This window comes from Molothrus aeneus, chromosome 15 (genome assembly GCF_037042795.1).
Source record: "Molothrus aeneus isolate 106 chromosome 15, BPBGC_Maene_1.0, whole genome shotgun sequence".
NCBI classification, from domain to species: domain Eukaryota; kingdom Metazoa; phylum Chordata; class Aves; order Passeriformes; family Icteridae; genus Molothrus; species Molothrus aeneus.
The window spans coordinates 13,401,648-14,352,005 of record NC_089660.1 but is presented as its reverse complement, the minus strand read 5'-3'; the positions used below and the strand labels follow the sequence as shown (position 1 = coordinate 14,352,005).

At 40.9% G+C, this 950,358-nt stretch overlaps 5 protein-coding genes across 8 annotated transcripts; 2 read left to right on the top strand and 3 right to left on the bottom strand.

Moving 5' to 3' along the window:
* Positions 1 to 5,901: 5,901 nt before the first annotated feature.
* On the top strand, positions 5,902 to 28,475 carry PANK3 (pantothenate kinase 3). 3 transcript variants are annotated; one of them, XM_066559906.1, is made up of 7 exons: positions 5,902 to 5,996; positions 14,707 to 15,059; positions 15,869 to 16,122; positions 16,229 to 16,405; positions 18,340 to 18,463; positions 20,714 to 20,839; positions 22,156 to 28,475. In XM_066559906.1, exons 1-7 carry the CDS (start codon positions 5,969 to 5,971, stop codon positions 22,204 to 22,206), a joined length of 1,113 nt encoding a protein of 370 aa, XP_066416003.1. In that variant the 5' UTR covers positions 5,902 to 5,968; the 3' UTR covers positions 22,207 to 28,475. The 3 variants fall into 3 exon arrangements, with proteins under 3 accessions (XP_066416003.1, XP_066416004.1, XP_066416001.1); XM_066559907.1 differs by lacking the exon at positions 5,902 to 5,996 and adding an exon at positions 6,057 to 6,124; XM_066559904.1 differs by lacking the exon at positions 5,902 to 5,996 and having other exon boundaries at positions 14,460 to 15,059.
* A 45,492-nt stretch (positions 28,476 to 73,967) lies between these two features.
* LOC136563027 (rho GTPase-activating protein 7-like) lies at positions 73,968 to 95,104 on the top strand. The gene is made up of 11 exons (XM_066560168.1): positions 73,968 to 73,980; positions 80,409 to 80,480; positions 81,952 to 82,033; positions 83,397 to 83,460; positions 84,664 to 85,991; positions 86,338 to 86,502; positions 87,154 to 87,313; positions 88,749 to 88,947; positions 90,989 to 91,208; positions 92,836 to 92,950; positions 95,066 to 95,104. The coding sequence occupies exons 1-11, from the start codon at positions 73,968 to 73,970 to the stop codon at positions 95,102 to 95,104; spliced, it is 2,457 nt and encodes an 818-aa protein (XP_066416265.1).
* A 307-nt stretch (positions 95,105 to 95,411) lies between these two features.
* RARS1 (arginyl-tRNA synthetase 1) lies at positions 95,412 to 111,792 on the bottom strand. Of its 2 annotated transcripts, XM_066560244.1 has the most exons (16): positions 111,732 to 111,792; positions 110,168 to 110,267; positions 106,647 to 106,781; positions 105,968 to 106,156; positions 102,709 to 102,820; positions 101,615 to 101,715; positions 101,077 to 101,198; positions 100,646 to 100,766; positions 100,241 to 100,370; positions 99,810 to 99,914; positions 98,777 to 98,955; positions 98,325 to 98,434; positions 97,614 to 97,719; positions 96,706 to 96,878; positions 95,907 to 96,154; positions 95,412 to 95,559 (listed from the first exon to the last, which is right to left on the bottom strand). In XM_066560244.1, the coding sequence occupies exons 4-16, from the start codon at positions 106,118 to 106,120 to the stop codon at positions 95,450 to 95,452; spliced, it is 1,770 nt and encodes a 589-aa protein (XP_066416341.1). In that variant the 5' UTR covers positions 106,121 to 106,156; positions 106,647 to 106,781; positions 110,168 to 110,267; positions 111,732 to 111,792; the 3' UTR covers positions 95,412 to 95,449. The 2 variants fall into 2 exon arrangements, with proteins under 2 accessions (XP_066416341.1, XP_066416340.1); XM_066560243.1 differs by lacking the exon at positions 110,168 to 110,267 and having other exon boundaries at positions 111,732 to 111,791.
* Positions 111,793 to 112,680: 888 nt separating this feature from the next.
* On the bottom strand, positions 112,681 to 179,402 carry WWC1 (WW and C2 domain containing 1). The gene is made up of 23 exons (XM_066560031.1): positions 179,249 to 179,402; positions 148,940 to 149,049; positions 143,872 to 144,075; positions 142,131 to 142,207; positions 141,147 to 141,226; positions 140,135 to 140,264; positions 139,639 to 139,785; positions 138,566 to 138,639; positions 133,200 to 133,442; positions 131,665 to 131,754; positions 128,854 to 129,392; positions 124,705 to 124,813; positions 122,953 to 123,033; positions 121,991 to 122,077; positions 120,518 to 120,710; positions 119,586 to 119,738; positions 118,999 to 119,099; positions 118,141 to 118,288; positions 117,303 to 117,467; positions 115,845 to 115,937; positions 114,747 to 114,977; positions 113,904 to 114,025; positions 112,681 to 113,426 (listed from the first exon to the last, which is right to left on the bottom strand). The coding sequence occupies exons 1-23, from the start codon at positions 179,365 to 179,367 to the stop codon at positions 113,360 to 113,362; spliced, it is 3,363 nt and encodes a 1,120-aa protein (XP_066416128.1). The 5' UTR covers positions 179,368 to 179,402; the 3' UTR covers positions 112,681 to 113,359.
* Positions 179,403 to 192,549: 13,147 nt separating this feature from the next.
* TENM2 (teneurin transmembrane protein 2) lies at positions 192,550 to 812,074 on the bottom strand. The gene is made up of 32 exons (XM_066560474.1): positions 811,891 to 812,074; positions 750,709 to 750,814; positions 676,276 to 676,566; positions 640,049 to 640,324; positions 484,650 to 484,733; positions 417,256 to 417,465; positions 369,829 to 370,063; positions 356,911 to 357,149; positions 319,566 to 319,679; positions 308,000 to 308,205; positions 301,147 to 301,342; positions 298,212 to 298,313; positions 278,725 to 278,919; positions 273,200 to 273,400; positions 270,231 to 270,416; positions 248,310 to 248,456; positions 236,849 to 237,059; positions 232,164 to 232,283; positions 229,935 to 230,196; positions 228,979 to 229,246; positions 227,704 to 227,847; positions 225,941 to 226,190; positions 222,970 to 222,990; positions 218,875 to 219,107; positions 217,254 to 217,408; positions 215,885 to 216,759; positions 209,522 to 209,697; positions 207,746 to 207,981; positions 202,122 to 202,418; positions 199,207 to 200,821; positions 196,438 to 196,568; positions 192,550 to 194,437 (listed from the first exon to the last, which is right to left on the bottom strand). Exons 3-32 carry the CDS (start codon positions 676,499 to 676,501, stop codon positions 193,676 to 193,678), a joined length of 8,373 nt encoding a protein of 2,790 aa, XP_066416571.1. The 5' UTR covers positions 676,502 to 676,566; positions 750,709 to 750,814; positions 811,891 to 812,074; the 3' UTR covers positions 192,550 to 193,675.
* Between the last annotated feature and the right edge of the window lie 138,284 nt (positions 812,075 to 950,358).

Here is a 950,358-nt window from a genome sequence, read left to right as displayed (position 1 = left end):
AAGGGACCCATAATAGCCATCTGAGCAACTCAGGGCTGACGGAGTCACCGCCCGTTGTTGAAGGCAGTGTCCAAATGCGTTAAGCACTGCCAGGCCTGGGGTATGACTGCCTCTCCAAGAAGCCTGTTCTAGGCTTTCCACAAAAAATGCTCCCTGATGTTCTGTATAAACCTCCCCGGTGCAGCACTGAGTCTTTCCCATGCCTGCTGTCTGGATCCTGGGGAGAAAAGCTCAGCACTTCCCTCTCCATGTGTCCTCACAGGAAAGAGAGTGCAGAGTGCAATGAGGTCACCCCTCAGCCTCCCTCCCTCCAAACCGGACAAGCCCAGAGTTCTCAGCTGCTCATCACAGGAGGACATGTATATGTGATACACAGATTTTCTGGGAAGTTTTAAATAATAACTTCTCGGCTTCTATTGATCCTGAGCCATCGACCTCAGCATTGTTCAGCTGTGATGACAGGTATCCCTGCTGTCCCCTCACCATGGCATGGATCATCGTGGCTATACCCCAGGAAAGTGCATGAACTGCCAGCAGGAGAGCCCTGCTGAGCCGCAGGAGAGCATGTGAGACCTGGGGGGCTCCAACACTTCTTCAGCACCATCCCTGGCAGCAGGACAAGGGCTCCATGTGCTGGCATATGGGACAGCCTGTGCCCAGAGGTCTGAAGTCAGTGTCACACAGCTGCTGTTGATGTTGATTATTTCCATCTTAGCACCTTATGGAATAACAACTGATTTTGCTGTTTCTACCCCAATTCTGCTGCTGTTTGCTCACACACACTGAGGTAAAAGCACTGTGTGCCTGCAGAGTTTGTTACCCTGCAGGGTGTCCAAGCTGGCAGGCACACACCCCACAGCCTGTGATACCTCTGGCCTCTGAAGAAAGCACAGCTGCTCCTCCAAGCACCCTCACAGTCTGAGAGCCCTGCAGGCAGCAAGAAACTCCTGGGGCATGGAACAGAGCATGCAGGCAGTACAAGCAGTAGCTGTCAGTGTGAGCACCTTCACTTGCCCGTGGTGCAGGGGGCACCCTGCAGTCCCAAACAGAGCTGGCTGTGAGACTTGCACAGCTTTGTGTCTTGTTCATGTGTGATCTCTTGACCTTCTCCTTTCCCAGGGCTCCTGAGCTTTCAAAGTACAGTGATGCTCAAGGTACTCTGGGGATGACAGTGCCTTCTCTGAATTGTCTATGAGGTTTGTCCCCACGGCACAGGGATCACTCCTTTTCTGTAAAAGTAACCTTTTACGAGGCTGTGTCTTGTCTGGGGAGGAAAAGTGCACATCCTGCCTCTGAGGTGTGGGAGGGAGGAAAGCAGGTAAATGAGTGTTCAGGGGATAGCTCAAAACTGACAGGAATCAGGCCATTTTGAGTGGTCCAGCCCGCCAGCTAATCTTCCACCAGCAGCATTCAACCAGCTCCTGTGCTGGAGGAAGGGGAGACGTTCAGAGGTGCTCACCTTCCCATGTGATGGAGCCCTGGTCCCCTGGAGATGGCTGAACACCCACCCACCCATGGGAAGCAGTGAATTCCTTCCTTGCTTTGCTTTTCTTGCATGCACACCTTTTACTTTCCCAACTGAACACATTCCAAGAGTTCTCTCCCTTTTACCCTTCCAGTTCTCTTCCCAATGCTGCTGACAGGGCAGTGAGGGAGTGGCTGGGAGGGGTTTGACTGCTGACTGGGGTTAAACCTCGACAGGCAAAAGCCTCAGCTCAGCCTTTGACACTTCTTGCAGAGCAAGGTTACAGGAAGCAAATACCACAAGGTAATTTAGGTGGGGACTTTGCAGCACACGAGATAAGATCAGGCTTTCACCTAGCATGTGATAAGAGCAGGCACAACAGGCAGTTTTTATAAAGCAGCTTACACTTCCTTAATTACACACCAGCATATTTTGCATCTCTTAACCTTCCCTAGTTTCTCCTGGTAAAGCACTCATTGAACTGTTGGGGGGGGGAGGGAGATTTAATATTTTTCTTATATTTTCTAAATATATTTACTATGTTGAGGTAAACACCAAAGTACAATTTATGGGACCAAGACACAGACTAAGTTGGTCACACCAATAAATAAATGAAATTCTTATATAGCAATGAAACAATTTTCATTTCACCCCAGTAATAACTGATTTTTTAAAAAGTCCTTGCCTTCAGGTATATCATTCATATAGAATCCTCTCATCTGGTTTCATTACCCAAAGATACTGCATAGTACTTTAGTAGTTAAGTATGTGTGTGTATATATATATATATAAAAAATATATACATACATATATAATATGTACATATATAATTTTTAAATATATATACACACATTTTTATTTATATAGCTGATCATATATTCACCTTCAGATTTATTTATTCTTACTTAGGGGCTTTTCCAAGCAATGTGTTGACTGACATACAAATAACTCCAATCTAAAAATGCTCATAACTAATAAATCAATTGCTCTGAAAATTAGTGAACATTCTGAGCCTCTCTCAGACCTGTGTTAAATTTCCAGTTTGATCTAAACCTCAGATCTGAGATGGACTAAAGATAGCTGAGCATTGATCTCAGTTTCATTTTTTGGGGTTTTATTTCACATATTCTGTCTTAGCTGTAACATTCAGATAAAATCCTTATTGTCGCAGACATCTTTCATGAAAAATCCTTTCTTAGGATTTTTCCTTGTGAGAAGCTGCAGTTTCAGTAACCAAAGTAAACAATGGTTATCTGCTGCTGTAGAATGCAACAGGTAGACCCATAATTGGTCTCCTGTGAGTGTTTAGATTTCTTGACCACTCATGGCAGAGCTGGCTCTTGCTCTGTCTGAGACACAGATCTTTGTTATTCATTCTTTTCTATTCTTAGCTTAGCTAGCTTCTCAAGAAACCTTTCCTTTCTATTACTTTTTAGTATAGTCTTAATGTAACATATATCATAAAATAATAAATCAAGCCTTCTGATCATAGAGTCAACATTCTCGTCTCTTCTTCATGCTGAAAACCCTTGTGACCACAGTCACACCTTATTTTATCTTATTTTAGCTTATTGTGAAGAAACTGAAACTTCAGATTTGCTGACCTTGTTTTTAACTGAACAGCCCTTAGCTCATTCATTATCACAGAGCCTTTATCTGTTCCCATTTTTCACATGGGGAGATGAGTTAAGAGGGTTTGCTTGACACAATAGGTAAAGTGGGCATCCAGTGTATAAAAATTCAGAACTTGCTCCTAAATGCACAAAATATGCATTTTTGTCCCTGATAGAGTCCAAGGCTGGGAAAGCAGTCAGTGAATCTGCATTGCTGGAAAGGGAGAGTTATCATTTCCTCAGTGAAAGCTGGGTCAGGAACTTCTCTGCCTGTTTCAAGACAGCAGGAATCAGACAGCTGTCAGGCTGTACACGCTGGTTTTTCTTATTTTTCTGCATGTATATATTTATTAACAGCACTTCCCAGGGATGGTATTTCATTTCCTCTAGAGTTAGAAGGTGTGTAGGAAACAGCCAGTGTCAGTGCTGGGAAAAAAATGCCTCAGAATTAAGGTAATAAAAAATCTCCCTGCAGATCTGTTTTCCACATCCCCACCAGAGATGTCTGCAAGAGACCAGATAGCTCATTTTACACCAAACATTCCACACTGCACAGTCTGGTGACAGGCAGGAAATTAAAGACTCTTTTTCAATCACTCTGTATATTTATGAGCAAGTTAACTTCCAGGTAGCAGCTAAATCTTGTATTCCCTAACATGTATGTAAATGGTTGGATTTAATGTTTCAATAGTAAACTACATTGCAGTGAGAAACCACAAAACCACACCAAAATTTCCTCCCTTTAAGAGTAACACACGGGAATTTCCACAATTACACGTCACTTACAGAAAGAGAGAAGTTCTGGAGCCTTGCTAATACACCCTGAACTTCCTTTAAAGGATGAAAAAAGAACACTTAGAAGACTTCAGAGTAAGTTTTCCAAGTACAGATATTTCAGAAAGGAAACATGATAAATGGGAAAGGGTATCCACAAGAAAATTTTGGCTTTTTAATGAAAGATTCTGTTTTAAAATGAACAAGAAATATATGACAGGTTTTACATGTTTAGGAGCAGTGGGGGAATGGAGGGTGAAAAGACAAGGCTCCTGTTCTTACACAACAGGTTTCTGAGTAAACCTCATGCCCAGGAAGCTGAGCATTCAGTCTTTGGTTTGTGAACAGTTATTTCAAAAGAAACTTTTGCCAAAGCTAAACTCCAGACACAAAGAAACTTCAGTTTCCAAGACAGAGATTATGCCCAAATCCTCCTCCCAGACCAGAACTTTTAGGTTCATCCTGGGTCACAGTAACTGATCTATAATTACAGAGCACTCTCTCACAAAGGAGAGGGGAGAAAGTGGAAAAAGCCCATTGTGATCCTGGCTGGAAACCCAAGGTTGTGAGCAGTCGGTGGGAGACCTCACCGTGTTGTGCCACCGGCAGTGCCCAGTGACACGCTGGCCTGTGCCAGGATCAGTGTGACCAACAGGACCAGGGCAGTGACTGTCCCTGTGCTGGGCACTGGGCAGGGGCACTCAGTTCAGGAAGGACATGGAGGAGCTGGAGCGAGTTTAGAGAAGGGAATGGAGCTGGGGATGGGTCCGGAGCAGCAGGAGCAGCTGAGGGAGCTGGGAAGGGGCTCAGCCTGGAGAAAAGGGGGACTGGGGGAACCTTGTGGCTCTGCCCAGCTCCTGACAGGAGGGGACAGCTGGGGGGTCGGGCTGCGCTCCAGGGAACAGGGACAGGAGAAGGAACGACCTCAACCTCGACCAGGGAAGGTTGGGTATCAGGAGGAATTTCTCCACAGAAAGGGTGATTAGATATTATAATGGGCTGTCCAAGGAGGTGGTGGAGTCACTGTCCCTGAAGGTGTTTAAGGGAAGACTGGACACGGCACTCGGTGCTCTGCTCTAGGTAACACAGCGGTGTTCGGTGCTAGGCTGGACTCAGTGATCTCAGAGCTGCTTTCCACCTGCTTGTGTGATTAAACATCAGCCTGCTGCAGCAGGTGAGGCAAAGTTTCCAGGGAAATAAAGTTACTGGTGCCATCATTGGAGTCCAGGCACAGGAAAGAAGCCACTTCCCAAACTGCTCCGGTGCTTAATTGTGAGAGCACTTCAGTCCGAGCGAGGGGAAATGAAAGCGAACGCCAACTGCCCGTTCACTTCACAACATTCGCGTGGCTCTGGCAACCCGCAGAGCGCGAACACCCGGGCCCGGCTGCGACTGAGGGTGTCAGAGCGGCGCGGGACCCGTGCCCTGTCAGTGCCCGCTGCCTGTGTCCCGCTACCCGTGTCCCGCTGCCCGTGCCCTGTCAGAGCCCGTGTCCCAGTGCCCGCGGCCCAGGCGAGGCCATTGGCCCCGGGCCCTGCTGTGAGGGCGCGGGGACCGCCGGGAGCTGTAGGCGCGGCCGGACTGCGGCTCCCGGCGCGCCCCGCGCCGGGCGGGGGCAGCGCTGCGGCAGCGGCGGGGCGGGCGCGGAGCCGCCCCGGCCCCTTTGTGTGCGCGGCCGCGGCTCCGGCTCCGCCGCCATCTTGTGCCGGCCGGGCCCGTGTCCGCCGGGGTTCCGCGGGGCAGCGCCGGGGCCGCGCTCCTGCACGGAGCGGCCGAGCGGAGTCTCGCCGCGCTCCCCCGCCCGGGGCCCGTCCCGCGGCTGCCGCTCGGCTCCCTCCACTCGGCGCCTCGCGAGCGGAGCGCGGCCGCCCCGCCCCGTCTCCCCGCCCCAGCCCGAGCGCCGATGCCGCCGCTGGAGCGGCCCCTGCCCGGGCCGCGGGCGTAGCGGCGGGCGCGGCCAGCGCCGCTCCCCGGGAGGCGGGCGCCCGGCGGGCGAGGAGCATCAGGAGAGCGAGGCCCGGCCCCGCGGAGCCGCCGCCGCCGCTGCCCGCCCCATCAGGCGAGCGGCAGGAGACCCGCCCCGGCCGGCAGCGAGCCGGGCCGCCGCCGCAGCGCCATGAAGATCAAGGATGCCAAGAAGCCGTGTAAGGCCGGGCCGGGGGAGGGGGCGCGGGGCCGCGCGGCGGGCGGTGCCCATCCATGGAGCCGGGAGATGTCCGCAGAGACGCGTCTCGCTCCTGTGCGTCCCTCTGAGCGAGGTGTCGGGGTTCAGGTGATCCTCAGTGCTGGCTTCGGAAGGACTAGAATAGAAAGTCATATAATCAGTTTCTTGGGGATGGGTGCTCTTTTTGATGAACCACTTAACCGCTGTGCTGAGCATCTGCGCAGGTGGCTGCTGTTGCTACAGTTTTGATTTTTTAATCAATTTTAATTCTTTTTAGACTGTTTACTAATATTTGGATATAACTCTTTTACTAAAATTCTGAATTCTCCCCTTTAATAATCACAGCTGTAATAATATTTCTTGCTATGTGTTATTCTGGAGTGCCACGTTTGTTTTGGAGAGTGTGAACATGATTCAGACTCAGGTGAATATAAACAAAACGTCTTAAGATTACAGCTACGTCTTGGAAAGAGAGATTTGGGTTGAATATGGTTGATCTGTATGCAATTGATGTGCTCTCAGTGTAACAGATGCACAGCTGTGCAAGGCAACACACCTGTCAAGCTCATACAGGTGTGCCTTAGCTGAAAGGGATGCAGGTTTTGCTCCACTGGGTTTAGCATCTTTTTCTTTGGCATCACACTTAAGGACTTACTTTCAGGATGAGTTACTGTAGAGAAAGTGCCTAGTCCCAAATTTCTAGGCCTCGTGTGGTTCATACAGCGTGACTGGCTAATGAGCAGCATACAGCCAAGACAGGATATTGGAAGGTGAGGTCTTAAATTTATTTTTTGAGCAGCCCAAGAAGAAGAAAATCACCAAACACATATTTAACACAGGAAGTATTAGCATAGCTGTAGAAATAACTAAAAAGGCTTTGAAAGTAGGTTGTTTCCTGTGGTCTGGTGGGGAAACCCTAAATATCTATCTTGTAGCACACAAGTAGCCATCCCCTCTTGTTAGTGCCAGTGTGTGGAAATTGCTGAATTGACTGTAATAATGTTTATGAAGAGTAAAGTTCAGGCAACATTGTTTTCCCCGGTATAATATTAAGAAATCTCATCAAGACAGCAGTATCTGGCTGCAAAATGTTATAGTGGTTTGAGAATTGGAATGGGGAGACTATGGCTGCTCCTGCTGTAGAAACCTGCTAATTTCAGGACTGTCTCTGCTGGACCTCAAAGCCTTTGTTTTCTGTAGTGGTGGATTTAAGCCTCATGGTTAAATAACAGTGCAAATGCTACCAAGAAATTTTAACTGCTCAAATATGCTGCAGTTGTAGTTACACTCTTCCAGGTCTTGAATTTGAACTTTGATGTTGTTTTCATGATGGGAATTAGAAACAGTTGGAACTACATAAGTAGGAGGGGCAGGATACAGTGTTAAACTACGTTGTTTATTTCTTCTTGACTCTTGAACACGCTTTGGAGCTGGTGGCTTTTTAAAAGATAATAGCACAGAGTTTCTTAGGCAGTGAACTTTAGACTCAGTCTGCAGATTTCTGCTCATGGTTAGTCACACTGAGAGAGCAGCTGAATGTTTGAAGAGGACCAGGTATACAGAAGCCCTGAAGGTGGAAATTGTTGTTCAGGGTCTCTGGTACCCAAATACTGCTTTCAGTTTGGCTTAAATGCTCACATGGACATGAAAGCTGAGTTGGGCTCACAATACCACTTATAGGCTGTTTACAAATCATTTGGCTAAGGCACTTGTAGACACTTTTGAGCACAATTGTTGGGTGTTCATTCCTCAGACCAAGTGAGTACCTAATCATCTGTGATGGAGCCAGATGTGGTCCTGGGGAAAATGGATAATTGTTACTTAACTTAAGAACCTGCAGGGTAGAATTGAGCAGATTGCTTTAGTCTACCTGTACTTTTGTCTGTGATGTTTAGCATCAGGAAGGAAGGCCTGAATGCAGTGGTTGGCATGAGAGAGGTGAGGGTAAAATGGAAAGACCAAACCAGTTCAGAGTTCCTGATGTGAGTACCCTGCCTGCACATGCTTGTGTGGCCCTCCCTTCCAGATCTTCACCCGATCGGTGCTGTCACTAATTTGATGGAGTAAAAGCTGTGAGAAACACAGCAGAATTTATGGAACACAGCTTCTGAGATGGGCTGTTTTGAAAGAGGCTAGTAAAGGGCCATTTAAATCTCATGTGCTGATGATGAGAGGAGTCAAGCATTTTAAAGGAAGATAAGAGAAACTCAGATCAGGAAAACCTTTTACTAAAGTCAATGTAGCAGTGGGAGCTGGAGAGGTTATGGAGTCTCCATTCTTGGAGGATTCTTGAAAAACTTCTGAGGCTCAAAGTGTTGACGGGACAAAGCTGTAGCTGACCTCATCTGGTTGTTGGCAGTTTTCCTGCTGGTGTAAGAGAGGTCAGAGCAGATGACCTCCAGAGGAACCTTCCAAGCAGCAGTTGCGTGATAGCTCTTCTGAGGAAATGCCCATGGGGAAGAAGGGCTGGCAATTTTCAAGGAGATTTCCAAAGGTTATTTGTGGGTTGAGATGACAAATGTGAGAGCAGCAAGTGTTGCAGAGCTGCTGCTGTGTGGGATCTGCCCAAAGGGAAGGGAGCAGGAGCTCATTCAGAGAGCCGTGCACATTGGCGGGGGCAGGCAGAGCGCTGGGCCAGCGTGCTGTGCTCTCCAGGGGAGCTGGAGCCCTTCCCCTTGGCCCTGAGTGTGACCCAGTGCTGGAGGAAAGGCAGAGACTTCCAGTACTTGATACACTCTGTGTGTGTTACTTTTTGCAGTTTGTTCCTTTGGATTGTTTATTGAAAAGAGTTTGACAACAAATGCCTGTATTTCCCTTGAGGCGAGTTGAGACACTCTAATATATGAATGTATATTGCAGAGATTTGCAAAATCCTGCATCAATATAAAGGAAAGATGAAAATTTCAAGTTTATTTTCTCCAGTGTGGTTCTATGGAAGCATGTAATTGTGGACACGTGGAGGATTAGTGTAGTAAAATTGATGAAAAATCCATTTGGACTGATGAAGAATCCTGTATAAATAGATGGATTCTTTTCCCATGGAATTTGCTGCATAGTTTTTTAGTATCCTAGCATTTTCTTATTGGTCCTTGAAAGCTGATTATTAGCCCATAGCAGATGTTAGAGGCTCTCATTTGATTGCAGTAGAAAAATGTATTTCTAATAATGGGTTAATACTGCCAGGAACAGTGTATACTAAAAGTGTTATACACAGTGCATCTTTAAGTGTTAAATTATGCCTCTGCATTCTGTATCTCACCATAATAACACCTATCCCCAAAGAGATGGCTGCTGAAATGTCAACAAAATTACCAGAATGAGCAAGGAGGGAGAAGCTGAAAGCAGCGATATTTTGTCTTGTATTAAGCTTTATGTGGTACCCACTCGTAGCAGCGATAGAGCCCATGAAGAGCAGTTCCAGTAATTGCCCATTAGCACCTGTCCTCCCACTGTGAACGGGGCTGTTCTGCAGCGTGATCAGAGCTGCCTGAGTGGGAGTTTGCAGAGCGTGATGGAGTTTTCCCACAAGGAAAATGGGAGGATGTGCCAGGGTGTGTCAGATACATTTAATTTGCATGTTAATTCTGTCCAGCCCAAATGTATTTTGAGCTGGACTTGGGATATTTGAACCAAAAACCTGTTACACAACTTGTTAAGGAGAGAAAGTCTCCAGTGTCTCAAGGACTAAGGACACTTAAGTGCAGTTTTGCTCTGTAGAGGCTCATAGGCCATGTAGATTGGTGTTCATGGGCACAGCAAAGGCATTTTGCTGCCCAGCCCTCAGGTTAATTTAATTTAATTTCACAGTTCAGCAAGCTTTGGTGTGTTTTCTCTTAGCTTGTCTCATAGCTCACATTAGCTGCCTTAGGCACCCAGCTGATTTAAAATTTGCCATCAGGTTGTACTTTGCTGCTTACTGATGTAGGGAAATGCTGGAAGTATAAGAATGGATGCACATACACATAAGAAAATGTATTTGGAGAATCTGCAAAATGCATTTAGTTTGTGTTTATAAACACTAACTGTGTAATAGTTCAGTAGAACTTTTAAAAAGTTGTTTGCCTTGTCAGTATTCAGATAAGAATGGGATCAAGGTTAGTTTTGGTACCAAAGGCTACGTACTAGGCTGAATTAGATAAGTTTTGGGCATCAGAACTGATGATACTGCTTACTTCCATAAAGAACTATTGCAGTGCTGGCAGGAGTAAGTTTAAGTTTTTGTGGATTTCATGATCATTTTCCTTTGTTGTATTTTAAGGCTGTACATTATCATGAACTTCGGCACCCTTTGGCAGCTGTTCCCCAAGCTGTGTTTGTACTTGGAGTGCAACAGTCTCATTTCTTAATAATGCATAAGCTTTCTTACAGAGATGACACAAGATGTGGTAGGCTGTTCTTTGCTGTCACTGACAGCTGTGAATTTTTTTTTCCCCATGGTGTCAAGCTCCCAGCTTGAATTAGGAGTTAGCTACTCTTCTTTGAAGGTTGGTTCTTGTTAAATTTATACAGGATTCACCCAGAGTGTTACTTTATCTTACAGGGAAAGTGAAGTATTAAAGGTGTTTAAAAGCAAAATACAAATAGAACATTAAACTGAGGAATCTTAGGCTTGACTGAATAAGGGGGGTGTAGTTAAGTCTTTGAGTGTGTACTTCCTGCAGCTTTGGATCCAGAATGGGAGTACAAATCAGAATACAAGTGTATGGTCTGGGTGGAAAGCTTCAAAGGTCCCCTGAAAAACCCATGAAGAAAGAAAACACTTCAGCCTTTGTGCTTGCATTGGCACAAAGAAGACATGCACTGTAATTATTTCATTTGGCATATAAAGACCTTATATGATAAGATATAAGTAACCTTAAGACTGCTGCCAGTGACTGTGCAGCACGAACTTGAGAAGTGCAGACACAAGAGAATGAGGCTTCCCTGTGCTATCTCTAAAGATGATTAAGGTTTAAATAACAAGCAGCAGCCACACCAGCATGGGTTTTCTTACTCAGCACAACTGCTCCATCATTACATGACCACAGCACTCTTCCCTTGCGGGAAGTACTTTTCTAATTGCAGGAAGCAGCTCTAGGGAATCCTTTTAAAGATCATGGTTTTTTTTAATTCTGAGCAGGTTGTCCCTCAGAGCTGTCTTCACAGCATGTACTGAGCAATCTGTTGCTTTATTGCAAGGGCTTCTGGTTGCTGTGTCTAGGTAGGGACCACAGTGGCTCCTGGCAGAGCTGGGGAGTGAAAGCAAATCTGGATTTGTAATTAAGGAGGTTGTATGTTTTGGTATTCCACTTGGTGTCCTGAAGATAGTTAAATTTGGTGTGAAGTATCACATTAAACACCTTATGGGTTTTGACTTCCCAGTTAGTGTTCTACTTCATATATCTGTCTCTTCTTGGATAGTATGGAATCTGTATTTTGTGTATTCTTAAGTAGAGCCTGGCCTGACTTCCTAAAAGCAAAATGGGTGAAAGAATTTTATATAGTTTATGCAAGCAGTTGGGCTTGTTAAATAAAAAGCTGGATTCTTACCTTTCCTTTTTTCAAATTGTGACTGACCACTGCAGAGAGGAGGTGAACTTTGAAAAGTTGGGCCCTGGATTTGTTCTGTGAATAGCAGTTAAATTCTCAGCAAGGAATATCTCTGAGCTGTGCATCACTTTTTGTGGAATATTCCTGGGAGTAACAGTCAAGAGGAAGAGCTAAAAAAATCTTTTAATTATCTAATCCCCACAGAGCTGTGGAAAAAAAGTCCAGCTTTAGTTCAGGGGAATTGACTCTCCTTATGGATTGAAGCTGTGGAATGATGGTTACAGTTGTGCAAGTCTTCAAACCTAGTATCTGCAGACCTGTAAGCTTGAAAAAAAAGGTTGTGTGATTGGCATTGGCCTCATCTTGACATGCTTCTGTAACTGTGACTGCTGAAAGGATCAAGCTGATGGCTGGGGATATTTTTTTCTAAAGGTTTTGCTGCTGCCATTCTGTTCTTAAATCTCTCAGAGAAGCCTGACCCACAAATATAAGTATAAAAATACCTTTTGTAGAGTCATTTATGTATCCCTGCATCCAGATATGATGGATCCTGAGCCAAGATCTACCCTAAGCAAACCTGCAGCAGTAAGAGGAAGGTTCATGAGGTTTCCATGTTGTGTCCCTGTACAGTTTCCATGTACAGTTACATTCAAATTCAGTAGAATCAGTGTATTTCTATTATTTAAAGACAGCTCAGGCATAGATAAATCTTGTATCCTTGCAGTCCCAACTGATTGTGCCCTTGCCATTTGTGTGTATGTAGATCCCCTCCTGTGTTTGGAAACCAAAATGGCTTTCATTCTCCTGGCTGCACCTGTAATAAAATCCACAGAAATCAATCAAGAGTGGCTTGCATGCACAGGAATCCTTGTGTAACACCTTCTTGCTGCTATAAGGACTAAGTTAACAGTACGTGGGCCCAGTTGCTTGTCAGAACTCCTCCACCTTGCAAATGAAACTTGAGCAATGTATTGCCAGCCAAATCTTCACAAATTTTCAATAGAAAAATGTAAAACTTCCTGGGGTTTGCCACGGGTGAAAGCTGACCTATTTCTTCAGTTTCAAAGTCTGTAAATGGCTGTTAAGATCACTCAGTTAACCCAGAAAACTGATCTTGTACAGCATGATCCCATTTTTCAGCATAAAATGTATTCTCATTTAAATTATGGAATAAATGTACAGTTCAGCTGTTCTTGTTTTTACTTGGTGTACAAGATCCTTAAACCTTAGGACTTAGAGAGGCGTGACTAATGCTGTATTTGCAAAAGCTTTTTGGATCATTTAACATGGGATGGAGTGGATCTTCTGACAAACAGGCATGACTTGCACCAAATCATCCTTAAACTCATCACATGAACTTCCAGCTGTTCCCCCCTCTTTCCTGTTTTGGAGAACAAGATCTCAGTTATTCACTAGGTGGAATCCAGGTAGTGCTTGGCTTGGGGTGTCCTAGTTAAATTCTGCATGGGTTGGATTGACTCCTCCAGGCACTTTCTGGTCTGCTGGGTGAATCAAGTGCCCTTCTTCAGTTTTGTTCTTGTGGCACTGTTTATTGCAAGGGGTTGAAACTTGGTGAGGTCCCTTAATAAATCCTCAGCTAATTGTGGTCAAACAGTAAGATGACAGATTTTCTTTTGTCCAGAGTCTCAGGGTGAAGAAGGCTGGCATGCAGTCACAGACTCTATTCATGTGTGTCTCTATGCTCAGTCTTATGCTTAGTCCTCAGCTTTATAGAAAAGATAAGCAGGTTTATAAAACTTCTTCATTTCTACTTCAAACTACATTTTCCTCACAGAATTTACCTTTGTATTTAAATTTAGTTTATCAAGGTAAGATAACCAACTGATTTTTTTTTTAGTTAATATCTGACAATATTCTCTTGATGCCCATTTCTGAAAGTTGAAGTCTCATTTCCTTCTTAAGTTTAGCACTCAATAAATAAATGGACAGACAGCCAGCCTTGCCTAAATACACTACAATATTTTGGTAGGTCATTCTTCTCAAGCATAGATCCCACTGGTAATGTAAATACAGTGTAATTGCATCTTGCTCATGATAAGCATATTAACATCTTTCTGGTTTTGTTCCTGAGTTTCATGCTTCTGTCAGATATAAATTACATCTGAAGAGATAAAAAGAGGAGGCAAAACTGAGTGAGTTACAGTATCAATTAGGAAATAGAATATGATCTTCCCAGCTGGATATCCAGGATCTTTTTTAAACTGTTTCTGGGAAATGACAGTGGGAAAGCTCTCAGTTGAAGATGTTGTCTTTTTGCTGTAGGGTTTCTAAGTATCTGTTTCACTGCACTTAGTTAGGAATATTTATTGATACAGGCATGTTCAAACTTTGGTCATACATGTCATAAACAAAATCCCTTTTAGGAACTGCAGTCATCCCACATAAGGGATAAAGGCAAAGCACTTGTAGTTTAGTGCTGTTAATTTGTAGTACAGAAATTCCCCCTTCCTAGCCAAGGCACCAAAAAAAAAGGAAAGAAACCAAAACATGGAACCTAAATTCAGTAATATTAATTTTCTCTTTGCTTGCACTTTTTAATAGGACGTTTTGTCATCCCTTTGACTTCAAGAGATAGAAATTAGGCATCTTAACTGTGTCAAGTTTTAAAGTGCATGCAAATAAATTTCCTCTCAACAACCACATTATGTGAGGGACTGGTAGAGGAGGAGTACCTGGGCTGCCCCTGTTGTCAGCTGTAATGTGTAACCTGCTTTCTTCAAGTGTGCATTGCAGTATTGTGCTGAACTACGTCAGAGCTGTTATTTTAGAAGTGAAGGTTATTTTAATCCTTTATTCTCAATAAAAAAAAAGTGGTTGAATTTGTTTATGAATTGGTCTGAAAGATAGAGTATAGTTTGAGGAGTTTTTAGTTGAGCTTTCTGAGCACCTTATAGCATTTAAATGTGTAGCATTGCTCGTTTTTCTGTTTTTACATGAAGCCAGAGAGCTATTTAAGGTCAGGTAATTGAAATGAGCACTAGTTCTTTTTTCCTGTGAGGAAAAAAGGTCTTTTTCCTGTTCCTTTTTCCTTTCTTCTTAATGTCTGTCTTGTTGAAAAGTACAACCCGGGTTAATCTTAAACTCCATGTGTGGCTTTTGCTCTTCCACAAACCTAATGGCTCATTCTTGTATCTTCACAGCTTTCCCATGGTTTGGCATGGACATTGGGGGAACCTTGGTCAAACTGGCCTATTTTGAACCTATTGACATCACTGCAGAGGAGGAGCAGGAGGAGGTGGAAAGCCTGAAGAGCATCCGCAAATACCTGACCTCCAACGTCGCCTACGGATCCACTGGCATTCGGGACGTCCACCTGGAGCTGAAAGACTTAACCATTTTTGCTCGAAGAGGAAACTTGCACTTTATTCGGTTCCCAACTCATGATTTGCCTACCTTTATCCAAATGGGAAGAAACAAAAACTTCTCAACACTACACACGGTGCTCTGTGCCACTGGCGGTGGCGCCTACAAGTTCGAGGAAGATTTTCGCACAGTAGGTAGCCTGCCCTGCCTCTGCCTGAAGCTGATGGGTTAAAATAACCTGTAGTTTGAAAATAACCTGTGAAAATAACCTGTAGTTTGAAAAACTGGAGAGCTCTAATATATTTTAGTACTAATTTTAGTATGGTGAGGAGTTCCAGCCTTCCTGGAATCCACAGCACCAGTTAGTTGTCTTTGTGCTTTATGAGAGAACGGCAGCTTAAATATCAGATGCAGAACTGTAGAGAGCCTTAAGCCCTGCAGAATTTCTGACCTGTGGTTTTCCTGTGATCCTTGGAGTGTTAATGAAGTTGCAAGGATAGTTAGTACAATGCCATTGAGCTTTTTATATGCTGATAGCTTAGAAATTACTGTTTTGACTTGTGAGGTGGGGGAGGAACCCAACAAACCTTGAACAGATTTTCAGATATGAGTTCCACCAAGATGACACTCAGTGGGGCCTCTAGGGTATTTGATGACCTTTTTATTGATTTAAATTGATGAAAAATATTGTTAATTTTTCAGTGGAGTCATGTCTTAGTATTCAAAAGTGATCTTTGAGCTTACTGAAGCAGATACTTATACTGCGTCTCTCTTCTTGATTCAGCTCTGAGATCTGGATTTACACTCAGATTAATTTGCTAGTTTAAATTTTTGTATTAAGAATTTAGGTCTGAATTCTTTGTTGGCATTGAAATTCCTGAATTAGTCACGTGAGATAGCTTCTTAAAGTTGGGCAGTACAAATATTGTCCTAAATTTGTAGCACATTTGTGCAATGTTAGAACATGTTGCCACAGTCTTTTTTTCTTTCTTAACACAGATTGGAAACCTCCAGCTGCACAAACTGGATGAGCTTGACTGCCTTGTCAAAGGCTTATTGTACATAGACTCTGTCAGCTTCAATGGCCAGGCAGAGTGCTATTATTTTGAAAATGCCTCAGATCCCGAGAGATGCCAAAAGATGCCTTTTAACCTGGATGATCCATACCCATTGCTGGTTGTTAACATTGGTTCAGGAGTCAGTATTTTATCAGTCCATTCCAAAGACAACTATAAAAGAGTAACTGGAACAAGGTAATTTAAAAACCTTTGTTGGGGTTCTTACCTCATGGGGCAATGACACAGGGATCTTTAATGAGAGGAAATGCTGTTTAAAAGCAATGGTTTTCTATGTCCTTAGTCTAGGTGGAGGGACCTTCCTTGGCTTATGCAGTTTGTTGACAGGCTGTGAAAGTTTTGAAGAAGCTCTGGAGATGGCATCCAAAGGAGACAGCACACATGCTGACAAGCTGGTTCGGGACATTTATGGAGGAGACTATGAAAGATTTGGTTTACCAGGATGGGCTGTAGCATCCAGGTAAGCAGGAGTCTCTTTGTGGATTCTTCTCTTGGTTTGTGGAGCTTCAAAAGCAAGGCTTAAACTATTCATGCAGAAAGAACTGCTTTTCTGCATGGTTTTATTGTGGTCAAGTTACATTTTTATCCTAAAAGTATGTATCCTCAGCTTTCCTGCTGGTTTAAAGCCATGTGCAAGTGCAGGTGCCTGCTAGGTCAATATTGAAGAAACCTCCTGAGGTATTTCATGCACAGCTTTGTGTGAGTCAGAGGGAACACGAGGTGATAGCAGGAACAGAGTGCAGAGGTGGTGTGCTGTAACCCAGCAGGTATTTAAACACCACACAGGCACTCAGGCACTCCCTCCAGTGAGATGGGGGAGAGAACTGGGAGGAAAAAAATAAAACTGGTGTGTTAGATAAAGAGTGTTGAACAGGACAGAAATGGAACAGAACAGAATGGTCTCCGCCCCACTCTTTGTGCACCCCCATTGTGCTCACTGGTGGGGTGCAGTGAGGAGCAGAAAAGGCCTTGACTGCTCAGCATAACAAAAACATCCCTGTGTTATCAACAGTTTCCAGCACAAGTCCAAAACACAGCTCCATGGTAGCTACAATGAAGAGAATTAACTCTCCCAGCTAAAACCAGCACACAGCTACTAGGAAGAAAATTAATTTTGTCCCAGTCAAAATCAGTAGAAGAGAGGGGAAAAAGTGCAAATTTCTTTTTATGTTACCTAGAGTCTTTTAGTAGAGCCATTGTCTAGAGGGAAGGTGAGTGGGAGATGGCTTTTATGTTGCTCTTACAGTGGAGCAATTCCTAATTTTTTTTGGAAATGTGGTTGTCACAACAGACACCGGATGTAATGTTTTAACTACTTTTCTCACTGAAGAGGGCTGTTGAACACAAACAGTTTGCACCATGAGAATGTCATTGTCATCAACAGAGGACTTTTGTCACAGCTGCACACATTATTTCCATTGGGGAATATCATCAATGATATTACAGCTTCACTGCCCTTACAAAAGATAAGAAAAATAAACTCTGCAAGCGAAACTAATATGTACATAAGAGTGTTCATTAAATCTTTGCTGTTATTCCATAGGGAATCATAATTCATGGCAACTTAATTGTTCTCCCTCTCCAGCCACCTGAGTCCAGGCCTCTTGAGAGCCCATGTGCTGAGAGGTTTTAATATGTGTGAACTTTACTCTTCAGTCAATAACGTTTTACCTTGCTTTATGTTGGTACTTTCTGTTCTCATTTGCTTTTTAAGATCCTTAAGAGCTTTTAATGGCTTTTTGAGCTCTACAATAATCAGGATTCTTGCTCTCCAAACTGACTTAGATCTGGCTCAGAGTCTTTGCTGGTAAAATATCACACGTAGCTATGAATTCTTGTCTTTTCTTTTGTGCTGGGCATGGTAAGGGAAGTGCCCTTCTGATCCAGAACACTTAATTTCTGCAACCTAAATTGCATTCTGTCACTGTTCATTTTGTTTCAGAGGGTTGTGTTCCATCATAAAATTGTTCAATTAATAGTTTTCTTCTAGTTTGAGAATAAAAGATTGTATAGGTGTTTGTGAGGAAGCAAGCATGAGAAGTGGAGGATTTACCCATCAAGCAGTGACATAATTTACAGTGACTAGATTTGCAGAGTAGTCTTCTGTGAAGAATAAAATTGTTTTACTGTAGGTGGTTCTTCATGGAAGTCAGCAATCTGAACAAAAATAATTTGCTGGGGGGCTGTTATTGTAACACAATTTACTGATTCCTGTGAAGGAATAAATAGAGCTGTAGTGTGAAATTGCTGTATTTAATACAAACTTAAAAAGCAAGTTCCTCAAAGAGGAAACATGAGACACAGGTTTTGTTACAGCATGAAAACATCCATTTTGAAATTATTTCAAATGCACATGAATCACTTTGTAACTCATGGCCATTTCTCCTGTTGTAGTTTTGGGAATATGATCTACAAAGAGAAGAGGGAGTCTGTCAGTAAAGAAGATCTTGCTAGAGCCATACTGGTCACCATCACCAATAACATTGGCTCTATTGCCCGGATGTGTGCAGTAAATGAGGTAAAACCTGACCAGGAAATGATCTATCTACAGCTCTGTTATTTGTCTTCACATGAAATGACTGCTAAAATGGTGTATAATTTTAAACCTTTTAATACATTCTCAAATGAAATGAGGAAATGCATGTAGTAGCTTCGAGCTGGGCCTACAATCACTCTGCTTTAGCAAGGGGACTTCAGGTCCTTCATCACAACACAGAAAATCTTGCGCTTACCTGCAGGTTTTGGGCTGCATTCTTTACCAAAGCTCCTCATCAGGTACCCTCCCCTTTGGCAAAGACATCCTTGTCCCACTTCTCCAGAGACAGTCAAAATATTCTGAAGCAATTCCTAGTGCTTTAACCACAGAGCAGCTGGGGTTGCAAAGGACTCCTGGAGATGATGTAGTCCAGCTCCCCTGCCAAGGCAGGATCACCCAGGGAATGCATCTAGCCCTGGGACATGGACTCAGAGACAAACTCTGCTTGGAGCTTTCAAAATACACGGCTTGAGCAACTGCAGCATGTAAGCTGCTGAAAGTCCTGCTTTAAGCAGTGCATAATGATGGCCTCCAGCAGTTTCTCCAAGCTGAAATTATCCTCTGATCAAAGCCTTGTTTCTAGATAAACATTATTTTTAATTTTTTCTAGCTCTTGAGACTTTAAAATTGCTTTGACACCTCTCATCTTGCTGGTTGGTACAGAGAAGGTTTCCTGCCATCTTCTGTTTCTCAAAGTTCAAAAAAGAACCAGTATTGGCTCAGTATTAGTGTGGATAGCCAAAAAGCTGTGGAAGAATACTGACTTTAGGCATAGAAGACATGAGAGTCTGAGCAGCAGGGATTTCTTCCTTCATTATCAACAAACTTGGGATAAAATGAGGTTTAGTAATAGCTTTCTTGGAGAAGACCCTGGGTAACTGAATTTAGAGTTCTACTGCAAATCTTTGCATGTGATTGTCTCAGAAGTATCAACAGCCCTGTTAGCTGCAGTAGTCCTCCTTTTGCTTCGAAGCCAGATTAATTATATTTTCTGGTTTTAATATTGTAACTTCTCCCTCCGTTTCATTATCTTTCTCTCGTGTCTGTCTTGGAGAAGGAAGGTAATTTTGTGAGTGTTAATTTGGGCTTTTTGCTTTGTGGCAAAGCTAAATAACAAAAGAGTTAAAATGAAGATGAAGTGGAAAGTACATTCCACATGTCTTAAGCAAATTATGCAATTTCTATTTAAGGGTGGGAGTAAATGAGGACAAATCAGAACTTGTAAACTGCACAAACTACCTTTATTCTGAGTGGGTTTTGGTCTAATTCCAGCTATGTCACAGAATTACAAACCTTAAGAAATAGCAAATGGGGATACACAAAGTAGTTCCTTGAACTGATGTCTAAAGATGAAATAAATGTAATTATTTTGATTTCTTGCAGCAGAGCAGAATTACGCTTTTGTGTCTTAACTATGTGTCAACATGTCTTCAGTGGGAACTAATCAAGATGGTTAAAAAACAGTTGCATATGGTCCATTTGACTACAGGTTGAATTGTCATATTAGTTATTGTAATAACTTAGAAATGACCATTTATTTACTGCAATTAAGTGCTTTTTAAAGCACTGTGCTAAGGACTAACACAATTACATTTTCTTTGGCTCTTTCTCTCGGGTCGTTAAACCAGTGTTTAATGTTTTCACTTACTGCTGGATTTACTGCAGTTAATGAGGAATATTAAGTGATTTTCACTTTTTTACATTTGACTGGATTAAAATTCACAGCTCACTGGTAATATTCAAGTGCTCTTAGTGTGATGCCAGGCTTGAGGTATAGTGAGGGCTGGAGATGAAAGGAACATCTGTCATGTCTTACTGCCTTCGGCTTCTTTACAGTGCTGCCTTGTTGCATATGGATCAAGCAGCATTGTACAGGGCTATGAAGGCATTGAGTCTTCTCTACCAAACAGAAGTATCTTTCATTTCATTTCTTTCTTAGCTGGCTTCTTTCTTTGGTGTAATTGCTGAAAATGCTCACTTAATTTGAAACACAAATGCTACTTGTCTGTAAATTAAGTCCTTTAATTCTCAAGGGTTGCACCATTTTTCCTTCTCCCCAAGTATGCCATGTTTTAAATTTTGGAACCATGCTTTAATTGTGGGTTGTTTGGTTTTTCTGTGGTTTTTTCCTTGCTTAAGACAGTCTTCTCTTTCATAGCTTAATTTTCAAAGCCGTGTTAAACAGTGAAAAGACTTAATCCTTTGCTGTTTTTCTTTTTTTTTTTTTTTTAGAAAATAAACAGAGTTGTGTTTGTTGGCAACTTTTTGCGTGTGAATACTTTGTCAATGAAGCTTCTTGCATATGCACTGGATTACTGGTCAAAAGGTCAGCTGAAGGCCTTGTTCCTAGAACATGAGGTATGCTGTGGCTCATTTATCATTTATCTGTGTGTACTGTTTCACCATAAATCAGAAATGCCTCTACTGAGTGGCTCTCATGTGTGATATCCTGAGGCACCAAGTGCTCAGTAAATATTAGAAATAACAGGAGGTTTGTCTTGCTGAATTGGTTCTCTGGGAACAGTTTTCTGCCAGGGAAGTAGTTCAGTCACTTTGGGGTTTCTCAGTTCATGCTGTGGATCTCTGGAGAGGGACAGCAAAATGTTAAACTCTGTGCTAAGGGTCAGCAGTCTTCCTTGGGTTTGGGTGGAAACAACAGTAAGTATTGTGTTCCAAAGAGTGCAGAAATGTAAAGCTTGGCCCTCTGAAACACTTGCATTGTTCTCAGCTGAGCTTGAGCAATGTCTTGAAAGTCAAGACTGCTTTGACAAGGCCTGTTTTCATTCCACAACAGACCCCTCAGAGCTGTTGTAGTGATCTTTTGCTTTGAGAATAATCTGCTTTTGGGCAGCTTCTGCTGTCTCAGTATGCAGTATTGAGAGCTTTGACCTGGTTTGGTTAAAATACGAGCAATCAGTATTAGTCACAGGTGCAACAGTTGCTGACTTGCAGCTTCTGGGCAGTGGGTTGGGAATTTTTGTCCTCAGTTTCTTGGTCTGAAAATATGACAGCATTCCATCTATTCCCTTCAGTTGATTTTCACAACTCTTTTCCTTTATTGCTTATCCCAAGACTGACAGTCTGTTCTGATGGCCACAGTAGCAGTGGAATGGTTCCTTGTTAGTTCTGCCCTCTTCAGATTTTTCTTGGGTAAATTTTAAACTCACATTTGGTCAAGTGTATATTCTAAACACTTGAATACTGCTTAGTTATAGGGAGGGGGAAGATTTCAATCCACAGGGGAAAAATAATTCAACATGAGAACGTTGTTCTTTGCATGCAGGTAGATAGACGGTCCAAAAGTATGATGTAAGGATATAATTGGAGGAATTTTTCACTTTTACTTTAGGAATAATTGAAGATGTTTCAGTAAGCAAAAGATGCAGCTTCTCTAGGAAGAAAAAGCCAAACCTGATTGCCATGCTTTAGGAGTCACTGATACCTGTCCCAGTGATCCTGCAGTGTATGGTGAGGCAGGAAACCTCCTAAAGTCAAGCTAGATAAGAAGGATAAAATGTTTGTTTCACAAAGCCTTAATTACTGTGAAACATTATATATTAAAAGTGTATCATGTTCTTTCTGTAGCATTGATCCATCAGATAATTGTTGTCACTAAAATGTGATTACTGCAGAATTTAATACCCTACCTAAAGTTGATTTTTTTTTTTTTACAGGGATACTTTGGAGCTGTTGGTGCTCTGCTTGGGCTGCCAAATTTCAGTTGAGATCCCAGATGTCACTACACTGAACTATTTCCACCTGAATGACACTTGTTTATGTCGATGGGAACTAAATCTGGGGAGGGGAGACGAAAATAGCTGATTTTCTGTAACTCTTTTTAAGAAGTGATGAAGCTACTGAGTATTGCTGTTGTAAGGAACGGGGTTTCACTCTGCTGGGCATTGGCAAGTGAACTGTTTGTGGCTATAATTCATGTTCTTTGGTATGTGTAGCCAGTAGTGAACTAATATGCAATACATCCTCTGAAAACAACTTCCCAGAAATTCCAGAAGAAGGAATGCCAAACCCTTAAGTGCTCAGGATGCAAATATTGCAGGTTTAGGCCCATCAGTTTATATATAGAATTGATGACTAAAAAATTATTTTCATTTGTTATACTGTTATTATGAGCACAATTTTATGTGTACTTACAGAAAACAAAAGACAGCCAGGTACTATTGACAAGATGAGGAAACTGTAGACAATTGCTTCCCACAGTAAACATATTATTTTATTTTTATGTGTAATATTAATTCTTTAATTTCCAGTGGGAAGAACAGAAACACAGAGAATCAGCCAAAGCAGCAGATTAAGCAGTTGATATTTTGAAGGTTTCATGAAGATACCTTAATTTATTGGAAGCTTCAGCTGGTATTTTGGGAAGATTCCTCTGTCTTTGATTGGATTTAGAAACGAGTTCAGTGATTAATAAAGGCAGGTTTTGGGAGGAAGATTTTTTAAATTTTTTTTCTTTTTGAGGACATGACTTCCAAAATGCCTTCTGGATTACTTTTTGTGTTTGTTTTTTTGGCCTCATAAATTCTGCCATCATGAATCATCATTTGTAAAGGTACCCTAAATCCTTATAAAATAAACTAATTATGGGACCTCATAATTCTGATGCTTTGGCTTATTTCTGTAGAGGTTTGGAAAAGTTTTTGCCCCATCTGAGTGATTTGAAGTTGTGATTTCCCTGTAATTTTGTAAGAGTTGATCAGAATTCAAGCAGATGTTGAAGTTGAAAGGTTACTTTTGAATTTGGAAGTTTGTTTTGGGAAGTTGAGGACATCAGAGTTTGTATTGCAGCAGCAAATGGACCAATATTTAATGCACTTGCAATATGGAACCATTCATCAAATTGTGGCCTTGGGATAAAATCCATACTCTGGAACTGGTTTTTGGGGTTTTCTGCAGATTTCTAAAATTTACAGTTGTGATTATTACAGTAACTTCAGTCCTGAAGCCAGGGCATGAGATCTTAAACTTACAGGACTATTATACAGTCAGTAGCTATATGACTTTTTGTGGACTAAAGCTACCCAATTTTGTGATATTTTCCTGTTAAATTTATTTCCTGTAAGTGCATGAGGAGCAGCCAGACCCAAACACGTTCATATCTTGGGGTTTAAGGTTTTTAAAACTGATTGCTCGAGTATTCCACAGCATGGCTGTGTTGTATTTACAGATACATCCCCCTTGTGTTAGAAACCCCTGTGCTATTTTCACTCTTCTCTTTCTCAAAATTCACAGCCCCAAACTAACATCACAGGTTTTTGCTTTTAAAATTCTCTGTGGTCCTTTAAGAGTACAGTACCTTAGAGTAGGCAACTCATTAAGTGCAATGCTAATCACAGATGCAGTTCCATTTATTGTTGCTTTTCCTGGTACCTGTACTACATTTCCATTGTGCTTGCTTTGATGTTTCACTATAGACATAAACAACTAAAAATTACACTCACAGTTCAGCTGATCTAATGCTAAATCAGAGCACTTCAGAAAATAAGTGAATACAGTTTTTCTAGAATGTCTTTATACATGCTGTAAACTGTTCTTTTGAGTTAGGATTGACTATCAAAAGTAACCTTTATTTGGTTATAAAACTGTGTATAAACTTAATTTTCTGAATGTTCTGGCAGCCTGCTGAAAATTTTGCAAACTAACTGCATATTTTACTTGCAAAGGGTGCTTCAGGAGACATACTACAGCTCCATTAGAAACAGTTCCTTTAGTCCATGTTTATTGCTCCTTCATTTGTGATACTCAGTCCTCTTGAAGCAGTAGTTAGAAGCTACTTGTATATTTAACTAAAAGCACATATAGAAGATGATTACCTAATACCCATAGTTCATTAAACCAATTGAAGTTGATGTCACCTAACATACATTTTTTAAAGTAAACTGTACAGAGTTACAAAATAAGCAAATGGAGTAATTCTTGAATAGCTGTACTGTATAGAAACTACTGTGAGAATCAAAAAGTATGCCCTACCTCTGTTTTATTTCCCTTGAGCTTCTAAAAAAATTGGCTTTCTGTTGCTAATTTTATCAGCACAATTGTTACTTCATTACAAGAGCAACCACAGCAGTTGTCAAGCCCTACTGTAAAGCCCAGGGGTCCTGTGTTTAAGCCACATCTTTGGGTTTCATCTCATTTTCTGTCGGCTTAGAACTTGTTACTAGAGTCTCCAAAGATTGACTCTACCACCAGGAGAAATGATAGGCATCACAAATAGTTGCAAGATAAGCCTTAATGTCTTTTCTTCTAAATTCTCTTGTAAACAGGTTGAAAATGCTGGTCTCTTTTATATGAGTCACTGAAGTAAGTTGCTTTTTCCTGCTAGAGTCTGTTTTTACTTTCACCCTTGCCATTTCTTTTCCTCAGAGCTAATTGGCTGAAGCAGCTTTAGGGTGAATTGATTCAGTGTGATGTACTACAGTAGAGAAAATGTGGAGTTTTCTCAGGACTACTGTGGTCTTCTCAAGTGGAACCACTTTCTAGAGGAAAGTTCTGTGATAGTTCTTGAAAGTAAATTGTAAGACCCATTTTGAATGTGTAATCATTTGCAGCTCAGTCAGCCATGTCAGTGCCTTTTGAGTTCTTCATATAATGCCAATTTTATGGTACTGGGACTTTTTCCATGAGGTTTCCTAACCAATATACTTACCAGAGAAATGGCAGGTAATTATATTGGCCGTGGAGATGATCCCTTTAATCCAGTGTAGCAGGAGATACCAGGAAAAAATCATCAGGTTTCTGGCTTCCTATCCCTGTAGCCCTTAGTCTTGGGGTAAGGATTTTGCATTTCTTGGTCTTATCCCTCCAGCTTGGTCCTTTCAAGTATTATGCACAGTTTCATTGTATCATTATCTCCCTAAAAATCATGCAAGTTTATAATGAGATAAGTGCTGTTTATTTCTGGGTAGAGAAGTTCAATCTTAGGTGAAGTTATTCCAAGCTATTAAACATAACCACTTTGACCTTTCTAAGTCTACTTGGGTAATTGCAGTTTGAATGAAAGGGGAACTCTTACAATACATCTTGAATATTTAACAGGCTGGAATTAAAACATCCTCAGTGTTCTTTACTGAACTGAGCAGAGGTTTAAATACAAACAATTTTTCATTCTTTTTAGTAAAGTCTTGATACATTTAGGAGTTCAGAGAGAAGCTGCAGTGATGCACTCTGTGTCTTAGTTTGCTCAAGAGTTCCAAAGTGTGTTCAGGTGTCTGCCCTGCCTTTTGAAGATGTTTAACTCCCTCAAGCACTTGTGTGGTTCTGCCAACAGGTGCTCATAACTGAGAGTTCCAGGATGGAAAGAAGAGAAACCACCCACCTTGCCCCACTGTATAATCAAAAGCCTCAGCTGTATAATCAAAAGCTCTGCCTTCTCCTGATGGATCATCTGCTCCTTCAGTGCTACTGTGACATTCCTGCTTGCCCTTGAGTTGGTGTAGATGCAAGGTGCCTGTGAGGGCTGTAATACTCTTTGTAGAGACAAAGACCAAGACCCAATACAGATTTTCAAGAAACACCTGCTTCCAGATCTATTGAAATAACTTATCATTTCTAAGTATTTCAAAATAGCAATGGGGTTTTAACATTTGGAACTAATTAAAGGGTCTTTTATCTAGAGTAGATCTCTGCTAGATAAAGATTAGATGGTGTCTTTCACATCAAGTCAATAATTTTCATTAATGAATAAATTTGCAGTCAACTTGTTTTTAAATATCACTTTCATTGTGGACATTCTGGATACCACTGTAATCCTGAGGAAGTGACTTCAGAGCAGAGGTGGAGGTCAGTGTGGTTCTGTGGAGCTAGTTCTGGTCAGTTCTAGTTAGAGCAAGACTAATTCTTTCCTTTGTCACTTCTTTTTTTCTTATCTACATCTTTTTATGTAGACTTAAAAACCATATAATATGTAACAGAGCTTTGCTGAGGTTAAAAAGTGAACAAACATCTGTGGGTCAGGTTGGAAGTGTTTGAGCAAGGCCTGTAGGTCCCAGTGCAGAGCTGGGGACACACAGTTTCTGTTTGGGTGTGGTAATTCTTTCACTTCCCATTAATGCACAGTCACAGCTGGTGGGTTTCACAATCACTGTGAATAAAATGGGAGAATTCAGTCCTCAGACATGACCATGGGAGATTAAAAAAATACAGTGTAGAAAAATAATTCCTGCTCAAAGTTCTTTAAAGTTTTACTGATGTATTCCAAAATACATCACCAGTATTTTGTCAACTGTGGTAAAATTAGTAATTCTCTAAGTTAACAAAAGTCTGCAAAGAAGCCTGTTTTATTAGTTTCATTTGCATCACACATGGAAAGCATATTAAGTATTCTTAAAAACACACTTTTGAAAACATCTCAGATGATGCTGTAATATGTCTGTAATTATTAATGTGCTAATGGAATATGTTTGAGCAATCTCAGTTTGCATAACTGAGTGTCAAATCCTGCTCACTGTGTAGTTACTTCAGTAAATCATTCTTTTAAACTAATGAGCAAGATTTGGCCTCAAGGTCTTCTGCCTGGGGAACACAGTAATGCTACTTTGCATATTCCTGCTGGTGCTAAATCATTTGTTGAAAATAAAGATTCTAAATAGAAATTGTAAATAAAATATTTATGGCCTGGTCTTTTTGACAGACTTAAATTTTATCATTTGCCAATACTCTTTGGCCTTATTTTGAGTTTCCCTTTTGGGTTTGGTTTTTTTTTTTTTTGACTGTGTGGACTGTGTGTGTTAATGTGGCAAGTCATTGGCAGGTGTGGCTTCCTGTGCTGCTTTATGTGAGGCCCGTGGCACATCAGGAGACAGATGGGTTTTCATAGCTGCATTTCCATGTTAATCTTCATCTTGTTTTGTTACTGTAGCTCTTTGCACAAATTTGTGTCAAGTAGAGCACAATTGGCATTTGTTCTCTGCTAAAACTTCCAAGAATGTCAGCCACTACTGAAAGTGTTTAGGAAAGCTGTTGAAAAGTCAGAAATACCCGTTTAAAGTAATTTTAAAATCTAAATGTGCTAATTAGTGTTGCCTATAAACTGAACTGGAATATAGAGTGCTGGTTGCTAACCTTTGCTATAAATTGCTGACATTTCACAATTTAAATTTCTGGCATCAGTTTAAGAAATTGTAAATACAAGCTTTGGGAGGAGGTGTATTAGTTTCAGATTGTGCATTATGAAAGACTAGTGAATTAGTATTTTGAGACATTAAATTACAGCACCTAGAACGTGAAAATTAATGTGTTTGTGTTAGGGTATAGAGGGCTTTAGATAACCTGCACTTTTACATTCTTGAGTTTTGGCATTTTACCAAACAAACATTTAATTTTCCATTTATTGTCTCATCATATGCAGGCCTTGTAATCACCAGATGCTGTCTTCAAGTATTTGTTTTAGTTAGCAAAGCAGAGAGGCAAATTTGTAACTTGTAAACCCTGGTAGGATGGAAGTTCTCTGAAGAGCCATTTGGTTAAGTTGCCTTATTCTATTACATTGCACTCATGGTATGTCTCTGCTTTCTTGTTTACTGTTCAGACACTGAAGATGTGATGTAAAAATATGTGCTACAAATTTTTCATCATAAATTACTCATTAATACCTTTGTGTCACCTGTTAAACAGCTCTTGTAAATGATGCCTTTATGCCATCTGTAATACAGCTCTTGTAAATTGTTTAAATTATTTTTCTTTTTATAGATTCTCATTATTGAATGTACAGATTAGATCCCTTTAATATGTCACTGAGTAATTTGATTTGGGCCCAAATATGGACAATGCTGTAATTCATCCCATCAAAACTGTAAATAATTCTTTACTGCTTGTTTGCATGAGTGAAGTTTGGATTTCATTTGCTTTGTCATAAACCAACTCCTCTGTCATGGGCCTACTTTTTACAGTTTATTTTCCTGGTTTTATTGCCATTTGTTCTGTACGAATGTTGAAACAGTACTTTGTCTTTTCCTAATAAATAATTTGAGATTGTTCATTGTTGGCCTGCATTTGTGGGTTTTGTGGGAGGGATTTCTGGGTCTGTTCTTTTCTTTTGGCATTGTAAATTTCTGCAACATTTGATACTGGGGGTTGTGGCAGAATATCTATGACTGCTGTGGTTTCGTGCTCTTTTAAGCTTCCTCTCATAAGCTGATCATTCACAGCTCTTGGATTCAGGTGCAGTTTTCAGAAACACTGGATGTGCCTGGTTTGCAGTGTTGAAGAGTGAAGTGTGCTCTAGAAGCATTCAAAGCTTTCCCCTTCCAAATCCAGCTGGGAGCACCTGCTGCTCCCTGCACAGGCATGGGGAGCTCAGTGTCACGTTTTACTGAATAAAACCTTCATGTGCCAAGTGCAGACTGCATATATAAATCACCCCTCTCTTGGAATTGCCCTTTGCTTATGTTTTGAAATGCCAAATTCTGTCATCCTGAAGTTGTCCTAACTGGGTCCCAGTGGGCAGGAAGCTGAGAGGAGGGGAGTGTGAGCCACAGCAGCATCCTGGCACTGCAGCTTGAGACAAGCTTGCTGTGGCAGACATGGTCCTTCAGGCTTCTCTGCAAATGTTTTAGCCATCCAAACCACAAAGATTTGCTCTAAACCACCAGAAATGAAAAGTCCTTCCTGTGTTGTGTCTCCAATGAGCTCTGCACCACAGGGATGTTTTTTAGGGGAACACAAATTCTTTACAAGTTAAGGGAGTTCTGATTTGTTCAGTTTGCCTTGTGGAGGGAATTGCAGTGGAAGCTGGTCTGCATTTCATCTGAGGTCCTTAACTGCTTCTGGTGCAGCCCATGTGCAAGCTGAGGGGACAGGAATAACTTTAAGCTTCATTTACTTCTTAGCTGGTGATCTGATTGATTTTTTTTTAAAGTTTGTATGAAACAAGTGACTTCCTCTTACTGTAAGATTACTCAAGCCAGCTGTATTTGAATTTTTGCTGGACTCAAAAAATGAAAACCTCTAATTTAATACTTGTAACTTCCCTATTTTTAGAAATGCAGATTAAAAATTAAGTTGGCCTTTAAATCCTGGACTGGAACCCCCTGCTCTAAAGGCCTGTCTGTCTACAGGTGTTCTATAAATATATCCTCTTTGTGCCGTTTTGGGGTTCAGTACAGAAGTGTCAGGAGTGCCAGGGTTGGCTCTGCTGTGCTGGAGGGAGCAGGCATGTGTTAACCAAAATCCACAGATTTGTGGGTGCCTGGAGAGCCTGTGCAATCCCTGACTGATGTGTGTGCTCACTTTCCTGCAGGGGCTGTGTTAAATGGATCAAAGGTGGAGTCTTTCATAACCCAGATGTGTCCAGATATGTAAATCACTGAGCTGCCTCTAACGAAATCTGTTCATGCACTTTCCATATCCCAGGCTTTGGGCTGGTTTGTGGACAGTTACTGATAGCATTGATAGCAGACAATAAAACTTCCAGGGACAATTCCCTTGTAGGGTGCACAAGGGTTTAGAGCAGTAATTTGAGGGAAAGGCATCTCTTCTCAGGTCCCTGCTGGAGAGCTGCACAGGGTGTGGGCAGTGCTGCTGCTCTGGACTCCCCCTGGATGCCTCCCTCCCTGCTTTCCACCCAGTTGCTGTTTCTCCTTTGTCCCCTGGTCAAGCAGAAACTTCAGGGAAGGATTTGCCCTCCAAGAAATGCACATTGCTGAGCTGCTGGGGTGCACAAACACCTGGGAGCAGAGCACAGAAGGTAAGGGGGGAAAGTACAACCCAGACCAACACTGGAACCCCCACATGTTTTATAAGCTGATACCAGGGAATTGCAAGTGTGCAGCACCTGACAAACTGATCTCTTTTCTGGCCATTTCTGAGTATTTAATGGCAGCTGCTTATGAAGACATTGCCCATCCTCTGGAAACCAGCACTTTCCACCACTGCCTTTCCCAAGCCCACAGGCAGGGCCACAGGTGCTGTTTTAGGCTGAGGCAACATCAGGAAAGGTGGGAATTCCAAGAGCCTGAGACCTTCTGCTTATAGAAGGGACCAGCTCATCCTTTGCAGCCTCTGCATGAGGTGTTGCTGACAGCTGGGGCTGCTCTCAGCTTTTCCCAATTCATCTGTTTATCTCTGGGTAAACACCCCAGCTGTTTCTGGTATTTTTGGGGTGTTTGTCAGCTCAAACAGACCTGCATGAGACAGGAGAACACTTTGGTTCTGAAGTTCTCATATCCTTTGAGGATTAGGGTTTGATTCTGCTACCACAGGAAAACAGACAACATAGGAGAAGGACAGTGAGAAAAAACCTTCAGACAAACAGATCCTCAGTCCTGCTACAGGGCAGTTGTAAAAAATGTGTTCCAGCTCCCAGCAGGAATGTGTTAGAGATGGTATAAGCATCTTTCACACCAAGTACTGCTGCTCTTTGCTCTGAAGGGTGAGAATGGGACCTCTGGGGATCTCATAAGAGGGGTGTGATTTCAAGTTCTCCATTTTCAGCTGCTTTTCTTCTCACACTGGGACCTTGAAGAGGGACAGAGATGCCAATGCAAACAGCTCAGCTGCCAGACCAAGAGAGGAGCTTTAGGCACACATTGCAGGATGCAGGAGGCTCCCTGAGCTCACAGATATGGTTACAGAACACCCCACAGCATGTTCCAGCCCCAGACATTTATGGGGTATTTACTTTAGCCTGACTGGTGACAGTTCACTGGCTCTGGCTGCACTTCAGCTCCGTGTCCATTTCCTCTGCAACAACTAACAAACCCAAGATTAATCTTGACACGAAAATAACTGCTCATTTTCCCCCCAGGGCGCTATAGGCTCTGCCCCAGAGCCATGATTTCCCCCATATTTTATCTGGGACCTGTCTGGGTAGGTGGGAGTCCCCTCCTGCCTGTAGCCCAGGACAGTGACACTGGAAGCTCCCCCCATATGGTTTTGTGTCACACAGAGGTGGCACTTGGGGACATGGTTCAGTGATGGGCTTGGCAGTGCTGAGTCAGTGGTTGGACTTGATAATCCAGAGTATTTCTATTCAGAGATAATCCATATGTATTTCTAATTTAGCTCTAGCACATCTGCTCTGTGTGGAGGGATAGAATGTATGAAAATAAAGATAGTGCAGAAGGTAATCTCACACCTGAGGAGTTGCAGCTGCACTGATCACCAAAGATTAGGAACAGGCCTGCCCTTAACAGGCCACAGCTGTGGCCAATAAGAAGAAGAGTGGGTTAGCTGGGAGAGGAGAGAGATGGAGTTTGTTGGCTGTGCTGTGAAGGGGTCAGTGCTATAAGGAGCTGCCCATGAGGAATCCCTGAGAAGGTATGAAACTTTGCAATAAGATGACAACAGCTATGTATTTCTAATACAGCTCTAGCACATCTGCTAGAAGAAATCTAACCATAGATGTTAAAAATATACAGTGATCCCCTGCAACCCAGGATGCTTTGTGTGAGACCTAAATCCCCCTTCCTGGTACACTTAGGTGCCCTTTTCCAAGTCTGCATCTCCTTACCATCATCTCCATTATTAATTTCATGTGCCAGCCATTAGAGGCATTTAAGCTTTGACCAAAACACATTTTTGAAAGCAAACTCTCACATCAAAACTGGGGGGTTGTTTAACCAGCCCAGTAAACATACATGACTCCTAATAATCCCCCCAGCTCTCCTAGAGTTTTCTTGCTTTTGCTTTGAGAGTTTTCATCACCTTTGCAGGTAGTGACCCATACTGGGGACATGGGCCTGCAAATGGGTGATGCTGACTTAAACTGAACCCAGGCTGGGTCACCTGCAGCTCCTGCTTGTGGGGGTCCCTTTGAGTCACCAGCTCCTCCACAAATGTCCCTGTAACCTTCATGGAGAATTATTAAATATCTTGTGCAGAAAAAATACTCAACGTTTCTTGATAAGCAGGACTGTGTTAATCCAAGCAATGTGTTTGCAAAAGGAGTCACAGCTGCAGCCCCAGGTCTAGAGTTGTGCCTGAAAACTGGCACATCCCTTGCTGCACTTGCAGGGGTTGTTGTGGCTCTTCTGGAGCAAGGGAACCCCAATTTGCCTTGACCCCCACCTCAGAGATCACCTGTAAGTTAATGCTGAATTCTGCACCTCTGGTTTGTTCCAGGTGGGCTTTGCTGAAAGGCAGAAGCCACTGAAGAACTGAACCTATCTCAGGACCATTCTAAGGTTATTTTAAAATCTTTTTGCTAAGTTTTATCCAAGCTAGACAGTTCTCTGGGTACTCTGGGCTTGATCTGGGAGCATTTCCCAGGACACTGGGGATTGGGGCATCCCTGGGGTGTGCCCAGAGCAGCTGAGGGCACAGAGGGGCTGCCCCTTGCACTGGCCCTGGGGAGCCTTTCCCACCTGCACCGTCCCTGCTCATGAAGGACCCAGCAACACCTTGGGGCTCTTTTGGGGCAGGCTGGGGCAGCCCCTGGGCCGTGTGAGCAGGGGTGACCTGTGCTGCTGCTCCTGCTGGCAGCCAGCCCTGCACAGCCCAGTGCACACAGCTCAGGGAAAGCTGAGCCTGGCTGCTGGAAGGTGCATCTGGCTCAGGCATTTCCTTCAACACCACATTTGCCCATGAGAGGCAAAGGTGGGTCTCACACTTTGTGGGCTCTTGTGTCTAGGATGTGCTGTTTAACCTCAAAAACGTGTTACAATGCAATTTGATGGCACAGCAAGGCTTTGGGTCACTCCTCACAATATTTAATTAACACATCTCTAATCTCTAGTCACTGTAATTATTGGAACATATTTTTTTGAATCAGAGTGTGTCAACAAAATACTGAGATAAACATCACACTTGGAGCCTCCCTCCCAGTTGCTGCAGCTCACACTGATGGCAAGTGTTGCTGGAGTAAAAACAATTTCCAGCATTTTTAGAGAGATTTCCTAACAGCCCTTTCAGCAGATACAAAGCTAGACATGTTGAAATAACACTTGTCACTTACATGTTTGTTTGAAATATGATTCTCATTCAGAGTATCATTCATGATTTCATTCAGATGCCTCTGTTCCCTGAAGAAACAGGAGACTGCTGTCCTGTCCTCTCCAGCTCCCACGCCTCCAAGAGCAGAATTTCATTCAGAGGGAGGATCTCTTTCAGTCTCTAACAATGTGCTGCTTGGCTCCTGCTTCTCTGTCTTCAGAGGCGTGATCCTCTTGGGCTGCCAATTTTTAGCCTCGTGTATGCTTCTAACTGTACGGTTCTGAGACTCTGAACACTGAAGTGTGTTGGGGTTTTTTGCACAATGTTTTCCTTTCAGAGGATTTCATGGGAAACTGAGTGCATCTTATTTTAAAAATAAAATCACTCCTTCAGCTGTGGACTCTTCCCTGCTATTTGGCTATGGATAGTATTTGTGTAGATTACTGGAAAACACGCCTTCGTTCTTAAAAATATTATTTTACCATCCCTTTTCATTAAACAGGTGCTGGGGTTTGTTTGTCAGGTGCCTCCCTCGTGCCTTGGTGGAGCAGCTCTGCAGGGCACAGCCTCTCCCCAGTGTGTCACCAGCCCTTGCTGAAGGGCAGAGCTGCTGCTCTGGGGCTGGTGAGCACTGCAGCAGTTTGCCATTGCTGGCTGCAGCTGCTCCTGAGTGCCTGCAGCTCTGCATTTCTGGCTTGGCAGGACACAGGTGCCAGTGCTCACCAGGGCTCTGAGCTCAGATCTGGCCCTGCTGGAGCCCAGAGCCCCTCTCAGCAGCCCCCATGGTGCCCTCAGAGCCAGGCTGGGCACACGGGTGTGCTTCTGTTCACAGGGGTCCCAGGAGGAGGGGAGAGATGGGAATCTTGACTCCATGTTTCAGAAGGCTGATCTATCATTTTATGATATGTATTATATCAAAAGAAAGATATTGATAGATATATTATGCTATATTAAAACTAAAAGAATAGAAGAAAGGATTTCATCAGAAGGCTAGCAAGCAATAGAAAGGAATGGAACCATAATAGAGATATCATAAAGAGAATATATATTATAAAATATTTAACAAAGAGAAATCATAATAAAATCTTGTGACTGACCAGACAGTGTGAGACAGCTGGACTGTGATTGGCCATTAATTAAAAACCACCACATGAGACCAATCAAAGCAGCTGTTGCATTCCACAGCAGCAGGTAATTATTGTTTAGATTTCATTTCTGAGGCCTCAGCTTCTCAGGAGAAAAGATCCTAAGGAAAGGATTTTTCATAAAACATGTCTGTGACACACAGGTGTGCTGTGCACCTGGGCCAGCTGGTCCTGCTGGCACCAAACACCCCTGGGTGCCCCCTGTGCCTGGGCCAGCTGTGCTTCTGTCACACACAGGGAGTTCTTTGTGCCAAGGTGCCCCTGTGAGCCTGCAGGATGTGTGTAAGGAGAGCACAGATGTGCTGGGCTTTGGTAACCCAGCAAAGCCCTGTGAGCCTGCAGGATGTGTGTGAAGGGAGCAGAGGAGATTTGGGCTTTGGTAACCCAGCAAAGCCCTGTGAGCCTGCAGGATGTGTGTGAAGGGAGCAGAGGAGATTTGGGCTTTGGTAACCCAGCAAAGCCCTGTGAGCCTGCAGGATGTGTGTGAAGGGAGCAGAGGAGATTTGGGCTTTGGTAACCCAGCAAAGCCCTGTGAGCCTGCAGGATGTGTGTGAAGGGAGCAGAGGAGATGTGCTGGGCTTTGTGAACCTGGGCACCTCCCCTCCCCACAAACCTGCCCTTGGCAGGGTGATGAATCAACCTGCTCCAACAAGTTTTCATTCATGCCTGAGCCTTACAGAATCTCCCTTAAGGCTCTAAGCTGCTCCCACAAGCTCCTTCTAAGTCGTCTATTGCCACCTTCAGCCCGTTGCTGTCACTGATGTGGCTGAGCTCCCTCAGCACCTCCCAGAGCTGATCCCTTTCCTTCTAGGGCAGCAGCTCCTGCTCAGGGCCAGGGCTTCTGTTCTCACACCAGCTCCTGGTGGCAGGGCTGGAGGAAGAGCCTCCAGCTGGTGCTTACATTCAAATGTTTGCTCTAGCACGTTCCCACTAGGCTGCCTCAAACAGCAAAATATTGAGTTCAGTGCACTCTCACTACTCGATGTTTTTATCATTTAAGGCTTGAGACAACTTGTAAATGCTTAAAATAGCCTGAAAATCCCTGTGCTGGCACAGGCTCCCAGCCTTATTGGAAGGCTGTCTGCTGTTCTCCTGGTGTGGAAGTTTCATATGTTCCAGGGAACAATTATGGAAGACCAAAATTTTAAATGAGCAAGGCTATGTGGCAGTTATCATTTCAAAGGAAATCCATAGCTTAAGGGTGTCAGAATAACAAGCTAATGTAAAAATCAGGATTGATGAGCAACCAGGTGTGCAGAAATGAGCACCTTGGCTGCAGAGTGTTCCATGATAGGATCACCATCGATTTCCACAATTTTTAAAGGTATTAAATGACACCCTTTTTGTATAAACTACAAATAGCTGCACTATTTCCAGGTTCTGCATGTTCCTGGAACGTGTAATGTAAACTTTCCTGAGTGAAGGAAGGGGGAAGCAGGGTTTCAGGAGCAGCTGAGTGTTTGCTGCCTGCAGCTCAGCTCTGGGAGCTCATCCTGGGCCAGGCAGATGAGCCTTGGCAAGGGCTTCTCACCCAGTCAGGCCGAGCCCACCCCTCATTTTATCAGCCCTGGCTTGGGTTTGTTCAGGGCTCCATTCTTCCAGCTGCTGCTCCAGGCTGTATTCCTTAGGCTAAAGCTACAGCAGGTCCCTGCTGGGAGCTGCTTTCTGCTCAGGTACCAAACTGGAGGGCAGTGGCTGCAGCCCTGGGTACCCCTTGGCTCTCTCCCTGAGCCCTGGGTACCCTGGGACTCCCTGAGCCCTGCAGGTCTCACCCTTGTCAGCAAGGAGCCTGTGCTTGATTGGGAGCAAGGGGAGCAGTGGCTGCGTGTGAGCACTGCCCCAGCCTGCCCTGCCAGGACCTGTGTGAGCACTGCCCCAGCCTGCCCTGCCAGGACCTGTGTGAGCACTGCCCTGCCAGGACCTGTGTGAGCACTACCCTGCCAGGACCTGTGTGAGCACTGCCCCAGCCTGCCCTGCCAGGACCTGTGTGAGCACTGCCCTGCCAGGACCTGTGTGACACTGCCCCAGCCTGCCCTGCCAGGACCCTGTGTGACACTGCCCTGCCAGGACCTGTGTGAGCACTGCCCCAGCCTGCCCTGCCAGGACCCTGTGTGACACTGCCCCAGCCTGCCCTGCCAGGACCTGTGTGAGCACTGCCCTGCCAGGACCTGTGTGACACTGCCCCAGCCTGCCCTGCCAGGACCCTGTGTGACACTGCCCCAGCCTGCCCTGCCAGGACCCTGTGTGACACTGCCCTGCCAGGACCTGTGTGAGCACTGCCCCAGCCTGCCCTGCCAGGACCCTGTGTGACACTGCCCCAGCCTGCCCTGCCAGGACCCTGTGTGACACTGCCCTGCCAGGACCTGTGTGAGCACTGCCCCAGCCTGCCCTGCCAGGACCCTGTGTGACACTGCCCCAGCCTGCCCTGCCAGGACCTGTGTGACACTGCCCCAGCCTGCCCTGCCAGGACCCTGTGTGACACTGCCCTGCCAGGACCTGTGTGAGCACTGCCCCAGCCTGCCCTGCCAGGACCTGTGTGAGCACTGCCCTGCCAGGACCTGTGTGACACTGCCCCAGCCTGCCCTGCCAGGACCCTGTGTGACACTGCCCCAGCCTGCCCTGCCAGGACCCTGTGTGACACTGCCCTGCCAGGACCTGTGTGAGCACTGCCCCAGCCTGCCCTGCCAGGACCCTGTGTGACACTGCCCTGCCAGGACCTGTGTGAGCACTGCCCCAGCCTGCCCTGCCAGGACCCTGTGTGACACTGCCCTGCCAGGACCTGTGTGACACTGCCCCAGCCTGCCCTGCCAGGACCCTGGGAGGTACCACAGCTCCTGCAGCCCCTCTGCTGCTGCTGCCACGCTCTGCTCTGGGGTTCTGGGCAGCAATGCATCCAAAACAGGATTAGCCTGGAGCAAAGGAGACTCAGGGCTGCCCCCATCACTCTCACAGCTCCTGAAAGGTGCCTGTGCTCAGCTGGGGCTGGGCTCTGTCTCCAGCAGCACTGACACAACCAGAGCACACAGCCTCGAGCTGCACCAAGGGAAATTCAGGTTGGAGATTGGGAAAAAGTTTTTTACAGAAAGAGTGATAAAGTTGGTTTGATAAATGATTGCCATTGATAAATGGCTGCCCAGGGAGGTGGTGGAGTCCCCATCCCTGGGTGTGTTTAACAAAGCCTGGATGTGGCACTGGGTGCCAGGGTTGAGTTGAGGTGTTTGGGCTGGGTTGGACTCGATGATCTTGGAGGTCTCTTCCAGCCCAGTGATTCTGGGATTCTGTGACACATGGAGCAGTTCCCCAGCCCTGTCCCACCACCCAGAGCCTGCCCAGGGGGTGGGAAGTGCCAGTCCCTGTGAGACAGTGGGAGGCTGGTCCCTCACAAGGGACAGAGGACTTGCCCAAGAGAATGATGGCCAAGGTACCTGTCTGCAGTCTCACAGTGCTGCTTGTCCTGCCTTGTATAAATAACCTTAAAGTCTTGGTTGAAAACTCCTTTGGAGCAGGGGAAAAGTGATCTCTGTGTTATTTGTAACAGAGGAATGTGGCTGGGGCTGAGACCTGGGCTGCTGTTACTGCTGTGTGGCTGTAGCTGGGGTTTTGGACAGCAGTCAGCAGGTTTGCTCTGAGGGCATTAACTGGGGATATCTGAGCAGTGACAGCCTCCCTCTGCCAGGGAAACCTCTCCCTTGGCATGGCCTCTCCTGGGAAATGATGACTAGAGGGGAAGGAAATCCCTCTTGTTGGTTTCTAGCAGTTGAAATGGCCAAATTCTGCATGTACAGAAAAATCAGAAATGCCTTTTCCCCCAGCCTTTCAGCACATTCTGCCATGGCAGAAGCACAGGGCACCCCTGGGCTGGCTCTAACAGTGTGCCATGAGTGCTGCCAGAGGCTTTGGCTCACTGATAAGCTGCTTATCTTCAACCCATCCATTTTTATTTTACTCTGAATAAATACTCCTCTGTGCTAGCTAATAAAGATGTCTTTTTGGGCAAAAGAATGAGTCGAGTTCAAGCTTAGCTGTTAAGGTTGTTCTTTATCTTTTTTTAACAGTATGCACATGATCACAGACTCCTTTAAATCTTCCTGAGAGAGAGTGGCAGTGTCCAAACACATGGTCACCAGCTGCAGCCAGCACTTAAAGCATCACACCCACGGTCTCTTCAGGTGCAGATGAAATCCAGATGCCCAAACACTTGAGTTCTCCACAAGGGAAATGCTAAATTGTGCATAAACCCAGTTGTTTTTTGGCCTTTAATGCTATGGACATATTCAGATGATTTTTGCAGGAACCCTAATGACCAGTTGCTAGGTTTTTTTTCTTTTTTTCTTTTTTGAGTATGTTGTTTTACCATTCTGGAGAATTAAAAATGCCAACATTACTGAAACACATCTGCTGAGGGAGGATGTTTGCTTCATCTTGAAATGGCCTGATGCTTGGGGAAATGTTTTGGGCCTCACAGGAGTCCCAGGGCGGAGATGTGAGTGTGAGAAGCCTCTAGGAATGTGGAGCTCTTTGCTAGCACAGCTTTATTTTTAGCACTCCTCATGTTTAAGGGCCATGGCTGGGAAACAACAGGAGGTGCTTTAACTCCTTTCTATGAGCAGCCTGACTGTACATTGATTTTTTTTGGCTCCATGAAACAGATTTGCTTCTTTACAGCTGTGATAGCTCCATGAAGTTGTAGGTGATGGCCACAGACTCACTGGGCTCATCAGGTAAAAAGTGAAATGAAGAATTTGTGCTCTGAGAGGCTCCAGTCCTGGAGCTCACCCTTGCTGTCCCCACATGGAAGGTGCCAGCTGGGACAAGCAGAGGCACGTGCCCAGCGCCCAGGGGAGAGCAGAGGCTGGAGAAAAGCTGCCAGGGAGGAGGCAGGTCAGCCCTGGCCCCTGAGCCTTTGGTGGCTCCTTCCTGCCCTTTTCTCATCAGCACAAGGGGCCCTGCACTGCCCTGGGGCCAGGCTCACGGCAGAGCGCTGCAGGAGGCACAGAATGCATTTCACTGCTTTTAGAACCAAAATGCCCTGGGTTCTGTCAGCATAACTACAGTGGGAGGTGACACTAAAGGGATTAAGCATTTAGTGTCCCAAAATGAACAAAAATTAGCATAATATTGTTACTTTGCTGTCTCAATCCCAGCTTCTCATGGTGCTTTTCTCTCCCCTGAGCAGCAGCCATGTCCAAAGGCTGTGAGATGTCCCCAGCTGCCATGGCCCTGCCAAGGAGCTCTGCTTTGCCCTTTTGGGGTTCAGCTTGTCCCCATGTCCCCCCATGTGGCTCACTGGGGTGGAAAACAGCCTCTTCCATTTGTGTGTCTGCCATTGGAGCTCAGGAGGACATTTATATAATTTTTCAAACCTAAATGCCTTTGTCATGTTAAGTCTCATCCTTGTGGAAGTGTAGTTCCCTGTGATGCATCCTGGATGTGGCCATGGATGTGTCACCCTGTGCAGGACAATTCCTGCCCTGAGCATTCCCAAGGGACCAGCCAAGGAGGGATGGGGAATGGCTGCTTGCATGGCCTGGGCACTCCTGCAGGGAGAGCTGGGCATGGCATTTTCCAAACCCAGAGAACTTTCTGTAATGGAACATATCCTTAATGCTTTCTCCTCATCCTGATACTAACTCCAGGTGTTACAGAAAAAAAACAGTCCCACATGCCAGTTTGTTGTCTGAAATGCATCACGTGTGGCTGAGAGGTACCAGGTGTGCTCTGCAGGTCTCTGAGGAGGGCTCCTGTCCCCCAGGGCTCTGAGCAGGGGATGCTCAGTGCTGCAGCTCCCAGCTCAGAGCAGCCACTGTGCCTGTCAGCCCTGGGTTTCCCTCCTCTGGGAGACATTAATTAAGTTATCTTAATCAGGATGCAGGCTTGCAGCATCAGTCCCCAGCACAAGGAATCAGCTGTAGGGACTCCCAGGGTGCTCTCAGAGCTCTCCTGGGTGCAGGGTGTGCTCGGTGAGGAGCCCCCATGCAGCTCTGGGGGCTGCTGATCAACCAGCTGGGCCAGTGGTGAGTGTGGCACTGGTGTGTGTGTCAGGGACATGTGTGTGTCAGGGACATGTGTGTGTGTGTCAGTGATATGTGTGTGTGTCAGTGATATGTGTGTGTCAGGGACATGTGTGTGTGTGTGTGTGTGTGTCAGTGATATGTGTGTGTGTCAGTGATGTGTGTGTGTGTCAGGGACAGCTGTGTGTCAGGGACGTGTGTGTGTGTCAGGGACATGTGTGTGTCAGGGACATGTGTGTGTGTCAGTGATATGTGTGTGTCAGGGACATGTGTGTGTGTGTCAGTGATGTGTGTGTGTGTCAGTGATGTGTGTGTGTGTGTGTGAGGGACAGCTGTGTGTCAGGGACGTGTGTGTGTGTGTGTCAGTGATATGTGTGTGTGTCAGAGACGTGTGTGTGTGGCAGGGATGTGTGTGTCAGGGACAGCAGTGTGGCAGTGACAGCAGTGTATCAATGATGTGTATGTGTCAGTGATGTGTGTGTGTCAGGACATGTATGTCAGTGATGTGATGTGTGTGTCACTGATGTGTGTTGCAGTGACAGCAGTGTGGCAGTGATGTGTGTGTCAGGACATGTATGTCACTGATGTGTGTGTCAGGGACGTGTGTGTGTCAGGGACATGTGTGTGGCAGTGACAGCAGGGTGGCAGTGATGTGTGTGCTGCAGCAGCTTGTGTCAGGACATGTATGTCACTGATGTGTGTGTCAGGGACATGTGTGTGGCAGTGATGTGTGTGCTGCAGCAGCTTGTGTCAGGACATGTATGTCACTGATGTGTGTGTCAGGGACATGTGTGTGGCAGTGATGTGTGTGCTGCAGCAGCTTGTGTCCTCTGCTGTGTGCTGAACTCCCCTCAGCAAACCCCACTGGAACCATTCCTGTGAGACACTGACCCAAACCTGCTGCAGCACTAGGAGTGGTGCTGTGTGACATGTAACAGCAGCTGCCACCTGCAGCCACCTGCCATCCCAGTCACCTCCTCACTGATTCCTGCTCTTTTCCAGCACTGGTTTTGCCAAGCAGCTGCACCAGTGCTGAGCTAGGAGCCAGGGATTTGCTTTTTGTACATACACACTTGCACTGTAAAGATGTACTGGTATTTGCTTTTTGTACATACACACTCGCACTGTAAAGATGTTTCATTCTCACATCCCAAATGGGGAGGAAACCTAAATTAATGGTTGTATGTGCTGGGAAGAACATACTTGTGTGGGCATTATTTCCAGGCATGTAGCTGAACAGAAAAGTGGCAGAGGATTTTTTATACCCCATTGCTGCTTAGAGAGTGGACAGCACAGGAAAGAAGGGCCTTTGGAGTGGAGTTTGTCTTTGGAGAATGTTTAATCCAAGTCCTTTTCGAACAGAATGGTCTCTGCACAAAAAATCACTCAGGTAAATCCCCTAACACAGGAGAAGCATCCTATTCTGCTTCTAGACTGTGCTGCTCTGTTCAAAATGAACCAAAATAAAAACCCCAAGCCCAAGTATTGCCCCCCTGTGTGATGAGGAGCTGTGTGCAGACAGCTGACACAGGGCTTGGGAATGCAGCAGTGCAGAGCTCCCGGGATGTGCATGGCCTCTCTCCTCAGCTCCTTATTTATCCTGCCTGTGGGAGGAACAGCTGTGTTTACAGGAGGTGGGAGCTGAGCCTCGGCAGGGCTGTGCTCCGTGCTGGGACCTGCTGGGGGCTGCTGCCCCTCCTGCTCCTGCCACAGCCATGGGCAGCAGTCACCTGCAGGCTGCTCCTCGAGAGGCAGGAGCTGAGAGGGTGGGTTTGCCTTGGTCCTGAGCTGTGCCTGCAGTGCCAGGGCCGTGCTGAGGATGAGGATGGCAGGGCCGAGGCCCCAGCTCAGGAGATGCCTCAGCGACCACCCCGGGGGCTCCAGCAGCTGGGCCTGGGATGGCTTCTGGAGAACAGCCAGGGAAAAACGCCTTGCAGGTCAGTCCAAGGGCAGCTGTAACCCCACACTGGTGTCATTCAGGCATTGAGCAAGGAGGTAAAATACCTTTACTTGTTTGGCGCTCCTTTAACGCTGCTGCATTTTCTGTCGCACCACAGAGCTGCCTTTGCCCAGGCTGCTCTTTCACTGCTGGGACCATGTGGGTATTTTGAGCTGATGATTTGTACTCAGAGCTGGAAATATTCAGATTTCTACAGAATTTCATTTTATCCTTTTTGTTTGGCTGGAGTTTTGTAGACACTTTGAAACATGACAGTGTCAGTCAGCCACCCAGTGCCAGCAACTGCAGTGCCCAAAAGTGACCTGAGCCACTTTTAAACCTTCATTTTTGGTGCTTACAGAAACTTGTGAGCTTGAACCTGTGTAGTTTTTCAGGAAGCCTTTCTAGGGTGTCAGAAATAATCCTCCTCAGTTTCCAGCCACCCTTCCCCAAGCCTTGCACCCCCAGCTCTCCAGCTGTGCATTAGCAGGTGCAGAGGAGAGCAGAGCAGACCCTGGGGCTGTGTGGGGATGGAGATGGGCTGGGGGGCAGGTGAGGGGCTGTGCAGGGACCCCGTGGTGAGCACTGCACACAGGGCTGCTCCTGCTCTGGGGTGCAGGGTGCCCAGCAGGGATCTGGCAGCATCCCCACCAGGGCAGGAGCAATAACTGCTCCAGTCGCTGAAAATGGCTTTCTAGGTTCTTTTTCTATCAAGCAGCTCAGTGGGCTGTGTATAAATCTTTCCTCCTGGGGCCTGTGTTCATCTCACAGAGACAGGAGGTTTTCTTGTAGCATTTTGATTCTGGCCAGGTGGGTGTCCCTGTCCTCATCCCTGACAGAGAGCTCCAAATGAGTAAAGGTATTTCTCTTTTCCCCGAGCCCACAAGCTCTTCACTTGTTATAAGCAGACCTTTCAGAGGTGCCAAGGGGCTGGATTGTTATTGTAAACATCCCTGTTCCTCTGTCAAAGCAAGAGCCAAGTTACCCTTTGGGCTGAGGTTGTCTCAGTTCACAACCAGGATGGAGCAAAGAGGCTGTCAGATTAACTGGGGACTTTCCGTGGGGGAACAGGATGTTGGGAATTGCTTTTGTGTACAAGAGCTAGGATTTTTGTGCCTCCAAGGTCCTCGAACCACTTTGAAAATCCTAGATTTAATTTGAGTGTGCTGGTCATGCCCCTGGGCTTTTGAGCTGGGCTGAAGAGCAGCACAAACCCAGTCACTGCTGGCATTGTGGAGCCCATTCCAGCAGAGCAGCACTAGAATCCCCTGCAGGCAGAGGGGGTTTCATCACATGCTGGTAGGGGATGTGCTGGTCAGGAGGAGTGTCAGGCATGGCCATTACTGAGGAGCTGAGTCTCAACTTCTGCTCTCTTTCTTCTGCAAAACAGCAGCCAGAGCTCAGATTGCAGCTCTTCTCTCCAGATGGTGTGGAGAAGGCTCAGCAGCATCAGGGAGCCCTTTGAGCTGTGAGAAAGCAGCGTGGACATATTTTTATAAGTAGAAAGGACAGAGCTGTGGGTGGCATTTGCCACCCTGCACCAGGTGCAGGAGCTGTAACACAGCTGCTTCTTGGTTTGCCACACGTTCTGTGAGGTGCCAGGACACCCCAAATGCTGATGTGAGCTGTGTGCACCAAATCCAGGTGGATTCCTGGAGGAGCTGGCAAAGGTTGGCTGCTTTTTTGACAACTGATGCCATTGCTCCTGGACTGCTGTCCTCAGCTCAAACACCACAGTTCAGGAAAGAAATTGCTGCAGTGGATAATGCTTCCACTGGAGACTGCATAACAGATCAGCTGGTGGATCCTTGGGATTCCTTCTGGCCACGTGGTGACCAACAATGACACAGGGAGCAGCAGAGCCTGTGGTGCTTCTGCACTGGGCTGCCACTTGGGTGGGTGCTGAAACTCTCAGCACTGGAAGGAGCCCTAGAAGAAGGGCTTTAAAATTTACTAAATTCTTAATAAAGGAAATTTATCAAATGCTAATCAAAGGAAAGGCAAAATGGTGATGTTTTCCTGGTGCTCCTTCTGGTTCTCTCCCCATCTCTGAAGCCATCCTTTGCCCCCTCCACACTGCTGCCCAGCTGCCTGCATGGCTTGTGCTCCCTCCCTGCAGGCTGCACACAAATGTCCTGCTGTGTCTTTGTAAACAGGCTAAAAATACCCTGGTGCTGCTGCTCGGGGAGGCCTGGAGTTCAGAGAGGCTGGGAAGGAAGCCGGGGTCAGGCGGGCCCTGGGGAGCGGCGTCACACGAGGCACAGAGCCACAGAGGGGCTGGCTGCAAGGACAGACAGACAGACAGACAGCTCATCAGCCCAGCACTGCTGCTGCCCTGCTGCCCTGCTGCACTGCTGTCCCCCTGTCCTGCTGTCCCCCTGTCCTGCTGCACTGCTGTCCCCCTGTCCTGCTGTCCCCCTGTCCTGCTGCCCTGCTGTCCTGCTGTCCCCCTGTCCTGCTGCACTGCTGTCCCCCTGTCCTGCTGCACTGCTGTCCTGCTGCACTGCTGTCCCCCTGTTCTGCTGTCCCCCTGTCCTGCTGCACTGCTGTCCCCCTGTCCTGCTGTCCCCCTGTCCTGCTGCACTGCCCCAGTGAGCCAGCAGTGCCAGGTCTCCTCAGATTAGTGTTCATGGTGAACTTGGAACGCTCCAGGGCTTCGTGCTCCTCTTTTGAAGAGGAATTTTTTTTGTCTTTCCTACTCAATTTCTGTGCTAGGTATGGTGATGCAGAGTCCTGCAGAGTGCCGGCTTCTCCAGGCACTGCCACCCAGTCAGCTGGGCCCCTTTGCTGAGGGTGCCCTGTGTGAGCCTTGTGTGTCCAAATCCTCTGGGAAAGGAAGTCAGGAAAGCCTATTCCTTCAGAAATCCCATTGCAGGAGGCATCAAAAGCTAATTTCTGTTCTCATGTACCTCCTTAAGGGATGTGACTATCCTAACCACACCCTGGTCAGAGTGACCAGGACCTGAATGTCCCCCCTCCAGTGACACAGAAGCCAGTTCCAACCAGAAACCTCATCAGTGGTAGCAAATTTCAGTTTGAATCATATGTGTTATAGGCATTAACACTTGGAATATCTTATATTTTGCTTCATTAGTGCTTAACCCTGTTAGCTGGTGTGAGGCTGTGTGGCCTCACAGGGTGAATCAGCAATGAGCACCTCTCAGGCATCCTTTGTGTGCTGTGAGTGCTGAAAACACAGAGCAGGGCCCAGCAGTGCTCTGGCAGCAATGACAGCTGTGTCTCTGCTGTTGTACCTTATCTGCTCTCTCCATCTCTGCCCTGCAATGTAAATGCAGGTGTCCCCTGTGTGAGCTGTGGCCCCTGTGAGAGCCGTGGCAGTGGGAGCCAGGGCTGGGCTGTGGCAGCTGCTGCTGCTGGGCACTTCAGCCACAGACAAAAAGGGAATTCATGCAGGGCTGAATAAATGCCTGTGATGGGCAATAACACCTTAAAGCCCAGCCACAGCAGTAGCCTGTCCCCAGCCCCAGGAGCTCCAAGGCACAGAGCACTCTCTGAAGGTGGGGACTGCTCACTGCAAGGGAAACTCAAACCATGCTCAGCTGCCTCTGCTCCAGGCAGAATGAACTCCACAGAGACTTTGTTTTAAGGAAAATTACCTTTGCTGTGCCAAAGGGATTCAGCCTAAAGGACTTTGGTGCAAAAGCAGTGGATGTAACATGGATGGATGTAACATGTTTTTCCCATCGCCTCTGGCAGAGCTGGAGCAGTGTCAGGGGGGTGCCTGCAGTGGAGCACTCAGCAGTGGGCTTTGCACTGAGCTCACCCAGCTGGGCCCTGCTCCAGTTCCTCGAGGGTTCCTCACTAATGTAACTGCAGTGCCTCGAGTGCCTCTGTGTGCTCCATCCCTGCCCCGAGTGCCTCTGTGAGCTCCATCCCTGCCTCTGTGTGCTCCATCCCTGCCTCTCGAGTGCCTCTGTGTGCTCCATCCCTGCCCCGAGTGCCTCTGTGTGCTCCATCCCCTCCATCGAGTGCCTCTGTGAGCTCCATCCCTGCCTCTGTGTGCTCCATCCCCTCCATCGAGTGCCTCTGTGTGCTCCATCCCTGCCTCAGTGCCTCTGTGTGCTCCATCCCCTCCATCGAGTGCCTCTGTGTGCTCCATCCCCTCCATCCTGCACAGATTCCAACCCTGTGCATCCTGTACTCATCCTGCCAGCATTCCTTGGTGGCACCCATGCCCCCCACAGCCCGGGCACTGCCAGCAGGGTCCCTGTGGCAGGCTGGGCTGGCAGGGGGAGAGGCTCTGCAGGATCCCGAGGGGCAGAGGAGGCAGGGCCGTGCCAGAGCCCCGGCAGGATGCAGGAGCGGCTCTGGGAGCTGTGACCGAGCTGCTCTTTCCCAGGGAGGATTCTCCACCCCGTCCTGGGTGGGATCTCGGCTGTCCTGCTTAAAGCCGAGCAGATGGGCTTGCAGCTCAGCTGCCCCAGGCAGGGCTTGCTGAGCAGGGACACGGGATTTACTCCTGCACAGGGCAGGGACCCACTGCAGCTGCCTCTCCCCATGGAAGGTAGGAGAGGATTGTTTTCTTTCCTCGGTTACTCTATTTCTGTAAGGTTTTTAAACCAGCAATCAAACCAGAAAACAAGGCAGGAACTCTGGAGGGAATGGCAAAGGTGTGGGTCTGGCTGTTCCCTGCTGGGATGTGCTGCTTTTATTTGGGCTCACTTTACAGAAAACAGACAGTTTTTTCCATTATATATTTTGTTTAGAATTTAAAAGAAAAAAAATTTAATTCCTAGGAATTTTGAGATCTAACACTTCAGCATCTGCAAGTCCTGAATGCAGGGGGCACAGCACAGCTGTCCCTGCAGAGAGGCAGAGTGGCACAAGATCCCTGCCTGGCAAAGGTTTGTCCTCTGGAGGGGACCAGCCACCCATCCTGCTGCCACCCCCAGGGAGCACCAGGACCCTCAGTGCTCCCAGGGAGGCTCATCCCTGTGCTGTGAGCACAGCCAGGGCAGGGAATGGCTTCCCCATAGGGACCAAGTGGGGTGGCAGGGCTGGGGACACAGCAGCAGCAGGAACACTCTCTATGGGGACAGCATGTCAGGCCTCCAGCATCAGAGGAGGTCACCCTGAGCAATCATGCACTTTTCCTGCAAAGCAGAAAGGATCTGTTTGGTTTTTTGTTGTTCTGTTTTCTGGGAGGAAGGAAGGCGAGAGGGGACCTTTGGGGCGGGTGCCTGAGCCTGCAGCAGTGTGTGCTGTCACCCTGGGGCTGCAGGGGGACACTGCTGCTGCTCCAGGCCTCCGTGCTCAGCTCTGCTCCCACGTCCCTCCCGTGTCCCCAGGGTGTTTCTGTCTCAGCTGCCTCAACCCTCAGATCCTCTCTTGCCCGATTCCTGCTGTGCCAGATCCCTTTGCCAGGGCTGGAGCTCCCTGACAGCAGAAGCTGGGCAGTCCTGGCATTTCTCTGGCCATCAACTGGGCCAGCCCCAGCTCCTGCCTTTGCCAAAGGCTTGTTTGTAATGCCCAAAAAATCCTACAGCAACTCAAACAGCTCTGTAGGAGGGTATTGAGCATCTGCCTGTCAGAACGTGGCCTTTGCTTTATTGCTTCATGTAAAACACTTTGTATTCTCTGGGCAGGGGAGGCAAGGGTGGCAGTGAACGTTTTCAAAAAGGGAATTAGTGTCATGCCCCTTCCCAGCAATGCTCCCCTGTCAGACAGACCCTGCTGGGGCTGCCCAGCCTCACCAGCAGCTCTGCTCTCACATGGATCTGTCTGCCAGGACCACAACTGGGAATAGTGCTGCATTTCTTGTCCTTTGCCTCTCTATAAAATAAATCAAGCTGAGTTTTCAACCCTCTGTTTGCTGATGCTCTCTGGCCAAGTTTTGAGTCAATTTATTCCTCGTTGCTCTGCGTCACCCTGGCAATGTGCCGAGCATGAGAGCTGGGGACAAACACAAATCAGTTTGCTGCATTTCAGGCCAGGCCTGAGCATCCATCTGCTGCTTCACACAGGTCCCAGGCAGCAGTAGAGGTGTAATTTTTTTAAGGTAGAAAATTACTTGTGTTTTGGAAATGAATAAATTGTTAACATAAGCTGAGAGTCGTGAGACAGGAATGGGTTGTGTGGCCAGGTGCTCCCCATAGGAGCATTCTGCCCAGGAGTGATGCTGCAGTCACCACTGTGGGAAGGGACCAGAGGGTCACTGGAGGTCAGGGAGGGCTGTGCCACAGGGAGGAACCCTCCTTCAGCCATGGCTGCTGTGCCAGGGGGGTGCTGGGCAGGGAGCAGCCACCATCCACCAACCATCTGTGGGCTCATTCCCCGGGGACAGAGCCAGCAGGAGCACCAGGCATGGAGCCCAGCCCGAGGGGGGCAGCAGGGTGGGAGCAGCCAGGTCCAGCAGTGCCCAGGGGGGCTGTGCAGTGCTGAGGAAGCTGCTGGGGTCAGCACTTCTGGCTGGCAGCAAGGTCCCCCTGTCCCCAGCACCAGCCCTGTGATCCCTATTTCTCAACAGCAGCAGCTGTTAAGAAATGGGCAGCTGTTTGTGGGAGTGTTTTTGTATGGGTTGCTGTTCTTTTTGGGATAAATATGCTGTTTCTGCTTCTGAAGTTCACCATTTCCAGGGTTCACACTTCCAGGGTTATCTGACATCTGCCAAAAATCTGGATTTCCAAAAAATCTGACACCTGCCAAAAACTGGTCCAGCAAGCCTTGTGCAGCAGGGGGCTGAGCACACACACTGCCTGCTGTTCCCAGCCCTCCTCCACCCCATCCTGCTTCCCTCAGTGCTCCTGGGAAAAGGCAGGAGCTGGAGCTGGCGGAAGGAATGCTTGTGTGGGAAGGGAACTTGGCTTCTCTGGTGAATAAATCATATAGAATCCATTCTGTGCATTAAACAAAGCTTTATGAAAGGCAGATACAAAGCAGAGGGGCTGGTGGCTGGGAGGTTTTGCTGTGGTGCCTGACATCCTCTGGAGCCTGGCAGCACTCGTGGGTCTCAGCCTGCTCAGACACCTGAAGCCCCTGAGGCAGGGCTGGTGCTGCCCACCCTGGTTTCACTTCCCAGGGCTCTGACCCTGCAGATTTTGCTGCTGTTTCCATCATCCTCCAGAGCAGGGAGTTTGTGGGGGCAGGTCTGTGGTGGGGGCTTGTGTGCAGAGGCTGCTGCTCGTGTGCTGCACAGCAGCTTCCCACTTTGCTGCCCAGCTCTGAGCTCTCTCAAGGAATGAGGATCTTCTTGAAATGTGACCTTTTTTCTCAGTTTTACTCCCCATATTTGGTATCTGTTTGTCCCTTCTTTCACAAAGCAGCCCAGTAATCAGATGACATCCCTGACTCATGCTGCCCTGACGTGCATGATGGGGCCTTTCTACTTGTTAGGAAAAGCCTATTGATTTAATTTCTGTATCATTATTCAGCTAATATGGAATATGTCACTGATGGTGGTGCAGGAAATTGAGCAGAGTCTGCAAAAAAGGGTGAAATATTAAATAAACCTCGCCAAAGGACGGGGAGGAGGTGGAGGTGAGTGTGCAGGAAGGGAGCAGGGTGCCCTGTCTGCTGCTCCACCTCTCTGATCTGTGTGCCCCTGGCTTCTGGAAAGTGTTGGCAAGGCCCTCTGAGCTGGTCAAACACCAGCACTGGTCACTGCTGGGGGACACAGGTTGAAATTCATGTCACAAATGGCCCAAGCTCACCAAACATGATCCCTGTCACCTGCACACTCAGCCTGAGCAAGGAGCTGTCACACTCTCACACCTACTCACACAGGCATGCAGCTCTCAGTGTCACACAGAAATACAGGTTTAGGGCTACAGAGGCACCTCAGGAGCCTGTGACAAAGCAAAGCTGTCTGGGCTGGCTGTCCTGGAGCTCTGGGAAGGGCCTGTCACACACAGCTTTCCTGGGCTCTGGGGTAACTTGCCACTAGATGTCACAGTGGGCTTGGGTTTGCAGGCACCAGGAGTGCCACTTGTGCTGGGGACCCCCACCAAAAACTGCTCCCCAAAGTCCCTTTGCTGGACCAAAGCACACAAACAGCATCTTTTTGTGTCTCTTTTTGTCTTCTAGAGCATTTTTGGAAACATTTCTAGGTTTCATGTGCCACTCAGCAAAGCCTGAGAGACCAACAGGTGACTGCAGAGGTTCCCAGGGTGCCAGCCCAGGGGGGTGACCCTGGTGGGACCCCTGCCCTGGTAGGAATCAGTGGCCCTGCTCCCCCTGCAGCAGATGTCAGACTGTGACTAACATCAGGTGCTGCAGCAGGAGCTCTCTCTCTGTCCCAGAGCTCTTTCTTGCTCTAATGGGGACAGGTTTTGTCACTCCAGCAGCACAAGGCAAAGGAGGCCAGCCCTGTGCAGCTGCCTGGGGCTGACCTCTGCCTAAAGCATCCAGTGGCTGTTTATAGCACACAGGAAACCCTGCTGGACCCTGCACTTCCTCTCCCATCCAAGCTGAATCCTTAATGGGCTCCCTTTAATAGGCAGCATTAATTGAGGGTGTTTTTCCACGGAGCATTGTGCTGAGCAGGGGTAGAATGTGTGTGTGGTCAGCTTTGGGCAGGCTGGTGATGGGACAGGCAAGTCACCTTCTGTCACCTTCTGAACTTGGTACAGCTCTGTAACAAACTTGCTATATTATTAAAAGACTGGGGGTGTATAAGAGTGAGAAGCATTTGCTGAGTACTAAAGCAGTGCCAGCATTTAAAGCCTCCTGTTTGAAGTGGTTTATGAACAGACCCAGACTGGGGAGGCCACCCCACCCACTGCAGCTTTGGGGTGAAGTGTGGCTGTTGAATTAATGATGGCATCCTTGTGGCTTTCATTTGCCACCAAAATCAAGCACAGCTTTCCCAGTCTAAGATTAACAAACACAGCCAGGGATGTACAGATGCTTTCCTTGTGCTCTCTCTGCTGCTGAGATCAGAGAGAGCAGGGCAGGGATGCTGTGCTCCCCTGCAGCTCCCTGGGCACACAGAGTGAGGGGAGCAGGGCTGTGCTCTGTGTGTGCCTGTACCCTGCACCTGGAGAGCTGTGAATGGAGCTGGGGCAGCCCCTGTGCTGCCCAGCACCCAGCAGGGTGAGCTCCCTGCCACAGACAGGATGGATGGGCCAGTGCTGCTGCTGTTAATGCTCAGCACATGAATCTTCCTCACCACTAACACAGCATAGCTTTCCTTTCTCTGGGATTGCCTTTGCCCCTGCCTTGGCACCAGCCCAGGATATCTCCCAATCCTGCTCAGCCACAGGGAGTGACTTCTCAGCTCTCTGCTGCTCACAGTGACCCCCAGATGTGTCAGAAAGTCTCTTTTCCCAGCCCAGTGCTTGAAGAAGGAGTCAGAGCTCTTCAGTTCTCGGTCTCAAGGTTGTTTACTGTTCCTTATCTATAAAATTCTTTCTCCTGTCCGTTCAGCAAGACAGTCAGAGGCACTCTGCCTGCCCTGGGGCAGTGTTATCTTCTTATACTAAAAACTACCTGTACAATATTTACAATTCCTTTCCAATACCTATCACCTGTGTTAGACAGTGAGCTTCTACTCTAAACCAATCTAAAAGTGCCAACATCACAGCAGAAGATGGAGGCCAAGGAGAAGAAGGAGAAAGGCTGGACACACCCAGATTCCTCCATCTTGCCCCCTGAACCCCCATTCTAAAAACCCCAAAAATCTATTTTTCACCCTGTGATAAATTCACTATTATTCTACTTAAACTGTCATGACTTGCTGATCTTCATCTAAGGTTGGTAGTTTGCTCCATGGGTCATAATCAAAACCACAGGGGCATCCTGGGCTCTGTGCCAGGGTCTCTGAGCCCCCTGGCAGGGGTCCTGAAATCCAGGACAGCCAGAGGGATGTCCTGAATTCTGACAGTGACTGTGCCTCAGGATCAGGAGCCTCCTGAAATGCTCCATGTGCTGCTCTTTCCTTAGAGAACGAGAGCTGAGCACAGCCATTCCCATGCCCCTGCAGAAGGTGCTTGAGCAGAGCTGGGAGAAGAAGGATTTGCTGTACTGGGTGCTGGAGCCCAGTTCCAGCTCTGGGGAAGGGGTGCAGCCTCACAGCATTCCATAAAAACACAGCCACAGCCTGGCTCCTGTGTGACCGTGTTCACAGGGGGCTGAGGATGAGGGAGGAGATGAGGATCTGACTCCATGTTTCAGAAGGCTGATTTATTATTTTATTATATATATTATATTAAAAGTATACTAAAAGAATAGAAGAAAGGATTTCCTCAGAAGGCTGGCTAAGAATAGAAAAAGAAAGAATGATAACAAAGGCTTGTGGCTCAGCTCTCTGTCCAAGCAGCTGACTGTGATTGGCCATTAATTAGAAACAAGTAACATGGGCTAATCAAAGATCTACCTGTTGCATCCCACAGCAGCAAATAACCATTGTTTACATTTTGTTCCTGAGGCCTCTCAGCTTCTCAGGAGGAAAAATCCTAAAGAAAAGGTTTTTCATAAAAGATGTCTGTGACACTCCTGCTCCAAGCAGCCAGTGCCAGGTGAGGCCGCCTGCCCAAGCCCCAAGGACACCCCAGAGTGCTCCTTCCTGTGGCACAGGAGGGTGGCATTTCAGATTCACTGCTGGAGGACAGAGCTGGGATTTGGAACAGCAAATTTTTGAGAGAAAAACCTCCAACGTTAAAAAAATTAACATAAATCTAATTTTCTGCAGTTATCACCAATCTCAGCTTAATTCTCAGCATGACCAAACTGCTGCAAGGCCCCACACTAGTATGTTAAATATGTCCCAGTGCATGCACTGAATGTGATTTCCAGACACTGAGGGCTTCTGGAGGAGGGTGTAGATAAGGGTGTGCAGGCAGGCAGCTGCCCAAGGAGCAGTCTGTGGGCACAGACACATGCAGGGGCCCAAGTTTCCTTTCACTTGTTGGGGTTTCTCACTCTTTTGCTGTCCTCTCACCCTCAGGTGTGTCAGCTTTTGATTTGCACCAGCAAGGAGCTGCATCTGGAGCCTGGCCATGACAGCCCTGCAGGCAGAGCCCAGGGCAGGGGGCTCTGCAGGGGCTGCAGGGTGGTTCCCTCCCTGTCCCACAGCCAGAGGGCTTGAGAGAGCCTTTGGCACCGCTTCTCTCCTTCCCTGAGCTCTGTGGATACTCCTGGAAATGAAGAGCATTGGCTTCTCCACCTCCTGAAGGCAGAGCTGACTTTTCCCCCTTTATCCCAGTCCCCTGTTGGTTGGGAATGCAGCACAGGCTGCCAGGGCTGGGTGCAGTGCCCCAGAGCTGGGATGTGCCAGTGCCAGGGGGCTCTGCCCTGCCAGCAGTGAGGAAAGAAGCTCCCCCCTGCTCTGGGCCTGCCCCACTCAGCATCAGGCAGTCTGTCTGTCCAAACCCCGCGGTGAGAGCCCTGCTGAGAGCAGCACTGCTCTCCCAAGGAGAGGAGCTGGAGCCTGGCAGTGCCCTGGGGCCCCATCCCAGCACCCCAGATGTCCCTGGGTCCTGCAGTGGGGCTGGGCTGGATGCACCTGCAGCCTCCAGCATCCCAATGGCAAGGGAGGGCAAGCACAGACCCAGATCCTGGGGTGTAGAGCTTGTCCAGCTCAGGGAAAGAGAAATTCCTCCCTGGAAGCAGCTGGAGGTGGGGATTGGGATGGCTCTGCCCCAGGGGCTGCATTTTCCATTTGAGGGGCAGTGATGAGGGATGCCCTGTTGGGGAAGATGAAACAGGAAAGCCTTACAAATATGATTGCCTGGCAAAAGATTTTGAGAATATGGAAACTATAAGTGAGATTGAGATGCAAGCAAGCTTTGAGATCCCTCAGTTACTGAACAACTGGAAAACAATGGTGTGGCTGGCTGAAGGTGATCCCCTTTGGATGGAACAACACCCTCTGCTTGCAGACAGGCCCAAGGGTCAGAGCAGACCCTGCCAGCTTGGCAGAAAGGGCCCAAAGAGGAGTTTTTAGGGTTTAAAATGTAACACAGGATGGTAATGTAGTGATTCTTATAGGCTGTATGCAAATGCTATAGGATTTGTATCTTGTACTAGATTGGTTAGTGAGAATCAGAATATTCAACACAGAAGAAGATTTATTGTATTGTAATGGGAACTTTGCTCTCTTGCTTCTTGCCTTTTACTCTCTTACCCTTTTACTCTCTCACCCTCTCATCCTCTCTCCCCCTCTCTTCTCTCAGGCCTGCTCTGAGCTGTGCCTGGCAGCTCCCAGCAGGGCCCTGCACTTGGCCCTTTGCAATAAACCCCAAGTTCCTGACCTGGCTGCAGAGATCTCTCGTGTCCCTCTGTCCCGACCGTGCTACCCCCGATGCTCTTGCAGTGCCCCAGGGAGGAAAACCCCTCCAGCCATCCTGTCCCAAGGAAAGGGCACAGGGAGGAGCTGCCCAGTGCCTGCCTGAGGTGTCTGGCTCACCATCAAACCCTGTGAGTCAATGGGCATTGCTCCTTTTTGGGGATGACCAGAGCCTGGCATCCCCCTGCACAGGCAGGGAGCTGCACTGGGGGCCAGCAGGGTGTGAACAGGAGCCAAGTCTGGGATCCCAGAACTGCTGAGCCTTTCAAGGCAAGCCCTGAGTGCAGCCCAAGTATGGGATCCACCCTCAGCCTGCCCTGGAGTGTCCACAGCAGCTGGCACAGGAGGGATCTGCTGCTGCCAGGAGCAGGGAGCACACCATGTTCAGGGAGGAGAGGTCAGGTCTCTTCCTGTTTAGATGTTTGCAAAAAAATGCTGAAGCATTTGAGTGGAAAAATGACTGAGGGAACCATCCAAATTAGGAAACAGGAAATGCTGCACTAGAATAAATAGAATTTTGACAGCTGAAAGGAGAAGCAAGTGGTTGCCTGGGAGGGCTGGTGGAGGTGCTGCTGGGCCAGCAGCTGGGGGGAGGCTCAGCAGCCCAGGGACAGGTTCTCTCTGGGACAGCAGTGCCATGCCAGGTGCCAGAGCCAAGCCACTGGCTGTCTCTCACCTCAGGCTCTCCCAACACAGTGCCAACAGCCAGCAAGATGTGTCCTTAAAGTGGAGAACTCCTCATGTTTCCAGCAGTGGGTATACTGAAAACTAAGGCACTAAAATGAGAATTTTAATGGAGTTTAAATGGCAGCAGACTTCCCTGTGCCAGGCTGCCTGTGTGATGTTAGCTGCTCCAACCTAATGCCAGCCCTGCTCTTGACTCTCTCTCCCCTTCAGCAAATCACTGAGGCTCCCCAAGCCCCTTCCTAGCCAGATGTTGAGTTGATGTGATGCTGCTTCTGAGTCTGTGCAATCACTCAGTTACTCCTGTATCTGATTGCAGGTTTTATGCCCTCAGGGCTGTGCTTCAGTTCTGCCCATTGATTTGCTGTGTGACCTTGAGCACCACATTAAATAAACTTTCAATATTCAAAGGAATTTTGCTCATTTATGCCCATGATCATGCTATCCAAACTCCTGCTCTGCTCCCAACTTTCCAAGCAGTGTCTGTTTCTTATTTATTGCAAAATTTAAGGATAGAAGCTAACCTAAAATACAAAAGAGATCTGGGGGCCTATGTTCCATTCAAATTCACCTCAAGCAAGTTTCAATGGAGCTTGAAGAGCCTAAGAAGTGTAGATAGCTCTGAAAATGTCACCCCAGCTGTACCTGCAGGCTCTGGCGTCCACAGACACCTGAATCACTCACTGAGCTCCCCCTGCTGCTCCAGAGCATTAAACATGCACCCATTGAATGGCTGCTGTGCTCTGGGGGGAGAACACCTCAAACTGTGCATTCCAATGTGCTCTCCAAAGCTCACACAGGTCTGTTCCACCTCGGCCTGAGCAGGAGCAGCCAGCCCTGGCTGCTGGGCACAGTTTGGAGGGGCTGGGGGTGCTGCTTTCATCCTGCAGGAGCAACCTGTGGGCACAGACACATATAGGGGCCCAAGTTTCCTTTCACTTGTTGGGGTTTTCTCACTCTTTTGCTGTCCCCTCGCCCTTAGGTGTGTCAGCTTTTGATTTGCACCAGCAAGGAGCTGCATCTGGAGCCTGGCCATGACAGCCCTGCTGGGGCTGCAGGGTGGTTCCCTCCCTGTCCCACAGCCAGAGGGCTTGAGAGAGCCTTTGGCACCGCTTCTCTCCTTCCCTGAGCTCTGTGGATACTCCTGGAAATGAACAGCACAGGAGGGGTGGGCTGTGGGATCAAGGAATGGTGTCTGTCTGTCTGTCTGCAGAGAGCAAAGGAGAAGTGTGGGCAGAGCTTTTCCTGCCCCTGACTCTGATGGTTCAAGGTTTGGAGAGTTTTCTCTTGTGCATGTTTGTATGAGGAGCAGCTGTGGTTTTCTCTTTGCCTTTGCTGGAAGATGGCTGTGAAACAGCATGGTCAAGGAGCAAAGCTGCTTTCTGAGTATTTGAAGAACTTTTGCCTCAGTTTTGTGTGAATGTTGATTAGGAGTAAATGAGGCTTGGAAAAACAGCCAGTGTGGATTTACCCTGGGACCATTCTGGGAATGAGCACACAAAAATAACCCTTTCCTAAAAATATTCTTTCCAGCCCCACCCTTCAGGAATGCTCTTCCCTGCAATGACCCCAGCCTGGAGAGCCCTGGCAGACCAGGGATGAGCTTCAGCTCTGGTTCACTCTTGGCAGTTCCTTTTTACAGGGCAAACAGCTCCTTGGAGCCAGGGGAGATTTGCTGAGGACCCAGAGAGCAGGGTCTGGCTGCCTGTCACCCAGCCCAGTGAGAGCCATGCCTGGGGACAGGGGACAGCAGTGCCAGCAGCAGCAGGACCTGCTCCCCTCCTGCTCTTCCTCTCTGTACCTGCAGTGCAAGGAGCTGAAAGGAGCTGCAGGTAATGTCAGCACACCTGTACCCAGAGCTCTGCTGGGCAAGTCAGCTCTTGGAATCTGTGAGTGCTTCGTGCTCCTTGCCTTGTGGAACAACACTGAAATAGTGGTGGGTAATTCCTACACATGCTCCAGCTTCTACACACAAGCCTGAAACCACTGAAACAGTCACCCAACATCAGTGATAGACTTGAATGCTTGAAACAAGTAAAGCTACAGACTTCAGCTATGCTCTGATTATTTTCTTTGAATTTGCTTCCTTTCCGCTGCTTTTTTTATACTGAGACATAAATAATCTTGAATTCCAGATCACCCATGGGTCCAAAATTTAGCTGTAACAGGGACTTCTGCCAACTTCTACAAAAGGATTTTGCTAACATGAAAGAAAATAACTCATACATAATAAACACTCCTCCTGACCCACGTTATCCTTTTGCATTTAAGGTCAACCATCTCTGAAAGGAGGGGGGGAAAGAAAAAAGATAAAGGAGATGCAGAGAGTCAGCTGCAACAACAAATGAAACCCCTGCATGAAGGTCCTCCTACCAGGGCTGTTCACAGCTGCCACTACATTTTTTCCTTGGCCTGAATAATGTAAATACTGGGCTGGGGAGTGCTTTCCTTTACACTGGTGTAAATCTGGGCTGGAGCTCCAGCCTGCCCTGGCCATGCACACTCCTCACCCCTGGCAGCCCTGCCCTGGGGTGAGGGACCTGCTCCTCAGAGGAGCTCACCAGCCTTTGATGCTGTGTTCAATAAAGGGCTAAATTCCTCTTGTCTCTTGAAATAAACTTGCAAACCCCTTGACCTTCCTGAGCTGGAAGAATATGTTTACAGATTTTTTAATTCCATTTGTCTTCCTGAGTGTGGCTGAGGAAGGGGAGCTGTGCTGTGTGAGCAGCCTCTTTTGATACCAGAGACAAGCCACTGATGAGTCCCATCCACTTTGAAGGGCACAGCCATTCCCATTACTTTTTGGAGGAGGAAGGAAAGGAATTATTTACTTTAATTTTGCTTTATATAAAGCTCATGTGTCAGCAGTGTAATATTTTGTGTTTTGTTATCTATTCTCACAACATCTTCCAGGACACCGGTGCTTGTGGACTTCTAGAAAAATACCAGGAGGTAATTCTGCAGCAGCAGCTCTTTCCTAGGGTTACACCATGGAAACACATCTCCTCTACACTCTGATTGCTACCTGAAGTCAGGGCAGCCAGGAGAAACAAAGTTTATCAGAGGGCAAGAGGCAAAGCACACTTTTAGTTACTGACATACCTAAATTTAAGTGTAGAGCTTTATTTAAAGGCTGTAGAAGCTGGGAAAAAGCTCTTTAAGACAGAAACCATCTTTTTTCCAAGGCCTGGCAGGCAGTGGGAGGCCTCATGGGTGTCATCACCAGGTACTTGTAATAATGTCACTATTTCCAGAAGTCTTGGCACGAGCAGCACGGCAGGAGAGGAATTGTGAAGGGTAGCTGACTGAGGATAATGGATAGTAGGATGAAATTGAGAGGAAAAAACTTAATTGGAATTAACTAGCTGAGAAAAGCCTCTTGATCTGTCAGACAGTGAAATTGCCTCCCAGGAGCAATGGTACAGTCTCAACCACGTGGGCATTTAAAGCCAGTCTAATGTCTGTGATTCTCTGAGTTAACTGGAGTATCTCAATAATTGGAACTGACACAAAGATTTATCTCCTTTGATTGACTAGCTTTCATAGAGGCTCATCTCTTTGTGGTGCTGCACAGAGCTTTCAGGGCAGCTGTTTGCACTTAAACTGCCAGGAGCTGACAGTGTGTATCCATTTCAGCTCTTCAAATGTGTTCTTTGAAAAAACACTTAAATGGCTGGAATAGACAGTGCTAATCAGTCTGCAGGGAAATAGAGCAGCCTTACCTGGGGCTCAGGGCTATCAATCTCCCCGTGCCAGGCTTTGGCCATCCTGCAGCAGCACAGGCATTGAGGTGCATTACTGCCAAATGCCCAATCAGCCTGAAAAATTGGGCTGATTTGACCGAGGCAATAAAAGGGAAAGTGTTTTGCCAAATGTATAAAAACAAATGGTTGGTATTTCAGCAGTTACAGCACAGTGGGATTAATCACACTAAGATGATGGAAATTCTTTCCCATGCTCATTTTTCCTGATTTCAGCAGAGACAGTGTGTGGCTGGCCTGAAGGGTGAGGTCCTGGAAGGGCTGTTGTAATTTGGATTTGCCCATTAATTCCCCTGCTGTATGACCTTGTGCAAATCTCCTCTCTCACTTTGCCTTCTGTAGGTTTAGACCCACAGAAAAGGGCACATCCAACCCCTGGCCTGGCTGAGGTCTGGCTCCTACTTTGTTTGTAGTGGCAGCGTGTTGGGAAGGGTGTTTGGAGTCCTTTCACTTCTCTGCCGGTGACAGACACAGGGATGGTGTCTTCTCTGCAAAAGAGATTTCGATCTTACTGAGATGGCCTTGTAGTATGCAAAATATTAGATGAAGATGTTTTTCAGAAATTGAGAAATTGCTTTTCTGCAGGGCACAACTCACAGGTGTTTATGTGTGCTGGCATCCTAATATTGACAGTGAAATGTGCTTTTTTCTTGGTCCTTCTAAAGCATTTTACACAGGGAATGCAAACTTGACTTGTCACCTTGCCCATGTAGCTGATATGTACCTTGTTCCTTCCAAACCTAACTCTGCTCCAGCCTATGGCATTCCTCCCAAGTAATGTTGGGGATACTTGGCAAGCAAAGGAAATGCCTGTGTGTTTGCCACCAGTCTGACTTAGCCCCCTTTAGCCACCACTGCTCTGAGAAGGAGGTGAAGATTTGCAGTGTGCTTCTCACTGCTTTGAGAAGGAGGTGAAGATTTGCAGTGTGCTTCTCACTGCTTTGAGAAGGTGGTGAAGATTTGCAGTGTGCTTCTCACTGCTTTGAGAAGCTGGTGAAGATTCCTCCCCTGTAAAGCTGGGGACAGCAGAGCTCTTCAGAGGAACACCTTCCCTTGTATTGTGGTCCTTTCTGGAGTGTGCAGGTAGAACCTGGGGCACCAAAATGCCTCCTCTGCTATGGGGAAGTACAGCACATCGGAAATCAGAATTTATGGAGATAATAACTCCCAAGCTGAGGATTTACCAACCAGGGATAACCACATCAGGCTGGGCACAAGACAGGAACGAGCTGTTGCTGCCAGAGATGAAATCCTCTTGTCCTGTTTGCTGAACCAGCTTCAGGTCCCAGCTTGTGGCTGCCCCTGCATGGCTGTGGGGCTGCGGGGCTGACTCACAGCTACTCCTGAGCTCAGAGGAGCCAGGCCCAGCACAGCAGCCTGCAGGCAATGCATTTCTGAGTTACACAACCTCAGGCTGCAGGTGAGAAGCCTGAGCAGCACTGCTGCCTCTCTGCAGGTCTCCTTGCAGCTCCAGCCCTAAGACACAGCTTCACTCTCCCTCCAGTGTCTGCCCCACCTGGAACAATGAGATTTCTGAAATGCTTCACACTGACTGAAGTCCTGCTCTGCCATTAAACCTTCCAGGGCACTAAACATTTCAGGTTCTCAGTGCTCAGCTGGCTCCTCCGCTGGCCACAGCCACCAGTGCCTAAATGACCTAGCTGGGGCAATTAATGTAAATTAAATATGCTCATGCTTTCCCTGGAATGCTGTCAGGTATATGAGGATAATATTCTGATTTACTTTTTAAGGCTAACTGGTTATAAAGGGGTTTTCATCCCATTGGAATATTGTTTTTCAAACTACTCTTTCTTCTGCTATGAAAAGTTCAGATTAAATATATCTATACAAAGATATAGGGAGAAAAGAAACTGAAAATTTAAAGTGAAAATGAAGGAGGCAGTTGATAATAAATGGTTATTTAAAGATGGAGGGGAGGGGAGAAAAGAAAAGGAAAAGAAACTGAAAATGTAAAGTGAAAATGAAGGAGACAGTTGATAGTAAATGGTTATTTAAAGATTGTGCGTGGGGGGGAAGGAGAGAAGGAAAAGAGTGAAAGTACACTTAGAGAAGTGGGCTTGGGTAACACGTGCAAAGCTAAAACTGATTGTTACCCTTTATTACACTCTTCTATTAAGTTTCTTCATTCACTCTGTTGTTTTTAGAGTCTCCTCAGGAGATCCTCTGTTCTGCTGAGCTGGAATTTGTCTGCATGTGGGCTCTGAGGTTATCAGATAAAATCCTTTTCTCAGAGAGCAAACCCCTTGCAGCCCAGAAGGGCCCCCTGAAGCAGCTGGGGCTGGCAGGGTTTGACACAGAGCCCTTGAACTGACCCACATGGACCAAATCCCACCCTGGTGGCCACCAAAGTGTCCTGGGGAGGCCCTGCTGTTCAAACATGCCATGGTGGGAGCCAGGAGCATCCTCTCTCTTTGCTGACCTCTTTATTCTGCCCCACCCTTCCCAGGCTGCTTTCCCACACCTGCTGTCCTTCAAAAAGTCCTTGAAGAGCACTGGCCTGAAACTGCCAGCTCATCTTACAAGCCACAAATCCTGCTGCTTCTCATGTTGTGCAAGAGTGCAAACAAATATTAGTTGTAAAATTATTCAGTCTTTATGAAACTCAGCTAGACCATTTGGCTTTTAATGGCATCAGCCCCGAATTACACGTCTGGACTAGACACAGTGCAGAGATTAATTTCCTTTAATTTGTTCCAGAGTAACTCACAATTTAATTTAACTGAGCAGTTCCTTGTTCTCTTATTCTGGAATAATGGATTGTGAAATGCACTCCTTTAAATTAATCCAGACACTTGATTTTTGTCAGCAGAGTAATCTTTCTCAGCGGTATGCTAAGTATGCTTTTAAAAGGTATGGTGAATATGAATGATATGCACTTTGTTGATGATTTAAGTGTTTACACTTTCCAAACCTTGCAGAAAAAACAAATATGGCTTAGCTGCATTTTGTTTTATAACCTTTCAGAAGTGATCATTCAAATAACATCAAAAGGACTTAAATGGATTTCTAAATTTGATGGTACATGTGAGGGCAACTCCCCTCTCATCAGAGAACCATGATTTTGAAATGGGCCTGAGCAAAGCTTGGACTATTTCTGATTACAGAGCTTCCATAGATCATTCAGAAAGATTTCTATTGGAGCCATTAATGGTAAAATATTTCATGTGGGTGCTGTCACTGCTTACATTGGCCTGATGTTGCAACAGAGCAGTGTCCTTTCCTTTTTGTTTTGTTTCCCTTTTGCTCTTTTCATTTCTTAAAGATGAAGTGGGGCATCTGTGGAGAGGAGCAAAGATGCTGTGTATGAATATTTTCTTTTTCTATACGCCTCCTTTAGAAGAACTGCAAAAAGTTACAGTGCAGTTGAGTGAGTGATGCTGATGTAAACCAATCCATCAGGTCCTGTCAGCCCAGGCACTCCCTCACTCTCCATTATCAGAGGTAAGGACTGTGTGAATGCCACAGCAGAAACTGCACAGCATTCCTGTGTCCAGCTGGAACCTGACAGCAATAGTTATTCTTGAATGTGGGGAGACAAGGCAAAGCCTCCTGTCACAGAAATATGTGGCAGTGCTTTGTGGGCAAAGGTAAATGTCCCTAAACTTAGCAACACATGAACTGCAGCACACACCTACCCATGCATTTCTGGAGGGTTTGCACCTACAGAAAAGGGCACATCCAGCCTCTGGCCTGGCTGAGGTCTGGGTTCCTACTTTGTATGTATTGGCAATGTGTTGGGAAGGGTGTTTGGAGTCCTTTCACTTCTCTGCTGGTGACAGACACAGGGATGGTGTCTTCTCTGCAAAAGACATTTCGATCTTACTGAGATGGCCTTGTAGTATGCAAAATATTAGATGAAGATGTTTTTCAGAAATTGAGAAATTGCTTTTCTGCAGGGCACAACTCACAGGTGTTTACATGTGCTGGCATTCTAATATTGACAGGAAAACGTGCTTTTTTTCTTGGTCCTTCTAAAGCCTTTTACACAGGGAATGCAAATTCGTGTGGGGGGATAGACTATAAGAAAATTAAAGCTAGTGCAAAAAAGTAATCACCCCTAAGGAGTTGCAGCTGGGCCAATTATCAAAGATTAGGAGCAGGCCTGACTTTAACAGGCCACAGCTGTAACCAATGAGCAGAAGAGTGCTATAAAAGAGTGGAGTGGCCTTGAGAAGGGAACTGGAGTCAGTGGCTGCTTTGTGAAGAGGAAAGAGTCAGTGCTCTGAGGAGCTGCCCACGAGAAATGTCAAGAAGGTGTGAAACTTTTGTGATGGGAGACGACTGTATGGAACCCCTGCAATAAGATGACAACAAATTTGTCAGCTCCATGTCCCCTAATAACCTACTGGCATGATGCTTTCTCCAGTCTTAGGCAAGGACTGAGTGCTGCTGAAATCTCAAGTGAGCCAAAGCACATCAATGTCTTTTGATGTGAAGTGCTTTTATGAACAGGTTTTATTGGTTTGGGTGCTTCAGTGTCCGTGTTTCTATTTTGAACATCTTAGCAGCAATCTTCTTCAAATTCAGAATGTGTGAAATACTCTTCTGTTGAGTTCTGAAAGTCTGTTATAGCCAGATATAACAGCGGTAAAACCAACACAAAGGCTTTCAGGGCTTAAAACCAAGCTTTACTGGTCTTGCTCCTTTTTCAAGCAGAAATTGATTATTAAATTGGTTTGCAGTATTGCCTGGATGGTGGATGCCTTTATACCCATCACCTGATAGTGGTGATGTTATGGAAAATACAAGCCATGTATCCTAAATGTGCATTAAATTAGGGCTAAAATCCAACTGACTTTTGTCTTCACACTGCTGGGTGACAGGAGCACTGGCTCACTTATTCTCCAGACTGTCAGCTCCATGTCCTCTAAAAACCTACACAGCCAAGCATTCCAAGGAAAAATTGTTTGGCTCCATAAAGGGTTGTGTTGTGCCTGGACACACGTGAGAATGGATGCAGCCTCCCTTCACAGGTAGACTGGCACCAAGCTTTGCTCCAGTCCTAGGCAAGGACCGAGTGCTGCTGAAATCTGAAGTGAAGTTGATCTCTCTCAGAACCAGCAAAGCTTTGTTAGCAGAATGGTGCTGCCCATCTCCTCCAGGAGAGGATCTGTGAGCAGTCGAGAGACGTCACAGAGATGAAAGGACCAAAAATTGGGTATTGATGTCTTCAGCAATGCCTCTGGGCTCTTTGTTATCCCCCAAATGAAATCACAAGTAAGCCAGCCCCAGGGCTGGGTGTCTGAGGCAGTCCCACAGTGCATTCCCAGCCTGTTTCACAGAGCCCTCTCTCGGGGGTGTTGAAAGCTCTGTGCCGCTTGCCAGGGCTGTGCACGGTGTGAGCTGCAGGCCACTCCTCAGCTCAGCACTGCTGCTGGGCTCTGCTCAAAGTGGGCCAGCCAGCTCGGGTACTCTTGACATTCCTGGACGTCTTCTAAACATGCAATGCTGACAGAGATGTTGTTTAAATATTTGTGAGTTATTTAAAAATAGTGCGTCAAATGAGCGGCCTGGTGACGCCCGACAGATCCCTGGCTCGAGGAGTGCCTCGCTGGGGACAGGGGAGGTCAGCACCAGTTATGTACACAAGTCAGGCTCTGACGAGAGACACTCTGCACCCATGGCACACATTTCATCCTATTTACCATCACAGAGCCTGCTGGAAGCCCCCCTGAAGCCCTGAGCAGGGAGGGCAGCGCTGCTCGGTGCCTGCAGTCAGTCCCGTGCTCTGGCTCCAGCACGGCCATGCCTGGGACAGGAGGTGCTGCCCCACGTGGGGCTTGGCCATGCCCTGGTTCCCAGCAGCTGGGACAGCTGGGTGTGGAAGCAGAAATGCTTTCTGGGACCTGGAGGACAGGAAATCTGTGCCAGCATCCCATCCCACTCTGAGCTGGTTAGGCTCTCTTGATAGTAGAGATGGTATTGTCTCCCCTGCTTGGTGCCCATCTGTGTATTTAGAGACCTAAATTTTAGGAAGGGGGAGTGAATTTTCCATCCAGCTATGACTGAAGTCTTTCAGTATTTTCTCCTCAGTATAATACTAAGAAGAAAATACTGAAAGACTTCAGTAGGCAGAGCATTTTAGGTCAGTACAGGTGGGTGCTGGAAAGAGGGGAAATCAATTCTTGTGATAGACAAGTGAGCTGGACGTTGTCTATTTATTATGTTAAATATTTATCTCCAGAGCTCTAATATCCTCCTAAAATATTTTAAAAGCTGGTTTTATAGGTCAACTTTATTCTCATCTTTCAGTAAACAATTATCATGCAGAGAATAAAACAAGCTCCCAGACATTGCTGAGATACACTGTAGTCTATTAAGGAGGCTAAGCCTACTATAGCATATGAATCTGCTTTTATGTTGCCTTTAAATTGATTTGACATCAATTCCAGGGCTATTGTAAAAATGAGATACATGATTAAAGCAACACTGTCATCTTTCCAAGGTATTTCCACTTTTTAGATCTGCTGCAAAGGAAATTATTTTTAAAGCACTCAGAATATTGACCTGTTCCTTGGATCTGGTCACAATCCATGGAAGGGCTGCAAGGAGAGCTCCTCTGTAGCTCCCTGACTAGACAGCAGGTCTTGTACACTCAGAAAATGGATTTGAAAGTTGCTACTGCAATTTTACACTTTGCCTTACAGATACTGATCTGCAGTTTCCTTTTTTTTTTTTTCCCCTCCTCATTGGTTGCTTTATTCTTGTTCCCTTTGACATCTTCTTATTTAAAGTGCTAGAGTGAAAAGCCAAAATGAGTCTCAGTTTCTCTGAGATCCAGATATGAGCTCTGCTGCTTTTCAGATGAAAATGATACATATATTTATGGAATCTGTTGAGGCTATTTATCAAAATCTTTTGGCTGTTATTTCTCCCAAACAACAATTGCATTTTCAGAAGTTTACCACAGGCCTAACGTTAGTGATTCAAATGAAAAACTTAAGCACGTGTCATAGAAATGAGCACATATAAAAAACCCACAGAAATAGAACAGAGGTGTTTTCTGGGAGGGTCTCAAAGATTTCAAGGAATTATTTGATGATGATAAATTTGAGCCAGAAAAGATCAAGTGTATCATAAAATCATTTATTTGGCTCAAATTGACCACCATTACTTTTTCTTTCTCTGTCATTGTCACATTCCTGGAAACAGATTGGTTAATGCTTGACAAATATCTTTGCAAATAGCTTCAGCTTATGGGGGATGCAAACTGGACAGGGTCACTGTGGTATTTGTTGCTCATAACAGAGAACAAAACTGTAGGTAAGATCTTTTGGTCTCCAATTATTCATCTGGACAAAATTATGGCTTTGCAAATAATGAAGCAAGGATGTGACCGTGGCCAAACTGTGGAGCACTCAAGCCAGTATTTGTTACATCTTTTTAATCATTATTTTATCAAAATCCTGATTACCTTTCAGGTTTTCCTATTCTATAATTCAATTTCACCAATAAATTGCCAAAATTTCCATAGTTTATACATTCTAGTGCTTCTTATACACGAGTCACCATGCATTGCTCTTTGATAATAAAACCCTTCATGTTCCCTTGCCTCCCATTGCTCACACTGATGGCAATGCCACACCACTGGTAATAACTCAGGACCCAAGCTCTGATATTCAAATTTCTTTATTGCTCTGGCACCTATTTAGCTCAAAAGCAAGGATTTCTTGGAAACACTCACAAGCAAACCTGTTCTCAGGGGATTTGCAGATCCGACTGCAGGCACAGATAAACTCAGGACAGTCTTTGCTCTGAGATGCCACTTGCCTGTTGCTGCTTCCTGAGCTGTTAACACATATTTTTAGAAACAGAAACTGTGTTTTCATGTGCAAAATCAATCTGCTAAAATTAGGCTGATAGGCAAAAAATGGACCTGTCCAGCTGCTTTGATTTGTTGCTGGAATGAGCATCCACTGGGCCTTTGAATAATCCCCTGTCCCACCACTTTGCTGAGATATAATGAAGATAGGAAGAAAGGTAAGCACAAGGAAGTGTTCTGCTTTTCTGGTCAGGCAAGAAACCACTGTTTTTCAAGAGCCATGACTGAAAGAGGATGCAGGTTTGGATACAGATGCCATCTCACTCAGTCTTGGTCCACAGCAGTGTCACAGCAGTGTCTCATCTCCAGGGGAGGGCTGAGCTGTCCCTCTCTGTGTCACATCACCCCCTCAGCCAGGGACGGCGCACGCTGCAGTTTCTTGAGGAATTTCTCTCTGTGACACTGTTTCCCTGTAAACCAAACTCAAACCCTGGTGAAATGGTGGGGCTGCACCAGGGGAGGGCTCCTGTTTGTGCCAAGGCTGGAGAAGGGAACAGCTCAGTGTGGGTTTGTGAACAACTTTACACCTGCTCAGAGGGACACAGCAGCACAGAAGTGGTTCCTGTTGGTTATTGTATGGAAAGAGTTTTATTTCTCAAGTGTTGTTTTTAGAATGGATCACCCATTCATGCCTGCTAAGACATAGAGTGCAGTCTGGGTTTATTTATTTAAACAGCTGAAAATGTCCTGGTGAGTTTGTTCTCTGTGAGCTGCTGAACTGACAATCCCTCTGAGCAGGAATGAGCTCCCCAGGTGTGCCCAGCCTGCAGAACCCCTCCAGGAGACAGAGGACATCAGTGACTGCAGGTTGTGTCTCAGGGCTGAGACAGAGGTGAGCTGCTTCTGTCCCAGATTTCTCCCTCCATGTAAAATATCCCTGTTGGACAGCAGCAGTGAGGGCTGGTGGAACTCCCATCCAGGTCACCACCAGCAGGCAGAGGGCTGTGGAACAAGGCTCTGTGAATCCAAATCTGTGTGTGGGAGCAGTTGAAAGAAGATATTTTTCTTTTCCATACAGTTCCACACATATTGTGTAGAGGAACTCCAGACATTTTGTGATTTTCTGCCTGCTCCCCTGTGTTTGTCTGGCTCTCCCATATCATGTGATGTCTTTGGCAATGACCTCCACTGTCCAAGGCAGGACACTGTGTTCACTGATGCCTGGGACACGTGCTGGTTATGTGGGGACTCACTCTTTTGGATTTGTTCCTCACATGAAACCCTCAAGAGCTTCCTTCTAAGGAGCATTAATCTCAAAAATTTACTCTGGAGAGTAGCAGATTCTAGCTGGACTGCTTTGCTTGAAAAAACCATTTTATCATGTCTGAAATGATGTTACTTTGATTAAAAAAACCAGCATTACTGACAGTGCTTCTGTGTGTGGTGCACAGAGGTAAGAGTCATCTATTCCCAAATATCTCTGGTCCAAATATAAGCAGGTGCAATCTAAAAGCCTCCTCAGGACCATTTCAGGAGCTTATTCATTCCTCTATGAAGAGCCTGCTCTTGCTGGAGTGTAAATAAACCAAGCACAAGTTCTGTTATGATTCTAGAAATGCATCTTAATAACAGAGATGACAAAACCCTTTAGTGAAAATACTGGGAGTAGGAAATGTAAAAGATTACAAGCAACATTTTATTTTTTCTGCAACCTAGGCAGAACTGGTTTTTTTCAGCTTGGGCAGTCAGATGTTGACTTTAACTTGAACTTTTTTTGCAGAATGCTTTCAATCCAGTTCTATTTATCCAAAGCATGGACTAGATTTTGGAAGAAAGAGCTGAAAGAAGCCTCCAAGGCTGCACTATCAATCAGGGCTTTCCCTCCTTAGGCAGGTCTGGTTGGAGCACAGATTCTGCTCTGCTCCTCCAGAGCCCTGGCCAAGGCTCTGCAGCTCAAACTTTCATCTAGAGACTTCAGAAGTGTCCGTGGCTCTGCCTTCAATGTCACCTTTGCTTTAAAGTGGCTCTTGAGATAGAAGTAGTTCAGTGATGAGAAAATCAAAGTGCTTACTCTGCTCGTGTTTGTGGCTGGCAGGGGCTCAGAGCTGTGATTCTGCTCTGGGTGCCCCATTCCCCATTTAGGAACTTCAATAGTTCTGAAAGAATTCTTCAATTTGTTTAGTCTAACCCTAAAAGTTCCTGAGAAAATCCCTGGAATTCATCAGGATAGCATAGTGTTTTCCTCTCTAAAAAATGCTTAACTTTTAACAACAGAAGGCAAAAGCTTGAGATTTGACCTGCTCTAATGAGAAACAGATTACACAATTTTAATGGAAGCATCAGAACTTAAAGGAGGAAAGATCAAATCAATTGACACCTGCTCGCTGAGGCAACATTGTGTTGTTTTCCAGGAGCAACAATTCCACAATATTTCCTTTCATAACAGCATTGTGATTATCATAGGAGCAGGTAAACAGCCATATAAAGGCACTGACTTCTTAGGGATACAGGAATAACCAGGACATTTTACATTTCCATTTTAAAAAGGGCTTTTCTTTGAATCTCAGTTGTTTTCTGGTATTAGAAGGGGAATTCTCCCTGGGCTTTATTTTGCAGGAATTTCCAGAAGAGGTAAGGGAGGGTAGGGTACAGGTAATTCCTAAAACCATTTTGTGTTGTTGTGACCTTATAATGGAAGGCTGGGCTTAGAAAGGAAGATATAAAAATTAGAATTAATGATGACCTGATCCTTTTAGGATACACAGCAGCATTTTCTAGAGTTCAGCTCTGTGAAAGTAAGCTTGGAAATGGGATAATGCTTTATCTGCTGCAGGTTTCACTGGAATGTCCCAGAGCAAGCAGCCAAGCAAAGTTCATTGGGAGATGGAGAAAATAACATGAAAACCATTTGGAAGTTTTTTATCATGTTTTAAGATTTTGATGGTGAAGCCTGGAAAATCAGGTCTAAATGGTTTTGAATGACTGCAGAGGGACAAACCAAGAGAATGGGCTTCCTGTAATCCAAGAGCTTTTTGAATTATTTGGACCCAAACCATTTTATCTTGACTTTCAGGAAAAAAAACAAAACTATTGTTAATTTCAGGGGGCACTGAATGTGCTTATTTTCCCCTACTTCTGTTCTCATACAGCTGCTTTCTGACAGGAAGACCAGAGTGGTAACAAATGCCACTTCTATAATATGGTGGGTTTAAGTTTTGACTTCACCTCAACAGCATTTCAGCATATCCAAGAGTCTGTATTTAACAATATTATTTACCCCTTTTTAAAAAAGGTTAAAGACTTTATTCAGCTTACTCTTTTCACAAGAGAGGACAAATAGTGACACTGTTTCTGCTCATACATCTTTCCCCCTGAAATACAAGTATGTGCAGTTTGTCCAACGTCTCTTGCATCATAGATTATAAAGTTTCAGTCTTTGCCCCTGGAAAAATACTTTTCAACCAATGGAGTTCCTTGTTGGGAATTTTTGGTTTTGCAAACCTATTTTTTCCCCTTAATTTAATTTAATTCAATTCTTTTCAATTTTAAATCCTTTTCTAGTGAGCTCATTAATTTTCTTTTCTAACTGACAGTTATTCCCCACCACCTTTAACATCCCCCTCTTTTAACTGTCTCAATGTATTGCCTATATTTTATTCTGCATTTTTCCTCCCAATTGGTCTAACTTGTTAATTAATCATTTGGCTTCTCTCTGAACAACTTGTTTCCATAGAAATATCTTTCTTGATGCCTCCTAGTATAGTCACAGCTGCAGTTAGGTTCCTTGATCTCCTGTGTTAACTCAAGATGATCAGAGAAGAAAACAGAAAACAATTACTCTGGGATCTTACCAGGAGAAAGTTAGCAGTGAAATGTCACTCAGCTTTGATTCATGGAAAGTGTTGAGGGAGGTGGTAAAAGGGAGAGAGGGGAAGAAAGAAGTGAGGTGATCTCTTGTAAATGTAAGGGAAATATTCCAGTGAGTATTTTCCTTACATTTACAGGAATTAAAATATGCAGGGAGCTTGGCTGTAATGGGAAGTGACCCCATTGCTTGGCACAGTGAGTGTCTGAAACAGCTTTGGTGACTTGGGGTTCTGCAGAGTTTTGGTAAAGCATGAGTGGGATTCAGCACAGCAGGCTCATTTCTAAAAACAATTCATTTTGGTCATGCAGTACTTTGTGAAGTTGTTTAAAAGGACCCTCTCTAGGAATGTTTTCACCACATTTGAGGGAGGTGGAATGTGAGTGGTTTGGAGCTGCTGTGGGCAGAATCCCTGCATGAGCTGACTACAGTCAGGGGTTTGGCCAAGGCTTGGAAGGAAACCCCTCAGAAAAGTTCTGGAGAGCCTTCAGTGAGGTTAGGTAGGTCCAGAAAACAGGAAATCAAGCAACAAGGATCATTTGGGTAGAATGATCCCATTTTCCAGGTGTCAGTCCCAAACAATGGCAGAAGCTTTGAGGCTCTGGTGATGTTATTGTGCTCCTTGGAGAGCTGCAGAGCTGGGAACTGAAAAGGTGAGCAGAAACCTGGGAACCCAGGTGAGCAGGAAACCTTTTCTTGTCTCTCCCTCCAGCTTGGGAACCTCCAGCAGCAGCCCCACAAATGATCAGCCAGGCAGCTGGATGTGGAGGGTTTGACAGGCTGTGAAAAACCCAAATGCCACTTCTGAAGATGAGACATCTTTATTGCAAACACCTTTTACTCCAGCATGGAAGCCTCCTGTGTGTGGGCTGGACCTCCTCTAGTGAGAGGCAGATGCCTGGATTCCCTGTCTTTGTTTTCCTATAGGATATATAAAATGATCAAAAAGGAGGAATGTGATTCCTTCCTGGAGAGCCTTCAGAAATTCCTCACTCAATGCTGTGTTGGACTGAAGGGGTTCACCCCTAAGATTTTATGAGGGTCTTTCCATGGCTGGTAACCCACACAAAACTAGGGAGATTGATGGTAGTTTGTTGTTAAAAAGGGAGAAAATGAGCATTTTAGCTGGTGTTATGCACTGTCATCTCATGGGAAATGCCCAAAGGAAAATGGATGGGAAAGAGAAACTGCAGGCTCTGGTTGGAGCACTTCATTTCTATGGGATGGGAGCAGTCTGCTGATGTTATCCCCAGATTTAAATGATACATTCTGTCTTCCTAATCCAAGCTCATAGCTGCAAATTTAATCAGAGCAGGGTGTGTACTTTTTATATGGCTTTGGGTGGGTCTGGCAAAAAGCATTTTCTTAGGTAATCAAGGCTAATGCCATATATCACACTACCCTAATTTCTTTAGTATTGTGTCACCCAGTGCCAATATCAAACATCTTTTTCATTGTGCCATACAAATTGCCCATTTAGGAAGCAATTGCACAAAAATAAATCATAGGTCTGTGCAAATTTTGCATTTGGTTATTATACAGAAAGCTAGTGATAATGAAACACACCCATAAATTATAACTTCATTAGGGTATAATATTCCTAAATGAGATTGGGAAAAAGAAGATTTCTTCATCTATAAGAATTCTTATTTTAATTAAAATTTTTTGCCTATCCATTTCATTCAAGTTCTTATTTTCCCTGCTGTGTTTTAGGCTCCAAACTCTTAAGAACCTAAACCCTGCACAAAGTTGTTCTACAGAAATTTAGAGCCTGGTCTGGCTTCCTGGAGTTGTTGGAGTTGTTCACAGAGTCTGAATTATCTTTCAACCTCTGTAAATTAACAGCATCCCACCCTTCCATCTGCCCTATTGAACTGTAATGCCTGACAATCCAGGAGATATAAAATTACTAGGGATTTAAAGTTAACCTCTAGTGAAATAAATTTAAACTTTTGATATGTTCTTCTGAGACCAGCCTACATGCCACTCTGTACCTGTTGATGGTTGTTCAGTCTGCAAAGACTGATCATGGCTTTTTATTAGATTTTTTTACCACTTCATTAAAAGAATAAAGTCAAATCACAGCAGCAATGAACTACAGCAAATGCAAAAAAGTCGAGTCTGTAGCAGAGGTTGAAAAATATGCTAATATGATTTCAGCACCCAGATTCATTGCTCAACTGCATGGGAGCTTTTCAGACCACAAACCATTTAACCCTTTTTAGTCCAGACCAAGTCCATATAAGCCAAATAAAGCCCAGGTTGTGGCTGATCCATGAAAAGCACTGTGGCGAGGGACCTGCACTGCAGAACACCGTGAGCTGGGGCACGCTCGGTACCGGGGATGAGGGCTCGGTTTTAGGCACGGATCCCCAGTCCCAGCTCCGCTCCGTTCCTCCCGTGCCGCTGGGCACAGCGGCTCCTTTGGGGATGCAGCGTCGGGCCGGTGTGTTTGGGCAGCACAGTTCTGTGTGTTTGGAAAGGGAACAAAAAGGAGCTGATCTTGTAAAACTTTGAGGAATTGGCAAAACTTTAAAACACGGAGGTAAGCCAGAGAGGGAACCAGGGGATTTCGGTTTGCCTTGATCTGAACGGGTGGGGGTGCGGGACAGCGGCTCTGAACGAGCAGGGCCGGGACAGTCAGGGACACCCGGCAGGGCCGGGCAGGGAGCGGGGCCGGGAGCGGGACAGGGAGCGGGGCAGGGAGCGGGACAGGGAGCGGGACAGGGAGCGGGGCAGGGAGAGGGGCAGGGAGCGGGACAGGGAGCGGGACAGGGAGCGGGACAGGGAGCGGGGCAGGGAGAGGGGCAGGGAGCGGGACAGGGAGCGGGGCAGGGAGAGGGGCAGGGAGCGGGACAGGGAGCGGGGCAGGGAGCGGGGCAGGGAGCGGGGCAGGGAGAGGGGCAGGGAGCGGGGCAGGGAGCGGGGCAGGGAGCCGGGCCAGCCCTCCCGGGGCAGGGAGCGGGGCCGGGCGGGGCTCGGCCGGGGAAGGGCGGAGGCAGCGGAGGCAGCGGAGCCAGCGGCGGCGGGGCACGGGGGCTGCGGCACATGACGGACCAGGGAGAGCATCCCGTGGGTGCTGTGGCTGATGGCAGCCCCAGGTGAGGATCCCATGGGTGCTGTGGCTGATGGCAGCCCCAGGTGAGCATCCCGTGGGTGCTGTGGCTGATGGCAGCCCCAGGTGAGCATCCCGTGGGTGCTGTGGCTGATGACGTCCCCAGGTGAAGATTCAGGTTAGTGCTGGGGCAGATGACGTCCCCAGGTGAAGATTCAGGTCAGTGACATCCGCAAGTGAGGATGCCATGGGTGCTGTGGCAGATGACAGCCCCAGGTGATGATCCCATGGGTGCTGTGGCAGATGACAGCCCCAGGTGAGGATCCAGTGGGTGCTGATGACATCCCCAGGTGAGGATCCCATGGGTGCTATGGCAGATGACATTCCCAGGTGAGGATCCAGGTCAGTGACATCCCCAGGTGAGGATCCCATGGGTGCTGTGGCAGATGACAGCCCCAGGTGAAGATCCAGTAGGTGCTATGGCAGATGACATTCCCAGGTGAGGATCCAGTGTGTGCTGCTGTTTCCATCACTGCATTGTTAGTATGACAGCAGCTCTCCAGCTGTCAACACTTTGGATCATGCTCTTCCAGTAGCTGCTGCTTTTGCTGACTTGTTGGATGCGCTTGGAAAGTTCCAGGTAGGTTGTCTGATTTTGTTGCATATCTTCAAATATCAACAAGCTCCATCAGGGCAGAGTGACCCTGTAAAAGTTTGTCCACTGCCTTGGGCTCAGCAGGCTCAGCACTGCCTTAGCAGGGGCAATAATCCAGCTTGATTTTAGTTACAACCACTTACTGGGCAGTTTCTGTTGGGTTAAATAGTTCCTTACATGTAGGTTGGACCTGTATCACACATTGTGGTGTTATTGGCATTTTGTGTAAGTAAAGAAAACTTAGTGCTATGCAGTGAAAGAGCACAGACAGTTCACTTGTTTTGGGGTTTGTTACTTCTGTGCTATATTTGTTTGTTATTTCTTTGCTACGTTATATTATTATAAACATATATATATATGTTTATTGATATTGGCTCTAGTGGCAGCAAGCAGTGCCCTCCCTGCTACAGTTCCTCCCAGAAATCTTGCATCAATTTTTCTCAATCATGTACAAGGGTCCTGTGAAAAAACATCCATAAGGAGCTTCTGCCTCAGAGAAATGTGGGATCTGTTCCTGCTTTGCAGCCAGCAGGGCTGAAGCACAGTGAAGCAACATATCTGGGATTAGATTGCAGGGAGATACATCCCTTACTTACTTGGATAAAGATTTTCCAGTGTGGATTGGAAATTAGAGAGTAACAGTCCCATTTCTCCTGAAGTTGATGGGAATTAGGTACCAACTTTCCTCGAGCCCTTCAAAATTCCCATAGAGCAAACACTGCCTTCTCTAACACACTCAGAAGCAATAAAAGATCAGGCAGCACTGACAAGCCACTTAATGTGGTTTACAAAAAAATGCCTTTAAACTTGTCTGGGTCCTAGGAACCAACAGGGGAGGAAAATGACAAGGACCTGAGTAAAGGCTTTACTATCAGCTTGGGAGTCCTGGTAATCAGCCTGGGAGCTGATGCCAAGGAGCTGGATAAAGATGCAATTAAGGTTGCCACAAAGTTCTGGGATACATTGCAGTTCCCAGCTGTGATAACTGAAGAGTTGGCTGCAGTTCCAAAACACCAGCATGATAGTAAAGTAGGAATGAAAGGACAAATATTTTGGCCTTTTCATTTTCCAGACATTTATGTTCACTATCTGCATGGAGCCTAAATTATCCTGGCTAAATTCCAAGCTATAATCTCTTTTTTTTTCCCCTTCTTCCTCGAGTGGGTTAGTAAAGTACAATTAAGCTTTGATATTTTGCATTGCACAAGAGAAAACACAATAAACATTTCCACTTATTTATGATCCATCTTAGCTCTTGGAGAGTTGGACAGTTTTACAAGTCCCTGGCTGCTTATCTTGGTCAATGCAAACACCCTACTTTGAAAGCATTGCTTTTGAGCCTTCAGCATGGAGCAGACATCATGTTCCCACTCTCTTTTTAAGTGAAAGGATATAATGTAAATAAAAACAGTCATTAAAAATCCTGTCACAGGTAAAATGCAGTTCTGAACGTCCAGAAATCAGAGTTCCAGCACAGCAAATGCATTTTTCACAGGGTGTGTGTAACATGAAATGCCTCATTAGCAGCTGTAAGTCACAGGGAAGTTACATCAGTTCTTACAGCCCTAGGAAGATGCACAAACCAGAAAGATGTGATGGGAAACTCATCCTTTGATGTTCAAATGGAACCTGAAAACCCCTTGTCACTGCCAGCACAGGCAGCAGCAGCAGCAAGGGCAGGATCTAAGTCAGGCTGTGAAGGACCTGCCAGTTCCCAGCCCAGGGCTCCTGAGCTGCAGGAAAATGAGTGGCAGAGTTTGGGACGAGGCTGCCAAGCCTGCAGTGCTGGCTGCAGTTCTGGGGCCTGGGGATGGCAGTCTGGGGTGTCAGAGAGGAGGGGAGGCAGCAGCGTTCCCCTGCTGGCACATCAGGCAGGCTGCGAGCTGGGGACCCTGGCACCTGCGTGGCTGTGGCTGCTGAGGAGGATTCCTGCCATTTAGAGAGAGGAAAAAAGGTCTTGTGTATAATGAGAGAGGCTGGGAAGGAGCAAAATCCGTTGGGATTGTTTCTGTTTCATTACAGAGTGGTGCAATGCCAGTCAGTGAGGAGTCAGTCCTACCCTCTGTTCTGTTCTGCTCTCTGCTGGGCTTGTTGAGAAATCCTTTCTTTGCCACAAGCACCTCGCTCACATCCTACAGAAAAGGGGACAAGGAGGGTCCTGCAGTAACTAATGCAGGAGTGCTGCAAACAGCAAGAAAACCTCTCCAACTGTTCTTCTTCCTGCCATGGTTTTGGAAGATGTTCAGATTTAAATCCCTTTAATTAAGGAAGTCCTGATCACCATGTGATTCCTATCTGTTGAAACTGGAAAACTATTTTGGATAGAGATAGAAGTAATGCATCTACCATTCATTTAAAAAATCTGTTTAAAAATTGCTTTGGAAAAGCCCTCCAATGAGACACCTCTGTGAAAAACAGTACATTTAGGCAAAGGTTTCACAGTGGGCTGAGCTCCCTGGCCTGGACCCACCAGTGCCCTTGTCCTGCCACTGGAACCTATCAGAACATGTGGTAGCCAATTCAGAAAGCTAAAACTTCTTAAATCTCATCTTGCCAAACAAAAATGACTCATTTCCTGCCAGTTTGGCTGACAGGACCTGCTGGCATCAGCTCAGGGTGGCAGTGAGGAGTAGGAGCTCACAGCTGGGCAATGGAAGAGGTCTCCTGCTCTGGTAGCAGCTGAAAGTCACACTTGCAGCATCCTGGCAGCAAGGTTCACTGTGCTGTGCTTTCAAAAAGAAACTGATATTCTCCCATTTTATTTAGAGTATGTTAAAGTTTCAAATACACTTTGATGTTCTTCTTTAGCTGAAGTTTGCTCACCTCACAGTAAGGCTGCCTGGCCTGTTGGATACTCTGCTGTCACTGGTTTGGGTTGCTGCCTCTGCCTCATTGTCAGGAAAGTGCTTCTTGTCAGGAGAGCATCCCAGAGACAGTGCCCAAATCTCAGCACAGATGTCTTTCCTTTGCTGCAAACACTGGTTAGCAGTGCTGCTCATTCTGGTAGGGATTTAATTCACACTGCAGCACCTGCCTTGCAGGTACCTGGTGAGGAGTGTGGGTCCTGCAGGCTGCACTCAGGACAGTGCTCAGATGGGGACACACAGCTTCTCAGCCCAGAGAGGGGCAGGAGAGGTGCAGTGTGCTCTCAGGATAGGACACACAGCTTCTCAGCCCAGGAGAGGGGCAGGACAGGTGCAGTGTGCTCTCAGGATGGGACACACAGCTTCTCAGCCCAGAGAGGGGCACTCTGCACTCAGGACAGTGCTCAGATGGGGACACACAGCTTCTCAGCCCAGAGAGGGGCACTCTGCACTCAGGACAGTGCTCAGATGGGGACACACAGCTTCTCAGCCCAGGAGAGGGGCACTGTGCACTCAGGACAGTGCTCAGATGGGGACACACAGCTTCTCAGCCCCAGTGGCTGCAGGAGAGGTGTCCCAGCGCTGGTGGAGGCCCTGGGGCTCCAGGGAGGAGGGTGCATGGGGAAGGGGCAGGGCTGGGGCACAGGAGGGCTCTGAGTGCTCTGTGCTGGGGACTGGGCTGAGCCCCCAGCACAGGATGTACCTGTGGGACACAGCACAGCCAAAGGGTGGCACAGGCTGTGTGCTCTGGGTTGTTTCTCATAAACATCTGGTAGTAACCTACCACCCCTAGCCCGTGGGGAAATAGCTGCCTTGGCATGGAGGAGCTGCTGGCAGCCTCTAAACTAGGAATATTAAGTTTTGCAGGACTTTTTTTCCCCATCTGCTTAATTATGAAATCAGTTCAGGAGAGGGAGGTGACACATTTAGGTCACTCTGCTATTTCAGTTGTGCAGATAGCACCCAAAAGATGTTAAAAATTGTCATCCTCTGGTCTAGGCCAGGTAACTCCAAGCCCTGTCCTGCCTGGCCTTAAACATTTCCAGGGATGGGGCAGCCACAGCTGCTCTGGGCACCCTGTGCCAGGGCCTCACCACCCTCACAGGGAGGAATTTCTTCCCAATATCTAATCCAAACATGCCCTGTGATTGTGCAAAGGTATGTTAAAAGGCCTGGAGATTTCCATCAGCAAAGAAAACTCCCCCAGCTCCTCTGTCCTTGTTCTATGGAAGAAGCCAACTGTAAGTGTGTATTTTCAGCCATATTCATTGAAAATAGCCTCACTAGGTGCAAAATATTTTCCTGCCTTATTTTTTCTTTTCTATTTTGCATCACTTTTCATGGCTTGGTTTGGTCTAAAAATGGAGTTGTGCTTTTAATGTGCTGGGAGCTGGGGAGGCTTCAGCCCCTCGAGAGTCCCTGTCTGAGCTCAGGATTGCTGTGCTCAGGCTGAGGTCTGAATGAGGACAACAGCTACACTTCCTCCACAGCTGAGATGGCTGAGTGGATCTACTGGGGTTCTCTACATGAAAATCGCTTTGTGAAAACTTTTAGTGTTAGGCTGGTCATCCTCCTGGCCCTTTCCTACAAATAGCTTTTCTTTTCCTCTTTTACCTGTGAATAAAATGTCTTTTATTGTCTCCAGTAAATGCTGTGTTGTGGTAAAGATTATGATAAATGATGGCACTAAGTATAGCAATAAATATAGGCATAGTGTATATAGGCTGTTGTAGAAGAAATTAGTTTATGTTCTGCAGTAGGAAAAAAGAGTTTCATCCATCTGTTTTGTGTAAAAATATCCTGGTCTTCCTGTGGTATCACTTTATTCTCAGATGAAAAAGCCATACAGTTTTGTGCAGGGAAGCCTCTGTTAGAACAGCATTGTGCAATTTGATTAAGTGATACTGGAAACAATTTTAAGTTTTAAAGTAGAAAAATAAAATCCTGGAAGAAGTTTGGTTAGTGTCTGATTGCACTGATGACTTACAATTGAGAAGCCTGAGCAAAGCAAGCAGTGAATTTGAACAGGTATGAATGTGAAGTGCCCTGGAATCCTAATCTGTGAGTGTATGTGTAAAGAAAATAGTTCCTCTGGCCTATCATGCTACTCCTTAAGGTGCTTTAAAAACATTTCTCTCTACTGAGCATGCTGGATTTTAAGGTAGCTCAACAATGTTCCTTTCAAAGAAAGGAATAGGTTGGTTCATAGGTTCATAGGTTGGTGCCTGGTGCAGCACACACTGGGTGCACACAGACCTGCAGAAATGTATTTGGGGATTCTCTCCTCTTCCACAGCCCCAGACACTTCCAGTGCTCAGAGATCAGAGCTGGGGGCACGTACCCATGCTGACCTGCCTGTGTTTGAGGAGCCTGGTGTGTGATTCTGTGAGCTGGGCTCTGCTCTGCCTGTGTGAGTGTTCCAGCAGTGCTGGCCACAGCCTTGCCCAGCTGTCACAGCGTGAGCAGCGAGTTCTGACATCTGCTGTGCTCACTGCCTGCCAAGGGCTGGAGGTAGTTGGCAAGGAAATAAATATTGATAGAGCCTAGCAACAGGTACTCCTGAGAACTCCTGTTCTGGGAATGCTTAGGCCGTGGCCAGTGTTATTAAAGTTGTGAGAGCATTTTGAGTTTATTTATAGGATTTGTTTGTGTCTTATCACCGTCTCTCAGCGCTGGAATGCATGAGCAGGCTTTGCCATGTGAGGGCACAGATGTGAGCCCCACACCCTGCTCTGGTCACTCATTTCTACTGGCAGCAGATGCTCCACTGCCCCCAGCTCAGGGACAGCTGATTTACCCACCCTGTGTGACATCCCAAGTGTGTGTTCAAATCCATCAATCCTACATTTGCTTATCTCAATAGTATGAATGACTATTGCAGAGCCATGTGCATTGGAGACAAAGATTTATTCCTTTTTAGCAATACCCTAACAAAACATTAACACACAAGATTTCAGAGAGTGTGCCAGGTGAAATTAGCTTCTCACTGCCTCTGCTGAGCACTGTCCATGAACCACTGTGTGTTCTCATTGCAGAAATTGAAGCCAGAGAAGCCTGCGACTGGCTGAGAGCTGCTGGATTTCCCCAGTATGCTCAGCTGTTTGAAGGTATGATCACAAAGACTTGCCAAGCAGCTGACACTGAATTTGAGTGGAATTGTTCACATAAATAATATATTTTAGAACCTGACACTTCTGATGGAAGCACTTCCAAATTCTGTTATATCTTCATGCCAACCTGGAGCAAAGTAGTGACCTGGTGTGTTTTCTTGCAGAAGGGACATCTCAGCAGGGACTCAGTACAATTCTTTAAAGGACCAAATCTTTTTCTTTTCCTATTGTTAGACTGTAACTCAGTCAAATTTCTGCTTTTGTTATTTTTAGTTGCTTATACTTTTTCAGGCTCTTTTTCCTTGGGTGCTAGAAGTGATGTTTCCAACCACTGATTGCAACCAAAACTCCTCTGAGGCTCTCCAGCCTGTGATCTGAGTGAGATTGCTTTATTGGTGTTTTGAAACAGAATGTTGGGAAAAAATAATCTTGCAATCATAAGTGTTCAGGAGGAATATTCAGCAGCAGCCAGCCAGTCAAAAATGCAATTTCAGCATGTTTCCATGTTGTTAAAACTACAAAGTGGGCTTATTTCTTGGGAGGAGGCATGGATTTGTTGAGAGCTTGTAAAAGTTTTCAGGCCACACTTGTGCATATATCTTAAAACTGTAATTCTTTAAAATATAGTTTTTTGTTGCAAACATTGAAAATAACAAAAGCTAACCTATTTTTAAGAAAGATTTTATCAAAGAACTACAGTTAAAAGAACATTAACTGCTCTCATTCCCCCCTCTCCTAGTCACTGCAAAATTGAAGATTTGAAGTGAAGCCTGTAGAGCTGGGTTTGAAAGCTGTATTCCATGAAAGCTGGAAATGCTTCCTGTCTGCCCACAGCAGATTGTGTTCTATAGGCTGGTTGTTGGAAATGTGCATTGCCATGCTTCTGGAAAATGAATCCCCTGCATTACCTTGCTGCTTATGCAGTGTCCTGACCTGGCTAGGAAAATAAAGCTTATAAAATAAGCTAAGAAAATACATATGGACCTCAGGGGTTCCCTCATGTGCCAGGCTAAATCTCAGGAGCTGAAACACTGAACTCTTCAGCTCCCAGCCCAGCAGGATGTGTCAGGCTCCCTGGAGCTCAGAGAGTGGTTCTCATGTGCTGCATTGCACCTCACCATGGCAAAGGCTCATGCAAAACAATCCCTGCTTTATCCTGCAGAAGGTGCAGAGAACCAAAGCAAATCTAAAGGTTATTCTGTGTTTCTTGTCTATGGCACTCAGTGACTGCCAGCTCCTGGAAATGCAGAAGGGTTTGTCCACCTGTAACAACAGCAGCAAGCAGCTCTCTGCATTTATTCCCCCACTTGCCCTAAGGAACTGATCCTCACTTGCTGGAAGGATGTTTGCATGAATGCACAGCTATAGAAATAGAAGTAGTTTCATTTCACCTCTGATAAATAAGCTGCAAAACTTAAAGTCTTTGCAATTACAGCTCAGATTTCAGATTCAACTTCTTTGTTCACAGATATGCAGTTTCCCATTGATGTTAAAACTGTGAGGAGAGATCATGAGTTTTTAGATGGAGATGCAATTGAATCATTGTTCAGGTAAACATTAATCATGGATCATCTTTGGTACCCCCAGCCCCTCAGTTACTTGTTACTCATCTTTTCGTGCCTCTGCTTTTGTCAGGGAGGAACAAAGTCACCAAATCTGTGACTGAAGGAAATCACTTCAGCACACAGTTTAGTGCCACTGAAGTTGGTTGTTTTAGGAATTAAAAGCTAAAGTGAGCACATGTCTGCACTCCCTCTTTAGCCAAGCTCTCAGGGATGTTACACTGAGCATTAAATATCTTTTTTGTGATGTGAAATGGCTGCAAGCTGATTAAAAATAACCAGTTCCCTGCAAGCATGGCAGGCTGCTCTCTGGGATCATGTGCAATGGAGTGCCGGAATTTCCTCCAACTCCTGTTCCAGCAGATAGAAAAAAATTATCTGCATGAGATCTGCTCTGTTTTCCTGAATATTTTTTGGGTGAGAAGCAAAGGTACTGGTTTGAACTTATTGCTTTGCCACAGCTGTTCAGAGCACACAAGTGAACCTGCACTGGCAGTGCCAGGTCAGACTCAGGGCCCTGTGGAATTTCCCCATGGAACAGAGCCAGGACAGTGTGAGGCTCCTGCTTCAGTTGCTGCTGCAGTTACTGCAGCCTGCTCAGGAGGAGATTGTTCAGCAGAGTTTCTTCAGCAGAAATGATGATTTCTAACACTTAGGGCACTGTGAAGTTCCTCTCCTGGCGAGGTGTTCTGGTCCTTTTCTGAGCTGTCAGGTCACCTGAGCTCCTGCTCTGCCAGCACCAGAGCACCAAGAGGAGTTGTTCACACACACATCTCTAAAGCACAGCAGATATTAGTGAGCTTTGGGTATATTTTGTTTCTTGGTGTCACTTCTGTCCTGAGTGTTCCTTGGAGACTCTCAGTGTGCCTCCTGTTGATGCCACTTACTGTTTGACATCTAAGTGATTGACTAGTTTGGGGACCTTACTGATTCCACAAGCTTTAATTAAAATTAAAGATAATGCAGTCCTTCCAGGGATACAGGTTAAAATCTTGATTTTAATTTTTTTTTTCAAGAAGCCCACGCAGAGTTTGTTTATTTTCAAAATCTTAAATCAATATGAAGTTCTTCACAATCATTATCACTAATAATATGAATGTTTTAAAATTAAAGGATTGATTATGGTTGTCTTCTCTAGTTTTAAGATGGCAGAACTGGAAGTGTGAACATCATGGTGTTGTTATTAGTGCTGGTTTTGGGGGCCAGTGTATGGGAGCCTCTAACAGAATGTCACTCTTTGACAATAGTGAAGACTCCCTGGTAAATGATCACAACTGGTTTGGTGCATGTTTGTTTTCAAGCAATAAAATAGTTGAAATGTAAAACTCCTGTGTTTTTTCTCAAACCCTAGAAGGTTGAACACATTGAACAAGTATGCATCAATGAAAGTGGAAATAAGCCGTGACAGGAAACGGGTATGTCTGTAACATACAGTTCCTGTTCTAATTAAAGATGTGTTGAGCTGTTCTGTCAAACACCTGGGTTCAAAAGTGCATGAAGGATTAGCAATTCCTGAACTTTCTATTCCACCCCACAAAGCTCTGCTATTTGCATGTCATGTTGAGAAAACATAGGGATGGAGATTGCTGCTACATAATGTTTGAAACTTTGCAAGGTAGGTTAGGGGTGACTTTTGAAACACTTTTAAAATTTGACTTGACACACATTACTGTCCAAAAATTCACTGGGAGGAGAAGTTGCCCCAAAGCCCCATCTCAGCATGGCTATCATTGCTTTCCTAAGTCGTTTCCCACCTTATTTAAGTGCTGAAAGTGAAATTTCACTCTTGTTAACTACACAAAGAAATTCAAAGGGCAATCCAAATGCTCAGCCCATCCAAACTGGGTGGGTTTTAGCTGTGCTGTCTCTGTGCTCTGCCATTGCAGCTAAATCAGAGTGGTGGCCACAGCTTGGCTGGCAGCACCAGCTCTGCCGAGCCTCTGAGCCACCGTGGATTAACTGAAGGACTAGGAGAAAATAATGCCAAATTCTGGAAAAATGTCTGGGTTTTGGAGAGTTCTGCTCTCTCTTGGGGCAGAATGGGGCAGGAGAGCCCAGAGAGAAGAGACAGGTGGCTCCCATCTCTCCAACATTCCACTGTCCCAGTGCTCCCTCAGAGAGGGGACAATCCAGCAAAGGGCACCTGGTGCAGGGAGCAAGGGAGGCTGAGGGCTCCAAAAGGGTGCACAGATACTGATGCTGCCACAGTCCCACAGCTAAACACTTCTTTACCTGAAAATGGATGAGTTTTGGTCACAGAAGTGCTTGATTTGTTTGACTTTAGGAAAGGCAGTGTAAACCCAATACAATCATCTTTCAAAACCCTTGGATTTGCCACAAAACAGGATTTTTCACCCTCAGAAAAAATCTGTCACTTTTTCCTGTGATGAGCTTCCCACATTTGTCAGCATGCTTGGGCATCATTTGTCAGCATGTTTTTCAACTAACTTAGGGCAGATCTTCAGTGTCTGAGTGGTCACATTTCCCTGTGTTGCTCGTGGGGGTTTCAGAAGTCGGCAGAAAATTAAAGTCTACTTTTTATCTTAAACTGCTTTTTGTAATTTAAAATTTGCCAAACTCTGCTCTTGAACTGGTGTTGTTTTTTTTCTCCTTCCAAGAGTGATGACTCTGAGGACGATGAGCCCTGTGCAATCAGTGACAGATGGGCTTACGAGAGGTGCAGCCAGCGCTGGTCTTGCATCGGGAGCCTGGCAGCTTTCCCAGCAGAGCAGGGGGCTGGAGCTCCCACCCCAGGCACTCCAGGGGTGAAGATCATCAATAATGAGGACAGTGTCTGTCTGGATCACAGTGAGAAGCACGATGTGTCCTCAATTCACAGCACCAGCAGTGCTGACAGTGACATTATTAACTCCCAAAAACCTTTCGAAGATGTGGAAACCAGCACGAGCTCCTCAAGGTGTTCCTCAGTTAAGGTACCTTCACTGGACTCTGCTTTTAGTTGTTCTACTCCCCCCAGTGAATTTTTAAATATCACCAGTGAGGAGAAGCTTTTGGATAAGTCACCATCTAAAAAGAGGAAGAGCCTTCTAAAGAAAATGGAGAAGCTGCACTTAAGGAGCTGCAATTTAAGGAGTGGTCAGTCAAAGGCCAAACCCATAATAAGTGAACCTGTTCTTCTGGAAGGACTTAATGAAGAAAAGATGAAGATGCTGAACTGTGTAAATATTTCTGACCTCTCTGGCATCCGAACAAAGAACAATTCTTCCTTTTCTCCCCAGAGCTGCAAGGGCAGCAATCAGTCTGTAAACAGCAGCACAGGGAGCTCTGCAAGCCCTCCTATAAAACCAGGCAGCCCCTGTGAAGGAAGGAGGATGCATGCAGAGCACATGGACACCAGCAAGCTGCTGCTGGGGAATGATCTATCCCAGCAAAACCTAAAAAATGACACGACTTTACAAAAGAGCCAGATGTTTCAAATACCACAAGGCCATAAACCTGGCACTTTCCCCACAGTGCTCACAGATAGCTCCCTGTCTGCAGACAGCTCTTCTGTCAGCTGGAGAACTGGGAGCTTCCACGGGTGCAGGAGGAGCAGGAGCAGTTCCAGGGGTGCCAGGAGCCCCGTGCTGGGCAGGGATCAGAGGCTGAGTGTGTATGACAACATGCCCAGCCCCGAGCTGCTGGGCCTGGAGCAGCTCGGCGACGACGACGTTTTCTCAGAGCTGAACAGTGTCATTGCAGATGTCAATGGCCTCAAAAAGCTGGTTGATCAGTGGACAGAGAAGTTCTCAGATGATGGGGATTCTGACTTTGCCAGTGACTTGGCCTCTTTGTGTCCCCCCTCCCCTAAAGAAAGCTCTGCTGAAACAGAGGGCTCAGAAGATAAGACAGCAGGGGAGGCTGGGGGAGAGAGCAGCTGTGGCCTGGGCAAGGAGATTGGTTCTGCAGACCTGGCATACATCACAGACTCTAAAAACACCAACAGGTCAGCCATCCTTGGGTTTGCCTTTGATTCTGTCCACTCAAAATAGAATTGGTTTGCTAAAACAAAGTCTGTCCTAGGTAGCAGGGTCTGCCCTGCTGGTGGCAGGTACTGCTCCACAGGTACCAATGTCTGACCTTTGCTGGAAGTAGGACACTCATAATCTGCATGAGCACTCAGGCACTGGAAGCAGGGAAACAGTTTGTATTGCCAGAGCCCCTCCTGGGTGGGAAGTACCTTGTTTAAGTACAAAAACTGCAGGTCATTTAGAGACAGGTGCTTCACAGATGCAGGTAGGAAACAGGGATGGTGGAAATGGTCCTAAGGTTGAGCAATATTTGTCCCATAGGCACGGGAAGCAGCACTGGTGTGTGGAAGAGAACCTGGAAAGCCTTTCCCTGCAGACTGATGGCCAGTCAGCTGCCCAGCTGGCCCGCACACAAAAGCTGGCATTGCTGAAACTCACAGCTTTAATGGACAGATATTCCCCTTCCAGTAAGCAGGGCTGGAACTGGTAAGTTGTGTGATATTAAAACACCCTGAGCTGGAAAGAGAGGAGTTGATGTAAGCATGTGAATTTCCTTGTCTGCCTGCATTGCACATGTTCAGGATGAAGAATTTCATCCTATTAAATGAAATTCAGCTTCAGGTTATTTCCATGGCTCCAGGATTTCCTCTGCTGTGCGCTGTGCTTTGCCCCCTCGCTGCTGTTACTGATTTCAAGGCACATCATAGTTTCTCTTTAAATTTGCCCAATTGCAGGGCTTTTTCAGGGGACCATCCCAGGGACTGTGTGACCTGAGGTGAGAATCCAGCCCTTCAGCACTGAGTGTCTGTTTGAGCTAAACCAGTGACAAATTCAGACACTCAGAGGTCTTACATACATTTTGTGACTGGGAGCTGGTACTTGACTATAGAAAGAATGAAAAAACCCTGCAGTCCTATGGAATGTATTTCCCATGAGGATGCTTTATTAAAGTTAATTTCAGCAATGAAATGAGGAAGTCATCCCTGTAATTTCCTTTGCTGATTTTCTCTCCTTCCTGGTGCTGTGTGTATTTGGGGCTGTGACAAGGAGCAGCTCAGCCCTTTCTGATGAGTGTACAGCAGCAGGTGCAATGTGCTGGACACCCAGTAAGCTGCATCTACTGGTTTTCATTTCCAGGACCATACCAAAGTTCATTAAAAAACCAAAAGCCTCAGACTACAAGGACAAAAATGTGTTTGGGGTTCCTTTACTGCTGAACGTGCAGCGAACAAGCCACCCCCTGCCCAATGGCATCCTGCAAGCCCTGGAGTACCTGAGAAGCCACTTTCTTGACCAGGTATGAACTCAAGGCAGCCCAGAAGAGCTCTGGGCCATGAGCAGAGGTCATTTAGAGACAGGTGCTTCACTGATGCAGGTAGGAAACAGGGATGGTGGAAATGGTCCTAAGGTTAAGCAATATAATCTGCACCTTCCAGGGGAGCAGACTCTCTTTTATACTTTTGTGAAGGACTTTTTTACCCCTAAGGCTCTGCATAGGCAGAAGGGTGTAGCTCTGAGCAGAAATGCCAGTGCTGATCCCCTCTGGGAATGCCTTTAGCCCTGTGCTGTGTTTTTGTGCCTTCCCTCAGTGAAACCCCCCTGGTGCAGGCAGCCAGGCTGTCTTTGCCTGGGGAGGTCTCATGTCTCTGCTCCCCAGGAAGGCAAATCTGCCAGACAATGTCATTGTTCCCTCTGTTCTGTGGCTGCTGGTAGTGCCAGAGCTAATGTGAGAATTAGTCTTGTTTCAGCTGAAATGCACCACTAAGCAGAGAGAAAACATTACAGCAGTGCCTGTTACAACTTTTTCTGGAGTTCAGCTGTGTGTTTATCCCGAGTGGAGATGGCAGAGGAAGGTGGGAAGATGCTGTGTGTGGTATTTTCACAGCATAGCTGCAGAAATTAAGACCTTGTGATGTGAGATGTATTAGTTAAAGACAGGACTTTTCTTTCTGTGCTTTGCCATTGTCTAGATGTGTTATATGATGCCAAAGTGCAAAAGTGTGTGACTTCACTTCTGTGAAGTGACAATGCAAGTGTTTTTCATTTTGAGGTTATGGTATCCATTCAGTTCATATAAATAAACCAGAGAGTATAAATACTGACTCAGTGGCACAGAGTAAAACTGTCACCAGAAGTTTTGGTGGGTCGAGCTCATGGGAAACTCCTAAATATCGCTGAGTTGACAATCACACTAAAAAGAACATCAAAATTTCCCTCAAAATGGCATCTGGCCTTTACCAGCCTGTAGAAGACTTAGGTATATCAGGTGTTACAAGGAGCCTTGTGGATCTCACAGTCAGTTTGTGTAAGCCAGCACCTGATGTATGTTTGTGTTTGGTGGACACACATTGTTGAATTTGAAACTTAGAGTTGCCATGTGTGACCACAGCCTGCCCAAGAGAACGGACCTATGTCAATGGCAGTGATTTTAAAAGGCAAAATGACTACTTTTGTATGAAATAAAAGCCAAACGAAGATGAAAATTGGTATGTCACAGCTGATTCTGTGGGTACCAGGCATGGCTTGCCTCAGAGAAATGTCCATGTGGCTTCTAATGATACAAAAATATTTTGGTGTTCAATCAATGATACAAAAGTACTTTGGTGTTCAATCCCACCATCAATGCCACAGGATATTTGCTATGAGAAGAAAGGTGAAGGATCACTTATTTGTCAAAATTTTGATCCCCAGTGACTCCTCTCTTTGTCTCTAATAATTTCTTTTACCCACAGGTTGGCCTGTTCCGAAAATCCGGCGTTAAATCCAGGATCCTGTCTTTAAGAGAAATGAATGAAACCAGCCCACACAATGTCTGTTACGAGGGGCAGTCGGCATTTGACGTGGCAGATATGGTGAAGCAGTATTTCCGAGACCTCCCCGAGCCCATCTTCACCAGCAGGCTCTGTGAATCCTTCCTCCACATCTACCAGTGTAGGTACCAAAGCTGGCGTTTCCCTGTGCTGGCAGCTCTCTGGTCACAGGGAATAACACACAACTTTCCCAGGCACTCTCCTGGAAAAGGCTGTGAGAAGATCAGAGAAAAGAATGATAAACAATTCTTATCCTAACTTGCTGCACCTGCTGTTGAGAACATGTGGGATGGGTTATGGAGATTTGTTTACCAAAGGGTGGTTTCTTAATTAACCAATGGGGATGGTGTTTTAATTAAAGGACCAATCAAGTCCACCTGTGGTGAACTAGGGTATAAAAAAAACAATGGGTTTCTTCATAAAAAAGAATTAGCCTTCCGAATTATAGAGTCCATATGTCATCTTCTTTCCTGCCCCCTATACCTAACACTGACATTTTCCAGTGCCTTGGATATCTTAATATTCAGCTGTACGAGGCAGTGGCCAGACAGGACTAGTGCCAAGTCCCCTGCAGTCAGAGGGGACAAGTCAGGCAGGACATTTCTGACGAGTTCCTGTGGCTCTGGACCTGGGAGCTTCCCTTCTCCATCCTATGAACCAGCTGGTTCCCTTCCCTCAAGGATAAGGGTAAGGAAATGCTGCAGCAGCCCCTCTAAACTGTGCTTTTAAACAGTAATTTCCTCATGCAAAATTAAGAAATAACCTGGTCCCCTTGTTCATGGCATGGCATAACTCCTTGAGCAAGAAAACCTGATATATTGATATATTTCTTTATTAAGGTGCCTAAGAACTGTTGTTGTGAAACAGCTGGGAAATGCCAGAAGCTTTCTGCCTGTGCTCACACTGTTACTGTCCTTGAGACTCAACCCAGAAACCAAGGAAACACAAAGCTGAAATATTGCATTTAATACAGTTTAAACAGGTTCTATTTCCAGCACTTTGCCCTCAAGGAGTTCACTTTGAAAAAGCAGATGGACTGGGGAAGGAGCTTGAAGTAGGGCTAATAATGTTGTTGGGACAAACAAGTTTCTTCTGCTTCTGAGAAAAGGTTTTGAAAGACAAATTGTGAGGTTTCTGAGAGGACTGGTATTGCAGCCTAACCCATGTGGCTTTTATTGACCTAAGTCACTGAGCAGCTGCTGTTCTGTGTACAGTGTAGGTTCATGGAGGTTCTGTTGGGTTTTATTTCATCACCTGCCAAGGTTTTAAGATTTTGTCTGAAAATTACTTATTTGTTTGAAATGAGTTTTCTTCTTGCATTCACAAATCCTCCTTGGTAAGGAGGTCTACAATTCCCATGTCCAAAAGATTTCTTCCTATTGCTGTAATCTGGCCACTGTCTACCTCCTGTCTCTTGTTTTGGGAGAGAAACAGCAAATGCCCAAATTCTATTCACCCCACTTACCCATCTTCTGGAGCAAGGGCACACATTAAATTACTCTTTTGGAGATTTTGGTGCTGCTTTCACCAGGAAGTGTGTTTTGTGTGTTCTATGTATGTGCTTCTACCTGAAGGAAAGGAGAAGTGATCTTCTGCCCTTTGCAGTGGTGTTTGTTTATAGGAGAAATCCTTGTGCTGGGGATGCATGGTAGGATGAACCAGACCCACCCTCCTGCCAGAGCTGTTTGGCCAGACACTCTCAGTGGGGGTTAGTGTGAATTAAAATCTGTTGGCAAAACACTGGTCTCTGAATTATCTGAGAGCATCTGTTCTCTTCGTGCTTGAAGCTGAAAGGAAAAGACAGTAGAGCAGCTCCAAAGTACCACTGCAGAGAAATATTTTATGGGGAGACAGGTGCTTATTTGGATTGTGACTCAGTTCAGGATGTGTTCATTAGCATGGTGTTCAAGATAAATTGCAAGTCAGGCAGCAGCATCCCTGGGTGTGAACGTGCAGCTGACAGGCAGCAGGAGAAATGGTTCATGTTTGATGGGATAATGGCCTTTCCTTGTCTGCTGTGAGCCTGGGACAAGGAAATGGATGAACCTACAGGCTCAGGGCTCTGCTTGGGACCCTGCTGATGGATGCTCCTTCTGCAGGTCACGAGGGGTTTTTGTCATGGTTTGTGTTTGCAGGATTTTTGTCATGGTTTGTGTTTTCAGACGTGCCCAAGGACGAGCAGTTTCAGGCTGTCCAGGCTGCTATTCTCCTTCTCCCAAAGGAAAACAGAGAAGCTTTGAAAATCCTCCTGTTCTTCCTGCGAGACGTGGTGGCTTTTGTTGAGGAAAACCAGATGACCCCAACCAACATTGCTGTCTGTCTGGCACCTTCTTTGTTTCACCTCAACACCCTGAGGCGGGACAGTTCCTCCTCCTCCACCAGGTATTGGCACTGCTGCTGTCCACAGTGCTCTTGCTGGAGCAGTGCTTTCTGTAGCTGGCCTAGGCTCAGTGTCTGATTTTGAGGGGGAAATAGACTGTGTGTGCCATGGATTTGCCTTAAATCTGGTTGCTGAGGTGCAGCAGGAGCCGCCTGGAGTGCATGGAGCAATGTGGTCACTCACTGCCCAGTGCAGAGGGCTGTGCTCAGGCCCCATTGCTGTGCTCCTGACCAGTCTGTGTGTGTGTGTCCCACCCCTGGCTGCCCAGGAGCCCAGCATGTGGCTTACTGCTAGCATTAAAGTGGTGCTGGCCATTGGAAATGTGCTCCTGCACTGGCCATCTGAGCCCAGGTGTGGCCTCAAGGACCTGCAGATACCTGGCAGATTGAGGCAGCTGGTTCTGCTGGGTGATGAGGGGATCATTCCTGCCAAATTGAGCCAGGGGATTCTGTAAATTTATCTTAATAAGTAAAAGTATCTGGGTTGCATAACACCCCCTGTCTGTACGTGCAGGGAGGAAGGTGCCCTTGGGCCAAAGTAGGCAAATAATCTCTGAGAGCATTCATGCCTTATCTGGCCTCCTGAGGCAGGGCTGTTTGCTCTGCTGGTGCTCCTGGGCTGTGGACAGCCAGGCCAGGGCAGGGGAGCTCAGCTGGCTGTGCAGGAAGCATCGTGCCCCCAACAGCATAGCAAGCTGAGCACCTCACCTGGGGATCTACGGGGAGGACTGTCCCAAAGCAAAGCTGTCAGATGTGCTGTTGGCTCTGGGAAAGAAAACACTGAGGATTTTCTTTTCAATGTCACAGAGCATCAGAAAACGCCTCAGGCATGCCTGTGCTGAGCTGGCACACAGGGGAGCCACGGGGCCACTGAGGGGCACCTGGGGAGGGGATGCAGTGGTGGCAGCAGGTCCTGCTGCATTGCTGGGCTGTCTGAGCTCCTGGGAGCCACACTCTGGGACTTGCTCCTCTTTGCTTTACATCAACGCTGCTCTCAAATGTTAGCACCAAAGATAGCAATGGGGTTTTCTCTTTGTTGTCAGTGTTTAGAAGGCAGGATGCTTTGAAGCTGTAGCTCTTGCTGTAACTGTGCATTAATGCCTTGGTGCAGGGTTCCGACTTCAAAGGGTTCCAGCTGACAGGTCTGACTCTGAGGAGCAGCACTCAGGACTATTATCTTCCACCCAATTTTCAAGCCCTTTGGCAGGAATGTACATAGATAAAAGTTTCAGAAGCCAGGACTAATGATGTAATACCACTAGCACGAATTAAAAGAGGGGACTGGTTTTGAAATGTGTTGGGTGTGGTTTGGGCCAAAGAATTTAAAAGGTTCTACGTGGGCTTTGCAGATATCAAAGGAGCTTGATATTGATGTAAATAAGCTTGGGGTCATTGTTGTTCTTGGCCAAGTGTGTGATGATGTGTTTGGGGAATAAATTCCTTGACTTGCCTTTCTTGGGTGTCCATTACTACTGGTCAGTAGTGCCCTGGGCACCTTTGGGATGTGCTGGGAGGGAATTGACCTTCAGTGGCCACATTGCATGAGCCCTGCATGGCACAGTGCAGTGTGTTTTGTGTGGTTCCCAGCACTTTTCTCACTCAGCCTTCCTCTCACCTTCCCCTCTCCTAGATCCAGCCAGAGGAAGTGCAGCCTGGGGAAGCCAGACCAGAGGGAGTTGAATGAGAACCTGGCAGCAACGCAGGGCTTGGCCCACATGATAATGGAGTGCAACAGGCTCTTCCAGGTACGTCCCTCACTGTCACCCAGCTAAAGCTCTGGGCATCCTGGGGGGGAGGCTGGCTTGGAGGAGAAGCTTGGTCCCTGCCAGCCCAGCTGCTGCTCTGCCTGTGACAGATGGGCATCCTGCTGCTGCTGCCTCCAAAGAGAAAATGAGTGTCATTATTGCACTCCTCCATCCCCTGCACGACGGGGCTTCCCTCCATGGGCTTGGGGACAGCTTAGAGAGCACCTGTGGGGCAGTGGCTGCTGTGTGCCCTGGCAGGGAGGCCCTGGCCATCCCTGCTGGAGAGTGGGTTGAAGTTCCACTGCTGGGGCCTGGCCAGAGCAACAGCCATGCCTGTGCCTGGCCATTGACCACAGTAATCTGACCCTGGACCTTGGCCCACAGACTGACTTCCCAGCCTGACCGCAGCCTTTGCTGTCATTATGGACTTGCCTAGTGATCCTTAGACTGTGGCTGACCCTGGTTGCTGTCCCTGGACCTGATCCTGACCTCCCTTCCTGGCTGGCTCACCTTCCTGGCTCCACCTCGGACCTCATCGCCATGGATGTGTCTGATGGATGTGTCTGATGGATGTGTCTGATGGATGTGTCCGATGCTCTTTACTCTTGGCTGACCCTGACTGCCACCTCTGGCTCAGCCCTGGCAGTGTGGGACAGGGCAGCTGCCCTGCCAGCCCTGTTGTTCCCCTGGTCCCTGGCCCCTTTCCCTCAGGGGTGCTGTCCACACTCCAACAGTCAGCTCAAACCTTCTAATGCTCTGCTCCAGCTGTTTGTCTGGGCAGGGGACACTGCCCCATGGCCCCTGCACTGACACATGGCCCTGCCCTGGGCTCCCCCAGCACTGATTCCACAGCCAGTGCCTGGCCTCTGAGTGCCACCCCAGCCCAGGACAGCTGAGGGTCCCAGGGGTCTGATCCCTGCATGCCTCAGTCTCCAGCCCAGACAGGGCTCCTAAGTGCCCCCTCCACCCCCAGCCCAACCATGGCCCCTGTTTGCCCAGCAGTGGCCTGAACCCCTGTGCCCAGCTCTGAGGCCCCTTGGGGTGCCCTGACACCCCTGCCCTGCACCCTCTGGTCAGCCCTGGCAGCACAGCCCTGTTCCTGGCTGCATGGCCCCATGGAATAGCCCCTGGGAGCTCTGAGCTACCCCTGCACACATGGACACTCCACCCAGCCCTGCTGTGACCATTGCTGACCCCAGCCCTGAGCCGTGGGGCTGCCCCTCGCCCCGGGGTGCTGAGACTCAGGGATTGCCTGGAGAGGGCTGTCCCCCTTCTGCTGGAGGCCACAGCTCAGCGTGGCAGCCTCTGCCATGCCCGTGCCTGGAGGAACACCTGGGTCTGCTGCTCTGGACCCAGAGCTGGACTGGTCACTGTGGCCACCGCTGGACTTCTGCCACTGAGGTGGCCCCGCGAGCAGGACCCGGCTGTCACCGCTGCCACCCAGCCTGCCAGCTGGCACAGGTAGGGCAGGAGGGGCCTGGCTTGAGCCCCGGGAGCAGGGAGAGCTCCATGGCACGGGTGGGGGACAGGGAGCACAGCACAGGGCTGGGCAGCTGGTGACATGCATGGCTGTCACCCTGCTGGCACCAGCGCCACGCCTGGGGGTTTGTGGGCAGTGCTCAGCCACAGGGAGTGTTTGCACAGGTCTGCACTTGGTGAAGTGCCAGCTGGTGCCCACCCCATGAGGTGCTGGACACTGAGCAGCTGTAAGAGCTGAGCCCTCCCCAGCGCTCTGCACATGAAGAACCTGATAGAGATCTCTATATACAGATATATATGTACATACACATATGTACATACATATACACACATGCAGATGTCACAGAGCAACACCTTCTCTCCAGTGGTACCACAGCTGCATTTTTGTGCTGCTTTAGGACTCTGGAAGTTTTTTTAGGAGGCTCACAGCAAAGCCTCCAACAAACCCCAAGGCAAAGGCAGGAGCTGTGGCTCCTTGTATTTCCCCATGATTGATATGCACTGCACAAAGAGGTTTGCAACTCTGTAGGGATTCAAAACATTGCTGCTGAGGGGAAAGGCATTTCCCTTGTGTTTTCCTCAGAGGGAATGTAGTTTAACTGATCTGCTCCTCCCCTGGGCCTCCTGCTCCTCCAGGTAAAGCTGCTGCCTGCCTCCCCACACCATCACAGATGACATCAAAGGCTGGGTGACCTGCTCACACCTGGCACCTAAGGTAAAGTGGATGGAGGGAGTATGGATCAGAGTATTGCTGGCTCTGGGAGTGTGGGTGGTGGAGGGTTTCCTGGAGGTACCTTTGGGTGTTCTGAGTTCAAGGGCTTTGGCTCCTGCACTGAGAATTGCTCTGAGCTGTGCTCACAGCCACTTATCTGCCTCTGTATCTGCAGCTCTGAAGCCACACACCTTTTCTCTCCTTTTCCCTCCCACCTCTGCTTTTTTTTCCCTTACCACAACCCTACTCCAACAGACAGAGAGAACTGCAGTTGTTTAGTCCCTTTATTGTCATTCCACAGGGAACTGCTACATCCTCTGCACCGGCTTAATGCCCAGGATGTCGAATCCTTTGGCCATGACGGTGGCAGTGGCTTCGCACAGCAGCAGCCTCCACATGTTCACCTTCACGATCTGGCCTGGAAAACACAGACAGAGGAGCTGGAGTAGCTGCTCAGAACAACAGTACCTTCCCCAGGGGAAGCCCCTGCTCCCAAAACCAGGCCCTGCACTGGCACATGGAACCCTTCCTGCTCTCCCCAAGCCAGGCAGACTGACCACCCCCCCTGTTCCCAGGTGCCTGGCTGCTCCCAGCTCTGCTCAACCTTCCTGCTCAGTCATAACATGGGCTCTGCCAGTCTCTGTCAATCCTCCCACATGGACACAGAAGTGCAACAGCCTTTCCAACACAGGGTAACACCCTGGAGCTGGATGTAACCACAGGATGTGACACAGGCACACACAGCACCCCCTGGCCAACACTCACCAGTCTGCCTGTCCTTCTCCACGCAGTAGCAGCTGTCATAGAACTCAGTAAAGGTGGTGGCCAGCTCATACAGGTAGTCACAGAGTGTGTGCAATAACAAGTCCTCCAGGATCTTCTGCAGGATCTCAGGAAACCTCAGGATGCACTTGCCCAATTTCCACTCCTTCTCATGGTCAAGGACAAGCACCTCCTCCCTGGCTGCCTTCCGCAGCATCTGCTCATCGATGTTGGCCAGGCGAGCAATGGCCCTGGAATGGTCCAGAACAGAGGCTGCTTGTGAGGGTCCCACTGCCCAGCCTGCCCACCTGTCTGGCCTCAGGGCTGATGGCCTCCCTTGCCCAGTCCTGGGTGACTAGGGCACAAAGAGGACAGTCAGCCCTCGATCCAGGAGGGCACTGCAGAGGAACAGGGAGGGATGGGCTCTAGGGACCTGCATCAGCAAGGACAGCTGATACTGCCAAGCAAACCAGGGCTCAGGGTGTCAGAAAAACTGGGGTGTGGCAGTATGTGAGCTGAGCAGCTGCTGGAACACAGATGCATCCTTTTCCAACCACCTAAATCCTCTGCTTCCCAGGAACTCCCACAGTTCCCCCCTGGGCTGTGTGTCACACAGAGGAGCCATTCCGGGTGGCACTGGACACATCGTGTGCAATGACAAATAAAATCTTGTCCGTGGTGCATACCAGTGTAGCTGGCTTCTCTTACAAACACCCCCAAGAGCACTGATGTGACTGTCACCTCTTTGCCCATGTGTCCCTGTGTGACACAGCTGCAGAGAGTACCAACTCCTGCATCTCACCTGATGCGTGTGAAGGCATAGAGCAGATAGGCAGCCGTGTTCCCTCGGTCATCCAGCATCTTGTCAAAGGAGAACACGTAATCATTGAGCCTGTTGTGGGACAGATCTGCATATTTAATGCATCCAAAAGCCACTGATGTCTGGGCAGCTTTCAGCTCTTCTGGCGTCAGGACCTGGTGCAATTTGCAAACAGGCAAGAGTCAAGAGGAAGAATGAAGCACAGTGCACAGCCCTGGCCTGTCAGCAGGGCTCAGGAGGAGAGCCCAGGCTGCTGAGGGCATTTATCCACCTGGTGCTCAGTTCACACACACTTCTCTACTTCAGGAAAGAAGTAGAGAAGGTGTGGGGTTTTCTACACCAGAAAACCCCACACCCACTCCTCACTTCTCCTGCAATCCACTGGCACCACAGCCCTGCCCAGGTTAGGGCTGACTCCCTCTTCTGACAGCCCACAGGACCTCTGTGCCCCCAGCCAGGTGTGATGTGCTCTGCTCCTGCTTCTTACATGTACATGGAAAAAATGTTGGTCCTCCTACTCTTACGGAGCATTTTGGTCAAGCCACTTACCAACCCCTCTCTGATGGAACAGTGCCAGCAGGGCAAAGCACTTAGTGCCTGATTCCTATGAGCCCTTTAGAGATTCTCAAGGGTTTTTTTATTCCTTGCTTCCTGGTGTTCCTGTTTAAAAAGGGACTTTTCCCTTCCCCCTACACTACCCTTCCCAATTTCACTGCCTCACACTGTGCTTGGACAGAGTTTAGTCTTTCTGTTACATTCCATGTCCCACACTATCCAGTTCTCTGCAGGCAGCAAGACAGACAGGAATCTCATTAAGCAATGCAGAGACCATAAGTCTGTGAACTCATCTGGGAAGTTCTCAGGAAAGACAAGCAATCTGTCACAACCACCTTGTCCCGTTCCTTGTCTTTCAGCTTGTCCATGGCTCGTTTCAGTCCTTCCTCCAGCAGGTCTATGAGACGCACCGTGTCCCCTGAACGAGTTTTGAACTTCTTCCTGAAAACACACAGCCAAAATGACCACCTGCAGAACAGGCAAAACACTTCCACCCTCTGCCTACTGCCCAGCAAGCTTAGGAAAAAAGCACATGGCAAATCCTTTTGTATTGAAGGAATTGCTATCACATGGACAGCTCCAAAACTGAGAGAGCACCCACAGCATGGTCAGCAGGAATGGCCAGAAGGACTCAACAGTGAGAACTGTCCAGTTCCAGGCATTGGGCAGCACACAATACCAGTACCAGAGTTTTCCCAATTTTTGTTTCATCTACCATGGAGGTAGAAAGTAATGAAAATCATGGCCTTTACCACTGCCATCTCCCAGTGCCACATGAGCTTCCACCAGCCAATCCAAGTGCCAGGCAGCAGGAGCCAGGCTCGAGAGGGAATGTGACCACAGCAGCAGTGACTGAGGATCAAGGACAATGACACACAACACCATGACACAGTTATGGGTAACAGCACAGGAACCAGTGCTTTCTTTTGGGATTTTTTTGGTGTGCCACATACATACTTGTCAATGAATGAGAGCAAATCTCCTGCATTCACTCAAACTTTCTCTCCAAGGTACAGACAGAGGAAAAAGTACACCCAGACACTTACTTGTCTTCTCCCAGCACCACTCCAAAGGCAGCATGGGCCACTCTGGTGACTTTGGGATCATACCAGCCAATCATCTGTCCAGCTGCAAACACTGTTTGGAGATGCACAGACTGCAAGGAAATAAAACAGCAACAACTGGTTCTCAATCCACTCCTCCAGGTGCAGCTTCTTCATAGCTTTATCCTATTCACAATGATGCTCTCACAATAAGACTTAAAAGCGTTTCAACTCCACAGACAAATTCTGCTTTGAATTCTTCAACCTTTCCAAGAGTTTTCCAGCTCTACAAAAGCAGCAACTGGCAGATTCCCATGACTGCTCAGATAAGGAGTCAATATGCCAATCACACTGAAGACCCTGAGGTGTTCTACCTGTGTTACTGTTGCATCCATCATTTCACACACTTTGTGCTGACCAGCCCCAACAGTTACAGCAGAGGGTGCTGAACTCACCTGGCCACTATCAACAACATAGATGAGGATGTCACCCTTCTCTTCACACAGCCTGTGCTTCAGAGCAGCCAGGTCTGATGTGTCATAGGTGTAACCTCCATCTGATTTCATGATTGTCAGCGGGACAGGGAAGCCCGGCACGAACACGACCTTCCGGCCATCATCAACCTGGACAAACCCTGCCAAAGCATGGAAAACATCCTGTGCTGAACCACAGCAGGGAGCTTCTGGGCCAGCAGCAACACCTCCCCTCCCTGCTGCCACCAGGAAGAAAAGGCCACACACTCACATAATCAAAAATATGAAAATGAGAACCACTTTGTCAACACAAGTCCTATTCTGTACAGCACTTCCAGAACTATGCACAAGGAAGCAGATCTGCACAAATGTGGCCTTACCAGGAAAGACCTAATTCAAAAACTCCCATCACTTGCATCCAGATCTGCCTGTACAGCCACAAAGCCATCACAAAATATGACATTAAAGGCAACAGAAACTCTGCAGAGGTATGATGAGGACTCTGCACAGAGTCTTTCTGAGGTGAGACAGTCAGAACACTTCAGATGGTGGGACTCAAGAACTGCAAAATCCAGACAGGAACACATAAAACCAGAGACTTCTTATGCTGCATTTGGCTTCTTGCCAGTTTCAAAGTCAACATGATCCCAAAATCCCACTGACTTCACAGAGATTTCTCAGACAAAGTCCCCACAGTCACAACACTAAGATTGGGAAGTCTGTCATATATTGCTCCTTGACTGTTTACTCAGAATACAATAAATTCCAGTAGTACCCTGTGCTACTGCTTACAAATATCACAGACAAACTGCTTTTGATATCAGCAAGATTCAGGCCTTCTGGAATGAGGAAAAGCCATAAAATGTCCTCTTAGGAAATGTGGCTGAGAAAAAAAGCAAATGTGGGGAAGATGCAACTTGAAAAGCATCAGCCCTGAGCCCTGCTGAATAGGATTGAGGTCACCATGCTCATCCTCACAGCTGCAGAACTTCTGATCCAAGACCAAAAGCCTCACCTTTATCTTCAAATTCTTTCACAATGTCTTTCATCATCTCATGATAGAAGGATTCCCCTCTCTCTATGATTGTGATGTCCAAACAGTTGTAGATTTTCTGGAATTCTTGAGGGAAACAGAACATAATAATTAACATTAAAGGCACATAGTGGGAACCAGTGGCATATTTAGCAGTGGGTACAGCAAGGCTGAAAAAGCATTATCCACCCCTTGGTCAAGGCATCAGACTAGGACTCAGGAGACAAAAGATTTAGCTGAAAGTCTCCACTTAAGACAGCCCAGTACTTTGGTTGTACTGGCTTTTGCTTTCAGCTGCTCTTAGCAGTGTGGCAGTGATTTTCAAGGGAAAACAGAAGGGTGTGCTCAGACATAAAGTGAGGAAAGCCACACTGTTGTAGAGCTGAGACATGATTCCAGATGTGTGAAGTCACCTCTGCGTGACACATCACAGATGAGATTCCAGGCTTTAATGAAGTCAGGGTTTTTGCTCTGCAGCAGCACCACACATTGGTAAGCTCGCTTCTTAAACTCCTCCTCTGTGTCAAACCTCTGCTTGGATTCCTGCAGGGAAACACATGGAAAAGCACTGCTTTCTCCCCTGAAACAAACCACCACACAGAACAGGCTCTCCAAGTATGCTCATCTCAAGACAGAAAGGCTGTGTGCTTATAAAGGCCTTTGATCATGCCCACACAGACAGTTCAATACCAGATGCCACAATTCATCATCCCATGGCTGGTTATCACAATAATCTATTAACAGTGACTTAATTCTTTCATTTCTCCAAAACTATGCTGCAATTTGTAAAACTTCTCAATCTGCTTTGCTACACATACCTTGTAAAAAGCTTGGAGATCCCCAATGGGAGGAGAAACACTTAAGTAATCTGGAAATTTGTCCTGGAGGTGAGCAATGAGCATTCCAAACTGGGTGCCCCAATCTCCTAAATGGTTCAACCTTGGAGCAATTGAAGAGGACAATAATAATAATCTCTTAAACATAGGCTTTAAAAGACACACATTTTAAAAATATATATTCTAAAAGAAACATACATAATACCAGAAACCCAGCCCAGGCAAGAACCCCAGTTCCACTGCACTGAAGCTGCTGTCCACCCTGATTCCTAACCCTGCTACACTTGCTCCACTTAGTATCTACTACCCATAAAGGGTTATTTGCTATAAACTAAGACCAATACAAAGCAGAACAGAGAGCCAGGGGCTGCACAAACAGCCCAGCAAGCCCACCACACCAGCCAGAGCCTCACCTGAGAACATCATAACCCACGAACTCGAAGAGGCGGCACATGCTCTCCCCGATGATGGTGGAGCGCAGGTGGCCAACATGCATCTCCTTTGCAATGTTGGGGGACGAAAAATCCACCACCACCTTGGGCACAGAACCAAAGGAACACAGGAATAAAAGGCCATTCCCACACCTTCATGTGTTTGATCTGGGTTTTGTTAGGGGCAGCAGTGGGAAGGAGAATCACCCCCGCTGACCCTCAGCAGGAACATCAGAGCGAGCGTTATGCAGCCCAGCTGAGGGTCAGGGATCACTCCCAGAGTGACCTGGGCACAACCCCCATCCCCAGGGAGCCCTGGCCCTCAGCCACCAGAGACCACAGCAAGTGCAAGTGATCTACCCCATGGCCCCTGTTCCTCTGCCACATCCCACATACTCTGCTCTAACACCCTGCTGACATGGACATCTGCTCAGCACATCCCTTCAGGGGGCAGTTTCAAAGATACTGCAGTTCAGAACATCTCCCCTGTAGCAAGATGGCTGTGTGCTTACTGCTGTACCTTTTTCCTTTTGCCAATAGCTGGTGGTTGAACTCCATTGATCAATAAACTGCTCAGCTGCTTCGACACAAAATCCTTTCTCAAGTGGACATTGATAAAACCTTTGCAGGAAAAAAGCCAGCAGTGAGTGCTGGGGCTGCAGAAGTGCCTCAGATTGTTTTTTGTTTCCTTCCCCCCTGGATTTCTGTTTTCATGCATCAAGCACAAGAGCACATGAAGTCAGCTTGACAAAACATTTTTCAGTCACAGGACAACAAAGCTGTCACTTGAAGACAATTTCTGTTCCCAGATTAGAAGAGTCTGTTCACATCACTACAGCCTTTACTGCAGGAGTCAGATGCTGCAAGCTACACCATTGACATAACTCCTTTTTGTACACTGTCACTCAATAATGAATTTATAGAAACATTTTTTGTGAGAAAATAAGTAATTTGGTTTCCAGAATGCAAAACCCAATCCTGCTTTATCTTTTATTAAAAATTAATATCCTAAAACATATAATTTTATCTGGGATAATTTATGTTCAGGGTATGACACTGTCTTACTTCTCCTGCTTCACAGAGCCAATGAACAAGCTCTAGCCCTAAAAGGCTGTGCCATGGGATTTTTGTGTTTATGCTGAAGCCCTAAGGAATATGAGTCCTTGTATTTTTCCCTGGGTCACAGGAACAAAATAAATGCAGCAATTAATAACCTCCAAGAGACTCCAGCTTCTCAGTTCTGAGAGGACAAGATCTCCTCACCCTGCAAGCAACAGCAAAAAGGGCTGTCCATTTTTGCTGTGATTTCCTGACTGTGGCTTGATTCCCATCACCAATATTGAAAGAGGAAAAGCTGCTCCCTTAAGGATGAGTGGAAAAACTGCTTATTAAAGGGCTCATGATCATACCTACCAATTCTAATACAGAAGTAGATTCTCTCCTGCTGCACAAGTCTGAGTGCTACAAAGCTCACCAAGATAGAAGAAGCTAATCCACTGTGAAACTGCAGTTTTAAAGCACAAAACAGTAGAACTCAACTCAGCTTCCTTTTCACAATATAACTGCCCTTTTTGCTCTAAGATATACAAAGTGTGTAAAATGAAACTATCTTACCAGGACCAGCAATTTCGACCTTCTCAATGCATTCATTGGCAGGAATGTTTTTTACTATTCTCTCTGCAATTTCTCGTGGGCTGACCTTCTGTTCCCTGGTTTTGAGCAGTATCTGGAACACAGCAAAGATCAAGGAAAATTCAGTCCTCTGAAACATTCTAGAGAGCAAAACAGAGAGCACAGATACTGAAGCACTTCAGCTCCAGAGATACACACAAAGAGAAACATCTCTAGCCAATTTTACAGACTGGATCAGTTCTCCACAGCACAAGCCTGACTGGACCCAACATGTTCACCTCTTCCTGCTCAGAGCAGCCCCTATGTCAGAAGAAAATCTCCCAGGCTATTTTACAAAACCTGCTAAGTGGTTTGGTAAATTTGTATTTTTCTAAGCTAGTAAAAGGAACAAACCCTTTAAAAATCAACATAGCTGGCACAGTCCTTCAATGCTTCACAATCCTGTTGATCAGTCTCATGGGTGTCCTCAGCTCTGCCAGCATTCACATTTGAAGTTCTGAACTGTGCCTCCAGCAGATGCTGAGTGTGGTTTCAGAGCAGATCTGTTTATTTATGATTAAACACAACCAAAGCAAACTGCCTTCAGTCCTGTCTTAGTCTCAAGCTTAATAAATAAATAAATAAGTGAATAGATTAATAAGTGAATAAATAAATAAAATCCAACAACCCAAGCAAACAAAGATAATCCCAGCACTACCCAATTTTCTTCAAAGAGTATCAGAAAAACTGCTTTTAAAGTAGCTCTCCTTTTCCCTTGGAGACATGAGCAGCCCACTCTGAGGAACTCAAAGAACAGCACACAGGCTTACATACAATGATAGTATCAGAGTGGTCTGAGTTGGAACAGACCTTTGAAGATCATCTAGTCCAACTACACAACTTCCCTGTCCATTCCCAAAGCACCTTCTCACATAGCTTTTTGCAAATCTTACAAAAACACCCTTTAGGAGGATTCTGTAAGCTAACTCAACCCATCCCATGCCAAACACTACATTCACACTTGTATAAAATGACCACAAGTATTTGTTTCTGAGCACATGATTTTCCAGTATTACTGTGATGTGTTTGAAAACAACTCCACTGAGGCCACAAAGATGATGTACCTCTTTGTCAACTCAGAATTTACACTCACTCCTTGTATTTGCTAATTTACAGTCTGCTCTAAAATGTATTTCTACTAAAGTTTCAGTTTTCTATTTAACCTGTCATACACAGGATTCTTACAAGATGGTAAAGGCTTAAAAAGGGCAAGAAAAGCAAACCTCAGTGGCTTTAGTGTTACTCAAAGTGTAAACTACAGGAAAAATAAATACAAACCCAGATTATGGGCATGTTACACTAGATTACAGGCACCTTATGTCAACCATTCCAGAAATGGTTACCACACTCCTGTTGGAGCTCCTGGCTGAAACCCCAAGCATTAATATGCTAATGAGCTCCCAGGAAGACAATAGGCATTTGTGAGGGTCCTTTCCACATCAGCAGCCTGCAGAGAGAGGCTGCTGCCTGGCACGTACCAGTGCTGCCCCAGTCAGGGCACTTCCCGCTCTGCTGGCAGTCCCAGTGACCCTGACCCGTGTTCCAGCTCTGCCCAGGGGACACCCTGTGAAGACCTGCACCACAGCCAAGCCCCTAAAACAGGCTGACACAAAGTCCCCAGCGTGCTGCTCCCAGCCCCTGGCTCTGCCATGCTGACACACTGCCTGTGTGAGCACAGCTCCAGCCCAGCACACTGCCTGCCCGCCCAGGAACAAACTCCTCAGCCAAGGCCACACTAGGAACCCTTATTCACCAGCACAGCTGACAGCCTGGACCTCAAACCCTGGCTGGGGGGGGACTGTTCAGACACCCAGTTATGTCAGCCACGTCGTGCTGGGAAGCCTGGGCTGCTCGAGAATCCCGACCGCGAGTTAATTGGGGTAACGCGGCGGTCAGGAAGTGGCAGTGCAGTCACCCAGGGTGGCACACAGTGACAACATGCTAATGAGACTGAGGGGGGACACGGGATCTGGGAGGGCAGTTCTGCCTGGCACTGCAGCTCAGAGCCTGCTGCCTGGCACGTATGGTGCCCCTGCCGCCCCAGCCATGCTCACTGTACAGGGGGGACAACCTGGGCCAGCAGAGTTCCACGAGTGGCAGGGCAAGTTCAGTGTCAAAACTGCCAGTCTAATGGGTTAATAAAGGTGAGTTGACAACAGGAGGTGTAAAAAGAGGAGTTGTTTCTGTTTAGATTGCCAAATAAAAGATCTGTAATTACAAAGTGTCTACTTAGTCACCCAAAGGCATCAATGCACTGAAAGTTTGGGTGTTTCAGCACCTAAGCTAGAACACACTGCCTTCTTTCTCCCACACCTCCTGGATTTACTTCAGCACAGTCCCAGCCCACTGAGCAGGCTGAGCAACTGCTGAAGTGTCTCTGGTTCTATTTAGGTTCTCTTTGGTCAAACTCCCTGTACCCAGGGAATTAACAAGAGATGCTAAACAAAGGACTGAGCCAGAGGAGTATAAGGGGTTAGTGCCTGAGCAGCAATCCACACCTGGCTGAGCTCTGAGAAGGCACTTCCTGAGCACACCCAGGCCTGACAATGCCCAGTGCCTTCTGGCTGGAGCTCAGGGAGGGCAGTTTGGGATGTTAGACACAGACTCAACAGAGCACAGGGCAGCACCTGGGCCCCTTTGCTCTGCCATCTGTGTCTGTGGGCAGGAGGAAACCACAGCAATGGGAGGTGTGAGCCAAGAGGGGAAGCTGGAGATGCCCCTTTGTCACCTGCCCTGTGAGAAGGGGGTATGTGCACACAAACATGTGGAGATATTTCCTGGCACTAGAGAAGAGCAGTTAGAGACATGCAGGTGTTTCTCAAGATTCTGCAATTCTCTAGAATCATGATTTATTGTTTTGCTGTTTTCACTTCCAAACATACAACTCACTAATTGGTAGTTAATTGCACATCATTAGTAAATCAATGCAGCACTTAAATCCTGATTTGATTTAGATCCCATGAACCAAGCAGATTTTCTGTGCCACACACATTAACTCCCTCATACCAGGCACCTGAACACAGGTTTGAAGGCCAGCTCTGTAAAGGCCAATGCTTCCCTTAAAATGCCATTCAATACTCACTCAATTCTCAGCCCAGAACAAGTCCCATATTGCAACTCTCACTGTCCTGTCTATCCCTTAGCTTCCAACAGACAACATCCCCATTTTTGCTTCTTTGTTGACATTGTTTGAATCATTTACCTGTGAGATGCCCATGGCACTGTTACACTGGTAGTCCCCAAATTTGGGCTGCTGACTTGGTGTCACCACCAGAGGAGGGTTTTCTAAGTCTGGGTAGGCAGCCTGAATGGCAGCTCCAAAGATCTCCTGGAGACAGCTGTTGATATTAATCATGCTTTTGGTTGATTTACTTCTTTCCTCTTGAAGGCTCTGAAAAAGAAAACCACCAAAATCCAGAAGGCTAAATTCCCAACATCTGAGGAGCTGTTACATCCCACTTTTCTCCTTGGCAAAGCACAGCTGACAGATTTGGCTGACACCTCCAGGCACAGGAGCAATGTATACAACATAAAAATCACATTATTCTCCTGCTGAACCTCCCAGCACAAACCTTCCCCTGACTGCAGGGCTGCATTACTTCTCACACCTGTGCTGGTGAGCCTGGGACAGACCTCAGCTGGGCCACCTGGTCAAAAACTGCCCCAGACATGACCATGTGGGCTTACTGACCTATTGACATCTTCCATAAAACAGATTCCTGTTTAAAGAACCAAGAAATATCTGATGTGCCACCAATTAAGGTGTCAGAATGCAGAGCTGTCACACATCAGAGCTGTAACAAACTCACACCATTTATTTAGCTTGTCCTAAAGACAACAAAACACCCACAAGGTCCAGCAATGATTTTTAATTTTCTTACCTTCTTAAGGAAGTTTAGCCGGTACTTGAGTTTTGCGTTTTCGTCTCGCAATCCTTCCAAACTTGGAGAGACTCCCAAGCACCCAAAGTTCTTCAGACGCTCAATTTCTGCACTTAGCAGCTTGATCTCGTTTTCCTGAAAAGAAAATTGAGTTGTCACACAGTAATTCCTGGAGAGGGGATAAGAGGTGAGGAGCTGCAAGATCTCAGGCACAGTGCTAGTTTGCCTTCTAAAGGCAACAGCAATGACATGTAAGCTGAATAATTCCAAACAATATTTCAAGATTGTTTCTAGTTGTGTGAAAAACAAGGATTCTGAAATACTCTTTCATTAAGAAAATAGTCTCACTAATATCAAGACAGAAGTACAAGAAAGACAACAGGACATGCTAATGAGATGGTCCCCAAATAAGCACTTTCTCCACCTTTAACAAAGATATCAAATTATTTGACTCAAAACTCCCTTTAGCCTGTTTCACCATCTCACAGGGCACAGCTTCAGAGGAGGAAAAAACACAAGCTCAAACCCCACCTAGAGACAGGAATGCCAGAAGTAGTGTGCTGCTCCACAGGGGCATTTCTGCAGGCTGCACTCACTTCCACCTGGCCACACAACCATTCCTGCCCTGTCCAGGAAGGAAATGTATGTCTTCTCCCTTAAAACTGACACAAGGCATTCAGGAGCACTTGGGAACTTCAGGAGGGCCTCTATGTTCCAAACACACTTCCCTGTGTCCACCAGACTTCACAGCCCCAACTCAGACCAATTTGTCAGCAGCAAAAAGGTTCAGAGCTGCTGCAAGGAGCAGGAATCTTCCTCACCCCACACCCTAAAGAAACCAAACAGCTGAAGTTTCATCTCTGTTGCCCACCTCTTGTCCTCCCCGTAACAGGCTTTGTGCTCTGAGCCACAAAGCTGGCTCTGACAAAGAATCCTGGAGGCCACTGAAGGTTTGAGGGCCTTGCTGCTGCTATGGAGGGAGGCAGTGAGCACTGCTCACCCTGGCTTGGCACCCCCTTGGCTCCCTCAGCCAGGCTCTCCTCTGCCAGCACTTCCACAGCAGGACACAGCGCAGGCTGTTATTGTAGGCCACCAAACCTTATCAAAAAGGGCTCATTTACTTTGCTGCTCTTCAAACAATCAGACTATTTAATTAGGAAAAAAATTGGGCCATCTCTTGGTCTTGTATGTCCACCTGAACAACAGCTCCCAGGAATGCTGCTGTAACTAACTGCACATGCTCAAAAACCTAGGCTGAGGCAAAACAATCTCAAGATTGGCCTATTTGTGGGCCAAGCTGAAAATCAGTACTTTTGAGGTCATTCTTCAGTTGTGCTTCAGTTTATGGCACACTTCTGTTACAACCTCAAGGTCTCCTCTGCTACAGAGGAGAACACAATGCTGCTTCCTGCAGTTTGGATGTGAAGAAACAGGGCTTTAAAGAAAAAAACCCAAACCTATAACAAATCCTCTAGTTTGGCATTTACACAATTAAAATCACTGAACAGCACAGCTTTACCTTATAAGCAACTCACTTCAAATAGTTCCATTTCAGCTTTTCTTTTCAAAACCCAAGGCAGGTGTTCCAAAAATCAGTTTTTCAGTTTTTCTCTCATTTACATACAAACACAAATCTTCCCCCATATAAACATCAGCAAATAGATATGTTTATTTTCAACTTTTCTTCCTGGCCTGATGTGGTAGCATTTCACATAATTTATAGACCCATTTGTAAAATCTTCTATACTTCAAGTTAAAAAACAGCACAGGAGACTTCTCTGTGTTTTCACAGCTGTGCCACTGTAAGTTTCAGTGCCATTATTGCTATAAACATCAGAGCAATGACATACATAACTCATCCCCCAAGCCTAGAATGTGCTTTAAACATAAGTGCAAAGTTATCTTCAGCCCCTAATATCCCACAATCTGTAAATTCTGTGTCCACACAGTATTATCTTCCCTCTAGTGAAGTCACCAGCTTCAGGACAGGCCTCCAAGACCCCAAGGAGAGTTCTGCATCAAAGGCAAACATTCTCCAGAACCAGAAAATCCCGTTTTGCTTTTGAAACTAAAATCTCTGTAGGTCTAAGACAACAAGCAGCTCCCAAGTATTCTTCCTGCATTAAAAGATTCCCTCCAAGTTATAACTGGGTTATTTCAGTACCACTGACAAGCTTTACCAAAGAGGAATATGAGCTGGATTTTCCTACATAATCACAAACACCTCTGGCCACCCAAGGGAAGACTCACAGGAGGTGACATGACCAGTAACCAACTGGAGCTTCTTTCCACACTGTTACACTACAGGTGAGGACAAGGAAAGAGATTTATCCATGTGCAGGGTCAGAAGCCAGAACCACAGTGCCCAAATCACCTACCCCTGGGCAGACATCTGGCCCAAAGAGCTCTTTCACAGGGTGACTGTAATCACTTGGATTTGGCAGGAGATAAAAAACTCTAAAATACTGCCACAGTTCAGCAAGTCTCATCTACTTATTTCCCATGTCTGCATCAAACCAGCAAATTCCCAGCACTGGCACCTGGAGGCATTTAGGATGGCCCTATTTCAGAGCAAAAGGGTTCACCATGGTGGCCCAGCTGCCTACCCCAGTGCTGCTGCTGCCATTTCAGTCTCCCTTTTATTGTGCTCATCAACAGCTTAAACAGATGATGAAATGAAGTTTTCATTCAAAAGGACCCAGCAGAAAAGCCTGAACTCAGCAATGCTTACACTGGGTTCCAGAACTGATGGGGCTGAGATCTCAGCAGCTGGGCTGGGACAGCCACACAGCTGAGCAGAGCTTCCATCTCCAGACTGGCAATGGGGACACCCCTGCTCTGGGAACACCACTCACCACTCTCCTCTCTCTGGTGAGCAGCAACAGGAGACAGGAAAATGAAATTAAGCTGTGTCAGACTGGTTCAGAAAGGTTCTTCACTGGGAGAGTGCTGCTGCACTGAAACAGCTCTCCTGGGAAGTGGTTGTGGCACCAAACCTGTCAGGTTTCAAGGAGCATCTGGAATATGCTCTTAACAATATGGTTTAGTTTTAGGTAGTCCTGTGAGGAGTGGGGAGGTGGACTTGGTGATCCATGGATCTCTTCCTACTTGAGGTATGCCATGAGTCTGTGACCCCTACACCCATAACCATGTTGCTGATCTTGCCTGTAAAAAAGGTCTTCAGATGTTTACATCAGAAATGCCTCTTAACACAGCACCCTGTGACAGAGTTAATTCTCTAGCAAAGATCCGTGAATGCTACATGTTATTGAAAGGACATTATGAATGCTGCATTCTTCCTAAAAAACAAACCACTCTACAAAACTACAGCTAAGCCTTGTAACAACTCCTCTCATGGTACCATCCAAGTGAGGAAGGGAGACAATGCCAACACATCTCTGATCTAAAAGATGGGTGACTGAGAAAAGGAAGGGAAAAACTGCTGTTCAGGTCAGGAGGTGTCCCTTCCTGGTTTATTCTACCTGCACTGTCTTGCACAACTTGTCAGTAAAGGGTCATACCTGATGACCACCTCATGAGGAGCTGTGGGAATTACATGAGGCCATGCTGACATCTCCAAGGGCTCTTTGCTCAGCTCAGTACCTGAAATCTTCCCCTCACCTGTGAATACAAAAAAACTACAGCTTTTTCAGAGGACCAAAATCATCCTTACATTTTCCCTTAGCACATAAGACTGTCTTCCAAGAACCCTAACTGAGCAGCTGGGTAACAGGAAACTTGCACAGGCTTCTGTCTCTGGGCTTTAATATGACAGCCCTTTTCTCCATCAAAAGAAAAAAATCATAAAGGGGAGAAAATGGCCTTAGAAAGCCAAAGGGAGCAGAACACCACTCTTCCTTCCTCTCCTTGCCTCCTGCTCAGTTTTATCTCTACTCCTACTCTGCCAAGCCCTGCTGAGCCGGCTGAGCACACACTGCTTGCTCTTTGTTGGGTTATTTTCCTGCAGGCTGGCTCCCCACAGGCTCCAGGGCATGCTGCAGCTGGAAACAGGGAGCATGTGGCTGGGAGTGACAGGCAGAGTGAGGCTCAGTAATTCTGCACGGCCTCCTGGAGTTGGAGCTGAACACTCCTGCTCTGCTTCCAGTGCCTGGAATCTGCTTTGGGACTACTGACCAAACAGCAGTGACAGCAAAGGGAGAGCCACCTCGCCAGAACACCTGAGATGTCCTTCATCTCCTAGCAGCAACAAAGGAGAAAGGGAAAATCAAAGGCAAGAAGGAGTGCAGAGATTCAACTGCCATATTTATGATCTCATTGCCTGTCATATATTTAAGTTGTGAGCAGGAAACACGCTCAAAAGTTGCTAAAGAGCACACAAGTATGGCAGGCAAAATCCCAAAGGCCAAAGTCCAGGAGCTCTCAGCTGGATGCTCCTGAGCAATGGGCAAGGCATGAGAAGTGACCCTGGAGGGGTCAAAGCCTTTCTGAAGCTGCCTCTGCACTCACTGTCAGTACCGGTCATGGACCAGGCCAGACCTGGCAGTTCTATTTTCTATTATTATCGTCACTGAAAAGGCAGAGGGTTGTCACCACCTCTTCCCAACCTGAGCACCTTGTGGCTGCAGTAAAGCTGTTCACCAGCGTGCCAGCACACAGGAGGCGCATCCCTCCCCGGCTGCCCAGCGCTCCCGGATCCGCCGGGGATCCCTGCCCGGCCAGAGCACGCCCCACATGGCACGGGGGCGGTGGCACCCCGTTCCGCTGACGGTCGGGAAGCGTTTTCGGAACGCGGCCGCGATCCCGCCCTGGGTGTGAGACGGGGCAGCAATGGAGCCCTGCCCTCAGTCCGGCACCGACGGGAGCAGCCCAGGAAGCGCTTCAGCCCTGCCCGCTCTCCGCCTTCCCTTCCCAGACAGAGCTCCCGCTCCCGCGGGGCCCAGCCACCCGCCCGGGGCTGCCGGCACTGCGCGGGCATCGGTACCGGGGAGCGCTCCTGGGGCTCGCCCGCCCCCTGCGCCCGTGGAGCCCCACAGCTGTGCCGGTCGGGGCTGTCCCGGTCCGTGCGGTGCCGTGCCCGGCTGTCCTGTCCTGTCCCGTCCCGTCCCGCCCGGCCCGGCCCCGCACCTGACGCGCCAGCCTCGCCGCGGACTGCGCCACGCGCGCCTCCATCCTCGGGCGGCCGGAACCGGGACCGGCAACGCCGGAACCGGAAAGCGGCCGGAGCGGCGCGGCCGCGGCTGCAGCGCCCCCGGGCGGCGGGGAGGACCCCGGCGGGGCCGGAGCGGCCGGGAGTGCTGCCCTGGGAACGGGGGCGGCCTGGACACCTGCGGCGTGAGCGGAACGGGAACGGGAAATAGGGAATAGGGATAGGGAAAGAGGGAATAAGGAAAGGGAAAGGGAAAGGGGGAATAGAGATAAGGGGAAAGGGAAAGGGATGGAAAGGGAAAGGGAAAGGGGAAAGGGGAAGGGGGAATAGGGATAAGGATAGGGATAGGGAAAGGGATGGAAAGAGGGAATAGGTATAGGGATAGGGAAAGGGGAAAGGGAAAGAGGGAATAGGGATAGGGATAGGGAAGAGGGAATAGCACCCTCAAAGCCCTGCATTCCGTGTTACCACCCAGCACTTTGAATTGTGTCCCCTCCCCAGCAGGTGGGTACAAAATGGGCACAGGGAATGTCCAGCAGGGAGGAAAAACAGCGAGTACCCGAGGAACGGCCGGAGCTGTGTCAGGGAGGTCGAGGCAGGAGATCAGGGAAGGCTCTGGCTCCCCAGAGGGTGCTGGCACTGCCCGGGCTCCCAGAGAATGGGCACGGCCAGCAGAGCTTTGGACAGCGCTGCCAGGGATGCCCAGGGTGGGATTGTTGGGGTGTCTGTGCAGGGATAGGGCTGGATGATCCCTGTGTGTCCCTTCCAGCTCAGGATATCCCATGATTATATGAAATGAGTCCATTACAGCATCTCCTGTGACAAGATGTGAAGAGCTATATGCTTCCAGCTGGCAACACAAGAGAACCCCAGTTTAGGTGCCAGGGGATGAGAAGATTCACTCAAGACAAAAAACAAGAAGACAGGTTTGTCCAGAAAGGTCACTTTATTGGAAAAACCTAAAATGGACTTTAAACCTGCAGCCCTCCTCCCACAGCAGTGGTTTCAATGGGCTCCCCACATTACCTTAACAGACCCATTACAGACATGAGCTGTAGTACAAACGTTAAAAGTGCAAGTATTCTGAACTTCACACCTACTTTTATGACCTGGCAGGAAACACAAATGCTTCACAGCTCACAGAGAATTCGTTCACAGCACTTGGGAGCCCCAGCTGGCTCACAGCATTCCCCACAGGGTACAAAATACATCACTCAGAGGAGAGTCCGATGCAGAACATCATAGAAGGTAGGGGTGAGGTTCCTTCAAATTTATTTTATTGCAGTAAAACCTCTAAAAGGTAGAGCTGTACAAAAAGTCTAAACAGCATTATTTAAGAATAACAGCACCTTACGCTGCATTTTGTTCTTATTTAAAATTCTATTTCCCAAAAATACATTCCTAAATATACAAACTATACAATCTTGTCACTTTAATGCTGGTTTCTGTGATGATATAACTTTAACCTAAAAATCTTCAAAACATCCACATACTGACAAAAGCTCTAATATACAAATGCCTTGGTACCTTCATAATACCACATAAATAACTTCAAAACCCAATCTGCATTTGTAGAATTGTCCAGAAAGCAAATACTTTATGGTGATCACACATCGTCCGCAGAGAGTGTTGGGATGTTTATTCTTGGCCGTGTGAAAAACGCCATTTTCTCTCTGAAAAAAGATGATCAGTTGTTAATGCAACAGAAATCCTGCCAGAAATGTCCAGCATCCACAGGAGAATTTACCCCACCAGCTGTCCCCACAGGGAGCAGATGTACACAACCTACGCTTTTTATTTACTTATCAGACACGAGTTAAAGCCATAATACTGACCTTACCAAAAGCCATTTCAGGGCTTTTTCTTTTCTGGGTCTGTTACTTAGGGAAGCAAAGGGCTGCCTCTATGTTACAGAATTTGTTGCCAGGTGGGGAATGACTTGGAGAATGCTGCTTGCTTTGATCATATGCAGTCCTGCAACTAATTCCCCTGAGTCAGACCTTATACTTGGATATAAAAATACAGAAGCTCTTATTTAAGCAGAACAGTTAACTACTTCTGCAGAGATCAGTCTTCCTCATCAGCATCTCAGTCACCCACAGAAAAATCATGGTAGTAGTCCATTTTTCCTCCCCTTTACCTAGGATTACCTGAATGACTGCACTTCCAGAGGCTCCTTTCGACTCTGCCCTCGCAGCCTGTGGACATCCTTGGCAGCAGCTCTCATCATTTTATCAGCCTTGAGCTCACACTTGTGCTCTGGATTTTGCACCTAAATGAATAACGGAGAAGACTTGTTTGTGTTTCCAGGAGGAATTATCTTATCCTAACTGACCTCCATTTCAGCTGCAGGTCTGAGGGGTCTGGAAACTGTTGACTCTGGAAGTCACAAGCCACAGAAGCTAAACTGCAGCTTGACAACTAACCATTCTAAGGGAGAGAGCTTTTTGTAAGGTGTCCTTCCTGCCTGTGGTAAGAATAATGGCTTCTGTCAGTTTTCTCTTGTATCTTCTTGATACAAAGATCTTGATCTTCTTTTAAGGCAGAAGATCTGCACACACAGCACCCCACAGAGCACCTCACACCAACTGCCTCCTACACCTGGTGCCAGCATGGCTTGGTCTCTGCCTGGTGCCAGCAGAGGTGCTGAGAAATCCCAGAAGCTGAGAAGGAGCCCTGTGCATGGGGGAGGGTGTGATGTAGAGTAAGGTAAGTGCCAACCACCACACACCACACCTCCTGCAGACTGGGGGCACACACTTGGCACAACAGATGGCATTTGTGACTTGTTGTATTCACACCTCTGCTAGGGCAGCAAATCTCTCTGCTGGTGAATGGAAGGGCTCAGGACTAACAGCTTGATAGAGCTGTATGTGGCAGACAGGAGTGACTAACAGTGCTCAGGCTTCATTTACTGACTGTCCAAAGTCCCCTGTTCCCAAAATTTCTCCACTGAGTGCAACAAAACCCCAATCAAGGCAGGTATGACTCACTCGTTTCTCCACAAGCCTCAGCAGCAGTCGAAACCTCTCATCATCCTTCACCCACTGTGGCAACTCTTTTTCACCCTGACTTTGAGCTTGTTCCAGCTGTTCCTTCAGTTCCCTCAGCACTGAGATCTCCTGAACCAGCTGGTCGTGCCAGGTTTTTGAAGCCTGCAGGTCCAGCTCCAGGTCCAGCGAGGTGCGGATCAGGCGCTCTGTACCGAAGGCCTTGATTGAAGGCTGGGGGAGAAGGGTTTGTGAGCACACTGAGGAGAACTGTCCCAACCACTCCACCCACAAAGTGCCAAACACATCGTGAGACCCATCTTTCTAATGCTTCTCTTCACACAAACCATCTCTATTGATCCTGCTTTCCAGTCTGTCTTGAGACATACCACAAACTCAAGGAATTCTTATAGATAAGTGTTTTCATTTCTATAGATAAGTGTTTTCATTTCTGTGCTTCCACTCAAGTTCTCCCTTGGCAGCGTTGCCAACTGAACAAGTCTTGCTTGCACACCTTCCTCCTAAGTTTAATGACTCATCTTCAGATGAATCCACAGTGCTGCAGAAAAACCTGTGATTCCTTTTTCCAGTAACATATTGCCTTCTGCTAGTTTCAAACACAAGCTGTCCCAAGAAAACCATCTCCTTAGGAGTTCAGTGTCAGTATCCTGGGGGAATCTTAGTGATTGCCATCACAATGGGCACAGGGGTTTATTGTGTGCCATGGCATTGCTACAACAGGGTCACCTGAGACATCATTCTCAGCTTCTTTTCTGTTTCAGCTCCTCAAATTTATTTAAATACTTAAGAATCTCACAACAATAAACACAGCAAAACTGTTTGTGTTACTTCTCTGACAAGATGGAAAATACCAGGAACCATTTTCCTACATTAAATGTTTTAATTGAGTTCTAGCTTAAATGTTCCAGTCATAATCTGATATTTCAAAGAATCCTTGAGAGACTTCTCGCACACAGAGAAAAGGTTGTGAATGAAAACACGTGGCAACTGATTTATGTTTGCAAATTTTCCTTTCAAAACAGTTTTATGATTTTTGCACGTGTCTGTGTTAGAGGAAAAGAAAAGTGGTGATGTTCTTACCCGTTTCACTCTGACACTTCGTCTCTCCATCGCATTCCGCACAAAGGGAGGCTTTTTGGATAGTGTGGAACTGTCACTATCACTGCGATTCAGCTGAAAAGGAAGGTGAAAACCACAAATCTTTCATGAAAGAAATACAAGCAGTGCATACACACACTGCCAGCAAGACCAGAGGTTGCTGTAAGCAGAACTATAAGTTTTGTGAAATGCAGAAACTGTCACCCCAGTCTGAGTACACAACATGCACTGGCACAGCCAGACCCTGCCACAAGCCTCCAACTCTGTCCCTTTTTGGAAATAGGCTGTGAGCAAAGAGAGACACTAAGTTAGGCTATGATATGGGACTCTGCCCCACTGCTCTTCTCCTGAGCAAGTAACTAGGCTGGGCAAAACAGCCCAGAAAAATCAGCTGTAAGTAGTAATAATAATATAATAATAAAACAATAATATTTCCTAGCATATGTAAAGCATGGGACTATTTTATTAGAAATTTCTGCTTTCTCTAATCTGTATTTTTCTATAACCCGTGTTTTAAGCTAGTGGTGGAAGAGGCAAGTTTACCTGAAAGCTTTCCCCCTGGGTTTATCAGCTGAAGAGTTGCCATGTTACACACAGCCTGCCTTGATTTTTGGTTGTCTGTAGATCCTTACAAAGAGCTCAGCTCAAGCAGGCTTTAATTTTAATTCCCTTCTCAAAGCTGGGGGAGGAGGGGAAGAGGCACGGGGACACAGCATCTGTACCACTCCAGCACTGCAGAATGAATAAGGTTTGTTCCTCTGGAAGAACCTGCTGCTGAACTAGGGAGAACCCACACAGCAAATCTGGCCCCGCTGTATTAATGGCTTGCCCACTTGGGACACGTCATGTGTGGTAAAAGACAGTGCTTGCTTGTTTGCCAGTTCCACTTAAAAGATGAGATATTTATAGCTTATTCTGACCCTCAATTCAGGAAATAATTGTGAATAAACATTTCAAAGCAGGGGAAGGGACATCTGACCCAACACATGGCCTGTTCAGTTACCTTCACACAAGGCACACTGGTGACTTTCAGGTTTCCACAGTTTTTTTGCTGATATTATCAGGTACTTACCTTTCCATTTCTATCAAAGGTTTATGTTCACCTCATCAGATGGACAGAGCTAACTGAGTTAGCCCAGAACACTTCAAGCAGCAGGAAACTTTAATATGCAGCTTATTCATCACTGTCTTACAGCAGCCCTTCCAGATAGGGCAGGGCATCTCAACAAGCTGCACGTGCCACAAATATATGTGCACACACATATCTGATAAATTTGTGCTTAATGCTGTTAGTTCCAAGGCAAGATACTGCCTAGGAGGTGAGGACAGAGCAAATTCTGAAGTCAGAGGGGGAGAGAAGAAAGCACTGTTGGGTTTCTGTGAGAAATACAGAGTGAGTGAAGACAAGCACTCAGAAGCTCAGGGTTTCACTCTCCTTACCCGACACACGTACTGACTCTGTGGTCCTGGGGAAAATGTTTTGGAGCGGATGATGGTGCTGCCCCTGACAAACTGACTTTGGGGTGGATTTGCTGCTCTTTTGTCTTTTGGACGAACTACAGTCGAGGACTGTGCAAGGCTCTCTGTGTTGGTCTCTTTATCCACCTGAAAGACACACAGTGCAGTGTAAATGCCAGCTTTCCATGTGCCCAGGACACCCCCAGGGCTGTGTGACAGCCACCTGTGCCACGTCTGTGCTTGCTGCATTCAAACCCAGACATTCTTTAGCCCCTCTCATGCAGCATTCCCTGACACTCCACTCCTGGAGCTCTGCTGCATTAACTGGATTGCTCCCTAAGAGCTCTGCATCCACTGACTGCTGTACAACACAAGTGATTCCAATGGGCTTTGCCTGTGCATCCACACATCACTGTGACCTGGTAATCCCACAGAGAGCAGGTAGGATTTTAAAGACCATTATCTTACTGGTTGTGCATCTGCAGCAAAGATCCAAATCAATGCACAGAGAGAGCTGAATACAGCACACCCCTGTTTGACTACAGTTACACTCAGAATTAAACAAGGTCAAAACTACTGTCACATTAATTAAAACAGTTTTCATGAGCAGCAAAGAGAAGGCATGAAATGGTGGTGTACTAACCGTGGGACAAAATGCTCACACAGAGTTATTTACAAAGATTTCAGGTAGATAAACATTTAATCATCAATGTTAACTTTCAAATAACTGCTGTAGCCTTGCTCAGCTCAGCAACAACCCAGTCAGCTGAGCAATGGGAAGCTTAAATCATCTTTCTGTTCAAAAGGCCCTTGACTGTACCTTCACTGCTATCTCTGTGTGCAGCTGGGAATTCAGACTTTCTTCTGTATCCCACAGCAATTTTCCAGCACAGAATTCCTCCTCCTCCTCTGCTTCATTTTCACTGATCTCCTCCTGTTCTTCCAGGTCAGGAACCTCTTCATCTTGCCTGAAAAGATCATCTTTGTTATTGAACTGGTCTGTTGTGGACAATACTCTAAACACGTCCCCAAGGCAGCCAGGTACCTGACAGGCCCTGCAGCCACTGAGATTACACAAACACAGGCTTAGAAAGGAGAAGCTGCACCAGAAGACCACATAAAAACTTCATCCTGATCTGGCTTCAGAAGAAGCAAGATGAGGGTTCAGCCATGTGGTCTGAGTTTAAGGCAAGTGCATCTTGAGGGGAGCTCTCAGGATGCCATTAATCTGAGTTAAAAAGTGTTACTGGACAAAATTGAAGCACTGTTTTAACACCCTTTTCAGCTGCCTTGAACTCACAGCAGGCTGCTCCATCAATCCCATTGGTCAGGCTTGCTTTCTATTTCAAATGTTGGACTTCTCTAAGGAAATCTGAATCTGAACCATATAAAGAACAGCCACATTAAAATTCAAGCAAAGCCTTGCACCACAGAGGGGAGTTTTCAGGGCATCCATAGCAGACTGTACAAATAACAAAATTAGCATAGTGCAACTGACAATTTTCAACATTTATCAGTTTTGTTCTCATTTTCTAAGACAACCTCCAGAACAGAAGAAACAGGATTTTTCACCAAAACAGCAAAAGAAGAAGCCTCCCACAGCTCAGTATAATCTGCTTTTTCCTCTGCACCCAAATGCTCTGATAGCTCCACAACAAGATGGTGGGATGGCACCTACCAGCTCTCTCTGCTAGTTAAAGTGCTTCTGCTTTCCTCCAGTTTCTTCTCCACAGCTTCCAGTTCAACAGCTGTCTGCTCCAAGAGTGCTGAGACAGAGTCCTGAGGAGAGAAAGAGGCTTTTGGTGAAGAAATGACTCTCAGAGAGTGCACAGTGCCCAGCCTGTGTGGTGAGAAGAGCCCCAGAGCAGCCCCAGAGCAGCCCCAGAGCAGCGCTGTGGGCACAGCTGGCCCAGCTCCCCCAGCCCGTGCAGGTGTGCAGCTCCAGGCTGAGCATCCTCTGTGCCCTGCATGTGCAAACTCTGCCTTGATTTGCCCAGCCAGTTCATGGCAGCACTGCAGGAAGGCTGGAGGCCACACATCACTTACACATCCCTCAGCTTCCTGAGCAGAGATTTCAGTAAGTATTTAGCCCAGGACAAGGGCAGATCTGGAATCAACAAGTTAATTATTTTGCTGCACTTAACAACACATTCAAGTTGTAAATATAAACACAGCAGCCTTCACTTCTCTATAGTAACAGCCACACAAACCCTCGTGTTAGTCCTATTTAGAAGAGATCTGTTCCATTTAAGCAGCTGTTCTTACTGTTTTTTCAGTGCAGGGTACTTCAGAGTGGTTGTTTCCTTGTTTACTTTTCCTGTTTTGCTTCTGCTGATATTTATAGCTAAGGAGGTTATACCAACGGGTTGATTTCTCTCCGGATCTGCATATTTCAGCAAGGCTAATTTGTGCTCCACCCTATTGAGAGCAAAACCACAGTTTTAGTGTAATACTAAAATGAACAGCTACCACACCAGTCAGAAAAAATCAGAGTGAAAACCTAGGACCGCTTAATTTTGGCAAATTCAACAAAAAGTAAAATTGCCTGTTTATCCCGTTTCAACACCACTAGTAATGCTTTATGTTTAATTATTTTCAGCATTGCCAAGGGCTTCCAATGTAAGTAGCAAGTGTTTCACTAGAGCTCCACTGTAACAAGAATCCAGAAGTACAAACAGTGCTATGCAGGAGGGAGAAATTACAGCCAGAGCTTCAAAGAGAAAGAGAAAGGAACAGGAGAGGATGACTCTCTTTCAAGAAATTTGCAAGGCTGACAAAAATCACTGCCAGGATGTTTTAGCTTTGTATATCCCATTTCTCTTCATCTGCCTTGTCATTTTTTAATACATTGCATTTAGCACACAACCTGATGTATCCACAATCACAGTAATTGGTTCTCAATTGCAATACCATAAATGTTTCCAAAAGGAAGAAAACTAGTTATAGTTTGACATCAGATCATGAAGAAGAAATATATAGTGGTCTGACAAGGTAGTTCTGTAACAAAACATTTATCTCGTAATTGTTTTTCCTGATGGAAATTGTCACTGCAAAGAATGCTGTGGGGGAGAGACCACATAGCTAAAGATTATCAGGAAGGCTTTCACAGAAATTGCCGTACCTCAAGAGTCTAACATCGTGTCTAATTAAAAAGAGGAAACAAACACAGAGTTATTAAAACAGAGCTGGATACTCACCAAACATTCTTCAAGGTGAGACTTATCTACAGTGCAAACATCAACTCTTAAAGTCTTCTGGCGCAGCGCTGGGTAGGAGATGGAGACCCAGAAGAGCTCGTTGTACACCAGGCTGTCGGCAGCCTCCACGGGCCGGGTGCGGAACAGGCAGCTCGTGCTCTCCGAGCAGGGCAGCACCGCCACACGGATGTTCCTGTGGGACACACTGCACTCAGCTCTGCCCTCCCTGCACCTGTGCAGCTCCCAAAACCCCTCACTGAGAGTCAGCCTGCTCTCTGTGCAAACCCAGAGCACACAGGGAATATTTCTCTGTCTGCCCTGACCCCCAGGGCAGCACTGACTCTGACCCTCATCCATGGAGAAAGTTTCCCAGATTCAAGATAGACTGGAATCCACAAAAGTGTGAAATAGATTATAGAGAGTAGTGTAGGTGTATCACTTGGTGAGAAATTTAGGTTTTGGGATTTTTAGTATGTTGTGGATGGAAGCAAGATGGAGGGCACAGGGTGTGTTCCTGGTTTTCTTCTTCATGCTTCTTCATGCTTCTTCTCCATGGGTTTGGATGGCATTTTGTAATTGGACAGAAAAGTCTGCATTGTGGGCTCTTTGGGATCAGTTATTGGGTTAAAAGGGAAAATAATCCAGGTGTCAGATCTTAATTGGATAGTTTAGTCTTAAAAGACCTTGTACCAAGAGATTGTTGGCCATTTTGTGCCTTCTAATGAAAAGCTGCCAAACTCACAGTAGTGGGACTGTTTTATTGATAAGAAATAATAAACACCTGGGTCTGAACATGAACTACTGTCTCAAGTGCCTTCAGTCCAGACCCAGAGAAACCCACAAGTGGTACACCCACAGCTGTGCTTTCCTATTCTCTGGAGCTGCAGTCAACTGAGAAGAAAGGAACATCTCGTCACAGTGTCAGAGATGTGACGTGGGACAAGCTGCCACAGACTTCATCCTTCTGAACCTCGTACTCAGACATCATAGGATCCTGTTTTACATGGCTGTTTACATCTGTGCAACCTGTCACACTGCTCACATCCTTCTGTGGGTAGGAACAGCAAAAATGAATCCAATTTTTGTCAGCTAATTCAGCACACAGCTGAGTTTAAAGACCTTGTGCTTGGAATGAGTCTAGCAGTCTAGCTGCACATTTTCCCAATCCTGTACAGGTGTCCAAGGAGTTCTGAAGCAGGACAAATGCTCAAGGCATTGCTACAATTAAGAACCTCACTAGCCAGTGGTAATTCCAGGCAAGTCCTTCCCTAGCACATACAGACTTTTGAGGAAGTAACTGCACCTTATTTCAGGCTACAGGTTTATTAGTCTGTAAGTGTCACCACATGATGTATAGAAACGTTTCAGGAAAGGTAAATTTTTAAGAGTGTGAAAACTCATACGCCAATCTCACTTTCATTCTCATTGGGATCCAACTCAAATATATCAAGTGTGTTTGTTTCACCCACTTACACTTTTTGATCTTGTTGTAACAGCAGTGCTGGAACATTACTCAGCTGGATGACCAATATGGCAAATTGTTTATTTTTGTCATCATATCTGAATCAGAAACACACAGAAAAGCATTTTTATTAGAGAATTCTGCCTTGGACTCTGTGGCTGAGTATTTCACACAAAGAATACAAAAATTTTACAAACAAGACAACACTATAATATGACCATGACTCACCCACAGTTTAAAACAAAACCAGTTTCCTATTACATCAAGTTTTGCTACCAGAACATCCAGAATATAGAACAGTCCAGAACATCCAGAACTTAAGGGTTCAGATACAATGGACTGTCAATTTGACCTATCATACGTTGCTTTTCCTGGAGTCTAGTTAGATTGCTGCATTGTAGCTACAATTTTTTGAGAGGCCTTAATGGCTGCAATAGGGAAAAGTTTTAAGTAAAAAAACTTGAAGTGCAACAGAGGATGTAATGAGTAGCCTTTTGCTTTTGATGGCCATAACAAATGAGTTTTGTACTACTTCTTTTCCTCAAATCCCACTTAACTTCCAAGAAGTCACTTATGGAGGATGCCTCTGTGCCTGCCCTCCTACACCTTACCCACTACTGTGGGGTCCACATGAGGTCAGGGATTGTCACTGCCACTTATTCTCAGCAGTTTTACCCACCCAGGCTGCACTTTAAGGATTCTGCAATCCAGCCAAAGGCTCTCTCCAGCCCAGCACTGCCAGTGCTCCCATTACTGGTTTGCACCCTCATACCACAATATCATCAGCTGATTTCCACTGAAATGAAAGAGGGAAACCAAGAACCTCCTGGAGTCAAGTGTAATTCTTAATTCCACTAAAAAAGGGCATCAATTAATACTAATAGGACTCGAGAAGAAAACAGCACAGAAAGCACTATCCCATTTATCATCCTTCCCACTGGAAGGCAAATCCAGTAAAATATGTTGCACATACCTCATTGCAATTTGCACTTTGGCTGTTCCAGCTGCTTCTGCATCATCACTGTCAAACACCATCACTTCTGACACACACGGTCTGAAAGGAACCAACAACAATGAAGGATTTGATTTGCCTCCTATTCAAGTGTTTGCATTTAGGTGATACAAGATCTTTTCCCTTCCATTCAGTGGTTTGGTATATGGATTTTGTAAAATTAGCAGCTAAAAGAAAGCCCATTTAAGAAGTAAGTGCAATCAGCCTTAGAGGTATGTATTACAGTGCTTATCAGCAGAAAGTCATATGTCTTCCCTCTTCACTGCCAAAAGAAAAAAAAAAGCCACACAAAAGACTGCAAAAATAAGGCAGTGGGGGATTTTTAAAGGGTTCCCTTGACTGGTTTTTAGCAAAAACGGCTGACTGCCCTGCAAGAGAAATGTGACTTAACAACTCCAATCCTGTCCTGCATCATGACAGCAAAAATTCTCAACTTTTATTAGATTTAAGTAATTCCTTTGTTTCTTTAAGAAATCAAACTTTCTTAAGCACATTAAAAGTGACAGAGTACACTGACTGGCCTTGCTGGAAACAGCTATTCTGCACCATTTCCCTCCCAATGTATTCCTCCTCCCAAGTTTTATGCACTGAAAGTCCCCAAAACTACATTCATTGTCTAATTGCCCCAAGAGGCTATGCTGTAGCACATGAAAACAGGATTAGCATTCTTCTCTTCTAAGTGCTTTCCATATTACTGCTCAGCACTGTCTTGCATTTTGTTACATTGCAGCTGCAGAGGGTGGCTCATCCCACCCTCACCACTTGGACAGGCACCAAAATGACACTGTAGGCACCACAGGGGCTGGCAAGCTGATAACCCAAACAACATTAGCATCAGACATGGGAGTGTGCATGGCATGCCTCCTGTGACTGTCCCACTCCCCTCTCCAGAGCTCCCCACCCCAGAAGGGACACAGGGACCTGGGACACCCAACTCTGACTGCTTGGGCCCAGGAAATCAATTTACTGAAGCACTGCACTCCATTGTCAAAGTGAATTGTGCTGTAAACATAAAAATTACTAATTTATCTAGAGAATTAATCAAGATTACTAATGAACAGGGGGACTCTGAGATGAGTGATATTTCACCTCTACAGATGTGTTTTGCAACTAAAGACCCTCTAATTCACCTAAATGCTAATAAAAGCAGTAGGAAAACCCACATGAGATGCAGGTACCAATATGATCAGTGCCTTCCAGGGAACATTTTGACAAAGCCCCCAGAGACAATCCAGAAATCCAGCAAGAGCAGTGACTCCCTGGTGTGCCCTCAGTGGGAGAAGTCTTGTGGGCATCACATCCTGCTCTTGCTCCATGCACTTGGGAACTCCATCACATCCATCAGGCACTTCAAGGTGCTTCCTTAAACATTCCAGAGTTGGCTGAGGGCTGTCACTGACTGAGAGGAGGGGAGCTTTCCCCCTACCAGATGGCTCCACTTCCCCCTGCCAAGGCAGCACCCACAGCTGACCAGCACCTCCACAAACAGGCTGGCTGTTCAAACAGCTCTCTGTGAGCTTCCTTTCAGCTGCTTCTGTTATGGTCATTTTCATAATCCAATTCAACCTGTTCATAGTTTTTTCAGAAGTCTTAAGAAACCTGAGATTGAGAACTTTAGCCATCAAATTACAAAGGTCATAACCAGCAGTACTGCAGCTGACTTTTGGCAAAGCTGAGTCATTGGCTTGTCCTGGAGAGAGATCTGATGTCTACCTTTGTACAGATGCCTCGTACACCCCGCTGTCTCCAGCAACAGATTCATCAGACACTGCAGCTGACACACCTGCCACCTTCAGAGGTGTCCCTCCAGCTGTGTTTATACCTAGGAAAGCACAGAGGAAAACCAAAAGCAGGTGTTAATGAAAATGAACTGTCTGGATAAGCAGCAGCTTTTCTTCTTATCCTCCCCTTGAATTGCATTTTTTTCCCCTGCCAGGTATTGTTAAGCAACAGCACATTTCTGAAGACTCAGGGGACACAGGTAGGGCAGGCTGAGCTCAAAGGTGGCCTTGAAGTGAGGGAATGTGCCAAACTGCCCTGAAGAACAAAAAGTCCCAGGAAAACAGGAGGAATAGACTGTGTGGTGGAGGTGAGGGAGGGATTCATTGCACAGTGAGTGTCCATTTGTTCCCTGGGCCCTGCAGCAGTGTGAGGGCTGAGATTACACACAGGTGTGTTACAGCTGCTTGCCCTGGCACCTCTCTGGGCATGGGTCCTTGCAGGAGATGCCAGGAGAGGCTTCCAAAGCCCTGGAAAGGCAGGGAGGTACCCATGACCTGATGAGCAGCAGTCAGAAACAGCAGGACTTCTAAATTCTAGTGAACTTATAAATATAGACCAATAAACCAGCTCCTACTGCAAGGCACCCTTAGGCAGGCAGCAATGATTCCAGAGAGCAAGAGCTGGGCAAGCACTGCTGAGCAGGCTCTGGCCAGGTATGCATCATGTGGAGCTGCATATCCCACCTGGAGAGCTCATACCAAGAGGGGAACAGCAAAAAAACACCACCCAAACCCAAATGTTTGTGTACACAGGCCAAAAGACAGGTCCAGAAAGACCAAAAGATGAACACGGAAAGAGATTTATAGGATTCAAAAGAGCAGTCATATGCAGGAATACAGGGAAAAGGAGATAGGGAAGAGAAACCAAAGAAGGTGAAGCAAGTTTTGCACAGAGGTGTTATCTCACATAGATTTCTTGTGCTTTAAAACACAGAAAGATTCTCCCTGGAAACCTGCAAATTCTGCATCTTTCAACATTTCAGTGGAGAGGAGCTGCAGCCAAGAGTCTGGAGAGCTCCATCTGCCAATGTGGCTAACGAGTGCTGGGCTCTACCCAGCTCTTGGCTCTCATTCTCAGGGATGTGGGAGACCTGCTCCAAGAGTGAGGAGGTGCCATGTGGCACCCTGGGAGCAGCTGGAGCCCCAGAGCAGCAGAGCAGCACACTCCTCTCCAACGGGCTTTTGTTTTTCAGAAGTGATCCTTCTTTCCCATAGACTTAGATAAGCACATGCCCCCAGGCCAATATATAGTTCCAATGCATGTCTTCTTTATTACAAAGCAAGTTTGGGTTCTGGTTGGTTTTCTGGGGTTTGAGTTTGGTTTTTTTCAGATTTTTTTTTGTGTTGTTTTCTTCTCGGTCTCACAAAGCCACTTAAGGAATTAACCCAGCTTTGAATAAACGGGTGGAAAAGTGTGCAAGGCTTATGGAATACCATAAGGACTTGTAAGGACATAAGGACTTGTAAGCCAACAGTAGAGGGTGCTACAGGTAACCCCAATCCTTTGAGACACCTGTGCCATTTTGGGCCCATTTATCCATGGATTTTTTGACACCAAAAAACGGCACTTCTCATCTTGGTACTCCCATGGAGCCACTGGACAGAAATGGAATGTCCAGAGCTTTTCCCCATAGGCCAATCCACATGAATAGAAGTTAGCACCTGTAACACAATGTATCAGTCATTAACTGAAACCAAGGGATCCATTTAACACTGGCATTCCCAGTTTAATCCATCCTCCATCCTGCCACCTGCCAGGACCAGGCTCCTGCAGTGCTGTGGATCACAGGCTGTGCTAGAGGTATATGGGCAGGCTCAAAACTTCTTTCCTCAATTCTCCTTCACACCTCCTAGTCCATGGTTTTAATAGGAAAGTAACTTTATCTCCACTGGCTGGCTTCCTAAATCTGATTCTTGGAGTTTTACACCCCAAATGCTGCTCTGGGAGTCCCTTTCCATGGGACTGGCTCCCTGGGAAAGGCACTGCAGGTTGGCCTCCACACACCAAAGCTCTCTTTCTCCCTCAGTTCCCAGTGCCATGGAGCCATTCCAACACAGAAAGCCTCATTCTCGACCACCTCCCCCAGCCCCTCAGGGCCAAGGGGGTGAATACACAAAGTGCACAACAGTGAAGTGAGCTCTGTGCAGCAGGGTGCTACAGTGTAAAGCTGAATAAAGAGGAATGCTTCCCTGACAACAATTCCAGTCACCCCTTTCCTTACTGGTTTTGCAAAAGACTTGGAAAGCTCAGTCTTTTCATGCAGCTAATTAACAAAAGATTTGGACTTTCAGCTTTTAGCCTCAAGTCTCTGAAGAGATATCACACTAATAAGAAAGTTTATGGAAGAGTTCAGAACTGACTCAACTCTCCTCCATTTTCCCAAGCAGGTGGATAACACTACCTGTGGTGTTTCATGGTTTTTTTCACTCACATCAAGAATTTAAAGTTTGCTCTTCTCTTCCTGCAATGGGCCTTGAAGAGCCAGGCCATGCACTGTCCTCACATCCAGACCATTTAATCACAGAATTCTGGACTCTGCCAGATCCCAGGTTTTGCTATTAATTTCCCCATAATCGCTCAGGTGTTCTTCAGGTGAGAAAGGCAACCTTATTTCAGTTTCAAAGCTAGAGGAGGTTCTGCCCTAGCAGAAGGCAGCAGCAGAGCCCTCAGATACAGTGCTCAGCTCTGCCTCCAGGACACGTGAGCGTGCTTTGCCCAGGGCTGACCACCCCAGAGCCAGCCCCTGCATTTTGGGTTACACTGAGCCCCCACCCCCCAAAATGCCTCAGGAGCAGAATCTCATCTCGTTATTGCCCTGAAATAAACTACTTATGGTGATTATTTTGTCTGCTGACTGGCTAACAGCAGTAATCACTTAATCTGCTTAACACCTGAGCTTTCACTTTAACAGCCTTGGCAAATCTTGAAGAGCTAAAAAGGTTAAAACTAATCAGCATCCAGTTCTAATAAGAATAATTAGTGTTTCCTACTCAAATGCATAATACCTCTTGCTTGTAGGAAAATGGCAGCTCAAAGGGAAGATTTGCACTTGTGTTTTCTATTGTGTTTTAAATAGTGTCAACCTTCTTAATGCAGAAGGTGGTGATAACATGGTACTAGCTCCCTTTATTCACACAGGCTGTTCAATAATCCCACAAAAAGCAGAAACAAACTGTACTGCTGGTTCACAGGACTGTAGCTTGCAAGTTTATATTGCCTTTAAAGCTCTTCCTCACTGCAGCTACAAATCCAGTCCTTTCACTCAATCCTTGTTGGATTTAACCCAACTACAGTCACAAGGGCTTCAGACAGGCCCTAGCACTGTGCCCTGGCTGTGCCAACTTCTTCAGCCCATCCATTCCAAAAAAGGATGAACCCTTCCTACCCACCAACAAGCCATATGCATATATGAGAACATCCACTATCTCTAAATGTCTTATTTTATCATGCTTACAATCTAAACACGTTTTTGTTGCTAAGAGACCAAAACAGCAGAATTCAAGCACAGTCTTGGTATGTCTGCTCAGCTGAAATTAATAAATTCATTGCCACTGATTTACTGGGAACCAGAGCAGCATTTTATGCATACCAAGGTGGTGGAGAAGGATTATTATTATTATTATTACTATTATAATTTGTTAATTATTAAGCTAAATGCCTTTTCCAGCCCTCCTCAAAAGCTTGGTCAAAAACTTTGCATCAATATGGCACCATGCGTCTCCAAGACCCAAAACAATACAGGACATTCTGAATAGTTCAGTGCCAAATCAAACCAGGAATCCCACCATGACCATCTATATTTGCACATGAAATCCCTGTGATTTGTGTATACATGCATCTGTGTACAATAAAAACACACCTAAATCAGTCTCCTGCAAGACTCATTAGATCAGTATTTTTGTGTACAAATTAAAATACCAACCCTCCCTCCCAAACAAGACAGAACACAGAGCTGAAAACATTTTTCAGCATAAAGATAACAAGATGACAGACAGCTTCTGAAACACTTGCTTCTCAATGCTTTATGAACTACATTAAATATAAATGCATGCAGTGCATGCAAATCTTCTCTTACCATACCTTGACCTAGATGTTTATCTCCTGCTCGAGGCTCTTCCAGTCTACAGTTGCCACTCCCAGTGTTTAGGGTGAGTTCTGACAGATTTGCACTTATCTCTGCATCATCAAAATCCATATGGCTTGAAAAGGCATCACCAGTTAGGAGTGGGTCTATCACCAGTGGAGAGCAAGGTGGGGATGGAGAAGAGAGAGATGACCTTGGGGACAGTGATGTCATGGATTTGGGAGTACCAGACAAGGACCTCAGAGCCTGCATGCGACTCGTGCTATCTGCTTTTTGAGTTTTTGCTACTTCATTCTCATGAATAGTGGTGATACAGCCTGATGGCCTAAACCCAGTGGCTCCTTCTAAGAGCAAGTCAAGCTTGTTTTGATATTCTGAGTCCAACTGCTCCAGCTGCTCCAGGTGCTCGTAGTAGAGATCAGTGAAACTGGCTGAGGTGGACGAATCCTGGCTGGAGGTGGCAAGAGATCCTCTGCTAGATGCAAGAGAACCAGGGCTGCTGCTCGAGGAGAGGGAAAGCATGCTGGTGGAGAGACTGAAGGAAACAAGTCAGAAAACCATGACACTGTATCTTCTGATTTCTCATGAAAGCACTGCAATGTCACCACATCTCTCAGCCCACAGGTGCTGCTTTGTTAGCTCAGGCCACACGCATTAGTCCCCAGAGCAACCCAGAACCACAGTCTGCACAGCAGGAACACTGGGGCACTGCTCAGTGAAACAGTATCCATCATACACATTTTTCTACTCACCATCTCAGACTCCTGAGAGTCCTTGTTTAGCCAAAACAACTCTAATGAACAGTTTCAAACCAATTAAAATTAGTGCCACCCCCCTCCTCCCACATCTCTCTGGAAGGTATCTATGGCTCCTGTTAATCTCCAAAGCAGACTGCAAAAACCAGCAAGGCCCATGCAAGAAGATGAAGTTATTGCAATGAACTTGTCTGACCATCTGGAAATTTCCTTCCATTTGCCTCAATCTTGGAGCTGCAGCCAAAAGGCACTATCACAGCTGCCTGGAACTGGCCCTCAGAGATCACAGCAGCCAGCAGTTCCCAGGAAGCTGGCAGGATTTATCCATGTGAAAGACTGCTACATGGAATCCAGGGCCAAGAGAGCAAGGGAAAAAGCTGGGGCTGGGCTGTGAAATCAATTCACACGCCTTATTTATCCCTAGAGTTCTAGGTTCAGAACATAACTGACAACAAAATTAATTTTAAGCAGGTGCTGTATAGAAGTCTGTCCAGATGAGAAAGTCCAGACACCACAGCAAAGTTTTCTGCTCAGGAGACCCAGCAAGTATTCCAGTAGTGACTACAACATGTACCATCTCTAGAAATTCCATTTAAGCCAAGACTCCTGCTCTGCATATTGAAGACCTTGGTTATTATTGACCCTCACTTCAGATGCGGATTAGCTATTGAAAAAATTCTGAATATGTAAAAGTGCCTTATGTTTGCCCCACTGAAAAACAGTGAGATATTAATAAGCCTATAATAATCCCTTATTTATTATTTATAGGGTAAAAGCTGGAAGCTACATTTGTATAATTATGTCCATGACCTTATGAGAAAAAGGCAAGTATGTTGTATTTAGTATAATTTTGGCAGAAAATGTCTTCTGACAGATGTGCTCTGCAGCACATTTGCTCAAAAAAAGCTTCTGATAGATGTTTTTGCATATTGGCAGTATATACACATCTGTTGAAGCCTAATGAATTTACAGCTTTTCAGTGTACTTTACTATGAAAAGGGAGGGATTTGAAATTAATCTTTTCCCTGTCAAAAAACTGGGCTCAATTTCCTTTTGTATATGCCCTTGAATGCCAGACATTTTGCATTATGGGGTTAATAACAAACACTTATTCTTATGAAGGAGCATGCCAAGAACACTGGGCACACGGTTAGGAAGAAATTAGTTTCACATGCTTCTTGGTCACCTCAAAAGATCCCTAATCAGCTAGGTGAAATGAAAATGTGATGCATTTCCACTGCATAAAAGCCTCACAGATAGCTATTCTCCATGCTGGCTTATTTACATGTCAGTCTTGCACTATGATTTCTTTCCAGTCTTTTCGGTGTCATCTTCACAAAATGAAACAGAATCCAAGTGGAGCAGAAGCTACAAACAGAGTAAATTCAGTACACACTGGTAGGAAAAAAAACCTCAACCAAACAAAAATCCCACCAAACCTTCTTGGCTATCAGAATGATAACAATATACTTTAGCAAAATGATTTGGCCTTAGTGCCTGCAGTCATGCATTAGTCTGGAAATAGCAGTCCTGTGTTCTTCCAAAACTACAGCCTGAACTAGAAGCCATTCCTTACACCATATGAACCACAAGAGAATCAGGGATATCTCTATATATTGGCCACATTACAAGCCACAGCACACTTGGAATTAGAGAAATATGATCATTCATCCATTAATTTGTAGTTGCATTAGTGAGATTCACTCCACTTGCTGTCAAGCTGTCTTTAGCATACTTTATTCATGTAATACTTCAGTAATTCAAACTCTAGTGAATAAATCTCAGCTCTCCCTGGTCATCTGAATATTACTGAAATAGAAGGGACTGTGCAAACTCCTGCTGTGAGACAGAGGCACCACCAGGAGGTTGAAAAGTGCCCATCTAAACTGACCTATGATCCCAAGGCTTCTCCTTCCCCTGACTAAACAGGGGCCTGAGGCCACTCCTGAAAGGCCTTTCAGCCCTCAGCTGGGAGCTGGGATTGTGAGCAGAGAAAGGCAGTGGCACCATGTGCAGCAAAAGCAACCCCAGCTGCTGGAAAGGGTCACCTACCTCTTGAGCTGGGTGTGCAGCATGGCCACCAAGCGCGTGGTTTCCTCCAGCTCTCGGACAAGCTGATTTCTTTTGCTGTTCAACTTCAATCTAAGAGAAGATCAAAGAAAAAGACAAGCTAAAGCAGCATTTAATATTTTAAATAAGGAGTAAAGGAAAAATCTACTTTTTTTTGCTGTGAAATCCTACAAAAGTTGATAGGAATACCCAGGAAAGAATTTGGTCAGGATGTGTAAGTATTTACCAACTTTAGAAAATGCAGAACTCAGTCCTGAAAACATTCACAACAACACAAAATAATTACAGCTGGTACCACGGAAGTTAATGTTTCTAGGATAGGCCTCAAAAGAGCTGGGCAGATTTTACTCACTATACACGATTGCATTCCTATAGTTCCTGTGTTAATAAAGTACAAGTGTCTTCATTTCCTTCCACTAAAGTCTATGGACCATCAAGGGTTACCTGATATAGTTATTAACCATCTCATTACAGCTTTACATTATTGGCTTTAGCAGCATCTCAGCTTTATTGCCCACCTGAACTGGTTTGAGACAAACACATGTGCACGTGGGTGCTCACACCCTAACTGAACAGGCCTCTGGACACAAAATCCTTCCCCATGCATGTGTTGTGTCTTTGGCACTCTAGAATGTGATCATATTCCCAAAAATCCCAAATGAAGGGGTATACCTTAGGGCAAGACCAGAACCATTTGTCAAACCACAGATACTTCAGGCAGGTAAAAGTCTCATGGTCAAGACATTTACATTTTTTCCAGCATGATAAAACCATGAAAAGCCTATGCAGAAAATTGGTGTCAGCTGGACAATGACCACCTAGAAGAAATGAAAGTATGGAGCCAAGGAGAGAGTGAATGTAATGTGCCTATTCCATATATGTTCAAGAGACTGCAGCTGCCAGAAACACTGCTGAGCCACCCTCATTAATGCATCCAGACTGTGAAACACCTGTAGGCAATGCCTCATGCAGTATTCATCCTCACTGTACATTCCCCTGAGATCTCCCCCTGCAACACAGGTAAAATTAGGGAAGAAAGTTGGCATTTTTTTCAGCTAGTTTAGATTCACAGGATATTCCCTGCAAGCCCCACAGCCCTGTCAAATACCAGATCCTACAGGAATCACATACAAGGATGCTCAGAACAAACAGCAAATTTAGGAATTTAAAATTCCATCTGCTGACATTTACCAAGGCCCAGACTGCACAGCAAATGTGGAAGCTGCTGTGAGGTGCTGGCTGCATACAGAAATGTTACACTACACCAACACTACACTGGGCTATTTTGAGCACTCTTTACATTCCCATAAAGGATCCATTGTAGGAACAGCAACCTTTCCCCATTGGCACAGGAAGCCTTGCAGATGGGTTGTTTGGGAGATGAGTTGAGAAGCTCTCTGAGTGGAGTGTCCTGGGAATGTGAGGGCACTGCTGTGGGCTCTCAGCCAGGGGATGCTGGCATTTGCTCCCAGTCACCTCTTGTCCAAAAAGGCCCTGCCCTGTGCCCACTAACCCACCTCTCAGTGAGAGCTTTGCTCTGAGTGTCTCTAGCAGCCTGAAGGTCTTCCTCCAGGCGCCTCCTCTCTGTCTCCAGTCTCTCCACCTCTCCTCGAGTCCATTTTCTGGGGCTGATAAATCTCATTTCTTTCAAGAGCTCCTCCTTCTCATTAATCAGGATCAGACGGTCCCGCTCAGAGTCCAGCACGCCAGGCCAGGCCTCGCTGTCAAGCTTAGCCAGCTGGATTTTCAGGTTTGCTATTCTGCAGGGGGAAAAAAAATGCAGTTATTCCCTGAGGAGTGCCTGACCTCCTGCTCCAGACACACAGAGGTGCACCATGACCAACCACATCTTCCAGAGCCCTGAGGAAGGCTCTCAGTCCAGGACAAACACCCTCATGTCCCCCTGACCAGAATGGTGCCAAGTGCTGGGATGTGGACATGCAGAATGGGATTTTAACTCACATTTGTTCACAATAGAAAATGAACTTTCTGGCTAATATGCAGTGTCCACCAGTCAGGAAATAATACAACAAAAATTCTGGATGTTAGAAAAGGTGATCAGATATACTGTAGGTGTTTCATATGCATTACAGCTGTGACCTCAGAGTAGTTTGTGTGGAGCGTATGATGTGATAATTACCTACTCTTTAATCACTTTTATGGAAATAACTGTGTTCTCCCCATGTTTGATTCAGATAAAGTTCAGTGGTTAGTCGAAAGCTTAGAAACATTTTGTCTTTACAATGAGGAAGTGAATCATATCTCCATGCTGCTACTGCAAGAATCCACCTGTGATTCAACAGTAAGCACTCTGGACACTTTAGGGAGCTACTTCTGGTGCAATCTGCACTTGGGGATGTGAGGAGTTGGAGAGGCAATGTGATCCTACCAAAATCCAGAGCTGCTTATCTGCATCAGAATCAAAGCCTATTTTCATTAGAGGTATCATTCCAGATTTCAGGTGAAAGCCTGTATCACCAGTCCTTCAGCACCACACCACATCAGTTCAGGGAGGAAGATAATGACTAAAAGCAGCAGCAATACAGATGCAGAATTTAGCAAGAGCTTTGACTGACAGAGGAGGAGAGCATAGCTTGTGGCAGGTAAGGAAGCTGCTCACTCCAAATATCCGCCTGTTCCCAATTTCCCAAATATCTGACCTGCTCAGTTAGGTCCACAAATGATCAGCTTTGCAATGCAAACACACAGAGAGAAACAGAAAACCAGCAGCAGGCCAGGATCCAGAACCAAGGGCAGTAATGCCAGTCTTCCCAAAGGAAGCTCTCTCCTTTGTATTCACTAACCTGCAACTCTTCAAGACCTGACAGGCTGATCATGGTAGTTTGATGAGAAACAATAGTACAGATAAATCTGAATTAGAATTACCAAGGATCTGTGATTCTGAACTCACACAATCCAAAAAATCAAGTGGGAAGCAGAGAACGGGAAGGACAGAATGGGCTGGGATGAAAAAAAATCTGCAAAACTTAGAAGGCAAACAAGGAGAGAAAAGTATTTTGCAAGATATTTGCAAAAAAAAATTCACCTGACTGAACATCAGAGAGGCAAGGCATATGTGCCTCTTCATGTAAGGAAGTCAGGTTAATCCCTCACTTGGGTTTAGCAAATACATAAGAAATGGAAGTGACATGTAAAATGAATGTCCAATATGCTTCTCTCTTTGAAAAGGGCTTCGTGATCTGGTGACAGACTTACTGCACTTAAATCAGGCACAGCAAATAGTTGCAGGTACTGATGTGGATTCACCTCTGTAGAATTTGGTTTATGCTGCAGAATTGCCAAGGTTGGTGTGTGTTCCCTGCAGCCAAGCAGCACACAGGCAGGCTCAGAGCAAATTCAGTGCCAACCAGCAAAATCAAAGTGTGTGGAGTAAGCAATAAGATGCAGATCTAGGCAGCAGCAGCTACAAGGCTCCTGAATAGCCTTGAAGAATAAAGCTTTGTCTTCCAAGCTCCAGAGGCCAAGAGGAACCTGAGTCCAAGAGAGCCTGTGAAGGATTAGACTCACAGACACTGACCTGCCTCCACCACCACAGGAGACAGACATGAGATCACCCTTCTGAAGAGAAGCATCACTTTCTGTAAACCCATTTCCCACAGCAGGTTGCTTACTCTAATAAAAGTTCCACAACTGATAGATATTCAGCTCAACTATTTTTAGGTCGTCTTAAGAGCTGTTTTGTTTTTGAGTGCCTGATTAAGTGCAATACTGTGCTCCAACAAAGAATTAAGTGGCATTAATTCATAATCCAAGAATTCCTCAGTGCATTTTGAAGGGATATGAGTCTAAGAGGATTGGCTGGCATAAATCTGATCACTTTTGGCATACATTTGCATGCATATGGCTTTTCCACTGGAATTTGTTCTCTATGCATTTCCGAGTCTAAAAGCTTTGTTAAACTAACCTCCAGTTTTACCTTTGGTACATGATCATTATTTTCTCCCTTCTCAGTTAAAATGAGGTTTATTATTTTATTTTTCCAATGAAACAACACCATCACTAAAGAAACACGTTGCAGAAGGTCTGCACTTGGCTGAACACTCCAGCCCTTCAGCATTCACTGCCTGAGTCTGAACCAGTGCTGAGCCAGGCTGGGCTTGCAATGCTGGCTCAGGTCACACCACCTTTCTGAATGGCCACCACACAGAACATACACAACAGGAAGCTCAAGTTTTATTTTATTGTTCTCTTTCTACCTAGAAAAGGCAGTGAGATGATTTATTCATTGTCAAAACAAGGCTCTTTTTTGTTAATTAGGGAAAGTAACTACTTTCTATTATTATACAACACAGGCATAGCATATAACATTTTTAGTGTCTCTAGAGATTGTTCAGAGCACATGCATCTCCACAGGAGCACAAGATGTGTCTCTACAACTAGTAATTAACAATCCTGTACCAGATAAGCTTCTGTTCTTGAGAAAAAAAACACAAACTAAGTGGGAGGTGTGGTTTAAAAACTGACCAGTCAAATATCCACCATTGTTGTAATGTTGCTTAATGTGACATTAAAGTATTTCATTTTAGGAGATTAAAAAAACATACTTCTAAAATCCCTGAGTTACCACCAGTCACACAGAACCCAAGCTAAAAGTTTAACTGCTGAAGAAATCAGAAGAGTGCAGGGTGCAAGTGCTACACAAATTGAGGTACTGCTATGTGTCTGAAATTGTACAGAATAATTTAATTGCATCTCTGGTTACATTTATGCTGCAGCAGCTATCTCCTTGCTGAGATGTAGCAATGACAACCTTTTTGACATGATGCCATTCTCAGTTTTGAATATGATTAAGCCAAAGGTTTGTCACTGTAGCTGCCCTGTGTCTTTTTTTGGGTTTTATATTATCTGCTCTAGGGGTCTGCTGTCTGCCTGAGCTGGGACAGGAAAGGAATTAGTGGTGGGGAAGGGAACTGGGTCCTGGCAGTTCTGGTGGTGAAGTTCAGTGAGATATTCACCCACAGCTGAGCTTTTGGTCTGGTCCACAGTAATGGTGCAAACAGTGTCTGCCAGAGCCTTTCTAAAGCACCAGCCCCTTACAGATCTAGTAGTTCTAAACTAATTAATATGGGACCATCTTGATTTCAAACCTTAAGTTTTAGCTTTCCAGATACCACAGAGCTAATGAAACACATGTATTTCCATCACTTGGCTCCTTCACAGTTCGTGCGTGGGCAAAGTACTTAGTCCTCTATTGTGTTTTTGGAACATTTTAATGCTGCTGTGGGGACAGGAAACACTTCAAACATCACAAGGAAGAATTTTCACAGGAACAGAAGGTTCCTTGTGAGTCACTATATCCATAGTATTGTTCCAGCTTTAAACCAGTTGAGGTATTTGTTTCTGCAGCTCCCACTAAATACTGTGCCAAAACCATGGTATTTTTATAGCTGGAGATCTTTCCATTTTAGCATCAACTATTCATGACCATTTAGAGTCATCTTTTCTCATGAATATGTTTTTTCAACTTTGAGAAAAACCTATAGATAACTTAAGAAAAATATGGGGTATGAGCAGCAAGTATTCTTTAACTGCAAGGTGTTTTTATGCCCCTCATCACCACTTCAAATGAACCACTGTGCTGCCTTAATAAAGTTCTCTCTCTTTATAAAGAGCATATTAAAAGAGCAAGCTTGTCATTATTCACTTGCCCCTCCTTGGGAAAGGTACAGGATAAAGGAAGAGTATTCCTCTTCAATCTGAATGTGTAAAGTCAGTGTGAATTAAACTGAAGCCTTCAGCAAAGCTTAAAAGTAAAAGGCAATTTTAACATGCCAAATTAACCACTGCATCTGGAATGGTATTTTAATGTTGCTTTTAAAAGTCACTGAATCATTTGAATGTCAAGGTGGTTTGGCAAATCTTGGACTGGCAAAATAAACAGTTCTGATAAAATTGCTGCACCTAAGTAAAGAAATACAAATTTGTGTCAGAAGCAGTTGGGCACACAGTTTTTGACAACTGCCACACACACAGATCAAATTTTATGCCACTGAGAAGCATGGCCTACTGGCCACTCCAAAACACCAACATCAGAGCATTATGAGTAACCTCAGCCTGAAGGCTCTGGTTACTTCTAACCAGAGGCTGGAGAAAAAGCCTTCTCTTTGCATATATCCCAAGCACAGATTGTACCACACATCTGAACTTTGTTATTCTGGAGTTGCAAAGTCCCTCTAGAGCAGTTAAAAGCGAAGAAGGTCACCACCAGCAATGGTTACATCACTGAACAAAGACTAGGCCAGCCAAAGTCTAAGCAATAATTCTTGGTGGTTTTTCATTTAACTATGCAGTTGTGTTACCTATTATCTATTAAGAAGTAAATCCTGGAAAGCTTTTGCTTAAATTGGCCTGTTAAGTAGATAGAATATTTTTTAATCTATTCTTCATTCATTTGAGATCAGAGGGCAAAGGTGAAAACTTACATTCTTACAGATAAGCTCTGGAATTGCAGCACTGGCCATATTTTGATGTGAGGTGTTAACACAATATACATTTCTCCTTATCACACTTAGGCACGCAAGCATTCATTCATTTCAAACAAGGTAAGGAGATGCCTTGCAGTACAGTCTCCTTATTAGGAATGGGGAAGCACTGGCAACAGGTAGCAGAACCACTTATGTCCCCATAGGTGTGGCCAGACTGAATTCTTTATGCATTAGTCAGGCCTTAGTAATTTCTAGGATGGTTATTTATTTCTTGAAAGATAACACTGGCCCAAAAAGCCTATTGTCTCACTGGCTCCAAAATGACCACATTTACTAAGCAGCAATGCTGGGTTTCAGACTGGTGGCACCTCTTCTAGTGAAACTTCTCCTCAGAATGAGCTGTGTGACAATGAAGAGGCAATGGGCCAAAGGATTACCTTCTCTTCGCCTCTTCATACTGCAGCCGCAGTCGCACCTTCTCGGCCAGCTGGTTACTGCTGCTGCCCACAAACTGAGACAAAAACACCACATCAGCAACTGAGCAACCACTCCTCCTGTGATATTTCCTTGACACTCTTACAAGTGACACTTGATCTTAGTCATTTCCTAGTTAAACCAATCATAACACAGGAACATGCTGCACTTAAATACATTTTTCATTATTTCTTCAAATACTTAAACCCCAACAAGATTCAAAGGCCCTTTCTGACCTAGAAAGAAGACAAAAACCACCACATCTCTCTTGGGCTTCTATTTCTATGAACACACAAATACTTTTGCAATCCTCCTTCTTAAATCCTCTCTGCATCCTTTAGTGCTGCACTGCAGTTTGGTTTGGATGACATCTTGCTTTGGCTGTAAAGTCTTAAAGACAAGGGACATCCCATCATGCCCAAATCTGCAGATCTTTACTAACATGTGTGGCCCTGACTGCAAGTGGCTGCAAACCTTTAAGTAAAGGCTCACAGGAGAGGCTCTGTGCTGTCCTGTGAGAAATAAGATGTACCCCCAGCACTGCCTGAGTCCTTACCAAGGCTGGGACCAACCTGACACTTCTGATCTCCTGGCACATGTGGGACTGAAAGTTTATGTGCACTACAACTTTGGTGGCATCAAAATAGCTGCAAATAAGCTGTTGTTGTCACTTGTAACCCAGTGAAAGGGTTTGGACACCCTAAGGGGAAGAGTCCTCATTGGAGCTTAGCCCATACAGACCTGCTCAATGTTTCTTGTCTCATAAGTTATTGCTATAAAGAGCTAAAGGAGTGCTTGTATCACAAGAAGCTACACCTACAGGCAAAATCAAACTTCCTTCCCTTTTATTCCTACCTGGGTTTCTCTGATAGAGACAGTGTGGGGAAACATCAGGTTGCCCTTAGATACATTAACACTGCACACAGAAACAAAGCCACACCAGTTTAAACCAGAAACTTGTCCATGCTTGGAAACTCATGCTGAGTAGCTCTACAGACAGTTCAGAGGAATGTCTCCATTCTCACACATTACTCACATTTCCTGAAACATCTGTCTGGGAGCTGACATCCAGGTACTGCCGGGGTAGCAGAGGGCTGGAGCTCTCCACAGACACACTGCTGGCCCACAGGTCTGACTGGGATCCTCTGTCATTCACAAAGCTGTCTTTTAACCTGGCTAAGCTCTAAAACCACAAAAAAAAAAAAAAAATCATGAGGTGAGCTCATTTCTGCCCAAAGTACCTCAGCAGCTACATAACTTCAGTCTAACCCCATGACTCAGATCTGACCATGTCTGCTATGCCCACTCAGACTCTGCAAACTCGAGGTCAGGCATGGCTGGACTGCATTTTATACTTCTCATTTCCACCATCTGAAGAACTGCAGAGACTGTGGTCCAACCCCAACACAAAACTAGTTTAATAAAAACCTCAGTTATGTATCTGAAATACAAAATACTTAAATTACTTCTCAGAAATTCAATCTTCTAGCAATGGTGACACAAAATACTATAAAGTCATCTTGTTTCAATACCTGAATGAGGTCTTGTTTTTCCTTCTCCCCTGATGTGATGGCCTTCTTGAGAGCTTTCATTTCACTTAAAATAGCTTGTGCCTCATCAAGTTTGTAGCCACCTTGAGTATCAGACATTTTCATGTCAATTCTGTATAGAAATTTAAAAAAACAGTAAGCTAACACTTAATAACATCCTAGATGCATGTGTCTTGACAGGGATTTTTAACAAAAAAACACTCCAAACTCTAACAAGGACAGCAGAAGGAACAAAAGACCCCACTCCCCACTGCCTAAGTTACTCCACTCAGCAGTACATTAAGTTAGAGCTCTCATTTCAGCAATATCATCATCTCTTTGACTCCTTAGGGAGGACAAAGGTGCATACAAACCCCCCAGACAGTGTGTTAGGGCAGACTGCTGCTAGCTGCCTTGTTCCTTACCTAGAGAGGATCAGCTTAGCCATCTATGAAAATTACCTTATTTTCAGTCATGATTTCAAAAACCAGGCACAGACTAACATGCACAGATGTATTTGCTTGCACAATTTAATTACAAGCCACTTCATCCTTTCCTTTCCTCAAAGGAATTCTACCAGGGTTGACCCTTATAATAAATATTCATCTGAAAGATGCCAGATGTTTGTTCACACAAAGGCAAGTACCTGAAACTTTTCCTCCCCCTGCACTCCACCTCCAGTCTTTCCTCAGTGCCCTAAATCAGTGGCTCTTATAATTAAGACAATGAGCTGTAGTGTCATCCATATTGAGCAGTACTGAGTAAAACAGAATATCAGTTAACTGATGAGATCCTGGTTCAAAACCTCTTTGCCATGAAGTCAGTTCTAACCTGGTCAATCCCACACAGGCACTGATTTGAGAGAACTCCCCCATGGCTGTGTACTGCTTTCAGCCTAAAGATATCATCAGCAGCATATTTCAGCTTGTTATTAGGCAGCTATTTATAAATGTAGTGGGGGATGCATTGCAAGCCAGAGATGTTCTGAAAAAAAAGATCTTGAGAACACACTTACTTCTTCAGGGTTTGAAATCCATGCTCTTTGTACTGGAGCTCTTGCTTCATGTGAGCTACTTCTCTCTTGAGTTTATTAACCTGCAGCAAGGTGTCACATTTTTAGAATGCTATTTTATATGAGTATTTAGGTACAATGCTACCCATTCAGTTCAAAACTTATTCAGTGTAGACAGTACTCTAAACAAAGTTTCCAGGCAATCAGCTCATGCCAGGAGCAGGAAACAGCCCTGACTGCCTCCTCATCAGGACTTTATCACTGGCAGGGCTATATCCAGTAGCTGCTATCACACCTCTTAACAAGGGGCTCAAGGGAAGTTCCAGCCATGTAAGTGGAAAAATTGAGAAAAATTCAAAAAAGACAGCAATGAAACACATGTCAACTTTGCTCAGAAATGTTTAAAACCTTCTCAGTCATTATCCCCAGCATCAGGACAGGAGTTACCCTGCAGCACCTGAAGCCACCCTCTAAGCTCCCCAGAGAAAAGGCCCCACTGCACAAGTAACTCAGCAGGATGATAATCCATACTGTAAATGCACTGACCCTACAGCTTGCTGTTTTATATTCCTCCACAGAGGCCACACTGACCTACTTTGCTTTAGTCCTTTCTTCCTCCCAAACTGAGCTCTGCATGAGAGCACACCCTCCCCTGCTGACAGCCTGCACTAAGCCCTGCACAGAGCAGCTGCCAGTCCCGGGGGAGGACCCCAGCTCTGCAGCCCTGCAGGAGCCAGCATGCAGCTCCACATCCCAAAGCCATCCTGCACTGCCAGCTGCCAAGCCAGGCTGAAGTCTAAGAGGGAAAGAAAAAAAGCTGTTTTAAATTCCTAAGACTGCAACGTTAGAAAATTGTGATAAACGACCTCCTAAATTACAACATTAGCTCTCCCAGCTGCTTTGGCATCTCCTTTCAGAATTTGCCATGAGGTCTGGAAATACCTGAACATTACTCATGGCAAGCAAAGGTCCATTTGTACTACTCACCCTGGATTTTGTAGTAGCAATCTCTGCTTTGAGGATCTCAGGGTCATACTTGGAACTTGACGAGGAGCCAGAAAGCACTGGAACAAACACAGAGCCAGTTCAGCAGCTCTGCCTTCCTCCCTGCACTTTTACCAGCCCCACCACAGACAGAGATCTCCCATCACTCCTGCACACTCAGACCTCCACACATTGGGTCTGTTACCCAATTTCCACTGCTCAAAGACAGGGCAAGGCAATAGTGCAGTCAAGTACTCCACAAAAAGTGCAGACTGAAGGGGCCAAAGCATGTCCTGCATCTCCAAAGTCTGGATTTGTTCCAGGTTGACACACTTAACTCAAACTCCCAAACACATTCACTCCATTCAGTGGTGTGGCTTCCTGCATTTCCAAAGGCATTTAACAGAACTGAAGGGACAGGCATTGCAGGAAGGTTTACTTAATTTTTTTTTCAGACTTCCTCATTGAGCAAACAATCCACTGAATGTTTAGAAACAAAGAAAAGAAAAGAATCAGAAGAAACTGAAAAATGTGATGCAAGCCTTTTCACAGCCTTGAGGACATGACCAACCATACAATGTGTCACACCAGATTAAATCAATGTCCCATTAAGAGCAGAACTCTCTTCTCAGCAGCAGTTAAACCCTTCTGCCTCAGAAGGTACAGAAGCTCCCCAATGTGCAATGTTGTTAGAGGTAGCTGTAGGCAAGGGAGATATTCTGATCCTTGCAGCCATCAGTTTATGCCCTATAAAACATGGGAAAGCATTTCTAGTTATTTCTGTTTGGTTGTATTTTTCAAGACAGATCCCATCTCGCCCATGTAAGTCATGTTGTCAGTGCATTGCTCTGGGTAGAGTACTCCTAAGAAAAGAGCAAACCCAGTTCTTTAGAGATGAGGGACAGCCTCCTGGTGAAACAAGAATCCTTCAGTTGACAGAAAACTACTTAAAAATGTTAACACCAGGCACAGGATTAGCCAGTGGAATTCTCCACCATCACACATAACTCACAAGAGCGAAACAGGGGGAGGTTCTTGGCTGGCAAGAACATAGAAAATCTGCAATACTGAGGATTATAACAAAAATTCTGGAATACATGCAGGAAATAAATCCTGTTCTGGACATTTTCCAGCTCCTAACTAGGAGTAAGGAGGAAATACAGCATTCTATGAAGATTTCTGCACCAAATATTGAAGTGACATTGGTATTGATGTGTTGTGACACAGAATATGGAGCACAAACTGCTGCTCTGTTCTGCACTCACAGAGAGGCAATCCAGCAGTGGTGACTTGGAACATGGCATAAAATACAGACCCTCAGCTCCCCTAGACCATCACTCAACTACCTGGGATATAAAACTACAAAAGGGCCTGGAAATACTATCCAAAATGGACCTTCTCACCGTGTTTCTGTACTTTAAACAGGGAAATCAAGGAAAACACCATGTAAGTTAACTGTTTCACACTGAGCCAACCACCACAATTGTAGCATTTATTGAAGCCCATGCAGAAAATCTGCACATTGACTGCAGTGACTGAGCCACACACAGGAGTGTCTCACAACAATCAGCCTTTACCAAACAGGTGCTGGGCAGACACCATGCCTGAAACAAACTGATCAAACATGAGAGTGCCATGGCACACCATCCCAGTGCTCCATCCAAGGAGCAGCTTCATGCCTGTTACTGTCCTACAGGGTGCACAGCTGGGCAAAGAGCTGGTTCAGAGCTCACAAAGTACTCACAGCTGGTCTGAGAGCCCAGTTTGTGCTCCCAAACATCGTGCAGCTGCCGATACTCCTGCTGGGCCAGCTCAAGCCTCTGCTGTTTCACTTGGTAGATCTCCTTCTGGGCAGCAATGGCCTCCTGGGCCAGGACAAGGTAATCCTTCAGCATGTGCTCCTGCTCCCGCCTCCATTGCACCCGAGGGTCCTCGATCTGAGTCGTTTCTTGGAGACAAAGCAGAAGAAAGCAGGATCAACAGAATGCAAGTTTGTTCTGCTTCATGGAAAAGTTCCACTGTTTATGACATTTTAAAATAGTCTCTTGCCCCATCCCTGTGATAAAACAGTTGACTAAAGACATTTTCCTTTTTTTCTAAGGAGGTGACTTTTGATCCACAATGAATTCCAGTGAGTTCTGCCATGCTGAATAGAATCATTCACAACAAAACTGTCATATAACTCTCCAACTCCTCTGCTGCTGAAGCTGCCCTGGTTCTGGCTCTTAAAAACAAGAATATGCATACACAGTTGTATGATACTGACATTGACTGTTATCTTTATGGCAACCGCTTTATAACATTACTAATAAAATAGCTCTACTATTTCACCAATAAAACTTTTAGAAGATATCATTGCCCCATAACTGCATTATACTGCACCTGACAACATGAAAGCAATTCTAAGTCTGCCCATCCTCTTTGGCTGCCAAATGGCTTTTATTGCAGGGGGAAAAGAAAACCTGCTCACTCAGATTCCAGAGGCAAGTAAAAATAAAGTCTGATAAAATCACAGATTTGTGAAATCATCTTAAATGATATTATATGAACAGCATCTCAGAGAGGAGCAAACACTTTCTTTAGGGAAAGCAGGCACAGCAGTAAATGACTGAAGGATATGGGAGGTGGACTTTAGGGTAACATAGGGAATGCAGCAGTTACAGCACTTCCATCTCCACTACCCCAACACAACCAATACATTCCAGGTTTCCAATCATGAAAAAGGGGTAAGGTCACAGACATGCAGCTACTCCTAATACTAACGAGGTAAATTTATTGTCAGTGTTTATCCCTGTTTTGTGAAGAAGTGCCCAAAACATTTTTCATTTCTATTTCAAGGCTATTACATGTTCTTGTTTGGAGCAGGTTCCAATATTTAGTTGATCAAGTGCTCTGAACTGTCTAAACTAACATGCTTGAATAAGGATGCCTAGTTACCACATAATGAATAATTAATAGAAAGGACTTGCTTGAAACTATCAGTGGGAATCTAATCTGCATATCTTAAGAGCCTCTTTAAATATTTAGTAAAAGCTGCCAGAGTGGAAGGTATGAGCAGCTCTTATGTGAGTCGGGCATAAGACTAACACAGCAGTACACAGGATGTGGGGAAGAGAAGTTAGACAATATTCTTAGCAGCACAACTAGAAATAAAGGGTTTACCCAAGGGATGGACACTCAATCCTCCTCACAAGCTGTCCATGATCATGCTGAGGAGAAAATTAATGGGCTACTCCAGCAGTAAGTTGTTTCTAACAATATCTCAAGACCCAAAAGAGCACATGGCACTTCAAATTACATGGCAAAACTTGGAGAAGGCACAAAACGTATCAAAAAACCCAGTATAGTTTGTAGAAGCATTTATATGGACCTTTACAGCTCCTGCAAGCAGAAGCAATATTTCAGCTGATATAATATTAAAGCTAGACTTGGACCTGAAAAACTACCCCAAAAGAATATGAGGGAAAAGCAGCTGCTTGTACCAGCTGTAGGGGCTCTCATGGATAGCACTGTGGTCTTGGAGGGAGCAAAAGAAAGATCAGGAGGGCACAGAACCTGTAAGACTCTGACATCCCCATGCTCCTGCCTCGATTCCTGCCCCCAAATCCCATTTTCCAGCTAACCATCACCTGAATATCCATTGGCCCAAAACACAGCATCCCAAAAAACACATTTCCTGTCAAACCACCACATACACCCAGATAAAGTAACCCTTTTCTCCACAGCTGAACCACAAGGGGAAAGTCTGCTGTTACCCAGGGAACTGCCCCCACATTCCCAGATATGCAACTTCCCTGGACAATCACCAGCAACTGAGACTTAGGGCTCTCTAATTTCCAGCATAAAAAGTTATGTTGGCTAAGTGCCTGTGGCTCTTGAAGTCTGATGCAGGACACTGGATTGTAAGTTTACCTCATCATAAGTCTTCAAGCCTGGTTATTTCCAGTTTTTCCTTAGACTAGCAGCCCATTCTTCCTAGAATCCCAAGAAGGGTGGTGGAAGCTGCTGCAGGAAAATTCCTCCATTATGAGCAATGAGGAGGAAGACTGCAAAAGCCTCTAACCTGAACACCTCTGTGAGGTGGTGAAGCACTGCCAGTGCTCCAAGCCCATCCACAATCTGACCCAGGGAATGGCCAGCAGACAGCTCACAGAGAGGATGGACAACACACTGAGGTACTGAAATGCTTTGTGTCCAGATTTATTCTAAATATTCACCTTAACCTTTTCAGTAATCAAAGCACTAACAGTAACCCCTTGATTGCAGCCCTGAGCTTTGGTTTTCAAACATGCAATAACCAATCAACAGAAGTGTTGGCCAAGGGCTCTCACTGAGCCCAGCTACTGAGAAATGCATAATACATTCAGAAGTGAGATGAAAGAACTATAGAAATGCAGGCTATTACATCATTTGTTGTCTTGTGAATTCCTAATTTAATGTTGAGCTTGTCATAAATAAATCCGCTTGCTTCATGTTGGAGGAATGTAGGTTTACAATGCTTGCATCAGCATTATTTCTTTGAGCAAATCACACTCCAAAGTTCTCCCAGAGAGGCACACTCAAGGCTCTGCATTAATACTTTATTAGGAATATTCTGGGTACTCAATTCAATTTAATTGTATTTATTTTCCCTCTGAGAGGTGGTTACAATTGTTCTCCATCTTGCTTCTTTTAATGGCTCCTGCCTTTAGATTTCATTTAAGTCTATTCTTGGGCTCATTTCTGATAGTCTCAAATACTTGTGCAGTATGAGCAAGACCCAACATGGCTCCATCCCCTTCCCAACCTCAGCAGTTCCTTCCTGCCAGGGAATCTGCCAGAGACCTTGGAGAGGAAGAAGGTTTTGGACACTCTCCAGAGGATACTTCAACATGAACCACAAAGCTGAGCTGCTTGATTAGGTTAAGGTAAATGGATGTGTTCTGCTCTGTCGTGAACTGGATTAGAGCTGGCGCAAGAAATATGCCATGAGTTTGTTCCTCTTCTTTTTAAGTTTTTAGCTGGAATTCTTATTTAAATATTGAGGCCTCTGACATCCCACACAAGTGGAAGTTTTTAAAAGGCAGTGTTACTAAGCAGGTGTCAGCACAGCTGGAAGGCTTCTCTGCATGCCCCTGAATCCTGTGGTGGCTGTGAGTAGCACAGACCAGGGGTAACTGCCCCAGACCTTTGCATGTTCACCCTGCACCAACTCCAATGGATAAATAAAACATGTTTGGTTTGTCCCAACTGCATTCAACTATTCAGGCTGGAAAAGGCCTTTAGGACCACTGAGTCCAACCTCAAACTTAACAATGCTGGAGTTTCTGCTAACTGAAACACTCCAGGGGTCCAACAGGCTTCCATGTCCCACAGCTTCGAGTCAAGGCTATTTTCCCATTCCCAGACTGTGAAATGGACACCAGACCTGGTCTTACAGACCTGTAGGAGATCCAAATTTGAGCCTCGCAACTTAGCACCTTCTAAAGCAAAAGTCTGTCCACTCCTCTCCCCAGCAGATCTCCTTTGTGTGATCCTGTAGACTTGCCTACCCTTTCAAACTTCCCAATAAAAAAAAAAATCAACATCCCCTACCTCACAGAAAATAGTTAGGATGAAGCCATTTAAAGATATGTCATCCCAAAATCACAGGATTTACATAAGTTCTAAATAAAAATATTTGTGTCACCTTTACATCTGGAAACTTATGATCTTTGTATTGTATATTGGGGGTCAGTTAGAGCTTATGGGAATAGGTTTTTTTCATTCTGCATTTTTAACACCCAAGAGAAGTTGCTAAAGCTTGGAGGGTGCAGTCTCAGGCCAGGTGAAGTTGTGGAAGTTTTGAAAAAGGGAAGGGTGTGAAGATGAAGATATCCAAGGGGGGAAAAAAATCCACCAAGGAAAAAAATGCACCAGAATTCCACATTTTTTATTTAAAAAAAAAAAATGTAATGTAAAAAAAAGTTTAAGTTCTCAGTTGAAGTTCTAGAAGTAGATTTAAAAAACCCACAACTTAAAAGCACTTCAAGGCACTTTTGTCTTCTAAAAGTTTCTCTCAGTATGAGTTGCAAGCTCCCCTAAAAGGGTCTGGGCATGGCTCTGCTGTGACTTTCTGGGCTGCAGCTGGAGCTCTTCTGTAAAGAGAATCAAAGTCACTGATTTGTTTTGCTTATTACTTTTCCAGGGGATTTGTTCTAGCATAACCCATTACAGTTATTCTATAATGTCTGCAATGATATAACAAATGCTGTATTTTCTTATAATTCAAATGAACTTACAAAATTAACTCCTTTGGTCAATCAAGCCATCTAGCAAAGGGTGTAAGCAGTGGCTTAGTTTGAGGGCACAGGATAAAGACACCCCAAGCCTGAACAGGACATCCCAAGCTTGAGGGTTTTGTCTCCAGCAAAGGCAGTGTGAGCTCCTGCAGCCAAGGGAGCTCATTCAGTTCACCCCTGCCAAGGGAATCAACACAAGACCTTTGCACTGTTTCTGATGGTCTTGCCACAGGGACAAATTCCAGGCGTAGAACAAACTCCAGATCACTGCTACCCAGTTGGACTCCTCAGCAGAACCAAATCTGACAGAGGTGTGTCCATACCATTGGCTTGAACGTGGCTGCCAGTTTGAAGATTGCAACCCAAAAGGTGTCAAATTCCTGCTCAGAGAGGAAAGTACTTTGTATGATGGAGAAGGACAGGATCTGATTTCACGAGCTGCAGATGCCATTGACTCTAAAACATGCTGTTAGCAACTCTGTGGTTTTGTGTTCAGTAAACTTTAACAGAGGCACAAATCACTCTGCAAAAACACAGTAGCATGTCACTTACTGGTGTTGTGGTCTATGTAATAGACTCCAACCTGAGGGTCATAAGCTTCTTCCCATCCTAAGGGCAGCTCATCACTGATGCAGTCAGCAAAGGTCAGTGGTTTAGTATACCTGAAATGCAAAATAATACTTAGCATGAATAAAAGAACACTCCCACATGCCTGTTCCAAACAACTGACCAGAAAACAAATGCCACAAGGGTTTCAGTATCAAAACCACAGAGAATTGAAAACCATTTTAAAGCCTTTGTTCCTATAAAATAATACACCACCAACTCTTCCCTTTCTCCATCTGAAGTTAGAGCAAGATGAATTCATTCTGACAGAGCTCCAGAACCTTGCCCAGCTCAGCCAGTACTCACTCGACAAAGGAACATTGAGAACTTTGCCAGAAACAATTCCTGCCTCTCCAGTGAAAGAACAAGACTGTTTGCAGGCAAGACCTGTACCAAAAACATGTAGACAAGAAGGAGCAAGATGAGAAAAGCAATTTGCATAGCCTGAATAAGTAAGGCTGAACAATCAATAGCAAGTGCTGAGGACTGTGGGACCACTTGTCATGCAACTTCTCTCATTTGCATTGCAATATGCTCTGTTTCATTAACGACAAACAAGATTAGTTTCTCAGTATCAGAAAACGTGTAACTCACTCTGTCTGAACAAGGAAGTATTTCCACAGCACTGCTCTGAGGAGTTTTTCTATTACAGAGCACAGCCAGCAACACTCTGAAGGCCTGTATGGCCAAACACAAAGCTGAGAGTACCCACTCCTTGAGTGGCCACACAGATTTTAATCACCAAAACCTCGTCCCTTTCCTCCCTTTCACTTGGAGTTAATGAGGTTCAGCTTGCACCAACAAAACTACAAACCAAACAGCACTGCAGGGAGGCACAAGGCAAGAGGAATTAATTCTGCAGGTGCCTCACACCCCCAGCTGCCAAAAGCACAATGTGCCAGAGGCCCAGAGATGCATCACACGAGCCCAGTGCTCTGTATGGTGGATGGGTGGATGGGTGGATGGGTGGATGGATGGATGGATGGATGGATGGATGGATGGATGGATGGATGGATGGATGGATGGATGGATGGAGGCTGAGTGTGCCCTCCCAGAGAAGCCCTTGTGGCAGAGAGCACAGGACACACTGTACAACACCACAGTTCCTCCAGGCAGGCACACACTGAGAGCAAAGGGGTGAGCAAACACCTGCAGAGCTGCACCCAACTCTGCCACACACAAGCAGCACAAAGGGGGACACAGAGCAGCTCTGCAACCCTCTACAAGAGACTGGACAGACAACTACAGACTATTATTTCACTTTTGAGACAGGTATTTTCAGCATATCTCACAAGGAGCACCCATAACCAAGACTTGCTTTCCCTATCCAAAGGTAATTAAGGAGGGCTGACAGACAAGTTTTACTCAGTTCTGAGCAGATGTCATCTGGAGGCACTGGAACCAGCTGGTACGCCCATATTAACATCTTACAGTGACTCATTGTTAAGAGGAATTTTAGGAAAAAAGCCTTCAGCCAGAAGATATGACCTTCAACTTATATATAAGCCTTCAACATAAAATCAACATTTAACAACTAATGTAATTCCCCCTAAATATGACCTATAAGTCTGGTATGCAGTAAGAATGGGGTGGGAACATTTTTGTAAAAGCCATGTAAGCCACTAACACCTCTAATTTACCTGCTGTTGCATTTCCCTTTCAATGCATTGCCTATGCCATGTAAAGCAGAGTTTCAATCACTATTCTCTCAGAAAACTTCAATTTAATTTAAAACTCTGCTGTGCAAAAGAACTCAGAGCTTCACAACATGGAACTGTGACACTTTCTCAATAAAGTTTCACTGCAGGGTTTATTTTTACAGCTCTTAATCTAGACTGTGTACCAAATGTGTGTTTGTATAGAAAACAGAGATTACCTGAAAATAAAATAGAATCTCAATGCTTATGATTGCTATCCCTTATCCCATGCTCTTCCCTGTGGATCAAGCTGTTTCCTCAGCCTGAGTACCCAATATATGCTGCTCTGAGTTGATCAAATCAAAGATGCACAAGGGTAAAAATGCAGAGCAAGGTCAGATACAAGCCACTCTCTGGAGATACCAGAGATGAAAGTGCTGTAGCAAACGTGTTGGCAATGTTAAGTGAAACACCAGGGTTAACACTTTCCCCCCTCTCTGAAAATGGCATCTGCTTTTATTTAACCATAGTGGTTCATGTGGAAGCAGCACAGGTATGGGAGAGGGAGGGCACAGAGCTAAATGCTGAACTAGATGGAGCTGCTCCCATCCCCAAGATCCCCACAGAACCATAGAATATACTGGGCTGGAAGGGACCCACAGGGATCATCCAGTCCATCCCCTGGCCCTGCACAGACACCCCAACAATCCCACTCTGTGCATCCCTGAGAGCATTGTCCAAACACTCCTCGAGGGAGCTCTGGCAGCCTTGGGCCCATAACCATTCCCAGGGGAGCCTGGGCAGTGCCCTCCATCCTCTGGCTGAAAAAACTTCCACCTCTGTCCAGCCTAAACCTCCAGGCTCAGCCTCAGCTGTTTCTTCAAGTCCTGTCATGCTCATGGTACAGATGTCACTGCCCTCTGCTTCCCCTCAGGAGGAAGCTGCAGACCACAATGAGGTCTCCTCTCTGTCTCCTCTTCTCCAGGCTGAGCAAACCAAGTGTCCTCAGCCACTCCTCACGCAGCTCCCCCTCCAGACCCCTCACCATCCTCTGGATGCTCTCTGATGGTTCAATGTCTTTGTTTATATTGTGGTGCCCACAGCCACCCCCAGGAATCGAAGAGGGGCTGCAAGGCACAGGAAGTCCCAGGGGTTTTCTCCAGTGCATCACTTGGTTAGTAACACTCGAAATACTGCTGGGGATTGGTGGCATGATTGCTGCTCTGCCACTCCTGTAGAAGATGTGCAATTCCACCCTGGGTGTGCAGTCCCTGGCATTGCACACCAGCTCCATCCAGCCCTGCAGAGTGATTAAACCAGCAGCCATGCATCTCCCATGTCCCAGCTACACTGCTCAACAGCTTTGGTGAGGGATCCAAGCAAGAATCCCTCAACACAGAGCAGTAATTAAACCCATACTTAAAGTACATTAGGTGAGGGTGTGCTGCAGACATAAAACACACCTCACTAAATTGTGTTACATGGAGTGGAGTTCCTTGCAGAATTCTGCTCAGAAATCACCTCTAACATTAATATTAAGCCCTGTCTTGGTAAAAAACAAACACCAGTGTGGAGCTGCACTACCAGCCCTAGGTCTCTGGAATACTTTCATCAGGGAATGGCACTGTAGTGCCAACTTTGGTGCTCCAAAGTGTGACATCAAACTTATAAAGCTTCTGTTCAGCTTTTGTCCAGTCTTATTTTGTTAGGAGCAGCTGAATTCCTTATAAAAGTGCTCAGAAACTGTCAGACTCAATAGGAAGCCAGGATCAAGCAACTGAAGGATGCTTATTCCTATTTTCCATATGAAATGCAATGCATGAACTACATCCAGCCAGTTCTTTCAGTCAGAGTTTTGGAAAAAGGAAGAAAAAAGCAAGGCAGGATCAGTCTGCTATAGCAATGACACAAGCCAACTGGAGACTTGCCAGTTACTAGGGCTCAGAAACAGACAATTATTTCACTTTTGAGACTGATATTTTCAGCATATCTCACAAGGAGCACCCATCACCAAGCACAGACTAATGCCCTCCTTCCTGGCTGCCCAAAGCTTCCAACTATCCCATTTGTACAGAGAACTCTGCCATTCAACTAGCAAACAGAATAATTATTAGTTTTATAACTAAGAGTGTAATTCCACTTGTTATAGACAAAATAGCTATTTCCCCAAGTAACTGCAGCTTCAAAACCATATTACTTACTTTTCTAAGCTCCTTTCCCTAGCTGTTATGGGAAAAACTGTCATAAATCAAAGTAGCAATTAGATGAAAGACATGTAATATGTTGCGTAGCAAGACTCTGAATACAGCATAAAAAGAAAAAAAGAGATTATTTCCTTGTTATAAGATATGATTTTAGGGGTTGTTATGAAGACTAAAATAAACCAATTTTCCAGAAGGGATCCAAAAATGCAGTGTTTCCCCGAGCATACTCACAATGATGGATTAAAGAGCAAAAGGAGAAGCTTCTTTCTCCCAGCAGGACATGATTTAGTTAGTGCATTACTGCTGCATAAAACAGGACTGCTCCTCTGCATGTGGGAAGTTAAAGCTAGGACACATCTGCAGGACTATTCCTTTGAAACCTCTCCTTTTCAATTCACAAAGCTTCCTAGCTGCCTTGAAAAACATCTCATCAGCTCAGGCAAACCACATTACCACACAACAGGTTCTCCCTGTAGCTGGACTCAAAGCAGCAAAGCACAAAAATGTACCCCTCTCACCACCTGCCTGTAACTAAGGAAGGACACCTGCAAAGTGGCTTGTGCATTCCTTACCCTCCTTCCTAAGGGAAAACTTCAGATGCATTCACTCAGTTTGCACATGAAAGCAATGCATCCAAAAGTTCAGAAAATCCTGAGTCTATGACTTCTGATCTCCAGCCACAAAGAGGCAACCAAGGGGCAAAATTAAGGTCTGTACATGTAGCACTTCTTATGAAACCCAAACTGGCCTAGTTAAAAGAGATAATGCTTGGACAGGAGTTTGTTTGCATCTCCCAGCCATGCTCCCTTTGCTCTGACACCCATCAGACATCAGTTAGGTCTGAACTATTCCTCAAGTGCTTCATCTGCTTCTAAGCTGGAGGCTGAGCTTGGTGTAGGAGCTCTACAGGAGAAACTAGCCTGAGCTAGAGAAGATATTTGTAAGTCATAGCCTAACTCTGGCCTTCTAGCTCATCCAAAAGTAACCCATGTGTTCACCTCATAGGAACTCAGCCATATCTCACATTCATCATACCTGTGGCTGCCATTCCCCCATAGGTATGTTTCAATTGGGGACATTATTAGGAATGATTAGTATTTTGAAAAAGACATATCAACCTACATTTATCCATTTCCATGATATTTTCTTAGCTTTCAGAATGCAATTTTTATATTTCGTTTCATTCAGGAAATACAAATTTACTTGAACAAGTGCAATTCCTCATTAGGACACCTGGAAAACAGGCACCCACAGCAACCACCACACACAGCAGGTCAAGGTGGCTGTTCAGAAACTAATCCTGGTAACAGAGCTACAAGAACAGCATCATCCAACTTCCTAATCTGAGGAGCATCTGACAGTCTTCAGGCAGAGGGTAAAGCCACTGCTCCCACCAGCCATGCTGAACATCCTGAGACACTTCCATCTTTGCAAAATGTTTGCCCACAGTAGCTCAACTATTTGTACAGCAAATGATGTCCAAATCCCACTCCCATAGCACAAAATTCAAAGTTAGCTTCCTACCTCTATTTTCTAATTCACATTACTTTAAAATGAGAAGGGTTTCTATATTTCTGATTTTTGATCACCTTCAGTTTCTATCACAGATAAAACTGGAAGCCAATGTTATCATGTGCAAACAGTACTAAATGAAAACTTGCTCATCTTAGATTCAGAAAGCCTTTCTATATCCTTGAACTCCACTGTTGTCAATCAAAAACCTCATTACATGGGAAACTGAAGGCAAATAATCCTTGTATAACCAATTTTTGATTGACAGAAGGTTTGTTAAACATGGCTGTACAGAGATTCCTAGCAGGAGCTGGAGATGGGTGACCTGTGCCACTTACAAATCTGCAGTTAATACTGCAGTGGTAACAGTAATCAATTCTGAACTGCCTAAACCAGGAAATGTTATTTCTGTAATTACTGCATTTTGGTATCAACTGGGGGCCTCCAGCAGCAAACCACCAGCAGCTCCTGGTGAGGCTCAGAGCCACGAGGATGGAAGTGCACACAGGTGATGTGCACTTAGCATACACCATGCTTGGGCCAGTGAGAAGGGAAGGTTCATAAACCAACAGCCAGGGCCAGGCTTCCACAGCATGCATAAACCCACTTAATCCCTGTGTTTGCAGGGCTCCTCAGAGCCCCTAACAAAGCAAAGCCATTTAAACAGGAGAGCCTTACTGTAATCAGTTCAGCACAGATCACATGGCCTGGTATGAAATCCTTCATGACTCTATGGTGAGAGGACAGCTCAGAGGATTTCCTGCACTTTGCTGCACCCACAGCAGCAGCTCACTGCACCAGGAAAAAAGGCAGCACCTGGATCACTCAGGATCCTCCTGTCAGCTCCTCTTACAGCTACAGCCTGAGCCACCAAAGCCTGACAAACACCCTACTAGCCCTGCTGAGCTCTCCCCTTCCCTCCTGCACTCACAGGTACACAGCAGGTGTGAGGCAGAAAAGTCCTTGGGCAAGCAGCCAAGCCAGAGGACACAATAATGATTGTGGCAGATACTTCCACTCATGCCATTTCTCTTACAAAACCAAACAGCTTTTCAATCCAGCATTTTACAGGAGAAGGTTGTGGTTAGGTTTTATTTTCAATGGCTTCTGTTTAGTTATTTATTTTTTACACAGCATATCCTCATTTCTTGTTTGAATAAAACTCACTGCTCATTATGTGCCAGGATGTGCTACACAGACCAGGATGAGCTAAAGGCACCTCAGTTCCAGCTGTGAGCCTGGGCTTGCTGTGCACACGGAGTTTTGAGGAAGTCAAACTTCCAGCAGAGCTGCTGCTGGAACTCAGAAGGCTGCTGCAAGAATCACTGCCAGGAGGCTCCACAGGATGACATACAAGCTTCTTTGTTCTTAATGAGGTCATCTCATTCTCAAGACAGACGATGATTATTTTTAAACTTCAGCACAGAAAAACCTATCACTTTGCTGTAGTCCTAGAAAATTTGTCTGCAATCTCCTCCTCACAAAAGCTTTTAAAAATAGACACCTACACATTTATTACTCAACTTGGTGATCCAGCCCTCAAACACACCAGGGCCATTTGTCACTATAGTAACTATTTTCCCTGGGAGCATCTTCTCTCACTGCAGGGAGGATTGCCTTGGAGGCTGCAGGTGTGGCTGTGAATGTTTTATGATCTTTCTGGCAAAGCTTTTCTCACCCCATCTCCACACACCTGTGCACCATGAAATGCTCCCTTGGACTCCCACTCCAACAGCAGTTTAGGAAACAGGGAATGGGAACAGCTCATCCCCAACAGCATCCTCAGCAGGGACACAGCAGTGACACAGCAGGCAGCTCCAAGCCAAGTGACACCTCAGTGGCACCAAAGCCTCACCACCTGCAGGGGAGCTGGAGGGGGAGACCTCTACACCCAGAGGAGCAGAAAGGCCCAATTCAGGACTACCATTAGCAGAGGGGAACCATGAACACCAATGTGCTTGCCAGGTAACAAGGAGAAGCTTTTAAAAAGTGGTAACAGATTTCAGAAGCTTCTTAACTACACTCCAAGGAGAGTAGTATAGTTATGAGAGATCAAACACAAAATTTCAAAGTTTGGAAGGGAGACATTATGCCAAAACCCACACAAAGGCCCAGTCACCTTAAATTTTGGTCACCTCAAACATATGTCATTTCAGTGACTGCCAGTGTGTGGTCCTGGTCTTGCTGTGATAAAGGATAACTGGGAACAGAATTACACTCTTATAATAAAATGGGGTCAACTCTGAGGAAAAAAAAATATTTGAAGCTGTTAGCGTAAACCAAAAAAATTTGCTTAAACTACAACATAAATATTACCAAGAGAAATGGCTTAAAATAAACCACACATCTCAAGCAAGTCAAACTGCAGAGTTGTTTGCTATTCAGAAGTGGTTCTTTTCATTGCTGTGGTTATTGAGCATCTTCTCAGCCTCCTGAAGGCCTTTTTCCCCTTGTATTTCCTCCTGGCCCCTGATGCTTCATGCACTGGGCCACCTCTAGGATAAGCAAGTCCAACTTCTATTCTCAGAGTTTATTTTCCAAGCTATCCTAATTTTATACATTTTTAGTGACACTCAAGAACTCAGTGATGTTTTCTGGCCAGGCCATGAGGGTAACCTCTGTACCTTGTTAAGGTGATCTTGAGCTGTGTGTAATTGCCAGTTAGACCCTTTAGTGCTTTCACATGTGCAGGTAACACTTAAATTCTTCTTTTATACTGAAATTAGTCACATACTGCCCAAGTAGATTCTCCACAAAAGAGATCAGGAGAAACCAAAGACACTAAAAGTCAGGCACCAGACTGTACTTCAGGTATTCTGAACAGAAATGCATTTATTCATTTCTATTAGTCAAACAGATTCACAGAAGCATTAATCTAGATAATACATTGTTTATGACCCCATCAGGCACAAAAAGTATGCCTAGAGCACCAGTGCAGTCAGCTGTTTGCTTGTTCTATCCACTTCTGCAAAGGCCTGCATGTTTACAAGCCCTACTCTGCACACACTGACAGTCTGTTTGCCAGTGTATGTCTCTTCAGTGCAGATCATTTACCTCTGGAAGCAAAGAACAACGAAGTTATTTGCAAGGAGAAGGCTATCAAAAACCACTTGCAGATTTTAGATCATTCCCAGTGATTAACAAACCGGTTCTGCAAGCAGGAGGTCAATCATACCTTCTTAATCACTCAAATGCAAAAATTCCTGGGATAGTTCAAGGTTAAAAAGTCAAGAAATGGGAGATGAGGCTTCTCACAACATTAACTTGCCTGCCAGCCTCTATATCCTGCATGCTTTCCTGAAGCAATTAAGCAGAAAAGATATGAAAGTGTAAGGTACAACTTGATGAGAACAGTACAACACTACTGAATTAAAAGCATGCAGGAGTTGGAATTTAACCATGCAAGTAATTCAAACATCTTTAATTTCAAATAGCTGACATTGGTTTTTAAGTTTGCTTTCAGTTCTTCTAGGATGAAAAGCAGCCTTGCCACAAGCACAGCCTGAGCAGATTAACTAAAACTAAGTCAGCTTTCTCTTCACTTGGAAGCTCAACTGTTCTTGAATGAGGGGACTGGTCACTTCTGAGTATGGGGTAGATTGCCTAGCAAGCATCCAGAGTAGTCAGACAAGTTCCCTGACATGTTTGGGAGATTATGAACTGGAAGGCTCTGTCTCTGCTCCTACAGCCTGCATTCCTGCTTCCCTGAAAGGCTGCCTAGTGTGGGTGGCAGCAGTTTATATTGGCAAGATGCCTCGAGATAAGGAGGTGTATAGGACAAACTCCCCCCACAGTACAGCTCCTAGAGCAGGGAACCAATAGCTACTGTCAGAAAAAAATAAATATTTGAGATCTCAGCAAGGAGGCAAGCATGGAATAATTGCCCTACCTCAGCATCAGGAAGACGTGCAGTGCAGTGAGCACTGGGCTGACCATCCAGGCAGGAATGATGGGCAAGAGATTTGGGACAACTGGGCTTCAGACACTGAATTTACACTTCATGTACAGTGATTACAAACCTGAATTCTTTCAGAAGTAAAGCATGGTGCTGTACTTCTAACCAGCATCTGTGAACAGCAAATGCCTCCTGAAACAGCTGCCTCTTGTCAGCTCCTGTGCCCTTTACTCACATGACATTTGAAGTGGGAAGACAGACAACCCCAGGGTGGCCTGACTGGACTCATCTCATCTCCCCAGTGTAGAAAACAAGCATTGCTAGTATGAAACCTTATTTAGAAAGGACAAGGGAAGCACAGGAGTTTGTTTTACATGCACACGGTTGGCATGCTGCTCCCTGGTTCACCTCCTGCTAGCACTGGGCTAATTGCTCATCCATACAGCAGCTTTGGTAGGGCTGCCTGCTTGCTATGTTTGTATGATAAATGTTCTGAGCGAGTTCTAGAGCTATCTGATGGTCCCAATGTCCAACAGCAACACTGGCAGGCTCCCTGGTCTGCACCCCTTGCAGAACACAGTTCTAGGCAAGCAGCAGGGCATTACCAGAGCATCTTCTGCTCCTTGCCCTGAGCCACATCAGCTGCAGGCACTCAGCTCTTCTGCAGTGTCTGAAAACATTACTGCATGGCTCTGATCTGACATCAGCCTGCCACCTTGGAAATCTGGCCAGACAGAGCAGAACCCTGCTACACAGAGCAAACTGCCAAGCCACATGAACCCCTAAGGGGCCTCAGGGCACCCACAGGACTCCCTCAATGCCGTTGTAAACTCAGCAGTACCAGGTATGGACAGGAGTATTTCAGTACCAGGTATGCACAGGAGTATTTCTGGCTGCCTGCAAGAATCAGAGCAGATGCCTGGTCGAGATGATGTCAGAACAGTGGAGAACACAGGAGAACAAAAATCCTTCTGCTTGCAAAGCAGCTGTGAATTCCAGATACAGAACACTCACCCAAGCACAAGCATAGCCCTGCAGACTGCAATCCCTGCCATTCCTTCAAGAGTGGCAAACCAAAAACTATTTCAGCAGACTCAACCTCGTGAGTGAGCACTGAGCACAGCCTTTGGAAATGAAAGCGTGGCAACTCAATTCTCATCCAAAGCACAGGTTGCACAGCCCTCAGCTCATGAATGCAGCACTTAGAATTCACAATATGAGCTTTACAATCTACTACTGCTGCTGTAAGTGCTGAAGCAATGTGTTTTCTCAGATCCTGAAAAGCCATACTGTATAAAAATGAACAGGAATGTCAGAATAAGAACAAATTTCCAGAACAACCTTCTGAGAATAAAGCTTTAGGAGATGTAGAGTTAGAAGGTAAGAGTATAAAATTAATAGGTTTAGTATCTTTTTCATCCAAAGTAACAAAGCCTTGATTTACCATGTAGTTAAGCCACAAAAAAAATCATGCCAAACTGTGTTTATAGGCAGAACTGTACAAAGCACTAAACATAGCTCAGTACTTCACACATTGCAAGGGAGTCGATACAAATCAACAACTATTGAAGGCTGCTCACGCATCTGAGGACAGCAAAAGTGAGATTTGCATCACCAAGTGAGTTTGATTGATGTACTCTCACAAACATTGTTTATTTTTAATGATCCACTATGAATATATTTTGCCAACAGATCAAATTTGTGTTAACATGGAACTTATAATGCCACTTGCTCTCTTGCATTCCCCTTTCCCATCTATCTTGGGTAGTTTAAAGCCCACTTACCAGTCCTTCTGCCAGCTCAGATATGGCACAAGCCAGCTGAGGGTTTGGTTTTTCAGTTATTCCTCAGTTCAAATCAGACAGCATTTCTTTCCACTAGGCAGACTCAGCATACATATCACTTTATCACTGCTGCTCACTCTTCATGCTCCAGGTATGTGCCAGAGACACACCTTACATAGTCTCATTATTAATATTTAGCTACTCTTTTACTTTAGTTTATGACCAAGAGCACAGGAACCTCCTTCATTCCAAAGGAACAATCTTCCTCTTTCCAGTATACCCTGGTGAAGGTGGCTAAACTCACAGACTGTTTGTGTCTTTTTGCTGTCTCTGGACTCCCACTTTTCCCATACCTATGCAGTAGGTATGTACCTCAGTCAAGCTCCTGGCTTGTCTGACAGCAGGGACCCAGCATCACTACCACCATCCTGGCTGTTCCCCACTGCAAAATGAAGAGGTGAATCCCAACAAACAGGGTGCATTTCATCCCAGCTTTACCAGCCAGATAACCCCAAAAAGGCCAGAGATGCCAGATTTGTCTTAGGTATCGTGGCAAAGAAAAGCTGAAGGCATGGCATGAAGCTCAGAGCAATGAAGGAGCTGGCCAGCAAGGCCACCAGCTTTGACAGAAGAAGTGTGTTCACACCATCCTGTGCTTTGTTCAGAAGTAGGCTCTGGACATGCAGCACATCCTCTGTAATCCCACAGGATACAGCACAGCCTGTACCAACCCTGCTAACTCTGCCACTCAACATGACCAAGTACTGATTCCACAGGAGCACCAGAGCTGGTGGCATGGCTACTCATGTCACTCCTCAGCAAGCTGATCCAGCTATGCAACAGGGAAACAAGTCCTCATCTACTGCAGCAACAGGACTTTCTCCATCAGCAGGGGCAAGTTCCACCTCCCTTGGGTGAGTTCCAGCCTCCCTTGGCCTGAGGCCACCCCATTCCACAAGACCTAAGAACAAATGTCCCAAGGTCATTAGTACACATCCAAATTCCTAGATCTTCTAAAACTGAAAAAAAATCTGAACTTGTTAAGTAAGATAAGATTTTATGCAAATGCTCTAAGCTAAGCACTCAGAAAGGAATTGTCGAAGACATCAATAAATGCCCCAATTCCTCCAACAAAAAACACACAAGGGTATGTTCCTATAGCCATGGAGAAAGACAGGTTTTATTCTGTTCTTGTCGGGAGGAAAAAAAACCACCACAAACCAATGAATTTTAAGTATCTGCTTCCAAGCTGCAGTGCAGCCTCAGCAACAGAAGTGCCACAGTCAAGCTGTAACAATACTTAGATGTCTTCAGGAATGCAGCATTTTTCATTTCACAGCACATATTCATAGTAGCAAGTGTTGATTACTTTTTTACACAGCAAGGGCTGCTTTATCTGTGCAGTGTCACTTTCCCGGGACATGCTTCAGGATTAGAAGCACCCAAAAAGCATCTTAGAAAAGGACTGATTTCTAGGAGATGCAGTTATTTAACCTGAATTAGCATGTGACTGTACAAGTGCACGTGTTACTGCAGGGGAGAGAAGGAGAATTGTGTTGGATCCACAGCACAAAGACATCAGCAACTGAGCCAGGCTAAGGGTTTGTTGCTCCTGTAAAAAGCATCTCTACACAGCTTTTCCTTGCTCCTCTTCCCAGACCAGCAGCTCTCCAAGCCCTCCCAGGAACTGTTTGTGCTCAGGAACAGAGCAGAGCAGCACTCAGACCCTTCTGACCAGGGCATCTCCAGCTGGGTCAGGGGGACCCAGCAGTCCAGAGCATGCCAGGGACAGAAGAGTGTCTGGAACAGAAGCACATAAATGTGGGGTTTTTGTGGGGAGAACCACAACCCCCCTTGCTGGTAGGGATGAGCTGTCTGGCTGCTCACCCGATTTCTGAGCACCAAACTCACAGATGAGCTTCACCTGCCACGGAATCATAATTAAACCTGCTCCTCTCAAGTGGCTCATCTTCTCCAGCTGCCACAGCTCGCCTTGCTACTGCCTTCAGGCTCATTATTACTTATAAATGCATGGAAACAGTGAACTGCAGAAGCCGATCCCTTCGATTCACAGAGCCTGAGCCCTGAGGGGACAGCCGGGCTGTGGGAAGGCACCTCCCAGCACCGAGGCCGCAGCGCTCGCTGCCAGCCCGGCCGGCCGGGCGCGGGGAATTCGCTCCCTCACTGCACCTTTTCATCTCGATAAGGATTTTCAAGGTCATGCTCGCTCCCCTGCTGCCGGCTCCTCCCCGGTTCCAATGAAATCCCAAGCACGCAGCCCTGGGCCCCGGTGCTGCTCCCGGACACCGGCACAACCTGTCGCGTTCCTCCGGGCAGGCAGCCCAGCCCAGCCCTGCTCTGCCCTGCCGGCACCGCCGTGCTCCGGGCCCAGCAACGCCTCCGTGCCTGTGCTGCAGGGCCGGGAGAGCTGTGCTGCAGGGCCGGGAGAGCTGTGCTGCAGGGCCGGGAGAGCTCTGCAGCGAGCCTCGCCACTTCCGCGAGCAACACTCCTCCATTAAACACCGCAAATAAAACCCGGTTCCAGCCTGGGCCGATGCCTCATCCATCGAAGCGACGGGCTCCACTGAGGCGCTTGGCCGCACCATCTGCCAAAGCTGCCTTCAAGGGCACTGCCTGGGCACTGCCTTGGGGACAGCCCTGTCCCCAGAGCAGCCAGCAAACAAGGGGAAAAGAGCTGCTGGCAGCTCAGGGACAGGCAGAGGTGGTGGCACTGGGCCTGGGAAGCCTTTCTTGGGCACAGGGCATGCAGCCCTTCTCTTGTGCCCAGCAGTCATCGCTGCATGGATACAAGCAGCTTAAGGACCTGCATACGCTCCCTGCACCACACAGGGTTTTTAGGGGGCTACTGGAGAGTCATACATGCTGCCAGCTTACAAAGCCAGCTAATTATACAATCTGTTAAGCATGTATGAGCACACAACAGTGCTTTGAGTCATTAGAGGACGGGATTTATACTTCACTGCACGCATCTTGCTCTTTGTGAGTGCGTGCCTGGATACAGCCAAAAGGAACACAAGTATCTGGAATGTCTGCAGCTCGCAGGCCAGCGCATCTGAATACAAAGCTGAGCCCTGCGAGGCTCAGACTGGCTGCTGTGACCCTCGGTTGCACATATCCCTTCCCCAAAGAGGGCTAAAATCCTCACTCCCTCTTTTATCACTCTGAGCATCTGGCAGCAGGCTGCAGCAGAATGTTGAAGCTCTATCCTGAAACTGTTAGGAGGGGTGTTCGGGAGGACACGGCAGCAGGGCAGCAGGTGATGGGTTGTGAGGACAAAGAGCCCGACATGGGAGCCCAGAGCGGGGCTGTCCCGGGTTCATCCCGGCAGAAGGGGATCGTGGTTCCTATGGCAGCAGCCGCTCCTCCAGGGCAGAGCCCACGCCAGATGGAGAGCCCTGTGCTAGGTGTCTGCCAGACAGAGCATGCTGCAGCACACCAGGGATGTCTGCTCCCTTCAGCCATCACCAGTTCATTCACTGGTGCCCGGTTTTGCTCTGCAAGGCAGCAGCTCTCCCCAGAGCACCCCAGCAGCCCCAGGTCTGCGGCTCAGACCAGGGCTCCCCTCCACGCTGCACGTGGCCAAACCATCCAGGGGCTTTTAATGCAAAAACTGAAAAAAGCAACAACTGTGTTTTTCATAGATTATATTATTTTTCTGGCAATTCTTGAATTTCTTCTGCTGAGGATTTCAATTCAGGTTCCCAAATCTCTAAATATCCGACATAACATGCTCTAACCACTCCAGGTGGCTTCATGCACATGGCATGGCTACATCCTATGGACAGCCCTATCCTAAGCAATCACATACCTACAGCTTCTGCTATCCTTTCAAAAGGATGTATTTTGGACTGGATTTTCCATTTTTAATTGCCTATTATTTAATGTGAACTCCAAAATAGGATTTTAAGCATTTGGTGCAGAACGCACAGAATATTATTTTGGAGTTTTGCAACAAGTCAAGCCAAACCACCTCCATTTTCACATGTTTTTCTTCCCTGCAAGTTGAAGGAAGCAGCAGAAGGCATGAATCTGTAAGAGTTCCAGCTTTGTCTTGGAAAATACAAGTTGGTCAAAATAAGCTCTTAAAGTCTAGTAGAGGCCACACAAACCTGTCACAGTAGAAAATCACTTTTTTTTTATTGTGTCATATCAAGTCCCAGCTCCTGCTGATCAGTAACAAGGTATTTTCTCTCCGTTTTCAGGGGATGTAGTCACGAAAAGAAGATGGTGAGCTACACCTATGCTCTCTTCACAAAAATAAGCTCTCTTTGTAAAGCAGCCTAGCAAACAAGCTGCAGGATCTGCAGGTGCTTTAAGGCACAAGACATTTCACTCCTGAGATTTTCTTGTGAAGCCTGGAATACCCAGGTCACTAGTACCTTCCCCTGAATTTAGAAAGCAAGGTTCTGAAAAACAAGCTACCTCAAAGCCTTCTCCATGGATAATCCAAATTTTGTATAGATAACACTTAGAAAGACATTCCTGTCCAGCTTACCTCAGTTGTGCTTTCTCCTCTTCCATCCAAATAAAAAAAAAGAAAAAGCTGGGTTTGTTTTTTTTTTTTTCCAGACAGTGTAGAGTAGTATTTCTTGCCAAGATCCCTCAGTAACACTTTTTCTCCATCACTATCAGGTTTTGCAGCCTTTATATATGCCAAGGGATAAGAAGCAGCTGAATGAGTCAGTCTCCCTCAGTCTAAATCAGTATTTGTTGCAAGACACTTGAGGTAAAACTAAAGCAGCTGGGGAGGTGAAAGTGTTATCTGAACACCCACTTCTCTGTGGGCACAGAAAAGGAGGAATTCAGGAGTACAGCCTGCACACACCATGTGTGCTGCTCTCCAGGCAAACCACACCAGACACTCTGCAAATCATCAGTTGCTTGATCTGGCCTCAGCTGAAGCTTGTTTATAACTCACTGAAGCTGCTCCAATACAACCATCACTGTTGCTCAAGGCAATTACCTAAAATATCTCCGCTATTCATTTCCATCCTTACGTCAAAGCTGTATTTAATGGATCTGACACTGTGCCTTACAGTACTGTACACCTGCTATTAAGCAAGCCATCAGGAGAGCTTACAGGTTTGAAATTTGCTGCTTAACTCACTACTACTTCACCATCAGCACCTGAATGAAATGCAATTCCCATGCCAGTATTTTTTTTCAGCATTTTCACTGTTACCCTTTTTATTCATTTTTACCCAAATGCTGATCTACAGCACCAGTGCAGAATTCACAACATGCATATTAACTTACTCCCACCAGTTCAGCTAAATAAATCATTATCCACAGTTCAGCTCACCTGCAAAGATCAAGATGAAATTCTCTGAGGAACAAAGTACTCCTGCTGCCCTTGTCTAGTAACTTTAATCTGATCTACAGACTGATCCAGAGAGCCAACTTGCTATCAAGTTCCAAAATCAGTGATGAATCTGCAGAACTATTAAAAACACAGTCCTTTGGGCAGAGGTGTTTGAACACTCCTGCTTTCCACTAATAATGTCCTTTGTTCAATGTCCTTCTAATAATTGCCAAATCAATGGCATAAACAGACGCTTCTACTGCTCCAAAGCAGTGAAGACAAAGGGTGGTGATGCTACAGAAACTGCAGTGGTCAGGATGAATGAAAATATGACACTGAAATTCCAGCAGCACTAGAGAAAATATTGAGTGTTTTTCTAGACTCCCAAGCAACCACACAAGGTGAGCAAGGCCAACAAGCAGGTGAAATGGTGCCTGCAGTTGTGCATGCAGAGGTACAGGGAGGACATGCAGGAAGCAGCACATACCTTTCCAGGTGTCACCTTGTCGCAGCAGATGGAATTACAGCCCGCAGCGCAGCGCTGAGGAAGCATCAATCTGATATTTAAGCTGTCTGCTTTGAAAGACAAACTACAAGTGACACAGCTGCCTGGCTGAACCCACACTCACCACCCGTGGTGCCAGGCAAGCACAGCACAACTGCACTGACAGCAGCTCAGGAGTGAGCTGTGACTTCCAGGGGAACCATGCTTGGCAGGAAGGTCACTCCCACCTCAACTTGTCACTGCTGCCAGACAGTCCTTGGGCTGTTCCAACTTACTGCAGCAGCAGAAACTGTGCCCCAAAAGAGAGGGAGCAGTTTTCTGCATGCCAGCAAAATCAGTGAGGAGTCAGATGGGCACCTGAGCCAAAGGAATGGCCACCACCCACAGCAGGATGGCTCAGTGGCTCCTCAGCCTGCTCCAGCCCTGCCACTGGGGCTTCTGCTCAGGCCCACAGCCAGAAACAACCCCCAGGGCAAAGATTTTTTACTTCTTCCACCAGCAAAATTGCAAGTGGTTACAATACTGTAAGCAATGGTTCACTGCACCCTTCTGAGATCGATCCAGAGGCAACCTAAAACAGGGGGGAAATCAAATTCACCTCCCATCCAGCCTCTACCTGTATAGCACTCCTTTAAAACATGGGATTTGTTAATAACTTTACCTCTTCTAGCTTTCCTCATCAACATATAATAAAAAATACTGGCATAAAACCAGCTCATACATCTGGTCTAAGTAATCAGAAACACCACAGTTCACACACCAGCTATTCCCCTGTGTGCATCTGAACTGCTTGATGGGTGAAGTGCCCACCCTATAAAGCCAAGAAGTCACCAAGTCAGGACTCAGCTTAAGGAGAACTGGGTTTGTTTAGCTCAGTTTTGTGCCTCTTAGAGAACTACACCAATTCATATTCTTCAAGGACTCAGTGCTGTATCTTCACACCCCTGTGTGACCAGCCACCAGCTTGGACACGCTGCAGCTCTGACATGGTAGATGATACAAATTCTCAGTGCTCATTGTAAAAGCAGCAGCTTTTCACAGTTACCTGGAAACATTATTTCAAATCAGCTGAAGCACAGCTTTGTACAGCAGAGCCCCCAGGCACGGGAGGGACAGTGCCACAGTGCCTCTGCCACATGCCCCCTGATCACAGCACAAGACAGCAGCAGGGGATCCAGGGCTCTTCTCTGATGCCCAAGGAGCAGAACCTACCTGTGACTGGATGAGAAAAACAAGTAAACAGGACTAAAAGGGCAATTTGCTACACCTGTGCCAGCCAGAAAAATGCATTTATAGTCCTTAGTGAGTTGAGTGCACTGCTCTGTCTTCTTGTTCAGCTCAATCAAAGCATCCCACAGGTGAGCTGTTACAGAACAGGAGAAGGAAAACTAAATCAGACAACACAACTTTCAAAGAGGGACTAACCTCAGTGGTGAAGAAAAAACATGAGAACTCTGCTGGCTTCTCCCATCCAGCATCAATGTACTTTATATTCTCCCAACACAAAACTATGCAAAAAGGATAAAGAGCTCATAAAGCTACAAAAAGGAGCAATTCCAAAATAAGCCAAAAAAGGAGCAATTCCAAGATGAGCAATCAGGAACACCAGGAGAGCACAGTAAGAAACACTTTATGGTGGTCCAGATACAAGAATAAACCACAGCCTTCCCAAAGGGCACACAGGGAATTGACCTAGATGGAACTGACCAGATCCAGTTTTAGGAAGTGAGAAGAAGAGGAGCTCTGGTTCATTAGTGATTGCCCATAGCAATACATAAACACCAAGAACAACAGAAGCCCAGTGCCACGGGGCCACCACTCCACTGCACAAGCAGAGCAGCTGGTGGCTGTGGAGGGGACACTGTGGTGGCTGCCACTTCCAGCTGTGACAGGATCCCGAGGAAGGCGAGAACAGGCACAGAATCGCACCACAAGTCCCAACCCCACCTTACCACAGATGCTGGAGGCACAGGCCGAGCTGTTTTCTCAGCAGGATGCCTGGCAGCTGCTGTCCCATTTCCCAGTACCATTCAGTGTGATGACTGACAGGCAGGATAAACCAGTTGCATCACCACACCCTGCCCAGGAATGCAGCACTGTCACTGAGCGCTCACCTCCTGCATGCAACAACACCAGCTGCAGGAAACAGTTACTCCACAGCAGCGTTATGCCCTGCTCATGATGTTAGAAAGGATGCACTTCACCTACAGTACTTAAAGACTTTTGAAAACCTAAAGCATTGGCAATAGTGCATTCATCTCCATCTCCTAGTGAAGAACTGAGGCTACATTCTTTAAAGGCAATTCACTTCCGCTTGCACAAAGCTACTTTTTTAAGACAGCTGCTCTCCAAGCTGTTACTAGTTTGACTCTGTGCTTACCTGTGGGATATGACATTAAAATCAGTTGAGAAAAACATCCTAACAAGTTCCTATGCCTATTTGCTTTTCTTAGCATGACAGGTTTTACAATATGTCTTGCAATTCTCTGCTTCATGCTTTGTTCAAAACTTCCTGATTATACTAATAAAATAATGCCCAAAGCACACCAAAAATCTTTTAATAGAGTCAAAATTAAAGTATCGGATCTATTACACCACCCAGCCTTTCCCCTCCACTGGAGCAGCATTAGAGCCTTTGGACATCTCATTTCAACAAGAAGGTTATTTAGTTCTTGAGTTTGGAGTAAAGTATTTAATCACCAAAGGATTTGCAAATTACACATGAATATGCATGTAGCACTTCTCACCATGACATAAATCCTATTGTATATTTATGAATGGATTGCTTTGCCTCCAGCTTCTACATGTATATAAACACAGGTTTTAATCTTCAATTCCTTCCTCCCTCCCTCCTTTTTAAGAAGTTGCTTAAACAAATTTGCATTTTTGGAATCTATTACCTACAGCGTATTTCTTGCCTTTTTTTTTAACTCCACAAACCTTCTTCTCCCATCAGGCAAAGTGCTTATTTATAAAAGGCTTTAAAGACCCTGTAAGCATGGCCATAAGGGAAATAAGCAGCAGTGTTATATGGCTTGGGAGAGGAAAAGTTGAAGCAACAATCACTGGAAAAAGGAGTGCACCAGAGCTGGGAACACAGAAGTACAAAATGACAGGTCAACAGCTTGCCCTTGACTGCATAGCCACTAGCTAGGGGGGAGTAAACCCTCCATAAATATTGAGAATGCAACATAAATAATAAAATTGTTGTTGTGAAATCCCTAATTCATACTGACATAACCTCATTATTCCCCACACCTTTGAACAGGCATCTAGGCTGGTCACAAAGCAGCTGGACCAAAGCAGCATTCCAGCCTGTCTTCAAAAAAGACAGGTAAGAGGCAGTACTGTCATTCAGAGTTGTTAAAATTATTCAACTTTGGTTATTTCACTGCAATTCTGCTCAGTATTAAATCTGACTGCAAAGGAACACTTACTATGTGCCACACTCCATCAGAAGCGAGTGCCACAAGCAGATTTCCAAGCTGAAGGTTTACAGATGTGAATACCCCTTGGGCTGCTGTCATTCTTGTTACTACACACAGCAAAACCCCACACCAGGAGCTGACTGCACCAAGGGCCACCTTCTCTCAAGGACCTGGTGCCACCTGGCTCTGGTCAGAAGCCCAGAGCAGCCTCCAGACCCACCTTGCTGCCTGGGGCTGTGGCAGCAGCCACAGAGACACCATGGGACAGGGTCTGACACAAGAACAAATCCTCCCAGGTCTCAACCTGGCTGTGAACTGCAGCACGCTCAGCTGCACTCAGGGGTCCTCCACCCATCCAGAGATCTTTTCCTGACAGGAAGGAAACCACAGCACCTGAGGCAAACCCCAGTGACTGCACTGGAAGGGACCCCAGCCCAGCCAAGCTACTGAAGATGCAACACAATTTGTCAGAGGTTACCACCCAAAACTGCAGGAGCCTGCATCTGGGAAACAGATAGAAAACAAACCCGGAAACACTCTGGGATATTAGCTACACACTGCTGGACAAATAGAGAATAAAGATGAGAAAATTCAACACAGAACATTTGCTTTAGGGATAAGAGTGGCATTTACAAAAGATGCGTGAAAACAAGCCTGAGTGGAAGACTATGTGTGACCAGCTCAGTTGCAAATCTTTGCAAACTAAGATTTTTATCCATGCAACCCTTTTGCAAATGACCACACCAGGCTCCTGCCATGCACCTCTCCCCTTCCTTCCATACAATCTTCTCCTAAAAAGAAATCTTAAAAAGGAAGTGAGGAGTACTGCCCAAGGAATACAAGAGAAGCAAATGAGATGTGCTTTAAGAAAGTATTCACATGCAGGTTATGCTTTCATTAGCATCAGGCTGATGATGGCAGATACATTCCAAACTGAATTATCAGTAAACTAGTTGTATGAGAAACTCACCATGGCTGCCACACAGCACTCCATGAATAATTAACAGATGGATGACAATATATCTACCTTTACTCAGAATTATAGACTAACTCAGCTGAGTTTTCACATCCAAATTTAAAAAGCAAAACATGGAAAAGTTAAGAAGTCTAAGACATCTTACAAAGCTTTAGTGCCACAGAAAACCATGGGACGTGGCAGAAGCCATGACATCTCCCCTCCCTCCACATACAGATTAAAATAAGACAGAATAACACTCACTGATCTCTTTGCCAGACAAATCTGTCCATGTCTAGAATACTGGAAAACTTTTTGAGAACTGTTAAACAGCCTTCGATGTATGTGTCCATACAGGAATTCAACAGTCCCATCAAGGCAATAACTTGTGGTAACTCTGATAATTAAACCTTGTGGTGTGACATAAGAAAAGACAAATATCAAACCTGGCTTACTGCCTTGCTGGCTGACAAGCTGTTTAGGTTAGCTGGATGTGGAGATGACTTCAAGGAATTTCAGCAAAATCTCAACAAGTGGATCAACTGACAGCTGAGATGGAGAGACCACATGTTGAGAAATGTTGAATAATACACTGAATGGGGGAGTTTAACCTCCTTTTTCCCAGCAGGGTTAACACACCACTAATCAAACACACCTGAGCATCACCACATCCACATCCCAACAAAAAAGCCTGTTCAAAGTAATTATTTAATTTCAAGTTGAACCATGCCAAAAACTCGACAATACCAAATGTTATTCGTGCTAAGAATATTTATTAAAAAAAACTTCAATATGAAAAGATCACCTGGAATTAGATACAGTACAGGTCATCAGAATTTACATAGGTCTTACTATTTTTTTCTAAAAATACCCAGCACCACCCAAGACAGGCCATCAGCCTGAGATACCTCACAGGAAACAAGCTGGATAATTCAAAGAGCTGCATCACACATGACAGCCAAATACTTTCCATTATCATCCCCACCCAAATCCCCTTTGAGATAATTTGCATAAGCAGCTCAAATATATACTCAATGTTTCAAACAGTCCAACAATGGTGCCCGTGCCCAGGATGAGGATGTCAGGAGATGACTCCTCCTCTTCACTCAGGCGCTGTGGTGTGAGAGGTTTCTGCTGCCGAGCCATGGTGCCCATCGGCCTGAGCCCCTCAAAGATGTCCCATGGGATTTATGCACCTGGTGGCCCAGAGGCTGCATGGCCAAGGGGACAGCCTGTGCAGTGTGCCACCAGCATGCCTTCCAGTGGCTGCTTCTAGAGGCTCAGCTGGCTCATGGCATCCAAAGCTGTGCTTAGCACAAGCAAAATTAACCACTAAATTATCCACAGTACGGTTTCACACAGCACTTCTGGGGTTACCTACATTTTCCTGTGCTGCCTGAAGGGTCCAGAAGGTTATTTTACCCACTGCTGTTCCTCTGCAGGCCATCCTCCCTGTGGGGCAGAGCTGTGAAGGATGAAATAGCAGAGAGTCCTCTGCTTGGCAGGGGACTGCCCTTGCTCTCAGTACAAGGCTATTAAGGCAGTTGAAAGTCACATATGAGAAATCTGCAAGCTGCTGCAGGGTCGTTTAAGCAATAGCTTCACTTACACTTTGGTTCAAAGTAGCTGTGTGACCACCTTACATCTCAACTCTGCACAGAGCAGATATGAATGGCTGCCTCTTGAAAGCAATACTGTTTATTGCGTGCTTTAAATCAATAAAGCTTCCCTCCACAGAGTACATTCTTCTAAAATAGTAATTAGGCATTTGAGGAGAACCAAACAGTTTCACTAAACAATACCATTAGTCCTGAAACGTCAGTTTGACATCTCAGCCAGACAGCACTTTGTCAGAACTAATTAATCCCTACAGCACCTCCATGAGATTGAGAAAGCAATTCATCTGTTTTTTAAATGTGTTGGGTACTTATGCTGCAGAACATCGTGGCTGGGGTGGAAGCTGTAAGTAGCAGCACAAACTGAGAACAAACCAAGCCAGGAGAACCCTTCCAAGAGCATGAAAAAAAACAGAGAACACTGACAGCTGTAGGATTTGGCTTCTTTGCATCTTCCTGTTACACACCAAACCTCCTGTGACTATCTGGAGAGTCTTCCAGATGCCACTTCACTGAATGAGTGGCAGTGAAAAGCAGTTATTTTTCTGCAGGGAGCAGTTTTGCCCACTGTTTGTTCAGCCAATTATCTATGCATGTAACTTTAAAGGGAGGAGGGAACAGTAACCTTAGGCTCTGTGAACAAGAACTGAGCTTAAACTGCTCAAATAAAGCCAAGTCCTCATTACCACAAGCAAAGCAAGTAACCTTACTAAACAGGTCTCACAAATGGCAAGCAGCCAGCATGAAAAGTATTTCTCTCCAAGGAAGTGGTCAATCTGCATAGCTCTCCTACAGGTGCATGCAGTAGCACTAGTCTACATAACTCCAGCTGACTCTGCCAAGCTGCTGCCACCCCTCTTTATTGATTAATTATTCCAGCTAACACTTGCCCTGCTGGTGCAGCACTCAAGGCCACCAGTTCAGCCAGCCCTGGCAGAGGGAGACCAGCAAGGCTTTCCCAGCCAGCTGTATGGTCTCTCTCTGTCTCTGAGAAAGGTTTGAAGGTGTCCCACAGGACACAAGTGAGAGCCAAGGCCAGCCCAGGACACGTCCCTGCTGTCCCAGGTGAGCTCAGCCATGTCCGTGCTGCAGGAACGCTGCTGGCAGTGCTGAGCACAGAGCAAGGACAGCCTTGGCAGCCTGCAGCCACCTCCAGGAGCACACAGCAGCAATCATTTCCTAATAGACTCCTCCAGCAACTGAGACTAGAGCCAGTCCCAAAAGGTGGAGTCAGTGACAGGACCCCCCTGAGCCACCTAGCAAACATCACTTCTTTACATACAAGTGATTTCATTAAACTCCTTTGGACAAATCTTCCCATGCCTTCCAATAAATTTTCTGGCACAGTCTAGAGAAATTTAAATCAGATTCAGACATGGAAAATTTTGCTGCAAACTCATCTTCCCCTAACTGTGCTAGCTATGAAAGTGCCCTGTGAAGAACATCTTCAGGAGATGCTCTGCCTCATTGCTGGTTTCACATGGGCTCTGACAAGTGAATGCATTCTTCCTGTAAAACTCAATCAGAAATCATGGGGCAGAGCTAAGCACCTGGGAACACCTCCTCAGCTGGGCTGGCAGAGAGCCTGGCCAGGTCAGGTGCCTGGGGACAGTTTCACAAGTGCACCCTCAGCAGCATTCCTGGGCTGCCACCAGAGCCAGCCCCACGCCCACTCCTCCCAGCTCAGCCCCAGCTCTGCACAAGCATACAACCTGGATCAACTGTTTCTGTAAATGAACCCAGACAGCAAAATGACATTTTTCAGCCAGACCAGCTTCCAGACCTCACTCCCTGCACTGATACAGAATTTTACCCTGGCAGAAAGAGCAGCTTAAGGTGCCCCAAAAAACAACAGCACCAAGCAGCTGCCCCAGATGCCCAACACTGCAGCCACCTCTCCTGTCATACCCACATCTTCTGGAATTTACTAGCCAATTTCCTGCCATTCCACTGGATGGAGATCAAGATAACTACACTGATATGATAATATATGACCTACATAGGGATGGAATTGTTGATTCTGCTGCCAAATAAGTTTCCAGTCAGTGGCAACTTCTAACTTCACACGCTGTCAGTTTTTGAGGCAAAATTAAAGGAGTGAACTTGTGAGCAAGATGACCTTGCCAGAGCAGAAGATGAAGCTCAGCCTACATATTTCTAAACAATGTGACGTACGGAGATTTCTTCAAAAGCATTCCTGATCCTTTAAGACTCAGAATTCCCCAAGATTCATTAAAAAGCTGCTGAGCTGAAAAAAGCCTCACATTTCTTTTTTTTTTCATGTTCCATAGGGAAGCAAGATAAAATAATGCTTTTTGTCATTCTAATGTCACTGCAAACATCCTCTGTCTCTACACACATGTGCATAGCACACCTTTAGCAGTGATACCCTTGTTAAAAGCATCACACCTGGTGTTTTCAGTTCCCTCCCCAGTGTGAGGTGAGCTTACACTACTCAGGATGCACTCTGGCTCTGAAGGCAGCCCCTGCAGTCTCCAAAACATCCAGGCTTGTCTGGGGAGTCCAGGGGGAAAAAAAATCAACCCCAACCCCCCCCAAAATAAAAAAGTCTGATCTTTTATAACTGAAGCAGTGTGATGGATTTCAGCTCCAACCCACTTTTCCAATCTACAGGTGCATTCTGAGCTAACTCATCTTGCAAGGACAGGAGTGATATTAATAAATTAAAATAGCTTCAAGTGTCACAATAATCTTACTTGCTATCCTTGTCTCCTTATATATTAGCACTCACTTAAACCAATCATTATGGCAAAAAGTGAGAACAGCACAAATCCTACACATTAGGACACCTGTTCTGAGAGGTGGCATTTGGATGACTTTGAAGACTGCATTTTTGTCACTCCCCTCTGCACTCGTGGAAAATGGTCATCAGCAGTTTCTATGGGCACACGCTAAGCTCCTGTTCCTTACAAAGCTGTCAGCTATTTTGGGGAATGCAAACAGGAGAAAGCAGCAGATTCACATGTATATGACAGGGTGCTTAGCTAGATATCAGCAAACAAAGGCAACAAGAGACATCAAACTAGCAAGCCTTCAGCTGCATGACCTATGCCACTGGCACTGATCAGAGAGCATTTCTCTCCCCTGGTTCTTCTATTTTGGACAATTTTCCTCTCATCTCCTTATGCTTACTGATTTTCATCTACAGAAGAGCACAAAGTCTTTTCTGCTGCCTTTCATTGCCCTCCCTTCTTCCAGCCCTTTTATTTTGAAGGATTCTCACACTTAAGTTAGCTACAGCAGCTTTATTCCAGTCATTAAAGTTATTCCACATTTAAGCAAGTAATCCAAAGAGGAGACAGTTACATACGAATTTTCAGCACAATGCTCACATTTCTAAATCTTTAATAAAGGCAGTTTGTAGACCAAGTGTGCAGAGCAGACTGGGGATGAAAAGCTTAAAGATCAGAATAATGCAGAGGAGACAATACTCTGCAGCACTTCTCATAGAGCCTAGAAGGGCATGGCTAGATGATGGTGCTCTCCATATTACATGCCTGGCTTTTCTGCTCTGAAATCCTCAGGCTCAGCAAAGCTGAATCTTCCTGAGTAAATAGGTAGCCCTAACATTAAAAATAGTCAAGATCTTACACGTGACACCACATGCACTGGCCCTCAACCTTGGCAAATCTCTCTACCAAAGCTCTGTTTTGGAGGTTCATACTGGAGAAACCTCCGTGTGGAGTAGGAAGGGAATTTAGGTAGCAAATGCAGAATCTGGGCATTTATTTAATGAACATCTCCCAGCCCCACACAGGCAACAAGAGCCTTCAAAAAATGAAGGGCCATCAACTAAGGCACTGCTGCCTCCCAAAATATCTGATGCTGTTTAGTAATTTCACCAAATTTAAGCAACAATTGCTCCTCTTTCAATAGCTTTTATTCTCAACGGGAGTCCAGTGATAGAAGTGAAATGAGACGTTCAGTCAGCTCCATCTAAAATAACCCAGAAAAACCTCCTTACACCACCAGGCCAGTAGGAGAGGACAACAAGTATTGAAGAGTGGGATGGATTATCAGGCATGGCCAAAATTTCAGTGCATCCTGAAGCTTCTGTGTTGAAAGGCAAGGAGAAGTTAAAAAATTTATCCTCTTACAAGACAAGTCTGAAGGAGGGTGTAAAGAGCCCAAGGACAGCACAGCACTGGAACAGAGACTCCCCTCTCTAATCCTCACTACTGAGGAAAGCTGAAATGTCACTCAGGGCACTCTGTGGCTCAAGTGCTACTCATGCTGATGCCTAAGAACAGGCAGCAGCTGGTGCTGAACTTTTGAGACACCACTGCTATTTTCTGTTTGGCCACCAGCACAGCAGCTTCCAAAGCAGATGCACCCTCTGTGTTAAGAAAGCAACTGAGACAGCTCTCTGGCATGCTTTACCAACTTGTACTCCACCATGCTTTACCAACTGGTATGTACTGGTGCAGACCTGAAAGGGCGTGCTTGGGTTTAAAACCATGAAAGACAAATTTTCTCCCCCAGGTCAATAAGGTTTGATCTCCTGTCACACTGTATTCAATTCCTGAATTATTTCATTTCCAACAGATCTACCAAAAAAGGCAGCTATGTGAGCTGTCTCTTACAAAAGGGAAAACACAGCAGGGTTTTGGTTTTCCCCCCACTTGTTCAGAAGAATTGCCTTAGAGCTTTTTAACCTGAAATTCCTGTAACGCAAAGTACCTTGATTCCTTTCTGTTACATCACACCACAGGGACAGCAACAGTTAAATCACAAAATTCTTCAGATTATTCAACCTTAGATGATTTCCCAAAATGTTCCAACATCCACAGGTTTCTCAGGACTACTGCGAGTCTTAAAAGGTGCAAGGTACAAGTGCTCTGATATGCAGCTGCTCCAGCCAGGGCTGCAGGCACCTGAGCATCACTGGGGTCAGCTCTAGAGGACAGTGAGGTGCCACCAGGTGCCAGGGATCTCCTCCTGGCAAAGTCCACCAGCCCATCAGCTGAACTGGAGCCATGTGTTAAACAAGAACTGGAAAAGCACCAGCCCAGCTCCTGATTTCACAGCCCAGGCCCAGCTGAGGTCCCACCTTTCACCCACCCTGCTGCAGAGCCCGTGTGCCCGCAGCCAGGGCTGCTTCCCTGGCAGCATGCTAAACCAACCTCAGCAGGACTGCAAACCTGCTGTCACTGAACAGTGGGATGCAGGCCCTGCATGCCCTGCAGCTAGATGGTATCCCTGCTCATGTTTACTTCCACTAAATTAAGCTAGAATGAAAGATTTAGGGAAGGTTTAAAAACCTGTGTTCTATCTTTCACTACCAGTTGCTACTCGCTGATCAGGTTTACAAAGGTCCCCACTGACACTGGGTTCAGAGTGAGCCCTAACACACACTTCTTCCTCCTCATTCCTCAAACTTGCATTTCCACAGCCATGTTACCCACTGTCTGTTGCTTTTTGCTGGGTTACAGACAGAATGTGTAAGGACAGCACACAGAGCACTGCAGCAAATTCACAAACCCACGTCTCAGCTGCAGCAATTTTAAATATGACTTGTAAAAGGCTAGCCTTTTAATCATTTAAACTTTAAAATAAAGTGATAAAGTTCAATGCTCAGTGTGTAAATCCAAGTTCACTCCCCTGCAGGGAACAGGCATCTTTTGACCTGAGCTGATGAGAAATCCCCCATCAACTGGGTTTCACAGGCAGTGGTAATCACTTGGCAGAGAAACTTCGTCCCTGTATGGCAGATGAAAATTTCAGCTCATACAAGGTCACAGATGATGGGTAAGTGTTGTGCCACATAGTAGTTCTACTGTGGACCAGCAGACTGTTCAAAACCTTGTGGATTTTCAGGGGCAGTTTCCTTGGTAGCACTACTGGAAGATGACTCAGACACAAAGCTCGTCAGGGCCACGTGTATTCAGGTGTATTTCTATGTGCACAACAAGTGTCATGCGATAAGAGTTATCAGAATGTGTTTGATTATTCTCCTCTAGCAGTGGTGAGCAGGTAATGATTCTGTGACAGCTCAGTACACATGGCTAAATAAGGCACCCATTTAGTCATTTCTGTCATTCTTGAATCACTAGCCAAGGACACACAGGAATTTTTATAAGCCTGCACTAGGCCTATTAGATTTCTCACTCATCTTCATCCTCTGAACAGAATAAGGATGCCAGGAAAGCATTTCTAATTTAAGCTTCCATCGACTTTTATGAAGGTTAAAGAAACACCTTGGAACAACTCTGTTACTGGCCCTTCTCAACCACCTTCCTAAAACTGAACCCCAAGACGAATTCCAAGGCTCTGGCTGGCAGCAGGTTACATTTGTGTACAGTACACACAAGGATTATTCCTGGAATGCAGAACACTCCTTGAAATCTTGTAAAACTGGACAATCATTCACTTCCATGCGTAAGAAAAAACCCATCTAAGTAAACGGAGCGAAGGCAAAGTCCTGACATCCCACCAAGAATGGAAGCCCCTTGAATTGATGGCTGGAGCAAGGGGAAGAAAGGAACACAGGTTCAGAAATTGCCCTTTCTGCCCCACAACAAGGAAAACGCTCACTGTCAGACGGGGAAGTGTGTGAAACTGGTCAACAACAAACTGCACAGTTCAGGTTGCTGGAATTTCCAACTGGGAAATTCACTAGGATGGATTTTTGAGCTCCTGTTTCTGGGAACTTCAGCTAACAAGGCATTAAACGAGAAAGTTAAAAACTTCTAATTTCAGTGGTGATCCAGTAGCTGAGCTTGCTGCACGTCCGTGCTCTGGCTCACCATGATTGCCTCAAGCATGGAACTACAACAAGCTAGGACAGAGTGTTGCTTGGAAATGACCCCGGTATTGAGCAGCACCCTGTTTTCTGTTTATCTTACTTTTCTAAGTGAGCGCTGCAGGAAAAGAACAACTCAGAGCAAGCAGGAGCAAAGGGATACCGCAGGGAAGAAGGCGGCAAAGAGGGGCGATCAGAGACACACCCTGAAGTCCGTGACCTCCGCGATGGCGAAGCTCGCTAAGGCCACGTAGCTGCCCGCAGAGGTGGGCCACGATGCAGGACAGGGCCCGCCGAGAGCCCTGCGAGCCCAGCCTGTCCCTCCGCACCGCACCGAGCCACCGCGGCTCCCCCCGCAAGGGCCGCATGGCTGCGCCGATCGCGGCGTGCGCTGCGGCCCCGCAGCACGGCCGGGGCCAGCCAAAGGGAGCCCCGAACGGCGGCAACACAACTCGCTGAGCCCCCTCCATCCCTCCGCTCCCAGGCGCCACTGCCCGGCCAGGGCCGCAGGTAGCGCCACCGCCGTCCCGCCCTGCCCTCCGTGCCGCGGAGCCCGAGCGGAGCCGGGGGACGGCAGCAGGACCGGCCGGGCTCTGCCCGCACACGGCGGGGTCCCCGCCCGCCACCGCCCACCTGTCGCGGGGGTCGACCCAGCTGGTGGTGCGGCTGCCGTGGTCGATGTAATACACCTTCCCGTCGTAGTCCCGCGCCTCCTCCCAGCCCTCGGGCAGCGGCAGCTCCTTCCGCGGCATGGTCCGCAGCGCCGGCCGCGCCGCCCCATGCACCGCCGCGCTGCGCTCCGGGGGCCGCGCCGGGGCTCCCCTCCCGCGGGCGGCGCGCAGCGGTGCGGGGGCCGCGCCGGCCCAGCCGCGCAGGGAGGCGCCGCCGCCGGGCAGCCTCACATGCCGGCCCCGCGGCGGGGGCGGCGCGGAGCGGTGCAGGGGGAGGGCGGCGGCGGCGAGCCCGCGGTCAGCGCTGGGCGCGGAGCCCCGGCCGCTCCACCCGCTCACGCCTCCATTTCCTGCTCCGCCAGCGGCCGCCCCGAGAGTCCCGCGGCGGCACCGCCCCCGCCCCGGCACCGCCCCCGGGCACACCCACCGCGTGTCACCACCCACGGCCACGCCCCCGGGAACACCCACGGCCACGCCCCCCGGGGGACACCCACGGCCACGCCCCCCGGGGACACCCACGGCCGCGCTCTGGCCCCGGGCCCCCCGAGCTGCGCGCCCCCGAGCGCCCCGTGGCGGCGGGCCCGGGACGGTGCCAGCCTTGGGGCTCGGGGGCCCCGCGGGGCCGGAGCACCGGGCCGGGGCCGGGGACAGCCGCCAGAAGCGCTGAAGCGCCGAGGGCGCAGCGCGGGTGGCGAGGAGGGGGTCGGGCTGCTCGGTGCCCTGGAGGACACGGCCGGTGCCGGTGCTGGCAGCGCACGGACCGGCAGCAGCAGGAGGTGGCCCTGCCCCGGTGCGCTGCCCTCGGGTGGCCCGGCCCAGCCGCGGTTGGCGCCCCGCAGGAGGTGGCGGGGAGCCAGGAGCCATCGGAGCGGCCCAGGGAGTGACAGGAGTGACTTTCTGTGGGTTCCAGAGGGAACGCTGGTGGCAGCTGGAACCTGGATACACTTGGACCATGGGGAAGCTGGGTTGTCAAAGTAGTTGGGATGGCACAGACAGCCCCGATAGAGCCGCACCCGCAGGGAGGGTGATGGTGCCCACCCCGCGGGCACCGACCCTTCCTGGGCAGCCGCTGCTGGTGCCCGAGCGTGGCTCTGGCACAGCTGCCCTGCAGCGTGGAGCCTGTGCCCAACACCGCCTGCTCTCCCCACATTTCAGTCATTTCGGCTTGAACAGCCAGCCCATGACAAAATGTCACAGTAAGAGCTCATGCAGTGACACGCGATGGGGCCGTGAGCCGAGGCGGGTGACCCCAGGGTGACAGCAGGTGCCCAGCGTGGCGTGAGGGCAGCTCTGTGAGAGGTGGCACTTTCCCGGCTGAGCACCAGCCAACGCCGGGCTCCTGCTGCCGAGGGCGGGGGAAAGCGAGAGTTGTGTAGAGCTGTAGCTATTGAAACAGCAGAATGGAGCAGGGATCCCTGCCAAGCACAGGGGAGCAAAAGGAAACTGGAGGATGGGAAGAAGGGAGCCTCGAAGGGCTGAAGAAAAGTAAAAGTGAAAAAGACAATTAGAAATAACGTCTCACTTTTTGTGCCATCCCACTTTTGTGGGATTTTTTCTACCAGGCTTTCTGACAGCCTGTTGGGAGTCAGAGCTGCTAATTCTCTGGAGGCCGAAACAGACTGCGGTAGCAGTTGGCTGATGAAGTGGTTGAGCAGGGAAGAAAATGAAGACAAGGAAAACTGAAAGTGAGGCATTTGGAAAATAGCCTGGTTTAACCCCATTCTATCTGAAGCCAGACTTTGTGTGGGCCACTAAATAAGTTGCCTTTATGAACAACGCTATCCACAAGGCTTTTAAATTAATAAAAAGTGAAAACTAAATGAATAAACACTGTTTCTGTCCACAACTCTAAGCGGGACTTGTGATTTCTTTTGACTGGGAGCACTGGGGGCAGTGGGAGCACAGGGAGCACGGGGAGCACTGGGAGCACTGGGAGCATGGGGAGCACTGGGAGCATGAGGAGCACTGGGAGCACAGGGGAGCATGGAGAGCACTGGGAGCACGGGGAGCACTGGGGAGCACTGGGAGCACTGGGAGCACGGGGAGCACTGGGGAGCACTGGGAGCACTGGGAGCACGGGGAGCACTGGGAGCACTGGGAGCACTGGAGCATGGGGAGCACTGGGAGCACTGGAGCATGGGGAGCACAGGGAGCACTGGGAGCACTGGGAGCACTGGAGCATGGGGAGCACTGGGAGCACTGGAGCACGGGGAGCACTGGGAGCACTGGGAGCACTGGGAGCACTGGGAGCACTGGGAGCACTGGGAGCACTGGGAGCACAGGGAGCATGGGGAGCACTGGGGAGCATGGAGAGCACTGGGAGCACGGGGAGCACTGGGAGCATGGGGAGCATGGGGAGCACGGGGAGCACGGGGAGCACTGGGGAGCATGGGGAGCACGGGGAGCACTGGGAGCACTGGGAGCACTGGGAGCACTGGGAGCATGGGGAGCATGGGGAGCACTGGGAGCACTGGGAGCATGGGGAGCACTGGGAGCATGAGGAGCACTGGGAGCACTGGGAGCATGGGGAGCACTGGGAGCATGAGGAGCACTGGGAGCACTGGGAGCACAGGGAGCACTGGGAGCACAGGGAGCACTGGGAGCACGGGGAGCACTGGGAGCATGGGGAGCACTGGGAGCACTGGGAGCATGGGGAGCACTGGGAGCACTGGGAGCACTGGGAGCATGGGGAGCACTGGGAGCACTGGGAGCACTGGGAGCATGGGGAGCAGTGCTGTTCCAGCAAGCAGACCCTGGCAGCACTGGGAGCACTGGGAGCACCAGAGCATGGGGAGCACTGGGAGCACTGGGAGCACTGGGAGCACTGGGAGCACTGGAGCATGGGGAGCACTGGGAGCACTGGGAGCACTGGGAGCACTGGGAGCACTGGAGCATGGGGAGCAGTGCTGTTCCAGCAAGCAGACCCTGGCAGCACTGGCAGCCCAGGGCCCGTGCCAGCTGAGGGCACTGCATTTCTGCAGGGCACTGGAATATTCACTGCAGCTCTTAGTTTCTCTTTTCTGCTTTGAATTTTGTGGATAATGGTGTTTCTCTCTTTGTAAAGAGCTCAGTAAAGTGCTCAAGACATTTCAAACAGCAAAGTGATAACAAATTATTGTGTATTTCTATGGTCCTGTATTTCTGGTCCTGTGTCCCAGCACTTCCAAAAGGCGTGTTTATTTTAAAGATTTTTTTTTTCGAATTTTCAGAGCATATTTAGAGCATATAGCAAAAGTGTGTATGTAAAGAATCTGTCCAAATACCCTTGCTTTTCCAGACGTCATCAACTCTATTTAGGAAGAAAGTAATTGTGTACATTTTTTAAACATAATTGCTTTTGAAATAAATACCTCAGAAAATATTTGCGGGTAGTTCTGACTCAAGTCAAAAGATTTTATTTGTCCACTCCTCTTTATTTATTAAACCAGAAAAAACCCAACCTGTCATTGAACCATATGAATTTATAGATGTAATCAGGAATGTGCATATGTAACTCACTCCCTTTTACCACTTACATTCACAACAAAGGAATTCAGCGTTATCAGAGTCTGTTTGAACTGTAAAACAATAAACAAACAGGTGATTGTTTTCTCATGAGCAAAGAAGAGGAAGGTTTGGTTCGTAGGTAAGCTCTTAGCTATGTGAAAAGGAAGAGCAGAGCAGAGAACAAAGTCTGCAGAAAACGAATTGTTTTTACCCCGGGGTCAACATCTCCAGCATGACCTCATGTGCTGCGTCCCCAATCCCACCGGAGCCCACAACAGGCTGGTTACAAACTGCTCAGTAACAGGAGCTGCCTACATCTGCTGCTGGCCTCTGTTCTAGAGGAGCTGGCTGCTTGATACTCAGGTTTCTTTTTTCCTAATACATTCAAAAGTCTCTAATTTTGTACTTGACACCTGAAGTCTGTTCTTAATTGAGTGCAAATAACAAAAACTCAAAGGTGAAAAGTGGCTGAGGCACAGTATTGGTCTGTTAACCAACACCTTCAGATATCTGAACTGAAATAAGAGGAAAAATGGGTTTAAATTCAATTACCAGGAAGCAATTACATGTAACCAAAATGCTACATTTTATTTAAAAACCTCCAGTATTTTCCAACTTGAAACACAGTATCATTTCTGTGGAGACCTCCCTTACTGTTCTAGAAAGCCTCTTCCCTATCCTGCCCATCCCTCAAACTGAGTGTCAATATTTTTCCCTTTCCAAATGGAATTTTATTTTTTTAGAATGGTTGAAACCCGGTTTGGAGTAATGGAACCTTTCATTGTGGAAGTAACCCGAAGCTTTCCTGCTTTCAGAAGCTGTTTCCAGCCCAGCAGGAGGAGCAGAGGTGCGCAGGAGGCAGGGAAGAGTGCACACAACCTGCTGTACTTTCAGTACCAACATGAAAGGGATTTTCTGTAAACAAAAGCCACCTCATTGTTTTCTTTCAAGCTACTCCTTAAAAGACCCATTGCTGGAGGCCTTAAATAAAAAGAAAAGGCAGCTGATAGCCACAAAGCCATCCTGTTGGTGAGGCAGGTGCTGGCTGCACTGCGCCCGGCGTCCCCTGGTCCTGGCACCCTTTGTTCCATCTGTCCCTGTGTCCGTGTGTCCCTGTGTCCCTGTTCAGGGCACAGGGAACGTGTGGCACAGGGCTGCCCCACACTGGGCAGTGTGACCGAGGAGGGATGTGAGGGATGGGGAGGGTCACAGCTCCCTGTGGCCAGGTGGCCATGAAATAATGGCCATTAAACAGGAGCTGTGCAGCAGCTGGGTGTCCCAGGACACCAGGAAACCTGCTGGCTGGATTTTGTCTTCTTCATAAGAGGTTTCTGACTAGTTTGTTCGCCAATCAAGATGCAATAGAACCACACAGATTCATTGAGGCTGGAAAAGACCCTTAAGGTGCTCAAGTTCCCAGCGGTGGGGCCATTCCACGGGGCTGTTATGGCCCGGGGTCATACTGCAGTCTGTGGGACAGGCCCCAGCCACCCCTGACTCAGGGCTCTGCCAAGCCACGGGGCAATATTTACACTGGTGCAAATGTTCAGGCCATCCCCTGCCATGGGCAAGGCTGGCTCTAGCAGGGCAACATCCTTGCCAGCATCCTTAACAGGGCAGGAAACCTCTGTCAGCTGAGCTCTGCCTCAGAAGGACAGGACACATTGCAGGACACCTGTGACAGCTCTTGTGACTCCTGTCACAAACACGTCACTTGGCTGCGGGTTTACTCTGTGCTGCCTTCCCAGTCCTTGGCACTTTGTACACCTGCATCAAGATCTTTATCTTTCAGCAAACAAGCCTGCAGCGAGGGAATAAATTCCTGACTATGACCTTTGGGTGCTCAGTTTTTTTTTCACCCATGAACAAAACAGTAAGAGGTGGATTTTTACCCCAAAATAACACTTACCTCTTGCTTTATTAAGCCCTTTTGTGCCCACTGGAAGCACTGCCATCATCCCTCGACATTGCTGGGAAGTGCAGGTGTCTGTGTTCCCATAATGTGTGGACATGCCTTGTCACAGGCTCTAGGAGCTGAGTGTGTCTGTGAATCTTCTCCCTTGCAGTAACTGGGAACTGCTGGACCCATCTGGGAGATGAAACTGGAGCTGTCCCCTGCGGGGCATCAGCAGCTCTCAGCAGCTGCCCCACAGGTGTCACCCAGGTGTCACCCAGGTGTCACCCAGCCCTCAGGAGTGGCCACGGGGCTGGCACTGAGCTCCTCAGCAGAGGCAGAGGCAGCTCTGCCCTCGGCTGCCAGGCCTGGCCCTGAGATGGGAGTGAGGAACGGGGCCAGACACTCACTGCGTGTTATAAAAGTTTAAAGATAATGGTTAATAAATTCCCATCAAGCTGTCATGGAGATCACGTCTGGCAGAAAAATGAATTGGTTTGGTATATATTGCTGTTATCACTGGCTCATTATTTGTTCAGAAGTCAGGGAGAACTCCTCCCACCAGCGGGATTATCCTGATCACACGTGAGCTCCCGAGCCTCCACCTTTCTGCCCTGAGAACGAGAACTTTGGCATTCCTGCCAGCAGCACGTGTGTCTGTCCGGGCACCCCTGCATTGTGTCTGTCCGGACACCCCTGCCCTGTGTCTGTCCGTGTGTCTGTCCGGACACCCCTGCCGTGTGTCTGTCCGGACACCCCTGCCCTGTGTCTGTCCGTGTGTCTGTCCGGACACCTCTGCCCTGTGTCTCTCCGTGTGTCTGTCCGGACACCCCTGCCGTGTGTCTGTCCGTGCCAGCGTCCCCTGGCACCCGGGCGGGATAGCGGGACACGCACAGGGCACGCAGCTCACCCATCACACCGAGCGTGACAGGAGGGGCATTCCTGCTCGGGGGCAGCTTGTGACAGAAACGCGCCCATTGCGGTGACCCTGGTGACGCTCCTGAGCTGCACAGAGGCGCCGGTGCCACCGCGGCGCGTCCCCAGCCCAGCGGGGATGGGTGCGGGGAGCGGCGCAGCCAGCGCGGTGTGCGGAGCCAGGGCAGGGCGGGCAGGGACACTCGGCTTTGCCTGCACAGTTTGTGTTTCTCACCCGCAGATGGGTTTTTCTCTCGAGTGCGGCTCCCCTCACGCTGCGGCTGCAGGTGGGACTCACGGCGGAGCCTCTGCTGTTCCCGTGGGCAGCCTGTCCTGCTGCCTGGCAATCTGTCCAGCTGTCTGTGGCTGCCGAGGGCAGGGCACAGCGTCCTGCCCTTCCCGGGGTCGGTGGAGCAGGGTCGGGTCCGGGAGCAGCAAAAGGAACATGGGCATCCCTGTGACATCCCTGTGACATCCCTGTGAGCTGCGGGGATGCAGCCCAGGGAGCCAATGGCACTGCCAGGCTGTTCCCTGCTGGCCTGAAGTGCCATGGCAGCTGGGGAGGTTGGAAGCAGAGCAGCTGATGAACCAGAGGGTCTTCTGCCACCCAGGGGCACAGGCTGGAGAATGGGGCTGATGGGAGCCTCATGGGATCAGCAAAGGGAAGGTCAGAGTCCTGTACCTGGGGAGGAACAAGCCCAAGCACCAGTAGGAGCTGGAGGCCAGCCAGGTGTACAGAAGCTTTCCAGAAAAGGACCTGCAGGACAAGGAGTTGATCCTGAGCCAGCACTACATTCTTGTAGCAGCACCTTGGGCTGGGTTTGCCAGGACATCACCGAGGGGCTGAGGAGGTGATCCCTGCCCCCTGCTCAGTGGCTGGGGTGCTGAGTCTGCTCCTGAGTGAGCAGAGTGCACAAGACATGAACGTGCTGGAGAGAGCCCAGCAAAGGGCAGTGAGGTGGTGAAGGGACAGGAACACCTGACACAGGGGCAGGCTGAGGGAGCTGAGGCTGTTCACCCTGGAGAGGAGTGATCTAATAGTGGTGTACCAGTATCTGGAGGGAGGAGTACTGACAAGAGAGCCAGGATTGTCTCAGTGGGGCCCAGTGACAGGGCAAAGGAAAAAGGCAAAGGAAGAAATACAGAGAGTTCTGGTTAAACATAAGACATCCTAATTTTGCTGTAAGGCTGACTGAGCACTCAATAGGTTGCTGGCGCCAGCCTTGAAGATATTCTTATCTCAGCTGGACATGCTCTTAAAATTGGGTTATCCTTACCTGTCCTGGGACACTCTGGAACCAAAGGAAGAGCTGGACTTCAAGCCCTCCAGCAGCCTCCACCCACACCAACCCTGCTTTTCAATATGGGCCCTGTGCTAAGTGTGAGAACTCTCCTCTCATGTGCTTTGTTCCAAGGTTTGTAATAACCTGCCTTCCCCACCTGGGCACAGAGCAAGGCATTGAGATGGGGATGTTTTCTAAAAGATCACTCAGCCTTCGCAGGCAAGCAGGATTTTGGTTTTTACCCCTACAGAGAACTTCTGACAGATAAAGAAGTCTGATTTATCAAGTAGTGCCTATTGAGTCAGTAACTATTGCAAACAACCAAAAACGAGATAGGTGAATTACTGATTTATAACACTAATATTTCTTAATATTTTACTTTAATTTATGTGATGGTTGCAGCTAGTGGAGTTTGAGGACAGAGAGGTATTTGACACAGTCACAAGGCCTGGGTTTTAGCAGCATAGTCAGTGGTACAGCCCAGAGTCCTGCTGGCCGATTTTCCTTTTGTATGCAACCACCAAATTAGACTAAAGCCTGCCAAGAGCTGTCATCTAAAGATGAAAAACTTCTGTAAATACAATTTCTCCAATAGCAATGCTGCTGAGCTGCTGCTGCAGAGCACAGACAGCATTACAGAGCCCTGCCTGCCACCTTTGGTACTCATGATGGCTTAACTGCCACTTCCATTGTAAATCCTATTTGTTAAGGATTTATAAATTGGCTGCATTCATTTGCTTGTCTGAAAGTTGGCACACAGCTCTCTCCCGTGGTGTTTTTACCACATTTTGCTTTATTACTTGCTTTTTTTTGTCTGCCTCCTTGGCTCAGAAGTAGCCTGACTGTAACCATTAAATCCTCCTAAGATGCTACCCAAGTATTTTAACGAGCAAGGAAAGGAGGGGAAGACCAACCTGAGACATGAGATGTGTGTTTTGAGGAGCAGCAGCCCATTCCTGCTGCAGGAGGTGTGGGGAAGGCTGGGCAGGGCTGGTGGCATGTGGGAGGGTGCAGGGCACCTGCTGGGCTCTGCTTCTTGCCCCTGGTGCAAACCCCACTCTCAGCAGGTTGGAAGAGGCTCCTGGGGCTGCTGGTGGAGAAGGCAGACCCCAACCTGTGTGAGGGAGAGGCTGGCAGGGTCAGTCCCTGCCCTCCCTGCCAAGCTGCTTTCTTGCTGGTCACCTGGCTGCATGCCTGGCTTGGTACCCAAGCACATCACACAGGTGCCTCCACCTCTGTGGCTTTGCTTATTTCTGGTGATTGTGGTGGGGAGGCTGAGCTGACACAGGGAGCTGTCAGTCAGCTGAGATTAAAGCTACCAACTTAACCCCTGAGTGTGATGGGTGCCCTGTGAGGGTGCTCCAAAGCATTGTGTATCTGTATCTGTGTCTGTATCTGTGTCTGTATCTGTGTCTGTATCTGTATCTGTGTCTGTGTCTGTATCTGTATCTGTATCTGTGTGACCCACTCTCAGCTGCTTGTTAAATGCCACTTGCTCAGGTGTTGCTGCTGTAGACACACAGCTCATGACCACAGCTCCAGCTGTGCCCAGCACTGTGCTGGTTTTAACCCATTTGTGCTGGGTTATGCAGAAGCAGAAAAGGCTCTGTGAACACAGGGGAGTTGGTGCTTTGGCACTGGCAATGGTATTTCCCTTCCTAGAGCTCTCAGTCATGCTCAGTTGTTGCTGTGCTCATTGGGGAGATGACAGACATACAGGGGGAGGAAGACAGAATTGTCCTGGTATTACTGACCTGACCAAGCAGTTCCAGCACACAGTATTGGTCTGTATATTGGTACCAGCAGCAGCAGAGCCTTCAGAGACAGACCCTGCCCAGTGGAGCCACCTGCCCAGGCTCCTTCACTGCTTTCTGTGGGCCCAAAGTGGCTCTAAGGCTCTGAGATCTTGCTGCCAATTCAGAATGTGCAGAGTAAAACACCTTTTGCAGCTGTGTCAGCACCTGTACTGTGTTGGATGCTGACCCTCTCCTGTAGCACAGCCCTTAGAACACAGAGGTGGAGAACTGAGTTTGGTTCCAGAGGAGTCACAGGTTTCAAATGCAGTGAGTACTGTTTAAACTAAGTATTCCTTGTAAATAAAGAACTTTTATGCTGCAGGCTGTGCTGGAAGATGCTGGGAAGGAACTTTTATGGTTGGCAGAAAAGTTCAGAGGCAGCTCAGAAGCAGGGAGGTCCTGGTACCACTTCATTACACCCGCCTGAATTTGTAAGGTAAAATCCCCCCTTTGAACTGAGTCACAGTTCAGAGGTCCCCTGAGTTTATGAATGACCTTCATGTGGGGTTCTCATGCAAGGTCACCAGATGAACACAGGACAGTGCAATTCAGTGACTGAAACCTTTACATTTGGAGTTTCCTAGGGCTGTACCCTCAAGGCTGTGTGTTGAACATGTTCCCATGTTTGATCATTATTGTGTGCTTATTTGAGAACTGTTGTCAAAGGGCTGAACCTTACAGAAATTACAGCACAAAGCACTTAATGCAAATTATTCAATGGCATTCAATCCTGATGAGGCTTTCTTGGACTCTTAAACAGGAAATGACCAACAAACATGAAGAGTCTTGGAAGGCAGTGCCATGGTTATGTTCAGGGCAGGTGAGGGATACCTAGCTCTTCTGTTCTTACAACAGTGATGAACCTGGACTACATGAAGATCAGGGATGGCTTACAGAGGGGTTGGCACAATCCCTTCTATCAGGAAGTTTCTGAGAGGCTGCATTTCCCAAGGGATGGGAGGTGAAAACTGGAAGTGCCAGAGCCAGGCTCCCAGGCAGGTTTCAGTCTGGATCTGTGCACTCTCAGGGCCCAGTGTGTGCTCTGGTGTCAGCCACTGCACTACAGGTAGCAAAAAAAAAACCAAACCAAACCGAACCATAACAAAAACCAAAACCCAAAAACCAAAAAACCACCACAAACACCCCCCAAAAAAAGCCTAAGTGGTTCCTTCCCTTTATTCATTCCCATGAGAGTTTTGTGGATGCACTGGTCTGGCCCAGCTTTGGGAGGAATGTCTGTGTGTGCCTCAATCTGAGAGAACCAGCCCCTAAGGAAGGCTGACAGGGCACTGCTGGGACTGCTGTGGGCAAGGCAGTGCCAGCAGGCAAAGCTGGCAGCTCTGATGTCTCCTTGGCAGATCTGCCATCATGTGGCCAAAATGCCACAGGTGCCACCTGGAGAGGCAGAATACCCACGGTGGAGAGGAGCAGGCTGTGCTGGGACACGCCACACCCACAGCCAGTCCACTCTTGGGGATAAGTCAGCAAACAAGACGGTTTTTTCCAAGCTGAAATGCAAAGTTATAAATACCAAATTCCTCCAGTTACAGCAATCCAATAGAAAAAAAAAAAAAAAAGGAAATGTACTCTAATGCTGATTTTCCATCTGGTTTTAGCATCAAACAGAAGCAGCCTATTCTTGGATTCCTGCTCTCTCTACAAACAAGTCAGCTTGCACTCAGGTGAGTTGGGAGGGCAAACCCCTGCTCATGGTACTCAGGCTGGCCTGAGCTCGTGCCCTGTGCCTTCCCAGAGCCAGGGGTGCTTTCCAGGCCAGGTCCTTTGGCAGGTGCCCTTGCTCTGTCCTGCTCACAGTGCTACTGGGGACACAGACACAATGTCACTGTTAAAGCCACCACTTAACTACTCCCTCATAAGAAGAATCCAGTTCACATCTCCTTGGCAGTGCTCTAGATTAAGCATCTATTCCATATGGAAAAGTGTAGCAAGGAAAAGAGAGGAAAAGCAAAAGCTTTGAGAGGAATGGGAGATACCAGTCTGAGGTGGGGAAAGGGAAGGCTGTGGAAAGAAAAAGGGAGAAACAGATGCTTCAAGAAATGGGAGACCCAGGTGGGACCACAAGAGAGCTGGCCATGACCACACCAGTCCAGTTATCTGCCTCATTTAAGTGAAAACTCTTTAGAATGGTCTCTACCAGCTGTTTTTTTCCAGACATGAGAGAATTTAGGTCTTTTGTCATAATTACAAAAAATACAGACACTCTTCCAATCTCTTTGGTGCACCACACAAGGTTCCCTAAGTCACTGGACACAGTTTACTTGCCCAGAGGACAGGCTGGGTAGTCCATGTGGATGGGAGTGGGGCTGGGGCTCTGTTTGGGAACACAGGGAAAGGGAAGGGGCAGAGCCGAGGGGCAGAGCTGGGAATGACCTTGCTCAGGTCCAGCACGATGCTAAGCTGGGCCTAAGAGCTCAGGTGTGTTGCTGGGGCTTTGCACACAACCTGTGCTGCACACTGGCTTTGGAAACTGCAGCTAGCCCTGGGGCAGTGATCTCTGGTGAGAATTTAGCACCATCTCCCAAAACTCTGTTTAAGAACATCCTGATGGTGTGTGTTAGTTGCAAAGGAGATGAGTAGGGAGTCCATCCCCTGGAATTTGTTACATCTCCTCTGACAGTCATTAATATTCAAAAGATGCTTCCCTTTTAGCTTAACTGAGTTCCCTTTTGAAGTAGCAGAATCTCCAGTTCTGAAGAGTTTCAGCTTTAGGAGAATGGTAGCAGAATGAAGGACACTGGGGACTGTGTGACAGGTTCTCATTTCAACATTCTCAAACTGCAAAAAGATTCTATCCCAAAAAATGAACTAAGCAGCTTACCAGGACAGGGCCAGGTAATCTAGACAGACTGCAATAATGCAAAGTGTCTCTACTTTGTGATTTCATGTTTTATTCCCCTATTAAAAAAACACTACTTCCTTAAGAGATTTCACTTGTAAAGAACAAAATAATAATGTAACAGCACTCCGAGTCCTTCAGCAAAGAAAAACACCTGCAGTGATGGACAGTCAGAACTTTATCTAAAAATGCAGCCAGACTTCATCTTCAGAGGATGAGTGGCAGGGCTGGGGGTGCCCATGGGGTGCCAGGTAGGTGTAACTCCCAGCCAGAGTGGGGTGGCTCTTGTTTGCACAGAAAAATGAGACATGGCTTGTGAGAGCTCCAGGTGCTGCACCACACAGGCACCCAACTGCTCGGCTTTAAAAACGCCCTGGAGTCAATTTATGCCCATAATCAACTCGAGCATCTCTGCTGCTATCATGAATCATTAAAAACCTCATTTGCAACCCCAAAAGCAAAACTGTTCTCAAAATTAAGTAGAGCTCCCCAGCTACATCCTTAAATGAGATAAAAGCGGCAGGGCTCTGGGTGATGGATGGCTCCCTTTTATCATCACCAGGAGTGACTGTTTGCTTAGGAGAGGCTCTTTGATCTTACCTCCCATTTTAAATGTGGTAGAAATAAGCAATCTCCCAAAGAAGACAGATTTCATGGAGACTTCCTGGCTCACAGCACAGCCTTGCATGTTCCACTTAATATTATGTTACTACATTTTCAAACTGTTTAGAGGTTACTTCAGTGCAATTAAACTAATTCCAGAACTGAAACACAGCAGTTTGAGGACTGCTAGCCATGAGGTGCAGAGAGGGAGGGCATTCCTAAAGCATTTACCAATTTTCTCCTGTGTCCTAAGCAGATTTTTGGGTGATGTATGTGAAGGACTTTGCTTACCCAGAGATCAAAGGAGCAGCCCCCTGCAGGATCCATTGAACCACAGGAAGTCATTTCCACATACAAAATGCTGTGTGCATTAGAAACAGCCAGACAAGAGAATCGCTTTTACAAGATTTTGCAATGGAAGACAACTAATTCACAGGAGTTTTAGAGACTTTATTTATGTATAAACAATTTAAACACTTTGCCATAAATTATCTTTGCCTGTCTCTAGTCTTTGCTTAGCAGCAAATTAAAATTAATATAAAAACTCAATGAACAATTCATACATGTATATTACAAAAAAGTTCTTGTACCAAAGTTCTTATTAGACTTTTTTTTTTTCTTTTTTTTTTTGTGGTGACCGTAATGTGATTGTCTCAGTTTCTCGACCAAACAAACACACTAATAATTTTTAAATCTGAAACAGTGATTGTGCCTTCTGGCTGATGTATGTACAGGGTGATCTGACGTGGTGCCCATTTGCAATAGTGTAACACAATGCCCACAGCTCTACTGGAACTGATACCAACAAACTACTGAATCTAAACAGACTACACCCTGTAACTGTGTTATACTGTCCACAATGGAAATCTTCAAAGACAAACAGAGTATGAAATTTATCTGTAGTGATTTATAGCCACCGTTTTGAATGTAACTTTACACTCTGCCCTCTTTGAATAAGTTAAGCTTCAGGCCAGACAAGTGGAGGGTCAGAGTGCAAGTGTGGTTTTGTTACTTTTAAATATATTTTCCTTTCCTATTTCCAGTGCGCTCTCACTTGCATTTCATTTGTCCTCCATTCGCTACACACAAATCACCCCAAAGTCATGTTTTAAATGCATCTGTATTTTGCTTTAAATGAAAACCTCTTGGATATTTATCAAACAAGCAGTCTGAATCATCTGTGTTTCATCAGCTGGTTAGTGAAAGTGGCCCACTTGGATTTCTTAGTTTGCTCACGTGTGAATGGAGTGAGGTAATACAATACGAGGCCTTCTTTTTGTTTTTCTTTAGACCCAGAACAAGTGGGTAATATTTCAGGGGTACTTTTTAATTTGTACGGTTAAGAGTTTTCAGTCTGGCTTTAGTCCACTTCAGGATGTGGTTTTTAATCACTTGAACAGTAGCATTTAACTCAAAAAATATGAGCTTTTTTGCCACTTACTATCCCAGAGTAGCTCAGCCTAGTGCCCCCATTTAGGTCTTCATCTCCTTAGGAGAGGAGATAACAGTTATGACTACTGATTCATCCAGCAAAGGATGACAGCAGGTTAATTTGTTACCTCTTTCCCATTTCATTCTGTCTTAAAAACTGGATGTTGCTGCTACTGTCTGCTAGCTCTGGGTACTGCTCCACGGGCAGGACATAATATCCCTCGTAACCTTGAACCCTTCCCGTGCTGAGGAGCTGCTGCCTCTCTCCGTCTGTCCATACGCGGCTGCCCTCGCGTCCGTCCCGCGCCTTCTGCTGCTCCTTGGCCCAGGCTGCGGCCAGGGCTCGCTGCCGAGCCTGCTCCAGCACCCTGGCCTTCTCCTCGTCCAGCGTGTCGGCGCTCAGCCCGTAGCGGATGTTGATCAGCAGTGTGGAATGCTGGAACTCAACGTTCGTAAACCTTCGAGTCCTGCCGCTGACGAGGAGCGTGGGCTGCGACACGGTGACGTTGATGCCGCTGTCCAGCACCTTCCTCCCGCTGGTCATGGCCAGGGTGACCAGGTCGCTGTCGGCCGAGCCCACCTTCACAAAGTAGTGGGTGTCCTTGCCCTCGATGCTGTAGTGCATCTTCTCCAGGTAGTGAGCGCCGTTCAGGACCGAGGCGATCTTCCTGCTGTCGTCCGTGGCGATGCTGGAAACACCGGTGGTGACACGGCCTTCCTTCACGGCAAACATGATTCCTTTCCCCACGATGGGAGTGCTTGTGGCAAACCAGTGGCCTGCTTTTTCTCTAATTTTGGCATGTAATCGTTTAGATATGACCTGTCCCTCCAGAGCCATGAAAGCCTGGTTGTGTCGTTCTGTCGTCTGCTGCACTCCTGTAATTAGCTGGGGAAAGCAGAACAGAACAAAAAAAAACACCAAAGAAGATGCAGGTCTGAACATACTCATTTCAGAGACCAATAAAGAGCTTTGCTTTTTTAAAGGAAAGACATGCAGAGAAAAATTCTACACTTTGAAAGACCACCCTCAGTTATCCATCCATCCATCCATCCATCCATCCATCCATCCATCCATCCATCCATCCATCCATCCATCCATCCATCCATCCATCCATCCATCATTTTATACATTATTCCATCCATCCATCGATCCATCATTCCATCCATCCATCCATCCATCCATCCATCCATCCATCCATCCATCCATCCACCCACGATTCCATCCATCCATGATTCCATCCATCCATGATTCCATCGATCCATCATTCCATCCATCCATCCCTCCCTCCATCCATCCATCCATCCACGATTCCATCCATCCATGATTCCATCGATCCATCATTCCATCCATCCATCCATCCATCCATCCATCCATCCATCCATCCATCCATCCATCCATCCATCCATCCATCCATCCATCATTCCATCCATCCATCCACCCACGATTCCATCCATCCACGATTCCATCCATCCATGATTCCATCGATCCATCATTCCATCCATCCATCCCTCCCTCCATCCATCCATCCACGATTCCATCCATCCACGATTCCATCGATCCATCATTCCATCCATCCATCCATCCATCCATCCATCCATCCATCCATCCCTCCCTCCATCCATCCATCCATCCATCCATCCATCCATCCATCCATCCATCCACGATTCCATCCATCCATCCATCCATCCATCCATCCATCCATCCATCCATCCATCCATCCATCCATCCATCCATCCATCCATCCATCCCTCCCTCCATGCATCCATCCATGATTCCATAGATCCATCCATCCATCCATCCATCCATCCATCCATCCATCCATCCATCCATCCATTCATCCCACCATCCACATCTTGTTCAGAATCAAGTAAATACTCATTCAGCAAATCATTTTGCCATCTGTAAGACCAAATAAAATACTTATCATTCTCAGTAGCATATATGCACTACACATTTCAATTTTGGCCAATCATATAATGCCCAGTAGAAGAGTAAGAAAGGCCCAAGTCTGGCACAATTTTAATCAGAGCTGAAAACAAATAGAATCAATATATTTAAAAGGTGGCATTTAACTCGTGGACACTTTTCCCAGAGATTTCAACCAGTAAATATAACTAAAAGACTTATGAATATAAGCTTTTTTGTAAATAGATGAAATTTGGGCCCAAAAGCACCAAAGCAATTCCTGAAGAGGGGGTTTAGACTCTCAAATGACTTGGAAGCCTGGGAAAGTGGTATGTTTAGGTTTATATGATTATTTTTGTTGTATTACCACAAAGATGAAATAAGCCTAGCAAAGAGTAAAATTGGAATTGGACTAGTACTCTCCTGAAGTTTATTAAATGGGCTGGAATTTATAATGAAAGTTAAACCCATATACTGTTCACCATTAACCTGACAAGTACGAACACTGTAACTGAGGTTAAATGGAATAGCAAATCAAAACCTCTAACTAGAAAAATGACAAAAAATGGTAAGAAAACCTCTTGCAGGGTGAGAAGTAGAACCCTTTTTTACCAGTAAAACAAGTACCAACCTAAGTTTATTGGAACACATTATTAGGATGGTTTTACCAAAGGTACAACAGATGATAAATTACCCTGACAAAGTCTCCCTTTGTCATTGCTAATCAAGTTAATCGAGTTACAACTTGTTAATCAAGGAATAACTCAATAAAAGACAAACTAATGACACTGTAATTATGATAACAACGAAGGCTGGCAAGAAAGGCATATGTTCATTAGTATAAAATGTAGCTATACTCACTTCACTTTACACTGAATTAAATGCTTGGCCTTCTGCGGTAACTACAGAAGAGCCAGTGATTCTATCCTTAGAGTGGGGCAAATTTATAAAAAAAAAAGTAATTTAATCTTTCTGCCTACCTGTCCATTTTCACACGCTTGACTCTCAGACAGCTCGTATGGTGGTGACACAAAGTACATTTTTGCTCTAGGGAAACCAGGAATGATGTTGCTAAGCTGAAATCCAAACATCACCAACCAGCTCTTGACATCTGAAAATTGAAAGAAAGCAGTTAAGTGAGTAATACTTGTGTTTAACAAATAGAGAAAATAAGAAAATTAGGAAATCCATCTTTGACATCCTCAATTTCAAGTAGGAACTGAAGTCACAATTTATATTATTGTGTGGAACTTTACAGTACTGTAGCAATCCACTATGAAAAGGTACAGGAAACACTGCATTAAATTTACCCTAAATAAATCATCAGGGATATACCAGCTCTTTAATTATTTTCCATTAGAGCACATGAATTATCCAAATATTTCACAGTATACAGTACTTGTTCCATCTCTGACACCTTCTGATATGGCTACTATATGTAACCTATAAATTGTATTGTATAATGATATATTATTAGGTTAACACTCTAAAAACATCTGCAAAAGTCCTTTGGGGAAAGATATGGCTTCTCTTCTATGTCCTACTTCCATCAGCTGTCATCAGGTCTCAGGAGGCTCCATTAAAAGCAGTGAGAAGCTAGATTTGTAAATCACATGTCTAAATTTAGGCAACAAAAATATCCTCCCCATCCCTCCAGGGAAAGTAGGAGCTGTGTGAGAGTGTTACAGCTCAGCTCTGAGGTGAGCCTCAGCAAGTTCCAGATGTGGGATCAACCACAAAAACTCTATCCTCAGATCTAGCTGTAAAAGCTAAGAAACTAAGTTAATAACAGTAATTCTCACTCTGCAGGTATTAAGAACTAATTATGTATTTTAGTTATCCAAATGATAACTCATTTAACAAAAAAAGAATCCATCACCGCATTTTACATTTCCTGTTTCCTAAATTCATGATAATTTTTGCTTAAAAATCTCTCCTGTCTTCCCCAGTGGCCATCTCTCCTCGCTGGCCTACACTGGCTCCACTTCTGTGAGCTGAGCTGTTGCAAAGCCTGTCTTCCCCAAAAGTCTTTTTTTTCTTAGCCATTTTGACTCTAAAATAAGTAGTAAAATACTCTGCCTCTATGAGGTATCTGTACCATCTCCCATCACACAGTGCCTCCTGTATTTTTCATGAACCCTTGGACAGCACAGGGTTACTGCTCCTCATAAGGCTTCAATTTTATTTTATGGTAAAATGGTATCTCCTGAACAATTCACTTCAGCTGCTCCAATTCCACAGAAACCAGAGCAGGACCTATATACAAAACAGTTTCTATTTTGCTGAGCTAATGTGCTTTGCAGCACTGCATTTGTTACAGGAATTTGTTTTCAGCAAAACCTGTGAATTAACTCCTGTGTCAGGGGTTAACAGTAAGAATGGACTGCAGGGAAAGAGTTTTTGGTGTTCTGTTTTGTTCTCTCTTTTTTTTTTTTAACTATGACAACAAAGGTGTCACCATAATCACTTCTTGTCTAAGATAATCTGTTCAGTCCTACAGCAAAAAATATTTGCATCACTGATGAAGTATTTTTACAGACTAAAAGGTATGTGTTGTCCCTAAATGCAATTTATCTTATTCAATTTCATCCAGTGGATAGATTAAATAAATACAATTTCAGAATGTAGAAAAGCATAATAAGATGATGTTGAAAATCAAAAGGTAGTGGATGAAAATAGGACTTTTGTTGAATTTATGAGAACAAGGTAATTTTAGTCACCAGTATTTTCACACTATCAGATACAAATCACATTATTTCCTAATTGCAAAGTTGCTCCACTAGAACCTCTGGTGTGTTACACCTACTATTAGGTTGCAATGTACTAATGAAACATGCTGTGATTTTCTTTGAAGGAAGTGCACACTTTTCTTGAAATTCAAATTACTGCTAAAATTAAGATAATTCCTTTTAAAAATGGTATCACTACTCTAATTATTGTGTACTGCGTATTCAATTCTGAAAAAAAAAGCTTTTCCTGAGGACATATTAATTACCTTTCCTTTTAGAAACTGCCAGCAGCTAGTTCAAGTACTGTGTGATGTTACTAAGTGAAAAATTATTCCTAATTAAGAAAGGGTTACAAGTTTTACCCAATTCTAACATATGTGATCAAAACTACTTTTGTTTCTCGGCTCTACAAAATCCATAACATTTATTAGTCTTTCAGGATGAAATAATCTTAAAAAACATCAAGGATTTAATTTTAAAGACTAAAGACTGTTTGCATATTAAAAGTTAAATGGGGAAAAGAGGCCTAATTAAATCCATTCTTGGTGCTAATTCTTAATGTGCCCATGAGCTCAGACTGTAGTTAATTTTGAAAGTAGTCCTGAAAGAAAAAGATCTGAACAGTTCTGGTTTGTGATTCTGAACCCACCTGCCAGTGATTCCTATACATGACTTCACTTTTCTTGGTACAGAGTTAGAATGAACACTTCTTTTTACTAGTACTGGTAGTAGTTCAACAGGAAGAGCACTATGGCTGTGCTGAAATTTTCTATTCACACAAACTTATATTTATTTTTTCCCTTCATAATTCATCATGGCTTCTCTCTCAGAGCCCTTTGTTCAGGGAAGAGCAGTACCAAGGAATCAGAAATAGCCACTTCTTTTCGTAGCCAAAAGAAGAAAATGGCCCGAACTTGATGTGAGGATTGAGCAAAGGGCTCGTAAGGAGAAGCTGGGTTTCCTTCCCAAATCAGCTTCCAAGCTGTAGTGTTATGCATTATAAATGTGAAGAAGTCTCACCTGTTACATAATTCTTTAGATCCAGTTCATTGCTGAGAGGGTTGTTACTCTTGAACATGTACAGATTGAAAGGAGAGGGTTCTTTGCCAATATTTTTCCACATGGTGTAATCAGGAGATGTCCAGCGCCCAGCCAGGACATCGTAGTCCCTTTGGGTAAAATGCACGAGTTTGGTTAAAGGATCATAGAGCCCTCCATGGAACCCAATGACCAGCTGGAAATCAGGGTTGGAGTCATAATAGATCTCCCCATAGGCCGTGTACTGGAGCTGCTTGATCATGAGGCCATTGATGCTGAACACAGCTAACGGAGTGCCTGTGTTATCAGAGGCCACGTAATACTCTTCCCCATTGCTGCTCTCCATTGCAAAGAGGTGCCCTTGCAGATCGTAGTACAAAGAGGTAATTTCAGAGTTGGAATGATTGTAGACATGAGTTACCCTTGTTGGATTGTGAAGATCAGCATAAAAGTACTGCAGATGATGCCCCAGGTTGGTCTTGCAGGAAGCCCTTCGGCCCAGTCCGTCGTAGCGGTACTGAACACTCCACCCATTGGCTTTGTTGTAAGCTCTGGTCAGGAGCCCTTTGGAGTTGTACTCAAACACATCTGCACCCCGCTGCCACAGGAACCCATCATCATCAATCTTGTAGGGGATGTCACCCAGGCGCGTGATCCTGTCCCTGAGGTCGTAGCGCAGCGGCATCAGTCGGACGCTGTTCCCAGGATTCAGGAGGTGCAGGTTCCCGTTCAGGTCGTAGCTGTAGCGCCACGTGGGCCTGTCGTTGACTGCCACGCTCTGCAGCTGCCCATCTCCATCATAGTCATAGGTGTACTTGGTGGTGTTGGCATAGGGACCGAGTTTGAGCTCTCTTTTGGTCACCCTTCCCATGCTGTCGTACTGCACGGTCATCCAGTACATCAGGGACCGGAACATTTCGTACTGCACTTCCTTAATGCGCCCATGGGTGTCAAAGTGCTTGCTCAGTGTCATAACCGCCGTGGTGATAATTTGGTTAATATCGTAATAAATAACTCCAAATTTGCCAAAATGCTCGACTTTGCCAGAAATCTCATCGTAACGGTAAAGGTCAACTGGAAGAGGCGTCTCACTAATGATGGGTTTGATGCTTGCGATTCGGAAGCTGTTGTCATGATATGTATAATCAAACCTTGCATTGACCATTCCTTCTTCAGAGAACCTGTAGATTTGTTTGTCAACAAGAGGACCAATTTTCCTATAGCGAATTGTACAAGAAAACCCTCCACTTTGCAAATTCACCATTTTTAAGACACCTGTAGTTTCGTCGTACCCAAAAGTAACCGCCGTGCTGTCATAAACAATTTCAGACAGCTTCGACAGCTTTCCATACTTGTAGAAGACTTGCCGGCCGGTACCTAAAAACGATGTTTTCAGAATCCTGCCATCGTCGCTGTAATCAAAAATGACGGAGGCGTTGCTCTCGGGGGGGTTGTAGATGTTCCTGATGTAGCCCACGGAGGTGTGGGTGGACATGCTGTGCCGGGCCACGCTGGGCATGGTGACGGCGTGCAGGCGCTCCGAGGAGTCGAACTCGAAGATGTACTGGCGCTGGCTCTGCAGCAGCAGCACCATCGACTGCAGGGGAAACAACAACAAAGCTATCAGCATGTGGCCCGAGAGAGGGAGCTGAAGAAAAGTTTACTGGAGAGGCACTAATGTAAAATGAGTACAAAGAGAATCAGATACATTAGTCAGGGGCACAGAGCTGCTCAGGAATATTGTCAGGTTGCCAGATGAGAGGATCTGCTCCTTGGAAATCAATAGGCTGACACTCCAGAGAAATTGTAGGTTAGCAACCTGTGAGCTGTCCTCCCTGTAGGAGGACTTTTTTTTATTTTCCTTTTTTTTCCTGAGGGATGCAGAGGAGTTAGATAAATAACTTGATTTATCTTTCTGCCAGAAGTTGTAATTCACAACTGTTACTGTGAAACATGTGAGAAACTAAGCAGAGAACATCAGCTGTGGTTAACTTGGAACAACAAGAAGGGAAAGGAAAAACAATATGCAGTTTTGCAGTATTTAAGACACTTTTATGACTGAAGTGTGCTAATTAGGCTAAGTATGCACAACCATACTTTCATTTAATAAGTAACAATTAGAGATGAATTACCTATTTCTACATGAACCTTTTGTCAGGTTTAGTCATGCATTTTTGGGCTTAATCAAGCACAATACATTGTGTTAATTTACTGCCATTCTATGGCAGGAAAATATCAAAAGACAGCAACCATGAACAAAATATTTCCCATTAAGAATTAGTCATATTCAGCTGACTAAATGAAAAATAAGGAATTTTGAGACCAGGGATGGTTAAGAGCTGGGATACACCAAAATAAGGAATTTTGAGACCAGGGATGACTAACAGCTGGCATACACCAAATCTTAGCTAGCGGGTGTGTGTGATTTATGTGCCATGAAGCCAAACAGAACTTTGTGTCCTTCCAGCTCATGCCAGGAGGTGACACTGTCACAGACATATTTTCTGAAAAATCCTTTCGTTAGGATCTTTTCTCCTCCTCAGCTTCTCCATGTTTTGCTGCTTTGGAATGTGATTTGGAGAATTGCTTACCCAGAATGTGAAATTGTTTTTACTTAATGACCAATGACAGCCACCTGTGTCGAGGCTGTGAGCAGTCACAAGATTTTATCATCATTCCATTCCATTCCATTCCATTCCATTCCATTCCATTCCATTCCATTCCTAGCCTTCTGATGAAATCTTCTATTCTTTTAGTATAGTTTTAACATATCATTTTCTTTTAATATAATATCTATCAAAAAATAATAAATCAGCCTTCCGAAACACAGAGTCAAGATTCCCATCTCTTCCCTCACCCTGGGACCCCTGAGAACACAATCACACAACACCACCTACGTTTTCCAGGTAGGTGTAGCTCCACACTTTGCCGTCGGCGAACATGCGCGACACGATCCTGCCCTGCTTGTCGATGTCGGTCCTCTCGCTCATGGCCCCGCGCTGCAGCCCGGCCAGGCGCCCGTTGAGGAAGTAGGAGACGTTGACGGCGGCCAGGCCGCTGCTGGGCAGCCAGAGGAAGGGCCGGCCCAGCTGGTCGTAGATGATGCGCAGGGTGAACTTGCGGTGGTCGTCGTAGATCTTCTCAGTGCGGATGTTGCGGTCGTAGTCGATGGACAGCAAGTTCCTGCCGTGCACCTGCGCCAGGGAAGGAGGCTGAGCTCAGCCAGAGCTGGGCACACCCAGCTTACAGCGGGGAAAGGGGATGCCTTTGTGGTATCATGGCATCAAAGCCCATCTGCCTAGTAAATTGGAAGGTCCTAGCTTAATTAAAGCACCTGAGCTGCATTTAGGGGATGCAGGGTAATGGCCTGCGGACTTTAGCAGAAATTAACAGGGTTTAACTCTTGTTTAAGGCCTTGAAGGCCTTCAGTTTAGGTAATCCTATATTTCTTAGATGATGGTAAGGATTATAGGGGAGATAGGAAGGAGGAGGATGGACATGGTGGTTAAGATGGCAATTATAATGCTGGTTGGCTTGTTAGTGCATCATTGTTTTATGTGGTTTGTGGTGTAAAACAGGGAAATCCTGTGAGAAGTGTAGGGCTCCTGTCAACTGGCTTTTGCCTTCTATCTGGTGGTATATATTGAAATAATTTGGGGTCTTACTGGGGTATTTTCCATCTCACTGCACTACGAGAGGTGATATCCTACAGTAAAATCCATTATGTTCAGAGCAGACAGACATTCTGCACATCGAGGACTTAAAGTTCAGAGAAACAAATTATTTTGCATGGAATATTTTTCTACTTATTCTATTTTTATGTTATGGTCAGAACAGACAGACATTCTCCACACTGAGGTCTTAAAGTGCAGAGAAACAAATTATTTTGCCTGGAATATTTTTCTACCTGTTCTATTTTTCTATTTTATACTATTTTTCTTTTGTTTTTTTACTTCCACCATAAATTTTTGCCTTTCATCCTACAATCGCTCTAAGAACAACAGAAGAAATTTTGATGTCTTTATTGAGGTTTAGCCACTTCTATAATTGCAACACCCTGCTTAGAAATCATTCATTTACTGTTTTCTTCATTTACTTTCCAAATATTCAATAGACCCCTCACTTGGGATGGGCTTAAAAATCCTGATCATACTGGCTGGGAAAGATGGATTTCGAGTGTGGAAAACAAAAGTGCTAAATAATTAGGTTAAATATTTTTCTTCCCCTCGCTCCCCCTTTTTTTGTTATAATTTTCATTCAAAGTACAGCATGAAGTGTTTCAGTGGCAGATTTAGTTATTTATTTATTTAAAATAAAAGAGCAAAACAGAGGCAAAGGGGAATAAGAATGCCAAATGGGGAGGCTTCTAGGGAGAGTGTTATAATGAGAGATATATAAATATATTTACTGGGGGGTAAGCTATAGAATTCAGGCTAATGCTGGAATTTGATATAGCTTCTTAAGTAATTTAATTGTAGATGTGTCATTAATATAGTAGAAGTTTTAAAATTAGATATAATTTCAGAGCAATGACTACTTTAACAGTATTCATCAATTTCTGGGAATTTGTTCTTTAGTTTATATTTTACAGTGGCTTTGATAATGCAACATTTCCTCTTATCCAAAATGAAACTGTACATCAAACAAAATGTAAATTAACCCTGAGTCTTTCTTGAGGATATAAAAATTATTCTGAGATATATTCACTGGCAGGGGTAAACCCAATTCCCACCCCAACCAACTCAGTAGAAATTCAGTTATACAGACACATTTAAAATTAATACAGTTTCGTGTTTGTAAAGAAATAATTATTTCAAATTATTGCTCATTATCCTAATTTTTTCCATTAATGAAATTAATCTCTTTAACAGTTTGCATTTCCTCAGTGGGCAATTACTAGGGAAAAAAAAGCTCTTTTCTGTAGGTTTTCCCAAAGGTTATCCCAGCAACAACTTGCCCTGTGATTCACAGAAAAGACAGAGTATTTTTCTTAAAACACCTTGGGGCAAAACAAGTCATATTCTGCTTTCCCATTGCAATGAAAATAAAGCCAGGGAAGCCAAACTCAGCATCAGTAGTTTCTCAGCTGGTTACTCTTGTTTTGTAGGCTCAACCCTGATGGCAGATACATTAAAAAAAAAACCCTTTTCATGAGCAGAAGAGAGCTTTGACCTCTCAAAAACATTTAGCTGTAGAATTAAAGGGTTAGTGTATGACTGAAATAGTCCAATTTCTTAAGGGTAAGTAGATTTTCTAAAAAGAAAAAACAAAGTCTTTCAGAAAGATTATGAACTGAATTTTAGCTTTGGGGGTTTTGTTTGTTTAGGTTTTTTGTAACTTCTGAAGCTTCATAAATCAGTCAGGATTTCTGGGTTTTGTTCCCTGCATTACAGTAACTGCAATAGCAATCTGCACAAAGAAAAGTCTGACTGCAGGTATCCTCTCTTTTCTCAAAAACATTTTAACAGTTATTTGGTTTTGCCATAGAAAACAAAATTATTAGTTTTTTAAAAATGATATTACACACAAGAGCCATGCACACACACAAATATCACTTGGAGATGCACACACAAACATCACCTGCTTGGATAATTCAGTACCTTCATTTGCATTTGTAAAATGAGTAAAACCAGAGACTGTAATTGCAGTATCATCTTAATTATATAGGAACCCAAACAGGCTGATAATTCCCACCCTGAGAACACTGAGAGCAGTCCCAAGTATCACAACTGCACATTACTTGACTTTCTCTTTTGTTCACTAATCTGGTTTTCCCTTGGCTGCGGCTGAAGTGGCCGTAGGGACGAGCCCTTTGTGCCCTGGAAAGGTTTGGCCACAGGAATCACTTCCAGGGTGCTGCTCCATAATCAAAACTCTTCAGACAGCAATCTCAGCAGGACTTTATCTGAAACTACAGCCAGACACTGAAGTGTGGTGCATCACACAGCAGCAGACAGTGAGTGGGGTAAGATAAAGGTGCAGTTCCTTTCTCAGGTTGCTGAAATGTGCCCAGGCAGGTGTGCAGATTCCAACAGGTGTGGCTGGGATGTGCCTAAAGCAGCGAGGGCAGAGCCTGGGCTCAGGCAGCACCACTGCCTGAGGGCTCATACAACCAGCCAACACTTTGGGTTGGGAGTCACCTGTGAATCACCCAGAACAGCCCCTCTGCACTGAGCAGGGACATCTTCAGCTGGACCAGGCTGTGCAGAGCCCTGCCAACCTCACCCTCAATGCTTCCAGGAATGGGGCCCCTACCACTGCTCTGGGCCAGTGCCTCAACCACATCACCATAAAAAGCTTCTATATCACTACTTTAAATCTACCCTCTTTTAGATAAAGCTGCCACACCTTGCCCTATCACAAAAGACCCTAAAACAAAGTCTCTCCCCATCTTTTTATAAGCCCCCTTTAAGAAGCACAGAGGTGTGGGCTCCAGCAAATATTCCCCAGAGTACTGTGAGGTGAAGTACTCAGGCAGGAGGTGAATCACAAAGAATGCCCACCCCTCCAGTCACACTGATTGTGAACTGGGGCTCCAGGAGGTGGCCCTGGTGCTCTGTCAGCTCTGCAGCAGTGCCCTGCTCTGTGTCACTGTGTGCCACCTGCTCCCCACAGCATTCCAACACACTTGCTCTGCTTCGTTCACTAAACAATTTGTAAAGATGAATTAGAATAAATGAGATGCAAATAAATTCTATGCTTTCTCCCTCGTTTTCAAATTTCATTTTCAGTCCACTCAACCTGTGATAATCTCATAGTGATTTTCATTTAAAAGAGCTAAATGGATATGTGATTATTGTTACAGGAACTAACACCAGACAATTAAATGTTGAGGTGTTTCTAGATAAAGCATTGTTTTGATTTGCATAAACATGATGCAAGAAAACCTATCTCAGAAAACCTATCTCAGGCAAGGTTTCAGCACTAAGATGTGCTTAACTTCAGCTAATTACCACAAGTACCTCTATTAAATTTTTAGAATTGAGAATTAGGATTACTGCAATTTCATTTCAGCATCCTATTTTTATTTTGAACAACACCTAGTCAAAATGTAGAGCTGATCTCTTTCCCACTTCCAATCAACTGCTGCAGGTCAGCACATCAAAAATCAATTACACAGACATGAAATTTAGTCATTAAGGATTAGCTGCTAATCTCATTCAATTTTTTTGTCCATCCTTCCCCCACTCCCAAATAGGTACATTCTGAGCATTTGTGAGAGTAAGGAAAGATTTGTCAACTCAACACTGGGAATTAGATGCTAGTAATAGGAAAATATAAAAAAATTAACATCCAAGCCTCTTTTTTTTGGTAAATCACTACATAATTGCTTGCATATATTGCATTTGCTATGTGATCTTGAACACACTGAACTGTATTTTGTGTTCAGCAATGTTGAAAGAATTGCTAAAAGAGTGAGGACTTGATCAGCACTACATTTGTTTTCTGCCCAGTATCTCAAATCCCTTCCTAAACTGCACATACTAAAGTAGTCCGGTCAAAAAAAAAATCAGTGAAAATCAGGCCAGCAAAGCACAGAATGGGATTAATCCAGCTGCAGCAGATCTTTAATTTGGCAGGGGACGGATTACATGACCTGACTGTCTTCCTTATCCTGTGCTCACGATTTTGTAATTATGGCAATTATTTTCCAATCTGCCATTTGGGAAAGGGAACAAACACAACATGCCTGTCTCAGTGAGTCTGTAGGGGGATTTTTCAGCAGCAGAATGCTGTAGTTGTGTTTGCTCCCCAGCACGAGCTGGGGTAAGTCTGCCCTGGCAGTTTTACAAGTGGTGAGTGCTCAGATTCCCACCCCCTTGAGAGGCAGAGAGTTTTGCAGCAACTGGGCAATGAAGCTGGGGGAGGCTCTAGAAAACACCTTTAGAGGAATGGCTGAGGGAGCTGGGGGTGTTTAATCTGCAGAAAAGTTGGTTTGGGGGTACCTAATTGCTCTCTACAAATCCCTGAAAGGAGTTAGCAAGATGGGGCTCGGTCTCTTCTACCATATCTCTAATGAAAGGACAAGAGGAAATGGCCTGAAGTTGCACCAGGGGAGGTTCAGATTAGATATTTGAAAAACTTTTCTCACGGAAAGAGTGCTCATGCATTGGAGTATGTTGCCCAGGAAGGCGGTGGGGTCACCATGTCTGGATGTGTTCCAGAGGCACTGGGATATGGCATTTGGGAATATGGTTTGAGGCAATTACAGTGGGGCTGGGGCAATGATTGGACTGCATGATCTGAAAGGTCTTTTCTAACATTGATGATTCTGTGATTCTGTAATATTTTAGGTATTTTTACCAATCTCTTTTGGAATACTTTTAGTAACAAAGCTCTATAGCCGATTGCAGCAGATGATCCCATGCAGCCAACTGAGCTCTCCAACAGTGTCACACCAAAGACAATCCCAGAGCTGTACATTTTTAACAAGTAAAAGTAACATCCTTCAAAGTAAAAACAAAATCATTTTCTGCCCAAAGAGGAAAAGGTGATTACTGTAACAACAGGTTCTACTTACCCTGAGTTTTCTTCCAAACACCGTCACTTTGCCTTTAATCTGCTCCTTCCTCAGGCGCCATTCAATTGAGTTTAAACCATTTTCCATGGGCAGAGAAATATTACAGCGTCCTATGGTGGGAGTCACAGTCCCAGCCAGGACATGAGGCTCGCTGTGAAAGCTAATGCTCATGCCATTGGCATACATCACTCTCAAAGTACCATTATTACAGAGCTGGTAGCTGTTCCTCACTTGATCTACAGCAATAATGAAAAGAAAATAATTTAGCTACTCCAGTCATAAAGAAAACATATAGCTTAATTTGATTGGTATTTTATTGCACTCCTGTTGATGTTAAATGAAGTCAGCCTGCAATTACCATTTACATGGTACTATGGTGGAAATTACAGATGTTACTGATTCATGTAAAGAACAGTAGTGTAACAGTGAGCCTGCAGAGAGATACTGTGTTTATTTCATTATCTTTTCCCTTCAGTCTTAATTGTGAATCAAAATGCACAGTGATATGTGTTGAACCACGTAATTTATTTCTGATATGAACAAAAACTCCTGAAAACTGAACTGCTGGATAAACAACAAAGCATTAAACTCCAGGACAAAAAGAAAAAGATGATGATTGCTGGACTCTTTACAAGTAGGAAGAAGTAAGTTCCTCTTCTTTTTTGTTTCCCTCTGTTTAAAAACTGTCTCCAAGCAGAGGCCTTGTACAGAATTACAGCGTGGCTTTAAATCCTCAAGGTGTGAGGCTCCAGCAGTGCAAGCTGGCAGCCACAGTGGCTCCCTCTCCTGCCTCCCTGCCTCCCCACACTGGCCTGATGTGCACATCTGGCCCCTGTTGGAGAGGAGTTACAGAAACAAGCCCGTGCTTCTCTGGCCATGCTGTTCTCCAGCTGTTTGACACTGCCAAGTCCCCTCTCAGCCAGGCTGGAGTGCCAGAGTGTGCAGCTGTCAGCAACACATCAATATTTGCCTGACAGAGGGACAGCATCTACGTAATTAATCATCTGCTATAAGAGAAATTAAGTCTTTGTAACCAGACCTGTCATGGTATAATAGTCTACAAATGTTGACATTTATGTCAGGAGTAGACTATTGTTTGATGGTGATATTCTCATTCCAGTGACATTATATCTTAATTAAAAAGCCCCATCACTCACCAAATCCCTTTCAGTCTATATTTGATAACTGACCCCTCTCCATCAGATCCAATGCCTGGGCGGTGCTGGAATGCTCTACGCAAGCTCTGAGCCTGTGCCGCTGCTGCCTCCTGCCACCCTCGGGCTGTAACCCTGCTCTTGGGAGGGCCATCTGTGCCACCACGCCATCCACTGACCTGACTGTTCTACACTCTAATTAATGGCAGTGTATAAATTTAGAAGATTTCTTCTACTAGAAGGCTTCCTGAGCCTCTCCGGAAGAATTTCCCCCAGCAGTCAGGTTGCATGTCTGTGGCACAGAAGTCAGAACCAATTTTGCAGGGAAGTACAGAGAAATATGCAAGTGGGTGAAGTGACCCTGACCCAGGAGGCAGCGGCAGGACTAACTTTCCCCAGCAGACAGTGACCATATGTACTTGACACAAAGCAGGACTGCAAAATGGCTCTTACCTGTCCTGAAGACCTGTCATTTTAGGAATGAGCTTTATGGGAGTTTTTCTTGCAAACCTTACACGGTTTCCCCCTGCTCATGAGTGTACTAATGACACAAATCATGAGTGAATTGCTTTCTCAGGCTGTGTGTGTGGTTAGGAGTGTGCTGGGAAGTGTGCTTTGGTACCTTGAACAACTGTATAGGAAGCCTCCACAGAGGAGAGATTTGTGATGACCGTGACATCGTCATCCCGATTAGAATTCTCAATGTCGATGGTAATGGACTTTTCCATTTCCCGATGAAGGCTAGTTACCACTCCAGTGGGACGTGTTACATTGGTCAGACGCCCTTCATGATCATAGCTAATAGAAAAGTTAGTGAGAGCAAAAAAGCATGAGGATATATGTTCATTTCAATACCCAATGTATTAATAATGCAGCACATTTGTGCAAAAAACCCAGACTGAAACAGATTTTCAAGAACATCCTGGCCATATCTATTTCTCTGTTCTTGAAAGAGTCTCTAATGATGAAATAATATTTTTTAGATACTGATCTCAACTACATGGGTGCAAATCCAGGCTAGCATATTTTGACTTATTTAATTAGTTAAATTATTATGAATATACGGAGTGATATTTGGCTCAAACAATTATAACTAGTAAATTAGTCTGCATTTTAATAGTTGCATTTCACTCTAAGGAAGTGGACTTCTGATAGACACTGCAATAAACAATTGCATAAACTGCACATTTGCTTTTGAATACCTAGTGGAAACCAAGTATAGTTTTGAGTGACCTATCAAGGAATAAACTTGCCATAAAGTATTAAAATATACATCAGCTTGACAACATTATAATTTCATTTAGATCTTATCCGTGGTATTGAACTGCATTTTAGGGTCAGTATTTTGGATCATAAAGATGAAAGATGAAAAGCATAAAGGGCAGCAGTCAGCACTCAGAATAGACCTTAGGAAATTATTTAAATGCTCCAGAGGCATAAAGATATAGAAAAAAAAAGAAAAAAAAAAGAAAAAAAAGAAAAAGCTTTCCATGATTTTACAGAGTTAAATTTCTTTAGAGGTATAAAGCCTGAGGAGGGGGGAAAGAAGGAAAGCTGCTGGAAGTCAAATCATACCCTTTCCCCCTTTCCTGCAGTATGCTCTAACTGTGTGCATACATTTGCTAAAGAAGCAATCCCTTGGATCTTAGGGGCAAGAAATGGGGACCTGAAACAAAATCAGCATTCCAGTCTGACACTCTGCTTGCTGCAATTCTCTACTGGTACAAGTCTCTCACCCAGCCGCTACCAAAGCACAGGTGCTTCTAGAGAGCAGAAAGGCAAGAAAAAATGTCCTGTGTAGATAAAGGGAAAAGTTTAGGCAGAGATTGAAACCAACTGGTTGTCCTTGGGAGGTAGAGATGCAGGGAGCAGGAAGCCTGGAAGAGAACTGGTAAATCCATTGCACTGCCTGAGAGTAACAGAAGAGAAGAGGAGCACGTTTAGTACCATGGAGCTAGCTCAGTTCATTGCAGGCTGTGGTTAGCTGTAAAGATGAAAACAAAATCAGAGCTTTCAACATGGCTTTACAATTAAAACACTCAGAAACCTCACACTAGGCCACCTGAACCGTACAGCATATCGAAAAAATTAAGACACAGATTGGCTCCTCAGTTAAAATGAACAAAATATATGACTTTCAAATCCATTGCAAATGGTTGCACCCATTCACTGAATATTGAGGAGGAAGGAAAAATCACCTGTGGAGCAACAAACCTTACCAGAACCAATGGAAGTATTAGGCAAAGAAGGAAATCAATAAAACAAAGCATCGTGGGACCTAAAAGGGACCAATGATACATTGTGTTCGTTTAAGTGCTTCAGGATCAAAGAAAGATTAAGCAGCATGATTTTCCTCAATATAGGCACAAGTTTCTCACCACAGATATATATATATTTATATATAGATATATTATCATATCAGCAAGATACTGAAAAAAAAAGATAATATGTTGAGATAATCTATGAAAGTGGGTTAAGTCTTTATTGAGGTCTTCACAAATAGTATTGAAAAGCACTCCAAAAGAATAGCTAAAGGAAGAACTTGATCCAGCCAAGCATCTGTCTTGCAGGGGAAAATAAAAAGTACAAAAAATGGACAATTTCAAAAATTTTAAAGGTTAATAAGGCCCCTTAAGAGTCTGTATGTGGGGTGTTTCATGACGAGCAGAGTGAGGAAGAGAGCACTTGGATGTCAAGTCTTACAGTACAGACAGTGTTATTTAGGACAAACTAGAAAAAACTATGAGTGTCTCCAGTGTGACTCTGCAGTACTCGGTGAACTTCCAGAAAAACGGATGGTTAAATTCCCCATCAGCAAATATATTTTAGGCAATGCAAATGAGACATTAATTTAAAGTTTTCATTCACATTGCTGGGTTTTTAATTAACCTAGGAAAAATTCCTGGGGATTGCTGTGGGCTACTCACTGGAAATCTCTATTCAAAGTGTAAGGGCAGTCTAAAAAGTAAATATGGATGTGGATGTACAGAGATTGAAGCAGAAAAATGAAAATATTCCAGTGCTATTTCAAGAAATGATTGTTTTACCCCTGCCATGGGGTGTGTTCCCCAGTGCTGGTCACAGCTTTGAAAGCAGCAACAGTAGAAATTAAAAGGGTTTATAAGCAAGTGATGAATACACTTAAAAAAATACATACAAAAGTACTCTCATTGAACATATGCAGACCATTTAGATTAAGAGTGAGATATAGAAAAAATTCACTACTTAAATGATATATACACACACTCTGATACCAATATATAAAGAAGGCATTTCTACTCTGTCCATTGTATCAAAATAAAATCTTATTTAAAAATACTTTAAAGGTAAAAAAATAAAATGAATATAACAGAAACCTTTTATCTACCACAAAATTTAAGTGACATATTCCTGAGGTTTTTTAGAATTTATGTATTATATGAGAGCAAATGCTCAGTCGAATACAACACTCAGACATTTATCTGAATAATAAGAATAAACTATATATTAATTAAATTATTATGTACTTCTCTTCTTCATGTCATGAACCTGGGTCTAATGAAGTAAAAAACCCAAAATTTACAATGAAAAATATATTAATTGACCTGGTGTCTTCTGCAGAAGCAGTCTCTACCTATTGCAGTGTGTGACACAGCATCAGCCTGGATGAATCAGGTCTGAGAAGGCAACCTTTACATTTTCAACTGAGGTGGCTTCTGGGTACTCTGAAATTCCTGAGCTTTTCTTACTGACTTCACTTACAGTAAGGCTTCATCCCAAGTTTTTCTACAAATAACATCACAAGGGCAAATAACCTTTCTTTATCCCAGTGTCTTAAAACACAACAAACAGCATCTTCCCACTGCTACCTCACCAACTCTTTGCTAACTGTGGCCAAGCAAAGAGTTACCCCTGCCAGCAGGCAAAGCTTTCCCAGGACAGCTCTGGGTGACAGAGGCACAGAGCTGGTGGCTGTCTCTGCAGCCTGATGGCTCTGAGCTGCCCATGGCCACACCTATAGCTCAGCCTTGACCATGGCGAGCACCTGGCACCTTCTCAGGTAGCTACAAACATCTGTGCATCTCTTCAGTGGGCTTGTGACAGTGCCCTGAGGGCTGCTGTCCCCTGGCCCCCGCTGTGGCACTTCTATTTCTCAGGCAATTTTTATGAGCAGCATCTCAGCCTCAGGTTTGAGTCGTGCTCCTGACAGCTCGTGGGTGGAACAGGAAGGGCAGGGCCATATCCAGCACTGCAGAGAGGAGGAACAGCAGCTTCTGACTTAACACAGAGCTGGGCAAGGCACAGACCCACATACATTTACACACACCCCTGTTTTCTCTCCCTTTTAAAACTCATTCCAGAAAAAAACTGCAGCACTGTCTCAGGATGCTCCCTAGACTGAGAGGAATACCACTGGGAGCTGCTTCAAAGATCTGTGCTTCAAGCCCAAGCCAAGCCTAAATTACCCCATGTGAGCCTGCTGGTAGCTGTTCTATTATTGAAGAGCCTTGGCTGTTCCTGCTGCAAATGAGTTGCATGCACGTGCACAGATGCTATCTATAGAATTCACATATGGAGTGTGCACACACACAAACCAGCCTGTGTCTGCAACTCTCTGCTGATGCAGATGCACACCTAGATTAACTGTACAAATTTAATTCTGAGAGCATTTTCAGGGTAAAGTTGAAATTTTAAAATTTAAAATTGAGAGGAATATACCCAATAAGATAACACAGCACTTCAGCGCCTGGTTGATATAAAGGCACTGACATTAATTTTTCATAAGAACTTTAGCTCATGTAGTACTTTACCACTAAAAGACCTCTGTTCTTTTCCAGTTCTGCTGCCATATTAACAATTTTGACTGCTGATTATGTCTGTATGAACCCATGAATGTAACTGCACAGAAAACTATTTTATTGTCCTTATAAACTCTCATTGGCTGAATACTTCTTTTATCTTCAATTGGTATTAAGTTATAGCTACCAAAAAAATTTCAGAATGATGAATAAAGAATTTTCTCTTAGGAGCTGTTTCAAAGAAAAAACAAAAACCAGAAACCAGTGCTGGGGGACTGTGGACTGTGATTGTTTAGGTTCGTATATTCAATTTAAATAATATATTCAATTTAAATAATGTCTTTATGGTTCTCACATCTATGGGCTCTATGCTATGAGAATGTATGTACAAATCTGGGAGAAACGAGTTATTTCTGCTGCCTCATCAAAGTTACTAATTATCTAAGACAGTACCTCACGCTGTAATATTTAGATCTAAAGATGGTATTTAACTTCCACTGACCTGAGGCAAAGGTTGTGCATCTTTTCTTCTTTGATCTTGGAAAAAAATCTGCAGCACTATGTACACATTAAATGATATTTTCAGCTGATCTCAGTAAGACATCAAAGCCCTTACCTTCTGTATTTCCTTAGGAATCATAATAGAATTTTTCTAATAAACCATTTTAACTTAGCACTTGGTGTGACTCTCAGACATCAGTTATGCCAGTTTTGTAACCAGTAACTCTCTGATGACATTTTTTAATGTTTCATGGATTTTCACATAGTTTTAAATTAATTCACTATTTAGCTTTTGGTGTTTTGAGAAAAACCTAATTTATATGACTGCATCTTGAGCTACCTATTCAGGAAAAAAACCAAAAAAACCTTCTTAGAAGGGTATCCACATCTCATCAGCAATAATATGAAATTTATTCTGTCTAGTCAAGTGAGCTTTTAATTGAGCTTATAATCAGCAGGTAATACCTTCATGTGGTCATGTAACTGAACTATTTGTGGTGAAGAAATAATTTTTGCCAAATATGAAGGACAAAGAAGCCCCTGCCCAGGTGAAGGCCCGGGCTGGAGGAGAACAGTGAGCAGCTGGGCACGCAGGGCCCCACGAGAGGGCACTGCTTTCCTTCCAAAGGGAACTGTGCAGCATCCCTGCTGTGCAGGGCAGGCATTCCCAGCACACTGAGCACAGCTCCCTCCATTCCTGCATTTCTTACATTTTCTCTGAACAGAGGAAACAGGTGGCCAAGCTGAATGCATCAATAAACTAAGAGGTGTGTGCCATTGCTAGGCTGTGACTTGAAAATAAGCCTGCCATTTAAAATTATATATAAAGCTTATTCCTATTTTCTACTCACTCATTTGGGAAATGATATTTTTTAATCATTAACTAATTCAGACAAAATATATGGCATCATATTTGCCATACTTAAATATATTTTTCAATATGTCATTTAGCTTCTCTTTTTAATATTTTTTTCATCAAAAAATGGCAATGAGACTACTAAGAACAGGATAAATATTAATAAAACTGGACTAGTTTTTCTAGATTTTTAATATACTTCTGAACCTCATCTCTTCTGATGAATTTCATTTAAAGAGGAAGTTCTGTCTATTTAATCTATAGGCTCATGAACACCAGTGTGCTTTTGGGTTATCTACAAATTATGGAAGTTACACCAGGGGTCTGACAGATAGCTGGGGATCTAATTTCCTCACTTGTCTCAGGAATGAACAATCATTGAAGTTAATCAACATTTTAACAACCATGAGTAATATATGAGGCTGAACAGAAAGAGAGATAATTTGAGTTCCAGAAGAAGCTGCAGCATGAGGGCTCCTAGAGAGAGCAGCTCTGTGGGAGCTGCAGGGGGAGTGCTGGGCTGCTCTGGCTGTGGGCAGCTGTGCTGAACATGAGCAGCAGCTTAACTAAGCCAGGGTTCTGGCCATGCCACAGAGTCCTCTGTGCTGGGCAGGGACGAGCTGCCCCAAACTCAAACCCCAGGCAGGGATTTAGGGGGATCAGCACCCACCCAAAGGACGCCATCACAAAGCCACTTAACCATTTCCAGCATCACTCTGGACTGAGCTGCAACGGCCTTACTCAGCATCATTGAAAAACCTACAACAAATTGCAGCAGGGTCAGCCTAGGGCCTACTCACTACCATTGAAAAAATAAACGTACACTTAATATATCCAAAAACATTCTTACTCATAAAACGTTGTCCATCCTGTTTCATCACTCTTCGTTGCTAAGAGACCACTGTTTCCATTATATGTCATTAATCCGAGCTCCAGGGTCTGTGTTGAGACCAGCTTGAGTCCCCCATTGGTGCCAACAGCCAGGGTGACAATCTGATTGTCCGGCATCAGCAGGTGGCGGGGCATCCCGCTGGCGTCCCGGCGCACCTTCAGCGAGTTGCCGTTGTTGTCCATCACCTCCGTGACATCGTTATCGCTGCTATAGGTGAAATTGTACAAGTACTCCCCAGTAACGAGGCTCAGAGTGTACTGGTGAATCCCATCAGCATTGAAGACATACAGCTCCTGTTCTCCTGGAGATGCAGCTTCATATTGGTTAAAGGAATTAAGAACGGGCCTGTTTTTACTGACAGCCCTAATGCGGATATTGCCGAGATCAGCTATGTAGATGGTACCATCTGGGGCCACAGCTAAGGAAGATGGTGAATTTAAGATGGCATCAGTGGCATACCCATCATCCCCAGCATAGCAATTACAGTTGACATCATTTTTGCAATCACAGTCTGAAGCTGCCCCTGCAAGAAGGCATATTTCTCCATTGGTAGTTACCTGGCGTAGCCGATTAATTTTTTTTTCATCTGTCTCACTGATGTAAAGAACTCCTGTGTGTGAGATGGCAATGGCACTGGCTGATTCAAGTGCAGAATGAATAGCCAGTTTGCTAAGAGAGTAGTCTATACCAGGAACCTGGCAGTGCATGGGGCGTCCAGCAATAATGCTAACTTGATGGTTTTCTGTGATCCGTAAAATAACATTGTTCTCTAGGACATAAAGGGAGTTGTCCATGGGATTGACAGCGAGATCAGTAGGCCACTCCAGCCGTACCTATGAGTTGCACAAATTATTACTGTAAAACTCGAAACTGAAAAGTACACTCCTAGTGTTTAAAATTCCACGTGTAACAACAGCAAATTAGTGAGGGGTTTATCAGTGTAAATCATGAAACCAAGTCATGAACGGCAACTATTTCAAACAATGATTTTGTTTTTCGGAAATATTAAAGCTACGTGCAGTTGTAACTTTGGCTAATTGTGTTTCTGTGCAAGAATGAACGCTACATTGTGGAAGCTCTACAATAATTACAGAAAAACAGGCAATTAAGACAATAACTCCCATTATCTCAACCTTATTTCTCTATAGTTGCATAAATAAACTGTGTTAGCCACAGTAAAAAACATGGTTCACTCATTTCAGTAACAAATCAACTACATTATCATCTTGTGCTGCATAATGTATTTCTTAAGTGGCCAGGCAGTCTTCCAAAATAGATGCCCATCTCTTCTAAGGCAGAGAGGAAAATAAATGCAGTAAGAATCTACCTGGGTGACATCCATGCTGGAATCACAGCTGAGAGGTCGAACAGCAGTTAGGTCATTGGAGCCCAGCAGGGTCGATATAATTCCATTCTGATCCACTTTTCTAATCATAGTGGCATCAACAAAATACATGAGTCCATACTTATCCACTGCAATTCCTGCAAATATAAAACCCAGGCATCAGGGCAGCAGTGAGGCTCCTGGCTTCAAGGCGGGCTTTGTCTTGTTTACAAGATGGTGAATTTCGTTCACTTCTCCTTTTCCTTCCTCCCTCCCAACCTAAGTACAGGTCCTGGAACCCTCCAACAACCCATAGTTCTGCCACAGAAATGGCATCAAGCAGGTTTATCCCTCAAGGCTTTAAAGAAAACCACAGAAATCCCCAAATATGCCAAAGACCCAGCAGAATGCATCGGCTTATTTCTAGATTCAAACTCTCTGATATATTACATAAACCCAATTAAAAAATTATCTCCTAATTTTACTCAGAAATTTGAGGCATTCCTTTCTTAATCTGAAGAATCTAATGAGGATGAAGAATTTTTTAGAAATCTTTTAAAACACCTCCAATTTTTCTTTGACAACTAAGAGGACATTGTATTATTTCTGGATGTTTTTTTTAATTCTTTGACCTGTTGCAGTGGAAATACAGAAAGAAGCTTTGGTGTTTCCAGATGAAGACACAGGGGTTGCCAGCCTATAAAATAAGGGAAGGTTCAATGCCTGTCACACTTTGAGTCCTTAGAGAGGAAAGGCACAGAATGGAAGGGTGCTCCCTTGGAAGAACAGACAGATGCTGCTGCTGCCTGTTGGGCAGAAGGGCAGCCTTTTTCTCACTTGCCTTTCTTTCCTGCTTTGATTTGGTGCACTGCCTTGTCCATTTCTCAGGCTGAAAATAAAATATTGATCTAAAAAAATTCTGTCCTCAAGTGATTGCAGTGCTCATCCCACTGGGCAGTGAGTGAAGATACAGCATCATCTTTTTAATTTCTAGGTTTTAACTGAAACTACTTCCTATATAAAGAAACTGGAATTTCCATTTCTGTGTACCTTTATGATCATCTAGTTATTTTCAGCCACTGAAAAAACCCAAAGATGTTTGAAACACATGGCAATACACCTGATTAATTCATCCTTACAATTAAGATGAAACAACAGAGAAAAAAAAAACTTAAAAAGAAACACATCCCTAAATCTCTATATCATCTTGAAAACCTTTTGTCAAAAATTAGAAACTGGAAAGGGCAAAAATCCTTTTATTTTTTTCTCTGACTCTGAAGAAAAAGGAGATACATGGAGGAAAAACTCAGAGAAAAGCCACAGCAAGCAATTTCTCTCCCCAAAGACTGCATCTCAAGCAGTAATCAGTTTCCCAGTTCACACGCTGGCTTCTTGGAGTGAGCGGTACCCTGCTAATTTGTGTTCTGTTCTCCTTTTGCAGCACTCAGTGCCGGGGTAATAAAGTTTGCTTTAACTAAACAAAGCACGAACACTTGCCAATCCACTGTAATTAAAGCCTAGAATAAAAATCACCGAGCAAGGAGTGATTTAATTGCCAGATAATTATTTCCACATCCAGCCTAGCTGCACGCAGCCATTCTCCCGGCTTCTTTTCCTCCTTTACCTCGAGGGCTCATTAGGGTTGCATCCACTGCCTTTCCTCCATCCCCACATCTGGCTTCATCGAAGGGCAGGCACTGCTCTCCTGTCCCTGCCACCACTTCAGAGTTACCAGCAAGGTCCTTCGTGCCCGTGAGGGACTTGACTCTGTAAATCCGTCGGCTATTGGTGTCCGACACGTAGAGGGAGCCTGAAACAGGGTCCACGGCCAGATAGTATTTATGAGCAGGATTGTTGCTTTAGAGAAAAAGAAAGCATAAAACAGAAACAGCTGAGCAGTCTAGAAACTTCACAGGCTTTCAGAGCTTGGATACTCATCAGGCACAGAAAGATCTGGAAAGAAAGTCTGACACCTTTGTACGGAGGTGAGGTCTAAAGGACCATCACCTGAGGACCTGACTTGATTAGGGCTTGGTCAGTGTTCAGAGGGATTGTAATTTTAAACCTCACTCATCCTTCTACACTGAACCTTGCACGGCAGAGCCCAATAAGCCAGAGCTGCACAGCAGTCTTTTCCTCTTGATCTCTTTAGCCCTTTAGATCTGCTCCAGGTCAATTCTCTTTGGCTTATCTGTTTCCCCCCTCCCGCTACCTTGTTTAACTTCCTTTGGAAGCAGAAGTCATAGGAGTAGGATCAAAGAATCAGCTTCTGAGTTACTTAGATTACGCCACAAGATTTGTGAGGTCTTGTATAAATAGGAGGCAGAGGCATAACAAATTTATTTCTAAAGCAAATTTGTTCTCATTCATTCTTATCAAGAATCTCATTTACAGCAGATGAAGTTGGTTATATAACTAAAACCAGAGATCCCCAAGTGTCTGACTTTAACTCCAAACCTTCTGTTATTGAAAAACTGGTCCTCAGTTTGTGATTGGAATGGGCGCTCATATGGAAAGCTACTTCTCTTCTGAAATATATGTTTTTTGACAGCTTGTCACATTTTGGAACTACTTTAGCAAATCATCTGCAAATTGAGAAATGTCAATCTTCACAATATATATACATTCACACACACAGAACTGCAGTGCAGAAATATTTTCAAAATCTTGCCTGGCTAGTTTTACTCAGTTTATTTGGATTTTAAGCATGATGTGAATTTTCCAGCCTTTGGAGCCTATGGGTGAGCGTAAATAAGGTCAATGGTGGTTTCAAAGCATAGAAGACAAATGAAGACGGGAAGAAAAAAAATGAAGGTTACTTACCAGTAACCAGAGATATTTGCCTCCAAATATCCACACTCCTAGTTTCATGTGGCAAAAGTGCCCATCTCCAAGAGTGAGGATACACAGAGGTAAGCTATGATGGACATAAGCCATTCCTTGAGCAGAATCGCTGAAACTATCATAAAGCCACTTTCGGCAGATGGATCCATCGGCACACCAAGATAACTGTGGCCATGTGGTCATGACCAGATTTGGAGGAATGAGGAGGCCCCAAAATATCATTTTCTACAGTTATTTTCCTTTATGCCAGTCTTTGACATGCCATGGGTTTAGGTCAATAATGGTTTGTTCTAAGACTGTAGAAAGCAGGAAGGAGATTGGTTGGATCTCAATTCAGTAGGCAGAGGCAATACCATCTGCTGAAGTCTAGGAGTGTAGAAATTAGAGATGAAGAAATACAATAAACAAAAAAAAATACTTGGCAGGTTTATTTCATGCATGGATCTCAGAGTACTTTAAAAAGATGGGTGTAGCACCCATTTTACAGAGGAGGAAACTGAGGCACAGAGAGGTTAAGTGGTGTAGACAAAGTTATGCAGGGAAACTAGTGACATGCTTGAGATTAGAGGACAATCTCATTATTCCCCAGGTTCATCTCCTTATCTTCAGCAGCAGACTGCACCTCTTCACTACACCCTTACCACATTCCTTCTCATCCCTCCAAAAAAATGCTCAATCTTCTTTGCAACATAGAAAAATAGTTCTTTCCACTTTAGAGATTCCTCCAGTCTCCCAGGTACCTGAGCCATACAAACACCTGCATGTTTATCACTGCTTCCAAACTCTTTCCAAACTCTGCTCTGTTCTCCCACCATGCTTTCCCCTCACACTGAAGAACACTCTGCTGTGTCACTGGTGTTATGCTGCTCCTCACAAACACACTCAGACTTAGCTCAAGGCTGCCCTGCAGCTGGTGCCTTTTGCACGGCCCTTGTCAAACAAGTCACATCCCCCACCCTGGCCAAATGGGCACCTCCAGGAGCTGGGCACAGGCTGGAGCTGGGCACAGACACTGCTGCTTGCACCTGGAAGGGAGGGTCCTGCTGGGCTCAGTGGTGAGACAGAGCTGCTCACAGGGTGCCCAGGGGAGCAGCTGCCACCCTGCAGGAATGGAAGGGTCTGTTTTGTTTTACACATGACTTTGCCAGGATGTGCCCACCCCTGTCTCCCCTCTGCCCTTAGCCAGACCGAGGTGTGCCCAGGATGGGATAAGACATGAGTCAGGGTAAAGAGCAATGGTGGAACATGGGATATGGGAATATTCCCTCTCCTCTCCTGCAGTCATGGTGCATCCCTGGAGCTCACCCTGCCTTTCTCCTCTGGAATCTCCCCCAGGGCAGCTGTGCCAGGGGTCAGTCACAAGCTTTGGTTCCAGATCAGAGAGCAGCTCACTGGAGCTGCAGACCTGTTCCATACTCCTCCCCTCTTTTCTGAACTAGGTCAGGGAACAGATAGTGGAAAACTCAAAGCAAATTTTTGAGGGAATTTGACAGAAAATGACTGCTGGAAAGTAACATGCACTCGCTGTGCTCCCAAAGAACCAATGAGACTAGTACCTCAAACAGGGATTTGTTTTATAAATGAGTACTCAATATTTCTCAAACTGGCATCCAAGCAATTAAAGACCTCTGCCTCTCTTTTCTCTGCACCCTTGCAATCTTTCACTTGAATTATAGGAGGCCAAGGATTGTAACTTGCTTTAAAAGATTTTCCATGGCATTCAGTGCTGCTCAGAGGCCCCTGCCAATAACATCTGTGCCTCCAGCCCTGAGTGAATGTGTGGTCACCACCACCTGCAGCCTCACTTTGCTCTCTGAGGGAGCCTGGGACCCAGCAGCAAGTGCAGCTCATTCTCCCTGTTCTTCTCACAGGTGCATCAAATTCTGTTTCAACAGCAGCTTTTCTTTAAGCTTACCCTAAAGAGAAGCTGTCCAGAGCAAATCTCTAAGCAGATGGAAAATTAACTAGGCTTAGTTTAAGCAAATGAGGAGCCTCCAGCATCACCAATAATCATCAGCAAATTGTGAATGAATTCACCCAGATAAGAACAGTTAGGGGTGTCACTATGCCAAAATATATTGTTAAGGGGAAATGATCCTGTTTAGTCCAGACCATCTATTCCATCAACTTGTATCACAGAAATGGAAAGTATGGTTTAAAAAGGGTAATGCACAGGACACTATGAAACAGTTTACAGGAGCTCTTCTTGTTCTTGCCCTTGATTTTCTCCAGGGTGAACATCCTCCCTGTCCCAGGTGTGGTATGTCAGGAGGCACAAGTGTTTCCTATGCTGCAGCCATCCAGAAGACCTAGTGCTCTCCTCCTGACATCCAGGAGGGTCAGGCCTCCCTCCTGAATCTCACAGTGACTGCTTCTAGTGGTTGCACACAGCCAGCTCCACAGGCTGGCTATTAAATGGGTTTGAAAAAAGAAATATAAACTAAATTATGGCAAAAGAAAGCGGGTTCAGAAAATCATTAATGACCAGAAAATGAGTTTTTGACCTATATGCAGTCATTAGTGCTTTTGCGAACCTTTCTGGCATTTGTGAAAATGCTGTTGTAGTTTACCTTGACCATTTAGACCAATTATAGACAGCAGGGAGAGGTGTTTATCTGGAAGTTAGCTTGGGGTTCATTATACTTGCATTCTACTAGAAATTTCTAATTACTGTCAGGACTTATTGGCTGCTTTTTGACTGCATTTTGTAATTGCTAATGCTTATCATATTCATAACACACAATTAGCACACAAAAATGTTTCTATATATGGTACATGAAGAACATAACATTACACAAGAAGCACAACACAAAAAGCAAACACAATGAAGCAAACAAACCATATCAAATTATATGGGAAAGAGCTCATGTCTTACCTATGTTTAAACTCTTTATTTCTTTATAGAAAGGGAACAGAAGAAAAAAGAACAAACAGTTAGCTGAAGAATAGATGGTAAAGCAAACATAGTATTTGTTTTATTTTACAAAAGGACACAGGAGAAGATATCTCTTTTCAGCACTAGCCTTAGCTTAGTTTCCAGACGAAGAGTGACTGGGAGGGGTAGAGCTGCAAGCTAATTCCCTATATGACACCCCTGCCCCCACCCCCCTCCCCTCATATTTAGGAAAATTTCTGAACCACTGAAAGAATTTTCCCATGGAAATATGTGTAGCTTGGGGGCTAGGAGTGAGAGAAACTGGCAGTTCTCGGAATACAGAACTGGGCAGGGGGAAGCACTGGTTTTGGACATTGTCTGCCAGTTGGAGGCAACCTCTTTAATCAAAACAGTTTTCCAACAGGCTATTTCTAGACACATTCTTACTATGCAGTTTGTTTTTCTCTCCTCTTAGTCTCTAAAATAATTGCTGAAAGCAAGTTTGGATGCTCCTTGGTGTCTGTTTAAGCCTATCAGAGCCAATGTCAGGGTAAAAAGGTCCCTTCTAAGGGAGCAGTAAGTTACAGTACAATGGGAGATAAACAGCATTAACTGATCCACAGCTTACTGCCCAGACACAAAGCCCAAGGAAAAGTGCTCTCTACTTCCCACAAGAAAATGAACACACTCTGCACTCACACAGCATTTCACTGTGTTGATGTAATTTCCATTCAGGAATATGCACTGAACAGAGCAAGGAGGTTTGTGACTCCTGAGCTGCAGCACTCCAGGCACAGCCCCCAGCTTGCAGCCCCATGTGCAGTGCTGGAGCCCAAATTCCTGCTGGCCATTCCAAGCAGGCACCTTCCCAGAGCACAGTGTGAAGGAAATATGCACACTGGGATATTCTGACATATAAGGGCACTCAAGATTTATAGGGGCTTAGGTGAAACCAAAAGGACATCAGCTGTGAAACCTAAACAAAGCGATGTTTTTGCTTTGTAATATTTGAGGATGTACTGATTGTAACATAATCCAAATTACTTGATATGAGCTGAAGACTCTGCTCTCATTCACAATTAAATGGCTCAAATCTTCAAACTCTTACCCATGTAACTCATGCAGATTTCAAGATGAGCAATTAATCACAATTACTGCTATAGATTATGTTTGCTGGAATGGACCTTAATTCCCTTTAGAGGAACGGGGGGTAAAAGACATCGTAATGTAATCCTAAAGTCTGCAAATCCTAAAAATCTGTATGTCAAGTCCTTTGCAGCTGTCCAACAGCACTGACAATGCATCAGCTTCATTGTTAATTGCTTCTAGTTATAACAGAAGCTAAAGAAACTATGCTATGGAAAACAGACTTTCATAAAGGAGGAAGTGGACAACAGCAGATAAAAATCCATCTTCTATTTCTTTACTGATGTCCTTCCCAATTTTCCCTCACACATGATGAAAACCCAAGTTCCCTTCAATCTCTCTCACAGAGAGAGGAAGCAAAGTACTCACACTAATACTGTTGTAAATTTTGAGGCAACATTTTCAAACACAAGGTGGGCTAGGAAACTATCACTGGCTGATATTGGTAAGTGAGGTACATAAAAATGCATTATGAGAGATAGCCTAATCTGAAAATGTTTCTCCTCACCTATAAAGCTGTAGTCATATTTACCAGAAAGCTAAAAAGATCTGAACAATTTAGAAAAAAACAATTAGCATATTCTGTATAATGCAGAGTTAGAGTGCATATTGACATAAATATTTATAGCAGGTCACACTTCCATGCCAGCTACCTTCTGTGGTTTAAACTGAGCTGCTAGCAGAAAGCACTGGATGATCCATGACTTTAAAAAAAAAAAAATAATGAGGCAGCCTGATGGTGTATGAGGTAGGTGTCAGAGAGTGATTTCAGAGTTGAATTGGCCTGAATCAGATCTCTTTTCTTTTCTATAGAATCAGAATTCACAATAGTGACATCAACAGAATGACATGAATGGAAGAGAGGTGCAAAATAGAGCTAGGCCTCCTATTCTTTAACAGTCCAATCATTTTGCACTTTTTCCCACTAATTAAAAACTAAATGTGGAAGCAGAGGAATTGCTTATTGGTCATATCACTAAAAAAGACTTGTGACCTAAATTCACTCAATGTACTTTGCAGTTCTATCCAATTTCCAGCAGCACCAATGCTGCTGCCTGAGTGGGCTCCAGGAGGGGCAGCAGACAGCCAGGGCATGCTATTTTTCCTCATTTTTCTGCAAATACTCAGTAGTGCTGTAAGTATAAGGTCAGTTACATGAGTTAGGGTTTGAAGCAATAGCTCTTGCCTCTCCTGGAAAAATGAAAAAAGGAGATGGAACAGAAATGGGTGAAGTGGTACATTCTACACTCATGACTTCCCTATTAAGTGATCAAATCTTAAGCTTGGAGGAGGGCACAGGACAGGGGGAAAGAGTTAAAATCTTAAAAAGAGTTCTGATGATGCAAAATGAATCTGTATGTCATCCTGAACTGCACTTGTCAACCTAGAGAAATAGACTCACAAGCATGGTGAAGAAATGTGAAAGTGGATCTCAAAACCACTGGCAGGAGAAGCTTCCCTCTGACCTCATGAGATTGTTACACCTCTGCCTGTCACTGTGGCTCAGTACCCAAGGGCAGTCCATTCTAGACTTTTCAAACAAAACTAAAAGATGCACTGAGGGAGGGCAGCATCAGTGATCACTAAGGAGACACAAAGAGATGTTTTGTACTTTCTGCACAAGTTAATTTCTGCTCTTAAGTCCTTCGCTTTAGTCACTGCTCGGGTAAGTTACAGACTTTGAACTGTGCATTTCTGTGCCCCATTTCTCCACTGGAATTTAAATAGGTTGAAAGTGACAATGTTTTTCAAAATTATAAGAAGTAATGGTAAAGGCTGATTTGAGCACAGGCTCCAGAAGCGAAGCACTGAGGTGAAGCCTTACCTCAGCTCCAGTATGCTGGTGACATTCCTGGAGGGGAAGATACGCCGGATATAGTTAAAATCCCCAACAAAGAGACTTCCATCAATACCCACTGCCAGTGCCACAGGGGCCAAGAGCTTATTTCCTTCTGCCAGGCCATTGCAGCTGGGACAGGAAATGCTTCTGCGGCGCCCGTTCCCCATAATGCTGGTTATCACAGCTGGCTGCTGAGTGAGAAACTGATTTTCTCCGTTGCCTTTGTGCAATATACCTAAGGACAGAGAGGAGAAGAAGTGGTTATTACCACTGTTCATTGTAGGGGACTTGAGGCTGTTTTCTTCTCAACAGCTGCTGTTAAGGACTGTACATTGAAATGACTCTGGCGTTCGGTTTTTCAATGGTGCAAAAAGAGTGGGAGGTTTTTGCAGTTGTAAAAATAAAGGTGTAATGAAGATTCAGCGTTAAAATCCACACACATACACACCCACAGACCCAAACCTACACTCAGAGTCCTTTGGTATTCATTATGAAAGAAAACCCTGCCTCAGCTCTGGCCTGGGACTGTGGTTTAGGTTTCTGAGTGGGTGGAGAAGAGCAGCTCCTTATTTGTGTCACACTCCAGTTTCCTGTATCATGTTTTGTTTGGAATTCTGTGCCAACCTTACTGTTCTCTTTCCACCTCTCAGTCCTTCACACTTTTTTAATGGAAAATGAAAAATGAGAAATGGAGGAACCAGAGAAAATGATAGCTCAGAAAATGAAAAGATAGGAGAAAGATCAAACTCCCAGAAGGGCTGCTAAGGATCAATGATAAAAGGCAAGAGGGAAGCTGGTGGTACAGATCTCTATTAGACTTCAAGAAAATACCTTCAAGATAGGATTTATCTTCAAAATATTTGTTCAAAGAGCAGACCCCTGCTCCAAGAAGGGAGTGGATTTTCTGACAGTGAGATCATATTCTGTGTCATCAAAAACTGTGGAAATCTGGCTGGAAACTTTCAGCCTCATGTTCTTGTGGGAATGAAGCTGTACGACCCTAACATAACTGGCTCCCTACTGGTGGCAACACTCTCTTTTGGCATGTACTACCCAAATGTGGATCCACTGCCCAGCACTGGAAGTGAGTTCAAATAGCCTGATCTTGCCAATTCTGAACAATAATTTAGATTTATTAAGCATAAATACATTTTTTATTTGGTAATGAGCAGCAGGAAGGCTGCAAACGACACTTTGCAGGGAACAAATAAAATGTATTCTGAGCATTCAGCTCTGAGCATTCAGCATTCAACTCTCCAAAGAGTTGTTGGTAAAATACAAAGATCACCAAGATTCAGCTCAGGATATGGGAAGACAAAAAGAAGTGAGGAAAAACCAAACAGATGACTAATGAGAAAGGCAAAGGAGAGTCAGTATCTTGTCACAGACTCGTACTCCTTGTAAGCTGCATTTCAGGTTAGGGGGAAAAGGAGCTCAAGCAAAAGGAACCAGGAATAGATGTGGTCAACATGAGAAAAACAGGGAAGACAGAAAGATATTACAGGGGAATAAATGAAAAACAGAATAGAGGATAAAGATTAGGACTTTAAGAAATTCAGCCTGTGCAGAACAAAAAAAAATGTGTTAAAATTCTACAGAAATTTTCTGACAACTGAAATATGCCTCATAGCTTAGTGAACTAAAGATGAAATAAAAAGAGTGGAGAAAACACATTTTGGGGAGTGTAAGTATTATGCAAATAAAAACTCCATGTAGGACAGAAAAACACAAGGAATGAACTAACTCACCACTCTTGACATTAAGTACATGATGTTTATCCAGAGACCATCCTCCTAAGTTTGAGGGATCCAGTTCAAATCCTTGCAGCAGTGCTGTCCTCTTCTCCCATAAAATGAGACTGGGACAAGTCTCATATTCAAACCCCACAGACACTGAAATGAAATAAAATCTAATATACTTGCTGAACAAACACTGAATTAAATGTCCAGAGCATGAGTATTCCAGTCCCCCAGCCCCCTCAAGAAGATGGAGAGATTATATTCCTCACTTTTATTCTACAATATTATATTCAGATCTTTGACTAGACACAAATTTAAAACTTCATTCACATGTACTCTGCAGGGACCTGATCACTTCTATTTTAAAAGCTCACACTGGGAAGTGATGGGTTTGCTGAGAGGAGAGTGAGAAATAAAATTTTTAAAATATAGTAAAATTTTATTGAATAATTAAAACTATCAGATAGCAGGACAAGATAAATTCTTAATTTGCCAGATGTTCACAGCATTTATTTAGCATATTCATTTTACATACTATATACCAAAGGGCAGTAAAAACTTTGTGTGCATTTAAGCACAATTACACAGGAAAGCAATATCCCATGCAATAACATAAGAAAGTGAAACTATAGCAAAGAAGAATTTAGAAATTATAGAAAATAATTTAGATTAAAAAAAAAAAAAAGCTGCTCTTTCCACACTGGCACAGCTCTGATGCTCATTTTTAACACGGATGCATTAAAATTATTCAGACAGTCAATGAAAACTGAAAAATATTATGATGATCACTCTTCTTCCCACCCACTAGAACCAAGCTAACTAAAAATAGCTGTAGAACTACAAGACTGAACAGCATTAGAGGAACAGCATTTTCATTTCAAATGTGTTATACCACAAGAGACTACAATAAGGGTTGTGTGAAAACCCAAATGCACTGTAGACTGCCAGCCAGTCCAGCACAAGGATCATTTTATAACTGAAGAAAACAAAATTATAATGATGGATTAGATTTCCCCTAAGTTCCTGTGGCCAGTTTTTCCTATTGCCTGGTCTAAACCTTCTAAGTCAGGTACTGAGCAGGAAACCCAGGCACGTTGATGGAATTTAGACCCTCTGAACATGATCTTTAATGTGTAAAATAACCATAATACAAAGATAAATTGTGTCAGGGAGACAAGAACTGTTCAGTCTACATGTGCTCCTCCATAAGGAAGTTTGCAGTTTTCTTATTTAGAATTATAGATGTTGCTTGGAAAGTCTTGGAGCTTTTATATGCTGACTTACCTACAGCATCTGACAACCCATAAACCTTCTGACCATAGGCATCTGTTTTGTCCCAGATAAATGTATATGCCAAGTTGGGAGATGCCTGAAATGATTTTTGGAACAAATGCCCTTCTACTGCTACCATCAAATGAACTTTGATCAGATTGAGTGGCACCAGTGTCTGAGTCATGATGATCTTCAGTAAGGATTTGTATCCAGCAGTGCGGGAACTCAGGTAGCTGAGCTTTATACTAGAGCCAGGGATCTCAATTTCTTCATGAAGAACCTGGGAAGGAAAGACATCAAACACTTTACATTAATGGTTTTTTTAAAATGTTTCACCTTGTGTATTCTTATGAGCTTATGCCTTTATCCTACTGGGAGCAGATGTCCTCAAACCAACACAGTTAAGCTGACATTTCTGACAATAATTATTTGGTGTCTGTGTACACATCTTTTTAAGAGCCCACTGCTGGCAAAAGGGCAAATAAGCACAAATATTTTTTTACTGCAAGTTATATGCAAAGGAAACATAAGAAATATCATAGGAGCCCACAGCTTCCACTACCAGTATAAAGCCTAACTGAATACAGCAGTGAAAAAACAGCACCAGTAGAGTTTGCCCTTGTCCTAAGTAAGAAATAATGAAACAGTCTGTGGTCAGCACCACATGCCAAGCCTTTGCAAAATTCTCTTGAAACACCTAAGCTGGCAACTGACACACACAAATATACTTGATATGTTGTATGATAATGGGAGGCTGCAAGGTGATCAAAGACAAATGTGTCTGGGTGCCATAAACATGGGATATCTCCTGCAGCCCTCATTAGAAAACCTGGTACCTGTCAGAACAAATGCAGCTCTGCAGACACATTTGCTGCAGCAATTGCAGGGGACACATGGTGGCCCTGTGCTTGGATCGGAACTGTCACCTGCCCACTGATTTCCCCACCCTGTTCGCTCACTGCTCTCACCTGGGTTTCTGGCACAATGGGATTGCGGCTGGGAGCGTCACTAAAGAAAGTTGAAAGTGGTGATGAAATGATGACTGGGTCAGGACGGACAAAGCCACTGAGATCACAGCTGGGAATGGAGTTCTCCTCTGTCTTCATCACAAGTGTGTCCATGGCATAGAAGCTGTTCCAGGGCAGCCACACTGTCCTTTCCTGGCTCATGAACGGGGCCCGTTCAAAGTGCAGCGTCAGGGATGCTCCACCATTTGCAACCAAGTCAAACCTAGAAAAGTGTGGCCTTTAGAAGTGGCAAGACTGAGAAATTCCAGTAATCACATTCCCGGCTAATGAGACAGCTACAGAGGCATACCAACAGTGATGGGTATTTGTCTGGTTTTGGCTGGGATAGAGTTAATTTTCTTCCTAGCAGCTGGTGGAGAGCAGAGTTTTGGATTCAGGATATAATGTTGATAACACAGGGGTGCTTTTATTATAGCAGAGCACAGAGTCAGGGCCTTTCTTCCTCCTCACCCCATCCCACCAGGGAGCAGAATGAGAGGCAGGAGGGAACACAGCTGGGAGAGTTGACCCCAACTGAACCGAGGGATATCTCAGATCATACAGTGATATAGTAATATACAGTGATATATAATTGCCATTATATAAACTAGGGGAAAAGCTGCTCAGAACCTGGCTGGTAATTAACTTATCTTTCTGTTATTTTCCTTTTTACCAGAGTTTTTATAATTATTATTCCAGTTATTAAACTGTTTTTATCTCAATCAAAGATTTTTCTTACTCTCACTCTTGCGATTCTCTCCCCCCACCACTGGAGGTGGGGACAGTGAGCAGACCATGATTATGTTTTAAATGCCATGGTTCCAATGATCAGTAATGGGATGTGAACCTCTGGCAACTAAACTGCTGAAAACCAGCCAAGACAAGCAATGATTTGAAGTCACTTGGACAAAGCTCATTTCGATAAAATTATAAATTCTGTATTAAATAATTTAAAAAATACCCAACAAACAAACCACCACATTTATTATTACAAGTCACCTTTATATAGAAACAGCAGAGAAGCCAAGTGCATTCTGAGCAGGACACTGAATTATCCCTTTCCTAAAAGATCCTGTCCCTCAAGCACAGAATGGGACACATGGCAATAAGAGAATAGTAATGAGAAGTGTTCTGCAAGTAAGAATTCCTGTCCCCAAGATAACTGATCTATCATTTTTCAGAGAAATTAGGTGTTTACTTCCAACCCCCTACACAATCACAGCAGTAATGTGGAGCTGCACAGGCATTTCAAACCTGGCTTAAATGAGAAATGCTTCCAGGTTGTTCTGACAATAGAAACAGGTATCAGTTGTTTTATGTAAATGCTGGCAACGGAACAAATTACTCAATGACATCAATAATCTATGCAGATTTAAATATAGTTCAGCTCACCATTTACTGCAATTTAAAACCACTGAAATCAACATTATACTTTTATTATAACAGATTAATATTCTGGAAAGTATGGAACTTAAATACTCCCTATAGATCAGTTGACTCCTATTAATTATATAAATTCCATTGTTTTTATGCAAGATCAAGATAAAATGGCAAATGTTTACAATGCCTGTGTTAGATAAATTGTTTTAGTTACCCCAGCCAGTAAACCAGATAAACCATGACACAATGACTTTTGTTTATCTGAATTTGTGTGCATTTCAAATAAGCTGATACAAGGGGGGAAAAGCACTTTTTTGCACAGCAGGAAATTGTCTAAATATATTCAATTAGAATCTTTTGATTACATTCTACCCTGAAGAAACTCAAAAGAGAGTGTCTCTTCAAAAGCAAAGAGAAACAGAAGGGAAATTTTAACAAAATATACTGTTCTATAATGATGCTTTCTTTTTTTCCTAGAAGTGTTAGCCTGCTCTGTATTTTAAAATAAAGTATTTCTTGCCTCAGCTGGATATTGCTGTAGCCCACAAATGTTTTCATAGATACAGAGCAATTTATTTGAAAGGAGTGTGCCTGCTAACACGTCATTATCAGAAGTCAGCCTGTCCGTATTTACATGCAGTTAGTATTCAAAACGCCGTGTGAAAAATTACTTTTGTGTTTACTTAATAGCTCTTTGCCCTGGGAGGAAGGCAATGTCTGGTGCCACATGGTTCCATTAGATCACACCATCTGTTAATCAGCAGAGACACTGCAGAGCACACAGGGGCTCAGGGGAGCAGGGACACTCACGTGCCATCCTGGCGAGTGATGGTGTAGCCGTACTTTGGATACTTGACAAACGACACGTTGACCCCAACTAGAGGAGTCCCATCTGTAGTCACCACTTGGCCTCTTATGAGAGACACAAGACTGGAAAAGAAAGAGAATTAAAGGTATTGAAGCTAATTACAAAGGGAGGTTATGTCATTTATAAGTGAAGTAGTGGAACACCTGTACCTCATTTACTCTAAATACAGTTTATTCCAAAGGTTTTTAGAATACTGAAGGACCACAATATTGCCCAGCTCCCTCTAAACACCTAAATCAAGAAAATGCTTGTTTATGCAGTGAGAAGTGCACACAGAATGGCAATCAGTGCTTTCCTTGTCTAACGAGGCTTTGCAGGGTACAAAGCTCCCTCCCATTCAGCCAGGCCAAAGCTGTGCTCGTGCAGCCACTGAAACTCCAGGACCTCCCTGCAGGGCACAGTACCACTCCTGTGGGTCCCTGCCACACTTGACAAACATGGAGCAATGCCACATCTCTGTTTTGTATCACCAATTCTTCACATCAAGGTTCAAATTCCCTCATCTCAGGGAATGACTGATACCTGTACACTGCATTCCAGCCTGGTTTGGAACCCTTGCTTGCCCTTTGCCAAAAGGAGGATTTGGTTTAAAGTCCAGCTTCACACACAGGCAAGACAAAGCATTTCTTTGGCCAGCAGGACAAGCAGCTTTGTTTAACCTAAGGGAGATGAAGATGAGCTATTCCTCTAAGAGGCACAGTCAGATTTTTCTCTATGGCAAGTGCTCTGCTGCTGCTAAGTGCACAGCAGGCACAAAGTGCTGCTGCTCCCAGCTGGAGAGGAGTTCCCAGCCCCTGGCTCCTTTCCCTTCCACCTTCCCTGAGCCCCGAGAGAAGCAGACTGGGGAGGGAGAAGCTGTTTGGTAAAAGGGCAATGGAAAAGGAAAAGCTCTTTGTAGATGGCTTCCATTGCTACACTGGAAATGTGAAAACTGGAGAAGGTGAAAACAGGGAGAGTGAACTCCTCTTAACCCACAATCTCAGGGATTGTAAAATTGCACTTTGCTGTAGTCACAGGTGAAAAGATTTATATATTCACCAGTCTGTGCCTCCAGCATGAGCCCCCAGCTCTGCTCTGCTGACAGAAGGGGGATGAGGAGCCCTTCCAGCAGGACTGGGGCTGCTCCCAGAGCTCAGCAGGCTCCAGGCACAGCACCCTGAGCCAGGCATGTCTGAGCTGGACTGGGGGACTAACCTGGGCTGAGCTGAGCTTGCCTGGACACTGACAATGGGCCCCTGGCACAGGACAGCTCCTTGCATCAGTCACACCAGGGATGGTTTGCAGCTCTTTTCTGCCCACTCTCAGATGTGCAGGGGCTGGGAGGTACATTTCTAACTGTATTATATTGGCTATTGAACAGCTATTTCTTCATATTTTTATTCCAAACAGGTGCAATATTTTCTTCAGTATTACATAAAAAACATCTAATTAATAAAAACGAGCCATTTCTGTTACTTTTCTTTTAGGACTTTCAAGTGCTTCTTGACCTGTCAGGTCAATTTTTAATTTGCTAAATCAACATTTTGTAACAGAATATGGAATTTAATAGAAATTGAAACCTGTTGAGAAAAATTTGCTTGGGAACACATTGGACCAAGATAATTGTCTTGGCATTATTCATTTTGCTTGAATTATTTTATGTGACAAACACACAGAAATAGTTGCAGGAAAAAAGTCACTCAAGCTTCTCTAGGGAAACTGTGCAGAAAGTAGATTTAGAAAGAAATTGTCAGATGGCAGAAGAAAACTAATAACGCCCATGACTTAATTTTTTCTACCTTCAATTTTAATATTTTAGGAAATAATTTGAATAAAATATTTTGGTCAATAATATTCCTTTTTTTTCCTAAAATTTTAAATAAGGAAGACAATAGATATTAGAATAAGCTAAAATGTAGCTAAAATATGGATTTATAAGAAGCAATGTTTTGACTAATAGTCACACATACAATCACCTTTCTTTGGTAATTTTCTAAAAGTGTAACAGAAAAACTGAACTGATACAGGAATTATATATATTTTTTTATACCAAGGAATTTAAATGTGTAAAAACACATAGCTTTTTTTCCCCCTGGAAACATCATTTAATCTTGTTTCTGCACGGAAAAAAAGTCATTGAGATGTACCTATTTTAGCAATCAATACATTTTGTTATTTATTCCTTTATAGTAGGAAATAACTTTTTTTTTCTTAAACTAAAACTGGAAAAAAAACCCCAAACCATTATTTTGTCCCACTTTTTCATGTCTTTCAATGGAATGACAGACTGAGCTCAGCAAACAGCTTACAAACACAGGAGCTACTTTTTGAGACAATGGCAGCTTCAGTATACGAAAAAGTTGGGAGTTCAACTTTGTGGCACTTTTAAATGACAAACCCATCAGTTCTAAAACTTACAACTTGACACTATACATTAGATTTTCCTAAAATTGGTACCAAAAATAGCAGTTGAGCCATAGAATTATCAGAAGTACCTTCAGAACTTAGAGGTGAAGGCCAATTTTAACATCATTAATAGGTCATTTGCAAAGATGTGTTAAAATCTGCAGTGTAGCTCAGATGAATAAAACAGAACTAAGAGTCCTACCATGAGGAACATTAAAAAAACCCCCCAAAACTAAAGTTTCCAATGAGTTCTTTTTTTTAAAGAAGCCTCAGGATTGAACTGCTCAGCTCCTGTTCAGTTTAGAGCACCAATTCATAGAATCATAGAATGGGTTTGAGGGGACTTTAAAGATCATTTTGTTCCAACCTCCTGCCATGGCCAGGGTCATTTCCCAATAGACCAGGCTGCTCCAATCCCTGTCCAACCTGGCCTTAAACACTTCCAGGATTAAAAAAGGTGTAAGAAGAACAATTTCTTTTCTATTCTTTTTAACAACTCCGTGTGTGTATGCATGGAGTATTTTATAGAATAGCATAAAATCTATATTGCATAGAGTAGGATCCATATTCCATCAGGATCCCAGGGGTTTCCTGATGGAATATGGAAAGGATTGTGCACAGCATAGGGGTGAGTACAATGGGGACCTGCCTGGTGTATCCAGAAACATTATGATCCTCTCTTCACAGACAAATATTTAGGGACATGCTCTACATCACCCACTAAGCCTGTAATGGGATTCTGACTGAGAAAACTTCCTGTAATGAAGTGCAGTCCTTTGGGTGTTATCTCAAATGAAGCTCTTTCTTCAGTTTTAACTTTGGTGATATGAACATAAATAATAAACTCATCAATTTCTTAGCATCTTTCCATGGAGACCTATTTATATAATATTGATAAATACCAATCTTCTTGTAAGCATACAATGGCATCAAATATTAATTAATGATGTGCTGGCTTTTAGATTCATTGCAAATATATAATTAATAGTCTTAGAAAAACATGCATAGAAAAAGAAAAAAAACAAGAAGAAAAAGTAAACCCAGTCAGGTGGATCAATGCTACAAGTAAAATGGTTTTATAAAAAGAATAAATAATAAAACTCCATAAATCAATAGATTTTTAAAATTATTTGAAATGTTATTCCATTATTGAAATTTGTGCTAATGGCACTATATTAAAAATGAACTGGAAACTAGTTAGTGTTTTTCCTTTCTCTAGACTGCAGTCTTCATAAAATATAAACCTCAGAAGCTGCTACTCAGTGGAAGAAACCTTCTTCTGGGCATTGCCAGACTGTTGAAATGCTAATAAAACTCTGTTATAAAATAGAGGCCACATCATAAACTGCACCAGCGTGGCCTCAGTGTGATCAATGCCTGAGATGAAGCACCTGCAAGCAGCAGCTCCTGTTAAACCACACACAGAATCACTGGCACAAATTTTCCCATGCAATGCACAGATCTAGTGTGTCTTAGGTTGGAAATGGGGGTGTGTATTCTATTCCCATCTGTGAGAGCTGAGGCAGTTCTCTGCTGTTCATTGGGCAGCTTCCTTTATCTCTCCCACAGCCAATCCTCCCTCCAGGAGATCTCTTCTGTTAACGGGCCATTAATTATTAATTATCTTCTGTTCATGGCCACTGAGTGTCCCTGCATGGCTGATCCAATCCCATCATCCCATGGGGAGATGCTCCGCCCAGGGGAGGAGCCAAGCATTTCTACCTGGATCCAATCTGAGCTTTGGGACACCCCAGCAGCCTTTGCCCAGTGCATTCCCAGAGGAGCAGCTTTCTGCTGCCCTGCATGGCCAGAGGGAGCCCAGGCCCATCTCCAGCAGCCCTGGAGCTGCAGAGGAAAACTCCCCCCTTGTGCAGGATCCCTGCTCCAGTAGAGCCACAGCTGGCACTGCAGGAGGGCTGAGCCCCCATGGGATGGGGCTGTGCCACCCCCCTGACACACAGGGGGTGAGCTCCTATTCTGACTTTCTGACTCTGTGGCTTTTTTTGTTGTTTGTACTATTACATTTGTATTTTTAGTTTTCCTACGAAAGAGCTATTATTCCTGCTCCCATATCTTTGCCTGACAGCCTTTTAATTTCAGAATTATAACAATTCAGAGGCAGGGGGGTTACATTTTCCATTTCAGGGGAGGCTCCTGCCTTCCTTAGCAGATACCTGTCCTTTCAAACCAAGACAGGTGTCACACTGCCAGCTGCTCCCTGCAGTTGAAGGGGATTTCTCACCTGCTGTTGAAGGGGTTCTCCCCAGGGATGATGTGGGTGCTGTCCTTCCCCACGAGCAGCTTGATGCGGTCGTAGAAGGAGCGGACGGCGGGCGCGGCGCCGTGGCTCTGCTGGATGATGTCCAGCGGGTCCCGCGAGCCCCGGCACAGCAGGCTGTTCTGGCAGGTGGCCTGCAGGCAGCAGTCAGGGTCCAGGCAGTCCACCAGGCCATCTGAAAGGTAACAGGCACCACTGAGATCCAGCACGGAGCTGTGGAGCAGTAACACCCATGGAAAGCTTAAGACACTGGGAAAAATGGTTGAAGTTCACTGTTCATAGCATCCCCATGCCCCAAACCTGGTAATTCAGCCAGCAGTGCCCTGAGGATGAGGCTTTGGAGCACACTCCTTCAAAACCACTACAATTAATGTAAACCAGGGTTAGATGAGGATAAATCTCAATAAATCTGTCAAGGGCTGAAATTAGGCAAAAGGAAGTGGAAACAATAAAGGATTTCTGTTTTAAGTTATATGCTTGTTTGGTCGTTTTTGTTGTTTTTTTGGGTTTTTTTTTGTCTTGAGAATTATGATTGATTTTGATTTGATTTTATTTGTTCTATTTGAGGAATCGAGAGGAGATGGAGATGACAAAGCCATCATTACCTAAGTAAAACACAAATTACACTGCAGCCATTTTGGCAGTTCCCAGGGAAGGGCTGCTGGAACTCCCACCTCCCATGGGTATCTGGCTCACAACTTGTGTGCATGCCTGGACAAGGAAGATCAGTCACAAAATTGGTGGGTTCAGTTCATCATTTACAGATTAGGTTATCTATCATGAATTTTTTTAAGATGCATTTTTAAGAAAAAAGAGAATTTTAACACCAGAAATTAAAAGGGAATCAAGGGAGAGATCAATCTGTATACTTAGATAAATAACAATTTTAGCACATATAGTAACAAACAATCATCTCTTCATTTGGTATCATTATTTAACTGAAATATGTTCTCTCAATGGAGCTCTACTATGATTTAGAAATTATTAACCATTTGCTTTGCAATATTATCATCTCTAACAATTTACAAACATTTGTTCATCTACTCTGGCAAGAATCAGGGGTTCAATCTGCAATCTACTTATGTCTGTAAAACTTCTCAAGGTGTATCAATCTGATTTTTGAATGCAAATATGGCCTGGACATGCATTCAAAATCATACACAAGAGAGAGCATTCCAGTATGGAAGCAGACAAAAGTACCTTACGGTAAGATCATGACTCGTGCATTTTCAGGATTTTCAAGTGCACAACAGACCAGCACAGTGATAACTGGAAAAACAACAACCTAAAGGAAAAAACCAATCTAAAACGACAAAAAACTTTCTTATTTTATAATTAGCCTTTATTTCCAACCCATTTTGTGTGCCTGAAATGACTGTGCCTGACCTGATTTAAAAACAAAATTGCCAAGTTATGCTGACAATGTTTCATTCAGGCCTCTAAGGAGATTTAAGTCAGACAAACTACCTTGTTGTGAGAGCTATATGTTGCTTTAAGGTCACTCGCCTATTCACATTAAGAGCTCCATTCATCTTAAAATTCTCTCCTACAAGGCTGCAGGATCCTTCTGTTTTGCTACATCTAATTTCCTCCCCACTTTATATAATCATTCTGAGGACATCATTAGCTTCAGGGTATAACTCAAGGCAGTTTTCCTACTAAGCTCTGAGAATTCCTCAGCTTCTCCCTCATTCTGTGAGACCTCTCCAACTCTGAACTGAACCTTGCCCTCTGTTTAGCCCACCCAGTTCTCAGATGACAACCAGGCAAGGAAACCCTACCAACACACTAGAAATAACAGAGGCAAACCAAGGATATAAATTCCTCCCTCTGACAAATTCACATTTACCTATTCGAGCTGCATCATATTTTGGCATAGGTGTTATAAGAGGTGAGCAGAAGTTCTGCCTGTAATGACCTCATCATGCAGCTGATTATGGGATGCTGCAGCCAAACACTTGTGATGACACCCTGAACTTGGAATGGGCATATCAATCCCTCAGGCTCCTGTCAGTCATGTGAATCACATCTTTATGCTCACGAGCCCCCTTGGATATTGTCTGACATTGCAATCTTCAGTAAATTACCCTGCCACTGCCAATCTCACCGTTATCTCACAAACAATCAAGCAGGCAATCAAACTGCTCTGAATTGCCAGTTCAGGACCTGGGAGGCTGCAAACATCTCCATTCAACAGCAGGGAAAAACCTGCCTGTGATTCCTTCCATGTAAGAAGCTTTTGCTGCAGTTCTATGAAGTTAGATTCAGATGCATCTTAAAACAATATTTAAAAAAGACAGGCATAGAGCATAACACAATTTATTTTTTCTAACTTTATTACTTATATGGCTCTATTCCCCTGTAGTAATTTATCCTCAGATGGCAAGCTTCAGGATTTAGGATATTTTCACCTCATGTGAACTAGCTGATCCAGTTTGTTGCAACAACAGCAGCAAACTCTGGGTCTGTTCAGCACACACAGCCAGGCCCCGGGCACTGCTGCTCAGTATCAAAGGCTTACATATCCCTGTGCTGCTCACATCCACAGCTGCTGCCCTTATTGACTTTGCTGCTCTGAAATATCTGCCTCCGTGCATGAAAGAGTAGTGGTCACTGTCAGAATATATCTGCTTTTAGCCCATGTTTGCCTAATTTGCTATCTGGACTACTATTATCACAGAATGGCTGAGATTGGCAAGGACCTTTGGAGGTGAGGTCAATTGCTCAAGCAAGGCTACCAGATGCTGGTTGCCAAGGTTGCCCACACAGCTTTTGACATGTCTTCAAGGATGGAAACTCCACAGCCTCACTGCTCCAGTGCTCAGTCACTGGACAAAGGAGTGACACAAGTGACATTTGTGCCTGGGGTTGCTCCTCCTCAGGTGCAGGACCTTGCACTTCATGAGGTTTCTCTCAGCCCATTTCCCCATCCATACTGTACTGTTATATATGAAGTAAATTGTTACAGAATCATTTATTTGCATTAGATTCAGCTGATTAAAACCAGAGCTAGAAAAAAAAGTACCTTCTGTAAAAGAAAATTCTGCTATTAACATAAATTTTAATTAGAATTCAGTACTGTGGGTTTTAATATATATTTCAGAGCTTGTCATCCTCCAAATTTCCTCAGGTATGCTGAATTATTTATCTGGTTAATTCAATGATAAACCCTCACCACTTGCCTCACCAAAATATTGCTGCTTTTCATGGTACACACAGCTGAGTTTCAAATGGGCAGTGACCTCTCTGATACTCTGCATGCTAAAGGGGGGAGACTGGACAGGGAGCTGAGATGGTGCTGAACCTCCTCCAACAATCTGAGACCAACACAAGTCCTGACTTGGTCTTAACTGAGATGATAGAAATAGGAAATTTTGATCTGATTCAAACTGGCAGCACAGGATTAGCTCTCCATTGCTGTTCGTGGTTTTTCTGAATTCCCAAATCTTTTCAGAAATGAAGCAAGTGACATGGTATCCCTCTTGAAGAGTTCACTTGGCTAATGGATCCACACATTTCTCAACTTACTGTGAACTGTTCCACAAGCTTTTTGGCAGAATTCACTACACAGCACAGAGAAAACTTCAAAGAAATACTTGAAAGTAGATTAACCTACTGATGCATGTCATATTTATGACTGCCTTATTATTGTGTTGCTCTTGACCACCATCAGGAGGACTAAAAAAGCTCTCAGGAGGAACAGTGATATATTTTACCACATTACTGTTCTAATGTGTTTAGAACCTCTCAGCACCAGTGTTCCAGCATCACTGAATATATTTCTCACCATGTCCAGGTTACTGGATTGCAGAATTAGAAAGGTGCTACCTATTTCTGCAGAAAGCTGATGCTTGAGCTATTGGGGTTTTTAAATCCCAGTGAGTAAATTATCTACAGTTTCCACACTTCTTCCAATACCTGCAGGTTGTGCTTTGGGTTCAATTCACAATGCACATCAGAATGAGTGAACTTTGACCTGACATCCAACTTGCTCAGCCAATGCTTTCTGTACCCAGCCAGGGACAGTTCTGCTTCCAACCCAAAACTCCTGAGCCCACGCTCAGCAGAGGGCATCCTTACACTTCACTAGCTGCAGGAGCTGGGGACTTGCAGAGCCTAATTCCTGGAATTTTTTCTTTTTCCCATAAACATTTCAGACTGATGATTAAAATGGAGGTGGGGAGGGGGGGAACAGCAGCTACTATAAACCCTGAGGGCAAAAGGGTCTTTGATCACTCTAAGGGCAAATTAGTTAATTTATCATGAACCGATTTTAATTATGTGCAGTATTAATATACCCAAGGTGAAAGAATTAGAGATGCTCTATCAGATTATCAAAAGAGTAGGCCTTCTCTGCCAACACAGAAATATATTAATTGAGCTCTAAAACTGCATGCAAAACTGCTTCCACAGGCAGGCTATGCCACAGCCCAGTATATCTTATTACCAGGAAGTTTATCTAATATTTAACCCAATTTTTCACACTTTTGTAGCTTGATCTAATTACTGTTATCTATATTGGCATGTATCATTCAAAATAATTCCTCAGAAGTTCCTGGTGCTCACAAGAAAGGGAATGCTTCTATTTCTGCTTCAGCCCTGTAAAGATGGTCCCTGTAACCCATCAGGACATTCATTACAACACTGGCTTTTGTATCTAACTGTGAGCACAACAGAGTATTTTTGTAACCCAAACTGCCTTTCAGGACAAGCTGGATTGTAGATCCCCAATTGTGGTAAAGTAGAATGAACCTGGAGATTGGTTGTGCCTTTGAATACCTAAAAATTTTCCCAATGAGGTTTTAAAGTACCCTGGAGGATGAGAGTGGGGAAGCACCCACCCCATTTCCCTGGCCCACTCAGGATTCCTGTGCTGCTGGAGCTCTGGCAGGAAGGAAAAGCCTCATTCCTGAGAGCAGCAGCTGCAGGAACCCACTGCAGGGGTAGCTCCAGCCTGGGGGTCCCTCAGAACCTCTGGATAATTGATGCCCTAAGCCCAAACCACTCCTTGATCAGAGCCAGGCTGACCCAAAGGGCTGCACTGAAAAACAATGAACCTTGAAAAACAGTGTTTGCCCAGTTCCAGTGTACATGGACACCCACAGGGGTGCTGGTGCCTTTTCAAACCATGGAATTTGCAGGCTCTGAGCCCCTTGCTTTCCCTTCTCCCCAGCTGTGAGAGTGAGGTATTGCAGACCACATCCCAAGGGGGACAGGGATAAGCTGGCTAATGTGTGTGAAGGTGATCAGAGGCTGACATGGAGCTGTAACACAATCACATACAAGCACACTCGTTAGCTCTTGTCAAAATTTGAGTGCCTACTTTTGATACAGATTTTATACCTGAGCCTACGTGACTCACTCTGGCCCCCATCCACTACAGATTTCAGCTCCTGATTGCATTTAATGTTCCACAACTGACTATTGTACAGGCTCTGGGAAAGTATTTTCTGTGCCAAGAGTATTCTGGGTATTTATATTGAGAACTTCATAAAATCTTTTGTCTGTGCTGAATTAGAGACCCCTGCTGAGGCAATGCTTGTTGAGGCAAGCTAAATTACATGATTTGCTTTTGTGCTGTGAAATACTTGTATTATCTTAAATGTCACGAGCCTGATGCAGTATCAAGTCACAGGATTTGTAATTTTCTAAAAGCAATTTTTTTCTAAATGTTTATTGCAGGAAGACACTTCTCTTTTCTTTCTATTTTCCTTCTGTCTAATTTCAGAGATGAGTTTTCTAAGACAACTCAAATAAACAGCCTTTCAATCAGTCAAGTGCACTGTCCTGACAGTGAACTTCACTAGAAAGGCATTTTTCTTGTGAATTGAAGAGATTTCATACTGGAGCAGCTAGTTAGCTTTCTCTAATTCATTATCCTTAATGTATTGTGCCAAACAGAATTACCACCAACTGTACTTCCTGGTGGGGTTAAAGATATAGAGTAACAAATTGAAGGGCAAAATTTACCTTCTGAGAGATGCACATCTCTCTTTGGAAAGCTAAGCGGAAAAAAAATTAAAATGTATTTTAAAAAGAATGTGCCACTTTGCATAACAAATAAGAAATTCCTCATTTCTGTTTGGCTTAATATTCTATACTGCTAGGGGTTGCTTCCTTTCTTTCTCCTATCAATTTTAGTCCAGATAATTACATTGTGAGGAGAAATGTGATCTGGGAAGTGATAGAAGCAGTGATTGCTTTTAAGCTTTTTTTAAAATTTATTTCTTTTTAACCTGCCTGCACCTGCCCTCTCCATCCTGATCAAATATGAAACAAATTTAGCAAAACTTAGCTTATTTCCTGTTTTTCTTTCTCTGAGACTACATATTTTAACTCTCTTGTCAATAAAAACTACAAAAATGAGTAAATTTGAACAGATGCAAAAGGTGGGAGAAGAGAGAAAGAAGGAAGAGAAAAGCCTAAAAGGAGCAGCCCCAGTGGGCAATATGGGCTCGTGCCAAGGCCGCCTCTGAAGAGGACAGGACTCTTAAATCTCTCTCCCAAAATATCCCAAGACACTCAGGACAAAGATTCCTAAATGTGATGGAAATCAACTGCATCCAACATTTAGTGAAACTATAATTTAGGAAAGACATCTGAGTTTTGCTGTGTATCCCATTGTCTCATGCAGCTGGAAGTGCTGCAAAGTCTAAGGTGAAATTTAGTTAAACTGAAGTAATTTATGGAGACTAAAAACATTTTTCTATTTAGGATCAAGCAAATTATTATAAAATAGTCATTGCAAAATGATGGGTATAAACAGCCACAGCAGCGATTTCCTTGTGCAATATGCCAAAAGAAATAGGAATGTAAAAAGTAGCATATCTTCTCCCATTCCTCAAAATACCATCAGTAATGCCTTAATTTCCTAAAATAAAGCCATGGTGAATTAAATAGGTTATATGTGTCTATTAGGGGGATTATATATTGTAATCACAATTACAGGTCTTAAAATAAAGCTATTTCTAATCCCTCCAAAAGATGCTTAATAATGATTAGATTACTGAGGGACTGATTAAAGGAAGATATTAGCTTTAGAAGCAGCCACAGTGAGCAAATTATGTAATCCAAACATGGTTTGGAAAACAGAAGCACTTTGCAGTTTAGAGAGATGTTAAAAGTGAGTCCATGCCAGAATGCCCTTACTTTTCAGTTAGGCTTTGTCCTTACAGAGAAATTAAAAAAAAAAAAAAAAAAATCAAAAAAAAACCCCAAACCAAACAAACCCAACCAAAAAAACCCCAGCAAAAAAAACTCCAAAAAGATAAATAAAAGACTTTTAAGGTTTTTTTTTTTTTCTGCAAAGTAGCCTGTGCACCATAATAATGCTGAACATGTTCATTATCAATCACAGAACCACAGGCTGCCTTGGGTTGGAAGGGACCTTAAAGCTGATCCAGCGCCAGCCCTGCCATGGGCAGGGACACCTTCCACTGTCCCAGGCTGCTCCAAGCCCCTCCAAACTGGCCTTGGGCACTGCCAGACCTAGCTAAGCCCATTCCTTGATTTGCTATGTGATGGTGAGGGCAAAAGCAGGTGAATTTCCCAGTGTTACCTCAGATCATTCACCCTGCACAGCCCTAAGAGGAGACAGCAGCTTTGGAGACTCTCTCCTCTCACTGCTCTGGAATCACATTTTATTCATGCCAGTAATCCACACTGACATCTCATTTAAAATGAAGATTTGTAAGTCTAAAAGAGAGGGGGACTCATCTGCCTCTTCTAGGAATAAACCAAGGAAAGGACATTAATCTAAAATGGAAAGAAAATATTAAGTATAATCTTTCATTTTTCTCTTTTTGAACCATGGTATGGAGTTTGCATTGTGGCAGATAATAAAACAAAGCAGGACAAATGGGAAACCCTCTGGAGTCAGTGGCAATGCTCTCCCTGACATCTATAAAATGAAGACTTGGCCCAAGGCATTTGAATCTGATTGTGAGATACAATTGCAATAAGAATGGCTGAACAGGGAAAAAGCTCCAAGATATGTTAAATCTGCTGCCACAGAAGATAGGAAATGATAGTTCCCTTTCAGTGACATGCTGAAGGAATTGTATTTTAACAATATGCAGAGATGGACAGAAAGGAAGGAGGCTCAACTGTCCAGAAAAGACCTCATTTAGGAAAAAGGAAAAAAAAAAAGTATTTTTAGCTACCCTACTGCCTTCCAAAAGAACAGCTTGTGTGTTCTGTACTAGCCCAGAACTACTTGCTTATGTTAACAGAGCAATGTTGGTAATGGAGCAGCAAATGAGTTCAACACTTTGCTGCAAATAAACTCAGCTGAGTTTCAAATGAAAAGAGTGACTGGGAGAAGAGGCAATTTCTTTAACTTCCAATAAACTTGCATTTTATGTGAAACTTGGCATTCTGGTAACTAGCTGGATCCTTACTATTGATTCCCATAGTACACTTTTCAGCTTTGTCTAATGACAAAACTTAATTTTATCTGTTCCTTTATACAGACAGTCACAATTACATAAAGGTGCAGTTTGAAGCACAGAACACACACAGCCCTTCCAGCCTCTCCATTCCTGCAAACTCCCCTCTGAACACAGCTCAGAGCACAGACTCATGGCCAGGTGTGCAGAACCAAACATGTACAGAGCAGTGCATCTCAGGCAAAGGCAGGGCTGCATTCTGAGATATTAATCATGAAGGGATTAATCATTATATTTGTCTTTGAGTTTTGTTGTAGTTCTTGTGAATTTGACAAACTGGTGGTCAGGAAAACGCCTCTGTGCTCACAGCTTAGATGGGACAGAACCCCAGGACATCTCAGAGGAATCTGAACCCCAAAATATGAGGGAGCAAACTGCAGCAGCACAAACCACCAAGGCATGGGAGAGACTGAGAGCACTGCAGTGGCATAGCCTGAGGGGAGCTGTGTGCAGGAAACACAGCAGAGCTCAAAGTGCCTCTGTTTTTTTAGGAAAGCCTGGAAAGCTTGAGGAGAAACAGCAGCTTAACAGGTGTTGAGCTCCCTTATACAAACATTCTATGGGAATTAATAAGGATGAGACTATAAGAGCAGGAATGATCATTGAATTAAATTGCTGAGACTAATTTTCACCTAAACCCCATGTGAAAACATGGGGGTCAAAGGGACTTCTCAGGTTGTCTGGATCTTGGATCAAGCTTAAATTTTCAAACTATTTACATTCACAAGAACCAGTGACCAGTAACCTCTCTAGTCTCTGGAAAAAAATTACTTAAAATGCAAACACTGAGAACATCTGGAGAATTCTCCCCTAAGCCTTTCCAGCCTTCAGCTAAACCAACTAATTTTCTTTCAGGTGCTTTACTATGGTAAACCGAAATCCATGCAACTCACATGATAATGGAATATACAATTCTGCATTAATTATTAATTCATAATATTATGTATCTGTTGTATGGCAATTCTGCCTGTATTCTTTGCTTATGATGAGCTCCTGTTTACCCTCCTTGAATAAGTTTTACAATTCTACAGTTTTTCATCAGGATGAGCAGCAGAATAGTGTCACTGATCATTTTTTCCCCTGCTTGCCTGTCTGTTTTACAAGTGCAAAATAATGTCCTGGATAAATAAATAAACCTCTTATTCCATTTTTTCTAATAACATTTCCAACCTTTTTCCTTTCTTTGAGGAAATTCTAATAATACATCTGTTTTCAAATTTCCCTTTATAATCTTCAAAGCATGTAAAAACTGCAAACCTAAGCATTTCACCTTTTAGTTTCTTACACTGAATATTAACACAAGTTTAGTGGGTTTTGTTATGTACTTAAAAGCCAATTAATGTACTCTGGCAGTTAGGTTCTGCTTTCCATAATTCAGTAACAGCTACAAAGCAAGTTCTAGTTCTCTGAAACTGAAATAGCTTTTGAACTTCTAAAATACTTTTGTAAGCACTGAGCATGTGAAACCAAGGAACTAACAGAGGATTTACAAATTAAAACAAGTTGATGATATTCAGCTGTGGTTAATATCATGTAATCAAAACCAAATACACCTGTTCCTCAGTTTGGGACTTACTTAAATTAAAGCACTCAGCCTAATGACAATTTTACCCTTGATACAGCCCAATGTTGCTTTGCAGTTTTAGGAAATACATTTATAAAATATTTATTAATCAGCAAACAGCGGATGTTTTCTTTAGATTAATTATTGGCCAAAGGAAAGGGAAGGAGTCTCAAGGAAAAAAAGCTATGTCTGATGCTTGGTTTATAGCAGACAGCAGAAGCATATGAAAAAGAATCTATGTGACTTTCTAAAGACATTACATTGAAAGTTAATAAGAAAGTTCCTGTAAATGAAGCAGCAAATTAACCAATCTTGTTGAGAAATCACAACATCTCAAAACTGCTTTCAGGCCACCATGGAAGGCTCAACAAAACCCAAAAAACATCTTTGAAGGGAAACACAGGACACATCCTATATTTAATAGTGATATGCCTGACACAGGGCAGGGAGAGCAGAGCAGGGATGTCAGCCCTACACGCCCATTGAGCAAACCTCACCCTGCCTGCAGAGCCTGGCATGGGGACTGGGCAGTGGGACACCGAGGGACACCAAGGGACAGCCTGGCATGGGGACTGGGCAGTGTGACACCAAGGGACACCAAGGGACAGCCTGACACAGGGACTGTGCACTGTGACACCAAGGGACAGCAAGGGACAGCCTGACACAGGGACTGTGCACTGTGACACCAAGGGACAGCCTGGCAGGGGCTGTAGGACACCAAGGGACAGCCTAGCAGGGCTGTGGGACAGCCGGGCACGGGGACTGGGCAGTGTGACACCAAGGGACAGCCTAGCAGGGGCTGTAGGACACCAAGGGACAGCCAGGCATGGGGACTGTGCACTGTGACACCAAGGGGCAGCCTGGCAGGGCTGTAGGACACCAAGGGGCAGCCTGGCACGGGGACTGTGCACTGTGACACCAAGGGACAGCCTGGCAGGGCTGTGGGACACCAAGGGACAGCCTGGCAGGGCTGTAGGACACCAAGGGGCAGCCTGGCACGGGGACTGTGCACTGTGACACCAAGGGACAGCCTGGCAGGGCTGTGGGACACCAAGGGACAGCCGGGCACGGGGACTGTGCACTGTGACACCAAGGGGCAGCCTGGCAGGGCCGTGCACAGCAAGCAGGGGACAAGGCCAGCACGGTGGCTCTGTGGCTGCTCCGAGGGGCACAGGGCGCTCCGTGCCGGTGCCTCAGCAGCAGCAGCAGCTCCGCTCGGGCCGTGCTCCCAGCCGGGCTGGGCTGGCCCCGAGCCGGGCTCCGAGCGGGTCCCGCACGGCCACAGCTCCTGTCCTTTGCTGGAGAGCAATGCGACACCTGCCAGCAGTGCGGGACACGGCAGGACAGGCAGGACAGGCAGGACAGTGCCTCCCGAGGCGCTCTGCCCGCCGGCACTGAGGGCGGCCCCGCTCACCTCCCTCGTTGTCCTTGCTGTCGGCGCAGGCGGTTTCCATGGCCACGCTGCAGCCCGGGCCCCTCCAGCCGCTCTGGCAGACGCACTGCCAGCTGTTCTGGCCCAGCGTGCACCTCCCGTTGCCATTGCACAGGTCCGGACAGCCATCTGCGAGGACAAACGGACAAGGTGAGCCCCGGGCACCCCCACCCCGCTGCGCTCAGGCCGTGCTACTGTGCAGACAAAAAGGCTCGGTCCTGCCACCGGCGGGAACGCTCGGTGAAGGAAGGGGACACCCTGCAGAAATGGGGATCTAGCACAGGAGCCCTACTGCTCTAACACTTGTTTTAAGAACCCTCTAAAGGTCCAGACCTCGAGCTGATAGAAATGACAGCCTGCTGACAGAAGATCTGTCTCTTATTTTTCCCTCTGTATGTGCGCACACATCTTCTTCAACAAGCTCGTCAGTGCTCAGAGGACTTTTTGTACTGAGTGTTGCATTATTCTCCAGAATAATTTATTTAAACTTTGTGTCTAAACACAAAGTTTAAATAAATGCTTTTATCTATTTAAATAAATTAATTAATACTTTCCTTCATTGATGGTAATTTTAGAATACCTACTTATTTAAATTTCCTTACATTTTGGTGCCACATCTTACACTTTCTGAAAAACATATTAGAAGAGATATCCCCTCAAAGATCAGTGTTTTGAATTGATTATGAATATGACATGACTTATTGTATAGCAAGAGCTAAATTAGGAACAAAAATATTAATTAGCTAAGCTACTTACATGTTCTAACAAATGTCCATAGGTGATAGAATACCTCAACTCCTTTCTCCTGGAAGTAAATGAGTCTCAGGAGACATTACAGTATCTCACTGAATATTCATTATGGAAAAAGGTAAGAAAACCAAACTGCAACCAGATCCCTCAACACCCAACCCACACAAGCACAGCTATTTGTCTGTGGGGTGACAGAAGATTGGAGGCCAACCTCTCAGAGCACATCTTTGAGCAGGAGGAAGGCTGTGTTGCCTGCCAACAGGTGTGTGCTTTTACAAACCTGTTCAGAAAGCCACAGCTCTGAGTTTGGCTCCTCCTGCTCCTCCCAGCTCCTTGGCTGTAGCCAGGTGAAGTCAGAGAGCAGCTTCTCTGACCCCAGACTCATTCTCACAATGCTGCAGGAGCTTCCCATACAACAAAGTGTTACCCCTGGAGCTCACAGCTGGTATCACAAGAGGTCAAAGACTATTCAGTTCATGTTACACAGAAAGCTGTTAGCAGATAGAAACAAGTCCTACAAGTTTTATTTCAACGTTTTTGTGTATTAAAAAAAAAAGCCTCTTTCACTTATATTTAGGGTTATTTTGCCACTACATATCTTAGCTTAAAAAAATCAGTTACTTTTGCAGCACAGGTAATAGATTTTCAAGACATTTAGTTTATCTCTTCCATTTTTCAGGTTGTTTGAATGACCAAAATGATAACGTTTGAGGGGAGGCATCACGGTGTAGGACAAATTATTTGTTTTAAATGAAAACCAAACAGTAATTGTGAATATACCCATGTGGTTGGTTTTCTACTGAGGCACTGACAAGAATTAAATCACTGAAGCAGTTTGCCTTGCAGCATCTGAGCAAAATGAAAACATGAACAGTGGGGAGCTAGCAAAATCCCTGAAAAGTTTTAAGTGCAGCTGGGGATTAATGGACATGACTTTGCGTTTAGAGAAGAGAGGGAAGGCAGCATCAGTGCCACAGACATGGTGTTGCTAGGAAACACGATGCTACCTCCACAGAGCTCATTTAACTGCAGCCTTCCAAAGACAGAGCTGGGGTTTGAGTAGCATAAATATCAGAAGGAAGGGAAGGAACAGCAGTACACTACAATAAGATCTAAGTGCTTGGACAATAATGTCTTCCTTAAAAGATCTATTTAGTTAATGATGAATTAGCTTTGAAACAGATTTCAGGAATGGACAACTAATTAGGTGTTTTGCATGGTTATGTCTCTGTACATGCCTGTGTGCATCTACGGATTTCTGGTTTTGCCCGTCTTCAAGCAAGTATCTGTATAGCATTCTAGTCTGTTAGACCAACCCGAAAACAGAGCTCCATGATGATGCAGTAATAACAGTTTTCTTCTAAAAAAGGCTTGTATTTAGGAATTGCACTGCCTATCTCTGTTTAAATCTTCCTACCAGTGCACGTGAGCAGTGATTATTACTGATGAACATCTTCTGCACACACAGGATTTCCACATATCTCACAGGCTTGGTGGCCACCAAGGGGTTTGGAGAGTGGACAAGGTGACAAAGTGCCTGCCTGAGGAGCCTTGAGAGCCCAGGCTCAGTGGCACAGCTGGACAGATGGCCTTTGCTGGCCAGGCTCCCTGCAGGCAGGCAGCACACCCAGCTCTCCCTGCTGTGGCAGAGCCTGCCTGCATTCTGCAGCCACACGCTGCAGTGCGCTGCCTCCTGCCTGCCTGGGGAATTCTCCCAGAGTCACACAGGGAAGGGCTATCAGCGTCTCATCTCAAGAAGCAATCCAGTGAGGGATGCAGCTCTCACTCACCGCTCAGCAAAGGGCCCTTGGTGCTAAGCAGACAGGTTGCTATTCCTGGTGTGCAGAGAAATTCTCCTCATCTTTTCCATTACAGTATGCTTAATGGAAAATGTCAAGAAGCAAGGTTAAAAAAGAAGAAAGTGCTTGTTTAAAGTGCTAGATTGACAACCTATTTATTCAGAGAACAGGCAGAGTACAGGCAACAGCAGTTCGAGTGTCTCACACTTTTCTAGCTGCTGCTGAAGGTGAAACACTAATGCAGCCTCCCTCCTCTCTATCTCCAGCTTGCCTGTGGAATTGGAAGCTGAAAACTTTACTACAAATACATATGAATTCACAATTAAAACAGCAAGAAATATTTCAGAAAGATTTTTCAGTGTTGCATCAGGAATCTGTGACAAGGATATGAGAGATATCAGAAAGCAAACAACATAATATGGACTGTACTTGGTTCAAAAATGGAGGGTGCTGGATATATTTACAAGAGAATACTCCCAGCTTTCATCTACAGTGAAATTATTCTGAGATTCAATTGTATGGTGATTAGTTCATATTTGAACTCAACAAAATTTCCAGAATCCAGGCAGTACATTAAGAATTCTAATTCAATTTTGGATAAATTCTGCACAGACTTCCTTTTTAGTCTGGTATTCCCAAACTTCAGGTATACAAGTACACATGTCCAGTTTCCCACACATATATGGATTTTCTCTTGCATAAACTACTTTAAACTCCAAAACAAACATTTTAAGTAAACTAAACCATTTAAGTAAAATAAACCAAACTAAAGTCTGCCTAACAAATTTGTGGTTTCAGTCAGAATCATCAGAACTCCCACTTATGGTGGAGCAAATCTTTCTCCAAAAAAAGGAAGGGAAAGGGCAGCCAGGGAAAGAGAAGTTAGAGAAGCCTTTCTCTTTATAAGTTTCCAAACTCTGATGGAAGAGGTAGCCTCTTAGTATAATGAAAAGGAAAAAAAAGAATAGGAGAGGTGAAGGGAAAAAGAAATCTAAGTGTATCTCAGAGCTACTTAGAGAAAAGCATTATGCTTTTAGCCTCTGGTCAGTTTGTACATGGAAAAACAGAAGTAAATCAAGAGCTTGTGTCTTTTGAGTCCTTCTGCTCCTGTGCCATCAGCCATTTATTCTCCAAACAGCATCTCCCAGCAGAGTGAGCTCCCAGCAGCTCTCCCCACTTAGTGCACATGGGCACAGCCACATCTGGAATGTGATATCTGCTGTTTATCTTTCCACATGACCTCATTTCACACACCCTGATCCAAAGCCTGCTGGCACTCACTGGAGCCTTTCCAGTGACTTCAGCTGGGGCTGGATCAGGTGCTCCTGTGGGTGAAGAAGCCCTGCAGTGAAGAGCATGTTCTACACACACTGGTTCCTCACTCACAGGATGCACACGAGTTTCAAGGGGAACATTTAAATTACATTTCAATTCTCATCTTCTCATTAAAGCTGTTAACTACAGAACTGGAGCAAATAAAAGTAGTCTGGGATATTGTGGTACCTAAAGAATTTAGAGAAATGACATAAAAGCAGTAATGACAATAGCCTGTTTAATTTGGATTTTAGAGGATAATCACTGTTTCCATATTTTCTGTTCATTCCTTCGGTGAGCTGCTGGTATGCCTACAGCTATCTAATAATAAATGAGAATGAGGTACCTAGCAACATTGAAAATAAAATCATGCTTTTTATTTGCTATTGTTATTTTTTAATCCTTCAATTCCAAAGCCTTCAGGGCTTAGTTAAAGCCAAAAAAAGGGCATACGAATAAAAATGACACAGTGTTATGGTAGGCACAGGCACAAGTCATTTTCTACAGAGTAATACTTCAACTGAAATAAACTCAAACCCCAAACACGGAATGAAACACATGTCAGTAAACCAGAGTGTTGGTTGAGTGGGAGGTGAGGCCCCTGTGAGTGAGTTTTGACAGTTCCAGAACAGGCTGGAGCCATGCAGAGGCACCAGCCCAGGGCTCTGAGGCAGGGCAGTGACACTGATTGACAAATTGCTGAGAATGAAGGCAGGCTTTCAGTGCAGCACAGAGCCACTGCCACAGCAGAGCTGCTGCTTCCACAGAGGGCTCAGACACAGCAGGGGCCTCTCCCTGGCACTCAAGTGTTTGTCACCAGCATGCTCTCACTGGCTGCCTGGCTGCTCTTGTTTTTTTTAGAGAAAACATTTTGTTTAAAACTGCTCAACAGCCTAAGTATTTCTTTAAGCTACACATCAAACAAAGAAATAAAGAATAAATATCTACTTGCAGATGTGCTGTGCAGATGAATACATGCCTGAGTTAGAACTACAGACTACAATTGTGTTTATTGGACTGGCTGAAAAAAATAAGAAAGGCCAAAAAGTATGTTTAAAGAGCCCTGAAATCCTCCACTCCAATACCTCCTGTGCAGATAAACAATTAAGAAATTTAAGTAACATTTCTTAAATTGCCTGGGATATGTATTTCATAACAGAATTATCTATCCTGCAATTCCAGTCTTTCTCACATAAGGGCAGGAACTCGGGGAACATCCAACTCTCCAAACAAAACAGAGAAATAGGAGAAAAACGTGTGACTGTTTAGAAGAGAAATAAAGATCACACAAAAGGGAAAAAAGTCTCAAGTACAGTCACTTGCATCTTTGTGAAGGAAAAGAACAAAAAGAAGACACACACACAAACAAAAAGAGAGGGAAACTTATGTTACCGTAGAGGACACAAAAATTTGAGATTGAAGAAAACCCCAGGGGTGCAAGAGCTTCGCACGTTGTTAACAAGGGATTGCTGCCAGAACTTTCCATATTACCCAAGTTCATGTTCAGTGACTCAGGCAAAGGGGCTCCTGTGACTCAGGGGGAGATACCCTCGAGGTGTCCCCTCTCGTGCACAACCAACAGAGCTCTCTGCCACCAGCTTTGGTGTGACCCCTCCAAGCTGCCAACAGCTGGGCAGGGGGACAGATTGCGCTACACCGTCCTGAGACTTGGGGAAACCAAACAGAAACCAATCAAAGGTCCATGTCTGCTCAGAATGTTGAATACACACACAGAGCTTCAGCTGAGCCCAGAATTTGGGCTCCTTATACACAGTTTCCAGAAGGAAGGGAGACTGCCTTTTGGGAAGGTCAGACATCAGACTGAGGAGCCTCTGCAATGCTGCAGTCCCAGTGCTCCGTGATCGCCAGGCAGGGCTCTCTCTGCACCCCAAAATTGTAAATGTGAGCACAGAGTCACCTCTCCTCCTGCACAGAGCACAACACCATGGCTTTACCAGCATCAGGGGGTGAGTTCAACTGAGCACCAGCATGAGCAAAGACGTTATGTGAAATATAAGTCAAAAAACTGCTGCAGCCCAGCCACACAGCTCCTTCCAGAGACCAAGCAGGTTATTTGCTGAAATTTTGAGCAGGAGCTAAAATTTGACCCTACCAGCATATTTGAGTTACACAGTGTATTCTTTTCAAACAAGACTCATATCCACCTCCTATTCATATACCCAATAAAAAGATATATAAAAGATGCAGTAAAAATTTGTATTTAAGATAGCTGGGTCTTTCAAATTAATCTTACTGTAACAAAATCCATTTAGAATATAATTCCAGGTGAAATTGCATTCATAAAACTAGTACCAAAACCATAATCTTTTATTGTATTAACGTTTCTGATATCACATACAAGCACTGGCATCATCCTTTGTAATATGTAATATCCTTTCTGAGGAAGAAGCCTTCTCCAGCTGAATTTATCTCTAAAATAACGTCTATTTAAAGAGTTTTGTGGCAGCATAATGATAAAGTGACCTATCAGACAGGATGTATAAATTCAGTCAATTGAAGGGCAACATGCAAAACACTGACTTCATGTTTGAAAGAATGGCTAACCTAATTACAATGCAATCTAGACTTAAGGTAATTTAGGATTTTTGTAGGAAGACATTCTCAGTTCAGTCATTAGCTTCAAAATACTTTTTTCACTTCACAAATCCTCCACATATTACATAGAAGAGGAATGAATTCCTTTCCTCCTTAGAGAACCTCCACATAAGATAAAAAATAAAAATCATGTTAAAAATCATGTTCAGAAATGTTAATTGCATTTCTTTGACCATAACTCCTTCAGTGTACAAAAAAAACTTTACCAAATTGAGGAGTTTAAGTCAATCAAAATGCCCAGTAAGCCAAGTTAGCATTTAGAGTGACTAACAGAACTGCTCCCCTTCTGTCAGTGCTACTTAATAGTAGTTTTCATCAGCATTTCAAATTCAATTTGAATTCAGTAATGTGAGGGAGTGGGATTTGTGCACACACACACGGATACACGAGCAGGGAGCTGCAGTGAGAACAAGCAGATGTTATCAACTGCTTAAGCAGCTCAATCCACTGCAGAAGATGCACAGCACTGAGGGGTAACAGCCTCTAGGGGGATTGGAGGCAGTCTGCCCCAAAATTTATGGGTCCAAGTCTGGTGTCTGACCTCAAAACCACCCCACTCTGAAGGAGAGCTTGGACCAGTTGACCTGCTGACATCCCTCCTAAACTGAATTATCTACCATCCCTTTAGTTCTAGAGCTTTATATTTCATAATTCTCAGGGCAGGGAATCCCAGTTTTCTCAGGCACTATTAAAATATAATTGCTTGCTATTCATTAGATATTAATGCCTGCATAGAATTTATAATTTAGCAATTAACTTTCAGGTATGCAAATGCTGATCCCGTGTAAGTGTGCAGGTTATCTCTAGCAGAAGAATAAATATGAGCCTTAACAGAAGCAGGCAGTTTCCTCTCTTACTGTGTGGCAGATTAGTACCTTCTGTCCCTCAAATTTGGTACAGAACTTTGGAATCCCTTCAGGATGAAAACCACTATTTAGACATGTGCATTATATTTTGCAGCTGATCTTCTTAAAGTATTAATCACATGGATTCCAATAAATGGCTGCACACTGCATGGGTTTGGATTTCACAGTTCCAACATTCCAATTGTCCAAAAGAAAAACCCAAGGAAAGTGCCAGAGAATAAACCAGAAGTTTTTATGAAGTTTTGTGGAATAGTTTGGAATGAAAAATACTAGCAATGCACTAAATGTTTCATGCCTTCTGGCTTGCAGCAGTCCTACATCTTCATGACATTAAAATATGATTACAAGTGGCCAAAAATAATGGGTATTTGAATATTAAAATTAATATATCTCACACGCCTATAAGGCTAAAATTTATGGAGTTTGAATATAAACAAATATAAAGTATGAAATAATGCTCATGACCTAGGAGCAGTATTCCACCACATGGGCAGTGTATGCAAAACAAATTAAAATAGATAAGCAATGCATTCTGAGGTATATGAGTGTTTGTGTATGCTGAGTTGTTTGACAGATATAGGATAGAGGATGAATATTTCAGTACATAAAATATACTTTATAAACATCCCTTTAATTCTAAAGTGCAAGGCACCATTCTGCATCCCTTGTCAATGTACGTAGGCCTCACGAATATCAAACCATTTTCCAATTTTTATATCTACCAACTGCACAAATAACTAATAAAAGCCACAAAAATAAAAATGTGGTGTTCACAAATGAACTGCTTTAAGTCCTGCATGCATAAAACACTTATCTTTCTGTTCCTTTTTTATCTGTTTACGTGGCAAAGGAAAAAACATCCTAATCCTTCGGATCTAGCCAGTTGCTTTGATATTTAAACACTAAATAAATCTGTGAAAGTGATTTTGATCTACAAGGGAGCTCATCTTCTCCATCTCACCCCCAAGAAAGCTGAGAGTATTTAATCTGCACTTGGAAGAAATTTGGAAGACAAACGAGCTCTTTAAGCTCTGCTTGCTTTACATTAAACATATTTACTACCAGGCAACTGATGGCTCTGCTCCTCCCCTCGCCTCACCAGAAGTGTCCTTAATTCTCTGGAACGAATACTTAAGTCTTTCTGCTGCTGGGCAGAGCATTTATTTTCCATTTCCCTGTAGAAGCCATCAGAAGCACCAATGAGACTGTTAATTTGATTGCCTTGCATCTATATTTGACAGTTTTTAGGCCATCTCAGGACAGGCAGGTTGTCACTTCTTCCACTGGGACTGTTTGCCAGGAGAATTTAGGAAGGGAAACACAAGGTAAGGGAGTGGGAGATGAAGCCAAGAAATCTGGAGACCACTCTGCCCCAGCTCCAACAGGACTGTGTGACCAGGACAATCAGTATCTTGAATTAATACACTCCAATCACTGATTCATGTCAAGCAAAAAAGTGGAGAGCTATGTATTGTCAGGCTATTTGCTTTAGTTTAAAAAATCCAACAAAATAAGGAAAAGCAGAAACAAAGATCATTTAAAAAGGAATTTCCAATAACAAATAATAGTAGTGGTAGTAATAATAATAATGATAATAATAAAGAAAATCTATGGTCTATGCAAGGGACATCTAAAAGATAACTTTGTGTAGTTACTTTACATTTTGTACATTATTAATGTAAAGTTTTGTGTAATTAACTCTTTCTTTGCAATGCTGAAAACATATTAGTAGCTCATAGTATCTCTAAGCACAACAAACAGATATCAAAGAGATTTTTCTCCCCAGGTTATCACTTTTCTTAGAAAAGTTCCAGGGGAATGGTACCAGGGTATGAGACTGCCCTAAAGATCAGCATTATTGATCCTCAGCGTTCAAATAAAATCAGAATTTAGGTTTCCCCACTCTGCCTGTTTCCCATCATTTCAGTGGGGTGTGGTGTCACTGTCCCTTGTTTACAGCTCAGCTGCCACCACCTTTCAAGGAGCATGTTAGAACCATGTTAATCAGGCTTTCCTTTAGCTGATGGCCATTTGTTCAGAGCTGTGAACCTGAGCAGAGTGCAGCCCTTTCCCCTGCTCAGCACCAGGACAGTCCTGCTGGGCTCAGGCTGCAGAGCAGTTCCAGCAGGTTCCACTGGTGTGCCACCAGCAGCTGCCAAGGTGACACCAGAATGGTCCCCAAGGTTTGGTGCAGTCTGACTCTCTGAGATCACACAGATCACAACCCAGCAAAGAGAACCTGGGGACAGCTCTGGCTTTCAGGGTAAACACATATGTGGGAATATGCTTAATCAGGCACAGTGCATATCCAATTTACTCTAATAACTGCTGTAAGCACTCAGAAGTTTCTGCAAAAATCCTTTTTAACAGTGTCGCTCACTGGAAAAGCTCTCCTGCAGTTTAGTGACACAGCCGGGCTCCTCAAGGTAGAAATCTGCCAAAACTTGTATGTTGGTTCTCCAGCATGCTCACCTGCTTCTCACCATGAAGGAAAACACTTACCAACTGCAATTATTTCCTAGGCTGGGCTCAAGTTACCTAATTCATGTAAGGGATCAGTAGCAGTAGCCCTGTGGAAGTTCATCTTTAATAAACCTATACTCTTTAGTCATAGGACAAAAATTCAGAAGCAATACTGATGAGAACTGACATTTTCCTTTTCACTTCACTGTCATTTATTCACTTTTGAGTGACATCCCTCCTCACATTTCATTATGTTTTTATCTCAAGCATTAAAATACAGCAAATAAATAATTAAGATCTGGGGACATATTCTGCAAATAACTTTATTAAATCTCCCATTTAGTATCAATGGGAATGCTCACTTCAGAAATCAGAAACATTATATACAACTTGCTAGGAATTTTTAAAACTGCAGTGTTTAATATCAGAATTTCTGACAAAAATCCTTAATAAGTAGGGGAAACTGTAACTACAAAAATTGAGTAAATAGATGCAGTCTTCAATGGAAGGCACACATGTTAAATCCTCCCAGTTCTGCTGAATAAATATTTCCCTTTACAAAGCATCTCATACTTTAAAATTTTAATGCAGTAAAAGCTTTTAAATTGGTTAAGGAGGATCTTAGGAATTTCATGGTAACTAGAAACACAAATACTGGTCAAAGATGACAGATTTTACTCAGCATATTTTTTGTGTACAGAAGATTGAAATATTAAAAGGAATGGGGATATAATTAGATTGTAATAAGCATTGTCTTAATTGTATTACAAAAAAAAAAAAACCCAAAAACTTTCATGTGGAATGGAAATATTAACAAATTTAAGAGACATTTCAGTGGATCCAAAAAGTCTGCTGAGTGATATTTCACTGCTAATTAATACTTTTGACTAAGTATATGAAGTACTGTTTATAATTAAGGGTGGGTCTGAGGGATCTTAATTCACATTTTTTCTCACCATACAAGCAATCAAAATTGTTATGGAATATACAACCAAAGATTCCAACAAAAAATCAGCCAGTGTCCATTCAGCCTTCACAAACAGGGTGACCTTGACTTTGATGCCCTGTTCTCTAAATATGGCAAGCTTTCTCCATTCTAAATCAATATTTCTGACTTATTTTGGAAAAAAAAGTTTCAAACATTCACAGGACACACTGAAGATATATATGGATTGGTTTCATGATAAAGAATCAATTAATAATGATCCAAGGGAGACAGTAACAAAAAAGCAGTTTTACCCCTGTTCCAAAGCCAATAAAAAGATGAATTGTGCCACATGGGAGCAATGTTAACCTTCATTTCAGAATCCTAACAAACTCTATGCAGTGATTTTCTGTCTTAAGCCTAAAGCATCTTTTCAATTGCTTCTGAAACAAGAAAAGGCGCATTGCTACTGCTTTTCCTGCACTGTTATAAAACTATTAAAAAAAAAAAAGTAAGGATTAATCAGAACCTGCAAACATTTTAACAAATGCATTCACTTTTCAACAACAAATAATGATTCATGGCTTTCTGCTTACAGCAATACCTTTATGGTCCAAATGCAAGGGATTCTGCAATTTGAAAAAACATGGAAGGGGAAGAGAAACACCCTTTTAAAATAGAACTACTTCATTCTGAGCACACTATCTTCCACTGTAGGACTGGATGCTATAATGCTAATTCCTCTTAGTTTGAGAGATAAGTGGTCTGTAACCCAGCATACACACATTTTGCCTTGCTTTATGGAATGGAAAGCATCAGAACAGTTTATATCTAAACTGTGCTGAAAGGTGGATGGCAGCATGCTACAGCAGGGACTCACTTCTACTCTCTGGAATTCCCAGTGGTTTAAACAAAAAGTCAGTTCTCTCATCTGTACTAATGTGTCTCTGTTTTTAGGAGAATCAGCATCTTCTGGGACATTTAGGGGTTTGTGTTTGTACATGCTGAAGTTACAAAAATAGCTTCAGTGCTATCCTTGAGGAGCTCCTTCCACAAGAAACTCAGCAATGCCTTATGATTCCTAACAATTGGAAAATCACAGTATTTGAAGCAGCACCACTTTCAAAATCAATAAACCATCATGATCCAGGCAAAAAAATTCTATTCCTAAACAGATTTTTTTGTTGTTGTTGTTAATTTGTGCTTTTGGATAATTGTCCTCTTAGTATTGCTTCTAACCTAAAATCACAACCTAGCAACCTAGTAATATTCTCCACTACAAACTGATTTAGTTTTTAATTAAAAAGAATGGTTTTAATCACAATTGCATCCTTATATTTACTTCTTGGACACCAAAGTTATTATCCCTACTAATTCTCTTCAGAACAGGGACTGCACCTTGATGCATCGTGGTTCTTTAGCTCAGTTGTTCAATGCTATGAAAAACTATTTGAAGGAAAACGAAAACATAGATGGTCCAGATGAATTATGAATCTTAGTTATTTTTCAAACTCTTGAACAACTTTAGTCTTCCAACACCTACCAAAAAAAATACTCATCTGAAATTTTATAATTAAACAGAGAAGAAATTAATCTTCATATGGGTTCATGTAAAAATATACTGAAATATTAGGAGTGTTTATACTTTTCAAATATATGAACAATTAACTATTAGCTCATGTAGTTCAATCTACCCTAATCAAGCCTGAACATTTAAAAAGAAATCTCTAAACCTTTTCTTGCAGCTATTTTGATGGTATCTTGTTTTAAAAGCAGGATACAGTCTATTGATGCTGAGTTTGATCAAACTGCTTTGCCCTGGACTGTTAAAAACTACAAATAGAAACTAAAGATACAGTGGGATCAGGAAAAAAGCAATAAACTTGGATGGTTGTTTGTCAAATGATGGCTCCCTAGTTCCAGAATGCAGGACACCTTTGAAGAGGGACTATGGAATAGAGGAAGGCAAGTGAGGGGGGCAGGACTTGGGGGCTGCTTTGCAAACCATCTTTGAGAGAACCCAGAGCCTGTTTGACACTTGAACAGCTGGGACTCATAGGGACTCATAGCACAGCTCCCAAAAACCAGAGAGCCACCACAAGAAAATCCATCCCAGATGTCAGACACCACTCATGGGCCACACAGCTGGCTGATCACAGTAAGGCAGGAGTAAAAATATCTTTTAAGAGTAGTAGAGTGAGAGGGAGAAAAGCTTTATGTGGATAAGCAGACAGCCATGTCTCCCCTGCCTAAATTTTCATTAAGGATAATGTTTTGATCCATGTCACAGCAAATCCTTCATGAAAGCAAACTTGCTACTTTTCCATGAAAACTGCTTAACTGTTTAAGAGAGGTACTCTTTTTGAGTGAAATATTTAAGTGTACAGTGCTCAGGGTCAGCTCTGAGAGTTGAAAATCCTCAGGGAACAGCTGGGCCATGAATCCTTTCTGCTCTAATCCCGTTAGTGAATGAAGAGGGGATGATGACAAACACAGCAACCTCAATATATCATGTCCTGCTTTTCCTCTGGCTTTCAGCAGCCTGGCTCTGAACTGCTGATTAATGAGGCACCAGCACTGCTTTGTCTCCATCTATCCCAGCATGGATGTGTTTTGAAGACAACTGACAGCCTGAGATGGACAGTAATATGTCAATCAACACTACCTCACTGAAAACACGACAGTAGAATGTGCTGGAAATTGTAGAAATCTACTCAGTTGGACACAATTTCTTGGCAGCTATAAATCAGGTAATAGCAACCTCAGGATTATTCCAATTATTTTCACTTTCAACATGAAGAGATGAAAATGGACTAAAGCATCAGACCCAAATGCCTTTAAGAATACTCAAGTTTGTATTCAGCTCTTACATTTCAGTAACCCAAATTACGTTTGCAATTTCTTTGGGCAAACGAGATATATTATATTATATGATGATTTCTGTAGGACAGCAAACTTTGCTTCTTTTTATATGTATAGAAAGGCTATATGTAAAATGAAATAGGTTGAGGCTACACACAGGAATAATCTCCAGAAGCATCGTTATCCTATTGAGCATTTCATAAGCAGGTCAGAACAGGGCTGGAAAGAAAGAAGGAACAAGAGAAAAGAGCTGGATAACATAAATTTTGTAAAAACTTTCTTCAATAAGAATGGCTCATGATACCTCATAACTTGTGCTCTGAACAAGTCCCCATATTCATTCCTTAAGATCTGTTAAAAAACTGTCTAAGTAAGGGCTTTTAGTGAAAGAAGGATGTATCAATATTCAGCATCAGTGTGTATTCATCCTCAGTGAGTAGTTACTGCACAAGAGAGAGCTGACAGCTTAAAGAGAAGCCTTTCAATAGTTTCATTTTTCCCCGAAGCCCTAAATAGATCACACAGCAAAATCCTGAACTGACACCTCAGAGGTTCTACAGAGACCATTTTTTTTCCTTTTTATTTCTGACATTAATATTTTTAATACAACATTAAACTAAGAAAATATTGAGTAGAGAATTTCAAAAGCATCAAATATCTTCGGAAGACAAGTCTCTAACTTATAATGCATCCTACTATTAATTTGATACTAAATTGGCAAGAAGCTGAAAAAAAAACAACAACAAAACCCTTTTCAAAGCTTTGCATCTGAAATATCATTCCACCGAGTTTGCAGCAGTCAGGCAAAACACATTTGACTTTATTTGCATCTTCAAGCATGAAAGGTTATGTGAAACTGATATTGAAGACACAGGAATGATACCTTGAGAATGTATAAGCAAGAATAAAAGTGATCAAGAAAAAGGTATCTTTAACAGGAATATGAACAGCAGGTCTCAAAAGCATGGACAGCTATTGTTCTCTTTTGTATTTCTTTCTTAGTAAGTATAAATATTATATATATGTATATACATGTCTGTTTCTCAGGGTCCAGCTCTACCTTTCTGTCTCCATACAATCCGTGCCACTGACCACTCACAAGCATTCCTGTGGCTTTGTTGTTTTGTTTCCAGCAACATTGTGTAATTCACTCCCTTGCTGAAGCTCTGCTTGACACCACAGGGTACAAAATAATACAGAAAATATTATCTGCAGGAGAAGAGAAGATTGTCTGGCTCCTAGAATACTGCTAGGAACAGCATAATCGGCTCTGCCCTTTCAAAAGTTAGATCAGCTCCCTGATTGATTGCCCTCCCTCACTTTTTGTGGTCTTTCAAGAGTTCAAGAATTGGCTAGAAAATCAATATAACTCATGAAAAACCCCTCCAAAAGGAAAAAAAAGAAATGTGGTTTTAGTTAGGGAAACTATTCACCAGGATCTTCTGGGTGCACCTTTGAAGTACCAGACAAAATGCAGGAAGTTTAGCTGAAAACATACTCATTAAATTTTTTGGGCTAGAAAGGAAAGAAATAAGGTCATGTTCTGCAAATATCCTGTAAAAAGAGAAAGAAAAAAGCTACTCAAGTGTTCTGACACTGAGCTGTGACATGTTTCAATCATTTACAGGAAGCCCTCAGCAAAGAATGCAAACAGGAAAGTTCTTCCTCATGAATAAGCTTGCCTTTCAGCCAAAAAAGATCCCCAGCTGCCCCCTGTAAATTCTGTAAATGAAAAGGAATTCTTTTTCTAAACTCCTTGAAAGTCAAACCACTCTCACTATACATAAATCTCTACACAGAATGCTTCTTTCCAAGCTCATAATCAGCTACCTTGCTCAGCTGTGATAAAATTAGGTGGATGCATATTGCAGTTCTGGATTCCTTAGTGCTACAGAAATTATTTCCAAAGTTTACTCATCTCTGATCCACAAAAATAGCTGGTGTATTTCAGTTTTCAGCATAGGAATTTGCAAAGTTACAAACTAGAAATCCCAAGCAAGAACCATCTACATAATATGGAATCTGGGGACTCTACAGCCAAGAGATTTTACTCAGAAATAAAAGATGACAAAGGCAACCAACAAAGCACCTCGACAGCAAATGCAGCTGAGAAAGATAAGAAGCATCAGCTTCCCAGGAAGAAATTTATTTACCAGATATTTATTTACCAGGAACTCAGACCTTGACTGAAGCACAGAGATGCTGCACTAGATGAGCACATACTTATCCAAGTGACGAGAACATCTCCTTGGCTTTGATTATAAAATGGAACATGACATAACATATGCTCCCAAAATTCCACCCTGTAAGGAAGATTTCTACCTTTTGAGTCTCTGTCTTTGAATGATGGAAGTGAAAATGTGAATGATGTGCAGTGAGTGACAGAAATAATTGAGAATCTCTTAGCTTGCCTCATGAGGTACCTGCTGCTCCTCTGCTTTGCTGAGGAGGCACAGGGGGAGCAACTCTTAAACTCCAAAGAATGCATCAGGAGAAATCTGCTTCCAGGTATAAAACAGTGGGATAACTGTGTGATACAGGTGATAAACTGGAAACTGCACATTCAGGAACAGCCAACATCTCCAACAGTTTTGGTCATGTCATCATACATATATTACCAACATATTTCAACATCTGCAGTAATGAAAAGTGGTCATGACCTAAATATTCTATGCATTTTTCAAATAAAATGAAAAAAAAAAAGTGTTCCTCTCTCCTCAGAGCATGCAATCTAAATTCCTGTCATCATTCTTAGAGGGTTTTTTATGCCTTGATAGGTTATAAACTGTTACAGATTAATTTTAAGTTAGAAATCCATTGGAGAAGTCTAATATATCTAGCTCCTTCTAAATTGCTCTTTGTCAGATACGATGGCTTTCCACTGCCTCCTCCCACACACTTTCCATCTCTCCTGAAAATTGCCTCATCTTTGAATCATTACCCTTGTAATTACAACAAGAGAAATCAGTAGTAGAAGAAAAAAAATCTTTGACACAAAGAGCATTATCAGGGGACAGAAATATCTTGCTATATCCAAAGATAACACAGTGCCACATTATTAATGTTTCCATTGATTATTGAGTCCATGATGAGGTAAAGAACTAAATCTTTACACTTTACTTGTGGTATTCCATCCAGCTGATAGAAAATATAAACATGTGTCAAAGCTGGAAAGGTCATCCCAAAGCACTCAGGGGGGAAAAGTTTTTAGTAAACAATTTTTTATTAGAACCAGAGCTGGAGTATGGTCCATATAGTGTTCACCTTTAAAGGGAGAGTGTTTAAAGTATTTCCCTACTGGGGGTGAGTTTGTGTGGATGTTTCAGAGTGGCTCAATAACCACATTGACAACCCATTGTTCTGCAAGTACAGAACACATAGATCAGTCTCCCTGGCTGGATAAATTATCAATTCTACTTCCAACAGTGGCATTGGATTCTTAAAGGGAATGACAGTACAGCTCTTCAGGTAGGCCATTAAAAATAAACTCCTTAGAAGGAATGCTTCCTCCTAAGCTCATTTAAAAGAAGACTGGAAGAGAGCTCATAGAGTTCAATGATTTCTGGTAAGGCTGCTGCCCCAGGGCAGGATGAATTACCTCTGTTATTCCTGACAAGTGTTTGTCTAAATGGTTCCTAAAAACTCCATTGATGAGGAATTCACAATTTTCTTGGACAACCTCCTTCAGTTTTTCATTTATTGGTAACATGTTTTTTCCTAACATAAATATTCTGTACTATAACTTAAACTTCTCAATCATCCTAGATACAAAGTCCTTTCTTTTTTTTCTGTACATTTTTATGCATGTGAAAATATTAGGTTATTTTCCAACATGTAGGTGACAGAATCCTAGCTTTTTTCCAAATCTTTCTCCTTTATTCAAGGCCTTGAAAACATAGAAGATAAGATAGAGAGCTAATACAGATTTCCAAACCCCTACTTCACTGAGGAACTTGTTTGCCAATTTTGACAGTTTTCGGGCCAAGGACCCAGTGGGAGAAATTGCTGATTCCCATCTCTGGAGTTGGATTTCAGAAAGCACTACCCAGGCCAGAACAGTGTCAGGTTTGTGGCTGGACTTGATGATCTTAAGGGTCTTTTCTAAGCTGAATGAACCCAAGCAGAGCCTGAAGAGATGGACTCATCACCTGCTTGTGTTTTGGCAGGCAGGCAAGTGGAGGCTCAGCTTCAGTGTCTGTACCAGGGGTATAGCTCATTTGCATAAAAATAATTTAGAAAAAGAACATAAGAGATAAGAATTTTCTGGATCAAAATCTGCAGCAGAGTATCCATGTTACCAAATAGCCTTGAGTACAATTTTTTCCCGCTTTCTGTCTGAAAAAGAGTGCTTAACCTACCTCTAATGGAGGACATGAGCAGACAAGGGCAAGGCTTGGCAACATGATGGCAGCCCCAAAGAAAACTTCACATATCACTTTCTGGTCAGAGCTCACCTTAAAAGATCCATTTACAGACATTTAAATTTTACTTGTAAATATTTAGGATTAAATCCTGCTTTCACTAGTCTCCCAGTGAGATTTTTACCAATAACTTAATAAGACACCATGCTTTAGGGATATGAATTACAGATGGAATTACACTTTTAAAATGGTATTTCTGACTGTTTCATAAGATCTCCATATATATCACACTGTCCTTGGAATGCTATCTTGACAGTTTATATGCAGAACATCCTCTGCAAGCATTTAAAAACAACAGTTTTAAACATCCAGATAATATTTTCAGTGAAAGTAACAGATCTGTTTTATAACAGCATGTTTTAAAAAACATTCAGATGATTTAAGGAAAAGCTGAATCCTCCATCTTAAATTTCTGTCATGAAATGGGTTCAAGATTAACAACTTCTATACCTTACTTTCACTTTGTTATTAGTTTTCCAATATTTTTTTTCATCTAGATTACCCTCTATTATTTAGTTATAACTTCCTCCATAATTGCAATCAATGAATAGTAATCACTTAATAAACATATCCTGACAGGTCTATTTTTGCACAGAGAAAAGATTAATTTTCTTTATCACCACTCCAGTAAGCAATTTCTTTTCTTACCTGAAGTAGCAAAGTGAACTGAAGTTCTGCTCTGCTTCAAAAAGCAGCTGAGCAAGACCAGACTCCTTTCACTTTTATATTATTTGGATATAGATTTATCAAAATCTGAGTAACTTGGAACCTGCATGCATTTTTATTTGCATTGATTCTTACACATAATTCTATTGCACACAGGCATAAGCTGCTTTGCACAAACACTGTGCTAACACTGAGCTCACACTGCTGTTCTGCAAGGATTTTCTGAGTGCTTTTCTTAAACCAGGTTAAAACAGAGAAAAAAATGTATTTCTATTAAAACTTTTGAGCTTAGATACTCAACAATGAAATGACAAGGAGTATGCATTCTGTCAAGCATCTATTAAAGCCTCATTTGATATTAAATAGGATAAAATATCCTGAATGAACATGGATACTTGTAGGTTACTATGATGATTTCTTTCCACTACCATGTAAATATAGCACAAAGAAACTGGTAAAGAAACACAAAGAAAAAAAAAAGAAAATGGTTTTTATATAGAAATCTCCTTTTCTTCCTCGCAGATCAATTTGTTCTAAGTGGACTTGGACTAAAGTCACTAGAATCAAAGCGAGTTTTTCTGCTGACTTCATTTCAGACTAGGTGTAGCAAAAATGGAAATTCAGGGTAAATAACCTCTCCTACAGGATTTGTATTTCCTGTCTTAGGACAAACAGCCTGTGCAGTTTTCAAGTACCTTCCAGAAAGGCCTAATTGGTGGCATCTTTTTAGGCAGACACTCCTCAGTAGTTCTGACATTAAATGGTGTGTCAAATTTTCAGCTGAAACCATAAAGGCAGTACTCTGACAGCGAGTTTCTGTAAAATTTAAGTGCACTTTACTTCTTCACACCAATGTCTAAAACATCTTGAGCAACTCATCATTGTACCAAAGCATCAATTCACTCTAAGCACAAATTTTCCAGTGTAACTTCTAGAAATTTCTTACCAATACTGACAAAAATCCCTTTTACCATCCTTTTCCTCTGAACTCTGTGTTTCAGCTCCCTGTAACACGAACCAGTGGGGTCACACTGAGCAGTCCCTCTGAACTCAATCCCATTCCTGGCATCAGCCTTTGTGCTTTTGTAAATGGCCTCAGGACATAACCATGTGAAAATTCTTACTGATACAGGCCTGTCACAAGAATCCCTGTCTGCATGCAACAGACAACTTCTGACTGCACAAACTTCATCCAAGATAACTAGAAGGGCATACCTGAATTTTTTGCACTAAGTCTCATCTTTGCCACAGGCAGGACCACATTAAGTTTCAAGGAAATCTGTGTAATACACACCAAACAAGAAAAGCTTACGCATATTTTAATCACTTTAGAAATATCACCCTTCCTCTGGAAAGAATTGATTATACACATCAGTAATAAGGAAGATAGCTAGTTCAAAGCTCTGAAAACTAGGTTTAAAATCTCACTTCAGAGTTCACTAGTGCAGCTTGCAGTTTTCAGCCTACTTTGAGATCTTGGTAAAAGGCATCTTTTTGTCTGCACAGTAATGAAGACTTTACATACACTAATTACTTCTAAACATCGGCACATTACTAAGAGATTATAAAGCAAAACAAATTTTGTGCGAAGCATCAACTTCTGAAATAAGCAAATATTACAGAATTTAATGAAAAAATTATATACTAGGCATTTTTGTAAAGATCTGGGAAGAACTTTGAAAACAAAATGCCTGGATTAATCTAGCAGAGGTATGTTGATATGATGGAAGTCTGAAAGCAATTATGAAAAAAACACTCTGCATCTGTGCTGGTCACAAAGTGTTCAGTCATAAAAGCTTTGATTTAAATCATATTAGCACAGTGTGGAGGAAGCATGCAGCACCACAACATCAAAGGATATGCCCTGAAAATATGTATCGATTTTTCTTTTTTTTTTTTTTTTCATGTCTCCAATAGGAGTATACTTTTAGTTTCCAACTCCTGTGTTGGAAATGGTTTGTATATCCAAAGAGAAATCAGAGGGGAATGAAAAAGAAAAACAGCTTGAGGGATGCAAGAATCTCACCATACGTTTAAGTAAAGAAATAACAATCCACTTGTAATAGGACTGTCCCATTAGGGTCCCTGACTGCCACAAAAATCTCAAGTGTCCTACTCTTTTCTTTCTTAAATTCACTACCTTAAGATAATGAAAACAACATGACTCTGGATTTGGACTCATCAGATTTCTTCTAAGGTATACTTTAGTTCTCCAAAAATTCTTTGGAGAAAAACACACTCACCTGAACCTCACAGTCTCAGTAGATGGGATACTCTTGTTCCAGATAAATCTGCTCAGACTTCTTGGAAGTGATGTGATCACTGAGAATTTCCCATTTTTGATTATAGCTCAGAGAAAATAACAGTTTTCTCCTTTGAGTAAACTTTCAAAACAATCCAAATAGAGTGCCTTACTGCTTGTAGAGACAAAATAAAGAACTTAGGAACAATTAATTCCTCTTCCGAGTAAATTTTCAAGCATGGTAATTGAGAGGAGAGAACATCATTGCTTTGTGTAAGGATGACCTTTTTGAGCTTCCCAGGCTGGCAGAGCCCAGCTGAGATTGTGATGCTGCTGCTGCAGTGAGCTGCAGGCTCTCAGGGAAGGGGCTCATGGGCTGGCGTTGTCTCCATGCAAACAGCAGGGCCACTGTCCCAGCACAGCAGGGGACAATGCCAGGGAGCTGCTCCTGTACCAGCAGGAACACACATTCCCCAGCACTGACCCCTGCTCCAGGTGCTGCTGCGGGCTCTGTTTCACATGAGATGTACAACAGCAGGAGAGCACGCATGGGCCAGACTGGGAAATTAAAAAAGAGGCCATTCACACAAAGGAATGAGAGTTAGGTTTGAAAATCATTCAGGCTCAGATGATACTAAGATATCATCCATAGTACCAAGCGTTCTGTTTATTAATATCACACATGGTACCATTTTTCCCATCTTTACTTATTAATGTGGAATTTGTTGTTGTGCTGTTTTTGTATGGTTTTTTCCTCTATAAAAAGAAAAAAAATCTATAAAAATCATTGTTACTGATTTGAAATGATTCCAAGAGTCCACCTGCATTTCCCCTGACACATTTTGAGTCAGGGTTGATACCTGAGAGCACCTGGGTCCCTAAGGGAACAGCCCATTACAGTCCACGACAGTAACTATGTCTCTACGATTTATGAAAAGAAAGCAATATGTGCCTGTTTCGGTGCCTGTCGTTTGCCTACCAATGGTGCAGTGCTCCCCATTCCAGCCCTCTCTGCATTCACACTTCCCATCTTTACAAGTCCCGTGCTCGGTGCAGCGGGGGTGGCACACACGCTGGTCACAGCCCGCTCCCGTCCAGCCCTCCTCGCAGCGACAGGCCCCGCCGATGCACACGCCGTGCGTGCCACAGTCCACCGAGCACACTTCTAGGAGAGAGAACAGCAGTCACAGCCAGCCTCAGGGACAAGGGAGCACCACAGCAGCGCCTCTGCTCGAAACTACGCTCACGCAAAAGCTGGCCTGCTCACAGTCCGATGAAAGCCGGCATTGAATTTTTGTTTAAAAGCAAACTAAATTAAAAGTTGCTTTGATACCTTAAGGTTTTTCAAATGCCTTTAGATTTTTATATTTTTTAATATAAATGCCTTTATATGTCAGAACCCAGGAAATTCCTCTGACTGTCCTGGATGGCTCGAGCTCCTGCCAGTGGGCTCAGAGACCTTGGCACAGAGCCCAAGACACCTGTGACTTTGATCTTGACCCATGGAAAAAATTACCAACCTTATATGAGGATTTACAAGCCACGAAAGTTTAGGTAGAATGATAGTTAGTTTGTCACAGGGTGAAAAGTAGAATTTTGGGTTTTTAGAATGGGGGCTCGGGGTCCCAAGATGGAGGAAATTGGGCGTACCCTGTTCTTCTTCTTGGCCTCCATCTTCTGGGTGATGTTGGCACTTCTGGATTGGTTTAAGGTAGAAACTCACTGTCTAACATAGGTGATAGGTATTGGGAAGTTATGGTAAATAATGTACACGTAGTTTTTAGTATAAAAAGACAATCCTGCCCTGAGGGTGGGGTGTGCCTCAATCCAACCTGCCAGACAGACCTCAGTGGGTTGGAGAAAGAATGTAATAGATAAGAAATAATAAACAACCTTGAGAACAAGAACAGAAGAATCCTGACTCCTCCTTCGACTGCTGGGCTGGGAAAAAGAGACTTGTACGTATCTCAGAGTCACTCTGACCAGCAGAGATTCTGAGGTTTTTATTTTAAAATTTTTTAATCTAAATGCCTTTATATTTTTCAAATCCTTTACTGCATTGGTACATAACTCTAAACTCCATGTAAAGTGTTAGCTGCTGTCTACACATTTCGGTCAGATGAAACAATTCCTCTGGGCCTGCAAACTCAGGGACACCCTAGAGCCTCAGGCCATGAAAAGTACAAGCAAAAGTGAATTGGGGGGGGAGCAAACTGAGGGAATATGACTTTATTACCTGAAGCTATAACCCCTGATATGTAAATGGACCTAACCTAAAATTGTCTGAAAAACTCATGACGATCGTCCATCCTAGGTGTAGTCCCTCTCAGAGGATTTTGACTGCCCAAGGTGCCTCTACAGAAGGTCTTTAATATTAATAAATACCCACTTCATTCTCTTAACCTTGTCTAGCCTCTGTTCTAGGTAGGCACTCCAAGGCATCAGTTTAAAAAAACCTGCTAATGTGCACTGCACAGAGCTGCAGAGCTGCATCCTCCACGCAGACACAAACATGTCAGAGGTGCTGTCCCCAACAGCAAAGGAGGTGAGCAGGTGGCTCTGCCCTACTCAAACCTGGACCTTGAGTGATTTTGACAGATATTGATTTGCTAAGAATTGAGACTGAAACTCACCTAAAATTCATTTGGCAGAGAATGGCAGCAATTCAGGGTCATTTAGAATGATGGGTAAAAGTCACTTTCCAAGGAGAGATTTTGTATTCATATTACTAACATGGTCAGTTATCTGGTGTCTCACTCCAAAAATTCTACTGCTCTCTGCCAGCTGAAGTTTCAGATAAGCAGAAGGGTCTTTTGCCCTATGCATCACCAAAGAAAGTGGCAGCAAAACTCTCATTCTTGAATTTTTCTGACTGCCTATCCATAAAGCAGAAAACACATCTTGATATTCATGTCACTGGTAGGGTATTCCAGCTGATTAACCTTAGGAAATAACTGAATTACTGTGAAAAATGTAAATATTTGTCTCCATTTGTCTCTAGTGTTTTGAGACACTTGGTTTTGACCTACAGTACCATCTCAAGGTTCAACGGAAAATGTAAAAGCAAAATTCCCTGTATTCTTTTCCCCAGAAATAGAAACATTGGGACATTTTCATTTACAGCCGGGAAACAGAAGTACACTTATGTAACTTTTTCAGTCTAAAAGAGAATCAGTGTTAGAACAAAACACAAACGCCTAACCAAATTAAGAATGTCATGAAAATATATATAGAAGTACATTCACAGTTTTTCCCAACAAAATGAAACAAGCCCAATCATGTAACAAAGACAACTTTCTCGATTATTACTGCATTTCAAACTCACCATAGGTATTAACCTTTGAACAAAACAGCAACATGATTGCAAAATTAGGGGAAAAAACCTCTGTCTTACTGTGGATGCCAAGGGACAGAGAGAGAGGAATGGCCAAGGGACAGAGAGAGAGAGGAACGGCCAAGGGACAGAGGGAGAGGAAATGGCCATGGGACAGAGGGAGAGGAAATGGCCATGGGACAGAGAGAGAGAAATGGCCAAGAGACAGAGGGAGAGGAAATGGCCAAGGGACAGAGAGAGAGGAACGGCCAAGGGACAGAGAGAGAGAGGAACGGCCAAGGGACAGAGGGAGAGGAAATGGCCATGGGACAGAGAGAGAGGAACGGCAAGCGTTTCTCACAGCAGCTTGTGAGAAATTTTAGGGAGTTGTAAGGATGTGGTAACTTGTTAAGTATAAACAATCTGCAGGTGGTGTTTTTCTACTTTGTCTTTCTGTTCTTCTCAAGGAGGGTGTATGAGGAAGGTGTTTTTGTTAACTAGCCAATCAAATAGAATGCATTGCATCACTCTATAAAAACCGCGCGGTTCTCTCGAATAAAGCCCTCTTTGCTCTTTCTGCAGTACTGCCTCCCTGCTGTTCCTGTGCAATTGGCGGTGCCAGAGTGAGATCTTACCAACGGAGCAGTCGGGGCCCATCCAGTTGGGGTCACAGGTGCAGAGCCCCGTGTCGGGCAGGTAGGAACCGTGGCCGCTGCACTGCTCGGGGCACTGCGCGCGCGGCAGCTCGCAGCTCGCGCCGCCCCAGCCCGGGCTGCACAGGCACTCCCCGTTCACACACACCCCGTGGTTGGAGCACGTCGGGTCCAGGCAGTCCACTGCAGGGGAAAACAAAAAACGTGTGCAGAAGGGTCACTTCACACCAGGGGGTGTTTGGAAAATGTGCTCTGGAAAGTCTGGACAGGGTGATAAATAGAGCAAACTGAGGGAGCTGTCCAAGTCATATTAATAGCTGGTCTGAGAATGGGAAAGTGAGTAATTTACATTTTATATTAAATAAATCAAACAGGGTTTGACTGTGCAATGACAGTTTACTGCAGGAATGCTGTGCTGGAGAAGCATAAAGACTTAAAAATAGCACTTAAATATAAATATATATAGTCAGAGTTCCACACGTAAACCTGGAGACATTTCTTCTGAAACACATTGAAGTTCCAATGACTCATATACTGTATTTCAAGTACAAAATAATTTGCAGTTTTAAAGAATTTTTTATTTGGAGGATCTTTATAAAAAATGCTATTATTACTATTAAAACATTAGAGCACTGTTTGAACATTAGGACAGCCTCTTCAAGTACACAGAAGTCAGAATGTCAGTGGCTTTCAGCTTCATTTAGACTCTTAATCATTCAGGCACTTCTGAATGTCTGATCCATGGTCCATTAGTAGCTGAGCTGTGAAACTGAGAGCCCTTGTTACTTCAACACATATTCTAAACCAGGAGATTGTTTCTCTTAAAGAAGCAAAACCAGATATAGATATGGAATTCAATCCAGAAACAACAATATGAAAATAGTTATGATGGAAAATGATGCAATGGAATTTCAGTTGCTATTTCAGTCCTATAAAGGAATGTTACAAGCTGTCTTTCAAATGAACTTTATCAGTAACATTTTGAGTTTCCAAATTTTTATCTTATATAATGAATCTGTATAAGAATACTGTGCTTTACTGCCAATACCCACATGGAGGCTTTACCAAGTACCTTTTGCTGTGGAATTGAAGGTCAAGGTCAAATTCATGTCTTAAATAACTTAAATTCATCTCATGACTGGTATATATTAGCTCACAACAGCAGGACCAAGAATGATTTGCATGCTCTCTCGCTGCTCCAGGAAGATCTGAGTTTATAATGAAAGTGATTTATCTCTCATCTTTTCCAAACTGATCCTTCCATATTAAGGCAGAGACATTTTCACTCCACCTGATGTGAACAATACTTGATCTTTCAAATCTCAACTTTTCTAAAAACATAGAACCCTGTCAAACTATTTTATTTAGTTGTAGAACATTTAAAGCAAGCATATAGATTAGATACAAGCAGAGGATTGAGGCAGGTGCATTTAGAGATACAATAAAAGGAGTTATCGAGATACAATAGTATAGAATTCAGAATACAGTAGTACAGGAAGAAATGACTGTAAAATTTCTTACAAGATTTTCATTTTAATGATGACATTGGCTATCATTTTGGGTTTGCTTTTCCTTTTTTACTTTCAGATTTAAAGCCGAGTCAATTGGACATGAAAATATAATGCAATTTCATATTTATAGGTAAACCAAGATTGGCTTATGGTTCACCTCAAAGTTGATAAATTCATAAACTCTTTTAAATTACACAGAGTGCTTGTCCTCTATTGTTACTCCTTCTTTGTGCTTAGCCAATTTTAACCTGTCTGAAGTTTACAATGCATCTTTTGTACAACTGCTGTTGAACTCAATGGACACAGAGCTGTGATGAAACAGTCTGATTGAATAAAGAAGTAAAGTACACAAAAACTTAGGTCAATCTACTTTAAAGATGAAGGTTACTTTCCTCCTACATTTGGTCTGTTCTGGGTTTTTTTAGGATATATATTTTAACAGAAAATGTAGAAGGGTAGTACATGTATAACATCGTTATAGGACAGCTAACTTTAGGAGATAATGATAACTCATAATGTACTCTCCTTGTCAGGAATGTATCATCTTCCTTCTCAAATGAAAGCACTAATGAAAGGAATGTGGAGCATATGAAAAACACCACCTTCTGCTACATAAATTAACTGTCTTCCCTCTATCCTGAATTACAGTGCTCATGCAACTTTGATTTATTTCTACAGAATGAGCCTATCAATGCCCTAAGCCCCCAATTTCCCTTGTTTTACAGGATAACACACTAAACACCTTTGTCCTTTGTTCCAGACAAATGTGCTTTACAGCTGTTTTGTTCTATCATCTGGGTAAGTAGCAGCTTTCAAAGTTTAAACTGAGCAGAGTTTTTACTCTGAGCTCCAATCTTGTTCTATTTTAATACATACTCAGAGTTATCATCTCAGGCCAGATCCTCGCTGCTGAAATTAGCATAATGTGATTACCTGCAACAGAACTGCACTGGCTTGTGTTGCAGAGGTTCTGGCCCTGAGGTGTAACAGGGTTTACAATGGTATTTAATCAGGATTTATCCACGGACCCTCTTTGGTGTTTAAACAAAGGAGAATGCACCTTAGCATGTATGTTAGGCTTGGAACTCTCAGCCCCCTGGCAGCTCAGATCATTAGAGCTCATTTAGTATTGGGCCCTCTGTAGATTTGACAAAAAAAGGTACTGAAAGCAATTTATATCCTTAAGGACAAAAAGGAGGTCAAGGAGTTTTTCAAACAATATGTACCATGAAGTCCCCAAAGAGCCATGAATTACACTTATGAAGTTAAATGTCATTGAAAAATGACTCGACCAGGAAAGTGACAAGAAAACCACCCTAACTTAACCTAATTTGGCAATTTCACTTGTGTCCCCCCTAAAGTAGACTGAATGAAGCCTGACAAATACCCCACTTCATCTTCTGTGCAAATTTGTTAATAGAAAAACAGTGTTTATGCTGCAAAAATTGTGCATCAAAAATATTGATTTTGGTGTCACTTTCATTTCAGGTAAATTGTTTGAACAATATAACCATGATGAATATCAGAAATAAAAAGCTATTGGGAAGAAAAAAAAAAAAAAGCTGACCCACTTATTCTAATTCAATATCCTAGTTGGAAAATGGCAAATGAATCAACCTTTGCCATTCCTTTTGGAAGTTCAAATCAATAGAGGAGATTTCATATATTATATAGAAATACAGAAATATTATTTCTATCATTCTACCATTAAAAGTGTAAAATTTCTATTAATGCAAAAACTTTAAGTAAGACTAGATGATGAATTAGACAGACACCACTTCACAGTGTACCCTTTCTCCCATAGCACTCGAATTGATGCGAGAAATACGTACAAAAGAAATGGAATTTTAGAGTACAAACATGGTGGTTGATTTTTATTTATTTGCAAATTAATTCATTGACTTATTTATTGCCCAATCATATATGCAAAAGGTTGCTTTAACCTTTCTTGTCATGTTATTCGCCCCTTCCAAGTTTGTAATCAATACCTCCTACCTTTGTAATTCATTTATCTTTTTAGGAAGAAACATATCCTTCCAAGCACAGTGTTGATTAAATAATGTATGTCCTTTCATCTCACACAGCCATTCAACTCCCAAAAAGCTCTGTTGACTGACAGATTTGTTGTGCTCCCAATTTTGGCTGGAGTTAACCCAATACCTTTGCAAAAAGGCCTGCACTGGCTTTTTCTAGAAACTTCTCTGGAGCTGCTGATGTCTCTGCTTCACCATTCCAAACATTCACCTGAGGATAAAATGGATTAAGCACTACAGGAGCCTATTTCTCTCACAGAAGTTTGGGGATCCAAGGCAGATAGATCCATGGGGATCCATGGCCCAGACAGACTACAGCAATTCTAGAGAACTGAAAGCAGAGAGAGAATTCCATGCAAGTACCTGGAAATTACAATAAAAGTGAGGGAGGAATGGCTTGCAAGGTAAAATTTCCTGAATTAAATGAAACAAAGATCATTGTAGGCTATCTACCATAATCTCTCTAATAACACAAGCATTTATACAACAACAGAAAATACAATGAAATGTATAAAACTTAATGAGACCAAGCAAACAATTGCATTTATTCCCAGAAAGAGAGGTTCTGCAGTCCTGGGGAACAGATTGGGTGCTGTAGAGCATGTTAAAGACAGCCTTTTTCACTTTGATTTTCATGAGAATGATAGTTAAAGCAAGGCATTTGAGATAATTTTTGAAAATCTCCTAATATCACGCACTCAGGTTGAACTGAGAACTACAAATTCTAAGGGGAAAAAAAAAGATATTACAGCATTTTCTGGATTTAGTTTAAAACATAATCCATTAAAAACAATGTAAAAACTCTTGGCTTCAACTGAATTCTGGAGAAAAGCTCTAACAACCAGTGTTGAGAGGGTTTAGTGGAAGAAGGTGACAGGAATGAACTGAACAAACAATTGCAGTCCCACCAGTGAGGATCCTTGGTTTCTTTGTTTTTTTCCTGTTACCACAAGTTCACTCAGACTAACACCAGATCTAAAGGTGATGACTGTCCTAAAGGTGATGACAATAAAACCCTTAGTGGTTTCTTTACCCAGAGTTTTCTTCCCTTTCTTTTCTGATGGGAGAGACAGCTGTTTACTATAGAGTAAAATGAAAATTAATACATACAATATCAATACAGCTCTGCAACCAATTCAGAATAATCCAGAGAGACTCCTCAGCCCTAACACCATGACATCCCAACCCTACCACTTCAGTACTCAATCTGCTTCTCTCTTTGGAGGATTAATAAACCCTGGAGCACAGTAATATATTTCAAAAAGAAAAGCAGTCCAATTTACATTGTGCATTCTAACAGAAAACAGCCATTATTGAGCTTAATCTATGACCATATTCTGCATGGGCTATTTTAAAAATTTGTTCATTCTACATACTCAAGGAATTGGACGCTTTGAATCTGAAAAGCTTTTCTGCATTTTAAGGACAGTTATTGCTCGTGTGTGCCATCTACCTTTCCTTAATCCCATATGATTGCAGCCAACAGGAGCAATTTGCCCCTCATTAAGTCTGTAAGTAGCATGGATATCCAAGTCTTTCAAATATTTTTAATATTTTTCATCAGTTTCTGTCTTAATAGTGATTGATATGTGCTTTGTGTGAAGTTGAAGCTATACAATTTTGTCTACCCCTGCTCCTTTTTCCTCTGCATTTCACATCTAAATTGTTCGGTAAACATAGTCCATAAGAAAAGATTTTTCTTTGCTCTTCAACAAAGGAATTATTCAGGTTTACTTTTGGCAGACACTCTTAACACTGCAAAGCAATGTATGCAGAAGGCCTGAAGTTTGGTCTGAACTCTGATAAATCAGTAAAATTGTGGTGGACTATGTTTTTACCCTCTTTTACCTGCTACAGCAGTTTTATGCTGAGATTTTTATTCCATTCTTTCCTTTTTTCCTAGCCATTAAATACCTCCCAAACCCAGAAAACAAACTAACAACAGAGAAAATAAATATCCTACCTTCCTCACAGTTTTCTCCTTTATAGCCCACAGAACAGACGCAGTTGCCCTCGATGCAGGAGCCATGACCTCCACATGAGGGGTCAATGCACTGGCTGATGGGCACATCACACTCTGGACCCTTCCAGCCACTGTAGCACAAGCAGGTGCCTTTGGAGTACTGACCATTGCCACTGCACAGAACGGGGCAGGCAGCTGGAAAACGGAAGGGAAGGAAAACAACGCACAGGGTCATGCATGTAGTCATGTAAAAGTGCACTAAAAATTCACTACCACACACACTCAAATATGTTCAGTTACTGGGGAAAAAAAAATCTGAGATAATTCGTGGTGGCTCAGTCTTCATTTCCCAAACAAATCATTTGATTGCTATTTAATAAAGCACATATGTGTTGGGCATTCTGAGAATACAACCCCTATTCTTTGGAGAATGCTGATAATGTTTGGGATAACTAATGGGGTAATGTGAACAGATTTGAGTTTGACATTACTCTGTTTTGTTTCTCTAGGTAACATCCAATTTTCACAGATAGAACACAAAACATTCAGTCCCCACAACAGCTTATTATATGGCATCTTTCTTTTACCATAACACTTCTTAAATGTAATGTCCCCAAACTTCTTTAGACCCTTTGCTTTTCAGTAAGAACTGTGAACACAAGAATGACACAAGCTTTCAGCTACTACAAATGCACCTTGGCACCACTGTCCCTGCTGAGCCTGGTTTCCCTGAATCCCAGTGACAGCTTTTACCCACACAGGCAAGAAAGCACCATTAACCCTTACCCCTCACTACTGTGTTATTAAGGGGGTAAGACGTTCTCAGCAAATATTCATTTATGCAAATAAAGTGAAGCTATGAATAATAAAAGTAGTCAGTAGGTCTTGGGTGCCAGGAATCAGATGTTGTACATATGCAGAGCAATGGAAAGAAACAAGTGGTTAATTAAAACCCAGGTGCACATAAATGTTTCCCTAAGTCATATTCACTCCTGTGTCCTCATGTCTCCCTTGGGAACATGGCAATCTGTGAACTTCTGGGCCTGTCAAAGACTGGCTGTGTGGTCACTAGCCAGAGAAATGGAAAAAACCCCAGAGAAATAACAGAAAATGGGAGTAATGAAGTGAGTCTTTAAGAAAAGCTTGGAGCACTTTTGTGCTCTTCTCTCTGATGCAGTTTGATAAAGACAGAAAAGTATTTCCCTGTCTTTTCCCTCTTCAAAGTAATTAGAAATGAACACCCGGTGTTACAGTGCCAAAAATATACTCAAAAGCTACTATTAATCATTAAAAGGTCCTAATGCCTTCTTGGCTTCTATTATCCCTTTAACCCCAATGATCAAGAAGAACCCAAGTAATTGATTTCCTACAAAGAAATGTGCAATGGTCCAGTTATTCAACTTCTCCATTGTTCAGCCCTGCAATCCTTATTAATCTTAGCTGTCCCATTGATCTGCTGCAAAAACACATTTCAGGACAGATTTTTTGGTGAATTTTCTTATTTGATAGGTGAAAAAATTGATCAGAAAAAATAAAATTCAGATTTCTAACCTGAAATGTTAACTAAAATTTAGAGTGCTGAGAATTATTTCAAATAAAACTACAGATTAATGGGCTGCATGCCATATAATATGTATAATGTTTTTTGGCCTATTTTTCTTCTACAATAGAACAATTTCAAAGTCAGTATGCTGAAGTTTGGGGTTTGTTGCTGCTCCTATGTCTTAGATCCATATTATCCATCCTTTGGTAGCAACAGGACTTCATTCTACTTCATTCCTGGTGTTCTCTCTTACTGTAAGTTTTGTCCAGATGCTTTTTTATGCAAAAATGAACAGAAATTTGAATAAAATACGATTTCCATCAGCAACTCTAGGTGTAGCAGAAGGGATTACAACTGACCTCACCCCTGGTAATTCACAGCTGTACTAATTACCAGAGAAGAAGAACAGCCTTGCCCTTAATGGGTCACAGCTGTGACTAATAAAGCTAAGTGTGATAGAAGGGGTGGGCTGGCTGGTCAGGGAGAGCCTGGGGGTAGAGCACCTTGTGGAGGTAGAGGAGCCCTGAGGAAGAAGGAAAGATCCAGAGAGTCACAAAGAAGAACAAAACAAGGAAGAGAGGTGCTGCTGCAGAAGACCTGTCTGGGTCTGATGGAGTTAGAGATGCTGCTGGAGCCTGCAGTCCCAGTTGAGCCTCTGTGGGCAGAGGGAGCAAGGAAACACTTGCAGTCACATTCCAGCAGGAACAGCCAGCAGTCAGGGGCTGGCAGAGGAGCCAAGAGTAGGAGCTTGCTGGGGTCAGAGTCAGGATGGCTGAACTGTACAGGAGAATAAACTGGGACCCTTTTCATGTTGTTAAATGAGAGTCTGTGTCTCGGCTCATCTCTACCCTAATGACAGAGAGGTCTGCTGCAACAAGCAACATTTTCATTTCAGATGTGATCTATGTTCACATATGCTTTACTGAGTTCAGTGAAAAAGTTGATAAATTTCTGCTGGTTTCTGAGCTAAGTTTACTCAGCCAGCTGTACTGAAACACCACACAGACAAATTGTCCCCACACTGCACCCCAGGACATCTTTTTGCACCTCAGCATCAAACACCTTTGCATGATATACCACACACTGAACTAAAAGCAACTTGAATGCTGTATGACTATTCCTTCTGGCTGCATGCTCCCCTGAGGAGCCTGGCTCAGCTCCCAGCACAGCATTTCCCTGATCAGGTGTGCACCTCCTGCAAGTCACCAGGTGAGCCAGAAGCAAAGGGATCAACCTGGCACCAACTCCCCTTTTTGGCTATGAAGATCTGGAGGCACAATTCCTTTGTCCATAACTCTCCATTTCACTGCAATTTAAAGGCTTGTTTCGGGCTGACATTGATACATTTTCTCAAATCAGTATAAGGAAGGTAATAATTTCTGTCCTGCTCTCTTTGCACGGTGTAGAGGATTTTGGACAAGTGATCAGAAGGCAGCCTGTCCTGAAGCTCTGGAGTGATCATGAGTGTCGAGTTTCTTGGTGTCATCTTGCACACCCTGAAACACTGTACAGACCCTGGTCTTTTAATTGGAACTCACTTGAACACAAAAAAAATCTCTCTCTCTAGGACAAGGCTCCTGTATGTGGTGGTTAAGCCTGCAGTCCCTTTGGTGAAGTCCACACAGAAGGAAGTAAATATTGCTGGATGTGAATCCTCTCCATGTTTCCATGGCACTGCAGAGACTCAGAGCTGTCACTGCTGATGGTTTCTCAGTGTGGATTCCCCAACTGCACTGGACACACTTGCTGAGCCCACCCAGCTCCTCACCACACTGTGATAAAGCTGATGGAAAGAACAGGTCCCAGGAAGGATTAATGAATCTGTGGGCAGTTTCTTTGGACAATCTTATAAGTAATAGGCAGTTTCTTTGGAGAAACCACATTTGTTCAAGTAGTTATAAGGACAAAAACTTAAAGCTGACTCACAAGCTGGATACAAGTGAGGAACAGCTCTTCTTGTTTTCCTGTTTTACAGCCCAACATGTGAATCAACTCCTGAAAGGACTTCTATTCTGCAAACCTCTCCTCAAGCATGAAAACTCAAATAAAGACAATAACTCTATTTAAACAGCACACTACCTTGGAAGAGGGACTGAGCAGAAACAACCCATTTTAAAAATAAATAAAAGAGAAAACCAAAACAACAAAAACATCCAAGCTACTCAACTATAACCAGTCTAGACCTAGCTAGAGTGGTCTGGACCTGTAATTCTGTGCCAGACACCTGCTGTAAGATCACTTCTCTGCTTGCTTTGTCCCCAAGTCTCATTAAGCAATGGGTAACTGCAGTCCAGTTAAAGGTGATGGGTATCTTCTATTTGGAACTTGTCTGTGGGGAAACCATTCTTATCTCCTGCTTTTGACCTGGATCTGCATGGTTCAGCTTCTGGGATACCAGAGCCTGGCACTGCAGAAGAAAGGTTACTGGATGGTGCTGGCTCTTGGGCTGAAGAGCTCCCACAGCAGTTTTTTCAGCGCTCCCTGACTTTGCTATGGTGCTTCAGGAATTTAAGAAAAGCTGAAAGCCATGTCACAGCTTTTCATTCCTCTCTTCATGTATCCATCAGGTCAAAGGTCTTGCTGTGGTTCATGGATCTGTTCAGTCCTTGTGCAGCTTGTCTGTAAGTTGAACAGCAATCTGCCTTCAGGGGTTTGCCAGGGCAGTCACAGTGCCAGTGACACCAGAACTGACTCTGGACAAACAAGAGAATCTGTCACTTAACCCTAGGGATGAAGTGGATACAGTTAAGATTAAGGCACTTGCAATTTAAAGCCATAGTTTAATCTACAACCCTCTGCTGGAGTTACTCTGCAAACTATAGGAATATCACTTTGAGAATAAGAAAAACAACAGATTCTGGGACAGATTTTAGCATTTCCAAGACTGCCATGTCACTAAGATTGCAGGAGAAACATGTAAGCAAGAATTCAAGAAGGTCTAGGTTGTTACAAGAAGCTGGCTTGTCACTGCTGTAATGAATAGCTCTTCATGACTGTTTTTGCTATGGGTTTATATTCTGTCCTGTGTGAGGAGGAGAGAAAATCAAGCTGCTTTTCTCTAGAGAACAAGAGCAGGTAGCCTAGACAGATTTCTGCTATGCCTATTTCCTAGATCATATTGCTGTAGGATGAGACCCAAACCAGTCCACCTTCATTTTACATCCTGGCAGCTTCAGCTGATGTGCAAAGTCCTCAATAATATTCTGGATTTCTTGTTATCTAGGACTTTTGTGTTTCCCCATGGGAAGTGGGCAGCTCCTGGTCCAGGACAGAACTGATTGCTCAAAGTCTGATGAAGCAATGTGGAGGAAGGTGGTTTATGTAAAGGAACAACCAAGCTCCATCTCATTTCTGTGGAGAGATTGACTGTGTAGCTTACACCAGCACTGGTAAAAGGTGGACAGAGATCTTCAGGAGTAGTTATGGCGACACTCAGGCAACTTAGGCCCAAAGGTATATGTCCTGAGTGAGGTCTGGATGAGCACAACAGCTATTAACCTTTAATGTTCTTTTGTTATGGGATGATGCCCTTTACTTGGATTTGAACAAAATCAGACTAAATTTTTAACATGAGGCTCAGCTGATGAACAGACACTGCAGACCCCTGAGTCCTGCACGTATTTGAGAACACTGATGGAGCAGGAAAGACAAACCAAGCATCCCTCTAAAAGTTCTCTCTCTAAAGGATATTTTGGAGCAATGTTCATATTCCCTGATGCATGAGGAAAGGTGATTTGGTAACAGCCTGTTACACACAGATGAGGAGCAGAGATGGCCAGGGGATAATGCCCAAAGCGCCTGGCACCAAAAGCCACCAGCTCTTGTGTCCCAGCTGCAGTCTGTGCACGCACTCCTTGCACCCCCTCCAGCGTCCACACACACATACTCACCAGAGCAGTTCTTCTAAGGCATGGCAAGAAACCAGCAAAGGATCTCTGAGGAGACAAACGCTTGCAGGCTGTTGAAGAACTTGGATTAGTTACACAGCTGCTGGGCTGAGAGGCTTTCCCCTGCTACTTGAAGCTCCAAACAGGATGGGAAGGCAGAGCTCTGGCTTGGTTTCTCTTGCTGTAGAGCAAACATTACCCTGGTGCAGAGAGAGTCCTGTACCACTAGGATCTAGGCTGTCAGTTCTCTACTGCAGACTTTTTTCAGTTCCTCCTCAGAAAATAGAGAAATTGGTATATTTCTCTTCAAACTTATTTGAGTCTCTGGGCACAAATATATGCAGACTGAAAAGGTTTTTGAATTTGCATCTACAATGCTTGCCTGTCCTGGACCAGGTCAAAAGCAATGCCCTTATATTTTTCTTATTTTGCAAGCAGCTCAGTTTTTCATTCCAATGTAAATTTTAAAACATGGTAGAGGAAGAATATAATTTTTGGTCCCATCTAATTTTTTAACGTGTGTATCACAGAATTTTGTGGTGAGATGCCCATGACAAAACTGCACCAAGAGATGGTATTTGGGTAAGGGCCAGAATGGTTGTATCCATAATGCCTGCAAGCCCCAATCTTGCACAGAAACCACATTTTTCTTACCCCAAGCTGGAGTGCAAAAAAGATGAGCTTGGCTGTTTGTTCACCGTGTAAATAGTATGGAAAACCAGGACTGAGTGTTCAAGTATGACCTTAAGACTGAACTAAAACAGCACTTGGGAATTATCAACAGTGCCTGAGCACTGCTGACTGTTCCATCAAACAATTTTAACAAGATTAAATGACAAGTTAAAACTCATAGAAGAACATTCTGTGATTGATCATAGAATTTCAACAAATTCATGGAATGAAAATCTGCAAAGGCTACTGAACACAAAGAGGCTTGGTCTGTTGTAGAAAGTCCCAGCACACGCTACCTCTGGAACCAGAAGAATTTAATGGAGAAGCAACCAAGACAAATAAAACTATAAAACTTTTACTCTCCCTCAGCTATCTGCTGTATGTCACCATCACAACTGAAATCCTGGATGAAATGGAATTTTGGTCTCAGCCATTACAGCTTTACTTCCCTCTAAACAAATAAACACACTCAGAAAAAGAGCATTCTGAAGAGACAATACTTATACTCCAATGTAAGATGCGTTCAGTCCTTGTTGAACTGTACAGAACTTTGCCACACCTAAGAAATATATTTATTTTTATCTGTAGGTGCTCCTGATTAGGAGGAGGGAGTAAATTTCAGTCACAAAAATTCACTGACCTGATTTGGGCAGCCTTGCTATGCTCTTTGGACATGGAATTGCACAAATTCCTTGTTATATAAAGGAGTGGATAATGCAAGCACACTTGCATAATGAAACTGAAGTTGTCTTTTTTCACACTGACCACCAGGAATTGAATTGAAGACAGATGTAGGTCAAACTTCTTAGCACTGAGCCCTACCAGGGACCCTTCTGGGTGCAGTTCCTCTAGGGGATAATGAATTCAGACTCTGTAATACCTCACACTTGGACTTCCTTTTAGCAGAGATTAGGCTGCTACTGCTGAGAGATTATGCATGATTTTGCCAACATATAAAGAAGATGGATTCCAGTTATTGACAGTCTAATCTGAAGCCTATAAATGCACTCCAGGTCAGCTCCAAACTGGAGCAGAAATAGAGGAAAGAGCCAAGACAAATGTTGTGTACAGCTGCCTGGTTCCTAACGTGATAGATCAGAGCAGAGTCACACGGTACTTATTGGCATTTTTCTCTTTTTGGTCTTTATGCTGGTGATGCATAATGCAGTATTTAGACTACACATATTAATTTCTCTTCAATGGACAAATTAGATTAATAAGTAAGCAGATGAAGATCTGTTTTACTGATGCAAGAGTTGAATCCTACAACTGTCAACCAAAGCACCGAATAATTTTAGATTCACTGCAAAAGCTACAATCAAGTTCCCATTCTCCTAAAATGAAGTCATACCTATTTATGTATGAACAATCTTAATCTAAATGGCCTAAAATCAACAAAATCACTATACCCAAAGGAATCAAAAGCATTTGCATTTTAGAAAATCAGCCCAGTTATTAAAAAAATTAATTGCTGTCAACTTGATTCAAAATGTTGGCTCCAGACTTTGCATTAATATTATAAACAAAAAAGTATTGAGACATCCCTTGTTTTATTATACATCCCATATTACACCAAATATTTGCCCTTAATTATCATACCCCTTCTTACACCAAGTATTTGCCCATAAACATTTCTAAAAAATTAGAAAACATATAAATCTATTAGTTGTAGTCTGAAAATACAATGGTTTTGTTTGACAACACTTCCCTTCATATGTTCTGTTTAAACCTATTTCAATCAGTTGGCAGCATATTTCACTACTTGTCTGCAAACTTATTACTTTTACTGAAATTCATTTGAGGAGACGAAAATCTGAAATAACTTCTAAGACCACTTCATGGTTTATGTTGTTTCTTTTTACTAGTTTATGCTAATTTTATGCTACTTGCATTGGGATAAGCTGCTCCACCCTAGCAAAATCATGCCCAAGAAAATAATTCTGGAATGGGAAACTGAATGAATCCAGGACTGTGTTCTCTCACCTGCTCTTTGTGTCCCACAAATGTGCTATTTGCACAGTCAGGAAGAATGGTGTTTGACTAGTCTGGTGCTCTTCAGAGATCACTAAATTCACTAACTCCCATCAGGCTGAAACATTCTTAAGAACAGTGACAATTAGAAAGATCTGCAAAGTCTTTTTTAGGTTGCTCTAAGAGCATGTGCTCTTCCAAGCAGAAATCATCTAGAAACTCATCCAGAAGCAGGAGAACAAACAACTGTGAACAACTGTCACTGGCATGAGGTGGTTCAGCAGTTACTCCATGAAATGCTTGGACTGCAGAACACAGAACTAATTGAAATGGTTTAACAGTAGAGCTGTCCTGCCCAGGCTGGCACCAGGTCACCATCAAGAGGCAAAGTCTCTCCCAGCAGTCAAGCTCTGCCCTCCGTACCTCAGGTGCCCAACACCAGCCCCACTGAGCTCCCAAGCTCTGCCAAAATGCACATTAGCAAGCAAGGGGGAAAACCCACAGAAGAATTTCCAGAAGGACAAAAAACCCATCAGGTGTGTCAAATCTCTGACATTCAGAAACCATTTGGGGAAAGCAGCACACGCTGACTTAAGCACTAAAGTATGGATGCTTTAATTAATCCGGGGTGAATTTAATTGCTTTAGTTAAGTGGAAATCGGGTTAAAAATGATGCAGAGCATGCTGGGGTGTGTTAAAAACATGACATATGAGTTGGATGAATCGATAAATTAAAACTGCACAGATGTTTTAATTAAACCCGGGAAACTTAACGAAGATCACTAGAGACTTTTAAGCCTATGATTAATTCAATTCATTTAAAATACCTGTAGAGATATGGGGATGCCTCCATTTTGGGAGTTATAGAAGTTCTCAATCAATAAGTACTTAAGCTGTTCTACAAAAAAAATGGGATGATTTTTATAGAAGTGACTGGACAGCATTAACTCCACAATTAATATTTACATTCTTCTGAACACTCAGCAAACTTGCTTTGGCCCAAATTTATCACAAAGGTCATATTTTTTCTCATGCCTTCAGTGTGAGCCTATCCATCAAAAAGAAAACACTTGCTGTTCCCCCCTCTACCATTGCACAAAGTACCTGTTTCCATTAGATAATTGCTTAGCTTAACAACTGTTACAAAAAAATCTATGTAAGAAATACAAATGTGTCTTCCCACACTAGAACCAATTTCCAGAAATGCAACAATTTTTTCCAACAGTCTCTTTGAGGTTGCTCTGTTGGTACAAGTAAATTTTGCTTGATTATTTAACCCCTGTAATATTTGCAGTAACAATAATGCAGTCCATAAGAATAAGGAAATCAAAACTAAGCCAATATCAAATACCTCAGAACTATTTTAATGGTAAATTGAGAGGACTGCAGCCCCATTACTGCTTTTGTGAAGATGAGCTTAGACAATCTCACTAACCACCAACAAGGATCTTAGATGAAGATATTGGAGTGCTTCAGGGGAGGGAAAGAGACCACTGTTCTGTCTCACTGGAGAAGGCACAGCTGCACATAAAAAAAAAAGAATTTCAAGTGGCATAGTGGCATAAAACAATCTACAAATTGGAGATGGAGAAAAAGGAGGACATTTGAGTGTACTGACACTTGATAAATCAGCTAGCTGTGCCAGGGGTCAAATGTCTTGAGGACTTTGTTCTGTCAGTACACTCTGGATTCAGCTCTTGGTCAGCCTGGTTGTTGCTTTCTCCACCTTGGCAGAAGGTCTGCACTGTCACTGCCTGTGCTAAGAGTGCTGTTCCCCACACAGAGCAAAAGGTGATTTGCAGCCAACCCACATCAGGTCCTGCCTCTCTGCTGCACCCTTAAAGAGCAGCACAGTTCAATCTCTTTTTCACATGCATCAATGCATTCAAGGAAATGGAAGTCCCTTGCTCTGGCTCTGACTTAACACAGAAGAATGAGACTGATCAGTTTGCCACTTATTTTATGCCTTTGAAAAGGAAGGAAAAGAGCCAAAGCAACCAAACCAACTCCTTTTCTGGGAGTAACACAGAATCAGAGCTGTGAAATTCCTGCTTTAGATAAAAGCAGTGAAGTTGCTACAAGACCACGCAGAGAAACAAGTTTTACTTCCTACCAACAGATGGGAACCAGCAGATGTTGAAATCAGCTACTGTCATAGACAGGCATGTAGATATTCATTCCTATGTTTTGATAACTTCATCACTAGGAAAACTGTGGAGGAAGGCAGAACTAAACTATTTCAGAGTGTTCAGTTGCCATCTCAGTGGAAAGAGTCAGTGAGGAGTCAAAGAGATGATGCTTGAAAAAAGCAGCAGTGAGATGATGCTCACAAACAGCAGCAGTAAGGACAAACATCAAATACCAGAAATTCCCTTCCAAACATAAGTGCTGTGATCCACAACTGAAAAGCACTAACTGCACAAAGTCACTCATGCTTCTAGAAAAAGGAACAAAAAAAGGTGAAATATTTCTTCCAATATTTTTGGTAAATTTTACACCATTGCCAGTGAATGGTGCAAAAATTATTGCTCCTGTGGTAGTGGCTTAGCTCTGGCTAAACAGCAGTGCAGGAGATGCAGAACTGCACCCATAGCCTGCAGCATTCAGGGTATTTAAAATGCAGGCTGGTTTGGTTTCATTTCAGTTACTATTATTTGCCTTGTTAAATTTACCAGAAAAGTTAAATCATAACATGTTTAACTGCACAGTTCCACATTAGCTGCAGATATTTAAACATTTTTCTACGTTTGAATTAGAGATTTTTTGTTTGTTTGAGAAAGAGAAGGGGGATGACAGTTAACTGAATTTAATCTTACTGAAGTAAGAACTAAATATAGAAAATATCTAAATTACAGTTTTGAATCCAGATATAGTGTAGGTGTGAAAAAAGTCATGCATGCTGAAATCTGAGGCTGTGATTCAGGGCTGTTTCTGTTATTCAGGGATGGCAAATGTCTAAGGATGTCTGACAACAGCTGTATTTCTATAATGTGATTTACAGTACTGCTTAATCATAGTCACTTCAATGACATTTACCATCATCACAAGGACTCCAAGATGATCCCAACACAACTGCCAGGATGAACCCTTAGAACTTAATGAAATAAACAAACACCAGTACAATTCCAGGGAGACAAAGCAAAATAAAACCAAAATGTAGATTGCAATACAATTAGATAAGCTAACCAATTAAGCACAAAAACAAATTACAAGGCATACAGCACAGAGAGCACAATTCAGCTCAGCAGAGCAGAATGGGAGAAGAGAAATTCTTGGCCACCAATGGAAGTATTAGGAAGGAAGAAAAGCTTTTTGGCTTGCTAGAACTAAGCTGCACAATGGTTTTTGTCCTACATGTATTTATATGGATGTCCACTTCCTTGCTGCACTCAGAACCTTTTGAAACATTCTACTTATTGGAACTCCATTAAAACAGAAGATATTGGTGCAAGTAGATGTGTTTGTGCTGCACAAGTTTAAGAAGGGAAGAAAGAGAAGTAACTGATAACACAGCAGTCTTCAAAGGCAGCTGTGAAAGATCAAATGAATGTACCCAGGTTTTATTAAGTATGAAAATATTACATAATGCTGTTAAAGAAAAATCCATTAATAAGATTTTACTGTGTTTCCATGTGCTTTCCATCTTGAACATAAGCAAAGCAAACTGTCTCATAATACTAAACCAATAAAATTTGGTTCCAGCTCAGCTACAGTACTTGCTGCCTGTGGCTCTCTTTGGTCCCTGAGTTTCTCCAGGTGGGGTAGTGAATGACCACACAAAAATACCCAGGTGTTTGCTGAAATCAGAGAATTATAATTCCTTACATGTCCACTTTCCACCTATGATAGTTTGTCCATCACTGGCATCAGTGACTTCTGTCAATTATTTTCTTCTTCCTCCATTACTGAATTCCTCAGTATTACCCATTATTTTTTTTCTTAATCCTTTCAGCTTTGTCTAAAATGTTCTCCTGCAGAATAAATCTGCCTTCTTAGCTGCACCACTATTCTACAAGCTCTTTGGGAAAAGGAATCATGCATAATTTCAAGTTCATAGGCTACAGCATGAACTCAGAAATATCTGAAAGGACAATGTAATTCACATAGAGAAATTCACCTGTATGTTTACTGGTACTTTAATAAAGAAAACATGCTAATAAATTGCCACATGAGATGCAACTATTAGGTGTATTTATCAACTTTAAATACATTTCTTTAAAAAATTTAAAGCATTTTTGTTTCCCTGTAGAGGCCCAACCATAACAAAAAGAATGAAGGATGTACTTCTAAACAACAGGGGAATCCCCACTTAAAATGATTCAGGACAAGATCTTTTGCAGATAAGTTCTTTATAACCCTAAATTCAATGCTGGAATCAGCAGAAGCTGTAGAAACTTTAAGAACAATGTGAAGTTAATATTTTGCATGTTGAAATTTATATTCTTAAAGTATTATATACTCAAATACTTAATTATATACCCAGATACCTGAAGTATTATACACACAAGTATTCCCAATGCTACAAGCAGCTCCTGGGTGCTATTTCAACTTTGTAAATATTCTCTTACAAAGAATGCAGAGGGTATGAGCACCAGATCCAGCCTGGTGCAGAAAAGGGAGCAGTCTGAGCACTGCTAATCCTCCTGCTCAATCTACACTGTACTGGAGGGACAGGTACACATTCCTAGGCAGCAGTGAAATGTTATGTGTTAAATGCCTTGTGTTCTAACAGAAATTTAACAAGGTATCTGCTGTAGAACTCCAGAGCCCAGCCCCTCCATCCAGCCCCCTGTTCTTACTTCCAATCTCCAGGAGGATCCCTGAGGATGGAGAAGGAAGCTCAGACCAGACACGATGGCTCCTATTGCCCTGAGCCCCTTCTGGAGCCATGAGCACTCACAATCTCAAAGAATTCAGCCTGTGACCCCTTCAGCCCTTGGCTCCTGCTTAAATTGCCAATTAGAAAGAGCTGCAGTGATGGATTTTGTGTTGGCTCTCCTTGTCTGCCTGACACTGGATCAAAGCTACTATCTCATTTCATGCAGGCCAGGTAGCAGCTGATAGACAGCAATGCCTGTCAGTCATTGTCAAAATAGGCTGCATGCCTATTTATTTATTCTGTAATTAATATTAGCCAGAGTTAATGGCACAAGCTCCTTTTTAGAGTGGAATGCAGTTCTGTAAAACCAAGAAAAACAAGGGCAGGCAGGCAATCACTGCCCTGCACATAAAAGCCTTGAAGGCAACTGAGGACATGACCAGTTAGCAAGAAATGAAAATAGCCTGCTAATAAAATGTGAGACTGGGAAAACAAGAAGAAAATTTATAACGAAGGCACTTTAAGGTACTGAGTCAGAGAGGTGGGAACTGCTGGTGGGGAACACTGCCAAAGGCAGCCTTGTCTGTTCAAGTATCAAAATGATGCTTCCACCCACTGGGAGAGAAGATTTGAGTGACAAGCCAGGGCTGTGCCGCTGCTGCAGCACGCACAGAAGTTGGCACACATACACACATAAATACACAAACCCCAAAAACAAACCCACCCAGAAAGAGATACAAAGAGAGAAGCTGAACATGCTGGATTCTGTCAACTGCAAGAAAGGATGTGAGATATGTGTGGGTGACAAGTCAGGAATGCAGCATTTCCAGAGAAGAGCACACTTTTTTTTCTTCCTTCAATGGTACAGTGTAAGTGTAAGATGATACATGCTATGATTATGAACATCTAAAATGCTTACCAGTAGTTATTTCTTTGATTCACCTTTTTTTCTCTATCTCACTTTTTCTCAGACCTACCCTGCATTCTTGCTCTATCAAAGTGGAAAATACAATCATTCTACTTTTCATTAAGGTTCATAGCCTGGATTATTTTTTTTAAAATTTTTTTCTCACCTCACATTCAGCCTTTGACAAAGTTTTTATGGACTTTATTCTGAATGGCATCTCTAGGTCAGAATTCTGCCCTGGCTTCCAGTAAATAAAATCCACATTAAATAAACACCTTTTTCTCCCCACTGATAAATTCAGTCTTCTTCAGTCATGTTTATGTGCAACACTACTTCACTAATTATGTTGTTAATTTATTAATCTAACCTTCAGCTGTGTGGCTCTTCTTTCCCAGTCTTGTTTCAGGTCTCTTATTTTATGGAACATGAACTTCATGCTCTAACTTCATTTACAGATCCCCTTCAGCCCACACTGCTCACTGCTTGAATTCTGACTTCAACCTTTCTAGAACTTAGGATAGGATGCTTTTGAAAGTGAAATTTTTTAACTGCTTTTTTTTTTTTGAGCTGTTTCCTGTGCTCAGTCTCTCCTCTGAAGGCCCCATTTCCCTCCATAATCCACAAAGATGTTATCTGCCCCATCTCCCCTCTTCAAAAGTGCCTTTATCAGTGCTCCCCCAAGATGATGACAGTCACACTGCTGGCGTGTTCATAACACTGCATTTTCACCATTTTTTCCTGTATCTTCATATCTGTCAATTGGTTCCCATTCATCCCCTTTAAACTTGCATTGAGGTGGTACGTTGCTGGAGTCAGGTGCTGCTTTTATGTGTTTGCTTTGTGTGTAAAGGATTAACCACAACAGGTCACCTTTAACTTATATTATGGCTCAGGACAACATTGTAATCATGCCACAAACCTGGCACTCTTCATACTTGCATTCCTCTCCAGATGTTTGCTCTGCAAACCCATCTGGGGATAGCATCACTCTGTTTGATCTACTCTCCCTCATTTCTCTGATCCATAACCTGCTCTTGCATTTGCAGGGAGCCACTTGAATAGTTCAATACCCTTTCCCCAGTTTGATTGTGCCACCAAAGGCCCAAAGTGCTGCCTCACCTCAGCTTCCATCTCCTCTGTGAGGCCGTGGCCATGTGCAGGGCAGGCAGAGGAAAAAGGGGATTCAGCATCCCCTCACCTTTTCCTTCAGAGTCCAGGCAGCTTCTGTCTGCTTAAGCAATTTCCAGTTCCTAAAACTTCAACTCAAGTTCTGATGACAAATAGTGTTTCCCTGAGTCACACAGAGAGGAGATGCACAGTCCCAGACATGACCAGCTGGACATCATTCATTCCTGTGGGCCATGTGCTCTACAGCGATGAACCAAATACTGAGTTATTCTGCAGGATGCACCCCAAAATTTAATGCTGTCCCCATTGCAATCACTCCCAGAACATTGTATGCCACTGGGAGCATTCTGGACATGGCACAAAGACAGCAGTTTCAAGCAGTGCAAGCAGTGTGTTCCATGGATGAAAAAACATTACTTTATGCACTGTTGTCAAAGCAAGAAGCCTCTGAAAAGCCTCAGAGCAAGATGAGTCTCAAACAACTGAAATTAGAGAACAACTACAAAAATGCAAGAGTTGCTACTTCTAGTAATTATACCCTTACTTACCTAATAATTGACAGCTTTTTACATTTTTTATACAGAGATTAATAGCCCACACATAACAAAGAAAATGGCAATGGTAGGAATTCTTACTGTGGTGCAAACAGCAAATCCATTAGAATATATTTAAAGAGAGAGAGACTACACGTTACAGCTTTGTAACTATTTCAAACTAAATAGATGTTGCAAAAGAAATAAAAAGAAATTTTAAAAAAACCTACCCTTCTTTTTATACTTATTAAAGTGGCGCCGTCCTTTGCCAGTAAGCCAAAAACAAACAGAATGAAAATAAAATAATGAAAAACCCACACAAGGAGAACAGGAAAAGAAATTGCGAATAACATAAATCTGAATAATTAGAGTTCTTAAAATCAGATTAAAAAGTCAACTGATCAAACATCGCACAAATTTCTGGTTAAAAAAAAATCCAAAAGCCTTAATTTCATTTAGATTAAAATATTAAACATGTTTCTTATTACATTGCATAATCAGCTAGAAGTATCTGCTAAATGGCAACTTCATGGCAGTTGACATAAGCTACTTGACTCCATTTTTGTCCTTCTTTCACAAATTGGACACCATCTCTTAGCAGGCTATGCTCATCATATCAATGTAGAAATCCTATGTGATGGTGCATTGTTCACCTTTTCAGATTAGCTAAAGATGCTTATGATGCAAATCCAAGTATTTTAAAATGCAAAATTAAAGGAGGCTCTGCTCACAGTTGCAAAACAGTATTTGACAGAGTCTTTGGAAGTTGTTTTGTTAAAGGAGTGGAAGAGTTGCATGCCCTTCAAATATTTTATGAGATGAAATGAAATTATAGCCAAGTCTGAGTCACTTCTAGAACTCAACTCATTGCAGCACTGAACTCCATTCCCAAGTGGTGAAAGGCAGGACAGGCTCAAGGCTCAAGGATGCCTGCTGCAGATTCACCACAGACCTTGAAAATCCAAACTAGGATCAGACATAAACAGCAACAATTCTAAGCAGGAAGGACTTCTTGATATACTTCAGTGGTTTTACCACAGAGCTTACAGAAAAATAGAAATGAATAGAAAAAGGTGCAACACACCAAAAAATTACGATAATCACAGCTGCATGTCTGATTCTTTAATTGATCCTTGGCCAGAGAATCACTTTTCACCAATAGCTCCTACACGTAATTGTGGACAAGAGGTTACTCACAGTGCAGTTCAATTCACAGCAAATCTTCCACTGGCTTTAACTGTACACACTTGCTTTATCAGGACACATCTCTGCATGGAATTATCCTTTGATTATCAGATTTTCTTTTTCTTTGTATGCCATATCTTATCCACATGAGATCAAAATGTATCATTACCTTTTTTGTATGTTAGATGGAATTCGTTAACCTTAATAAGGATAAACTCCAAAGGGAATTTTGCCTAAGCAAGAATGGAGTAAATCTGCTGATACTGAATACCAGATAATAAGCTATTTCCACAGAATAGAGAAATACCCCACACAGGGTTTGGCAGGAGTGTTTGAGAGGGTGAAGTTCGTTCTATTTCAATCTGGGTACGAAAGTGCATTACACCCTGTGGGTTGGGCCAAAAGTTCATCTCTTTCCAATAATTTTCATAGTTTTTCTTGAAGCTAATGGATCTGAAGTCAAATCTGTGCTGTGTCTCACAGCTTTCCTTCATTTTTATCTTTTAGAACCACGTGGATGGGGCGTCCCTGTGCACTGCCTGCAAATGGTTTGCAGCGACTCCCCTGATGTCTCACTGCCTCTGATGGCCTCAGGATCAGTCCTGGGATGAAGGATTGTGTTTTGTATCTGTCAAACTTGAAGTTCACACAAAAGGAAGCTCTCAGACTGCTGTTACTCCATGGACCAAGTTCTAAAAGCCATCTAAGGAGCTTGTTCACATTTTCTCCACATTTGAGTCTTGACTCAACTTATTTTATGGTGGAGAAATGAGATATTGAAAGATGCATTGCTAAGGAAATAATAATTGAGAAAATCAAATTAAAAAAATCATTAACCTTCCATATTTGTGACAGTTCAAATATAAATTTACATTAAACATGTGTCCATACACATAGTATGATGGAAAAGATGTAATTCTGTATCTCATTTTACTGTGTTTTACCCTACAGAGAATCCCAATTTTGACTTCTGTGTTCTGAAACTGCTCGCACATATGAAAAGCATTCAAGTAAGCAGAAAAGCCTGTGGCTGTGAGAACAGGCATGAAAGAGGTGAGGCAAAAAGCCCTTACACCCAGCTCTCAGGGTAACGCTGTGCAGCTGTTCCAGCACAGAAACACGAGTTCTGTCAACACACCCATGTTCTCATCTTGTGCAGTTTTTCAGGCTTCTTTGTTCTTTAGAAATACCATGATGTCTGACAAGAAAACAGTACCAGAGCTGAAGGAAGCTTCCATGAAACCATTTCTGCTTTTGAGGGGAAAGAGACAACACAGAAAGGACAAAGCAGGAAGCAGAGGAAATGCACTGAGGGGCAGGAGAAGCCTGACAAATAGTTTGACAAGCACCCTATTCAAAAGCTATTCATCTGTCACAGCCTGAACGAAGTGTTTTCTAGCACTAACACAGCACACAGTGCTACACAGAGGTGCAGTAGACAATGCAGGATTGCTGCACAACTCAAAATGCAAATGAGTTGATATAATGGCCATGTATGTGTGAAGGATGGCAGTGAAGCACACAGTCACTGCATGCATACTTTCACAGGTTAACACCACAGAAATGCACAGAACTGTCAGTCTGTATTTATAGCTCACGTTATCACACCATTCACTTTGTGCACTACAGATATCTCCTCTCCAGATTTACCAGCTGTCTTAATTTCTCAGGTAATCAAACAACTATTTGAATGTTCTGTAAAATGAGCAGGGTGAATGCTGAAATAGCAGTCTTAGTTTTTCAAGGCCCTTGGGACTCTCTATTTCTCCTTTTTTTTTTTTTGTAACGGGGCACCTTCAAGAGCCAAGTGTGGAGACAAAACCCAGATATTACTCACTCCAGTACAACTAGAGCAGCTACTCAAGGAGTATTTCATAGACACATGGATGTGCCACAGCAGTGAGAGAGGTGGCGCACAATGAACTCTCCTCATGACTGCATCAGGAGTCCAAGAAGAAAGGAGCAAATTTCTAAGGCCCTTCAAGGTATCTTAAAAAGCTTTCAAACACCAGGCTTTCCCTCTTGGAACACTAAAAACCCCCTGGAAAATAATTGTAAGCATGATATTGATAGTGTGCCTAAATCTCACACAAACTAAGAAGGAAGCAAACTGTAAAATGTTCCGAGTGTGCTCAGGAGCAGAGGGGAATGCAACCAGGCCACTAAATTTATACAACACATCTGCTACTGGCTGTACAAACTAAAGAGGTCCTTCTTTGTGAATCCTTTCCCTACCACTGCTATCCAAAACTCTCGGAAAAACTTAATGAACACATACTGCCAATCCATAGATGTCATTTAGATTTCTACTTAATCCTTGATAGCAGTGTATTTCCCAGTTTTAGTCGTTAAATTTACAATTGACATTTCACAAAATATTTATTTTAAGATTTTATCAGGTCCTACCTATTTTTCTACAAAAGGCAAAGTTCCTTTGGTCAAAGAGTAATTTTATATGCAAGAAAGATGCTTTGTACTAAAAGTAAGGCTCAGGCAAGCCAGAATATGTACTAGACTCTATCAATGAAGACAACCAGTCTTTTCTTCCAGACCAGCTAATGATTATCAGAAAGCATTGATAATTCATCCACTTTTCCAGAAAATAAATATTTTCTGCCATTTCTGTCTACTGCCTTTGCCACAAAAAAGGCTGTAGCTATGCAAGCTCATTGGAAATGTGGCAATACTGTCTCTTGAACATATTTAACTCAAGATCTAAGAATAAAAAAAGCAAATTGTTCTATTTGAATCTAGCTCAGACCCATGCTAGCTAGCAGGCACTGTAGATCAATAGATGACAGACACACACTGTGGTTATTTGTAAATATGGGGAAAATGATACCTTTAGCGCAATCTGCTCCATGAAATCCTGGAAAACAGTGGCAGACACCTGAGACACACTCGCCATTCCCATGGCAATGACGTGGGCAGTCTTGCACTGAGTCTGAAATTAAAGCATCACAAGCACATTAATTGGTTGGTGCCTACTTAGGCCACAGATTTTTTGTTTATTTTTTCTCCATTTTAATTTGTCCTCGATACTTAGAAGTACAACCCGTAACAACATTAGCAGCACAAGGTTCAGGTGAGGCAGAATGCACTGAGTGCCATGAGAGCATGAGTACATGTAGAGATGTAGTGACACACTAAAGTCACATATTAAGTTCTGGGCTTTACTAGAACCCAAGGTCTTCTGATAGCGCTCAAATCCTCTGTTCCAAAAATAGGCAGGAGGTCTTAGGACCTCTACAGCCATGATGGAGTTTATACAGTGCAGCAAACACAATGCTTCCTCAGGAAAATCAACACTCTCCCTTTTGCAATGAAACTCTTCTAGCTCAACCACTCTGCCATGGGAAACTGATCACCCCAAGGACTCGCTCTTCTTTTCCTTCTACAGGCATTTAAAGCCTAATTAATTAAGCTGACAAAATATCTGCTGAACGTGACAAAGAGGAGCTCTTTTGCTCTGGCAAATCTACTCGATCCTTAAAGAAATGAATAAAAATATGCAGGTGGCTGTGCAAGAGGATGAAGAAGAGTTTTGTAAAAACACAGGACAAAGTTTAATATCAGAGTTTGAGTGACTGACTGAAATGTTGATGACCTCAATAATATGAAAAGAGTAGACACATAAGCCTGATAATATTTCAGCTGCACCAAAATACTTATTTTCCACAATTTCTGTTATCATTTGGATAAAGCATACACTATTTTGCATAATAACAATCTAAAAATAAAATTCCATTTTTGAAATTAATTCTTAAATTTATTTTAATTTGAAAGCTGTTGGATTTCAGCAGAACATATTTTCAACAGTGAATTATTGGAACAAAAATCTAATTTTTTGAATATTACTCTTCACTATCACTCCCTGTTGTTGTGGGACCTGTGGTTCCAAACTAAATGGTTCTGTCAGCCCCAGGCACCAGATCAAGCTGCCGGACAACATAGGAAAGAGAATTTGGATTTGGAACTAACAGAACTATGGAGAGTATTTTTATTTGTCACATTAAACTGCAAAGAAGAAAAGGATTCAAGTAGAACTTTAAATCTAATTTCACAGTTACAGGACACCAAATACAAAATGTCTAAAGCAAATTTTTAAAGAGATGTCAGTAGCTTGGGCTCTTGAAATGAGTCATATAAACAATAGAAAGAAAAAATTGAAATGTAATGCTCAAAGATATCAATTTGTCTCATGAAGAAGCTTGTTTATAGATTTATTCATTATTTTGCTTCATGGCACACAAAAGCATTTACTATGTATTCAAAATCATGGTCAATTTAGTATTTAACGTTAACATAATTTCTGTTATTCTTCCTCCTCTTCCACACCAGAGGGATGTTCAGCTGTCTCAAAGCCTTTCATTATGAAGCATCTGATACAAGGTGTGTAGAACCAGATAAAACACCATATTTTTCTCCAGATTTCATTTCAATCACTATCATTGCTCTATCAAGTAGCCTACCTGGCTATTACACCTTTGATGCTCTTGAAAGCTATAGCCTTGACCAGAAAAGCCTGTAAAGGGCAGCTTATAATATCCTAAGGTTTTCTAAGCACAACAGGGGCATAACAAGATATGAGCACAAATATTCTTGTTTTTAGAGAAGTGGAAAAAGCCTTCTATGGGAAATATGGGGGAAAAATTATATAATGTCATGGTTTGGCAGGGGAGGAGTTTAGAGAAGTGATACAAAAGCTTTTTGTGTAATTGATAGTTTGTGGAACCACTCCATGTATATATCAATTTTTTAACATTCATAGAAAAGTATTTTTTTCATCTTAATTCAGGGTAAGAGAAACAATTATGTTTGTACTTAATGACAGTACTGATTATTCACCTACACCCTTTGGGACTTAGGCCAACAAAATGAATGCTATACTAATGTAAAAGGAAAAAAACCTAAGCTACATATTATTAATAAGGCAAGACTAGAAACCACCTCTGACTATTAAATCTAAAACCTCATTTTTACTTTTTATAGTATCCCTGACTTAGAGGAATTACAGATTTTTACAACACAGTGCCATTTCAGATTTCCCCAGCCAGGACAGAATATCACAAAGGATACCTCAGAATTTGTTACACCACAGTGAAAAGATAGTCAGCAAAGTTCATTAAGAGCTTCAAAGGACAACAAATCTAATAAAGCTTGGAGAATTTAGACTCAGTTTGATTCTCAACTGAATGTAATCCTATTTTAACAAAACTGCAGCTGGATGTTCTTCCACTATGTTGAGGAGACGACTCACTGCTAGGTGACTGGTAGGATGTAAAGCAACATACAGCTAATTAACGGTCTCAATTAATCTCTAGGATGGCTGCAAACAATAATCTCATTTGCAGGTGTCATTTTCTTGAGCTGTCTTTCCACCAAGATTAAACAGCTCTCCTGTTGGATACTATTCCACCTGGGTGTAAAGAAGCATCTTCAGAGAAGCAAATAAAAAGTATCAAAATGACAGAGATAAGGGAGGGGAATATTAACTGGGGAATGCTTCAAACCACACTGAATTTTCTGAGCCTTGTTTTCCAAGACTAAATTCAAGATCTATGGGAATGCTAAAATATTAAGAGGAAAAATGAGTGAATTAAAGTCAGCACACACCATTACTGACTCTTTGCCAGAGCAGTGTTGAGGAAAAAAACGCACAGCATCACATAAGGACAAACAGGCTAAATACTGAGGACTGCAGGAAAAATATTCCAACTTTGGGTAAGGGAGGGTATAAACAGAAAGGAAAAATGCCCAGCTGGTGGAGTACCTACCCAAAATGACTGTGCTGAAGGAGACCACCTCCTTGTCCTTGCCATCATTGTAGAAGGCCAGGTGCCACAAGCCCACGTCCAGGTACTGCACAAACACGGCCTCGTTCTGCACGAGGGTCTGGACGCTCCGGCGCTCCCGCGGCGACTCCACCACGCTCCACTTCTCCTTGCCATCCAAACGCTCCATGAAATCATACTGCAGGAGGGAAAACACCAAAAACAAGGGGGGAAAAAAAAGAGAACACAAACAAACAAAATCCCAAACAAACAGACCTGAATACAGAATGGTTCAGCTCAAAAATCTGCCTCTCTATTTACTCCTCTACCTTGTTATGAAATGGTATTTCTGGAAGAAATGGGAAACTAACATTTACTAGCTGACCATGGATCACAAACAGATTTTGTGACTTTTATTCTTTCTTAAACAGTGACCTAGAATTATGCATCTTTCCTCTGCATAGGTGATCATAAAATGTACAAATTGACAGGATGATTTTTGAGAAACAGTTTGAAATCTATTATTTGACCTATTAATTTTAGGTTCCTACACAGCTTTCAGAGACTCAGGAGACCCATGCCCTTTTCTAAGCAATTGCCTGCAATAAATTCTTTTTGGAACAGGAACAGATATCTGAGGTGTAACTCCAGACATATTGTTGAATGGAACCCCCAGAATGTGAAAGAGGAATAGCACAGACAGGAAATGTGTTTATCTAATGTGACTCATGACCAGATAAAAATACACTGCACAAGTTTTACATCACAGAGTAAAAGTTGCTTACCTGATGTTGTATGAGGAACAATCAGGGCAAGTGTGATACAAAAACCAGAGGAAGCATGGAAAGGAATAACACAAATAAGGGAATTGAACTTATATTAAGGAAAACAGAACTTCTGTTTGGATGGCTTCCAAAGAAGATAGAACATTGCATTAATCTTTGGAAAAGGGATCAAACAGAGCAAGTGATTATTTAGAACATAAGAGCGATGGCACCATTAATGGCATGAAACTAAAAAAAGAAAGAAAGAAATTTAAGATGAATGTTAGATAAGCTTCCCATCTATTAAGCTCAGTAAATAGCCTCCCAATGGAGATGCCACAATTAAGCAAGACTGGAAGAAATATTGGTTAGTCTACAACAGGGAATAACTCTGCATAACAAAGCAGCTGGGATAGCTGTCCTAATAGGCTTTTTTCTGTCATTAATGTCTGTGATTCTAGAGCTCTCAAGCTCAACTGAGTAGATCTCATAGTCCCTATCTAAGGGAAGCCCTTAAGAAACACCAAAAACAATCTATCTAATCTTTTGATAGCTGTATAACAAGTCCCCTATGAGAACACATCTTGTTTTAGACACATTTATCTGTGTAGGAGTAGGTAGAGATAAATAGACATGTCTAAAGAAAGATGCATGTGTTCAATAAAATACAGTAATAGTATGTGCTTGCTTGCCAGTAGCTTCATTACATTTCCCTCTGTTATCTCTAACACTTCCAGGCTGTGCCCACAACAGCTATGAGAAAACATCCACCTTCCCCTACTTTCAGTTTAAGCTGAAAACTGTAACCTTGCCTCCCAAATAGAATAAACATCCAGAGAAGGACACACACACTGTCTTGCACACTGTATTCCACTCAGGATCTATGAGCCCTAGTAAATTATTCACAATTTGTGATAAAATAATGAAGATTCTCCCTATTAGTGGAAGACAGACAAATTTAACACTCTAGCGTCATCACATCTACCCAAAACTGGGGTATAAAGCCTCACCTTTCTAGCTGAAAACCTCTTATGTACCAGCATTACAGAGCCCTGGTATGCTGAGCCTTACAACAAAGGGAAATGTCTGCCAGAACTATTGTCTTCCTGGTAAACTGTGGAAGTGACACCGACCTGCAGCCTTTCCACAAAGGAAATCCATGGCAGGGAGACATTTGAGCCCCAATCTACTAATGTTGAGAGCTGTCATCATAGTGAGTGCATTATGCACTCTACCTATGATTCTATGCTTTTAAATGAGGAACAAAGTAAGAGAAGTGGAATAAAAAGTTTCACTCAATATCAGATTGCCATCCACTTGAGCCTTTTTCCACATATGATTTCAATGGGAAAAGGTAAATCAGATAAATTAGTAAAATTCAGGCAAAGCATGCCAGAGATGTAGAGAATTCTGGCATGCCAGGAACTTTCAGCATATGTGAGGTACCAAACACACATATATCTATCTCTGAAATCAATGGCATTTGAGAAGATTGCTAAAAGCCATTGTCTAACAGTCAGAGGTTAAGGACAGACTCATCACCTCCTTGGGAAATGTTATTACTTGGGCAACATCTTGGGGAAAAGAAATTGTGCTCTTCAGAACAATTGTTCAAAAAAGGGTCAACTGGGGAAGCAGCAATAAAAGCTGACATTTCTCACTGGCAACATGCTGTTCCTCTCTGCTTGTGCTGGCAGGTTCCTCTGCCTCCCCCTGTTTGATGCTGATTCTACCTCAAATAGCAGAGAAGGCTCAGCAGTTGGCCAGATCGAAGGGGAAGAGTTTTCAGCCTGAAGCTGCTTGAAGTAGTTTTAGCTGCAGAATCTCTTTTCATGATGATGGGGTGTGACCTAGTGAGAGCAGGTCCCTTGGCATGGTGATTTTAACTTTGGTACAGTTAGCAGTGGTATTGCCCCTCCTTTAATCAAACCAGGACAAATAGTTTAATGCCCAGGCAAAAGCAAAATGACTGAATCTGGATAACTCTGTGAATGCTGAAGTACTGGTGCAAAGTGATACAGAAAACAATATTACATTTTTATACCTCTTTGGATTTCTAAGGACTGAGGAAAAAAAAAAAAAAAAGAAAGAAGGAAGTTAATGTATGTGCTGCTGGTTCCCCAGGTATATTAATCTTAGTATGTCAGTAAGGACGAGGTATTTGTGCCCCAAAATTGAAAATCCCTGACTGGAGGGTCACCAAGATGACACTGGGAACTCATAAGCAGAGAAGATTCTTCACATGCTTGGCTGAATCACCATTTTGCTTTTCACGGCCCTGTTGATTTTCTGATTTACCACCCTTGCATGATTAATTACTTTTACATAACGTTGTGCTGAAGATATCACTCGTGCTTTAAACCTACTTATTGGCATATATGAATAGATTAGAAAACCCATCTAGGAAAAGGAGGCAAGTAATTTCATGATCATTAAAAAGCAACTGTGGAATGCTTAATCTAACACACACACAACTGCTAAGGAAGAGGCCACTAAATCACATGAATTAGGGAATGGACATGTCAAACCAAATTAAATCATGGAAGTAATTTGGAAGTTTCACTGACTTTTGGCTTTTTTGTTTTCTTTTTTTATGATCCTTTATAGTTTATGGCTTCATACTGAAAGTCACAAAAATGGCTAAAACAGCTCAGGAACAACATGCAGCAGAAATCCCAAATGACTACATCAGAGTTCAATTTTGCAGCAGGGAGTACTTACTATGATTAAAGCCCAATATAAGCAAGTGACTTGCCAGCCTACATTGCTAAACAAATTCCAAATTCACTCTCTAGGTGAGTTTGTTTATTTTTACTACCCAGCATACTGAAATCCTACTGCTTACTTTTATTTACAAACCTAAAATCTCATGCTAAGTTCTTTCTGAGCAATTTGTTTTTATAATTTCTTCATTCAGGGCTTTCTACCCTCTGATGCATTTTATTAATGGGCTAATAAAGGCTTTTTTTTTCTGGTAACTATGGGGAGTCAGCAGAACAGTTTGGGAACTTCACACCTATGGCTGTGACTCCAGCACTGCACAAAGCCACCAAGCCCAGCCACACACAGAGGAAAGGAACCACCTGTGACCACTGTGGAGCTGAGGGAGCTCGCAGGGCTCAGGACTGGAAATGCAGAGAGCTGCCATAATCTTCAGGGATTAAAACAATTTGCATACCTCCACAAAATGCCTAGGAGTTTTTGAGATTAGGAATTGAAAAGAATGATCTCCTAGAGCTCTTGTCTCAATGAGGGATGCATATTCAACAGGAGAAGGGGAGCACGCCTGGGGTGGCGGCCAGCATTCGCCTTTATGCCAAAGCCCTGTAGGATCTAAGCAGCCAGGAAAACATATGGCAGGGAAACTTGTTTGCAAAGTGCTCTAAAATTAGTTCTTCGTAAAATCCAGTTGGTAATTATTCATTAAAGCACAGCCACGAAACATCTGACACCCACGATGGCAGCCAACCAAGCGGTTTGCTCCCACATTTGGATGTGCCACAATCCAGCCAGTTCAGGCCAGCCCCACCACGCAACTCTGAGGTGCTCCGAGCACCTAAAAGTGTCTGAGCACCTGCTAAAAAACCAAGGGAATGCTGATGCTCCCCTGCTCTCCAAGTATTTTTTCAAATAAAGCCATTTCCTGGTCTGAATGAGAAGAGTTTTCATTTTGACATGAAACACTTGTAAGTATAAGCCACGCTGCTGGAAATGAAAACAATACAGCCCCACACATTGCCTTCTCCAGACATTGCAGGGAAGCTCCTCTCAGGTTACCTCATTTCATGCATCATTTGGAATGTGCTACCAGCATGAAGCAACACCACAATCGCTGTAAACTCTGCAGAGTCACTTCATGCATTATTTGATATTTACAGTTCGTTTTCTATACATTATCAATTCTATTAATATGACTCTCTTTTGCTAAATTCCTATTGATCATTCAAGCCTGCAATGTGCATTTTGTTATTTCTGCATAGCACTACACAGGTTGGAGGGATTTTGCCCAAAAGCACTGCATTCCTGTTTGTACTCTGCTTGCCACTCAAAACTGCATTTCTGCCTCTCCTCAGAGCTCCACTCCCCATGCACACGGCACACAGGCTGCATCCAGACAAGTTTACAGCTACATCAGTTTGACTGACTAAACCAGGCACTTGGAATATTTGCTAAACAGTAATACTGAGAAGGTTAAATCTCAGCAGGGCTCTCAGACAGGAACTGCATCTTGTTGTCTCAGGTTAATCATGTACCTAATTTGCTGATTATTGACTTGTTCCCACAAAGGATTTTACTCGGCTTGACATATGAGCACTGATCAGTGATGAACTGTCAAGCTGTTCACTGCTTTAGAGCTCATGTCCCTAACCTACAGAAACAAGGATTTTAAATTTCAATTTTAAAATATCGTCTGGTGTCAACTTCAGACTGTTTTCATTCATACAAAAGTATTGTGCTCCTTTCTGTCAGAACAAGGCTTCCTTTCACTAACTCAGGTCTGTAACAGCTTGCATTTCTTATTCTAAAATAATTTCTCTTGGTAGCAGCTTGACTGAATTTTGATTGCTGGGCAAAACTGCCATGTAACCTCCTGCTGTAGCACCCAGACCCTGCCTGAATGTGGGAAGTTTATGCTGGCTCATATTGCAGATTCAGACCAGATCTATATTAGTTTATACACAGTGTGTTTCATTAACCCCACTTATGAAGAGGTTCAGATCTTCCTCTGAAGACAGGAAAGCTGGTACCCTGAGGAGGAATTCAGCTCAACAGGAAAACACAGATGATATTTCTCATTATTTAATTTAACAGAAAGGTCACAAAATTTCTATTCTATTCATGTGAGGTGGAGTGAAGGGAGAAAACTCTGCCTGATCACAGCCTTCTCAGATGAGAACATCTAATGAAACCTAGAACAAATACATCTGATCATACAGCAAAATAAAGTTCATCCTGAATTAAAAGAAAATATTTTGTACTACAGCTACTTCCAATTGGATTTCTTGTAAAAGATGCAGGCATACCTCCCTCACGTCTTAGTCAAAAAATTAAAATTAACGTGTATTTATAGCAAACTTTGATGATTGCTTCAGAGCTTTGGTTGCCCTAAGTAATTTTCATGTAATGATTTACACTTTTGTTTGTTTTCCTCAAATAAACTCCCATTTTATTCATGATGGAATAGGGGAAGTGAGCTCTAAAATTCTGAATTAAACGAGACATGCGGGATGAATTATGCCATGACCTCACTGGAACAGATGAAGATCCACAGACAGAATTTCACCCTCAAGACAGCATATTGAATGAAGCCTTACAGCCAAAATCAAAACATTCTTAAGAAAGGCTCCCACCCTGGAACACATTCTCTGAAGATGTATTTTTTGCGTTGTCTGGATGGCTGGAAATGACTGAAAATCAGTCAGCAGCCCTCAGCAATTTCCCAATTTTTTCAGTCTTTGTATCAAATTTCAGGACACTGTATGCTAACATGGAAAACTGACCACGTCCTCCCCTCCTTGGGCTGTGCACTGCTGATCCTGATTTCTTACCACTCAAACACACCCATTCAGTAACTCACAGAACACTGGAAAACAGCTTACTGCAGAAAGCTGATGAATTTTGCACAGCCAAAGCTCCTTCTGCACAAATTCTTAGAAGCAGAGGTAATAAACCCAAATCAACCTCCTCACTCCTTTACTCCCAAGTTTAATCAAAGATTTTGGTCCTCAAATCATCAGTTTTGTCTCATAGATAACTGGATAGTTTTACCCCAGTTTGTGCCAAGATTATACCAGAGAATTAAAACCTCATCTGAATGGCAAAGACATAATTTATTTTATAAATGTATTGCTGAAGCATTATTCTTTTATAATAATATATAAATGTATTGCTGAAGCATAATTTATTTTATAAATGCATTGCTGAACAACCTAAAAATGTTAAGATGAGAGTGGTTCAGTCAAATATGACAAATGAAGGAATTCAGGAAATCCCTAAACTTGAATTCTGTAAACTCCAACATAAACCTAACAAAGATGACCCAAGTTTTGCATTTTGACATTCAAAGCCAACAACACACATTGATAAAGTACCTGGGCATGTGATGGTGGGAGTCCTCTTCTTATATAAACACCAAAAAGAGCATCCTTCCCTAAGGATATGTTGAACTTCAGGAACTGTGGCTGGCTGATATGGATCTGAGACCTCCAAAAAACGCCGGGGGGCACCTCCTGGGTGACCCTGTGGCCAACTTCTGTTTCTCCACTATCTATGCTGCTATTCCTAGTGACCCATGGTCCTATAAAACAAAGCAAATATAAATCAAATGAGAGAACTGGTTTAAATACACGCAGTTTTATTCAATCAAGATTAACATCTGTGGTAGTGACACCTCTTAAATCAAATGGTAACTTTCTTATTCTGATGCAATCTGCCTGCTGTTTCAATCAGTATGTAAGAATTTGGCCCTTCTATTTAAAGCAAAAACTCTGCAAACCTTTTTTTTCCCCATAGAGCATCAGCAATCTTCTCATACCTCAAACCCTTTAATTCTGTGATTGCTCCTCACTGATCAAACAGCAACAGCAGAGTCAATTAAACACATGTGAATCTCTCTGTGCTCTTTTCAGTTGCATCTTGTACACAACTGGGGTATAAAAAATTGCCAGAAAGGTGAACTGAAGGGTAACTTCAATCTAAATGAGCTGATTGCAAATTTTTATTACTACTGTTTTCTTCACTGAAGTAGTCCAATAGACTTTAGGTCACAGAATAGAGAGTTGACAGAAGAAATGAAATGCTCACAAAAGGGTTTAGAGGACAATGTCTGTACTCTAACATGCATCTTCTCCTTGAAACAGAGTTAGCACAGCTCAGTGCAATGCCTTTGAAGCTCTCTCTGCCTGAAGCAGGGTCTATCTACAAGTCTTCTTCCCTTGTGCTCTGGTTAGTTAAAATCCATCATTTGTTGGTTTTCTAGCATGCATTATTGAAGACAAGATACAAGGCCTTTCTGGTTGAGTGCTCTGGCTTCCAGCCCATGAAATAGTCAACTCTTAAAATGTGGTGCAAATCCCTTCTGTTCTCAACTGAACAGGTTCTGAGGCTACACATATTTTAAACATGGAGTGCAGAACATGGAGTTAGAAGTGTTTTTAAGCTACAATTCACAGCAATGCTTGGTTTTGTGTTCTGTATTCTCAAACAACATGGTGAGAAATCCATTTAAAAATTCTTACAAAGACACTATAATAAATCAGACAACCACAGAAAATATCTGTTGACAATCACAGAAATTTAAAGGTATCACTAACACCACTATTACCATAGACTGGATGGTAGTGATGGTAGTGAGATGGTACCCCTGATAAAACCTGACAGCATTTGTAAAAAGTGTTCACTTCATTGGGGTTTTTCTGTTTACTTCATGAGGATTTTTCTGCTATGGTGTAATGCTATTTTCAATAAAGGGCAAGTTACTCTTGAAATACATTCCAGAACTGTATCAATGTAATGGGATGGCACAGAACAACAACATATAATTCCATCAGGTAAGTACGTAACAGCTTTTCTGTCTTGACTATCTTTAATTGAGAGAGCAGCAAAAGCACGGTTTCAATTATAGATTCTAAATTATCTATGTTAGCAGCACTTACACTTGTACATAATGAAACAGATACTATGTTGGCAGTGTTTTGAAATGGTAAAAGAATGCTCTGAATACCAACTGCTCTACAGTTTTTCAAAACTTGTTTATTTTTTCATTTTCTATGTTAATGGGTCTACAATAACATGACTGAAAGAGAAAGAGAAAGCAGGAGAAGCTGCAACAAGAGGCTGAAAAGGAAGGAAAAATGGCTGAGTGTCCAGCAATGTGCCCTTAGAGCCACAGAGAACAACCAGATCCAAACACATCCTGCTTCATGGAAACTACAGGATTTCATTTCTAATGGATTACTGCAACAGAGGATATCTCAAGGTCCCTATCTAAATGAAGGCAGGCACCACCTCACTAGAATTTAAATTAGTTCTTACCCACCTACATGGAGAGGAAAACCAGGGGCAGAGAACACACCAAAAATCACCTGTGGCATGTTATACTATCACTGGCAGAGCTGGGAAGTCAGCAAAAGACTGCAGGCACCTTCACCTCCTTTGAGGATATTACATTTATTTCACAATTCCAACATATGGTAATAAATGATGAATATTTTTTCAATATTAAAAAGGAGGCTGTAAATAATTTCCTTGGAAGCATTCTTTAATGAACATCAACTGTATCTAATCTGAAAAAGGCTCCTTGACACACTCTAAAGAACATTCTTCTTCAGGAGCAAGATATCATGGCCAACCAGTCAAAGAAAAAGCTATTTCCAGGAATTATTGTTATTATTATCCAGTGCAGCAAATGTACAGAGGCCAAAATAGTCTCTGTTGGCAGTTATAGTTTCACTGGCTATTAAAGAAACTCCAAAACTGTCAATGGCTTTTGCTAATTATGCATATATTCTCTAGAATTGTAACTTTGTAAATAAATTTAATTCTAATGAAAATAAAGTTTTAGTATTTCTGGATAAATTTAGCCTCAGTTTCCTTTGGATATCCAAAATTCTGCTTTGTATTTCTCTGTGGAAAAGAGCATTTTTCAGGACTCAAGGATCCTCAAATATATCAATTAAGCTAAAATAATAAAATTTCAGCCATGGGGAAAACCAGAGTTACACTCATACTACTTCAGCATGCAAAGGTAAAAAAATATATTGGATGTCAGACTTTCCTCCAAAAAATTACTAGAAGACAATTCCTTTGAATTTCTCATCAGAATGTTGAAGTTATCATGGTGAAATAAAAATTGGTAAAAACTGCAGATAAGACAATTGAATTTGTAGTTACTACTGAGCCCAGAGACTTGATTCAGGTTTACCTAACACTGAAATGATTCTGTTCAGTTTGATACTGTCCTTGGAAGCATCTCCCCACAGATACACTTTTATTTTGGTCTACAACACAAATGACCTGGTTTCTAGTTCTCCAAACCACTCCTCCTGGAACATCTTAGGAAAATTTCCCTGGGAAGGGAATTGTGACAGGGGTTCACCCCAGCAGAGGACTTTAAGAGCACGTTAGATGATCAACTCTCAGAAGTGATCAAGATATATTTAACCTGCAGCAGAGAATGGGGCAGATGGGTGACTCTTTTCAGTCTGTATTTCTGTAGTGCCTCAGAATATTTCAGAATGCTCTATACCCAGCCTGTGCCACATCTGCAAGGAACAGCTGCTGCCTCACCTCTGGCATGCTGAAAGGATCCTTTCCTTTTGCTTTTAAGAATTTAAATCATGGCTTCCTGTTTTTATGGAGCTACATTACAATGCTGTAATAACAAAATTTAGGAATGCTTGAAGTTATACTAAAATCTAGGTTTCATATTTGCAAGCTTAGCTAACAAATTATAAAGTCTTAAGTCCCACAAGATATCAATAAACTCTAAAGATTACGTATTATTGAATCATGCTCTCATAAATTCCTGCTGAATTATCCTTGTTGGTATGAGACACAAAACCAGTGACAGCACCTTGGTTCTGCTCCTTGCTCTGATACTGTCAATGCACCTGGGTTGGTCATGATCTTGCTGCTCTCAGATGCCTACTTGTAAAACAGAATTGTTAACAATGACAGAATTATTAACAGTTCTCACCTTGAGGATGAGGAAGGCAGAGCAATAATGTAAGGCAGAGTAAATATAAATATTACAGGAGGTGTCTCAGTACTGGCCTCTTCATATTCCTTCCTCCCAGGATATAAATACAGAGAGGAATGCAAAGTAGATATGAACACTGACTCTACCTCAGTTAATAGGCTAAGGTTGAAATTTTTTTTAAATCTGAAAAGCAGACCATCATCCTAACTTTGGTACTTGCAATGCCTTTTTCTGCACTAACAGCTTCCCTGGCAAAGCCTGTCACTAGAGACTCAAGCTTTTTTATAGCTCCCTTCAGTCCTCACCTCCTAATGCAGAGAATGTATCTTGCTACCTGACTCACTCCCCTCCAGCTATTTTTAGAAGCTTTTCCATTTGATGGACCATTGCAGATCACATTCAAAGAGCATCAACTGCATTTAAGTGAAGGTACAGATGTGACAAACTGACAAATCTGTGAAGAAAGACCAACCCAAACTACTCATACTGCTGTGAACAAATGAATCCCAAGATCATTCTCTCTGTTGTGGGCGACTGTTGTGAAGTTCTATGTTTATCTCATAACCCCATAGATACTTGATTTTTTTTTTCCCCTGTCATTTTCTCTCTATAAACATCTACAAAAGAGTTTTAAAAGCATACTTCTTCATCTTACCCAGGGGAGCCATTTCAATCACTCAGTCAAACATATATTCATCAACTAAATAACACTTATTCATTTAAACTGCTGTTTTATTTACCCAGCTGAATTACTATTTTGGCATATACATTTGAAAAGACTGTTTTTAGCATTCAAGTGTATTTGCCTTTGAAGCTATCAGACAGGCAATCCATGACAAGAGCAATGCAAACTCCCCCTGCTAAGCTGTCAGCAGGTCTCATCTGTGAGTTGGAGGTCAGATTCAAGGTGGCAGTGGATGGGACATGCCCAGTCAGCCTTTAATTTAACTGATGTCAAGCAGTGTCAGCCATGCAGGCAGAGCTGTATTTACACTGCAACCAGATATACCTGATTATTTATAACTACAGTATCCTACACTGTAGCTAAAATTAAAAATAAAAATGAAATCTGGCTACCAGCAGTGTCACACTACAGACATCACATTTAAACAGCAATTAACTCCAGTGCTGTGGCTGTGCGCCTCTATCATGGGGATGACTGCAAATTGCATCTTGATGGCACTCTTGAAAAATATCTGGCAGAATAACCATTCCAGAGGATCTGAAATGAACTACCAAGATAATGTGGACAACCTCAAATTAAATACAAGGAATAAATATCACCAGGGTTGGTTAAATTCTCTTTACCTTCTTCTCCTGTAATTCTCTATTTTTTATAAATCGCTGCTACAGATATAGCTTATCTTTTTATCTAGCTTATTTTTCTGCTGTTCTTTTTATATAGCCAGGGATTTTCACAGATGACTTGGAATTCTGAAGAAATTTATGGTACAGCTGTGTAAAGGAAACCATTCAATATAAAAATAGACTCCACTGACTTTTTGCCAAAAGAGACCGTGTGAGAATTACTATGGTTCTGCACGATAGTTTAACTTTTTTCCTTAAGTAAATTTGCTACTTATATGGCCAGACATGTCTTATTGTTCCAGTAAGGCAAATAAAATGAAGTAGAAAATGCCTTTTCCATACAAATATCTTCAGTGGAAAAAACAGTGCTATGCACTGTTACCATACTGACAACTCCCTGTATGAACTTACACTTCAAATTATCTACTATCACCTAAGTGCCCTAGGACTCAGGTGAGAACAGATTATCTCTGGAATGTGTACAATAGATTGACTGCTACTGCAAAACAAATTCCCTCAGCTGCAATGAGCTAAAAAGCCAGGCAATGAGAGTTTGTCTGCAGGAGCTGCTGTGGCACATTTGAACTTCAGGTACATTGAAGATGCTGAGGTGCCAATGGGCTCTGTTTTGGGAAGGAGGAGGAAGGAAGCTTCTGAGTGTATGAGCTTTCAGAAGTCCAGAAAACCAGCTTCTGGTACAAAACCAAAACCTCAGTTTGTCTAGTCAGCATCCTAAATTTCTATTGTGACAAGAGGAAAGAAAATCTTCAAAGGCAGTGTCTGCACAAAACCTCTGGCTCAGCTGCAGCCAATCAATGGGCAGGGAAATGAAGCAGTTCGCTTTTACTAAAATACAACACACCTGATACATCTAAAAATTTAGGCACATCTTCACATTCATGTGAGCATGGCTTCAGAAGAGACACTGCTTTTGGAATCAAAAGCAAATTATAACCAAAATTAAATTAAGATCTGTTGGTACACTGCATTTCTCAAAGAGTAAATACACACTAGTATGGATTTCTAAATCAGGACAACAGTCATCTCTGATTGTTCATCTCTTTGGTGCCTGAGTGAGAACTGAGGACTTCTAAATTGGAACCTTGGACACAGCATTAAGTTGTTGTCATCTTATTGCAGGGGTTCCATACTGCTGTCTCCTTATCACAAAAGTTCCAAACCTTCTTGGTGTTTCTCGTGGGCAGCTCCTCAGAGCACTGACTCTTTCCTCTTCACAAAGCAGCCACTGACTCCAGTTCCCCTCTCACCCAGCCCCCCCACTCTTTTATAGCATCTTCTGCTCATTGCTTACAGCTGTGGCCTGTTAAAGTCAGGCCTGTTCCTAATCTTTGATAATTGGCCCAGCTGCAACTCCTTAGGGGTGAGATTACTTTCTACACCATCTTTATTTTCTTATATTCCATCCTGCTACATTTACCAAACTTCATCACCTAACTTTGAACAGAGCAACTCATGCTATCACCATTAACACACCCAAAAATCTAAAACTCCTCTTCTGTTGAATTTAGCCAAATCCTTTGCTTTTCTGAGATAGCCCTTAAGTCTGCTGTATTTTTAGAAGACCACATCTGCTAGCCTTCATAGCCTCCATCTTAACAGTTCTGCTTGCTAACGTGTTAATTAAGATCTACATTACATTAGCCACATAAATACTTAATAAGATTAATCCACCTGGAAAATGATGGCTTGTCTTGATTACACTGAAGGAAGGTAAGAGAAGTGACATTTAAAACACACTGACTGTTATTACATTCTGATCGTCTGTTTCAAAGCGTCTGACAGGAAATAGCAGGAACCGGGAGATTCATGTTGTTTACATTGTTAATGAGGGGTGAGTTTATCTTTTACAAGGCGACAGAGAGTTCCCTGCAGCTGCTGCTGAGTCCTTGCACCGTGTGCTGGGTGGGTTTCAGCAGGAGCACAGTCGGGGGTAGCACTGCTGCCTCGGGCACTGAGTCAGGAGCTGCTCTGTTGGCATCTGAAGCCCAGCTCATCCCTCTGGCAGGATGGCAGATCCTCCCATTTCAGAATTTTGTCACTCCTTTAGCTTTGCCTGTGTGCTGCATTGCTAATAAAATATCTTAACTATTAGAAAACAATTTGTGTGCAACCCAAAATGTGACTCGCAGCTGCAGCATCTGGCAGAGCTCTCAGCATCATTTGGAGAGAGCTGAGACAACCTGTACAGCTCCACAACGACTGCTGAGCTCAGCTTCCCACATCCATCCAAGGACAATTTCTGCTACATCAGTAGAAATCTGGTTTTCCTCTCTCTCAGCTCAAGCAAGTGAGATGGTGCCAAATTTAACAGCTAATTAAACTTTCTTCGTTTCATTATTGACATTATATTTGCAATTCTGAATTTGATATCTGGAAACAAGTATTTTTCATGACACTTCAGTACTTTAATATTTAATAACTGCAATATTTTTGAAAAAAGTCTGAAATCCACATACACTTGGTAGACTTTGTGAAATACCTCAAACTGAGCATGAGCTTGGATCAGGTTGGTTCATCCAAAGAGATGCAAACCCTGGATTATGTGAGTATCAAAACACAAATTCATATCAACTTTTTCCAACTAGTCAGTGCATTCATTGTGCCTAAAGTGATCTTTCCACAATTGTCCACAATTACTTTTGGTGTCTTTTAAAATGGGAGGTTCTAGAATCAGAGATCACAATCTCTTGCTGTGTTTTTCAGCTTTCTAGAGCATTACTATAGGAAACAATCAAGATAAAAAGTACTAAGTCATTTTTGAATTACTATAAAATTTGCTAAATTTGTGAGCACATCAAAGACAATATGTCCTAAACAAAAAAAGTTGACACCAAAGCATTCTTTATATGGATTTTCAGCTGGGGTTAGTGTAGGTGTATTCTGTCAAATAGAAAGGAAACAGCACATGGTCACAGATTTTATGGAAATGTGTGTCTAGCCCACCACATAATTTTAAATCTAGAAAACTTTTGGCATAGATGAATAGAATTTAGATACAGATAAATCCCATAAGGTCATCTATTTCACTGCTTTTTGAAGAAGCAATTATTCCCAAACATGTCTCTTTTCTTTTCTCCCACTTTCCCCCTTAATTCAGATTTATTACACCCAAATTCTAACGTTATCCTTATGCAATATAAGAGCTAAATGGGCTTTACTCTCAGAAAGTTTTTTAATGTCATAATAATCTATCTCATCCCCATAGAAATGCCAAGGCAGTATCAATTTTTGAGGTTTTATGCACTATGAAGGGTTACTGCCTTATGATCTGTATTAGGAAGGGAATTTTTGTCTTCTAATTTAAATCCCTACTTGAACACAACTTTCACAGCATGGTGGACTTCACTTGCAGTTTTAAAGCAGCACTGGGGATTTTTCTGCCCATTGCACTTGCCTCCTCCTTTCAGACATACCCACTATTAGTGAGATGTAGTGTGTAATTACAAAAAACCTGAAACTGTGTTATCTTAATAGTGAATTTTGTTTCCATTCAGATAGGAAAATGCAGTAATAAAGTAATTTACATTCCCCTTAAATTGCAGTTTTATTATTTCCTACCAGAATTTAGTCTCTTAATAAGGAACAGGCAGATCAAATTGAATACCTGCTTTTTTTTTTTTTCTCCTTTCAAATTGCTCTACTTTAAAATGCTTTGCTTGCTGAGTAGGCACAGCTTGTGTTTAAGTGGCCCTTCTCAGAGTAGGGGTTAAAGGTTTCTTTGGGAGACCCGTGTTTTGAAAAGAATGGCTTCATCCTGAGTTGTGTCAATTATAGAAAGGTCACTCTCCACAGCCAGAGCCCTGAAATGGTTGTTGTGTTAAAAGCTGTCAGAGGCTTTCCTAAAAACTGCTGGGATAGCAATTTTAACTTGGACATAAAAAGAAAGGTGAGGTAGAAAAACTTTTCACCTTTCCCTGCTCTAGGAATTTGTCTTCTCGAAATTCCTTGTGTTCACCCAAACCTGTCATTCATTTTATTCCACTGTGGCAGATTACTTGCCTAAATATTGTTCTTCCTCCTTCCCCCACCTTATCAGCATTTCAGCAACCTTCTACAAAATGTCAGAAGAACAAGTAAACTTTTCCAACGTGCTCTGAGGAAAGCTAACTGCAGCAGTTTAAGACATAACCAGCAGTTCTGTCTCCTTGTCTCCTCTACAGGAGGTTACCACTCCCAAAACAGCATCTCAGCCTCTTCAAATGTGCAAAGCTAATTAGAGTGGGGCTGGGATAAACTGCCAGAATTTGCACTGAAGTGCCCCAGGCAGGTGAGCCCATTCCAATTCTGCAGTCCTGCTGCTCTATATTTGCACAGAGATGGCAACAAAAAGCTGCAGGGAGGGAATTGGGAAAGGTGTTAAAGCCCTGCAGTTGTCTGCTAAATGACCATAATTGCCGACCTGAGCTCTTCAGGTTCCTGCCCAAAACCACAGAGTCTCTCACCTGTGCCCAACCTGGAGGCAGTTCAGCAGCAATGAAAACATTCTGCCTTGCACTCAGGGATGTGCTGCTCATGCACTTTGACCTACAGCCAGTCAGAGATGAAAGCCAAACCAATGAACACTTGTCTAAAAATTTTCAGGTTTTTGGCACTATCAGGATGTAGGATTTCATGAGAAGGAGGAAGTAAAAACTAGATCCACAGTGGAAAACATGGAGAAGCTGAGGTGCAGCAGCATTTATGGAAAAAAAGAAGCAAATCCATTAAATGATCAAGCTCATAAAAGAACAATTCAGTTTCCTTTCCCAAGCCTATTTTAACTGATTGTTTTCCCAATTCAAGTATCCTGTGTCAGCATTTGCTTCCAACACTTGCTTTGGCAATTACCAAGTTTCACATGAGACACAGGTCCTGAGTGCAAGGCAGTGCTCAGCCTCTGAACAGAATTCTTCAGCTGACAAAAATCAAGTGCTCAGACTTCTCCTGTTCCAGTCATGCCATCCACCATCCCAGCCCACTAAAGCGTGGGAGGTGCTTTGTCTGATTGTAACATTCTGTTCTGCCTTCTCCCCATAATTTTTATAATAACCAGAGAAGACCTTACTGTGATGTAGCAAAGAAAACCTCTGAACCTCACCAGTAAAAAACATTCCATTTAAATTATTAAAATCCTTTTTGTGACATGTAACTTCTCTGTGTTTTTAACACAGGTTTTCTTAGTTTAATAAAGTGTTTCTGGTTCTAGGTTTTACTTATTTTTTCTTTCACCTGCCATGTCTCTGTCATCCTCCTCTGGAACACAGTTTTTCTTTAAGACAAAAAAAACCTATTTGTTGTCTAATTTCTCACATTAATATCACAGGACAGACCATTTACCATGGGTCAAATTCTGCTGTCCTTGGTGTTTGCTATTAGAATTCACTGAGAAAGAAGAACCAGGGATGTGGTCCTGGCTGCAAGCCAGTTCTTGAATTCTCTCAAGCAGTACAATGCTTGCTTCTACTAAAGCTTTTCACAGAATCCCAGAACAGATCAGGTTGGAAAGGATCACAGTAGGTCAATGTGGTCCAGCCCCCGTGCTCCAGAAGGGTCATCCTAGAGCACAGGGCACAGGATTGTGTCCTGAATGTTCTGGAATATCCCCAGTGAGGGAGATTGGGCCAGTATGATCCAGTGCTTGGTCCCTGCACAGGAGTTCTGCCTCATGGTCACGTGGAGCTTCCTGAGCATCAGTTCCTGCCCGCTGCCTCCTGTTCTGCTGGCAGGAACCACTGGGAAGAGCCTGGTCCATGCTCTGAGCCCTACGTGCAGATATTTACACAATCAATGAGCTCCCTCTCAGTCACCACCTCTGCAAGCTGAACAGCCCCAGCTCCCTCAGCCTCCTCTTTCTTTGGGATCCCTAAGCTACGCCTGGAAAAAGAGCACAGTAGCCAGTAAACACAGCACATTTGTGAGAGCACTTCCCCAGTGTCCTCGGCAGCACAACTTTACTGGTGATAGACCAGAACCTGCAGGATTTAGTGTGAGCATGGGGCGTGCTGAGAGCCACGGGAGGGAGACGATGGGTGGCATTTTGGGGTGGTTTGGCAGCGCTTTGGGGCAATCTCTGGGGGTTTGGTGGTGTTTTGGGGCTGTTGGCCAGCATTTTGGGGAGGATTGTAGGGGTCTGGCAGCATTTTGGGGTGGTTTGGCGGGGTTTTGGGGCACTTTGTGGCGGTTCAGGTGGCATTCTGGGGCACTTCGTGGCAGTTCAGCTGGGGGTTTGGGGCACTGTGGTGGTTCAGGTTTTGGGGCAGTTCGGGTGGCGTTTTGGGTGGTTTGAGGCAGTTTAGCTGGGGTTTTGGGGCAGTTTATGGCCGTTCAGCTGGGGTTTGGGGCAGTTCAGCCTGGTGTTTGGGGCAGTTTGTAGCAGTTCAGCTGGTGTTTGGGGTGGTTCGTGGCTGTTTGGGTGGGATTTGGGGTGGTTTGTGGTGATTCAGCTGGGGTTTGGGGCAGTTCAGCTGGGGTTTTGGGGCAGTTCAGCTGGGGTTTGGGGCTGTTCGTGGCGGTTCAGCTGGGGCAGTTTGCGGCAGTTCGGTGGCGTGTTGGGGCAGTTTATGGCAGCTCAGCTGAGGTTCGGGGCAGTTTGTGGCCGTCCGACCGGGCCGGGCCGGGCCGGTTCGTGAGGGGGCGCGGCGCAGACCCACCTCTGCCGGCAGGGGGCGCGGGCGGGCCGTCGTCGCCGGGCGGGCGCAGGCCGTTGCTGAAGGTCGGCGGCTCGGCCGGCTGCAGCTGCCAGTTGAGGCCCAGCAGGTGCATGGCTGCGGACACAGGGACAGACAGCGGTCAGCGCGGACACAGGGACACAGACAGCGGACACAGGGACACACACAGCGGTCAGCGCGGCCGCGGACACCCGAGCGCCCCGCGGGAACACCACCCCGTGCCACTCGGCTCGCAGAGATGGGGATGTGCTAAAAGAACCGGCAGGAGCGGCAAAAAACCACCCCCTTCCCCCCATAGTAAATAAACAAAAGCGATCCCTGGTGATTCACGCGCATCTGTGTGGCACTGAAATACAAAAGCAAAATGCTCACAGCTCTGGGCAGAGCCGGCCGTGTTCCCCACTCCCACAGTGTGCGGGACACATCTCGGGAAACAAAGCACTTGCTGCAAGTACCAGCTCAGAGTTTAAATTATAGGTGGTAATTTATATGTTGATTATAAAATTGGCTTTAGCCCTCTGTAAAGTAGTGACTTGGTAATGCAATTATTCTGTGTTTAGTACAACTTATTTAAATCAATACATTAGGATAATAGAATCACAGAATGGTTTGGGCTGAAAGGAACCTGCAAGATCATCCAGCTCCAATTCCCTGCCTTGGGCAGGGACACCTTCCACTGTCCCAGGTTGCTCCAAGCCTTGTCCAACCTCACCTTGAACACTTCCAGAGCTGGGGCATCCCCAGTTCATCTGGGCAACCTGTGCCAGGGCCTTACCACCCTCACAGGGATGAATTTCTTCCCAACACCCAACCTGCCCCTACTCTCTTTCACTGCGGAGCCATTATAGAGCCTCTATCTTCATTTTGTAGATCGAGCTTCCCTGACCAAGGCAGGGCTGTGCCAATCCTTTCACCTCGCAGATTTTTGACCCCACTGCCCCAAGCCCTGCACAGCCCCGGGCAGGGAAGGCTTGCCTGCTCACAGCCACGGGCTCTCCAGCCATCCCTGTGCCAGGGACAGGTCCGTGTGTCCGTGTCAGAGGCTGTGCAGCTGCACCTGCAACTCGAGCTGAGCAGCGGGAGGGAGGCCAAGCACGCCCTGCACAAGTGCCTGAGTTATAGGCACTGTGGCAGGGCTAATTGAATAAGTCCTGTGCATAATGCATGAGACTTGACAGGTCTGAATCATTCAGCCAGTGGATTTATGTGCATCTTCACCTTGTATAAACACAGCTACCGGCATACTCTCATCACATTATCCCTGTGGCACTCTCAGTACAGTAGAGCAGTGATGAGGGATAAAGCCCACCAAGCTGCTGCTTTCCTTTTCTTTGCATCTTTCTGCCTACACAGGATGTATGTAAACCTATATACCACAGAGAACAGTGTTTCCAGTTATGTCAAAAGGTGTTTGAGAGGATTCACTGTCAATTTGGAGGCAGGAAAAAAAAAATATTATGGACACCCTTAGAATTGTTCTCTTCTGCAGTGTCAGATCCACACGAGATTATCAGATATTTTGCATCCAATTCAAAGTGATTATAGTGGTTACAAATGGCCCAGCAGTGGCCACACACTCTGTTCAAAGACTAAATCTTAGCAATAGGAGAGACAAAACACTTGTCACAGAAACTGCCATTTACAGTGCTGGAGCCACCACTCAGATAACCTCAGAATCCATTTAGATGTGAGTGATTCACATGTGCATTCTGAAGCCCCAAGAAAACAAAAAGCATCCCCCACCACCCCCAGAATCCATCTAGCCCAAGCCCTGGAAATCTCTCAGCACGCAATCTATGCAGAGTTTAACCTCTGTATTTTTGACAAAAGCAGCAGGGGAGCAAGACATCTTTCCTAACACCATCTTCCCCTGGACATCCTATGGCTAATGTCTAAGCAGGTATCTAAGAATAGTAACTAAAATCAGGAGACCTTTTCTGTGAAGAGGGCAGCTGCCAGATTTCATATTCATGCTGAATTTGCAAGTTTTGTTTCTATTATGTCAAAATAGCTCACAAAAACAAACAAAAAATACCTTAAAACCCGTGGTATGTTAAATACCATGAACCTGAAAAGGATGTTTTGCAAATAAACTGCTCAAATTTATCTCTACAGAATGGTTAAGAATCCTTGGAAAATATAAAAGAAATTTATGTGGGATCAAATGATTTATTCACTCACAACTTGTCTTACCAAAACAAACATTTCAAAAGGCTTTTTCAGTATAATCTCAAGCAACCAAATGTTTTTTCCCTTAAGGATGGCAAATGAAACTGAAAAATTATTCACAAGCCTCAAACCCTGCCCAAGTGCAGCTTATCCCCACTGCCCCACTGAGCAGAGGCAGCTGTGCTGGGGCTGGGACAGCAGAGAACAGCTCAGGATGTGTTTGTGCTCTCAGCAATTCCCACTCCCTGCACAGGCACCAGATTCTGCTGGACCAGCCCCGAAAGCCAAGAGTGCATAAAGATTAAGTGAATTTCAAAGCCCCACAATGCAAACAAGTCACAGAGGAGAATCAGACTTTTGTGTTTTATACTCTCAGTGTGTCTATTCAAAGTTGCCTTTTTTATTTTATTGTGAGCATAACCATAAATGTAGGTCACTTGCAGAGATGAAAGCCTGCTGCTTCAAGTGTGAACCAGCCCTTACAACAGAGAGATAAAAAAATCACAACTAATAGTCTGTCCAAGAAAATTATAGTTGCTACTTTATAATTACCAGGTAAATTCAGACAGGGAATTATAAAAGATCTTATTAACATGGTATTAAAAAATACCTGTGATCCATCTGCTTCCAAGCACACCATGGTTTCATTAATAACTGTGTTTTAATCACGGATGCACGTTAGGTAGGAGCAATTAGAGCTCCTTCCTAACGGGGCAGGGATTTGCAGGTCTGCTCCATCCCTGGTGGAGGCTGAGAATCTCCTGCACAGCTCCCACACCCATGAGGTGATCTGCAAACTTCCACTAAGACAGCTGCAGTCACAAACACGAGGAACGTTCCCCTTCCACCAGGAATGAGTGGAGAAAAGTGTGTCAGGGGCCTGAGGGGAAAACTCTGTGTCTGCATTGCACTGAGCAGAGCTGAGCAGGGGAAACAAGGGGAAACCTTCTCTCTGCTGCTTCACAACACTGTGAGATGGCAAATTTATATGATTAACCTTTCCTTCTGTTAATCAAACAAAATGCCTCCAGCAAAGGAATAAGTAGAAGCCCGTTTAATTAGAAATGTGGGGATCCACGCAGAAGTTGAGTGCATGTGTCTCAGAGGAGAAATTTGGGCTAGTCAATTTGTGCCTGTTTGCTGGTTTTTCTGCTTTTCTTTTCTAGTTTGAAACTGACTTTGGTTTTTTTTTTTTCCCAATAGCAATTTGTGTATCAACAAATTATATTTTGCAGAGCACTTACAGGTATTAATTTTGTGTGTTTGCTTTCCTCTCCCTCAACATTTAAGCATATTTTCAAAGTTCTTCTCTATTATGCTTGATTTTCAAACACTAAGCTTGTCAGAATTTATAGGGTTCATTTAACACTAATATCTAGTAATTCAGGATAGTGTATTTATATTCTTTAAGACTTGAGAATTCAGGAACAAGAAATTTTGAAGAAAAACCTTTGAGGTTTAAATAAAAAATAATAATCATCCTCTCACTCGCACTCTAGCACCATACACATAGAGAGAGCAAAAGCACCTGGAAGCTAAACCTGCATGCCCAGCAAGAACAAAAGCAGAGACCTGGCTCATCACTCCAGGTGGCAGAGCTGCCAAGGATCAGTCTAAGACTTACATAAGATAGAGGTTGCTAGAGTGAATCACATATTATTTTAAGAAGTCCCAAAAAGTACACAGATCCACAGGAAATTGATAAAACTAACATGCAAATTATCTTGAGATTCTCTAAACTCAGTGGTGTCCTCACATTCCTCTTTCTTTTGCCTTCTCTCATTTTGGCCATGAACCCACTGCCCACTGCAGTCAGAGTTTTGTCTGAAGGACAATGGTTCCCAAGCTCAGGAAGCTCTCTGTCTTTATGCTCTTGTCACTCTTGACCTTGTACTTCTCAAAGGAGAGAGCTCTGGTGTCTTTGGGAGCTGGAGATCTCCCTGTAGTGCAGCTCAGTGTCTGCAATAGGCAGAGCACAATGAGGATTTTCACTTAGCCCTTTCCTTGATTTCTTAAAGGGAGAAATATGCAGACTAATGATTCATCATCTCCCCCATTCCTACTGCATCCTCCCAGTTAGGGTCTGTAAAATACACACTGCTTCCTTGTTGGAAAATTCAGTATTCCCTAAGCAACTCAAAAAGATGGGAAGATTATACAATTGAAGAGAATTAAAGATGTTTCCATACTTTAATTTCCAACTATCATGCTTATTAACCCCTGAATTATCATCATCCACAATGAACCCATCAGTCATGGCTTTGTCAGGATATATCCAGTGTCTGTCTGGAGCAGGACAACCTCTTTTCATATGAACAAGAGATCATTCCATTATATCACAAACAACATGAACAAGCATACTCTAAAAGCCCATTTTCTGTTTGAAGGCCATTGTGTTATAGGAGCAGAAATGTTCAGAGTTTCCTTTCCATCCACTCATGAGGTGAATGATGATGCAACTCTTGTTATTTATTATGTAGTTTTCGGCAACATCTAATTAATTTCCAAGCCAGGTCTAATGAATCACAGACATGACGAAACAAAAGGTACCTAATAAATCTTGGCATAATGGTAATTTCATAGCATCTATATTCAAAGACCTATTTGCACATCTATTTTTTATTTCCTATGATTTGAACATTGTTTTAATTCACTACAATGTTTGTATGAAGCAAAGGATATCTAGTATTTTGCACTTCTGGGTGCATATAGTTGGGTATCCAAACAACCTGAAAAGAATAGATGTATTCCCCCAAAAAATTGAAAAATAATTAAACATTATTGCATGCTTACTTGTATTAAATCTTACTAAGATGAGAGTCATGGTCCTTTACTAGTTACTACTTCTTGATCCTGCAGGAGAACTTAAGGAATACCAGAAATTGATCTTACTGATCTCAATTATTATTCACAAAATAACAGTTACTTAAAAGATTAGAAACATAGTAATTTAAAGTTTTATTATTCCTCTGGAGAAAGAGGTTCAAGTTCAACCCCAGTCACAAGCGAAACGAGTGCATTAGGCCTATTCCCCAGTGATTACTTGCCCCCATTACAGAATGAATGCACAATCCATCACAGCTGACAAGCTCTCCTCAAGAGATGCCCGAGACAGGAATAGCAGGGGGCTGAAAGTCAGGAAAGAGCAATGGGGGAACTGTATGGGGAAAACTTGCACAGTGCTGCCAGCTCTCCACTCGCTTCTGACCAGAGCTTTCAGAGCTCTGCTGAGGAGCACGGGCTCTCGGTTGCTGTGACAAGAGAAGTAAGAAGCCTTTCCCAGCTCCTCCTATCTGAAGAGGTTGAAAGACAGTTCCCAAACACACAAATGACAGAATTTGCTGAACTAAATCTCAGTTGAGATCCATGGTAAGGTACCTTGCAAATGTACCTTACAATGAACAGGCACTGAACAGAGGACAGGGGGACAGGGAGGCTCTGTTGGATGGGCAGCACTGCACATGTTCCTTTTGGGGACAGCCTGCAAAAGTCTTCTCCCACAAAAACTGGACCTGGCATCACGTATGCCAGACAAGGATTTCAATAAATCACAGAAGATTTAAAGAGGCTGGCACCACCCTCTGCTCAATAGTTATGTTGGCCAGCCTTCAGCCATGTTTACAGCAGGAGCAGTACAAGCCCTGTCAGGATGAAGCTGGGATGGGATAGGAGTCCTTGACAAGGGCTGAGGAAGGTGTGTCAAAGAAAGCTCACAATTATATTCAGGCCCTTTCATATTCTGATATTGGCAGAAAGGGACAGTGTCTCCAGGAGCTCTAACCTGCAATCTACCTGTTAAACATATATTAAAGTGCTTGAAATATCATTATCAAAGAACATGAGTCTAGCTGCTTAAAAGGAGCAGTCTTAAAATAAACAACATGAGCAAGTAGCACCTCTCCTTGCTAGAGGAACAATGACGTCTCTCCTGAAATTCAGAAGTGTCAGAACTTTCTATTCTTCCTTGAATACCTCATGTGACTGTGACAAGAGTGCCAGAGCTCTCCTGAGGGTATCCAAGAGATGTCACAAAAATTGATCACATTCCCACGCCTTTCTCTAAAACAAAACAAAAGCCACATGGCTTGCTGGGTGGACATCTGCCACTTTTGTCATATTATCTACAGGAATGTCTAAAGTACTACTTTATAAACTACAAACCTATCATAGCTATGATAGAATTCCAAATGGAAAACAGGCCATGCAGGGAAGGGGGCACAGTCTGCTGCTGATAATGCATTATTCAAGAAGAGACCTGACCGAGAACTGCACAAGGACATAAAATAACTGAGCAACTGGGCCAGAAATTGGCAGATGAAATTCAAACATGTAAAATAAAAGTATGCTGGAGAGGAGTAATTTTAACTCCACTTGCAAAATAATGAATTCTGAGCTGACTAATATCAAAGGATCAAGAAAAATGTAAATATGATAAACAATAATAATAATAATAAATAAGGAAAATGTAAAATAATTACTTCTGAGCTGACTAATATAAAATATCAAGGAAAATTTTGGGCTAGATCATAATCTCGAGTAAGCCAAACATCGAAACGTTATGGGAAGAGTAAACAAAGCAGGGAATATTGGTATGCTACCACCTCTCCTCTCAGAAAAGACCTAGAATGAGCAGAGGTTGGAGAATGAGTAGGGCAAAGTTCATACACGATTAGTCCTTCTTACAAGCCAACCATTTTTGGGTGCTGGGCACGAATGGATAACTTGACTTACATCTAACCCAACACAGCTGCTGCTGCACATACACAACACTCTGGAGTGTATCCAGCAGTCCCAGTGTTTCTGGAAGTGTTTGATACAAGTTGATGCTGCATCATCAATGCCTACCTATCCACCAGGCCTGGCAATCTAGGGAGTGTTTAGTAGGACTTGGCACAGGTAAGCCCTGGGATTTTCATGCCACAAAGCATTTCCTAGAAGCAGCACGATTTTAGGCAGAGAATGCAGTACATAAATGGCAATTGCTGATATGCCACAACTTTTGTGCAGGTGTCACAGCCCAGTGTAGCTGTTCATCAGGACAATGGGAAATACTCTAATTAATAGCACAGCAGAGTCAGTTATAATTATGAGAGATGCATTTTCAAAATATTTTGTTGGAGATCTCAGGGCCACAGCAGATAAGGATTTAACTTTTACAAGGTTGACAGCAGAGATCAAAGATCAGCTAAAAAAAATGCATCATTCTTTGGACTACCAGTACTTAGGGTATTTATGAACCTGTGTTTTAATATTAATGACTTATAATCCTACAGAGCTCATATAAAACATTTGGATGCATTCTTGATTATATTGCCTCTTCTACTTGTGACCACTCAATTGTTTGTAGGCAAGGTTAAAGTAGCATTTCAAAAACAGACGATTTGATGTAAATTTATTACTTATTTTGTGGAATATATGCAAAAAGTCCTGCTTATTGACTGTGACCATTGAAATTCAACAACAAATAGATGGCTTACTTTCAAGGTCATTCATTCTCAGCAATTCATCTTAATCGTCAGTATGCTATTTGCTATGCACTACGTTTTTGTAATAAATCTAAATTAAAAGTTCATTTGGGAACTCCATATAAAGCATTATCAAAATCCACAACTTCAATTACAGAATTTACAGATACCACTATTTTCATTAAAACAACAGGCTTGCCTGTATTGCACCTAAAAAGCACAATAAAGAACCATTTTGCTGTGTTATTTATCCTGCCCATAACATTGAACAAGGCCTCTCACTTCTCAGAGTCACTTTTTGCAGTTTGCAATGCTGAAAATGGAAAATTCCATTAACTATAATGGCACTGCTGTGTATTTTTATATCTTGTTGCATGTTTTTTTTCCCCACTTCTCTATCAATTGAATTAAGCTTATATTGTTAGCCATGTACAAGCTTCTTTAGGTTACCCAGCCACAGGTTTATACTTTTGTTAATTGTGCCTGACATCTGCAATAGTTTTTTACTTAAAAAAAACAACAACAACAGCAGCACTATTTTGTAACTTTTGAAACAGAAAGCGTATTTTCTGGTTTCAGGAGGAAAGCTGTGAGGATTGTTCATAAAAAATCAGTGTAAGGGACCTCGGGCTGCCATTCCCTCTGGCCTCCTCACTGCTGCAGGGAGAACCCAGCTCTGGGCTTCTCTCACCCAGAGCATTCCTATAAACACAGACACGGGAAATGGGAATTCCAGCAGCCAAATTTCTGGGACATGAGCCAAGGGAAGGGAGGCAGACCCTCAGCTTAGGACAGTCCTTGCTGTGGAAGGGGGATGAGCTCAGTATCAGCTGCGCTCCCTCTGCTCACCAGGGAAATGCAGGAACCATTGGAAAACACGAGGGAAAGCAGAGCTGACTTGACACTATCTTAAACAGAAGAAAGAAATCCTTGAGCATAATTTCACCCTCAGCATGTAAACTCTTGTAGACAATAAACTGTTTAGAACAAGAAGTTTGCTCTAAAGCATCCAGGCCAAGAAATGTTTTATAGAATCACCAGAAAGGATCTATGAGTGAGTGTATTGTTGTCAGCAGCAGGAAAACTTCTGCTAGGAATTAATTGCTTTCTTTTGAATAAATGTTATTTAAGGTTTAAAAGGAGATGGAAGAAGGGCTATAAGATGCTTCACTGTCACTGCATTCACACAGAAGAAATAGGGGGACCCAAAAAAAGTTTGGGTATTCTTTTTCAAATTGATCACCCCCCTCCAAGCTGACTGATTTATTTCCCTGTGCATGTCAATAAACTGAATGGAATGGATTTTCAAAGCACAGCATGGAAGATATACCCACAAATCCCATTAGGAGTAATGTGATTTGTGTGCTTATCTGCCATGCAATGCTTTGAAAGTTCATTCCTCTATTTCCATCTTCAGTTTTTCTACTTCCAAAAATAGTTGAAAAGCTTACACACACTTGCAGCTCCTTTGGGGGCAGGGAGAAATGGAAGATGTGCCCAAACCCCAGGATAAAGCTGGGTAAGCAGAGTTCCAGCCCAGGAACACGAGCTGTACCTTGGCTGGGCGTTTGTTCCCCAGTCCCCACCGTGACGGGATAGGAAGGATCCCTGGCTCAGGCCTCCACTTTGCTCCTCTCACTCCTCTTTACTGAAATGTTTTGATTTTGTGCCACTTTGAGCAATCTTTTTGTCACGAGAAGGGTAACAGCATTGCGTGCTGCCTTCAGAATCTGGAATCTCATGACAAAGACCTTAAAAGAGAAGCAGAATACAGTGCACTGCTCATTTATTCTCATGACAGGCTTTAGATTGTACAGAGTGCAGAGAACTGGCACACGATTAATCAGTTCCTGAGACTGTGTAACGTGAATTCACTTCTTATGGCAATTTCAAGAGTCAAGGCTGCAATCTTTTTGGTCTTGCATCTGAACTAGATGACTGTAACTAATAAGAAAAGTGTATATATTTTTATTTACCCAATACAGCATCTTTCAGCCTGGAGGATCCCAGATCACATTATACAATATCCACTTTACCAGCCTTGCCAAAACACTGCCACTTTTGAAACAGGCTTAGAAGAGCAGAAAGGGATGCTCTTAACTCAATTTTGCTCTATTTTTGAGCAATTGTGAGCATTCAGTGTTAATACAAAGCAAATTGAATCCAATTTTAATTTCACACCTAAAAGACGCCATTATCATGAACAAAGTACCCAGCTTGTCTTTATTCTGTTTCCAAGAGGAGGAAGAACCTAGATGAGACTTGAAACTGGTGTTTCAAGGCATATAGACACAAATACTCTTGAAAATCACTGAGGCCTGAACTTACAAGAATAAAAATAACTGCTTTACTTTTAATACTGATCATAAACCTGAGGGATATCACGTCAAACATTTATTCAACTACGTTCATCTTCTGAAACTGCAACTGCCCTAGTTTCTACAAACATGTTGAACAAGATTTTAATAATCTCACTGTTCCAAAGCATTCAGACCTTGACTCAACCTCTGTTAGCCACGCTGCTAAGAAAACAGTTTTCAGTTTTATTATTCCTTTGCATACACTGAATGAAACTGCATTACTGAGTGGCCAAATTTCTGTCCTCAGTACAAAAATAGTGTAATTTCTAATCATAAAGTATATTCTTCTCTTAATAGAAATGATACAGAATGGCCTAATGTGATCACCTGATAAAATCACAATTTAAAACACTGCATGAATGATAACGTTTAAGGTTTTACTCTCTATGCAAAGTAATTATTGGAGTTAAAAGTTCATTACAAAGAGGAAATAAATCCAAAGATGAAAAGCAAATATGATTTCTTCTCCCAAAGCCTCTAATTCATTTCCAACACTATAAGCTGTTTATATTTCTTTCACAATGTGCTTCAAAAGGTGTATATATAAACCTAGCCTAAATCATATCTCGATACTGACATGAAGGTACAGATTATATTTAGCATCTAAGCAGATTGAGACTTTCTATAAGCCTTGAAAGGCTGCCATTATTAATGTATTGTGATTTAGATGTCCTATGGAGCCAGAATAGAAACCTATGAAAATAAAATGTACAAATTTGATAAGTATCTTACGTAGTCAATCAGTTACAGCCTTATAACTCATATTCTTTTGTGTGGGTTGTTTTTTTAGTGGCAATTTTGAAAGAAATAAGCAATTATCAAATTGGACTTTAGTTACATTTTTGAGAATTTTTTTCCATTGTCCTTACATGATTCCTGTTAATCATTTCCAATAATGGGTTTACTGTATCTGTTTCCAGCCTTTTACCGGTCTTATTCTAAAGTTTGCTCATGTTACCTTCAAAGGAAAAAGGAAAAAAAAAAGTTTTAGAGCAAAATTTTTTAGCTTTCAGAGACTAAAAGCTGTCCCTCCTGCATCTGTGCCTTCTCCTCTAGAATTGCAGAGCTGCTAAGGGAATGCAAGCTGCAAGTGAGGAAGGATTTCTGTGTGATCACACCAATATGGAAGCACACGAGAAATCAGTGAAGGATTTCATGGTGCCAGGATTTTAATTTCAGATCACTGCCTTATTTTGAAGTGCCAGAGCTGCAAATGTTCAGACTGCAGCAATAGGCATTTCACAAGGAATTCCTCTGTGTGTGTGTGCTCATATATGATTGTGAGTTGCATCACCAAAACATCTGTTACACAATTTCATCAGCCAATACAGGAACAGGAGCTGGCCTGTGCATCTCAAATCCCAGGAGACACCATGACAGCACACCAGAGTCTAAGTCCACTCCAAGCACTGTGCACCATGAATAATGGAAAACATTTTTATTTAATTTGGACACCTACATCCTGATTAATCTAAGGAACATCAAATATACAATTAAATATTAATATTTGTATTAATTTTCTTTATCTCTTATGTCTCAAATTGCCTTCTAGAAGATGGGGTTTTAAGACAGGCTCAATTAGATCATCTTGGCATATCAAAACTAACCACTGCAGAGATTGCAGAAATCACTGCTACAGATGGAGCTGCTGTCCACAACAGAAAAATGATGCCAGTTTAATGTAGGGAGCATCTGATACCTGATCACTTTAATGAAGCTTTCTGTCTTGCATAGGAAATGCTGCAGGAGCCTCTGCCCTGTCTGAGGTCAGCAGTGCAGGATGCTCCTCATCGGCCCATTTAGGGCTGGTTAAAATCCAGGCCCATTGGAACCAAGGTCAAAACTGTCACTGACTTCAGGGGGGGACAGCTCCACCTCAGAACTGCTCTATTTGAAGTATTTGAGACTGCAGGTATCATAACAGTGAAAAAAAACCAGTGTTTACTACAGGCAACAGCAAGGCAAGCCATCAAAAACTCAATGGTTTGACCTGCAGGGTGAATTGGACATGAGCTGTAATGCATTAGCACATGCACCACTGTAAACAACTAATTAAAGCATCATGGAATAAAATACAAGCTAGATTACACACCCTCAGAAACCTTTGCCTTCAATTGCATGCAATTTGTAAGGCATAACTGAGTTATGTTAAATGATTAACACAATCATAATATATGTAACAGCTTTACTTTGTAATACCAATAAAATAACCAGGAATTATCCTTCAAAGAGAAGATCACTCACACTACAAGGGGCAAAAAATAATATATATATGTGGAAGCTAGCATTACACACAGGTACTTCATTGCTAATACTCAAGTTCTCCTTCATGTCTGTTACACCCAGTTGGCTGGCAATCAAACCAGGATTATATATCTTTATTTTTTTCTTTGATGAATGAAACAGTAAATACTATATTTTAAAGAAACCCCAAAACTTGAACTACATTGAAAATCTATCTAGCATTTCAGTTCACTTTTCACTATGAAATTTATTTACCTTTTTTTTTTCCTTTTCAAGAATTTGCTTCGGCTTGAAAGCAAGTATCAAAGCATCTCCTCAGCATCTTAAAAGAAAAATGACTAGGAACTCCTCAGTGTCACTGTACCTGACAAGTTTCTGCAATGTATTTACCTTCTTTCACAGAACTACGAACATTAGGAGCACAAAAAGTACCACAGCCGAATCTTTTTTTCCTCATCCATCCTGATTTGAAAAAGATGCATTTGTTTTTGTGGTCTAATAGAAAAAATCTGCTTCTGCCTACTGAAGTGACTGTCCGTGCTAATTAGTGAAGAATAAAATACACACAACCTCTATTTTGCTAGGATATAAACAAAAATGAAAATGAAGATACTATCATATTTCATATTCATAAATCTTTAAAAATCTCACCTTATAGGACAGTTTTAAAAAAACAGAAACAACTCAAAACCAGCCCTGAGGTAACATCTACACCAATTTTCCCATTTAAATGTAATTAAAAAAATTTAATGACTGCATTCTTTAAAAAATAGCAATGGCATTATGTGACTGGCATGAAAATGGAACTCAGGATTGCTGTCAGTTAATAAAATTATTTAAGAAATCGGTTCACATCCCATGGCTTTGCAGAGTCTACATGAACTGCACCTCTAACTTAGCTCTCAAGAACTATTTTTATATTTGCATTCAGGTCCTCGCAGGGAAGTTTGGAGCAGAGATGCAGAATTACCAAATTTCCATGCCTACCCTATGTGGTGGAATTTTACACAAAGGCAACTCTTTTCTCCTGGAGGCCCCCCGGCCTCTGGGACACTGCACTGCTCACAGGGGGCTGCAGAAAGTCCAGGGAGGAGCAGGAAAAGCTGCTGTCCCCCTGTGCTGGCTGGAAGGCAGCAGTGCCCAGGGATGGAGCTGGAAGGATCAGACACTGCTCCAACAATGGCACCGACTGCACAGTGCCAGGAGCTCTGAGCACTCCATGCTGCTGGATGGTTCAGAGCCAGACCTCTGAAGTTCTTTGAACCTTTGCTGAGCCAATTTCACATGTGAAATATTGTCAGAAGTTATCTTCTCCATTTTAGCAAGCTAGACACAACACACTCCCCGGCTCCTGGCAGGGAACAAGGGAGGGCCGGAGCGTGCAGTGGCTAAGCACTCTCATTGAAAAAACCAGGGGATGCTGCAGTAATTGTCCTGAGAGGCTAGAAAGGAAACAAGCCTCTGTGCTGACAGCTTAGCTCAGCGTGAACTCTCATTTTTCACATGGAGCTAATTAAAAACTGAAATTAGTTAAATATGGAAATGACACTTGCAAGCACTTTAGCTGAATCCTGGCGAAATCCCTCTAGAGTGCTGAGACACTACCTGCTGCTTCAAAACTCCCCAACTGAATTTCACAGTTAAAAGGCTGAGCAAAGGGAAAGTTATTACAGAGATTTCCAATTCAAAATGTGTCAGTAAAATCCTAAATTAAATTTCATGGTAGCCCTTTCAATAATGAGGGACATACTGTGCAGTCCAACGAGCTGGTGCTCCAATAACGTCCCTGCGTGTATCCTCTGATTGTCTCACCTCTGGGCCCTGTGCTGGTTGTGCCAGCACTGTGATGCTCACAAGGATACCAGCATTACAATGCTACAAAGATAAGCCCTGTACTGCTGCTGAAGGAGTCATTTGGAAAGCGTGGATGCACGGCACATAAAGGAATTACTTCCACTGTCTAACAGCAGAAATCGGAGAAAATCAGAACCCACCGACCAAAATGTTTTATGCCCATGATTTTAATTTATGTGATGAATACATATGCAGAGAAGAGTCTACACTGCAATAAATTACATGGCCTATATATCTCTATCTCCATACTTTAGAGGCAGTGTAATAATAAAAAGCACTTCTGCATATTTAAATGGGCATAAAGAACCAAGGGACTGGATATGCATAAAAGGTATGATCACTGACATTAGCTTTTTGACTAAAGCACCATGTGAATTCCATTTTAGTGCATGTGACTTGCCTACTGTGCATAAAAGCAAGGGTATCTGCCCAAGGGCAAATATGATTTCTGAATGCAATTTAACAAAACCCGCCCACAGAACAGCTCATTTTGGAGCCAGACCAAGGCATTCAGTATAGCCAGCCACTTTCAAAACAACTGGAGCTTTTTGGGTTTATTCTTTTTCCTACATTCCATCCCTTTACCCTTGAGGCAGTCCCTCCCCCTGGCCTGCTGCCACTATTGCACCAACAAATCTCTGTCCAGGAAAGCCAGCAAAAGATGCCACGTAGCATGAAATCCACAGTTACTCACTCCCAAGTCTTCTGGCAGGGGGCATTGCTGTGCCCAGCCTGCCAAAGCCTCTTCCCTGGCAGCTATCTGTATAATCTGTACATCACACCCAGGCTTTGCTAGTCCAGGGCCTTGAAACATCTCAGCTAACCCAGCTGGAGGGGATATGCTGCAGCTGCACCATCAGACCCTCTTATTTTATTGAATTTTGAATATGCAGTTTGAAAGCAATTCAGATGAATTTGCCCAAGGCCTCAGATCAGTAAAACTACTGATACCACCTGCAGCAGGCTTCCTACATCTGAAGCATTTAAAAACAGGTGACAGGATAGGAGCTTTCAGTGTAAGGACTGACTCTCATGAAAAGCCTGCTAAACAAACTTGGTTATGCCCCATTTTGGCAAGGAAGGAACTGGATGGCTTTCAGCCCAATTCTCACAATAGCACTGAGAGAATGGGAAGCTCCATTTAAAATTATTTTTTAAATCATGTATATATATTTTTAGGTTAAAATGAAGCATTTATTTGACCACTGAGTTTTATTTATTTTCAAGCATCTATATGAGTGGAGATAAAAAGCAGACTTTGATGAACATGGACTCATTAATAAGAGGGTGCATTAGGAAACCCAGAAACAAACATCTAGCAGGTTGAAGACACTTAATGCCATCCAATTCTTCCAGCAAGCAGAAGCAAAAGAGCAAATTCCTCATCCAGCAGTTTTCCACAGCCATGGGCCCTCTAAATATGCCTGATGGACAGGTACAAGCTGAAAAACTACCGGGACAAATACCAGAGCCAGAGCCTCAGGCAGAGGAAGCAGAGCCTGACAGCCAAAGCCCTCTTGTTCACAGTGGGCTGCAGAAAGCAGCAACAACTCTGAAAGAAAGAAGCAAGAACTCTGGAGGTGGTTGTGGTCCTTGTGTCCTTCCCTTCTCCTGTATCTGTAGAGAGAGCCCTGGCAGGAGCAGTGACAGAGCAGATAACCAGTGCCTCCTTCTCCTGCCCGTGGGTTTTAACAGCACCCATGTTGTTTGTACAAGGAACTGCCCTACCTAGGGATCAGTATTCTTAAAGAGATAAATTATTTTTGTAATTTTCTTCTCCTTCTGTTGTCCTAGCTGAGTACATTCACAGGAACATAGAGCTTGGTGAGGGAGCTGGAGACAGAAGAGGGGAATCTGGGGAAGGGCACTGTCAGATACAGCCAGGCAGCTCACTCTGAATAGCAATCATAAGGCAATGATTTGTGCCTTTATAAAGATCCCTAAAGAATAAACTGTAAAGAACTGGCTGGAAAGAACAACACATATTCCAATCAACTTGTGATTGTAGTTCAGATGTGCAGGGAACAGTCCCTCTCCTGAGGCAGCATGTGATCCACGTCTGGGTGAGCACCCCTGGGATGGGACCCAAGGCACACAAGGGGACATCCACACATGTAGCTGCTTTTGTCACTAATGCTTCTGGGAAAACATTAACTCAAGAAGAAAATGAATAGTGGCTTAAAGGTGAGAAATTAAGACTGAGGATTTTCACCTTCAGGACCTTAAAGGTATGTAATCATTCTCTCATTCTTTTTCCTCCTCTTGCATTCAGAAATTTCCAATAAAGTTTAAAAACTTGAATCAAGGAGAAAACCTAAGCCTGCAGCCTCCCTTCAGGGAGAAAGAAGACAGGAGGGAGCAAAGGGGACCGACAGGCAGAAATACATAATTTATTCTTTCCAAGGCAGCACAGTGGTGTGAGCCAGGGAATTCTGTGCCCAGGCACACGTGCTCCATCTCTGCCCTTGTAGGGACTATTTCAGTGCTTGGAAGATGCAGCATCCATAAACCCAGCAATGTCATCCCCGTGACATAAAGCAGTCTCCATATGCAGAAAGCAGTGGAGTGAAGATTATTCCCAGAGCTGTGGCCAATAAAGGGCTACTGGTTCCAGAACACCCCCAACAAGCAAGGCAGGTACCCCCACAGAGTTTACAAGCTGGTTCTTTGAGCCACAGGCGAGAACAAGACTCCCAAGATCATTCAGCCTCTCTCTGAACTGCTTTCCTCTACTGAATTTCTCTGCAAGCAGAGTCAAAAATCATCCCATGAGAGGCAGAAAGAGCTTCTTTCTCAAACACAGGGTCCTCACTAGGAGCAAAACACAGGTTTTGCCCCATGAAGGGATTCTGAAATTCCAGATCATACAAGTCATTGCATGAATTCTTTGAATTGCAAAACTTCAGTCAAGGTCATTTGCAAATGCAAACCTTGAGTTCAATTATGTTTTAGCAGAAGATGACACAATTACAAGAAAAAAAATCCCCTGTTTTTATACCTCAACAGCTTCTCCCCTTGGTTATCAATTTTTAAATACAGGGCAAGGATAAAGAGTGTGCTTTTGAGAAAATTTTGAACACATAAATGTTTCAGGTCTGTTCTACACAGAACAAGGAAATGCTTCCTCCTTTAATAGTGTGATTTGATGTAATTTGCCTTATGATTTTTCTTAAGGTACAGCAAATGCCGAGCAGAAAATGACACATATTTCATTTCAAGAAACAGAGCCAAATCCATCCCTGCATCTTTTTCATGCCCCATTGGTTTAAGTCAATTATTTTCAGTGTAGCTATATCAGTGTGGAAGAGGAATAATGCAATCATGAATCAAGTCCATACTATTTTTCATGACAATTCCACTTGAGCATAGCCTCAGATATAACCTAGTGAACCACAGATCACAGTCATATTTTATAAAATTTATTCAACAAAATGTATTAAATAAACTTACCTTTCTGCCTGTATCTTAGCAACTTAGCAACCTTTGCAATATGAGAATGCTGGAAACAAACCTCTGAAGTCTACAAATGCAGGCTTGACTTTTAAGAAGAGGTGTGCCAGCATTGAGGGCCATAATTGCAAGAATAAATTTTGCTGAATAGTGCCATAACACACATTTTCCTGTATCTGCACCCAGTCCTTATGGGATTCCTTTATTAATGACAGCATTTTCTAGGCTATTTGCTAGATCTGTCATGTAAATTCAATGGAAAGGATATTAAGGTTTCATTACAGGAGATACCAAAAGAAAGTATCCTTCAATATCTGAAGTTTTCCATGGTCACACATTCCATGGTTTCCTGGAATCACTGTCCTGAGCTGCAGGAAAGGATGTGCCCTGTGGCACTTCCAGCACCAGCATCATGCTCTGGGAGCAGCCCTGCACACACACAACACCTTCAGCTTGTACCTGTCCATCAGGCATATTTAGAGGGCCCATGGCTGTGGAAAACTGCTGGATGGGGACTTTGCTCTTTTGCCTCTGCTTGCTAGAAGAAGAATTGGATGGCATTAAGTGTCTTCAACCTGCTAGATGTTTGTTTCTGGGTTTCCTAATACACCCTCTTATTAATGAGTCCATGTTCATCAAAGTCTGCTTTTTATCTCCACTCATATAGACGCTTGAAAATAAATGAAACTCAGAGTCAAATAAATGCTTCATTTTAACCTAAAAAATATATATACATGATTTAAAAAATAATTTTAAATGGAGCTTCCCATTATTCCCAGTGCTATTGTGAGAATTGGGCTGAAAGCCATCCAGTTCCTTCCTTGCCAAAATGGGGCATAACCAAGTTTGTTTGCACTTGCTTTAGTGGGGACATGGCAGTGCTGGGCTAGGATTGGACTCAAGGATTTTAGAGACCTTTTCTAACCTTAATGATCCTGTGTGAGCCAGAATGGTGCTGCACTGCAGGATGGGGAAGGGAAACTTAAATCCCCATAGGAAAATGCAAAGGGGCTGTAAGAAAACCAGAGGAGCTGGTCTGCACCAGCCCTAGCCATGTGTTAGATAGGAATCAATCCTTAATACTGTATGAAAACTGGTTTACACTAAAGCAGCCTGCAGTTTTGCCATGAGAAGGCAAGCAGCAGCTCAGCTCTGCCCAGGAAGGCACAACCACTGCCAGCTGTGGGACACAAGGACAGCAGAGTCACCAGGGCTGTGTCCAATTGATACGAGACTGAAGTAAGAAATCAGTTACAACCCCTGCACTTGTAACTCAGGGTTACTCCCTTGCTGCTCAGCCCCTGCCCGGCAGGGCACTGGCACAGTGTGGGTTTCTCTGCACTGCCTGAAGCCCTGCCAAAGCTGCCAATTCCCTGAAAAACGGGAGACACGTGGGCCCTGCCACTCCAGAAATGTGACCAAACCCCATCAAATAAACTTGGGAAGCAGTGCAAATGTTCAGCCAATGTAAATATCAATGCAGCAGATGCAAAACATGATTTTAGCAATGGCTCCTGTTACATGTCCTCGTGTTGGGTTCATCAGAAACACTGACAAATGCTGCAGCCAAAAATCTGAACAGTTCTCAGCGGCCCCAGCAGCACGGCCCAGGTGCACTGGCACCCTGGAGACTGAGGTGGCAGAAAGTTATGCAATAAAGCATGAAAACCCTGTTTTTCTAGAGGAATCATATGAATTTGCCATTAGCGAGAAGTTTTCTTGGCACAAGCGCTGTGAAGGACAGTGGCTGTGGCAGAGATGCAAAGCCAGTGTGCTGGGGAGGGCAGGGATGGCTGAATGTGGTCCTGCCCCAGACCCTGGGATTGCTCAGGTGCAGAAGCTGCCTCTGCTCCATCACCCTCCTCTGCCAGCTCCCAGCTGCAAGCCACAGCATGCTGCTTACCTTAGCTTGCCTTAAATTTTCCTTGTGGATGGCTGCACTACACCTTTGTGAGGGCTGATGATTTAGAGGTTGCCCGCTGGTATCAGAGGGAGAAGCATTTTTCCCTTCAGCGCTCGCTTGGTAAATCAATCATTAAATTATGTGCTACTTCATTCACATTTTTGGGGACTATATCTGCCATAAGACACCTGCTGTGGTGACAACTGACAGAATTTATGGAACCTGGGGAGAGGATGAGGAAAGAGAAGAAGGAGGAGGACTCTGACTATCTTTGCACATGCGACCTACTGGCAGAAAAGCTCAGGCAGAGGCACACAAATGCTGTAGATTGAAGCTATTGAATTTTTCAGCAGCACAATTCACTGCATAACTTTGCTGTGGCACCAGAACACAAGCACTTAAAGAGCAATCTTCAAAGCACTAAAATAAAACATCCCCAGCTGTGTTTCCATTCATATACATCAACAAGGAAACATGTAATTTTTACACTAATTCCACAGAGAAATCAAATAATAAAAAGCTATCAAGAAACTGAATAAAGTTCTACAAACACTAGCGATCAAGAAAAATAAACCTAGTTTTATTAATCTGCATCAGGGAAACAGAAGTGATTTAAAGCACCTTTGCAATGTCTCTTCAGCTTAATCTGTATCAGGTTTGGAGGAAATCACAATTGTATTGTCAAGATCAAAATACTCACTTCTTTTCCACAAAAAAACTATTAAAATTTTTAAAAGCAATTTGGGAATGTTGACAGAGTTGTCGACATCACACTCAAACAGGTACTGCTAACACTCACATCTCATTATATTTTATCTTTCTTTTTCAAGTCCTAATTTTTTTTCCCTTTAGTAACGTACAAATTGCTTTCCTTGGAATCAGAATGAAGATTCCTGCAGATTCTTAAATGAGAAAACACGTTATCATCACTAACAGTAGCACAAACACAAAGCACAACTGCTCCTATACCTGACAGCACTGAAAGGAGGAGTGTGGAGTATTGGCATTGGAAGATAGATGAGTAAACCAAAGGTGGGAAAAAGCAGATTACTGTTCAAGCAGAGTAATTTTGAAAGCTTTACTAGGGGGTTGGGATCTGAAAAGAAAACCAGAGAACAGAAATAACACATGGTTGGTGCTCCTTGTTCTGTGGTCCTTGTTCTGTGAACTTCATCAGGTTGTACAGAAAACAGAATAAAGCTTGTCCTCTTCCCTTCAGATTGGAGCATTAATGTAAAATATTTTATTATTTTTTCACCTTCTGCCACATTTGGTTACACTTTAACTCTTCTTATTTTTTTAAGTTGACCATTCTACTAATAAAAGACACTGGACTGATGGTCCCAGAACCTGATAATTGGCATTTATTCTCAGAATAGGAATAGCACTGAATGGTTCCTCAAGTTGTCCAGCTTCCTCCTACTCTGAAAAAATTGCTGCTTTCTACTTATAAAGGATATAACTCAGCTAAAACAATAGTAAAAAGTGACTTAACACTGAGTGTGGGCCAAGGGTGTCACACCTGATATTCTGGCAGAAAGAATTCACTGAAAGCCAGGGGCTTTGCTCCCCTCAGCAGAACCAGCTCAGAACTGAGCAGTGCTGATTTCTACTTCCCCTCTGCTCAGCTCACAGAAGGAAAATGATGCAGTAACAGCTGCACCTGCACAATAAGCAGAATTCCCCAGAAAACAACCTGAAGAACAACACCTTGCCCCACCAGACAGTAACTTGGGGTCCTGAAATAAAACTGGATAAACAAGGCTGTGCTTGGAGAGCAAGTCCTGCATCCTGAGAGACCAGAGGAAGATTTTAACTGATTTGTTACCACCCAAGGCTACAGCCCTCTCCTTGCACGGCTACCTGGGAAAATCAAACAAGCTGGGAACAAGGCAGAGCAGGAGAGTGGGCAAAGAATTCTGACACACAGATCCCTGAACTTCTGCTGACCCTCACTCTGTGGTGGTGTTTGCAGGGGTCCCAGGACGAGAGAAGAGACGAGAATCTGACTCCATGTTTCTGAAAGCTGATTTATTATTTTATTATATATATTAAAAGAAAATTATATACTAAAACTATACTAAAAGAATAGAAGAAGGTATTTCATCAGAAGGTTTGAAAGGAAAGAAGTGGAATGGAATGGTAACAAAATCTTGTGACTGCCCGAGAGTCTGAGCCAGCTGACTGTGATTGGTCATTAATTAGAAACAACCACATGAGACCAATCAAAGATGCACCTGTTGCATTCCACAGCAGCAGATAATTATTGTTTTCTTTTCCTCTGAGGCTTCTCAGCTTCTCAGGAGAAAAAATCCTAAGGAAAGGATTTTTCATAAAATGTGTCTGCGACACCTCACCTTAAGTTTTAATAGAACACCAGAACTCAAAAAGTATATACTGGTGTTCTTCAATAAAATAACTACAGAGTGTTAACTATTCACAGTAAAGGTGTTGAGATGCTAGCCAGAACAAATGATTTTGCCTACTATGAGGGAAAACACTGTGAAAACGTTGCTCCAAATGTGATGTGAACACGTAGGGTTCTTTGGGGAGTGAGTATAGTGCAGCTCATGTTATCATTCCAGCACTTGGTGAAGAAATCTCTCCATTATCCACACACACACAGATCCCTCCTCCTGAGCTGCCTGGAACAGCCAGGAATTGCCTGTCATGCTTTGCTGTCTCAATAGGCACCCATTGTCTATCACACTTCACCACCTTGGGCTGTGATTTCTTTCTGAAATGCAATGCTCTTCCTTACATTTAGTTCTTATGATACTTTTAAATACCAGAATATAGAGGCTGATACTCCTCAAAAGACACTCAAAACCAGCAGACCTAAGATCCATTTTTTATAGTAATGTAAAATATATACATCACTGAAACTCAGTTTAGCCATCTGGAGTGCAGGAATAATAACATTTCCTTTCCCCACAGTAAAATGCTTCTAAGCTAAATTAGCATTAACTATTATTCATCTCAATTCTGCAAAACAGTGAATCATAACCTTAACTTCAAGCATTATTTTTTTAAAAAATGACTAAGTAATTTCATTGAGCAGAAAATAAAACTTTTGCCTTTCTTTTCAATTCCTCCAACTATCATTATTTACCAGATGCTAATTTAGCCTATTTACAGAAAAATCAAGTTATTTTTTGGCTCCTCTGTGCTAGAATTAATCAGAAGCAGCATGATACCATGTTTAATTTCAATCACAGCAGCTATCGCTTCACAAATAAATAAAACTTACAAAATTTTTTACCGCTCTTAAATCAGATGCTATTTTTTTTCTTTTCTTAAGGAAAACAAAATTTACAATACTGGCTTCTACACAAAATTTTGTTTAATTATGAGAGCACCACAGAATGTGGGCTTTTGCTCAATAAAATCAAAGGGTATAAATAAAACGGCATTTTTGTAAAAGAAATAGCAATAGCTGGGTCATCAGGACGTCCAGACTGCTAAGAATTAAAACACACCTAAGGAAATACAATCTGGGGCAGGGGTACAGGAAGGAAAAAAAAAATGATTAAGAGAAATCTATCAACCTTAAGGCAAGTGCTATGGAGTGGTACACAGAATTCCTTTTGTAGATCTGGGCCTCCCTTATTTCAGTTTCAGTTGGAGAAGCTGGTTATCCATTTTCTAGCTGGATTTCAGGAGAGGACAGCAGAACTGGCCCCATCTGTTAGTCCTTGGCTGGGAGAGCAGGGCTATTTGTTTTCCTCCATGGCATCCCAGCCTGCAGAGCAGATTGATGGTGCCAGGGAGACACCAGGCAGTGGTGCCAAGGGCAGGCAGGGACAGTCACATCCAGAGCAGGAGAGAGTGAAAAATCTGCTCTGCCTCCTGCCTTCCCCACCCCAGCCTCGTGGGAGGCTGATCTGACCTTCAGCCAGGGAACAGAGCCCTTGCCTTCAAAGCTTCAGAGGTGTCCAAGAATACTTTCAGCTCGAGTTTTTCTGGTTTTAAACCCATTCTGTCAAGGGTAGAGACTGCTTTTGTCCTAAATATCTTGTGCTTAAAGACCTTCCCTGGTGCCCTCTTTCACAGCAGCCTGCACAGGGAAGGGTGGCTTTGTGCAGACCCAGTTGATCTGCACATCTGCTGGGAGAGTCTGGATTTAGTGCTCAGTGACCCCAAGCCACACTTCAACTTACCCAAAGCACTGCACTGAGCCTGCAGCAACAAAGGGTCTGAGGAACACTCTCCTCATAAAAGAGTCCAATTTTATTATTCATTACAAGTATTGGTGGCAATAGAGACTAGATTCCTCCAAAATACTGAATGCTTCAAGATACTGTAAATTTCACAAAAGAAAATAAAACTATTTCCAGTTACTGTCACAGCCATTAAGTTTGTAAACTTCTCCCCTGCTGCAGAAAAGTTTAGACAGACTATGATAATTTTCCCATTCCTGACTTTACTTACATGTGAATTTCTAACAAACTTCAGAACAGTACAGAGGGACAATTTTCGAGAATGGGCCTGGGTAAAACTCTGAAGAAATACATGAAATAAGCCAGCTAAAAAGTAGGGGAAATATGCTCATAGTTTCTGTCAGCTCATTATAAGATTATTTACTTTTAGTGCATCACAAAATATTATGTGGCTATGACTTAAGAGCATCTAGTAGCACACAAAAAAAAGCAGGGGAAATAAATCAGTAAAATCTATAGAGAAATCAGTTCAATTTGTACATATTTGTACACAACAACACAATGAGCAAGCTAGAGACATGTAAAATATAATTCTGTCTACTACAAATTTGGCCTTTTCATAATCTGCAGCCCAAACTCTATTATGATCTTGCCATTTCAATCCAGACCTTTGACTTGCACAAAAAGGCTTTAGGGAAAAACTGCTTATATTTAGAAAAAGCTTTGAAAGGTAAAACTACCATAGAATAACATTATCTTTATCTTAGCAGACCAGTCAGAGAGTTCAAACTGAAATGGCATTTCATGCTCAGCAAGAACGTCTCCATTCGTAAATGCCACGTGAGGCATTTATACAACTGAAAACCAGGGATTAATGACTGCAGGATTCCCAGTTCTTGAGTTGACAGAGGGGATATTTTCATGGAGGTGACACTCATGGGTTTCAGAGGCCTCCCCAGCCCAGAGCTGGCACTGATAAATCACTAAATTTAGTGACTTAGTAAAGACTGAGCTCACACTGTACCTTGGCGTAAATCACATCTAACAAAGGACACCCCAGCAGAGGAGGCTGGGAAGAAGCCCCACAGTCTTACAGATCCTCCAAGTGAGGAGGAAGCTTCTAGGATTGGTGTTTTCCTTCAGCCAAGAAAGGACATCACTGGTTTTAAACTTCCAGCCAAAGGAAACAAAGATTCCCCGTTCCCTTGCACACAATGGCAAACCTTCCCCTTCCCTACCAGTGTCATGTGCCTGAGCACTGGAACCAAGAGCAGCTGAGGAGTGACTGCTCAAAAGAGCCAAACTGCCTTCACAGCCATGCTCCTGTCTGTCCTCTGCTAAGTTACTCTTTCATCAGAAGATTTTCATGAGCAATGTTACTAAGCCAAGCGAAAGACTGCATTTCTGCTACCTCCAAACCCCCAAATCTTAACATTTGGTGTTTGAGGCCTGTTTTGCCTTGCAAGAAATTATAAAAATCTTTTGTCTCCGAAAACAGAAAGATTTGGGGTCGCACAATAAAACTGAATTAAAAAAAAATCACAAATTTTGGCTAGCAGCATTCACACAGATGCTTACTGGTGACCTATTGTGTTCAGTAATTTACCCACGTGTCCAATCCCTGAACACTGAGCTAAGGAAACTGCTTTTTACAGCTATAAAAAATATTGACGATTCCAGAGTCACCACTATACTCAAGAAAAAGCAAGGTGTGCATTACATGCAGCCATTACCTCTTTTGCAAACTGCTCTGGGATTGTCAGAGTATGCAAGTTGTAGCACTCAGCAGAAACTCTTAATGGAGAGCATTTAAAACAAAACCTGCTGAAAGTATGTAAAGGATAGCTTACAGCTGAAAAATGGAAATATGTTAAGAGAATTGTTAAGAGAATTCCTAAGCTTTGGGCCCTGAGCTTTGGTTTGGACTTATCTATTAGCAAAAGCAAAGATCTGTGCTCAGAGTAAGGCTCCATCCTCAAAAGGTAACAAATAAGATGGATTTTATGAAGGCAACACAAGGCCTTGTGCTGCCCCATCCCTGGGAAACAATTCATCATCAGGGACCCACACTGCTCCCAGGCAAAGGCACCCACTGGGCAAACTGGAAATCCAAGGTCCCAGCAGCAGAGCTGCCAGAGCAGATGTGCAGCACAATCCACAACCTGTAGTTTATGCTTCTCCTGTGACACTGGGGCCCTGGAGAAGGAGTTCCAGAACGAACCTAGGGATGCATGGATTGTCCTGGCAGGCTGCTCTGCCTGGTGGGCTGAACCCCTCAGCTGCACTGCACTGAACTCCTCACCTCAAAACTCCACCCCCCTGCTAACACTAGCTACTCAAAGGTCTCCTCCTTCAGACATGAATTGAAATGGTATTCCAAATTCATTGAAATTACAAATTCCAGGAATTCCAAATTCATTGAAACAGTGAATTCTGTACTGAATATTGGCTTCTCAAACCATGGGCAACACAGGAATCTTTACATTGAAATACACAGGCAAAGCAGAGAAAACTCCCACTGCTAAGGTACCTGCTGTACATTTGTTATTCCAGGAGTGCCAAAGCAAAGTTAAGCAAATTGCACTGTGTTTAAAAGCCTTTTTCTGTTCTAGCTGTTTACAGTTTTCTAATGGTAAATACGGGAGAAAAGATGAATGATTTATGACTGCTCAGTGTAAAAAGTCAAACAACATATTAAAACAATGCTTCATAGCATGGGGAAATGGAGTTAAGCAGACCACTTTCATGGTGGTTTTTATAGACAGGAAATGCATAGATTTTTGACAGGGAAAAAAAATCTAAAGAAAAGAGAACGGTGTTAAATGTTGTTAAACCTTTATTTGGCCTAAAGCAAAAAATAAAACTCATTCTGTTAGATATCTAAGAGAAAAAATCTAAAGAGATGAAAACCACAGCTTTTTAACTTAAGTAGTTCCCCTTCACAAATATTCTCAGATGAGATGGAGTGAAAGCCTCCACCGAGCTACATCCTGAAAACAAAACTATTTCCAGTCTCTCTGTTAATATGAAAGTGAGCAGTGCTTATCAAGTGACAGAAAAATAGTGGAGGAGCAGGATGGATCCTGCTGCTTTCCTGAACATCTCTGAACTCCCTGCTCCCAGGGACAGCAGCCCCTTCCCCTCCTTGCTGCAGGTCTAATGGATGGCACATTGCTGCTCAGGCAATTGCCCTGACCCAGTTGTGCAAGGAAATAAAGAGCCCCTGAATTGACTAAGGAGTGCCACAAGGACAGAAGAAAAAATTGGCTAAGGGAGCACATTGGCAGCTGGAGGAGCATCCTCAGGTGGTGCTCAAGGAGAATGTACATTTTAATTTGTAGCCCATTTACTGCAATAGGACAGAAGCTTAGGACATGCCATGGAGGACAAGATGGCAATCCAAGCAAAGAAAGGGAAAACAAGTTTTCTGTGTTTCTGAGAACAAATAGCTGTCTCTAGCACCACATCATTGTTTTACTATTACCAGCTAATACAAGAGCAGACTGGAAGTGCAGCTGTGGTCCACAGAATATTTGGCATTTCTGGCCCAAGCATAATCCCTCAAGTAATGAAAAACCTATTTCTATTTCTGCATCCTCGCTACTCTTCATACTAAAGAGGCTGCGTCTGTCTCCCATTTATTGAAGCTTATTCTTCATCTAGACAGCCAGAGCTGGTTTGTATTAGAAATTAGGTTTTAAATCACTATTTTTCTATTATTTGTTTTAGGATTTTCAGGAAACCTCGAGAGGTGCAGAAAAATTCTGCTGGTTGGAGAAGACTAATACCGTTCATGAACCAAGCACCAAATCCCTAAAACACTTGCATAAGAACTTTGATGCTTTTAAGGTTCAGATTCTGGCCATGAAGACAAGATAACAGTTAAAGCTACATTAAAATGTTTTCTTAAAAAAAGTCAAACTACCCCTGCAAGAGTAAGACTAATCAGATCCCTGAGCCTTTCTTAATGAACAGACTCCATTATGGTCTCTCTTTTCTCATGTGGTTGGAGTTTTGCATTTCAGTGATTAATAGATTTGCATGATGTAAAAGGGGGATATGTATGAAGAAAGAAACAACAGGTAAAATAAATTTTTGGCTCAATAAATCAGATGAATCTAAATTGCATCTCTCTTCTCTTGCTGGCCCCTGCTACCTTGTGGCCAGTTTTAACAGGATTCTCTATTTTCAGGTCCCATCCCTGCACTACATTCTTACCAACAGGCACAGGTCTCTCTTTGGAAAAGGCTTGGATGCTAAAGGCACAGTAACCCATCACGATGAGCTATGCAGGGCTTTGGTGCTCCATTTCCCAGCTCTGGTAATTTTAGTGTGCCTGCTGTGAAATTGCTTCACTTCTCTTTCAGTCTAAGGTCCTTTTGCATTTTCCACAGACCAGCAAAAATGTCACAAGTTCATATCTACTCTTATATTACCTTGGGATACTCGCTGTGTACTTCTGACATTTTCCTAGCATTCATTAATTTTCTCAGCATATCAAGCACTATTTACCTCTCTTTTAAAGCTTTTAATAACTGAACACAGAAATCCTCTAGTGACAGTACAGTCTGATAGAAGGAGTCTCTTCCTTCTGCAAAAGAAAATATTACCCTTACAACTCCAATGCCAACTGTGAGGAGCAGAACCTGAGGTTGTTGAGAACCCACCTGCCTTGGATTGCACTGGCTCCCCTGGAATTACAGATGGTTTTCATGGCTTCCACATTTAGGAGGCAACTTGTAGCAATAAAGATCCAAATTGAGAAATGAAATCTCTTGATGGTTTTGGAGGTGCTGTGAGTACAATTGCACAACTGTAAGTCAGTTTTTTGTGTGAAGTTGGCATCCTGAGCAGCAGCAGTGGATCCCTGGCACTCTGCTGCAGCCAGCATGGATGGGGCCCTCTGAGCAGCCCCTGCACCCCCAGCTCATTCCTCCTTGATTAGAGACCTGCAGCCACCTGCACCTTGCAAAATGTGGAAGCCTCTTGCAGGAGAAATAAGTGAATTGGAAGAAGATGCAAATACACAGAAACTACAAAAGAGAGCTGCAGGGATGGTGCACTACACCTGAATTTAAACAAAACAGCTGTTAACATGCAGGGATGAGCAGCATCTGTGGACTTTCTGACCTTTCCTAGAGTCTGGTCTACTCCAGGCTGGCTCCTGCAAGGCAAGTGAGGAGCCACAGACACACCTTGTTCTCCAGCACGTGGGGAACCTGCTCTGCCACACTGGCTGGCAGCAGCATGTGAAAACATTTGCTGTTCTGTGCTTTTCTCAGAAAGTGTTTAGTAAGAAAAATGTTGGAGGAAATCAGCTGATCAACCAACCAGCAAATTAAAATAAAGCTTGAAATGCAATTAACTGCAGCACTGTTATGCATTATGTATAGTACATTTTAAAAATTAAATATGACACAGAGGGATAAATCTGGACACCCCAGAGAAGAAAACAAACTAAACCTAGAGCATATTTACAGTTTTAGGTAAGGTTCTGTTAGATCAACATGAGAGAATGAAATTCCTTTTCCATTCAGGAGCTGCATTAATACAAATGCTTGCCTTTCCTAGTAATTATTTAGTAATAGCCAAGATAAAGACATTAAGAGTGTTTTATAATCACACAGTGGGGTTCAATAATGATTCTCTCATTATCAAATCTGCTCAACATACAAGTCAAAACATGATTTTTCTAACCAACTACATTCTTCACTTTGGCATTGTAATCCAAGCTTCTGATGTCAGAAATGATTATGAGAAATTCAGAGAGAGTTTGCTGACTATAAAGAATACATCCACCAGTCCAAAAGAGAGCCTGTCCTTCCTATGCACATTGCTCTAATAAATAAAATAATTAAATAAAATTATTTTTGGCCTGCCTCTATCCATTCAAAACAGCCTGTTGGAACCTCCAGGTCATGAAGAAGATCAAGCCACACACAGTCTCTGTCCTTGGGGGTCTTCAGGAGCAGAGTGGACATAAGAGATGACCCATTTGGAGCAGAAGAGAACATCCAGAGGTCCCTTGCAACACAAATCATCCTATAACCTTGCAAACCCAAAACTGGAGTGCAAAATTTGTCCTGGGGGTCAGGCAGGTTGTCACAGAGGATGTCATTTTTCCTGTTTATAGCTACAAGGCTATCTTGTAAGGAATTAATAACAAGGCACAGCATCGCACAAATTTGGTGTATTAGCTGTTCAAACTGTCTGACCTTGGCAAGTCAATGACTTTATTACTGGACATACAGAATATATATGATGGCTGGGATCTGAGCAGTGACATGAGAAGGCAGGTCAAAGGCTGATGCAACACTACATAAAATTAAACCCTGAATAAGCAAAAACTGAAATAAACCTGGAAACTGTTTCTTAAACAGCTTTTAAATCACTGTGCTCAAGCTTTACTCAATGAGTAAAGTTTTCTGTGTTTTCTAATTTCTCTTCCAATTTGTTCAACTTCTTTTGCTCCATAAGTTCCCTAGTCTATTACCATGTCTTCTTATTTTCACAAACTGAATTTAATTCCAATTCTTTATTTTATCTTCCTTCAAGTTCCTTGAATATTCTTTGAGCATTCTCTTGTCTTTATAGTACCCTTAAGTATTTTTTATTTGTGGGGTTTTTTTCTTCATGGCATTCATAAAGCTGCTTTAAGAGCTACATTAGCCACACTTTCAAAATGCATGTCAAATCTTTCAAGACTCTATGAGCCCACAGAGCAATAATTCTATTCCTAAAGGCAAATATGTACTGCTATACTTAAATAAATAAAATCCATAAGCTCACTGAGTGCAAAACAACACAGTGAGTCAACAAAGAAACACAGCAACAAATAATCAATATAAATGAATCTATAAATGATCAACTGGTGATCTCAATCTAAATAACTGCTAAGAGAGCAATGCTTCCCTAGGAAGAAATGAGACATTTTACCCTGGCATTGAACATTGACTTTTCAGAGACAATGACCACAGGTTTATTTGATAGGTATCTCTGACTTGGCATTATTTAATCTTCAATATCCCTTATGCTTACCCTTTCCCTGAAAAATGGCCTCAGCTCAGTTTGCTGGGCTGGGTTATAAAGCATGTCTCACTAAAATATCTCAACGTTTTTTCATCATTTCCCCCCTGGCTTCCTGCAACTCTCATTCTGCATCTACTTATCTCTGCTGTATCTTTGCCCTAACAAAGCTGTGTTCTGGGATTAAATCCTGGACCACTAAAACATTCATAGTATTAGGTATTTGCACTGATGACAGTGAGAATAGGCTCTGTCACACAGCCATCATGAAATCCAGCATATTTTCTAGATTGTGCATGGGAGGATGGCAAGGGCATGTGAAGTACAACCTGTCCCTCACAACTGAGACAAAAGAGAAAGCACCTCTGAGGAAGCCATTCCTGCGGCTATGATTAAAAAACCCAAAGTTTCTGTCATATAAATAATGACTGTACTAATAAATTACTAATTGTAAACAGCATCTCTGCAATATCTGGGTTGGCCATTTCTGTCCTGTCACATCACAGTGCTCATTTCCTTGGCACTAACCTTGGCCAAGCAGATGTTTTGAGCAGCCAGGGCAGTGAGCACTGGCCAGGCAGTTGTGTTTCTTTACTCAAGTTGAAAGCAATATATTTTAACAGCTCCTGGGGAGCACTACCAGCATGTGTGAAAACACATTTCCTCAGACCCATCCTAGATTGTGCTGTGCAATTTGCATTAACAACCCAAAACGTGCCCTGAAAACACAACTCCAGTGACACATGGAAGAAAACATTCTGTGATCCTCTCTGTCCCCTGTCTCCTGCCAAGGCTTCAGAGTGTGCTCAGCCTGGTAGCTGAGCAAGAAAGGTTTTCAAGTGCAGGAGCTAAGCTGAGCACATGGCAGCACTTTGGGAGTCATGGGAACATTGGGCTCACTCCCGTTGGAATTGCTGAGTTTCATGATATGAACATGTCCCACAGACAGAACTGCCCAGGCTGAGAGCCTGCCCCTCCACACTGAAATCCTCCTCCTCTCCTTCTCCCCAAACCTTTGCTAGGCAAAACAGGAGTACATTGGCTTTTCCTGGAACAGATCTGCAGATCAAGCTTTGCCTTTTGACTCAGGAAAAGCCCAGGAAAACCATACCCAAGGAATTTCATGTCAGAGTGCCCTTTTTGTACCATTAAGCACACGGTGCAGCTGGAGCAGCTTGTCTCCAGGAGAACTGTCCTGGTAACATAATGAATCTCACACCTTTGGACTGTGGAGCAGGGAAGGGACACCTGCTAGGCTAAAAAGCCACATCTGAATTTCCTGGACACAGGCACCAAAATTCCCAATCCTGGCACCTAGTTTTTTATGGAATGAAGCCAGATTGTTTTTCCCAAAACTCCTCAGAGGTAGCATCAGACAAGCTCATTGAGCTACTACCACGCTTTTCTCACTCAGATTGACTGAAAGCAGTCAATAAGAATCACTGAATATGTGACATTTAAAATATGACAGGCATATTCTAAAATTTAATTATTGCCCCTAACTGACACCTATTTCTAATGCAAATTTAAGAACAGAACCTTCTGTCATCAGCTAATCTCGCAAGATGCAGCATTCCCTTGGTTTGCATTGATTTCAAGTGAATCTGATTGCAGTGACTGGCAGCCAGATGCCCTCTGCCTCTCAGAGGTTCCAGCCATGCATGATTTTCCCTTTTTCAGTCTTGCTTTCCAAAATGTCTAGCAAATTTGATTTCAGTGAAGTCTGGACAAGACAAAAGCTGTAGTTTTCTGACTGCACAAGTAATAAACAAATGCAAGATAAAAAAATCAAATGAAATGGAAGCTCCTGTTTGTAAAGTACAACTCAGAGAGAGAGAGAAAAAAATCAATGGTTACATTAGACAAGCACTTCAGGAACTTATTTTGATGAATCCTCATCTATGGAATCAGAGTAAAAAAGACAACCTGGCTTAGGAGTGGAACAACTTACAAACATGAATGAACAACAAAATTCATCCAAGCACTTACACTGGCAAAAATACTGACTAATTTGTGGGAATAAAATAAGTTGATATCAACACCTGAAGGATAAAATTTTATGTAAACTGTACCATGTACAGATAGTTGAGGCAAAGATGAGACTTGTACTTCCAAGTCAGAAATCCTTCTAGATTTTTTTGTCTGACTCTCACACAAACAAAGGAAAACTTCTGTGGTACAAGTGGAAAAACGACATAAGTTAACCATATATCTTACAGTCTCAGAATAACTATTTTTCAGGTTCTTATTTCAAACTCTAAAAGAAGGACATTTTCATTTGCTTAATTAACTGCCAGACCCTTTGGCAATTCAGTCCTTTCTGTGGCACTGAAGTGAATATATTATTTCAAGTTTATGCAGAAACCTGAAATTTATCTTAAACCTCATGTGTCTTTAAGGTCAAATAACAGTGAGGAATAAATGACTAATAATACTTTCATGTGCAACATAGGCACTGAAGGTGTGGTGCAAGCATGCTGCTCTCATAGTCTATGTCATTTTTCTTTAATTTTTCTCATATCTCCTTGCATATGATAGCAGCTAAAAATAGCATCAATATCTATAAGTTTCAGTGTGAGTATCAGGACACTATTTTCAAGTGAAGCATCTTTAAACCCATCACAGCTTTTAATTTCCACAGGAAATAACAGTCCAGGGTTTTGGTTTTTTTCCCTACAGGAAAGTCTAAATATTTAAATTACCATATTTTTAATGTACTGACATGTTGATGGTCAGATGTTCTTTGATGCTCAAAGATAGATTGGCAGAAATCAGAGCAGCATAGGGGCTTACAAAAATGTGGTATTTATGTTTGGCAGCAATTACTTTGTGAAAAATCCAAGGTGACTCTTTTTACGCTCCTTCTTTCTTCTTTTTTATATTTTTCTCCTCCAACTTTGGCATGAATCAAAAGAGCTAAAAACTAATTTAACATGACAAATGCTTTCATCACTCCCTTAACCTCTGAAGTGAACACTCTGACAAAGACAATATGTGTGGTATATGCTTTCCTTTTGACACTTTATAAATTACTTTCTTGTAACTGGGTTTTACCACCAGCCCAATATCTTCAGGATGTCCTAATTTGAATGGCTGGTTCTACATTCTTCATATGTCACCCCTGGATAATAGGAATAACTCCTGGGCTCTGGGAAATGGCACAGGAGACTCAGGGAGAACTTGGGACAATTTCATTTCCATTCTGCATGCTGGAGTTTACCAGAAGGTTGTGCAATACTAGCAACTGATATTCTGAATTTTGCTCACATCTGGCTACTGATGAAACAGGGAGCAGTGACAAACTTGGCTTTAAATGTGCAGCCAGCCCTCTGTATGCCATGTAATGGAAAAGTTAATTGAAGTGACTTTTTTCCTATTCTCTCCTATTAAAAATAGTACAACAATTGGCCATAGAAACATCTTAAAGTGCTCTTTCACACACCCCATCTACACTTTTTTTCTGTCTAGTCCTTTAACAAGAAGACCAAAAGTCACCTGATTTATTTTCAACCTGGTGAATTTGATCTGTGTTAAAGTTTCTTCAGAAACCCTGCCAGTGTCAAGGAATTCAGACACAGAACAGTTTGTCTAAGAGGGAAAATGTCTGCACACAGAACCCAACCTATTCTGCACAAATGGGTGCCCTAGCACACTGCACCACTGCAGACCTCCAGAATTTTCTCCCAGACATCAGTCAGGGTAATTTGCAGAGGAAGATTTAGAGAATTTCAGATAACAGTGGTACTGACTGGCCTAAAAAGGAAGAGTCTATCTAAATAGCCAGACTTTGATGACATATTATGATATAAACCATCAATCTATATGTATTTTAAAAGAGAAAATAAAACCTTAAGTTACCTTCTAACAAGGCATATTGCCATTATTTTGACAAATGTTTAACTTAAAATCTCAGCAGTATCTTTATTTAACATCAATTATGTAGTGTGGCAAAAAGTTCCAAAGGTTATTTATGCACTATGAATTTATTTTTAGAGCATTAAACACGCTGCCTTTTCATTTCATTCATTGTATTTTTAGTTGTGTGTTGGAGGAAAGGCAATAGGAATGCCTAATAATTTTAAAAATATTTTTTCTTTTCTATCAATCATGATTTTTTTGTTGCTTCTCTCTTTAAATCACCCTCATTATAATTTTTTTCATGCCAGCCATAATTTTTTGTAATCTCAAAGCCCCATGTTTAAACCCGTGTACATCATTTTCTCAATGACCCACCCATATCAATTCTCCCATCTCTTTTATGATAAGACAATTCATTTAGAAATCCTGAGGAGTATAAGAACTTCAAAGTACTCTTTGAAGATAATTTACCCCCTATTTGCCATCACTGCCTTCTGCATTTGGTCCTACAAGAGTCTGGACCAGCACTGACACAGTCACATTCCCACAGATACCCTAACAAACCTAAGGAGCAGAACCATTGGCTGCAGATTTGGATGAATTTTTCCACAACTCTTACTTTTAGTTAATGTAACCCCACTGATGGAATCTCTGCTATGGTAGAGAGCAAGAAATTTTCTTTGTGGACATGTAAGGCAGAAATACAATAGCAGCACCTTCAAAGCCTTTCCTTTTTTCAAATCAGGAGATGATTTAGCACCTTAAGTCACACTCTTGGAGGACAGCAAGGGTTAGTTTATAGCTGATGGTCTTACTCCTGCTCTTTGTCATGTGCAATGAATTGTATGATTTTCTGCTGAGAGTGAAGGAATTAATTTAATAAATGGCCTACCAAAGGCACTTCACTTTTACCTTTCTTTTCTTCTCGTGCATCTAAGGCTACATCACTGCTTTTTTGTTTTTTCTTTTCTCTCTCTTCCATCACTTTAAATGATGATCAAAGTGGATCTATCAAGTTTATTCATAGGATTAATTTCAGCTATTTTCTGGTTGTGACATGTACTTATTCTTTCCTATGTATGGGATGAAGCTTGTCAGGTAACTTCTCATTATTTAAACCTTGAGCTAACACTCTCTCCTAAACCCTGCTTTGTTGTGTTCACTACCAGCTCTATTGTGCTCATCATTCTTTCAGCTGGAAAGAAGACCTCAAAAACTTCTGTCAAAATGGATCAGTTATGTCGTTACTTGAAATGATAGATCATTCATCAATTATTAAGAGTCAATACATTGCCTTACATTCTCTCTTGTCTTAAAAATGAAAGTGTAAAAAGCAATAACCCCATTGCAAAGCTTTGCTTAAGATTACAGCAACCTAAATACCAAGGAAAAACCACATTTCATAATCCATCACTTCAAAGTTATGCACATGATTAAAATGTTCAACTTGCAGTATATCATTTCCCATGTGCATAATCACTCTAACAGGGAGCTGCTGTATGATAACTGTCAACTTCAATGAATTATGTGCTTTCCAATCTTTTCATTTATACACCAAACTAAGCTTGTTATTCTTCTGAGGCTTTCTACAGGGGAAATACAGAAAGATGGGTAGATCTGTAGTACTCAGTGTGCTGGGATGTAGGTCTGGACTAAACAGACAGCAGGGATAGGCAGACAGTTCTCTCCTACTATTGTATAAATTAATCATATATGGAAGCTCACTAGTATGAAAAATCAGGTTTTCTTAGAAAATGGTGTCTATCCTGAAGAGTCAGGTTATATAGGATCAGAAAAAAAAAAAAAGAAAAAAGAGAGACAATTCAGCACATCTTTATATAGATCTTTTGAGTGCTATATGTGAGAATAGTTTCAGAGAGGAAATAAATCCCACAAAGAATACGTCTGGAAAGTATTAACAGAAAATATTGTCAAGCTACCATAATTCTGCCATTTACTCAAAGAGCCTAAAGAGTGTGCAGCACTTCACTGTCATCAGCATATTGTTAAAGGCACTTTAAGAGGTACAAAATACACTGGCAGTTTGTACAGACACCTAAAAAAAGACCTCTACAACAACAGAGAATGAGAGAGACCAGGGGAAGGTGAGGAAGTTAGAAATTAATGACATTAATTAAATTAAGAAAGACAAAATCTCAGCAGCATGTTAAAAACATCTCAAAAACCCACAGAAAGGATTAGAACACAGTGTGGTCACTATGAACATATGAATCATGGGAAATAAACACAACATTCAGGTTTCTATATTTTTCCTTACAAAATGCTAAGGATGAGTGGAATATGGAAAAGAACTGCATGCAAAATGGAACCACCTAATGATTCAAATGTAACAGCACCAGGATTTAGGCACACCGACCAATATAGACTGAGAACTAGTAATCAAAACAATTTTGGTTTTTTTAATCTAAAGGCAGAATGTGATGGTAATATTTGAATTCAAATGCCACTGGCTTCTGTTACTTATATGAATTCACCACCTATCACATTTTTTTTTCTAAATACTTTTTAAACATATGGCACTACATCAAAAAGCCATTAAATCCCTCTGTTTGGACCATTTCTGAGATGTGCATATCTGACACCTAAAGTTAACACTGCACATTGAGAATCCTGAATCAATTTCTTGCTTCCACTGCTCTTACAACAGTGAACGTGACTGGAACATTTGATTTTTCCTCATTAATCAGTATAAGGAATAATAATATTCTTTGCTCACTGCGAACACACATTTTTGAAACACGTTGAGCATCCTTTCATCTGCTGAACTTTCATTTTGTGACACAGCCATGTGATTGGAGAGAGGAAACACAGCCTTACCTATGAAATATGCTAGCAAGATGGCAAGCAGGACTGCAGCAGCAATTGCAGACAAAGCAGCACATTTCCAGCTACAGTACTTGGAGGGCTTTTTCAGCTTGAATGCATTCCTGGAGAATGTATTTCTAGGTAACAGCCTGGGAGGTGGAGTGTAAACTGTTCCTGAGGTCAGCGGGTAACCAGGGGAAGAACTACTGAACAGTGGAGTAGTTCCAGAAGATGTCTTAAACAAGAAATGCCTGAAAAACATAAAATGGAACAGAGTTGAAAATGGCAAGTCCTGTAGTTAAGAGAGAACATCTCCTACTCCTGTACCATTCCAGCTGTCACAGCCTGGTAAATTCAACCAAAAAGGATTTTGTAAAAGAAATAGAGAAATGAAAATTCTCATTTTTTTGCTACCAGATCTTAACAACTGGCACTAAAATACAGTGTCAGGATATCTTTCATCATCTTTTCTGTAATTAGATGCCTCTTGACCACATACTAGCTAAAACACCAGCATGACCCATGTCTGGGAGTTCCCTCTGGAATCCACCACTCAGAAAATGACTTAAGAAAACCACACTCTAAGTCTCATTCACACTCTTGGCAAAAGCTCCCAGCAAAACCACTAAGAACATACTGAGCAAAACCCATAGTCCTGTAGGAAATGATCTTGCCAGAATTAGAATTAACCATGATTTTGTGCTTTAACAGAACACGGGTTTGGTTTGAACAGCTAAGACAATTACCAACAGCACATGACTCAGCAGATAAAACCAGGATTTCAGCTGCCCATACATTGGTTAGGAAGAAAATAATAGAATACACTCAAATTAATCTCAGAAAATGCTGTCAACATATTCCAGACAGAGGAAATGGAGAAAGCAAACTGGAAGACTGATTTCTTTACATTAACTTCTCACAATCAGGAAGAACTGACTACAAACATGCTCCCAGTAATCAATAAAAAGAGAAGCACACAATAAAGGCTGTGGTCTTACAGAAAGTCACTTGGTTTAAGACAGAGAGCTCTGAAGACTTGCTCCATACCCTCTCCCTTCACAGCTCTGAAAAACAAGTGCTTCTTGGAATCAAACAGAATGAAGACACTCAGTAATCTCCAAAATCAAAATCACAGCCTAAAATAACCCGGGTCTAACTTCCAATGTAAAATATGTTGAGCATTTTTATTCAGATACAATCCAGTATGTCACTCTGAAACCACCTGTTAGAGCTTTAAAATCCATGTCACTCACTGACAACAACAATTTGGAAGTTGGAGGCTGAAATGTGTTTCCCAAGTATGCTTTCCAGCCCACCATCATGAATGTGCCTACTGTCAAGCATAGATTGGTTTATACCTATTCTACAGAATACCAGAAGTGATTTTAAAGGCATTTTTTTTTTAAATATTTGTTTTGAAATAAACCCCAGGGCATAAGAGATTGCACAGAACTTGCATACAGGTAAAAGACAGTAAAAGGAAGGGTGGCTAGGCTCCCCAGATTTCTGATTAAACATTTCCATTTGAAGAAAACCTCTGAAAATATGTTTTTGTGGGTTTTTTTAATAAATCTATTATAAAATCTATTAATGAACATGAAAAATCACTTTGACATTGCCTTTGCTATTGATTTTTAAACTTCAAGTGGCCTTGTACATCCCTTTCAACAGTGACCAAAATCTAGTTTGTTGTGGAAAATACACAAAAACAGTGGCAGTATCTATCCACTGTCACAACTCTTTCTTTGTGCTTTGAAGACTTCAGATATGCAGTCAAACTCAAACAGGTTAATTCTAACTAGCTACTTCATAGAAATATTGGGTTTTTTAACAAATAAAGCCACCCTTCTTTTTTCTTTATCAGTGCGGGACGTTAGAGGTTAGAATCCTTTTGTGCACGTCATGGGTGATCTACGGAAAAAAGCAATAAAGGCAAAGGGTAAAAGACTTCCCCTTAAAATTACCAGCCTTTTAAATTATGAAAAACACCTTTCAGCTGAAAGAAAGCAAGAAATAATGGAAGTCTGATGTCTTGAATCCTTCATTTTCATCTTTACTTTGCAACAGTACAATTCAAGTAACTGATGGGAAAATGATGTAGCGGGGCTGGTTGTGCCACACCATTTCTATTGACTCTTCTGCTCCTTCTGTCTGGGTAGAACCTGATTAAGTGGTCAACAGAAGCAGGTTTGGTCCTTTCTAGCTGCTCTCCAGGGTGGGGAGCACAAGACCACTTCCATGGTTGGATCCAGGGACTGAAACGACACCGAGCACGAGGAGCAGGGGGGAGCCAGAAGGAAGAGAGACCCAGTGAGACCAAGGCAGGCAGGAAAGCTCCTCTCTCATCCAGGATAATTCTTCCTCTGCCTCAGCCCCTTCTCCTCTGAATCCTCAGGTCAGGAATGACCCTCTTAGCTTTGGACAGAAGGGTCCATAACAGACAGTTCTTACCCTTTCCCTGCCCCACAGCAGATCTTTCAGAACCAAACTCGAAATTACAGTCCTTGGAACTGTCTTTATCTGAAATGCCTTTAAACCCAGGAATTTTATGTCCTCTTTAGCTGAGAAGGCAGCTACAGCACCAACAGAAATTTTAATATAAAGCATTGTTAAAGTAAACTCAGATATATAATGAAACTCTGCTCCCATTAAAATTGAATTAATGAATATCCAGATATGCTTTAATAGAACATGTCAATCACATCCTGTTGCATGTGAGAAGACAAAAAAAGTAGAACAAAAAAGCAGCTCCACTGTGATCCACTTTGAGATACATAAAGTATATAAAGAAAACGAAAACACTTATCCATGCAAACAGGATCTCTATGTTATTGTTAAAACTAATCAGGACTTGGTAGAAGCAAAAAAAGCCAACTGAAAAGGAGAAGATGTCATTCTCAAAGCAAAAAAGAAAGAATGTCATTGGATAAACCCTGAATTTTGTCACATTTTGTCCTACCCAGGCATTTTGAAAGCTGAATGTTCATTGTCCCAATTATGAGGACACCTGACAAAGTGGCAGCTATCAGACATCAAACCACCTGAAAGTGCACAAGTTCTGCCTTCAAAAGTTAAAAAAGATGTTTAACTAAGGTGTGTTAAATGTCCCCAAGGCACTTTGGAAAACTGGCAGTGCATTCCAAAGCTGGGGGCCAGGTTAGCAGATGAACCTTAAACCACAGCAAAGCACACCAGAAAGACTGGGAACATAATGGAAAAAACAGTTGGACCTCCAGAGTTTTAAAACTAGATTCAGCTAATAATGGAAATAAATTGACTTGTCTCAACTCTATCCCTAAACCCAATGATCTATAGCCATATTTTTATGTGAGATTTGACATGCTCTGGTACAACCAATTGTCTGTGGGCTGAAGCTGCACAGAGAGAACATGAGCATTTATCAACATTAATTACAGCCTCACAGTGGCAAGGCTGGGAGCATTTTACAATGTCTGCTTATGAAAAGAAATGATCTGATTTGTACCAGTTCACTTAATTTCAAATACACTTCATATAAGAATTAAAAAATTGTATTCTCTGTCTTACCTGTTCACCTATCAAACAAATTATGAAAAACACATTTTCTACCTCACAATTCAGCATTAGCAATTGGAATTAGACTGGGACTAATTTTCTATTTTGAAAACACGGGGATAAATTTGCTCTCAGCCCAGTCTCCCTAATTTCTGTGGATCACTAAGACAACTCCACACTGAAAAATTCACAAAATATGCTTGCCAGCCTACAGTGATTCTGTTATTTCAGTGACCTTGAGAAGCTGTGGAAGGAGCTTGGGTGCTGCCCACAGAAGCAGAAATTAACCCTGCAACTCAGTCTGTGCTCTGCTCTCCTCTCCCAGGCTCTGGCTGCAGGATTCAGGATTCTCCAGGATTCAGGATTCTCCAGGATTCAGGGATCTCCCCCTCTGTTTCCAGCACTGCTGCTGTGGGGTCACCCCAAAGGTGACATCTGGGAAAGCTGAGCTTGCCAGGGGACATTTGAGCACTGCCCTGTGCACTCATGGCAAATGGCAAAAGCTCTGTTTTGCCTTCTTCATTAATTCAGAGCCCTCCCTAGCATGTGCTTTCCCACAGGTCAAAAGGACCTGTGGTGTTCAGGGAACAGTGGTCTGACAGGGACTGTATTAACTTCCATATTCTTTGAGAGAACAATCAGCTTCTTCCCCCTCCTTTCTGGACAGATTGTCATGGCAGCACACTGCAAGAATGAGCGGAGGAAAAAAAAATTGGTTTTGCGATGAAAAACTGTAATAGAAAGGAAGAAAAAGACATTTTCTAACATAAATTGCTTTTTTTTCCCCTCCTCATACTGTCCTAAACTTATTCTGTAGGAAAAAAGAATAAAAAGGCATACAGAGAATTGTAATGCTTAAATTGTCTTTTTCATATTTTACAGGGTTTTTAATAGTAATTAATAAATAGAAAAACTACAAGTCAAGAGAAGACTAACAGCTCAATTTAGTTGTTCTAGGACTTAAAAATATCTTCAAGCTGTGGTAAAATCACATCTGTCTATCATTTTATTGGACATTTATTCTGAGCAGAAAACAATGGGATATAGAACATAATATACTGGCTTTCATTGTGATTAAAAAAAAAACAACCTTCTGCACTTTTCAAAGTCTTCCAGAAAAGTAGCCATGAGTCATTTTATGTCAGTGGAAGCCTCAAAGTGGCTGCCAAATTCAGACAGCAAAGTTTTATGGAACATTTCTGACTTCCAAACAAAAAGAAACCAAGCCTGAAGCAAACCATGAGCTGTTCTTATGCCTGTTATGAAAAAATGAACTCTGAGGGGTAGACAAATGCAAGCTTTGGTTACCTGTGTCTCAGTCTTTCCCCAAATGAGATTTATTTGTATATTCTCTCAGGTTTTTGCAGAAAACACGGGACCATCAGCCACATTTCCACAGCTGAGGGCTGATGTGGTAAAACTGCACAGAAGTTTCTACCCTAGAACTCTAAAGCCATCAATAAAGCCTAACAAGTGTTATCTATTTGTGTTTAAATTGTACAGTTACAAAAGCTGTCTCAATCATGTCAAATCCACAGGCTAAACTCAGTAAAGCAGTTTTTCCAGTGGAAAGCTGTTTAAATACACATCTGTATAAACCCAATGGCCATTTTCACACCTGTGTGTTGTGCACCCCACACCCAAATAAATGCCTGTGGAAACAGAGGACAGTCCTTATGACACTATTTCAGTGATTTTCAGCCTGCTGCAGATACTGATATAGAACTAAGGAAGAGCAATAGGAAAAAAAGGAAGTTACTACACTGAAGAGTAATTCAGGATGAACAGCTCAGTGTCACTGCATCCTCCGGATCCCTGCAGCAGCCCCCAGCACCCAGAGCAGCTCCAGCTCCTTAAAACCCTTGCTGATTCCTTCAGGCTGGGCTCTCCACATCCCCAGGCAAATGGCTCTAAAGACTGCAGAGAGCAGAGCAGTGTCACAGAGGCTGCTGAGAGCCTGGCTGGCCTGTCACCACTGCCACCCTCCACCAAAGGCACAGCTGGACATGCGAAGCACAGTAATTGAACACTGCCTGACAGCTGGGCAGGGTGGTGCACAGAAAGGCAGGTGCCAGCCTTTGGGCACCTTGACCTGTCATTTTGTGAAACAAAAGCAAGCAGGCATTGCTCACAAAGGCACAGAGGCAGAACACCTGCACAGTGAGACAGCAGCAGCGATGGCTCTGCGTGGGCACCTCTGCACAGGACACCTGCTCTTCATCTGCAAGCTGAGATCCTCTTGGATCCACTTTTATAAACTTCTCTTCCCACTGTGAGCTGACCCCTGGAGCGTTCTCTGGGGGCTCTCACCACGTGCCCCTGGCTCTGGATTGTCCCCACAGCCCTGCCCTGTGCCAGGTGCTCGGAGGCTGCTGAGCTGTGAGAGAGGCTGGAGAAAGGTGAGGTGGAAAATATAGAGAGATATATCTATACAGAATATATAGACTGCTGAACTGGGGATCACGAGCAGCTCAAGAGTTTGAGATGGAGAACATCAACTTGGAAAGGCATAAAATCCAGAAGGGGAACATGCACATGGCAGCTCAGCAGCTCCAGGGGCACCCATCACCCTCCTGACTGGTGGCTCTGTGGTCTAAAAAGATTCCAGGTACTCTGCAAGAGGTGTGGGCCCACCCATTCAGCCTGTCTGCCTGAATCCTACTCAGCTTTTGTGGGAGTTACTCATTCAATAGCCAGCTTTGCCCTTTAAATTTATGCATCTCCTTCTTGCACTACTGTTTATTCCCCAGGAACAGAGCAATCAAACTGCTGGTTAATGCCTAGCAAAGACTAACAGGCACAGCTACAGACACAAACACAAAAAATCAGGGTCTTTGCATGTGTATGTACATGAAATTATAGAAGGATCAGTCAGCAGATCCAGGAACATTTAGGAGCTCTGAATCAACTCAGCTACAGGAAGTTTCTCTTCTTCATCAGAAAACCTTTTGTCTTTTTTTGCCATAGGTTCTGAGTAGTTGTTGCATAGTGCCAAGTGAAGTGCAATAATGCCTCCATTTGTTATTGCAGTGGTGAGGATTATGATAACAGTGTTTTGCATTTCAATGGGTCCATGCAGTTTTAACTTTCTACATCAATTAATGAACATAATTTCAAAACACTTCTATTTTAAAAAGCATACATGTTAAGTGAGTAGTTGAATGAAGAGATAGTGGAGAGCTTACAAGAAAAAAAGAAAAAGTACTAACAGGGCTACTTCAATTCTGTAAGTCATAGAACAGAAGAATAAAACTCAGAGAAATTTATCAGTCAACACATAAGCTTAAATAAAGAGGAACTAAAATCACATAATTCTAGACTTTTCTTCATAAAAACCCTAAACATGCCTGTCTCTTCCTGTGCAGTCACTCACATTGCGTGTTCACTCTGCACAACCCAGAAGTTAAAAATGCAAATGACAAGATCATGAAAACATGCAATTATCTGCAATCAGTAAAAACTTCTCTGAGCTTATGTGTACGTGAGTGGGAGTACATCCAGATCGATTTTCTGAATCATCATTATGTATCCTGCTTTTGTAGTGTTCCCTTCCCCCTTTTCTCCCTCCTACTCATGCCTGTATTTGTTATGAAAATGATACTCCAGGAGCCTGCTAAAAACGACCTTTTTACAGTGCTTTTGGAATCCTCCAAGTACATGGCTCAAATGTGTTTAGAGTCCTTGGGGATTCTTTTGACTGTGCTTTCCTTGACTCTTTAAAGTGCTTTTGATTTTTAGACAGGCCCAGAATCCATCTATGCAGATTGCAATTATTTGGAAAGTCCCCACAGCCTTTCTGCAACCTTCCCCTGCAGGAACAAGACAATGAAGGAGTCAGTTCTTGCCTCAGCCTTCAGTCTCAGAGGAAGAACCTGCTCTAGCATATGAACCTGTAGCTGCAAGTAAATGGTAAGAGAAAGTCACAAAAGACAAAGCAAAATTAGAGGGAGGACTCGCTGCACTGCTCCAAGTAGTTGTTTGTTATGCACAATATATCCTAGGAAATCGCATTAACAAAAGGAAAGGAAATTTTGTTTCACTGTTCTGTTCCAGAACATTTTGCATCATGTACAAAGATATCAAAATATTAAGACATCATTGAAAATAGGCAGACAATTGCAGAGAGCAGTTGTAGCTTGGAACTTCAACACATTCAGAAACTTCGAGTTTACATATTCAGTTCAAAGTTCTGCAGCTGATCTTGACACCCCAAGATGGTAAAAAAAGAGAACTTGGTACTAATGACATTTCAGATATTTAATTTCTTTCTTTAAAAAGTTAATATTGCTTTCCCCCACTGTTAAATCTCTCTCCTCAGTGCCCTGTTCTTGGCCTTTTTGCCCTGACTACCATAGGCTGTGCCCAGGCCCAGTGCACCGTGTCCATTCCTGCACTGCAATGAGCTGGAGCACTGGGTGCAGATGTTTCCCAGCTGTGCTACCCCATGATTTTGAGTTCAAGCACTGCATGGTGCACACTGGGATCAGCTCACATTGCTGCTCCATCCTTTATGCTCTCACTGCTGTCCTCAGGCTCACCTGAGTGACTGTGCTAGAATCAGACTGGCAAAGTAACAAATGCAGCTTGAACCCCAGGAAAAGGCAAATATTTTGAAGAGTTCTTTTAAAAGTTCATAGCAATTCTTTTCAGGTTAAATTTTTAGATTTCTCAATCTTTAAACTGAACTTGGCATGAACCTCATATTTGGACCATTGGTCTTATACTACAGCCCACAAGATCTAAAGAAACCCATTTCATAATCACCAGAAGGGTGGCCACCATCCTTTCCCCTGAAACACAGAAGAAACATTAGGAAGTTACAGCCTTCCTTAAAGCCTAGCATCACATCCTCCTGAGCAAGCACAAAGAAATTATAGACATAGATAGAAAATTATCTTTGCAACTGAAAGATTTGGACTGAAAATATTTCAAATTACGAGACTAATTATGAGAACTGAAGAATAAGAGTAATTTCTATTTAATTCTACCCTTTTTTTTTTCCTCCTGAATTAAGTATTATTAGTGATACATCAATATAAAGGACTGAAAGAGGCATTAATAAATCAGACAATCTCAGTGAAACATGAATCCATGGAAGCTCCTCTGCTCTCCTCCCTCACCAGTCATCCCAGTGCCCATGTGGGGTTCTCATCCCAGAGGATTCCTGCTGTGTGAGGAGCCACAGGAACCTCCCTGCCAAGCCATGCCTTTCTCCCTGTGCCCTCAAAGCATTCCCAGCTTTAAGCAGAGCTCTGCCCCTCTGGCTGTCAGGAATGAGACCCACCCTGGGGTGTTCAAAGGCAGTATTTTCATCACACATCCCCCTGGAAAGCAATGATTAAAGCAGCAATAAAGGAACACCTCTCAACTGGAGAAGGTAGAAACCAGCACTTTGTTAGGAGGAGGAGGAGATGCTTTGAAACACACTGCAAGAGGACAATAAAAGTTAAAGAGCATTAAACAGCAGCTCCGAGCCTAAAGGTAAAGCAGCTAAATACTGCAGAAATGAACCATAAAAATAGCACCATAAAAATGCTACAGCCATGCATTACTGTGTCCTTACTTAGAGATATTTCAACCCTTCCATTACAGACCCTTATTTCAAAGAAAACAGAGTGATCATGTAGCCAGGCTGGGAGCCTGATGCAGCCATAAATCAGGAAAGGGAAGGCACAGCCCCTGTTTGTTTACCTGAACCAGGAACACCACCCTAAAATCAAGCACACATCACTGGAAATGTCCCAGGGGAGGTTAGCCAGGGCTTTGAGCAACCTCAACTAGTGGAAGGTGGCCTTGCCCATGATGATCCTTAAGCTCTTTCCAACCCAAACCATTCTACAACTCTAAATAAGTACAATCAGGAACTCTGCACAGGCATGTTGCAAACTCAGTACTCCACTAGAAGCAATGAGCTGCTGCAATACAGATAAATGTAATTATGTAACAAATACAGCACCACAAAGGACCCACAAAAATTTGGGCACAGTTGCCTGAACAGGCCACATTAAAATATGTGCAAGCAGTAAAAGCTTCCTTTACATCACAATTTTCACTTTATGAAAATAAAGCAATTGTGATTAATAACCTTCAATCAATACTGAAACAAGAGATAGAGAAAGGATATATTTGGAAAATGCGATGTCTCCAAACAGTCTGAATTTAGCCCAAACTGCCTAGGACAACAAAGGAACAAAGGGAAAGTTAAAATATTCTTACCAGAAAAAAAAAGCAACGTGCAGATGCGTGTTGTATTATTCAATGATTTCAGCACTTGGTACTGTTAGATAAAGAGACATCTGGAATCTAAATTGTGATCTGGGTTTTGTCGTGCTGACACAAAGCATTCCCTTCAGACAGCTCAGGTGCCGCCTTTTGTTTCATAATCAGTAACGTGACCACTTGCACATCATTTTCAGTAGAGAGCAGAATCTACTGAAGGTAACTGAAAGATGAAAACTGAGAGTTATGAAACCCTCTCTTGATAAAGCAGGTGCTGTCAGTGCTGGCTTGGCCTCCTGAGTGCTCCTCTACTGAGATTAATAAACAGATAACAAGATAAAAAAATTAGAGTCGTGTGCTGTGAAGAGGCAGAGTGAGAGGGGTCAATGTTCTGCAACAAGCTAAAGCTTTAAAGTAAAAGGCTGAAGTAAAAAGTTACCAAAAATATACCTTATTTTTTTTGTGGGTATTGGTATCAACGTAGATGAAACACCAGTTTTAAGGGGGAAGAATTACAGGCTAATTCTGAAAGTCTCAATGATTTCACAAGCATCAGTTTCAGTCATTTTTGAGTTAATATTCTTGTGATGAAACTTGTCATCAAGCCCTGTCAGGTGTGTAATTTCAGAGAAGAACTAAAATCGATCCTGAAGCAGCTCTGGAATAGTTTTGGAAGACAGCAATTCTGCCAGGACATTTTCTAATAGCTTAATGCTTGCCTGTGACAAACCTGTCTTCCAAAAAGCTCCAATTAACTGTCGGGCATCCTGCAAGCTCCAAAAATAACAGTATTCACAAAGTAACCTTTGTCATGTACACACATACTGCCAGAGGTTGCAGGATAAGAGAAAAGAGAGAAGAACCAAAGTCAGTAAAAGCATTCACAGTCACCTCTGGCTGGGAATAGGTACAAAATCAGACAGTAAAAAAACCCAGCCAGACAAATGCCCACTGCTGTGGCTCAGGGATGCCAGGATGATGGCAGAGAGTCCTTTTGTGAATATCCCAAGGATACTCCCTTCCAGGTAAAGTGATTGGTAAATTGGGACAGTCTTGAGCCTTCAGAAATGACACATTTCAGGTATTGTTGTACCCAAGAACAATTCCAGACAGGAAGAGGCAGACCAGGAACAGCACATGGCCACTCTACACCAGAATTAAAAGTAGGTACTAACACTGGGCAATAAACCACACTGCAAGAACCAGTCTGGCTGAACAGGACCAACACTTCTATCTCGTAATTCCTAGCAATAAATAACAAATTCAGGATGTCCAATCTAAGTTCTATAAAATAGCAGAGGTTCTCACAGAAGCAGCAGTTCAGAGTCAAGGGTTTTTGGGATTTTTTTTTTTTAATTTGGCCAAAGTTAGCTCCAAACCTTCAGTAAGCAAGAATCTCCTCCTTTCCTTTTTTGGCCATCTTGACTTCAGATAACCTGAATTTGCTTTCCACTTCTTCATGGCAGCCATGTTTCCATTCCAGCAGAGCAGGACAAAGTGAGGGCAGCCCCCTGTGCACAGCCCAGCCCAGCACAGACTGGCACAGACTCCCTGCCCCTTGCAGGCTCCTTTCCTCCCCATGGAGCTGCAACCCACCACTGATCAACCCCTGAGTAACACCAGCCTCAGTGTTGTCAGCTCCAGCCCAGCCACGCCAGCTCCTCCCGGAGCTCCACACCAGAGGGACAGTCTTGAATCAAGTGTTGGAGGGGCTGGGCTGGGGGTGTAACACCCCTAAGATGTGGCTCCTCAGGCTGTGACCCAGCAGAGCCCCTTGAAAACCCTGGGAGGCTGCAAACCAAACACAACATCCCAGAGGCTGTGGCAACCAAGCAGCTGAAACCCAGGCAGGAGCCAGCGCTCCCAGCAGCCCAGCTCCTCCACCTGCTCCTGTGTTTGTCACTCTCTGGGCAAGCAACACCACCCTGCTCTTCCAAGCACTTGATTCAGCACCACAATAGCTAATTTTAAATTCTGAGAGATCAGCTCTGCCAACTCTGCTATTTAAAGTGCAAGTTAAATATGTTTGACATTCCATACCCCAAATGACAACAAACCAGAATATTTAGACCAGCAGCATGTCAGGCATTTATTTATTTATTTCTCTGTCAGGCCTAAGTGCTGCACCTTTTCATTTATATGCTGCTGTTTGCCCCACAGGCATCAAGCTGTTAACATGTACAGAAGAGATTAAAATGAACTTGCATGCTGGATGAGGTATAAATTAAAATTATAGTACTGTCAGTCATGAATCTCGGATTGTTTCTCAAAGTCTCCCAAAATGCATAATGTCAAGTGAGCCTCTGTTTGTTGCTTCAGGAACGGCAAAACGTATAATTTTTCAGCAGCACAGCCAATATGAATTCTAAGTTGTCCCTGAGCCTGTGATATAAATATGCTGTATTAATAGCAAGAGTTGTGTATGCAAGGAAGGTCCAAGTCAATAAAAGGCTTTAAAATGGGATGTGAGCAGCGATATTCACTGTGCACCTTCCAGTGCAAAGCAGACTGGGACTGCTGGGTCTTCTAATGCCACTCACTCCCCATGCTGTGTCAGAAAAACCACCCTGACACAGAGAACACCAAAAACAACTCCCAGCAAACCAAGGGTGGTCTCTGTGTGCTTGGGAGGACCACCAGTGGCATCCTCCAGGTGTCCATCCCCACCACCTGCTGTCAATGCACGGCGAGCCTCGTGGCAGGGAGGAACGATGCATCTGGCTCCATGTGGTCAGGAGGCTAATTTATTACTTTATTATATTATATTTATTATATTATATATTACTATATTATATTAAAGAATACTATACTAAAGAATACAGAATACTATACTATACTACTATACTATGTAGAATACTATCCTATACTAAAGAATACAGAAAAGATACAATGCTAAAAAGATAATAATGAAAACTTGTGACTCTTTCCAGAGTCCTGACACAGCTTGGCCCTAATTTGACCATGAGTCAAAACAACTCACACCAGAACCCAATGAAACAATCACCTTGGATAAACAATCCCCAAACACATTCCACATAACAACACAAGAAAAGCAAATGAGCTAAGAATTGTTCTCCTTTTCTCTGAGGCTTCTCTAGCTGCCTTTTCAGCTTCCCAGGAGAAAAGCCCTGGGTGAAAGGACCATGTTCAGAGAAAGTGAATGCCCCAAGCACCCACCTGGTCTCGAGGGGGACGTTGCTGTTGAGCACCCAGCTGTCCTGGAGCTGCACGGACTCGGGGGTGGTGGCCAGGTCGTTGGGCGCCGGCGTGGGCGCGTGGATCTGGTTGCGGCGGTTGGTGAGCGAGTTCCTGTTGAGGGAGTTGGCAGAGGAATGGTGATGGGACAGGGAATGGTTGTGAGGAGGAGGGAGAGGTGGCCTCAGCGTTGATTGGCTGTGATGATTTGAAGGGCCTACAACAGAAAAGAGAAACAAATCACAAATGTGTGTGGTGGCACCGCTCTCCTCGGCATTTTCAAGGGGTCACTGCCTGGGAAAAGAGACTGTGCCTCTTGGAGCTGTGGGCATCAAAGGGTGGGCAAATCAGAGCAGTGATTATTGGAGAGCAACACAAAACAGTGCTTCCAGCCTGCACGGCTGGCATGTTGACAAGGACTCTATTTAAATTTTAAAATACTTCTTCATGGATTCTCCCTGGAGAAAGTCTCCTCAGTGGAGCAGCCAGGACAGCAGCCTAGCTGGACCATTCCCTACATCTACCAGGAGAAAATTCACCCCCTCTGTTTCTATCTGCTCATCTTTGAGCAGATGAGCTTTGATGGATTAAAAATAGCCTTTGAGAATATGGTCTTTAGGTCCCTATAAAACTTAATCAGAGAAATCAATCTTCTTTCATTCACTGTATTTTACCAATCAGCTTCAAATGAACAGGATTTGTGCCAGCACAAGAAGATTAAACTCCAAATATGAAAGGAGAGCAGCAAGGCAGAGATGGTATCTTTCATGTTATTCCATGTGATCAGGATTTGGCCTGTATTTTTCTATTTACTAAGGCCACAAACACACAGCAAGATCTGGAAATTATGTAACTCTTTCAGACTCTTTCATTGAAAAATGACAGACGATATTTTTTAGGGATAAAGAAGGATATAAACTTTTCTCATTCTTTGAGTACTGATATGTTTGCATTGATAGTGAAAAATATTTTTTCTAATCATGAAGGCAAATGGATTAAAATAACAGCACATGAAAAGAAAATGTGATAAGCAGGTGTCATTCTAACATTTTCACTATTCTAAACATAAATGTAGACTGGTAAATAAGTTCATGTGCAATTCTACCCATTACATTAATTTATGTCTAATAAAAACCGCAAAACAGCAAAAGAGAATGAAGAAAACAAACACTATAATGAACTGTATGCTTTAGACATTGTATCAAGTTGTTTCTAGTGAACATTAATCAGTAATACTAGAGAAATGATAATTCTAATGATGCATGTTTGTTTTTAGAGACTGAAGCAAAGTACTTCATTGTACTTAATGAATCAAATAATAAAAAGAAAACATCACAAAACATCATTTGCAGCAAGACTGATCTTTGTCACATGAAACAAAGAAGTCTAGAAAAGCTGCTAAACTGAGTAATTACTGTAAAAGTTAAGGAAGGCCAATATTTATAAAAACCAAAATAGACACAAAATGACACTGCGTCCCCAAAGCAGCAGGAGGATATTTCCCCAGCATGGACCCTGAGCTGCAGCAGCACTTAGGGACATGGCTGGGGTGGCCTGCCGGGGCTGGGCTGGGGTCAGACTCGAGGATCTCAGAACATTTTCCAACCTGACCCAGGGTTCTACAAGAGCCCAGGGGCAGCTCTCTGCTGGCACTGCTCTGCAGGGCAGGGAGAGGCAGGGAAAAAGCCTCTTCCCAACAGCAACACAGGCAGGGAGCAGAGTGCAGCAGGTTTGGACAGAGGCTGTTCATGTTCAGCATTCTGAGGGCTGGGCAAGCACAGGCTGCTGAGGAACAGAGCCAGGTGTACTGGGGCTTACACAAGGCAAGTATAACTTCTCCTCTGACAAGAAACTTTAGGAAATCAATTATAATAAATTCTGCATCCTCCCCATGTTGCCTTAAATCTACACAGCAGTTTCTTTATCTTTTTTGAATATCTGTTGCCAGAACGTGCCCCCTGTGGGAATGTCAGCTGCTTGAAATACAAAGGCACCTTTTATGAACACATCCTAAATTTTAAGGCCATCATATGTGCAGCTCTCCTCACTATCCTTGGCTATGTCTTATCTAAGAATAAAAGAACACTGTTTAGCCAATGAAGTTTGATGTTTAAAACCCCCATTTGGACCTCCAAGAACATCAAATCTGTAATCTGTACTAGGTCCTGTGCCATTCCACAACAGCATGAAGAGCAAGACACAGCAGGAAGAAAATGTGTTTGGACAATATCCACACGCACAGAAGCTTAAGTGGAATTACTCTCCTAGTCTGTGTTCTGACTTTAAACAAAGCATGCTTGGATTTCAATAAGTGAATATTTATGAGTGATGAAATACAAAACTGTGCCCTTGTGTTAATAGTTACTTCAAAAGACTCATGTGCATCATTTTTTCTCAACTTACTTTAGATGCAGCTTTTCCTTCTCAAGGATAAGTACAAAAAAGTCATACCCACATAAACAAACCAGTTTTGCTCTGAGAGCCACAGTAGCACCAGTTAAATACAGACTCTGAATCCCGTCACCACAATACACGGGGCTGCTCTTAAAAGTGAGCCAAGTGCACATCAATGAGAATGAACAGCATTTCTGTAAGACTAAAAAAGAGCTGAAATCAAATTACCACAGATTATTTAATCTGCCTCAAGATTCAGCTCCCACACAGTAAATGTAAGATACTTTGCAAAATGAGCTGTGCAGAGGAAACAGAACACACATTGCAGCTGCAAAAACGGTGAAATCTGGTGCAAGACAAATGTAGCATTTAATATAGAAAAATAAACAAATACCAATATTAACATCATATAAATATTATATAGCTTCTATTAAAATGTATAAAAGCTTATATATATAAAAAGTACTAACTAGGGACATGCACACACTTGTGTATATATGAGAGAGATAAAAGCTTAATGTGCTTCTTCTTCATAAACCTGTTCAAATGAATCAAAAACAGGAGCCCAACACTGTTCAGCTTGCCAGGGATATAAAATCGGATTCACATCTGAACATCTGAGCACTTCTCTGAGAGCATCTTTGCCTAAATTAAAACTTCACCAGCAGTACCTGCAAATCTGCTGAGCTCTGAAGTCCAGAGCAGGAAATCACTTGTCCCATAATAAAGGATCCAGAGGGATTGGCCCCATGGATCCCATGACATGACACGCTCTGGCCCCTGGAAATGGCCTTTGATTTGGAAGCTTAAACACAATGAGTGTCTTGATGGAGTACATCTGGCTTTTTACATCAGGAAATGGATTTTATTTTTGGTATAGCAGTAGCCAGTATTGGTCTGGGGGACAATACTGAGGAAATGATGCCTTTTCTCATTTAGTAGCTGAATTAGTCATTTCACCAGGATACACTATACAAGCTCAAACATTTAGAATTTAAGGAAAAATCTTTTAAAACCATAGGGAAAGTCAAAGACCTTGAAATCTGGAATACTGGTACTCTCCACACTTAGGCTTTTAAATATTTTTAAGTTTCTCATTTAAATTCACAAACAGACAACATATCTAATTCCAATCAATTTTAGTACACATTGATTGTATGAGCATTTTCAAAAAAATCACGGCCTGGTGTCCACATAATCAACATGTCATTCTTCAAGAGATTCTCCCGGAGTCAAGAATATCAGCAGCACTCATTTCAAATTAGAAGTTGAGTGAGGGTAAATTGTGTTGTAATTAAGTAATCTGAGAATACAAAGTCTGATCTGTGTAGCTTTGAGGCAATCATAAGCTACCCAATTGACTTAGTTTGTTTAATCAGAACAAAAATACTAAAAAAAAAAAAAGTATATATATATATATAGAGCCCCTGGATGTCCCAGAATTACAGGTACCTCAAATTCAGATCTGCTTTAACATGGTCAAATAGTTTTTCACAGCTCTTCCCAGGCTTTGGTACACTCAACTCATGCACTAAACCCAAGCAACACAGTGATCTGAGGAGAACAAGTTGATCTCCCATCACAGAGATGAAATACAAAGCAGGAAAAGCAGCATCCTTAATCTAAGCAAAACAATTGCTTCCCTAAAGCAGTTGGGGAAGCCATCCAGTTCTTTGTCAATACTGCCTCAAAAAGTAATGGAGATTGTATCTCAGTTGTGCTGAATTACCTTCTGAGACATTATTAAATGCTAAAGAGACATTACACCTCCTCATCATTCCTTTTCACAAAAGAACTAAAAGGGAAAACCCAAACATGTATTATTTTTCTGAAATGAACAATGACACAACTATTTTCTTATGCTTTAAACAATGCAAATACTGAACAAAAAAAAACCCCAAAACTGAAGCTAATGAATTGAAAGAAAATAATTAAAAAACCCACAGACAACCCTTGTCAGCCAGCATTAGAAACCTTGTCTGCAGCCTCTTTATTCAAATCCCTCTGCCATTTGTTTTCCCAAGGAAACCACATCATCCCATCACAGTGAGTAAGGGCTGTTTCACAGAGCCACCTTCCAAGCCAGATCCATCTTGCAAGGCAGCTCCCATGACTCTGAGTCAGGGAGAGCCGGAGTGTGGCAGCGGCACAGGGGCGGCTGTGCCCAGCCCCAGGGAGCTTGGCAGGGTGGCACCAGGGCTGCTGCCCAGCATTCACAGGCTGGGCTTTGTGCTGTCTCTGCTTCAGTTCTCCTGTTTGTTTGCTTCATTCTCTACATTGTTTTGTGCTAGGCCCTTCCTAAATGGCATCTCAATGTTTTGAAAATGTTTTCAACACATGGTGTAAAGAAGAAAGTTATCTCACTCCTAACCATGGATACCATTACCTCTCTCTCTTGTTGTTTGAAACCCAAGACATTTGCCAGGTGTTCCTTCTTTTGTCTGCCTGGTTTTTTTACACTCTTTGAGGCAAGAATAGGTTGAATGACTGGCTGTCATCCCAGACTGTACACTTCAAACTGAAAATTCAGTAAATGTGTGATATGAAACAGTAAGTCACTTATCAGTGTCTGCCAGTGCATTGCAGCCATGGCCTCAGCACAATATTACAGTACAAAATTAAATGTTGCTCTGACAAAAAAACCCCAAAAAAACAAAAACAAACACAAAAACCCAAACCAACCAAAAAACCACCAAAGTAGAAATACCCCATTTCTTGTCTACAATATCCAGTGTGCACAGTCATAGAAGCAAAAGCAAAACTGGACCCTTCAGCAGGAGTCAAACCTAAGGGATTACAGTCCTATAACAACCTCTTTCAACTGAGGGTCACCTGCAAAAAGGTTCAAACTCACTGCTCTACAAGATAGTATTTCCTGAGACACCATGTACTAATTATATTTGTTGAAATACATCACTTAAATATTCATTATCACACTGCATGAGGTGCATGGGCTGCATGAAATAATGTCTGGTCAGTGGCAATCACATCAGTTCAATAATACTGTTTATACAGCCTCAGTGTCCTGTGGGACTTTACCATATGTATATGTGTGTGTATGTTACACATATATGAAAAGGTAGGCACACTATTTCAAATTTTGAAAGAGAAGTTGGAGTTTTCTTCTTTCTAATTGAAAAAGAATGATCCCACATTTTTTTCAATCTATCTTTTAACTGAGTTTCCCAATACTGATATAAATATGAAACATATTTCAGAGAGTTTAAGGATGTATTTATGTTCTTCAGCTCAGGTACATGAGCACTATTCACACCATTGTTTGAAGAAGGCACTGAAGTAAGAAGAACTAAAAAGAAAAGCAGGCAGGTCTATTTCTAAGCAATGAAGCTCATTATTACTGTCATCATTACTATGGAAAATTTTAGTGCAGAAAGGTAAACGTTGTTCTCTAGGCTTGGCTCTGCAGAATGGGAAAGAGCTGGACCCTGTCTAAAGACTCAGACAAATTCTTGCCCGAGCTCAAACAATTTGAAGCACTGGGAATCACACCAAAGTGAAAATGAAGACACAGATTTTTCTGAAAAACAGAAAGAAATTTCTCAACAGGAATATTTAGGCCAGCAGTGGAACCTGGTGACATTTTCCTGACAGGATTATGGCCTAAAAGCTGCTGCTTCTTTGACTGGCCTATGGGGGACCCTGAAAATTGTCATGGTGATGTAAGAATAACTGTGCCATAATTGCCAGTTCATTGTGAGTCCCGAGTCAGGTGCAATAGAAAGTCATCCCTGAAGCTGTTACAGCAGCACTGAGGATCTTGCATCACCCAGTGAGCTGGAACTCTTTTGGTTTCCAAGGGGCACAAGAAATGCCAGCCACGGGTGGTTTCATGCAATGCACGACCTTGATTATTTCAGAAGTGTCACAGAAGGTATTACACAGTGTCCAAAACACTCTTTTTTTGTTCAACCCAATCTCCTAAAAAATTTATACCAGAAAGAGTCTCTCAAAACAAATTTCTAAAGTAATTATGTCAGAAAGAAGATCTACTAGGAAACAGCTTTTTAATAAATCAGCCTTCTAGGTGCCGCAGCTCTTTGAGAGAAGGAATGGTTTATCAGCAGAGTAATGATTTGGAATCTTTCTGCTGTTTGAAGAATCTGTAAGGTCAAGTTGCACCACTGAGAAGTTTGGCAGCTGAACTACAAATGAAATGAAATATATTGAACCAGGCTTTCAGCATCACGTAATTTCTCTGTTTCTGAGGCAGTATTATCTCTTCCCAGCAGCACTAAATTTTTCAACTTCTGAATTTTTTTTTCTTATTCCATCTTATACTACTGCCTTAGGACAACTCACCATAATGCACAGTGCACACCAATCCAGGCTTTTTTTTTTTTCTTTAGTTCAACAGCAGGATCAACAAAAATATAGTATTTTTCTTGTCTAAAAGGGAAAAAAAAAAAAAAAAACCCAAGAACTTCCATCTTGCAACAGTGTTCTTCAATGGGTTTTCAGGGTTTGACCATTTTTTCCCAGAAATACTTACAATATAACCCCTTTGGCCCTCAAAAAGCATGAAAATAAATAATTAAAAACAGTTTTACTTTTAGGCTGAACCAACTGATAATCAACTGATGGAAATAAACACTGATATATAAGCATCATTAACATGAAGGCTCACTGACATATACCAGCAAATAGAGTGTTCCTGGAGGAGCTACCTGGGAGAATTCAATTTCATAGCTCCTGGGAAGCCAGTTATTTACTACCTGGACCATCTGTTTCTCAACATGCACAACAGGTAAAAATAATTTGTGCGGAGTATGTGGAAAAAATAAGAGGAATGTTGCATAATTCTTGAGTAAAGAAAAGCAAATATAATGCAATGTACATGATGCCCTGGATCAGGCATTTTAATGGGTTATTTCTCTTTTTAAAAGCAGGCAAGATACAAGGATGTACAAGACAGAAACAAGGATTTGTCTGCCTCCAGGGTACTGCAAGCTGCAATACTACATGACTGGCATTTCTTTCACAGGCAGTGAGATTTCATTTGAATTCTTTATTGGTTGTTATTGGACTAAAGAAGGAAAGTCACAAACCATTCAGATAAGAAGTCCTGTTTAAGTTTCCTGACTTTCCAAGGTACCAGAGATGTTATCTTCAGCTACAAGTAGTAAAAGATTCCGTTACTCAGGTGAAACCAAGGGTTAATGAATAAAATACAGAAAAGCATTTTATTTTAAAGTAAATTAATTGTAATTAATTTGTAATTAATTGTAAAGTGCTGTATGAAAGGCCTCACACAATTTATCACTCAGATGAGGCACCCATGGAGCTTGTGCTGGCCAGCAATTCTCTCAGGAGCACTGCAGCAAATACTCCCCTACCACTGCATTTACCATGGAAAAATCTCCTGCAAGCTAGAAACTCACTCTGTAGCACAGCAGAAAGGAAACAGCCCACTGAGAACTTTGTCTAGGTAGAAAATATCAAGTGTTGTCTTCTCTAAATAGCATTACTAACATCTTGCAGAGAGACTCAATCCTTACCATGACATTAAACCTCCATGCAATTCTCCATTAAGGGAGCTTGAAGAGACTCTCAGAACAAGGCTATTGTGGTATTCACATACTCTCAACAGAGAGAGACATAATTCTCTCTCCCAGGATTTTTCCTGGGGACAGCAGTGAGAAAGCTCAGAGAGAGAAGAGAAAACAATTCTTATCTCTACTTGCTGCTTCTGTTTGGCACATGTGGAATGTGTTATGGAGATTGTTTAATGAAGAGTGATTTGTTAATTGGACAAATGCTGCTGATGGTTGTTTGGACTGACTGACCAATTAGGTCAAAGCTGTGTTGGGACTGCCTGGTAAGGGGTCACAGGTTTTTCTTTAGTACTTCAGTAGTATACTTTAGTATTAGTATGTAATATAACTTAATGTAATATAGTATAGTTATAGTATATATATATTAATAATTATATATCATATTATAATAATATTAATAAAGCAATTGTTCAGCCTTCTGAATCGTGGAGTCAGAGCACATTATTCCCTGCCTGGGGGCTGTCCTGCATGGATAGGCTATGGATCTTTTCCATTAAAAAAAAAAAAAAAACCAAAAAACAACAAACAAATAAGATCCATCTAATTGCTTACAATTAGTGAAACAGCAAACACCATCACTTCTCATCTCCTGGGGCTGTGCTGCTGCTGCCACCCCTGCCCAGCTCCCCAGCCTGTGTCCCCCAGCAGCACTGCAGTGCAGTGTGCTCTGGGCTGCCACTCCAGATGTGCCCTGCTCTCCCCTCTCAGCATGGGGAAGGCAATCCAATTGCCAGCCTGAAGAGGCTGTGTAATCATCCTGGCAGATACCAAACACTGGAGTGTCCCCACATTACCAGAGCAAACAGGAGGCAGGGAACTGAAATGCCTTCCAGCAATGCTGCTTGTTCGCAGTGTGGAAGGGAGTGGGATCAGCACAGCCCTACCCATCACTGCACTGAACACATTTCTACAGCACAGCCTCACCCCAGCTCCTCACACCAGCACCAGCTCCACAGGCCTGGCTCATCTCAAGGCCATGGCTTTATTTTTCTGAGCCCAGCAATGCAAAGTAAAAGCCACAGAAATAGGGTATTGATTGAGAAAGGAGGGAACAGATTCCACTTCTTACTTAAGATGTAAAAAGTAGCTATCATATTTGCATTACATACTGTTTCTTCCTTCAGAATGTCTGAGGCTGCCACAAAACTAAGTGGTGTTTAACACTGCGAAAAGAAAGTGAAAAAAACCCCTCACTCTGTAGCACAGCAGAAAGGAAACAGCCCACAAGTGCCACACACCTCTCAAGTGCCATGCTGTATTGATAATCATGACAGTGGCAACACTAAAGAAGAATTTAAAAATGGGAAAAGAGGATGACCACAATATTTTATCCAACTAAAGACATGGGAGACTAGAGAGTAGTTAAAAATCAAGATAGCAATTTGGGTAAAACCTCTGTGACTCTGCAAAAATTGCTACCAGCTCTTTCTAATGATGTGAAACTATCAAAACCTGTGCCTGAAATCTCTGTTTTACCCTAAGTGTGGATTGCAGGAATCCCTTGGACAGAAAAGGCTCAGGGCAGGTAAAGCCATAATATGATAGATGAATTTCAGCAAACCCACAGATCAAGGAAGAAAAGTTTTTGACACTGAAGTTGGCTTGTGAAATGATGGCAGAGGAGCAAAGATGAGCATTCTGCAACCAGTCAGACAATTCCACTTCTTTGAGATATGGTGCAAGGAAAGTCAGAAGAAGAGAAGCAAAAAAGACACAAAATAAATGCGTCCTAAGAGCTCTTACAGAAGCTTCTCCCACAGAGAAATGAAGCTTTTGATAATGATGTGTGATACATGTACAGGCCACAGGCAGATCAGCAAGGAGTTATTAGCAGATGAGAGCAGAAGCTCATTGACACCCTGGCCTGTACCAGATAATGTTTGGACAGTGTGGGGCAGTAAATCTGGATCAGATTTAGTCTGACAGACTTGGAACAAGAGTTTTCCCCTCCACAAGCTTTGAAGCAGTCTCAGGGAACCATTGTTCTTTCCACCTCTCAGGAGCCCACTAGAAGAAGAAGCCCATTTTCATTAATTTGTCAACACTTCTAATACAGAAGATATTCAATTGCAATTCTATGTTTGAAAAATCCAATAACATGGTTTTAATTTGATATCACAACTAGGATACAGAATGACAGCACACAATCTTCCTATTTCTAAATTAATATGCAAGAAAACTCTGTGTTAAATCTTCCATAGAAACACACTTAGTACATCAACACTTTTCTTCACAGACCTTCTATGAACCACAATGTCAGAGGAACATTTAGGAACAGATGTGTTCTCAAGCTTAAGAAATTCCAAAGCAAAGAGGACTTCTTTTCCCCTAAACATGTGTAGTGTTTAAAGTGAAAGATGTTTTTGTTATATGGTTACCAATAAATTACAGATATCTATGGTTTTAGGTAGTGGGATACTTACTAGGTGTCCATACTTATGAAATGAACAAAAATCAAATTACTTGAAAAAATAAAGTTATTTGATTAAATTATTGCTGTTGGGTAGCTGTGACTCCACACCAACAAAAGTTACCTTACAAATTAAAAAGAAAATTAAGATATCCATTCATTTTTACTAAATTTTTTTTGTCTGTTCTGTGTGAAAGATTTTAATTTACACTCATTTATCAACTCAGACAATTTCACTAATGGAGGAACTCATTTTGATAATAAAAAATCAAACTGCACTTTTAGAAGGTTATCAGAAGGTGGGTACATGCACAGGGCACCTGGATCAGGAACAAGTAGCATTTTCTAACACAATTCTTAAAAAATGGGGTTTTCTTATACAGTACTAAAGGAATATGACACCCACATAGAAAAGATTTCAAATGAATGCACCTGAAAGAAATATTCACAAACAGGAGGGCAGAGGAGTCATTAAACTGGCCAGTTAAACATGGTAGAGAAAGGGACCTTAAACCAAAGCATGTTGTACTGTGGCAACGTTGACTGTGGAGTTTTTATCTCAAAAGTGATTGAAGTCAATGACACACAAATGGAAATGATCACTGCCAACAACAGAAAGCAACAATAGTGATAACACCTCGTGTTCTCTACAGGATCTGCTGTGTGTTCTTTTCATGTGCTTCACAAACAAACCCAGTAAGGAAAGGATGTTAATGGAATTTTATGTTACAAACTGAAACAGAGAGCAGAGCATTCACAGGGAATTGTGTGACCAAAGCCTGGTCCACCAGTTTCACCCAGGTCTTTTTCTTCTTCCAACATCTGACATGTTTGTCCAGTCACAACCAACTAAAACACGTGAAAATAAATTCCAGTGGGTGCTAACAGAAAGTGTCCCATGTTTAACTATTGCTTCAAACAGGTTTGGTTTGGGTGTTAGCTTGTTTTTTAAAAGCAGAATATTTCAATTACACCTCGGAAAGAAATGAGGAAACCTCTACACTGGACGAAGATCTAGAAATGCAGGATTGTTCTGCCAGATCTCTTTCACCTGTTAAAAACAACAACAAAACCCCCAAACCCACACCACACAGCTGATCAGAGATTTTTCCATTTGATACATAACACAAGTCCCACCCATGGGGCAGGTTTAGATTTCCAAGCTAGTATATTTTAAGAGAGATACAAAAGCAATAACTACTCTCTACAGGGCATGCAAACCAGTCATCCTTAAAGCTTGAAGGCTGATCTATGCAGATTTTCTGCATTATAAAATAGTCTGGAATAAAACCCAAACTGCACATCAGTGTAGAATGCTGATAGACATCTTGATCTAGTTTCACTATTTCAATTTAGCTGCATATTGTTTGATACTGCTCAGGGAAATATGACAAGCTGTGCCACGAATGGAAGGGAAGAGAACCAACTCTCTGTTGCTGTACATTATATTTTTATTAACTGAGACTCTAAATTTATGAAATACTGAAGAGAAATTATTAAATTATTCATCAGTGATAAGACAATTAAGAAGCAAACTAAGGAGCAAGTGGAAGCTTGGTCCTGAGGGAGAACAGCTGGTCTTCTCATTAAAAGTATGTTTTGGCAGCAAAATACCCTCTGAACAGAGGGAACCTGCTGCTAAAGCAGCCTCTGAGTCAAATTTAGGAGCAAGTGACAAAGACAGGCTGATGTGAAGAGCAAGGTGGAGCACTCTGGGTAGCAGCATGGGGCTGGTGCCAGCCATACTCCCCCTGGCACAGGGCTGAGGTGACTGCATTGTGCTTTGGAGCCACCACATGACATGGAAGCTGCCTCAGCCACTTGGTGCTCCTGCACCAGACTACAAAGAAATTAACTTAAAACTCAAGGAAAGACGTCCTTTGTACCAAATCAGCCAAGAGCTGAGCACAGAGTCCAGTGGAGAGGATGGTGCTGGGGTCACTGAGGCACCCTGAGCTCCTGCCTCACATCCCTTGCTCATCAAACAGCAAAGCTGCGGACCCCAAAGGGGCGCTGGGCCAGCACATCCCGGGGTTTCCCCAGCAGGGCAGGAATGTGCAGGGTGTGCTGAACATGAGCCATGTCCATCTGCACAGTGAGCACAACCCCCCGAGGGCAGGAGGGGAAATTCCACCTCTGAGGCTGTGATGGTGCAGTGCTGAAAAGGAACTGTATCATGTTCGAGACACACAGAGTCTTTCAGAGGTGGAGAAGAGAAGGACAGGGCGTGAGAAAGGGAAGACACAGCACTTTGGTGCAATGTTTTTTATCAAGTTGAAGCACCATATGCAAAGGAACAACAGGCTGGAGCAGGGCCAGAGCTCTCGGGGGGTCTGAAAAACTCTTCCTGAAATACCATTGCTCCTTTCCTTCTCACCCCTCTACTACTCATACCTGCTACTTTTAGGATTGTGGGGTTTTTTAAGCTTGTGTTTTTTCCCCATACTTCCCTTCTGTGGTTTTAATTCTTTCCCTGTACTGCCATCAATAGTTCAGGAGATTTGCCCCTTGGCTCCTCACCTCTTACAATCCATCCTCCAAGATCATCCACCTTAAACACTCAGTCAAACAAAAAAACCCTGATAAACCAGCTCTCACCCACAGAAACACAAAGGACTTCTTATGATTCCATTGCTGAAATAGATAGTGATCTGTGTTTTTTAAAAATAGTATCCTTAAAATATGTCCACAGCAAAAAAAACCCCAAAAAAACAAAAACTCCAAACATTTCTGTAGCATCTGCTGACATAGGAAATCCCCACTCACTGGCATGCCTTGTTCTAGATGTTTGAGGAATTTCTTCAAATAACATCAAGGTCTATAATTTTTTGCTCCATCCTAACTTTGGACAAACTTACTCCCTAGTTAGATAAAAAATGGGTAGGAGTTCTCCCCCCTTAATGCCATTCTCTTTCCTGTATTTCCCCATGTGTGAAGTATTGTTACAGCTGAAAGCAGAAAGACACAACAGGTTGATTCCTAATCAAATAACTCTGCTTAAAATGGTTACTTCCATTCTTGCAAAGATTCAAGCATCTTGCAAAACTGGCAGAAATTCTGACATCCCTGCACAACACCAAATTACTCTCAGCCTGCTTCAAAACCTGATTGATCACATAAAATATAACAACTCCCACTCCAATCTTTCTGTACCTATTTGTTCACTTAGGTTAGCTGGCAAAATAAGCATGTTAGCCTTTTCTCTGCTCCAGATATGTCATAGCAAAGAGGGTTTTGCATAAAGAGAAATGGCATGCTACTATCCTTGTAACATTTTTAGAGCCTTGGTTATAAATACTTCAGATGATGCTCAGACAGAAACTCAGGTGATGCAGATTTCAGCTCTTCACATGAACAACAGGGAGAGTTACAGCTTCAGTTTGGTTTGGACTTACACTAATTTACCCCAGGTGATCAACAAAAAGGAGAGCATAGCTAAATTAGAATTTCTGAAGTGATGGGATTTATACCTATCACAGTAAAATGTATCAGGTACACAGAGGTATCTGGACATTCACAGCTGGGCATACAGCTACACACAGGGCAACACTCTGACGTACAAAAAGAGGAACAAATGATGAGCAGGTGAAGCAAAGAATCCTGCATGGGGCTCCTGGTGGGGCCAGACTGGGCTCTTGGGGCAGGCAGAGCCCTCTCAGCCCAGAGCCAGCAGGGGAGGGAAGAGGAATTAGCAGGAATGTGGCTGGGGAGAGGAGTGGGGTGGATCCACTGGCTGCACCTTCCTCAGCTGAGAGGGAGCTACAAAGGGACACAACCACGAGGGCAGAGCAGGAGAGGTGGAAAAGAAGGAAATAAAATGGTGCAGAGCTCCAAGACAGTTGCATTTTTCTTTAGGCAAGATTTAGAGTAAAAAAAAAAAAAAAAGAGTGAAACAACCAGGAGAGCTGTGAAGGACAGAACAAGGAAAGTGCACGGGCAGGAGGAAGGCAGAATTGAGCAGGGTAAACTCTGCTCCCCACTTTGGGCACACCTGATCACACAGAGCCAGCTGTAGAGTCATCTATATCTGTAATTACCTACAGATACAAATCCATTCCTTTCGGGTTAGTGTTAGACATGAGCAGTCTGTGTTACACAAACCTTCCCTCAGCCCAGCAGTACCATCTTGTTTCCTACTTCAGACACATGACTGCAAGCTCCTAAGACAAATCCTTCTTAAACCCCAGTACTATTTCAGGGGACTCAGAAAATAGGGAGTCCATAGCTATGCACCTATAAAAGATACTTGCATTGAGACATCCTTATTCTTTCACCACCATAGCTTCTACAAAAGTAAATTCTTTCTCAAGAAGGAACAGTTTTTGCAAACAATGTTTCTCTTAAGGGAAAAAAAACCAACCCCAAACCCATGATCTTAAGGCATGTTAAAGAAATGATTTAAATTCTGCAACCTAACACATTTTGTTTGAGGCCCAGCCTCATCCAAAGGAGAAAAGACTAATAAAGGAATCCTTTGAACCCCAAACACTTCAAGATATCATTTTTTGAGTCAATCCTATTCAAAGCAACCAACAAAAAGACAAAATTAATATTTCTATGTGCTATTCTATACTTGTAAAAACCCAGACTCTTATTTCCTAAGCTAACAAACTGAGCCATCTCTTTTTTATGCACTAACAATTAATATGGATTCTGCTTATAGACATCTGTAATGCTTTGGGCTGTATTTATGGTGTGATAATTGTCATTTTGAGACATGGAACACCAAGATGATAGAAAGACATAGCTGAACTGTTCACTATCTAAGGGACAACACTGCTATCGTGTTCAAAACACTGCCCCAAGCAATGAAAAGTTTCATAAATCTTTTTTTCCTACCACTGTTGTCAGCTTCTATTTTTGCCCGTGGCTGAATGTGATTATAATCTGTTTCCAGTGTACAAGAAAACAAAGTGATCTAGAATATAATGAGTGGGGAACATTTTGGAGCCCTCCTGAGCTGCAGGATATTTCCAGCTGCTAGCAGAGCTGATAACGGACTTAATAGAGCTAATGATTTCTAATACCACTAACACAAGGCTATTTTCACAGTGGGTAAATAATGACTCTTGTTTTGGAAATAGTTAAGGAGTCATGTAGATGTTTGATAAGTACATGATACAGTATAAATGCAGCAATATTTGGGTAATTAATGGTGGATTACACCATAGCTAGATGATAATATACTTCTGTGTTTCTTTCTAAGAACTTAGAAGTTTATAACCCTGTCAAGACCAGCATGACAGCAAGGAGATTTCACTGTAAACAATTAAAAGTGATGTTTTAATCTAAGTGTAAAAAAGCATCCATTTGTTTCAGCGCACTGCATCTTTGTTTTTATGTTGGTAATTAATATTACAAAACTTCACTAGAAGTAAAATAAAAACTAATTGGATAGTAAAATAAATTTTCTTGAGAATTGAATGCAAAAACTGCATCAATGGGGCAAACTATGAATAGCACATATGCCTTCAGTGTTTTGCTTGCTCATGGCTGCATGTTTCTGATGAGGATTAACAAGACTTGCTTGGTTCTCTCCTTTCCCAGTGTGCAATCTGCGTTCCCCATTCAAGGACCTCTGCTCCCATGAAAGAGAATTCCACTCTGTAGGGCTGCAAAATCCCTTGCAGGTTTTTTTGTATGGCATTATACAGAAAAGGTTCCCTATGGTAAAAATGCATTTCTTCTTCTCTCTTCTCCTCTCCAGAAATTACCTTTCTATAGAGGCTGCACATATGGAGCTCCTATTTTTCCTTTAAGACATCTGAACGTGATTTCACATTAAGTTCATGGCAGCTGTAAAGAGTGGTTGGGATCTCTATCCTGCAGCACTCAGTGCTTCATGCCCCTGCAGTTTGTCTGCTTTTTCAGCTTTCTCAGTGTACCCAATCCCAAAAAGGATTCCCTGGATGGCACTGTGTTTGCGCATGTCCCTCTGTCACCCAAAATGGGTGGTGTCAATCAAGCTCGTAACAATCCAAATTTTTTAGTGGGAACAAAGAAATAATGATAACTCTGATGAAGGCAAAAATGTAAGATTTAAATAAAATAATTCAAGCTGGGCAGAGCTTTTCAAGTCAAAATGAAAGAAATAAAAGGACTTACAATGTGAAAAGAGTGTAAGAAATTGTGTAATGCAATAAAGCAATATCTAGCCATTATAAACTTTATAGATTTTAGGAAAGCAGATGATAACCCCCATTGTGATTCATTTTCACATCTCTTGAAATATTACAGGAAGCAGGCAAAAATAATTAAATTTACCTAACTGTATTTCAAGGTATGGCTTTGCTGGTTAAAGAAAATGCAAACTTAAGCAAAGAGTCTGATACAGCTGCTGGTGTCAAACTGAGAATGCAATCTCTTCTCTGGTTTGTTAGTGCCATTGCTTCATTAGGAGAAGAAATTGTAGATTGGAACAACAGAAATATTTCATGGTCTAAGAGTCAATATCAGATTTTGTTTGTGCTGGTGATACAGCAGCTCTAAATGACAGGTCAAACATGCAAGGAACAGCACGAGATTGTTCCACATCACAAGTAAATCAGGTTAAATATTGTGGAAAATACATCCAGTAGGGACTCCAGGTTCCAAATTAGGTTTTGTATCAGAAGGCCAAGAAATACAGGTTTGTAAATTCATATATTTGACAGGCATGAGCAAGTCAATGAATTTAATCATAAGGAAACAGTACTATGATCAAGGAATGTGACAACTGCAATCACTAACTTCAATGACTTGTTCAAATGTTTCTTCACCCTTAGCAGAGACAGGGAAAAAGGAAAGCCACCAGCTGCTAACACTTTCAGAAAATATTAGGTATCATATTATTGAATCCACCTTTTCTTTTAAATAGTAGCAGAAATAAAGACAAACTCAAGACACATCAAAACCTAAGCTAGAGCAGAGAACACAGCAGGTATAGCACTGCCAGTTTGAGAAGGATGTCAAAGGCCTACACAATGTAAAAACCAAGAATATTGAACAAGTTTGAGAACAAGATGGCTAAGCTGCTCAAAGAATAAGAATTAAGGATTGCTTAATTAAAAACCACTACAGTATCACAGGGCAGAGCTATATTACATGCATTAGCATATAAAAAATGAAAAAGTAGGTATTTTGGAGATCAAGGAGCTCTTCTGTACTGATATATGAGTTGTAATGGCAAACAAAATTAGATTCAAACATGTAGATCAGGAATTTACAATAGGAATAGATAGCTGTTAAAGAAAAAGGTAATAACCAGGCAGTGAATTCAACATTTTTATATGGAATATGTCTAAGGAATGGAAAAACTCTAGTAGAGAATACTTAACAAAAGGTCTTGAAAACTGAGAAGATATAAAGGAAACAAATCTTGCTAAGTATAAAAGCAACCGCATTTTCTTAAAAATAATTAAAATACAATGCACTAGGCTGTCCTTCAAAGGGAAGCAGGGCTATGTAACAGGTGGTGGGACAGAAGATGCAATTCAGTGTTGACAAATGCAAAAGCAACTTAAAATTCTTCTACTAAATGCTGATTACTGAAATGAACACCAAGAAGGAAAAGGTGTGGAAAGATGAATTTTTGTGAGCAGACCAAGGAAAAAAGCATAATGCAGTGAATCTGCCAGGATAACATTCTCAATGCATAACAATGGAGGGAAATAAAAATGCAGTGTATGTGCTATGCCAGGACATCAAGTGCTGCATCCTGTTACAGAAGAGAAAGACAACCAGGGCCTCACTTAAACATGCCTTGTGCAAACATCAGAAATGAGCCAAAGTGGGAAACACAGCCTTACTGCCACTGTCTGAAAGGTGATCTGTGCCACCCCTCCTGCCTCGCTCCTGCTCAGCCTTGAGAGAAGCAGCCAAGTGTCTGTGTGACACAACTGCTGCTGAAAACCTGGATTAGCATTTATCCTGGGAACCTGCCAGTGTCCCCCTGCAGACAGAGCTGGGCTGGGCTCTCTGGGAGCACAGGAAACACAGAATTTCCAAGGACCTAAACACACACACACCCTGCTAGGATCCAGGGACACAGCAAAAAACGTTCCCCAAAACTCTGAGAGCTCTGCATTTGCAATTGGGCCTCACAGAGCACAATCCCAGTATTTCTTTACTGACTATGCCCCTGAAAAGTTTGCCCTCTGTCTTAATGTGGATCAGACAAGAAATCTTTTTCTGTTAGAAAGCTAAGAATTGAAAAAAACTACAATGTGTGCAGACACACAGAGTGGTTGCTCCAGTCTCAGCTGAGTGAAGTCAGTGTTTCAAAATCAGTCAATAATCTCTTCAGTGCTTTCTTTCACTGGTGTTTTAGCAAGATACCTGGGCATATCTGACTAAGGCAGCAGGGAGCAGGCACTTACTGTAATGTCAGCATTGGATGGCAAGCACAGAATTTGGCCATATTCTGATATGCCTTGGACTAATAAAGAAAATAAACCTGCTCAAAAGGTCAGGCAGCCAAAAGGTGGCTTGTGACTGACTCCCCAGCCACAGCCATGAATACCATCAGTGGTTTCAGACCTGACACAGGCGCACTGCTCCTGCTCAGGACAGGTGCTCTTCCAGCAATCACAGCCCAGCATTTCCCTTGGGAGAACACCTGTGCTGCCAAACACACACAATCACACCTCTCTACGGGCATATATCCAAAATTGTGTGGAAATCCAGAAACCAGGTTCAATAACCTGTTTATCAAGCTCAATGTGTAATTTCCTAAGTGTGCAGAGCTATTTCCAAAAGGCTGAGTGCACACCTCCTGTGCAGGATCAGATTCCTGACTGGATGCTTCCCAGCTGTCTTGGAAGCATTTCCTGTGTAGCCATGATATTTTCTGAAAAATCCTTTCCTTAGGATTTTTTCTCCTGAGAAGCTGAGAGGCCTCAGGAACAACATGTAACCAATGGTTATCTGCTGCTGTGGAATGCAACAGGTGCATCTGGGATTGGGCTCATGTGGTTGTTTCTAATTAATGGCCAATCACAGCCCAGCTGGCTCGGACTCTCTATCCAAGACACAAGCCTTTGTTATCATTTCATTCCTTTTCTATTCTTAGCCAGCCTTCTGATGAAATCCTTTCTTCTATTCTTTTAGTATAGTTTTAATATAATATATATCATAAAATAATAAATGAAGCCTTCTGAAGCATGGAGTCAGATCCTCATCTCTTCCCTCCTCCTCAGACCCCTGTGAGCACGGTCACATTTCCTGAAGCTGTGTCTGACAGCACCTCCCACTCCATGGCCTTTCCCATGTGCTCAGTCTGCTGAAGATGCAGTGCCAGGGGAGAGGGCAGAGGCCAGCCTGGGACACTCTGAGCCCTACAGGGAGTGCAGGCATCTGGGGCTCAGTTCCCCACTGGTTCACCCCACAGGATCCCTGAGCTGTCCAAGGGAATGAGGTACCTCCATCCCCAAGTGCAGGCGTCCTGTGTTCATGTTCTAAGCACAGTTTATACTTGGACATAAACTGCACTGAAATGGAGCAGCTTCCTCTTCAATCCAGCTACTGTGAATGATATAAATTATTCTTTTCACTTGTGAGTCAAGCCAGTTATTGCTGGATATTGCTCAAATGAACTGCAGCATCATCAGAGCAAAATAATAACAAAGGCATCACTTAGGCACAGCCTAAGTACTGATACTTCTGTCATAATTGATAAACAATAATACATTGTCTTCAATTTTCTAGCATTTCATAACTTTTCAGTCAAAGAGACAATACTCTTCTGTTCTCATTCCTTGATAATTCACAAAGCTCCTAGTAAGCAGTTCACAAACAATTAGAACACATTTGTTCTTCAAATATTATTAGTTTACACATCTGATTTTTTTAACTCCAAGCAATTACAAGCCCAGTGCACTGCAAACAAAGCTGCTGGTCAAGGAGACAGCACAATAAAAATAGAATAAAGCTTCTCAAGATCAAAAATTAAAGAGCTACAGTGTTACAGGCATTGTTTATTCACATTTAAGAAGGCTGGAAGAGACAGGCACACTGTCTGCCTCAGTTCCATGGGGGATGTGGGAAAGAAAAAAGAATCTCATGATTTGGAAGAGCTAGAAATCGCTTATCATTTATTTGTGGTCCCTGAATTATCTGTGTGCTGTCAGGCCTGCACAGGCACACTGCTGGGCCACCTTCACTCCCACCCCACAGAGTAGGACACCTTTGAAAAAGGACAATCCATTTCCTTTCTGATGTTCTTTCTAAATGTCATGTACTTGCCAAAACCGTATTTATTTTTTCTTGAAGTAAAACCAACAATAATGGTTACATGAGAAAAGAGGGGAAACAAAAGGGAAGGAGATGGAAGTGGGAAAGACTGCCACTGAGACACACTGCTGAAAGAAACACACAAAATGTATTCACTTGCTTTGATGCTCACACTGGTAGAGCTTGCAGACCTGAACAAGGCAGGTGATTATTATCTTGGTCTTTATATACATATATGCATATATATATATAGATATATCCCACTGCCATCATCAGTAACTCAATAAACAGTTTAAATGCATACAGCACTTCCTTATGACATTTCTCCAATTACTCCTTCAAATTTTGACACAGATTTCTTCCTTCCTAAACATATCCATCAGCACTGTTTCCTCCCAGGCTAGTGACTGTCACCTTCTAATCAGCTGGCATTTATCCTGGGATATAGAAGAATGCAAACAGCTTTTTCCTCCCACACCAAGCTCTTCTGCAAGGTGCAGCTTGTTTCCCTCCCGAGGAGGCAGCGTGTGCCACCATCAGAGTTTGTGACAAATGGTGAACTTGTGGTGCATGGAATTTACCCCAAGCAGAACAGAAGGGTCACTGAGGCGCCTTGGGGAGGCTCTGCGGGCTGCACACAGCAAAAGGGAGCAGGCAGGTGCCCCAGCCATCTCATTTCTACCTCTGATTATTTTATTAGGTTCCCATTATCAGCCTGCACACCTGAATTGATCTGTGTGGAGCTGCAGAGCCCCTTTCCACGCCTGCTCTCTGCCAGCCTGCTCTGACTGCCCTCATTATTCCTCTTCCCAACAGAGAGGGATTCATTGCTCCATGCAGAAAACTGACTCGCTCCAGCCCTTTGCTTACAGCTCCAAACCTGTCACCACACACAGATTATGCCACTATTTCTTCCCTCCTAAACTGTTTGACATCACAGCTTTAATGAACAGGGGAAGGAATAGAGGGAAGGAATGGAACACAAACTGTTAAAATGATTATTAGACAGCAAAGAATCCACAGGGAGCATCACAGCTTCCTGAGGCCACTGGAAATTTAAACATTTCTTGTTTAATTCCCATTTATACCAAGAAGTTTTCAAGCCAGTCAGCTGAGGAAATTAAAACAAAACCTATTGCTCACAAAGAGAGCACCTGTAGAGCAGCCCATGCTCTGCAGCTCTCTGGACTTCACTCAGCTCCCTGCTAAGAAAAAGGAATAATGTTCTTAAACCATCATTAGCTTTCATTCTGCAACTCCCCTTCTGCTGCCACAGTATTCCTCTATGTAAATGGCATTTATTTATTCATAGGCACTGGCATACATTACTTTTGTCAAAGCTGGGCTCTCACAGACTGTCGTCTCTGTGCTCTTATAAACGAACTGCAAAAGCAATTAAGATCGCCGGGATTTGGGGCGGGGGCAGCTGTAACACGATCCCCGTGTGTGGCTGCAGCTCTGGGCACGGCGAGATAAGGGAAGTGACACAGATTAAAACTAATTGTTGATCCCTACCAGAGAGGAGCTAGGCAAACAATAGCAGTAAAAGCATAAATGTCAATTTGGAATGATAAAGGATACAATCTAAATGTAATATGAGAGGCCCCCAGACAAAAGGGAGAAATAGAAATTACACATTACCCAAGTACCAGATGCAATAAACAAACAAATATGTAAACACAGGCATGAATATGCATATGGAAGAATTCAGATCACTGGATTGATGGCTAAAGTAGCTAGATTTTAAAGCAAAATACTGAACCATCTTTAAAAAGTTTGACTGCTAGATTTGAAGGAAAAAAAATCTTATTCATACTCCTGGTAATTTTATTTAAATTTTGAATAATCTGCAAGTGCCTCAACACATGCTTTCCTCTACATTCAACATTTGCATATTAATGACACAACTGTCCATGAGACACAAACCAATGCCAGGAGATCCTTTCCTTTCTCCCAAGAAGCTGGCTTTTTATCTGCTGAAAGAACTGTCAGAAGGGTTCTCTAATTGCTTTCAGAATTTCCTCTGTCTGTTCCCTTCATGTTTTCTAGTCCCCTACAGCAGTTTGCCAGATGAACTATAAGGTTTCAAAGCTCATTCAAATAATCTTATGCCTATTCTAGCCCTGGTGAAAAAAATCCAAATAGTTTCATCCAAACTGTGACCTAATAACCAGTCACAATTAGATGAGTTAAAAGACCTACCCAAGATTTACTTATCACAGTCTACCTGATACTGTTGGAGGAACTAAACATTTATTTTGTTATGGGAAGAAGTTTGAGTTTAACTTAATGAAAAAAGGCCACAAATACAAAGGAAATTATCAAGAGCTACATGTAGGAATCAGTGTGAAAAGCACAGCACTGTACACAAGAAGGCTTTCACAGTGCCACTAAACTGGGAGAAAACCCATTTGAGGCTTGGACCTGTGTCTGGGGTTGTCCCATCCACCTGTCAACAACAATTTCTTGATGGGAGCACAAACCATCACAAAACCAAATTAACCAAAAAAAGTGCATATTCAGGCACCCAGATCTCCCCACAAACACCTCCAGCAGTGCAGCCACACAGCAGCTGTGCCCCAGGTGATGCTGCACCACGTTTCAATAATGATCCAGCCCCGGTGCCTGAGGTGGTGCCACGCTCAGACTGCAATAAGGGATGGTAACAGTGGCCATCAGCACAGCTCCCTGCCAACACAGCCCCTCCCTAGTTGAACATCTCAAACCCTTGCCTTCAAACATTTAGAGATGAGAGGAGGTGCAGGAAAATGCAAACATACATTTTATTCCTCCAAGTCTGAAATGCAATTCCTATTTGAAATACAGTCCCCAAACATTAGGTGAATAATTTTAGATTAATAAAATATGGCATTACTGCTGCTGTGTTTGAGTCCTTCAGGAGGCTCTCTATAACTAGGGGAAGTTACTGTTCAAAACTCTGTCATGAGGCAATTATACTGCCTGACATCTAACATCTTGCAAGGCAATCTCACTTTTGGGCATTAAGAATTAGCTGTGTTAATCTCATTTTATGAAAGACATAATATTTTCCTTTCAAGTATTCTTTTCAGAAACATGAGCTGCCAAATCTGTCTTCTAATCTAAGGTTTCCATTCACAACTATTCTGTATTCTACTAATGTCAACTTTGTTTTTATTTACAAACAAACAACACTGATTCTTTGTATTTTCAGTGTTTTAATTTTTGCTTCTATCCTAGAAATATATTAAAAGGAGATTTAAATATGCAATAGAGCTGTTTGAAATACTGCATCTGTTCATCATCATTCCAAGGGAAAATGTATATTTATTTTGTAAGCATTCTATTATTTTCTGCATAGGGAATTTCTAATACTTGTCTTATTTTTAAAGATGAAAATAAAGATTAATTTCAATGTAGCTGCTCCTCTGTCATTTTCTGAAGATTAGTAAAACTGATAAAAGAATCTGAATGACAAAGGAATATATTAATTTACATGTCTACCAATATTTGGGCAATTTTCCATCTGTACCTACACCTCATACACTAAAAATTCCACCATTTATGGATCTTTTCTGTGAATGTTCTGGTTTTCCCCCTCAGAACACCCCTAACAACCTGGTCGTTGTTTTACAGAAAGTGGCCTGGTCTTGCTTTGGGAAGTGCCAGGCACAGGGTTTTCCTGGCAGACAGGCAGCAGGAATGCTCTGCTTTGCCTTGCTGAGGAGAAGGGAGGAACATTGTGTTTGAGCAGCACAGACAGGGCTGTGGAGGTGCAGTGAGCACTGGTGAAATGCTCCCTGCCATGCCTGGGCCCATGGGCACCCCAGCTCCATCTGGCTGCCCAAATTCCACATTTCCAAACACTCTGCAGCCAGGATCTGCTGCCAGGATCCAAGACAGGCTCTCCTCTCTGCCCTGCCATGGGGGCTGCTCCTCTAAACCCTGCCTGTGACAGGCAACAACACAAACTCACAAATGTCACATTGTCCAGGGCACCTGAGAACAAATACCAACAAAATATCGAGAAACTGGCAGCAGCAGCCTCATGCTCTCTCCCCTGGCTGCCTCTGCTCCAGGGACTGGTGATGAAATCACCCACAAAGACCTGCAGGGGTGATGGAATAGCAGGAAAGCCTGGAAGGGGTTAACTTTGTGCTGCACTATTGTAAATCAAGGGCAACTCCGACCAAGGGGAGAGAATGATGAGGAGGACTCCATGGATATCAGAAGGCCAATTAATTACTTTATTGTACTATACTATATACATTTCATCTAAACTGAATCTGCCAAGCACTCAACTGCTCACACTGCCCTGAATCTCGTGACTGTCCCCTGACAGTCCCCACACACACACTTGGTCCTGACAGGCCAAGGAAACAAAACATCCTCACTTTGGGCAAACAATCTTGATATTGCATTCTACTTCTGCACAACACAGGCACAGCAAGTGATAAGAATTATGTTTTCCCCTTCTCTGAGGTTCAGAGAATGTCAATCTCAGAAATCCTTGGGAAGAATTGTGCCTTGCTTTTCTCTGTGAAGAGAAATGTGGCAACACCACACCTCAGAGAGCTGCAGTCCTTCTTCTTCATCCACTGCAGCAGGGAGAATCACCTGAATGCCTGAGGGTCTCAGGCTGGCTGATGCTGCCATTTATTAGTCATGAAAGGAGGGAGCCAAGGTCTGAGAGCTAAAACAGATTGAGGATGAGGAGCTGGGAAATGGAAAGCTGTCAGTCAGGGGGATGGAGCCAACCAGAGAACACATCAAGGTTCTGAGAGAAACAAGACAGAAAGGCAGACCTGACAGAAGGGAGAAAGATATTTGGAGTTCCCAGTGGAGGAAGGAAGGACTAAAAACTATTGAGAGAAAGGTGAGACAAAAACCCAAACAGAAAAACCTGACCCAGAGCCAGACAAACCTAAGGGTGGAAGTCAGTTTATGAGAATCACTAGAAGATGGGCAAGGGAAATGAGAATTAGGATTAGACAGAGAAGCAGAATGTGCACTGGCTAACCAGCCAAGCTGGACAAGGAGCACCAGGACAAGGGTGGGAGGTGCATTCCCAGGCTGGCCAAAAAGCTGCTGGGACTGGGGCCAGAGCAGAGCTGCAGCTTCTGGCACAATGCCCCACAGAGGAACAGCCTGGGCACAGCCAAGCTTATTTCTGAAAATCAGAGCCTTCTCCAGGCTTGATTCTGCAGCTTAGGCTTCAGATCCTCTAAGTTCTATGTGTTTTATTTTCTTTGGCCATTTTGTTGTAAAATAGAAAATTACTCTCAGTGAGCAGAGACTGACAGCTTCAACTAGTGAGCAGGAGTTGTGGCTGCTTCCAAACAACACATAGCTATTAATTTATTTGGGAGTTATTCTTATTATTTCTCATCACAATAACATTAAATGAGCTATGTACATACACTGATGGAAGACAGACTTCACAGTTTCTGTCAACAGTGCTGTATGTGTTACAAGTTTGAATTTTTATTTGAAGTTTCCAGAGCTGCTTTGTTAGCTAGACTTGATCTCAATTTTATGTTGACACCAAAGCAGAGCAGATTAACTTGGAAATGATGCCCAAAGCTTGAAGTGCTCTTGGATCATTTGTCCTTATTGAATGAAGGCAGATTTCTGCATTATATCACACACTGCTGCTAATGCCACAGTTTTAAATATTGTTCTTTTCATCACTCTTTGTCAATTATCCTATGTTCAGAGTGTTTTTAACTAAATAAATATTCGTGTGTGGTGACTGTCAGCATTAGTAGAAAAGTCCTGAAAAGCCAGCTCATAAATGAAATTCTGATTTCAGCAAATTCATTCTTCTCAGATAGCTACATTTCCAGAACAAATGATCATCTCTAATATCATTACCTGAACATAGCAAACCTGGATTGTAAAGGATCTTGGCAGTGAATGATTATAGCCATCAGAGGCTTAATGTTTAATTACTGAGCAGAGTTTTGTGGCAGAATATTGTGGTTGTTGCTATCTGTCAGGGAGAAGTGATTCATAAACTTTGCTGCCTGCTCCTCAAATGCACAGCTGGTGGGAATAAAAAATGGACAGCTATTTATGGCTGAAAATCCCACCAGGAAATGTCCTGAAACCCACATGAAAAATAAGTAGAAAATTTAAGGAGAAGAGGATGGTGCATTCCTACACACTGTGAAGCACAGCACACAAATTAGTTACTGATATTCCCTTGGACTTGTGTGTTTTAGGAGCTAAGGGTAACAACAAAACTAATTCTCAAGATAATTAACAAAGGCATCCCCCCTGCTCAATGAAGAGAGTGAAGCAAGGGTTTGGCATCTTAATACTCTCTCACAGTAAACTCTGTTGGAATAGGACAAAGGAAAGGGAAAATTGAAGAAGATTCAAATGCTGACTTCTGCTACAAACAGTGGGGGCACATGGTGAGCTCCAAGGGGACTAAAGAACGTCCCCAGTGACCCAGTGGCAAAGGTTTTGTGGGCAATGGCAGGTCTAGGTGCCTGTCTCAAGACCTAACGCATTATTTTTTCTCTCCATCAGTCTGTTCTCTATTGTTCCAAACCATTGAAAAAACTGAGTTATGGTGAGTTAAAGACCCACAACCCACCCCAAATAACTTAAGAATAATTTTTTTTCTCCCTTTACCCAGAAATGCTCCAATAGGGATTGCAGGAACATTCAGAAGTGCTGTGAGTGCTCCTACGGGCACTGCAGCTCCAGGCTGAGGCTCACACCAAAGCAATCCTTCCAAAACCACAAACTCTGAGCACCACAGTTGAGAATGTTCACTTTCAGAGACAAATTCAACAGGAAAGAAGGTGCATCTCATAGGTAGATGTGCTGAGCAGTAGCAAAAACAAATGTTTATTGTGGTGGTCCTGAGGCTCCTTTTCCATTAAAAGCCTTTTCTACTTAAAAATGCTCTATTTAAAAAGAAAAACTCTGCACTTTTCAGTATTCAATTGTTGCTTTGAATGCATGAATGGTTGCATACATGTTTAAGAGTGAAGGTAAAAACAGGGGGCTTAAATGGAGATTAATTCATGAAAATCTAAAGGTTGATTTTAGATATTGGATACTCATTTAAATTTGTCTGACAGAGCTCTGCTCTCCACTCTCATCTGTTTCAATCTAATTAATGAAATAATGTTTTATATAATAAACAACAGAGGAATTGAGCCAAGGAGTTAACAGTAAGCACTAAATAATGAATCAATGCAAGTCTGGCACATAGCTTAAAGTTGTTTGCAAAAGAAATACATCAGATTTGATCTTTAAAAAGGAAGCAGAGCCCTAAGTTACTTGGGAAGGGTGATCTCTCCTACTCTACATCTGCTGGCAGAAGGCCCTGTGACTCTGCCATGGCTGCAGTAAGAACTGAACCATCTACTGATAACTGGAAGAAGGAAGAATAATAAGAGGTGAGAAGAAAGAAAAAACCAAAACCAGCACAGAAAGGCAAAAAGTAGAAGAGATAGAGCAAAGTGTAGAGTTCCTCATCAGAGAAAGGACCAGCAAGAGGCACAGTGAGGCAGGTGCTCCAGAGAGGTCAGCAAGGAGAAGCAGTTTGGACTCACACATGAAGAGGAGAAGGAACAGCAGGACATTCTCCAAAGGAGACACTGACAGTGGATCCCAAGCAGAGCTCATTAGAACCTCATCTTCACACAAATATCTCAAAGAGTGCAGCTTTCCAGCTGTTTGGACAAAGTGCAGAGTACTGCCCAAAGAGGAGCGCAGCCCTCCTGCCCAGCCCCTCCCTTGCTGTGGGCAGGTGACAGCAGCAGTGTCCCCTGGCTGACACAGCCCTCCAGTGGGACCAAACCCTGTCCCCAGGCTGGCTGAGCTGCCAGGCAGGGGCTCTGAGGACACAAACACAGAGCTGCTGGAGCTGGCACCAAGGGAGGCAGAGCCTGGAGCCAGGGGCAGGGAAGGCAGCTCAGTGTTGGGCTGATGGCAACCAGGGATGAAAATCAGACACCAACCTAAGGCTGTGCCAGCCTTTGCACATGAATGAACTCTTCCACAGCTGCCTGTGGCACTCTCTGAGTAATCAAAAAGATTACCTTTACCAAACATCATTTTTGGCCAAGTCTGTCCTGCATTTTGGCAGGTGACACACACATACAGGTACAACCCCATGAAGCTTTGATGAGAACGAGGTCCTTTCTAAACATGAACTCATTTAAAGTCAGAGCTGTCAGTCTCCTGTGGAAATGACATCAGTCACTCCTTTTTGGGAGGGACAGGGCTGTTCAGCCATGGCTGCTCACAGCAAGGAGCTCAGCTTGAGCTAAGGCAGGGCTGACTTGAGCTGCCAAATGAAGGGAATGTTTTGCCCACAAGTCTCAGCTCTGGTGAATAATCAAAAGCAAAAGCCCTCAATGTAGGCATCATTACTGAGACACTTGGAAAAGGGGGACTTTGTGGAAAAGCCTGGATCTGAGGTTTGCTGCTTGTCAGCACCACTGATGAGCCTGAGTGCATCTCCATGCTGAGGCATCTCAGCTTCTGGGCAGGAGGGAGCAGGGGCTGAGCAGGGTGGGGAGGCACTTCTGCAGCAGGGCTGTGTTCCTGTGTGCTGAGGCAAAGAGTAAAGGTCACAGTAACAAAATAAAATAAAACAAAATGGGTTTATAGCCAGTTAAATGAAGGGAAAAAGGTTAAAAAGGGAAAAATGTTTTTCCTTTTAGAAAATGTGAGCACACTCTTCTGTAGCTCAGGTAGGCTTTTTGCTGCCTTTTAATATAAATTACAACTTTTGACTGAATTTCTTTAAGCACAACACTGACCACTCTGTAATCTGCTCTATTAAAGTAAATTTAATTGATTAAGTGAGAACACAGCATGCTCCCTACTATTACCTGGCTGAATTTATCAGTTCTGAGTGTTACATCACACACTCCCAACCCCTCACTCAGAGCCTGCCCCTGCTTTGACAGCTCTGCTCTGCTGTTTCCCAGCTGGAAGAGCTCCAGCCAGACTTTCTAACCTCCAGAACACAGACACCAAATGGCTACTCAGAAATATCTGCAGACTTCCACGGCCACAGTTTAACAGAACTTGAAAAAAACCCACCTTGTGGAAAAGAAAATGACAGAAAATGGGGTCAGGCTGAATAAATGAATCAGTTTAACTTCTGAAAAGAGATTTCTGGTCTCCCTACTTGCTTTCAGATGGCTGACTTCCATAATACTGTCTATAGACACCACCTGGATTTCCACACCTTTTCTCAGTTTTAAACTTTCTATTACTTCCACAGAAACAAGCTTTGTCTAAGGCTTAAATTAAATAAAAATTACTTCTGAGGGAAAAAAAAAAAAACACCAAGAACCTTTCTTACAAGTTTTCATAAGATCTTAAATGCTCTAGAAGAAATGTTACAGCATTTGCTGTTGATAGATACTGAAGAAATTAAAAGTCATTTGAGTTAAACTGAAAAAAAAACTTTTCCATAAATTACACTTCCAAAAAAATTAGTATCAGATTCTAATTTGAGAAGATTGTAGGGAAATTTGTTTTTCCACTCTCCAATCCAAAACTTTATTTATGACATAATTTCCTTCTAATAAGAAATCTGTTACATATCTGCAATAACCACAAATAAAGATGATAAAACTAACCTCAATGCTTAATAATAATTTAAGAACGAGCAACAGAAGTGTTTCTTCAAACAGTGTCCACTAAAAGTAATGGTGTTTCTCTCCATATTTCTATTTGTATCTAGCTTATTCTCAAAACAGTTTCAATAATTTTGAAACACAGCAAAACCAGAAAAACACAGAGTTTCTACATGGAAAATGTTACCAAAAAAACACAGGAAAATCTGAGATGTTTCTTAGAGAAAATTTCATCTTAGAGAAAGCCAGCACTGCTTCTTATGGCTTGGATCCTCTTCCCTGCTATTTGGGCACAAAAACATTTCTACACAAGTGCTGTGATATATTGTTTTTCTTTACTTCAAAAAATAAATTCTAATGATATGGGTGAACATTCATGCTCTGTGTAAAAACATGTAGTTGTTTTGTAGAGAAAACAGATAAGTAATAGATGATATATCTCTTCAGAGCACATTTTTGATGTGTAATGAATGTTTTGTTTAAAGTGCTTCGTAACAGCATTTTAATGAGTCTTTTGCAGAAAATTTCCTAAAACACAGTGAAATTTGAGCAGCATAGCTGACTGTGTATATGAAAAAAACAAACCTGACAACAACACCCCCACAGCCAACCCCCCTAAGTCTTACCCAGTGCTGTCTCCCAGAAACTGTGACAGATTCTATGAGAAACCTGGGTCCCGTGCACATTAGAAATTCCTTCCTGCAGGGTTAGCAGGTGTGGGCTATGTCAAACAAATTTATTGCAGTCTGTGCTAATAACCAAAATTATAGAAAACCTAGATGAAAGTGCTCTGCATCCAGCTAATTTGAAGCTACCTTATGAGACAATAACAAGCTTCTAACAGTTTTCCCCTTTTTTAAAATACACTAATTATGCTTAATGTTCCCTGTCGCATTAGCTTTCATGGTAATTATATTTCAAAACTTTTGCAATTAGGGTACAGTTAATATTGTGGGATATTGCAATTATTTTTCATTGTGACACCTCTATTGAAAACTGGTGGCATAATGATCACATTGTTCAACTAAATCAGAACTGTAGAAATATGGCAAATGAACCAATTATAGATTATTATTTCTAATTACAGATAATGCCCTTTTTCCTTGCTTGGTCCAGAAAAATTTCCCAAATACCCAGACTCTTCCTAATTTAAAAAAAAAAAAAAAGCCCAACAAACTGATTTCTCCACCTTCATTTTCCTTACACACATTCTAATATATATATATATATATATATTTGTCTATAGCTAGTAAATATCTATTGTACATTATATACTTACAATGTGTGAGCATGGACAGATGTGGGCAGGCACACCAACACATGCAGAGAGATAATTTACAGTTCATCCAGGTTCATCAACTGCAGCTATAAATGCAAAGACCACCAAGTGCTCACTCTGAGCCAGGATTTTACTCAGTGATTGAGCCTTGGAGGAAACTCCAAATGCATTTCAAATGCACTCTGCAGCATTTCTAATTCAGCCCCACACTGCCCCAAAGAACATTTCCTTATTACTGCTCACCCTCCCTCTTTAATAAACTCAAGGGCTTTGGCTCTCTGCCCTTAAGCCTCCTGCTCACATTTCCATCATTAAACCTAAATATCAACTCCCACCATTTACAGACTGGTTTCTATTTATTGGTGCTGAATGAGCTCAAGCCCTTCATAAATGACAACAGCAGAAATGCCGAAGAACTAATATATATAATTGTGAAAATTTGAGGTTCACTCGGGGGTTTTGAAGAGCTGCTTGTAATTAAACCAGTCTATAATTTGGTAGGACAGACCACTATTACATAAAAATGCTTTTGGAAAAAACACAGCAGAGAGTTGGAGAGGTACTGCTAAAAAAAAAAAAAAAAAAAAAAAAAAGCAGCCAGACAGGTAATGGGAGACATTCTGTTATTTTCAATACTTTAACAATTCTGAGCTTAATTATCATTTACCATTTACATTCTTCATATGGAATTTTAATCAACGCTCGCTTAATTAAGTTTTCATTTAAATTACACTAAACCAGTGATAAATAAATCAACGATCAAATCGCTGACTTCAAACAGAGAAGACCTTTACCAAATTCCCTGGCTTGCCAAACCCCACCATCTGTACATTTCCCAGCTACCAGACTAATGAATTTCAAGGTTATATTTCCAAGTGTAAGATAGAATTTCTGGCCAGCATCAGACGGGGAATAAAGCATGTATGAAATGCTTTCCCATCATTTCTGACAGGAAAAGATCTGGGGACAACTTTACGTGACTCTTTATTCCCTTCAATAAAAAGCAACATAAGACTAAAGTAAAACTCCTACAAAGATGATTTCAGGCAAAAATATGAAAATTGCAAATCTCAGCTTATTCAATACTGTGGAGTAAGGTTTTTTTAAGAGCAATTGCCTGAACAATGAGCACATTTTCAAAATGAACTACAACTCTCTCTCCTCTGACCCTCTGAAACTCTAAAAGCTGATTTGAGTGATTAAATGACAGCTGCAAGTCATGAGAAATCTGGCACAGAATATAATTTTAAAGAATGCCTCAAAGTCCTGCCATCACTAATGTCTGTCATCACCCACCTTTCCATCATTTCTTGGCTCACATTAATTGATTTTTTTTTTAACTTTACGTGACTTATTTCTCTGGACATAGCATTTCTCATGCAATTTTTGTTCCCATTAACTTGAGACATACAGTCTCGACCATCTGCTGGGCACTGACAAAACACAGGATAAATAAACTGTGCAGTGGAATGTGTTTCTCCCACTCTGGGCAACAGCATTTATCTACCTGTATGGGTGGGAAGGAGAACATGACCATGGGGGTTATGTTCATCTATAACAATCCTCTGTAATGACACAGCAGAACTCTATGTTGCTATGAGCCATTGACATTTAAATATTCCCAGAATAAGTGCCAATGGCTATTTAGGAGCTTTTCCAATATTCAAAAAAGGGACCCAGCTCCACTGTCATTAAAAACAACAGGATTAAATTTCTTTTGTCTTATCTTAGAGAAAATTCAACATTTTTTCCCCCTAGTGATTCAATATTCATCAATATTGAATGTCTAATATCTCATGAAAAGGATTCAAGAAGCTCAACAGAGGTGCAGGAATTTAGAAGTTTGCTTCTAAATTCAAAAACTTCTTCATGATACTGTCCAGACCAATACATAATATTTGCAGTGGACCAGTCAGTAAATCTGCTATTTCAACCTTGCTTCTCTATTCATTTTTAGATCCTGTAATAATCTTTTAACACTTTCAGCTAAAAAAAGTGACATAAAAATATATAGAGAAAAATCTTAAGGTTTTCATCAAGAAAACACAAAAACAATCCATATTCTGATATGCATCACCTGCAAATATGAGTGGGTTTAATATCCTTACATCACATTGCTTAGCAGTGAGAATTCAGCTATGGAGAATCCTTTCAATGCAGACTGCCACATGAAAAAGTGCCAAAAGGAGCACTAGGCACCGAGTTAGAGGCTCAAACAAGATTTAAGAACAAATAAAAGCAGGCGAGCAGCTTCATTATGTGAATTTTGATGAATAGGGCGCAAACAAGAAATCATTAGAGAGCCTTTAACCATCATCTAATAACACAGATTAATAAAAGCAGCTGGGAGAGCTGTAAGAAAATCAGTTCCCTTTCATTGTATGGAGCCTGTCAGAGCAGGCAGAGCCCAGGCACAGCTTCTTCCCCATCTGAGGAATTTTCTCAATGTCTGCTCTGAACCTTCTCCATCCCTGTGAGCTCCACTCATGGGAATATTCAGCAGCATTCACATACTGTTGTTAAACTATTAAATTAACCACGTCTCCTACCTTCAACAGATCCCAAAGTGCAAAGCAAAGGTGGAAGAAAGCATTAAATCCTAAGAAAATATGAAGTGAGCAGTTTCTACCGGAGCACGGTGGCCTGGATAGCCACTCTCATGGCTGTGGGAAGCTCCCACTGCTCCCACCCAGTGATGTTTGGAATGGCTGCCCAGAACAGAGACTGGACAGAGTTAAAAGAATCAAGTGTTTATTTATTAAAGGCCTTTAACAGATGCACCTTGGGCAGTCAAAAGCCTCCCAGAGGCTACACCCAAGATGGATGATGGTCCTGAATTTTTTAGACAGATATAAGTTTGTTCTATTGGCATATCAGGGGTTAATTGTGCAATTACAGCTTCAGGGAATGGAGTCACATTCCCCCAGTTTGCTTCTCTCCTCTCAATTCACTTTTGTTTGTACTTCTCAGGGCCTGAGGCTGTGATGGTGGCCTTGGTTCCCAGGCCTGGAAGGATTGTCTTGTCTGCCCAAGCTGTGAGGAGAGCCTGCTAACACTGTATGGAGTTAGAGCTGTACACTAGTGCAGGACAGGAGCTGAAAAACATAAAAGCTCAACCTTCAGGCATCACCAGGATATTTGCTCAGTGTTTGCCCTGCAGTGAGAAAACAAAAACCAGCCTAGACAAAGGAGCACAAATCTAACAGTGGCTCAGACTGGAGACTAACAGGAGGAGATACAGAGAGTTTTAGTTAGAAAACACATGAGGGGTTTAGAAAAACTAGAGAGGCAAGTTCTCCTTTTTACCTTCTCTTTACTTATTATTTTTCTGTTTTTTTCACAATACTACATTGAAACCACCATGTGAAATAATACAATTTCAGTACAGTGCTCAAACTTTTTAGATGCTTTCTCATAAAACCACCTGAGAGCATTTTGTGGAAGTGAGAAATAATTCAACAGCAAAATTTTTACTCAGATTTAAACCTAATGGTCATATTTCTGTAGATCCTCTCAATATAAGCCTATAAAGACAGACTTTTTTGTTAATAAACACTTTTTTTTGTTAATCGAATGAACCAAACAGATTAGTTATTAAAAAACAGTTCAAAATTTAAGATTCTTAAAGAAAAGAGATAGTATTTAAGGTGCATATTAGAACCCAAGAACCCAACACAGGCCCCCAGGGTATCCTACCCTTCTCCCCAAACCAAACAAACATCAAACCAGCCATCCAAATTTTGAATTTGTGCCTCTATATCCCTTAGGAATTTGGAAATTTGAATTGAATCTGCCTGTTCTATAAAGAAAACACCAATCTATGCTATGCTGTAAAGAAACCACTGGATGCAGAGGCTGCTGATGCAGCAGGATCCAGCAGCACTAATTTGCTCAAAGCCACGGAGATGTTAAACACCAAGCAGTTGGCACCAGCTGAAGCCAGCGCGGCTGCTCGGTGCTCCCCGCGAGAGTCAGCTGCACTGGGGGGTTCCTGCTCTCAATAAGCAATTGCTGGAGCTCCCCACAATAAAAACTGCCTTGATAAAGAGCTGGGAAACAGCACCAGTTCCTTTGTGACAGCAGGATATTAATGGAAATTGTTCCAAAAAAAGAAATTGAAACAAGAGTCTCAAATGCATTTGCGCTTCTGGCATGATCTCAGAGGAACCGAGGAATCCAGGCTGTGGAATGCTTCCAGCAGCCAACAACAGAAAATAAAGATTTAGAACTGGCCTGTAGTTGGAAAGCAAAGGAAGAACTAGGTTTTGTGGCCATCTACGTACACCTGGATGGCAACTGCTAGTGATTTGTATTATTCCCTTTCTCCTGTCAATGATTGGAAGGATGGCTGTGGCCCCTGGGACATGGGCAGGCCTTCAGATGCTGGCAGGGCACTTGGGCAAGGGGAGTTTGCAGCCAGTGTTGAGTCTTTGCCTTAGTTTAGTTCTGTAAGGACAGTCCCTCACCAGCCTTTCTGCAGTACCAGAACCTCCAGTTCTCTGCCTGCTCATGCACTTCACTGTCCACAACCTCCTAATCCCATCATGATTTCAAGCCAGTCTCAAACTAAAAATTTAAGTCTTGGAAATGCCTCAATTTCTTCAAGGCACCCTGTTAGTCTCTTTACCATCTTCTCCAGCTGCAGATGGCACTCAAAAGTATAACTGACTAGCCTTAACATGTCTACTAAGTTCATGGATTTTCCAATAAATAGCTGGTTTCTGCTTAGTGCCTGCTTCAGACCGCAAGGAGACAAACTATTCACAAATATCTAATTGAATCTTGCTACATTTTTAGCTGGAAAAAAGATAGAGAATGAAGAGACAGACTTGGAAAATGAAGAAACAATAAGGACTTAGTTTTTGAAATTCAGAACCATTTCATTTTTAAGCCAATGTTTTTACTTTTCATTTTGACAATTAAGGTGTTTTTCATTTTTTTTTAACCCACACTGAAAAATAAAACACAAAGGTTGAAACTTAGAGCAAGATAAAATCTAACCCACATTCTCCTGTAGATTGGAGTGTTTCATATTGCTTTTCCTAACCAAATTTACTGATTGGAAAAGCCCAAATTTTTTCCTTCATCCCTCCTAAGTCTTATCAATGATGTTTTCATTTGTTTGGCCTCCACGTTACTCCTTTATAGTTTGGCAGCAAGTTTTTTCAGGGTAAGCTGGAAATGAAGGTGCCAGGAGTTGATGAAACCTTCATGGCAGAGGCACAAAGGTTTTATTTGCCCAGTCCCTGTCCTCAGTCTCAGCCCCTGAGAGAATCACTCAGAGCCACCCGCTACCACTTGAGCTCCAACTCACCCGACTCTCTCCTCTTAACTTTCACAAATTATATGATTTTACTTTTTAAAATTACTTAAATTATTTTTCAGAAACCTGAAGCTCAAAAGCTAACAAAGATTTTACACCTTTCCATATCTGCTAGTGCCTATAATTGACAGGTTTCTGTCAAGTAAAACAATTATCCACCTGTTTGCAGGAAAAAAGTATTAACAAACATGCTCAACATTGCTTTGTTAGGTAGAACATTTCACACCTCATTACTTAACTGTGGACTTAGCCTGGTGTTCAGTGTACAGAATTCCTGCTCACTGCAGTAGAATAAGCTATTTGTATGCCCCAAAATAATTATCATGTCATATACATTACAGATTTAATTAATTAAATATACAACATTAAAGTGCAGGTTTCTGAGTTCTTCCTGAACCAGGTGGATTTGCAGTTAGGACTTCCCATTTCATGCCATACTAACAACTGTTCTCCAGGTCTGAAGACCAAGAGGGACCTTTCAAAATAACAGGGTCAGAAATCTTTTTCTTAGGGAGTATTCAGACATTACTGAACTTTTCTGTTATTACAATGGAGTTTTTGGGGCATGGCAGTCCACAGCAAACCAATCCCTCTTTTGCAGATTTTCAAAGATCTATCAGCACAGTAAGAGGCCCAACTTTCAGGGATTTGGGGTGTAAACGTTTCTATGCCCACATATTAACTTTTATCATTTATAAAAAGTCATTCTCATTTTCTGCAGTGTTCTAGCTATTGCTCCTAAATTAGCAGAGCATCAGGTACAAGGAGTCTTTTCAAAACAACCCCATTTCCATACCAAGCTGCCAATTTTCCTTCCTTTTGATTTACTAGGTTGTTTTTTTCAGATCCAAACTATGCAAGATAAGCACCAGTTATCATTACAGTTGTAGGGATGATGTTTTGGTTCTGCTTGTAGGTGTGCATTTATTTATTTATTTCACAAACCATTACCCCGACATGAATAAAAGGAGAGAAAAGCTCAGTTTCTGAAGATCCCACTGTTGCAGCCCCATGACACCCAGCACAAGTGCATTAGACAGAAAGGAACCATTGTACAGGAGCAACGTGTGAGGCAACACCTTGGTGGGGAAAGGCAGGGATCCAAGGAGAGAGGAGTGACAAATAGCATCCTACATGGCTGGAAAAGGTCACTGCAATAAAAGCAACCTGGGGAACTGGGAGCAAGTGGAGCTTTGCTACAAGACTGGAAGAAAACACAAAATCCAAACAAATGGAACAGAGCAAGAGACAAAATTTCCTTCACGTGCAGATGTGACAGAACGAGCTGTGGAATCATTTTGGGAGCTCATAAAATGGAACAAGATTCTCTCTATGCCTTGATGTGAAATGATCTGAAAATTAAGCATTTACTCAGGCCAGTAATTAACTTCTACAAACATTCAAAGTCCTCGGCTTTCTGTGTAACAATCTGTCAGAAACATGAATTATGCATATTTGCAATGTAATAAAAAAGGCAATGTTTGGTTGATTTCCTTCCTTGAGAAAAAAACCCCACATCTGTGGTTTTAGTCTGCAATCATTTCAAACACTGTGGGAATTACAGACTCCACAGGAACTGGATCAGTTCAAGACTTGCACTGGATTTCCTGACTCCTTGCAGTGTCAGCTGTGCACAGCCACACCAGGGCAGGCACGGTGGGAGCACAGAGCATCACCAGAGAGCCCCTTCCAACAGCACACTCAGCTCTGAGTGCAGCCCAGCTGAGCATCTGCTGCTTCTCCCAGGAGAAATCTGTGTAAAAAATGCACTAAAATAAAGCAGCTGTTTAGTGGAGGAACCACAGATTTTTATTACATTCCCACCATAGCAGTGTCTGCACAAGGCAGCTGAAGTTGAGACTGTGAGAAAAACAAAACCCTGGACAGCAGAAGCATTGAGCAGCAGAAGACAGGAGCCATCCTTACAACATGGCTTACGCATTTGAAGAGCTGGGTTAGGAAGCAACAGGAAAGGATAATTTGCTTGGCTGAGCTCTGTTTTTCAGCTGTTTTCACCAATCAAGCTGTATGTGCAAACTCTAGGGCACGTGCTCCCAGAGGGCAGCAGGGCTGTGGCAGGGAAACACAAAGGGAAAAATATTCAGAGTAAAATGACAGAGTCCAGATTTCTTTCTGTTTATGCTGAAGGGATGTTGCAGACATGCATGGGAGAACTGCCAGGCAAAGAGGAAGGCATTAATAGGGCAAGAAAAAAAATAACACTGAGAATAATTAGTAACCACTGATCAGTTTCTCCAGTGATGTGCTGAAGTTTGCAATCTCCTGTACTTTTTAAAATAAGACTGAGTATCTTCTGAAGGAAAATAATCCTAATTTTGATTGATTTAATCATGCTTCATATGAAGACAAACTCAGTTTGTGGAGATGGTAATATGATAAATAGGTGACATATATTTACAGTTTGCCTGATAAGATGCTAATATGTATAATCATATTAGAAACAGGTATCAAAACTGTAAATCCATTAATGTAATTTTATAACTAGGAGTAATAATTAAGCACTACATAAATGCACAATTTATCATTTAAATAAACCAGAAGTGTATGGCATATCAAAATCAGAAAATCCATAAGACAAGATATTGACTCAGATGAAAAGTGTCTCCTTGCTTTGAAGTGTTTATAATGGCACTTATTTGGATTTATAGGGAGAAAGAAGGAAGTTATTAAACTTTCTGCTGGTACAAAGCCAACCAATCAAGCCACCCACAGAACCTTCTGTATACAAATATTGCAAAATATTTTGAAAAAATGATACCCTAAGTTTTAGGTTCTCTACTGTGTAGCCCATGAAGTGCAAGCAATTTGTATATGCTCAACTCCTCACTTTCAGTCAAATTGTGTTGGTAGGCTGCTAAAAGCATGAAATGTTTTCTAAATGTTGCCTTTCCACGTAAACAGCAGCACTATCCACTGTGGAAGTTGTCAGGACTGTGCCACTGCCAGTGAAAGGGAGATGCAGTTCAGAAGATTTAAAACTCTGTATCAAAAGACAAAATTATTGAAAGCCTGAAAAGTTCTTCCCACACAGCATCACTTACAGCAGGGACTGTTAGCAAGAACATTTTTAGCCTTTTCTGCACACCAAGGAAAAACACACAAACAGCATCTGGACTCAGCATACAAAAGAAAGGGAAGAATAAAAAAAGATTTTCTGCTTATAATTACAGTATCCTCAGTGCCTTTCAGTTTTCAAGTGAGGTACCAAGTCTAGGCACTGATTTTCTTGGTGCAATGACACTGAGCAACAACATCAAGCCCATCAGGGAAGCTGGCAGCAAACAGCAATACACAGAAATGGAAACTTGGGAAGTCTGTGCTGCAGCTGATTGCTGGGGGGGCTTGTTTTGCTACAGGGGCTCCCAGTTCAACACATTTACAAACCGTAAACAATCCAAAGCAGCTAAATATACACATATATATATATATATATATAGACACACACATATATATATATATATATATATATATACATATATATATATATATCTCCAACTCTCAAAACCATGGTGAGCTTAAAAAAATCCCGTAAACAACAGAATTCAAGTCTGTTCTCAATTCTACAGCTTTTTTTAATTCATTATCATTTTTATTACCATAGAACCTTCTGTTTGAGATTTGATTGTTGTTATTATGAATTCATAAATTAATAAATCAAATGTTCCTGCCATATCTTAATATCTAGAATCACATCTTCAGGCAGAAATTCAGACATCTGCAGGCATCATCAACACAGGGTAGAGAGATTAGCAGCAGCAATAATATCAGTAATAGTTGCAGGAACATGGAGCTGATACTTTAGAAAAAGTACACCCTTCAGTTTTGGTGGGAAAACATTGTTCATGCTGTCCCCTCCATTTCTAATTCCAGATCTAAGCTCTACAATTAGACTCTGCTCAAGAGATGCAACCAAATGGGAATGTAACTGGTCATTAAGGAGTTAAAAAAGTATTAGAAACAAATTTTGAAAAAAAAAAATCATTTGTTTGAAGGCCTTGCTGCTACATCCACACACTGTTTAAACAATACATGTATGAAGATATTCCTGCTTACAGCCTCAAAGCTAGGCCTGGCTCTATAGCAGAAACAAACATATAATTTACCTTTTATTTGGAAACAGAAGCAAAAATGATCAGTCTATCACCTTTTTTCTGCGTTGCTGTAAAACATCAGAACAAAGTTCCTTATGGCATTTCCTTATGAATATATTGAGTAAGGGCCACCCTTGTATACACAGCTGCAGTGCAGGGCTGCCTTTGGGACACAGTTATAGGAAATAATATTTCCCACAGCATGGGAAATAATTTAGGAACCCCAAGCCTGGAACCTTAACTGATTTTAACTCTTGCTGCCCTAAGCATAACTTGACAAATTCTACAACGGAATATTCTGAAAGATGTTCCAAAAGATGCTGCTGAAATCTTAATCAAGTACAGCAGGTAGGACAGGAAAGTGATGGTGGAGGAGGCCAAAATTTTCCTTCTGATTACTGTTCCTCCCTACCTGACCTCAGAAGTGATGCACAGAGATCAAACAAAACCAAAGCAAAAGTTCACAAACACAAGAGCAAACAACAAGCAGCAGAGTAAAACAACACCCTCTCTCCTGGCCCCAGCTGCTGTATCAATAAGGGGAGGAAGATTCCAATTCCTTTTCTCCCCCAGTACCTAACTGAGCCATCCAAACTCTTCTATTTATTCTCTTAAGTCAAACAAAGGCAATTGTTGATGAGGATTAAAATAAGGAAATAAATAAAGCTATGGATTCTCAGCATTTGTGGCTGCCAATGTATTTTCTGTCCTGTAGGTTGACAGGTACAGAAAATTGAGGTTTCCATTCAGTAGGGGGTGATGCTTAATCATCTGAAGGGGTGTAGTAATTTTTCTATAGGACTCATTTATTTCTTAAAGATGACAATAGTTCTGCATTTTGGTTTGCATTATAGAGTAGAAACTGGAAATACTTCTTTATTTGATGCCAGATTGTAAGAGGGCTATAAAACAAATACTTCCAAGCACTCTCAGCAGAGAATCTGATATAAGTATATCAGTGATATAAGTAAATCAGTGCATTAATGAAAGTTCTGGCTTCTTTCAGAAAAGATTTTTACAAACTAGATTAAACTGCATGGAGGTGGTGGAAATTACACATTAATAATAATGAAATTCTATAGACAGGTAGTATCTGTGGAACACAGGAGATCCATCTAGATATTTATACTAAAAATAATGAATATTGATATTTTATGATATTTCCACACAACAGGCTCATAAGCAAAAGGAGTCTTATTCTTTATTCCAACTCTAACTAAAAGACAACATTAAAGAACAATTATTTCCTTCAAGCCAACCTGTTTCTCTTTCCTTCTCTCCTTGCTGCCAAAAACTGCTTGTGAAAAAATCAAAGCAAACCCTGTCTTCTAAGCAGGGTCCAAACTACTCCGTGGGCAGATATTGTTACACTGAGCCAAATGCTTTGTATCACTGTTTCTGAGCCAAAAAGACACATTAACACCAAAAATATGGGCACCATCCCTCCTTGCAGTTAAACTTCAGCAAGTTCTTGACAGCAATCATGACAGTATCTAAACCACAGTTTGGAATTTCCCCCCAAATCAAAATATTCCAGACATCATTCTGCTTCTACTTTCTCATTGTTTGAGTGGTTGAAGCTGATGAAGGTGTCAATTACATTATCTGAAAACCTAATGTGTGAGTAGGTCTATCCTGTGTCTTTTACTCAGAATGAACAATGAAGAAACAAACAAACAAATTGTTTTTGTGCTGCGAGTTCAAAATTTGGTTTAACAGCAATAAATCCTCTCTAGTAAAGGCAAAAGTGCAAACACAAACCCTTCTCTTTCTTCCACATAAGGTTGAAAACCAGCCTGTTATACTGTTTTTTGACTGAAGCCATTAAAATGGCATTTCAACAAGCTGAATTATATTACCAAAAAATTATTTTAAACACATGCAAGAAAAAAAACTAAATCTGTCCTATTGTTACCTGTAAGAAACCAACTCAGGAAATGGTATGGCAGGAACTGACCTTCTTTTAAAAGGAAAAATAACAAAAAACTACTAACTTTTCGTGGCTAAAAGGTCTCATTTCCTTCTACAATGTTTGTGTTTTTCCAAATACTATCAGCAGGTGCACCAGATTTCAAAAACCTCTTGTCCTTCATCACATATAATTGTGCTGCATATTATCTTAAGAAATACAAGCAGAGGAATGTAAGTGATGGGAGTTCAATTAAAACCAGCATAATATCTCGTTGCATAGAAAATGATCCTGCAACTGAAACAGGTTCTAATGAGAGAAAAAAGGAATACATTTTCACATATTTTTAATTACATAGAACTTCCTCAAACATGATTTTTAATAATATATTCCATTAGGTTAACATCATAGTTAAAGAAAGTGCATTTTCTGATTTCATTTCAAGTTTGATTTTGAGCAATTATTGTGTCATTGTTCTGCAGTAGAAAGGTTGAATTCATTTACTGTGTGGTTATGCTAGCTATGATTGATGTTGCTTCTCCAAATGATAAACCAATCACCCCGATGATGTAATGTCATTCTAAGAGTGTTATAATCACATTTCTCTCAAACTGGGAGTTCTGATGAGTTCTAACAAAGATTTATTGTAGATTAAAGGCCTTCATAATATCAACAATAGATTGCTCATTTGATAGAATATTTGATTAGGTAGTTTTTTCATGGAAATTATTTTTTTCCATATATATTAAGCATGGCTCTTGTGAAGGGCACAGGGCAACACAAGGGGATGAGTGGCCCCTCATATCCAAAAAGGTTCATCTTAAACCTGTTGAGGAGCCTGCTGTAATTACAGAGCTTGAAGCAAGAGAAATATCCAATCAGACCAACAAGAGGAAGCTTCTATAGGGTCCTTAGTAGATTACGCTATTTCATATAGTGTATTCATGTCCAATATGAATATTTCAAATATTTCATATTCAACATGTACTTTGAAGACTAGGATAGAAATATTTAAAGAAGCAGCTAGAAAATGCTAGAGAAAATTTATGAATGATTGACAATTGTCTGGGATCTAAGCCTTACATATAAATCTACAAGTCTTCCTTTTTAACCCAAGCCCAAATTTAAGCAAAATATTTACATTTAATTACTGTCTCTCAAATTCAAATGTCTGGATCTATATTGCTAGGTTCCCAAAGGAACTAAAAAAAATATACTAAAATAATTTAAAAAGAAAATTGAAAAAAAAACCCCCACAACCAGAGCATGATCAACGTTTTCTTGTCATGTAGATAGTAAAAGCCACTCTGAAAATCTTTCAAGGATAATGATAAGCCACAAAAAGTAGTAACTTTCTCCAATTTAATGTATAAGTCATTATTGGTTGTATTTTCTTATAAGCTCTAAAAAGAAACATTGTAAGAACTAAAGAAAAAAAGTGACACCACTAGGAAATGCTCATTATTTTCCAGAGGATCCATTAAGTCCAGAATAACTCATGCTACAGAACACTCTGTGGTGATCAAGCCTTTATGCATGTGTGCATAGTAAAAAAAAATTTAAAAGGATACCTGCATCTTATACCATGAAAATTAAAAGTAATGTTTTATATATTATATTACTGTTTATTAAAGAAGTAAATGGGATATGTGGGGAAAAGTGTTAAAATGTAGAATAAACAAAGCAAAGCCAATCAGAGGATGCCAGAAAGGTTCCTTGGATCAGCCCACAGAAACAACTGTTAAACACAAAGCTTTTCAGGATACAAAGAAACAGTGATTATGATTTAAAATTAAACATAAAGACCTCTTACATCAAATTTTGTGACATTTTTTTACTGCCACTTCCTTCCTTTGGCTTCCTAAGAAAAGCCATGCTGGTCCCTCAGTCCCAGCAGTGGCTGTAATTACTCAAGTATCCACCAAGTCTCTTTTTTTAGCTCACATTCCCTGACCTTGATTTTCTTCTCCTTATTTCATCCCTCTCCCATTTACTTTTTCCATTCCCCTTTAAAATCTCATCAACTGCTTGATCCACCACACCTTTCAGACAGTGTTCTCTCACCCTTTATTCCTTCCTTCAGCTGAGAGCATTCCCTGTCCTGAGCTCTGAGACAGGCAAGCATTCCCCCCTGCACACAGGTACTGATCCATCACCAACCCAGGAACCAGAGCTGCTTTTCCCATGAATATCCCTTGACACTTCTCTGCTCTAAGGTCCCCTGTCATTTTATTTCCCTGTTGGACTCACAGGTGCTTTTGTGAATCTCCACAAGCTGACCTTGTTCTTAGCACCCTGCCATCACCCACTTTCCTACCCCACCATCTTCTCTGAGTATTTTAACGTCCTGTGAAAATTCATTAGGAAGCTCCAACTTCTGCTCACTGTCTTTCAAGGAACTGCTCACCATGCAGGAACCTTCCCTCTTAGCCTCTGCTAGGTAAAATGCTTCCTTGAAGGCATTTAGTGACAGATTTTCTGAAAACACAAAGACCCTTCAGATAGCTGGATCACCCTTTTTCAGAAATGGCTGAGCCCTGCAAAATCCTCTTGAATGTTTCTAAGGCATGAAACTACACTGACTCAAAGATGAATTACACCCAATTCCTGACCACCTCCCCATTTCCATGGCTTCTACAGAGTTGCCCATTATAGACTTTGAGACCTGCAGCTCCCAGATCACCTTGCATCTCTTAAAACCCCCACAAAAGTGGCATCATATTTTCCAATGCACTCAAGGAGCAAGGAACCACACCCAATTTCTGCATTATTTGGTATTATATTGCAGGGGTTCCATACTGTTGTCTCCTTATTGGAAGAGTTCCATACCTTCTTGGTGTTTCTCATGGGCAGCTCCTCAGAGCACTGACTCTTTCCTCTTCACAAAGCAGCCACTGACTCCAGTTCCCCTCTCACCCAGCCCCCCCCACTCTTTTATAGCATCTTCTGCTCATTGCTTACAGCTGTGGCCTGGTAAAGTCAGGCCTGTTCCTAATCTTTGATAATTGGCCCAGCTGCAACTCCTTAGGGGTGAGATTACTTTCTACTCTATCTTTATTCTCTTATATTCTATCCCCCTACAATTGTTATTTCTTTGTGCAACGATATTTTAACATACCTGAACAGTGTTAAAGGATAACTTAGGATGGAAGGAGCCCCAGGAGGTGCAGCACATGTTGCAGTTGAGACAGCCACTATACACAGAGTATCATCATACCATATCAGAAGGCTTCAACCACTTGCCCTTCTTATTCTTCAGCCCAACCTTGTATCCCCTCCTGTTGATGCCCTGCCCCTGTGTGCCCTCTGCTCCCTTTGGTGGTTGCTCAGTGCCCCTGGGCACTCCATGGCTCATTGCTGGCAGTGCTGCTCACCTGCTGCTCACAGCTGTGCCCATGGGCATGGGGCTGGGCCAGCCCCATCCCAATCACCACAAACTCTGTGCCTACAGGTGCCCAGTCCAGTGTCCTGCCAAGCAAAGACAGCTCTGAGGTCAGAGCAAGTAGCTCAGGATTTCAGCCAATGTGTTCTTGAAAAGCTCCAAGGACAGAGGCTGGACAGGCTCCCAGGGCCACCTGCTCTAACCCAATGCTTTAGGGAAGAACTATCCCTAATGTCTACTCTGAATGCTCTGTTTCAAATTCTGCTCCCTGCTCACCCTCCCACCACACCCAGCCCCTATTAAAGAGGGTCTTCAGGTGTGCACCCCACAGTCCCACACCACACAGAACCTCCAGTGCTGCTCAGGGCTGCCTCATTACAGCAAATTTACCCCTTGGGCAGACCAGAAACTGCATAGAAGCTCCACACCTACTGTGTTCAGTTAAATAACACACAATATGTATCTCTAAAAATAAAAAAACGTGCCAGAATAGCTTCTTTTGATTTGTCTGTATTTCTAAAAAGGGACTGCATCTTCACTCCTCGGTTTTTGGCTGTCAAAATTAAAAGTCAGCACCTACTAATAAAAATTAAAATTAAAAAAATGAAAAGAGGGGAAAAAAGAAGAAAGAAAACCCTAGGCACTACAGATTCCATGACTGATAGAGCTGCAAATGTTTTAAAACAGTGGCCTGAAAGACAAGAATTAATTTGCTGAAAAATAGCAGATCTTAGTTAAATGTGACATTGTAAGTACAGGACCAGACAGATTCAGAAACAAGAACAGACACAGACTGGCAGAAGCAACATGCATTTTTAGATACAAAACCTCATCACCAAATGATATATTACATTAGCCCATGCAGAATAAAGAACCATTGTGTGTACATTTCTCTCCTACCAGATGCAACAAGGAGCAGAAAACCTACTTTGAAAAATAAATCCCTCTGATGACAAGAATTCAATAATATTTCTTACACAGCTCCTACCATACTTCAAACTAAAAATCCCTCTATAGTAAAATGAAGGAACACCATCTATGATGGATTGCATTTCCAGGAATTTTCCATTAAATAAACCAGTAAGATTTTCTTTGCCCCATTTCCGTAGATGCTCTCAATTTTCTGCTGATGCAAGAACACATTTGCACACAGTCAAAAAGAAGGCATAAAACTGGCACAAACATGTCACAAACAAACTCCATATGTTTGCAATTTTCTTACCACTGCTGGAAGCCTGCTGTGGCCCTGAACACGCTCTCAGCAGATAAGAATTAGGAGAGAACTCCTCGTCAGGGTTGGTGTCCATGATTTGATGGGACGTGTTGCTGTCTAGCAATGGCATCTGGCAGCTGACTGGTGGAGGGTTATGAGAGCTGGGCAGCTGGGCAGATGGGAGAAGGCTGGACGAGGATGTGGGTGGAATGGGACGACCTGGGAAAGAGGACAGAGGGATCCAAGATCAGCCATGAGTGCAATGAAAAAACCCCAGCAGCCAAGGCCTGGCACTGTAACCTTGCAGGGTTACACTCCAGTACTGCCATGCTCAGCCCCCCAGCCTCCCCACTGGTACCAACCTGGCCCTTTGTACCACATTTCCTGAAATTACATCACATCTCTCCATCTCTTAAAATAATAGTAGTTTGCTGATTGGTTTTTTAAGCAGGAAAATTGATTCAGCACAGGAATCTCTCAGAGGCAGGAAACAGTCCTGCAAAGGCTTTCTTCAAGCCAAGAATGCTGTGAACCTTCCCAGACCCCACTGAGAGATGTGACAGGAGGGGACAGCAGGACTGAAAGGCAATTATTCCACTTTAGAGATGGGCTCAACTGGAATCTGGGCTGGCAATTCTCAGCTCTGCTGTCCTTCCTCTCCCATTGCTTTCCTCACCAGAGCTGTAGGAGCAGAATTTCCTGCCCAGCCAGGTAAATTCCAATCCTGAAGCCCAATCCCTAATGGGTATGAAATACTTCAGCCCACAGCAACAATATGGTCATGGTCACACAAAGCAGTGACATCAGTTCAACAACAAAAATGTTCATAATTCTGCATCCTATTCTTTTGTGAAAACTCCCATAACTTTACATTAATCCATTCCATCAAATGCACACAGATGAAGACAGGTTTTTTTTATTGTGGTTTTCTTTTCTTTGCATTCCAAGTTTATCTAGTGCATTGAAAAAATTCTTCATGAATAATTTAAATGTAAGAAAATATGACCTTTGTGATACTGCCAAAGTCTGTAAGGCAGAGATCTGCTACAAATGTTGAAACACAGCAAAACTACATAAAATGGTATATCTTTATTTCCATCATTCTTAAAGAAACAGTAGAGAGAAAAGACACACTGATTTTCTCACTAGCTATACCTTCATTTTCTTGAATCAAGGACCCCTCACTTTATATAAATTGCCCTAAGTTTTGTACCATTAAGTAAATATATGGAATCACATATGAAATTCCAAATGAGGGGGGGAAAAAAACCCAAGAAAATGAAAAGTTCCAGTTCCCACATACAAATTTTATTTAGGATGCAGCAATTAACCAAAGGCACACGTAGATACTGAAAACCACCAACTTTGCACTGCCTGGTACCAGCAAATAACATGAAGTACTTTCTTCCCTTCAAAAACTTTTGAAATGAAACAAATACCAGAACACAGGCAAGTGAATTTTATGATTATTTGTTATTATATTTTTAGCCCTGGATAAATTGTTAAGACTGAATGACCAAGATATTATATGACAGAAATGGATTTAAGCTACTCCATAGTAACTCCCACCTGCAATCTTTTATGCTGCAGAAAATTCAATATGCATTGAATATTTTCATTGTGGACTTGCATTTGTGAGGAAATAATTCTAATATTGATGATAGGAATAATTACTGTTATTCTTCATGATTATGCCGTTCTTATGAAATACAACCATGAATATCCTAAACATTCCAGGGATGTGATTGAGCAAAACCATCTTCTAATTATTTCTTTGCAATGTGCAGAAGGAAGCAGAGAGGCTGAGGTTTGACACACCTCTGACAGGAACGTGACACTCGTGCCCACTGTGTGCATTTAATTTTCACATATTCTGGCTCTGCTTCAAAACTGTGAAGTTGAAAGAAGCAGCTTTATAAATTCTAAATCTGCACTGGCTGCATGTATCATATGGAAATATATTACTATACTATAAAACTGTTGGATGTGTGAGGGTATGAGATGAAGGAAAAGATTTTTTTTTCCTTTTGTGGAAACTACATATGGTATTTTAGAGCAATTTAGGTACAATTTTGCAGAATACATTGAGAAATGAAAAGAACCCTCAAACCTTGAGAATTCTTATGTCAGGAATGCTAATGACATTGTTACCATCATGAAATAATACAGCCCAAATCCCTGAAGAAAAGGCAAAATGTCTAATTACTGCAGCTATGCTTGTAGCTGGGAGGAATCAGAAGGCATGAAGCTGTTAAAATGGGGCATCCTTTTGGTGGGAAGTTGGCTCTTGAGGAACATCTGCCCATAATCACGTGCTAATGGCAAAACAGAGATGCCTGTGAGCCACAGAGCCCACTGCCAGTCCAGCCTCATCCAATAAATAGCCAAATTTAATTAAAACTTTTCATGTTGGGACATTCTTGGTCTATCACGTTGAGTTTTTTGCATCTACTAAACATTAAACTCCCCCTACAGCCTTACCTACCCTCTTTGAGGGACTCTTAAAGAACATTTTCTCTCTCTCTCCACTCTCAGCCCCTGAAACACATAGGATCTCTCAAGACACCCAGCCTTTTGTAAAATTTGGTGGGAAATCAATTGAAAAATTACTGAACAGGAACAGAAAGACTCCATCAAGCTTTTTTGCTTTAATCTAAGGGGCAACTATCTGTAGTACCACAGTCAAGAGAATGCCTTGTGAAAATCCCAAAGTGTGGGGATGCAGTTAGGCTATAAAGAGCATGATACATCTAATTTATTTGTTACTATACACTCTTAACTGAGAAATAAGGGGTTTGATTTATACTTATATTAATATCTTGGTCAAATAAGTTCAATGTAACATTTAAAAGAACAGAGTAAGCTTTGCAGGTTCTATAAACCTATCAGACCCATTCATGTGTCTGCAGACATCCCAACAGTCATATTTTGAAACTTCCCAGCTCTTTAAAATATTCCAAGTTTCCATTGCCTCTCAATGGGATTTGCAATACCCTACAGTCTATAAAAATACTGTGACATATGATAACACCATATTCTATTACACTGCTGTTTTCAAAAGTTAAATCATAATAGGAGTTCCTACAATTTGCCTTCATATAGTAATATATTAAAGCTTCTCCGAATAAGTTTTTTATCTAGGTGAGCATTGACAGAATCCTATGTAATGGATACTTACAGTGACAGCAATAATGTAATTGTGTAACACAGTCAAAGAAACATAAACCAGATACAAATGCTAGAAAGGGAAGCAGGCTTAAAGCTGCTATATTACATTTTCAAAAGGGAATTGTATCAGTTCTTTCCCCAATATCTGTTCATATGCATGCTCATACTGCATATACTCATGCATGACAAAGACTCGTACAGATACTGAATACAGCATTCCTAAGGCATTTTTCAAAAAGCAAGCAGCCAAGAAGAAAAAACAAATTTCCTCTCCTCCCACCCCTTTCTCCTGTCATTTCTCTTATCTTCCTTTTTGAGAGTGAAGGAAGAAATGTGGCAACTCTTCATTCAGATTTGGGCTTGCTTTGGGCTTCCACGCCACACAGCACCTCAGTCTGCAAGGGCCTTCTTTACCTTTTCACTTATATTCCATTTTCCTTTTAAATCAGGCTCATGTTTCTTCACCAGCTCAGGAATTTTTATGAAACCATTCTTCAATTACTGCTACACTTTAAGTCCCTAATGCTTAAAATCTGCTGTAGAACCTACATTCAGAAATCAGGCCATGCTCACAGCTGGTAATGTCTCAAGCCCAGACAGGGAAGGAGAGTCCTGTTCATCTCAATCACAATAACACATTGGGAAAAGAGATACTTCACTTGCTATTAGCCTGAAAGACCACACCATCACCAGAAGGACAAAAAAAAATAATACAAAGGAAAAAAAACTAGACTGCCTGCAATCACTCCCAGCATGAATATACATAAATAAGAGACACAATCAAAGAAGAGATGCAAGCTGCTCATCAGTTACTGAAGGATATTTGAGATACACTTTTCATACTCTCTGTTCTTCTTCTGCCTTTAAAGGACCTGTGGGGTTTTGTGGATAAATAAAGTCCCTGTGTGTAAAACCCTGGCCTCTATATTACACCATGGTGCATGACAGGAAACAGGGAACCAAAAAAACCCTGGAATTTAACAATTTTGTGCAGCAATCATGGAAATATTCATTCCCAAATGTGTGTGCACATATTTATATACTTATTTATATAATGAAGTATTGTTACCCCCACAACTCTAGATATACAAGCATAATATCCAAAAGCATACATAATTTTAAAGATCTAAAGATGAATCCAGACTCCTTAAATATCTATTTTGCCATTAATTTGGACAGGAGGGAAGATCACAACCTGTGTGTTGCCATCTCACACTCTTAAGTTACTCATTTCAGTAAATCCTGTCATTTACCACCCCAGAGTCCCAGCAGTGGTAAATACTGATGTCAAAGCTTCTTGTATCTGTAATGGAATTCTCAAGCTTTTTCCACTAGCAGAACCTCTCTTCTAAGGTGAGACATGTGTAGCAAACATCTGTGTAGAGTGTTCAACCCCGTGCATTTCAGCATCAATGTCATATACCTAAGCAGCATATTGATAACTGACATTTAGGAGAGAAAATCTTCCTATATGTAGAGGCTTTTATAAGCAAGATCAGCTTTCAAAACTTTCAACAGCTGTTAATTTTCACAGACAAGGGGTTATAATATGATTGTTCTGTTCTTCTCTAAGGATATCTGCCAGTCAAGCAGTTAATAAACATGAATGCCCTGTAAAAGCTAAATTAGTCACATATATTGCTATCAATAAAGCCCCTTTGTTCTACAGCTCTGGTCAGAAGGACCAGGGCTCAGGTAGAAAAGGTGGACACAAGCCAACATCTCCCTGTGCAGTCCTTGGCAGGTTAGATTGCAGAAAGAAGGGAAACTTTAAGGTAATTGTTTTTAAAAACCAGCTGTTGGGAAGATGTAGTGGCATGCAAGTGTTAATGCAGGAAGCTGAGGAGGCAGAGTGAGAGCAGAAGACTTGTTTCTCCATAACTGATGGCATCAGAAACACTGTGTAAAATACTTAATTGGCAATTAAGATTTTGACATTTACTGATTGAAGTTGCTGATATTCATGTGACACCAATACAATGTATAGGACCCTGTGCAAAGTAATCCCATAAAATGATGTTCGTGAACTGTTTTGATGGACAGGATCATTAACTGCAGTTGCTGCATTGCTCATTTACACCAAAATTATACACAGAAGGCTAGCTAGCAATGGAATGGGGGGATGTTAACCGGAGGTGATAAAAGAGAAGGATCAGATCTTGGCATCCTTTGCCCCCTTCCATCAGGAAAGCTGGACAGAATCAGAACAAGGACCACAGGCAGGACCTGTAACAGCTCACAGCCTCCTCCACCTAACACATTCACACTACGTTTTCAAGTCAGCCTAAACTAAAGCACCTACATTGTCAGCATTGCTAAGTTCACTGTAAAGAGTGAGAAAAGCTGCTAAATGTGTCAGGAAACAATTAGATAAGTAAGGTGTACATTTTTGCAGTGCAAAGCACTACAAATTAAGCAGGTAGCTGATGAAGGTGAAACTTTCCTGAGGTACAGCACATTCAGCAGACTCTCCTCTTCCTCCCCAGAAAAACTGCCTTCTGCAGAAGAAGACAAATATCTCCTTCTAATATGTATGCACAGCACTGCTCACCACTGGCTTGGGCCCTCTCAAGCAGAGTTATATTTAATAAACCAAATATATATTGTCCTAACTGGCACAAGGAACATCAATATTTTGTACTTGGCAAATTAGCACAGTTAACTGACATGGGTGGGGAGCAGCATGTGTGATTTTTGTAGCTCAACTGGCATCTGTGCTTCTGTGCACTGGGGGCCAGCAGAGCCCCAGCAGGAAAAGCTCTGCCCAGGGGAGAAAGTTCTTCCCCCAGAGGCAAGGAGGCTGTGCTGTCTGCTCCCAGGAGAGGCAGGAGCTGCCAGGGGTTAGCCAGGGGCAAGCAGCAATGCCCAGCCAGCTGTGCAGAGCATTCCCTTAACCCCTGACTGCAGACTGCATTCAAGTGCTGCCTTGAGAAGGCTGACCTAGAACAGAGCTAGGCAGAGTAAAAAAATTAAGCAGGGATTTATTAAAAATCAATGGATCCACCTTGGGCAGCACAAGAGCCCAGCCAGGGCTACACCCAAGATGAACCCAAAACGCTCACAAAATGCATGACCAGTTGTAGCCATGACATTTTATGAAAAATCCTTTCCTTAGGATTTTTCCTCCTGAGAAGCTGAGAGGCCTCAGGAGCAAAATGTAACCAATGGTTATCTGCTGCTGTGGAATGCAACAGGTGCATCTGGGATTGGGCTCATGTGGTTGTTTCTAATTAATGCCCAATCACAGTCAGCTGGCTCGGACTCTCTGTCCCAGCCACAAGCCTTTGTTATCATTCTTTCTTTTTCTATTCTTAGCTAGCCTTCTGATTAAATCCTTTCTTCTATTTTTTTAGTATAGTTTTAATACAATATATATCATAAAATAATAAATCAAGCCTTCTGAAACATGGAGTCAGATCCTCATCTCTTCCCTCATCCTTGGACCCCTGCAAACACGGTCACAACCAGTCATTAAGTCTCTCACTTTTATAAGTTCTGGTCCATTTGCATATTGGAGTTAATATTCCAACTCTAGCTTTAGGTTATGAAGTTCCATCCTCATCCTCCTTGTTTTTCTCTCCTGAATTGAGCATTTATTTATAATACTATTTACTATATGGTTATACTTTCTGGGCCTGGAGCTTGTAACAGTTGTCCTTGGTCAAGCTGGAGAAGGATTGTTATGTCTACCCACCCTGTGGAGAGAACTCACTAACACTTACTGTGAAGCTTAGAGCTACACACGAAAGCAGCACAGAATCTGAAAAACATGGCATGAAAAACTTGAAAAACATGAAAAACTTAAGGCATCACAAGGGGGAGAGACAAAACAAAAGCCCCAAATGAAGTACGTGAGAAAAAGAGGGAAAGGAATCAAACAGTCTGCGATCATTTTCTTCAGCTCCAAGTTGTTTCGTCTTGCCTAAAGTGCTGCACTTCTTCTCTAGGGCAAACAGGATTCAAAAAGAGCAAAAGATAAAGATATAAATCAGGATTTGGATGACAGAGAGTTATCAGTGAAGAAAAGTACTTCCAGTCCTCCTGAAGCTCCTATCTCCGAAAGCAAACAGGCACAAAACCAGCCAAGCTAAGAAAAAGATTTTCACAGAGTCTATTTCACAAAAGTCAAAGGAGAAAACATGGTCTTTCTAAAAGCCCACAGCTGTTTTCTGATGTGTGCAGGTATTTTTCTGCACCACAACAGACAGTAAGGGCCAGTAAGGATGCAGCTGATGCCATCATATCATACCAGGCAAAGAGAAAATGGTGCTGAGACAATTAAAAGAGAATAGCAAAAGAGAGATTTAGACACAGTAAGTCATCATCTGTGATTTACACCACAGTGAATCAGCAAAGGCAATTTTAGTACCACGGGTTTGTATTTTTCCCATTTAACAAAATTAGTAACTCCCTACATCTTGCTTAGCTTTCTCAACATTTGTTCAAAAACAATTAATTATGTATTTTACAAAAAGCAAAACAACAAACCATGGAAATATATCCATATTTAATGTATTTCTTCTCCCTCTCCTCTGAAGTAAAACCATTACTGCACAACCAGGAATACAGTCTGAGAACTGCAGGTAATAGAAAAGGGAAAGATGAACAACCACCAGCAAGTCCTGATCCCTGGTTTTTTTTTATTACAGATCCATTCTAGAAGCCTGTTTAAGCTTTGTTATCTTCCTTAAACCATTTGACCTCTGTACATGATTAATATTTTCTGCAGTACTGCATATGTGTAATCTTTGAATATGAAAATCACTGTACCAACAGAAGATATTATCATTGCAAAAACTCTGCAGGAGAATGAGACTAACTTGGAAATCAATCACTTCTGACTTCCAGTACTGAAGTTAAATTATTTTTTCTAAGCAATCCATCTAAAAATGTATCAGTTTTATGAAATTTGGATATTAAAAATAAGGAGACAGTCATGACTTCAGAATTATCTAAACCAATTCAGTATGTAAAGGAATAATTTGCTGCTGTCAAAAGCTAATGTCACTTAATTCTTGTCTTGTTAAATCATCTGATGCCCCCTTCTTTTTTAGTTAAACAAAGATAAATAATAAAAGCAATTTACAGCTAGATGATGTTAGGGTTCTGCAGCTGTTCAATGTCTTCTGGGCAGATTAGATTCTGTAATGAGAAGTTACAAGCCTCATTTTATAAAAGCTGTTGCTGTCTCGGGAAAAACATCAGTGAATAAGATTAGAAAACCCTTTTCCTTCATGAACCTATTACACTCACAAGCTGATTACTTGGCATATGTTTGATACCTTCATAGCTGGAAAACAGTAATTTGTTTCAATGATTTTTTCCCATCACTCATAAAGTCAAAATGTCTCCTCTAATATTACCCTACCTCTGATTCAGCCAGGAAAACCAGAGACAAATCCATGGGAGGAAAACTCACACCAAGCAGAATTAATTTAACTTCCCTAAAAAAGGTTCTACTGAACTAACTATAACTAACATTAAATTGTAACAACTTATCAGCTGCCTGTTCCTTGTGGGACAAAAATAACAATCTAAGATTAGGAATGTATTTAGAAGAAACTTATTGGAAGATCCACAACCATATGTGAATGAACTTTATGCTAACTTAATAATATCTGCAGCTTTTAAAAACTGGGAAGAAGGAAAATTCCCTGTTTACCAATCTTACCAGCTAAACATTGGTGTCAGGGAATTCCACTAACAAAGGGGTGGTAATTAGGCTCTGGGTAGGTAATTAGCAGGCACCCTGTGAAATCTTCCCTCTCAGATCAATCTAGAATTACTTGATTTCATCTTCATTCAGAGACACCAGGAGTTCAGACTGAGCTGGGCTACAAACTTGTTTCCACTATCCAAACACCTTCTGTTTACCTTCACCTTATTTTAGTGAAATTCTAGGTACTGTTAAACAACCACTCACACCATCTGCACTGCATATACCCCTGAATGTTGGCTTTATGTCTGTTACAGGAATTTATTTCCAGGGATGTTGCAACTCTCAGCATTTCAAGTGCCTGGAGTCACTAATAGGTGGGATAAATAACAATATCTTGAACAAACATGGGGAAACTCCAACCTGTAATTATTTAACAACTCTGTGAGAGTGGTGCCTAGTCAGTACTAACTGCTGGGAGTTGGAAAATGATTATGGGATTTGTGTTAACTCTTTGCAGCCCACTAAAAAAGCAGCTCCATTTTCTGGAGGAAAAATGAGAAATGAAAACAAGGCTTCACATGACCCACATTATGTGAATGGCCAAATACTTTAAATAATATGCTTAAAATCTGCTCTATCATGTGCCAGTGCTATATTCTGGCTGATTCTGCTTCAGGCTATTAAAGACTACTTTTCTTGGTTCCACCTACAGTTATTAAAATATGGTGTTGCTATTTGCTTTCTAAATGTGTGGTGAACACAGTTCTGAATTAGTGCTATCCCACTGCTGTGACAAACTCTAGAGGTGTTTTTATTTTAGTGCTGGCAGATAGGGAGGTGCAGTCAGGACAGCAGCAGAATGATGGGAATTATTCTTCCATTTTTCTTGATAGTTGAATTTACATGACATAATCTTGAGATTTACATTTTCCTTGCTTCATTTGGTTTCTTCTCTCAACATCCAGCCTTGCATTTACACCATTTATATTGACTGAGCAGGAGTTTTGGGTGTACAAGCAAAGTAAAAGTTTGACTTTCCAGTCCTCTCTGTCACTGGTGGGATTTTCCAAAGCACAAAGGCATATCAGAATTTAACTTAAACATTTAACCGGTGTTGCAGATGCGTAAGATTGTTGTAATATTTTACACTGAACTCCTGTGTGCCCCTGCTGAAGTTACCACACCTGGAACACATCCTCCTTCTAGGCTGAACACCCATCCCAGCATTTCACAGCAAAGCACAGTGAAACCTCCACGTCAATCAATGCAAACTCTATTTTTGCCTTCAGCACAGCCAGGGTTTCTGCAGTTGTCTGAAGCCCTGAAATGCTCCCCCAGCTGCAGCCTTTTCCTGACTCAATACCAGGCTGCTGTGCTCCTTCAATGCAGGATAATCCTCTGTGCTCAGGTCTAGGAACACAGCCTGCACCCAAAGTGCAGTTTAACATCTAAGGGGAAGTGAAATGCCATCACACGGGGTGAGCTAGGCCTAACTAACCCTTTAAAATCTCTCTGATGTTTTCTGGTAGATCTAGCTATAGCCTGAAGATGGTAAGGAATACACAAAGTACCCCAGCACAGGATTATGGACAACCTACCAAATCACTTACAAATAAGCAGATAAACTTTTGTTCTCACCTAGTACTGAATAAGGTTTGAAATAATTCCATCTTTGTAAACGTGATTTCTAGTTCAGAGTTTTGGAAGTAGACCCAAATAAAGAAGCAGGATATAAACTACAGTCTACAGACCACACCTTAGCTAAAGACTGGAATCTGCTCACTTTTCTTACATGAAAACTGAAAAGTATTTATTCTGAAGTGAGAAGGTTTGTGTCAAATTTCCCTTTATGTGGAAAGATTTAGCCAAAATAAAACCTGAGTGGCAGACTGCAACACAACAGTGATCAGACCATTAATTATTTTACCACTGCTGTGTATCCCCATAATTAATGGCACTCCGTGAGACCAATACAGGAAATTAAAATTTCCTTTTAATGAAAAGAAATTGCAGACATGAAAGGCCACTATATGAAAAATGGATCTTGATTCTGCAGTACTAAAATAACCTGTAACCTGATTAAAAGGCATTTGGAAGCACAAAACTAGATGTGTTAAAAAGGTAAGAAATCACAAGGTTTCTTTTTCATTATAGTTACACTTAAAGTTGCCAGAATGAAGGAATAAAGATACATGTTCTTCCCCTGCAACAAATGGGCTCTGTTCCATGCTTTTTGGTAAAGCAAAAACCCCACTGAAAATCAAACAGGCTACAGAATAGCTTGAATGTATCATTCTGTATTTCAGCACAAACTGTATTTTTAAAACAATGACAGTTTCTCTCATCTTTTCAGTCTTAAAGCACTTTAAAACTACAGCCCAGAAATACATGGACAAAGAGAAATTAAAGCAACTGAAGCTGAAATATGCTACTTAGGAATCCAAAGTTTGTTTACACCATTAGAAGGCACTCAAATATATATCCCCATAAATGACAAGGTCCCAGCAGCAAATTAACAGGAACAATTTTCCCATCTCAGGAGCTGTCAAGATGGGCTCTGTTAGCCAATTTATCTTACTCTAGCACATCTCTGGTGCTTGTCAATCAATATGTGAAACATTTGGTGTTGATTGCCATTTTTCTATCCACTTCCTTTTGCCTCTCGTACCAGGCAATTTACTGCAAGTCAATCAAGGTTGAAGCAGACCTTGTTTAAATAAAACACTGTTGAGTTCTTTTCACACCAACAATTTCAAAAACAGAATGAGCTGTAGCTCTTCACATTTACATTTATACTACTTTTTCTGTTTTTCCCAAATGCCATGCTCAAGCTATAAGTCATAGCTAAACTCAGTCAAAGGCTTATGGAGAAATCAGTCAAGGAAGATGAACTGCATAGAACTGTAAATGCTTTTGCTGTCAAAAATTCAGGCTATCAATGGAGACAGACAACATTAAAAAGTACTTAAATAATCTGGGATTGTTTCTTTTTTACTCTTGCTTGAAGTCAGGTCTCCACACCAGAAAAAAACAACTTCTAACTTGTCTGAATTCATAACTCTGGATAAATATTTCAAATATTCATTTATGCTGGTATTTTAGGGTAAGAGGGGCTCAACTACTGCGTTTATAGCTAGCTGCATGTTACAAATAAATGTATGAAGAAAGTCAATTCTCCCAACTAGGACTTGGTCCCACATTAAACACACCAGCTTCCTCTCACATTCAGATGAAACAATTGCAGAACAATCCCAAGACACACCACAGCTGATTTTGGCACTACCTTGGCATCACCTGTCAGCAGTGAGGCAGAGAAACAGGGCAGAAGAACATCCTTTGCACCATGTAATTTTACAGGTATACAGGTGAAACAATATCCACTTACAGTATGCAACACTTGACATCTTCCAAACTTTCTGCACAGCAACTTGGTTTTACAATCAACACCTACAGAACCTCTCTACTGTGCCCAGTGCAGTTTCAGTTTTTAGGTTCACCATGGACTGCAGAATTAACCCCACAACAATTCACACCAGTGGCGCACAGAACTACTGTCTGCTGAGCTGGAGCAGCCATCAAACACCTGCTAGGTGCTGCAAGTACTTTTAGGTGCCATAACTACAGAGACTGGCATCCATTTATTAAGCTTAACACCATCATTTATTATATCCCCATATGTACAAGAGCAACAAAAGAAAATCCAAGTCAGGCCAGGCCCTAAGATCCTCAAAGTAGAAATCCCTTATGGATAACACATATATTCCTTTAATGAAGGAATATAGATATATATATATAAAGAATATAAAGATATATATATATATTTATATATATTTATATAATATATATTTATATATATATATCTATATATAAATTAATATATATATATTTATATATAGATATATAAATAAAGAATATATTCCTTTAATGACAAAGAGAAAGAAGGCGACTATGTTACTGTTATTAGTGAGATGATCCAATCCTGCCCTTAATCCTGAAAGACAAAGAAGTGCAGGACATTCAAAACCCCCACAAGCTTAATCACATATACATGTTAGCATACATGAAATATACATTATTTGGGATATTATATGTAGACACACAAGAGAGTCAATACATCACTCTCTTTATGTTAGAAAATGAGGGGTCATTGAAAGAGAAAAAAATCCTCAGTTTCTTCTCTGGTCAGCAACTTATAAATCTGCAACAACATCCAAATTGCCTGTAATTAACACCTAGTAAAATTTAATGACAAGAAGATTCCTGATCATTTGCTTATACTTTCTTATGAGATCAAATATATTTTTCATCCATAGCACACAGAAGAAAATAGATAAAATGCCTGAAACAGAAAAAGTGAAAAATAAAAACAAGTGTATTATAAGGCATATACAACCACTAGTCCCATCTTGAGCAGTGTATTTAAAAAATTATGCCAGCATAACAAACACTACAACTCAAATGGGATGCATTTCACTATCTTTGGGTAAAGAATGCTCCAGATAAATTATAAAAAAATAAATGTTAAATTTATTATTAATAAATTATTTATTATTATTAAACTATTTATTATTAATAAATTTCCTTCCTTATTAAAGGAAGGAAAAACCTCTGATGTTTATCCTCCCCAGGGGCTACTGCAGGTAACCCTTCCCAGGCAGGCCCCAATTAAAAGATCTTCCTTTACTCTGCTGCAAGTAATAGGTGAAAAAAAACCATAAAAAAAAACCCCAAACCAAACCAAACCAAACAAAAAAAAACCAAAAAAACCCCAAAAAACAAAACCACAAAAAAACCCCAGAAACCCACAAAAACCCAAAATTCAGTTAATATATAGGAGTTAGGGGTATATCATCTATATGGATGTTTTATAAACACATACAAGTATAGACACACACACACACACACAAATATGTGTGTATGCACACTGGGATATGTGGGGTCCTAACACTACCAAGAGTTGATCTTTGAGTTATTTTCAGAAAAAAAATTCTCATTAGCCATGAGAAGGAAGTTTTGTGTTTTACTTGACATTGATGTCACTAAAACAAAACAAACAAAACAAACAGCAAACCCAAAATCAACAAACCAGCAAGCTGGAGGTATTAAAAAGTATGTCCTGCAAGGCAAAACCAGTTAGCCTGATTTATGCCAATATGATCTAAGTTCTGCTTCAGTAACAATAGCCAGGAGCCCACAGTAAAAACTATCATAAAAGTAATAATTCCAGATTGCCAGTTTTAATTAAGGGTGATTTCCCTGCTGTCTTCCAAAAGATGCCTCCTACACTAAAGCACAAAGAACCACACACTCATCTAACACTTATTTTAGAATGTTCAGTGATTTTCAGTGATAGGAGACCACTTCTATCACAAAATTTCCCTTTCATTTCTCTGCACCTATCTAAAACATACATAGAGAAAAATCTTCAGAAATCTCTGGGCTTCTTTGGATTTAAATTTTGCCACAGGCCAAGGTATGCATGAGATTTTTCAAATCCTCTCAGCTACCTGGATGCTACTCAGAGTTTGCAGAAAGCTCATGTCTGGAATTCAGGTTTACAGCTGGGCTCAGTCAATTTATTGGAAAAGCATTTCCTCCAAAATAAACTCAAACACAACAAACAACCCCCTACACCTGCCTAGGAAGCGTTTCTCTAGCTCAAAGCAAAGCCTGTCTTCTCATCAGTAGCATTTTCCCCAACATGTTGTACCAATTTTCTGGTATGTGCTTTCTGACTATGAATATAAAAGGCAATATAAGATGTTTCTGCCACAGAAAGAAGCAACAGGTGATGGGTGATTCAGTTATTTATTAACTGAATGCCCTAAATAAGCAACTGGCTCAGGTCAGAGCAATTCCCAGCCTGTCCCCTCTCTGCCCAGCCCCTTCTCCAATATCCTCCAAATCTTCTCAGACTTTCCACTGGGGCCCTACAAAGGCTGAACACAAGGTTTGATGGATTTTAGGGAATGTAGATGAAGTTAGCAAGACAGAGAGGCTCAATATAGAGAGAAGCAGTGTTCACTGCCAGAGGGTTACAGAATTAGTTCCCGTCCTCTCCGAAAAGGGGATCGCATATTTCACCATCCTTACCATTAGACACAAGTCCAGGACTTTCATCTGTTCCTACCCTCTTTTTTTTTCCTCCTCCAATACCAGATTGCTTAAAACCTTAATTTTAACAAGAACCTGCAATTTTACCTGCTAAGAGAACTTCACTTTCCTGTCTCTACAGCCCCAGGGACTAATTGAGAAGATTACCTGAAGGCTTGAGGTCTAAATGCTCCAGAAAGAAAAACCTGCTTAAAACAATTTCTACAAAGAATGCTGACAGAAATAGGAACAACAAGGAAATCTTCCTGTCAGTGCAGGGTTTTGCAATCACAAATGAGAGCACGCTGTATGTTATCATGTGTTGGGAAAACCAGTAATAACACAGCAGGATTCAATGATTTATTTTATTGCAGTACACAGAAGGGTGATAGATAAGGAGCTTGTTTTCACTACAAATCACAGATCTGAAAAAAAGTCTTGATCTCAAACTATTATGAACTAAGAAGGGGCCAAGTTTCTTCGGTCCTTGCTAACTTGCCATGGTGAAAGATGAAATTTGTTAAGTGTCTAAGGCTGAAATAATGCTTCTCTCAGCTACCATGGAGATCATATAAAAGTGGGATTGAGAAATAAGTGGAGTAGATATGTAAGAAAGAGTCAAAGACAATTTTAAAAGATGCCATTTTACCTACACTTAGTGAAATGAAAACTAGAGAATCCACCCTCCTCTTCCATCAGAAGTCATGACCCCATCAGAAACTGATGTACAAAACGGTTCCAGCAAGATTGGTTAATAGAAATAATACATCACTATCCAGCCCATTTGGGGCTTTTGTTCTTAAACACTTCAGTAAATGGACCTGTTTTTTAACTCCAACAGATAATTATGAAGTGCAATAAAAAATTCAAATTATGTTAATAGGCCAGAGAACAACGGCTGTTTCTGAAATCACTGGCAATTACTAGACATAATGGTTCTCAATTAAGCTGGAGGGTATTTTCAATCGTTCATAATTCACTATTTTAAAAGTATCATAAAAATATATAAATGTGAGTTGTTAATAAAACTTTCAGACCAACCATGTAGCTGTATGTGTGACAGAAAGTAGTACTTATTTTATTTTGATGGTGGTTTTTCCCTTGTGAATAATATGTGAATTGTGAGCGAAGGGAGGGTAACTACCTGGGATTTGTTTCTCTCAGTGCTCCTAAGTGGAAGAGGAGTGATATTTCTTTCTTGAGCAACTTCAGTTTCCCTTAGGAATACATCAGCAATCATACATGTCTTTACCAATTCTATTTTTATATCCTACAGCTCACAATAGAAACTTTAATGCATATGTGGATGTGAACCAGAGGCATCATGCTTGCCCACTTTCAGATTGCTATTTCACATATTCTTCAAGGAAATAAAATGGACCAAAATGGAAAAATGAAGGCCTAAAATCAGACATCTTGAGGATCATGAAATGGTAAACCCTAAGCACCATCTTTCAATTATGAGCTTGATTCACAATAGATTTCTACCAAATCAAGTAAAACAAATAAAAGAAAATGAAGCCATTAAGGAAAGATGGATTAGTGATAATTACTATCCACACTTCACTAAAAGTAGCACTTGCTTGTCCACCACATGTTTAACCTTGCATTAGGGAAATAGCACAGCTGCAAACTGCGAAGTTCTCGTTGTAACTTTACTACATATGATTAATGATCAACGTTCTGGGAACATGCCTGAACTACCTGAGTACATGTATTTGAACACATGTGTGCATTTGTTTTATTTATTTCTTTCCAAATCAATGACACCTTAAAAACATTTTCTCTAATTCAGCCACTTCAACCTTCCTCCTGCCAAGAAGAAAAACTTCTTTGATTTTTATTCAAATACATTTGCACACATATTACTGAGAACGAGTAAGTCATTCGAGAATAGTTTCTAACTGTAGAAATTAATATTTTCATATTTAAACAGCAACTCAAAGATTGAAGCATGACACAATAATTCATCAGTGGAAGAGAACCATTCATCATCCAGACCTCAGGATCTGTAGAGAGTCTTTATTGCTTTGGCCTCATTAAAACAGTGCAAACCATGATTTAACACAAATCTGAATCTCTAAGTATTCTCTCCCTTAATTTTTAATAGCTCCACACAAAGGGAAAGGTTAAAACAAAATAAAAGAGATACAAATACTAGTAAAATTGCTCTCATGAACTGTTAGTTATTGGTTTTAGCCATTTATCTTTAAAAAAAAATACTTCAATTTCTGAATGAGTTAGTAATTAGACTCTTTATTGACCTTACTTGTTTTTTGTTTTGTTGTAGGATGTGGTGTGTTGGTATTTTTTAATCCCTTCATTTTTACTCCCTTTTCTCTTTTACTTCTCTCACTTTTAGTCTCAAACTTACAGCTAAAGTAAATCTCAAGTGTTACAGCTGGACAAAGATATCTACATAAGGACTACATTGTAATTCAAACTTCATTCCAAATGGGACAGAAATATTCTGAACTCATTCCTATGCAGAAAACACTTGTTTTTCTATCTCATTAAGATCATCATACAATATCAACAGATGCTTAAAAGCCTCTAGTGCTCAAGGAAATGTTGAGAAAATTGAAACAGAAGTACTTATGAATGGTAATCTAATGATACTGCAAAGATTTTACTTTTCTGTACTAGATCTACCAAAACACACATATCCCAACACTCCCTCCCCCAAAAGCCAAAACCTGTCATTAAACAGCTACCATTTTTATGTTACTTCTTACTGGTTGGCACAGAGAGCAGGAGTTCATCATTTTACTTCAGAAAAAGTAAAAATAAAAGAAAACAGGCTGGGGTTGAAGTGTCCCTGAATTGCCCACACCCTCAGTGGCTGCCATGCCCACAGAACAGAACATTACCATTACATTATAATCACAGTAAACAAGCATCTGGCTGTCATTTTAAATACAGCTTTTCTCTACTGGTAATAAGAAACATTTTCTGCTAATTTCTGTTATCTGTAAATCTCTCTTGGCATTCCAACTCTGCACTTAATGTGCTGTACACGCTCCACTTTATGCACAATGAACATTGCCATCAAATGTCAGCATGTCTTCTTGTTATCTTAAAGATAGGCAGGGATTCACTCAATGAACCATCTAGAGAGTAAGGAGATACAGAATAAGGAGATATTTATTTATCATGTCACAGATATTTAGCAGAAACACACATACACACATATTTATGTATATTTTTTTCCTTTTACACCATGGATATAATCATAGTCATTTGCAAAACCCCCTCACTATTATTTCCTGGCTAGCTCTGTAAATTTAATTGCAGAATGGGAGTTGAAGGCAAGTTTAGATCAAGTTATGCATCCATCTACCACATCTCCACAGGACATCAGCCCCAGGTTAATTGTACCTGCTCATTTTCAGGTACCACTGTTGGCTCCCTGCTACTCCAACAGGAGAAACCAGAAGCTGAGTTTCAAGCCACTGCCCTATTTTCTTTTTCATACATCCTGTCCTTTTAGACTGCTGGAAAATTAATCTGCAAATGACCCTTAAAAACAATATGAGCACAGTGCACAGGTGAGAAGCAGCGGCCATAAACTCATGTAATAAATTTTCCTTCTTGATTTAGTAGTGAAAAGAAACCCAGTTGACTGAATTCACTAGTATGAAGTCAGTGCAAGGAATGTCACAATTCTGCCACAAGTTTCAAACTTTAAAATGGACAAAGTAGTTCATATGCATCAGGAGGAATAGCAATATTTTGGTTAAATAAAGGAGAATTTTTAAAAGTCTTGACCTCTAATTGAGTGCCTATATTTTCAATTTTTATTAAACTCTGTGTCTTATTCTCCCCTCATTTAGATGCTTGCAAAATAAATATAATTATATCCAACTTAAATAACTTTGGAACCTTGAGCTGCAGGTGCTGGTATGCTGTATCTATTACCATATTTTAAACCCTTTTAGGAAGATTGCATTAATTTCTATGATAATTTAGAGCCCATAATGCATTCCAAGATGTGAATAGATGTTAATCACCAAGGAATGATTCTCCTGTATACTAACGAAGTCATGCTGCAACCAGTAACTACTACTTTTAAAATTCAATATTGCCACTGAAAGAGTTAGATTAAGATTTGTTAAAGTAACTATACCCCTGATATGGGTTTAAAAACCCCAAAGTAATTAACAACTGCATCAATAGCTATGGCCTTCCTATCTACAGAAATTATTAGGACAGAAAATGTTTGTAGTATTCAGCTCATTCCTTGCCTGATATTATTAAAACTTAGCCATGCATATTCAGCTTCTGCCACCACCATACAGATCAGGAGAGCAGCCAGCTCAAAGACAGCGGGCAGAAAAGAGGCTTTATTCTTACAATGATGTTTAATAGTACAGATACATCACTGAGGGAAAGCTGACAGCTGTGATTGCAGAACTGTTCTCATATTTGGATTGCTAACATTCAGCCAGAGTTTGCCTCTCCTGTAACTCAAAGCTCAGTTTGTTCCATCAGCCTCTAACAGAGAAGCATTCAAATTGAAATATCTCCACAAACAGGTGAAAATTGGCCATGTTTTCCTGGAACAAGGCAGGAAAACACAGCTTTTCCCCAACCTAGCAGTAACAAGGCATGCCTTTCTGCAATAACCTGCTCATTGTTGTTGCTTCTGGACAGCAATAAAAAGCAGGATGCAGCACAGGTGAGCCATTGCCTTGTCACTGTCAGCAAGGTGACCCAAAGAGAAAAAACTATTGAAAATCCAGGTGACCCCAGCTCTGGGAATCATTGGCATCTGACTCCATGGCTTCGGAATGCTGGATGCTCACTTTATTAAAACTCCATTATATGACATTATACTATATAAAAGAGAGATAGATAGTATACTACATCATACTTACTCCTAGTGTCTAACTAACTACTGAAAAACTCGCGACTGCCAGCCTGAGAGTACCGACCCACACACCTGGATCCAACTGGTCACCTTGGGTAAACAATCTCCAGCACACATTCCACATGGGCACAAACACTGGGGCAGCAACTTAGCTAAGAATTGCTCTGGTCACCTTTTTCTCGGCTGCTCTCTGCCCAGAGGGCACCTGAATACCACAGAGGAGCATTCTGGACCATTCCTTGGGCAGGGACCTCGGTGCCCCTCTGCTCCAGCTGCCCGGGGACTCAGGAGTAACAGCGCCTTGCTCAGGGCACTGTCCCCGTGCCCCGGGCACTGCCAGGCCTGGGAATCTCCAGGAAGACGTTCCAGGGCCTGGGCACCCTAAAGAGAGCAGCTACAGCACGGGGGAACCCCAGCAGAGCTGGGTCTGCTCCAGCCTGACTGAGCGGAACAACGGGATCCCATCAACATTTCCAACTTCCCATGTGGTTAAAATTTTATACATTGAGATCTTTCAGAGGAAAATTACTGGTTTAACTTTATTTTTTTTTTTTTTTGCCTGTAGACAACAAGCAGGTTCAGAGGAGCAGCTAAAAGCCATTATTGAGGTAACTCCAGCTGCTGCTGCCTCTGCCCACGATCACCCCACATGCAGAGGCTGAACTGGGCGTGGGGATTCAGCGGTGTGCAGGCACAGCTCTCTCAATAGAATAAACATTCTTCCCCAAAATCTCCTCTTTGTCAAATGTTTTCAAACCAGTAATAACTTCATTCTAACCTCTAAGGTGGGCTTCAATTTCTGGGGTGTCCATGATGGTGTCAGAACAATCCCTGAAATACATTACAATGTGCTGGAAGAAAATCAGCTCCTATGTGAAATATGAGTCCAAAAAATAATTCAGAAAACTTTGAGGGGACTTCTAGATCAACTTGTGTTATGATGACTTAAAAGACTTTACACTCTTTCTGGCATCATGCTTGACACTGCTGAACACTTTCAAATTCTGCTGCCTTCAACAGAAGTTCATTATGCCTTTCCAAAATGTGTCAAAAGGTAACAGATAAAATGTAAGACAGCTTAAAAGGTCCCAAATCCTCTGAAACTCAGAAATATAACATTAGCAATGCAGAACAAATTTGACTTTTGAAATACATTGAATGATTCTGTAGAAGAATAATTTATTTACTCTTTTTTTACTTTTAAATAGTTCACTTTACAAGAATAATATCTAATTGAGAAATTAAGTATTTGATTCTTTACTTTTTTTTTTCAACAACAATCTGGGATAATTTGATGGTTGTGTATTTTTGTAGCAGCAGTCAATGCCATTTGAGCAGTGACAGGATTTAAACTGCCACCAATACAAATTAAATCATTAGCTGCTAGATGTAGAAAAACTCGGAATCGTGAATTTCAGTCTCAAGAGACAAGAGAGAAAGAATTTATTCTCACACGTTTTATATAAATAATCACTTAAATCTGTACTTGTTAAGTACAAAATATGTGTTAGCATAACAAAGTATCTGGTTCATATAAATGTGATTCTTGCCTTTCTCACTGAAAGAGAATAAACTATTAAAAAATTATAAAACAAAGCAATGGCTTGAGGAATCGAATTGCTAAACAAGCAAAAGCAGTATATTTACTGAAAAAAAATTAGAATGGATACAGCATCTTATACCCATCAGTCACACAGAATTTTAATAATAAAAGTATAAAAAGGTGAATAAGGACCTAAGCCAAAGGCTCATCTGGAGAGCAGTCGGTGAAGGAAGATGCAGAGAGTGCACAGCCCCAGAAACTCTGCAGTTCCTCCCCTTCCAGCTGCCAATGAGCCTGGAACCCTTCTGTGCTTGCAGGAATTCCAGAGCCCATGGGCTCACAAGGACATCCCTGAGCTTTGCTCCCTTTTCCCCACGGGGCACCAGCCCCTCCTGCTGCAGCTGGGTCCCAGTGGAGCCCTGCAGGGTGGGACAAGAGCAGGCAGCCCAGGGATGCAGAGCACCAAAGGGATCCATCCATGCATCCATGCATCCATCCATGCATCCATCCATGCATCCATCCATCCATGCATCCATGCATCCATGCATCCATCCATCCATCCCTCCCTCCCTCCCTGGCCACAGGCACCTCCAGGTGACAGCCCTGGGCTGCCCTGGAACATAAAACCTTCCTTGGGGCTGAAGGATGCAAAGGGGTCTTGGGTTAGGGAGAGAGTTGCAAACCACAGTAGAAAAGGTGAAAAGGACAAAACAGAAGTGTGGAGTTGTAAAATGAGTCAAAATCCATGATTTTCTGCTATAGTAGACATCAGACATTCTAACAGCATAGTCCTACAACACAATCTGTTCCTTAATCAACATAATAAAAAACCCAGACAAGACCTGGTATTTCATTTGCTGCACCTCCACCAATTACACTCAATATAAAGAACCGAAATGAAGAGGAAAATCAGGCCTGCCCACATAATGGAGTAGGAGACAGAGAAAAATAGCAGAAATTAATCTAGAGTACTCTCACTACAGGAAAAAAAATGCACTTGGTCAGAAATCTTTTCTTGATAAATTCATGCTTTACACAGCTGGAAAAATGAGAGGGCCTGAGCAGGCACCAAGATTTATGGATGTCCCTGGGAGCCCTGGGGTCTCCAAAAGAGCAGGAGGTCACACTGAATTGACACCAGCCACGGGCACTGAGGAGAGGAGCAGGGAGAGCAGGACACAGAAGTATCTGTAAGAACTCAGTACACACAGGAAATCCTCTGTTTTGGCTCACAAATTCTCCTTCCTGATGTCAAGTGGCCAGTTGGGCAGCTCAAAGAACAAGACAACCAACAAAATGCAAACTGAAATTATTAAAATAGCAACAGTGGAATAATGATTATTTGCTTGTTTTCCTTGTTAAACAGGAAATGTAATTTCACTGATGATAAATTCATAAGGGCTTCACTGCCAGCCATGTAAAAAATGTGGAGCCCTTGACTAAAAGGAATGCACTTCAGTCCTTAAAGAAATAATTGTAATACTTAGAATTCATGACAACTTTTTTTCAAAATATTTTCCTTTAATTGCAAAGTTTAAGAGGAATTTTCTCACATCTAACTTTTAATGTCGGTCAACCCACAAAACACCTCAGCTAGCATTAGAATTTTCGCATTTACAGCATCACATTACAATATGTGTACTTCATAGATTTTTTATGACTTATAATAAAGCATTTGCCCTTTGTCACTGTCAAAAATCAGACAATTACTGCAGCTAGCCATTCAGCCTGTTGTGCTGTATGGTTGTCTGGTACATCTTAGAAAATCAACTTTTAAAAAAAAATATTTTTAACTTAAACTGCACCATGGATGCAGTTAAAAAAGACTGCGTAAAAAAACCTGACTGTTAAAAAGCTTTGTTTACAGCTGGAAAAGGTATTCCCAAATTCCAAGTATAAAAAAAAAAAAAAAAAAAAAGACTTAGAAAAGTTGAAAGCTGAAAACCTGTTTAAAAATTAAAACCAGGGGTGATGCTCAGAACATGCCAAACAAACACCTGATCAGCATTATTCCTTAGGACATCTCTCCCTTTTAAAGTAACAGCTTTGAGTGAAGTTTCTTTTTCAAAGCCACAATTTCCTAAACCCTCTGTCCCCATCTAGGCTGTACTACCTAAGAAACAGCTCCAAAATCCTTTTTCTCCCTTGAATGGCTGTGCATGTTTTGGCAGAAAGAGGAAAAGTCGAATGCATTTGTGCTGATGCTAAATGTTAATAGATTTGCCTAAATGTCTGCTAATAGCACTGCTAGAATTAGCCAGACTAGTAGTGCATGCCTAATGTGTTGTTTTTGTTGTTGCTGCCTTAGCCGTTTTCCCCTTTTTTTTCCCCTCAGAAACAAAAATAAAGGCATTTTTAGGAAAATGTTTCTATACATCTGCAGCCTGAACAGCAGCCGTGCCACCACCGTGTGGCTCTGACAGAGCAGCACTGGGATTGTAAATCCCAACATTCTACTGTTCCTTTCAATTAAACATGAAAAGTTGAATGTTTTTGTAAATTAAACATGAAATTCTGACTTTGCCAGCCAAAATATGTCCTTCTATCACCTCTTCTAATTCCTTCAGGTCAATTCTTTTCTTAGATTCACACAGGCAGAGGCTGATGCTTTTTTGTTGGCGTGTACTTTCAGAACGTTGTGGGAGAACAAGGCCTTGGAAAACATTTTCTACAGGCCAAAACATTTAATAAATATGCATTACATTCCCAGAGCTCAAATTTGCTTAGAATCACAAAGCCATTTACACATGTAAAAGATTTTCAAAATAAACAGTTCTAAGTGGCTTAATTGAACAATTGTATTTTTAAAACTGAATAATCTGTGAAAATCAGATAATAGTGTACTATTAAAAAAATCTGATTTACCAACTTGCTTTTGCAGCCAGTGTACAAATGCACGATTTAGTCCAAGTCTTCCACTGTTTCAAAATATAATTTATGTAAAAATATCTTAGAATATACCCCCTTCCATTTTTTTGTAAAGGACTGCTAATTTCCAATTGTCGGTTGACTGAGCCACTTGAAATATTTTATTTTTATACTTCCTACTGTTACTGTAGTGCAGAACAGATACCCATGGCTTCTATTTCTGTTCAAAGTACGTTAAAAGGCTCCATTCTGACTTTAGGCTGCACACAGAACATTTACTACTCATTCAAAAGACACACCAGAGAGCAAAAAAGCCAACAGTTCCTCCAGGTCCAAGAAACTTTCAGATCTTTAATTAGAAATTCTGATCCAGAGTCTAACTATAATAATATCAAGTAAAAAACTCAAATCCAAAACTAGAAGTCTTGTAATCTATGCCAATGGAAACACACGACTGTGAAGGAAAAATAGGAATCAAGTCTGTGATTATATTACCTTTCAGAAAATTTGTTAGCATGTTATTAGCAAAATGTTTATTTGTTAATTATAGTTTTAATTAGGATACAACAATAAATTATCTATCACATTTCTGCAGATATCTATCACCCCTGAGACTTAGATATCTCATTCTGTATCTATAAAGCTGACTGAAGTAAATTAAAGTTATACCACACTTTGCTCACAGAAAATCCTCTGGAACTAGGAAGGAGGAACATGGTGCTCCTCCAGATGCCTCTGCAAACCACCACTGAATAAATGTAAATACTCCCATTCTTGGAAAGGATGTCTCAAACCTGATTTTCAAGGAGGAAAATTTTCATTTTTTAAACTAATTGCTACACTCTTTGCATAATCTAGAATCGTGCTAATGCTGGTCAAAATTAAAGAGAGGTGGCATGACTGGGAAGGAAGAGCCTGTACATTCCAGATCCATTTGCTCTCTGTCTTTGGTGTCACCTGTTTTCTTCATCTCAGTAACTTAAAATTCTCCTTTGCAAGAAGTTTCTGTTAGAGGATAGCATGTGCAGCTTTTCTGCAAAATGCACCATGTTCTGCCATGCCAGTGAGGCATGTTAAAAAGTCTAGATGTGGGAAGATGCTTCCAAAATGAGCTGCAATGAGCATGTCTTGTCTGTGAGCCCTAAGTTTATGGCACAAGTTCTGGTTTAAGTTGGGCAGCGCTGCCTTCGTGACCTCTCACAGCAAAACACCCCAATACCAGGTGCATGGATAGCTCTCCATATCCCAGCTTTCCATGAGCCAGAAAGCTCAAAGGAATGCAAATGTGAATATCTGCAAGGCATTTCTTGGTTGGATGATGAAAGCTCCGAATCAATCCAATGTCAAATCCATCAAACCCGGTTTTTGTCAAGGACATGACACAACAGCACTCACAAAACCATGTTACAGCAGTTGCTTTGTGTGTGTGTGTGGTGGGGTTCATATTATTTCTAATTTTCTCATTACCTAACAATTATCTGGGGTTTTATGGTCAAAGCATAACAAGGCCAATATATTTCTGCCAGAAAAGCTGCAAACAGAAGCACGTTCTATAAACAAAGCAACAATTACTCAGTTTCACACCAGTGATGAGGTCGCTGCTCTGCTGACACACACAGAACTTGTTCATGCTGTACACCAGAAGCCTTAAAAAACCCACTAAGGGATAGATGTGTGCAAAATGAAAAATAAGCTATTTAGACTGGATTTAATTAGTATTTCCACACGATTATTAACAAATTAATGCTAGATAAAAGTATTGATTTTGCCCTTTGGTTGCAACTCTTGCAAACACACAGGAGAAAAGAAATTGTACAGTATTACTCAAAAGCATAAAGTCCATCCAACTGAGGAGGTTTCATAGCTTTCCAACCGACTCTACCCAGGAAGGCAAATTGTTGTTCTTCTTCTATTTAAAAAAAGAAAACTGTTTTTCCTCTCTTCAGCTGAAGATCTGCAGTAGAATGGTACTTTAGTTTAAAAGGCTGTTTCTGCCTTAAAAAGTCTTTTGAGTGCTGCTATTTCTGTATCCCTCCAGTATGTAAACTTGCTGCTTTAGTTTTGTAGAAAAAAGAAAAAAGACTAAGTGAAGGATGTAAAACCACCCCATGGCAGAACAAAGAGACCTGACCACTCCCATCCTTTTAGTGCTGTGTGGCTTATTAACTTCATAATTCATCCTAATAATAGTTAGACACTAATATCACAATATCCTATAATGACTTTTACTTCATAAATATATATACACACAGATATACATGTACTCAGACTAAAAAAAAAAAAAGAAACCTGAACAATATCCTGGGAGAAATGTGACTTCCTACAGCAATAGCAACTGACAGCAAATAACTCATCTTGTTCCATCAAATTTTCAAAGGATGCACAGAATATCATTATTTCTGCAGGCATGCTATTTGATTTCATCACACAGTTGAGCAAAACCTCACATTTAGAATGGCTTACACTCAAAAAGGGACTCTTAGCTGGCCAGATGTATTATTAAACACGTTCAAAGCTGTAAACCAGGGAAAGAAATGGGTCCAGCTGCACAAAGTTTATACTGGGAAGGCAACATGGAGAACCAGGCATTTCACTGCATCTGTCTGAAGTTCTACTGCCTTGTTGTGGCTCCTTCTTATTTTTCCCAAATTAAGGAGTAGCACAAGAAGGGAGACTATTTGATTTTAATCTCAGGTCTATTACAGTTAGAATGGCAGGGATTTGTTAGAAGCATAATAAAAAGTATGTGAATTGATAATGGAAAGGCTCCCCCAGGAGGAAATTCCCTTTGTAAACACTAAACCTAATACTTTCATTAGGAGAAGTATTAATGACAAAATGTTAGTAGTGTCACAACTAGGGAAAAAAATCCATGAAAAATCAGTATTATTTTATTTCACTCTGTGTATTCTGGGAGAAGCAAACAGCTTTGGATTTCAATAAGATGACTTTAATCATCAAAGTTCAACCTTTGACAAAGAGCTGTTTGAGAAGCCCTACTTTGTCAGTTGAAGCCTGTACTACATAGAGACATTTCTAGTAGAAAGACAGGAAGGAAACAAAGTAGAGTTACCCAATTCTTCAAAGATCCTGGCATAATGTCCTAAAAAAACCCCACAGGACATACTTTTCTCTAGAAGACTTTATACTGCAATGTGATCATGAGAAATATGCACATATTTTACCCTGCACACCTCCACAGAGGTGCTCCAGTCACAGCCAGTTTCTGCAGGGGTGCTGTCAGCACAGCTGTGTGCAGGGATAAAAGATTTGCTGCATTTAGAAGGTATCACCTTGAGCCCTTCAGCTCCAATGCTCATGGAGTAGTTGGTGATAGAAAAGTGGACTACAGCTGACCATCACAAATCATCCAGCACATCCCCTCTCTGCCCAACCTCAACCTTTCTTTGCCTTCCCTTTTTCCATCAATCAGCAAATGATTCTCCACACTAGGACCTTTAAACTTGTGTTAGAGTAAAGCATTATAAAGGCTGTAAAAGTATCCTGGGCACATGTAAAATAAAGACAGCTTGAGCAAGGTGCAGGCACCATTGCAGAAAACTTCCCCGTCTTGAAGCAGTTCAAACACAACCCAAAGCTGAACCAAAAGCTTCAGTGGATTCCAAGCAGCAGCAATCTGGGGCATCTACAAATGCCCAGGCTCTGTATCATTTGGGAATTAACCTACAGAGCATATTATAGCCCATCATTACAGGGCTTTTCACAAGAGTCTCTGACCTTCCTTGAGATTTACCAGTCAATCCTGGTCCTGGTCAGATGGCAGGAGCACAGCCCTGATCCTCTGTGCTGAGGACTTGAACGAAGAATTTCAATTCACAAAGACACAATGACCCAAAGTGGACCCAGTTATGGGCTTTGCCTTACAGTGCTTCACAGAGCTGCTCCTCCTTTCATATGATACTTGTTGCCCTGTTGATCCCCTTACATCCTTTTTATTTTTTTTTTCAATGAATAAGTTCTATTCAGGCCTCGCTCTGTATCTACCAGCATGCTACTTGTTTTTCACCCAAAACTTGCATTTAACTGACCCTGCTGTTTGCTGACATTGCAGAAGATTTGCACAGATAAATATAACATTTCTCCACCTCCCTCAAGGTGAAACCATGATAAAGAGTGGAAGAACCTCCCAGCTGTCACAGCCCCATCCTGACCTGAAACTCAGAAAAAACAGGTTCTGTATCTGTTTACAGAGAGGCTGATAAATATTCTAAATATTCTCACTGGAGGCCTCTGAGATGAGACAGAAATGCTGCCACACCTCTTCCCAATCTCATTATTGATGTGTATGTACCTTTGCAATTCTGGCTTCATTTGTTGTGCTTACCCGTGCCATTTCCTGTCTTCATGTTGTCAGCTTATGTTTCATTCTTTTAATAGAAAATAGTTTATGAGTGAACGCCTGGAGGAACGAATCCTGAATGATGTGTGCTTTTGCACTTGTCAATCTTCTCCAGTCTTTAGCTTAAGATCTTTTGATAATCTTTATATTTGAAATGCTGGCAGGCTGCAGTTTAGCACCATTTTAGTTTGGATGAACAATAGCATTTAGAAAAGAGTGACAGAGGGGATTACTGGCTCCTGAGAGCTGCTGTCTGCCAGAGATCTGACCTGCATCCTACATCCACTGCTCACAGATGGAGAGCAACTTATAAACGTGGTGCTTGGATAATGCAGAAATCCCCAACCTTCTCAAATCTGCATTTTATTTCGCTTCCAGGGATTTAGTCTCTTTTTTTTGCAGATTTCTCAGTCTATGTCTCAGAACGTTTGCTGCCTCCATAATGCAACGTCCCTCTACCAACTCAAAATTTCATCTCAAAACTCCCCTTACATATTTGGTGTCATATTCCCTACAAGCCTCCAGCTCAAGTACAAGTTTCTTGTACTTTAATCATAATTCTTTTACTTCTCAGTAGGAGCAGCACTGCCTCCCCTAAACAGGTCACAGCTCAGTGTACACCTTGATAATAATATTTTAGTCAGTGTGAACGTGTGTGACTAAGATATACTAACCTATGCTAGTACCCTGCAGCCCCAGCAAGGCACAGAACAATTACTGTTCTGTTTGCAGTTGGATAGAGTCCCATGTTTAAAATATGGAGATTAATTTAATTTCTGAATTAACTGTTAATTATATAAAAGTTTACTGTTCTAGGCTTAAAATGAATCACTGGGATTTTCTTTTAGAAGTAATAAAATCTCTGGAACTTATAAACAGTAGAAAATGCTAAGCTAAATTCACCTGGTTCTCTCAAAACCCTGAAAACATAAACCACTATGATAACCTTCAATCAATCCAACTCAAGAAATTTAATATTAAAGTGTTAGAACGACTTTAATATTCATAAGAATGTTGCAAACGAGGAACACGCCTCCATGTTCTTTGTCAACACTCTAACTGCAGTTTATATTTTTAAAAAATGGTATTATTCTGCTTCATAGAAAGCAACCCACATTCTGGCAGAAAAGTGAATAGCCATTTCTTCCACTGGATCTTAATCATTTGCCACAATAGCTGTGGGGTTTTTTTAAATAATTCTGTTCTTTAATTTGTCTATTCACAACTGTTTACAAAACACAGCCATCAAAACCAAAGAGATGGAGAATGAAATAAATCAACTTGTTGAAACCTTCTGCTATGAAAGTGAAAGACAATTATAGATATTCCTAGGTAGTCTGAGAACCTCTCCCTTGTTGTCCTGTGCCTGATGTGGCTCACAAGCCCACCAGGACACGGATCAGCCACTGAAAAGCCCTTAGTGCTGTATACAGGATGAATAAAAAATGCAAAAACTCTCAAGGTCATGAGGTGAAAACAAGGTACAGCTGAGGAGCACTCACAGGAGCTTATATCAGAGTTACCTTCATGAAGCAGAGACGATGAAAAAAAAGCAAGTCAAGATGGAAGCTATGTGAGCATCACACCTTTCAGAAGTAGTGGTTCAAACACAAATACTAAATCAATATTTACACTGATTCCTATCCCTTAGCTCCTGAATGAGAAGTTGTAATATTATAAACTTATGCCCTTGTGACATGACAAATACATCTTATTCCCCTCTTTCCTTCCTTCCTTCCTTCCTTCCTTCCCAGTGTATTTCTCCACATCAAGTGTGCAGCAATCCTGCCCTTCACAACAGCCACCAGCATTGCACTGGATCAGCAAGGAAAGCACTACAAGCACTACATTGTTCACACATTTAGGGAATCCCCACTTGAGGGAGGCTGCAGAGGCTCTTCTGGACCCTCTGCATGTGCCACCACACACGTAGGGTGACATATTTCAAAAAGGGGAAGTTTCCATTAGCATTCTGACATTTGGGTGAAGATGAAAGAAAAATAGCAAACAGCAAGGAAACAGCTGATTTAATGAACTGACCTTCAGTATCCAAACCACACCAAAGTTTTAAATATAGGGTGACCAAGTGTTACAATAAATATCAATCATTAGCCATTTCTTTGAAAGCCTCCTAATTTTGACTTGTAGAGTGATTAAAAGAATGTTTATGGTGTATTTGAAGCTAACAGTTCTCCTGCCTGAGAGCACAGGTGGCAGGGCAGCACCTCACAGAATCAGAATGTGCTGAATTTAGGGGATCCATCAGCATCACTGGTTCCCACACCCCTGGCTGTGCTGGAACACTCCACATGCATGATGCCATTAGTGATCCTTACATGTGGGCAGAAAATGTCTTTAGACAACCAGGCAAGCATCTTAATCTTTGGGCAACATAACCTCTTCATTGTACTCTATTAGACAGAAATCTAATAAGAAAACAAAGGATTTAAATAGAAAATAAATTACCACTATCAGGCTCGTTCATCTTTGTTACTGTCAAAGCTTTCCTTTTAACGGGGGGGGGGGGAAGGACTTATAAACTTATAACATTGCACAAAAAAAAAAACAAGAAAAAAAGAAATCAAGACCAAGAAACAGAATTCTAGGCAATTCAGGATAAGGTTTTTTTAAGTAATAAATTAATAAGCAATTGTAGCTTTCGGTCATATTCAGCAAGTATGTATGCACTTCTTGAACTTTTGGAATATATTTATAATATGTTTAAATACTTCAGGGAATGAGGGCAATAGCAGCACTAATCAAAATATGAAAAACTATAGATTATTTCAAAAATACTTTTTATAACCACTGACATGAAAACTGCTCTTCAGAATGGAACCAACAAATTGATATTTTATTGAGGATGTAAAGTAGCAGCTTCATAACAAAAATACACTATGGAAAATCAGACTATGAGTATTGAAAAAGATCACAAAATTAGTTTTCTCATTTTTTCTGTTTGACTTACAGAGTTTGTCATTAGGTTGTTTCTTATAAGTCATCAGAGATTCAAGGCCTATCATATAATGATATAATGAGAGCAGCTAAGCTAAAACTTAGAGCAAGAACAACCCACTGAAATCTCTTACCTTGTATCAGGTACTAAATAGAGTGCACTGGACAGAATAATTTTTGCCCAGCTGCCTTCTATAATTTCTGATATCACTTCAACAAGCTCTGGTTTTTCCTGTCCCTTTTCTAATTCACTAGAACAAGATCAAAAGCCAATAACATCAAGGTAATCAGAATAATTTCATGTTCAGCCTGAGAAGAAATAATTTTAAAATAACACATTCACGCTAAAGAAATATCCATACATTTAAAAAAACCTCAACAAACAAACAACTTTGGTTGGTTTTTTTGTTAGTGGTTTTTTTTTTTTAAACCCAACTACTACCAAAGTACTTTAAATTATCCTAGGGCATCAACAATTTGAGATTATCTGCTGGCTTCCAGCTATTACATAATGGGTAATTAGATGCTGAAAATTCCAGTGACTTAGAAAAATAGTCTACATGCTAATTGCTTTTATGAGTCCTTTAATGCAATCTGGGGACAGAAAGAATTTTGGACTGTCTCTGAATAATAACATTACTGGCAGCAAGCCTAATTTCTTTTCCATTTTTTCCCCAGACATTTCTTAGAGGTTTTGATCATTTCTTTCCCTCTCCCTGTACATTATATATGTATACATTTTTACTACCACATTATTACATTTTCTATTTAATTGCAACCAATGGTCACTGACCATTTCTGATGCAGTGTCACAGCTACCACTACATTGCTACACCCCCATAAAAAGACAACTGTATTTTCAATTAGTTATTTGTTTCTAGTTTCTTGCTTCACACTCTTTTAATGTTACATTATAATTGAAAGAAAGACATTTGCTTTCCTTTCTCCTTCCAAATCCTCCCAGTGATCTCTGACATTTGACTTTCCTACAGACAGGGAAGCATCAGCAATCTCATCTTGCTCTTGACAGGCTGACAGTGGTGAATTTTTTGGCAACAAAACTACTACTGCCACAACACAGGCTGCTAGAAGCTTGGCATGGAGTGTTGCCTACAAACACCTCAAGAAATGAGGTGAATGTCTAGTGCTAAACTGTCAAAAGCAGAATGTTTGTGTGATTTAGTTGAGAAAACATTGAGTGAATTTGGGAAAACAGAAAACAAAACAAAAAACCTGAAAAGACTGAACACCCCCCCAGAATATTCAAAACTAGTAGGGAAATATAGTAACACAGGAACTTCCAGAACTCCACACTGATATCATCCAGTTAAAACTTTTCCTTTCAATCATTTATATGTATTAGCTAGAAATGGGTAACCCAGAAAGTTCACAAGTTTCCATAAATTTATGGTTTCCCTTCACCACCTGCTGTAACAGTGATGCCAGTCAATGGCAGGAGAGCAGGGTTCAAGAAACACAAGTTTTAGAGCAGATCAGCCTAAACACTCAAACTTGCCAGCACAGAACAGATGAAAAATTCTAATTAAAAAGGAATCACAAGTGATTACATTTACTGAAAAAAGAGTGGTGTTTTAAATCTGTTTTGTCATGCTTCTGGGGATGTAGCCCATGGGTGTGCAGTAAATGACACAATTCCTGTGAAAGCTGCATGGGTCCCCTCTTTGACAGCTCAGTGCAAATCTGAGCATATTTACAAGGACCATGCTTATCAAGTCTTCCTAAAGAATTGATTATCTTTAATCACAGAATTCTTGAAGAAAAGCTATCGTGGAGCAGTCAGTGCTACTGTGAACAATGGGCCTCTGGGCTGTTAAAGCCTCAGAGAAATCTATAAAACCAAACTGCTCCAGAATGAGGTGGGTGGGAAGTAGTACCTGGATTCTCTTCAGAGCAAGTTTAGAAGAGAAGAACAGAAAAAACCCAACTGCTGATGCACAGTCCCTGACTCAAGTCCAGTGTTTCCTGGAGTGATAATTCAGTCACTAATGTTTATTTCTTCTTCAGTCCAAATGGTTTCTGTAAAGGACTGACTGACCTCTACCAAACTCTGTAACAAAGAGCAGAATTACTGGCCTTGAGGCTGTGTACAAACAGGTGGAAAAGAGAGTTTTGCTTGGGAAGTGGCAAAGATTAATCAAAGAGTTCTACCAGGAGGAGAGGCAGGAAGGCAGAGCTGGTTGGCAGGAGGAAGGAGAACACTTGTGCCTCCAAGAACTCCACAAACAGAGGAAGACTCAGGACTGATTTCTGCCCCTAGATTCAACATGATCAGGACTGCAGATGCTACAAGCCCCTTGCTTTTTTGCCTTTTAAATTCAATTTAGCCTCATTTTCTCAAGATTTCCTGCTCAGGGTCCTACTATCACTTAGGTACACCTCTGATCTAATAAAAATGCATTGTTATCACAGAGCTATTGAAGTAACAAAAAGAAAACCAGAAAGAGCCGATAACCAACATATGTAATTGTCCAAAGGAGGCAGACAGGTCTTTTTGCAAAAGTGGTTATCAGAATTTAGAGTACAATATATCACTGTATTACATACACTAGTGGTGAGCTGCAATCAGCCCATGTGCAAGTAAGTAAAAATCAGAACAAGAGTGATTTATAATTAAACTAATCAAAATGTTACAGGTGGCATAATAAGTGCTTCTGAATTTTCCATGTGGCATGCTGATTGTTAAATCTTGATAAGGGCTGCTCTACGTGATACAAGCACCCCATTGGGCTCCATCAAATAAAAGTCTACATCTTAGAAATCTCAATTCCTTACACAAATCAGACCACAGAGACTGATGTGTATTGCTGAATGAACAATTGACCTTTGTGAAAAGAACTCCAAGGCTCTGAGAATGCATTATCGTGTGCAGAGTCCTTTGGAGCTATAATCACGTGCTTACCCTCCAGTGCTTAGGAACATTTTTTTCCTAAACAAACAAAAACTCCACGCTGCAATAAAGTTTCCCATAACATTTTTATCAATGTTTTAAGCAATCAACTAAAAAAAACCCCAACCAAACTTTTTTTTTTGTAGCTTCATAATAGGATGTCACTACAGTCTCTGCTTACTCTCATAGGGTTAAACATACATTCTATCAACTGCTAACACAAATGAAATTATTTGATATTGTTATAGCTTTAGCTCTACAATTTTGACTTAATTTAGTGGGATTAAGATGTTCCATCTACTTTAATGTGTACCTGACCTCAGATTCTGACATGTCAATTACTTAGAAGATGGTATTATCTTCTAAGAAAGACAGCGATTCAAACAAGTCACGATGCACTCTCCTGGCAAACACAGAATTCAAAACACGCAAAAATTAATCTTTCTATAAATACTTCTTGATTATTTTTAATTACTTTAAAAGCTACGCTCCTCTTCTCCCAGAAGTATCACTGCTTTTGCTTTACCAAAGCAGCCTGGGAAGGGAGTGAGAAGGAAAGCTGTGCCAACTCTAGTGCGGTCAAGTGGATGGAAGTCTGCTTGTGCTGTCTGAATCACACATGGCAGATGAAAAGACATGCCTTTTACCATCTGTAAATTTTAATGCACCAGATTTTGGCTGCCATGCAACCTAAAGTATTTACTTCACTGAGGTACACAGAAGAAAAAGAGGACATAAGTTTTTATCTAGATTTAAATGACAGCACTAGATAAAATCAGTTTATGCTACAGTTTCACCATTTAAACTTATGCACTGAAGTAAATTTCTTATCTATATAAAGATGTTCTGATGGAAAAACCCAAACCCTGATTGTCTCTTGATGTCCCCCATAGCTTCCTTTCTGCATTTTAGAAGAAAACAGGCATGTGGAATTTTTCAAAGGTTTGAAAATGCCATTTCACTAAAACTGAAGGTATCTACAAACGCCTGATCCTTTCGGGGCTTGTAGTCTCAAAAGACCATTGCAAATGCAAATAGCTACAGTTGTTACTGAGGAAACAGAAACAATGAGAAGGATAAGAATGGCAGTGGCAGAAATTATCTTCCCTGCAGCAGCAAGGCTGGAACTAGCCCTGTTTTGCAACACTAAGCCATGTAACACTGAGGGTAACTTCAATCAGCTCTCTGAACCTCACAGCCAATTTTAAATAACCATGATTTATGCTTTGTCCAAAGTGGTGCACAGTGGTGCAGCAAAATACCTTTGGCATATGAATACATTTGCCCCATTGCTCCCCCCTTCAGTCTTTGATCTCCTTCATATTAACCCCTTATTTCTCAAAACTCTGTACTGAATAAACTGATATTAAGCTTTTCCTATATCAGGTAATTATTTTTAGGATAAATGATTATTTATGTCCCTAAAGCCAGAAATGTACAATGGTAGTTACACTTTTGCATTGTTGCTTTTTTCTTGGCACTAGCACAAATAAGAAAGTGGTTTAAAATTTAAAGATGAATCCCCCCCACCCTAATTTGTGGGGGGAAAAATGTACACAAAAGGCAGATGTGAAGGTGTGTTGTCTCTCCTATTGGTCTCATTTAAGTTTGGCAGTTCCTTTACAATTTTTCCTTGTTTTCACATGTTTAGCTTCAAGGACCATAAACTTCTATCTGAAGAATTTACATTAAGTAGCATGAATAATGTCAAATTTATGCAAAATGTAAGAGAATTGCTGCAGATTAGCTGTAATTTTGATCAGTTGTACTCTAAAATGGAGGAAAATCCTTCACAGATATGTGAAGAAAAATCCACTATTTCTGAACAGAAGGAGGAAAAGGAACAAAGCCACAGAGGTACCGCACATATTGTAGAAAAGTCTAAAAGCAAATGCAAACTGGCAGAATGAAACTATCTGAATATAGGGAAGAAAGAACAAAATGAGAAAGATCAGATGAAAATCGTGCTGTTCATCTAGTTAAGGTCACTTCAACACCTACTGAAAACAAGAGAGACATTCCAGGCTGCAAGGGATTTTCTTCATTCTGATCTCCCAGAATCTGATACTGAAAGCAGCACCAGAGATACTGAACATCTGGAAGCTTTAAAAAATTCTATCACTCTACCAAACTAGAGAGGTTTTGTGAGCATTGTGGCTGCTGAAGCTCATGAGAGCTCATCCTCTATGCCAAGCCCCACTGAATGACAGGAACGTTCCTGTTCCAAAAAGTGTTCTGGTGTTGGAATGTAAAGATACATCTTTATCTTTACCCTGGAGCAAGTGAAAGCACAGGTACAACCTCAGCCTTCAGAGCTCTCCTGAATCACCACTGACCACCTTCCCCACCCAGACCTATCCCTTTTGCTGTCACCAGAGACAAAAAGGCAGAATTGTCACAGGTGCACAGAACACAGGAATATGCAAAAGACTTGCATGTGTCAGAGATGGAAATATTTTCCATGGCCCCACACACACAAAGGCAGTGTGTGCTTTAGCTCCCTGTGCAGCATACAAGTGGCTGTTTGCAAACCCTCCCTGCCAGTGCCATCAGAGGAGTCCTCACAGACACTGTACAGCCAAACCCCATTGTACAGCCAAAGGACTGAACATCTCAGCTCTGATTCCGATGATTTTCAATTAAACTTCCTTTTCTGCTGGAACATGGATCACCTGCTCCACCACACATACTTCTGTATTATTAATTTGTTAGCTTGCTGGAATCACAGTTGAAAACCTTTCAGCCTTGGTTTGCAGCAATAAATTCAACTGACAGCTGAAATTTGGAACGCTCACTTAATATTGATTCTGAATGTAATAACAAGCGACATGACCTTTTGGAGGGTGTAAAATATGGCTGCCACAACATCTGTGCCACATTTCTTGCTGTGTAGTAATATGCTGTAACAGCACAGAGCTGGCACTCAAGTTAAGCTTTATTATCAAGCAGATCTCTCCATCTCTCTGGCTTCATTAAAAAAAAAAAACAAACAAAAACCCACAGAACTTCACTCCTCACCCCCAAAATGCTTCCCACATCCAGAGCTCACACATACACCTCTGTTTCTGAGATCTAATTTATCCTCCAGTAAGGAAAGAGATTTGGGATGGCTAAAAGAGACCTCCTGTGTCCAACACAGCAGTTCCAGCAGACTGAAAATCAGCACATCTTCACTCAGACAGGAATCTTACACTGAGGATCTCCATCAAACATCTACTGAGTTACACTGTTTGTTAACTTCCTACCTAAAGGGAAATAAATACCTTTACATCTCTCCTAAAATAAAGAGTGAATTAGTAACCATCTTTTGTGAGCTCTGACACCACAAATATCATTTTCATTTAGCATTACTCCAGGACACCTTGTAACAATTTTGCTACCTTGCAGTAAATTCCTTTGAAGTGCTGGTATCTTTAAAATATAGTCCATATAGACAGAATATAAATGTTTGTGTTGTTTAAAATCCAATTTATGTAACTTCAAATTATGCAAGAAGCCTAACCAAGTTTGAAAATCCAAGTTCTACTACAAAAAACACACATTCCTCTTCAAGTATTATAAACAACACTTCAAATATCTGAATTCTTTTTGGCTAGCATAACAAGTAAACTAAAACAATTAATCCCTTCATCCTTATGAAAAAGACGTATTTTATCTCTTAATGAATATGAAACACAATGAAGCAGATATTTACCATGACATTTTAATTTTGCATTTTGTGATTTTAGTTTCTACACTGCCAAACACTTGGTAGCAGCTAGAATTCTACATGTTTTAAAACTCATTGTTCAAGAAAAATTAAAAACTTTAATATTAAAGCTGAAGGCACTCTAAAAAATAGATATGTGAAGATTTTTGCTTTTTTGCACTCTTTTCTAGGACATGTACTTGTGCTGGCCTTGGGGACTGGGGTAACCTGCCCCAACCGCATTGTCACACCTCACACAGTGACACTCAGAGCCAGAAAACCCTTATTTTACTAAAAAGTTCATAGAAACTAACAAACAACGGAAATTCATAAAAATAAATCAGGTTTACAAATATATTCCTTCAGATGTAATTCTGAGGTAATGGGAACATATGCCCAATATCTAAGTTTCAAAAGGCATTAAACATCACTGCATACAGGTACTGATGCATATGGATTCACACATATCACATTTCATAAATATATGTACATTTGATTATTACTAAAGGCAAATTGAATTGCTAATGAGGACCAATATGTACAGTTTGAATTCATTAAATATATTATATATATATATATGCTAGCACAAAAAAATGGCTATTTCCTGTCTGCCTTTCTACTGCTGTAATCCTAATTTCATTTAATTGTAAGAGCAGCACCTGAAGCAATCAACATTGTGCTACAATAGATGAAGCTGAGGCTACAACAAAACATGAAGCCTGAGCAAGATGTGAATTACTAAAAGAATTGTTTAATTCTTTTAAATACAACGAAGTCTAGGACTCCTTTGAAAGAGTTGAAGAAAATGGAATACTTTAAAAGCTATAGCTGACCTTTGAGTTCCCCTCCATCTCCTAAATATTTACTCCTAATAACTCCCAGGAAAGTGGTAAAAGTGTTATTAGAAAACAAAAAAATGCCATGGATTTGATCTTTACTCCAGCTTCCATGTTACACACACAGTATCCAAAACCTCCAGCATTTTGATCTCTGCTGGGATGTGTTTGACACCCACACATTTGACCATTTTTCCCTTGAAAAGCAGCATTTTTAAGTCCTACTGATGCACTTGTGGGATCAGAGACAGAGACACCTTTCCAGCTTTGGGAAGGGTTTCTCACTGTAACTGCGAGAGACTTGAGAGCTGAACTGCCCAGCCAGGCCTGGGAGTTTTGAGAGAGACACCAGATTCTCACATCCCCTCAGAGGGTCAGCCCCACTGCTGCCTGAAGGTTGAGCTTTTATGTTTTTCAGCTCCTGTCCTGCACTAGTGTACAGCTCTAACTCCATACAGTGTTAGCAGGCTCTCCTCACAGCTTGGGCAGACAAGACAATCCTTCCAGGCCTGGGAACCAAGGCCACCATCACAGCCTCAGGCCCTGAGAAGTACAAACAAAAGTGAATTGAGAGGAGAGAAGCAAACTGGGGGAATGTGACTCCATTCCCTGAAGCTGTAATTGCACAATTAACCCCTGATATGCCAATAGACCAAACTTATATCTGTCTAAAAAACTCGTGACCATCGTCCATCTTGGGTGTAGCCTCTGGGAGGCTTTTGACTGCCCAAGGTGCATCTGTTAAAGGCCTTTAATAAATAAACACTTGATTCTTTGAACTCTGTCCAGCCTCTGTTCTGGGTGGTGATGCCACTCCAAGGCATGACCGCAGCCCAGCCCCTGCTGCCCTCCTTCCAGGCCGCTGTGCACCCTTGGAGGCACCAGGAACAGCAGAGGTAAACATCAAGCACCAATTGGATTACTCCCACAGCCTCAGCTGAGACAGAATTCAAGACTAATCTGATTATATGTATATTACAAGCCACTAAGAATCTTTTGGCAATAATTACCAAGCTTCCATACATAAGAAAAGGGCATTTTATTTAGCACTGGGCTAATCTACCAAGTGGTAAGCTTCAAAGGGGATGTTGGGGAGGGGAAAAAACCCACAAACAAAAGAAACCCCTGAAGCAGGTTTATAAAACAGAGATATTTCATTTTTATTGAACGGCAAAAAATTATTCCAGACTCTTAAATGCACTAAAAGACTTTCAAATAAAATAGAATTTCTCCTCTCAAAGCTTAATTTCCAGTGATAAAACTTCTCTAAGTTCTAAAAGGCTACACAGAAGCATTTGGAAATACTGCCATTGTTTCTGATACACATTTCAAACCCAAGAGTTATGGAGGGTTTGGGTGGAGGGATGGAATGCAAAATAGCATTGCCTGACACCTGCCTTAAAAATTCATAGCCAAGACTATGTGACAATTACATTTATGCTTTATAATTGCAACTAAAATTTGTCAAGCAACTAAGTATGAGCTGTGTGTTTGTTTATAGATAATACAAGGCTGCAAATGAAAAACTGAAGCAATACAGTATAATGGTATACATGCATATGTGCTCATGAACATCTGTAAAACTCAATTTTTACCATAGCTGTCAGTAAATATATTAACATAGCCCCAGGGGTACAAGCAAACAACACAGACTGAAGCAAATGTAAAGGTGGAGGAGCTGCAAGTGGAGGAGTCATACAGGAGGGAAAACAAGGGGCATTTTGCACATTCCTGCCCTTAAGGGAGGGTTTTCAGGACCTTCCTCAGGTGTCTGTCTACTACTGTGCAGAGTTTGGGCAACAATCAGGAAGAAATTCAACTTAATTCAGTGATCTGTGACATGGCCATGATCAGAAGGATGTGAATGACTGGAAAAAAGGGCCATTGATTTACAGAGCAAGAGCAAGGGAGGAAATACCACCTGACTGCCCCAAGTATCAGTTTGAAGAGATCCTGAGCACATTTGGGATCCTGGGGAAGCTTGGGAAGGGAACTGGCAAAGATTTGGGACTCCTGAGTGTAGGCTTTGGTGTAGCCAGGGAATTGCTGCACAGAACATCCTGGGCAGAGGTTGAAGGTGATGCCCAGGAGCTGTGGCACACAGGGAGGGGGCACAAGGCAGGGATGGATGCACAGCACTGGATGGGGCTTGCCAAGATAGCTGAACAAAGGTGGGGATAAAGTGATCCTCATCTGGGAGCAATCCCAGCAATTCCCACCTGGGAAGGGAGGGGCTGACTGGCAGCCCTACCAAAGCCTACTTTCTTTAGTTCTATGAAATTCTTAGAGCTCTATTCCATGACCTGAGCCTCTGCAGCCAGCATGAGTCCATAACCACAGTCTGAGTCCCCAAACCTAAACACCTCAAAGACAAAGCAGCCCCGAACCTCTCAAAACATTTCTTCAAAGAATTCTCAGCTAAACTGCAGGGCACAGACTGCCAGATAAAGTCAAGAATGGTTATGTGTGTCTATGTTGTCTTCAAGCCTCAAATATTTCTTCAGAAGAGCTCTCCTGCATTAGCCTGAGTGCTCTTTCGAGAAGCACAACTGTGGAGACTGTGCTCATGAACAGGACTTCTTGAAGTTCTACCAAGATACTGCTCCTGTGGTCAAGATTTGTTTCAAAATATCTTTACATGACAACCACAATCAATGCTGTTGACCAAAAGTATTTTAGTTCTTCACTTTAAGAAATGAGTTTCTAGGTTAGCAATGCTGTCACTTTGAAAATTGTTTGTTTGCAAATGTTAAACTTATTCACCATAAAAGCTAAGTCAACAGAAGATTGCAAGTAGGGTTACGCTTTCTAATCCAGTTTCCTGAGAATATCTGCAAAGTGAGACAAGTCTTGGGAATATCCAAATTTAGGCTATGAATTCAAAGAGCCTCCAAGCGACAGCAGTAAAAAATTAGCACCTCTGGTCTCCCAGGGCCCTCCATGGAGAAGCAAGGTGACAAGAAGACAACTGATGCCAAAGGACAGAGCAGAGCAATTAACTTGTGAGAGAATTCCAAATGAAACACGCTTTTCTGTCTTAACTCAGATGTTTAGGATGAGCTTCAACTAATTCTACTGATTCACCTAATTTAAAAATAGTTCCCTAATCATAACTAGTCCAGTAGTTACCTTTGCAGTTAATAGACAGAGATGCACACCAAAGAAGGGGCATTTCTCCCATGCCATCCCAAGATGAAGCATGCAGGATGGATCACTCTGTGCTTGCCTTATTTTACTGATGATTAACTTTGATTAATAGCATATCATTTATATTAGTGCAAATTAAGACAAGATTAATTCTATCTTTATTTCCTTATTTTCAAGTAATAAGAATCTTAAGCCCTCAGGCCAGAGGTTCTTTGGAGCCTATAGAATGGCAGAACAATGTAATTTGCCTTAGCACGTCACTTGTGCCACCTCCTTTGATCTCTAATGTATTAGCATATGCCAGTCTTTATTAGCCTGTTGAATCTGGTGCTATTTACATCTACCGAGTCACAAATGTTCTGTTAGTTCTGACTAACCCCCTTATTTGGAATTTTGCTTCAAGCTCCTACTCCTAGAATGGGCTGATTATTTGAAAGCCTCAGTGTTACAATCCCCCCAACTCCAAGAAAAGGCTTTTTAAAAAGGATGCGGGTGTAGCCTAAGGATGTAAAATTAAAAGGCCTCTAAAAATAATCCATTTATAGAAAATAAGCTCATTGATATTGTCAGACTTAGTCCATCACCTGCCCTTCAAAATTCTTCTTATTTTTAGATCTGTTATTTAACTGTACATATACTTTAACCTTGTTGATGGAAAGAAGTATGACAGGCACAGAATCATCTAGACAAAACACCAACATCTCATTTGCATGCTTACTAGTATCATACATTGAAACATGAGGGCTTCTTCTCCCCAGTAACCTCCCTGGCAGTGTCAGAGCATATTAGTGACTGCTCTGGGTATTTTTAGGCCATTCTTTCATTCCATTGTTTTAGTGTGTGGGGAAGCTTCTGGCAGGCACAGTTCCACCCGCTTGCCAAACTCTGCTGAGCACTGAAGGCACATGGGCTGCACTCAAAGGCAGCTCTGCCACACCAATAAATACAAACTCAGCCCCTTTCCCCACCACCTCTGGAATTTGGGCACACACATGGCACTGCACAAATGCCAGGATGGCAATCTCAGGCTGTGGGTGAAATTTCTCTGCCAGAGCTTTATCATTCTATGCCTGTAGTAGATAAAGCTCGCAGTGGATGTTTACTGTGGAGCTGGAGAATTCATCTACATATCTATTTGCATGCACATTTCAGTCAGTTGTAGGAAAAATAGCACAGGATTGGTAGAGCTCTCCATTGACACACTGAGCATGAACATTTATCCAGCAGTCATAAATATGTATTATTCCCTCCCAGTATGCAAGTGGAGACCAGAATAGCAAAGAGGACTGAAACAGACCCTCAGAAACCCATGGATTCCAAGTATTTTTTTGCAATATGAAATCACTAAGAACACACTCTGAGGACATACTCTGGAGCCTCTGTAACAATGCCTTTTTTGTGCAGGTGAAAACTCACACAGTCAAATGGAAAAATATTCCAAGCAGCTTATTAATCACAAATACAGAACAAATGTATCAGTGCAACTGAAAATCACCAATGCTAATGCAGAAGGCATCTCTGATTAGAAAATGCTCAAAAATGATTACACAGATGAGTAAGCCTGATTTTTGGAATCATCATCTTTCTACATCTGACATGCAAATGTAACTATTCTGATAAATCAGAGTGGGAAGTAGCATCAAAACACAAGAAGTTGTTTTTTAGCTTAAATTGATTTGACCATTTTTTTAGTAAGGAAGCTGTGATGGACTGTATGGTTATCTGCTGTCTACAGGCAGGCTGCAAAGTGGAGATGCAAAACATGAAAACCATGTTTTGCACAGAGAATCAAAAATTCTTTTTAAACTGAAACTTCCTAGGACCAATATTTTTGTAATCTTGGGAAAAGCAAAATTATATGCCTAGTTAAAAAGAGAAAAAACAATAGAGAGAGCCAACAGAGGAGTTACATCGTGAAAGGACTAGAAAAAAAACCAACACAGAAACCACTTGCCACCAGTTCAAAGGACACTAAATGTAAAGAATAGTAAATACCACCCTTTTCTTGCCCCTGTTTCTCTGCTGAGCCATAATTATGCCACATTTTGCAGAAGGGCAGTGGGTGACTCACAGGACACATCTCCTGGCTGGGCAGTGCTGCTGGGACTGCACTTGGCACCCAGGGGCTGGAACACAGCAATCTCATCACCACGTTCAGAGTGCTCTGCTGACAGCTGGCCTACCAAAAAACCATTTCCAGCTTGGCAAGGAGAAGACAACACAGTCCATGCAACACATTCAATCCTTCTCATCCAGCAGATGAGCAAAGAGCAAGCTGCCATCACTGAGATGAAAGGGGAATGCAGGAGAGGGAAGAGCAGGAGCACCACTGGCACCTTATGCTGGTAGCTCTGCTGTCACAGACATCGTTTATGAAAAATCCTTTCCTTAGGATTTTTCCTCCTGAGAAGCTGAGAGGCCTCAGGAACAAAAGGTAACCAATGGTTATCTGCTGCTGTGGAATGCAACAGGTGCATCTGGGATTGGCCCATGTTAGATGTTTGTAATTAATGGCCAATCACAGTCAGCTGGTTTGGACAGAGAGTTCAAGACAGCTGCCTTTGTTATCATTCTTTCTTTTTCTATTCTTAGCCAGCCTTCTGAGGAAATCCTTTCTTCTATTCTTTTAGTATAATTTTAATGTAATATATATCATAAAATAATAAATCAAGCCTTCTGAAACATGGAGTCAGATCCTCATCTCTTCCCCCAACCTGAGACCCCTGTGAACACGGTCACAGCTCTGAGCCTGCAGCGTGTCCCTGCTGTTTCTGAAGGATGGGTGCTACTCAGCTAAATGTCTTCTCCTCTCACTTTTTGGGAATGTTCTCCCAAAATGTCTTCCCAGATTTGAGAAAGATGATTCCCTGAAAAATTAAAACTGTATTACAATGTTAAACACCTCTTAGGGTGGTTCTGTATTTGAGCACAAGCAGGTGCTCACATCTGCTCAAGGTAAGGAGACATGGGTAAGTACATGGAGAACAAAGCTGGACTGCTGGGGCCTGTTTCCATGAATCCCTGATGGCCCTGCATTGGCACTTTATTTTGACCTCTCAGGAATCAATTAAAAACAGTCACATTCAGAAGGAGGCACTTCAATAGCTCTGCTGGCAGCAACACTTTGATTTGTTTGACATTTACTGATCATCTGGTAAACTCCACACTGCAAATTCTAAGTTGCAAGGAAAACAAAACTAAGCAAGGAAAAAACAAATACCAGCACCATGAGTCTGGAGGAACAAAGCAGCCATTCCAGCATTCTATTAAATAACTTGAGACACAAACATGAGCAAGGGAAGGATCAAGCACTAGGGCTAAGTTGTGCTCACTGAAGTTCTTTTTCTTACACCTAATGTCTTAAATGGTTATGTTTTCCACTAAAAAAACCAACCCCCCATGAAACCCTCAGTGCAAACAATATTTCTCTTTTTTTTTTTTTAATTAGGCCCCTCTTCCTCCAACACTTAAGAGTAACTTATCAGGCTTTTAACACAATGCCATTAATAAAACATTGTCTGAAAATGAGGATTGAAATAATTAGAGCACCATGAAATCACATCTTCAAATCCCATTAACGCTGGCTCAGACCATCATTCAGAAAAGTTACAGAGAGCTTTTTGAAAATGACACTACTTTTAAACATTAAAGGATTCAAAAACTTTTCCATTTATTCCTTCTCTTCAATGGTGCTCAGTATCCATTACCAGGATATAGCTACAGGTGCAGTACTAGATGTTTTTCTCAGAAATAAGAAACAAAAAAAGAAACCTAGAACCAACTACTGAAGAAGTCCAGCCCCATACATTACCATTTATTTATTAATATTACTCTAAGTATATTTGCACATTTTAACAAATACTAAAATTCCAATGAAAAATTTCACCACCAAGATAAAAAAGATGTGAGGATCTTGAGGTGTCACTGAAATTCTCAGGAAACATCCCAGAATGATCAAATTCTCTTCCTTCTTTTATGACACCAAAGAATAAAGACTTTTCTCTACCCAGAAGTTTAAATGGTCAAAATTACTTTCATTTCTGAACCCAACAGACAGAGTGGGAATCAAAGTATGGTTCAAAGGAACACTCAGGTCCTCAGGCTAGCCCCAAGCACACTGAAGAACTACAGCTGGTGAATTTTTTCCTCAATAAGTTCACTACTTAGAGTTGTGCTTAGGTTTCATTTGAGAAAGACTATAAACCAAACTAAAATTATGCAGATTACAAGTTAGGAAAAAAAATTTAAATGTGTTTCCATGAAATGACAATTTCATTTATAAAATGCAATAAGTCTTTTCCCCACCTTCTCTTACATGTCATTGCATGTCCTTCTCTGCTCAGAGATAGTGACAAAGTTTGGGCAGAATCATTAACTTGATGGTTTATATCCTTACATGACATAAAAATGAAAAGTAATAATAATTGTTACTGTTTTCCATTTAAGAAAACTGAAGACTAATCCCAAGGATATTAATCCAATTCTACTCCAGAGCAAGGCTACAAACAATTATTGCATTACACAGACTGCATGATCCTGCTTCACCACTCTGCACTTCTCTTGGCTCAGCTCTTTGGAGATCTATGACTGCAACACTGGAAAAAAATGAAATAAATCTTTATATTTGAGTCACCTCTGCTGCAGAAGGCACAGTCCCTCTGCTGCCCCTGCTGCACAAGGTGACAGCAAGAACACCAAGGTGCACACGTGGGAAGAAGGGTGGCACAGATGAAGCACAGAGATGTCCTGGAGGATGTGGGAGTGCTGACCTTGCACTCAGCAGTCCCAAGGGATGCTCAGGGCAATGACAGAATGAGCTCCACAAGGAGAAGCTGACCCAGCAACCCCAGATCCCATCCCAACCCCTGCTATTTTCCACACACACTGGTGAGGCAGAACTGGGATCCGGAGTTCAGGGACCAGGAGCACTCAGAACATCAGAGCTTGACAACACCCTGGTGGCTCTACAAAGAATGTCAAATATTTTTACTAATATGGACCAGTGATGCTGTCTCAAGTGCAGCACAGGGATAATTCAGCTTTTATGTCCTCCTCTGACAATGATGTGCAGTCCAGTAAGTTATACATGTTTTGAAGCATCTGCTTAAAGGTCCTTTAAAAACTTGTGCAACAAAGAATTTTTCCTTTGTCTACTAATGAACTATTAGGCAATATTAAAAAAATTCACTGTCTCCTACTTGTATTTTCCCTATGTAGTTAACTACAGTTAAGTACAGCAAAAACAGTCCTGCTGCAGAACATGAAAAATCAAATAACGATTACTGCAGGAGTAAATTTAGTTCAGTATTTGCATCTATTTGATGCCAGTGATGCTGTAATGCACAGTAATCAGAATTTTGGTCTAATCCTGGGGAAAAAAAAAAAAAAAGAGAGAAACAAAAAGGGATTTTTTTTTATCCTTCAGTTTCTGCCTTCTCTGGATTCATAAGAAGTGCTCAATTACTGTAGTTTATTCACATAAGAAAAACACTGTCTTAATGAGAGCAAAATTAGTAACAGAACATCACTAACTTGAAAAAGACTTTTTTTTTCAACTTTCAAGTCTATGTAATTTTTTCTCATGCAGGTTAAACTTTAAAATCACATCTACCTGAACCAAAGGAATATTTAAAATGCCGTATCTAATTTTTCTTATGATAAACAAGGTCTTATTTTTTCACTGCATTCTGACCATGTTATAAAAAACCTGCCTATCAGTGCCAACTGCGACTCTATGAAATAACCGTAATAAATATTAAAATTGTGAAAAAAAAATGCAATAAGGAAAGGAAACTATTTGATATGAATCTGAATTTTCATTCACTGTTGCTTCTCTATTTAATACTGCTGCTAAATTTGGACAATATTGATTCCATCATTTACAGTTTACAGCTTAAAAGAGGATAAAAATCATAACTGTTTGCATTTTTAGTGTATTTGTGAAGGTCTCTATGGGAAACAGTGTATAAAGAAATTGTAGCTACCCCCTATACTCTGTGTATTCATTAATATATTGGTTTCATGCGATACTGTCCTGCAGGAAATTTGGTTTTGAACAGACAATGATACTTAAATCCCATTTCCCTCACCATGCTCCTACGGCTATGTGCTGTAACAGCTGTGTCAGATTAAACACCCACAGCTGGAGCCAACAACAGGAGCATCACCAACAGCCCTGCTGGGACTGAACGTGTTCTGGGGGCCAACAGGCCCTGCTCACGTCAATAGGGCAGCAAACAGGGCTATGGTTTGGCAGAACTGACAGGAGGGGAGAGGAGAGAAATCAACTAAAATGGCAAAACCAGAGATTCAGCCCCTGCACCCCTTCCTTATGGCTGAGAGGACCCCAATAAAACACTGCCATACACGCTAAAGACAGCAGCTCATCAGCAGATAATACTTATTAAACACATGTGACTTGTAAGACAGGATTTTTAATCACTTTACATGCAGTGCACTAGCAAGTGCCCATTTGTACCTGTGCTAGTGAGCTGCACAGCTTGACTCATGTTTTGCATAAAATATGGAATTTATTCCAACTCCACAAAGTTATCATACAGCATGACTGACATAACTCATGGTCTTCTCTTAAGGAGGAAAAAATCCTGTTAAAACACCTCCACAAAATAAACAATATATGCTTCTACCCCTAGCCCTGCTTCCTCCCTGCAGACAGACTCAGCGTGTGGTTCCTGAGGAATTAGCTGTAGAAGAACTCCCCTGCTGACAGCAAAATGCCAAATGCACGTCCTGCACATGTAATGTGTCTGACATTTCCACATCTCACCAGGTTCATGTTTCTGACAAGTGCTTAAAAATATATGTCTTTTAAAAAAAGTGTTTTTATTGCTACCTTCTTAGCTCCACTTTACAATGTTTTAAAATGCTGCTTTACTCATGGAAACACCTCCGCATTTGTCTTTTGATTTGAGGAGAAGTAATTGGTTTTTCAGGGTCAAACACCTTTTTGGAATCAATGGTACATTTCAGTTGATGGATGCTATAAAAAGTGCAAATTTGATCTTCCTCAAACAAACAGAACTGTGAAAAACTGAGAAGACTGAGAAGACTCAACATGATTGACACATTTAACATGGGCAGCACTGAAAATATTTTAACACCCTACCTTCTTTAATGTTGTTATTCTTTGCAGTAGGAGACCTTGGGAAAATCAGCAAAGCTTTCAAATGTTAAAGGTATTTCTTCCCTACTTATATTTTTTCCCCATGCCAGTATGAATTCCCAGTTAGGAACTTTTAAAATCTAAAAGAGGATCTGGCACAGACACAGAACTGGTGCATCAGCTGCTGGAGTTGAGTCACCACAACAATTTCTCTTTAGAGCAGCAGACAGCATTCACAAAAGTGCAGCACTAACACCTGCTGAACAGATTTTGTGCACACCTTCCAGAAGTCTTTGGGCATTACACACAATGGGCAGTGTATTAATTTTTCTCAGAATTTTCTCAAGTGCTTCTGGAGAATAGGTCAGTGCTCAGCTTTGAAATGTGAATCAAGCAAAGGGATTTTATCTAAGGCACCTGAACAGAAACCTTCTCTCTGTACCTGGCTTCATGTAAAATAATTCTAATATGCATACATACACCTACACACATTTACATATGTGGTTTATATTGGCTTTTGAATTCAAGTTGAAAATAATTTCTCCTTGTTAAATATATATTTTTCTCCCAATAGTTATGATATTGTCAATGACAGAACAGTCACTGAAGCTAATCAAATTTTATGATTTTGCAGTGGGTTTCATTAATTAATATAATTTCTTTTACACTTTCAATTAACTAAATAAAGAATTCTTGGAAACATGCTGCACACAATAAAAGTGACAAAGCCCAGAACACCAGAAGAATTTTCAACTCTGCTACAGAACACCTGCACGATTCAGTAAAGACATTTTTTCCTTACTCAACTGTCAGTCTTGTACTTTTTAACTTTGCGTGTCCCTGATCATGATAAAAATAGATTTCAAGGAAAATTAGAGGGTTTTGAACCTCCTTGGTATCCAGTCAGAGAGGTCATCCCTGTTTCAAACGAAGACAGACCTTGCTGGATGCAACACAGAACAGCAAGCTCTCTGTAAATTCCTGCTATCTGACCCAGCCACAACTACTCATTTTTCCTTCTAGCTCACAATAGACACTGACAGAGTTATAAAGGAACATGGCAAACACTGTCATCAAAATATTTCTCGCTTGAACTGAAATCACAATATTGCAAAATATTTCTCATGAATCAATAAAAGACATGAAGTTTATAATTCCACTTAAGAGAAGATAATCCAGCTCAATGCCCTTGAAAGAAAAGCAAACATGAGAGAGGACAGAGTGACTTCAGACTGCCCTCAGGTTCGAGACCAAGACAGCATCACACTGAAGACAAGCTCTTCAAGAGGTGAATTCCTTTTTTCCCCTCTCAGGATCCAGTGTTTGGTACATCAATCCCGGTTTTGAAGTGCCCACCTTCCAGACTACCACTCTGACTCACCAGCTAGACTCAGCTTGTGATTGTTCTTGGCTACAGACACCAGGATGTAGACTTCATTGTGCATAGTTTTTATTCTTGCTTTCTTGCCTCAGAAATACCTTCTGGATTAACCTGTTCTAAAAGTTTACCACAAGTTTTAATTTTTTACCAAATTTCTCATACCTGACTGATTCCAGGTTCTCTGTCACTCTGGGACTGTGAATATCCTAACACTGAGAGGAGGTTAATAAAGTTTATTTATCTGATCTGTCTTGTCAATCTGTTTGTGTGCTGGAGACAGTGTAACCATGCATTCAACTCATTCTGAAGCTACCAAAATGATCAAATGTTCACCTCTTCACACATACTTAGGTCATTCAAACACTATCATATGTGAACTGTATCCTTTAATTGCAGAAGACAAAAAGTGAAGTTATTTTAGAGACTTTTTCTGATCAATTTTGATTACATTAGTCTCCTACTGTGCTTACTACGCCCTCAAAAAATCTGTTTTCTGTAAATAAATAAATAAATAAATGACTACAATCACTTTTATCACTCCCAATGGTCACAGTCTCAGGCCAGGTAGTAGATCCCACACTAGCACTACACTGGTGCACAGGTGTCAGTTTTGCCTTATTTTGCACAATCTAGTCCTGCTGCATGCAGCATGATATTGCAGCACTTTGCATTATGCTATTACATCATGTATCCAGCTACAGGAAAGATTTTGCACATCACGGGACTCTTAGAACTAAAAGAATTAATTTCTCTTCCTCCATTCTTCTCTTTTCTTTTTAATATTTAAGGCATATATTTCCTGTAAGACTTAAATATAACTGATTTATTTTTAATTTTTAAGTTATATCTTTGATTCCTTTAAATTATTATCTCAATTTGAACAATATCTTCCCTTGCAATTACATTACTGTAAATATTATACTTTATTGGTAACTGCATATTAAACTGCTTCATTTTGTTACAAAGTTCTCAAAGCCTAAAAAATTTCTTAAAACTCTTATCTAGCTAACAGATTGAATCGTGATTGTGGAACAGATTGAAATCTCCATAATGGGAGATCATATTAAAATTCCTCTGTAAATCTGCTACTGCTTAAATGAACTCTTTAAGATGCAGGGGAATACAACTGTGGGGGAGAGGGAGAGAAAGAAGTGAACTGGAGAGTTCAGCAAGAGAAAGGAACACAGCACATCAGATACCCAGACTTGTTGACAAGGGAGCTAAAAACACAGAGAAGGAAAAGCTGAGACTAATGCATTTGTTTTAAATGGAACCAGAGGATGATAAAGAGCACCTGTCTGCCTGACTCTGGGATCAATGTGGAAAACACAAGCCTACCTGGCTGAGAAATTCTGGCCAAGATCAGACACAGCAAACCTGTCCTGCTGTGCCCCTGCACGCATTGAACAGCACTCACAGACTTGTTGAAGGGAAACAGACAAAGCCAACACAGAAACTTCTCTTATATTTTCATTTTATTACTACTTTTCCCTGTTTTATTTACTAACATCAGGATGACCAAGTCACACAGAGTTAGTGCCAGCGGAAATTCAGATGGTCACATGTAAATGATTTTCTTTTGTGCTTCATGTTAAAAATGCTACTTAAACGCTGCTCTAGGACTCACATTCCCTACACAGCATCTGAACACTGCAGTGACATGCCTTGAGTCAGGGACAGAAACAGGATTTCAGGAGACATTTCCACACACAGGTTACCACCATCCATCCCCGAGTTACTGTCCCTAAAAACAGAGCAAGGGGAAACAGCCACAGTTCACCAAGTAAAGCCGAGGAAGTCAGCTCCAAGAACCAGGACTAAGGATTACATAAAGGCTTTGACAACCAGCATGTTTGAAAAAAGAAAATAAAAGCACATTCCTGAGAGGAGCAAGAGAAACATTACACTCAATGCTCAGGATTTCTTCTGGACAGTCTGTGAGACAGCCTGACTGTGGAACCAGGAGTGCCCAAAGTGCACAGAATGACAGCACCAAACAAACTGGAAGCAGCTTTCTAACAGTGCAAACCAACCAACCAAAACTTCATTCTGCCTGTAACACTCAATCCTTTTTTTCCCCCCACACAGAGTGAGGCTATTGTACTCTGTCTTTGTCCAGGCTCCACCAGTGTGATAATGTGATGTTGCTCTAATTTAACCTCATTATTCTTTTGTCTTTCCCAAAGAAAAATGCCACTTCTCTTCTTCCCTTTGAGGCTTATCTCAAACAAATGTCTTTGCTCTTAATGAGACCAATCCATATGTTTGCTCCTGTGTATTGTGTTCAGTTAATGGGAAGATTTTTCTAACACCATAAAAACTCTTCTATTATTTGTCCCAGGCAGCTTTGTGTTCAGTAACTGCTGTAACTGTTACCTTTGACAAAATGTCCCACATCCAGTATGTTCTGCTTCTGAATAGTCATCCTTCCCTTGAACTCAATGTTATTTATGTCCCTTCAGCATATTTGTATCTCCTTTCCTCAATTTACTTTATCATCATCTATGTGGTTAAAAAACTATATGTACAGTGAAGGCACTGATCAGGCAGCCTGCAGTAAAACACTACACATCAATTGATGCATTAAAACTAGAATATAGGTTATTCATCAAGAATTAAGCTTTTAAATATTTGCTTTTCTGATTATCAATAAATCAACAGATAGTCATTAGGAGAAATCTCATTATTTACTTTTGCTGTTGTCTAGCTAGTAATCAATGAACACGAATGTAATTATGTATGCTAACTACTCAGGATTTTTTTCAGCAAAAATCAAAAATATGTATAAAAACAACATAAAGGCAACTGAATTATTGTGAGTTTTATAAGTGTACACACACACTATAAAAATGCAAAATTCACCAAAATTATTTGCTGAACTTCTAACATGTAATGACTTCCTTGCTTTAAATGTAGACTCCTGCAGCTCCAACAAGGTGCTCTGGCAGCCAGACAGGACCCTGCTATCATCAGGTCTCTGATACAACCCTGTTTCCATGCCATGCCACCTTGCACAGGAGCTGCAGATCTGTGTGGCACAGAGCAGCAGCCCTGCACTCCCCATGGCAGAACAAGATTAATCCTGGGAAATATCTGGTGTTATCAGGCACCCCATGTGGATGCTGATGTTTGTTGCTGCTCTGCTCACAAAGGAATGCAGAGGAGCCCTAGTGGTTTACATAATATTCCCGATTTTCTTTTTAAATGGATCTCCTGGCTCTGTAGGCAAAATCTAAGACAGAACACAGGAGCTCACAGGATTGATTCAAACCCTTTGCATACAGGATGCATAACAGCTGTTTTGCTTTAGATTATGGTGAACATGGGCCTAACAATTTAAATTCAATTTTATCTTTTAAGCTTAAAAGCAGTGAGAAATGTCTTATGGGCACTGCTAATTTCAGTTTTCTTTCAAGTCCTTTTCCCCATCAGACAAATCTGAATTCTCCCAAACGCTCTGGTCCACTGTAGTCTAACCACTGCTGCATTTTTGAGCAAGTTTTCAATTTCTCATGGTAACCTGCAACAGGGTGACAGGGTTTACTAAAACAACTTCCTTTTTTCAATGGAATGCAATATAGAAAGAGAACACATGCTTCTTCACAAAGGGCTTAACACGATTATTAAAACATCATCTTTTACCAAATTCCCTTGTTTCAGGCAGCTTATGGAACTTATGCAATCACATTTGATTTTCCCAAGAAATAAGGGCTCAGACTAGAGGCTGGAGAATTCTTATCACAGTTTGAAAACATACATCATCCAACAATTAACCCCTCTCACAGCCCCTCTGCATGGGGTTGCAGTAGCCATCCAGTAACCACAGCTACTCATTTCAATGGAAAGAAATTGCTATGAATAACAATGAAACCATAAAATATGTCCTGAAGAGCCACACCAAATCCTGAAAGCTAGGGAAACCCTCCCAGTGCAAGGGAAAAGAACATTGGCAAAACATTTTGGCTTGAATTCCCATAGACCTACTCATCTTTTCAGTAACACATCCCAAAAGTACACGTGGCCATCCATGCTGGGACACCAACAGGAGAATTCACCAGCTTGTTATTGTCAGAGAAGTAGCAAGAAATTAACAATCTTTGCCACAATCCTCTCACATCAGGTATGTCAAGTAACATCTCTGGCACAGAACATGAAGAGAATGAAGGAAACAGTGTGTTAGTGCCTTGTGAAATGCAGCACAGCACCAAACTCTCCATCGCAAATTCACATCAAACATTCTGAGGCTGAAGTGTTGCTCGGGTGCTGGCAGGCTGCCAGTCTGTCCAGCAATTGTCACTGCCGACCTTCCCTGGCACTTGCACCTGTCCTGAAGATGTGCCACCACACTGACAGCAGCTGGTGCTCCCCACTACAGTGTGGGAGGGACAGGAACACTCACGGCTTGTTAATGACTTACTCACAGAGGGATTGGAGTACTTTTAATCCTGTTTATGTATGGAACCGACATCCCGTTCTGAGGCAGTGGTGAACCTTTTGTTACAAATAGCAACAGTGCTGCCTTTACAGCCTGTGCATCTGGGAAAAACCAGCAGTTCATCATCTGGTGTCCTCACACAGTTGAATGTCTGACCAATACAGAAGGTGCAGTGCTGCTGTCTCATGTGCAGCACAGCACTTAGTGATCAGATGAGATTTTCTGATGGTATTATAAATACTCTAAATTTGGGGTTTATTTCAGAATGGTGGATCTGTCTTTTGCTACTAACACTGCTGGGATAACCTGCAGCACTTACAATGGACCAAGCAATAATCTGGGTTCTGAAGAGATGAGAAGTTCCAAAAATGGTATCAAAAAACTCAGTAACAGAAGGGCCTACACTCAGGTCAAGATTATTAGGATTTCAGGAAACAAATTACAGGTCTCACACAAATTAATATCTGCTTTCCATGTCACAGAGAGATGATTAATACAGACTTGTAGAACAATTAAGTTTGAAATGGACCTCTTGAGGTCATCCAGTAGAATGCTCTGACCCCAAAAGCCAATCTTGAAGTTATGTAAGGTTTACTCCTCACTCAGCTCATTCCTGAATACCACATTTTGCAACCTAGAGATCTATTTCTGGTGCCTCAAATAGGAGCAGAAAGAAAGATGAGCTAAGAGCCCCCACCTTTGCTACTGATGACATAAGAGGTGTAAATTTTGCTGGCACAAGCACATGGGGTCCACGTGCAGACTTGAGCAACAATCAGTGTTCTACCCTATGCACATTATGTTTCTGTGTTCAGACAAATTATGCAATGTGCTTTTATGTGAATAATGGAGGTTATTTCTAGAACTCAGACAATTTTTATTTACCAAAATCCATCTGAAATAGCTGACAGCAAGGCACAATGTTCAAGTGACTCCAGCATCAGAGCTTCAGGCACTGGGATAAACGTTTCTCTCTGTCAGAGCTGGTGTGATCATAACTTTCTTGTAAATCAGGAACACTGTTTCAAAGCTTGTTTACTGAGTGATGAAATCACATCTTCCTGGTAACCTCAAGCATGTCATTTATCTATTTATCTCCATCAGAAGAAAGCCTTTAATGAACATAAAGGAAGTGTCACCACCCATCACTAACAAGAAATCTGCCAGCAATCCTGACTCTCTCTATCTGTGTGTCACATGGAGGGGAAGGAAGAGAAGTGTGAGCATATATTAATATGAGCATATATAAAAGCAATAGTTGCCATTTTCACATAATAAAATATCTTTGAAAAGTGTGAGTTAGAAATAAGGATTTGCCTTCTCCATTTATTATGTTTTTAGCAACTCTTGCACATTAACATTCTCTCTTCAATTTTCTATTGGTATCTAAATGCAAATCTTGCATTTTTTCAAAATGAACTATTACATTTGCAAGGAATTGTAAATTGTAATTCTGACATTTCTTTGAGGTCAGATTTTTTTTCCTTTAGAAAAAGAAAGGAAGCCATAGTAATTTGTCACATGACTTGACTGAAATATGTGCTGCTTACACCAACACAGAGCAGCAGGTGCACTGTGTCTGAAATACTCCCTCCTATTACTACTTGCCAGGTGAAATTTATAATACATCAAGATGAAAATTAAAAGTAAGATTGAACAACCTCACAGAGCTACGGAACTCCAGGGTTACAGATGTTTAAGTACAGACAAATTGGGAAGAATTATAATTAAAGTTCCAGTTCTACAAAACATATTAAACTGTCAAAAGCCTTCGCAAGCAACTTCATAGGAGTATTTTGAATAACAACATTAAAAAAAAATCTGAGAATATTTGAAAGCTCAAAGTGCATTATACAGTCAACAACGTAGCTGAGTGTATGAACACCTCAGTGCAACACAGAAAATGAAAAAAAATAACAAAACCCCAAAACCCACAAAAAATTCTGCCAAGAAAAAAACCATCCTGACCCAGCTGCAGGAATAAAGCATCTTGGATTAACTTAAGATCTGGCAGGTAGTTAAAACTCACAAGGATCAATATCCTATGCTTGCAGGGTTCTGGAGCAGCAAAAAACCAGTGTAGATAAAACTCCTTTAGGCAGCAGTATCCAGGAAGGGCCAGTGCTGTCCTTAAAAGCAGCCAAGAGAATGATTTCTGTGCTTGGCTTGTGCACTAAACTAAAAGAACCATATAGATGATATTCCCAGGGGAAAAGACCACAAAACACAACAAGAAAAGAAACCCAAATCAAACAAAAACAAACCACAAAAAAATCCTAGCACCTCAGTACTCTTTCCATCCATATATAAACTGGTTTCTTTCAACACAGTTCTGTTCACTTTTGATTCATTTTCAGCTCTAGAGTATTAATTGTTGAGTGCCTTAACTGGCTGATTGGAATCCAATACAAAGTGATGCTGCACTCCTTTTTAAAAACTTCTGTTTATTGAAGGAGGAATTCCATTAAACAGCTGCTGGAGTACATTCAGCACACAGTTTATATCTTGTGTATGTTTACCATGGATTACCTACACACTGGGGCTGGCCATGGTCACTCAGCAGAGCAGGACTTGTTCTGCAGAGCACGTTCAGGGCCCTTTGCCTGCCCTTCCCTGGGATTTGGGAACACTCAACATCTCCTCACCCTACACCAGCCTTTGAGCAGGTGAGCCATGCTGAGCAATGAAAAGCACTGCAAAGGCAGCAGATTTTGTGAGGTGGGCATAAACAACTCATAAAGGACATGCACATCTCATATTTAACAACACATTCACTAAAACCACGGCTTGGCTCTTCTTTAATGGAATTTGTTTTCATGTCAGAGTGCTTGCAGCACAAACTGATGCTGGTTTTCAGCTAGCAAAGAAGTGCCACAGAGTTTATTCCTATCCAACCTTCAACAAAGCACCTGTTAAAGAGCCCAACTTATTTGAATTCTACATTTTCATAATACTCACCAAAGAACTGAAAAGACACATCAGAAATGTTAAGAAACTGAAAAAACCATTGTTCTCAAGTACCTTGCTCTCTTTAGGAAGCACACTCAGCATCAAACACTTCAGTGCATTTCTGGACATGCAACCTTTTCCCATAATGGAAGAAAAACTTTGTGTTTGCATCCTTCAGTTATGGAAAAGCAACAGTTTAAACCCAATCTAATTTTACTGCCTCTTTAATTGCACCTTCTGGTGCCTCACGCCTGAGAAGTGATTTACGTTTAAGCTGATAGGTTCAAACACTGCTTCACCAAATTAATGACTGAGAATTACCCACTCACTGAACCAGAGCCAGGGTTTGCTGACACTCACAAACCTGTGCCTGGGAGACACTGCCTGCACAGGAGCAGCAGCTGAGCTCTGCCACACAGCACCCAGCTAGGAGATGTCACTGGGGAGTCAAAAAATGCAAGGTGAAACAGAAAAAAATAACCTCCACTTTTGATAGATGGAGCTTATCAAGATGCAAATGATGAAATCAGATTGTTTATTTATTTTTAGCCCACATCCCTCAATATGAAATTCAGCTTAATTACCTTATGTCTCTGACAGTAATAATTGCCACATACAAGATACAGAGGAAAAGGAGACATGCAGTTACTATGGAGGAAAGAGAAAAGCTGACAGAGATCAGGTTCAAAAGTTGAAGTTTCTGGGAATTCAGAAAGTTACATTCTGTATGTTTTTCTATTAGAAATTAAACAAGAAGAGAAGTCTTAGCATATATATATATATATTAAAAACAAAACTGAAGTTGTGTTACACATTAGTCCCCAACTAAAATAAATGTTCTTCTGTGACTATTAAGTGGAACCACTTCAAGAGTTGTGCCTGTTTCTCTGCTTTAAGCACACAAGGCAAGGAGTTTCTCTGTGCACAGGCTCACATAGCACAGCTCAACACCAGGTTCAGGTTAGAAAGAAGCAAGAACTGAAGAAGAATTAAAACAGGTATTTCTATATTGAGAACAATGAAGGAAAAGGAATTTCTAAATGCTAATTTGATTGTCATGTAAAACAATGGTCATAAGCATAAATCTAGACAGGGAACCAAATTTAGAACTTCATTTAAATTAATTAAAAGCGGAACAAGGAATTCAACTACAGGCACATATTCAGAACACAAAACCACTTTTTTCTGTATTAATTTGATGAGGAAAACAGAGCTAGGAAGATTGTATAACAGCAGCAGCTATTTTTATATAACATTTCTTGATTCATGTGAAGCAGCTCAGGTGCTTGGATTTTTAGTGATTTCAAATATTGTCCACACAGAACTCCATAAATATTTGTGTACCCACACCTAAGAGATATTTCTCTCCCTTGCCCCTTCCTTCACATTTAACTTTGAGACAATTTGATTTCTATCACTATGGCTTTGGAAGGACAGATCTGAAAGAGCACAGTAAAGGAAGGCAAATATAATTTACGTTTTTTTGTAAGTCTTAACATCTGCAGTGCTTTTCACATTATTACTGCTTCATTACCTAAGCAGCAGCACTGTATTAACCACTCTGGGAAGTTGTCTGACATGACATTGCTTCCTGACACCACACTTGGCCATCTCTGGCTCACCTGGAATGGAATGCCAATAATGCACATCACACAAGTGACTCAGAAAATGCAGAAATCAATGCAAAACACATCAGTCCTATCTATCTTCCTTATCTAAATCTATCCTTATCCATCTTATTCCTAAATCTACCCCAAACATGTTTATCTCAATTCTACCTCTGCAGATTTTGTATCTTAGAGCCTTTATTGCATGCAGCCGTACTGCACAACCAGGGCACTTATGGCCTTGATTTCCTGGTTTAGTCTCAATTTCCTCATGTATTCAAGAAACTGTTGATACAAAGCCTAACTTCAAGCTGCAAAAATGCTGATATCAGCCCGTAAGACACGGAGCTCATGTCCTCTTTACACAATTTAAATCAGACAATGTTCAGAAATCAATCTAGAGTGAAGCCAGTTCTGAGTCAGATCCAAAAGGGAAGAATTCAATCCTTACTGCCATGAGTGCAGTGCTGTTGTTTTGATAAGGCTTTCTGTGACAATGAGGAGTGATGGTGACAAAACGAAGAGATGCCTTTTATTACTCTGAAAATGTCAATTCCAGAGACTAAAGCAGGCCCTTGCTCAATCTCAGCTCGTGGCTGTTCAGCCTGTGCTGTGTAAGAAGCTGCCAGGGAGGGTGCACAAGATGTTTTTACTACTGAATAAAGAACCAATAGATGTTCACCTAAATGGTGATCTCATCACAGGATACACACAGTCAAATTCAGAACCCAGACTCGGAGGAAACAACTCCAACTGATCCTAAGAATCACCAACCATCCTTCAAGTGGAAAGAGAAGGGAGGGCAGTTGTACACTTTTGTCCTAAAAATGAATATTGTACAATGCTCAAAGGCTGAAGATTTTGCAGGCTGGATAGGTAAGAAACAAAGATTTCTGGTTGGTAATGAGAAACAAGGCACCCGATTCTTTTTTGTCCTCATTGAAGTTCATTTACTTTTCCAAAATGCACTCAATTTCCCACTTCCACCTGCTATTTTATAATATCAAAATCATGCTTTACTGAAAATTACTGATATAATCCTTTTCTGAAGTAAGTCCTTTCAGGGCCCTCCTGGCATGAACACCACATTCAATATTTCATTAATTGGGACCAGGTAGTTCAGGCCATGTGGGATTTGAGGCACAGTATTTCCCATGCCAGACTTCAACTGAGAAAGCTTTCCTTCTAAATAAAAAAGGAACCAAGTAAAATCAAGCATGGGCAAACAGTGAGCAAAGCACTACAGAAAACTCTCTCTGAAGCACATTCATGCTGCTGAACCATTGCTCAAAATCTAAACAATCAGGCAGGATCAAATACTAACTCCTAATGATGCTGTTTAAGGACATAATTTTTGAAAAAGCATGAAAAACTTTTATCAGCTGTGTCTGTAAATCTTACCAACAGGAGGAATGCTTTGAATTTGGTTGCAAATACTGAGCTCACTTATCCCAGAAAGGAAATGGATATCAAGACATGGCCTATGAGAGTCAGCTTTTCACCTCTGCTTCTTGTCCCAAACAGATTTCAATCTTCAGATCCAATCAGACCATCCACTACATTTCTATCAAAATGCTTGGCCTTCCACTGACAACTTGTGACTGCAGTTTCACATTGTCAAAGTAAAATTCTTTAATAAGCAGAAGGGCTTGCAAGTAACATAGTCCAAAACCATGTGCAGTCATAATTTCCTCATTGCTTCTCCATATTTAAAATACCCTGTAATATATCATATAATCTGTTAGAGGCTATAAAAGTTTTGCCACAGATGCAAACCCAGATTGGAGTAAAGCACCTTCACTTCCAGTCTCTAATCTAAACAAAAGAATTTTTATAAAAGCAAGCTATGGATATTGATCAAAAAAACCTCTGTTCTGACTTGCCACACTTTTACCTTTTACACTGGATTGAAGTAAATCTAAACTATGGAAATACGGCATGAGCATAAAAAAATATACATATAATTTATATTTTAAATCAGTCCTTGCTATCTCCCTCCTTATTCAAGTTTCACAGCATACATATGGGTATGAATAAGCAAGGGATTTTTCACCCTTACTTCATGAACAGCAGCTTGAAAAATGTTTCTGATTAACATAAATGATAATACACGTACATAAGGCTGTCTTTCAAAGAGGTTTGATAATTCATAAATGAAATGTTTACACAGATGAGGTCAGGCCAAAAGGTTTGTAATAGAAGTATTTAACGGATGTAAATCTGTTCATCACTGCTAAGGATCATGGGATGACTTCAAATATTCACTATTGAATGTACTTGAGCAAATTGCATGAATTCTCATTCCAATTTTTAATTACTATGCAGTCTGTAAAGACAAAAAAATCAAGAGTCAGATTGCTCTTTTTTTCTTTTATCAGAACAATTAACATTAATGACATATTACTTCACAGCACTTCTACGCATTCATTATTAAAATAATGAATTTAATGAAGTTTGAAAAACAGTATAACAATACCTACAGGTACAGATGTTTACCCTTAAAAATATTTCTATCAATATTTTCTTAGGCAGTGTTCATCAGGAGCTAAAGCAAGGCTTAACAAAACAAAACAAACAAAACCCCAAGCAATTCCTTTAAAAAAATATTTATAGCGTGTTGGCTTCTCTTTCCAGATGTAATTTTCTTCTTGGACTGTATAGAGCTTTACTTACATAACTCAGTTTTTGTGGTTTTATGAAGACATAAAATGAGGACAAGGAATTCACACCATTAAAAAGACCCTGGTGGCCCAGGAAGGAAAGACAATGATTTTGTTTTCACTTGAAACTTTTAGACAGAGTCAGAATTAATGTCTCTTGCAGTCCATCCTGCTTTTTCACCTACCAGAGAACAACATAACCAAAATTTTAATGCTTTTTCCCTCTTACCGTTTCCATGGCTTTAATTTCTATCTCAATCTTAAAATTAAATATTAATAATTAAAATTAAATATCCCCCCATGCACATGGAGATGCAGACATTTAGTTATTTGGATTTATTAAGATCTACTCACACTGATAAGAGCATCGGGATGTACAATTTGGCAGGGTAAACACAGGTTTAACAGCGTAATTGCTCGGAATTTTGCGGATCATTATGCTAATGCCTCTGCAGCAAAGCGCTAAATCGGAATTCCCATCACAAAGAATTCTCCTTGCTGACTGAGGAGGGAAAACTGGGACATCCTGGGGTGATGGGAAGAGATGGCTCTTCAGGGACACTCGAGAGGGATTTTCAAACCACAGGACCACCGAGCTCTGCCAAAGGGAAGAAAGCAAAGCCTGACAGAAAACATCAGGAATTAAAACTTGGTCTGCCCAAAGCAGGGACTCAGACAAGGACACTTTGCTCCACCATGGCGCTTGGGAGAAGATGGATTCATGGAGCTCCGAAGGACACAGACACACTCTATACAAGCAAACAACTCTTTATACAATTTTGTATTGTCCAAAATTCAACTGGACCTGGAGCTAAACCTCATTATTCTGCTCTCCAGGTCCCACTGTACATAATGCTCCCTTAGAATATATTTTTTATGTAAACAAATCTGACCCTGATCCCCCAGGACACCCAAACCTGCTCTGACCCCACACTCCCAGACTCAAAGATGTGCTACAAAACCAGGCTTGCTTGGAGGACTACGAATATCACACTGGCAAGGTTTTTGCTTTGGTAAAATAAAGGCCAAATGAGAAGTTTTCCATGATAAATATGTATTTTGAAAGAATAAATATAATTTGAAATTTTTGATCCAACAATAAACAAGGTCAAAATAAAAAAAATAAAAGCTATCAACACAGTTAGTTTGTTAGTTATTAGTGCCTTATGGCACTAATATTTTCTTCAGTTTTCTGAAAAAGTTTTGTAACTGTTTTCTCGTATCCTATGTCCACATTTAATCACCAAAAATGCACCTCCACCACACAGCAGATGTGTCATTAACTCTTTCTGAAAAAAGGTGAAATAAAATCACCCAGCATGAGAAGACTATGGAATAAGCCGACATTAGCAGATGGTGTTTATTTTGTCACTGCTCGTGTTAAAAATTGTCACCTATTTCATCAGTATCTCTGAGGTAGAAACTTCATGCAAAAAGTAGAAAAGCTGCTTCTTATAAGCTGTCACAGAACTCCTTAAAATAAAACATATTCTGTTTGTAGCTCCCAGTTTTTAGGACATGGTGCATTACACAGGAGATCGATTTGTGTAAATCTGAGGTGATCGAGTGTTTTGCCAGCAGCTCAGCCCTTCATCACACAACCTCTTCTGTTTCTTAAGCAAATTTCAAATCCTTTATTTCCAATACTGGTGCTGCTCAGACAAATTCTGTAACTTTGCCCCTAGAAGAGGCACCTGGTACCACTGTCAGCTTGTCTGCTTCTAGGACTCTTTCTTCAGCAAGAGCTTTACTTCTCCCTCAGGACTCCCCATATTTTTGCTCTTTTACTTTATCACACACTTTTGCCTCTGTGGTTTGCATTCTCTAGCTGACAGTTTCTTAACAAAACAGTTGCATGAAGAGTAATTGCACAACCCAGATTTGGCTATTTAAAGAAATCACTGCTAAAATCCCATGATAAACCTAGGTCTTACTTGTGTTGTTTTCAAAGAACACCTACTGGAATTTGAGCCTAAAAATCCCCTGTTAGTGCACTTAATTCAGGGTCCTATTCACACCATACCCCAAACAGCACACTTTTACATTCTTTTTATTTTTATACATATATACATACATATATATATATATATATATATATGCATGTATATATATACATGCACATATATATACTCAACATCATACTCCTGGAATGCTTAAAAAACATAAATTATTTTAATAAATAGTCGGAATTTTGTTACATTACTTTACAGCTCCGAAAAGAAGCCAGGGCTGGTCTGGTTATTTTGTTTGTTTTTAAGTCTAAATTCTTATTTTGACATAGATTGGAGATTTTGGGGGTGGTTGGGGTGGGTTGTTTGTTGCAGTTTTTAAAATCTACTAAAAATTCTTTTTCCAGAAAAGGAGTACTCAGAAATGGTGAGATTTAGGACTACCCCAAATACTAGTGAGGGCAGATATTTTTTCTGTAAGACAATTTTATTCTCTTGCCTTCCAGAGCCAGATCACACATCTGACAACAATCCTTCTGCCTGCACTTCTGAGCCACTGCCCATTCTAACACCCATGCTCAGCACTTCACCTCCTTTCCTGTGGCTGCACCAGTGGCATCTCTGACCTTGGCAAAGCAAAGGCAGAGCAGATCAAGAAACCCATCATTTTATTAGAGCACTGCAAACAATCCCTGCTCTAGATGAGCACACATGAGAACTGGGTACCTTTGAAATGCAAAGTCTGAGGGCTCTTCTTATGGTGATACAAAGAGTCCTCTCCTGTTGACACAACACTGAAAGCTTTGCAACACTATTTGGATGCATTCTCAGCCAGCTGAGGCTTTAAACCGAGGTTAGTGCCATCTGTCTGGTTTTGGCAGCATCCAGATTGATGTAGAAAATCCTATGGCACTGTTTAAAAGCAGCAGAGATAAAGCTTGCTTTTGGTCAAGCCCCTGGAATTATTAACATCAAAGATTTGGCTGATAGCACCAGGCAGCACATCTGGGTCAGCAAACTCACTGCACCTTTCTCACCACATTTAGACCATTCAAAAAACTATTTCACTACTCATCTCAGATTTAGCATGTCCACGAAATGAGACTCATAAAAGTCACTGCTTTCCTGTTGCTTGTCTCAGTTCAATTATTTTCTTAAATGCATCTTAAATCAAGCCCATAGCAAGCATCAAGTATTTGTGAGTTGTGATATAGTTATTAGTACATTTTCACATTCTTCTTACTTTCTAGAGCCATGAACAAACACAGTACCAAAAAATTGAAAGCAATATATCAATCAAATCTGTTTGAATTGGGAAGAGTATCAGGTTACCTAGAAAAAGAAGCAAACCAAGGAGAAACAGCATTTTGTTTCTATAAAAGCCTCAAAGCTTCAATGAGGAAAGACACTGTTCAGTTGGATGCAATTTGTTAGGCCAAACCTTTCTGTGATCCTGGAAAATGCATTCAAGCATTTTTCTTTGAGATTTAGTACAGCCCAAATAGCATAACCCACTCATTTCACCTGTGCCAAAATCCTCCTGCAACACCAATAATCATGAATGCTTCAGAAATGCAGAGATACGTACAGGATCACTTCTGCTCTTTATTAATTTCCTCTTTATTACCAACCATACACACACTACCTTGGGCAGTTTTTAGCACTGTACATCAGACTATGGAAATTTAATTACTCTACCAAAAGCTCTGGCTCCCAGCCTTCTAAGAAGCATGGAAACACAACAAACAGTTCTTATCTGCTGTTTGAAAACACACTGAACACTCACGGGCTGCACTGACTAGGAAATGGTCACAGATGCTCAGTCCTTTCCAGAATTTGATTTAAGAAACCATTCCAGTATTTTTCCAGACAATGTTTGAGATTCAAAGAAAAATGCCATTTGCTAGTTTTTACCAAAAATCAAGAAATTATGGGAAGAAGTACAGCAGAAATGAGGGTAATGAGAAAACCTTGGTTTATATCTCATTTGAACATTAAGCAAGCAGAGTATTATTTCTGGTTAGGGCCTTCATCTTGCACAGCATTTACTTAAATGCTTAAAAAAAGAGCCAAAACAAAAAGGTATCTTTCATGTATGTACTAGGTCAGAGGTGCAGTGGAAGAAAAGAAGGAAATAACAAAATCCATCTCTCATCTCTTTAGTCAATCAAACACAAGGTAAAGTTTGCCAAGTCAAGGAAAAATGGCTTTATCAAAAACAGCTGATACTATACGTAGTATAAGTGTACATGTATACATCCAATTAATGAAAATAATTCTTGAATTCCAGAAATATCAAGAGGAAGATGTCAATGTCACTGAATCATTCCCTTTGTACTAAAATTCCTTGAGATGCCTTTTGATTTCTATGACTACAGTCTGGCAACTTTTCCTTTTTCTAAAAAAAGTGCATTGCAGGTTTTTTTTTTCCTCAACATCCTCTTCCTCCCAAAGGAGTTTTACTCTCAAGCAAGCAAAAGTGTGAGTGTGTGGGGAACAGTGGTACTTCAAAAAGCCCTGGCTAGCAATGCACAATTCCTACAAACCCACAAAAACCAACACAGCTCCCTGACTTGCACAGCCTCTAAGACACAAAACTTCAGGGGCACATCAAGTGTGGCTGTCTGAATCTCATAGTCAGATCAAAAGAATTCAAATCAAGACTGAAGATGCACAGAGTTATCACTAAATCTTTCACTCAAAAGTCTGATTGAAGAATCTCTGAACAAACTGGTGTCCCATGCAAATCTTTACCAATGGAATACAACATAAGCAATTGCCTTGGTGAAAATACAGCTGCAGGTACCATTTTGGTTTAAAATGATGCCTGTGACTACCCATATCTGGCTCTATCTTAGCTAGCTCTCCTCTTCTCATGGGATGAGCCCCACACCAAGAAGCACAATCAGCTCAGGGAAAACAGCTCCTTCACCACCCAGCCCAGTCTCCCACTGAAAAACCCCTAAATTAGTTCAATCCAACCAGGAAGGTCATACTCAACAATGAGATAGAAATGAGTAGTAGAGGTCAGGTTTATTCAACAGAACATAAATTCCCAGGAAGAAAAAAAAAAACAACCAAAATCCCACAACACATAATAAACAGAACATAGACAGAACAAGATTAAGCATTGCACAACACACAAGTTCTAAACTAGGTTCTAAGTTTACAAGGAATACAGTTTAAGCAAAATAAAAACCTTACGTATTAGAGAGTTCTTTGTCTCAGCCAGCTGCTGCCAGCTTGTCTGTCTGTCTTTCAATTTCTCAGAAAGGTGTGTGTGAAAATCTAAATGAAATAAAACAAATAACATTTTAGAGATGGCTCTTCTTCTTTTCTTCCATTCCATTCATCTTTGGTACAAGAGACCAATAGAATGTTTCACCTCCTCCCACCCAAAGCATTCCTCAATAGTCAGTAAAACACATTACTCTTCATTAGCTAGAGATTAAGAATTCTTTCATCTTGTTATCAATGACATAAAAAGGCAGAGTGAGTAGCAGTAGTTTGGTGCAGGCAGTCCAGATACCCACTGCATAAAAACCCCTCTAAAATCTCTCTTTGGGTAGAACTTTATCCAAAGGCCAGCAGAGTTTCCACACAGGCTGTACAGGAGGTACTTAAGTTCACACTGACTTATTTTCAGTGTACTATCCATTACTCCTATAGTCAAATACATACCATTGCATCCTTGTAAAAGATAATTTTTGTTCCCTAAAAACAGACTCCTAAGATAAATTTGGAAAATGGACACTTACAGCTGTAATAATAATTTCTTTCAAGTTTATTGCAGCAGCATTATTACTTTTACATTGATTCTCAACATAATCAAGCTCATTCTGCTGAATCTCAACTAGACAGGAACCAGTGACACTCTACTGTTGCAAGGAGATTATTTTTTCTTTCCATCTTATAAAGACTCTCGATCTTTAAGAAAGCAGATTTTAATACATACATACAAAAAAAAAATCCTTTACTTTTGAATTTATTCTGTCTTCGACTAAAAAAAAAGAACTAAAATAATCCTGGATTTTGAAAACATGACATAATCAGGGAGTCCTCTTACATTTGAAAAGCTTGAAATCAATTGAGAACTATTATTGAATTTCATAGTAACATTAGGAAAATTTTCAGATGTAGTAAACACGAAATATAAAACCTATCTTTATTTATTTACATTATTTTCCTTGCAAAAACCAGCAAGACAAGAAGACCAATAATTAATATATGGTCACTCTAATTCTTGTTTTTCACTGTCTGTAAGTTTTCACTGGAAAATAATTTTACATGGTGCATCTCACATTCAAATCCTTCATAATATTTATAAGATAATTAAACCTTTCACCCAACAGCTAAACAAATCAACAGTGAAAATGGGTTCTGTAAACACGGCAATTTATTATATACAAAGAAAAAAGGCAACACACTGACACAAATAAAAAAAAAAGAGCTGACCAAAACAATAGAAAACAAACACTTTGCACACAAGAAAACAAATTAACTATTTGTTAGGAGCAAAAATGCTTTGCTTCAAGGGCAATAATGTGGAAGAATGACAGCTCCTGAGTCTTACATCTCTGGCTTTGAGAGGAAAGGAATTTCAAGTGACAAGTGACAAACAATAAAAATCAGGCAGAATTTACTGAACTGGCTCCATGTCTCCCTGCCACACATGAAGTCAAATTTTGCTAAGGTATAATTATAAGACATTTTTGGGTACTTTGGCTCACATCTAATTAGTTCAGCTTTACTTTTATGGTACAGACTTCTGATTTAAAAACAAGAAAGGAAAAAAAAAAAGATTTTCAGGAACACTTATCAAGAAAGATCATTCAAAGAACAACAAAGTCAAGCAAAGAAATGTGAAGGGCAGAGCACTGTGGATATCAATGTAAAAAAGCTGATAAATAAAAAATTATTGCAAATTTCTTGTTTTGTTATTACCAGCAATTTTCCCCCAAAAACAAAATGCTAAAAGTTGATATTATTTTCATATTTAAAAAAATGGGAGAAATGAAATATAACTAAAAACATGCATATGCAGGAATATATCAAAGAGGAAGTAATGGAAATGTTTTGCTAAGCTTTTTTCCTTTTCTTTTTCTATGTGAAAATGGAACCAAACTCTTAAATACAGTGCAATTCTTCTGCAGTACTTACAGCTAAATTAAACCATTTTAGTAGTTTGCAATTATACTATTTCTGTTATATCCCTCCCAGAATATGAAAAGTTTCAAAATCTTTAATGTCTCTATTTCTGTTTTAATACAAGCTTTAGCTTTCATTTCTCTTTTATGAGGAAAACCAGAATTCATCCATCAACAATTCATCTATTGACATTTTATCACATTACCCTTTAAGCCTGTGTATGCTACTGAATCTGCTATTTTCTCTTCCACCTGCTTGTGGCCACCTTGGGATATTTTATCCTTATAAAGGACACAGATGAGGACAACAAACTGCTCACCCAGGGAAGCTGAACCATCCCTCTCTTTTTTGGGAAGCACCTAAAACTAATGGCTAAAGCCCAAGTTGCCGAGCACTGTTTCTCCAGAAATGAAAAAAACAAACAAACAAATTGTCACCAATGCCCAAAGGAAAGAATATTTCAATGTTAAGACACTTGAAAATAGTGTCATCTGAAGGGAACTCTCCGTGGGTATTACCTTCCTTTGACACTCACAGGGAGTTAAACCTAATTGCATTTAGGGTTATCTCTAGCAGCTACATTTGGAATCAACCATCCTCAGGAGGACTATTCTTCTAACTAATCTACTTATTAGGCTTTTATTCAGATTTAGTACAGCCTTTTATAAAAAACATCTTGAAGGGATGGTAATGGATTTTGCAATTATCAGCAGGAAAGACCAGAATATGACCTACAATCTTTGGCCTTAACAAAAATTAGGAAAAGAAAATCTTTTGTAAGTAAATCTTTAGAACATTAAGTTAATTTTGTCCCTATCAGACGCCGCAGTTATATCTGGAAATGTAAAATCTGTGTGAATTTTCTGTGCTCCTCTTATACATTCCCTTAAAACACAACCCCTCCCACAGTAACTGGCAGGGAGAAAGGAACCTGTTTTCTGTCCTTGCCTTTCAAAGATGAGCAAGTAGCAGTTTTTGGTTTGCTGTCTGAAGCCCCAGTTTCCAGGTGATTTTTGATACCAGCATCAATCCTGGCAGCACCTTTTGAAAACTGAGAAAACAGCCACTGCAATTCCTGACCTGCCCTCCCATGAGGAATACACAGTTTGGACCAGCTCCTTGCCTTCTACATATTTTAAATATTTCTCTAAATTCCCTCCCAGCCCAACAGGCTCCCAGGGCAGCTGCCACTCTGAGGAATAGAATACTTTCCCTCCCACATTTGGGAGGCACCTCTGGACAGCAGCAGCCAGAGGTTCTGCTCCTCAGGATCCCAGCACAGAGCACACCTGGCCCCACAGGACATGTCTGTGTCCCAGCAAAGAGGCTGTCAAATATCCAAATATCCTCTTGTTCTTAGCTCTAGTCCCTCTTTGGAGCTGTCCTAGCAACCACCCACAGCCATCAGCAATCCAGGAACAAGAATTACTCCCTCTCCCCTCATCCCCAGTTGTCTCCTTCTTTTGAAATTCTCCCCTTCATGGTTTAAATAAAGGCTTCCTGCTAGCACTACAAATTCTCAGTCTCATCAGCTCAGAGGTATTCTGGCATTTTGCTGTTTAGCATTTTCCAATTGGCATCACTAAAAGCTGGGTAACCAATCATGTAAGATGTGCTCCACCCTGTAAGATGACAGCACATTGTTTATGGTTGGGCTGTTTGGGGGTTTTTGTGTGTATGAAAACTTCCTTACATTCTGTAAGAGTTGCTTCCTCCACCCCTAAGTCTTATGTCTCTCAGTCAACACTGATGTAAAAAATGACTGTGGAACATTAAATATGACCAGAGTCTAAACATCCTCCTAAGCTCTGTTCTCATATTTCCTCTTCTATTTATCAAAGTGGCATAACCCAATTTTTACTAGTAATATACAATAAAAAGCTGGCTTATTTTTATGAAGTAGCATTTCAGAAACCTTGAAAAAAAGCCTTACAAATAAATAGCTTGAATTTCCCAAGCTGCTTTCCCTCCCTCCCTATATTTACACAAAACCATCCAGTAACAAACCCTTGCTCCTTTCCTGTCACACCTGTGTGGCTGAGACCTAAATATCCTGATGTCCTAAATATCTCTGATTTCCTTTTTACTGACCACTTTCTGTGAGCAGAAGTTTCTCCTCTGCTGGTATCTCAGTGCATTTTCCCTGTTATTTGCTCCATGATTATTGCTCATCATTATGATGAGTGAGGAACAGGAAAAAGCCCATAGCAAGTGACAGGAGACTCAGTACCAGACAGGTCAATGTTCTACTCTGCCCTCAAAAAAACAGGATTTTTTTTCCCCATCACATTCTACCCTAATGCTTCAGACCATGCCTGGTGGGCAGATGGTGCTCAACCAGCACTCAACCTCTATGCACACCACCTCCAGTTAGGAAAAAAACCCCAGAAACACAAAAGTCGTGCACAAAGGTATAGGAATAAGAACTGCTCTGCAACAAAAAGGCCGCACAATTTTTCTTTTCCCATATTGTCTTGACAGAATTACTCTCTGCTGTATTACTCCATTATGTTCTATTGCACATTTTATATCCAATGTTTTGTTTGATCTTTTTGTGAAAGTTGTGTTCGGTTTTCTCTCCTCCAAAGCACATTCAACAACTCAATTAGGCTCAAATAGCTCTACCTTCAGAGTGCACTGGCAGCTCTCAAGCACAATTATTCTCCAATGCAAAACACCCACAAGACATATTTTAGAGTATACTTCCACAAAATAATATGTTAACACACCACTCAACGTTCCTGCAGAATTGACAAACACTACAAAGGAAAATGCTCCAGTGCAGTTCAAGGATATCTGAAAATGTATTTTAGTTCAATGAACTCCACAGCAAATACACCATTTTCCCTCTCCTCAGCCTAAAGGTAAGGTTATAAAATGGGAGTCAGAAGAAGTTTTTACTTGCATTGCAATTTAAAACTTCCTAAATGTTACCAGTATGACCAGCAACAGATCTACTGTACAAGGGTTTCCAAGGGCACTATCCATGTCTTTTACAGAGAATAAAGCAAGTATTTAGCTACATTACAGACAGCAACACAGAAATTAAAATGAAAAATGCTTACATTTTTTGTTTTCATTTCCTATGGAGCATTAAAAGCATTGGGATGTCTTTCTACCATAAGAATCACAGTGACATTCATAATCCAGATCAGCACTTAAAATGCAGAGATGTGTCTATTTCTTTGTGCAGAAGTCTGTTATAACTATGGAGTCAAAGTTAAATAAATCTACTTGAAATTTAGGTTCAGTTAAGTCAAATTAAATGATTTCTATTAGTCTTATCTCCCAAAAGAATTAAATACAGCCCTATTAAGTCCAAATGATTATGTCTACACAGGAGTGTCAATCAATTTCACAATATCACATTAAGATCATGCCACTATGTATCCGGTAATTTTGATAAATCTTCTCAAATTCCCCTGAACAGCCAAGCCCTAATGCCTAAAATATTCATAACTGCCTCTTAATTCAACATGGTCATTGACTCACAGAAAAAGTAAAACTCTAATTGAAACTTCCAACATTTTTTCCTTCTGGTTTTACTTTGCCTTTTGAAGTAAAGGTCAATTCAACAACGATTACTTCATGCTGTTAGGAATGGTTCAGTACCCCCATACAGACCAATGACTCAGTTACTAGTCATGATTTAATAATTATGGAGATATAAGTCACAACTCTGATGGGAATAATTTATTAAAAATTAAGAAAAGCTTCAAGCAGCAACTGAATGTTCTCTGTGGTTGCTTTCTCTTTCTTTAATACCTTTTCCATGCAAGACTCTCACAAATAACTCTTTACATTGTGCCAATGACTATGTTTTTAGATCAAAAACTTAACACCTGGAAAGACCATTAACTCTACTCTTAAAAACAAAATTAAGTCTCTAAACTGGTTATCCTTACATAAATATGGTGACAGAATTCACATGAATGAAATTTTACCACAGAAGCTGTCAGGTGCAAAATTTAGAAGGCAGAGCAGACCACATGCACTGTACTAAAACCACTCAACAGTTCAGTTAAAGCACCCACTGCTTTTTATCCTTACTTTTGGCACCACACAAAACTGCATAAATAAAAACTTTATGAAGAAGACTAAAATCAGATTAAATCCTAGAAGTAATTCTGTAAAAATATTATTTCTCCTTATGGTGGGATATGCATTTTTCAGCTTCAAAGTGCAAAGAAAGGATAAGTCAACCAGTAAAAGTTGTCTGACCATACTAATTTCCTGCTTTCATTGTAGAATTAGGGAAAATCAAAAAGGTAGCTGCTCTTGATTTTTTCCAGCAACCTGAATATTCCACAAACACTACAACATCCTGTCTGCTTCCAACACTGTAGCTCACTGCTCATTTATAACCAAGGAAGCTCCTAAAAACACAAAGAAAGTGATTGAGATCAATGTTCTAGCAATAGCCATGCCTCACAAAACAAAACAAAGCTCTTGAAGTAATAACTTCAGCATCTGTCTTCCTCATTATTCATTTATGTTCTTCACTGTTAAGAAATATTGTTTGTTTTTAAATTGCTATGGCAAGTTAATTAATTGATGAGCCTCAACCACCTTTAAACCTACTTTTACTTTCTGATCTCTCATCTTTCTACAGCAAGTTCTACCAGTGAAAAAAATCAAATTACAGTTTTGAGGTAATTTAGTTGGTAAGATCTCATTTGTCATCTGTGCCTGTAAACAATTCTGAAGAACTAAAAACTGACACACAACTCTCAAGAAGACAAGCTTACTGCTTCACTGTGGTTTTTGCTGGGGAAAAAGATGTGAAGAACAATATTTCTATCTCAAACTTTACCAAATATCTGTTCAGCCTCTATAATGAGATCACCTATAGCTTTGAAACAAAACTATTCTCAGGACTCTTTGATAAAGAATGTAAGTACAACCTGTAGCAAATCATATCAAAGCTATTCTATCACTTCTCTAGCCCAGGGAAAAGTATAAAACTAGAATAAATACATCAAAGTAATACTTGAGAATATCCTCTGTAACTCCAGGAGCTTGCTTCTCCACTTTCCTAAAAATTTTATTCAACAGCTGCAGTTGGATTTTTCTTCCATCAGTTCCTCAAGTCTGGCTCTGAGCCAGTGTAAATTGTTAGTATTTACAACATCCAGGGACAAGAAGCCCTGAATGTACATGAGGTGGATTTTTGCTCATTTTGGATGTGCCATTTGCTAATTTCAGGCTGAATAGGTTCCATACAGGTAAAAGGCAGTGAGCAATCATTCCTTTTTCACATTTTTTATGTCATTCACCGCAGTCATGTCACCAGTGGTTTTTACACTGAAGAATATTAAAGTTATACTTCACAAGGCAACTATGCATTGGATAAATCATCTCCCTACCTTCTGCAGTTCAACTGTATAATTCTTTAAATGAAAGAACGAGAATTCAACATATTGTTCCATGTTTATGGACCTTCCACACCTTTCTACAGTGGCAGTGACAATATTTTCTGGTTTCTTTAAATAAACTTCCCACTGCTTGCTAGTTTTGTTTTAGGATGTTTGTTTGCATTATTGTAATATTGCATGGATACCTTTTCACAGGATTGTCCACTGTTGTACTAACATAACTTTCCTGAATCTTAACAGACAATTCAAAGCCCATCATAGCTCCTCAATATTAATCCATTTCACCTACTGGTCACACCTACCATTTACATTGTGAGATCATTCAGGAAATTTTCAACATCTTTGTTTTCACTATACTGCCATACAGAAATCAATCACTTCAGTACTTTGCTCTTTATTCTGTTCAGTACTTTCTGCTCATTCTAAAAACCACCAAAATTAAGTTTGTACCATGAACGGAGCAACAAAGTGCAGGAAGAGTCTGTAATGCTCAGAAAAAGCCCCAGATAAATGCAGCTCTTGTCTGTAACAACATATGTTACCTCACACATGATGGCAGCTGCTCCCCTAGGCACACACCATGGGCTGACTGCAAACACACTCATCTGTTTCCTGATGGAATGGAGCCCTCAGTGCCCAGTTCGTACAAAAAGCAGAAAAACTGCCCTGGACAAGACAGATACACCCAAACACATCACAGCCTCATGCTGTGCACAGCTACAGAGAAAGCATTACACTCCCCGACTCAAAGGGGATAGGAAATAAACACAGACAATACTTTCTCTTCATCCAAGCTACAAATACTGAGTCATGTGCTGATTGACCTAGTTTCCTGTTAACTTTAACAGTATTTTTAGTTACTCCCTGTTGATTTATGTTTTCATTAAAAACTGAGGGAAGTGTCTTTTGAAGTCTGCTGGAGAATGAATGGAGGTGTGATGCTTTGCAGAAGATGCCGAGGCATTTTTCCCCAATGTTTTCTCTCTGTAAGTCACATGTCTAGTAGGAGCTTAACTGAAGAGCAAATAAACATCATTTGTTTACCTCTATCTTATCTTTCCTTCACAGGAATTTAAATGCAAATGAAAAATAGAACAAACACCAACAAATGCATCAAGTGGTAGTGCAGTGAGATGACTCCAACCCACAGAGTCTGTGCTCTGCTCACTGGCACAGCCCTCTGCAGTCCTGGCAGTGACTCCCCTTCTTCTGCTTGCAACTGAATATACACAGAAGTACTTAGAAAATCATCCCAGGATTTATACAGGAGTGATGTAATTAATTTTCAGAGTTTTGTGGAACGACATATAACGTTTTATATAGACTATTAAGGAGATTACATTGATTTGAAATAGAGCAGAAAACCCACCTAAGCAAAAGAGCCCTCTGAGTGCTTCCAGTCATGGAGAAGATGCATTAAAAGGGTTTTCTTTTTGGGAAATGATGAGCTTAATTTGCAGTAAGTGGAAACTAATTGTTCTCAGACCACAAATGTAAAGTCAGGGAAATCAGGTCCACGGTTGCCAATTCTTTCCTAGTATGAAAATGGACCATAAAACTTAAAAATTTATGTATGGACTCCAAAGGTTCACAGCAATCCATAACTGATTTTCTTTTTGCTTGTTTTGCCCCTTGTCTACCACTGAATTAAATTACATTAGAATTTGTGTAGTAAACAAGCACAGGGCCTAGCTTCAAATGAAGGCTCAATTTCAGTAATGATCTTGATAATTATATTAGGACAGCCTAGGTTTCCCCACAGCTTTCTATTTTTCAAATTTAAAGAGAGCTATGTGCGTGATGACAGCTCTGTGTGCTCACAAGACTATTCTTACTTTATCCTGTCTACTTTCACACTCTCCAGAAATTCAGTTTTAAGCTGCAGTTTTCAAGTATTTTGTCAATCACAGTTTATCAAATGCATTCTGCTAAGGCAGCTGTCAGGACAAGATTCAGCAGTGACAAGCTGTCTCAGCTCCTGTTCATTCTACCCTTTTTATCTCTGAGGAGGAGAAATACTCTGCTAGAAAAGGCTCTACCTGCTCACTAAACAGGCAGTGGAGTCACTGTGTTGGCAGAGCTCCTGATCAACAGAATGAGGACTCCCAATAAATTCTCAGCAGCCCATTTATGCCTACTTTTTCCTTATCATAAGTGCTGCTCTGAAAACACTACTGGCACTCTGCACACAGAGGTGATTGAGTAAAAAGACACAGTGCAGGTTGTCAATTTATCCTGAAATAGCTTCTAGTGGATAGATAAAAGCCATCTAAACCATAGCACAAGACAGTGCTATTACACAGCATCTCCAGACTTCCCATAAAAAAATCCAGAAAAACACTCTGCCCTCTGTTACACACACACCAAAATTATGGCATCATACATAACTAATTGTGTATACAGTGAAATATCAGTGCTTACTGAAGTATTTTCTTATATATTCTGGCAATTAAGAACTTCATGTAATCTGACTCTGTATAAATGATATTTCAGAAAGGCAAAAACTGGGATTATGCCAAACTTGCCTTTTAGCTTTAATTGTGTTGACTATATTACCTAAAAGGATCTTCACTTATAATGACAAATCATGACTGGGAAAACATGTATAAGTCAGATTTTCTCCTCCTCCACATATATTACCATGGAAATGCCAAAAGCATAAGACAGTTCACAGACAGCTTATCTCCAAATATTTTAGTTGATCAAAATGATGCCATTTGATCCCATACATTTGATCTGTTGTGGGATGAAGAAGGGTGTCTGAAAAGTAGAGACAGTGTTAAATCTACATCAAATGCTTCTGCTTTTGGGAATAGAATGAAGAAGTTTCAGTCTTCATTAAAGAGGAAGCAAGAAAAGGCCAAGTAGCGACTTGAACTTTAGAAGTGTTAAATAGTATTTGAAACCGTCTGACATTTGAAAATTTTCAATGGTTGTCCATTTTTTAAGTGTCCATCATTGTCCATAAATGTCATATAAAGAAGAACAAAGCAATAAATGGGTCAGAGTAATCTCAGAAATAAGAGAAAAATCATTAGGATATGAATAGGAGCAATTAAACTGCCTTAGCACAGTGTCTCATTGCCAATCCCAGCATGAGAGGAGAGAAGCAGAGCTGGAGGCAAGAGTGGGAGCACAGGAAGAAGTCAGAGATAAAAAATACAAGCAACACAAGAATGACCTTAGGTGTAAACAGAAATCTGAGTCTCAAGTCTAGATGTTCCTACAAAAACTGCCCCATGTTCACAGCTAGTTTTCCACTGCACACTCCATGTTGCACATAATGGAGCAACAAACTACAAAACCTTTAGGAAAAGCTGGAATCAAAGACTTGAAAAGACAGCCAAGAAGGTGAGAAAACAAACATTACTGGGTACAATTCTGTTAGAGCTGGGAAAAAAACAACTCAAAAGTTCCAAGGATCAGGAATCAGAGGACTCTCCTGAAGAAATACATTCAGACTGTAAATAGGTGCAGCTGAGAATTTTATTCCTCCAAGGTAAATAAACTGGACACATCACACATCCTTTATATCAAGGATAAGATATTGCCCAAACACTAGGGCTCAGTTTAGAATGTGGATGGGGAAGGGGCTGGCCCTGTCAGAGGCTGCATTTCCTTTCCTTGCACTCCTGGCATGGCAGTCTCTGTACAAGCTCCTGTCTTCTCTTTGTGCAGGGCACAAAGCCTGAAAACATCCCTGCTGTTCAGTAGATCCAAAGAGTGCATTAGGATGGAAGGCAAGCATGCTCATGTATAAAATACTGCACACAGCTTCTTTGCCAGCTGATGTAAAAACATGACAAGAGATAAATTTAAGAACATAATAAGAATTTTCACATGCCAGTAATTTTTTTAGACTTTCTTATTTAGTACTAGCCATAGGACCAAGATACATCAGTCAGAAAAAAAAATAATTCTGCTTTCAATTTGTGTAATATCTGCCAAATAAGAGTAGATGACACAAAGGCAGGAGGAGATGAGTCAAAGTGAAGGGTCATTAGAAACCTGTTTTCTCAAAGTGGACAGGCTGTGCCTCAGCCCAGCAGTGAACCCCCAATTGTCATTGCTTTTATCACAACACCTCTGGCGCAGGTTGGGTCATTAACTTGGGACATTAAACATGCCACCAGTCACCCGTGGCCAAGAGCTGTATTAAATCATCTGGGAGCAAAGACATGCTTTTGAAAATAGAATTTAAACCTGGATCGTTCCTGGACACAGTTATGTTTATCACTGGGAAAATCCATACAGCTGCTGACCCTGTTCCAACATGGAGAAGCACTGAGCTGTAAAACCAGCACTCTTCTGAAGGAGACAGCAAACAGAGCTTGGAACTATGACAGAGCAGAACCTCTGTTTCATAGGGGAAGTTGCAAATTCTCCAGCTCACCTCTGGATGTAGCAATTTCACCAAGTAGGGTTATCATCAATTCACACAAACACTGATCATGCAACCAAGGGCACTCTGACGTCTTCACTAGTCCCTCCCAGTTACTTAGTGGTCTTACCCCATCACAAGCATTTGGAACTTTTTAAATGTCCACATATCAAATCCTAATTGTCAGTCATGACAAACCCTAGATATCATCTGGCACACAGAAGCCATCAGGCAAATCACACAGACAGTGATGCTTGACAGAAAGGGACAACTACAAGGTGAAACCACTTCTGGAAGGCTCAAGTGAGCAATGTCTCAGCCCTTTCACAAACCAATATCTCAAAGTTCATCTTTATGATCTTTCCTTTTACCATCTAACACTGAGAAAACCCTTTTAAGCTGTTACTTGCTGGTCAACATGTCCAGCATGCATTAAAAACCCATATAGATAGGATCTTTACCTAAATTAGGCACTTAGACCATGGCCAGATTCTTTACAGAGAAGCCAAACCTATTCTCTACATCAGGTGAGAGAAATATCCACTCCTGAGATGTGTTCAGAGGGAAGTCTTGTCCACTTCACTTAAATGAGTGAATTCATGACAGAATGGTCTTCCTCTGGAAAATATCTAAAAGCATCTACCACTCTCTGCTGACTCCAGGAGGCAAATCAAGCACTTCATTGCAGCATGGCTTCACCAAGCACCACGTGGGCACAGAACTGAGCAGATGAAAGCTGTGTGTTGGACACTTTGCTCTTTTAATCTTCAGAACAGAGTGCAAAACCAGCCTCCCTAAAAAAATAAGTTCTTGCATGACTGGGTAATATAAATTGATAAAGGAAGGAAAAATGTTAAATTTAAATGTCACTAAGCATGAACAACCCTTGCTGTGTTAAGGTGTGAGTAGTGCAGCCCAGGCAACAATTCACTCTGAAGAGAGCTCAAGGTCTGTGACTCAGCTTCCAATACTTTTCACCTAATTCCTCTGGCATTGCTCCTGGATTCTCAATGTCCAAGCAGCCCACTCCTTGCACAGGTAATCAGATTCCATTACACATCACTGGTTTGAGGGACCAATGTATACAGGGACAGCAAGTTATAAATTCATACTCAAAAAAACATACCTAAGAACTTCAAATGGAGAACTAAAATAGTCTCAACATTGAAATAACCTTTACTGTAATTATCACAACTTGGAGGATTTGCCAGATACCCCATCACAAGTAGAACAAACTGAAAGAACACCTACAACAATTCCAGAGGATGCACAATAGTAATTAACAGAACATTCCTGCATTAGATGTCTTTTCTACAGATCCAGTGCAGAATTATGCATTACCATACCAGTTCTATGTATTTGATAACTTATTTAGACTCTCCAATCTTACCTCAAGGTAGGTACAGCAGGTTTTCTAAAATAAATTTTGTTGACCTAAATTGCGTGTTTTTTCAAAACATCTGTGGTGTTCCACGAGGCTTCATCTAAAACTGTGAGATCAATGCTTCTAAGAGGGAAGTTCAGGACAGTAACTACATTGCAGCTAGCAAATACAACATGCAAATATTGCCACAGTTTCCCTTACATGAAATTAGGGCACAAAGGAAGATTATATCAACAGAACTATGATACATTGAATTAATTTACCTTCAAATATTAGAATCAGTAAATTTTCTGCTCATTTCCAGTTTTCTAAGGAATCTCTTAATACTAAGTATGCTAATATATCTGTACTAGTTAATTCACTTCTATACTACACTGTTCTTCACAGAAACTCAGGATTAATAAACATTATGCATACTATATTTATTCAGCTTTAAATTTTAATTATCTTTCATAGAAAGTAAATGTTCCCATTCAATGTCAGTAAAACTGGTGCAAGTGAAGAATGGTAAAGCAGCATTGTTATAAAAACTCTTCTTGTTTGGTTCATCTAAGACAGCAAGATATAGAAACCCAAAGTGGTTAAAAAGAGTATTTAGGACTGGTTATTTAAAAGTACCTGCCAGAGCTGCTTAATCAAGATGGATAACATGCATGCTACAGCAGAAGCATTTCCTGTTTTACAATAATCTTTACAATTTAACTAGCCTGAAGATTTTGTTGAACTGCAAGAGCTAAAGATGATTTTAATGCTATTGTGAATAAATTAATTTCTGGTTGTACTTTTCATCAACAAAAAACTCTTATCTAAAGCCTCCTTGCCCCCTTCCCCCCTCCCAGTTCTCACTTTGGCTACCTACCCACATAAACCAAAAGATGCAAAGGAACTGTGTCCATGGCTATGGCAGCACCCCTTTCACTGAAGCAACACTTCACTATTGCCAGAATAAATATATTGTTCTTCTACATTAAGTTGATTCATCTCTCACATCTCTACGCTGCTTCTTTAGAATTCTGCTATAAACCAAAATAAATTCATCTGTTGTTATATCATGATGAAAATGTAGTAAACATTTTTATATCCCATTTTTCCACAGTACTTTTCCTGTATAGGCCCAAACCACTTCAAAACCCAATCATTTATACTTTTCCCCCTTTATGTTTGTGTCAGACCTTAATGTTCTTCAATTAGATGCAGATATGAGCTCTGAAGACAGCAAAGTAAGGTCATGCCAGTGGGAAATTACAAGTTACCAACCATCCCAACTACATTACAGCTCCACAGGAATTTTAGCTCTCCAGCAAGTTAATAACTCATCTTGCCTTTGCTTATTTTATAAGCAGGGAATTTTCCCCCACTACTGAGAGCACCTTCTCTAATATCAATACCATCTAACAATTTATGCAATGCTCAGACTTCCATAGATCTAATATTTAATTGCTTTATAATGTCCCCGACCTCACTATTTTGGGGAACAGAAATACAGCAAGAAAGGACAAACCGAGGTGATTGGGTAAATGAGTTTCACAAATCATTAACACCATGAAGAGCAAGGATTCGGTGCGTTACTTCAGCTTCATAGGATATAATTACATGTTTTGATTAGCAGATATATTTTCCCAGCCTCAGGTGTCAACAAGGGTTCAAGTGTATAACATGTATAAATGGGTGCTAATTTTACTAGTCATGAAAATGTGTTTCGCTAATTACATTTATATCCTCTTAGCCCATTTCCATTCCATATTGCTTCTCTGTAGTACCTCTTCCTGTTTATTTCCTTACAGTGACATTTGAGCTCTTCCAAATGACACAATGATTATAAAATTCACTAGGCATGGCAAGTTACTTCCCCACTGAATACCTGTTGTAAGTTTGAAAGAGGAGCAAGATTTACAGATGTGCACACGACTTTGTGGTCATTTCTGTACTTCTGTGAACTGTATCCTGTTTAGGGCGGCATCACCTGGGATGGAAATCTTATGGCAAAAGTGGTGCTTTTCTTCCACCCAGCTGAATCTCGTTAGGCATGCAAGAATTTCTGATTGTTGACACCAAAAAGTAAGGGAGCAAACCTGTTTTGAGAGAGCGAAGCCCTTTTTCCTCGCCCTGCACTTTCCTGACATTGTATGTACACAGAAATGAGATCAGGATCAAAAACTGGAAGAACTTCTTTTCACACAACCAGCTACAGAGTGGTTTGGGCTGGAAGGGACTCAAAGATCATCCACTTCCATGCCCTAATCAAAATCATGATGGAAAATGTTTAAGGCTTTGGATCCAAACATGGGATAAAGCTATTAACCACAAGCTGCTGGATATTGGAACACCTAGATAAGGACATGTTTCTACAGTGCAGATTGCAAAACAAGAAAAAGACCCAAAAGGTTTCCAAGTGTGACTATAGCAGCCTGAGGAAATCAAGCACCAGCAGAACCATAGATTTACTGTCTGTGCAACTTTGTTGCATATTTAAACTCAAGAGTTTATCTTCCTTAAAAAGAATAGTCACGAAGCAACTTCTTAGAATGACATTAACATTTTCAAGCTAATGCTGTGATCTGTAACCCACACATATAATTATGGCTAATATGAAGCCACAACTTACTGGAAATTACTTGATTTTAGCAAACAGCCAAAGACCTCCCCAGCTCAGTCCTTTAGCTCACCATGTGGCATCAGACAGTGTTGTTGGCTTGGATGGGGTAAAATTTCAGAGCACATAATAATAAGAACAATAAGACAAGGATAGAAAATTCCAGTATTCATAAACACATGACAATTGCTGGTATAATCTCCTCAGAGCCTTCTCTTGCCTCTGATACTTCAAGACTTATACTAAATATTTCAAACACTATCAACTCAAAATAATAATTAAGGGAAAAATCAGATGGAAATTACGAACATAGTCATATGTGTAAACTTTTTTCAGGAGAGTGCAGGTGTAGAGACTGGATTTATAACCTTTGACATGGATTGCTATACTTCCATAATAATTAATAACAACTGGCAGACCTAAAAAAACTTATTAAGAACTCTGCACCTATTTAAAAGAAGTCTAACCAGGCCACCAATACCAAGTAGAGGTGATTTACACTTCCCTTGTAAATATTCTGGAAGATTATGTACAGAATCAGTACTACATATTATTATTACAGTATTATACATAGGATGTGACAACAACTTATGCTTATTCAGTTCATAACAAAAAATTCTGTCTCAAAGCCTATCTGGAACTCAGCAAGTATACAGTGGCAATACATTTACAAAAACAGCTAAAAAGGGATTAAAACCTTCAACTCTTAATAGGTACAGTATTGCAGGTAATTGAGCCTTGCAACACTTCACTGAAGCTGAATGAAAAACTTTATTACAAATATAAGGTTTAAAAAACAGCAAGTACATGTGCATAAAATACAACCATAAACCTACTATGGTATGGTTGGCACAAGAGACCAAGTGTGATTTCTTTTTTCACTCTTTTCCTTTGTATGAGTTGGAGTTTCAAAATCACCCAGTTGGGTGGAAAACTGCAATTGAAGGAATGGCATTTATGATGAGAGGCTTCTTTTCTTTTGCTGTACTCTAAAGGCTGCAGATAGCTTTGTCTTCCTTTTAATATTTCAGATTTGAAAAATGGGAGCAATAAGGGCATATAGTCAAAGACATTGTAGGCATGTTCATTTTAATATAGTCATCAGTGCTATTTAGTTAACAATGCACAAAACCCGTTCTTTCATATGGCCTTGCTAAAGGTTTTAAGCACAAGCAGCCTCATTTCAGAGAATGGGAATACTCACACAGGAAGGTAAGTGCACCTTTAAGTGTTTTAATCACAGGGGGATTAAATGCGCATGTTCGGCAGTTGGCAAAAAAAATACAAATTTCTACATTTAATTTCTTTCCATTAAAGTTCTTTTATGATATATGAGAGCTTTTTAGCAAGTCCAAACAAAAGCCCTTTGGATAGCAAAGTATTGCACATATGTGAAAAATGTTTAAAAATTAGTTCTTCAGGGTTTTAATTGTATATACATCAAATCGAGTCAGCTGCCATAACAGAACAATTGCTACATTCATGCTGCGTGTTATGAACTCTAATTCTTAGAAACGCTTTTCATTTCAATCTTGACAACATCTATATTCATTTTTTCATGATTTCTTTGTGGGGTTTTTTATGCTAATTCTGTTAATAACAGAATAAGATTATACATTGTACTTTTATTCCTGATCATTAGAAATGTAAAGCACAACATGAGTCAGAAACTGTAAGGAAGAGGAAAAATAAAAAAAAACCCTTCAAGTATAAGGGAGAAAAAAAGAGAAGCAAAGTTGTGCTAAAACTGGATGAATTCTTAACAGAGATTTTGCTTTTATCTTCAAAAAGGCACTGTATTATAAGTAGAACTTAAAATGAAAAGAAAAACTGTGTACAGTTTTTTTAAAATCAAGGATAAAAGAATATTAAGGCATCACAAATATCTTCACATCCATAATATCAAAAGTTGAGCCTACAGCTTTTGAGAAAATATTTGAGAAAACAACAACAACAAAAAAATCTCAAACCAATTTGTGATGATCTCAGAACACTTGGAGAGGTGAAGCATCCCTGAGGAACACAAGCAATACCTGCCTTGCAAAGTGAGGAGAAGGGGAAGAAAAAGAAATTAATAGACCTGTCAGCTTAACTCTGATATCAAATGACATGGAACCAATTGCCAAACATGAGTTTTGTGAAGATAAGAAATGAAGATAAGGAACAGTCAACATAAATTTGTAATGAGCGAATTAAGAACAAATTCAAATTTGCTTCTTTAGCTAAAAGGGATTTGGCACTTTTGGAAAGGATTTCAGCATGGTGTACCAGATGAAATTAATCTTTACCATGAAAAGACAAAGGAAAGATGCCTGGCCTGATGGAGGACTAACAAGTCACTCCTCAAAGGCACTGTAGAGGGTTTTTATCCCTCAGGACCATAATCTTGAGAGCTGGTTATCCTAAGAGACAGTGCAATGTAGTTTTATTTTGTAGGTTTTTAAGAACTGTCACTAAGTCTTTCAGAAATCACCCAGTAAATCAACAAGTAAACATCTCACCTAACTCAAAGGGGATAAAATTCAGCTCTATCTTTCAATCATTTAGACCACAAAGCTACACTACATTTAAAAACTACTCTATCAACACTAGATTATTGTAAAAATATTATTTATGACAGTTATTACAGTGACGATTTCCAGCTGAAAAGCATAAAAAAAGTGTTCCAGAAAAACATGAAGAAAAATGAGACTTGCTAGGGAAGCCATAGTCTTAATAAATACATGTGATAAAAAGGGAAGCAATCCCTTCTCCCCTGCACCTCTCAAACTTATTTTGAAATGACAGGAAGACAGATGATGTGCCACCTTTTTAAAATTGTTTGCAAACAGACCAAGTGAAGAGGAATGAATCCTTCCAAAAGCCATAGACAGCATCATTCCTGCAATATTAGTTACAAACCTTCCTTCCACACCTGTAGCTACACTTAGAGAACAGCATTAAAGGGTTCTTATTTTGCATTACACTGGTTGTTGCAAATTTAGGAAGTCTTTGTGATGGTCAAATATCACTTTTTTTATGGGATCCTGGGCCTGGATGAGAAATCCCATAAACTGAACTGCAGGTGTGGAAGTGAATTCAGACAATTCCACCAAAGTTTCACATGCACAACCTTCTCTGTTTTCTCATGGAGTAAAAAAGGGACTGACTGAAAAGTGAAGTCAATTCTTAACACACAAGTAAGAGATATAATGCAAGCCATGTTATCCCCCAAGTGCAGGGTTTGAAGTCTCAGTGTTGTTTGCTATATATTCTGTCTTGGCTCCTGGTTAACATCATCTGGACACAGAAAAAGCCTGCCAGTCTCCATTTGTACTTAGCCCTGTGCAAATAATGCTCTCTGCATTCAGAACATGCACACACAGAATCAGGCACTCAATTATATTTATTTTTCACTAGAGAAGCCTAATTTGAGAGCTACGTTCAAAGTTTAAGACCTGACACTTCCTCTGAAGGATGAGAGCCCCATTTCTTATTGCACTGAGAAGACAGCAGCAGATGTAAAGCTCCTCCTGTGCTGCACACCCAGTCTGCCCATTCCAAGCTCACATAATTCCTGCTATCAAACATCCCAGCTGCTATTTATGTGCTTAATTCACAAATCAAAATTTTTCAAGTGAAATACAAAGACACCATTATCTTACTAACCCTAAGCTCACCTTGAATGTACTTTCAGGCTATTATTGGTTCATCTAGTTATTCAGATATAACAAGACACAAAAAGAGAATTTCTAGGTTAGCACAGCATGCCTTTGGGTAGCATTATAAAGTCTGAGAACTGAAATAAGCATCATAAAAATACATGGCCTGCCCTGCAGATGCTACTTTAGAAAATGAACTTGGTATTTAAAAATCAGAAAAAGACCCTAAAACCACAAAAACCAAACAGTATTTCAGCAAACATGGAATGACACCCCTATCAGAGCTTTAATAGCCCTCCAATCTCAAATATATTTTAATGCTAAATTAGCTAATAAGTAATTTCTATTTTCCTACCATAAAAAGAATTGCCAGTTTTTGTCATGAATCGTGCTGCATTTTTAGGACTTAAGTCAGGGAAACCATTATTTACAAAAAATCTTTAGACAATCTAGCACACAAAGTAAAAAAAATTCCCCCCCAAAAAAACCCAAAACAAAACAAACCCCAAAGCAGTCAAACAAAAACCCTTCAAAACAGAGATTTGATACATGGAACAACTACATGCAGTGCACACGTTTGAAAAGCAAGGAGCCTCAAGCTTATTTTCTCCTCTTCAAAGAGAAAAGAAAATTATCAAGGAGAGAAATAAAAGGAGCAGAGATTTTACTGTGCTCTTTTCACACAGCTGTATTTCACAGCAATGTTGAGCACAACACAGAGCTGCCTGTACTGCTGGTAGCAGTATTTACACAGCGAGCGTGTGGCAGAACAACAAATATTCTCCACAATTAATGCACAGTGTTACATGGGGGTTGTTGCTTAGCTATTGATGAAAACACTGAATTTAATAAAATCCAGCCTTTTCCTCTGTATTCCTGCTCCAGAGCCTATTGTCTCTAATTGCAGCACCTTCTCTCTCTCTCACACACAGGGAAAGCTGCCAAGCTGCTCCCTCCGGAGCCAGTGTCACGGCTACTTTTCAGATTACTAGGAGGGAATATGTAAACTGCACTGTCAAGTGTCATATCCATAGGGATTAAGAGTGTCATTTCAGAATCCCCAGTCTCAGATGAGTCACTCTGAAGCCCTCTTGCTGCGCTGTGGTCTCTCAGTGAAGCCATCCCTGCTAGCAGCAAGTCACCTTAGACTCAGCTCTTACCAAAGGCAACTGTGAACCCTTATGTTTAAATTTGCTATCACAAGATTTTAGTACCAAAGCTCCCCATGTATTATATAATTAATATTAAACTTAGCCATTGTGGTTTTCAACAGTTCAGAAAAACTGATTTTTTTATATGGCTACCTAGATGTTTGCAAACCCAACCAAACACACCACATCTGCAAAAACTTCCATCACCCTGTTTTGCTAATGCTTATGTTGAGAGAGGTCTGTGCTGAACTCTTTTATTACTCCTTATTTCTCCTTGGTGTATCAAATGTCAAACAAAACCAAAGCCAAACAACCTCTCACTTTCACATTTGAAATATGTGTCATTTCCTGAGTTGTAAATTTGTGAAATCAAAAAAAGAGAAAAGAGGCATCCAAGTCTTCTTAGGTGATAGTTTGCTCGCCCAGATCCAAATGCCTCCCTGCACACTCTGACAGACAGGGATGAGGCCTCCTGGCTATACCCAACTCTCACAGCCTCTCCTCATAACCCAGATGCTCCACTCCTTTAATCACCTTTGAAACCTCCTGCTGGACCTGCTCCAGGAGCTCCAGGTCTCTCTTGTACTGGGGAACATGAAGCTGGACAAAAGATTCCAGGTGAGGGCTCAGGAGAGGGGCAGGATCACCTCCCTGACCTGCTGCAATGCACCCCAGGACACACTGCTGGCTCAGGACATGGCTGTTCCATGATTCCACAGCAAAGGAATGATGAGTAAAATATTTAAGATGTCACTATTCAAGCAAAATTTAATTTCCTTTTGTCCTGGAAATTCTTTCATTTCATGGGGAAGGGGAAAAAAAGTAAAAAGTTCCATATTATGTCATTAAAATAAACAAACCAAAACCCAAAATACTGGCAAGTTGGCAGCTGTTTTGGAAGACAGACAGAGATAAATAAAAGACAAAGCAAACATCAACAAAAGTGATGATTCCCAAGTCAAGCTTCTCTACAGCTGTTCAGATGTGTACATACAGAAAATAAAATAACTGTAAGGTTGTTTTTCCTTCCTAGGGGAACTGCTGTCTTTTCCATCACTGCAAACACCACTTCAAGCAATTGTCATGTCTGAAGATCTCTTTGCCTCCTCCGGCTGTTTTTTTTAACAAAATGCACTGTAAAGGTTGAACAAGAATGGTATGGAGCAAAATTGTCACTCAGCTTTAAGTTTACTGAGACAATTCTTTCATACACATCCATTTTAAAATACAGAGAAACAAAGTATTTATTTCTTTATCCCCTTGAAGCAATATCTTACTATTATCTGATCAGAGAGGTCAACCTCTACACGGAAAAGCAAGCATTATCAAGTTCCTTAATTCACCATGTTCATAAAGTATAAACTTACACTGCTAAGAGAAATGGCAAACTAATACAGTGTGACTAAGGATAAGCATGCAAATGGTTTTAAGAATATTCTTGATAGTTGGAATGTCTCATGAATTTTCTCTCTGCCTGGTTTAATAATTCTTAATGGAATATTTTCAGCACAGCATGAAATTCTGAAGATATGCAAGCAGTATTCTCACCAATACCTAAAGAAGACTTGGACAGTGACAGTGTCCATTGTCTCAATACTTTCTGGCAGCCTCTACAAAAAGTGCACTGACAAAGTAAAGGACCAGTGAATTTTCCAAACAAAAAAATGAGGTCTGTGACAAAGGGAGGCTCTTTTCAAAGAAACAAATTATGTACAAACCTAAGTGTGCAAATTGTTATGATTCTACTAGTATTTGTTCAAAAAAAGAGTGTATTGAAGAAAGAGCTTGTCCCCTACAACTTATTGATTTCGAGCACTGAACTCTGACACATTCAGTATTGCCCTGTCTCCTTGAAATTTTAAAATAAATAGGAAAGCCTGAAAAAGCAGACACACATACAGGCTTAGAGTAAGAAAGATCACATGAGCCTAAACTTCCATTTTTTGACATTTGAATGAAGGCAGTCTCTCACTTTTTGGCACAATATTGCTGGTTGTACCAGACAGATAATTTAATGAAAACATTTATCCACATACACCATGTGCAAATGGATGATCCTGTTTGCATTCTGTGATGAGTATGCAAATCCATCAAGCACATGCAAAGTGGATGAAGCAGGCAAGCAACCATATCCATAAAGTACATATAAATAAAATAATCATTAATTAGACGAAGTGCAACTTCATTAACAGTGAAGATTGTAGGTGAAGATCTCCCCCATTGCTGCAGCAGGAAAGTTCTGCCATATAATATTTCATAGGGATTGATGTTGTCTTTTGGCCCTGCTTGTATATGGACTCAGCAGCATCAAGCACTCAAGAAACTTTTCAATTATCCCTATGTGAAGTGTCCAATCCTGCCTGTTTAATTATCTCACTGTACAGTGTAAATAAAGTGTTTTCTGTGAAGTTTCCAATCCTGCCAGTTTAGTTGTCCCACTGTACAGTGTAAATACAGTGTTTTCTGAGAAGTTTCCAATCCTGCCAGTTTAGTTGTCCCACTGTACAGTGTAAATACAGTGTTTTCTGAGAAGTTTCCAATCCTGCCAGTTTAGTTGTCCCACTGTACAGTGTAAATACAGTGTTTTCTGTGAAGTGTCCAATCCTGCCAGTTTAGTTGTCCCACTGTACAGTGTAAATACAGTGTTTTCTGTGAAGTGTCCAATCCTGCCAGTTTAGTTGTCCCACTGTACAGTGTTTTCTCCAAGTCCTGCTCAGGCCATTTGCAAACGCGCCGGTTGCCGCGAGTCACCACAGTGAGCCTCAGTCCATTACCGTGACAGGGAGTGCTCCTACTAACAACTGCTTTTTACTCCCCCTGACAAATGTGCTCTGTGCCACAGCTGACGTTTGTGTAGTAATCAGGACTGATGGATTGGGACGCCGGTGCTGCCGAAAGTGGCCCCCATTTTAATGTGAGCGATTTGTCACGCACGCCGCTATCGCGCTGCTGTCAGGCGCGGCCGGCACAGCACTCCGTCATCTTCCCCCCGACCAAGGTCACTTTGGCAGCCACAGGAGAGCTCCACCACCAAGTTTTCATCCTTACTGGTGGTGCAAATGGCCTGGTCTTCAAAGCATCTATTTATTTCAAGAAGTCCTTCCAAGTTCTTGCGAAACGTCCATGCTACCAAAAACTGAACTAAAAGATCAAAGTAAAAGCACGTGGAAACAAAAGCTGCACGAACTGGGAGCTTTACAGATTCAGGTTCTCGCAAGACATACTTAATTTAAGAATTATTTAACATCCCAAGGACTTTTGTCACCAGGACACCTTAAAATATATATAGGCAGAACAAAACTGAACAATGATTAAAAGACCCAAGTGACATATCTACAAGATCTGTGTGTCATCATGAAATTTTGAATAAACCAGAGCTTCCAAAAACAAACAAACAACAAAACCTAGGGAAAAGTAGGATCCTTACTCTCTACCATTTAAAACATAGAAAATGAGTAACTGTTTCTGCACTAACTGCAGAAAAATCTAAAAGCATATTAATCTAATTATTATAATCTATATATCTATAATGTCTATTATATTATCTATAATCTATATTTTATAATTATTATATTATAATCTAATCTAAAAGCATTTTAAAAGCTACTTTTTATTCTGCAGTATAGGAGCCTTAGCAGCCTCCAATTATTTTATTATTTTCCTTTTTTTTCCACCAACACCCAAAATATCATCACAACAGCCAGATTTACATGCTTACACATTTTGAAAATAAGTTCTCTATGTTCAGTCACTTTTATAAATACACAGTCTTCAGTGACAAAATAATTTAAAGAAATTAGCTGAGGAACTTAACATACTATGTGAGAGGAAGGTTATGCCAAAGGCATTTGTGAAGTAACAAATAACAGCTCCTGAATAACAGTCTCATACAGACCAAGGCAGAATGCAATATGTAAGTCACTCTTCCACTTAAAGAAACATGAGTTAGTCCATGAGCCAGAATACAATCAGCACACACACATTTGCCCACACCTCCTTCCTAGATCTTGACTATTTGCTGCCAAAACCCAAAGCCTGTGAGAAAATACCATTCAAGATAAAACCCCCTAAGATACACAGGCAGAAAGTAGCTGTAATAACTGAAAATGAGAGAAATCAAACCACACTTATCTTCAGTCTACTACAGAAACCTGAGGGAGGTGGGCAGCCCTGCCCCAAGTTACTCTCACAGCTGCATCCACCCCAATCCTATGGGCAATTACTTCTGTTTTCAAGGATTGCAAAGATGAAAGCAAGAATCTAGTTTAGAACTGTTGATGCTGCATGGCTTTTTTGCTGTCCATTTCCCCAGAGCTCAGTAAGAGCTGACAACAGCTGCAAAGTCACTCACATGCTAAAGTGCAGGGAGCTCTGACAAAGCCTTCACCTGCTGTCAATGTCCACTCTCCCAGCCCGAGTGCACATTCTCCCACTGTAAATGCTCTGCCCCCAGCCCGAGTGGACATTCACTCTATGGCTGGAAAGCAAATTCACATTTACTGCTTTAGTCACTGCAGAACTGCCCTCTCCCTTTTTCTATAGCATATCATCACATCACATCAAGGGAGACTCAAGGATTAAGGAAAAGGGATGTGGGAAAGTCAAGAAACCAAGAAAGGTAGACATGGTTTCTATCTTTAGTTATAAGGTAAACTGTGAACCCTTCTGTTTAAATTGGCCACCAAAAGATTTTAGTTTATCTTTAGTTAGAAATTGGTCTAGACCAAGTATGGCTGTCTCATATAGAGCATGTTAAAAACCCACCAAGACATCTGACTAGTCTCTCTTCAAATATCTGCTTTCCTTCTGACAGTTTATTTAATGAACATTTGGATCAGGTGGTGATCTCAACTTGCTGTCAAGAATGTACACATGGCTTCTGTGCCAGAAGGTCTGTGTTTGGTGGAAAACATGGCTGGGCATTACTATGAGCATGAAAGGTGAATAATGACTAAATATCAACACATATAAATATAAAAAATATCTAAATATCTACAAAAATTCTATTTTAGGTCAAATTTGTGTGATGCTTTAGAAAACTGACAGCAGGGTCTGGGATTACAGTTAAGGGAAAAGACAGCTTCTTGCAAAGAAAGAATTTGTGCAGTTTCTTACGTTGAAATCTTCAATACCTCCACCTCACAAGAGACGTGGAAGTATACATGTGAATAAACTACAATTATGAGTGAACCTTCTGCTGTCATAAAAGTTGGCACCAAAAGATTCATGGCCCCCTGAAAATTGCCACTTCTACAGGTACAGTACAAATGAAGAATAACAGAAAGATACCCCCAGCCCCTGCATTCCTTAGAAATTGGTATTGCCACATAAAAGTCAACTAAACCTTTGTGAAGTTACAGTAACAACAGGCATTTCTAGAAATATATACACATACAGACAAATCATATTATAAAAATGCTTCCAGTTTATAAATTACTGAAGGAAAATTTTTGCCAATCTCAGTTTAATTTGTCCAGAGCTCTCCTTACATGAAAACATGGGTATCATAATCAGTTCTCAAACATAAGAATTTGCCCAGATTATATTTGGACATTTGCATGTAAATATACACAAGCACTTTACTAACATAAATAAAAGCATATGGAAAAAACATTCAGGTAGAATCCTTTGGGGAAAAGAGGACTTTGGACACAGCCTTGAAAAAATAAATTACCACCACACAAACAAGAATCGTCATGATCAAAACAAACAAAACAAAAAGAGCAATTTCTAATCTGCTCTGACAGTGATATTAAGCAAACTCAGCACTCCTCAAACAGTAAATATTCATAGTCCCATTCTCATTAGTTCCTTGCTGACACTCTTCCCTCTAAAGGAAACAATAAACTGAATCCACACACATCTTCCAGTCTCCTCACCTAAGTGCTTCATGATTCCTATCAGATATTTGAACACAGTTTAGGAATTATCAAGTTATTTGAAAAACATTGAGCTGAAAAAACCCTTTTTTTTTTCCCCCGAAAGATAAAAGGAAGCATAAACCAAACCTCAAACTTTGTACAAATTTTAGATACACTTAGATCTTGGTGTCTTTTGGAAGGAACTAGAAAATTACTCAACAAAGAGTTATTAAGCATGCTAAATAATGGTAAAATGATAATTACACTGGAGATTTGTGTTAATAAATGAGATGCAAAGGGGTCTTTATTATCCACTCAGGTGCATGTAGAATTTAATTAGTTATCACCCATAAATGCTAATGGCAGAGCTGCCAATCAATCAATTTCCTAAGCAGGAACTGAGGAAACCCCAAAACGTGAGAAGTGAATGCTGAGGAACACTTTGGTTAGAAAACAGTTAACCCAACAGCAATATGGAGAGAAGGAATTCCTCAGAGAGCCTAAAGAAAGATGTTTTCATCTCATTACATCTACCTTCATAATTATAACAAACTCATCAGCCTCTAGATGAATACCACGTATAATCATTTTCCTGCATATTTTCCAAAGCAGGAAACTTAACAAGATATAAATGCTACAGACTAATTTAGGCTATTTGCAGTTCTCATCTCATCTTGAACTGAAATAAGAAGAAAAGTAGTATAGTTAAGCTAAAAATAACTAGATAGAGACTTAGGCTTGTTTATTTCCTGTAATCCTTGCTCAGAGCCAGGCAAGTAATAGGTTTATCCTTTTTAAAAGAAGGTAAATTTAGAGCATAGTTAGACTATGGTCTTTAAATAAAAAACCAAATCCAAATAAGTAAAAAAGCTGGTAAGCTTCTAATGTACCTAAATGGATGCTTCCATTATAATATTTGAAAATACATAAGCCCACCAAAAAAATGAAATCGCACTAAAAAAACCAACAAAAACAAAAAACCACATAAAGATTACCCCAGCAAAGATTAAGTTTACAGATGCTGATATGACAAAACAAACAGACCAGGGGATTACATTCAATTGAACAAAATCAATCACATATAGAGTACAGCAATAAAAATCAGCAAAATCCCGACCCACTCAGGCAAGTGGAGCTCTGCCAGCAATACATTTCTTGGCAGGGCTCTGTGCCCACTAATTAGAGCCTGAACCATTTGGGGAGAGGTGCCCTGTGTCCTCAGGAACTGACACAGAGCTGTCCAAACCCACCTGCCTCTCCAGCAGTGAACTGTGCTGCTCCCACCTTGGCACAGGGTGGGCAGAGGCTGCAGCAGCCCCCGAGGTCCCAGATGAGCTGGGGGGATCAGGGTGGGTGTCTGTACACCCAGGGTGGGTGTCTGCACACATGCACAGCACCTGCTTTCTACTGCCCCCAGAGTATCAATAATTTTGGGTTTTTTTCATTAGCTGCCTGTGCTGGAGATTGTGCAAAGCTGCCAAACCTTTGCTGCCACCTCAGCAATGCTGTTCCAGAGCTCCAGCCTGGAGACCACTGAAGGAACTAAGAGTCTGTCCCCTGGATACAGATATTTTTAAGGACACATCCAAATAAGAGAAACTGTAAATATGCATGTACACTTTGGATACCAAATACCAATTTCCTGTTTAATCCCAAATCTTGAATATAAGTTTTCTTCACAATCTCACAGTATCAAGATGGAACTGCACACTGATTCTGTTTCGCAAGAACCACATGTATGCATGTCTAAAGTCATCTGGGCAGCTTGCTTCAGCAAACCTTAAAATCTGGCTTGATAAGGACATTGGTTTTTAACACCTAGAATGGACTGGAATCTCTCTTAACACTTAATAAGAGCAATGGGCAGCTTTCAGGTGTGCCATGACTAAACTGGGCACTGAAGGAGAATCCAGCTTGCTTTTTCTACTTTGCAATATAACAAACTTAAATATCATACATTATGAAAAAAGTATTGAAGAATGCCCCCTGCCCCAAATCACAAGCAGTATTAAGAGATAATGGGTAAAAGCATATGATGGAGTGAGTTAAAAAGAATTGACACAGTAACCCACAAACAATTCATATTTAACACAAAAAAATTAAGTTTCATTTTAAATGCCTATTTGCTTGCTAAAAGTGTATTTTGCAAAAGACAAATTGTATTGTCTTTTTTCAAGACTATACACAGCTTTGCAAAAACAATTACTATGGCTGAAGGCTAAATTTGGCCTGAAAGAAAGGGTTGAAATTGTGCTAGTACAGAGTTTTTGTAACTTTTTTTTTGACCCCAACAGATCAGTTATCTCACCATCCTTCCTGTCTGCATGCTTTACACTCCCTGTGTGCACTGACTGCTGAGCTTGAAAGGGTCATAAAAGAAAAAGGGAAAAAAAAAAAGTGGAGGGAATGTCAGCGTATCATAAAACAATCCCAAATGCTGACTCATGCTGTAGCCTGAGAGAAATGAAAACTGGGCCACGACAGAGAAATGATGGAGAGCCTGAAAAATCCACTGCCATCAGTAAAGTGTAAAACTGGCATTTAATAAAACAGCCTACAAAGGAGGAGGCCAACTTCAGAGCAAGAGCATTAATTTGGAAATCTTCTGGAATGTGTTGGTGCCCTTAAGTCCCAGTGCAGACAAGAGCAGGGCTCTGCTCTGCCAGCCCTGCTCCCACCAAGGGCAGCCTTGCTCTGCACAGGCACAGCCACTGCTCAGCATCTCAGCTCAGACCCTGAGCACTGATGGACCCTGGAGACCCCACCTGCCCCACTCTGACCCTCAGAGCCTTTCTAGTTGACTAACAGTCTGTACTAATCAAGTAAAGCAGACTAATAACTTCCCTATTCAGACATAATTCATTATCCTTATTTACCCAGGCTGGCAAAATTTAGAAAGACCCTTCCTTCCAGCCTTTTTAATTACCAAAATTCTACTTGCTTTAAAATACCATAGTCTCCCTTGAGTATTCAGCAGAGCTGAAGATCACCATGGCAATAAGAAAATGGTGCCAATGTTATCTTGGCACTGAGTGTCTACAGATCTCAGGAGACTGAGCACAGGAGAAAATTGAGCTCCCGTAAAAGCAGGAACTCACTCTCTCTAATGATTTTAATATACCTTTTATTTTTGCTAATTTGATGTTAAAGACCTTGAACAAAACTCCTAAAACCCTAGAAGCATACATTTTCCTAAATAGACAAACAATTCCTAATGTGTTTATTATTTCAAGGTGAAATCCACTTTACTCACACAAAAAAGCAACGTCCTAGAGTTTGCTGGATGCATGGGCAAGTGCTGTCAATGGATTGGAGTATGAAAAACAAGCCACATGAAAACAAAGTCTGAGCAAAAAGATCCCTTTAGATCTTAATTTCAGGCATGAGATGAAGATTTTCCCTACAACCACAACATGCCAAAATCCACAGTTCTGCTGCACAGCAGAACAATGCCTGTATTGGGTGTTTGTTTGCTTTTTCCCTATTTCTTTTCCCTTTCCCTGAACTGTGTCACAGAGACAAGGGACATCACTTTTATCAGGATTCTACCTGTAAGCTAATACACGACATATCACACAAAAACTGGCAGCAGTACAAAGGTACAGCAGTGACCTGACCACTGCTCCATCTTTTAACCTGGACTTGGGGACAAAGCCAGTGCAGCACAGGAGCATTCCCTGGAGGCAAGGTCCCACACAGCCAACAATGCCAACATCTACCAGAACACAGCTCTGCTGCACAAAGAGCATCTTCCCTTCCAATTTACTGGAGTGACAGTAGAACTGCAGCTTTTCCTTCTCCTGGTATCAAACCAGTCACTGGTACATTCCATTCTTTTGCAGTCAGCAAATGGGACAGCAGGAAAATAAGACTACGTATCATCCCAATGCCCACACACACAGAAGAACAAATTAAGTCTCTACTAGTTGAAAGGTGCATTCAAAATTGCAGTGAGGAATGAAAATGCAAACATCCAGACAGGGATTTAACTCCATATAGTGCTGATCAGAATGATCACACTGAATCAGCAGGCCTCAGACTGAAAAGGAATTGCCAATTCCCCAAATTCTCATTTTTTAAATCTGGTTTCTAATTTCTTTGTATCTCTTTTTCCATATACATCCAGAGGGATTTTGTAAGTGCTTAATATAGACTTGTACTGACAACTTGGTTGAGGAAGTAAAAGGAACATATTAGAACGTTGCTTTACAATTATGTATTAGGAACAGCAGTATTTGTACTGAAGATACACTTTCTCTTTCCAAAGTAGAAAGATTATAGTGGGGAAGCCAACAGTGACTCTTCCACTTTCTGATGGTCAGAATGTTGGCATTTCATAAAAGTCTATGCAATGTCTGGCTTTCACACAGGCAGAAGCATCTGGAAGAGTCAAACCTTCTCTCTGAATCAGATAATTTGCTGCAGTCAGTGTCACTTTTGTCTCTCAAATGCCAGAGTTACCAGAACACAAATTCATTCACAAATTCAACTCAATGTTTTCATTAAAAAGCAGAGCAACTGATGCAGACAGGCTTTGTGTTAATGTAGTTGAAAGGGTTTTTGGTTTTTTTTCCCCATCAGAAGGCAGCGAAGGAATAAATATTAAAACACCCTACATGTGCCACCACACAGAATTATTGATATCTGCGGAGCTCTAGTTTAATATACAGGTATTGCAAACACATTGTACAAAACCTGCAGCTGAGCATGGGTTTGGAACACAATGCTGAGATTGCATAGGAAGCACTTCTACTTGGCAAAGAGGATATTGCATTACACAACCCTGAATGAATTCAGAGTATCATGAATGATACAAAAATAATGAAAATTCCACTCTGAGGCCAGAAAGGCTTCATGCTTACACAAGCTAATGAGAAATTCTAAGCAAGAAATCAAACAAGTTAAACTTGGGTAAGTATGGCTGGTAAACAGTGCTAAAACTCTTATAAATCAGAAAAGAGATATCCTGTATAAAATCAGTTTGAGTCTGACATGGACAAACAAGAACAGATATTGTTGTCCTTTGCCAAACTACCTGAAAGGTCCAATCCCACTGGTCAGTTAACCTGAGCTCAGAACAACTCCAATTTCCACATTTCTGTGAAAAGATTGTTAGCTGGTCACACAAAAAATCTCAAGAACTAATCACCATTTCTTTTTTATTAATAGAATTGTAGGTGGGCAGATGATTCTTCTGCCTTCAAAACATCAATTTCAAATAGATATCCTTGGGAAAAGATCTCTCAAACTTCTCAGGTTGGACTTTTCAACTGATCAATGTGAACCTGCAGTTCCTGCTGTTTGAAACAGCAGGGGAGGGAGGCAGGAGCAGGATGACACCTTTCAATCCTGGGCCTCCTGTTACCTTAGCAGACCTTTTCAGAAAAATAACAGACATTTCTGCTGGCTTACAGCTAGAAGAAAGATAATCCTGACTCAATTAGCTTATTGGCTTTTCCCCCATGTGGTATGCCAGGATAAAAAAATTGAAAGCAAGAATTAATTTGTAGGGGGTTTCTTAGATAATAAGCTCAACCTTTCATGTTACCAGCCTTTGCATAACAAGGCTCTACCCTTGCCAAATTAGTTCTTGGAAGGAAGTTATCTCCAATGTGACCAAGAGCAAACCTGTGATCCAAACAGCAACAGATCATCCTGCTTAGCCTCCATGTGCATTGCAGACAAAATGTCACAGCCAAGTAGACCCAGAAGAGCACAGGGCATCTCCTGAAATACACCTGGGGGCAGCAGTGTCCCTGCACTGCCCACAGCAGTCAGGCATTCTGGGCCTCCATCCTTCATTCAAACCCATCCAACCGAAACCATGGAAAGACTTTTGTTCTGTCATTGAAACAAAGAACTGTTTAGTAACAGAAGTAAACAGAAAAATCACATCAGCTGCAGAAAGGTCCTTCCAGCAATCAAATTTTTTCGGGGGGTTTGAAAGGACCAGGCTACTTGTTTGGATTTCCATCTTCCTTTTGAGCCAATTTGAAGTAAATAAAATGTTACTGAGCCCAGAGAGAAACAAATTTCAATTCAAAAGAACAATTACTAATTAGATCAATGATCTTCAATAGTCAAGTACACTCTTTCATTACATTACAGAAACTAGATTGCAACCTTTCATTTAAGTTATTAGTCCAGGGTTTAACAACTGACCACTAAACCTGCATCAAAGTTATTTCATTCCTGATAAAGCAATTCTTAACCTCTCTGTTTGGTTACTTCCACCTTTGCTGAGTGTTTCCCCAGTTTTACTTGACAGATTAAAATGAAAATACTGCATATGCTTTATTAGATTCTGCTCTCTTATTTGGGATGAGACATCAATGTTGTTTGCTAATTTAAAAAGCAGCTCTTTGGCACAAATGTTTTGTTTGTTTGTTATTTCCCCTCTCCACCTCTCTGGCATATGTCAAATGTTTAGACAATATGATTTTGATGGCAGATTAATTTTAGTACTTAGAGTACAAGCTCAGCTTTCAGACGCAAAAAGCCAACTAAAACAAACTTAATTGTCTTAAAGTTTGGTTTCTATATATAGTTTTAGTTTAATCACAAACATACTTAAAGCTTGTACTTGAAAAACAACCCCCCAAACACCACAAATCCACACCAGCACTTCCCAGTATAAAATGCATTCTAAGTCAGCAATTCAAAACATATAAACAAAATATAACAGTGTAGGTTTGAAACAAAAGCTGCAATGAGAGGCCTCCTGTGAAAAAGGTCTTCTACTAACTATATTCCTAACAAACTGTAGCACTACAACACATAATCCAACACCAAATCAGGGTTTCAAATTAAAACTTGGCTGTATGGGAAGCACACCACACACTTGTACTGACACATCTCCAGTGATCAGAGAGGCTGCACCACCCTGCTGGACACACAAAACAGCATTAACCAAATGGAGCAAGGCTGAAGGCAACAGCAGTGAGATCATTCATGGCTCTACTGGACATCACATCCCCAAAAAAATGAGCTTTCCAGATGGTCCTGGTTCACTCCAGCACGCACTGCACCTGCACAAGGCAAACTCTGCCACTCCTCTGCTGGTCATGATGCACATTTCCCTCATCTACACCAAAGTGTGAGCAGAAGTACTGCAACACTGCCTTGGTTACCATTTTGTGATTACAATGATTATTTTTAGAATACCCTTATTGTAAAACCTTGTTTATTGATCCCCACTATTTTTATACATCAGAGTCTGCAAATTAATTGGGATTTTTATCAGTACAGCTACTTTGTGATTTTTTGGTTTACTACGCTCTGAAAGGCTTTAGCCTTTCTGAAATGAAAACAAAACCAAAAATAAAAAAATGCAATATATCTTCAATCATTTTATTGTTATCACCTAGGTCCTACTGATTAGAACAAAGACTCATTCCAAGATTTTGTAGAAGAAAGCTGTTTTCTAAAGTAAGCACATTTCTTCTAGCAGAATCTTGCTTAAGTTTGCTCGTAAGCAAGAAGAAAACCCTTAAAATATTTAGATACTACAGCTTTCTGTAAGTAGACTATAATTAGATTATTAACTCAAGGAAGCAGATCATACCTTCCCACAGACTTGTTTAGCACTTAACAGAACTAGACTGACCTACATGGACTCTACCCAATGCAGGGTCAAGAAGAGGGTGCTTTCAGGAGGGAAAATAGCTTTCTGACAAATCAGTTGACTTGGTTCCAGCTATAACACTGACCTACTTGTACAGCATACTGCCAGGCTTTTAAATTTCACTGCCTGTAAAATAGAACCTATCTATTCCCCAGGAAAGAAACTGGGTTGCTGGTCCCTGATTTTAGAGTTGAAGAGAACAGATTATCGATGCGCAACTCCCACAGCAGATGAATCCAGGCTCTCTCTTTCCAGCCCTCATGGGAAGGGGGAGCAATTGTGATGCTCCATTTTGGGAAGGAATGAATGCAGAAAGACCAGGAGGTAATCAATCAATTCTCTCCAAGACCAGCATTACCAGTGTCAGAAAACTGATCTGGCCACAGAGGAGGAAGTGTGTGTGTGCAACAACTGCAAGGGCCCACAAACAATGAGGAAGACTGCAAAGATGAGCTGATCAATTTTTATAGAGCACCTGATCTCAAAGATCTTGCCTCTATCAAGATGCATCTCTTTTGTTTCCTTGGGCTCTGTTGCCAAACATGCAAAAGGCACAAATAAATACAAGTAGGACATAAAAGGCTGCTCACATGACCTTTACTGATTATACTTTAAACAGTAGCCACCCATCTCTCTTCTATCAGATTCTGCTCTGGCCCTTCTCACTGTTTGCACACAAGATCCTGGTTATTCATAATAAAGCTGTTGTATTTACAGGTAACACAACAGTTGAACCAAATACAAACACTGGAGTAAACAAAGAAAAACTAGTTATGAAGACTCCAATCCATACAAATACCTTCTAATTTCTCAAATAAATAATGGTAAAGTAACTGCCCTAACAATCCATTTTATCTCTATTTGAAAAGAAAATTAATAGCTGGAAGCATCTCATGAAAAAAACTAAACCCAGCTCAACAGGGTATGCACATCAGTGCATCAGATATTGTTTATCAGAAAAGTTACCCTGACAGGTCCCTCTCAGCTGATCTTGCAATATCTGTTTGAAATCATCCCCTTTTTGATCCTGTTGTGAAATCAGAAGCAAGTTGCCTCTAGCATTTGGAATTTAGCTGTCAAATCCATCTCCATAAAACACTTGGGGGAAAAGAAAATCATATCAGGTACTGCAAAAAATTTACATATTGCCCTCATGCACAACTGAAGGCAGGAAAAAACCCCTGCACATGATTTCTACTCCTTCTTAATAACTGGTAATGCTTCACATTCCTTTCTAGTGAAAACTTTAAAGAAATTATTCTCCTAGTAAGACTTACTATCATTTGAGGTAGGTTACACAGATCAAAATAAGCAACCATTATTTTATGTACAAAAGTTTCACTCTTACCCTACACCACTTGTTTTCTCCTTTTTTGCTTTACATTTGGTTTACACTTTTCACACTGCATTTATGGGGAAAGGAATAAGGTGCTTTCATATATTTGGAAACCAATCAGAATATTACAGTATTGATGCAATTAAATAATTAAAAAATAATGATCTTGTCTGAAGAGGTTTTTCAATATACCTCTTGGCACAACGATAGCACTTGAGAAGCCTCCTAGACCACAGCCTACTTGGCACTTATTTATCAGCTTAGTTCTGTTGTGTTTACAAAGTGGTGCTAATGAAGGAAACCTCAGGGGTTTTGGTGGGTTTTTTGGGCGTGGGGGACTGGTTCTGGCTGCAGACACTCTCCCTGCAGGAAGGAAAAGACTCCCACGGAATGATAAAGGACTCACTGTTACACTATTACAGGAGATGAATTGCATTAACCCCTGCCCTTCCCCATTGTACTTGCTGCCCACCGAAAACAACAACAGAATTACTAAAATCCCACACTCTCTAATGGGATGGTAATAGGATTCAGAGGCCATTAGGGTAAAGGCAATCCATATTTTACAGTTTAATAAGCTCTTGCTGAAGATGCTGGATCCCTCTTCAAAGCCAACAATTACTGATTTAGTATTAACAAATCCTCAACTGTCAAGACTGCAGAATGCATTCAAGATGAAGTCAACAGCTTACGGTGACAGACTTTAAAAATGTGTGCAGAAAAATGAAATCACTTAAATTGAAATAATTTGTAATTTTACAGTGATACTGGTTATTACTGTCATTTCATATTTCTCTAAATCCAGATCTCATGGTTACTCAAGTTTGCACATAATTCAGAGTTCTGTGGTGTTTGTTGTAGAAGCCAAGAACTTCTGTCCTGTTTTCTAAGCATACACCTCTTCTTGCAAAGAAATAAAACACTCAACAAAGAACTATGGGACCAACTGAGTAATGAAATGAAGTTCTCCACAATCACAGGTAATTACATAGACAATTCTTTAATATTATGATTACCTACAACTGGATTGCCTACTAGGCTGTAAACTCAAAAGAACCCAGCATTTCCCAGTAGTATGCCTTGAAACATAGAGTGAACAATACAAACTAACTCTGCCTGCTGTTTATTATTATTTAAAACCATTGGTTTATATATTTTTGAAAGGCAAATGTCCTTTGCAAAAAAAAAAAATCATCTTATCTCTGTTTTTGCTGTATCCAGTCATTTCTCATTCCCTTATGTAACTGACTGGGGATATAAAGAACAATCCACTCCTGAAACCAAAGGTACACATCCACCATTAGTGCTGCTGGATCTAATCCCCACCTTTGCACTATTCTTTTGCTTACATTTCTTAAAAGGGGGAAAGAAAACCCCAATGATAACACATGTTTTTTACAAGTGATGATTCTGAAACTCAGGTTTGTTCCCACAAACATTAACATAGTTCTCAGGTAGGTAAGAGCCATTGTATCTAAAAATATGGACCATTGTTGTTATAATATAATTATTTCATGCCTAATCACACAAACAACAGGAAAGCAAAATAAACTATATCATTGTAAACTAACTAAACTCAAAGCCCTGCCATCATTTCAAATTGAGTAAGCCAGTTCTTCACCATCTACAGAGGTGATGTTTTCATATAATCAGATATTGCAACTTCACACACCAGAACCAGGCTGATCTTCAAAGTTTCACGTGCTGTTTATGTGGAGACTATTAGACTTCATTAGCATCAATGCATATTCACTATTTATCACAATGTATTAATGATGATCCCAAGTACATATTTTATGACCGTCACAATGTTATGTTAAAAGCATAAATTTAATACAAATGGAGCTGGTGGTTTTCCTGTTTCTGCAAAAGCAGATAACTGATGTTTGAGATCCACTTCCACAACTTCATTTTGTCACATCTAATTCTTATAGAAAGTTTTCAATACACTCAAAGAACAGTGAGAAAAGGAAACCAGAATGATTCCTGCAACAATTGACTCTGTTTAACTCACCAATTAAACAAGTTGTGTAAACTACTTTGAAAGATGTCTTCCAGAATATCTGGGGAGATCACAGAGATTTTTGAAGCATAGCTTCCAGGCAAACTAACAAAAATAACCAGAAGGCAAGTAAAAAGGGAATTGACAATTTAACTAATTCCATGACAGGGATTGTCCTATCAATATTTCACAAGGCAAAGCAGAACTACAACATGAACAGAAGAAAGATGTCAAATACCACCCAAAAAGCTTCTTTAGAGAGAGAAATGGAGAGCATATGAACCATTAATTTCTAAGGACCTTGAAATATATACATAGCAATTTAAGATCTAACTCCACTTAAATCTAACCCCATTGTTTACAATACAATACAGATGTGTCATCATGACTCAGCCTGACTCTGGAGTCAGGATTTCTTTCAAGTCTGGATAATGTACTGCTGGAGCATATCCAGACAAGGAAATGGAGCTGCAGAAGGGTCTGGAGAGTCAAACAAGTGAGGGAGCTGGGGGTGTTTATCCTGGAGAAAAGGAGGCTCAGGGGCACCTTCTGGCTCTGAACAACCCCTGACAGGAGGGGACAGCCAGGGGAGAAGCAGGCTCTGCTCCCAGGGAGCCATCGTCAGGACAGGGAGAAATGGTCTCAAGCTGCACCAGGGGAGGTTTAGGTTGGACATCAAGAAGAATTTGTTCACAAAAAGGGCTGTCAGGCATTGGAAGGGGCTGCCCAGGGAGGCGGCGCATCCCCATCCCCGGAGGTGCTCAGGAATCAACTGGGTGTGGCACTCAGTGCTCGGGTCTGGCTGTCACAGTGGGGATCATCAGTCACAGGCTGGACTCAATGATCTTGGAGGTCTTCTGCAACCTAAAGGATTCCGTGATTGTGTGAAAACAGTTTTGAAAAAGAAAACAGAACCTTCAACCACAAGTGATCAGTTAATGCAGAAGATTTCATGTTAGGTGGTGAACAATAATGAAACAATAATTTCTTGAGGTTGGCCATGGCTAACAGGGTAAACAGGAAGAGAAAACACATTGCCCCACACTGGAGCCTTGATTTGCTTTGCATTTGACACATGCTGTCTCAAAACACCATTTTAAATTTTATTGCAGTCATTCTACAAGATCCTCTCAAAAAAGGTAGCAAGGAGATGCAATATAATGAGCTATAATACAATAATCATGCTTTGCATCTCTGTCAAGTTTCTCAGAACACAAATGAGCATTTATCAGGAATTTGCCCAAAACAAATAATTTACACTCATTTCCGCAACACGACAGACACGATTCTCCTCCATTCAGCTCTTTGTTAGCTCTGATTAATTACTTCACTTCCAAATTTCATTAGAAACATATTCATCTTTTTCTAGGTTGCAACAACTGATATGCTGCATCTCAAAGTCTCATATTAGAAAACTGAACATCTGTCCATTCCTTACATTCTACTGACCTCTAGAGACTGCATGTATATATGTATAGCACATATACATTATTTATGTCCATGCACTCACACCAGAGCAATAGTACAATAGGTTGACTTTAAAAGAAATCTGCATTCAGTCTCTGATGTTACAGTTTTGACTTTAATCCCACACCGTTCTCAGAAATGTCATCTTTCCTGCAAAAATCTCTTGTTGTTTTTTCTCCCCTCTTCTCTTTGTGTCCTTCAAACACAAACACACCACACATTATCAGTTATGTACAGAATTAGGCTACAACTATGAATATCAACATAAATACTGAGATAAACCAGGTTTCATTTAGCATTAATATCTGCTGGGGAGGGAGTATTACAGGTCAGACACACAGAATTACTGAAAAACAGACATTACTGTGTGTGGGGAGAGGAGACAGTCTCTCCCAGCTCAGTAGAAGCCTTGGTGCCCCACGAAAGGACAACATCTTGCAGCAGATTCCTCGTCTCCATTGTGCTGCCAGGGGAAAAAAAATCCTCCACAAAAGCCTGTGTTGGGTTTGACATTTAGACCAAACAGAAAGGACTGAAGGAGTTGAATTTGTCAACTAAAATCTATTCAAAATAGACACTAATCCAGTAACAAAGAGAAATGAGGGGAACAGAAGAGACTATGTTCTTCCTTAACAATGTTAGAATAACTGGCACCGTTAAGAGCCATTACTTCGTGGGACTGTGTGGTCAAATACAACAAGAGGCATTAGCACAAATATATACAGAATTAACAGGTGAAAACTCAAAGGCACATTCTCCAACTGAAAATACTCAGCATTCAGGTCCATAACAACATTCCTGGCAAATGTATATTGGGTTTTCTAACACTTAGAATGTTTTACAGACAAGGCCCACATATAAGACACTTTCATATGATTATATTCCTGAAATCCCACAGACAATGCTAAGTTTAGGAGAACAATCCAAAACCAGTGTCCTGCTCCAAAAAAGCTTTCTCTAAAAAGCTTTTTTGCTTTTTAAAAATGATTTATTTTTGAGGGCAGGGGGATAAAGCCCTCTAATGCAGTGTTTTACCATGTTAGAATCATATTCCATGTGATAAGAGAATCCAAATTTTATTTGATTTGGAATCAGTTATGAGCTACAGGTTGAATTTTATTAAATCAATATAAGCTATAGATAGCAACTGATCTCCGTATCTTCAAAAATTGCATGCATAGAGTAAGAATTGTGCTAGCTAAATATCTTCTACACAATACAGCTAAAAGAACTTACATCCCATACTTTGAGTTACTGCATCATTAATGAGGAAAATATATACAACCATGTCCTCTTGTAGAAGATTTTTAAGATGACTTCATTGCCAAATCCTATTTCTAGTTTTTAAAATTACTTTTTTCCACATTTTTATTTACCTATTTTAATGGTACTATCATAGTCTCTGATATGGATGCCAGGCTCACAAATAAGTCATGAAATTACTATTATCTGCAGTACATTTTCCTGTGTACACAGCCCAGCTTTATATGTCAATAACTTGCTGCAGATTCCTAGATATATATTCCTCCTCAGTTCCAATAATGTGAGACTAGGTAAGTATTTTTAAATTTCAAATGGGCTTAAATTAAAATACACCGATTCAGATTTTTGATGTTGTTTATATATAAAAAGCATCCAGAGACAAACCTAGAAATGCACTATTGCTGCTTCTGATAAATATGGCACTGAACTCAATTGTGGCCAGAATTACTGACCCTGTGTAGCTATTCTGAGCTTTCAGGAGTGACATCCTAAAGAAAATTCCAGTATACAAGTATGCTTGCTTTTCTCCTCATGACTTTGAGAACTGAGGAATACAAAGATAAAAGTTTATTCCTTAGGGCTATATTGTGTCATAAGCCTTTAAACTGAATTTGCCAATGTTTTCAACAGGGAATTCTCTTTAGAAACTGGTGACATATTACAATCTTTTAAACTAAATTATGTACCATTTCATTGAATTGACAAGTCTGGGAGGAAGGTACGAGAACGTAATTCTGGTGATGTTCTCACTGGAAAAAGTCAGGCTTATTTTTCTGAATGACACAGAATTTTAAAAATGTCAAAGTGCTCATGAACTTTTGGCCATGGCCAACTGAGACACAACACTTAATGGCCATACCTAATGGCCCCTAAAACAATGGGAACTACTAAGTTGGAAAACAACAACTACTCCCCGTTCAATAAATACATTTAGTGTTACATTTCCTAAACTATACTCATGAAATGCAGAAAGATTTCACTTCCTCTGCATACCAGGTACACAGACAGTTTTCTGAAGGTTAAGGAATTACCTTAGCGTGTACACAGTTGTGTGCAGGCACAAATTGAGCAATAAATTAAAGAAATCCCTATTAGCAACAGCAAACCTATATTGGAAATAAAATCCCAAACCAAATCAACAACAACAACAAAACCCCAATCAACCTAAAGCTGCTCAGATTAAAAACATTTTGGCACATGCATCTGCAAACCCCATAAAAATACTAAATCTAAGCCACAATACGTAAATAGCATACAATGCTAATTACATGAGAGGTGACTGAAGAGATCTGCCACCCATTTTTCTATGTGCATTTTTTTCCCAATTATAAGCCAAAGTTGAAATTTTCTTAACACATTAAGCAGAATGCCAAATTAAAGCATGCACCTATGTATTATAAAATTTAGTCAAACATAGTAATTTTAATTCTAAAAACTGAGATATCTTCTCTAAAAGGTCTTCAAACAATTCTTGTCTTTTTTAATTTAAGGTACACATAAGTACAAACCAGTTGCACACAGAAAGATAATATTTTTAGCATGACTAGCCTAAGTTTTGCATATTTATCCTGCTTTACATGAAAAGCTAGGATTAAAGAAACACAACACACATTAGTGTTTTGAATTTGAAATCAGTTACTGTTGACGATCATCTCCAAAAATAAGTATTCCCACAGATAGAGGTCAGTGGTTGCCTGAAATTGCATCAGTTAGTGCCTGTATACTAAAATCTTCCACTCCTTTGGGACTGCTTTATCATTTTATCAGATTAATTAAACCAGTAGTTTTAGCATAGAACATGACAGTTTACTATTCACACATTTGCCATTAGGTGCTTACAATTTATTGATCTGAGGCTCATCATAGGGCTTCTCTCAGAATTTAATCACATAAGAAGATGGTAACTCACAATTGTTAATAGATAAAAAAAGCACACATAAAATATCTTACAAATTAAGAGGGGGTTTGTTGTCTTTTACTGTGTTGATTTGGTAAGGTCTTGCTATTCTCAAAGGAAAGCAACTTCATGGTATTAGAACTCAAATTTTGAGGTGGCATGCATTTATTTATCTTATTATCTTAGTTTATAATTAAACACCTGCATTTTGTGGCTTTATTTAAAACAAAACAAAAAACAAAACAAAAACACCCCTAACTTTCAGGGACGTTCTTTCAGCCCTTCCTTTAAGAAAACACACATCAAACACTGTCAATAACAGTGATAAAATTTGAAGAGGTAAGGAAAAACTAAAAACCTTTAGAAAAGACACATGGTTGTATCTGCATGTGCCTCATATCAGCACGTGTCTCTTCAGCTTTTCAGATGGAATAGCACCTACAATAATGATGTAAAAATTTTTGATCTCATATTATGGAACTACCAACAGCCTTGAGGTTTTTCTTTGGTTTTTGTAATCTCACTGCATTTCTTTCTCTAGATGAAGTAATCTTAACTTTGCTCTCCAGCAACATCTACTGGAACATCAGTAAAATGCTGCTATTTCTATTAATCACCCATTTAACATCGAGCAGGGCAGAGTTAGCAAATGCCAAAAGCAGAGATAAATGCTCTGCAATTCAGATCCTGCATTCTGGGCTCAAGCAGATCAAGGTGGCTCAGCTTCAACCTTCCACTTTCCTGCCATTTCCTAAGGACCTAAGTCTTCATGACTAATTCCTACCAAAATTCATCTACTATTTATACTCAGATATACTTTAAGTCACAAAATACCATTTAAAGTACCACATTACATCCAGAACTTCTATTTTTGTCAGAGAAGTTACTCCTAATTTCAGTTTGACCCAACATGTGCCTAAACAGAACTGAAGCATAAAAAGAACTTGGAAGAACATATAGAAACATTTTGAAAGGTGAAACAGAGCTGGAGTGGCAATTCCAATGCCAAAAAATAAACAAGTTCAGCAAAACCATCGTTAAAAAGTAAAAATATGCACAGAAAAACAGTGAAATATTTGCAAGTTCTGATTACAAGCTTTCAGGAAAAAAAATTTAAAAAAAATAAAAATCTGTGCCTTTGTATGAGGATGAAAGTGCACGATTAACTACCACTGAAGGAAGGAGCAAGGCTAGAAGCCCCCTTCACCAGGGGAGGCTGTGCTTCCCTGGGGGCTCAGTCCCCCTGAGCCTGTGCCTGCCCCAGGCAGCCCCGCACACACACCCAGCCCTGCTGGGGCACTGCAGGCAGCACCCAGCCTCGGGGGGAACCTGCATCAGGAGCAAAGTTCTCAGGTAAACACATGCATTTCACTCTGCAGGGTGCTCATCTGTAGGGCTGCACCACGACACTGTGCCCAGCCATCGATGTTGATGACAGCGTACCAAGTTAGCTTCTCCCAGCTCTGCTCAGAGCCAGCCAGCAAGTGCTCCACTTCGCAAATAACTCTGATCACTACAACAGCATTTGCTTCCTTCCCGAGCCCTAATAATGGTCTAACTCTCCTTGACTGCCTGCTCACTCTTCAGTGTGACAATGAAATTCAGAATAGCACTGCTGCTCAGAATCCCTTCCTCCTATTTTGAGTCAGTTTGCTGATACAGAGAGCAACTGTAAAATGCAGGGAGAGGAAAAAGGCACTAAAGCCGGTGATGAACAGAAACAGGCGTCCCAATAGTTAAATATTCCAGCTGTGAATAAAAAGCACTTATTAAAATTATTTTTGCCTTTTGAATCCCTATAAAACCTTAATGTATTTTTATAGAGAATAAAAGGGTACGTTTCCCAAAACCACAAACCCTTTAGGCTATAGAATTTTATATTATCACGAGACTTAAGTTCATAGGCTTTGCCTGATAAATTAGCTCCTCTCAATAACTGTTAAACAGAAAGCCCTTTATTGTAATCCAAGTGCACTTGTGGACAGCACTTTCAGAGTTAACTCCATTTGACAACTGACATAAATCCATTATTCTAATTTGGTGATTGCTTTACTAAACACAGATGCATTTTATGAGTTTTAGTCACGTATTTCATTCAGGATGCTACTTAATCTCAATTTACAAAACATAAACACGAAATAGGTTTTACAGTATGTCTGAAAGGGTATAGCTATTCATCCGACAAAACGCCAGGCAAACAAACCATATTCACCTAGACCTAAACTCAATGCTAGATTTTACCTTACACAATAAATAGTAAATAAGTAAATCATTTTTTAAATTGAGCTGTTGGAATCAAATTGCAGAATGCAAGCTCCCTGAGGGTTCTAAGACTCTAAAGCTTTTCTTACACTGAGATTTCAGCACTGAATTTAACCTTAAGCGAAGTCCAGCTTTCACAAAAGCTGGCTCTCTGATTTATTTTGATACACAGAGAAAAGGGGGGGGGGGGGGGGGGAACAAGCAGTCATTGTGAATACAGGGCTCTCAGAACCCCATCTCTAATTCAATTTCCAGCACAGACTTTACATGTTAAACAAAAGGAATCTGATACCACACCGATGCTGCCTCTTGCTGCAGTTGCCTGCCTCAGTTACCGAAGGCTGAAATCCGCCGCTCCGAGCGAGCACTCCATAAAACATTGGGATTCAGACACTTCTTACCTGCCTCAGTTGAAGGCTTCCTTCCCTTGTTAGCAGTATGAAGCATCCTCCAGCCTTCCCAATCCTTAGCACCGGCCTCGAATCGCACAGCCAAGTCCCTTTTTCGCAAGAAAACGCTTATTGAAAGTGATTAGTTTTTGTTGTCCCTTTTAAGTCCCTCCTGCGGGAAAAAGCCGGGGAGCGATGTGACGCCACCTTTTAATCTTGGGCGAGAGCGAAAAGGCAGAAAAGGAGCGCTCGATCAAACTGAGCTTCACACATGACTAAAACTCGGCGGAGAGGCTGCGAGCTCTGGCTGAAGCACCACTAGGCGTGAGTGTAAGAACAGAGAAGAGGGGAGAGTCAATGAAATGTGACAACGTATGTGCATCAAAGACGGGCAAGAGGGAGAGAACAATGAGAGAGGGATCGCGACAGCAGCGAGCGAAGGAGGGAGAATGAGAACGGCAGGCAGAATAAGCCGGAAGAAAAGAGGAGAGTTTCGAAGCAAAGAATTCGCAGAATAAAGCCAAAGTGTCTGGCAGCTTCTGTTTTTATCTCAGTGAGCATGACATACTGCCTCTCTCATTTAGCAACACGTTCTTGTCTCTTCCAGGTTTGAAAACTGAGATAATCACAGTGTGTGCCTGTTTGCGCCTGACTGGCACACTTGTGTGCAGCGTACCTGAGATGCCCCCCAACCAGCTCCTGGAGATGCATTTATATACAATTAACTTCATATATTCATTAGGAGAGACGCCTCCCCCTGTCCCCCCAAAAAACCAGGAGCTGCTAATTTCTCATTAATTTCCAATCTAGTTTAACTGGCAGATGGAATTCTACTTATAACTACTAACAAACTGCCACTGATAAACAAATGAACTGAACAAATGTTTAATGTTGATAACTGAGTTATCATAGCAACAAAACATATTAGCCCGGATAAATCTGTTTTTATAAAAGGTATTACAGACACTTAATTTTATTAATCCTGGAATTTCTAGATGAAGTTGCTCTAAAGTGGTCAGAGAAGAAGAAACTTGACCCAGGACTAACATTTTGAAAGGAATGCATCAGACATATGTTCATATTTCCAATGTTTTTTAAAAATTAATAACAAGCTAAAGCCCAAATTTCAAATTTAACTTTGAATTCCCATTAAAAGAGATCCACACATTTAGTCCTCATACAAGTAGGGTTCATTTTCATGCAAGATGGGGGTGGAATGTGCGTAGATTGTTTTGGTCTTAGGTTGATTGGAAGGTTTTTTTTCCTAACTACAACATGTAACATCAGTGCAGCCTCTGTGATTTGCTTTGTTCATACCATCTACCTTTACATGGTCAGGGCAAATGGGCTTTTTGCCAACTGGCAATTGGTCAGCTGGCCCAAAGCACACAAAGTCCTTGTCTGCAGAACTGCCACAAGCCCACAACCACACTAGGATTTACATGGAGCCAACATGAAATAGGAAGAAACCTTAAAACAGATATTTTTCTTTGCCGCAGCACCCTATTTGGACTAGTGGATCCTACCACATCAACTGCATTAGGGAAAAGGAAAGAAGGTAAAAAATCTGGATCTAGCTGTGGACTGTGCAGAAGAGTGCTCATGAAAGCCACACAGTGCTACATTCTGGCATCTGGTCTGAAGGTACTCAGGTAGACTAAAGGAATATTTCAACAGCTTTAAATAACTTGGTATCCTCTTTTGTAAGGGTTTTCTAGTTCCAGAGAGGAGATTATAAAGAGGAATTCAAAATCATTATCAGGGAATCAGGGGTCAGTTTCAACCCAGGGTAATTCCATATCATTATACCACAAAACTTGTAAGAATTGATGCTTTTCTGTGAATGTTTGCCTTCAGAATCTCATCAAAAACCATCACAGTAAGATCTGGACAGATGGAATCCAGTCTTCATATCTGTATTGCAACACGTGCAAAACAACTCTTTTAAACTTGCAAGCCCTAACCTATTGAAAAATTTGTGATTTCTGCAGCATTTCACCTCTTTTTTTTTTTTCCCCTGGAGACTGGGAATCCACTGACTTAAATACAGATCCATTAAAATCAGATTCTCACTAACCTTTTTAAGCAACTTTCATCACGTGAACTTAAAGTTACCATAAGGACAAAAATATTCATTAGAACAATGAGCTTTTAAATCTCTCTGTATGTGTATCAATGCACCACTAGCTGACCCAACACAGGAACAGTTTGCGTGATGGATCAAGAATTCCTTCCTGCTCTGCTGCTGTAAGGAGTCCAAAGGATTCCTTACACTGTTTTAAAGGTCTCCTGTTTTATGGAAATTAACACCACCTGAAATTTCAGGGGGACACAAAGATGAGGGAGAAATAGAGATGCGTGAGTTTAGTTATTGCATTTTTTCCCAGAGTATTATTAGTAAATACTCTAAAGGAACTGCCTCACTACCTTCTGAAAAGAAAACAAGCAAAAATAAGTCCCAAGTGCTGTAAGAAGCTCCTCTGCTTAAAATGAGTAACAGGAACAATTAGGGGAGAGATCTTTCCTGTTTCCCATTCATTTTGTATTTTCTCACCCTTACTTGTAAATTGCTTTCCTCATGCAAGTCTTGATAAGAAGTTTCCACATCTCTTACAATGTACTGATTATATCCATGACAACAACTTTCAGGAAATGCAAACACATACATACGTACTTGTAGAAGTATTTATTCACTCTCACAGGCCTATCTACAAATTCACAATGGAATCAAATGGCTGCATTTGCATCCAAGGTCAACAAAACACTTGAAAACATGCATGCAGCTTGTTTGTTTTCATGAAAGGCATAAGACTGTGTGGCTAAAACCAAGCATGAGCTTATACATTGAAGAAAATAAATTGTTTTCTATAAGAACTGACCTTGTGCTCGAACTAAAAGCGTTTGGACACTGAACTGCTTGACTCCTTACAGCTCCAGTGAGCAAGGCAAGTCATTCTCCTATGGAAGTTACTCTATAAATCAGCCACATTTCCATAAGACAGGCAAGGCTTTGATGAAGATGAGTGAGAAAACTCTATTTTACTGCTGTTAAATGTGCTTCCACTTAAGCTTCCTCAAGCGGTACTGCAGGAGCAGACCAGCACCACACCATTACAAAATAACTACACACAGAAATGTACTAGCAATGCCATTTTGTGCAGAGATGGAAATAGCTGATTTCCAGACCTTTTCTTACACTTTCACCATTACAGAGAAAATAACTAAACCGGAGCTTTCCCCTCAATCTTACCTGAAGAAGCCAGGTTTGAGTTTAATCTCAGAAAACCTCTTGGTACCATACTTGTCTACTCTGCCAGCAATCTGGATAGTTCTGCTGTGTGTTTTAGTCCACATGCAGACACACCCTCAGTGACCTCAAACTTCTGGAGGAACAGAACAATTTCAGAACATTGACCACACTGCTGTGTTCCAATGGTGCTGAATCCAGCCCCAGCCCCTACAAACCTCTCAGGAAAACACAGGGCCTCACATGGGGCATCACAGAGCACACAGTGGGGAAAGAAAGTGGCAAATGACTGGGAAAGCACCCACCCATCACAGGGGCTCCTGGCCAGAAACTCTCACTGCAAGTCCTTTGGAGTTGAAGGAAAAGCTCTGGTTTTGCAGAAGAGCCAATGACCACTTTCCCTTGGCAATATCCTTCTCTATTTTGCATCTAGCAAAGCCTTTCTTTGCCAATTATCTATTATTTGGGTGACACAAACGCAACATTAATTTTTCCAGCCTTTTGATTTTGTTTCCTGTGTTTCAGACCTCAAGACAGACTGTCTCTGAGAGCATCTATTTTTTTCTTTTTTCAGTTACATCTGTTGGTTTAATAAAACGTACCACCTTCATCTCCCAAAGCCCTGTTTCAATAATATCTTTGGATCTCTAACACCACAAGCATTATAAAATTATAAGGGCACTGTGTGGCCCTTCATCTCTCCCCAGCCTCCACTCCCTAGAATGGATCGGTTCTCTGCTCTGAGGGAATACAGGAGGAGCACAAGGGCTAGAAGGAAGGCAGAGCATACAAGAAAATCCCTTCTGTCTTAAATTGCCTAAATTTAACTTCCCAGCACCCAATTTACAATGAGAAATGCAGTTGGTGTGGTAAAAGAAGCATCAGGATCAGACATAATTTTAGTGGTGAGAGGCACAAAATAAAGACCTTGCACAAGCCTAAGCTACAACATCCTGGCAGGGTGAAGAAAAACTGTGATGCTATTGCTGCTATGAATAATAAAACCACTTAAACTCTGCTTTTTGAGCATAACTGCATACATGTGATAGCATCATTATAAATTAAAACTGTTTATGACCTCCATTTGGTCCAAACAGTACAACCTTACTCACTATATGCATGGTTGAACAAATTGATCTACAACTGCCTGTGTTACATGATAGAAGGGATAGCCAAGTGTTCTGAAAAGGAAACAAAAAGAAAACCCCAGCAAAAGCAGCTTGTAATGACTCATGCAGATTTCTTAATGGCTACTGAAAATAATCTTTGATTCCTATCATTGTCTACTCAGTCAGTGATAATAACTAATACCTAAGTTATTATTTTATTTACATAGTTAATTTCTAGTTTTCTATATTCCATAAAAAATAAGTGTTCATATGTTTTGAAACCAATCATTTCATGAATGAATGGAAATCAGTACTTCTATAAATTCTGCTAAAGCACTAAAATAGGAGATAATCAGTATGTTCTTGACTATTTGGGTACAGAATTTTCAAAGGACATTAATTCCACCCCACCCTTGTATTTATTTGTAAAACCATGGAGGAATACGCATTAAAATGACATTTCAAGAGTCAGACTTCTGTAGCACCAACTTGTTGTCTGCGTCCTACATTTCCATTTAGATTTTTTTCTCCAATTATAGTCACATGCTGAGGCCTTTCAAGAATCCTCAGTAGCTCAAACAATTCCTGAAGTATCTCCCACCGAAGATTTACATTGTTTAAACCAGCAGTACACCCATTACTTTCATCTGTGCCTGAACAGCAGCCAGTTCAGGTGAACCTCCTGTGCCTCAATTAGCATTAGGGATGCAAAGAATAATTTACCTGCAAGGTTCAGATGTGCCTAATTTCTTCCTGCCACAGGCTGAGAGCTCCTCCATGCTCTGTAGGCACGTTCTGCCTGCAAAGACAAAGGCTGGCTTCCAGGAGAGCATTGTGAGGCTCCTAAAGCATGTTCTTCACAACTATGTAATTTAAGTTCTCTACATGAGATACAAATCTACGCTGAGACAACAGAGCACACAGATTCACTGAGTGCACAGTTTATGTCAGAGTACAGGGCACCACACTTGGAAACTGAACAAAGCCCAGTTTTACTGCCCAGTCCCCTGAATTAATATGCAACATTCATACCTTAAGTATACCCTTGAGCACTCTCTGAGCCACAGCTTTGAAGATGTGTTGGTTTCCTGTGCACTAACTTGACCTATATTCAAGGCTGACTTCTATTCTGAGATTATTTCTGCTGTGAATTCAATTCCAGCCTCTATAGACACTGCTTTGCTACACCTATGATACAGATGGCAAAAAGCAGAAGGGTGTCAACAAATTAGAAGGCCACTGCTGTCATTGCCTAACAACCAGGGTAATCAAAAAACTCCTCTTTTTCTTTTTTTGTGAGCAGATCTTGACACAAGCACATTTCCTTGAAAATGTGGAAGCACAGAACCACATCTATAAAACCTTTTGAAATTGTTTGCTTTTATGTCAGGATACAAAGACCTGCTGCCCTGCTGGAGCCAAGTTTTATCTGTGCCATGAGCTAAGGATGCCAAAAAGCTGCAAGAGATGACCAAAAAATGGAGGCAAGGACTAACTTTTTATTTTCAGAATGACTATTTTATAAATTAATAAGTTTTTATTTTCAGAGTAAAGTTACAAGTTGAAAACACAAAATTGGCTCTCTAATACAGGACACCACAAAGGAAGTGAAAAACAGCAACAAAGGCCTTACATTTTTCTAACTTGCTCCTGTTCACTTGTGTCCTGATCCACAATTTTTGTACCAGAACTCCACTTTTTCCACTATATTTATAGCACAGAGGTCTTACAGGATTGGGTCTACACCCTATTAGTAACACCTGACAATTCATTAACTGCTGCAAGTTTGTTTCATGTAACGATCAAGAGGACTTGTATACCATAACAGAACACCTAAAATTCCATTTATCTCATAAACCAAATCCTACTTGCCATGGGAGTCAAAAGCTCCTTTGATTAAACACTTCCATGCTGCATCTAGACTATGACTCAAGCCAGTGAGTTGGTAAGACAAAGGGGAGGCAGGGTCAGGAAAGTTTGGTTTACTTCCCATCTGGTTTGGTGTAGCACGTGGAGGAAAATTCCATCAACAGGTGTTGACACAGCATAAAAAGCAGCCTGAATGTGGCATTTCCTCAGCTCCCATCAGACACGGGACACTGGTTTTGGCAAGTCCATGGTATGAACCACAAAAGCTGTTCCTGTGTTTGTCCCTGCTATACCCCTAAGAAAGTGCACACTGAAAGCAAAAGGCACTAAAATTGGTAAATGTGAAGTGCTGATTAGAATGTTGAGAACAGCAAGAGCTTGATGTGATTGACCCTTCAGAACTTTAAGATATAGTATCTGAAGTAAATTGTTAAAAAATAACAGAAGTGTTCAAAAAAGCATATGCATATTAAAAATGCTAAAAAAAGTGAGTATGACATTACATTACAGATGATTAAAACGTAAAAAAAATATTTAAATGCACATTTTAGGTCTGGTTATATGTTAACTGTTTCACAGTTCTGAAATGCAACCAGATCAGATTATAAATAGCAAGGTATGGCTTTTTAGATATATTCATTCTCTTAAAATCATCAATATTAAGTAATATACTATATTTAAGAATGATCCTAATTTAATAATAACATTCTTTTTTTTCCCCTAGATTTTTTTTTTCTTAAGAATATACAGATTTTGATTCCATGGAAACTCAATTGAGACTGTGCCACATCTTTCATACAGCTGACTAAGAGCATGGGTGAACTATCTGGCTGTTATTTGAAATCTTCAACTTTATGAAGACAGACTCATTAAAGCAAAAGCTTTCTCACAAACAGTTTCTGACAAAGTGAAAAAGTAATTAACACAAAAAGAAGAGAGAACTATTTTTACTTTTACTATTTTTCACCCAGCCGGTTTATTACAGGCATTGTCATTTTTGACGTGCTCTATCCTGTGACAGTCACGGACGCAATTCCAAACTTTGCTTAACAGCCAACGCTCTTTGACAATTACCTCACCCCTACTTATGAAATCTGGGATAAAATGGTACAACTTCAGGTTCTGAATACCTAAAAAAAACCCCTCTGGAAGCTGCCAGGAATAGATAATAACTACACCATACAACATGACAGAGTCACCACATAGACTTCCCAGAAAGTGCTCATCTTAGTGAGCACCAAAAGCACAACAATTAAGGGGTATAATTTTGTTAAAAAAACCCAAAACCAAAAAATAACCACAACAACATTGTCAAACACACAACAAACCCAAACCACAAAGCAGACAGGAAATGTTAAAGTGTTGAAGCTTTTCAAATTGTCCAATAACCTCCATTTCCTCTTTCCATGAACCTCCTGTTTTCTTTTGGTTTTTTTTTTTTTCTCTCCAGTTAAACTGTGCTTGTTGAACTCAATGGAGAAACACGTGGATCCCTGATGAAATTTTATATAACCTTATTCATTATAGATTTTTCTGCTGATTAAGGTTTCAAAGTAACTATAATAATGTAAAGCAATACCATGCTGCTGCTGTTTTGGGGGTTTTTAGCATAAAGGATATGAGTGAAGCCAGACAAAGCATAAATCATAAAGCATAATATCAGCATTCTGTTGCCCTTATCACTACTATAGCACCTAGTTTTTGTTTCAACTAACAGGTTTGCTGTCAGCCAAATTCACAGACTATTAATTGTCATCAACCAATACATGTTCGTGACAAAGAAACTAAATGTGTGAAGAAGCACATAGTACTGTGAATTTCATTTCAAAACACTTCTCAGTGTGTTAAGAATTAGCTAAACACATTGTAACATCACAAGTAATGTCTGATCTAAGGCCTAAATAGTTCCAACACAGGTTCTGGTATTCACCAGAATGGAAATATTTATTTATGCATATGAAGAGGTCCTTTAAAAACAGTGAAAGGATGTTATTTAAATACTTTCAACACCTGCTGATACTTAAACTCCACAAGATAAGACAAATGTTTACCATAAAGATATCAGGAGGAAACTTTTAGTCCTGGATAACCCACCCAACACAAAAGAAACAAGCACTGTTCTTACTTGGAGCATTGAAATGACATCCATGGAAAAACAGCCTTGCATTTCTGGAGCCTCATACCACCCTCGTCTAACTCTGGCTGTGATGGTGACCCCGAAGGCATTGGGCTGCACAGACCAGCTCAGGGTGGAGAGCTGCACAGTGCCCACACCTGTGGCCCATTAGCTGTGCCCCTCTGAGCTGACCCAGAGGCTGCAATCACCTCCAGTGCAAGGACACCTGGGCAGGGAAATCACAGCCCACTGCCCAGGTGTGTCCATCAGGAAGCTCAGGCAGCCCCTGCCCAGGCACACGGCTGCCTGCAGTACCTCCTCTAGGGCTTTACCTGCAGGTCTCAAAGCAGCTCTCAGAATTAGCCCAACACTCAAGCACTCTGCTGTGTCACACGCTGAGAAACCTCTTCTTGCCGAGATGACTGCTCAGAGGTACCCAGAGACACACCTCTGCCAGAAGGGTCAGCAGGGAGGCTGAGCCTGCCAAACCAGAGCTGCACACTCACTGACCCTGTAACACAGTTACAAGTTTTGTTATGAGGCGAGATATTTACTGAAACGGCAAATAAAGGAAGATGCCTCTGCTTGAGCTATTCAGGTACAGACAGTGCAATGCCCCAAAAGCATTGAAACTGAGTTTAAACTCAGCAGGACAGGTGGCATCCACACCGAGGGATGGAAGGCTGGGGTTTCACTCGTTTTTCCCCAATACAGCACTTGCTTAAAGCTGGGCTCTTTGCAGCCCAGCCTCCCCATACAAAGGTGGTGGGACACAGGCACCCTGTGCTCCCCCTCCCCAGCCCAGTTGCTGCCTGGAGAGAAAAGTGAGGAGAAGACAGAAATTCCGAGTTTAGCTCTGGCTGGGGGTTGTTTTTTTTTTTTTTTCTTTCATATAATCACAGAGTGGTTTGTGTTGGAAGGGACCTTAAAGATCACCTGATTTCAATCCCCCTCCCGTGGGCAGGTGCACACCTTCCAGTCGAGGAGGTTTTTTGTTGGCTGGACAACAACAAACCACCTTTTGGGCAAACAAACCCCCTTTTACACGAGCCCAAGCTGAAGGGAAGGATCGTTGTTGCAGCTCCCCTTATCCTCTGAAGCTCGGCCCCCGAGGGCTGAGCGGAGCAAAGCGGAGCCGCTCCCTCGCTCCATCTCCTCCCGGCCCGGGCAGAGCTGCGAGGAAAGGGAGCGGGAGATCCGAGGGACCGGGGGGGACGCGCACGGACCGGACCGGGGGGGGACGCGCACGGACCGGACCGGGGGGGGACGCGCACGGACCGGACCGGGGGGGGACGCGCACGGACCGGACCGGGGGGGGACGCGCACGGACCGGACCGGGGGGGGACGCGCGGGCGCTGTCCCCGCATGCACGAACCGCACCCGGGCGCTCAGGCCGGCACCTGCCCGGCGGTACCCCCGCCCGGGGCCCGGCACACGGTTTCTCTTTGGAGGCAGAGGAGATGATGGCCGTCCTGGGCCGGGGCAGCCGCGCGGCAGAGCCCCTGAACGCCCCGGGAGCCGCTCGCCGCAGCCGGAGCGCTGCGGGCAGCACCTGCCGGCCCTGCGGAGCCAAGGGCAGCGGGAGAGATACAAAGCAGAAGTGACAGCGGCTGAGCACAGACACTGCTCCAGCCAGGGCAGAGCGGAGATCCTTCGGAAAGAATCGCGGCTGTGATGTGCGGTGAATAGCTGAGCAGCCCGGCTGGGCTCACCGATCACAGAGATGCCAAAGGGCCAGCACTAATGGCAGGGCTGTCTCGCCACAGTCATCAGCATGACAAGGCTGATGCGGTAGGTGCCTGCAGAGACAGATCTTGTATTTTCTCAGAGACCCAGGTATAAACTATGGGCTTAGCTCATGCATAAAACGCAAAATGAGCACAGCTGATGGCTGCTAGCAATGTGAACAATTAAGGACTATAGTTTTCACTTTAGATTGACAATTTTAAACATAGGATTCCAATGAATTTTTAGCTACACTGCTGCTGAATGAAAAAAAGAAAAAAACAAACCAAAAAACATGCCACCTTTTACATGAGCCTGAGCTAAACACTTGAAGTTATAACCAAATAAAACCTTATTAAAATTTACTTGCTCCATTAGCAACTCAGTTACAATTCAGGAAGACCAAAAAAAAGCCATTAAAAAGCACACAAAAAAGAGTAGGAAATTGAACAACAGAGGGAGACAGGGACATGCAGAATCAGTACATATTCCCAAGAACAATATGCAAACATGGAAATACTTTTGCTCTGGCTAGAAAGACCACATTCCAGATGTGACTGTTTCAGTCTGAAAGCAAATCAGTAGCTTGGAATCTTAACTCAGCCAGTTCCTCTGTGGCCTCAAAGTACATCAAACTCATCTCCCCAACTGAATCTTTCACACTTTGGCACACAAATTTCCCAGCACTCAAACACGTCCCACTGTCCTGGGCACACTGCTGGGCCACACAGGGCAGGAGGGAGTGAGCTCTGTACCAGTGCAAAGAGACATTCCCACAGCAGAGCCTACACCTTCCTAGCAAATTGATGTTCCAGGAAAAAAAACCCAAAAAAACCTAAAAATAAACAAACAAACAAAAAACCAACAAACCAACCTAAAAAAACCAACAGAACAACCCACAAGCAAAGAACTCTTCTTGGAAAAGGCAGAGATGAGAGCCCTGAGTGCCCCTGCCCCTCTCAGTCTGCCTGCACAGGTGACAGATGCTGCCTCCTCCCAGCCCCACGCTCACCAGGGGGAAGGGAGGTTGCATCTATTTCAGTTATTAAGTGGATAATGACTCCATATGCTGTCCTGCAGCCAAGCAACAAATAAAAATCATAATGTACAGGCCAAATAACTTCCTTGGAATCTAGACACATTACTGTGCATAATTCCCTTCTTAATGGTTATAAACAGACCAGAGCAATATACAAAAATAACATCCACACAGAAGCATGATTATAATCAGCCATGTATGACATTTCTGTGCCATTTGGGTTAACTTTCAACAGCATTCTAACAGAGCTTGTAATTTTTCAGGTAATATCTTGCTTCAGTAATTCTATTTCAAAGTAGAAAACAACACCTAAGGTTACAACTACTAATAGAGTTATACAGAAGCCATCCTAAATTCCCCAAAAATGTTTTTTTATTTGCAGTAGGGATCCCCAAAAAAACCACAGGGCTAGTACTGACAACTTATTTCTTCTATGATGTCTAGAAAATAGAATGTAAACAATATTTTTTATTGTTCAGACAAGTTCCATTGGACTCCTGGGAGTCAGTGTTTTAAAGCATGCAAAATCCATGGCTGAAACAGAGCCTTGGAGATCAAATCACATCTCAGTTTGAGATTCATTGCTGGGTCTTGGGAAAGACAATTATCTTTGATGTGGTCAATTTTTTCAGTTTATATAATGGTGGTAATGATACCTCACAGGACTCATTTAAGGGTTTAATAACTAATGCTTGCACAAAATTTTCAAGTTGCTAATTATGATTATTTAGCTAAGTGTTAACCTAATGCATATGTAAGGAAACAACATTAATGTATTCCCAGAGATGATTATGATCATAATTATTATTAATGCCACATGGACAAGTGCAATTGTTCCTCAGCCACCCAGGTGTGAGGTGTGTGACACACCTGGCAGGAAAGGCAGGGCGCCTCACAAGTCACCACACATGGAAATTATGCTCGAACAGGAGATGCTGGAAGGAAAATAGGCTCTCAAGCCCAAGTTTAGAGTCAGCCTCGAGCATTCAGGACTCACTGTGAGCGTCTGGCTGGGCTGTCAGGAGGGGCAGAGCTGGGAGGTCAAGGGGAAAGCAGCAGCAGTCCCAGCAGAGCTGGCCAAGGAAGGGGCAGCAGCAGCCCTGACCCAGAGGAAGGAGAGAGAAAGCAGCAGGAGTCGTGGTGAGAATGGGAGGGCACAGAGATCTGGGGAAGCAATGTCATTGCCAGTTTTCTCAGCTAACCCAGAAAACTCTGGGAAGAGCTGCACTTGGCGCAGTCCTCCTCAAAATAGAGCAAGTTTTATCCCAGCAAATATGAATACATTAGGGAAGAGAATAATTGAGAAGACTTTAGAAGGCTTCAGGAAAAGAAAAATCCTGTAAACAAGATTGAGCAACAAGTCTTTGAAAGAATCCTTTTGTTCCCAGCACAATGCTCCCAAAATCTGCTTCTTCAGAACAGTATTCATTTAAGAAAAAGAAGAAAGAAGAGAGATAAGGGGAAAGCCAAGAACACATTTTAAGGCAAAAGCACTTAAAAACCATTTTCTTACTCTTCAGATTTTTTGTACCTCAGCCTGGATGTACCTTGTCCATGCTCCACAACACTGGAGGTTCTCAGGCTCTGCTGCCTGCCTGGCTCTTACTGGGCCAGCAGAAACCCTCAAACCCCCAGAACCCCCGGCCTGCGAGGTGGGGATGACAGGGTCTCAATGTCACACTGGGAAACCCCCACAGCACCCATTTCCCAGAGGGGTTTTTGGAAAACCCCACTCTGGCTTTGGCCAGGGAGTGCCCCTGCAGAGGGAGAACAGAAAGAGAAGGCACAGAGTGAGGCTGGTGAGGGGAAGGTGAGAGAAAATCAGGATGCAGCAGCAGCCCAGGGGGAGCAGGGTGAGCTGGAGACCATCACCCTTCGCTCTGAGGGGACTGACTGGCACGGTGGGACATTTAGCACTTTTAGACATTTAGGAGCAACTTGCCATTGATCAGCACAGGGTGTGTCAGACCAGAAGGAAGCTGCAGCAAACGAAGGATTTCCCTAACAAACAAAAGGGACTGCTATTAGCATATCAAACAAAAGCACAGGTCTCATTTTATTAAGCAGTGCAGGAAGAAGCCAAGCTGTTAATACCTGCACTTCCTGCTCCTGTAGTGGACTTGCAGTACAGCCCTGAGGCTGTAATGATTATTGTCATCTCTACTAAAGATTATTGCCAATCTACCTCTGCCCAGAAAAGCCAAGGCTCATGCTTCAGATTGTCACAGTCTGATTAAAAGTGTCAATACTTGAAAGTTATCATATATATCAAAGTTATCATGATAACTTGAAAGTTATCATACACCTCATGACTTGTAAAGACAGAATAGCAACAAGAAAGAAAAAACCAAAGTTCTAGTTTCTAGACCACTGGCTTTAGAAATCAAGAATTAACTAACATTGGTACATTCTTCCTGTGTCTCTGAGCAAATCTGCTTCTCCATCAGTCCTTCCTTGAAATACTCACTCAGCTGGGTACACACAAACTTGTGTGCATCTCAAAGCTCTGAAATGCCTGGAAGTCTCACTAACTCCCTCAAATGAGCAGAGATCAGCTCCCTACAGCCATAAGGGCTCTGCCACCAGCCTGGAATTGCCTGTTCCATCAGATCTGGCCAGGACAGCCTGCCTGTGTCCTGCTACAGAGCTGGGGCAGGAGGAGGGAGAGGAAAGGAGGAAACTCTGAGCAGCTGTGAGAGAACAGAGGGTTCTGCTACCTGGACATGCCCAGTTGGTTGGATGGGGTTTTTTATTCCCACATGCCAAAACCCTGAAATGGTACAAGCTCCACTGAAGTCCACAGGGCTCTAGCAATGTACAATAGCTTACAATAGAATCTTTAAAATTTGCATTTTCTCTAGTACTAGAACCCATTTACCTCACTACAAGGAAGTCTTTACTAGAGTAAACTTTTTCCCAGAATCCCCCAAAACAGTTTCTGCACCTTTAAGACACACAGCATATTTGTCAAACAAAAAACCAAAACACTAGCTTTTAAAAACCCCCCATAATTATAATTGACGTGGACATATTTTGGCCGCAGTCAGTAGCAAAAAAATACAACTCACTGTAAAGCAAACTACAATCAAACATATTCATGGCATTCAACATATTAAAATTAGATGACAAATCTAAGACAGAAGTGACATTTAAGGGAATGATTTCCATAGTCTATGTCCCCATATGTTCTCCAGATTCAAATGCTGCCTCTGAAAACACCACAGTGACACCAGAGCCCAGAGAGCTCCTTCTGGAGAAGGGGCAGTTCTGTGTTAATGACTAATGAGATATAGGGACTTATTGCAATACTTGTACATGTTACAGTTGAGATGGCCACAATACCCAGATAGCCTCACACAATGTCAGAAAGCTTCAGCCCACACACAGTAACACCTTACCTGCTCAGAGGGCTGCAGGTATTTACCCACACACAGTAACACCTTACCTGCTCAGAGGGCTGCAGGTATTTACCCACACACAGTAACACCTTACCTGCTCAGAGGGCTGCAGGTATTTACCCACACACAGTAACACCTCACCTGCTCAGAGGGCTGCAGGTATTCACCCACACACAGTAACACCTTACCTGCTCACAACGCTGCAGGTATTTATCCACACACAGTAACACCTCACCTGCTCAGAGGGCTGCAGGTATTTACCCACACACAGTAACACCTCACCTGCTCAGAGGGCTGCAGGTATTTATGCACACACAGTGCCACCACACCACCTCAGAAGGCTGCAAGGGTCTGCCCTTGTTGCTCTTCAGCCCAGCCTTTTATCCCCTCCCGCTGATGCCCTGCACCTGTGTGCCCTCTGCTCCCTGTGGGATTGGTCAGTGCCCCTGGGCACTCCCTGCCTCCTTATCTCCAATATTATTCACCTGAGCACACAGCTGCAGCCAGTTAGGGATCAGGCTGGGCCCCAGCCCCACTCCCCATCACCACAAACTCTGCACCTACATTTATACAATACTCTTCCTGCCTTCCTGAATCCAAATTAAACCATGAATGAACAACATAAGAAGATCCCTGAAGGGCTGTAGTGGTGTGGGTGACACATTTCTTATCTCCCTAGGGGTGAAGTACATCACATCTTCAGAACTTTCAATCTTACCCCTCTGCAAAGCTGGTGACTATTCCCAGAGTAAATTAACTCACATTCACACAGGTTTTATGTGCCCTGGGACTGAAAAAAGCAAAACAAATCCCCATTTTACAATGGGGGATACACAATCCCCCATTGTAAAATCCCTGCATATGCAAATCAAAACCTGCCTAGAAGAAATGTATACAAATAAATTCTGAAATAAATAACTTAAACAACTTTAATATTAGACTTTAGTGTGCCTATCTACCAGAAAACACTGATGCAAGCAGTCAGTTTAGGTTTCACTGGCTTGGAGGTAGCAGGCCCATTGACTTCAATGAGGCCAGGATTTTATTGTGAATTTAATCTGGAAAAATCTCAGTGCTATTCTTGCAGGATAGGGCAGGGCACATGGCTGCATGACTGAAAGTAGCACATAAAAGCAGCCCCACAATGTCACCAAGACACACAAGCTGTAGTTTGATGAATGAGAACCTTGCACAATGCAGTGCTATATATTGCATTAAAGGCTTTTTGGTTCTGGTCATTATTAGGACCTATTATTACAGGGTTTTATTAAAATTATGCATAATTGTAATTGCTAATGTGTTATTATATCCTCCTCTACATGAGAAGTAATGAATAGCTTAAATTAAGGAAAGAAACAAACCTGTAGGTGAATGCAGGCTTGTTCCCACTGTGATTTACTGCAGGATGTACTTACCATCCTAAGGACTGCTCTAAGAGAAAAAGGCAGAGCAACATTTTCTAAGGTTTCTTTACCAATTTTTTTTTTTTTAATTTGAAACATAAATTATAAAGTGATCCAACAGGTTAGGAAGTATAAAGTTCTGCTTTTTAAATTTCAAATTTAAAAATTAATCATGTAAGCCTGTGCATCTTCCAGTAGTTCACAGGTAGTGCAGAGCTGGGCAAGCTGCAGCATAGGTGCAGCTCACTCAACCATATGCTGCTTTCCTTAAGTAACCCATTATACAAAAAAAATAAATATCTTGTGACAGATTGTTTTGACAGCTAAAAAACATTTAAATTTTTTGAATGCATTTGACTGAAAGGCAAAAATGTTAGATAGATGTTAATTTAACAGATGTCTAGTTTTGCATCATCAGCCTGAAACAGGCAATTTCTAGCAAGTCTCCTTGCTGCATCACAACATGAAATCCTATGAATTCCATAAGGATATGCCTTTCACAAACTTCAAATGAGCCACACTCATTGAAAGGGAAGTAAAATTGTTGTAAGAAGATGAAACCACCTGGTTCTACTTCAGATCAAGCAAGTAAACACATCCAGGGATAACCAAACCAATACATTGTCATTACATTTCAGTCTGGAATAAGGGGGCTTTATTTGAGGCTGAATGTTAAAAGCATTCATTTACATGAGAGAAATAAATAAGGTGGCCTCCTAAAACTCAAATAAATTCCTGCAAATCAAATTGCCCTATGGATAAATATGAACCAAGGATTTTTTTATTTTGTTCTGCATGTCTTAAATACAAATCTTTGTATGCTGAGTATACCGTCATACTAAACCCTTTTTGGTGCTTTCATGACTTCAGTCATTGGTGCTTTCATGACTTTCAGTGTGTGTGTATATATATATATATATATGTATATATATATATATAATTATTTTATATATTTATATATTCTATATAAATATAAATATTTCTACATTTTATATAAATATAATTTTATATAAATACTATATAAATATAATATTTATATTATATTATAAATTATAATATATAAAATATATTAGAAATTATATTTATAGTATGATGGTATAATAAATTATATTATAGAGCATTATGTAGCTTATTATAATGTAATATATTATATAATATTTATAATTTAATAATTATTCTATTGTTATAATATTTATTATAACAATAAATATTATAGGTTATAGGCAGAAGAAGTTTTACACAGAGAGAATTTCTCCTCAGAACAGTCCCACACAATTGGCTGTATCCATTTGAGATCTCAAAAGCAGCAAAAACTGTTCTGTAGATTTCTGTATTGAATTTGCACATGAATTTTCTGTAAAGTGTTACTGTTCTTACTTTAAAGAAAAGGAAATAGAAAATAAAGAGATTTAATTACATGGGAGATGGAGAACTCCTCACAACCGATTTCAAAATGATTCTTACATTGAAGTTGACGAGCTGGAAACTCTGGTGCTGAAATGCAATGTGTGTTTGCTAATGCCACCTGATCTCTAAATAATGAGGATCAGTGATATTTACCTGCTTAACAGGGATATTATGAGACAAATCTAATTCATTTAAGGGTACTTAAAATCACACTCTCTGATTTATATGCTGATACAAATTGCATTTACCTGCTCTCGTTGTGATCTACATATCATGGCAAGCCAAGGCATTTCTGCAACTGGTTCCAGACTTAAAATCTGTGCTTTTGAAAAGGGCAAACCCAGGGACAACATTCATCTGCTCCAGTTTCCTTATCAAGTTTATCACCTTCAATAAGTAGACACCTGTTATTTCATGACCCCAACTCAGTTTTAACTCTTTTTCAGGGAAGCATTTGGGTTGGATCAAAAGATCCAGTTTTTTCCTAATTTGGAATATGTCCCATTTTAAATTTTTTTTTTACTAAGATATAACATTGCAACACATAATTTCCACAAGCTCAATAACCTTAATGACACCTCCATGAATTCTGGAAGACAAAATGTTTTACTTTGAAGTTTTTTTTTTTCCTTTAACAAACACAGAGTACAAAAAGTCAAAGTACATTCAGATTATTCCAAACCAACTTTCTCAAGAATCAAACCCAAAAAGTTGAGTTAAGGAATGATGAAGGTTCTTTCTCTGGTGAAGCCATGCCCTGAAGTGACTTAAATAAAGGTTTTGAAATTTATGGAAACACTTCCACAGGGTAATTTCTTGTAATAGGGAAAGGTTAAACCCACAAGGTTAACATAATCTAAATATAAGAAATAGAATAAATTTAGACCCCAAAGAAATGGTTTTGCTTTAACTGCCTTAACTATGTCACTACATCAAGCACAAACATTATTTTTAGTATATCTTTACAATAGGAAAAACATTAAATAAAATGAGATTTTTTTCACAAGCAGTAAATCATCATGGGATACCAAGAATCTGCTTGTGACTCATATTTATGATCTGGTCACTGTTGCTTTCTAAATACATCGTTGATTTTTGACCTTGCTAATTAGGCTGTGTGGAAGTACTATCAACTGCTGGAGACAGATGTTAAACACCTGCAAATATTCCATAAATTGATGTTTACAAGCCTGATTCCATCTGCTTGACTCAACAGAAATCTCACAAATGCTGAAAAACATTACTAATGAAGGTGTTCTTGATCATTATTTTTGTTTTGCCCAGTGTAACAATTCCAGAATTTTCACTATTTTCATTTTGCTTCTTCTTCTGCTACATGAAGTCCATACAGAACAGTAAGTCTGGATAAATGCAGCATACCTCAAGCTGATAAAAAAAAAAAAGGGGTTTAAAATGAAATAACATCCCCTTGCTATGGACTGACACAAACCAGAAGATGGCACAAAGGAGTGGATGCACTGAAGGCATTTCCAGAGATCCTTTGAAGAGGGGCTAACAGCAGTGCCTCAGTATCCCTGTTACCCATGGAAGGGGGGCTTTTCCACTTTTCTTGACATGTCAGTTCCATGGAAGGGGAACAGGAATAGAGCCTACAGGTGTTGAGTTATAAATTAGGACACTCAAAATGACAAAGAGATGATTAGCTCAGTCTTTGAGGAAAGAAGAAAGCCAGAGTCCTGCAGCATTCCTGCTACCAGCTGGTTCTTCTTTCATGTTTCAGTGGAATTTTAACACAGACATTCTCCAAAAGTTACATGACAAAGTTCTTGTCCTGACAAAAGCTGCCCTGTCCTGACAAATGTGAGGAGGAGAAAGAAAATAAATGCTCCTCCCATGTTTAAAGAAACACAAAAATAAACCCTACAACCTAACAAGAAAATTACTATTCAACAGAAGAAAACCTACCTATGTTGAATTTTCCAACATCTAATAAATTTAATATAAATATGTATTAAAAACAAATCAAAATGCTGAAAGCATCATGTATTCTGTTTTACAGCAATTCTTGACCAACTACAACCTTAAAAAGAGGAAAAACCTTTCAAGTATGACTTTTTTTTACCTCAACCCAGCAGTATATGCTTTAATATTTTAGTGATAGTCTAATTTCTGGAACAGATAGTGAGGTAGCAAGAACAAGTGAACAGAGAAGCAGACTGGGGTTTGGAAAACAATGTTGTGTTGTCAAATTTGCTCCAAGTAATTTTCCTGCCTCTTCTTGGATGTTCTCATCTGTAGCTGAGGCTGGTGCAGCGACCTTTCCCAGGGAAACACTTTGCAATTCTGAGCTGAGCGTCAGGGCTGAGCTTCACCACTGTCAACAGTGGTAGGAATTAGAAAAGTCACAATGGATGGAAAACTGCCATTCGGCAAACTATTTGAAAAAAAATGTGCTGATATGCCCCCTTAAGTTCCAAGGAACATCAGCAGACCATACCAGTGTAAATCAGTCCATTTCCAATAATGCTGTTAAGCCACGCATGGAAGCTTCTATAAAACACACTCATTTTTCCATTTTCACAGATTCAATGCACAGGAATACCATCTCCTTCATTTTCCAGAGGTCTCTTTCAAAACTTTTTTTTTTCTCCCCCCCAACATTTCTATTAAGTCTTCACACAGTAATCTAAGCACTGTTTGTCACACTTCATTTTTATTCACATGTTTAAAAATTTCAGCTGTACTCAGTAACCCAACCTTAGGAATTCACAGTGGCTTTAAAAGAAGCAATAAAAGGTAAAAAATGCCTGTAATTAATAATCAACTGGGATTGAGTCTGGGGAATAAATACTTTGTTCAGCATTTCATGGGTAAGATTTTTAAAAAGCTGACACTTGATCACTTGATAGTGATAGTCACTTCCTTTGTATTGTTGACCAACTGGTGGCTTTATTAATAAATTTGGGATATAGGTGTTAACCCCATGCAGATCTGGCTGCCTGAACAGGAGAAAAATTAAGTACATCCAGCCTTTTTGCTGTTTATTTATATGTGTTTTCCATTTGGCTCCTTCAACAAAATATTCCATTTCTCTAATATTTAGGAAGCAGATTCTGGAGAGTATGACAATCTGATACTGTGCAAATATTGCATCATTAGGAGCAAACATTCTGCTGAGGACAGTTGAAACTTCAGGACAAGCCATTTCTGCTGAAATGGAAATCAATTTAGTGGAGATCACAGATGAATTGCTTTTTCTCCATCTAAAAGCAACAGTTTGAACCCACATTATCTTTAAAATTAAGCTGATAGTACAAAGTTATTGAAAAATATTTATGAATATGAATTAGAATGCACCCAGATTCCATAGACAGACATTTAATTTTCAGGAGCTTGAGCAAAAAAGGGTGGTGCTATCAAATTCTGCAGAATCAAAAAAGACTAATTCTTCAGTCCTGCAGCATTTTTCAATACTTTGTTGCATATTTAAACAGTATCTAAATATTTTACCATTAATATTATTTTCATACATTTCCTACAGTCTGTCTACTTTCAAAATCAGACTCCTGCTTGTATTATTTTAGAGTGAACTTAGAAGTGTTGCTAAAACCAGATGTGAAAAATAGTTGGTTTTATTTCCTCCTTCACATTCATAATTTTGATGCTGACAGAAGCACAATGCTCTGTACTGAACACTGTTTCTAGCTAAGATGTATTTATCCACTCTGTGACAAAATAACTGCTAAGGTAGATTCTGTTTGTATAGAATTTATGTCTCTCATAAAAGAAAATGCAAAATAAAACCCACATAGCTTAATAATTAATATTCATAACAAGAAACTTATCACCATGACACACTTGAGCTATAAAACTTAAAAACAGTAGAATTCTGAGAGCATTTTGATTATTCCCTCCTTGGCTGCATTCTGTGTTCCACTCATCTGGGGTATACATAGTTATCTGTTCTGTAAAGAGGAACACTACAGATAGTCTTTCACCTGGAAAGTAGAATCAAATCAAATTAATATTATATTCTGTTTGGTCTAGTGAATTTACCAGCATCTGCAGAAGTTTGAAAATACCTAAATTTTAATTTTTCTGGATCTTGCCTCGCTCTTTATGAATGCATTCAGTTTCCCACCCCCAATTATTGGAGCTGAATTTTGCTTTTTATTTTTAATTCACGCAGTTCAGAGAAAAATAAAAGTTAAAGTTACTGTACCTCAACAAATGTACCTAAAGTGGCACTATTTTTGCATGCATGAAAGCTCAAAGCCTCAACAACTCCCATGAGCGATTACTCTTCTAACACTAATTAGATATTTGCTAATTAGTGTCTGATGTGTGAAATGAAAAACATTTTGAAGCTGAAATGGATAGGGTCTATAAAGATAGCAGCGCTATCCCAATTCCCTTTTTTCTGTTATCGTATTTCATAAATATTAATAAGATCACATGATACTACCCCTTCTATAAAATTATCTTTCTGAAAGCAGTCTATTGTTTGGTATAATAGGGCTGTGTCAATATTTTGCATTAGCTGTAAAGCACTCAATGGAGGGAAGTGTTTTCTCTCAATGTTAAAGAGATGTCACATTTCATGCATCTTTATGCTGCGTTAACTGGGCCCTCTTTTTAATAGTTTATCTTTAATGCACTGAAACTAAGAATGCAAAACTTTATTGAGTAATCCTTTACATTTCTGAATAATTTACCAAACTTATCTCATTTCAAATGTATCCCAAATAAAATACAAATGATGGAATAGCTTTTTTCTTAAGCAGATGCTGAGAATATCAAATTCTTGTCTGTGATGATCATTTCCAGGAAAGATTTTGGAATGCTAGAATAGTTAAAATAGAATAATGTCTTGAAAAGTAACTTCTAAATTTGTATTAGAGATGTTTGAACAGTATCTGCCTGTGATCATGCACAGAAAATTGTTGCAAACTGCCAGGGCAAATTACCTGTGTTGTTTAATGATACAAAACTATTTATCTCTCAGAATATTAAGGTCTAAGAAAAAAAAAATAAAGGAAAAAAAATCATTAAGGTGAATAATTCCTGATGAAGAAACTAATTCCAAACAGGAATACTGAAGCACTGCTCACCTGTAAGTACTGGTCACATCACACCTGGTAGCTAATCACAGGATTGGCACTAAAATTTTAAATAGTAGCTAAGCATGAATTGACAAAGGTGACATTGAAACAAAATAATGATGAGATTCTCGCTTTCCCCAGGCTGACATTTTGCGATTCTAATAACACCCATCAAGGTGATTAAAACGATAATAAAAGGCAAGTTCTGAGAAAAAGAATAAAACAGACACAGGCAAGATAATACATGACAAGTGAAGCTACAATTTTGCATTTCACTTTTGTCAATGAAAATTCTTCATTTCAGATAGAAGTTAGGCAGTTCATCAGTCCCAAAGGTGTTTCTGAAATAGAAACCACCTCTTCTACCAATACACTGTGCTTTTCATTTCTCATGTATTCAACAGAAGAATCAGCTCTTCAATATCTATTTATCCTGGGACAGTAATTTACACTTCACATTAGCTTGATACTTTTTTCTAACTTCAAATAATTAAAGCATCACAGAATGCTTCACACTGAAGTTCAGGGGCAAATTCCGTTTTCATTTAAATTTGTTTGTTTGCTGATGTCAACACATTCACAGCAGCTACAATGGCAGTACCTTCTGCCCTTAACTACTACTCCCTCCTTGACAAACATTATGGGTTAACTTCTCTCACATAGTGACAAATGCGGCCCTTTATAACCCTAAAGGTCACTGTGGTAACAGATAGCTACAGAGATACAAAGTTCTGATTACAGCTGAGTCCAAGTGGTCTGTGGAGGTGGACAGAAGCCTGGGACAGACAGTGTGACAGACAGACAGACAGACAGATAGTGATTGCTCTCCTGGGATCACAGAGAGCAGCAAACACCAACCAAGACAGATGTATGTGACGTGATACAGTACATCCATGTGCCAGAGGGGTTTTTGGTACACCAAGAGTTCCAGGTTCCTATTACATCCTCCCTTACACATGGCAAACCTTCCCCAGCTCTGCCTCAGGACTCAGGCTCCTTCCCAGTCCATGACAGAAATGACAGCAGTCACAAAAAGCAGCTCCACTGTAAAAAGCACCAAGTTCCGTCCTTGGATGCTAAGTGCAGTCACTGCTCCTGTAGAGTCAAGACTTGTTTGGCTGGGCAACAAAGGGTTTGCACTCAGCTGCCAATTAACATGAGCTAAAATGCTTGTAAATAATTAAACTTTACATTTCTGAGTTCTGTACATATTAATCTATTCATGCTCTGCTGACACTGTGAAGTAAAAAAGAATCACAACATATTTGTTTCTTTGATCTGTAAAATAAATGACTGGTTAGAGTCAAATGTCTCACAAATACAGTATTTATGGTGCATCTACCAGGGAGATAAAAGGCAAGAAAGCTGAGGCACTTGGACAAATGGATAAGTTGTTAGGAATAAAAAGACTATAATAGTCACTGAACTTGAACAAGCTGCTGTGTTCAGGGATGTACAACTGATTCTGAGAAGGGATAAAATCCCGTTTTTCACTGCTTTGGATACAATGAAGATCTTTCCAACAAAACACAGAAACTGACTCTGGTTCAAACACATCACTTCTAAAACTGAAATGAATCACTGGCCATTCTGAAGCAGTACAAAATAACCAAAAAGGTCCATGCTGGCATATTTCTGATCAAAGTTTTGCCAGTGCTTCCAGAATTCAGTCGGGTCATGCAGCAGCCCCAGTGAGAAGTCATGTCAGGCACACGTGCAGGCTCAATAAGCACAGGTTGCTGTTTCTTGCAGAAATCATTGTGGTCCCAAAAGAATGGATCCTATCTCATCACTAAAATGCACCTACTGTATCATGGATGGAGTAGGAGCAGCTGCTGTCCTAAAGCTGTCTCCAAGAAACATTTTTACCAGGGATGGTCAAGGGACAAAGCAGACTTTCCTTCTGAAAGCTGCTTTTACTTATGCAAAAATAGGAGAAGTCTTGGAAGGACAGGAATATATCTATTTTCTGAGAACATGTAGCTCAAGCAACAAGCCCTCTTTTTTTTAATAGGCAACTTCAAAGAAAACCTACATCGTTCATGGGTGGCATACTAATAACCTGCACCTTTGTGTTCTTCTGTTCCACACTGGTCTTACAACCTGTTAAGCATATTTCATTAATATATTAAAAATATTTAATATTCAGTATCTAATTCTTTTAATTTCAGCTGCTTTCTCAACACTCTTAAAGCACAAATGTATGAAATTGTAGCGTAGGGCTAATCAGCCTCACTGTATGGCTTTAAAAAAAATCCACTAATTAAAATGAATCTTTCATATGAGTCGTTTTCTGAGCCATCATCTCGATGCTTAGGAAAAGGCTTGTCTGCAGCAGCTCACCACTTTCTGTGCTATTTCTGCTGTTTCCTTGCAAAATACTGAATTAACTGAGTCTCTAGAAAGCCAAACTTCTTATCCTTCATCTATTTAACAGAGAAGAAGATACACAGAGAACATAGAGAAAATAAGAGAAGAAAAAAATATGCCTTTCTTAAAATAAAAACAAATTTTTAAAACAGTTTCTGTTATGGCTAAACATTTCTTCATTTAAATGTCTAGAGAAAGAGTAATAGCTTAAGTTCTAAGATAATGAAACTCACTTTCTGTGAAAATGAAATGGTATTATATTGTGGAATAAATGATTGTTTCTGCATTTTCTCTCTCTTCCACTAACTGAAATTTGACATTCATTGGCAAAGTTTAATTACTGAACTTTTTATCAAAATAAAAAATGGAGAAGAATTTGTCAGAAGACTGATTTTATACACCTGTCAAAGAATAACAGCAGGTATTAAAAGTCTTTAATAGCCTGGATTCACATAGCTACAGATCTTTCCACACCTTGGTGAAAAGCCTGAAAACCCAACTGCATTTGCATGCTCTCCTAATGTTTCCTGGCACATGGAGCCTGCTATTTTTTATCAAATGAATTTTAGTCTTTCACACAATTCCACTGTACCTTGGAACTGTTCAAGTTTCTACATTCTCTTTTTTTTTCAAGTATTTCCAAGTGCATAAGCTTTTATTCCGAGAATGAAAGTCTTGCATGACTGAAACTTAATGAGCTGAACATTCTGCTTTAATGTTCCTCCTAATGGATCAAATGGAGGATGTGTTAAAAAACAAACAAACAAAAAGCAAACAAAAAAAAAAGTCAGGAAGTTTGTGCTCAGGAAATTAAGCAAATCTGTGTGCCCCTGCCATGGTGCTGCTGTTTCTAGGCCTGCCCTCCCAGAGTTTAACCTTGTGCAGTGTGAGTCTGTTCTGGCCTGTCACACTCATGGCAAGGTCAGTGGAGGAACTGCTCTGGAGAAAAAGAAAACCTGACTAAAGTCACACATCTGCATATCATGGAGTCCCAGCACGGCTTGGGTTGGAAGGGTCCTTAAAGCCCATCCCATTCCAGCCCTGCCATGGCAGGGACACCTTGCACTGTCCCAGGCTGCTCCAAGCCCCATCCAGCCTGGCCTTGGACACTGCTACCAGGGGCAGCCACAGCTGTGCCAGGGCCTCACCACCTCACAGGGAGGAATTCCTTTCTAAAACCCAACCTAAATAAAAATAATAAACTCTATAAATCCTTGTGCTGCCACCAATGGCTCTCCAAGGCTTCACTTCTTCCCTTTGAAAATTTACATATTTTACATATACATACATATTTTTAAAATTGTTACAAAATATTGTTGCAAAATAAATTGTTACAAAAAAAAAATTGCTAGTCCAGTGCCATAGGACTAACAGAAAGAGAAGCTTGACTGGTCACACTGAACTCCTGACCTAACAGTGAAATTCCCATGGTAATAAGTTGCATGACAGAGTAGCCCCTAAAGCAGCTGTGCCAGCATGGCTCTAGATACTGCTACCAATGGAGCAAAGCAGTTCTGGCAGCACCAGGATCCTGAAATACAGCTGTATTGACATACTGCTTCTCCTAACATGACTGATTTTCCTTTTGTAACTTCAATGTGATAGATTTTGAAAGAGTCACTCTGGTGATCAATAGCAATTTTTCACAGCATTTTTGCTATTTCAAACTTCCTTTTTCTTTGCTGTTTTTACATTCAGTGCACCCAAAGGATTAATGTCAGTCTCCATTCAGAAATTATTTGAGTTTAAGAAAACATATGCATTCACTTTCCATCTCTTTGAAAATCTCACACAGCTGAATCCCATGGAGCTGTTCTGTCCTGTGATGCTCAGGTGGATGAATATGAGCCCCTCCTCAGTATAAATAAGTGCACACAGGCCAGACAGGAGCAATGCACAGTTCTGTGGGAAGCAGACAGCAGAGCTCTTGCTGACCTGTTTGGGCAGAAGAGGCTCTGGCACTGTTTGTGGGGTAGCAGGCTCTGTGCCAGCCTTGTCCTGTCTCACTGGAGCTTTCCTTTTAGCTCCAATAATTACTTTGTTTAATAACCAAGTGCTATTCTAAGTTTAACTAGTGTTACAGTTCCTCAGCTTTGTATAGTAAAATAACCACAATTTTAAAAGAGAGTGCAGTGATGAGTGGTCAGCCTGGGCAGAATTCCATATTTCTGACCCTACTGTGATGCTGCAGCTCCAGTCTGACTGCAGAGGGAGGGCACAGGGTGACATGGGAAACACCAGCACTGTGAAGATGCCACAGGTCCAGGCCTGGGAGGGACAGAACAGTTTTTAAGAGCAAGGAAGAAAACAGTGAACAGTCTGTGACACACAGGACAGACTGCCCAGACAGCAAATGCAGAGGTTACCCAGAGCTGCAGATCTGTGGAGAAGGAGCAAGGTGCAGGAACACATCAGAACCTTTATGGGAGCCCCAAACATTCCTGAGTGAGGAGGATGAAAAAGCCCCAACAGCAGCCTGGTGCTCTCCCAGGCAAAGAGCAAGATGAGCCCTGGCCAGCAGTGCCATACCCCTCCTGCAACAGGAATGGCTCCCCAAAACTGCCCTTCAGGCTGAAATCCACAGCCCTCACACCCAGGGGCAGAGGGAGTGCAGCAAAACATGAGGAAGGAAGGAGTAGGTGCTCAGTAGTATATGCAACAACTTTAAATTTATTACCTGTATTACTGTAGGGGGATAGAATATAAATTAATAAAGGCCATTTGTTGTCATTATAGTGCAAGAGTTCTATTGACATTGCAAGGGTTCCATGTTGCCAGAGTCTCACACCTCCCTGATGTTTCTCTAGGCAGCTCCTCTGGGCACTGACTCTTCCTTGTCCTCACAGCAGCCACTGACTCCAGCTCCCCTCAACCACCCAATCCCCTCTTTTATAACACTCTTCTCTTTGGCTACGGCTGTGGCCTGTAATAATCAGGCCTGCTCCTAATCTTTAATATTAACCCAGCTGCAACTCTTTAGGGCTAAGATTACTTTCTATGCTACCTTTATTTACTTATATTCTATCCCCCTACATATTACTTTTTTATTTATTGAGACTTGTTGTGTAATGGCTTTCTCCCCTTCCATTTCCTCCTTTTTCTGTAACAGCTACATGTGGCCTTAACAGCAATTTTTTATTAGCCTGCTCTGTTACATTAACAATAAATTCTTGACTTTACATATGGTTGTCTTGCTCTTTTTCCCTAACTAAGACTTGCTAAGCTGGAGTTCAGGCTAGGTCCTCTGTTCCCCAGTGAAACAGTGATCTTTACACAAAAAACAATGATCCAAATCATCTTAAGCTTCTGTAAGACAAGGACACAAAAGCAGAATGTATTCTTCTAATTACTCATGTTCAAAATCCATATAGATTATGTTTGGAAAGGCTAACTGTGATTAAAGAACAGAAGGAAAACATATGTCTAAAGAAGCGCTGCTAAAAAAATACTTCAGGAAAATCTTTCATTGCACAACCCCCCCTCTAACTTCAGGAGCTATTTAGCTGGATATCTGCACACAACCAAGAAGAAAAAATGCCTGAGTCACTCCAAATGAGTGCGAGTTGGCAGCTCTGCAGAGCTCAGCACTGTCTCCCTTGCCAAATGTCATGCTTCATACAGAAGACTCACGCATCAGGTGTCCATGTCACACTTTTATTTCACTCTGCATAAATCTCACACAGAGAAATCTTGACAAGGTTTGTTTTATGCCAGCACAGTACTCCATAAGCATTTCTCTGATAGGAACTGGAAAGACCAAGAGCTGGCAGCTGGATCAGCTTAGGTGAAGTTTTGATTCCTGCATCAGAAGTTATCCAGCAAACTGTTGTGCCAGCCACTGCTGGAGCCTGAGCACTCACCCAGGAGCTGTGTCTGATGTCCTCAGAGCTTCCCCAGCCATGCTCTGCTGCACTGGCAAATCTAATACACAGTGACCTTGCTTATACTCCTGCTTTTAGGCTCTGGAGAAAACTTCTTTGTTTTTGTCAAATGAATGATATAATGAAACCTGTCATGTGGCAAACGACATTCAAACAGATTTTAGTGTGTCATGTAACTAGTATTTTATGTTTTATTCTGTTTAGTGGTTTAAGTTCACTCTTTTATACAACAGTCGCATGTTTTGTTTAATTCTGTCTATATTTCATTCTATTTTGTCACATCTGATTAAGCTCTATTTGAAACTCTTACTTTGCATTAGCACACTGGCTCTATTCCTATCTGTTTTGAGCTATGTGGATAAATCATGTGCTTGGAGCAGTGCCTCAGTAATCAAATTGTCTGCTGAGAGTGCAGTTCCATGCTGTAATTTTTGCTAGTGCTGAACCCAGTGTAAACAGATCCTGCCCTCCCCTCCTCTCATACCCACTCATCCCTGCCCAGCCTGCCAGCTCTCCCCTGCTCAAACACAACTGCAAACACAGGGGCTGAGGAGCTGACTTAGGGGAACTGCTCCAGTCTGAAAAAAAACCCAAAACAAATGGAAAAAAGGCAAACAAAATGCCCCCTCCAAAAAAAAACCCAAACAAACCAAACAAAGACAAAGAAACCCCAAACAGTGTCGTTTATAAACTGATGTGGAAACTGCACCTGTGCAATTTCACCTGCACAACTCCAGGATCACAGGAGGGAGAGGAGAGGTGGGTGCTGAGCAGGGAGGTCTCGCACCAGCCTTGCTGGAATTGATCATCCTGCAGACCTCTGCTGGCAGGGAAGGGAGGTGATGGGGTTCAACAGGCACCTTAGGAGGGAAAGGTCATGATCCTGTTCCTTCCACAAAGAAGAGAATTTGCTCAAGATTTCTTCCTCTACAGCCACACAATTTTGAGCTCGGATGCCTTTGTGTACTTTATTCACTATGTATCAAGACATCCATCCTCTACTTTGCACTGTTGGAAGAAATAAAGGTATACACTCTGCAGGTTATGGAATCTTGGCACTACTCCCCAGCAATTTTGTGTTCTGTTGCCTTTTTTCTCTATGTATTGTCCATGAAAATTACCCATTTATTTTAAAAATATCTTTCAGATATATAAGCCATATAGGGAAGAAATCCATTCTAAGAATCACTGGAAGCTAACAAGTCCACAGCCTCTAAGAGAGGGGTTCCTCCATTTATGAAATCCCTGCAGTAGCTGCTGAGTGACTCAGACCAGAGCTCAGCTGACACCTGCTTTGCAAGGCTCAGGAACCCTCTGCATTAGGCCCCTCCAGGTCTTTTCATGTGATACTGGTTCTCCCTTTGCTTTTGCTGCCACCCTTGATCCTCCCAGTGCTCTGATGCCACACACTATTTGGCTGCTGGCTTACCAAGAACAGCTCCTCCACTGAAATGTACCCTGGGATGGTTTTGTTCAGAGAAGGAGGTTTCATCCTGGGAGCAGCAGTTCTTAGAAAGAACAATGTTTATCACGAGAAGAAAAATCACTACTCCTTATGGTATTTTATGAAAATTCCCTGGAAGAGTATATAGGATAAACAACTTATGCATAATGCCTTCTTAAGCATGAGATTCCTTGGAAACTTTGTTCTCCACCAGGCAGGATGTTAAAGCTGCCTGTGATACTCATCTCCTCCACCTGCACATTTATTTCCCATCTTTTTAACTCACTCCTTTCAAATGCTTTACAGCACCCTTGATACCTGGACCAGGTAAGGCAGTGAACTCACTTTCCTGCTAAAAATGACATGCAGCATCCCACACCTGAAACTTCACTGGCCCAAAACAAGGTGAGATAATTTATTAGAGAAGAATACAACCTTCTACATTAACTGTGATCATACATGTGCCCCTTCTAGTGACCATTTCTTGACTTCACTGTCAGCATCCATTCTATTCCATATGACAGTGGAAAGCTGGAAGAAGAATCACTGATACATTATGTACTTATGTTTACCATGTGTGGCAAAACGTTCTTAGATAACACCTCTATTTGTCTGTGACACAGCAGGGAGTAAATGAAAATGTTTATTCTGACCCCTCAGCAGAAAGAACTCCCTTAATCCACTCACTGATGAGATAACACTGTAGGATTACAATAATCAACTTGCAGTATGTCCTCTATTAGAGCACTAAAGATAGAGAATTTCATATCCACTGGGAAATGATTCTTCACTTACGTAACAGTGACAGGCTTTTGCCCTTTGAGATCACATTTTTCACCCCATGCTGAGCCCTCAAACAGCTTCTGTATCAAATGGCTGATATTAAGCTAAATACTACAATTCTAAAAGCCTGTAACTAAAAGAAAAATGGTTTGCAATGCTCACTATTGATTTAAGTAATGGAATGATAAAGAGACAGATGTTAACAATATACTTAAGCTTCTAAGCATCCTCATAGGGGTAGAGTTACAATGTACTGCTTGTGAAGGGCTCTTATTTAAATGTAGATACAAATCTCAATCACTTCCTGCCCCAAGAAATTTAAAAACTGCTAATAACGTAGGGAAGGAGATTGCTCTATAGATTCCACCACAGTTCCTCATGACCACTGCCTTATGTCATGCAGGAGTTTTCCATTTGTCACAGAATTACTGAGTTCTGTCAAAATTCAAATAAGGAAATATGGGGAGGAAGGGAGGGAGGACAAGAAAACTCAGATAATTCATTCAAACCAGAATTTTTTCCATACACTTTTCTAAAGGAAATTTTAAGTGTCAAAAAATACATATCTTGTGCTCATTATTAAATGCTAAATACCACAGTGTTTTGAGCTGCCTTGTGGCCATTGTAAAGAAAACAGGTGTTCTGATAGATTATAAAGTGTGAGTCAGAGGATGTGCAGAACAGAATTTTAATGAGGCTGCGAGCACACAAATCTGACTAGCCTTTTGAACATGATGCTAAAACACTGAAAGTAGTCTTAAAAGAGACAAAAAGCAGGAACACAACTAAAAAATCCTCATTAATGTACAGCAAGCGAATGCGGTGCAGCAAGTCATTAAGTCAGGTTTTGTAAGGCACCGATGCCCGAGGTCTGCGGGAGAGGAGGAGAAGCTCCGGACAAACCCCCAGGGGTGGGGCTGGCTGGTTCAAAGGGGCATTCATCATCCCTGCCTTTGATCTGTCCCGCTCCTGCTGCTAAAACATGCAAATTTCTTAACGAAGCGCTCGGCTGTGCAAAGGGCCAGCCTGCCATTGCAGTAACTACAGCAGAAAATCTCCACTGAGCACCTAAGGCAGCCCCATCTCCATCTCCTCCGGTGTGAGCACAGATGGCACAGAGCCTCTGTGTGGGCTTGCTGACGTGTGCTCAGACCTTCCCAAAACAGGAGCTGAAAGCATCCTTATCTCAGCACAGACCCACCCAAAGCACTCGGATCCCAGCGCTAGCACAGAGCCTCTGCAACAGCCTTAAAAGATAATAAAAAAGACATCCTGGGATTGGCATTTAGGAATAAAGTAGTTTGGAAATAAAAAGAAAATAATTCTTGCAAGCCCCATATGTCAGGAAAGTTTTCCCTGACTGATAATAAAATTGCTGGCTTAAAACTAAAACTGGGCATTACTAACAGGAGAATATCTGGGGGTGTGGGGGGAATGAAAAAGAGGGAAAGTGGTCTCCCAAACTGACACCACACCAATTGCTCTTCAGTTTTCCTCACATAATTAAACCAAAGGTGAGGGGGAAAAAAAAATCTCATCTCTATACCCAGTATAAATGAGCACTTGCACATATACCTGGTCTTGAGACAGTGTTTGTTTTGGTATCTGTGAGCTTCAAGTTAAGACTGAAATAAATACAGGAGTGGATCTTTAGTAGAAGGACTGCATCAGATACAAATCTGATGCAAAATATACAGAAACAATATTTTGGGGAAAAAAAATATGACATTTGCTTTATATGAATTAACTCTTTCAGTATAATTCCACTGGACTGCTGATGATTCCCACCCTCTCTTGAGGTTATTCTCTTCCTGCCCAGCACATGCTAGCAGGAGCAGCACTGTGTTCTGCAGCTAGCTGCTCCATGCTTTGTGAAGCACACAAGTTGTTCAGCGTATGCATTTTTTGCCTCCCACACACTTTTGGACATATGCTGTTTACTTTTTAAACTCCAAAAAGTGAGCATAGAAAATTACTTCTACACAGAGGATTTCTTTAGCTCAGCCTTGGAAGCAACATCCACTTGGGTTTCTGGCATTGGGAGCTGATGAGGAATGACAGAGCATTAGCAAAGGGAAGGAGCTATTCCTTTCTGCAAGTGCTACCTTAAAAATATCAGGTATAAGAATCAAACAACAAACAGAGCATCAGTCTCCCTTCATAAAGTCCCTTGTAAAACCAATAGGCAACATCTTCTGATCCCTAACACAGAAGGAGGATCTACAGTCTTGAATAAAAATGCAGAACAGCCTGATCAACTGGGCTCTACTGGTTTTCAGTAGAGTGGCACAAGGTATTAATCATTTTGCCCAACAATGAGGGAACTCCAGAAAATGTATGAATAGGCCAGGTGAGAGCTTCAAGGAAGTCTGAACAAGAGACATCCTTGGGCAAGCCAGACTGACAGGGTTACTGGCTTGGCTGGCTCGGGTCCTCAAGGGACCTGGGAAATGTAAAAATCCAGAATGCCAGGTTTGAAACCCAAAGTGTCAGAAGCTCCTTGAAAAATGCAGTCACGTTATTTGTGGGGGAAACTGTGATCTTCTGATGCTCATGTGGACACATGAACACATAAAAGAATGTGTGTGTGATATATTTGTATGTACGTGGGAATATAAATCCCGTGGGTATATAAATGAAAGCATCAGCTTCAACACAAAATTTCCCTAGCAGGGGTAAACCTGGAGTGCATTTCTCAATAGCAGAACTAATAAACATAGGACAGGTGCCTACAAAATACCCCTAGGAGGACTCTAATCCTTTCATTAAGCCTTTAACCTTGAAACTGTATACTTTCATGTTATTTTCTGTCAGAGTTTTTTGGTTCTGGATTTCTTCTGGATGGATTTACACATTTTTAGAACTATGTAAAGTTAAATTTCTCCATATTTAGATAATATGATAAAAACTTTAGGGATGTTTCCTATGCATTTTTACTCTTCTCTCTGCTATTAAAACTTTAAAAGTTATATAGAACTGGCAAAGCCTAATTAAGAAAATCAGGAAATTCAAAAATTGTATTAAAAGAAGGGAACAAGCAATTGAAAGAGCAAGCATGTTGAAATTCCAGTTTACATCCCTACAACCAGAGAAAGGATCTAAACAAAAATGTGTGCACCAATGCCTTAGAAAGTACAAACATAATGGAGCTACCCTGACTTACAGTGAAGTGCAGCCCACTCAGAAAACACCTCTATTATTACAGCTTAAAGCATACATGTAGGTGGTGGGAAAGGTGACTAGTTTCATTTTCCTTGGCCATACACCCTGGTCTTTCTTTAGAAGAAAAAACCCCACAACCATAAGAAACTGGAAAAACCAGAGTACCTTGGGATGAATACCTCTAAATTATTCCACACACCCACCTCTTCCAATCACAATCAAAATAATTCATGATGCAGAAAACCTGTGACCTGCACACACTTTCTGAGCTAAAAATACGATTTATATGACTTATGTGCAATGCTCATTAACAATACAACACAGGCAGTGGGTACATCTGTATCACAAGCATTCAATCTATAATCTGCAGAGCACCTTTAGCTAATTATTTAGCATTCCAGATTTCCCCTTTCAGTGAACTGAAGATCACTGGTGCCAAGGATATTCATTCAGCCATGAACACAAGATCATCTCCAAGCACTTTCAGAATTTTTCTCTTATTAAGCTTTTTAATGTATAATTAGGGATTTCTATACCAAGTGGATACTTGTCAGCTCTTTACAACCTAGTGCAAAACACATGTTCTAAAAAGATAATAAAGAATAGCTTGAGTGGCTATTTTGGTTCCTGTATGGATATTCCTGCAGATTCTGGACATTTTCAAGGCATGTATTCACACACATTCAGCCAGAACACATGAGCCATTAGAACTATATCTTATTTTGATGAAAATAAAAGAAGCTTCAAAGACATCTTTCTAACATGGCATCTATTTTCACTGGGATTTGTATTTCAATATGTAAAAAAATGAAATAAAAAAATCTGGTATTTTACAAGCTTGCTTTAGTTGGATAAATATCCCTGCTACTAAACCTGTTTCACCTACCTGCCTGTTCTCTCAAAAGCTCTATTAGTACAGTCCAGCTGAAGTGTTAGGAACAGATATTACTGTTTCAATTATCAACAGATGGCTTTCATGCATACTTTTTTTCAGTCTTGTGATCAAATGAAACCTGCTCTAACAACAACTTCTTCCAAGTTTCTGTTTTTTCAGAGTCAAGGTGAAATAAAGGAAAGGAAGCCCTTTCCCAGTTTAATGGAAAATGTGTTGAATGTGTTCTCACTGACTTCAGCAACAGAAGTTTCCAGGAGTGAAGCCTGGGCTCAGGGCATGTAAACACTGAAGTTTTTGTGTTAGTTTGCTATAGGTACCATTTAAGTTACATTTTAAAATAGCTCTATTGTAAACGTTGCATATTTATCACTTGCCTACAGAGAGTAGGTAGGAGTTTGACAGTGTTGCCAAAGAAATGTCAGTAAATGAAAAGCAAGTGCCTAAATTTTCAGTTGGAGAACAATCAACCTTCTAATTATTGCACATAAGTTACAGCCTTTGTGTAGTAAACACCAAATAATCGGGAACTGAAAGTTCAGGTTTGGAAACAAAATTTTTGAAATATTTAAATGACAATAGTAGTGCAATGGCCCTTTAAAATTAAAATGCATGAGTTTAATAGTTTACACCTTACCAATTCCCCAGTTAAGTCCAGAATGCTCAGATCTTCAAGGAAATAATGTTTTCCATAGCACATAAAAGAAGAACCAGAGCAAAAAAGGACCATATACATTTTTCTTTTCTTTTTTCAAGCTGATTGCTTGGCAATACCAGTGAATGAGCATGTCTATAAATCAATTCCTTCAAAGACTTAATCCAGGCAACTAACTAATGAGAAATGTTTAATTGTCTCAAGGGGATCTTTAGCTTTTCTTCCCTTGCTCACTGAAAATGGCACAAATGGCACCCTCTTTCCAAACACTAATTTATCAGATGCTGACCTTGTAAAAACCAGTCTGCCCCAGGCCAGAGATGAATTTACAACTATATCAGAACTGTACTGTCTTCCCTTCTCTCACACAAAATGACTTTGTGCTGTGTCTCAGAGGTGCAGGTGGGAGCTGTACAGCTCAGCTGGGATACAGGGACCCCATAAATCTCCCCTTGGACCAGAGAAAGCCCCAGCACAGCATCACCTGGCCATGCAGGGCACTTGGTGTGGCTTTCAGGGACTTGGAAAAAGAGGTGGAGGTAGCAGATTGACATTGGTGTAAGAATGCCAACAGACTAGCAAGCATATAAAGTTCCCCGCTCCAGTAACTACTGCACTAAATAGTCCACCACAGTTCGCCCTTAAATAAAGGAATGCATACAACAAGATGTAAAAAATACCCCTCTCATTTTGTGCAGATATTACATTCACAAGAACAAATCATCCAGAGGACTTCCATATTTGAAGTGCAGCCAAAATGGTGCAGTAGGAAACAGCTGTAACACAGATTGGTGGATGTATTCATTTTCGTTTTCTGAGCATCATTCCAGTGGCACAAATGATATTTCCCACATGCCCTCAGTCTGCAAAAATGATGATGAAAGCTTCATAAATTACTGATGCATTGCTTAGACATACTTTATAAAATTAATAAATTCTTCATGAAGCACTGGAATGATGTGCAAGCTTCCAACAGAGATTCTATGTAGGTCTTCCTTGGGTAGTTGCTATAAAGAAAAGGCCCTTTAGAATAGAGATTAAGATGAAGCAGCTTCATGATTAGATAGAGCACTCACACAGCAACAAAATCAGAGCAACTTCATTATTTTCCAGCACTCTAAAGAAGAAGTGTGCACAACAGACCAATAAAAGTTACACAGCAAGAATGTAAAGAGATTCAACACTGCACCGGGTGAAGATAGGACTTGGCTGTGACTGTAGGTGTACAGCAGCACAAACAGCTGTGTACAGCTAACACCAAGCAAAACCTCTCTACCTTCTGCCTTCTCTCCTGGAAAACTGTCAGTTGGGAGTAACTGACCTTACAGGACGTTAATCGGTGCGTGTTGTGTATTTAGCAACAACTTGGAGTTCTCACTTGGGTTACAGAAGCTCCACAAGGCCTGTAAAGCCCATACTGATGTCCTCTACTCTACTTCCATTGAAGGGACAATTTCTCAGCCCTAGAAAACTCAGAAAAGTAACACAGGAGAACAAACTCAGAGAGATACATATTAAAATACTTTCAAATTGTTAAAAAAAAATATGAGCTCTGCCTTCTCTCAGTGGAAGGCAGGATTTCAGAGGTTCATATTACCTTTTTTTCCCCCTAAGTGTCAGATGTTTCCTGCCTCTTAATTTCACAGCTAAATATGCAGGACTAACCTAAACTTGCTGCTCAGCTGATCCTGCATGGCTCATACAGACTGAAAACAGTAAATCTCTTCTGTAGTGGGTTTAGAAACCACACACAGGCCACACACCAACCTTATGCCAGGACAAGAGGCAAGGAGGCAGCTGCCAAGGGAATTCCATCCCAATGGCCATGGACCATGTCAGGACAGCTGCTGTTCCCCAGGGTAAGCACTGGGCAGGGCAGACTGAGCACTGCACTGAGACCCTCCCTGGACACACTCCAGGCACCCACAGGACATGAGCCAGGAGAATCCTTTGGGACCAGGGGAGCCACAGTGAGGGAGATGGACCCACTGAGCTCCCTGAGCAGCACCTCAGTGTGCACAGGGCCCTGCAGAGGGTCTGGGGAGATGTTTGAATGAAATGTATGGCTAATGGCTCTGCCAGAGTCAGGCCTGATCGTGACAGCATCTGGCAACTTGGCTGCAAACAAGACTTGCATGTGAGTGCCCTCCGTGGAGCTCAGCACCTTGGCTGAGGAACGCAAATGCTCTCAGGGTAAGGCCCCTGTTGTTTGTCACAGTCCTTTCCTTTCTACATTAGCATCAGTCAGAAAACCTCCAAACCAAACAGAAACATGGTGCTTTGTTTCCAAAAGTATCATCATGCACTTAGGGCCATCACTTGTGCTGCAGCTGCCTTAAAGCCATGACAGGCTCTATTACTTTATTTAGCTGCAATTATTGCCATCATTCCTGCAATGCCATAAACAGGCCTGGCATTTAAAATATTAGTTTATTTCTCAGGTTTCTTGGATGCACAATTGCAATATTGAGCTATTTACAGTTACTAGATGCTATAAATTCTGTTGTCATTTCTAGGAACCATTTCTTTTAAATACATATCCAAAGGTACCTTAAAATAAACAAATCCATATAGGAGAATTTAATTCCTAAAAATATGCAATGGGCAACAGAGACTGTTTGGAATATGAGGATGATCATCTTTGTAAACCCATCCATAAGCTTGAGATAAATGCATATTTTAAAAGACTACTTAAATGGATAAACTTTACATTATGGGATTGAGGAATGAATCTATTGAGGAAGCTGAAATGTTCATGATTAGAAGAAAAATAAATGAAGTTGTTTGAAAGCTTACAGACTGGAAAAAAGGAATAAAATGCAACACTTTTCATAAATGGCTGTGCTAGTTTTGGCTGGTGTAGAGCTCATTTTCTGTAAGTATGGTATGGGCTGTGTTTTGGATTGTGCTGGAAATGGTTTGCTAGCACAGGGATGTTTTCCTCACTGCTGGGCAGGGCTCACACAGCGTCAAGGCCTTTCCTGCTCCTCACCCCACCCCAGCAATGAGGAGCCTGGGGGTGCCCATGGAGCTGGGAGGGGACACAGCAGGGACAGCTGACCTGAGTGACCACAGGGATACCCCACACTGGATGGAACCATGCTCAGTGTATAAATCTTTCCCAAGGAAGGAAATGGGGATGTTGACAGTGATGGTGTTTGTCTTCCCAAGGCACCAGTGTGTTGTGGGGCTCTGCTCTCCTGGGGAAGTGGTGAATTAATTCCTTGCCTGCCCATAGGAAGTGGTGAATGAATTCCTTGTTTTGCTTTGCTTCCACTCAGGTTTTGCTTTTGCTGTGAAACTGCTTTTATCTCAAACCACAAGTTTTCTCTCTTTTACCCATCCCATCCTCTCCCCCATCCCACCAGTGGGTAGAGAGCTGTGTGAGGTTCAGTTTTTAATTGGGGTTAAACTATGACAGTCGGTTTTGGTGCTCAATGTGGTGCTCAAAGGATTCGAGATAATGACAGATTTGATTGGGATGTGCCAGGTGGAATTTGTGGCTGTCACTGCAGCCTGGCTATTAATCAGCAGGCTCCTGTGCCTGCCATGGGGCTCTCCTGCCTGGCTGCTAGAGTCCAGTGCTTGTTAGTGGCTGTGTTTTGCTCTCGTTGCTGCGCTGTGCTCTTATCACCTCACTGCTGTGCCTGGGAATGGTTTGATAACAGCAATGGCCACACACCTGGGCTGGCAGGTGGCCAGGGTACCTCTGCTGGGCCTGTGCTGGACAGGCTGGAGCTCCTCTGGAACTCCTGTCCAAGGGCCTGTGAGCAGGGGGTGAGTCCAGGTGGGACTGGGGCACCCTGACTGCCTGTGGCCATAGCCAAGCCCAGAGCAGAACAGATCCAGCTCAAAGCATCCCTGGCTGTGGCTGTGGAGCAGCAGGTCCTTCCCTGAAGGCACTGTGGCCCATGGATAAGGCCAGGCTGGAGAAGATGGACCCCAGCAGTAAGTCTGTGCCACAGCAGTACTTTGCAATTATAGAAGTATTTGGGGTTCATTATTTCTCAACTATTTCTTTCACAAGCAAATTAATGCAGCATTCAAACCACTACAAATAAAACTCACGTATAAAACACATGGTTCATGTATCAAAGTTATTCAGGAGAGTGACAAATTACATTTTTCAATTATTGTTGGCAGGCTAAAACTAGGGAAACCTTCTGCAACTTCTTGTGATGAATATTTTGAGTTGACACAAAGATCAAGGTTAAAATATGGTCATCATACCCTAAGGAGGACCCTTGTTTGCAGAGCAACCCCATATGAACTGATTGATCACTGAGTGCAGCCACTTTTAGAAATGCTTTTCTCTCACAAGAATTAAATCTGAACTTCAAATACCTTTTTAACCATAAGGATTGGTATTAGTCTCCAGCAGAAGGAGTCTAGAAATGGATTTAGTAAAGGAATGAGGTAACTTTTTTCAAGTGATTTCCCACCAACCTTAATGACTGAGACTGATGAGGCACAAGCTCAGTGTCAGCACAAGCACAGCTTTGAGAAAGAGAAAGGAGGGCAGGAGCTCACTCTGCCCATGTCAGTGTCCCATAATACTTCTGGTACAAGGCTTTGACAACATCTTGCATCTTTTCAAAGAAAATACTCATGTGAAACCCCATGTTGTATCTACAGAGCCCATACATCACCCATACAGAGCAGGACCTACCTGTCCATGGTCCAAATAGGGATCTCACAAGGTGTAATGTGGCCCTGGAGCCACCCAGGGGAACCTGTTCAGCAGTGGTGGAATGAACATGCTGAGAACAAAGCCAGCATCACTCTGTAGCAGTTAACATTAAAAAAGCCACAGACAGGAAAAAAAAAAAAACAAAACAAGAACAAAAAAACAAACAACCAACCAACAAAAAAACCAAACCAGAAATCCCAAATACCAAAAAAAAAAAAAAATCACAACAAGCAAACAAAAAATATAAAAATCTAAGAAAGGCACAGCCAGTCCAACCAGGTAGAAATACTGGGTAAGAGCTTCACGCTCCTGTGCCATAGAAAGACCTGATCCTGCCCACTGTGAAGTTTGGGGACATCCCAAATAACTCATTTTCTGTGATCCTCTGAGAAGGTCACACCCACTCATAAGAAAACACACAGCAGAATTCCATGCAGACAGCTAAAGTGAGACAGTACTCCTTGAAGGCTTCAGTGCATCCCATCCCATGCAACACAGAATTATTTTTTTTCCTGCTGCAGAGTTCAATCCATTAACTTGTTTGGGTTAGAGACTAGAAAGCACAGCCAATAAGATCATCTTGAACTGTTTGACAGGGTTTTTTCCCCTTCCAAAAGCCACAGATTGTGAGCATCCATCAAACCACCCTTTCTAATTTAATTGGGTTGTAGTTTACACTCACAACAAACAATAAAGTTAGAGTAATGAGTTTCAATCACAGGACTCTAGCAAAGAGTTTAATTTATACATGTAATTAAATTCACCATCTTACTGTCCTTTCCCTGCTCTTGGTACTGTACTAGAAACTTTATCACCAGTCATCTTCTCATAGTATTAGAAAATTCTACAGACATGGGCAGCAATGTTTCCACCTGAAACCAGTATCAGGCTTCAAAGCACTGAAATGAAATGAGCAGAATGCAATCCTGACTGCTTTTACTTAACCCCATTTTTTTTAAAGATCCAATAATAAAGATCCTTTTGAAAGGGCTGCTAGCAACTCGCTATGTTTTAATAGCATTTTAATAGTATTAATAATTAAGTAGTGATTTTAAATGCAGTAAAACCCGTGTACATCTTCTGACTGAATGATTAAACAGGTGCAGGCCCAAACTTAAGCAAATTCAACTCGGCATTCATTTTTTTAGTTCATTTAGAATCAAGAGCATGTATACTGTTCAAAATGCTAATTAGTAACGTGAAAATAAAATCCTAAAATGGTTTCAAAGAGTAACTTTTGCACGATTTCTGAATTAACCTAAGCCAATCACTTCTTCATCCTAAGAATTAAACAAGAATTCAATTAGATGAAACCATTAAACCGGCAGCTTTAAGAGCAACTCTTCTTTCTGCATTTGAATATAAACACTTATCTTAATACCAAGCCAGACATCGTTAAAGTCCCTTGTATTCAAGAGAATCCTTGACTCTTGTTATAGGAAGCAATTTTGATATCAGGAAATCAGTTGCTTGATTATTTTTTGTTTATTTATTTATTTTTCCAACTAAATTAGTGTTTGCCAAAACACTTCAGAATAGAAAGCAGCCTTATTATGAAATTACAGCTGGTTGGTTCCTACTTCCTGCAATCCCCAGTTCATGCAAAATATCAGGTTTACATACTTTGAAGCAATCTCAGCAACCAGTACCAGAAGAACCTGGACAGAATATCCACAACTATTTCCACAGATCATATTTCCAAAATGAAACATTTGAAAAAACTACATTCAAATGAGGAGAGAGAAACACTGAGTGCCCCTATTATTCTGGGATCCCTGAAGGAAAACCTTTTCAACACTCTCACAAAGCACTGCTTGTACTTCACACTTCCATGTGTATCAGAGCTGGACTGGAAAAATGGTAACAGAAATCTGTTGGTGTGTGGAGGTGAGAGGAGCTACAGGCAGGGCTCTGTTTTGCATGTCAATAAAAACACCAGATAATTAGTACATTAATGGTTGCTTTGATGCTATGCGTGTTCATCAGAGTATTTTCTTAGCACCAAGCAATACCAGAGCCCAGTCACTGTATAAAGGAGAGGCACAGAACCACCTGCTGCCCCTTCTTTGCTAGGGGATGCTCACCTCAGAGAAGCACCCAGCACTTGTACGTACAGAAAATGAAACCAAAGAGCAGCACAACCACAACAAGCCTGTACCTGCCTGTACCAGGACTCCTTGTGCCCACCAGAGCCCTGCTGGAGTCATGGTGCTGCTGGGGACAGCAGGGGATACGAGAGCAGGAGGGACAGGACACAGCCCTGGTGGCCACGCTCCTCTCTGAGCTGGTGTTCTGAGCAAGAGCACCAGTTTATGCAAGAGGCCATAGCCATGAAAAGCCAAAGGAGGAACCCTGAAAAGTAGCAGCATTAGCAGGCCAAGGGAAGGTTAGGAGGTCATGAGGGCAGGAAAGGAGCCAGCCAGAACTGACAATTGGCTGTAGGGCAGAAAATGCCCCGTCAGAATCTCAGGCATCACTTCAGTGAAGGAAACTCCCTCCTCTGGCTGCCTTTTCAGCTGCTACAAAGGGGCTTCCCCTTGCTGCATGAGAAATGGAAGCACCAACGTCCCACTGGCCTGGCAATTCCTCCTTCTAGGAAGAACCTTTGCATATTAACAGGTAATTAACAGCAGGAGCTTAATCACCTGCAGGCAAGGGAAGGCAGCACCTTGCAGGTGATGCTGCCCAGTGCTCTTCTCTTCCCTGCACATGCAGCCGAACACCAATTTAATGAAGGAAAGTAAAATAGCTCTGCTGCCCAATTTCCCTGCCTGACAAACACGGGCACTGCATTCCCCTGGATTTGTTTTTCTCTCTTGTGTTCTTTGTGTTACAGTATTTTGCTTTTTGTAAGGCTACATTCTAGCATTGTTGCAACAGGGTAATTATCTTCTATTCCAATAAGCATCTTGGTTTAACTTCTGCTTGTATGATATTAAACTCTCAATCTCACCCCTGCATCCTTTTCCAGCAGGGAAATACCAGACAGCCTGTGGTGGTTATGAATTTTTCTGAGCCTCTGTGATGGTTTTTCCAATACATTTTAATTTCTTATTAATTACTAGTGCAAGTGTTCTGAATCCAGTACCTGCAATGGCCTTGGTGATTGTACTCTCTAACTCTGTAACTCTCAGTGAGCATCCCAGCCCTCACAGAGGAAAACGACTGCTTCTCCTCTTCAACCTCTCATTTCTGTACCAGACCAAGGACTTTTCCCAGTGGTCAAATGACAGGCAGAGGGACACACTCATGTCAAAACCATTCTCTCCAGTTTGTGACTTCTCAGGATTTGCTGCCCAGCCATTGTCTCCCCACCAGCTGCAGGGTTTTGGTTACTGGGGGAACCACAGTGACATGAACACAGAAATCACACTCAGTCTCATACTGTGTGCTCCAATTCACACAATCTTAGGGAGAAATAAGGAATTCAGTTAAACAAAACAACCAATGGAGAAAGGAAACCCAAAGGCAATTCCTTCTGACCAAAAGCAAGGACATGGAAGAAAAATAAATCTCAATTTCAACCAGAGATTGTGCCTGGGGCTGTTTCCCAGATTTGTCTAACTTCAGGACCTCCAATCCTGTGCTGTATTGGAGCCCTTAGTCAGTTCTGCTCACTGCCAGGCTAAAGAAATACTTTATCCTTCAGAATGCACATGAGTTTTCATCTTACAGCTCTAAGACAAGTTTCATATCCAGTAAATATAACAAAAAGGAAAATCAATGTTGTGTAGTACTTAGATTCTACATATCTAAGTAGCCAGATGAATTAATCACAGCAAAAATGATCTGCAGAGAATAAAGTCAAAAAATACATTGAACTTTAAAATTTTACATTGAAGCAGAATAACTCCCTCAAGTTATACAGTACAATTACCACAACACTATTTTGGCTGTGCACAGCCAGTTAAATAGGATTCATTTAGCAACTTGTAAATACCAGTAAAAGGCAAACATCTTCATGTATAGGCCACGCTCACTCATTCCTGTGCTCTGGAGTGTATTCAGAAATGATTTCTTCAATTAGCCAGACATAGTGTCTAACGAAGGACCTACTTCTCATTAAGGATTATTTAATCATGTGGAGATTGGAAGGCATTTTCTCCAGCTATTTTTGAGTTCTCAATTAATTAAGAGATGCTTAAAATGTTTTTCAAATGTATTTTCACCCCATAATAATCCCAAAGAATTTTCCGTGTCCTGATTCATTTCTCTACCACCAACAAGCATCAGGAACACACAGAAGTGGTCAGAGATCTGCCACCAGACCTCCACCTACAGCATTCACTACTCTGAAGCCTGCAACAGGAAAAGGGGGAAAAATAAAAGTCCTTGAAACATTGCAGAATAAAAAAAGCAAGAGATAATCCTGCTGCACAATTCCACCTGGCCTTAGGATATTCTTGGCTTTGCTTTTTAAAATCTGTAAACCTCTAGTAGTATTGTACTTTATTCTTATTTTGCAACTGAAGACAACACCTTAAAAAGCTACAGCAGTAGCAGTATATTCAGTTATTACCTTATTATTACCTTGGCTCCCATCTATGGAAGTTTCTATTAGACTACATAAGCAGGTACTTTTTCAGTCATATGGCTGAAATCCATACAGAAATGCATTACACAAAAAAAGGCCTCTCATAAAATACTATTTTCACTCTAGACAACACAGACAATGAAGAGGAAATGAAATTTGTAGCATAAATACTACAGTAAAATAAATAAAGCAGTAGCTGTCAACATATTAGCAACAACTTAATCTCTTGAAAATGAGAAGCAGAAATGAAATCAGAAAGAATATTCCCGACAGCTACAGTTACAAGTGACACACACAAATCCTGTTTATTGTTCTCTTCCCATGTGAGCTGGTATCTTATATATCCCACTGCTTGGGAGTTGATTATGAAAGCAATGCTGGGGTCTAAGATTCCCTTACAACCATTCCTCTGAATTCCCATAAGAAATGCAGAAATAGGTCACACCAGTTCTCATGGTGCTCTGCCTTGCTAATTTGGCAGACTAACTTCTATTAGCAGCACACTGCACTTGCCTGTAATACATCACAGGCTGCTGACACTTTCATACATACAAATAATTGCTTTTACAGAAAGAATTACTGCATCAGTACTAAGTTATGGAGTACTAAGTAATTCGTAAGAAGCTCATCTGAGAAGTCTACCACATGGCAGGGTTTCCCATTCATTGAAATAAACACAGCTGAAAGGAAAAGTCTCACACTCTAAGTGTTCCTCTTCCCTCTACTATTATTTCCATATATCATCACGAATACTGAATGAGCTTTAGCAAACACAGAGAGTGACAAACTGTACTGCTTTTGGTGAGATGAATCCTTCCTTCAACAGCCTCACGACCATGTTCCTTTCTGCCTTATCTCCTGCTCTATTCTGCGCCTGTTCAGAACGATATTTTCTCTGCCAATCTTCTAAATCCTTTGCCTTTCTGTTCTTCACTTTCTCCTTGCTCCCATTAACACTCCTCCTTGTCCATATTTTAGGTTTTTCTCCCAGATACAACCCATAAGAACAGGGTAACTCATGAAGAAATGCTAGAAACCAGAGCTCCATTCCTGACATATCTGTCATACACACATCATGCCAGACCTTGGACACAAGACACTGAAGTAAATTCACCAGTATCAGTCATTTTCCCAGTTCCCATAACCAGACAGCAATGTCATTAACAACAGCCCATTTTCTGTGACATTTTTGCCTGAGTCCTTTTTTTTCCCTGAACTGATAACAAGAATAGAAAACAAATTACATGGTCTATACACTTAAGTGACTTGTAATGGATTCATTTCACACCAAGACGTGGTAAGTAACACCATCCAGCACACCATGTCAGTATCACAGAGCTTGTGATTAAATGTGAACAAGAACTGCAGAATGCAGGTAAGAGATCCCAGAAAACTGCTCCCAGAGCCCCTCAATGCCAGCCCACACCGGGCACCTCCCAAAGGGCCAGAGTGGCACAAGTTCAAGAAAATTTAGTACAGAGGCATGGCTGTGAGATGGGTAATCTTGATTCCTTCTGGGGAGTAAAGAATCCATCTTTAAAAGCATTGCCCTGGACAGGCCAGAGGGACTGGGAAAGCTTGTGGGATGGTTGTAACAGCAGTAATATATCAGTGTGCTCAGAACTAAAGAAACCCCCAACAATCAAAAAAACCCACCAGCTGCTTGTGAAGGGGGATCTTACTCCATTTTGAAATTTGTTTCTTTGATTTCTCTTAGTAAAGGAAATGAAGTTGTCTCAATAGGAGGGTACAGGGTTAAGTCCTGTGCAAACCTGTTTTCTTTGCCTCTAAAACCTTGCAGAGCCTAAAGAGAAAGAAGACACTTCAGGATGTCAAGAGATTCCCCAGCACAGTCTTTAGAGATGACCAAAAAGCCCAGTGTTGCTAGTTTTGCATGATGGAATAGACTTTTAAAAGGTAAAATTAAGACACATGACTAGGAATTGAAAAGCAGTATTATTCAAAAACCCTGTGGCATAGCAGAAAAAGAGAAGTACAGACCAACGAAAGTATGTGCAAAGTACAACTAAAGTACAACAAAAATCTGAACTAAAGAAATAAAGGTTAGTAGAAAAGCAGAGGTCACCAATTTCACATAAAAATTTTGTTCATCAAGATGACAGAGAAGCACTAGAAAAGGAACAACTTCAAGCTTAAGTTGATAGAACAGGGAAGATCTCAACAGGTACACAACAATTAATTAACATCAGAGTACTGTAAAAGAATGGAAATACTTCCAGATGATCTGGGTTCTGATTTATTTTCTTGTGGATACTTAATCCCTCTCTTACTTCCTTTTCCACTGACTGAGCTGAGATAAGAGAACTGCAGGACCACTCCAGAGATAACCTCCAAGAGCTGCTGGGGTCAGCCCTGACCTGCCCAGGGCAGCACCAGGTGCCTGCAGGGACAGAGATTTCCCCAGCCTCGTTTGGGCAACACGTTCCACACAATCCTAACCAAATCTAAAGAGAAAATGTCATTAATGCTGACAGATTATGAAGAGCTTGAACAGAAGTTGTGAGGCTTAAAAGTGTATTTTCAATCTGGTTTATATAAAGCTACCTACATACAGTGAGTGTGCCAATGTTTGAGGCCTCGTGCCTCCTGCCTGAAGAGCTCCCTGAGAGAGAGAAAGCATTCTGCAGTCAGGATTTCTCAGTGGGAGTTTTTTACATTATTTAGGAGGAAAAAGTGAGCAAACAGAATTTCAGGGGGAAAACCTGCATAATTTCTAGTTTTTTCCTTGCTTAAATTTTTTCATTCTCCATTATGATGCCTGATAGAAATGGTACAGGCATCAAACTGATACCATCCCTTAAAACAATTCAGGATAACTGCCTCAGAATATTTCTATGAAAACTGTGCATAACCCTTGGCCTAAATATAATATATATGTCTCAAATCAGAAACATAACACTGAAATCAAAGGACAGGGCTTGCTTGTGCCTCCTTTGACCAGCCTCAACAGTTAAGGCAAACAGTACAAAGTTTTCATGCTTACTGTAGCATTAAGAAGGAAGCAAAATAAATGTTTCAAGTATCTTAAATGTTGACACTTGAGAAACACCTCATATAGGTACACAAGACATGCAGTGCCTCTGTGAAAGGCTGGGTGTGTTAGCTTAGACCTCTCCAACGCTGGGCTGTTTGATTTCTCAGCCCTAAAACTGCACAAGTTTGATGGTAGCTTTTGCACTAGTATTTTGTAAAGCTGTGTATCCCAAAGGAAGGCAAAGCACCTAGAGCACTGCTGAGAGAGAACAACTCAATCCAGATTTGGGATAGGAAATGTTTTAGGGACAGGATTGATACCTCAGCTGCCCATGTTAAAACAGAAACTAAAAAGCTACAGGAAGGAAGGAGAACATTGGCTACCTAAATCTACATAATCTTGAAATCAACATGAAAAAGAACAAAAAAAAATAAAAACAACACACCAATATTCAGGCTGACAGATCACAGTCATTGTTAGGTTGACTAGAAATTTTACCAGATGGTTACCTTTGATTTGTTTTTGAAAATGCATTGCTTGAGGAATCTAGTAATGTTTAATCCTGGTATTATGTGTCTTATTAAAATCCTAGCTGGTTCTACACTTGTGGATTACTATGAATTTGAGAAGTACAACCACAGTGCAGAAGAAGCTTCACCAATTCCTCAGCAGACAAATCTCTACTTCTAAATATTATACAAACTCCTGCTCAGGAAATTTTATCCCACTGAACCCTTTTTTATTAGAAACTTTATGATTCTAAACGTCAGCACAGTTTAAACTGTTGGAATACTTTTCTCCCAGAAATATATTAGCTGTATTTTACTGTAGCATTCTGCATGGCTTCAGCTTCAAATCCTACTCATAACAGTTACATTAGCAATAACACAAATTACACATAATTGGATTTTTTTAGACTGCTAGTCTCCCCCACTCCAGTAGCAGAGTGAATAGAAACCTCTTCATTATAAAAACCTTTTCTTTTTTTTTTTTTTTTGCTTTTGGTTTTTTTCCTCTTATGAAATTCCAATAGAGAGAGGATGTTATATAGCACATTTACTATGTAGCAAATTAGGGAATCTTTACCAACTGCTAGTAAGTCTGAAAAGAAACGGTATAAATTCACTGTAATTGAGAATGTGTTATAAAAGAATGATGTACTGGCTATGTAATTACGTTATTTCCCTTTAAATATAGGTGGTACTGACAAAAGGATACTGTAGATAATTAATACATAAAATTCCTTTTAAGCATGATTTATGATAGAATGTTTAAATCTCATGTTTTCTGCATAGATTGAAACCTAACATATTTTCCCAAAGATATTATGATTTTTTTTTCTAAAAATATTTACTTTGAATAATTGCAATTATTTATCATGTACTATCTACTCCTCCATTTGTGAATTAAGCTATACTATAAAATGTATATTGAAATTAAAAACTCAAAATAAAATGCTCTTCTCTCCCACCCACCAAAAAAACCCAAGGAAAAACAAACAAAAAAAAAAAGATGGCATGAGGTGCTTTAGGAAGATCAGCATTGTTAAACTAAGGTCATTTGCTGCAGCTGGATAAGCTGAGGGGTTTTTGGTCTGCTCCATTAACAGAATGATCATTGGTGGAAACCAACCATTAACTTTGTGTATTCACCACAGCAAGAATCCCAGCCCATTATTCTTAAGGGGTGGGTTTTTTTGAAAGTTCCCTGTAATTTTTGACATTTTGGACTGAAATTGATGCCTTTTCCTCCTCTTAAAAGATTGAGAGCCAGACAATGGTTAAGGGAAAAGGGGTTTTTACCTCAGTATTTTAATAAGGACCTTTATGGTGCCTGCTTTACCAAGGTGGAATTGCCACCATGCACACCCAGGATGGGTGGTGTGTACAACTTATAGACCTTACAAATTAACATCTCTAAGGGGGCTCATTAGCATTGGAGATGCCAAATGAGCATCTCCAAGGGTGCCCCAATGGGAGGCCTGGATGAATGGTGTGTTATTCTCCCATTGGAGGAATTCCTCCCTGGATGGGCCAAATCTCCAGTTTACAGGAGATGTTCTAAAGGGGATCTTGGTTTCCCAAGATAGTGTAGGGTTTTTTGGCCTCCTATTATGAGGCATTTAGGATGTTTGGTCTCCTGGCCTAACAAAATATTGGGGTTCTGTTATCAGACTTAAGGAATTAAAGTATGGATGCTAAGAATACTGAGGATATATAAAAGTTATATAAAAAGAAAAGGAAAGAAAAGGTAAAAAAATCATCTTGGTACCAAAATGAGTGAATGGGAGGGTTAATGTGCACCTGGAGCAGCTGCAGGAGCTCTGCTGGGAGCTTTGCAGTGCCCTGCCCAGGGAAGACCAGCAGCCTGGCACACCTGGAAAGGAGCCCAAACACCTGAACTGGCCAAAGGCCACCACAATTCAAGGGAAAAAAGAAAACTTTAAATGAAACAATTTTACATATCTTCCAAAAAAAAAAAAAGAAAAAAACTTTAAGTTTTCAGCACAGAAAAGCATCCAATCTTGTATCTACTTTTAGAATTTCAGACATTCCCATTGTGTTTCTCATCCTTAGGATGACAGACCTAGTGCAGCACCAAGGACTTAAAGCAAACCCAAGTACAGCACGTGAATATCTATGAGAAATAAGATTTTAGAAAAGTTAAATAAAGCAAAAAAATCTATTGATTAACGCAGTATTGTAAAATGTACATATGTAGCTTAATACAAAATCAATGGGGCATTCATTACCTTGGCAATTGCCAAAGTTCATTTCATTTGGTTCCTTTATTTACATTTTATTTTCATTTCGTTCCATTATTGACATTTAAGGAACCTACAGGAATATTTGCAGGACAAAAGAAACACCACAAAAACAACCTCAAAATTTCTCTTTGAGAGGAAACTGGGGAAACTGGAGAAAAAGCCTTAGTAAACACATATCATACTTACAACATACGTAAGATCTTTATGTTAAAGATGCACGGAAAAGCTGCAAAATATACGAAATGAAAGCAAAATAACTGTGATTTTTTAACCACAGCTACAGTTTCACTGAAACTAAATTCTGATATGTTTTTATAAATCATGGTTGGTTTTGACATGCCAAATATAATAGACAATTTCTAAATTGTCATGGAAGTGAAAGAATATTTAATGTTTGTACTAAAAAGACAAGAGCTACAAGAATGAATCACTTGTTCACAACCAGGAGTTGCTAGATAGAACAGTCTGTGAGATATTTGATAAGAGATTCACACATGCCTGTTTGCCAGAGCCAAAAGAAACACTTGTTATAGTTTTTCTGTCTTCATTTGTATGTGTAATTTATTCAAGAGACAAGTAGGTAATAAATTATCCACAGACCTAATTTTAGAGCAGAGCACAGAGGGCTTTGTGGCTCACCTGTGGGCAGTTCTCAGTGCCCAACAGGCACTGCTGGCACCTTCTGTTGGGGAAGATGAAACAGGAAAGCCTTACAAATATGATTGCCTGGCAAAAGATTTTGAGAATATGGAAACTATAAGTGGAATTGAAATGAAAGCAAGCTCTGAGATACCTTAGTTACTGAACAACTGGAAAGCGATGGCATGGCCAGCTGAAGGTGATCCCCTTTTGATGGAACAACACCCTCTGCTTGCAGACAGGCCCAAGGGTCAGAGCAGACCCTGCCAGCTTGGCAGAAGGGCCCAAAGAGGAGTTTTTAGGGTTTAAAATGTAACACAGCATGGTAATAGAATAATTCTTATAGGCTGTAAGCAAATGCTATAAGACTTGTATCTTGTACTAGATTGGTTAGTGAGAATTAGAATATTCAACACAGAAGAAGATTTATTGTATTGGAACGGGAACCTCACTCTCTTACCCTTTTATGCTCTTACCCTCTCATCCTCTCTCCCCCTCTCTTCTCTGGGGCCTGCTCTGGGCTGTGTTTGGCAGCTCCCATCAGGGCCCTGCCCCCAGGCCCTTTGCAATAAACCCCAAGTTCCAAGCCCTGGCTGCAGAGATTTCTCATCTCCATCCATCCTGACCATCCTACCTGCCAATGCTGCTACAACCTTCCCTTGGGGAGCCACTGAGCCCCACTGACAGCCCAGCTCAGAGGATAACCTCTGTGTGCCACCCTGCTCTTTGTATTAAAATGGAGAGAAAGGCTGGACACCCTGAGAGCTGGGGACACAGCTGGTGCCACAGCCGTGCTCAGGAACTGCCTGACTTCTCTTTCATCAGCTGCCACTTCACAGAGCTCTTTTCCTTTGCATCTTTGAGCAAGACTAGTCAAAGGTATGCTGATGAATACTATCACAATCAGAGTAGGAGTGTTAAAGAGAGTGAGAACTAAAGGAGAACTTGCAGTGAGTTGCTGGAATGATGCAGTTGCCACTTCACCCCCGAGATCCTGATGCTGTGTGGGAACAACACCTGGTCCCACTGCCCTCAGCAGGAGACTCAAATCCCACTGCTGCCAAACGTGCTTTGAGCACATCCCCATTTCCTGTGACTCTGCCTGCAGCAAGTCTCTAGAAATTATTGGCTACTTTTGCAGCTCTGATCATCAAGCAGATTTCCAGCTTTGTGCCTGTGTCTGAGTAAAAGTGCTGCTCCTACAGGGTTCCTGCCATACCTGCCTCTTGTCATTCCTGAATAGTTAAAAAATGTCCAAACCCCATGAATTCTTTACTAAAGAATCTTACTGTAGCTGATGACTTGTATCATCAAAACAGTTTTCCCACATAGAATTTTTTCAAAATAAGGCAATATGTATTGTGAAAGAAAAGAATAAGTAAGTTCACTCAAAGAACTAGAGCAATTCAAAGCTGTTGCTTGCTTGTCACTTAGGAATGTGATTTTCAATGGTATGTACACTATAGTACTTGAAAAAATATATTTTTTCCTTCCATTGTCCCCATACTCAGAAGCACACAGAGTCTTACTGACTGAAAAAAAAAAACCTAACCCTCTCAGGGTGACTGATACTGTTTCTGTAGCTGTGCACAGCTATTTCAATACTGCACTCTGCAGTAGTAGTTTCACAAACATTTTCTCTGCCTATAGCACTGATAGGTATAATCAAACAGCTCCAGTGGATTAGCCTTACAAACCAGAACCTTCATCACAACAGGATGAAGGACTGGTACAGGAATTGAAATGGACCAGCTCCACAGCTGGAACTGAGCAAAACAATTGCTTTGCAAAGCCTCAGCTTTTACTACTGGAGCTTAGACTTCATTCCCTGACTTCAGTTCACATAGGCAAAGGAGATAGATCACAATTAAAAATGTAGTTTAAATACTTTAAATAAATCCTCCATTAACCTTTGAATGCCCTGGCATTGCTATTCTTACCTGACTGTGGATTATGCATTTTTAAGGAAGCTCTACTAGCACTTACTTGAGTAAGGCATAAGTAGAACTTCTTTTATGAATAAAGTTTCTGCTTGCCCCAAGAGCCTGTCTGGTATTTCTTAGTCATGAACAGCAGCAGTCAGGTAGGTGGGACATCTTCTGGGAATAAGGTCTGAAACCCTCAGCTTCATTTCTCAAGATTGCTGTATTCACTCGATGGCAGTTGAATAAAAATAGTGTTCTGCAAACCTCACACAGCTGCCTGGAAACACACTGCTCCTGCAAGGCTGACAGATTTGGTTAATTGTGAGGAACACCTTCCCTCATAAAATAAAATGGCTTCATGTCAGTTCAACAAGTGTGTACCTGGGAACTACAATATGAATTACTCTTCATTTATCTGCAGTGCTGCCTGCATGCTTTATGAAAAGTATATGTGTACATATAAAGAGGGTAGAAATTAACTTGTGCCTTAGGCTACCACCAAATGTCAATTAAACTGCCAGACTTTCAGGGGTTGGTATTCTGTCTCTCTGCCTGGGGGAAGATTTGTATTCAATTTATTGTTGAATAAGACAACCAGTTTGGCAGGGAAAGGAGATTAACAAATTACAGACTATTTTTTTAAAAGGTGAACATAACTTACTGAAAACAAATTTTAGGAAGCCTTCTTATTATTCTTGAAACTATTTTTCAATGTTTAAAGCTGTAGAGGGGGAAAAAACATTAACTGTCTGTAAGCAGGATCTAATACAAGCCATCTAAGTTAAAAATGCACCCTTGTCTTTGTTTTATTCTTTCACTATTTTATTAACATATAAATATCATTGGGAGAAGCTGCTGCCATGCCCAGGCAGAGGATGTAAAAAACAATTGTGCTTCTAAACAAGGCAGTAATTCACTAGCTGTTAAAAATGCTTTGTTTTTTCTATTAAACAAACACATAAATTACTTCCAAGTCTGTCTCTGTCTTTACAAAGAAACCCTTCTTACCATTTCAAGCTGAGGTCTGTCTCAATATTGCCAGATCTCTAGAACTGCTCAAATAGTTAGGTGCCAATTCTATCCCAAATACAGCCATTAAGGACCAAAGTCATTAATCACACTAAAATTCAGAGTGATGATGCAGACAGAGAGGGTCTCAGGTTTGGGCTCACCCCACATAAAACACTCACACTGGTTATTTCCTCTCATGGACTCTGTGCTTTGAAGGTTCTTCCCTACTCCTGGACCCTCAGAATGGCCAAAGTTTCCATGTCCATGGCAATGTACAATTTCCAGCATTCCTCCATGTCCATGGCAATGTACAATTTCCAGCATTCCTCCATGTCCATGGCCATGTACAATTTCCAGCATTCTTCCCTGCCAGGTTCCCCCTGCCTGAGTGCTTTTCCTCATGTTGGGAGTTCCAATCTAAAGCAGTCAATTTTTGGCATTGACTCTGCTGAAGCAAGACTCAGTTTGTTTATTCCTATCATTACACATATGATCCAATTCCTCTTTGAGAATGTAAACTGAGACATTCTGAGACAGAAGAGCCACGTGCAGCCAAATCTATGGAGGAAACCTTCACCCAGCTAGGTGTTCCCAATATCAATCTGCTATTGACCAGCATGGCTGGATATCAGAAAGGGAATGGGATCTCCAGTGGGGCATTTTCCTGAACTTTGAGTTTCTGTCTTCTCTTATCTTGTGACCTGAGGAAAATCAGTTTTTACAGAATTTATTTGTGATTGCAGGACTAGTTTACATACTCTGCATATATACTCTATAAACTCCCACTACATACTACATGTACTCTATATCTATAAACTCCCATACATATATATGTGTGTGTATATATATATATAACTGTATATATACATATATACACTATAGATATAACTGTATATAAACACAGTTTATATATGCCTGCAAAAAAGAGAGAAAATATTCATATATATAGTATATATACTATATACTCTATAAACTCCCCTACATATATATGTGAATACATATATATCTGTATATATACATAGATACACTATACATATAACTGTATATAAACACAGTTTATATATGCCTGTATATTTTATGTGTGTGTGTATACATATATATGTGTATATATAGACACATAAATATACACAGTTTATGTATGTGTATATCTGTGTTTATACACACAGTCTTACACCAGAAGAAAATTTATATCCCAGAGAATAATGTGAATAATCTCACATGTTCAGGTCCCACTACAGAGCTGCTCACACAGTATCTTCCAGCAGCCTGGCACACAGGGCAGTGGGTTTGGGGGACCCCATTGCCCAAGCTGTGTGAGAGCTGAGCTGAGTTTCTCCTGCTCACCCCAAGGAAGAGAGCTCTGCACTCAACTCCCCCTGCAACAACAACAACACAGGGAGTAGGAGATGCCATCTCTGCAGGCACCCTGCAGCTCAGCTGCTGGGAGCACATGCTGTCACACATTCCCACCACAACCCAAGCACACTGCAGTGCCTTTGCCACTCACTGCACTCTCAGCTCCTGCACCTCCAGGAGCCACCAAAGGTCACCAGCATGTTCACCAGCAGCTTTTGCTGTTTGGAAACAAATATTGGCTAAAGGGTTCTTTGCTCCATCTGAATGATTTGCAAAAAGTTACCAGTTTACAAACACAGAACATCAGAAATAAAAGGCCTGACAGAGTGCTGTGGCAACCAAGAAAATCCTCACAGATGGAGCATCTATTCTCTCATTTTCTCTCCAGGAGCATTCTCCACCACTTAGGTTCTTCCCACATTTAGTCCTACAGTAAAAATATCTTTTGGTGCCTTTCCTCAAAACATCATTTAGTAGAGCATGAAAAAGAATTGAAACAAAAGTGTGAAAATTACTAAAAAAAAAAAAAAGTGCAGGACTACTGTATCTTCATTTTTTAAAATAGTTTGCCTATTTTTTTCTATACTAATTTTTCACATATACTAATTTTCTTTTTCCAAAGGGCCAGATGGGCCTTAAGCTCTGCAGTGCTCTGGGCCTTCTTTCTGCAGGTCCACATCTTATACTGTCAAAGACAAATGTTATGTCAACAGGAAACTGAATTATCACATTAGCAAGTTTTCTGAATCACTATCACTTTAAGACAAAGGGACAAACAGGGATGTCAGCAAAATAATCAAGTTTCAAAGGGGAAAAAAATCTATCAAGGAAACTGTACTTGTTATAAAAAGAATGTATTTTTGATTTTATTTTTGACTAGAATGATAAATATTAATTCTCAGGGCAGTTGTTTTTTGTGGTTTTTTTGCAATTATGTACAAGTACACTGTTTAGCATGGCAGCTGTGCTCCAATCTCATTTATTGAATGGACATCATTAGAGGCAGCAGAGCTCAGGAAGGTTATTAGAGCCTCATCTGAACAACCAAAATGTCAAGGCAAGTGGGAATGGTGAACAGTGATATGAAACTTTTTTCCAGTTACCTCATGCTAACAAGAAGAAACAATGCTGAGTTTTTACCAAAACCAAAACAAAGCGAGGAAAGCAGCAACACAGATGCATTTGTGACTACAGCCATTGAGATACCCAGTTTTTTATATTCCTCATATTTAACACTGTTAAAATGATGTTAAAAGCCTCCTGCCATTAGTTGATTATTGCTTCTGCCTCCAGTCACCAATCAGCTTTAGAGTGCTGGTTACAGCATGGACAAGGAACAGCTGTGGATACAGGGGGTGAAAAACAGCAAAAAGCCTCTGTGGAAACAGTGACTTAGAACTGCCCTCCTCTCACTAGTAAAACTCATGTGTCACATCACTTCTTTATTATTCATTTTCCTTGTTTTCCTTTTTTTCCCCCCCTCAATTTATTTGATGAAGTCAGAGAGGTCTGAGAAGATTTTAGAAAAAAAACAAGTACACAATAATTCTACAAATTAAAAAAAACCCAACTTTCAGAATCCCTATTTTTCCTTGACACACCTGTACTGTTTTAGAGAGAAAATGTCTTAGAGCTGTCAAATCAACATGTGACTAAGAAAATGAATTTTTAAAATCAATTTTTGTGATAAAATGTTGTAAACCAAATTAAAGTAACTTTTGGGGTTTTTTTAAAGATCTATCCTTCCTGTTTTTCAGCTATAGCTTTTACACATGTAGGAAACACACAGACTCGGAGGTTACATGTGAAATAGTGCAAAAATACCCAGACAGAGCCCTCTGAACAGGCCCTGCCTTCCAGAAGAGCTCACGTGCCCTGCACACACAGGGTGTGCGAGGTTAATGTGCACAAAAAAGAGTTTTCTCAAGGCCAGTAAAAAGTGTTGGCTATGATCTTTTTTCTTCTTTAGTGTACCTCCAAGTGTTATTTTTCTTTCACATTCTGTTCTACAAAAGATCTTTAGCACCTATTTTGGCAGAAAGCTTAAAATACCAGGGCAATCAGAAAAGAAGTGCAACAGTGACTTCACAGAAAATTGAAGCTGAGCAACAGAGAGGAAAAAGGATCTTCAGTGATCTGTGTAGGGCATCTGTTTGTTGTTTCCCTCAGACCTGCTTGCTATAAATTAACACCTAAATTTTGGGAAGGGTTTTTTTTTTTTTTTTAAAAGACCTGTTCATTTTTTCAGGACTACCTTCACCTGCAATCCCATCAGTTATTGTCCAGAGAAACCAAAATCAAAGCAAACAGGACCTGAATTAGAAAAAGAGATACATCATGAGAAAAAAAAAAATCAAGCATTATTAAAAAATAGTAGCATTATTTAAAAAAATAGTAATTAACAGCTCACATTGCAGTCCTCCTATACATTTCACAGTAAAAATAATATGATAAAATAAAATTACAATGATCTGATATGACATCTTCAGAAATTAATAGGCAAGAAATGGTACATTGTTTCAAAAGCTTCACTTCTTAATTTTCCTTGTTTCTGCTGACTGAAGGCCCTGTGACATTGACTTGCTCTGGGGAAGGATTCCAGTATCACTGTCTTTCCAGGGACTGAATAAACCTGCCTCTGCACAGCAAATTTCCAACCACAAACCTGTGCGTACTAATACATGTCTTGCAGTAAAGCCAGTTTACTGAACTTGAATTTGAAAATAAAAGTTTCTGGAGGCCTGATATGGCCATCAAAACACTGTAACATAAAATGTCAATACTGAGAGACTTTTAACTCAGGCCTAAACACAGTGACCCCAGAGCCAGTGTAGCAGCTCAGAACAAATGGAATCAAAGCAGAAAGGGGACAGGCAGCACATGAGAGGGAGAGGGCAGGGGAAAAGCCAGAATGAATGAAGAAGGAACAGAACTTGTGCTCCAGCTCTCCCAAAGCCATGGCTGCAATAGTTCACAAGGTTTGAAACTTGAAAGGCTATGTTGCCTTATTAAGAAATGTTATCTTGATCTATAATTACATCTGGACCATATAAAATAAGCAATTAATTTTTATCAATACAGATTAATACAATTTCTGTATTTAAGATCCAAGGAACTGATCTCTGTGTTTGCAATCTTTGCTCATTTCATTTTGTGAGGCTGCCTGTTACTGGCTTATTAAAGTCTCATTATATCATCAAACCCAAATGTCAATCCTGGTCCCTGTCCAGGCTCTTCTCTCTGGATTTAGTCATTTCCCACAGAAGTATTTTCTGACAGCAATGAGTCTGACACTTGTGACCAGTCCAAGATTTACAGCAACACTCCAAGCCTTCATTTCTTTAGCTAAAATGCTGTAGCTACTCAAGACTCAGTACATGCAGTATTGTGGAGCAAGAAAGATCTTTACATGCATGCAGACATGCATATCTGTCTGTGTAGGAAATGATCTATATGGAGACATTGTCCATGGGGAAAGCCCCCAGCACAGGTGCCCAGTTCAGCCAGAACTGCCTCCCCCATGCCAGAACCAGCTCATTTCCCAGCAGACCCTCACACCTTTATGGGACATGGGCAGAGGATCTGCTCCAGCTCAAGTCTCCAGCTTTGATGCCATCTACAAAATAGAAGCAATTATTTGCTCTCTAGTCTAAGTTAAGTTTGTCTTATTTCATATTGTTTTGCATATTCAAGAAAGTTCAACTCAGTAGCTGTGACCATAAACCAACTCAGACCAGCTCATTCCTCCAACACAAAACATTTTGATTTTGTTCTGAATGGATTACAGCCTGAAATTGGAATTAAAATAAATTAGTAAAATAAGTTAGAACTTCAGAAATGATTGCAATAATGGCTTCATCCTGCAGTTAGGAGGAATAGGGAAGAGATTTCCAAGTAAATAATTACATGCATCACTATAAGCCCAAACAGCACTTAATCATTATCCCAAAATACACTGAATTAGGAATTTTAAAACTATTTTCCATATTAGAACAAGGTGACCTAATCTACCAGGATCAGCTTCCAGGATTCTGTCGGATGTGTTGTCAGTATATTTCAAGTTCAGAAACTTGATTTTAAAAAGCAACAGATTTTTCAAAGATTATTCTCACATTGGCTAAATATGATACCCATCTGTGAATTAAAATAAATACATTTAGGAAACTATCACAGGAAACTATCAAAATGTTCCTTAAAATCAAACATATGCTAAGTGTTCACTATGTCAGGCTCGAGCTGGGACTCTCCACAGCTGACCAATCTCATGGTTTGGGTTCTGATTTCTTTTTTTTCCCATAATGTTAATTTGTTGAAAAGGTTTAACAAGATCATCAACACAAATATGTGTAAGACCTGAAAGAACAGTTCAAATGCAGATCAGAAATGTATGGTTTCCTTTTTATTTTTAGTTTAGAAAAATAAGCACCATACTGATAATAGGTTGCCTATTGCAAGGAGAAGAATGATGCTTTAGTGGCTTTTTAGAAGAACAGCCAGGCTAAAGAAAAAGGCCCAGCTACTCAGCTTAGTCACTAATATTTTACTGTGTTATGATGTGAACCAATTCCAAAAAACAGCACCAGCATAAAGTACCTTCCCTCTAAACAGACATGCACCCAACCTGGGAAAGGACATTTTGCTTTGGGACAAGGAGCTTTAAGAATTCTAAATATTAAAAAACTGTAGGGTTTTAAAAAGGAAAACCCTTTCATGTGGGCTTTTCCTCAAAAGAGGAAAAAATATTATGAATAAACCATTTCAGCAGGTCAATAGAAGGGACAAGAAATGGAAAAGGAAAGCAAGAAAAAAATAGTAGACTAAAATGATAAAAATTGAAAAATGCAATTTTTGAAGTTAGAAGCCTTCTTGAACTTTGGTCAAAAACTCCAACCATCATTTCCCTGCCTCAGTTTATATATCTAATTATTACATTTACTTAAATAACATACTGAAATGGAAGAACTCAAACCTGTACTGTTTGGGGACACCTGTTTCTCTTTGAAACACTCCTGGGAGACAGATTCTAGGGGATAATTGACTTATTCCAGTTGTCAGGCTTAGAAAAAGGGATCCAAAAGGGATCCAAGGGATGGGTTTTTCAGATTTCTCTATTAGTTTTCGCTGGTTTTATAAAATATATAACAACATATCAATACTTGCAGCACACAGGATGGGTGCAGGGCAGCAGAGCTCAGGCAGCTGAGGAAGCCTGGCCCTGCTGCAGGAGCAGAGGTGAGCACAGAGCCCCAGCTGCAGCTGGAGAGGGGCATGGGGGCTGCTGCCAGCTCTGCACACCTCAAAGGCTAAAAACCCCCTCCACTGGGCTACCCAAATTGAGGGGTTCGTGCTCCTCAACCTTTCAGCCCACCTTGCAAAGTTTATTAAAGAAAAATAAAAAATCACCCAGTTAAAGTTGATCCAGTCCATTATTTTTAGGCCGCTGCCTTTGGAGGCAGCAGATGACAATGGAATGGAAAATTCCTTTCCTTCTGCAGCTCTGCAGGTGCACTTGCATCATGAAGGAGCTTCTGAATAAAGCAAACTGTACATATTACTAGTGCCTTCAAAACAGCTTATGAACTTTTCAGTCCATTGTGATCACAGTTCCCTGTATTGGAAGGGAGCCTATGCCCTTAAATCTTAACTCTGTGAACTCTTCCCTTTAAAGTACCCAACGTGAGAACTTTTTCAGAACAGGAAAGTCTGAGCTCTAATGAGATCCTCTCTGACAATTGCAGAATAAAACCTTCTATTATATATACTACAGAGATTGGAAACACATTTGCTATACCTCTCATTTTTCTTTACGATCCTCTCAGTCCCTTAACTAGAGTACAATGTCCCTGACTTGAATTTATATCACGCTTTTGAGGATGCAAGAAGCAGCAGATTGCAGAACCTGATCGCTTAAGGAAAGATAACTTCATGGAGAGGCAGGCTGCTGTGAGCTAAACTGCACAAAGCAAGAGATTAATGCCTGCAATAATAAATACATACATATGGACAAAGCCACACTCCTCCACATTGTCTTTGAAAATCAACCAACTGAATGACCGAACAGCAACCCAGAAAATACAATAAAACAAAAATAATTTGGTAGTGTCCAGAATAAAGCAGATTTTCTGCAGTGTAGCAAATGACAGAAGGTTGCACTTAGTCCAGAAGTTAGGATCCAGGTATCTGAGCCTCAGTGGGCAGGAGAGGGAGGGAAGGAGATAATGCACAACAACCTGACACAAGTCCTGGTAACTTGACTGTACAACCTCTGCTATCCTGCACAACAAATCTAAGTGTGAGGTACAGGAATAAAACATTAACTCTGAAGGCCATATGAGGAGATCAGCATGATGGGGTTCAAGAGTCCTCTAAAGCTCCCATAAAGCCAAAAGGGAAGTAAGATTTCCATTCCCAAACGAATGGGCTATCAGCTGCTGTTATTTCAGAACCCAGGAAATAGCTATATTGATTTCAATTTTAAAGTTTAGAAACTGTGGCCTTCATAAACACACACATGCAGCTGAACAAAAGAACTATATCAAGACCATAAGATCATAAGCTTCAAAGAATTCTCTTCATACATGCTGTCAATTGTGGCCAGAAATAAAGGCCAGACTTTGAAAACAAGACAGTACCAATGTTATGGGTTGGGGTGTTTTTTTTGGTTTGATGGGGTTTGTTTATTTTGCTGGTTTTTCCCCTCCAAAAGGACCAGCTGCTGAAAGATTCTCTCAGCTGTGTGTGCCATCCTATCACTCCCTCTCTTCCTGACAGTATCATGTCTATCTTTAAATCACACTATCTGCCCAAGCAACATGGAGCCTCAATAAAACTCAATTTCTGCTGGAAAGAGAGCACAGGTAACTTCAGTGACATGTAATCAGATGTCTCCCCCTCTGTATTTGGATAGTGCCACCAGTGTTTGAACTGAAGGTGAAGCACTCATACCTCATGCCAGAGCGGAGCTGGAGAGTGTTACACTCAGAGAAATCCTGTGAGAGGAACCAGCACTTTGGCCCCCTTGGCAGATGTGTTTGAGGCCCTTGAACTGCTGCCTGAAGGTTGAGCTTTTATGTTTTTCAGCTCCTGTCCTGCACTAGTGTACAGCTCTAACTCCATACAGTGTTAGCAGGCTCTCCTCACAGCTTGGGCAGACAAGACAATCCTTCCAGGCCTGGGAACCAAGGCCACCATCACAGCCTCAGGCCCTGAGAAGTACAAACAAAAGTGAATTGAGAGGAGAGAAGCAAACTGGGGGAATGTGACTTCATTACCTGAAGCTGTAATTGGACAATTAACCCCTGATATGCAAATAGACCAAACTTATATCTGTCTAAAAAACTCATGACCATCGTCCATCTTGGGTGTAGCCTCTGGGAAGATTTTGACTGCCCAAGGTGCATCTGTTAAAGGCCTTTAATAAATATACACTTTATTCTTTGAACTCTGTCCAGCCTCTGTTCTGGGTAGCCATTCTTGGCACCATAGCCACAGCCAACACCAGCTGGGTGCAGATGCACAGCACAGGCACTGAAGGGCCCTGAACCAATGTACACACCCATGTCTTACAGCCCAATGCATCCTTGGGGACAGCAGATGTCACTGCTGGTCCTGCCACCCTACAACTCAGACTAGGGGCAAAAACAAATAAAAAGACAAAAATATCCCTGAAGTCACAAGAGTCCCAAAAGAAGGAACAGCACTCAAGTCCCCCTCTTCTTCTTTGGTCATTATCATCTCTGCCTTCTATCAACACTGCCTTCTATCCTGTGCTGCACACAGCACCTGCAAAAGCTTCTTCCAGAAGAAAGAATTCTGGTTTCATCCCAACATTCTGCTTTTCAATATTGGAAATATATCTCAAAACAACTGAGTCTTCAGTGTGTCCATGGCACTGCATGCTCTACATGAGGATTTCCAGAATGGCAAGAGAATACCATTTTAGTTATGTTTTATAACATGTCCTTCTAAGCTCATTGTTTACTTTTATCATATTCCACCTATGAGCTATTTACAAAAGCAGAGTGCCACCAAGAAGTATATTCCTTTAAAATGCTCCTTTAAAAGACCACAGTAATTTTGGTTGTTTTTTTTTTTTTTTAATAATTGTTCTACCTCTCTTTATTTTTTACTTTTGATTTTTTTTTTGGTAGGAAATCTATTTGATGAAAACACTTCATGTGTCATACCATATCTTCTAAAACTAAATTTTAATGACTGTATTAAATAGTGGCTACAGGCCAACAGGAAAACAGCTTGCATGGCAGTTTAATTGACAGAGCATCTGAAGTGTCCTTGAAAATTATTAAAAGTTTATTACAGTCCTGGAGGTCAAGAATGAAAGGCTTCAAACAGCAGTTCTGTGGAGGTCCTTCTCTGACCCAAATGCGGGAGCTTTGATGTTCCTAATAATTCAAAAATTTAACTTAACACACAGACACCTTCAAAAACTCTCCTCTTTTGAAAATTTGCAATCATTCATACACCGTAGAGCTCAACAGTGTTTGAATCTCTGACTGGAACATAAATCTGTGATGAAGCATAATTACTTTAAACCAAATAACCTACACGATGCCATGAGCAATGGGAGAACACATTTAAAAGTCACTAATTTATTATTCAAGCTGTAAAGAAGTGAAATATGTTGAAAACAAGTATAAAGTGACACAAGTATTTTATGTATTTATGAAATACCTCACAATATACTTAGTGCATTCAGAGTTTCTTTTTCTCATTAATATTGTCACTGAAATGAACTTTGCATGATAATATCTGCTAAATAATTAGTTACTGCTATACTTACCAATAAAGTCTGCAAAATTTACATCACTCATGAGGAAGGGAGAATGTTCTCTCTGCCTCCATCCAGCTTAGGATACAGTTTATAGATTAGAATTACATTAGCATACAGATTTTTCATAGAAAATAAAAAGTATCTTCACACTGAATGGAAAACCTAAATTTTCATTCTGCCAGAGGACAGTGAATACCTTAATGACTGTGCCACATATACAAAATTATCAGCATGGCAGGCTGACAAAAAGGAGGTTAACTGACAGATCCAATAGCTTCACCTTAACCCAGATGTCAGGAAACTTGTCATTATTGATATTCAAAGCTGGAAAAGAACAGTTAAATGACTCACAGAAAGCTGAATAGACTAGCATTTAAAACATCATGTGTGTAAAAATTATGATGTATTTTCTGCTTTGTTTTTATTTCAGAACTTATTATTTTGTTAAATATCTTCTCTACATGGCTTGGGATGATTCCATAATATCCACGTGTGGTCTAAGATAAAGTGACCATGTTTTCCTCTGAGTTTTCTGCATTAAATCAACAGAGTTATCCAAAACTTGAAGAAAATTGGAGCTCAGAATACAGCCTAACTGATCTCAGTGTTATGCATGAATATAATCTCTAATTCAATCCAACATGAAGCACAGTTTAAATGTGTTGATGACAGTTGGTCAGAAAATGTACATGGTGAGAAACAAATCTGCATGCTTCGCTTGCTTGATTTTCAAGAATGCAGAGCATTTAACTCATGTTTAAATTATGACAAAATAGGATAAATGTTTCAAGGGAAATGAAGGAAAACAGACACAAACTGTGGTTTGAATTAATTTCTCCTGTTCCACAAACATATCAGGTATTTTTATAAGGATGTATGAACTGTCAAAATAAGACTCATCCTCTTATTACTTCCCCAACACATACTTTTAGTATCTAAAAAGCCCAAAAAGGTGCCTGATCACCATGACATATGAGGACCATAGGAAACACCATTGCAGAGGACCCTGCTCTGGATCACAGCACATGCTCACACCCACAGAGTATCCATACTGGTTCCCTTATTCAATTACCTAGTTTGTCCATATTTCCAGCAAAAATAGAATTAGACATTTTAGGGTAATTTACTCTGAAAGAAATCAATCTCTTGCTAATACCAGTGAAAGGAACGGGAATGGTGAAAGGACATTGAGCCTTAGTCTGAAAAGTGCTATTGGCTGTCAGCTCCACATGTTGAAATTATGATATGAATTAGTATCTTCTAGACATGTTAGAAACCTTTCTTCACTTTCCTTTGAACAGATTTATGAATCTGGGCTCCTCAGTGGAGGTGAATAATTCACAGTTCCCCACCCCTAACTTGATAATGAAAATGAGTCCAATTTGAACTTTTAGCTCTTTGACATTGGAGAATATATAATGCAGAATTAGACTGTAATATGAATGCAGACTGGATCAACCTATTAATCATTTTTGATCTTTGGAAAAAAAAAAACCCAAAACCAAAAATCTATTAAGAAAATTGGTCATTCAAATGAATCATTACATTTCAACAAATGTTAGCTTTTGTATTCCCCATCTAAGAGGAATCCTTACTTTTACCAGAAGTGTTTCTCCAGCAATCTTTTCTCCTAAAAGAGTAGACTACAGTTATACCAAAACAAATTTGTCCCCTCAAACTTAAAAATGCTATTCTTAGCACAGAAAGAAAAGTCTTAAGCATTTATTTGAAAAAAAAAAAAAATCAAAATTCTTATTCACTTTTGTGCCCATTTTTGTAACTGCAGTCACCTTAATTACAATAGCATTTAAAATGTTATAGAAGGACAACAGTGCAGTAACAGCAAGTTTATCATAGCCAATACTCAGGTGGCCAAATGACTTCATACTTTGAGTAAAATCACAAATTATGATGCTTTCATTCCTTGGCAATGACATGGAATGATTTCTACTAGCAAGATAATGAAATTAGTCACAATCTTCTCCACAATTCCTATCCCAGTAGAATTTGAATTCATAGCAAAAGGAAAAAAGGAGGTCAATGTACCAAGCTAGACAAAAAAGAAGACACCTGAACAGCCACTGAATATTCTATTTCAAGCATCCACCCTTGACAAGCAAGCTGCAATTAAGATAAGATTTATGCATCAAGCCCTTCAGTTGGATCTCTGAGGCTGCACACACTTTCCCCTGTTGTTAGAAGCATCAGTTAAAATGTTCAGCACAACAATACATAAAACGCTATCAGAAATAACAATTTTTCCTTCTGTCATGGAGCTGGTCTGGTGCAAAGACAGAAGATGCTCTGAGCAGCAGCACACAGACAGAATTCCTTTTCCAGCTCACTGCCAGCCGAAGGCAGCCTGGACAAATCTCTTCCCAGATCTCTGTCGCCCTCTCCAGTTCACTAAAAAGGGTGAGGTGATACTGCAGCAAGAAAATTCATTGATCAGTTTGGATGCTATTTAACCACCATGCCACAGGGACTAATGTCACCCAGTGTATGAACACTTCTTTTTATGCAAATCCCAGTATTCCAGTGGAGCTACTTCCTCAGCTGGGGCTCCATCTTCTTGGTTCTAATCCTATGGAGAAACCAAGGAATTGGTATTTTATCCGTCCACAGCTTTCCTGGGTCATTGCAATAGAAGAAAATCCCACAGGATGAGTTCAAATATAGGCTTAAAACCCCTAACTTCGAATATCCAATAGGTGGATGACAGGAACTTAACATGGTACCAAGAAATAAACTGAGAAAAAGGCATAAATTTGGAGAACATGGAAGACTGGAAACAGTTCCTGTGCTGTGCCACATGATAACAGGGCAGAAAATAACATTCTAAGCCATTATTTGCTTAACTTCTGTAACACAGGAGTGTGACTCAAGGAACCTCATGAGGCAGAGATAAACATCAAGGCAACATAACACTGGTACCACTGTCCAGCATAGTGCACATGACTGATCACTTATCTCTTGAAAAAATTTAGTTTCTCTCTTGGAAAATATTACCAGGGCTGTTATTCCCTTCTTCCTCCTCCTCCTCATTATCTGAATTCCGAGCCATCACTGCGCCAGTGAACATTTATTCTTGATACTTAATAGGCCAGGAAGGAGAACAATGAATTCCTCAAAGGGTTCACAGAAAACCAACCTAAGAACCACATAAATGATTAAGGGGAGTGAACTGAAAACCACCACCTAGAAATAAGAAAATTGGGGTGCCTGGCAAATTGTAAGAGCAAATAATGTCCTTTTGGTATGATGTCAACAAACACCACATGTATGCCTAAAATGAGCATGAGTACCAAACCCCAAACTTTTAAAGTTGATAAAGCCAAGAACCCAAAGAACTGGATAATAATGTGTATGGTTTTTAAATACATATCTTATTCTTTGTCACCTGCACAGCCAATAGTCCAATTGAAGGGATGTTTTTTTTTGTTTTGGCTTGTTCTGGCTTTTGACTGTTTCTTCCCCCACTTTAGAAAAGCTTTAGTTTCTACTTTAGAAAGGCTTTAGTCCATTGCTGCTGAAGCTAGGTAAGAGCAGGAGTTAGTAATCAGATAAACATCTAGCACTCAGACTTTTAACAGCCTTAAAATGGTCAGAGATGCTGGATATTTTTACACAGACCCATTCTCTCTTGTATATTACAACTGAGAGACCATGAGAGAGAGGGACCATTTAGGTCATTACAGAAACATTTTCTTCTCACCTAACTGTCTCCAGAGCCTGAGTCCATTGATTTTCCCTGGGACTTATCTTCCTCAGTCACTCCAGGGCTTTTGAAGACGTCATCATTAAGCAGTAATCTAATCTGTTTCTCATCAATTGCCACCAGCCCTGACTAGTGGAAGTCAGAACCAACCCACCTGCTAGCTTGAAAAAAAATACTTGAAACTAAACCACACAGCAAAATTTTGATTTGCTATAAATAGTATTGACTGAAGACTACAAAAAACACACACTTTGGAGAGCTGATGTGTGTTGCTCAGTGAAGAGAAACAGATTAAACTAGAAAGGTGAATCCCCATTAGTCATCCAGCCTGTGAACAACACACAAAGCTCCATCTTGCCATATTTTTTTTTCTCCTTTAATAAACTACCATCTTCAAGTATGAAGGTGGTTCAGGACAATTAAACTGCCATCTCAGACAGGCTAACCTGGCACAAAATTTTAGTCATGCAGCTAGATCTGATCTATTCTGATCTATTGCAGTGTGATGAACCATGTGTAGTACGACAGTGAGTAAAAACCCCCTTACTATGCTGCTAAAAATACCAGCACCATGCTAGAGATAAGCATTTAAGCCATAAAAAGTGCTTATAAAAGGAGAGAAAGCTAATTAAATGTACATTTCTCTATTTATGTGTTATGGGGAAAATTTGCAGCAGCTCAGATTCTTTTTATGTGCACCTCACACATTATTGTTATTGAAAAATGTTCTCTACATTTGAATACAGCCAGAAGACAAATATGACTGACAACTTACTCCCAATATAATCAGTAAGACACAGAAATCAGGATAAGTTCCAAAATATTTCAGTAGTCAATTCTAATTTTCTTCTCCATAAGTTGCAGATAACTCCCTGCTCTCCCTCGGGTTATTTTACATTTGATCCTTCCAAGGCCAGCCCTGACCCATCCTCTCCTCTCAATATTGGGAAGTTGCAAGTGTAAAGCACGTACTAGCCACATGTTCATCAGAAAGTTTTAGAACTTTTCTTTTCCTGAAGAACCTTTTTCAACTCTGTCCACGTTCCTGCATTTAGTGAAAACATTTTGTATTTTATACTGGCAATCTTAAAAAAACAAAACCACTATTTTTTTTTACAAGCAGACTTGAATGGAATCTATCTGCAGGACAGAATTAACTCCAGAAATTATTCCTTGAATATCATGTTTAAGATCATTTTACCCCCAAAAAAGGCAGAAGGATACAACCACACTGCATAAATGTTGCAATTTCTCAGAAACCTCCAGCTGCAAGATAAACTCACATCCCTTATATTTGTGCTACATCCTGCTGTCTTGTAGGTCAGTGGAAGGGGATAAGGAGGTAATTATCCTGCATCCTTGTCACTCTCTTGGGGATAATTTCTTCCCTTTATCCCCTTCCTACACTTGTCAGCATACCTAGCAATAGACAAATGCTACTTCCTCGTGAATACTGAAGATTATTCCTACCTATTTTACAGAAGCACAACAATATTGTGAGGAAAATTACAAGGAATATTACTAGTTGGCTTAAGACCACCAGTTTGGCCAGATTTCAGCTATGAAATGAATTAAGCTGGAAGAGTGTCCATTTGACTTTTATACAGCAGCTTTTGTGCCGAGTCTGTCACAGAAAATCGTGCATGTAGAATTACCCATTCAAATTTTCTTTTGCAATAAAGCTGTTTGATATGTATTTCAAACTGATGAGACCCAAAACCAATTGCCAGTTGCTAGTTGATTTTTGGAGCTTCATTTTAACTGTGCTAGCTCCTGTTTATTAAATTTAAGATATGTATTTTTTATTTTTAAACAGCACTTTGTAGTTCTTTTCCATTGCTGGCAATTAATTTGTTCAGTGAAGAAAAAAAGAATACTTTCATGTATTGCTATGTTTTTTAATTCTGTGCTGATGTGTGATTAAGTATTCTCTTTCACACAGAACAAAGAGACTTGTTTCTGTGTTATTTCCCCTCTCTTGTTTTAGGAAGTACAGATGAATCCATTTTATCTTAATTTGATATATCTAGTAAAAATTAAACTGATGTTTCACTTTATAAAGGAAAAGTAATTTTTTCCCCAAAGTTAAAGATAAACTGAGAATTAGGAGTTTTATGCAGAACTTTTTTGCCTGACTGCAATAAATACAGTGAAAGGAAGGTTACTGCAGAAAGTTTAGACATAAGTTTGATATGAAGGTGTAAGCCTTAATTCCAAACACATTTCACATTCCACAAGGACCTCCACAACTCAGTTCACTTAGATATTTTCACTCTCAACCTTTTCCAGAAGACAAAACTATTTTATGGAAAAAAGGACCACATAGTTAAATGACTTATTTTATATTTTACATATCAGAACAAGAAAAATTTAGTTGGATCTAGTTTGAATTTACAAATATGAACCAGAGTTCTCATCCTGATTCTCCATTTCAAGATATGAAAATTCATATCAAATTGAAGGTGCAGTACTTAACAATGGTAGGTGTCAATTCAGAAAGCAGAGACAATAAGCTCAAGGAAGCAACCACCATGATTTGAATAAATAATTGTGATAACTGGAGAACAAGAAATCAAGAATGAAAAAAATCAGATATCGGGTTATGGTCTGGTCTTACAAAAAAGAAGAAAGAAAAGAACAGCAATATTAAAGACAAGGCACACTCACAAGGACAATAAAATGGCAATCAGATATTAAAAAGATGTTATTTTTGGCAGCATTAGCATTTACAATGGACTGCATCCCCAAACCCGTATTTATCCAGGCATTTATGACAATTTACTGCTGTTTTGGGGGAGAGGAAGGAAGTATTTTAAAAAACAAATACTTTCTAGCAGCAGGAGCCATTTCACATGGAGTTAAGATGAATCCCAGCCATGAAGGCTGGCTCAGGAATGGCAGCTGTTTGTGTGAGAGGTCATGTGTGGCAGGCAAATCCTCCAGGATGAGAAGACAAACCAGTGAATAGTGATAATAAATTGCAAGTTGGAATGGCAAAAAGGAGTGACTCCTAGAAAGTCCTGAAGTCCTTTATAAAAAATGGTGGCAGTTAAACAGAGACAACTCTCAGTGACTGACAAAATCAGTTAGATGGAAGACAATATTTTTCAAGCAAATATACATCGCTGGATTTAATAAGCATCAACATAGCTTATTTTATAAAGCAAGTTGTTGTAAAATGCTAATACAGGTAGACAAATAGATAATTACATTTCCAATATATTTTTATTAATTTGCTTTAGCTGTACAAAGCAAACAAGCTTTACCAACTACCAATTTATACATCAAGGCAAACCTGCTCACAGCTACATACCTTCAGTTACATTGAATGATTTCATTCCAAGAAAAGTACTAAATACTCCACAATTCCTACTTTGTTTAATCATTACAATAATAATTTAGCATAGTGGCAACTGGAAAGCTGACTATGTTATTCTTCCATTTTAATAAGCTTTATAACTGAAAATCTATTATGCCTAAACAGCCTGTTTAAAAAAATAATAAATTGAGGCTATTAGGAAGCCTTGGCTCCATTAAAAGTGTGCTCAAAATCTTTAGAAAGCATCTCAGAGCTCTTAATAAAGTGATTAATTCTCTTTCCATTCCTGAGCCACAGGCTGTGTAATAGAGATGAACAGAGCAGAGGTCCATAGGCCATGGAATGTCACTTGGTCCCTCTTTGCTGGGCATCCCAGGACAGGTGGCTCTGCACAGTCTCCATGAAGTGCTTGGCATTGCCAAAATACACCTGCTCTGCAACCTGAGTGTCCTGGACACCCACGGAGGCACAAACGTGCAAAATCTAACACAGAGCCTGCAAAGAGCTGACAAGAGCCGGCTCTGCCACCAGCCACGGCCAGTGGCCTGCTGGAGCAGGAGCCCTGGTGCTGCTGACCCAAACCAGCAGTGTGGGGCTGGCAGCCTGACAGAGCAGAGCCAGGGCTGCCCCGAGCGTCTCTCAGCCTGAAACAGAGACTGCTCTTCCTTCCCAGGGAGCATGGGGCCCTGAGACTCCTCAACCAGAGCAACAGAGACTGCAGCTTCCTGCAGACACAAGGACTTGCCTCCCTCCCTCCCTCAGGTTGTGGAGGTGCTGAAGAGAAGACACTGCTGGAGGTGCAAGTGATTTAACTGCTAAGTAATTATATGAAGAGGGGACTACGACCTTTATTTTGCTAACTGTCTATTAGAAGAACTTCTCTAATTTTGACTGGGACAAATTAGCAATTTCTAGATATAGTTCTTGACCTTGAGCACATAAACCTTGAAGGCAACTATCACACAGCAAATAATTAACTAAGTGATATATTACCAGATCATACTACAGCGTCCTTTAACAAGATGACATTCTACATATTCAAGCAGTGAATTCCTATTTTCCAAGCCTGAGTTCTGCACAGATAAAAGTGAACATTAATAAGGGAACAGAAACCGGAGGCTCAAGTACCTGAACCATGAAGAGAAGCATTTAAATTGTTTCAATCTTTTGTTTCTGGCACCATGCCGTCTACTCACATAAAGCTGTAATTGAAACCACGCCATGTGTATAGTGGGTTCATTACTGGCTCTGACTGAACTGTCTCATGTGCTAACCATGGACTGATTTTTTTTTTCGCATCCTTAGCATCAAGGACTCTTCACCTATGCATTTGTTAGCACATATGGGTTCTTACTCCTAGGAAATTAAAATTATCTAATATTTAAGAGCCACAAATTGATTCTGAGTCCAGCTCCCATGGGACAGTGAATGGCATGTCTAAGCATCTGCAAAATAAATCACCTGGGAAGATATTATATTCATAGAAGTAAAATATAACAATGGTTTAAATAATTGATTTGTAATACTTTGCTATATGATAAATACGCAGTTTACTGGAAGTCCTTATTTGCTGAGTACTTGCTTTCCACTGCTAAAAAGAATGAATGCATTCAGAAGGAAGTACCTTGCCCAGAAATAATTAATACAGCATTTTAATATAAAGTATAATTTTAATTACTTCTGGAGGAGATACCCCCTAAGTATCTCCTCTTATGTGCCCTGAAATGAAACCCATATATTTGATGCAACATATAAAATTAAAGCCCAATAATGACACATATATAGAGTTTAACACCATATCTATTTCATTAGACTTTGTAACAGTTCTTAGACAATGAGGAAACTCATTCAGAAAACACAGGTGAAAATTCTGTGACTGGTCAGAATACTCCTTGTCCTCTAAAGTAAGGCACTGCCAAGTTGAGGCCACAGAAAAATACAAAAACACTGGTGTCAGCAGTGCAAGAGAGCTGTACATTTCGAATGGAGAACAGCAAGAGGTTTTCAGAACAAGTACTATACTTTCAGGCTCTAATGCTACTTTTTTCAGAAGTGTAAACAGCAAAAGTATTTCACGCATTTGATGCATTTACTGCGACTCAAACTCTGAAATTTGTTTACTATTGTATGACAATTGCTGCTCTCTATAGTAAGACTTTGTAAGAATTTCATGAAGAGTTCAAAACACGAGGATTAGGTAAGAACAAAAACATCAACAGTCTGTCTTGACTCCCTCCCTAAAATGTTTTCAATCTTCAACAGCAAATGAGCTTGGGTCATCACGCAAATCAAAACTAAATTTATGGTCAATGCAGAAAGAAAAAATAAAAATCAAGCTCCCTTTTTTAGTTTTACTAAAGTATCAAAAGCTATGCTAAGGTGGGAGAGTGGGGAAGAGAGATGTAGGGGAAAAGGAGCATTCATAGATTGCTTCTATTCCATCCTGAGGTCAAGATTTCACCTCTCTTCTTTTGGCTGTTCCATCAGCCTATGAAACCATAAGGACTCACCTGTATTTCAAGCTCTAATAATCCATGTCTGCCCTGGGAATTCATGGGGGGAGTTAAGTTAAGCACTTCATCTTGGGAAGCAATATTATTAACATGACATTGTTCAATTGTATTTATTTGTGGGCTTGAACCTGGACTGTGTTATTTGTGAAATTCCTTTATAGCTATAAATGACAGCTTGTACAAGTCCTAAATAAAAATGTATTGTTCTTTGGCACTATAGAGGAGTTGATCATATTCCTGCCTGTACATGTCTGACCAAGAACTCCTCTGATGAAGCAGCTGATCTAAGCAAAGCTGTTCTGCTATTTATAGGTACAAGTCTTCTCATAACAAGTAAAGACAGGAACATTTTAAAACTAAGATGGTGGCTTTTCATAAAGAACCCATTTTATTTACACTAAATAAAAGCTAAGCTATAGCACAGGATTAGTGTAATATTTAAAAGATTCTGTGCAAACAGTCAGCAACTTGTAGACTTCCTCAGCGTGATCCATTTCTCTCTGTAGCTTAGCAACATTAAGACTATAACAAACAAAAATTAATTGTGCCAACGCTAATTTCCATATGTGATGCTTGTCCAAGTTCACTGGAACCCTTTGCAGTTTAACCTGCAGCCTCCCCTACCTCAGAAGCAGGCAATAAATCCCTGCAGGGCAGCTCAGGTGTGCAGGTGTGGGCAGCAGCTTCCCCGTGTCCGTGCTCGCTGACAGTGAGAGCTGCTACTGCTGAAGCAGATGTTTCATGTTGATAAGCAGAGACTGGAAAAGAAATTTCTAAGCCACTTTTTCTTTTTTTATTTTCTTTTTTTTTCCTCCCACACTTGGCAATAACTGATTTATCTATTTGCCACGTTAAGCCCCTCTGCTTTGAGTAACTTCCTCATCTCTTTTCCTAAATCCAAATAATCATTAGTCGTGCTGAATCACAAATCTCCTCCTTCCAAACTTCCTTCTCACTCTGGTTGGAAGCTCACTCTTGCTGTCAGATTTAACTTTCTTTTGGCTATCCTTTCTTAGGGAAAGACACAGCCTATGTCAATACTATTAATCAACACAGCTATAAAAATTCCCATACAGTGGGAATCTACAGTCTAAGGCATATGTTATCTTATTGCTAAGATATCTGAATTACAAAATGCAGATTTCAGTACAATTCTAGAAAACCATCATTATATCCTGTGGTATCCAGAGCATTTGTTAAATCCACCACAACTGAAATCATCAAAACTGAAAATGAGCATTATGAGGCAGAACTAAGGAAATTCAAAGAAACTTCATTATGACCCTAAGGAAAACAGCTGGGTACCAAAGCAATCCACATGTCCAGAATGCTGGAATGACCTTGGATATCCACCCCAGCTACAGTCCTCCTGGATACAGTAGTTCCTTGCCTCCACTTTTCTCTGTCCATCTTTAGATTTGGGAATAAACTCCTTTTTGTAGGTTACATGCCAAACTACCTTTTTTTTTTCAGGTGTTGTGCAGTTTTTATCTCCTTCTCTGCAAAGAAAGGCCATATCAGCTGCACACCCCAAATGTCTGGGAGTGAACTGAGCAATAAAGAACTTCAGGAACTGTGTATCCACCTGAATTTCCCTTAAAAAATTAGTTTATAAATCAGGTTAACAGTTTATGAATAAAGAACTACGTTGGAAAGCAGAATGGAAAATGTGAGCACACCACTCCATCTCAATGCAACCTAAGCTGCAATAAATAAAAAATGCATGGGAATCTAACAATGAGAAATTATACCTTCCTCAGTGGTTAAAAATATTTGGAGAAGAAAAAATAATAAAAAAATCTATAAAACATAGTCTGAAATTTATTGTCCTTTAAAAGCCCTGTAATATTAGTTGCAATCACATCCCTACAAATTAAATATATATTAGGCTATGGAAATCAATGTAGTTAGAGAAAGTAAATCAAAGGCAGAATGCAGCTTACCCATTACAGTGAAAGGAGCTTGCTAAAAATGTAAAGACTCCTAAATACTGTGAGGCTTTTTGAGGTACTTGCTTATCATTAGGCTTCTAGTTTTGTGAAGTCAGAAGATATTTAATGTTTATTAAAATTTAGTTGCAGAGGACTGTTAATCTGTAAAATTCTATTTTAAGAAGTACAATTTATTTAATTACTTGAATTCTTTGAATAAAAATGGCAGAAGTACGAGGACATCAGGGACAAATTTTTAACACTGGGCTAGACCCTAGAAAAAAAATGACTACAAGGCACTTAATCAGATAATCTACATTGCCAAAACCTTCACAAGTAGTGCAGGTAAAAGGAAGCTGCTGTTTTAAATTCAGGTTGTCTTCATCACTGTCCATTGCACTGTGCAGCCTTTCCCCAGTCACTGGGCAGGGTAACACAGGCACAGCTTCAAAAGGCTGTGAGCAAAGCCTAATTCCTGCCAGGCTCTGCCTGCCCTTCCCACGAGGTTTGCCTGGAGGGCTGGCAGGCAGAGGCTGCTGCTCTTCCACCCTGGGATGCTTCAGGAGGGAGGGATCAGAAGCACTGGCGCAGTTCAGCCTGCACTGGTCACACAGAGGGAGCTGAGCCCTGGGTGCTCAGGAGAGAAAAGGGGGACTGCTGGCTTTGTCCCCTTGGAGAGATGGGTTAAAAAAGGGAGAGCTTGCACAGGGAAGAATGGCTGCTTGGATAGATCCAAACTGCTCTGGAGACACAGTTTTGGGGAGGTATTCCCCATTTAGATTAGGCAGGGAAGAGGGAAAACAATCTGGAATAATGGTGCAGGACAAGAGAGAGACCCCTGACAGGGACCTTTCTGGAAAAAAGAATTATTCACAGAAATTGATATATTCAAGCAAGTCACTGCACACAAACAATGAAATATGGGAAGGAACAGGGTAAAATGCTCTGAAGCACCTACATGATTTGGCAATGTTCATTCTGGAAACAGATCAATTTTAGTGGGAGTCTGAAATTCCTCTCTGCATCTGATGGCATGTAAAAAATCTCACTCAAGTACTGTGAAAATTTTACCTTGACGTAAACCATTAAATCTGAACCAGAAGGTGAGCTTGATTTCTTATCTGCTGGTACAGTACATTTAAATATATATATATATATAAATACATAATAAGTGTACTACATGAGCAACAGGAAGAACTTGCCTGGATTTCTTAAAACTTGGATTAAAAAATGTAGCATGATAAAGACAGCCTAGTAACTGATAAAGACATTATTATTATTATCATTTGTATTTTAAGTGAGAAAATACAAAACCAAAACCAACAGACCCCTATGAACCTGCTGCTACACATCACACCTGGGCCTTCAGGCATAAATTGCTATGTCACAGTAACTTTCTGCATAAAAAAAGAACCATCTTTCCATCTGGATATAAACTAATCATTTGAATACCATTACAATTCTCAACTTGGTGATTTTTATATACACATAATGCTTCTAATCTCTTTTCTCTTCACCTATTCAACCTCCTTGGTATATGTGAGTGGTCAAACATTTAGTTTGTTTGAATTAACTAATGGCTGAGGGGTTTGTGAAGGTCATCATCCTGGTTTACACACATGGCTGATTAACACACACCCAGAGCTAAAAGCATCAGATATTACATTTTGATTTAAGCATCCTTTCTAGCAGGGACTGCAATCACCATCTGCAGCACTGCCTGCCTCCAACCTTGACACTGCCCTCAATGTCAGGCACTGCCACCCAGCCACCAAGCCCTGTACCCCCTGAAGGTCACTGGGGTTCCACACGGTCCATGCTGAGCCCAGGCACTCAGCTCAGCATCCCCTGTCCCCAGCAGCATCCTGAGGGGAGCTGGGCTCCCCCTGCAGCCCTTCAGCACAGCCAGGCTGGCTCCTGCCTCCCAGTCCTTCCAGGGAACGTGGCACCCTGTGAGGAAAGGAACCTGCCAAACTCTCTGATCTGACAGGTCCCATCGTTCTGCATCCACCATATGGCCCCCAGTCCTACCTCCAGAAAATGGGGTATGAAATAGACCCTCAGCATCCATACAAACCACACATGTTTCTAAAGCTGCAGAGCAGATTTAACACCTGAAATGCTCTTTACTGTCAGAAAAAGTCCATCAGTATTAACTATGTAATACTCAGTAATGGCAGCTTCTGCCTTTTCCCCTGTAGCAAATTTGCTGAAGCTACTGCTTCCACAGCACACTGCCAAAACACAAGAGAGGAGAGAATGACAAGAAAAGAGAAAGGAGAAAGAAGAGCAAAAACTTAGCCAAAACTTGCTTGGCTTCGACACTTACGAGCGGAAGCAGCCATCTCCCATAACTACACTTGACTGCAACCCATCACAGAAGGAAAACACAACAGGCAAAGAAGCTGCAGCTGTTACTGGAAAAGATGTACGAAGAAATGCTGCCAAATTTATTTCCAAAAGTATCACAAACCTGAACATCCCAGGAACACTGAGAGTCTGCAATACGGCGCTATGGAAAGGAGATAAGAAATGCCATTCTGAGTGTTTGTCTGCCTGCATGAAAGAGAGGAAGATGTAAATATCCATTCCCTCATAAAAATGAAACAAAAACCCTGAAAATTTTTATCAATGACTGAGGGGCCAAAGGGATAAGGAGCAGCAGACTTTGATTGGGAAAAATGGCTCTATTTAGGGACGTTTGTAGGGTGCTGGAAGTTATGGGACCCTTTTATTTCAAGGCTCCTTCCAACACATCATTTAGGTGTAAGATATTACATGGAAAAAAATGCAGAGTCACGTAAATGTAGGCAAAAAAGCAACAAAAGATGCATAGGTATAAGTTGTATAAGCCATTGTTATTAGAATTGTAGATACTTTAATTATATCTATTAAAATAATATACAGCTAGGAGTTTCTCACAGCATGGGCTCAGCAATGTACTGTGGGCTGAAGCAGAAGCATGTTGCACATATCTGAGGTTTTTTAAAACCTCATGAATAGCTCTAAAGTGGACATTTAAACACCTCTTGGTGATCACAACCAGAACCTTAACTTCCACATGTTATCCAGACCCAAGAGTATTTTGTTGAATAGACAGTCACACAGAATGACAGCACTCACAGGTGTCAAACACTGCTGTTCACCCCAGCCCAGCACTAAACCTGAACCCTCAATCCTGGCTTTAGCTCTGGGCTCTGCCAGCTGCCTCATTCCCCTTCTCAGCAGCCCAGAGAGGTGATGTGGGTACCCCTGACCAGCTGGCCATGCACAGCCAGCATTTCAGGGAATGCAACACTGAGCCAGGCTGAGAGGGTCAATCATTTGTGGGCAAAAGGAACAAAACTTATCTCACAGCATCCATTTAGGATTTATTTTACCTGTACCACAAGTCTTAACCACCCTCCAGTATGAAAAGTGTATCTTGGAGTCTGAAACTGAAGAAAAAAAATCCCATTATGCTGAATGCTCAAGGAACAAACAACAACATTAATTCTGAGTCCTTATTAACCTAACAGACCATCAAATGAAATACTCTTAACTGTGATTTAATTAATGTTTTAATAATTACAGCTTTTCTTAACAAATACTTCCATGACTTCTACAGATGATTACAACAAAAATGAAATAGAAATTCAGTTCCATCACAATAGAGCCAAAGCAGTGCTTCATATGAGGCTGCATTTGCACAACGAAAGCTTGAGGGAGCAGACACATTCTCTGTGTGCCAGGATGGTTCCCCAGCCTGACCAAACCCCTCAGAGCTCCACTCAATCTCGTTTCTCACACATCTCACTAAGAGCAGCCCCATCCCTGCTGTCCTTGCCCGGACCTCCCCAGCTCCTGCAGCACAGGCTGTGCTGTCTGGCTCTGCAGAGAGGGCACCAAACCCTCCTCTTGGGCACTGCAGGCACTTCTGCTTCAGGAGACACGAGGGCAAATTCAAGTTTCAAGTTTTCTAATTGATACAACTTGCCTGAGGCTGACAGGTGTGCACCTGTGGGGATGTGTAACATATATATGTATATACCTTCTTTTTTCTCTCTTCATTCCCAAGGAGTGAACTGAAATGTCATGTGGAAATTCACTAAATAATCTGAGAAATAAAATACGATTGATTTCTGCTATTTCTGATGAATTAGTTGCACACAGACAGGTGATGCCAGAAACACAGGCCATACAAAGAGGGAAAAAAACCCAGGGAGCAGCACTGTCTGAAACATTCCACCTCTGTCACTCAGGAGGGCAACACATTAACTGATGATAAATCAAATCCACAACATTGCAGTTTATGGAAGCCAATTTCAAATCCTGAAATGTACAACAGTTAAAAGCCCTGAGAAAATGAAACGTTGCTTTGGTTCGCAAGGATTTGGCTTTGAGAGCAGCAATAGATAATATTGTAAATACATGGGAAAAAATGGGATTGCTGTAAGTGAAGCAGCTTCCAGAAGAGGGAATCTTTGAAGAATTGCTCTCTCTGGTTGGAAGGCATAAGCCATGGGCTAAGAAAAGAACAATAGTTCACAAGGAAGAAAGAAAAGTCATGGCAAACAGACTGGATTTTCTCACTGAACTTAACTTATCCTAAACATGACTTCTAAAATTAACTGAACCCAATTGCCCAGGTTTTCATATATGAAAAAAAAGAAAAAAAAAAAGAGGGAAGGGTAAAAAAGAGCTAGCAGATATGTTGAAATGAAGTTGCAATATTTAATCAGTATTAAAACTGAGTTGGGAGCCAATCAATACCCAATAAATTCATTTTGGTGGAAAACTATTTAAATTACAGGCTATTAAAGGATTTCTCCCCTCTAGTGAATTGATGTCTCACTTCCATAGAGAACTTCTGCAGTGTTTTATTTAAAAATTCAATTAACCCTTTGATTAATGAAGCAGTAATTTGTTGTACTGTTCTGACAAGCAAAGACGTTATGGACTTAACTAACATTTATAATAGATCTATTTTTAAATTGTGAAGAACTGTCCTTTTAATTTTATTTTGAGAACCAATCCCTTTTCCCCAATAGCTGGTGCTGAAGGGGCGACATTCACTTGAGTTGCAGTGAAGGAACATCCCTGAGATCTGGGTAAGTTCAGCCTCCTCAGCCCCAGAGCCCCCAGTTCCCCATCCCTGCCTTGGAACATAATCCCAGGACACAGAGCCCAGCTGGAATTCAGGTTGCTTCTCTGATCTGGATTATAAAAACAATTGCTGTTCTCCAAAAGACACTGATACAACTGGTGTTAGCGCCACAGCAAAAGATAAAGTTTCATGCAGCCATTGATCATTCCCATCTGCATAATTGTTGCTAAAACCTTGGGAGCTTCCCTGAATTTTGCATTCAATAGAGATATTTTACCCTGTACCACTGCATTTTTGTTATGATAATTTAGAATTGAAAACATTATTTTTCATGACAGAAACAGTTCATGATATTACATTAATATTAACATTTCAATAAAATATCTGCATTTTGATAAACCACAACGTTTTAAAAGTTGTTAAAATAATCTGAGTCAGATTTCTTTTTTTTTCTTAAGCTGCATAGTACAAAGTTTGCAGTATTTCATAAGATCTTATTTTAAAATGTATGTGGGTTCCTTATTCTTCCTTTTACCACATCACAAAAGTAAGAATCCCTGCACGTTGGGTTGTGTGTGAACATCACTGTAAGACTTAACAGAAGAATCAGAGAGAAGAATGTTTGTCACATATGAAAAGCAGCACCAATAATTATTCAATGAATTTAGAAATCAACTCCAGCAGGGAAGTGTATGAGATTCCTGCTGATAGTGGTCATCTGAGAAATAATGATTTATTGCTGTTCAGTGCATGCTCACTTATGTGGATACAACTTCCTGCTATGAAATAAAAACAAACGAAGAAGTCCAAACATTAGCATGGTTCCTTCAAGACACTGGGAAATAAATCGAATACTAATAAGTATGTTTAGCACAGCTGATTTAGTCCATGTTCAAGAAGTGTAAAACATGAAAAACCCCTCATGCTGTCAAGTTAAGTTTGTGGGGTTTTTTTTGTTAACGTCTTAAGAGCTAAGTACTTCCCTGCACAAAATTAGAGGGAGATTTTGTAATATTCATTTTTTCAGAACATTCCTTATGTTTTCTATTACTTATCTTAATCTCCATTCACAACTTTGCTCATTTGAATGCAGCTATTTTTGATTTACAGCAAAGCATTCAGACTCTGCCTGTGAAATTTTAAACTCTGATGGTTTAACAGGAGGGAAAACAAAAACCAAACCAAACTTTCAAATTTGGCCTTTCTATGTGTGCCTTGAACTATACACACATTTGATGGCTGGATATGAAATGGGAATTAGCATGTGCATGAAAAGCAGACAGGTACCACAGTAACACAGAACATAAGAATATGAAGCACTAGACCCCAGAGACTCATCATAAACAGGACTGGAGACTAGATAACTCAAAAGAAAAGTGGAATGCCCCCAAAAAGTAGTATTTAGGGGTTTTTTTGTGAAGTACTGTGAAGTGCTAGAAGGCCTACTCAGTCATAGACTGAATTCCAGTCTGTCCTGCATTACACACAGATCTTAATCATAGCAGGGTCAGAAACCTTTGAAATCAGCACCCTAAAAACCAACCACACACTCCACCCCAAACCTCATGGTCATGAGAACAGAAGAAAGCCTTTGAATGTTCAGAGAACACTGAGCCAGGTAAAGCTGCAGGTTTTCCTGCAGTGAGCAGCAGCTCTGCACTCCTGTGAGCCAAGGGCAAAGCGCTGCCAGGGCTCCCTGCAGCAGCCTCAGGGGATGAGACACACAATTCCTGCTGCCTATTCCCACACGAGCAATGCTATCACCATCTCTGGCCCCTCCAGTTGCCCCAAAGTGTTTAATCAGTAACTCCAAGGCTCCTGTTTTAACTACAAAATGCACATTTGGAACCAATAGAACAAGTTTTCAAGAAAAACAGAAAAGCAATGACAAACTGTGTTGTTTTCAGTCTGTAATGCTATTCCAACCTCAAGTTGGTAGAATTAACAATTCTAAAACTCTACAGTAATGCCAGATGCTGCAGCCAGTTGTTGTTGACTATTACAAAAAAAAAAAAGTCATTTTGAACACATCCTGACAGTATGATGCTCTTACAACTCTTTCGTTTCTTAGACTTCCAGCTGGGAAACGATAACTGGAAGACATCTGTCCCTATATTCCAAAAATCTGTAAAGGACAAGCTTTTTATCAGACTGGTGACAGCTTTTTTTTTTTTTGAAAATATAATTTCTCAGTTAATCAATTATCTATCCAATTAGATGGCTTTTTGAATAAATACATCTTTTCAGAAAAGGGAATGACAACTCCTCAGCCTCCCACTAATATCCTACAAATATCCTAATCAGCTTCCTACAGTCATCCATGCTCTGTGAAGCAAAAGCCTGATTGGGTCTCCTTGTAATTGTGAGCCTAACTTCATCTAATAGCTCTTGCTAAGTAATAAGCTTACCAGATATCACACAAAAATTATGGCACCAAGCTGAATGCATACTTTGTACTGCTCCTGAATGAATATGAATGCCTGTTTAACTTTACTTAGCTCTTGATCCTGATTCCATTCAGCTCACAGAAGAAAAACAGTCCTTGATATTAATGCAGCAGAATCGAGTCAGCAGGCACATAACTGTATTCTGCAGAAATTGAGTGGGTTAAGAGTATTTAACTCTAGTTAAATTAATGCCTATGCACTCCTAAGAATGGGTTCAATATTTGAAATTCAAGAGCCAAATATTACAGGCTGGAAGATGCCTCCGTTCTGATCCAGCTGTCCTACAGCTGCTGACAGGTTTGGGTCAGGGTGACCAGGTCACTCTGTCACTGAGGTGACAGCCCTTCCACTGCAGTCACCATGCTGCAGGCTCACTCTGGCCAGTGCTGAGGGACACGTGGCAGGAGGAAAAAAGGACTTTCTGAAGAAGACAGTGACCTCCAGATGATCTCCAGCCTTTCCTCCCAACTAAAATGCTCTGTGGTTCCCTAACACAGGCTTAAGCCAAGGACACCAATTGCCTTTTTAAAGCAGAACTAAATAAAAGGATTTACATAGCTCCAGTATGAGCCCACAAATAGAACTGGCTGTTCAAAAGGACCTTTCAAAGCCAGAATTGTGCTTTTTGAAATCTGATTTATTTATGCAGTCCCCCATAAAACATAATTGCCTGTGAAGTGCCAAGCGCCTAAAATTCTTACACTTCCACTTGAGATGAGAACAATCAGGCATGGACTTAATTCCACTCACAACTGTATCCCAGGTTACCTACCTTTTGCCCTCCTCAGTTATGATTACACATGTACTTAAGAGAAACTCACAAAGGAGGAGTCTTTTGATGATCATTTTAGCCTTAAAATTCACCAGAAAAGAAGGGTTTTTTTCTATGTGACCCCCTTTAAAATCTTCCAGTGGTTTTTATTAAACAGAAACTTTGCCAAACATCACAGTCAGATGTTGGATACTTGTACTCCATCAATAATTTCACTCTCACAGGTCAAACAGCAAAGTCAACCAATTGTTACTTTGTTCCACTTCCTCAAAACAGAGGAAGAAAAATTGCAGTAGTAAGCACAAACCAGAAGCATTTGAATTTTAACTGTAACTAGTAAGGTCAAAATGATCTGTGCTTACACAGCCAAGTGGAGTAACACAGGGTATGAAATGACATTGGGTGAGTATTCCAAGAGTTAATGGATACCAAGGGGGACACAAATAAATTTATGTTGATATTTTGATGGTGAATTTGAAAGAGATTAGGTTTATGGTATGCTCCTGAGGGAGCCCTGACCAAGATAAGGAGTATGAGCTATGAGACTTCATTTCTGAGAATTACTTAGAAAAAAAAATAAATAAGCAGCCAGAGAAGTTTTGATGACTGGTATACAGAGACTTATACCTGGCTTGCAGTCCTTGGGGAAGAGTTAAAAAGAGTCCAAGAAATAATGGATTTTCAAGCAAAAATGTGATATATTGAAAACAAGTGAATAGGAAATACAAAGGCAGTGGTGGAAATGAAAGCAGGATGATTCTGGTGAACCCAGAAATCCAGCAAATTGTAAATAAGACATTTAAACCAGCATGAAGACAGAATCATTGAAGTCCTTGGGATCTAAATGTCATTGTTCTATTTTTAGATGCCTGGTATTTAACACAAAATATGACCTGTAATAATTGATATTTAACTACTATATTCAATTTGTAAACATGATAAAAAGGAAAAGACAAGATGCCTGTTTTATAGCTGTTATGAAGATGGCTTTGCAAGGACAGTGATGAAAATTAGAAGGGTTTAGTCTACCTCCTCTGAGATAGCATACTGTACACATCAGCCCCTCACTGTCTGATTCACTAATTTGCATGAGCACTATAATTGACAGCTTGTTAACAGCTTATTAGGGACTCAGAAACCCTGTAACCAACACCACAGGAAAAACAAGAGTGGACAGAGGCTCGAGCCATAAGTGCTATTTTAATGATCCCAGCTGAAACCTGCAGATCAAACAGTGCCTCTTGATTGCAGAAGGAATAATTATGACTGGGGTGGGGCTAGAAAATCAGCAGATAGAGGAGTGGGAATACACAAGCAGCCACACCCGGCCAGGCAAACGGTCAGCCTGCCCAGTTCCTTATCTCCAGCAGCAGCAAGCGCAGGGAGAGCTCCCACAACCTCTCTCAGCCTCAAGCAATCTGCAACTCTGGGACTGCCTAAGCCAGGAATGGTGTTTCATGTCTAATAGCCACTGATGGATTTTCTTTTGCTATGAATCTCTCTAAATGCATTTTGAACCTCTGTAAACTTTGAGCACAATTAAATGGCTTGAAATACCTTGCTATTGCAAATCCTTCTGTAGATATTATCCTGGCACTCATTTCTGGGGGGAAAAACAAACAAATCAATTAATACTAAGCTGCAACTCTGATTCTTTTGGAACTTCTAAACGTAATTTAGCTACCTCAGCCCACGATGGAAAATGTCTATTAGCATGAATTGCAACATATCACATGAAAGACAATAACAGCATCATAACACATAGAGAAAGCTATTTGTATTTTCTGGTGAGGGAGTACAGAGCTACTGAATGTTGTCCTTACTTATCTTAGGATGAAAGCCTTATTATAAGCTCATTTCAGTTGAACAAATCTCTCTGGGCTCCCTGCTGAGCAAGGCATTTAAACTTTAAAGCTAAAGGCATTCATTTTGCTTTGCTGACAGTGAAAACCTTCCTGCACAAGCTCCACGATGCACAGGGAAGCTTTTAGAAGGCTCGGTGGCAGAATGCATTAAGGCATTTAGCTGCTCACTGCGTTTCTCTGCAGTGCACGGACATCAAAGGCATTCATTTCCACGGGCAGCCAGAGTGGACTCTTCAGAGCAACTATCATCAGCCTGCTCAGGTTTAAGTGCTCTTTAGATTCCAAATACAGAGCACACTGACAAAATATCCTGGGCAATATTTTTTCCGAGCATCCTGAACTGGCTGTTATTTCGGAGGAGTGTTTGGCACGGTGGTGCAGGCACTGGGGAGCTGAGAGGCTCTTGGCTGGGTCATGGCACCTGATACCCTGCAGCAGGGAGCACATCCCTGTCCCAGCATCCTATGTGCACTGCCCATATCCCAAACAGCTTCTACTAACAAAGCTCTTTCTTGTTTCCTTTCTAAACAAAAGAATGTTTTGCTCTGTGAAAAAAGGCGTATTTTATGATTGGCTTTTCGCAAATATTAAAATGAATATTGTATGTGTAGTGTTAGAAAGTAATGCTGTATTAATTCACTTAAGTAGCGTGTTAAATATAGTTTTAGGTTATAAGAAATGTTAAAATAGAAACTATGCTATGTAGGATAGTTTTTTTTCAAAGAAAGGACTCGCAGTGAGATAGCAGCCACAGTACACCCAAATCTTTCAGAGAAAAGGAATTTATTGCCCCATTATCAGAAGAAACGAACTTCTTCCCGCCTCGAAGGCGCTGTTAGGATTCAGAGGAAGAAGCTGACAATGAGCAGACAGAATCCTGTGTTTGAATGGAATTTCTGCATCATGTATGAGGGGTATGAATATGCAACAGGCTATTCCTTTTAAGGGTTAATCCTCTGTTATCGGGTGTCCATATTCGGGCTTGTGCTACCCAGAAAAAGGTACCCAGACGTTTGTAACTCCTTGTTTCTACTGTCTCATATTGTCCTAATTCAAATTGTCCAAATTATTATTACTCTAATTGTATTACTATTTCTATAACCATTTTATTACTACTAAACTTTTAAAATTTTAAGAACAAGCGATTGGCATTTTACACAGCTCTTTCCTAGATGGTGATCTCTGTCTATGAATAGCTACTGCCAAACACAAACACTCTGAAGTCTGACTACACACTGCAAAAAGGACCAAGCACTTCTGCATGCACGCTCACAAGCAAGATCTTAAAAGGTTATCTGCCTCTATATTGGGTGAATCAGAGATCAGAACCAAAGTTTAATCACTTCAGTTCACCCAAGTGTAACATGACCCCAAATCAAACACCCTAACTGTAAAAATTCCCTGCAATAAAAAGCAGGGCAAATAAAAAATAAAATCCTTTTCATATTGGGCCTCTCTTCAATTTTACTTCGTTTAAATTTTGGCTCCAGCCTTACACTCACTTGCACCCACTGAAACCAACAGCAGCCTGCAAGGACAACTTTTGATCATCTATTCTCAGAAGCTGCTTCTATAGTAACACCAAGAAAAGTATTTTAAAATAATGATGCTGTAAATGTGGCAAGAAGAACAACTCAAAAGAAATACTATCTTGTCTGTTATACTGTGGTGTGGGGGGCAGGGCTGTCTTTTTGTTGGCTGTGTAGGGTTTTTTTTCCAACATCCAGAGCTTACTGTTGCAAATAAGCATGAGAGTAACTTAGTGCTAATTGTTATGAATACACAGATCAGGAAGATTAGGAAATGTGACTGCAGTGTTTGTTACAGAGGCTGCATGCAGGTAACAGTTCAAAGCTCACAAAAATGCAAAAATAAAGTATGAGACCAAGGCAAAATGTCACTGAAACCTGGGCTGATCAATATCTGAAGGGTTAAATGCAGTAATTATGGAAATATTACCTTACCAGACTATGGGTTTAAATAGCTCTATGGTAAAGGCAAAACACAAAACAAAACCCCAGCAACCCCCATCATCAGTTTTAGGTTACAACTTCAAGGAAGATTCTGTTCAGGTAAGTCCATACAAATACAGAGACCTAACAACACATTTTGTTGCTTTAAAAATACCTTTATCTAGGTCTAGAAAACTAATTATTTGAGCTATTAACATTGAATCTTTTGAGTATTTGAGGTATTTTCCTTTCAATTCAAGAGACTACTTGCTTAAACTGAGGAACTGTAGAAATTATTTTCTTATTTAACACCAGAATTAACAGCAGTATTTAACTCTTTGTGTAATTTAATCTCTAATTGTAGGGCTTCTAGCAGTAAAATAACAAAACTGCTGCTGGTTCTTATTACTGAAAACAGTGATGAAACCATTATTTTTTGAATGCATTAATGCTACATGTTTTGATTAGTGTATTAACTCTGAAAAATTAATATAATTCAAATACAAGATTATAAATTAATCTAATAATTAAGAAATACAATTTTAAACAGTAGGAAAAACGCATTCTTCATTTAAAAAAACAAGCAATAAAGGGCTTCAGCTGGTGGTAGAAAAGACTCAAACACTAAGAGAAACTTTCTAATGACAAAGAAAGCAAAGGAGAGGAAGAAAGGAGTGGAACTGAACAGATCACGTGTAGAAAGTGTTATGGCATACCCATGGACCAAGTAACCTTTAGAGGTCAGCCTCAGACTGCAGCTAGGAAATGTTTCTCTAATTAAAATTAGAAAGTGAAATTATTTTATGAAAATGAAAAATTTTATTTCCTCTCAAAGCTGAAAGCAACTTATGCTCAGGAAAATCTGCTGGGGCAGACACATGGACGGAAGCAGCTCTGCTCTCAGGGCACCAGGTAGCAAACAGAGCAGTCTGGAGGATCATCCCCAGCACCCACGGACCAGGAAAAGGTCCCAGGAGGGATCAACACTTGGGTAGTAACCATCACAGTAGTGGTTTCCTGTAAGATTAAGAATTCCTCTTACATCCTATCACTTAACTGCTAAAAACCTATTTCATATTTTCCTTTTCTTTCCAAAAGTCTGAACTGACATAACCAATATTAAGAAAAATGACTTAACACTCCACTTTATAAAGTTTAACAAGAATTTTAGTCTGATGCTCAGCAAAAATTACAGATCCATAGTGCTACTGATAAACCATTTATTAGGCTCACAAAAGAATGAGTTAACTACACAATCTGCTCTCTTTTGTCTTAGCCCACTTGCTTTTACACTCAAGCTCTGCTTGTTACTACTTGGAAAATATATTTGTGCAATTGACTTTAATGATTAAGAATATAACAGAGAGAGCCAACCCACAACACAGTAAATGTGAAAATGGCAAGATTTTAAATTGAAATTCCAAGTGTCCAGCAACTAAGCAGGGTAAGCTTAGTTAAGAGTGAGAATTGCTACAGCATTGGCCCTGAGTCAACTCTTACATGCTGATTACCTACTGTAACTACCAGTAATTTTGATGGTGTTTGGCAATCTTTATTTTACTTACAAATACTTGCATAAAGGCAAAATAAGGCATTTTAAATAGCCTCAAATCATTGCAAGAATAAAAGCCAGCTGTATTTACTGTCCTCCTAAAAAGGCCCTACTGCTGCTGTACCAAAATTTGTGGTGCTCCATAACTACTGAGATTGTGATACAAGATTGCATTCACTTTTACCTGACCCTAAGCAATACTAGTTTCTACAACTCTAAAGGAACCACACTATTATATACTATGCACTATCATATTATAATCTAAAAAGAACTGGCACAGCTACAATAAACTCATCCTTTTTTGAAGCTTGTTCTTTGTAAATTATCCAAATGCTAGCAGTTGAGGAGAGCCTTTAGTTTCTTTTCACGTTGGCACTGGAAACCCCCTCTTGTTCAAGACTCGCATATCCCTCAACTTCTGTCAAAAGCAAGAACAAATTTCCTAACCAAAACTGAAAAGTCCTTGGCTTTTCAAATGACTATAAATTGCATGGCTAAGTGCATATGGCCACAGGGCTGTCACAGTTACTTTTCCTGACAATTCATCATAGCATACTAATTCTGTAATATCATTACTGTGTCTCTTCTCACTGTACTGATCCAGCCAGTTAATTTAATCAACTAATAATAGATTCAGAAATGGATGCAAAGGGCCCTAGCACTTCAAATTATATTACTAGAGATGCACAGCAGTGAAAACAATGTATTCTATACTTGCCATTAAATATAACCCCAGTAAGCTATATTCTTTAAGTATGTTGGAGATTTTCCTTTAAAAGGGAAAGAAAAAATATTTCTACAGATTTAGAAAAGGTTCTTTCAACAAGATTCAAAAAGCAGTTTATTTCACACTAAGCATAACTTAAAATTACATTCCATTAATTTGAAGAAAAAATTATAACCAACAACTTAATTAATTATCATAATTACAGGTGAGTTACAAGGTAAAAAAAAAACACTGCAGGAAAGAAATACCCATCTGCAGGGGAAGCTAAAGGTGTGTGATTAACTGCAAAGTGAGCCATTCAAAAATGGACAATTAATTTTATTAAATTTTAATCTTCTCTGAAAATGTCAATGATGATTAAAACATTATTCTCCAACATCTCAGACCATTTTGCATGTCATGAAGACTAATACTTAAACTTTGCAGGATAAAAAAAAAAAAAAAGGAACCCAAAGTGCAAGCAAGACTAGAACGCAACTGCATCCAATTCGTCTTCTAAAACATTCACAATCAATGTAGCACCCTGTGAATGCTTTGAAGGTGCAACACAGACCTGGAGCTGATATCTGATTACTTCAGCAACAAAATGCACACACCCAGAAGGGCCCATCCTGCCAGAGGCCACAGACTGAACATGGGAGCAGCCACGCTTCGTACAGCAAATCCAAAACACAAACGTGTGTGTGTGTGCACAGCTGAGCTGTTGGACACCCCTGTATGTTCTAAAGAGTTCAAGTCCTTCAAGACCAAGGTGTTTTGGCTGCCCTGTTCTCACCAGCTGATGAGCAGCACTCTCACACAAGGCACCAAAGGCAGAAGTCACTGCAGCTCCTGCCTGCTCCCACTCCCAGCACAGCCCAGGGACCGCACTCACCTCAAGCTCCCGGCTGAGCTGCCTCAAGTCCCCTTTGCACATTGGAGCGTTAAGAGGACAAGGATGCCACTCTGGATATAGTGCAGTGTGGGAAAATCATGTTCAAAAGACCCAATTTCAACCCCCACACAGGATTTTCTACTTAAGACTAAATCTAGAGGAAATGTCAGTGTCAATTCAATTTATGTTTTGGGGACCTTAGACTAAAGTCAATGGAACTCTTCACTTGCTGAGGCAGTTTATGTATTGGGACCTAAAATATGGCAAAAAGCGTGTTTCCTGATGTAAATAGAGTTAATTTTGGCAAAATTCAGTGAGCAAGGGTGATAGAGATTTATAGACTTACTCTCTGGCCATGATTCAGGAAGGCAAATGTTTAACATTTTAAAGGCAATTAGAGGCCTCCAAAACGCAATTAATCTTCTGTACCTGCCAAAGCACCCTCCCTGAAACGAGGGTGCCTGAATTCAGACTTACATTAAGTCCAGACTAAATACATATTTCTTAAAACACATTATGCAGAGTTCACCGTGTACCCTCCCTTTCAGGTGTCCAACGTCATTTGTTACTAAGAGTGACTCCAATTATGCCAACCCAGCCTAAAAGCAAGGCATCTGCTTGAGTACCATAATCTAACAAAACAAATAATTTTCCTTTCATCAATATACAACAGCTTTGTTCATTACTGGGGAGCGTTAGGTGGTGAAGTATTGAGTGCTATGCATTTTACGCTTAAATCAATGTACTGTCTTGCAGTTATGCCACCTAATGTGTTTTTAAGCCATGCGCTACAGAAATCAACGTGGTTCTTATTTGATATTCAGTGTTAAGTTCAGCCTCATAAATTTAGAATTGCACTCTGTTATTTTGATGGTTATGTATTAACCATGTCCTGTAAGTTTTATGATTTTACATTCAGCCGTGCAGTAAATCACGGCAGTTATACACAAATGGCATGTGCTGAATTTCCTTTTACTGTCTGTTCTAAAAGAGAAAGTAAAGGATGATTCATTTGACCTATTGGGGAAGAAAAATACAGTATATCAGATAAAATTCAGAAGGTGTATCAGTAGAAAAATTAGGCTCCATATAATTTAACTGGGTCTTTTCTGAGACAAACTGATTTGCAGCAGATAAATGTGTTTGATATACTTCATCTTACCAATATTTTACACGGGAACAGGCACACAACATTTGATCATTCTCTGGAACACATCTAGCAGGTGCTATGCTATTGTATAGAAATCTAATGCTACACTGAAATGATTTTTAAAAATAATGGATATGTACGTACAGAACAAAACTCAAGCCCTTTCCTAGCAGCTTCTGAAATGTTTTAATAATGGAAAAAAAATTCTTAATTTGCTGGTTTTTTTAAGTATCCAAACACATTTTTTCTTGCATAAGATGGCAGAAAACAAGTGCTCTGCAAGATATGCTTTTTTTTAAGAGGAAATTTGGCTTTATTGCTATTTGCAATTTAATGTCTTGCCACAGAACAAACAACAGGTTCCTAGATCAGGTGGAAAAATAAAAATAGTTTGCTCATTTCATTAAATATAGCAAGGCAGTGCAATGCCCTTAGTGAGAGAGAAGACTACTGATGCAGCCAAGTTCCTCCGCTGTCTTCCACTTTCTCAGGTCAAATCCTGGAACTAAAATCCTTTCATGTTCCAAGAGCTGATAAAGACAGGAACGACCATTTAAAATCATGGTGTGCAGCACTGTAATTTCAGCTTTTTTCTAAAGCCACTAAAGCTTAAAAACTAAATGTTTAAGAATGGACTGTGTGCTTCTCCTGACAGCAATTCAAATAACATGAAATAATGTGACAGAATCTACAGCGTAGTCCAGGAGAAAAACGAGAAAGCTTTCTTTTAAAACTAGTGATGTATACACTGGACATTCACATGGATTTCTGACTGATCAGACCTCAACAGTTCATTGCTAAATCAGAATAAAATCACGTTAATTTATGTCCACCCACTGGGCTGGAGTGCCCTGAGACTCCAGGGAAGGAGGAGCTGAGCTCAGCCCATCGTTCACCTTGTCTAAGTTTCTGTGAGCCAAGTCCTGCCCTTTGCAGAGGAAGGCATTCAAAAAACACCTCATTGCACCTGTTCTCTTATCATTTGCTCTGCAGAAGGAAAGAAAAGCCCTTCACTACCAGCACACCTGTCTCAGTGCCAGCACCACAGCCCAGAGCAGCCCTGCCTCAGGCACTGCCCCTGCCACAGGGTGCCACTTCAGGGCTTGGACATTGTCTACAATGCTCATTTCTGTATCCAAGGTCATTAAAACGCTCTTCTACCACACACAGCAATGCATTATATCCATGTTTTTTAATCTTTGCTTCTCAGTGGGAGAGCTCTGTGCTTTAAAATCTGCAATGCCTTTTTTTTTTTCCCTCCTTCCTACCATGGGAAAAGATTTCCAGCAGCCATTAGCTACAGCCATTTTCACATCTCATTTTAACAAGCTATAAAAGCAGAACAACATGCCAATTACATGAAATAAATAAAATGAGTGGGTACAAGATGGCTAAGAAAACCTCTTGCACTGCATATATTTGTTAGAGAGTGTATTAGAGTTTCACTAATGCATTTATAATCCTGCAGAACAGTCTGGCACATCTGCATCTTCAGTACAACAGAATGGCAAAGATGATAGAATCCTCAGAGAATTTCTATTTGAAATAATTTTAGATCTGTTTTATGTATACCAAGGAAGCTGCCAGTCAATCTGATCTTCAAACACGCTGAACTCCACAGAGGGAATTCTAGTAAACTGCAGACTGTTCACCTAAATGCATTTCAGCAACAAGAAAACTAGTAGCTGTGTTTGGCTAATAATATGTTGCACATTTGGAACTTTGTTAAATACCTTAATTGTGTAGCACAGAATAAGGCAGTTAATTTACACAAAAGGACACAGAGGTGAATTCTATGTCTACATCTTCGAACAAAATAAGCAAATTCACTGAACATATGGCTTATTAAATTTAATAGTTCCTCTCCAAGATGATTCTGATTGCCATGTTTTGAAAGATAGGATTTTAAAAAAATTTCTTTTGGATATTTGCCGTTAAGCAGATATGCCATCTGTCTCTCCAAATGAAAAGAAACTCAAGACTTTGATTACTATTTTCCTAACCAAGATTTAGGGTAATGTATTTCTAGTACACTGATTAACTAGATCTGACATCACATCTTGGACCTGTTTATTATTCATTTTCAAAGAACTACCCACATAACGTGCCCAAATGTACTACATGATGTGTGATGAGAGAAGCATAAGGAAGCACCATCACCTCTCACATCACTCGCGAGCTCTGCTGGTGACACCGTGTTATTCAAACAGGCATCTTGTATTTTCACTCCACTTTTAAGGACACAGATGTCTAAAGCATAACATAATGCTCCAAACTGGACTTGGAATTTCTGTCAGAAAATGCTCACACTAAAAGAAGAGAAAATAAAAAAAGGAAGCCACTTGCAAATTTCATTGTAAAAATCTATTGCAAATAGGATGCTTGACTGAGCAGGTCACACAAATTCTGTATATCAAGGGAAAAAGTCTAAGCCTGACAGTATGCCAAATTCTTGTAATTTGCATATTTTATACTTCAGATCCTCAGAAGCCCAGCTCATTTTTCCTGTCTAGTTATTTTCTAGGGAAATCTTTTTCGCCAGTAGCCTTCAAGCCCACACAAGCAGTAACTCACCTGTGTCTGAACAAAAACGATTCTTTCCTTCCCACTGATAAATGTACAGATTGTGCACCTACTTCCTAAGTCACTGAGTATCTGTTTCAGACCCTGTCTGAAGCAGGATGGCAGCCAGGAGCAGCAATCAATGGACTAATGGTCCCTGCTCAGCCACGGGGACAGAGCTGGGGGATAACTCAGCATTGCTGCTGCAGGAACACGGGGAGGCTCTGGCTCACAGGTGAGCACACTGCCTCTGAAATCACAGTCAGCCCCAGCTCTGACTCTGGGGCACATGGAGTTCAGCACTCCAGAACAGAGCTGAACAAAATAAACCAGTGATGTACAGCAATGGGCATGGCAGAAATCCACAACAAACAAAACAAAACAAAATCCAAAAAAAACCCCAAACACCAAACCATGTTTCAGCATTCAATTGCTATGTATATTACCAAAGTCCTATGACTTACTGCTACAATTGCCTGCTGTATCAACCCAGTATTAATCAAAGCACTTTTGAATGAGAGCTGGACTCCTAAACCAGCCCTCACTCCTAACCCAATCCTTCCTAACCCAGCCCTCAGTCCTAATCCAAGCATTCCTAAACCAGCCCTGGCTCCTGATCCAACCGATGCCCCTCAAACAGTGAAAGCTCCATGTGGCACTGTCCCCTGTGCCCCTGGCCACCATCCCTGTGACACTCCCTTTTCTGGACACCATAGACAGAAATGGGCTATATAAAGGTTGTAAAGATTTAACAGAAATAGTTTTTAAAACTGCATTTTAAGCTACTTTTTTCTTTTGTGCTGGGACAGCCCAGCCAAAGCAGGGGGTGCTGTATCCCTCAGGCAGGCTGCCTGCCTTCTGCCAGAGGAGCTCTAGGTTGTTGTGATCTTATTGCAGGGGTTCCATACTGCTGTCTCCTTATCACAAAAGTTCCAAACCTTCTTGGTGTTTCTCCTGGGCAGCTCCTCACAGCACTGACTCTTTCCTCTTCACAAAGCAGCCACAGACTCCAGTTCCCCTCTCACCCACCCCCCCACTCTTTTATAGCATCTTCTGCTCATTGCTTACAGCTGTGGCCTGGTAAAGTCAGGCCTGCTCCTAATCTTTGATAATTGGCCCAGCTGCCACTCCTTAGGGGTGAGATTACTTTCTACACTATTTTCTTATATTCTATCCCCTTACACCAGGTAACACTGGCACAAGGTACCAACAGCACAGGAACACTTTTTCACATTTAATTTTGAAAGAGGCACCAACAGCAATAAGGCTGAAGCATTCTGTAATGAAGTTCAATAAAATATGTAAATAATATATAACCCCAGAGGGGCCAAAGCAGAGCTGTGATACAGCTGGACAAACAGGACATAGGAAAACCTGTGAGAACCAAAACCTGACTGATAAGAGCTGCAAAACAAGCAGCAAACATGTCCAGAGGAACATGGACAAAAGGAAGCTGTGTTATGCTAGGAGGAGATGAGATCCTTGCTCTTTTGTGGGAGAAGGACCACAAAAACACTGAGGAGAGGGGAGGTCAAGCAGGAAGGGCAGGAAGCTGCTCCTGACAGGCACAGCTCCTCACTGGCTCCCCAGGACAGCAGCAATGCTCAGAGGCTCACAGGACACCACCTCAGCTGTGACTCAAGCCCCTGTTGTGAGGACACTTCAGGTGCTGCCTGTTGCAGTCCCAGGTGAGAGTACACCTGGGTGACCAATAATCCCTAGGTAACAAAATTACTCTGAGATGAATTTTCTTTCAAATGTTTAATTCAGATTGTGAAGCAGAATTCAAGCACTTGTTCAATATACATGAATTTAGCTGTTTAAGCTAAGTTCATGTAAATTTAGCTATTTTAGCTACTGCAAAAAAGGGTTGCTTGGCAAGGGCTCTCTATTAGCACCTCAGTAACAGCACTAAAACACATTTACCTAATGGGATGGAGCTTTCATAGAGGCTCCTGTACAAAATTATCACAATTCACTTACTGGACTTTATGTTTCAATTAGATAAGAAAAGAGTCTATAAAAAATATTGCCTCTGACATTTTAATGCCTCAGACTTCTGAAACTCTTTAAAAGATAAGTCAGTATTTTCAGACCATCAGGATACAGAACAAAATACATCAGGTTTGCAGCCATTTCCCAGACTGGTGAATGCTTTATTGGGCACAAAAAAATTGGAGTATGGACTTCACTGTGGTACACTGAGCACTGCTGGAGCTGTGCAGGCTCATTCCAAGTTCCAGACCTACAATGACCAGATTTTTGTAGCATTGCCATAAATTCAGTTTCTATGCAGGCAAACCAGAACTTTCCTTCATTATTATTGATCAATCATAATAATGAAGTTGCTCTCTGATTATTTCTCAAAATCCTTTTTGAAATACCATTAGTATTGTTTCATTAAAGCTGACAGACTTGCAGAACCAAGATTTTAGTTTCCAACTCTTGAAGAATTTTCAAGAATGTTCCTTTGAATGTTGAGATGTACTAAACTTGATTACAACCTATTGTGGTTACAACACAAGCATCATAACAGCTCAGAGAGTTGTGGAATTCAGCCTTTCATAAATAAGTAAAATAGATCTTGAAAATTAGATAGACTTTAATATAGAATATAAATTTCATTACAGTGTATTTTTGGTTTTGGGGTATAGGCATGGCTTATCTATGAATCTGATGTCAGAATCTCCAATACACTCTCCTTTCCTGCTGTTGGCTTTTCTGTTAGAACAGGTTTCATTATGGTTGTATTCTAATGCAAAAAAAATATTAACTAACCAAATGATAAATGCATTCACAACTGCATTTAAAGCATGAATGAGTCATATACATGCTCACACAAGAAATCTGAAACAGAAATTATCATAGTGTGAGGTGTTTTGGTCCAGCATTTCTTTTAGATACATATGTCTAGTTGCTCTGAAAATCTGTTGGGGTTTTATTAAATAGCTTTTTTTTTTTTCACAGTTATAGAGTCAAGTCTGTTAGAATTCCTGTCAGAAATACACAACTTTGGTTCATCCTGATGTACGTTAGCTGATTGCTTTTAGCATCAGTTTGGGTGTGTGTTCTTTAGGGGAGTCACAGGAAGGCAGAACTGTGTTCCCTGCTCAGCCCACGGTGCCCAGGAGGGCCTGAGAGGCACCGAAGGCTTCTGAGCAGCCCCTGATTATCAGGGCACAGCACCTCTGCAAACACAGCACCATGCTGGTGAAATGAGGCCATTTCCCTCATCATGCTCCCTGTGACCCAGCTCAGGTTCTCACAGGTGCCTGAGTTACAGCTCTGGTTCACAACCAGCTCCTGAGCGTCGCCAGGTCTGTGCCTACGCTCATTTCCAAGTCCCTGTCTTCCTTCTCTCTCCTTCTGCAAGTTTGTACATCTTTATAATACTTTCTGATTAATTTATCACATAGTAAAGATTTTTAAAAAATCATTATCCTTTTGATCTAAAAATCCTTATATTTCATCTTTAATATGCTCTTTTGAGAGGTTCTTTCTGGAGAACTTGCCACATATGTTCTACTCCTCTGAGACATAACAGAGAAACTCAAGAAATTCTTCAAATCTAAAATGTTTTGAAAAGATTTTGTTTGCAGAAAAAAAGCAACATTTCTTTCAAGCTAAGAAAAAAAATTAGAGTATATTGCAGTACATATGGCAAAGAAGGCTAACAAAAAGGAAATATATGAAACCAGTATTTGAAAGTGTCAAAATTTATCACCACAGAAGTGATCTGAAGAATTTTAACATTCCATTACTTCATGAACTAGACTCAAATGAGGAGGGACAAAAGTCAGGAAAAGAAAAATATTGATTTCTTCAGATGGTTTTTCTAAGATGATAATTATTTCTATAAGATGATCTGTTCCTCCATTTGTTTTAAGCCATGCAAAGAATTCATTAGATGTAGAGAAAGAGAATAACCCTCACTTTGCACATTAATACTGTAATATTCTGCTCTATAAAGAGTGCTTTTAAGCCATCACGTGTCAAACAAGACTAGGAGATTATCTGGAACCACATTAATGTCTTAAACTCAAGGCACTATGTTACATTAGGAAAGATGTAGGAAAGTGGAATAAATTATCTTTCAGACAAAGACAGGCAAATGCCATAATATTTTTACCAGGATTGAAAATTATGGGGGAAAAATATGGTAAAAAGTATCATGTAAAAAAAAAAAAACCCTTTAATATAAAATATCAGGGAACTGACCAAAGCCAGAAAAAGCATATTGATGCCTGCTCTACCTCCTTTGCTCTTCACCATGTAGAATTGTTTATCTTCATGATGCTGACTGTGAACTCCTCAGAATTCTGTCCAAATCCTCCCCCTCAGCTCCAGCCTTCAAGCTGAAGCACTGCAGTACTGGCTGTTCCCAGAGCGTTTTCTCAGGATCTTTAGCAAAACAGCTGGACTGATGATAACACAGAAAACACTGATTATTAATGTCTCCCTACTGTGGTTATAGGTCAGTCTCCTAACATTTATCACAAGTCTCTTAATCTTTTTTCCTTTAAAAAAACCCCTAAAACCCCCACATAATTGTAATCACACTAGACTGTCTTCATCTGTCCTGCTACCTAGAAAAGCAAAATGAAATTAATTAATTCAAACCACACCACAAAAAAAAAAAAAAAAAAAGTGAAAACATATGAGAAATTCTGCTTTAAATGAATAGAAACCTTCATTTGGAAAGATTAGATGGCACTCTGTCACCCACAAGAGCTGATGCTGGCCTCCATTATGTACAAAGTGTCCTTATTCCTGTGAAGGACATTCAGCTCACAAATAGGGAGCCTTCAAGGGACAGGACAGGGAGTCCTGATTGAGACAGAGGACACACTTGGAGTGTGATTCAATCCCAAAATTTAGGACTAGACTGAATATGCATACCCATCTTCAAATACTCTCAGGGAAGTCAAATTATAGGTTAAGAAATAAAGTATCTGAAAGAATTAAATCTGGCTAAGTATCACAACAGAAGTGGTCTTGAAATATGCAGTAATTATCCAGAAAATTAGAACTGGCAAATGAATATAGATGATTGAGACTCAAGGAGCCTTTGAGAAGCTGCCCAGGGATATATTGACAGGACTGGGCACATAAGGATTATTATTTCACTATTTAATACTGAAAATGTAGAGAACTCTGTGAAAGAAGGAAACGAACTGATTTACATATATTATTAGCTTCAGAAATACAGCTTGGAAAGTTTGCTGTACTAAAAGAGGCTTTAAAGTGAACCAGAATTTATATAGATATTAACTTTCAGAACTTAGTCTCTGAATTGCTCTGGGCTGTTTTTGCAGAGCAGCACACCCAGCACACGTGGGGAGCAGCTGGTTGGGATGGCAGATTGCTCCTTCCCTCACAGATGTGGTGTTCCACTGGCTGCCCCAAACATGGAACCTCCTTGGACTCCTCTTGGCTTTGCCCCTCTGGTCAGAGTCCTAACCTTGACCCAACCCTTCCTGCCCCACGCTTTCTGTGCACTGAACAAAACCGATCAGAAACTACTTTTGAACACAAGAGTCAGTCATGTCCTGTTTCACTGAGCAAAAGTAGTTTAAATAGGAAAAAAAAATAAAAGAACTACAAAAAAAAAACTCCAGTCACTTAAGCAATTACAGCCATCCCTTGTTTTGTCCATATCCACACTGTGTGATATAGCTGGAGGGTACAGCATTATGTGGGAGGTATAAATAGCACATGCCTCCTTAAAATAATTCCCCTCCTAAAGAAAACTGGAAAGAGGAGTAACTTTACTGTAATTCATCTCATTTCAAGTTTACTAAATATAAGTGTTCTGTGGAAAACTGATAAACCTATTTATCTCGTGCCACTCAAGTTAAAAAAACAAAATAAATTCCCCCAGGAATCACGATTACTCATTCTTACAGCTCAGCATCTGAGGAAACAGAAGCTATATTTTCACTCTTGAACGCTAATTTGATGCTGAGAAAAGTCCCTTAACCATTTGTGTGAAAAAATCCAACTGCTACCTTTCAATATTTCTGAATGACAGTCATGGCTCTGAGCAAACAAATGATGCTCACATATTGTGCCTTGCCTACAGGCATGTTGCTGTAATGGAATGATATTATGCCTTTTTACAAGATGGTATCTCAGTTTCAACAGGGCAAACAAGGCAAGGAAGTTTTGGTTTCCATGGGCTCCTTGGACTTTCAGGCAAATACAATTTCACCCACTCAGTGATGATCTTCTCCCATCAGCAACGTGCTACTGAAAAGCCTGAATGACTCCAACAGTCAGCAGTTCCTGAGATATTTATAACAACTTCAGAAACCACAAAAGTCATCCTTCCCACTGAATAGCTGCTCAGCTGCAAGAGAGATGCTATTTGAAGGCCCTCAATAATATTAGCATGCTTCTTAATAAAATGAAAACTAAAAAACTACCAAAGCATCTTCCATCTCAGCCAGTAGGAAATCAAGCTTGATAAGTTCATATTTTTTATTTCATTTACCCAGATTGCTGCATTATGTGTTTGGGAGCCCAGAGAAAATATCAAAGGACAGAAGGTGTAAATATGAGTTGGTATTGCATCTAAATACAGTCTGATATGCTCTGGGGATGAACTGTACTTGTGATACATTCCAGGAATCATGTTTCCTAGAGTCCAGCTTGTGCAAATCTCTCTTTCAGACCCGAGCACAGATGGACAATCACTGTGCAAGCACAGACTAATGAACAAATAGTACATACAAGTCTCAGGATCTTACACATATTCAGTATTAGAGCAGGTGCCTCCAGGAGCCAGCATGGAATACACTAGCAATTTACTTTGTAGTAGCTACAGCTCCTTCTGGGACTTTATTCACAAATAAAACTGCCTCTTCCTCTGACACCTGTGCTGTTCTGCTGCACAGTTCTGACCATCCAGAAACTTGTGGTTATTTTCAGGGTAAGAAATGAGTTTGTGCACCACTACAGTGTAAGTGGTGTTGAGGAAATGTAAGAAACCCAAATGGACACCAGGAAAACAGCCCCGTTTTAGCACTGGGTTGTTCCAACTACTTTTTCAATCTACACATAGCTCTTTTGCCATAAAGCCACTTTTCTTGCCATTTCTTTACACAACTAAAAGGAGTGGTACCACACAGAAGCAGTGCCTCTTCCAAAAATCAGTGGGTTTAGCACATCAACATGGAATCACAGCAATGGCACCCTGTGATGACAAAGAGAAGCACATAACGGGTGTCAATTATTTGGGCTGGGAAAAACATTTAAAGTAACTTCACATAAATCTGTTACATGGACAGGAGTCCTACTGCAAGCTGAAAAATGTAGGGGTTTAACTTGAAGAACAATGGTAACAAGCCTTTGAGAGCAGGTAACTTTAGGAAAAGACAAGTTCTTCAAGGTACTTCCATCTCCCCAGTATCATCACATCTTTCTTTTATGGGCTTAGCCTAATCTGATGTTCTTTAACCATGAGACAGACAAAATAGAAATTGAAAAAATGGTCCTCTACTTTTACCAGAGATAGTGTTTGTTGTTCACAGATGGTTAAGATTTCAGCATGGTCCCTGTGGTGCTACCAACAGCTTTTGAGGTGTTGAAGAACTTTGATGAGAGGTCTGCGAGCCAGAGACTGAACAGGCAAGTGGACAAACAGCTGCTCACAAGAAACCTCTCACTTGATTTGAGAGGCAGAGCTTCAGCCTTCCTGAATCATTGCCAATCATCCCCTGAGCTTCTTACAGGAAGAGTGTAGAGAAGAGAGTCAGCGATTTCAAATGCTACAGAGAGGCTCAACAAATAGATAAAAGTACTTCCCTTATGACTGCCAAGGAAGGAGTGTCATAGGACTTGTAAAAGCTTAAATTAAGCAGAAAGTTGTTTTCAACCTGTGTGAAATGTAAGGAAATTAAAAGAAAAGAAAAAAGCTAATTTTCAGGTTGCTCCTATAGTATCTGACAGAAGCCATTCAATTCTGCCAGGAGCTTCTGCAAAACGTCACAAAAGAACATCTTATGGATAAAAACCACCCAAACACCACTACCAACAAAATCTGGCTTATTAATTAGATTTTCTCTCCTTTGACCTAAGGAATGGAACTTAGGAAGCATCTTTTACAACTTACTACTTAAGAACTAAGTGAAAAAAGTTTTATAATAAAAGAGAGTAAAAAATGAATAATATCTTTCAAAATTCATTAGTTATGGGATAATTTATTGTCAAAAATCTCTATTTATTCTAATATATACATCTGAAACCTTTCCCACCCATTTTCCATCCAAAGGGGAATTCTATCCTACCTGAGTAGGACGTGACACTTCAACATCACATTAACAATCAATTCACACCCATTGCCTTCGACAAGCTGACAGATTCCTTGGAAAGAACTGAGTGCAGAGCATAAACACAAAGCACATCCCACGAAATATTTAGAAAATGTAATGACACTTAAACAGCCACCTACACGTCACTTTACACATGTGACAGTAGGTATTCACTGCAGCACCTGGGCTGGTTGGCCAGACTAAGGCTGAGCTTTATAAATGAAGTATTGACTAGAAAAAGCAGTGTGTACCTTGATGTAATTATGCACTAATCAGTGAAGTATGCAAGTATTTGTAATTAGAGACATTATTAATAGTGGGATACCGTACATGAGGAAAGGTACCAGTCTAGGGTGTGATGAATTTAGAGGAAGCTTTTGGTAAAATTTTTCATTTTGAAAGGCAACACAAAATACATTCAGAGTATGGATTCCTATGATCTGTGCTTCAGTTTACAAGGGAAAAGTACAAGTAAAATACTTAGGTTTTGTTTCACTTTATTAAATTTAGTTAAACACCAAGTACAGACAAACCTGCAAACCTCCCTGTAAAGGTTTTATCATTCATCAGCCACACACAATGCATTTACCACCAAGCTGGATTGACTTTATCAGACACAGATCTCTTTTACAGAAAAGAATAAAAAGGCATTATTCTAACTCAGTTATGGTTTGAACAAAGGCGCTGCTGCTTGCTTACCTGGGTGACCTATATCATCTAAGTTTTCTTTTATAAAACTAATAATTGACAAACTGAATAATGTGCTGTAATGGAGTTCTTGTTAAACAGTTTCATCATTTCTCTACTAGATAGAAAAGCTCATGATTAAATAATAATTGAAAAATCTTGTGGTTATTTTGAGAGGTTTTTTTTTAAGCTCTCCATGTTGTGACCTTCACACAGTGATGTAGATACAGCTGCAGGCAAAAGCTCTTTCCTTAGAATTCAGGAAAAAGGAAGATCCCAGCTAACCTCAGCAGTTTCTGCACCCAGCTGCTGCAGTATTTTCCTGATAGCCTTAATTCACCAGCCCATACTTCTGTTTTCCTCAGTTTCCTGGCTAAATATTGGACTTCAATTCCTCAGTCTCAATTCCTGATTGCCTTAGTTCATTTGATTATGAGGGGGACATTCATATTATCAAAAAAAAAATATCATGAAGAGAGAGACTGCAAACAGGATCCAGCTTCAGCTGGCCCTCGAAAGGGAGATGGACAAAAAGCCCAATGATGCTGTGCCAGAGCAGGGCACAGAATGTGGGACTGCAGTCACCTCCGAGGAAATGGAAAATTTTCCAGGTGCTTAAGCCCTGACTGACATGAACCAGGGAGAACAGCATAGACATTCATGGTGTGAGACCTCACCTCACCATATACAGGAGGAATTTTTGGTTTGGTTTGAGATTTTTGTGGGCTTTAACGGGTTTTCTGCTTGTTTGTTTTAGCATTCCATCCATTCCTCCTGTAATCATGAGTGCTAGAAACACCTGTATCTCTGGGAGGATGAAACCCAAGATCCTGTGCATATGTCCCAGGTCAACACTGACCTGAATGGAAAATCTAAAGGCTGCCCAAGAGCTCAATGTCAGCCATGAGCAACTCAATGTCAAGAGAGCATTTGGGTTTACTCTTTTAGGCCACCAAAGCAGAGCTGTCCTGCCACATCTCCATCCTTAATCTCTAGAATATCATCAAGCACTCTGTTCCAGATAGCATTTATTGAGCTCTTTCAATATATACCAGACAGTGTAGCAGTAATTCATCACATCATCCTGCCAACCTACACTACAGTCTTGCTGGGTTATATTAAAATTGCAACAAATGTTTAAGCTTTTTACTACTGTCATTTCATATTCCTGTCTTACACAAGGCTTTAAAGTTTACCAGTACCACATATCCACTTTTTGTCCTTAACCCCATCATCTAGACTCTCTCTGCACTGAATACATAAGCCCTTTACCTGGACCAAATTGAGTTTATGTGTAGTTAAGTCTTTAAAAGTCATTCCTGCTAGTCAATTCCCTCATTAGGAAACCACTTCCTATCAGAAGTGCCCTCAGGTTTTGAGAGCACATCAAAATTGGATCCACTTAAGCAACCGAGCTTTGATACTGAGCTTAATGACTTTCTAAATTTGTCATTTACAAAGTACTTTACAAGCCTTCCTGAAGAAGAGCTGAAGTCTGCCCATGCAGGAGCTCACCTCCCCAGCTCTCCTCCTTCAGGAGCCTCGGTGATGTATGACATGTGCAATGCCATTTTCTGAGTGTATGACATTTCATTTCAATCCCATCATTTCCTTGGGACCATCTGGCCACTTTCTCAGCTAGGAACAGATTTCACAACTGTGACAGCTCTTCCTCTCTCAGATCAGTGCCTCCTGTTGTTCCCAAGCTACCTGGGTCGCTCTGGGAGAGAAACAGGCACAACATTCCCAGACAGTTCTCCCTACAGAAACCAGCACTCCACTATGCCATACAGAGCAACTCTGCATCTTCCTTGCTGTTCCCTATACCCAAAATATCGATATTCTATCCCAAAATACCAATATTCTATCCCAAAATTATGAGGCCATATTATGTTTCCCACACACACGCAGTTGACAATGACACACACCTGCTCCAATTGCATCACCACTATTTAAACATCCCCTTTTAAGAAGGAAAGTATTTTCTGTTGTTCAAAGTGAGTATTTCTTGGTGGGGAACTTTCAGCATCTCCCACTTGTTTAACCCAAATAGAATTCTGGGACCAACAACATAAAAAGCTTTTACTTTCTACTCCCTTACAACTCAGACACATTAGCATGCGTACGACAAACCCAAAATAGTCTCAAGAGTAGAACCACAGTGTTGCTATAATCTTTCCTGCAAATTATGAAGTGTGAAATAGAAAGCTGAAAAAAAATTAAAAAATGAAATATTGATAACAACATGTCAAAATTACGACAGTAGAAGTAAGAAAATCAACTCCTTGGCTGTCATCTGTCTGGTGCCTTTTTGTAAACTCCTCTGATGCAATAACATCTTTTCTTTTCTATTGTAATTCCAAGTTTGCTATTCAACAACATCCCAGGAAAAGCTCAGATTATACTGCTCATAAAATTGAAACAATGATAAACTATGAGGTCAGTTATGAGGTGGTTTAGGTTTTGATTTTAAAGTTTACAAATGCATTTGAGAAGTTACTGTAGGAAATTGCCATTGAAAATTTCACACCTGGGGAAAAAAGAAAAGAAAAATTTACCTTATTTTTCATGAGATTCAATCAGAAGTACAACACAAATACAGTTTTTTATATTTTACCTTATAATTTTTCCAACTTTATTTTCTTTATTCATGACAGTCTTTCATTTAGTAAGTGATATGCACATAAGGTATTGTCTGATACTCAACTTTTAGTTACCACAATAAAAAGCACCGCCAAAGCAATATGAAAAAAAATAATCAGTCATTGTCACCAGTATGTCTACAATAGCAAACACTGCTGGATATTGAACCTGAAAATATCAGTGCAGCACATTATCTATCCATTATATACAATAATGAGACCAGTAGAGAAAGTGCCAAGGGAACAACCATCTCCCAAAAAAAAGAGTCACCAACAAATTTCTAAATTTTCTCTTTTACAATGGGAGAATAGCAGGATCTACATTCATATCAAACTGAAAATCCTCCTTCTGGGTTCACTTTGGGCCAACGAGTTCATGTCAGGACTCAAACCAAGATTTGCCCTGAGTTTACATCCTACTGTTCCATCCTCCTTTCCTCTACCTAAGATTATCTCTTCTCTTCTCTGTTATTGGTCTGCTCAGCTTTTCACTCCCATCTGCCTTATGTCACTTGAATTTCACTGCTTTCCTAACAGCCTGTAACTGGTCATTCAACAACAGTGAAGGCAGGAAAAGAGAAAATTGCAGATCTGTTACAAAAAGATTCTGTACATAAATGCTCCTTAAGTACAATCATTCTGTTTTCATGGATTTTTAAACTAAAAGTTACTTTATTTTCCAAAGTTTTATATTGTTCAGAAGCACATAATTTTCAGTTCAACTTTTAAAAGAAACCAAAAAGCAGAAGAAACCAACCCTGAAAGAGCAGTTGCTTCAAGGTCACTATTTAAACATGACCAGCTCCTAAGCTTTACTCTGGAAATAGAAATACTGTAGGCTTAGAAAAGAACATTGCAACTGATGAAAAAAGAAATCCTTTTGAGAAGTTTGCCATGATGTTTCAGAATAAATAGTTACACGATTTAATCAAAGAAAAATAAGCATTGAGGAGCAGTGCTGTACCCCCATAGCTCACACCTTGCATCCCCACAGGCGATTCTCTCTCCAAAGCTGGCACATGACATTAGAGGTGATCTGTATTTTTAACTGGCCTTTTACATTTGCATGAATCAAAAAAAATTAATTTACTTAAATCTCACAACCCAGTACATCATGTTGAGTACCAATCTGATGACAGATTTGTGTAACAAATTCAGAATTGTTCTGTCTAAAGAAGAGATGGCCACATTTAGACAGCAGCAAAAACTACAAGATACAGTAGGAATTTAGAGCCTAATCAGACTTCTGAAAATATAACTGTTTTAAAAATATCAGTAAGGTGTTTTGTTAGGAAGAATTTCAGTATACCAAGTAAAACATGGAACTTAATGAGTTTCCATTATTTCAATTTATCTATAAGCATTCCAAGCCTGCTAATATTTCAAGGTTCACAGGATTCTGGTTTATGATAAAATTAAATCATACAAAATCTACAAGCACAGAAAATGGTCACAAGCTTTGTGAATGGATTTGAATGGGAGCAATTTTTAGAAATTAAGCTTCCTCTGTGCTACTTGGAGATGACAAAATAGATTTATTGATACAAAAAAATTGCGAGAGGTACGGTTTTTTGTTTGGGGTTTTTTGAAAGTTTAAATTGTGATAGGATCTCAATATTAAAAAAAAAAAAGTAATCTTTTAGAGTTGAACTACTCTTTCATAACCCTTGAGCTGTATCAGGGAAAAAGCTTTAACAGTCCTTTCAATAAATTCAGAGGTGTGAGCATCATGAGTTCCCTCTAATATTGCTAAGCATAAATAGGTAAAGTCTCATACCAAGTAATGTCTTGCTTAATGCTGGTATTCTGCAAATATGAAACCATATCAGAGTACAAATTTCTCTTGAAATATAGATTCTTGTTACTTCCTCTCAGGATGAACACCTAGCAGGTTATTGATCTGCTTCTGAAGGACACAGTGTTTATTATGTAGAAAACCACTGCTGGGCACAAGTGTGAGAAATTAATGATGGTTTTGTAAGTGTCCACACTGTGGTGCTGAACCAGTGGGGCAACTGTCAATCTATATGATAATGTATCCCAAAACTTCATAAAATCAGTGATGTGAAGAAGCATTGATTTTTGAGCTAACCAGGGTTTGTGAGAGAGTAAGGCTAAAAAGTTTACTGAAGCTAACACCTCTGTGTACACAACAGTTGCTTCAAACTTGCGTAATGTTTTTTTAAAACATCCAAACACACGGAAACCCTTCTCACAGAAACCCAAAATGAATTCCACATACTGGCTTATTACTTGCTTGCTGTTTGATCATGTTGTTCTTTCTCCTATTAATATCATTGTTAGAAACATGAAAAATGGATTCACTGCACTGTATTTCCAATTACTGAATAATTCACTTATTATGGGGAGGAAAATGAAAAACAAGTGAACAGACTCCTTCTTTTATCAGTCTGTGACAGTGTGTATAAAAGTGGGTTCTGAGATCATTATGTTTTCTTAGACAAAAGGTGTGACACACTGCTGCCACTGAAATGGAGACAACCACCTGCACAGAAGTGAATTCCTGCTACAGCACTGAAGCCCAATCATTCCATAACGGCAGAATTCTATTAGTCAGGTTTTTAATTTGAAATTATGCTCAGAAGCCTTAACAAAACTGTACTTAAATCAATGGAAGTTGTCATATTTTCTGTGAATGGTATTATTAAAAGGAAAAATCAATTAACCAGTCACTGATTCTTTTCAAAACATGAGCTTCCTTGTACAAACCATTATTAGTAAATGCACATTCCCTCCTTAGTTTTGATGAAGAAATGTAGCCTGCTATGCCAATGGAGAGGATATATTACTTGAAGATTCAATTTAAATCAACAAAAAAGACTGTTGTTACAAACAAAATCAATTGCACTATGCTGAACTTCTTCCTATCAACATATAAACTGTAATTTTGCCCTGTTTGCTTTGACAAGCAGTTGCTTGTGTTTCCAGAGCCTGGCACACCCACTCTGCTGAAACAAACACAACTGTCAGTGAGTACAGGGAGGAGCCCAACATAAACACCTACCAAAATGCTCTTCTGAGAGGCGCCCAACATGTATCAAACAGAATTTTATCCCATTATGCTTAGCAGAGAGCTGGTGTCATGCTGCTGGAACAGTTGCTCTGGGAGTTCATGATGTTAAGGAGGTTCCTCTTCACCTCCTCAGAACGACAAGATCCAAAGCCCTTTGTTTCTATTTTAACTAAGCTGAGTTTACACTTGCATCACCCTATAGATGGAGGACAAATTCCTGCAAATCCTTTTTTACTATTTTCTGTCTTGAGTTCTTTAAACCTAAGTGAGCCCAGAAAATTCCCCAGGTAAGAACTTGAGGGTGGACCCACACCAAGGACCTGAATTTGGATGTGTGCACCTGAGAGGACAGTGCTGAACACAGGATACTCAGACTCTACTTCTACTGCCAAGCTGTCTGGTCACAAGTGACTGATGCTTTGCCCAAAGTCTCATTTCTTTGACTTTAAACTATACTGAACACAAGTGTTCTGCCTCAGCCCAATGCACAGATTTGCTTTCAAAAAGCCCCCCCAATACCAGTAATAAAAGAGCAAAAGAATTGTTTTTACAACTTCAAAAACACAGAAAAAATACCTAAAATTAAATCTGATTGTTACGAATTAGCATCATTGTTACAGCTATCAGGACATTGTGGATTATTAATATTACTTCAAGCTGTGAAGAAAAATCACATATAAAAACTATTTCTCTTTGGAAATTTCTTTCTGCTTCTCATCATTAAGTATAATTTAGGATACTCGGAGCACAAACTTCTGTGACAGATTATGGCATGAAAAGTAAATTGTAAGATCACACATAATATCTATCATATGATGCACATATACTAGTTTCCTGATAGTGATGCTAAAAAAACCCAAAACTATTGTAAATGCAGGCAACCCCAATGAGGGGAGAGAATGATAAGGAGGACTCCATCTTATCAGAAGACTAATTTATTACTTTATTATACTATATTATATTAAAGAATACTATTCTAAACTATACTAAAGAATACAGAAAAGATACTTACTGAGTGCTAAAAAGATAATAATGAAAACTCTTTCCAGAGTCCCAACACAGCTTGGCCCTGATTGGCCAAAGAGTGGAGACAACTCACACCAGAATCCAATGAAACAATCACCTGTGGTTAAACAATCTCCAAACACATTCCACAGGAGCACAAACAGGAGAAGCAAATGAGATAAGAATTGTTTTCCTTTTCTCTGAGGCCTCTCTTGCTGCCTTTCAGCTTCCCAGGAGAAAAGCCCTGGGTGAAGTGATCATGTTCAGAGAATGTGGGTGCCACACAAAACACATTAAAAACCAGCTTTAGTCAAACTGAGAAAGTGCAAACTTTGCCTTGGAAAGCAGAGTGGAGCATTTTTAAGTAGGTTAGGAATAGCAATTAGGAACACACTGAAGCAAAACCCTACCGTTCTCCTCGTCTGACTTGTTGTCATTGTCGGAGTCGGTGAGCGTGAGCGCCGAGTTCTCACGGCTGGACAGGCCAGAGCTCCTCCTGGATTTGATGCCTCTGCCCCAGAGCCTGATGGCGTGCTCCGGGGACATCCCTCCCTCCGTGTCCGAGTCGTTGTCAGAGCCCGTGCTCAGGGAATAGCCCTGGTGCAGGATCCCTATGTCCGAGCAGTACCCGCTCCGGTGCGGAGACGGCTCGCAGATCCCCAGCTCTGCAAGGGTGAAGTTTGTTCCTAGAAAAAACAAATAAAGAAAAAAAAAAAAAAGTCGTTTAAAAAGCTAGGGGATTTATTTTCAGCTTGAAAATATCAAAAATATCAGATCTCTTTTTAATTTTGCTCAGTTCTGTATACCAATGAGTTACTTAGAGAAATCTCTGGTGCAATGGTACAGCAAGACTTAACCTTGAAAATATTGAATTTATCTAAAATGGATGAAATATACAAAACAAAGGTAGGAAAGGTCTCTAAATTCTATGCTACTCTTTTGGCCCCAAATAATTAATAATTTAATTAACATAAACCTCATGACAAGTGCTAATGACACAACCTGCTTTAGTGTAACCTCATTTTTGTAGGACAGAGCATGAGCTTTGAAGTTATGCATTTGATTACTCAAAAAGAGAAGTTTTTTAAAATGAAGCTCATTTTCACATACACAAATCATTCACAGAGATAGTGAAAGAATGCAATCCTATCAGTGAGGAAACATGGAACTTTGTCACCAATTTTCTATTTACATTTAGTGCAACTGGCCATTTAATATCTGCTAAAGAAACCAAGATAGACCTTACATTCTAACTGTTTTCTTTTTCCTCCATATTCCAGAAGAAAGAATGAATCAATACCAAAATCAGGAGGTCATTTGGTTTAAAGGCAAAACTTTCTGAGACAATGTCAAAACACGTGACCTTTAGCAGTTAATAACGACTCAGTGGACAAAATCTTATACATTTTTAAAGCACTCAGAGTCCCCCAGGGTTCTCACAAAGTCCAGACTTGCTGCCTGATTTCTGCTTATGTACTTGTTTCCTACAGTAATGAACAGGGCAGTAAAAAATAAAGGGAAATATTCACTAGTCTCTAAGGCTATCAAAGATTTTGAAAAGCAAAGTAATTTGAGCTTCATTACATTGGGTTAAAAACAAAAACCAGACTGAAGTTGCTGGCAATATAACTGCCAATTATTTAACTAATTCCTTAATTCACAGGGAAACCAGTTCTATGGCCTGTGTTTCTAAAACAGTGGTTTTGTTTAGTCCAAAATCCGTTTCTATTTTTTTCTCTTCCTCTATATATTTGTCAGAATGAAGCTACACAATGCAAGTTCAAACACTAAATAAAACACACAAATAAGTGTCTTCTATTAATAAAGAAGGTAACTAGATTTTTTTTTTTTTTTTTTTAAGTATTAGAACTTCTTTCTCACATTACCCAGAAAAGCTCATAGAGTTTTGAATCCATCTGGTTCCCCTTTCTGTATCAGCCCTCTCCAGTCTTGTATAACTGCCAAAGCACATTTTGGATACGGGGTCTGTGCACACGTGTAAAATGCAAAACTGGGGCCCAGTTTAAATTTATTCCTGAAGGTCATCTGTTAAAGGAAGGGGATGGATTTCTTCTGGAAACCTGACCTACGTCTTCAGCCAGCAATGACCAGGCTTGGACATGGGTCTGTCACGCTGAGGTCAAACAGCCCCACAGTGACACTGTGGCTACAGCCAGGGGAGGATTTCTCACCAGACGATGCTTCTCAAGGAATGGAACATTTAGTGGCAATGTGTAAAAAGCATTTTAAATGTCTGACATTAAAAAAGCCAGCTCCAAATTAACCCAAACCCTTCTAGTTAGGAGCATCTTTTATCTGCCCTCTAATAGTTAATGTAACGATCAGAAATTTAGTGGTTTAGTCAACAGCAGGGAACTCAACAGTCCTAAAAATGAGCTTCCCAAGTGCACTGCAGTCTAGAGATTTTTTGCTTGTTGTCATCTTTTTGCCTTTTATTTTTTTCAATAAGTGAAGAGTTCTAGCATGACAGATAAAGCTACTGTTAAGGAAAATGTAAACTTTAATCATGTGCAATTTCACTAGAAGACATTTAACAAAACCAGTTTGATTGATTAGAGTTTTGCTCCAGCCATATTAGCAAACTAAGGTTAGACTTATTAATAAAAAGTCAAAATCAAACCAAAATGAATATAAAAAATGGACCGAACTGAATCATAGTAGCCCACCCAAGGTAGAATAATGTTGACATTAGATACATGTTAAAATTACTAAACTCATAATGAAAATGAAGTTTTTCAAATTTTCTTGTTTGCTGATGGCATGTCTGAATTATGAATATATTAGCTAAATTAAGCTGTTGTACATACACAGTAAACATTTTGATGATATTCTGTGGATTTTAACAGCCCTTACAAGCACAGATGATTTCACTTTGATTAGCATCCTGTTCTTACTTGGTCTGAGGAAAATGGTATAGGCACTGAAATACACTATTCACAAAACTCATTCACCCATTTGAGTTTTATTATCTGGGAACCTGGCATTTTCCAGCAACTGACAAAATTTTAAAAAATTGAGAAGTGGATCATATCAAGAGCACAAATGGAATCAGCCTCTGAACCTCTGGGAAAGGATTTTCTATGCTGCTTCTCAGAAATCCCTTTATAGTCTTATGACCTGATGGTAGACATGAAATATTCTAGAAATTTCCCCATCTAGTAAAGACATGTTCTTTGCTGGTAGATTTTAAATTCGTTTTATATACTAACTTGTGGCATTTGCTTCTGCAAAATATTATTTGAGACTTTTCTGTAAGGCAGCATATAATGACAGAATAACTTGTACTTGGATAATCATTTTTTAACATCTACATACATACATATATAAAAGAGGTTTTCAGATATGTATTTTACATCCAAAACATAGAAATGGATCTCTATAATTCCTGATACTTTCCTATCCCTTATTTTACTGTAAAATCTGAGGAAAGGAAGATGGAAATACTACAGTTATACTCTCTAGACCTTTTCTTATTCTGGACCATGTTCTCCTACATGCCTTGTTTTCCTAAGATGAAACTGCCCACATGTCCTGAATGACATATGAACTGCTTCCACTAACATTTTTCTCTCATTTACTCAGCCATTATTGCACATTAGGTACCAATGCCATCAGATGACCACCAGTAGACCTTGTATATTCATCCTTGTATACTCACATAGAGGATGAATAAAATCTGGAAATAATTTGTCCAGTAATCCACAGAATAAGCTGAGTTGGAAGGGGATCATTGAGTCCAGCTCCTGGCCCTGCACAGGACAGCCCAACCTTCACACCCTGTGCCTGGGAGCATTGTCCAAACACCTCCTGAACTCTGTCAGGTGGTGCTGTGACCTCTTTCCTGGGGACCCTCTTCCTCTGCCCAACCATCCCCTGGGTGAAGAATCTTTTCCTGATATCCAGCCTAAAGCTCCTGACACAACTTCAGGCCATTCCCTTGAGTCCTGTCATGGGTCACCCTAGAGAAGAGATCAGTGTCTGCCCCTTCTCTTCCCCTCACAAGAAAGGGGACCCTCTGTACCCTGCTGTATATGGAAGGAGGTCTCTCCTCATTCTCCTCTTCTCCAAGAGACCAAGGGCCCTCAGCAGCTCCTCACATGGCTTCCCATCAAAGCCCTTCCCCATCCTGGCTGCCCCCCTTTGGGCACCCTGCTATTACTTGGCAGATGAAGTATAGTCTTACAAAAGAAGAAAAAAGACCTAAGCCATTCCATATCCACTCAGCCCAGAATACTCCACGTGGAATGACAAAGTTCAGCAAGAACAACCCAGCCCTCCTTGCCCCAGTGCCAGCACAAACCACAGCACTCATCAACTGGAGAGAGGAAAGGCAGGCACAGCCTGGCCTGGGGTACAGGTTTAGTGTCTCCTTCAAGGAGTATCATCTGATAGTGGAGCTCAGGCATAGCAAGACCTCGTAGGGGACGAGCAGGGCAGCAGCCCCAGTGCCTGCCATGCCCTGGCCAGTCAGACTGCTCTGCTGTGTGCCCACAGACAGAACGCTGGGCCACCAGCCAAACTGCACTGCCAGCACGAGCAGGCAGGCAAGGGTGGCTTCTTACAGTGTGAGACAGCACCCCCTGCCCCAGGGAGCAGAGAGGAACTGAACTGCCCCCCCTGCAATGTCACCTGCAAAGCAGAACTGAAATGCGCAGGCAGAATCCATTCTTGCACACTAAAAGCTTTTTTTTCAGATTCTTGTAGCATCTACTACTTGGCTGGTGTCACTAAGAGAAAAGAGATAGATAACGTCGGATCCTTATTGGTGGAAAAGAAAGAAACTCCTTTGCCTTGAAGAACACAGCACCAAAAATAGAAATTCACAAGGTTTTTGCTTTTTCACATGAAACAGAGCTTAGCAGTCTCCATCCTCAGTCCCTTCATCCCCTCCTGCAGAAACCACTAGATGATTTTCATTAAAGGAAGGCAGTTAAACCCAGCTGCTCCCTTAAGGTGTACATAATCTCTCATACAAAAACAGATCAGCAGTGTTCTAGTTTAGCAGTGTAATATAATGTTATGTACTTGATCATCATTGCCCATAATCTACATGCTGTGAATAGTCTCTCAATAGAATAGATGTTTTCCTTTAAATGAGGACATTACTTCTATTATCTCTTTAGTGCACTTCCTTGTACAGAAATGTACTGTTTCAGTTATTTAGGATATAAACACTTACTAACAGGGTGCTGAATTCAATGATGTACTACTGTACTCATTATCCCTGCTAAGCCTAGAAAGCATCACCATTTAAGCAAAGGTTACTTTCACCTAACCCCTAGGCAAAGGTCTCATTTGGCTGATCACAAACTGCATGAATTGCCCTTCTGAAGATTAATCAAATCCAGCTGTGATCGCTACAAGATGCCTCAGAGGAAGATCTCTGAAACCAGTAATGCACAGATAAGATAAATTTGCCTTCAACACAACATCAAGTTCAAGACTGGGCTAAGTCTAAAATTAAAAGAATAAATATAACTCAGTCTTTGCTACTACAGTCAGTTACAGAAAGTAAGAATAACAAAAAATACATTGATTTAAGACATTCCATCCTTTTTCAAGTTTTTGTTATGTTCACAGCTATAATGATTTTGCTGGCAGGAGTTCCATAATTTAGGTCTAATCTCTGGAAGTGGCCTCTCTTTTTCAAAAAACCTCTGATGCACACTTAATTTTGCTCAGTTCTTGATAAATTCAGTCTGCTCTGGTCCCTCCTGCAGCAAACTAACTAGAAGCAGGAAACAGAAATGTTTGGAATGTGTGGTTTGAATGTAAAGTTCATTTCCTAGCTTCTCCCATCAATGACAGAAGAATTCTTTACCTGTCTTTTATAAACTGCCTTGCTCCTTTCTGACTCTGAGGTGCCCAGGCTGGGCTGCTTTTGTCTGGGATACAGTTGGTTTTATTCTCTGCACCCTCTGGTGCTGTGAGGGTCCAGCTATTGCTGAGCAGTTCTTATACAGGGTCAGGGTCTAAGAACTCTCTTTTCCTCCCTATCCCATCAGCTACATTTCTGGCATCACCTTATGGAGATGAACCTGATTTTGATGATATTCTGGCTTAGAGAAAAGTATACATGTGTGGCTTTCTCCTCAAGTGCTGACGTTGATTAAAGACAAAATCAGATTTGAGAAGAAAAAAGGCTGGAGCTAGGTAGCAAACATGACTATTTATTATCTACCCCACACAGCCCACATTGAAATGCAACCCTTCAGGCTAACACTTTACTTTCTTGGCCCATATTTCCAACTTTTCCAAGCTCTAATGAATGGTAAAAGAACTACAGCTTCATTTATTACAAAGTGATGTGTTATTCCTACCATTCCTAAACCTGAGGGAGACAGATGTATGCAATTCTGTAAGCAATTGCTCTGCTCTCCTTCTGTGCACTTCTCCTCCCTCTCCTTGCTGATTAAGTGCCAGCAGAAAGACAATTCCAGGCTGAGCCTCCCCTAGTGTTCCCTGTCTGGCAGCAGAAGGCTGGGAAAGCCCTGCTCAGAGCTGAGCTCGTGGGCCAGCAGCAGCTCCTGGGCACACCTGAGAGCTCCCAGCGCTTCTGCACTCAGATTTCAGCAGAGATGCACAGAGAGAGAGAGGGGGAAGATTCCCAGACTTGGAATCTCCCATTCAAAGCATGGAGATACCTTGGATTAACCAACACAACGTAAGGGATTTTCTCCTGCATCCATCTTAGAACCAGTCCCTGTCCAGTCTCCAACCAAACCAACCCCAATTCAGTTCCTGCTACTTTTTCCTTCACAAGCAGCAGAGAAAGAACAGAAAGTGAAGCCTCATGGCCAATCATGAAGTTCTTGTAAAACTCCCCAGCTCTGGTCCAAACACCATCAAAGTAATAGTGGGTTTTGGAGGTGGTGGTTGAGATTGTTTGTTTATTTGGGTTTTTTAAATAGAATTTTATGAAAAAGAGTTAGAGTGCATATTTTCTATTCCCAGCCCCAAAATGGATCAAACTGTGGAATAATTTTGTTAAATACCTGTTTCCTTTTAAGAGATAGTGAATTTCTAAATAAAATGCAAGAAAATATTAGGAAATTCTGTGTACTTAAAGTGATAGCTAGGATAAAGAACACTGACAGAATTATTTTCCATTTGTTTTGTTATGTTAACCAACCTGCTCAACACCTGATAATATCTCCTGTCACACAAGCATGGTATTTTCCTATGAAGGAATAACAACTGCAGCTCCAAGGGAAATGTAAACTTGGAAAAGTAGTCAGTTTTAAAGACAATATAAAGAAAGAATGAAGTGCAATCCCAATAGAGGACAGCTACCATTTAGTACCTGTATTGACTATGCATGCTTGCAATGCACACTTAGGTTCATTTGGCACAAAGTAGTACAAAAATTAAACCATGGTCCCACAGAATTTAAAGTCAGTTTTCACCAGTTAAAAAAAAAAATCATTCTAGTCTAGCTCAGAAGATTTCGGTCTGCTGTTGTTAAAGTATTTTCAATTGTGTCAGAAAAGGACAGTGAGTTCTCCTTGATTTCCAGTTGACTACCCTCTCTCCCTCTCTCTCTTTATATATATATATATATATACACACACATATAAAGTACTTTTTTGATAAAATCACTGTATGGCTGTTTATCTTCACTGATACACTAAACTAAGTTCAATTATTAAGAAAAAGCTCTACAAAAATCTGTAATAAACAACCAGTAGATAAATGAGCTGTTGATACTTTGCTGAATTAACATAAAGCCTTTTCCTTATTTTTATAATCTTAAATCAAGATTTCAAAAGTGACAAAAAATAAACCACTGTTCATGACTTGATAAATAAACTGTGCTCTCAAGAAACAGCAGAAGTCAATGGTAATAAGCTTTCATACTTCCATGACTGTTTAATTGGGAACTCTCAAAAAACCTGAATCAGCTGTCAACACAGACAAAACCTTAATTGTTTCTCTCTACCTTGCTTCACAAGCTGGGAACACGGCTACTCTATATTTTATGAAGGTCCCCAGGCACATATAAAGATTTCTGAGCACTAGCAGCTGTCAGCTCTTTAGTCACAAGGTGCTTCTTCACTGTAAATACCATGTCACTTAGAAATAAGGGTAATGTAAACTGTAACCTGTACAGTAGAATAAAAAGTTTAAACCATTATTCGGCTGAGAACTTGTGTTTATATTCTGAATGATGCTGCTCCTAACACATTTCAGAAATGACAGAGATACCAGCCTTTGACTCTGCATTCCTAATCCTACTAGGAGCACCATCAGTAGAGCAATATGAATGATTTGAGGACTGAGAAAATAATTCTCCTAAAATGAAGAGGTTCCCAAATAAACATTTTAAACTGAGAACCGCATCAATTGAAAAAGTCAAATAAAAAATCCACATAAACTTCATGCCAAACTTGGAGAATAATTAAATCAAAATCATTTGAGCACTATAATTTTAGAGTAAAAGATAAATACCTTATAATCAGATATGAAGGGAAACAGATTAAGATCTTTGAGAAGTTTACCTGCAAACAACCACATCTTCTTTTATTCACCAATTGTCTTCATTATATGAGATCAGGAAACATCTGTATTTATTTGACTGAATTATAAACTGCTTTCAGCTTTTCACTTTTAATCCTAGCTAAATAATTAGTTATTTTCATCAGCCAGTCAGTTGTGGTATTATGAATGAATCAGTTGGCACCAATCCAGATGTTGACTGGTCCTGAACTTTGCTCCAGACAAAATACAAACCCTTAATACAGGATTTCTTTCATTCTACCCATGAGTGCTGTTTGAACACTGCACATGGAATCCCAAGCATACAAACACAGGGATCTGTTTTGCTGGCACACCCAGAGCTTGCAGGGCTGCAGCAGCAGCACTGCAGAGCCACCGGCTCCACTGCTGGAGCCTGCTGGTCATGCCAGGCATCTGAGGACCCATGGAGGAAGAAATATCATCTCCTCCTCCTCCTCTTTTCCTTCCCTACCTTGCAGTGTTTTCCAGGCAGCCACAACACACTCTGATTTTGTTTTCCTGGTCCCTGTGTACTCACATTGAACACCAACACTCCAGCCTGTTGCACTCAGCAGTGCTGGCAGGCACGGGCTGGTCCAAGGTTCTCTTCCCACCTCAGCCCCACAACTCCCCTTGGTTAATGTAAACTGCTGCTCTATTTCATCTACACACTTCTCTGTGTTTCAGTGGCATAGAATTTCAGTGTTTTAATTCAGATTACTTTGCCCTTCTTCAATGAACAGAGAAGATTTGTGTTACGTGCCAATAAACAGTTATAGATTCTATTTATTCAAACTTTCTGCTGTTTGAAACTACATCTTTGTTCTATAAAACTCCATTAGAACAACAGGGCCAGTTGTTGCACTTCTGTTGTCCCTTCCCTTTCTCTTTTGTCTCAGATTTGAAGGACTGCCAGCACTGACTTTATTGGTTAATAATAGAGGGACATGCAAGTGTGCCAAAGAGTGAGTCAAGCTCCTACCATCACTCTGCATTAAGTTTAACAGGTGGCAGTGTGCTATCTCCTGAAGAGGAATTATCAAGATATCTCAATTAGAACAACAATTTTGTCAAATAATCTTTTACGTATGGGAAAATGTTGACCCTGATTTTCACAAACTGACTTTAAAAAGAATGGTTTTCCCCCACTACATCAAATATTCTACACAAGAACCAGCTGTAATTAAAAAAATACTGCACTTGTCTGTCACTTAGTTCTGCATTAAATATTTTTCAGCCTCATCCCAAAATCTTTGTCAGGCATTATTTTTAAGAGATACTACAGAAAATAATACAAAATCAGACCAAAATTCAGTTGGTTTGAAAGAGAGTTACTGTGCAGGCTGTGTTATCTGACTATTTTTAACACTCACGTCATCTCAATTGCTAAGTGCCTTTACTTGCTTCATAAGTGCCTTGCAGATCAGGTGAAATGATAAATTCACATCTCACTGATAAAGGTCAAGTATGCCTAGGCATCATACGATTACATTATTTATTTTTTTTTATTTATCATCATCATCATTATTATTTTTGAGTTCGCAGACTCCAATTACAGAACTCTTCGGATTTAGCAAGAGAGATTAGACTGGATTATTCATTAATCCTCCCACTAGTTCACCCTTTTCAGCCTACCAACATTTTGTAAAGAAGCATTTTAGGCTAGTTCACATAATTCCCTTTAGGTTATATGGGAGTCACAAGTAGCTCTGAACCTCAAATCCTTGAAAGGGAGTATGGAGTATGTAAGGACAGCACCAGAGAACAGGGATGGGGAAAAAACCCTCTCCTCTCTGCTGCTTCAGGATGCCTTGGATGAGAGCTTGTCCATTCTGCTGCCAGACTCTTCACCCATGACTCGAATATTGACAGCAGCACTGCCTGGTGCTGTTGGATGCCTCTTGCCTGTGGCCTTGCAGTCACTGTCTTATCAGAAAAAATTCTGTTCTTAATTACCAGTGTGACAGGGCACATGAGCTAAGCTGGCTGGTGGCCTCAGGTGGCTTAAGCCACCATGACAGGCTCTGGATATTCAGATTTATCCATCACTTTCAGACTGATGAACTCTGATTTGGCTGAGCATGCCAGCACCTCTATTTAAATTTCAGATTTGTGGTTCTCAAAGGCATTTGCTTGTTCTATTTTCTTTTTTGTTATCTCTTTAAAGGCTTCAGAACAGAGAACAGGCATACATGTCAAAAAACTAGCCTTGGATTTAAGTTCTTCTACAACTTACTTTTCCTATGGGAACTAAACACTGAGTAAGTTCTATAGAGCTTTGGGGTCCTTTTCTTGTATAGCTTTTTTTGGTTTGGTTTTTTTGTTTTGGTTTTGTTTTCTTGTTCATTTTAAACTGGGTATTTGGTGAATAACGTGCATGGATATAGAGTCAAGGAGAGAACAGTTTCATCCTTGAACAGGAAAGCCTGAAGAGAAAACCCTCCATCCAAAAAAGTGAGAAAAACCAAAAGTTTCCAAGGGTTTCTGACCATGAAACCCACAGGAGAAATCTATAGCTAAAATAAGCAGAAGTGTACAGTTCAGATAAACTGTGATCCTCTAAATTATTTTAGGGATAACTTTAACAAGTCCAAAGCAGGAACCCACAAATCAAGTAATTTCCATTCAAATATGTTCTGTGTAGGGGGAAAAGATACTTTAGTTAAAGAATTTTTGGTAAAAATCAAGCACCAAACTTGTGATATTCCTGTTGAACCTTCTTAACATTACTTTATATGGAAGAACATGCTTGAAAATGAGCTGGAGGTGAAGTTGTTTTCCAATAAAATGCAGGCTAACATGCACAGAGAGCATGGAGCACAGGCTCCCCCAGGTAAACACTGCCCTGCCCACGTGTCCCCAGAGCTGCCAAAGGGGGGCTTTGCAGGCTGGGGCTGCAGGGGCTGTGCCTCCACCTCACACGGTTCCCTGGAGCAGTCACACCCAGCCAGAATTAGTAAAGCCTGACTTGAGAGCACTGGTAGCAGAAAATTTGTGAACAGAGAACTGGAACAAGCACCACGAGGCATATGGGCTCTTCTAACCAACCCACTGGAGCTAAAGGAAAATGAAAAAAACATTGCCATTTGGTTTCCATTTTACCTAAAATTATGGGGTTCAATTTTTGACCCATTTAACAATACTTGCCTCTTCAGAGTCCCACTGCAGGCACAGCACACAGCAAATGGGTAATTCTGCTCAAAATTTGTTTCCACTGCAGACTAATGCCACTGCTTTTTTAAAATTAGCCTACAACATTCCTGTTATCAGGAAATGCCCTTTTTAGAGGGGAAAAAGAGACCTACACCAGCCTGCTCTTATGAATGCCTCAAGCATTCTAAATTAGCAGTGAGAATCCTGTGGACACTGCATACTCCCATCTTAAGAGCAGATGTGGCACTGTATAGTTTTGGTATTAAGTACTGCCGAGGTTCCTTTCAAGCAAAGAACTATTTATCTACTTAACACAGAACATAACCAACTTTTGTAAGTTTCATATATTACATTTATTTCAAAATGCTTGGCATTATTAATCCTTTTTTATATTGTTAATATAAAGATTCTGCTTCAAAACCCCAGAAATTTTTTTTTTCCTCTCTTTTTTGCATTGCGTGCACTGATGAACTAGCCTGCTCAGCAAGCATTTAACAGATTAGACACTTGAACATGGTTTCAGGCAATGCTCTCTCATGTTTCTGCGTATTGCCTGATAAACACTTCAAAGTAAACCGCTCATAAATATGAAATGAAAAGCCAAGAAGTCGTTATGCACAGCTTTGAGATACAAATCTCTTTATTCCCCTCTGAAGTGGAATTTGATTGACATAATGAGTCATAGATCCTGTCCAGGGACACACTGCCTTATCCCCTTTTCCTCAGGAGACACGGAGTCTTTAAAGAAATCCACTTCAGAACTTTCTGACAGACAGCTCCAGGAAAGTTGAACACTACACAAATGTATTATTTTGTATTAATACCTACCTTAACAACTGTGACACGTGTCAAAGACTGACTCCAAAGCCCCAGCACCTAACCCTGTCACAGGAGGCCCAATCCCAGATGTCCATTCTATCTCATTATCACGGACACGGTGACCCAGGGCCACAAAGGAGCTCCCAGAGCCACAAGGGCTGTGCTCAGCCCCAGGGCCCCTCTGTGAGCCTGGGCAGCTCCATCCCCAGCAGGCAGAACAGCTCCTGGTGGAGCTTCAGGAGGAACAGGCGAGCCCTTGTGCCGCTCCACCTCGGAACCTGGCACTTCTTTCCTTTCCTTTTTCCTTTCTCCTTTCCTTTTCCTTTTTTCCTTTTCCCTTTCCTTTTTTCCTTTCCCCTTTCCTTTCCTTTTTCTTTTTTCCTTTTCCTTTCCCCTTTCCTTTCCTCCTTTTTCCTTTCCCCTTTCCTTTCCTTTTTCTTTTTTCCTTTCCCCTTTCCTTTCCTCCTTTTTCCTTTCCCCTTCCCTTTCCTTTTCCTTTTTCCTTTCCTTTTCCTTTCCCCTTTCCTTTCCTTTTTCTTTTTTCCTTTTCCTTTCCCCTTTCCTTTCCTCCTTTTTCCTTTCCCCTTTCCTTTCCTTTTTCTTTTTTCCTTTTTCCTTTCCTTTCCTCCTTTTTCCTTTCCCCTTTCCTTTCCTTTTTTCCTTTTTCCTTTCCTTACCCTTTTTCTCTTTTTCCTTCCCCCTTTCCTTTTTCCTTTCCTCCTTTTTCCTTTCCTTTTCCTTTTTTCCTTTCCCCTTCCCCTTTCCTTTTTTCCTTTCCCATTTCCTTTGCTTTTTCCTTTCCCCTTTCCTTTTTCCTTTCCCCATTTCTTTCCTTTCCTTTTTCTTTTTTCCTTTTTCCTTCCCTTTTCCTTCAGAACTTCGCCCCCGCCCTGCTGGCACAGCCCCTCCTGCCCAGCTCTGCCCACCCTGGGCTGCAGCAGAGGGGGCTGCCAGGGATGCTCCCACCCAAGGAGTTCCACATTGCTGTGACCCTCATGAGAAGGCAGATTTATCAGGTACAGACCCCCACAGTCATTTCCTACAGTTCACAGGTCCGTGCTGTGAAGGAAATTAAGACTTTCATGTGAGAAGGAGCGGTTAAAACCATCTAGCCTGAAAAAACCTCTGAAATGCTAATTTGGATATTGCTGTTAATAAATGATACCCGTATGGAAATGACAAAAACTATGTAATTGTTGGTCATTGCTGTTCCACAAAATGTCTATTCCAATAAAAGTCAAGCTTTAAGCCACCACAGTGAAACTGCTGATCAGCAGTGCCATAAACAAAATTATAGTGCAATAAATTGCCACCCTACAATGTTATATTCACAACCTGCATCTGTAGTATTTGTGGAGGTTTTTAGAAGGAATCCAGAAAATATCTGCCTAAATTAAGATGCAACTTCTGGCACTTGATTTGCTAGCCATTAAATTATCCATCCTTACTGGCTTTCATTTGTCTCTACTCCCTATGAAATAATCATACACAAAGTATGATTATTATATAACAAGGTCCACCACTCACAAAAAAACTTGGCTTTCTTTTGTTAGTGGTAGTGCTATTATTAGTGTTATACATGAGCCATTCATATGATTTATACAATAATACATACATCATTAAGATTTAAAAGGCAACAGTAAAAAATTAGCTTCATTTGTAGTGTTCAAAATGCACTCCATTTTTTTATTATTTTGCCAATAAAAATGAAAGGCTAATATCTACAAAAAGCACACAGTAAAACAATGAAATGGAGAGAAGACTAACTATTAAGAGGACTGAATTCATATTACATGTAAATAATGAAACATTAAAGTCTAATTTTGCAGAAAAAGGCTGAAAGGGAGATTTAGAAGCTTAAGATGATGAAAAAACCACAATGTGGTATTGCCCTCCATCTACAAAGAACATCACTGCCTCTTCTCAGTCACTGAGATTACTCAGACATTGTTTTTCCCTCTGAAATGTTTCTTGTTTAAAACTTTTACTGTTGTTATTTATTATTTGCAAATTGCAAACACATTTTGACCCTGCTATATTGCGAGCACTCTTCCTTCTCAGACATCTTAATGGCCTGCCCTGGCTTCTCTAATCTGGTAAGCAATAAAGATTTACATCAAAATACAACAACATGAATTGCAGCAAATATGGAGCAAAATGGCAAGTGCTTGAAAAAGCCCAGAACTAAATCAAAGCTTATGACTATAAACAGGCACTCTCCCATTTTGCAATTTTTTGATTATGGATTGCCCTATGTAAACTACAATTTTTTTTTCCTAAATTGCAACTTTTTGTAATATTTTGAATATTTGTGAAGAATGATTACCATACACAGAACTAGGGAATTGGCACATATCTGAAAAAAACTGTCACACCCAAGTATTAATTTTAACACATGTATTATTCCAGTGTTGATGGATTGCCAAATGAAAGGCAAATAAAGCATCCAAAATATTCTGAATTACTCAGTCTTCACAAGTCTTCTGCAGCCCTCACAATTCCTCCAAAATCAATATTACACATGCCAGTAAAAGTACTTCAAAAATGAACTAGAACCTAAAATAAATCTAAAATAAATACATTTTTTCATGGTAACTATCTCAGAACAAAGCATGTTTCTATAAACTAATGTTATTATAAGAGATGACACCGCAGTTACTGAGCTTTCATTACAAGATGTGAAATGTTTGGGGAGGGCTTCAGGCAGCATTATGCATTCTGATGAGGGGAACAAGCACAGCTGCCACTCACAGCCCTGGCTCTGTCAGTCACCTCAGCACACAGAAACCAGGTTGTCCTTGGCAAAGGAGCTCCTCAGAGATCTGCAACTGCTGCTTGACCTGCAGCTGAAAAGCAAGTGCTTTGCTCACTAGATCTATTAGCCCTTTGACTTCATTCCTTCACTGGCTAATATGAATACATTGCTAAAGTGAGTGATTAATTCCTTTACTTTGGTGAGAGTGCTGAATTCTTGAAGCCTCTAGAACGACTATCTATGGAGGTTCCAAAACATAACTGGTTATTTATCATTTGTAGTTATAAATCTAATGGTGGCAAGGGCCACTAAGTTGCTGTTTCTTTTTGTTTTTCCCTCTTCAACTTCTCTCCAAGAATAACCTTTTCTTGCTGCACCATAGTTTCATGTAACACAGACACCAAACCAATCATCATCTCCATCCATTTTTCTTCAGTCATCTTTGTGCTGGAAGCCTGTTCAACAAATCAACACCTTTCCATTTCTTTCCTGTGCTTCCCAGGTTTGACATCAACACAACAGCTGAAACAGGAGCTTGCTCTTCTCCTAAAGGAACAAGGCTTCCCTCAGTTTAAGGAGTCAGACAACCTCAAAGAGAGGAAGAAACCCCAAACCACCTTTGCACACACTGCTGAATTCTCCCCTGGACAGAACCAACAGATTTTTTTTAAATTGTCTAAGATGTCAGTGTGTAACAAGGAGTCTGGAAAGCATTCTGACAAAAACAATGGGAATCTGACCTGACAGTCCATTGCTTTTATATGAAAAATCCCATTTTGTTTTTCCTTCTGTATTTCTGATCTATTACATCTCGGCATCTTCTGATCCAAGATTGGCACTCTGATGAAAACACTGTACAAAGCAAGTTTCCAAACTAGAAACAGAAGTTCCCTTCAATCATGTGGACAATTTTCTTCATTAATAACCAGATAGAGACTATCTATAGAGAGTTTTGTAAATTAGAGTTGTGTCAATCAAACAAAGACCCCATAGCTGGACATAATGGGGTAAATGAATCCAAATTTTGGGAATGTTTCTAAAGGCTTCCTTCCCTACTCAAGTCTCATTCTGAGAAAAGAAGGAATACTTTACAAATATTATAATCAATTCCAGCTTTGCATGCTGGAACAGTCACAAGTGTGAGAGACAGGGCCTATCTGCTCATTCACTCATCTCTGCTGCCTTCAGCTTTGGTTACAAACACCAAACATATACACAAAAATGCCACTAAACCCCACAGAACTCTGAAAAATATGCAAAGGGGAGTATTTCAGTTTTGAAGGTGCTGGTAATGCTGACATTCTTTTTCAGTGCACACAGAACAGCTGCAGCTTAGTCCTAAGAAATGAGCAAGAGCATTTTCAACTCATGCATATGCTTATATTTACAAACAAATTCTTCCCATTTATGCCAATTGCTAAAAATTAATAACTTAGCTAAAAATTTCTGATAAAAAGTCAAACATTCAACAATCTTGTAAGTCCAAGCTTATTTGAAAGCTGGCAACAAATTGGAAGGATATGGTTTTGAAGTCAAATTGGAGAAAAAAAAAATAGATAACTACATACATTTCTTTGTTTGCCATTTTCAACAGTGACACACATTTCCTAGTAGCCTCAGCTCAGGAAACAATTAGCTGTGGGCAGAAGAAGCTTCCTTGGAGGAGCTGCACTGCACAGCTGCCTGAGCAATGGCCAACAACAACCTGAGCTCCCCATCACTGGGAGGCTGCTTTCTGACAGCCTGCATTTCAGTGATGGAAAGCATGATCTTTCCTACACAGTATGCACTGCACTATGCATTTAGTCCTTGGAGAGCTTTCAGAATGAAAAGACCATAATTATTACTACCATCATTATTATTAATGAAAAATACACATGTAAAATTAGGTTTCGAACACAGTGTTTTATAGCCCCTATTTGTCTCTGTGGACACACGCCATAATGGCTTTAACAGACCTTTAACACTCACTGACTAATTAATCTTTACACTCAGGACCCAGCACTGAGTTTTATTCAGTAAGGAGCAGAAAATAGCATCTGTGGATTGGGCTTGCAAGGTCCACTGCATGAATAAATTGACAGGCTACAGGAAGAGCTGGCATTAAACATCTCCTCTCCTCCCCTCAGTACTCCTGTAAGAGCCTTCACCAGCCACTGAAGCTTCTCTTCACAAACTCCTCACATACAATTTACTTTTATTTCCTGAAGTGACTCTTTTCAACCTTACAGGGACTCAGTCTTCCAAGTACATTGACACAGATAGAAAAAAAAATATTACAGGGACTAGATATCGCTTTAAAATAGAACTGCATTTCCTACACAACCAAAGTGTGCACCAGAAAATTCAGTTTGACTATGGAGAGCACAAACGAACCATACAAATTAATAGACCTCAGCAATTTGTCAGAAAAACCTTTAGGCTTCCATTTCCAACTCAGACAGGTTCTAAATATGAAAAAGCACAGGGAAAATATTCTGCAAAAAGAAAGCACAAAGAGAAAATACACCACACAATTTCTTAATAGAATAAATTCAATCTTTGCTCCTCTTAAAAGAATTTTAAAGGTATTGTAAAAGAATAAGCATATAGGGGTAAACTTGCCTCAGCTCATTTGCATGACACAGTTATAGTCAATATAGCCTACCCAGAGTCCTGCCTTTTGCTGTAAAGTCAGGCAACCAGAACACCATCTTCAGTTAGAAAAAATAAAGTATGTGTTTACTAGTCAAGCCTCAGTGGTGGAGATGTCATCAAGATGAAATTACCAAGTATTCTGATTTTTTTCGCAGTATAGGTAAACCTTGGTAACACTACAAAATCCCAGATCATGGTATCTGTTTCATTCTATGAAGCTAACTTCAAGAATAGCTTAATCCATTTGTCCTGTACATAAAATGACATTAGGAGCCAAGCCTTGTGAGCTGCAGCACAGTCAGCAGCAATGATAGTACAGCACTCATTTTGAGAGTCAAAAAAACCCTCCCTAGGCTGTTGCTTTAGCCAGGAAGGTCACAGATGAGTTATGGTATATTTCTTACAACAAAGCATTTATTTCTCTGCATGCCTGTAGAGATAATACTTGTCAGATTAGCTCTTTTTCTTTGGAATTCCTCACCACTGCTTTAGCCAGTCTGTGTTTCCCAGCAGAGGGCTGTTAATTTAAGTCCAGTAGGACTCAAATCTGAGCTTATTAATGGTTGGATGGACTCAAGTAAAAACACATCTGCTCCCACACCTCAGTCTCCTCTCCTTGTTTTTCCTCACTTATTGAAACACATTTTCAGTTTCCCACCATAAATTCCACGAAATCCTCCCTATCAATGAGCCATATTCTACTCTCAAGCCACCTCTAAGTGATTTCTCAAGCTTAAAAAAAGGACAGGGAGGTGAATCAACTAGGAAACAAAATCCTCATCTGCCAGCATTTGATCAGTTACAGCTTATGGTTTTATCTCCCCAAACATTTTCCCATTAAAAAAAAAATCGAAGGCTTGCAATGCTCTATGTATCAGTACATGTAAAAAAAAAAGACTTCAGAATTTAATAGGATTTTATAGGGACTCAGCTTTGTGAATTACACTCATATTAAAAAAAAAAAAAACAAAACTCTAAAGTAATTTCTATTTGATTTGAATCCATTTATGTATGACAATATCTGCTATAACCTGACAGGAACAGTCCAGCAGAAATTGCAAGGACGTGACAGCAGGAGTTCGCTCCCTTCCCACTTAACCTGCCATCCTCTGAAGTGGGGAGGAAAGTCACCAAGCACTGTGTAATCCTTCCCTCCTGCTTTAGAATGGAAAAAAACCTTGGTATGAAAAAAATATCCATTAGATTAATTTTTACTCAGATGAACCATTTTCTCAAAGGTCCCGTTAGGCTGAATTCTGAACCAGAAGCCTGTTACACACCTATTTTAAAGGCAGCATGATGCAGAAACAGTCCCTTTGTGAACTGCTACATCATGTCCATCAGAACTGAAACAGAAAATTGTAAACACAAGGAAAACACAATTCCAGCCTAAGAAACACTGAAAAAAAGCATGTAATGTACATAAAGTATATAATTCCAGTCTTTTGGTCCAGCTCAGCAGAAACATAAAAAATAAGCCACAACATAGCACTTAAATGATCCCACATATTATGAAGGGCATGGTTCAAGACAGAAAAGAGAGGAAGGTCAGTATTAAACCATAAACCTGACTTCTGGACCCTCCTACCACAGCCTGACCTTCCCTGGGATGCAGGTTCCTGGCTGATGGCTGCTGTGAAACTACAATTGCATTACACACAGTCCTACATGATGTAGGACTGGATCAGGTGTACCTTGGCTCCTTCTGCTTCATGTACAGGACCTGAAAAGAGGCAGCAACCCTTGGACCTGAATTTGTTAATGGCACCTCCAAACTGCAAGAGTAATAAGCTTATTTTTCAGGCTAGAAGAGAAATTATTGATAAGTTACAATGTAATGGGCATGACCAAGAAGCTGGCTTAGATTTCTTGGTTTTGTTACAAATGTTCTGAATAGGAAAAAAAAACAAACAAATGTCTCATAAAATGTGTCAAAACATACACCCTTAATAGAGCACTGCCATTAAGGTGATTACATATGGGACATTTAGTTACTCAGAATATATTTCATTATGATTTGCAAGCACCTGAACAAATATTTGCCCCCATCCTGTGACACCAGTGTTCTGAAGCTGGACATCATTTGCAGCCATGACTGTTACTGGCAATGGGAGCCTGACTTCTGCTGGGAGTTGTGCCTTGTGATGCCTGACAGCTGGGATCTTTATAAACCTGAATTATCTGTGTTTGTGCCTTAACTGCACAAACCCCAAAAAGTTAAAAAGTGAAGATTAAACTATTAAGTATATCTACTCAAGTGCAGATTTTTAGAAATGTAATAGCTTTTACTTAGATGTAATGGCTTCCAAAAATCAACTAATGAAACTGAAGTAAAATAATGAATAAGAGTGAATTAATGCAGTTTAAGTAGTATTTTAAACCCACTTGATTTTTTTCTCCTCAGTGTCTTCATTTAGATACACCTATACTTTAATTTTCTTGGTGGCACTGATAATTACAAACACTGTACCCATGTAAAATGTTTCAACTTTTAAAAACACATTTTTAAATTAATCAGACTATGCATGAATGGGGTTGTTTTGTTTGACCATGAACATTTCAAATTACTTGGATTTAAAAATACTTCTTGCGTGCATTTTTCAAAAGTTCCATGAATTCTAAAGACTTTATCCTGCGGTGCAAAGTTACCTGAGGACAACTCATATTTCCTTGCATTCTCAAGAAATGGATAAGGAAAGGATAAGGAAGCTCCTCTCCACAGAGAGATGAGGCTGGCCACCACACATATAATCCATACATGCATGGTTAGCCATATTCAAACTACATCATGCTTTGTGAATAGACTGAAGTATCACACAGAGAAAAGATTCCTAAAGTTACCCCTGCGTTAAACATCAGAAGAAAGGAGGATTATTGACAAAAGGACAACAACAAACTCAAACCCTGTATTTTCACTTCATGTTTTAAATCAAGGTTGGGTCCACAATTTTCTAGAAGCAATGTTTATTTTTGATAGGGAGATGTACCCTGAATTTCAGGAAACCAGAAATGCATCTTGTTACAGGTTTTTTAATTAAGGCAATGAAAGATTTACAGAGCTTAGATGGATATTACAATCTGAATAAACCCATCTAGAAGCAGCTAGATGGGTTTATTGCTACTTTTTTTTTTTTTCCTTAACACTATAAAAATTGCTCCTGGGACTGCAAATTATACTGGTACAAGCAATGTAAGTTGCTATCAAGAACAGTATTAGAAAGAATCAAGTGACCACAACAGCACACTCCAAACACAATTTTTCTTGTACATGTGAACCATGAAGGAACTCATTGACTATTATGACAAAAATTCCTCTGGTACAGGCCAAGAGTGGCAGAAAACCTTGTGCTAGAACTTGCCAGGGTGAAGGGGCCATAGCCATGTCATGGTGCACAGGGTCTCTTTCCTTGCCTTGGGAAACAAGGAAATCCATGCTCTGCTCAGGGGCTCCCTCCACCTGTGGCCTTTTCCCAGCAGAAAATGATTTAAAATTGAATCTCCTGGCACCACAGGGCACTCCAAGGAACACAGTACCACTGTCATGGAGCCTGTGGTGAATGCTCAGAGTAACACTCCCAGGATCAACAAAAAAATTCTGTCTCTGGAAAAGATCCTCCATAGTGAGCCCTGGGTTTGGCCAACATGCAAAGTCTCCAAACATGCTCAGTCAAATCCTAGTGACATTTTTCTAGGAGTCACCCTAGGGAAATAATAAACCTGGATTCACAATGAAAGAAATGGTTATCACTGACTTCTGAGATGTTATTCACACTTAAAGTCAGATTTAGATGAGTTACTCCTAGAAAATTGTGCAAATTCAGCTCATTTTTCCTCTTCTCTCCTTCTCCCTTTTACTTCACAACTCATTGCTAAGGTGTGAGAGCCCTCACTGAGCCTCCACTATCGTCTCTCTTGATGCCTACCTTTGCTATTTCTTTGACTGACTTTTGTTCTCCCCAATCCAGCAATTTCAGACATCTTTATTAAATAAATTATATTAATAAATCTGCTTGAACAGGAGTAATTCCTACATTAATAAAACCCAGTAAAAACATGTCTTTGACTTCACCTTTGTATTTTTAAGTTCTATTTTCTAACAACAAATAAAGCACTCTAATCTTTATTTTTCTAAATTATTATTACAGTTTTTGTGATGGATAGAAGCAATACGCATTTTCCAGAAACACCAGAAAATTAGAATAAAACAAGACACATGGAATTAACTGAAGTGGAACTCTCCCTTTTGATGGATGGCTTGAAGTTTCACTAATCAGAGAAGTTTGCAAAATAACTTCTGAGTAGTTAAGAATACATGCTACACAGACAACAGAAAGGGAAGTAAAAAACCAACAGCGGAAATATTAGCTAATATAAATAAAAATGGATTACTAATCTAAGTGCAAAGATTTTTTTGCCTTTTTCAGCTCACAATGTTATTCATGCCCCTGAGCAACTCACTTCATCTTTTTTCTCCTGCACTTTGTCTGTAAAATGGGAATGAACCAACATCATTTATCCCACTGGCGTAATATGTGAGTTAGAGTAAGACAAAAAAATAACAAAATCCAAACATCTCAATTATTTAAATAGGATTTGGTACATCAGAATGACATATATAATCTCAGCTTTTGTTCTCTTCAGGAAAAAAACCTATGAATTACTTAAAATCTATACATTTTTCATTCTTAAGCATTTCACCTCTGTCTTCTTCCATTTTATATCATTTTTAGCTACATAAAAGATGAAGTAGAGGCATTTCAAGTTGTTTTTCTTGGACTTTAAATCTTGGGTAACTTCTTATTTATTACCTTTCACCACAAATTAACATGCACATCAAGACAAGTTCATTATCATTTAGACGCCTGTTAAATAGATGAAAAAAGAATTGCATCTTTAAGTGCCCTGGATTATCAACTGGTATTCAGTGCTGAATAATTTTATAGTTCATAATAATCAGTTTGCTTTTCTTCCTTTCTAATTGAAAAGCTCTGAAAGTAAAATTTATTTTCTTAGTAAATAAATGCTCGTTGTCAGAAGCTACAATAACATTTGCTTTCTGAAGGTAAGAAAAATGTCTGGATAAAATAAATAGTAAATGCAGTTATATACATAAAACTATGATATGTCTATATATATATATATGAAACTATCTAGAAGAATAAAATACTACATTCTTATGCAAGAAATAAAGCCAAGCTCAGCATATGCTTGTCCTGCTGATGTGAAATTTCACCTCCCATTAGGAAAATGACATTTGCTTGAACACAGCCCCAGCACGGGAGAACTGAAAAGGGAGAATTCAAATCCATGGAAAGTACTGGCAGCCAAACAGACCCAAAATCATTGTAATCAAGCATGAATAATGTCATAATGAAAATGCTAAAAAGTAAAGTGACAGCTTTATACTGAGAACTCAGATATACCGTGGCTATTAATTATTTAGGGTTAATTATTAGAAGGAGAAAGAATTTAAAAAGGAACTATCAGCACAGCACTTCAAGCTCCATCTCTCAGAGTTCAGTCACACACTTGACAAATACAGACTGTAGGAAAAAAAAGATTTAGGTGGGGAAAGATGACACCACAAGCACAATTCCAAATTCATCCAGGGCTGTGCAAACACTGCCTGGTGTGTTCTGAGCTTGAGAAGAGCAGTGAATAAAATAAAGCACCACACACTCTGCCTCAGAAAAACCCAGATACCTCAGTACCATTTTTTTTTACATCTCAGTATTAATTGAGATAAGAGCTCATTCCACAAGTTCTGCTAATGCTTTCTCTTCTTGCTGCTTCTGCCCAGAGTTAGCACCTTAAAGCCCACAATTGACACCTTTTGTTCTTTAGCCTCTTTCAGCATTGTTCCTGACCAGCCCTGTTCACCTTCTCTTCCACATCAATCCTCATATCTGAAAATTCACTTTACCTTTTCAATATGGAAGATACTCTCACTTCTATTAAATTCACTAGATTTTTTTTTTTTGTGTTTTTACAAGTCTTTATTTACTACTATCATTCTGCACAGGTTAGAAGTCTTTAAGAAAAAAGCACTGAGATTAAAAAATCAGAAAAAAATGATGTAATTGAATAGTGAATATAGAGATAAAAAGGAAAAACCACAAATGCATTCAAAATATTTTGCCAAGATTCTTGCAAAGAATTCATTGAGAGAAAAAAAAAAATAAAATTTGACAGACACACTCTACCACCTGCATATCCAAAAATATCTATGGATTTCAGCAGAAATATAAAACTCCAAGCACAACAGTCTCCTTGACAGTAAGACAAGAAGCCACTTTCCACAAGTGCCCTCTCTCCCCTCATCTGCATTTCAGATTATGCCATATGTTAATTTACAACCTGGAGTAATAAGAAATTGAAGATAGTCCATAGGAAAATGTTTTTAAGTGGAACAGGAGGAAGTTAAATGATAAGAAGTCACAGTTTGCCCTCTTATGCAACAGGGTCTGCTTCATCCTTAGCTGCTCACTCTGCTAAAAGATTTCCTTTGGTTCTTTCACGGGAGGTTTGTGGCTGCCAAAGATCAAGTGCAGAACCAAACCACAGAACTCCCTTCTTAGAGCTGCTGACAACAGAAAAGTACTTTTCAGTATTTCAGAATTCCTTTCAGGCTAAAAAGGTAAAGTTTGTGCAGAGATTTAGCCCAGCTTCACCCTCTGTCCTGAAAGCTGAAATTATAAAGGCCTTTGAGAGCCATCATCTCTGTAAAAGGTTCTCTTACAAAAACAAACAATAAATGAAGTACTTCAGTCATTTTCTTACATATGAACAAGATGAATTTAAGCCAAACAATTTGGCTTTCCCCTCCTCCCCCCCAGGAATATTGCAGAGTATTAAGTAAATTATACTGCTGGAATAAATGTAGTAAACATACGAGGTACAATACATCTTGTTTTTAAAAAAAAGCATGTTTGCTATTCACTGACAGTACCAATAACTTTGAGTCTGCCTCCTTGCTAAGTAGTCATATGACCTCCAGAGACATAGATTTTAATTCCTGTTTTGAAAACAGTACCATAAACGTGTCCAGGAGCTTAATTTATTTAATCATTTGTGGAAATTTACTGTGCATTTCTGTAACAGCATTTTTTGATATGCAACCATAAGTCCTCTCTTGCAGCACATTATTCCCATCACCTGAGGAGGATCTAAAGTAAATCTCTATCAGTTTGAGCCATTTATTTGTTTGCAGATCCCTGGTGCAAACACAAGTAAATAAGCCTTACCCATGGCCTGATAAACACACTAAGAAATGGATTTTCTTGACTATCTGAAATGGTCACTCTCTCTTTTGATCTGAATAGAAGGGTGGCCCAGAGGGTTCCCTTCCATGGAAATTTCCAGGGCTAGGCTGGATGGAGTCTGAGCTACCTGCTCTGGTGGAAGGTGTCCCTGCCCATGGCAGGGCCTTGGAATGAGATGGTTTTGATGCTCCCTCCAACCCAAACCCCTCTATCAACTTCAGCTTATCAATTTCACTGCTTCAACTATAGCTTAAACAATGAGAATAAAGAAACCATGATGCTGGGATAATTAAAATAATTTAAATTGAATTAAAATCAAGTTAAAATTCAAAACAATGATATAATAAGAAATATCATAAATTTCAGGGAAAAAATTGAATCTGAATTAAAACCCTATTCCCCACTACTCCACAGCTGAGCAAATGGATACTTTAGATTCAATAAATGAATCAGTACAACTAAACAATAAAACACTTATATATTTGTATATTTTAGAGCATGATGTTACATCTGTAAAAAATGTAAAAAAATTACCTAATAATTTCAGGTTTCTTTATTCCATCAAGTCACTCTATTTATTCCAAGTTCTTCCTTTGCCTTCTTATTCTACAGATCATCATCAAGTCTTAAAATGCCAAAGTTTTTGGTTTTTTTTAATAAATAACACACCTGTATGGTTAAGAGGATAAGTTGCTACACTTGTGAAATATTTTTTGAGATACACTTCCTTAAACTGAATACTAAGATTCTCAGGAGTAAAAGAGATACTGGAGAAAAACTAGATAAATTCTATTCCATTATGCTTTTGCAAGCTGTAGACATAAGGAGAAAAGAGAGAGACCAACAAAAAATTCATTCTAAAACAATACTTCAGAGGAATTTTGTTGACAAGGACTGTTCTGCTCATGTAGTGATGGCCACAAAAAACATCACACAGCAAACCCCATGTGGGATAGACACACTGGGATCAAGGTGTAATATTGTTATGCTGTCAAAAAAATGAAGGAAGAAGATGAATTTAAGAGACTGAAATTAAGATGGAGGAGTCTGTCATGCAATAACAGCCTATAAGAGTTACAAACCCGACATATAAACATAAAAAAGCAAAGCTGACATATTTGATAACCACAAAGGCAGCTTATCCCAAATATACTCTCAATTACAGTCATTCTGCATTACACAAAATGCAAAAACAAGTCGAGGGAAGCACAGCATCACAACACCATCTCAGTTTTTCTGTTTTTTACTTTGTCAGCCTCCTGCCTGGGCAAACAGGAAGGTTTTTTGCTTCTCTTCTCTGTGGGAAGGCAGTTTGGCCTCTTCCAGCACACACACCTCTCACCCTGCCCCTCGCAGGAATGTGGAACATGGCACAGCAGCCCCTCGTGCCCTGAGCATCACCAGGGAAGCCCAAGGTTTCCTTTGAGGGTGAATTCCACAAATGCAGCTGAGCCCCAGCTGTGTGAGCAGCTCCCCAAACCAAGCAGCTGTGGGCAGTGGCATTTTTCCAACACACCTTGGGATGTCAAACCAGCCCCTCTCATTTGCCTGCTCCGTGGCAGCTGCCCCAAACTGCCCCAGCACAGGAACAAGAGCTTCATTAGGCTTTGGTAATAGGAAAAACAAGCACAAAGGTTCATTTTACTTCAGAAACGGTAAAGAAACGGGCAAACACGGATGAGAGATTGTTGCACTGAGTCAACAAGAGAGACTCACATAACTCAAGTACTGAAGACATCTAAACCCACAATCTGTTGTGTACACAGTGATTTCAGAGAGCAAACAACATTTCAGTTTTCTGTGCTGTGTTCTGGTTGAATTGTCCACATTTGAGCAATCCTAAATACAAGTGCAGGATTTTAGTCCACATATAACACTAGGTAATATATATTTCCAAGTACCTCAAATTTAATGTTCTTTCTTCTAATTAGACTTCTGCTGGATCTGTAGGCAGTCTTATAAACCACTTTAGCCTTAATTTTTCATTATGAAAATTGTAAGTATTCATTAACTTTGGAAGACATGGCATTACAGCTGTGATATATCATTCCTCATATTATTAACAATCTACTTTATAAATTCAGGGCTTGAAGCACATACTGGTAATAATGCCTTACGAGTTTTATTCTTGTAAGAATTTAGAAACAAACTTAACAGGAGCCCACACACTTGGTTGCCTAGTCATACACAAAATTTTATTTGCTGTAATTACTTTAGTGTTAGTGTCAGAATATATCTGCAGCAAGTTCAGCAGACACACTAGAAACTAAACCCCAACCCCCAAAAAGAGAAACTATGTGACTAATACTTCTCTTTCCACCTCTCTCTTTGGTAAAATAACTTAAGCAAGAATAAAGTACAGATTATCACTTTTTGTGTAGTAAACTTTTAGCATATTGTAAATAATTCTAGTCAAAGGTAATGCTTTCCCCACAGAGACTAAGTACCATTTTAGTTTTCTTCAATATCATTCAAATGCCTATCTCAGGAATAGAAAAACTTCAAAGGAAAATCAGATATTGCTATGAAATCAAATTGACTGCCATCTATAAAAAGTTTTTTTGGTACTCTAACTACATAATGTAAAAAATTATTATTGTATTTATAATATTTACTATATCATTGTAAACTGCCAACCTTAAAACACAGTACTCTACTGGAAGTAATTTTTAAAAGTGAATATAAAATTCTAGACCAGCTACCACAGAGTAGCCATTTGCTTGAAGGAATAACATTTATGCAATTTGTTTTACATGATGGTCTTTTTTTTTAATTATCTAACATTGCTTCTGGTCTTAGTAGCAAAACCTAAAATACTGATAATTTTTACTTCAGTATTTAAACAAATGGAGTTGATTAATGTATTTGAGAAGACAAAGTTGTACTGAACTGAGTCATCTGCAACTGAGCCTTTACCATTTCATATAATCAAATATGATTATGAATATCAATTTCATATTCAAAATTTCCACTTGTTATCACAGACAGCTTGCTCTCTTCTAGGTAAAACTGACCACGGGCCATTCTGTGGTTTTCACATGGAATAGTGGAAAAAAAATACAGCTGATATTAGCCAGCTGCTCAAATTTCCTTAGCATTAGACATTTCTTTATATTCTACAAGTGCTGGTGGAACTGCAAAATAAAACCCCTCAGCTGCAGTGCTTGGTGCCATCCCCTTGTAAAAGAAAATTTCTATAAGGTTTATGTGGCACATGACTTTGGAAAAACATGCCAAGAGAAGAAACACAGCAAACAGCAAGCACCAAGAGTCCAAAGCTGGGAGTGGATAAATTGGGCAACAAGGAAAGAAGGAATACGAGAGCGAGGACGCGTTGCTAAAAGATGTCCAACAATGCCAGGAGTGGCAGGGCAGACCTGGGCTCAGAACATGGATAAAGGAGCAATCCTAGGAATAAAACAGATAGACATTGGCAAGTTCTTCCAAACAAATTGTTTTTTTAAGCTGAGGAAGGATCTTGCAAGGCAATCAACAGAAGACCAAGACTCAACATTCAAAATTACACTGGACAAACTACACTGGAGAGACATTTCAGCACTGATGATCAAACTGCTCCTCTCTTGCAATCCTCTTCAAACAACTGTGTTACTTTGTGAGAGTAGTGATTGTCATGAGGAACACACTTGACTGTGTAAGGAAAACAGAGTCCAGCAGCATCATCAAAAGCAATTGTAGCTACACACAAGCAAGAAAACAGAACTGCCTTCACTGCTCTGTCAAGAGCAGTTTCAAGTATTAAATTCAGTTTATAACATCCAGGTTTTGACCAAAGTTTAGGGGGGAAAAAAATAGGTCTTAACTACTGTACTTTCCATAACACTTCTTTAGGTGAGTGATTTATTCCTCCATTTTCTGGATTTGCTCAAATTCAGCTAAAATAAGATCTCTTTACTTTCACTGCATTATGAAGAAACAGCCAACTGGTTTTTTTGAGCTTTCTGCATCCATTTTAACAAGGTTCTACCACACACAAAAACATCTGAGCCTCACTCCACCTCCCATATTAGCAGCAGCATTCCTCAGAGAGGCTTTTCTCCAAGCAGTTTTAAAAATCTATCTTTTCATTCTGAATAAAACAGGATGTAGAGATGGCCACCAGTGGAGAAGCAGGAATCACAAACCCATAACCCAACGATTCTAAGGAACTGTGAGCAAGTAATTACAAATAAAACTGCTTACATTCATGCAACTTGTTTGGCAACAGCAGCACAGCATAAGGAAAGCTGCTACAATTCATAACAGCATCTTGTAATAAAACAGCTTTATGCATCCCTCTCAAACTGTTTAGTGCTCAAATCTCATCAGATGGCTGAGTAAGCATTACACTTTGGGACAGTAAATCTCTGTTTCCAATATGGTCTGCATTCACAGACACGTACTTTTGCACTCACTGTAGTCACTTCCAGCTCAGCACTCACATGGAAAAAAAAAGAAAGGCAAAAAGGCAATACATAAAGACATCTGTATGCTATTTTGTCTAATCAGCTATCTAGACTCTGAAACCATTTTGGAACCTCAAAAGGAAGTGACTGCTACCAGCAAAAGCTAATTTGAAGTTGGATTTACGAACATGAAATAGTGTCAAAGAATCACCTTTATACAAGTCACTGTCTCTTCAGCCTGTCTTTATCCACATCACTGGGGTACAGAGGGCATTGCCATGGTATATTTCAGTTCCATCAGAGACAAACTAAAAGGTAGGAAGGGGTTTAGAAACCACCACAAAGTTGAAATTCATGACAGAAGATGACATTATACAGGCAGATGCTTGAAAAGCTCTGCTTAGATTGACAGACAGCTCACAGAACATAACTGAATGAACTGCAGCATCTAATTAAATCTGTACAGAAAAACACTGGGTACTGGGGGTTTCCAATAACACAGAAAAGAGCATCACCAGACCTAATGGCTAAAACTGAAGCCACTTTCCAAAACCCAGAGAAAAGCTGGCATCTGTTTTTACCATGGAGGCTGAGCTCCCACAGTCACTGCCCATCAATGGAAATCATGGATTTTCATTATCTACTTCTGCTTCATGGTCTATTGATATTACCAAAACTTCAGAATGTGCTTAATTCAAGGAAAGAATACTGGGATCAACATAGAAATAATCTGATGAAAGTTAATGAGCAACCCAAAAGCAAGCCAAGGAAGGTAATTTCAGATCCTCTGACCTGGAACTCTGAATCAGAGACAAATAATACAAAACAAACAGGACAAATGCTGGGCCCTGCTTACCCAATTACTTCCTTATCATTTTGTTTTTCTACTGATTTATAGGCTTTAAATGAATTGGTCATCAGCACTCAACTCCAAAACCTCCATGGTTCTCTAAGGAAGACAATGAGCTTTGGGTGGTATTTTCATTTGTTTGAAACTTTCCTTATGTTTTTCTTGCTGAGTGAAGTGTGTGCATTTGGGCCCAGCCACAATATTTTAAAAGCTTCTAGAAATTACATAATGCATTGGAGGTGTTAAGAGAACAAACAGGGAGGACAGAGGAAATATCAACAGAGCAGTCATCACTACAGATGAAGCAGCTGTCCACTGAATTGAGAATTTAGTCCCCAGTAGCAAGACATTTCAAAACAACATGGGGGACAACAATAAAGCAGAAAAGACAATTACAGAGTAAACAAAAATACACCTAAAACCTGGTCCCAATGCATTTGAGCTGAAAACTGACTCGTGCATTGGAGCAGTGAATACCCTCTGGTGCTTAACCCATCTTCCACACACTCCACTAAAATACAGATATCTAATCCTTTCCTTTTCTGAAGATGCAGACCTTAAAGACATGTGGCATTGGAGAGTTCATCAATGAAAAATCCAAAATAAATGCTGTTGCATGTTAAATATTTGCTGAACTCCATTTTATTTAAATAGTTCTTTTTTCCTATATTAGAAGAAAAGAGAAGAAGGAAAATGGCCTAATTGCTCTTTACCAGAAAAAAAGCTTTAGAGGGGTTCTCAATTTCACAGAAACAAAATTATATTCACTAAAGCAAATTCAGGACTACATGTAAAAACTCATTTTCTGGAACCCACCTAGGATGCAGAGACAGAGATGCCCAATTCAAATCCAGATCAAATGTAAAAGCTTTCCAAATCTGACATTTCAATGTTAATAAGTGTATTAGGAAAAAATCTAAGCCTCTCCATCAGTTTGAGAACACTCACAAGTAATTAGCCTCCCTTCCAAACACATCTTGCTGAAAACCAGATGCTAAAAAATAGCAATTGAACTTTGGAAGACAAGAGACAGAAGGTGGAACAAATTTGCAAGATTTCCTAAATGTGAGCTGTTTTCATTATTAGAATGAATCAAAAATCGTTTTCATTTAAAGTATCTTTTTTAAAAACTAAAACTATTATTTCATCTCCATGGAGTACATTCTCTCCCTTTAGAGTAGATTTTAGTATGAGACAGAGCATCCACAGATGTGTGTAAACAAAGTTCTTAGAAGAGTGTGTGCTCACGTGTGTATGAGAAAATGGAGAAGGGTTTATAGGATCAAAAATTATTATTTTCAGTATCCAAAGTCTTAGAATTCTATTACATAGCAGAGTAAAGGGATGAGGGGAAAAAAAATACACCAAGGAAAGGTTTTGTTCAACACCCAGTCAGACCCCAGCACTACAAGATGAACAACCATGGCTTTCATTGAAGCACAAGATCTTGTATTTAATAGAAATTTGAAACTATGAAGTATAGAAAGCATATTTCCTATTAATTTTGAAGTTTTTCTGAAAAGGTATTTTGCATGCAAATGGTTACTAAACCTATTTTAGAGCAGACATGAAGTTTTTTTTTTTCTTTTATTCAGTGTGTGCTTACTACACATTGATAACATCCAGTTTTTAGAAGTTTTCCTTTTATATGTGGTTTATACAATGTGCATGTAACTTTGCAAATGGTTTTAAAAAATAGAACCTTGTTTAACTTAATCATCAACTAACGAGGAATCCAGTGGAGAAACAGCAAAAATAGAAGTTCTTTTTGAAAGCTAAATAGAGGAGCAAAAAAGAGGAAAAAAGGAGCTTAAGTGTATATAAACTTATATACTTGCATCAGAAATCCCTGCATTCTGAGTCTCTAATTTAAACTGTAAACAAATGCTGATTTTTAATAATGATCAGTTGTGGGAAACTGCTGAGAATAAGAAGTTATTCCCTGAGAGAAACTTTGTGTACAGAGAATTCTCGCATTATGTCTAGCTGTTGTTTATTCTACAAATACATATTAATATTGGAATAGTACTGGGTTTTCCAGCACTGGTGTTATTAATTATTACTGGAGCTCCCATCAGAGCTGCTCAACTTGTCCAGCAGGTGAGAAGAGATGAAGATGAGCCAACTTTGCTCAGCCCAGGTCAGACTCTGACTCCCAGGGGTCAGCCCAGCACAGGACTCACAATGGATGAAGATATAAAATGGTGAAATGCCAAGAAAATAGGAAGGGGAACGTAAGGGAAGTGAAAAGGGAGAGATTATCACAACTGATTTCAACTACCACTGGTGAACCAGAGAGCTTGCTGCTCAGAAGGAAAGAAAGAAATCAAAAGAAAACAAAGACACAAACGAAACTAAACCCCCAAACATTACAGAGCAAAACAACAACAAAAACAACCAAAATACCAAGAGAAAACAATTTGTGCATATTTAAAAGAACCCCAAAGACAGAAGGTCAATCCCCTGATGTCTTCCTGAAAATCCACTTCTAAATACATTTTCTTCTAGATTTTATTGTGACTCAGATGTTATATACACAAAGTTTTGGTTTAATTCCCGTCTATTGCTATTACAGCTCAAAAGGGCACTTGACTGATATTAGAGTATAAATCAGAGGAGGAATGTTAGGTTTGGGTTTGACTTTCTTACCTTTTCCTTTCTTAAAAGCATACTGACAGAAGGCTGCTCTAAAGGTTTCTACTTTCATTTATTTGCTAGTTTAGCAATGCTGCTACATTGCTCCATTATTAACAACTTCAATACAGATGAAAGCACAGATGAAAAGTGCTTTTGGGTTTTTAAATCACTTAATAAAACCTTATCATGATTTGGGGAGGGAGAGGGTAAGGGAGGGAGGTGTTATTCAGCATCGTTCCTTTATTAAATAAGGTACACAAATTATAATTTTTTATTTCTCAATAAGTCCATGCATTCTAGACAGGAGAAATGGAAGAGAGTTCTGTCACCCTAATACATATTTTACACTGGGATGGTGTTTCTTTCAGGTCACCATTAAAACCAAAGTAAGCCCTGATTCAAGAGAAGTGGAGGTTCCACATGCACTGGCTAGGAGAGGAGAGTTCTCTTGAGGCCTTTTCCCACACAAGCCACCCTACACCTGATTCCATGTCAGAGAATCTGCCACCTTGCCTCTACCCCAAATTTCCTTTGATTATGTAACTGCACAGATACAATGAAAATCAGCAGATTGCAGAATGCCACTCAAAAACCTTGCATGACAAAGGAAAGCTATGAATGTGCTCTCAATCTAGGCAGAAATTTTATTTAATGTCTTTAATCCAAATCTATCAAAACATTTCATTTTCAAAAGGTCACAGGTCCTGGAGAAGAAATATTAAAACTGTAATTGCCAAAGCTCAGTTGGATTTGGAAGGGATACATTAATTTCAACAGAAGAGTTGAGAATGACTCAGGTTTGATGACAAGATGATCAAAGATCTCATCTTGGTGCTTTTGGGAGTATGAGCAGTGAGACAAAGTCTGGTCAGCCCAAGCACCTGTTAGAGCAGCTGTGGCCTCTAAGTAGCAGCCATCAGTCACTGTGAACAGGTAAAACCTTCCTTCAAGTCTGAACAACCTTCATACCTCTCAGGAAAATACTAAAACAAGCCAGCAAGAACTGTTTCAGACTTCTGAGCTCTGAATGTAGTTTTTGTTATTAGCATTTCGCTGACAAACCATGATAAACAAAAAGAGAATGAATGCCACTTTATTTTAACTGATTTTCCAAACCCAGTAATGTATAAGAAGCAGATCAAAACAGCTGTGAATAGTTTCAGTGCCATGGTCAAACCAAATATTTTGCAGTAAGTCAAATGTATTTAGCTTTTTTAATAGAAGAGACAAAATACTGAGGAAAATATCTGCAATTCCTTAAAAACATTCAAGCTTTTTTCTAATAGAAGAACAAAAAATCTCTAAAGACTATTTTAATGATGTTTATTTCCCACAGAATTTAATCCCATCATAACACCCACTCCAAGTTAGAATAAATTTAAATGTATAAATTCCTAGATGTCTGCAGCTGGAAACTGGATACACAAGATGTAATGAACAGAACTTCCACATATGAACCACATTTTTATCCATCTAATGTTAATATAGAAAGTGAGAACAGCAACCAAATCCTAATCTAGATCTGTCACATTTTCTCGAATTTCATGCCAGTAAAAAGTGTTCAATCAGAAAGATATCCAGCTTTCAAATACAAAGAATCATCACACAGACTTTTTTCTAAAAAATTGCTTTCTAAACTTAACAAAATCAGGAAAATAAGGAGTTGCTGCTCATTATCTAACAAAAAAAATTACTTTGGCTCTCTAAAATAAACACTATTTATTTAGAAACAACAACACAAACTAGTTGGGGGAAAAGATAACAATAATAAAAAAATCTGAGTGTTTCAATTCAGTTACCAACAATTTGCATTACCCTTTGTAAAGAGGGCAGAGAAGAACACATTAAGAGCAGAGGGAGGATGAACAGTTATCAAATCAGTAATCAAGAGAAAAAGACCATTATGAAATACTGAATAATGACCTGCAAACTAAAATGAGGCACTTGAGCTGAAGCATCAATCATCCTGATAGGGAAAAGTAATATTTAGATGACTCCTGTACAGTAAAGTAGAACAAACTGCAGTGAAAATGGCTCCAGCAGCTCAGAGGTTCGAGGTGCACGTTGATGCTTCATCTTAGGTAAACATCTCTAAGCAAAGAAAGACCCTCCAAGAACAGAGATTACCCCAGAAATCAGAACTGGGTGTTTGACAGACCAAGCACAACGCAAACACTCCCACGTGTCTGCAGACAAACGTGAGAGAAACAAGGGATTAGACAAGGGCTTAATTATCAACACTAATTATTAGATAGTTTGATTGAAAGGGGAAGACAGACACTGACTGCTGTCAGAGTGTTTGAAACAAGATGAGTGACATGATGCCAGGTATAAGAAATGACCTTCCACTGCAGGATTTCCACAAGTGTGCTAACTTCCCATCCCTTGAGCCACAACATTAGAAATGTGCAGCAGAGAACTATCACAGGCTCTTAACAAGCACAGCTACAAACCAGAAGAGTTTCTGCATTTAACTTATGGTACTCTTAAATGATGTACCTGATGATTTACCTTCCATTGAGAGGGCACAAAACCTATAGATTTATCCCTCAAGCCTGCCTGTACCTTAGCTGGTATGAACCACATCTGGTTCTTCAACTGACACTAAACCAAGGCTTGTAATTCAAATGCCATATCTAATCATTGATTGAATGCCAATTTAACCTGGCTATTTGAGCAAGTAAACCACATGACTAAACACAGTTCCTCTGAAGCAACATTCACAAATGGCTTCAGCACAGAGGCTTACAAGTTCTTGAGACAAGAAAATACCCAAATGACAATAAAACCATGTGAGTACAGTGCACATTAACAGGTTTTCAAGTAAAAACATTTACATTTTTAATTCATTAATCCATTGGACTTAGCAAGGACCATTTTATAAAATAAGAGATTAATTCCCCTAGCTTACAAGTTCATACAGGCAGGTTATTTAAAATATTAGTTGTAGGCTGCAATACTCAATTACAGCCCATTACGAACGGAATTAGATGGGTTTCCTCCTTTTAGTTTTTATGAGGTCAAGGGTGAGCAATATGTGTGAGCAGTGACAAAATGAAGTCAGAGGAACCAGTCCCATTCCCACAGCTCAGTTACCCAGCATTCAGGAACAGGAAAGGATTTCCAAGGCACCTGATGAATAATGAATCTATGTTGGCCATATGGGTTTTTACCATAACAGCGTTTTAGTTGTCTTTTCAATACAGAATCTGGGTTAAAGAGAGACACATTTAGGTGAAAATAACATTAAAATTTCCAAAATTAACCTAGGAAGCAGGATACCAAGCTAGCACACTGGCTAACCCCAATATCTGTGCAAAAGACATCCTCTGCTTAAGGGTCATGGCATTTGTGTCTATCAGATGTTTTGATCAGTCAGTCTCAGTTTGCTCATTTACAAATTGTGGATTTCAAAAGTACCAGAATTCTGAGAAAAGAAAGAACTTTCTAATTTAGCACAAAGCAGTGGAAATAATGCTAAGATAATATCCATTCTCCTAGAGCTCTTTCATAAAACTCCTGGTAGCACTGAGATGCTTTTACAAGGAACAGACTGCACACAGAGAAGCCCCATAACAGGAAGCAGTCCTGACTGCAAACATACCTTGTCTTGGAAACTCGTCCGACTCCCTGTGCACCAGGTCAGACACTCGATTGCCATAGTGCATCCTGCTGTCGTGGTCGTAGGCCTTGAGGGTCTCACTGGAGCTGTAGGACTTCTGGGTGGGCACCCTGCAGTCCTCGCTGTCCAGCGAGGAGCTGGTGTAGCGGCACTGCTTCCCGCAGCGGCCCCGCGTCAGCGAGCGGTGCCTCCTGTCCTTGATGTCCATCCTGCTGAGCCAGGCACGGGGCTGCCAGGAGAGCCACTCTTCTCTTTGGGGTCAGTCACTGCCACCTAGCAACACGAAAGGATGAGAAAGGAGTAAGTAATGCTGCCACAGTGTTTTGTTTTGTTCTACTTTCCCTGGCTTGTCCTTGAAGAACAATGCGGCACAGATCGAGAAGAAAGGGAAGGCCCACATCATGCATCCTCTAAAAAACTGAAATAATTGACCAGAATGGGTGGAAAGAAAAAAGTTAAATGCTGTAAGATAATTGCATTCTATCTAAATTATTTATCAAAGAGTTTAAAAAACAATGACATAACAATAACACTGTCATCTCTGGATTTTTGAATGAACTCTGGTAACAACACAGAACTGACAGAGCAATATTTACTTCTGTTATGCAACAGAAGAAAAGTAGACTCAAACCAGCTTTAATTATTTCCATTCTTCCTGCAGGAAGGCTTGCAATTAAGACTGAAGCATGCAGGAGAGTTCCAAAGAGGAGACCATTCCTATTCAGTGCTCATGCATTACAGAGCTGTACATTATCCTTTAACAACATGTGCACAAGCAGCAACAACTGATTTTATGGCCCCTGGTTAATATTAATCCAAGGCCCCGCTCTGAAGGTGGACAAGGTCTCTCCAGAGGTCCATCCCAGCCCTGACATTCCTGTGTGGCTGTGAGTGTCTGAGCACACTTTGGGGCTTGGCTGCTCTTGTGCACCCCAGAACGTGACTGGATGAGCTTCTTCACCAACCCTCAAGCCGACCAGTTTATCCAACTCAGCATTTGGAGCTCTTGAAAACTGTCTACATCTCCTCTTGTTCAATGGACCATAGAGTTTTTTACAGTGTGCTTAATTAGGACACCCTTACTGTGGCATATAGATTTTAATATATGCATCGTTAGCATACAAAAACTGCAAAATGAAAGCTACTGTAGAAAAGAAGAAATACAGTAAAAGCACAAACATCCTACCCACTGGGGTACTAATTATTTTCAGCTGGTATTAGTAGGTATGTCTTTTTCTCATGGCATTCTATGCCTAGGTCTGTGCTAGTCCTGAGAAATCATCATGACAATTTTTTTTGCTGGAAATGAAATATTCCCACATAAAAAACCCTCAGATTTGCTAATAAGCAAAAATTGGAACAGAACATCTTGCTTTTCTCTACATGGCTAAGAAGTTGAAGGATGGTTTGGGTGAATTTAGCTGGCACAGTTGAAGAGCTTTTCCTTGTCCCTGTCCCCTCTCAGTCCAGGTTCCCCTGCCAAACCCACCCAGCAGAATGGGCCCAGGCCAGAAGCTTGGCTTAAACCACCAAAGCATTTCAGCCGTGATTCCTTGTGCCACCTCTGCCACCAAGGGAGCAAACTGCAGCACAGGATGATAGAACATGCAGAAGGCAGCCAACCCTTTCCCTGTGGCAGCTGTTGGCACCTGCAGGAGAAGAGGTCACAGCACTGGCACAAGCATTGGCTAAATCATTGCTTTTTGAAACAGATTATGGGCCTAAGAGGGAATAAATGTACTTGGCCAGAGGAGCTGGTGACCTAGAGAAAAGGTTTCTTGCCTTCATTTAGATTTGACATTTAGCCTTGTTGTGGTTTTTGGTTTTTTGTTTTTTTTTTTTTTTTCTTTCTGTATTTTAAAGAAGTTAGGTAACCACGAGAAACAGCTGCTTTAAACCACCCACAGGTATTCTGCAATCTGTGAGGAATAAGAACTGTAAACATGCTTACTTTTTTCCTTCTTTTTCATTTATTTTTAACATTTCAGAGAGGAAAAAAAGTCACAAAACAACACCTACAGAAAAGCCAAAACAAAAGCAGAGACATTTGGCACTTGAAACCATTCAGGTTCATTTTATAACTTCAGATTAAAGAGAAAGAAAGATTCAATCTACATTCCTGTTTCTCAGCTCTCTGAGGATGTAGTGGCTGACTCCCCCATATCTGAATTTTTTTAGTTCAACTGTTTGGTGCTGCAATACTGATTGAACTGGAAAGCATGTTAACTGTAAAGCATTTTAACACTGCTGGCATAAAGAGTTTCTTGAAGTTTCAGGAGATATATGATCATTTAGATTAAGAATGCCCAGCTCTTTGATCCCAATTTTAATACTCTCTCATCAAATCCAGATATGAATGTATCACAATTATAAACACAGAAACAGACACAGACATACAGCATGGAGCAAAGCCTGCCAATTACTCTCTGGGAGCCCTTATGATGCTGTTCAACACAAAAGCCTGTCATTCCATATGAATTCTATATTGTCTGTCAGTTCAGATAAACAAACAGCTTTTTGTTTTTATGACTGCTAAACTTAAAGCTGTCTGGCCTGATTTCTATTGTTTCTGAAAGAACATTTAATTCCTTGTTACTGTAGTTAAAAGAAGGATTTACTCTGACTGAGATAAAACTTCTGAGTATTTCCAGGACATTAGCTTATGAAAGCATCTTCTCAGGAAGACAAGAGTCTTTGAAATTGTTCCCTCAATAACCATCATTTTTTAGAGTTTTGTGCAATTTCCCTACAAATACAAATTTAAAAGGAAATGGTAAGACAGTGTTCCACTTCTGATCATGCCTGGAAATATTCCTCAGTCATCTGTACATGCAGAATGTGAGGCACAATGTCTGTGCTACAGTAACTCCAACTGGCTAACACAAGAAAAGACAGAAATGTCCCAAGATCTTTACTTTGATCTTTCATAAGGAAAAATCCTGTTACAAGAATCAGACATCAGAATAACTTGGTGAATAACTTGATTTTATGACACCAGACTATTAAAAAAAATTCATGAACTTTACTAATTTTAGAAGGTCCTTCAAATGCTATAGATAAAATAACATTTTTATTGCAAGTTTAGATCAATGTCATTTTCATATTGATTAGAGTAGTTTTATTTTTTGTTTTCCTTATTTTTCCATTACTTGAGGACAAATCCCAAGCATCTGAGACTAAATACATCTACCTGAACACAACAACATATTCTCAGGGATAATTCTCTCCTCCTCACCTGTGCTTTGGGGATTTATTTGAACCTAAAGCAGCCAGGCAGAAACCAGTTCCAGAGCATCATGCTCAAACCATTCTCAAAACTTAGACAACAGTATCACCATCCATGGCTTAAAACACCATCAATTAAGTTGTGAAATACTCCTAGAAAAGCTATTTCACTTTTTTTTTTGTTCTTATGTTAAATAGATTAAATACTGATTCAATTCAGTGCTAAACACCTTTGCTGTTAGACAGTGAAATATTTATGTACTGTATTCCTGGAAAGGTAAGGTGTGAGAGCTTTGCTTAGAGAATAATGGTGAGATGCAATTTGAGTTCAGAACTCCTGATACTCTTTGACTTGTGTGTCTCAAGGGCACTCTGTGAATGGTTTATTTTGAGTCATTGACCTAAATCATAACTGATTTAATAATTTCTTTTGTTTCAAAGGATTTAACTAATACAGCTCATCCTGACCCACTTACACTACAAAGCAGTACAACCACTAACAAGTGGCTTCAACTGTTTTTCTCTTCTAGTTTTGGTTTAATTATTTCAGAAACACAGGAGCTCTGACTAACTTTCTCAGAAAGGTGTTTATTCAGAAAATATTTATTATTTTTAATGTCCTGCTAAAGGGCTGGTCAAGTTTCACAGGAATAGTCTCAGCTGATCTGGACCAACCAGAGCAGTCAATCTGAAGCAATAAATAGCTCAGGCTGGACACAGATCCCACGCGCCCCAAGTTACACATGTGTAATACATTCTGACTCACAATTCATCCAACATAAGATTTACTGTGGTTCTATAAAGCAACTGTGTACCTGCCCATGACTTGGGCAGGGGCAATGAGAGCATAATTTAAACTGTGGGCAGTGCAGTTAAAACACTGCATGTCCTGTGGGGACAGCAGAGACAAGGGGGAACAAAGAGAGAGGACAAGAGAAGAAAAAGCTGAGGAGAAGAAAACTGAAAAATAGGTTTTTGTTTAGGGGCTTTAAAAACTGACCACTCCTCTTTGTGTTAGCACAGGCAAATCAATACAAGGCATGGAGGGAGGGCTCAAGATGAATTTTAATGGCTTAGAGAAGCTTATGCTAAAACTCTCTGTAAATTTAAAGTTGATTCATGCATTCATCTAACTCAAGTAAGGGCTTATTTGCTGCATTTTGTAATGATCCTGACATGATTACAATGTACAGGCCATTAGAACTGCCACTCACACCACACAGAGCCCAGGAATCACTTGGAAGTTCAGGGAAAACAAAGAACTTCACATTCATATTGTGCCCCCAAATCACCTGGCACAACTAAATCAAAACATTACAATAGTTGCAGACAGTGTTGGAAACAGCCTTTTTTCCTCCTCTTTTTTTTTATTTAAAAGAGGTAGCACACCATGTACATCTGTTCATTAAAAAAAAAAAAAGGTCTCTTAAAAGACTGGACTCCTTTTCAGGAGCAGCAATTGGAAATAGGCTTGTGATTCAGCTATTCAAATGCTGTTCATTATTTTATGCAAAGACTATTTTTTGAAATGAGAAAATGCAACAATTCAGCTTTGGTGCCATGCAAATTTTCAGGCAAAAAAATTAAAATGGTTACTCAACTGTTGTATTTATTTCTGATTTTAATATTAGTGAAAAAGAACATCTCTACTCCTGGATCCTCTCCGTCTATTAAAAAAAAAGGCAATAAACAAAACAAAAATTTAAGCTAAATACTACAACTAAGTGCACCACAACATGTGAACTTTGTTAGATGAAGTAATATCGATGACAAGTATGCTGGTTTTGCAGCAAAAACCAAAATATATTTGGACAATCTGTTTGGTGTAGCCTCATTTTTTGTTGACAAATTGTTCTCCTGAATTTTTTAATTATTTTTTTTTTTCTATCCAAATACTGAATTCTTGTTTTAGAGAGCAACTCTGTATTAAGCTGAAAATTAGATATATTTAGTATGACATGGTAAACAGCTGTGTCAGAACAGTTGTGATGAATGATTCAAGTTAAGTAACATAAGACACATAATGCTTACAGGCATTCTGTGTTCTGCTTTAGTGCAGGAAAAAACCGTTTTATTTTTTTCCTTTTCATAAATAAAAGCTCTAGGAAGTATTTTCAGGCTAATGGCAGTCAAAATAGTACACACAACAACAAAATCGAGCACTGAGCTAAATAATTATCCCATATATATATTTTTATCTGTTTAGATATACATGTTTTTATTTCTAGACTGTTATCAGAGATTCCTATACTCCAGGAACTTCTTATAAATCCCAGAACTGTTTCAATCTATTATGAAAATAGCATTCCATTAAGAAAACAACATGCCATTGAGAAAGGATGAAATGCCCAGGAGCTAGAGACAGTTTTCCAACAGTGCCCCATCAGTCACTGGCTGCTGAGGATTAACCCCTTGTTCCTCCCTGAATGGAGGTGGGGGGATCTGAGCCCAGCTCTTCCTGTCCCCAGGGGCCTCAGAACCACAGCTCACACCAAGGACAAATGGAGAATTTCTTCCTCAGAGCACAGCTGGAAAAGCTTGTTATAGATGGATAATGAGATGATTGGCTCTTGCAATTAAGGGATAACTATTGTGTGAATGGTAAGGAAAGCTTTAGTGATGTATATTTATGTTATTGTGGTTTAGATGTTCTCTGTTCTCCCCTGTATTGTGACCATCAGACAGCCTGGGCTGTCTAGGACAGGTAGAAAGAAGCTTGGGGGTGCTCAGGGGGTGCAGCACAGCAACACCTGACCTCCAATGCAGTGACAGGAAAGCATCTGCACTGATAAATGGCACAGAAGAGCTGCCTGACAGACTCTGGGAAGGGCCAGGGCTGGCTGATGCAGCCCCCAGGGGTATCAAAGACTGAGCATCCACCCTGAAGATGGACTGGCCATGTGGTATCCAAGAGGGGCAGTTCCCAGCACTGCAGCTTTTTCCTTGGGTAGTCCTTTGTTGTATTTTTGTTAAGTTTAATAAACTTTTTTAGATTTTCAAACTGAGCAGTTGTTTCTCACAGCTGCTAGACAAATTCAGGTACAAAGACATAAACGTTGTTAAATGTGGCTTCTAGTTTATGCACAAGCTGGGGAGCACCACGGATTTGGAAACCTCATCAGTAAAATTTAATTATCAGCAAAACATCTGCAGTGTCCCAGGCCCGAGGCAGAGTGTGACACATGTGAACCACCCAAATCTTTGTGTTCAGCTGCTACAAACCAAGTGCTTTTCCTTCTCTGAGAGCATGAGAAATAGAAAACTTCACAAACAATATTCACTTAGTGCTTCAATAGCCACAGAGTATATTTAGTTGATTTTTCTTGAAAATTATATGAAATTCACTAATATATTATTGGGATACTACACAATTCAGTAGCTGATCATCAACTATCCTGTTGATTCCCATCCTAGAAGCTACAACAGCCATGAAGAGATTGTGTCACAGTCACTCAGAGGTGAGAAAAGCTCATTTCTCAGTGAAGGGCTTATAAATACTCCAAAGCGGTACTAAGCAGAACATTGCTAGCTATACAAAAGGGGCTGAAATCTTATGTTCCCAGATACACAGAAGCAAAACCATGCACAGTTTTCAACTTTTTCCTATTTGAGAGTGTTCTTCCTTCTTTTCTGGGTGAGGCCTGAACTATCCCCCATTCCAGAAAAAGTAAAAAAGAGATTTTACCCAGGCATAACCTATTTCCACTACCAACACACAATTGTTTACAGATATTTACCAGACTTTTGAACAGCCAGGAGAGGTAAATGTGTATCATTCTTATTCTACAGCAAAGGTTAAACACCTTGAAAATAAGAGTCCCACCCCAGGTCACAAATTGAGTTTGCTGCACATTTGAAACCCCAAGTTCCAGGGCTTGGTTTCCTGCTCTCAGTATAATTGTTATCTAAATGCTTCCATCACTCCATGCAGACAGGTTCAAATAAATAAATAAATAAAATTAAGCCACAATAAATCAACACAAATGGCCAAGGTCTCAATTAATATAATTACTTAAAATTAGTATAGCTGAACAAGTTCACAAAAAATTTAAAGATCAAATACAAACTGGTCACTTCAAAAGACTAAATTTGCTAGAACTAATTTTCTGAAGAACACTGTTACTCTTTCACTGCCTAGAAACAATAAACAATAATATTATCTACTGCTAAACTGCTATTAATGAAGAAAGGTAGAATAATTTATCATTGTATAATTAAGACAATGCTGTTGAGCATGCTTTAATGATTCTGTATAATAGTTTCCTATCACTAGAGAATACTTTTGAAACCGGGAGTAATTGTCTAAATAATTTTTGATTAAGTCTTTGATCAAACTGATCCACATTTATAGAAATGAGACCGATCTAAATGCCCATACAAGGAGTGACAACTTGCTTTATTTAATTGTCCACGGGTGATGCACTTATTTCATTCTAATCCTAGGTAAAATGCTGTCTTTAATTAACCTAATGGGATTTGCAACCTTACCAGCAATGGAGCCAAGACATCAAGCAGGTTGGAGCATAAGTTGTGCTCCAACTATTCCCCTTCTGTTTTGCTTTCACCATTACCAGGTCATTAGTTCATTTAATTATTCACCAGCATTTTCCAGTGTGCTGTCCTCTTGTCATGCTCCTCTATCTTTTCATTTTCTCAAAAACCTTATTTATGGCCAGAGTTTCCATGATGGATTTGAATAGCGTCCATATCCAGAAGCCTTTTCCTTCCCACCCACGCTAATCCATCAGCTGTCTCTGGGAGCTCCTGGGCACTGTGCTTCCATTTTAGACTCAAGGACTTTGATTTTAAATACATGACTGTGCTATCAAGTTGGAGAAATGAAATATCCAAGGATTTATACTTCTCTTGTACCCAAGGTCTAATGCCAAGAATTTTAAGACAGTTCCTTCCTAATTATTTTCACTTCCTTATGTTAAATCACTCTGTAATTCTACACCCATTGAGCACCTCCAGTCCTGCTGGCAGCAGCAAAACCTGTACCACTGGGTACAAGATCAGCCAAGAGAGAAACACCAGGAATGTGCCTTCCATTCCTTGTTTACAGATGAATACACTGTGCAGGGAACTCTGCCAGAACCTGAGATCAGCAAAGCTCCTGCGCACATCTCATCCTACTGTGAGATGATTGTGCTGCTGAACAAGTTTCTTAGCTATTTTCAAACCTCTGCAAGACTATTCTTAAAACTCATCAAATGCAGAAATCATGCAAGCAGTTATAGGTTTAGGTGCTTATCATTTCAGTGAAGAACACCACCTGCTTTTCAGTCGACACTTACATCATTTTCTCTCATTCTGTTTAAGAAACAGTCCCTTTCTTTCTTGAAAGCTTCCACAGATCCTCTCTTGCCTCAATTTGATACTAACAACTTTCATTTGCTTATTAACAGGAGGCTTTAATACATTTTCTCCCTGCTAGCAGTGTCAAGCTACAAAAATATTTTTTGCAGAAGGCCTGACTAGAGACCACTGTTAAGGCTGTATGAATTTATATGGTAAGGAAAATCAACAATATTTTAAAATGCCTAATAGTATTTAGTAGAATTTCAGTAAAACTATTCCAAATTACACATGTGAATAGTCCACTCAGGTAAGCTCTGGTATCTATTAGAGAAAACCAAAGGGGGGAAAAAAAAGGGGAAAAAAAGAGGAAAAAAAGTGAGAGCATTTCTATTTGTGTGAACTGGTACTTATTTCTTCTGAGTTCTCCACCTTTGTAAACACATAGATTTTATCAGAAATAACAGCTTCCTGAAGTGATTCTTTGTTTTAAAAGGTTCAAGGTAAGCAAAGAAAAAGTTAAAAGAAAAAAGAAATAGGAATGGAAAACAACAGAACATCGTGATAAGGCACACAGAACGGATGACATTATTTCTCAACAGCCTCCATACAAGTATTTGCTGAAACACTTTAAATTCTAGATCACCTCAGCCAGCAATGAAACTTTGCATAATGAAGTAAGATAGTTACACTGGAAGATTCTCAGCTAATAAGAGTTCTTCCATCTTTTAATAAAGGACAATTAATTGCTTTATAGAAATTAATAAAACCTTGCAGTGATGGATACAATGAACAGAGCCATTACAGAAAATGACCAGCTGTAACTCAAAATGTCTGAAGTGAATTTCCAGGGTCCATCTCTGATGACATCAAGGTGTCATCAGAGATGGAACTGAGACTTGGCCACCCTGAAAGCTGGTGCATCCAAATCTGCAGTGCAAGGTTTACTCACATATCATCATAGCAGAAGAGAACACTGAGGGTTATCTTGATTAATGGAATTTTTAAAATAACCTCAGTCAAGAAAAACAGACTTGAAGAAAATCAACTAATCCAAGATCACAAAAAGCAGCAAATATCTCAGTGTTGTACAGTCACTGTGCAGACATCACTACATCCTCTGCTCCATCTCAAATCATGAAGAAAAAGGCCCCAGTCCCTCTGGAGGAAAATCTCTCTGGAGAAAAGGCCACATGCTTCAGCAGACATTATTATCTCCTGTAATCTGCCTAATCATTCAGGACAGAACATGTACTCTAATCTTCACTCTCACACTGCAGATTTCCTACACAGGATCATCGTTCTGCTTCCTCCCTCCTAGCTGTGGGTGTCTCCAAGGAAAGCCTGGCATTTGCTGGTGGATGAGGGGTTTCCTCAGTGTCCCTCTGCCAGCAGTCACTGCTCATGGGGCTGGGCTGTCACAGAGAGCCCATCCTGGCTCCTCAGCCCTGTGTGACATCCTCATCCAACACCCCACAGGGGGTGCCTGAAGGCAGCTGGGGACAGCAAGGGCTGAAGCTGCACCAGCCCAGAACAGGGGAGCTCATGTGGGGAGATCTCAGAGAAGCTGCCACGTGAGAAATGCCAACAACCCTCCCCAAGCCACCATCTGCGCCAGAGTTCCACCAAGCAGGATTAGTCAGAAAGGAGAAACAAGTTTAAAAGTGCTCTTAAAAGTGCATGGAATCTTTGCAAACCCCATTTGGTCCTTTCTTAGGTTGCCCTTTCACAGATTGAACAATGACCAAGCTGCAATGTCTAATTTCTTCACAACTCTAAGCTCCCTGCATTAGAGCCAGCCCCCACAATTTTGCCATCTGCTGCCTGGATTGCTGCGCATCCAGCACAGAGATCCCAACGTTCCTCAACTGCCACACTCGAACTTCCAGGCAAAAGCATCAGCTCTCTGTGACAAGGACAGAGATCAAACCTAAGGGAACTTGGCAAGAAGCATTTAAAGCAAATTCAAAGCAAATTCTCTTTCACCTACCACATTCAGTTGTATCACTGACTCTTGCAAAATAAAATCTATCCCCTCAATGAAGATACTTGATTTAAACTAAGTATTTATTGGATCTGTACAGTTATCCAGACATCCTGATTCTCCGTCCACAGTATATGAAACTCACAGTATTTTAAAACTGCCTATCCTCCAAAGATATTGGACAAATTTGACCAAGTTTATAGCTTTGTTTTTCAAAACAGAAAATTAACTAGAGGTCCAAAGCTTAGCAGCTCTTTTTTGAAGGATTAGATGTTAAGTACAAAGAACAAAATTAATAAGGCAGTTTAACAAAATTTACCTTGTGAAACCAGAATCCTCTGTGGTTGCAACCAATTTATTGTAAGTTAAACACAAGCCTTAAAATGCTGTCTTTGTTCCAATTCTGTATTACCTACCAAGGTAAATGCTTTCTTGGTATCATTATTTTTAGCAGTACTTTATAGAAGGCATTAATACTGCATAGAGTTCACCCACTAAACAATAAAGATGTTCCCAAATTGGAGCAAATTGGAGGGAAGGAAGCCAGAGTCTCAAGGGACTGGAACATGGGCTCTACATGGAGAGATGAAGGAACTGGACTTGTTTAGTGGCAGAAGTGGCCAGCAGTGGCCTTGCTGTTCCTGTGAAGCCACAAAGAGGGAGATGGGTTCTACTGGGGGCAACCAAAGCAGAGTGACAAACCACCAGTGCAAACTGGTTCAGGAAGTTCTGAACAGAAATGAAGTGAGTAAAATCAATCTAGGGACAAATAAGCACTGGACAGGTTGCTCCAGGGGCTGGGGAATTTTGCTCTTTTTCAAGATTCAACTACACAAAGCCCAGTCTCAGTTCAACACTGACACTTGGATTAGGTGAGCTCCAGAGGTCCTCTCCAGCCTCAATGTGCCTATGATGGTCTTAATCTGGGAAAAGTTCCATAACCATTAAAAAATAGGAAGAACCAAAAGAACTATTCATTTTAGAAAGCAGCCTGTAAAGCAAACACACAAGGCAAGCTTTGTAAGCTGAGATTGAAGGCTTAAAAAGTCAGGGGTTTTTCAAGTAAAAAATCATCTAAGCTTGCAGGTTTAAAGCTGAATTCCAAGCTTGAAGAGCACAGTAAGGCAGAGGCTGCATTCTGTCTGCAGAGGAGCAGACACTGCAGAGGGGTCCTGCTTCAGCCACACTGTGTGGATAAAATGAATGGGTTTTGCTCCTTCTTCAGTTCCACAGCACAGACCTTTGAGGGAATACAGTTCTAGAGTGAAGAAAACACACAGGAACTAAAAGCACAATTTAATAAAAGAAGCACAAGCTCTATCACAATTCCCAAGACACTACTGCAAGCTCATTCACTTCTAAACATGTCATTTGACAGTGTTAACTTTGAAACAGTCCCTTAAAAATGTGAAAACAAACCTAAAAGAAAACAACTCTGCCATATGTTGTGATGACACTACCATAAATCTAAAGAAAACAACACATGAGAAGGAATTGTAACCTCTAACACTCACCTCTCCACCAGCAGAGCCACGTTCCTGTGGCATGTAAATCAATACAAGGCCTATCCTCTTTTCACTGAAGATTTTGTCTTTTGTTTGGAGGCCCAGGAAGGATGGCATTCATCTGGGCCTGTCCTATAGATATATGGTCAATGACCAACTTGAGATCTGTGTGTGATACACAGGCACAGGGTACATTATTCTGTCTGGAAATCTAAGGATTGTTTTAAAATATTTTTTTTAATGGAAATCAAAACTTAAATTGTTATAGTGATTTACCACAAATTCCTATTTCCATTGCTGAGCAGGGCACAGACAGTAGGTGTGAACCCACAATCCCACACAAGTCAGCGGTGCTTTCTCTTCCAGTACAATTTTGTCTGCCAAACTTCAAAAGGCTCACTGATTTTAGCCAACATGAGCTAAAATCAACTGGCATTTTGTCTCAGCTGGGTTGGTGGGTGCCTTTCTGCTGTCTTGAAGTCAAAGCAGGAGTGTGGAGAACATGAGCTACTAGGCCTGGGACCAGAGAGAGAGCAGCTGGCCAGCAGAAACTGTGAAGGAAGGAATACTGTACTGATATCCATTATGTCAATTAGTGCTGGTAGTTGCTGAGATGTGCAGAGTCAGTGAAGTGTCCTGACTGACCACCTCCTTTGTAACTCCCCCATCTGTGGCCCAGGTGAGTTCCCATCCCTGCTGGGCTCTCCAGAATTTCACACTGTATTTCCAAGCTCATGAACTCACCCCTGCACACATCTGGCCCTGGTAGCAGTCACAGCTGCACCTCAGTGCCCTGGACAAAGCGTGCTCTAAGCAACATCCTAGTGCACCAGTGATTTTACTCATGCTCCACCCTTTAAAGAGCTGATTCTCTTCCCCAAGACAAGCACTGCAATCCCTTATTTTAATACAAAAGTCAGTGAGGCAGAGGAGAGCCAAGTGCAGCAGCCCTGCTGTTTAAAGCCTCCCTTGAGCAATAGGTCATTCTCCCATACAGGCAGTGGGAAAATAATCTCCTGTATCTGTGCCTCTCAGAGCAGGAAGGAAACTGGAACCAAATACTATAAATGCTTTATTAGCCTGAACTGATTCAATAAACTATGAATAGTTGTAACCTAGTTTACTAGCAAACAGAACTGAAAAGATATCTGACAAAGCTTTTCATATACATTAAGAGCCATCAGATTGTAATTTTAGGTCAATATCAAGACCTAGAGTAAAATGATCTATATTACCATTACCAATTTGCTCATTTGCCCAAATTACCTCAGTAAATTCTAACTTGCATGAAAACTTTCATAAATTATTAAAATAAAAAAATAAAAGGTAAAGGAAAGAACAGAAATCCCTTTGTTGATGCCATTGCCACTGAAGTGCACATGTTGTTCTGCACAAGCAGTGGTGGGACTGTGACAAGCAGCTCCCCAAAGGGTGGATCTGTCAGCCCAGCCCATGGCAGGGGCAGGTGGTGATGCCTCAGACTTCCCAAAAAGAGTCTCCTGTTCAAAGCAGGGCAGGACTGACCAGTGTGTGTGTGGGTGTTGGGGCAGTGGCATCGCCAAAGCCCCTTGAAGGGACATCTCCAGCCCTCCCATGGAGACTCCCTGCAGGACAGCAGCCCTTGACAAGGCTGGCTCCTCTTTGCTCTAACACAGAATTACAGGTGAGATACAAGATCTGTAGGGTGTTAGGCAGCAGGAGTGAACACCCCTCCATCAGTGACTCCTGCTCCTTCAGGGAAAAGCAATCCCTGAACCAGACAGCTTCCTACAGACAGGAGTTCTGGGCTTTGAGAAGCAGCTGGAATTGCAAACAGAAAAAGAAAACAAGTACTTGTTCAATTAAAAACAAAACAACCAACATCAAACTGTGTTTAAACCACTAATACTGGTTTCCATTCTAACAGCATTCAAGATACATGATTCATTATTTTTTGTTCCAGCTACCATAAGAGCAAATTTTTTTTACATTTACATCACTCAGCTGTCCAGTTTCATTCCCATTTCCTGAGAGGCAAGATAAAAAAAAGAGACAATCCCCAGACTGAGCAAGCACACTAAGAGTTAACTACTGGGAACAGAAATCAAGCTTCAGCAATTTAAGACTGCCCAGCTTCACAATTTTAATTGAAAAGTAAGTTTTAGTCAAGATTTGTTACACATACACAACTTAAAAATTTGTTTGAACTTCTGCAGTGGGTATTCTCTTAAATAAACATGTTACTTATTTAGTTTGGCATTGAGTCCCTTTTATCTTTCTCATAAAAATATTGCCAAAGACCAAGCATTTTGCATGAACCCTTGTTCATGTAATATATATATTTTGAATTATTTAGTTTTAGTTTTCAACTTCTGGTCAAATTTCAGCTTCAATTTTCAATACTTTTTAAAGTAGCCTGATAGCATAGTCCTGAACTAAAATAATAAAATGAAAAAAAGACTAAAAGGAAAGTAAAAAAAAATTCTTAAGAGTAGCTCACAGAGTAGGGTTATCTCTGCAGTTTTGAATTGAATTTATATGTTAGAAGATCTGCAAAGGAGAGCTTCTACAACACACAGATCTCAATGCTTGGGGCAACTCCCCAAGAGAAAGACCTAAAATAACCTCAATTGCAATTGATTATATGGAGGTGGAATAACCTTTAACTGAAAAGAGTGATTCTTAAACATAAAATAAAGTATTTATATCTCATTTCCTAGAAATATATTCAAGGAAGTCTACATTCTTCCATAATATCTTGATGGAATCCTCAGTTTTCCAGGTAGGGTGGCTTAAATTTTGAAAGCAGCTTAGAAATTCTAGCCTGAACAAGCCAAGTTTCTCCTCTCTTTTGCATGGCTGAAAAATCATAGATATGTGCCTTTCTTTAAAGTCATCTATCCATCTGAAATGTTTTCTAAAGCTAGTATAAAAAAACTTACATGAGGCTGCTGGAATATTTTCCAATAATCACAGCAACAGAATTAGGAAATGTCCCATTTAGAAATTGAGTTTTGAGTAATAAGAAGGAAATACAAACTGGTCCGCAGTGCCATGCCTCCATTTAGACTGCACTAATGTTAGTTCTGATACAGTGCAAGTGCATCACCAGACAGATGGTCAGATCTGGACTTCAAATGTATGTGACTTAAAAATGGTAATTCAACATGAAATTGTGACATATCAGTTAATTAGATTTTGTTTAATGAAGAATCAGAATGCTTTTAGAAGTTATTTCTTCCCATAGAGAGATTTGTCCATACTTCCTAAGAATTCCAGAAATTAGATAAGTCTAAGGATAAGTCTACTTATCTATGTAGAACCAGGCTAATCCTCACTTTGCTAAATAACATCATTTATCAGAGGGACCAAAAGCAGATTTCCTCATCATTCCCACTAGGAATTTAACTAGGAAAAGCGTCATGTCATGAAAAACTCCTAAAATTTCTACTAAAACACGCCCACATGAGATTACAAACACTGTGCTCAAGCTCCACAGTTAAACCAAACCTCTGTGATTCACGTGAGAGCCTGATACAGTAAAAACACACAAAGTAACCACAATGGAAAAGTATTTGGGGCAGCAGAGCTTTGCTCCAGATCAGGGCTGTGTAACAAAACCAGTAACACAGGAGGTGCCCAAAACAGATCCCATGGGCAGCTAGGTACAAAATCTGTAGTGCAGCGGGTAAAATGAGAAGATTTTAAATAAATAATTTATTTGAAAACTCCACAAAAAATAAAGGTTGGAATATGATGCTCGTATTTCACAGCAGTGAACAGACAAGACTACAAGACTTTATTTTTCCCTATTTGTAATCAGAACTTCATTAACATTTTGGGGGATTTAGCTACTTCATTTTGACCCATTTTTGTGCCTGAGGCTTTATAAACTTAATTTTGACTGTTCCCCAAGCCCATCTGCACTTCTAGAAACTGCTCTCCTTTTTTCTCTTGCTTTCACACATTCTAGGTGCAGTGCATTTGCAATGATTCTCCTTATAAATGAATCCAGCATGAGACAATAGCACGGATTTTCAGAATTCATCTATTCCTCATGTGCATTTCCAAAATTACTGAAAATTAATGAGTTTCTACTGTGTGCATTTAAATGCAGCTCTTTGAAGTAATCATTACTAGCCAGGCAAAGTCAATTGAAGAAATGGATTGATGAAAAAAAACCCAACTAATACACTTTCCCTGTACCTACAATATTTATCAACACTTGTAACTGCAATCTAGATCTAAAATACACTAAAAAAGAGTAAATTCCATATTCAATGCTGACAAAAATAATGAATTTCTAAGTCTGCTGAACATACCTTAAAAAGTGAAGTCTAAGGACTTTTCTTCGCTGAAAGGTAAAGGGGAAAAAAAAACCCTATCAAAATTCAATTCCCTTTTGTCCCCAAATAAATAAGATTTTACACACAACTGAGTTTATCTGCCTCAAATCGATTAAAACATTAAAATCAATCTTAAAAAAAAAAAGTATAGTTAACCAATCTGATTATTACTGCAAGTCTTGTAGGAACACAGATGTGCTGAATATGAATTTCACTGCTTGAAAGGTACTTTGGAAGGTGTTAGGCATTACTAGAATCCTTTCAAAACATGTGCAGCCACTTACAAAAAGTGTTCAGGAGCTTTACCGAGTTTGAAAAGAGCTTTTTCACAGCTTTAGTTGTATAGCAAGTCTTTTTAGGCAAATTTCAAAGAACGTATAGTTCACATAATCTAAACTGAATTTACCTGTAATTTGGTATTTGACAGAGCTAATGCTTAACTGTTTCTAAGGAGTCTGCAAACAAAAATATTCCTTCTTTTACTCCCCAAACATTTCAGTAAAATTATATTTTGCTTTGTTTTCACATTGAGGATTGAATTTGACACTTTAATGGAGAAAAGCAGCTTGTGCTGCTTACTATGCTTCTAATTATTGTACTCACAATTTTCTTTGTTTTATATCAGAAGGAATTTAATGAGACTTACATTTTAAAATATAGCACTGCTGCTGTAGAAGAGGCTTTCTTCCAACAAATTCTGGTTCAGCATCCAAGCAGCTCAAAGAGTTTCTGACCAATGAGTTCACCCCAGCAGCTTGCAGGTTTGAATCCAGATTTGGACACAACTGAATGGCCTCCAAAGCCCACCATGGGCTGTTTATTGTTTCCCTCTCAAGTGTTTTAAATCTTATCTCCTCTTATATCAGATACCAGAAGCTATTTTCTGTTTAACAGTGCAAGGTTAATAAACACTTTTCAAATAATGTCATAATCTACTGTGTAGATCTTCAGAACCAGTTTTATCTTCGTCACACAAAGATAATGAGGATTATCTCTGCAGCTCCCATAAATCTCTTCACCTCTACTGAGTTGATGGAGATATGTTGATTTGCATTAGCTGGGGATTCTGCCAGTTTCTGCCCCAAGCAGGGATAGGATCATGATTTTCAAAACTCTTTTCAGTGAAAACACAAAGCTGCATACCAGTAAAAGTCTTGGTTTTGTCAAAAATTTGTTTGCATTAAAATTTAAATACAGCACTTAAAATTTCAGTCAATCAGCAGAGTACACATTACAAATCAGTGGATTCTGAATTTCTGAGCAATGGTGAATAATAAAACCTCCATGTCCCTGAACACGTGTGCCCCCATCCCTCAATGCCTGTGATTCTGAGCTTTTTTATCTCTACAGCTGCAGGTTCTTTTAAAAGACTTTTATGAAGAATTGTCAGTAATTACACCTGCACACAGATTACTAATTAGAAAGGAAAAATAAGGTATAAGGTTTGGACCCAGAACTTGTAGTGCTTCATCACAGAACTTGAAATGAGTTGCTTTAAGGTACTTGCAAAGAGACAAGGACCAACACCCCAGCAAGTTGGTGAATATTTGCATGAAAGCATCAGCTCAGTTTCCATTTGAATCCAAAAGTTCTGCTCCTCATTTCCCTTTACACATGACATATGCTAACATTCAAATGAAGAACATTATTTTTTCCATTATGAACATAAGAAAATGGGAGAATATATTCTCAAGATAGAATGGGAAAATAAATAGTAATTTATAATGGACTAATCAAACAGCATGTATCCTGTTTTTATAACCTCCCACAGACCTCCAAAGGCAATTACAGCAGAGGAGTTTCCAGAGTTACACCTGACTGAGAAGGAAAGGTCTGTGTACATCAAATATTAAAAACAAAATCACTATAAATAACCTCTAACTGAAGCACAGCCTCAGTGACAACTAACATTCTTTTTTTCTTTTTCTCTCATTTCTGCCCCTTGACATTGCAGTGTGAAGACTGGAAAAGAAAAGATGGAATAGATATCTATAGAATGACCTAAAATTTTCCAATTCTCCTGATGTTACCAGTGAGGGAAATGTACAGCCACGTGTGTGGCCATTATCCTCACATTTCTGTTTCTTTACTGCATCAACAAATATAATTGACCAGAAAACAAAGCAGTGTTAACTGAAATACAATCCTGCTACAAAATTTGTAATAAGATATTTGATTTTTAATAGTATAAAGGGAAGACTATTCCATATCTCTCCTAAAATATTTGTAAATTACATCACAGATTAAGAGGTGGCCCTAACTATTTGAGCACCACTTGATGCTTGCTTTATGTTAATAGACACTCTCTGGAGTAGCTGTGCTTGAATATGTTATAAAGAATAAAAGGAAACACCGTTTAGCAGTGTTTTTAAAACCGTGAGCAATTTCCATAATTTGTGACAGGCAGCAGATTTTGATAGTATCTCACATTGATTTTTATGTTTCCAGATGACAATCATTACACTATTATCTGCAGTTTGAGTAGTGGAACCTAACCTCCTAATTAGGATGAAAAATTGCTCCAGTTGCAACCCCAGTAAGTCACAACAAGTCAATAATTTTAATAAGAATTAATTTTAAAAACTCTACAAGGTTGTATTGGAAGTTATTCTGGCATGTCTATTGATTAACACTTGGTATTACATCCTATAAAGGATTCATTAAATACAACATCAATCTAAATGCACTGTTTTGGTATTTCTTAGCTTTATTCTTTTTTAATATTTTACTTACTATAAAGTGTAAGAAAATAGAATGAAGCACTAACAGATAATTCAGGTAAAGCAGCTTTTTGATTGGTGTCCTGGCTTTACACTGCACTTGAGAGAAATATGAAGGATTAATTCACTTTGTGCTATACTCAGAATAAAAGGATATATGAGAGCTGGCATTTCCTTTTTTTGTCAGCATCAAATGTCCTGACAAATCTCAGAAATTTCCAAACATAAACTGTCTAGTTGCTGACATGTACAGAATCACTTGTGTCTTGATTACTGTGGTCCTCTTTATCATGATCCCACAGGTATTCTTCCTTTTAGGAATATGTAAATCTGGGGTATGTGCACTAATGCCACGAAAAGATTTCTTCATTTTCCAGTTTATGCTTGAATTTGAAAGAACAGTAACAATACTAAATGCAAAATTTGGTTTTTGAGAGCTGCTGAAATAGTAACATTTATTAAGATGGCATCTACCTAGGCAAACTTGGAAACCATTAATATTAGCTATACTAAAATTATATCTATTTAACAAAAAAGCTTTTACTAGTCCTGTTTCCATTTGCCTGAATTAAAAAGCTTTTAATGTTAATATCAGAGGTTTACCATGGAAGAGCTGTCTTTTTTTAGCATAGACATTTATACTCCAATAAAGGTTGGAAAGAAAAAATGAATTGCTGTGAAAACCCAGGAGTGATGCTGCTGCTGCGAGTCTGGTGCTGCTCAGAGCTGTGAGCTGATGCTAGGTGGCAGTCCTGTGTAATTAAACACCAGCCACTTCTCTGCATCTCATTCACTCCAGGCGTTTTTCAAAACAACCAACTCGAACATTTTGAATAATAATTTAAGCAACAAACACATCTCTTCTCCCCTTTACTTTCACCTCTTCAGAACTTCATTTCTTATACACAAAAGGTCTCAAAATTAAATTTCCTATTCATAAAGCTGTGTTCTAGCCCAGCAGTGTTCTGTGGAACAGCTCACCAAACAGAAGGCAGACTGCAGTACTACACCCCATGCTCTGGTAGTGCACAATTTCCCACTCCTGTGTAGGTTCTGACCTCGCTTTTCTCTGCATCTCAGAAACAGAATTATCTGGTGTTTGAGGTATGTACTTCCTAAGTCTGTTTTTGTCTCCAGATGTATTTGATTGAAGAGCTTACTTTAATCATTTGATCCCTTTAAATGCTTTCAACAAGTTATATGTTCGCCATGGAGTAGTTACAATTATTTGTAGCTACCACAAATAAACAAAGGCTACAGCTATTTTCCTAGACAGAATTTTGGGAATGTGTCTCACTTCGTAAAATGTTTATTTCTAGAAGGAAAACTTGTTTGGTTCCCACAGTCACTTGAACTACAATTCCAGAAGTTGTCCCAGGTAAGGGAAGTCAGCCTCCTGCAAAAGCAGCAATGGCACAGAGCTGGCAGGGAAAGTTTCAGTACAGTGATCAAGAAATAAATATAAGAACAAACCACATCAGTTATAGTCATGTTATTCCACAGGAAGAACTACTTATATATTACACAGTCTATGTGCATAACACAGTGAGGTTTCTTTCACATTTAAAGACACCCCCAAACAGGGAGGCAGAAGAGATCTCACTGTAATTAATATTGATACAAGAACAGCACATTTGTTTTTTACTGTGAAACAGACATTTGAGGCCCCAAGAATCACTGATTATGTATGAAGAGGTATCAGATGCCTCTGCCCAGGTTTCACTGATTTGTTTTTTACTGTGAAACAGACATTTGAGGCCCCAAGAATCACTGATTATGTATGAAGAGGTATCAGATGCCTCTGCCCAGGTTTCACTGATGATGCACACACATTTACTGTATTCATTCCAGAGTACTGGCTGAGATGTACAGAATCCCAACTCAATAAAAAACCAGAATGGTCGATTAGGAGGTCTCAAAATCACAGCACAGAGACTTGTACATGGAAGTAGGAGTATGTGGCTGCTCCCTCACTATAATGAATAAACTTCCCAAAACTTGAGCCTGTTGCAAACACATCTGATGTCAGGGGGGCCCTCAAAACCAGGTTTTTTTTATCTAAATGACTTTATCCTTCCTTTCTAGAAGATTGATTTGATGTTCTAGATATGTATCACATGCTCCTTCTTTCCAAATAATAGAGAGATCACTCCACATTTTAATACTTCAATATCCTATTTATTCTGGGCATTTCCAGTGCAGAACAGGGACACTGTGGTGCCCAACCACATCTCCACAATGCCAGAGTCTGAGTGTTTCCAACACACTTTGACTGCACCTAATTCTACACTGGAACACAGGAAGAACTACTTACCCTGACTCTAATTACCCAAAACATCAATTTAATCTACAGAGATGTTAAATATAGGGAGGTTCTATTTTGGTGTATCATATTAACATTTGCACACAAGAATGCTAATTTCTGAAACTGTGGTCCATCACTCAGTATGTGACTGCCTGAATTCTTCCAAGGCATGTGGGGAGAGTTACTCAGGAGCAACAAGAAGAGGTTTGTAAACAATGCACATCTGCTGCAGAGCTGTGTCAGCCCTGGAATGCCTGGTGTTGTGCCACCCTGCTGAACAAAGGCTTGAGAAACTCAACTGCAGCTGGGAACATTTTTCTCAAAAAACACATTTCCCTTCACTACACAAATTGTAATTGTGGCCCTCGTGGCCCTGCAAAGACCAAGGCTCTGCATTTCAATCCAGCATCTCAACCCAAATCATCATGATCACAACTCAACTAAGGAACACTGGAGTTCCTAAATCCTACAGAAGAGATCCTATGTAACACCACTTTCTTCTTCTCTTTTAACAGCTCTTCTAGCTCCTTCCCACTGAATTATAATCACTTATTTATTTTTTAGTAAAAGGTTAAAGCCTTTCTGGAAATGACAACAAGCCAATGTACTGTGGGTTTTTTTCACAATGCAAGAGTTTATAATTGACTGCTTCTGTAGTAATTGCTCTATTTATAGAGATTATTTGCAAGAGAAAAGTGATTGACATCACCTGGTATTAATGATAGAGGATTTATTTCACATTTATGACCTAAAGCTTCTACATAAATTGTTTTCCCTTCCTAAAATGCTCACGTTCCACATGAGTCTAGGGAATAAATGTACAAAATTACATGTCAGCCTTATCTTCTGTACATTATCTAACAAATACTACTACTCTTTCAAAATCATCTGTATAGACTTTCTGTAACTGCCTAAGAAAAACTCTTCCAAGTCACTTGGTACAGCAACACTCAGGAGTTTCCATCTCTGCCTTTTGGGCATCCACATTGGCTGTGCTGCTTCTCCTGTAAGTATTCCAGTCCAGGATGGATCGCACATCCTTTAATTTTGATGGACAAAAGCTCTGATGTGCAGTCAAGCAATAGCATTTGTCTGTGACAGAAAATAAGTGAGACAATTGGCAAAGAAATTAGGGATGGAGAGAAGACCTGAGAAGCTCCCCCTTCTCAAAGTTCTGGCTCACCAGTGGAGGATGAGAAGTGTAGCAGGAAAGAAAACAGTAAAAAGCCCTATAAAAGTATTATAGCCTTATATTCTCCAGCAAAATAGGTCTGAATAACAGGAAAACTAAAGTGACAACACCGATGAAAAAGTATTTCAGATTGTAACTAACAATAACATTTACCCCTCATATAATTTCATTGAAGTGAGAATAAACAGTCATTGTATAAGACAAAAAAACACCCACAGAAGGCTTAAAAACTTTCAGTGTCATTCATCTATTCATTGAAAGGATAATAAAGACCATGGCCTTTGAATTATTGTGAACTTACATTTCTTTTCCATGCTTTTGTTCTTGAACTGTAGCTTATTGGCATTTTCAATGCAACACAAAGCCACATATTGCAGAAATGACTGAAAATATTTTCTGTCCTTCATTCATTTGTTGAATTACTTTTTAAGATATGAGAGTTGGAATTTGATTACACTTAATCCCTGGCAACACCTTCCTAGAGCCCAAACCTTATAAATGGAAGAAAATATTCTGCTTTTATACAACACAGTTGTTCTTCCACACCAAAATGGCACTTAGGTTATTGCTAAATAAATTATTGAAAAAAAAAAATCAGAGACAGGGATTTGCACTTGTTTGGTGTTGTCATCTCATTGCAGGGGTTCCATGCTGTTGTCTCCTTATCAGAAAAGTTCCAAACCTCCTTGGTGTTTCTCGTGGGCAGCTCCTCAGAGCACTGACTCTTTCCTCTTCACAAAGCAGCCACTGACTCCAGTTCCCCTCTCACCCAGCCACCCCACTCTTTTATAGCATCTTCTGCTCATTGCTTACAGCTGTGGCCTGGTAAAGTCAGGCCTGCTCCTAATCTTTGATAATTGGCCCAGCTGCAACTCCTTAGGGGTGAGATTACTTTCTTCACTATATTTATTTTCCTATATTCTATCCCCCTACAGTTTGGCACAATCTTAATACCATCACCAAAACCTTCCATTTTGGGAAGTTATACTGGGATGCTACAGGAGGGATAGATTACTTGTACAAAGCTAAACAACTTAATTCAAGGCTTAGCTTCATATTTTACAAGATATTTAGGAAGTATAACACCTCTGTTGCTCACAGCAAACCTTTGAAATTTATCAAGGAGATAGCCCAAGGGCTAAAGAAAACATGCCTACGCCCCTTACAAGAGTTTATTTAGTTTCAGAATTTAGCACAGAATTTTGCCTCCCCTCTGCACCCTTCTGCCTTGGCTCACACAGATGGTGTCAGGACAAAAATGGCCATTTAAAATGAACATTCTCAGACAGGTCCCCTCCCTGCTGCCCCAGTCGAGGCCCTGGCAATGCAGAGGGGATACAAAGAGATGGAGGCAGCAGGAAAACACTTCCCACAGAGCTGCTGCCTCCTCCTGAAGCCCAGCTGTGCAGCAGCAGCTGGAGCAGCTGCCCTCCCTGTCGCTGCTGCAGACAGCACCCAGGGACCTGGGGGGACCCTGCAGACACCCCCTGAGCTGCACCCAGCCCATCCCCTCCTGCCAGGCCCTGCCAGACTCACAGCAGCTCCACACAGGCATTCCAGGGAATTCTGACACGGTTTACTACAAATGTGTGTCCTACACTGGGCTGTGCTTGTGGGACATTCCTTGAGACCAACTTGCAAACACATCCAGAAATTGGTTCTAATTTACACACAGACATACTCAATCCTAATGTACCAGTGAAACTCCTCAGGATTTTTTTGGTGGTTTTAAACTGACTGTTGGCAACTTTCAAGACTACACCATAACATTAAAACCCTCTAGAGTTAGATGAAATTTACTTTCAAAAAAAAAATAGGGAAAATTACTAGGTCTACTAGGTCTAAAGCAAAACATCTAGAGATGCTCTTTGAAAAAATTAAATATACATCATTTCTCTAAGCCAACTATTAACTCCATAAAATTAAAAGCAGACAAAAGAAATGTTCAATCAAGTCTGTCAGTACTGGCAAGCCAGGGAGGAAAACCTTTGCCTTCATCTCTTTCGACACATTTTTTTTCTTCTTTTTTTTTTTTTCCTAGAGGCAATATTCATCCATTACTCTGCATGGAACCAACATCCATTATATGAAGACAGTGTCTTAATCAAATGACTTCTTATACAAGTCTATTTAATAAAAATTCATTGTTTTAATCTTGTAAGTGTAATATTAATGATAACTAAATTATGTCTCTTTATTAGTCAGTTACTGATGCTTCTCTGCAGCTTTAAAACCAGTTCTCTTAAAGCTGAATGTATTTTAAAGCACCATAAAAAACTCAATGGCATTTGCTAATGGAACAAAAACCAGTTTGGCCAATACCATGGATTGGCATTACTACAATGTGACTGACACACTACCATCATATTTTCTTTTGCAAAAAATGACTCTCACACAACTAGAAGGTTTAATAGATTTTACAACAGTTTAAGAGGTTTAACAACAATATTACTGTTTAATAAAAGTCCATGTAACTTGGAGTGAAGAAGCAACTTGTAGTCATTTGTTGGAAGGATATGCTTTACCTGAAACAGCTTTAGAAAAAAATTCCCTGCATCATACATTCATCTCTTGAAAATTATTTTTTTTTTATCAATAAAGAGCTGAATGCTCACAGCTGTTAAGAAAAGACTGGAAATGTAGTCCAAATTTTCCATAACTCAGTGGAAAATTTCACCTGCAATGACACCAACTGGAAAAAAAAACCTAAAAATCTCTCTGAGACCTCTAAGCTTCTCCCCTCGTGCAGCCTTCTAGTTCAGATGGACAGCCTCATGCAGTAGTAAGATGTGATTTCTTTAATCTCCCATCTGAACTCTGTTCTTCAGATGAAACCAATTTCTTGGATTTCTTCCAGAACACAATCCTACAGATCTCCTAACGCTTCCCAGACTCTCAGTCCCACCACTTGCAAATGCACTGAAGCAACAGACCAAACTCTAATTTGCACCTTTAAGAGCTTCCCCATTGGAAGCCTGTGTCCAGCAGCGTATCCAAGGAACTCAAAGCACATTTTTCCTCACAAATTTATTTATTCAAACCATCAAAACCACAAGGGTCTGCCTTCATTCCCACCAATATATCCCAGAAATCTTCTAAAGTTCCTGCCTCAGAAACTCAGCACACAGGCTCGTTCTCAGCCTGCCCACCCTCCTAACTAGGCCATGCTCCCTATTTAAGGAAAAGATGGTTGCTGTTAACATTTATCTTTATCTCTTGCCCTCAACCTTTGTGTACAAAGTGTGTGTGGCACTGGGACACAGAGAGGAAAAGAAAAAACAACTAATTAGAGATTGAGTCGTGGCCTGGGACACTCTCTTGAAACTATTTATCCTGAGATATTTTATATCTGGACGCTGTTTAATTCATTAAGAGGCTGAAAAAATTAAAGCAATTTTTTATAAAGCAAAATCACTGAAACACACTTGATATAAATATAAGTGCAGACCTCTCCCACATCTGTCAGAATAAGCAATGCAAATAGAGGCCAGAGTCACGAGACAAAGAACACTAGGTCTGAGACGAAGAGCACTGTGCACATCTCAGGCCTGCAAAAACCGCTAGCACTTCCTTGCTGCTCCCATCCACACAAGCAATGCTTTACCCACTGGTGTACACTGGAGGTGGCTGAAGTCCCTTTTAAATGTGCTCTTTTATTGGGTCTTCTCATCCCTGCCACCTTTCCCCACCGAGTCTTCTTATTGCCAAGGACAGCGGCCGAACTCTGAGAGTGCTGGTGAGATCTTTGGGGAGATGATGCCATGGTTCACCAATATATCTCCCAGCAACCAGCTCAAGTTGCTGCCTCAGAAAATCCCCACCCAGGCTGGCTCAGCCTGCCTACCCTCCTAAGCAGGCCACGCTCCCCATGTAGGGAAAACTTGGGTGCTGCTTAAGAAATTTTTGCACCTTTAAGAGCTTCCCCGTTGGAAGCCTGTGTCCAGCAGTGTATTTAAGTAACTCAAAGAACATTCTTCCTAACAAATTTATTTATTCAAACAATCAAAATCACAAAGCATTCCTCCCAATACCTCTCAGCAACCACCTGAAGTTATCTGCCTTAGAAACACAGTATAGAGGCCTGGTTTTGGTCTGGTTATGCTAGGGTAGGAACAGCATTTTAACACTTGTATTTGTTTACAAGTCCTTCCTTCCCCAACTGCTTTATTTTTTTTTCAGGTCTGGTACCACCACCCCCAATTGCCCATTGCCTACAAAGCCTCCAGTAGATCAGGGCAGCACTCTCAAACTTCTTCTTATGATTAGTTTTAGATTTCCTAAATTTGCAACAATCAAATGAAGCCACACTCTTCTGGTGGTATCGAATGCAATAGGGAGAGGTGATTTTGATTCCTTTCACTGGACTCCAAGGGAGAGGGAAGGAGAATTTACTGTCTCCCTGCAGGGAACTGCTGTGTTTAATGGCTGACAGAAATGTCTCCCACCTCCCTCCCTCGCTGTGCTAAATTGTGGTAGGGAGCTGTGGTGGAACTGTTGTCATCCAAAGACATAAGCAAGACAAAGAACAATAAAGGCTCCGATCAGCCCAAATTGCAAGTTTAATAAAACAAGCAAACAAACCCTACCCAACTTTGGCAAACAAGCTGTGATTTTCAACGTCTTTCTCATTTCTCTTGCAACTAAGAAGCTGTCACTGAAATTTCAGCCCCATGTCCAATAATGTTTAATGCTCTTTCACTTTCCACTATCAACTTATAAAAATGCATATTTTCTTCCATGCACAGGCTAAACCTTGACATTTATAAGCACTCACAATCAGGATCTTCTCAAAATCCAATATGAAAAGCATTTGTGCCTCTCAAGACACATTGCTGGCAGTCAAATCTGTGGCTACTTGACAGCAGCGTTCTATGACAGTAATAACTACGGTGTATTACCACATACATTATTCACACTAAAGTAATATTATCAATTACAATCAGAATTCATGAAGCTCTACAAAATGGCAGGTCAGAACGATTTAAGTGCCATTTTACATCCTAATATTTACAAGCTAATGCTTGACAAAATGAGTGGGATACAGTCTGTAGAATCACATCTGTTTCCAGCGGAGGCACAAACTGAAGCACTCCTAACTTTTATGTTAAGATAGTAGTGGAAGGGTGTTGACAGTTTTAACCTACATCCTTTTATTCAGAAAGACTTCTAATCCGGAATCTTGGCTCTTTGTTTTAAATCAGGGCTGTATTGATTAGCTGTGAGCCTGAACGTAGCTCAGCGGTGGCTGAGTCGGGTATCCACTGTGGAATTAGGACAGTTAAACACCAGAATCGATCCTCTCATTGTAAAGCCACAGCTGCTGCGGCAAGCAGTTTCTCTAAGCTATTAATTTTATTATTAGCACACCTGGAGACACTGTTTCCCTGAGGGAAAAGCAATTCAATTGTGTGTGCTGCACCAACTAGTGGCATATGATCAATGAGCCAGCTGGGACCACGGGCTTCCTCCTGGAGCTCAGGGTGCCTGTGACAAAGTAGTTTGTAAAGCAGTGACAATACAAACTAATATTGCTTTATGTTTTATGCACCTCATTGTAAGCACATAGCTTACAGTTTCCAGTGTCTGCCAATTTTAGGCCTTCTTTGGATTTAGTTCACCAGTCTCAGTCTTCCAAAAGTCTTTCCCTGTGACATCTGGTATCACCATTGTCTCCTTGCATCCTTCCCCTGCGCCCCAAAGGCAGCAATAAACTACACTCTCTTTAAAAGGCTACACCAACACTCATCTAACATATAGTGGAAAGACTAATGACAAGTTTCCACTCATTTGGTTCTATTCCATAAGCATGTTAATGAAAAGACTCAAAGCCCCACAGGCCTGGCAACAAAGCACCAGCTATAACTGACTTTCTAATCCCAAAATAACTGATACATCTCAAAAATTTTGATCCATAAATACTTGAAATTTAGTTAGTATTTAAATGTAAGTCAGTAGAAATTAGCAGGAAAGGAAGGTAAAACATGCACCACTGAGGTATTACAGACATATAAATGATGCACCAGCAGCTCCACACAGCAAAAAACCCCCAAATTCACACAGGAAGGAAAAACCAACCAAACCCCCCTTGAAAACAAGATGAAGGTAAATGCTGCATCTGATGGAAATCATGATGCTCCAGTACCTCCTGCCAAACTTTCAGGAGCTTTGGATCCTTACTCTGTTTCCTTCTGAATTGCCACAGCGGTGAAAGCAAGGTCTGTGTTGTGAAACCTTGCAAGAGACAATATATGTGTTGTGAAGACCACATATTAACAGACATACTTAGCATTTAAGACTCTCTAGAAATTTGATGTCAGTTGGCTTTTCCACCTTTGACTGTGAGGTTTTGCAACTCAGCCATGTTCAAGCCCTTCTTGGTCCATCCATTCACAGATCACAAACCTCTACTCTCCTACAGGCTGGCTCTCAAGAACAACACCTGTGTAATTTCCATTTCCAGATTTTGATGAGAAAACATTGATTGTGAATACAATGAGAATTCCAGTTTTTAATGATGATTTAAATGTGTTTAAAATTAACCTATCATTCTTGCCAGTTCTGCAGTAAAATCATTGTCAGCCTGCTGTACCCATGTCTAATATGTGCAATCAAGAAATGAAGAGACTTGGGACTCACTACTCTGATGCTGACAAGATATTTCACAGAATTTTTGAGCCATATTTCCCAAATCAGTCAAAGCATTTCAATGACTAACCATGGAAAGGAGGTGTCCTAGTCAGCAGATGCTGTAACAGAACTAAGGCATAACCTTTATTCTTCAGCTTCCACTATTTTTAAAAGTGAAATAAAGTAACACCTTTGTCAATCACTGTGCAAACGTAGAAAATTGAGGGTAGGGTGGAGTGTGGGTGTTTGTGTCTAGAGGAACCTTCTAGATAACTTTAGTTACTTGAACTTTGGGGTCTCTGCCTCAAAGAGAATTTTTCTGCACAGAAGAGCTGAGAGATGATTTAATTTCAGTAGATTTGAGGCTGCACAATCATGCAGCCAAATACAAATCTTTAACCACCAAGCCTGAGCAGCAGAGTCAATGCAAGCTCCTACACAGATCCTACCCCTTGTATTTGCCACTCACACCAGGATAAAACAGGATAAAAGGCAGAACACTTTCACAGCTGTGATTCACAGGACTCACTTTTCCCTGTGCCCTAGAAAATTCCTCTTCTATTCTGCTTTCAAGCCCACCAACTTTGCCAGCTTTTCCCCCACAGGAATATCCCCAGGAAGGCTGGCCTCTGCTCTCACTTTTCCCCATGATTTAGTCCTAGATTTTCACAAATTTGTTTAGTTATCCAAGACCTATGTCAGGTATTGAATGTGTGCTTTAATGTGTACAACTTATTGCTGCCTTATTTTACCAGTGGTGCAATCATGTACACATTTAACTATTTCTTGAAATCTAAATCAGTTAATGGTCCTAATTTAGCTAGCAGGGCTATTAACTACTCTCAAGAATGTAGCATATTATTTACTGAACACTGGACATTAAATTTATTAAAATTTAATGAATAAAATAAATTTACATCTATTTGCACTGGAAATATTATTTCTATATTGTAACACTACCATTTATTATCTTCATGTGTTTACACATGACAAAATAGTTAATATTTAACATATTGGAGGGTATTTTCACTTTAAACCCACCTTACCTTAAACATCCAACATATGTCCCTGCTTTTAGAGGCGCTGGCCATTCCTGTGTGAAAATCTATCTAAAACAGGATTTTATGCACAAAGTGAGGAATGGCAATATGATTTCAACTTGGAGCTAATAGATGAGATGGATTGCAGCATAAATAATATTGTTTTGCTCAACAAAGAAATTGCTGGATATAGTTTTGAATGTTAAATGAAGAAATAGATTTCTTCTTGCAGCAGAGAACAAAATATACATCAGAAAACAAAAATATATCAGAAGGCAGTTATTAAAATTTGATCAATTAATCCCTTATTTATATATATATACACACATATATATATATACATACATATATACATACATATATATATATATATATATATATACACACACACACATATGTGTGTGTGTGTGTAAAAGGTCTAGTTTCTGATGGAGCACCTGAAAAATACATGTGAGCATTTTCATCTGCCTGGCTTAGACACCATGATTTAGATCAGTGGTAGCACAACAGCTCCTGGAGGCACAGAGCCAAACCTCCTCTGGTAAATTTGGAGATTTTTGAGTTCTAGACTGAAGCCCAGCACAGTTGGTCATGGCTGTGGTGAATAACAAAGAAAGCTGAGCAAAACAAATTTTGGCTGCTTTAAACATCACACAACTTCCTAAATCTTACACTTTATTTGCTATTTTTCTTATCAAATAGGAAAGGGAATGACTAAGAAAATAGTTTTTCTAAAACCAGTTAGAACAAGAGCAGTTTTGAATCTACCAAGACACAGGCATAATGTCCAATTTATCCTACGTGAGGGGAATGCAATTCTCCTTGAGACCCATCATGATGAACTCCTAACCAGGCAGAGGTTCAGAGGTATTTCTGTCACCCCTCAAAAAAGGGAAATTCTCACTGTATTTAGGGAGAGCTGGTGCTGCTTTCCCTAGTTCTGTCTCTTTGGGATGCATGCCAAGTGCCTAAGTGGCTGTACAATACAAGTGCAGCAATTATTGCTCACTTTTGCTGGAGAACCAGCTCAGGACCTGTCATGACACACAGTGCTCACCCATGCCAAGCAAAAAAGCAGATGGACTTTTTGCCTTCCCATGCTTCCAACCCTCAACCACTTCACTCTCCCCTACTTTTCCAAACATTAAATTTAGCATTACATTAAACAATTATAATTGTATCTTTGAATACTTTCAAATCAACTTAAAAAAAAATCATAAAATACTCCACCCTGTGTTTTTGCAGCTCTCACAATAACATTGGCTTTCTTTTTAGATAATAACTTGGTAAAGCAGGTGAAAAGTGATGGGGAGAACAATGACATATTGAAGAAACTGTATGTTCTCTGTAAGGTATGTTTGGAAAGATTAAGAAGGAAATGCATGAAATTTTGTAAACATATAAGGAACAACAGTTTGGACTCCTAGGAATATTACAAAATGGCTACTATTAACAACAGATGCTCATATATAATTTTTTACTTATCTACGTGTTTGCTTTCTGGTTCTATAGTGTATTCTCACTGGATTTCAAAGCAGACTCTAATGTAGCAGAAATATGTCTCTGAGGAAAAGACTTAGAGAAGTAATTTCTACTGAAACGTTGCAAGAGTGCCCTGACTGACAAGCTGAGTATGCATAATTCAAAGGCTAAAACAGCCTGAACTAAAAAGTATGTGGATGGGTGTAGAAAACAGGCAGTGTATGAAAAAATAGGATATTACTTTAAGGAAAAAAAAAAAAGGTAAGAGATAAAAAAAATAAACATCACATATAATTGAAAGGGACATTCAAACTAAGGAAAATAAAATCTGGTGTAAATATGCTGCATCAAAAGTCTGATATTACTGGGTGATTACCTGTATTACATGAAGATATACAATAGTTTGTCCATAAATGACCAAAAAAAACCGACCTAATCCAAGACCATGATTAGCCAGTCATGGCAGAGCAGGTGACTTGGGGAAACAGCCTGACTGACTCTGCAGTAACTTGGTCAGGTGCCTATGTCTGAAGTACAAGGAGATGCTCAAGCACACAGGTTTAGTACATGACATTTCTAAATCCTTGAAATGAGACAGCTTTTCCCTTGTACCCATCTCAGTTACACCACTGTCGTGGTCCTGACTGCAGTGATTCTGCTCTTCCACTTGTAAACCTCTGTTCATTTCATGTTTCTACCTGAGCTACAGAAAAAAGGAAGCTGAAATCAAGGTACTTTTATTCCCCTATATACACATTTTTGCCAATATATGCCCAAACTGGTGCATAGTAAAGCTTTGACACTGTGGTTTCCACTTAAGACTACTGTAATTTTTTTTGTTTTTATTACTCCTTTAAGGTCTAACATACACTATCATCACAGTTTTCCTGTCACTGAAAAGCAGACATGCTTAGGACACGTGAGGATCCATTTAATAATTCAAAACATTATTACACTTTAGTTAAGAACGAGAAGGAAAGTACTAAACTGGTAGGGGAATTTAGGCCAAACCTAATTTCACAAGCTGGAATTTGTCCAAGACACTGTATTTAACACCTTTACTCCTGTGAGCAATGAGCGAGTTCTTTAATGACCACAAGTGGCCAAGACCTTGCTTTTAGATCTCACCTGACAGAGAGGCTAATGAGATTTCAATTTTGTTCTGATTGACAGCAGCTACTCCATAACATTTCCACATTTTCAATCCCTAATGGAACCAAAGAGCAAAGCTGTGCAGAAATGATAATATGGAACTTTTTTTCCCCCCCTCCAAATCTCAAAAGTGATTTGACTCAGGGTCAGGGCGAGCTTTAAGTCTGTTCATACATCAGTTTTTTTACCTTATCTGTAGTTTCCAATCCTTGACATGCAAACACATACAGGCACCTCTCTGAAAGCCACCACATCAGAAAGCTCAATGCATTCTCTCAATATATCATGACTCTAGAATACTACTTACCCAAATTTAAAGGATTATTACTATACTCCTACATAAAAGCATAATACATTCACAATAGACTACAATATCTCAAAAAGATGAATCTTGTGCTACCTATAAATAATCCAGATGGAAAAACCCCAACTTGAATTAACCAGAATATCAGAATGGAATAATTATTCAGAATGCTTCCCTGAAACACAAGTATGCCATTGATTACCATCTCGCCATTTATTAGAATATCATTAATACTATTGCATGCAATGAGTATTAATTAAAAATCAAGCACCAAACCCTAACCAGTTCCATGGGAAGTGTACCTTTTCTTAAATGCACAGCTGAAGCACTGGAGTGGCTTTGGAGCAGCTGCTCTACACAAGTGCTTAGCCTGTAGGACACGTGCTGCCTCCAGCCTGCTGGAACTGTCCATCTCAGCCCATGCTCTTCACTGGGAAAGCTTTTCTCAGGACAAGGCAGGTCACAAGTACAGATGACTGGACCGGCACCAGTATCTCCCATTCACAGGTGACACTGGTCACTGCAGCATCCCCTTGCAAACCTGGGAGGGGACAGTGTGGGAAATAATGTGCCTGGGAATAGGATGGATGAAATTCCTGGTGTCACCTCCTGCCTTGCACACAGCAACCCAGGGGCACGAGCTGTGACTGCAGCACACACAACACACCAAGGACGGCACGGGGGAGTCATTTCCAGCCATGGATTATCAAAACTACTCACGTGTGGCTTTCCTCTAACAACATGAAAAACTAATGGCTTGGTGGAAGGTTCTAGGGGATCAGGAAAGTGCTGCACATTACTGTGCATTTCCAAGAGCAGGCATAATAACAGAGTACATTTTTTCCCCAAAGCCTGAATTCCTGTATTTTAGCAACTGTACCATATTTTGACTATGCTGCACTGTATGACTGGTTTTAATGTGGTGGCATAAATTTATTGGTTTTTTGTTAAAATTACCATGTAATGTATTTTTACCCAAAGTTTCAATACAGTTTACTAACTTTGAAAAGCACTGGAGGTTTTAATTTATTTAGTCTTACTTTTCCAGCATAGTCTTTTTAACTGGTTTGCCCACAACTTTTTCATGGAACAGTATCAACGCCAACTTTCCTGGTTGCAATTTACCAATCCAAACATCTTATTCCCCTCTCGGGAAATATTCTTGATTACATTGCAGAGTAAAATAAACAAACCTGAAAAGAGACAACAGCCAACCATGGTTTATAAACACTGGTAAAAATGAGAACATTCTCAGGAACATTTCTCACCTAAGTACCCATACTTGACAGCTGCCTGTTTGAAGGCAGGTTTTGATGTTTGCTATCAACCACCCTTTAAAAAGTTCCAACTAATTAAATTAACAAGGAAATTATCTGTCAGCTACATGTTGCATTTTAAGACAGTATCTCTCCAGTCCACCCTTCCAGGTCTGAGTTCATCCTCAGACTTTAATTGATTCTGCTAGAATTTATCACACCTGCAATCTGGATCATAAACAAAAGGGAGAGCTTTATTAAGGTGTGCTCTTTCCTTTTCTTAAGCCTAGAAATGAAATAGTTTAATGTTATTATGCTCATACTATACAACAATATTATAATAATAGTTAGATACTACAGTACTGATTTAATGCGGCATTAGCATTAGAGGATCAAAAGTTTTAAAACAATGACACATTTCTCTCAATTGCTTCCAGATTGTGTAAAATTATTTAAGAAAATAGGGAATTCTGCTCTTATCAGTTACTTCATAGTATTGTATTGTCTAAGCTCTGTGCATTCCACTCATGTGGCATGTACATACCAGAGGGGTTTTTTTAATCTAGTCACGGTCAAAATAATAGAATCAAATACTATTACCTGGGGGTTGTGCCCTCAAAATTGATTTTTTTAACAACTCATTTAATCTAGAATTTTTTTTTTTTCTAAAATATATCTGCATCATATGAAACAAAGAGAACAGTGTGGTGCTAAGCCTGACTTCAGCGACAGTCAATGACCTGTTTGCATTTTATTGCTTCACTGGTAAACAGTAACCTATGCAGACTGTGGTCAGGGGATCACTGCACTACAGTCCCTGTACTGCACTATATTCATTATGCCTAAAACTCAATATGAGGAATTTTAATGTTTATTCATGTTATTCATTACAACAAGTTTCAGGCAGAGGGTTCTAAGATGGAACCATGCTGAGGCAGTAGGAGGGGGTGAGACAGACTCTCCTGACAGGTATTTGCTCTTACTCCTGACTGAAGTCTGCTTCCTAATTCATTGCTGAGCTCCTCATCTGGATAAATCCTCTACGTGACTAAGCAGTGTTACTCACAAGAGACAGAGCTGACTGAGATCACCAGAGTTCTATTGGAACCTTGGAATTTCCCAGAAGCCTTGGTAATTGTGCTTCCATAACATGAACACAGAAATTGCATAACTTTCTTATAGTACAGGTCACATATTACTTGTTTGCACCTTGCTAGAGAGCACAAGCAGTAATGTAAGTGTAGTAAGGAAAGTGAAGAAATAAAGATGTGTTGGTATCTAGGTTTGGTGAGGTTCTTTTGGTTGAGGGTTTGTTTGAGTGTTTTCATTTAGGTGTTTGGGTGTTTTGGTTTTTGGTTTGTTTTTGTTTAGGATTTTTTTTATTTTTTTCCTCTTTTTTTAACATTGCTGTTGTTGCTTTTGGTGGATGAGAGCATTCTCTCCTCAAGTCAGTCACAATAACTTTAAGATGACAATTTTTAGCAGAAGGTGCTTAGTTTTGCCTCAAGGCCAACCTGTAGAAGAGCTCTTGCCACAGCTGTAAAGGTCTGCAAAGCAGAGCCTGGGCACTGCTCTCAAGGACAAAGGGCCTTTGGTTCCAGGGACAGGCACTGAGGCTGGGCTGGAGACAACAAAACTCCACCAACAGAACCTGAACAGAACAATCTCTCTATTTCATCTCTCTCTTTTAATGGCCCCAGCTCTGCCTCAGTCACATGAAGAGAACATGCAGTCCAGTAAGACACAGAGTACAGGCAGACCTACAGCACTCAGTGCTTTGCAGGTGAATTTCAAAATAGAAATTAAGGTCTACCACATTAATATATTTCTTTATAATACTGGCCAACATTGGAAGCAAGAATCTGCACTGCAAAACTGAAAGCCCTCCAGCACTCTTTTCAAAGCCTGGGGTTAGAGCTAATGCTCTAACTAAGCTCTAGTGAAAAATTTTATCAACATCTTTGGCAACTGCTGCAGCAATGGAATTGAGTACTGCAGAGAAGTGGCATTAACACAAAAATATTTACAAAAAAAATGTGTGATGGTCTTTGTTAGATTTTAGACAGCATTTTTTCACTCCTAGAGTATAGGTAACAAAATTATGACTATGTAATACATTGCAGAATATAAGGAGAAATAGGAATTTGACTTCCCTAGGAAAGCTGTCTGGTCAAAGTTAAAAATACTTGGCCCTATCACTTGCATTCAAAGATGCAGGGCTCAAAAAAAAGAATTATTCCACTAAATGCAAACTTCCACTCTGTGGATTTTTTTATCATGTATACACTAAAATGCCAACAATATGTCATACCTAAGAAACATTCTTTTATCCTATTTTAAATCCAGTATTCAATTTAAATGGTAAGGCATATCTCTTGATCTTGTTTTGTAAAGGTTGCACTTGCTACAGGCTTAACACAACTGTGGGAGACGGTATGGAAGGGATCGATAAAGCAGCATTACCCTTTGTGATAGTGAATCTCTGCAGGACATTCCAGCTTAACTCTGCTGCCTGCACTTACACTTCACACTTTCCCACTGGGAGAAGAGGCTAAAACACAGTGATGGACTTACAAGGCAAGGAGAGGTGTGTAAATATCCCCCTTCTATTCCTGCCCTACAGTTGCTACCTTGCTGTAAATGTCATAAAACAAAACAAAACTAAAAAACCTCTGTTAAATTACAGGGTTTGTTTATTAAGACAAAAAAAAAAATATTCCCAAACTCTACTGAACACAGGCCCTTGCTTCATCACACCATGCAGATGCAATAGGTTATAATTTTCATTTTAACAGCATCACAAACACACACCAGAAAAAAAAGGCAGAAGAAGTACACCATGAATATCACCAAATGAAAAATCTCTTTGGTGCTATAGAGGCAGAAAAAGTGAAAGAATTTGTGTTGCAGCACAAACTGGGCTGCTGGAAATCACGTGTGGGTGATTTTAGTGTGGTCACTGTGGCAATGACAAGTTCTCTGTGGGAGAATCTGACTTACAAGTAAAGAGGGCTCTTGCTGTCTGAAAACAGATCTGAAGAGACAGGGGTATTTTGGGCACAAAGCAAAGTAAACAGCTTCAATTATAGGCAGTAGAATGGGAAAGTCACAGGCACTTAAGTGGGTCAGACATAAGATGAAGACTGGAACAAAGTCAGCAAAGAAGAAAAGAGGAGGATGTTAAAAACAGAAAGTTTTAAACACAGTTTAGAAGAAAAGTTTCAGAAATTAGGACAAGTGTTTTAAACTTGAGTCAGACATGAAGGGTCTGTCAGGTAGAGGATACAAAGGTGGAGATGACTTAGCTATCACAGTAGAAAGGGAACTTGCTTTTAATACACCTAGAGATTGCTACATAATCACATTGCAAAGCATTAGAAACATTGGTACAAAGCCTTACACCAGAGCCAAGAGGCTGTTGTGTAATGGTACTTCATCAAATGCGCTAAAAATATAAATAGTCACACACAGAAACAAAATCAGCTATCAAAATCTTGTGCCTTTTAAAATTTAAGCATCCTAGAACAGATTACAGCAAGCCACTTGTACAGCATGTCCTTGACAAGTGACACATAATGTATGTTTTATATTCTCACAGACTATTTGGAGTTTGAGATCAGAAACAACTTCTGAGTTGCTCTGAAATTGTGCAAGCTAATAAAGAATTAAAAGTGGAAGTGATTTAAGCATGAAATTGGAAGCAGAAGAGTTAAAGAGGTGATAGCAGCAGGTGGAAAAAGTAAATGATTCATTTGGAGACTAAGACAGACAAATGCCAAAGCAGTTTACATAAAAGGAGGCATAAAAATAACACAAATTAACTCCAGAGGCCCTAAAACTACTCAGTTTAGTGGGAAAGATATCATGTAAATTTGTATTTCTGCTCTCACCACTTAAAGAGCTGTCATTTTCCCTTTGAACTTTCTTTTTTTTTGTCCCACATCACCAAACCCCTAACCTGCATCTCGTCACCCTTCCCCTTTCCACCTTTGCCTGCAACCACACCTAAATCCCATGAGGTTACACTTGAAGCTGCCTCTGGGGATGCAATAGGTTTCAGGTTTTTCACCTTCTACTGTCCAGGCCAAGGAACAGCTCCACTCTTCTCTCCAGACAGAACAGATGGGAGCTCCTCCAAGGCTCGGGAGGCCAAGGGGCTCCTGCTGCTCCGGAGCATGGGTGATGTCTGAGCACATCCCTGCCCCAGCCTGATCCAAGCCCTGCAGGAGCCTGCCCTTGGCACAGCCAGCCCGTGAATCAGCCTGCAGGCCTTGGCTGCAAGAGCAGGAGCTGCTCCAAGTCCCAGGTGCAGCAGCCAGGGCGCAGAGCAGAATGGTTCCCCATTGCACTGAAGGCTTTCCCAAGCTCAGCTCTGCCCACAGGACCAGAGCTCCTGCCAACCACTCTGTCATGCCATAAGCAAAGCTTGCTGTAAGATAAAGAAACAAACACCTTGCTTGACACTCAACAATCCTGTAAGACATCTTCATTATCAGGTGTTTCTACCCTCAACATATTCAGAATTTAGTCTAACTAACACAATTTTTATTCTAGTTACTCAGGGCAATTGGTGAGTGAAGTAATCTGGAAAACTAAGTTCAAGTACATGTGAAAATATTGCAATATTATATTATGATATAATTATTTCATGGGGTAATAAAGAATAGGCTCAGATGATATTTTCCTGCTCATAGCCAGTATTTTTAATACATACATCACATTTACTCACTTTCAGGACATAGACCCCATTGCAACATGGGGAACAAAGCTGAAGTTATTTTTCATGCCAGCTCTTTGGCTAAGTGTTGTATAAAACTGCCACTGTGTTCTTCTCTTCCTGGATTTAGCTCTGGGAAAGGTATTTTGATATTGCACACATGAAACAGTTCTGTCCTTTTTAACCTCCCTATGTTTCTTATGTATGCTTTCAGAGCTTCAGACAACATTTTATCATTTACTCATATGCAGAACTCTCAGCTTATGAACAAATTATAAAACTGCCCATCTAAGTCAGTGCAGGTTAGAGCAGCTTTCTTTGGAGCTGTGCAAAACCATGTGTGCCATATATTTTACATGTGGGATTGGCTGTCATGGTCTTGCTGAGGATGAACTGTGCTGCAGGTAAAGCTAAGCCAGTAAATTTCCATCCACCATCTTCTTAAGTGGAACCAATTAAAATAACAAAATTATCTAAAAACATTTTGACAGAAATAATTGCATACTAATGTTAGTTAGCAAGCAATTCAGAATTAATCTCCTTATGCTAAACAATGCAGAATTTTGTATAAAACCATATATATTGCTGTGTGTGTGCCTGTATGCATGCAAATCTATCTGTAATAGATATTTACATTGAGATTTTTTTTAATAAGATAAATAAGATAAATTGTACCTTTGTTTAAAATAAGTGATTCTGATAATCTTGTCAGTCCCTAATCACTAAAGGTTTAAATTAATAATTTCTCCTTTCCTAATAAGTCCAGATTGACTGATGAAATTTCAGTGAACAGTGGTTAAAATTCATCTTCGCTTTTCCATGCAAAATTGGATTCCACTTTATCAGAAAACTTTCAAATGCAATATTACTCGTTGTTACATATACAGCAGCAACTTACATAGGGCACTATTTATCATTCAGACAACTTAAGTACAACACAAAAAATCACCTTGAGATAAATGAGAAATTCTCTCTTGGGAACCCCCAAACTGTATTAATATGATAAGAAGTAGAGCTTCACTTTTCCTTCATTAAGTCTAGAAGGCATTTCTTATACAGCCATGTAAGAAGTTAGGGAAAAAAATTAAAAAATAACACTAAAAAACCCTCTAAGGTTCAGACATCTTTTTAGTCATATCAATCATTTTCAGTTCAACCAACTTTTTCATTGTTTCAAAAGCATTAAAACCCAGATGGAAATGAGCTGAAAAATTCAATGCCCACAGGGAACTCAGTGCTTAGATAATCTAATCCATTTGGGAAACAAAAAGTTCATGTCAGGTATTTAGTAACCAAAGCAATTACCAGAAGCTGACTACTGAAATTGGGCTGAGTAATATTTCATCAGATTTCATCAATCCTGCTAGAACAAAGAGAATTGTGGGGAATAACAACCCATTCAGTGTTAGTTGAGATAAATAAACTGAAGAAAAATAAAGCAGTGATTGCAGTTATCTGTTATTGTTTCCTGAAAACATTGCTCCATATATAATAACAACAATATTTTCAAACCACTGAAATGTGGGTAGCAGAGTGGCCATTTTGATTTCTGTACTTTTGTTATTTATGCTGTCCACATCTTTGTATGCATTGCAATTTGGTCTGCACATCTTTCCCTCTTCACAATCTCCTCTTAAAAACAAGAGAAAAATCTACCCCTGAGTAAGCAAGAAGTGTAACATTGGAGGATTAATAACATTAAATCCATTAGTTTAGCAGCTTGTAGGAAACTGTTCCATATAATCAGGGGGGTCCAAAGCAGATATGCACCCACAGCACCTACCCATGTGCTAGAAATGTTTAAAAAGCACTTTCACTGAAGATTCTTTAGGTCAGGATTCAGAAATAGTGAACATTCACAGAGAGAAATTGTCACAAAACACATTTTTAAAAAAACTTCCCTGAAAAAAAACCAGTCATCTTTTCAAGCAAACAACATTAAGTTTAAATAAATTTCCACCTGTGAACATAAACCAGCATCCATGCAAATGTGTCTTATGCCTGCAGAATCTATCACACCAGGCATTTCAGTTTGATTAAATATTTTATGCTCATAGTTCAAAGTGGCTTTATATTTAGTTTAAAATAAAACCTCTCATCATCTTAAAAGATCATCAAGCAGGCCTTGAAGGTGCAGACGTTATGCAAATGCTGGTTACAGATTGGCCTGTATGAGTGAGCACCAGGCACATCTGCTTTGGAAATTTACTGAGTCATACTTGAAAAACCAGAACAACTTCAACTCAAAAGGAAAAATTCTTTGGTATGCTAAGAGCCCAGCAGCAGAAGGAGATTTTTCACAGGGAGCTGTGTGCTGAGGACCAGCACTGACTCATTTTGCTCCAGATAACCTCACATCTCTGCCTAATTAATGTGAACAGGAAATTCAGAGTCAGAAGCCTCTGCCATTGTTACCATGGCCCACCAACAGGCTGAGTGAGATCTCAGATATCTCAGCAAACCCCTGGCGTACCATTGCACCTTTCTTACCCAATTGATATTTTAGGTAATACATGGGAGAATCAAAGAGATTGCTTAGCAAACAGCATGACTAGCTAGTTGTCAATACCAGGAAGAAATGGTAAATAAAAGCAAATATTCTTGGAGTGGTATTCATTTGGAACAGGTGCTGCTTATTGAACAATTAGTGTCCAGGATGTTGGAAATACCTTAGGTGAATGCTAAAGAAAAATATAATGCAAAATCATAAAAGCCTCTCCTGAGAAAGAAATGAGGAGCATGGCTTTTACTGTTTGGTTTGCAAGACCAGTTTGTCTATGTAAACTATAGTTGTGTTTAATAGAAAAACATTTTGTCCCTGAGATGCATCTATTTCACTGTGCTCCTGGTAATACCAATTCTGTTCCTGCAATCACTAACATAGACAAAATAGTGTCAACCTGTGAAATCCTCTGCCTTTTGCACCTTTTCCTGGTTCCAAAGGATTCTAATGCTCAAAGATCTCACAAGGTTAACAACTCTCTAACATTTCATTTTTTAAACCAGTTATGAAATACAGAATTTATTCTAAGGCAAATTAATCATGTCCCTGGTCTTCACATGGGAAAGTTTTGCAAAGAGATTTTAGCACAAAGCTGCCACAGTGCAGCTCACTAACTCACCTTTCCACTAACATCCAGGGCTAGTTTTGGGATATTTCAAAGGAGAAGGATAATCACCTTCAACTATATCTAAAATCTTCTTGCAGGTTAATTTTTAGCTCATGAGTCACAAGAAGAAAATACTGAAACATCACAAATAATAAAAGGGAAAAATAATCAAGATATTCATGACTTGCTAACAAGCCTAGCAGGATGGACGGAAGTAATTTACCTCTGCCCTGCTGAGTCACTCGGGCTGTCCATCCTCCCAGAATGAGCCTAATTAGCTGCTATCAAAAATGTCACAGCTTGAGCAATGGCCAAAATATATGAGCAAAATAAAATCAATCAGCATGAGACACCTTCATTTCCATCTACTAAATATTAAGTGCAATAGTTTGCCCCAAGTTAACTCACAGCTAATGAAAGCCTTATTTAACAGTATTCATCTCAAAATCAGAATGGAAGAAAGATTATTTCCAAGTACCAAGTTTATCCAACCATTTCATATTCTTCCAGAGCACACTGTATCACAACATATTTCACCTTGCATTTGTAACAGAACATTCCACCACTGAACACTTTATTAAAATAACATTAATGGTCTGTCTTAAACAGATAAAAGGAGGGACAAAAATTCATGCTGACACTTTATTATGGTCTTCTACAGCTCTGTAACATACACACCCCCTGCCTTCCCCAGACACAACAGCTTAGATGAAAATAGGAGTAGCAGTCCAGCTGTCCCCAAAATGCTCCTGCTGCACTGCATGTGCACACACAGCTACCACCTCAGGATTTTGGATAGCTGCCTGTCTTGAAGCAGCTCATCTGGATTTAAAGATGAGATGCACAACTTTGTCTTTTCAGCTGTATCAACCACCACTTTCACACAACAGCACAACAGCCAGTAAAAACAGAGCTCCATTTTAGTTCATATGTGCATTCTCATTGATTAATGCCTTCATTCTATCAACGTGAGCACACGACATGCACTAAGAGGCTCTATTTAGCATGCATTTCATTTCCATCTCTTCTCCAGCTTTTACACAGGTTCTAGCTGACATTTCCACCCAGTCCACATGGCAGCATTTTGACCTTGCTTTTAGAGGCTCTTTAGCATAAAATAATCTTTGTGGTTAGAGCCTGCAACTTATGCTGAATTATGGGTACTTTACAGTAAGGAAATAAAACAGCACAGTCAAATGCTGACAGTACTCCAATGCTTTTCCCACAAGTCCTCTAAGAACCAGCCAATTACCCTGCAATTGACACAAGTGACTGAAAAAAGCATCCTCATTTCTAGCAGTCGTAAATTCATTTGCAAGAAGCTCATCAAAATTAAATGTATACTTATTACAGACACAAAGACGTGCTTAATTCACATTAAAGGGATAATTTTGTGATACTTGTAATTATTTTCAAAAAAAAAAGATTTTTCTATGCCGTATGTAGTAATCCTTTGCAAGCTTTAAACTTAAATCTGTTTCTTTACTAAACTGTTTCCTCGCAGTGTGTGTGAATACTGGTTTGCTATAATAGGATTGCATCAGGCTTCTGGCATTGATCTTTGCAGCAGAAAAGGGAACACCGCTCTGGGGGTGAAAAAATACACAGGAAGGACTGCATGGTGCTTTAGGAAAAATTTACAGAAAGGGAAGCTGACCAAAATTGTCACTTATCAGAGGTGGTTGCATTCCTTTTGCAGCCCTGACAAACACTGAGAACATTAAAGAGTTTTATCTAATAATGAATGTTTAAGATCTGGTATTGGATAAGAAACATTTTTAGCACATGATGAGAAAAGGAAGATAAAAGGCAAAGTAAAGGAAATAATGGTAGTACTTATGACTGTTTCATTGTAGGGTTTACTTAGAAGTATATTCACAAGGTTTGTCACTAGTTTATCCAGGTCTGATGTACATGTGTGTATTTATGGACACATTGACACACCTTTTTCTTCGTTTTCCCTGCAAATGTGAGAACTCTTTTATTGCTCTAGGCAAAAGAATGAACAAAGAAGTTTGTGGCAGTAAATACCCTGGATAACACCATTTCCATGAATCTTGCTTCTCTAGTCAGTATTATTACTTTAATTATGAGGATATTATATGTTTTTAAGAGAGAATGTACCTTACTGTCCAACAGATAAAACTGCATTGGGGACTGAAATATACTTTTAAAAGAAAGCATATAACTGACAATAAAGCAAACAATAAAATAAAGAATTAACATTTAAGTTACAATGTGAAATAGACTGCAATATCCTTCAAAGAGAAAATCATATTTAAAGCCAGGAAACAAAACAATTTAGTGAAGGACGACATTTGAAAATTCTCCAAGTCTCATAAAACATTGCAATAATTTTATAAAACCTGGCTTTACTCTTCCTTAATAGCAACAAACAGATCACAGGTATCAAAATTCTTAGAGTTCATTTCTTATCAAATGATAGCAAATTTCAAGCTTTACCATTCAAACCCAAACCCAACCCTGTGCCTGGGTTTTTTGCTTTTACAGCAGCAGCAGCTAGTCAGTGCTTGGGACAATGCTCATCTTCTAGCTGTCTTTCCAGGCCTCTTCCAGAGAGTGGACATCTCTTTCTGATTAAGGCAACCTTTCATCACAATTGTCCTGAGCACCAATTCAGACTGCACTACTGCTGAGCCCTCCAAATGATCTTTATGTAATGCCTCCCACAAGTGGTTAATTCCACTGATCTGCTACAGGAAGCTGCTTCAAGGCTCCTCATTCAGAAGTCTCTCTGTTTGAAAATGCAGATGTGAACTGTTCCGAGTGTCCCTTAGAGCAGGGAACAGAAGAAAATGCTGCTTCCACAGTTCCTGTGCCCAGGAGTGAGAAGGTTCTAGTCCTCATGCAATAGGCTTACTCTGGAACATTTTTCTGTCCTCCTATGTTTAGATAATCGTGTATTTATTTTTGTATTTCTATGGTAGAAGAAAAATAATGTGATGATGCTTCATGGTTAAGTGCAGAGTAATTGTAATCAAGCTGCCAGGCTGTGACATGGATAAAATAACTCCTGACTGTTGTGGTTTTCTATATATAAACCATCTGAATTTAATTATGATCTATTCTTTCATAACAACTGATGTCTGCCTCCTTTGCAAAACAAGACCTCTGGAAGAGGGAGAAGCAGCCACTGTTTCACATGAGGTGCCACAGCCACTGGGGCAAGTGCAGAAGATTTTCTCCTGCACTAAAGTTTGCCAAATTATCACACTGAAGTAATGATTTTGCATTTAACTAAACATCTCTGCAATGGAGCCCCACAGACATCTGCTGCAAAGGCAGTGACTTTAATGAGCAGAGGGGGGAACACTCTGAGGAAAAAGTTGTAAATTATTGACTAATGCAGAGCTAAAGTTCTGTGGAGAATGAGAATAGGTGAGACAGGGTCCACCCTGAAAGTGTGAGGTGACAAACAGCCCTGCAAGGTTCTATGGGGGAAAGGGAAGAGCCACATCCCAGAGGAATTCCAAAGCTACTTAGCAGCCCACCTTAATCAAAAGTGAAAAGATAAATACTAATTCTACAAATCTGGTCTAATTCCTCACCCAAAGACTGATTACTTGAGATCTGCAAAGAAAAGGGAAAATTTAATCTTTCATTCAAGTTGTAGCTGCTAGATAAATTACAGAAGCCCACATAAAACTGACCTTCAACCACCACTTTGTGATAACACAGTTTCTCACCTTTTCTTTTATCAGATCTGTCTCAAAATTTCCTGCAGCAAGATTTCCCTATATTTAGAAACCAATCAGTGCCAGCAGCTGCAAGAATTGCCCTCCAAGCAATCAAGGGTGGGAAATACCTAAGTCAAAAATCCAGTGAGGCAGAAATTTCTGATGAGCCTTGAAAGGAAGCTCTTAGGAAACTACATTCATCTAGAAACTGAGAGGCAAAACCTTGACTCCTTCAAAGTACAGCATTTTCAGGCACAGTTCTGAGGCTGGGAGTTTTCAGGCTGAATTTCAGAAAGACAGGACTGTCAAAAACTGCTAATCAGATAAAAAGAAGTACATGGCAACCATGATTGAAGTGAAGAAACTCCAAGAACTTTGTATTTTGAAGGCTCCAGAACACAAATTTTACCATGGACATGATGCAGAAAGGGATGCTACTAAAAGAAGATGGAGCCATTTTTTATCCAGTGTGATTATATAATCTCATGCTCTTCCTCAGAGTGAAACAGGGTACAACAGGAAATATTTCTGACCAAACAGAAGGTATGGCATTGCCACAGGAGTTCAGAATTACCTGATGTGTCTTAGGCAAAACCACTGGATTTCAGAACTGCACTCAGACCAGAGGAAGGGTAAGACCCAGTAAGCAGGGTACATCACAGCAGTCAAGTTAAAAGATTGACTACATGCTATGGACACTTCCTTATCAGTACAAAGGCATACATTTATCTTGTTTTTCTCAGTGACAGCACAATATAAACTAAGGGCATGTCTATCTCTGCTCTCTCCGTGGCACTGAGCACTTCAGCTGCATCAGCAGCAGGATTCAAACAGCCCCAAACAAGGGCAACCTGCAGCTGCACTTGCACTAAGGAAACCCTTGAGAAGTAACAAATCTTTCTCAAGATAGTTGCAGTCATCTTACTGTTAAAATGTATGCTCTGATTTATAGAAATTATGATTCTCAGGGTCCTCTGGGTTAAACACAAGTAGAAGTGAAGGTAAAAAAGACATCCTGTAATGTATTTCAGAAGAGAACTGTCTTTGAACTAGATGGCTTAGAAAGCATGCTTCAAGCCAGAGAGGTGTTATCAAAGATAAGAGTGTGCTACAGTTGCACAAACTCCACTTGAAATGCTGTCTGACAAGACTGCTGCTAAATAAGATATTGTTAGCATTTTGCACACATTATTCAATATGTGGCAGAGTTATTAGCTGCAGACTGTGGCCTACTATTGCCTTTTTTCAAATTCTAAAACTCTTAATTTCCATATTTTTTTACAAAATAGTACATTACACAACCATTTCATTTGCAAATAGATTTAGTTTATAAAACCCAGGCTAATCAACTTGCCTTATGCAAAACGTTTACTAACATGAACCTACACTTGCTTCTCATCCACGACAACTCATCCACTTAACTTCAATCCCTATTTTAACACGGCAAACTCTATCTACCTTAGAATAAAATCCAAACAACCCTGAGAAGAATCCATCACTCACTGCTCGTTCTCACTTGGAGAGTAAGAAATTACAACAGTTGCTTTCTACTGCTTTCATGTTATACCAAACCTAAATTTCCACATTGCTGTTAGAAATGTATTCACCAGTCAGAAATATTTGCTCAAAATTGACAACAGTTTTTCACTAGAAATGAGTCCATTCACAGCTTCTTTCATGTAAATTTCAGCCTATAAACTTGAAATAGTTTTGTTTCACCATAACTTTTTTACACTGCAGGACACACCAGCCAAGTCCCCTCAACAAGCCAGGGTAGGAGGGTTAACAAAACAAAACAAACAAACAAAGGAGAAAACACAGAAAGAATCATTTCAGTTAAGGTCATAAATGTCAGAAGACCAAAAGTATGCCAATCCGTAATTCAGTCTGAAAAAGGTTTCAGTATCTCTCACAATATCCCTCCTACAACCAAAAAGAAGGGAAATCTTCAGCTCACAAACAGTTCTCCCTGAGTTATTGTGGACAGTTGATACATGTTTTGTTTAACTAAAAAAGAAGAAGTTATGATCATAGCTATCTACGTCTACACAAAAGCCCTTTTTTTTACAACTTCTACTGCTGTAATCACATTGCAGATCCTGTTTACCTCTAGCAATAAAAATGTGCTCTGTTAAGACATATGATGGTGCTACAGTAATACAGTGATAAAGTTCTTCCAACTTCAGTAACATCTTTCCATATGAAACATAAGTCTGACTTCCTCTGATATTCTGGAGATAAAACCTTGAATCTTGCTCAGTAACTTCAAAAATGCAGCTCAGTGTGGAATTGCACTTTTCCAGGAAGGAGCCAGAACATTCTGTGATCCTTCTTTGCTGACATGTTAATTGTTCCTCCATACACAAGGAGAACAGCAGCAGCAGTGTGCCATATTTATTCAATGAAAGTTGAGCCACAGGGGTGATGGTACATTCCTTCTCCAACATCAGCCAAATTATCTCAGTGCCCAGCTTTAAGAGGGTGCAATAATACTCCATCATTTGACAATGTTGGGAGGCTTATGAATCATTTTAACAGCATGAAGGCAGATTGAGATCATCTCCCTGTTATAGGAACCTGGAGACAAACAGCAGCCCTGGTGAATCATTTCCATACGTCCTTAGTGCTCACAGTAACCTTAAAGAGACACTGGCACACATCTCAATCTGCATTCAGCATGCACAGGAACTGCCCAGGATAGAACATAATACATATATATATATTCACACACACACATATATATACAGGTATATATATACGCACACGTATATATGTATATATATGCACATATATACACACACACATGTATATACATACATATATACACACAGATAAATATATATACATATATAACCATAGCATAATATCTAATATTATATATAATGCATATATATTTACATGTATTTCTATGTATAGATATATAGTTATATTTATCTATTTTTATCTATTTATTTCTTTATAAAATTATATATAAATATTTATTTTATATTACTATTACATATTTATTTTACATATCTATAAAGATATATTAATTTATATCTTTATATCCAACTTGGAGCCATATATATACACTCATATATGTGCATATATACACATGTGTATGTATATATATACATACATATAAATACACATATATACATATAAATATATTAATAAATAAATATCTATATAGCTATATATAGATATCTATATAGAGAGAGAGAGAGAGAAAGAGAGAGAGAGAGAGAGAGAGAGAGATATACACACACTCATATATATATATAAAGGACTCCAAATGGGATCACTTTGTCTACCAAGAAAACTCACACCCTCCTGAAATCCATTTTAGGGGAAAAAAAGAATTAAAACAAAAGTAGATATAACCTTTGTAGTTATGAGAGAATGCATGACACACACATACTAACTTGAGCACGTTTGATTGCAATGCTCCAGAAAGAATAAAGGAAATGCTCTTGTGAAATCATTTCTAACAGAGTTAGGTACCCACATGCAAAGTCTGTACACAAACTTTCAGATACATGCAGACATTTCTTTAATAAAATGAGAAAGCCTTAGACAAAACAATGGCAAATGATGAAATAAAAGTGATTAATTTTTAATGAGGAAACTCATGACCATTGTAAAATCAGTGTATTTGAATACAAGATGTTAGCCTATGTTTCTTCCAGAAACATAACCCTATAAAGCAAACTTTACTTTTTCCCTTTTTTTAAACTAATATTTTATGAGAAAGAATGGCTCAAACCTTCCCTTTCTAAGAAAATACTACTCATCTAAATGTGAGGCCATTGAAATTCAGCTGGAGTTTCATATTTTCATTAGTAGAAAGTTTGAATGCTTTTAGGAAAATACCTCAATTTTACTTTCAGTTTGACTCAAAGTAACACACCCTGAAAATACCTCAGTTTTATTTTTGGTTAGACTTGAAGTAACACAGCCTGAAAATGCAGCAACAGAAGGGCTGCCAATTTCCATTAGGTAAGCAATGCTTACACCTTCTTCCAAAGTCTCAACAGGAAGTGTAACTGCATTTCTAATTATGCCACAGAGATTTCTTGCATTAAATAAAAATAAAATACAATGTATATCTCATTAAAGAGCTTGGTGAAGGTAAGTAGGTCTATCCAAATGGCAGTTTAGGGAAGAGAACTATCCTCACTTTTAAAATCTAATGTTTTCCCAGAGCATGAGCAGCCAACACCACCTTAACTTCACCCTCTTTGGAGTCACCCATGAAAGGAAGGAAGGTTGAAGAGAGAAAATGTACTTTGAACACAGCAACGGCATGAGCAGGGTTTTAGAGAGCTCCTAGTCAGTGGTGCTTTAAAAATGGTGTCCATTTTTGTTTGGCTCTGCCAAACACAGCAGCCTGTGCCATGTGTGCCAGCAGAGTCCAAGGACTGGGAACCCAACCTGTTTCATTCAGGTTTGGAATTGGGGACAGGCAAAGAGAGCAAATTCTCTGCCCTCATTCTGCCCCAGCACAGCCTGGGCAGCACCTGCAGGGGCCCAGAGCCCACCTGGCAGTGCCTGAGCTGGGCCACCAACACCTCCCAGACCTGAGAACAGCGAGCTGGTGCCAGGGACTGCATCAGGGAAAGCAAGGAAAAAGACAGTCATAAAGGAGGACTGGCAATTCAATTTCCAATAATGTTTTTTTGCTTTGGTGGAGGTTCATACTTTAAAAGCACAGAGTAATTCAGGCCATTTTGAAATCTACCTTCACTTGATAAAAACTTATTTTTTCACCCAAGTGAGAACTCTGCCTCAATAGAGACACTGAGGCACAAGAGATTCCCCAGTCAAGACTACAGGATAACACCAGTACACCATGCTGAGCAAACTCCAATGGCTTTGGCCCCTCTTGCCATGCAGCCATTCCCAGGCTGCGGGTCACAGGCTCCTAAACTCTGTTTTATTACAGAAAACAGCAGGAGGGGCACCCCTGTAATACTACAATAATTCTGGTAAGTAATATTACAGCAATTCTGTAAGTGAACTGGCAAACTGTCAGTTTCTCAAAAGTCTTCAGGATTGGAAGAGATGCAACAAAAATTCATTAATAAAAATATCCAGCAAAAGAACTTACACAATCACTAACTTCAGACTCAAGCTAAAGAGCAGGCACAGCACCCTTCACTTCCTCTCAGGATAACAGAAATGCTCTTCGGTTCCTGAGTCATGAAGTAAAAGGAGCTTCAGAAGTCATGTTCAAACAACCAGAGACATCCAGAGCAAGTGCCCCAGGTAAATTCTAAATGCTAGCAGGAGCCATTGCTGCCAGGGGAGAAGCGTGTCACCATGTGAGAGTGACTAGCACCGGGAGGAAGCAGGTGGGGGACTCTGTTCCTGGCCCACTTGAAAGGGACGTCAGTGTGCTCTCGGATTGTGACAGACAGTGGCATCAAAGGTTTGGCAGGATGTGCCGGAGGGCTTCTGCTTGATCCTTCTTTTAAAGAAGTGCCAATGAGCTCTGAATCATGGAAGGAAGCAGGCCTCACAAAACACACATTCTTATCAGAATTCTTCCCCAGTCTAGGAACAAATGCTGTTGGAAGAGTTTCAGAAAAGGCGGGTTAATTTGCGGGCTGCCAAGCACTGGAGTAGGGTACAGGATCAAGAGGAAAACGGTCAGGTCCCCAGAGGGCCATGTGGCCAATGAAGACACTGTGCTTCTCTGGCCACGATACAATGACTGAGTTCTGTGCCGACTGCTGAAAGACAGCAGAGCAGAATATCTGCTCTGCTTTCAGAGGACAGAGTCAGGAATCCGGCACTCCTGAGTTCCTGGGGGTCCATGGCCATGCACACCCAGCATTGGGAACTAAGACATTAATATGTTCCTCTTAGGTACAAGAATGTTTCCATAAGAAAAAATAAAAAGAAATAATTTTTCAAACGCAGAATTTCATGCCATTTTGTTAAGCAATTCCCACAGTCATTTTGCATTTGTAAATGGCACAAATACCTGATGACAGGAGGAGGGCGAATTCATTCTATATACTGCTCAAATAGAAAAGCTATTTTATTTCCTGTAGTCTTCTTTACTTCTTTGTTGAACCTTTTTGGGCAAGTTCATTTGTCTCAACATGTTTTTAAAGTTTAGCAAGATATATGGTTTTGTCAGTTCATAAAATGCAGCAGAAATAATGAAAATTTTGCTCTCTTAACTTACAAATCAGTGTCTAGCCATAGCAAGAGTGTCAGTTTTACAGATAGTTTTCAGTTTCAATGTCACCACTGCTTGATTTTTGCAGCATGAGGATTTGTTTGACTTCTTCAACAGAGATGGGTCAAAAATCAGGTCCTGTTGATCAGACCCTTAAAAAAATCAGCAGCCCCTCCCTACTTAATTCAGGCCTGCTACCTATGTGCCTTCTCCTTTATTTAATCATTCCTTACATCTGACCATTGGTGCCTTCTTTGTTGCAGAGCTCCATTGATAAGAAACACATAATGAGGATATGTGAGCATATTCTAATTCAAACTCATCAAGTAGCAGAAAGAAGACAGAAGTCAATTCTGTATTAATCCATGGTGTCAGGACACTCAGCAATGGCAGAGGAGTTCCAAACAATGCATTCTGCTGATCTTATTTCCATAAAGATACATGGAGACAGGAAAGACTTAAAATTGTTACTCCTTAACTTTGGCAAGACTACCTAAGGACTACCTAAAAGCTAACTGACCTAGTCTGAAAATACACACATGAAAGACTGAGGTTCACATGTCCAAACATATGTATTGTTTGTGTGATGAAATAGCTCAACAAATGAACCCAGTAATATCAAAGCAAAATAAAATATACAATTATAGTCACAAGATTTACTCACTATGTCAGTAATATGGTATTTAAACAACAATATTGAACAATATCTCAATTAACTCAGTTTACTATTAATTTGGGTATCTACTAATAAAGTAAAGATGGATTATGTGGCTGGATTCAAGAGCAGGTTGTGAACACTGCCCCTTGGACGTGTCACACTTGGCGACATTTAACATCTAACTGCAAAAGGCTGAGCACAATCCATTGCATCCATGCCCAGAAGTGATGCTAAGCTGGATACAAGGGAAAACAGCAATCACAGGAGCAACTGCCCATTAGCACATAGTGTCTGGTGAACAGGGAAGCACAGACTTCTTCAGGTACAATTCCATCCTTCCATTCAGCTTGGACCGGATGATTTCTGACATTGCCCAAGATGTTGATCATAGGGTTGAAATGTCAAATTAAGAACCAGAATATAATTTACAGTGCAAAATGATTTTTAAAAAAAGTTGAGAGCTGCCTTTATACATGCAAATTATTTGATGTATATAGCTTCCTTTAAACCCTGTGCTAGGAACAGGCAAATCCTGCCGTGAATACAGAATTGATATTTACAGCCTTCATTCTCTGCCTGCTTAGCTGCAGCAAGGAGGCCTAGAAAAATTAAGACAGTATTAATGCCATGAATCAAACCTCCAAAATATTTAACTTTAAGCCAAATCTACACCATTTAAGATTATCTATTTTGTTGTAGCACATGAGGAGTGAATTACTATCACAACTGCAAAACAGTACACACAAAAATTAATCCCTCTCAACACCATGGCATGGAGCTTAATTCAAGCTATGTGTACTACTGAAGAAATAATTATTCCTAGTAAAGGTGTAAGAACACCACAAACAAAAGGAAAAAATTCATTTTGGTTTCACTAAATTACCTGCACTGTTTGTATTTTGGTCAATAAAGGCCTCAGATATGGGTGTCTCAATGCAGGCTTTTCAGTGGCCATTATCAGCATAGGGAAAAGTAACACTTTGCCAAGCGTGTCCTTCCTCAAGTTCTCACAAAACAAATGAGCTCCACTTGGTTCTTTTAACTGGGACAGTGACTGCCTCTACTGAAGTTGAGGCAGTATTTTTTCTCAATTTGTTTGCATTATTATTTTCCCATACAGCATCAGCCCACTGAAAATCATTGATCCATTCATTACAACCACAATTACTGCCAGCCTTGATATCAAACTCTATTCACCATCTGAACAACAGCTAACTGATGAACAGAGCAGCATCCTGCAGAAAGCATCCAGAAAGCAAACTTAGGACCATGTTCCAGGCTTTTGCAGAATCCAGGCATCTCCACCAGGTTTAAAGCTCTTTCTTGAATACCTGATTAAATTCTGGCTACAGCTACACCAAAGACAGCAGTGTTTCATGGCTCACTGAAATATGATACCAAGAGATAACTGCAAATTAAAGAACCATTTCTTTTATTTCTCATCTCTGTGCAATTGGCAACTGAGGGTGCACACCCCTGGCGAGTCACAAGATCATCAACCTGCTAGGAGCCCTGATAAAAAGCTTAAAAATGTCAGAGAATGTTTTTCTTAAAAAAAACCACAACCACACACAATCACAGGAATCTGAAAAAGCACCTAAATTGTTTAAAGGCTATGCCATAAAAATTGAGGGTTTTTTCAACTGAATTGCACGCACCCCTTGATAGAGTGACTTGATAATTTGATAATTTGTTCAATTCAGCTTGATTACAAGTCTGATACTTTGACATTTTCTACTTAGAAGGTAATGAACTAGTATTCAAATGATTGATATTAGAGCAGCAAATCACTTGACAGACAGACCCTGACCAAAAACATAATTAAATCATTATATAGATAGGTATTGCTACAAAAACAACCCTATGAGATATCATTAGTGGTCAAGAGAGATGTCAGTGCTGAGTCACCATTATGAGAGATGGGCATTAATCAATGAGGTACAAGAGCACCCTGCAACAGCTGCAGATTGCACCCATCCTTCATAGACAGAGCAGCCACACAGTCAAACTGCTCCTGAGGAAGGAAGGAGGACTGAAACACAAGCACTAAATTAGTCACCAGACTGAAACAAAGCATCTGAGTTAAAAAATAAATACACTCAAAGGCAGACACTGACACTAAAAGAGACCTGTAAGGAAAAAGCACAGGCGTGACAGACACTGAAGAAATCCATTCCTCTCCCACTGTTCCACAGTCCAGCTGGAACAAGCCAAAGGCTTGGAAAGAAAAAACAAAAACCAAACTAAACCAAAAAAACCTAACTCACAACCAAGTAACTTTATCTCAGGTTTTTCCTCATCTTATATCTTCTGACATTATATTTCAAATGCTAAAATTTCTATCAAAAGGTGTAGTTTTAACGAGCTAGTAATATTATAGCTGAATTCTTTGTCATATGAGACAAATTACAGTATAGTTTGATTTCTTTGACACTTATGCACACTCATGAAGGCAATTTTTTGTTCTTTTTAATTTTTTTTTTCTTAAAGAAAATCCTTAAGAGAAGCAAAGTAGCCCATTAAGGACAACTGGTACTTAAGACTTTTACAATCACAGATCTTCCTACAATGACAATCACATTAGACTTGATTCTTCTCCGGTTATGAAAAATCAGGCATTTCCTTTGAGGGAAACTTAATAAATGCTGCAGCCACAAGGGAAACAAGAAAAAGGAGGAAAATAAATAAATGAAATAAAATCCTGTAATCCAGGAAAGCAGGCTTCATTCCTGGGATACTGTGGATGAGGGAGCCTTTCTACTACAGAATCATTTAAAAGAAATATACACTGCATGGATAGGATGTGGTCAATTCTCAGGAGCTCAGCAGTGCCACAGGTCTGGAATCTCTGCCACAGACAGGATGCCTTGTGAGATCCACCCAAAGAAAACCCATATGAGCAAACAGAGACAATGTGCATGAAATGCCAATAAATTTCCCATTTTGCACCAATGGGGAAAATAATGGCAGCCCTCCCTTGAGGTCATATAGGACAGCATAGACAGCAGGTCTGTCCTATAGACTGGCAGAATTTCTCTGTCTAGGACTTTATCAAATGTACAGGAAGTCAGTCTAAAATTCAGATGTGAAGACAGGAATAGTGAGGCAGAAGCGAGGAAAACAGCACAGACCAAGAGCTCCTCACATTAAGACCCAAGGACAAACATCCTTAAATAAGAATCCCTTATCCTCTGCTCTTAGAAGTGCTCCAGGTACTAGATTAAGCAGGAAAAATATTACATTTTCCTAACTGGAAAAATCATAGTCTTTTCAAGTCCACGCCAAGTCTGCCTCCTTAAGTAACCTGCCTATGGTGGTTTTTACCATATTCAGAAAATTTTCTAGTTTGTTGGGGTACATGTTATGTATTTTCTTTTCTCCTGCTCTTGCAGTCTCACAAGATGTCTTTTTATTTACAGCCTGAATTTTCTCACCTCTAGTACTAAAATTTCTCGTTCCATCAGGACGTTCCAACTGTAAAAACCAATCCAGCCTGTTGTGCTGTGCCTCTTCTGTGCACTCCTCATTATCACATGCTCCAAAAGCTGAACAGGACACAAGGATGCAGGCATGGGCCATCCTGCTCATTCACTGGGTGAAAAGGGCTCTGTGGGCAGGGATGCAGCCTGGCAGTGCTGCTGGGAGCTCAGAGATGATAAATGCTGCTGTCCTTTACCAGGCCTGTCACAGATTAATTCACTTGATCTGATGGTTCCACAGGGTGCTAACAGGAGCTAAGTGCCACTGGCAATAGGAACTGATTGGTTCAGGAGATGTCATTATCTCAGAAAAAATGCATTGATAAAAGAAAATCATTTCAGACCAAGAGATGATGGAAGCAACTGACATATCAGCATAATTTTTTCCTCATTCATGTAATTCCCAATAATGTCCATACTTGAGTATGTGCCTCCTCACTTGAGTTGCTTCACTTTCTTTAGAACATCCTCTTTTTCTCTTGCAAGAGGATTTCTATTAAAGTTCACATATGATACCTTGTTCTACAGTTGCACTCACTGGGCTCAGTTAAAGAAGCAATTGAAAGCCCAAGCCCTCTTGCACACAAATTCCTATTTGAAACTCCTCAAAAATAGTAAAACTTTTGTAGCCCAAATTATTAAGTTCTGCGGCACAGAGAGATCTTGAGTAACTCTGCCATCAGAGCTTATTTCCATGATTATCAAATAATTTTTCAATATACTATTGACACATACTACTTTCATGGTTTCTACTATGAACACAAGATTGGTGCCTAACTACTTTATTTTTAGCATTCTCTGCCTCCATAATGGCCACTATTATAATCAAGTGTGATCTGTATCACAGTAATGTTTCTTAATTGCATTAAACCCCAGTGGAGCACCCTATAAAAACCACTCAAAATTCCCATTTTTCCAAAGCAATAGTTACAAAAAATGTAGCATGATAACATGTTGAATACTCTATCTTAGAAAAACACAGTTTAGCTGTGGTTAATTTTAGAAACACACAAAACTTCAGTTTCAAGCAATTGGAATTTGCATTGGGGTCAAAAAAAATTCTAACCACATGGGATAAAAGATCATCCTAATTACGACTGCAGCTCCTTTTCTTTTTGCTATCTATGCACAAATTCTGATGTAGCACAGGCTCTTTAGTGCTAAAGTTATGCAACTGAGTACTTCCTTTTTTTAATAATGCAAATTATATTTGATTTTAACTCTAATATTCCTTTAAATTATTTTCATTAAGAAATCCAGAAAATATAAGCTTAGTACAGTAGATTAATTTTGGGAACATTTTTAGAATGCATCTTCAATAGCTGTTAATAATTAACATGATCAATAAAGGGTTCTTAGTTACCCAAGCACAATAATTATCACAATTATTACAAGCCATAAACTTATTTCCCTATACTTAGGGGCTAATGCACATAGTCTGGTCCTTCAGAGAAATATTTCTGATCCTTTCCCTCAGAATTCTGGGAATAAGCTACATCTTTAATTACCCTGGAGAGCAGGTTACCAAATTACAAGCATATATTAGACAATTGCAAGAAGCAGTAACTTTTGCCTTCTTTCTTGTGGCATTTTGACAGTTCACCAACAATAACTTAAGGGAAAACAAATAATCTGTGAATTTAGGTTATTGTTGTTTTTATGATCTCTTTCACAAACTTACCTAGAAGTGGAAATTACACAATAACATTTATAAAGTGGTAAATCTATTAATTAGTTGCAAACCCTATGTATCTGATGTGAGATAAAACAAATAAATAAACACACACAACAAATATAAAAAAAAATCAGAATCCAGATGCTTAAACTCACCAAGAAGTTTAGGAATGGCATAATGCTTTTATAGAGCTCATTTAAAATAATTAGGAGGTAATGACAATGTAGGGCACATGCAGACTCTCTGCAAATACAGCATAATGCCATGTTTTCCTCGTTTCAGTAATTTCCCTCATTTTCCTCCATTGTATATGCTGGACATAATGCCTACAGTCTAAAAAATGACTCGAAAATTGTACCTTTAATCGTGTCCCATTGTTTCCCAGTCATTCCACACTGCATTTGTTTATCAAAGCCACTCTCACAGCACTCTTGCCTTTCTTCCATCTCCTTTCTGCCTCATTAGAGGATATTTAACAATATCAACTATCAATTTCCTTGTCAGGTTTAAATTAGGATAGTTATTACCTGATCAATCAATTACTCATTCACGTCAATAACTATTTCACGTCTCTGCTGCTTTCAAGACTTCAAACTACCTTCCCTTCTATCACCCAGGGCAGATGTTATTCCATTGCTTCCCTTAACTGTGGCAACAATTCAGACAAAAAATGTCTTGGTTTGGCTTAGGATTTGTCATTTGCAGCCATGAACTTAATTACCCACAGTAGAGGAATTTTATTTTGAGTTGGAAATATTTATTTTTGAATGAGGGATGCAAACTGAGATGTTGCACCTGAACATGGCATCACTTGGACTCTCCCTACACAAACCAAGCATCTTTAAAAAGGAATGGATCAGAACAGCAAGCAGTGGTATATATTTATGTTCTTTGGTATGTTTGATAACAAAACATTTAAAAGATAGAAGTCTTGCTTGCTTTAACAGATTGCTTTCTCAAGGACTTAACTGCAGGCTTGCATTGTACTTCTTCCACAATCTCACCTTTAAAAGAACACAAGATGCAACACACCAGTACATAAGGTCAATGAAACTCCTTCAGATCAAACTTATTAAAAAAAATCTTCATGTACCAATCAGTACATAATAATATGATATTAATATAAAACTCATATAGTAAGCAATCTCATGTGAGATAATTTCCTACATATTTAACTTCATCTCTTCTGCTAATCCATTTATATTCTGGTGGTTTCATTTTTCTTGTAAGCTCCTTGCCTTAATTTGAAGGCTGTGTTTTGGTCTTTCTGCAATTATACTCATAATGTTGAAAATTGCATGGAGATAGCTGGTGCTTTTTCCAGGTGATATATTAACTCCTGGATGAAGGCTTGCATATCACTCCATTCAAAAAAGCATTCACAATGCTCACTTCAATAATTTGCCAAAATACATGTTTGCATAAAGCTATTTCACTCTGATAAATTGTACACATTGCTTTTTGAAGTCTCCTTAGACACTTGCTTTTGTTGAACTTATCAATACAGCAATTCTCATTTAGAGCTTAATTTAAAATTACACTTCTTTTAATGTCAATGTTTCTCACTATGTTTTTTTTCCTCTGCAAAACTAATTAAATGAACGTTTATTATGACTTTCTTTTCCAAATGATTCATCTTTCTCAGTTATGGATTAAGACTGCAGTTACCCTTCCCAAGAAATGAATCTTCCCAGTGCTATCAAGAATCATTTGATCTTCACAAATATTATACATTTTCCTCAACTTTTAAGCAAACATTTTTCATGAAGAATCTCTATAAAAAGAAACAAACCAAACTGTCTCAAAACCCTAGTTCTAACATTCTGTCTTCAACACACACTGTAAGGTTTCTATTAAGAAAACCATGAGAAAATTTTACTCCAGTATAGCCAGAGCCCCCATGACTGGCAGAGAAAAATTGAAAATGGAACTCTCTCAATTGTGACGTCTGTAATTCCTGGTTTTGGTAACTCTTTCCAAATCAACAATTAATGTTGAGAAGCAAGGGAAGGCAGGGGAATTTCAGGGGAATTATGCAATGAGGCACTGCTCCCTGGGCCCCCTTCCTACACAGCCACAGTCATGCAGAAGGGAAATTAAAAAACAGCCACTTGAAAACACAGGCATCAAAGTCCACTCTTGAATTTAAAAAACCCAAACCCAAACCTGCAGGAACTGAAGCATGGCATGCACACAATACAAAGACAGAAATTCCAAAAATGTTTGTTATCACTGCGCCAGTTTGATGGGATATCATTCCTGTATCCACATGGATACTGGAGCCTATTCAGAGAGTAAACCCAAGCAAAACAAAGCACTCATCACATCAAGGACCACTGGTCTCTGGCAAATTTTTTGACAAAAAATGTCACAGTCAAAGGAAAGAAGAAAATTTTAAGTGCACACCAAAAGCTACAGTTTAAGGCCCTTTCCCTGTTTTGCAATAATTTGCTGACTCCTGAGGAGCAAACACAGGCTTGTTCCACAAAAGCAGCTCGTCCATGCCAGCAGCTCATGGCTGAAGAAGCTGCAAAGCCACCACAGTGAAAAGCTCAGACCAGAAGAGCTGCTACCAGCTTTAGGCTGTGTCACAGAGAACAGAGAAACTGCACTGAAAACTACAACTGACAGAAATCACTCTGGCACATCAAATAATTAAAAATGCACTATAACCCCAACAGAAATAACTACACAGTGAATGCCAAAATCCTTGCAGGATCCTATGCAAGTCTTTGAGGGCAGGTCTTCAGTAAGTTACCTGGAGACTTTTAAACATCTAGCAGTGTTATTAATCTTAAGGTAATATAAACAAATTCAGTAATTTACTAATTTTTAGTGGCAAATAAGATCCTGGTTCACTTGGCAACCAGTATTTGTGAGTCAGCTTACCCTCCTGTTAGCAAGAGGTGACAGGAAGATGTTTGGTGTTGGTGACGATGGATGAATACAGCAGGAGACACCATGCAGGAGCCCAAGGCCAAACACCACCATGCATTCACTGCATTTTTGTGCTCTGCAGCAGCAATGCTCAGGCCAGCACCTCTTAATACTGCTCTTCATGCAGCTGTTATCAGTGACAAATAGATATCATCAGTTTCTATCATCATTTCCTTCAAAGAACATAACCTGAGTGTAAGGAACTGCTGCAAGAGGGAATCAAGTGACACTCAAAGCCTTGGGACAGCACATTAACACAGAATCACCAGGAAAAATAAGAATAAAATAGGACCAGAAAAAATAAGACTAAAAATATTGGTTGCTATCACTTTAACCAGCTGCTACAAAACACTAACACAGTGTTCATAAAGCTGCTTTAGTATTCATCATTTCAGGGTTTTAGAAATGTACTTTAAAAATTTATGCAGGACATTTTATTCCTGAAGTGCATCCATTTTTCTGTCTGTAATACCACCTTATGAATAAACCCAAATGAACAGGCACATTTCCTTTCTCTTTGTGAGACAATTAGAATGCTTAAATGCAATGTTAAACTGGAGAAAATTCCAGCATTTTCTACACACTTTGAACACTGGGATTGGAGTAGCACTCATTTTTGCCTTCCAATTATTAGGCTTCCTTGAAACTAATTAAACTCAAATATTGTTTATCTCTAATCAATTTCAATATAATGGGAAATAATTTGATACTTTATTCCTTCATCCAAGGGCAAATACACAGCAGAGTCTGCAAGAGACTACCTCAGAGACTGGATATGGAATTATCTACAGTTACACTACAACCTCACCAAATTTTATCAGGTCCATACACATTTTCACTTAATTTTCCCCACTATTTATATTAATTTTTCATGAAGACTCAACATAGTCATTTAAAGTGAGATATTGCTAGAAAATTTAGTAAAAAGCAAGATGTGCAAACTACAAAAAACCTGAACACTATATATAATTTTAAATCACGCATTGCTAATTTCTCAACAGAAGCTATTAATTCTTTGAGCAGTGGAAGTGATGAAATGCAGTTGATCAGATATAAAAGGTATTTATCTGTGTTTGATTAACTCAATTTGGTGCCCTCCCCAACTGCATTCACCAATGGACACTTTTCTAGAGCTGAGGCATTTTGAAAACTTTTTTCTCTCTTCTGAGAGGTCCTCATCATACAAGCATTTAAAATTCTCTGCCATCTTGCAGGGAATTAGTTATCTCTGAGATCTCTCAGCCTTTCATCTAAGTCACTCCAGACGTGGTGAAAAAGTTCAAAATCTAGGTTGAAGAGATGCAGAAAGCACCAATTCATAAACCTTGCTATCTCATACACAGAAGCTAAAAATGCCTCAAGCCCAACTTTGCAGTCCTAATCTCTGGCAGTCCCCCTGTTTCCCAAACTCATATAAAACAATGTTATTCAGGGTATTTAAACTGTGAAATATAATAGGGGGAAGCGTAATTGCAATTTAATCATTGGTGCACTAACAAGCTGAAGCAAAAAGAATGGATTGATGTTCAATAGCAACATTTAAAAAATAATGACTTCTTTTTTTTTAATTGGTATTTCATTAGTTGTGCCATATAAAAATTATGTAATAAAATATTAAATGATATATAATTCAAACCCATAATTTAAAGCTCTACTACATAGTTTCTTCTACAACAGCTATTAATTTTCAGACAGCTCCCATAAAGATTTACTGCATTAAATCACATGAGGAAAGAGTGAGCAATCCTGATTTACACTAAAACAGAAGAAAATGCAACAACCCTGACATTTACCTAAGTACCCAAGTTATCCTCACGTACTTGGGCTCATCTCTCATTTCAGTGATGAAGCTGTTCAGACAAAAACAGCTCCTATATGTCACATACAGGTCAGTCTGCTGCTTGCCCAGTAAGCTTTCTGTCCAATCTTTCTGCTGTGCCATGCTTACATGGATTTTATAATGTATTATCACTGTGCTAGCTCAGAAACATGGAGCTGAAGGGACAGGAATAATAATGCCCTCCAAATTAATGTGAAAATATCTCCACAATTATTACATTATTATTTATTCAGGCAATCACACTCCATTCAATTTAAGTTACCTGCAGAAACATGCTGGCTGGAAGGAGAAAGGAAGGAGAACCTGGAACACTGCACCATGTCCAGGGAATAGCAGTGGTCCAATTCACCCAGTTCTATAAAAACATGCTTTGTATGCTTAGAGAGCTGCTAATTCATAAAATAACATTTTTAAAGTAATTTCTACTTTGTTACATATGATAAAAAATAAACACCTTCCTATCTATGTTTCTTCCTGACACAACTGGGAAAATATTTGTACTTGGGGTGAAGGAGGCAGACCTGCAACGTCTTTTCCAATTGTAGCATTGTGTATTTTTGTTTCCATGAGATGCAAAAGTTTAGCAATAAATTTCTGTTTAGCCAAATACATTTATTTTTAACAGACCCCAACTTTTTTTTAAATTTATAACCAACTCCACACATATATGTGTACATATATGTACATACCTATACCTGTCTTATCTAATGTCTACCTTTAAATTAAATGTATTTTACTTATATGTAATAAAAAAAGGTTGATATCGAGTGTCTGACAATAAAAAAAGACACAAGACACTATCTACAGATGCTGATAGACAGCAAATCAAAATAATTCAAGCAACCAAATGCACTTTGTGGAAGTGGCTTATTTCACTGTGTAGGCTAAACGCCTTTTGAGGAAGGATTACATTTTGTTTGGCAATTCATTTTATTGACAAAGCATATTTCATCAGATATTGCTTCGCATTTTGTAGACAAATGCATGTTGTCAAATTTCCTATTTCCTTTGGTGGATGAAAAGCATTTTTCCACAGATTCTACACTTCTCTAGAGAGCACAATGAATCCCACACAACAGCAGGTTCTATGAAAGTGCTTATATTACAAGTTTATTTAAAATAGTAATATTTTTTAAGAGTATACCTGAAATATATAACAAAAAATGGTCTTCAGTGTTGACATGTGCCTGATTAGGGTCTGTCACCATAATTAATAATCACTACAGTAAAATCGAAATATTAAAAATCAGTACCTAATTTTGGGTTCTGCAATTCTAATGTATGCAATCTTTTTACTGAAAATTTTCCCTCAACTTAGAGTAACTATGAAGTCTTGGGAGTGGTTGATGGCAAACATGTGAAGACAATTACTCTTCATTGCTTTCTTTCTGATATATTTTCCTTTATTCCAGGAGTACAGCGTCACCACACTCTACAGTGTCAACAGAACCAATCCAAGGCAATTAATTCAGATTGTTCCTTAAAATGAGACCAAGAACAAACAAACTAACCAGAACAGTCCTCTCCCAGCCCCTGACAAACAACACATAAGAGGCCTGTCAGGAATATTGATTCAACAAATTACCTTCACATGGTTTTCATGCACAAAAACCCTCAACAGATATTGTGACTATTCAGTCCAGTTAAAGGGCATATTTAACCCCTATATTCTCACATATAATTCAAAATATTGATTTACATGTCTCATTCTCATTAGCATTAAACTGAGTGGAATTCATTCTTTCAATATCAAAGAACTATTCTTCATGACAAGACTATCTTTAAAAATAACTTGCGATAAGAGCTGCAGAATTATCAGCTATTTTACCTTAAGGGGTGATTTACCAGGAAGGTTAAAAAGGCCCCCATTTGCTATGGGAGCATTTGAAGAGTTGTGTCCATGAAGCTGTGTAGGAATTGAGAGCACTTTCTTATTAGCCAAGGTTATTTTTTTGGTCCACTTTAAAGATGAAAGAATTCATAATTTTCTTCTAAATTCTCTCTTATTCCAGTAAGCAAATCTATGGCAGTTAGAGACAACTCACATATGAAACAAACACAGAGGACAAAAGAAAATCTGCAATTTCCTCTAAAATATCCTGTAGGAATGATCCACATTTATTCAAAAAGATCACCAATATGTAAGCAATGATTTACCAAAACCCAGGAAACACCAAGACAACTGGTGCCAAGGGAAACATTTGAAATGGCTGCATGGTCAGCTAGAGAGACACCAGGGAAGTGAAATTTCTGCTTAGTCCTTTTCCACTTGGTAGTCACCAGGCACTGCTGCAGAACAGGGTGTCTCCACAGAGCCACACTCATGGCTATTACTGCCTCGAGTGGGGGCAAAGGGCTGCCTCACTGCTTAGCTGCAGCTATCAACAAACAATTTGCACCATCAGAACTTGATTTTGGTGCATCAGGATTTGCACCATTTCCTCCCCAGAAAAGGTCTCCTACTCCAAGAATTCAGCTGGGAGAGAGCCAGCATGAACCAAAGGCTGGCGTGGAATGCATGACCGAAGAGTTCATACACCTGTTTGAATTTCACTTACACAAGGTGACCCTGGCAGTAACATTTCATTTAGCTTTTCTTATTTCATAGTGCCAACATTTTTTTCACCTCCAACAAACTGAGTAGACTCACCACTGAGTAGGAATAAGACCTAACTTACTTTATGCAAGGCCTGCCCACAGACCAGCAGATACCCATTGCAGGCTGCCTCCCTGCCTGCCCACCAAGGCTTTGTTCTTTTCCTACACTCTTTCCTGCAATACACATTCCTGCCATTTTTGGAGCACTGTCCCTGGCCACAACTGATGAAAGCTTTCCCTTCTGAGATCCTCCCACAAGATCCCTTTACTCCTCACCCATATACAGAGGTTCCAGTGGGGTGAACAGAGAACAGTGCCCACATTCCCTGAAATCAGCCCTGCCCAAACCATGCTGCTCTGCCTCCTGCAGCACTCTCACCCCTGAGGAGCTGTGCCCACCTCCAGCCCACAGCAGACACCAAGACTCTGCACTTACTGAGCAACCAGGGATGGTTTCACATTTGTATTTTTGATTACTCTGCACATCCAACTGGAATGCAGATGGTTCCAGCCCTGCCTTAGCAGAACCTAAGGGGCAGCATGGCCTGCTCCCCTGAACTGAGGGGAGCAGCATTTGGGCAGCTGCCCATGTGTCTGATGTGCTGGCCAGGTGAAAGGATTATACACAGCCAGGCTTTGCTGCTCACTGCTCCTCCCAGCTCATCAGCTCTGCCATGGAGGAAGCTCTCAGTGTTCCTGGCCCTCACATGCTCCAGATGGTTCTTTGGTAAAGCTTTTCAAAACCACTTTTGCCACCGACACGTGGTTAAAGGAGTCCCAGTCAGAATTATTATTATTTTCAGGGTTGGAGGGAGACAAAGAAAAAGGAAAACATCAGGGGGAGTACAAGTGTGATTAAAGGTTGTGGCACAACACTAATCTTCTTCACCTGTTTCTTCTCTGAGCTTTGCTGGTTTTTGAAGTAAATTCAAGTCAAAGGCTTTGTTTTCTTTTTCCTGCTGTGGATGTGCATGCTGCAGGAGAATGTGCTTGTAAAAAAAGAGCAGCCAGTTCAGCCCCAGTTGAGATTAAGGTTTCCCAATTTCACCCATCTGAGCAGCTGTTTTTTCCCCTCAACACTGCTACTAAATCTCCATGAGATGAACTAAACAGATGAACACTATCAGGAATGAAGGTTTGCTTTTTGCACTGGTTTTCAAGCACAAATGTGGGTCCATGCACATGCAGTTACCTTAAATGACACTCAGGACTAGGGGAGCAGCAAAGTCCTTCTCTCCAAACTTCAGAGGTGCCTCTGTTTCTCTTGGCTGACAGAGAGCAGTCCATATCCTGATTCTGCATTCCTACCTCATTTCTCTCTAGATCTCAACTACATGTGCCAGTTTCTTGTGAATTAGGAAGGCACTTGTGCCCATACAGATGAAAATCAGAGTAAACCCTTTTGAAACCCAAGTAAAAGCTTAAAATTGTACACTAAAAGTCCAGAGAAAAAGAGACAGAAATTTGAAAAAGAGCATCACTGTAAAACAAAGTCCACATTTAAAATTAATTATACCATTTCATATTGTAAATTGACATACAAAAATATATATTTGTAAGGCCATGCATATTTAGTTCTTTGTCTTCAAGGCAAACTCTTCACTGACTTGCTTTGAAGTCAAAAATTAATAAAACATTAGGTGCACATTGATACTATGTATCTCCTCAATAAACCAGAAATATTCAAGCTTACTCTTGTCTTTATCACACAACTGCACTATAAGGGCAGATAGATTTTAGCTCACCTAACCAGCACAGGTTAACTAGATAGCTATATTTCAATTAAAGAAAAAAGCCAATTGTTGCATGTCTTATTATCATCCTAAAACATCTTGGCAATAATTAATAGCTACCCAATTCATAGAAATTGCTTTCCTTATTTTTGAAGCTGCTACTTTCTTTGAATGTAATGACTAAGAGAAAGGAAACATCTGTTTCTGTTGCTAAGGAGATCGACAAAAAAAATAGAGATAAGAAAAATATTTAGAATACTTTTTAAAAAGAAAAATTCCTTCCCCTTGGGTTCAGCTACATGCTTTATAATCAGTGGCACAGCCAGCTATCACATAACAAAACACCAGTGTGTTTCTCTTTTTGCATTGTGACTGCTCAACTGCCAGATATTGTGCATATTTATTCAGGGAACAACACAGCACAACAAATGAAGATGCCTAGACACATTCACCAGCATCTCTGTGTCTTGAGTAGCTGCAGATGCTCATTCTCCAAAGTGGCTATCTGCATAATAAGCTGGATTTCTGCTAAAGTGAGGGAAACTTCAACTGGCCGTGAAATGTGCCATGTGACAGTTATGACAAAGCTAATATTAAAAAAATAAGAAGATGCAGTCTTGTAAAGCAAAAGAACAAAAAAATCTCTCTACCAGTAGGCAGATTGTTCACAAGGCTGTAATTAACCTGGTGCTGTACAACCACAGAGCAGATTGCCAGGGGGTATAAAAAGCTGGGTCAGTAAGGATCTGCATGAAGCAAAGCTGCTTCTGCTGCACGTGCTCAAAAAGGAAGGTTAGACCCATCTGCAGTAAAAGAAGTGGGCAGGTGCAAGGTAAAAATCAAATAAAAATCCAGTTATATTGAGTTTATGATTCTAAATTAATTTGATGAAACTCACCCTTAGGTACATTTTGGTTTTCTGTAGTAGATGATGTAAGACAATAGTAACCATTCTGTTTTCCCATTTCAAGTCACTGTAAAGGTGCCAACACTGTGAGATGTATTTATGTAAATGCAAACTTGTGGAAGGCCCAGTGACACCGAGAGTAAATAATGGCTTGAAGACAATTAGCAAAGCACATCCTTCCCTGCTTCAAGTTCAAAGGCAGAGTAAGAGTGCAGAAAAAGAACTGTTTGTGTTATGGGTCATTTTGGCTGCCAGCCCCCGAGGAATGGCACAGGGCTCTCCACACATGGCTCCAGTGTGTGGCTGGCACCCTTAGAGGGTCCCTGCTGTGCAAAACTGAGCTACCCCTGCAAGGTGCCCTGCTCACCTGCCTCTCCCTGCCTGCATCAGCACAGCCATCTCCAGAGTGACACCTGGGCTGCCTCTCCCTGCCTGCATCAGCACAGCCATCTCCAGAGTGACACCTGGGCTGCCTCTCCCTTCCTGCATCAGCACAGCCATCTCCAGAGTGACACCTGGGCTGCCTCTCCCTGCCTGCACTCAGCACAGCCATCTCCAGAGTGACACCTGGGCTGCCTCTCCCTGTCTGCATCAGCACAGCCATCTCCAGAGTGACACCTGGGCTGCCTCTCCCTGCCTGCATCAGCACAGCCATCTCCAGAGTGACACCTGGGCTGCCTCTCCCTGCCTGCATCAGCACAGCCATCTCCAGAGTGACACCTGGGCTGCCTCTCCCTTCCTGCATCAGCACAGCCATCTCCAGAGTGACACCTGGGCTGCCTCTCCCTGCCTGCACTCAGCACAGCCATCTCCAGAGTGACACCTGGGCTGCCTCTCCCTGTCTGCATCAGCACAGCCATCTCCAGAGTGACACCTGGGCTGCCTCTCCCTGCCTGCATCAGCACAGCCATCTCCAGAGTGACACCTGAGCTGTTCCTCAGGCTCACTGTCCCTGATTCACGTCCCAGCTTCTGCACCAAGCACGGGCAGCACTCAGTAATGATGGGGTGATGTTTCCCATGCAACAAAGTCAGGGAACACTGAATATCTTGATTCTCACTGGGATGGCAGTTTAGTTTTTGTCTACTTCTGTTTTCTTTCTATCACACCTGATTTTTGAAGATCCTATCCAAGCAGATACAGGTCGCTCAGTAGAAGTTAACTTGTGATTTAATTTCAGGCTGTTCACAATCAGACTGTATTTTGTAACTGTATTCTTTATTTTATAAAAATATATATTTTATATTATTATTTCTACTAGTTCTAGAAACAAAAACAGTGCAATAAAAAGCAAAGGAAAAACCTGAAAGATGACAAATATTTACCAATATTCCTTTAATGTTTTGTATTTTCATATTTGTATCTTCTCATAAAGATGTCTTTTTTTTCTTTTTTGTTAAATACACAAAAATAACCTGTTCATGAAGGCAAAGGCATCAGCCTGGTCTGGAATGAATGGAACTGAAATGCAGCTTTATCCACTCATTGCTCATATGTGTGCTCTATTCCACCAAAAACATTTATCAGACACCTACACAGCCACAGCACCTCAAACTCCAGTCACGAAGTAATTACAGACAGATGGCTTCTTCCAGGACAGATGCTGACTGAGAACCTTTCCCTTTCTCAAGGAAATAGGATCTTTCACAAGGAAGCTATTTCACTCTGAAATACTTCAGCCCAGGATTCATCATCAAACAGGAAGGGCTACATCCTTCTCAAACGCACAGAACTTCTTTTGAAACCCCACCAAGTTTCCAGGAAGACTTCACACTCAGTTGCACAAAAAATCTAGAATTGTCAGTGCTGAGTTTTCAGTACAGGAAGGAAGACATAAAACCAGAAATAAAGGGCAGATTACTGCACCACAGACAGGATTTTACATTTTCCTTCATGCAAGCTACCCCTATTCAGTGCTTGTAGCAGGTTACACAGACTATTTATATTATAGAGAACAATCTGTCATGAGCTGTAACTGTTTTCTTTGGGCTCTCCAAGGATAGCCCCAGAATGCACAGAATGTCATTTCTGAATTTCTAGGCAAGACCTGTCCCCTTCAGTCTCACTTAAAGAAGCATTCAGATAATTATCCCAACATTTCCCTCAATCTGCCACTCCAGGCCAGCCTGAATACCTACAGCATTTTCACCCACAAGTTGTTTTTTTTAACTATAACATATATTAAAACTTGCACTTAGAAAAATCAAAGGTCAAAACTCAAATATTTTTTCACACAGAGCCTTTTTCACACAGAGGTTCATATCCCACTCAAGTTTATGAAAAATAAATGAATTATACAATGTCCTTTCTCACACAAAATCTCATATCCCACTGAGGTATTGGAAGAATACATGAATTATACAATGTCATGGCACAGAATGCACATTATTGTTAATAAAACTTCTACCTGACTCAAAGAGAATTCTCACAAAATAGCAAATATTATCAGCATCTATTTATCAACTCCAACTTTGTATGCTACATAGTAGTGAGTCAAAAAAAACCCAAACAAAACAAACAACAGAACTTCAAACATCCAGTTATCTTTTCCAGTACATTCTTACTTGACCTTTAGTGATAATTTGGTATTTTCATATAGTTGGTTTTTCTCACTACATCCTTCTCAGTCTGAACACTCATATCTAGAGTCCACTAAAATATTTTAGGATACAGTAATTTATTTTTTAATTATCCTAGGCTTACTGTTCTGCTTGAATTATTCCCATCTTCCACACATCTGACAGAGGCCTGAATTTATCCAAAGTAATATTCAATTTCTCATCTACTCATGCAGTACCTGAGAAATGGCAGTGCTTCATCTCCTTCATATCAAATGCTGGGTCTTGAAGAATGCTGCCAAATAAATTTCTCTCCCAAAAAATAGGCTTGCAGTGCTAAGGCCAATGTGTGGGCATATGTCCTGATTAATTTAAAACCACTTGTAGAATTGGTTAGCCCCATTAATACCTCACTGAACTTCATAACAAAGACAAAAATGGAAAAAAAAAAAAAGGTATTTGGTGATATGGCATAATTTACAAAAGCATGGGCAACACCTTAATCCTACTTCTGTAATTATCACATTACAATGACCTATTTTAATTGCATATATGCCCCTGCCCTTTCACCAGGCTTAATTATTGCTGGTAATTCCAGGAGATCATTCATTTTTTCTGTATTTAATTTTAAAAAATTAAAAAAAAATTTCTGATACATTGGATGCTTACACAGGATGGTAACCTGCCTTTGCTGCCAAGACTTACCCAGGAGAAAAATCAGTAGCAGAATTTGCATTGGTTTTGTGGCTCCATTTGTGAGTGCTAATACTTATCAAGCTCTGATTGTGAGTTTGTTGCCTAAGAAATAAAAGATACAAATACTTAAGAACACATTATTTGTTAACTTCTGTTCCCTTTCAAAATCATTGCAAACTAATAAACCCAACATGGTAGGGGCATCCAAGTCTGACAGTAAAACAAGGGCTTCTTCAGCAATTTGCTCAAGCAGTTTTGACTATTTATACCAATGGGACTTTGCAGAAGGTTTTCAAACCACACAGAAAATGCCCTTTTTTTTCAGAGTGGCAGCACTAAAGATGCCAAAAAATTTGCATCCTCTGGACCTGGAACTAAGAGGAGCACAGAAGTTGGCAGTGATGAAGAGGCTGTTTTCTTCCACCTCCCTCAGAAGACACAAATTTCCTGTCAACATGGATAAAGCTAAGAAACTGAGTCCTCCCTTGAGGGTAAGTCCAGAAGGGTTTTGTTCAAGAAGTTGAACTTTTTCCTCTAAGGTAGTTACTTTCTAAAGGCTTTGATCCACCATGATGGGATGATAGAAACCTTTGTTGAAAAGAAATCTAATTAAGAAAAAAAGAACCTAACAAATATTCTGAAATATTCTTCACAGCCATGGCCTCTGAAGAACACAGAGGATGCTGGAGAAGGGCACAGTGGAGGGAAACGAGTCTCAGCAGTGGTTTGGGAGCTGACAGTGAGTGTTTGACAGATGCATGAAGAACATACGGCAGAAACAGGCAGTGCTGAAGGGCTGGGCAAACCATACAAAAGGGAAATAACTGGGAAGTTACCAGCACTTCCTCATCACACCAGGAAATGCACAGGAACCAAAGTTTAGGAATGAAGTAAAGAACAGACAGTAGCTACAGCAGGCTGAAAACAAGAGATGCCACCAGCACATGGGACAGAACCCAGGGCAAATTCCCAACCCAAACCTGCAGCTAAGGAAGACTCCCACTAAAGACAGAACATCTCCCAAAACCCTCAAGCCCCAGAATGCAACCCCAAATCAGCTGCTGTACCATGCTGCAGGGGATCTTGTGGTGCTCTTGTTCTTGCCCTGTCCTGGGGCTCAGTGAGGAGCCCTCTCTCAGCTGGAGGAGCTGCTGGAGATCCTAAAAAGCAAATATTTCACTGCCAGGGAAGGAAAGCTCTGCTCCTCACACACAGCACGGAGCTCCTTGTCCCAGCCTGTGTCTCAACTCAAATTAAACCCTGAGCAAACTCCCCCAAACATATGATGGGACCAAGAAGAAAAGTTTTTCTTCAGTATCTGAAAATCCTTCCTGGCCTCAGTATTTTCCAGAGCAATGAAAATAAGTAATGCACAGGATTTAGCCACCATTCTGAAAGTTTAAACAGGCATATTGTCAACCTCAATTACTGCAGGGAATTATCAATTTGGTTTTATGTTCAGCTTTGTTACTGACTTACTGTCTGACCCTGGGAGATCATTTGGTGTTATTTTAAAAAACAGACAGCAAAAAACAAACAAACCAAGACTACAGCAGGGGATTTGGAGATTGAGCTATCAGGTGTTTTGAAATTCTCACCAAGGACCTACCTCTGCAACCTTTCCCTGACAAACTGCTGTTGAGATACAGAGCAAAAGTGAGAGCTTCTGGAACCAGTATCTTTTATCACTTAATGCTTGTTCTCCTGGAATTTGCTGTGGGAAGTACTTGTCAATCTGTTCTTTAACTGCTTAAAGATGGGCTATGAAGATCCCTTAAATACAGGAACATAGACACAGAGCATATACAAACAACTTATGCAGAGACTAGATAGATATTTATAATAGTCAAAACAGATTTCAGGAATCCCCTATTTCATATTTCTAACTATACAGATCTGGTAGAAAACTGTCATGAAATTTAGACCTGTAAAATAATAAATTTTAAAACCACCACAATCCCACCAGATTTTCGCAGTATAAAGGATTTCTTATACTGAAGTAGCTCGTTCTTCTCATTTTAACCTGCTTACACTACATAGAATTTGAAAATTTAAAGATCAGACCCTTGGAGTAATTTACAAGTATGGAGCATGGATTTTAATGGCCAAAAAACTGAAAAAGTACAGCCCTGGAATCAGAAATTAACCTTCCACTAGAAAATATGTAATGACAACCAAATGACCCATTGCAAACAATGCAGAAGAATTTGTTGAGTTTTTTCAAAGTGAATTCAAGAATTCCTTCAGCATTTGGTGCTTGCCAGATCTAAACCCCACTGTTTTGCCATGCTTTTCAAGACAAGTGAAACAATTTAAAATATTATATTAAACTAACTCCAAATGAGAGATTTAGAAAAGGCACAATCTGGAAAAAGCTTCCCATGAAATACTGCCACTGAATTAAATTACTCAAGTAAGAATTCTCAGGTGTCTCACTGAAAATTATTCTCAGTAAAATTAAAATCCATAAGAGAAGATGGATTTTTTTTTGGAACATAAGTAGGGTTTGGTATTGTTTTTTTCCTGATGGGAATCCATTAACCAAAGGTTATGTTCCTTTTACTTTTCAGCTACTCTTAAGCAGGACAGCCCCTTTCCAGTGCTGGACACCCTGGGCTAAGTGTGGTACTTGATATAATTACCTGAATTCCCAGAGCATGTGTACAACAGTAATTAAATTGTAGGGTGTCTTGTGAGCATTCTGACCAGCAGTTAGAGACACCATGAAAGAACAGATAATGGGAAGGGTTCTTCTCTTTGTCTTTTCTCTGCACAGCATATATTGTCTATACACAGATATAGAACTGTATGCAGCCAGTCATACAGACTGAACAATTTTTGTTGTGTTCAGAATCTGAACAAAAGGCTCATTCCAGTGAAGAAAAAAATATTTTGATGCCAGGAGCATTAAATTCCCAACACCCTCATTTGATCCTGAATTGGTCAGGATGAGCAATGCCCATATATGAACACGCAGGTAGACAGGAAAAAGGCAGATTTCTTTTAGTGGGGCCTTCTGAAGTAATTCACTTGGGCTGGAAAAGACTGAAGTAGATTCTTTAAAGCAAAGTGCTGAGAAAAATTGCTTTCCTCTACAAAAACACTTTCCTGCAGAGATCTTCCCAGGCACTTTTGAAGCACAGATGGAACCACTTTGGCCAACAATACATAAACACATCTGCGAGCAAACAGCACACAAAACTCAGGCTGTGAGTACTCACTGACCAGGCAGTTGGCAGTGCTCAGGCTGGCAGTCCTTAGGGGTCGTGTCTTTAGCTCATCAGGTGAGAGGGAATTCTTACTGTGGCAGGCAGTGAAAACCAAGCTGGATCTGTCAGAAAGAAATAAGAATAACTTTCAGAAAAAACAAACAAACAACCAAACCCAAACCTGTAAAAGCCAAACAATAAGCAAAGGCTTTAACATTAGATTTTATTTAATGGTATTTATCTTTTAGAGTTTTGAAACACAAAAAGGACCCCACAATCTAACCACACCAGATGTAAGAAATAAACCTTGTAAATGCCTCTTTTCATTTGTCTCCTATTTTCCCTTCTCCCCACCCCAAATGCAGACACTCAAGCACAGAGATTGCTCAGTAATTTAATTTTTACACTGCTAAACTAGTAAATAAGAAAGAACCACATCTTCCCTACTCAGTTCAAAAGAACAAAAAGACACAATAAACTTAGGCAGCATTTTTCAAAACTTGAGCATTGCGACACTTTTTCCATTGGGCATTTTTAATACAAGAAAGTTTTTAATTTAAAATAGCCTTAGATGTCACCACTTCACAGACCACTTGTTGCTTTCTCTGTCAATTATTATTTTTTTTCTCAGTATGCAATACCTTCTGATACCTGTTGATTCCCACATTTTGTTCAGAATTTCTATTACCCACAAAAGTATTTTTGGAACAACAAGTGTTACCTAACATATCCATTGCCTCAGCCATTTCCACCTGGTCAATGAAACAATCCAGGCAGAGCCAAAACCAGATGGAAGATGACTTTGAAAGAAACACATGTTTCACCTTGCTTTATGAAACTGAGCAATAAGAAGTAAGGGCGAAGAATTTCATTCTGCCAAAGAAATTCAAATAACTGATGGCAGCCTACACAAAAAAATACAAAGTCCTCACAGGCTGAGGGGGGAACAAACATTTTAACTATCAATATTAGAGCCAAATATTTCATCATAAGTATGTACAAAAACCTATAAAGACAAGCTAATGCTTTCCACTGTAATGCATGAAACTTTCAAGCTACTTTCTTTTAACAGTGAGAGCATTTAACACTGCTTTATCCATGTCTTTCACTGAATTTAAATTAATGGTACTTATTTTTGGTTAAAAAAGCAGATTGATGTACTAGCACTGCTTAACTGCTGAAGTTTATCTCCCTGGAAATGAAAAGGAATAATTGTATTTCAGGCCAACAGCTTTCCATAAAGCATCAATTTTTTTTTTAAAATAAGATAAAGAATTGGATACACACTGTACATTAGGATCATGTAAAATCGTTATGGCCAGAATCCTGGCATAAGACTTTCTAAGAATATGAATCAAGGTGAAGAGAAAACCCCAGTGCTTTTAATGAGCAAATGTGAAAGCTGAAATGCAGATAACCTCACTAATTAGGGTTTGGGATGCAGTCTTTACTTTCATAATCTCCTTATTTTCACTATTATGCTTACTTTCTATTGTGCAATCCTATCAACCTATGCTTAAGTGGAAATTACACTTTTAATACTTCCCTCCTGCTTTGGTAATTCTGTGCCATTTACAGTATTTGCTAATAACTGTTAATTCTTTTATACCTTCCCTGTTTGCTTATCACTATTTCAGGAGCTGCTGGATTTGGAGCAGCAAGTCCCATAAGAAGAGTGTTGGGTTACAGAGATACAGACACTGATAGGCTACCAAGAAAAAGGATAATTAATATGTGAGACCTAAAATCTACCTAATAAGAAAACATGTTTAAACCTCAGCAAAGCCCACCTCACCCAGGCTTCTCAAACTGACCCCAGGGAGCTGCTGGCTGTCTGAAGGACACTTGGTGACCATGCTGAGAAGGTTTTTGGCTTTGGAGCCCATGGTGCCCTGCTCAGGGCTCTGCTGGGCACAGTCCCTGCTCCCCAGGAGGGGACAGGTCCATCCCAGGCACTGCCAGCCTGTCACCCCCCTGGGCCACCGTGCTGCTGGAGTCACCTCCTCCCATGGAGCAAGGAGTAAAGAGACAAGATCACGCAAAAATTACGTGAAAAACCAGGCTGAAGTAAGTACAGAGCATTTCAAAGTCACAGGAGATGTAAAAGCATATGACACTGTAAAAAAGTGAAGCAGAGCTACAATTTCAGCTCTCAATTTTTCCTTTGTCCTCTTTATATGTGGAAGGTCCAAAGAAAGATGAAACTTGCTAGCTGTAACAGAATTAGAACAAACAAAGCCCAAACAAGCCAAACGAAAAAAACCCCATCATAAATCCATGTAGAAAATTAGTTAACAAAAATCAAAACAGGTTTCACGTTTCATTACAGAGTTGTCAATAAAGTACTTGTTACCAAGACTGACTAAAAATACAGTCTGACAAGTCGTAATATTTTTTTGCTTTGCAATAGCTTTCTGTAAGAGAGCAGGGGAGAAGTGTTTGTAAACATTGACCAATATTTACAAACAAGCCAAACCAAGCAAGAAAAGCATCAAAGCCAAAGGGAATGAAGTTTTTCCTTTCAGACATCTCAGAATAATACCAGATTCTTTAAAAATAATTTTAGCAGGTACTACATAAGCAGCATAAAAATGGAGTGCAGTGTTTCTCAGAAGAGAAGTCACAGTGCAGCAGAGTTTGCCCATTTCCATAATGCCTCTCCACATCATGAGCACTAAAACCTCCAGGGCTGCCCATCTGCACCAATGCCACCCTCAGGTTCCTGCTGCCATAGAAACCTCAGCAGCAGGGTACAGAGCACCAGGATGGAGAGGGTTAAATAAATGGGAGGCAGAGTTGCAAATTACTTGGAGTGCCACTGGAAGAACTGATATAAAAACCCATAAATTTAGTATGTGCTGCAAGATCTGGTCCTTTAGAGTAATCTGCCAGGACTGCTGAGATGCTATCTACGAGCAGTCAGACACTTAAAAACTTTGAGAGAGGATTTGGCACACTTGATGCTGTTGCATGTCTTGCCCTTGGTAATGATTAATTAATGAGTCGTGTTTCTTAGATGAAGGTTATAGATTACACACACAGTAATGATAGAAATGAAATATCACAGCTGCAAGCATCTAAAAGCCAGGGAACAGCAAAATCTACATAACACAGACAATTTGTCCTGCTTGGTACATACTCCACGTTTTATTAGTAGTATTTTTAATTTTAATTTCTTTTTTTTTTTTTCTTAGTCAATAGATCATTTAGCACAAGGCATTCAGAGCTTCACTAAATCAATTTCCTGCTCATTTTTGACACTGCTGGCCCCAGGCCAAGCAGCATCCCTGACTCACCCTGTGGCTGCTCAGCCCCAACCCCTCCATGCTCACCGCTCCCCAGAGGACACCACCCTGCTTTAATTGGCTGAGATCTTGGCACAAGAAGATGGAAGAAGTGTCTGTGAACACCACGTGCCCATTTTCCTTGCATTTGGCATTACACAGCACTTGGCATGCAGCAGGTCTGGATGCCTTCAGCTGTAAGCTCACAGTGATAAGCATTTCTACACACCCAGTAAATAAGGGACAAGTACACATTTACTGGCCATGCCAATGCAGAAATCTGTAATCTGTCCCCATGCAGGCAGCTGTGGGACACAGCAATGGCAGTTCCCGTCTCTCCTGCAGGCTGCAGCCACAGGAACACAGCAGCAGCAGTCCCCAGCTTTGCGTTCACCCTCTCCTCACTCCCAGCTGTGCAACACCTGGCTCCTCTGAGCCAGCACACATGATGGGTCACCCTGTGAGCCTGACTGGCCACCTCACCAAACCAGTCCTGTTTCTTTTGTCTCCTCCTGCCCCAGCTTTGGTCAGCACCAGTTCCCCACTCTGGCTCGGTGCATTGCCATGTGAGGCAGTGCCAGCACACGGGGCAGCAGTGGGGACACACAGCAATGTCCTCCTCAGCCGGTGGCACAGCTCTAGGGCAAGAGAGCACAAACCATGTGCATGATATTGTATCCTCCTCCTCAAAGCCTGTGTGATGGAGTTCACCTCAGCAGGAGGAAAACCCAAACCAAACCCACAGCACTGATCTCACAAACACCACCCTGTGCGGCTTCCCAAGACTGATTTCTTCTGAGACTGCACCTGATCAAAAGCACTGCACCAATGGTTCTGAAGAAAAGATACCATCATGCAACTTCACCCAAAGGCCAGGACAAATTCAAATTAAAGACCTGTGTTTTGGCTATTAAGTCCTTGATTTTTCTCACTGCTCCATCCTCACACACCCCTCTTTTTCTTTGGCAACTTGATCAACTGCCTTGCAATGTAGCCAGTGTTCCAATAAAGACAGAGACAAGCTTGCAGAGAGACGACTTGGAAGAAAAACTGGTGCACAGTATTAAAAACCAAATCTTGTACTTTCATATCAACTCCCTTTGTATGCACACTGCATACTTTATATTCAATGTATAGGGTTATCACCCTGCAGAAACTTATTTAAACTAATTATTTATAAAATTCTGAACATACCAACAAATCAGGGAATATCTAGAATTTCTACTCAGTTGACATTTAATACAAATGCCAATTACTTAAAGTGATATTGATCATAACATAGCACCCTTGACAAATAGGAGTAAAACTTTCAAAATATGTTTTTCCTCATCTTGACATCAATACATATAATGGAAATGGTTTATGAGCTCTAGGCCAAACTTGAAAGAAAAAAAATATTTTGTCTTCCTATTAGCCAGCAAAAGATATAAGAGAGTGTGGTAGATTAGTAAATGGAAATTAACTGAATTCTGGGTAATGAAAAATAATAATAATAAAGCTTTTAACAGCCTTGAAATTGTAAACATAAGTTTTTTCAATATATTACAGCTGTAGAACAAAAAGAAAGATTAAATTACAAAAAGGAAGACACTATCAATTTCTCAAATACGTATCATAACATACATATTTCCAAATGTCTACCTTAAAAACAGCATCATTTCTTCTAATGAATATTAGTAATACTTGAAGACAACACTTTCTATTTTCAAGAAAAATTCTGGATAAGGTCAGCAAGAATGGGAATGACAGCAACAGGAAAAAAATCATGGGAAACATCTAATAGCGTTGCTTTCAAGAGGCAGAGAGCAAAAATCAGCTGAATCACAGCAGAATAAAACCCTCAATACACCACTGAAGTAACTTTGTAATATCTTCAGAGACATAGCAACCTTAATCCAAATAAAAAGAAAAGCAGTAAAACCAAAAAATACACCAGTCTGACACATCTACTGAAATATGTATCCCTAGGACCAGCAGGAGAGAATGCAGAAGCTGAAGGGAAGCACCATGGTCATCCAAACATGAAGAAGACCTTGATTTCACACAGAAATTAAAGATGCTGAAGTGGAATAACAGCAAAAGTTGGTGTTTAACAAGCAGCAGGTGTAGGAAGAAGCCATTGCACCAACAAATCAGGACAGCTGACACTAACAAAGCCAAACTGCTCAGTGAAAAACTGCATCCTGCACCACCACTGCTGGGTGGTTCATCCATGGCCTGTATCTAGTTAAAAACCAGAGCTTTGCATAGATCACAGCCCCTGGATAACAAACTTCAACGACTCTGTCCTGCTCAAGGGTATCACGAGTTCCTAAAACTGCAAGAGGAAGAACCTGAAAGGAAAGGGCACAAAGAATTCTAGAAGAGAAATGACGAAACTACATCTTTTCCTATGTATTTAAATATATATATATATATATCTGAAAAGCACGTGGTTTTTTTTCTTCCCAGAACAGGTATAGTGTGTATTTACCACCTACAAATAATAGCTCTTGTTTACTAACAAACAAAGGACTGGAAAAGCATCATGTAAACATGAAACATCCATCAATAATTTGGAGAGTAAAGAAGAGGCCAACAATGAGGAATTCATTCATTTCTCAAGAGGAAAAAAAAAGGTGTTGGAAGGAGGCAGGAAAATGTCTGAGTGAGATGCATGAGAGGCACCGGTCAGGAGAGCAGCACAAAACATCCTGGGCTGTGCCCACCACACCTGGTCATGGCTGGTGACCCAGTGAGGCCCCAGGCCACTCTCTCTTGATACTGAGTTTTGGTTTAGATTTTCTTTTTAAGTAGCTCAGCTAACCAAAACATTAATCAATGTCTCAGCAGAGCACAGACCACAGTATAAACTTCAGCAATTACCGATTCAAAGAAATGATAGAAACAAACAGCCAAGTAGATAATAACCAGAAGAAATTAATCAGGAGCTCCACTTGTAAGCCTGAAAATAAATATAACTGTATTTACCATTACTTCACTCTGAGAGTTTCCAATAAAGGAGGATAAAATAAAACAGAGAAAACAATAAAACTTTCACTCTAAGTGCCAGAGTATCGTGAACTTCCAGAACTACTGCAAAGGCTCAACGATGGGCATCATGGTAACCAGAACCAAATAGCAAGAGACAGTCACTTGGGTGAAAATGGGAACATCAGGAGAGGGAACAGACAAGGGGGATGGTCTCATTAGGCCAAACACAGCTCAGCAGAGGATGGCAGGAACTGGGGCTGCCAGAAAGTGAAGGGAGTATCAGCAGGGCAGGAGAAGAACTGACCTGTCAGTCCTTTAGGGCTGCTGGGAGCAACACCCGGGGTGGATCTGCAGCCTTGAATCACAAAACACCCAGCAAGTCCTGCTCTTCCCTTTCTTACCTTGCACCAGACACCACAGTGGAAGCACCTGAGGCAGCTTCAAGCATTGGGAACCGTTCTCCAGGGAGGATAAAGGGAACTCTGCACCCATTCACAGCACCATCTCCAGACACCACTAGAGTACAAGTGTAATTGGGGCTGGAGATAGCAAAGCTCAACATTCCACTAAATTAAGAACTATTCCAACAGTATTTTATGAAAAATCAATAGTACTGCAATTCCAACCACAGTCTGTGGATAAGCATTATTATTTACAGGCTTACTGAGATGAGCAGTAAGCTCATTTTATTGTCTCTTTAAAAGGGATGAATAAAGTTACATCAGCAGAGTCCCTCATTCAGAGACATAACTGTGTGCATGTATAAATCCCCATTCCTTTCTGTAGATGAAGGGCAGCTAAACAGCTAAATGCTGGAGAAATGTGCATTTGAAGGATGGGAAAGGTGCCTCTGGCTTTATGCAGTCCTGCACAGGAGTGAATTCTTCAGACTGTCCAGAGCAGCACAGCTCCACACGGTGGGTCAGCCCTTCATGGTAATGATGGTCCCAGTCCCGGTGTGCTTTGATTAGATCAGAAGAGGAGCAGCAACACATCAGCCCCACCTTCCCCTGCCCTGTCTGGCGCCTCCAGGAAGGATTGCGTCCCATGGCAGCACCTCCCACCCGGGAGAGCACTGAAAACACCAAACAATGCACTGAATTGACTTCCTTTGACCACATGCCACCATCAGAGGCAAGGACACCACAGAGCAAGCCACAAGGCATGTTATCTGACCTTCCTGACTCTATTATCATACAAAAACCAGGAGACATAAACAGAACTAGCAGTAGTCTGGTTCAAAATTCTTTTTTTTCTCCCCTCCTTAAAAGAGACAGCTCTTTACACAGCAAATGCACATTTGTTAGGGAATGCCTGGGAGGCCACAAGTTCACAAGGATTTAAGCAATGGCAAGAAAGCTCCTCGCAGAGCCCCACTGTGGCTTCCCAAGCAGCCAAGGCCACATCCAGCTCCAAAAGTCCCCAGACCAAAAGGGCTGCAAGCCTGGGGAAGCCTAAGTGGCATTTCAATTATGACTGCCTCTTGTCCTGTCCCCAGGCATCCACTTAGGGCCATCGATCCGAGCCAGGGCAGCCCATCTCGTATTTCCAGTCCCTTCTGGCATCTCTCTAACTCCAGACAGAGACAGACAGCAATGATTTGGCTGATAACTAACACCTCATTTTGATAATGCCTTCTGCACTGGCAAATGAAGACAAGAAGTTATATTTTCACCTTTCCCCAACCTGTTAATCCAACCCCAGAACACTGTCGGTACTTCAAGCACTATGCATCACCTGATTTTTTTGAATCACACTATCCTGTGGGCCTAAGACACAGAATCAAGCCACAGCACTGAAAAAGAAGCATTACAAGATGTTAATCCCCTTCAGTAAACAGCAAATTTTAAAAGGAAACAAAACCAAAAAAAACCACCATACCAACAAAAACCCACCAATAAAAAGCCCAGCAAAGTTCACAGTTGCTTTTTACCCCTTCACATTTTTAGTCGATCCCTTTTCTTCAACTACACTGCAGACACTGATTTAGCAGGTGTCACAAACACTACACATTATCAAGAACTGTTTCACCTGTGAATGTTTGCTGTGCCTCACCAGGATTAGTCACCCATTGACAGAAGCAGCTGCAAGAGCAGCACAGCCCCTTGGTGCTGATGCATTGCTGCTAATGAGCATCACCTGCACTCTGCACTCCCCTGCATGGGTAGGAAGTCAGGAAAACTAGAAGGAATTTTTCATTCCTCTATATTTATCCATATTAAAATACCAAAATATGGTCTGAAACTGCCTTTATTCACCCTTCTGTAACTCGTGTTCTAACATAACTACTGTAATGAAGTTTTCCCATCTTTAAAGTGTAGCTCTAATAAAACAGTGTAAGAACACACGGTTGGTTAATTCCTGACACAAAATAAAAGGCCAACTGTATGGCAAGCCAGAGCTGTCATTTGAAATTAGGGCATATGACAACCCTAATGTGATCTGAAATTCAGATTTCTATTAGGCCTCATTAAGCAGTTTAGAGAAATTCTTCCTTATTTTTATTGGGTCTTTTTATCGAATTACTTTCACGGAATGATGTACATAAATACATAAAAACCTTTTAAAATCATAAAATATTTTAGTATTAAGTTTTTTTTTCGAGTCCTACCACCTCTCAGCTATGCAAGAGAAAAGGCAAGAACTTTTATTGTTAATTAAAAATTAAAACCCCTCAAAATTATGATTAAAAAATCTGGCCTACGTATTGGCTATTCCTTCCAAAATGATCCCAAAGTAAGCAGTACCCAATATTCAGAGAATTAAGCAGCACTTTGCCTGTTGTCTTTTAGATAAGCGTTATTTATCAAAAGATTAAAGTAAAATACTTTTATAAATTGTTGTTTAAAGATAGATTTACTTTGTCTATGTAGGTTCTGTTTATTGTTGTTCTCACCTCTTACAAAACCTGTCAACTCCTCAGCTTAGGGCCTTGATACAGCACAGCAATAAAATGTGCCATGTGGAAATGTTTATGGCTTATCAACAGTCCCTCAGTTACAGAAATAATTATATTTATTCATTAATCTCTGAAGAGCCACATGCACCTTCTTTGCTGGCATCCAACTACTGACTGTAGTCTATTTGTCTTCAAAACATTTGTTTTCAGTACATTTATATGGTAACTGTTGCAATCTAAAAATCTTTTTTATTTAAAAAAACATTTCTCAAGATACTTTTGTTTGGTTGTTTTGTCTGTCTTGGGATTTTTTTGGCTGGTAAGTTTCTTGGTTTGTTTTTTTAATAAGCCTTTGGGAAAGTAACACAAAGAGAAAATTTGATATCCACCAGGAGATTTGGTGTAATTCTTCTGCTCCCAGCCATCTCTATCACTCTGCACCAAGCAAACAGGACAATTTTAAAACCTGCAGGTGTTTTCATTAAACACATATTGATAAAAAAAATACTGTGCATGTTTTCATTTTTGCAAAACAGAAAAGACTCAATGCACTAAACGAGCTTAAAGGCCTCACTTAAGAGTATTGGTATTTGAATACTGACTACTGGGTAGCACTGAAGTGAGCATAAATACACTCAGACAGGATTTTCAAGCATTAAAAGCTAAGATAGTCAATCTATACATAGCCACTGAATGAAGCAGAGCCTAAAAGTACACCAATTGCTCCTGGCTTTGCTAACTTAATAACAGGCAAGAATGGTTTCCCCTCTACAAGGAAAAATCTTAAATGCCCATACATACAAGGGCATACAAGGGCAGCTCAACTTCTAGGTAATAAACCCCTGGAAAATGTAATTAGTGCCTTAATTTTAATGTACAGAATTTCAAATGAAGGTCAATATTTTGAAAAATGCTTGGTTTAGAAAAGAATACTTGGAGTTGCACATAGGTGTTCAGAAATCCAAACAAATATTTCTGATGAAAAAAGACAAAAAAAACCCCAGATGAAATACAAGACTTTATAAACAGATTGGCTGACCATTTGTAACATGACACAAAAAAAATTCCAACATGGTGCCTTATGGAGCAAAATCACAGAGTCCTGGAGGGAGGGTGCACCTGCACAGGGCTTACTGACAGGACAAGAAGCAGTGGGCACAGACACCACCCAAACACTGGGGTCCAGCACTGGAGCTGGTCACTCAGAGAGGCTCTGGAGTCTCATCTGGGGACATACTCCAAACCCCACTGCATGTGTCCTGAGCAACCTGCTCTGGTGGGCCCTGCTTGGGCAGGGAGCCAGACTAAAACTCCAAAGGGGATTCTCAAGTACAAGGAACTGGCAGGACTCCACAAGTTGCTTCCAGCTAAAGTTTTCAGCATTCATCTTCCACTTGTGTTTTTGGTATGCCTAAAGCCAATCATTTCACGCTGTTCTCAAGTGCAAGAGCTGCAAGATATTAAGTTGTGTACGTGCCCTTAAAAATAGTAAGGGGGTAAACTCTCCTTTCCTGATCTGTGCTTGCTTTGTCTCCAGTTAACAACATCACTGGTAACCACTGCGCTTGATTTGCAAAGCAAGAAAGACAGAAAAAAGCAGCAATTGAACAAAAAAAACAAAAAAAAAAATTATTCTCCCAAAGACCAATCACCAGAACAAGGAGCAGGGAATAAAAACTCTTAATATCTGCTGATCCATTTCTATGAAACTGAACAGAGGGCAATCACCTTGAAGATATTAAATTCCCCTGAGCGCTGGGAAAATCTGTCAGATAGTAAAACAAGAGATTTGAATTATCCTCCCCTCTGAGGTATCTGAGGCTACCTGAGCAGCTCCCACCCAGCACCCCAGGGCCAGGCAGAAATGCTGCTGCTGCTGGTCACAGGGCAGGAGGAACCTGAGGAAGGGTTACAGGATAGAGGGAAACAGGAACTGGCATTACTGCAGGGCAAAAAGGACAAAGGGAAGATCCCATGAAATATGATCACATGAAAGATGCTAGTAAATATGAGCAAAGATAAACTAGTACATCCTTCTGGTGGGAGGCTTGCTGTGAGGGGACTGGGGATAAAGGACAGAAACCTGCAGGCAGTGAAGCTTCATTAGTTCCACTAATCACAGAACAATTTGTTTTTAGGGAAGTATTTTGGTTTGTTTGTGGTTTTGCCTTACAAGAATGAACAGGTGTCTCAATATACTCTGCATGTGGAGTAACAGAGGAACAGCCAATACCAAGAGCGCTCTGTTCAGGCTCGATTTATAAATGGAAAAGTGATTCTGCATTCAACAGGAAGGATAAAAACGGTATCCTGCTGTTCACAGTGGGAGACAGAATTTAAATATCCTGTAATATAATTTGGTACATCACCACATGTCAGGCTTGACTATCCTCATTTACACCAGTAAGCTCTTACACAAGAACAAGTCTTTTCAATCCAAGGCAGTAACTTCTGATTTACACCGGGACAAATGAAAGAGCACGAGGTGCTTCTTAGCATAATAAAATTTGTCATCTCCTGTTAAATGCATTATTGGCAGATATAATCATCTGTTAGTATTGTATTACAAGATAACAATATTGGCACTGGATTGGAAGGGGATATAGATTGTGATTTGTTGTTAAGTAACTCTCACCATCATCCACAAAAATCAGTTAGTCGGTTGTAGTGTTCTCCAATTTCAGTTGCTTTTTAATTAAAAGAGTAAATCAAATCACAACTAAAAAGAAATTAGAAGCTTTACATTGGGGAAAAAAGCTTTTCAAGGATGGCTTTAACACCCACCATTATGTTCAATTTCAGATGATAGAAGGTCAACAACAAACGTGTCATTTCTTTCAGTAAAGTCACACCTTAAACTAAACAGGCAACATTTTTTCCACTCTAGCTCCCTAATTCTTCCATTGCACAACAGCGTTAGGCCACGGATAGCTTGTAGAGGACAGCGCCAACAAAGGACAATCACGACAGAAACACCCCTTGCCTAAATGGCTCCCATTAACGTGTAAAAGAAAGAAAAAAATCCCATTTTTAACCCAAGGCAGCCCCGAGCACGTTCCCGTGCCCAGGCTGAAGTGCCCTCTGCGGGCCCCGCGCTCGGACGGGAGCGGGGAACTTCAGCACAATCACACCCAGACCCCTCCAGAGACACCGAATTTAATCACTGAGGGTTGTTCTCCTTTTTACCTCTACAGAATAAGCTGAATAAGGGACAGTTATAACAGGGGGTTTAAACTTTGCAGCTGGAATTGAAGGTTGTTGCTATAGGACGCGAAATAAAATGACGTGGACACGCAGCTCTCCAAGGCAAAAAAGAGAGTGTTTAATTTCTCACTCTAGCATTTATAGATTTCCAAAGGTGACAGTGGATTGGAGGGTGACAGTGCCACCTCTCCAATGACACTGGACAAACCAACAGTCCACCAAATTTCTCCTCCTCCATAAAAGAATGCAAAACAATAAGTTATTTACATAAAGTGTTACAAAGTTCCTTACAAGAATGTAAACGTCAGAAGGCTTAGAAAAACTTAAAAAAACCAGGGCAACAGAAGGTCTCTTGGCTTGGCTCAGATGCTCTGATTCTGTGGGTGGGGGACAGCAGATGAATGAACAAGAGGATGACCAAACAGGTGAACTGAAGATGAAGAACACCAAGAGAGCAGGTAGCTACAGTGATAAAGTAGATTAAATGTATAGGAACAGAGTGCAGAGGAGATTCAGCAAGGAGATTCGAGAAGAGAGAGCATGCAAAAATCCATCCATGAAATAAGTAAGCCGTTTTCACTTTGGCTGAATTAGATTTCAGCCTTGAACTTAACGAGGGTGATGAAGTCAGATTTCTCCACACCATTTTTCTATGGTCAGGAGGTGGGCACATGATACTTGATTTTTCCTTCTGAACCTTCTCTAAATCTACAGATGCCTAAATACTCGAGAGCTGCTTCCTCTGATTCCCCTAAGCTTCACAGCAATCCAGTTCTTCAGAAGCTCAGCAGGGGTAACAGAAGACTGGTCTATCTTTGAGGAAGGAGGACAGCTTCAGCCAAAGAATATTAGTTATGTAAAGCAGCAATAAACTCCTCACAGATACCTGCCTGGACCTGAGAAACAGCAAATTACTGCTCCATCTTTTCTTGCTCTTACCTTGCCTTTTAGATCCATCAAGAAAAAAACAACACAGAGAATTTTTTTTTTCTTTCCATTAAAGATTACAAGCCAAAAATCAGGAGGATGTTTAGGGTTGGGTGTCCCTCTAATAGAGATGAGCAACAAGACTGAGGCAGTAAGAAGGATCAGAAATAAAAACCACAATTAAAACTTAAAATTGACCTCAGGCTGCCTCTATAAATCTTTCATTATTCCTACCATTAGCATTAGTTAGACTTCTATAATAAAACAAACACCATCCTTGAAAGGGCAGGTAGAGAAATCAGCTTTCATGCTTGCTAACTGAAAGACCTGATAAAGGATAGGAAGCATTAAGATGCATCCAGATCATTAAGTCTTTGTCTTGAAAGAATTTTCCTCATTAGCCAGTTACTTTTCATAGAAATTTTGGAAGCATGCTAAAAAACATTTTATTCTTTTCACATTAACATAAACTCCAAGCACTAAAAAAAACTAACTTCCTGTCTTTTGCTAAATCTAAGGCAGTTTGAGGATTTTTAGGATCAATCTTCTGTCATCAATTAAAGGGGGAGGAACAATCAGGCTTAACAGATTTAGCCAAAATACAGTCACTGGCATTCAACCACATGCCAATAGTTGCAAGTTTTCTGGAACGGAAATTTATTTCACCATCTGATGCAACTGTATGATAAAATCCAGTTTTCAAAAGTGCAGTTCATTTCATAGACATAAAGACAAAGGCAAGCTTATATCTACATGGCTAAATGACCTTGAAATAATTAAAAGACGAATTCATTTTTCTGCTCAATTTAGGCATGCTTATAACAAAAATACTCATTTGAGTTCTGCTTTTCCAGCAATAGGTGGCACTGTCAAATATCACTTGCATAAGCATCTCTTGTGCACCATATCAATTCAATAGTCAAGTGGAACATCTGCAGGGAAATGTGGCTAAAGTTATTTTCCTTTCTGCTTCCTCTAAACAGGACAGAGATTACATCTTGCAGTTATTCCCTGTTTTAAACTGCTCAGAAACATTTTTATGACAGTTAAAAACTCGAGAGAAATATGCTGTTAATGTTTTGAAGAGTATGCTGCTTTAGACAAGTGGCAAGCAAACAAACATGCCACATGCTCCAGCAATCTGTACGATAATACTAATATTTACAAAAAATATACCAAAATGCGGTTTGAAATAGGGATTACCTCGGCACTTTCATCTCACTTTTTGTGACTTGTTAAAATCCTTCCATATTTCCCCAGATTTGTAGATAATATTCGTGGTTGGCAAATGGCACATCTCTTAGGTTCCAAAACAAGCAGCTGGCTACTCTGCCCCTTCAGCTTATTGCACCACCTTTCCCTTTGCTCCAGATTCCCCAGATTCCTGCTCTCTGCAGCATTCCCTCAACGTGCTGGTATCTTTTTTTCTCCACTAGTGCTACTCTGGCTCTGCAGCCCTGATTTGTCAGAGATGCTTAACAGCAACACAGAGCCAGAATCCTGAGCTCACTGTTTACGAGGCTGATCATGTACATAATATTGTTTTTGAGACTTGCCACTTCTCCAGTGTAATTTTTGAGGTCCCAACTCCAATATAATATGCTCCTCACCTAAGCTGCTTACATAAGGGATATGCTTCACAGGAAAGAAAAGTATACCAGACTAAATCTCTTTAGGATTTTAATTTCTTTTGTTTCAAAGTAAAATGTGCTGGAAGCCCAGAAACAACAACGGGTTGTCTCAAAGCAAAGAAGGAATTAAACATCAAAGCTGTTTGCTTAAGTCTTTTGGTTATTATGGCAAAAGCATTAAATCAATCTTAAAAGCACGACATGTCATTAGGCAACCTTCTCCTCTTTCTGCAGAGCAGAGCCACATCCCTGCTATTCCACAGCACTTTCTGATGTGGAGCACACCCAGCCTCCCCTGAGGTTTCAGCCTGCACTGTCTCTTGTCCCCTGTCCTCAGCTGCTGTCCCTGCACAATGATGGCACCCTCAGCCTCCACCAGGGACTAACCTGCTTTGCTGCAGGGCTTCTTGCAGCTGAAACACACAGCAACACGCAGCATGTGCCTTCAGCTTTGGAGCAACAGCCAGACAGCTGCAAAACTTCTTTCCCTCCCCAACTGGTGGAAGGCAGAAAGTAAGCATGTTTTTAAGCAAGGGGCAAGCAGCCCAAATGAAATAGCACTTCCCCTGCTGTACCAAACTCACTGTGAGCTCTCTCAGAAACACTGACTCCAAGTTCTGCTGTACTGAAAAATTCCTTCCACAAAGAATCCCCCAAATATAAACAGCTCCAGTAATAGTCAAACATATCTGAAATTACTCAAAAGCTTTTTCTCACCTTTTAAAAATATCTCTGCTTTAGGACTTGGTGCTGCTGCAAGAACTTCTGTTCTAAAACTCCAAAATGGATTTTAACAACAGAATGATTTACAGCTGAGGTAGCCAAAAGCCAGCAATCAGCTCAGAACTACAGCAGCTGTTTCCCCAGCTGAAATCACTCAGTCTAATTCTCTTGCCCAGTGACAAGAAACAGGACATCTAGGACTCAGGAGCTGTCATTTTAGGTTCTCAGTGAAAAGGAATTAGTGCTAGGAAAGTTATCAGGCATGAAACTGTCACACGTTTAAATGAGATGATAGCTTTGAATAAAAAAATGTACCCCCAAAATGGCAGCAGATTTTGTTTTAAAGGCTTCATTAGAAAAAGTCTGAACTGAAGAAACAGTTCTGCCAAGTTTAGTTGAACAAAGCAAGGCAAACAAGACATCTCACTACCTGGGCAGCAGAGTAGTAGCAGTAAAAAACTCAAACCCCCAGTACAGTATCTTGATGCACTGGGCCGAAATTGTTGGTTGTAATTAAGATAAAATTACTAGCTGATATTAATTACAGATAAAATTACTAGCTGATATTAATTACAGCAATTTTTGGTTTCACTGAGTTCTCAGTTACACTGTCTCTGTCATCACTAAACCCTACTATGACATCTCCCATCAGCATTCCAGCTTGTATTTTCACATTACTGTCCTGTGTAAATTTAATCTGTGTATTGTAGCATATTCTAAGCCATTCTGTTTGCCCTGCACCCAGACATATCTCCAGACAGCCTCATTCAGTGGCACAAGTAAACCCACCTCAGTGTGGGGGTAGAAACACAAGAAATACAAATCAACAATATCCAGCCTGCAGCTCCCTAAAGCCCAGAGCTGTGATCCTCAGGCTGCAGCTGGCTGGGACTGAGCTCCAGGCAGAACAGCTGTGCCAGAGCAGCCTGACTGACCCACAAAGAGAGATAAGCTGGGCTGATGTGCACAAATGGGGTGGTGGAGCAGTGACACCACACCACTCCCTCCCACACAGAGCCTGCAGTGAGGGCATCTCAAACCGAGCAACCCTCCCCGCCAGCCTGGGCCAGCACAGCTCAGCCCTGCTGGGCTCGTATTCCTAATTACTGACTGGTTTTCTCTGTAATTGGAGAGGTTTCCTAGTGCTTGTACAAAAACAAATGCTTGTTTGACTTTTCCTGGAGTCTCAGTCTCTCAGAAATGTCCCATCACAGTGACACCCCTCCAGCAGCCACCACACTTCCACCCCACAGCCTTGGAAAAGAAGGTGCTGTGACTTTGCTGTGATTTCTGAAGCTGAGAAATGATATCTCAGAGTAGTGTCCTCTTATTAGAAAGAACACGGTAAACTGAGATTAAAAAGGCAGAATTCTGCTGTGGGAGAGGAACTGTTACAGAGAAACCAACAGGTGTGCTCTGCAATAATTTTCAAATTGTCACTTTGATTTATATATTAGATGAGCACATACAGCACTACTTGTCCTGAATGATTATATTTGTTTAGGTGTAAATCATCAAGGTTTAGATGCTAAGGGCAGCAAATGTTGCATTGATCATTGCTGCAGAGCCAGCTAATCCAGATATCTCCTCAAAAACCCATAATCTAAAAAGACATACATTATCTTCATTGAGCAATTAAAATGAAATTTTATTTATGAAAGTTTGGGTTATTCTAATCTGCTTTAAAAAACAAGAGTAGACTGCGTAAGCATTAGTCTTTTAGAGGACTTTTGAAAATAAGCTACTAGTAAATCTTCCCTGCATGTGAAACAGTATTAAATTTCAGCTCTGCCTCTAGCATAATTAAGTACCCACCAACAGCATAATACCTTCATTAAATTAAGGTGTTTGGAGTGAAATGTAAATTTGTCTTCAGATATGAGGCTGATATTTCAACCCCTCCACAGGCTGAATATCATTACTGAGGACAGACGAGGGGGAAGCAGAGAATAAGCAGAGTAACTGAGCACTCCTCTCTCTGGGTACTGCATAACCAGTAAATAGAACCATTAAAGGCCCATGTCTGTGCTACCTCCCACCAAGGGAGAAAAAAAAATAAACAACAAAAAAGCTACGAATATTTTTAACTGCTGCTTCACTAGAAACAAGTACTGCTTTACTAAATCTTATGACATTCAGGTGAAAGGTTTTTGGTTTTTTTCCATCAGCAACAGCTGTCTTCATGGAAAAACAAACAAACAAACAAAAAAACCAAAACAAAACAAAAAAAAAACCAAAGTTAAAAAAAGCTTTTTCCAAAATAAAAAAAAAGCAACTCAAAGGTTCAGTTATGCCCCCACTCAAAATCTATAGCACTTGAGTCACTGTTTGCAAGAGCTTGGTCTGGCTGCTAAGAGTGACCATCAACCCTGGCTGCACTTGGCCAGCAGGAACCATTCCTGTCCTCTCCTCAGCCCAGGGCACCCTCAGGGCTCTGGGAAGATGCCCAGGATCTGTTCAAGAGGCCTTGGAGAGCCTCATCTCTGCAGCCCTGCACAGCCTGGGCAGGATTGAGCGCTGGGTGGTCACGGCCAGCAGTGCCAGGGTCGGAGGGCACCACTGCAGCCACCTCTGTGCCAGGCCCTGGGCACAGTGCTCTGGCCTGAACCAAAATCTCCACCTTCCTCCATGGAATGCAAGCTTGCTCACCTGAATATCTTGTGTGTCACTCTGTTTTTTTAAGATTTCTAAGCCTTCTGATGTTTACATTCTTGTAAGGAACTTTCTCACACACTTTATGTAAGTAACTTATTGTTTTGAATTCTTTTATGGAGGAGGAGAAATTTGATGGACTGTTGGTTTGTCCAGTGTCATTGGAGAGGTGGCACTGTCACCCTCCAATCCACTGTCACTTTTGGAACTCTATAAATGTTGGAGTCAGAAATTAAACGCCCTCTTTTTTGCCTTGGAGAGCTGCATTGTTTTATTTCGTGTCCTATAGAGACACTTGTGCTCACACTGGAGATCTGCTTGAATATCTGTAACTGTATGTGTGTGACATCAAGCTACAGGAAACTCAAAATATTCTATCTGTGACTGACCAAACAATTTCAGTTCAGTTTTGGTAATGGTCAGTCAAAACTAACCTTAAAATTAGGCTGGTTTTACGTTGATCTATAGTTTAAATAAGTAAATGCGACACTGACTCATGTTTATGCTGAAATTTGCCCTCCTCAGGTAGTAGGGCACTACTCACACTCCAAAACCCTTTCATAACAGGGAGAACCTAGAAAATATCTGATACTCAAATTCGGGTTTTTTTGGAAGGCCAAGTGCAGAAAGGAGACATCAACAATCACATTTTAGCATATACTTGGGAGGAAAAAAAAAGGGGCAGAGCTATGTACAATGCAAAATCTTAATTTTTTCCATTTTCAAGCAATTACTGTATCTGTAGAAATACAAAAACCTGAAATGATTTGTCAATATTCCAGTTCTGCCAAAACATTATGATTGAACAAAGTACTTCTGCAATACACATAATTCAGTATGTTCATACAACAAAAACATTTTCCTTTTAAATATTTCTGTGTCTATGCATATTTCAAAGAAAGCACTTTCATAGAGGTAGTAAAATTATTATTTTGGGGATTTTTAAAGGAAAACAAGACAAAACCTACAAGCATTATAGAAATAAAAATATTTGCAATTTATCACGATGTCTTGAACACCATGCACTTTCATTGCTCAGATTCTTCAGAATTGTAACTCAAGTACCAAATTCTCATCGAGTTTTAAAGTCCAGAAACTGACCTCATGAATTTTCCAGGTTATAAAAAAAAAATCATCAGAATTTGCATTTAGAATTTTTTTCCTGCAGCGTGGCTGTGTGTCTGAATCGACAGATATAGGGTAGTAAAATACTTCCCTTCAAAAAGCCTAATATAAATGATATTTTAAAACAGTAACTGTGAGTCTAAGAATGTCAGGGTTCCATATACTGTAGGAGCTTAGAAGATAAGAATTATCTCTAAATCTACCTTATCACTTCAGTTACCTTCAGTGTGAGTTAGAGCACTATTAAGTGTCTTCTGCTTTGTCTATGTATCATGTACCATGCTTGAAGCTTCAAAAGATGATTTACAGCAATCAGAATTTTAGAATATAAATCTTCATCTACTGCAATCTAGGAAGTGTGTACAGTAAAAACAAGCTTGTATTATTAAGTTGGAATAATAATTACTTTTCTGGATTTATCTCCCAATGATACCACAGCCAAATGAGAAAAATAGCAAACATTCAAGCACTCATTTACAGATATTCTCTTTATAATGAGAATAACAATAAAAGCTATTAGATGGCACATAGCTAAAGGGAAAAGCTTTTCTGTAGGTCAAATATATCAGTACTAGCTTGTAATAATCAAAACAGAAAGATTATTCCTTTAAAATCCTTTAATTCTTGATATCCACAGTTCTAATCCTCAAGTCATTGTTGAAGGCCACTTTAATGTTTGTGTTGCACTGTTTAAATTTTGGTGTCAAGACTTTTTTCCCAGTACTAAACCACTCATGCTTCACTTCTGTAATTTATGTCATTTTAGAAGCCCTTAATTTAATTAAAATCTTGTAAAACTAAAGAGGTTTGACTTCATTTTCTATATGCAAAGGAAGAGAAGCACATTACTTGGATATTTTGTTTGAACAGCTCATTTCAAAATTTATTATAGGTTGCTATCACACTGAGAAATAATAAAGATATATTTTTAATTACTTTTACTCACAAGAACAGGCTAATACATATTCCATCAATATTATGATCCCCTTGGATGGAGAGAATCTAAATGCTAACCCAAACAGATTTTAAAGCTATAATTACTTGGTAAACAAGGGAATCATACTAAATAATTAGACATTGAGATCAAATTAAAGCAAAAGAAGTGTTAGAGATGCTCAGTATCTCAGTATTGTGTTTCTCTCAGTGTCCCCAAGGCTGCCACTGTCTGGCAGTGTCACAGTGAGAGGGATGCTCTGTGCAGGGCCCTGCTCTGCCCACCTGGCTCTGTGTGAGCACGGGCACATAAGGGCACTGGGCCACCTAACACACCCAAAATGCTGCTTCCTGCCACCGTGGCATTTCCTGAAAAATCCCTTCACCAGGATTTCTTCTCCTGGGAAGTTGAGAAGCCTCAGAGAAAAATGTACATTATAATTATCTGATTGGCTTCTCCTGTGTTTGGCTGCTTTGGAATGTGGTCTGGACATTGTTTACCAACAGGTGGATGTTTGGTTGGTTTCATGTGAATTGTTTTTACTTAATGACTGTTATAAATGAATACTCCAATTTAATAATCAAGAAAATGTATTAAATAATCAGAGTATAAATTTGGAAAAAGCCACAAGCAATTCGACTCTGAGCCAGGTGATCATAGTCAGGTATACCCAGGATTTGGCCTCTATCACACCAAAGTCCCTGTGGGTCTCCAAATGTCATTTCTAAGGGGTCTGTTTCATACAGTCTTTTGGGCTCTGGAAGGGGCCCTTCTTTGGCATATTATTGTAGTTTAGTTCTTTCCTGCTATCGCGTTTCTCAGAACTGGTGAATAACTGCTGGGGTCTTGTCAGACAAAAAAAAATCCCTTGGAATATCCATCTCTGGAGACAGTGTCCTCCTGGTGTTTGAATCTCCATCCTTATCACTTAGCCTGTTACTGCTTGGTGCCCAACGCTGGCTTTAGCACACAAAATGCTGTGGTTTATAATTTCCTTTAGCACAAATTATTGTATAATATATACTACAATGACCAATCACCATCAGCTGTGTCAGATTCTGAGGAGTCAGTCACAAGTTTTTATTATTCATTCTTGTAAAGCCTTCTGTCTCTATCTTTCTTTAGTATAGTTTTAGTATAGTATAGAATAATATAATATAATATAATATAATATAATATAATATAATATAATATAATATAATATAATAATAAATCAGCCTTCTGAGACCATGGAGTCAGATTCTCATCTCTCACCTCATCCTGGGGACCCTCACAAACACCACAGCTTCCCTGATCACAGCCCAGCCAGAAAGCACCAAACCAGCAGGTCACTGAGGCAAGGGCATACAGCAAGATTATTTCTAATCTGCTTTAAAAATATTATTAGGGCTTTTTGTTAGGATGTCTGTAGAAAGGCTCTCTGGTTGGCTGAATGATAAATACTGCTATCTGTAACCAGATTAAAAAAAAATCCAGCTCTTTTGCCCATTCAGGTATTTAAAAAAATCTTTTCATCTACAAGGACTGATGTCCTTCTCTGCATTTTTTTTACTTTTAGTATTAGCAAGGAAGGATCCCTTAAAAGACCATCCTAGAACAGAACACCCCATACAGAACACAGCTAAGTTTCTCACAACAGTCTTGCAGAGAAAGATACAGGCTGTAAAGACAAATAATTGCCCTAGGACACTTGAGCTTTTCTCTCCTCAGCATTTCTCCCTCACCCCAAAACACACCAATCCTGAGCTTTGCCAATATTAAAGGTCTTGATACTTCTGCCTTCTGTTTCCCAATGAAAGCATCTGGTAACAAAGCAGTATTTATCACCTCAGATCAGCAGCAATGTACCAGCTTTCCAGAAAAGCCCAACATCCATTTTTTCTGAGCAAACAGGAACATGTATGACAAAGGGCTGTGCTTTTCCTGATCCCAAACTTCCCAAATCACTGCAAATCTTTTCCATCGAGTCCCCTTAACCTCCACTTGAGACTAGGGCAGCAGGATTATCAGGGAATTTGACCTGAGCAAAGTATGAGCACTGCAGGCTGTAATGTGGGGCAGTACAGGATACTCAAGCTCATCCAAATACTTTACTTGTAGTGAAGGAACTAGAAAAGATGCTTTTTAAGTGCTACAAAATTATGCAACTGTAGAATGATGTTACAATTTTGTATTCTGTGGTGGATTTTTAATCTTTAATTAGACTAGAGAATAGCAAAGATGAATCACACCTTATTAAAAAGTTGGTTTTTTTTAAGTCAAACCTTGCTATTAAGCTCCTATTGCATGCTTAGCACACAGAACATTTTGTATCACAAAAAAGTACGGCAGCAGACATTGGTTTAATCCATTAAGTAGCTCTAACTTGGTCTTTGTTAAAGAAATCTGTAATTCTGATATTAAATGAGTTAGCTTATCCAGCCACCACCAGAACCTGTGCCACAGTCTCACAGCCTCAGGACCAAATCCTAACCCAGGCCCTGACCCAGCCCATCAGAGCACACACGGCCAAGGCTTTTCTCCATCCAGTCCCTGGCAGTATTGGATCATTATTCCTGCAGGATACAGCTCCAGAACCCCTCCTTGCTGGGCTAGCCCAACTGCAGCACCTTTCACGCCAGCTCTGCCTCCCTCTCCCTTGGACACAGCTCCAACAGAACTCAGCACCAGCCCCTCTGAGCCCCAGCTCATCAGGCAGCTCAAACTGATGGGCATTGGCTCAAAACAAGGGATTTACAGCAACAACTATTACCAACACTGCGTTTTTCCCATTGCCCCTTCTTCCCAAAACGTCAAAGCCTGGCAGTCTGAAGGGAGCTGGAACTTAGGAGCAGATGCAGCCGGAATTACTCTGTATTCTAAATAGTAAAGCCATGCCCTGACCATATGCAGCTCACACCCAGGGAGTGCTTCAAGGAAAAACCAGATTAAAATCCCCCAGGTAGGAGCCAGTTAATGCTTACCTGGACTACCTAAAGCTTTTGTTTAACCCTGAAGTAAAGCTGTACTGAGAAACTAAAGTGGTTTTCCTCTGCAAATCTCACAGTTGGACCTCCTAACTGACCGTAGAAGGGACAAGCTGACCAAGCTGGTGAAGCACAGTCGAGTTAAACATGTACAGGGAAAAGGGAGAAAGTTATTTCCAGAATACTCCAAGGGGTCACAGACCAAATACAGTGCATGGTGTCGAGATCTGTAGAGATGTGTGCTGGATCTAGAGCAACAAACACCTTCACTGAGCAGCTGCAGCAAGGGCTTGCACAAACAGCCTTCCAACTAAACACTTCTAGTATTATACAGAATAAAATGGAGTATTTAAATCTAGAAGCAACATAAAGATGAGGAGGTGGTGCGCTACTGGACAGGTTTCAAATTAAAATTCATCTTGACATATGGTCAAAATGTTTCAGAAGAAAAGAACCCACGACAGTGAGAAAATGGGCAAGATTTTTCCTTTATGCAAAAATACTCAACTGCACACAAATAGATGAGAAACAAGTAATTCTGCAGTTAAAAAAAAAAAAAAAAAGCTTTTGGCTGCAGCAGATCACAAGCTGCACATGAATCAACAATATCATGCTGTTCCTCACTCTCTAAATATATACTATGTTTATATTTATATAGGGATGTATAAACAAGAAAACAGACTGAAATAATCCTTCCAACTCTGCTCAGTCACAGTTCTGCACAGTTTGCAGCTTTGCACTTCAAGAACAAGGAAAGCCAGACAAGGTCCAGAAGAATGCCACAAAGATAATCAGACAAAACATGACCTAAATAAAATCAGACAGAAAAATCTTGATTGTTTAGTTTAAAGAGGAGTTCATGTGGTAGAAGAAGGGGATAGGATAAGATAAAACACTTTCAACTGCAGATAATGCAAAAGTAGGAAGAAAAGGAAGAGGTTTATTCATATTCATGAAGCCAGCAACAGCATGCAAATTGCACAAACCAAAGTAAAGGTTGAGGTTATGAAATACTTTTTAATGATAGAGAATGATAGGTGGGACAGAGGTTTCATAAATTGACCATCATTTGAGGCCTTTAAAAATGGCTTAGCCAAATACCTGGTGCCAGTGCCATTAAGAGACTGTATCTTGTCCTCAGGCAAGAAACCAACCAGAGTCCCTCTTAGAGTCATCTCCAGTCCTATTTTTGTATGATGCTATCATTTCTGCTTGGCTGGAGTTGGCCATGTTATCTAATGGTCTATGACTGCTATAACTGCAACTATTACTTGATTTTGCTTGCTATTCCTTGTCATTAAAACCCTCCCCTCCAACAGCAAGTCTCCAGCCATTAATGTCATTCAAGCATGCCCTGAATCCCAGCAAACCAGTGGCATTCCTCATACAGAGAGAGGTTAATGGGAAAAGTCCAGTGCAAAACCCACTGATGTCACATCCAAGAGCTCAGAGAATGGTGCTGGCTGGTAAAAGGCACTGTTGTGCATTTTTGGACCAGCCCTGATTTGGTGGAACAGTCAAATGCTCGTGTTCAGCACGAGGATTTTATACCACCTCAAAGTGCTGCACGGGTGCGTGTGTGGCGGGGGTTGAAGGTTTATCACACATCTCTCAGTTATGAAGGGAATCATGCAGAGACCGAATCTTTCATAGTCATAGAAAAAGTTTCCAAAAATCTGAATATTCTCCTTTTCCCTTGATAAAAGCAATGACTTGCATTAGAATGATGAGGTTTTGGGTTTTCACAAGATTCACTGGCCTGAACTGCAAGCTGGAGAACGTGCTGCAGCAGCACAGTTCTGTGTGAGCTCGTTTGCCTTCTTCATCTGGGGTCACCACATGTGAAATGAACTTCCTCTTTGCTCATACTCATGCTGTGTGCTTTATTTTCAGCTGCTCAGGTGTACTTTGACTTCAAAACCCTACTTTGGGTGTGAATTTTACAAATTTCTCAGACTACACTCCAAGCACCTCCATGGTGCTGTGGCTGACACAAGCACTCCAAGCAAGATTGACTTCATGCTCTTTAGTGGAATACCATAAAAAACCTCTTCTCAAAGACATATTTCCTAGTGTCCTATTTCCAAGATGTTTCTTTTTGCCCTAATTCATACAAGAGAACCAAGAATATTCTTCTGACCTTTGCCACCCAATTCTACACCTTCGTTGTACCGTTGGTGCTTTGTTGTTATCGAATTCTTTGTCCCAAGTTCCCCCTTTCTTTAAAGAAAAGCTCAAGTGTTTTTACAAGTCTGGGTTCATATGAACAGGCTTCACATCATAGGACTACCAAGTGAGTCAGCATAATAACCATATGTGAGCCTGAATCAAGATAAAAGATCTGTAGAGCCTTATTCAATGAGAGCAGAAAATTCCTACTTGGCTCTGCTCTTTCATGGCTGTATTACAATCTCACACTACGCAACTCCAATTTTCCTGAAGGAATGTATTTTTTTTACTGTTCCTCAGAACATAATACTAATCTCATCATGTGTTTGCCCTGTCACTCCAATGGATTCCAATAGGTTTTTTGTGCAGTCTATAGAAAACAAAGCACATCTTATTAGCGTGCACTTCATTTAAAGGCTATTGAGGTAATAACCTTGCAATATTCCACCTGTAGTTTTCAGCAGCAGGACACCCTCATTGCTGTCTTGCAATACATGACCAGCATTTATTTTTTCCTCTAGCAGCTCAAATCATCACATTTAATGGAAATATACCAAAGATTAAAATTAACTCACAAGAAAAACAGCATCTCTCCCACCCTGCCATTCCCTCCTTCCACAAACAGCACTGCCACATGCAGGTGCTCTCTGGATAGCTTTCTAACTAAACCTTCTTTTGGAAGGTGATTTGAAAGAACATTGCAATTTAACTTAAAAAGCAAATTAAAATTTTGTCAGGACTGGGAAACAAAAAATCCAGGCCACACTTCAAAAAAGCTCACAACAAAACAAAACATGCAGAAAGGTGAATAAAAGAGCCTTGATTTTTGCTTTATTCAATGACTACAAAAAAATTTCAAGTCGGAGATGAGATCAGTTCATCTTTATATCTAAAAATACTACTTTATAGAAAACTTTTTATAGTGGATGGAATGGTAACACAAGTGTTAGGAATTTAAAGGCAGACAAGCCATAGGCACTTATACTCCTTGTAAAACTTCTAAAGAATATTTCCTTAACCTACATCCAAGTCTGAATCATTCTTGAAATATCTCACTGCCTATGGGAGAAAATGTAACCTTCAGCAAGTGAAGTTGGCAGTTTCTTATTTACGGGACACGACTGCCCCCCAGTTCTGAGCAGCATGAGGGCCCACCAGCCTGAGTAGGGAAATAGGGAAAAGCAGCTGTGGGAAGAGGGAGAAGCAGAGAGGTTCTGGTCTGCAGCCCTCAGCAGGCAGTTCTGGTGGCACAGGCAGTGATGCTGCAGGGGCTGAGCCCCACCTGGCAGGGGTTTGTCAGTGCCCCCGTGATGCTGCTCCATCCCCACTGCTGAGATGGCTCCCAGCCAGGGCTGAGGCACAGAAAGTGCAAAGTAAAGATAAAAACCTGAGACACCAGTATTGTATCTGCAGGGAATGTCTTGACGATGGCAGGAAGGATGAATCTGACTCCATGTTCTCAGAAGGCTAATTTATTACTTTATGGTACTATATTATATTAAAGAATGCTATACTAAACTATACTAAAGAATACAGAAAGGATACTTACAGAAGGCTAAAAAGATAATGAAAACTCACGACTCTCTCCAGAGTCCTGACACAGCTTGGCCAATGAGTCAACACAACTCACAGCAGAATCCAATGAAACAATCACCTGTGGGTAAACAATCCCCAAACACATTCCACATAAACAAAACAGAGGAGAAGCAAATGAGGTAAGAATTGTTTTCCTTTTCTCTGAGGCTTCTCAGCTTCCCAGAAGAAAAATCCCAGGTGAAGGGATTTTTTCAGAGAATGTGAATGCCACACACCAGGGACTGTGCAGAGTATCTGCCACCACAAAACGTGTTGGAAAAGACTGGCAAGAGCCTCCACATTTCCAGTACTGCCACGACAGAATTTCAGTCCCTGTGAAGATGCTTAAGAATGTGAGCAGCACAACACAGCACTCTGTCACCCTACTTAAAAGTTCACAGGTGATTAGTATAAGCCTGACAACAGGTGTTCAGGCTTCAACTCCAAATCTGCTCTTAAAACATTTTGAAATAAATATTCCTACTTTCCTTGTCTTGAAAGAAGTTCACTCTCTGTGCCAAAAATAAGTTTCATTCTTAGGCCAAAATGTCTTCTTATCACAAGTCACAAAAGTATATGAAAACCATATCTCATTCTGGAAAGCCTTTAATTTGTATACACATTTTGCCTCAAAGCTAAAAGGAAAAACAAACAACAAAAAAAAATGCCCTAGACCAGCATGTTATTGTGCCAGAAAAAATGACAATTTAATTTGTCTAAATTTAGTATGTGGGAAAAGGCACATTTTAGTAGAGTCTAAAAATAAAGCTTCAACCTTAAATTAAAGGCACAAGTAATTTCCCATTAGATAGAACAGCTTCTCAAGAGAAGTCTGTCAAACAATTTTGTGAGTCAACTTAGCACTTTTTATAGTTCCAGTTCAAGGTCAAGGGGCAATTCTTGTTCATAGCCTGACCTCCTGCACATCAACATGCTGTGGCATTTGGTGACTCCTGGTTTGAGACCAAGAATCCATGTTAAGCAATGGCAAAACTCCTAGTCTAGATGTAAAGATTCAGAGAGATGGATGACACCTGTCCTTTGGGACTTGATCCTAATGCTTACAGGTCAGTCCAGCACTCTCCATTTCTCTGTCTAACCAGGTAAGGATGGTTTGGGCCCTTTCTTGCAATTGGATAAAACTTCTGCTGATTTGTCATTCCTGAGTCCTGAAGTTTCTCATTATTTCATTTTTTATTATTCTTATTTTTATAGTGGATGGAATGGTAACTTAAAATGCCTTTTCTTCTTAGCTGTAAAGCTTAGCATCTGACTGAATCAGAATTATGGCTGAATACAGGCAGGATCAGTACAGATAATTCTGTATTACTCGCTGCCCTCATTATTTACTGCTTTGGTAATCTTTGAGTCATTTGCAAATTTTACCACAGTTCCATGTCCTCCAGATCAATGCTGAAACTGTTAAATGGTGTCAGGCACAGTGCTGATCCCTATGGAGCTGCACTCTATTATTATGACTAATTTTTTAGGTTTGTCAGTTGGCCAGTTCTTAATCCTTTTAACTTGTGCTTCACTGATACAGGGCATTGCTATTTTTCAAACTGGAATGTCATGCAATGCAAAGAACTGTCTTACTAAAAGGGCTGTTAGAGCTACACCTTCACCTTTGTCAGCCAAACCTTTGAACTTCTTTAAATACTGAAATTAAGCTTGCTCATGATTCATTTCCTGTAAAGCTGCACATACTGAGAATTACATCCCTATTGCTTATTTCTTTGTAAATGATACTTTTGAAAGATTCACAGCATCCTCCCCAGCAGTGATGTCTGGATGTTCAACCTGCAGTTATTCCAAGTCCATCTCCAGAACAGATTTCTCTACAGAAACAGACATGGAAGGTCTTGGAATTAATTATGGATTGAATATTTGATATTACCATGTCCTTGACATTGACCATGTCCTTACCATCAACATGCCAAGTCCTGTCCAGAACTGTGAAACAGACACAGCAAGATGAGTTCATAGTGTAAGTGTGATGCATTAACATTGTTAGCGACCCTTTTTTGTTTGTTTAAATTCTTAGGATAATAAGATACAGAAAAATGCCTTTCAAATTTAAATCTACTGTAGACAATAGAGATTCTTTTTTGCTTCTGACCCAACTTTTTGGATTCTGCCTATACAGAGGCAGCTATGGGATCTTAACATCCCTAGTTATCTTTAGAGACTGTGGTAACTCAGCAACAATTTCTGTGAGTCTGAACATTCCTCACTTTTCTGAATTTCAGATGCTGAAAAACATTCAAATACTGCTTTTCAGTGCCATTCACACATTTCCTGCCAGTGTATTTCATTCTGGGCTGTAACAATCCTGGTGAAGAGAACCACTAAAGTGAACACCTGAACCTCTGTTAAAGTGCAGAGCTGATGGAAGGCAGGGAGATGTTTAGAGCTGCTGTGGGTACCCACTGTCCAAAGGGCTGTGCACCTGCCAAAACCCCAGCAACACAGCTCAGGTGACATCTGAGAACAAGGAGACAAAGCCAGCCACCCCAGCCCACTGAGCCCTGCTCTTTATCTCTGACCACAGGGTCGTGGCAGTGACCCTGATAACAGTGACCCTGATAGCAGTGACCCTGATAACAGTGACCCTGATAACATCCCCAGTCTACAAACCCAGCTGCCCTGGGACAGAGCCAAAGCTGCTGTTTTCCACCTCTCCAGAGAACTACAACATACCTCCAGCTCAGCAAAAGCACTGCACAAAGAGTTTTATGTGAAAACATTATTAAGTATTAAAAGAAAAAAAAATACCATGGAGCTATCCATATTTGATTAATTTGATTGATTCTAATAGTTACAAACAAGTTTTCATTACCAGTGCTGGTGGTTTTTGAAACAAAGACTCCAAAACACGCCAACTCTCTAAATGCTGCACTTGCACTTCCCTCCCCTATAATCAATCCTGGTGTAGACTGCAACTCAACGTGAGTGAAGGCAGCAGGCTGAGCTCTGTGTAATTACTCATTTGATCTTATTAAGACACCAAATTCTAAAATTACACAGCTGAGGGCTGTGCATTGGTTCACAGCTGTAGACATAGCTACCCAGCAAATTCAGCCTCAAAAGCTACCTACAGGTAGTAGTTCAACTTCTCTAAGGCAAACAGCCATGAAATACTTCGTAACAGAATTTCAGTGTGATGACAGAACTATTATGCACAAGTTCAGCTCTTTTAACAAGGTTAATGTAGGCAACAATACAAAGTAAAACTCTAGGAATGTAAAATATCCAAATATAAAATTTCTTTTTGATGTCATTAATGAGCACATTAATGTATAGGTATTAATTTGACATGTATATATAAAAGACGTGTAAATTAAACCTACTTTTGTGGATATTCAAAAACTTGATTTTTCATTAGTGAATATCAGCAGCTCTACATAATCATTTCTAATGAAAATTATAACAGCATGACCCATGTTCCAAGGTTGAAGCTCACCGAAAAATATTCAGCACCACAGAAGTGTATGATGAACTATCATAACAGAACTGAGCACACTGTGTTAACAGAAATAGTGAGATACTTAATTTAAATCCCAAAGAAATCTGGTTATCCATCTTAGCTCCTCAGGAAAAAAAGCTTCATTCTTAAAGCAATCTGCTCATATTACCACAACTTCCAGATAAGCATCACTATTAATCCTGTTATGCTCATTTATATCCTTTGTTTCTTTGCTACCTCACTAACACATGTCAATATTCTTCTACTATTTACACACAGGGCAAAATTAATAATCATAAATAATCTATTTACTTTTTAACCTTTCTATTTGAGCTAACTTCAAAATATTTGTGTAAATAGGGTATTATATTACACATAAAAGACAAAAGATCAGAGTCACATTTTATACCAGGTCTCCAAAATGTGACTGAGTTGCACCCTCCTCCCCAAGGGACAGACAGCTCCCTCCATAAGAGGAAAGGAAGAGCTTGCAGCACACTCTGAACTTTGGGCTCTCTTCATCAAAGGACTTCTAAAGAAGTAAAACACGAGGAAAAGTAGAAAAGGTGAAGGCATTCAGCTGCCAGCAGCTGGAAGTTCTATAAAGAATAAACTCCAGGGCTGGAGAAACACAGAGATGAAGCAAAGATCCTCAGTGGTAGCTAGAGCTAGTCCAACATCTCATGCTTCCACATCACCTCAATGCAAGCCTTGGAAAAACACCCTCCAATAGTTGCTGTCTGTGATGGAAAAAATGACCAACCAAGAAAGAACTTTTTTTTTTTAAATAAATTAAAAATCAAATTTTCTTGGCAATCACAGCTACCTGATCATCCAGCAAGAGCCCAAGAATTGATACCACTGCTCTGTCTGTGAGTAGGTCTAAGAAAAACACCTTAATGAGGGTCAGGATAGTGGGACCAGTGTCTGAATCATGTGGGAAGAAATTAGTCTTGACTTTAGTTGTAATTAAGTATTTTAGGTTTTTTTGCACTAAAGGAAAAAGTAAAAATTCATAACAGTGTGAAGTAATCTGAATATTAACTTCAAATTACAGTTTTCCTTCATCTGGAGATCAACTCATCCCTTTTAATGTCAAGAGGAAAACAGCATTTAGAATCAAGTAATGAAATACTTTAATTATGAAAAAATTATTGTCCACAGAAATAATATTAAAAATCCCATTCTTTCCTCAGAGAGCAGTATCTAAACTAATTGAGAAAGATCTCTGAGTGGAGGAAGGAAGAGTGCAAATAAACTTGTGCCTTTAAAACAGCCCTAGAGGCACCTTCTGTTTTAGAGGTTAGAATTAACTTCCATGGGTCTTACTGCACTGTGCTAACCTAACTAGTTTATATATATAGATACAAATATATATATTTGATATAACTTTGTAGATACTGTTGCAGTGCTGCTGAAGCAAAGAAAGGATTTGTTTAAAATAAACATCAGAAGCTGAATAAGGTGTAATGTAAAAAGCAATGTTAAAATACAATCCTATCACTAGCTAGCAGAAAGGTTAACAGAAGAAGACATATTATCACTAACATTTAAATACAAATATGTAAATATCAGCTACCATGGATCACTGCCAATATTTAGTGAGAGAATATCCAAATAGTCTCCTATGACTATGCTATAGATGCAGCCTTGGCAAAAACAAAGTCAAAGTTAAGGAGGAGTACCTTGGTGGAATTTAAATGCTTTGATCTGACAAGTAGGTCTGAATTCCAGAAACTGCAACAGGATTTGTGACCCATATAAGACTTCAGCTCTTTTTCTAACAAGAATAATACTCATTTCTCTGTTAATGAAAGAGCAGCACAGTACAACTGACAAGCATAAAATGATTCAGGGAAGTATTACCGAGATTGCTAAAAGAAGGAAGAAACTGAGAAAAAATAAAGATTTTTGTATGATCCAAACAAGCCCAGGGTTGGAGTAAGATCCAGCCAGTAAATGACTCCTGCCCCGAGCTGAGCACAGCAGGGATGAGGGCGAAATAAAATGGCTCAGGCAAGGCACACACCCCAGCCAGCACTGCAGCTTCAGCAGGTAAGCCCAGAGCACATGGATTTCAGGGGTACATTGAGTATCTAGCTGTGATTTACACAGATCTTCCTGCTTTAATAAAACTGGAAAATTGAATATAGAATTCTAGCCTGATTGAGTGCTGAAAGCTTATTCTATAAAAATATCTTTAAAATACTAATCTACTCACACTTTTTCTTTTACTAATTCAGACATGTAAATAGAGAATTAAAAATTTGGGCACATGCATATTTGAAATTCTCTTCAGAGCACCATACACAGACCAGTGGGTGAAACACATTTGTCCCTATCTTTGACAGATACTGTAACAGATAACAGTTCATTTATTGAGCCAAATATTACTGCACATTGTAATAATAGTGTACATTAATGCTATTCTTCATTTTATTCAACAGTTTATGATGTGTAAGACAGAAGAGCCTGGGATGACAATTGAAAAACTATTAAAAATGGAGGAGAGAATAAAGCAATGTCTTACTAGCTAATTTTATCTTCCCATTTTTGTTATGCCTGGCAGTTGATGGGTTTATACTTCCTCAGGTCACAAAATCCTATTACAGGAATTTCTCCAGTGACCCATGATTTCTCTTCCTTAACATTTCCCACATTGCCTACTTAAAAGTCAAAACAGGAAAAAATAAAAATTGTGGTCTCCTTGTCCTCTAGAGCTTCCATCCTGTTGCATCCTTAGAGCTGAGACCAGTGGAATGGGATGAGTGATGCTCTCACTGCCTAGGTGGAAAGGATCAAGATCTGCCTGGTTTTTTCAGAGATGCTTTTCACTGTCTGTGCTCATGACAGTTTTATTCTGGGCCAACAAATGGGCTTTTTGAAAGGCAAAATGAAGTTGCAACACAGTGATGAAGTAGACTGAAGAAAAGACACTGCTTGCAGCATCATCTAATATTAAGTATTCTTGTTTATCATAAATCAGCGTAGGTGGTTGTCACAGAAGTGGCACAAGAAGCACAAAAAGGCACCTAGGTGACCACATGGGAGTATAAGTATGGCTAAAATATATTTTCTACAGTAAAGTTAATTAAAAAATAAGATCTTTGCACTTAAATTGATAAATACAGACATACAGTTGAGTGAAAGGGAGGAATAAGGTTATCTATCAGATCTTTGAGCTAAAGGATAATGTTTTTCTCAAAAATGTGACCTTAAATTTCATCTATAACTATCCTGAATATTTATCTATTATGCAGTCCAGAGTATTTTGGTTTGGTTTTTTTTTTCCTTTTTGTTGTTGTTGTTGTTGTTGTTTTGTTGTTGTTGTTGTTTTCAAATATTTTTTGCTATATATAAGAGCTCCATTTTGCAGTTTTCTAATAATGGGAATTGTGATAATTTCCATTTTTAACCAGCACCAACTAAACCTCCCATTGCTGTGTCCCTCTCTGTCTTCATAGTCTGGATAACCCAAAACAACTTTCTATTCATAGAAAAGCTGTATTAAATCCTTATAGAAGAAGAGTTTTAAACAATAGGCACATATTTCCAAACAATACATTTGAAATATTCCTTTTACTTCTATGTGCAGACCTAAGCTTAGAGCATTCACTCAGTGGAGCAGGAAGAGAGATTATCACTATCACTTAAATCACCACCAGAAATAGTGTTCCAATTGTCCTGAGGAGTTAAGTGATGTTATCAGCTGCTACAAGAGAAAGAAAATTCAGGGGTGGAGTTTGGCAAGCTACAAAATAAAGGTTTCTCCACTTAAATCTTAGGATGAAGCTTGCAGAGTTGATTCAGTGCTGATTAATGGAAGTGACTGTGCTTCAGCTCTCAGCTAAATCACAGTTAAAAGGCAGATGAGAAGATACAGCTATGCTGATGTTTCAGAAGTAGAAGCATTTCTGTCCAATGTACACCTATCAAACATTTCTTTTGAGTTTATCTACCACATACAGGAAATACTTATGTGAAAGTGAACAAAAAATACACAGTAGGAAGAAAAATAGGTTGAAGGATAAAATGTTGCACTTCTCTAACATATGATTGTTATATGTATGACTCTCTTCCAGTAGTTTCACATCATGAACACAATCTATTTTTCATCAGAATATGAATTTTTGTTATGAAAATCTTTATGTAACACTAATCTTTCTATTATGACCTGGGGGAATATGCTGCAGTAATATTAGAAATCTTCATGTGTTTCTTCATTCAGTATTTCCAAGCTGATGTCTGAGTTTAAACACAATGTAATGACTAAAATATTATTGTAATTATGCCATGGGATTATGGCCTTTGGAATTCCCCCACACAGAGCAATAGCACAACCCACTCACTGGAGAAGTGAGCACCCTCTGGAGCAAGCTATGGCAGTGCTGTGCTCATCTCCCTGTTACTCCAAGGTCCCAGCAAAGGTGGTGGGAGCCCCTGCACTCCAGGCTGTGCTTCTTTCTAAATGCTGGAGAGCTGGTAAAAGGCTCAGAGGCAACAGAAGAACTCCTGTACCAGAAACATCAGGTGAAGAAACTCAAATCAGCCTAAAAATCTGTTAAATACCAGCAGCCATAGCTAGGGCAGATTTACAACACTGCAATAGCCAAATCTTGCCATGTCACCTCAATTCCTTCTACTCCCTTCAAATGAAACACAGAAGAATCCAAAAAGCACATGGACAGATTACTTTCACAGTTAGGGTGAAGCCCATGCCACTGCTTAGGGACCTGTAAAAAATTTAAGGGACAAAGAGCACAAATCCCCCTCCCAATCCTTGATAAAATGGGGAAGGAGGGGGCAAGATGATGTGCCCCCACTTCCCCTCTGCACACCGAGCATTAACCGATCTCTTTGAGCTTCCACTAAGCCCACCTGCCACCTCTGGAGCAGTTTTTTCAGCAGTCTGATACACACTGGCTGCATTGTGAATTAGCAACTCAATCTGGCCCTTAAAAGATGTGTATGTGCAAGGGTTAACAGAATGTTAAGATTTTAAGTCATACTTTCCATTGGCTAATCATTACTCAGCTTGAACTCCTGATGGTGAACTCCTTGACACTAATGAGCCTACATCTGCTCCTCTAACTCAAAATTACTTTGCTCTATGAGCTACTTTTATTAGCAGGCCAATGACCATAATGAATTTTTGACAACGGACAGCTATTCAGCACAAATCAACTTAAGCAATTCTTCCATCAAGTTTAACTGTGTTGTGTTAGAGGAAGCAATTGATTGCTACTGTAAACCTGTGCCTCCCAGGCAAGCTGATTTCTTATCATACACCATGTAAGTAACCAAGAAGCAAACAAACAAACCCCCACGTGCTGTGTGAACAGCCAGATCTATCTGTTACCAAGCAAGCTGAAAAAACCCTTGTGTTTCACTGGAAGTCAGAAGGTCAAGTTATAAAGCAGACTAATTAAATGAAACAAAACTATAAACACTAAAAGCAGCCGTGAACTGCCTAATCTAAATGACCTACAGACACAAAGATACTAATTGGTCCCAACTCAGATTTGCTCTATGCAGAAGGGCTTGAGGAAGTCCAGGAGTTGGGTTTTCCCCTGAAGTGCTGGCAGGATCTGGCAGCTGCCTGTGGAGGATCTCCTTCCTCTGCGTGCAGCTTTTAACAGGAGCAATAACCACATGGACAAAATGGAGAGGGTGGAGCAAAACATCCAGGGCTGAAAGATGCTCAGTCACGACTTGAAAAAGCTGGTGACTTTATGGTCACTGACAAAGCTCCAAAGCTAAAGTTTTCATACAGTTGGTGGGTTTCAGAGACCACAAATGAGGTTATAATGCATTGTTTATATCAGATCTGAGACGGTTTTCCCCACTGAAGTTTACAGATAGACTTCTTATGTTTTCTACACTTAGCAGCAAGTGGAATAACACACAGGTGCAAGATAAAAACAAGCTGTATGTCTTGTTTTGTATGAAATATGGTGTGCAGTATGCCCTAACTTCCAAGGAGAAAAAAAAAAAAAAAGCCTCTCTAAATTCATCCACAGCTTTCAGTCTCAAAATAAAACTATATCCTGCTCATCTTAATAATTTCAGACTCCCCTTTACACCCCAGCTGTAAAGCACAGCATGGTGATGACACTTCAAGGTACATACACAAACTCAGAAGCAGAACACCAGGTGAAATTTATGGGTCAGATATGTCAAAATATTTTATGAAAAATTGTTTCATCTTACTAATAATCTCTGTAAGCTCATAGATGTCACATCTTCTCTAAATTCAAACCACGATGCTGATCTGAATATTTATTTACATATACCTACATATCTACTGCATATTATATGTGCAGATGCTGAAAAATGTTTGCATAAAATGCAACTTGTAAATCTCCAAGACTCAAATACTGCTGATGCCTGACACTTGACAAGGTCTAAACCAGTAAGAATAAAGGATTTCAACATTTATTTCAAGAGCATTTCACAAGATGTCTGAATTTAAAAAGTCTTGGTTACCAAATAGGCAGCTGACAGTTATTTCTTGTGTAATGTATTTCAGAAATAACCTAACACGATCACAGTATCTCCAAACCTCACATTCTCATTAAGAAGTGAGCAGGTGGGTTTCAGAGTACATGAAAGCATCATGCTCCTAGTAGAGGTAACCTTTTTTGTCCTCATTAGGATGAGTGATGACAGCAGTGAAAAAAAATGAAGCATTTTCTCTTTTCTTCTTCCTTCCTTTCCCCAGTACAGTAACAATAACCAGCAGAGAGGATTCTTTGCAGCAGATGAATAGATCCACAGTGGTTTCATGGTTTAGTTTATTAGACAAGAAGTATCCCAGGTATTTCTACCTTGTGTTTGACTTAGGATGACATAAAAAGAAAATGCTGCTTGCTATTGCAGCATTTGATCCAAGACTCTTCTTTCATCTCGTTCTTCTAACTTTGCATTTTGTCTTTCCTTCTGCCATTCTTTCCAACATCCTGCAGGATACAAATCAAACAGCATTCCACCAGAAGGGCAATGGCTGCAAGATTAATAGAACACACCAAAAGTCATGTGGCAAAAGACAGCAGCTAAAAGTTAGGAGAGACCACCCATGTGTAACATCAGCTGGACACTTCAAAGTGAAATTGTCCTGAAACCAGAAAAACACGGTAATTAAACCAAGACCCCCAGAATTTATTGTACCTTTTCCATGACAACTCATGTTACCAGAAATAAATACATGGACACACACACACACAAATGCACCCTCCTAAGCTCTCTATCCCTCCACACTCCTCACTCCACACAGCTTCACCAAAACTCCCACCCTCCCACAGAAGCCTACTGGAAGGAATGTGCCCCTTTGGCCACTGTCAGGCTTACTGGGTCATCCTGCTGTCAGAAACCAGAATATTACCCAAAAGTCTGCGCAAGAAGAAAGGAAAATAAGTCCATACTGCTTTAGAGGTTAGAAAAACAGAAGTCATACTTCTGAATCTCACTTCATGTTTCTTCTGTTCTGATCAATTCCCCACACAACTCCTGTGCCTGCCTGTGGGTCTCAGACACAGGGCAGGACAGACAGACAGTGTGTATGGACCCAGATCTCTCATCAGTCAGGGGCCATGCCTCTGGGGCCCAGGGGAGGAAATCCCAGAGGTTCTCTAGTTTGTCCCAGCCATGGGTGCAACACTGGCAACAAGAAGTAGAGAAGAGCTGATTCAGGGTCACCAATCCTCCAGCTAAGAACTGAGGAACAGCCCATTGCACTTGCATTCATCATTATTAAATTCAGCTTTCCCCTACCAGCAGGCTGAAAGATTATGTAAGACTATAAGTGGTGCTGCAAAGCTTGCAGAAATGAAGGATAGCCAGAATCAAAACAAATGAGCCCCAACATTAGTGAAAGCCCAACTGTGCAAGCATACAATTGCTCCTGATATGTAAAGTTAAAATTTGTGTAGAAACACCTTTGATTCAAACATTGACAAATACCACTGCACCTTGAAGAGCTCAAAAGGTATGATGAGAAAAATTGGTCTAAGATATGCCCAAAAACTGAGGCTGCAGGTACAGACATAGTAAAAGAGAACCAACCAAGTTCAATGTCTTGAAAAAATGTATCTGAAATTAACTATTCTGCAGCATATTAAAAGCAAGGAAAAGAAAAATTAGTTTTAGTTCCTTAATGCTGAAATATAGTTCCTGTCCAAATACTCTCATTAGACTTACATCAGTTTTGGAAAAACAGGAACATTTTTTTCCATTTTAAATAAAAGGTTTCATTTTGTTTACAAACAGCAGCAACAAAATCAAGTATTTGTAAAGTAACTCTGCACAGAAAAACAAAATAGGTACTAGCATTAATTCCTACTAATACAGAATGCTAAGTAGGTTGCTTTAAATTAATTTAAAATTATTAATTACATTCAGTCACAGGACCATAAAATTAAGCAGTGTAATGTATCAACACTTGAAAAATACACTTGAACATGCTTCCCTAGTGAGCAGTGGTCTAAGCTATCAGCTTCTGTAAAATTCAAACAGCAACATTTCCATCCACAGAGCTTCAATGGCACCACTTAGTTCAGGAGTTAACAGCCACAGAATTCCTCTCCTCAGTCCATGGGCAGTTCCAGCACGTCTCCTCTAGCTCAGGATATTGATGAGTATTAGAATGAAACAACTGGCAAAGACAAGTTTCACAGCTCTTGTTCAGAAACATGTGGGAGGTTTTGCAATTTATTTTTTATGCCACAGCTACAGCTTCAGAAAGTCATAGGGCTGAACTCCAATATTTCCTTGAGAGAAGCAGGGAGTGTGAAGAACAGAGAGAATAGGATATCTATCTTTTGCTGCCATCACCTACAGGCAGGAGGCTTTGAAGACAGGGTGAAGACATGACAGCAGTTGTGCATCCTTAGAGATTTTGAGGCCATTTCCTTGAACCACCGCATTTCTTGATCACCCACCTGCCTGGGGTGTCTGCAAAGCATAATGTGTGTCCAAGGGTGTGGTAGGGCAGAAATACCACAGCACTCTCTTCTGATGGAAGAGGAAAATAAAGAACTGCTGCTGATCTTACCTGCCATCCACTTTCACCCTTTTCCTGCCTTCCATCTCTTTTTGGCTGAGAATGTCAATTTTCTATCCTAATAAATAAGAGTATCTCATGAGTTACACAGTTGCCAGAATTTGGGGTTTAAATAAAAATACTTCAGGTTTTGAAAAGCCAGTCAAGGTGCTGGTAACCCTTTTATATTCACCACATTATACAAAGTTCCAAAGATTGAAGTCAAAGCTTGAAGTTCAAGGCTGCAGCCCATCTTTAATCATCTATTAATATTACAGGAGAGCAGTTCTGGAATATTTTGGTCCTTTAATTATGAAAAATTACAAATTATTAGCATAGCCATATTTTACAACAACACTGTGCTTTTAGTTCAGCAAGCAGAATCAGTGTTATACTGGTAACATTTGGTTTGCTACATCCACTGGAGTGGAGGTATTTGGCAATTCCCTCTCAAACCAACTTTACAGTTTCCCAGCTGTCTAGTTCTCTACATTTGTCATGAGAGACAAAGTTAAATTAAAAATTCTAAACCATCACCCTCGGACAAAACTTGATAGAAAAGCATAGAGCAATACTTTTTAAAACCAGTATCAAAATATATCCTAACACTAAAAAGGAAACACAGTGTAATTTTTGTGTGCATTTACTCCCCTACTCCTTTTTAATAGATGCAATTTTCATGAAGTCTAACCACAAAGCACAGCTCAAATGGGTGTCTCACTCTATTCTTTTTTTGAAAAGTCTAATTCAATGGATCACAGCAATGAAATCTTGTATTCATCAAGGCATGTGTTTAGGCACAGAGGTTAGATGTCACTTGTGTGATTGATAATGTTTGTTTTGTGCTCTGCTTTTCAATAACTCTTCACTTTAAGCAGCATTTTGCTTCTAAACAGGAGTGGGTGTAAGGACACTCAGCATAATGCAATGGGCCAGGTTTAATTCCCTTAATCACTTGGTCAGGGCAACAGAATTAACTGTCCACATCTGTTCCCTCTGAGCACACATGCTTCGTTTTCCCTCTTATGCAATAAAGGAGTGTGGGGTCATGGTGCCACATCTAGCCTGCCTTTTCCTCCAAATCTGAATCCACAGGGAAAACCCACAAGCTGACTGTGGAGCAAACAGCCTGATTTTGGAGCACAAAGCACTTGTGATGTGGCAAAACCAGCTCCATCTTGAGCTCCAGGAGTAACTTCTTATATGATCTACCATTTATGTCCAAAGAGAAAAGTAGAGCTGTTGTGCCAGCTGTAAAAAGACAGAAAGAAAAAAAAAACACACTAAAACCTTGCTATAAAATGGTTTCTTGATGAAGATGCTGTTGATAGACCACTAAAAAAGGAGTGTAACTACACTAATGGTAAGGGTGATCTTGTGATCTGATAAAGATGACATTCAGCATCCTCAGTCACACTGATAGAGAGCTCTGGAGAGCTGCTCAACAAAGAACAGGGAGGACCAGAGTCAAAAGAAAATTTGGAAAGGTGTCATTTAAAATGGCAATTAATTAAGACCTACTGTTTTGTGCTTCTGCCTTGCCTCTGAAACCCTGTGTTTCTGTACTCTGAAATTGTGATGATGGAGGTCAATTGCTCCAAGCCCTGGTGTTCACAGAATGGTGATTACCATAGTGCTCTGCTCAACCTGCAGCCACCTACACCCACCCCCTTTTGACATTTGTATCAACTATGCTCGTTCAAGGATGAAGACAGAAAAATCCTAAGTTCAGAAAAAAACCCCCCCAAAAAAACAACAGAGTTCATGCTGGGAAACAAACATTGAATCACCAAAAGGGGAAGGGAGGAGTCACCAACAGGCAGGTAAGTACAGGGAACACAACATGAGTAACAGACAGGGAGCTTCTAGAAAGTGACAAAACCCATCAATTTACAGAATAGCTGCACTGTTTTCTGGTATAAGAAATAAACTAGTTTTGGAGAGAAAGAAAACAACTTTCTCCTTTAAGGCCAAGGACAAACAGGATAGGCAGTAAATGCTGTTTCACCGAGAAGTTGTTCTCTGCAATAGCTCTCATAAGAGATTCTAGGTGCAAAAGGAAAGATGGCCAGGAAAACCTACAGGTCAGATGACAGCTGGAAGGTGAGGGAGAACTTCCTGAAATCTTTTAGTTAAAAACTGATTCAGAATCTTCTCATTTACACCCTTTGTAGCAACACTGCTGTTGTTTTGTTTGGGCACTGACTGCCTTCAGTCAGCATTGTGTCCCTTGCCTGACCTGAGCTAAAGGTGATTTGCAGATAGCAGGTTAAACACAAAATAATCCCCTCTCAAGGCTGTGGCAGTCTATGAAATGAGGCAGGAGGTAAGGCAGCTCTTAACTCCCGAGTATGTGATATTGCACAGGCTAAGCCAGGAAAGCAGAGGCTGCAAAGGGGCCCTGGGGGTGCTGGCATCCCCGGGGACAGGGGAGCAGCCAGTGCTGCTGGAGAGCAGCAGGGAAGCACAGCAGCACTGGGGCATGCAGCAGGACAGCAGGGAGCACACCTGAGCCCCTGGATCCCTCGGGAGCCCGTTTACATCATCCCTCATCCTCCTGGGCAGCCGCTGCCAATTCCTGCACAGGCAGAGCCCAGGACAGCGGCGCCTCAAACCCATCTGTGAACCTCGGGTTTTATCACCAGAGCAAATAATAAAGAAGTGCAAATGAGGATGATAATATTGCTTGTTTTACATGCAGAAGGTCAGAGAGCACGAATTAGTCACTCTCCTGTGTAGGCCACTGCTGGAGAGAAGAGCCTACAAAGGGCACAATTCCCTCTCTCGAGTTAAGCAGAGCATGTGGGGCTGGGATTCTGCTCATCCCGTCCATGAGGCCACTAACAGCCAGGCAGCGTGGAGGAGAAAATAATCAACTACTGTCTGGAGATAAGCAACATTTTATTTCTCCTGGGAGCAAGAGGGGGAGCCAGGATGCAACAGCTGTTTTCAGTCACACTATTTCTGCCTTGGACTGCTCCCACTACACACACTGCCTTACTACAGCTTGAAAGGAGTTGCCTATATTTATAAATACAGAGAGATAAATAGCTCTGTCTGAGTGTGTGTGTGCATCTGGTTGTAATGCAAAAGTAAGGAGAAAATATCCTTCCCACGCACATTAATGCAAATGCAAAGAGAAAATATCCTTCCTACAGACATTTATTTTAAACTGTGTGTGCTAGCATATTTTTATTTTAGAAAACTGATTACTTCATCAATGGATTGTGTCCTCACTGCACTTAGCAGTTTGGGAAAAAAAAATATGGATTCAAATGTAACTCACAGGACAAACAAGTATTTATTTGAATTTTTAAACAGCTTGGCGATTTTTCTTCTCCATTTCCTACAATAATATAAAGCATGTTAAATGGAAAAACGTGTTACAAATGCAAATCCTTTGTAAGTGAAAGCGTATAGAAAAAGAATAAAGCTATTGAGCAAATGGTAAAATAATTTTTCTCCCAGCACAACTGGAAAACAATGCTGCCAAACAGTAAACACACCTGCAAAACCAGATTTAGGGAATAAGTGAAATCCCCTGACCTGTATATTTTTGCAAATTGATCTAGAATTAATCCAGTGAACATTTAAAGATAGTGCTAACAACAACGTTTTTTCGTAGCTGGAAATTTTGGGAACATTTGCTGTGATATCATGGCATGTGCCTAAGAGAGAGATAGGTTTAATAGCATTCAGTCATCATATAATTACACAGCCTGTATACAACAACCATTGAACGATGCAGCTAAGCCAATTTAGGACAATATGCTCATCCACTAAGCTATTACAGCTTAGAATGACATTCTTATCCACTTTAAAGTTCAACTTACCATTAATTGTTTAACACTAATAGAGTTCTGAATAAATAAAGTCAACAAATTAGAATGCTATAGTTAATTGTAATTAATGTGGCTGTGTATAAAATCCTGCTTCCATAAAAAATAAGATGGTAAAGAAGATAGCTTTATGTTTTCCTAATGAAGTTTGAATTCTTCTACTGCAAAACAATTACTTACCCTACCATCTTCACCCAAATAAAAAATGGCCAGATAAAAATTAACAATTAACAAAGAACATTTTCTAGAGGAAAAAAAATATTCTTAAATCACAGCAAGGGCATTGCATTGTAAGCTTTTCCACATATGTGTGTAGGCACATACACAAATATATATATATAGAGATATAGATTTATATATCTATATATATATATAGTAAAGACAATGCACCTTCTCAAAACCCCTGATTTATATGGTTTCCAACAGCAATTTACTGCCTTCCTTTTCCTAGTCTGTGTTCTAGTTCTTTCTCTCAAGTTTCTACATTCAACTCCAATCTGTGAGGGAAAAGCAAAACAAAACAACCCACAACAAAACAAAATCAAAGCCAAATAATACAAAGGATTTTCATCTTTATCTATCTGCCTGCATCTCTTGGTTATATAATCACAACTGTAATCTCTGGTAAATGCAGACTCAATCAGACAGCACAGTAATGCTGGGGAAGATCTCTCCAAGCTGTGAAATGTCATTGAATCTAAACAGACTGTTAAAGCTTCAGAATGTTCCCATCAAATGACCAGATGGGGATGCAATCATTCAAATCTCCTGCAACAGAAAGTGCAGCAAGACCATGAAATGTGAGCTTCTCCATCATCTGTCTCAAATACTGGGAAGGAAACAGGAAAGAGAAGATTCTTCTCATGTGTCTTAACAATTCTGCATAAGAGACTGTACCAAAAACGAGGTTCTTTGGTGGAATAATGAGCACTTGTCAGAGGCAGAGCTATTTGCCATACATTTGGATGTAACTCCAGGTGTTTGACCGTCACTTGTGAAGCATTCTGAAGACTCCACATCAGACTGCTCATTTCTATTCAGCAGGGCAGGAATCAAAGCTGACTTAAAAATCCAATATAGCTATTGCAGCTTTTTTTTTAGTATTATAAAATACAGTCTCTTTGAGAATATATTTTCTGTGAACTGTGAAAGAATGAAAGAAATCCATAGTACTTGCAGTCTGAATCACACACAGAATTCCTATTTCTTGTACTTCTTGTTTCTGAACTGTATCACCTTTAACCAGGGTGATAAACCACACACTTTTTATTACCAAGCTCCTCTGAAATGATGTGCCTACTATGCAAATTTTACATGATATAGATGATACTTTCGAGTGGCCAGGATAAAGGAATACCTTATTTTCTTCAGATCTATCAAAAGAGTTGGCTGCAGCTGAGATGAGATTTTTAAGTTCATTCATGGCATTTTCTACACTTAGCACATCCTGTGTGAGAGAGAAATCATGGCTAAGGGGAGAGCCTGCATTTTCAGCTGTGGGAAGGTATCAGGGTACAGCTATCTGGGCTTCAATACTCCACTTCCAAGCACACACAACAAATGAAAAGTCCACAAATAAGAATGTGGCAGTGAGAATAATGGAATAAACCTTGCTTCACCATTCCAGACAGAATCCAAAGTGCCAGCAGATTGAGATCAGGTATGGAAGTTCATAAAGTGTGCAAGAAAGACCTGTGACAACACACTTGGGTTTAAAAAGTTCACCCACAATACTTTATACATCTAATTTGGAGATGGCTAGGCATATCCCTGTGTATCCAATCATCACATGTACTTGATCTGCACAGGCTGCTGTCACAGGCTGTGTATTCACCCCCAGACAGATAGATATGTCTGAGGGAGAAAGGCCATCATGTTTTCTCATGTTCTGTCAGCTTGTCACAGATTACAAAATGAAAACTCTGTTCTTAGGAATCGGCATCCACTCCTTTAGCCTCTCACACCGGGTACCATGCCAATAAAACAATAAAACAGCATCACTGTTTCAAGTGAGAGGAGAAAACAGCTCACCCCAATACCAAATCTAAGAATTCCTACCCTTCTGAACCAGCATAATCCATTCACTGAGTACTTCTGCTTTAGTTATCAAAAGTACACGAGGAGCAGCTGAGGGAGCTGTGGGGGCTCAGCCTGAGGAAAAGGAGGCTCGGGGGGCACCTTCTCATTCTGCTCCCAGGGAACCATCAGCAGGACAAGGAGAAATGGCTTCAAGCTGTGCCAGAGGAAGTTCAGTTTGGACATCAGGAAGAATTTCTTCACTGAAAGGGTGGTCAGGCCTTGGGATGGGTTGCCCAGGGAGGTGGAGGAGTCCCCATCCCTGCAGATGTTCAAGGAAGAACCAGACGTGGCACTCAGAGCTCTGGTCTGGTTGACACGGGGGGGGATCAGCCAAAGGCTGGACTCAGTGACCTTGGAGGTCTCTTCCAACCCTGGTGAGTCTGTGATTCACAACACAGACTCAGCAAGGGCCACACCCCCGGCTGCAGCATGGCAGCCATTCTCTTACCAAGGGCATGGTAAAGGCAGCAGAGACTAAACTGAAGTGGCTCCTGCTGCTGCACAGAACTGACCCAAGCAGTTCTGCCAGCAGCCAGGCCTGGCTCACGCTGCAGCAGCAAAAGGTAAATATTAGATGACAACACCATGTTATGCAATGGCTTTTGACATGCCTTGGTCATCAGGCAGCAGCGTGAACTGCTCAACAGACAAAACACGTTCTCTAGTTTTCTGCATCACAGACAAGAAAAATCACAGAGATTAGGACCATAACCAATTCAGAGCCAGCAGGACCATTAACTCTGTGCCCTCTAACCTGCATTCCTGTCACTCTGCATAGCTGCAACAAGCAAACGAATTTGTAACCTTCAGTGCAGCAGCTCAACAATATATAAATTTCCTGCTTTACATCTCACCTCAGAAAGCTCCATAAGCACCACACCAAACTTATTCAGAACACAACAGCTATTCCTTCTCAGAAAAGGAACTTGGTGACTTTATTACATTTTTCCCACAGCATAATCAAGGATTTAACAGTCACTGCGCAGAAATAATCGCTACGCTGAAGATGTATGAGAAATCTGTTCAGATGGGTTTTACCCCAAAAATGCATATTGTGAAAGTGTAACAGAGAAGCAAATTAAAGGGAGAAATGCTTTAGAAAATGAGCAACTAAATTAATAAAGTTTTAAGAGCTTTTTTTCTAAATTCTCTACCACAGTAAAATTATTTAAGAGTTGCAGATTGCATGTATTCATTTGCCTAGTCTTGCTAGAACAAAATGAAACATATTGCTTAATGAAGCATACTGAAGTACACAGATATTTTTTCTGCAGCAGCTCTAACCTGATTTATTTTTAATTTGAAAAAAGCAAATCTTAATACAATATTTTGCACATATAGTACAATCAAGTACTACACTGTACTTTGTACTATATTGTGACTTGGTTTATATCTGGAAGTAAGGCATAACCCTCTTTTCCAATACATTTAATAAAAAAGAATTATCTTTTAAGCAACTGTTAGAAGTCTCTTTGTATCTGATGAAGACCTTGACTATTTTTAAAAATAGAAAATATCTGTATTCCTTTCCAGTTTTCAGATTCCAATCTCAAACTAGGCAACAATATTTTAGTATTAAAAAGCTAGACATGATAGGAGTTATTTAATTCAATAATAATCTTATGGCCAATACCTCCTCTTAACACGAATTTGAGACTCTCTTTTCCATCTTCACAGAACCAATAATCAGAAACTTCCCACGCCCACTTCTTTTTGAAGGAAATCATATGTATACATGCATATCCTTCTAAAAGCCAAACAAATTTATCTCAACACAAGAAAAAAATAACAGCCTGTACGGTATTGAGCTTCTCCAAAACACATTCTGAGAAGCAAGGGTTTTATGTGGGATTGCTGGCCAAGTCTTCACTTGAAATATACTTTTATAGTATTACCTTCACTCTGAACTACTGAATCACAGCAAAAGGCATCTTCATCATGAGTTCTCTAATGGAAACTCACTTACTACAGAAATACCACCAGCTGATGATAAACAGATGAATGATTCACAAATGCAAATGAGGGGAAAATATTCTACAATAACACATTTGATTTTAGCCACAATTTAGAAATGCATTTCCAAGATTGTTTACAAGCCATGACACATTCCTTCCAATGCCCTTGTCAAAGTCCTTTACCTGAACATGAAAAGCCTCATCCATTAATCCAAATCAACACTGCCACGACCCCCTGCAGAATCCCACTGCTGGAACAGCTCACAATATTGCAGACAAAAAGCCCTACAAACTGGCAAAGCCAGAAGTGTCTAAAAGGCAGGTATTCCTGAATCACTAAGTGGCTGATTCAGTCATCTCCAGTGAAGGCATGTAGAGGGAAACATTTGTCTTTCCACAGTGATCTCTCCCCTTGCATCACACCATGGAGCTGTCCACGATGGCTGTTCAGCCAGCAGGTAACACAAAAATGCCTCTCCCCTAAAAGGGCTGAAAATCCAGCTGGACCTCAACATCATGCATCAAGCTAAGCAGCATTAATTCCCTTCTTCAGGAGCCTGACAGAATAGGGCTGGTTTTCCCATAAAATCACTGAAATACCTTTAATGATCACACGCCTGTCACCAGGGGTCAAAAAGCCTTCCTAACAAAACCTGAAGAAATTATTACACATTTTGACAGATTTTTTCAACTAAAAATTCAGTAGCCATTTGCTATCTGACCTTCATTAGAATTTCCTTCATTATCATGTTGCAAAAATCTATTACATTACTGACTGAGGCAATTAGTCACTAGAAAGTCACTACCATGTACTCCAAACTGGGGAATCATCATTACCATTAATTTCAAAGGACAGCATTAAAAGAGACAATATCCAATATTTTACTTGCTAATTCCACTGTAATTTATATTTGAAAAGTATGTGGGAAGGTTATGGCAGCCTGGATAATCGGTCATTTTTCCTGAGCTATTTTGTTTTCTAGGGAAAGCCTCAGCAGTATCTAGGGCATCTGGGGATACCTCAGTGGAATTCAGAGTTCAAGGAGCTGTTCTGCAGTACTGATACAGTGGTAGTCACAGAGGGCACCTATTTCTACTTTTAAAAAGATCAGTACTGATGCAATGCAGGGAAACAAGGAGAGAGGCAGGGCATTCCCTCTCAAAGCTATTATAGCTTAAATCTTTCATCTTGCTCCATTTCATGTGCATTCCAGGGACTACCATGAAGACTTTGCTCCTATTATCTTCTCCTCACAGTGTCCCTGTATGATGTAAATCATGAGCTAATTTTCTGGGCTTTTGTTTCTCACATCAGGTCTGTCACCAAATGAGGACACTGTCACTGTATTTACATGGCACTTGGTGAAGTCTCAGCTGCTATTTGGATACATGATGCCAAATGAATTGCCTGGGATATACAGATACTTATTACTGCAAAATTTCAGCTATGTAGTTAGAAGGCTGCTGCAGCATGAACAGAAGAGCTCAGTAAAAGTTATCTTATGGTCTTAACTGCTTTCCATACAGTAAGGGCTTGCTTAGATAGAGAGCCTGAAAAAGAAAAAAAACAATTTAATGGAAACAACACAATATCCTACCTTGTTATTGCAAGGATTTTTATATCCAGGCACAAGTTTTTTACCCTTCTCTATCCATGTTTTTAGCTGTCCTAACTCAAAATTCCAGTTCAGTCACTTGAGAAATACTTTTGATTTTTAAGAAACAGACCTTGAAAAAAGTTAGAGGGTTTTTGGTAGACATCTCTTTAAATCTACCTATTTCTATTATGAAGTGCTAGTCCAGTACATTGCAGAAAAATACAGCTGGGAGAGATCCCCACTGCAAAGGTGTCGAATGTGACCCCTTCATGCAGGACAGTATCAATGGTAATGCTATCATCCCAGATGGATGGCTGGCTGGTCTGTACTGTAATATCAGTAATGGTGAGGATTTCACAGCCACTGCAGATATTCTGTGCTTTGCTATTATCATTTGAAAGGGGATTTGGGGTTTGGGGTTTATTTCTTTTCTCTAATTTTTAACCTCAGTCTCACTTGGTGAAAGCTTTAAGGAAGTCCCACAGAGAGCAGGGTTGTTCAAAGGGTACACGAACTGAACTGTGCACACTGGGGTAAAGAACAAATAATCTTTCTGGGCTGCAATTCCTGCAAGAAAGTGGGAAAAGAAGAAGGGTAAGAAGGTCTGAGGAGAAGTCCTGTGGACCTCAAAACTGTAGTGAACAGAACCCAAAAGCTGTGAAATGGTAGCTGAGGGAACTGAGCAGCCAGGTTAAGCACTCCTTTTCTGGCTAGGTTTCCATTTTAAGTCATGACACTCAGAAGAGAAGATAACAGTGTCCTTAACTGCAATACACAGACACAGGAAGGAGGAGGGGGGAAAAAAAGTCTGTCTCATGGTGAAAGAAGCTACTCTCTGCAATGAAACTGCAAATTAATCTTGCAAAGTCTTTGATAACTCACAGGCAACAGACTCAGAGACAGCTATAAATAAACCACTTAAGAAAAGCAGACAGCTCCAAGATCTAACTTACTCAGTTCTCCCAAAAACATGCTTCCCATTGAGACCCCATATTTCACTGTGAACCACATTATTCCATTATTCCCCTGTATTCCATTACTCAGGGGGATAATGGATTAAGTCAGAGAAGACTAGGAAATATTCCTTGTCAGGTGTGTCCCAGGAGTTAAAAGAAGCACAGCTCTTGTATTCCAGAATTTCAGCTTTTAGTCAACACAGGACTTCAGAGATGACAAGGACATGGGTAACAAGGTGACACTGGGATTTTAGTGCTGCCACCCAGGTTTAATTTGGGGGGGGCACAGGCACTTCTGGCACCTGAATGGCACAGCCCTGGTCAGCAGGGAGGCACATCCAGCCCCCTGACCAAAGGATTTCAGCCTTGGAGGATTTTACAGAGAAGGGCTAAACATAATTTGAGTAAACCTGAGCCTTGGTAATTGAAAGAAGAATATGGTTCCACAATGGGCTAAAAGCAATCAGCGAATGGGCCATCCTGCTGCCACATATTCCAAAATAATACAGCCAGCTTAGCTTTTTTTTCAAAATACTCTTGTCAATGTTCAGACTAATCACAAAGAGGGAAGATAGCCTCTATAATAAAGCTGTTTATCTGAAATTAAAAACTGGATTAATTTTTTCCCTCCTACACTACTAGAACATCATCCAATTTCTATCATCTTCCAAAACACTTTCTAATTGAAACATTCGCAATTAGAAACAAACGAAAAAAAAATCACAATTGCAAAAGGTGTGTAATTAGCAAACCCAAAGGCACACATCTTTCCACAAAACTGATACATTTCAGGCAGTAAATGCAGTCCCCAAATGCACCTACTATGGCAGGGCTGGAAGGACAGCACAGTTTGTGAGCTCAGTGTGTGAAGGGACCAGCAGAATTTTGTGTGCTGTTCAGAGGCAACAGATGCAGACCCTTATCTGCAGGACTGCAACAGCCCTTTTTCTAAGTGGAGACTAAACTTATTTTTCAATGCATTAGTTTATCCTGCAGCACTGTGTCCTTACTCCAGGAAGGATTGTTTTCCACAATACAAAAAGCTATTACAGATTAACTATGTGAGCAAACCGGGATGTTAAATAATTGCTAAGTAGAGAAGATGAATAAACAGCTCTATGGATCTGCAAGTAATCAAAGTGGGAAAAAACATCAATTCCTAACATTCAGCATTTAGCTATAATCTGCTGGTAGTGGACACAAACAAGAGTTCATACAAACAGAAGAAATGGCACTGAGTACATATACAATTTCTGGCAATAAGATAATTAGTCAACTCCAAACTTTAAACTATACTTGTAAAATCCTCCCAGCAATGTCATGCCTGAGGGGAGCAGGGTAGGGAAATGGGAAAAAGGAAGGTGAAGGGAGAAAAAATACCACCATCCAACCAAAGAGATTCCTTTCACAGTCATGGCATAAATGACCACCACCTGACACAGAAAATAAATAACCCAACCACCTGACACAGAATGCACTACTTTAAAATACACATGAATATGGTTACCATGACTTCTGACACAAGTGCATTCATAATAAATTTGGGGAATTACAGTCCAAAATATTCATGAACTGACTGAACTAAATCAGATAACCCTTGGTTATGGAGCTTAGATCCTGGAGGATTACATCCAGCTGTGCCAGACTTAAGTCTACAGTAGATAAGTGATACAAGAAGGAAGACAGTAAAACATTTTTAAAGCACATTTTTGCTAGTTTACTATCTGGACCCAGGAAACAGCACACCAGCCATAGTGCTTCCATCTGCCATGCCTGCCAAGATCCTTTCTTGCAAACAAGCAAGACCCAGATGGAGTAGCACATAGCTGCTCTTGAACTACCCTGAGAGCCCCTGCTTTCACTTCTGCTCACACTGCCTAAATGGAAAACAATCTCAAACCAAATATTGAGCACCTTTTTCTTTAACCTCAGCAATTCTTTTTGCAATGTGTGGTGCCAAGCCTCATTTGTTTCCCTTTTTCTATAAAGAAAAAAACCTAGAAACAAGAAGTGAGCCTCCCTACCCAGCTAAAACTGTAGCATGGATAAGCAAGATTTGATCCCAAGTCACTACAATCACTACAAGGCATAAATAAACTTCAACTACCACAAGTTCAAGCTCATATATATGTTTCTTGCTGCTTAGTTTGAAAATAATACCTACTAGCTATAAATGATAGGTTTTGCTGTGCCAATATTATGGTCTACTAAGTACAAAACAGCATTTCATTAGCAAAATTGAAGTGGCTCTAACCATCTTATAAGTGTCCTTCTTTGAAATGTATAAATTAAACTGCAAATGGACAACAATAGGAAAAACATGTTCTAGTAGAGGCTGCCCTAAGCAGGTGATCCTTTCCCATGCATACTCATTTGAACAACAGCAGGGCAATAATGACTATTTTCAGGATCAGACCTTAATAGTGAAACATACCTAATTCAGGCTTAACTGTCATTTTATCAAAGTATTTTTACATTGCAAATTTAAAGACATTTCTATTCCATAATACATGGGATGAGTTACTTGTTTTGAAAAAAGCAGCTTAAATATTTTTTGAATACCCACCAGATTTCCTCCTGACAAGGACTAACCCAGTCTGACTACACATCAGACTTCTAACACTTCATTACAAGGGCTAGGAATTACAATAATTAGAGACTCTTTTGTGTCCAGGGCTAGATGGAAGACCTTTAGTAAATGGAGGCAGAACAAAGCAGCAATCACTGCAGCTTTACAAAGGATCTAAATCCCACACTTCATTGTGTTCTCTTCTGCAGGAGCAGAGGAATGAGAAAAGCTGTCTCCTTTGCAAGGAACCACCAGGCAAGGAGGGAATGAGCATCCAAGTGGGGAGTATCAACAGACTCCCAATTCTGATCTTCCCAAGCAGACTGCTGAGACAAAGAGAATGACACAGATCTCACTATCCCAGTATCCTTGTGTGGGAAAAGGTCATCTGGAAGCTGGCCTAAAGCTAACTGGGGTACAACTGCAAATTTTCATCCTGTAACACAAGATCTACAGAACAGATAATGTATAAATTCCAATGTTCACAAGTCAGTGAAGGTTATGGGGAGAGAAACAGGCATGGAGGTAATGCATAAGCTGCTCTGTAAAAGAGAAATCTATTAAGGGCTTATATTTTGGACTAAGAAACACAGAGGGAAGTGATTACTCCTCCTTTAAAAGAAAATGAAAGGCAATTTAAGCCTGGAGGTGGCTGATACAGAATGCCAGCTGAACGAGAGGAACTTACAGAGGCCTCTGGGACTACTGGAGAGATGGAAGAAGAGTTGCAGGAAGGTAATTAGAGCTTCAATAGAAGAATAAATACTCCACAGGCAATCCACAGGTTCTCCTCACCTCTCACCACTTCTCTCCAGCAGTGACATCTGCTTGTGCAAGGCAAGGGGAAGCTCTCTCTCACTCAGCCCATCAGTTACTAATCCTCACTGGAAGCACAACAAGGGACACAGAAGCAGAGGAGCTGCAGCTCTCCCTGCAGGCTCCGAGGGCGGCACAGGGGTCTCCCAGGTGCTCACCCGCAGCAGCCAAGCTCCGGTGGAGCCACGGCCCCAAGGGCACTCTGAGACACAAACACACACCCCAGGGCACTGAGGCATTATCCAGGGTAATTTTTTCCCTGTGTTTTTCTCCTTCTCCCCTTCTTCATGGCCCAGAGGGAAAGAGCTTGCTGTTTATAGGCAGGCTGCTGAAGCAAGGGGTAGCACCTTGCTGGGGAATGATCTGAAGGGAGCAGGAGGAAGAGAGTGATGACAGCAATCCATTGAGGAGTCACTATCTCAGCTTTGTTCTTGTGCAAGGCATTTTGGTTATGCACATGGAGAGCTCTGTCTCTCCTTTGCCCTGCAATGCTGAAACAAAGTGCCATGATGATATTTCCAGAGGGCCTGCTTTATAAGGAGTACTGAAATAATTGTGACTTTGATAGCCTGGAAAAATGCTGCAGCAAATTGTGTTCAGCACTGGTCCTGGCCACTGCCATGATTCTGAAATCTGTTTTGTGCAGCTCCACTCTGGTGTCATCTCTCAGCCTCAGGTATGCTGCACAGAGCAAAGAAGGTGACAATGTTCTGGATTTCAGTCAGCATTCCTTAGCAGGTAGAAAAGCTGAAAGAAAAGACAGCTGCACAGCTTATTCTTTACTCCACAGCTGAGGCCAGTGGTGTCAGCTAGGATTTGCACTGCAATACCACATACTTCAGAATTGCTTAATAAAGCTGTGACCTCCAAATTCAGCACTGCACTAAGAGAGTTTTGCTCTGTGCCCACAACAAGCAGCTGCAGAGATGGGGAAAGAGAAGACTTAGGTCGGTCTCTATGCAGGGAGAGAAGTAAAGCAAGCTGACTTCTCTGCTAAAACAAAAAAGGTTAAGTTCCTTTTGTAGCCAAGGCTATAACACAAATCTTTATTACTATCCTTGCTTTTTAGATTATTAATAATCTACCTGACAGTCCACTTCCCATAAATCTTTCCTGAAAAGACTCAACTACCAAGCACATGCATTTATTTCAGGTGACTTGAACAGAAATACTTTTATAGTGCTTTTTTTTTCAAGGATTTTCCACACACAGAGATCCAAGACCAAGTCCAGAAGGACACTAAGAACTCAACTTGAGTACAGCAAACAGGATTTTTTTCATCATCTTATAGGCACCCACTCATGTTTAAATAGTAAACTTTCTTTGAAAACTTCTTCTGTATTGCCTCACTCTCAACAGCAATTTACAGTTTCCCTTTACAGTGTTTTTGTGTGTTCTTTAGCTGCTATTTAGGCCACAGGTTCCCAAACCAGAAGGAACAGATCAAAGGCATTCACTATGGGAATTTTCTATATCTTCATTTCAAGCTGGACCCCCGTGTGTCACCTGTATGTTTACATAAACTCGGTCATGTTTTAGGTAACTGAACACATTATAGAAACACCACAAACAAATGAAACTGCTACAAGATTATTAAAATTGCTAATCCACTTCCATGGTACTTTTGTGTTTACTCAAAGCTGTAGTTAAATTTATCAAGTTTCAATTCATTCAAATATTCTTCTATAAAATAAGATTTGCCTAAAATTTTACTGTGATTAGAAGGGGTCTGACAAAAAATCTTCTTTGTGAGACCAAGTAATAATTCTGTTGATTTTAATGCTGTCAGCTATGTTGAAGTAGGAGAGAAAACTATCTCCCTACCTTCTCAAGGCTTATTTCTGTGGATGCTCACATGTGCATGTTCTCATGGGAAACCAGAAACCAGCTAGAGCTCGCTCTCCCAAAAACCATAGACAATGTGAAAATATTTTCTGTGTCAAAGTACATGGAGAAATGTTAGGAGAAGTGCCCACCCTAGAAAACATCCCATAAGAGAAAGGTCTGTGTTCCAGATTATGCTTTTGCCACCTCCTGAAGGAGCACAACCCTCTGAGCCCAGACCCAAAACCAAACACCCCAAGAGCCTGCATGTGAACATCTCACCCTACAGCATCTGTAATCAGGAACTAGGATGGAAAGTATATCTATATAAATATATATGTATATATATATATGTTAATGTATCTAAATCTCTAGTAATGGCCAATTAGGTATCTACACAGTGACAGCAGAACTGCATACCACTTGTTTGATTTGGTTCAGAAAACTCATTTAATGTGGCAAGCATGAAGTGTAAAACACTTTTCCCTAGGGAATGTATTTTTATACAGTAGGATAAATTTAATATTTACTTTATTTCAGTAGACTAATTTTTCCTCCAGAATCTGAATCAAACATAGGATTTACTGAAACATTGGCAAGTAAAGTGAACTTTATTTTCAAGACCAGAAAGCTTCTTTCTAGTGTCATTGTTATATTTCAATATCTGGTATTCTGCCTTTCTAAACATTAATTTATTATTTTTGTTGTTGTCATTGTTGGAAAAGGTACTTACCATTGGTTTAGTATGTGGTACAAGTATTGGAGCACACTATTATGATAACTTATTCTCCTTTTTTTAGAGAGATTAGAAAAGTCACTAGGCAATTACACTCAGAAAAAGCTTTGGAAAAATCTATTATTTATATTTAGTAGGATTTCCTGTATTTTGCTGTTTCACATCTAAGCCCTACGCTCCTACACAATGGCTTCATAAAAGAATTTTTATAGTTTCCACTTACATACAGTTATCTACCCCTCTTAAACTTAATACAAGACAGATTTCTACAACACAGGGTACAGGGCCACTCAAAACCAGAGCAGAACCAACACTCCTCAATCAATTGTTTAGGAAAAGTGACTTCCCTAAAAATTATCCCCAAAGTAAAGTAAAAGTAAAAAAAGAAAGAACCCTGTTGAGAGTTAAGGGAACACACCTGAAAGTTCCCAGGAGGCACAGCAGCACCCACCTGGAGACAGGCTCAGCTTCTGTACCTGGGCACACTAGTGGGAAAAGCTCCTCTGGGACTGGTTCAAAAACCCGACACTGATGCTGTCCCTGTGCCTGACAGTGCCCAGGATAAGCAGCAGAGGCAGTTTTGTTTCTGTCCCTTTCCCTGCTCCCCCCAGGCAGCACCTGAGATGAAACCATTGCTCAGGTGCCTCTCCCAGTGCACAGGTCCAGCCTGGCCTTCTCTCCACCTTCTTCACACAGACTGCACCCAGAAGCTATTTCTATCCTCCTCAAGGGTTTCACTGATATGCTCATTAAGGGTTTTAGATAGCCTTGCACCACCCTCTGAACAAGCCCTGGTGTTTTCCTTGCCTGTGTGGGCTGAGAAACAACAGATAAATCTGGAGAACTGACACCAATTCAAAGCTTTAAAGGATGCTACTAAAGGTAAAGGCAAGGTGCCTCAAATTACTAAGAAAATCCCTCCAAGAGCATCTACTTATGTATTTTATACTATTTTAACACATATTTGTAGTTCTGAAAGGTTAGTTAAACATTTTGCCTAAATGTGTTTTTGCTAAGAAGTCTCTTCAGAACAAACAAAAAGAATGAACACCCTATTATCCAAAATCAAAAAGGGTGATACCTTGTTCTTAATTTCACCATATTGAGTTGCATTATAGTTAAAATCAAAACAACTCAAAGAAAATAATCACAACAAAAAATCCCCAAAGCCAAACCACCCTTCCAAAGTGAAACTTTATTTCCATTCATCAGAGATAAAACTGTATCTTCTGTAAAACCTGTTCCAGAGGGAAAGAAAAAGGCATGGCTTAAGATCAGCTGTTTGCCTGACTATTGCCCAGAATGAGTCTGAATACAGCCACTGGTGTAAAGCAGTGTGTGCACCATGTATCCATTCACAACCTGCTCAGCTAAACACAGAAGTTTATAATCCAATGTTGTGCAGCTTGTCACTAAAAATCTTATAATTACATCCCTGTTTGGATGACTACTGGGTTATTAATGCTCAGCAATAAAGATGAAAGTAGACAATTTATTACTATTTGGCACTGAATGTCAATCAATTCAACTAAAAAGAACCTATTTAAAAATAATAAAAAATGAATTATATCTAAGCTTAGCATGCTTCCTGCTTATCTGAAAAGTCTATCTGATTATATTGAGTTAGTCAGCCAGGTGGATTTAAACCAATGTATTTGAACTTCACCAGCATTATGGGATCCCACTGCAGAGCAATAATTGTGAGACAAAACTGAGCTAACAGAGGATGGCCCAGAGTCTCTTTTCAGTGCTATGTGGATCAGGGGAGGCTGTGCTGCAGGGAACCACTGTGAGAGCAGCAGGAGCAGGGGCTCTCCGAGGCTGCAGCCACAGCCAGCAAACAGAGCTGGAGCAGCCTGTGGCTGGAACAGGGTGACACAGCCAGAGCCACTCCGTACTCCACTAAGAGCACTCTGTGCAGGAGCTGCTTTGTGCAGGAAGAAATTAGAAAGATGAGTCACCATCAATTGGCATGAAGGCTCTGGGATGTGACACCTCCGGTCACAAAGTGGGGACCAGCTCTGCTTGTACTGAGTATCAGCAAAACCTTCTTTGCTGTTGTAGCACAGTAAGTATTATATTAAACTGTTCTTCCTGATAAAGATCTTGTGAAATTGTAAGTAAAGCATAGTTCAAAAAAAAAAAAAAGCCTGGGAAAAAACTTGCCATTTCCATTAAATATTAACCTTCTGAAAGAGCAAGTAAGGACTAAAACATCTCTTATCTTAATTAGTTTAGTAGAAATGAATTTAATTTATATTGTAAGGTTGTATTTTCTATTACAGATCCAGGGCAAGGAAGGGCAAACTTTTTAGAACTATCCATTTATATAAAAGAATATTATTGTTTCAAGGATCAGCCCAATAATTTTTTGGTCTTATCTTTAAGCATGGACTTCAGTGGTGCTCCTATGTGCATCTTTTGCCAGAAACATTAAGGACTGAGGGATTGAATTCACAGTAAAATGCAAACAAACACAAAACAAACATTGGTATATTGACTTGAGTACTCTAATAGTGGATAGAGCTTTGTCTTCATCCAATTTGACTTTCAGTTTAGTTTGACCTCTCAGACAAGAAAGTCTAGACATTGAACTTGATTGAACTCAACAATTTCCCTTTCCTATGTTGTTCTAAATAATTTTAAGCACACAATCACTAATACAGCTAACACCATGACTTAGACTCTAACAGTAAAGCTGCTCACAGGAAATGTACTTTGACTGCAGAAACAAAAATGTCAGTATTTGACAGGAAAATGCCAAAACCATGTCATGTATGGAAAGTTGATGTACAGATATATACATCAGAAATAAAACAGTTCTTTAAAAAGGCAAAGAAATGCAACTATTAGCCCCCTCAAATCAATAACCTCTGGTAATCTCTGTGACCTAACAAGAGAAAGCACCTCCTCAATTCTTCCCTGCAGCTTTGACTTTTAGTGTGAAACATTACAAGTGAAAATACAGTTCAGGTTAATTACAGGAAAACATTACTAGTGATGCTCACGTGTTAATTCTCCCCATGCAACACAAGCAGTTAAAAGCTAATCACACAGAAAGACCATTATTTTAATTATCCCTATTAAAAATAACATGTAAAGGACTAAAATGTTATTCTTTCCTATGAGCACTGTCTTAATAGAAATGTTTTTTTAAAAGCAGAATAAAAATTCAAACATTGTCTGGACCAAAACTTTTTCTTTAAAAAAACATGCTGTAAACATGTTAATAATTGGATTAAAAATTACTTCTTTGAGTTCTCAGGCATTGCCAGGACACTAAGAAACCACAGCTAGAAAAGTTTTCCTCTTAAAATGAATTAAAACTCAGACCTCACAGTTGGTTTTTTGAATACCACACAATCTATATGGGTGTAATGTAAGACTAGTTCTTATTTATTACTCAGCAACTAGGAACCTCAGCATATGGGCCAAGCCAAATTAATCATCAACCTGATTTGCCAAGGCACAGGAAAATGATGCTCAGATACATTGTTTATATGTATTTTAAATCTTGACAAAGCAAGAAATGTTCCTTATCATTAGGTTGTCATCCCCTTGTAAGAACTGACTTTACCCCTAGAACAGACCAGTTGCTATTCTGTCCAGTGGTTCTGTACCAGCTGAATGACAAATACAAATATCTTACAGAAAGAACCATCTTTCTCAATTCCGCTGAAGTTTGAAGAAAAACTTTGGAGTCTGTACAACCACTGTAAGCTGTTACACTTACCTCAAGTAACCATACTAACAGGTGAGGCTGCTCTTTCATTAACACTGCCCTTAACAGAGACTGTGGTTTAATTACAACAGATTTTAAGCAGCATTCCATAAAATGCCCTGTGAGGATGCTGGATGGCTACAGAGACTTACTGACAGTCTGCATTCTGTATTGTTACAGCAAAGCTTTATATTCTTAAATTGCTAGAATGCTGCTCCTTCTACACTTTACTTCCCTAGGACACATGCATTTTGAATATCTTTGATCTTACATAATCTTCTAACTACACAACTAAACCTTACAAACAAAGTCTCCTTTAATTCTGTGTTCCTGCATTTTAATTCTGTTTCCTCCACATAATGCAAGAATCTGTAAATTTAAACAAGTACAAGCCAAACATTATATATAAATATTTAAATATTTATGCACACACATATACCCACACACAGACAGTACTTGCCATTTCATTCTGAGCCTTTTAGAAGGACAGAACACTTAAGCAGGAAGTAAAAAAAAAAAAAAAAGGCATAAAAGCACATATTAGGACATCAGTACTATTAAATCTCCCAAAATTGCTACAAATAGATGTTTACACAAGAATCCTAACAAGAAGTGCTGAAAAAGGAGTCTGGTTCAAAGGCCGAGAGTTAAGAGCTCAATTCGCACCTGATTTCAATTTCAGTCTGGGTGTATGCAGGAGCCAGAGCAGTCTCTTGTCAAAGTGCCACTCCACGGCAGGTGTAGCAGGGACGCGCTCCGGTGTCAGCACACGCCGGAACATTGTCTGAGCGCTGGATGTGATACATGCCAGCAACCCCTGCCTCCACAGCCAGGAATTTATTATCCACAGCCATTCCCAAACAGCTCAATCGCGGGGCTACGCGTGAAACACCGAGGCGCTTCGGTGTTTATTACCTTCGCAAACAACAAAATATCACCGTCCCTCCGTGCTGTGCTCCCCGCAAATCTGCGGCAATGATGCAAAGCAGCTTTTTTTTTTTTTTTTTTTTTAATTCCCTTTCGGAATACAAATGCCTGCCTTCTCCTATTGCTGCCTGTTCCTAGCCGAGACGCACTGTGGACAATAGTTTCTGAATCAGCGATACCTTCCCACACTGTTGGCAAACACTGAAGAAATAAATAATACCATTGTACTACAATCTCGGAAGAAAAGGGGGAAAAGAAAGTAAATAAACAAATTAAACCCCAGCAGCTTAAAAAAAAAAAAAAAGCAAAGACTACATTAAAACACGGTGAAAACATAAGAAATACCAGCGGTTAAGGATGAGGATTAATGGGCAGCAGCGGCAGTTATTGCGGAGGCACGGAGAATCCTCCTTGCCTGGAACTCATGCAAGTAATGACCTCTCCAAGTGCTGAATCCCGCGGCTCCGACACCCGCACCCGCACCCGCATCCCAACTTGGCAACTCCACCGCGCAATTACAGCGGGGGCTGCCGGGGCCACGGAGCCCCGAGCGCTGCGGAGAGGGGAGGAGAGCCCCGGGCATGTCGGCAAGTAAGAAGTGAAGAGCATTTACCGGCAGCAGCGGCGGCGGCAGCAGGTTGAGCAGCCCGAGCGCCTCTCACCGTCTCTGGGCGATAACTTCGCACCGGTGCGGATTCCTTCAGTGAGGAGGGGACACCCCTTCCTTCCCTGCCCTTCCCCGCCTTGGCTCTGCTCTCGCTGCGCGTCCCGTCCCCGCTGACACCGGAGCGGAGGCGGCAGCGGCGGCTCCGGGCAGCGGCTCCGGGCAGCGGCAGCGGCGGCAGCGCCTCAGCCTCGCGCCGCCCCCGGGGAGCGCGGGAGCCGCGGCCGCGGGGGGAGCGCGCGCCGGGAGAGCGGGCGGGCAGGCAGGGGGAGCGCGCGCGCGCGCGCACGCCGCGGTCCCGAGGCGCGCGCACGGCCCTCCCCGCGGGTGCCGCGCGCGCGCCGCAGCCAATCGCCGCGCTCGGCGCACGGGCGCGCGCGGCGGCGGCGCGGGGAGGGCGGCGGAGCGGGGACGGGGACGGGGACGGGGACACGGACGGGAGCGGCAGCACCGGAGCCGCCGCCGCCAGCGCGTCCTTGTTGCCTTGACCGTCCCTGCGCACAGCGGGCCGTGCCCCGGCCGGGCGCTGCCGCAGCGGCGCGGGAGGCGGGGACGCCCGGGGTCCCCGGCGGCGGGATGCTCGTGCGGCTCGGGAGGGGATGCGGGTCAGGGGAGGATGCGGCTCGGGAGGGGATGCGGGTCAGGGGAGGATGCGGGTCAGGGGAGGATGCGGCTCGGGAGGGGATGCGGGTTGGGAAGGGATGCGGGTCGGAGGGGAGGGTCCCTTCCCGCGGCCGCCGCTGCGCAGCCCGAGGAGCGCGCGGAGGCGACAACAAAATCTGGGCAAGAGGGGAAAAAAAAAAAAAAAGAATTGTTAAAAAATCGCTTCCATCTTCTTGCCACGAGTTAGAGCCGTTCCAACGACTGTTGTCACTTCTGCAGAGCAGAATTGCAACTGCTTTAGCCTCAATCATCGTGTTCTACATAATGTTACTTCCAATTTGTGCGCAGAACACTTATCTTTTCTCTGAAATCATTAAACGTTGACTATTATTTAACCTTTAATTTCTCCCTCCACATTGCTACACATCTGTCAGACCACCAAAAACAGAAGTGTTAAAGCGGAGTAAATCAGGAAACAAGAGAGTGACAAAGTACAAGGCACAAGCTGATGGCAACCTGTAAAACTTGGTATGTATTTTTGGCAAGGCCAGGAGGAAAGTAGCAACTGAAATTAGCCAGGAACCAGAAACAGCAGTAAAAAGGAGCCTTGGACATGGGCAATGCACAGCAGCAGGGCTAACAGTGCCACAGATCGACTTCATGACTATTCCATACCACAGAAAATCCCTGTAGAGAAATGCAGCAAACTGGAGCACATTGGATTCGCTGTAGTTGGGGAAAGTGCACTGTAAATTTCTGATTAGACAGAAACTACAGCAGAGTTAATTTTCCAACTGCAACTGTAGTTCTGTAACTGTCAACAAAGAGCCAGAGTTTTAAGGGGCAATCCAGAAACCAGCAGGGAAGCATCTCTCAGCTTTTCAAGGTTAATTGAGAAAAGGGGAGAGTTGAGCATACTGGTAGAGCTTGGTAAATTACATGCAATGCTATTGCTTGAGGACTGCATCTATTCACAGGAGTGAAGAAGATCCACAGAACTACAACTTCTCCCTGGCCTTGTCTCTTTCCATGGCATTTCACAGATTTCAAGATATGTCCTTGTCTCTAAAGCTGTGGTCAAGATTTTAATGTATATGCAGTGATGTTGATTCTGCAGAGAAACTTGTGTGCAGATATACTGTGGCAGTCATTTTACTGGAAATAACATTTCTGCTTGAAAATAAAGTAGATTGCAGAAATGAATGCTAGAGAAGTCTTAAAAAGACTGTTGCAGTTAAGTAATGAGTTGTCCCTATCAGGAAAGAAAGACAGAATTACACTGAGCTTGGAAGTAAATCTTGTCAAACTACATTATGATGGATGTAAGTATCAGTGAAAAAGGTAATGGAAAGTCTGTAATAGCAGCCCATAAAACATTTGACTTGATGCTTATGATGATTAGGCAAATTAACAAAATTCAGAATTCATTCAGCTCATACAATCTAAAGATACTTGGAAATCTTCACCTCATTGGAGTGACATAGAGAATATTAGAAAGCTACTTAAACAAACCAGTGATTTGAGAGAGAACAAGCAAATGGCTTATTAAATGCCATGCAGCAAGGGTTTGTAGCTGGTCAATTATGATGGATTTGGGTTAATGGCACACACCAAGCCAGTTGCCTTGGTAAGGTGGCCTCATTTGTTCCACAGAGCTGGTGAAGTCAAGGTCAGGCATCTAGTGAAAAAGAACACGGGTGACATTTCAGGTTGGGGGATTGTTTTCTGGAAGGCAGTTTACTATAAGCAGCATGAGTTTGTCCTGGTGAATAACTGAGTACATGCTCCCACTGTTCTGGGTTAGTGAAAATGACAGCTGGGAGTGGATGAGTATCAAAACAAAAATAACCAGAAGTTACAAGTTGAGGCAGTATCACCAAGACCAATGTGGGAATACTGGCTTTGTGTCCACATTCAGGATTAAAGTTAACTATATAAATCCAGAATATCTGAGAGAGAATTATTATAAGTTTTAGAAGAATAAGCGTGTTTTATCCCTAAAGTGAGTGTCCTAACAGAAGACAGGGAACCATGCTTCCTCTTCCTCTTGTTCTCTGTTTAAAGTGATCTTGGATTCCTTCAGATGTGGTGGTACAGCTTCAATGGAAGACAGGTTTGTTCCTATCCCTTTTATCTGCAGGTAAGGGTATTCTCCTGGGAGTGGCAGTGAATATGCATGAGGCTGCAGAGAATAACCCAAACACCTAATTTTCTTGGGTTAGGTCTCTAACTACTGGATTAGTCAGTAAAAGGTGACCATAGGCTACTCCTCCTTTAGCAGATTTAATACATTAGCTCTGTTTAGTTCTTTGGAGGAAAGAATATGCATGCCTACCTTCAAGAACAAGTTCCAGGCAGCAAATCTGAAGTGAATATAAGTGTGTTTCTTCAGCTTTTATTTAGGTGTTTGGGGAATGAGGCTGCAGCTGTGTCACTGCCCTGTTGCTGCAAGAGCCAGTGCTCCATGGCTGAGCTGAAAAGGCACAGCCTGGAGCCTGCACATGTTCCCAGCTCCAGCCCTCAATGCCTTCAGGGGCTCTCTCAGAATCACCTTGTCACTTACAGAGCCTGCTGACAGGAGAGCATCTTGTCCACTCTCAGAAGGGCCATGGCTCTCTCTTTTCACACTTCTTTGAAAAATTGACCTTCAGTGTGATTTGAAAGGAAAGAAGAAAGGAGGCAACAAGAAAGATTAGCAGTTTACTGGTGGTAACTGCTGGATGCCTGTCCTCTTGCCTTTTAAGCACACGTTTGAATTTTCTAACCTGGAACTGCTGATTTTTCAGTGTGTCCCTATACATCATTATTTCTCTATTAGTATGTATATGCTCCACCACACACACTGCTATAGCTTGATCAAAACAGGCATGATAAAAGGATTTCTGGAAGCTGATGCTATATAAATACATTTTACAATGAAGGGGAAATTTTAGGAGTGCAGCTTGTTAGTAATAGGAACATTTTACCTATGGAATGTGTATTCTGGTCTTGCTTAGATTCAAAACAGGATCTTTCTGAAAGTTATATTGCATCTGAAATGTAAGTTACAGGATTGATGGAGTGGTTACCTGGGGGAAGTTCACTGGCTGGCATCACACAAGAGGTCACTCCAGCTGATAGCCATAATTTTTTCCAACCCTGTAAGCTGGAAATTGTGAAATGCAATGATCCATTGTAACAACATAAGACTCTTCAGAATAAAGAGAGAGCTTATCTTCCTGAACAATGCCTCTCAAATGTTTTAATGTGTTGTAAAGAGGATTATTTTAATTAATTGGTACAATTTCCTACCTTTATCATATATACTGCAATATCATTAGTCAGTCGTGCACCTGATTTAAATGTCCAATTTTCATTCCTAATCCTATGTCTGCAATTGCATAGTAAGAAATTATGGAAAAATTAATAATAATAAAAAATACACATAAGAGTGTTTCTCTCTGTTCCAAGGAAGTAACCACACCATGGTATGGGAGAAGTAGCTGTTTACCATGTAGTGAGCACCTAGCAGAGAAGGAGTGGCATGATACACAATTTTAACACACTGGTATTACCTTCTTTGGTAATTCAGGAAGTGTGGTGTATGTTTGACATTGCAATAAGCAAGTTTGTTTCACCTCCTAAATATTGCCAGAAGCTCGGTGTAATTCATCAGACAAAAAGAAAGGAAAGATGTTGAAATTGTACTAGTATTTTCAGGTAGTTTCCAGTCTCTTTAGCCTTTTTTCTTCCCTTCCCTTTTATAGGCAGCCTTATTCTTATAATTGTAAGAATGATAGCCTGTCTTTGAAGTGGCTCAAATGGAAGCACCAAGCAGGTAGAAAGCCACTTGCAATGTGCTTGCACGGCTCTCAACAATGCAAAGCCATCAACAAAGTTGCAGTTTTGGAAGAAGAAGAGGGGGCAAAAAAAGATGGAAAGTCCTTCCACCTGCTCGGTAGAAAGTTAAGAAAATGTGAAGACTTTTATAGGCATGGAATGCTGTTGTACTTTGAGGAATTGCTGTCTGCAGATGAGCAGGTTCAGTATGCACAGCCATCCCTAGTGGATGCAGAACTCTGCAGAACACCCCCTGTGTGCCTTGGTGTGTGTTCTGTACACAGCAAACTCTGAACTGACACACCTGGCCTCCTTTTTCCCTACAGCTGACCACAAATAGTTGAAAGGAGTTTGGAAGAATATGGCTGTCAACAAAGTGTAAAGTGGATTAGTACCAGCTGCAAGCAAATGATGAGTCTTTGCTCATCTGGCTGACCAAGAGGAGAATTCACCAGTCACTGAGAAGAATTTTTGTGTTTAAATTGTTCAGCTCTCAGGAAAAACACATTGTGGGTGTTAAAATTAGGTGTCACTGTTGCAGAATTGGTAGGATGCCCTGCTTCCAGAGTAGTTATATTTAGGATTATCACATAAGGCTTATGTGATAATCCTAAAGCACTAATACAATTGTTAAATAAAGACACAAATATCAGGGCCATTCTTACTCTGTGAATCAGGGCCCAGGTCTCTTACCTTCTTCTAGCCCAACCAGTTACTGGAGTCATATGGTTTCCAATGACTTTCTAGATGCCAGATCCCAAATACTGAAATCTGAGTATTGTCATTGCTGTTGGAACATTAATGGAAGACAGAGTTGTTAACTATTCCTCAGTTTGGCTTGGCGAGCTCCTGAGTGTAATTGCAATGTTAATTCTCTCAGCCATTTTAATGACTCTGACACCACAGAGGATGAACAGTTTCACTTGTATTGCTGCTGCAATTACTGAGAGGTTGTAGCCATTACATTAAGAAAAACTATTTGCTTTATGTACTTGTCTGTATATGGTTTTTGAGAGTGGGAGAAAATACCACCAGGTGATTATGATAAAAACCATGGAGGTCAGGGGGTGTTCTGGATGGCAACAATGAGTTCACTGACAGAGCGAGCTGAGGATGAATTCAACATTTATTTCTGATGTCAGGAGTGGTTTTAGCTCAGCTCTGCCTGAAGTGGTATTGGTGTGGATGAGGTACCCCACAGACACACACTCTGCATGAGATGGAATGAGGCTGATTTTAGGTAAATGGCACCACACACAGACAATTCTAGTACCTAGTCTAAGTGAAAGGTCACTGCGATTGGTTTAGTCACAAGTGGTAGAATAAAATATCTGGAACATTATCCAGAGAAGGAAAAAAAGGCAAGTAGGAAGGTGTAAAGGATGAAGTAGCTATTTTACATAAGATTGAAATTACTTCAGTCAGTCCAAGATTTGAAGCCAGCCTCAAAAGCAATGTTAAGTTTGCAGTCTGCTTCAGCAGTGAGCCTGTGAACTAGAAGGTGCATGTGAAAATGCAAGGAATAACTGGGGACACAATGAAGAGAAAAAACCCCAAAAAAAACCAAAAAGCAAAACCAAACCAAACCAAACCAAAAAATCACAAAGAAACAAAACAAACAAAACAAAACAAACAACAAAAACCCCACAAAAAGCCAAGGCAAAACTAGAAGTATCCAAAACATAAACAGAATGTGCAGTTTGTGACAGTTTGCCTTCTGAGTGATACACATCTACCCCTATATGAACTGCCAATGCAAACTTCACCAACAGAATTTGTTCCTTTTAAATAAAAACACTCTGGAGACTGAGGGAGGAATTAGAGGGTGGGGAAAGTGGAATTTGTGGTCTGAAAATACTTTCACAGATCAGTGAATATTTTAGCTTTCACAGGCTCACTTCCCATTATGAAATATAATAGAACAATATTTTTTCTTAGTACACAAGGTCTATCAAGAGAATGAAAAATGCTAGATAATAATAAACCAACATAAATTTTCAGAATTGGGATAACATTTTTTTCCAGCAGTTACCATGAATTCTCTGGCATTGCACAGCATTTTTAATAAAATAATTAAATATTAGAGGTAGGTCTTTAAGGAAGCTGTTAGTTAATTTTACTTTTGCTCTGTTCAACCTTAATTTGGCCCCATCTTTCATTGCTAACTTTTATGTTCTGTGCCTTCTTTTGCCCTCTTTTCTTTTAATGCAAAGTATTTCCTTGAAAAGGACTTCCATACAAGCACACAAAAGTATTCAGCTGCTTAATTTATCTTCTGACAAAATCCAACAACTCCATTCAGGATCAGAGCCCTTTTTTTGCTACTGACTAAAGAGGATGACACAGTCCTCTCTCTGTGAAGGTCGTGGTTTAAGTGCCTGATTTCCTGAATACTGTATGAAAGAAGGATGATGAACTTAGCTGTTATCAGCTACTTTGTGTGAGGAAAGGTGCAAGATAAAGAGGAACTTTTCATGCCTGATCTCCTTTCATTATCTGTTGTGTTAAACTGCACTGAGCAGTCCCTGAGAAGCCCAATATTTAATGCATTGGCTATAGCAGCACTGGGCAATAGATTTATAAAGTGATATGGTAGACACAGTTTACTTGCTGTAAATATGTATAATGCAAAGAAAGACATCCATTTATCACTTCTACCAGTATGAACTCCTGCAGTGCAAAAAGAAATTAAGGCAGCCATAGAAGAATGGGAAGTTTGAGCAGGAAATATGTTTTCAGGGATGTAGAATCTACAATGTGTGTTTTAAAGTTACAAAAATACCAAGAATCACTAATGAAATTATTTTTTCATCACTAGTGAAACATTATTTTTTTTTTAACTGTAGATAAATAGGAAAGAATAAACGAAAACTGAATTGAAGGGTTTATTATGTCTGGATGTTTTATAAAGTAGAAATTTAAAATGCTGGAAAAGGGAAGAGAATGCAAGTAATCCAAGGAATAAAGAGAATATTTACTCAACAAGATTGGTTTAATGTGTGTTTTCTTTTCTGTTGTTTTCTTATTTTAATATATATATATATGATTTTTAAAAATGTCATGTTTGCCATATAAAATCTGCCAACTTAGTGATCCACAATTTCCTTCTAGGTTTAATGTCACTTCACTGTAATTTTTCTGTATTTTCAAACAGTTTCACTTTCAGTGCTCATTAAAGCAATTATTTCTTTGCCTCCAAAGGAATTTGAAAATGCTGGTTAGCACCAGTACTTGCTCAGCAAGTTATTTTATTAAGTTATTCTTCCTATTCTCTTCCAAAGGGATGTAGGTATACTTCAGTTATTTAAAATACTTGTGTCAGTGCTCTCATTATTCAGTGTAAAATGTGAAAATGGCACATTTTCACACTGATACACTTTTGCAGAACTGACATTTGTGAAACTCTATTTATATGTTCTCTGCATTCTCCTGTCCTGTTAGTGTTAAAAAGGTGCAGGGAATCCTTTGTACTATTCCTGTCATAATTTCTGATTTCAGGAAAAAAAGGTGTAAACTGAGACTGTCAGATCCTCAATGAGAGCATATACATGGGATATATAGGTACCTCAAAAAGAGAACTTTAAATTCTTTCATTGTCTCCTGAGGAAAGTGAAACTTATTTTACTAATACCAATATTACTTTTTTCCAAATTATCACTATTGAAATAGTAAACTGATATAGAAACTCTGAAATATAATATATTCAGTATAAAAACTTGTACAAAAAAATTAATATAGAAAATCAAATGCAGTCTTTACATTGCTAGTAAGATTCTGGAACTGGAATTCACTCATCCTTGAGTTCATCATGCACAATTGATCCTGAGCATGCTGCAGTCTCTCAGGTCTGATGACCTGCTTCACTTAGAGAAAAACTGACTTTTCCAAATAAATATGACTCTAAATATAATTAAGGATATGTGGCAGCTCTGTAGGAAGACACAATCCATACTAATTCATTCATGTTCAAATTCAAACTCCAACACACGTCTAACAATGGGCCGCACAAAACTTGGTGTCTGTCCCTGACGCCGATTGTTACTCCTGGCATAATTAAGCTTGCCTCTGGCAATTAATCACCTTGCATGCCAAGAAACAGCGTGTTTGTCTTCATTAGCCTCCTGCATGGGAGCCTGCCCTTTGTGCCATGGAGCAGGAGCTCCAAACACCTGTCTGGCTGCTGAAGGGACAAGGATTGGCTGGAAGGGACCTGGATTCCATGGAAGGGAGGTGGATTCCATGGACAGGATGAGGATTCCATGGCAATAATGTGTATTCCATGGAAGGGACCTGGATTCCATGGAAGGGATGAGGAGTCCATGGAAGGGAGGTGGATTCCATGGAAGGGATGAGGATTCCATGGAAGGGATGAGGAGTCCATGGAAGGGAGGTGGATTCCATGGAAGGGACCTGGATTCCATGGAAGGGATGAGGAGTCCATGGAAGGGAGGTGGATTCCATGGAAGGGACGAGGATTCCATGGAAGGGATGAGGAGTCCATGGAAGGGAGGTGGATTCCATGGAAGGGACACAGATTCCATGGAAGGGATGAGGAGTCCATAGAAGGGAGGTGGATTCCATGGAAGGGAGAAGGATTCTGTGGAAGGGAGGTGGATTCCATGGGCAGGATGAGGATTCCATGGAAATAATGTGTACTCCATGAAGGGACCTGGATTCCATGGAAGGCACAAGGATTCCATGGAAGGGACAAGGATTCCATGGAAGGCACAAGGATTCCATGGAAGGGAAGCAGATTCAGCCATCCCAGGGGCTGCCCCTGTGGGAGGGGGCCAAAGGCAGCTCCAAAGGGCTGGGCTGGCACTCTGTGCATTGAGTGTGACTCCACAGCCATAGGAAACTCAAGTCTGTTTAAGACTATGATTTTGCATTTTCAGCTTCCTCATATATTTTAATGAAAGACAAACAGAATTGTGGACAGTGCAAATTATTTTTCTTAAGTGAGAAAGAAAAGAGAGGATGCCAGGCTAATTTATTTGCTTTTGTTTGCATCTCTTTTTCCATGATTATCTTAACAAATGAGTTTACTAGCAGGAATGTTTGGTAAAATAATGAAGCAAATATTGTTAAATATTGTGATTATTCATAGCAGAACCTATAAGTCATGTTTCTCCAATTGGAAAAGAGAAATGTGTTGCACAACCTACATACCCATTCAAAAAGAGCTTGAATATTCAAAAAGCTCTGCTTATGAATGAATTACATAAAAAATTATGCATAGATATTATTCAGCAAACAGTTTGAACATATACATCAGAAAAACTAGTTTGTTTGGAAAACTTGCAAACACATAATGGAGCAAAGAAATTATTCATTATGAATTATTTGCACAGCATCTGTCTTACTTTCTCATGTTAATTGCCTCTGCTAAACCACATTTTCACCCCCTCAGTATGTAAATTTAAATGATTTTGCATATTCTCTGAATATCCAGTAAATGCCAGTTTCATTACCTTACCGCTTACATTTTTTTCTCTCTAATTGTACTGGCATTTATATAATTTTAAAATTTGACCTACCAGCTTCCTGTAGATTGCAACTTTTTCCTCTGGATTCTGATTTTTGCCTAAAACAGAAAAAGACCAGATATTAAAAAAATTAAGCCCATGCACATTGACTGCATTTGTGAAAGATCTCGTAAGGTGCGTGTTAATTCCTCCTGCATTTATAAAAGCTAGGGCTTGTTTTTAATCACAACACTTTAAATGTAATTATTATAAATCTAGGACATGACCCACAATTGATTGGAATTAACACAGAAAATTTTACTGACTTCTCAGAACTCAGAGCAGAGCTCCTACAGGAACTGGGTGATGTATCACCATATCCTTTTGTGCTTCTGCACTCTTGTGTAGAATTACTCGTTTTACAAATATAAGCTGATATATCAGGCAGTCTGACTTCCTGTAAAAATATCTTTTTACCCCCCTGAATTTTGTGAAATTTTGATTCTTAGACCACTGACTCATGTTGTCTCTCTAAGAAACACCATGAGAAGAAAATGTGCACATGGTATTCTATCTTTTCTTTGCCATCACTTCATACCACCAGCAGAAACAAGTGTCTTGTCCAAAGCTGTCTGCTCTTAGAAAATAAATGCAAGTTTAACCCTTCAGGCCTGATAACATGAACAACCCCCTGGCAAAATCTGTCGCCCTGGGTCACTGAGAATGGGCCAGCCAGGAGAAGCCTCAGGATTGTCTCTCCTTTTTCAGCACACACTTTGATAGAGACCTGCAGAAAGCACTCAGAAAGCCTCAGTGCTGTGCTTAGAAACCAAGCTCTTTGAGATGCCCAAATACACAATTTTCTAATGGCATAAAACCTTCTGGTTAGTATTCCACCCTCAGTGTACCACAAAATACATAACCCCTGAAAATACTGTTTCTACTTTGTACCGAGGTTACAAAACACTGTGTTTACATGGGCAGAACTAAACATCCTTATTCATTTATTTGCTGGGGGCAGAAACCTGGCTGAATGCTTGCAGGAAATGTTTTGCAGCAGCCATTAGTCCTTTGCCAAGGCACAGGAAGCAGATGTTACTGCCTGCACATCACTACTAAAAACTCAAGTTTTCTAGCATCCTAATGGATTAAAACATGGGAAAAGAACTCAGGATATTGTGTTATGACATAATGCTATGATACAGTATTTTTTCATTAATATCAAATTTCACTAACTTGTGCTCTACAGGTATTTGTGAGTCATGACAGAATTTCTGTTTTGAGAAGTTCCCAGTGCACCACAGACCTCAGCAGTATTTTCTGCTGCTGATCCATCCACCCTTCTGTGCTGTAATGCACCAGGCCTGGCTGTCAGATCAGATCTGAAATGAGCAGCACCAATGCAATTTTGGGCCTCATCTTCAGCGACTCATTTTTTTGTAATATACCTTTGGGCTACTAAACACATCTATAGGTTTCTCCTCAGGACAGGATGTGCTGTCCTGTATGCTTTAGCAGTTCAGTGAGCTGAGCTGATTCAAATGAGCCTTGAAATGTTAAATACAACTTGTAATATCAAATGCTCTCATATCAAATAATTTTCTTCCCCTGGATCCTAGGGAGATGAAGGACTCATGCAGTGACTGAAATGTCCACTACTTACATCAAATGTCCCAGCACTGGCTATATCATTATCTGCTCACTGGAGGAATGGCTGGAAAATACAACTTCTGACTTTATTTGTAAATCAAGCATATAAGGAGCATCTATCAGGTCCATATTCCAACAAGTGGATGTGAAATATTGAGTAACTGCATCACAGTGTGACCAAAGCCTTCATGTACAACCCTGAGGTGATGTTTTCTTTGTAACTGGTGTAGAAATTAATTTTTGGGCTAGAGACCCAACTAAATGCAGTAGGGCTGCGCTTCAAATTTTCCTTCCTTCTGCTTATCTCAAAGCCCAGAGAAAGAAGTTGTCTTTTCTTTACTGTTTTTCTGCTTTTGCTTTCATATCTTGCAGCAGTGTCTGTTTACAGCTTGCTTACCTTCCTGTCCTTCTCAGCTGAATTAAGATGAAGTCTGGTTTGAATCATCCATAATGCCTTCACCCAAACCTCTCCTGTGTGTTCAGACTTGAAGAGTGGGAACTATCCAGGCATTTGCTGCTTCTTTTCCCCTCCTTTGCTTTGCAGATGCAGAAGAGGCACTTAGAGAAGGATGCTTGACCTCCTGGGCCTGCCCTGTTTGCCAGTGCATCCCCTGTGTCCCAGTGCTGAGCCTGAGCTGGGTCTCCTGCCCTAATTCTGGCACCTTCTTACTGACACACATTTTTGTGCTATAATTAACTTAATTATCATATCATAAAGCAGCAGCATGATTTCAATCCATACACTTCATGGTAGCCTTATAAAAACCAAATATTTTGAAAGGTAATTAGTAAGGAGCTCAGTGTGAAAACCAGGAGATTGTGTTTTCCAGGACTGGCATTCTCATTGTAAATGCAGTAACACATAGGATCAAATGGCTCTGGAGATGCTCTTTGAAAAACTCTGAGAATGGCAATAGACTGCAAGTGGGCAGACCTCAGTGTTGCAAACAATTAAAAGAATTATATTAGCATATAGAAAATAACCCTTTCTGAATCCCATTTATTTCAGGATCCTATTTCAGGAGAAAATGTGGAATCTCGATCCCTCTGTGGAACAACTGTTAACTGCATAATGACAGTCACAGCATACAGAAATGAGTAGGGAGTACTTTCATGGAAAGCATATTGTCATTTTCCTTGCACTGAAAGTCAAAGGCAATTAAAACATAATTTAATTAGAGAATATCTTATCAGCTGTAAAAAGTAAAATTGATTGATATGCAGTGTAGGGATAACTTGGCTGCTGCTATTTGTAAAGTGATGCTGAGGCTGACAAATTAGTCACTTGGTTTTTTTATTTGATAATTTCATGTATTTTTATATTTTCTTTCACCACTGAAAGCATTTAATTAGCTAATGTTTGATTGCTCATTGTTTGGAAATGGAAAATGTTACAACTGCATTGTGATTTGAAGAGTTGTTGGCCTTGAGATTAAGCATCTTGCATGACTACATCCTGCTCTCTCATTACTAAAAATATTTATCTGATAATAGGATTTTTCCTATGATTATTTTTGTCTGTGTTACCATCCAATAAGATGTTTTAGTCTCCAGCTTAAACATCAGATGAAGCTGGAAACAGGTCAGCATTGCTGAGAGCAGCTCCAAACGAGTGAGCAATGTCCTCACTTGGAAGAATCCGGATCACTGACCCAAGGGCTGAATTTGGCCAGGCAAGGAGGAGCCAGTCAGGAGGGATGAGCACTGACAAACCAGCAAACCTATTTCTATTTTTAAAAAGCCACAAAACAAAAGGGATAGCCAATTTATTTGTTTTTTCTTAAAACATCCCTCTTCCATTAATTAAACCAGGAATTTGTTCTCAGTCATTACTTCAGTAAAGAGTTGCAGGGTGGTTTGAGTTAATAAATATTACAAAATATCCAGGTGTCCTTTTCTGTTAACTCTATTCTTTGGAAGAGGGAGAGTTGATGACACGGCCTCATGGTTTTTTGGCTATTTCTAATATTTCTCTTCTGCTAAGAGAATACAAGCAGACTAATGTCCATATGGATTCCAAATTAATGCATTACTTCCCTCAGAATGAGCACTTCTACAACAAAATCCTAGGATACTTTCAAAGGGCTGCTAAATGAATTAATTAAATAAATAATTTAAATTAAAGTTATAAATTAAATTAATAATTTAAATTAAATTCATCACTTGACTAAAACCAGATGCCAGTGCTTTAGGGGTAGGATTCCTGAACTTTGTAATGCCTCTGTCCATAGAACTTCTACTGCATTTGTAGAGATTAACTGGGTAAAGTAAAAGATTAATCTTTGCTTGACTAAAATAATACCTTCAAGGTGGATTTTTTGATGTTGTTGTTCGTGTGTGGTTTTTAGTTTGTTTTCTTTTTAAAGGTTTCAGGTCAGTTTGGGTTTTTTTCTACATAAGAATCCACTCTTCTTGGGTCTACCAGAATCTTTTTGGAGTGTGGCAGCTGTGGTTTCTCCCCGCCAGGAAAATCTCTACAGGGGCATTTATTCCTGTGAAGCCCAGTTTTCTATGTGGGCTAACCTCTTTCAGAGTGGAGGCCCATAACAATTGAATATGATTAATAAGGTAATTTCTGCTTTGCTCAAGGAAAGGATATCAGTGCACGTGTACACCTTTTTATATTAGAATCAATTTCAGAGGATAGGTTTTCATATTAAATAGGTTATGAATAAGAATGGTCTCATTTAGATGCAAGAAAATATATAGAATTCTGAAGAAATATTCTAACAGTCTGAGAAGGGAAAATAATTTGAAGAAGTAACTCATTAGGTCTGACTTCACAGTGATACATTTAATTAAAAAAAAACCTAAATCAATTAGTTGTTTCTCAGATTGTTGTAGACAACTGCTCTCAGGTCTATCAGGTGTTTTACATATGTATCTATAAAAGATAATAGATATCATAATAATGCAATTGCTTCTATGTGAACTGGTGTTTAGGAGCTGGTTGAAAAAATTATTTCATTTGAAAAAATCACACAAAAAGCTGCAAAAAACCAGCACCATGTTAGTGGAGACTCATAAGTACACTGCTAGAGATGTATATTAACTACACAGTCTACTGGAAATGAAAATGTCCCTGCTCAGGGCAGGGGGTTGGCCTTAGATGACCTTTAAAGGTCTCTTCCCACCCTAAGTAAGTGATGATTCTCTGATTCTCTGAACTAATACCAGAAATCAATTTAAAAGTTTGTGAACAAAACCACTGAGAAAGGTTTTAGCTGCTTCCAAAAGAGATGTTTCATAAAAATCATGCAGTTAGTAGGTTAAAATATTAAAGAAATAAAGCAGGAATTAGTTATTATTTCACCAATTAAAAGTAGTCATCAAGCAATAGTTACACAGCCTAATAAAATACCTCTGGCTTTTGCTGCTCATTATAAACATCTCTGTACTCCACATACTTTGTACCCTGAATGTATTAAAAATACCTGAAAGCAGTAGGTTTGCCAAAAAGGCATGATCACCTTTAAACAAATAACAAAACAACTTCTCAGAAGTGATGGCAGGCATGAGCAGTGTGCACAAACTGTTAGCTCCCCTCCAATTAATTTTCCAAGATGCTTAAAGCTCTCATGCTCATCTGTGGAGATCAAAACCTTCCCCAGTCTGTGCATGAAGGTGCCATTGTTTTCCTTATTGCTGTTGAAAATATTGTACCATTCTTGAGTGAGTGTGTAAAGAATTCAGAAAAAAATGCCAGTTTGTGGAATTAATGTTGTGCTTGCAGTGTATTTCACACAACTGGAGCTGGATTCTGCCACTGCATCCACAAACAGGCTCCCCACAGGTGCTCACACCAGTGGGCTCAAGTGTCTGCAGGAACACAAACTGGACTGTGAGGAAGAGAGACTTCTAATTTAAAAGATCCAGCTGTATTTCTGAGTCTTCATTACCTTTACAGGGAGTAAAGAGCAGCTCTAAGCCAGCCAGCAAGATAAAAGCCTCCTCTCTTCAATTACAAGGAGATCTATAAGAGGGATACCTGCTCTTTGCTTTATTATTTTGTGGTTTTTTTTATGGGGAAGATAAGGAATATCTTAAGGAACATATTACAGGAATCAAATTTACTGAAATAGTTTAACTCTATATATTGATAATCAAAAATATTTTTGTTTAGCATAAAATTTCGCCCGGGGAAAAAAAAAGATTATGTGATATATGTGATGTAAAGACATTTCTCCTAAATACATATTAAAGAAGAGTTCACTACAGACAAACAATAAATTCTGGGAATGCAATTCTGTAACAGCCTGGAGTAGATGGCTGTTTTAAACAAGAGTGATTTCATGAGCCAATATACATCTGGGAAGCTGAAGAATGCTGGCAATGTCCACTTTGGTGGCAGCAACAACACAGTCCAAATCTATGTGTGCCCAAATCTCCCTTTCCTGTTTAAAAATCCTTCTCAAATCATCTGAGGCTAGCAGGAGCCTGTCAGATGTTGTTATGAATTACATAAGATACAAAAAAAAAAAGATTGGGAGGAAGGCTCTGCATGGTGACAGAATGTGTTTTGAGTATATCACGTTTCTTTTGAAAATTGTAGAACCATTGGGTTTTTACTAATGTGACCAGTTTCTTAAAAAATGGTTAATACTTCCTAAAAGAAACCTGCAAATAAGAAACTAGGGGAGGCAGTAATAGATTTTGATGCATATTTCACTCAGAAGAATCCCAAAGCCTGACACAACACTGCTGATCATGGCCTGCTGAAGACTCAAGGATAATCACTGCTCCTAAAAGGAGCTTGGTCCCACCTTCCCAATGGCAGGTCTCTAATAGAGTACAAGAAATCCTCAGAAGTTCTTTCAGGTGATGGCAGACCTGACTAAAATGGTAATGGATTTTTGGCCAAGAAACTCAATATAAAGGCAAATAGAGAAGAGCTGTGTTAGTCAAACAGAAGTTATTGGGCTCAGAACAGAGTAAATGGATGAAATGACAGATATGCTGGAGAGAAGGTCAGGTTACACAGTGTAATGATCCCTCTGGCCCTCAGCAGGTGATCCTGCTGCAAGTCTGTGATTCCTGTACCTCTCCTGATTTGTTTGTGAGCCCATACACAGTAATGATACCTGTGCCTGGTTACTGACACCATTTGGCCATGAATGGTGTCAGTAAAAATGTGTTTAAGTAGAATTATGACTTGCATGTTTGTAATTTCACGGCGAGATCAAGGTCTAAGGAGGAGAACAGGCATATTAATTTCCTAATGGGAAAGCATAAAGTGCATTTTTGTTCACTGTTTCCCACCATTGGTATTACCAGTGCAGCTTCTCTGCAACAATAAAAGAGCTGGAACAGAAAAGTCCCAGGAGCTGTAAGTGTAACATCAAAAATCTGTGGGTTTGTTCAGAGACCTCCAACTGGCACTGTGTGCTAACATTCACATCACAGCTCCCTCCAAGGAGGCACTGCTGATGTCACTGGGAATTTGGACAAGGAGGAGTCCATTCATGTGCTGAGTCATGATGATTTACAGATGATCTCCATGCAAGTCAAATTTTTACAAAGAAATCAAGCAGTGTCATGAAGTAAAACCAGAGGTCAGAGCTCACCTATTTCTGATTCTGATTCCTGACTCTGTAAAATGGACATTTATTGTGTATTCAGAAAGTAATGCAGTTGGCTTTTTGCTTTCAAGCAACGTTAAGAAAAATGAAAACTAGTAAATTACAGTGTAAATATCCTGAAGACCTAACTCTAAACTATTGTAGCCTCTCAGAGCCTCCTGTTCCACATACATGTATTTTACTTTATATGCACATTATAAAACTGGTGTTTAAAGAAATCTGTGTCATACAAACTTGTAATATCAAATACTAATCTTTGATAATAACACAATGCAACTAAAAATTAATCTGAATTACAGAAGGGAAAATCTTGCATTTATACTTTGTGTATCCTTCTGCTCTTCCAAATATTTTGGGTGTTGAGTTTTCACAGACTTTCCTCATTATCCAGTTTTCAAAATAAAGTCCTGAAAGATACCTGAAGCTGTTCGCCAGGATACAATAGTTATTTGTATGCCATTTGCCACTTTTTTTTTCAATAAGTAAGCACAGTATAATGATATATGGGAGGGGAAAAAAGCCTTCAAATATATACAAGAAAGGATACTAGTCCCTTACTAAAGTCAGGAAACTAGTTTTCCTTTCTAAAGACTTATGGTCTCCTACAACAAATATCCATGTTCAATTGTATTAATATCATTATTTGAGCCACAAATATTGCTTTAGCAGGCAATCTGTCCAGAAGATTTTCAAACATTCCATAAAGGGGATTTTGGTTAAGAGAAAGTGTTTGCTATACATGTTTTATTGCTACTCTATCAGTTTCTGGTTTGTTATTCTTAAAAAGGTTTTTTGGCTTTGCTTAGTCTTCACCTATTTGCTGTTCATTAGTCAAAGCAAATAACAAATTGGAGTCATGTGATAATGTCAAAGCTGGCTGACAGGATAAATAAAATTATATAAATGACCACTGGGGCATGAATTGTAAGTAACTATCAAACATAAAAACACAGTTAACATATGAAGATAGGTTATGTTTGTGTCAAAATGCACCAAAAGCCTCACACAAAAGACTCAGTGAAACCAACAACTGGGCCTTCTAGAAGTTTACCAATATGTTACCCCAAAAAAAAGCACAATTTTAAAAATAGTTATTTTCTTTTGGCATATTCTAAATAGCACCATGTCACAGTAAAAACAACTCACTTAAATATTCTAACATTTAGTAAATGAACTAAACAGTGTTTCCCAATGACTGGTCAATAGCCTGTCATTCTGTTTATTTGGCATTTCCAAAGCATTGCTCAGATATTTCATTCATATGTTGAAAGCTGCAAGTGGTAACCATTTGACTGGATAAAATCCCACAGAGTAAAAAGTGTTCAGATCAGGCACTTAGAGGTTTAGTTTCATAGCTTAATAAGTCTTTACAATTATACTAGCAATGAAAATAGGGTAATTAAGTGTCTGAAATAGTAGCTTTGGTTACACCAGCAAGCATTTGTTTAAGAAGTTGAGGAGTGTGCCAGGGGCTTTAGAGAAGTCCAGATCAATATCATTGGTAGCCCTTCCCTTGCCCACTGATGTACTCACTCAGTCAGAGAAGCTCAGGACAATTCTTCTGAACTTTATGAAGGAATAATTAATTTTGAATTCTGACATCTTACAGAAATACATGTATTTCTGCCTCTCAGCAGGTAGATGAAAGGATAGGAACAGCATGGCAATTCCAGGAGAAAAGCAAGAAATGTCTCATCCCCATTGCAGCCAGTGCCTGCACAGCCCCTGTCCTGCTCTCCCAGGCACCAGGGAGCACTCCAGGGATGCTCACAAACCCCCAGCCCTGCCCTCTGTGGTTTCTGAAGCAAGAATCTTAGTCCTGGTTTGGATTACTGCTTGCTTCCAGCACGTTCAGCTGGGCTGTAATACTTCATGGTGGAACATGTGAAAGCACATGAGGATAACCAGAGGGGAGGGCAGAAATGAAAAGCATTTCTGATACCCTGAGACATCCTTTGCTAAGGGACTGCTGGCACACAGTGGCCCTTGGTGGTCTCTATAGGCTATTTCTTGTTGAAGTCTAGCACCAGGAGGATTTTCATGGCAAGTTTTTCCAGGAATGTTATTCAGAGATAGTAGATAATCAGTGAATTTCATATTAACAAGGTATGATGTTAAATAAAGTACTGAAAACCTTAATCAAAGTTATGAGTATCAACAAGAAGCAAAGTAGCTGATAGATTAGCTGCTGAACAAAAGTTTTCTATGATTAATTATATCATAGTGCACTAATTTAGTTTCCTCAATCTATAACTTCAAATATCTATACTAATTAGTTGCCAACCTACAATATGATAAATGAGATAATGAAATAAAGATGTTTTAAATATCCATTTCTATTACATGCACAATTCAAAGCCTGTTAACAGACAAGATGAATTCTGATTATTTTTTCTTAAGGAAAAAAATATTTTTTCTCAGCATATCATTATGTACATGAATGCCAAATAACACTTTCCCACAAGAATAATGTTCAATTACTAAATGCACATGAATTTGAAAATAAAACAAAATACTGCACATTAGATGGAGGCTGGCATGGGTTAAGTTTACAGAGACATCACACCTTTCTCCATCACATTTTCACCTGCTCATGTGATGCACAGTTTTGCTTTGATGGAAAATTCCTTTGGGTCTTCTTGGTGTAAAGCTGTTGGTGCTTGCAGCAAAATTTGCAGAGAAAGTGGTGAACAGAGAATGTTTTCACTCAGTTGTTAAACCAGAGAAACATCCACAGCATTTTTCACAGTTCATGAAAGGGACCATCAATTTCTGTTAGCTTTGTTCAATTTGGGAACAAGTTATACAAGCTTATTTTCTTCTCGGAATTTGGTTGGGGGGAAAAAAAGGGTTATTTTTTGAATTTCTTTTAGAAAACTGTGCTCTTAGGTTCCAAATTTAGACTGAAGGAATTGTAATATCCCCCATGGAAGCTGAAGAAACTCTTAAGGAGCCTTGGACTGAGGCAGTATTATTCATTTTCCTGAAAGCAGTGATGACAGTCAAAGCACGAGCAGTGTGGCTTGTTTTATATATCAACCTTGCATGTTTTCCTGTCAGCTTTGTAGTTTGTCATCCACAGCTTTGCCTCCAAATAGCATGAACTTTGAGGATAGCAAGCTGAAATGAAAGACTCACTGCCTCCTATTGAGAAGAAGCAGGGCCACCAAGGAATAGCAGAATTTCTGTTTATTCCACTTCATGTAGCCTAAATAGTGGAAAAATATTTCATTACCAGTAGAAACACAATACAATTCTGTTAATGGTAGTATAATTTGTTGTTACTATTTGGAGTGAATCTGTGAGTAATCTAGCTCCTATAACAGATGAAATCATAAAAGAAAATACTAAATGTAAAATCTGATATACAAAAGCAAAGAATGAGCTGGAACAGCTGCAATAGCTTATTATAAATACTTGTCAGGCTTGTTCAGCTCTGGCAGTGTTTGCCAGCTGGAGTGCAGCAGTTCTGGGAAGGAGGTGAGCTATCCCTCCTCTCCACGTGGAGAAACAACTCAGCTAAGTGAGCAGAAATGCACAAAATGCCCTGGTATGTCACTGCAGGGTTTCACTGCTGGGACAATTCTGAGACAGAAACCTTCCACCCCTCCAGGCAGTGCTGCCAGAGCAGTGTCTGGCCAGACTGGAGCACACAGGGGGAATTCAAGCTTCTATCACTTCAATCTTTCCATAAACTTCATCAGTGGTTGGGGTTGTTTTCCCTCCCACAGCTGTGAGCTGCAGATGTGTGGTCAGTGCTACTGTCTGGGTACAACCTGCAGAACTTTCTCCTCATTCTGCCAGGGCTGGGAATTGTACCTGCCCTGGGCAGCTGCATTTGTGACAATACACATCCCAATACATCCCATTTAAAACTCAGCCAGTCAGGTTAGCATGGAGAACATGAGTTTGCAAAGTGATAAAGATTTGCATCATGTGAATTGGAAAGGAGATACAAACATCCACCTATGTTTAAAATAAATTTTCTTTAATTAAAACTAACATACACTGAGTTCAATAGTCTCAAGTTTTATAGCATGTCAGCATTATGTTAGAATAATTTTAAATATGCTGGAAACGCAGCATAAGGCTAAGTTCACACAGACTTGCAGTGATACTGGTCAAAAAGCACTAATCAAACTGTTTTATTTGATGTTTGATCTAAATTTAGCCCATGAGACTCTGGCTATTGCATTCAGTGGGCATGGACTTCAACCCTTGATCAATCAGTGCTTGATCCTTGTATAATTCCATCACTTATGTTACTTGCTGAATATATTATTTCTTAGATAATTCTTTACAAGTAACTACCAATAGATAGAACACTTAAAAAACTCAGACCACTTATTGTTGCAGTTTTCCTTTTCAACTCCTTCAAATCCTGTTTGTTAGTGCCTCCCTGCTTCCCTGGTATCAGGGGAAAAAGGGTTTTTTCAGTAACAAGAAGTATTTAGATACAACAGAAAGGCTCGTGCATGCTCTTAGCTACAATGCATCACATCTCTTATGTGCATTTTAGAAATGCTATTTTAGCCACTGGTGTTTTATCAAATTAACTGCTGCAGTGTGCCCATATTTTACTGGGAGTCACAGGTACCCAACACAGCCATGCATGTCACCAGAAAGGTGGCATCTGCTCTTCTCACTACATTTGCCTTTCTCTGGTCAGTTTGGTCATTGTCACACAGAATCAGAGACTGGCTGAGGCTGGCAGGAACCTCTGGGGATCATCTTGTCCCTGCTCAAGCAAGGCCAGCTTGGAGCTGCTGCCCAGGAGCACACCCAGACAGCTCCTGATGTCCCCAGGGGTGGCCACCCCCAGGCCCTGCAGTGTTGTGGTGTGATTTCGTGGTGTGCCTCAGATACCCCAGGTTCCTCCCTGATAATTCCCTGCCAGGTGTGTCAATCATCCCTCCTTTCCCCTCCCTGACCCCTCCCAGCACTGTCTGTCTGTCAGTCCTGGCATTCCAGAAGGGCACTGAGTGATTGGCAGAGTTCAAAAGATGCCCCACTCCTGAGGAGACACTGAGCCATCCAAGTGTCCTTTGTCCCTTTGTCCCTCCCCTCCTGTCCCTGCTTGGTGGCTCCCTGCCCCTTCCCTGCCCCTCTCCCCGGGGTTAAAGGAGCAGCAGCCACGGGCTCAGGGAGTTCTGTTGGAGCTGGTGCTGCATTCAGAGGCCTGAGGGCCAGAATAAAGCTCTGGATCCAAACCCTCCATCAGAACCGACTCCTTTCCTTCACCATCGCCTTAAAGCTTCTCCACAGAGGGAAACCTGAGCTCCTGCAAGCCTGGACTTGTCTTCAAGCACCCAGATGTAACACCCAGCCAGCCAAAGGTGTCTCTGGGGTGAAACACCACACACCCAGCCAGCCAAAGGTGTCTGTGGGGTCAAACACCACACACCCAGCTAGCCAAGGGTGTCTGTGGGGTGAAACACCACACACCCACCTAGCCAAAGGTGTCTGTGGGTGAAACACCACACACCCAGCCAGCCAAGGGTGTCTGTGGGGTGAAACACCACACACCCAGCCAGCCAAGAGTGTCTGTGGGTGAAACACCACACACCCAGCCAGCCAAAAGTGTCTGTGGGGTGAAACACCACACACCCAGCCAGCCAAGGGTGTCTGTGGGTGAAACACCACACACCCACCTAGCCAAAGGTGTCTGTAGGGTGAAACACCACACATCCAGCCAGCCAAAGGTGTCTGTGGGGTGAAACACCACACACCCAGCCAGCCAAAGGTGTCTGTGGGGTCAAACACCACACACCCAGCCAGCCAAGGGTGTCTGTGGGGTGAAACACCACACACCCAGGCAGCCCAAAGTGTCTGTGGGGTGAAACACCACACACCCAGCCAGCCAAAAGTGTCTGTGGGGTGAAACACCACACACCCAGCCAGCCAAGGGTGTCTGTGGGGTGAAACACCACACACCCACCTAGCCAAAGGTGTCTGTGGGTGAAACACCACACACCCAGCCAAAAGTGTCTGTAGGGTGAAACACCACACACCCAGCCAGCCAAAGGTGTCTCTGGGGTCAAACACCACAGTTGCCCCCTTTTGGTCAAGCAGCAAGGGCCAGACAAGCTCAGGCACGTCCCATCCAGCTGCATTGGTAATCATTCCAATACTGTAGGGACCCTGCTGCAGAGCCCAGTGAACCTCACAGTGACCCAGAGCCCCCTGTGCTCCTGAATGTCCCCAGGGGTGGCCACCCTCAGGCCCTGCAGGGACCCTACTGTAGTGCCCAGGGACCCTCATAGGGACCCCCACAGAGCCCCTTGTGCTTTGTCACTTTGTGCCCACTGCCATGGCCTGCCAGTGGAGCAGCACTGAGGGAAGCCTGGCTCCGTCTTCCTCACAGCCTCCCTTGTGGAGCTCACACACATGGCTGAGACCCCCAAGCATTCCCTTGGACAGGCTGGAGATGGTTCAGCCCCTCCAGCACCTTCCTGGCCCTTTGCTGCACTCTCTCCAGTACCTCCAGATCTCTTTTCTACTGGGGAGCCCAGAACTGGACACAGTGCTGCAGATACCACAAGGATAACATTTACTCACAATAATACATAAACTAATGCTGCCACTGAATTATGAGAACTTACAGCTTAAAAAAATTAGGAAAATTGGAGTCAAATGTTTGTACATGCAGACACAAAGGGAATGAGATTTCAGGTGCATAACTGAGTAAATGAATGCAGAGAACTTTTTGCATGCTAAACAATAGAATAGTAAGCATGTCTGTGGTGGGGAGGATGAAACATGGCAAACCACCCATTAATAAGTATCTATTTTCCTTTACAAATGCCTAATTGTTCAGCAGAGTAATTTAATGTTCTGTATCAAGCTAAGAGGCACAAAATTTAAATACCCACATCAATGGGCTCTGCTCAGTATTCCCTGCTCATTCCCACCAAAACATTCACAAACCTCAGCACAGAATTTTCCTGAGATCAGCTAGTAATGTTTTGTACCCAGCACATGAGCCCTTAAATCTCTAAAGTTAAATTTTCTACCAAACCACAAAACTGTCTTTCTATCCTTTTGTTAAGAATCCTCTCTGTCCATGTACTTTACCTCTTACATATGCCAAGATGTAACTCAATTAAAGCTGAAGAATGAAAATATCACAGTTTAGGGCAAAGCAAAAAAAAAAAAATTAAAATCACTAAGTCTTTATTAAAGACTTGCAAATAAAGCCAATGATAAGTACATATATATTTCAGGTGAAATAGGAGGCTTGAATTGGAAGCCCATGGAAACACTTGAAAAGCAGCTGCTTTTCAAGCAGCCATAAAACCAGAGAAAACCACTTCCAGGGAAAGCAGCAAGCCTGTAAGGGAGGGAGGAGATCTACTGAATGAACAGCAAGTGAAAGGAACCACTGTGTAGAAAAGTGGCATTGCAGAATAGTTAAATTACAAGTCTGTAAAGCTTGACCCAAAATATATAGATATATAAAAATATGAATACCTCAAAAGTTAATGGTGCATAATTCTTGATGCCAACAGGATGAAATCAAGTAAAGGAAAGGGATGAAACAAGGGTCAATGACAAATTATTATATGGTATTAATTTTAGGAAAATAAAGACAAGGAGGATTTAGCCACACAAGATCATGTACTGATTAACAATAAATTGGTTACTGCAGTAGCTTGGAAGTTAACAGCACTGAATAATAATGAACTTAAAAAGTAAGTAGCTGAACTTCTCACAAGGTATGCTATTTCTTTTTATATCAGGGTGCAATAGAGAGGTAAAAATGTTCCTGTCTTAAAAAGTAAGACAAGCAAAGTCTGCATCAATATCAGATAACCAACAAACAGAGCACTTGATGGACATGTGATCATCAAACAGCAAAACAATCCTGTGAGAGGGTCAAACATCTGTAATCTCCACTTTACTGTATGAAATGAAGAAGCATTCAATTGGAACATGCAGAGATCACATTCCACATACTCTAACACATTACATGCCAGTGGAATTAGCTATGAGTTCACCCTAGAAAAATATAATGTGTGTTTTAAATTGCATAATATCTACATTTATATCCTAATCCTTTTTTTTCCTCACCTAGATCAGCTTCTGCTTGAGTACTCTAGAAAATGAATCCTAATGACTGTATGATTTTGACCACAGCTGAGATTATTTAGCAATGCCTCCCCTCTCACAGGACAAGGAGAAGCAGGGGTATTAGAAGCCACACTTTTATCCTAAGCTTTTTCTGCATTTTGTGTGCGCCTATAACAATGTTTGCATGTGTTTGTCAAAACAATGCAGCAACACCACCTTTCATCACTTCCTTTCATTGTGGAATCTGAAAATACTTCACATGCTTTGAGCGTCCCATCTGGAGCAGCGTGTGCAGTGGTGCCTAAAGGCTGGATTCAGGGAAGGACTTCCACCTGGTTTGTAAGGATTCCACCAGCTAGGAGGGCAGAGGTTACACTTGGGCCAGGTTTGGGTGTGAGCATGTTTAGCTTTGTCCTCAGTGTGCCTTTGGCCCAAGGCAGCCCCTGCTTGCAGGGGAGGTGACAGCCCTGGGCACAGGCAGCTCCCAGCCTGCTGGGATGGCTCTCAGGAAATCCACCCACGTGCCTGACACTGGGGCCATGCCAGGCTCATCCCAATGCCCTCACCACACACATCCCTCTGCTCACCTCCTGCATTTTTACCCAGGAGCCTTTAACACAAAGCACAGACCCAGTGCAGAGCTGTGAGAGCTGAAAGGAAAGGCTCCCTGTGCTACAGCCCATGATATTTCTAGTGCCCTTTTCCACCTGTGGAATAGGGCTTGAATCCCTTTCTGCACATGGCAGAACCTCAGCTGAGTGTGAGAGTGACTTGAGTGAAAAGACCATGAACTCAGGCTCTCCATATCCTGGGAGAAAGCTCTGGTTTTAGCAGATGAAGGTATTGTTGTAGTCACAATAAATTAAAAGGACAAGAAAAACCTGCAGGAAAAGTCTTTCTATGGCTAACTAAGGCAGTGACACCAAACCCCCCCTGTTTTCAGGTCTGGAGATTTGTTGGTAGGCAGGATGGGCACTGGAGCTGATACCATTGCCTTCCAGTGGGATCCAAATTGATATGGGAGGCTGTCAGAGCATCCATCAAAGGCAGGGCTAGGAAGGGACACAGATCAGCCCCAAATCATAATTCCATTCTCCCTTCCAAATTATTGTACACCATCATCTCTAATCACCTCCGGGCCAGTGATGAGCATGCATTAAGCCCACTTGTGCAGACTGTGTTAATTATTATTACACATCACACTGCAAGGTTACATGAGCTATATGGATCCATGTATGGCAAAGCTCCATGTCAAGGCATAAACATTCATTTGACAGTTACATGGGGTTTTTTATTTGGTTGGTTGGTTTTTCTGGTTTTTTTTTTTTTTTTTTTGTGTGTGTGTGTTTTTTGTTTTGGTTTGGGTTTTTTTTTTTTTTTTGGTTTTTTTTTTTTGGTTTTTTACTTTTTAAATGTTTGAAGTAAGAGAAATTTAAATATAATTTTTTAACGCCATGGCATGCTATCCTAACAAGCCTCGGAAAATACAGCACTGTCCAAGACACTCTGCAGCCCATCAGAAGGGTAACAAGGGACACTTGCCCTTGGCTAAAACCCATCTGTCTGGGGGCTGGGAAGATGAGCCTGCAGAAAGGAGGGTACTGCATGCTCAGCTTTGCCCAGGAAGGTTCCACGTGTGCAGAACAGCCCTGAGCCCCCAGGCAGCTCAGCACCTGCCACTGCTGCCTTTGGGGCACTTTGCTCTCTCACTCAGGTCCCAGAGGGGCAGAACCCCCCTTTAGAAAGGAGGAGAGATGCAGAAACATCTGACACAACCTGCAAAGTTTTGCACAGCCTGAGCATGGGTTTTCCAGAAAGCATTTTTTGATTTATATTGCTGTACTTCTTACAAGTTCATTACTGAATGCAATGCTTAGATTCTATTTTTTGATATGAACAATAACTTATTTCTTAGCCAGTCTCTCCTGCAGCCAATAACTATTGTCTCTTTTGTAAACTGCAGCCCCTCTTGTTGCCAGTAATATGTGATTTGGGGAAATGATTTAAATGACAAAATGCTAACTTGCAACAACAAAAGAAATGACACAATATAAACTAAGCTTTAATAACTAAAAAGATCTTTAATTAAAATTGCTTTCTATTCAGGGGCTACAGTTTTCTTTAACCAGCTGCCCTATGAAAGTTATTACCTAAAGTTTTCATTTTCCCAGTACACAGCTGCAGAAAAGATTTTATTCTGGTGAATGAAGGGCTGAACAACAGCAAGGACAAAGCTCACTTAAACTAACAATGGAGCCGTGGCAAAAGTCATAACCTTCTGCTGTCTTAGGGGAAGCACACTTTCTGAATATAATCTCTCTGATTATGCCTAGTATGCAAAATGCAGTTTTATAGCTGCAGCTCAAATAGATTTCAGTATTGCCACTGAATACTAATCACTGATGCAAAAAACGTTCAGCTCCCTCAAGGCATTTCAAAAATCTTGATTATTTAATCAGTGCTCTTGATTTATAAGGCGAGCTGGTTGATGACTACCAAAATGTGACACATTGGACACTATCCAGATGGAATGCCAGTTTTCATTTGAGGTTAAAGAGGTAAAACTCTACAAGAGAGGTTTTTCCAGTACCCTGGACCAGAGCTAGAATTATAGCAGATGATAAATAAAACCTGGCAGTTTGGCTTGCACATAATATTAAAACAGGAACGTCACTGAATTGTCAGTTGTAAAATGAAATAATCAACTTTCTTTCTGATCATTTCTCCATTTCCACTATGGACTTTTTGTTTATTTTATGTCTTCCATCTTAATGTGCTCTTACATTTTCAAATAGCACCACTTTACCTTTTTACAAATATATAAGTGGTGAGTGCTGCCTTCTCATAAGCACTGATTTCCCAGCCAGCTGGATGCAAAATTTGAACAGTTCAGTTCCTTTTCCCTATAACCACATATATAAATATATGAATTTGAAAATATTTTTCTATTTACTTTTCTATAGGGAAACATAGGCTTAGGTGTATGTATATAACAATAATTTAAACTCCTGCCTTAAACAGCAATAGAATTGCCAAAAATTTTTAAGAAACTGATGCATAAGTTTATTAATTTCTGAACAGGTTTACTTCTGAACAGCTTTTACAGTCCCATGCCCATCTTTAATTGTCATCAATGATTTTCTGTTATAGAAGGATTCCATGTGAAATTGCCAATGTTTTTTCTATTAAGATTTCAAGGAGCAGAATGACTTCAGATTGAGACAGCAAAGAACTAAATTCTCCTTTAGAACTTCACTCCAGGCCTGGCCTCTACAAGTGAGCATCACTTTGGGGACTTGCCCATGTGGGTATGGAGGCCAAATGCTCCAAACTCATCTTGAAGCTGTGGCCATTGCTAGAAGCAGTGACCAATACTTATACTCAAAGGCAAGTCCCAACTACAGAGAATTATTTTACCCAAATCCATGTTGGGTGCTGCAGGTGGGCAGCAGCAGTGGAGCACCCAGAGGTGGCAGGGGAGCACCCAGAGGAGGCAGGGGCGCACCCAGAGGTGACAAGGGAGCACCCAGAGGTGGCAGGGGAGCACCCAGAGGTGGCAGGGGAGCACCCAGAGGAGGCAGGGGAGCACCCAGAGGTGGCAGGGGAGCACCCAGAGGAGGCAGGGGAGCACCCAGAGGTGGCAGGGGAGCACCCAGAGGTGACAAGAGAGCACCCAGAGGTGGCAGAGGAGCACTCAGAGGTGACAAGGGAGCACCCAGAGGTGGCAGAGGAGCACCCAGAGGTGACAAGGGAGCACCCAGAGGTGGCAGGGGAGCACCCAGAGGTGGCAGAGGAGCACCCAGAGGTGGCAGCAGTCCCCAGTCTGTGCCAGCAGAGCTGCCTGGCAGGGAGCCAGCCTGTGCTCTGCCCCAGCCTGTGATATTTTAATCTGGGCTATCAGTGCTAAAGCCAATAATGACCACAGATAAGCACAGCCATGGCACATGGGTAACCTGCCAACTCAGCAGCACTGGACAGGCACCAATCTGCAAGATAACCCCAGGGAAGGCTGACTTGGAGGTTAAAGGCATCCTCACAACCCAGTGCAATCCTCTCAAGCCTTCTAAACCCAAAATAATGAAAATTGTAATCTAAACATGGGAATTTGGTGGCAAGTTTAGCAATAAAGAAGCATGAAATTATGAAAAGTCGTCACACCAACACACTGCAAAGCTACTAATACTAGAAAACATGGTTTCCATTCCTTATTTGAAGAAGTTGGCTAGAAAAGCCATCAGTGTGGATTCCAAGAGCCCAGCACAAGCAGGCCCAGGAGCGTGTATGGCTGTCCCCAGCACCCCCCCAGAGCAGACAGACGAGTGTGGCAGCTCTGCCCACGTCAGCAGCGCCCTGTGCCAAACTGCTCCCCCTGCTCTAGCACTGACACTGTCACCTCCACACAGGCCTCACATCCAGGTTTTGGCAAAACTGCAGATTTGGATCCTGTTACAAAGCCAAAACATTTTAATAACTGCAAGAGTTCACTTATAAAATCTGTGCAGTTTGGGTTTGTGCCCTTCATAATTCTTTCTCTGTGCGTGTAGGTTTTTTTATCATCTGGAGCTTTTTGAAAGAAAATCTCACTTGACTGGACTTGTGGGTAAGACAATCATGGGGCAGCTCAAATAGCTGCATTATTCCATTTTCTGTCAGGAATCCAAAAAATCTGCTTGAAACACAGATGGCTATTTCCCTGTCATCATCCACCTCCTCCGCCGATCCCCCCACCACTTCAACCACATTTCTCTGTGTTGGTATCCCTGAGCAGGGAGGTTTTGCACCTTCTATTTTCAGGGAAGAGCTACAAGCTGCTCTGTGAGGGTGTTTTGATGGTGGATGAGACAGTCCTGCTGCAGACAGCACTGCTGGGTGACTGCCTCAGGCTCGGGGTGCTGCAGGCACAATGTCATAAATATATCACAGGTCCTCCCAGGCCTTGTGCCATGTGGATAGCATGACAAAAATAGCTTGCAGGGATTGTGTCCCCATGTTCCAGTCTTGCATGGCAGCAGCCACACAGCAAGAAGAACAATGGAGCCAGAACTTGCCTATGCAGGTTAGTGGTTGCACTGCAAGGGAGACTGCTGGGCAAACCATAACCCCAAAGGGATGGGAATTTCTGTTTACACAAAGCAAATGACACCATTGCTCCTCCAGTCTTGTCCTTCCCCCATGTCCCACACAGCCTCACTACAGGCAGCTGTGTCAGGAGTTCAAAAATCCATTTCACAAAGGGCTCTGTTGGTTTTCAACCTAGAAGAGGGCATCAAGAATATCCTACTACTACCACGCCTTTCTGTTGTTGCTGTTTGAATTGGGGCACAATTTCAATTCTCCTTTGCTGCTTTAAGCAAAGTTAAAGCCAGTTCTGGATGCATCTGGACCAGGAATGGGAAGCCGCTCTGCAACACCTCTGGGATGAAGGCACCAGGACAGTGACTGCCACCACCTTCTCTGCACCCCGGTACAGCCACACGCTGTGTCATCAGCTATTTACTCCTAACCCTTCCACTTCCCTCTTCATTCCTACATGTTCTTATCCACCTTCTCAAACTACATTTTTAAATAAAAAACCCCTAAAACATTCTTGGCAAAGCGTCTCATGAGAACTACCCATGGGATGGGGCTTGTGGCTAACAGAACATCACAGAAAATTATCTGAATAATTCCATGCACCTGACACCAGCAGAAGGCCATAGATCCATTAGGCCAGGACAGAGAGATGTATTACAAAAAATTTTGGTATCCTATTTTTGAAGTGTGGGTAAGTGTATGTGAAAGCTGAAAACAACATTTTTCTTAACTGTTGTTAAACCAACAGCAATGCAAAAATTTATGTTTCAAGAAGATCTTTTCTGTTGTTTTGCTGCACCCCACACTGCTGCACCTGAAACAAGAACTTGAGATTTTTTTCCACAGTTGACAATGCAACTGTGGGAGGAAATGTCACACAGACTTTCTGTTTTTTAGAGAAGCTGGGTTTAAATACATGCCCTGCATTTCTGACTCTGAACAAAGAACTTGTTACAGAAGTAAAAAGCAATGTCTTAATGTAGTCTCACAAAATTCTGCTTCACAAAAATTACCAACAGTAACATTGGTACAGATAAAAGTTGTTCCTGAAAACATTATACACATGTAGGATTTTAGTGCAGATGCTAATAAATTCCTATTTTCAACAGTTATGTTGGTTCCAATCTGAGTCCCACATGTGAGGGTATCCTATTTGAATACAGGTAGCAGGAAAAAAGACTGCTCCTTTCCAGAATTTATACATGCACCATATGTCATTAAAATAGAAAGTAGCAAGAAAATGACTTTATTAGTGGGAAACCTATAATTTTTTTAGGAAAACAAAAGGACAATAACATTTCAATCATTGGGAAATTTGAATGGTTCTGAAAATATACTGCAATATATGCATTAAAAGTAGGGAGGGGTAATGTATCTCCTTCCAGACAGATTATTCTGATTTTCAAGGACAGAAAACTGAGACTTTATTCCTTCAGTTTACACACACACCTTTGTCAGAAATAATAACGCACTTCAAAGGCAAGAATTTTCATAGTACTTAATTATGTGGCCTCTAACATGTCATGCTCATTGAATTCATATGATCCTGTATATTTGGGCATCAGAAGCCCTTTATATTTTCTTAATTAGAAACATAGATTCAATGCAAGTTGCCAAGAAAATAGATTAAATCCATATCCATCACCTGTGAGCAATAGCCCTGGTTGAGCAGGGCTGTTTAAATCTCTGTGGTTGGCAGTGTTCATCAGTGAATTTGTTTACAAAGTGGAAAGAATGAGATGCTGTCAAAGAATGAATAATAAAAGCTGGATTTCTGGGGAAGGAGACATCCGTCTTTTTCTATTTGTAAACGCTGACGAGCAGGGTTTAAGGAGGGCTAATGTCATCCATTCATCTTAATTAAAGAGTTAATTGCTCGTGTATCCTGATTTGGTTAGCTGATCTCAGTAACATGAGAAGAGTTTGCTTCCATGTATTTTATTGACCACTGCAATGACATCATCAGCACGAGCCAGGATTTATTCCTGCCTCAGCCTAAACTCGTGCCTTTAAAGGCCTCCTGCATGATAAAACTTCCAAGAGCAAAGGAGTTCTTTAGCATGGCACAGAATACTGAGAGGTCTGTTCAGACCCTGTTAAAATGTCGCAGTTCAGCTGCCATTGAAGTATTACTTCAAAGTCTAGAGGCACGAAGATAAGTAAAAAGTAATTTTAAAGACTAGTTCTGGGCAAATGTATATATGGAAATAGCATGAACCATCAAAAAATCACATATTGAATAGAGGCAAGAGGCTTATTACTATTCAATTTTTCCCATCTGTAGTCATAGTCAAGTAAGCACTGACACAAAAACAGACAGGTGAGGTTCACAGCCTGTTCTAGAGATTAAACACCAAATTGGTTTAGTCTTGTGTTTTACAACACAAAGAGGGGAAACTCAAGACCAGTTAACTAACTAGAAAGTCTCTGAGGTTTTTCTCTACAATGTCTTTAACATTTACTGCAATTCCTGATGTTATTTCTTAAAGATTCTTCACAAATATTAAATTAAACTTTACACAAGAGAAGAATGGACAGTGCTAGTGCTTTTTGATTGATCAACTATGTGGTAGTTAAAAATTAAATAAGAGAATCCATTACAAAACATAATACATTGTATTTGCTTATTCTGGTAATGAGTCTTCAGAAGTGATCTATTCATGTTCTGCTGCTTGCAGGGGATCAATTTCTGTTGCTAATAACACCCATAACTTATACAAAGGGTGGAACCAGCTTCTGAGAAGCACCACACACCAAACATAGCTGACTGTAACACAGGTACACTGGCTGTGAGCACACACTCATTTTGGGAACAGTCCCAGGGTAGCTCCTGGGCACTCTCCTGAAATACCTAGAAGCACTAAGAATACTGTGATAAGGTGCTACAGCTCATCTAGTTTTATGCACTGCACAGTGAACTTCACTTTGAGGGGCTTTTTATGCAGTTTAGGCTTTTCAGGTGACTGGTTCAGAGACCAGAACTGGCTCCTGTGCTTTCTCTGACAGGCAGGAGAGCTTTAGTACTGGGGATTATATGCTTTCTCAGAAATCTTTATGTAAACTATAATTTAAAAATACGTAATAACCTCTGTATCATAGGAACACAAAACCACATTGCCCCTCTCAATGGCATCAGGCAGTCCAGGACACAGAACTGAGGATGGTGCAGTGGGCTCCTGTTAGCAGAACAGGGTAGCCAGCCCACAAGAGGAACCAGTCTGCCTGTGGCAGCCTGATGCTGTCCCCAAACCACTCAGGCTTGCTGAGGAGTCACAGGACCATCCTTTAGGAGCTGCTCCCCTTTTGGGTCTCCAGCACAATGCCATGTGGCTCAGGGACAGCTCCAGCCAGGCCATGCCCCTCTGCAATCCCAGGGGAGTGTGTCATGGATAAAGGGAGCAGCAGATTTGTTGGCTGTCACCAGCCCCACAATTGCCTGCATGGTGACCTTTAACAAGCTCATTCTGTCCCAGTTATTCCCCAAACCACCTGTATCTCCTCTCAGAGGTACCTGGAGATCCATTAATGGGAAGATGCTGGCTGGGAGTTGAGCTGTGCTGCTGTTTCTGAGCAATTCCCTGCTGGAAAAGGCAGCACAGGCAATCGGTGGGGTTGCAAACACAGGAGAGGACAACAACTGAGGCTGGAGGAGACTGAGGGAGTCCCAGCCCTCAGCCCAACACAGGGGTCATTCCAGTCCTGAAAGAATGCAGGGATGGACACTCCACAGCCTCCCTGGGAAACCTGCTCCAGTGCTGGACTACCCCCAGAGAAAGGGCTTTTTCCTTGTGTCAAGGCTCGTGGATAGGGAGAGAAGGTGGCCATGACAGCAGCATTTCTCAATGGAGTTTAGATATTACTCATCATCTTTCACAGGTCAGCTCTAATTAAAAAAAAAAAAAAACCTTTTAAAATTAAAAATTCTTCCAGTTTTATTTGCACTCTGAGAAAACTACCCATTCAACATTTCTTCATACACTTCAGTCTGTTTAGTGCAGAATCCCTGAGAAGAATGACACGAATAAAACTAATAAAGCTCTCTGCTCTTGGGCCCCTGTGGACCAGCATTACAGAGTCCCTTTTACACCAGCAGGGCCCAGGGCAGCCTGGCAGTGCTGGCACAGGCAGCTGCAGCCCTGCCAGGACCCTGAGCTCAGAGATCTCAGAGATGCTGTGCCTTGCTGCTCCCATGGGGCACTCTGCACTAACCACTGCATCAGAGCCTTCAGACCTTCCCAGATGTGTTCCAAGGTATTAAACATACAGGTTGGTGGCCTTGGAAACACTTTTAAGGAATTGTAGCTTTTTTTTTTTTTTAATTTGAAGTCTCTTTTTTTATCACTGGTTTGTTTTCTCATGCCTATGCATAAGTTACAAAGCTATTTCATAAACACTTGGAAAAACTAAAAATGTCCTTGGACATAGACTGTGGACTAGGAGTAGTGACTGTCCCTTTTGAAAGCGGCTTTACATAACATCAAAACAAAATGTCACTAAAGAGAAAAGTGCAATGTTTTGTTGTTCAGTGGAAACACTTTGGATGATGCTAAAATAAAATCTCTAGTGGCATGTGAAGTAGTTCAGTTGTTTAGCAATACCACCCTTTTGATTTGTAAAGCTTCTACAATACCTAAAATTAGCTAAGAGAAGAAAGTTTAAAAAGTTTCCTCTAACTAGCTAAAACCACCTGCTGTAACTTGAATCAAGTCAAAGTTCCTAAGAACAACCTCCTTTTGAGATAACACATTTTTGAATTACTACACTGTAATTTTTGCACACTGCATCAGGCAATGGCTACTGCAACTTCTCACAACATTACCAGCTTCCTAATAAACATGGGCATGAAGCGGAACAGGGCATACAAGTTATAATTCTTTGGCTGTGCCTGGTAACATAAACAGGTCTGATACCATCAGAGGAAGAATTCAGGAATTAAACCCTCCAAAAGACTGATGTAAAGGATTGGACATGCTAAAAGAGATGGTGAAAAGAGGCTGCTAAGTAATGGAACAACATTCAGGAGAGAAGCAATAGATCCACAAATGGAAATAAACATAACTATGAGGAAATGCTTTATCAACAGAAGAGCCACAATGGAGCTGTGAATTTCAAAATAAGTAAAAACTGTTTTGAAGGAAAAAAAACCCTGCACGGTAGGTAGGACTTCAAAGACTTTACTGCAACAGACAGAAATGAACAATACAAAAACTACAAAAGAAGAAAGACAAAATAAAATCCAACTAAGACCAAGATCAACTCTAACCCTGTTAACCCTTTGATGCCAATGCTGTGGAACGATTTCAGTGGTTACAGACAATAAATATTTCAGCACCACAGCAGTGGCTGCCTCCACTCAGCTCCCGAGCCTGCTCTGCACCCCTGCAGCACCTGCACTGCCCTCCCTGGCTGCAGGACACTGCAGCTCCCCTGCTCAGCCCTTCCCACCCTGCTCTCAGCTCCAGCCAGAGAATGCACAACTGATGTGCCAGAGAGAAGCCACACTACCACTGTGCCTGGCTGGAAAGCCCACTAGATATTTTATTTCTAATTGCAGACATTAGGAAATAATAATACATTCAAAAGAGAGGCATGCAATAGGTAATTAATTACATGCCATAGTGGTTCAAGGGTAGAAGAGGCAGCCATTATATGGAATACCAGTTTTCTAAGGTCAAAAACAGGTACAAAATAAAATTTTTACTGGATTAAAGGAAAACAGCAGGTAAAACTTTGGTTTCATGCAAAATACACTGCTGTTTTCTTGTGTCTTGGTTCTGAGTCATTGACATGAGGATTTTTGACCCTGGCTTTAGCAGAACAGAACTAGCTAGTAATGGGCTAAAAGTTTTTTTCTTAAAAACTTGAAAATAATTTTGAATCCTGAGAAAATACACAGTGACATTGGTCTGCAGTAAGATAGGGTGGAGAAAGGAAGTTTAAGTAGTGCTGGAGAAGCTGAAAACTGACTGCCATGAATAACTATACATAGAAAAAGAGATTTAGGCAAAAAAATTGAAGTCTAATGCTATATGAAAACAGAAATAAAATCTTCATGGAATTTACTTTTTGATATCTTTGCACGCAGATTTCTTTTCTTTTGTTGGCTGTTTTCCCAGCCAACAAAAGAAAAGACAGAAGACTTCCAGACAGAAGGCTTCAGAAACTTTTCAATGAGGAAATAGTTGTCATGATTCATACACTTCTAAATGCCTATTTCAATCAATTTTGGTAACCATTGAAAAAGCATGTATTATTTTGCTCCAGTATATAGTAAGCTGTAAAAACCAAATTCTGTTTACAGCAGAACCAGATTTTCTGTTATTTTAGACAGTCATTTTCACAGAAGAACCTTTACATGTCATTACCAATGGCATTACGACCATCCCCAGCTGCCCCCAAGACCTAGCTGTTTTGTAGCAGACATTATTTGACATCTTGGTTTGCAATCTCAGAAAAAGCCAAGAGAACAGAAAGTGTCCTGTCAGAAAACAAGGGCTCCAGAAGCTGGTAAATATATCACATTTCTAAGGCGACGTGATCAAAATCAGAATGTTTGAATCCAGAGTTGCCTGCTTAGTGATTAATTGCAGATGTCAATACCAAGAGGTACCTGCAAGGCAATTAGCACTGTACTTGCCTAAATGTCACCACACTGTAAATACAGAATGGAAATAAATAGACAGATTGGCCTGGTGCATGTTGTTTGGATTTGGAGCAGGAATCTTGGAAATGTGGTTCCTAACTGAGCCAATTTTTTATTCTGTGCTGCTGATATGCTACAAAAGACTCTTTCTTTTTTCCTGGTGTACTGGGAGGTTCGTGCCACCCAACTCTCAAAATGCCATGTGGTGATCCTTACTAAGCAAAGTCACCATCACACTGATGAATCCCAGCAAAATGCAAAAATAAACAAGAAGGAACCTGTACAAGTTTCTGCAGGTGAAGATGCAAATGCTGATACCGAGGTAAAACTTTGTTTGCCATTAGAACCTAAATTGATGAATGTCATGTTATGCTTTACAGTGGCTGTTTACTTCAATAATACTTTTCTGTCCTGTCTGCCCCAATTTAGAGGGAACAACTGCAAAGGGAATCCCAGCTACAGGCTGAGAGTGAAGGAGCAGACAAACAGAGGCTGATGCCACTGCTGTGCAGGACTAAATATAAATTACCATTGTATCTGTCAGATTGACATTTCATAGTTATACTCCTATAAAAGGGAAACAATAACACCGAACACCCTCCTCCACCCCTTTTGGGGATTTAGTCATGTTTCATCAGTAGATTAAAATCTGGAAAGTAATTGTTTATAAAGACTGGGAAGAGGGCTTTTCTTTTCATCTCATAGCCAAGATATTATTTTTTCCAGTATTTTTCTCCTTTAAACATATTAGCTGCTGGTGGCCTTTGAAAATTAGAGGATCAGATAATGCTGGCTCTCCTTCTTTCCATCTGCTAGCCTGCATAATAAGAAAACTAATATATATATTAAATTCTTATGTTAAAAAGCTAATTAGTACAGATGCAAGAATCTCATGGCCATGAAGGATTTTGTGACAGAACTCTGTTAAAGCTCATCTATAAATTTGGAAATCCTTGCCTATAAAGGTCTTTCATTAGTAGCACATGCTAAACAATGATCACTGCTGTACGATGAGAGACAAATTAATGAATCAAACATTACAGATTTCATCACATTCGCTCATTTGCATTTAAGCTGGTTCCCAGCTCTGTCATGCATTTGCTTTTAAACGAGCCCCTGTGGATAGTGCTGCAATGTTTGACTCATTAATTTGTTTCTCAGTGTACAGCAGTGCTCACTGTTCAGTATACGGTGAAATACTTTGAAAATATTTGTTTTAACAACCTATCCTTTATTTTAACAAAGAAATAATAATCCTGAGGAAGGAAATGCTGGCCATTTTGCAACACAGCCCCTGCCAAATCTCCCAGTTGCTACCCCAGCCCATCGTTATACCACTGTGATATTATCTGGATTAAATCTTCACAGCTTGCTTTCACATATTCTACAATTTCATAAAGCTTTGAGCCAGCTCTTTGGGCTGGAATTATGATGCCAAATTCAACTCCTGGGAAGTTGAAGGTGGCTTTAAGCCTTTGCTCTGCAATCCTTGGATCAGTCCCAAGCAGTGACTTAGATCAGCCTCCCGGCCGCTCGGTGACATTCTGCCACCACTGTGCCCAGTGCACCAGCTCCTCCCCACTACAGCAGAGTGAGCTGCTTGGCAAGGCCATCTCTGTGAGAGCTGCAGAACTTTGGAGCTGGTTTTTTGGTTTGTAACAGCTTGAATTTAGTGACCTTACAGTACGCTGAAAGCACCATCTGTTTTAGAAGAAAAGGCAGGCGTGTTCCCTGGCTGGTCAGTGCACAGAGACACAGGGTGTTCTGGTAATTAGAAGTGTGGCTGAGTCCTAAAGTTCTTGTCTGAACCCCAAATTTTATGTATTTGACTACAACATTGTTGTAGCAGTCATTGCTCACATTTAATTCCAAATGAATAAATACTTGTAGGTATACAGGCACGTTGCAGCCAAGCTTTTGGCCACATACAGAACATGGCTCTTCTCATTTTCAGGTGGATTCACCACTCTGAATCTCCTCTTGCTGGAACATAAATCCAGTGGTCACCTCTGCTTTAGATGGCAAACAGGGAAATTAAATCCAACCGAAGGAAATCATGTAAGGTTTATTTAGGCAAAACAGATTGCTCTTGGTGCCTGTGAATTTCCATCACTTGTTTCTTACTCCAGACCACGGGCTAATCTGTCAGATAGACCTGAGGTAGAGTTTCCTTTGAGGAGGTGCTATGAAAATCAGCATAATTTCAGTTAATTCTGCCTCCCCTTTTCCCAATGCTTGTATTTTCAGTTTGATTTATTCACTAAAGAAAACATTCATCAACTTGCAAACAAACTAATGGTCTTAAACTGTGAGTATGAAAGAGTCCTGCCATACTTCTCATTGGTATCCTTTCCATTTAAAGAAAATTCACATATCAGTTAAGCTCACCTGTTAATTAAAAGCTTGTCTGGAAAATTCCTTGCTAGTTGGAAGCAAAAGAAAGTGTATAAACCATCTGAATGCTGGAGCTTTGAATTTTAATTACTTACTCCAAGGTTTGTTCGTGATCCCTCAGGTGTTGGCTGGGCAACAGCAAAGAACTGGAAAAAAGAAACAAAATTATTTTATAATTCCAGCTATGGGGAAGAAAATGTATTGAGAAGGCTTCTAATTTACTCTTCTTATCTTGTTTAGATTTAGTCTTTATTAATGTACTTTTAAGGGAGTATCTGCACAAAAGGAAAAAGATTCTGGAAGATTACAGGCAACTACAGTGAATAATTGTTCTCTAGATTTTATATCTTTTTTTTTAATAATGTGAGAATTCCTATTGTGTTTGCCTCACAATGGAAAATGCAATTATAAATGAGAATAATGCTTACAAATTTGGAATAAAGGCTACAGTTTATCTCAGATCATCGATTATATATATGTATTAAATTTGATGTGCTGTTTATTTTATGTGCATCTAAATAGAAAAGACATTAGCAGTTTTAATAAAAACTTGGGCACTTGTAGGAATTTCATTCCTCGCTCTAGCTACTCATATAATAATAGCTGAGGTTTTGACCATTTTCTTTCCTTCCCACATTTTTTTAGAAAAATTATCCTTTTTAACAGAGCAGAAGACTTCATCTAAAGAAAGACAGTGTGTAAACTAAACATGGAGGCAGGGGATAGTTTTTGTGCTTTTCCTCATTAAAATCATCACCCCCTGCAAAGTCACAATATTGTAATTGCAATAATTTTTAATGCCCCTTTATTAAGGAGAAATATCTGAAAATCTGATTTGGATCACCAATTTTTCTGGTAGGAAGAATAATTTTGACATTTTACAGAGGAACTTAGAGACTACGTGAGGTTTCTGATGAATCTTTACATGTGAAAAATTTGGCCATCTGAGTCAGATGAAGATTTACATGAGTTCTCCAAGAACTGGAATGAGAAGTTGCTATTTTTCTAAACACACACACACACACAGAGCATACATATATCTGTTAAAAAGATTCAGTTCACAGTTAAACTACTATTCTTGCAAATGGACTTGCAGGCAACCAGATGACAAAAGAAAATTAAATTCAAGTAACTCTGCTCGTGATAAGTCAGTTTTCTTCCTCAACACACTTAAGAATTTCAAATGGAAAAAAAGGGCAAAAAGAACATAAATAGTAAACAGTTTATATATAAGCCAAATCCATATTTATTGAGTGAAAACACTAAGCAGGAACTGAACACGTGAGTGCAACAATTCAAGTCTGGTACAGGCTGTAGGACAATAAAGAATCAGATGCTGCCTCAGAGTGCATTTAAGGGACTCCTAATGTTCAGCTGCCTGGATTTCTCTTGCATTAAGTTCATCATGAAGGTTTCCTCATCAAATGAACAAGACTTCGTGAACTGTGACTGCCCCAGTCATTTTTGGCTATTACACTCAGCCGAGTGCTGTTGGTTTAGCAGTACATGTTCAGTTATATATTCAAGCAGTGACTTTTGCTCACTGCGTTCAGCTAAAAATTCGGAATATTGTGCAAGTCAGTAATTTTAGTAGCCTTAAATGAATTAAAATATGGAAATAAATTAGGGGTGGATGAAGAATAAACCATGAGAAATTCAGTCACAGTTTAAGAAAGAAAGGAAGAAAGGAAAGGTAAAAAATCCTGAAAAGCAAGCAGGTAGCTATTGTCCATATTTTTTGGTAGCTAAATGTTTGATAACTAATTTTCAAATGGAGATAATCCAAGATGTTGAAAATAACTTTTAGAATATTTTTCTAAAATATTTTTTCTTTTTTACATCTAAACAGCACATCTATTATTCTCTACATTTCCAAGTGACTCGAAAAGTTGTGGTTTTTTTAAAGAGCAATAAGAAGTTTTTATCCATACATTCATGTTCATTTTTTTGTTATTTTTACTTATTGACATCCAAAATGAATTCTGATATTTTGTGCATACTGCTGGTAATTTCTGCTGCTTGGGAGTGACTCTTCCTTTATGGCAGCTATCAACAACTACTTCTCAATAGTTATGAAACAGAACCCTATAGAAAAATGTCAAACCACGTTAAACTCCTCTATGATCCTTGATGATCTGCCAGCATACCTAATCCATTTCCATTTCCAGCTATGTGCCCTGCTTAATAAATAAACAGTTCCTGTAAAACTTCTCTTTTCTCCTGCTGTCTCAACCCTCTATGTTCTTTGAAGAAATCCATATTAAATTTCAGTCAGGATCTCTTCTCTTAAGAGAATATTGGTAGTGTTTTAGGTCTGAAATTTATAAATGAAGCAAAACATTTGCTAGTGAAGCTTTTGGCAAAATATATTTCCATGCATGGCACAGTCTGTTATCGTCCTGATCCACACAGATTTTGTAGGTCCCAACAGCCTGGTCTCTCATGAGTGAGAAATTTCACTTCTCCAAATGAAGTGAAGGGTAATGCATGGGATTTAGCATGGAAATCATTCACTCACTGTTGAGTGCTTTTCTGGTTCTCTCCTTAGAAAATATGAAAAAAATGCATCTTTTTTGGTAGTACAGACATGCAACAATTGAGAAATGGACTACAGCTCCCAAAACATTTTCAGAAGTTGCCACTAAACCTTATGAGTGCTGAAATAAAAAAATACCCATCTTGATCTACATCTGTAAAACTTCTGCAAGATATCATCAACCAATTCCTTATAAATTAAAAACTGACTTGGGATTTACTATTATGTTTCATATTATTCAATATTATCTATAAAATCATATCTAGTATATTTTAGATAAACTGCCAGTTTAATTTCTACACGATCTGCTTTTCTACACTTCAGTATGGTGCAGAGGAGGGAGGTGCAGGGCTCCTCCCTCAGGACAGACCTGCCTAAGCTTGGTTTAGTGCTGGTACAGCACAGGAGACTCCCCAGCTGGTCACAGGTAGTGTGGGATGATTTCCCAGCATATTTCACACCCAGGAGAGTGTAGGATGGCATCAAAACCTGCACTCTCCAGCGCTATGCAAGGCAGCTCTTTGCCAAAGATGTTTTTTCTAACTCTGCTAATAAGAGGGGAAAGCAAATTCAGAACATGAGCCCACACTTTAGGCTTGCATGGGAGGTGCCTCTCCTTTTGGATGAGCACTGCCAGGATTGGAAGCCAGAGCACATTTTTTCCTACACACATTATGACCTTTCAGCAATTTGTAAATCCCCAGTTTACACCAAAATATTATGGTGATGCCTTTTGCTAATTTCAAGGATTTTTAAATGAGGATGGAATACCTTGTTAGCAGAAAAGAAAGCACAGATCAATATATCAGGGAAGGACCTGAGCAGAGCAACAATCATACTACAAATGTCAGAACTGAGCAATTTGCACACAAATAAAACCAAGCTGCCATTGGCAAACAGTTCCAGACTCCCAGAGTCACTGTGAGCTGTGAGCTTCTGAAAAGCAGAACTCCTCTTTTCTCTTTAATTTGCAACTTCCTAGAAGAGAAAGAGGAAATAAGGAAGATGCAAAGTTTGTATCCTGCAATTTGTAGACCCCATGGTTTCACATTCTGTCACCAGAGCATCACAGAGGTGTGACAGCTGACCACAGCTTGCCTTGTGATACACACAGCTGAGCCATGGGGCTGGCTCTTGGATGAAAATAAGGAGAAATGCAACTCTCAGTCTTGCAATTCAAGTGTTGTGCCACAGGATGAAAGTAAACTTTTTTTCAGGTAGGAAAGCCACCTATTGCAACAAGGCTGGCTTCCATATTTTCACACCAAAGCCATTACTTCTTCTTGAAACCAACTCATTAGTAAAATACTTCTGCATCTCATCTACAGCTTAAGACTGACAATTCCAAGTCTAATTGAACTCAGATATGTTTGTAGTTCAGTTATCACCTTATTTACCCAGAGTTTGTCCAGCCTAGCCTTCTGTCCTCCTGTTCCATGTTATGTCAAATTAAACATCCCATTTTAGTGGGATTCCAATATTCAGTTAGAGTTACAGCCTCTGGAATCTAAAATATTAATCAGCATTTTTGAAATAGCATAGAATATATTTAATTAGAAAATCAGTGAGACAGCTAAATCATGAATCTGAGTAACAGAAATTTTATTTTGAGATTTTTGAAGTTTGCTAAGAATAAATGGGAGATTTTCAGAAGGACTAAGCACTCGAGGGTGTCCCTTCTGGAATTTCTTTCCAGACATTTAAAGTGGTCAATATTTCACATAATGAAAATATTTGAAAGTGTGGTCATTCAGCATTTAAATGATGAACAAACTTTTTGAAAGCATTGCCCTGCTGTCTCTAATCACAATGTGCTGTGTCTTAGGTTAACAGTAATTAGAGATGAGACCCCTGAAATGATAACTGAACACCTTTCATGATGAGCCCTGTATTCATAAATTCAATAATTGATGCATTCTCTCTCTCTCCTCCTAAGTGTATTCTGTATTTTCAATGTGAAGCATGACTATTGTTGCAGCTGCTCTGTAATCTCTCTCTGAGCCACAATGCCATGCAAGGCTGTAATCCTGTGCTGGTGTTCAGGGTAACCACAGTTTTTTGACATTTAAAATATCTAGCAGCATGACAAGCCGTTGTATTTGCATATACAGAAATTGTGCCAGGGAAACTCTGTGAGTGACAAACCATCAACAGCAAGCTGCAGCATTGCCTGTGGCTTTCATATCAAGCATGGCTGAGTATAAAAATGTTACCACACTGAAGAAAAGCAGCCTGACCACCACAGCATCTGTTTTATATATACTCCTCTGAAAAAGAGAATTCATCCTTTAAAAACTACTGCAGAGGAGAAAACTACTTATTGTATTTATTTGAAACCTCCTTGTATTGGCAATCCATTGAGGGAGAAAAAGTTTCCTTTCCAATATGATACTTGACATCAACTTGTTTGTGAGAATTTTCTTCCCCATCCCTCCCTGACTATCTGCAGTGGTACCTCCTGAGGTTTCCACAGGCTGTGATGCCTGTGAAAGGTTTGTTATAGCTCCCTGTGGCATCCCACCAGTGCCTCTCCCCTCACCTGAAGAAGCAGCTGAACTGTACTACCAAACCTGTGGCTAGTGAGGATTAATGTCACAGAAAAGTAAAACATGGATTGGTTTTCATGTGACTGATAGTGCATATATTCCTCAGAATCACAGCAGACTCCAGAGGGACATTTCATGCAGTTCAAACAAGCAACTCATGCAAACCATCTGCAGCTTAACCACATGACAGACCCAGAGGTGATTTCAGAGTTGCCAGTGAAACAAACTCTGATTCCTCCCAGAGAGACAAATACTGCTGCAAAACAATGCTGAGCATTTCACACCTTGGCTTGAGCCTTGTGAGAGCTGACCAAAAGAAAAGGAGAACAAAGTAACAAAGAAAATAAGAGCTAAAAAAGAAACTAAATCAAACTTTAAAAAACCCCTGAAGCTAGAAGATAATGCACAAAGTAAAATCACTCTTAGTTGCATAACAGCCTGCTTTCTCTCCAGCTACATGTAGTGTACAAGCACTAAATTTAGCATTTTTTACTCTCAGCTAAGACAGTTGTACAATGCAAGATGAAAACTGAATGTGGAAATAGGTATTAAATGCTGAAGGTTTTGGGTTTTTTCCCCTATGATATCAATTTTTTTAAAAAAGTTGCTGATGGATCCAAACTGGTATAAGAGGGAATAATCATAGTACCCCTTAGGATGGAAAAGACCTTTAGGGTCACCAAGTCCAAATGTTAACCCAGCACTGCCAAGGCCATCACTAAACCAAGTCCCTGTTTGGCTGACATGACCTGATATGACGCACCACAAGACGACTTCTGAGTTTAAAGAAAGAAAAGATCTTGCTTCTGGACCTCCCTTTAGGAACGACTACATTTTCTGTCTGTAAATTCTGAAATAGTGAATGGTAGCAGGCCTGGAAAGAGCCTTTTAATAGTGAACACCTCATCCAACTGCTTTTACTTTGTGAAGATAATTTTTTAGCAAAGCAGTACAATATATTTCCTTCCTTCCTGGAAGTCTCTGTGTTCTCAGTTGCTATTTCAAATTAACCCAGATATGGAGATTAAACAACCATTTGGGAAAAAGTGCTAATCAGAGGGAAATAACACTGTCTAGTGTTTCTCAGCCAGAGTGGCTTTGGTGGGGATTAAGTCCGTAGCACAGAAAACAGAGATGACTCTCAGAAATAAGAAATGAAACCATCTATTTTCTGTGACCTCCTCCAACAAACAAGGCTTGAGCACAGCAGCTGTGAGAATCCCCTGCATATGCTGGCTGATGGCAATGCAGGCTGAGTTGATTTCAGGCTGGATCCCCTGTGAATGACTGCAGAGCTGCCTCATTCATTTCGTGGCCGCACTCCAGTGCCAAGGTTTATCTCCCTCGCCCTGCAATCCTCTGTGCACACAGCGCTCCACAGGAAGTCCCAAATAAAATTCTCTTCCATCACTACAAAACTGAGTGCTGAGAGTTGGCTTTTGCAAGCAGCATCCTCTTCCCACCCCTTGCTGAGCCTGGGGGCCTCGTGGAGGGGGACCCTGGGTGTTCGAGGGACTGAGTGTTCCTGGAGATGGACAAATGAGACTCAGGAGCCTGAGGACAAGTCTGTGCTGTTAAAATCATCTTTACAGCCAAAGGAAATAGACTTCACAGTCAAATAGAAGTAGAAAGGAAAACAAAAAAATATCATTCAGCCTCTAGAAGCTGTCACCAATTTTAGGAAACAAAAGTGATGATAAATGTCAGAAAGTTGTTTGAGTCTGTGATCTCACACTGTCAGAGACAGCAGAGGGTCAGGTAATACCTTCTCCAAATTTCAGCCATCAGCAGATGATGCAGAAACCTCTCTCAGCCTCCCTGCTAGGGCTCATGAGGTCCTCCTTATTAAAAAAAAAATAAACTCTGCACCACTAGAAATTTTTGGTGAGTTCTAGTGTCCCTCAGCCACACTAGGATTGATGCCACTGTCAGAGAAAGCTCAGCTTACCTAGAAAATAACAACTCCCATATTCAATAAGCCAAATGTCTCCTTCCCTGGCTCCCTTCAGTCCTGTGTTACTGACAAGAAAGGCTCATAGCAGTATTAAGTCAGTTTATAGTTTTTAAGCTTTTATTTTGTAAAACTGTGTTTTTCAATAGAGTATATGAATAATCAAAGTAGAAATAATGAGACAAATCAGCAAACGCAGTAATTTCTATGTGTAAAATAGTTTCAAATCAGAAATTGGAGTTATATTTGTACTAATGACAACCTTAACATCCTAACAGGCTCCAATTTTTGCATAAAAATGATACATTTTAAATATCTAAAACCTTGATGGGGATTTTATACTCTGTTTACGTTAAACCAAAAAAGTGAACTTAAAGTAATCATGTAAATTGAATGATAATAAGAGTTCTTTTATATTTTTAGACTACTTCAAATGAATAATTTAAAAGGCATCAAGCAAAATATTTTATTAACATAAAGTTAATGGTATATTTCTGTAGTATCTGATTTTCAAAAATTTGTACTAAGGCATTATCATAATCAGCCCATGTCAGTAGCACGCCATTTCACGTGCTTTTATTTTTCACTAATGTACTCCCTGGCACAGACACCAAGTCTAAACCTTATTCCTGAGCTATCACTACTGCCTTTATTTTAATACTTGCAATTAGTTTGCTTCTACACAAATCTAAAATAAAGAGGACCCTGCTCTGTGAACCAAAATTTATGTTAAGATGTATTCCAATGACAAATTCACAGCCTCTGCAGTCCCAGCACTCCCAATGAGAAAGAAAATAAAAAGCATCAGGCAGGGTGCGTGACACAAAGCTGGCATTATGTTGTGAAATCAAGTCAATTAAAGAATGTTAGAGAATTTCTTGCCATTCCCTGGCTAGAAAAAGAAAAAAAAAAAAACAAACACCTTACTCAGTGCCAGCTTAAAGACAGGGAAAATGATCTCACAACCATAACATCTGAGTTCTAATTCCAAGAAGAGATTCTTTCAAAACAACCACTTACTATCTGGCAGGTATGAGTTTGTAAAATCTCACAAAACCTACATTTAAACTTGGTTATAACACACAAAGTCTATACTACATTTAATTTCTTTTAAAATAATCATTTCATGTAACTTATTCAAATATTTTTTTTCCCAGATAAATAGGGATGCTCTTTTTATTTCCTCCATCACCCCAAGCAAAGGACAAACAACACTCTTGTTCTAATCAGACAACTCTCATCAATAATCAATGTGGACTTTTTTACCTGTGATTGCACTTTCTAATGTGCATTGCTTTATTATCTATTCCAAAATAATCGTTTATCATGAATTCTGATCTAAATATGCCCCCATTTAGAGGGATGGAGCACTGCCATTGGCTTTGCTGGGAATAAACAGAGAGAGCTGAAGTCAGCCATGAGCAGAACGAAAGACGAAGCAATTGCAGACTTAGGGCTGTGGAAACCAACTTGGCATGTTTAATTACCCTTATCAAAGGACTAGATACTTTGATAATATACTGTGTAAAAATGCTGTAACATTTGAGAATAGTTGGAATTAAAAATTCCAATTGATGGTTTGTCAAAATAAAATATAAAAAGGCTATGAGGGTAAATATGCAGCCTCATGAGTCTTCTGCAGTACTTCAGTGTCTTAATAATCACCAGTAAACATTTGAAGCCCCCAAAATGTTCAAATGATTAATTTAAAAAAGAAACAAAGCATGGAGATTTTTGAATGTGGAGTCCTATGACAGACTTCAAAGATTCCTTGAAAAGAGAACACTTTGTGATGGAAATATTTTTCCTCAGGGGTTTTCTACCACCATTTGAAATTTTAGATGCTTTTCCCAGAATGTTGTGCCCATTCTATTACCATCTTCTCTACAGCAGCAAGAAAATTATTAAAATATGAGAAGATGAAGAAAATCCACAAAGTTGCTTGGTCTCACAAGTTCTGAAGTAGGGGAGTACATGATTTTTGTTTTTTTACTCTAATGAAAAAAACCCAACAGTTTGTAAGGAAAATATCATAAAATTTAAGGCAATAAACTCTTCTGATACTGTGTGTTGTTTTTGATTGTCTTTGACTTGTGAATGACACAATAAAGTAATTTTTTTTAAACCTTATTATTAAACACTCCTAGATGTACACTGGAGTTCCTCATTTCCACATTTCTGGCGGTGAAATTCATCCCGTGCAGTCTTAGTTCAAAACCTAAACATTATTTGAAACACCCCTCCTAGATTTTGAAATCTCAGAGGGCTCTGCTTGCAGCAACTGCTGTTTCCTAAATATACATCTTGTGGTGGTTTATATGTGCACCCTTTTACTGAAAGGCCTGTTTTAAGACTGTAAAAAATTTAAAAAAACCCCATGGATATCACTTAGTTTTATCACTTCCTGTACAGAGAAGAAAAATGAAAAAACAAAAAACAAACAAAAAAAATCAAACCCAAATCCTAAAATAATATACAAAAAACTCCTTAAAACAAACCAACAGAATCTCATTCTGATGTTTTTTAGATAGTAAACAGAATAGTTAATGGAATTTATTACTAGAACCTCTCCAATTCAGATTATCAAAAAATATTTCCAGTAACTCATAAATAAAAGGAAAAATTAAACACAATGAAATATCTCTTATTTCTAAAGCTGAGAATTTTCCTATTATAGTCATGTCAGAATATTTTTTCTTTTTCTACTCCAATGATATGTCACATTAGCATCAATTAATCACTGGAAAAAATGACCAAGTGAATTTTTTCATTCTCATTGCCTAAAATCTTTAAACTCAGACTGAATGGATTTCCAAAATATACTATTCATAAAAACTCATAAAAACAAGTCATTCCCCTTATACAGGAATAATTAGATAAAGACCTACTCTGTGCTAAGACGCAGAAATCAGATTACCTGACCTTTCTGACATAAAATCCCATCTCTAACTCCATCAAGCTGATGAACAAAGCATCCAGAAAAGTGGAATCCAGAGAGAGCCTCATCCTCTGCCCTGTGGAGGTCCTGGTGCTACTTTGGGACACACTGACCAGAGAATGAGAGGGCTCTGTCAGCTGGGGTAAGGCTGCTGAATAAATAAACTGCCAGGAGAAGCTGGTGTTCAGCTCTGCAAAAGGAGAGCTCTTTAATATGTTGCAGAGGTGACTAAGGGGGAACATTTAAAAACCATGCAGGCAGAAAAAAATCAAATGATGCCAGAGAAAATTTTTTAGATCTTAAGATGTAAATTTCACTAATTGAACTTGTACTCAAAACTGGGCTACGGTGATGATCAACCTCCATGCTAAAGGAAAAATTTCATCTATTGGTAGGAAATTCAACTCCACAGGGAAATATATCACTTTGATTTTCCTGCTGAAAAATGTCAATATATTAAAAATTTTTAAAAAGATGGGTTTGCTGTAAGGGTTGGTTGAATGGCCAAAACTCCCCCTCCCTCCATAGCCACTTCCTGTGTCTCTACTTTGTACAACCATTAATTGGCAGGAACATGGCAACATTTTCCTGCAGTTTTATTCTTCTCACATTTGTTATATTGACAACAACTTCAAAATAAATATTTAGGTCTGATTCCATTAAAGTGTACTCAAATCACCTAATGGGAAATAAAAATCACTAAACCCATATCTAACTATTGATACACTGCCCTGTTTTTACACTTTTTAAATAAAACCTGTTTTATTTATAATAAAAATCACTTTCTGGAAAACAAGGATGTGGGATGTCTCCTTTCAGCTCAACTGAGAGATTCTCAAACATTGCCCCTTCTTGCTTAACCAGCTAAAGATAATCTAGGAACTCTAATTCCTGAAGGAAAAATAAAAGAAGTCCAAGTAAATAAGCCTGACCATTTGGCAGTTTGCCTTATTGTCCCCTCTGTCCCCTTCTTCTTGAATGGGGAACAATCAGGATTAGTGTCTCCTCTGGAAGTTCTGGAACTGACCCAATCAGACACTGCTGAATCTTCCTGAAAATGTTTTTTTAAGTCTGGCTCAAGGATCTCCAGCTAAAACTGGAAGTAAAGCCTTGATAATCTAGAAGAAAAGTATTTCTAAATTATTATACCCTCTTGTTTGGGACAAGGATTTAAATCCAGAACTGCATTTTTCCTTTTTTTCTTTCCTCCTGTCAGGACAAGATGCTCATTGGAAGTGATTGTGGAAGACATTGAGTCTAGAGTTTTCTAAATAATCAGACAAAATGTTGTTTTGGAGTATGAAGATCAGATTTTGTAAATCAAGTGGAAGAGCTTATTCGAGACAGAAAGCTCCATTTCAGGTCTGCAGAGGACAGACACACAGAGGTGGGTGGGAATGGCTTGGTGGCTTTAGTTCTCCACTGTTTAATGCAGGCAGAACACAGGATCTACAGTTTTTTGTGGCCTCCATGCTGTGGTTATTTTCTGCTGAATAGCACAGAAATAAAAGCTTTTATATGTATTTTTGGAAGTAGAATCCTTACAGGGGTGAAATAACTGTAATCAAGAGCAAGCTGAATATGGAGTGTAGGAGGATAAGAAAGCTTTTCAGGGCTAGAGTGTCCTGCAGAAGACAAGAAAGTCTGAAGTAAAGATGATATTTTAAACAGAGCTTCACAAGAAACTTTCAGATGTATAAAAGTGCCTTTAGGGTCAATGTGAGAACACTTCTTGTAGGATGTTTACTTGGATATTTCAGGGGTGTTCTCAGCTGTTAGTGGATTGGTACAACCTTCTGTGATTGTCTCATTTGAATTAGAAAGCCATGAGCACTCAGGATAATTCTGCATTGCACCTGCACCTACACAGAGAAATAATTCCTTATTGCTTCATGCCAAGATGGAAAAGTGTTGGTGGCCCAGATCAAGAATGTGTCATGTACTTGAGGAAGTGATTAAAACCATAAAAAATAGCCAGCAGAGAGCCAGTCAGATAGCCAGGACATATTTGAATGCTAAAATTCACATCTGTTCCCTCCTCTCATCCAAATATGAGGATCAGATTCAGAATTTTGGCTTGGTCTGATTAATAAAAATTAATTAAAAAGTAAAAATGATAAAGAAATGGTGACTATACACATTTATATACTATAGGAGGTTTTTTACTATTCCTCTACTCCAGCAAACAGTAAACAACTCTTCAAAAATTCTTTGTCCACATTGTCAATACAATTTCTCCTTTTGTTATAAGTGCACACATAAATACTCTTTATGCAGTGTGTACTTAGAGCAGTGAGGATGCACCACCCTCGACATAACCACACTCAAGCAACCTGCTAAGGATTTCATTCTCTGTGTTTACAGCATTCTGTCATGACTCAAATCCCTGCCTCTACATTGTTTTTTAAACAATGCCTTTTCTTTTTTCCCAGATTGAAATACAAAGCTTCAGCTTTATAACAAGAATTACTTGGGGAATAATAGCAATGCTACACAAAAGGAGAACAAAGTACTCCGATATTTCCCTGTATGTTTTGTTTTCATCCATCCACACAATCCAGGAAAACACAACTCTATGCACACACACAAACACTCTCTAGAGGAAATTAGTACAGAATACAAATGCACTGCATTAATATGTGAGTTTTGATCACAGCTGTGCCCTTTTCTCCTTAGTACTTAACTTCTCTTAACTTTTAAAGTTGAGAATTGCTGTAAAGTGATATTTATCTGGACATCAACAGCAATTTCTCTGTCTTGCCTTATCCTATTATTCAACTCAATAACTATAATCTATACAAAAATAATGCTTCATCTGTTGATTATAGTCCCAGGAAGAATTGTGGAGGAAAAAAAAAACCAAACAAAAAAAACTGTTAAAAATTTAGCCAAAGAATGACTGGTAGGGTATTGAAATTAAACCACTCACATGCAGCCATTGCAGGGATGAGGACAGCTGTGCACACCAACTGCAGCAATGTGTGCATGGGATGAGAGATGCACAGCTTGACATGGAATCCAAAAGAGGTTTGGTTTTTTTAATCTTTCCTTAAACTTTCGCCTTTTAAACAAAGACCCAAAAAATCCCCCAAAACAGTGACAACACAATTTTACAAAGGGCGAGATTGGCACTGGTTAGTCCTGTGGTTATGCTGAAACAATCCTGATGAATCAGGTCTCACATATCTTTGTACTCTTGACTTCTTTTCCCATAAAGAGTCCTATAGTTAAAGTGTAGGATCTCTGGGACATGAACAATCTTTTGTTCTTTGCCTGTGTGTACTGAATAATGCAGTGTCCTGATTTGTGACTGGGCTCCCAAGTGCTATGATGTAATACAAATAATGAATGAAAGCACTTAATTTTTAATTTAAAATAAAATTGACAAAAGTGATTACTAATTTTAGACTTATCAACCAGAAACAGCTGGGATCTCATTTTAGGAGATCCCAAGCATCTATGCTCTCAGATAATTCAAGTGCAGCTGGAGTGCTCAGATTGAGCACCCAATATCCTCAGCCCCAAAATTAATTGAGGATTTTGAAAGTGCTGGCTCAAACATTAGCACATTCCGTTGATTATCCTTTTGAGGGGCCTCTTCTTTCTGCATTTGCCAGGCAGGGCAAAGGGACTCTCTGTTCCTGTCTTGTGTTTCAATAATCCCTCTCTCTTTGACAGGACAGGTGCAAATTAAGCCTCACTTGAGGATGCCCAAAGAATCAAACAACCTATACCTCAAAATAGAAATGCATTTCCACCTCTGCCTTATTTCCACCCGTGCCATTCTCTGCTCACTCACTGGGCATCTTCCAATGATTCCCTCCAGCAAAGAGAGCTGGGGACAGAGCTGCCTTGGATGCTGCTGGTGCTCTTGGATGGTCAACAAAGGGTGCTAATGGACATGGCAGCTGGCTTTCTCCCTCTTGAGGCTCAACATTTTCCCTGCACTAACTCCACACTTGACTGATCCAAGAGCTGACAGCTGTGAGTTTGTCCTGAAACCATGCTGCAGTAACTGCTGCCATTTCACAATATAACTCTACTTTCTCATGTGGATTTAGTGCCAAGTACACAGCAGTTTGTGAGCCACGCAGAACAGAAAAAAGCTGAGAGAAACAAACACATTTCATTTCTGTCTACATTACCAGCACTTTTCCTTCTTTATTCTGAGGCTGCAAGCTAAGGAAGAGTGGAAAATGAACCTGAGGCATTTTAAAGGCTGTGCCTGAAAAATCTGCTTTTGCATGAATGACAAATGGGTAGAATTACAGACTCTGATGGAGATTTAACTGGATTAGCTCTTAATACTATATTTTATATTATTATTCACGAGTGTACTTTAAGTCACTTTCATTTGGAAAGAGTTGAGAAGTGTGCAGAGAACAAAAACCTGGGGGATGCCTCTGAAATGATGTGTGTATATTTGATACCTTGCAGTAACTCAAAAGTTAATGCAGTAATTTGCAACTTATGAGTCTTGTTCCCACTGTGTAAAGGTGGAAGTTTTACTTCTACTTTTTCAGACCAATGAACTAAGGAAAGCAAAATAGCTGAAATATGGAACCTGCCAGGAAATTCAGACACAGCACACTCAATACATGCTGTATGTATGTGCAGCAACAGTTGTTACTTCACAACATTCCCTTGTATTTCTGTTTCCATTTAATTCTCACAGCCTGCCATATGACCAAACACTTAGGAGGAAAATTAGCAAATCACTAGTGATTATATTCCATTAAACCTTTAGAAAACTGGACAGTCTACCTGATTTTTGGCAAGCAAATAAGTACCTTTCCGAGGGTAAGGAGCTACTAGAGAATGCTTCATTTTCTGACTATTTTGGAAAGGCTTGCATGTCACACAAAATTCATCAACTTCTAGGGAAATCAAACAGCCAAGTTATACTCTGTTTGCAGCAATTAAACAGCATATAAACTATTTCCAGAAGCTAAAGATTCAGTCCTAAAATAACCACCAGAAATAAATCAGAAATGCTAAGAACTCTCAGGGATTCCAGCACCTTTGGAAGGCAAGCTCTTTCTGACTCCTGTGCCTGCACATGACCCTCAAAGTCAGAGGTAACTGCAGGGGCCACACCTGACATTTCCAGCTCCTGATCTCAGCAGCCAATTCATTTTGAAAGCTAAAATTATTTTCTCTCTCAGAAGTTCTTATAATAGCTTATTTGTGAAAAATACCAGTGTGAATCAATTCCTTGAAGCCAAAACTCAGGGCTGAAGAAAACACACACGCATTTATCACAACAATATAGTGCTGGAAAAAGCAATATTACTGTAACAAATCTGGAAAAAAACAATGAGTACTGGGAGAGGTGGAACACAGCCTGCTTCACCAATGCCAGAAAGATTTCACGCTGCAAGACAGCGCTGTTTCAATTTTTTTCTGCCTTATTTTTCCTTTTAGGAGGATCAAAACTAATTTAAATAACTGTGAAGGTTCTCACGCATTTCATACTTACATGCCACATTTTTATTATTCTAATAATTTACTTAATATTAGGGAAAAGGTGTTTTAAGGCTAGTGGGAGATTCCACAGTCCCAGTCCCCAATATCCACACTATCAGCAGAGGAGCTAAAGCAGCAGTGTGGACTTCTCAACACTCTCAGCAAAGTTCCTCAGGCTTGAAGATCTCATCTGCAACAGAAACTGGGTTTTTCAGCCTCCCCAGCTCATATGGTCTCTGAGACTGTCCCAGGTTGTTAATTATATCTCACTGCAGCCTGAGGCTTGGGATGTGAGCCCCTGCCTATGAGCAATGAACATTCCCATAGCTGCAAACCTGTGCCAGCTCTAAGACAGTGTTGACTAAGAGCAGAAGTGCTCACATTTCTACCTGCCACTGTCACTGAGGTCCCTGAACATGACTAGTCTGGGTTAATTTTTCCCTCAGGCTGGGAGGAGCGTGGGCAGCATTGCTGTCTCTGTGGGGAGGATGAAGTGAAGCACAATGAGCTGCCCCAGCTGGACAAGGGGCTGGGAAGATGGGGCACAAGAGGCTGGTGCTGTTCAGCACAAAAAGAACATCTCCACATTCTCTCCTTTTCTGATTCTGTGAAATTCTGACATTGTGAAAATTGCTCTGAATATGAACAAAGAGGGATGAAAGGAGCTTAAAATGTTTTAAGCAATTTCTGTGAAAAGAGGAATGTATTGATCACCCAATTTCGGTGCAAGGGGAACACATACTGGTACTCCCAGTGACCTCTGGATCATCCTGCTTAATTCCCCTGATCCCTGAGCAGCCTGTGAAGCCATCAGCCCAGTTCCTCACTGCTGGCTGCTGTGAGCAATCCCCAAAAGATCACCCCCACCTCTCAAGACCCTCCCCATATCCTGACACTGTGGAAAAGGCACAGGAGGGGCAATTCAGGACCTGCTCATTCTCCCATGTGAGAAGCCCAGAACCCACATCTGGAAAAAAAAATCCAGGGAAACCTGGGCCCTCAGCTGTCAGCTTTCTGTCCCTTGCTTTTTAAACCCCATCTTTCTTCTCAATAACTTTTCCATCTCTTCTGCTCTCTAGGTATTTAGCAAGCTGCTCAGGTTCCATTCCTTAACAATGCATCTTCTAAAAAAAGTCATTCCTTAAGTAACCATTCTTTCTTACTTGCACTGATTTAAAAGGAAAAAAAGAAAGAAACCCTCTTTTCATCTCCTATTACATTATCAATATATCCATTCTATACTCAGTTCTGAGTGTAGAATCACAATTTGAAAATAAAAATGAAAGTGCAACACGATGCAGTGGTTATTCATCATTCATAACCACAACTTTTTCTGAGAATTACCAATTGCTTATTACGTAGGATTGTATATTTCAAGGACGTGAAAAGGGCTAATGGGAATGTAACATGTTTTTCTCTTTTCCTCCCTTCAGCAGCTCAGAGAAAGGGAAGAACAAGCACAGTAAATATCTAGTCCTTCTGATACATTTTCATGAAGTAGTTTTGCTTGTGTGTTTAAAAAGTAACCAACTGTGGGATTTGCTGTGCAGCTGAATTGGGAAATGGATGGTTCTTAAATGCTGAATACGGAAAAAAATTAATTCTATCATTTCAGGTCAAAATAGGGCACAGAATAAGGACAAGATTTTGAATTTAAATGAAAAGTCGTGACTGAAGCTGGTAAAATTATTGACTATACTGTTTGAGATTGTATTCCTTGTTTTTGTTCACAATACATTTATAAGCAGACTACTTTATATGAATCAGATCACAATTAGTGGACCCTGGGTGAGAACATATCTCAGCATCAGAGTTCCTGATGAGTTATTCATTTCACTCTGCATTATTCATGATGTGCAATTGGTCAGCTAAAATCACTGTATCACTTTTGTTCCTGGTGTAGACAAAACACTTCTAAAATGAAGAACAGAAAATATGCCTACTCATGTCAGAATATCTTTGCTTCTAAGGGGTTAGGGCCACTTTATACAAAGAACAGTCCTCCCACAAATAAACCCAGCTTAAAAATAGCCAATAAAACAAGGAACAGAGGAGCTTTCTAAATTCAAATAGTTTTTGGACCTAGGTCATGGATGAGACAAATAGATCAGATAGACTAATCTAGAAAATAAGCATATTTTTGCTCCATAGGAAAGTAACAGGGGGAGAATCACACATGAAATTCTCAAATTGAGACACAAACACCAGAAGGAGAATCAAGAGGTTTAGAGGTGAATCTCTTGGTAGTATGGGACAATAAAAGATGCAGATTACTAAATGTATGTAACTAACACATCCTTCTTCATTGGCCCTTCCTCACACCCAGGCAAACGTGTGTGTATAACTCAGAGTTCTGCTGCTGCAGCTCAGCCCTCCTTAGTGAGCATCTGTGGGTAGGCACAGCCTCCTTCTACATTTTTGTGGCACTTACTTGTACCATCACAAAAACATCTTATATTTTGGTTTACCAGTGAAAAATGCCAGTTTTGCACTGAAAACTAAGTCAACATTTAAGCAGATCCATTTCTTCAGCAGTCACTGTAAAATGGATATTTTTTCACTGTATTGTTAGAACCAGCCTTGGTCAATCAAACACAGTTTCCTTGTTGCTGAGTCTTGATTGCTTCCATGACAACAATGCTATTTTATAGCAAGAGTATCCTCATATATAATTAAGGACACTGTATGCTTGTTTGTATTGAATTTAAAAGATAACTTGAAGAACTCATCATGTTTCTTCAGTTGTGGTCTCTGAGCAGTACTATTAAATCATAAATATTCAAAATTAAGGTAACTTCATGTTCTGTTATGGAGCTGTTTACAGAACTGCTGTTAAAGCTTTAGACTTTCCCATTAAGAAAGCATTTAAATGATTGCCATGTTATTTGGAACTCACAAGTCATGAAAAAAAAAAAGAAAAAGAAAATAATAACCCTAAAACAAATGCACAACAATTAAAAAAAAAAAAGAGGAAAAACCCTAATTCACACATGAAAATAAAAACACAAGCTCATGCCCAAACCCATTTTCTGTGCCCTGGAATGCACCTGGAATCTCCTAAAGCCTTGCAGAGCACCTTTCTCATGGGCAGAAGGAATTCTGCACATGCTGCTCACAGACCCCGCTGCCAGGAAGGACCTGCACAGGACTTGGGCTCCTCCTGAGCTCCCTCTTGGAAGTTTGATGTCAGTTCTGACTTCTTTTCTTTTGAGATTTTAGTTCATACTCAGAGTAAAATTTTTTTTGTACTTCAATACTGATGTGACAATATCAAGGACTTTGACACAGAAGAATCTGAAGTTCAAAAGTAAAATCATTTAATGAATGCATAGCACATCCCTCCTTCATTATGCTGAAGACAGCCCTGGAGTTGGGCAATGCATACACTAATTCTCTATTAGAAATGTTATTTTACATTCCTCATTTGTAAAATAGCATTAAAAAAAAAGTCAAGATGTTTGGCTAAAAAAGCTTTCATACCACTTTGAACTTTCCTAGTATATTTTTAAAAGCAGGAGATAATCCTTTTTCACAGCCATTGTGTTTTATTCAGTTGAAGGTTGCTGGCTGTAAAACATTGTACCTCCCTTTAAACTTTTCCATATAACTTGATTAGACAGCAGTAATCTCTAATGCTTTCATGTGCAAATTTAGGAGTGACCCGGAACAAGAGTTTCCTTCATCCCCATAGCAACCAGGAGGATGGAAGAATGCCACTCACCAGGCAATGCAAGGCAAATTTCATCCCTTTGATGTTAATTAACAAATTGCTTTCAGAAAAGTCAATGCATTTTTCTCCTTTAAATGTTTGTGATAAATTTTTAATATGTCTGAAAATGAAAGAAATGCAGAAGCATTGGCAGCTGAGAGGGGAGTGTGGACCAGTGCCTTGGCACTGGTGCTATAGCAGTGATGACCCCCAGGAAGGGTTTGCAGCAGCTTGAGTGAATTTTAAATCACCTTGAGTGAATTTTGGGACTTGGAGTTAAGGACTGATACCCCCAGCTAGTTTTATTTCTAGTGTCCACTCTGATGTGGGCCCTGCAATAAGAAATTCATCCATCCATTTTCAGTTGTGAGCACAAAAAAAAATAACAGGATAACACACAAAAAAAAATTTCTTAAGATGAGATTATAAGCATATCCTAAATAATTTTGATGTTCTTAGCATGAAAATCACTTCTCACCCATAAATTTTGTTTGCACAGTTCTTCTTCCTCTTCTTCCTTTTCCCCCACCTGTCCAAATGCTTTACAAAAGTTACCAGTTCTTAGTACAACACAGAGTCTCTTGTGTCTTAGTACAAATTCCTTTAGGGACTACTGAACTGTTCCTAACTTTGCTGGTAAGAGAAGGCTTGGAAGTTGTCAGTCACTCAAAACCCACCAAGAAACCCCAGCAGAGTTCCTGCTATGAAGGAATACATCTGGTTAAAATGCTTAGTTCAGAGAATGTGTTTTCTCTTCTGCCCCAGTTTTTTTAGATTTTCCAGGACTAATCACGTCATTACAGAGGTGATCTGAGGAACTCCAGAAGAACTCAGCTCAATGAAACAACCACAGTGCAAACTAACCCCTTACAGACACTGATTTCACTGTTATGTGATTTGTTCTTACCAGACTCTGTCACTTGCACCTGGATCTTCTTTTTCCTGATACAAATGCTTTCTTAAATAATGTTTGAGATCCTGGAGGTGACTCTATAACTCAAGTTACCTTCAGCAAAGTTCAGACTGAGCTCAGTTCCCCTTGGGCACTGTGGAGAGCAGAACCTGGTGGGGTCACAGGATGTTCAGGCTCTGATCAAGCTGTGCTGCCCCTGTCCCTGGAGATTTGCAAGACCAGACCAGACCAGACCAGGGGCTGACCTCAGAGGTGCCCCTGCTCCAACCAGGTGGTTTGGACTTGATCCTGAGGTCTCTGCCAGCCCAGAAGATCACAGGATGCTATTATCAGATAGAATGATGGATCAAAAAAAGCCAAGATGTCAGATATTATAGTATTGTCATCTTATTGCAGGAGTTCCATACTGTTCTCTCCTTATCACAAAAGTTCCAAACCTTCTTGGTGTTTCCTGTGGGCAGCTCCTCAGAGCACTGACTCTTTCCTCTCCACAAAGCAGCCACTGACTCCAGTTCCCCTCTCACCCAGCCCCCCCACTCTTTTATAGCATCTTCTGCTCATTGCTTACAGCTGTGGCCTGGTAAAGTCAGGCCTGCTCCTAATCTTTGATAATTGGCCCAGCTGCAACTCCTTAGGGGTGAGATTACTTTCTGCACTATCTTTATTTTCTTATATTCTATCCCCCTACATTATAGCAAAGGGGTAAATGAACAAGAAGCAAGTTTAAGCAACCCAAGATTTTGATGACACTCACTGCCCCAAATTACCTTTAACTACAGCAGAACTGAAAATAAGGCTGGGATTGGAGACAAAAATGCAAGTTTCTAATCCCCAGCAATGACACATGAATCCCAGAAACCTCTCCTTCCCTGAATGTTACAAAATCCCTGCTGCAGTTTTTCCTGGCACCTCCCCATCAGTTAGGAACTGTGTGAAACTCCACAATGCTTTTCTAACACACACTACAGCAAAAGATTCTCCCTACCCATCACTTAAAAAAATCACAGAACGAATCCCACTTGTATTTGTGTATAATCTTATTTAACAAGCTTGCTATTGAGCACAGCAGGGAGAGTCCATTAGAAGAATGACATACAAGAACCCCACCAGAGTGAAATGAGAGGCTTCTCAGAAGGCAAGAAGTCACCTCCTTACTGCCCTTTGCCTCAACTATCAAAACGAAATCACTGAGCATGAATCTGCATAGCTGTAATCCCAGAAAATTACAGATTATAATTTAGAGTACAATTTTACTGTCCAAGTCTCAGTCTGGGGAATTGCCAGATTCTGGCCACACATCCCAGGGCAGATGGCAGGAGTGGATGATGACAAGTATCCCACCTTGTACACGAGAGTGGGCTGAAAAAACTGAATATTTGAAGATCCTTGGGAACCCTTTGTGCCCCATTCACTGGAAAGAAGAACATCCAAAGGTTAAGCTAAATTCTACAATAATTTTCTAAATCTGAAATCTTAAGATATAGAAAAGAGTTGAAAGAGATTCAGTTTAACCCTGTATCCTGAAAAACATTTAGATTTTAATCCAGTATCTGAAATCAAAATCCTCTTTGCATGCAGTGATAGGAAAAGCACTTCTTTCAATAAGACTTTAATTATTTCCTAAAGAGAACAGGAGAGTTTCAAAGACTCCAAATGTGTTGGTATCCTGTGCTTGTATTTCTCTCTAAATATTTCCCTTTTTTTTTTCAGGTAACTTTGAATTATTTTTTCTTTAAATTGGAAACACATTTACAGAACAATTATATTTTGACCAGACCTTGTGGTCAAACAGCTTTAACTGTTTTCTACCAGGCAGGTTTTCAGCATTATCTTTCCATACTCATTTACATATAGGGACCTGCTTTCTAAAAGATATTTGGTTTCTGAAAAATATTACTCCACTGGAGAAAGTTGTTTTTCAGCCATCTGAGAAGGTGCCACTCCTATCTTCCAATTAGAGTGGTGCAGGCAGGGGGAGTAATAATGTTTACTTGGAAAAACATGAAAATATGCATATGCAATACAGTAAATAAAATTAAAATAAACATGAGATTTTGAATTCTATTTACTGGAAGTGGCTGGCTTAACTGTGCAACTGCTCAGCCTTGTATGTGAGTCATGCTAATGTATGAATTCATTCAATACAGTATGATTATTTTGCCAAGCAATATATTAGAAAACTCTTACCAGAACTTCCCAGAGCAGCCAGTCATATAAATTCATATCTTATAATGAAAACAGAAATCACATTGTAGTCTAATATGGAGCTACAGAAGGATTGTTCCCAGTACCCTAAATATAAATTAATATATATATAAGCTTTGTATGAATACTTTCTAAATTAACATACTAAACAAAATTATTATCAGAATTTACTGGGAAAATAACTTCTACTTGAGAAAACTGGCACTAGATGACTGCCTGAGAGTTCATCTACATGTTTCTTATGTTTTTCCTAGATACTTCTGTTACAGGTGCTACAAAAAACAAAAAAAGTGTTTAATTTTATCTGTATACAGTACTATATACTATATTTACTAAAGAAGTCCAAGTGTGAGAATATTTTGACAAGCATTCAGATGTAAAGGGTCTGCCAGCAAAGGAGGCTGTGCCCAACTTACACATTTAAGAAGACATAGAAGTGGATATTTGGTAAAATACTGGGATACTCTCTATAAACAGCACTGCTGAAACACTGCCTGATTTACTACATTTACAATTTTATCTATAAGAAAAATTAACCTCCACATACTTGGAAAGTAAGCAAGTGCCTGGAAGGACAACTCCTTTGAAGATGGAGTCCATTTGAAGGAAAAAAAATACATATCTATATATATGTATGTACGTATAGTCTGTATATATATATATATACACACACATATCTGTATATATATACATACATACACACACATATCTATATGTGTATATATTCAGATTTGCAGCACACTGTAGCTCACTTCTGCAATCAGTAAAAGTGCACACCTACCACTGAGATGAGCACAAAGGCTGAGAACAAAACTGTCCAAAATAATGAGAAGGCTTCATATTTATTTCAATTTCCATTCTTTGTTATTATAAACAAAAAATCCCAACTCCCCAAAAACAAACCAAAACTACCCCCCAAAATTAAAAAGAACAAAACCAAACAAAACCAACAAAAACAAAACAACTCCACCAAAACCAAACAAACACCCCCCTCTCCAGAATAGAAAATCCTTAATATTTGTGTCTACTGATGGTATTTCTATTGCTGGTTTATTATGACTACTGGCATACTAAAAAGATTAGGATAGTAACAGTAGTTTAGTAGTGGTTTAGTGTCATGTAAGGAACTGAGCCAAATTCATGCTGGCAGACAGAGTAAGTTAGCAGACCCAAAGATTAGTAAAGATATTTCAAGCTTAAAGAAGGAGGAATTTCCATAAATATTTTGGCAGGATCTGGATTCTGTAATTTTGAAAAGGATAAAAGAAAAAAAAAAAGGGAGGACAAATTTTCTTTTTCTCAATGAGCAGAAACTCACAGTATAAGTAGAGAGGAGAGGGAGGCAGCACTAAAATTAGGCAAATCTGACTTTCAGGCACAGAGTTTCATTGACACACACACTCTATGGATTGGTTATTCCAAGGGCAGCCCCTCAGACCACGCTGCAGAGCAGTGCCCTGTGCCCCCACACCTCAGAGGTGAGAGCTGGCGCAGCAAAACAACCCCCCAGAAAAACCAAGGGGGACATCCAGGTTGTGCACATACAACTCAATTATAAATCTTACAGCAGAGTGTTGGAAGAAAGAGAAGTATGCCAAATATATAAACAGGCCTCTGAACATCAGGGAAACAATTCTGGCTGACAAAGGAACCCACACGCAGCCAAGAGGAGAAGAGCCTTCATTTGTGACTGGCAACTGAGCTGGGCAATTTCCTCTTTTCCCATTATGTCTCCTATTGAGACTCTCCATAGGCTCTCTGTAGTTTACAGCAGAAGGCTGAGGGAAGGAGACTCTGTGTTGACAAAAGAGCAAAAACAGAAGAAAAGGAGTTGTGATTTTTCCTGCTTGATGGCTGAGCAATCACCAGGACACCTTTCCCTTATTAAACAACAAAAGGGAAATGTGAATATGTAATGTTTGTTGGTATTTTCTTTGCTTGGCAAGAAGCACTTTGCTTCTGCAACTGTGATGTGCAGAATCTCTTCATGCTGGATGGCTTTAGTCTGTGGGCACCCTGATGGGCACAAAGAAAGAATCACAGACAGACCTGACATCAAACTGGCTGCCAACACCCTCACTTTACAGCAGCATACACAAAGGAGGAAAACAAGGATATGCATGAACAGTATGGGTTTCTTTTTCTGTGCTTGGTATCAAGTCAATTGCTAACATGCTTGTGATATGAAAACATTTCACATGTACATCAGCGCTTCCAGGCACCCAGTTGAGACCATAGCAACAACAGATTTCACTGCATTGCTGCAGGAAGACTTTCCTCCTTTGCTTGCTCCAAATCCTTTCTAAAGCAGAACCAGTGACCACTTATCTACACATCAGCATTCTCCTCCTCTCTCCATGCACACCCTCAGCACACTTGAAAAACACAGCAGGACTTGCTTACTTGTGGCTACATCAGAGAGAGCAGGAGGTGCAAGATCCTTTTCTGTATTTACTAACAATTCAAACATTTTGTTATCTTAATTTCATGCTCTTTTAATGTATATTTTTCATCCTGTCATAATGCACAGCATTGTGTCTAAGTCACAGCACAGAATAATACAAAATAAATGTTCTGATGATGAGATGGTGAGATAAAGGCAGCTGCTTGCCATAAAAAACCCCAAAACTCTATCACATAAATATTATTACTTTTGTGCAATGCCTTACTTCTCTGCAGCATTCCCTATCAGTTCTGCCAGGGGTGTACACTCTGTGCCACCTTCACTGCACAAGCTCTAAATGATTCAACAGATAATTACTTATCACAACAGTGCTAGAGATGTTCTCATGCATCCAGAGACAAAGCAGTCAAGGAAAAAACAAATTCAGTTATTGGTATGAATTGTGCTGACTTCTGTTCAAGCTGACTTATGGAGGCTATTTACATTGTTATTTAAAGGGCTGATATCTTTCTGTGAAGTTTTGACTTCACATTCCATACACAGCAAACTGTATTGTATTTAAAAGAAACTTCTAATTAAGCCATTAATAAACACTTGTTTAATAAAACACATGAGGAGCCTACAGAAATAAAATATAATCATCTATTAATCATATAATCATAATGTTGGTCATACTATTTTCATCAATATATTCTGTCCAATATTTCATAAATTCATTATGTCCAGAAATACAGAATTTAGCTCAAAGATGTCAGTGAGACATATGTTCATTGAACTTATTTCTTAAATGTTAAAAAAGTCAAAACACTAGAACTACAATAATCCTTAAATTGTGGGGTTTTTCCTCAGAAGCAATTACTTCGTTTTCATTCACAGCTCTGCTTACCCAGCCTAAACAGCACAACATCATGCTGTGCTGCAGATAGCATTGGAAAATACCCCAACAAGCTTCAGGTCTTCTTTTTCATGCTTTTAAATTTTTTTCTTTCAGTATTTTACTCTTGACACTTTCAAAACATAACATGTAGACTGTGAGTGTCACACTGAGGATAAAGAATTTTGTGTATTTGTCTATTGAATATTCACAACAACATATATTTAAGCACAATAAGTCAAATATTTTAGCATTTAACAAAGAGATCTTGTCCTCAGGCAGCCTAATACAAAACTTGTGATAATCTTCCAGGAACTGAGACATTGTGACATTTACTGCATAAAGCACTTTTCAGTTTTCCTGAGTGTGTAAATACCTGCCTTCCATGAACTCCACATCAAACACAGGTATTTCCAGGTGCTAAATAACTCCACTGTCCTATAGTGATAATATGATTCTAATAACTTTTTTCCAACTCATCTTTAAGGACCTATATTTTTCAGTATTAAAGACATTAGCTTGCTGAAGCTGAATTTGGAATAGCAAAGAAGAGGATTTTAATTTTTTGTCATTATTAAAGATAATTTTTTGTCAAGAGTTGAATTTATTTGACATGCCCTACAATGCTTGTGTATTTTCATGTTCCAGTGTGTTACCAGTGCTATTTATTTGCTGTAAACTGATATAATAAATCTATTTTAGTTGCCATCAAGAAACTTCAGCTCATTGAGCCCTATATGTGATTCAGCTAGGCACTCCCTTATGTTGTTTGATAGATTTGATTCTGTTTTTAAAGAAAAAGTGTGGATACAGATGTTTTTTACACCGCTGCCACTTACGGGTTGTATATGTCATAAAATGTCCTTAGGATGTTCTCTTTTTACTGTCCTAGATAAATTTAAAAAAAAAAAGAAAGAAAGAAAAAAAGGGAGAAAAAAGAGAAAAAAAGATTAAACGAGAGTGATGTCAATGCATTACAATGTCAAAGTCTTGTTTCATGTTGGTCAAGATGGCTCATCTCACAGTCTGTCCTCACTTTGATGTTGGGAAGTATGATTGTGCTGTAGTCTGTGAAGTCCTTTTCCTCGTCAAGTGTTTTGAATTTTATGATAACAAAATGAGGAGGGGCAGCACTGTAGGAACCCAAGCAGCAAACAGGAATGCTGCTGTACAGCTAAAGAAGCTGAACCTAAACACTGCAGGCAGAGCTCTACACACCAAGGAGTTAGATGGGTAATTTAATTTTAAATGCTAAGTGAAAAACCTCCATTTTAACACTTGGACTTCTAAACAAGTCTCTTCTAAAAGAGAAACAACAACCCAAGCCAAAAGCCCATATCTGACTACTTTACATAACCAGGGTTTATAATTACAAAGGTTTCTTTTTCTGCTTTCTTTAACACAGATTCTTAAAATGATCTGTCCTCGCTGGTGTGGTTCACCATCTAGAAAAGTTACATAAAGTGTAAGCATTGACAGGGTTACTTATTTGTTTTAATGCAAAAAAACCCATTTAATTCTGCTTTTGAAATAAAGTACAGAACCAAAACTACATTGAATGTTTGCTACTAATGTTTCATGCCAAGATAGCAGATAGTCCTTATCTGCAGGCCACCCTGCCCTCCCTGTCACCCACTGTGTCTCCAGGGTAATTGCTATCTACACTACGTGTAACTCACAGATCTAATGCCCCATATATATTGGAGGTATACAAGCCCTCTTGCTTTTACCTCCTTAAAAGGTGAGCACTGCTCCCAAATATTCTTTACTATTAGTCCAAAATGGCAGAAATAGCAGCACACATTAAACAGACTGACCTCAAATATGTTCTGCAATCCAACTCCCCTGACACGACAGGAGTGCCCACTGAAGGAGCAGTGGAAGTGCCAGATGGCTGCAACCACAATTTATGGTGTTGGCAAAACAGCATAAGAATAAGAGATGAATCCAACCAGAGCAGCTCCTGAGTGATCACCCTGCTCTGTCTCCAAGTCCCCTTGCATGGAGCACAGTTTCTCCATGCACAGGTGACACAAAGTGCCACAGGCTTTTTCAGCACCTTCAGCACAACCATAGAAAGAAGCCAGACCTCAGGCAGCTTCCTGGTGCCAACTCCACAGACCCCAGAGCCCTTCTGGCAGCAAGGAACAAATCCAGTGACCTCCCTACATGGTGCATGGATAGCTCTGGGAGTGTTCCTGGAGCACTGGGACATAAAAATGGATGAACTTGTGAGGCAAGAGCTGGGAATCCTACGCCTATCCAAGTCAGAGAAATAAAAAAATCATAGAAAAGCTAAGGTGAGAAGGTCACCTTGACATCATATAACAAATGATCTAACATCTTCCCTTTAAAAGGAGGGCTAAGTTGTCTTACAGTCAATTTCTTTTCCACTAGGACACCCAGATTCTCCTTGGGGGACCCTCCTCACCTTTCACCAAATCAGGTGTAACATTTGCTTTTTCCTACAATGAAGAACTTTCCACAGTCACCACAACTTTTTGAGGACACTTAGCAGCCTGGCAATGGCATGGTCTCCATACCATGACTGAACCCCACCCATTCCCAAGGTGCTGCTGTACAGTGAAGATCTGTTGTATCATTTACAGAGAAATTCAAAAGGCTTTGGCAAACACCTAACTGTGGGTTAACATAACACCTAATCCCACATGGGCTCACAAACAGAATGAGAGGCTCTCAGAAATTAATGCTGAGAAGAGGAAATGAGACTGAAAAGTCACCAGAGACAGCCTAGAAGAGAGAGTTTTGCCTCCTTTATTATTTGGAAAGGGAGAAGCAACTTTCCCAGGTACAGGCAGAAGCACAAATATGGGGCCTCTAAAGGTGGATGAGATGGAAATAAATAGTCTTGGCCTGTAACTTGGAGTGTGGGGAGGAAGGGGAAGAGTGAAGTGTGATGCAGATTCTTCCAACTGAAACTACAAAGACCTGCAGTGATTTACTCTGTACAAATACACCCATCCATACCATTACATATATGGTAATTGAGCTTGCTATGTATATTCTATAAACCCAGGACTATTTACATCATCTTTCACAGAAACAGGGTGAAGCAATTGCACTTCATTCCTCTTGTGCTTGGCTGGTGAACCCAGTGATTTGCCCACAGAGTGAGAACCACTCCTGCATGGCAGACTTCCCACAGGCACCCCAGGGGAGAGGAGAGCCTGGAGAAACTCGTCATTGTGCTTTTATTGAACATGCTCTTTTATTCTGAGGAGGGCCTGCAACATTTCTGAGCTGCTGCTGTGCTCCTGCCATGGCTTGGTGTGCAGCTGTTTTCAGCTTTGATGGAACATTTTAACAGCGACAGCCTAAAGGGCCAGAAGAATCATGTGCTCAGTTGCATAAGCTGCCCCCAAAGAAAGGACAGATTTTGACAACCTCCTCCACATCATGAAAACTGGAAAGGGTGTAAACAGGTGCCTGAACTACCTGGACAAACTGTCCCAGAGGAAATGACCCATGTGTTATTCTGAAAGCAAAACCATAACTGCCCACTGCCTCTGTTTGCTTTCTCAGCCTAAAATGGGAACCTGACCTATCTGAGGAGGACTTTTTAACAAAGAAAATGCTGAAATATTCTAGTTTCAAAAATATCCCATTTGCAGAAACAAAAAATGAAAAAAAAAAGAAGGAAAACAACAATAAGAATATGCAGTTATAGAAGTCCATTGAAATTTCTGTTTTATCTGCTCTCATTTGAAAAAAACCCAAAAACGTTCTGCATTCCCAGCCATGATTTTTTCATGCTTCCCAATAGAAAGGATTATATAATTGTGTACATGTTATTATCAATGACACCACTATGCTATGGAACCACTGACATTTTAAACTTAATTACAGATGGCAGCTTATGAAATAATTATAAAGAAAAGATTGGACAGCAACCACAGTGATTTCATGCTTGCTCTTCATGTGTGTTTAGCACAATATTGTCGAGTCCCTCAACTTTAAAAAATAATGTGAATTATCAACCAGATCATACTGCTGGCCAATGGGAGGTTGACTGAGGAAATGATAGCATGTCACTTTTGGCACCCCAAGCCCAGGTCTCTGCAGAGGGTGTCCCCACAGCCCCCAAGGCTGGCTGGTTGCCATGCAGTGCCCACTGCCAAAGGAGGCGCACAGGCTGCGCAGGCAGGGCCATACACCCTTTGAACAATGGATTTGCAGAGCACAGACTATTCCTTTGGGCCTACAGATCTGAATTGAAAAAGAGAAATTTGAGTATGAGGATCCCATACCTGCCTGATTTCCTTCTATGACATTCATTTCCAGCCCCTGTGAAATTCCCTCCCCTCCATGAATCCGCTAATTAAATTGCCAGTGGCTTTGATACTGATGCTACCTCACTCCAGGGAGAATTTTGTCTGGCTCTCCAGAGATTATTTTAATGTGTTCCATGTTAAATTGGTAGGCACTTTTTAACCTGTTCCTTCCTGATTCCATCTCACCTCTGTTATTACACATTAAGAGCACATTAAGCCTTTAACTACTATCATTTTAGTGAAGGGCTAACACAAAATAGCTATTAAGCCTTTCAGCTCTCTACATACCTTTTTTCCTCTACTTACATTTCTCTTAAGCAGAGGACTGACAATTCCTTTGGTTATTCCTTGGCCTCTTATGCATTTTAAAAGCATGTCCTTCCTGCCTTTTACATGGTTTACTAATGGTACCTCATTTAGAGCCTTTACCTTTCTGACTCTTCCTTCAGATTCATCCCCTACACCCAGTCCTCCCTCCTGTAATTTTACTCTCTTTTAATGCAGCTACAGCTTTATTATTCCAAAGATGCCCAAAAATTTTCTTAGGGCTTCTTATTTGTGGGGTTGTGTGGTGGGTTTCTTTGTTTCTGTGCTTTTGTGAGTTTTTTCGGTGAAGAGAATAAAGAAGGCATTTTAGGAGGACTTAAGCACAATAGACTGATTGTGTGCACCCCTACCCTAAATATGGCTTCTTTCCTTTTCTTCCCTGTAGCTGTCAAAGCTCTGTGGTGAAAAACATTAATTACAAATGTACCCTTCTTTTGTCACTCTCATAAATTGCTTATGATTTTACAAACTATGGATGCTTGCTTTTCAATTGCCAGTCACTGCAAGTGTCAGTCACTGTTATATGACTCTTTCTAAAGCAAGTGATCAAATAATAAATAGCCTAAGGTCAAGGCTAATGTACACTTTCAGTTTATGCTAAAATTTAGGGTGTTTTTAGGATCAGGAGACCTTTTTCATCAAACATGAGAAGTATTTGGGAACATCTGTACATTAAAAAACACACAGCAATATTGCAATTTGTGTCTCAGACAGAATTTGTGAATTAATCACTAGTTTTTCATTATGTACTCAGCTCTTCAGTGGGACACTGCACCTTAATAATTATGTTGCCTGTAGAAATAGGCAACAGAGGCTGATTAACAAGCCTCTACATCATATTATCATATTCAGCCACAGCTGTAGGTCACATCCACCCTTGCAACTAGAAACATTTTTGCTTCTTCTTAAGAAAGCTATGCAATAGTTTTTAATTATTTATCCACGAATGTAATTTTTACATTTTGCACCAACTTCAGAATCTTAAGAAAATTGCAGAGTTGTCTTTCTAACCTGTCCCTGTTGAGAAAACATTCTTTCAGAGAAGTACAATACTACTTTCATTTAACTATATTTGTATTAAGTTCTATCTTTTCCAGCATATTAGACCACATCTTTTCAAGTCCCCACCTCTACTCTAATCAATCAGAATGCCTGATGTATACTGAGAACAAAATTCTTTGCTCAAGGAATTTTAAATAAATAAATAAATATATTTAAAATCTCAAGTCTTACAGGAAACAGGATGAAAACCAAATCATATCATAAAGATGCCTACAGAATAAAAAAACACTACTCTGTTATAACAGGTAATATTTTAGTTTAAATATGTAATTATGATTTGAATGATATGCAGATCAATATTAAAAATCCTATATATGCATTTTATGCTGAGAAGACATAAAAGGAATGGCATACAATAGTACAGTTTAAGAAAATTATTTTCTCCTATATTGAACTGATATAAAGGAAGAGTGTTTCTGTGAAACCACTGAAGATAGAGGACATGAGAAATGAATCAAGTCCAACATTTCTTTAATCTAGTCAGCATTTCTTTCCCCATTACCAGATTTACCCTGCATTATCCCCAAACAGAAGGGACAAAGCAGAAAATTATCACCTCTTGGTGATAATGGTGACTAATAGCAGCCCTATCATACGAATTATTTTAAATGCTTTAATGTAATCCATCATATAATTAACAGATGGAAAGGAAAAAAACCTGCAGGCAAAATGCTGAGAAGAAATACCTGCACAGACTCTCTGCTGAACTTGTTTGACCCAGGATGGCACTTCCAGTTAAAAGAACAAAGTAATCCCAGAAAGACTTGGTAAAGAATCTTCCATGAGTCCAGGCAAAGGATGTTACAAGAATATAACAAAAAGAAGAGGAAAACAATAGAGAAGCAGAGGTATTTAGAATAAAGGAGAGGTGGATCCAAGCGATCCTTGTGAGTAAATCATGTCCTTGTTCCCTGTTCTGGGAGCTTTGCAGGGTCCTTTGCCCAGTCACAGCCTCCTTAGCTGAGCTCAAGCAAAGTACAGCTACAGCTGTCAATAAACCAGTGAGCAGATAAAAAACCTCACACATTTTTGCAATAAGAAAAATGCAAGATTTGTCCTTTTTTGTGCATTAACGTCTGCAACGTGCAAAACTGGCATGAAAGATACTGCTTGTGCTTACAGGGCTGTTAAGGAACTGGAATCCTTGGGTTTAAAACATGGAGACAAATCATGCAATCTTCCCACAGACCACTGATGGCAGCTGTGCTGCTGTGCTCTGTCAGTCCAGTTCCTTTGCTGAACAGATCCAGTTACTGCTGTGGCTCACCAGAAAAATCTGATTTTTTTTTGCCTCAGTTTTTATTTCAACCAAAATAACTGTTCTGGGAAGTTGCTACATAAATTCAGAGAATAGCACCTTTCTGGAAACAACACTGAACTAATGTCCTCAGAGTATTAAAAGGTATTTGTCATTACAGATTACATCTTGTGTAGCTGTTGCACAAAGTGTCCATGCTAACACTGCCATAATTAAAAAACACAGCCTCATCTCCCTTGTTTTACTGCAGAAATGCTCACCTGCTACTCATGCCATCCAGTTACATCCTCCTGACATGCCCTCCACTTTTTTCTTTCTTCTAAACTGCCATTTTACTGCTGCTAAAAAAAGTAAAACTTTGCCCTCTGCCTTTATTTCAATATTCCACAGAAGAAAATGGAAAATAGTAAAATATTAAACCTCTAGACATTCTTTTTTTTTCCTAAAGCTTTAATAAATTGATTTAATAATACTACAGAAATATGCCTTGTGGTTTAAAAAGTTAAAAATTATTCTATTGTTTTCTACAGGCGTTACAAACATTTTGAGAAAACTATCAGATACATTTTGTAATATTTTATTTGATTAAGAAGTGTTAATTTCTATAGGATTGGAAGCAGTTTGTCTGCTGGTGTGGCATCCCTTGATCAGGCCTTTCCTGTGGCACCTTAACTTCTCCCCCTGCTGCAAACAAAGCTCAGCTCCAGGGCTGCTCCCAACCCCCAGACCTTGTGCTCAGGGCTGTGATCCTTCCCTGAACCAAGAACTGGGACAGAGCACCTTGAAGCCCCTCCCTGTACATGCTAAACACACATGCAAAAAGTCTTTTTTGTCTCCTTGGAGCGTTTGAACTCTGCTCTCACTAGTGACAAAAAATGAATTAATCTCTCTCTCTCTTTTATTTGACTTTGAGCCAATTTCACTGGCCCATTCCAACACAGGCAGATTTAATAGAAACCATTTCACTGGGCCTTTTAAAGGCCATTGTCAGGAAAACTTATCCACAAACACCAGAGGTTTATGCCCGAAAAGGAGACAGAAGCATCTTGTAACTTTATTTGAATAAAGGGAGAGGCAAGGGGCATTTCCCTTGGGGTCTCTAAAATCTTTGGAGGACACAGCCTCCTTTTATCCCAATTTCCTGGCTGCATTTCCCTCTCTCTTTACCCATTGGCAGATGTACTTGAGAGGTGCAGACTTCCCTAAATGTCCAGTATCTAAGACCCCCTTCTAATGTATACCCCCCCATACCTTTTCTTTTTCCTGGGTCAATCAGTCAAATTCTTATGGAATTTATGGTTCTTCCATAAGAATGGTTTCTCTCATCTCAGTATCCAATTTTATTTATCAGCAGACCTAGAGTTTGTTTGCAAAGACAAATCTCTCATTCCCTTTATCATCAGTGGAATCATTCCCATTGTTTCATCTACATGCAGACCCACACTTTGTTTGTAAAGACAAGTCCCTCATTCCCTTCAATATTCTCTGTTCATTTTAGTTACCACTTGCAAAAGTGGATTATAAAGAGAAGCAAGAGTGAAAATGAAAACCAAAAGGAGATTATTACAGTGCCTGCCTCTACAGGAGCAGAGCCTGGAAGACTGCATATCCCCATTCCTTGATGTAATGTTATAAGATGCTTTGACCTAACACACCACATTATTTATAAATTATACTGAATATGCACTATGATATATTTGAAAAGATGCCATTAAAGGAACTTCACACATGGGAAGGGCATATAGGCTTTTTGATCAGAAAGAGAGGACATTTGCATTAAAATAAAAAAAGTCTCAAATCTTAGGTGGAGATGTAAAAAAATTACTTCGCTTATTAATAAGAAGAGTTGCATTTTCATACATTTTTCTTCCAGTATCATGGTCAGAATTTTAAAGGACCACATGTTCATATTTCTAATTAGGTACCCATACTTTTGACAAAGGCAGTTTTTCTCGCGGTCTCTCTCTCTAAACTTTTGAATTTTCCACATTAGAAAGTCCAAGATAAATACAGTAGAACCTTGGTATTATCAATTTTAATTCTTAGTGATTTTGAAAACACTTCGCATTATATGATACTTCTCATTCATGGAACTAAAATTATTAAAATGAATAAAGCAATAAATGTAAGCTTTGAGAGGTTAATGGTGTAACAACAAAGGGAGAGGGAATTCAGAGGGAAAATAATTAAAGCAGTTCTACAAAAAAATAATAGAAATACAAAGCTTCCAGGAGCTTTGCAATCTACTGGGGGAGGAAGGAAATAAAGCACTGCCAACAAGTCACAGGTAAACAGCTTGACAGAGAGTGAAAATGTTGCCAAGAGGAAGTGATAATGGTTTTGTATCCATAATTCATTCATCTCAAGGGATGCAAGGTTTCGTAATGCAGTGGCACTGCTGTATCCTGATTCATTAGTGAGTCCTACAGAGCATTTTCTGCACTCATAACTTGGGGAAGTGCCTGAGACACAGGCACTTTGTAAATGACTGCCTCCCATGCTCCTGGCAGTGCTGGATGCTCTCAGGGTTTGAAGCTCAATCTCCTACCAGTGCTAGGACAGGGTGAAAGTCTGAGCAACAGCTCAATCATCCCTGCAAGGGCCAATCAGAAAGAGCAGGATTAATCACACTGCTGTCGCAGGAAGGAAAAATAAAAGAGCAGATACACTTCTCACCTGAACATTGGTTTGAGGTAACACAAAGGGTGATGGAAGCTTGAAGGAGACACACAGATAAAAGTGGCAGTAATAAAAATTGGCACAGATGAAATATGGGACTCAGAATAGGGAGGTGGGAATTGGAGGAGTTCAGAGGGGATAGCAATTAAACAAGGTGAGAGTGTGTTAAAGAACATTGGGCACAGACATGGCAAGTGAAGGAAAAAGGATGGTGAGAAACCAAAAATAAGGTCAACAAAGTAACAGTGTTGCAGTGTAATGAAAAAAGAGGAAAGAAAAATGCATTTGGAAAATGACAATTATTGGAGAGGGATGTAGTACTTCAGAGAGAGAATGAATCCTAAAATTTTAAGCAGGGAAGTTCAACATGAGTGAGAAGGAAGGAAATGAAGTACAAAGTAGCCAAGAGAAATTAGTTAGAATCCAAATATTAGTTGTTATTAGTTATAATCCAAATTAAAACACACCTTTGATTTTAAAGCCTCAGAAGAGTTATTTTTCCTGTGCACAGCCTCACATTTTCTAATTAGAGAAGTACAAATGTAATTCATCATATAAAGCACTGTGCCTTACCTTCCCTTCATCCCAACCATAAGAAAACATGGGATACCCTGATACTTAGAAGATGTAATGTGACTTTTATGCCCCAGCAAAAAGAACTGTAAAATGTGTGACCTGTGGCTTTGAGACTGGGCTGGGTACAGGCTGTGCAGTCAGGAATGGCTCCTGGAACATCTCCCTGGGGTGGGGCTCCAGGGACAAGATGTGGTGTGGTCCTTTCAGGGTAAACTACAAAGGGGCAGAGAAGGACAATGGGCACGAGCTCTTCCTCAGTCTGGGGTCTTGACTTGACTTCTCACTCAGCTCCCAACCCACCACAGAGGCTCCATGAGGGCACGCCAGGAGCCCCAGGGCAGGAGGGTGATGGCCTCAGGAAGCCTTGGGGAGGCCCAAAAGGGGCTCAGGACAGCTGTGCTGAGGTACCACGGCACTGGGGAAGGTGCTGAGCTGAAACCCTTCCTGCCAATCTCAATTTGTCACTGCAGCAGTGTACAAAACAGTCAGCAGACTGCAGACATTTCACACTCATCTATTTGGAAATTACCAAAATCAAAGCAAAGCTAATATTTTGATAAACTAAACAAGTACATGTAGATGCTTGAAAGCCTTTATTTTTATTCATTTTATTTTTAACAGTCCCAAGAAAAGTGACTTTCTTCAAGTCCCATGTACTTTCTAGTAGCAAATGCTACTGAAGGGAGTCCGTGCCACCCACACATAAAAGTGGTGAGTGGCTCTCCCAAATCACCAGGAAAAAAAGAAAATCTATTCAGTGCTTTGAAAACAACTAAAACTGTGAATAATTCATTCCAAATACTCTGTTTTCCCCATCCAAGTATGACAAGCTATGTACATGTACTTTATAATATAAAATTTGGGAAAAAAACCAACAATGTATCAACCAAGTACCTCATGAGATGGAGGATCAGATACCAGGTGATGAACACCTCCAAGAAGCACAGAAAGAAAATGCATTCTCAAAAACATAAAGACGATGCTTGCACATGTTAACATCTCATGGTCAGCCAAAGGTCTGGGAAAGCTCCTTTGCCCATCAATCTGAGGCTGCCTTCAAACTGCCTCCAGCTTTGCCTAATTGCTCTCTTCCTGTAAATGCTTGACAGTTGGACAGAGGCTGCATTCCTAAGTAATCTGGTTTTTTGTTTGGTTAGAATGAAGTTTAGGGTGTGGTTAATAAAGAGAAATTGGGAAGCAATATTTTGCATTGAAATTCTGGCACACAATGACACAGACAGGAATTATTAATTAGTACAAATAACTGACACAAATTCTTAGTGACAGCACTTTATAGCTGTGTCCATGAAAATGAAATCATGAAATTTCACCTCACAGTAAAATAACCTGGTTTGCACAGTGGGCCTGAACCTAGTGGAAAGAAAAAAAAAATCTTTTGATATCATTATTTATCATGGACAAAGGGGAGATATCAAAGACTGAACTGAAACCTAAGGACAGAGCACTTGGCTCCCAGTCATTCCCTTTTATTTAACTGTGTCTCTGAGCCACTGAAGTGCCTGGTATGCTCACAGCACTTCAGGCTCCCCTCCCCGTGCCTGTCACTGTGTCCTGGCCAGCTCCCACCAAAAACACACCACAGTTCCTTGCTGCACTCCTCATCTGGCTCATGGACATGTGGCCTGAAAAGTCCTGCAGAAATATTGTACTTAAAGCACTACGGGAGGCTCAGCAGGTGTCAGCACCAGGAGTGAGACGCTGCTAATTGAGCACTTCCCAATAACTTAGTGATGTTAATCAAGTCTCCCTGAAGAAGGATGTCAGCAGCACTGACAGCTATGTACACAAGAAACAACAAAAGGAAACAGAGCAGCAGGGCTGGGACAAATATTAATGACACTGCTTTTCACTGAGCTGCTCTGAACACAAACCATGCACAGCGTTTGTCCAAATACACAGATGACAAGACACCTTAAATTACAAGAAGTAGAATCAGATTTTTAAAATTGCTGTGATTTGAAGCTTCTGGTTCTATTAAAAATAAGCAAAGCTCAAGGGAAATCCATTACTAAATGTCCATGTATTGGGGTCAATGATAAGCTCTCATAGGAAAACTAAGCTATCAGTTTCCCTTTAGACAGAAGGTGTTAACATAAGAATGCCTAACGAGTTTTTTGACCAAATATATCCCCTCAGATAAGGGAAAGCTACACAGAATGATTATCTTCATTGACATGATAAGATAATATGCATTGGTCAAAAATGAACACATTCAGAAAGTCCTGTTTTATACGGAGATAGATTATTATGGCAAGTTTTGGCTGCTGAACTGCTAGTAATTTAAAATTAGTCTTGGACAACTGTGAGAGTATTTTCCTGTGTGTATTTCCAGCATGTGATGAAGCAAGGAGTCTGCAGTTTGGATACATGATGGCTGGTGGCATAAAAACAAAAACACTGTATGCAAGAGACCCTCTAAGAGCACAGCACTGAAGTATTACACTGGATTTTAGAGCTGACACTCTTTTTGGTTTGTACCTGGATCTGGGACTATGGTGTGTTCAAACATGCTCTTTTGTCTCAGAGAAAATGATCTATATAGCCTTTAACTGAGTTACTGGAGAAACTTGCTGCCATCCTGGGAATTTTGCCCATCTTGGAATGAAGGACAGTTTTTTTTAAAGCCACTGCCATCTTGACATGGTGGGTTCAATTGTTGTTTCCTGGAAATCCTTATGGATTTGTTTGGCTATTCTAATTCTTGACTGTAGTTCTTTCTTTTAGAGCATGACAATCCATTGTTTGCCTAGACAAACTGGGAAACTGCCCAAAACTCCACAGATGCCACCATGAATCTATTGCATGCAAATCCTACAATTTTATCAAGTCAGGTATCTTCTTTAAGACTTAATGGATAGAAATGGATATAATAATCCAAATATGAGAAATGTCAAAGAAATCTTTTTAGCATCTTAACCAGTAGTAATGACTACACTGTTTTTGAGTGGAATGACTCAGCCTTGTCAGCCTCTGCATTTTATTTTGGGATCACAGCACTGCCCAGAGTCTTTCCAGAAGTCACTTTTTGGTTTTCATCAAGGTTGTCTTCACTCAAATAACAAATCAAAATAACTTTGCAACGCAAACCAAAGGCATTGGGACCCTGTCAGTGACTGCTGGAGCCTATGTGTCCAGCAGCTGCACTCCAGACCCTGCTCACCAGGTCTGCCTTTGCAGCAAGCCTCTGTTCTAAGCTGCTGCATCATGGATTCAGTGCAAAACACATTTGTGGTTATCCTGACCACACATTTGGATTACAAAGGATGTTCTCTTGCCATGCTTGGATCACTTCAATTTACCAGTGAATTTACCCAACTCAGGCTTTTGAATATATAACCTGCAAGCACAAAGCCTGCAAGAGCTGGGCAAGAGGACCATGATTCAACAGTTCCAAGTTGCTGCTGCACATCATCTCATACTCCTTTACCACCAGATGCTCAGCACCCTGAAATGCAGATGCCAGGGCAAAGGCTCACAGAGGGGCTGGAGCTGGGGCTGAGCAGCTGCTCCAGGCTCCCACTGCAGCCAGGGGATGATGCTGATCCACTCACATCCTACTTCTGTGTAAGGCAGCTTTTCTCACACCTGCTAAATGTCCTCAGCAGCACACTTCATGTTTGGGAAAGAAAGCCATGCTCTGGCACTGCCCTTGGGTGGCTGCAAACCCCACTTGGCTGCAGCACCTGCCAGGGGCTGCTCAGTGATCCAGGCAGTGAGATGACAGAGCTGAGGACTCTGTTTACTGGCTCTCCTACCTACTGTGGATAGCCAGAAAGGAACATGCAGTAGTCCCCTGCCTGGTAAATAGTCTGAGATCTTCCAGTTTTGTCACAAAATGAAAACCTCTCCACTTAGGTATTGGGGACCAACAAGAATAAGGTTTTAACCATCAATAGTTACTATTTTAATTTTTTTTTTCCTGAGTATAAATTAATAATACTGGTTATATGACCATGTCATCATTTTAGTAAAGCATTAGTGCTGTTGCTGTACTGGTTCTTTTATTGCTGCTTCAGATTTAATTGTAATTCTGAGCTAAATTCTAAAAGCCTTCCATCTGCTAAGAAAACCTGGCATGGGGGTACATCTCATGACACTCTCGCCTCCCTCTCTCTTTCCCAAAATTCTCATCATCTCCAAATTCTCTCAGCCCTTCACTCTTTGCATTTGCTGTCATATCACAGAAGTGTAGAAGTGTCAGCACACAGGCTTTAGCCATCATTTTCTGAGTCAGTAGCCCTGAAGAACATTTTCTCACATGAAAGCCATGCTGACTTTTGTCACACGGCTGCAGCCCCTCACCTCTCATTTCACCACCAGAAGGGCCACATTTAGCAAAGTAAAGCAAGCTAGAGTTGCAAAGATCAGTGTCAAACAAAGTGTGTGGCTTATCACATCCACTCATGCCAGCCAGCAGAACAGGCTATATTTGATTCATGAGGCTCAGTCTACACAGCAAGAAGGTGTTGCCTAAGCAAACACCAGTCCTACACTCACCAAATGCACTTTTTTCCAGATACAGGAAAACATAGACTGTAACTGAGCCAGTGGTAGGGAAAGAAAAACATTAAATAAGGCTGTAAGCCTGAAAGAGAATTAGGCAGAACTGTAAAGAACACTTGGGAATTCTTTCTTCCACCAAAAACCCCCAACGGGTTTATGTCATCTAGACACTAAGTAGATTTCTTTGAGGAAAAACTGTTACTTTATCTGAGTAAACATGTCAGTCAAAAACAACAACCAGCAATTTACAAAAATGACGCTCGATTATTTAACGCTGAAAGGGGAACATTGCTCAGGGAGAAGAGTTTCTATTTACACACTGTATCTAGAACAGCTTTAGGCTGAGAAGGAGTAACCATAACAAATGCTATGTGTTCTGCTAATTCAGCAAAACTCCCCGGGCCTGGGACTGCCTTTTAAAGTGTGTTTGGCTGTGGTTTCACTGTGTGGCTCATTGCCACATCCAACTCCTCACTCTGTGTATCCTCCAAGACATCTCATAAAAAGCAAGAGGTTTCCTCAAAGGAAAAGAGGGATTCCCCCCTTTTTAGTGGAATAAGGCAAATCCTTAGCTAAGCTTTAGTTTTACAGAGCCTGGAGAACTCTTATTTATTTCACTGTGCTCAGCACATCACCTGATTAGGCTTCAAATAATTAAAAATAGCTGCACACAAAAGGAAATGATGGAATTACACATTGCTCCCCTGTTATTGAGGTTTTGATTACTGCAGGCTAATTTTCTCATTGTACTTTCGTGGGGTTTCTCCTAACTTAACATTCTTTTAAGGTAGCCTGTGTTGAGGGAATTATCTTGTTTTTCAAAGCAAATTTCAGCTGATTACTAAGTATTTACATACTGTAATTTGAATGTCTAATTATACAATTAGTGTAAATACATGTAATATGGTTTATTTTTCACAAAAGCTGATAAGGTACCTTGCTTTTTGCATTCCAGTGTTACGATATTTTCATTGCTTGTAATACACAATCCAAAAATTCACATGAAAAGCTTCCAGTAAAACCTGTTTATTTATCAGCTAACAGCTCCAAGTGCTTTGAAACACTCTTCATATCATAAACCAAGAAAAGACATCTGCCTTCTTCCTGCAGATCAGGGCCCACAGCTACACCTTACATTCCTAAATGTAAGACTTGCCCTAAGCCCTAAGTCTCTCTTTTCTCTTTTTTTTTTTTTTAGGACTTCACAGCACATTTCTGTTCACCCTAAAGTCCCCAGCTCTGTGGGAAAATTTGCCTTTTAAGTGCAGCGCTACAGCATTGCTGGCCAGCAGACATTTCTGTGTGACTTGTACTGGCATTTATGGTGATGCCCCTGACGAAATAAGGAAAAATGCCCTTGGAAAGATGGATGGAGACAATGCCCCTCCAGCCCTAAAGCTGCTCCCAGCTGTAGATAATAACTTCCTCATGGGAGGCAGCAAAGGGCTCCTTTACTCTCAGCTCTAGAAGCAACAACACATCAGCAGGGAGCTGCAGAAAGCTGACAGCCTCACTTGCTCCTCCTCGAGAATCTCTAACATCTTCCCTCAATCAAAGTTCACTAAATCCAGGCTTCAAATGTAATGGTATTTCCTAAAGTTTTATAAAATGTAATCTATTAGCAGAGAAAAAAAATAATTCAGTGTGTTTGTGAGCACATATTTGTACATCCATTCCTTGTGTCCAAGCAGGACACACTTCCAAAGTTTTTTCAGCATTTCACTTAAGCATACAGAGATCATGTTTAAACAATGTGGAAATATCAAGTATGTAAGAAATAATTCCGAAATATATGTTATAAAAAGATTTCTTTGTCTCTATTTCCTTAACCTACTATTCACCTCAGGGTGGAAAATTACTTCAATAGGATATTGGATTTTACAGCACCTCAGAAAATAGCATCAAGATCTCATGAGACTAAATCTCATGTTGTCAACATGAAGCTTCAACTTTAGCACCCACTCCCATTCCCCTCATGTCTTTTATGGAAACTTCCTTCACAGAAATTAATTTTAAATGACAAATAAACCCAAGGACCTGGGCACTGATCTCCATGTCAGCACTAAGGGCCCTGTTCTGCTCCTAAGGTACCCTACCTAAAACTCTCAAGCACACAGTGCTTTCCTAATGTATACACCAGATTTTGCTATCCTTGATTACACTGGAAAATATCTTATCCTGAAAGTAAGATAAAAGACAGGACTACTTCACATTTACTTGCTATTCCTTTTAAAAAGGACACCATTAAACTACAGTAAAAAAACGTGGCTATATTGTTAAATCTAACCTTTAAAATCAGTATATAGTGGAAAAAAAAAACCCAAACAAAGAGACAGAAAAAAAAAAGAAAGAAGAAGGATGTTTATTTCATAAATACAGTGCACCACATGTGAATAATTTCAGAAATACATGTCCTAAAATTCTGGGCCCAGCAATAGTATAGTCAAGTTATTAAAGATGCTGAACATATACTTAATTTTCAGCTTATTTTTGTGCCCCCCTGGCCTTAGTGAGATTTAAGGACATGTATAAATTTTCTTTTTAATCAAGACCTCATTTATGAGGACAATAATGCCTTTACAGTGTGTATTTTTCTACTGTAAGATGCAACACACAAACCAAATGTGAGGAATATCATCTTTGGCAGCATTCCCTAAGGGAGTCTGGATCTATAAACACATGGATGTAATGCGTTTGTTAAGGCAATTCTTCTTCCATTCTCTGACAGTTGTAATATAAATAACATTTTCTCCTTAGGAAGCAATCCAAATACAATCAAACCAGTGTATTAATATCCCTTAATGTAATCTTCAATTTTGCAACTGCTTTAGAAGTCTGTTTTGTGAGAGGCTGGACACAGACATGAGAGCTTATCCTGCCCCATGCCATGCCAGGCCATATTGTATTTGCCGGGAGCCCCCACAAAGGAAGGAATGATGAATCTGACTCCATGCTCTCAGAGGGCTAATTTATTATTTTATGATACTATATTATATTAAAGAATGCTATACTAAACTATACTAAAGAATACAGAAAGGCTACTTACAAAAGGCTAAAAAGATAATAATGAAAACTCGTGACTCTCTTCAGAGTCCCAACTCAGCTTGGCACTGATTGGCCAAAGAGTGAAAACAACCCACACCAGAAACCAATGAAAAAATCATCTGTTGGATAAACAATCTCCAAACACATTCCACATGAGCAAAACAGAGGAGAAGCAAATGAGATAATTATTGTTTTCATTTTGCTCTGAGGCTTCTCAGCTTCCCAGGAGAAAAATCCTGGGCAAAGGGATTTTTCAGAAAACGTGAATGCCACAATCCCATCCTATCCACAGCACTGGGACAGCTCTGTTCTATCTCAGGTTCCCTTGCCATGGAAGGCAGAGATACCCCTCTGCCAGTCTTTGACAGATGCTTACACATTACTTTTTAGCTCTAAGCTCCTCTCTACTCTTTCAGTTTACTCTCAAACAGCCCCCACGAGTCAGGTGTCTGATCCCAAAGCCTGGCCAGAGGGGGAGGCAGGATGTAGGTCCTGGTCTGCACTCAGAGCTGCTCTCCAGGAGCACATAGTGCTGAGAACATGGAAGAGGGGCCATGTCCAGCTCAGGTATGAAAGCCACATCAGCTTCCATCACCTGCCACTTGAAAGCACTTCAACCCCTCAGAAAATCTAAGTCAGGCTCTCAGGTCTAGTTAAGTGTGGCTGGAAAAATCTCCTGTGTATCAGCCAGAATGAATTGATGCAGTCTGTTTCAAAATGAAATAACTCACAAATAAACACCAGTCACTCATTTGTATGTGCTGGACTGACCAGCAGATATGCAAAAGAGCGTGACAAAGGAGCCAGAAATCAGCCTGGCTTCAGAGGAGCACAAGGAATCCCTAAGATGGCATTTTTTCAAAAACTTGCCAATTAATCAGGAAATACACAGAAGCACAGAATCAACAGATTGGAAAATTCAGCAAAAGATCCAGAAGTTGGGAAAAATGTGGGTTGTGAATATTTTGTTCAAATTAATATTCTGGCAGCTACATTTCGAACAAGATGTAATTTGTATAAGGCACCTTCTGTTAAATTTGTGGCACAGAATTACAAAGACCAATCCAACTTGAAATCAAACCATGGATTTGCATCAGTACATCTATTTACCCTAACTCACAGGCCTAAACTACTAAGAGTGAGATTTTCAAAATTACAGAATGCAGATTAACACTTAAAAATATCTTCCCTTCAAAAATGAAAGATGTATTTTAATCTCTCCAAAGTAAAAGGACCTGCTTAAGTCTTGAACCATGCTCTGACAGCCATTGTTCTACATATTAATTTTGTACAACACATTAATTCATAGCTAGAAATGAGGTTTTAGGACTTAAGAGAAGGTCTAATCTATCAGCTGTGTTGTCAACTTTACATTTAGAGAGAGTGAAGGCAGAGGTATTAATCTGTCAAAATCAAAGCCAGGGATGATGCTCACTTCTGCAGAAAGGCTGAATCAAAAATTTTCAGCCATGCATATTATTTTTGAGTCCTTACTACCAAGTTAAATCACTTTAAGAAGGGTATGTAGCACACCAGTGACAAAATAACCTGGTGGTGAAATACAGCTGGCAAACTATAACTTAAAGGAAAATGAATCACTGACTGTTCTTGATATAATATGAAAACTAATGAGAAAACAAGACACATTAATTTTTAAAACAAAACAAAAAAACCCCAGCAAAATTATTTTCACTTATACACACTGCAAATGGTATTTCAGTTCTGATCAATGTTTTAAATATCTCAATTTTTGCTCCTGTTGTTCTTGTTAACAACACCGGCCACGCTGGTTATGCTCAATGCAAAAGGCCAATACCTGGGAACCTGAGCAGCTTTTTCCTTTCCCATCAGTGATGTTGATCTTTTCAGAGCTATCCTCAGCTGCTGTGTGGCACAGACATTATTTTCCAAACACCACAAACCAGAATGATTATTAGAACCAGTGATTTAGACAACAACCTTTTTAATGTCAGGCCAGCAGCATTAGCTGGAGTGCACGGGCTCTCGAGAGTGACACCTCCAATCCCAGCCACACCACTGGGCCACTTGACAGCTCCATCACCAGCACAGTTTGCTCCAACTCATATTTTATGGATTCACTGAGGTCATACCTTGGCAGCTGGATGTCACTGAGAGGGCGCACACCTGCTCTGTCATTCAAAACAGCACAACACATTTCAGCTTTGATGGAAAGAGTGCTATATCTGGTATTTGCTTCTTTTTCCTCTATATAAACAGCTTTGTTAACCAGTGCCACAGTATCATGATCCAAACAGCTTTTATATTTTAACAATCTGATTATTAGAATAGTCAATAACAACAATCAATAGTCAATAATAACAATAATCAACAAGCATCAATAATCAACAAGCATCAATAATAACAATCTGATTGTTAAAATATGAATTTTAACAAGTCTGATTATTAGGATAAATTCGGAGAGAATATATTTCCAGGTCGTTGCAGCAGATGAATTTGGATACTCCTAAAGACACACCTGAAAGTTTTACCAAATAATCAACAGGTCTGTAAGACTGGTGAAGAGTGTGTTGGAAACCAGGTTTGGTAAGAACCCTACTCCTCCTCCTTTGTTGCTTAATAGAAATTTAATCATTTTACAAGCAGTAGGAATTATCCAGTCACTTTAAGTAGAGAAAGAGTGCCCAGACCAATTTGATTTTAACTAACTTTATCTAAAAACTCCTGTCAGACTCATTGAATCTGTGCCACAGTCAAACAAGATGTTCTATTTTCCAAGCATGTGATTCCTTTCTACTACACATGAAACCTTCTTTTATCTCATCAAGGAGAATAAAGAAAAAAAAAGGACACTTATGGAAGACAAATTGTGAAGGATATGAAGTTGCATAAATGACTTTATAAAAAATTGCTTTATATTGTTCTATTTGACATATAATTCTTTTTCCTCTTCATGGGCAAATTGTAAAAGTATTTCCAAACAAAGTTTTATCATGAGCTCATCAGTATGCATATTCTGTGCTCATATTTAGTATCTATTTATAAAATCAATTCTGTTCTGGGCTTTGACAAACAAAACTGAAATGCAGCTGTGTGACATGTTGATAATTTTCATTAGTTCTAAAAAGCCTCAACAGAAATTACAATCTTACTTGTTATGACCAAATAACCCCGTGGGACCCACCGGAAAGGTGACTTTTCTAAATGATCTTATTTATTAGTGGAGGAAAAGAAGGGGGAGGAAAGAAGTGGATAAAAACTGGAAGTAAAATGATGAAAACTTAAAAATCACAGATGTACACACTTGAGGCTGTGCTGACTAGAGATTCTTCAGTATTGCTGTCAGAGACAAATATATATTGAATTATCCTTGCATTATTTGCACATCCTTTATTACACTGGAGGAGTATTAGCTCAAATTTTGAATAAGCTTGTTGCTTGAAAATCAGAAAACCTCATGGTATTTAATATAAAGAGCCAAAATTCAGCAACTGCATTTCTGAACAAACATACTCATATCTGGTGTGTAAAAAAATAAAAGCAAAAAGAGTTCACAATGATTCCTTTTTGAGAATTACATCATAGTAAAGAAAATCACAAATGCTTGAAAACTGATTCTTCAGAGAAAATGAAGCAAATTTCTTTCATCAATAAATTGTCTTTAAACAACAGTCTATAAAGTAATAGAATAACATCAATGTTTATGTCCCCTTTTCCTGTGTTTAATGGCTGTTCTACTTTTCCCTGACTAATATTTGGGGGCAAGGCTGTGGTAATTTTGTTTTCTTGGAATACAAAGCTTTTTAAATTCTGCTGAAGAACTACCTGCATTTCTTGTTTTCCCAGGAAAATTTGTTGATCAAAAGAAGAGCAGTCTGAAGTATTTCTAGACATCACAATTACAGGAGAGCTGCCAAGAGGATCAATAATAAAAAATCCTAATTAAACAGTCCTTCTAATTTAAATTATTAAATTCTCGGTCCTTTGGGGTTCTTTCCTAGGGTTTTATTTTCTTAATTCCCACAGCTAAACATATTCCCAGAGCAGGCAAACATCAAATCTCTGAGTGTTAAACAGAAGCAGGGTCTTCTCAACATGCACAGACCAGTTCCTTTTCAAGCCAGTTTGAAGAGCAGAGGCAGCAGTGATCACAGGTTCCAGGGTGCACTGGTTTCAATCTATAAGAACTCTGAGAATCCACCAACAAATCCTTTACCCAGCATAGATCTTTTTTTTAATAAAAGTCACTTTTGAAAATGAAACACAGTTTCATAAAAGTAAAAACATATTTTTTCATTTTCGTAAATTTCTAAATATAGCAATATACAGGAAGTTGGTTGGCTTCTCCCTTTTTCATCCATTTTAAATGCCCCTTAAATTTGTACATTTTTGTGCAAACTGCTATTTCATTAATCTCCTAAGAGAGATAATGAGGACTGGTTTCTCTGTAATTCTAGTGTGATATTTTTCTGGGTGGTTTTCAAAGTACACAGTATGTAATTAGGGAATAATGCAGACAGTTCCTTTGTTTTCTGGAGAATAGTAAATTTTTTTTTTTTAATTAGGGCCTTTGGGTTGTTTTGTTTTTTTTTTCCCTAAGTAAATGCTGAGTTATTGGACACGAAGTGGAGAGTGAATTGATGCTTTTTCACCTGAGGGTATTTACATTTTAACAACTCTGACAGTATCTGATTTTAAACCAGGTCCTGCAGAATATTTAGAGAGAGCAAAGATTTCTTCTACCAAGATGTAAATAATTTAGAGAAGAATGCAATTAAGAGACTGATCACTGCTCAAATCTTCCTCCAGGACAGCTGACAAAAACCAGCAAGAGCCACTCATGAACTGCAGAAAGCAAAATCTGAGTGAAAAGCTCATTCTTGTACAGCAGGATCACTCCACTGTGCCTATCTGGCCATCCTTCTGAAGATAACGAAAACAGATCATTCTCTTCAGTTTCAGTGAAAAAATGACTGTGTTCAGCAGCTCTGAAAATCAGGATAACACTAAATGAATGCTTTTCACATAATTATTGGGTATAAAAAGCCTACACTGAATAGCAAAATATGCTTTTGTGAAAAAAATATCACAACACCATGCTCATGTGATTTCTCTTTGCACAACAGAACAGCAACAAGTGCCTGTGAGCAGCTCTGTGCAGTGCAGAGCCAAATCTTGTGCTGATTTCAATGCACAATAGGCACAATCCCACCAAACAGGTACAAGCCTTGAATGTTTGTAGAGAGCAGCAGAAAGCAGAACGCATGATATGTGGAATAATAACATATTGATTTACAATCTTCTTCTAACTGCAGCTGTACTTAAAGGTCTACTGTGAAGAAAAAGTACTAGAAAATTCCAGCCCTCCTCATTTTGTGCAAATCATTACACGAACATTTAATCAGGAAATGTGGGAGAAGACTGTAAAAAACTGTTACTACATAAAACAAAGGTGCACTCAGTTATTGGGGAAACATTCCCCAGATCACTCACCCCATAAGGACCCACATTCCTCTCTTTTCACTCCATTCTCCTCAGTTTGCTTTGTGTTTGCTGATACATTTCACTCAAACTGACAAGACAAAAGCTCTGCTATCAGTGCTCTCCAGAGATGGAAAATCCTATTGCTGAGCATCCCTTTGCAGTCCTGGAGACCAGGTACCTTCAAACACCCACAGAGCAGCGAGATCTGCAATCCACCCTTTGCATGCATTTAGCATGGCCATTTTTCCCCATGACATTTAGTTGTTTTAATTCTGTTTGATAGCAGAAAAAGAAATACCTAAACACTGGTCTCATGGAAGCTTGAACATACACTGGAATAGAAAAAAAAATATTGTTATCCTCAGGAATTATATAGTTTTAGCTTGCAGGTGATATCAATGCAAGTAATGTTCAAACAAATTCTTTAACAGAGTTATTAATAAAATTATGCATAATACATATTAAGAATAGATTGTTTAATGCCTTTGTTGAAATTTAAAAATAACTCTTTTTTATTGCTTTTTCATTGCTGTTTTTGTTTTAAAAAGTCAAGAAAAAGATTCTGTTTCCTGTACATGCTATATTATGAATATTTTTAGTGGAAAGTTAATAAAAATATTAATAAAGTCACGAGGTTTTATTCTAAAGTCATTGTGAATGGGATTTAGGCTACTAAAGGACCAAACCTTTTCTCAAAAGTTTTATACTGAGTATTTTTGCTTTGATCATTCATTGCATGAAGACTCAATTTGCCAAATTATTCTAATGTAAAAAATACTGGATGCCACTTGTGAATGTATTGGAAAGTCAGTATCATTGCTACTTTTACCAAGTTACCAGTGAAAAAATGTACTGCTAGGACTTAATGTTTTAAAAGACCTTCCAGTATTTCAGATTTCCCTTAAAACATTTAGAAGTATAAATATTCCTTTAACCATTTTTTCTGCTTTTACTACAAGCTGAAATCCTGTCCCTGTCATTCAGGGGAAAAAAACCCCTCTCCAAAGTCTGGAATACTTGTTTTCCATGAATTTTACAGTATCTGAAATGCAGATCTGCCAAACCACCTCTATGCAAAAGGCAAGAATAACTTAATATCAAATCTATTTCAAAAAGGCAAAACCATAACTTAGTTTGCTGCATTCTTGCTTGAAATCTGTATTCAGTTACTATCCAAGCACACAATAAAGGAATTTCTCTGGTTAGGAAATGAAGAGTCAAACCCCATCTGAGAACAGTCTCCTATAGACTTCCTGCACATTACCTGTGAGTCTGCAAATGCTGACATTTTAGCCTGCATATTTCTCAATTTACACTGCCAGATAAAAAAAGGAGCTCTCATAGTTGGACCAGTGACTCATTCTCTTAAATGAAGTGTAATCAAATCAAATCAAATTTTCATCATTCATCCACCATCTAGATTAAAAGATTCAATTGCACAATCTTAAGCTGCTGTGATGGATCAGATCACGGGGAAAAACCCATGCACTGTGAACCACTGCTGATGGTTATTTTGTAAAAGTCTGCCACAGGCTTTTTTCCACTTTCCAGTAGTCCCACAGTACTGAGGATTCTCATCCCCACACTTCATATCAGTACCTTTACCCTCAATAATAACTCTGCCTCTTTAAAAAGGTTTGCCACCTGTTTGGGCAGGTTACAAAGTGCAACGCTCAGAGGAAAGGAGTTGAGATTTTTTTAGCATTTAAACAAAGCACCTACAGGTCCATATTTACACCTGCAGGTTTTACACCAGCAGTTTTTGGTTCTAACTTCCAGTGAGAGGCTCTGAAAGCCTGAAAGCTGGACTCAAGATTGTGGGAACAGGGCCTGAAGCTGACTCTGTCCAGGTGCTGCCTGAGACCACAGAGGCAATTCCACAAAATAAATCAAAGGCTGAACAGCTGATCAAGGAAGTGAAATTACTGAGATTCTGTTTAAACTTGTAAAAAACCACAAACAACCTAAAAAGGGAAAAATGGCTCATGATCAGGAATGGGGGCACTGGTGCCCACACAGGTTATTTCTCTGGACAAGAGAGGGCTGGCAAAAGCAGGGCTGCTGCCATGGAACACGGCTTACACAAAATAAAGTTTGCAGCAAGCAGACTGAGCTGAATCAAAGTCCTCTTGTAGTTAAGATGGGAACAAATAAACCACTTGGCTATTAAAGAAGTCATGAAGCCCTGTGATTTTTGCCATACAAATCTCCTGTTTGTCATCACACCATTAACCATTTGGCACATGCAGCTTGTATTTATGACACTTTTTAGATGGGATGGCATTGTCTCAATGTGAGACAAGAAATGAAAACAATGACCATGGCATGCACTTTCACCATGTGCCTTACAGCTGACAAATCCAAAAGCTAAAACCAAGCATCCAAATCCTTGCTAAGCTTAAGCTGGAAACCAAAACTGGAAATGCAGCAACTGAGATATCCATGCAGGATGAAACACAGATTTTGGAAGGAGTTTGGCAGAGCTGGCTATGAGCAGAACACATGCATTTCACAAAGCAACAATCAAAATGCTGTGTGCCTGAACTAATTGTTTTGGGGCCAGGACATCACCCACAGGTTGAAACAAAAGTCAGATAATGCATTGAGAATATCATCAATGGAGAACACACTCAAATCCTTCAGGAACATATTCACTGAAATATGTGGTTTTCTATTCCAAAACTCAGGCTAACTTCAACTCACTTATTAACAGAGTATTGCAAATCAAAATAAAGACAAGGTTTGCTTCATTATAAAGAAAGTTGTTTAAGTTTTCCACTCAGTTCACAGTACAGGCTTCTGTTTTATGATCACCCTTGTCACACTGACAATGACCAAAAAAAGGACATGTGTCAGAAATTCAGAGAAGGATATGATTTCTGGAGAATCAAAAATAAAATAGAAAAAAAAGGGGAAAAAAGGGGGAGGGAGTAGAAAGGGCACATGGGAAAGGAGAAAAGGGAAAGAATTAAAAGGAAAAGAAGAGAGAACTGACGTAAAAATAAATAAATAAAATATATAAAATTTATTAAATAAAGTCGAACTTTAAAAATAAATGAATAAGGAATTTAAATAATCTTTTTAATAAATAAAATTAATAAAGATGATTTTAAAAGCTTGCTTTAATGTCAATGCCCTCAACACATTCACAGTCCTCTCAAAGGTTTGTCACTTGAAGATATCTTACACACAACAGGCAGGGAGCTCACAGGGAAACAAATCAGACAAGCAGCAAAGGGCAGGAGTGTGCAGCTGTCTCAAGCACTGAGGAGCAGAGGGACTGGCCATTAGTGCAAGTATTTGGGTGAAAGAAATAGATCCACATGCAGATCCTGCGAGCAGAGCAATTAGATAAGGCTCCTACTGATATGAGAGCTGTAAAGCACCAGGAACACACTTTGCTGAGATGAAGTGTCATCACCACACACAGCTCCATGGCTGGCTGATTTTGGAGAGGCTGAGCCTTGCTGAGCTGCTGCTCTGCTGAGCTGTCTCTCCATTATCCAGCACGCAGCACTGAGAGCTCTGGAATTTGCACACCTCAGGGGAAACAGCAGAGCCAGTCGTGTCAGAAGATGGAAGTACACAGGGGTGGGAAACCAAACTCAAGTCTTGAATGCCAAATGTGAAGTGAATGATAATATATTTACACCAACATCTGCATCAACTTCTGTAACACTTCCACTTGTGCTCATTCAGTGCCATGAGAGAACTGAGATTCAATAGCAGGTATGGTAGAGGCAAAGTAAGGGCTATGGAATAAAAGAGAAACAGAAGAAAGTACCTGAAACTACTTTCCAGCACTGGTTTGACTGACATTTTTTGTAACTTGGAGAAACATAAATATTGATTTCTTCCCCGATATTATTTGATTTGCAAACTCCAAAGACATTTATTTGTGTTTTAAGAGATGAGCATATTTCAGTGCTATCTGTATGAAAAGGCAGCAAACAGAAAGAGCAAATGGGAAAAGATGTCCCACTTGGAATACAAACCAGATTTAAAAGCACTTACAAAGAGGCCTAATGGGTGTGTATATATAAATCCAGGGAACAATTTCTGCTTCTGGAAACCATATAAACTGTCTGAAAAGACACATACCTTGTCAGAGAGAGCTGCACACTGACCCTGCTGGCCCCTGCTGCAGTGACTCAAGAGCTTCATCACCTGCTCCCCCTGCAAATACCCAGAGACCTCAGAGCTGGGTTAACCAGCCAGAGGGTCAATGCCTGCACATCCCCCTGATTTTGCAAAGGAGCACAGTCAGCTCCTTACAACACATCCCACACTCCACACAAACCAGCAGTGCACCGGGTAACCCTGCACAAATCACTGGGGCATCTGTGGGCTCACTCAGCATGACTGCAATGTAAATAAAATACATTCCTTTGAAGCATCCAACACAAAGGTGTGATGGGTGAGGCAGCAAAACAATCTGAGATGGCTTCCCAAAATGGTAACAATATCAGATTAATGAAACAAAAAAACTTTCCTCGATATTAAATGAAAAGAAAATTTGATATTTATAAAACAAAAGGTATCTTGGGATTTGGACTACATTCCTAAACTCATCCAGAATAAGAATACCATAAGGAGAAAAAAAAAAATCTTATGTTTATTCATCTTTAGGAGATGTCAATATATTGACAAAAATATGCATAATCAGAAAACTCACTATCCAGTATCAGAATACCCTATACTGCTGATGGATTAATTATGTTTTTTCCAAGCTATTCAGATAATTAGACATCCTAAGTTCAGAGCTATTTTTGCAATGATAATGGACTTGTTTTGTTGTGGTCTATTTAACAAACTGTTGGATGCTTTTTCTAAAGCTTGTTTACATTCCTGTACATCCTAGCTTGATTGATATTCTGTCCTTTGGATTATAGTGTCATGCCAGCAACACCATTGAAATAGCTCAGGACAATATAAACCTCGTTTTTCAGAGCCTCTACAATAAATCAGACTACAGCAACTCTTTAGACCCTTGCTGAATTGAAATGCAGCATATTGTGCCAAATAATTCTTTTTAATTTTATACACACACACACACACCCTTGTGTGAGAGAACCCCAGAGACAAAGGATTCCATTCAGCAAAGTGTTTCAGAGCTACTTTCAGCTTCAAAACTGTGTGCAACCTTAATAGAGAGAACACTCACCAAATGCACCACGAAACAGAACAAAATTTAGATTTTTTCAGTTTCAATGCTTGTAAGAAACACATTTAAACTTAGGCACAGGCGTGCATGAAGAACTCTGACCATTCTGGGCAAGTTCTCACCCTTTGACAGAGTCAGCTCTTTCAGCTGCAGCGTTAACTGGACTCAAGTGCCACCAGCCTCAGCAATGGGTCCTGGATCACATCAGTCACATCAGTCTCTGCCTTTAGGCTGCCAAAGAGGAGCACGTGAGGCCAAGCTCAGCCCCAGCAGAGGCTGAGCACCATTCTGCACCTCATGCTGTCAGACTTTGCTGTGGAGGCACTTAACCAGCTCTGGCTGTTCTGAAATATGGGCAGCTTCAAAGAGAAGCATTCATGCAGCTTCAAACTTGCTTGTGCTTGCTCAAAATCTGATCAAACCAAAGATCTACTGTATCTGTATTAAGAAATCTTCCCTGCCACAGAGATGCATAGCAAATATGTATATGCAGGAACAATTTTGTTTTAAACACACATGTGTATATTTGTTGTGATTTGTGTTATCTGGCTGCAACAAAAATAAACAAAAATTGCACAGCATTTTTGAAAGCCCACAAACACTTAATACCAGTATTCTTCAAAGTGAAAGTGCCCATTAATCAACACATATCTCAAAACATGGCTTTGTTTTTAACATGCTACAAATGAATAGAATCAAAATATTAAAGTTAGCAGAAAGAATTCTAGAATTATATAATTAAACACTGCTTCTTTCCTTCTGGGTACCATGACTCACAATGTGCAAATGTATTATGCAAAGTAAGATTAAAACAGAATCTGCATTTTACCCTTGGGTTCATTCAATAGTCAAGAGGAGTTAGAGAAGAAGAAGTTAATTTAGGATGAAAATAAAGCATTAAAAAATAAAATTTTTCATATTGTCCTTCAAAGATCAATCCACACAGAGACTTGAAAAGAACAGTATGTCTCTTGCAGTGGAGGGACATTTAAATCTACACTTTCATTTGTACCACACGTCCCTAGAGTCCTGCAAAGGCTGTTTGCTTGCTTTGTTTAAAAAAAAAAGGACAAAAAAAAAAAGAAAAAGAAAAGAGGATTTTACCATACTTTCAAATAAATGTATTTGGACATACATAAGAGATCTGAATACTAACCTGCATATCTTAGCCCTGTGAGTATGGTATTTCCAAAGTTAAGATTATGTGAGTTGGAAGGGATTACACAGCACTGAATAACCTTATGCAAGCAAAATTTTAGATGAATATCCACTGTGTATTTTTTTTTATAATCCCAAGATATAAAATTGCATCTATGCCTCATGTTTTTTAAGTTTTTTTGTTGTTGTTGTTTGGTTTTGGGGTTTTTTTGTTAATCCTTCATGCAAATTAGAGAAGAAGATTTATTTATTTATTTATAACATGCACCCAAATCAGCTTTGCTGGTTTATTCTTGTAGCTTACAGTTCAGCTGGAGATTCATTTTCTCAGGGGATTCATGTTCTCTGTCCATAGCAGCTTTGCTTCTCTAAGCAATGCACTCACTGTGTACAGGACTGGGATTGCAGCTCATTCCTGGGCTCTTTATTGGAAAATGTTCATCTGCAGGTGGTAATTAAACACTGGATAGTGTGAAATGTTATTTGGCTGCTTAAGGGGCAAACCTCAGCTCTGCCCTTGCATTACCCTTTAGTTTCCAAGAAGGAATGGTGCTGATGCATATGAGGACTGACATGCTGAGCATGAGATTGCACAGTGGTTTTGGTCAATTTGAGCAAGGATTACACCAGAACACCCTCCCTGACTGCCTGTGCCCTTCCCTTGGGCTACTTGTGTGCTTTTACAAAGCCACAGTGATCTAGTTCATCCTCCTCATCACAGAGCCTCTCTCCTCAGCAACGCTTTGATTATACCCATGTCCAGACACTAGATTGGCACTACACAGAAAAGGTGAAAACACCGTTTAAAGGCAGAAAAAATAAGGCAGGACTGTTCCAGGCCTGGGCACCCCAAGAATCGCTTAATCTAAGCTGGTGTGTGCTGGGATCTGGAGCCAACATTTGAGAGACTCCCCTGCTCACAAGGGAGCCATGGCTCTGGCAGCAGGTGACAGTCCTGGCCTGCAGGTGACAATGCTGGCAGCAGGTGACAGTCCTGGCCTGCAGGTGACAATCCTGGCCTGCAGGTGACAATGCTGGCAGCAGGTGACAATGCTGGCAGCAGGTGACAGCCCTGGCCTGCAGGTGACAATCCTGGCCTGCAGGTGACAATCCTGGCCTGCAGGTGACAATCCTGGCCTGCAGGTGACAATGCTGGCAGCAGGTGACAATCCTGGCCTGCGGGTGACAATCCTGGCAGCAGGTGACAATCCTGGCCTGTGGGTGACAATGCTGGCAGCAGGTGACAATCCTGGCAGCAGGTGACAATCCTGGCCTGCGGGTGACAATGCTGGCAGCAGGTGACAATGCTGGCAGCAGGTGACAGCCCTGGCCTGCAGAGAACACCAGGGACAGGTCACAGCCACAGGGGCTCGATCCCCAGCACACAAAGAGAAGACTGAAGCAGCTAAGGGTGCTAAAGCAATGGCTGAAGCCGATGTGCTCACAAAGTGTCCCAAGCCATGGCCCAATGACAGGCTCTTGTGTCTCCAGGTTCCTTTGTTGGTTCCCATTTTGGTTTGCCTTTATGTCAATCCTCCAGCGTTAGGCAGCTCTAAGTCAGTCAACTCATATTTATACTGCTCCATCTGTGAGTGACTCAGCTGCAGAGGGCAATTAAAAATAGTAAATATTGCCACTGTTCTTCTCTCCCCTCCTTAGAGGAATTAAACCACTGCTGTCACAGGAGGAAATGAATTGCTCTTGACTGCAGCTAACAAATACTTCAGAAGTGCTTGGAACACTTCTGGTGATCATGACCCTCATATAAAATGTCCAGTGTGAATGGGCATCTACTGCTCTGTAAACAAGCCACAAAAATGTCTTCATTATTTATGAGAATAGAATGCTTCATCACTCTTGGCATGTGGATTTCTCACCTCAAAGGACTTTTTAAACCCCAAATCTCCAGTCAAAAATAATTCATATCATACAATAGTTCAAATGGATAGCAAGAATAAATAGATATTTGCTCAAAGTTTCTCAAAAGTCACTGATGATAGACTACCAAGTAATCCCTATGCTCCAGGTCCCTGTATCTGTAGCTAAAATGCATTAAAAAAATATCACTCAAGGTTACTACACCTATTATACACTTGTGGTGTGGTATTTTCCTTTAAAGCATTTTGAATCTTCCACCTCCCCAGAACAACGGACTTCAGAAAATAATATGAGAGGAAAAATTTCTCTTGCTTTCAAGAACATAATTTCAGGAGTGATTTCAGAAGTGATCCATTGAAATTAGTGCAGAACGGAAAAGAGTTGGGATAAAAGATGAAAATGGCCATTCCATTTGCTTTGTATTGATTGTGCTTTACTCTCTGTGTAGAGACTGTGCATTTCTAGGTGTGGGGCATGGCAAGGAGGTGGAATGAATAGGACATCAGAATTACATAGAAGTACTTGAAGTCTTCTGTTGTTTGTTCTATAGACTGCTGCACATATATCTGTGAGATGCTGAGCTGCTCTGCACATCTAACTCCAGGAAAAGAAAAGAGCACTCTGCTGCTCTTTTTTTTTTTTTTTTGCCCCTCCCAATTTTCAGAAATTGTTTTAATGAAGCAGTTGATCTATAAATTTCACAAAATCAAATTCAGATGAATTTTCCATTCATATAAACATCTAAAAGGGAAGAAAATCGACTAACTGGAGTCTTCTCTGTCTCTGTATTCAGGCAGAAAGCTACATAAGGAACTGGTTTGCTGGCAGCCATTGGAAATTTGAGGGTTTTCTCTCCACTTATGAGAACAAAAGAGAAAAAACAAAAGATTCAGATGCTTATCCCTCAACACCAGAATGAAGCACTGACCTCACCATCACTGCTGGGGTACATGCCTTAGGAATGGGGGCTAACAGACTGAACAATTACTGCACTGAGCCAGCATGCTGGGTGGCATGTGGATTATTAAAAGCCCTGTAAAGGTTTCTAAATGAGCCTGACAAGTAAAGTAAACTGTGCTGCTTCTCCTTTTCTCTCTTCTTGCCTACTGCAATTAATAATGATTTACTTTCTAAAATGCTCAAGGATCAAAAAAAAAAAAAAAACAACAGACATCCTATTCACCTATAATACAAACTATAATAAAAATACAGGGGCACAAAATAAAATCCAAACAGTTTTTTACAGGCAGACAAAGTGCATGATAACAATCACTACAGAACACAACACCACATCATATCCTGAACCAAAAGCCCCAGTGAGCCAACACATCAAACCAGGCTTGTGGTCACTGCCCAGGTCAGCACAAGGCCACCCCTGCTGCAGGGGGACCACAGGAGCAACCCAGTGCTGCCACTCATAACCTTGCACTGAGCTGCTTCTACAGACACTCAGAACCTCAGGGGTGGCTTTGGGTGTTCACATCAGTTTTCCCATTTTTATCATTCCCATTTCCCATCCTCAGCTTTCCTGGGGTGACTCAGGGGGTGGCAAGGGAGGCTGGAGCCTGAGCTGTGCAGGACTGAGCCCCAGCCCAGGCAGACCTGGTGCAGTGACTGATGGCTGCAAGGGCCCCTCTGGCTCGGGGATTACTGAGGAGGGCAGTGCCATCATCACTCTTGTGCTGCTTGAAGGATGCTTTCCTCTCTAGGGAACAGAATTTTCATAAGAAAAAGCCCTTCAATTGCTCAGCATCCAAAAGGCTGCTTATTGTGTCACTGGGGCAGTGCATGCACTCAGACAAGAGGGAAAAACTGGGCTCTGGGTGTGTTCTTGTAATGCATACACATAAAACAGATAACTCTCTTTAGTCAAAGTGTCATCTTGTCATCATTGTAACCAGATCCTGTGCATGTGGTCAAAACCATCATTATGTTGCATTGTGATTAACCTGTGCCCTTCTTCTGCTTCACATCCTTCCCAGGTAGTGTAAGTCATGTTAGTTCTTCAAATATTTAAAGTCAAATGTATTCATTTGTATTTTTAAACTTCAGTCCTCCTGATAAATCTTATTTAGTGGGAAGAGCTGCTTCCTTTCTTTTAAGCAAAATGACAGTTAGAAAGATTTAAATATCAAAATCTGTATTTGTTAAAAATTCAATCTTCAAGACTTTACTTCTGCATGTTTTCTTTGAAATGAATGCAGACTTTTACTTGAAAAAGGACCAATACTTAGCATCAACTTCTACCTTCATAATTGCATTCAAAGGATCCAGGCAGCTTTTTCTTTGCTTTTCATGAAAACTCTCCAACACAGATTTAGGATTGCTGCTCCTAAAGCTACATATGAAGCTTCAAAACAGCCACCATCTGCTGGAGTGGAGGGAAGAGTCAGTTACTCTTCTGAAGTCACTATCTCAGCACCTGACAAACAACCAGGCAGAAAAGAACAGCAATAGTTCTTGCTAACTTTTGTTTTGCTATAAAGCACAAGAAGTGAAAACACTATTCAGTCTTTACTGGCTTTGTGATTCATTTTATAAGAAAAAAGTAAGAATGAGGCTTGCTTCAGTAGATAAAACATTAATCCTTTCACCTCTAGGACAGATGTTTTGTCTAACACAAGCTCCTAAACAACCAGAATTTGGTGGTCTGCTCTGTGATAGCAGTTCATATCAGACTCAGCCTGAAGCTCTGACAGGCTGGGAATCCTCTCTCAGCCTGGGAAGGGTGTGAAGCAGAAGTGCACAGGTTAATCACAATGCAACATAATGATGGTTTTGACCACATGCACAGGACCTGGTTAGAAGAAGAAAAAGTCACAACTCTATTTTCACCATTGCTCTGACCTTCACTGCCCTGCTTACCCCAGGAATAGAAAGACTAAATGAAGAAATAAAAAGGAAATTAAAATGTTGAAGCAACTACCATCCCATACACGGTCTTCAGAAATTTAGATTTCAAGTGCTGAGTGAGGCTGCATGCATAAAGGCCTGACAGTTGTATAGATAAACATTTTATATATATCAAAACTGGAATATACTCATGGAAAGCTTTCCAATGAAATCTTAACCACAAGCAGCCTCTGTACATTCTGAACTGTCATCAAGAGAAAATTCAGAATTTTGATCACTGCTTAGCTTTTTGAAGACATTCACTCTGAACCATGCTCGATTCCATAAGCTATATGCCTTGTTTGTCAATGAGTCAGCTCCTGTTAATAAGTCATGCAAAATGATGCAGATTGAAGTTATGCAAAGAAAATTATCTTTCTTGAAACTACTGTGTTAGCTGATTTGCCTACTTAACATGTTATGACAGCTTCAAGATCTTGAAACTGTCTAGAGATATACACAAACCATTAAAAACTCCAAGAAAAGCTGCATTTGAAATAATAGCAAGTGTCAAAATATCTTGGAAAACGTAGGGCAATAAAATATTAATAACAAAACAGCTGTTTAACGGCAGCCTACATTTAAACATGTTGGTGTTATTTAAAAGTGAGGGTAATGCCATATCTCGAAAATGATGAGTGATTCCCTGTGGTTCTCCAGCATGCTTTAACCACATATTTGGGAGGAAAAAGAAATAAAAATAAGAGAGAGAGGGGAAGGAAAAAGCCCTATTACCTGTATTTAAATTTAACCATTGTAGAAGTAAAAATGACAACTTACTTAGCTATAAAGCTTTCTTTGTGCACTGACTGTTGATAGCCTTGAAGAAAATAAGAACAAATAATGCCTTATTCTGATGTTAACATCTTTGTTACCTGTCAGTGGTTTTTGTTTATTGGTTGGTTCATTTTGAAATACCAAACACAGAACAGCAGGCAGAGGAGACACCTATTATTCACATGTGTTGAATGAGCTCAAGTAGATATCTGTGACCTCCAGGTCAGTGACACAGAACGAAAACATAAGCTATTATACCCTGAATATCTAGATTACTGTGCAGGATTAAGGGTCATCAGAATGAATACATTTTTTAAATGATCTCTGAGTTTGGAAATATTTTAAATATGTAAAAGCTTTTTAATAAACTACATGAAAAGTTTAAGCACTTCAGACCGAACTGTAGTTGCAAAACATACTGGGCATAGAGCACTTCCATTTCTGAAACAGGTTACCTCATCCTGGGTTTTACAGTTTGGTTTTCTGGACATTGAAAAAAAAAACTTAAAAAAGATGAAGCTATACCCTTTTTTTTTTTTTGAGTGCCATTTTCTTAATGAGAAATTGATGAATGATGACATCTGGCAAGAGAAAAAAAGCATATGGTCTAACTAGCTGTTTCTAGAGAGGTTAAAATCAGCTTTGCAATTTTCTGTGGTTGCCATTATGATTGACAGATCATCAAATAAATCACTCTTCTCCCCCTCTGTGCTGGTCCTCTGTACCATCAAAGACACCAGGGGGTAAATTTGCACTGTACTATATGAGGAATTAGACATGCAAGATCCATTAACATAAATGGGATTTTTGCACCTAATTCCCCACACATCATGCTGAAAAACGTCGCCGTAGGATATAATATTCGTGTTTTCTTCTTTATTCTATTTATAATTTTTAATTATTAATTTCTAGCATAATTGGGTTCTTCTAAAGAAAATTAAATGCTTGGTATGTTACCTAAAATATTGTTTAAGACCCCTTGGGCTTGGTGTGGAGGATGACAGGGAGGGTGAAAATCCCTCAAAGGAAGGGGGTGGAAGGGATTGTTGATGCCATACTCAGATTGGCTCCTCAACAGGCAGAACCCAAACTTTACCTCAGCCCACCCATCCTATCCTTACCTCTGTCATAAATAATCCAAATGGATACAACAGCTGAAAACTATAACCAAGTGAAGCTAACTAGAGCATCTCTGGGTCAATGGAATGGGACAAAAAGATGTTGAATTTGAGATTTTTTTCCTTCATATTCCCTCAAACTTCTAGATAAAGGCAAGCTTTCTGGATGACTTAGATGCAGTCTGCTGCCATTCCTTTGCATTCATTGGAAATGCTGAAACTGACTTATCCAATTTCAATCTGCAGAAATTTTAAACCTTTCATTTTGATAAATGTGCAAATGATCAGTTTGGGTTGCTTCACTCTTTTTTTTTCTTTTTTTTCCCCCAGAGGCTTAATGGCTACATTGAAAAAAGTTAAATTCCACTAGAGCGGCATAGGAATGAGATATGAAAAGTTGCTGCTCAGGACATGATTTGCTATCCCAAAACACTTCTGTGCAGAACAGAGAACCTTTTTATAAGGAGACAAAGTCATCCTTCACATTGCTATCTTCAACTGGCAAAGGCACCAGAGCTGTTGAGACTGGAATTGATACTCAACTCTTTGTCTACATAAAATCTGGGTGCTATTGTCCAAAGATTCAAAAAGAAGTGGTCCTTTACACTGAGGGGCTCAAAAAGAGAAGATAGTGGACAAAACTTCGGGAACAAATAAACTAACTAAAAAAATTCATGCAGGAACATGGGGTAGGTTAAAGGGAAAAAAAAAATTACATGAACAACACAGAATTGAGGCTGAGTTTGCTATCACACAGTTTAAGATCTGAATAACTGAGATAATATTAACAAATTGCCAGGTCAGACAAGTCATTTGTTGTCTTTGTTAGAGGCTGAAGAGAAACCAAGGCCAAGAATGGTGTGTCCTTACAGATGATGTCAATGAGGATGAAGCAAACCAGACATTATATTGAGGGAGATAGATACTGAGGGATTTTAACATAATAGGCAAAAGAACAAGTCCCAAACTGGATTGAAGATCTGAACAAGATTTGTCTTTTTGAATGGAGTGAGGAGGAAGAGGGAGAAGTGCTGAGATACTGACTGCCTTATTTGTTTTGGCTATGATTAATGTTGAAAAAAAGTCAATGAAACACACCAGAGACAGAAAAACACTGGGTGAAAGAAGAAAGGTCAGAATGGGAGTGTTAGTTTTACAACCTATTTAACACATTTCAGTGTGAAAGATACAATTTAAAACTATTAGATAATATTCAGATCTTGATTTCCAGTGTTTGCAACCACCTTTTCTTCAATACCTTTGGAATTCACATTTTTAAAAAGTGTAAATTCAAACTCTAGACAAAGCATGTTCCTGTAAGAACAGCGTGAACACAGAGCTTATTTGCTATCTTGGTCCTTTTCTGACAAAGCCTCACAAGCAGTCCCTCTGTTCCTAACAAATCTGTTTTATATAATAAGCTTGTTTTGAACAAGTATTTTTGTAAGAAACACCTATGTCTGTAATGATTCCTATCAACTGTTCTGCTTACTGGTTAATCTAACAGCTTTGCCCATCCCTTCAGCAAACAGAGAAAGGAAACCTGCACCCTTTTGCTTCTCGTATGACAAGTTTTTATACAAGAATATGTTTTCACAGAACATAATGGGGCTTTTCATGCTTTCTTTTTCTTAAGATTTTCATTTCCTTTTGCTTTTCAGGAGCATTGATTGAGAAAAAAAATCAATGGTATAGTTCATGCTTACAGCCTCTTCTATATCCAGTCCCCTCATATCTGACATAACCAATTATCCAAACAATGCTACCACCACCTTCATTTCTGCTGAACTATACATACTTCTTTCAATCACTCCTGAAATTACTGAGTGGGAGCTTTTCTGGATGGCTTTTAAAATGGATATACTCATATAGGTCATCATTTCTCTCAGTTACATTAGTTTGCATTTTTCTGTGATGAACAGAACTTGAATTGACAGCTACATTTTTAATGTTTCCTGAACTCTGTTTTCAATTATGTAACAGCTTATGGTGCTGAAGCTAAATTCCCTGTGAACATGCTTTCTGTTTGCTACTGCTGGATTACAATGAACATAATTAATAAAACAGCACTGGGCAATTCAAACACTGTGTCAAACGTGGGACATGACAAACTGAGTCAAATAGATTCACTTTCATATCTATTGCTTGATAAAATGCCCAAGAAGTTACCAGAGATGGTGCCAAGAGACTAAATCTTCTTGTTAATAGCATAGAAAAATCAATGTTACCTTCAAGAGATTGCTGATAAAAGAATATAGAAATATTTTATTTTCTGGGTAACAAATATGCCTGTTGCCTTTTTATTTTAGATTCTTTATTAGGACATTCAAAATGCTCTCAGTGATGTAATTCCTGTAACTGTTTTATTTTTATGGATTCAAGTTTAAGAGTTTGTTTGTGCCTGTTCCTTTGGGGGATATAGCTCCCTGGCACTTGGAGAAATTTGATTTCCAGCAAGGGCACAAAATACATATAGCATGTAGGAAGAATGATCATTAATTTAATTTGCATGTAGGTATGTAAAATATATATGTGTGTGTGATCAAAGTTGCCTTCATTGTGGTTTCCACTTAGTTTCTCCTGAATAAAACTAGGTAAGTTGCCCAGATATTCAACATTAAATGTATGTTTAGTCCCTTTCTAAACACCAAAGAAAAACTGTGAAGATACCTGTGCATGTAAGAGCACTCTGAGGGCACTGCATGAAAATGGAATATCCCATGCAGCTCATCTCAAACATCTCAAAGGAACTGTCTGCCTGCAAAGTTTAGCAAACTGTGGCCTTCAGCATCTTCATGCTGCAATAATAAAGCTTGTGGTTTTATTGCAGGCTAGTTGAGTAGATGAACAATACATCCCTTAAAATGCCAAATGAAGCTGCTATTTCCCAAGCATTGTTGTTCTCTAAATCTGATTCCACCTCCCTTATCTACCTTGCTTTCCTCTAAGCAGATTATAATTGATCAGACTTATCAGTAATGTGGGATCTTCAGTTTATTATTTCATGAGCTCATGCTGAAAGGGATTTTCCCCTGCTCCAAACTGAGAACATTTTCTATGGGCTGCTGATGGTAGCACTGACCACTTCTCAGCTCTCTCAGTGCAGATTAACATCTCATTTGTTCTCCCACTTTTGCCTCAAGGTCTCTCAGTGCTGTTACTGCACAGTCATTTCCTCTCAGCTGTATGAGTTTCCATTTTCCCCAATGAACTTGCCTGTGTTCGTTATGAAATTTTACTAAGATAATCTTTCAACAAGATAAACAAAGCAACAAATAATCTTTTATTTTTTTTTTCAATTCCTTGAACAGGGATGCTGAAAAGGAAGAGCCTAAAAATCACCATGTGAACTATGTAATAGCATTTTTTTTCTTTATCAGAGGAGGCACATTTTTGACAAGCTGCTTAAGTAGTTTCATAAATATTTTTATCATAATTTATGTTGGTAAAATACCCAAAACAATTTTCTTCAAATGAATTGGAGCCAATGCTGTAATTACAGCCAGTCAGAAGGGCAAGAAGAATTTATTGTTGCTTTCATTACAGTGACATGAGAGATACTGTTCCTCATTGTTCAGCATAATTTTGTCTCCATATTTATATTTACACTCTAGAATGTTCCTACCTCATAAAAAAACCTAAACCAAACTAGTCCATTGAAAATATATTTAAAAAAATATTTGTCAGCATGATTACTGCCTATTTTGTGAATATCATGGATCTGTTTCTTATAAGACTGATGAAGAAGCGTGATATATATGATGAAGATAGCTAAAGATTCTAAATCTTTAATTTGTTATTAAAATCTCTTAATTGCTAATAGACAGTAGCAATTAAAAATCTGTTAATTGCTAATAGACATTATTCACCAATTTCTCACAAATGCTGCACTGACTAATGAAGGAAGGAATCTTCCCACATCCTATGGGCAATGACCACACTGCAGATACTCAGTTCTTCATATCCTTGCTTTGATAATCCATAATCTGAAACTGCAAGACTTGCATAGGACAGGACCATTTTATGGCTCTAAGTTATAGACTTGTGTTACTGTGGCTTTTTACAGGAAAACTGTGGGAGAAACCTGCCATGAAGCTAAAATTATTGGAGAAATGCAGCTTCTCTTTTGTGGTTTGCTGCTTTATTCCACACCAGAAAACACAGAAAACAGAATCAAATGTAGACCTGTGCATAAAATTCAGCAGGTTAAAATAGAGACTTCTTTTGAACAATTATCAAGGATGCTGAAATCCAATCAATCATCAAAAACTATCCCAACAGCAAACAGTACAGAGTTTAAATTGATTTTTAAAGGTGAGATATTTAAATGAAGTACCTCACTTAATTATAGATTATTTCTTTCTAGACCAATAAACAAAAGAAATATGGCTAAATAATTTCAAATATTCAGGTTTTACATGAATATGTTACACAAATAATACAAATAAGGTTGTGTTCAAGATATTATAGTAAATCTAATTTCTCTTAATTTCATTCATAATAATTGAATTTCTGAGCTGAATATAACCCCATAGATAATAAAAAAGTAGATTTGTCCTTAATTTTTGAGTAAAAAAAAAAAAAATTTTTTTTAAAAATCAAGGAACTCATGCAGTACTGACCTAAACAATAGGTAAGCTTAGAATGAATGTACAAATTTACTCAAGACAAAAATCTGCCTATGCTGTTAAATTTTGTAAAACAAACAAAATCCACAGCCTAGTGCAGGACAGAACCTGTTTTGTGTTCCATATGAGGGTATTGCAAGTTCACAAAATGAGTGGTTTTATTTCTTCGACTCTCCTACACAACAGCTGTGCAAGATTGAAACTTGCCTGATAGAAACAGAAGTTGTTTTGTTATCGTGGTTGTGAGGAATGAGTTGGAAATGTGAATACCTATGTCTCAAACAACTAAAAGGAAATAAATCCATAGTATTCAAATCATGATTTTATACCTCTTTATAATTCACAGACATTTGTCTCCTATTTGAGTACACAGGATTACCTGTGCAGAGGCAGTATCTGATTTTGTCTCACTAAATCCTGTACTTAAAAAACAGAGAAGGAGGAAAGATTCTAACCAAAAAATATGGAGAATATTACCTTAAATGTGTTAGTAGTCCCTGACCTTTCAGACTTGGGTAAGGAATGGACAACCTGTCAAGCAACATTTAAAGCAAACTGAGAACTCCAGACAGGGCAGCTTGTAAGGATAAATCCAACATCCATGATAAAGACAAAGGTCAGGGGACAAATATATGAAAATTACTTTGTACAAGTGAGGACAACAGTACTGTCACATCTGTCAGTTCTTCAGAGCATCTGAATAGTAATTTCCCTTGGATCAGGACCCAAATGGGCCTTATAATATGAGACTGTAATGCCCCTTTGGGTAAAAAGCCCTTTAAACACAATGATAGCCTAAAGATGACTGGAATAGGAATAAACAACATCACTTGGTCACACAGAGGAACCACACTGCAGACACTCACAGTGATGACCAGAATGACCTCAAAATGAAACAGGCAATGCAGGACAGACTGACACAAAGAGCTTCAGCTAATAAGTGATTGAAATAAGTGATTCAAAGTCATCAGAGCTGGAAGACCAAAGTATTTCCTCTCTGAGTTTGGGTATATATACAGGCAGGTGAAAAAGTTCTTTGCTGTGACAGAAGCTTTTAGCTCAGGACTGGTTGAAGTGTGCATCCCCCTTCTCTGCAGTAGATTGTAAGCACAAGAGAAGGGAGAGATGTGTAATCTGCATCTGTACTCAAAAGATAAAAAAGCAGGAGCCTAGAAAGCTTAAAGTATCACTGTGGTGCAGCTAATGCAAAATCAATGGCAGCAAAACACCTCAGAGCCCGCGTGATGCAGGAGCCTGGCTGGGGGAGAGGCCCCACAAGCTGGAGAGGAAAAGAACTCCTGATGTGAGACTTCTCCCTGTGAAAACAGTCCAGAACCTTTGTAATATTGTGGGGTCTTCATGAAGGGAGATGAGCATCAAACTTTAAATACATGTCATTTAGAAGACTGCACACATTCAGTGCTTGGATCAAAATTTTTCCACTGACTGAAATGGGAATATATCAAAATAAAGACATGAATTACAATAATAAAAATTACTTTTTTTCTGAACTCCATAGCAAGATAAAAGCTCTATGTCTGATACATTTGCCTTTCTACATTTGTTTTTGCATTTCCCATATCTGATGGCAAAGCACACACACACACTTTGCAGCAAAACAATCCATATTCATTTATGAGAGTGCATTATGTAATTCTGTCTTCAGATAATATAACTGTAATGTGAAGTGAAAAGTGCTGAAAAAATTACTTATCCTGATAAGTGTTTCCCTGTAAATGAAATTCTAAAGACACCACAACAGTAGGGGTAGTGTTCAGGCTGAAATAAGAATTGAAATTGTACAGAGTATTTTCACCATCCTGGTGGCATGAAATGGGACTGCTCAATGTACAACACATCCTTAATATTTTTTCCAAAAGAAAAAACCCTGATAATCTAAGATTGCTGTGTGAGTGTGCAATATAGAGCCAGGATTTATCACGGCCATAATGGATGGTAACACACTCACAATGATTCTGTTATGGAACTCCAACCTCAGAGTCACAGCACTTCCCATGCAATAGCAGTGCAATTCACCAATTAGGGAAAGGCATTTGACATTCATTTGTTAAAGAACCTGTTTCTGAAATGGAACAATGGGTCAAGATGAGTCAATGACTATTTACACATTTACCCAGCTGTGTGACAGCTGTAGGCACAGGTAGAGCACACACAAAGGCAGCTGAGAGTGGAAAAACAACCTGGGAATTGCCACAGCCATCTCTGTCTGCTTTGCTCTGTGCCATCCTCCATCCTGCTCCCCTCCAATGCCAAGGAGCTTGAGCAGTGTGGCCAAGTGTTATGATTTCTCTGAGTAAAGCAGTGCATTGCTGAGATTACCCTGCCCAGAGTGAGAGCCAGAGGGGCTGAGGAGAGGTTTGAATTTACTCTGACTGCTACACGCTGCCCTTGGCTCAGTTTGTAATGAGCTTTTCCTCTGGAGAGGGGAAATCCCCAGGGCTTGGGGCACGAGAGTGAATAGAGAAGGACATTGCTTCATGTCCATGTTAGTACAGGGCTGTGTTTTGAGGAGAGGGATGTAAAATGAAAGAGAAATTGAGAGGTAAAAGGGGAAAATTAAAAGAAGAGGGAAAAGAGAAGACAAACTGGAGATGTGTGAGAAACAATAGGAAAGGGAGACACAAGAGATAAAAACATCACCAAGGAATGAAATACCTGCAGTAGCAAGGAAGCAACAGGATAAGAAAATGACTCTTCAGTTACTGTTTTACGTGGTTCTGTTTACCCAAAGCACAGAGATGAAACATAAAATGATTAACAGCCAAAAGAGTAAAGAATATTTGTTGCCATCTATCAGTGTGGAAAGTAAATTCAAGTTCATGTAGAAGGAAACATCAAACTTTCTAGCATTTAAAAAGTCAAGGTTAGATTATTTTAAATTAAATTTTAAATTCAGGTGAAATTTATAATTTGTTGAACAGCTGCTGACATTTTTGTTTTTCCCCAGACTCCCAGAGAGGCTAGAAGGCTTTATCTCAAAGAAGAGAGGGAGAACAGGAATCAAATTCTTCCTGAAAAGATGAATACATAAAAACATTCAACCTGTGATGTCCCTTGGTTCTGATCTCAATCTTAGCCTTTAAATCAGCACAACTCATTGTCACTGAGGAGAAGATATGGAATAGGAAGACAAATCACACAGGTATGTGTGGGGAAGCAGCAAACCTAGCAAAGAACATTTCTAGATGAACTAACAACCCTTCATGAATAATAAATACCAGGATGCAGCCATCCAGGTTATTTCTGTCACCAGTTTCTTTGTGCAGTGCTTTATATCAACAGAAAGTTATTCTTAAATACTTGCACAGTGTTTCTTCTTTGGTGGTGTTTTACACATATGCAGGATTAAACCAATCAGATATGGAAAAGGACAGGAAACTCACTGGTTTGTGGCCACAGAGGTTTGGTTATTTTGAATAACATTGTATTTCAAATTATAATAAGGTTAAGAGTGGGATTCTGAACAGTTCATGATAAACAACTGTTACAGTGATCATTTCATCCTGATGATTCAAATCTCTTTTTGCTTTAGCACCTGTATTGCTCTTAAAAGCAGCACCTGTATTGCTCTTAAAAGTATTTCCCTTAAAACAGGCCTCTGACACCCAGGGGTGAGGCTCTGAAGAGTTACCTCAAGATCACAGCAGACAAGACTTAGATGATCATTAAGTGTTGGAATGCATGAAAAAATCCATATTACAAATAATCAAAGACAGGATAAAAATAAACACCCATGGGCAATGGGCTGACATTTGTCACCCAATGTCAGAGTGCCCATCCTTGCTTCTTGTGCTCCAAGTCACAGCTGTAACTGCAGCCAAGGGTTTATGGGCTGACATTTCCTTTCCTTTACTTACCCAACAGAACAACTGCCTGCCTCAGAAAAATCTTATTCAATCAAGATCCCTGGTCTTAGACTTTGCAATAATACCCACAGCATGCCAGTGGGTCAAACACCACTGATAATTTCATACTAAATACTGATTAAACATGAACCCTACACAAGTATTACACCTAAAGTCAGGGAATTTTTTGTTTCTTCATTCTTCCACCAATCCTAAAGAGGAAGATCTGCTTAGAGCAAACTCTTTCAGGTTCCAGCTCCATCTCAAACACTGGCAGTCCCTGCTAATCACTCTAAGTGCATCCCTGATTTGTTTACCAGGGAAACTGCCACTTGTCAAACAGCTCTCAGTGCTGTTGTTTACACGCTGCAGATGTAAATCATGATGTGACCATGCCAATGTGACAGCAGCAAAGTGTCCGAGCTCCTTGGAGGAGATGAGATGACAGGGAACAGAACAGACCTGCACAGCTGACAATTCCTGACACTGAACATAGGTTGTTGATTTTAGCCATTATTTTTTCAGTTTTACATAAAATCGCTTTGGTGACTTATAAATATTATCAAGGAGGAGAGGCCACCTCACTTCACAGAGCTGTGGGTCACACAAGAAAAGCTGTCAGAGCAGAGTCAAAGACAGGCAGGGCCTTTGGAGATGGCATTTTGTCCTGCCTGGTGATTTCATCAGTCCACCATGCCCTTTGGAAGGCAAAGATGTATTGCTACTGAAATGGGGAGTAGACAAGAGGACAAAGATATCTTTTATTTCTCTTCACCTAGTCTTCAATAATGAAAAATTAATTTCATTTAAAAGCAAACATGCTGACTTAGATACTTTCTCAAACTGGCATGCCACCATCCCTTCAAAATTTTCCAAGAAAGAGCAAAGACTCCTACCTGAACCAAGTCCACTGCAAACAGGAAAAGGAGAGAGATGTGGAAGACAACACAAACCTGGTATAATAATTTGGTCAGGGCTACACAATAAATTGAAAAAAACCTAGCAATTAACATTCATTTTCACTCTGTAAAAGCACCTTGTTACTGCTTAAACAGCTTGTTAATATTCATTGTGATAGTGGTTTGGTGCAAACCCATTGCTGCAATTCAGAAAATGCTGTAATACAAAGTTCCTTCTGGGGTGTGGGGGCACAGCTGGTTCTGAAGCCCAGCTCAACCCCAGCGACCCCTTTGGGCTCCACCTTGGCCTTCACAGAAAATGCACAGCTGGGGAAAAGGAGGAGTGGGAGGTGATGACCTCTGAGTCCCCATTTTGAACCACATCTCATCTGCAGTGATCAAAGAAAGGATTTCAGATATTTTATGTTCTCCAGCTGTATTTTGAAGCATGTTGACTTTTTCTCCTTTCTCAAAAGAATTTGCATACATGCTAAATTCAGCATACAAACAAGAATGTGAGGAATAAGCTTAATGGCTTTTCCCCAAATGCCCACAATTTTCCATTACTAAACTGCAAGTTAGTCTAACTTCTAGTGGAAGGTGTCCCTGCCCATGGCAGAGGGGTTGGAACTAAATAATTTTAAGGTCTTTTCCAACCCAAACCATTCTATGATTTTAATCCCCCATTCCAACTTACATTAAACAAAACCCAAAGTAAGAACATTAAACTTACATTAAACAAAACCCAAAAATGTATATGATTTAAAATAGCTTAATAACTTCCACTTGTGTCCATCCCAAAACTTGACACCCCCGTGTATATATAAAACACAGCCATGAAACCACACTGTGAATTAATTTTATTTCCTTCAGTCCTCTCAACATGAGGTCATCAGCAGAAGGAGGTTTAACACAGATGCTTAAACTGCACCTGGATTGGATAGTAGATGATGAAAATTTCCACCCCATCCTAAATTCTCCACTTCTGAGAGGGTCAGAAAAGATAAAAAGGCTTGAAAAGTCACCTGAGGTACCAAAGCAAGTCTAAAGTAGTGTTAGCTGGAGGTTTTTGTTGAGTGTTGTCCTGGCCCCCTCACCCCAGTCCCTGTCAGGTGTTTTCTGTGAGTGCTCAGGCAGTCGGTGCTGATTTCGCTGGCACGTGCACAGAGCACAGATAGGGGCACCTACACCCTGTGAGGGCTTAGGGATATTTTGTGCCTGGATTCTGGGGTTATATCCAGGGAACACAGAAGGAAATTGGACACATTTGGTTCGGTACTCTCTGCTGCTTAAGCTGATGTCCAACAAGCAGATCACTGAACAACATCCGAGCTGCTGCTGGAATTGTCACTGGTGGGGAGTCAGATATTCACCACTGTCACTGCCCGTCCCAGGCCAGCTCCAAATCAAACAGCAGTTCTGCTGAGGCCATGAACTGAGTTGCTGGGCTAAGAGTTTGAATCAGAAATAGGTGCCAAATTGGTGTCACATCGTCTCACCAAGTCTCTCAGGCAGGAATGGTTGCCTGCAGAACGTTTCATTCCACAAGAAGTATGAGTAATGCAGCAGGGAGGAAAAACAAAGAACAGAAGGCAACCTCTCCCTCTCTGAACGGGGGCACTGTGTTGTCATTAATGACTAACACCAGAAAGTGTCTGGAAAAGCTGCAACAATAAGCATAAGGGAAACTGAAGCAATCACATCACACTTTCACAGCTATAAAATCTCTCTGACATGCTTGGCAAGGAAGTTTAGTGTGAAGGGACTAGTATATGCAGGATGTAGTAGCAGCAGATAAAGAATGAAAAAAGCCTCTGCATTTGTTGATTAATCACAAGCTTGTCCTTGAGTTCCCTTCAAACTTTTGACCATGACAAATTTTTTTTTAAAAAATTATCCAAGGAAAGAGAATGACACCATGTTCTGAGAGTGAAACATCAACAAGGCACCATCAAATTTGACAAATCTATAGCAATATACTGTGTATTACCCTACATGACTGGATGAAATTAGGGGCTGTCAAAGTCAGTAACTAAGTCCAGCAGCAATTTGAGACAGATGGATCTTGTGGAGAAAACCTGAGCATCCTCAAAATGCTCTTTATTCAGCAGTTAGGTTGTTGTAACTGGGAATAGAAATTTAAAAATAGAAGAAACTTTCATTTGAGGAAGCTGGAAGTCTTAAATCAAAGCCTAGAATCTCAAAAGCAGCATTTTTTGCTTGAAACACATAAAAATTTTGGTACCTATGGATAAAACCTGGCTTTTTCCACGAGCATTGTGCCACATTTGTATGTTGTGGCAATAATTTTCAGCTTTGGAATTCTCCTCCTAAAACAAAGCCATTCTCCACATAAAACCCTATTTTGAAAGACTGTGTAAGGCCCATGGAATATCCCTTTTTTGCAGATGGACAAATTTCCATGAAGAAAATAGGTATTTTGGGTAGCTGATAACTGCATTGAAGGAAATGCCAGGGCAGAAACTCACTGTACATTAACAGGGTGCATCAGGCAGGTCAAAACCTTGTTCCTCTTTGTTTTGTTCCTCACACAAACAATTTGGGCAAAATTATCAAGAAATTAAGTGTGGTTTTTTTTTCCCATTTCTTTTTTGTTTCTTTTCTGTACTGCAATTAATTTAGGAAAACATTTTCTAAGGTACGCCCTAAAATTTCTCAGAGCTACCAGGGAGTAATTTCCTCAGCCTAATCTCCTCCACAAGATTGTAAAAACTGTAGGATAAAAGGGGAACTGTGGCGATTTACCTACTAATTAGTTGCTCTTATTAAGAGGAGCGAGATAATTGATTTTAGGATGCACTACCCCTTATTAAGACCTAATTTTACTGTATATCAAAGACTAATTAAATGGCATTACTCCATCTCACTGATGAGTTTTGATGCTTGGTGAATAGATTTGGGTGAAAAATGAACACTCAGTAATAGATTTCTAATTCACATAGATAACTATGAACTAAGAAGCTGAGCAAAGGGAATTTTGCATTATCTGAAACTAACACATTTTTTGGTATTCCTTTACACGGATATTCTGAAATGAAAAAAATAAACATTTAAACACCTGCTGAGAACTACAGGGAAAGGGAAAGACAATGAAAAGGCTCTCTGTGTAAAGTGGTTATTTAAACATTTAGGTAATTTTCTTACAGTGAGGAATTAAATTTGTGAAAAGACTATGTTCTTTCGTGTGTATTCATCTGTTTATTCTGCACAGCTTTGTACCTACATAAAGAGATGACAAATAATATATACTATTTGACAAATAATATATACTATTTATTTGTGCCATTTTTTAAAAGCATTTAAAGAAAAGAGACTTCAGAATTATTTGAATTTCTGATTATTCCAATACCTTGCAGCATTGAAGTTATTTAGTGCTGAAAAGGAATGAAGAGACTGAATTACATGCCTCCAATTCTTTGAAATCATCTGCAAGTTAAAATAAATATGAAATAAGAAAAGATTAAGTTGCTTTTGTGCAAAGGAATGGCAGGGACTGAGTTTACTAATAAATCTTTCAATATTCATTTAAATGAAATTATCTGTCCTAAAATAATTCCTTTAGCAATCCAGTGTCTGGTTCAATAAAAAACAACTTACAGTAAATTTGAGTGTGTAAAGGAAATAAATGCAAAGCTTTAATCCCATCAATCTACCCTCTAAATAAAATGTTTTGTCCTCTAGACAGAATTGCTCTGACAATACAAACTCATCATTCTATTTAATCTCTCAGGTCATGGCCCCAGAGATTATGATGAGCTGTCTCTCAAAGCCACACTGTGCTGCAGTGAAACATCTCTTGGATAAATCACAGGATCCTCACCCAAAAAAACAAAGACTTCACTACAGCTCTGGGGTGTATTTCCTTGTTTCTATTGGTTTCTTTCACTGGCACGAACATAACTGCATATGGGAGCATCAGTCATGTGTCACTTCTCCATTCATTTTTGGCCAAGGTGTGACATACAAAAACAACAATCTATAGCTTTTAGACATTTAAAGAAACTGTACAGACTGAGGGTTATTCACTTGAAACTACAACTTGAAGGTATAGAGTTATGCTGTATTAGCTGAAGGATATTTACACATTAATTATTCTTCTACTAATTCAAGTAGAAATAGCAATACTGTAAAGGAAAACAAATATTTATTTCAGCATTTGCACAAATCGTATTTATAAATAGATATGCAAGCAAGCTATTCATGTAAACGTTCCCTAAAGAACCTTGGGTATGACCAGCCTTGCAGCCAAGCTATACATGGAAGATTTTTGAGCAAATAATTGCAACAGAATTTACTCTTCAGTTTGTAGAAAATGCGGGGTATTTCATATATTAAGGCATTTATATCCAAATATCTAAATGCTGGTAGAGAAAACTTGCAGCTTTCTAAAAAAGAACTAAAATGCAAATAAACCTAAATATTACATTAAGAATATAATGCTATTCCTTCTTATTTAAAACATGTCCTTTGTAAGCACGTGGAAGTTGCTGGCTGGATTTAGAAATACACATCCCCTCCCCCTTCTCTACATTTGCACCTTCATAAGTGCAGATACACACTGGGTGCAAAAATACTCACACTCAATTGCTGTGCTACTAACCACCATTTTATTCATGTTTTTGCCTAGCACTCAGTCCTACTATCACAGATATTTGCTAGATCAGCTGGTGAAGAATGGGTGTGTGCAGGAACTTGGGTCTAAATGCAGATGTACAGCTACTGATCACAGAATCACAGAAATTCTAGGTTGGAAGAGACCTTTAAGATCATCGAGTCCAACCCATGTTCTAATACCTCAACACAACAGGCAAAGCAATGTTGCTCTAAGACCTTTTCCCAAAAATGCATGCTAAACTTAAAATAGCAACACAAAATATCCCACAACCCTCTGGCACTTTTACTCAACTCACTCCTTATTTTCTTCATTTGAATTTTGCTCTTTCAAGATTTCTGCTGGCACTTTCTGATTAACACCTTGAGAGATTTCAGTACCATCATAGGACTTTCATATTCTACTTCAGGTCTCTTCTCTTTATACTTAAAACAGAGACTAACATTAAGTGAATGCAACCCTTGATCATAAATTGCCCATTCTGCTGACATGAAAAAGATACCTCACTATTGCATAAGAAAACTACAGGAAGAAAAGTGAACAGTTTGGAGACTTCACTTTAATGTGAGAATAATGAATTTTCTCTTAATGGAGAATTGCTGTGATAATCACTGCAGGCTTTGCTACAGGAGTCACAGAGATTCTATTCCTCAACATTATTTTAAGATGCCCATTGGCTTAATGGCAAAAAAACAATATCAGTGCTCAATATTCTGCTACAAGGACAGCCCCCTTTTCTGTTTTGCTAAAGACACTGGCACAAGGATGTATTTGGCATTAAAATACAGGATGCAATATCAGAGAGAAGAACAACTATTCCAATTAATTTCCCTGCACTGATGAAAAGGTTAAAATAGGGGAAGTTAAAATATCAAGTTGGATTTTTTTTTGTTGTTTACTCAGTGAGCAAGAAGAACACCAGGCAGCTAAATAAAAAAAAAAATCCAAAACTATTACTGCCTTACCCTCTCCAATTAACATTTACAAAAAGGAAAATCTGACAGTATTCAATAGCCAAGTCTTAGCAATTATTAAAAAGCACAACTCAAGTAATCAAGCAATTCATATATTACTAAAGAAAGAACCAACAGTAGAACATGGTAAATGGCCAGACAAGTTCTCTACAAACAAGTATTGTAGAATGTCAGCAACAATGTATGGTAATGAGTTAGCTATAATTAGTACCACAAGCCTTAAAATAACTCCATCCTCCCAAGTTTGTTGTATCCTGGATATGATTAAATCTTTTTTTTTTTTCTCCCCAGCATAACTAAAATGGTAATTGAAAGCTGATTTAGGATCAAAGACAATCTCAAGTTTATAAATAGTTGTAGCTGGCTGTGAAGTCTTCTCGTCAAAATTTCTTGAAAGTGCTACAATAGTAGTATACTTGCAGGAACTGAACTGAAATCAGATATTTTCTGAAAGACTTATAGACAGGAAAAGAGCTCTGAGGAGGGAAAAAACCCACAAATACTTTATCATAGAATCTACACCACTAAGCACTGTTAGATGAAGGTCATTATAAAACAGTACATTTGATGTATCTGAAAAAACCCAAAACCAAAAACCAGACCCCACCACAAAAAAAAACAAAAAACCCAACCCCAAAAAAACAACAGTTCCAATACCACTAGCGAGCAAATACCAATTACCACTGAGAAGCCCAAATTACTTGTGTAATTCTTTATTCTTTTCATCCAATGTTTTCACAGGACACCAGCAATTACAGGAGCTTTGGTTTTTATTCATGATTGGCAAAATCCTAGCTTATAATCCCTCTAGGTACCAACCTCAATATTTGCAGTTGTATTTAAATTATTTTCTGCTATTTTACCATAGTTTCTGAAACAATGTACTTTAAGTTTCTAAAGCAGTTCCACAAATATGCACTTTTAGAAGTGTTCTTTTTTGCATTATATGAGGCAGCAAAGCAAGACAGAAGCAGTGGAAACTTCTAGAGACAAAAGAAACTTGCTACCCAATATCCCTTCCTCAAGTGACCTCCAAGGTTGTTTGTGGAGCTAAACAACCCAAACAACTTTGGGATTGAAACTAAAGTGTCAGTTCCAAATGCAATTGATCACATTTAATGATACTTCAGATGCAGAGAAAGAGTTCCCAAGCTGAAGAAAAGTGTGCAGTAACAATTTTGCATAAACCATGAGCTCCCCTCTTAACTGAATCTCAACAAAAACCCCACAGAGAATGTGGCTTTGAATTGCTGAAATTTATGTTAAATTTTCATTAAGTGTAATTACCACCTCATGAGAAACTGGATTAATACACCCCATTCATACACAGTGTGTAAAAATATCCCCTGTGAATTGCTGCTATATATTCTAATCCAGTTGTTTGGGACACATCTGGATTGCATTAACTTCTTTTAATACATTTGTTATTAAAAAACTACTAGTAGAACTCTTTATTCCAAATTTTTGTCCTCGTGAACAATCTGACCATTTCATTTTAGGGATCTGAAGGAATAAATATAATTAATACAGTTGAAGGCATGACCTCTGATACAAACATCAACTTCCCAAGTTGTTTTTCTCCCCTTCTTATCAGTGCTGAATAATTAACACATGCACAAAACCTGAGCTCATAGCTGAAAAGTGCACTTGAATATTTGAGACCTGCTTAGAGGCTGATGACCTTTCAGGTAGGAAAGTGAGAGATCAGATCCAACAACTTGATTACAGGTTGTGGTGCATTAGCATCACAAATGCCAGAGCCCTGGGGACCAGAGGCTGGGGATGAGGCAGCAGGACAACATTCAATCACCAGGTGAAACATGCCAAGTGAAAGGATGAGAATTTCCACTGTCAATTTGAGTAACTCTTCTGTTTCTCTAAGTTGCTGACCATGTCTTCCCCCCACCAAAGAGGTTAGTTTTCTCTAATTTGACTACTGCTTTTCCAGAATAATCAGTCTAAAGTTCTCAGTCTTCTAACACAACTTTTCACCTGGCTGTGCCACATATGTGCTACAGATTTTTCATCTGGCAGTTCTGTGTAACCTGCATGTATGAGCAACCCTGTGATCATCTTTAATTATCCAAACAGAGAAATCATGGAAATAGCACCCTTGAGTGTTGCTGTGCTGACTCTCAAAATTCACAAATAGGTCTTTCAGTACATCTCTGACTTGCAAGTGCAAAGGGAAGCTGCAGACAGACACAACCCCTCATGTCACCAGTTTATATGTGCCATAATCTTCTGCTGACAAGATCTTTCTGCTGAGAGAAAGAACCATATTGTAAAACAGGCCTCTAAACACCCAGAGAAATGAGTAATTAAGAAGTGCTGGGGCAGCTACAGGAAGACAGAAATCCCTCCTCAGCCATTCCTTACAAGAGTATCTGCCAACCAGTGAGGCAGGGAGAGCAACTGAGCACCTTGCTGCACCCAGACCTGAGCAAGGCAGTAGCAGCAACCAATCCAAGCACTTAAAACACTCCTGATTACATCCTAGGCCTTGAATTTTCGCCAGGGAGCCAAAGCACTGGGAATAACAGCTATATTTTTATTTTCCCAAATCACAGGACTCCCTGCCAAAGGCAGCCCAGGACAAGGCAAGCAGGGTGCTGCAAGTGTCAGTAGCGATCTCAAACCCCCAGGACTGCAGCCTGTAATGCAACAGATATTGTGCATTCTGCAGAGCACAAACCTATCAGCACAGCTCAGGAAGCAGATCAATAGATTATAAGGAACCTCACAGCCATCACAATGTCCTCTCTTCTCAAAAGAGACCCTCACTCAGTGATATAGGCATATCTACAAGGTCTGTTTTCACTGCAGCTGTGGGAGTTGCAGGTGTATATATATATATATATATCTACAAGTATGTATACATACACATATATATTTTATATATACATACAGAAGTGGGTATTCAGATGCATTCACATGTACACAGACACAATCTTAAAGATCTGAACATATAAACCTTCCACTGAAGAACCCAAAAGGAACCATTACACTGGAAATCCTTTTGAAACCCACACAATGAGTTTATATAAAAATCACACTGGAACTAGATTGAGATCTATTTCAGAAACAAAGTGCACAAGCTCGTGACAATGAACACCAAATGCATTTTTAAAGAGATATTTTTTAAGAGAGAAATAGACTAAATGCTTGAGCAAATGTGGCAAAAATTAAGAGCAGTTAAAGGCAATAATCAAGTTGACTTCTCAGAGAGAAAAAAATCAAGCAGTATATAGAAATAAGGTTACTGCAAAAGATGAAAAGATAGCACAGAGATATGAATGCAAAATTTGCACAACAGCATGGAAAGTGAAAGTGTGATTAAAAATTAATCCAAAATGATCATAACAAGGACAATTATGGATATTGAAGCAGCAAGACTGATGCTGACTCTGAGAGGAGTAGCACAGACTATAGAATTCACAAGCTCTTTGGATGAGCAAGAAACATTTTTCAAGAATTTAGCTTACAATACGCCTGCTGTCATTCACAAGCATTACCTTGAGGAGACTTTCAGCAGGGGATGAACTCTGAAAACACTTCACAGAGAGGTGTTTGGATTTCCACGTTGAGCCTGAAAAACAGAAAATCACTGGTTAAAGCCATCAGCTTATGACACAGAGGTAGTACTGGCAAAAGTGACAGAAAATATCCATATAAGAAATCTGCCCACTGAACAGAGAAAGTGTCAAGGAGAGAGGTGGATTAGTGGCTTTATCTCAGAAGTGACAGATTTCTGCATTTCAGAACTGCCGTGCTGGAGTGGGTGATGGAAGGACTTACACGATCAAGGAGAACCTGTGGTTCACCAATAGCTGAGGGTTTTGATTTGATCTAAACTCTTTTGTAAAATCCCATGATTAACCCCATACAGCCACTTTTCCCCTTTGAATTCCAGGGAGATGTATTCCAGGGAGATTGAACAACACTGGAAATATATCCCAATAATATGACCTGAGAACAGGTTAGGAAAAAGTCTGGTTTCAACCTCCCTTCTACACCTCCCCACCCACCCAAGGAATAAAAAGCAGTTTTGGGTTGCAATAAACTTTGTTGTATATGCAGCTAGAAGGCAGCATATTCTTTTCATGTCTCATTTTTAAAGACAGATCATCAGGAAGTCATTATATTGGGAAGATTGGATCTCTGCACTGTTGTGGTGTAATTGAGCACCGCTGTACACAAATATTGTAGATAATAAAACATAAAAAGGTTTGCAGTATTGGACTTGTCCTTTTTCCTCAACTGTGGTGTTAGGTTTAATCCATCAGCAAAAATAAAGAAAAGTTTCCTCCAAACTTAAACAGAATTTGGTGGATTAGAATATATTTTCTTAATTATTGCAAACAGCTTAAAAATTAGATAACCTAACCTATGATTCTGGCTATTTTGTCTGAACTCCACCTCTGTCTGACAGAGGGTTGCAACCAGGACAGGGAGCTACTACCAGCACGTAAGGAAGCAGTGGGGAGTGAGGAAAAGCAGGCAGCCTATTTTAATGGACATGTCTCAATTCACAGGTCAGCAGTGCCTATGCTGCTTTTAAGTCAGCACCAATGCCCTGATGATGTTTTTAAGCTGCTTCTTGCAACATCAGGATCACCATGGATGACAGACTTGCTGCAGGCTAAATTCAAGGAATATGCAGAGATCCTGTAAGGGTTACAGATACTTCAATATATCATGTCTGCTCTGGCAGGGGATAATATTAGCGCTATTGAGATAAGGGTGCAGTGGTGCTGTTTGAAAAGATCAGCATCCTGCCTGCTGGGCTGTGATAAACAGCGGTGTGTTTCACACATTGGGGGGAAGCAGTGGCAGCCCCAGGCAGGCACTCCAGAGCAGCAGGGAGACACAAACAACCTCGTGGTGTGCTGGGAGCAGCAGCAATTCTCCATAAGGGAGCTCCTTTGTGGTGTGCTGGGAGTGGGAACAACTCTGCATAAGTGAACTTGTTTGTGATGTGGTGGGAGCAGCAGCAATTCTGCATTAGTGAACTCACACACTGCACAACTTCTATCTCGCTCACTTCAGCATCGCAGGAGCTCAACTCAGCTGTTACAGGGTTCAGGTTCTGATCAGAAAATAGGATAAAGACTTGAAGAGAAGGGGCAGAGAGCGAAAATTCAACACAGAAGAATGGAGCCAAGTGAAGACCACACAGCTACATTTACTCTGTGACAGAGGGCCAGACAGATTTGCTCCATAAAGGTGTGAATACCACATTTTCATTCTACCTACAGCAACAAAATGACACACCACCACTTTGAAGTGTGTTGGTTTCCAATACACAGCAAAGAATTCTCTGCTCCTACAGAAGGCACTTTTGTTTCAGTGACTTTTTGAAGGAAGAACAATACTTAGCAATTACTTAAGGTTAAAAAAAAGCTGAAAAAAAACCCTGCATTCAGAATATTTTTTATGCACACAACTAAACAGCTTTACAAAATTTTACTCATCTCTTTTTCCCTTTCTCCTTACTACATCTGTTCAAAACTATCCTTGTGTATTAAATACTACCTCTAAACTTTCCAAGCATGCTTCTCTACCTTTTGAAAGGACAGCTGCTCATCCATAAGTGGCTTTGTCAATCTGAGAGCATGGGCCAAATGCAAATGCACAGGTAAGATCATAATCATAAACAGAGTTCTGAGCAAATAGGATTTGTTTCAGACCTAGAAGGAAAAACTGTGACATTTCAAAAAATTAATTGAAGTTCTGGAAATCTTACTCCCCAATAATTTAGGGGTAAAGAGTTTCAGCTCTGGCAACTTTAGAATTATTATTTTTAAGAAAGTTAAGTTATAAGAGGTTCTTATAGATTTGTAGTAATGAAGAGTTGCTCCTGTAACTTCAGTTCAGCAGAACTGCTTAAGAATTATTAGAAGAAGACAAAGAACATTTCCTTCAGAATACTCTCTCTACAAACAATAAAAGTAACTACCTGAAAGCAATTTCCTCTCCTAGACTGTCTTAATATTAACATAATCATAAACACTTAAGACAGCATTCCCCTCACATCTCCATTATTAATCTCTTAAAGCTGAGTTATGAACAACATAAAACATTAATGCATCATGCCCTAATAATTGTTGTCTTATTAGAACATTTGCCCCATATGGCTTGTTAGATGGTTTGTGCTCATAAGGAGGAGAAGTTCCCATTTACCAGAAGATATTAAAAAAACCCAGCATCCAAAACAAAAAAACACACCCTGTCAATATTACTTCCATCAACAGCATTTTCATAAATTAATAAAAAATTAATGAAGCAGACAAAATGTAGTAATCTGGTTAAATATTAATTTAGGAGCACGTCTGCTGAACTTTGAGCAGTATTTACTGACAGCAGCTGAGCCCCCACCATGAGCTGCTGAGAGCAGCTTTCTGTGCTCCCACAGGAGCAGGGGGATCCCCTCACCCTGCTGGGAGCAGCCACAGCCCAGCACTGCTGTCCAGAGAGGGCTGAAGCCAGCACCAGCAATCCCAGTTGCTGCTCACCAGCCCCTGTGCTTGCTCTACACCTGAGGAGCTGGGCTGGCAAACTGTCCCTCAAAGAGCAAGGGCTGCCACTGACATCAAAGAAATGCAGCCAAGTGCTCATCAGCCTCTGATATGGTTAAAAACACACCCCAAAAGGAGATGGGAGAGTTCTCAACCACAGCTGAAACTTTAAAACTCAAGACTTCTATCATGTACATTAGTTCATAAAAAACATGCAAATTTACACTGCTGCTTTAAACTTCAATTGTATGGTACTAAGTACTTTGATAAACCAAATCCACTAAATTCAGACTAGAGGAATGAGGCTTGTTTTCCATTTTCTGCTTCCTGCCTAAACACCACAATTGCTTGCTCTTTAATTTTGAAGTTTGCAGTCAGCAGTGATCCTACAAGAGAGATCTATCTTTCAACAAACTTGGACCAGGCAGAAAACATAGCAGAAGAGGGATTTAAAAAGATAATAGTCTGTCTGACTATAAATAAATTTCCCATCAAAGCCATTCCTAACAATGTTTCATTAACAAAAACTGCATAACCAATACCTATAGGTACATTTGCCAAGAGAGGAATGGTGGGGCAGTTCAGCCAGAGAACCTGGACACACAGGTCTGTGAATTCTAATTCCACCTCAACTCACTCTGATTCCATCTCACCAACTGTCTTGGAGCTCAGGAGCCACTCAAAGTGTTTGCTTCAATTCCTCCATCTGTATAATGGCAATGATATCTAATTCAGAGGGATGCTGTGAGGATTAATTAGTTAATGTTGGTAAGTGCTTTGAAGATGAAAAGAGCTACCGAAGAGATAATCAGTTTTACAGTCTCTAAAAGCTTTTACCATGTCTGCAGAATTATTTTGGAGTACCACAGGAATATCATCAGGGAGAATCTGTCATTTATCACCTACACCCAGAAAAGAGGAGGGAGTGGGGGCTGGAGGGTTGGAAGGAACAGGTATGAAAATATTTCAGTGTTAAATCATCTATCCTGCTCTGAAATCTGCAGACAAACAGCACAAAGCTCAGACTTCCTTTGTACAATCTACCTGTACATTCCTACCATTTTCTTAAGAAAACAAACACCAAATGGCTTTGTTGACTTAACTCTTCCCTTCTTCCTAATTTGAAATTCAGAAACTACAGTGATGTTTACGGTTTTTTCTGTGTGTTTGAATGTCCTGGCTTTTTCTCAGTAAGTATACTATAAAGGACTGAAAGATGACATCTCATTCTCTGAAAAAATGTCTTTAAGGTAAATTATATATGTTTAGTTTTGGAAGATTTACTCTTGGTTGCCTAGAAAGTCTTCCATGTCTATAGCCCAGCTGCAGTTCCTGCCTTAATTGGTTTTCATTCCCAATAATCAAAATAGAAATTTGTAATGAAACAATCAGAGCCCTCAAACTTAGCAAAGTCAGACAGGATACAGAAGCACACATGGTTGAAAATTTCAGATTTTTTTTTAAATTCAGTAATAAATCTATGTTATTCAGATACTTTTATATCCCACATAAGAATAACCATATCTTCTCTTTGATTTTTAAGCAGAGCATTTGTCATGGATGACTTGAAGCACATTAAAAGAACGTCAACTGCTGATGCAACTGCTTCACAGCTTGTGTGTCTTCCTGGACGAATTGCTTCCAAGTATAACTATTTTGTGATCAAAAATGTATTCTTGAATACACATATTTCAAATGACCATCAGAAAAAAGAAAAAGAATTTGATTTGATCTGACAGATGCTGTCCACAGAGAGCACAACCAGAGGAGTACAGATAAGTGATGTGCTAGTGTGGAAAGGGGGGAAGGTGTAGAACTGTGTTTATTGCAAACTAAATGCAATGCTGACTGGCACTGGCTTCAGATAAAATTTCTACCATAATCAAATACAAAACATTTGTATTAAGCTGTACTTTCCTCTTGAAAAAACAATGTCTAGTGGCTCTTCTACTTGTTCTCAGTAGTTAGGTTATCATTAACACACGATGAAACAATCCACAATCAGCATTGTTCTGCAATAAAATATATTTTGCTGCTGGTTATAATCATTATGTTTTGCTCACAGCCCTTCCCCTACCTTATGTCAAATGTCAACACTGACAGGGCTGAAGGGAAAAAAAGTAAATATTTCAGCTCACTCTTCTTCCTCAAGCCCTTTGAGCTTCACAAGCAGTAATGATTATTTATAGCCCCTCTCTGCTCCCAAAGATGCCACCCACTACTCTCCCACCACGTTTAATTCTGCAAGGCTACACTTCTGTTTTGTGGAAAGGGGTAGAATGTCTTTACTTAGATGCATCCTTTCATAAGGAAAAAGATGAAGTAGTGTGGAAAAGATTCTGGGTAACTGGACGATGCTTTGCTATTGCAATTACCCCATATTCTTACAGTCTGTGTCATCTGCCATCACTCTGCCTTGAAATAAGTCTGCTCTGCTGACCCCATGGAACTTGTCAAAGGCAAATCTCAGTGCCTGGTAAGCTGGACAGATCCACTTTGATCATGGCCCGATGGTACCTTCCAGGGTTTTTTATTCACATTTTCCTTCAGGTTAAATAGTCCTTTTCCCTTTCCCAGTATTTATTCTTAATGCATTTATAACAAGTAGTTATAAATTCAGATCTTTTCTCCTGCGGGCCCAATGATTAAAGGCCTTTTAGACTCATTTGCATGACAGGTTACCCATTATCCTAATTGTCATTGTACAGCATCTGACCCATCCTTCCCCCCCTCCCCATTTATTTAACATGAAAGAGCAGATTTTAAACACCACTCCAGTGCAAGGTCATTCTGACAATTCCCTGTGTACAGCAAGCCCTCTTCCAGCTGCACATCGTGGGCAGTTGCTGTGGTGGGTGGGGAGCAGCCCCCAGAGCAGCCCCATTGCCCCAGGCTCTGTGTCCAGCTGACCAGCTTCAAACTCACAGTGCAGTCTCATGATCCTCAATAAATACCCCAGAGGTCACATTACTGGACTGAGATTTCCTGTTTGTTGCTGCTGCCTTCATTCTGTGCCCCAGAATGACAACAGCAGCAAATGTCCCCATGCTGGGGTGTTCTTTGCAGTGAGCACAGGAGGAGGTGCTGTGGGTACTGCCCCAGAGACTCCCCCCATGCTGGCAGACAAGACACGTTGGGTTTCCTTTCAAAAACAACCAAACTTGTGTGTACTGTACACCTCAAGACTCAGGGACATCCCCAGCATTTTTTTTTTCCTTTCACAAGAATAAATTCCTCAAAACCTTCTCACCATTCCCAGTGCTGCACTGCCTCCAGTGCCTCCTGCTTACCAACACATGATTTCCAAGGAGTATCCAAAACCTGCTTCTGAATGCAGAGGACTTGGTGGACCAGCCACACAAACACCAATCAATAATTTCATGTTGCTACAGAGTAACCAATACCAAGAAAAAAAAACCCAAACAAACAAACATGAAAAATTAAACAACTGCTAATTGCTGGGAAAGCTGCTGCAGGCCAGTACAGAGCCTCAAGGAGCGCTGCTGTGAGCTCACAGGACTCCTGCTCATGCCTGAATTTTCCATGGAGTAATTGAACCTGACAGGAAACAATCCTGATACAATTAGAAATGCACACCTTGCCCACACAGCCCATCAGTCATTGTGCCACCTACCCCAGCAATATTCCCGAGTCCTCCACACAGACACAGCTCTAAGTTAGATATTTGGTTTAATTCATCTGAATTCAGAGAGTCAATAAAAGGGCAACTATCCTCTTTAAGGAACCATCATCTGTGATCTCTCACTGTTGATAACCAAGGAGCAACACACTTTTGTTCTGGGGAATTAACAACAGGTCATCTTTCTCTTTACTGATGTTTCCATTCTGTTCTGTCTGCACCAGCTATGCTTCTTGTGCAATCAGACTTCAAAAATGAAAAATTTATCTCAGGTTGCCTACCTAAAGAACACCATCAGAGCACACACTAATCTATTGCAGGTTCAGAAAAACTTTTCTGTTTTTGTGTTCATACTGGTCTTGATAAACTGCTTGCATGCATCTTCACTCAGCTTTTCTAGGGCTCAAGAAAATGTTACACAACTAGGAAGGATAATAAGACCATTCTGGTCTAGCTGAGATTTTCATACTGCAGAACTGGGCAAGAGAGACTGTTAAGGATATTTCTGCTGCCACCTTTTATGCTTCTTTCCATTTTTTGTTCTACTTTAACTCCAAAGCTGGACATTTTCTAAAACAACTCATAATTTATTGCCTGAGTTCAGAACAGAAAGGTTTAATTTAGCTGGATTAGCTTCTTTAAGAATTAACCAGCAATACCTGTGCACGAGACTATGTGGCTAACATGGGGAGGAATGAAAGCAAAAGAGAGATAATAGTACAGTTCATAAAGCGTAGCAAAATATATTGGCACATTCCTCCCACAACAACTTTTAAAGAGAGATGAAAGCACTTTTGATTGTTTTTTCCTATCCTCCTCATCTGTTTAATAATACAAAATATTCAGAATTGCATTAATCATTTTTCTTGCTCTGTTTACAAGAGATGAACTAAGAAACAAGTGAATTAACTTTCTCTCTTCTTAATTTCACATTATTTAGGTTTTTTTAAATAGCTTTTAAATTACATATATTTCTTTCGTCTTTTCTGAATTCCAGAGAATTAGATGAAGTGTGCATGTATTAGTGTGATATACAGACATCACTTCTGATTAAGCAGCTCAAGCACTGCTAAAATAAACACAGCAGCTACACAAAAGTATAGAAAAGGACAGAAAACAACAACTACAAAAACCCAAATTACCAGGGCAGACACTCAGATACTTGATCGTGCAGAGTGCAGGGGTTAGGAACAGTGACCTAGTCTGCCTGCACTGTAACTAAGAATTGTCACTGCAGCAGTATAGACACACACCATCATTACCTCAGTTTGGCATAATAACAATTAGTGCAGACAGACCACAAAAGATAAATTAAAAGAAAATAAAGAGACACTTTAGTTAATTAAATTTTGTTTGTTGTATGTATAAATGCTACCTTACCTGATCAAAACCCAGAAATATCCTCTATCGTGCTTCGGCTCTACTAAAGAAATAACAGCGCTCACAGCAGCAATTCATTAACTGCAGCCAGCTCAGCTGTAGCTAATTTAAAGAATCACAAGCACAGCAGCACAAAATCAAGTGAACTTGGGCAGCTGAAAGTACTTTAACTGTGCAAGAGCTCGGGTACCCCTTAGTGTCACCTGTGCTGTGTGTTCCAGCTGTGAGGTAGCAGCTCGGAGAAGTGTTACAATATAGCCCTAAGAAGTTTAATTAGAAACCCCACGTATTTCCAGAATCCAGGAATACTTATTTCATTTCAAAATAGATGTTATTTTATACCTAATATAAAATCACTTTAGTCCCTTTCAAGTCACAGGAGAGAATATTACAAGTGTTCTGATCTCCTGAAGCAAAACCTACAAAGCCACAAGCTTTGTTTTCCAACCTTAAATAGTTTTCTTTAGGTAATTCAATTCTCATATTTGATAAAACATATTACCAGCCCCTAGAAACAGAATATGCACAGTAACAGGGTAAAAATTATGGGAATACAGCTGAGTCTAAAGCTGAATTAACTTTGCACACTCAAACAGGGCTGTATAGCACAGGAAGGCAGTTTAGCTACATCAAATTAAGCTGAGCTGGACTATCATCTCTTACTGGCAGGCTGCTGACTTGATGAAGTTATTTCCAACATCCACAGACTCTGCCTGACCAGATTGTTCTGCCTCATTCTGCTCTTAGAGGCTCTCACACCATGGACATGGTTCCCTCCCAGAACACATTCTTCCTCCAGCCACTGCTCCTCCCATGACATAAAGATGCAACAGTGCAAGAACTATGTTATAATATTTTAAAACATTCAATATGTGAATGTCACCTTCTGAAATGCAAACTGTGGCAATATAAATATTATATATAAATATATATATAAACATTGCCACCCCAGTTCTTGGGGCAGCAATATAAACATCCAGCAGATATCTCAGAAGCAGACCTGCTGGTTTGCAGGAATGACCTCCTGCTCAGGCCAGCCTGACTGCTCATGCCTGGCACCTGGGATTGAAAGCACAGCAGGTGAGGGGGGTGTGCAGCCTCCTCTGTCACCTGCTCTGCCACAGAGGCACACAATGCTCACACACAGCCATGGCTGGACCATCCTCAATATCCCCAGTACACAGCAGAGATTAGTTCTGAGAGAAAGGGTCATTCCCAAAATGCTGCCCTCTGAAGAGGGGTTGTTTCTCTCAAATATTTCAGTCACTAGAGCATTTTCAAGAATTAAGTGGCCCTTGAGATCCTACTCCCAGACATGATCTTCCTAATAAGAGCAATAATGGTAAAATTGTACTGAAAAGACAGTTCTGCTGCAGCCAAGTTGAAGAATTTTACATGGCTGTTGTATCTTCACGTTAGGCTGAAAATCAGAAAGAATGCAAATTCAAGAGCTGATCTTAGGGATGGACTACTCAGAATGGGGTCCAAGAGCATCTTTCACTGAAGAGCTGGGCCTGGGCTGACAGTTTTATTCAATTAACAAAGTTCAAAATGTGCTCCACTTCACACAAATCTTCTTTTTATCTATTACATCACATGCTATTCCTAGTGGGATAGAAGCCCCAAGCATCAGACTGTGTTCAAAAATCAGAGACTTTATATTAAGTCTTTGTATCCGAGCAACTTTTCACAAATGACTTTGACACAATCAATCATGCCTAAAACTAAGCTGAAGTGCTTCAGAAAGCTGCCCACCATGGGCGGTTGGCTAAAGAGGCTGAAGAACCTCCCCAACAAGGCTTTGACTTCAGCAAAATAAATGTGTGCTATCCCAGTGAGGTGATAGAGGTTTATTTGATTTCAAATGCTGTGTTGGTTGCTTAGCACTAATACCATAGACTGGAAATGAAAAACATCTAGCACTATTGCCACTAAATAATTTATGCAGACCTTAATGTTGTCTATACAACATTATTTGAAACAGACTTGTTGCAGTGCCAGCAAGTATTGAAATATTCCCAATAGGAACTGATCATATCAATCTGACCTTGCTCTTTATAAGAAGTCAATGTAAAGAGAGGAAGGAGAACAATCTAAACAGGTTTTAGCACCTTCAGCATCTGTTTGAAAACAAAAAGACCAGCATTTTCCTAGAAAACTCATTCCCTGTTTATCTTGATGAAGGCAAAACAAGCAGCAGAACAACTTGTTGAATGGAATTACAATAAAATATAATTCTTTTTTTTTTCAGACAAAAGGGCAAAAAATCAGTTTTCATTTGGCTCAGTGACTATCCTCTGTTTGAAAAGAATGTTACATATTCATTTCATTTATCATTTAAAGTCAGATAATCAGGAAGTCATTATGTGGCCTACACTGGGCAGCTATTCGATTAGAGCATAATTGAACACTCTGTAAGGCAGCCAAAGCTGACAGGTTGGGAATGCATAATATCCTTCCCATGGCATTTTGAAGCAGGGGATAACTGTAGGAAAATCATTGTCAATCAAAACCTGTCAACCAAGTGAGAGAGGCTGGAATCTCTGCTACTTTGAAAACAGAAACCCAGCTTTATTTCTTAAGCTCTTGAGGCCTGTTATGCTTTGTGTTTTTATCAGATTATACGACATCATTTTCAAAGATCATAACTGAAACCAGAAAAATTTATTTGGCCTTCTTGTCTTTCTCATTTATCTGCAGGGAAACAGTGATCAAATATGAAAATGAGAGTAAAGGTTGGACTCACTTGCCCAATGTTTTAAACCTGGCTTTGACATGTTCTGATTGCTGAGAACAAGGAGCAGACACTGGCACAAACCCCACATGGCTTGCAAAAACATTGTCCTTCCAGTTGTTGAGTATTTAAATTACTGTTTAATGTAATACTGTATGAGTCTTGAGATGAAAAGTTATTTTTACTAAGAGACTCGAAACTCTATTTCCAGTTAGTAGCATAACAACTTTTTTAATTAAAAGCCTGTTTGTTTCCCTAGCATTACCAGTGTGTATTTCAGTAGAAGCTTACAAGTCCTTTGGCAAGCGCCTACTCATTTTTCTGGATTTCTCAAGTGTGCACACACATAGATCAGGAATGGGCACATCACTATTCTATCAAAGATCAGAGATAAACCTTACAGTTGTAGTTTTTACTTGTAGAAATATTTTTTCTCACTAGCAAGCAGAATAATAGAGCCAGCAGATGATGTCCAATAGCACTGAAATGCACCAACACCATGTTCCAGCTACTCATGGGAGACTAAAAACTCTTTTGAGACCCCAACATCTTAGAGCAGCTGTAGTTGATAGCATGGAAAGCAGATGTCTTAAGCTTTTCAGAATGTCCTTGAAGGCTGTGCTTCTCAGCCTCACTGTCTGCACAGCATCACATGCCAGATGTCAGAAGGTGGTCCTCAGCTGATTATATAGATATTTAACATATTTAATAAATGAATATATATATATATATATACACACACATACACACACACTCTTGTGGTATATTTCTACATGTGCCTGATTAAAGAAAATGGAGGCAAATAACAAGTGACCACTGAAAGATTACTCTCATTTCCACCAGGTTGCCACAATGGACTTCCTTTTTCTTTCTTTCCTGAAAGCTCAGCCTCTATGCCCTGCAGAAAAAAGGCTGAGAAAACTACATGAGTGGGGAACACAAGCAGAAATCTCCTCACCTTATCCAGACAACACAATAACCTCTGACAGTCTCCATCCTAAATCATCCAGCCACGCCACTAACAAAGCCTGGGAACAGAATGGAGCCTTTCAGCAGGAGCTGTAAATCACTGGAGGTAATTCCAAGCCCAAGGGGAGTTGTATCCCAGGTTTGGATAAATCCAAGCATTGGATGGTTTCCTTTAAAGCAAAGGTGACATCTTGAGCTCTTTTGTGGCTACAGTGTCAGGAGCAGGAGGGCAGTCCTGCTGCAGTCTGCACTCCATCCACTCCCCAGCACTCCACAGCCCTGGGCTTCACACTGAAATTCCTCAGTTCACTCCCTGGAATTTCTCTATCCAGCATCTCACTAGCACAGCAACCAGAGGGGCTGGCACCCTTGGCCCAGTGAGGAAAAGCTCCGGTGAGAAGTGGAAAAAAAGAAAGAAAAAAGTGAGGAAAAAAATTACTAGGAACAACAAAATTCTGATCTGAACTCTAATTGTCTAACATTAAAATATTAACAAATACTAAATATATGTTGTTCATGAGATTTCACTAGAGTTATTTACATAAGATCAGCACCTGATTTGCAGAAGAAAGAGATACTGCAATTAGCCTCCAATATAATTATAATTAATAATTATTTTAGTGGATGTATTTATGCCAATTAATTTGTAAACTTGCAGATTTTCTAATCTAATAGGAAGGTCTTAAAATTACTACAAGCTTCCTGAACATTTACCTTGATTTGACTTTTCTCACACTTTTTTTTCTCCTTGCTGTCTGGCTTTTTGCCTTCCAACGCTAACAAGCACAAACAGGAGCAAATCCAGTGGAGCAGCACTAAATTGCATTATTCTTCCAGAGGTCATCTCTATCCTCTTTTTAAGGAACAGCCATGGGTTTGTGCTCTGCTGCATTATCCCAGCTTTGTTACCTGATACTACAAATCTCCAGAGCTGCTGGGGATTATATCCAATGAGGAAAGAGTAGAGAAAATTAAATGAAGAAAACAAGAATTACTTGTCAGACATTTCAGACTTTCAAACGTTTTTGGGTTTTACAGCCAAGTAAAAAATAGTAAATAATGGGAATTTTGTTTTTCAATTTCTTTTTTTAATGGGGGACAGGTCTGTACTTTAAATTGGTGGAAACATCTTTATCATTCAAAATAAAAATTTGCATGGGGACAACTCTTTTGCCATCTGACAAAGCATTGTTCAACTGAAAGAATTTACTGGTTTCTAAAAAAATCAGTCCTTGGTTTCTTAAAAGCTAAAATAAGAGCGGCATAGGATGGTTCTCTGAGGAACAGGATGAAAAATAGTAATGTATTTGCTAAAGTTATTTCACCAGGAGGTCTCCTCTTTCTATCTAATAGATTTCACAATTTCCTTTCATGAGGCTGTATTATCCATCTGGATTCCTGGGACCAGCCCAGAGCAACTCTGTCCCTTGGTTTAGATTAAACTAGAGTATTTGTAAGGGATGAATGACTCTTTTTTTTGTTGACACCATCTCTCTGCCTCATGTTATCTTGGCATATTTCTCTGTATTTTATCAGAAAGCTTATTATTGAACCTCTACTCAAAATGAGACCTTGGGACCTGGGGAAAATAAAAGGTTCCAGGTTCTTAAGGTGCTACAAATATTTTCAATGCTTCTGCTTCTGGAATGGGCTGACTCAACCCCAAGTACACACCTGAGTGCAGTGAAATCTTTGGGTAGTTTTTCAGTTAGTGGTGCCACTTTCAACCCAAATTCATTTCCATCTGAAATTTAATCATAGATTTGTCAAAAATCATGAAGAACCAGTGAGCTGAACACCATTTCTTTTGATTCTTTCCCTCAAGCTCTCCAAACAGGACAATATTTCTAATCGCAAATTTATTTCAGCTGCTCTACAGCACAAGTTTTAGAACTGAACTGGACATTATTACCAATTCCAGAGGGCTGCCACTGCCTTTCTTTGCTTTTGTACAGCATAAACTTGTGTATTGCAATTGTATTTATTGCTGTCTCCGTGTATACATAGAATGTGCACACAAGATATACAAGGAGATAAATTAATTTGTCCACAGTGTGTGTCAGGTGAAAATGATTTAGTATTAAAAGTACTACTAGAATGGAAATATCAGGATGCTGATAAACATATCTGGATGCGCCTGAAAAGTCTTAAACAAGTTCCATGGTATTCTGGCAAAAATATTAACCCTTCCACTGGCCACATTGGGGTAGAAAAAACAGAGCTACATTTCCCATCAAACTTTCACACCATTCAAAAATGTGGAGTATTCAACTGAAGGGAATAAAATGAGAAGCTCTAATTTAAGCAAGAGGCAAAGAGCACTCTAAAATGTGGCTTTATGGGATTTTCAATTATAACTAAAATAAGTGAAGATGTAAACAAAGACAGAAACAACTGTATCATCAAACATCTGCTTCATAATTCATTGAATGGCAGATTGCTTACAAATCTCCCATCTATTGATAACCTGGCATGGACTGGTACCATTCATTTTTTCTAGCTTACTTGGAGGTGTACTGTTCAGTTACAATATTCTTTCCCAGACTGACATGTGGTGTTAATGAGATAACAGCCTACTCCTCAACACTTGATAGCATGCTGTTTGAAATTGGGATTTTAGGAAATTGTTTAAGAAACCACATCTGGCAGAGATCTACACTACTGATTATCTCAGGTTTTACAGCACTGCACAGCAATCCTGATGTTCACAATAAAAGATGAACATTTATCTTGTTATCTGAAGATAAAATGGAGGCCAGGTCTGCTGCTCCTGTCTTTAAGAATAAGCTATAAAATTCTGAATTCCACATAGAAATGTATTTTACAGTGCAACAATGCAGAGCATTTTTCCCATAAGGCATAGAATTAAAAATTAAGTTGGAAGTGACTCCTTCCACAGGTCTTTATTATAATAAACTTCAGTCTGAAGAAATTTTCTTACACACAGAGTTAACCCTAGAACTTAAATCTTTCAAACAAAAAAGGAAAATAAGAAATTGAAAAAAAACATATTGGCATTTAAATCCTTCCAGTGAATTACTGTGAGACTGAGAACATCTGAGATGATCCGAAAATACATGGGCACAAGACCACACCTTTAAAGGCAGCACCATTTCACCAGATGGTTTTATGGTGGCTTAAGATTCCTACCTTTCATTTTTGAATGTGAGGCAAATCCTTGCCCTCTAACCTCATCCCTCCTTCCATAAAGCTGGTAGGTAAAATTTTCATTTAGCATCTTTAGCAATCTTCCATTGGGTTTGAATAGTACATTTTCATTTCATTCATCATTTAAAGACAGATAATCAGAAAGTCATTACATGGGCTGACACCGGGCCCCGCGCTCGATTGTGTTGTAATTGAGCACTGCAGAGCGTGTGCCAGATCTAATGGATAATGAATATATTATGTCAGCAGAACTGCCTCTGCAAAGCTCCTGGGGAATCACAGGGGGACTGCAGTGACATGGAGGGTCACAGATGTTGTGCTGATTTACTGATGGAGTGATTGTGTAATTAGGTAATCAATGGTGGGTAGAGGACTATATGTGGACAGCTAATTTTATACAAATAAAGACCATACAAGTAGGAGGCTCTTATTTAGGACAGTGCAAGATGATATTTTGGTATGGCTTAATTATTCATAAATTCTTAATGATACATTGCAAACGTCTGATGGTGGAAGGCCAGCAGCAGAGGTCTGACTCCAATTCACACACTACAGCAGCCTACTTTCACAAACTTCTTACAATATTATCCCTGTCATTTAGAGAGCTCAAATTTTCTACCTTGATTAAAATAAAACTTACCTTGCTTTGTGTTAGAGAATTACTATAACTTTTAACATTTCATGCAGAGGTAAAAACCAGTCATATTAAGGACATGAAACAACTCTAAATATTTGCCCTATGTTTACTCTGCTCTCTCTAGGAGCCTTTAGTAATATTTACTTTGTTCTGAGTGACAGCATGCTTAAACAAAATCTGTAGAGGCAGAAGGTTCACATCTTAAATTTTTGTTATAAACATTTTTCATGTTTGTAATAGAAATAGATTTTAATAGAAAATCAGGTAACTTTATAAAAAGTCAGGTGATTGAACTCTTTACTGAAGGTGATGAACAGTAATTCAGTTTATGTCCTTTTCCTAATTATGACTGGCTGTATAACAGCAGCTTCCCTCTCTTCTGCCCCTCTCTCCTTGGCTCCATTTTAGTGTAATTCTGACACCTGGCTTCACTGTGCTCAGCAAAGATCTGTGTGCTCCAAGGCCTCTCTGAGGCAGGAATACCCCTGTCTGGTTCCCAGTTGTGTCAGTGACACTGTCTCAGTGGGGGTTTTGGCATCCCCAACCTTCCCACAGTGTCTGTGACAGCAGCTTCCACTCAGGGTTTGGTATCTGTGAGGGTTCCCCCCCAGGAGCCTCTGGTGGGTTTGCAGTGACACAACTCTTCAGGGAAAAATGTTATTTACTCATTACTCAAAAATAGAAATGTCAATTAGGGAGACACAAGGCATGAACAGGCAAAGGCCAGCAAGGATGGTTATCACACCAGTTTGTTTCATCCATGGCAAGCAGCAGCAGATGGCTCCTGTTCATTTTCTGCCTTTGTCCCTCTCTAAGCCTTTGCCAAACTGTCAGATCTGCTGACACCCTGGGCATCCTGAACTCAATTCACTCAGCTCCCCTGTCTTTACTATGGACACTGGCTCTTCTTTGATGCCAGGCTTTAACCCTGGCAAGAATAATCCATTCTAGCCAGAGGGGATCCACAGATCCAAAGAGATTGCCTTAACAAAGCAGGGCAAATCCTTATTTTCCTCTTCCCTACTACACTCTATTAATATTTCTTTTGGGGCAACTCCACAGTAGGTAGGGCACGATAAAGAAGCAAATGGAAAAGCAAAGCTTTTGCATAAAAAGTAACAGATTCTTCTTAGTTTACTATAATCAGAAAATTCAGGGAGAATGATATAATTTTGACTCTAAAATGCTTTTTCCTGTACCCTTTTTGGAGATACACAAAGTTCTGGACTGTGCTACAGCCATTTGCAGTTACTTGCTACAGACAAATATATTTATCCTGTTTAAAGATGCATATATAGAGCATGCTGGATTTAGATCAATCTGTATGATTTAGATCAACTTTCAGTATTAGATCCTTTAAGACCTCCTCCCTCTCCTCCCCTCTCTGGCTTTGTGCACCCATCACTAACAACTGTACATTAGTACATGGAATAAAAACAGGCTACCACTTTTCATTATGTTTTCCCATCTATTTGTTCATTTTCTACACCCTACAATGGCATAAATATTCTAAGACCCAAATGCTACAAATCCCTTGCTGCTGTGAATTTTGGCAAAGAAGTGTAAAGTATTTCAAAGCTGTTTTACCTTGGTCCTTGATTAATTTCCTCTAAGTTTGATTACTTAAGGTTTTTTACTGGGCTTTCTGAATGATGACTTTTTCTTTCTTCAGCTCCTACTTTAACAGAATAGTATCCCCTCCTCCCAAATAATCTCTCCTTTCCTGAGTCCTGAGCAGTAGAACAGGAACCTCTGCTATGTGGTACCAGAGCAAGAATTGCAGAAGCAGGCTCCCAGCACAGCAATTCTTCAGCCTGGGCAACACCTATCAAATCTGTATCAGCTCAGAGTTTTTTTCCTGACTGAATTTCACAGTCCACAGACTCCAGAGAGTGACAAGCTCTCATTGACAAGCTCTTTCTGAAATTAGGACTACCTTTCTGGTACAGAGTACTGTAAGCTTGACAGAGTTTCTACTGTAATTTCAGAGAAAAACTAAAATAAAGCTTAATTTTCAAAATAAACTTCCTATTTTCATTCACAAACATGACTAGGAGATATCAACTGTTTTTGTTTAAAAAGCCCTTAAATCTCTTTAGGACTCTCCAAGTACTGGGCATGGACACCTTAAAGAAAACAATACAAAAGTCACCCCATACAAGGAGGATTTGCTGGCACACACAGACCAAAGGAAAGCTTTCCTTAGAATTCCAGCACATTCCAGCTGCAGGGAACTCCTCAGGCTATCCACAAAAGTGGTAATGCCATTATCAAGGGGAGGTAATGTTTCTGAATGCTGCTTGGTAATACTGCAGTGTATTTATGATGATAATGAGATAAAACTCTCACTTCTAAAAGATACCAGGAAATAAAGATATGTATGTATTTATTTAAGTAATAAAAACAAGCAGAGTCTAACTGGCTCCCAAACTTATCTCAAGTTCTTGTATAATGAAATCCTGAATAATGGTTTTACTGATCTTTAATGTGTTTAGCCCTTTTAAAAGCACATAAGAGCAGGAAGATGAAAATTCTTGGCGATATAAAGAGGTGGAACAAAGTGTGTTCTGATGCTTTACAAAATCTAGAGAAAGGTGGTGAAAAATGTTCAGACCTGCCAGAGGAGGAGGAGGGGGTAAACAAAATAAATGCTTGGGTGAAAGAGAGGAATCTCTCATAAGAGTTCCTCAATTTTTAACCAAGAACACAGACAACAGTCTTCATACACAAGAATCTGTTAAAGGCACAGAGAAGGAGGGGAAGAGAGGAAATAAAGAACACACTAAGTAGATAAAAATGAAAGGAAAATGATGCTGCGGTGGATGTGGATAGAAAGAGTATCAAAATGTTAATTAATCCTGGCTGCTATTATTTCTAGTGAAGTTTATTGTTTTAAAAGTACAGACCTTGCAAAGCCTTAATTTAAATGACATGCAATGTTCTTGGGCAGATCTTTATTACCATGTTACTCTATTATTTGAGACTTACTGCTCAGTGTGGATTTTATGATTAAATAATTGACAGTATTTTGGCAAACACCATAGAAAATCAGGTTGCAATCAACTTTATCAAAGGACTCAAATGCTGAGCAGAAATAACTTGGAAGTAATTTAAAATAGGACACAGAATACTAAATAAACAATTATATTAACAAGTAAACCACAATATATAAAAAATTTAAAAGTAAAAGATATTTAATACTGAAATGAAACAGAATATATATTATCCAGATTAACTGTTCCCTTTCAAAATTTCACAAAAAAGTTACTCATTAAAAAACACTGAGTAAAAGAATTTTATTAACTTAAAGATTCCTTGAG

Bases quoted from the DNA above. Each gene is read 5' to 3' on its own strand.
- TENM2 (XM_066560474.1), bottom strand. From the start codon at position 676,501: ATGGACATCAAGGACAGGAGGCACCGCTCGCTGACGCGGGGCCGCTGC. The intron at 222,991-225,940 runs GTAAGGCTTCAC...CTTTCTATAAAG, and splicing joins ACCAGCATACTGGAGCTGAG to AAATAAAGAGTTTAAACATA. The intron at 200,822-202,121 runs GTAGGTGGTGTT...TTTCCCCTGCAG, and splicing joins GCTACACCTACCTGGAAAAC to TCGATGGTGCTGCTGCTGCA.
- WWC1 (XM_066560031.1), bottom strand. From the start codon at position 179,367: ATGCCGCGGAAGGAGCTGCCGCTGCCCGAGGGCTGGGAGGAGGCGCGG. The intron at 141,227-142,130 runs GTGAGTAGTACA...ACCTTGCTGCAG, and splicing joins TTGCTACTACAAAATCCAGG to GTTAATAAACTCAAGAGAGA. The intron at 123,034-124,704 runs GTAGACATCAGA...GGTTCCTTTCAG, and splicing joins TACGAGGCATCTGTACAAAG to ACCGTGTGTGTCAGAAGTGA.
- LOC136563027 (XM_066560168.1), top strand. The intron at 80,481-81,951 runs GTATGATCACAA...CTTTGTTCACAG, and splicing joins GTATGCTCAGCTGTTTGAAG to ATATGCAGTTTCCCATTGAT. The intron at 82,034-83,396 runs GTAAACATTAAT...CTCAAACCCTAG, and splicing joins GCAATTGAATCATTGTTCAG to AAGGTTGAACACATTGAACA.
- RARS1 (XM_066560243.1), bottom strand. From the start codon at position 111,776: ATGGAGGCGCGCGTGGCGCAGTCCGCGGCGAGGCTGGCGCGTCAG. The intron at 98,435-98,776 runs GTGAGTTCAGCA...ATTTCCTTGCAG, and splicing joins ATGTTGTTGATAGTGGCCAG to TCTGTGCATCTCCAAACAGT. The intron at 97,720-98,324 runs GTAAGTGTCTGG...GTGTGTTTTCAG, and splicing joins GTGGTGCTGGGAGAAGACAA to GAAGAAGTTCAAAACTCGTT.
- PANK3 (XM_066559904.1), top strand. From the start codon at position 14,652: ATGTGTGGCTTTTGCTCTTCCACAAACCTAATGGCTCATTCTTGTATC. The intron at 15,060-15,868 runs GTAGGTAGCCTG...TTCTTAACACAG, and splicing joins TCGAGGAAGATTTTCGCACA to ATTGGAAACCTCCAGCTGCA. The intron at 18,464-20,713 runs GTAAAACCTGAC...TTTTTTTTTTAG, and splicing joins GGATGTGTGCAGTAAATGAG to AAAATAAACAGAGTTGTGTT.